Below are 971,049 nucleotides of genomic sequence, written 5' to 3'. Positions count from 1 at the left end.
TCCAGATTCAGCCAACATTTATTGAGCACTTACCACGTGCCTTAACACTTTGCTGCAGAAAGTGATGTCTGTCCTATTAACTCCACTAGATAGCAGGGAAAGTGGAGGCTCAGAGAGGTTAGATCATTCACTCAAAATCATACAACAACATTAAATGGCAAAAGTGGAGATCTAAGATCATTTTTGACTTCAGACCCGGGACAATCGCGAGTTTTTTTTAATCCAGCAGGGGTCTCCTAGCACCTCCTCAAAATTCCAGGTGTGCTGAGCAATTGAGAAAATCCTTGTACATAATTTGTACAGCGTTTTACTGTTTCCTTACAGTGACCTTCGAGATTAGTAGGCAGAACAGTTATGCCCGTGTTACAAAGGAGAGAAAATGAGGCTCAGAGAGGCCATGTGACATAATTTAGGTCAAACAGCTATTAAGAGCTAATGCTGAGTTACAGTGATTTATACTGAAGCTCATTACTTTAGAAACTTTTAAATTCAGTCTTCTCAACATGGTGGAATTACTGTGACCATTCTATGGATTAAGAAACCGAGACTTTGGAAAGTTAAGCAAATTGCCCAATGTTATACAACTAGTAAGTAGCAGATTTAGGGTTCAAATCCAGGTTTATCTGGCCCCCAAAGCTAGTCTCATTGTATCAGATTTATTTAATTTAGGATTGGACTTAGAATCCCTTCTCTAATAGAATTTTGTCTCCTCTCAAGATATGATGGTGTTATGTCTTAATCCCACAGCAAATCTACCTTGTGACAAGTGACATGTGTTAAGGTCGCAGAGGCTATATATTAAAAGAGAATAGAGTCACCAGGTAGGTAGGGGCACTGTAGAATTCTCTGTCTTTCCTTTGTTTTTGTTTTTTTTTTTTGAGTCCGATCTCGCTCTTGTCACCCAGACTGGAGTGCAATGGTGCGATCTTGGCTCACTGCAACCTCTGCCTGCTGGATTCAAGCTATTCTCCTGACTCAGCTTCCTGAGTAGCTGGGATTACAGGCATCTGCCACCACACCCGGCTAGTTTTTGTACTTTTAGTAGAGGCAGGGTTTCGCCATGTTGGCCAGGCTGGTCTCGAACTGCTGACCTCAGGTGATCCGCCCGCCTTGGCCTCCCAAAGTGCTGGGATTACAGGCATAAGCCACCGCGTCCGGCCTGTCTTTCCATTTTTACCTTAGGGATTTGATAGTTTAGCTAAAGGCATAGTAGTTTAAAAACACAAACATCTGTGTACAGACTTGTTTAGCTCAGTGATTCTCTAATTTTATTTATTTATTTATTTATTTATTTATTTATTTATTTATTAGAGACAGAATTATGCTCTATCATCCAGGCTGGAGTGCAGTGGTGTGATCATAGCTCACCATAACATTGAACTCCTGGGCTCAAGTGATCCTCCTGCCTCAGCCTCCCGAGGAGTAGCTGTGACTACAGGCATGCACCCCAACAACCGGGTAATTGTTATGTTGCCCAGGCTTGTCTCGAACTTCTGGCCTCAAGCAATCCTTCTACTTGGGCTTCCCAAAACTCTGGGATTCACAGGTGTGAGCTACCACATCTGGCCATGGTTCTCTAACTTTTATATATTTATGGATTACTGGACAGGGCTCTATGCCTCAAACTAAATATACTAAACTTTATAGGCATTTAAAGGGATCATCAAAGGTAATTTTGAATATACGTACATTTCACCTTCCTAGACTGCTTTAAAACCCAATTTTCTCCTAAAACATGACTGGTGCTTAAGAGCACAAACATAGAAGCAGACCTGCTTGGGTTAAAAAATCCTGACTTGGCCACTCATTGACTGTGTGACATTGGGCAAGTTACTTAAACTCTCTGTGCCTCACTTTCCTCATTTGTAAAATAGGATAGAAATGTTGTCAGAATTTAATGACTTACTGTGTGTGTGTATATATATATGTATATATACTTCCCAAAGTCTCAGTTTCATATATATATATATAAACATTTCATATATAGGCCCCGGCCCAGGGATAAACCCTCCATAATTGATAGCTATTGTCATTTTTGTTATCATCCCAGGAGCTTTCCTAGGAACAGACAACCCACATGTACACAATCTCTCAAGGCTTCCTAGCTAGCTTTGGAATTCTGAAGCTGCCTTCCATCCCTCGTGGCATATTAAACAGCCTGTTGTGGTGCTGAAGGCTTGTTATCTCTCCAAATGACATTCTCTCTTCTTGGGATCATAAATAATTCCTGCACTCAAAGGAGCTTGTTTCTCTTGCACATCTCCTAGCACCAAATTACTGGAGTTGCTCCTTGCAGAAGGGGATCTTGACAAACAGTGGAGCCATAAGTCAGGCTCCTTGAAACACTTTTATGAGCGCCTTAGTGAGGGAGATGAGCTGTCATCAGGAACTCGTCCCATCCTTCCTGACCACAGGAAATGAGCTTTTTGTGCTCAAAAGGTTTCCAAAGCTGAGGCGCAAAGAGTTTTCAGGAAGTGGGCCAGGGATGAGAAGTTGTTGACTCAGAGAATCCCAGGGCTAAACAGCCCCCATCCTGCCATTCACCCTAGAGGTCAAATGACTCATGGTCTTATTGCAGCAATAGCACCAAAGGGTGGCATGTGTATATGTGTGTGTGTGTGTGTGTGTGTGTGTGTGTGTGTGTGTGTGTGTGTGTGTGCGTGTGGTGTTAATCCTCCCCAGTTCCCCACTATGTGCACACTCCAACGGCCAACCTATTACCCCCTGACAAAAAGATACCACAGAATAGAACACTGGTTAAGAGCATTGTCTCTGGAATTAAAATCCAGATTTGAATCCTGCTTCTACTACTCAACTATCTGTGTGATGTTAGGAAACTTGCTTAACCTCCCTGCATATCAATTTCCACATCTGTAAAATGGAAATAATAACAATGTCCATTTTATAGATTCTTGTTAGGATGAAATGAGTTACTAACATAAACTGCTTAGAACACCCCATAGTATACACTAGAGATGTATTTGCTAATTAAACAAGAATAAATGTATAAATCCAGTACAAGCAACGTACTTTCTATAGAAGCCACTGCAGCTTAAGTGAAGTTCTCTAGGCCCTCTCCGATGTGCTGCCTGCCCTCCAACCCCCTTCTGACTGGCATATAAATGTTGCCTAGGAGTAGGAAGACATGTGCTTGGGAACTTTGGTTTGCGCCTGGCTCTGCCACATTCCTTGCTCTGTGAGCTTGGCCAACTTATTTTACATCTCTGAGCCATAGTTTCGTGATTTGTGAAATGAGACTAATTTCCTCCCAGAGTTGTTCTGAGCATTCAACCAGATCGTGTCTGGCAAGAGGTGATGAGGGCCTGAACTGGACAGAGGTCATACCTCATCAAAATCACCTTGTTCTTTTCCTGAGTTGTTTCTGGTAAACATCTTTGCTCTACATTAATGAGAATTACTAACATTTATGGAGCACTTAGCCTGGCCTTGTGCTATATACATCATTTTATTTAATCCTCAAAATAAACCTAAGCCTCTGGGAGATTAAGTAACATGTTCAAGAAGATCACACCGGAAGTCAGTGGCCGAGCCAGGATCCAAGCTGGGACTATCTGATTCCCAAGTCCATGCTAGTAACCCACCATGCTACATGCAGGCCTCCTACTCCAGCTTGGCTCATAGGACCCAGGGAATGTGTGTTACATTTCTTTAGCATCCTTCCCCCATCCATATATACACTCTCTCCAGTCACCCACCAGCACTGGGCATAGTAGGTGCTCCATACACATTTACTGAATGAGTGAAAATAAGTGACTATGACATCCTTTTATAGCGATAAAAGTCCATTTTTTCTTGAGCTGTCCCTGGTGGGAATAAAAGCAGCTGGTGACTCTCCTCCCCACCCCCTAGCATCCTCTTTCTAATAAATAATAATGTGGGAGGCCTCCCTCCTTTCCCCATGGGAGAGTTAGGCTTCTTGGTGTCAGAGATCCACAATAGACACAATGATGACTCATCTTCAGTGTGCATTTGGAGAGATGTCAGGACCCCTGGAGCTTTTTAGGGCTCTGTTAATATGCATCAGTAGGGTGATTTCCAAATAATGGCCTTGGATGGATGTATTTGCTGGGGGTGCCCTAACAGAGTATCACAAACTGGGTGGCTTAAAATAGCCCAAGTTTAATCTCTTACAGTTTAGGAGGCTGTAAGTCTGAAATCAAGGTGTCATCAGGGTTGGTTCCTTCTTGGGGCATCAGGGGGAAAATCTGTTCCATGCCTCTCTCCCAGTTTCTGGTGGCTGCCAGCAATCCTTGGCATCACTTGGTTTGTGGATGTGTCACTCCAATCTCTGCCTCTGTTGCCACATGGCGTTCTCTGTGTGTATCTGTATCCAAATTTACCTCTTCTTATAAGGACACCAGTCATGGGATTAGGGCCCACACCAATCCAGTATGATTTTGTCTTAACTTGATTACATTTGCCAAGACCCTATTTCTGGATAGGTCACATTCACGGGGACTGGGGGCTAGGACTTGAACATATCCTTTTGGGGGACATAACCCACAATAATATGTTTGGGGTAGAGTGGAGAGGAGATGGAAAATGAAGGGAGGGAATGAAGAGAAAGGGGAGGTTTTTCATGAGGGGCAGATCACACGGACAGAATGAAGTGTGACCAAGGGTTCCTCAAGAATGGGCCAAACTTTTTCTTCTAGGCCAATTCCATTCTTTTCCAAAGAAGTTTCTAGCTCACAGACTTACAATACCAGTGCTGGAAGGGACGCTGGGGAGTCATTCATTCACTCGACAAACATTTATCAAATATTCTTTGAGGAGTTGGGCAGAGAGAAAAGATGTGGTCTGAAGAAACTGTGGCCCAGATGGTGGATGTGAGTTGTCTAAGATCACACATCAAGTTAGAATACAGCTAGGAACAGAACAAGGTATGTCAAACAAGGTATGTCAAAGTCCAGACCTGAGCCCTTTTGATGACTACTAGGAAGGTTATCAATCCCCCTGGACCTGAACCTTTGGTGCATAGACAGATCTAAGTTTTTGAAAAATGTTTGTGTTCTGAGGCGCATTACCAACTTCCCTGAGCTTCCATAGGTTGGTCCAGTATTTGAGGGTCTTTGGAGCCTTGGACAAAGTTAGAAACATGCCCTCTCTAAAAGTGCAATCCTGTAGCCATTCTTCTCATTGGTCTAATTAATTGCCTAATCTTTGAAACATCATCTCTGGGTGCAACAGCAAAATTGGGTGTAATGGAACTGCTTGGGGCAGAGACATCTTGTTCATCTTTTTTTGTCCCCAGTGCTAACACAGAAACCATGGTGGAATCAGCCTTCAATAACCATTTGTTCAATGAATGAAAGAGCATTGCTCCAGTTAGTACCAAGGGCTATTTATATCTTACTGTTTCTATATCCCATGCTCAGTGGCAGTGCTGAGTTGGTTTAAGATACCTGAATTCCACTCTCAAAGTTACAGTTGTTCTGATGTGAATATTCCATTTACCACTACATCATTTGAAGAGATGGTATTTTGATTCCAATATTGGCTGATACAAATATTGTCCTGCCTTGAGCTGTCATGATGTGAGATATCCGTCTGGAGCAGTGAGCCTGAAAACTGGGGCAGACCAGGGTCAGAGATGGGGTCAACCCAGCAGGAGTTGTCAGATCAGAGCAGGGGTGAGAAGGAGGTCAGACTGGAGATCAAAGTCCAGGAACTAGGGCAGGTACAGTCAGTCCTGACTCTCCGAAGGATGGGGGCCTGCTAGCCGCTGCGCAGCCCCTTGGGAAAGCAGCTCATAAGCAGGTCCTCTGAGCAGGCTTTCTGTTTGAAGGTCCCCAGAGGGTTCTTTGTAATTGATCTGGGTTTGAGTTTCCCCCTCACAAGGGGGATATAATCAGTCAACATTATTCCACAGACCTTATGTTCACATAATCAGATAAACTTTGAAAACCTGGGAACAACCTTGTTTATTCTCGCCATATGGCTCCAGGCTTACTGCCAGTGTTTAGATGCACCGTTTTAGGTCTGATTCTGGCTGTGCATCAGAATCACCTGTGAAATTTGTTAAAATACGGATTTTCAGGTTCTACCCCCAGAGATTCTGATTCCCTAAATCTGGGATGAGCTGCTCGCATCTTGAGAGGCAGTGATACAGTGGCTGAGTGTGGACACTCAGGCCTGGCTGCTTAGGTTTTTGATTTTCTCACTAGCCCAGTGAACTTGAGTGAATTTCTTTATGTTTCGGTGCCTCAGTATCTTATCTATAAAAGGGAATAATAATATTCAGCTCATTGGTTTGATGTGAAGATTAATGATTTAATACCTTCAAAGTTTTGGAATACTAAGTGCTCAATAAATAATGCTTACTATTGTTATCTTTCTTTTTCACCAGGCTCTACAAGTGACTTAGCAGCACAGTCCTTCCTTCACTCATTCATTCACTTGTTCATTTGTTCTAGAACTAAATACTGAGTACTCCTACCTGACAGGACCCAGGCTAGATACACATAATTCTCCCCAGTTTTTGGTTTTATTTTATTTTTGGAGATAAAGTCTTGCTCTGTCACCCAGGCTGGAGTGCAGTAGTGCAATCTCAGCTCACTGCAGCCTCGACTTTCTGCGCTTAGGTGATCCTCCCGCCTCAGCCACCTGAGTAGCTGGGACTACAGGTGCGCACCATCATGTCTGGCTCATGTTTTGTATTTTTAGTAGAGATGGGGTTTCACCATATTGCCCAGACTGGTCTCGAACTCCTGGGCTTAAGCCACCTGCCTGTCTCAGCCTCCCAAAGTGCTGGGATTACTGGGTGAGCCATCACGTCCAGCCTCTCCCCAGTTTATGGCCTACCTGGGAAGCTAGTATTGGGAAACGCTGTTTTACTCATTGCCTTTAGCTCTCCAAACTCTTATTGGATTCTGAGGCTCTGGGCTTCACCTCTGGTGTCCCTTAGGCACAATGACCTTCATTTTATAACCTCGAAATAGAGCAAAATGGAAAAAACATAGGAATCTATTGGACTTGGTGTTGCATTTTCTAGTTACGTGGCACTGGACAAATCACATGCAAAAGACCTTCTGTCTCCTGCCTTCCCTGAATCCCTGTTCTAGAAATGGCCTTGCTCCTCTTGTATCTAGAAGGCTGGGAGAACAGTCAAATATACCTGTGCCTCCACCCCTCACCCCAGGCCACACGTGATTGGTAAAAGTGGACACCTGACCCAAACTAAACCAATCATATCCCATCTCCAGGCCCTTGAAGCTATTCTGCCTGACTCTGGTTGCTCTCTGGAAAGGAGGTGGTATAAATGCAGGAGCCGTTGGCTGTGGACATTTTCCACCATGCATACCAGAAAATAGAGCCAGTCAGTCTTCAGTGAGAAAGAAAAGTCGATGCTTGGGTTTTTCAGGGTACTAAGATTCCAGATTGCTTCCCTAACCCGGGGCCCAGCACCATCTCCAGCCTTGGATTCTGTGACTCATCCATTGCCCTTATAGCAGTTCCTCTTTGTGCTTAAGTCTGATGTAGGGAACATAACTTGTTTTTACCTTATGCTTGGAAGTCAGGCTTTATCCCCAACAGCTGGTCCTCCCATGCTCAAGATGTCTGTTTCCTAAGGGTTGCTCAAGGGAGAAGTAAATTCAAGGATCCTGGTCTGGAGTCTCGAGACCAAAAAGCCCTAGCCCGGCTCTGGAGCCTCTGTTGCTACTTTAATAAGCTTTTGGGTCAGGGATCTTTAAGCACAGAGAGGAGGAAAGGGCCTGCCTGAGGTCTTGAATACTAGTTGGGTGCCTGGCCAGGCTTTCATGGAAGGGATTCTTATTTCTAACATTCCCCGGCCAAAGAAGAATCTTCTGGAGAGCCATAGTCTCTTCTGCTGCCTGTCATGCCCAGGGCCTCTTCTGTTTCTTCATACTCACAATTCCTCAGACACTGATACCCTTTCCAGATCAAGTTGGATTTCCCATACACACCTGGAATTGGTGCTTAGGACGTATCTATCTCTCTTGTAGCTGGGGGCTAAGATGGGGAGCAGGAAGGTGAAGTGCTGCTGTTTCCATCCTACTATTACATAAGCTTCTGGTGTTTTCCTTAGTTTAGGCCTGCCTCTCCTAGCATGTCATGGAGCTGATTTATGTTATCTCCTCCAGCACCTCTTTTAATTAGTTACGTATCAGTTCCTCCATTTTCCAGACAAGGCTGACATTTAGCTGGTTTGCACCAGTACAGCCTCAAGGGCTTGTTAGTAGCAAAATATTTTTCTATTGACTGCTGCTCCAAGCCCCCTAAAGTGCCCAACTCCAACCTTCTTCGACACTCCCAGTTCCTCCCCCAGGATCCCTCAAAACTCTGCAGCTTCCAGCAACTAAAGCGTTAATAACTGGCACAGCAGGGACCTCCAGGATCTCTACAACTTTGTTTTGGACACTTGGCATGCTTTCTGATTCATTCCTGTCCTGCCTTACTTGTCAGATATTTTAAATATCCTTGTTTACAGATAAGATTTAGAGAAGTTAACTTAATTCATTCATTCACATGGTCATTCATTTATTCAGCACACTGTTATTGAGTGACAGCTTTCTGCCAGCCCTGAGCTAAGTGCCGAGGATACAATGCTGAACCAAACTGACATGGAAGAGTCCAGCTTGGTGCAGAGACAGATGAAAAATTAGGAGCTAAGTAGATAAACATATACTAACAAACTGACTAGTGCTCCAAAGAGAAAGCAAGGACAGAATCATGTAGAGACTTGCTTTTAGATGAGAGGCCTTTGAAGGACTTTAGAAATTAACCAGACAAACAAAGGGCAGAGCTGTTCAGGCACAGAGGGCACAGCAGACATGAAGAATATGCTGTTAGGTGAACTTGCCCAAGATTACCTGGCACAGAAGGGATGGGGCTTGGTTCTGGGTCCTGGTCTGCCTGGCTCTGAAGTCTCTGTTCTTTCTGTCCTCCTGGATTGTTTTGCCTCTGCTCATTCAGCCCCCTTTCCTCAATCCTTGGGTGTGGACCTCAGATCTGCAAATCACTACTGTACTATCTATACCATAAAAAGCCACTCTTGGCGAGGTGCAATGGTTCACACCTGTAATCCCAGCACTTTGGGAGGCTGAGGCGGGAGGATCATCTGAGGTCAGGAGTTCGAGACCAGCCTGACCAATAAGGTGAAACCCCATCTCCACTAAAAATACAAAAATTAGCTAGTCATGGTGGTGCATGCCTGTAATCTCAGCTACTCCGGAGGCTGAGGCAGGAGAATCACTTGAACCTGGGAAGCGGAGGTTGCAGTGAGCCTAGATTGCACCACTGAACTCCAGCCTGGGTGACAAAGTTAGACTCTGTCAAACAAACAAATAAACAACAACAACAACAAAAACTACCCTTGTAATATATAGCACAGCTGTGCCTCAGCCAGAGGCCTCCTGCTACCTCAGCAAGTACATATTTCACCTAATTGAGCCATCCAATCTCCAGAGGTACAAAAGAATATTAGAAAAGTTACACAAGGACAGCTGTCTACAAAGCTAAACGCTGGTGCGGGTGGGAGAAGGAGCTTTCACTCCCCCACATAGTACCTGCTCTGGCACCAGTTCTGCCCACAGCTCCTCTGAAGGCAGTTTTATGTATGATCCTGATCCACCTTCTTCACCCCTGGGCAGAGCTGAGTAGCCCAAGTGTGGGTACCTGGCCCTAGGGCAGACAATCTACAAGCAAGAAGAAGCAAGAACAGATGAGTTGCCCTCAGAAATTTGAACCAAAGGAAGACTGCTTGCAGAGCAGAAAGTGAGGACGTGGAACAGGAGGGAGAGGAGAAGGCAGCGGAGGCACCAAGGAAACATGGCCTGACTTTTGACAGACACTGCTGATTGCCTCCCAGTATCCATTATCCTCAGTGCTGACAAGTGTTTAACAATGGGCCCTTGCTGTGTGGAGGGTGTGGCAGGGGCAGAGTCCAAATCTGTAGTGTTTGCCAATTTCTGTAGTGTAAGTACTCCTATCAAGGTTGATTTCAAGTCATGACAACGAACGCAGAAATGGGGGAAAATGCATGCCATTGCTTTTCATGAGCGTGTGTCAGCCAGCTCCAGGACAGAAGACACCATTGAATTTCCTCCTCCTCCTCCTTCTCCTCTTCCTCCTCCTTCTCCTTCTCCTCCTCCTTCTTTTCTTTCTTTCCTCCCCTTCTTCCTCCTCCTCCCCTTCTTCCTCTTTCTCCTCCTTCTTCCTTCTCATTCCTCCTCCCTCCTCCTCTTTTCTCCTCTTTCTTCTTCCTCCGCTCTCCTCTGATCTTTCTCCTTCTTCTTCCTTCTTTCTTCTTTTTCTAATGGGAAGCCTTCTTCCAGTTTCATCAGGGGATGTGGCCACCTGGCTACCTGGCTAGAAACTACATTTCCCAGCCTGCTTATATTATATATGGCCATGTAAGTATGATTTGGGGAATGAGCTGTGAGCAGAAGTGATATGGTCAACTTCTCTGTCACATCCTTCAAAGGATCAATGGGGGCCCTACTTACTTCCTTTCCCCCTTCCTGAGGGTGGAATGCAGACATGGTGTAAGAGAGGACAGACCCAGAGTGGATAGCGGGAGCAATAAGTTAGAGAGAATCTGGGTTTTTGGGCAACCTCATAGGGCAGAGCTTCCTAACAACCTCTGTGCCATTTCATGAGAGAGAGGTTAATTGTGTTCCTTACTAAGACTCGTATTAGATTGGTGCAAAAGTAATTGTGAGTTTTGCCATTGCAAGTAATGACAAAAACTGTGATGACTTTTGCACCAACCTAATATTTTGGAGGCTCTTTATTATCGCAGCTTACCCTGAACACCAGCTAGTATTTAGCCCTAGAGCTGCCTGGGGTGTCATGCATTTTATGGATATCTTCACCACAAACCCCACCTCCTCTTTTAAAGTGTCCCAAATGATTCTGTTTATATTATAACCAAGGGTTATTAGTCAGCATTTTCTAATCTGTGCTACAGAAACCACCCCTAAATCTCAATGACTGACAACCACAAAGATTTTCTTCCCACTTATGTTAATAACAGCTGCAGGTTATTTAAGCTTCTGCTGTACGTGTCCTCACATTCTAGGTCTTAGACTGAAGGAGCAGCTCCTATGTCAGTCTGAAGACAGCAGGAAAAATGCAATAATTGAATCTTGCAATGGCTCTTAAAGCTTCTTTGGGGCCAGTGAATTATACAACCCCCATAGAGAGACACCGCACATCTTATTGTGGTGAGCAGGGATGGGTAATCCCTTTTCTGAAAGTCCAAAGAATAATTGGGAATAATAACAATATTTACCACAACAGTCTAAAATGAAAGTCAGACATCATATGTTAGGGCAGGTGCTTTTATTATTGCCATTTACAGATGAGTAAACTGAGGCTTAGGGAGGATAAGGGCCACACAGTTATATAGTTTTATACTTGCTTTTAGAACAGGATGCTTCTGAGAGGTTCACCTCAGTTTTCTGCAATGGATCCAATTGTTATTTAAAAAAAAAACAAAAACCCTTGTAGAGAGTCTAGAATACCCTCTGCCTTCTAAAGTTTATGTTTGGAAGCCAAACTCAAGGGTCTGTAAAGAGCTTACTTCAGCTCAGCATGGAGAAAGAGAGGAAAAGGCCACAGAACACGAAGTTAGGGTGCTTGGGGGCTGGTTCAGGGGCTCTGCCACTATATCCCTGTTCAAACTCAGAAAGTTGTTTAACCTCTCTGATCTCAGTGTCTATACATGGAAGGGCCCAGAGCATGCAATTAATAAGGTCTTTCCTGGCTCTAAGATGCTAATATCTAATTTCACCCTTCCAAGTGAATTCTTTATTTAAAAACTACCTTGAAAGATAATCTTGATAAACTGCCAATTTCCGGTCATCTGCTCATTCATTTTAGCTGTTCTATCAAAAGTTGATAGCGTGCTGTCTGTGCCAGGCTCTGCTCTAGGCACTGGGGGTAGAGGAATGAGTCAGACCTGGTCTTTTGCTTCCAGGAATTCATAGTCTGTTGGTGGAGAGAGATGAGGATATGGATAATGGTAAGCCTGAGATACATATCTTAATTACAAAACAGAGTGATCAGAACTATAAAGAAGATGTACAAGATGCTGTATCAGACTAGGAGGAAGTGGCTTTCTCGGGCTGGATGTGATGCTAACCAGTGAGGGAAGATACAGAGAGAACACAGGTAGAGGGATGAAGATGATGAGTTCAGGCTGGAAACTGGGGGACATAAGGGAGGAGGTGCCTGGCAGGCAAGTGGATAGCTGAGGCTGAGGCTGGAAGAAGGTGTAGGTTCAGCATGTGGATTGGGGGTCATTTGCAAATAGATGGTCACTGAAGTCACAATAGCACATGAGATTGTGATTTTCCTTCTGTACATTATCCCTGGATGTTGGGCCAAGAACAGGGCCCTGAACTCCCAGTGGCCTGACCTCACAAGGTGGCCACACACACCAGCATTTCCCAGGGAGGGCCCCGAAAGGGATTGACCTAAGCTGGGTGCAACAGTGTACAAGTTGGCCCTGAAGGAACAAACGTGCAGCACCAATTCTGTTTTATGGACTTGTCTGATGCTGGAACACGTAGAGAGGGCACCAGGTCATCCTTGGTGCAACAGGGACATAAATCAGGCAGCGTCCTGCTTCCTGTGGCCCCAGCCAAGGAGGACAGGACCTGCTCAGCCCTAACTGGGATCAATTACAGGCCATTCCTCGGCCGGCCCGAGCTTACTTCCACAGAGCTATGGAGGCCTGGCCCCAGGAGGCCCTGTGGAGAAGCAGCTCTTAGACTGTGTCTGTGACAAGATGCAGAGCGCTAACTTGGGCAGGGCAAAGGAGACAAAGCTATTTGCCTAAGTGAAAAGGGTAAAAATGATAATGAAACAACGATGTCTGCTTTCATTGATGTGATGGGCCAGGTACATGCCAAACACTTTACATTAATTTCATTTTAAACTCAGTAACCTTCTGAAGTGGGTTTTATTGCTGAACTCATTTTACAGATGAATAAACAGGCTCAGTGAGGTGGAGTGATTTGCCCAAAGCTACCCACTTAGGAAGTGTTGGAGCCCCAAATTCAAACCCACGTCTGTCTGCCTCCAGAGGCTGAGTTTAAAAAATGACAAAGAGACAGCAGGCCTAGGCAACCTGTTTTTTGGAGTCAAGTAGGTTTGGATTCAAATCCTGGCTTTGCCATTTTCTAACTTTGTGATCTGAAGCAAGTCAAGGTCTTTCTGAAGCCTCAGTTTTTTCATCTGTGAAGTAGGGAGAGCAGAACCTAGCTGGCAACATTGTTAAAAAGATTAAGAATAATGTATATAAGATGCATATGAATGCTTGATAAATGGTAATGTTACTATGGCCATCACCATCCTTATTCTTGCCTGTTACCTTTGCTTACCATGTTCAAGTAGATGGCAGAGTGCATGCAAAGCCTGCAAGCATGAGAGAGGCAGCATTTTTGGAGAGCTGAATCCAGCCTTACTTGATTATGAGAAAGAGGGGTGCACTCTTGCAAGTCCAGGGAAAGGTGGTGTATTTTAGGGATAATTGTGGATCCTATCTGATATGGTTTGGCTGTGTCCCCACCCAAATCTCACCTTGAATTGTAATAATCCCCATGTGTCAAAGGCAGAGCCAGGTGGAGATAATTGAATCATGGCGGTGGTTTCCCCCATACTGTTCTCGTGACAGTGAATAAGTTTCACAAGACCTGATGGCTTTATAAATGAGAATTCCCCTGCACATGCTGCCTTGCCTGCTGCCATGTAAGATGTGACTTTGCTCCCCATTCACCTTTCACCATGACTGTGAGGCCTCCCCAGCCACGTGGAACTGTGAGTCAATTAAACTGCTTTCCTTTACAAATTACCCAGTCTCGGGTATGTCTTTATTAGCATCGTGAGAACAGACTAATACACTATCTATGACTGGATCCAAGGTGGCTATGGGTCCTCCGCAGGCTGGATGCACAGGTCATCACGGATGCAGTGAGCCTGCACATCACGTCCTGCTTCTGTCCTTCCTGCTAGACCCTGCAGGAAGTTTTGGTTTCCCTAGCACTTAGTTTTGGTTTCCCCAGCAGTTGGGCATGCACGTGGTCCATCGTAGCTTCAGTAGCTCTCTCTACATTATAAACTTCAGTCTTAGATCCTTTTGGTAAGTGGCTCATTATTTGTTTCTTTAGTTCAGAATCTACGAGAAAGGACCTAATTGGTCTAAGCTCACCATTTTATGCAGCACTAATCTGAATGAAGGAGGCATGCATACCTGAACAAAATCAGGCTTCTGTGGCGTAAAAAGAAAGTAAGGGGTGGAGGATAGTTGCTGAAAGGCAATCAACAGTGACCACTACATTACACAAATAATTATTGAATCACAAATTGTGATAAGCACTTGGAAGAGGTTCAGGGTGCTAAAAGAGAGGGTAACAGGAGGACCTACATTATATTGGGTGTCAGGGAGGAGGTTTCATAAGGCCTATAGATTGCCTTCCTTCCAGCCAATACTCTGTTACTTAGAGTATGGGCCAAGCTGCTATAACAAAAAAGTCCCGAAAATATAATAGCTTAAATGAGATATTAGTTTATTTTATAGTCCAGAGAGGAGCAGTCCATGGCTGCAGGGCCAGCTCTGCTCCAGGGTGTCTTCTGGGGACCAGGTTGGTGAGTTGATGCTATTACCCTTAACATGAGGCTCCCACCTCTGGCTCCACAGCACCAAGGATGCTCACATCCTAGTGGCAAGAACTCAGAGTGCCACACCCAGCTGCAGGGGAGGATGGGGAAGGTAGAGTACTGCTGGGCATCTGTATTCTCCAGTAAAACTCTGTGGGGGGTGTTGAACAAAAGGAAGGGATGGGGGCTTATTGAGGGCAATCCCAAGCCTCTGCTATGGGTACCCTGCCCTTCAGGGAGGAGATGAAAAGCTCAAGGGCTTTGAAACAGTTAGATGCAGGCCGGGCGCGGTGGCTCAAGCCTGTAATCCCAGCACTTTGGGAGGCCAAGGCGGGTTGATCACGAGGTCAGAAGATTGAGACCATCCTGGCTAACACGGTGAAACCCTGTCTCTACTAAAAGTACAAAAAAATTAGCCGGGCATGGTGGCAGGAACCTGTAGTCCCAGCTACTCGGGAGGCTGAGGCAGGAGAATGGTGTGAACCCGGGAGGCGGAGCTGGCAGTGAGCAGAGATCGCGCCACTGCACTCCAGCCTGGGCAACAGAGCGAGACTCCGTCTCAAAAAAAAAAAAAAAAAAAGAAATAGATGCAGTAGGGAGGCCCAGTAAGATGAGGACAAAGGGAGCCCACTGGGCTTGGCATTTAAGAGTTTCTATGGCCTCAAAGGGCAGGAGCCAGTCTGCAGGGTTGAGGGTGAGAAGTGAAGATATGGAGCTGGAAGAATTAGACAACTCTTTTGAGTCATTTGGAAGAGCAGGGAAGGAAAGAGAGACAGAAATAGCTAAATCTAGAACAAAAGAACAAAGGAGGTCTTTTAAAAACCATTTGGGAGAACTTTGAGAATGTTTGCAGGCAAAGAGAACTATTTTAGTAGAAGAGAGTTTGAAGATGTGGGAAAGAGAGGAGTCAGTACCCCATTGAGGCAGCTCTCAGGGCAGGCAGGAGGGAATCAAGCACAAAGATGGAGAGAGAGAAACATTTCTTCTGAGATGAGAGGAAGGCAGTGAGGACAGATGGGGAAGTGGTTACATTTGTGGATATGGGGTGGGGAGGTGAGTCAAACAATCCCTGCCCTATAGCTCTTTTTTTCTGAGTAAACCAGGAGGGAGGGGATTCCTGGCACAGAAGGGGCAGAGGGTTAATCAGCAAAGAAGGAATCTGTGCAGCTGGGTCTAGATTCAGTCTGGTTCAGGGTCACGTGACTTTGACTCACATATCCATAGTCTACCAAAGCCAGCTCAATCTAACTTAGAGAAAAAGTATGAAGATTTTTTTTTTTTTTGAGATGCAGTTTCACTCTTGTTGCCCAGGCTGAAGTGCAGTGGCGCAATCTCAGCTCACTGCAACCTCTTCCTCCTGGGTTCAAGCAATTCTCCTGCCTCATCCTCCCGAGTAGCTGGGATTACAGGCGTGCGCCACCACGCCTGGCTAATTTTGTGTTTTTAGTAGAGATGGGGTTTCTCCGTGTTGGTCAGGCTGGTCTCGAACGCCCGACCTCAGGTGATCTGCCTGCCTCGACCTCTCAAAGTGTTGGGATTACAGGCGTGAGTCATCGCACTCGGCCTGGAGTATCTTAATACTAAAGGCAGGAGGGCCTTTGGGCTTCAGAAAGAGCCTGGGTCCAAGGAACTGGATAGCTCCACTCTCTTAGTGGGGGGGTCCATGGCATATGGGGCAAGGAGGAAATGTGAGGAGTAGCCAAGCTTGAGATATCCCTGGGGATGCAGGCGTTCTAGAACCTTGAAAGGGAACTGAGTTCCTGTCCTGATTCAGGTGTGGGGTTGAAATACCAACATCTGGATCTAAATTACAGTATAGTTTCATTTGTAGCCATAAGCTGGGGAAGCTTGGAGGACATCTAAATTACATTTTGGGGAGTGTAACAGTCAGGATTCCAGCAGATAACAGTTGACACCCTCACACTGGGTAACCTGAGAAAAGTTGAATCAAGAGTCTTTACAAATGTGTTAGCAGGACTTAGCAAAAGCACAAGAGACAGTGCAGAACCTGGGGCTGGTGACAGCAAAACTAGACCTGCAAGTGTGAGAGGAAAGAGAAGTTGCTTGAACTCAGATAGGCCTCTGTGGAGACGGCCACCCGGCAGGAGCTGAGATCTTCCACTGAGGGATGTGGCAGCCCATGGCAGCCTCGCAGGGGCGTCAGAGGAGTCCATATCTTACCCCTATCCTCCTCCCGCCCTCCAATCTCCTGCCAGCGTTCTCACTGGCTAAGCCCAGCAGGAAGCCAGAGGACAAGAGAGCTCACTGATGTGGTTGGTTCCTAGAGTTTATCTGCTTGGCATCCAAAAGAAGGTGGAAAAAGGTGGAGAGTGGGTCTGGAGGGGCAAATGGAAGAGCACGGGAGGCTTATTCACAGGAGCACACACGCACCGTAGATGCATTATCCTTGTCTGAATACCTGACTACGGCTTGTGACACTAACAGGAGAGCTAGAGGCCTTGCCTCTGAGGGTGAAGGGCTCTCCAATAAGGGAATGGTTCTGGCCCTGATTTACAAGGGAGCAGAAGAGAAAGCTTCTGAGAAAGAACTTAAACTTTGTCCATGATTAGGGGTTAGTTATGAACAAGTATGTTGGGCCAACTGGGAGAGAAGGAGGCAGTGACAGAGGGCAAATGAAAGCAAAAACTATGAGGTAGAATCCATTCAACTGGATATGCAATGTGGTTGGCTGAATAACAGCCCCCCAAAGATGCTCACTTCCTCATCCTTGAAACCCATGAATACATGACTTTACACAGCAAAAGGGACTTTGCAGGTATAATTAGGATTTTTCAATGGAAAAATTACCCTGGATTATCCAGGTAGGCCCAGTGTAATCACAAGGGGCCTTATAAGAAGATAAGAAGAAGGCAGCAGCCTGGGCGACAGAGTGAGACTCCGTCTCAAAAAAAAAAAAAAAAGAAGGCAGGAGGGACAGAGTCATAGAAAGCGATATGAGAATGAAAGCAGAGACTGAACAATAATAGTGACGCAATCTATCAAATCCTCTGGGTTACAGCAAAAGCAGTGCTAAGAAGAAAGTTGATAGCATTAAATGCCTACATCAAAAAGTCTGAAAGAGCACAAATAGACAATTTAAGGTCACACCTCAAGGAACTAGAGAAATAAGAACAAACCAAACCCAAACCCAGCAGAAGAACAGAAATAACCAAAATCAGAGCAGAACTAAATGAAATTGAAACAACAACAAAAACAACACAAAAGATAAATGAAACAAAAGGTGTGTCCCTTGAAAAGATAAATAAAATTGATAGATCATTAGCGAGCGTAACAAAGAAAAGAAGAGAGAAGATCCAAATAAGCTCAATTAGAAATGAAATGGGAGCTAATACAACCAATGCCACAGAAATACAAAAGATCATTCAAGGCTACTATGAACATCTTTATGAGCATAAACTAGGAAACCTAGAGAAGATGGACAAATTCCTGGAAATATACAACCCTCCTAGATTAAACCTGGAAAAAATAGAAACTCTGAAAGACCAATAACAAGATTGAAATGGTAATTAAAAAGTTACCAACAAGAAAAAGTCCAGGACCAGATGGATTTACAGCTGAATTTTATCAGACATTCAATGAAGAATTCATACCAATCCTATTGACACTCTTCCAAAAGAGAGAAAGAGGGAAATCCTCCCTAAATCATTCTATGAAGCCAGTATCACCCTAATACCAAAACTAGGAATGGATATAACAAAAAAAGAAAACTACAGACAAATATCCCTGATAAACATAAAAATCCTCAACAAAATACGAGATAACTGAATCCAACAGCATATCAAAAAGATAATCCACTATGAGCAAGTGGATTTCATACTAGGGATGCAGGGATGGTTTAACATCTGCAAGGCAATAAATGTGATATACCACATAAACAGTAAACAGAATTAAAAACAAAAATCACATGGTCATCTCAATAGATGCAGAAAAGCATTTGACAAAATCCAGCATCTCTTTATGATTAAAACCCTCAGCAAAATTGGCATAGAAGGGACATACCTTAAGGTAATAAAAGCCATCTATAACAAACCCACAGCCAGCATTATACCAAATGGCGAAAAGTTGAAAGTATTCCCCCTGAGAACTGGAATAAGACAATGATGCCCACTTTCACTACTTCTATTCAACATAGTACTGGAAGTCCTAGCCAGAGCAATCAGACAAGAGAAAGAAATAAAGGGAATAAAAATCTGTAAAGAGGAAGTCAAACTGTCGCTGTTCACCATTGATATGATTGTATACCTAGAAAACCCTAAAGACTCATCCAAAAAGCTCCTAGAACTGATAAGTGAATTCAGCAAAGTTTCAGGATACAAAATTAATGTACACAAATCAGTAGCACTGCTATACACCAACAGTGACCAAGCTGAGAATTAAATCAAGAACTCAACCCCTTTTACAATAGCTGCAAAATAAATAAATAAATAGATAAATAAATAAAATACTTAGGAATATGACTAACCAAGGAAATGAAAGACCACTACAAGGAAAACTACAAAACACTGCTGAAAGAAATCATAGACAACACAAACAAATGGAAACTCATCCCATGCACATGGATGGGTAGAATCAATATTGTGAAAATGACCATATTGCCAAAAGCAATCTACAAATTCAATGCAATTCCCATAAAAATATCACCATCATTCTTCACAGAATTAGAAAAAACAACCCCAAAATTCATATAGAACCAAAAAAGAGCCCACATAGCCAAAGCAAGACTAAGCAAAAAGAACAAATCTGGAGACATCACATTACTAAACTTCAAACTATACTATAAGGCCATAGTCACCAAAACAGCATCGTACTGGTATAAAAATAGGCACAAAGACCAATGGAACAGAATAGAGAACCCAGAAATAAAGCCAAATACTTACAGCCAACTGATCTTCGACAAAGCAAACAAAAGCATAAAGTGGGGAAAGGACACCCTATTCAACAAACAGTGCTGGGATAATTGGCAAGCCACATGTAGAAGAATGAAGCTGGATCCTCAACTCTCACCTTATACAAAAATCAGCTCGAAGTGGATCAAAACTTAAATCTAAGACCTGAAACCATAAAAATTCTAGAAGATAACATTGGAGAAATCTTCTAGACATTTTGGCTTAGGCAAAGACTTCAGGACCAAGAACCCAAAAGCAAATGTGACAAACACAAAGATAAATAGATGGGACTTAATTAAACTGAAAAGCTTCTGCACAGCAAAAGAAATAATCAGCAGAGTAAACAGACAACCCACAGAGTGAGAGAAAATCTTTGCAAACTACGCATCTGACAAAAGACTAATATCTAGAATCTACAAGAAACTCAAACAAATCGGCAAGAAAAAAAACCAAACAATCCCATCAAAAAGTGGGCTTAGGACATGAATAGTCAATTCTCCAAAGAAGATATACAAATGGCCAAGAAACATATGAAAAAATGCTCAACATCACTAATGATCAGGGAAATGCAAATCAAAACCACCATGCAATACCACCTTACTTCTGCAAGAATAGCCATAATCAAAAAATAAAAAATAATAGATGTTGCTGTGGATGTGGTGAAAAGGGAACACATTTACACGGCTGGTGGGAATGTAAACTAGTACAACCACTGTGGAAAACAGTGTGGAGATCCCTTAAAGAACTAAAAGTAGATCTACCATTTGATCCAGCAATCCTGCTACTGGGTTTCTACCCAGGGGAAAAGAAGCCATTATATGAAAAAGATACTTACAGAATATACACCTGTACAGATACACTGTACTCATTGTGTAGTCTTTTATCCTGCACCCTCCACCCTTTTCCCTGAGTCCCCAAAGTCCCTCGTGTCATTCGTATGGCTTTGCATCCTCATAGCTTAGCTCCCACTTAGGAGTGAGAACATACAATATTTGGTTTTCCATTTCTGAGTTACTTCACTTAGAATAATGGTCTCCGATTCCATCCAGGTTACTGCGAATGCCATTAGTTCATTCTCTTTTCACCACATCCATGCCAACATCTATTATTTTTTGGTTTTTTGATTATGGTCATTCTTATAGCAGTAAAGTGGTATTACATTGCAGTTTTGATTTGCATTTCCTTGTTAATTAGTGATGCTGAGCATTTTTCATCTGGCTGATGGGTGCACTAAAATCTCAGAAATCACCACTGAAGAACTAATCCATGTAACCAAATACCATCTGTTCCCCAAAAACTGTTGAAATAAAAACAAATAAAATATAAAAGAAAATCAAGTTTCCCAAATTTTGAAATAAAATTTGGATTACAAAAAAGAAAGAAAAACCATAAACAACAACAAAAAAATAAAGTTTCTGCACAGCAAAGGAAACCATCAACAAAGAGAATAGACAACCCAGAGAATGGGAGAAAATATTTGCAAACTACCCATCTGATAAGGGATTAATAACCAGAATATAGGAGGAGCTCAAACAACTTTATAATAAAAAAATCTAATAATCCAGTTAAAACATGGGCAAATGGTTTGGATAGACATTTCTCAAAAGAAGACATACAAATGGCAAACAGGCATATAAAAAGTGCCCGACATCATTGATCATGAGAGGAATGCAAATCAAAACTACAATGAGATATCCTCTCAACCAAGTTAAAATGGCTTATATTCAAAGGACAGGCAGTAACAAATGCTGATGAGGATGTGGAGATAAAGGAACCCTCATACACTGTTGGTGGGAATGTAAATTAGTACAATCACTACGGAGAAACAGTTGGAGGTTCTTCAAAAAACTAAAAATTGAGCTACCATATGACTCAGCAATCCCACTGCTGGGTCTATACCCAAAAGAAAGGAAATCAGTGTATTGAAGAGATATCTGCACTCCTGTGTTTGTTGCAACACTGTTCACAGTAGCCAAGATTTGGAAGCAACTTAAGTGTCCATCAGCAGATGAATGAATAAAAAAAATGAAGTGCCACTCAGCCACGAAATAGAATGAGATCCAGTCATTTCCAATGACACAGATGGAACTGGAGGTCATTATGCTAAGTGAAATAAGCCAGGCACAGAAAGACAAACATTGCATGTTCACACTTACTTTTGAGGTATAAACATCAAAACGATTGAACTCATGGGGAGAGAGAATAGAAGGATAGTTACCAGAGGTTAGGAAGGGTAGTGGGGGGTTGTGGAGGAGGTTGGGGTGGTTAGTTCATACAAAAAAATAGGAGGGATGAATAAGACCTAGTATTTGATAGCACAACAGGTGACTATAGTCAATGATAATTTAATTGTATACTTTAAAATAACTAAAAGAGTATACTTGGCCAGGTGCAGTGGCTCATGCCTGTAATTCTAGCACTTTGGGAGGCTGAGGCGGGTGGATCACTTGAGGTCAGGAGTTTGAGACCAGCCTGGCCAACGTGGTAAAACCCCGTCTCTACTAAACATACAAAAATTAGCCAGGCGTGGTGACAGGCACCTGTAATCCCAGCTACCTGGGAGACTGAGGCAGGAGAATTGCTTGACCCTGGGAGGCAGAGGTTACAGTGAGCCGAGACTGCGCCACTGCACTCCAGTCTGGGTGACAGAGTGAGACTCTGTCTCAAAAACAAACAAACAAATAAACAAACAAACAACAAAAGAGTATACTTGGATTGTTTGTAACACAATGGATAAATACTTGAGGGGATGGATACCCCATTTTACAAGATGTGATTACACATTGCATGCCTGTATCAAAACATCTCATGTACCCCATAAATATATATGCCTACTGTGTACTCAAAAACATTAAAATAACAAAAAAAAGAAAAAAGAAAAAAAAGTAGAGGACAGAATGGGGCCGCAAGCTGAGGAATGTGAGGCCTCTAGAAGCTGAAAAAGCCAAGGAAGTGGATTATCCCCTCGAGCCTCCAGAAGAATGGCCATTTTGGAATTTGACCTCCAGGGCTGGGAAAGAATACATTTATATTGCCTTTAACCATTACTTTGTGGTAATTTGTTATAGCAGCAATAGGAAACTAATACATTCAGTTATTATTAGGTCTCTCAAACATATTAGGGACTCAGTAAATAGTAGCTGAATGAATGAAGGAGTCTGGAATGAACAACAGAACTCAGCAGAGGATCTGAGGAATGGAGGTGGGTTGTGGCTCCGGGTCCAACATCTGTATGTATCTGTAGATGTGGGGAAAAATAGCCATCTTTCTAGTTAATGTACCACCTCAGGACTTGAGCAATTCTGCTGTGGTTCTCTAAGGGGAGGTAGATCTGTTTCTCTATCCTTTTTGGAATAAAAAGGCAAGGCCCAGGATCAGGTTCCCAGGCACTGATTTTCGAGGGTTGTCAGGCAGCAGTTGTGCAGAACTTGAAGAGGCAGCTTAGAGAAAGCGGTGCCATATGAGCATCCACCACGTGGAGCACCAGAGTGAAGTCAAAGGCCAGCGTGGAGGAGGTGGCGTGAGCAGTGGCCCCGCCTGGCCTAGACAGTGCAGGAATTCCTGAAGACACTGAGGGGCAAAGCAACCTCGTGATGGTTCTGAGCCCTGCAGTTACCTGGTTTGTGCGTGGGGCAATACTGAGCTAGCACGATGTGTGTCCAAACGCTACTGTGGCCTTGTTCGAATTAATGAGGTCTATGGCCTCGAGATCAACGCTGTAATACAAAGGGAAGGAGCATGTTACGGATCATATTGTATTCCCCCAAAAAAGATGTGTTGGAGTCCTGACTCCAGCACCTCAAAATGTGACCTTATTTGGAGGCAGTCTTTGCAGAGGCAATTAAAATGAAGTCATTAGGGTGGACCCTAATCCAATATGATCAGTGTCCTTATAAAAAGGGTCAATTTGAACCCAAAGCTAGGCCACGTGGAGGGAAGACAATGTGAAGAGATGAAGGGAGAAGATGAACATTGACAAGCTAAGGAGAGAGGCCTGGAACGGAGCCTTTCCGCAGAGCCCCCAGAAGGAACCGACCCTTCTGACACCCTGATCTCAGACTTCCAGCCGTCCAAACTGTGAGAGAATACATTTCTGTTGTTTAAGCCACGCACGGAGTGGAAATTTGTTACAGCAGCCCTGGAAAACAAATGCAGAGCCATTCTCCCCTGTTCTGCTTCCTGGCACTACACACCATCTTGGGGGCTCAGAGAGCTGTGAGGCCTGGCAGGTGAAGGACCAGGCACCCCATGGAGCAGCAGGAAGTGGCAGCTGTGCATGCCCTACCCAGCAGCAGAGTGGGAGCAGCATACTGCCTGGGCTCCCTGGCAGCATGGCTGCAGGCATCTGCAGAGAGCAGCTGTGCCTGGCAGGAGCAGCTGTGTGAAATCAGGCTCAGAAGGGTGGATAAGCTCCACAGAGGAGTGTGGAGAGACCCTGGGGGTCAGCAAGGCAGTGGGGCTACTGTGGGAATGGACTTGCTTTTAGCATAAGTGAGACATGCCCTGGGATAAACTTGGCGGGTGACTCACGCCTATAATCGCAGCACTTTGGGAGACTGAGGCAGGCAGATCACTTGAGGTCAGGAGTTCGAGACCAGCCTGGCCAACATGATGAAACCAAGTCTCTACCAAAAAAAAAAAAAAAAAAAACAAACAAAAATTAGCCGGGTGTGGTGGCAGGTACGTGTAATCCCAGCTACTTGGGAGGCTGAGGCACGAGAATCACTTGAATCCAGGAGGCGGAGGTTGCAGTGAACCGAGATTGCTCCACTGCACTCCAGCCTGGGTGATAGAGCGAGACTCCGTCTCAAAACAAAAACAAAAACAAAAACAAAAAAACACACACACACACAAAACAAAAAACAAAACTTGGTGGGAACACTTTCCAGGGGGCTGGAGATGATCTGATTACTGAAAATTGCTTTCACAAACTCCCACAGATTGTCCCGACCCCTCCTTCCCTCTCCTCCTCTCCTCCCTCTCCATCAGCCGCTGGAGGTAGCACCTCTCCTCCGCCTTCTCCCATCTTCTGGGATTTCAGTGCTCAAAGTCACTGTGCCCTGCATATTTCTGGGAAGTGCTCACCCCTCCCCCTAGATCTCAAGCCTTTAGGGAAGTGGAAAGAAGCTCTTCCCACAAGAAGGTTTTGGATCCTGTTTTAGATGAGACTGGGTGAAGTGAGGCCCAGAGGAGAGGGAAGGATGTGGCTGGGAATTGATGTTCTGGGGGGCCAGGGAGGAAAAAGTGGTTTAGACAGAAGGAACAGTATGAGAAAAGACACAGAGGTGTAACTGGGTGCAGCATGTTGAAGAAGTTCAATGCTGTGATAGAGAAAGAGAGAGAGAGAGAGAGAGAGAGAGAGGAAGAGAGAGAGAGAGTGTGAGGACCTGACATAAGATGGGCAGGAGGAAATAAGGGGCCAGATATGACTGTAGTGCCACCTGGTGCTGGAAGGAGTCAGAGCCTGGCCTGAGATGACATTCTGCTCTGGAAGACTTAACTGGAGTTACTAGTGAGTAGCTCAGGATGCCTACCAACTAATGATCCATTTCTGTAGCTGGCTTTCCAGTGTACAAAATGCTTTAGCAATTTCCCAGTGTTCCAACTCCCTACTGCTGTATAACACACAACCCAAAAGAGCAACATCCATTTGCCCTCAGACCTGTAACCTGGGCAGGACTTGGCAGGAACATTTCATGTCTGCTCCATTTGGCGTTTGCTGGGACAACTGGAATCACCTGAGGGCTGTCACTCACAAGTCTGGCAGTGGATGCTGGAACCTTAGCTGGGGCTGGGAGATAGAACACCTCCATGTGGCCTCTCCTTGTGGCCTGGGCTTTTTCACAACATAGTGGCTGGGTTCCCGGGGCGAGTGTCCTCAGAGTGAGAGCCAGGAGGAAGCTTTTCTAAGTTGGCCTTGGAAGTCTTTTTGTACCACCTCTGCCGCATTCCACTCATTAGCAGCCAGTCTCTAAGGCCTGCTTGTATGCAAAGGGAGAGGAATTGGACATCACCGTTTTTTAAGGGGAAAATCAAAAAATTGTGGACATGTTTTAAAACCGCCATGCCCTGTGAAGTAGCTCTGTTATCTCTGTATTCCAGAGAGGCTGGGTGACTCACCAAGATCACACAGCCACCAAGAGGTGGATGTAGTTCTAACCACAACATACATACATGCATACATGCACACATGAAATGTGCCCCATACATGTATACACATACACACATGTGCACACAGGTATCAAATGCCTCCTATGCCTAGCACTTTGCATCATTTGACATGGCCACTTGGTATATAATAGTCATTTTATTTTGTTTTGTTTTGTTTTATTTATTTATTTTGAGACAGGGTCTCACTCTGTCACCCAGGCTGGAGGGCAATGGTGCAATCACAGCTCACTGTAGCCTCTATCTCCTGGGCTCAAGTGATTCTCCCGCCTCAGCCTCCTGAGTAACTGGGACTACAGGTGTGTGCCACCATGCCCAGCAAATTTTTGTATGTTTTTGTAGAGATGGGACTTCACCATGTTACTCAGGCTAGTCTCAAACTCCTGGGCTCAAGAAATTTACCTGCCTTGGCCTCACAAGATGCTGGGATTATAGGCATGAGGCACCACCCCTGGCCTATAACAGTCATTTTAAACTGAGTACTTTAAAAGTTGAACTAATTCTTCTAAATCTGTTCTCCCACAGTCTTGGCATCATCCTTGACTTCTCTTTCCTCACATCCCACGTCCAACTCATCAGCCAATGCTGTCAGTTCCATCTTCAAAATACATCCAGAATTTAACCATGTCTTAACCTCTTAATCCCAAGTCTATCACCAGGGTTCAAGCCCATGTTATCTCACACCTGAATTATTGCAACAACTCCTCACTTATCCCTCTGCTTCTGTCCTCATGCAACTACCACTATCCCCAGCAATTCTGCTCTTATCATAGCAGCCCGAATGATTCTTTGATAGTATAAACAGGCTTGTGTCACTCCTCTGATGAAAACCCTCTAATGACCCCATATCTCATACAGAATAAAAGCCAGAGACCTGACAACAGTCTGCAGGCCCCCACCCTGAGCAGCTATGCCCTGCAGATGTCTCTGATTTCATCTGCTATCCCTCTTCTGGCTCATTCCACTTTAGCCGCCCTGGCCTCCTGGCTTCCACCTCCCACCTTAGGGCCTTTGCACTTGCTGCTTCCTCTGCCAGAGAGCTGGGTGGTTCCCTCTCCATTCTTCAAGCTTCTGTTCAAATGTCACCTCACTAGAGAGGTCTTCTTAGACACATTACTTCAAATTCTACCTTGATTCCTACCCTTGTTTCTCCCCATCCACCTTCATTGCTTTATTTTTCTTTCTTTCTTTTTATTTTTTATTTTTTTTGAGACGGAGTCTCGCTCTGTCCCCCAGGCTGGAGTGCAGTGGCGCAATCTCGGCTCACTGCAAGCTCCGCCTCCCAGGTTCACACCATTCTCCTGCCTCAGCCTCCAGAGTAGCTGGGACTACAGACGCCCGCCACCACGCCCAGCTAATTTTTTGTATTATTAGAAGAGACGGGGTTTCACTGTGTTAGCCAGGATGGTCTCGATCTCCTGACCTCAGGATCCGCCCGCCTCAGCCTCCCAAAGTGCTGGGATTACAGGCGTGAGCCACCGCGCCCGGCCCATTGCTTTATTTTTCACCATATAACTCATGATTATATTATATATTTTATATTTACTTTAAAAATTGTCTGTTTTCTCCCATTAAAAGTAAGCTCCACAGTCTCAGGAATTTTAGATGTTTTGTTCACTGCTTATTCCCCACCACCTAGCACAGTGCCTGGCACATTGTTGGGTGAATAAATAAAAACTACAATTGTGCTTCTGTCACCTTCTCCTTATAGTTCTAAAAGCTTTGATGTGTGTGTTTTGTGGCTCTAGTAATAGAGCTTTTATTATTTCCACATGATCCTCTTTAATCACTTGATGATTTGTCTTAAATTCTATTTTGTTTTCATATTATCGTTATTATTACCAAATTATGTCTTTTCATTGTTGGAAAGACTTCAAAGAGTTTTATTTTGCTTTAGGTTCAAAGTCATGCTATCTGCTAAGAAAATAGGGTGGGAGAACAGAGCCTCTCCATGTCCTGGGAGTATTGTTCTGTCTCAGGCAAAAGTTTCTAACGTGGTGACTCATATCTAAAACCATCAGTCTTGTAGCATTAACTCATGGTTAGTAAAAACAGAAACACACACACACACACACACACACACACACACACACACACACGCATACACACAGACACATCTACAAACAACCAACCTTCCAGAATACAAAAACAAAAACCCATCACAGGTGGGCAGAGCTTACCAGGGAAAGAGAAAAGCTATTGCAAAAGCCCTTAGGTGGAGGTGGGCGTGGCCCTTCTGATCAGCAGAGAGAAGGCCAAGTGTGTTGGGAAAGAGAGGGAGAAAGAGATGGGGGGAGTTGCATGGTTGGTATTCAATGGTGGGCAAGAACCAGCTCAGGTAAGGCATTGTAGGTCAGAGAAAAAAAAATTATAAATGAGATGGGAAGCCATTGAAGGGCTTAAGCAAGAGAGTGCTGTGATATGGTTTATATTTATATTTATTTATTTATTTATTTTTTGAGACAGAGTCTCACTTTGTCTCCCAGGCTGGAGTGCAGTGGTGCGATCTTGGCTCACTTCAACCTCTGCCTCCCGGGTTCAAGCAATTCTCGTGTCTCAGCCTCCCGAGTAGCTGGGATTACAGGTGCCTGCCAGCACGCCCGGCTAATTTTTTTTTTTGTATTTTTAGTAGAGATGGGGTTTTACCATGTTGGCCAGGCTGGTCTCAAACTCCTGACCTCATGTGATCTTCCCACCTTGGCCTCCCAAAGTGCTGGGATTACCAGCATGAACCACTGCGCCCGGCCATGGTATATTTTTAAAAACTCACTCGAGATTCTGTGTGGAGGGTGGGTTGCAGGGGGCAAGAATGAAAGCAGAGAGACAAGTCAAGAGACCACTGCCATCATCCAGGCAAGAGATAATGGCCCTGTAACCTAGGAGCCTAGCTGTGGAGATGGACAGATGTGGGCAGATTCAGGATAGGTCCTGATGTGGTGTCAACATCAGGGCTAGCTGCTGGGGATGAGCAAAGAGAGGAATCGGGAATGAATTTCAGGTTTGTGGATGGAGCAACTAAGTGGATGGTGTCATGCTGTGTGCTGAAACTTCCCCTGATACGGAGACACTTGGAGGAGAGCAGGTTGGGATGGACACGGCAGGGCTGGAAATCAGGAATTTGCTTTGACTAAGTTAACTTTGAATTGTTTGTTTGACCTCTAAGTGAAGATGACAAGTAGGCAGTTGGATATGAGTCTGGAGCTCAGGGAAAACTCAGTGCTGATGACAGTGACTTGAAAGTTATTGGCAAATAGATGGTATTTAAAAGCCATGAGACTGGATGAGATCACCTAGGGAGAGAATGCAGAGGCGAGAAGGGAGCCTAGTGTTCCCTGGAAATATGCTCATGTTTGGGCAAAGTTGAATTAGAAGCAGCAGATGAGGGAGTTAAGGTCCAGAGGCAGGCTGTGCCAGAGACCAGACCAGGGTCTAGTGGGGCAGACAGAGGTGACAAGTGACACCACAGTGAATTGGTGGAACTTGTAAGAATTCTTGGAGATCCTCGGGAATGGGAACCTGGTAGGATTTCCTGAAGTCTTGCAGGTGAAGAGCTCAGATGGTGGCTGCTTACCTGTTAAAAGGAAGTGTGGCCTGCTGGCAGAGGAAACAAAAAGATATCTGAGTCACTGCTCTTGTTACAGGTTTGTCATCCCCATCCACCAGGAGCAGGGACTCTGCCGCCTTTGCCTGAGAAGTGCCCAGCTCAGAATAGCTGTGGCCTGAATAAATGAACAGAGTGAATGTCTAACAGGCCTTGTTCACATGATCTAAAGAGGAGACTCCAAATAATAAAGTCTGCAGGCCAAAAGGACAAAAGATCTTGAGAAACCAGGACCAGATGACTCCTAAGAGTCCAACCTATGAGCCCTTTTTGGGGATGGGAGAGTGGTGTGCTTTGCCGCTCCCTTGAGTGAGAGAGCATTTCGCTTCTCTTTCCAGGACTGTTGAGAACCCCGTCATTCCCAGGCAGAGCATCTCAGCCATCTCACAGGATAGAGCAGGAATCACATAGAGAGATTTCCTAGCTGGCTTCTCCTTCCCTCTGAGCTCCCACAGTGGATCCCAAGGGGGCTGGGAGTGGGGAGAGCATCAACATGGGAAGGGAGGTCAGGCAGGTCTAGGGGGTGATGGGGGGTGGGGGATGAGTAGGACTAGATCAGGAAGAAGAAGAGCTTCTGCACCCACCTCAGCTGGCTTTTGGCTTTAGTTCAACCTGTTGTTCCTCTTCTGTGGAGAGAAGAGAAGGTTGAAGCAGAGATGAGACAGTGAAACTATGGCCTGGCTGATGGCCCCACTCCCTGGCTTCAGTCCTTCTCCAGGCCCAGCTGATTTAGGGTTCTGTGAACACCCACATACCCGCCCAACAAATTCTGCCTGGGTAGTCTGAATTTCTATTTCTGGACAGAAAAGGAACCCCAACTCAGACAATAGAGTAATCGGGTTACTCTCAGACTGGCCTCTTTCACTTCCCCAAAAGGGCTGATGCTGCTGCCTCCCTGCAGGTCTATATATAGGGAAATCTCTGAAAGTTCTGCCCGGCTGCCCCTGGCTGCATTCCCATTTGTTCTGTGGATGAATAAAAATATCTCCTTGTTCTACAGCTCTTGTTGAGACTTCTTTGCCTATTCTCATGATGTTTGGAATAACAGGAAACAAGGACACCCTTTCCTCAAGGCTGTCTGGGAATTACATCTGAAAACAGCAAAGTCACAAAGGCAATGACAACAAAGGAATTTGCAGTTAAACCCCAACTGTCCCCTGGATGCCCAAATGGGGAAGTCATAACTGAAATTTTCTCACCTTTTGCAGAGGAAGAAACTGTCTTGAGGACTTTAGCCAGTCACTGGTCTTCGTTGGGCTGCAGTTCTTCATCTGGAGAACTGGGGTCAGGGGGAACATGCACACAAAAACTGGGTGGTTAGGATTAGGAGAGAACGTAGTGGGGCACACAGTATCTTCTCAACAAATGCTAGTTATTTTTATTAGTAAAAGGAATTCTGGGTAGCCAAAAAAGGGGATTCTGGGAAATAAAACATTTCTGGTTATGTTGTTTAAAGTGCTTATCAGGCTGGGCATGGTGGCCCACATCTGTAATCCCAGCATTTTGGGAGGCCAAGTGGGTGTATCACTTGAGATTAATAGTTCGAGACCAGCCTGGCCAACATGTTGAACATGTTGAAACCCTATCTCTACCAAAAAATACAAAAATTAGCCAGACTGGGTGGTGCACGCCTGTAGTCCCAGCTACTCGGGAGGCTGAGGCAGGAGAATCCCTAGAACCTGGGAGGCAGAGGCTGCAGTGAGCCGAGATCTCACCTCTGCACTCCAGCCTGGGCAACAGAGTGAGACTCTGTTTCAAAATAAAAATAAATACATAAAAAAGTGCATGGGAGGCCGAGGCAGGCAGATCACGAGGTCAGGAGATCAAGACCATCCTGGCAAACAAGGTGAAACCCCGTCTCTACTAAAAATACAAAAAAATTAGCCAGGCGTGGTGGTGGGTGCCTGTAGTCCCAGCTACTTGGGAGGTTGAGGCAGAATGGTGTGAACCCGGGAGGTGGAGCTTGCAGTGACCTGAGATCGTGCCACTGCACTCCAGAGCCTGGGTGACAGAGAGAGACTCCATCTCAAAAAAAAAAAAAAAAAAAAGAAAAGAAAAAAAAGAAAAAGAAAACAAAGTGCTTATCAGGCTGTCTGGCACATAGGAAGGTGCAAAAAATGGTAGTTTTATGAAAAATATTTAGTGGTGGGACAAGGACTGAAGTGAACTCAGGCCCATAAAAACCATTTGAATTGGTGGTGGAGCTGTGGATGAACAGTTTCTTCTTTTTATTTAGAATCCTAATATGGGTATGCAATGACATTGCTAAACACTTGTTATGAGTAGGGATTATACCTGCTGACCGGTTAACCACTCCCAGCAAGTGTGATCACTTGGGTTGGTCACAAGTCTGTCCTCCATGAGGACAGGAGCACCTAGGTGGGGCTGGGGAGCACTGAGTGTATGGAAAAGGGGGTGGTGGAGACAGGGGGTCTGGAGGCTGTGTGAGGAGAAAGGAGCCACTGAGCTTGGAGGGAGGGGAGACAGGTGGATAGAGACAGAAAGAGAAAGGCCCCTCCAGAAGGTGGCCCAGACCAAAGCAAAGATGTCTGTTTTCATTTCATTCAATTTATTATTTTGTTTATTTGCAATGCTGGTTTCTCAGTTCTCTTTCTTTCCAGAACAGTTCTCTCTGGGCAGCCCTGGCCAGACTGCAGCAAGAGAATTGATCTGACCTCAGCCTCCTTCTGTAAACTTCTCACGCTAGCCTCAGGTGGGGATGGTGCAAACCTAGTCCTCTGGGTGTGTGTGGGGAGCGATGGGCAAGGGGGCTATGGGTGGGTCTTCTGGGCTCTGAGGGCTACATTTTGCCTCTCAAGTTTGAGGGTGGATCTATTTGCTGCTATGCTGACACTCCATCCCCACCCAGCCTGACCATGACCCTGGGTTCTCATCCCAGCTCTGCCACCTGCCTTCTGCTTGGTCCTGAAAAATCCCCTTCTTCTGTCTGGGCCTCAGTTTTCTCATATGAAAAGGAAGGTGTTGGACTAGATGAACTCAGAGCTTTTATGGCTCAGGCTGTCTGTAAGTCTCAGACCTCTGAAGGGTATGACTGGGGAAAGGAAAGAAACATGAACAGGAGTCCCAAAGGATTTCCCATCAAACACTGCATTCCCCTACACCCCTCACTTGGGAAATTAGGGTAAAGCAAATCAATCTCCTGGCTACCATTACAAGGAGAATGAGGCAGTCCCATTCAAGTATTTCCTTCCTTTCTGCTTGACTGCAAATTCCACTCTTCTCACTTTAAAATAAGTAAAAACCAGGCCAGGCATGGTAGCTCACTCCTGTAATCCCAGCACTTTGGGAGGCTGAGGCAGGTGAATCATCTGAGGTCAGGAGTTCGAGACAAGCCTGGCCAACAAGGTGAAACCCTGTCTCTACTAAAAATACAAAAATTAGCCAGGCATGGTGGTGCAGGCCTGTAATCCCAGCTACTCTGGAGGCTGAGGCAGAAGGATGGCTTAAGCCCAGGAGTTTGAGGCTGTAGTGAGCTATGACTGCACTACTGCACTTCAGCAGAGCAAGACCCTGTCTCAAAAATAAAATAATAAAATAAAATAAAATAAAATAAAAGGTACTCCCAAAGGGAAAGGAGCTACATATGCCCATCTTCTTCCATAAACTCATCAAGAATATAAGTCCCACTTCCTCCCAGAGGAGTTGTGAAGGGGTGAAGACAAACCAGAGGGTTATACTAACGGATGTCCCTTCACATGGAAGAAAACATCAGAAGTGGGTAAGACGCATTCTCCCCTAACCACACAGTTCTAGACATGTATCATAAACTCAGTAAGTTTCATACAGACTAGTGGGTATTTACCATCACTTTGGCTGCCCTGCATCTGACGATTCCATGAGATACCCCAAAATCCTTTTCACAAGTTCCTTTTCTGCTTTAATCAGTTAGAATCAGTTTCTGTTGCATATAACAAAACCCTGACTGATATAGAAATTTGTATAAGAAATGGTTGTTGACAAGAGACCCTCAGGAAAAGAGAGGGAATCTGAGGATTGGTTATGTGGGCCTGTTGGGACTGAGGGCAGTGAAAATCCAGCGTCAGACAGTGGGATTCTGACATATTGAGCATACACTGGTGAAAGAATCAAGTTAAAATTTCTAGTCACCTGGAATGAAGTGCCCATTGAAAGCAAGCCTCTAAGAGGCAGAGTGGCCATCGCTGTAAGGTAATCTGAGGGCCACAAAGATTTCAAGGGGCCATGAGGCAGGATGGTTGCTTCCAGTTATACTGTTCAGGTTCATATCATAACTCCTCAACTCAAGTGTTTACCTAAAAGCTAGGGAGCTTTTATAACTGTGGCTGAAGAATCTCAAGTTGTTTTTTTTTTCACCCCTGGAAGGTGATTGAATTGTGGGAGCAGACCCCTCATGAATGGTTTGGCATCATCCCCTGGTTGATGAGTGAATTCTCGCTCTAAGTTGACTGAGATCTAGTTCTTTAAAAGTGTGTGGTCATAGAGGGAAACAACAGACATTGGGGCTTACCTGAGGGTTGGCGGGTTGAGTGGGGGGTTGGTGGTGGGAGGAGGGAGAGAATCAGGAAAAATAACTAATGGGTACTAGGCTTAATACCTGGGGGATGAAATAATCTGTACATCAAACCCCCATGACACCAGTTCGCCTATATGACAAACCTGCACAAGTATTCCTGAACTTAAAATAAAAGTTAAAAAAAAAAAAGCATGTGGCATCTCTCCCTTCTCTCTCTTGCTCCCACTGTTGCCATGTGATACTCTTGCTTTCCCTTTGCCTGTGAAAATGTAGCTTCCTGAGGCCTCACCAGAAGCTGAACAGATGCTGGTGCCATGCTTCTTATATAGCCCGCAGAGCCATGAGCCAATAAATCCTCTTTATAAATTACCTAGTCTTCAGTATTCCTTTATACCAACGCAAATAATGGCCCAATACAGGGTCCTTCCTTCCTTGCTGCAGCCTGGAAGAGCAGGAATGGAGCCTTATAGTCTTCTGAAGTTTGGGCTTTTTGGAATCTTCCATTTGGACCACTGCAAGATATCCAAGAGAGCAACATTTCGAAGTATTATTTTGCTTACAAGACTTCTGCTTTTTAGAAAACCTTGATTTCTTCCTACTTTCTATTAGGAGTAAGGAGAGCAAGTAGTAATGAGGGATGATGAGGAGTGAAAGCCCATTCTGACATCCATATGTCATATGCAGCAATCTTATGAAGCAGGCAGTGGTATGTTTATTTTACAGATGTGGAAACTGAAGTTTAGAGAGGTGAAGTAACCTGCCCAGAATAATGACAGAGTTATTCCTAGACCTGTGATCCCAAATCTTGTGCTCAGAAACAGTGCTTGCTTCCTTTTTTTTTTTAGATGGAGTTTCACTCTTGTTGCCCAGGCTAGAGTGTGGTGACACGGTCTCCACTCACTGCAACCTCTGCCTCCTGGGTTCAAGCGATTCTCCTGCCTCAGCCTCCCAAGTAGCTGGGACTACAGGAGCCTGCCACCACACCTGGCTAATTTTTGTATTTTTGGTAGTGATGGGGTTTCACCATGTTGGCCAGGCTGGTCTCGAACTCCTGACCTCAGGTGATCTGCCCGCCTTGGCCTCCCAAAGTGCTGGGATTACAGGTGTGAGCCACCTCACCCAGCCTGCTTGCTTCCTTAAAACAGAGAAGTGAGACCGGGACCCCATCTCACCATTAGTCTGCTTCTTCTTTTTCCTGACCCTTGGAACCTCAGCTATAAGTATCTCCTTGTCCCACTCTTCCATTCAGCTCCCTAGCAGTTCTACCATTGGTCCTTTGACCGTGGCACGCTGGGGGCTGTGTATCTTTTCACTGTTGTGAGTATTGTGTATGTGTATTTTGGAGGGGGAGGATAGGGTCTGGAAAAGGGAAGGGGATAGAATGGGATTCTGATTCTGCTTCTCTGTGGACTAGACTTGGTGCTGAGATGGACAGGCACTTGCTGTTGCCTGGTCTGCTCCTGTCCCTTCCTCTGACCGCAGGCTGGACCATCTCCAATAGCCTGGTGACTGAAGGCTCCTGGCTGTCTCTGGTCTCCCGCTTCTTCCTCATTTGCCTCTTGGACTCCAGCCTGCCCTTCCTCACCACATGCCTCTCAGTGATCAACTTGGTGCAGGCCTTGGAAACTGTGCTGCAGAATGTGGAGGGTCTCTGTCAATCTGGTTCCACTTCTGTTCTGCCTCAGGATGCCTTCTCCGGCTTTCCTGGGCTCAAGGTCCTGGGGCTGAATCTGCATCTCACCCAGCTCCTGCCAGGAGCTCTCTGGGGTTTGGGGCAGCTGCATTATCTCTTTCATAGCTCCCACCACGGGAGGATTCATCTTCCTACCGCTGATGCCTTTGGTGACCTGAGATCCCTCCAGGACCTTGCTTTCTTGGGTTCCTGCCTGGATTGGAGCTTGGGTGTCCGGTTGCCTCCCAGTCTGTGATGGCTGTCGATCAGGTATAATTTCCTTCAGAATGTGGGGGTTGCTGGCTGATGTCTTCTCAGATCTGGTGCATGGCCCCTCCTCTGGGGATGCCTGGGCCTTGGACATGTTGGACCTGTCATTCAATAGTAGGCTGAAGCTGGCCAGTCCTGGAGCCTTCCAGGGCCTCAAGCTGGGGACTCTGAATCTGGACCACACAAAGATGAAGGCAGTTGCACTGGTGGGACTGGGGCTGCAGAGATTGGATGTCCTGTGACACTCACTGACATGGCTGAGCTGCCTGCCAGGACGGTTGCCCATTTTGAGCTTCAGGAGCTGAATTTGGGGATTAATCAGACAGGGCACATAGCCCTGGAAGGCCTGGCTTCCTGTCACAGCCCGAAGAGCTCGGGTCTTCAGAGCAATGGCCTGATTGAGTTACCACGAGGTTTCCTGGCTGCCATGCCCAGGCTTCAGAGACTGAACCTGGCCAACAACCAACTGAGGAGCGCCATGTTGTGTATGAATGAGACAGGGTTTGTGTCAGGATTGTGGGCCCTGGATCTGTCCAAGAATAGGCTGTGTACCCTGTCCCCAGTCATCTTCTCCTGTTTGCCCCACCTGCGGGAGCTGCTACTTCAAGGGAACCAACTGGTTTGCTTGAAAGGCCAGGTATTCCAGGGCCTACAGAGGCTACAGACCTTGAACTTGGGCAGTAATCCACTGGTAACTCTGGGTGAGGGCTGGCTGGCTCCTCTGCCTACACTGACCACCCTAAACCTGGTAGGTACTCACATGGTGCTGAGCCCAACCTGGGACTTCCAGGGCCCAGAAAGTCTGCACAGCTTGAGAATACAGTTTCCCTTTGGCCCTGCGGGAATAGCATTTTCCCTGCTCACAAGACTGACTAGCTTGGAGCTCCATGCAGTTTCAGGCATGAAGCATTGGAGGTTGTCTCCTAATGTCTTTCCAGTCTTGCAGATCCTGACTTTAAAGGGCTGGGGACTGCAGCTAGAGACCCAGAATATCTCCAAGATCTTCCCTGCTCTTCATCAACTCTCCCTGCCTGGCAGTAGGTTGGAGCCCCTCTGTTCCCAGGACACCTCCAGCTTCTTCCTCTGGCAGCTCCCCAGGCTCAAGTCCTTGAAGGATGGGGAAACAGGCATAGCCCTAGGCCCTGCTGCATCATGGGACTGCCCAGCCTACAGGAGCTGAAGCTGCAGGCACTGCAGTCTCAAGCACGCCCCTGTCCAGTGCAGCTTGAGGAGCTGGTGGGTGAGTTGCCCAGGCTTGATGTGCTGCAGCTGTCCCAAACAGGGTTGGAGACACTGTCTGCTGCTGCTTTTGGGGGCCCAGGCAGTCTCCAGGTCTTAGTACTAGACAGCGAGAAAGACCTCATGCTGAATGACAGCCTCCAGGAGGATAGTCCTCGGATGCCCCAGTACATCTATATTCTGACTTCATCCTTGGCCTGCCAGTGTGCCAATGCCTGGGTGGGGCCTTGGCTTTAGCAGTCCCCCAGAACATACATGCACATAGTATCACAGCAGCTGTGCCATTCAGAAGCTGGGGGCCACTCAAATAATCTCTTTTTCCCTTTTCTCTGGAGCCACTGCCCCAAGACTTTGGGGTTGGGGCTCTTTTTTTGCGCAGCTCTGCCCTGCTGCTTCTGCTAGTCTCCTTGCCCTTCCTAAAGGAAGCCAGGAATTCCTGGATCCTCTAACTCCAGGCCTTGCTCAGGGTTTGGTTCCAGAGTCTGAGGAGTCAGAAGGGTAAAGGCAAGAGGTTCCTCTATGACGTGTTTATGTCCCACAGCAGGCAAGACCAGGGGTGGATGGTGCAGGAGCTGCTGCCTGCTCTAGAGGGCTGCCCTCCAGCTGGCCGGGGGCTGCCACTCTGCCTCCCTGAGTGGGATTTTGAGCCAGGCAAGGATGTGGCTGACAATGCAGTAGACAGCATGGTGGGCAGCTGGGTCACGCTCTGTGTGCAGAGTCACCAGGCCCTGTACACCCCCTGCTGATGCCTGGAGCTCCTCCTGGCCACCTCCTTTCTGCTGGCTGCCCCCCACCCCCCAAGGGCTACTGCTGGTCTTCCTGGAGCCCATCTTACGCCACTAGCTGCCCTGCTGCCATAGATTGGCCTGGTTGCTCCGCTGAAGAGACTATTGCATGTGACCCAAGGAAGAGGAAAGAAAGAATGACTTCTGGGCTTGGTTAGGGAGCAGGCTGGAGCAGCCTGGGGGTAGGGTAGAATGGGTGCATGTGTGTTGGAAGGTGGGGGTAAGAAAAGCAAGCCAGCTTGGCAGGGAGATAGTGAGTATGCGTGGGCTGTGAGACTGAACTCAGTTTTCAGTAGAAGGTGGGGCTACTGTGTGTGCAAGGGAGAATCAAATGGGAACACAGGCTTTGGGAAGGCTCTGGAGGCTGAATGAGAAAATCTGGGAGATGGCAGGTGGCCATGTGGTATGCAATGTAATCTCAAGATCTCCAAATCCTCAATAAATGTACTAAATCCATGAATGCTTGGCTTGATTGAATTTTTTTTTTTTTTTTTTTTTGAGATACAGTTTTGCTCTTGTTTTCCAGGCTGGAGTGCAATGAGGCAGAAGGTGAAAGGGTTGGATTCACAGAAACTGTAGTCCAGAGGAAATAATGCTGGAAATTCATGGAGAGAGAGGGCAAAGAGAGAGGCCTTTGGCCAGTCCTAAGCTGTGGAATGGGGTCCAGGTCAAGTTCAACCAGATCTTCAAGGGGCCAAGGGACCCCTTTTGCCATCTGGGTTATAGAGGGATTGGCAGCTAAGGATCAAAAAGCTGGGATGCTGCCCAGGAGACAGCAGACTGATTGCCTGTTCCCTCAATAAAGAACATGAAGGCCTGTTCCCATCTATCTCCAGTTAAGCCTTATAGCAACACTGGGAGGAGGAGCCTACCCCCTTGTCACTCTGTACTCTGACTATGCTAGACCACCAGTGGGTCCCAGGACATCATCACACCTTTTGTCTCTGGGCCATTGCATATGCTGTTCTTGCACTGAAACATACCTTTTCCCTGAGGAACTCTTAAGTATTATTTAAGATGCAGTTCAGCCATCACTTTCTTTAGAAGCCTTTCCTGATCTCCCAGCCTAGATAACTGTTGCCCCTGGGCTCCCACAATTTCCTGCACCTCCCTTTCTCAAAGGACTGATCACAGGTCTGAAAGCAGTAGAAGTAGTGGTCTACAAAGCTGAGTGCACAAGATAATGACACTAGGGTTGCAAATAAACTGTTATACCTTCTATTTGTATTTTTAAAAAATCTTACCTTATTCTGAAGCTAGACTGCCTTTTTTAGCCACGTGCCATTAGCATGTTATTTAACCTCTCTATACCATAGTTTCCTTTTCTGTAAGGGTTTTGGATGTATTAAATGAGTTAATACATATAAAGCACTGAGAGCAGGACCTAATAATGCATTGCAAATGTTCAAGGAAAGTTAGCTATTACAGGCATATCATTTATAAGTAAATAAATACACATATGTTGGGAGTGTGTGCTCAACTCAAAAACTCAAAAAGCCTTCACTCATGGGAGCGCTCTATTGGGAAAGTTTAGAGATCAGGCCCTGGGGTCAGAGACCAGGTTTGCTTCATCTCTGCATCCTTAGAGCCTAGTGTCTGCCCAAATCAGAGAGAGTCCTGGTAGACAAATGCAGACAGAACACTTGCAAACCAAATCCTGATGGGTGCTGAACCAGAGAGAACCTGGAACAGGTTCAGGCTCTGTTGCTTATTTCTACATGGCACTAAAGGGCAGTTGGACTCTTGAGGCCTTCCTTAGTTTTTCTCTTCTGTAGAATGCCAGGCTTTAATTAGACAAAGGCTAAGGGAAACCATAGAATAATTCGAGGCTGGATTTAGGGCGAGGTGCGCCCTCTTGTGTCGTAATGATGTCCTCTCCTCTCTCTGCACACTCGCCTCCCTTCTTTCTCTTAGGGCAGATGATGCTGAAGTGGACACGTCCTTACCTGACCCTGCAAAGCTGCCTCTCCAGCTTCAGATCCTGATACTCTCTCAAATGTTTCCGGCTCCCTTGGCACCCCACAGTGTTGCACTGTCCCTCCCCATCTCAAACCCTCCTACTTCCACATATGGTCTCTTCCTCATGCAGTGTAGGACCTTTGCAGTCACACGCCTAGGGGGTGACAAATCCCAGCCCTGGTTCTTATTGGCTCTGTGATCTTGAGCAGGTCACTTCGTTTCTCTAAGTCTCATTCCCTCTTTGTAAAGCGGAGCAAACAATACCAATCTCATAGGGCTACTGTGAGACTTCAACACCAAGGAGTATTTACAGGTTGTTATTATGTTTACTGAGTAAAATCACATGAGTTATTACTACAAATAAGTTGGAACATGTTTCACAGAGAAGGAATTTAAACTGGGTCGTTAAAACTAAGAATTCTCCTATTTTAACACTAGCCAACATGCACTGAGCCCTTACCAGATGCTAGGTATTGTCAATTTTCCCTAAGCAACATAACCATTGATAATAATAATAATAGCTAATGATTATGTATTTTATTGTATTTTCTATTTTTTAAAATAGAGATGAGGTCTCACTTTGCTGCCCAGGCTGGTCTCAAACTCCTGGACTAAAGCGATCCTTCCGTCTCAGCCTCCCAGAGGGCTGGGATTATGGGCATGAGCCACCGTGCCTGGACTAGCTAATGATTATTAAACACTTTCTGTGTGTCAGACATGTGTCACGCTCTTTACATACCTTCTCCCATTAATTCCTCTCAACAACCGTCTCAGGAAGAAGCAAGTATTATCATTCCCATTTTACAGTTGGGAAAATGCAGGCATAAAGAAACTAAGTAATTTGCCCAAGGTTTCACAAAGCGAGTGGTAAGACCTGCATCCTTCATTTGAAAGTAAGAACTTTCAGACACGAGCAGCTTGACTTCAGAGACTTTTACCTAAATAGTCTCATTTAACCTACATAACACCCTGTGATGTAAGTTCTCTTACATTACTTGCATTTTATAGATGAAAATTCCAAAGACAAAATAGATGGCAGTAATTTGTTCAAGGCCACACAGCTGCGAAGTAGTTGAGTTGGGATTTGGATCCATGTCTGACTACAAAGCCCACATTCTCAGCACCATATTAGATTGTTCATGCCCCAAAATATTCACAGTGGTACAGAGCACCCGCATTTATATGAGGATTATTCTGTAATAATGATTAACATTCTTCCAACACCTACGAAGTGCCAAGCTCTGTACTAACTGATTTACATAATAATAGCTAGCAATCGCTGTGCATTATTAGGAGCCAGGCCCTGAGCTAATCGTTTTAGGTGTATTATCTCATTGAAGGTTCACAAAACTCTGTGACATGGATGCCATTACTATCCTCATTTTATGGGTGAAGAGAATGAGGTTCAGAATTCTTCCAAAGTCACACAGCTTAGCTGTTAAGCTGGAAATTAAAGCTACAACTGTCCAGTTCTCTCCTGCCTATCGGGCTGGTCACCTCTAGTCATTCTCTCTTCTTATTTCTTATTGTGTCTGCTTTGATCTTTCAGGGTCTGAGGCTCTCACTTCGACCCCTCAAAAGAACTGGGCCCCCTTCTGCTCGAGTGCCCTCCCATTGGGCGGTGCTGTTATTCGGGAGCCTATGAAAAAGGCCGGGATCGCAACAGGTCCCGCCCCCATGTGTCGCGCCCGTTCCGATTTGTTCCAGTGCCAGGGTCCGTTAGAAGATGACATATCTATTGGCTGAAGACATCTGAAAGACAGCAAACGGAGGGGGCCGACCCCGGCGCTCGCGCGGTTCCTTCTGGGAATTGTGGTCTCAGACGTTCCATTCCCAGGGTGGCGCCGCTCGGACTCCGCGTCCCAGCATTCCCTGCACGAGCCCGGGAGCACTTCCGCCCTGTTGTGAAGTGGGTGTCTCGGTGGGTGAGTCCGGGTGGCGGGGCGGGGGCAGCTGAGACGCAGGCTCTGGGCTGGAGACTTAGGAGGTGGTGGTGACACAGGGGGCTGGGGAAGATGAGAGGGGAGAAAGAAGCTTATATGTGGGGGTGGAGGGTGAGGGACGGTCAGAGGATGTAGAGGCCGGAGATGGGAAGGGTCATACAGGGGTCGGGGATGAGGAGGAGATAAAGGGCCCTGGGAATGAGGAGGGCCTTAGAAGGGTCTGAAGGTGAGGGGTTTGAGGGAGGTTTTGGAGGTGGGAGAGTCATAGAAAGGTCTGGAGACCACAGAGGAAAGGATAGAGGGTCTGGGGCCCTGGCAAGAAGTGAAGAGGGCCTGAGCTTGAAGCCCGACCTTAAAAATAGTGTTTCAATCTCTACCTTCTCGTCTAGAACAAGCATATCTAATTTGTTACTTCCCTAATGATTGTTACCTCTGGAACCCAGTGGATGGGACTGGCTATTGTGTTCTGCCCCAAACCTGCACTTCTTTCCTTATGTCTTATAGAAGTCAGTGGCACGATCATCCCATTTACCTACCTACCTACCTGCTTACCCACTGATTCCTCTTGCATTCTTCCACGTCCAAGGATCTTCCGATCTTTAATTTTTTTAGTATCTTTTCAGTCGGCCTCTTTCTTGTAGGGTTTTTGCAGAAGCCTTTTCAGTTTCCCAGCATGAACACACACATTGCACCTAGTGTGATCTGTTTCACCTACAAATCTGATTATGCCTTCTGCTTGAAAACCTTCATTGGCTCCCATTACCTGTAAAGTCCAAACACCTTGTCCTTCATAAACTCCTTTTGCAGCCTAATCTTCGTGCACCTCACACTCCAGGGCTGTCAAGGTTTTCCTCGTTTCCTGGGTAGGCCATTTGGTTTTCCATCATTATATATGCTGTTCTCTCAGCTTCGAATATTCTCTCCTTGCCCTTCACCTTCTTTGCCAAGAGAACTACTTTAACTTAAAAAAAATTCAACTCTTACTTTGCTCAATTCCCTTAAGCAAATTAAGTCACCCCCAACCCTCAGCTCCCATAACTTCTCCTATTACCACATTTGATCATAATTATCTGTGAAGTGTGTGTCTCTTCCATTAGACTGTGAACATCTCCAGGACAGGAACAATGTCTCAATCACCTGTTTCCCCATTGCCCAGTCTAGAGCAGTAAACACTTGATGTAAAGCAGTAAATACTTGATGTATGTGTGAATGAAGACCATGCAGGGTAAGCTTTGCTATACCAGCCTTGAAGACTTTTATTGCCAGTGGATTTCCAGGGCAGGAGCTTTAGTCTTCCTCTGCCTGGCAAGGCTATCTGCTGGAAGCTGAAGCTGATTCATTGCCAATGGGAGTTTAAGCCAGGGGTGACAAATACATGGAATGTGTGCTGCCAGTGCCCCTTCCTGTGTCCCTGTCAGTCATGGCTAATTGGTTGGTTCACAGCACATATTCACACAGTACTCAGAGCCCTCAGCACACTACTCTAGGCAGCCACTTCCAGTTGATTGAAGTTTCTGCTTTAAATGAAACCTATTTGCTCTCCCTGGCTTAAGCCCTTATGTGTGAGGTCAGGTCAGCCTGCTTTAAGCCATTGCTTGGACTGTCAGCCAAATGGGCCTGACAGCCTTTGAGAGTTCCCAGTTTTTTCTCTTTGGAGGTCACAGACCAGTCTTGGCCTTTCCCGTGGAACTGGAGAGCATCTTCTCTTCCCTTTTCACTGAGTGGGCTCCTCATGACCACATTCATACTTACTGCCCTAGGAGTCAAGATGCCCCTCAGCTTCCCTGTGTTTGTAAAGAGATCTTGATTTTGATGGCAGTCAGCACTTATCCCTCATGACCTGGGAGGCTCTGTACTCTTTCTAGGTCTTTCTGGATATTGGAAGAGAGCTTTGAGATCACTTAGCTGAATCTAAGTGGCAAAGCGACAGCCCATGCTGAATGAAGTCCACCATCATGCTTTATTTAATCTCATAGTGTGTGAAACAATTTTGAGTTGGTTGCCAACATTTAAAAATCCAGAGTGCTAGTTTTTTTTGGAAAAATCAGCAGGCTTAGGAATATTCTGGGCATATGTTCCCCTGGCACTCTATAGTTGGCTGTAGTGCCCACTCAGTTCATTTCAGTCATTGACTCATTTACATTGCTAGGTCCTTATACCCATTTAAACTTGTAGCCACTGACTCTAGTCTCCCTTCTCCCTTGCTCTACCCCATCATACTAATTGGGGAACCTAGGGCAACTGCTGAGTAGGATCAGGCTGTAAGCTGCAGCCTAGCTAGGCAGCCACAGGGGCTACATGACTTGTCCAAAGTAACACAGCTGATTAGTGGCAGGAGTGGAACTGGAACCCCAGTCTGCTCACTCCTGCCTTAATGTTCTTTCCATTCTCCTGTACTGTCATCTTAAGAGTTTGGATGACTAGCACACATAGAGGAGGCTATAAGACGTGGTTAAGAAAAATGATTGGAGAAAAGGGATCTGGGCTTAGACCCTAACTCTGCCACTTGCTAGTTGTGTAACCTTAAGTGAGTCTTCATAAACACTCAGTTTCCCTTTAGGTAATTGAGGATATAGTGCAGTCATACCTTATCAGATAATAATATTCTAAGGGTGAAAATCACTTTAGCCAAAAATCACAGTTAGTTTGAAAATCCTTTGGCAAGGAGCCATTTCAGAAACTAACACGCTGCCTTTCAATAAATAAACTAATCAGCACAGCTGGGCTTTCTTGTTTGAACATTAGATGAGAATTCACTTGTGTTAGGGACTGTGCGGTATGAAAGACACTTTACTCACACTTAGTGGAAAGAGAGGCACGAGGGAATCAAGACCAACCTGGTGAATAGCGAAGTCCTAGGTGCCGCCACCACGTGTTTATTCTCGAACAGATAGGGAACGGAACTGGCTGCACTATTTAAATCATGTTCTTTCTCTCTTTCTTTTTCTGAGACAGAGTCTTGCTCTGTTGCCCAGGCTGGAGTGCAGTGGCGTGATCTCAGCTCACTGCAACCTCCGCTTCCTGGGTTTAAGCAATTCTCCTGCCTCAGCCTCCCGAGTAGCTGGGATTACAGGTATGAGCCACCATGCTTGCCTATTTTTATTTTTTTTTTGTATTTTTAGTAGAGACAGGGTTTCACCATGTTGGCCAGGCTGGTCTCGAACTCCTGACCTTGTGATCCGCCTGCCTCGGCCTCCCAAAGTGCTGGGATTACAGGCGTGCGCCACCGCGCCTGGCTCTCTTTCTCTCTTTCTGATCTTTGTAGTGGAAGTTACGGTCAGTGAAATGCAGCTCAACACCTAATGAGACTCCAATTGCTGCCTGGAGGCTTCAGTGAGATTATGAATGTGGAACACAGCACTGTGCCTGGCACCTTGTGGGCACTCAGTAAAGGGGTACTCTTAGAAATTGCTGTTCCTAATGAGGCTCTATATTCCTGGTCATCTCGGAACTGAGGAATGCCCCGGTCCATTTTCCCTTGTTCACTTCTGTGTGAAGTCACCCGGCTGTTGGCCGACTCTGTTGGCCTCCCTCTCCCCACAATAGCCTGCTATCCATACTTCGGTCTAACTTCCTTAGAAAGTTACGGTTATGGTTCCTTAGAAAGAAAAGGTTATGGTGATATATGGTCCCTGGGGCTTTCCGATTTCTATTTGAAACAAACCTTTGGGACTTTCAAGTCTTTCCAGGAGAAAATACCTATAATCTGAGACTGAGCTTTGGGCCTGGTGTGACTGCTAATTGTCTATTTTGTTGTAGTGTCCTGTTTATGCAGGAATGCAAATGTCTTTGCTTGCTTATTGACTGTCTGTCTCACTAGACTGTAATTTTATTGAAGGTAGGGACTGTCAGTCCCAGCTACTGGTAGATCTGTAGCTTCCAAACAGGGTATAGCAGGTACTCTATAAATGATTGATGAATTACTCCTTGTGTGAGAGGGTGACAGAAATGTGTTTGAACTCATGCATCAGTAAGGTTGTGGTTCAAAAAGAAATTTCATGAAAGGCGAATTCTTTAGGTTCAAAAAGAAATTTCATGAAAGGCAAAATCTTTCTACATATGTGATCTCTCTGAGTGCTTATAGCAGTAATGTAGGTAGACAGAAATAGTTTAGTTTAATATAAATTATTGATCATCCGTATCCCATTAGGCTTTTGATATACCAGGTTTATCATTTTAATACATGGTAATAAAACTTTTTAATGGCCCTGCTATTTATCAGATACTGGGTTGAGCACTGTGGATACAGAAATGAGTAACATACAATACTGATTCTAGTAATATAGTATAATGGGGCTGTCAGATATAGTGACAGGTAACTACAATAGTGTAGGGTAATACCTATATTAGAGGTATGTACCAATTGCTTTGGGGATATGGGATCAGGGAGGCAATTCTTGGAGGGCAGGACATGAAAAGGGCATGTCAAGGAACTCCTATCAAAGTAGGTGACATTTGAGCTGGTGGTTGAAGGATGAGTAGGAAGCTGCCAGGTAGCCATGCGTTGTGCTTTAAGCCTCTTCCTAAGCATATGGAGGCCTTTAGGGCAAGACTTTAATTTTTATTACCCTTGCCTTGTTTCTCTTCAGTCCAGTCAGATTGCCCAAAATGAAAAATACCACCATCTCTCCATTCTCAATTCAGTTGTGTCATTCCCACTTGGAAGCAGCTAATGATCTCCTTTGAGTGGGCATTTTTTATGTCACCCAGACTTGTTGGGATGACACAGAGAGCTCATTTTTTCAGATAACCCAGCATGGGTGCCATCAGAGAGGCTGTAATCTCCTCTGGGACACACATAGATACGCACATCCTTCTCAGACAATGTCTCATACAGTTTAGAAAGTGGTAAGTGTCACAGAGACATGGAAATAAAAGAGAAAGGAATTCCTTTTGGCATGAGCAGGAAGGTCATTTATTTTTTATCTAGTGTGCACAGAAAGGGATTAATTGCAATCTTTGCTTAATGACACACCATCATCATTAGTCGATCATTCATGACTATTATTTATTGAGTACTCCCTATATGTGCTGAGCACTGTGCTAGGTCTCTTGGGAAGCTAATGATCTAGTGGGTAAGAAAATTACAGTAAAGGATGATCAGGGCTATGGTAGAGAAAATGTAAGATGCTATGGTAGCTTGTGGTCGAGGACTGAATCTTGTTTCAGGGTGCAGGGAAGGCCTCATGGAAAAAGAGCAATTTAAGCTGAGACCTTGCTAGCTGAAGGAAGGGAGGAGACCATTCCCAAAGGAGACCTTCCCAAAGAGGGGAAGGTTCAGAGGGCAGCGTGGTGTAAGATCTGGAAGCTGTGCTTCTGGAGCACCATGACTAGTGGAGCATGGTAAAGAGATGAGTTGGAGACTTGGTTAAGGCTTGTGCTTTGTCCTGAGGGAAATGGTAGATCACTGGAGGGTGTTTAGCAGGGAGGTGGTGTAGTGAGGCTTTGATCTAGTTTGGTTGTTGTGCAAAGAATAGAGCAGAGGTTGGGGTGAGGTGAGTGGAGGCAGGGATGTGTTAGGAGACTGATCAGGTGGAAGACATGATGATTCTCTGCACTGAAGTGGTAGCATTGGAGATGGAGATGCCAAGTGGACACAACGTGGTGATGAATTGGATTTGGGGGATCTTAGAGAATGATGATGACCAGGTTTCTGGTGTGGAGAACTTGATGGCAGTGCCTTCATGGAAGGTGGAGCTTCAGAAGGCAGACATGATTGCAGGAGAAAATAACAAATCCAGTTTTTGACTCATTGAGTTTGAGGTGCTTAAGGGACAGTCAAGTAGAAGTGTCATGAAGGGGTTTGGATTTTGGGGTCTGGAGGTCTGGAAACAGGTCCTTGCTGGAGTTTTAGGAGTCATGTGTAGGGATGATGAATAATGCCAAATGGGTGGGATGACCAGGGGATAGCGTAGAGTTGTTGGATTTTGCAAGGAGAACATCCTTAGAGGAATGCCAGCCAAGCTTTAAGATTAGGGAAGAAAGGCCTTATGGAGGGGGTGACATTTGGAACCCAACTTGAGGGAAGGCTGGACTTTGGACATGTGTAGGAGGGAGGAAGTCTACACTGGGCCAGATCATGGAGGTGTGGGATGCCAGGCTAAGGTGTTCAGGCATGACCTAGAGGATTGAATACTGTGCTGTCTTCCTGCAAAGTGTGAGGCTCAAATGAGATATTAATTGACATTTTGTGAGCACTCACTGTGTGTCAGACACTGGTCTAAGCTTTTTATATATATCCCTCATCTAATCAACCCGGCAGTCAAGTAAGGTAGGTGCTACTGGCTTTGGTGCCAGATTGTGGCCTTGCTTCCTGCCTATGGGAAAGGGGCATCTCTTAGCACCTCTGCCCCCAGGCAAAGGTGGCGGAAGATATGGGGGAAGGGGGAGAATGAAGCTTCTGCATCCTTTTGCTCACACTCTATCCTTTGTCTTTCTGCCTTAGAGCCTTGGGGAGCCATCCGTTTTCTAGGAGCCTCTTGAAGGACTCACCGTAGATGCAGGAAGACATTGGATAAGGACAGCGTAGCTGAAGTGAGGCGTCTGGGGTAGAGAATGGCTGTGGCCCTGGATTTGCAAGCCCAGGCATCTCCACAGCCAGAGCCTGAAGAACTCCTGATTGTGAAACTGGAGGAGGACTCTTGGGGATCAGAATCCAAACTCCGGGAGAAGGACCGTGACTCTGTCTCTGGCCCAGAGGCTTCCCGCCAGCGCTTCAGGCAATTCCAATACAGGGATGCAGCTGGACCCCACGAGGCCTTCAGCCAGCTCTGGGCTCTCTGCTGTCGTTGGCTGAGGCCGGAGATCCGTCTCAAAGAACAGATCCTGGAGCTGCTCGTGCTGGAGCAGTTCCTGACTATCTTGCCTAGGGAGGTCCAGACCTGGGTGCAGGCACGCCACCCTGAGAGTGGTGAGGAGGCTGTGGCCCTGGTGGAGGATTGGCACCGAGAGACCAGGACTGCAGTACAGTCGGTGAGACAAACAGTCTTCTCCTGCAGAGGAGTGGGTCAGGCAAGGCAGCGGGGTTGTGACTAGGTTAATAATTGCCAAATTCACAATAAAAATAACAATAGTTATTGAGAACTGACACTTATTGACCACTACTGTATACCAGGCAGTGTTCTAAGTGCTTTACATGTATTAACCCACTTAATCCTGTCAACAGTTTAATGAGATAGGTACTATTATCCTAATTTTACCAGTGAGAAAACAGAGACAGAGAAAAGATAGGTAAGTTGCCCAGGGTCTCAACAGCTGCTAGATGGTAGCGTCAGGATTTGAACTCAGGCATTCTAACTCTAGAGCTGGTATGCCTAACCACTACTCCAGACTCTGCCTCCCACTACCATATTCACAATATGATTAACTCGTGTTTTATACCTAACAAAATCTTTCTGCATATGTGATGTCTCGGAGTGCTTACGGCAGTAATGTAGGTAGACAGAAATAGTACTGTTGTCCCCATTTTATAGATTAAACTAAGAGCCAAAAAGTTGGCCGGGAGTGGTGGCTCACGCCTGTAATCCTAGCACTTTGGGAGGTTGAGGCAGGCGGATTGCTTGAGCTCAGGAGTTCAAGACCAGCCTGGGCAACATGGCGAAACCCTGTCTCTGCAAAAAATACAAACGAAACAAAACAAAATGCCAAGTGGCCCACAAAGGTCATCAGTGAATAGACCAGAGCCTAAAGCCAAATCCTTAGGTTCCAAGGTCATTATTCTTTCTACTGCATGTCAGATGCCTCCTCTGCAAACCATGGAAATTAAAATACCTCTGAGCCATGAGGCTCAAGTGAGATATTAGTTGACATTTTGTGAGTACTCACTGTGTGTCAGATACTGGTCTAAGCTTATATATATAGCCCTCATCTAATCAACCCAGCAATCCAATAAGGTAGGTGCTGTTATCATTGCCATTTGCCAAATGGGTAAGCAGACATGGAGACGTAAGTAACTTATCTAACTGTATATAACTACGCGATAGAGCTGAGGTAAGGGAAATTAAAGTATGGATTTAACATTCGCAGTTTCAACAATTTGCAAGTGACCCCTGAAAGCCCATGATATAATGTATAATTTTGCTATGACACACATTTTGAATCCTGCTTCAAAACTGGTATATGTAGAACAGATCCTTTAGCTGGATCCAGAAACTTCATCTAAACATGACTTTTTCTCCACTTGTTATAGTTAGTAATTCTTGTGATGTTTTACTTACCCACATTTTGCTGGGGGAAATTACAGGTTTGGGAACACATCCCTTGCAAATGGCAGGGGTTTTCTGTACATTTAAACTGTAAAGTTCTATACAGTGTGAGGTTGGGGGAGCAAAGGTTTAAGACCGGTGGCTTTGCTCTTTGGATTCCTTTACAAACTGATTGAAGATACAGGGAGACTAATATATAAAGTTACAGAACTAAGTATGAGAGAGTGTGCCTTATTTTAATGTACCACCCCACCCCCCTATATTATTTCTTTTAAAGAAACCAGCTGTTTGTCTTAAGTGGCAGTGAAGAAACAAATGGAAGTTTTAGGGCTTCATAGTTGGAAGGTAAAGAACTTGAGACCCAGAGATGAAAATTGATTTAAATCAAGGTCTTTATGATTCTTCATCTGTAAAATGAGAGGGTTGGATTAGACCACAGGTTCTCAAATTATGCCCCTGTGAGCTGACCAAAAGTTGAACTGCTTCTAAAATTGAGAAAAAAATAAGGTAATGGAATCTTCTCTATTATGTATTTTTGTTTTTACTGTGGCTTTTTTATTTTTAAACTTTCCTACCTGCTCCTGAGTGCTCACAAATTTCAAAACAAATGGACAAGTAGCAGAGGAGCTTTTTTTTTTCAGGTGCAAATGTAGCTTGTGATCTTACATTGCAAGATATAGAACTTAGTTGCATTCTCTGCAAGTAAAATTTTTCAAGTCTTAATAATGGGATGAAATATAGTTACAATATTCCTCAAAGTGAACCTGAAAAAGGATGGTGCCTACAGGACTAAATGGCCCCTAAGGTAGTTTCCTAAAAGGGATCTTTCAGCTCTGCTATTTTGTGATTGTTACTTGTTTCTTCTGTCATCACCATCTTGTTGAATCCCCCTCTCTGTCAGATGCCCCCTCTCCATCAGGTGCACAGGGATTTTTTAAAAACAGGCTTTATTTTTTAGAGCAGTTTTAGGCTCACAGCAAAATTGAGCAGAAGGTACAGAGAGTTCCCATCCCTCCCCGACAAGCCTCACTATCAACATCCCTGCACCAGAGCAATACATTTATTACCATTGATGAACCTACAGTGATACATCATTATCATCACTCAAAGTAGCAGTTTATGTTAGGGCTCTTAATGTTATTCATTCTGTAATGTATGACATTAAGAGCCCTATTATAAACTGTAGCTACTATTATAGTGACATAGTAACATGTATCTATCATTGTAGTGACATACAGAGTAGCTTCACTGCTGTAAAAACCTTCTGTGTTCTACCTGTTTATTCTTCCTTTCCCCCAACCCCTGGCAACACCGATCTTTATACTGTCTCCATAGTTTTGCCTTTTAAAAAATGTTACGTAATTGGAATCATACAGTATATAGCCTTTTCAGATTGGGTTCTTTTACTTAGTAGTATACATTTAAGTTTCCTCCACGTCTTTTCATGGCTTGTTAGCTCATTTCTCTTTAATGCTTAACAATATTCCATTGTGTAGATGTACCACAGTTTATTTATCTACTCACCTACTGAAGGACATCTTGGTTCCATCAAAGTTTTGGCAGTTATGTATGAAGCTGCTGTAAATATTCATATGCAGGTTTTTGTGTGGACCTAGTTTTCAGTTCATTTGGGTAAATACCAAGGGACATGATTGCTGGATCATATGGTAAGAGTATGTTTACCTTTGTAAGAAATTGCCAAACTGTCATCCAAAGTGGCTGTACCATTTTGCATTTTTATTAGCAATGAATGGGAGTTCTTGTTGCCCCACATCCTTGCCAGCATTTGGTGTTTTGGATTTTGGCCATTCTGATAGGTAGAATTTGCAATTCTACTGTTGTTTGAATTTGCAATTCACTAATAACCTACCATGTTATACATGTTTTCATATGTTTACTTGCCATCTGTATATTTTCTTTGGTGAGGTGACTGTTCAAGTCTTGCCCATTTTTAAATTGGGTTGTTTGTCTTCTTACTGTTGAGTTTTAAGAGTTCTTTGTATGTTCGGGGTAACAGTCCTTTATCAGATGTGTGTTTTGCAAATATATTCTCCCAGTCTGTGGCTTGTGTTCTCATTCTCTTGACAGTATCTTTCATAGAGCAGAATTTTTTAATTTTAATGAAGTCCAGCTTATCAATTATTTCTTTCATGGATTGTGCCTTTGATTTTGTATCTAAAAAGTTGTTGCTATACCTAACATTATCTCAGTTTTCTCCTATATTTTAGGAATTTTATAGTTTTTCATTTTAACATTAAGGTCTGTGATCCATTTTGAGTTGATTTTTGTGAAGGATAGGATATAAGCTTTTTTTTTCATGTGGATGTCCAGTTTTAGTATCATTTGTTGAAAATATATTTGCTTCACTGTATTACCTTTGCTCCTTTATCAAAGTTCAGTTGACTATCTTTATGTGGGACTATTTCTGGGGTCTCTATTCTGTTCCATTGATCGCTTTATTCTTTTGCCAATACCACACTGTCTTGATTACTGTAGTTTATAGTAAATCTTGAAGTCAGGTGTGTCATTCCTTTGATTTTTTTCCTTCTCCTTCAATATTGAGTTGGTTATTCCAGGTCTTTGCTTCTTCATATAAACTGCACATGGCCAGGTGCAGTGGCTCACACCTGTAATCGCAGCACTTTGAGAGGACGAAGTGGGCGGATTGTTTGAGCCCAGGAGTTTGAGAACAGCCTAGGTAACATGATGAAACCCCATTGCTATTGAAAAAAAAAAAAAAAAAAGAAAAACAAACGAACAAAAAAAGCCTTTACAGTCAGTTTGTTGATATCCACAAGATAAACTTCTGTGATTTTGATTGGGTGTTGAATCTGTAGATCAAATTGGGAAAAGCTGACATCTTGACGACAGTGAGCCTTTCTATCTGTGAACATGGAATATTGTTCCATTTATTTAGTTCTTCTTTGATGCCTTTCTTTGGTAGTTTTCCCCATGTAAATCTTCTACATATTTTCTTAGATTTATGCCTAAATATTTCATTTTTTTGGATGAGAATGTAAATGTTATTATGCCTTTAATTTCAAATTCTACTTGTTCATTGTTGGTATATAGGAAGGCGATTGACTTTTGCATATTTGCATATTTGTACCCTGCAGCCTTGCTATAACTGCTTATTAGTTCCCAGAGGTTTTTTTTGTTGATTCTTTTAGATCTTCTCCATAGACAATCATGTCATTTGTGAACAAAGACAGTCTTTTTCTTTCTTCCCAATCTACGTACCTTTTGTTTCCTTTCTTATCTTGTATTAGTCTGGACTTCCAGTATGAAAGAATAGTGAGAGAGAACATCCTTGCCTTTTTCCTGATCTTAGTGCAAAAGCACTGTGTTTCTTACCATTAAGTAGGATGTTAGCTATAGGTTTTTTGTAGATGTCCTTTATCAAGTTGAGGAAGTTCCCCTCTATTCCTAGTTTGCCTAGTTTTTATCATGTGTGTTGGATTTTGTCAAATGCTTTTTCTGCATCTGTTGATTTAATATATGATCATGTGATTTTTCTTTTTTTGCCCGTGGATGTGATGGGTTACCTTAATTGATTTTCAAGTGTTGGACCAGGCTTGCATACCTGGGATAAATCCCACTTGGTTGTGGTGTGTAATTTCTTTTTTATACATTGTTGGATTTGATTTGCTAATATTTTGTTGAGGATTTTTGCATCTTTTTTTTTTTTTTTTTAGATTGAGTCTTTTTGGTTCTGTCGCCCAGGCTGGAGTGCAGTGGCATGATCTCAGCTCACTGCAACCTCTGCCTCCTGGGTTCAAGCGAGTCTCCTGCCTCAGCCTCCCGAGTAGCTGGGACTACAGGCATCCGCAACCACACCCGGCTGATTTTTGTATTTTTAGTGGAGATGGGGTTTCACCATATTGGCCAGGCTGGTCTCGAACTCCTGACTTGGTGATCCGTCTGCCTTGGCCTCGCAAAGTGCTGGTATTACAGGCCTGAGCCACCACACCCAGCCGATTTTTGAATCTTTGTTCATGAGGAATATTGGTTTGTAGCTTTCTTGTCTTGTAAGTAATTTCTTTGGTTTTGGTATTAGGGTAAATGCTGGCTTTATAGAATAAATAAGGAAACATTCCCTCTGCTTCTATCTTCTGGAAGAGATAGTAGAGAATTGTTATAATTTCTTCCTTAAATGTTTGGTAGAATTCACTAGTGGTCCCATCTGAGCTTGGTGCTTTGTGTTGAAGGTTATTAATTATTCAGTCAATTTCCTTAATAGATATGGGCCTATTCAGATTGTTTATTTTTGTGTGAGTTTTGGCAGATGGGGTGGGTAAAGGAATTGGTCTTTTTCATCTAGGTTATCAAGTGTGTGGCCATAGATATTCCTTTATTAACATTTATGTAGTTCATAATATTCCTTTATTATACTTTCAGTGTCCGTGGGATCTGTAGTGATGTCTCTGTTTTCATTTCTGATATTAATAATTTGTCTTCTTTCTTCTTTTCTTTTTTATTTTTGAGACAGGTTCTTGCTCTGTTACTCAGGCTGGAGTGCAGTGGTGGGACCTTGGCTCACTGCACCCTCTGCCTCCTGGACTTAAGCAATCCTCCTGCCTCAGCCCCACAAGTAGCTGGGACTACAGGTCCACACCACCATGCCCAGCTAATTTTTGTATATATTTTTTTTGTTGAGATGGGATTTCACCATGTTTCCCAAGCTGGTCTTGAACTCCTGGGTTCAAATGATCCACTGCCTTGGCCTTCCAGAGTGCTGGGATTACATGTGTGAGCCATTGTGCCTGGACTGTCTTTTTTCTTAGTCTGACTAGAGGCTTATTGATGTTATTAATCTTTTCAAAGAACTAGCTTTTGGTTTTGTTGATTTTCTCTATTGATTTCCCGTTTTAAATTTCATTTATTTCTGCTTCAATTTTTATTTCTTTTCTTCTGCTTACTTTGGATTTAGTTTGCTCTTCTTTTTTCTGGGTCTTATATTGGTGTACCTGTGTCCCTGGACTCTGACCTTTGCCAGTGCTTCTCAATTTTTTCCCATCTTAGGTGGGACAGGATGCCTAGAGGGGGCTGCACTGGGTATTTCTTATCTTCCATGTGGAAGAGCAGAGGGAGCTGGAATTGCATATTTCTCTTCCGACAGTTAGGTTAGGCTTTGGTAAAATAGTTTCTGCTGAGGACAGGACTTATTAAGAAGAGCAGAGTGCCCTGGCATATTTCAAAATGGTTCTTTTTTCCTGCCATCTGCCATAAGCATGAAGAGATTTTTCTCTGATATTCACTGTGAGGATCTGGTTGAGCTCCTGGAGATAAAACTTACAAAAATGTGCCCCTGCTCAGTGATTAAGTGCCCTGGAGTTTTTACCTCTCAGAGTTGTCCACACTGACCTTCTAGCAGTTCGTCAATTACAGTTTAGGTTTTTCTCCCCTGGCACTGGTTCCCACAGAGGCTTCTGCTCCACTAAGTTGTGATTCTCTGATTCTACCTGTTTGTCTCTCCAATTTTGGGGAGAGTGGTTTGCCCTGTGACCTCACTTCTCTGACAGATCTAAGGAGAGTTGTTGATTTTTTCAGTTTGTTCAGCTTTTTACTTGTTACTGTAGAGTCTAGAGTAGCAACTTCTAGACTCTACAGACTTCTTGGAAACTAGAAGTCTGACCTACTAATTTTTTGTCTCCTGGTTGTCACTTGAATCTACTTCTTTCTGTGTCCAAAATTACCATCTATGGAATCAGAATCTTTGCTTAGGGATGGTAATAGTTGGAGGCACTGGGGTTGAGAGTAAAGATTGTTGTTGAATTTAGTCACACAGTTCCTCTGTAGATTCTAATGATAACAAAGTGAATTTTTTTTAACATGACCATATAAGAAGATTGATAAGCAGATGTTTTCTCCCCGTGAAGTCACACAGGACACTGGTGGATCTTCTTATTTGGAATGGCCCTTGATGCTCATGGCCCATTCCTATATGTCTTCTCAATGGTAAAAATCCTTCTCTGTGAGTGGATCTGAATTTTCAGTCCAGCCAAAAAAGTTTTGGAGCTAAGTTTGGCAAACTCAGTAAGTTAATGAAGATAGTTGTTATTATTTTGGTTCAAAAAAATAAGACTCAGAGCAGTATATCTAGTCATAAGTTTTTGTATAAAAAAGAGGGAAGCTAAGAATACACATTTACATTTGCTTGTATGTAGAAAGAAACTCTGAAAGAATGCAGAAGAACATGGTTACCTGTGATGAGGAGAGGGGAAAAGAACGGGGTCGATGGGATGAAGATGGATGGAGGTGGGGCATTTTCACTGAATATACCCATGTATGTATTTTCTGTTTTTAAACCATGTGAGTCTATTATCTATTGAAAAAAATTGAAATACGTTTTTAAAAGTTAGGTGTTTCTATAAAGTATTGAGATTGTTATATTTTGGAGGTTTTATAGCCTGGGTAACACCTTGACCTCTCTACCTCTGAACTTGGAACCAGCTGAGAAATAGAGATAAGAAATTAGCTGTATGATTGATGAAGTTGATTGGGTAATGTTATTTTAGTTGATTATTCCCTTTTATTTTAAATATCTTCTCTATATCTCTGAGTACCTTTTTTTTTTTGCCTGAAATCCAACATTGAAATGAAAATTGCCACTTCCTTTTTCCTTTTGAGTTAGAGTGCCTTGTCTTTTGCCTGTCCTTCTATTGTAAGATTAACAAAACATACTCTTATCTCATTTTAAAATTCCATCTAATTTCTTTTTTTGAGACAAGTTCTCACTCCATTGTCCAGGCTGGAGTGCAGTGGCATGATCACAGCTCACTGGTACTTCAAACTTCTGGGCTCAAGTGATCCTTCTGCCTCAGCCTCCTGAGTAGCTGGGGCTACAGGCATGTGCCATCATGCCTGGTTAATTTTATTTATTTATTTATTATAGAGGTGAGGGTCTGCTATGTTGCCCAGGCTGGTCTTGAACCCTTGGCATCAAGTGATTCGCCTGCCTCAGCCTCCCAAAATGCTAGAATTACAGGCATGAGCCACTGCACCCAGCCTCCATCTGTAATTCTTTGTCCTTTTTAAAAATTTTATTTTAAAAATGTTTTTCTCTTTCAGCAGAGATATTTAGAGCAATTGCATTTGGGGTTATAATTTTATATTTTTTTCCTGTTTTTATGCCTCCCTTTGCCTTTTAATATACAACTTGGTAACTTTTATCTTTTTTTGATCATTTAAAAAGTAAGCAACCTATTTTTGATGCTTATGGGTTATTTTTTAATGTTACACAAATTTTACATAATTTATCTCTTTATGAATCAAAAATGTTTTGAACAGTGGGACTCTCATTGAAACACTTGGATCGCCACCCTGTGTTCGACAGATGGTACTCATTTGGTGGTATAAATACTGGTCTACCTACCGAACTCACTCTGATGGCTTTCTCATCCTATTTCAAACCATTTTGGATCTTAAAAGAGCCTGTTAGCCTCTGGACTGCAGTTGTACTCAAAATACCAAAGTGGGTCTTATTGAATTGATGATTGGGAATTTTGACTATTTGTGTGTAGGAACTGGAATTGTATACAGAAGAGACCAGGCCCTTAAAGACAGGGGAAGAAGCTCAGAGCTTTCAGCTGCAGCCAGTGGATCCCTGGCCTGAGGGACAGTCCCAGAAGAAGGGGGTGAAGAATACATGCCCTGACCTTCCCAATCATCTAAATGCCAAGATGGCACCACAGCCTTTGAAAGAGAGTGGTGAGTACAAGAATCTGAGAACATTAGGGAATGAGGCCTTCTGCAGGGGAGAGGGATGGGAGGTGAGGAAGGGTGCATGGGGAAGAAGGATGTGCAGAATTCAGGGCAAGGGATAGGCTGCAGTATGGTGCGCACACTTACTGAGAAGTAAGCCAGCCTCGTAAAGAGGCTGTGGCTGTCGATGATGTCATCATGCCCTGCTGTAGCTGGAGTCCTGCAGCAGGTGCAGGCTGGGACAGGGGTGGGTGGTGATCACAGGAGGTCAGGGCTGGCATCTCCCACATGGCACACCACTCACAGCAGCTTAGGAGCTACACACTCTAGAGGGGAAGTAAAGGGGAAGTCTGCACTGGCCATAGGGATAGCCCTAGCTTGATCCAAGTGTGACTTTTGGAAAGCCGATCTCAAAGGGAGGTGATTTTTTGGGAACCAGAGCTTGGGTTTCAGTGACTTTTTCTTTTCCTCAGCTGTCCTCACTCCCCGAGTCCCTACTCTCCCAAAGATGGGGAGCGTTGGAGATTGGGAGGTGACAGCTGAGTCCCAGGTAAGCTGCTACTCGTTCTTCCTTTCCTGTCATTGCTGCTCCTGTGCTCTTGCCCCGCCAGTGTTCCTCCTCTCTCTCCATGACCTCTGCTCAGCAAAAGGGCGTGAGGCCCAGGGTGTTAGCCTTTGCCCTTCACCCCCAGCCTGCTGGGCCCCAAACATCCCCAAACACATGTATGTACCAAATGGCCATCCTGCTCCTTATGATGCCAGCTTCACACATGGTATCCCTCTGTTCCCATCATCTTTCCTGGGAGCCTGCTAGGGTTCCTAGGCTGTTGTCAAAGGTCAGTGATGTTTGGGGTCCTTGTCTTGTGCATCTCGCAGGAAGCCCTGGGCCCTGGCAAACATGCTGAGAAGGAGCTCTGTAAAGACCCCCCAGGAGACAACTGTGGGAACAGCGTGTGCCTGGGTAAGGAGACGTACCCTCTGAAGGTGATGTTGTCATGCTTCTGATACACTCAGTTCCCAAAGAGGGTTTTGCCGCTCCTTTAAGAATCATGGCTCTGCAGTCTCTGGAATTTCAGACATAGGAAGAAGACTTGCCCTTTGTAGCCAGCACTCCTATGGCAGGGATGGAGTCTGCCTGGAGACGGGGTGGCAGGATGGCTTCCAAGAGCCTGCCCTCTCTGGGCACATTACCTTCCTTACCTCAGTCCATTCACCACAGTCCAGGGGCCAGGCCTGACCTGCCATCTCAGAAATCAGATTTTTTTAGCACTGTAAACAGGATCTCTCTCTCAGGCAGACTTAAGTGAACTAAACCCATGAGACCAATGAATTAAACCCAATAGGAATAAATATCACAGAGCCCAAAATACCTGAAGCTCATATAAGCAGCACAGACTCCTTTCTATGTGAGCACTCCTATGTGGCAAGCCAAATAATAGGGAGCCGTTTCCCTGTGGAGCCTGGGATCACTGTGCGGGGAGTTAGACACGTGAATAGCTGAAATAGAAGAGACTCTGATAGGCCTGACTCATGGTAAGTTTAGATACCAGAAGCTCGCTGGCTACTTGCTTGACAGTGGAACCCCTTTTTACACATGATATCTGGGGGAAATAGTGTTCAAAGGAACAGATTTCGGGAAATGCTGAATTAGATTATCCTTATACCTCTTTAAACCCTTTTCATCTAGTTTTCTTCAAATATTTATTTCAATTAAAGGCTTCCTATTTTGTTAGGGCTGGGAGCTGTTGGGATAGCAGTCCATTAAACATAGCTAACTTTTAAAAATAAGGAAATTTATTTTCTCACATTATTAGAAGTCCAGAGGAGGACATGCTCCAGCCACAGTACAGACTAGCTGAGCAATGTCCTAATGGGTCTGTGTTCTTTATTTCTGTCTGCCATCCTCAGTGTTAGCTTCATATTAAAGCTGTTTTGTTTTATGGTCAAAAGAGAGATGCCAATGGTGGCAATGGATGCCTAGCAGGACAGAGACTCACTACACACACACACACACACACACACACACACACACACACACACACACACACACACACACACACACACACACACACCATTTTCCTCCAGCCTTAGAGTTCAGTCTAATTGGGCCAATTTAGGCCATGTGCCCATCTGTGGACCAATGAGTCACTCTTATATGATGTTTCATGTTTCATAACAACAACAACAACAACAACAAACAAATGAACAAAGTAAACAGGTCACTTAACATTTCTCATATAGTGGTCGTGTTACCTCCTCTCTCTCCCTATTCCTGTAGACATTTTATGAGATCAACATGGGAATTTCTCATCAGCCTCTTGCAAGGAAAAGATAGAAGTTTCAGGGAGATTTTGGACAAACATGCCGCTCAACCGACCATTTCTACTCTGTCATTTCTCTTCCTTTTGTAGGAGTTCCAGTTTCAAAACCAAGAAATACCTCCGAGAAAGAGCAAGGACCAGAGTTTTGGGGTCTAAGTCTTATAAATTCTGGGAAAAGGAGCACTGCAGATTACAGCCTGGATAATGAGCCAGCTCAGGCATTGACCTGGAGGGATTCAAGAGCCTGGGAGGAACAATACCAGTGGGATGTGGAGGACATGAAGGTGTCAGGTGTTCACTGGGGCTATGAGGAGACCAAGACTTTCCTGGCAATTTTGAGCGAATCTCCTTTCTCTGAAAAGCTCCGGACTTGTCACCAGAACCGCCAGGTATATCGGGCCATTGCAGAGCGGCTAAGGGCAAGGGGCTTCCTGCGGACACTGGAGCAATGTCGCTATAGGGTCAAAAACCTCCTACGGAATTACCGGAAAGCCAAGAGCAGCCACCCACCAGGTACCTGCCCCTTCTATGAGGAGCTGGAGGCCCTGGTCAGGGCTCGGACAGCCATCAGAGCCACAGATGGCCCAGGAGAGGCCGTGGCACTTCCCAGGCTCGGGGATAGTGACGCAGAGATGGATGAGCAGGAGGAAGGGGGCTGGGAGCCTGAAGAAATGGCAGAAGACTGTAATGGTGCTGGCCTGGTCAATGATGAGTCTACCCAGGGGCCCAGGATTGCAGGGGCCCCAGCTCTGTTCCAGAGTCGTATTGGTAAGAACATGGGGGTTTAGTCAGATTCAGATTTCCAATCCTCCTACCAGCTAGACTGCTATTCCCTGAGGTCAGGGCACAGGCTGCAAGTCTGGATTGAAGCCACTAGAGTGAAGAGCTACATTCCTTAGGTATCCTCAAACTCCAACTTTCTTTTCCCATGACCAAGTCTCTTTGCAAAAGTCTTCTTAGTTATAGAAGCAAACATTTTTAAAGCCTTAAGGGGCCTCAAAGAGTGAATCCAGTATTTCCAAAAGTGTCACTGGTAGTATGGGATGATCATCGACGTTACATGAATGAACTTTAAATTCTTGTATTTATATATTTCTCTTAATTTGTATAAGTGCATCAACCTGTGATTTCACAGATAACAAATTTAGGTAAAGAGTGATGGCGAGTGAAATATTGAACAGAAAATGGCAGAAATCACGACAGTGTAGACTTGAATAATCAATGTCTGGGAAACACCCAGTCATTGTAAAGGTGCAAACATGAAAGTCCAAGAGATGAGGCATCTTATAGATGCACAGGTAGGAGCAGAGCCTGGATCAGAGCCTGTGGCTCCTGCCTGCCGGTTTCACATGGTTTTCCCTCCACCGTGTTGCCTTCCTGGGCTACATCACTTTCCTGCAGAGGAGCTGAGACTAGACCACCTCCTTTTCATTCCCCTGCAAAGGAGGAAAGTGTGTCCTCATTTGGCCTTTCTTGCAGGACTATTTGAAACTCATTTACGTCTCTAATCTTTAGGAATTCTCAGCTTTCATGTTTTGTTAAAAGGAGAATTTATGGCCAGGTGCGGTGGCTCACGCCTGTAATCCCAACAGTTTGAGAGGCTGAGGTGGGCGGATCACGAGGTCAGGAGATCAAGACTATCCTGGCCAACATGGTGAAACCTTGTCTCTACTAAAAAAAATACAAAAATTAGCTGGGTGTGGTGGCATGCACCTGTAATCCCAGCTACTCAGGAGGCTGAGGCAGGAGAATTGTTTGAACCCAGGAGGCAGAGATTGCAGTGAGCCAGGATTGCATCACTGCACTCCAGCCTGGCGGCAAAGCGAGACTCTGTCTCAAAAAAAAAAAAAAAAAAAAAAAGGAGAATTTATAAAATAAATAGAGGACAGGTATTGAGTGAATATGGGGAAAATCACATGCATCCCGATTACAGGCCTTTCCCTGAACTAATCAGCTAAAGCCAGGGACATGGGATCACCTGATATAATTGATATAACATGGCTACCTAAGTCCTTACCTTCAGCCAAGACTTGAAGTGTTAATAGAATCTCTTAGAATAGGGTGAGGGTGGGAAGCTCTGGCTGGCTGTCCTAGCATGCCCCTGAGAAGCAAAGGGATATTCTCCAGGTACCTGGATAGTTTCTGACATGCCTATGTTCTAGGTATTTTGAAGGGCAGGTGACTCTATTCTCTGATGACCTAGGCACATCTCATTAAGTCTCACAGTTCTCAACTCTTCACTCCTGACAGCAGGTGTGCACTGGGGCTATGAGGAGACCAAGGCCTTCCTGGCAATTCTCAGTGAGTCCCCATTCTCGGAAAAGCTTCGCACCTGTCACCAGAACAGCCAGGTGTACCGGGCCATTGCAGAGCGGCTGTGTGCTCTAGGCTTCCTGCGGACACTGGAGCAGTGTCGCTACAGATTCAAAAACCTCCTTCGAAGCTACCGGAAAGCCAAGAGCAGCCACCCACCAGGGACATGCCCTTTCTATGAGGAACTGGACTCGCTGATGAGGGCTCGGACTGCAGTCAGGGCCATGGGGACTGTCCGGGAGGCTGCAGGTCTCCCTAGGTGTGGGCAGAGTAGTGCCGAGACTGATGCCCAGGAAGCCTGGGGTGAAGTGGCCAGTGAAGATGCTGTCAGACCTCCAACCTTGTGTCCTAAAGCCCCAGACATGGGTAAGCCTGGAATAATTGGATGTTCTCAAAATCCGTGGGCATGTGCAGAGAGTGAGGAAGCCAGGCTCATTATCTTTTGTCTCTTAACTAAAAGAGAGAATAGGATTGAATGGGAAAAAGTATTTCTGCTTTGCTCAGATTATCCAGTCTCTAGCTTTGTGTGATCCCCCGAATCAGTCAGTCAGTCAGTCAGTCATTCTATCTTTTACTAGGTATATCTGGGCAGTTAGAGACTTTATTCAATCTAGTATGACACAGGATATATGGAATGTACTAGAAGAAGGAGGTGTTCATGATTGAGTACTAAGAGGAGTTTGCTGGGGAAACAGGTTGGCTGTGACTGCTGGGCTGAGCCCCATGGCTCACTTGGTGGGGTCACCATGTCCTAGAGTCCATTCCTCAGCTTTGCAGGTCAGAAACACTTGTATGTACCAAAACTTGATCAGTTTCATGTTAGTTACATTTATAAGATGTGCGATAGAAGATATAAGAATCAAATTCATGTTAACCAAATTCACAGATGTACAATACAGACACACACACACACACACATACACACACGCGCTAACTAATGAGTGAAGAAAAACTGCATTTCTGTCAATTTTTTCAGGTTTTGAAATGAGGCATGAGGATGAAGACCAGATTTCAGAGCAGGACATTTTTGAGGGTTTGCCTGGAGCCTTATCAAAATGTCCTACAGAAGCTGTTTGCCAACCTCTTGACTGGGGAGAAGACAGTGAAAATGAAAATGAAGATGAAGGGCAGTGGGGAAATCCCTCACAGGAACAGTGGCAAGAAAGTTCTTCTGAAGAGGACTTAGAAAAACTTATTGACCATCAAGGCCTGTACCTTGCGGAGAAACCCTACAAGTGTGACACATGCATGAAGAGCTTCAGTCGGAGCTCCCACTTCATTGCCCACCAGCGAATCCACACAGGTGAGAAGCCCTACAAATGCCTTGAATGTGGAAAAAACTTTAGTGACCGCTCTAACCTCAATACCCATCAGAGAATCCACACTGGAGAGAAGCCCTATAAATGCCTTGAATGTGGGAAAAGCTTTAGTGACCATTCTAATCTCATCACTCACCAGAGAATCCACACGGGGGAAAAGCCCTATAAATGTGGAGAATGTTGGAAAAGCTTCAACCAGAGCTCAAACCTTCTGAAACATCAGAGAATCCACTTGGGAGGAAATCCTGACCAGTGTAGTGAGCCTGGGGGAAACTTTGCCCAAAGCCCATCTTTTAGTGCTCACTGGAGGAATTCTACAGAAGAGACAGCTCCTGAACAACCTCAAAGTATCAGTAAGGACTTGAATTCTCCTGGACCACACAGCACAAACTCAGGGGAGAAACTTTATCAGTGTTCTGAATGTGGAAGAAGCTTCTCTAAGAGCTCTGCCCTCATTAGTCACCAAAGAATCCATACGGGAGAGAAACCATATGAATGTGCTGAATGTGGGAAAAGCTTCAGTAAGAGCTCCACCCTGGCCAACCACCAGCGCACCCACACTGGAGAGAAGCCGTATAAATGTGTGGACTGTGGGAAGTGCTTCAGTGAGCGCTCCAAGCTCATCACACACCAGAGAGTGCACACAGGAGAGAAGCCCTACAAATGCCTTGAGTGTGGAAAATTCTTCCGTGACCGTTCTAACCTCATTACTCACCAGAGGATTCATACGGGAGAGAAGCCGTATAAGTGCAGAGAGTGTGGGAAATGCTTTAACCAGAGCTCCAGTCTTATTATTCACCAGAGAATCCACACAGGGGAGAAACCCTACAAGTGCACAGAGTGTGGCAAAGACTTCAACAACAGTTCCCACTTCAGTGCTCATCGGAGAACCCATGCAGGAGGGAAGGCATCGTAGGGGACAGTTTCCTCAACAACAAAAGAGGACTCAATGTATATATCTTATATCATAAGATGTATGCTAGAGAGAAAACTTTCCAATTTTTAAGCTTGGTGTGTACCCAGGGAAGTTATCTTGGTATAAACCAGGTAATTTGGAAGTGAATTACAAATACTAAGGATCCAGATTTGAAGGCATTTTTAAGTGTAATTTGTTTTTCTTCTGTAAAGACCCACACAGAATCCTGACTGTCCTTGTATTTGCTATCATGTAAGAGTTGTGTCAGTATTTGAGCCAAACTGGCAACTTAGGAGATTAGAGTTAAATCAGTGGTCCTGAGCAGTGATTCCAAACTCTCACTGTGCCTTCACACCGTCCATGTGTAATCCACCCCATCAGCAGTGGTTCTCCTACTTTCTCTGTGGGGGCATATCCTCAGGGGAGAATGTTGAGACTCTGGTGAGAGAGGAGTTGGCCTAGAGCAGGCCACTGTGAGCTCAGCACAGAGTAGGAAGAACAGTGACATCATTACAAAATCATCAATAGCAGCAATAGCTGGTGTTTATTGAGCTGTTGCTCTTTGGCAAGCTCTGTGCTAAGAACTTTGTATACATCATCGCATTTAATCTTCACAACAGCCCCAGGAGATAAGTACTAACTTTCTCCCCATTTCCTAGAGGCTTGGGAAATTAAGTAACTTGCACTGGTCACACATCTGTAAGTGGGAGAGGCAGGATTCAACAGATCTGTCTGTCTTGAGTCTATTGTGCTCTTATTGCTATACTGAATTCCCATTCATGTTAGGTAACTTAGGGGCCAGAATCTCCATGCACTTTGTAGACCACATTTCCTGTTATGAAATTTCCACATTTTGAATTTTTTAAACAAATATGGAAACTGAGAATCCCTAAGGATTAAAGGACTTGGGATATCCAGAATTGGTGAAGTGATTTGAGCAAGGATGAGCTATTATCAAAATACTTGATGTGAGTTTCCATCTTCGCAATAATATGGGTGAGAGATATAGGTGGGTTGAGACTGGGAAAAATATGCACCCTAAGTAATTTTTCTTCCCATGAGATACTGCTTTGGCTAAGGAAATGGGATCTAAGAGTTCTCTTTTTCTCAGGGGACAGTCCTACTTCTTGCCATGCTTGGCTGATCATAGGTTAACCCTAACAGAAGCCTGGGGTCCCTACATTTTTGTCTGTCTGGCTTTTCCTTTTGGCAAGCAGAAGCTTTGTTCTTGGTCCCCATGCCAAGACTGAGGTGGAAGGTGCTGGTGTATATGGTCATCTACTGAGAGGGCCTTGACCGCTATTCTGTGTTCCAGGTTCTTGGCACAATTTTACCCTGAGCCATCCTGTCCCAGGCCTGCCCAGGGCTTTCTGTATGTTGACCCTTGAGACTCACCTCCCACATGGACAGGCTAAGTTAGAAAGGTTCACATAGGATGGTTTAACATTTGCAGCACTTTGGCCTCCAGAGTTTCTCCTTAGAAGGGTTTAAAACTGTTGACCAAGGACTTCAGTTTTCATAGGACTTTAAAGGAAAATCCCCCTCCTGCCATCCTCTTATGACACTGGGATGTATTCGTAACCTGCTTGGTTCATGGGCTGGGGAAGTACCTGTCAGTGGATGTGAAGCAGCCTTGAAGAATGGAACTTTTATTAACATGCGAGGAAGCCAGTGGAGAGATTTGCTACTCCCACAGAGTGATATCCCTTCTTAACCCCTTCCCCTCTTTCAGAACCTCCTTTCCCAAGAACCAGCCCCACTAGGATCACCGTCAACTCCCTCCCAGTTTACCTTTTCTGGCCCACGTTATCTCTATGGGGCAGGGGTCATGGGATGAACCCTGGATAGAAGTCAGCAGATGTCAGTAACTGCAGTAATACAGTGATATTGTCTAGTAATGTGAGCTGAGAGGAAGGATCCTGAGATGAGGGAGATGGAAGGAGTTCCAGGGAAAGGCATTGTTGCATGGAATAGCATGGATTCAGGGTGGGGTTGTATGATGGGAGGTTGGGAACAGGGAGCTGATATTAGAGGAGTGCTAGGGCAAGGTCACTGAGGACCTCACATATGAATGGAGTGTCAACACCAGGCCTGGGGCAATGTTCAGATGTGCATGGTTGAAATCTGACAGCTGAATGGAACTTGGACATGCTGCAATTAGGATGGCCTGTTGGGACACTGTTGTGGTATTTCAGCTAAAGGCTAGGTCTGAACTACAGCAGTGGTGACACTGAGGAGGAGGGAATGAATGGGAAAGGTCTCAGAGGCAGATGGGAGGACATCAGAGGAAAGCTAGAATGCCTTTGGTGACTGGGTAGAGCATGTCCTCATTCAGAATTGGGAGCACAAGGAGGAGAGGCTGATAGAGCAGGAGGGCAGAAGATAAGAAGTTTAGTTTGGTATGTCTAGAACCTGAGGTGCTTAAGGGAAATCATGGTGATGCTATGCATTTGGATGTCGGCTAGAAGCTAGGGGAGAGGCTAGGATTAGAGATCTGTGTATGCGAAGTAGTTAAACTAATGAGAAAGGAAGAATTTCAGATTCAAGTATTGGGCCTAGGACAGAGCTACTTGATAGTGCTGAATGGAGAGGAAGATGGCCCTCAAAGGAGATCTAGACCCTTCCCCACTCCCACCCCCTACCATCATGTTTTGGACCCTGTCTTCCTTGTTACTGACCCCTGAATTCTTCACGTAGCCCTGAGTTTTCTGGAGCTCTCACTGTGGAAGTCAAGCTGAGCTCTGTGTGGATGTGAGGTGGTAGTCCTTTCTCCACTTGGTCACCCTTTCCCCTGGGCTTGGTAGTGTGTTAGTGTCTCATATCTTTAGTGAACAGTTTTGATGTTTATTATCTGCCATTCTTGTCTCATGAATCTTAATAGAGGTTCAGTCATGAAAGCAAGGCCAGTGTAGGCCAGGCGAGAAAATGGCCCAGATGGTCCCTTCCTCCTTGTCTACCTGACTTCCTTTGGAAGAAGCACTCTTTCAGGGGGCTTCAGTGTTCCAGGCTTGCTGTGTACCCACGAGCTTGCTGGGTACCCAGGCGCCCTCCAGTAGGTCTGGCTGCTCAGATAAACTGACATCTGGTTTTACACACCCTGAGCTTTGCTAGCGTGATTCTGCTCTTGGGAAGTAGATTCACTCTGCAGAATGGGTGGACAGTTTCTCAGCCTTCCTGGCCACAGGTCAGACCCGGGTTATGGAAAACCAAACCAGCAAATGCTGCCCTGGGAGGGTGTTACATCATGTGAGCTGCTAAAGGCAGGATCGTCTTCCCAGATGGCTGCCTCCCCTTGATTTCTTCACCCTCCACTTCAAGAAGGGCATTGGCTCCTCTGAAGTGACAAAAAGGTACCTAAAGGACCTTAGGCCTCCCATTCCTCAGACCCCCAGAGGCAGCAGACCCAAAGGTAGGGGCAGGGAAAGGAGGGGCCAAGACTTTTTCAGATACTCGGTTTTTTCTAAGGCCTTGACCTCAGCAGCTGAACTCATGGTCATGGCTGCCTTGGCCTTATTGTCCCCTGTAGCCTCCTCCCAGAAGCAGAGTAAAGCAGCTAGGTTCCCTCCATGCTAAATAATGTAGTCAGGTGCTCTGGGTAGTCCGTCCTGCCTCATCTTGTTCTGGGGCCCCCAGTGGGGATAGCTCTCTGCTTTCGGGCTGCAGAAAAGAATTAAGTCACTTTCTGAAGGGGAGTAACACCCTTTGGGGACAGGGGTGCAGTTTTGAAGTAATGAAAGCAGTGATGTCTGGAGTGGGTGTGGGTGTTGCAGGTGAACTTGCCTCACCCAGGCTGTTTTGGGTCTTTGTACTCGAGTTCTGTCCTAGGCTTGCTTCTTCATTCACTCTGTTTCCCTTTCTTTTCTCTTCTTTTTTTCTTTTCTTTTCTTTCTCTCTTTTCTTCTGTGTAGATGCTAATGACTTCCAGATCTGTGTCCTGCTGTGGCCTCTCCTCTTAGGAGCCCAGCTGCCTGCCAACCAGCTGTGCTTGGGTGACTCCTGGGCGTCTCAAAGCCCCCATGTCTACCATCACCCATCATGGGGCTCTTGGCCTGCCCATTCAGCACATGCATTGATGTACACACTCAGTGGCTCCCATCCAAGCCTCCCCTGCACGTGCCTGGAGAGACCTGCCCATTGGACTCATCCTGGACTCAGTTCTGCCAATACTTTCTCCCTTCTAAGAGCATTTACAGTTGGGCTGGAGTTACCCAGCTGCCTGAGAGGTCTCTTTCTGAATGGAGTCAATATCTAAAGTCAAAATTAATCATTCAAAATATTCCCTTACCTCATTTTTTTTTTTTTTTTTTTTTTTTTGGAGAGATGGGGGTCTTGTGTTGCCCAGGCTGGTCTTGAACTCCTGGCCTCAAGTGATCCTCCCACCTCAGCCTCCCAAAGCTCCCCTTAACCTCAGTTTTGATCCCATCCTCCATTTGGGCATTGCTCAACTCCCCCACCTGTTAATAGCAAACACCAATCTCAAGCCCCTGCCCCAATCTGCTACAAGGGGTTAGTGCTCCATGCAGTGGGAGTGCAGGGAAGGCTTTGCAGGAGAGGAGGGATTTGAAATGGGCCTGGAGGCCTGGGATGGTAGACACTGGTGCCTTTTCCCCCACAGTTCCTGGCTATTTCTTCACACTCCCTGCATCAGTATTACTGCTAGCATGTCTTTAGCATCATTTTGCCCTCCCTCTGACTTTCAGCAAGCCTGCACTTACCTCCAAATAAATGCATGTTTTCGGGGGGCAAAGGCACATTCCTTCCTTACCTTATTGTTGCTTCCCCCACCCCATGCTGCAGCTGAGTGGGTGACCTTTCTCCTCACCTCCTGTGCCGCATCTCTCACTAGTCTCTGTTAGGAACCCTACAGGAGCCTGCACCCCAGTGACCCCATTTTATGCTGCTTGGAGGAAGAGACAGAGTTTGAGAGGTACCAGTTCTTTTCAGTGTGTGTTTAGTTCCCCCACTTCTCAAAGCTGAGAGCTTCTTTGTTTTAAGAGCCACTTGGTTAAGTCAAGAGCATTAGAAGACTAAAAAGAAGAATCCATTAGATAATTTTACCTAAACATGCTATAGTCGTCTAGGGATTCACATAGACATTGATTTTCTAATCAGGGCGCTGTTGGTGATTCTCTTTGTGTGTAAAGATGCTTCTGATCATGCCTGCCATTATATGATACTTATTTCTAAAGTCACTTTTTTTTTTTTTTTACATTTTCATTGTAGAAAAATATCCCATAAAAATTGTGCCACCTAGAGGGTGAGGGCCACGGGAAGGGGGATCAGGAAAACAAGAATCACTCTCTAAGCTGGTCCTGGAGCAGCATGACAGATGTATCTGAGCCCAAGCAGGAGAGGAGCCACAGGCCCAGGCTGGCGGAGTTGTGACTACTAGAATCTCGAGTCACTGGGGCTCAGGGAGCCCTAACTTGGTGGCAGGTGACAAATGTGGCACAGAGGAGAAAGGAGTCTTCTCCTTCCACATAGAATACACTTGGCTTCAGCGCTTTGGGGGGATTCATGGACCACAGAGAAGCTTCTGCATATTTATAGGCACTGGGGACCAGCAGGAAGTGGTGGTGAGACACTTTGAAACCCTCCACTGCAGACTTCACCCAGGGGGAAGGGCAGGAGAGAATCCCACTGTGGACAGCACTTGAGAGGAAAGGGCTTGTTCATGACCGCGTATGAGGTCGCCAACCCAACCCTGTTCCTGAAGTTTCCCAGAAATAGATGGAGAGGTAAGGCCAGCTAGGCTGGAGCGCCAGCATCAGTAGTAGGGTCAGGAGCTCACGCTAAACCCGGCTGGTGTGTCCTGGAGAAACAGGAAGCACAGGTGTTATCTCCAGGGACCTTTCTCGACCAACTAATTTATGGAAATGAGACATTTGTGATTGATTTTAATTCCCTCTTAGGGACTGTGAAATTAAAATATATTAAATTTTGTCCATCAGGATCCTCAGGGATTTAATGTCCAATTCTAAAACCTGAAAGGCCCTTTTGTTTTGCAATTTGTGGACCAATCCCTGGCTTCATTTTATTTGGCTTTGCTTTCACTTCCCCATTTTCTGTTATTTTATTTTTTTTGTGCTGTTATGTACATCTCTTAAAGCTGGTCAAATCATATTTTGGGATGGAATGGCCTGGTAAGTTAATAAATTATATTAAACTGCCAAAAAAGGAATGTGTTTTCGATTCTTCTGGCTTCTTCCTGTTACACCAAAAGCATGGGGGAGAAAAGGAAGGGAAGTCATTGAGACACAGGTTGTCAGGGAGATTGGGGCCAAGGTCTCAAGCCCCTTGTGCTGGGCAGGTGTCTTCTTTTCATTGTTCCCTGTGGTCCTTCAGACATGGGTGGCTCTTCACGCATGTCCACAACCCCAGGGGCCATGGCCTCTTGCCTATACCAGTGGCATCTCAGTCTGCTGGTCCCTATGCATCTACTTTCATATGTCCCTCAGGATCCCTGTGCTAGGAAACCAGAGGTGTCTGAAATCCAAATAACACAAGGATGATTATGGATGAAAACACAGGAAAGAGTTCCCAGAGGGCTGAAACTTACTTGATTCCTCTCATTTGCTTCCTGGTTCAGGAACAGAACTGATCACACTTTGTACTTGAGAAAGGGGGGACAGGTTGAGGGTCTTTATATTCTTTTCTCACCTTCTTCCACCCATTGTCCTACTGACGACATTCAAAAGACTGTAGCTCAAGGTTGAAGTTTCCTAATACACGCTCACTCTTTTGTCCTTATTGAATGAGATATAGGCAACTTTGCCTTTTAGGCCCTTGATACGGTTTGGCTGTGTCTTCACCCAAATCTCATCTTGAATTGTAGTTCCCATAATTTCCATGTGTTGTGGAAGGGACCTGGTGGGAGGTACCTGAATCATGGGGGCGGTTACCCCTATGCTGATCTTGTGATAGTGAGTGAGTTCTCATGAGATCTGATGGTTTTATAAGTGATTTTTCCCCACTTTGCTCTGCACTTCTTTCTCCTGCCACTATGTGAAGAAGGACGTGTTTGCTTCCCCTTCTGCCATGATTATAAGTTTCCTGAGGCCTCCCCAGCCATGTGAAACTGTGAGTCAATTAAACCTCTTTCCTTTATAAATTACCCAGTCTTGGGCAGTTCTTATAGCAGCGTAGAAACGGACTAATACAGCTCTGTTATCATTGAATTTTGATTGTGAATTCGTTTTGCTTGGAATCCACTGAGAACTTGTTTTTTCTTGTAGGGGTCAGATCTCAATTATAGGTGTTACTAGTGGTTGGCATGTACTAATATTCTGCATGTCTTGGGGCAAAGATGAGATCTGGAGGAAATGAGTCATGGTCTCCCTGAGGAGCAAGCTCTGGGTCTTGCTTAAATGTTTTCATGTAACTTCTTTCTAGCAGTTACTCCAGTACTGACCAGACCCACAGGGCTTACCTTCCTGGAAGACAGGACAGAGATCACAGACTCCTTATAGTCCATGCTCTTGCTGTTAGCTGTAGTTTGACCACAAATGCAGTAAGGCATACAGGTCAGTTATAAATGTCAGGGTCCACTCAGGCTGGCCAGCCAATTCAGGCAGGAACAAGAACTGTTACCTGAAGGGTTCCAACGTAGCTAGCCAGAGAGCTGGCCATGGCCAGTACAACTGAGAATGTAATACTAGGAAAAAGCCCTACCTGAGGGAGAAGCCTCATGGCTGGGGTTGGCCATCTGTTGGCCCCATGTCAAGAAGCTGCTGGGGCTGGGTGCAGTGACTCCCACCTGTCATCCCAGCACTTCGGGAGGCTGAAGTGGATGGATCACTAGAAGCCAGGAGTTGGAGACCAGCCTGAGCAACATAGTGAGACCTCATCTCTACTAAATAAATAAATAAATCCAGAGGATCCCACCTCCCTGCAGCCCTTTCAAATGGAGGCTGTTTATTTGCATACAGCCTAAGTTCCTCCTGGTGGGAGGCGGGGTTGCTGTTCTTTCTCCTCACTCCTTGAGGCTGCCTCCAGATCATAGCTTCTTTCCTCCCTATTCATTTGACCAGTAATTGACAGCCAATAGCTATAAAGAGCCTAGGGGCCAGGCATGCTGGTAAGGACCTTGGGTGGATGACATCATTTCAGCCTCAGCACAACTCAATGAAATATTGTTGTTGCTATCCCCATTTTACCACAGAGCCACAGAGGCTCAGGTTAATAATTTGTTACTTCATATATTGTCTCAAATATATGAATGGAACCAACAATATATGATGTTCCTACTTCATATATTGTCTCAAAATTTTTAAGAACAGCTTGTTTGAATTTGAATTCAGTTAATGTCATACATTGCAACTGGATTTAAGATGAGGTCATTTTCACTGAGGAGTTTTCCAGAATCTGTAGGTCAATTACATCCTTATGGTATCATTGAACTTGTTTCCCTGTCATCTGTATTTTCTGTAACTGGTATTTAGATCCAAAGGTTTAAACAGATTCAAATTTGATTTTTTTTTTGGCAAGAATACTTCATAGGTGGTTGTTGTGTACTTCCATCAGAAGGCCTATAATGTCTGGTTGCCTCGCTTTTTGTGATATTAGCAGTCATTGATGATCATTGCCAGAATTTATTTTAATAAAGGTTTCAAAATGGTGATAAATTCTATTCTTCATTTACTGGCTGCAATACTTTTATAAAGAGACTCCCGCTCTTAGTATTTAGTTACCCTGAAATACATTGCATACAAAAAGCAGGATGAATGCTTGCTCTTCCCTCCTTTTACTTACTGGTTATCAAAATATAGCTTGTTTCTTAATGTTTTCCATAAGTGACTAATGAGATTTTTAAAAAATGTTATTTATTATTTATGATTATTTCAATAGCTTTTGGGGTACAAGTGGTTTTTGTTACATGGATGAATTATATAGAGGTGAATTCTGAGATTTCAGTGCACCTGTGTTAGTGTGAGTTAGTGTACATACAGACCTTTGGATACTCATAGCTTAGCTCCCGCTTATAAGTGAGATCATACAGTTTTTGGTTTTTCCATTCCTGTTACTTTACTTAGAATAACGCCTCCAGCTCCATCCAAGTTGCTGCAAAAGACATTATTTCATTGATTTTAATGGCTGAATAGTATTTCATGGTGTACGTATACCACATTTTCTTTATCCACTCATTAGCTGATGGACAGTTAGGTTGGTTCCACATCTTTGCAGTTGTGAACTGTGCTGCTCTAAACATACATGCGCAAGTGTCTTTTTCATTTAATGACTTATTTTCCTTTGGGTAGATACCCAGTAGTGAGACTGCTGGATCAAATGGCAGATCTACTTTAAGCTCTTTAAAGAATCTCCATACTGCTTTCCATAGAGGTTGTACTAATTTACGTTCCCTCCAGCAATGTCTAAGTGTTCTCGTTTCCCCACATCCATGTCAACTTCTATTGTTTTTTCACTTATCCATAATGGCCATTCTCGCAGGAGTAAGGTGGTATTTCATTGTGTTTTTTTTTCTTTTTTTCTTTTTTGAGGCAGAGTCTTGCTCTGTCGCCTACACTGGAGTGCAGTGGTGCCATCTCAGCTCACTGCAACCTCTGCCTCCTGGGTTCAATCGATTCTCTTGCCGCAGCCTCCCGAGTGGCTGGGATTACAGGTGCCTGCCATCATGCCTGGCTAATTTTTGTATATTTTTGTAGAGACGGGGTTTCACCATGTTGGTCAGGCTGGTCTTGAACTCCTGACCTCAGGTGTCCACCTGCCTCGGCCTCCCAAAGTGCTGGGATTACAGGTGTGAGCCACCATGCCCGGCCTCATTGTGTTTTTAATTTGCATTTCCCTGATGAATAGTGATGTTGAGTATTTTTTCATATGTTTGCTGGCCATCTGTATATTTTCTTTTGAGAAATGTCTATTCACGCCCTTTGCCCATTTTTAAATAGGATTATTTGTTTTAAAAATATTATTATGAACTCATAGATTCAAACACAGTTACTATGTTTCATCCATTGCCTTTATTATTATTATTATTATTATTTTACTTTTCTAGATTTAGGGGTACAAGTGCAGTCATGTTACATGGATATAGTGTGTGGTGATAGAGTCTGGGCTTTTAGTGTATTCATTGTTCAAATAGTGTATATCATCAAATTCTCCTCTGTGAGTTGGATCAGCAGTGACAGTGACAGTTTCTCCCACATTTTTGTCAACAGTGTGTTGTCTAGCTTTTGGATTTTCGCTGATCTAATAGGTAAGGAATAATGGAGTGAAACTGAGCACCTTTTCATATATTTCAAGGTTTTTGCATGTCTTTTCTTTCATAGTCTTTGAATGTTTGCTTATGGTACTTTTAGACTTATTTTTCTCAATTTTTAAGAGTTCTCTACGTATAAGGGATATTTGCATGAATGTTCCATGTATGCTTCAAAAGAAAGCATATTCTCTAATATTGGGTGCAGAGTTTGACAGATATTCATATTCATAAAAACTTCCTTATGATTATTTTGGTTAGGTCTTCTACAGCCTTACTTTTGTTTCCTTGATTTGTTATAGACTGAGAGTAGTGAGTTAAAACTGCTGTTATTGGCATGCTCCGATTTGTCTTTGCACCTCCTGGTTTCTGCTTTATGACACATCTGCTTTCTTATTGGGTGCATAGTTATCGATATCTGTTATATCTTCATTGTGAATAATCTCCTTTAGTGCTGTAAAGTGTCCTTCCTTGTCCTCTTTCATGCCTTTGGCCCTGAATTCTAACTTATCTGGTGTGAGGATGGTGATTCCTGTTTTGTTGTTTGCATATGTCTGTTATTCCTTTGTTTTGCTTTAGATTTCAATACATGGTATTTAAGCCATTTTAAATCACTTTGTTTAGGTATGCCTCTTGTGATAGCACAGAGTCGAGTTTTATTTTGTGAGATAATCTGAACATCTTTATAATTAAACCTAATTATATTTAATGATATAGTGGCTATGTTTGTTTTCGGGTCTGTCGTATTATTTTGTATTATATTTACTTGGTGCATTTGTAATATTTACTGGTTCTTTCACAGTGTGTTTTTTTGGAGTACTTAAAAATATATGTATTAGTATTTGGCAAAATTTATATTTTCTTCTAGTAATTACTTTTATATTAATATATTTATAAATGTCCTTAGTCCTCTTTTTTCTACTTATGTTCTTACTGTTTTATTAACTGGTTCTCAACCAGTGCATCTTTTGATCAATGACTTTCAACAGAGGTGGGGGGAGTGTATCCATTTTATTCCCCAGAAGACACTAGGCAATGTCTGGAAGTATTTTTGGTTGTCACAACTGGGAGAGATGTGCATCTATTGGGCAGAGGCTGGGGATGCCGCTAAACATCCTATAACACACAGGACAGCCAGGCCCTATAACAAAAAAATCATCTAGCCCAAAATGTCCATAGTGCCAAGTTTGGGAAACTTTTAGATGGTCTTTGACTCCCACCTGTTATCTGTGTGGCAACCAGTGGGCTCATTTTACTTTCCGCTTTCTCTCTTCTTTCTCTTCCCATTAAAAAATCATGTTATCTCCACTTTGTCAGAACCTAGGACATTTACATACTATTCTTCAGTCTTTATTTTCATCTTCATTGTAGATTTCAATATGCAGTTTTCAATTCTTAACACCAGTCCTGTTGCTGAAATTCCTTAACTATCATTTGGTTGGTTAAAACTTGTCCTCCCAGTAGATTCTTCAGGAAGGGCTCCTGAGGAAAATATTCCTGAATTCTTGAATACTCATTACTGTGTTCTCATTGTCTTGATGCATAAAAATCACTGCATATAAAATTCTTGGTTTGTACTTTCTTTCCTTCAGTTTTGCTTTGTGTGTGGCTATTAAGAAATCTGATAACAACCTAATTTAATCTTGAGGCTCAGAGAACGTTTTATTTTTCTTTAAAATCTTACGGTTTTACTGGGGTTTGTCTTGGAGCTGAGCATTGCAGGATAATTTTCCCAGGAACCTGGTGGACCTTTCAATATATATGTTAAGTTTTTCTTTTAGTTCTAAATAGTTTTCCTAGAGTATAATTTTAAATATTAATTGTCTAATTTATTTAGGTTTTCTTCTTTAGGGACTCCTATTGTACATAAATTGGCTTGTTTGCCTTTTATCTATCTTTCTTTCTTCTCTCCTTCCTTCTTTCTTTTTTCTTTCTTTCTTTCTCTTTTTCTTTCTTCCTTCCTTCCTTCTTTTTTCTTTCTTCTTTCTTTCTCTCTTTCTTCATTCCTTCCTTCCTTCTTTCCTTTGTTTCTTTCTTCTTTCTTTCTTCTCTTTCTTTCCTCTTTTTCTCTCTTTCCTTCCTTCCTTCTTTCTGTGTTTTTATTTTTCCTCTTTTTTGAGATGGGGTCTCGCTCTTGTTGCCCAGGCTGGAGTGCAGTGGCACAATCTCAGCTCAGTGCAAACTCCACCTCTCGAGTTCAAGCGATTCTCCTGCCTCACTCTCCCAGCAGCTGGGACTACAGGCACGTGCCACCATGCTTGGCTAATTTTTGTATTTTTTGGTAGAACTGGGGTTTCGCCATGTTGGCCAGGCTAGTCTTGAACTCCTGGCCTCAAGTGATCCGCCTGCCTGCCTTGGCCTCCCAAAGTGCCCTTTTATCACTTTCAGTCTCATATTTTTTAGCTCTTTACATAATTTCTGTTTTCTTAGATATTTAAGTTTTCTTCCTGTATGTGCTTTATTATACTTTATTTCTGTATGTTACCCATTGAACACTTTGCACTTTGCTCTTCATTTCTGAGATATGCTTGTTCTTTTATTGGAAGCTGTCATTTATTTCTTCCTGTTTTATGTCTATTTGTATCCTGAGTTTTCAAGCTTCTGGTTTGTATTACACTTTAATATTTACAATTGCTTGACTGTATTTAATTAATGTTGGGATGCTTTAAAAAAAGGTTTCCTTTCCTTTATTTATTTTTAGGGGAGTATTTTAATTAGTTACAATGTTTTCTGTTCTTTGCTTTTTTTCTCTTTTCCACTCTTAGATATATACCCAAGTTACAATGAATGTCTTTACTACTCATTTTCTGTTTTATTCTTTTTTTTTGGTCTTTTTATTTTATTATTATTTTTATTTATTTTTTCTTTTTATTATTATTATTATTATTATTATTATTATACTTTAGGCTCTATGGTACATGTGCGCAACATGCAGGTAAGTTACATATGTATACACGTGCCATGCTGGTGCGCTGCACCCACCAACTCGTCATCTAGCATTAGGTATATCTCCCAATGCTATCCCTCTCACCTCCCCGCACCCCACAGCAGTCCCCGAAGTGTGATGTTCCCCTTCCTGTGACCCTGTTTTATTCTTATAGAAACTTTGAAGATATGTCCATGAACCTTTTTTGTCCGTGAGAAAATAAATGTGTAGGATTTTCCTAGAGCAGCAATAACAGGTGCTTCTACTGGAGTGAGGGAATGGAGTGGTGTTAAGTGTTTATTTGATTTCTTAGTTCAGGGACACTCTGTTCTCTTGGTATAGGCAGATCTTGTGGGGTGCAGCTTGTCTCACAGGCATTGTAGTTTGGGCTTGCCCCCTCTATCTATGCCCTTCGGCTTATGAAAACTTGTCCTGGCCTGATGTTTGGAAGTCTTTCCCCACTCTATGTGGTGTCCAGCAATTGTCTGCTCTTTTCTTCCTTTCTTTTTTCTCCTTTTAGTAGGGACAGAATTTTGCCATGTTGGCCAGGATGGTCTCGAACTCCTGGCCTCCAGTGATCCGCCAGCCTTGGCCTCCCAAAGTGCTGGGATTACAGGCATGAGCCACTGTGCCCAGCCCGTCTGCTATTTTCTTATAAAGTGTTTGCATATTTGCATGCTGGTATGAACTTGTATTCTGAACTTAGACTTAATATTTGCTCCCTTGCTCTCTTGATTCCCAATCCAACAGGAGCTTGTGTTGGACAACAGTCCAATTCCTGACCCTGAATCCCTGCCAAGCTACCTGAGGTTCCAGTGGGAGGGCTGCACCCACCCTGCTGATTCCGTGTGTCCAGGAGAGAAATACCAGGCAGGGTGTCCAAGATGGAATGCCTTTATTAAAACTGGGGGCCAGGCGCGGTGGCTCACGCCTGTAATACCAGCACTTTGGGAGGCTGAGGCGGGTGGATCACCTGAGGTTAGGAGTTCAAGACCAGCCTGGCCAACATGGTGAAACCCCGTCTCTACAAAAAAAAAAATACAAAAATTAGCCAGGCATGGTGGCGCGTGCCTGTAATCCCACCTACTCTGGTGGCTGAGGCAGGAAAATCGCTTGAACCCGGGAGGCGGAGGTTGCAGTGGGCCGAGATTGCACCACTGCACTCTAGCCTGGGCGACAGAGTGAGACTGTGTCTCAAAAAAACAAAAACAAAAACAAAAAACTGGGAATGTGGGTCTAAATCAGGTTATTGAGGTGACAAGAGGGGCAGCTGGAGCCAAGGTACAGTGCAAAAGTGAAGGGTAGTGGGAGTCAGAAAACTGAAGGTAGTCTAGATGAATTTTCCACCTAAAATGATGACTGTTAACAAATGCATAGTACATTTAAGAAAGGATAGGCTCCTAGCTCTTGCCGGTTCTTTCCTCTTCTTCCTCACCACTCCTCTTATGACTGTCTTGCCTGGATGACCCTCCTTGATTTGGCTTTTCTCTGCTATGGAGTTTCTACTGCCTAAGCCCACCTGCCCTTAGACTGCGGTCCTCAGATCCTGAGCTCCTCAGTCCAAGCCAAACTCCAACCCTGAAGGGAGCAACTTCTTTGTCCCCAGGTTCTTGGTCTGAGCTGATGTGGCCTCCACTATAAATTAAAAAAAATTTTATTGTGGTAAAATATATATAACATAAAATTGATCATCTTAACCATTGTTAAGTGGCATCAAGTACATTAAGTATATTCATATAATTGTGCAATCTCCAGAACTTTTCTTTCTCCTTTTTCACGATACAAACATTTAATGAAAATTGGTTAGTGAGTGTGTATAATCCACAAGGGGCTAAATGTTACCTGGGACTGTAGCAGACATTTAAAATAGAATAGATGCTGGAGTAAACGTTATCTATTGTCACCATCTGATTCATCTTCTTCCTTCAAAGATTCCTTGGCATGTTTCTCTTCTTCTTCCCTTATATCTTTTGGAATAATTTCATGTCTTCTTCCTTTGGTTAATTCACCAACCCTGCTGAGTTCTAATTTAAAAGATTTATTCTTAGCTTCATCATATACTATGTAAATATTTTTGCAACTTCTTAACAATAACATGGCAGGTCATTTCTTTCACCTGAAGCTTTTCTATTTTCTATCTTTGCAGCGTGCCTGGCTTTGCCAAGGGTACAGCCCCAATAACCATATGAAACATCTTGCAGAATTGTGCCCTGTCGTTCACGCTGTAAGACCCTACTGTAAAACTACAGCCAAAAGGTCTAACAGCACTGCAGTGTATACGCATGGCAACTGTGTCTGCAAGATGTTTTTGTGGAATGGTATAGCCAAAGCTAGATCTAAAGTTGGAAGCTTCTTCTCTTGTTACATCTGCCAAAGAAGGGGCATCTGTCAACAAACCTGCTACCACCATTCCAACATGCCAATCAATATTAAAAAGTCTTTTGTTGGAGCCTTCTTCATAAAGTTTAGGAAGACTCCCTTTTCTACCCCAAAGCCACCACCATCTTTACATCTGAGGCCAGTGGCTGTACTACTATTTTCCACAGCCTTCATAGCATATTCAACTCAAAAAACTCTTCCATCAGGAGAGAATGTAGAGGCTGACAAGTCATACCTGGTGTTAATTGAGCTCTTTGTTTTAAAACCAGTAGAATGCGTAGGGCTTCCAGGCCTCCAGAAACTTTTCATCTTATAAAACTGAAACTTTATACTAATTAAACAGTAACTCCCCATCCCTTCCTCCCCCCAGTCCCTGGCAACCACCATTCTACTTTCTGTATGAATTTGATGACTCGAGGTAGCTTGTATAAATAGAATCACACAGTACCTGGTTTTTTTTTTTTTTTTTTTTTTTTTTTTTTTGTGACTGGCTTATTTCACTTAGCATAACATCCTCAAGTTTCATCCATGTTGCAGTATGGATCAGAGTTTCCTTCTTTTTTAAGGCTGAATAATATTCCATTGTACATATGTACCACATTTTGTTTATCCATTCATCTGTTGATGGACATTTGGGTTCCTTCTACTTTTTGGCATTTGTTAATAAATGCCGCTATTAACATATCTTTTTGTGACCCTGCTTTCAACTCTTTTGGGTATATACTCAGAAGTGGAACTGCTAGACAATATGGTAATTCTATTTTTGATGTTTTGAGAAATCGCCATACTGTTTTCCATAGTGACTGCACCATTTTACATTCCCACCAATGGGGCACAAGGGTTCCAATTTCTCCACATCCTCACCAACACTTATTATTTTTTGATAGTAGCCATTCTAATTGGTGTGAGGTGGCATCTCATTGTGGCTTTGATTATTTCCCTAATGATTAGTAATGTTGAGCATTTTTTCATGTGCTTGTTGGCCATTTGTATATTTTCTTTGGAGAAATGACTGTTCAAGTCTTTCCTAAGAGTTCTTTATAGATTCTCAATATTAACCCCTTATCAGAGAAATGATGTGCAATATTTTCTCCCATTCTATAGCTTGCCTTTTCACTCTGTTGATTGTATCTTTTGATATACAGAAGTTGTGAGTTTTGATGTAGTCCAGTTTATCTGTTTTTTCTTTTGTTGTCTATACGTTTGATGTCATATGCAGGAGATCACTGCCAAATCTAATGTCACGAAGCTTTCCACCTACATTTTCTTGTAAGCATTTTATAATTTTAGGTCTTATGTTTAGGTCTTTGATCCATTTTGAGTTAACTTTTTTATGTGGGGTATGCACTATCATTTTTGCTTGGAGTTTCCAACATGTAGCAGTGATAACACAATGCAGTTAAGAAATGGACTCCCATATTTCTACCCTTGGATTTTTAGGAGAAAATATGTCTTTCATTCCCTTTCCCAACAAACACTTGCCCCTAGTCATGAAAGAGGCCATAAAAATGTAAGAAAACCAATGCAAAAATTTATATTTTATTTGAATTCAAAAAATTTAAAATTGCTTTCAAATTCAGGAAAGTACCATAATGCAGGACCCCAGGGGGAAGCCTCATATACAGAGACAGATAAATTAAATGTATATACTGCAGACAAGCCAAGAAGGTGTGTAGATTACATATTTACAGCACTTGATGTTTTCTGAAAACCATATTTATACATTTTATTACATTTACAAAAAAGGCTTCCACTACCGTTTACCTACAATAATGAAAAAAAATTTACACCTTTTTTTTTTCTTTTTTGGTACTGTACAAACTTTGTATAATAAAAATATATCTCTGTACAAAAGATTTTTTTTGTTTTTGTTTTACTTTCTTTTTTTTCCTCATGGGATGGTGATGGGTATATGGCGTAGATGGTGGGTGAAGGGCCTCATCTGCCCTGTTCCCTTCCAAGCCTCTGGAGGTGGAGAGAAATGCCAGGGGTGCGGAGGGTGATGCCCAGCAGAGTGCTGGGTGCCCCACCAGCAGGTGCTCCTCGAGCATCTCATGGAACTTTACAAGGAGATGCAGGGGAGGGGTGGGGGGCGGGAATAGGCGTCCACTGGGTGGTCTGAGAGGGGCATAAGAAGGGGGAAGGGAGCAGTCGAAGGAGAGGAGTGTAAGGGAGAAGGGAGCGTAAGAAATTGGGAGGGGAGCTTCCTGCACTTGTTTCCAGCCAAGGAAAGAGATGAGAGTGTGAGTGTGTCTGGATTGGCCCTCTCCCTCCAGGCCCAGGGGTGTCCCAGAGGTGGTGTGGCCAGGGGTAGGCTCCTGCCTCTGTCAGCCTCCATTGTGTCTGCTGGAAATGGACGCCTCTCACTTTACCCTGGCCACTCTTAACATCAGTCAGATCTTCTAATTGTTCCAATCTAGAATTTGCTTAAGAACCAGGTGTCACTGTCCCTCCGCTCCTGCACATTTCTATTTGTTATTTCAATATGTGACATGAATCTCTGAGGCCAGCCTGTCACACGTGTACAGGGGCTTAAGCTTGTGGGGACCTTCCCGAGGACAGAGAAAGTGGCCCTAAATGCTATACTTTGATTCCTAAACTCATGAACTTCCCAACAATATTCATGGAATTCATGAATGACCGAAGCATAATATAGCTGTCAAAATAAATCAAACCCACTTGCAAGGAGCTGGAGAGAGTGTGACTTTCAGCCACTCCGTTGTTTTGATTCAGGACCTGCCAGGTCTTTTGCTGGCTATGGTCAGCGGCTGCTGGGAGCCAAGGAGCCAGCACCAAACGCAGGAGGCCTGGGGAGTTGAATCCTTGCCCCGAGGCTGCCTACACGGAGACAGCAGAACCCAGATAGGACACACAGGTGTCTTGCCTGGCTTCCCAGACCTGACCACAGTGCTACTGTAGAGATTCATTGGCTCCTCCCTTCTTAGCTGCCCCTTCTAGAACAGGGTTTCTGGCAGCTGGTGTAGTGGACTTTGGGGCAGACTGATCTGGGTTTGCATTCTGACTCCACACTTCCTAACTCTGTCTTTACCTTTCCAGGCTTCTGTTTTCTCATCTGTCAAAGGGGAATAACAAATCCTATGTTTTGGTGTCATTGTGCAGACTAGAAATACTATAGGCAAAGTGTCAGGCACAGAGAATAACCCCAGTACATGATAGCCATTGTTTTTCGGGTACTGGGGCAGACTTGCTCCCCTGTTCTCTCAAGGACCCTGCTGCTGCCCCCAGACTTGGCATCCTGTCTGGGCCACAGACTTGTCTTCTCTTCTTTTTGTCAGTTGACAGCCAGACTTGACCTTGGGCTGCCGGCCAGACTCCTGCCCTATCCTCCCCGGCTCTCCCTTCTTTCCCAGTGCTTCCCAGGACCCAAACGACTTTTTAATCTACTGGGTTTAGAACTCAATAAAATAGTGTTTGAAAAAAATAAAGAAACTGATTTTCAATCTATTTCCACAGACTTTTTTCCTGCCCTTGGGGTAATCCTTGCTGCCGCTGTGCAGATGGGGCCGTTCATCAGCAGACAGCTGGTTTCTGCACGCTGACCGGGTTTCTGCACGCTGACCACACGATGGGATGTGTCCTACTGTTACAGTCACTGAGTCACCGTGTCCTCACACATGGGATGGGCAGGGGGCATATTGTTTTGAAAGCTGACCGTACCTCCCCCCCTTCATCTCTTCTCTGTGTGTGGGGAACAGGGCATGAAGCATCCTTCATGTGCACTTCTAGTTTTGAAGCCTTTATGGTCTCTTCCATAGGACATGAATGAAGGAAAGGTGTGTGTGTGTGTGTGTGTGTGTGTGTGTGTGTGTGTGTATGTGTGTGTGTGTGATCAGGCCCATACACACACACACACACAGATCCACAGGTTGCTTTGCTATTTTAAATCCATAAACTTTCTTCCTCCGTCTGCAGCCCCTCTTCCTTTTCTGCCTTCTCAGGACACGGCGGGAGTCCTCTCCAGGGTGACTGGCATAGATGGCGGCAGGGCGAGGGCCTGAGTCCCAGCAGTAGCAGACACAGGCAGAGAGACGAACGAAGATGGGCACTGGGCACTGTGCTCAGGGGAGCCTACTTCCTGCCCCCTGGGGAACTGGGAACAAACAGATCACACCGAGTTTGCAAAGAAAAAAGAGGCAGTGGGAGGGGAGGGGCCAGGAGCAGAGGAGGAAAAGCAAAGCGGCAAAGAAAAGAAGGGACAAGCGGGAAAGAGATGAATCACCTCAATCTTCATTTTGATTTTTAATCTTCCCAGGTTGGGGATGGGGGTAGGTAGCGAATACATGCAGCAGAACGTGTCTTTTTCTGTCTTTTTCCCTTGCCAGGCCAACTTCGCCATTAGACCTGGAGGCCCAGTGCTTGGGGGCCACCATACTTTTAGGAACCCCGGAAAACATTCTAATTTTAGTTTCTTTCAAAATCAGATGAAAAAATATGACTAGGATAATAATGGATCTGTAATAAAGAATCCAGGCTGGATTATATTCATTTTTGTAGTGACACAGTTGTGAAATCTCATTTTTGATACTTTTTTTAATGGAGGAAGGGTTGGCAAACATCATCACACAGCCCTGTTCCTCCACCCTGTTACTCGCTGACCACACAGGCCTCGTTGCTTCCTTAGTAGGGTGTTTATTTTAATTTCAGCTTTTCTCCTTGGCATTATTTAAACAAAAATTACCATCTAGTCACTCATTTGCAATGTGTGTGTGTCTGTTCAGGGTGGCTCTTGCTTTCTTTGTGCTCCAGCTGTGGGCAGAAGTGGTCAGAGGGGCCCTGCTGGAGACCTGTGGGCTGGGCAGTGGGTTCAGAGCCTGCTGGCAAGGGGCCAATGCTGAGGGCTGGCCAGATGTGGAGCCACCAACCCCAGCCGACCCGGAGGTGACAGCATGGCGCACACCAGCACCTGGAACCCAGCAGAACCCAGGTGTGGAGCAAGAGTGACTATGTGGAGGTCAGGAGCATTCTTGTTTCTTTCTTACACTGTTTAATAATTCATGCAGTGAATCAGATTCATCACTGATCATCTCCAAGCCCCGATTTACATCATCAGAGGGGATTTTTCTTTTTTTCTTTTGCCTTCTATTGATAAGAGTTCTGAGAAGGAAAAAGTAAAGATTGGGCATACAGATGAAACTTGAGGAGTAATTTTGGCATGCTAAAAGAATCCCACTGGAATAGGGGGGAACCCTTATTTAAATGTTTGTTTTGGAGAGACATAAAAAGATGGGGAAAAGCTCTTTCCATAAATTGTTTGTATTCAGGAGCTGCATCTGCTACGTCCTTGACTCGCTCACCATCTGGGACTCAGGCTGAAACTGTGAAATCCCCCAGGAGTTGTGAGGTGGAAAGGGAGTAAAGCACATCAGGGGCTGGGCAGTGATAATGACATTTGCTGCTCTTGTAACCCCCTCGGCGGGAACTGTTCCCACCATCCCCGTTGGTGGCCTTCACAGGCACCCTCATAAAAGCCTGTTTCCTCGCTGCACTGCCATTTGTGTGTGGCTGGGAATATCTGCCATGTGAGTGGCCGTGCACAGGAGCGTGGGGAGGGAGTGTGACACTAGCCCTGGGTTTGGCTGGTGGCCCACTTGGCGGATTTTCCACTGCCTTCACTGGGAATCCCTACCTGGCTGGCTCTGTGACTCTTCTCCTCAGAGTCCTTCAGCACAGGACCTGAGAGGGGGCACCTGCCTATCCCCAGAAAGCGGGATGTGTGGGAGAAGACAGTTCTCAGAGGGGTGCAGCTTGGACATTGTGTTGGGGCAACTCCTGAAGGGTCCCAGGTCCCAGAGGTGAGGGTGTCATCGAAGGAGGACACAGTGAGGAAGAGGCGGTGCCTTTTAGGTTCATCAGTTCTTTCCCAGTGGGCCTGTCAGATGCATGCCTGTGTGCGTGTGTGCGTATGTGTGTGTGTGTGTGCATGACCGTGTACACATGTGGGTGTGTCTGTCCCCTCTGTCCATATCTCGGGGGGCTCCTCCCCTCTGTTGTGCTCAATGTGATGGGGAATTTTGTAAGTAAACCTGCCTAGGCTATGGTGCTCAGTTGATGGGTCAAACACCAATCTGGATATTGCTGTGAAGGTATCTTTTTAGATAAAATTAACTTTGAAATCAGTAGACTTTGAGTCTCCATAATGTGTGTGGGCCTCGTTCAATCAGCTGAAGGCCTTAAGAAAAAGACTGAGGTGCTCTGAAGAGGAAGGAATTCCGTCTCTGACTGCTTTCGGACTCAAGATGACAGCATCAACTCCTGCTGGAATTTCCAGCCTGCTGGCCTGCCCTGTAGATTTCCACCTTGCCAGCCAATTTCTTAGATGAGTCTCTCTCTCTCTAAATATATATTTATTTGTATTTCTATCTCTATATAACATTTACATATAGCTCTACAGAGATGCATATCTATATATAGATGGATAGGTATGGATATATCTTGATATAGGGGTATATGTATTGTGTTTATAGTGTATGAATGTGTATATATATATATATATATATATATACGATATACCTATATACAGATATATGTGCATCTCTGTATAGCTCTACAGATCTCCAGGGCTTGACTTCAACCAGAGGATGTATATATCCAGTTGGTTCTGTTTCACTAGAGAGAAACAGACTAATACATGCCGATGTTCTGCCAAGCCCGGGGGTGAGGAGCACAGTTTCTGGAGCCAGTCAGCCTGGGATTGGATTTTGACCCCACCCCTTCTGAGCTGTGTGACATTGCTCAAGTTAATTTCTATGCAGCTCAGTTTTCTCATCTGTAATGGGGCTCCCACTAGCTTCCACCTCACAGGGGGTGCAGGGATTCAATATATTAGATCCACAAAGGGCCTGGTTCAGTGCCTGATACACAATGATGCTCAGTGCACAGCTCTCCTCTTACTGGGTGTGTCTGTGTGGCATGTGCGACTCCGTTGGGTGGAGCCCCTGGCACGCACAGGTCCCTGTCTGTGCTTGTCATGGCCTGCCTTCCTCTCACACCCCTGCTTACCGGCTGCTGGAGGCAGGGCTCTCGGTGGCGGTGGTGGCAGCCAGTCCAGGTGGCTATACCGCTGTGCACACTGTGCTGACTGTGAACTCCGCCTCGCTGGCCATGATGTCTGTGGGCTGGATGTTGCGGTCGTACATCGGGTTCTCAAACGTGGCCCGAACATTGGTGTTCTCGTGGCCAGCGTAGCCATTGAAAGGAACTTTGGGTCTTCTCCTGGCAATAAAAGAGGAATTGACCACGGCATGAAAAGAGCGACACAGACAGGCTTAGGGGTCTGGTGCGGGGGGTGCTGGAGGGAGAGAGGGAGGGCCCGCCTGATGCCCGCCCTGCGTCCTTCCTGTGCGGTACCTGTGCTTGTAGAGATAGAGCACGAAGCCTGCAATGATGAGGGCGATGAAAGGCACCAGGATCGCGGCTGCCACTGAGCTGCTGTTGGAAGCAAAGTGGCGGCCAATGGACTCGGGGTCTGACTCCAGCAGCCTGAGGTCTGCACAGTCCCAAAGCAGAAAAGTCAAGTCACAAACACACAGTTTGAGGCTCTGTCGGCTACCCTCCCCGACTACACACTCTTGGGAAGCAGGGCTGCCACTCAGGGTGCTCCTCACTCCTGCTCAGCACGGGAGGCAGGTGTGCCCAGGGCTGCCCGCCTGCCTCCACGTGTGCACTCAGTCCTCGGGGGCAGGGTCTTGCATGAATCTGCCTTGTGCCGCTCAGATGGCACCCAGAGGACCATCCGCAGAGGAGCCTGAAACCATGGCTCAACAGAAACTCTTACAAGGGTGCAGCCCTTTAGAAATCTCTAAAGTTCTTCTGGCTGTAGCAGCCTTTTATCAGATGAAACCTTACAGGGACACCAAAATATAAGACAGATGAAGGCGAAACTGTTCTGGTTGAAGCTGAAGCATCTCCTTCTGGAAGACTGCCTCTCCTCCTTCTTTGCCCTCCCCCTGCAGACTGGGAAGGCTCAGAAGAACACAAGTAGACACTGTGGCCCCCGTAGGTACCCTGCTAACTGAGGGGCTGGGGCTCTGAGAGGGGACAGGATATCTGCTGTGGAGCCAAGAACAAAAGCTGTGATTTTCTAAGGCCTTTGCAGCGTGCCTGGTTGTCTTGGAGTAGGTGAAGCGTGCTGTGTGGAAGACAGTGGTCTCAGTCCATGCAGCTCATGAGGGCAGAGCTGGTGCAACTCTGGGGGAGGAGCAGTGTGGGTGGGAAAGGTGGGGGCAGACCGTGGCTCAGTCCAGAGAAACTTTCAGGAGCTCGGAGCCGGAGGACGTGCAGTGGACTTGCCTTGGCAGGCAAGGGCCCTGGCGACGGGTGGTGTCAGTGTCTGGGGTACAGAGAGGCGCTCACGCAACTGCGGCTGCCTCCTGTTTCCCCCTCCCCTGCTTCTGAGAAACCTGACCCCTCCCCCAACCAGAGTCTGAGGCTGGGCACTTGGAGGCTCCAGGCCAGGACCAGGCTCCAAGGTGTGGATGTTTGACATGGATGACAGGAAGCATGCTAGGTAAAGAGGCCAGTGAAGGACCAGGGAGGGAAGCGGCCTTGACGCTGTTTTCTCATCTGTAAAATGGGCACAAAACCAGTCTTCCAGGGCTGGGCTAGGGCAGAAACGACATCACAGTCAAGGCACCCTGAGAGCTCTAAGACACTCCACAACGTCGTTGTTCATTGAGGCAGGGGTGACACCCAGGGCTGGCTGGAGGGTGTGGCTGGGGGTTGTATCTAAGAGCCAATGTCCCTGGGGTTGGGGGCTCTCCTCTGCATGTCTGAGCAGGAAACTTTGTCAAAGGTTGAGTGGGTTATGCACATGTGTTTGCTTTTGGAGAGAGATTCCATGGCTTTTGTCAGAATCTCAAAAGGCGTCCCTGATCCCAAAGAGGCCAAAGCACCCCCGCCTCAGACTGTTCAACTTCCCCAGTCCTTTACCTGACCGCGGCACACACGGTTTCTCTCTCACCCACCCGGGCCCACACTTCCGGGGGACAAGCACTAGTTACCCAGTCTTTGAAAGCCGAACTGCCCAAAGCCTTGGCCCTTGACAGAGCCTTGGTAGATGAAGGTGCCTCCAGAGGATTCTGACGAGACCTGTGATGGTGGGGAGCACAGAGAGCAGGTGGGAGGCTGCTGGAAGGATCTAGAACTCCTCTCTCATCGTACATGCTGCCCAGCAGGTCAGAGTCACCCACTGACCTGCTGCTCCAACACACAGGGTTTGTTGTCTGCCCACACCCAGGCAAGGGTGGGTGTGACCGGGGAGCCCGGGGTGGGGCAGGGGCACCAGCTACATGTATGAGGTAGGAGGAAGATTTTATTTTCTACTGGTCAAATCACTTAATCTCTCTGTGCCTCAGTTTCTCATGTGCAAAATGAGAATAGTAACAGTACCTATGTCATAGGGTGGCTGTAAGGATTAAATGAGTTAATAAAGATGAAATACTTCAGAACACTTAATTTATAGGCCTTAGATGCATGGTAGCTGTTATTACTGTGATGAAAAACCACCTTTTCGAGCATTATGGAACACACAGAACCATGGTGAAAATGTCCCTTGCAGATTAAAGGTACTGGAGAGCTCGTCACAGTTCTAAGAGCTATTAATTTTTTAGGGGGCATAGCCGGGGACATAATTCCTGCCACTGATGCTCATGTGACAGATGCAGACCCCCAAATGTGCAGTCTGGGGCCGCAGCAGCTGAGGGCATGCTGTGAGGCTGCCTGCGCTCCTGGGTACTCCCAACCTATGCTCCATGGCTAGGAGCAGCCTCTGTCTGCCCTCCCCAGCTGTCCCCCCAAACACACCTCGCTGGCTATCGAAAGTCTCCATGCTTGTCTGGCATCCTAGGCAGTAGCTCCAGCTGTTCCTGGCCCTCTGGATCCCCGTCTTCATCTTCCCCTGCCCTGCACTGCTAGCTCCATGTCCCAGCTTTGACCATCCTGGATGGTGGAGTGTATTATCCCAGCTTTGACCGTCCTGGATGGTGGAGTCTATTGTCCCAGCTTTGACCCTCCTGGATGGTGGAGTCTATTGTTCCTGCACAGCTTTTGGGCCACGATGACTGACGCTGGCCCATACTTGGATTACGAAGGGGACCTACAGATACCCTTGGGCCTACCGAGGAACTACCTGTATGTGCCAGCCCCTGGAGAAGCCACTTGGTTCTCCTGATGTGTTTATAAAACAAAGTCAACTATGCCACAGTCCTTCACCAGCTGGTCCTGTCCATGAGAATGCACTGTGACTCCCTAGCTCTCTGCTACTCTGGTCTACCATGACCTCTCGCTTCATTCTATCCTTTCTCTTCTAGCTCCAGCAATCCAAGACAGAGAAGTGGAGGACGTGGTAGGGGATGCTATGCTTAACTCCACTACGTGTGAAATAGGAAGGTATGGCCAGAGAAATGTCACTGGAGATCCAGCTTCCACCTCAAGAAAACCCTAGAATAGAATGTCTTTTCCACAAGGGAATGCAAGAAAGTCCTATCCCTCTGCCATGTCCTGGTCTCTCAAGTTGTGCTAAATCACTCACAATCTGCATCCTCAAGTGTGAGCAGAAGTTCAATGTAGTCATGTGAGACTCACTGCCTTCTTCTAGCTCCCACCCACCACATCAATACCTTCAACTAGCCTGAATTCCCTCTGCCCCCGACCTCCATCCCTTGCTTTCTGTTCAAACAACAGAACTTATTCCAACTCTCTTGAATGTGGTGAACCTCTGGACTCTGAGTCTTCTGTCTTTTAAAATTTTTTCCTTTGCCTATTTCATTAGCAGATGAGGACCCTCTTGCTGCTCCTAGGCAGGGCCCCACAGAAAACCTCCTCCCAAGTTTCCAGATTGATCCTAGGAGTTTGCACACCCTTTCGTCCTCCTCTTCCCTGCCAGTGATCTGGGAATCAGGGGAGGAGGTGAGTTTGCTGAACTTACATGGCCATCTAAAGCCCAGTGATCATCTTTGAACTTATTCACAAAGATCTCCACAGGCCCTGTAATCTGGTACACCTGGAGTAGGAGATGGAAATCTTCTTTCTTGTAAGTTCCTGGGAAATAAAGTTCAGGGGTTACACATGAAAGATCTGGGAAAATTTCAAAACTCAAATTTGTGGGTTTGTGGGTGTGTTTCTGGATGGAATTTCATGTGTAGATGTTGATATAAACATTTCCCACATCCCTTTAAGTCGTAAGTGTAGTGTTGAGTGTGGGTTTGTGTAGGCTGAACGTGGTTATATGCAAGAATTATTAATATATGCGTATGTATGTTAATAATTGGATTACTGGGTTGAGGTTGTGATCCTATTGACACAGGCATGTGTGAGAATACGATTTTGTCTTTTAATCTGTCCACTAATGCATAGATAGTTCAATGGGTGCAATAGTTCATGATGGCCTGGGCATGGGAGCACGTGAATGTGTCTATTATCATGCGTGAAATGAGCAAATGTCATCCTGCAGTTGCGTAGGTGTGTGCACGTATGAATGCGTAGATAGGATTGTATGTGAGGTTGTGCATTAATATGTTCATTCACTCACACATTCGCTTATCTATCCATCTATTCAATAAATCCTTATTTTCTAAGATACTTACTTTTTCTGATGATAGAAAGATTGAAAATTGGGAAAATTTTAGAAAATGCCGAGATGCGTGAAGAAAAAATGATCTCTCCTGATCTCACTAAGAAATAACCACGTTACTGTAAATAATTCCAGTTTTCTTTCTTATGAATGTAATGTTTTCCTTTAAAACACTGGAGTCATATTTTAAATACATTATAATGAATGCATTTCCCTCAACACTGGCATAATATTTCATCTAGTAGATATACTATCATTAAAATACCCATTTCTCTATTTTAGGGAAATTTTCTAATTCCACTTTTTATATACTACAAATGGCCTTGTAATGGGAACAGCCTTTATTCATAAATGTTTGACTCCCTCCATATCTTATGATAAAAATTGTTAGAAATGTAATTAATGGGTCAATCATTTTCAAGGATCTTGATACAAGTCACCAAATTGTTTTCCCAGAACGGTACCATTTTAGAATTTGGCCTTCATGGCTGAACCCGACCTGTACTAAGTGTTATCGTTTAAAAACACTCTGAGTTGATGGTGTAAGTGGAAAATGACATTTTGAGTTTCCTTTTTTTTTGATGATTGCTGAAAAATATTTTTTCTTTTGTTTGTTGACTGATTGTACTTTGGATCCTGGGAAGTCTCTGCCCCTATTTTTGGTTCAGTTTAGGGATATCAGTCTTTTCTCTTTGTTTATAAGAGTTCTTTATATATTCAAGTTATTAATATTTGCCATTTAAACATTTCCCTTTAGTCCATGGTGCTTTATCATGTAAAGATGAATAGACACTTCCTCTTCCCTGACCACCAGACAAGTCTGAGCCTTGCATGACAGTATGATGCAATGCCATTAGGCTCATCCTTGCCAAGGGTGTGTGCCCATCCATCCTCCCGGCTTCCACAGAGGGGCATGCTCCTTACCAGCCAAGTGCAGCTCTACGCCACTGTGGTCAATCATGGTGGCATTGACCTTGCTGTTGGCCACTTGGAAGCCAGTCACTCTGAGCATGGCTGGTTGCTTCTTCCCCTGGTATTCATAGGCCCCTTTCCACAGGGAATTCTTGGCAAAAACATCCCCAGGAACTAGAGGAATTGAGAAATAGATGTGAGAGGGACTTTGTGTGTGCTGCCAGAATTGGGGTGACCTGATGACTGATCCCAGCCCACTCACTGCGATTGTTTCCTTTCCCCAATGTCTACCATGTGAGGAGGGTGGTAGAATGCTCTGGCCTCTTCTCCTCTTGTGTCTCAGAGTGGATGGATAGAGGGAACTGATAAATATCCACTCCCATGTTCATCGCAGCATCACTCACGATGGCCAAGATAGGGAAACAACCCAAGTGTCCGTGAATGAATGAACAAATAAAGAAAAGGGTATATATACATACACTATGGAATACTAGACAGCTTTTAAAAAGAAGGAAATTCTTTCATTTGCGGCAACATGTATGAACTGGAGGACATTATGTTAAGTGGAATAAGCCAGGCACACAAAGACAAATATCATATGATCTCACTTACATGTGGAATGTAAAAAAGTTGAACTCATTGGAGTAGAGAGTAGAATGATGGTTACAGAGGCTGGGGAAGAGTGGAGGGTGATGGGGAGATGGTCAAAGGGTACAAAGTTTCCATTAGACTGGAGATATAAGTTTTGGTGATCTACTGCATGGCATAGTGACTATAGTTAATAAGAATGCATTGTACATTTCAAAATTGCTGAAAGAGTAGTTTTTTTGTTGAGATGGGGTTTTGCTATTGTTGCCCAGGCTGGAATGCAATGGTGTGATCTCAGCTCACTGCAACCTCTGCCTCCCGGGTTCAAGCAATTCTCCTGCCTTAGCCTTCCAAGTAGCTGGGATTACAGGCATGCGCCACCATGCCCAGCTAATTTTGTATTTTTAGTAGAGACGAGGTTTCACCATGTTGGTCAGGCTGGTCTCGAACTCCTGACCTTAGGTGATCTGCCCACCTCGGCCTCCCAAAGCGCTGGGATTACAGGTGTGAGCCACCACACCCAGCCAAAAGAGTAGATTTTAAATGTTCTCATCACAAAAAAATGATAACTAGGTGAGATGATGGTTATGTTAATTAGCTTGATTTATTTATTCCATAATGTATACATATAGAATAACATCACATTGTACCCTATAAATATATGTTTATTATTTGTCAATTAAAATTAAAATTTTTGAAAAGATATAGAGAGGGAACTAGAAAGGAGTGAGAGAAAAAGGGAGGAGAAAAGGAAAGGTGTTTAAAAGATGGAGAAACGGAAGAGGGCAGAAGAGAGAGAAAACTGACATGTCAGTATAGCATGGTGAATCGGAACATGGGCAAATGAAGTCAGACAGACCCAGAGTCTAATCTTAGCTCTGTCACTTATCAGTTGTCTGATCATGTGCAAAAGCCTTAACTTTCTCCCTGTATAGGCTACACCTGTATTCCTATAAATGGTGGCCATCCCGTCTACCTTATCAGGGTTATTCTAGGGGTTAAATGACTAATGTTGTAAATTGTATGTTACATGATGTTGCATGTGTAAAAGCACCTAATCAGTGATAGCTACTAAAATTGTCATTTATCCCTGTAATCATTCTCTATGGCAATTATTATGATCTCTATTTTACTGAAGCTTAAGAGGTGAAGCTCGTTTGTCCAAGGACACAGCTGGTCAGTGACCAAAATGGTACTCAAATTGAGTTTCTGATGCCAAATCTAGCCTCGTTTCCTGCATAATACACATGCTAATGTGGTAAATAAAAGTAGAAGGTTCATAAAAGGATGTGATAGTCTCTAAGAATTTGGCATTGTTCAGGCCACATCTGCAGTCTGTGTTCAGTTCTGGATGTGATACTTGGAAAGACCCCAGACCTATCTTAAACTGTAACCATTTCCAGGAAGCTCCCTGGGCATGACCTGGGTCAATGTGTTTGTATGACCACACACTGGCCAGGAGGGGCTGTAGTAATCAACAGCTCCAGAGCTTCCAGTTGGAAGGCGCTGGCTCTTTCTTCCAGATGAAGTTTCTGCTTCCTTCAGGCTTACTTTCTTCTGAAGTCTGCCTGGGCTGGGGAGGTGGGTAGGGAAAGCCATCCAGATTTATAGATAGTTTTCATGCCCTTCCTCTAGGCACTCAGCAACTCTCAGCAACTCGTGTTTTCTGGCTAACTGTGTGAAAAAAAGTAACACCAGTTTCTTGAGCCAGTGATCTGGACCATACATACTTAAGGCTTGGGTGAGCGGTGGCTCCCGGGCAGTGTTGATGGGTCTCCCACTGGGCCGGACCTCTGCTGGGGAAAAAGAGTGGAAGAAAACAGGTTCAGCTTCTGGTTCATACTCTGTTGGAAAAATAATGGCCACCTGTCTGACCTTAGGTCAATGGGTTCTTTGAGATCTTGCTTTTGACTTATTTTTTTTAGACCAGGAGGTAGACTGCTTTGATGGTCTGATGATGCTATGGATCCCTCTCAGAATAAAAAATACAAAGAATTACAAAGGAAGTCCATTTTATTAGTTGGAATTCTTAAAATATTAGACAAGACACTAGGATATAGTGGTATATATGATTATTACTGCACTAATTAACGGGATCTAGCAGCGAGTCTAGAAATGACCATAATCTTGAAGTAGTCAGGAACATGAAAAATATTTCATGATATTGGTAGCAACTGGAATACATACAAAAATCTTTTCAATTTCTACTGGTGACAAAATCACAGGTGCTAACACTCCTAAGGGTTGTTGTCTACATTCCAAATTAAAGGAGATGCTACATTTCAGTAAGAGTAAAGGAAAAAAAGGTGTATATTTTCCCATCCAAGTGCACAGACTCCTGAATGCCCTCATTGAAAACTTTGGGGAGGCTGACGCAGGAGAATGGTGTGAACCTGGGAGGCAGAGCTTGCAGTGAGTCAATATTGCGCCACTGCACTCCAGTCTGGGCAACACAGTGAGACTCCATCTCAAAAAAAAAAAAAAAAAAACAAAACAAAAAAACAAAACAAACAAACAAAAAAGTCCTGTCCTCGACTGTGCTTTCCTTCCAGATGCCTCGCATGAAGGAGGAACTTCTACCCATCAACGGTGAGCTCCGTGAGCCCTGGTGGGGGTTGCAGAGGAGTGCCTTCCTCCCTTGGAATGGTGAGATTAAGACCAAGAAGCCCTCACAGGCAAAGCAAAGGGAAAAGCTTTAGGCCTGAGCCAGACGGCCAAGGTTCAGGTCCCAGCAGTGCCACTTAATGACTGCATGACTTTGACTAGTAACTTCACCACTCAGAGTCTTTGCCTCCTCATTTGAAACATGGAAAAAACTGAAACATACCTCACAGGTCTATGCTGAATAAATGAGGTTATGAACAGGAAAGTCATGGTCAGTAAGTATTAATGTCTTTTCTTCTTTTGCAGAGAAACAATAGAAAATCTGCCTTGTCGCCATTAAGGGCAGACTCCCCACTGTCTGCCTTGGCGGGGAGCACAGCTTTAGCAAATCTCCTTCAACTCTGGAGGTCAGCTATGCCTGAGTATACAGAATGCTGTGGAGAAAGTTTCTGCAGTGACTCAATGCAAGTGTACTTCTGAACAGAATGCTTTATCGTCTTAGGTTTCATAAGATGAATGGAGCAAAGAAGGAGAAAGCGTCTTATGTGTGAGGTACTGTGATAGGCACTTCTTCATTTACTCCTGCTCTTGAAACTCTGAAGTAGAGATTATTGTCCCCATTTTACAGCAGAGAAACTTTTTGAGAGGCAGAGAAATGAAAGGGCTTGCTCAAGATCATACAGTAAGGGGTTGAATTCAGCTGCCTCTAAAACATTATATATTTTTAAATAAAAGTAGCTATAAAATAGATTAAAATATTTAAGAATAAATGTAACCAAACAAATGCAAGATTTGTACACTGAAAAATATAAAGCATCATTGAAAGAAATTAATTATCTAAATAAATGGAAAGACATCACATGTTCATGGATTGGAAACCTTAATATTGTTCAGATGGCAATACTCCCCAAATTGATCTACAGGTTCAGTGAGATTCCTGCCAAAATTCCGGCTCTCTAGTTTGCAGAAATTGACAAGCCAATCTTAAAATCTGTACAGAAACAAAAGGCAAAACAATAGGCAAACAATCTTAAAAAAGAACAAAGTTGGATAATTGATACTTCCCAATTTTTTTTCTTTTCTTCATTTAAAAAAATTTATTTTTATTTAGAGACAAAGTCTTACCCTGTTATCCAGGCTGGAGTGCAGTGGTGTAATCATAGCTCACTGTAACCTCCAAATCCTGGGCTCAAGTGATCCTTCCACCTCAGCCTTCTGAATAGCTAAGACTACAGGCATACACCACCACTCCCGGCTAATTTCTTTACTTTTATTTTTTTGTAGACATGTAGTCTCCCTAGGGTGCCCAGACTGGGACACTTGTCAATTTGAAAACTTACTACAAAGCTAAAGTAAGCAGGGCTGGGTGGTAATGGCATAAAGATAGTCATAGAGATCAATGGAATAGAATAGAGAATCCAGATATAAACTCATACATTTATGGTCAAATGATTTTTGACAGGAGTGTCAAGACAATTCAATAGGGAAAGAATAGTCTTGCCAACAAATGGTGCTGGAACAACTGGATAGCCACATAAAAAAGAATGAGTTTGGATTCTAACCTAATATCATAAAAAATTAATTCAAAATGGATCAAAGACACAAATGTAAGCAGTAAAACTATAAAACTCTAAGAATAAAACATAGGCATAAATCTTTGTGACCTTGGATGTGTCACAATTTCTTAGATATGACAGCAAAAGCATATGCAACCCCCAAAATAGAAGAGTTAGATTTTATCAAAATTAAAAACACTGGTGCTTCAGAGAACACCAACAAGAGAGTGAAAAGACACCCCATGAAATGGGAAAAAATGTGCAAATCGTGTACCTTATAAAGACCTTGTATTTTAGATAGAGGAAGAACTCTTTCAACTCAACAATGAAAAGATAAGTCAGTAAAAAATGGACAAAGGATTTGAATAGACATTTCTCTAAGGAAGACATACACATAAAAAAGTGCTGAGCACCATTAGCCATTAAGGAAATATAAATCATTTTTGCACAATGATACAGGCAACAAAAGCAAAAGTAGACAAATGAGATTACATCGAACTGAAAAGCTTCTGCACAGCAAAGGAAACATCAACAGAGTGAAGAGGCAACCTATGGAATAGGAGAAATTGTTTGCAAACCACACATCTGGTAAGAGATTAACATCTAAGGAACATACAGAAGGAACTAAAACAACTCGATAGCAAGAAAATAAATAACCTGATTTAAAAACAGGCAAAGGACCTGAACAGACATTTCTGAAAAGAAGATATATAAATGGCCAACAGGTATATGAAAAATGCTCAACATCACTGACCATCAGGGAAATGCCAGTGAAACCCACAATGACATATCACCTCCTACCTGTTAGAAGGACTATTATAAATAAGATTAAAGATAACAAGTGTTGGTAAAGAGGTGGAGAAAAGGAAACTCTTGCACATTGTTAGTGGGAATTTAAGTTAATATAACCATTATGGAAAACAGTATGAAGGTTCCTCAAAAAATTAAAAATAGAACTACCATATGATCCAGCAATACCATTATGGAGTATATATCCAAAGGAAACAAAATCAGTAAGTCAAAGAGATATCTGTACTCTCATGTTTATTGAAGCATTATTCATAATAGCCAAGATATGGAAACAACCTAAGTGTCCATCAGTGGATGAATGGATAAAGAAAACATGGAATATATACACAATGGAATACTATGCAGCCTTAAAAAAGAAAGAAATTCTGCCATTTGTGACAACAGGGATAACCTGGAGGACATTATGTTAAGTGAAATAAGCCAGGTACGGTAAGACAAATACTGCACAATATCACTTATCTGTGGAATCTAAAATAATTGAACTAATTAATAGAAATAGAGAGTAGAATAGTGGTTACCAGGGGCTAGGGTGGGGTGGTACTGGGGGATTGGAATTGGAAAGATGTTGGTCAAAGGGTACAGAATTTCAGTTAGACGGGGAATAAGTTCAAGATCTCTTGTACATCATGGTGACCATAGTTAATAACAATGTACTGTGTACTTGAAAATTACTGAGTCGATTTTGTGCTCTTACCACAAAAAATGGCAAGTATATGAAGTTAATTGACATGTTAATTAACATGACTTTGCCACTCCACAATGCACACATATATCAAAACATCATGCTGTACACTCTACACATATACAACTTTTATTTGTTAATTAAAAAATAATTGGATGAAAATTCAAACAAACAATAAAAAACACCACAATGAGATACCACTTTGTGCCCACTGACGATGGATACACTAAAACAGGATGGACAAGTGTGGGGAAGGATGTCGAGAAATTGGACCCTGATGCATTGCTGGTGGGAATAACATGGTGCAGGAATTTTGGAAAACTTTCGCAATTCCTCAAAATATTATACATAGAGTTACTGTTTTCCTAGGTATGTCCCCAGGAGAACTGAAAACATATTAGAACAAAACATGTACATGTATGTTCACAGAAGTATTATTTGTAATAGCCAAAAAGTGGAAACAGCCTAAACAGCCATCAACAGGTGAATGGATAAACAAAAAGTGATGTCCATATGATGAAATATGATTCACGCATAAGAAGGAAAGAAATTCCGACAGATGCCACAACATGGTTAAATCTTGAAAACATTATGCTAAGGGAAATAAGCCAGACACAAAAGAACAAATATTGTATGATTTCACTAACATGAGGTACTTAGAATAGGCAAATTTACAGAAGCAGAAAGTATGATAGCAGTTACTATGGGCTAAGAGAAGGGAGAAATGGGCAGTTATTGTTTAATGGGTATGGAGTTTCTGTTCGAGATAATGAAAAAATTCTGGAAATGGATAGTGGTGATGGCTGTGCAGTATCATAAACATAACTGATGCCACTGAATTGTACACTTAAAACTGTATATTATGTATATTCTATCACAATAAAAACTTAATAAACGTACTTCAGTAAATGTACTTTATATCACTACTGTATGTGGAAAACAAAAGACATTTCCAAGTGATACCATGAAAATAAAACACCGTTAGTAAGTTCTAGCTCTGATACAGTCTCTGACCCTGAAGGCTTCCCTCTGAGTGGCAGGATAGCAAAATAGTCATAGATCCTAAAGTTAGACCATCAGGCTATGGATCTTCAGCACTTAACCTTTCTCAGCTGGGGACCTTGGACACATTAATTAACTTCTCTGTGCCCTAGTTTCCTCATATATTAAATAGCCTCATAGGATCTTGTGAAGATTAAGTGAGTTGAAACATACAAAGCACTTAGCACAATGCCTGGTATCTGGTGAGGTGAGTGCCTATCAGAGAGTTTAATGCTATTCCAGCACTGAACTAATCCTTTAACCTTAATCCTTTCCCTCAAGACTGGACTCAGATATCACCTTCTCCAGGAAGTCCTCCCTGACTTCTCCTTTCCCCCACTTTAGTGCCCTTCCTCCTCATTCCTACAGCATTTGGCACATCTCCATGTTCCTCCAAGTACTCCAAATATAAAATCTGATAACGTGTCTGTCTTCCACATGGCAGAGTTGTATCTTTCCCCTCTGAATCCCTCCTGCCTAGTGCAGGCATGGGGCCACATGAACTCTCAATAAATAGAGAACGAGTGAAGAAGAGGGGAAGGGAGATCTGGGACATCCTGGTAACCCCTAGGGACCTACAGGCGGGTGCTGTTTTATCAAGGGTGCAATATGTGTAATGCGTCACTCCAGTTTGGTGGAAGAAAGCACGTTCCTCTGCCTGATGATGAAATGTGATCCTGTGAGTGTTTCAGCCCAGGCAAAAGGGGCAACCCTTGGGGTGGGTTGAGTATGCACCTTTTTAGACCGCTCTGGTTTGCTCTTCTAGACTCAAAACCTTAGAAAATCAGAAGCAGGATCCAGCTCCTCGAAATGCAATTCCTTCCTTCTCTTTTGCCCTCTTTCAGCTCAAGTTCAGCCAGCACTTTCAGCCTCCCACCCTGGAGAGCTTCCCCGAGCAGTCACACTCACCCAGGCAGATGGGTGGCTTGCCTGTCCAGCTGCCATCCGCCTTGCAGGTGCGGTGCTCGGAGCCACCCTTGAGGGAGAAGCCCTCCTGGCAGGAGTAGATGAGCGTGTAGCCCATGGAGGGCAAGTCCAGGGCCCCGACGTTGGCATGCGTTGGCGTCTCTGGCTGCCTGCAGTGGTGGGCTGGATGAGAGGAAAGACCTTGTTGGGCTGGAGGAGATTAGGGGCTTCAGGGGCCCTTTCGACCATTCCCCTGTTCTTAGACAGAATATCCTCTTCCTTTCCCTTCCAGTCCCTTTCATGCCAAGCATCCCCCTCCCTAATCCTCCACCCTAACCCAAGTTCTGTGTCTAGAGGAATGGCCAAGATGGAGATCATGTGGATATCAGCTTGGTTGACTCTGGGCGGGCGGAACCTAAGCCTGCAGCACTTCCTGAGGGGTAAAGGAGTAACTGGGTCAAAAGCTTGATATGTCCATCCTGAGGCCTGGCCTTGTAGTTGTTAGTTTTTGCTGCTGCCACTGGATAGCTTTTCTTTGCTAAGGCATGGGGATTGCCTTCCAATATCAGAAAGGCTTTTGTGTGGAAGTCTTCTGTGAGGCCCCAACGTGTAAGGACTACAAAGAGATCGATGTCGGTTCGCATGGGGAGTTGTAAGCTCCCTGTCATTCAGAGCATTCAAGCATGTCCCAGATGCACAGCTGGGGCAAGAGGAATTTTCTTGGGATGTGGGTGAAGTCTGCACTCACGGACACAGTCAGGTGGGGTTCCACTCCAGGTCAGGTTTGGGAGGCAGGTCCTGGTGGTGGAACCCTGAAGCAGGTAGCCTTTTTGACAACGGAAGAGGACTGTGCTTCCAACCTGTGGCAAGATACAAAGTCCCATCAGCCCCTTCCTTTCAGCAGTGCTTCCTACATCTTTCCCTTGACCACTTTCGCATGGCCCAACTCCTCCCGCACTGTTGCCTGCAAAACTCTTCTTCTGATTCTCTGCCTGGTTAAATTTTCTTCCTCCTTTGAGGCAGTTGATACGATGCCTCCTCCACAAGGTCTCATCTAATACCCCGAACAAAGTTGTAATATTACACTCTGTTGTGGACACAGTGCCTGATTCAGAATCAGAAGACCCTGGATCTGAGTTCTGGCTTCTGCATTTACTCAGGACAGGCTGCATGGAACTCTGTAAACCTTAGTCTTCCTAAGGATACAGTGGGGATGACCATCCTTGCCACAATCACACTGGAATGTTGTGACACTCAAATGCGATGGCGGATTTGACAGCATTTTACAAAATGTGAAGAAGAGTGCAAATTAAATATTGTGTGTGTGTTCCTCTCCTCGATGAAATTGCAAATTCTTTAAGGATGGGAGACTTGTCTTTACAGATATGGCCCCCATAGAATCTGTTGAACGAACTGCCACCCTCCCTCCCTGATCTGCTCAGTTATGTTCCCCACCTTAACCCTCCACCAGCCCCTCACTGTACAACTCAACACACTGCAACCATGGGCTCCATCTCTCCCTACCCAATCCACTTGGTGTAATGCGGCTAGATCTGTTTCCTACACTGCAACTCGGATTATAGTACTTCCCAGCTCAAACACTTATGTGTCCCTATTACCTACTGGAGCATGTGCAAATGCAATGTGTAACTCTTAATTTCCACTCCCTTCTTCCATGCTGAACACTTTTTTGTCTTGGATTTCATCATTTGACTTAGCAAATGGCACCTTTATCCATGCAGTTGGGAAAATAAAAAACCTCAAGACATCTTTGATCCCTTCGACCCCACAATCCATCCCATCAATGAGTCCTCTTGGTTCTGCCTACAAAATGTATCCTGAACAAGCGTTCAGGATCACTTCTCACCTTCTTTTTCCCTGGAGTCATGACAACAGTGTCCTCCTTGTCTAAGTGCTTCTATTCTCAATTCCCTGATATTCATTCTCTACTCAGCAGCCTGAGTAATATTTCAAATGAAGAATCAGATTGTGTCACCTTCAAATGGCATTTCAGAAAATCCGAAATACTTATCACGGCTTCAAGGCCCTGCATGACCTGTCCCATGCTGCTGCCTTTGCAAAAATTATGTGATATCTGACATACACAAAATAATATATGGAACACATATAAAGTATAATAATAAAATGGATATTTTAGATTGAATCCACCATGCAACTTAAGAGCTATGGACATGGTTGTATTGTTCTAGGGGCTCTTTCCCCGCTCTGTTCCTCAACACCCCTCCATAGTAATGGCTGTCTTGAAATTTGCGTTAATTTCCTTGCCTTGTTAAAAAACGATCCTATCACATATGTGCATACGTACCTCTAAACAATTTAATAAGTTTTTGCTGGTTTTAATATTTATAAAAGTAGTGTCATGCCACCTTTGCCACTTGATAGTATGTTTCTAAGATTCATCCATGTCATGCAGAGCTGTAATTCATTCATTTTCTTTGCTGTATAATAATCCATCACGTGACTATACCTACAAATTTCCTGTTTCTTGGTGACATGTGCGAGAGTGTCTCTGGGATATGTTTGCAGAGGTGGAACTTTTGGGTCATAGAGTATGTGTATGTTTAACTTTATACACCAGGACCAAGCTGTTTTCCAACCTAGCCTCGCTCTTGACTCCATTTCCTTCTCCTCTCTCACGGGGCTGCAGACTTGCTAGCTGGCCTGTTTTCCAGGCCCCCAGGCTGCTAAGCACTTCCCTCAGCACTCCTTTGCACCAGACCTTTGTTCAGCCAGGAACGTCACCCTGCTCTGCACAGGGCTAGCCCTTCTCATCATGGAGGCCATAGTTCAAATGTCACCCTTCCCTAACCACCTTTCCTAAAATGGTAACCCACCCCGTTCATACCCCTTTATATCACACTGTGTAGTGTCTAGTGCTCTCAGAAGCTAGCTCGTTTATTTATTTGTTTATCGTCTTCAGCCAGGCAGCTCCCTTCAAACAGGCACCCAGCCTGTCCTGTTCCCACTGTATTCCTAGCTCCTAGAACATTTCAGGGCCATAAGCATGTGCCGAGTGAGTACAGACTAAGCGAACAGTGTTCACTTAGTGAACAGACTAGATCCCAGCCTGTCATGTCCAGGTGTGTCCGATATTTTCCTGGACAAGTCTTGGACTCCAGCTAATTGTCCTGCCTTGAACACACCCATTCTTCCTTATTTTTTCTTTTTTTTTCTGAGACCGAGTCTCGCTCTGTTGCCCAGGCTGGAGTGCAGTGGTGCGATCTTGGCTCACTGCAAGCTCCGCCCCCTGGGTCCACGCCATTCTCCTGCCTCAGCCTCCCGAGTAGCTGGGACTACAGGCGCCCGCCATCATGCCCGGCTAACGTTTTGTATTTTTAGTAGAGATGGGGTTTCACCGTATTAGCCAGGATGGTCTCGATCTCCTGACCTCACGAGCCACCCGCCTTGGCTTCCCAAAGTGCTGGGATTACAGGCGTGAGCCACCGTGCCCGGCCATCCTTTCCTCTGTTCAATGTGTCCCAACCCAGACTGTCCAGGTTCTCTCCTTCCAAAGGTCATCTGAGGTGTGTCCGCAGGGCCTGTGTCCTGATGGGCCAGGCATGCCAACGGGCCTGCCTCCTGTGTGGCACATGCTTGTTGCCACTGTGCATGAGCCCAGTGTCTGTGGGTGGGGTGGGCACCTTGAGAACAGAGGTCTGTCTGTCTCACTCATTTCCGTATTTCCACAACCACCCTGCCCGGGGTTGCTGGGAAGTGTTCATGGAACTGAATGCCATCTGTCCTTCCTCATCAGTTTCTCTGATGGATGTTAGGGTCCTTCTGTCTCTGCAGGGTGTTCCTATGGAGCACTGTTCAAAGAGGCAGAGGCCTTTCTTTCTGCGCTTTCCAAGCTCTTGTCCTCCCCGAGTGCTGTCCTGAGGAAGGTCCCTGGGTCCTCTTATGTTGACAGTGACAGGAAGGGATAGGATGTAGGAAGGCCCTATCTTGGCTGACCTCCTTACCTGGTAGCCCTGAGAATTGTTCTGTATCCCAAACTGTGGCACACCAGGGTCTGCACACGTGGTCAGGGTCGGATCTGGATGGCCAAAACAAAGACACAGATCACGTAGTCATGGAAGCCTTCACGGCCTCATCTCACTCTGGGAAATAGGTGTAGAAAAGAAAATGGGGCCACATCCTGACTTCCCTGCCCACTGAGATCCCCACCTGAGCCTTGGCCCTGGCCGCCTATTTGACTCCTCGAAGCGCACTAGCTCTGGCTATTTTACATCCTGCTGCAGAAGCTCAGAGGAGATGTTCCCCTTTGCAGATGAGACCACTGAAGATAGGGAAGGAATGTAATCATCTCAGACCCAAAAGAAGGTCCCTCCACCCCAGCCAGGATGCTCTCTGCCCCAGATGACCTCTCACCTATGCAGCTGGGCTGGGTGCCACTCCACGTCCCATCTGACTGGCAAAACCTGCGTGGAGAGCCCACCAGCACCAGAGGGGGATGGCAGGAGAAGGAGACAGATGACCTGTAGGAGAAGCCTCGGTCCTCTCTCCTCCCACGGGGCGGGACACCAGGATCCCCACAGAACACAGCTGGGAAGACGAAGGAAGAAAGGCAGGTCTAAGTTGCTTTCCAGAACCCAGTCTTCCAGTCCCACACCCCCACCTTTGTTCTTTGCACTGTTCCCTTCCTGGTTGAGCTTGAACTCTGGGAACCGGGGCAGCCCCAGGTAGGTGCTTCCACCTGCTGCGGTGCTGCTGCTGACGGGGGCTTCCTCTCCCTTCTACATTCCAAGTGCCTATTAATACTGATCCAAGTAATGGAGTAACATTACAGGAAGTTGAGAACATGAAAGAAAAATGAACGACAACCCCACTATCCAAAACTTTTTTTCCATTTTCACGCACACTCTTTTCCAATCTTTGTTCAGTTGTATGTAAACTTGTGCGGAGTGGCAAACCCAAGCCCATGTGATTATAAATCTTGTTTCATTCACTTAGCATTATCTTGTAAACATTTTCTATGTTTATGACATCATCATCACTTATTGGCTACACAATTAGCAACAGGTAGTTGTACCATAATTATATTTTATCATAACCCTTATATTGGGCCTTTTCTATTATACAGTTATATATAACTCTTCTTTCACATGTATTGTTTTCTTTTTTGTTTTTTCTTTTCATATGTATTACTTTCTTAGAGAATTCTCTAGGAGTGAACTTATTATTTTTAAAGGGTTGAACATGTTCACAGCTCTTGATGTGTAGTGTCAAATGTCTTTCCCCAAAGGATAAACACATTTACACTGCGGTAGGTAGTGTATGGGTGTACCCATTTCATTCAGGCCATGTTAACATCAGGGAGTGCCATTAAAAATTGACTACCAAATGCAAAGCTCACCATGATATCACTTCAAGCATTGCTTTATGCTATGATGCAAGTGTGTGTGTGTGTGTGTGTGTGTGTGTGTGTGTGTGTATGGAGTCATGAGGTACATAACCACATGCAAAATAAAATGAAGCTGGACCTGCATCCTCTGCCCTGAAGGTTGGGGAGTCTATGCTGACCTATTAGAAGTCAGTTTAAGAATCGACTGATGGGAAGTTACTGTATCCAGAAGGAGGCAACTGAAAGAACCAGAAACACAAACAGCTGACAAGTGAAGAGCAACTGGCGTGGCCTTTCTCATAAGCAATGTGATGCCAATTAAAGTAATGAGCTATCTTTTAAAGTTCCTCAGGCTGGTAAATATTTAAAAATACTGGCACAATCCATTGTTGATGAGGGTGTGCATCCAGAAACATTCTCATTAACTGCTGTGGGGAATGTAAATTGGGACAGTTTCTAGAAGACAGTTTGACAACATATGTCAAGAAGGGAGGCATGACTGCCCTCGGCCCAGCACTCTCATGCCTAGGGCTTTGCTGCAGGAGTAAAGAAAGGCATTTTTTTTTTTTTTTTTTTTTGAGATGGAGTCTCGCTCTGTCGCCCAGGCTGGAGTGCAGTGGTGCGATCTCGGCTCACTGCAAGCTCCGTCTCCTGGGTTCATGCCATTCTCCTGCCTCAACCTCCCGAGTAGCTGGGACTACAGGCGCCTGCCACCACACCCGGATAATTTTTGTATTTTTAGTAGAGACAGGGTTTCACCTTGTTAGCCAGGATGGTCTCAATCTCCTGACCTCGCGATCCACCCGCCTTGGCCTCCCAAAGTGCTGAGATTACGGGCATGAGCCACCGCACCCAGCCAAGAAAGGCAATTTTCAGGAATACATATTGCAGAACTGCTTCTAACATGATTAAGTTGGAGATAATCTAAATTCATCACCAGTGCAAAAAGATTAAATAACTTGTATCTACAAGGAAATTCTTTAAAGCCATTAAAAATGATGATGCATAGATCAGTAAATATTGATAAAGAAAGGTAGAAAGGTATTGATGGAAAGGTTTTGGTGGCCTATCAGTGAATACAAATTATGAAACAGTATGTACAGCATGAGCCAATACCAGTTCTAGAAAATGTATACATATCACTATCTATTCAAAAATGCACAGTGATTCACATGGGACACCATCAAAAGCTGAACTGTGGTTATCATTGGAAAGTGTGAGTTCAGATGACTTTTACTTTCTTTTTTGTAGTTTCTAATGGGTAAAATTTTTTTCATGATGACCATAATTCATTGTTAAAAGGCACTTCAGCTATTTCTCCAGAGGAAAAGCAAGGTTGTTGCGCCCAGACTTGACCCTGGTAGTATGTGAAGGTTGGAAAGGGTAACATTGCACCAAATACCTGTGTCCAGTTTTGAGCTGCTGGCCCTAATCTCTGAGGAAATCCCCAGATGGAAGCAAATTTTCAGAGGAACCCAAAACAGTATCATGAGTATGTGGATAGTTTTCTGCAGAATTAGATAAATGGCAATTAGAAAAATACGTCCTACTGTTCGTCCAAAGCACAGGCATGGAGAAAACCTTCCAGAGCCCATTCACGGGGTGTGACAAGAATATGTGACCCGGAACCTGCATACTGGGGATCTCAGTAAAGAGTAAGCCCTGGAATAGATTTGGGGCTCCTCAGGATACAACTGGGCCAGGTAGATAAAAAATAAAGCAACTCACCAGAAAATCACAGGTTTCCCAGAAGTCTTTTCTGTGCAGGTCATTTTTCATGAAAACAGACACGTATCTAGCACTGGGAACCCCCAGATCTTTGAGTACTATTCCATACAGTTAACAACCCTTCAGGTAAAAAAAAAACACCCCCAATATCTCTAGCTTAATTTCCTTCTGCTACTCTAGACAGTATCTGACACCAGGGCTCAATTAAGGGTCCTCATTTTCATCCTTTCCACTTCCTTCCATCTTTAATAGTGTCTTTGATGAAGCTCCTCCCTGGTTTTGGGGAGGGGACTACCTATTCTAGGCCTTCCAGCCACAAAGCTCCGAGGAGGCAAGGGGAAGGAGCTATTGAATAGGAAGCACCAAAGTCCCTTGTAAGCAACTTACGGAAACACTGAGGCAGCTCTCCGGTCCAGGACCCATTTCCCTCACAGGTGAGCACCGCGGGCAGGGAGAGCTGGTACCCCTCCAGGCAGGCATAAGTCACACTTGAGCCCCACATGAAGTCAGACCCCACCACCTTCCCATTGGGGATGAGCGGAGGTGGCTTGCACATGAGAGCTGGAGGGAGACCAAAGCAGGCTGAGTTCTGATGCTGTCCTGGGAAACCAGCCCCCGTCACCATCATTGATATCACCGACTACCCTGCACCCACCTAAAGCCTGGGCTAAACAGGAAGAACCAGAATGGGGCCCTCTTACTGTGGGAGTTCTGATCTTTTTGTACCTTACAATGCCCTCTCTCAAGTGTGACAACCCAGTCCTCTGTTTGCGCGACCCTTCCCTCAATGTTCATGGCGCAGGCCTTATCTTGGTACTTCTGATTCGCTCCTGGCAGATGTTCAGGGGCCAGTTTTCTCACCTTGCACATCCCCTGATAAGATGTTAGGGCTGGCCTTTCACCCCTCTCCCTTCTAGAGAGATGCTCAGGGCCTACATCTCACTTTTGTATCTTCTTTGGCCCTCTGTCCACATTTGCAGCCCCAGACACACCTTTGCAGACAGGCTTGGTTCCATTCCATGTCCGGTCCTTGGTGCAGCTCAGCAGAGATACTCTATGTGACTCCATCATATAGCCAGGGACACACTGATATGTCACAGTTTTGTTGTACCTGAAGTCATTGCCCAGCCGAAGGCCATTGGCTGGAATCCCAGGGTCACCACAGTTTATGACTAGGATAAGAGAGATACAGCATTGTTCACTCCTGGCCAGGACCCCACTTCTCCTCCAGTACCATCCCTATCACTCCCTACATGCATCCAAGAAGGGAAACTGTCAGATCAGGGATGCCCTGTCTCCTCACAGGATCCCAGTTGGACATTACCCATTCTAAATTTCTTTTTTTTTTTAAGTCAGGGTCTCACTGTCACCCAGGCTGGAGTGCAGAGGCACAGTCATGGCTCACTGCAGCCTCGAACTCCTGAGCTCATGCAATCCTCCCACCTCAGCCTTCTGAGTAGCTGGGACTACAGGCATGAGCCACCACACCCAGCTTGCCCATTTTAAATTTTGTTTGGTCAAATCCCTGGCATTAGCCCTGTCCTTGCCCACACTCTCCTTATGCACCGCTGCAACTTGGGCTACGAAGATTCACCTTATTCAAAGTGCCCCCTCTAAGAGGAAGTATCCAGAGGGCTCAGTTCCTAAATGAAGCTGGGGCCCAGGGAAAGGGAGTTTTCTGTTTGAAGAACCTAAGGTATATTAATGAACCACATAAGACAATTGATTTGTCTGCTGAGGGGTACATCTTATCACCGCTGTTGTACCTAGGAGTTCTCTGTAGGCCCAACAGCACCTACAGAGGACTCCTAGGGACAACAGCCTGGAAGCAGGGTCTTATGGCCCATGAAAGGGTTATGCCTATGTCATCATATCATTGAGGGTGGGGCTTGGTGACCTCTGGTCTCAAAACCAAAGTGAACTTGACACGGGATTTCAGATGGAGCTGAAATCACAGACTAGGACTTTGACAGGGAGAATCTTGTCACATTTCCTCATCCTATCTCTTCCCTCCAGATGGATCCCACAGTGACTCAATTTTCCTGGAAAAGGTCTGGGACGACCCTTGAGAGAAGCAAGAAATGGCAGCTGTGAGGCTATACCATGCTCAGGAACCCCTACTGGGTGGGGTCGGGTACAAGGAGAGAACGAAGCAACAAAGATGGTGGATAGCCGCATCTTCGAAGTGAAAAGAGAATCAGGTTGAGCTGTGGGGTTTGATCCCTAAGAGAGAAAAAGGAAAGCCCAAGAAATTGACTAGAGCCTGAGAAATGGCCAATATATATTCTCTGCCTCTCTGAGCCTCAGCCATCTCATATACAAAATGGGGATAATAGTAGCTACTTCATGGAGTTATGGTGAAGATCAAATGACATGTGCATATAAAATAAAGTACTTTGCTCAGTGGCTGCCACACAGCATACGCTCAACAGAGGCTATTCATATGATTCTCGTTCAGGCTCAAGTCCCACCATCCCAATCACCCTGCACCATCTTCCATGGATAGCCTTCTCCTCTGGCACGCAGGATCTGGGCCACTGTTGGCCATGGAGCCCACAGGGCCTGGGCTCTCACCGAGGCACTCAGGGTCACTGCCTGTCCAGGTACCATTGACTGAGCAGTGACGGCTGAGCAGGCCTGTGGCGTAGTATCCTTCCCGACACTCATAGACGATAGAGCTGGAGAAAACCAGGCCATCACTGAACACGACTCGGGCATTACTTGGAGTCCCAGGGTTCCCACAAGAGATCACTACGAAGACAAAAATACACGTTATTCACCAGAACAATGGTAGGTATCACCTGGGGGACTGAAAACTGCCCAGAGTGGAAGCCACATGCTACCTCGGGACCCTGTGGATAGAAATGCCTCACATGCTGCTTTTGTATCGAATTTTCTCGCCCCTAGACAGGAAGGAGAGACCCCTATGAATCTTTTGAAATTTCTGAACAAATTCCAGTTTTTTAAAGAAAAAAGATGATCTATTATATTATCGTCCTTAAAATTTTAAACACAATTACTTAATATCACCAAATATCCAACCAGTGCTTGATTTTCCTCAGTTGTCTTTCTCTTTTTTTAATAGTTGATTTGTTTGAATCAGGATCCAAATAGGGTCCACACATGACATTTGGCTGACATGTCTCTAAGACTTTAAACCCAGAGATGATTTTTTCTGCTTCTATGATTTATTTGTTACAGAAACCAGAACATCCGTCCTATAGAACTTCACACTTTCTGGATTTTGCTAACTGCATCAATGAGATACAGTTTAACATATTCCTCTATCCCCTGTATTTCCTTCCTGTAATCAAGTTCCACCTTTTGGCAATGGTATTCATAGGTGGTTTTGGGACCCTCCTATTGCATTGGATAAGAAGCACAGGATGTCTGGGTGTTTTCTTGTTCATGATGTTGAGGCTCATCAGTGATTTTGGGCATGCCTGCCTAATGTGGCATTATGAAGTTTCCATTAGTTTTTCACTTAACAGTTTTAGCAGCCATTGACCAGATTCATTATTTCATTAGGGATTGGAAAGTGGTGATATTCTAATTCTATCATTCTTTCTGCATTAGCTAGAGTTCTTTAAGAAAGACATTTTCTATCATCAAATATTTGCTTACTCTGAAATACTGTTCATATAGGAACACCAGATAATGCTTGATTTTTTTGTGTGTGGTTTTTATTTTAAATCAAATGTCAGAATAATGAGTTGGTTTCCTAGCAAACTCCAAAGGTGACCAATGTGTTTATTTAAGAATCATTTTGAACTCATGGATCTAAAGATATTTTTTATGTTCCCATCCATTGCCATTATTATTCTTATTGATGCTCAGATTCTCCATCTTTAGCCAATAGGAGCCTCTTCTAGTTGGCTCCTCAGTCCCATTAACATGACCTCAGTTATCTTTGGTGGAATCCTTGCTGGAGTGACGAGATGTTCCATATTTGTCTTGTATATTTCCTGTGCCAGCCTGGAAATTAGCCATTTCTCCAAAGAGTCTAGTTTCTTTTAATGGAGAATGGACCACAATCCAGGCACTAAGAGTACTCATTGCCACTGATCTGGTCATTGATTCTAGACTTTTAGAGTTAGAGCTGGGAAAATAACTTCTTAAATTGAAAATACATTGGGATCACGTGGAGGCAGCGAGTGGAAAAACAGATAATAGAGCCTGGGAAGTGTGAGTCAGGGGACGGGGAGGATGAAGAGAAATGGGTTAAAGGGCATGGACATGCAGTTAGAAAGAAAAAATAAGTTCAGTGCTTGATAGCAGAGTAGGTAGACTATAGTCAAAAATGTATTGTACTTGGGTAATGGACACTCTAAATGCCCTGACTTGACCACTGTGCTTTATATATATATATATATATGGTATATATATTAAACAAAATTTCACATGTACCCCATAAACTTGAACAAATAAAACGTAATTAAAAAGAGAAAATATATTATGAGTTTATACTGATATTATCAATCCAAATTTAGGATTAAGGTTTTTTCCTTAACTTTTAAATTTTTATATTTTACCTCTTTTATTCTGAAAATCTTAATGACAATAAATAACTTATAACTTGTATTTGTTTTATCCATATATATTATAGTATTGCATATGTAATAGTTTCGGGATAGTAATATCAATATTATTGTTTACAATATGATTGTTGAAAACAGTTTAAGATTCCTTTGTAGTTCTCTTTGTCCTTAGGATATACACCACAGCCAAATTCCATTTTTTCTAGTCAATTGAAAGAATTATTGGGGTTATTAAGTCACCAACTTGATACATAGTTAGGTTCATTTGTTTCCATAAGGATTTTGATATTTAGAGATTGCATGCTTCTAATCTTTGATTTAATTTAATTTTCTAAGTATGTACGTCATTTATGCAGTCCCCAAATAAAATCTACAAAATGATTCCTATATAATTAGCACAACAGAGAGGCCTTGGCATTCATTCATTCAACAAATATGTGTGCTGCCTCGGTGCCCAGAATACAACAATGACCAGGCTATGTCCCCTGCCCTTGAGGAGCTTAGTCTAGTCTATCAACAGATGAATTAAGATATGACATATTAAGTGTTACAGTTGAAGAGAAAAAGCAATAAGAAGGAAGTAGCTTATTGGGGCTGGAGATAGGAGTTTGAGTAGAACCTTTAAGGACAGGTAGGAGTTTGTCAAGAGCAGTCATCAGAGCCGTGTGCATATGTGTCTTCTCTCTCTCTCTTTCATTTAACAAACATTCACTTCTGGGTCCAACCTCGTAACCATCCACTTTCTGTCCCTGAACACTCAGGTAACTGACATGGTAACTGACTCCACCCTGGGATCTCAGTGGTATGGATGCGGATGTGGGTCACATGAATATGCAAGAAGATACTAAATTCTCCCTTGCATTACATTCTCCCAATGCCACAAATCTCTCTTGCTATGCCTGCAAAATTCTATAGAAACTAACTTTGCAAATAGCTTCCCCAGAAAAGGCAGGACTTTGGGGAGACAGGTGGGAGAGGGCTCCGACTCCATTGTTTCATTTGCTAGGCAGGGGACCCCTGATGGTGACGGGCTAGAGCAAACCTGTCCAACCCACAGCCCATGGACCGCATGTGGCCCAGGACGGCTTTGAATATGGCCCAACACAAATTTATAAACTTTCTTAAAAGATTATGAGACTTTTTGTGATTTTTTCAGCTCATCAGCTATTGTTAGTGTTAGTATATTTTATGTGTAGCCCAAGATAATTCTTCTTCCAGTGTGGCCCAGGGAAGCCAAAAGATTGGATTCCCCTGGGCTAGAGCATCTCCCCTTGCTCTGCAGGACTACTCCACAATATGTTTCCAGCACCCTGCTCTCTAATCATGCCTCTTGTCTCCTCAGCTCCCTCCCTCTGGGATTCATTTTCTGGTGATTATTTGGTCCTATGGGGATCTATGATCCATTGATCCACTTTCTCACTGCCTTTTATTCCACTCAAACATCTGCTCCCTCCTGACCCAGCTTAAATGCCAAGATCCATCATAATCTCTGCCTCACATTCACCCTCTTTTCCCTTGCCGCTTCTGCCAATGTCTTAGTTTGCCTGGCAAATCTCCACCTCTGTACCCAATGCACTGTCTGCTCTGTGCCCACAACTAGGTAGCAAAATGAGCTTGAACAAAAACATGGTCCCACACTGACTGCTCTCACTTTAAATTAATGATCCCCCCACCTTAAATGAGTGCTTAGTGCTGCCTGGCCATTACACACTTCCCAATTCCATTCCACTCATATCTTGCTAGATAATTATTTCATATCATCTCCTTCCTTTTCCAGATCTTCTCACTCAACCTTACTCTCAGCTGTTAAGCCTGCTTCCTGCCTAGGAGAGTACTATGCAGGCTGTGTTTTAGAAAGAGAGAGACAGAGAGATTTGGGGACCAGCTGCAAGAGGAGAGAGAGATTTAAAATATATATATTTTCCCCAGAAACTTAGGAATATATGGAAAAATGACAATTTCTCCCATTGGTGCTACCTCAGGCAACATCACTGAGGGCCTAGATTACTTTGAGAGTTTTCTAAAATTAGATTTGTATATCTTTTGGTACATTGAATATTTGTTTCACGTAGCCTCTTCCCTTAGACTGTAAGCCCCAGGAGATCAAGATGTGTGTCTCCGTCTGTTCAGGCTTGGACATGGTGCCTTCTTGCTGTGTCCTCACATGGCACAAGGGAAAGTGAGCTTTCTAAGGTATTTTCTTTTCTCAATAAGAGCATTAATCCCATTCCATGAGCTAACAACTTCCCAAGACCCCACTTCCTAATACTATCACTGGGTGACCAGGTTTCAACCTATGATTTTTGGGAGGTCACAAATATCCAGACCATGGCAGTGTCCGTCTTGGTCACCATTGTGTCCCCAGCACATTCCACAGCACTTGGCACATAGATGCTGAATGAAACTTATATGGGAAATGAATGAAATAGTGGGTCAAATTCAGTCTTTTTTGATTTCTTCCCTTTTGAGGTGAGAGTGGGAATATGTTTGTCTTTTGATTACTAATGAAAATGCACATGAATTATCTGTTGCAGTCCCTATCAGCCAGGCTGAGGGTTCAAATGGGGCCATGGTTTTTTCTGTGAGGGCAGGATCCTGGGAATAAGAGCAGGAGCAGGGGCGAGCTCTGGGGCTGGGCAAAGGGGAGAAGCAGAATGGTCACATACATTACCTCCACACTCAGGCTGCGAGCCGCTCCACGAGCCGTTGGCTTGACAGGTGCGCTCTGACGATCCCCGGAGCACGTGGCCAGCTTCACAGCTGAAGCGCATCACACTGCCTGGATCAAAGCTGTCCCCCAAACGGATGCCATGAGCCGGGATCCCAGGGTCACCACAAACTCCCACGCTGGTTCCTATGGACCAGAATCACACAAATCCCATTGTTTTTCAGGGAAGAAAAGGGAGTGGAGAAGCAGGGGAGAAAGATACTGGGATGTGACTAAGGGGAAGCAGTGGGTCCCACGAATGAGGCCTAGCACAAGTTACCTGCACATGCTCCTGCCTCCATATGCAATGTTGGAAGAACACAAAGATCTGAGGCCATGGGTAAGTCCCTGGGAACCACACAGGGAGGGGAAGCAAGAAGGCAGAGGAAAGGCTCTGTGGCCCGTGCCAGTCTGGAATTTCAGTGATCCAAACTGGCCACAGGTCGTCCTTCTCCCCTTCCCCTCTTCTCTACAAACACCTGCTGATTCTGTAGTCCCATCTCCTCTCCTGTGCCACTGTCTTAGCTTAGACATTCAACATTCTTTTGCCTGAACTCTTGCAAGAACCTCCTGACTAATGTCCCCTCCTTGTAAACTCTCCCTCTAATCCATCTTCTACTTTGTCCTCTAATCTTAACAATCATTAACCATTTGAACTTTTTTTTTTAAAAAAAATTTTTTCCTGAAGAAACATCTTTACTGGCTCCCCAATGCCCATAGGATAAAGTCCAAACTCCTTAGCATAGCTTCATTTCTCAACCGCCTAGCTTGAATCTTGATCTTGGGCCTTTATTTATTTATTTATTACTTTTTTAAAAGTTTCATTTTATCTTTAATTGACAAATAATCATTGTACATATTTATGGGGTATGAGGTGATGTTTTGATGCATGTATTGTATATTTCCAAGTAGCTGTAGGAGAGAATTTTAAATGTTCTCACCGCAAAGAAATGATAAATATTCAAGGTGATTGATGCTGGGCCTTTCATTAGGGATTCCCTACTCACAAATTATGCCACACAGGTGAGCTCTAGAGTAAACATCTCAGGCCCTCTCATTTCATTTTTGCTTCACCCCTTTCCTCTTGCTACATTCCTATATTTCTCTGGCTTCTGGTATTGTGCAAACCCACTCAAGAGACCTCTAAGGACCCAAGGGGCGAAGAAGGGTAGAGAACAGGAGACAAAACCACAAGATCTATGGTCCCCTGCAGAGCCAACACATTTCATGATATAGAAATGTGTAGGAGATGTCCTTAGATCAGACCAGGCCATAGTAAACATGAGGAAAGAGGAGAAAAGTTATAGAATAAATGACAACTGCATGAAAAGATAAAGTTACAACTGTCATAGAATCTATCTCCTCATGTAACCATGTGTGGGCATCAAATGGTAGCATCTGAGTGACCACATCTAGTTTGCTGGAGCCAATAAATGTTTAAGTCATGTGTACCCCACCACTTGCCACTTATGTCTTTTCTACTTCTCAACCTTGGTATTATTCCCTTTCCTAGTCTAGACTCAGACTGTGAGACACTACCTAACCACATGTTCTCCATTCTGTTTCCCACCATGGAAGAGGGATTCATTTTCAACCTTCAATGTAAACATTAATAAAAGAGAGCTCATCGCATTTGGCTAGGTTTTCTTATCTTTTGAAGGTTTCCAGGATGTAATTCACACAACAGGCAGAACTAGGTCTCCCTGGAAACAATCTTGATGGTGAGCAGCTCCAACCCACACACTGGCTAGCTGACCACAACTGGAGCTAGCACTATTGTAAAATAGGCACAAGATGGTTGACATGGTTTGGCTCTGTGTCCCCACTCAAATCTCATGTTGAATTGTAATCCCCAAGTTGGGGAAGTGACCTGGTGAGAGGTGATTGGATCATGGGGCAGATTTCCCCCTTGCTGTTCTCATGATAGTGAGTGAGTTCTCATGAGATCTGGTTGCTTGAAAGTGGGTTGCACTTTGCTCTCTCTCTCTCCTGCCAGCTGTGTGAAGATGTGCCTGCTTCCCCTTCTGCCATGATTGTAAGTTTCCTGAGACTTTCCCAGAAGCAGAAGCCTGTATAGCCTGCAGAACCGTGAGCTGATTAAACCTCTTCTGTTTATAAATTACCAGTCTCAGGTATGTCTTTTGGCAGTATGAGAACAGACTAACACAATGGTGTTCAGTCCTAGGGGCTTTTTATGAAAGAATGGCCCCAACTACAGTACTGGAATCTTCTAGTTCAGTGATAGAAGGGAGTCTGGACAGGATATTGCACCATGGGGGCAGAGTAGATAGATGGCAACTATTTACGAAAGAGGTAAAGAGAATGACAGTGGAGATATGGGTGGTGAATTTCTTGAAGTAGGTCTCAAACTCCAGAAATCTCTCCATAGCCTTGATGGCACAGTGGTGTATGACTCAAGGACTTAGGAGGTTTTGTTGTGCAACAGTTGGGTCCACTGCTTGCACACAACGAGACTCAAAACTTTGACCTGGAATTCATGAATGTGTATTTCATAGGACTGGCGGGATGCCACTGTTTCAGGAAGGGAGGAACTATCTCTATATCTGTGGTATATACCTAATGTTACTTCCTAATTGCCTATTCTTCTCATCCCTCATGTTCTCATCCAAGGGATTTAAGGTTCACTCATTGTCCAGCCTTCGTGTAGATTGAATCCCTTCTAATTCTGTTTTCAGAGAGCTCCAGGGAGGCTGGAGAGGCAATGTACATGACCCTTGTCCTCTAATGCTGTATTGCCTATTACTTCTACCAGATGTCCAAACAGAAAGAAGCCAGGGCACAGTTAACAGGCCTTCCTCTAGCCCAGCTAAATGAGTCATCATGGCTCCTATATAGTCCTGCCCAGTTCCTTAATTAGGTGTTTAATGAGATTAATAGGGGTGAGAGGCCAAAGTCATGGGTGGTCATATAGAGTGATGTGTCTGGGATTTCCTGGGAAACCAACAGCTCTTTGAGATAGTGGCTTTGGGACTCTCTTCTTTCTGGAGATATCTAATGAATATCTCATTAAATATTCTGGCAGTGACCTAATTTTGGGAGGCAGGCTCATCTGGGAATGTCAAACTGCAAGAACAGTGGCACATCTTATGGGTAAGGTCCGACATCAAGGAGAAGGCTTCTGTATTAGGAGGAGGTCATGATCCTTTCCTCTGAAGGGATCTGGCATGGGAAGGGCTAGGGGTTAATTTCAATGCCAAGGTGGGCCCTCTGAGGAACATCAAGCTGCACAAGCAGCTGCCTCTTGCGGGCAACATGGAATCCCTTCCTAGGGCCAGGCAGGTCCCCCTCAAAGAAGACAAAGCTGCAAGGTGCTAATATTTTAGCTTGGTGGTTTCTGCTATTGGCAGGACAATTCACTTGCAAAATTTTGTTCTGTTATATGACATTACACATTCATTTCTGGTTTGGATACTATGGACATAGGACCTTTGGCAGTTCCCTACGTTCGCTATTTTGATAGCATCTGTCAGTGTCCTCATTAGCAGTAAAATGAACTTAATAGGGAAAGTCTGAGGACTGGTATTTCAAGGCAGTAGGGAAGAAGACTGCACCCCACGGGGTAGCCAGGACATAGGACAAGTTGAGGGGCAGTGATAAGAAAGGGAAGGAGGCTGGGGCCTATGAGTCTGAAACAGAGAAGAAAAGAACACAGGAGTGGGCTTGGACCTGAGCTGATCAACAGGAAGACTTGAACTGTCCCCAGGAACTCATAAAATCAAGTGTCTGGACAGGACTCTGGCCATAGGTTGACCTAAAAAGTTGTGCCCTTCCTAGTTTTGCAATCCCTGGGCATGGTCAGGGCTGACTGAGGGGATAAGGCTGGGCTCAGCCCACCAGAAGCTGAAGCTCCGTTGGGACCTTGTCTCGCTGTGCTTTCTACCTGTGAGGGAAGATATAAGGGTTCTGAGGTCTGATTCCCTCCCATCCATCAATCACACTCACACCTTGGGGGCTCGTCTACCTCCCACCAGTCAAGCATTCCACTGGAGCTCTTTCCTCAATGCCATGCACCATACCTGAGCAGTGAGGGAGGGAGCCAGTCCAGTGTCCATCCAGCCCACACATGCGGGTGCTGTTTCCCACCAGAGTACGCTTGCCAATGCAGCTGTACCGCACCACTGATCCCACAGTATAGCTGTCTCCGGACATCTGGGAGTGAGGCGGGGAGCCCGGATGGCCACAGGACACCACTGTGGGAGAAAAGCAAACATCTCAGTGACTCTGCACAGGGATAGATCACCATCACACAATCCATGCTAGGCTTCTTGAAGCAGGAGGCTGAGAAGAAGAGAAATCCAAGGGTATCTGTTGAAGCAAACTTCCTGCTGGCATGCCCACCTGGCATTGGCAGACAATGCCCACTCAGTGGACAGTTTCAATATCTATGAAATAAGGAATAATACCTGCTCAGCATGTAGCAGATGCACAATAACATTAGATTGTTTTCTTTCTTGCCTCTTATGCTTACCTCTCCCTATTTCCTCATACTCATGATGCCTCTGGGCAGGAAGGTGGTATACAGAGTATACACAAGACAAAAATGGGAGCTCTGTCACCCTCAGACTGTCTTCATTGGCCCCAGATTCCAGAATGAGAGCCAATTATAGTCCTTTTCCATCTGCATCTTACAGTTGCCTCATGAGTTGTCCCCAACCTGTCCCCTACAGTATGCAAGTTCCCTTTACCAAAATACTGAAGTATAGCTGTGAAAACAAGTAACAAGATTAGAACACCAGAACTGAGATGTCTAGGCGAGGGCAGGGCAAACTTTCAACATCGCTGGGGCTGGTCTTCCCACTGATCTTGTCACAGGATCACAGGTTGATCCTAAGATTCTCTCATGTACTCAACCCACATTTATTGAGTCCTTGTCAAGTGCTAGGCACTCCGCGTGTTTGGGAAGATCAAGTGACTTTGAGAAGTGACTTGAATGATGTGAAGAGGCCAGCCATGCAAAATCTTGCAGAAGAGTATTGTGGGGGATGGAACATCAGGTATAAAGGGCCAGAGGCCAGAGTGAGTTTGCTGTGTTTGAGAGACAACAAGGAAGCCAGGGATGCTGGACTGGAATAAGCCAGGACAGAATGGAAGAAGACAAGGGTGGAGAGGTCACTACGAGCCAGATCACGGCATGAAATTTGGATTTTATTATGAGCATCTTGGGAAGCCACTGGAGTTATATGATCTGATTTACATTTTAACAAGATTATACTGGCTACTGTGTGGAGAAAGGACCGGGTGGTACAGGAAAGAGGGAGCTGTTGCAGTAGTTCAAGGAGAGATGATAATGTCTTGAAGTCTGGTAGGAGAACCCTGTAGACATCATACCCAGAAAGGACAAAGAGCATAGCATAGAGGCAGACCACAACAGGTGACCAAGTGGTAAAACCTGGGTTGGGCCAGTGCTGACCCTGATGATGAATTTTGGTAGGTACTGGGATGGTAAGAATGGGTCTTAGGTATCTTCACTTCTCAGTGTGGTCTTAATATGGGTCAAACATTGTTCTAACTGCTTATGGTAGATTATCTGCAAAGACTGCTGCTACTAACAATTCCTCCCATCAAGGACGTGGAGTCTGTTTCCCCTTTCCCCTCCCCTTGAATCAGGTGGCCTTGTGACTTGCTTTGAAAAACAAAACATGGTGGAAGTGACGTTGAGCCAAGTTACATCCTAAGAGGCTTGGCAGCTTCTACCTTCATTGTTTGGAGTACTATGCCACCATGTAAGGAAGTTTGGCAGAGACTACCGAATGACAAGAACTCGTATGAGGGGAGGGACCATGGACAATCACAATGCTCCAGCTGACAGCCAGTGCCAAGATGTGAGTGAGGCCATCTCGGATCTTCTAGGCCCACCTGAGCCACAACAGCCAATAACATGTGGAGCAGAGATGAGCTGTCTCCACTAAACCCTGCCAGAATTGCCAATCATAAGCAAGAAAATGGTTGTTGCATTAAGTCACTATGATTTATTACACAGTAAACACATAAAAAGATGCTTAACATCATTCATCATTAGAGAAATATAAATGTAAACTACAATGAGATAGCACTTTGCATCCACTAGGATGGTTATAATACAAATGATGAACAATAACAAGCACAGGAAAGAATATGGAGAAATCGTAATCCTCATACACTGCTGGTAGAAATGGAAAATGGTGCAACCACTTTGGAAAACAGTTTGGCAGTTCCTCAAAAAGTTAAATATAGAGTTCCTACGTGACTTGGCAATCTCTCTCCAAGGTATATGCCCAAGAGAATTGACATGTGTTCACACAAAAACTTATACACAAATGTTCAAAGCAGCATAATTCATAATAGCTAAAAAATGGAAACATAATAGTCCCAGTTCATCTATCAGTTGTTGAATGGATAAACAAGATGTGGTATATTCATACCATGAAATAGTAGTTGGCCAAAAGGAATAAAGTATTGATGTATGCTAAAACATGGATGAACTTTGAAAATTTTATGTTAAGTGGAAGTAGCCAGACACAAAAGACACACATATAATTCCATTTATATGAAATGTCCAGAATAGGTAAATCCATAGAGACAGAAAAGTACATTAGAGGTTGCCAGAAGCTGGGGTGGGGGTGGGCAATGGGGAGTAACTTTTAAGTGCTGCTTGGGAATGATGAAAGTGTTCTGGAATTAGACAGTGATGATACTTGTACAACTTTGTGAATACACTAAAATCACTGAATTGTATACATTAAAAGAACGCATTTTATGGTGTGTGAATTATATTTCACTAAGAAAAGAAAGAAAAAATGCAAATGGATTAAATCCTCCACTTGAAAGAAAAGATTGTCAGATGTGGTTTAAAAATCACAATTACATGCTTTTTACATAGAGAGCAGTTAAAAATAAAATGATAAAAAAATCATGCCAACACTAAAAGAAAGAAGCTGGTTATAAGTTACAGGTGCACCTAGTTTTACTGTGTCTTTCTTTAGTGTGCTTTACAGATGTTGTGTTTTTTTACAAATGAAAGGTTTTTGGTAACCCTGTGTTGAGCAAGCCTAACAGCACCATTTTCCCAATAATACGTGCTCACTTCATGTCTCTGCATCACATTTTGGTAATTCTCACAATATTTCAAATGTTTTCATTATTGTTACATCTGTTATGGTGATCTGTGATCAGTGATCTTTGATGTCACTATTGTAATTGTTTTGGGGTGCCATGAACCATGCACAAGTAAAATGGAGAACTTAATTGATAAATGTTGTGTGTGTTCTGACTGCTACACCAACTGGCCATTCTTTGTCTATCTCCCTCTCCTTGAGTGCCCCTATTCCCTGAGACCCACCAATATTGAAATTAGGCCAATTAATAGCCCTATGATGTCCTCTAAGTGTTCAAGTGAAATGAAGAGTTGCGTCTCTCACTTTAAATCAAAAGTTAGGAATGATTAAAAGCTTAGTGAGGAAGGCATGTTGAAAGCTGAGACAGCCCTAAAGCTAAGCCTCTTGAGCCAAACAATTAGCAAAATTGTGAATGCAAGGAAAAGTTCCTGCAGGAAATCAGAAGGGCTGCTTCCATGAACACATGAATAAGAAAATGAAAACAGCCTTATTGCTGATATGGAGAAAGTTTGAGTAAGTCTTTATTGTAGGTGGCTATCCTGTGCATTGTAGGATGTTTAGCATCGTCCTTGGCGTCCACCTACCATAGAAGGTAGGTAGATCTGGACAGAAGATCAAACCAGCCACAACATTCCCTTAAGCCAAAGCCTAATCCAAAGCAAGGCCCTAACCCTCTTCAATTCTATGAAGGCTGAGAGAGTTGAGGAAGCTGCAGAAGAAAAGTACAAAGCAAGCAGAGGTTGGCTTATGAGGTTTAAGGAAAGAGGCCATTTCTATAACATAAAAGTACAAAGTGAAGCAGCAAGTGCTGATGTGGAAGCTATAGCAAGTTATCCAGAAGATCTAGCTAAGCTAATTGATGAAGGTGGCTACACTAAACAACATATTTTAAAGGTAGAAAAAACAGCCTTTTTTTTTTTGAGACAGAGTCTTGCTCTGTCACCAGGCTGGAGTACAGTGGCACCATCTCGGCTCACTGCAACCTCTTCCGCCTCCCAGGTTCAAGCAATTCCCCTGCCTCAGCCTCCCGAGTAGCTGGGACTACAGGTGCGCACCACCACGCCTGGCTAATTTTTTTTGTGTTTTAGTAGAGACGGGGTTTCACCATGTTGGCCAGGATGGTCTGAATTTCCTGACCTCGTGATCTGCCCACCTCGGCCTCCCAAAGTGCTGGGATTACATGCATGAGCCACTGACACCCTTCTATTTGAAGAAGATGCCATCTAGGACTTTCATAGCTAGAGAGAAGTCAATGCCTGGCTTCAAAATTTCAAAAGACTGAATGACTCTCTTGTTAGGGATGAATGCAGCTGGTGATTTTAAGTGGGAGCCAATGCTCATTTACCATTCTGAAAATCCTAGGGCCCTTAAGAATTATTCTAAATCTACTCTGCTTGTGCTCTATAAATGGAACAACAAAGCCTGGATGACAGCACATCTGTTTATAGCATGGCTTATTGAACATCTTAAGTCCACTGTTGAGACCTACTGCTCAGAAAAAAGAGATTCCTTTCAAAATAATACTGCTCATTGACAATGCACCTGGTCAGCCAAGTGCTAAATGATGGAGAGCTCCTGTACATCAGAACTGGAGATGTACAGGAATTGAATGTTGTTTTCATGCCTGCTAACACAACATCCACTCTGCAGCCCATGGATCAAGAAATAATTTTGACTTTCAAGTCTTATTATGTAAGAAACACATTTCATAAGGCTATAACTTCCACAGATAGTGTATTCCTCTGATGGATCTGGGCAGAGTATATTGAAAACCTTCTGGAAAGGATTAACCATTCTAGATGCCATTAAGAAGATTTGTGATTCATGGGCGGAGGTCCAAATATCAACATTAACAGGAGTTTGGAAAAAGCTGATTCCACCCCTCACACATGACTTGGAGGGGTTCAAGACTTCAGTGGAGGAGGTCACTGCAGATGTGGTAAAAGTAGCAAAAGAACTAGAATGAGAAGTGGAGCCTGAAGGTGTGTGACTGAATTACTGAAATCTCATGATCAATCTCAAACAGATGAGAAGCTGCATCTTGTGGATGAGCAAAGAAAGTGATTTCCTGAGAAGAATCAGGAAACTACTTTTGGTGAAAATGCTGTGAACATTGTTGAAACAGCAACAAAGGATTTAGAACTTCACATGAAGTTAGTTGATAAAGTGGCAGCAGGATTTGAGAAGACTGACTGCAATTTTGAAAGGCATTATACTGTGTAGGTAAAATGCTATCAAACAGCGGCATACACTACAGAGAAACCTTGCATGAAAGGAAGAGTCAATCCATGTGGCAGACTTCACTGTTGTCTTATTTCAAGAAATTGTCACAGCCACACCAGCCTTCACCACCCCGATCGGTTTGCAGTCATCAACATCGAGGCAAAGTCTCCACCAGCAAAGAGTATGACTTGCTAAGGGCTCAGATGATTGTTAGTATTTTTTAGCAATAAAGTATTTTTAATTAAGGTATGCATATTTTTTGACATGATACTACTGCACACTTAGACTATACTGGAATACTAAAAAAATTGTGTGACTTATTTTATTGCGATATTTGCTTTATTGCAGTAGTCTGGGACTGGACTTGCAATATCGCCAATGTATGCCTCTATATTAATATATATACCTGTTAGTTATATCAACAGCAACATTAACAGGAGTTTGGAGTAAGCTGATTCTAACCCTCATGCATGACTTTGATGGGTTCAAGACTTCATTGGAGGATCTCACTCCTCCACTGAAGCAGCATCAAGAGAACTAGAATTAGAGCAGCAAGAGAACCAGAATTAGAAGAGGAGCCTGAATATGTGACTGAATTAACTTTAGAGAAAACAAGCATCGGGACAAAAAGTTAATATAGATAGGGTCATTTATCATTTCTTATGATAAAAGCTGCATTTTACTAGAAGAAAAAACAATTTGAGTCCACTAGGGGCTCTGACTCTCAGCTGGCACCACTGTACACAGGTGGTGTCCATTTCTGACCCCAAACAATTTGCTGGTCATAAATGGGATTGGATGGCCAGTCCAGAGTTCTCAAGCAAGGAAAATACAAGCAGTGAGCAGCTATACCAGGCTCCTGTTGGACCTACAGCCACGAGGGCATAAAAAAATGCAGTTGTTCAGACTGGAGGGCTTACAAAATGTATATAATCTGCCAAAGGTAGGTGGACTGCTGCATGGCCTTAACTGCATATCTATTACTCCCTCTTGAGTGCATCTTCACCTTTGCTTCTTGGAAGATGGGGGAGAGAGAAATCTATGTGGATTCACCTTTAGGAAACAGAGGGGAGAGAAGGAAACCAAGGGGTTGCTCTTCTCATAAGGATGTGTAAGGCCAGGGACCAGATGTCAGGTGATACGGTTTGGCTGTTTCCCCACCCAAACCACATCTTGAATTGTAGTTCCCATAATCTCCACGTGCTGTGAGAGAGACCCAGTGGGAGGTAATTGAATCATGGGGGCAGTTATCTTCATGCTGTTCTCACGATAGTGAGTGAGTTTTCATAAGATCTGATGGTTTTATAAGGGGCTTTTCCCCAACTTTGCTCATTCTTCTCTCCCCTGCCACCATGTGAAGAAGGACATGTTTGCTTCTCCTTCCACCATGATTGTAAGTTTCCTGAGGCCTCCCAGCCCTGTGAAACTGTGAGTCAATTAAACCTCTTTCCTTTATAAATTACCCAGTCTTGGGCAGTTCTTTATAGCAGTGGGAGAACAGACTAATACATCAGGATTTTGAGCACCTCCCCAACCCCTTTTAAAAAACCTGTTGTCCCCATATCTCTTCCTAACAATAATTAATGTGATCATTGTTTATTGAGTAGCTACTATGTACCAGACATTATGCTGGCACTTTTAATAGATTTTTTTTCTTTAATCCTCTAATAACCCTATGGAATAGGTACTGGCATCATTTTTATAGATGAAGAAACTGAGGCTCTGAGAGGTTAGTGAATTTTTCCCAAACCACACTACTTGTTCAGTAGCAAAGCCAGAATTCCAGTCCAAGTTGGTCTGCCTCCAGAGTCTGTGGCCTCTCTGCTTCAGCCCTTTAAACGGAAGGGGTTCATGTGCTGTCTTTCTGGAAGGGCAAGGAAAGGGTAAGGTTGGCAGATGATGTCCCGCGAGGCAGCCAGTTCTGAAAAAAGGGAACTCTGTAAGCTGAAGAGGGTGGTAACTAGAGAGGAAAGGGACCAGGTCTCTAGCTAGGAAAGTGAGAACACAAAAATTGGTATGGCAAGTCACCCAACAGGGGCTCAAGAAGGAATCTGAAATCCCAGGAGTAGCCAGAGTGACTGTCACCATAAGGCAACACATACATGTGCGGACACACACACACACATACGCACAGAGGGGAGGACTCTTCTTTGACATGGGCCACCCCATCAATCATTTTGAGCAGGTGACATCTACTTACAGAGACACTGGGGGCGGGGACGGTCCCATGTGCCATCTCCCTGGCAGCTGAGCACTGGGGTGCCCAGGAGGTAGAAGCCGTGGTTGCACCGGTAAGACACAGTGGTGCCGAAGCTGAACCTGTGCAGGCCGCTGGCGTGGACCTGACGAACACTATTTTCTTGGTGTCCAGGATCTGTACAGTTGATGACTGCAATTGAACAGAAGTCCAAACAGGCATGGATTCCCAGTATAGTAAAATCTTCCGAGCAAAACTAGGCAATGAAGCAGACCCTGTCTGGAGGGTTAGCTGGTCCCGAGGTTGCTGGACTTCTCCCCTCACCTTGGTTACCTGGTCAGAAGAGTCATCCTTCCATGTCCAGCTAGACATCACCTCCTTAGAGAACCCTTCCCACCTTTTCCCAGATTGATTACTCCCTTTCTGGTACTCCCTTGCACAAATTGCTATTGCTGACTTTACCAGCCTATGCTGTGACTTGTTTGAACACACGAGTCCCTTGAGGGCATGAATGTCTAGTCTCCATGTGTCTGATCCTAGAACAATGTGCCTCTCACAGCAAAGCTTGTCAATTGTAAAACTGATGCATTTGAACTGACTTGAACAGGGCTGAGTTCTTTTATAAATGGTTTTAATCACTTTTATAAGTATTTCAGGGACAGATTAATATCCTGGGGGATATATTTGACTTTAAAATCTTAAAAGTGTTTCCAAAGCAGCTTAACTCAAAATCAGGATAAGATTTTAGAATAATGACAATATTATTCATAACCCATGACTATACTTTTCTTTCCAAACATCTTCAAATCCATTATCTTACCTGAGTCTCAAACTCATCATATGAAGTGGGCAGGAAGGTATTTTTTAAAAATCTTTGATAAGCCTTTAAGGATTTTTACTTTTGATGAGACTCTCTGAGGCTTCACTGCTGTCAAAAGCCTCTAAAAGCATTAGAAGCTATTTCTTAAATACTCCAAATGGAGCCAGGACATTGTGTATTCTCTCTGCCTTTTGAGTCTTTGGCTCCCTCTCTGTGTATTTTCCCCCAGCCCTCACCCCCTTTATCTCAACTCTTAGGCTCTCTGCTTTTTAACCTTCTGCTTTTTCATCAAGAATGGGGATCTCTTAAGTGTGGTTCCAAAGAAGCTGCAGCAGCCATTTTGCAACCACAAGGAAAGACCAAGATATTGCTCCTGATCTCGTGGAGCAGCTGTAGAAATAATATTACTTCTAGATTTATTGTTTATGTGAGAAAAATAAACCTCTGTTAAAAAATAATGGGGCTTTATAAGATAATGATACATTATTTGTTCAATGAAAGGTAAAGAAGAAGACTTGAAAGATAAAACTAAGTTTTGCTTTCCTTATATAACCCATGATGATGAAATTTTATGTGGCTCTATCTAAGGGTTGAGAAAGTCCTCATTTATGACCCTTCTCTGCTCCATCTTCCCTATCTGGGTCAGAATGATGCCAGAATGAATTCACTGGCTTCTTTTTCTGAGCTACAGAACCACATATGGCAGAAATGGTGGGGACTGCAGTGGGAGAGAAAGGGTGACTCACTTCTGCAGGTGGGCAGCATGTCACTCCATTGCCCGCTGGCCAGGCATTGGGACCTAGCAGCCCCCTCAGCCATGTACCCGGGGTTGCAAACAAACTTGACCACATCGTTGAGGTTAAACTGGTTGCCCTGAGTGAGGCCGTTGACAGGGTTGCCTGGGTGTCCACAGGTAATTGCTGTAATCAAAACAGAAGATAGGTAAGCCCTCCTACTATTCCACACCCCTCAAAATTTATCCACCTCTCACCTGGCATCTCTTATGCCATCAGTGAAGTTCAGCCCTAAGTCTAACTTCAATCTCTTTTGCTGTAAAACTTTTATAAACTGAAATTGTCAGGGGAATCTTCTGTCTTCCTTGAAGATATGTCTGTAGCTTGGACAACTTGAGATCAATCATTCTATGACTTCCCATAGAGTGTTAGGCCTGGACTGTGGTTCTCTGTGGTCTGAGCGGTCAGTCCTATCTTATTTTCCTTGCCTCTGATGCCCTCGGCTCCCCAGATCCATTCTTAATTGCTGGGTATACTGATGGCCAACTGTCAGCTGGTTTAGGCCCATCCTCATCCCTGAGCCAACCTTGTAGAACCAGAGTGAATACTAACCAAGACTGGTGCAGAGTTCAGTCACCCTGCTAGATAAACGGCCCGGGTAAACTGGAGAAGCAGAGCTGCTGTTTGGAGAGAACCCACTACCTCCTATTCCTTCCATGGCAAGGGAGTTCAGTTAGTGCACTTTGATCTGTGCGACTTGGGAATAATGAGCTGGCATGTTTGGCTCAGCATCCCTTCTTCTTCTAGGGACCTAGTTGTCTGCAGGGAGCAATGTTCTCGGCTGCTCTCAGCTGTTGAGGAGGCAGGCTATCCCCAACACTGCAGGGCTGCATGCCCTACTGCAGTGTTGCCTCTGTGGGTGGGTGAATCCATCTCATCCTGGGTTCATGTAGCAGCCTCCTTCTGACTCTCACATTAAGCTCCATTTTCCAACTTAGCCTTTATTAGTAAGCGAGGTAATATTTGGGCCTCCACCTACCAGTCTGTTTTACTATTTTGTTCAGAAATGAGCAGGGAAGAGAAAAGGGATGTGGTATTTGCAGGTCACCATGCTTATCCCTGCATCCCTCTGATTCCCCCTTCTTCCCAGTGGTATAGCTCACTCCATTTGGCTGCACTGGCCTCTTGGAGGTTTCATGAATATACAAAGCAAGTTCCTGCCCCAGGGCCTTTGCACTTGCTTTTTTCTCTACCTAGGACATTGTTCCTGCAGATATCCCTTAACTCCTGCCCTCTTCTTCTCAGGTCTCTCCTCAAATTAACAATGTCAGTGAGGCCTTCCCTTAGTCCCTAGCGGGCCAGCATTGCCAGTACTGCCAGGTCCCTTGCTCTGCTCAACCTCTCTCCATAGCACTGTCAGCAACCAACACACCACAGCAATTCTGTATTTGTTTATTGCTTATCACCCTTCAGCTGAATGCAAGCTCCTTGAGGTCAGGGACTTGGTTTTGCTTACTGCTGCATCCTTGGTGTATGTACCAGTGCCTGACATTCAGCAGGAGTGTGATAAATATTTGCTGAGTGAATCAGCAAATGAGTAAGTGCATGAATGGATGGATGCCTAGGCTTCTTCTTTGATCCTTAGTCCTTAGTTCTATTTCGTCCCGGCCTGGCATCCTGGTCTCATGGGGTTGAACTCCCACCTGATGCTTTTGCCAGGCCTCTCGCTTTGTTCTGGGTTTTAATTTGTGGGAAGATTAGGAACCATAAGGGATGTTCTCTTTGCCCAATACTTAAATCCATGAGGATCCCACCTAAGACCCAAATGGTGATAATGGGGATGGGGGTGTAAGATGAGGAAGTACTCAGTCTTTGCTGTGGCCAGATCTGGTATTTTCTGGGCTAGTTCTCTTTTGCAAATCTCAGTAGAAGAAACCCTGACTCCAGTGGAGGGAGCCAGGAAGAGCAGAGGACATGCTGTCAGTGGACCACAGGGGTTCAAAGCAGCCTGGCATGGTGAGATGAGAATGAGCTATGAAGGCCAGCAGACCAGGATTTTGGCTCAGCTCTGCCCCTTCCTGACTTTGGGTCTAAGGATAATTCACTTTGAGCCTTGGTTTCTATAGCTGCAAAGTAAGAATTTTGATATGCATTTCACAGGGTTGCTTTGAAAATAGATTCAATTCACATAATTATTTATAATCAAATGTCTACTGAGTGCCTTTTATGAGCTAGGTACTCTGCTATGGAGTGGAATATACAAAGAAGAACACGAAATGTTCTCTGACCTCAGGAAGCTCATTTCACAGACTTGTAGGCGGGCAGGCAGGGAAGCGGCTGTTAAACCCAGTGGGCTGGTTCTGAGATAGAGCCAGTACAGAGGACCATGGCTTCTACCCTCCTTTGGGGAGAGAGTGGGTCAAAGAGGGTCCCACAGGGAGTGGCATGAGGTCTGATCTAGGTCTCAAGGGTGAGTAGGGCTTTGCCAGGTCAAGAAGGTGGTGGGAGAGCAGGGATAAGAATCGCAGCATCTGTAAACCCCTGAAATTATATGCAAGGCACTGGGTGCTTGCAGCCAGCTCGGGAGAGGGTCCATTACTTTCACCAGATTTGCAAAAGGTCATGATGCCCCTTCCCTGAAGGTAGAAATCACTCATATAAAGAGAGAGAAGAGTGTTGAGGATTAAAACCTTTGGGAATACCACTTTTTGAAGGGCAGATGTTAAAAAAGAAAAAACCTAAAGGAAACTGAGGAGTGATCAAAAAAGTAGTAAAGCAAAAAGCTCTACAGGAGGGGGTAGTCGTCACAGAGCCAAGAGCCTCAAGAATTGTCAGATATCCCTGATAGATCAAATAAGATAAAGATGAAAAGGTGTTCATCAGATTCATCAATAGGACCATTGGTGACTTGCAAGTGTCCCCTGCCTGGTTCAGGCTCTTACTCACTGCTTCCCACATATTCCCAAGCCACAGGCCCTGGACCAGGATCAGCAGGAGAAGAAGCTGCTGTGACCAGGTGTCATCTCTGGTGCCCCCATATAAGTTCTTCATGCTCTCTTTAGGTCCCAGGCTTTCTGGCTGCTTGGAAGCTTTGGCTGGCACTTCTCAGATTCCTGCTCTGCAGCTCTTGGGTAGAAGAGGCTCTGAGCATTCTAGAACATGGCCTAGGACCAGAGGTCCTGTTGACTGGGATGGAAGTTCTTTCTGGCTAGAGCAGAGAAGTGGCCTTTGCTGCTAATGAGAGGGGAGAGGTGGAGGCAATTAGTGTAGGCAACTCTCTCAAGCAGCATGGCCATGTGATGGTTAATTTCACGTGTCAGCTTGGTTAGGCTGTGATACCTAGACATATGGCCAAACATTAGTCCACATTGTTCTAGATGTTTCTGTGAAGGTATGTTTTAGATGAGATAACATTTCAATCAGGAGGCTTTGAGTGAAATAGATTATGAGGCCCTCCATAATGTGGGTGGGACTCATCCAATCAGTTGAAGGCCTCAAGAGAAAAGGCAGCCTGCTATCCCTGGAAGAAGAGGGAATTCAGCTAGCAGCCTGCCTTCAGACTTGAGCTGTGATTATTTCCTGGGTCTCCAGCCTGCCAGCCTATGCTGGTGATTTTGGACTTGCCAGTCTCCACAATTGTGTGAGCCAGTTCCTTAAAATAAATTGTACTCTCTCTCTCTATACACCTCCTATTGGTTCTGTTTCTCTGGAGGACTCTGAACTAATACAGGCTGCCATGGGCAGAAGAATAAGGCATCGTTAGGAGGAAAGTAGAGGTCCTGATAAGGCTGGAGCACTTAATAGACTTTTGAGCACATTTCAGGACAACTAGACCTAGGTTCCTAAGGGCAGAGATGATGTATGACACATTCAATTCATGTTGATCCTCAACACCTAACACAGGTGTTAGGATCAACAGGTGTTAGCATAACAGATGCTAAGGGAATCTTTATTGAATATGGTCTTAGAAGCTGAGGGAAACAGAAAGGGAAGGTCCATGGTAAGATAGGAGAGGATTAAGAATAGACTAAGCTCACTAAGGAGGCAGGAGGGAAGGAGATCCAGAGACTGGTGGAGGGATTAGACATGGGCTGGGAGAGAGATTCTTCTACTGAGGTGGGAGAGAAGGGGCAAGGATGGATGTACACAGAGTAGATGTGTGGGTGGGGAAGCTGAAAGTAGGAGAAGCTATTGTCTGATGGCTTCTATCTTCTCTGCAGAATAGAAAGTGATATTATATGATTAGCTAACAATTGTTAGGGCTTGCAGTCATTGTCTCATTTAATCCTCACAACCCTATGAGGTAGGCACCACCATTATACCCACAGAAAACAGAATTTCAGAGGATTCAAGAGGTTTGTTCAAGGGTCACAGTTTCTAAATGTCTCATCTGAATTTTGAACCCAGCTTCTCTGATTCCAAGCCATCTTAACTGTTCAACTTAGTTATTTGCTGAGAATGTAGGTAGGGGCGATGGAATATAAGTCTTTAGAAAGGAGGCAGAATTATAAAACAGCTGCGTGGAGAAAGGGCAAGGGAACTGACTGAGGAAATGAAGAGGACAGCTGGAAAATTTTGAGAGTCTGGTTGACATTGGAAACCTTGACTTTGTATGTACTGGCAGCTAACACAGTGCCTAGCACAGAGTAAACACTTACAAATATTTGTTCTTTTATTCTTGCTTTCTTCCTCCAGATAATTCCCAAACCTCTGTGCTCCAAGAGAGAATGGGCCTTAGTGTAAGAGATCCTGGATTCTGTAATGTGATGGTGGCAGCATTACTACCACCACTACCATCATCATCATCATCATCATCATCATCATCATCATCATCATCATCACACAGCAGCAGCAGCAACTGCTGCTGAACATCTGGATCAGACACCGGTCTAACTATCTTATGTGTATTAATTTATTTAATGCTCCCAGTAGTCTTTGAGGTGCCTGCTTTTTACAGGTGACAAGACTGAGACCTAATGAGGTAAATCGACCTACCTAGAGTTACATAGCCACAGCAGATCTGGTGGTAGAGCTGAGATGTAAACCCAGGCAATCTGGGTCCATCCACACCTGAGTGCCTAACTACTTCACTCACTGCCTTTGAATGTGGTCCAGTCTAACGTTCAATGTCTTTAGGCCAGGCAGACATTCTCCATCCAGACCCCGACAGTCTCTATCATTTAATACCTAAATCTCTTTGTATACATCGTGCACCAATTTCCTGAGGGCATCTGCATGTTCTTCTGGGTGAAACTAAACATGTTTTATTTAGACACATCTGAAAGAGTAACTGAATATAGATGGATCTTTATTTTTTATTATTTTTGAGATGGGGTCTCACTATGTTGCCCAGGCTTGTTTCAAATCCCCAGGCTCAACTGATCCTCTGACCTCAGCCTCCTGAATAGCTGGGACTACAAGCACAAGCTACCATATCCGGCTTGGGTCTTGCTTTCTGTAAATCTTAAGAAGTTATTAAGACTAATTTCATGCATTGTTTTTTGAGAAGTTCTCATTATTTTATGGCCCTATCCCATATATAAAAAGCCAAAAGAAGAAGAATTAAAATAAAAAACCTGCCTTACAAAAATTAAGAAGGAAAACTTGCACTTTACATAAAGGCTCACTTTAGGGAAATTTAAAAAGTGAAGAATTATCCAAATTACTTCCAGGCAGCTAAGCATAACAGTGCTTGCCTAAATCAAAAAAATGCAGATTAACCGGAAGAATAAATAATAGAAAACCAGGCCTGCAGCCTAACTAGAAGCCAGAGAGTGCTACAAACTTTAAATTACATGTAAGAAGAGAAATATACACTAAGCCCAGGCAGAGTTACTTCTCATGGTTCTGTTGCAAGCTTTTGTGGAGAGCAAGACTGTATGAGAAAGAGAAGAGAGGAGCAGGTGAAGTGCTTAACACTGATCTAAAATCACTGCCAGAAGGAGAAAATCCATCTCATATATGAATATATTGAAAACAAATCTTTGTATGTCAATGTACAATCACAGAAAAGGGACATAAAAGTGTGTGTGATTCTCCCTCATTGCTTCTGGAAGAAAAGAAAGTGACATCCTCTGAGTGATAAAGGGAATAAGAAGCAATGATGGGATAACTTGAGGTTCTGCAAGACAAAAGAAAAACACGCAAACAAACAAAAATGATGGACACACAACCTCTTCCTTACCACACACAAAGCTTTATATTAAAAAAAATAAATAAACAAAACAAAGGCAAACATCCAAGAGAATCAAAATGAGATAAAGAAGTAAAAACGATCAGAGAGAAAGACTTTGTAACACTGACAGAAAAGGGTACTACGAAACTACACTAAAGCCATAAAATGAATAGAAGACATCAACCTAAATGTATACGAAGCTACTTTAAGAAAAAAATAGAAAAGAATTCAAGCATTTCATCTGATGAAAACCTCCTCACCAAAAACAAAACATGTGAAGCATAAGAAAAATGTAGCAGCATTCTAAACTGAACTAAATATTCTCAAATAAGCATCTGGAGATACTTTAAAAACCACCATGAAAATCAGAAAATAAAAAACTGAACAGCACAAATGGACAAAAGGTGGAAGAATATAAAAGATAACTGATTGTATGCTTTAAAGAGATAAAAGAAAAAGACAAAACCATCTGAGAAATGAAGACTAAATTATAAGAGGCCCAAGAAAGAATATTCTCAAATGATAATTTAATAAGAGTTACTGAAGAAAGTCAGGCAAAAAACCAAGGGAATTAAAATGAGATAAAGAGGTGAAAATAATGAGAGAGAGGCTGAGAGAGAAGATAGGCAAAGAAGATTCAACATACACATAATCAGAGCTGATGAAGAAGAAAAAAAAAACAGTTGGAAACAAAGCAATACCAGTGTTTAAAACCATAATCCAAGAAAAGTCTTTGGAAATAAAGAAAGACCTGAATCTATATATTCAAAGACCCACAGAATACCTAGGGAAATTGTCTTGGAATAATTAACTCTGAAGCATGTCCTAGTAAAAATATTAGACTTTAGGATAAAGGGAAAAATAATCAGGAACCTCAAAAAAACAACCAAATAACCTATAAGAAAAATACAATTAAAATAATATTATAATTCCAAAAGTCAAATACGTAGAAACAGAGAGTAGAATGGTGGTTACCATGGGTGGAGAAGTGGGGGAAATGGGAGACAGCAAAATTAAGACTGAACATATCAGTCATATTGATATATGTGAATGAGTTTAACTAACCAACTAAAAGAAAAAGATGGTTAAGTTAGCTCATAAGGCAATTTATACTGCATACAAGAATCACACCTAAGAGAATCAGAAGGCTAAAATAAAATGGTCAAAGGTGCATCCGGCAAAAGAATTAAAGCAGGGGTTGTAAGCCTAATATCAAGCAAAGTACAATTCTAGCTAAAAAATGTTAAAAGTGACAAAAAAGTAATCTTTAAAGGCTAAAAACTACAATGTGCAATGGAGTTACTAGTTATGAATATCTATGCACCAAATAACACAGCAACCATCTTTATAGAACAGGAACTACAGGAAGTGCAAGGAAAAATAGAAACACACTAATAATAGAAAACTTTAAATACATGTCTCAGAATAAAAAAGATTGAGTGGGTGAAAAGTAAGAATGTAAAGGACATAGACAACATAATCAATCAGGTATATCTCATGAATATATAAATAAAACATGACATCCTAATATCCTTTCTTCTCAAGGGCACATGGGACATTCATAACAACTAACCAACTATTAGGTCACAAAGAAAGCTTCAGTCAATTCCATGAAGTAGAAATATTACATACAATGCAATAAAATTAGAAATGAATAACATAATGAAAAAAAGGGCCTTCCACCTAGAAACAAATCCTTCTATTAAAAATTTTCTATGTAAAAGGGGAAATCAATACCAAAATTATAGAATTTCTAATAAATAATAAACATTTATTATTAGACTCTATAGGATACAATTAAAGCAGTGATCAGTGGAAATTTCATAGTCTTAAGCACTTATAGCAATAAAACTCAATAGAAATGAAAGAATGAAAATAAATGAATTAAATTCCCACTCAAAAACTAGAAAATGAACAAAAATGTAAACCAAAAGAAATCACAAGGAAGGAAATAATAAAGGTGAAAACAGTGATTAATGATGCAGAGAACTGAAAACATTAGATCAACAATGCTTTCAGTTTTGAAAAAAAATTAGCAATCATATATATACATATATATATATAAAACAAACCTCTGGCTAATCTAATTAAGAGAGAGGGAGAAAGTCCATGTTGAATCTGGGCCCCGTGACTAGGGAGAGGGGATGACATACTTACGCACACAGAAAGGGGTCTTGCCCGACCAGTGATGATCCTGCTGGCAGATGCGCACAGACATGCCGATCAGGCGGAAGCCAGCGTTGCATTGGTACACCACACTGCCCCGGTAGCTGTAGTTCTCCCCATTGATGTGGCCATTGACAATGGGCTCAGGAGTCCCACAGTGTCCAGCTTTGGTGAGGGATGGGGAAGAGAGTACATCAAAGAGGAGCTTATAGAAAATGGAGTGGAGCTTGGTCTGAGTGGTGACAGACAGGGATGGTGGGGAAAAGGACCAACTATCCCACAACTCATTACTTTTCCCACCTCTCCCTGAGAGTACCAATCTAGGAGTGACTTCAGGAACCCTCAACATGACAAAAATAGTGTTGAGGACTTGGCACCCCAAATCCCAAGGTTGTACCCCAAATGGCCACTTACTTCTGAGTTTCAGTTTCTGTGTCTCTACACAGATGTGTGCAAAATGATCACTGTTACCTCACTGCCCCCAGGATCATCCTTCCCTTTTTCTTACCAACCAGATACAAAAAAGCCTTCTATAAAAAAACAAACAAAAAACGCCCCCAAAAACCCAAACTCAGGAGCACCTTTTTTTTTTTTTTTTTTTTTTTGAGACAAGATCTTGCTCTGTCTGCCAGGCTGGACTGCAGTGGCACGATCTTGGCTCACTGCAATGTCCACCTCCTAGGTTCAAGGGATTCTCCTGCCTTAGCCTCCCAAGTAGCTGGGACTACAGGCATGCACCACCATACCCAGCTAATTTTTGTATTTTTAGTAGAGATGGGTTTCGCCATGTTGGCCAGGCTGGTCTCGAACTCCTGGCCTCAAATGATCCACCCGCCTTTGCTTCCCAAAGTGCTGGGATTACAGGTGTGAGCCACCATGCCTAGCCCAGGCATCTTGTTTTTCACCGAGCATCTGCTGCATGGAGGGCACCATTGTCTACATTAAGGCAGTCAAAACCTGGCTGTGTTGAAACAACTATGTAAAAACAGATGGTTTGGCTAAATTCATCTTTCTTTCCTTCTCCTTGAGTAGCACCTAGGTGAATTCTTTTTATTATATGGGATTTGGGTAGAGTATATTCCTGGCATTTCCACCAGCTTCCTTTGGCTCTCTGTGGAAATAACCTGTGACTGTGTCCTTAATGGACCTGAGACAGTGGCAAGACAGCACTGTTCACCCCAGGATAGACCATCCAATCTATCCTATTAGGTTTATGTGGCTGGGGCCCTCTTTTAGACTCCAGGGGTCCAAGAAAGGCGGGAGAGGAGACAGAACCATAGAACCAGGGAGTGGATTAGCCATGGAGGAAATGATAACTTTGTCCTTTGGAAGCCAGGTTGTTTTATGTTTCTGTAATTTGCTTAGTATATATGTATAGATCTATATGTTGTGTGTAAAATTTGCTAATAGATAATATAAAAGGTATTTTAGGTGTGTTACAGGAATGTGTCTGCAAATTTGCCAAAAATGGAGACTGGGGCTTCACTCATTATACAAAGGCCAATAGGAAGGGATTGTCTTTCTAACCAGAATGAGAACCCCTCAAAAGCTTGTCTCTTTAGATCTGAGGTTCTTCTCCTTCTTTTGGGTGGCCCAGGAGAAGCTGTTCCAGGGTTTTAGTCATGCCTGATGGCCAATAGTTGGTGTTTGGAATAAGCATTTTATGTCAATAGGTGAAATGATACTGTTCAAAGACTGGATCTCAGCTTTGGAAAGATCTAGTCTATCTCAAGGAGAAAAACTGGGCAGGATAGGCCTGGAGAGGTCACTTACCAAGGCAGCGGACTTCAGAGCCACTCCAAAGCCCATTGGCCATGCACTCACGCACCCTGGAGCCCACCAGTGTGTATCCGGAATTGCAGGAGAAGATGGCTGTTGCCCCGTAGACAGACAGTGTTCCGATGCGGTGGCCACTGGGGGGAATCGGGAGCTCTCCACAGGAGATGACTAAAACGATCACAAGATGCTCAGTAAGCCAGCCCCAAGAGGAGGGACATGGCTGCTTCTGCTTAGCAAGAACTGTGACAAAAATAAGACCTGTTTAACCTTACTCTGCTGGAATTCCTGACCAGAATATGGGTTGTGATGCTGACTTGTGTGATGTGGCACCTCAACTGGAAGTGTCTCCAGAAGCCCCTGAAGGTTGTTTAAAATGCCCGGCTCCACTGCAGGTGCCTGACTCACCAGCTTTGCAAATAGGGCCCTGGCCTGTGTATTTTTTTAATCCTCCTCAGGTGGCTGAGATGTGCACTGTGGTTAGGAAGAGATGGCGATTCTGTGGTATGCTCCTTAGTGCCCTGGGCAGACACTGCTAATCAATTTCCTTGCCCTTCTTTCCTGAGCCCACCAGCAGCCTCACACTCTTTGTCAACAGAGCACTGCTGAGAGCCTCTGGCTGATGTATGAGGTGAGGCCTAATCGCCAAGGCTGCACTGAAATATGAGTGGCTGCATTGTAGTGAGGCTGCCAAACGCTTGGGACTACTCTGCCACATATGTGGTTACATCCCACTGTGCGGTCTGCACCACAGTGTGCAAAGACAACAGTGTCTTGAATCACGGACATTGGCTTTTTTTTTTTTTTTTTTTTGAGACGGAGTCTTGCACTGTCATCCAGGCTGGAGTGCAGTGGCACAGTCTTGGCTCCCTGCAACCTCTGCCTTCTAGGTTCAAACAATTCTTTTGCCTCAGCCTCCCAAGTAGCTAGGATTACAGGTGGGCACCACCATGCTGGCTAATTTTTTTTTTTTTTTTTTAGTAGAGACAGGGTTTCGCCATGTCAGCCAGGCTGGTCTCGAACTCCTGACCTCAAGTGATCCACCCACTTCAGCCTCTCAAATGCTAGGATCTATGCCCAACCTGGATCACAGGCATTGGAAGACACCATTCCTCCTCCTTCCCAGTCTCAAACTCCCACTTCTCACTGACCACTTCCTTCTACGTCTTTACAATCAGTTGCTTCCTCTATGACACCTGCATCGGTCACATAAATATTATGAGCACATCCCTATCGTAGTGCATGCTGCGATGAGCCACTCAGAGCCCCTTTTAGGACTGAGGGACTTATTTCCCCAGCTGCTGGCAAACGACCCTTGGCTGGCGGCCCTTTTCAGATTGCTGTGGTTGAGGAGTCCTCCCACCTAGGAAGGTCATGTCCCTTTCCTAGGCCAGCCTGCATCCAGTGGCTGGTCAGTGTGGCAGTATAACAGTTGCCTTGCTCCAACTTGTGACAATTCTGAAGGACCATCCAGAGCTCCCTGGGGGGTGAGCTAAGGCTTTCATGGATACTGCATCAGAGCTCAATTCTCCTTCTGCCCGGTCCTGCTTTCTTCCCTCCTTTCCCTTCTGTAGGTGGTATTCTCAAGAGCACCCCCTAAAAAGCCTCTGTCTCAGAGTGTCTTCCCAGAGATTCTGACCTTTGAAAGTGTATTAAAGAACCAAAGAAAAACAACTGACAATGGAGAAGGCAGGCAGGTTTAGGTGACCCGTCCCCTGTGCTACCCTCATTCCTCCTATATACGCTCCCATTTCAGGTCTTATCATGCCACATTATCATTACTTCTTTATGTGTCTGCCTCTCCAGTAGACTGTAAAGTCCTTGTAGGCAGGAACCAAAATCTTTTATCTTCATACCTCTACAGTGTCTGACATATAGTAACAGCCTAATGAATATTAAAGAAATGAATTAGTGCATGCTCATCTGGACAAAGGCAGCTTTTGATAAGATGTGAAGATGCTAAGAAATACTTCCTTAAAGGAGTAAAGGAGTAGGCATTTCCAGCTGTACTAGATGAGAGTCTAAAAAGCAATGCACTGCAATCCCTGGTGATACCCCTTTTTCCCCCACCCCAGTTCACTCCATGCGTGAGACAGCTTAGGTGGGAGGGACTCTGCCAAACTTGCCCACTCTCCCTTCCTGGGCTTACTTTGGCAGGTGGGTGTAGAGTCCCCGAGGCTCCATTTGCCATTGGCCTGACAGCGGATGACCCTTTGGCCAGTATAGTAGTAGCCAGGGTCACAGATGAGCATCAGCTGGGCCTGGAACTGATACTGTGTCTCAAAGATAAGCCTCCATCGGCCATGCTCCACGCTGATGCTACTGACATCAGGACAGGTCACAGCTGGGGAAATGAGGAACAGAGAGGAGGATTAATTACTTGACTAATTGTGGAAGACCTTGTAAGAACCCAGATCTAGGGACTTGGAGACCTTAATGCAATAACGAAGAATCCAGGAATCTTCAGTTCTCAGGCAGGTTTGGTAAATGAACGGGTGGGTTGGGTGGGGGATGTGGCAAACTGGGGAGTACAGTTCTGCCAAAAAATTAAAAATTAAAAAAGGGAAATAGTATTCAGTCAAGGCTGATTATTGAATGTTCGAGTTGCATTTGATTAGATTTTCATTTTTCAAGAGAAGACAGAAATCTGGATTTTAATGTAAAATTTCTTGATTTTGAAAGATTGTGAAGTAATTCAAAATTTGTTATAAAGCATCATGTAGGCCAAAAAACAAAACAAAACAAAACCTCTGTCTTTGGATGGGACATAGCCGAGGAAGTTGCCATTTTGTGATCTGGCCTAAAAGTTGTTGTTTTTAGAGCTTTGGAATCAAGGGACATTCATGCAAACTTTCTGACAGGTTTTCCATCTAAAAGGGAGTAGACCAGGCCATTCCTAAGTTCCACAGTGGTTTGTGGAAACATCTTAGGGCACAATGGTCATCAATGCTGAGAGCAGTTTCAGCACCTGCCTCCTCTTCTGAAATCCCCCAACCACCATGTCCATGTTTTGTTTTGTTTTTTTTTCCCCTCATTTCTGCGCTTTTAGCTCGCTCCTTGTAGGAATCTTTCCAGCTGCGTACCTAGCCCTTCCTTACACCCGCCTCCACTGCCCAAGGACTCACGGACACACTGTGGGGGGACATTGTGGTTGCTCCATAAGCCTGTGTCCAGACACTCTGCAGTGTCCTCAGTGCCTGCCTGGAGGTGGTAGCCTTCACTGCAGCTGTACATGGCCTTGGTTCCCACTGTGTACTCCTTGCCAAACACCATTCCATTCTTGGGGGCCTCAGGAAGCCCACAGGAAAGAGCTAGCAAAAGGAAAACAATGTCACGAGCATTTCTGGTTTAAGATGGTATTCTGAGAAACTATTTTTATCCTTTCTCCCCTCCCAAGTTCCTTTTATTAGTAAAAACTAATAAAAGGGTAAAGTCTTATAATAAAAAGAAAATGGGAGGATCATCAGCAGAAGAGTTTTTTTTTTCTTTTTTTTTTTTTAAGTTTGGAAGAAGGAATAAAGATAGAAGTGCAAAGAAGCTGTAGCTCAAAATATATGGGAGGGAGCCTCAGGGTGAAACCAGTTCTCCGCCATCTGTTCCCACAAACACAGTGTAGACACATTCAAGTATCTACTCTCCAAACAAAAGAGAGAATTTTCTTTTCCACTGAAGGGGAACTCTCTTAGGGTGAATTAGGGCTGCTATGGTGGGAGTTGGCATCCCAGAGGAAAGCTCTTTCAATTCTAGGATTTATGGTCTCTTGGCCTAAAGGCTGCCCCATTGCCTACTCAGGTCTGCCACATACTCAACTCAACCTCTCATTGATAGGAGAGACTTTGTGGACCAAGATATCTGTATATAAAAACAACAAAGGTAATCCACATCTCATACCTGGAAAAATCAACCTGGCCCTTACTTTTAAAATACGATCAAGCATCATTATACATGTGAAGAAAATCAGCAGTGTGAACAAGACAAACCAAGCTAAAGTTTAAAAGAAATGTCTCCTTAGGAAACAGAGCTAATTTAGAAAACAGAAGATATGTAATCTTTAAACTTCTGATCAGTAGTATCTTGAGAAAGTCAAGGTGACATACAGTACTCATAAAATAAAATCAGTGTGCTCTGAAGAAAAAAAAAAAAAAACAAGGACAAACTCTTTGAAATGAAAAATATGATTGCCGAAATAAGCATTAAAGGATTAGAGATGAAAAGTAAATTTCTCAGAATATAGAAAAAAAAGAGACCAAAAATGAGAGAAAAGGACTGAAAACACAGAAGATCAATCCTCAATACAGAAGGTCCAGCATCCAACTGTTCAGAGCTCCAAAAAGAGAGAACACAAAAAGTGGATGGGATGGAATTATCATAGATGAAAATTTCTCAGAGCTGAAGAGAGACACAAGTCTTCAGATGGAAAGAGAGTCAAAGGAATGTGAAGAGAATCACTCTTAGATTCACCATCATGGAATTTTGTTTTAAGAAGTCCAGAGACACACAGGCATTCCTCCAAATTACTAGAAAGAGGAAAAAAAATTGATATAACTGTGAAGGAACGAGAGTCAAACCGGCATAAGACTTCCCATCAGCAGTGAGTGTTCAAAGATAATGGAACAAAGCTTTAAACCTCTGAAGAAAATGATTTATAAACTAGAATTTTACCCAGTCAACTGACCAAGCATGTGTGAGGGCAAAAAGATAGACACTTTCAGACATGTAAAGTCTCAGAAAATGTACCTCTCATGAACCCTTTCTGAGGAATTTACTTAAGGATATACCTCCATGAAAAAGAGGGTGAAAACCAGGAAAGGACAAGATATGAGATATGAAAAATGACAGAACTAACTCAAGAATACAAAGAAAAGGAATCTCAAAGGGACAACTCAGGAGAGAAATGTTTGCAGCAACATGGCCAGGATTATTATTTTATGAGGAGTAGGGTCGACATTATGTTTATAGGAGGAATAGGAATTACTTAGACAAGAATAGACTCTTTGGTCTTTGAAAGAAAGTAATACTTATAAATCATCCTTGCCCTTTGATAGCTTAGGGGGTATTACAGATGGAAAGATTAATCCGTCAAAGTACCCACTACTGCCTCCATCCACTATCTCCTCTGGCTACTAGTCTAGAGCTCAGAACTTTTTCGCTCAGAGCCAGAATAAGCTTGGGCAGAGTCCCATTGAGATTGCCTAACAAGACGCTTGATGCTATAAGAATTTCCAGAACCAATAAGAGGCATCAGGCTGGGGCTCCATTATGAATGGAGGAGGGTAGACTGTTCAGAGGGAGAGAAGTTGGAATACCAAGATGGAAGAAGGATCTAGGTGTGGGACTCTCCAGAAGAGGAGGATCAGGAACATAGAAGGAATGAGAAATAAGAGAGTGTTTAAACATGAGACTCTTAATGACTCATCAGAAAGGCTATGAGCTCCTTCAGTGGAACTAGGTTAGCTAAGCTGTCATATTAGATCAACTACCTGCCCAGCTTCCTTGAATCCTTTGGGAAGAAATACTTGGATCTCCACTGGTGTCTTGCATGGACAGTCAATCCAGGGAGGGCAGTGAAGGATGTGGACGGCAGCCACTTCTCACGGGCCCTGGTCTGGCCTTGCTCTTGTAGATAACTAAGGGGACAGATGATAATACTCCAGCCTGAGATACTAAAAGCCTGTGTCTCATGATCTCCATGCCAAAATGCAGTCCCCCAAACCCAGGGGTAAGAGGGACACTTCCTGTGGGTAAGAGGGGGAGGAGATAAAATCACAAAATATTTGAGGCTTGTGGTGGAATGAGATCTCTGAGGGAGAGAGACACAGAGTGAGAGAATGGGCTGGGGAAGGAGACAGAAGGCATTAGGAGGCATAGAGTCTCTAAAGGAAGAGTGGAAAAGTCATGGTTTGGAAACAGCAGTAGAGAAGTGGAAGAATGCCAGGCCCTTCCTGGCCCAGAATTCTGTGGGAAGTAGGAGGTGGATGGAGGGGAGGATTAACACTCCACTTGAAAGGGCCACAGCATACTTGCTCTCAGAGGACAGCCACGGTCTCCACGGAGGGAGGAAGTGAAGACAGCCAGCTGGGTAGAGACTGAGGGTGTACGCTTGCTGGCCATGGAACTAGGATTCCAGAGAACGCAGTGGGAGGCTCAGAGGAAGGGCACCAGTTGGAGGCAAGGGGTGGAGTGGGGAGAAGACATGCACAGTAGTATGGGGATGGGTCAACTGAAGCCTGGGGGAGGCTTAATTTTGGGTGGTGATGTAAGGTAACAGATATGAGAGGCTTAGTAGGTTCCAACTGGTGCTCCGGAAAAAAGACTTGTCCTTGTTAATGCAGTTAGAGACGCAGAGACCAAAGCCAAATGCCATTTGCCATTTGTGGACAGCCAGTTCACTGTGACCTTTGCTTAGGGGTAGAGTAGATTATTAATAGCACATTGTTTTTGTTCTTTGAGAAAGCACAGGCACAGGCGAGAAGGTTGTGAGGATTAGAGATGAGAGATGTCATTAAAAAGTACTTCACCACTACTGGGAACCAAAGGAAAAATCAAATAGCAATGTGATTTCCTGTTTTCGTCTATGTAGTTGGCAATGTTTTCTTCTTTTTTTAAATGCAGTGCATAACGTTGAGACTGTGGGAGAAAAGACAGCTCTCACATGCTGCTATACATGAGGACAAACTTTCTGGGGGGCAATCAGTATCGACAGCTGTCAATTGCATACGTTATGATGTGAGAATCTAATTTCTGGGAATTTGCTTTAAGGAAATATGTAATATTCATAAAGATGGAATTATAAGTTTATAGTCACAAAGAATATAGAAATCCAAATGACCAGCAAGAGAATGATACTTAAATGAATGACAGTTTTCTCATAATGCTGTGCAACTATTGAAAATCATGGTGAGGAAGTATAATATTAACAATAGAGGCCAGGCGCGGTGGCTCACCCCTGAGACAGCACTCTGGGAGACCGAGGCGGGCAGATCACCTGAGGTCAGGAGTTTGAGAACAGCCTGACCAATATGTTGAAACCCCGTCTCTACTAAAAATACAAAAATTAGCCAGGCGTGGTGACAGGTGCCTGTAATCCCAGCTACTCGGGAGGCTGAGACAGGAGAATTGCTTGAACCCAGGAGGCAGAGGTTGCAGTGAGCTGAGATCATGCCACTGGACTCCAGCCTGGGCGACAGAGCGAGACTCTGTCTCAAAAAATAGTATATAGTTAAATATACTTCCTCACCATGATTTTCATTGGTTGCACAGCATTATGGGAAACAAAATCTATAAGAGCTTTGTACACGGATGATCCTATTTTTACAATCAATACATAAAAGACTAAAGGAAATGTGCTGAAATGTTAACAGTGGTGATCTCAGGCTTATCGTTCATTTTCACTTTTTTTCTTTTGCATTATCTACCGTTTTTTTTTTCTTCTTCAGATTTTTAGTTTGAATGTATATTACTTTAAGGGAAAAAACTATCATAAATCAAAATCATAAATCATAAAAGGTAATACATGCAAACTGACTGACACATTTCAAGTGTTTGATCAACCCACTTGCTCTATGAGCCCAAAACCAAGCATCCCCTCTGCTGGGAGCCCTCCCCAGCTGGCCAGGAGGAAGCAGATCCTTTCTCACCTCTGGGCTCCCACAACACTGATTATGGTCCTGACACAACACTTCCTTCCTCTGCCACTTTGCATTGATGTGCTCACATACCCATTTCCCCCATGGATCTCAAAACACTGAGATTGCTACGCACTACAGATCTTGTAAATGCTTGTGGAAAGAATGAAATAATTATCAAAGAGGAAACCCACATTTGGAAGTGACTAGTCCTGGGACAAACCCAAGATGTGAGTTGGATCCAAGCTACCTTGTGACCCCCTTTCCACCTGCTTCTCACCTTGACAGAGAGGGATGGCTTCGCTCCACAGGTGGTAGCCCTGGGGGTGCCGGGTACAGATGGCCATGCTGTGTCCCACCAGGCGGTAGCCAGCGTTGCAGCCAAAGTGGATGGAGCCCCCGGGCTGGGTGCTGGTCTGGCCTAGGATGAAGCCATGGAGTGGAGCCCTGGGCAGGCTGCAGTAAGGGGCTGAACAACAAGATGAAGTTCAGGGAACCGGCCAGCAGGAACACAGACATGGTCTTTCATGCAGGCCCGTTTCCCTTTCATCTCCCCCCATCCCCTTGTCTTTGTCACTGCCACAGCCTCTGCTATTGAGGACAGTCTGAATGGTGGATATTGAAAAACACCCAGTCAGGTTGGTAAAGCCAAAACAAAACAACAGAAAATTAAAAAAAAAGACTAGCTTCATGAAGCACTGGGTCCCTTTTGTGGTCCAAAGGCAGATCTGATTGTATGGCTAAGTTCAGGCTCTCAAATCCCTTCAGCTCCCAAACAGACTTACAAAGTAGAACCCAATGGGGTTGGTTCCAGAAAGCTGTGACTGCAGGGGTGTGGACTTTGACCTTAGTCAGGCCTGGGCTTTAGTCCCGTTTCTGATCTGACCAGTTTCTGTAACTTGGGGCAAACCACTTCGGCTCCAATTTCCTCACCTGTAAATTGGGACTGGTAATACCCAACTCACAGATTTTTGGGCAATTTAAACTGTATATATAGATTGTGTACATGAAACCCCCAGCACAGCATGGGGCACTCGCTGTTCAATGCTCAATAAATGGTCATTGTCTTTCTTCTTGCTGTGTGGGGGAATGCGCTGAGACGGACCTGTGGCAACCCGGGACAGACATTTCCCTACGGTGCTCATTTCCCCTCCACATATGGCTTCAACTTATCTCATTCATTTATTCAACAAATAGATATCAAGTATCTATTATCTTCCAGATATTGTTCTAAGTGCTTGAAATACAACAATGAAGAAAACAGACCAAAGCCCCAGCCTGGGCCGGGTGCAGTGGCTCACGCCAGTAATCCCAGCACTTTGTGAGGCCGAGGCTGGTGGATCCCTTGAGACCAGGAGTTCAAGACCAACCTGGCCAAAATGGTGAAACCTCGTCTCTACTAACAATATAAAAATTGGCCAGGTGTGATGGTGTTTGCCTGTAGTCCCAGCTACTCGGGAGGCTAAGGCAGGAGAATCACTTGAACCCAGGAGCTGGAGGCTGCAGGGAGATGAGCTCATGCCACTGCACTCCAGCGTGGGTGACAGAGTGAGACTCTGTCTCAAAAACCAAGCAAACAAAAAAACAAAACAAAAAATCCCAGCCTGAAAGGACTCACATCATAAAGCCTGCCAGGGATCCTCAAGGGGAGTTCTGTGAGGCCAGGAAAGAGGGATGACCAAAGAAGCAGGCAGATAATTCTCTTTGTTTGCCCTAGGAGTCCCTGGTGGGGTCTTCCAGGCAGAGATGGATAAGGCAGGATGCAGGTGTGGGGCCCTTACAACTGCTCCCGGTGAGGTCCCTGGTCTCTTTTTTGGTGATCATATCTCTCTGCCGGTGAAATTGTTGTTTTAAATAGCTGCCCTCCAAGCCGGATTTGTTTCCCTACTCCTGCTTTGCCCCCTGTGTCCTATGTGTGCCATATCCACATGGTTACCTCCCTCAGGAACAAGAATCTCGGTTGTAAAATACACTTAGTCACAGTGACAGACGCAGGTGCAAATTACACTCGTCTACTCTATCTGAATTATTAAGTACTAATTGTTGCGCCATGTAATTAATTCACTTTCTACATGGCATATGTATTGTAATTACAACTGACTCATTATCTCCAAACATGTTAGAACATCAAGGAAAGGGTAACTCCTTAATAACGTTCAGTTCCTAATTTAGCAACCAGCATAGTGAAATGCTACCAAACTGCTGTATTTCCTGTTTGAGTGGGCAGCTGCCAGGAACTCAGCCTGAGTTCACCCCTAAGAGGCATCTTAAAGTTTCTTTTCCATCATGCGGACACTGAGGCCTGAAGTGGTTAAGTACCTTGCCTAATAATCCCACAGCTAGTAGGTGAGAGAGCTGGTCACTGACATTGGGGCACTCAGTCATTGCAGCCACCCAGACCCCTCCTCTGTGTGCACCAGGGAAAGGAGAGGTTGGATGGACTTTGCAGAGGATATGGGCTCTGAGACAGTCAAGACCCACCTCCTCCCAGGGGCCCTCAGCTTCCTCTGGTTGGCTCTTCCCTGAAAGCTACACCCAGGGATTCTTTAAGACTGTTCACCCGCTGAGTATGGGCTGGTCTTGCAAATAGGAGACCCATGAGAAGAGATGGACTGTGGCAAGTGGGACTTCAGGCACTGAATTTGACATTCCTTCCAACCAAGATTCTTTTTTTTTTTCCTTTTTTGAGACAGAGTTTCACTCTTGTTGCCCAGGCTGGAGTGCAGTAGCGTGATCTCGGCTCACTGCAACCTCCGCCTCCGGGGTTCAAGTGATTCTCCTGCCTCAGCCGGGTTCAAGTGATTCTCCTGCCTCAGCCTCCCAAGTAGCTGAAATTATAGGTGCACGCCACCATGCCTGGCTAATTTTTGTATTTTTAGTAGAGATGGGGTTTCACCATGTTGGTCAGGCTGGTCTCAAACGCCTGACCTCAGGTGATCTGCCCACCTTGGCACCCCAGTGCTGAGATTACAGGCGTGAGCCACCACACCTAGCCCCCAACCAATATTCTTTAGAAATTTGTCCATTGTTTGCCTGGAATGTAGGCCAAAGGTAGCCAGGGGAAAGAGTGCTGAAGGGGAACTGGTGCATGATGGAACCCCCCATGGTCTTAAGTAATTCATTTCTGCCTCCAAGCTTGCGGAGCCCAGTCAGCAGTTCGCTGAACCCACCTCCCTTCAAAGTGGACATCAAGCAGCTTGTGAAGTTTTCTTCCAACCACAGACAGTAATCCCCATGACGGGAGATCAGATAAATTCAATTTTCTCCATCTCATTATATTCCCAGGAATATTTTTTCCGGTCCTTATAGATTGTTGCCTAGGTCAGTCTTTGGCCTTTTGATCTGACTCTGTTTATAAGATATGGCTTGCAGAGCAGAAGAAAGGCACCTGGCCTTGAAATATAGCCTATCCTTTGCTGCCTGCTTAACATCTGCCAGTCAGAGATCCAAGCCTTAGGGCTTTTTAGTTTTAAGAAACTTTTATTAGCATTTCCTAACTTTCCTAAAGGGACAGGATCACTGTTAGGCATTATCAGATCATATAAAATAGTTAAACTTATCCTGAAGACAAAGGCTGGCAGTATGAGAAGAGAGGGAAGAGGTTCAAAGAGGGGAATGGAATAGAAAAATAGGAGGTAGGGGAATGGCAAAGACCACTTAGCTTCAGGTGAGGCAGATTTAGAGGGGGGGAATGGCTGCCCCGTCTCCACAGAGGAGCTTGTGGCTTCGATGAGGAGAGGGCCTCTGGCTTATTTGTGTGTTTTTTTCACTCACCTGAATAGCGGATCTTAAAGCCCTTCCGATTGTAGGCATGATCAGATGACCAGCGCAGGTACACAGAGTTGCTCGAGCTGGTGACAATCAGGGGAGCTGAGTAATTCCCACTGAGGGCTTTCAGCAGAGGACTCTGTCCTGACGGACCTGGGGTGAGAAGGATGCAGGATTACAGACCATGGGAGCCATCACAGGGAGCCTCCAGGGAAGACCTCAGGGCTCAGAGGGTGAGGTGACTTGTTCAGAGTCAGCAAAATCATTTGTACTTGCACTCCTCTCTCTGCATCCACAGGCATTGCTCAAGGTGCTCTTTTCTCCTAAGCCCAGCTCTAAAGCAGTGCTCTAGGAAGTCCCTGCCTACCTCTAGGAGCTGGCAGGTAAGATGAAATTGATTTGCATTTTGAGACTTGACCAAAGTCAAGTAGCTGGTTAATGGAAGAGCTGGTTTTCAAACTGGGAACTTCTTCCACTTGGCCACTCTACTTCTCTTGTGTGTATTTAAGCTCACGCCTGTAATCCCAGCATTTTGGGAAGGTGAGGCAGGTGGATCACTTGCGCCCAGGAGTTTGAGACCAGCTTGGGCAAATAGCAAGACCCCATCTCTACTAAAAAAAAAAAAATACAAAAATTATCTGGTCATGGTAGTGTGTGCCTGTAGTCCCAGCTACTGGGGAGGCTAAGGCACGAGAATCGCTTGAACCCAGGAGGCGGTGAGCCAAGATCACACCATTGCACTCCAGCCTGGGTGACAGAGCAAGACTCAGTCTCAAAAAAAAAAAAAAAAAAAAAAAAAAAAGCTCAGTGCCTGCCATATAGAAAAAAATATTTATGGAATGAATACATAGTAATAAAGCTAGAGGAAAATGTCATGTCTCGGGGTCAGAAGTAACAGAGCTCCCTAATACTGCTTTTGAAAGCTCTTTGAGAAAGACCTCCCTCTTCTTTTGTTCTACCTTAAGTGCCTGACATTGCATCCCGAGGGGGCTGGTTGAAGGGGCGCAGAATATAAAGCTGGATAATCCATAACACAGGATTTATCACTCTGGAAAAGGCCCTGAGTGATGGCTCTACTATGCCACTGAGACAGCTCTTAGAAGCTTGGAAAAATTAATGGATCATATTAAACAAAGTAGAGACACCAGAACTGCCATGCAAACTGTGAAGGGAAAGGCTGGGAGAAGTAGCATGCTGGGCTAGGTCTGCTGTGTAAAAGCTGACCACAGTTCTCAGGAAGACCTGGAGGACACCATTTACTAAAGCAATCAGGAGGTGAGGAGCTCCAGCCTTCCTGGAGGGGGTGAGCACCAGCATTGCTGAAAACCTGAGTAACTAATGGCTATCCTCTGTGGGTCAAAACTGATGGGGAGAGACACTAGGCTCCCTAGCAGTAATGGGGATGAGAAGGTCCTAGAATACAGAGGCCAGGTGGAATTACTTAACAGTCAGAAGCAAAGTTGGCATAATTACTAAAATGGGAAGCAAGGCTGGAATGGCAGCCGGGAGAGCCTGGCCTACAGGATCTACAAAGATGGCTCATAGAACATGATGTTCCTAAGGGCAAGGTAAATAGGAAGCCAAGAAGAGCAGCCAAAACAAGTATAACTATATGAACAAAATAGATCATGAGTAGATAACCACAGGATGAGAAAAGCTGCCCCCAGCAGAAAGGTGCAATCCCTTGCTCAGTTTGCAGACTTGAGCCAGGTTTCATTTCCCAAGAGGCTGGGTCCCTACGAAAAAAGACCCTGCACAATGACAATAATTATATATAGTAGTTGTTCCTACCATTCTTCCCCCAAAAGCCCTACTACTGTTTACTCAGAAAACAGAATATTATAGAAAATGGAATGTTCAGATATATCAAAGACTTCTGGATACAGGATGTTAATTGATGCTGATGCCTGGGGGTCCAAAGCACTATCATAGCTACTCTGCCAGAGGAGGGGTGTATGAAGGTTGGTTTTGGGAATAAATGGAGTGCTGGCCCAGGTCTGTCTCACAGTATACACTTAACAAAGTAGGAGCCTCAATTGTAGCAGCTGTGTGAGGCGCATATCTTTATTAGAACAGATTAACACAGCCTTCGTTACATAGAATGTAGCTGTTGATCTGGCTATGTAGTCTTTTCCATACCCTTCAGAAAGGAGGATCAGAAGCACTTTGCATTCACATGAGGTAGACAACAGTATACATTCATGGTTTCCCCCAGAGCCATGTTACTTCTCCTGCTCTCTGTCATAATAGAGTATAAAGGGATGTGGACCATCTGGACATCTTGCAGAATAGAACATATTGGTTCACTCTATTGAGGACATCATATTAATCAGACCTGATGAGTGAGAAGGGACAATTAGTGCTTTGGCAAGATGCCTTTTCAAGATGCATGTGCTCCAGAGGGTAAGAGATAAATCCTACAAGGTTCTGCTGTGAAATTTTTAGGGTCCAGTGGTCTGAAGCATGCTGAGACATGCCCTCCAAATTAAAGAGCAAATTATTGCACCTTTTCCCTCTTAAAGCCAAAGAGGCAGCACAACGTTTGGTAGATCTCTGGGTTTTGGAGGAAGCACACTCTTCACTTGGGAATACTGCTTGACCCATTTATCTGTTGACATTAACAGGAATGGCTTTGAGTGGGAGCTAGAGTAAGAAAAGGTTTGGTAACAGGTTCAAGTTGCAGTACAAGCAGCTCTGCTGCTTGGGCCATGCCACCCCTCAGGTCCTATGGCCTTGGGGTTGCTGTGGTAGGGAAGGACATCCTGTGGAGCTTCTGACAAGCCCTGATAGGAAAACTGCAGCACAGACTCCTCGGGTTCTGGAGCAAGTCCATGTCTTCTGCAGCAGAGAACTGTGTGGCATTTGACCGACTTACCATCAAAAATCTCAAACTCATCATATTGCTTCTCACTGAGGAAGTACTCCACTGTGAGGGAGATGTTATAGTCGGGCTCCACTCTCACCAGCCAAGAGCAGGTCTGGAACTGGGGATAGCTTCCAGGGTAGCTCTGGCTCAGGATCACGCCTGTGGAGTCTGTCAGAAGCTCATTTGTTGGACAGTGCACTTGGAGAAAGAAAGAGAAACACCAAGTACATGGGGGTGGAGATGGAACTACGGCCAACACATTTGCTTTTCCCAATACTAAAGACAACCACTAGAAAATCAGCATTTGAGCACATTCAGATAAGATCCCACATCCATCACTGTGCTGCTCCATGACATGAGGTGGCCTTAGATCCTGTGTCAATATTGCAGTATTTCTGGGACTTGGGCTTCGCCAGTTGGTTGGAATCACTTCCTAGATACGTTGTGGGTTCTACTACCTGGCTTTGAGTAGGGGAGGATGGAACATACATACAGACAACAGTAAGGCTTCCCCAGATCCAAAGGAGATAATCTATAAAATGGGTTTTATTTGAACAAAGATTGTACTGTATAGGGCAGAGGTAAGTACATGGGATTTTGAGTCAAATACACCTGGATTCATAGCCTACCTCTGCCACTTACTACTGGTGTGGTCTTGAACAAGTTATCTCCTCTCTGTGTGATGGCTTCTCTATCTCCAACACAGAGATAACACAGACCTTACAGGGCTGTCGTGAGCATTATATAAAATATTATATGCTGGGTGCAGAGGCTCATGCCTGTAATCCCAGCAATTTGGGAGGCCGGGGCGGGTGAATCATGAGGTCAAGGACTCGAGACCATCCTGGCCAACATGGTGAAGCCCCATTTCTACTAAAAATACAAAAATTAGCTGGGTGTGGTGGCACGTGCCTGTAGTCCTAGCTACTCAGGAGGCTGAGGCAGGAGAATTGCTTCCCAGGAGGTGGAGGTTGCAGTGAGCTGAGATTGCACCACTGCCCTCCAGCCTGGCGACAGAGTGAGACTCCATCTCAAAAAAAAAAAAATATATATATATATATAAAATATGAAATAATATATGTAAAGCATGCAACATAGTGCTTCAATAAATTGTAGAGGGAACGATGATAACTGCATCTTGAACAGAAAGGTCTCAGAACTTGGCTGTGGCCTCATTGGTACTATTAATATAGCTAAAGAAAAAAATATCATTCTAAGGAAGACATTGAGCTTGGAACTTAGAAAAGGAGGAGCTGGAGGAGCAGGATTGGTTATTTTGTCATCACCATGAGTGGGAGGGAAGCTGCTGGTTCAGAGAGGCCCTTCTCCAGCACTGAGGAGGTGCTCTGTCCTGGAGCACAGGCAAGCATCACAGCAGGAAAGCAATTTCAGGACCATCCACCTCCATTTACTTGGGTTGCGGACGCCAAAGCAAAGTTCTGAGGACTAAATCAACTTCTTCAGTACAATGTTCTTTCAGTACAAAGGTGTGCATTGACAATAGTTTTAAGTATTCTGATCACTGCACACAGAGAAATCAGTATTTTGCAGTAGATGTGCCTTTAGACAGGCTTCCTGGGTATGCTGGGTTTTGGGACACCGGTAAAAGGGAGTTTCTGGAACTGCAAGGCCAAAAATTAATCCCTGGATTACAATCTCAGGTAATGCTATTTTGGGTAGAACACTTTGCCACGGGCTGTTCACCCATCTCACCTCTGCCTTCAGAGAAGTGGGGCTTGGTAATCAGCACTGGGGCTGGGCTCCTAGAAAGAATCTTGCTGTGGCCCAGAATTTCACAGGACTCATCCAGGATTCTGCCTGAGTAGCTTGGAAAGGTACTCACTGACTTTTCCCAATAGAGTTTCCTTTTTGATTTTAAGAGGAGAAGGAAAACAAATGTCTTCTAAGAGGAAATTCGCTTAACTTTGACATGCTCCTGATTTCACTAATCCGATGACCAGCACAGGGCACTGAGATGTGGTAATACTTAAGTTCTCTTAGGCCTGGTGGTCCCCTCCTGCCTCTACCAGGTCTGCTATTCCTCACTGACAGTCCATATTGCAGGTTCTTCCTACTCTTGCTTTCCCAGAAATGGGGGAAAGGCTGACCTGTTTCCCCATAGCCTACTGAATATTTGCAGGTAGCAGTAGTTCTAGAAACAGTAGTTGCACTAGTGATAATATTAACATCAAACATGGAGCAATTACTGCATGCCAGGCATCATTCTAAACTGGTTTACGTTATTAACCCATTTAATACCCCCATGGCATAAGTACTATCATTATCCTCAGTTTATAGAAGGGAAGACTGAGGGCAGGACAATCAGGTACGTTGCCTTTGGACAGATGCCTGATGAGTGGAGACTATTTTTTGATCTTAGTTGGAGTGACTCGCTGAAGCGAATTCATTTCTGTCAAGGCATGGTACACTGGAATAAAGACTGCTGTGGTCTCTCAGTTGCCTGGTTTGGCATACAGCACCTTGAGTGCATCTGCGCACCAGTAAAGCAGGGATGGTGTGTGAGCCCACCCTCCCCTGAGGGCCCAGGGAGGGACTTCCTCCTTCCAGTACTCAGTATGCAATTCCAAGAAATTCCCAGGAACAAAAAAAAGGCAGATGGAAATAAATGTGGCCACTGTGGCCAATTCACAGGTTCAGACATCAGAACAGGGCAGAGAACCTATCTAGAGTGATCACTCACTCATTCCTCATGCACTCATTCATCCATCAGACAACACTTACCAAGAGACCTTTCATGTTATGGGGCAGTGACTGAGCTGAGAACTGGGAATAGAAAGAGGAGCAAAACAAGGGCTTTGTTCAGGAGGAACTTCTAGGCCCCAGACAGATGCAGTTCCATGCAATTACCTTCACATATTGGGGGTGGGCCTTCAAACTGCAGGTAGGTTCCAAGTTTGCAGGTCAGAATTTCATTCCCCACTAAGGTAAAGCCAGGGAGGCATCTGTAGCGTACGATGTCACCTGTCAAAGAAAGACCAACATGTAGACTCTCTTAAGAAGTCCAGCCATTAGTACCTTGAACCCACTTCCAGGTGAGATAATCAGAGGTGGGTCATGTTCTGTTCAGACTTAAATAACTAGCTCGGCTCCCATCAAATGGCCCAGACAACTGCTCCTCTCTCACAACTCAGCCTTGTCTGAGCCTCGGAATGTTTCATATTCCAGGACATTTTATACTGTCTTGCATGGATTTATTTCTCAAAAAGATACTGACTTGAATCACAAAAGAAAACTGTTTTCCTGCCTCCCCTTTTGATTTTATTTTGGGTGCAAACTCAGTGGACAGAGCCCTCTGGCACAGGGCCTACTGTTTCTCTCTCCACAGACAGGAGCAGGAGATAAGGCCCACTGGCCTGACAGCTCCCCCTGCCACCTTCCCTTCCTTCCCCAGTCCTGGGCTCACAGTCCTTGCTGGCTTGGGAGGTGGTACCTATGTTGAATTCTTCATTCTCTGTGACGACTTCGGCGTTGGGAAGGATGGTGGGAGGAGGGCATTTGGTGAGTGGATAAGCTGAAAAGATAAAAGCAGGCAAGTCAGGGTAAGATCATCATTCTCCAGGTATGCTGTCATTCATTTTTTCAATTCTTCACTTTCTCATCCCTCATTTATTTACACACAGATATTCATGAGTACTTATCTGTAAACATGGCAAGTTTAGCCAAGTCCTTTTTGCATATCTTCTGTCATCCTTATTGAAATTAATAATAACAAAAGAGGGGCGATCTAAGAAGTCAGTGACACCATCACCAGCACTGAAGGGTGGGAGAGGAGCGTTTTCTGAGTGCCTCGTGGATATTAGGCATTTTATAGGCTGCCACTCTAACCCTCACAACATCTGACCATGCTGTGAGGTGCTCTTACTCTACTCGTGAGCAAGTGAGATTCAGAAAGGTGAAGTAAGTTCCTCAAGGTCACATAGGAATTAGGTGGCACAGGCAGGATTTGAATCCAGGTGTGGCTGCTCTCAAACCCTGTATTCTTCCCACCACTGAGCATCTACATGCTGCATGTGGCTTCTGCGAGTACCCACTGAAGTCAGCTAACAAGCTGACCCTTCTGATCTTTGACCAGATACTTCTGGCTTCACAAATTTTCTAGACTGGAATTCATCCCTATGGGCAGAGACTGGATGATGCTAGAGGCAGGATGCTATTTACTGAGGCTAAGTTCAGTGTGGGCTCATACCCTGGCTTTTATTACCGGCACAGAGTCAAGTGCTATACAAGTGTTAGCTGCTCTTGCTGCCACTGCTGCTGTTATCGTTACTATTTCCAATCAACCCAATCCTTGCTATATTAAAAAAGTGTTCTTTAATAAATACAAATATAATACATTATCATTAAAGAAAATTTGAGGTATTCTATGGAACAGTAGGAAGAAATCAAACTTATCCATTGCCCTCTCAGAGATAACGACTGTTAACCAATTACAGTACGTTCTTGGAGTGTTTATTCTCTGCATATAGAAATATTTTTGTTTTACACAACTTGCATTATATGTTATATATCTTGTGTTGATCCTTGCACACTTACCATTATATTGCAAGAATTTCCCATATAATTACATTTCTTAGAAAATATGATTGAAATAACTTCATAGGATTTAATCATACAGATTTACTAGAATGTATTTAACAGATACTCTGTTAACCATTTAGGTTTCCAAAGTTTTGCAATTTAAAATAAAGCTGCAATGAAATCTTTTTTTATATATGCATCTTTTATGGTTTTTTTCTTTTTCTTTTTTAACTAGGAAGATTCAAGTACATGACCCTTTTGAAAGTACAGATATCTCCTGCTGAATGTCAGTAATCCTTTCGTGGAAATCAAATGTTCTGTGTAAAGATATTAACTAGGAGCCTATATCCCATTATTTTAAGTGGGAAAAAATTATACTGTGTTGTACTTCAACCCAAAATCCAACAAGTAATTAAGACAAAATAAACTACCTAAATATATGCAACAAACCATTATGTTAGAGAAGTTAAATACTTAAAACATCACGATCACCCAACAACATGGTGTGACAAAACAGTGCCTCTGTGCATTGCATACTGTACCATCAACATCCAGTGCGCTGTGAAATCTTGCAGCTTGAGACATTATAAAACCCTAGGCAGAAAGAAGGTCTAGCTATGAAAGGCTCAGTGGGAATGCATTCAGGACTGGCACTAGGTGGTAGAGTACAGTTTACAATGAACAGCATGGAGTGACACCTCAGAGCCAGCAGCCTCTGAGACACACATCCCCGCCATGGAATTGGGGCCCCTTTCCAAAAGTCTGCATGGGATTCTGACATTTTACCAACTGTAGTTGGAATGCAACTTGAGACTTTCCCTGCATATAGATTTATTTAAAATGGTGTATTATGTTTTGGGGGATCCAACTGTAAATGTTTTCTGTAGACTCACGGGCTGAAATGTATCATACTGAGAGATACGTAAGCTCTGTGAAATGTGGGTGTTAAAACTAAGAGGCACTCTTGAGGTAACCAAGTGGGTTTACCTTTGATTTAACATAAGCCAGGGAAGGCCACGTCCGCACTCACTGCATGCTTCCACTTTGCCCTCCAGGAAAATGGTTCCCATTGATACTGTCAACAGAGCGACTGTTCCTCCAGCACTGGGTGCCATCATTCTTCTTTCACCCAGTTCATGAAATGATTGTCTATGGAGGGCTCACCCTGGGTCAGGCACTGTGTCAGGTGATGAGGTTACAAGAACAACCAAAACAAATACACCCCTTGCCCTCACAGAACTTAGGCCCCACTGGGAGAGATAGTCGTCTGTTTTAATCTTTGTTAACTTGCTAAATAAAAAAGCAGCATTTATTTTATTTTAATTGGCATTTGATAACTAATTAGGCTAAGCATTTTTCACATGTTAATGGCCTATTTGCATTTCTCTTTTTAACTGTCTATTAAAAGAGTTGCGATAAACCAATATGTTAGAAGTTTAAATACTTAAAATATCACTTCATGATCACCCAACGATATGGCGTGACAAAACGGTGCCTCTGTGCATTGCATACTGTACCATCCACGTCCAGTGCACCGTGAAACCCTGCAGCTTGAGACATTATAAAACTCTAGGCAGAAAGAAGGTCTAGCTATGAAAGACCTTCTTTGCCCCTATTTTTCTTATAAATTTGAAGAACTCTGAATATTCAAGGTTGATCTTAGCCGGTTAATTATATTTTCCCAGTTTATCATTTGCCTAGTTTTGTTTATGGCACTTTTGATTTGTAGAAGTATTAAGTTTTTATGTAGCCAATTATAATTTTTCTTAATAAGTTAAAAAAATTGGTGCCTTCCATTCTCGGCGTCATACGTATCTTCAAAACTTCTAAGGCATACTAAACTTTTCTGGGAAAAAACAAATCCCCACTTAAATAAAGCCTGGGTACTTTATATTTTGTGATTGCTGTTTTGATTGGGGTGATTTTCCATTGCATTTTAAAACTACTTTTTTTTTCTTTTTTTTCTTTTTTTTTTTTTTTAGCAGGGTCTTGCTCTGTCACCCAGACTGGAGTGCAGTGGCACAATCACAGCTCACTGAAGCCTTGACCTCCTGGGCTTAAGCTATCCTCTCACCTCTGCCTTCCAAGTAGCTGGGACTATAGGCTCATGCCACCACACCTGGCTAATTACAAATTTTTTTTTTTTTTTGTAGAGATGGGGTTTCACGATATTGCCCAGTCTGGTCTCAAACTCCTGGGCTCAAGTGATCCTCCCACCTTGGCCTTCCAAAGTGCTGGGATTACAGGTGTGAGTCACTGTGCCTGGCCGTAAAATTACTAATTTCTGTTTAATGCGGGAAGCTTATGGGATACTAAAAAGCAACAAAACAAAAATTTCCCAAATCTCACCATCTAGGCACAAGCATTATGAAGATTTTGCTGTAGGATCTTGGGTATTTTATAGACATGCCCTCCGTTTCCCATCACACACACACACACACACACACACGCGCTCTTTCTCTCTCTCTTACCACATTGATGGTATCCCACTGTATCTACCATGTTATTGCTACAGAATTCTACGGCAGGGGACATTCAAGGATGACTCCTCCATTTCATTTTGTGAATACCCTCCTTCTTCTCCTGGGGGGAAGAGGGTAAGGTGTTGAGAGAGCGTAGCCAGATTCTGGTGTGTGTGAACATGTTAACTGGTGGGCGGTGGGGGCAGTTGCTTTATTAATGTTAAGCAGCAGTTGGCTCAGCAGCAGCCATTGTGAACAATGGTCCCTGTCATCTCTCTGGAAACGTTATTCCTTAAGCTGCTGGGTGTGCTGGATTGACCTTTCGTATGAAGCTTTTATCTTTTTTTTTTTTTTTTTGAGATGGAGTTTCGCTCTTGTTGCCCAGGCTGGATTGTAATGCTGCGATCTCGGCTCACCGCAACCTCCGCCTCCTGGTTTCAAGCAATTCTCCTGCCTCACCCACCCAAGTAGCTGGAATTACAGGCACGTGCCACCACGTCCTGCTAATACTGTATTTTCAGTAGAGACCAGGTTTCTCCATGTTGGTCAGGCTGGTCTCGAACTCCCAACCTCAGGTGATCCACCCACCTTGGCCTCCCAAAGTGCTGGGATTACAGGCGTGAGCCACCACTCTCGGCCTCATTTGAAGCCTTTAAAACCAAATTAGCTTAGAAAAAAATGTGAGCTCAGGTGGTTCATTTGAGCTTACCAAAGGACTCAGGCTCTGCTTTTGAATCTGGGGTCCATGCCCAGCTAATATTGAAATGCCTTCCTTTGCCTTTGTTTCTTGTCTGTATCTCTTTTTCAGAACATCACAAGGAGTGGTGGTGTGGTCTAGGGCGGGAGTCCATAATCACTGCATTTTCTTGTGATACCATCACCTGAGTTTTTAAAATCACCTGCTTTTTTTGCACTGAACAATATAAAATAAATATTTTCCTGAATCATTGAATTGTATTCTACATGAACGATTCTTTTTCTTTTCTTTTTAGAGACAGGTTCTCATTCTGTCACCCAGGCTGGAGTGCAGTGGCACTATCATAGCTCTTACTGTAACCTCAAACTCTTGGGCTCAAGTGATCCTCCCACATTAATCTCCTGAGCATCTGGGACTACAGGCATGCACCACCACACCCAGCTAATTTTTGTTTTTTTGGTAGAGGCAGTCTCACTATGTTGCCCAGGTTTGTACATGAATGATTTGTAATGACTGTATCTTTCCCTATCTCTCTCTCTCTGAGTATATATTTTAAATTTATAATACCTAATCTCTTACTATTTTTACATTTAGATTATTTCTAATTTCCCTGTTATAACATATCAAGCAATATCTTCAGCACATATCTTTGCATAATTCTCAGAAGTAGGACTGCTGGGTCCTAGGTTGTCGTATTCATTGGGAACCTTTGGATGTAAATAAATCAATCCAGGCTAGAATAAGCAAAAAAGCCTCTCAGAGAACAGAGAACCCAAGGGTGGATTTGCAGCCGGACTTCACAAAGGTAGAGGACAAGGAACTGAAGGGCCATCAGAAACCAAAGAAATTTTTCCACATCTCAATCATTCTCTTTCTGCACATAGGATTGTTCTATTTTTTGGTCCACATGGAAAGTAGAAGAGCGGCAATCCATTGCACTTGGATTTTTATCTTCTCTTTTCAGGATATGGGTCCGGGCAAAAGTAGAATCTTTTGGGTTCTATTTCAACTTCCCAAGAAAGAACATCTGATTGCCCCTGCTGTAGTCAGCTCAGGTGTCCACCTCTGGTCCAAGCTTCTGTGGCTGGGAGGCAGGTGTGTGCATAGAGAGGTGTCACAATGTAGAAACAGCTGCCAAGTGCCCAGAGGAGATGGGCAGTTAAACAGAACATTATGAGTGGCATAAGCACCACAAAGTGATTTGAATGTGTAGCTAATCATATTGTGTTAAGGTTTTTGATACGCAATTCTCAAACTACCTATCACTAAGTGGGCATCTTCCTGCAACCTTCCTAACTGGATAATCACTTAAAAAATTATCATGACAGCTGGGTGCGGTGGCTCACGCCTGTAATCCCAGCACTTTAGGAGGCCGAGGCAGGCGGATCACAAGGTCAGGAGATTGAGACCATCCTGGCTAACACGGTGAAACCTCGTCTCTACTAAATATACAAAAAATTAGCCGGGCAAGGTGGCAGGCACCTGTAGTCCCAGCTACTCGGGAGGCTGAGGCAGGAGAATGGCACGAACCTGGGAGGCAGAGCTTGCAGTGAGCCGAGATCGCGCCACTGCACTCCAGCCTGGGCAACAGAGTGAGACTCCATCTCAAAAAAAAAAAAAAAAAATTATCATGACATATGTGGACGCTCATGCTCTTTATTATTCACAGCATTATTCACAAAAGCTAAAAGGTAGAAGCAACCCAACTGTCCATAGAGGGATGAACAGATAAACAAAATGTGGTCTATACGAACATTATTAATAAATATAGACCACATGTGTGGAATGTTATTCAGCCTTAAAAAGGAAGGAAACTGACACATGCTATAACATGGATGAACCTTGAAGACATTATGAATTCTGCATTTTTCTTTGTTTGTTACTGTTGTTGTTTATGTTTGCCCAATATAATCTCTGGCCATCCTTTTATCTTTAAATTGTGTCACATTGTCTTAGTTATGTTCCTGGTATAGAAAATATAGTTGAATATTATTTAGGTTAATCTAAGTGTATTAGTCCATTTTCATGCTGCTGATAAAAACACACCTGAGACTGGGCAATTTACAAAAGAAAGAGGTTTATTGGACTTACAGTTCCACGTGGCTGGGGAGGCCTCATAATCATGGTGGAAGTTGAAAGGCTGTCTCACATGGCAGCAGACAAGACAAGACAGAGCTTGTGCAGGGAAACTCCCATTTTTTAAAACCATCGGATCTTGTGAGACTTATTCACTATCACCAGACTAGCACGGGAAAGACCCAACCCCATAATTCAGGTTCCTCCCACAACACATGGGAATTGTGGGAGTTACAATTCAAGATGAGATTTGGGTGAGGATACAGCCAAACCAGATCATTATGAGTCTTTGTTTTTTAACGGGAAATTGAATTTTAATAAATTTGCATTTTTCATTATAATTGAATGATTTTATTCTACTGCTTTGTCTTATTTTGTGCTTGCTGTATCTTTGTCCCTAAATAGTTTCCTTTGCTTTCTGCCTTTTATATTTGGATTATGTTTCACATATTTTTTCTTTTAGTGATTTAGAAGTATTATACTCTATTTTAAATATATTAGTGACTAAAATATATGCTCAAAATCCTTATTTCTCTAGCGATGAAAGTCAACAATTGGATAATATATATTGATTCCACCTTCACAAAAGATAAGGATATTCTCTTATCCCTTTTCCAACTTCTTGCACATTTATTAATATAAAATAATTATTTTTAGTCTTTTAAGAATTATTGTATTTGCACTGCTTTGAATCCATATTTTCCATTATTATTTAGCTTCAAGTCTGTGCTTAGCTAGTATCAACACTTCCCATTTTTATCTTTTCTTTTATACATCTTCTCTATTTTGAGTTATTGGTTCATCTGGAGTTCACACCCGGAGTTACAGTCACCTGGAGTTACAGCCCAGCTTGAGATAGAGTGGCACTAATTGTAAACTCTTGAATCCCTGCAAGCAACAATTTCTTGCATTCACACATGAAGCCCCAAACTTTTTCTCCCCCTTAAACATCACCTCCTTCATTTTCTGTAATCTAATGTCAAAAATTAGCCTGAGAATTGTCTGATTTTGGTTCATCTGAGGTAACTTTCTCAGCCTGGATTCTTGTAGATTTCCCCTACTCCTCATCCTTACAAGTTGAAAAAATTTCCAGCCTCTTTTTTATTTCTCTTGGTATACAGAGAGCTCCTTTATATACACAGGTTTTCTTTCATCTCAGAAAAGTTTTATCATTTCCATTTGGTTCCTTTCTTCCTGAATGCTTGTTATCAGTGTCTTGGCTCTTTGCCCACTGGGTCTCCTTATTTCTTATCTTCTGTCTTCTCTCTACCACTTTCACACCTCTGCCCTTCTCCCTATTTGGGTTGAGATTTTCAGGTTTGTCCTTCCCATCTTTGCATTGTTTTTCTACAGTGTTGCTTCTGCTCTCTGCTGATTCTTGTGCTTATGAAAATTATGCTATTTTGTTTCTTTTCAGTCTTGCTATTTTTTAGTATCTAGCTTCCCTTGGAAATAAAAGTTTTAATTTGGAGCAGCCACAAAGGTATAGGAGAAGTTGGAAGTATAGTACAAAAATCTTTTTCCATGAACCATTTGCAAGTAAGTTACCAACATGAGCCCTGTAACCCCAGAATGTCTTAGTGTATTTCCTACAAACAAGCACATTCTCCCACATAACCACAAAACAACCATCAACATTGGGAAATTAACACTGACACATTACTGCCATCGAATCTTCACATCTCATTCAAGTTTCACCTTTTTTTCCGATAAATTCCTTGATAATTTATTGATCCAGTTCAGAAGCACATGTTGCATTTCATTGTCATGTCTCTTTGGTCTCCTTTAGTCTGGAACGGTTCCAATGTCTTTACTTGACCTTCAGAACTTTTATACTTTTGAAGACTGCCTGCCGGGGAGTTGACAGTCCATCCCTCAAGTTAGGTTTGCCTGGTGTTTCCTCCTGATTATGTTCAGCTTGTGCTTCTACGACTGGATAATCACGGAAGTGATGCTGGCTTCTTCTCACTGCATCCTCTCAGCCGGAGTATGATTTCAATCTGTCCCATTATTGATGAGGTAGGTGTGTCTTCCAGTCTTCTCCACTTCTTTTTCCCTTTGTTATTATTGTGTGTGGGGAGGGGTGGGGGAGGGGGTAGTTTGAAGTTATGTAAATATCCCCTTCCTTATAAAAACTTGGAATTAATTAATATCTGCGTGGATATACATAGTGTTCTGTTTGATTCAATAGGTTACCACCATTTGTTACTATTTTAAAAAACTTTGATTCTCAAATTATCCCCAATATGGTCAGTAAGAACCCCTCCAAGCCAGCTTCTATGTCCCTTTGACATGTCTCCATCATGCCTTGGGCATTTCCTTAGTTTCTGCCATAAGATATTCCCGGCTTGTCTTCTACTTTCTCTGCCCCAGGCTTGGGATTAGCCATTTCTTCAAGGAGCCCTGGTCCATGTTAGTGGAAAATGTTATTTAGGAACCAATGTCTGGTGCTAGATGTGCTCATTACTATTGAAGAATCACTGCTCTGAAGCCTTCTCAGTAGAAACAGCTAAGAAATGTATGTGCATACACACATGTAATCAAACATGCCCCACTCACACACTCATATTTTCTTCCATATCTCTACACATTGAAAACCATAAGCTCACACTGATACATCCAATTCAAATTTAACACCATTGGGTATATTATAATTTTTGCTCTATCCATAGTTCTAACCCTCTTCTCTGATAGTGAGACACCTGCCTTCTATTGTCCTTAACGTATTAACGTATTTGATCAGTCACCCATCTGGAACCAAGGTTTCATTTCTGCTGACCCCTCGCTCCTCACCCTACTTGGGCACTGACTTCCTTTGCTGGGCTGATCCTTCTCTGTGTGGATGCCCGCCTTCCTCTGCTTGGGCTCCAATACCCTACATGGGTGTCTGCTCATCCTGCACAGAGCTCTGACACCCTGTGCCAGCTCCATCCCTGTACAGATACCTAAGCTCCAGCTGCCCATGCCAGGCAGCCCGTCGGTATGGCTCCCCCTGACACCCTGGCCTGGGCTACAATGGTTCACACTCCTTCTTGCCTGACAGGTATGGATGCTGTATTAGTCTGTTCTCACACTGCTAATAAAGACATACCTGAGATTGGGTATTTTATAAAGGAAAGAGGTTTAATTGACTCACAGTTCAGCATGGCTGGGGAGGCCTCAGGAAATTTACAATCATGGGAGAAGGGGAAGCAAACATGTCTTTCTTCACATGGCAGCAGGAAGGAGAAGAATGAGAGCCCAGTGAAGAGGGAAGCCCCTTATGAAACCACCAGATCTTGTGAGAACTAACTCACTATCATGAGAACAGCATGGAGGAAACTGGCCCCCATGATTCAATTATCTCCACCTGGTCCCTCCCATGACATATGGGGATTATGGGAACTACAATTCAAGATGAGATTTGGGTGGGGACACAGCCAAATCGTATCAGATGTCTTTGCTTTGTCCCATCTCACAGCTTTAGGACTGAATTGTTCAAGTGGGGAAGGGAAGAGATTTAGTTTTCCTTTTATTTATCTCTTGGCCAGATCTTTCTTTTCACTTGTGTGCTGTCTGAACATTTCACCTGTTATTTGGAGTCCATGTTATCTAGACTTATATTAGAAGAAGATGCTTCCCAAAATTTATTTCTATTACTTCTAGTTCCTAAACCATGTTTTTTTCTAGGACATTTTTCTCTGTAATTCAAATTTCATGTTCTAATTTTCAATGTTATAAAATCTTTCACAGGTCTCCTTAAGGTATTTTTCCTTTTTCTTATTGATGCTCATATGAAAAGAAAGTTCCTTAGGGCTGCTTACCTGGAGAAAGGCAAAAATTCTTTCCCCCATCCCCTTCCACTGTCCACTTTTTGCAAGTCTAGCTCCTATTCTTTCTTTAGTTCTTATCTTGAATATCCTATCTTAGGTTTTCCACAATTACCTTGCATGGAATTCTCCAACTTTTTGTTTGCTATCTTATCCTTTTATGTCTTTCGTAGCATTTGTTATGATTCGCAAAAATTTTGTCCTCTTAGTTACTCATTAGCTCTCTCTCCTTGGAGCAGGAAAGCTGTCTGGGGAGCAGACATTTCACTGAGCAGGAAGCATGAACACTCAGTAACACAGGAAAGGATGCTCTGCCTTATCACAAGCGTACAAGTGAAACGCCATCTCATGTACCTACCAGACTAGTAGAAATGTAAAGTCTGCTAAAACCCAGTGTTTGCAAGGATGTACAGCAATAGGAACTCTACTTCAGTTGCTGGGAAGAGTGTAAATGGTTGTAACTGCTTCTAAGATAAATTGAGCATTACCTAGTGAAACTAAATATGTGGATATTTACAGCCTCACAACTCCACACAGACATGTACTCAAGAGAAACCCTTGTACATGTTCACAATAAGGAATAAGCAACAATGTTCTTATTGCTTGAAATGAAACAACTTAAGTGTTAACAGTAGACTAAATAAATTGCTATATTTTCATGCAATGAAATCATACAGCATTGAAAAATGAGTTAAGTACAGTCACATGCATCAACATGAATTTCAAAAACTTAATTTTGAGTGAGAAGAGCAGATCACAGAAGAACATTTATAGAATGATTGTCTTTACATAACAGAAATAACATGCAAAATTAAACAACGTATTTTTGGAGACTCACGTATGGAGTAAAATAAAAAGAAAAGCAATGAATGATTAACCAAAAGTACAGGATCATGGTTACTCTCAGGGTAGGGTAGGGGAATGTGTTGAGGAAGGAACAGAGCTTCAAAGGCTTAGGTGTTCTTTTTCTTACGCTCAATGATGGTGTTCATTTTATTACTCTTTAAACTGCACATACATGTTACATACATTTTTATATGTAGGATATATTCCACAACTTACCAAAAGTTCTATGAGGCATGGAATGTGCCTCTCTTGCTCACTCATCCCCTAGTCCAGTGCCTCTCCCACTTGAGCCTGCCGATCTGGGCACAGCAGTTCCTCCTCTCTTGCCCCAGACCCTTGCCTGCTCCTGTGGTCACTGAAGCCTTGGGCTCTGGTCTGAGCTGGGACTGAATGGCTGTCTTAATCCATTCAGGCTGCTGTAACAAATTACCATAGACTGGGTGACTTCTAAACAACAGAAATTTATTTATCACAGTTCTAGAGGCTGGGAAGTCCAAGTTCAAGGGATTGGCAATTTTGATGTCTGGTAGGGGCCTTCTTACTGGTTCATGGATAGCTGTCTTTATGCTGTGTCCTCATGTGGTGAAAGCGGCAAATGAGTTTCCTGTGTTTCTTTTTTTTTTTTTTTTTTTTTTTTTTTGAGATGGAGTTTCACTCTTGTTGCCCAGGCTGGAGTGCAATGGCGTGATCTTGGCTCACTGCAACCTCTGCCTCCCAGATTCAAGTGATTCTTCTGCCTCAGCCTCCCGAGTAGCTGGGATTACAGGCATGTACCACCACGCCCATCTAATTTTGTATTTTTAGTAGAGACAGGGTTTCTCCATGTTGGTCAGGCTGGTCTTGAACTCTTCACTTCAGGTGATCTGCCCACCTCGGCCTCTATGTTTCCTGTGTTTCTTAGCTCTTTCCACTGAGAAGGCTTCAGTGTGGTGATTCTGTGGGTCTCTTTTATAAAGGCACTAATCCCATTCATGAGGGCTCTGTTGTCTGACCTAATTGCCTCCCAAGGCCCCACCTCCTAATACCATCACCTTGGCGGTTAGGATGTCAGCATATGAATTCTAGGGGGGGTCTAAGCATTTACACCATAGCAAGGGCCTTATGTCTCATCTGAGAGGCAGAAGGAGCATTGTGCCCTTAGGCAAGCACTCTCACCGAAAGACCTTGCTGAGAAGAACTTGGAAATAAGGATGGCCTGGGGCTGTGCTGAGCCTCCTTTGCCTGGTTCTGGTACAGGTGAGGGCTCAGGCACAGGAACAAGAGCCCTGGCCTAGCACCAAGGTAACTTTACACCAAGCCTGTCAATATCTAAATATAATAAAAATAATCATGACAATGATGACTATTAGAACTATAATTTACTGATCACCTTTTATACTCCGTGCCTGGAGCTAAGGATTTCCAAGCATTGTTTCATTTAACTTTAGGAGGTTAGGTACTTATATTATTCCTATTTTGTGCATAATAACACTGAGGCTCAGAAAGGTGAAATGACAGACAAGGTTACATAGCTTGTATGTGTCAGAGCCAAGGTTTGAACCCATCTGTGACTCTGAAGTCCATACTCTTATCACTCTACGGGAAAGTCACAAGTCAAAATGACAGAGCCTTAAAGCCTGGATTTCATTAGTGGAGCAATAGGTGTGCCCAACGAGAGGGGCATGGGAACTGAGCAGATGGAGAGGGCGGAGTCTCATTCCTACATTGCACACCCTGGACGATAGCTCCTGGGAATGGCAGTCACAGCTGCTTAGGTTCTTTACATCCTTGTTTCTCTCTGTCGCTTTGTTTCTTTCACTACCTCTTTCACAGTCTTAGTGTGTTTCTGCAAGTGCACGCATGATGTAATAACACTGTATAGTCACACCAGAGCAGATACTGTAGCAGATACTGCAGCAGATACTGTGGAGGCTGGGTTCTGTTTCCAGTTCTATCCACATGGTTTTGGGCAAGTACTTGAGCCTTCCTTTGCCCTATTTCTTCATTTGTAAAGTGGGGGTTAGAATATTTGCCTTACTACTTCACAGAATTCTTACAGGTCACAGACTCCAAGCCGGTAATTCTATAGGTGAAGAAACTGAAGTCTCAAGTGGGGAAGGGACCTGTGCAAGGTTTCACACAGCTGGCCCAAGGTGGAGCTGGGAGTAAAATCCAGCTTTCCTGATTTCTGGTTAAAATATCTGCAGTGATCTGTAAATTGCAAATATGTGCATCATTCCATAGATGGGCACAAGTCCACAGAGAACATTCTATAAGTTTCTCTAGGCAATTCCACTATAATAAAAATGAGGAAATATCCAGATCCCTAACTTGGGACTCGTAGAAGAAAACAGGCTGCCAGTAAAGACATACCTACACTGAATTGTTCATACTCTTCCTACTCAAAATCACAATGCCTTCATTTGTGCACAAAAACACAGTGCTCCTTGAGAGGTCAGCAGAGGCCCTAGATCCCTTTGGAAAAGGAGAACCCGCTAGAAAGTTCTAAGGGATAAGCTGGGGCACAGGTATAGGGATGATCCAGCCAGTGAGTTGATGTGAATGAGTGGACTTGGCACCAAGGATTGGGCTTCTGTGCCTCTCTGCCCTGGCAGTGTGGAATAGGAGGAAAACTTGCATTTACAGAACCCTGCACTGAGAGCTCTCACATAGGCTAATACATTTAATTCTCATAACTCTGAAGACACTGAGGCTCCAAGAGGTTATACAACTCACTCAAGGTCACATGATCTGCAAACGGTGGAGCTGGGAGTCAAGCTCAGCCTTGACTTGAAAGCCTGGCCCTTCCCACCAGGCCAGGCTTCCATACTGACCAGAGAAAGCTATGGCGAAGATCCCCCCTGTGGCTGCATCGCGGTGGAACTTGAGCAGAACCTGGTTGGATGAACTGTGCACTGTTTTCTTGGCCATGCTCCGGGTGAAGACGCCAAGCCGTGGTGCTGTTTGCTGTGGCCCATCCCTGTACACAGGAAACAAGGTCCTGGCATGTCACTAGTCACCATGGCTGCCTGCTCCACTTGGTGCCATCGGTGGCCTTAAGACAGACCTGGAGTGGGAGGCTATGATTCTCTTTGTACCAACACTTCCCCACACCATGCCCTAAACACCTCTCCCAGCCATTCCCAACTTGGTCTCCCAACACAGCTGATAGAATCGGTGAAGCTCACACTGATTGCTCATTCACCTGACTCTTCACCAGCCCATTGGGCTCCTGGGGAAATTCAGGCTCCATAGAGTAAGGGTGTGGGTCTTACCACAGGTCATCTCAGTCTGGGGCAGCACTAGGACAGGGCTGAGGAGCTGGTGTAAAAACCTGCTGCTATGCATACTGGCTCCATTTTCTTGTCTTCCAAGCAAAGAGTATACCCACAATGCCTTTTGGGGCAAAAGATTTCTTCCCTGAAACCTTATCTAACCCCTCCTGTCTGTTCCTAGCCATTGCTTGGAAATCATGCTGGAAATTAACCCAGGGCAGTCTGGTTACAGTTATCCAAGTCCTGGGAATTTTGGGAGAGAATTCCCCTAACCCCTGATGATTCCCAGAATGGTAGTAACCACCAAACAAAGGAATTTTAAAATTATGTGCTCTTCCAAAGATCCAGTGGTTTGGGAAGAAACTGTCCAGGAAACTGCACATATCAAATGCTAATTTGTATTCCCAATTTAAAATTAACTCTTGTTGTATATAACTACATAACTCAGAGCTGAGCTGTCCAATTCAGCCACTGCCAGCCACACATGGCTATTTACATTTAAATTATCAAGATTAAATAACATTTACAAATCAGATCCTCAGTCATATCCAAGTACACTGCAGCCAGTGGCTACCATACTGGGCAGCATAGACATAGAACATTTCCATCACTGCAGAAAGTTCTGCTGGAAAGTGCTGGCTCAGCACCAGATGACCAACGGGACATCACAAAATTCCACCTCAAATCTCTTCCGTTAGTCTGAGTGGCTTAGCCCAGGTACGTGTAGAATGTTGGTTTGAACTCCGGAAATACTGAGGAAAGTCTGTGTACCCACGCCTACTCCCATTAACACACCCACTGGTACTTTCCCTGGCCCTGGCAGGGCTGCAGGCTGGGAGCCACTGCCCTCCCATTCCTCTCCCTTCAAGGAGCCATAATGGCCAATTGCAGCTGAGCCCCCTTCCACTATGTTTATTTGAAACTCAGGAGGCTGACAGCCTTTAAAAACCACTCACCTCTTGGTTTTTCTAAACCAATAGGTAACTGACTGATAACCCAGTGTAGAACCCCACTAATGCTCTTTTCTAATTGGCTGTTGACATGGCACCTGGCCTACCAGATGGTGATGAAATCTCCGGAGGGCTCTGTCTGCAGCAGGCTGAGGTTGAGGCGGATGCCATGGCCAATGGGCACGGTGATCAGCCAGACACAGTCCTGGGAGCTGGAGTACGGGCTAGGGAACCCCGGGGAGTACACAGTGCCGTTGGAAGAAGTGATGTTCCCGCCACAAGGGACTGCCAGGGAGGGAACACAAACATAAGTGCAGGGCCTCGGTACCCACCTGAGAATTCAGATGCCTTCCTGAGGAACTCCCAGCTCCCAGAACTAATCATCCTGTCAGGGAGGTTGGGTGGGATGCGGAAGGGGAGGCCAAGCTGAGGATGGCTGCACCTGGTTCTACCCACCAGTCCCCACACAGAACACCCTGGCTGGCTCTCAATCGTCACTGCAGGCCCCTCTGTGGGTCTGCCTCAGCCTCCCTCTTTCTCTTTCTTATGAAGAGAACTGCCAAGAAAAAAGGATGCCCTGAAGCTGTCCCCTCTCCCTTCCCAGGAATGGCAGGGAGCAGATGTTAGGGTCAGAGCTGCAGTGCTTTTGCTGAGAAGAGCTAAGAAATTGGGAAAATCTTTCTTTCTTTCTCTTTGATCTGCTCTTTCTAGAGTGGTACTTGTGGTCTAGACTTCGAGTTGAGGGTTCCTGGGGTGAGGCTAAGGTTGGGTTCAAATCACAGCTGAACCATGTATTGAGCAGATACTCTTAGATAAGTAGTTTAGCCTCCCTGAGTCTCCATTTCCTCACCTGTAAATGGGACTAAGAATACCTCCCCCATAGGATTGTGGTGGTGATGAGGTGAAATGATGCAGGCAAAATGTTCAGCCCAGGCCCCAGAAGAGGAGGCATTTGCTATGTAGATAAGATCCTCTCTCCTTATCTTCCTGTTCCCCAAAAGCAATACTCAATTTTAGTCTCAATGATTTAGGCCTCAGGCAGGAGGATGAAAAGACTTTGACATCTTCATGGTATTCAGAATCAGTCACCACAGAGGAAAATAGATGGGGATGGTGGACAAAAATCCCCAAACACCATGGTCCAGAAAAATGAGTGTTGTAGCTGACATGGGGCATCAAGAAGACATCTGGTTGGGGCAGACCAGACTGAGGAGAGAGAATCCCAACAGACTTGAAGCAGAGGCCAGGGGTCCTGTGAATGCACGTACATCCTGAAAGTGGTGCGCAGGTACACGCCATCCCTGCTACATAAGCTGAATATTTCCTGGGTGCCAGGCACGGCCTGGGAGACAGTGGGAGCAAGGTACTCTAGTTCTGTCCCAGGCACGCACACCACTGGGACACAGCCAAATACACCAGCATCTGTAGCAGAGGCTGGACCATGTCATCATCGTGAATGCCACAGGGGTGTTTGGGGGAGCCCTGCATCTGGTTTTGTGAGAGTAAGAAAGGATTCCTTCTAGAATTCATATTTATACTCAGACCTAAGGGATGACTAGGGCTAAGTAGGCAAGGTAAGAGAGAGGAATGCTGTATGGGAAAGGAACAACATATGCTAAGACCCAGAGGCAAGAAAACATGGCACACTGTAAAACAAAGTATTTCAGCTTAGCTGGAACATAAAATCTGCAAAAGTGGAGAATATGGGAGGTCAGCAGGGACTAGGCCCTAACCTAAGGGTCATGTGTACTATATTAAGGGGCTTAAAATTTGCCATTAGGGACATGGGAGAAAGCAAGAGAGTATGGTGTCAGAGAAGCCAAGGGAAGAAGGCTTCTGAGGAGGAAGAAGAGGTTCTGGCTCAAGCTAGCAGACTGAGAAAGCGCTGCTCTTTTCTCTTTCTCGTGATGCCATAAAAAGACAAACAAGGTGTGAGAAGGGAAGAAAGCCCATGATGAGGCTTGTTGCACAGCACGTGATGGGCCAACAATTGCGGAATGACCAATTGGTTATGCAGAGCAGAGCTCTGAAAATCTGAAAAATGAACTGAGGCTATAATAGTTTTAGAAATCACGGTTTTACATTCCAACACCAGAATGGCTCAGTTTCGCAAACAAGGTCCCTCTTTCCATCAAGAGTTAAACTGAGAGTTTGAGTCTGAGAGTGAGCCATCTGTGAAGTCCTCCAGCTCTTGTGAAATAAAGATGAGAAGTCCCATTTTACTGAGGAAGAACCTGAAGCTTAGAGAGGCAAAGGGGTTTGAGTTGGAGCCTGGGGTGATCTGATCCTAGAGCTGGGGCAGTCTTTCCTGGATTATTGCCCTTGCTAAGGCTTCCTTTTTCAAGACAAATTCCTGCCACTCCTGAGGAAAATGATGGGATGCCAGAATGAAGAGGGAAGGCAAATGGAACCGAAGTGTGCAGATGAGGGTGGAGGCAGCACAAGCTCTTGGTCACCTTCCATCCTGGTTCTGGGTAAGGAAGAAGACCCAAGAAAGTGCCACCTCCAGCTCCCTGATAGATCAACTCAGGTCGCTCCAGCCCTGTGTAGAAGGAGAGTATAATGGAGCAGGGAGGGGGAAGATGAAGAGGGGAGCAAGAGAGTTCTTATAAACAGGCTTCATTCTCTTCTCCCTTTGGGCAGGTACCTGGATTAACTCTACCTCTCTAGCTCTCAGCACACCACTGGGCTCCCACTCCCTCACATGGAGCCTTCCCTTCCAATGGGAGTCCTCCAGCCTGTCAGGGTGGATCTTCCCAAGGGCTGGGTGTGTCTTCCTCTTGGCTGTGGCCCACATCTCCTCCAGGTCCTCCCTAGTGCTGGCCCGGAGCCCTGTCACCAGGACCCTCTCCCTGGAGAGGTTGGGCCACACCATGTGAAAACAGGATGGACCATGGTTTGCCTGGACCTCCAGCCCTGGAGATCCCATGGAGCAGGTAGGTGGAACATGTGATTGCTCTGGACCAGTCTCCACGAGCACCCCAGTAAGAACTGCTGGGGATGAGGGAGCGACATACCTTCACACTTGGGCAGGGGGTGGTCCCAGTTCCGGTTGGTGCCATGTTGACATGTGAGGACAGGGTGGCCAGTCAATTGATACCCCGGGAGGCACTCGAAGGTCACTGATTGTCCCACGTTGTAGCCAGCTCCCCTCACAATGCCATTGGCAAAGGGCTCTGGGTCTGGGCACTCTTGAAGTTCATAGGCTGGAAAAGATCCGGAGAAAAGGTCACTTTATTCTCTCTGACCGGAAAATAGGAGGGCAGAGAGCATAGTGGTGAAGCCTCAAGACTTGGACTCAGATGGACCTTTGTCATGTATAAGTTGTTGGCTTTGGGTAAGTAATTTAACTTGTGTACGCCTCAGTTTTCCTGTGCATAGAATGATTATTTTGAGGACTAAGTAGGATAACACATACATAGCTCTTTCCACAGTACTGGCACATGGTGAAAGCTCAGTAAATAGTATCTATTATTAGTAATTCCGTAGGAAAAGGAGGCTCAAGGAAGACATTGCTCAATTGAACCTCTATTCACTGAGTGCCACTGGGGGCCAGGCACCAGCCTAACTGCTTTCATGTTGCTTATCTCACTGAACCTTCACAACCAGGATCAAGATCCCAGACATAGGAAGCGGTGACGGGAGGAGTTGAGTTGGTTCTTTCCAACTCCGAGAGATCAAAACCTCTCAGGAAGGAAGAAATCTGGTGGGAGTAAGTCAAATCTGTGGCAAGGAGAGAAGCTTTTCAGAGGGAGTAGCTGGGCTAAGGGATGTGTGGCTGTCATAAAGCAAGTCCCTCCAAAGGGCAGGGAAGCTGCTTCCATGAGAGTGGGTGGCCTGACTCTACAGGAGATGCCTCCATGGAAGTAGCTGAGGCCAGTCCATCGGGGAGAGGCCGCTGAGGGATTCCTGAGCAAGGCCTTTGATGAATTGGGTCCACAGGACACAGAACAGCCTTCGAGGCAGTAATTGGGCCCACTCCACTCAGGAAATTGGCAGTGGGAGGAGACAGAACGTTCCTACAATGGGAATCCTCAGTGGAAGTAGTCGGGACCGGAGGGATGCTCCTTGGAAGTAGATGTGTTTCTCATACGTAATAACAACATCAATAACGCGGATCTTGAAGATAACATTTCCTGAGCACTCACGTGGCTGTGTTATGTTTCCATTCAGTACCTCACAGGGAAGTCTCAGGGGGAAGAACTGGGCAGGTTTCCCTGGGAAATCATCGAGGTAATTGGGTGTGCCAAAAACTGAGCAACCACATGGGTGGGGCGGCTGCTCAGCCCCAGGACAGGCCTGGCCCTGTGGCATGGGGGTTTGGGCCATTTGGCAATGAAAGTCTTAGCAGAAGCAGGGGGCCTTTTGCCCAGGGAGGCAACCCAATGGGATGGGTTGGGTCTTTACAGAAAGGCTCAGGGTAGCCACGTGGACTCAGAGATGGGGAGAGAAGGAAGGGAGTGGCTGTGTGTGAGAAGCCAGGAGCAGCCTTGATGAGAGCAGCTGGGCCTCTCCTACAGGAATCATCTCCAGTGGAAGGATCTAGGCTCTTCAAAAACACAGAAACTTCAGTGAGAGTACCTCGACACTGAGAGAAACCTCAGAGCCTGTTCCCCTGCAAGAAGCTTCAAAGGGAGACTTTGGCCATATAAGGCAGAAATAAACCCTAAGAGGAGGAAGCATGAACTTCCTCAAAGAAGGACTCCTCAGGGGAGCAGGTGGGTTTGTTCTAAAGGGGAGCAGGTGGGTTTGTTCTAAAGGGACACACCTGGTGACAGTGGGAACACTCCTCCAAACAAAGTGCCATAATCAGGTAGACACAATTTCAACCAAAATGCCATTATTTTAAGACATTAATAAGGATGATGCCTAGCATTTGCGGACAATTGTACGTCTTAGCCATTTTGCTAAGTTCTTTATAAACAGAACCCTCCTGAGAAATTGTCATGGAACACATTAAGCATGTCGGACCAGGAGGCCTGGCTACGAGTTCTTTATGCCGCTACTAAGAACTTGATGGGAATCTTTACTCGAAGAAGAGAAAAGAAGACCCCAGCACAGGAAGTGCAGAGTATCAACTGGAGGAATTTTGAGAAAGAGTAAAGAGTTGGACTTCTAAGGAAAGTCGAGGGGCCATAGAGAGCTGGGTCTGTCTGACAGAAACAGCCTCAGTGGGGACAAATGGCTCGTTCATTGAAGCTGGGTCTTTCCCCAGGGGAAAAACCTGGGGAGAGTGGTCAGAGCTTGCTTACGAGGTGTAGCTCCATACGGCGGAGGAAGGTGTAAACAGAGAGTGTGGGCTTATGGTCAGGGAGAATTATTTGGGCCTATCACAAATGATGAGGCCTCTGTGGGAATACATAGGCCTCTGGCCCTAGAGGCAACCTAGCCCAAGAGGTTGGGGTCGTTCCAAACGAGAAGCCTTAATAGGGGTGGAGCCCAAGTCTGAGGGGAGCAGGTGTCCCGGCACCATGTGTGGCTCCACAGGAGTCCTTGGGACTGTGGCAGACAGGTGAACGCTGAGGGAGTGGCTGTGCCTGGGACTGAAGGGGAACATCCAGGCAAGTCCTGAAGGTCACATGCTTGTGGGAGGAGGGGGTCCATTACAGAGTGGAAGCCCTGTTGGATGTCGCTGTGCCTCTCACATGTTGGGCCAACTCCTGGTGGAGGAGCTGGGTGTCTGAAGGCAACTCGCTGCCCCCTGGCCTCCCTACACAGGGAAAGTCATCAGAGGAGGACTGGGCCTCTGGAGGCTGCAAACCTCAGCAGGAGAGACAGGCCTATCCCAGGGAGGGACGCTAGCCCCAAATGTTGGCTTGTTGTTCAGGAAACCTCAGGGGAACAGCAGGGCCCCTTGTGCAGGCTGGCCATAGTGGGAGCATTTCCAAAGATGGGGGCTGGGGAATTGGGGGCGAGTGAGCCCAAGGCCAGGGCTCTGTGGGGGTAGTTAGGCCTCTTCTGTTGGGGGAGTCAATGGAGAATCTGAGGTGGTCACACAGGGACAACCTTTACAAGGACAAGTGGGCTCATCACACGGGCAGCACAGCGAGTGGCTGGTCCCATCACAGGGATTCAGTGGCAGGACCATGCCTAGTGTCTAGGGTGAAGGCACAGTGCATGGGGTGGGCCCAGGGCAGCTGTCCCTGGCACAGTGGTGGCACTGCCATTCCTTATATTTATCTGAGAGGGAAGGTCTCAGGGAGAGAGCACTTAGGCCTGGGAGGGGTGCAAGGGGCTGAAATATGTCTCCCAAAATTCATATGCTGAAGACTTCACTCCTTGTGAAGATGACCTTGACCTTATGGGAAATAGATAGGATCTTTACCAAACTTATGGAAATTAAAATGAGGTCACTAGGGTGGGCTCTGATCCAATATGACTGGTGTCTTTATAGAAGGTGGGAATTTGGAGACAGAGGCACATGAAGAGCACCATGTGAAGATGAAGCCCGAGGTCGGGGTGATACTTCTAAGAGCTGAGAATGCCAAGATTGTCATGAACTACCAGAAGCCAGGGGAGGGGCCTGGACAGAGTCTCCCTCACGGGCCTCAGAAGGAACCAACTCTGCTGACACCTTGATCTTGAACATCCAGCCCCAGAGCCATTGGACAGTAAGTTTCCGTTGTTTAAGCCACTCAGTTTGTGGTACTTTCTTATGGCAGCCCTAACAAACTAAGACACAGGGAAAGCCTTGGGGGAAGGCGTTGCATCTGTCTCTGAGAGGACATATTTGGGACCAAGTCCCTCCTGTGACATCACGGCCATCCGACGCGTCATGACCTGTTTGACAGGTACACACCTCCCAGATAATAGGCAAAGACATTCTTGGGCAAGGCTGGCCTCTGTGATGAGCCTGCACACACCTTCTCTGGGTGTGGCAGCTGTGCTAACACCAGTGAAGTGGCTCTGTCAGGGTGCAAGGCCCAGCTTCTCCTGAGGCTCCCTCTAGGTGACAAACCCGGTCACACTTACCAAAGCTTTCCCTGAGATGGACCCCAGAACCCTGAAGTCTCCTGCAGAACTGATTCAGTTGCACCCACCTCGTGGGATGCCCTTTAAGGCTTTCCCTAAATGACAAGCCCAGTCCCCCCTCAGTATGCTTCTCTGGCAAGGGAGGAGCTCCATCCCCACCATATTATTTCCAGAATAAAGAAGTCAACTCTCAGAAAGCTGCATATAGCATGGTACTATTTACACAGAAAACATGGCCAAAAAATTTTATAAAATGTTACATATTTTTCACAGGTACATGTAGCATACATATATCCAGGCCTGGAAAGGTCACACCTAAACAATAGTAGCTGTTTCTGGAGAATAATCCAGGGTTTGGAGGCTATAGACAAAGAGAGCTTTGGCCTTACTTAGTTGTAAGGTTTTAATTTCTTTCTCATATTTTTCTTTTTTAAAACAAGATAAATATGTTTGTAAATTGTTTGTGTAATTAAAAATTAACTTTAAAAAACAAAATTGCAAAACTATAGTATGATCCAATTTTGGCCAAAAATATAGCTACAGCAATATACATACTGAGAAAAGGGGGGAATATATATTGAATTGTTGAAAGTGTGTATCTCTGCATAGGGTAGTGATAGGGTGGGATTATGGGAGGATTTTGACTTTCTGTGATGGGTGTTAGGGCCTGAATATTTCTGTCCCCTCAAATCCCTATGTTGAAACCTAATCCCCCATGTGAGGGTATTTGGAGGCAGGGCATTTGGTGGCCCACTCTCATAAATGGGATTAGTTCCCTATAAAAGAGGCCTGAGAGAGCTCTTTTGCCCCTTCCACCATATGAGGACACAGTGAGAAGATACTGTCTATAAACTAGAAAGTGGGTCTCCACCAGACATGGAATCTGCTGGCACTGTGATCTTGGACTTCCCAGCCCTCAGAACTGTGAGAAATAAATTTCTGTAGTTTGTAAGCCACTTGGCTTATGGTATTTTGTTACAGCAGCCTGAGCTAACACACTGTGCTCACAAAATTATCTACAGTGTTTAGATTTTTTTTTTTTTACAAACATGAATTAGTATTGGAAAAAAATCTAAAAATATTTTTAAAAATTCAGTGGAAGAATCTGGGAAAGGGATTAGAACAAATGCTTCAGTCAGTCACAATAAGGGAAGCATTCAAGGGAGAGGTTGGGCTTACTCAGGACCGCCATGTACAGCTACACAGGTTGGGCACAATCTCCACATCCACAGGTGATGGATGGTCCACAACACAGGGGAACCTGAGTGTAGATGGGGCTCTTTCCAGGGAATGTCCCAGAAGGAGTGGGGCCTGTCATGGGATCCCACCTCAGGGAGGTAGAGCTGTGGTGAGTGTGGTTGGGCCTCACAGGAAAACCTGCTCCTTGTGCAAGGCTTAGAGGTGCCCTTGGGACTCTACTAGAATCCTCCATCCTGTCATAGGAAGAGCTTTGCTGAGAGTAATTGGGCTTGATGTGCAGGGAAGGACCCTGGGGAAGTAATTCAGTTTATCAAGCCTGAGGGGAAGTGACCGGCTGGACAGTTTGGGATACCTGAGAAGGCACAGATGGGCCACTTGCCCAGGGACAGCTGTACAGAGCGGGAGCCTCAGAGGGTGCTGTTGGGCCTGCCACTCTTGAAAAGGCTGTGGGAGAACTTAAGCTGACAAATGGGGTTAGATGACCCTGGTGTCCGCAGAGATCTGCCACCAAAAGGAAGCTTCCCTGACTGGGCCTGCCACCGCAACCCACCCCTTATGGTGTTCTCTCTTCCCCCACATGGAAGGCTGGGAAGGTGGGTGGCTGGGGCAAGAGATGGAGATAGACAGAGAAGCAAAGGCGGTGCTCCTTGTCCTTACCCTGATACTCCAGCTTGAATCCTGGCCGATTCTGGGAGTGGTCACTGTGGAAATACACGGTGGTCTCATGGGACGTGGAGAGGAGGGAGCTCGGAAGCTCGCTTCCACTGAATCTTCCCATCATGCGGCTGGTCTCATAGGGGCCATTCCGGATTTCTATGTAGTCGTGGTTGGGCTCGGTGGAGAAGTTCAGGAACTGGATGTGAGCTCCTGGGAGCAAGACAGAGGCAGACAGTGCCCAAAGCAACACAGTCCTGCCTCAAGTGTGCTGCCTCATGAAAGCAGCTCCTGCCAGAGCCATGAGTCCCTGCTACCGATTTCCCACCCAGCCAAGGCTCCTAGAACAGGCTTTGGGAATTGCCCATCCAGCCAAGTCTCTTGTCTTTGACAGGGCTGAACTTAAAAGTGTATTATTCATTCAAAATTAAAGGCATTAGTCATTTCAGAGCTCCACTGGAGTTCGTTTTATTTTGTTGAAAACAGAGTTCAGGGTCAATACTTGTTTTAATTTATGATTCATATGTCCAATATCAGCATAAAGATAGTTTTGCTAGAATAAACTTTTCATTTAAAAATAACACCCCCAATACTTAATCAAAAGACATGATCATCAATACTGCTGTTTTCTAGAACCCTTATGATAATTCAGAAACATAGGGCTTAGAAGTATACATTGTCCCCTCTGTTCCATAAAGAAGCCAAATAAAGTTTATACTTTGGGATCTTAGTGAGTTAATCAAGACCTTCTAGCAACCTGACAGGTTAAATAAGTCTAATTAAGTTCTTAATGTACATATTAATATACTCTTTCAAGAATGAAGGTGGGAACATTTATGTTTGTTTACTGATAAGATTTTTCAAAATTAGATCACTATGGAAAATGTTATTGAAGAAATATATTTACTGAGCATAGGAAAAAGCCCATATTGCATTGATAATTGTAAAAATCAGATGACAAATAGTATGCTGTATACAATTCTAATTTTTGTATTATAAAACATGGAAGAATATTAATTCACCTGCTAAGAATATTTGCTGGGCATTTGCTGTACATCAGGGCTGTGCTAGGCATTGTAAAAGATGAGCAAGATCAAGAAGGTCCTTGTCTTCATGAGACTTACATGGTAACAGTGGGAGACTAAGCCATTAGTGATTATCGCTGCATGATGAGATTATAGATGGATTTTCATTTTTAAAACTGGCTTATCTGTACTATCGAATGAGCTCAGAATAAGCACGAGTGTAATTTTTTTTTTGCATCTGATCATTTAAAGAATAAAATAAAGACTTGACACTTAATGTTGAAGACCTTTCATCTCCTGCCCTGTTGCATTCCCTTCCTGCCCTCCACAGAAGCAATCACATGAATTTGGAAGCTATCCTTCCAGTTCATGGTTTTGGATTCTTAAATATGTATCTGGGTTTACGTGTTTTCAAGATTTACATAAATGATGTTATACTGTACATAGTTTTTTTACATAATATTGTGTTTTTCAAGGTCTATCCATGTTAACATACAAAAATATAGTTCATTCATTTTAACTGCATGTTAATTCCATTTTATGAATTATCCAACCATATAGTTCACTCCCCAACTCATGAACATGCAGATTGTTTCCAAGTTGCAGATAATTTTGTGATGGTGTTTTTTTTTTTTTGAGACAGAGTCTTGCTCTTTCGCCCGGGCTGGAGTGCAGTGGCGCGATCTTGGCTCACTGCAAGCTCCGCCTGCCGGGTTCACGCCATTCTCCTGCCTCAGCCCCCTGAGTAGCTGGGACTACAGGCACCCGCCACCACGCCCAGCTAATTTTTTGTATTTTTAGTAGAGACGGGGTTTCACCGTGTTAGCCTGTGATGACATCTTTGTACACATTATCTGAGGAGCCTGTGCTTTCCATTCCACCGCCCAGGCATCGTCACCTCATACAGGAGCACTGCGGGCTGCATGCCCACAGAAGGGGCTCTTTAAGGATGGCGGAATTTCTGACTTGAACTCCACGGAAAGAACTGGACTGTGACCGCCATCTAGTGGAGCAGCATGTAGCTGCAGCAGCTCTTTACTCGCTGAGACCAGGTACCAAGTTAGGGACCTCGGCAGAATCCAACATTAACTTTGAAAGCAAGGGATCCGGGGCCTCTGCAACGGGACCCAGCAGTAGCTTCTTCCCTGAAACCTGAATTAGCACCCAGAATTTAGAGATGAAAATGGTGGCTGAACATAAGGACTTACAGGGAAAGCCACCTCATTCAAACTTCTGTTTGCCTTTGGATGTTGCCCTCCCCACCTTCTATCATCTTGGTTCTGCCTCAAGACTGGATGCAGAGGTACAGGGTCTCCTAGATCCTCTTAATGTCTCAAAGTCTGGAGTCTCCTAAGACTGCCGAGGGTGTCATTGCTTTGCTCCCAGTTTCCTTCAGAAGATGGTACTGAACACCCAGTTTCCTTCAGAAGATGGTACTGAACAGAAAATAACATCTTTCAGAGGGCCACCAAGCTCTCTCCTCCCCTCCAACCGGATTTAGAGAAGGCCAGTTAGACTGCTTTCTCCCAAAAGCCCCTTCCCTAATCTCTAATCACACTCCAGGCTGAATAATGAAGGATAAAATGGGAGATCTTCATTGCTGAGGCTTACAGACTGGCATTCAGGGCTGTGCAGGCATAATCCCCTTGGGACATTTCATTCCTAGAAGCAGTGCAATGTCTTGGGCAAGATGACCCGGGTGTACGGCCCATCAGTTCCATGTCAGCACAAAGCCCTCATCCCTTCAACAGAGACATTTGGGTTAAATGATATTCCCAGTGCATAATACGTGGATCACCAGCAATTAAATTTTGTACCCACACTGATGTCCTCCACACCCTGACAACCTCCCATGCCTGGCATACTCCAGCTCCAAAAACAAAACAAAGTAAAAATAACCCCCCAAAACCAAAAAAACAACCTTCCCAGTCTCTAGGCCAGCTAGAATATGCATATGAAGAAGAATGCAAACTCGATTTCACATTGATTTGGCTCAATTTAATTAGGATGATAAATCAGACATTGGAGTTAAAAGTACAACTTGAGGTCCAGTCTCTGTATGACAGATTTCCGCCCCCCTGCCTTTTTTTTTTAAGTCCCGGAGTAATTTATTTTTATTATTTATTTTTAATATCAAGTGATACAGTGTTAGGTATAACCCGAGTAATTTCTCATTCCACATTCCTGGATTTTAGTTTATGGCTCAAATAATAATAATGGCAACCCCTAAGATTTTTCTCCCCCTATATGTTAGTCTCTGCCATTCTTAATTGGTCGTCACAATTGTACAAGAGGTCAACAGATGAGAAAACAGAGAGGCAGAGTACTAAACAGACTTGGCCCAAGGTTGTGCTAAGAGATTTAGGTGGACAGTGGTTTTAAGCTCAGGGGTCTGGGCATGACGCCTGTCTCCTCTGGGGGTTGCAGAGACTTACCAAAGCCCACAGGCAGTGCTATTTTCCAGGAGCAGTCCATGTTACTGGGGTAGTTGCCTGGGAAGCCGGGGCTCAGGATCACCCCCTCCATCTCCTCCACTGTTCCCCCACACTGTGCTGTGACAATGAGATGAGACAGAGGATCAGGACAACATCAAGGCGTGTATAGGGCCCTGCCAATGTTTGGAAGCTCCCTTCAAGCAGCAGTTTTTAAGCTTTCATGAGTCATATAGCCCCTTGAGAATCCAAAGGAATCTTCTTAAAAGACTATGCCCACGGGCAACATTCAGTATGTACATTCAGGAAGGGAGGTGCATTCTAGGACAGCCTGAAAGTCCACAAACCCAAGTTATGGACTCTTGACCTTGAACATGCCCTTCACAGGTCAGTTCCCTGGCGAGGATGTGCAGGAAAAGTGAGGAAGTTCTGTGCCAAAAGAAGTCCGACCATTTCTTACCCTATCCCCCAAATCTCCCTCTTCTCACTGCCCAGTCCACTCTTCCAAGACTGCAGAAAAAGGATGAAGGAAGGGGACTGGCATGCATCAAGTCCCCACTCTGTGCCCGGCACCATGCCAGGCTCTTCTCAAATATATATTTCAGGGGGCAGGGTGGGCGGCAGGGGAGGCTCACCATGAGCCTATCCTCAGAAAAGTGACTGTGATCAGCATTCCACAGGAGCCAAACACCAGGCTGTCTGAGTGACCCAGGGGCTTAGGGACATCTGATATGCCAATCAAGGTGAATTCAGAGTCATCTGAGGATGCAGGGCTGGGGCGCCCCTGCAGTCTGGTCAGTTGACATCAGTTCTTTTTTTATTTTATTTTATTTTATTTATTTATTATTATTATACTTTAGGTTTTAGGGTACATGTGTGCAACGTGCAGGTTAGTTAAATATGTATACATGTGCCATGCTGGTGTGCTGCATCCACTAACTCGTCATCTAGCATTAGGTATATCTCCCAATGCTATCCCTCCCCCCTCCCCCCACCCCACAACAGTCCCCAGAGTGTGATGATCCCCTTCCTGTGTCCATGTGTTCTCATTGTTCAATTCCAGTCCTAATAAGATGCAAAAGACATCAGTTCTTTTCTTTTGCATCTTATTAGGAAAAGGTTGTGTGAACAGAAAGGGGCTAGCCAGTCTTAGAGACCCAGGGAAAGGATTGTAGAACAGGTATTGGCAGCTCCAGGCGAGTGCTTCCTGGGGAGAGGGCAGCTTGGCAAACAGACCCGAAAACAGTGCAGAGTAGGCTCCAGCCTCAACTGCCTGTGTCACAATCCCATCTTCACTTCCGATGGGACCATGGGCAAGTTCAAAACCCTCCAGAACTCGGTTTCCCACAACTGTAAAATAGAACTAGTGACAGCACCCATCTAACGGGGTTGTTATGAGGTCACATCAGAAAGGACTGCATTTTACTTGGGACAAGGCTGGCACATGTTGTAAACCCCCAATGACCAGCAGCTGCCGTTAAGTGAATGGTTTCCATGGCAAGGTCTTTGTAGTCTCTAATGGGGGAAAGTGCCTTGGGCTGACCATTCACATTTCTGACCTGTTCCACAGATGCCTATGCCCTACGCCATGGTGAAACCACAGAAGAGAAATACTATCATGCTTGAGTGTCACTCCCTTACCTCCCTGCACTTCCTACCCCAAGGTCAGCCTTGAGGGGCACCTCACAATCGACTGGGCACCAGAGAACCTTAGGTTTCCGTTCCTGACTCTGCCACTTCCTTTTTAATCCTAAAAGAGATTTCCTGTTTGCAAATTGAGGGTAATGGTACCTCCCCTGAAGGGCTGATCTGAGGAAATACGAAGCTCCATGCCTAGCATATAGTAGATATTAAATAAACGTGCCTTTCTTCCTTGCCTAACTGGACCAGAAGCTTCTGAAGGGGAGATGCTGTCTTTTCTTGTGTCTGCTGATCTGCTCATCACTGCCATACACAGGGTAAGGGACGAAGCCAAGTCCTTGTTTTGCACATAACCCTCAGCATTTCTTCTTCTTTTTTCTTTTGTTTTTTGTGAGACGGAGTTTTGCTCTGTCACCCAGGATGGAGTACAGTGGTGCAATCTCAGCTCACTGCAACCTCCACCTCCTAGGTTCAAGTGATCCTCCTGATTCAGCCTCCTGAGTAGCTGAGATTATAAGTGTGTGCCACCACATCTGCCTAATCTTTGTATTTTTAGTAGAGACGGGGTTTCACCATGTTGGCCAGGCTGGTCTCGAACTCCTGACCTCAAGTGATTCTGCCTGACTCGGCCTCCCAAAGTGCTGAGATTACAGGTATGAGCCATTGCGCCTGGCCACCCTCATCATTTCTTTATTAGATTTGTCTGTCTGTCCCACAAGAAGTCACAGGGGGAAGCCCAAAGTGCCTAGAAATTCCATCTGGGATCTGGTTGATTAACTAGAGCCAGAACGGTCATCATCATGTTTTCAAATGGGCAAACCTCCTGTAACTTTTCATTTGGTGGGGCAGAGGTTTCCAAAAGTGATGACTGCATTAAATGGGAGTTAGAGATTATAAAAACATCAGTTTAAAATGACTGACTTGGAACAAATCCAGAATATCAGACTTTCTTCTGATTTGAACTTGAACTCAATGATACACTACTGAGCTAAGATCCCTGAGAGAAAATGGGTTGGAATGAATTGTAAAGTCTGGGCTGTCTTACCAATACAGAGTGGAGGAGGGTAGTTCCATCGCCGCACGGTTCCGGGCATGCAGGAGATGTGGGCGTGGCCCTGGAGGAATCAGGAACAGGGATGGGCTAGCTGTCCCCGTGGGCACAATTGTATGTACAACCAGGGGCTGTACAGGGGTCTGGTTCAGGGGCCTCATGTTAAGGAACAAGATACACAAAGACACACAGATCCACTGTGGGATGGGAGTGAGGTAGAGGGAGAGAGAATTTGGGGAAGGACAATTATTAACAACCAGTGCTAAAGAATTCTCGTTATTAGAGGTTTCCTTGTGAGATTCCTTTAATTACTAAATTCCCTGAGGGACTTCAAAGGGAAATTAAATTTCCCTAAAGCCGAATCAAACCCAACTTTGCAGGAACACATTGGGGGTTGGCTTGTGCCAAATTGTTTAAGTCAGCAGAGTTTATCTTTTGCATGAACAGCTCCAGGAGAGGATAATGGTACCCGGGGGACCTGGGGGCTACTCCCTGTTCTTTGGTGACTGTAGCTCTGCTGGTGCAAGGCTGGCCAACCACATCTCAGGGGACACCTGTTGCCTGCTCTAGGGTGTCAGGGGAGGTACCTGGAGGGCATATCCCGGCTCACACTGGAAAGACACCACATCATTCACCAAGTAGCGCTCGCCAGTCTTCACCCCATTACTAGGCACAGCAGGTTCCGGACAACTGCTCAGGCCCACCGCTAGACAAGACAGGGACAGAAGGAAAGGAGAATGGACTAGCCCAGCAGGTCAATGTGGCAGTAGGCTGGGGTGATGCTGGCGGCAGGGAGAAGGGGTGCCTCTAATTTGTGCTTTCTCTCGTCCTGTAGGCTAGTTCTTCCCAACTCTCTTCACCTTGTAGCACACAGAGAAAAACAGAATATTTACATGGCATGGAGGCTCAACAGACCAAAGCTCCTTGGGGAAGGTGGGTGTGATCCCAGGGGATGCTGGCTGTCCTGTCCACCCACTGAGCGCTTAGCTAGGGGGCTTAGCTAGGGAGACTTCTCTGCATGCTCTCCTCCCACATCCCTCCTGCTTCTTACTCTTAACTTCCCTCTGTCTTCCTTATCCTAAGAAGACAGATCCTGTGGGCTAAGACAGAGAGACAGAGAGACAGAGAGAGAGAGAGAGAAAAGAAAGTCAAGAAGGAAAGAGAGCAGGGAGGGACATATCAGCAATGCTCAGGGGCTCAGCTAGAGTCTGACTTTCCAAGACTCTGAGAAAAGTGTGCTAGCAGATAAGACTCTCCACTGCCTTATTTCTCCTGTTGTGTTTTCAAGGTCAGGCCAGCCCCTTTCTGGGAGCAGCACTGGTGGCCTCTCACACTTTGCCTCCCATGTTCAGCTCTGGCCTCACTGAGCACTGGCCCTACTAAAACCCTCCTTCATCCCCTACCCCAAGCCACTGCTAGTCCAGTCCATCCTGCACTCACAGGCAACTTGTGTTGCTTAAAATTTCTCCTTGAATCGTGGGACCTCCTTGCTCAGTGATTTGAAGCAGGTCCTCATGGCCTATCATATGGAATCCAACTTTCTCATGCTGATGTTCTAAGGACTTTCATGATATTGGCCTAGTCCTCTTTCAAGATCACCTCCACGGGATCTCAAACGCTCCTCCTTCAGTCTCCTTTTTTGACTTTTCAAATTCAACCTGCACTCATTTATTCCTCATTACATGCCTGGCATTGCACACAATGTTTTGCTAGAGCACCCAGCTTGATCTTCCTCCTCCTCCTTTCTGCCTGTCCATACCATCATCCCAAGAGAAGTGCTCACTGAGCACTTCTCATGAGCAAGGCTGGGGCCCATTGGTGTGGGTATCCCTTTATACCCTTCAAGCAGGTCTTCACATCCCATTTCACAGTTGAGGACACAGGCCATAGGAGGCGCTGAAACATTCCTTTAGTAAGCCACAGACCCAGGATTCAGACCAAGCCCAGTCTGACCCCAGGTCAGCCAAGCAGAAGCCAAGCCCTGAGGCCACATGAGCCCATGTCTGACCCTGTCCCCTGCTGTCCCTGCCTCCCCTCCTAAAACGGCCCTCATCCTGCTTTGAATCCCTCCCTGGCTGCCTCCCACACAGCAAATGAGAGTGTAGCATTTCCAGACAGGGGGCTTCCTGCCTCTCCTGTGCTCTGCAGGAGTCCATGTACAGGTGCAGGCACTTCAGATGCACTAAAAAGTTTCTGTGTCTTGCTGGACTGGACTTGGAGGGCACTTCTCCAGGGGCAAGGGCCAGAAGACTCATGAGGAGGCGGAGAGGTAGCTGTAAACTCTAAAGTGGTCTTCTTCACCAAGGCGGCAGAAAGGGGAGGATGGCGGACTGTGTATCTGGGTGGCATGGCCCAGAGAGTGTGGGAGATGGCAGCCTTGGCCCTTCTGGAGGCTCCCTTGGGGGATACAGGCTCCTTTGGGGGACACAGGCTCCCTGAGGAGCCCACGTGTATCCAGTGCCCACAGGCCGCTAGGGGCTCATGGAAAAGAAACAGGGAAGGACCAATCAGTCTAGACCACCAGCCACCAACCCATCTTCCCAGGCAGCAGCTAATGAGTCCTCATGCCACATTCAGAGATGAGACTCTGATAACTACATGTGCTGTTTTTCCTTCTGAGGGAAACTCACATATAACAAAATGCACAAATTGTGCATGAACATGGTAACAATCAAGTAAACATCATAATCTTGAGTGTACATGTGCTGAGTTTTGACAAATGCCTGTACCTTTGTAACCCAAACACCTGTCAAAACCACAGAACGTTGCTATCACTCTGCAAATTCCTTCACACTTTTCCCAGGCAATTCCTGTCCCACATGTGCATTTAAGATGTGAGTGTGATATTTAGAAATGAAAACTCTTTGAGCCTTGTCCAAAACTCTCAGCAGCTGAGACAAAAGACCCCAAGGACAAGCATTAAAAAGAACCATCAAACTGAGTTTCAAGTGCTTCATTTGTCATCTTGTCTATTTCTCCCCCTTCCTCTCCACACTCCAAGTAGAACAAAACTCACTATTTGGTGCAGTGGTCGCAACTAAGTAGACCTACTTATTGGAAAGACCTACTTACTGTCCAGTGATGGAGAGAAGAGCAGAATGAGAACAAAAAAGCGTGGTAGGAAGAAAAATGGAATGGGAGAAAGATGAGGCTGAAGAGAAAAATGGGGGGGGATATAGAAAAGTCCATTCTAACTTATCTTATGCTACACAGATTGATTTTATTTAAGCCATGCTTACAACAAAGGAAAAATTATTTTTTATCATATGTAATTTATTACTTTTGAAAGCATATTGCTCCATTTCCATTTAAATTAAATAAACATTAATCATGAATCATAGCAGTGGATGTGACTTTTCAGTACCCTTCAAAACCATTTGCCTCTACAATAGCAGTTAATTCTCTATTGTCTGTGAGCTCTTTGTAGATTATCCTACAAAATAAAATATAACTACAGGGTCCTGGCTCCTAGGAATTCTGGTCTCCAAATACCAGTGGAAAGCTCTGTTTCTCCCTAGCTCTTCCCATCATGAGGGGACAACACATGAAATGTCAGCTACTGAGAAAACTGCCAGTCCCCTTGGATAAAGAAAATTGAGAAGAGGTGGATTTTTTCCTGGGAATGAGGCAGTAGAATGGCAAAGTGATTTACAAAGAAAATGTATCTTTGGAAGAAGAAAGAACAAAGAAGATTCTAGGGAACATTTAAGAGCTCAAAATATTGGATAGAGAAACAAAACTGGAGAGAACAGAGAAGAAGGGATAAAAGGAAAAAAATGTGATTTAGTCAAGAAACCCAGGGTATTTCACTCCACCAGAGAAGTGAAGCCTTACATATCTGCTGGAAGGAGTCTCAGAGGTCCCTGCCCTACCCTTTACCCTGCAGGGTCTGCTTCTAGCTGTCCTGGGTCTTTTTTTTTTCCAGGTGCATGCTTCAGTTCTTTCAGGTGATGAGCATCCTGGGATCTGTTTAATTCTTTCTGAAGCAGCTGGATGAAGTTCATTTGTTTCACAGACCCAGATGGACATGTGCATAACATACAGTTCTGACCCAATCAGGCATCTAGCACCAAGTGGGCCTTCTTTCTGCACAGGCCCATGCTGTCACAGATGGTCAAGCCAACCATGCCTTCATGCATTTTTCACTTCTCATTGCAAACTTAACTCAGGCATCCCCTTTTGCAAGGCCTTCCATGGCTAGCTTTAGCTCTTTTCCTTTGTACTTTCTTAGCATCTCTCCTTTCCTCTGCACTTTCTTAGGTTTCACTAAAATGACTGTGTCCATGTCCATCTCTCCCTCTAGATTTTGTGCTTTTGAAGGCAGGGGCCTTGTCTTATTGACCTTTGTACTGTGGGGACCTAACACAGGGCGGGGCACATTGCAGGTGCTCAATGTTTCTTCACAACGTGTGCATCTCCACCCGCCCACAACCATTCTCTCCCTTGAACCACTTCTCTACCATCTAGAGCCATCCATGAGAGCACCTGTAATGCTGTCATGCACCTCTCTGTCTATGTGTCTACCTCTCTCTAGTGGACTTTGACTGACCCATCTTAATCTTTCCCAATCCTGGCAAAACCCAGCACAGTGCCTGGCATGTTGTAAATGCTCAATAAGTATTTGCTGAATAAAAGTGTAAAAATTGCTGCTGCCTACCTATTCTTTCCTGTACCCAGTGGAGAAAGGGGGTGGGGCAGGCAGTCCCAGTATGCAAGCAGTTTCCCTAGAAACCTCTTTCTTTGTTCCCCAGAAGGCACATCCACAAATCTTTTTCTGTGAAGAGTATTTGGTAGTGACCACTTAGGGATGCCAGAAGCCAGGATATAAGGGTTTGAGCCTGCAGTGAGAAATCTGGTAGAAGATGAGTGAGGTAGCCAATGAGAGGAGGAACTTCAGAAATAATCACATCATAGAACTAGGGGTTAGAAAGGCCAGGTTTTAGACCTGGGGGAGGAAAGCACAATTTTCTTACATCCCAATTATATACCGGGACCTTGGCCAATGCAAGTCCCCTTCCCATTCCTGGTGTGGATACTGAGCAGGCATACAGGTTTTCGAGTAACAGACACTTGGACGAGAACACAGCCTTGAGGAGGTTTCAGACCTTCTCTGGGCTTTAGCATCCTCACCTATGTTTGTGGGAAGGCTTAAGTGGGATGGACAATATGCAGCTCCAGTTTAATCCTTGCTCAGAAGGGGCTCAGTAACTGTTAGGTCCCACCCTGAACCCGGTACCAGCCAAGACCCTGGATTCTCACTTTTGTACTCCAAGTGGAAGCCAGCTGCAGATACGCTGATATCTGAGTAGAAATGAAGGTAAAGCTGGTTGGAGGTGCTGTTCAGAAGGGCAGGCACGGTTGTTCCTAGGGCAAAGACACCAGGGGTCATTTAAGTTTGGCTCCTCCAGGCCCTTGCATTCCTCCCCATTCCTCTGGATTTTGCTACCTGCTGACATTCGGCTCCCAAGGCCCCCAGATGTCCCCAATTATGAAACTCACTAAATGACAAATTAGCACTCCTCAGAGGGCTAGGTCTCCAATGGCTGAGGGAGGGGAAACTCCAATCTGCTTCCTGTAAGATGAGCCTGCTCAGCGGGCAGAGCCATGTGCCCGCAGGAGGGTGAGGGATGAGTTGGGTCTCCTCATAGCCATCTTCAGGATAACTCTGACCTGTATTATTCTCTGAGCAGTCCTGCAGTGTGGACAGTTTATCTGAAGCATGTGACTCTTCTTTATCTCTTGGCCACCTAGAGTTCTGGGCCTAAAAGATTCAGATAATTGCCCTGGCCACTGGGCACAGCTATACACCACACTCAGTCAGAAGTCCATCACTAGAATGGCAAAATGGTGTTGCCACTTTGGAAAACAGGAAGTTCCTCCGAAAGTTAAACATAGAGTTCCCACATGACCCAGCAATTCCACTCCTAGGTATATACTCAAGAGAAGTGACAACATGTGTTCACACCAAGACTTGTGCATGAGCATTATTCATAACAGCACAAAAGTGGAAACAAGCCATTGACTGATGAACGGACACATAAAATATGCTCTGTCCTTACAATGAAGTGCTGAACCATACTGTGACTTGGTGAACTTTGAAAACATCATGTTAAGTGAAGGAAGCCAAACACAGAAGGCTTCCATTTATATGAAATGCCTGGAATAGGCAAATCCATAGAGATAGAAAATAGATTACTGGTTACTAGAGGCTAGGTGTGGGCTGGGGAGGGAAGTGCAAATGGGTACCTGGTTTATTTTGGGGTGGTCAAAATGTTCTGGGATTAGATAGTAGTGATGGTTGCGGGACCTTTTGAATCTCCTGAAAACCACCGATGTGTCCACTTGAAAGTGGTGAATTTCATGGAATATAAATTATATCTCAATAATAATAATGATAATAACAATGTTCATGATGATGAGCTCTAGTACTACCCTCCAAATTGAAGCCCCTGGAAACCCAGCTTACCTGAGAAACTCCCCAGCATGGTTACAGTGTTATCTGCACCATCAAATACTTCCAGGGAGTCCCAGTTCTGCTCTGTCACAAAACTGATTACTTGGATCTGGGAAGGCAGAAGAGTGAATTGTTGGTTAGGCAGCCTGCATCCCTCCCTCCTTCTCTGCTTTCCCTTTCTGCCCTTCCCGTAGTTAATTCAATTTGTTGAGAATCTACTCTGGGCCTAACACTGTGCTAGTCCCTTTCAATAAAAGTAAGATGCAGCCCCGACTCCAAGGAGCTTGTTGTCCAGTGGGGAAGACAGATGTGGAAAAAAATGATTAGAAGACAGTGGGATATTTTGCAAGGCAGAGAATGGGGAAAAGAAATTCCAGGAAGTGGGAAGACAGTCTCACTGACCGTCTCCTCATCTCTGGAATGTTCCTTGGGTTTCCCCACTTTCCTGCCTTGATTGCATCAGATGTCCTGCAGCAATGAGCCCGTAACTCACTCCTGCCCAGATCTGTCTGCTGGACTCCCAGTTTGCTGCCTCTCTGTTGGCCTTGCAGGCTCCTGACCCTCTTCCCTGCCTTGGCACCAATGCTGGGGCCTCCCTCTGCCTGGCTCTTACCCCTGGGTACTAGTTATGCTCCCAGTTCAGCTTCTACAGCTCAGGCTGTGCGCGGTTCCCTAGGTGTGTGCCTGGGGGTTCTCTGTGCTTCATCTGTGTTGGGTGCTTTGCTCTTTCTTCTCATCAGCACTGCCTCCCCTTCTAACCCTCACAATCTTAAGAAAATCTTTAGCCATTTGAGAAACAACTTCTATGAATCCTTTCCATACTTCAGATTCCAGCTCCAGGCCCATTCCTTCTTTTAGCCTCCCTTCCTGGCCAGGGCCAATCAATGTCTACCTCTCCTCCTTCCTGTGTTACCGGACTCCCACCGCATGCCCCTGAAGCTCTTGGGGCCTGGAACCTGCTGTGTTTTCTGCATGGCAGCCACATCTCCACACTTGGGACTGAGCCTCCTTAGCGTCACATCTCCACACTTGGGACTGAGCCTTCTTAGCCGCAGGGGCAGGTACAGGGCTGATATGTCTCTTTCTGGCTCACCCTGACTCAGGCCTTGGCACCAGCCAGCACCTGTGGTTGTCACCTGTGAGCAGTTACCTGTGAGCAGACGGCCACCTGCCTGACCGAGGTGCCTCCTTGCCCCTACCTGGATGCCAGCGCCTTCGGGGACCACGATCTTCCACACACAGTTGAGACTGTTGAGGTACGGCTCTGGGAAGCCGGGGGACAGGATGGTGCCCCTGCGCTCCGTGAGGTTGCCTCCACACGGCACTGGGAGGAGAGGCCGTCGGGTCAGAGGCTTTGTGGCCTCCCGTGGGAGCCTTCCCAAGCTGACTCCTCCCTCAGGGCCCCCAGCCTCTGTTTGTCCTCCTCCCCATGGGGGTGTGTCCCTAATGTCCCCAGTCCTGCCATCTCCACGGCCTCTCACCATGCAACTCTCTTCGGGGCCCTGGGCCCAGCTCCTCTCACCACGTGTGCCCCGTCCCCAGTACACCGGCTGTCTTTACACAGCCCACAGCGCCGGGGACTGGGGTTGACTGGGACACCCCACCTCAGCCATGCGGTGGGAAGCGGCCGCTGTGTGTCATGGGGCATCACTGGGGCTGACTGCCTCCCCTAGAGAGAAAGGACTACGTGCCGCCCCCCGCACCCCCAACGCCCGGGTCCTGGTTACTCACCCACACACGTGGGCGCTGAGACATTCCACTGGGCCAAGGCCCCAGGCACAGGGAGGCACTCGATCTCTGGCGACCCCTGCAGGGCATAGCCGGAGTTGCATTCGAAGCGGACGATGGCCCCCACCGAGAAGTCACTGCCCAGCCTCTTGCCATAGCGGGGTTCTGGCACAGAGCTGCACTGCGTGGCGCTGGTTCGGGGAACCGCTGTGGGGGACAAGGGCACTGAGGGGAGGCCTCACCCCCCAGAAACTGGCCCAGGGACGGACATACAACGGGTCTGGAACAAAGACCGTCTGGATGAAACCCTGGGAGGCTCTGGATGCTCTCCCGTAGGGAAGGGCTCGAGGGCTAACTAGGAGGATGCCTGTTATACTGAATTATAGTTGGACACACAGGGCTACAGCACAGCTCCTGGAAAGCACGGGAGGTAGAGCCGTGGACCTCCCACAGACCTTAGGCCCAGTTTTGTTCTTTGCCTTCCCAATGACGCCCCTCACTCATCAGGGTCCCACGTTCCCTAGCAAGGAGAATGGGCCTTCCTCCTCCACCTTCAGGGCCTTTGCTCTGCCTCTGTCCTGTTTTCCCCATGTGCCTTAAGATCCTGCCTGGGGCCCTGCCCTCCATGACCCCAGTCTTCTCTCCCTCCTGCTGCCCACAATGGCTGATGGGCCCAGGATGGCCTTCCCTGTGGCAGGATCACTCCTGCATAGAGAAACACAGCTCATCCTGGGCAGAGTCGAATGAACAGGACCATGCTTAGAACCTGGGCCCTACACAAGTAGATGTTCTCCTTGGCAAGCGGAGGTTGTGGGGGGTGAAAGCCAGGATGCTCCAAACTGCCATTCTGGGCCAGTAAGGAAGGGAACTAACACCGACTGGCTGGTTGGTACCAGCTACTTCCTGAAGCCTCTTTGCATCTTATCAGTGAGGCATTGCGATCGCCCTCTCCTTACAGGTGAGCAAACAGGCTCTGAGGCCTGGCGTAGCTGGAGCCTAGCTCGAAGGTGGGGAGGTGGGATTCAAATCGATGTCCATGGCACTTCAAAGCCTATGTTTTCCCCGCACCTTTACTGTGCCTGGCAGACAAAACCAAGCTCCAGGGGGGTCTAGGTAAGATGCCTGGGCTGGTCTCTTCAGTGCCATCTGGACCATGCCAGACAATGGGTGGAGTGGGGAAGGGGAAAAAATTAGCTGCCCTTGTCTGATTTCCTTCCTCATTAAACACAGAACTTGTCTAAGAAATGTCTGCTGAGTAAGTGAATGCATAAAGTTAACTGAATTTCAGGGAATTGCCCTACAAACTAGTAACTGCCCCCAAACACCCTGAGAAAGGGACTCAGACTAGAGGTCAAAGATCCCTGTTCCTTCTATCACAAGTCCCTTAAGAACCGAGATCACCTTCCTATCTCCAGCGTCCATGTCCTCCATACCTTGGTAGACAAAGTGGAAGCCTCTGGCTGGTGTGAGGCCTTTGGCGCTGAACTTAATGAGAACTTGATTGGAGGTGGCCAAGGGCAATGATTCTCCTGCCGAGATAAGGGGCAAGGAGGAGAGAACAGTGAATCCAGCAGGTGAGCCCAGAAGATGAAATCCTGGCCAGGAAGGAGGGGCTGCCAGTACCCCATGCAGCAATTCCTTCCATATTCCAGGCCTTCCTGAAATAAAATCTCACATTTTTTACTGCACTTTACAATTTAAAGTTTATAGAAAGCTTTTTCATCCACAGTCTTAACTTGACCTGTGGTCACTGTGAGGTTGGCATGACAGAGTTCAGTACCCTCATTTAATAAAGAAGGAAAGAGAGGCCCAGAACGATTAAATGACCTGTGCCAGAAAGGAGAAGGCTGCTAGGGATGTGTGGAGCAACAGGGATGGAGACAGCAGCTGTTACCAAGCCGACTGACTGGTGATTTACTTGGAAAACTGACATCAATCTGAGTTTTTAAAAATAGCATCGGCTTCTAGGAAGGAGGATGATGTGATCATCTAGGAGCAACTGGTCTTTCCCAGACACTCTCCCACCATCCTGTGAAATGATCGATAACCAGAGGGATGGTGTAATTTATTGCTCATACTAGAACACTTTTGAGAGTCAAAGAAAGTGCTATCAATAGTTATGGTGGGACTGTCCCAGGCAAACCAGGATGTACTATTGCTGGTCAATAACATACAAACTGGGGGGAACCTGTATGAGCACAGGAAACCAAAGGAGGGTGACAGCCTTTGTAGCAGAAGACAAAGGTACATCTTCTGCCTGGTGCAGTACAGATGGGCCGGGGAGAGACAGCACCAACTAGACCTGCAGCCAATTAGTGTAGTTGCCATCCTGGGGAAGCGCAGGGAGAACATGGGTGGAGGCAGCAGCATGGCCACTCTGCCTGCTGCCCCCCTGCAGCCTCAGGGACCCCTGAGAAGGGCTGCTGACCCCAGACCCCATTCTCAGGAGGAAAGAAGGGATTACAGAGAACCAGGCTCTATCTCCACTACAGTGAGGGCTAGAGTTGGGACCCACAAAGGAACTACTGGGAGGTCCACCTGTACTTCCAGGAAGCTCATGTGATGCCACCAACAGGGGAGCAGAGAGCTTTTGCAAGGCAGGCTTAGATGTATATGTGACCCAGAGGGCTAAGCCTGGCTAGGAGTCATTGTCCCAGCTAACATTTATTGCCCCCAGCTCACGTGTAGCTGCCAAAGCAGAAAGAAACTCATGAAGACAAAGCCTCCCTTTGTTATCACTGCCATCTCCAATTCTTCCTCCAGATGGATGTGAGCAGAGTGAAACTCAACTTTTCTATTTGGCCTGACAGATGTGGATAAGGACCCTAGTGAGCTCTCACAGAACCCATGTCAACTTCAGCCCTGAAGGCACATGGGCCCCATCTTCAAGGGAGAGCAAATAGTAAAATCACTGGACATAAGAAAAAATGTTAAACTTTTGAGGAAGGAGATCACTTTGAGAAGTCAAAGCAAATACTTTATGTGAACCACACCAAAGAACAGGCAAAACTCTCAGCAGATGTTCAGTCATGGTTGTCATGAGATTAAATCTAGCATCGCATCTGTGAAGTCAGAGGAAGAAGGATCTGAGATCAATAAAGGCTGCAAAGAGACGAGAAATGCTAGTGCAAGCAGCTGGATTCCACAGAAACTGAACAGTGAAGTGGAGATGAAATTTGGGAAATTCTCTCAGAATCCACAGAAAAAGGATAAAGAGATTAAAATAACGAGAGAAATGACAAGTGACATGAAAGATGAAAAAAAAATCCATATGCATATATCAGGAATTCCAGAAAGAGAAGACAGAGAAATTGAAGGAGAAAAAAAATCATTTAAGGCAAGGTAAGGTAGCTCACATCTGTAATCCCAACATTTTGGGAGGCTGAGGCAGGCGGATCACCTGAGGTCAGGAATTTGTGACCAGCCTGACCAACATGGTGAAAATCCATCTCTACTAAACATACAAAAATTAGGCGGGTGTGGTGGAGCACACCTGGAGTCTCAGCTACTCAGAAGACTGAGGCAGGAGAATCTCTTGAGCCTGGGAGGCAGAGGTTGCAGTGAGCTGAGATCGCACCACTACACTCCAGCCTGGGTGACAGAGTGAGACTCTGTCTCAAAAAAAAAAAAATCATTTAAGGAAGAAGACACTTTTCCTAAGATGTGAGGTACAGATTGAAATATTTGCCAAGTGCAAAGTAGAATTAGTGAGAAGAGACCTCCACCACAACACATTCCAGTGGTCTTTTTAATTAACAACAACAAAAAAAGAAAATCATATAGACAGAAAAGCACAGGTTACTTACAAGGACAAAGAATCACATTGGACCCCAATTTGTCTGTAATAGTAAATGTTGGAATAGAGTGGAATAATTACTGCAGTTTTGAAAGATAAAGTTTGACCCATAATTTGATTTACAATCAAGTTGTCATTTATATCCCATGTCAAAAGGAAAGCATTCTCATATACGCATGGTACAGAAAGTACTGCAGTTATAAGCCCTACTGAAAAAAAAAATAAAAACCCAAAACTAAAGTAGGGAATTCAGGAAACAGCAGGGATAAATACAACCAGAAAAGTATAATAACTATTGTCAATGAGCTAACAAAACAAAATGCAAATGCAAAAATTTGCTCTTGGGGAAGAAGTCCACAATTTAAAAAATAACTACTATAACATTAATATAAAAGTCCAAATATATCAAGAAAAACTTAAAAATTAGAGATGGGTCAGGTATGTATGGAAAAGCGAGGAAGCAAAATCAAAACAACACAAACAAAAGCGCAGAAAGAACAATACAAGATGACAGATATCAGACCAAATAATTCACTTGTAAAATAAATGAGTCAACTTCCTCTTAAAAGAAAAAGACTTGGAGAAAATGAGAGAAGATATGTCAGGAAAACAGATGCAAAAATTGCTAGAAATACAAGAAGACAACAAAATATCATAATTGTAATGGGAAATACTTTCATGCAACATTCACAATCATTGATATATCAAATAGAAAAACAAAATGAAGACTGTTGAGTAGTGGTCCTTAAGCTTTTTCTCCCCCAGCACAACTCAGGGACAGGGACATAGTACACTCCCATCAGTATCAATGGCTCGTTATCAGTGTTTCTCCAAATGAGGAATAAGGGACTCTCTGAACATACTGATATTGATATCTACAGGTTTTTTTTTTTCTTTTGAGACGGAGTCTCGCTCTGTCGCCCAGGTTGGAGTGCAATGGCGCGCTCTTGGCTCACTGCTACCTCTGCCTCCTGGGTTCAAGTGATTCTCCTGCCTCAGCCTCCTGAGTGGCTGGGATTACAGGCACCCACCACCATGCCCAGTGAATTTTTGTGTTTTTAGTAGAGATGGGGTTTCACTGTAATCCCAGCACTTTGGGAGGCTGAGGCAGGTGGATCACTTGAGGTCAGGAGTTTGACATCTACAGGTCTTATACATCTTTATTTCTCTCTCACTCTCTCATCTTCCTCCCCCATCTTCTTCCTTCCTTCCTTTCCTTCCTTTCCTTCCTGTTTCTACTGGTCCTATACACCTATATCTACATCCATATTTACATCTATAGGTCTTAAATGTAGACCTCTCTATATCTCTTTACTTGAAAATCTTTACTATAACTCTAAATCTATAGCTATACATCTATCTATCTATCTATCTATCTATCTGTTTTGAAAAGGCATCCTACTCCAGGAGTTCCTGATTTACACTCTTGGTTGGGTGTGTACGTGTGAGGTGGTGGTTACAAAAAATTCATTTGGTTGAGAATCACTGATACAATAGATTTGAATAACAAAATTGAGTAAGATTGATTTAATGGCAATTACAAAACTCATTTACTCCTAACACTAACTTTAGGAGGTAGGACTCTTTCTCTTTGCATTTTACAGAGGAGAAAACTGAAGCTCAGAGAGGTCAAGTATTGTGCCCTAAGTCACCTAGAAAACAAATAGGAGAGCTAAGAAAAGAGTGTGATTGTAGAGCCTGAGCTCATTCGTCCTGCTTCTCTACCTTACAGAGAACACACATCCTTCTTAAATATTTAGAAAACTAAAAAAAAGGTCCTCGGCTACTGAAAGGACCTCAATTAATCCCCAAAGAAGAAATGGTACAGGCCACATTCTTTCACTACATGGAAATAAAAATATAAATTAACACAAAAGTTTAATGCAACAAGAATAAAATCCATATTCTTAGGGGAAAAGAAAAGACATTCTTAGCCAACACTTGGGCAAAAAGAGTAAACAACACCATGATGAGCTATTTAAAAAGTAATGATGATGAGCATAGTACATATCAAAATTTATGGCATGAATCCAAAACTATGCTTGGAGGTGAATACATCGCTGTAAACATGTTCTTTATTACACAGAGAAAATAATGAACAGAGCTCTCAATTCAAGAAGTTAGAACAAGAACAAAATAATCAGAAGAAAAATATGAGGAAGGAAATGATGAAATAAAGGCAGATATTAATAAAAAAATAGCAACAACAAACTGCAGAATAATTGATAAATTGCAGCAATAAAAATTAAAAAAAAAACCACAAAAACACAAAACACCTGGTACAGCCGAGTAAAAAGGGGATGATGAATGCACGATGCAGCATAACAAAGGCAGGAATGTCACCACTAATACAAAGCAGGGTAAAGATCACCATAGTACATTATATACATTGTGGTACTAAATGCAAATGAAATTATGAAATGGATTTTTTACTAAAAGCTAAAATATCAACATTGATATTAGAGTAATATACCTGAATAGACCAATAACCATTGAAGAAAATAAAAGAAAAACCACTGAAAAGGAGGAGATAAAATAATGAGACAAATTTATTTGCAGATGATATTACTTCTTGCCTAGAGGAGCCAGGAGAATTAGTTGGCAGTGTAAGCAGTGTTATGAAGAGTCCAATGACTTTACAAAGCAAATATGCCAAAAACAACAGTCTTTGAATATACTAGTAAAGACCAGCTAGAAAACATAACGGGGGAAAAAAGACCCATTTACAACAGCAACAAAAATCTCCATGAAATATCTAGGAATAAAGTTAACAAAAAATGAATACTGCCTAAATAAAAATTATAGCACCATCCCAAGGGCTACAGAAGACAAACAAATGGAGAGACATATTGTATTCCTGGATGGGAAGAAGAGTTAATATAAACATGTGAGTTCACCCTAATTTAATGTATAAGTTTTATTAAATCCCAGTCAAGATTTTGATGCAATGTTTTAAACTTAACAAAATATTTCTAAATATAATTTGGAGGCAAAAGTAAGCAACAACAGCCAATAAAAATTCAAAACAAAGAATGGCTCTGGGGACTTATAGTACCATGTATTTAAAATTATTATATAGTAAACACTATTATAGTGTTATAATAATTAAAACGGAAAAAGGAATAAATAGACACTTAGAAGAAATGGATAAAAAGTCTAAGAACAGACACTTCATAAAAATTTAGTATATGTAAATTTGGCATTTTGAAAATTCTGCTAGGACAACAGATTAACTATATTTGAAAGAATATGGTTAGATTCCCTATATCAAATAATAAATCAAAATAAATTCCAAAGGTATTAAAGCAGTGTGATGAAACTAAGAAGTGAAAGAAAACACAGAGGAATATTTATTTGACCAGCATAAAAGCAAAGGAGAAAACTATATAAGAAAACATTGATAGATTTGATAGCATGGGAAATTTACATATTCTGACATTAAAGCACCCTGAAGAAAATTATATAGCAAAAGACAAGCTGGAGAGGAGGGCTTTTTATAGCATATTATATATATTTATATAGCTTATAAAATATGGAGCTCTACTCAATAAATAAGAAAATAAGTGCTTATAGAAAAATCAACACAAATTCACAATAAATTCACAAAAAATGCACAGGCCAATAAACACATTATAAAAATTTAACCTAACTAGTAATAAAACAAGGAAAATTAGAAAATGAGATACCATTTTCACTTTTCAAACTGATGACGCTTTTGTTTTTTTAATTACCTGGTTTTTGTGAGAATAAAACATGCCCTCTTTCTTGTTGGTGATCAAACTGACAAGATCTTTCTAGAGGGATATTTGATAATCTGCATAAAAAGCCTTAAAGATCTCACATATCCTTTAACTTGACAATTCCACTTCTAGATATTCTAAAGTAACAGAAATGTGTATAAAGATGTATGTACAATACATTGCATTACTATTCATAAGCACAAAACATTACAATCTAAATGTTCAATAATAGGGAATTCGTTACATAAATTTTAACTAACTATGAGAGAGACTACTATGTGGCACTTAAAACTCCTAGCCTAGAGGAAAAAAAATGACAGAGAAAAGCTCGTAGCGAATATTTCAATAAAATATGTATATTGGTTTGTTGAATAAAATACGTAAACTTCGAAGTAGATACAAAGACTGGAAGGAAGTCCACTACATCTTGTCAGTGGGCTCTTTCGGGGTAGTCTTTGTTTTGATTCTGTATGCAATTATTTTGTTTTGTCACTAAGTTTTCTGTAATGAAAATGCAATACATTTATAATAAGAAAAAAAGTTGCATCTGAATACGAACCAACAGGAGAAGGCTACACCACAAGGGGGCGGTGTAGACACAGCCTAGGTAAGGGCAGCTGCTGAAGGCCCCGCTAGTTGGAGCTCTCAGGAGCTGGCTGCTGCGTTGTAGAAAAGCACCAGAGCACGACAGGCACGCAGAGCCGTAGGGTTCCACCTGCGGCCATGGGGTGCCTCTAGAGCCTCCTTCCTTTAGCCGGCCGTGATGCCCCCGGCCCACAACCATCCCTACCCTGGCCGAGCCCCGGATACCTGTATGGGAGCCCGAGAGGGAGCTGAGGAGCCGCGAGTGCTGGCTGTGGCCGTCGTGAACCTCCACCACGTCGTTGAGGGCCGTGTGAAAGAAGGCGAACTGGCCAAACACCACTGTGGAGGAGACACGGTGTGGGGACTGGGCAGGCACGCTGGGGGCAGGAGAGGGGATCTAGGGGTCTAGGGGCCCAAGCCAGGAGGAGGGCAGCCCTGGGGAAGTTGTTGGTTCCTGGGCTGTGGCTTGCTGCACTGGTTAGTGCAGTGGCACAGTCTGGCAGTGGCCAGACACCCGGCACAGGGAGGCGGGGAGCTGGGAAGTCCGGGCTGGCCTTCACAAGGGTCAAGACAACATGGAGGGCTGCACCCAAAGGTCAGGCGGGTGGAGGCGAAACTGAGCCAACTTTGTTCCTTTCCCAGACAGCAGCTGCAGCAGCTACTGGAGGCCATCAGAGGGCTTTGGGTACTATCCCTCATTCTCCATGCGATGTCAGGACCCCACATTCAGGCGTCCCAAGTTCAGTTAGTCAGTGTCATTGAGTTGAAAACTGTATACAGAGATCTGTAGTGAGTGCTGTGAGCTCCTTATCACTGGAGGGATCCAAGCACAAACTGCATGCCCACCTATCAAGGATTCTGCTCTGGGTAGCAGATCAGATTGGACAGCCTTTCAGGACTTTTCTAACAGCGATCCTGCAGGTCTGAGACCACCTCAGTATACTGGGAAGTGTGTGTACATGTACATAGGTATCCTGGTTCTGGGGCAGGAGTGGGTGTACTGATCGCTGGAGCTATGGGTAGAGATGAGACTGGGAATTTATAGAGGACAGAGAACATGTCTCTCTCATCTCTGCAACTCCAGGACCCAGTAGAGTGCATGGCCCCCAATGGGCGCTTACTAAATGTTTGGCGAACGCCTCAAGCATCAGGCCTTGCTCTGTGCTTGCCCATCCTGTCTTGGGGAATAAGGAGCTGGCTCTCTGCAGGCTGCTCCCTCCCTCCTGCTCCTCCCCGGGTGGTCGGGACATGTTGATGTCCTTTGCCACACCCAACATCAATTGTGTTTAGATATGGTTGTTAGTCCTCCTACAAAGAGGAGATCCAGGAAGAAAGAAGCCAGCCTGGTCACCTGGTTGCCCTTCATCTTCCTGAATGCCTCCAGGGCTGGCAGGACTCTTTAATGTCCCCACTGCCAACCAGGTAATGAGCCTGGGTTGGTTTTTCTGCCCACATCTCTTGGAATCTAGAAGTTTCTCTGTCTTCCCAGGGCACTGGCCTGCTTTTCACTTTTTTCTTGCTTGTCCTACCTATAGCTTCTGGACCAGGCTTTGGTTCTCAGATGGGACACCAGAATGATGTGGCCCCTGGTCTCCCTCACCTGCACTTTCAAGCCCAGCTCCATCCCATTCCTTTCCTCCCTCCTGCTCCTTGGCCACTCACCCTGGGTTCCTAACAGGTCTAGATCTGCAGCACCTCCCTTAGGACTTGGGCCATACTGGGTAGTCCCCTGGGGCACCTTGCCTTCCCTCTGTCTTGGCCAGTTTCTCACCAACTCTGTCCCCTTGGTTCTGGCGGGGCTCACTTGTGCCCTTCTGCCCTCTTGTGTCCGGAATGTATTCTGCAGCCCATTTGAGAAATGTCAGCACTCGGCCGTCCTTTTTGGGAGACTGTTCCGCAATTCCCACAATGGGGCTTTATAACTGGGAGGAGTCTGAGGAATTGCCCATTTTGGAATGAGGGTGAGGAGTCAGAAAACATATGAACAACAACAACCAAAACCCATACCATAGTCCTTGGGCACAGTAACAAAATACAAGCAGATCTGTCCACTGGTGTAGTTCTGGGGGTAGTTGGGGGACAAGACCACTCTGTCCGAACCCACATACTGTCCCCCACAGGGGGCTGAAAGAGAAACCAGATAGAGAGTCAGGTGACCTTGTGGGCCTCTTACCGGTGACCATCCTCTGTTCTGCTCCAGCCTGAGCTTCTGGCCCCAGTAGGGCTGCCCTGAGGTGGGCGGCCCCTAGCTTGGAGAAGGGAAGTCCTGCGGACCCTGCCCTGCCCAAGGACATGCAACCCTGGCCTGGCATGTGGCCTGAAACTTGCCCTGAAGCTACCGAGGGCCCTCTTGGGCAGGTGTCAGTTCTTGCCCTCTACCTATTAACCCTGACATTGGTCCCTGAAGTCACAGCCTGAGGGAGCACATTAGGAAACTCTTCTGCTTACATGTGGGGCTAGAAATGATCGGCTGCCCTGGCTGACATCTGACCTGGACAGTGAGTGTCAGCCTGAGTAGGGAGCTGAAGCTTCCCCGGACTAACCCCATGGGGAGCGGCCAGCCCATGTGACCCAGCCACCTTCTGTTCCTCTCCACCGTGCCCAATTTCCACAAGGGGCGGGTCTGAGCCTGCCTCTTTTACCATGACAAAGGGGTACCCTTGGCTTTTCAACAGGTGGTCACTAAGCTCTTAAAGCCCTGATACTCATTCCTATCCCTCTTGTCAGGACCCCCATGGCTCACCCAGATCCACCTGGAATCAGCACACTCTGCGGGCCTTACTTCAACATATCTGATCTCTCAGTGATTTTCCCTAGGCCTAGGAACTAGTCCAGGAGCCACCTTTAAATGACTTCTCCCTGGTGTGAGCCCCCTGATGTGGCATGTCTGGGGGCCTCTGTTGAGGGCATGAGCATCTATGTGAATGGGGGTAGGGACACCATGTGTTCTGAGATGATACCTTGACAGGAACTGCACACCTAGTGAATTATAAGCCACTTCTATACACATCCACGGCAAACCCAGGTTTGCCAGGCTTGGAGGAACCGGGCTTGAGGACCTTGCCCCCCTCCCTTCCCTAGCCCACAGTGCCTTCTGCCCCTGGCATGCCCTCAGTTCCTCAGACCCCTGCCATCCCAGGGCTTCCACCACCTGTGCAGACTGGCCGGGGATTGTTCCACACGGGCTTCCCATCAGGCCCCAGGATGCAGCTCAGGGTCGAGGTGCCCTCAACTTCGTAGCCCCCGTGGCAGTAGTAGGTGACGGAGGAGCCCAGCTTCAGGTCGGACCCCACCCTTGTGCCGTTCTTGATGGAACCAGGATCAAAACATGACTCCCGCGGGTTTTCTGGGAAAAAGAAACACAAACACGTGCACACACACAGAGGGCTCATGAGGAGGCTATTCTTGGGCTCCAGTGCCCATGAGGAGAACCTGACTTTAATTAGCCACAGAGCACATGGGAATGCGTGACTGTGGCTCCTATTCCCCTCAGGTCTAGAAACGTCTCTAAATTTGGGTAGAAATTGAAGGATGGAAATCACATTGAAGAGGGCAATTTCCCCTCCTCCTCCCATGTTCTTGCCTTGACCGACAGAGGAAGGAGCCCCAGCAAAATCCCTGAGGCCCTCTCTCATCCCCTGCTTGCTCCTCCCCAAGGAAGCATGTGTTTCTCTGGCTGGTGGGGGCTGACAGTCCCTGGCCCATATGTCAGCTGCCAGCAGGGTCATTGTGGTAAAGGTCAGTGCTTAGGCACAGCCCACCACTTTGCTCATCTTTGACCCCCCACACTTAGCAGCCTCCTGGCCTTTTGTGTTCACCTGAGAAGCAGGGCAGACAGTCTGCTTTTGGAGATGCTCTTTCTCTTCCTCTGTCTTCTGCCCCATCTGTACCACTGGCTGGGGAGTGGAGCTGGCATCTGTTCTGCAGGCCCAGTCATACCCATCTGTTGCAGGTACTTCTGAGTGCATGGGTACCAATACTTAGATTCAGGGAGGAAGTACAAAACTCACTTCCACCTCTGGGTTGGGTTACCCGACCGGTGGGATAAGTTGATGTCTCCAGTGCAGTTTTCTAGGGCTTTGCATCGGGTATTGGGTGCTTGCCAGTTTATGAAAACCACAGTATTTTTTTCATGTGGCTATTGATCCTTACATGTCTTCCATATCAGTCATACAGTGATATGAATAAACAGTCCTCTACTCTGTCCTTCTGCACCAAACAAGACCACTCTTGACATTGCCTGTGGCTTGAGAGTACTAGTCCAGGTCCCAAATCTCTGGAGTAGGACACTCTCCAGCATCCCTCACCATCAGCTGGAAATCCTGAGGAGCTCCTGGGAGCCCATGCTCACGCTTCTATGCATGATTACCTTTCCTCAGTCCTCCTTGTTCTAAGATAACTGATGGTCAAGAGGGTTGTCACCAGGGCTAGGCAGTAACAGGATACAGCTGAGGCCAGTCAGTACCAGGGAGATGCAACTGAGTATCAGGTTGACTGATGAGCATTTTGGAGGATACATTATTGGGGGGCAACAGAGAGGTCTAGAGATGGGGACTCACAAAAGGGTGCTGACAGTACTTGCAGAAGGACTCAGAAATTCAAAGAGTGGAGCTAAGGAGGGAAGAACCAGAATAGAAGGGATCAGTGTTCATTCATCAGAGATGAATGGCTCAGGAGGAATTTTGCTGAGGGCGGTCCTTGTCACCTGGGTACCTTTTAGATTACCTACACAGGAGGCGGCCATTGCTTGAGGCTGTCACTCAGCTGCCAATCATCTGGTTGACTGATGGGATGGAACTCCGAGAGTCTCACTATTGCACAGGAGCATGTGAGAACATCCTGCACCTTAAGTCGTTGCCTGCAGCTGAGAGTGGAGCAGCTCTGGATGCACTACTGCGTTTAAACCCAAGTGGGACTGAGAACATAGCCACTCGTCACAGGGGACTCCTCAGCGGTTTCCTCATGTGCCCCGTGATGCATTGCCTTGACCTCCTTTATCAAATCTGTCTTCTCCATATGCCTAGTATCTCTGGCCAGAATAGAAATGGCCACTGGGTGACCCATATGTGAGTCATAGAGACCCAGGGACCTGTCATCATGTCTTTTGTTTCATCTATCCTTTTTATAAATTCAAAGTGGGTTAAATCTTACTTAAAGTTCAGAAAAATTAAATAACTTGGAATCAAAGTTCACACAGCTCATAAGAGGCAAAACTAGCTGTAGTCCCCAATAACCACTTTCCCCACCTTCATCCATCAATAACAGAACTCCAATTTTATCCAGAGCTTCAAGGCATCAGCTAAATTCTACATTTCCCAGCCTCCTCGTGTAAACACGAGTTAGATCATGTCTGCTGAAAACAATCCAATAGTCTCCTGTCTCACTTGGGGTAAAACCAAAATCCTTACAGGCCTTCAAGGCCCTGCACATGTGGCCCCAATAGTCCCCTCTGTGACCTCAGCTCCTGTTGTCTCTATGCTAGCTTTGCTCCAACCACACTGGCCTCTGGTCTTTGTGGCTCCCTCTCTTACCTCTTTCAGGACTTAGCTCAATTTGTCCTTCAGTGACACTCTTTGAGCAGCTACTTAAAATTGCAATACTCCTCTCCCCAATGCCCCCAACACCCTCCTCTGCTATATTTCTCTCCACTGCAGTTAATACTCTCTCATCGACTCTATATTGAGCTTATTTTTTTCTGTCTCCCTCCACTAGAATATAGATTTCAGAAGGGCAGCTGTTCAGTTTTGTTCACGGCCGTATTCCAGTGTCTGTCTCATGGTGGGCACTTAATAAATATCTTCAGTGGATTATTGTGGAACTTTTAAAAAGACTGTTTAAGAGAAGTTGACTCAGCTGAGGGAAATGCTTATTGGCCTTTCCTTCCTTGCACCTTTCCTCCTTCTCTCAGTCTGGAACTCAGACATGATGGCTGGAATCTCAGTTGACATCTTGGATCAGAGATAACCTTGAAATGGGATCCATGGACTAGCATGGTAGAGTAGGGAGACAAAAGGAGCCAAGGTGGAGCTCCCTCATCAATCCTGGGCACTGTCCTCAAGATTTCTTTTATAGGAAGTCTGATAAATGCCTACCTTGTTCAGGCAACTGTTTTTGGGTAACTGCTACACCAGCATTGGACCCTAGCTGGGTATGACTGGCCCAGAACTTTACAGATGTCAGAATGTCCTTTCTTTCCTTATTTGTGTGGCAAAATCCTACACTTTTAATGCTGCCTTCTCTCTGGCAGAATTCTGTTTTTCTTTCCCTGGTTATAACATGTATCACACTATTTTGGTAGCTTGGGTAAGGGTATTTCTTTCCAGTAGGTTCTGAACTCCTGGAGGAGAGGATTCATCACCTAATCTTCTCATAACCCTGGCAACTAGCACAGAACTTGGCACCAAGGCTGGCCCTATTTGGCACATAATAGAGGCTTAATAAATGGCTGCTGAATTGTTTGGCTGAATACTTTGAGGCTTGGAAAATCAACAACCACATCAACGATTCCAACTACAGACTCTATTCTATATTTACTCATATGTAAGAGAAAGATGAGCTCATCATCCCAAGCATTACCACATTAATAATAATGACAAGGATAATGATAGTGATGATAGCCCCTTACATAGGAATATCACTTCATAATTTTCAAGGCACTTTCCAAGCCGTTATCTCATTTGTGTTTCACAATACCCTCTGCAGAAGGCAGGGCCAGTTATGCTCATGTTCAGTTTATAGATGAGGAATATGGTGATCAGAGAGGCCAAATGAGTCTTCCAAGCCTTTCAGCTATTTAGAGGTAGAATTAAGACCAAAATCAGGTCTTTAGTCAGCCAAACCAAAGCTCAGCTGTGAATGATAACACTAAATGACTAAAACATCATGGTGATTATAATAAATAAAACCCAAGCCCTTCAAAATGGGAAAATGAGAAGAGCCAGCTTCTCTCTGGTCCTAATAGATAAGGCTTACTTCCAAACCTTATAACTGCAAAAATCTGAATACAACCCAAACATTCAACCAGTAAGGAACTGGTTACAAAGGGTGGATTAGGGCCATCTACTGAAACACTAGCAGCCTTTTAAAAGAATAGCACTATTCTTTGAATACTGATATGGGAAGGAGTCCAAGATCTATTCTTGGGCTCATATACAAAAAAATCAGATTACAGATGAGTACATATGGTGCAATCTCATTCATATAGAACAGGGATCAGCAAACTACAGCCCACAGGTCGGTGGCTGCCTGGTTTTGTAAATAAAATTTTACTGGAACACAGCCATTTGTTTACATATTGTCTGTGGCTGCCTTTAGCATTACTAACAGAGCTGAGCAGTGACAACAGAGACCATCTGGAGTAAAAATACTTACTCTCTGGCCCTTTCCAGAAAAAGTTTGCCAACTCCTGGTGCAGACTTTACATTACTTTATATTTATAGAAAGTATCCGAAATGAGATACCAAGCTGTTAATAATGGTATTGCACGGGATGATGGTATTTGGGGGCATGCTAAGTCTTTAAGAGTGTATCTTATATGCTTATATATTGGTTGAATTTTTCCAACAAACATGCATTCCTTTAAAAGGAGGCAGAATGGAAGATAGTTCTAATTTGCATTTAAGAAGAATGACCCATAACAGCAGCAGGTGGTGAGAATAGGGGTGGTAGCAGGTGTGGCCGTAGCTTCCAGGCCCACAGTGTTACTTCCAAGGGCTTGAAAGAGAAAATACAGGCTTTTTAGGACCTTCCATTAAAAATCGATTCACTTTGGTCTTTTCTGTGTTCTTTCAGATTCTCTAACACATACTTCAAACTCTTCCCTCTGAAACGCCCCTGGCCCCCACTCTGGCACAGAGGGCTTCTACTTAACCTTTAGGGCTCTGTCTAAATGGATCCTGCTCAGAGAGGCCTTCACAACAACCCTTCTGATTTCTTAGAGGAGCCTGTTGTTTTCTTTCCTAACTTCTTATGCTTCTTACTTCTTGCTGTTTCCCTCACTCACCTGTAAGTTACATTAGGGTAGGGACCATGATTACTTTGCTCCCTGCTGTATTCTCAACACCCAGCACAGGGCATGGCATGAAGTAGGAGTCATCAAGCATTTGTTGAATGAATGAATATGTCTCGCATGTGCATGGATGTTTCAGCACATTCCTGCCTAGGAAAAGGCTGCCACACATGCTGGTATATGAGAATAAAGGTCCTTCCACCCCACTGGTTCTGTTGATATCCGTGGCCTGGAGAAAGACATAAACCTCCCTGTGACTCCATTTTAGTAACTGTATCCAAAACACAGGATCCCTGCTCTTCTCTGTTTCCTTTTAGCAAAGGGTAAAGCCACCCAGGAGGATGAATTCAGAATAGAAGTGTCTCTGATCAATGGTCTAATAGAAATCCACAGATGACATGACTGCATTCAGAATCATCTCCTAGAAAGTCTGCCCAGAGATGACTAAGACACTACAGTCACCCTTCATAAGCAACTGAACAGAGACATCTAAAAACCCACCCCTCTTTGCCTTAGAACCAGGTGGGCTTCCAACATTTCATCTACAGAAGGGTCTGTCAGTCTAGTTGTCAAGAGGATGTGAACTCCATGGAGGCAGAGACTTTGTTTGGTTTCCAGGTCTGTTCTCAGCCCCTGTAAGAAGGTCTGGCACATGGTAGCTGCTCAATTCGTATTTACTGAAAGAATAAATAAATAAAAATGCCTGATCTGCTCTTGCCCCTTCTGCAAAAGCCTAATCCCATGATGCTGCTCAGTGGATACTTGAATTAAGCCTGGTCCCTCAGATGATCCTTTGGGATCTGAAACTAGAATATAAACTGGGAAGTGATTCAAAGCCAAGAGTGATCTGGGCACGGTGGCTCACACCTGTATTCCCAGCACTTTGGGAGGCCAAGGCGGGTGGATCACTGGAGGTCAGGAGTTCAAAACCAGCTTGGCCAACATGGTGAAACTCCATCTCTACTAAAAATGCAAAAACTAGCTGGGTGTGGTGATGCACACCTGTAATCCCAGCTACTCAGGAGGCTAAGGCAGGCGAATCACTTGAACCTGGGAGGTGGAGGTTGCAGTGAGCTGAGATTGCGCCACTGCACTCCAGCCTGGGTGACAGAGTGACACTCTGTCTCAAAAAAAAAAAAAAAGAAAAGAAAAGAAAAGAAAACAACAACAAACAAAAACAAACGAAAGTCAGGAGTGAGACAGCCACATTTATCCCAGGAGAATGGAAAAGCAAGGAAAATTGATCTGCAGGGAGGGGAGAATGTAGCAAGTGCTCAGAAGGAGGCAGGGAGGAGAGAGAACGATCCTGGAGTGTGGATGATGGTCTCAGTCTGTGCCTCTGCCATCCTGATTCCAGTCCTTTGGGAGTTTATGCTTTCTGCCCTTGGGCTCTTGTATTCTAAAAATATTTTGCTTTTTTGTGTCAGAGTTGTTGTTATCTGTATTGTTAAAATATAGAAACCTTTTAGCTTAAGTTACTTAGGCTGTTGTTTTCTTATAATCATGTCTCCTTTTTGTGTCAGATTGTTTTGAGTGGGTTTCTGTTTCTTGTGTTTTTATAATAAGTTACCCCTTTGTTTGCTTAAGTTGCTCTGAGTGGTTTTTTGATATTTCCTAAGATTCTACCAAACTGTTTCTGCTTCTCACTTGGGAAGCTGTGTGTGGAGAAAGGCTCCTGGTCTCTCTGCCTTGGGTCAGAGGAAGGGTTAATCTCAGAGAGTCATTTCCCCTGTGCTAAGCCCCACTGAGTCCAGCCACATCTCTCTATGTGGGGCTCTCGTAGGCCCCTTTCACCCCCCCAAATAAGACCCCTGAAGCCACAGTTCCCAGGATACCCAGACTCTCAGTTTTAGCAGAGCCCTGGATCTCTCCAAAAGACATGGACACAGATACCTCCTGGATGCAGAGGCCAATTCTGCTTTTCCTGAGGACCCAGCCCTGCCTCCCTGTGGAGGTCCTCAGTGGGCTGCCTCTCCATCTATGGTTCTCTCCAGACTTAACAGGGTGTGGAATGTCTAAGTTCTTTGCTATGGGCTGGCAAAGCATATGGGACACATACGTCTATCACAAACATTCATGTTATAAATATCCCACACTTATTACATGTGCAAAACATTATGCTCACACTTTATATCTTCAGTAAACAGAAAAGAACATGTACTGTGTTCCCCTGGGTTAGCCCCATTCTCCCTTCCAAACAAAGGCACAGCAAATGCAATACCAGTGACAAAGGAAAAAGGAGGTGGGATGAAAGTGGGTGGATCAAAGTACATGTCAAGTACTTATTGGCACTGGGCACTCTGCTTGATGCTGTGCCTATGTGCTAACCCTCACAACAACTCCTTCGTTTAGTGTCACTGTCCCTTTTTCATGGATGAGGCAGCAATGCTCAGAGGAGTTAGGCAACTTGTTTCAGGGCATACAGTTATGAAGTGATGGAGCCTACCCTATAAAGAAAGATATTGTACATGGGAGAATAGCCTCAAAGCCATGGGATCTGATAGCAAAGTAGACCCATTCCAGGAATCCAGGGATCCTGGCATAGGCAGAAGCAGACCAGAGGGTAAGGTAGGGGTCCCTGGGTTCCACCAAATGGGCTACTAGACCAGAGGCCCAGGGAGATAGTAGAGGGCGACTAATATTAGGAGGTGTGTAGTCTGGGAAGAAAGGAAGGAATGAACGAATGAACTAATGAAGGATGCTTGAGGCTTTCAACAGGCACCCCCTACCCCTCAAACACACATAGTTATCTTTATCTTGGTACTTGCACTACAGATCCTAATAGGGTGATGGGGGATACGTCTGTAGGCTGTGCCTCTCTTCTCCCCTCTCTCCAGTAATTGGCTGCTTGGCTGGCTCCGATGGCAGCTGGGGAGGTCTTATCCCCTGGGTTATGGTTTAGACCTAAAGACCCCTCTACATACCACCTTGGGTCAATAGGCAAAAGTGGAAAGAACTTCACTGGGAAAGAGGATTTGAAAGTATGGCTCTTAGACCATGAATTTCCTTGGAGAAGACCTGGGGGAGAGATGGCCACAGGCAGGTAGCCATGAACAAGGTGACTGGAGAGGAAGCTGAGGGGGTTTCTACCCAATAGCTTACTGTATCCAGGGAAGCTGAAATGAAATCGTCTTATAAAAAATGAGGCTGACGGGGTAACATTTGGGGTGGATTTTGGAATCTCTGCCAAGAAGAACTCAGTTGGGTCAAGTCAGAGGCAGCTCTGGTGGTTGCTAAGGCTTGGCTGGGGGAAAGGACATCACTTGTAGTGACTCTAAGTATCATGTTTGTGCAGCTTTGTCTGGGTGTCCTCAGCCGTGTGGGTGTGGGTTCAACAAAGGGTACAGTTTTGCAAGGTTTATGCACTTGGAGGACTAGGGGGCAGGGCAATTGAGGGTACTGATGAGAATATGAAGGAAGAGATGAATAATAAGAAATGGTGATGATATGGCAGTGAGGATGGTGGTGGTGGGAGCAATGGAGGTCCCAGACTGGGTCTAAGTTGTGGCTTCTGTTAGAATTCCAAAGTGTCTGACTGTGCTGATATCAGTGTGTGGAAGAGGGTTTGGGCCCAGGAGGTTTACCAAATGGCAGGTGCCTGGAGGAAGAAAGGATGGCAGAATATCCATTCCCTAGGCCAGCCCCGTGAGGCAAGAAGACTACAAGTAAAACATTCTCCATTTTGCACACCAGTCTTCTAGAACTGTACCTGACAAACAGGAGATAATCGAGAACTATGAGGAGTTCAATGAGTTGATGGATATAGAGCACTTAGGATGGTGCTGGCAGTGGGCAAGCACTAAGTTTGCCATTGTTCTAATTAGTGTTATGTGTGAGCTCATGTGAGATATTCCCGGGGTGGCCGGAAATATTTAATTAGGGGACACTTTAAAAGGTATCTGAGGTCCTATGTTATGCAAGTGGGGAACATGAGCCAGAAAATTTTTAATTTTAACTGGTAATGTGACCTCATTTGTATGCTCAGGCTGATGAGGCCTGGGTGAACCTGGGTTATAGTAACGATAACAAAATCTATCATTCCCAGAGCATCTGTAGAGTGTTTAGTACATATGGAGCATTATACATATATATATATGAATAAAATATGCATGTATAAAATATCTTTTAATCTTAACCTCCTGCAACATAATTATTACTAGCAACAATTTGTAGATGATGTTCCAAGAGATAATACTTGCCGAGCTCACAAATCAAGCAAGGAAGGGAGCTGGGATTTAGATAATGGGATTTGGGATAATTAGGGAAGACTAAAAGGTCAAAAAGAGATAATAGCGTAGAAGACAGTGGAGTGCTCAAGAGCCTGGAACTCCTCTTACTACTACTACTAATACTTGAACATTATAGAATGCATGATATGTGCCAGGCACTGTACCAAGGACTTTCATGCATGGACTCACTGATCTTTACATTTCTATGAAGCAGGAATTTTCCTACCATCGTTTTATAAAGGAAGAAATGAAGGCTTCAAGAGGTTCAATGCTTTATCCGAGGTCACGCAAATGTTAAGTCATAAACGTGAACTTTCAATCCAATTAATTTGACAGCCAATGCTCTTAACTGGGCAGGGACAGCCTGTTTTTGTAAGTGAATTTTTCTTTGAATGCAGCCACGCCCATTTCTTTATGTTTTGTCTGTGGCTGCTTTAGCACTACAGTAGTAGGGCTGAGTAGTTGTGATAGGTAAACCTATAATATTTACTATTTCTAAGAGAAAAATTGTTGACTCTTGCTTTTGACCACACTATTGAACTTGCCTTAATTAGCACAGATGTGCCTTAATTAGCACAGCTGGAAGGATGAGTAAATGTGATCAGGAGGTATCAGAAAGTGACCAGTCTATGACGAGATGTCAGAGTGTGGCCAAGGAGTGTCTTTGGGACAGAGGTCTAAGCACCGTGACCCTAGGATTAGATGGGCTGTCCATAGGGATGTTGAAGTTACCCAGGATGGTGAGAAGCTCTGAGTGGAGAGGAAGATTGAGCCTCATATCAGAATCCTCTTTAGTGAAGTGGAGTGAAGGAAGATACCAGCTGATAGCTATGAGGTTGAAGTAGAGTTAGGAATGACCCTCATAGAAAAAGAGAAGAGGAGTAGTGGTTGGAAATAGATGGGGTGCAAAAAGAATGCTGGTTCCCTTTTTTCCCACCCCTGGAGAATATAGGGGTGAAAGACTAAGCCCAGATGGGGGCCGCAGGAAAGGCAGGTTTCTGCAGGTGGCAGCAGTGCTAGGGTTGGTGTGGGCTTGCTGTGGTCCAGCCCAGGGCTCTCCTCACTATGCTATACTACTTGCCCTCTGCCATGTTAGCTGGACCTGTCCTCAGTACTCTCTGGCACCGGGGCCCTTACCTGTATAGTCAATGACGAAGCCAGCATTGCTCACAGATGCATCGCTGCGGAAGGCAAGGAAGAGGCTGTTGCTGCTGCTTTCAATGCGGCCTGGGAGCTGGGAGCCATAGAAGCTTCCTATGAGAGGGCTGAGAGAGTCCCGTCCGTCGTAGATATGGAGGAAGTCATAGCCAGGCTCCAAGTTAAAGCTGGGGAAGAAAAACATCCCACCCCCACCCCACTAAGGTCAAATAAAGGCTTTTGCCGGGGTCTTAGGCTCAACCAAAGCATGGGGCCTCCCAGGGAGCAAGCCCACCTTCCCACTGGTACCCAACCCCTGAAGACTGGCTGGTGGGAAGGGAGAAGGTGAGGCCCTGATGACCTCAGTCAGGTGAGAAGATGGAAGAGGCAGGCTCAGGGGCAGAGGAGCCAGATTCCAGTCAGTGTCTACAAATCTGGAGCTGAAAACCTAACATCCTCCTTATACAGAAGGGAAAATGAGTTGCCAACTCTGGACACAAAGCTGTCAACCAAAGTAGGTCCAAAACCCAACTCTCTTACCTGACACTAATGTCTTTATACTGTGCTGTACTGAACCTCATTTTCTAAGAGAGAATGAGCCAACTATGGTGCCATTCTCAGGGAGGAAGGGACCTGTTACCATGAAGGACCCTAGCTTTGTGCCTTCATCCCAAGCCAGTGCTCTAGCTCTCCTCAGGGTCTGCTATTGCCCCACTCCTAGCACCCACAAATGTCCTAACCCTTAGCTATTCTGACCCTGGTATGAGGGAAAAATCCACTTTAAAAACTTACTTGAGAAAATTGAATATTAGAGTTCATGAATGTAATTTATCCCACTGGAATGGCTCGAGTGAAAATGATGGAAAATGCATATTATGAAAAAATTATGCATGGAGTTCAAAAGTTTTTTGCACCAAAATAAACTCACACTAACTTGTTATAACATGTCTGCACAGGATCTAATGTGAGGCATTAAGAAGGACAAGATATCAGCTTGAAAAAAGCCTCTATCAGAGCAACATGAATTCTGCTAAAATTGAAGCAAGAAAAAACATTAAATTTATGGTGAAGCTTGGGTAGAAGAATGGTGACATCACTGATGCTTTACAAAAAGTTTATGGGGACAATGCCCCAAAGAAATCAGCAGTTTACAAATGGATAACTTGTTTCACGAAGGGAGGGGATGATAATGAAGATGAAGCCTGCCAAGGCAGACCTCCACATCAATTGGAGAGGAAAAAAATTAATCTTGTTTGTGTCCTAATTGAATAGGACCAATGATTAATAGCACTAACGAGAGCCAACACCATAGACATCTCGACTGGTTCAGATTACACAATTTTGACTAAAAAATTAAGGTTGACCAAACTTTCTACTTGATGGGTGTCAAAACCATTGTGCCTAGATCAGCTGCAGACAAAAGCAGAGCTTTTGGCCCGGCGCGGTGGCTCATGTCTGTAATCCCAGCACTTTGGGAGGCCAAGGTGGGTGGATCACGAGGTCAGGAGATCCAGACCATCCTGACTAACACGGTGAAACCCCGTCTCTACTAAAAATACAAAAAATTAGCCGGGCATGGTGGTGGGCGTCTGTAGTCCCAACTACTCAGGAGGCTGAGGCAGGAGAATGGCGTGAACCCGGGAGGTGGAGTTTGCAGTGAGCAGAGATTGTGCCACTGCACTCCAGTCTGGGTGACAGAGTGAGACTGTCTCAAAAAAAAAAAAAAAAAAGCAGAGCTTTCAGTGGAAATTTAAAAAATGTGGGATCAAGATCCTGAAACATTTCTCCCAAGAACAGGAGATGGAACATGGATTTACCAGTACAATCCGGAAGACAAAGCACAATCAAAGCAATGGCTACCAGGGAATGGAAGTGTACAGTCAAAGCAAAAGTGGAGCAAAGGTCAAGGTAATGAGTTTTTTTCTTTTTTTTGGATGCTCCAGACATTTTGTGGTTGATTTTCTGAAGGGCCAAAGAATGATAACATCTGCTTCTTAGGAGTTTGTTTTGAGAAAGTTAGCTAAAGCTTTAGCAGAAAAGTGCCTGGAAAGCTTCGGGAGAGAGTCCTTCTGCCTGACAACAATGCTCCTGATCATTTCTCTCATCAAACAAAGGTAATTTTTCAAGAGTTTCAATGGGAAATCATTAGGCATCCACTTTACAGTCCTGATTTGGCTCCTTCTTATTGCTTTTTGTTTTCTAATCTTAAAAACATCTTTAAAGGGCACCCATTTTTTCTTCAGTTAATAAAGTAAAAAAGACTACATTCACATGGTTAAATTACCAGGACCCTCTGTTCTTTAGGGATGGACGAAATGACTGGAATAGTTGTTTACAAAAGTGTCTTGAACTTGATGGAGTTTATGTTGAGTAATAAAGTTTATATTTTTTATTTTCATCTTAAATTCAATTTTTCCACAAACTTTTTGAAGTTCCCCCTGTATGCTTGCGCTCTGGTGCAGCAATTCCACTCTTAAGTATATATCTAACAAAGGCAATTGATACCAATCAAGTGTGCAAAGATGAAAACAGTAGAAAAGTAATTGAGCTTGCAGAGAATAGATTTCAGATGCAAATTTGCTCATGCCCAGCCATGGTCTGGGATACTCAGATACAGCAAGTCCTCAGCATTGTCCACAGGCTCTCAGAAACCATGACTTTAAGTGAAATGACATATAACAAAACCAATTGTTTGTTTCTCATGAACATACAGGCTGGGCATGGTGGCTCACGTCTGTAATCTCAGCACTTTGGGAGGCCAAGGTGGGCCGATCACTTGAGGCCAGGAGTTTGAGACCAGCCTGGCCAAAATGGTGAAACCCTGTCTCTACTAAAAATACAAAAATTAGCTGGGTGTGGTGGCATGCACCTGTAATCCCAGCTACTCGGGAGGCTGAGGCATGAGAATTGCTTAAACTCGGGAGGGAGAGGTTGCAGTGAGCCAAGATTGTGCCACTGTACTCCAGCCTGGGTGACAGAATGAAACTTTGTCTCAGAAACAAAACAAAACAATATAATGAAATGACATTGAAGGAAACATTTGAAGACCTGCTATACTTTGTTTTACTTAAAGTCAACAGTTTCCAAGAACCTGTTGATGATACTGAGGACTTACTGTACTCTATTTGAGATTGAGAGTAAAATGACTGTTCTACCTTTTGGCTAAGATATATAGCAGGGGGAGGAGGCCATGCATCTCTAGGACAAAGGAGATAAGGCTGGCTAAGAGACAGGGTGGGGGACTGGGAGGCAGGGGGCACAGAGCCAGATGCGCACTGGCCTCCTTCCCACCTGGCACCTTGTCACACTGGTGTCAGTTGCGGGGTCAACACACCACGGCTGGGTGACATGGTCTTCTTGCCCCTGTAATTCAGCTTCTTGACATCTGCTCTTTTGAAAGTCACCAGCGAAGGGTTTCGGAGGGAGTGAGTCTTGGTCACAAATGATGGCATCGCCACTTCCTAACTAACTGCCTTCTTTCTGTCCCTCCCTTCCTTCTATCATTAAATTTTGAGCACCCTCGATATTCCAGGCACCGTGCAAGGTGCCAAGGACATGGGGACATGTAAGACACCACTTCTGCCTTCAAAAATTGATGGTGCTGTAGGAAGTGACAGATATATCAACAACAAAATAATGTATAAAGTCAGCCCGAGGCAGAGCAGAAACACAAAGCAAGGTTCCTTGGGGAGGATGAAAAATCAAACATTTATGGAGGAAATCAAGCCTGAACTGAGTCTTGGGAGATGAGAAGACCCTTAGAGATAGGACAAGGAGGGAACAGGAAGTTGCTGTGAAGGCAGAAACAGAGGCAAAGTCATAAGGGCATGAAAGAATCTGCGAGGCCCTGAAACTGCAAGGAGTTCCATCTGGCTGGAGCTTAGAGCTTAGGATGGGGTGGGCTTAGGATGGGGTGGGCTTAGGATAGGGTAGGGGCTGACTGGAGAGGTAGGCAGGCACCAGATTGTTTGGAATGAAACTCCAAAGTTTGGGCCTTTATTTATAAGCAATAGAGGGCCATGATAGGATTTAAAAATAAAGGATCTATTTGTTTGTTTCCTTGTTTTTGAATTGAGGTATGATTTACACCATGTGAAATGATCAGCCCTAAGGTGTGCCACTCTATCAGTTTTGACACATGCATATCAAGACCCAGAACTGTCCCACCACCCCAGAGAGTTCCCAATGCCCCTTCCCATTCAACCTTCCCTACCCTCAGATGCCAACACTGATTAGAATTCTTCACCAGGGATTAGTTTTGCTGATCCTACAATTTTATAGGAGTTGAATCATACATTATGTACTTTTTTATGTCTGTCTTCTTTCACTCAGCATAATATTTTTGGGACTCATCCACGTTGTTGCATGTATCAGTAGTTCATTCTTTTTTATTGCTGAGCACTGTCATTAGAGGATGTTAAAATGGAAAGTAGGGTGGTTATTTCAGCATTTTTGAGTGACACGATCACTCTGACAGCTAGCTAAGGGAGAGATCGGCATGGAAGGCAAGATGGGGCACAGGAACCAGCTAGGAGATGAGGGCAGTAATTTAGATGGGAAATGATAGGACTTAAACCAGGACAGGAGCTAGGAGGATGGAGAAGAGGAAAATACATGAGGAGAGTGAAGGCGGTAGAGGCTGCATGCCTTGGTTGCTGCTAGTGGAAGAAGCCGTGAGAGCAGGTGTCAATGCCAGCCCCAAGGCTCCGAACAGAGCTCTTCTGGGGGAGAAAAAATATGCTTGATTTTGTACATGCTCATTTGCAGTGTCTGCAGGCCCCAGACAGAGATGTCCAACAGCTGGATAGCGAGGCTGACGCTCAGAATAAAGCCAGGGTGGGCGGCAGAATGGAGTCTTCCACTTATAAGAGTGGAGACACAGGAATGACTGAACTTGTCCAGGAAACGGGTGTAGGGGAAGAAGAGGAGGTTTTGACAAAGCCTGGAAAAGGAAGATGGGTTAACAAGAGGTCCACGTGAAGTCACAGAAGAGCTTGGAGAACTTGGAAGAGTAACTTCACAGAAACCAAGGGAAAAAGCAGCCTAAGGATGGAAAGGGTGATCAAGAGGTGGAGTGGGATAAAACACGGAAAGGCCCGTTTTGTTTGGAACCAGGAGTTCGTGGGTGGCTTTTATCAGGAGTTTCCAGTAGAACCATGGAGGCAGAAACCAGGTTCCAGTGGGTTGAGAGTGAATGGGAGGTGAGGAAGTAGAGAAGGGCAGAGGCAGTTCTTTTGAAGAGCTTTCCTGTAGCAGGAATGGAATAGCAAGTGCAGGAGCTAGATGAGGGGGTGCCTGGGACCCAAGCCCGCCCGTTTATACCTCTGGAGTGGGGTGGAAGGGGCCAGGGAAGCAGACTGGGAATGCAGAGGGCAGGGCAAGGGCATCCAACAAAGGCCTCCTTTCCAGGTCCCAGTATCTTCAGAGGTAGAGAGGAAATAATAATTGCTTCCTCACAAATTACTACAAGGATTAGATGTGATGATATGCATGAGACCACTGAGCATGGTGCTTGGCACGTAGATGTTCAATAAATGCTAGTTTCTCTCTCTTGGCCTCTTCACCTCCCTGGAGCTGAGAACTCTGCTACAGATCTGTGAATACTCATCTGGAGACCCAGGTCCCAGAGCCCCTAGCCACTCTGTACCCTTCGTCTCCCACCCGGGGGAAAGGTACATACATGTTAAATACCAGGGCGATGACGTAGTCTGGCGAGACAGTCACTTTCCAGTCACACTCCTTGCCTGGCGGGTAGGGTTCTGGGTAATTTGGTGACAGGATGACTCCAGATGGTCCTGTCAGGTCTCCCCCGCAGGGAGCTGAGGAGAGAAGAAGACGAGGGTGAGGCTGCCTCTTCACCCTGGGCTCATTTTCATGGGCATTGCTAATGCACTATCGAGAGAGGAGGGGCTGAGGCTGACAGGCTGAAGTTGAACCTGGCTTAGGGACTCAGGAGAAGGTGAAATGATGAACTTCTACTTTGGAGTGGTGGGAATGTTTCAGAGATAGTGGTGGTGGTTGCGCACATTTCGAAAGTTCCAGATGCCACTGAACTGTTCATTGAAAAACGGGTAATTTTATGTTAGGTGCATTTCACCTCAATAAATTATTATTATTATTATTATTATTTTTGAGATGGAGTCTGTCTCTGTCACCCAGGCTGGAGTGCAGTGGCGCGATCTCGGCTCACTGCAAGCTCTGCCTCCTGGGTTCACACCATTCTCCTGCCTCAGCCTCCCGAGTAGCTGGGACTACAGGCGCCCGCCTCCACACCCAGCTAATTTTTTTGTATTTTTAGTAGATACGGGGTTTCACTGTATTAGCCAGGATGGTCTTGATCTCCTGACTTTGTGATCCACCCATCTTGGCCTCCCAAAGTCACGGGATTACAGGCGTGAGCCACTGCACCCGGCCTAATAAATTATTTTTAAAAATAGCTGACCCTGCTACTTCCTAGCTGTGTGAACTTAGGGAACTCATCTAGCCTCTCTAGCCCTCGATGTCTTTCCTGTATCATAAAAAGATACAATATCTTCTTTGTGGGGTGGTTGTAAAGATTATTGGAGATGTCTGCTGAAGCATCTGCTAGAGAATGAACGGTTGATAGACGGAGCCGGCACTGTCTGTACACCTATGAAGTACATGGCCTTCCTTCACTGCCTCACATTGGCTTCCAGGCGAGCTTTGTGGGTACTGACTGTGAGTTCCCATGCACTCGATGTCAGGAGGAGTGGGAAACAGGCTCACATTTGCCTGCCAAGCGCAGCTGGTCTCCTACGCTGCCAGTGCTCCTGGCATCTGCTCGTGGCTGCAGATACCTTCCAACTTTCCAAAAGGCCTTGTCCAAGAGTATGTGTGTACCTCAGTTGTATGGAGCTATTATTAATCCCCAATCAGTCTACATGGTCGCCCTCCCCTGAGATGACAGGTCTCTCAAGCAGGTAGGGAGGGAGAAAGTGGCCAGGTGACACAGCAACCTATTTACCTAGGGACCTTCTGGGCAGCTTCCCCAGAGCCTGGATCAGGTCTCTTCCTTCATGGCTGGGGCTGCTGTCCCGTGGCATGAGGACTGGATAGAGTAAAAGCTGGGAAGCGTGTGGGGTCTTTAGCAGGATGGCCAAGACTATAGGTATGGTTTGGTCTGGAAACCACAGGGCACCATCAGAGGTTGTCAACACTGAGCCCATAGGAACACAGAGAGCCATTTAAGGTCTGGCTAGAAAATCCAAGATGAGTCTTTGTGGGGAGAGCAAAAGGGTATACCTGACTCCAAAGTTAGGAGCAGCCATTGGCTTGTCATAGAGCTGAGCACTGGTGCTTTAGCTGTGTCATGGAGCCACCTCTGGCTATGGCTTTTACTCAGGGTGAGGCTTAAAGGGCTGGGTCAATCCCTAACAGGGTCTCAAACAAATGGTAGGTCTTCAGATCAGGCCATAAGAGCCCTAATGTGGCTGAACATAAAATCCGAGTAGTCATGAGTAGTCTGCTTTTTGTTCCACGGGAAAATATATCCCAAGAACCATCCTGAGTATCAGAAACACTCAAATAGGCATCTATTACGTATCAGACTTAACAAATCACATTTTAGATACACTATCTCATTTATGTCTCATTAACAACTCCATGAGCAATGGATTATTCTTCCTGATTTATAAAGGAGGAAAGTGAGTCTCAGAAAGCCTAAGTAACTTGCCCAGAGTCACTCTGAGACTCAAACTCACACGGGACTGGCTCCAAAGTCTGTTGTTTTCCCCCTTTCTACTTCCATAAAGTCAGTAGCAGTAGCCAGAGTAGAGGAGGCGTGCTTCTCCCCGCAGGCCAGCAGGGAGAGCACAGTTGTTGCAGGAGCTTCTGAGTGAGGATGGTGCCTTAAGTTGGGTCTGCTTATGTCTCACTTCTGTCTCCACCACTGAATCCTTCAGGAGCAGAGGGCTAGATAAGTGGGGCCAACCAGAGGCCAGTACAAGCAGGCTAGACTCTTGAGCTTAACAAAGCAAGACTGCAATGTCCAGTCCATGGAGCGTGGCCTTGCCCAGGCCAGCCTAGAAACAGAGTCCGATGTGGCCAGTGACAGTGGAAAGCCAGTGTCATATCAGAAGTCTCAACTCTGGGGAAATCTTCCCAAGGGGGCACAATGAGGCCCCCATTCTGGTTCCCAGCCTCCACGTCCCTCTGCCAGCTCAGGGGCTTCTTCCCTTAAGTTTGCCACAGATGGGGTGAGTCTCTGTGTTTCTGAAACTGCCCCTGTTACTCTCCCACCAACCCCCAAAGTACTATCAGTGTCTCTGGGCTCTAGGCTGCTGTCTGGGCACAGATCTCTTCTAGATGGTTCCATGGCATCGGGCATGTGCTTCCCACTCAGAACCCCAGCATGGGCTTCACTGGCTGCTGCCAGTTGTGCCCCAAGGCTTTGCTTGGATCCCTGGGCTGCCTCGCCAACAGGAAGGCTCCTACTGCTCAGGGTTAGTTGAGGGGTCCTATTGAGCTTACTAAACCATGGTTGCCCAGATGGGAGTGGGTGCAAGCTGCAGATCCTTCTAGACAGCCAAGAAGTGGGTAGGTTGGACTGAGGGCGAGAGTTGTGGAAAGGGCATTGATTTGGAAGTCATACAATCCTGAGCTCAAATTCTGACAATGCCACTCATTGGCTGTGTGAGTTTGGGCCAGCTGTCCACCCCTCTGAGCCTCTACTTCCTCATCTCGAAAGTAAAAGAATAATGATGATAATGGCTTCTAACATACACAGTGCTAACTATGAGCCAGGCACAGTTCTTATTGCTTTACAGTATTTTCTTTTTTAACCCTCAAAACAATGCTAGATGGTAAGTACTATCATTTTCCCTATTTTACTGGCAAGGAAATTAAGGCACAGGGAAGTTGAGCAATTTGTCTAAGGCCACACAGCTTGCTGTGGTGAAGCCAGACCTGAGCCAGGGAGTGGAATCCCGAGCTCTAACCTCACCACAGAGTGATTTCGGCTGCAATAATGTAGCTAAAATGTTTAGCCCAGTGCCTACCATGGGGATAGCATCCAATGAGTATTTGTTTTCTTCCTTTGCTTCCTCCCTGTAATGAAGGGTTATCAGGGCCAGCTAGACCCGCTCATGGCAGAACGCCCAGGGAGCTGGAAATCAGAAGCATGTCACTGGGATTTCCAGTTCATTTGAGAGAAGAGGCAAAGGCATTTATTCTGTTGCCTGAGGAACATTTCCCAAAGCTGAGTGTAGAAGAACGGGTGACGAAAACTGAATTAACCTCTCCACTCTGCCCACTGCACATTTATTGCTCTCCTCAGCTTAGCACAATCCTCCTTCTCCACTTGGGACAATCTCATCTCAGGACCTGCTTTTCTGTAAAATAAGTCTAAGGAATCACAGCCTTGTAGAAGGCTGAATTTGGAAGGAGCCTCAGAGGTTCCCAGATTCTCTCCTGGGCCTCAACAGAATTCCCTTGAGCAGATAGAATTCTGGCTTAGGGAAGGGAAGTAAGTCTGAAGACTTGAAAGAAGGAATCAAAGAAGGGAAGGATGAAAAGAAGGAAGCAAGGAAGATAGAAAGGAAGGAAATTAGTATTTCTTGAGATTGGGGTTAGGCGTGTCCTCACCCCACAATGCCATAAGGGAAGTGTATTTACCCTCACAGATGAGGAAACTCAGGCTCAGAGAGTTGAAACAATTTCCCAAGGTCACCAAAGTAGTAAATGGCAGAGCCAGAAACTAAATCTGGTTATGTCTACTTCAGTATCCCATACTGTTCCCTACACAGCAGAATACGCAGTGAAGAACTCAGCTGGATCTGAAACCCAGGTCTGAACCTCCTGCTCCACACACCTATGCGGCTCCTAATTCCCACTGAGGAGCAGGATTTAGTTTCTCACTTTCAGGGCCAGGCCTCAGAGCCATGACTGGCATAGGCCAGTCCTTAGAGGCCTGGGCAGCGTACTGCCTCCCATTAAGCCTGCGTGAGAGAGGTGCAGGCCAGGGCAGATGCTCCTGCAGGAGCTGTCTCAAGAAGCCCCTTGCACCCATCTCCAGCAGGGGAGGTGGTGTGGGAGGTAGGAAAATGAGAGGCTTTGCATTCAGACTGGCGTGGGTGTAAATCTTGGCTCTGCCATATCCTAGCTCTGTGATTTGGGACAAGATATCCAAATTTGTCTAAGTTTCAGTTTCAAGTGTAAATGAGGAAATGGTGCTAATTTCAGAGAGCTGTTGGGAAAGTTAAATGAGGTTATCTAAGTAAATGTCCAGTATGGGGCAAGTACACAGTAAGGACTCAGTGACCATGGGTTCTCTTCTCTTCTAACAGCCAGCATTGATAGGGGAGATAAACAATCATTATTTCACCTGAGCAAAATAGCCATGTGGAAGTGGGCACCTGGAGTGTTTGTCTCTATCTATTTACCTTTCTTTCCCATCCCAGCCTCCCTTCAAGTTCCCTCCTGCTCTCAGTCTCAAGTAGTTAGAGGCAGGATTTTTCAGGCCCCACCCTTTTTAAGTGATGGGACCTTAGACAAGTCTCAGGTCCTTCATGTCTTCATCTCTCATACAGGAAGGTTTTAAGACTGAGGACAGATCTAAAGAAACAAAACCTGTAATCCCAGCATTTTGGGAGGTTAAGGCAGGAGGACCACTTGAGCCCAGGAGTTCCAGACCAGCCTGAGCAACATAGTGAGACTCCATCTCAACAACAACAAAAAAATACAAAAATTTGCTGGGTGTAGTGGCACAGGCCTGCAAGCCCAGCTACTTGGGAGGCTGAGGTAGGAGTATCACTTGAGCCCAGAAGGTCAAGGCTGCAGTGAGTTGTGATGGTGCCACTGCACTCCAGTCTGGGCGACAGAGTGAGACCCTATCTCTAAAACCTAAAAGAACCACAACACAGGTAACCAAGAATTTCCTTGAGAACAGCAAAAGCAAGGTTCTTTTCTTTACATTCTGAGGCTGTGGGTGCCCTTCTATTGCTTCAGGTAATAGAAGGGTCATTTTGGAACCTGTTAGCCTTTACTACCCAAGATGACCCACTGTCCTCCTTCTGACCTGTACAGCCTGGGCCAGAGAGAAAGGGACAGACCTGTCTGACTTGGAAATCTCTGGGACAATTTTAGCAAGTGAGGAATTTGTAGTGCTCTGTGTATAGAGTGTGAACATGAGTGAGTGCGTGTGGAGACACATGCATGCAAAGCAGGGTAAACAATGGGTTTTCTGCAACTTTTGTCTGTTTCAATTCTCTTGGCCCCAGGCCCAAGATACAGCTGCCGTGCATGGAAGGTTCTGGAGCACACAACTGTGAGCCCCAAGAGCAGAGTGCACCCTGCAGCTGCTTTGTACCGATGCATGTTGGCGGGCTGGGCTGCCAGAAGAACCTGTTCTCGATCTTCACACAGCTGATCTCTGCACTTCCCTGCAGCGCGTAGCCAGGGTCACACTGGAACACTGTGGAGTCGCCGGCTTCCCAACTGTCACCACTCCGGCTCCCATTCTGCGGGATCCCAGGGTCATTGCAGGACGTTGCTGTGGACACTGGGGCAAGGAAATAGAAGAGAGGGTAAGGTTGCCTGGGTGTCTGCCACTCAGGAGGCTCCCAGCTCATCGCCCTCACTGACTGCCATCATCCGTGCATTGCCACAGCCACCAGAACCTCCCCATCATCATCATCAGCTGTAGCCACAGTGCCACTATTCTCACTCCCATTACTATCACTGCCTCCACCACCAATTGTGATCACACTTGTCACTCTCACTGATATCACCACTACCATTCTTCCAGTACCTTCACCATTACTGTCATCTGCCTGTCATGAGATGCTATGAGTTAAGCATGATTATACTGTTATAATTATAGAACTGAATTCAGCTTAAGAATACAAGCATTGTTACATAAACAAAGCATTGCAATTTTGTGTAATGTAACTAACATGATCAGAAGGAGGAAGTGACAAGATAATCAAGTCTAAACTCCATGTTGCCAGGTATGGTGGCTCATGCCTGTAATTCCAGCACATTGGGAGGTCAAGGCAGGAAGGTCACTTGAGATCAGGAGCTCGAGACCAGCCTGAGCAACACAGCAAGACCCTGACTTTACAAAAAAATAAAAAAGATTAGCTGGGTGTGGTGGTAGTTGCCTGTTATTCTAGCTACTCTGGAGGCTGACGTGGGAGGATCCTTTAAGCCCAGGAGGTTAAGGCTGCAGTGAGCCATGATTGTGTCACTGCACTCGAGTGTGGGTGACAGAGTAAGAGCTCATCTCTAAAACAAACAAACAAATAAACTCCATGTATTCAATTGGAAGGGTTTGCAAAGGACTTTGCAAGTTGGCCTGCCTAAATGCTAAGCAGCGATTGTGAGGTTACCAGGAGTTACTGAAGTTAGGTCAAGATCATGCTCTCTTGCAATGGCAGACAACCAAGGATCCATTAGACTGAAACCATATTTGAAGAAAAGTCAGATATTTGTAGCAAGTGGGCAGAGAAGAATTTAAAAATAGCTGAGATATATTAAAAATTCAAAATACTCGGGAATTTGGGAGATCTTCATGTCTATTACCTAACCTAGTTTAACATAGACCAGGTGTTTTATAAGCGAATACTGAATGAATGCTAGATGGAAGGAATACATAAATAGAAGAATGAGTGGGTGAATGAACGAACAAATGCGGCATGAGAAAACACACCGGAGGAACGGGTGCAAGAGTTAGTCCAGAGAAAGGAATCTCAAGAGCTGGAACAACCCTGGCTGCCTCCACGGCCCAGAGCTGACAGCAGGGCCCGGTCCCAGTCCCCAGCTATGTCATCCCTCATAGCCTGTGCTCAGGGCACTCTAGGGCAAGGAGGTTCTTGAAACCACAGGATAAATAATACTGATTTCATTGGAATATCAGTTTTCTCAACAATTTAAGGAAAAACTACTTTTATACTAAAACAAAATAATTTATTCTGGATTACAAGGTAAAATTCACATTAGTTTTTAAGCAAAAATGTGAAGCCTTAAAGATATTTTGTGCTTGTTACAGCCACCAGACATCCTGGGGATGCACAGCCATTCTCTTCTGCTATCACGAGGACATTAGCGGAAAAGTTTGAGAAGCGGCAGCCTAGGGCAACTGTATACACTGATGTCACTAATTATAACCTCTAGGATTGTATACAAGTCCTGAGTTACACAATCTGATACCTTCTACTCAATAACACCTAAGGAAGCACACAGCAAACTATGGCCCACAGCCATATCTGGGCCTATGCCTATTTTTGTAAATAAAGTTTTACTGGAACACAGGCACACTCATTTGTTTACATATCAACATTTGACAGTTACTGAACTTATTTATAAAGCCAAATATGCATCAATCTTTTTCCTTCCCAGTTAAAATCAGACTTAGCTTTCATCTCTAGCTTTATAGTGCACTGTACACATGTAAATGTTCCCCTAGAAGAAAAATAGCTCATTGTTCTGGCCATACTTGGAAGGATTATTTATATGGGAGGCAATAGAGTACAATGATTAACAGCTTAGGTTTAAGACTCAGACACATGGCTTTTGCTATTAACTAGATGATCTTGTATGAGAAGCCTCAGAGCCCACATCTGCAACATGGAGTAATAATGGTGCCCATACTGTAAGGGTTTTGTGAAAATTATAAGAGCTGATGTAGTGGAGAGCTTAGTGTGGCAGCCACTCAATAGATGGCTGCGATTATGCTTCCCGCTCACCTTTTTTTCGTTCTCACTTTCTCTCTTTAATGCTCCTGAATTGGAGCTGCTTGGCAAAGCACCCGGGGAAAGGCTGGATCCACGTGGTACAGACAGGATGTTAGATGTTACACAGTCATGTTTACTTAATAAAGCCAAGCCTGCACTAATCGTCCCTGGCATTTCTGTACAATCCCCTGTCAAATACACACTATAAAGTTAACATGGGATGAGCCGTTCTCTCTTCCCTAGAGTAGTCCTGGTATTTGCTAACTGATGACAGCAACAGGGAAGGTGACCTTTCCCAAACCTTGGTTATGCCCATAACACTGGGCCAGGCTGTCATGACCTTTCTGGAGCCCAGGCTAGGTAGCTTTGACCATGCTACTCTGCCTAAGCAATGCTAAGGGCAGCTTGCCCAAGGAAACTCTTCTGTTAGAGAAAACCATCCATTCATGTGTTCATATCTGCATGTGCCCATTTGCTCACTAAGCAGTGAGTGAGCACCTGCTGCATATATACACTATGAGAGAGTCGGGAGGCATGGCATGACCCTGTCTTCTAAGAGCTTTTAGTGGGATGTCAGGTAGGTGCCCAACTTCAAGACGAGACAGAATGCCTGGTATTGACAATATGCTGAATAAATAGAAGTAAAGTGCCGGGGTGCCGTGGGTTATAGCGGTTTTACTCTGAATGGGGAGATTAGGAGGCAGTGGCATCTGAGATGAACCTTGAAGGATGAATAGGACTTCCATGAGCTGGGCAATGCATGAGAAAGCAGCCTGCATAAAACATAGGAGAGCACCCAGGGACTCTGTCCTGCGTGGCTACACTGAGTACGCAGTCGAGGTCAGATAATGCAAATCTATGGGTGAATTTGTCAGCACAATTATGGGCTTTTTTTTTTTTTTAAGCCGTACCCATCAGCTTGGGTGCAGTTGGAGAAAATATGTCTGGCTTTAATTATTCATAATACTCCTTTCCCCAGAGAGTGGATCGAGCCGTCTCTGTAGCATTCTACCCTCCTTACTGCTGGGAGATCCTTCCATTGCTTATTCCAGCAATTTCCCAAGTTTGTTCCACGAAACGTTAGTCTCTTGAGATGGCCTTGAAAAAAGTCATCCATGATGGAATATGTTTGGAAATTGTGACCTACCAGACATCTTTTGAATTTAAGTGCATTAGCATAGCAAACGTTCTCAGAGGCCCCATATTGCAGATCATTTTCTTAGGTCTGCATCAGCCTGAGCACCTCCCCAGCATTACTTGATCATGCAAACTTCTTTTTTCTTGCAATATCAATTAGTATTCCATGGAACTCTTAGGAATAGATGGAAAATGCTAGACTGGAAGCATGCATGAGTGTTAAATGGACAAATTAATAAGTATAAAGCAATGTGATCCTGGAGACTCTCATCTGCTCCTCATGTTGCTAAATGCTCATTTCCACGGAGATGACAGACGTAGCAGAAAAGAGCTAGGAGCAGGATTTGCAACTCTGTAACAATCTCAGTGGTGCCAGGGATATACCCCAATCACCCTTAGCTGATACACCAACTGGGAAAGAGCTCGGGGGCAAAGCCACGGCACAGGTGCCACAAGAAATTGCTCTGGAATCACCATGGAAACTCCCCTCTCCCTCCCACCACACACACAGTGGAGTAAGGAGATGGTAATGATGACAGCTGCTGTATAATAAACACGAGCAGAAACCGGGGTAGAGTCACTTGTTCAGGGAGAGGAATGATGGAAGAGGCACTTCAGAGGAGATGAGATGATGCATTCCAGGGAGAGGCAGGACCAATCATATAAATTATCTCATACTGGGATTTGGATGTTTGAATATTGGCCATTTTGGGTAGCTCTTTGTCATGCTCCTCCATAACTGGCTATTGCAGTGCCTAATTAATTAAATTTAGATGACTCATGTTGACTTCCAGTCTTTGCTGAGATCTGCACTCAACTAAGAACCTGAGCGTGCAGCATCTCCCATCAGCTTATTCATAACCATGCCCCAAGCCACCGTCTACTTGTACCTCCCACATCCCTCCTCGCTCCCTGTGCTTCAGCTACATGGGGTAGCCCTCCACTTCCGGAGCCCACATTCCTGCATCTACACTTGTTTATGTGTTCTTTGCACCTAGGATGCCCTTTTCTCTCTTTTCCATCTAATAGGGATGCACAAGTCCTCCGAAGTCCATTTCAGTGGCACCTTTCCTTGTCATAGATGACTACTTGCTCCTTGAAACACTTTCTTTTCTTGAATAACTTCTACTTGTTCTTTGGGTCTGAGCTTGGACATCATCTTTTCTGGAACATCTTCCTTGATGCTCCAAGGTGACCATTATAGCCCGTATGTCTCCATCCAGATGCTTACCAATTTGTACGTGTCTATTAACCCACCTGTCTTCCCTACCAGAGTGAGCTCAGCACAGACATTCGAACAGGTGCTAACCATGTACCAGGCACATGGCAGATGTTCAATAACTATCTTTACATGGACTGAGGGATGAAGGAAAGTGAGGGCCAGAGGGAGGTGGGTGCCATGTGTCAGGACACGTGGAGTGGGGCTGGCAGAGGGCACGCACAGACCTGAGAATTGAATGGCAAAGCCCTGCTTGCTGGTGAAGAAGTCAGTGCTGAACTGCAGGACGACCGAGTTGAAGGTGCTGTGCAGGTCCTTGGGCAGGGCCGGGCCACTCAGCTCCTTCAGCAGAACCCCGCTCTCCACAGGCCCATCCCAGATGCGCAGCACGTCATGAACCTCCTCTGTGTCAAACACCAGGAAGTGTAGCCTGCACGGAGAGAAGAGGCAGCGGTCATCTGGGCTCAGCCCCTTCTTTCCAGGGGCTTCTGGTCAGAAGGTCCTAAACCTACGAAGCCTGGCCCTAAACCTACAAAGCCCTAAACCTACGAAGCCCAGCAGGAAGGAGGAGAAGGCAGTGTCTGGCAGCATCCTCATTTCACCAGGCCAGCTCCTCCCACTGGGGCCTCCAGCAATGGGGACAAGAGTGTGAGGTGTAGCTTTTGTGCATCCTTTTCTTATTATGAGCTCCATGTTGCCATTGTCAGACTGCATCCCTTTCCTCAACCTTACATAGCCCGCAGACCTCTCCCTGAGCCCATATTGTTACCATTCTAGGTTGGAAGGAGAATACTGAGAAGGCAGGATCTGGCTTGGACAAAGGATATAGGTTAAAAAAATAATAATAATTGGAGCTAGAGGGCAGGGGGAACTGTGGAGTCTCTGAGAAGCTGGCCCAGCCATGGTGCAGGTAGGGGTGACCTCATACCTTGGTTTCCCAGAGCAGAATTCTGGGGATATTAGCTATATATAGGCCTGGCTTAGATAATCTCTGCAGACCTCAGGAGGCCAGGTAGGGGTCTCCCTGTGTGGGGGTCTGCAGGACAGAGATAGAGCTCTCAGAGCAAGGGAGCTCAAGTAGTAACCTGAATTTTTCTGGAACCAAAGATTCCAACAGCCAAAGATATCTTGGCTACAAGCCTGTGTGACTCTCTCTGTTAATCAATTTTTTTTATTATCGCGGAATAATTTTAGACTTACAGAAAAGTTGCAAAGATAATACAGTGTTCCCATAGACCCTTCACCATTTCTTCTATTGCTAACATCTTACATTTCCACGGTGCATTTGTCACGACTAAGAAAGCAGTGTTGGCATACTTACTATGAACTACACTCCAGACTTTATTTGAATTTCACCAGTTTCTCCACTGATGTCTTTTTTTGTGTTCCAGGATCCAATCCATTTATCACTATCTCTTTTTAAAAATATCTTTTTAAATTTTAAAAATAAGACATACTCGAGGCAGAGAAAAGGCAAACAATACACAGATGTACTGAATTTAAAAAAAGTCTCTCTTTCACACAGCCAACCTGTTCTCCAGAGCTATTCAATTAATAGTAGGTTTGGTACATATGCTTCCAGAGTTTTTTTCAATGAGCACGCAAATATATTGTTCCCTCAAAATGAGACATATTTTATGTAGTTTTCTATAACTTTCTTTCTTCATTTAATACTATATCATGGACAAAAACATCACCCTCATTTTTCTGCAGAAATGGACATTGTTATATAACACAATTTCACATGAAATTGCAAGGAACATTTGCATCTTTATGTAGCTTTGTGCATTTCTGCTAATATTTCAGTTGACCTGCTGAAGTAATTCTAGGGGGAGAAGGGCATCTATTTAAAAATTTTAGGCAGGGAGCGGTGGCTCACGCCTGTAATCCCAGCACTTTGGGAGGCTGAGGCAGGTGGATCACGAGATCAGGAGATCAAGATCATCCTGGCTAATACGGTGAAACCCCGTCTTTACTAAAAATACAAAAAATTAGCCGGGCGAGGTGGTGGGTGCCTGTAGTCCCAGCTACCTGGGAGGCTGAGGCAGGAGAATGGCGTGAACCTGGGAGGTGGAGCTTGCAGTGAGCCAAGATCGTGCCACTGCACTCCAGCCTGGGCGACACAGCAAGACTCCGTCTCAAAATAAATGACTAAATAAATAAAAATAAAATAAAATAAATGAAAATTTTAAAATAAATCTTGCTAAATTATCCTCTCAAGTGATTGTTTCAATTTATATTCACACTAATCAGTATTGATGTTACTATTCTCTCTAAAGTTCACCTCATCAGCATTAGATATTATAATGTTGTAAATATATTCTTTATGAAAATGCTCCCCCATCTGCTAGACCACAGTAGAATCTCTCTGGCAGTTTTGAGCTTAGATGATTTAGTAAGGTTGGGTATCTTTGCACATATTTACTGGGCATTTGTAGCTTTCAAATTCTTTATCCATCTTAATTGATGGATGCAAACTTTTGAAATTCTACTTATATATTATGACTTTTATTTACCTTATATATTTTGATTTCTCTTTTATATGATATATTTGTTGCTAATCTTTTCTCCTAGTGTCTGGTGACTTTTTCTCATTTAACTTTGGTTTGTGGTATCCATTTTGGTAAGAAGTGATTCATTTTATGTAACCAAATACGTTAATATTTTCCTTTAAGGATACTGGATGTCATGTTATGCTTGGGCAGACCTCTCCCCGACCCAATGATTCAAAAACAAAACAAAACTTTAATCAAAACTTTAATACTTTCCTGGGACTTGTATAGTTTCTTTCTTTTCTTTTCTTTTTTTTTTTTTTGAGACAGGGCCTATCTGGTTGCCCAGGTTGGAGTTCAGTGGTGCAATCATAACTCACTACAACCTCCTGAGTAGCTGGGACCACAGGTACATGCCACCATGTTTGACTAATTTTATTTTTTGTAGGGATGGGGTTTTCCTGTGTTGCTCAGGCTGGTCTTGAATGCTGGGATTCAAGCAATCCTCCTGCCTCAGCCTCCAAAAGTCCTGGGATTACAGGTGTGAGCCACTGTGCCTGGCTAGTTTCATTTTTTGAGGCTAAATAAGTTCATTGTTCTTCCAAATTGAAACTCAATTGTCCCAACACCTATGTAAAGTAGCCTCTTCCACACTTTGCCTACCAAAACATCTGTTTACTCCCTCCGTAGCATCTACCAATCTATCTTTAGTGTACTTATTTGTAGACTATGCTTCTCCCTAACTAGATCATAATTTTCATGAGTGTGGAACCAGGCCTTGTTTGTCTAGGATGTGTCTGACATTTTGGATGGTGCTCATGATACCCATGGATGGTGACACGCTCATAGCTGAAAAATCCTGATTCTCCCTACTGATTTGAAATGTCCCCTTAGTTGCGGGCTGTTTCTGGACTCTTCTCTCAAGTCCAGTGGTCTCTCCTTTCCCTATACTAGAATCTACTTGTGGTACCAGGAACATAGCTACTCACATTACTTGGGTTTCCATATTCTCAAATTTTGATTTTTTTCCCTAAAACTTACTAATTTCCCAAATTTACTCTTTTAGATGAACTTTATGGTTACCAAGTCCCAAAAAAAATGTGATTGAGATTTTGATTGGAATTATACACACATTGATTGATTTGGAGATAATTGATATCTTTATGTTACTAATTTTCCCCAGCCAGGAACATTGTAGATAACTTAGTTTATGTACTTTGCAAAGTTTTATGTTTTTCATCTTTGTTATGGTTTTCTTCTTTGCACACCTCTTGTTAAATTTCGTCTTTGGCAGTCCATAAGTTTATGGTTTTGGTTCTATTGTGAATGAGACTTAATGTTTAGTTACATTTTCTAGTTATTTATTGTTAGATATATGTGTGTGTGTGTGTGTGTGTGTGTGTGTGTGTATATGTGTGTATGTGTTTCTTACTTTCAGTTACTAGTTAGTACTATTAGAAACCAAGAGAATCTCTTGGATTTCCTAGGTAGAATCTTTTATAGATATAGGAGGGGATTCCTCAAAACCAGGACCTGTGTGAGGCTGGGCCCCCACATTTGATTTGAAAAGAGGGAGAAGGAGATCCCTAGGACAGAGCACAAACACATATACTCACTGCTGTGCCAGGCTGCCCCCTGCCTTCTCTGCTTTCTCTGTGGTGATCAATGCACTGTGAAATCAGCAGCCAAGAGGAGACTGAGTGCCAGCTGTGTGGTGTGCCTGTACGTGCTCTCAGAAAAGAGGTCGGTGTGGGCCACACTCATCAGGGAAGGCAAAAGGAAATGAGACCTGAAGTTTGGGTGGCATGAAAGGAGAGTGCTTTCTTTGGATTTAATAACATGAGATAAGACCTGGAGGCAGAGAGGAGGTGAAGCTGTCTGGGAAGAAAGGCAACTCCATACTTGAGTTCAGGTGGTATTAGGATGCCATAGAGAATACAGCTGATTGAGAGAGGGAAGAGAATGAGAATCTCAAAATTAGCTATGGGAGTTTGGGCTTTATCGTATTCTAGTTAGAGACTGACTCTAGAGGCCGTGTGAAATCCTGAGGGTGAACAACTGAATGAATGAGTGAGTGAATCAATGAATGAACGAATGAAACCCCAGTCTGACAGGAAGCTGAGAAAAGCAAGAATATGGGGACTAAATAGACATGAAAGAAAATGTGTTTCCATAACAACCACTGTGTATAAGGCACTTTCACATTAGCCCATGGAGTCCATGCAAGCATCTTTATTTTGTAGGTAGGACTAGTCTCATCTTTAACAATGAGAATACTGAGGCTCTGAGAGGGTAGGTAACTTGCACAAGGTCATAGGCTGGTTAGACAGTAAGCTGGAATTGCTATTATTTAATACTAATCCAGGTCAGACCTTAGTGCTTCTACTCTCTCCTAACAATGCTGCCCACATCTCTAAGAGGAAGAGGCTGTGGTTGAGAGCTAGGCAGGGGCTGGAGAGGCTCTATCAATCATCAACAGTTTACATGTGAGTCATACGTAAGCTGATATGAATTAAAAATGCCAGTTGATTGCATTCGGCTTAGCTGATCTGATAAACAGACAAAGTCAAAGGCTTGGCATTGATGTTGCGGAGAGGAGTGCAGAAGAGGGGAGGAGGAGGCGGGGTTCTCTGTGTGCACGAACAATACAAGTTGGCAACGGAAAGGACAGAGGCTCAAGTTCAAGCCCCTTTCGGCACTCATTCACTTAAGCCCCTCCCATATGCGGGGTGCTGCAGTATAACAGTGAAGATGACAGACAGGATGCCATTCTCCGGGAGCTTCTGGAGATGGGCAATAACCCCCCAGACACAAACTCACTAAAAAATTATCAGCTGTGTCTAGCACAGGGCAGGACATGGCAGAGTGCTGAGGCAGAGCATCCACTTTAGACAGAGTGGCCAGAGAAGACCTTCTAAGGAGGTGGCATTTAAGCAAGATGCCAAGCCACGTGGAGAGCAGGCGGGGTGAGAGGTGGGAGGAAGCCTGCAGCGAATAAAGGACAGCATGTGCAAAGGTCCCAATGGAAAGGCCATGGAGGCTGACACTGGGCCAGGAGAGACAGGCAGGGGCAAGGCTGGCAGGACTCCATGGGTGGGGGAAGATGTTTGGTGTGTACTATAGGAGCTGAGGGAAGTCACTGGTATATTTTAAACTGAGATCTGACAGGTTCCGATTTACATTTTAAGATCACTCTTGGTGCCTGGGTAAGAAAAGATTGACAAGGGCAAGAGTGGATGCAGGGAAATTAGCTAGGTGCTGCCACAGGGGGCCAGTGACCACTTTTATTATAAACCTTTGTTGATGGCCAGTAAAGACTTGGTTTGCCAACCCAACAACATTTATTAAGACTCTTATTGAATACTTTTCTTATCTTATAGAAATCAGAGTCTATAAATGCTAATGAGCAGTTCTGATCGATAGAGATAATTCCAGACCAAAACAGACATTGAGGTTTGTGTGAGCAGCTCCCCTGTAGGTGAACACTGGGTCTTCTTCTGACTTTTGATATCCTGAAAACAGCTTGCAACCCCCCTCCCCATTACACTGTGCCCCCAGGTAGGAGACACTGAAGTGGAGGAAAGAGGTGAAAAGATCTTCCTTCCTATTGATGACTTGCTTGTCTGTGTGTGCGTTTCTTTGGACCACAAACACAAAATAGGCCATTTTCAGGGAAGAAGAATGAAGCATGTTGCATGTCAAGCTCTGAGTTGAGAGCTGCAGAAATGTGTAAGGCTCTGTGTTTGCCCTGGAGGAAACTTACTGAAGGAGACACCCAAAACATAATAATATGTGCAATAGGTGCTAAACAGTGGGATAAATAAGATGCTGTCAAAATAACCGGAGGAGAAAAAGAGCTAAACATTTGTAGAAAATCTCCCATGTGCCAACTGCTTTATGTACATTGCTGAATATCCTCATAAAACCCTGAAGTTGAGAGTGTATTCTCACTATTTTGCTGTGGAGGAACTGAGGTTCCAAGGGATTAACAGAGGCAACTAGCAAGGGTCAGAGCAGGTATTCAAACCATGTCTGTCTGGTACCAAAGGCCTTTCTTTTACACCATCTTCTTCTTCTTTTAATTTGAAGAGGCAAGGAAAGCTTCAAGGAGGCAGTGTCTTTGAAACAATTTTGAAGAAAGGAAAGTGTGGAGAAATTGAGGGAGAGAAAGATGGCAAAAGAGGGAAAAGTAAATTCAGAGGAATCGAAAGAGTAACTGGCCTTCCTGGATCCAGTTCCCCTCCCATCCTTTCAATCCACCTTTTCCATCAGGACCAGGTCTATCTTTCTGAACCACTCCTCTGACCCAGTCTCTCCTCCTTCTCTGACAGGATAAAGTCAGACTTCTGAGGGGACACACCAAGTCCCCCCCTGGGCTGCCCCAGTTGCCTTCTCCCATTCTTCTCACCCTTTACTGATTTCCTTCTTATTCTCTTGCTTCAGAGCCTTCTCTCTGCCTGGAAGTTCCCCCTGCACATGCCCCCATGCCACCTGTAGCGGGTTGACTTGTGTCCCCCAAAAGGATATGCTCAAGTCCTTACCCCTGGTACCTGTGTGACTGTGACCTTATTTGGAAATAGAATCAGATGTAATCAAGTTATGACAAGAAAGGCATACTGGATTAGGGTGGGCCCTAAATCCAATGACTGATATCATGATAAGAGAAAAGAGAGGGCAATCTGGATACAGAGACACAGGGAAGACACAGGGAAAGATACCATGTGATGGAGGCATAGATAGAAGTAATGTGTTTGCAAGACAAGGAATGCCAAGGGTTCCTGGCAACCACCAGAAGCTACGAGACACATGAGACAGATTCTTCCCCAGCATTTCCAGAGGGATCTTGGCCCATTGAGAACATGATTTTGGACTTCTAGCCTCTAGAACTGTGAACAAAACACATTTCTGTTATTTTAAGCTATTCAGTTTGTTACAGCAGCCCTAGTAAATTCTTCTACCCCCTGACTGATGTGTACTGGTAGGTGCCTCACATCCACTGGGGAGCTTTTCCACAGGCTTCTCCTTGTCCTCCCCATCCCCTCAGTCTGGTGAGATGCTCCCTCTACAGGCTCCTGCTCTATCAGAGTCATCCGTTGACTTCCCTGTCTTGCTGAATCCCTTAACTCTTGTGCCAGTGTCTCATTCACTTCTACATCTCTGGTACCCAGCATGAGGCCTGACCTGTACTAGCCCCTTGGTGAATGTTGTCTGATTGAATTGATGAATGAACGAATGGCTCACCAGCTTTCAGGGACCCCTGTGGTTCATCCAAACTCACCCAGTGTCCTTGCCAAGCATCTGTCACTCTACAAGAGGCAACTTAAACAAATCCTATATACTAAGGAGGATACTTCCTATTTCTCTGGAAGATCTGAGCTCTTCCTTTACCATCCACATCCAGCCCCTTGGATCTTACAGCTGTATCTTTGGTGCTCTACACTACCAAAGACATAGAATCTAGCCACACAGAACCTGGGCCAGAGCTCACTGCTGAATCTAAATCTGGGAGAAACTGGGATACTGCAAGCACAGTCTCACACTTTTTAAATCCAGCCCTGTAGGTTCCCTGAGCCTACCGTGATACTGATAGTCATACTTTAAATCTATAAATAGTATGTACTAGGTTCAGATAGCATACTAGGCACTGGTGATTCAGATAGGAATATGGCATGCTTCCACCCCTGCATGTGGTACAGTCTGCAGTAAAGGTATGTACGGAGAAGCCCCCTAACTTAGGCCAAGGGTATGGGACCAGGCCTCCTGGGAGAGGTAACTACTGAGCTGAGTCTTGATATCTTTATAAGAGAAAAGAGAGATGAGAGATTAACAGGATGAGTCCAGATGAAGGGGGTGGGTGAGGAGGGTGAGAAGGGGATGGAATGCGGGCAGAGAAAATAGGGTATGCAAAGACACAGAGGGGAGGTAGAGGCTGGCCCACCCAGGAAATGACAAGCTCTTCAGGAAGACAATGCATGAAATGCAGGTGGCTGAGACCTGAAGCCGTGGCTCAGGGAATGGTGATAATGTCCAAGCTGCAGAGGAATGAGGAATTCATGGTCCCCATTCTCCTAGTGAGAGCAGTTTCCTTGGTGCTGGGGCAGGGCTGAGGGCAGTGAGGGAGGGGTTCCACCAAAGGAGGGCTTTTGAGTTGGTCTCATCATCCTAAGTCTGGTATCTGGTTTGCCTGGTTTGCATCTTGGGCACACATGATAATCTGCAGTCTAACTCCAGCAAGTATGCCAGCTCAGGTAACTGGGTCTCACTGGGCTCCTGGTTCTCCCTCCCATTCCTTGGTGGGGCTGCCCTGAAATTCTGCTTGCCCTGCAGGGGCTGGATCTTGACTTCATTGCTGGCTGCAGGGACACCCTGGGATGTGCAGATATCCCTGTTCAAGTCTGAGATCTCCACATGCCTTTCCTCATGGTGTTTCCAGAGTTCCACCTCCCACTGCCACACCCACGCCCCCACCAACCAATAGCAGGCCCTAGCTAAGGGTGGACCCACCTGGCCCTCACTCCCTTACCTCTTCCCACCAGCCCCCTCTGAGACTCCACTGTGCTTTGCTGAGGCTAGTGTAAGGTTCACAACACTCAGCTTCAGCAACAGGAGATTTTCTACCAGAGCCTAAATCTAAGAAGCTGGGAGGACAGTGGATTTTCACTGCAGGGGCCCGTCCCTCCCAAGTGCTGTCCACAGGCAAAACTTGCTTCTGGGATTATGGTCCTCAGTTCTTTTAGTCTGAAGGAAACTTGGACACACTAGGTATTTAAAACAAAAACAAAAACAAAAACAAAAACAGACAAACTATTCCTACCTCCCTGCTTATAAGCAGTTTATCTCTATCCCATTGCAAATTGGAAAGACATGCAAAGGGGGGTGGAGCCAAGATGGCCAAATAGGAACAGCTCCAGTCTACAGCACCCAGCATGAGAGACACAGAAGACAGGTGATTTCTGCATTTCCTACTGAGGTACCGGGTTCATCTCACTGGGGAGTGCCAGACAGTGGGTGCAGGACAGTGGGTGCAGTGCACCGTGCGTGAACCGAAGCAGGGTGAGGCATCGCCTCACCCGGGAAGTGCAAGGGGTCAGGGAATTCCCTTTCCTAGTCAAAGAAAGGGGTGACAGACGGCACCTGGAAAATCGGGTCACTCCCACCCTAATACTGCGCTTTTCCAACGGGCTTAACAAATGGCACACCAGGAGATTATATCCCGCACCTGGCTTGGAGGGTCCTACGCCCACGGAGCCTTGCTAGTACAGCAGTCTGAGATCAAACTGCAAGGCAGCAGCAAGGCTTGGGGAGGGGCGCCCACCATTGCTGAGGCTTGAGTAGGTAAACAAAGCAGCTGGGAAGCTCGAACTGGGTGGATCCCACCACAGCTCAAGGAGGCCTGCCTGCCTCTGTAGGCTCCACCTCTTGGGGCAGGGCACAGACAAACAAAAGGCAGCAGTAACCTCTGCAGACTTAAATGTCCCTGTCTGACAGCTTTGAAGAGAGTAGTGGTTCTCCCAGCATGAAGCTTGAGATCTGAGAATGGGCAGACTGCCGCCTCAAGTGGGTCCCTGACCCCCGAGTAGCCTAACTGGGAAGCACCCCCCAGTAGGGGCACACTGACACCTCACACGGCTGGGTACTCCTCTGAGACAAAACTTGCAGAGGAATGATCAGGCAGCAACATTTGCGGTTCACCAATATCCGCTGTTCTGCAGCCACTGCTGCTGATACCCAGGCAAACAGGATCTGGAGTGGACCTCCAGCAAACTCCAACAGACCTGCAGCTGAGGGTCCTGAGTGTTAGAAGGAAAACTCACAAACAGAAAGGACATCCACACCAAAAACCCATCTGTACGTCACCATCATCAAAGACCAAAGGTAGATAAAACCACAAAGATGGGGAAAAAACAGAGCAGAAAAACCGGAAACTCTAAAAATCAGAGCACCTCTCCTCCTCCAAAGGAACGCAGCTCCTCACCGGCAACGGAACAAAGCGGGACAGAGAATGACTTTGACGAGTTGAGAGAAGGCTTCAGAAGATCCAACTACTCGGAGCTAAAGGAGGAAGTTCGGACCCATGGCAAAGAAGTTAAAAACCTTGAAAAAAGATTAGATGAATGGCTAACTAGAATAACCAATGCAGAAAAGTCCTTAAAGGACCTGATGGAGCTGAAAACCATGGCATGAGAACTACGTGACGAATGCACAAGCCTCAGTAGCCGATGTGATCAACTGGAAGAAAGAGTATCAGCGATGGAAGACGAAATGAATGAAATGAAGCGAGAAGAGAAGTTTAGAGAAAAAAGAATAAAAAGAAATGAACAAAACCTCCAAGAAATATGGGACTATGTGAAAAGACCAAATCTATGTCTGATTGGTGTACCTGAAAGTGATGGGGAGAATGGAACCAAGTTGGAAAACACTCTGCAGGATATTATCCAGGAGAACTTCCCCAATCTAGCAAGGCAGGCCAACATTCAAATTCAGCAAATACAGAGAATGCCACAAAGATACTTCTCGAGAAGAGCAACTCCAAGACACATAATTGTCAGATTCATCAAAGTTGAAATGAAGGAAAAAATGTTAAGGGCAGCCAGAGAGAAAGGTCGGGTTACCCACAAAGGGAATTCCGCCCATCAGACTAACAGCTGATCTCTTAGCAGAAACTCTACAAGCCAGAAGAGAGTGGGGGCCAATATTCAACATTCTTAAAGAAAAGAATTTTCAACCCAGAATTTCGTATCCAGCCAAACTAAGCTTCATAAGTGAAGGAGAAATAAAATACTTTACAGACAAGAAAATGCTGAAAGATTTTCTCACCACCAGGCCTGCCCTAAAAGAGCTCCTGAAGGAAGCACTAAACATGGAAAGCACTAAACAACCGGTACCAGCCACTGCAAAAACATGCCAAATTGTAAAGACCATCAATGCTAGGAAGAAACTGCATCAACTAACGAGCAAAATAACCAGCTAACATCATAATGACAGGATCAAATTCACACATAACAATATTAACCTTAAATGTAAATGGACTAAATGCTCCATTTAAAAGACACAGACTGGCAAATTGGATAAAGAGTCAAGACCCATCAGTGTGCTATAATTAGGAAACCCATCTCACATGCAGAGACACACATAAGCTCAAAATAAAGGGATGGAGGAAGATCTACCAAGCAAATGGAAAACAAAAAAAGGCAGGGGTTGCAATCCTAGTCTCGGATAAAACAGACTTTAAACCAACAAAGATCGAAAGAGACAAAGAAGGCCATTACATAATGGTAAAGGGATCAATTCATCAAGAAGAGCTAACTATCCTAAACATATATGCACCCAATACAGGAGCACCCAGATTCATAAAGCAAGTCCTGAGTGACCTACAAAGAGACTTAGACTCCCACAGAATAATAATGGGAGACTTTAACACCCCACTGTCAACATTAGACAGATCAACGAGACAGAAAGTTAACAAGGATATCCAGGAATTGAACTCAGCTCTGCACCAAGCGGACCTAATAGACATCTACAGAACTCTCCACCCCAAATCAACAGAATATACATTCTTTTCAGTACCACACCACACCTATTCCAAAATTGACCACATAGTTGGAAGTAAAGCACTCCTCAGCAAATATAAAAGAATAGACATTATAACAAACTGTCTCTCAGACCACAGTGCAATCAAACTAGAACTCAGGATTAAGAAACTCACTCAAAACCACTCAACTACATGGAAACTGCACAAGCTGCTCCTGAATGACTACTGGGTACATAACAAAATGAAGGCAGAAAAAAGATGTTCTTTGAAACCAACGAGAACAAAGACACAACATACCGGAATCTCTGGGACACATTCAAAGCAGCGTGTAGAGGGAAATTTATAGCACTAAATGCCCACAAGAGAAAGCAGGAAAGATCTAAAATTGACACCCTAACATCACAATTAAAAGAATTAGAGAAGCAAGAGCAGACACATTCAAAAGCTAGCAGAAGGCAAGAAATAACTAAGATCAGAGTAGAACTGAAGGAAATAGAGACACAAAAAACCCTCCAAAAAATCAATGAATCCAGGAGCTGGTTTTTTGAAAAGATCAACAAAATTGATAGACCGCTAGCAAGACTAATAAAGAAGAAAAGAGAGAAGAATCAAATAGACGCAATAAAAAATGACAAAGGGGATATCACCACCTATCCCACAGAAATACAAACTACCATCAGAGAATACTATAAACACCTCTATGCAAATAAACTAGAAAATCTACAAGAAATGGACAAATTCCTCGACACATACACCCTCCCAAGACTAAACCAGGAAGAAGTTGAATCTCTGAATAGACCAATAACAGGCTCTGAAATTGAGGCAATAATTAATAGCTTACCAACCAAAAAGAGTCCAGGACCAGATGGATTCACAGCTGAATTCTACCAGAGGTACAAGGAGGAGCTGGTACCATTCCTTCTGAAACTATTCCAATCAATAGAAAAAGAGGGAATCCTCCCTAACTCATTTTATGAGGCCAGCATCATCCTGATACCAAAGCTTGGCAGAGACACAACCAAAAAAGAGAATTTTAGACCAATCTCCTTGATGAACATTGATGCAAAAATCCTCAATAAAATACTGGCAAACCGAATCCAGCAGCACATCAAAAAGCTTATCCACCATGATCAAGTGGGCTTCATCCCTGGGATGCAAGACTGGTTCAACATACACAAATCAATATATGTAATCCAGCATATAAACAGAACCAAAGACAAAAACCACATGATTATCTCAATAGATGCAGAAAAGGCCTTTGACAAAATTCAACAGCCCTTCATGCTAAAAACTCTCAATAAATTAGGTATTGATGGGACGTATCTCAAAATAATAAGAGCTATCTATGACAAATCCACAGCCAATATCATACTGAATGGACAGAAACTGGAAGCATTGCCTTTGAAAACTGGCACAAGACAGGGATGCCCTCTCTCACCACTCCTATTCAACATAGTGTTGGAAGTTCTGGCCAGGGCAATCAGGCAGGAGAAGGAAATAAAGGGTATTCAATTAGGAAAAGAGGAAGTCAAATTGTCTCTGTTTGCAGATGACATGATTGTATATCTAGAAAACCCCATCGTCTCAGCCCAAAATCTCCTTAAGCTGATAAGCAACTTCAGCAAAGTCTCAGGATACAAAATCAATGTACAAAAATCACAAGCATTCCTATACACCAATAACAGACAAACAGAGAGCCAAATCATGAGTGAACTCCCATTCACAATTGCTTCAAAGAGAATAAAATACCTAGGAATCCAGCTTACAAGGGATGTGAAGGACCTCTTCAAGGAGAACTACAAACCACTGCTCAATGAAATAAAAGAGGATACAAACAAATGGAAGAACATTCCATGCTCATGGGTAGGAAGAATCAGTATCATGAAAATGGCCATACTGCCCAAGGTAATTTATAGATTCAATGCCATCCCCATCAAGCTACCAATGACTTTCTTCACAGAATTGGAAAAAACTACTTTAAAGTTCATATGGAACCAAAAAAGAGCACACATTGCCAAGTCAATCCTAAGCCAAAAGAACAAAGCTGGAGGCATCACGCTACCTGACTTCAAACTATACTACAAGGCTACAGTAACCAAAACAGCATGATACTGGTGCCAAAACAGAGATATAGACCAATGGAACAGAACAGAGCCCTCAGAAATAATGCCCCATATCTGCAACTACCTGATCTTTGACAAACCTGACCAAAACAAGCAATGGGAAAGGATTCCCTATTTAATAAATGGTGCTGGGAAAACTGGCTAGCCATATGTAGAAAGCTGAAACTGGATCCCTTCCTTACACCTTATACAAAAATAAATTCAAGATGGATTAAAGACTTACATGTTAGACCTAAAACCATAAAAACCCTAGAAGAAAACCTAGGCAATACCATTCAGGACATAGGCATGGGCAAGGACTTCATGTCTAAAACACCAAAAGCAATGGCAACAAAAGCCAAAATTGACAAATGGGATCTAATTAAACTAAAGAGCTTCTGCACAGCAAAAGAAACTACCAGCAGAGTGAACAGGAAAGCTACAGAATGGGAGAAAATTTTTGCAACCTACTCATCTGACAAAGGGCTAATATCCAGAATCTACAATGAACTGAAACAAATTTACAAGAAAAAAACAAACAACCCCATCAAAAAGTGGGTGAAGGATATGAACAGACACTTCTCAAAAGAAGACATTTATGCAGCCAAAAAACACATGAAAAGATGCTCATCATCACTGGCCATCAGACAAATGCAAATCAAAACCACAATGAGATACCATCTCACACCAGTTAGAATGGCGATCATTAAAAAGGAAACAACAGGTGCTGGAGAGGATGTGGTGAAATAGGAACACTTTTACTCTGTTGATGGGACCGTAAACTAGTTCAACCATTGTGGAAGTCAGTGTGGCGATTCCTCAGGGATCTAGAACTAGAAATACCATTTGACCCAGCCATCCCATTACTCGGTATATACCCAAAGGATTATAAATCATGCTGCTATAAAGACACATGCACACGTATATTTATTGTGGCACTATTCACAATAGCAAAGACTTGGAACCAACCCAGATGTCCAACAATGATAGACTGGATTAAGAAAATGTGGCACATATACACCATGGAATACTATGCAGCCATAAAAAATGATGAGTTCATGTCCTTTGTAGGGACACGGATGAAGCTGGAAAGCATCATTCTCAGCAAACTATTGCAAGGACAAAAAACCAAACACTGCATGTTCTCACTCATAGGTGGGAATTGAACAATGAGAACACATGGACACAGGAAGGGGAACATCACACACTGGGGACTGTTGTGGGGTGGGGGGAGAGGGGAGGGATAGCATTAGGTGATATATCTAATGCTAAATGACGAGTTAATGGGTGCAGCACACCAACATGGCACATGCATACATATGTAACAAACCGGCATGTTGTGCACATGTATCCTAAAACTTAAAGTATAATAATAAGAAAATTAAAAAAAAAAAAAGAGCGTGGCTCCTCCCCCACTTCTCTTGCTCATTCTCTTGCCATGTGACATGCTGGCTCCCCCTTCTCTATCCACCATGAGTAGAAACTTACTGAGGCCCTCACCGAAAGGAGATGCTGGCGCCATGCTTCTTGTACAGCTTGCAGAACCATGAGCCAAATAAACCTCTTTTCTTTATAAATTAAAAAAAAAAAAAGACATGCAAATATGAGAAAAGCAAAAAAATTCATGGCACCTTGACATGTTGATTTCACTTGCCTTCTGACTGGGCCCCAGAATATGAAAGGGCTTTGGATGTTCCCAACCAACAGTCACCACTGCAGGAACACAATAAATCCATCACTGATGTGAGTCATGATGGTGGATCTTTACATTAGGGGAAAATGGCATGTGAATGAACAGCTGCTGCAGGGGGGAAGGGGGTCAGAAATCACTCTTGTCCCCACATGAGAATGCAGTTGAAATTATCCTTGGTGACATCGGAAAGGGCAATAAGAAAATACTTGTTTTATCAAATGTCCCCCTCTAAGCTGCCCGAGCTGCAAACCAACAATTAAACCATGATCATAATAGCAGACAATAATAATTAAGTATCACGCTATCCAAAGAGCAAAAACTGAGAAGACAGCCCAAAGTCCAAATCCAGCATTGGTGTCTAGAGCAAAATAAAAGGCTCTTCTCTTCAGAGACCAGCTGGCATTCAAAAGAAATAAAAGATTCTTTGGTTATTTTCTAAAGTGGAAAAATAAAACTGGGCTTCAGGTCACTGAAAACGTTGCAGAATGTTCCAGGGTAGTGACTGCTGTCTTGGACTTAGGCTGTGACTTTGTGCTTCCCTCTAACGTGCTGGGCGACCTCCGGCCAGCTGCCCTCTCTTCCTCATCACCCTGTAACCGGAGGCTCTGAGACTACCTATCACTAGACAGAGTCCAGAGTCTGCCCTGTAGGTGTCAGGGATTCTGTGAGGGGCCAATGTATCTTTGTCCTTGGAAGAAATGTTTCCATAAAGTAAAAACACTGGCTGTGGAGCCAAAGACCTGGATTCAAATTGTAGTTGTTTTGTTTTGTTTATTTTTTTTTGAGATGGAGTCTTGCTCTGTCACCAGGTTGGAGTGCAGTGGTGCTATCTCGGCTCACTGCAATCTCCGCCTCCTGGGTTCAAGCAATTCTCCTGCCTCAGCCTTCCGAGTAGCTGGGATTACAGGCACATGCCACCACATCCAGCTAATTTTTGTATTTTTAGTAGAAATGGGGTTTCACCATGTTGGCCAGGATGGTCTCGATCTCCTGACCTCGTGATCCACCAGCCTCGGCCTCCCAAAGTGTTGGGATTACAAGCGTGAGCCACTGCGCCCGGCCTCAAACACTAGTTCTGAGAGAGCTAACTTGGTGACCTTGCAGAGCCTCAGTTTACCCCGTGTAAAATGGCTGTAATTTCAATCTGTCAAGCAGTGTTGCTAAGAGTATTATCATAAATGCAATCACATATAAAGCATCTAGCACGTAGTATTAAATAATCATCAAATGGTAAAATCACCTAAAATAATTCCATTTTTGTTCAATTTATTTTATTTTTTACTTGACTAAGAGAGATGTGCTAAAATCTCCTATAAGGATTGTCAATTTCTCCTCATATTTCTGACAGATTTTGCTCTATGTTTTCTCATCAGGTTACTCAGTGCAGAAAGATTCATGACTGTTAGCATTATTGTGGACTATGCATTTTACCATATGAAAGCATTCCCTGTGTCTCTTTTAATGTTATTTAACCTTGAATTTTACCTTTTTTTTTTTTTTTTTTTTTGAGATGGAGTCTTGCTCTGTCACCCAGGCTGGAGTGCAGTGACACATCTCGGCTCACTGCAAGCTCTGCCTCCTGGGTTCAAGCCATTCTCCTGCTTCAGCCTCCAGAGTAGCTGGGACTACAGGTGCCTGCCACCATGCCTGGCTAATTTTTTTTTTTTTTGTATTTTTAGTAGAGACGGGGTTTCACCGTGTTAGCCAGGATGGCCTCGCCTTTTTTTTTTTTTTTTTTTTTTTAACAGAAAAGCAATATTGTGATCCCTGCTTTTTACTTCCATGTGTTCTCATGCTGTTCTTTTGTCCCAACCTTTTATTTTTAATATTTTGTTGTTCTTATGTTTAGCAGCATTCTTTTAAATTTTATCCAACCCAAGAATCTTTGCCTTGCAATATGAATGTTTCCCATGTGGGCACCAGCTCATAGCTTCTTATGGCTCCTGCTTTCCCTGCCACAGGTCAGTCAGTAGTTGCTCTACATGTCACGGTAGAGGCATCCTTTCCCTGTGCACCGTCGTCTTGGGGCCTCTCTCTGGGAGCCTGTGTTTGCTCCCTTTGCAGACCCTTTGCTCAGCATCTGAGTGTTGCACTCTGCTCAGGCACCTGACCTTAGCTCTTTGCTGATCCTTCAGACAAGCCTCAGACGACAGAACTTCTGTGCTCTGGGCCTTATATCCAGTCACCCTCTCAGTCTCCTGTCCCTCCTGAGCTCCTGTAACCTTGATCTGCTCCAGAGGCTGCCTCCTCTTCCCCCATTCTCTTTTCCCTACATGAGGCCTGGAGCCTTGAATTACTTTGTGGAACAGACACCTCCAGCCCCACCCAGGACCCTGTTCCCCACTGCAGACCAGCACTGGACTGTGAAGTGTGTGAAAAATTACCCTTTATTGTGTTAAACCACTGAGATTTGGGGGTTATCTGTTATATTAGTTAGCCATTACTGTTGACTAATAATACAAGCTTATTTCCATCATCCTGTTTTATGGTTTTTTTTTTTGGTTTTTTTTTTTGAGACAGAATCTCACTCTGGCACCCAGGCTGGAGTGCAGTGGCGTGATCTAAGCCCACTATAAGCCCCGCCTCCCGTGTTCAAGTGATTCTTGTGCCTCAGCCTCCTGAGTAGCTGGGACTACAGGTGCATGCCACCATGCCTGGCTAATTTTTCTATTTTTAGTAGAGATGAGGTTTAGCCAGGTTGACCATACTGGTCTCGAACTCCTGGCCTCAAGTGATTTACCTCCCTCAGCCTCCCAAAGTGCTGGGATTACAGGCATGAGACACCACGCCTGGCTGTGTTTTATGCTTTTATTTATTATTATATTTTCTTGCTTTTTTGGGTAATATTTCTTAGTTTGTAAGTTTTCTTTAGTGATTTGCAAAGTACACATTCTATTTTAAATTCTACAGGTGGTTGTCTTTAAGCATTTTCAAAAGTACTCCTAAACTTGTATTTTCTCTAATCATCAAATTTAAGAAAAATAATATATTATACCATTTTACTTCTTCTTACGTAAGACAGTAAATCTTAAAAAGGTTTTACCTTTCCCTATGCCCTCTCCCAACCATCAAACCATTGACAATATAAGTAGGGACTAGAGGCCCAAGTTACTCACAATCTTTCATGGTCACCAATTCTTAGTACTGTGTAGTTTTTCTAAACATCTCAGTAGGCTAAAAATTATATGTCTGTATTAGCTTCTTGTGGATGCTGTAACATATTACAACAAACTTGGTGGCTTAAAACACTAGAAATTTGGCCAGGCATGGTGGCTCATGCCTGTAATCCCAGCACTTTGGGAGGCCAAGGCAGGTGGATCACCTGAGGTCAGGAGTTCTAGACCAGCCTGGCAAACATGGTGAAACCCTGTCTCTACTAAAAGTACAAAAATTAGCCAGGTGTGGCGGCAGGTGCCTTTAACCCCAGGTACTCGGGAGGCTGAGGCAGGAGAATCACTTGAACCCAGGAGGTGGAGGTTGCAGTGAGCTGAGATCGCGCCACTGCACTCCAGCCTGGGCAACAGAGCGAGAATCCAAATCAAACAAACAAACATAAACAAAACCAGAAATGTATTCTTTCATAGTTCTGGTGGCCAGACGTCTGAAATCAGTATTGCTGTGCTTCAATCAATGTGTCAGTAGGGCCATGCTCCCTCTGGAAGCTCCAGAATAGATTCTGTTCCTGCCTCTTCCAATTTCTGATGCTGTTGGCATTCGTTGGCTTATGGCTGTATCACTCTAACCTCTACCTCTGTCTTTGAATCACCTTCTCCTCTATGTGTATAAAATCTCCCTCTGTCTTCTTCTTACAAAGTTGCATGTGGTTGCATCTAGGGCTCACCCAAATAATCCAGGATAACTCCTTCATTTCAAAATCCTTAATTTAATCACACCTGCAGAGACCCTTTATCCAAATAAGGCAATATTTACAGGTTCCACGCATTAGAACCTCACATTTTTGGGGGCCACCATTCAGCCTACTACAATGTTTTTGTAAGTTCCTCAGGAAGCCTGTGAGAGCCAATTTTATGTGGCTTTTGTGCATGTCTGAGGACAATATGTTACCTTTGTAAGTGAATCATATTTCCTGGCTGAATCAACAATTCTTGAGACCAATAACACCACTGACTTTGGACTTTGGTATTATGGAAAAGAAAAGGAGTCTTAAGAGGGTTGGAATAGTTGTGGTGGTTTTGTAAATGAATATTTTATAGAATGAGGGATGACTGTGTACTTGCTTGTGTGAGTCGGTTTTGCCAAATGCTTGTAGGGATTTTTTATGATTCATCCTGAGCTCCTATATCCTTGGTCTGCTCCAGAGGTTGCCTCTGCCTCCCCCTTTCCCTTCTACCTCACCCAAGGTCTAGAGCCCTGAATTACTTTGTGGAGTAAGCATTCCCACCCTTTGGAATGATTTCATTTTTCATCACGTTGTATCTAATTTATTTTTTGCCTGAAAATTCAATGACTCCTTTCACTTCACTGAGGACATTTTAGCCCTGGTCACCCCACTCCCCACCTTTTCCCCAGGGGAGGTGATGGCCTTTTGTATTTTATTATTCCTTCTGCTCAGTTTCATTGCTCTTCTGCATTTGTGCTTCCTGGATTGGCACTCTGTCTTCCATGTTTGTTTACTTTTCATTACTTAGAGTCTAGCTTGTCTACTACTTCAATGCTTTTATTTCTTACAAGGCAAACGCTGCTATTGTGGATTTTAGTTGTTACTGTGTGTTTAATTTCTTCGCATTCCTTTCTTACCTTCATCACTGTCAGTCTATTTCAGAATCCCTCCTCCCGCATTTCATCATCCATCTTCTATTGATCATGCATATTTCTTATATTTAAATGAGATTATTATGTCTATACCCATTTAAATTTTCTTGTCTATTATAGTAAAACATGTTTAGAAAAAAATTTTGTATTTTTTTAGGGAAATGGTTCTCTTTTAATGAATGGTATGTTTTAAGTGGCATCACACAAGTTTATTTTATGTATTTTTTGCTTATTTCTTTACTTATTTTTGGAAAGGGAGAGATCTATACTGGTTCAGTGTGGTCAACCCACAGGGAATGTGCATTTCTTTGGTTGAATAGTTTATTTTCCTCCTAAGAGATGTTGGAATTCAGTTTTGGGATCTTAAACTGGCGGTCAAGTTGATGCATTCTGGCCAATTCAACTACTCAGTGTAATTCGGTTAGATTATCGTATGAGGATAATTTGAAGTAGTTTGTGTTTCTTTCTCTAGAGGTGTTCTATGAAAAACTGAACGGCCAGAGAGTGCCACCATTCTCAAAGCTACATTTATACCTTCCAGGCTATCCACATCCTCTCCTTCAAAAAATGTGTACATTCCTTTTGGCTATTCCCCGATTTGTTGAAGCCTTAAATCTGACAAAGGAATACCCCACTGTGTGTGTGCTTATCTGTTCAGTTCCTTTAGGAGGTCAGCTCTTGCAGTGTAAGTACACGGACCTTCTCTGTTTAAGGTTTAACTTGCTGTAGTTGCTCAGAAATAAACCCTCTGGAAGCTGCTGAACCTGCGGCCATGATTCGTGGCAAGAGCTGTGAATGCAAGCTTCACTTCTGGTGCCTTCTGCCTCCTCTGGGCCAGCTGCCCACTTGCTGGCTGGAGGGAGGCAACACTGACCACTGTGGGGAATTGCTGCCCTGTGACTGATCTGAAACAACAGCAAGGGAATCCAGGCTTCAGGCACAACCAGATGTTTTTCTAGCCCAGCATCCTCCCAGGAAGACAAGCTCCACTGGGCAGGGGTCCTGGTTAATCAAAACCATGCCTGCCAATGCCTGCTACATGGTGACCAAAATCCAAGAATGGAGTTTTCAGTTTTCCATGTATGTTAATCATTAAGAAGTATCCCTGAAGTTAAAAAACAAGGACTATTAGCCTAATATGAGCTTTATGGGCATTAGGAGCAGAAATCCGAGTGTCCAGAGTGAGAAGTTCTCCACCTTCCATGGGTCCCAGATCTCTGCAGGGAAAGCACATCAGCAGAGGACTGTCTCCTCTCCCTTCTTCCTTCCCCCTCCATGAAGCCAGACAACTGTAGCTTCAACCCGAACCATATTTGCACATAAGAAATGACTCAATTCTTTTGAATATAACCAGGAACCCTCAACAGTGCTCCTAGGCTCCTCCCTGGCTTCCCAGCCAATTTATCCTCTGCACTGCTGCCACAGATCTTCCTGAAGTCCTCATATCCCCCCTAGACAATGAGCTCTTCCAGAAGCAGCTGTGTACATTCATATCTTCCTCCCTTTCACATGCCTGGGAGGGCTTCACCTCCACCCTGCATGATGAGCTGCTACCATTCTTTAAAGTGCAGCTGGAAAGGTGCTTCCTCCCTGTAGTCCACCCCCAACTGCCATATAGAATTATGATCTGTCCTCGCAGACACTTTTCTATTGTGTTTCGTGCATACTTCTACTATAGCATTCATCCATTATCTTGGAATCTACAGCAGAAACTGTGGGTTGGATGATCTGTGCTTCATTTCCAAAACTCTCATTTCTCTCTACTATTGAGGCTCTAAAAGCAAAGCAAAATGATTTCCCACTTTTCCCCTGCCAGGCGTGGCAAGTTCTGACTAATGAGATGTAGGACAATATCTCTAAGGATAGTGGTTCTTCCCAAATACACAAGCAAACTTTCATTAGGAGAGAGTTCTGTGCCCTTTCCTCTTCCCTCTTCTTTTAGACTGGAACACAGACATAATGTCTGGAACTGCGGCAGCCAGCTAGGTAGCCATGAGGATGAAAGCCTCAGGATGGCAGACCAAGAAGGAAGGTTATGGCTTCCTGAGCAGTGGTACCAAGTCTGGATGGGACCTTCAGATTCTTGTTCCAGGAGAAAAATGAACCCCCATCTGCTGAAGCCAGCTTTAGTCCATTTTTCTATTTTCATTCCTAACTGATATAATTTCTATCTATAATACTGAGACCTTCAAGGGGAAAAGCTGTTTCTTATTTATATTTATACCCCCATGCCTGGCGGAATGCCCAGCACTGAGTAAATGCTCCAAGTTTTTAAATTGAACTGAATGTTGTTACTGTCTTTAAAATGTTCCAACAGCTCCTTATTATACTGAGAAATCCATTCAGAGTTCTTCTCTTGGCCTTCAGTGTGTAAAGACTCCTCCTTACCCACACAGCCTTATTTGCCCACATGCATGCAGCTCCAGCCACGTCAAGTGAGTGCCCTTTTGTGGCCAGATCCTATATTTTCCCCTATGTTCATACCTTTGCTCTCTTACCCCTAGCTGGAAAGATTGCCTCTACAGTCCCAGGCAGAACTCCTCTCTCTCTTCTCTGTTACTGAACTCCATCACTTGGCTTGCACTTATAGCATCTATTTTAGCTTGGAGGTACCTGTCTGTGTGACTATTTCCCCACTAGAATGTGAACTCTTGGCAGACAAGGCCTGGCCTTGGTCTGGACTTTGTGTTTCCGACTGCACAGCATCACACAGTCTCTGGCACAGAGCAGGTATTCATTGCATATTTTGTTAGATGGACTCAGACCACAGCCTGAATGGCAGACGGGAAAGAGCAAAGACTGACGTTAGACAGAACGTGTTCCAAACCCACGTTACTGGGTAATTGTCAGATCTCAAGGAAGGTCATTTATCCTTTCTGGGCCTCGATGATCTCATCTATAAAATGGGGACAGTAATAACTGATTCAGAACCTGGTGTGCTATAGGTATTTGATAATTGTTAGATAGAGGGGCAGAACCAAGAGCAAAGGGCTTTCCCTCCCTTTCTTATCCAGTTTTCATCTGAGCTGGCCCACTGATTATTAAAAACAAAACAAAAACAAAAACAAAACAAAACAAAACAAAACCCTCCAGCTCAACACCAGAAGCTGAGAAGAGGTTCCACTCCTATAGGATGAAACTTCCGTGTTCTATGTACTGATGACACAGGCAAGGGTGACAGGGAGGGAGCAGCTCATGGGTCTGCCCTCCTGATGTCAGCTGCCAGGCCTGGATGGAGTGCATCGGCCCATCCACTCCATTCTTGGCACTTAGGAAGAAGCACTTGCCAGATGTTGTAGGTATCACCAGGGTTCAAGGAAAGGGGCTGCCTTCCATTCCACTCTTATCACACACATCCAGGCAGGACCCATTTTCCAGCTTGGACCACACCCAAGGGTAAGCCTGACTATAGATTCCTGCAGCCAACCACTTTGCCTCTTGGGCACTCCTGGGAAGGTACCATCCTTGCTCAGCCTGCTGGAGCAAACCTGGCTACAGATCCCTCTGGTCACCCTCAGTGCTGGATCAGGGCTGAAGCAGGGTAGGGAGATGCATCTGAAAGCCTTCTCCTGTCTGTGCCCCTGGAAATAGCCGCATGGGCTAGCCTGCTGCCTAGCCCATGTCCCTTCCCACCTAGCACACCTGCTCCCACCCTCAGTACAGCACCCACCACCTGAGAGCCTTTAGGGGTGACTTACAGCCTGCTGTGCTTAGGAATACTCTGTTTGGGTAAAATGAACAACTATCCACCTAGCTCCAGGTGGGAGTTCTCATCATTTGGGAATTACGAGCCAGCCATGTTCTAGGTGCTTTATATATGTTCACTCAATCTTCATAGCAACCTTAAGGAGGTTATCCTCCTTAATTACCATCTTAAAGATAAGAGAACTGAGGCACAGAGGGCTTAAAGAGCTCCCTGAGCAACACAGCAAATAAGAGTTCAGGTAGGCTGGTACCAGAGTCCAGCTCTTAGCTATGACTTGATAGTGAATAAACAATAAAACTCATGAGACATAAAGAATCCAGCTGAATAATCAAACCAAATGGCTCAAGTGCAAAATGCAGATGACACAGGGAAAAACCGACAACATTGTAAAACAAAACACAAATAGTATTCTCAGAGATACAAGATGATAACATATTGATAAAAACAAAAGTAGGCTGTCAAGAGCAGTCTAGAAACAGAAAAAGTAGTTTCCTTGAAATAAAAACAAAAGCAAGACTTCCAAAATAAAAAGAGGGTAAAGAACAGGATAATTACCGTTGAGAACTGAATTAATGAAAACACAAGATCACTGGCAAAATAAAAACAGGATATAGAACTCTGAAATCACTAGAACAAAAAGCCAATTAAAGCAGATCAGCTAACAACAGGAAGAGTTAACAATAAAAAAAAAGCAATACAGAAGCATAATGTATTTTGTTTGAAAGAAAGCATAATACATTTTATGTAAAAGAAATATAGCCCCTTGTACTCGTTGCATATTCTTCAATGCCCATGGAACATAAATAAAACAAAAAAATTTGAAAAGTAAAAAAAGGCATAATGCAGTCAAAATAAAAATAATGAAAAGCATACAAAATCTATAAACCACTTAGTAACTGAAAAAAGTCTTAAATATTATTGGATTTAAGAGAAACATAAATGAGTTATAGACTAGAAATGAACCCAGTTGAACACTCTATATGAAAAAGACAAATTGTCCAAACAAAAAACACACAAAGAACCGGAAACAGCAAAGACAATTAAATATCCTATTGTCCATCTAAGTGGTGAAGACTGAAAGTATTGACAATGTCTAGTGATACTGCGTGGGGTAGCAGGCCTTCCCACAGACTTCTGGTGGACTTGTAAATTGCTATAATATCTAGAGGAAAATTTGAGGTCATGTATCAAAATTTGCCTCCTAAAAATATATCCTAAGGAAATAAATGGACAACTGTTCGAAGATTCAGGAATAAGAATGTTGGAGTGAAAAGCTGAAAAGATTCACTTATTCAACAGGGGAAAAGTTAAATAAATTATGGTGGTGCATACAATAGAATTCTCTGTATCTATCAAACGGGATGAGGTAGATCTGTAGACATTGACACGATGAGATGGTGACATATGATTAAGTGGTAAAACAAAAAACAAGTTACTAAGCCATGCATGTGGATGAACTTGGTTTAGAAACATGTGCATTGCATTTGCTTTATGTACATATTGGCACACAAAATATCCAAAAGAATAAGTAGAGCAAACAGACATTAATAGTTATTTTATGTGGGGTGTGAGGAGGGGTAAAATTACAGAGTAAGATTGTGGAAACGTTTCATTTCGAGTTTATAAATTTGTTTAAATTTTGAATTTTAAAAAAATGATCATCTGGCTGGGCGCAGTGGCTCACACCTGTAATCCAAGCATGTTGGGAGGCTGATGCAGTTGAATCACTTGAGGCCAGGTGTTTGAGACCAGCCTGGCCAACATGGTGAAACCCTGTCTCTACAAAAATTAGCCAGGCATGATGGCGCTCGCCTGTAATCCCAGCTACTTGGGAGGCTGACGCATGAGAATTGCTTGAACCTGGAAGGTAGGGGTTGCAGTGAGCTGAGACAGTGCCACTGTATTCCAGCCTGGGCAATAGAACAAGAGTGTCCAACCCTCCTCCAAAAAAAGAGTACCTAATTTGTATATAGAAAAATTCTATAAAGATATTTCTAATAAAAAAGATAATAACTAAATAAGGACTCAAACACAAAGGGGCTTTTTGTGTTTGTCTAATTATGAGTGTGAGGTATCCTAACTTTGCTGCTGGTTATTCAAGACAGGTGTGTGTGTGTGTTGGGGGTTGAGGGAGAGGGAGGGAGAGGAGAAAAAGAGAGAGAGGGAGGAAAGGAGAGGAAGAGAGGGAGTGGGAAAGAAGGAGGGAAGGAGAGGGAGAGAGGGAGTGGGAAAGAAGGAGGGAAGGGGAGGGAAAGGGGGAGGACCGAGTGAGCACACATAAGTACAGCTGTACGTGTGCATGCTATGCATACTGGCTGGGATGGCAGGCTGGGGTGGGAGAATGAGGAAAGGACAGTGTCTTGCCACTCTATCTCCATCTTTCTGAAGCTCTCAATGAAACTGGGAAGACCTCTTCTTACTTCACATTAGCTCCTTTGAGGTTGTTGTGGCTCCAAGAAGCCATCCAGACTAAGGACTGATGTTATCTTAACCTTCTTCGGACTATTTCCCATTTTGGGATCCTCAGCATGCCCCCCATGACTTCATATTTCTTGCTATGTTACTCTGGAGAGGACGTTTCCTGTATTGGTTTTGATCTTGTCTTCCTGAGGGCTAGAAAGGGCGTCTCCTGTCTCCCCTCCACCCCCATAGCCACCATTCTCATCAGTGAAAACGATCCTCACTACTGCCCAGAAATCCATTCATCAATTTATTGTAATTTCCTTGTGCCAGCCACACCTAGATCTGCTCTGCTTTCCTTAATTCCCAGAGAATTAATGCTGTGCCTTTTAGGTACGTTACGGCCACTATGCCATGGATGAACACATCCTTCTCTTTAGAGGATGTGTGCCAAAGCATCTAGAAATGAAGTATCATGATGTTGACAGTGTACTTTCCAGAAGCTCAGCAAAAAGGAAAACAAAAGGATGGAAAGAGAAGAACAAAGAAAGCACGTAAGCATATATGGCAAAATAGTAACGCCATTTGGGTGTAGGCGGTAGGTACGCAGGTACTTGGTGTACTGTTGTCACAAACAGTAGTTGAGAAAAGTTGGTGTGATGACTTGAATGTCCCCTGAATTTTCTCTTCTTCTCCATCTCCACTGCCACTGCCTGGCTTCTGGCCTCCTCGTCTCCAGCCACACTCTGGAGACAGCTTCCTCACTGGGCTTACAGGCCCAGCCGGTCCCACTCCGCCCATTCTCCACAAAACTGCCAGGAGCTGTCAAAACGCAGCCTCACAGCCCCAAGGCCCTCTGTGCTCCCCACAGCCTCCAGCACCAGCTTCATCTCCCACGAATGCCGCCACCCACCAAATCGCAGGTGGTCATCCAGCTGCGGGAACCATTTCCAGCCCCTTGAGGCTGACCACACTGCTTCACTCTGCCTAGAAGCCCATTACCCTCCCACCCACCTTCCTCCTTGGCTACCTGGCAACCTCCTCTCCTTCCTTCAGGACTCAGCTCTAGGGTCACCTTTTCCAGAATAACTTCTCCCATCTCCTCCTGTCCTGCTTTTTCATTCCCCTTCCTCATTGTGCCACCACCTGGTTCTGGACAGACATGCGCGTCTGCTCTTTGTGAACCATGGCCACATCTCATTCATTTATATAATGCCAGCACCTGGCACAGGCACAGCCAGGTAGTAAGCAAACAGATATTTGTGAATATGAGGGAATGAATGCATCAATGAATGATGCTCCAAGTGAAGAAAGTGAGAAAACCTCTTGAATTGCACATGTGTGTACTAAAGTGAAATAGTCATTATGTTCTTGATCCACTCATTGTTCAACCACTAGTCACTGAGGAACTATCATAGATCCACTAGGCATATAACTACCTTTATACTTGGGTCTTGCTTCATTCATTCTTTCATTCATCAAACACTTGACACTTGTTGAGCCGGGGGCACTGTGCTAAGAGCTGGGAGACTTGCAAAGATGAATCAGGCAGAGACCACAGCTCCAGGAGGGGAGGTAAGGCATGAGCATAAATAAAGGAGAAAAGTGGTCAGTGTCATCAGGAAAATATATGCAACAGGCAATGGAAGTTCAGAAGAGGCAGAAAGGACTCCTAGGAGCCCCGCAAGAGAGGGGGTGAGGGATGACCTCCCGGGTGAGCTGACATTTGCACTTGACTTTGAGGGATGGATAATTTTAGATGTAAGCCTTTGGAGGGAGGAGGGCGTTCCAGAGGAAGGGCAAAGTAGAAATAAAGGCCCTGAGCTAGGCCCTGAGCTAGGCCATGTACAGGGGTCACCAATAATTTTGCTTTGCCAGGATGTCATTGACGAGAAGTGGAAAATAAGGTAGGGGAGGGAGGTTGAAGTCGCTGTAGCCTCAAAGGCCAGAATAAAATGTTTAGCTTTTATTCTGTGAGCATGGGGTGGCCATGCAAGGTTTCTAATCAGAGGGTGAATTGATCAGGTATATGCTTTCAGAAGGTTATCCCAGCAGTGCTGTGCAGGATGAATGTGCATATTTAACTTGTCTCCCTAACAATGCAAAGTCCCTATGTACACTGCTGACCTTATTTTGCTCAGAGTTTAGCTAAAAATTTTGTACATATTAAATACTTAATACATTTCTTTAACATTAATTGAACTGTGTACATCAGTGAATATCTATATTTCTTGCAGCAAAACACCCATTCAGCCAGTTCTCCTTAATCGGAAACTTACATGGAGGAATCTTCTCCTAGCTATCTTCCTTTTCTTGGCTCCTCACTATTCCAAATCTTTAGCACTTATTTCCTGGATCATTGTAACAGACTCCTGATGGTGCCCCCCCATGAGCTCTCTATACTGCAAATAACCCTGGTGGACCGACCCTGCTCAAGAATCTTCCATGGGTCCCTCTTAGTTATTGGCATTTAAGATGGTCCATAACCAGGCTCTACTTTAACCCTATCTATCACCCATTCCTTATCCATGTGTTTCCCCTACTCCAGCCAGACTGTTTCCTCCCCAATTCCCTTGTTCTATCCTCCTTTCATACCTCCGCTCATACTGCTACCCCAACCTGCTCTTTTCCTCCAAACTCACCTAAGCCATGGCTCAAGGCCCCGTTTTGCCAGCAGTGCAATAGTGTGAAGATTCAGAAAGACCTGGGTTCAGATCTCAGAGTTTTGATTCCCTGTGCAAACTTAGAAATGCTATGCATCCTCTTGGAATCTGAGTTTTCTCATCTATAAAATGGGAATTACAATAATGCCTATTTGTTATTAGGGCTTATTATTATTATCAATAGGGCTATTGCGGGGAGTTAATAAGGTAGGCTCTGTGCTCAGTAAATGGTGATGGTTCTTTCTCCTCTGACTCCTTGAAATTCCAATAAGGAATGCCTGGAAGGAAGTTACATTTTGATGGCATACCTATTTTGAAGGAATTTATCTTTTGAAGAAGTACATACCACTGCTGGTCTTTTCCTATTTACTTCCTCCACAACTCTAAAATACAAGCATTTCTGTCCTCATTTTAAAGATGAGGAAACAGCCTAAAAAAGGGAAGCAATCTGCCAGGGGCCATACAGCTAAAGCTGAGTTAGTGCTTGCTAACTGTCAGAAATAACCACAGCAACTGTTATTAAATATTCACTATGTTCCAAATACTATACTGAGCATATTACATGCAATATCTCATTCAAGTGCTTTATCCTGAGATCCATACTCTACAGAAGAGGACAATGAGATGCCGAGAGGATAAGGAACTTTCCCAAAGTCCTGCAAACAGTACACGGAAGGGTTGGATTTAAATGGGGGTCTGCATGCCTTGAATCCATGCCCTCGGCTCCTCTGCTGTAACTGTGCTATCTGGACCAGTGAGGTGTATGGACTTGGCATGAAGCCCTGAGAGGCTGAGACTGACCTTTCTAGATTTTCTAAGGCATCCAGCATAGCAACCACTATTGATCACAAGGGGTTCTCCAGGTGAGGCAGGCGGGCCAGGCACTAGCTGGATGGCCTGGTGATGATGCTGATGATGGCTCCCCTGAACAACTGGCGACGGTTACTTTGCCAGCCCTGACACTTACCCAATGGTGCAGCCGGCCTCTGCTTCGATGGTCCAGATGCAGTTGAGATTGTGTTCATAGGGAGCTGGATACCCGGGTGACAGCACCTGCCCCGACACCTCTCCTCTCACTGTCCCTCCACACTCGGCTGAAAGAAATCCCAAAAGAGTGAGCTTCATGGGGTGGCCTGAGCTGCCAGCAGTCACTCAGCAGCTCCTTTTGCCTGTTTGCTCATGAGTCCCTTCCCTCTCATTCATTCCAAGTGATTGAGCACAGCATATTAAAAGGTCCCCGGATGAGACTTATATCCCAGAACCTATAAAGAACCCCTGCAAATCAACAATAAAAAGACAAATAACCCAATTTTAAAAAGGCAAAGGATTTGAATAAACATTTCTCCAAAGAGGATATATAAATAGCCAATACATACATGAAAAGATGTTTAACATTGTTAGTCATTAGGGAAATACAAATCAAACCCACAATGAGATATCACTTCACACCCACTGGGATGTCTATAGTCAAAAAGACTATACAAGCGTAGGTGGGGATGTGGAGAAACTGGAACTCTCATCATTATCGATGGAAATGTAAAATGGTGCAGCTGCTTTAAAAAACAAGTTGGTGGTTCCTCAAAATGTTAAACATAGTCACCATATGACCTAGCAATTCTGCTCTTAGGCATATATCCAAGATAAATGAAAACATGTTCACATAAAAACTTGAACATGAATGCTTATAGCAACGTTATTCATAGTTATCAAAAAGTAGAAACAACCCAAATGTCTATCAATTGATGAATGAATAAACAAAATGTGGCATAGCCATACAATGGAATAGCATTCAACCATAAAAAGGAATCAAGGCGGCCAGGCATGGTGGCTTATGCCTGTAATCCCAGCATTTTGTGGGGCTGAGGTGGGTGGCTTACCTGCGGTCAGGAGTTTCACACCAGCCTGACCAACATGGAGAAACCCCATCTCTACTAAAAATACAAAAAATTAGCCAGGCGTGGTGGCACATGCCTGTAATCCCAGCTACTCAGGAGGCTGAGGTAGGAGAATCACTTGAACCCAGGAGGTGGAAGTTGTGGTGAGCCGAGATCATGCCATTGCACTCCAGCCTGGGCAACAAATGCGAAACTCCATCTCAAAACAAAAACAACAACAACAACAACAACAACAACAAGGAATCAAGGCTTGCTACATGCTACAATATAGATGAACTCTGAAAACATTAGTTAAGTGAAGGAAGTCAGACACATTGTGCGATTCCATTTATATGAAATACCTAGAATAGGCAAATCTTGGAGACAGAAGGTACATTAGTGGTTGCCAGGGCCTGGGGAAGGGGACAACGGGGAATGGCTGTTAATGGGCATGGGTTTTCTTTTGTGGGGGACAAAATGTTCAAAAATTAGATTGTGGTGATGGCTGTACAACCCTGTGAGTATACTACTCACATGGTTAGGCTTTGTGTCCCTACCCAAATTTCGTCTTGAATTGTAATCCCCAGATATTGAGGGAGGAACCTGGTGGGAGGTGACTGGATCATGGGGCCAGTTTCCCCCATACTGTTCTCATGATAGTGAGTGAGCTCTCACGAGATCTGATGGTTTATAAGTGTTTGACAAGTTCCTCCTTCTCTCACTTTTCTCTCTCCTGCTGCCTTGTAAAGAAGGTGACTGCTTCCCCTTCTGCCATGATTGTATGTTTCCTGAGGCTTCCCCAGCCATGAGGAACTGTGAGTCAATTAAGCCTCTTTTCTTTACAAATTACCTATTCTCAGGTAGTATCTTTATAGCAGTGTGAAAACAGACTAATATAACTACAAACAACTGAATTGTACACTGGTAAATAAAAACGGTCTCTGAGTGTATGGCTGATTGCCTGTTCTGTGACCAACCTACTCAAAGCCTCCTAGGGAGGAACATGCAAGTACTTCAACCTGCTTCTTGATAGCAACAGGACCTCTGCTGGCTGCCAGGACAGCAGAGATCAACAGGATACTGCCCTCCCCTGGAAGAGTTTACTGTCTAGTAGAGAAGACAGCCACACTGTGTGCTATGTGTCCTAACAGCAAGTAGCAGCAGAAGTGACCAATCTCCCTGAGCAAAGGACAGTGAGGGTCAGGGAGGGTGCTGGTCTCAAATGAACCTTGAAGGAGAAGCAAGAGTTGACCAGGTCGGTTGGGTGGCAAGGGTAGGATGGGAAGGAGGGCACTGCAGAGAGAGACAGAAGAGTAACTGCAAAGATCCTGGAGCTGAGGAACAGCATGGCAGGCTGGAGGCCGGGGTGTGAGATAGGGAGACGGGGGAGATGGGACTGGAAAGGTGAGGAAGCATCACAGGTTGAAGGACCTTGGATACCAGGCTGTCATATATTCACTGTTCCAGGAAATAATTGCAGTGTTTATACACGTGAGTTAATTGACTGCGTGACACATCAGTGAACTTTGCATGTTAGGAGGAGTCACTGTGGTGGCAGTCTGAGGGGGTACAGCAGGGGTGAAACTGGAGGCAGGGAGGCAGGTGAAGAGGTCTACATTCCCCATTGGAGCAGTCACTGAAGTCAGAAGCTGGGGGTTCCTGCTGGTCTTCTCCTCCTTCCTCCCCGACATCTAATCTGCCTCTGAGACCCAGTCGCTAAACCTGTGTGATATTATGCATGTTTGACTCTACTTTGCCCGCATTGCTGGAGTCTTGACTCAGGCCCTCACAATCTCTAGGCTGGCACAGTTGCCCACACTCTAGGCAGTGCCATCAATGGGTCTTTATCAAATGCAAACAAGTCACTGCTTGCATTCACTCCCCCAATGAAGTCTAAACTTTTCAGTAGAGCCCACTTAGCCCACCAGAGTGGCTCCCTTTGTCCTCCCTGAACTCTTTGGTCCAGCCTGATGAAGTCCACAAGCTCTATTTGGATGGAGGACCTGAATAAACATCCTCGCTGTGACATCTTTTGTGACATACCTCCCCTCCCCAGGTAGAACTGACACTGCCCTCCTTTGTGTCTCCATTACAATGTGAATAGATTTCTATTATAGCATATGTAACATGTTATTAAAATCATGTCTATTCCCTCCACAAGACTATGAGCTCCTTGGAAGCAGGGACCTTGTCTTATATCTGCACATCAAGTACCTAGTATACTGTTTGGCACATTATAGATGCTTAACGTTTATTGAATTAATGGATGGCTGGACAATCAAATGAATGGAAGGAGATTATTGCTTTCCATGCAAATTACTATAAGCATCTGAATCAAGGGAGAATGAGTACAAACGAAGAGGAGGATATTCATTGCAGAGCTATTTAGGAAAAGGAATAGTTGATTAGGCAAGATGCTAGAAATAGGAGAAGAAGGGATCAGAGTCACAGATGGAAGACTGACCCCTACCTGTTGCTATAAAGGACCCATCAAACATTTCATGGACCCCTTGGTTTCACACAGGACCACTAAGGAAGGGTTGCAAGAGAGACCCTCTACCAGACCCTCTGCTCAAGCTTCACTCTTCTCTCCAAGGTGCTGTTGGGGTGGGAGATGCCAACCTAATTGTAAGATGCCAGGCTGAATGGACCCATGGCAGGGAGTAGGGTGCTGGTGAGAAGATGGACTACAATTGTGGGGAGGAGGCTTGACTGGTTCCACAAATAGAGGAAGTAGCTAGAAAGGTGGGAGGGCATTATCCGTGTCCTTGGTTAGAGCTTCCTTCCATATTCCAGACAGAGAAGGACCTCCTGCTTCCTGGGAAGTGAGGATTTGGAGGCAGCAGCACTGGGAGCACGTCATCATGGACAACTAGATACCTTACCTGGGGCCTGGCAGGTGGGCAGGAGGGGGCTGAGTGGGCCAGCATGTAGCAGATTCAACAACATTGAGAACATATAAGTCTACTCTTTCTGGTCTTCTCCCTTCTTCCCACCCTAGAACCTTGGCTGCTTTGTTTGGGCTGCAGAGTCCACTCACCGAAGAATAAAACATTTGGATGTTTTAAGCTGTAGCAATCATTTGTGGTAGACCATGATGAAGTCGACCACAACATGACATATACAAAAATATGCACATAATCTCAAATACACAGCCTCACTCCCCTAGCAGGCTAGAGGCAGTCTCAATGGGGAAGGCCTCCAAGGTTCTAGTGTAAGTCTAAGTTTAAATGCTCTTATACTGCTTGAGTGAACCCAATAAGTCCAGTCCAACTGGCATATTTGATATTCAAAGTAATCTTACAGTGAATCCTTTCTGCAAAGCAAATAATTATCTTGTAATGCGAGTCATCATCCCTCCTTTTCATTTTGTGTGCTTTGGCTTGCTTGTCTGTGGCATTATACGGTTGTGTGTTTATGCAAGCATCACTCTTCCTGGCCTGAGATCTGCTCTTCTCTGTATTCCTAGTGCCTAGCATAGTTCCTGGCACAGGAATGAGGGGAAATATAAAAAGAGAGATGGAGGGCGAAAGGGAAGATATGTCTGAAGACCAGGTCAAAGGCAAAGGGAGAGGAAGACCCTAGAGGCTCCATAAAGGCTACTGTTTTGGTCTGTCCACTTGCAGAGAGTCCACTTAGACCCTCCATTGTATAACAGTGTTAAAGATCCTGTGAAAATGTAGTCGTCTAGGGGAAAAGAAGCATCTGTGGCCATTAACACTTCCCACCATGCTGGTTCACACTTTCACCCTTGCACGTGCTCAGTCTAGAATGTCAACCTCCCTTCCTCTCCCTCCTGTTGGTGAATTCTAATCCATTCTTCCAAGTCTCAATTGAAATATCACCTCCCATGCAAAACATTCTCATATCCTCCCAACATTTTGCACTTAACTCTTTTTACAGTGCTTCTCTTATATTATACTTATCTGTTTATGTGTCTATTCTCCATGCTAGAGTATGGGCCCTGACAAGGGCAGTGAATGGGTTTTATTCTTCATTTATTTCTCTGCCTCCACAAATACCCAGACATACATGTGCACCAATTTTGGCACGTGGGGCTTGGTAGGCATGTACGTGTTTTTCCAGTGGAGGTTTTGTTCTTACAAGATTAGCCAGTGCTGGCACAGACATGTTGAGGTTGTGGGACATGGGGAAGGGGGTGGAGACAGAGAAAGATCTGGTTTTGGAAAGGTAGGAGGCAGGACGAAGCAGTATGGGGGAACTCACATTAGCAGGGAGATGGGTGGTAAGAGATGAAAAGGCCAAACAGAATGACCAATTTTGCCTATTTTGCACTTCTGCCTCAGATCACTGTCTCTTGTCCTGTGACACATGTGTAAAGATTCTAGAGAACCTCTGATGACATTCTGGAAGAACCACAGGTTTAAGATGCAAGTTAATTATTGCATTTTTATCAGTGAGAGCAATGATTGTTCTTTATCTTACTCTTTCTTTTGACATTCCTCCAGAAAAGGGAGAATGAGCCCCATTTTACCTACAGGGAAACTGAGACCCAAAGCGGGTGGGAGACTCATTTGAGTCTTGGTGTTACAATAAGCCCTGGAACTCAGGCAAAAGCCCCATCTCTCCCTTTCTAATGGACTCTCCCACCTCATCGCTATCACCTGTGCTACAATTTTGAGGGCATGACTTGGCTGTGGTCCCACTTGCTAAATGTGCGACAAAGGCAAGCCACCCGCCTGACTGCACTGCTGCATGGGTATAATGAGGTGTGAAAGTGAGGAAGTGGAGAAGGGGTGCATGCGAACCATGATGCCTTTTAACAAGAGGATTCAGTCCAAGTAGATGGCCCCCAGGCCCTGGAGCATGGGGTCTAACTGGAATGAGACCAGAGCTAGAACTTGGTATTATGGGAGACCCAAGGGTTCCCTGCAGAGGAAGAGCCCTCCTACCGACACAGGTGGGCAGAGGCCGGTCCCAGGTCCGGCGCTCTCCACTCAGACACAGCAGCTCCTCACTACCCCGCAGGCTGTATCCAGGGTCACAGCTGAAGGACACGGAGCTCCCTGCAAAATGACCTTCATCATGAACCTTGTAGCCAAACTGGGGGATTCCTGGGTCCTCACATTTGATGAGTTCAAAACCTGGTGAGGAGAGAAGAAGTAGAGTGAGTAAGACCTATTGTGGCAGAAACCATGCTTCCTCCCTTCCCTCAAAGCCCACGTCCTCAAGGAAGCTGTCTCAGCCACAGACCCTGGGTTCTGATGGATTCACCAGTCAGGATTTCCTCATTTCTACGCTCAGTTGAGGGTATATTAAGGAACATTCATTTCTCTGTTGCTATATGTAAATGATTTCTGCTTTTAATAGTTTTCAGGCCTAAGGTCTGCATTTTCTATTTCTTTTGTTTGACCCCGTAGCATTTTTGCTAGCAGGAGCGTTCTTTTCATTTTGCTCATTGAGACATTCTGATAAGATGGAGTAGTATGGAGAAGTCACCTTAAATGTATGTTTAAAAGCTTAGTTATGACCTGCTTAAACATACGCTGTTGAAACGGGCTGGAAAAGGAAACAGATTTATGCAGAGCTCCCACTCTATGGGGCTATACATGTGTTCTCTCTCATTTATTATTCACAGGAGTCTTACAGGTGGGTATAATTATCTGCATTTTACAACGGAGAGCATTGATTTGGGAAGGTTAAATAAACTGTTCAAAACTTACACAATTTTCACATGATAGAAATGGAATTCAAAGGTGTCTCTAATCCTCTTCCACTGAACCTCTTGCTGTAACAGGCAAGGATCCTCTGCCAGGCAGCCTTGAGCCCAGACGAGGGGAAGCCTGACTATACTCCATGCATTATTTTCCCCAATAGCTTTCTTTATTAAGATACAATTCACATACCATACATTCTCCCTTCTAATGTGTACAATTCCATGTCTTTTAGTAGATTCACAGAGTTGTACAGCTATTGCCATAATCAGCTCTAGAACATTTTTATCACCTCAAAAAGAAGTTCCATACACATTTTCCCCCCAACTCCCTCAGCCCTAGGCAACTGCCCTTTACTTTCTGGCTCTATGGATTTGCCTGTTCTGGACAGTTCACATGAAGGAGCTCAAACAATATGTGGCCTTTGAGACTGGATTCTTTCACTTAGTGCAATCTTTTCAAGGGTCATCCATATCAAAGCACGTATCAGTACTTTACTCCTTTTTTTTTTAGACAGTCTTGCTCTGTCACCCAGGCTAGAATGTAGTGGCACAATCTCGGCTTACTGCAACCTCTGCCTTCCGGGTTCAAGTGATTTTCCTGCCTTAGCCTCGAGAGTAGCTGGGATTACAGGCGCCCACCACCACGCCCAGCTAATTTTTGTAGTTTTAGTAGAGACCGGGTTTCACCATCTTGGCCAGGCTGGTCTTGAACTCCTGACCTCGTGATCCACCCGCCTCGGCCTCCCAAAGTGCTGGGATTACAGGCATGAGCCACTGCACCCGGCCACTTCACTCCTTTTTATGGCCAAATGCTATTCCATTGTATGAACATATCACATTTTGTTTACCCACGAATCCACTGATGGTTACATATTGGATTTTAAAACAGTCTTAAGAGCACATTCTTTGTATCTCATGGGCAAGCAGAAGCTCAAATAAATGAATAAAATGGGAAACTCTGACTTCCTTGTCCACACAGATGCAAGAAAGACTTACTGGAAAACTGCAGTTCAAAGCCCTTACTGGTGTTTTCAGCATCAGTGATGAAATCAAGCCACAGACTGCTGGATGTGCTGTTCAAAGTCACCCCCATCATCTCAGAATGGCTGAATACTCCCAGCAAACGGGCGGAGTTGTTGTTGCCGTCATAAACCTGGACACAGGAGAGACCCCCAACCCAATGTCGTCAGCATGGCCTTATGTTGAACAACACCTTCTTACCCCACAACCCACACTCCTGGAGTTTAGCACTGGTAACAACTATCAGAGGCACAGTGAGTTATCAGATGCAAGGAAGATGGCAGAGGGATGCTATCAACTGAGCAAGTTATCTCGTTTTCCCTTGATGTCAGTTCTATGCTCAGCCCATCTTTAGTGTGAATCTAGTCTTTGGGAACTGATTGCTATTCTAACCTTTCCAGTGGAGATCTGTTCTTGTTCCCTCAATGCCCATATAGCACCAGCTTACTCTTTAGTGGCCTGAGGAGGCCAGGTTTGGGTTGCCTGCTTGTCAAACCATCTGTTTCTTCAGAGAGACAGGCTGAAAGCATTCATCTCTACATTGCTAAACCCTCAATCCTGTCCTTCCAGTAGATGAGACAGCCATCCTCTCACCTGATCCCACCCCACTGTGGCCGTAGCCTGTCTTGAGCACTCTGCTGGATGTCATCCCTGGGATCCAGATGGGTGGAGTTAAAATGACCAGGGTGTCATGGTGACTTTTTCTTCCCCAAGCTCAGCCTCTGCCCCTTCCCTCCTAAAATGAGGGCTCCAGCTAGGGCCTGCTGGGCTTGCCAAGGGTGGAATCGTACAGGCATCTGGCTTCCCTCGCTCCCATCTGTCCCCTGAACTTCTTAGTACCAGCAAAGACAACAATCATCAGAATAATGAACTGGCTCCCCAGGTTTCGAGGTTGCCGCTCCTTTCCAGATAATTGTACAAATAACAACAGAAGTTGTGACTGAGTGAAAGACCCCCTGGTGCTTTTGTAAATATCAAAGATGGGATCTCTGAGTGGGTGATGAATATTTGTGCATGGCACACAATGTGATGCCAGCTGCCAGCAAATTGGAACAATATTTCCATTGTACTATTTATGAAGCAAAGCTTTCTAAAAGAAGCCATCCTTCAAACTAACAGTGTTGTATATTATAGAGATTTGTTTAGGCTCCTGGGAGCCTGAAGTCTGCTTCCAGTTCCTTGTGTAATTGCTGTATATCACCGATAGACTGAGGGAATTCTGGGGTTCCAATAGACATCAAGATAATACAAGTTCAAAGAGTTTAGCCTAAATTGTTACAAAAATATTTTTAATCACCGAAACATATGGAAATCAATGGACCAAGGCATTTATCATCAATGGAATAAGAATCATCCATTGCAATAAGAAATAATAATCATCAATTGCAGTAAGAAAGACAATCAGACACCATGTGTTTCTTTAATAAAAGATATACCATCACCCACGGAGTTATCTTGCCCAAAAAATCAGACCTGATCAGATCAAGCCACTGGATCCAATTTCCAACTTACAGGCAATAAATACCGAGGACAGAGGAACATATAAAATGATACCCTGTGAGTGCATTCAGCAAAATCCAGAGTGGAAAGTTCCACTGAACAAATGATCTGATTTCCTCAACAAATAAGTTACAAGGGGGAAAAGAAAAGAGATGGAGGGAGAAACCTACAGATTAAAAAACACATGAGACAATGAATCTAATGTGTGGACCTTATTGAATCCTGATTCAAATAAACTATAAATTTAAAAAATATTATGACATCTATGAGATAATTGGAAATTTAAACACTCACTGGATATATGATGTTATTAAGAAATTATGGTTAATTAATAAAAAGTATGATGGGAACAGGATATTTTCCTTAATTTCCAAGCATAATTCATCCTAATTCATCAAGGACAAAAATGTTACTTGCATCATTACAATAAAATATTAATTGCAGAAAAACTTATAAAACAGAAATGTGCAAATAACTTTCAGAACTTACAAAATGTTGGTAAGCATCTTTCTAGGCTTTGTTCTACACATTTATTTCCTTGTATAAATTTATGTTTTTATAATTTTTATAACAATAAGATCGAACTATAGATACTATAGGGCAACCTGCTCTTTCACTTAATATAATGTGTATATTTTTAAAGTCATTAAATATTTTTTCCATAACGGCATTTAAGTGGTGGCAGGAATTTCTATACTAAAAATTAACCCAATCTGCAATATAATTATTTACATATCAGTGCCCAAAATATGTGCTCTGGCACATAAGGCTCACTCAGTAAATGTATGATAAATAAACCAATATTTTCCTCTAGAATTCACGTCCTTAAATCTACCTGGAATTTATTTTGGGATATGATATACAATTCTGCCTTAACTCCCTGATAGATTAGTCATTTAACCAAACTCTGTTTGCAAATATTCCACACATTACCAATTTTAAATCAGTCTTTATCACATATATAATTAACATATAATTATATACATTTGGTTTTGTTTGTCAACTTTCTATTCTATTGCATTTGTCTATTTGTCTACTCCTGTGCATGACCCACACTGTTTTAGCTACTGTAGCTTTACAATATATTTAAATAATTAGTAGGGAAAGTCCTCATTTGTCTTTTAACTTAAAAAAAATTCTCCCAGATGTACTCTTCTAAACTCAAGAAGAATTTTCTGGAATTATAAAAAGTAAAACAAAAAACTCCAAAACAAAACTTGTGTAATTCTGACTGAGCTACATTAAATGTATGGGTGGATTTGAGAAAAATGTATCTATGTGATATTGAGTCTTCCAATCCATATACATGGTGTCTAGCTCCATTTAATCAAGTTGTCTTTTATGTCTCTCACTAACATTCTGTTCTTATTCCTGGGTATTTTTATATTTTTGATTGCTATTGGGAATTGGGCCTTTGTATACATTTATTTCCTAACAGAATATTGCTTGATGGTCCAATTCATCATTATGCGCAGGTGATTGAGAAATCCAAGAGAATCTATGCACATCCATTACATCCAATAAAGCAGGTCAGCAAGATGGCTGGTTTCAAAATGAATATGCTAAGCAGAAAGCTTTCTATACACGATTACAAACAATGTAAGCATAATTTCTATGAATATTCCTGCATGTCCGCTTGCCCACGTGCTTGAGTTTCTCTAGAGCATACATCTAGCATGGAAAAGCTGGTTGTGGGGATGACACATCTTCAATTTGGTTAGATATTACCAGATTGCTCTTTGAAAAGGAATACCGATTTGCTCTCTCACCAGCAACGTCTGACAGCTTTCATTGCTTTATATCCTTGCTGATACTTGGTATTTTAGGGCATTATGATGTTTTCCAATTTGATGAGTGTAAAGTGGTATCTTACTTTAATATGTAAATCCTTGATCACCATTGAAGTTGAGCATCTTTTTATGTTTATCAACAGTTCTTACTTCCTTTTCTGTGAATTGCCTACCTTTTCATACCCTCTGTGCATCCATGAGAATGAAATCTCCCTGCATTTATTTTAGTTACATCAATATCAAAATAAAATTTTATCTTCTCTCAGTTAAGATTATGCACATTTTGGAGGGCTTATTTCTAGGTGTTTTACAGTTTTTGTTTCTATTATAAATGAGACTTTCCCTCCTGATTGCAAGTTTTATTTGGTTATAGAAACACCAGAAGCTTTGTGAATTTTCTTAATGATTTTGAGTTTATTAGTTGATTGTTTTGGATTTTTGAAACAAACATCACAATTTTCTATATTCCTTTCTAATTTTTATAGTTCCTTTTTTTCTTTTTCTGGTATAAATGTAATGGTTTGTCTCTTCAGCACAATGCTGCATTGTATTGGTGATAATAGAACTATTGATCTTGTTCTTGACTTTACTGAAAATCTTTAGGAAGTTTTGCCATTAAGTATAATGTTTGCTATAGGCGTTTGGTAGAAATATTTTTATCAAGTCAGGAAAGTTCTATTTGTAGTTTTATGAGATGTTTTTAAAAATCATGAGTGGGTGTTGAACTTAATCACATGATGTTTTGGGGTGTATTAGCCGGATAATGTCTTTTTCTTTGCTAATCTGTTTATAGGCTATTAGCTTGAGCCATGAAATTGCCAATATTTTAACAGTTTTGACCTACAAAAATAGCAATTTCATATGGTTTGTCTAACAAATAACATTATGAGCTTTTCTAATTTTGACACATCCTCACATTCCTGGAATCAAACCTACTTGGTCATCTTTGTTTGTTTGTTTGTTTTTTGAGACGGAGTCTCTCTCTGTCACCCAGGCTGGAGTGCAGTGGCTGCAATCTCGGCTCACTGCAAGCTCCGCCTCCCAGGTTCACGCCATTCTCCTGCCCCAGCTTCCCAAGTAGCTGGGACTACAGGCACCTGCCATCACGCCCCGCTAATTTTTTTTTTTTTTGTATTTTTACTAGAGACGGGGTTTCACTGTATTAGCCAGGATGGTCTCATCTTTGTTTTAATACACAGCCAAATTCAATCTGATTTATACTCAGAATTTTTAGATCTATGATCAAAAGTGAGACTGCCCTAATAGTTTCTGATTTCTGTTCTTTTTAAAATTTTTATTTTAAATTATAAATTGATAAATTATAGCTGAATATATTCATACAGTAGAAAGTATGTTATCATTTATGAATACAATGTGGAATTAGTAAATCAAACTAACATAACCATCACCTCAAATACTTATCTTTTTTTGTGGCAAGAACATTTGAAATTTACTCTTTTAGTGATTTTGAAATGTATGATACATTATTATTTGCTATATTCACCGTAACGTGCAATACATCTCAAAGGAAAAAGAAACTCTTAATTCTTCTGTCCAATTGATGCTTTCTGTACTTTGACCATTATCTCCCCATTCCCTCAATCCCCTGGTAACCATAATTTTACTCGTTGATACCAAAGTTTCTACTTGCCTCATTAAGAAAAAATGAGTTGGGAGATGGTTCTTTATTTTTCTCTCTTCTGAACAGTTTATTGCAGGGATTAATTGTTTCTTGAAGTTTTATTAAGCTTACCTGTAAAATAATTAAGGCCTGGGACTTTTGAGAGAGGATATGGGGGAATCATAATTTTTTAATGGTTATTGGTTTTTTTCAGTTTTTTTTAATATTAGTACTTTTTATCTATAAAAATTTCCATTTCATCTGAGCTTTCAGATTTCTTGGCTTACAGTTGTTCCTAAACATTTTCCTTCTCTATTTTTAAAAAAGGGTCTCACTTTGTCGCCCAGGCTGGAGTGCAGTGGCGTGATCCCTAAACATTTTCGTATTTCCATAATCTCTCCTATATCTTTTTCAATGTCCCTTTTCAATTCCTAATATTACATATTTGTGGCTTCTTTATTCCTTGATCAGTTCTGCTAGTATTGTCTACTTTATTATTTTTCAAAAAAAAACAGTTGGTTTGGTTGACAATTGCTATTGCTTTTTAGTTTTGTTTCTGTAGTCATTTCTGCCTTTATCTTTAAAAGTATCTTTCTCCTACTTTCTTCTGATTTATTATGTTACATTATTCAAGCTACTCAAATCTTTATTTATCGTTAAGTTAGGAGATATGTCACAGACTTACAGAGGTATATTAAAATCTTCCATGATGGCTGTAACTTTATTAAATTTTTTTACATTTCCAGCGGTTTTTATTTAATTTATTCGTGCTATGTTATTTGGCACATAAAGTTTTACTGTGGATTGATTATCCATTTTATTAATATAAAATAATCCTCTTTTTCATTTCCTTATGAGATGTGGGAGAAGTTCTCAAATTTATCTTTTAATAAACTGATTTCATTTTTCTGTGGTTTACCATCTTCCGTTCATTGCCTCCATTCCATTTTTTAATTGGGTGATCATGTTTTTCATCTCTATTCAATCTCTCCTCATCTCAGATTGCTCTGTTTTCATTATTGCCTATTTTTGTGTCATAAATATAATATTCTCCCAAATTCTCTTAAGAATACAAATTAGGAGCTTTTAAAGTATGTTTCTGTTCTTTGTTGCCTACAGAGGGGCAATTAGCTCTGATTCCACAGACATGTCGTCTTCTTCTGATCTACTGAATATTTACACATATCCAGTTAATTTTCTTGTTGGCACACCACAACAGAGGGAAAATGGAAATTGGGAATGGAAACACTCAGCAGTCTCTAAGGGATAGCAGAGGAGCTAAACTCAAAGAGGCCGTAGCAGGACCATTTCCTACCCTGGTGCTAAAGAGTGTGTGTGTGTGCGCGTGTATATGTGTGTGCATGTGTGTGTGTGCATGTGTTTGTGTGTGCATGTGTGTGTGCATGCCTGTGTGTGCGTGTGTGCATGTGTGTGCGTGTGCATGTGTTTGTGTATGCATGTGTGTGTGTGCATGTGCGCATGTGTGTGCACTACCTGGGCTCCCGCATCCTCTGTTAGTCCTCCCTGAACTCTGACTTAGTTTTATGCCCCATGTCCCTCCTCCTTTCTTACCCTGACCACCTCAGAAAGACTCTCTCTGCTTATCTACTAAGCTGCCCACCTGACCCTGAAGCCAGAACCCTGATGGTGCCATTGAGTGTTCACACCTGCTGACTATGTCTTAGGTGCTATTCTGAATCTAGACCCCCTTAGTGAGGAAGCATGGGCACTGGCCATACTCCATATGACCTCCAGCAACCTGGGAGCCATTTCTGCTGGCTCTGTCAGGTCACTTGCACAGAACTACTGCTTATACTCCCTTCAAAACCTAAAAATTGTAAACTATGCCTCAAAGCTGGCTTTTTGTGCTAATGGCCTTCATCCAAGAAAGCCTCTGCATTGCCCAGCTCACGTCACTCCATCTGTACCTCTACAGAGAAGTGGTCCCTCTGGTGCTGCTGTACTGATTGCAGCCTCTGTGACTCAAATGGATGGAGGGAAGTGAAGCTCAAGGGTGATGCCTAAAGACATGGTTATTGGAAGGGCATAAAACCCTTGTCTTGTATTCTCTTGTTGGGAGACACACAGTTTTTATGTGGGGTTGGAAAGCAGAGCTTAAGAAGCCAATGGGATTGTTCTACCCCATTTCAGGCATATCCGGTCCCAGCCAGTGATCTCATGAGTGAATCTTCTTGGGTTCAAAAAGGATTAGGTAAGAGTGAGAAATGCATTTCAAACACACACGCGTGCGCGCGCGTGCACACACACACACACACACACACACAGACACACACACTCCATACACCCCAGAGGACATATGCCCCAGGGGGTTGGCCAAGAGTACCCATCATCTGTACATAAAAAGGACAGCACATTTATCACATCTGGAGATAATCTGAAAGCATGGAAATTTAATGGTTTATCTTTGTATTTTCCAGAGTAGTGGGCTCTGGTTCAACTTTTTCTAATGTAAGGACTTCTCTGGCTACAAGGAATAAAACTATATTGGAAAAAGCTAAAAAAATTCCTTGGCCTAGGATGAAAATGAACAAGCTTTGTATGAGGCTTTCCTTATTATTCATTTTATTAAGGCAGCTCTTTAATAAATTCTCCATGCTCAACTCTTTGATTACACAGACACACAGCACACATTATTGGAGGTACTCAATCACATATTCTTTGTATTTATGCAACGAAATATAAGACATATATGCTCACTGTCTTAACAAATCCCTCTTTATGACCCTCTCTGTAATCCAAGTCCTATCATTTTTTTCTCTTACATATGTCTCGAACTCACTTTCTTTAACCCCACTGCCACACCAGGCCATCATCGTGGTACACTGAAGCTACTGCAATAGACTGTTATTCAACCAAAACATACACAATGCACAAGTGCTCATACACACAATATGCTGACACAGGTGTGCACAGACACAGATCTCCAAAACCAAATAAATACATGGACACCGATTCACACACATGTGGAAACATATTTAAAAAAGCGTCTATATCCATAAATACATAGCTACACAAATGAACACACACATGCATATATATACATGTTCTATGAGCTCTTCATTATCCATGTTGATGGTCAGGGCTCAAAATGGAAAACTGGATCCATTGGCTGCTCCAACCGAACTTATTATTATTATTGTTATTATTATTATTTTGAGACAGGGTCTGACTCTGTCACCCAGTCTGGAGTGCAGTGGCATGATCATGGCTCAATGTACCCTCAACCTCCCTGGCTCAAGTGATCCTCCCACCTCAGCCTCCCCAGTAGCTGGGACTACAGGCATGCACCACCACACCCAGCTAATTTTTGTATTTTTTGTAGAGACGGGGTTTTGCCATATTCCCTAAGCTGAATTATTATCTTTTATTATGCAGTCAACCCATACTCAATTACACATGCATTTGATAGCAGACAGCTTCTAAACAAACTCTAAAACCATATTCTTAGATACCCATATACCCCTCTCTTTTGGTCCTCTCTTTCTCCCAGATGAGTGAGGACAGTATCTTGGGACTCGGGAAGGAAGGAGAAAGTTTGGATCATTCACACAGAGACAAAGGAGTGGGTATTGACCAGACTATTGCATACTATAACACACATACTCTGAAATCGATCAATTTTACCTTGAGGACATCTCCTTCGGAAAGTTCGAATGCCCTGGCTTTCAGCTGAATTCCCTTCCCTGGCTGGGTCTGGATGGAGTAGATGCATTCGTGATTGTTATTGTAGTTCACAGGAAAGTTGGGGGACAGCAAAGTACCCTGAGTGCCTGTGACTGAATTCCCACACTCAGCTGGAAAGAGAATCACAATAACCATAGATTAACCCCCATCAGCTGCATCCAGAAAGCAACTTACAGCTCTGAAGAACCTGACAAAGATGACAAGTCGTTTGCCTGTCTACCTGCCAAGGTGCCTGTGTGTCTGTCCAGTTGTTGGACTGTCTACAGAAATGCCTCTCAAACTTAAAAAAAAAAAAAACTTCCCTACCTATGGTGCTGCCTGCTTTGTTTCTGTCTCTTGTGCTGTTTGTCTGTCTCTCTCCTACAGAAACAGATGCTGACCCACCAGGCACCCTTTACAATTTCACAGTGCTATAAAGCAGCCATGCCACATACCTATTCATATAGTAGCGTAGCAACAGAAATGACCGAGGAGGAGGTCAGCGGAAGAGGGGGGCAGTTAAGTGAGGAGAGATGAAGCCTTTCAGTATCACAGAATAGAAACTAAGAGGGGGCAAGATCACATCATAGTCGCTAACCCTTATGTGCAAAACAGCACGACTGACATTTTACAAGGACCATTTCAGTCATTAGTCGCAACAGCCAGCCCCATAAGGTAGGCACAATTATCATTTCTGGTTTAAAGATAAGGAACCAGGTATTCAACCACTGAGACCAAGCCTCTCTGTGGATTCACGAGGAGGAGGGGGCTGAGAACTCAACCTCCTGGGTCCTGGGGAAAGTTTTTAGCATAGTCTCATTGCAGCCTGTTTCATTCAACAGCTAATGAAATCACACCCTCCTCTGGAAACTGCTTCTCCTCCTCCAGAATTAGTCATTCTTTCCCCATTGTTCTCATACCTTTATTTATAGCAGTCATCCCATTTTACTTCACTTATTTGTTAACATTTCTATGTCCTCTACTGCACTGTGGATGCTTTGGGGCTTGGTTGTGTTACTGTCTCCTTAACACCCACACAGTGCGTGGGCAGGGCAGGCTCAGGGCACGCACAGAGGAATGGGATCTTTAATAATTGGAGGGCCCTTCCCTGTTCCTTCCTGTATCTGAGCACCTCCCATATTGCACCTTGATTGCTTGCTGCCTGTCCTGTGTCCCCCACCTAAACTGTCAGTAACTTGAGGGCTAGGGTCATGCTGGATGAACCTATGAATTTCCAAGGCTTAGCCTGGATTGTCTGTAAAATAAATATTTACTGAATGAATGAATGAATGAATGAATGAATGAATGAATGGAAATGGTACACTGACCTCAGAAGATGTACAGACCTAAAAATAATAATTAGGTTCCGGAAGGATGTAAATACAAGTCCAGATGGCAGGCCTGTTATTCGTGTGGACATATGGGGAATTTGGAGCATGCCTTGAATCTTTCAGGCGGCTGGTAGCAAGTCTGCTTTCTCTAAACCATCCCTCAGTATCCTTCAGTCCAGGCACAGTCTGTGGCTGGAAAAGCCCTGGGGTTGACCAAAGGGCCATTGCTTGGACCTTACAGTTAACCCTAATTACCCTAAGTACCAGGAGCGTAGTAGGCTGAGGCAGCATAGATGGAGCACATGGAAACCTTCAGAGCTGAAATGCTCATGGGCTTAGTTATACATCTTGTGTTTTCTCTTGTCCTAAGGCTGCTCATTAGTCCTTTGAAGATGGGGGCCACATGTCCCACCACCAAGTCCCTACTTTTCTCAATGGACCCTCCTCCCTGTGTCCTGCTCTATTCAGGACCAGCTTCAGTTTCCTAAGACTTTATATATGGCCTCATTTATTTCTCTTGGAGGAGAAATCTAACTTTACAGTACTTTTAAACTTAGTCTGTTTGCAAAACTTCCAAATATCATGATGAATGTGCTGAGATGGCTCATAAAACTCAAGAGACAGTGGTGGGCAGGCTCCCTGGGGGCAGTGGCTGCTGATAATTTACATAGACGTTTCCAGCATATGTACATTTCTTTGATGATCTCAGATGAGGGTGAGGATTTGTCGGGGGGAGGGGGAGTTGCTTAGGGCCATGCATATGTAAACATTTATTACTCAGTCATATCACATGGGCAGCCTTCTGAAGCACCTCTCCATTTTCTCTGAGATTACTACCTTTCCCCTCCATCTAGGCAGAGGCCTGTGGTGCAGTGGGATGATCATGGACTTTGGAGTTAGACACATTGTGTCAACTCTGAAATTTAGTCTCTTCATCTGCCTTCATCTGGACAATAATAGCATTCTCATAAGACTGTAGAATCAATGCGTAAGATTTTATATATAAGATAGGTAAACACAGGGGAATGGTTAGCACATAGTAGCCTCTCCACCAACGTCCCAGGTGAATCTACGTGGCTTACCTGCTTCCATTTGGAACCCTAACTGCCTGGATTCTGGGACTGGCAGAAAGCCTGAGAAGCATATGGGAAGCGTGCGTTAGCTGCCCGAGGCTCACAGCACCCTCACGGTTCCTGATGCCTCTTGCCCTCTGCCTAATTCTCGACAGCTGGCTTCCCTTAAACATGGGCTTGGGTGTGTTTTTGGACCTCCTTCCTGGCCCTGCTTCCTACATAAGAGCTATGTGCCCCACCTCTGCCCCAGCACGAGCCTCTCCTCTTTCCCACATGCCTGATACCTTTACAAGGAGGGGCTGATAGCTTTAGATGTGGCCAGTCCTTGGCCAATCCCCAGGTCCTGACTCCCTGTCAGGCCTTTGTCCTGGGCACCAGGGAGGGGACAGGAGGGATAGAGGGACGGGGCACTCGCTTCCGGGAGAGTTTCCAAAGTAACAGGGGAGGTGAACAGATGAACTTAGAAGCCAAACACAGGCACAAATGGAAACAAATAAATGCTCCAGAGAAACAAACAGTCACATCCACAGGAAAGTGCTGTGGCTGATTCTGGCATCTGTGACTTCTGTCGCCCCCATCAGAAGGGGTCTCGTTAAGGGCAGAGGTTGTACCTTATCCATCAGCCTGGGGCTTCTGAGGCAGAGGGTTAGGTCTTCTCCATCACACCAGGATTCCCAAGGATAGGGCCATGTCTCCTGCTGCAGACTGGGGTCCCCTGGGGTCAGGGCTGTCTCTTCTACATCAAATTCAGGGGCCCCTGATGTCAGGGGCTATGTCACCTCCCTCCCCGCCACCCACACCACACCATGAATTAAAGCCCAGGGCTGTTCATCTCCTTCTCGGCTGGAAATGTTCCTGGTAGCACTACGTGGACTAAATCATCCAATTTGCATGGCGACTGGGAGCAGCCCCCGGTGGGCATTCCCGAGATGCCTCCAGCCTGAGCCTCGGCAGCAGGGCTGGTGGTAATTAGAGGTGATTATAATTACTGTGCATTATTAATAACATGTGAAACAGAAGACAAATGTAATAATGAAAATATTGTGAGGTGTCATGAACAAACAGTAATTGGAATAATAAGTTAAAGAATGAGTTTATGTAATGAGATCAATGAGGCAAGAGCTTAAGGGCTGTGTGCATCTGTGGTCCTGGTTAATTCCATTAAAGAAGAATTTCCCCCAGAACCATTAGCTGAGGATGTTTTCCCAGAGACTAAAGGAGCTGCTAGTAGCCAGACATGAACTGAACCGTCCTGGGGTGGGTGGCGGGGTTATATGTGTTTCTGAGTGTGTGTGGCCAGATCAGGGTGGGTGGATGCCTTTGGGGATGGTTATAGGAGACGGAGTAAACTCTGGGGTTATTTAATTGTTCAGAAATGGAATTCTGCAGCTCTTTGTTTTAATGTTTCCTTTCTGAGATTGTAAAAGGTTATTGGCAAAATAACGATAATTGGTTATTGATAAATACAGATAAAAATGTTATTGGCAAAATGCTGATAATTATATGCCACCTCTTGGTTTATGTAAATGATGTCATCTAACGTAGAGTAAAGCCTGTAAGTTGGATGCTGTTATCTCTGTTTTATAAACGAGGAAGCTGAAGCTGAGGGGGTTTGCTGGCCTGCCTGGGATCTAAGCGTTGGTAAGTGGCAGAGCAGTGACACCACCATGGCCTGCATCAGTGCACAGCCTGGGCCTGGCTCTTCTTGCCAGCCTGTCTAAGCTGTCCTCGGCATAGCCTGAGGGCTCCATGGACTTGTCTCAGGCACAGCTGACCTCACTGGCATTTGAGATGCTGGTCCCTGTTTCAGTCAGTGCAGTGCTGCTTTGATCTGTTTTGTATATTTTTATGGGGTTTTATACACCATTTCACTTTACGTGAGGTCCATGGCTAACAGTGAGCATGGAAAATACTCCATGAATGCAGCTAGTGTTTTATCCAGCCCTACATTATAAGGATTGAGCAAACAGGCACCCAGGAGCCTCATACATTAGGGACAGACAGCAATCACTCTGCCCTGGGGAGAACACTTGCTTCCCCTACCACCTAGGCACAGAGCTCTGAACAGACTTCTTTAAAGCTCTTGCAAGGAGGCAGGCAGGGCCCACTTCCAACTTCCAATAGCTGCCTCTAACCTCCACATCTCCTATTCTCCCTGCCGCTTGCTCCAGCCTGGCCTCTGAGCTGTTCCTCAAATGCTGAGCATGCTCATGGTTTGGGTCTTGGTCATCTGTTCCCTCTTCTCCCAGATATCTATCTCTGGCCAAGTGTCAACTCATCAGGGAGGCCTTTTCTGACCATGATAAAAGAGCAACCCTAGCTCCAGCACTTTCTAAGCTGACTTAATTTTTCTCTGTATGCCTCAACACTGCCTGACACATCACACATCTATATATTCACAGCTTGTGTCCCCACCACCAGAGTGTGGACCACGAGTGGAGAATTTCTCTGTTTTGTTCACTTTTGTATCTTCAGAACCTAGCAGATGCCTGACATGTAGTGGGTCCTCTATAAATGACCCTGCCCCTGTTCCTCTTGTCTTCCCCTGCTGAATGGATGAAGGCTTCCTAAGGCATCTCTAAGAGTGAGCACCGCCATCGGATTAGTAAAAGCACCCATCTACTCCACCAGATGGAGACTCCCCCTGGACAAAGGTCATACACCCCTCCTATAGGCCCACCTAGTGCCTATCCATATGCCTCGGCAAGAGGCATCCTTAAGCCATGGGTCTGTGTGCTGAGGGTGGGGAAGTGACAGTACTGAAGTCAACTTCATGTGAGTGCCCACTGTGGACCTAATTTGTAAAGGTCACTTTAGTTTATACAGAACTGCCTGATGAAGCAGGGATTGCCATCCCTATTTTGCAGATAAGGAGGCTGGAGCAGAAAGAGGTTAGGTTACCTGCCCCAGGTCCCACTGAAGGAAAGTGTGGTAAGTGTGAGCTAAGTCAGCCTCTTGGCCTGTGTGCCGTCCACCAACTCACATCAATTGACTATAATCTGTCCCACCCCATTAGTGAAGCAAAATGAAAGCACGTGACCACCTACCAACACACCTTGGCAGAGGCGAGCTCCACAGGCGCCGTCTGCCCCCCAGGCACGTGATGCGGGCGGTGCCCTCCAGACGGTACCCGGGGAAGCAGGAGAAGGTCAAGGTGTCACCCACGCCAAACTGTAAGCCCTTCCGGATGCTGTAGGCTGGGACCTCGGGCTCCTCACAGGGCTCCAAGTCGTACTCTGGAAAAGTAGCAGGAAACCCGGGCTCAGAGACATTGCGGGGAGACACAGAGCAAAAAGATGGGAATGCACAGGCAAAACGCCAGGGGGAAAGGGCCAGGGACAACAAAAGACAGAGAAGAGGGCATGCGCACACTGGCCCACAAAAGGTGACACTGGCCCACAAAAGAGAAGTGAGAGCCCGAGGGGAGCAGAGGCAGAGAGAAGCAGAGGGAAGCATGGGGAGGCAGAGAGAAGCATGGGGAAGCATGGGGAGGCAGAGAGGCAGAGAGAAGCATGGGGAGGCCAGGGCGGGCGGTCTGCACCCACTCCTGTGAGCAGTGGGAAAGGGCACAGCCTTTCCTAGACAGGCTTCCCAGGAGGATTTCTGAGGATCCTCAGGACTCAGCTCTTCTCTGTGCTATCCTTTTATCTCCATTTTAAACCTGCACCTTGGGGCTCACAGGCTCTCCTACTTCCTTGTCTCTGGGCACCAAACTAGATACATTCAACCATCTGGTTCTAGAAGGTCAGAATACATGACTTGCTCAGGCAACTCCCACTGGGGAAGACACTCCAAATGCCTGATGAGAAGCCATGTTTCAGCTACGTTGGCACTTGAGGCAGATGGCAAGCATGATCGGGGGCATTTATGGGCCAAAGCCCTGCCTGGGGCCTCTAGTGACAGCATAGAAGTGACTAGTCCCTCTTCTGCAAGGGCTTCTCCCTTCAGGATGCAGTCCTCCAGGACTGTGTGATGAGAAGGAGGGTCTCTCTCATAAGGGTTGAGTCTCACTGGCTGGATATGTCCCATTGGCCAAGTGAATCCAGGGATGTGACAGGTGACTTCTGCATTGGAGGGCTGGCGGGGGACTAAGCTGGGCCACACCCCAGTTCCTAGAAGCTGGATACCTCTTGCCCATTCCAGGAGGAATCCATCTGATACTCCTGGCCGTGGCTGAGAAAGGTGGAGGGAGGTACTCTGGGGTGCTATGGGACAAGAATGGTGAAGGGCTCGGTATGAGAGGAGCCAAGGGTCTTCTTTTCTCCCTGAATGCCAAATAAAAGCACTTTCTTTTCCAAATCCCTAAACACAGAGATAAATATCTATTACTACAAAATTAGCATTGATGAAAAAGATCCCAAATGAGACTAAACCAGTCTAATATGTTAATTTCAAACCTTTTTTTTTCCCATATTGCTGGGGTTGGGAATGTGGAAGTGGAATCAGAAGAAAAATCTCTAATAACTAAGGTAGGAAGGGACTTTTGTGAAGTCCTCTAGTTCATCCAGCTAGGTGGGCCATGTTCAGAGCAAATCCTAAACACCTTCATAGAAGGAGAATCCTCAGTGATCATGCTAACTCCTTCCAAGACCATTATAGGGAAGTTCTTACTTGGGTCTAACCCAAGCATCTTTTACTGAAGCACTGAGGTCAACTTCCCAGGGACTGGAGAGTGGATTAATATCCATCTGCTAGGAAAACCAGAGACTGGCAGCAGAAGGAGAGAGCGAATAGCGCCATGGTCTCTTCCCCTCAGGGACCCTCACACTCTTTACCTGAGAAGGTGATGTTGAATCCTTCATATGACATGGAGAAATCAGAGATGAAGCGGACCTGGGCAGTGAAGTTGCCATAGAGCCCAGCGCTGATGGGAGCTGGCAGCCGAGATCCAGTCAGCTGCCTCAGGGGCTGGGTGAAGCTGCCGTTCTCAGTGATGAGGAGGTAGTCGTGGCCACTTTCCAGGTGGAAGGTGTGGAAAGTAAAGAACACACCTGCCAAGAGACCAGAGGGTCAGGTTGGTGATGGCGAGATGGCTGGAGCACCTCAGCTGCAAGACAGGATCTACACAAACATTTCCAGTTTGCAAATGTCTATCTGTGTGTATGACTACAAGCATGCACTGATAAACCATACAGGTGAATCTGAATGAAGGAACTTGAACATACAAGTGCCCAAAGATTCACTCAGGGAGAAGAACGCCTTTTTATAGTTGTCAAAATTTAAAAGAGAGATTTATGGCTTGACCTATGAGAATGCTTTAGAGACATTCATTAATTCATTCAACAAGCATTTGTGTATTTGTTGAGTCTTTACTATGGGCTAGGATCCAGGGTTAGGTGCAAGAGGATATACCAGACATTAAACGAATAGCTGCAATACAGAGTGCTGAGTGCTGGAATGAATGTAGACAGCATGCCATAGGGGCTGGAACAGAAAGCAGTTGACAGCAGGAAGAGGCGGGTGGAGGATGGCTTCACCAAGGAGTAAACATTTGACATGGATCTTAAAAGGATGCACAGGAATTAACCAGGTAAGGGAAGAAAGAGTGTCCCAGGCAGGAGACCCATATGTGTAAAGGGACTGTCGATTCCAGGTTTGTTGAGCAGCAGCTTGGTGTGGCTACTCCTGGAATTGAAGCTGGATAGGTAGACGGGGGCCAGACCCAATATTTTTCTGGAGGCAATGAGAAGCCATCCTATCCAGAGTGGACCAGATCTCAGTTTTAGCAAGATGTTGGTGGCTGTAAGGAGGATGAAGTGGAGGGAGAGCAGGGAGGGAGATCAGTTATATTGGTGGCTGCTCTGCACTGGGAGAGGATGGGGCCTGGCAGAAGGAGCAAGAGCAGGAGATGGCCATGAGCCCTCAGGGGTCGGGGTAGGGTAGCCAAGACAGCAGGCACTTAATGCAAATGAGAAATGACATGACATCCGGTAGCATGTCCACCTGAAGGATGGTGATGTCTTCTGTTACCTGGGGAAGGGCATGCAGGAGGGAGGTGTGGGTTGTAGAAGAGTAATGGACTTAGCCTTTTCTGCGTGCAAGCAGTGAGATCAGTGGGCCACTGGAAGGACAGATTTGGAAGTTCAGGATTAAAGGGGGACTACAGAGGTAGATTTGAGTCACCAGCAAATAGTTGATATCTGAAGCCACAAGCATGGAGAAGAGGGCTAGGGGAGAAGAGGGCAGAGTGAGAATCAGAGAAGGGGTGATTGGAAGCATGGGCAGAAGTGACAGGGAGTAGGAGACCAGGCGAAGGTGGAGCGATGGGGGAGATGGTCAAAGAGCAATCAGAGAGCTGGAAAGAGGGAGGAGGGAGCTCCAGTAAGGGGGAAGGTGAAGAGCATAAAATAAAATCAAAATAATGATATTCATTAACTTTTAATGAATATTTGCTGTTCTAACTGCTTTTACTTGCACTATAGTCAGCCCCTCTCCCTTGGAAGGCAGACAGAAAAACTCATTTCATTCTGCCAGGAACACTGTGGTGTAGGTACACTATTATCATCTCCAATTTACATCCAAGGAAACAGAGGCACAAAGAGATGAAGTCATCTGTCCAAGGTCGCCCAGCTAGTATGTGGTAGAGCTAGGATCTGAACTAAGGCAATCCGACTGCAGAGGCCGTGCTCTCAGCTACTCCAGGGTGCGGCCTCTCAGGCTACAGAAAGAGAGCAGGTAGTAAGAATAGCCAGGTAGGGTAAGAGATCAGGTAGTGAGGGAAGTTATAGAGCAGCATGGTCTTAACACCCAAAGCAATTCTAGAACTTGTCCAGATGGCGGTTGTGTTTGGTGGGCATGCGTGTAAGTGCATGGCCATGCACATGGGCCATGCCCCATGTTGGAGCTTGAATCCAGATTTGATGTGACAGATGCACACACAAATACTTAACTTGAATGAACCATGCAGAATCACACCAAGTGAGTATCCTATTGGGACTATGTGTTGTGTATGGTGCCAGGACAGGAACATGTTAGACTAGGACCCACCTGCTACTCCAAGTGTGATCCTACTTTCTACTCAAAGTATGGTCCATGAATCAGCAGTGTGGTCAGCACTGGGGGACTTACTAGAATTGCAGAATCTTTGGCCTCTACTGAAGACCTACTGAATCAGAATCTGCATGCTCTTCAGATCCCAAATGATTTATATGCACTTAAAATTTGAGAAATACTTCTCTAGATAATTGCTGCTACATTTTTTATAAATGATGGTTGGAGCCAAGCCTCTAATGCTAAAGCATTTTAAAGGTTTTTATATCCTTTCCTCTCTGTTGATAGAGGCTGGTGATCCTGGAGGATTTGGGCTTCTATAGGTAGAGGTGGAGGAGACAGAACCCAACAGAAGTGATGGGACCAAAGATGCAGCTTGTAAATACCCCGTTCCCAGGCAACTGAGAAGCATCAAGGCCTAAGCACCTACCAAGTGCCAGGCCTTGTGCTAAGCACTGAGAAAGATCTCCCAGTTTAGCAGAGAAGACAGACACATCACTGCTAATGAGAATCCAGAGTGGGGCACAGAGGAAGAGTGGGGAACTATGCCTCAAGGGTTGGAAAGGCTTCATGGGGGTCAAGATCCTTGATGTGAAAAGGCTTGTGGGTGCATGTGCCCATGTGCATGCTATACTCCTGACACATAAACATGTCTGCAAATGAGAAAACTGTTCTCAGTCTATACAGCTTAGGAAATATACACCCTTTCCCTCCTACCTAGGACATGGAGTTGGGTGGAGAGTGGGTGAGACCCAGTCACAGGTGGAAACAAGTTGATTAAGCACCACGCTTTGCACTCTATTCTAGCATGCAAATAGAGCCCTTCCAAAGGGCTTTATAACAGAATCCAAAGGATTCTATTAGAATCCCATTTGGCTGGGATTCTAAGGATGAGCAAACATCTGAGCTGAAACCTCTGGGTTTCCCAGCTGTGCTGACTGCTTGGGGCTTTTTGGGCCATTGTGTGAAAATGAAGACATTGTTGCAGAAATAGAGAGGCCCCATGTTGGAGTTTGAATCCAGATTTGATGTGACAGATGCACACACAAATACTTCACTTGAATGAACCATGCAGAATCGTACCAATGACATCAATACCACATAGGAGCGGAAAGAACAGGGCAGTGGGAAAGGCATGGACTTGGGGGTAAGACACATCTGCATCAAAAGCCCATTTACCTGCTCAAAGGTCTTGGCTAAGGTTGCTTAACACCTCAAGTTCCAGGTTCTTCAACTGTAATATGTAGGCGATAATATCGCCTGTAAGAGTACAGGTGACATTTACCCCCTAAGTGAGTCATAACTGGGAAAGCATATGCAAAGCACACAGCACAGTGGCTGGCACACAGTAGGGGTGCAAAAGAAGGCATTCCCTTTGCTCAACTCATCTAACTCCCGGACAGCCTCATGGGTTAAAAGGTGTCAGCTCTGGGGTCTCAGCAAGGGCACATTCTCAGGACTCCTGAATTGGCTGTTCCCTTGGGCTGGGCAGGTGGCAAGTTGAACTATTTCAAATTTTACAGAGTTTTGAGTTTCCTGAGCCATACTGCTGCCTCTTAGGGAGCAATCACAGACAGCAGCTTAATAGGTCTGTTAACCCGAGATACTCTTATAAACAGAGAACGAAGAATGCCCTCTGGAGAAGGGCCTGGGCTCAGTTCAATTCGATTCATATCACCAAATGCTTCTTGAGTTCCTTATGTGCCGGGCATAGAGCCAGAGGCCAAGGAAACTACAGGAAACAAGACAGACCTATCTCTCACAGAGCTCCTAGTCTGTCAGGGAGACTGATGATGAAAATGCAAGTTCTCTACAGTGGAGTAAAGTCTGAAGTCGTGGAGGTATAGAATGCATGCTATGGGAGCCCAGGGGAGAAGAGCCCAACCTAGATTCAGAGCTGGGGAGAGGGGGTAAGGGAAGGCTCATTAGAGGAAGGGGGTTCAGAAGGATGAAGTGCTGGCCAGGCAAGGGCGATGGTAGAGATTCCCATTCCCTTTGCTTGGTGAGACGAAGTGTTCCAGAGAGAACACTGTACAAATGTGCAAAGCTCTAGAGGAGAAGGGAAGTCTGGCAAGTTCTAGAAACTGAAGGAAGTTTTGTGTAGATAGAACTTAGTTTAGAGGGCTCAGAATGAGGCTGAGAAAAGTAAGGACTATGAGGCTGTGCCAGCTATTTTATTTTATTTTATTTCTTATTTTTTGAGATGAAGTTTTGCTCTTGTTGCCCAGGCTGGAGTGCAATGGCATGATCTCGGCTCACCGCAACCTCCGCTTCCTGGGTTTAAGCAATTCTGCCTCAGCCTCCTGAGTAGCTGGGATTACAGGCATGTGCCACCTCTGCCAAATAATTTTTTTGGTATTTTTAGTAGAGACAGGGTTTCTCCATGTTGGTCAGGCTGGCCTCGAACTCCCAACCTCAGGTGATCTGCCCGCCTTGACACCCAAAGTGCTGGGATTACAGGCATGAGTCACCGTGCCTGGCCTAGCGATTTTATAATTTGGGGATCTATGCTAAGAATTAGGTGATGCCTTTAAGTGGTTCTAAGGAAGAAGTGATCTGGTCATTCAGCCATGATTTCTTGTTGATTCTCTGCTGAGCACCTTTCAACATGGCTACGTCCTGCTCATCTTTGAAGACCAGCTGAAGTCTCAACTCCAGGACACCTCCCTAAGCCCTGGGCTGGGCTTAGAATGTTTTCACTCCTCTGTCTGCTCTATCACACATTGGTTATGCTACACTGAGATCTTGGTTTAGGCTGTCTACTACCACTAAAGCATAAACTTCCTGAAGGCAGGTACTGGCAGAGTGGCTTGTTCAGCTGTTTTCCTAGCAATTTGGGTAGTGCAAGTATCAAATAAGCATTTGTTAAATAGTTGGTGAGCTTGATTGACTTCCAGGAAAAAACACACACATAGAAACTCATAGAAAAATGTACAACTTTGTAATCACAGATGCCCAGACACAGAGAAAAACATAATGACAGAGGTTGTTTCTCTAGGGATCGTTAGGGGCTGCTTTTCTTTCCAATGGTCTCCTCTGACCAGGCTTGGTAGAAACAGCTCTGAAGGATGAACAAGGACACTGTCCCAGCCCTCCCCTCCTTAGGAACAATGTTGTGGGAAGAAGGGGACAATCCTGGGCCTCACCCTGACTGCCTGGCTAGTCTTGCCTTGACGCAGTAAGCTCCAGGCCATCCTAGCCCTGGCTAGGGCAGGCCTAGTAAACGCCAAGTAACACACTTAAGTACATGTGGTGGGACTACAAATGACTTTTCTTTCAAATCTTCTTTGTTATACAAATAGTATATTTTAGATGTAATGTGTTTACTGCTCAAAATTAGAAAAAAGCCAAAAGATGAAAATAAGAGACAACATCTTGGGGTATATTTTTTTCAGGCTGTTTTCTATGCAAACAAGGATGTCTTTTAAACTAAATATATTCTTCTGGCAAACTTATTTTTTTTACTTAACAAAGTATTGCAACCACCCCTGTAGGTCTTTAAATATTCTTTCATGTTATTCCTTTTAGTAGCTGCCTAGTATTTTATTCTATGGCCATACCCTATGTTTATTTAACATTTCCTTATTGATGGACATTTTAATAGTTCTTAATTTTTCAGTATAATACATAATGTCTTAGGCGAAATCTTTGCAGCTAAATCTTGATGTAGAGTTTTACTTATTTTCTTCAGATAAATTCCAGTAAGTGGAATTGCTAGATGCAAAGGCAGGTACAGTTGTCCCTCTGTATCTGCAGGGGATTCGTTCCAGGACCACCCTTGGATACCAACATCTGCAGATTCCTAAGTCTCTTACAATATATTTTTGAACTTTTGATTCACATCACCAGTCACCCTCTGGAATGCCTGAACCATTTCACACAATGTCAGCAGTCAATAGTATGCAAGTGTCCACATTATCCCCTAGACGGTTACAATTTTCTTTGATGACTTAAAAAGGGAAATGGTATTTCCCTTTTAAAATTACACTTGTTTCATTATTAATGAGGTCGATGATTTTCCATTTGTATTTCCTCTGTTACAAAGTGTTACTTTATAGCTTTGCTCATTTTGTGGGCTGGTTTGGCTAGGCATATGTCTCTTAAAAATTTTAAAGAACTCTTTGTGTGTCTGGTTGCTAATCCTTAGTCAATCATATGTTGCGAGTTTTTTTTTTCTATTTAGTATTTGACTTTAAATTTTTATGGAGCTTTTTTTTTTTTTTTAAACCTAAATCCTTTCAAAGTTTTTTTTAAATTGAATCTAGCAGTCTTTGCCTTTATGGATTCTACCTTTGTTGTTACTCTTTAAAGTACATGCCCACCTGAGGTTAGAGATTCATGTTCCTCTAGTGCTGGAGTTTATGTGATTAAATGCTCGAGAATGCTTGAGGTATAGATGTATTTTTTTTCTTTTGTTCCAATGGTTCAACCCACTGTTTTAACACCATTTATTACATAATCCATTCTTTCTTCAATGGATCTGAAATGACACTTTACTTATATACTAAAGTCTGTCTCTTTCTCACACGTACACAGGCATGTGTGTGCACACATGGAGGGATCTATTTCCGGACAATTATTCTCCACGTCTTATTTGTATGTCCACTCTTGTACTCATAACACATTGTTAACGTTAATTTAGCCCATAACGGCATTTTAATATCCGGAAGGATTAATCTTCCTTTAAAATTAGTTTTTTGGCTCTTCTGCATGTTAATTCTTCTAGATCAGAGGTTCTTAATTAAAAGCATGCATCAAAATTACTGGCAAAGTGTTCTGAAAACATAGATGCCTGGTTTCCTCCGCCAACGTAGAAAATCAAAACCTCTAGCCTTGGGCCTAAGCATTAGCGTATTTGCCAAACTGCAAGAACCATGACTCTGGATGAACTTGGCAACAAGCTTCTGAGGCTAGAAGCCAAATCTGCCTGGTTACTGCTGATGCCCAGCCCCAGTGTCAGCCACATGGGTGGCACTGAATACATATTTGTTGAGAAGAGAGTATTAATATATTAATTAACATTTATTTATAACCAGCACTTTTACTTTGAACTTGGACTCCCAAAGGTCACTCACATTAGGGGAGCTGAGGCAGCAGTGCAGGCTGGTGACCCATATGAAAGATGGCATCAGGGGAGGAGCAGAGTTATGCAAGAAGGGGATTGCTGTGTTCAGTATCTGAAGGGTGAATGTGAGGAAGAGGGAGCAGGTGTATCTGATGCTCCTCCAGGATGCAATACAAGAAAAACATTTTCAGAGACACTAATAGACTATTAGAAGAAAGCATCTGTGCAAAAATGATAGTACGTGCCCATTTGTTGAACGGGTTGGTGGCCTCCCCACATCAGGCATGTTTAGGCAGAGGGTGAGCTGAGCTGGTGTGTTGCCATCTTGCGGGGAGTGATTTAGAGAAGGTTCCTGTACTGAGTAAGATTAGATAGCTGGTAACCTCTAAGATCTCTTCCAGCAGGGAGATTTTAGAATCTCAACAATACTTATTGAACAAGTTCTACCATTCAAAGAGATGAGAAGACTCTGGAAGTTTTCTTGTTGGTGAGAAAAGTTCAGACGAAGCCCAGAGGTCACTGTCTAGGGAGATCCCCATTGAGGTCAACTTGACCTGAGGAACTTGGGTCCCTGACCTCGTCACATCCCAATGCCTGCTATGGGCCGAAACACTCACCCTTGCCATGAGATGTTTCGATAATCCAGGTGCAGTTCAAGTTGTTGGGGTAGAAGTCAGGGAACCCTGGTGACAAGATGGTCCCACTGGAGCCTTGAATGAAGCCACCACAGAGAGCTATAGAAGGAGTGAAGAGGGCAGTGAAAGACCAGAGGGCCTCAGGGAGCACCCCTGTCATCCTCCTGGGACCCCATCCCCCATCTCTCGAAAGCCCAACCCTCGCTGATGGGGTGAGGGAGTCAGTGGCCTTTTGAGCACCTGTGTTTCTGTGGCAGGAGAGGAGTCTGCTACTTTAGCGCCCCCTCATGGTGTGCCTCACCTTCACAACTGGGCAGGGCCCGGCTCCACTGGAAGTTGGGCTCACACTCCAGAGGCTCCCCGTCACTTAATGTGTAGCCCGAGTCACAGCTGAAGGTCACTAGCGCGCCCACGTAGAAGTCGTTCCCATGACGCTGTCCATTTACTGGGATTCCTGGATCCAGACAGTGGTCTGACTGCAGTGTTATAGCTGAAAGAGAGAGGCCACAGCTGGGACAGACAGCTCACTGTCACCACAGAGGGACCCCAGTTGACTCCAAAGAGGAAGAAGAGAGCCCTGGTTTATTAAAGGCGGAAGTTGCCAATTACTGACTCATGAAATGTGGCCATCAGAATTTGCTGAGAGTGGCTTAGGTGCTATGCTAAGGCTTAGGAGTAAGAAAATGACCTTGTCCTCATGGTGCTCACAGCCCCAGCTTTCTATACTGGTCTACAGAGAACTGAAGTGACAATGATCCTTTAAATCGAGGGGACGAATGTGGAAGGTGATGAGGAAAGGCAAGTGCGGGTGCGAGATGCCATCTCGGGTTAACTTCACGGTCAGTCAAATGTTCTGATCCCAGAGTGCCCAGCGTGGCAGCACCCAATCACCTGCCATGAGGTCTGCACGCAAGGGCCTGGCGGGAAGGTCGTGAACAACTAACTCTAAGCTCCCATGACCTGAGGGATGCTGAGAGCAACAGAGTACCTTCCCCAGGGCCTTCTGAAGGGCACAGCCTAGCCAAGAACACCATGGGGATGGGGCCAAGCAGGGGCCTGTGGTGGAGCACAGTCCTGAGGCCTTTGACCCACTTGGCTGACCTTGTCATCCCTTTTCCTGAGCCCACTGAGACTCACTCTCATAGCGGAGCTGGAAGCCGATGTCTGAGTGACTCTTGTCGGTAGAGAAGAGGAGGTAGAGGTAGTTGCTGGTGCTGATGAGGAACTGGGGAACCTGGGTCCCGTGGTAAACCCCGATCAAGGGCGCTGAGTAAGTCCGCCCATCACGTACTTCCAGGGTGTCATAGTTGACCTCGGTTTTGAATCTACCAAATGACAGAAATGAAGCCTTCTTGAGAAATCCAAGCTTATTAATTTGCAAATGACAAAAGCCCTGCCTGACCCAGGGCTTCCGAATAACCAGATTTTGGCAGGCTGGGATCTTTTAATATAATTTGCACACATTCACTAGCGATGCAGAAGGACCTTCTCCACTCTATTTAACCCCTCCTCCTCCTTCCATGGTCGGAAGCTGCTCTCATCCTTTCTGTGGCCTGATCCGTGAGCCAACTTAAGACCTAAAGGCACAATGACTAGCCTCATGGAGGTCAGAACATTCTAGGCCAAGGGTCAGCACACTAAAGCCTCAGGGCCAGATCTGGTCTATAGCCTGGAGAGCTAAGGATGGTTTTTACATTTGTAAAGAGATCTTAAAAAAAAAAAAAAAAAAAGGCAAAGCAGAACATGCATCAGAGATATGCAAGTAGGCAAGTGGCCCACAAAGCCTAAAATATTTACCATCTGGCTCTTCACACAAAAGTTTGCAGACTGCTATTCCAGGCCAGGAACACTTTGTCCGGAAGAAGTTTGTTTTCACATTTAGGTGGCTACGTTCTCCACCCAAGGTGCATAGCCAGGGTGGGAGCTAGAAGTGGGGCACATGAGCAGGATTTGGGGCAGAGGTGGGGGGCTGTCTTCCCACGCTGGACATTTCCAGGAGAATGCTCGTCAGATGCCAGTGTCATGCTTTAACATCTGATGGTGTCTATCTGCCCACTCCCCCTCCTTGGGGGCTGGGGAGGGGGGAGCTCTAACATCCCAAATGGTACCCAAGCCTTCTCTTCACCCCTCCTGCCATAGTCCCCTAAACAGCACAAACCAAGCCCAAGGGCAGAGCCAGTGAGGTCTGCCCCACCCAGGGCAATCTGGTCCAGTGTTCTCCAACCTTGCTGACATTTCAGCGTTGGCACTGGTCCCCTATCCACCCTGTATTCCCTCCCACACGGCTCTGTAAAAATCTCCCCCTTGCCCTCTCCCCCAAGGCTGTGGTCACAAGTACCTGTCGAAGGTGATTTTGATGGGGTAGCCTGGCTGGGCCTCAATCACCCAGGCACAGCTCAAGGCATCCTTGTAGAAGCCAGGCCAGCCCGGAGACAGGATGGTGCCGCTGGGTGAAGTCAGGTGACCACCGCAGGGAGCTGGGGGGACAGAAGGAAGAGAGGCAGCTTTCTTCAGGGACAAATGAGTAAACAAACAGAAAATCTCTCTATAAAATGTGTCAGGCAACAAGTATAGTTTTTGTTTTTATGGAAAATTACATAAACTATAAACTGTGAGTTTTGTCTACTGGGACCTTTATGGGTAGGTCCAGTTATATCACGTGGAGTGTTATTAAAGGCCAGAGGGGAGAAATGAAAAGAATCCTTTAAGCAAAGTCCCTTTGTCATTCTAGAAGGGCTGAAGTACAACTAATATTTGGGCCACACTGTGTTTTTCCTTTGTTCCTCACTCAACTGTCAGGCCTGAGGCAGGGGCATAGACCCAGCCAACCTCCTCACATCTGGCCCTGGAGAAGGTCAGAACCCCAGGACCCTACAACTCAGATGTCCAGCTCAGGGCACCGGTACTCCCTGCTTCACTGTAAACTCCAGGAGGGCATGGGATGTGTTAATTGTGTTATACAACTTGGTATCCCCAGTATTTAGCATGGTGCTTGGCACGCAGTTGTTCCTCAAGGATTGCTGGTTGGATGAATAAATGAGTTAATGACAGGATGAATGAATACAGTCCAAGGCAGGGAACTCCACAGGACACTGGGAGGTCTAGGCACAGCTGCTGGCTGTCTCTGGTCTTGCAAAGTCTGTTATTTATGCCTCTGTCAACGTGTCCCATCCTGGGCATCCCCATTCTCAGCTGCCTCTTTCCCACCACCCCTGTCTCTTCCTGCAACCAGACCCTCAGCCCCTAAGGTAGTCATTAGAGCTATTCCTCTTTCAAGGGCACATGGTTGGACTTCATTGCCCACCCCTTTTGAAGTTATGAAAGGTCATGTGACTGCTGTTACCAATAAAATGAGAGCAGAAGTGCTGTACATCATGTCTCTGTGGAAACTTTATAAGCCTGTGTGTGATCTGCATAGTTTCCTTTTCCTGCCTCGGTAATTGTGGAAGCAAGTGTCAAGAGGGAAGTCTCATCAATCTGGGCCCCTAAGTGACTCTAAGGAGCAGACATCCCTGATGACCCATGTTAAATATGTAGCTTCAGTGGTCTGTGTGAGATATAAGCTCCTGATTTTTAAGCCACTGGGATTTGGAGGTTGTAAGTTAACACCGTGTAGCCTAGCCCACTCAGACTAGCACACCTCCCCAAGGCTGATGATGAGGATGATGATGACATCCACTACTACTGCTTCTGCCACTGCCATCACCACTGCCATTGACTTGGGGTTGACTCCACCTCAGTCAGGCACTGAGCTTACATACGTAATCAAGTTCACTGTTTGCAAAACAAAATCCCCTGTGAGGTTGGTGCTATTATTACCTCCTAGGAAAGCTGAGGCTTATGGAGGTTGAGTAACTAGCCTTGGGTTAGCAAATTGCAGAGCTTGGATTCAGACCTAGGCAAGACAGCGTAAATCCAGAGATCTTAAGCTAAGCCGCCTCCCATGTCAAAGGAACCTCTGCTCCTTTGTACTCCCTTACTATGGAGCTATCAGATGCCAAAAATTCCCTGAACAAGACTGGGGAGGAATAAAGAGCTGCATAGCACTTCTCTCTCTGTAAAGTTTTGTAGATTTCTCCAGGTAATCAGTTTCATAAAAGATAGTCTAATATACCCACTCCTCTTTTTTTTAATGCTATAACCTTCAAGAATTATCTAAAATAGTTGTCAAGTATTCTTAACAGAAACTTATATCAGGAAGTTTAATTAACAAAGAAGATTATAATAAGGTTAGTAGTCATCAACTCTTACTGATGACTTACTATGCTAATTGCTACACATCTCATTTAAATGCATACATTTATGAAGTTATTATCCCTATTTTATAGAGAAGAAAACTAAGGCCGAGTAGGTTAAGAGACTAGATCAAGGACACAGAGCTAATGAAATTAGAGCTGAGATTGAATCTCAAGACTTCTGTCTCTAAATCCCCCTGTGACACATAATAGTGCTACAACCACAGCCAACAGTAATAAGCTCATGTGTACCGATAACTTACTACGTGTCAGGGCTTAATGTGGATTATCCTTGTGACAACGGCAACACTAAATGGCACATACTATTATTATCCTCATTTTATAGGCGGGGATCATTACCCCATTTTCAATAAATTGAGGCTTAGAGAAACTAAATAATTACATAGAGCTATATCAAACATTGGGAGAGTAAATTGTATATGTGTATTGTCACTTCCTGGGTAACCCCAGTTTTCAAAACCCATCCATCCATCTCCCTGCAACTACTAATGCTTTCTTCTATTTCCCTGGTGGACACGTGAGACCTTGGAGGTGGGGAGGGGCGTGCCTATTGCTACATCCCATTGTTACAATACAGGTTTGCATCTCAGCAGTGAGGAGGGACTCTTTCTTGGCTCCATCTCAGCACAGGCCCAGCCTCTCTGGTTGTTGGACTGTGATCCCCCATTTACTTCCTGGGGAGCTATAGATCACGCAGTCTCCATTGCCTGTCTAGGCCACTCTCCACTCAGTGCATACACGTCAACGAAACCCCATCTACAATCTCCAGAGAGGGAAATTCAATCCCTTCCTTTGGCGGTCACCACTTTGTTTTCTTTCTCTGCTGTGTTGCTTCATTAGTTTGGCTAGTTAATCTCTTCCTGTGCTCCTATGATTGTCCAGTGACCTCTCTATTCATTCTGTCCTTCAGTTTCTCTGTTGTTCATCTTCATATTGCAGAGTGGTAGTTGCCTGGCAGGGATTTGGAGGGGAGGATTCTTAAATGCAATGTCTCTTTCACATTTGAAAAGATGATCAACGTCACTCTTAAAAATAAAAATGCATATTAAAAGGACAGTGAAATATTATTTCTCATCCATCAGATAGGCAAAATTCAAAGTTTAATGACACATGAGGCCGTGAGAAACCAAGGATTCTAGGACCTTGCTGGTGAAGGTGCAATATAGTACAACTGCTGTACAGAGGAATTTGGTAATATCCAACAAAATGCATATGCATTTACTCTCTGACCCAGCAATTCTATTTCTAGAACTCTCCCAAAGATACACTGGCAAAAATATGAAATGACATATATGCACAAGGTTATGCAAGGTAGCACTATTTGTGATAGCAAATGTATGGAAATGGCCCAAATGTTCAGTGGTAGAGATCTAACTGAATAAACTAGGATAATCAACAAAATGGACTATTTATGCAGCTAGAAAACAAGAACGAGGGATATTCTATATAATGTCATGGAGTGGTTCCCAGACTATGTTGTTAAGTGAATAAAAGCACGGTAGAGAATAGTGGGCACAGTATGATTCTCTTTATCTAAGAAAGGGGTAGGGGCATACACACATATTCACTCATATTAACAATCAATGAAAGGATAAACCAAAAACTAAAAAGATTATTCACAGAAGGATGGAGGGAACAGGGTAGAGAAGATAGGGATAGAAGCTAGGCTTTCTCAGAATATACCTTTTTTATATATTTAACTTTGGAACTATGTAAATATTTTAAATAATTAAAATGAAAGATTAAGCAAATCAATAAACTGATAAGCAATTTCTAAAAACTCAGAAGCAGAGTGAAATAAATGAATGCAATGCTAGATTAGTTGGTGGCATAAACCCACATGAAGAAACTAGTAAAAGAGATTTTAAAACACAGTAATTTGATAGCCTACCTTAGTAGGATACAAAAAGAAATGAAAAAAAAAGCCCTTAAACTATTCTCAGTAATTATTATATTGTTGGTAGTTATTGGTATTACTACTTTGCGACTCTTAGGCATGTCCTATGAATTGGGGAATTATATTAATGGTGTTGGGAACTGGGATTTTCAGCAAGAGTGAAAGGAGATATGGATATGATATTAAAGAAGTTAAGTAAAAAAGAAAAAGTGTTTTTACATTGGAAATGAAATAAACCCATGATGAATTTTCTTTTAAAAACTATTTCCTAGCTGTGTTCATTGAGAAGGCTTAGAAACAGGAACCAAGTCAATAATAAAAAGTACTCCTAGTGCCCAAATTTTAAATATCAGTTTCCACTAAAAGGAACAAGGGCTTCTAGGAGAAATAACTGATTCTAGGTCAGAGACAGAAAAGATGATGTTAGGCCAACTTCAAAAGGCTCCCACTAGCCAATGACACAATTTGAGCATTAATTAGAACAAACTGCAGTGGATTTAAATACATAAAATATATTTGGATTGTAATGATATTTAAAAATATCCAACTTTGGAAGGTGTTAGGGAATCAACTCATTAATACAAAAACTGGTAAATACAAATAATTATTTCCTTGCTTTTCCTTTACAAACTATATCTCAGAGTAACCAAATAGTTGATGAGGACAAGTTTTCTTTAAGTATAGCATTTCAGCTTATGAAAAAATAAATTATAGCACGTTACCATTCTGCAATTCCTAGGCTATGATCATTAATGGTTCCTAATGACCCCAAAAGAGAGATACCCAAATATCATATGATTCTGTTGGAGACATTGCCTACAAGATACTCTCACTAAAAGAATGGAAGCTCAATCTAATTAAGTTTCTAGATCTTACTGCCAATTAAAGGGAACATAAAAGAGAGACAATCATGTTAAACAACCTCCCAGGGAAGCAAATGGCAAAATTCCGAATGCAGGAGACTCCTCACTCTGAATAATTCTCATTTATCTCCGGATAAATGACCCGACTTCGGCAACAACAAAAAAATCTCAAGGGGGTGGGGAGTAGACACCTATAGATTAGAAAAGACTTGAGACATATCAGCCAATTATAATGTATGAAGCTAACAAGGATACTGACTTAAAAATACTATCAAAGAACGTATTAGCCAATCATGGAAATTTGATTACATTGAGTAATTGTTTTTAATTTTTTAAAATGATAGCAACGTGGTCATGTTTTAAAGAGTTAGTTTTATCTGTTGGAGACATATTACTAAAATGTTATAGATGAAGTGTGATGACTGAAATTTGCTGCGAAATAATCCCAGAACCAGCAGGGTGGTTGTGGGTGAATGGGTGGGGGTATAAATGAAAACAAAATAGGCCATGAGTTTATAATTGTTGAGGTTGACTGATAGGTACATGGGGGTTCATTATACTATTCTCTCTGTTTTGGTATAGGTTTGAAATTTTTCATTTAAACAAGGTGAAGGCAAAAACAGGGAAACACACACACACAAAGAAAAGGAGGAAAAAGAAGGAAGGATCCTCCCTTGAACAGGGAGAAGAGCTCAGCAATAAGACAAAAGAGGGACGCTGTGCCTGTCCCAGCACCTGGTACTCACTAGATGCTCAATATTTGTTGAAGGAATGAAATACTGGTTGATAGGCAGGGATACTGGGTGTTATGGATGGAATTGTGTCCTCCCAAAATGTAGAGGTTGAAACCCTAGCCACCTATGTGACTGCATTTGGAGAGAGAGCCTTTCAGGAGGTAAATAACGTTAAATGAGGTCATGAGGATAGAGCCCTAGTCCAGTAGGACTGGTGTCCTCATTATAAGAGGAAGACACCAGGGGTGCATGTGCACAGGAAAACAGGCCATGTGAGAACACAGAGAGGAAGTGGGCATCTGCAAGCCAAGGAGAGATGCTTCAGGAGAAACCAACCCTGCCAGTACCTTGATCTTGAACTTCCAGCTTTCAGACCTGTGAGAAAATAAATTTATGTTGTTTAAGGCACCCAGTCTGTGGCACTGTGTTATGGCAGCCCAGGCTGACTGATACACTGAGCTTCTGACGAGGGGTTGCTGTCCCCTGTGAGGGATGAGCCACTTCTCCTGACCCTGATGCTAAAGTTGTGCAAGGCAAAGAGGAATAGGGAATGGTGAGAGAATAGAATACAAAGAACAAATACTCATTGAGCATTGAGCTCTACAACACGCCAGGCTCTGACCTTCATGTATGCTTTTACTTCCCCTGTGTGTTAGTCTTCACAGCCACCTATAAGGCGGGCACAGACATTAGCCTCATTTCATAGCTGAGGGAACATACTTGAGGTACAAAGAGCTTAGGTGACTGGCCAGGAACACACACTAGGAAGTCGCAGGGTCAGAATTTAAACCTGGGCAGTCCAGCTCCAGAGCCTGCATTTTTAACCACTCTGGGTGGACGTGGGAATGCCCAGCTCAACCACTGCTTCTGTAATGGGAGGTAGGCTGCTGCTAAAGGGGTTTTGTTGACTAGTTGTCCAGTATGAGTGACCAGAAGTAGTGGAAGTCCATTCCTCTGACCAGAGTGACTCTGGAGTTACTCAGCCCTGCAGCTGAAGTGTGGCCTCCTACTCTCTAGCTCTGCCTCCCCACTACCCACCTGTGCCCTTTACCACCTGTCTTCCACTGTTTTGTGGTAGAATACAAGCAGAATGAACTTGGACTCAGACCTCACTTGGAGGTTAAAAGTGATGATTCTGGAATCAGAATATCTGGATTTGAACCTTGACTCTCTCATTCACTTAGTTGTGGTCTTAAGCAAGTTACGTAACCATTTTGAGCTTCAGTTTCTTCATCTGTGAAGTGAGGATAACAATAACTCCTCATGAAGATTCAGTGGGGCAGTGGATGTTGATACGGTTAGGCTCTGTGTCCCCACGCAAATCTCACCTCGAATTGTAATCCCCATAATCCCTGCAAGTCAAGGGCAGGACCAGGTGGAGGTAATCGGATCATGGGGGCAGTTTCCCCCATGCTGCTGTCATGATAGTGAGTCGCAGGAGATTTGATGGTTTGCATCTGGCATTTCCCCTGCTTGCACTCACTCTGTCCTGACGCCCTGTGAAGAAGGTGCCTGCTTCTCTTTTGCCTTTCACCATGACTGTAAGTTTCCTGAGGCCTCCCCAGCAATGTGAAACTGTGAGTCAATTAAACCTCTTTCCTTTATAAATTACCCAGTCTTGGGCATTTCTTCATAGCAATGTGAGAATGGACTAATATAGATGTAAAGCAATTGCCCTGGTATTTGTGCTCAATGATTACCAGCTGGGTGATTTTGGGAAAGTCAACTCACCTCACTGTTTTTGCGGATTCTCATGGATAAAGCACAATTACATCTTTCTCGCAAGAGTGGCAAGAAGATTAAATGAGAGATTGCTAGAAACCCAATAACTGCCCTTATAGTTCTTCCTTAGATGCCGAAATGAGCTACCACCACCACTTAGATTTCTTTGTGGTCATGAGGAGAACTGACCTTCTTTCTTTATTACAGTACTTGCTTTTTTCCTGATTTTAAAAGTAACACATTTGATGTAGATAGAGAATAAATGTGGATGTGTTTATACCAAACTGTTAAACCATTTTCCTCTGGGGAGCGGGATTGGGAAATGAGCATTTCCACTTTGAGCTGTATTGCACTTGTGCATCGTTTGAAATTTTTACAACCACCAAGTATTCCTTTATTTATTTATTTGACAGAGTCTAGCTCTGTCACCCAGGCTGGAGAGCAGTGGTACAATCATAGCTCACTGCAGCCTCTAATTCCCAGGCTCAAGCAACCCTCCAAGTATTTCTTTAAAATTTAAAAAATGAAAATACAGGGGCCAGGTGTGGTGACTCAAGCCTGTAATCCCCGCATTTTGGGAGGCCAAGGCTGGCAGATCATGAGGTCAGGAGTTTGAGACCAGTCTGGCCAACATAGTGAAACCCCATCTCTACTAAGAATACAAAAATTAGCCAGGCATGGTTGCATACACCTGTAGTCCCAGCTACTCGGGAGGCTGAGGCAGAAGAATCACTTGAACTCAGGAGGCAGAGGCTGCAGTGAGCCAAGATCACGCCACTGCACTCCAGCCTGGATGACAGAGCAAGACTCCATCTCAAAAAAAAAAAAAGAAGAAAAAGAAAATACACACTCACTGTAGATAATTTATCTTTTTTTGTGGTATTTCTTGCAAGCAGAATATTCTTAAAGCTCAGCTCTTTGTCTTTTAATAGGGAGTTTAATTACTTTTATTATCATAATTGATATGTTTGTCTTCTGCTGTCATTTTGTTTCACGCTGTCAATTTCCGATGTTTCCATGTGATGTCCTGTCTTCTTTGTCTTATGCATTAGGCAATGTATTTCCTTTTAATTTTCTACGGGGATGTGGAAAGTAGAAATCCTGCTTTTCATTCTATTTGGAGATGCTTTTAAGTCTTTCATAGATGTGTTGGAAACTATATTCTCTTCAGTGATATAATTCAAGAAAAATACAGTAACAGGGTATCCAAGAGTCTGGATTTGAATTCTGGCTCCATCACTTACAAGCTGGGAAGATCCTATGCAGGTGACTTAACTTCTCTGTGTCCCAGTAGGGACAATAACGACATCTATTTCCTAGGACTGGTGCAAGGTTGAAATGAGGTGACACTGTAAGACACTTATCCTAGTGGGGTATGATTATTTTTCCTTTAAAGAGACAAGGAAGAGGTAAGTGTAGGGGAGAGAAAGTCAGGCAGGTACGCCAGTGTAGCTGCCTTCACTACCCAGAAGTCTTTCTTGGGAAATTTCTGATTTTAAACATAAGGGACTCCTGTGTCCTGTGAACTCAAGATCACAGACTTGGTCAATCTAGCCCAATCACTTCCGTATTGTCTAAGACTGTTGTTGCATTAGGACAGCAGAGTTATAGCCCACACAGTTGCAAATACTTCCTATCTGGCCCTTTAAGAAAAAGTTTGCCGACCCCTGCTTTAGATCCTCCAGATAATCATCCTTCTTTCTAAATTTAGGAGAAGGCATCGTCTCTCTTGTCCTATTATAGCCTCTCAAAAGCTAAGTGGCTCTTAGCATATATTAAAAGATTTTCGAAAAGACCATTAGCTTCTGCATTTAATTGTCCACAAGGTGGGGACACTTAATCAAAAACAAAACTAGAAAAAAACGGAAAAGACAAAGATGCTGATTGCAAAGCAGAGCTCTACCAAGGCTCAGACAAAAGCAGGGAGAGGAGCCAAGAAGGGACAGGTTCCCAGGGGCTTCTTTAGCCAGCGCTGTCTAAGGTTTTAAGGCTGGGATTCAGCCACCCTAAGTGGCATCAGGCTCTCACACTCTGCCTGACATGCTACTCCCCAGATCCCTGAAAACCAGGCTGGCATCAAATGCCCATCACTCTGAGAAAACCGAGCAGGCTCTCCCTGGGGTCAGGGTCTCCAATAGACTGTCCCTTACTTCTAGTGCCTACTGCCCCAACCCTACAGCATTTCCCCCTCCAGGGACAGAATGAAAAAGACCTTTTTAACTTTAAAATGAAGACCTTGCTTATGAAATAGTGAGCCACGGGAGGCTGAGGTGGGTGGATCACGAGGTCAGGAGATCGAGACCATCTTGGCTAACACGGTGAAACCCTGTCTCTACTGAAAATACAAAAAAAAATTAGCCAGGTGTGGTGGCGGGCGCCTGTAGTCCCAGCTACTCGGGAGGCTGAGACAGGAGAATGGTGCGAACCTGGGAGGTGGAGCTTGCAGTGAGCCGAGATGGCGCCACTGCACTCCAGGTTGGGCAACAGTGTGACTCCGTCTCAACAACAACAACAAAAAAAATAGTGAGCCACTTGAAGATCCATTAACAAAGGTCAAATTATCTCACGTGTTCATACATGGCCTTGAAGGTTTCAATGCATCGCAGAACTAGTCTAGGAGCACTTGATTCAGGAGGGTGGGGGATGGAGAGGAGGATTGTGCAGTTACTAATTCCTGAGGGTTCCTCAGAGCGGTCAACTAATTTGGGACTAAGCCCCTGCAGGCTCAGGGGCAATGGGAATCTGGCCTTCTGCCCTGAGACCGCTCACAGTCTTGGTGGGGAGACAGGACCAAGGCCTGTGGAACTGGTAAATGTAATAATGGTAAGAACCAGTATCCAAGAAAGTGGTCCAGTGGTGGTGGCCCATGAAAAATAATAGAAATTAGGAGAAGGAAGAGATCAGGTGAGCTAGAGACAGCAGGGAAGATCTCAGAGATACGAACCAACACTAAAGAAATTAGAAGTGGTCAATGAGTGCAAGGGAAAACGAGCGGGCTGCTCTGTAGGAAGGTGAAAGACCACCGATTTACAACCCTCCAGACTGGGTTCTGCATGGATGCTTTGTACGGTGACCTGTTTCACCAGCAAATAACTCCATCAGATATGCATACTTATTCTCCTGTTGCCAATGAGGGACCTGAGGTCTAGGTCAAGTTACTTAACCTAAGCCTATTAATTCTACAGCTGGGAAGCATGGAAACTGAGTTTCGTGTTGTTTCTCTAACTCCAAAGCTTCTGTTCTTTCCAAAAGTGCTGATTGCACTGAGGAAGAATGGCAGATGAGGTTGTACAGACCACACTGTGGGAAACTTGGAAGTCAGAAAAAAATGTCTATTCATGTCACAGTTGGGGCAAGTTCCTGGAAGGATGGAAACGCACCACTTGATCCCCCAAAGTGGAGCAAATACTGATCTGATTGGTCCAATGAAGAAATAGTTAAAATCAAGTTAACGCTAATGGCCAACACTTATTGAGTGCTACTTCTCACCAGGCACTGCTCCAAGAACTGCGCATGCTCAAGACAACTCTTCAAGCAGGTTCCCATTATCAACCTGCATTTTACAGTGGGGCAACTGAGGCACAGAGAGGTCAAGTTACTTCCCCAGGGTGGCTTGGATGATAAGTTGCAGGGTGGAGACAGCAGGCAGTCTGGTGAGAGTCGGGGCTCTGGAGGCCTTTCATTGATATACTTCTCATTAGGGAGGCTCTAGCCTAGTTAAAAGGCCATTCATTCATTCATTCATTCATTCATTCAGTGACTCATCAACCAGTATTGATTGAGCATCTACCAAGTATCAAACAACACACCAGCTGTGGGAATATGAGGCCAAGGAAGATTCCCTAACCTCATGGAGTTTACGTGACAGTGAAGGCGCAGCTTATGAGGACTTACTTTATACCAGGACTGCCTACTCCATACACATCTGATAATTATCATTATCCCTCCTTTTTTTTCCAGCTGGAAAATACAAAGGCTTAAGGGGAAAAGTGAATTGCCAGGATCCCAGCTTGGGCCCCTCTCACTCAAATGCCCACCTGGACTGCTTGCCACCTCCAGTGTTCTCAGTGGTCCCTTGTCTCCCATCCACCCATTTGTAAGTTCTGGGTAATACTCTCTCTCAGGCATGCTCCCTTCTTCATTCTCCTGTCCTTCCTGTTCATGGCCACTATGCCCAGATTTGAGTTTAGGAATTGGGTTAAGTCAAGAGGTCTCTTAAGTCTCTATCCTCTTTCTATCACATGAAATGTGAGGAAGAAGGTTTCTGCCTCCTAAAAGGAGAGAATCACAGCTTTCGTCTCCTTGGACACTGTCAGTTTCCCCAAGGGGCCCTTGGGATACTCACTATTCATCCATTATTCACAAATATTTATTAAGCACCTATTCTCTGCCAGGTACCATGGTTGGTACACAATGCTTGGTACACAAATTTGCCTGGTGTACAAATGCTTGGTACACCATGCTTGGTACACAAATTTAACCTGACTCCTGCCTCAAGAAGCTTTATCTGTATTTTAAATGTCTGTAGTTTGGTGGAACAGATGGCTGGTCTTGAAAACTGAGTCAAAAACTGTCTTGTGTGGCGAGGCATTACTGAAGAACTGCCATCATAAGCCGTGTGCCTGCTGCAAGCTGTGTTTCTTCTGGCTGGTTGGCCCTGAGTCTCCTGGAGATTGACCACAAGGATATCAAGACAGCATTTATCAGGGCACAAAGGCCGAGACTGGGAGACATCCCAGGAAAATGGGGAAAATAAACATGTGGAGAAGGGAAGAGTGACAGGCAGCTTGAAAGACCCGAAAACTTGCAGCACTGCCAATGCTACTTTGGGCTGCCGGAGCTCCCCTGGGCAGGAGCTGGAAACAGAGCTCTTAATGGCTGTGATATTGAGAGAGTTCTCATTTGAAAGAAGACGTACTTTTGATGCCTGACAGTCCAGAGCTGTTTCTCTACTTTAATCTCTGGTTATAATTTAAATTCCTATGCACAGTGGCCTTATGAAGCCCCTGCTATTCCAGCATGAGGGTGAATATTCCAGCCCTTGGTCTTCGGAGAAGAGGAGGGACCAACACAGAAAGGAACCACCGTGGCCTGGGCTGCTTGCTCCCGCTCCCCAGCCTCTCTGGCTGACAATGGCCGCTGCTCCCAGCCTGCAGGCTCCTACCTTCACACCGCAGCACAGCGCTGTTCCAGACCACGCTGCCCTCCTTCAGGACGCAGGTGATGGTCTCTGAGCCCTGAGTCCCAAGGAAGCCTTCATCACAGAGGAAGGAGATGGAGCTGCCCAGCTGGAGGCTGTCCCCAAACCGTTTGCCATTTACTGGAACGCCAGGATCCGGGCACTCGTTGTGTCGGAAGGCTGTGTAGATGGAGTTCAAGGACATGATCAGACATTGCTGGAGTAGAGAAGAATCCTCAAAGAAAATTAGCTTCCTTGGGATGGTAAACTCTAGAACTCCACCACCTCCCCAAGAACTTGCCATGTTGGAGGGAGAGCTAGGCATTCTAGGACCTGGGCATTAAGCAGGTGCTCATTAAACTTGATTTCCTGCCTTCCCGAGCACCTAATCCCACTGCATTCTAATGGACATTTATAGATCAGGCAATAAGCTAAGTGTTTCTGCTGCTAGCTCACTTACACCATATAATGATTCTATGAAGTAGATCTTGTTACCCTACTTTACAAATGAGGAAACTGAGGCTCAGTGTGGTTAATGAGCTGATCTGTCTCCTCAATGTCAAATCCATTCCAAGTTTCCCTAACTTCAGACAGTTACGGGATCATTTCTGCTTGAGGTGAGCTGGACTCTAAATTCTGTGACACTAATAGACTCTAAGTATCATAAAGGAGGTGCCCTAGAATTAACCCTGTCTGAAGCTATTTCCTTTATTTCCTTGCCTATTGTTAGGGCTGCCTCTCACTCCACCCAGGCAATTGATAATGCAGAGTAGGGAGAGGACAGAGTCAGAACGCTGTAGATTTAATCGTGCTTTGCCTCTTATTCGTTACATGGTCCTGGACAACTTATGCAATTCTGATGAGCCTTAGTTTCCTGACTGATAATATGGAGATCATCCTTCACTTGCAGGGTCATTCTGAGATAGAAGTAAAATGAAAGTTGATATGAATATGAGAGTGGCGATTGTTTGGTGCAGCACGTGACAGATGGCAAGTGCTCACTGAAGATGAGTTCCCTTCCTTCTTCCCTCCTCTGCATGGGAAGATACTCTTTCCTGCTCAGTCTCTACCAAGCATGTTCCCTGCCTTCCTCCAGCAGGGGTGTCACAGTTCTTTTACTAAATGTCTCTGAAGCCAGGCTCTATTTTCACCCCTGTTGTTCTGAGGATGGCAGCTTTCCAGTGGAGACCAGGATCCATGGCTGCATGGGTATGGGCCACTTGAAAAAAAATTTCTTGGCCTCTGAAATTCCCTAGTGATAGAAACATTTGCACATTCAGAAACAGCAGTGGCTCTGGAGGCTGTTGGATCTTGCTAGAGGCAAGAGGCCTGCAAACCTGACCCTTCCCATTGCAGATGAGGTAAGGGAGCCTCTGATGTGGAGATGACTGTGATGATCCCATGTAGGGCTTCAGTTGAATGCCCAACACCCTTCCATTTGAACACCTAGGTCAGCCCAGACTTGAGTCTCCCAACCCTTCTTCGTTGGAAACTATGACCATGAAGTCACCCTGACATTTAGAAATATGGTGTGGGAAAAAAAGTGATGCTTGGGGCCCAGAAGTCCAGGCATTTTTCTTTCAAACCCATCAGTCATACACATGTAGGCACAGATACACACACCCACATATGAACACACACATGCACACACGCACACACACACACACACATGCAAATGCACATAGCAGGAATATGGAGCTATTTCCAACATCTGGGAACAAAAGCTCTGAGTCAAGGACCCACTTCTCCCTGTGTACCTTTCCAAACCTCAGTTTTCTGGCATGTGAAAGGGGTAGATCTTGCTTTATGGAGCTTTTGTTGTGAGGCTTCCAGTGATGACTGTTGAGTGCTCAGCACCAGGTTCAGCCCACAGTAGATGCTCAATGGATGGCAGCTACTGTCATTGTTGTTCATTATGTTCCATGTGGAAGAGGAATTAGCCTTGCTACCAGGAGTTCAGGAGTGGAAGTGGGACCACGGATCCTTGTTACAGGGACACAGATTTCAAGTCAGCATAAGTTGACTTGAAATCTAGAGTGCCTGCTAGCTATGGAGAGAGCTGTCTGGGGAGGCAAGCTCCCTGACACTGGGCAAATTCAAGCTCAGCCTCAGTGATCATCAGTTGGGATGTAGGAGGAGATTAAAGTCCTGTGGGAGAGACTACAGTAATTCCCTGACACTTGGCCATGGACGATTGTTTCACTGACTGCATCCAGATTGCCTCAGAAGCCTATAAAAAATGTAGATTCTGGGGCCCCATCCCTTTAGTGATTCTAATTCAGCAGGTCTAGGATGGGGCCCAGATTTTTAAAAATTATTTCTATCAATCCATCCAACTGTCTATTTGTATAAATGCATAGAAAACTGTGTGATATCTGTAATAGCATCCACCAATTGTTGGCAAGGATCATTTCTGGCTGGAGGGATTTTGGGTGGTGGTTAACATCTCTCCTTTGACCTGTCCCATTTTTTGAGTATTTACAAATTGGATGTGTATCATTTTTACAATGGTAGAGAAACCTTGGAAAGAAACATGAGTAAGAGTTATCCTCAGGTTAGTCTGCTGCCCTCATGATGAAGCTCAGCCCCTGGGCCATCAGCTGCCTCCTCCTCCCAAGTGTCCACTCAGTGTCCACACATGCTGCAAACCCACAAGAGTTCTTGGCCCTCACCATCCTGGATAAGTGTGCTCCCCCAGGATACCTCTTATCCCTGTTCTTCCCACTCCGCCAGGGCAAGAAAAAGCATTTACTCATTCATGGATCCTCCCATTCCATAAACATTTGCTGATCCTTAGCACACACCAGGCCCTGTGCTGGGCCAAGGGATATAAAGATAAGAAATGCATATTTGCTCCTTTCTAGCATGAAGCAGCATGGTCAGTGCTGGTTAGGAAAGACAGAACTAGGCTCTCCCCTTGCTTCTTCCTGCCCACAGGGGATGAAACAGGAATCTCCTGGAGGAGACATGCCCTGAGAAGGTTAATTGTGCCTAAAGAAGAGTGGTGAGGGGAATGGAATGGGCTTTACCTGGCTGGTCTCTTGGAATTGGGGGTCCCAAATGGCCCACCAGGTAACACCTAATGTCTTCAGTCCAACTGGACTCCAGAGATAGGTGGAAAACGGAGGCAAGGCCTTTATGCCAAGGGTGGCAATGGGAGTTGGGAGATCAGTGTTTGTGGGCAAGGAGCAGAGCTTGCACTGGGGACTTGCCCTTCACAAGCAGCCTCTGGGAAAGGATCTAGGTAATTGCTCAGATGGACCCACCTCCAGCCTCACTTGACTGTTTGTCATCAGCCAAGTCCACTGGATTTATAGCTTCTTACGACCTGATAACCACTTCTTGCTATCTTTGGTGGCTTGCTATTTCTAGTCTCTAAGCTTCTGCCCCCCCAACCCCCTCTGTAACCACGAGATACAGAAATAAAAATAATCACTGCTGAGTTTAGGCTGCTTCTAGAGAAGGGGCCCAGATTGAAACTGGAGGTGGCAACTTTCAGATGGTGGCCCTGAGAGGGGCTATGAGGAAATTCCCTAAGAGTTGTCCCCAATAAGTCTGGGAGCCCAACAGAAGTGTTGCTCCAAAGCTTTGATTCTGATTTGACTATGGGAATGGGAACTGGGCAAAGCAAAGTGAGCAGCCCCACCAGGAACTCAGAGGTCAGCAGCAGGCAGGCATTCAGGAATTTAGGAGAGCACCTCAGAGAGGGCATCAGAAACCAATGAGAATGATAGAAGCTTTCTTTCTCTTGGGCCCTCCCTAGTTCTGGTTGGTTCTTGTAGGATGGGGAAGGTTGGGGCTAAAATGAGGTTCCAGGTTCCTTTTACATTATATATCACAACTAGGGGAGATAAATGCCCTTCAGAGAGGGACTTCCAGAAAACAGCACCCTGCCTGGCAGCCAGTGCTTTGTGCCCTTTCTTGGTCATGCTGGGAGCTCCATGCCTGGGCACTGCAGCCCTGCAATGCCCTGGGAACTGCCCCATCCACACCCCCTCCTCCCTCCATGGGAGCACCTTCGATCATCCTCAGAGGCAGACACTCAGATGGAGGGCCAGCTGGTGACAGAGGGAGGACTCACTGGTAAAAGTGATGTTGAAGCCCCTCTTCCCTGTGGAGTGGTCAGTCTGGAACTCGAGACGGGCCACATGGCCACTGCTTGTGATGGAGGAGGGAAGCTGGTTTCCTGAGAAGGTGCCCAGGACGGGCGCCTCAGCGGTGGCCCCATCCTTGATGACCAGGAAATCAAACTGAGGCTCCACGTCAATGTCGTTGAAGGCCAGGTGGATGCGGCTCTCAGGCCTGGCCAGGATGAGCCAGACACAGTGGAGGTGGTTGCCATAGTCCTCTGGGTAGTTAGGAGACAGGACAACCCCAGATGGGCTGGTGAAGTTGAAGAAGCAGGAGACTGCAAGAGAAGAGCAGTAGAGGTCAGTAAGCATCCCCAACATTCTGCCTGCACCACTGAGGGCTGGCAGGGGGAACATCTTCTTAGTCTAAAAAGCAATAGAAAGAAAGAGTGGCACAAGGGTTGGGCTGGAATGGCTGGGCTCTGAGCTCCAGGCGGGGAGACATGCTGGGCTCCATGCTGGACTTAGCAATGGGTAGGGCCCCTTTGGCAAAAGGCAGACATGGCAGAACTGGTCTTCTCTTGGCCCCTCTCCCCTGGTCAGCACGCTCACCTAGGCAGTGTCTTCGTGCTTTGGGTGCCTTGGGTGGGGCAAAGCCATAACTCAAGCCTAAGTGTAGAGTCACAGTCCCTGACCCCTCTCAGCTGGGTTTATAGCAGTAGGAAAGGACATTGCTTAATGACACAGCGGTGCTAATTCCCCAGGCGGTAACTGGGTGGAGACAGTCCAGGACCATTTGTCTCCTTCAAACATTTTTGATGGAAAAATGATAGGTGTGCCATGGGATTCTGACAACCCCAAGATACCACGCTATGCTGAAGAGGCGCCAGGAGCACCATCTTTCAGAGACCAAAGCTTCTGAAGAAACTGGGGGAGGGAGGTGACAGCGTCCATTGTGATCCCTGTCCACGTCCTGTTCTCTCTCCCCTATTTCACCCTAAGGATCCACCCTTCCAAAAACCCTTATTTTAAGCTATTTTTATGCCAACTACTAGCAGACCCTGGAATAAGAATAGGCAAAGAAAGTGCTGTAAATGAGAAAACAAATACTAAAACAAAATTATAAAAGAAAATAATAAAATGAAAAAAATAATCACAAGCTTATGACACAGGAAAAATATCAATATTGAATTAGAACCTTTATAATTATCTAAGAACATCACCAAGATGAGTAAAGAGAGTGCTTAGAGGATTCATATGAAAGAAAATAGAATTAATATGACAACACAGTCCGTCTCAATAGCAAAAATAAAGAAAAAATATAGAATCCAATATTGTTGAGGCTTCATGGAATCTCATACATGCATTTATTGCCAATTGCAGAGCAAAACTGATAGGATCCTTTTTGAAGGGAGTATGTAAGTTCTTATCCAGAGCCACAAAACTACTCAAAGACTGACTCAGTAATCTCTAGGAATTAATTCAAAAGAAAAAGAGCCACCTAGCCAAAGATGTTTACAATGACATAATTTCATTATAGAGGAAAAATGCGAACAAACTATATGTCAGCCCAATAATGTGAGGTAAATTATAGCCTTTAATATGATACAGTTTGAGTGCAATCATTAAAGTGATAAATATGACCCTGTAGAAAGAATGTTAAACATAATTTTAAATAAAGCAGTAGATCATAAAATTATATGCACGCTTTTGATTACAGCTATTAAATATTGTTTATATATGGATAAAGACTGGACATGAGTCCCCAAATAAAAACTGTATCAGGGTCATAGGCATTCAAAATGAAATATTTAATTTTTCTGATTGTAAAAATGCTGTAGGTTCATTCTAAACATCTTTTAAGATATACAAGTATAAAAAAGGTAGTTCCAAATATGGATAAACGTTTAAGTCCATTTATAACATTTATATAGATGTTTGGTGTTAATTAAATTGATATTTAAGGGAGTAAAATATTTGACTTACTAAATGTAATGATGCTAAGATGAAAAATAATAAAATCATGTTTGCCAAAGGGGGGAAAATACATTAAAACAAAAAAATTGGTGACTCCTTGTGATGAGTTTAGTCTTGATTCTCCCTGACTCTGCCCAGCTCCCCCTTTTCTGCATTAAGTATTTCTTTTCCAGTCTGCAGCTGTAAAAGCCCTCCCATGCAATTCAGCAAAGTAAGCCTGGTTCTTAAGACATATTCAGTCTCATCCCTGTAATCCATGTATATTTTAAGTATAGAAAGTATTCGAACCAAGGGGAGAGAAGGACATGAAAAAGCTTTTAGGTAATGCAATATATAGCTAATGGCAACTATTATTATACATTATTGAGGGTTTACTAAGAGTAAACACCATTCTAAGCACTTTCATCAATTACTCAATTTAACTGTCACTATAACGCTACGAGGTAGGTATTGTTATTAACCCCATTTAAAGATGAAGACACTGAGGCACACAGAGGTTAAGTAATGCAGGGCCAGTAAATGGTAGCGCCAAGGCCAAATCAATGCAGCCTGATTCTAGAGACCAAGCTCTTACTAACCCCCCAGCGTGTCTCTCAGTATGAGAATAACACTTCCCACTGGGCCTATGTGACCGTTCCTCAAATCTGCTGAAGATTCATCTGTCGACTTGAAATATTACATTAGCACTGAATTGGGAGTCTCTAGGCTAGACATGGATGCCCCCACACAGCCATCTTGTCTCCAGCTTTGTGGGAGTTCAGTTGGGAACATAATACAAATAATGAGGAATCAAAACCCAAAGGCAAAGACCTTGAAGACAGAGGGGGCAAGTCACAGGGCCTGCTGAACAAGTCCAAGGCAGATGAAGACAAAGAAAGGTGCTACAGTTTCAGAGGGAAGATGGCCAGGGGCACTGTGAGTATGTGAGCAAATAAATTTGCTACAGAGGAGTATTTCATTAATAAGGCCTGAGACCCTTTCCCTACCTCCATCACTCTATCAGTGTATTATTTTTTCTCTAGAACCTTTTACCAGGATTGCCATGTTGCAAAGCTCCAGGGGCACCATTTTGCAATTTGAGCAGCTATATATGATAGCTCTGCTTATCATTCTCCAAAATTATCTTGTTTACATGTTTAGCTGTTGATGGTCAGTCCTTCCCTCTCCCCAACACATACACAGATCTTCCATGACAGCGGAAATCTCATCTGATTCTGCTGAATCCCTAGTGGCTCCCACAATGCCTGACACATTGTAGGTGCTCAACCAATATTTGCTGAATGAATCAATGAGTACCTAATGGTTGAAACCATTCTGAAAGAAGGTGAAATGAACATGTGGGTCTCATAACCCCATCCCACTCCAAACCTCAACCAACAGATTGACCAAAGCCTGTACAAATATTAATAGATGGATACCTGTGCCAACTCTGGAAAATAGAGAAAAATGCTGTGCTGTAACTCTCTATGTATTTATCTTAGACATAGTACAGATGTGCCCCTAAATAATTTACAGTGGAAAAGGGTATGAATGAGCCAAGTTGTTAAACAGCAAAGGCAACAGAAAGCTGCTCTTAAATATCAAAGGCCTCAAAAAATGTCCTACTCACATCCACTCAAAGATGTCTCCTATCCAACCAAGAGATGAATTTAAACAACAAACTCAAGTAGGATAAAGTTGTGGTTAACAAAAAGCATAAAAAAAGATTGACAATGAGCAAATAAACCAATATGGTAATGAATTTAAATAATTTATGTAAACATAGTTATAAAATGAAATGCAAGTGTAACAAATATTCCTTGGAACAGAAAATATAAGACATTATTCTTGCCCAAACTCTAGGGTAGAATATTCCAGATTATACTGACACAAAGAGTAAAGTTGGAGCAAGGAGATATGCTAATTTGCTCATCTTGCAAGAAATCCTGTTTTGCAGTTTCTGTGGTTAATTAGAGAAATATAGGTTGGAGCATGCTTTTAAAGATGTTAGGTGTAATTAGTAATAGAATATGAAATAGCTTATCTTCAAAATTACCAAAGGGGAAAAAGCAAAGTAGTCAGTTCAGGGAGGAAAAAAGAAATTCAAAGGAAAAACAAGGAAGCATGGGGTAGGGGGGTTGTAATGTAAGATGCTTTACAAAAGATAAAACATCATTTATGACAATAAATGTGTACAGGTTAATCTCCTAGTAATATATAACCCTCTCTTTGGGACAAAACACACAGCTAAGACAAAGTGACTCTGAATACTCAAAAGTAAAGGAATGGGCCAAGATATCTCAGGCTTTACATTAGAAGAGTGTTGTAATTTATCAATACAAGTCTCAAATATTCCTATTTAATTGGTGGACTGGGCTCAGGGCATCACTGATTTTAAAAAGTTCCCCAGGTGATCCCAAATTGCAGCCAGGGTTTGAGAACTACTGGTGGAGGCAAATGTGAACAACAAAAAAGGAATTTTAATATTCATATCAGATCCTTGGATATTATATTACACCTGACTCTTGGATGATCCTTTTCTTATGCCAAGAGTTTTCTGGACAGCTACCAAGAGGCATTTCTTATTATACCTGGAAGGAGACAGGGCTGATAAACTGACACTCTTAGAACAAGAATGTGGCCTTATAAAGCTCTGTCTTCCATCTCAAGAGAGTACTCAGACCTGTTGCAGCAAGGACAGGAAGAGGAAGTGTGCGTTGTCTTACAAAGATCTAATCTTTCTTGCTCTGGAAAATTATGTATGCATGTTGTATTGTAATATTTCTGTAAGAGAATAGGAAGACACTGCTTCTCAGTGTCCCAAATGAGGGAGGGATTTTTAAAAAGTTGTAATTGGATCTCATCACCCTCAATCACCCAGGTTAAAAGAAGGAGATCAGGCAGCTTCCTCCTTCAGAGTAGTGACCAGGCTGTGCTCATGGATCTTGACCTTGACTAAACTTCTAAGTCAGAAGCGTCAGATTGTTGACAAATAATAAAGGTGGGAAACTTATTAACAGGTAGATGTGTAATTACTGTGCATTATATTAGGTTATTATTTAACATGAGCTTGAGTAGAAAATAAAAGGGGCTTGTTGAAGACCCCTCTTTTATTATGTTTTTCTTTTGGTGTTGTCACCAAACAAAGAGAGTTTTCAATAGTCCTGATAGAGACCTAATACAAAATCCAAATATCATATTTAAAACATGGATAATGAGCCCATTACAAAATAAAGATATGACAGTTATAATACTTTATGTCCAAAAGCATGAAAGAGACAAAATAAAATATACTACCCTGAAATCAAGATCAAGATAAAAAGGATCTGAAAATATTATGAGTGTGTATATTATATGAAACTCTGTAGTCTTCAAACAAGGAATGCAAACTTCTTTACAGGTGCCCATGGACTATTACAAAATTGACCTTACATTAGGCTATAAGAAAATCCCCATAAATTCTACCACAATGCAAAAACTGTTGGGCCACATTTTCTGTTCACAGTACAAATAAACTAGACGTCAATAAGAAAAGAACAAAGAAAAATCCATAATCACTTAACAATTCATAAAACTCTTTCCAAATAAGTTCCTTAGTTCAATGAGGAAACAAAGCTGTCAATACAGACTTTTTTTTTTTTTTTTTTTGAGACGGAGTCTTGCTGTCACCCAGGCTGGAGTGCAGTGGCCCGATCTCGGCTCACTGCAGGCTCCACACCCCAGGTTCACACCATTCTCCTGCCTCAGCCTCCCGAGTAGCTGGGACTACAGGTGCCCGCCACCTCGCCCGGCTAATTTTTTTGTATTTTTAGTAGAGACGGGGTTTCACCGTGTTAGCCAGGATGGTCTCGATCTCCTGACCTCGTGATCCACCTGCCTTGGCCTCCCAAAGTGCTGGGATTACAGGCGTGAGCCACTGCGCCCGGCCAATGCAGACTTCTTATAATGATGATGATACTAGACCAAAGCTGTAGTAAGGAGAAAATTCATAGCTTTATTCATGATTAAACAATAAAGAAATAAAATAAGTGCAATTAGTGTTTATACTTAAAAAGTTACCAAAAGAATAACTGAACATGATTAAGGAGAGAAGAGAGAATAAATTTAGAAAAGATGAAAACAGAAAAAAAAATTGGCTTCTGAAGAGATCAATAAAAATTTCTGATTGGTTTTTTCAATAAGTAGAAATAGAAAAGATAAATGTACATAGAGATAGGAGGCTATAATAACACTAAGGTGATAATCCAACTATAAAAGAATAGTATACATAACGTATGAAATATGGATAAGATGGAGAATTTCCTAGAGAAATTTGAATTACCAAAATTAGCATGAAGGGAAAAACCTGAGGAAACTGGAAAATACTTAGTGGGTAGGTGATTTCATGGCCAGTGCTACAAAACTATAAACAAACTTGTAATAACCATGCTATTTAAATTGATTTTGATACAATACTCCCATAACAATGATATGTATGATACATACACAATCATATCCACCAACACAGGACACACCTACAGTATAGAAAATCCTTCATGCAAAGTGCTAGAAAATCTAATTCAACCCTACAACAATAAGCCAACATGACCTACACAACAAAAACAACAAAACTGTACTGATAGGAAGAAAAAAATTTTTAATGGAGAGGCAAACTATGTTCCTGGGTGAAAATAATTCATATTACTAAGATGAAAAGTGTCCTAAATCATGGTACAAATTTAACACAATTCCAGGTCAGATTTTTTTTTTTCTGGAACTTAAAACCATTGCAAGATCCATCTGTTGGTAAACAGGTGAAAACAGCCAAGCTCTCCTTGAGACAGATAAGGAATAATAGCATATAAGGTGTTAGTTGGCATTCTGAGAGCTTCCTGTATCTCAACTCATTAACTCTCACAGCAACCCTCTGAGATAGGTACTATTATTAACCTACTTTACAGAGACAGACGCTGAGTCCAAATGTTAAATTAATCTGCCCATGGTCATACAGTCACTGTAGATGATAGAGCTGGGAAGATGAACCAGTCAGGCCAGTACCAGAGCCCAAGCTCTCGACCATGACACCTACTTCCTCCCAGAGGAGGAAGGGCTTGCCAACCCAGATATTAAATACTAAAACATATTATAAAGCTGTAATAATATAATTTATACTATACTGACTTCAAAACAGAGATCAACAGAGCTGGAAAAGAAAGTCCAGAAAAGGAACCAAAAATATATGATGAAGGGGGCTTTTCAAATTAGCAGAGAGAGGGCTGATTGATCAATACCTGATGCTAGAACAAATGGCTAGCCAGTTAATGACAAAATTAGGTCCACACTTCATTCCATGTACCAGAGAAGTCCTAGAAGAAAATATAAGGAATATTTGTATAATGTTGGAGGCAAGGAAGGACTTTATTAGTATTACACCAAAATTAGAAATCATAAGGGAAATTTTAAACTACAGAAATGGAAGATTTTAGATTTCAAAAATCACCATAAACAAAAGCTGAATAATGAGAGACAAATGGACAGAAAATATGTGCAAGTTACTACATTGAAATATTTACTATCCTTCATCTATGAAGAATTGGAATTTGATAGAAAGATGTACACTCAACATAGAAATATTGGCCAAGAAAATTAAGAGGCAACCAACAAAGAATAAATAAAGTTGATTAATAAAGAGGTGAAAAAACATATAATATTATTAGAAAACAAAAACTTAAAACAACGGAGCTATTGAGTTGGCAAAAAAAAAAAAAAAAGATGGCATTGAACTTTTTGAGAGAAAGGAGACTGGCAGGGCAGATAGGGACCAAGCAGTCAAGAGGTAGGAGAAAACACAGGAGAGTGGTGTCATACAGACAAGGAAAGAGGGTTTCCAGAAGGAGGAAGGGACATCTGTTTTGAAAGACTGCTGAGCACCATGTATCATCTAGGCTAAAAATGATCCACTGGGTTTCAGCAACATGAGACTCATTGGTGAGTTTCGTTGAGAGCAATTTCAGAGACGTGGTGGACTCAGAAATCAGAATGGAGTGGGGTAACAGGGTACTGGGAGGTGAGAAATGAACACAGCAAGGGTACATAGACATCCTGCTACAGAAGTTTGGGTATGAAAGAGACTTAGAGAACCTGCAAGGAGATGAGGGTGTGAAGAAAGATGCTTTTTTAAATTATTATTATTGAGACGGAGTCTCACTTTGTTGCCAGGCTGGAGTGCAGTGGCGCAATCTCGGCTCACCGTAACCTCTGCCTCCTGGGTTCAAGCACTCCTGTGTCAGCCTCCTTAGTAGCTGGGACTACAGGTGTGTGCCACCACACCCAGCTAATTTTTTTTTTTTTTTGTATTTTTAGTAGAGATAAGGTTTCACCATATTGGCCACGATGGTCTTGATCTTTTGACCTCATGATCTGCCTGCCTTGGCCTCCCAAAGTGCTGGGATTACAGGCATGAGCCACTGTGCCCAGCCAAGATGGGTTTTTGTTTTGTTTTGTTTTGTTTTGTTTTTTTTAGATGCAAGCAGCCTGAGAAAATTTCAATGTTGATGGAATGCAACTGGCAGAAGGGAAGTGGCTGAAGAGTTAGCAGAAGAAGGAAGAATTATTTGAAGCATAAGATTCTTGAAAAGGTGAAAGGTGAGGAAGAATTTATAGCTAAATGTATTAAACAGTGGATTGCAACCCATTATTAGCTGGTCATAAATTTCATGTTAAGCAACAAAACCAACAAAAAACAAAAAATATATAGTTTGGTTTTTTGTCTCCTCCAAATCTCAGGTTGAAATGTAATCCCCAATGTTCGAGGTGGGGCCTGGTGGGACTCATGGGGGCAGATCCCTCTTGAATGGCTTAGCGCCATCCCCTTGGTGGTGAGTGAATTTTTGTTCTGGTAGTTCACATGAAATCTGGTTTCTTAAGAGTGTGGTGCCCCCACCCTACCTTGCTCCCACTTTTACCATATGATATGCTGGCTCCCTTTTGCCATGATTGTAAGCCTCCTGAGACCCTCACCAGGAGCTGAGCAGATGTCGGTGCCATGCCTGTACAGCCTGCAGAACCACGAGCCAAATCAAACCTCTTTTCTTTATAAATTACCCAGCTTCAAGTATTTATAGAAATACAAGAATGGGCTAACACAGAAAATTGGTACCAGGGGTGTGGGATGTTACTATAAGATACCTGATGATGTGGAAGCAGCTTTGGAACTGGGTAACAGGGATAGGCTGGAAGAATTTGAAGGTCTCAGGAGATAAGAAAATGAGGGAAAGTTTGTAATTTCTTAGAGACTGTTTAAAAGGTTGTCACCAAAATGCTGATAGAAATACGGACAGTGAAGGCCAGGCTAACAGGTCTCAGATGGAAATGAGGAACTTATGGGGAATTGGTGTAGAGGTCACCCTTGCTACTCCCTAGCAAATAACTTGGCTGCATTAAGTCCATATCCTAGGGCTTTTTGCAAGTTTGAACTTAAGAGTGACAACCTAGGGTATCTGATGGAAAAAATTTCTAAGCAGCAAAGCATTCAAGAATTAGCATGGCTGCTTCTAACAGCCCATGATCAGAACAGGAGCAAAGGGATGACTTAAAGTTGGGACTTACATTTGAAAGAGAAGAAAAGCACAAAAGTTTGGAAAATTTGCAGCCTGGCCCTGTGGTAAAGAAAGAATCTAAGCAGTCTGTAGAGCAACCACTTGCTAGAAAGATTAGCATTACTGAAAGGGAGCCAAGTGCTAACATCCAAGACAATGGAAAAAAGGCCTTGAAGGCATTTCAGCAATCTTTGCAGCAGCCTCTCGCATCATAGGCCCAGAGGCCCAGGAAGAAAGAATGATTTCAGGGACCAGGCCTGGGGCACTGCGGTCCTGTGCAGCCTCAGAACATCGCTCCCTGCATCCTGGCTGCTCCAGCTGCAACCACAGCTCAAAGGGCTCCAGATACAGCAGCTTTCACGCAATGTTAAGCCTGTGGGTGCACAGCATGCAAGTATGAAGAAGGCTTGGCAATTTCTCCATAGATTTCAGAGGATGTATGAGAAATTCTGGGCACCCAGGCAGATGCCTGCTGCAGGGGCTGAGCCTTAACAGAGAACTTCTACTAGGGCAGTGTGGAGTGGCAATGTGGGGTCGGAACCCCCACACAGAGTCCCACCAGTGAAGTGCCTGGTGGAGCTGTGGGAAGGGGGCTGCCACCCTCCAGACTCCAAAATGGTAGAGTCATGGCAAGCTTGCATCCTGAGCCTGGAAAAGCAACAGGTGTTCAAGTCCAACTCATGAGAGCAGCCACAAGGACCGCACTCTGCAAAGCTACAGAGGCAGAGCTGCCCAAGGCCTTGGGAGTTCACCCCATGCACCAATGTGCCCAGGATGTGGGATATGGAGTTGAGGGTTATGTTGGATCTTTAAGATTTAACCTCTGTCTTGCTGGGTTTTAGAATTGTGTGGGGCCTGTTACCCCTTTCTTTTGGCCAATTTCTCCCTTTTGGAATGAGAATGTTTGCCAAATGTCTGTACACCATTGTATCCCGGAAGTAAATAATTTGCTTTTGATCTCACCAGATCATAGGTGGAAGGAATTCATCTTCAGATGAGCCTGTAGACTTAGGACTTTTGGGTTCATGTTGGAATAAGTTAAGACTTTGGGGGACTATTGGGAAGGGATAATTGTATTTTACAATGTGAAAAGGACATGAGATTTGGGGAGCCAGGGGCAGAATGATATGCTTTGGATATTTGTCTCCTCCACATAGCACATTGAAATGTAATCCTTAATGTTGGACATGGGGCCTGGTGGGAGGTATTTGGATAATGGGGTTAGATTCTTCATGAGTGGCTTAGCATCATCCCCTTGGTTATAAGTGAATCCTTGCTCTGGTAGTTCATGCAAGATCTGGTTGTTTAAAAGAATGTGGTACCTATCACCTACCTCACCCCCATCTTGCTCCCACTCTTGCCGTGTGATACACTGGCTCTCCTTTGCCTTCTGCCATAATTGTAAGCTTCCTGAGGTCCTCATCAGGAGCTGAACAGATCTTGGTGCCATGCCTGTGCAACCTGCAGAACTATGAACCAAATTCAAACTCTTTTCTTTATAAATTACCCAGCCTCAGAAATTTCTTTATAACAATGCAAGAATGGGCTAATAAAGGAAGAGAATAGGAAATATCTGAGTTCAATGTAAGTAGTAAAGGTAAGTACTGCTTGTGAAATGTATGTTTCAATTATGTGCAAGTGTGTACAAAGTTACAAGGTAAAAATACATTTCTCATTGTTATGTTAAAAGTTTTTAAAGGTTCCTTATCTAAAGCATAAATGGAGTTATGCTAAAAATTTTTTGATGGGTAATTTATAGGGAAATTGTTTTTTGATGGGAGAAAGGATTGATCATCTATTATAAAAACTGGGAAGAATAGAGGAATGGTGAGGATGGGTGTTGGTTTGTAGGCTTGGTGTCTTCAGTATTTGAAAATTGAGAGTGTTGCCTGTGAGGTAGGAGTAAGGTGAGGAGAAGGGGCTGTTCATGGGTTCGAGCAGGGTAGTGAATATTTGGCGTAGTTTCCATGGAGAAATGGAGAAGAGAATGACTTGAGAAACACAGATGGATTGCTAGGCACTGTTCTAAGCCTGACTGAGATTGGTGTTCATGAATTTATAGCAGTGCCAATTTGTCTGGTTGGGTGATTTTCTCCAGCAATGCTCACCCAAGCAGAAGTGGCCCAATCAGATTGTTCTTGCTTCAGTGTATGAATCTAGATAAGTAAATGCAGGCAGCTCTGCTGATTCAGCTATTGTTGAGCTGGAAGCAGAGGCTTCACAAACCCAACCTTAAATTTCTTTCACCTCTTTCTGCTCAGAAGCTCAGTGTATGTAAAGTTGTGTCTCAGTTATCTTAATGTCATCTCTGGCACTAGAGCTTGGTGAAAGTTATCATTTAACTGTGTTAGTCCCAAAGACACTGTGTGAGTTTCTCAAGGTCACCTGCATCAGGGCAAAGCTAGTTACTGGGCAGGGCTTAGCCTTATCATAAACAAGATTAAGTTAACTTTAGGCTCCGTTCTCTCTAAGGAGAATACTGAGGATGCAGTCTAGAAATTCACACACATTCCAAAAGGAGTATGAAGGATAAATGGGCAATACTGGCTGCACATTTCCTGAGCACATGTATGTCCTCCTAGATTCATATTTGATATAATCCAGTCCAAAAGCCATAAATTGTGCCCATGTTATTTTTTCTTTAAAAAATTCTTTAGAGAAAGGGGTCTCACTATCTCTGGGCTGCAATGCAGTGGTGCAATCGTAGCTCACTGTAGTCCTGAACTCCTGGGCTAAAAGTGATCCTCTCACCTCAGCCTCCCAAGTAGCTGGGACTATAGGTGTGTGCCACTATGCCTGACTAATTATTTTTATTTTTTTTTTAAGAGATGTGTGTGTGCGGGGGTGGGGGGTTCTCACTATGTTGCTCACTCTGGTCTTAGATACCTGGCTTGTACTCAAGTTTTTGTGTTTCTTTTTTTTTCTGCCCAGTTTCCACCTCTTGGACAGGTAGAATTTGAGCATCGGTGTTCTGAGACAAATTAGAAGGGCAATCAACAGAGTTAGCCCTCTCTCATTCCTAAGACACTTTGGTTCTTCCATAATACCTTCTCCAGGTTTTTCACCTCTAGCTCTGACCGTCCCTTGGCAGTCATTTGAAAGCTTTCCTCTCTACCTGACTTTTACCTTTTGAAACATGAACAGATCCATTTCAGGGTCATCTTCTCACTTGCTTGTCCTCTTTAGGGCATCTCATCCTCACATAACTCCTAAATGTATGCCTGCAGGAAAGACATTTCTTCTGAACACCAGACCTGTGTATCCAGTGGTCTTTGAAATATCTCCACCTAGCTCAAGTATTGATGGAGTGATGGAGCACCTGCTGTGTGCCTGTCCCTATTCTAGGTATGGGATCAGCAGCCACCAAGATGGATAAGCAAGTCCTTAGTCCCTCTGAAGTTTACATTCTAAGAGGTGACGAAGAAAAGAATGAATGGCATAGAGGTGGGCTGCTTTTAATAAGGCAGCAGGAATGGCCTGTCTGAGGAGGTGGCCTTTGGACTGTGGCCTGATGATAAGGAACCAATCATTCTAAGGAAGGTTCACTGCAGGGGGAAAGAATTACAAGGGCAAAGGCCCTGGGGTGGGAATGAGCTTGGTGCATGTGAGGGACAGAAGGGAGGCCAGCATGGTAGGTAGAAGCAGGGTGATAGATGGAGCAAGGAACACAAGGTGAACTAAAGAGGATGACAAGGTCTCTTAAAAATCATGAGAGTCAGTTTGGATTTTATCACAGCAACTTAAAACATGTCCACAATTGAACTTTTTGTCTTCTTCCCCAAACTTAATTCTCAGGGGCTAAAGTTCCCCAAACTTGGTTCTCAAGGGAACCAAGGTTCTCTGGGACCTGGAATGTTCCCTGGCATTAACAAATGACTCAGCCCTTCCATCACCCAGGTATAGGTTTGCCCTAGGCACTCTTCTCACTCCCCACTCTTGCTTCCTTTATGCCACTGCCTCCAAAATAAATTCTAGTAACCCAAACCCTCCTACCACACTCCAGACTTGATGCAAAACTGTCTGATGTACATTCCTCCTGGAGATCCCACTGGCACCTCGAATGCATGTCCAAAATTGAACTTTTTATCTATTTTTCTAAGCCTCCTTCATTCCTTATCTCCATGAATGACAACACCCAGTTGCCTAAGCAAAATATGTCAACTCCTTCTCCCTCGCTCTCATATTCAATCAGTAACTAACTTCTGTTGATTCTATCTCTTTAGTATCTCTTGTACTTGTCACATCCTCATCACATCCCTATTAAGTGGAGGCCCTCTTCCTACTGCCAGAGTCTACCTGGTGTCCTATTTTAAATTTCACTCATTTTGAATCCATCCTCCATATTGGCTCCAGGGTCAATTTTGAAAATCACAAATTCTTTTGCTGTTACATCCTTGCTTGGGACTTCTTAAAGACTCCCTGCTGCACAGAAGATAAAGTCTAGACTCCTCATAGGGGCAGAAAAGACTCTCAGTGACCTAAGGCCCTTGCCAATCTTTTTTATTTTTATTTTTCCACTCTCCCCACCCTCCCCCATTGCACCCTACACTCCAGTCAGATTAAACTACTTGCAGCTCTCCAAATGTGCAAGGCTAATCCATGTTTGTATTTTTGCCCCAGTGATTTTCTTTTTCTAGAATGTTCTCTCCTCCCCCACTTATCCTTCCTAGCTGCAGTGATAGAGTCTGTATGACAGGCTCATTGCACTCAGGGCCTCAGCCACTCTTGGCTATAACTACACTAGCTTGAGGGCTGTGGAATAAAATCCTGCTGCCAATAGACCCTGGGCAGCCAAGCATCTTCCAAACCAAAGGCTCTCCGACTCCAGCTGTGTTGGCTTTGTTTATATAATAGCAGCAATATAACACTACTAATAATAACTGTAACAAAAATAGGAAAATAATACAAAGAATTTGCTGTATGATTGGTACAACAATGAACTAGACATATACAGGTCTGCCCTCAGGGAGTTTATAGTTTAGTGAGGGTGCCAGATAATCAACAAATAAAATAAGCATCACTTATTATGGTAGATCATACTAATTGTTCACAATCATTTGTTCTCTCCTTGCCCTTGCTATACATCTTTTGAGGTGGTGCTCACTTCCCTATTCCCATTGACTTTGGGCTTAGTCTTGCAATTTACTTTAGCCCACGGAATTGTGAGTGGACATGACATAGGCATTTCCAAGCAGAGGCTTTAAATGTACTTGAGTAGTTTGGCTCTTTTCCCTGAAGCTTTTGCCTTCTGGCATGAGAACAACATGCTCTAGGTACAACGTGGTCCTTCAGCCTGTGTCCCAGAATGAGATGTTATGTGGAGCCCAGGAGAGCCCTGCAGAGCTGCAGCTGACTTACAACCCTCTTGAGATATGAGTAATAAATAAATATTTATTGTTTCAAGTCACTGACAGTTTCGGGCTGTTGATGCCACAGCAAAAGTTGACTAATACACTTATAAAAAAGGGTATGAAGGAAATAAAAAGTGACATCACTTTTCTGGATAAGGTGGTTAGAGATGGTCTCTCTGGGAATGTGACAGTTAAGGAATGATGAGATGGAGCCAGTCCTGTGAGGGACACTCCAACATGGTGAACTGTAAGTGGAAAGGCATTGAGGTAGGCAAGAGTTTTGATGGAAGAGTGGCATGGGATGAGGGGGAGAGAGGTAGGAAGGGGTTAATCATACAGAGCTTGAGTTTCTTTTTTTCTTTTTTTTTTGAGACAGAGTTTCTCTCTGTCACCCAGGCTAGAGTGCAGTGGCGCAATCTCTGCTCACTGCAAGTTCTGCCTCCCAGGTTCACGCCATTCTCCTGCCTCAGCCTCCCGAGTACCTGGGAATACAGGCGCCCGCCACGACGCCCGGCTAATTTTTTGTATTTTTAGTAGAGACGGGGTTTCACGGTGTTAGCCAGGATGGTCTTGATCTCCTGACCTCATGATCTGCCTGCCTCAGCCTCCCAAAGTGCTGGGATTACAGGCGTGAGCGACCAGCCCAGAGCTTGAGTTTCAAGTCAGTGACAAGTAAGAAAAAAAAGACAAACCACTATATATAGCCTCATAGACCTTTGACTCAGAGATCTCTCTTGGCATGGCATTCAAATCAATCACTGAGGCCCAATTCCTTTCTTGGCATGAGGTCTTTGGCATGTTAGGGTACCCACGTAACATATTGCCCAAACTGGTTTTGAGAATGATAGATGGTACTATGGATAATTACCTAGAACAAAAGATGTAAACTGGGATTGTCCCAAGCGAATAGGGATATATTGTCACCCTACTCATGGTAGCAGCTATTCATGAAACTAGCTTTTGCTTCAAGTTCCTCATTCACAACTCAATCCCCTCTGGAACTGGAATCCTAAACTGAAACTCATTGGTAGGGGTCTGATGATTGCTAAGTTCTTGCCCTCTATGGCTGGACCCTGTTACCTGTATCCCATAGAGGTTGGCTAGGTTCTTGGTATAAATTACATGACTGTTTATCAGCATAACCTTTGGAAATTACCCACTGCCTGGAATTACCCTGTGGCCATGACTGATTCTTGCCACACCTCTGGAATAATGCAATGCCCCCACCAAACCATTCCAGGTGCTTACCCCGGACTTTAGGCCCTCTTCATTGAGATGTTTAGAGGCCTTTCCCAAGGCCAGGCTCTGCACTGGGATTTTCATGCATTCCTCAGTGGCTGGCTGAGGAACTCATATCCCCAGCTCACAGGAAAGATTCTGATACCTTACGGAACAAAGCACAAAAAAGGCCCCCTGCCCTATGCTACTGGGAAGTAGCTGAGTCCACACTCTTGGGGCTCAGCTTTTACCTTGAAAACAAGCCATAAGTTCTTTGGAAAATATACATAGCCAGACCAAGCCACCATGCCAAAGTTGGAGCAAATATGAATCCTTCTAAAAATTGGGGGTTTGCATGTATTTTTCACTTATTAGTTCTACGCATTTGGGAGGGAGGAAGAGGGCAGGTACTTTACATCATTGAGTCTTTCCCCTCATATATAAAAATGGGATTAATAACTTCTAAATTACAGCTTTGTTGTGAAGACTCAACGCAATGAAGTTTGTGAAGGCATGGAACACAGCACTGTGCTGGGCTCAGGGAAGGTATACATTCAATTTTGGCTGAATTTGAAACAAGAGGGACACCCCCACTCTGCTGCTGATGGCTGTCTCCACACATGCTTCTGCTTGGTATATCTCCTAGTCTTAATCAGCTTACTAAGGCAGCAAAAGTGGTGTCTCCCCACTTCTCCCTTACCACACCCTCTATCCAGCAAGACCCCAGGCCGAAAGGTTTGCTCTTTGATCCTCAGTCCCTCCTCTCCTCAAGGAATGAACGGGTAACTCCAAGTCCAGAAGATTCTGACAAAACTCCCCATTTGCAGGAATGATTGACTGCTCGACTGCCAACTGTGACCTGGTGAGGCACCTTTTGTGAGCAGATCTGTGGGCAGATCACCTTAGAAAGGAGAGGCACTGTCAGCTGCATGGGGGTACCTGGTACTGAACAGCTCTTCACTTGAGTGTTGGATATTCTGTCAGTCTTGAGTCTCACTGTGAGATTCTGAGGAACTGTGACATGTTGGGGAACAGATGGAAGTCCTGATGACCTAGTCCTTCCATGTCCCAAGCAAAGGCTACTCAAAAGTGCTTCTCTCCTGTGAGATCCCACAGCTGCCTGCATCCAGCCCCCAGGATCCTATGAGTGATACTCGTGCGTCCTATTTCTTGCTACATGGGCAGATCCCAGCTGGTCTCTATGCCCAGCTAAGCTTAGCTTCAGCTGCTCTTATTAATCTGGTCAGCCAGACACAGGTATTAGCTACAAAAAAAGTATCTTGGCATGTTGTAATCCAAGAGCTCAAGCCTTCCCATTAGCCCAGAGGAATTCAAGGAAGGGTGTGGATCACATCTTCAACAACTCAGGGGATGTTCTCAGGACTGTAGGCCCAGGTCCCTGGGTCTTTGAGGCACTCAGGGCTTGTCCTCTTCACCTGAGCCCTTGAGCTCTGTTAGAGAGCTCCATCATGCATTCTAAGCCTGTTCATCAGAGCATCCTCACTCAAGGAGTCTAGAACTGCCATGGTCCTTTCATGCCTCAGACCACCACCCAATGAAGACTGGAAAACAATACATGCTGGTTGTTCTCCATGAACACAAGGAAGTACATTTGGATTTTCTCCCAGGAGAAACACGATAATCCAAGGGAGTTTACAGGTAGCCTGGGAGAGCTCCCTGCAAGACCATGGAGGAGTCTGATCTAAGTCCCAGAGCAAGATGAGAGTTGATCAGGTAGCCTAGGGCCAGGAGCCTTTTCTCTGAACCCACCTCCCCTGAGTCCCCCAAAAGATTGCTCTTGTATATAAGGCCTAGAGGAAGGGCCAATCAACACAAGAGGGGGTAACCCAAGGCCCTCTTAGAAAGCCAAGCCCTGGAAAAGGTATGTAGTGCCTTCCCCGAGGACCACAGAGTCTGAGGACACCCACATCACTGAGGGCTGATAGTAATGCACATATGTTCAAGTAAGATGACAAATTCACCAAGAGGCTCAAAGAACAGGGTTGGGGTATTGATAGAACTTCAAGCTCCAGCTTTTGAGCCAGCAGCTGTGAAAACAGACCCTGGTTGGGGAAATTCTGTTGGCCTCCACAGCTCTCTGAGTCAGGCATGGCAGAGCACAGTGGAGAATGCATACACACAACTTTGCATATTTTACAGAGAAAACAGAGCCTGTTGGCTTGATCCCAAAGGTGAAAGCTGAAATGAGAATGACAGAGATACCTCATTCCCCTACAAGTAGAGGTCACAGCTCAGGATTAGACTCCTAAAGCCTGACCAATTTTCCTAGTTCCTATTCCACGCAGGTAGCTGTGGTCCTAATATACCTTGGACCAGGACTCTTAGCTGGAATAAGGCCTTTGAACTGGGCCTTGGATTAAACTGTGTTCACAGTTTGGTTTTGGACAGATTCCTGGGTTGGATTGGACTGAAATTTTTGCCTGTGCTACAATCTTCCAAGAAGACTTCTGAAAATCTGCCAGTTGGAATGAATTTTTCTTCCTCTACATTCTGGTAGCACTTTGTGACCACATCTATGATTGCAATAATTCAGAGACTGCTTTAAAATAAAAGCACATGCTTATCTTACTCACTAGACTATGAGCTCTTGGAGGGCAAGAACCATGTTTGAATCATCTTCATCACTTGCCTGGTGCTGAGTGTAATGGCCAGTACATAGTACCCACTCCCTTCCACATTTTGCTGCATTTAAATTAAATGAAAAACAACAAGTTGTAATGTGGGAGTACTGGACCATGCATCTCATTCCTTGATGGGATACCAACATAGAGGTCAACATCCCATGGACCCTGGGAGACTACAATCATCCTAACAACTGAGTTATGGCAGCTCAGCCTGGTCAACTTAATAGCAACAGCATATGAACACAACGTATCACCACATGCATCACAACCCCATGTATCTTGGCATGACACAAGTATTAGCTAGGAAAAAAGTCTCTTGGCATGATGTAATCCAAGAGCTCAAGCCTTCTCATTAGCCCAGAGGAATTCAAGAGACAAATTCAAGGGACCAAACCTCACAGAAATGACACAAAACTTTCCCCAAGCAACTGGCATACAGTATGTGTTCCATACTAGTTGTTCAGAAATATGACCTAATGTCTAGATCATCTAGGAGTTTTTTAGAACAACAATTCCTAGGCCCCATTTTGGACCTACTGAATTGGAATTTGGGGGGACAAGGCCAAGAATTTTGTATTTTAAAAGGCCTATGAGTGATTCTAATGGTTAGCTGGGTTTGGGTCTACTTTAGACCAGGCAGGGCCACCAAAGACACTTCCTTCTCCTATAAAGTACCTGACTATTTAGACATAAAGGAAACAAGTGATGTATGTGACTCACACTGGCCTGGCAGGGAAAGTGTTGACTACTTCCTTGGACATCCTGATAGGAAATGCTGGGAGCCTCCTTCGTGAGCCATCCCTTCAGTCTGCCTGATTTCACCCTGGCCAGGTACACTGAAGACCTAGATCCCATGGGCTTGGTTCTTACAGCCAGATTCTAAGCCAAGCCCAGCTAAGCATGATGGTACATTGGGAAGTTCTATTCCTACAAACTGTTGGGGTAAGATGTGTGTGGCTGCACAGAGCCAGTAACTGGTGGGCTTGTGAGAAGCCCAGCATACCTATAGGCCCACTCAGTTTTAGGATCTCCCTCTCCTGCTAACCCTTCTTCAATATGTATGCCCCAGTCCAAGGACTGGGCTTCTATTCTGGTTCATGGTTTCCTCTCTAGTCTCTGCTGTGAGACTGAAGCCTCTGGCTGGGTCAAGGGTATACTCTGCCGGGATACACCCTATTCCCTTGGGTGAGGACCTGAGTCAATCCAGAATCTTCCTTCCCCCATAAAGTATCTGCCTATTTGAAAACAAAGGTAACAGGCAATGATGTGACCCATACTGGCCTGGTAGGACAAGAATTGACTCCACCTCCTTGTACATTCTGAGAGGCAACACCAGCAGCCTTCTTTGTGACCCATTCCTTCATCCAGGGTCAGCTCTTTCAGCTGTGGACTCCCTCAACTCTGGCATACACTTCCCAGGCTGCCCCATGGCCCTGGGACGCTTCATAGCTATGACTAGTGCCCATTCTCCAGTACAGTAGCAGATACAGACCCTCCCCCATCCTGCTACCACCCCTGACTTTCCACTCAAGGTGATGTCCCCTTCAGATCACTGGGAGCATTCTGCAGAGCGGGCACCCCCTGCTCTGCCTGCCACTAGCAAAGCGAAACCACAGGTCTTCAGTGTTCAGGTTCTTGAGGACTGGATAACAGAGGGAGGGAGCCCTGGGACTCCCTAAGTTCCCTGTTTATTTTCTGGGGCCATCTGTAGGTCAATGAAACCTTGAAAGAAGTCTAGAGAAATGAGGGGAATGTTACATTAAGCAGAGGAAGCTCACACTGATCACGGTCCCTGGCCTGATCACAAACAGTTCCCAGGAATATTATCCCCCATGCTGAGGCTGATGCATTTAAATCTTTGCTGATCCCAACTCTGGCTCTGATCATTTGAAAAAGGCAATTTCCAAGGACTCTAGCTATTGTGATCACATTTTCTGGGCCAAGGGAAATGATGTTTGAAATTGCATTTGTCCTGGAAAATCTGGGATTGTATGTTTACAGGGAACACTAGGTTTCAGCCATAGAGGGGAGGGAAAATAGAGCATGCTTCACCTGTGCACTGAGGGCAGGGTGGGAGCAGAAGTGAAAAAAGTACCTGCCTATTTAAGAATAAAGGTAACAAGCAATGTATGTGAAGCAATGCATGTGACTTATATGAAGAAAACCATGGAGCTGTTATATTTAGAAAAACGAAAGTAGGCGAACAAAAACATGTGTCTGGATATGAGGGCTGTGTATTATAAAAATGCCTATTTTCTTCAAGTTAATTTATATTTTAACAGGAGTGCACATACAAAATCCCAATAGGATTTTTTTTTACTCTGACAAAATGATTCTAAAATTAATCTTGAACAACAAACAGATGAGAATAACAATGAATATTCTGAAAGAGAAAATAATTAAGGGAGGAAGGAGTTGTTTCTAGCTCTGCCAGATATTAGAACACATTATAAAACAACAATTAAAATTATTCAATACCAGTGCTAAGATAGAAATAGAGCAGCAGAACAAAGTGGTGACTCAAGAAATAGACTTAACTACATCTGAGGATTCAGTATGTAATAAAACAATTCATTTCCCTCAAATCAAAAGGGAAATGAATTACTTAATAAATTGTGTTGGAAAACTGCATAATAGTTAGGACAATATTATACATTCATCTAAGTAAACTCCAGATGGATTAACAAATTATATTTTAAAAAATCAAATTACTGACAAATAACCAAAAATAGAACGAACTGTTTCTCAGATCCATGGCAGAATAACTTTGTCAGCTTTGAAAATAAATCACAAATACTGAGAGATTTGTTTATATAGAAACGTAAGACAACTATACAATGAAAAATAGAAAACAAATAGGGACAATGAGATTAGGAAAATACATATATCAAATACCACAAAGAATTTCTATACACAATATAGAAAGAATGCCTTCAAATTGGGAAGGAATACCAACACCCCAGTAGCCACACGTCAGTACCAGTAGTCACTATACAGGGATTGGAAACAGCAAATGCCCCATGTCCCTCCTAGACAGGGCTGGACCCAGGTCAGCTGAAGAAAGGCCAAGACTAAAGTCTCTATCCAGTGTCCTGTGATGGCAATCTTGGCAGTCCTCCAGACACCTCTTTTATACCTCTTACCCCAACAGGGACATGTCTCTGGCCCATGGCTACCCAGAAGTTGTCTCCAGACTGTGCTCCCATAAACCCACCTCCCTTCTTCATTCATATCCATTAGGCAGCAGCCAACCCCTATAGGAAACATTGCAAACCCAAGTACCCAGTCCTGCAGTGTGGGCACACGTGTGTGCGTGGGTGTTTATGTGTGTGTCAATGTATCTATGGAACGTGTCCCTTTTGCATAGGCCCAAACCCTATGGCTTCTCCCAGAACCCGCTGCCGCCTCTTGGATGTCTCCTTTTCCAGCAGGGCCTCTCATCTTTCAGGCCCAACCACTCTAACAGAGAAGATGTCAAGTCTATGCCCCATGAGAAGAGGGGCTGTTGCTCTTCTGTTCAGCACCCACTATGATGCCCGCCACATTGCAGGCACTCAATAACTATGTGTTAAATAAAAGAATGAACCTAATATTCATAGCATCAATGTTTTCTCCTTGAAAAACTAAATTATAAGCCACAAGGGCCCACTTCATTTATATAATGGTGTCTATCTCCACATGAAAAGAGCTCCTTGAGGACACGGACTGTGCCCAATTCATCTCTGAATTCGCGGCACTTAGCACTGGGCACTTCACAGTAGTCAACAAAGGTGTGCTACAGAAATAGATTCAACTTATAGCTATTAAATTAGCAACTTTTAAAAGGCCACACAAATATCTGAAGTTTAGTGAAGCTAACAAAGTTTACAAGCAATATATATGTGATCTAAACGAAGAAAACCACAAAGTTGTTATCTTTAGAAAAGTGAAAGTAGATAAACATGAAAGAGAGGCATGCCATGTTTCTGGATGAAAAGACCACACGTTTTATGAGTCTTGTTCTTAATCTTATAGCTTTTGCTACTGGCATTATGAACCGACACAATATTTTGGGGAAACCATACAACAGTATGCATCAAGAGTCATAAAAATATTCATGTCCTGATCAGATAATGTCAATTCTAGAAATTTATTCTAAGGAAATAATTCAAGAGAAGAAAAAGCCATAGGCCTGAAGATGCTCATTATAGCCTTATATAAAATAATTAAATATAATTGGTTGAATAAGTCATGGTTTATTCACTTGACAGAAGAACCCACAGATTTTTAAGAATGATAACTATGAAATACATGTAGCAACATGGTAAGATTCATAACAGAATATGGGCTTTAAAACATAGAATGCAAAATGGTATGCTCACTCTGATGAAGACCACATAACATATGTGTATAGATGGGTAAGAATAAAAAAAGACTGGTCAAATTTGAAGTCAGTTTGGTTTAAGGGAGAGAGAATATGAATATTTTCTTTATTTAAACTTTTAGATTTATTTAAACCATTAAATTAGCTTAAACTTGGAAAATACGAGAACATACCAAAAGTCTTTGTCAAGTATTGGCCCTTGGGCTCCAGATACGTCTAGAGATAGAGTTACAGCACATTATATAGGGCATGGCACCATGAGATTGTCCCTTTAACCTGAGCAGGATCATCCCCAAAGGCCCTTCAGTTTAGAATTTGACCAGGAACAGCCATACCCTCTTATGCAGCTAACTTTGTACATAGCAGGTACTCAATAAATCAAGATGGATAAATAAATGAATGGGTAGAAGGAAGGGAGAAAATGTAAAGATCAGGAAGAGGTTTCAACCCCAGTATATTGTATGGTGGGGGTATACAATATTGGTAGATTTCCAATAAGGGTCACAAATCTATCTTTCTTGGATTTGTCTAACTCTTGTCAACCTTTGTTGCTTCATAAAGGTAACTCAGCCAGCAGTTTGCTTCTGTACTCTGGCCTAGTATTTTTATCCTAAGGCTTCCTTGTCCTTACATTTGCAGATGATCCCTAAACTTCTAGAAATCTAGTGCAATGGAGAGAGGGCAAGACTTGCAGCAAGAACCTGGGTGCAAATTGCTGCTCTGTTAATTAACAGCTCAAATTCCAGCCTATTATTTAGTGGTTCTATGACCATCGTGTTTGTTATATTTCTTTGAACCTTGTTTTAATTTATAAGTTGAGAGAATAAATACCCCATAACATAGTAGGGAGGACTCATATCTTCCCAATAATGTAGAACATTTAATAAAATTAGTGTTCTCCTCTAACCCATGCCTTCCCACTCTCATAATGCTACAGACTTTAATCATAGCCTCACTTGAAACACAAATCCATAGGATTCTTCATATTTGGAATTTGACAAAACTAAGTTATCCTAGACTAGTCATTCTTAATCTGTGATTTCTTTCCCCCAGGGAATATTTGGCATTGTGTAGAGATATTTTTGGCTGTCACAGCTGGTGTGTGGGGCGGGTGCTACTGGTAGATGACACAGATGTGTTAAATATCCTATAATACACAATACTGCCCCACACAAAAAGAATTATCTAGGCCAAAATATCAATAGTGCTAAGTTTGAGAAACTCTACTCTGGAGTAATGGTCCATGTGAGAGACCAGATTCTTGCAGATCCCATTACCCAATTCATCCCAGAATGTGTGCGTGTATGTGTGTGTGTGTGTGTGTGTGTGTGTGTGTGTGTCACCAGAACAGAAGGTGGGAGAAGTAAGGAGGAAGTCAGAGTAAAGGACAGGAAGATACTAGCAGAGGGCCATTTCCCACAGCATCTCTGTTTAGAAAACCCTACTTTACCTTCCAACTCTCCAAAAGCCCAGCTCAAGTCTTGTATCTTCTGGGACATTTTCCCTGAGCACCCAAGGATCCAATTTTCCCTCCCTTGACCTCTCAAGATTAGATTGCTGATTTGTAACTTAAATCGTATACATCCAAGAAGTTTCTGCCTTCACATTTCACACATATACTATACACATTAAGAACTGAGCAATTAGGATTCACATCTTCTTAAGGTGGTTTACAAAATGGCAAAGGAAAGTGTGCATTCATGCATTCTTGGCATATCTCTGGTGAAGGCTGTTTTGAAGCTTCTTTTGAAAGTGGCTGCTAATGGATTGATAATTGGTTTCCTGGCTTCCTTAAGAAGTGTGAAGCATTCTGCCAGCCTGTCAACAAAGCATCAAGTATTGTGCAAACCACCATCAGAGTTATTTGTATCTTCCTTCCCGTTGTATCTCTTGTGGTGGAAGAATAACTGGACAAGATTGTATGGGAAATGCTCTCTATTCTTTTGTAAGGAAGGAGGTAAAATGGGCAAAGCTTCTGGAAGGTAAAGAATATATGTAGCCTGGCCAAAGCTTTCCCACCATGACAGCCAGGATGAGCAAATTTCCTAGGCAGAGACTGAACAACTCAGAATCCAATGCATGGTGCTCAGCACAGGGAAGACAGGCAGTCAATGGCTTGAATGGATGGAAAGTGGTATTACTTCCCATTGATTTTGAACAGGGGTCCCTGGAGATGTGAATTAACTGAGGACCAGAGAGTAAGAGCAAAGAAGCTACCACCATCTTTTCTTTCAAAATGTTTTTCACTGTGAGATAAATCATCTTCTTAAAACCCGAAATTAAAAAAAGACTGTCTATTGAGCATCTACTACTGTGAGGGCAGCTCAAAAGCCAACAAAATGATTCTGAAGTCTCTGCTTGCTACAGAAAATGTCTTGGAGCATGAAAGAAGACTGTATTTGTGTATTCTTGGCAGGGTAATTCCCTAATAAACAGCTGTTTTGAAGAAAATGTTTCAAGAGAAGAATAATACAATACTTTGCACCTCTTCAGACAACTTCTCAAAGAAATTTAAGCCATTGAAATAATATCCCCAATCCCCTTCTAGCTCTCAATAAGGAAACCGCAAGTTGTTTGCCAAGTATTGTGTTAATATTTATTGTGACTAATGTATTGTAAAATTTAGGGCACTTATGCTGACTTTTGCTAGAGGAGCTTTTGTATGTACATTTATGAGCACTTTGTAAAACACAGAGACCAACCTTATATTTTATATTTTTATAGATCTTTATAGGTATTGTCCCTTTTCTATTGATAACACTATAACATATTTGATCTAGAGTTAAGAGCAGAACACCAAAGTTTAACATTGTCCCTCAATCAAAGTATGACCTGCTCTGTAATGATCCACTTTCAAAGTAGCTTCCAGGTATTTATTGTGGGAAATGTGAGGACTATTTATGTCATAGTGATCTTTTCATATAAATATGATCATAGAGGCTTAGAATTTTTGGAGCCACAATGGAGTGCTACCCTATTGGATAGGTCAGTACATGAAAATCCAGAGAGAAGATGCCTGGCTTTAGTCACAAAGCTGAGCTAGAACTAAGAACCTGGTCTTTAGATTTTGAAACCAAAGTCATCTCAATGTACCAGGCCTTTCTTATCACCATACTTTCTTATCACCAATTGGACTATGAGCTCCCTGAGGGCAAAGCCCAGGACCTATAAAAGCATCAGCTTACCTGCCGGGTACTCAGTAGGGAGTGGGCAGATGGAAGTTCCTCACTGTGTTGAAATGCAAGTGTGACTTGGCTATATGCTGCAAAGGCATGGGGCCAGTTGGCTCCCTCTGGCTTCCTCCATGGAAGCCAGCATCCCTGAGATTCAAGCTGTGTCCTGTTACTTTCCAATGTCCAGACACACTTGAGTGATGGAAGTGCCTGGGGATGTCATCCTGCTCTATCCCAGAATTGTCTAGAAGAAGAAATGCCATGTCGGCTCCCCAGAGTACCTGCTTAGCTTTCATCCATAAGCCTCAGACCCCTCGTCCTTGTTTCAAACCACAGGGAGCACTGACACATACTTGTTGGGACAGACCTATCTTCTTTCCTTCTCAGCTGTTTGCAAGCAGTGCCCAGTTCACTGGAGGCTGCCGGCCCTGCTTGTGGACACCAAGGGCCTGCTGGGCAGCACTTCAAGGTCTTCTGCCCTTGGTGAAGGTTTTACAAGGATGTTATAAACCTGCTCCTAAGAGCCAAAGGGCCAAGTAAACTCTTGGAGGAATCAAGCAACAGTCCTTCAGCTGGCATTCTGCTACCTGCCTCTTTCAGCTTGGGGGACAGTGAACCTTATCCTGGTCCTAAGAGGCTGGCTGTTTTTGCTTCCCATGTCAATCCTCCCAGCTCTTTGTCACAGAAGCTAGATCCTCCTCCATTTCTCCCTGCCTTGTTTTATCTAGATGGATTTCAGAGATTAAGCCCCCATGGCACCTGGGGCTCCCACTGTGTGTACCTTTATCTTCTCAGGCCCTGCGTCTGCAGAGCCCCGTCCCGTGCACCCGTCCCTGGGCTTGGTCTCTGCAATGGGCAAAGCCTTTGTGTTTGCCTGCCCCGAGCTGCTCCCTGCTCCTCCAGGTCCTTGTGGCTCCCAGCGTGCTATGCAGCTAATGCTGTTGGGCTCTATATTCTAACCACAGTGGGGAGCAGGGATGGGCAGATATCATGCAATTTATTTTTTTTTCAATAAGGGTGAGTTGTTCAATGTGTATTTAAGGGTGATTTGATCTTTAAACCTCTCAAGACTTTTTACATAAATAAACTTAAAAGTCATCAAAATGCTTTGTCGGACAAAGTGATTTTTTTTTCATTTAAAAAGTATCATCACCATGTTACATCCCAACTCATCAACTCATACACCAAACTCTCAGTCATCACAGAGACCCTGACAGTCTCCAAGGCTATTCCTCTCCCAGCCCTGAGGGATCACCGATCTCTAGCATGCAGAACTCGAGGCCCCAAGTAACCCACTGAGCCAGGTGAAGGATCTGAGGGTCAGGCTGCCTGCCTTTCCCTGAGAGAAGCACATGGAAAGAGATGGAGAAGGTGGAGTGACAAGGGATGGGAGAAGACGTAACAGCCCAGAGAAGCTGGAAATTTTGATTTCCCAACGGAGACCATGTCTGGGCCTCCCTTGGCTACACACAGCCCCTCATCCTTGCCAATCCCACCGTGACTGAAGATTTAAGATGTCATTTGTGCTGCAAAGTATGGTCAGGTCATCCAAGAGGAAGGAAGAAGGGCTTCTTTGTTATCTCCACAGAACAGAGCACTCAACTCCAACCCCTTCCCCAAAAGATCAACAGACCAAAGATAGCTTGATCCCTTATGCCTCCCTAAATCCAATATGAGATGAAGCAATTTTAGGAAACTGTTTATATCCTGGCAAGGCCAGTTTCCCACAGTTACTGGAGGCTGGTGGTGTCTACAATCTTACAAACTTGACAGTCCCTTCCACCCTGCTGGATTAGATGTTGTCAGGGGTGGCAATGAAGGTGAGCAGGAAATGTCTGGGTCTGAGCCTGGTGGGCTTTGCCCCAGTGGTGTCTCCTTGCTCTTAAGGATCACCAAGAAGGGTAAGACGATGTTGAAGAGCATCCCCAAATGTCAGGAGCACTTGTTCTCAGTGCTACAGTCAACATTCCTGCCAGAAATAAGGACCCCACCAGCAATGTTCCGAGGAGTAGAATAAACCAATCAGAGTGCAGCTGTTGTTACAGCCTGCAAGGTTCCCAGGGACGGGGCTCCTGGACTAGCTAGGAAATGGGCCCCTGCCTCTCAGTGAAGACCCTGGCATGGCCTCCTCCCTGCTCACTTACACACGCAGCCTGGCTTCTTAGCCGACCATTGGTTATTCTTTTGGCATGTGATTGCCTTCTGTCCCACCAGCTCAAAGGCGGGCTGGCACTCAAACTTGAGTGTGTCACCGTGGCGAAACCGGGAGCCTTCCCTCCAGCCATATGCAGGTACGCCAGGGTCACCGCAACTGCCCTGCTCGATCTCTGAAAGACAGGAAGATGAGAAAACAGAGACAAAAGTGACTTTACACCTCTTTTGGAGCTGAAGGTCCACATGACATGCTCTGCTGCTCTTCTGCCATAAGTCAGTGCTCAGAGTGACACAGGTAGGATTCAACGTTCTTATAAGGAATCAGGTTTGTGAGAAATCCTGCAATGTCCTGTTTCATCGCAGCATCCTAGGATGAATGGGCTTCCAGCTATCAAGTGCCTGAGACTCTGTGTCCACATAAAGTGTTCTAGATGCTTGGATGTTTTGACCCCTTACCCCTCCCTAAATCCAATATGAGATGAAGCAATTTTAGGGAGAAGGTGGGTCTACATTCTTCACAGGGTACCTGTCCCAGGATCAACAAGTTCCACAGCATTAGAAGTCTTTGGAGACTTCCTCACTGAACCTGACCTTGCATCTGAACTGCTAATGTCACATGACAGATCTCAAGTACAGTCCATTTCTGAGCAGCAAAGGCAAGTCAAGATGACACAGCAGTTGAGGCTTTGCTCCCTGTCTTTTTCCCAAACCAGAGATTAATTGAGAATAAATGTTCACTGCCTGCTGATGTGGAAGCACCTTCATGGAGATGTTTCCTTAATTCAATTTGCAATGGTAGCAGGTAAAATGAAACAAATGACTCACTGAGTATGCTTTGAAAGTTCATTTGAGTCAACAGTGGTGAGTCAGACATGGAGTGGGTTCCCTGAGACAGCTCTGGGGGCCCTAAACCCAGTGGGCATGATGGGCTGGCTACCTCACTGGAGAGGCAGTCAGGATCCAGATGCTTCTGGAAAGGAGTATGTCCTGGCCAAGCCTCTGGAGCTTCCTCTGGAGTCACCTCCACTTCCACTCATGCTGTGCTTAATGCTGTGAGAGATGGACGAGGAGGAGGGGGTGGTGGAGGGGAGGAGAAAGAAGAGGGAAGGAGGGGAGCTCTGTCTCCGGGGAGAAGGGCGTCCTGCAGGATAGATAGGAAGTCATGAAGCCAGTGCCAGATGGTGAGGTGAGGACTGTATGAGTCCTGAGATTTGGCAGAGAGGGGCCCAGAGTCATCAGGGGAGTTTTTTGGACACTACACAGGATTCTCAGGACAAAGGGACCCTGCCTGTTCGGCAGACACCATCATGGGCTGTCAGAACCACAGTCCCTGAAGTTGGTGTGTGTGATCCTGACAGGGATGATTCTGCAAAGGCTTTCCTACCACACTGTGGGGCTTCTGTGGGCTGGGCAGCTCCAGGCACTGCCTTTTATGGGCGGGCTCTTGACTGTTGCATTCATGTTAACCCAAAACGAAGGCTGCCAGCTTTGTGCTGAGAGCAGGCAGGACAAGGCATTCTATGGCTGGGATTGTGTGTATGTATGTGTGTGTGTGTGTGTGTGTGTGTGTGTGTGTGTGATCATCTAAGCTGAGCAACAAGGGTCCTCCCCTTTGTGCAGGGGAGTCTGTGTGACCATGTGCCAGGTGTGAGGCATCTCAAATCAAATGTAAGTCAGCCCACATGTCCCCCTGGCCTCACCCTCTACAAGTACACCTGCTGAAAACATAGTTGAAACCCCTCTGAAGCTGGCTTTGTTCAGGCTCAGGGATGGGGGAGAGGATACACTGAGGCATTCCAGGAACATGGTCCCTTTGCTCCAGGTCCCAGAGCTCCAGGGAATCTGAAGGAAAGAAGAAGGGGCCCCTGTGATAAGTCAACGTGGAGAAGCAAGCAGCAGGACCCACCTGCCTCCAGATGTCCCCAGACATGCTCTCTGGGATGCGAGAGCCTGGGGTGTGAGGGCTGTCACTGCAGGCATTTTGAGACCTGGTGAAAGTTACACAGCATTTCAAGACAGAGCTGGATCCTTCCTGCTGCCAGGGGCAGAACCCAGATATAAGGTTTCCTAGTGAGACCCCACCATTGCTGCAGGAGATATGCATGTGGGGTACGTGTGCCTGTGTTCCTGCCCACAGCAGCTAGTCTGAGGCTGTGACTGGCTTAAGAAAAAGGGGATCCGAAGGGGGATGAAGGAATCTGCCCAGCTTTCCCATTGTGCAGGCACAGCCCTGCGCACATGCCCACATCCACCCACCCATCACTTCCTCCTACCATCATGCAACCACAGGCACCCGCTTAAGCACAATGCAATGAGCACCTACTGTGTGCCAGTTGCTGTGCTAGACCCTTGACATCTGGATACAGTCTCTGCCCTCAAGAAATGAACAGACAAGGAAACAGGTGTTTATGATACAGGGGATTCGTGCTGTGGATGCACATAGGAGAAGCACCTAACTCAAATGTGGAGGATCAGTCTGGAAATAGGGTGTGGAGAGTGGAAGTACTCACCTCATCTACACAATTTCAAGGGGCGCCAAAATCTCAGTTATCATGACAAATAATATCTTAGTGTGTTTTTTTTCTAGAAAATTACAATTAATGCCATAAATCCAATTCACAATGAAGAAAAATACCAACATTTAAAATAAAGCCTGGATCCAACCCTATGCTCAGATGACTCACCTCACTGGTCTCACCATAGTCCCAGCACTGTCAGAGCCTGTCTTTGATTCAAATGTTGATGTGTTTTAACGTGGATATTTTGCATTAATATTAATTTTTTAAAAAAAATTTGCATTAAGTGTTATTTATCTTAATTGCTGAGTTTTTTTCCCCATCACTTAAATTTCGTGCCCATGAGTGCCCTGCTCGTCTGACCCTAGTCCCAGGCCTGGGTCAGGAAAGGCTTCTTGGAGGATGTGGTCCTCCAATAACCCAATAGTTATTGTCACAGCTAACTTTTAGTTATATAATTAAGTGCCTGGCCTGAGCACTTGGGTGTACCCTCACTGAGACAAGAATGCAGAAAGAGGTATAGGTCTGAATGGAGGGTCATCAGTAGGGGATGCTGAGTTTTAAGGTACTAGTGGGACCTCCAAGTGGAAATATCTAGCAGGAAGTGGCTACATGGGTCTTAAGTTCAAGAGAGAAGCCTGATCTAGAAATTCAGCTCATAGATTGTAAAAGAAGCCATGAGAAGGATGAAATGACCCAAGGAGAGTGAGAAGGGATGTTGGTCTAGGACAGGACAGTTAGGGACAATGTAGGGACCAGCAGAATGCTAGACTGGGAGAGTGGGGTCACAGGAGCTTAAAGAAGAATGAGTTCCAAGAAGGAGATCAACAGCCTTGAATGCTGCAGGGAAGTTTATATAGGATTGAAAAACAGGTTAGCAAAAAGAGGTCACATTGATACTGCCAGGATTGTGTGTACTGATGCGGCCAATACCCAACAGGAGAAGAGAAGGTATCACTCTGTCCAGAGAAATTAGGTAGCAGCTCATGAGGCCTATGGCCTGGGTGGGAGTGGTTAAAGTAGTTTAGTACAGGAGAAACTTAACCATATTGAAATGCTAGAGAAGAATAAAGGGGTGGGAGGAAAGATGTATTGAATGGCTAGCTGAAGATGTGGAGGAGAAAGGGGCCCCCTACAGGGGCTCCAGAGAAGGAGAGAGACATGGGACCGAGAGCACACTAGAAGCCCAGCCTTAGAGACCATGAGGGATATCCTTCCCTCAAGACTGCAGTAAAGAGGGAAGAAGTGGTGGCAGTGAGTTTTCAGGTAGGATGGCAGGAGACCGAGGGAGATCCTGTGATGACACAGGCTCTAAGTGGAGGAGGTCATGGTCTTTGCTGAAGGTGAGGGACAAGTCATGGGAAAACGACTTGAAGAGAATGTCTGAAGCTGTCACTCTGGAGAAGAGGAAATCATGCCTAGATGGATTGCCATGCACCTCTGGGGCCCACCGAGGGTGCAGATGACTCATTTGTAGGGATACCATCCAGCAGGGCTATATGACTTGTCCCAGCAGCCCTTGGCCACTCGGTTCCTGTAGAAGTAGAGAAAGGGGTAGGAGGATTGATTGAGTGAGGGGGGATTGGGCTTGGAGAAATGGAAGACAATGGGGCAAAGGAGCTGAAGATGTTGTTAAAAAGAATGGCCAAAGTGTTATCCAAGGGGCTTAGGATGAAGAAGGAAAGAGGTGAAAGGAGCAGGGGGCGATGGGGGAAATAGAGGTTGGGAAGGGATGATGGGCGGGAGTAAAGGGAGTGTCATGTGAAAAAGCTGAAGTAGGTGGAATTGAGATTTCAGAGGTGCTTGATGATGAGGTCCAGCTGCAGCCAGGGTGAAGTACACTGAAAGGAAGTGAGAAGGTTAAGGCCTGAGAGGCAAGGTGATGGCAAGTAGGGAGGAGGAGACCAGTGACAGTGATGAGGAGGGGTAGAAAGTGTCAGAGCTGGAGACAGCATAAGGTCAAAGGGGAAGGGGTTTACACATGGGTGGAATGGCATCGGCGAGCAAGCATACGAACCCCTCTCAAGGTGAAGTTCATTGGGTGTGGAGAAGTGAGCTGCTAGCACTGCAGAGGGCTACAGGGTCGTGGTGACCTCATGGAAACTCAGATTCAAGGAAGCATTTGGCAAAGAGTTCCAAGGCATTGGGGGATGTGTTGCCCAGAGAATCAAGATTGGGTGGAAGGAAGAGGAAGAACAGAGCGGGGTGGGGTGAGAGTTTGGGAGCTCCTTCAGGAAGGCAGAGGGGGCTGCTGGCTGGCTTCTGTCCCTTTGACATGTCCTGTCCTGGCCTAAGCCTTCTCTCCAAGCTCAGAGTCAACTCCTGCTGGAAACACAGGGACCAAGGCCCCTGCCTTCCTGCAAAGGGCTCCCTGTGCTCTACTGCCCTGCCTGAAAGGTGTTTGACCTTGGCACTTCTGGTCAGGTGCTGAACAAGTCTGACATCAGAACCCAGAATTGCAAATAGATAAATGGATTTTGACTTGCAGAAAAATCACACATGCAATTTCCTGTTATCTGGTTTAATATAATTCCGTTTTATGAGTGTTTCTCCTGTCTCTCTCCTTTTGCCTACCAAAAGCAAACTGGAAAACATGAGATGATTGCTTCTAAGATGCCTCAGAAGTCCATCATGACTGAGCTCTGCCACTCACCATATTTGCTTCCCCTTTCTCAGCTGTTTTATCCCCATCATCTGTGATCAATCTCACTCTTCTCCCCAGGTTTTTCCATTTCTAATACCAAATTGGAATCGTCTTTTATGAAAATGTCTGTACAGAAGGGACTGTATCATGTGGTTCTATAAATTCACTGACTATTTGATGTGCTCCAAGAGGGGAGGCACTGCTTGGAGGAAGACGAGGATTTGCTGCCTTTCACATGAGGCTGGGAGGCTTCACTGGCTCCTTCACTAACTCATTGTTCCCCTAGCTTGAGCTTCCTCTCCTCTTCCTTTGGCATGACTAACGCCTTGCATTAACAGACTTTGGTTTAAAATGTTATCTCCTCCGAGACATTTTATTTTATTTTTTTTCTTTTATTATTATTATTATTATTATTATTATTATTATTATTATTATACTTTAGGTTTTATGGTACATGTGCCCAATGTGCAGGTAAGTTACATATGTATACATGTGCCATGCTGGTGTGCTGCACCCACCAACTCGTCATCTAGCATTAGGTATATCTCCCAATGCTATCCCTCCCCCCTCCCCCCACCCCACAACAGTCCCTGAAGTGTGATGTTCCCCTTCCTGTGTCCATGTGTTCTCATTGTTCAATTCCCACCTATGAGTGAGAATATGCGGTGTTTGGTTTTTTGTTCTTGCGATAGTTTACTGAGAATAATGATTTCCAATTTCATCCATGTCCCTACAAAGGACATGAACTCATCATTTTTTATGGCTGCATAGTATTCCATGGTGTATATGTGCCACATTTTCTTAATCCAGTCTATCATTGTTGGACATCTGGGTTGGTTCCAAGTCTTTGCTATTGTGAATAATGCGGCAATAAACATACGTGTGCATGTGTCTTTATAGCAGCATGATTTATAGTCCTTTGGGTATATACCCAGTAATGGGATGGCTGGGTCGAATGGAATTTCTAGTTCTAGATCCCTGAGGAATCGCCACACTGACTTCCACAATGGTTGAACTAGTTTACAGTCCCACCAACAGTGTAAAATTGTTCCTATTTCTCCACATCCTCTCCAGCACCTGTTGTTTCCTGACTTTTTAATGATTGCCATTCTAACTGGTGTGAGATGGTATCTCATTGTGGTTTTGATTTGCATTTCTCTGATGGCCAGTGATGGTGAGCATTTTTTCATGTGTTTTTTGGCTGCATAAATGTCTTCTTTTGAGAAGTGTCTGTTCATGTCCTTCGCCCACTTTTTGATGGGGTTGTTTGTTTTTTTCTTGTAAATTTGTTGGAGTTCATTGTAGATTCTGGATATTAGCCCTTTGTCAGATGAGTAGGTTGCGAAAATTTTCTCCCATTTTGTAGGTTGCCTGTTCACTCTGATGGTAGTTTCCTTTGCTGTGCAGAAGCTCTTTAGTTTAATTAGATCCCATTTGTCAATTTTGGCTTTTGTTGCCATTGCTTTTGGTGTTTTAGACATGAAGTCCTTGCCCATGCCTATGTCCTGAATGGTAATGCCTAGGTTTTCTTCTAGGGTTTTTACGGTTTTAGGTCTAACATTTAAGTAGGAATTGATGGGACGTATCTCAAAATAATAAGAGCTATTTATGACAAACCCACAGCCAATATCATACTGAATGGGCAAAAACTGGAAGCATTCCCTTTGAAAACTGGCACAAGACAGGGATGCCCTCTCTCGCCACTTCTATTCAACATAGTGTTGGAAGTTCTGGCCAGGGCAATTAGGCAGGAGAAGGAAATCAAGGGTATTCAATTAGGAAAAGAGGAAGTCAAATTGTCCCTGCTTGCAGATGACATGATAGTATATCTAGAAAACCCCATTGTCTCAGCCCAAAATCTCCTTAAGCTGATAAGCAACTTCAGCAAAGTCTCAGGATACAAAATCAATGTGCAAAAATCACAAGCATTCTTATACATCAATAACAGACAAACAGAGAGCCAAATCATGAGTGAACTCCCATTCACAATTGCTTCAAAGAGAATAAAATACCTAGGAATCCAACTTACAAGGGATGTGAAAGACCTCTTCAAGGAGAACTAGAAACCACTGCTCAAGGAAATAAAAGAGGATACAAACAAATGGAAGAACATTCCATGCTCATGGGTAGGAAGAATCAATATCATGAAAATGGCCATCCTTCCCAAGGTAATTTACAGATTCAATGCCATCCCCATCAAGCTACCAATGACTTTCTTCACAGAATTGGAAAAAACTACTTTAAAGTTCATATGGAACCAAAAAAGAGCCCGCATCGCCAAGTCAATCCTAAGCCAAAAGAACAAAGCTGGAGGCATCACACTACCTGACTTCAAACTATACTACAAGGCTACAGTAACCAAAACAGCATGGTACTGGTACCAAAACAGAGATACAGATCAATGGAACAGAACAGAGCCGTCAGAAATAATGCCCCATATCTACAAGTATCTGATCTTTGACAAACCTGAGAAAAACAAGAAATGGGGAAAGGATTCCCTATTTAATAAATGGTGCTGGGAAAACTGGCTAGCCATATGTAGAAAGCTGAAACTGGATCCCTTCCTTACACCTTATACAAAAATCAATTCAAGATGGATTAGAGACATTTTCCTTGACCACACATCTTAGATCTTAGACATTTCCCTTTCACTTTTCTTTCTTTGCACCCCATTCTTTTTATTTTTTCTTTTGAGACAGGGTCTTGCTCTGTTGCCCAGACTGGAGTGCAGTGGTGCTATCACAGCTTACTGCAGCCTCGAACTCCTGGGCTCAAGCAATCCTCCCATTTTGGCACCACATTCTTTCCTTTTATAGTAATGATGCCCCTTGTAACTACCCATCTGTTCATTCAACAAGTATTTTATTGGTTACTGTTCTAGACATTGGGGGTATAACAGCGAATAAAAGGATGAAAATTTGTTCTTCTGGAGCTCTGGTTGGGCATTGGGCACAAGATGATTTACCACCCAGCCCCCTCACTCCCACCCCCTAGAATGTAAGCCCCATGAAGACAGGCATCTACTATGTATTTTTGATCACTGTGTTCCCAGTACTTAGCACAGTCCCTGGAACACACAGAATACTCTGAGCTTAGCAGATATTTTGCATGGAAATCGTGCCAAATGCCACACTAAGCACTGAAGGTATAGCGTTGCCTGCCCCACGGCCCCTGCCCCTGGAGAACTAAGAGTCAGGTGGGTATGGAGATAATTCCAATACAAATGACGAGGGCAATGGAGAGGATGTAGACCTGACCACATGACTTGGGTGATAGCAGAAGGGGCAGCTCAGGCCTCTGGCTGGGAGCACTGGACAGGTTTCTTAGAGGTTGTTCAAATCTGGGAGTCAGCCTGGATTGCCCTGTACTTCTCCCCCAGCTCTTCTTAGTCCCCTCCTGTTGACTCCTCCACCCACATACCCAGAACCCTCTGCTCTCCACTTCGTCTCTCCCTGCCTGAGTTCAGCCCTTGCAACTCCTCATCTGGGTGCCAGTAGCAGCCTATGGTTCCCCTGGCTCTTCCTTCTATTTCATACTCTACAAAGGAGCACAAGATCACTCAGAAATGAAAATATGATGATTACCATCCCCTGCTCATTGATCCTTTTACAGCTTCCCCAAATCCACAGACTAAAATCCTAACTCCTCAGCATGGCAGGACCCTTGCCTACCCCTCCTACCCCAGCCTGCTCTTTGCCCATCAGCGACCTTGAGATTTACACGGCACAGCAATGAGTGATCTGTAGGGAGGTGGAATAGTGCAGTGGCAAGAGCTCTGGGATCACAAAGCCCAGGATCTAAATCCTGGCTCCGATACTAAGGAACAGACCTTGGGCATGTGACTTATTTTCTCTGAGCCTTAGTTTTGTCATCTGTAAAATGGGAATGGTAATAATAACAAGGTTGTTGTGAGGATTAAATGAGCTTCTGTACACAAGATAATTGTCAAAATGTCCAGCATGCAGTGTGTAACCAGTGACTAGCCACATTTCCTCAGTGTTATTGTTGCTGCTGTTTGCAGAGCCCAGCCGCCCCTCACACGGCTCTAACGTGGCACCTGCCATCCTCTCTTCCTGAAATGAACACCCTTTGCTTTGTCTACCAGAGAAAGAATCATCTTTCAGTGTTGGTGCAAGTGCACCATGTGGGACCTTTTTTCGAATCGCCCAGGCAGCCTTTGGAGCTCTTTCTCTCTCGCTCCCAGCCCCCTTGGACATTTCTGTTGTTATAGCAACGGGTGCTGCAATTTTGGGCGTGTGTTTCCCACTGTTAATTGGTAAGTTCCTTGAGGACCGAGCCAATGTTTCTTGAAATGCCTATATCCCAGCTTTTCTAGTGAACTGCAAGGCACTTTTGAGGCATGATGGGGGAGGATGGAGGAGAGGATGGAAGGAAAGCAGCAGGAAAGGAGAAATGGAGGACAAGAGCATAGAGTCTAGGGGAGAGCTAGAAGCTCAGTGTAGTGGGAAGCTCAAGTGATGAAGAGAGAAGAGGCCAGAGAGATGGTTGGAGGGAGACCCTGAAGGGCTTGGTTCGATGAGTAATGTCATTTAAGCTCCATCCTGTGGGTTGTCAGCTCCCTCAGAGCCAGGGGTCGCATCCCTTCCACTCTTTGTATCTCCATAACCAAGCCCAGTGCCTTATGCATACTAAGTGCTCAGACCCATTGTTGGATCAGCACAAACTCCTAGTGAGTGACCAGGACATCTTCGATGCATTAGGGACACCTTGTGGGCATGCCCAGACCACCTGGATTGCCCCAGAACCACACCCCACTGTGCTTTTCTACTTCTGATTATGCAAAGGGCACCAGGAGGTGAGAGACCCCACATCTATATGTGCACCTATGGGGACTGATGTGTTTTTCTGCACACGATTGCCACAAGTGGAATGGAGGTATGGCTGGATGAAGTGGGTGACATTCTTCCCTCCCCATCTCTTTCCTCCATAACACTGTCATGGGTCTGTCACCAGCCAAAGGAGGCTGGAAACAAAGGATATGGAGGTAGCCTCCAAGCTGTCTGTATTAGCCCCAAACTGAAGCTTAACATTTGCAAAAGCTATGTATTTAGAGAGTACATCTCATTGACAAATTACTTCCTGCCAAATTTTAATGCGGCAGCATCCTCTGCTGTTTGCCAGCCCAGCCTCCAGGGGCTAGAACAGGCTGGATCCCACTGGGACTTTTTGAGAAGAGGCAGCTGCTGCTTGTATCTCACTCAACTTTGGCTCCCAGTGCCTGAAAAACCTTTAGAGGTATCATGGAAACTCAGCGAGCATCTTAGGAACATGTTAGTGATATTCTTGGCCAAAGTTGGAATGTTTGGGCCTTCCAGTTTTTGGGGAAAAGACAAGAAGTAGAGGCGTACTGTAAATAACAGAAGAGAGGCTGAAAATAGCCATGTGCTTGGCATCTGACAAGAGGAAAGGCGGTGTCCTAGAGGGAGTGGTCAGTGATGCTGGTCGCTTGCCCTTGGCCTCCTTTGAAGTCTGCCTCCAATACCACCTCTTCCAGGGGCTCAGCAGTGCCCACCACTGGAGTGAAGTTCTGAAGAAGGGGATGTGGCACTGCCTGCAGAGAGCAAGTCTTGGCCCTCTTCTCCCCAACTTGCTCTCAGACTTTATTTTTACTGAGGTTTTAGCCTCAATCTTACCTGCATGTCAGCTTTCTAAGCCCACCTGTTCCCTCTCTCAAGGATGTCTGACAAACTCTTTTTCATCCTTAAAGCAAGTCTCAGTTTCAGACATCACCTCCTCTAGGGAGACTCCCCTGATGCCCTTGAGCAAGATTCGCTGCCCCTCCTTTGTATTTCCCTGTCTTCTAGCACTTGTTCTATGCTACTGAAAATGGACTATGAATTAGGTGAAGGCAGAGATTGTCTTGCTGTCCTTGTAGCCTCAGTGTTCTGAATGTTGTCTGCAACACATCATAGGGCCTTAGAAAATGTTGAACAAACAGATGAGCTCATTTCTAACATGAGTGCCCTGGACTGTTGGGCACTCCCTCTGCATAATCTCTACTGTCCTGCTCCTTCATGTCTGCAGGGTCCAGGTCCCAGCTTCTTCCTCCCCTGGGCCAGCCTCCCAGACTCAGCATTAAGCTGCCAGATTCCAGACTCCAGCAAGGAAGCAAGGAGACTTCCAGATTGATGCTAAAACTTGTTAGCAAGTTGTATGTAATTTTATAATGTTTCTGGTAAGTGCTAATTGCCTGTTCCTTAAATATTTCTTGTTCTACTGGGAAGCAAAGAAATTGCAACTATGAATGCATTTCCCACAGCTGGTCGCCCCCATGGAGGGAGACTGGCTCAGAGTCCTCAGATATTGACAGATCAGGAGTCCCCTCCCCCACCCCCTGACCTGGGATTGTGACAAGCACAACTGGAGGGATTTCTGGGAAGCAAATGCCCCAATTTTCCCACCAGGCTCATGCTTTCAATGAGGAAGAAAGGATGACACTGGAGTGCCACCTGCCTGCCCCTAAGGTTGTATTTCTCTGCTCAAATTGGGACAGAGTGGGTGTTGATGATGATGATGCAGCCAGATGTGCCTAAGGGATGGGTGGAAATGATGGATATGGGAGGTCTCTGCCCTTGGATGCCTTATGCCATCCTATGAGAAACCTGCATCACAGCTACCCGCCCCCCAACCACTGCTCATTCCTGAGTTGAGATGTCTATCCTGTGTGGAACTACCCAGGAGCTGGAATAACAGGGGGTGCTAAAATGGAGGCAGGGGTAATTCTGAAGCTTCGGGCAATGATGTAGGTTGGAAGAAGAGTTGCAGGCCTTGGAGAACAGAGAAGGGAGTAAGCTTCCAACTGAGCATTTACTAAATGCCAGGCCCTATGCTGGGTGCTTGACTATACTGAGTCCTCATGAGACCCTGGAAAGATAACCATTCATCAGCCCCTCTTCACAGATTAGGATATTCAGTCTCATTGATGAGGAGAGACTGGCACGCAGGGAGTCAAAGGAAGATCCTGATTATAAGCTGGGTTTGCCTAACCCCAAATCCTATGGGGACAATAGAGAACGCATGCGCTCTTGGCATCTGTGCACTAGGATGGTGGTAAAGTGGACCAAAAGGGAACTGAGAGGGTGCTGAGGAGGGTACCTGATTGTGACTGAGTAGATCCTCATTACAATTTAATTCTACAAGCTTTTCTGAGCATGTATCCTGTGCCAGGCACTGAATTAGGCTCTATAGGACTGCAGAGATTTTTGTCTTGAATGGATTCATAGAAACCAGAACTTAGTGGAATTATTATTATGGAGAACTTTGGATGTCATTTAGAAAATGTTATACTTTGGCCGGGCACGGTGGCTCAGGCCTGTAATCTCAGCACTTTGGGAGGCCAAGACAGGTGGATCACGAGGTCAGGAGATCGAGACCATCCTGGCTAACATGGTGAAACCCCGTCTCTACTAAAAAATACAAAAAAATTAGCCGGGTGCCGTGGCCGGCGCCTGTAGTCCCAGCTACTCGGGAGGCTGAGGCAGGAGAATGGCAGGAAACCAGGAGGCGGAGTTTGCAGTGAGCAGAGATCGCGCCACTGCACTCCAGCCTGGGAGACAGAGCGAGACTCCGTCTCAAAAAAAAAAAAAAAAAAAAAAAGAAAACGTTATACTTTATCCTAAAATCAATGAGAAGTTGTCATTTTTTTTTAACTAGGAGAGAATTGTGCCAGATTTGGATTCTGGGAAGATCACTGCTCCATGTGGCAGATGGGTAGATGGGAGCGAGAGGACTTGAGCCAGCGATGCTGGTTGGGAAGACTCTGCCGCTATTCAAGTGAGAGGTGATGAGGGAGGGACTCAGCTCAGCAGTGAAAGAGAAGTGGGATGTGGAAAACTGACAGAATCTGGGAATGGAGTCAGAGGTGGGGAGAGGGAAAAAGAGGACGCAGAGATGAGGCCTAGGGATGGGATAGATGGTGGTGCTGTTCGTGAAGATGGGGTACACAGGTGCAGGTCATGGGCGTGGGGGCAGAGATGGTGAGCTTGGTTTTGGATGGTGTTACGGACTGAACTTGTGTGTTCCCCCAACTCCCCCAAATTCCTGTATTGAGGCTCTTAGCCCCTAGTGTGACTGTATTTGAAGATGGGGCCTCTAAGGAAGTAATTAAGGTTAAATGAGGTCATAAGGGCAGGGCCCCAATCTGAGAGGATGGATGTCTAAGAAGAAACACCACAAGGCTCATTGTCTCCCTCTCCCCCTCCCCCTCCCTCTCCCTCTCCCTCTCCCTCTCCCTCTCTCTCTCTCTCCTGTGTGTGCATGCACCCAGGAAAGCTCATGCAAGGCCATGGTGAGAAGGTAGCTGTCTGCAAGCCAGGAAGAAAGCCCTCATCAGAAACCAAATTGGCCAAATCCTTAACCTTGGACTTCTAGCCTCTAGAACTTGGAGAAAACGGGGTACTGTTCTGCCTTCTCTAGACACATGGCCTCCTATTCTTAAAACAGTACATCCGTTATCTTTACCCCAAGGGACATTGTGGTATGACAGTGTTAGTGTAGGAAAGATGGGCCGGCCTTCCGGGTGAACTGTGTCTCCCAAAAAGACGTGTTGAAGTTCTGACTCCAGTACCTATAAATGTGATCTTATTTGAAAACAGAGTTGTTGCAAATGTAAACCACCCAGTCTTTTTTGTTTTTGTCCCTTCCACTTTTGATAGGGAGTCACATGGCGGGGGCCGGGGACTCAACCCACCCACCTTTTTATAGTAGAGGGAGCTCCTCACCAGGAGGGTGTGAGAATGATGGGCTTCACCCCTCAAATAAAAAGTCAAAGGTGGGGTGGAAGGGACAAAAACAAAAAAGTGGCCCACCTAACTTAGCCCCTTGAATTTTCACTGAGCTAGGTTCCAAAGTACTGTGAGGCCTCCAGGCTCCTGCAAGCCTGATTCTGCCTCCTGACACTTCTGGCTCCATGCCCTGCACTGAGGTCTTACAGAGCCACCTCATTTCTCTGCCAGTCTGGGGAGGGAGGGCCCTAGGCGGGGAGTGCTGGTGTAAGGCAGGGACCTAAACCCAGGGCCTATCAGGGCACCTGGAGGCAGATCCAGGTGCCTGGCCTGGAGGACAGGAAATGTGGAAGGTTTGACTGCAGAGAAACTTTGGTGACACCCCCAGGGGAAGGCACCATCTCTATGCCAGGCAATGTGCAAGGAGCTTTGAGATCTCATTTCACTCTTATAACAATACTCTCAGATTGGCATCATTATTTCCATTGTACAAGTCGGGGAACTGAGGCTCAGAGAGACCACAAGACTCAAGCTTACACAGCTGGGACCACACTGGGATTTACTAGGTCTGGTGCAATTTCAGAGTCTCTGCTATTTTCTAGAATCCATTGCCTCTGTGCACAGAACCTGACGTAGTCCCTGTGGGTTTGCTATGTCTCTAAACACCCAGACTCTCCTTCCTAATTTGTCACAGCTCCAAGCAGAAGTCCTGCTGACACCTAGTCCATGAGCAGCATTCACATAGCATATGCTTTATACCACATCCAGGCTGCTAGCTATTATAATCACAGCACCCAGCAAAATATTGGTCACATAACAAAAGCTTAGCCAATACTAGCTGAGTGAAGTGGACAAATGAACTTGTGAACTAACTCCCCAACCTCTGGTGACATGGAATCCAGGCTCATGATACTTGGTCTGTTTGACTGGGGCAAAGCTTTGGCTTCTATAAAGATTTTATAAAGAATTGAAATTATGTAACCTTGGGAGGCTTCTGGTGCAAGGGGAAAATCCATGGGCTTCTGAAGCCAGGGAGACATGGGCTCAAATCCCAGCTCTGCTACTTTCCACACTTGTGTGTGACCTCAGGCAGATTACTTCACCCCTCTGAGTCTCAGATTCTTCATCTATAAAATAGCAGCCATTTTATCATTGTAAGCAATGAATGAGATGAAGTAATGTCTTTCAAGCCAGTGGTTAGCTATGAATCCTCTCTTAAAAGAAGGCTTACAAAGAGCAAAAGAGAAGAAAGGAGAAGAAACAGAGGCAGGGTGGTCAGAACCCTCCATCCTGGGCATGCCCTATCCCACCGTGGAGGTCCCCAGAGGGTACCCCAGGTCTTTGCAAGACACCGTGAAAACCCTGAGATAATGAACATAAAGCTCTGGCACATAGCAGGCTTTCAACAAGTGGTATGTCCCTTTCTTTTCCAACAAAATCACACCAAATGCATCTAATTCCTCTTTCCCACATGAAAGCCCTTCAGATATCTGGACACAGCTCTCAAATCTCCCAAGTCCACTTCTTCCCCTGAATAAACATTCGGGGGCCATCAACATTTCTTACAGGAATTGCCTTAAATCCTCTCCTTATCTATTCCAAGCTGAGGTCCCACATCTAAGCTCAATTCTCTGGTGCCTGCTCAGGGCAGGATAAAGCACAACTAACTTCCTGGGATAAATTCCAGTAGCTAATTTTTTTCTAAGTCTTAAATCATGACTTGATATTTATTCCCACTTTATCTTTTCCTACTAATTTAGTCAACGGCTCTACCCCACCCAGATCTTTCTGCACTCTGTTTGCTGACTGGTATTGTCATCCCTTTCAAGTTCACGCTATTTACATCTTATTCAAACCATTGGCAAAATATGGACAGATTAAGGGCATGAGGATGACATGGAATCATTTCTCCCTGCTTTTGGGAACATTCACTGCTGAACATCCACAGGATTTCTGAAATGGGGGAAAACTTAGAAACTTTGCATCCATCTCCATTCCCCTTTTCAAAGTAGTGAGTGACAGGGCTTGGACCTGAATCAAGGTCTCCTGATAGTTTTGTCTGGTGCTCCTCTCATAGCCCCACAGCTGCTTATGTGTAACTTTATGCACCAGAACAGCCCACTCATTGAACTACCTGTGTACTGGCTCATTAGTTACTCACTAATTGCTTTGCAATTTGTAACATTTCTTATGTTCACATTTCTTAATCTAACCATCTTCACAGGACCCTTGTGACCCAGGTTGTATTATTATCTCTGTTTCACAGATGAAGAAACAGATCTTGAGAAAGGTTCCATGACCTGCCATGGAGCTAGAAAGTGACAGAACCAGGATCTGCACTCAGAGTCTGTCACCCCATAAGTATTTTCTGTCTGTTGTTCTGCCTTCCCTAGACACATAGCCTCCTATTCTTAAAAAATCTCAGTATAGCTGTCATCTTTACCCCAGGAGACATCATTGTATGACAGTGTTAGTGTAGTATGGGCTAGCCTCTTGTTATGGGGTGAACTGTGTTCCCCAAAAAGACATGCTGAAGTTCTGACTTCTGTTACTTATAAATGTGATCTTATTTGGAAACAGAGTTGCTGCAAATGTAATCAAGTTAAGATGAAGCCATACTGGAGTAGTGAGGGCGCTTAGTCTAATATGCTGGTGTCCTTATAAGAAGAGGATAGACAGACACACAGGAAGGTGTGTGATGACAAAGGCAGAGATTGGAGTGATGCAGCTACAGCCAAGTAACAGCAAGGACTCACAGCCACCACCAGAAGCTAGAGAGAAGCAGGGGAGGATTCTACCCAGAGTGGGGGCATGGCCCTGCTGAGCCTTGATGTCAGACTTCCAGGGTCCAGAATGTGAGAGAATAAATGTCCATTGTGTGAAGCCAGCCAGCCCGAGAACACGAATACACCTCCCATGTACCTGTACCCAGTTTCGAAACAGAGTACAGGTCCTGGAGCAGGAGGAACCTATGGTACACTGGGGGTATGGTGTGTGAGCCACACTGAAGGGACACCTTCTCCCCACTCCCTGGGCCCCTGTCTCCCTAGTAGCCACCTAGTCATTTTGAGGACTTTAGGCTCACTTTTGTGACAAAGCCCTTTCCTGATCCCCTTTCAGACGTTCCTGAAAAGATGTCTGCTCCCTTCTCTGTGCTCCCACTGGCACTGTCCAGGCAGCTCTTTTGCATGCCACTTCGTTTGCTTTCCCCTCCATCTCGCCACTAGAGCACAAGTCCGTTAAGACGATGCCTAGACTTGATGTGTCTGTCTCCCTTGTGCTGGTCTAGCATCTGGTACCTAAGAGGGACTTAACAGTAACTTGTGGATGGCTTCTCCTTCCATCTTTGTAGGGATTGGTGTTAGCTGTTATTGGCCAAAGGGGGTTTGGAAGTGCTCAGAAGGGTGATGTTGAGGGTATCTCCTGGGCTCCAGGGTTTGCAGTTCCCTTAATGCCTATTCTAAGCAAGAGATGAAGACTCTTGTCTGCATCTTTCTCAGGCCACCAACAGTGGTGTTTATCTGTTCCTAGCCCTATGCACAGAGTCACTCATTCATCACATGCAACTAAATAGGGTATCTTGGGAAGCTATTTTCCTCTCTAAAGATTTTAAAAACAAGTGAGGCCTCTTAAAAGTCTCCATGAACCATGTATGAATTGGGGATGGAACTGAGGTGTGCATCTGATGCTGGGTGCCTAGCATTTTAAGGGTTTTATCCCAGATAATCCTCAAAACAACCAGAAGGCCCTCAGAACAAAGAGGTGGCTGGGGCTCAGAGAAGTGGAATAACATGCCTAAGGGGGAGGAAGCTAGTGCAGGGGAGAACCAGGATCCCATGGCCGGGCACGGTGGCTCACGCCTGTAACCCCAGCACGTTGGGAGGCTGAGGCAGGTGGGTCATTTAAGGTCAGGAGTTCGAGATCAGCTTGGCCAACATGGTGAGACCCTGTCGCTACTAAAAATACAAAAATTAGCCGGGCATGTTGGTGTGCGCCTCTAGTCCCAGCTACTCAGGAGGCTGAGGCAGGAGAATCACTTGAACCCAGGAGGCAGAGGTTGTAGTGAGCCGAGATCGTGCCATGGCACTCCAGCCTGGGCAACAGAGTGAGACTCCATCTCAAAAAAAAAAAAAAAAATTCTGACTCCAAATCCAGACCCCAAGTCTCTGACTCCCAGGACACAGTTCATCTGGCTTGCCAAAAGCAGTTACCTTCATAAGAAGCCTTGAATCCCAGGGAACTGCCACTGCCATCAGTCTGGAAGAGGAGCCACATTTGATGATTGGTGCTGACAATGAGATCCGGGACCGATGTACCTGTCAGGCTGGCAGGAGAGAGATATTTAGAGGTGTGCTCTCCACCATGACACCCGAATAGAATGATTGCCTGACCGACGATATTTAAAGGACTATCCAGGATCCAGGCCCGCTCGGGCAAATTCTGGGCCCCACTGTGTTTCTGACATTGGATCCCACCAGCATGCTCTCCCTGTGCTGGGAAGACTCATCCTGTCCTCCCCTTGGCCGTGGGTAGAATCTCATGGGTTGAATCTCAACTTTGACTCCCTAGCCCTGACCCTTGGGCTCACAAGGGAGATATGTGTCCTTACTTGCTCAGGTGACAGGGATAGTTGGAGCCAAATCCAATCAAGGGGGAGTCTACATTCTTGCAACTTTTGATCTCTTGTGTGACCTGTATTGCTGAAAAGACCGCCCCCACCCCCACCTCCTTGCTGTCTTTACGTGGGTTTCCCCTCACAGAAACCCATTTCCCCAGTTGGAACCCAAGCCATTCTTTCAATGAGACATCTCCTTCCATTCCAGGATAAGGAACAAGGCTTAGAGTATAGTCATTATCTGAGGGCCACACTCTTATTGAAGAAGAGGGTTTAAGCATGGGTGTGGGTGTGGGGGGCAGGGTTCAATTCAGAAGCCCAACCCCAAGCATCTACCCATTAAGATACTGTGCTTATCAATTTCCTACCCATTATCTCATTTAATGGCCCTGTTGCCAGGAAGGTAGGGGTTGTCATCCCATATTACAGATGAGAATATGGAAGTGCAGAATGGGCAGTGGCTTCCCCAAGGTCAACCTGATAGAGTGGCAGAGCCAGGAGTCCCCTGTGCAGGCTGGGATTTCCAGAAGAAATCCAACCTCATTATTTTGTTGAGATCAGACAAATTACCAGCACAGATGGAGGCAGGGGGTTGTGGAGTGGGCAACTGAACTAATGAGTCCTAATCTCTGCTTCACTCAGGGTCTCAGAGCTTGGGAGGCTGTTGAGTCGGCTGCAGAGAGGTCATCACACCATGGGGGATACGGAAGTGGAGCTGGGATAGAGCACATGGGATCCAACAGCCTGGCCTGTGTGACGTCCCTGAGCCTGGGCTCTGACAAGCTGAGTAAGGATTGTGGCCAGGCCAGTGCTGGCTCCTGACTCTGGGGTGCCCATGAGCAAGGGAAAAGGCTGGGACCCCTGCTTTTCCTCTGACCCAATTACAACACCAGGCTCTGAGTCCACCATTCATTTACTGTGGGATCTTGGGCAAGTGGTTGAGCCTCTCTGGGCTTTTTCACTCTATGTTAAATGAGGGGATTGTATGGTATGATCCTCAATAGCCTTTTCAAAAGTTCTGCTATTCTAAGGTTCTCTCTATGTCAAAGCACATTGGGATTGTGGGAGGAAAGAGAGCTAGGATCCTAGTCTCTTGGGCACAAAGAGCTGAGGCACCATATGGGTCAGTAAACTAGGACAGAAAATGAGTGATGCGGATGCACCAAGTGAGGGGGAGAGGTAAGTATGATGGTGAATTTTATGTGTCAACTTGACTAGGCCACAGGGTACCCAGCTATTTGGTCAAACATTATTCTGGGTGTTTCTGTGAGAGTGCATTTGAATGAGATGAACACTGAAATTGACAGACTGAGTAAAGCAGATTGCCCTCTCCAAGGTGGGTGGACCTCATCCAATCAGTTGAAGGGCCAAACAGAACAAAAAGATGGACCCTCCCCTGAAGAAGAGAATTCCTCCTGTCCAATTGGCTTTAAACTGAGACATCAGCTTATTTCTGGCTTTTGAACTTGAACTGTAACATCAGCTCTTCCTGGATCTTGAACCTACTGGCATTTGGACTGCAACTACTTTATTGACTATCCTGGGTTTCTAGCTTCTTAACTCACCTGGAAGATCTTGGGACCTGTCAGTCTCCCAAAATCACATGAGACAATTCCTTACAACAAATTATCTATCTATTTGCTATTTGTCTGTCTGTCTGTCTATCTATCTATCTATCTATCTATCTATCTATCTATCTATCATCTATCAATCATCTATCACCTATTTATCATCTATCAATCATCTATCATCTATTTACTATCTATCTATCTATCTATCTATCATCTATCTATCTATCTCTATCTCCTATTGTTCTGTTTCTCTGGAGAGCCCTCACTAATACAGTGAATTAGGCATGGGGGAGAATGCCCTGTGGGCTCACATTCCATTCCTTTGTCTGGAGAAATCCCAAGTCCCAACCATGTCACCTGATTCAGTGGGTACCATCGGATAAGATGAGTCATGTAACTGCCTGTATAGCATCATCTCCAGGTAGGTGTAGGGAAGTTGTGAAAAACACCCAGAAAAGAACAGCCTCTGGACAAGCCAGCTGTTACTAAATGGCCATTTCTCATTCAGCATTAGAACCAGAAGGAGATATCCTGGAGCTAGCCTTGTTGGGAAGGAGTGTGGCATGGGACATTGTCCTTGGCTGAAATCAAAAGACATGAACTTGAGTGCTGGTTCTGCTACCAACCTTCTCTGAAACCTTTGGGCCTCAGTCTCCCCATCTGTTAAAATAGAATAATAACACCTGGGCTTAAGCGAGATAATTGATGCAAAAGTTTCCATCCCAGTGCCTGGGAGCATGGTAGGTGTTTAATGTTGGTGACTCTCCACCTCCTTCCTGGAAGGGAGATGGATGTGGTCAGGGTGTTTGTCTCTGAAGCTAAGCCACATGTCCTGAGCAGAAGCATTTCCTGACTTTTTTTCTTTTTTTAGACAGGATCTCACTCTGTCACCCAGACTAGGGTGTAGTGGCATGCTCTCAGCTCATTGCAGCCTCAACCTCCCAGGCTCAAGCTATCCTCCTGCCTCAGCCTCCTGAGTAGCTGGGACTATACAGGCGTGGACCACCACATCCAGCTAATTTTTGTATTTTTTATAGAGGTGGGTTTTCACCATGTTGCCCAGGCTGGTTTCGACCTCCTGAGCTCAAGCAATCTGTCCGCCTTGGCCTCCCAAAGTGCTAGGATTACATCAATGCACCACCACACTTGGCCTTTTTCCTGGTTTTCAAGTCAGGCTATTGGTGGTGGGCAAAAGAGAAGCTAAATGGCCCCCAAGAGCACAGACTCAACATAGTGGAATCCCATGACAGCTTGATATTCTTCTCTCCCTTGTCTGGAACACATCATACTGGTCTTTTTTGGCTCAGGAAGTGTGGCCACTATGTCTATATGTTCCTGATTCTCTGAAACCATCCATTTCCCAGCGAGTTCTGAGCATGCAGAAAGGTTAGCAACTCATTTCCATTATCTCTGTCTGAGGTCAGGCTGCCATGGCTGGATGTGGCCTGGAGTAAAAACTGTCAGGGTGGCAGAATCAGGGTCTGCATGGAAGCAGCCAGCCAGTGGAAAGCTCCAGGTTCATCCACAAAACCTCCATCTCCCCTGCCCCCTAACAGACTGCTCATTCTGTTCACATTTCATATGAATTCAGTGAGAAGGTGCCCAGTGCTCTTTTCCCTTTGGTCAGAGTAGAGAGAGGTGGAAGGATTATTGCTGAAACTAGGAACATTGCAGGACACTGTCTTTGCTGTAGTATGGTCTAGGGACCAGACAGGACTCCATAAACCCCACCCCACCAACCCCAGCCACCGTCCCACCTTCCAAACAACATGCCCCACTGCACTTACATGTAGAGAACTGTCTTCTGGTCTCCATCCTGACCACCATCACCGACCGTCAGGGTGTCATAGCCCCTCTCCAAATCAAACTCCTCAAAGGCGAGCTTGATCACCTGGGGAGGGAACAGAGGGTTAGGAGCAGGCAGGGGCCGTGAGGAAGCCTTCCAAAGCCTTGAAGGGAGGAAGGATTTTCTGTGTTATGTCCCAATGCTCAGAGTCACTGGTGACACCATCCTAAACAAACTGACCATTTCTGTCCCACTTTAATGAGTGTGAACTATTTCTCTCCAGGCCATGCAGTCTCCAGGGCCCCCTGATGTTTCTGAAGATGTTCATGGCACATCTGGCCAATTCTGGTGGCTGTCACAGCAACCGGGCACATCTGGCCGACAGCAAGATGATTAGACTCTTTCTTCATGCCTTAATGTACAGAAATCCCCATGGGCTTGTTGGCAATTTTTCAGGCCACATGTGGAATCTCAGCTCTCTTGCCCCCAGGGACCTGCAGAAGTTTCTCTCATCTTCTCCTCTGCCTGCTTTTCTCCATCCTTTTTGTTTATTTGTTGAATAAATGAATGTTCTCAGAAAGAGATTTCAACAAGATTCCTCCCTCTTGTTTTAATCCTGCCTTCCACAAATATTTACTAAGCACTCTGCATATGCCAGGCTGGGCGGTGGGTTTCCACAGTGAGCATGACATGATCCCTGCCCTCACTAAGAAGGGGAGATAGAAATGCAAACTGATAACCACAGCACTGGGGTGGGATGGATGCTACAGGAGGTTGTGGGAGCGAAGAGGAGCCTATGGCTCACCCAGCTGGAGTCAGGGGCAGGCGCTACTGGAGATGGGGGTGTCTGAGGAAATTCTGAAGGCTACTGACGACCCCATCAGGCCAAAGGGGGACGCTTGGAGAGGGAGGTAGGGGGATGCTCTGGGAAGGAGTCAGGTGCACAGGGCCTGAGCTATGGCAGAGATGGAACATTCCAGAACAAATTATTCAGTGTCTGTTGCTAGCAGATCTACAAACTGAACATACCTGCTAGCTGCCTGGCTCTGGGGGATAATGTGACTGGGCCTTCAGTGCAAGAAGGTGACTTGGAATTTGAAAAGTTTCCTTGGAGCTTGGTTCAAAAGGTCTCATACCTCTACCCTCCAAAATTAGAATTTATCCCAGGGGAGGAGCAGTAGAGTTTTAAATAGTGGGTGACAGGGAAACATAGGTGTTTGAGAAAATGTCAGTGTGGCAGTATGTGTGGAACTGATCGGCAGGAGTGAGACTGGTGGTGATGATGGTTGCAGGCTTTTGTGGCAGTGTAGGTGAACGATGGAAGAGTAGCAGTGTGGACGGAGAAGAGGGAAGGTCCTAGTGATATTTAGGGCTTTGCGACAGGATGCATGTGGTGCTGAGGGGAGGGAAAGACCTAGGATAAGTTGCAGGTTTCTGGCTTGTGCAATTGTTTGGGTGGGGGATGGTGCCATTCATAAGGACAGGACACACACAGGCACCCACTCCTGATGTCTGATCTGTATCTCTTTTTGTCTGTTTCAGCCTGGTTTCAATCTGATGATGATCTTCACTCCCCCAACAGGGAGACTGAAGTTGCTCCTTTGCTTTTTGTTCTACAACTCAAGGAGTATATAATTTCCATGGATATTTTTTCCTAGTTGTGGCTGATGCCTTCTGCAGGTTTCCTCCATCCAAACCAAACAGTCCAGCACCCATATCCTGCCAGGGACCCTGCAGAGCCTTACCCCAAGGTGCTTTCTCAGGTATCCCAGAGGCAAACTGACACTGCCCTCATTCATAAGCCTAGGTAGTGTCTACACAGGGCCCCTCTGCAGTGGCCTGAGAGTCACAGAAAGATGCATCTCTGGATAATAGTATCTGTGAGCACGTCAGTGGGTCTACAGATAGACACAGAAGAGGAAGGAAGTGATTGCTTTTCACTGGGAGAAAGGTTAAAGGAGGCTTCTTGGAGGAAATGAAACCCAGGCTGAGTTTGAAAGATGAACTGGAGTTCAACCAACGGATATGGAAGGGAAAGCAACCCAGGCAGAGGGAAGGGCAGGGGTGTGGAACAGGATGACTTGTCCAGAGAGGTCTAACTACTGAGTAGTTGTTTAAGTGAGGGGGTGGTGGAGGGTGGTGATAGGAGAGAAATAGGAGGAGTCAGATTATGAGAGGCTGCCGGTAATGCTAAGAATTTTGGGCTTTGTCTTAAAGTCAATGGGGAGTTATGGAAGGGTTGGCAGTAAAAGCATGACATGAGATTTTTGTTCTAGGAGCAGGAGCATTGAGGGAGAGTTGAAAGCCAGGAGCCCAATTTGTAGCAAGGTCTAGGTGAGGTGGGATGTGAGCCTGTAGCAAGGTCTAGATGAGGCAGGATGTGGACCTGTAGCAAGGTCTAGGTGAAGTGGGTTGTGGACCCGTAGCAAGATCTGGGTGAGGTAGGATGTGGGCCTGTAGCAAGGTCTAGGTGAGGTGGGATGTGGCCCTGTAGCAAGGTCTAGGTGAGGTAGGATGTGAGCCTGTAGCAAGGTCTAGGTGAGGCGGGATGTGGACCTGTAGCAAGGTCTAGGTGAAGTGGGATGTGGGCCTGTAGCAATGTCTAGATGAGGCAGGGTGTGGACCTGTAGCAAGGTCTAGGTGAGGCGGGATGTGGACCTGTAGCAAGGTCTAGGTGAGGCAGGATGTTGACCTGTAGCAAGGTCTAGATGAAGTGGGATGTGGGCCTGTAGCAATGTCTAGGTGAGGCAGGGTGTGGACCTATAGCAAGGTCTAGGTGAGGCAGGATGTGGACCTGTAGCAAGGTCTAGGTGAGGCGGTATATGAGCCTGTAGCAAGGTCTAGGTGAGGTGGGATGTGGACCTGTAGCAAGGTCTAGGTGAGGTGGGATGTGGACCTGCAGCAAGGTCTAGGTGAGGTGGGATGTGGACCTGTAGCAAGGTCTAGGTGAGGTGGGATGTGGGCCTGTAGCAAGGTCTAGGGGAGGTGAGATGTGGGCCTGTAGCAAGGTCTAGGTGAGGCGGGATATGAGCCTGTAGCAAGGTCTAGGTGAGGCGGGATGTGGACCTTTAGCAAGGTCTAGGTGAGGCGGGATGTGGACCTGTAGCAAGGTCTAGGTGAGGCGGGATGTGGACCTGTAGCAAGGTCTAGGTGAGGTGGGATGTGGACCTGTAGCAAGGTCTAGGTGAGGTGGGATGTGGACCTGTAGCAAGGTCTAGGTGAAGTGGGATGTGGGCCTGCAGCAAGGTCTAGGTGAGGCGGGGTGTGAGCCTGTAGCAATCAGTGTTTGGAGAGAGTTATTAAAGAGGAGATGGGATTTGTCAATAGTGAGTGGGGATTTCTTGGCCCTTCTGGGTTTCCTATCCAGAATGTTCCCTGTTGGCTAATGGCATCATCATGGGATCATTTCCTCAGGCTGGGATCTCCCACCCATCTCTCACACTCCACACTCCTGCTTTACAGAACATTTCCTGGAGTCTCATTTCCTAGCATGAAACACAAGAAGGGCATCTCTATCTGCTCCCTGCTGACTGCCCTCCACTGCACAGCCTGTGTGGCCACTTGAAGTCCTGGGCATTCACACCAGGGCAGCCTGTTCATGACCCTGACTTACGCAGGCTCTTCCTGCTCCCTGTCACTGCCCTAGCATATTTCTTCTCATCCGTGAGCCTGACTTGTCTCAGTTCTCTCTAACTAACCTTGACAAGGGGAGCAGCCCCTGCTCAGCCCCTTCCTCTCGTCTGTTTTAGCACTTACCTGCTGGACTGTGATGGGTCTGTTCACTTATTCCTCCACTACACCATGAACTCCTGGAGGGCAGGGGTCAGGCCTCACTGCCTCTGTACCAGTTCCTGTCGGTGGGCCAGGCCCATGCCAGGGGCTGACAAAATGTAGACTGGGAGAACAATTTCCAAACCTTTCCTGCTTCTCTAGCATGGATGGATTGCTAGGCTCTCAGACCCCTCACAGTGGTTACCTTCTAGAACAAAGGTTGGCAAACTTTTTCTGTAAAGGGACAGATAGTAAATATTTTCCCCTTTGTGTATCATGTGATCTGTGTCACAGATACTCAGCTCTATTGATGTAGCATGAACATAGCCATACACAATGTGTACATGAATGGGTGTGGCTGTGTTCCAACAAAACTTTATTTACAAAACAAGCAAAGAGCTGTATTTGGCCTGTAGGCTGTAGTTTGCTGATCACTGGTCTAGGAGATTCTTCAAGACAATCATAGTCTTTGATCATCTTTTCTTATGTGATTTCATGACTCCAAGAGCTGATACCTACAATGTGCTCAATTCTGTTCCGAACACTTTACACATATCAACTCATGAGAAATGCAGCACTGTTGCGGGAAGTCAGGGACCCCAAATGGAGGGACCAGCTGGAGCCGCGGCAGAGGAGCATAAATTGTGAAGATTTCATTTTAATATGGACATATATCAGTTCCCAAATAATACTTTTATAATTTCTTTTTTTTTTTTTTTTTTCTTTTATTATTATTATTATTATTATTATCATTATTATACTTTAGGTTTTATGGTACATGTGCGCAATGTGCAGGTAAGTTACATATGTATACATGTGCCATGCTGGTGCGCTGCACCCACCAACTTGTCATCTAGCATTAGGTATATCTCCCAATGCTATCCCTCCCCCCTCCCCCCACCCCACAACAGTCCCCAGAGTGTGATGTTCCCCTTCCTGTGTCCATGTGTTCTCATTGTTCAATTCCCACCTATGAGTGAGAATATGCGGTGTTTGGTTTTTTGTTCTTGCGATAGTTTACTAAGAATGATGATTTCCAGTTTCATCCATGTCCCTACAAAGGACGTGAACTCATCATTTTTTATGGCTGCATAGTATTCCATGGTGTATATGTGCCACATTTTCTTAATCCAGTCTATCATTGTTGGACATTTGGGTTGGTTCCAAGTCTTTGCTATTGTGAATAATGCAGCAATAAACATACGTGTGCATGTGTCTTTATAGCAGCATGATTTATAGTCCTTTGGGTATATACCCAGTAATGGGATGGCTGGGTCGAATGGAATTTCTAGTTCTAGATCCCTGAGGAATCGCCACACTGACTTCCACAAGGGTTGAACTAGTTTACAGTCCCACCAACAGTGTAAAATTGTTCCTATTTCTCCACATCCTCTCCAGCACCTGTTGTTTCCTGACTTTTTAATGATTGCCATTCTAACTGGTGTGAGATGGTATCTCATTGTGGTTTTGATTTGCATTTCTCTGATGGCCAGTGATGGTGAGCATTTTTTCATGTGTTTTTTGGCTGCATAAATGTCTTCTTTTGAGAAGTGTCTGTTCATGTCCTTCGCCCACTTTTTGATGGGGTTGTTTGTTTTTTTCTTGTAAATTTGTTGGAGTTCATTGTAGATTCTGGATATTAGCCCTTTGTCAGATGAGTAGGTTGCGAAAATGTTCTCCCATTTTGTAGGTTGCCTGTTCACTCTGATGGTAGTTTCCTTTGCTGTGCAGAAGCTCTTGAGTTTAATTAGATCCCATTTGTCAATTTTGGCTTTTGTTGCCAACAAAAATACTTTTATAATTTCTTATGCCTGTCTTTAATTCAATCTCTGAACGTAAACTGTGAAGATTTCATTTTAATATGGACATTTATCAGTTCCCAAAATTAATACTTTTATAATTTCTTATGCTTGTCTTTACTTTAATCTCTTAATCCTGTTATCTTTGTAAGCTGAGAGTATACATCACCTCAGGACCACTAATGTGTTAACTGTACAAATTGATTGTAAAACATGTGTGTTTGAACAATATGAAATCAGTGCACCTTGAAAAAGAACAGAATAACAGCAATTTTCAGGGAACAAAGGAAGACAACCATAAGGTCTGACTGCCTGTGGGGTTGGGCAGAATAGAGCCATATTTTTCTTGTTGCAGAGAGCCTATAAATGGATGTGCAAGTAGGGAAGATGTTGCTAAATTCTTTTCCTAACAAGGAATATTAATAATTAAGACCCTGGGAAAGGAATGCATTCCTGGGGGGAGGTCTATAAACGGCTGCTCTGGGAGTGTCTGTCTTATGTGGTTGAGATAAAGACTGAAATAAGCCCTGGTCTCCTGCAGTACCCTCAGGCTTATTAGGGTGGTGAAAAAAACCCACCCTGGTAAATCTGAGGTCAGACCGGTTCTCTGCTCTCGAACCCTGTTTTCTGTTGTTTAAGATGTTTATCAAGACAATACCTGCACAGCTGAACACAGACCCTTATCAGTAGTTCTGAATTTGTCCTTGTCCTGTTTCCTCAGAAGCATGTGATCTTTGTTCTGCTTTTTGCCCTTTGAAGCATGTGATCTTGTGACCTACTCCCTGTTCTTGCACCCCCTCCCTTTTTGAAATCCTTAATAAAACTTGCTGGCTTTAAGGTTCAGGTGGGCATCACGGTCCTACTGTTATGTGATGTCATCCCCCAGAGGCCCAGCTGTAAAATTCCTCTCTTTGTACTCTTTCTCTTTATTTCTCAGCCAGCTGACACTTATGGAAAATAGAAAGAATCGATGTTGAAATATTAGGGGCAGGTTCCCCCGATACAGCCCAATAGCTACTTTGAGTACCTCCATTTCACAAATGGGACAGGCTAGGCACAGAATTTAGGCAACTTGCCTGGGGTCACACAGACAAGTGGTAGAGCTGGGATTCCCACCAGGCAGGCAGTCAGAGGCCAGGCTCTTTGTCACTCTGCTCTACTGCCTCATGGTGTTCCAACAAGGTCACAGGCCCACAAGGTAGGAAGCATGACTTAAGCCTCTGTTTTCTCTCACACTTTCCTTGAGTTCTTTTTTCTGGGTCCCAGCAGGGGGTCAGGAAACAGCTGCTGCATATAAAACACCACAAGGCAGGTAGTGTCTTCTGCTGGAGGAAGGGCCTGGGCTCTGCAGGGACTGAGGGGCCCGGCTGCATATTCTCACCATATCAGCCCCTTCCAGCCAGCCCTGGGGCAGAGGACACTGCTCACCCAGCCATCTCCAAAAAGGGAGTGTATGATTATTATGCCTATAATGGGAAAATATTGCTTTGAAGGCCAGAACCCAGAGCTATAAAATGATTCACATCACTGGTTAGAGCTGCCATTGACGTGAACCACATTTCAGAGTGCCGACCCTGATGCAGGAGCTAATTACACAAGAAGACTGTTCAACATACACAATGCTGCAGTTTCAGGACGAGCCTCTAGTGCACAATGTACTAGCACTCTCTTTTTTTCTTTTCTTTTTTTCCTTCTCTGCTTTGGCCTTTGTTTAAAGACAGGCTCCTATAATGACTCATTAACTAACATGCAGATCAATCAAGCTCACAAAGCGCCTTTTGGAGGCAGGAGAAATGGCAGCACATGAAATAGGCATGATCAAAGAGGCACATTTGTATACAGCTCAGACACCCAATTTAAACCCATTAGATAAATGAATAAACAAACCCATCATCTAGGACATAATTACTGAGCACCTGCCATGTGCCAAGCCCAGAGCTAGCTGCTTCCCATAAGTTATCTTGCTTGCCTGACAATTTAGAGCAGAATCTAAATGCCAAGGACATGGTGCTGATGGTGAGTGCTGGAGGAGTGCAAAGAGGAGAGAGATGGAAGGGGGTCCATAGATGAGGTGGGTCTGGGCCTGGCAGGATGGAGAAGGGTGTGTGTGGGCTCAGCCCAGGCTACATTGTGAGCAGTGAAGGGCCAAGGAGAGTGGGACAGAAAGAAGAGCCTGGCTGAGTCTGCAGGTGATTTTACAAGCAGCCAGAGCAGGCAGTCTGGACTTCATGGTCAAGTTGATGGGAAGCTATAATTCAGTGTGAAGGGAGGATTGGAGGCAGAGAGACCAGTGGGAGGCTGATGCAGGGTCCAAGAGCATGAGGAGAAATTAGGGGGTGTCACAGCCACCTTGTCCTGAGAATCATGGGGGATAGAGTGGGACCCTGGAGGACACCCACTGGAGGCCCTGGAGAACATTCTCCCCTTGCCACGTGCTGTCCAGGATCAGCCAAAAGACAGGACTCCGGGTGCTGCCAGCCTGTGCCCAATGCCTGCACAAGGCTGCAGAGGATCTGCCAGCTCAGGGCAGTTTTGTGGGAGGCTAGAGTCCCGGGAGATGTAGACTGAGGCTGTTTTGTTTAAGGACTGCTTTGCTACAACACTCTCCTAACTGGGCTGTCTGTCTCTGCTGCCCATCCTTCACTCTGTACCAAATGCTCTTAGCGCCTCCCTATCTCCTACAGCAGGGGTTGGAAAACTAGCTCTCAGACCAAATCTGTCCTATAGCCTATTTTTATATGTGGACCTGTGGCCTTTGGAGTTAAGAATGATTTTTTACACTTTCAATGAGTGAAAAAACAAAACCTACCACATAGAAGAATATGCAACAGAGACCTTACATGGACTTTAAAGCCTAAAATATTTATTGTCTAGCTCTTTGCAGAAAAAGTTTGCTGATGGCTTCCCTAGAGCAATGGTTTTCAAACTGGGCTCCCAGGTACCCCAGGGTTCCATAAAGGTACTCCAGGGCCAACCCACAAGGGTGGAAGAGGAGCCAGGCGAGGGAAGCCTCTGCTTAAACCAAAACAGCTACATTTTGATCTAGTTCATAATTTGGGATGCTGTGAACACCATGGATAGTGGGTTACTTAATGTCCCTTCCTCCATTTATTTCTCCCTAACAGAAGCCCAACTTTATTGGGAGTGTGGCAATGTATGTATCTTGCCAACCTCAGAGCTAAAGATGGCTATGTGACAGAGCTCTGGGCAATGAAACATGGGTTGAGGAGTCCTCAGACCATTTCCTCATCCTTCTCCTGCTTTTCCTGTAATACAGATGTGAGGACAGAGAGGGAGCAGCCTTCTTGTGATCATGAGGATGAGGGTCATATGAAAAGCAGCAGAGGGAAAAATACAAGGAGCAAAAGACCCGGAGGGAACCACCAAGCCAGCCCTGGACTTTCTGCCTCTGGACTTTTGGTATGTGGAGAAAATAAACGGTGTGTTGTTTAAGCTTCTGAGGGGAATTTTCTGCACCTCCCAGTCAATTATGACCTAATGGCTACAGGTTCTGAAAACAGGAGTTCATCACTGCAGAAGAGTTTGCCAACTCTTGAAACTGCAGGACAGAGTTCAGCATCTTGGCTTGGAAATTGTGGGCTTTGCAAGGCCTGCCCCTGCCACTTCCTGGTTAGCTAGAGGCCCTGCCACAATGCTGTGCTCCAGCCTTATCTCCCATATTTCTCCTCAGAGCATTTCTTTGAGCTCCTGACGGCTGACCTTGGCCCACCCAGCCTCAGTTTACAATGTTGCTGCCAATGTAACTATTAGCTCCATGAAAGGAGGGGAACTCCCTTTTCCTGGGCACAGCTTGAACCATGATTCCTTCCAGGGTCTTGCTGAGGCCCTAGGGAAGAGCTAGAGAATTAACTCCTGGGGTGAGGAGGAGGGGAGGCCAGTGGGAAGGCTGAAGACCTGAACTCCCAGGAGTTCAAGGACAGAGGCCTCCAGCAAGGACTAAGAAGGGTCAGAGGTTCTGGAACTTTAGTCACTACCTCAGGTTTCATTTTGGTGGTTCTGAGAGCAGTAAGTCCTTTGACTCATTCACTGACTCATTCACTTATGGATTGACTGATTCATTTATTCACGGATTCATTCAACAGTTACACACTTGCCAAGTGCTGGGCTTTGGAGGGGCATTGGAAGGCAAGATAACATGGCTGCTGCCAATAGAGACCTCAAAGTTTCTAGAAAGCTTCACAGCAGACCCTGAGTACACAGACTACAATACAGTGGGATGAGGGCTCAAACCAGGGAAGCATGGATGGGAGACAGGAGGGGCACAAAATCCTGGCTAGCAAGGGGGCAGGGTTTGTCTTCAGCAACAGAGAAGGTGTGTGGTGATACCACACGGCCACAGCTAGATCTGGGGGAGGGGAAATGCCAGCACATGATTTCGAGACAGCTGGGGAAAGGAATGAGGCTTTGGACTTGAGGAGGCTATTAAAGGGTCCCCCAGATGTGAGGAGGGGCCGTGGAGGCACACGGCAAACCTCTGATCGCAGGCGTCTTGCACATGGCCTGGCACAGAGAGGGCGTGAGTAAATGTTTGCTGAATGAATAAGTGAGTGAACAAATGGGCCAACGAGTATGTCCCTGACATTTGCACTAGCTGCTGATCACCTGCCTGGAGAATTAATTCTCAGTTCTTCAGGTCTACAAAGGAAAGAGTGACAGTGATAATCCCTAAGGAGTGAATAATCAAAATGCTGTTATCTTTGGCTTTGAAGTTCATATAATGAGCTTTCCTTTCCCTCTTCCTTCCACGCCCCCTCCCTCTCCCTCCATCCTCACTCTCTATCTCTCTCCTGTCTTGCTTTTCATTCTCTTCTAGCAAAGGTGGATTAACTATCCTGATCAAATCAAGTGAGGCTCATGTGCAAATTGGATCAAATGTTTTGTGTTCATACTGAGAAGCTGCAAAAGAAAGACAGATGTGTGAAGGTAGGAGGTATCAAGGCAGGTCTGGGTTTCAGTCCTGTCTACATCTTTGTTTTTCCATGAGGCTGAGCTGAAGGGACCTAACAAGAGAAGGCCCTGGAGGAAATGAAGGGACCTAACAAGAGAAGGCCCTGGAGGAAGAAGACCTGAATCTCAAGCCCAATATGGGCAGAACCATCCCAGAGGAGCTCCTCCTCTAACAATCACTCACATGTTCAAACATTGCTGAGCTGCTTCTCTATGCCCAGCACTGTGCTAACTGTGGAAGAAATAAACGAGTGCTATTCCTGCTTTCAGGATGCTCAGGAGCTATGGGGGAAATAGATTCTAAATGCGAGAAAACAAAAAGTGCTGTAGGAACAGGAAGGAGCAACACATGATGAAGTTAGGAAGGCTTCTCAGAAGAGGGGTTGTTTGGACTGTGTCTCAAAGGGGGATAGGAATTTGCCTGGAGGAGAAGGGAAGGCACACTGAGACCAGATGTGCCCAGACAGGTCTTAAAGGGCCAGGTGTGTCTGTGAACCTGAGTTCAGTGTGGCTGAAGCTGGGGCTGCCCAAAGGGAGAGATGGGGCAGAGAGACCACTGTGTGCTTTGCTGGGAGAAGGAATTGCATTGTTGACAGAAGTTTAGCTGGTCAGAACCACCAGGGTCCTCTTTAAAAATAAGTTCTCGTACACATGGACACAGGAAGGGGATCATCACACTCTGGGGTCTGTTGTGGGGTGGGGGGAGGGGGGAGGGATAGCATTGGGAGATATACCTAATGCTAGATGACGAGTTAGTGGGTGCAGTGCACCAGCATGGCACATGTATACATATGTAACTAACCTGCACATTGCGTACATGTACCCTAAAACCTAAAGTATAATAATAATAAATAAATAAATAAATAAATAAAAGAATATCTGATTAAGGACTTGTTTTATACATATTTTAAAACTCTTAAAATAAGGCAAACAACACAATTTAAAAATGGACACAAATTTTGAATACTTAAAAAAGATATAGAAATGGCAAATCAGCACATCAAAGATACACAATATTGTTAGATTATGAAAATGCAAACTAAAACCATGATGAGATATAACTACACACCCAGTAAAATGTCTAAAACCAAAAAGATGGAAAATATTAAGTGTTGGTAAGGATGTGAAGAAACTGAAATTCCCATATGTTGCTGGTGGGAATGTAAAAGGGTACTGCCTCTTTGCAAAACAGTTTGGTAGTTTCTTAAATAGTTAAACATATGCTTACGATACAACCCAGCCATTTTACTCCTGGGTAACTACCCTCAAAAACTGAAATCATATGTTCCCATGAAAACTTGCACGCAATGTTCACTGCAGCATTATTCATAATGCCCCCAACTGGAAACAATCCAAAGGCTCATACATTGGGGAGTGGATAAGCAAAAGCTGGTTTATCTATGCAATGGAATACTACTCAACAATAAAAAGGAACTATTGACATATGAAACAATGGATGAATCTCAAAATCATCACACTGAGAGAAAGAAGCCAGACACAATATTATTAAAGGAACCAGACACACAGTAAATATCAAGTGATTTTGTTTATAAGAAATTTCTAAAAGCATAAAACTATAGAGACAGAAAATAGATTGGTGGTTTCCTGGGGCAAGGGGTGGGAGCAAGATTGGCTGCTAATGGACATAATAGAACTTATTGGAGTGATGAAATTATTCCAAAATTGGATTTTTTGATGGTTGCACAACTGTATAAATTTTCTAAAACACATCGCACTGCATATTTTAAAACACATGAACTGTATATCGTGTAAATTATACCACAACAAAGCTGTTTAACTTGAAAAAAAAAAAAAAGTTCTCGTACCTACCCTAGACCCACTGAATCAGATCTTTGGGGAAAAGAGCTTGGGAATCTGTGCTTTTAAAGTGTCTCCAAGGCATTTCTGATGAAATTTGGGAAAAATTATTGTAGGCAGATGTTAATTAATGTTAGATTAATATTATAAGGACTGAGATAACCCAAATGCCCAAGGTGAGGTAAACATTGCTCGAGGACATCCCAGTCGAAGGGAGAGCATGGAGGCTGCATGTGGAGTAGGCCTGCATCACTTGCTCTGAGCCTTCTTTCCTCTGTTCCTTGAATCTATGAAGTTTCCAGGAGGATGCACTGGGGTGTTTTTATTTGCCTTACTCCTAGTTTATTGAGTACAGACATATCCTTAACTTGCCTCTCCAATAAGATTGTAAGTTCTTCCTGTTCCCACAGTGCAGAGGTGCACAGCCCATAGATGCTCAGTTAATGCTGGTGTCTTGATGTAGGTTCTTAGCCATTCCCACACCATAGCATCCCTGCTTCTCTCTTTGGGCCTTCTCATTGCCATTGGAGGGCCCCAGTCCCTGGGACATTCCTAGCTCCTTGCCAAGCCCAGGTAGCAGAGGTCCTACAAGGGAGATGGAATTATAGGAAGGATCCTCCTGTGCAGGTGCCGGGGATGCATCACAATCATTCCATGACTACGAGGAGACCAAGGGGACACATGTCGCTCTTACACTCCCACAAGCAAACCTTTCAGCCCCTTCTAACAACAGCATCTTTCCCCCCCTGCTCCTCACAAAGGGAACCCTGCATTCTCAATCCTGTGGCCCTCTCACTCCAGAATCTCCCTTCTGTCACCATCCCTCTTCTCCTGTACCTTCACTCTCTCCCTCTTTGCTCATTTTTTCCTAAGCCTACTAACATACTCCAGTTCCAATATTTTAAACACGTGCTCCAAAGTAACCCCAAGCTTTCTCTCTATCTTATGTTCCTCGCAGGCTACTGCCCATCCTGGCCTCCACAGCCTCACCTCCCATCCATTTGCTTCCCACCCCACTGCTGTCTGTCGCTGCCCCTAGAGCTTCACTGCAAAGTCTTCTTCCAAGGCCAAAGCCAATGGTCTCCTTCTAGCACTTTTCCAGCAAGACATTTGTCATCATTGTCATGATCAGACATGCCCTAGTTGGAAACTCTTCCTGCGTTTGCATCACGATTCTCCTCCCGCCTATCAGACTGCTCCTTCTCTGTTCTTTCACTGGATTTTGCTCTTTCTCCTGTCACGATGGTATTCTCAGATCCATTCTGAATTTTCTTATTCTCTTCAGTCTTTCCAAGAAATGTTGTCCATTCCTTAAGTTTCTATTCTCACCCACGTGCTAAGATAACACCCAAACCTCTCTCTTAAACTCAGATTTACCCAGAGTTTCCATCCAGTATATCCAAATGACATTGAATGAACCACAGACATTCCAAATGCACAGTTTCCCTCCTGACCCCTGCAAAGCATGTTCCTCCATCTGTCTTTCCTTTTTAACTCTCCCACTGGACCAAGCCAGAAAGCACTAAGCCATCATTCATCTGTTCATGGAATAAATATAGGCCGAGTACCTACTATGTGCCTGGAACCATGTTGGTCACTTGGGATACAATATTGAATGAGACCTCTCTTCCTCCCTCAGCTCCCACATCCAATCAGCTACCAAGTCCCACTCTATCTCCTAAATCTCTCTCATCTGTTTTCCCCTCCACATTTCCAAAGCCTTGGTGGATGTCCCCATTTTTCCTACTTAGGTAACTGCTTCATCCTCCTAACTGGTCTTTCTCCTTCCAGTATCCACCTCTAAACTTCTCCATTGCTGCTAGAGTAATTTTCCAAAAACTCAGATCTTCCTGCTATTGCTTTAGTTCAGGAGATAGAGTGATCCTCGTCCTTCCAGGCTCATCCCATTGAGGTGAAGCCCAGCCCCTTTCATCTATTCTGAGATCTTGTTCCATCCAGCAGCACAGCCCAGCTTTGTAAGTGCATGGACTTTGGAGCTAGAAAGACGGGGTTTAAATCCCAGTTCTGCCACTTACTGGCTCTGTGCTGCAGCTGTTTCCTAACCTTTAACCTTTCCATGATTCAGTTTCTTTATCTACCAAATAGGTATATTAAAATCAAATTCATTGTCCTATTAAGAGAATGAAATAAAATCATTCATATAGAGAGCTTAGCTTAGAGCTTGTCATGGGACAGGCATACAATAAGAGCTATTATTGTTGTTAACAACAGCCTAACACTGTTAGCCTTAGCAATCTGTGTTTTGAGATAAAACCCAAACTTCTGGGCCAAGCATGTGGGCTCACCATGATCTGAATCCTGCTTACCTTTCTGTCCTTACCTGCATCCAGGCATGTTGAATTACTTCCAGTTCTAAGGGGCTGTTCCAAACCTCAGTGCCTTTGTACATGTGTCCTCCCTGAGATACTGATTTCCAAGCCTACTCATCCTTCAAGACCCTGCTGACATGTCACTTCCTTTGTGAAAACTTCCCTTATCTCCCAGTTAGCAGCTCTTCCCTGAGTTTTCCCATAGCGCTCTGGACATGCCTCCATCAGGACTTACCTGCACTCTTTTTTTTTTTTTTACAGACCTGTTCTTCACTCTTATGTGCACATTCCTCAAGAGCAGAGGCCATATCTACATCAATGAATGAATGAATGCTCATCTCATAAGACATACTGTGAGCTTAGAGACTGTGCTTTTTGCTGAAGGACATGTCTGAAGGTGAGTGGATAGGCAGTCCTTGGACACACCTGTATCTCACCTGTAGGCCAGTTCCATGAACAGGGTTAGGAACACAGCATCCATTGTCCTTGCTGTTTCCCAGAAGACAACTTCTATTCCTCTGTCTTAGACTTTGAGTTTCCACACTTAGACCCTCCTTGTTGCATTTTATGTTCCCTGGTTCTGCTCCCACCTGGATCAGGATAGGGTTCTCTTCAGCTTTTCTGGGCTCCCTCAGCACTACCTGAAGCCCACCAAGGCCCCACAGAGATATTAGAAACACTGCTCTGCACACTCTAAGCGGTGCTCTGCAGAGGTGCTATCTTTAGAAACTCAGGCTGGTGGGATCTCTTGCAAGGCACGTAGGGGAGTGACCATATGGAGGTCACCGGTCTCCACACACTGACCAAGGCTAGGCCTTCTGGGGGTGAATCTAATTGTTTCTTAGAAAATCCTCAGACTTTACTTAGACTTCCCCCGACACCTTACCTTCAGGTTCAAAAGAAAATGGAGATAAGGATTGTAACAGTGCCCAAGGAAGAGCCCTCTAGTCAACAACTTAATATGATTTCATGGTATTAAGTCCTTCTGGTCTAGCCTCCACCCTCACCCCATGTGGCTGAAGTGTCCTTTCCCATTAACTAGGTACATCATGAAATAATTTAATTAAATATGAATCTTTCTTTGTAAAATGTTGTGCAGAGGAAATCTGCTTCCAGTGTTCCCAGCACTGTGGTTCCAGGCACCCGGACCAAACAATTTTAAAGTGTTGGGTAAAATTTTAAAACGACAAAAAAAAAAAAGCAGTTTTTTCCAACCAAGTTAGTGTTAAGGATTGAATTATAATATATCCCCCTGAATTCATATGTTGAATCCCCAATGTGAATATATTTGAAGATGGAGCTTTTAGGGAAGTAATTAAGGTTAAATAAGGTCATAAGGGTGGGGCTGTAATCCGATGGTAGTGGTGTCCTTATGGGAAGGGGAGGAGGCATCAAAGAGCACTCTCTTGGTGTGTGCACAGAGGAATAGCCACGTGAGGACACAGTGAGAAGGTGGCCATCTACGAGCCAGGATGAGAGCCCTCATCAGAAACCGAATTTAGTCGCACTTTGATCATGGACTTCTAGCCTCCAGAATGGTGAGAAAATAAATGTCTGTTGTCTAAGCTATCTAGTAGACGGTATTTTGTTACAGTAGCCTGAGTAGACTACACTAGTGTAATAAGGAATACTCAACACAGTGAATGGAGGGATCTAAAATGTGATTCAGAACATGAAGCCGGCTTTGGTCTTGAGTACCTTTTAAAAATTCAGTCAATATAGCTTCGCTTTTCAGCAACTCATAGAAAAGAGGGAACAGGAGACAAAATTCAGGGCCCAGCATGATGGCGACTGTAATACGATACTTCTGATAGAGCTGGGTTAGTTAAATCTGCACCCATAGTGTGAGGGTGAATTAGAAATGAGCCTATCTTCCTTCTCACCTGTCACTACCACCCTCCGGGAGGATCTGGAGGCTGACTGTTTATCTTAGACCTTGACACTGAGTAGACAAGAAAAATGTTTCCACTGAGAATTCACAACCATAAGTCAGTTTTCACATGGGTTTGCAGCCTTCGTACTACTTGGGTGGTTTGAAACCTCCATACTGAGAATTTTGTGTGAAGGGGTTTCTGGCTGGTAATGCCCCCAGCACTAGGCAGAAGCAGATGCAAACCCTCTCTAGAAGAAACCACCTTCCACCCAGGTCTCAAAGAATTACCAGAGAGAAAATTTACCCTTCTAGCCACATAATCAAACAATATAAAACAAAGAAGGAAACATGGTTCTGAGTGCAAGAGGTGAGAAAAAACAGACAGAATCAAATTTGCAAAAACTTCAGATATTGACACTGACACAAAATATAAAATAAGTATATTTAATTATTGAAAGAATTCAAGAATGATCTAAACATAAGAGTATGGAGCAAGAGTTTATAAAATATGACAATATGACAATATGACAATAAGACAATATGACAATATGACAATAAGAACGTTTGAAAAAGAATCAAATAGGGCTTCATAAAGTACAAACTATATTTGAAATTAAAATAAATCTTCAGTGAATGGATTTAACAGAGGCTGGACACAGCTGAACAGAGAATTAATGAACAGAATGAAAGAGAGAAAGTATGAGAGAGGTTAAGAAATACTGATGATGGAGTGAGAAAGATGAACATATCTTGTCAGCCTTCTAGAAGAAGAAAAAAGAAGCATTTGAAAAGATAATGGGTAAACATTTTCCCAAGCTGATGAAAGATACAATCCATAGATTCAAGAAACTTAATTAAACAGGATGAATACAAAAAATATTCACACCTAGACACATAAGGGTGAAACTACATAACATTAAAGAACAGGAAAAGACAGTAAGAGCAGCCAGAAGGATGCTATACAAAGCAATGACAATAAACTGACAGCAACAGTGAAACCCAGAAGACACCAGAACAATATATCTCCATGTGCAGAGAGAATGGAACTATCAACTGATAATCAAATGTCCAGTGAATACTAGCGTTCTTTCAAGAACAAGGGTAAGCAGACATTTTAAGACAAAGAAAAAATCACACATTAGATTCTATGCTCACAGACTGGGTGACAGAACCCACACCCCAACCTCAGCATCATGCAATATACTCATGTAACAAACCTGCACATGTACCCCCTGAATCTAAAATAAAAGTTGAAATTATTTTTTAAAAAGACAAACAAGAACTAAAAGAGTTCATCATCGACAAAAAAATAAATTTTAAAGCATGTATTTGCACTGAAAGATATTCCAAAGAGAAGGACTGATATACAAGAAGGAGTGGTAAACAAATAAGTGGTCAATATATGAGTAAATCTAAGTGGATAGTGGCTTTATTAAACAATAACAATAATAACTTGAGAAAAAATTAAGGTAACATAATATACACACACCATAGAGTATGAATCGGAAGGAATGATTAAAGTCATAGTGTCCCAAGATCCTTGGCTTTTCAGGAAGAACACAAAATTATTGTTTAATGCTAGGCTTTATTAAGTAGGCATATTGCTATTTCTAGAGTATTTTAGGACAAATTTCAAAGAATAGAAATGATTGTATAATTCACAAGGTCTAAATTCTTTAGTTAAAAGACAAATGGTCAGAGGGGATTTTTGAAAATCCAGCTATACACAAAACACATATAAAGCACAAGGAAGTCGAAAAGTTAACAGTAAGAGAATAGAAAATATTTATTAGACAAAGACGAAGAGAAAACTGATGCAATGGATGGAAGGAAAAAGCCTTTAAGGTTAAAAACATTACTACAGATAAAGAGAGTTACCACATAATTATTTTTGAAACAGTTCAATTTACCAGAAAGATATATAATTCTGAGTTTCAACTTTCATGCTCTAATAACACAGTCTCAAAATACATGAAGCAAAAATTGACAGAACTTTAAAGAATAATAGGCAAATCCACCATCATAATGGAAGATTTTAATATTCCTCCCTCTGCTGTTGATTGATCAAGAAGACAAGAAAAATCAATGAAGATATAAAAGAGACAAACACAATTAACAAACTTGATGTAATGGACATATTAGAAAGCAAAAACTGCAAAATGCAGGGTTTTTTTCAAGCCCACACAGAATCTATGTGAAAAATGACCATTTCTGGTCCTAAAAGCACAAATTTCAAATGATTCAAATACAGATCAATGTTGCCTGACCACAAGATTTAGTAACAGTAGGAAAGAGACAGTTAGAAAAATCCTTTGGAAATTAAAAAATATTTCTAAATAGTTCATGGTTAAAAGATGAAACAATAATGTAAATTAAAAAATATTCAGAACTAAACTATAACAGAAAATAAATAACTGTAAAAATCTGTAGGAATGTAGCCAAAGTAGTCCTTAGAGGGAAATTTGTAGCCTTTGATACTTATATCAGACTGAAAAATAATGAACAAAGAATCAAAATTAAGATGCTAGAAAAAGAACAACAGAATAAACTCAAGTGCATTAGAAGGAAGAAAGTAATAAAGATGAGAGCAGAAACCGATAAATTAGCAAATAAATATATTAAAAGGAATAGTAACAAAACAAAAATTCATTTTCTGGAAAGACTAACAAATGTTAAACCTCTGCCAATACCAATTAAAAAATGATACATATAGAAATGAAAAAGGGAATTGAAACACAACAATGGCAGGTATCATAACTATAATAAGAGATAGTATGTATAACTTCATATCCAATAAATTTTAATATTTACTAAAATGGAGTCAAGAAAAAAAAAACAGATGACCAGAATAATTCTCTAGCCATTACATGTATTAAGTCTATAGTCTAAAATCTTCAAACAAAGGAGACACCAGACCCAGATAGTTTTGCTGAAAAATTCTACCAAACTTTCAAGGCAAAAGTTATGCCAATCTTCCACTAATAACCCCAAAGGATAGAAAGAGAAGAAATACTCTTCAAATCATTTTCTGAGGCTAGCAATATATTGACACAAAAATTGGCAAAGGCAATATGAAAAAACAACAGGCCAAGCTCACTAACAAAATAGAAACAAATTACTAAACAAAATTAAATATAGGCATGTATAAAAATGACAATACTAAATGACCAAGTTATGTTAATCTTAAGAATGCAAGGTTGGTTTGACATGAGAAAAGGCAATATTTGCTATACTAAGAGAATAAAGGAGAAAAATTATATGATTGTATCAATAGATATAGGAAGATGCTTCATAAAATTCAATAACCATTCTTGATAAAAGCTGTTAGCAAACTACGATTAGGAAGTAAATTCCCTAATTCTATTATAAAAGGAGTATCTACAAATGAAAATAAGCTTCAGCAAACATCATACTTGATGATGTTTGATGGTGAAGAAATAAAAAACATTCTATTAAATATCAAACAGTGACCACAGGGGTCACCATCATAATAATGATTTGATGTTATACTGGGAGGTTCCAGCCAGAACTCTGAGGCAAGAAAATAAAAAAGAAACGGTGTAAGAAATGGAAAGTAGAAACAAAACCATCATTTTTTTGCAGATGATGACTATCCATGTAGAAAACCCCAAAGAATCCAGATACATTTTTACAAGATAGTTGCTAATATAAAAATCAAAGTACAAAATAAATTGCATTTCTAAACACCAGCAAGAAACAGGTAGAATGTGCAATTTTAAAAGATTTGATTTATAATAGCAACAATAAATATAAGATATTTAGGAGTAAATATATTAAGAAATACATAAGATCTGTAATGGAAAAAATTATACAAGTTTATTACAAGCCATTAAAGAAACCCTAAACAAACAGAGAGGTATACCATACTCATGGACTGGAAGACTCAGTATCAAAAAGATACCAGTTCTCCAATTAATCTGTAGTTTTGATAAAATTAAAATAAAGATCCCAAAAGGTTATTTTGTGGATCTTGGCAACATACTTGTAAAACTTGTAAGAGAGAACAAAGGGCACAGGAAAAAAAAACTAAAAAGGAAATAAACATGAAAAAATGTATGTAGAAGTACAAACTACACACAATAACTTAGACAAATCTTAGGAACACGATTTTGAGTGAGGTTGATTAAGAATACATACATGATTACATTTATATGAAGTTCAAATGTTAGCATACTAAGCAATGTATTTTTAGGGATACACACTTAAGTGCTAAGTATAAAGAAAAGCAAAGGAAGAATAAACACACAATTGAGGTAATGGTTACCTCTGAGGGTGTAGGGAATGAAACAGGATTGGTGAGGAACCTGCATCACTAAGGTAACGATTTTATTTTCCCCTTAAGCTGAACGATGGCTGCACAGGTGTTTGTTGTATTGGTGTTCTTTATATAATCTGCTTTTTATCCACTCGATATTAATTAAAAAAAAAAACGTAAAAGAACTGTCTGCAGAGAATCTACCACCAGTAAGTTCTGGGTTTGAAAAACCTTGTAGGCCAACTGTCCCCAACCTAGCCCTGCCCACAGAACACCACCCCACTCCCCAAGAGGCTTACCTTGGCGGGGTTGAGTGCTGTGATGATCCACACACAGTGTGCATTGTTGTCATACTGAATGGGGAAATTGGGGGAGGTGATGATGCCCGAGGGGCCTCGAAGGTGGGCATCACACATGCGGGCTGCAGAGGAGATGAAAGACAAGCCTTTGAATTAAGACCAGGTCCAGTTCCCCTTCTTGCCTCCCACTCCCCACCCAGAAGACACTGCATCTGTACAGTTCCCACCCTGGACATAACCTTCTGCTTCCTGGGTCCTTCCCCTACAGTTCTTGGGAGGCTTGAAGGGAAGCCGCAGTGCCTGGAGCACTGTGACTGCTGTTCTGTAGGCAATGATGAACTTCTAAGGCAGGCTAAGCGACCCCTCTGCATGCCCCACTTACCCCCACACCCCGACTCCACTATGATCATGCAATTCCTCTTTGTCAAGAGGGTGTGGGCTAGAACCTGTCAGCTTGACATAAAGCTAGGTGGATACCAGGCACCTATGGACACCTAAGCAGCCCATGCTTTACTCTGCTGACCTGTCTGTTTCCCAATTTGCACTCCAATTCTCCAAATCAGCTGAGTGCTGCTGTGGACCTAATGCTGCTTAACTAGGAGTCTGACCTCATTCCAGGTTCTGCCTGCCCCTCAGGTCCTTCCTCCGTGACCCCCTCAGTCCTCCTGAAGAGAAATTTCAGGATATCCTTGTCAAGGCCACTCCATTAGGTCTCAGAATGTGTCTATGCCCAAGAGCTCTGCCAAGGCCCCTGATTCAGCTCAGTGCCAGGCACCCAGAGTGATTTCACTGCTTCCCAAATCCGTCTCCACACTCAGCTTATCCCTGAAACCGGCTTTTGACTGGAAGCATAAAGATTCAAGGTGAATTAGAAGTGCTCTACTCAAGTAGATATAAAGTGTTATCAATCACAGCTTAATCTAATTAAGCTCTTTAAAATAGCTTCTAAACTAATTAGATTAAGTAGTGATTTATAACAGTTAAGGTACTACATTGTACCTAGGTATTTGCTTTCTTTAAAAAAGTGTGCTTAGTTCTAGCCACTTCATTCTTTAATGTTAGTGTTCAGCTATTTTAATAAAAGGTTCTAAGAGCCTGTTCTCATGCTGCCCACATGGCAATTTATCCTAATTGTAGGCAAAGTGCCTAACAGTAAAGAAATAGTGAGCAAACTCAACAAGCCTAACTATATAAAATGAAAGTGGTGTCAGACCTAGTTTCCTCTGATGGGGCCAAATATCCTAGAGCTCCTTGCCATGTGTGGAAAGGGCCATGATAAACCTTTCCCAGGACACCCTTCCTAGGAGGGTCTGGGAAGCAGGTTCTGCAGCTCCTAGACACAAAGAATCTCTTCTCATTTCATGCACTCATTCCTGCGCTCAGCTCATTCATTCCAACATTTATTGAGTGCCTACTATGGGCCAGGAAAAGTGTGGGGAGAAAAAAGTGTCTGACACAGCCCCTCCTCTCTGAAGGGCCACAGCAAGTGGAGGGAGCAGGTGGAAAAACATTCACCATCAAGCAGGGCAGGTGTTGTCAGAGGGTTATTTGCAAGGGGCTTTTGGGACAGGTCCGTTACCTCCTTTTTGTTAGCTCATCACCTCCTGGGAGGAGATTTCTTCTCACTCTAGTCCTGCACTGGAAGGATCTCCTCCCTCATCCTGAGCTCAAAAATCTGTTCAATCAAGTTTGATCAAGTCCTGGGGGAACCCCCACTCCATTCCCCCATGTATATCTGATTGCTCCTTTCATTCCGTACTGACAAACACTTAGTTTCCTAGATTGCACTTGATATGACCGGGCCCTATGGCAATGTGGCATGGTTAAAGCGAGGTCAGGCTTTAAAATTTATAAACTTAGCCTTCTGGATCTAAATCCATTTGCTGGTCGTTTAAGTCTGGATGAGTTAGAAAATCTCTCTGATTTTGTTTCTTCATCTGTAAAATGGGACAAATGATACCACCTCATTGAGATATGGTGAGGATGAAATTATATGAGATGATGGATGTGAAGGTTCAGCCCAGGGCCTGGGATGTGGTCAATATTCAACCTTTGGGACAAGAGATAATCAGACTCCCAATGCCATGTCTATTCTGTTTCTCTACGCCCAGGATTTCTCTCAAGGCTAAGGATCCTTTTTCTGCCTTTCCTGAAGTTTCTGGACATAGGTTTCTTACCCCCACAAGTACACTTGAGACTGGCAACACTACTAAACAAGTTAGAATAAGATAATCAAAGCCCTGATTCCGTCCCACCTTTGCAAAGAGGACCTGTGGACTCAGAACTCTAGCCCTGCAGAGAATCCTTACAAAGCTCCACCAGCACCATCTTATACTTCTTCCGGAAAGTCAGATTTTGCTGCCAAAAGCCCTCAGCTTCAGAATCAATTTATCTTGTACTTGTTTCTAAGAATTAGATGGTATATTTGCAGTATGTTGAAACATGCTGAAGGTAATGAGAGAGAACAGGCCAAAAAGGCAGTTACCACTTTAAGGGCTTAGAGGGGTTTAATTAAAATATCACAGTCTGCAGATAGCATAGAGCACCTTAAACTAGGTTCAAAATGAAGCATTAGCTACTTTTTTCCCCTGCTATCTGGGCAAAGTCAGGGGTTCTGTGGACAGACAGACAGACATCACCCTGAGCAGCCAGCCCCATGGGATCCCACCAACAGATAGAAAGCTCATCACAGTGAACCAGATGGGCTGGCAAAATGGTAGGTGCTCAATATCTCACTAAATGAATGAACATATCATTTTGTTTCTCTATTTGCCTTTTTCCCTGAAATGCTCTTCTGGATCGCTTTCAGGAGAGACTTCTCTGAGATCTTCCATGCCTGAGCTCTGCAGCTACTCCCATTTTTCCTCTGGACATTACCACATAATGGGAACAGTATCCCAGGGGACCATACGGAGCTACCACCTGGACCCACAGCCAGTTCTGACACTGAAACAACTTGGTGCCAAAGAAAACTGCTCCGGGTGCAAGTGCCTCTGGTCTCATATCTTCTCTCTAAATCTGATTCCCATCCTCTTCCATGCTGCCTTCCCTTGCTTCTCCTATTGACCTCCCTCCCAACCCTTTCCACAGTCCTCTGGAACCACCTCCCACTACCAGTTCTAAGGAAAACAAATCCTACTTGTAGCTGCAACATCTTTCGGAACCTCCTACTCCCACCACTGCCCTGACTGAAGCCCATCTTCCCCTCCTATGCCACTGCCTCCTATGCAGCCCTCTGTAGTCAAGATCTTGCTCCCACCCTCAAGTATTTCTTTCACAGTTGTTTTCTGAACCTCCAGTAGAGTTCATCTTTCCCTACTGAGACCTCCACTCTGTTGACAGCAATATCTCCTCTCTACCCATCTGCTCCTTCTGTCTTATCTTCTGTTCTTATGCAACTTGGATCCCATGGGCCACCATTAGGCTCATTTTCTTGCTTGTTCCAAGTCCCTTTCTTCTTCCTCCTTTAATCAGTTGCCTAGAAGACATCAGTTTGAAATGAATTCCTCTACCTGCCTTCTCCATACCTGCCACCATACAGTTGAGCTTTGCTGTGAAAAAAATCACTAGTAGGAAGATGAATGTCTATTATAAACTCCTGATTACTCATCTCAAAAAAATCCTAGCTATTGCCCAGTGACCCTACCATTTATCTCTATTAGCTCACTCTCTCATTCTGCTCAAAGACTTTTTCACATGTTCTAGACATCCCTTGAACATCTTCCTCTTCCTCTTATCTCCCCTTACTCTTAGCCAATGACTTTGGCTTTCTCTTTGGAGGGAACAGAAGCCATCTAGCAGGCGGGTCCTTTGTCCTACTCTCTAAAAATGCAATCCTATCTGCACGGGTACTCAATTCCTTTTTCCCTCCTGTTTCAATGGAGAGATACCCCTTGTTTTGGAGGGCATTGCCCTCTTATGAGATCTGACACCCTGCTCTTCCTCCAACTCATGATCAACCATGTTTATAGCCACACCCAGGGCCTTGCTATCTTGGGAGCCAGGAAAGTCCAACTCACAGATTTTAAACCCAGTCATTCCATTCCTTCCCCCACTGCCTGTGTTCCCAGCAGAATGACTTTGGTCCCAATGCACCATTGTTCTACATCATAGGCCCCTCTAGTCTTCTGGCTCCCACATTTCATCCCATCTATTGACCCTCGCCTGACCCCTCTTCCCTCACTACCCAGTCTGGACCTCAAGACCACTCACCAATACCTACATCTTCCTCATCGCTCTCATATCTGCTTGGTGAAATGCCTGCTTTCCATCAATTCTACCACTCACCTTTTCCATCTCTAATCCTGGGGGCTGGGGGGCTACCAGGAGAACTGTGGTATCACCACAGATTCATGGTTTGCCATCACAATAGAAACTTCAGCCCAAGTCTATCATTTCCCTTGTCTTCCTTCACCAATTCCTTGCAGAAACAAGTTCAAACATTCAACACTTGGTTGAGTCACTAACCCCAATGTTTACTTTTCAGTTGTGATTATACTTGACCTCTCTAGAGTATCTGACACTACTGATCTTTCTCTCTTTGTGAAACTCATATTCTTTGGCTTCAGTGATGCTTTTTGGCTTTTCTCCTACCTTTCTGACCGAATTTCTTCTTAGCTTTCTTCTTCTCCACTAACTTTTTAAAAGTAGTTGTTTAAATCTAGGAAAGGGTACATGGGAGCTTTTTTGCACATTAATTGCAATTTTTCTGCAAGTTTAAAATCATATCAAAATAAAAAGTTACTCAAAAAAAGTGGGGAGTGGAGGGGGAGTTGTTCTGCATGGTTCCATCCAATCTATTGACTCCGAAGGATGTCCAGGTACAATTTTCAAGTAGAAGTAGGATTCAGCCTTTGGAGTCAGGGTTTGAAATTCAGCTCAACAGATGTAGCTTTGTGCCCTTGGGCAAGTTGGCTGCCCACTCTAAGCTTCAGCTAAACATAAAATAGGGTTATTGCCACTTTACTCATAAAGAAATTATGAAAAATGCCTAGTGCAATGCTATATACAAGTATACATAATTTAATAAATAAGAGCTTTATCATTAGCACATATAGGTAAGGGACTCAGGGACATTCTCAGGGCTGGAGAAATGGGGCATGTACTCTAGTACCATCAGTATGTGTCATCCAGGGAAAATAAGTGGAGAGGAGAAGAGAGGAAAGAAGAGAAGAGATTTGAAAATAGAACTCTGGATAACAATTATGTTTAAGGAGTAAAACCAGAAAGCTGATCTAATGAAATCCACCAAGAAGACAGCCACCTGTAATTATCATGGCATTTAATTCACCCTAGTTTGTGCCATATTTCCCCTGTTTTACTCCCCTTTTACAGATAAGGAAAAAGATCCATAGTGTTTCAGTGATTTTCCCTGTGCCACATGGTTAATAACAAAGTTGGAACTTTAACTTAGGTCTCTAAGTCCCAAGCTTGGTATTCTAGCCACCCAAAGGCATACACATATATATGAATTTAGCCACAAAGGAAAAATAATATATAATTTTCTGTTAATTATTTACTTTGTGAATCAGTAACTGTAAGAGTTTCATCTGGGCCTGGTACTCAGTCCCTAAACTCTATCAACACCAATTTGTGATCACAAGAAATCAGAGCTGGTTGTTAATCTGGTCCTCTCACTATACCAGTGGTTTACAGTGTTCCCTGGAGCCCCAGGGGTACCAGGACCCAAAGGCTACTGAAAATGGTGATGGAGGGGAGACTAGAAATCCCCTGACCCAACTTTAATCAGAGATGCTTCACTTGTATCTGTTTTATTTATTAGGGTTCTGCAAAAACTTATTTTAAAATATTGGGCTCCATATGTAAAATAAGTCTGAAAAGCTCTATATCTATGGACCCTGCCTGTATCTGGGGCTGAACAGAATTAGTTTAACAGTGTTTCACATTGCCCTCAATCTCCTTTGTGTGATGAAAATTTTCTAGGAGTCAAATTAGAAGCTTATTTCTTCTGATGGGAGGGAAAGAAAAGAAAGGCCTGTGAATGCCTAATTTCATATCTCAAAATGAGGGCACAGTCCCATATTGTTCATTCATTTCAATCACTGATTCATTCAGGTGGTCCTCAAACATTAGTTGAGAACCTATTATTTGCCAGGCCGCATGTTTTAGTAGAATTAATTGTGTGGGAAAATGAGTATTTCTAATCAAATCATATTTTAACTGCATTAAAGAAAAAATAATACCATTATTATGGTAAAATCCTTTTTAGAATGTGATCTTTTGGTAACCTGCTTGTTAGTGGAACTTCTTGGAATGGAAAGAGTTTTGTTCGTTTTCATTCTTAAGGTGGAGTTCACCTAAACTGTCCTAAAAATCACAGAATAGTAATTGCAATGAATTGAAAACAAAAGATTTTAAAATAAAAACCTTAAAAACTGCCAAAATAAAGAGACCCTTAACTCTAATATCTATCTCATCCTGGGCCTTCAGGGAAGCCCAGGTCAGATCATCTAAGTTCAAACCCAGGAGACTTAGCAGTCTCTCTTTCTCCTTCACAATGGCCTATAGGAGAGGGAAAAAAAGAGAGAAGAAGGCAGGAACATTAACCTGTGTTGAGAATGTACCCTCCACCACTGTCAGGGCTGGTCACTTTCTAGAAAATGCCTTGTTTAAATTTCATAATCAGTAGGTGGGGAAGATTTTGTTTTCCTTGTTCACAAATGAGGGCCTGTGGCTAAAAAAGATGAAGGAACCCGCCCAGGGCCAGCAAGTTAAAAGGTGTCAGAGTTGTGATCTAGATCAAAGTCCATGTGACTCTCAAACTGTATGATTGCAATAGGATTAGACAAGACAGCTTCTAAAAGAACCCGCAGCAACTAGAGGCTGAGGTTTGCTCCAGGGCTTGAGGAAGCTTATGTGGACAGCGCCCAGCAGGTTAAGCTGAACACGTGTGCACGTAAGTCTCACAGACATACTGGTATCACTTCCAAACAAGGACTGCCTCATCTAGTCCTCAAAGTAACCCCCCGGAGTAATGTTCTATTATCACCACTTTTTGGCAGGAAAAAAGAGATTCAGAGAGGTGAAGAAACTGGCCCAAGGGCCCCAGCTAAAAATGATGATGGTTGGATTTGTACCATGATTTCCTCTTGTTTTACAGTAGCAGGTGATGGAATGAGATGACCACGTGAAAAAGCCCAGACCAATGCTTAGTTACAATGCAGCAGAGAGTTCAGACTTCAGTGGGTCCAAATCACTGGAGAAAAGGATGAACACACTTTTTCAGCTACAAACTTCCTTCAGGTCAAAACACCAGCCCTTCTCCACCCTTGGCATGTTCATGTAAACAATCATCATCTCTTGAGAACTAAGAGAACAACCTTCCTCTAGTGAAAAGGTCTTGAGGAGGGACCAGATCCCACCACTGCCTAAAGGCATTGTCATCCTGGCTTCTCAAAAGGAATTCTGAAACGACAGATGGGCAGGGGTCCCTTGGTCCTCAGACTTGATAATTCTATGCCTCTCTGCACAGCTGGTGTCTGGGTTCCCTGGCATTGGAGTGGTATGCTATTCAATGAGTCATTCATTCCATCATCCATTCAACACCTGTTACTGAGTACCTACTACGTGCCATGCCCCATTTTAGGCAGTGAACAAAACAGAAGTCCTTGCCCTATAGAGCTCATGTTCTACTGGCACGAGGATATCTTTTTTCTTCTAGCGCTTTTCAATTCATAAAGTGCTTACACATTCACATCTCCATTCAATCTCCACATTAAACAGAAGAAGGGTAGGGTACATACTATTAGCAACATTTAGAGGTAAGAAAGGCTTAGGGAAAACGGGTGATTTGCCCAATTGCTGACAGTTATGACAAGAATTCTTTTTTGTTGTTTGATTTTTTTAAAAACATAGTAGCTATGTAGAATCCTTGAGATAATATAGCTAAAATCAGTGAAAATGCAAAGAACATTATAAACTGTGGAACATGGCCACCTCAAAGTTGAATGAGGATGTAAGGCTTATTTGAAAGATGTTATAGTGACACTCTTCTAGATTACTTATGGACTCAGTTAAAAAACAGGATATGGGTTTCAGCTCCAACTCTGCCCCTTTCTCAGTATAATAATGAGATATTATTTTTCCTGGATCCTCTTACTCTGCATGAATTTTATCTTGATGCATATGCCAAAGAGAGGCAAAGAATCTCTTTCTTAGATCAGAAGGATCCAGAATGTAACTTTGTAGTGGGCAACATAGCTTCTCTTCTAAAGGGGCACTCAAAAGAGCACCTGTTGGCTTTTAAAGACCACCTAACACCCTAGTGCACAGGGGCTCTCTCTGCTGGTTCCCTGGGGGATGAGGTCAGGGGCTTCTCTACCACAGAAGCAGCTGTAGCCCTGCCCCAAAGCAGGAATACACTTGGCTCTGTTATTTTAAGATTATTTGGGGGGTAGGGGCTAGGCCAGCCCAGGCTTGGCTCATGTGATACCTGGGGATGTGGTGGCAGGGCCCTGGGGAACAAAACACCCAGGTAGGGGGTTAGAAGCATGTCATCACTACATAGGTAAAAACACTCTTGCAGAAGTGACAAGTCTGTCTGTTGCAATATGGGGAAAGAAACAGGGTTCAAGATGCATGTGTGTTGTAACAGAGGGATTCAAGGTGACTGTATAAAAGGTGACTTCCTTTCCTATCTAGGTGTGGTTCAGTATCCGTTCAATGAGGTAGCAAGCTGTTTCTTATGTGCCTCACCCATTAGACTGTAAGGTGCATGCAGCGCAAGCACCACAATGCTTATCTTCCCCACCTCTGTATCTCCTGATCCTAATGCAGGCCTTGATACTGAGAAAGGGCTAGATAGGTATGCTTATTGGTAAATAAGTACAGGGAGGGAGGGAAGGGAGCCAGTCTGCTTGAGAGCCTGGGCCTCAGGTGCTGGGAGCTGGGCTTCTAGCCCAACTCTCCGGCCAGCCTCCCTTCCCCAGGGCACCCTCACCTCGGCAGACTGGCCTGTGGTCGCTCCAGGCCGCAAACATGTCGCTGACTTTCATACAGGTGATCCGCTTGGACCCTTGCAGGTCATAGCCCTCGTTGCAGGTGAACTGGACGCTGGATCCTAACCTGGGAGACAAAGTGTGTCTGTAAGCTCCATCCCTGGGCCTGCCAAGCCCCGCCCCAAGTCCTTCCTGGTTCCATAAAGAAGCCACACATGTTATTTTTCCTTCTGGCCCTTAATCTCTGCTCCACTGTTTTATCACTAAAAATCTCCATTGAAAGGAACATCTGCTCTTCATCTTCTTTTTTCGGACCGTTTAATGGTTTTAGGATTGAGTTAAAAGGTGACTTTGTGAGCAAAACAGCGATCCTCTGAGATAAGCACCAGTTAGGGCAGCTAAGAGTGGGTGGATGATACCCATAAACTTTAAGGAAAATGGTCTCCTAGATTATTGCAGGCGCGGGTTGCCTGCTGGCATGTCATTACTGAGATGGCAGCCCTTTGTACCCTGGGTACATAACATAGGTTTTCTGGATAACATTGGCAGTCTACAGTTCCCTCCCCGACTAAAGCATGGGCACTGTGCCAAGGACTGAACCAGGAGAGAATGTCAAAGCCATAGCTCTTCTCCAGAAAGTGTCTGTTCCTATATCCATGCCATCCTCTCCATTTCCACCTGCAGGAAGGCCAGCCCCTGTCTTCCTCCCAGCCAGGCCACCCCACCCTTCTTGCAATTAGAAAATTCCCAAATAGATCTTACCTGAAATCCGAGCCTAGTCTTTTGCCCCTTTCGGGTATGCCAGGGTCTGGACACATATTATGTCCTTGGGACACACCAACCTGAGTTACTACAAGGCAAGAAAAAAAAAAAAAAACAGCACACACAGAGATGGACAGTCACAGGGAGGCACCAGCTGGGGCAATGTCTCAGGGTGGGAGGTGAAGGCAGAGACAGAATGAGGCCCTGCTTTGTTGGGGCTGTGTGGGGTGGCCAGAGTCTACTGGCCTGGGGTTTCTTGAATGTGCAAGATAGGAAGCTGCTTTTGACAAATTCCTTTGTGAGCAAAGTCATCACGAGTGTGTGGGCTCAGAGACAGGCCCTCCGTGCCAACCACCACCTGCTTCCCTCGTCCCACACCAGCAGCCAGAGGTGGACCATCCACAGCCCCTGGTGACCTCCCCCCACCACGCCTATGCTTCATATCTGGGGTGGAGACTCTAGATGAAATGAGCCCCCCACCTCAGCCCCAGATGGAGAAATGACTCAAAGAAAGTTAAATAAAAGGTGGGTGCATGATCAGAAACGGTAAAGAATGTAAGAGAAAGCTGCAGTCAAAGTTCAAAGCTGGGACTTTAGCTCAAACACAGACATTTCTTCTGAGAAACCTCTTCCCATCAGATACTTCTTGAGCCAGAGTAAGCAGTCACCAGAGCATCCCCTACCCAGTGCCACCCATCAAGAGCACCGGGCAGAGATGGCACCTGTGATGGTTCTGGCAGGTGGTGCAATGCTCTGACACTTGCCAGCGCCAGGGTCCTATTTACAAAAACCATATGCACAGTTGTCTTGGCTAGAGGAGAAGCTTGGTCAGGGGGCAGCGGATACACACACAGCAGGGAGGGTAGGCAATCCTTTGGCCCCTGCCTGTTCCTTTTCGTCGGGATGCTGGTACTGAGGAGGCTGGATTCCTGGCTTTGAGGATGACCAGGAGCTGGAGCCAGGCACACAGCCTGGTCGGAGGAGTTCCACTCAAAGCCTTACCAATCCCATGACCCCAACAGCAACCTCTAGACAAGGGTTCCAGGGCATCTGGACAGCATTCGGCATTCTCCGACTTTGCGCACGTCCCTCCCATCCCATTCAATGTCCCATAAGGTGAACAAAGCACTCCATTACTCACTCACCCACTTGCTCACATAGGTACACAACAAGCATTCATTGAGCACCTACTGTGTACAAGGCTTTATTTGGATACCATGAGAAATGCGAAAGGTAGTCAGATAAGACCACTGTCCTCAAGGTGTTTCCAGTTGAGTGAGGACATAAACCATGGAAGCAGACTGTGGGACCACAGTGGGGAGGGAAGAAGGATGCACCCGCATGTGAGGCTGCCTGGAAGAGGTAGCATCGAACACGGACCTTCTGAGCTCATAGGATTTAGACACATGGCAACAGAGATGACAAAGATAGACAGGCACGAGGAGGGAGGTGGAAACCTGGAAAGAGAATGCGTGTTATGCAGTGTGACCAGAGTAGGAGGGAAGGTGAAGAGTGACAAGGAATAGTGGATGGTGAGGTTTCAGAGATCAGACTTTTACGGGGTTTGAGTCTGATCCTGAAAATGATGGGGAGCCGCTGGAGAGTTCTGGTGGGGAGAAGCCATGGTGAGACCCGCTGGCTCAAGGGTGGGCCAGTTACCTAGAGATGAGTTAGGAAGTTTTGTGATCATTCAGGCTGAGGACAATAAGAGCCTGGAGCGAGGCTAGACATGAGACCGCAGGAATGGATGTGGCAAAGAAAGAATCCCTGGGACTCACAGGGGACCTAAGGCATGAGGAGAAGGAGCAGGGCATTTCCAGGATTTCCAGGGCCTGGGTACCTGTGAGGATGCAGGTGGTTTCATAGAAGGAAGGTGGGGAGCTCGTTTTAGACTCACTGAGGGAGTCTACAGTTAGAGGCCCGAAGTAGACCGTGTTTAAACCTCCAGGTAGCCCAGGCTATGGCTGGCCACGGAACCTGAGGATTTGGACAGACTGTGTGCTCAAGCCAGACACAGGTATCCTCTTGGTTGTGTGCAGTGCACATTCAAGCCAGTTACCCCTACCCCTACTTGTCTCTTACCCCCATCCCCTTCCTTGCCAAGCCTCTACCTCCAAAGCTTTCACATCCTGAGCTGTTCCCACCAGTCCAGACGCCTCAGGCTGGGAAAGTAAGATGGAAGTGCCACTCCCGAAGCGGAGGAAGCTCCTGCTTCCTGGAAGCCTCGGTGTTTTGCAAGTAATGGAACGGAGGTAACTAGGGGGTCCTCTAAGGCACCCAGAGGGTGGGAAGGAGGAGGAAGCCTGAGCTGTATTTGCTGCCTTATCTGTGGTAAGCCAGGTCCCCCTAGAGCTTCACAGTGATCCGTCCCTACTGCAGACTTCCCAGCTAAGCACCCACCTTCTTTAGATTCTGTCTAGTCAAGCCTGTGGCCCACGAGTCATACCCATCCCAAAGTCTCTGCTGACCACTTCATGGGAACCACACAGCCCCCTTGCAGCACGTGAAGAACATATAGCGGTTCCCTGTCCCCTTCTCTTGCCCTCTCATTCAGTATTGACATCACCCGGGAAGCAGAACGAACAGAAGCCTGCCCCATCAGGACGGGGCTGAACTCAAGAGGCGAGACCATGGCAAAGCCCACCCACCAAGCCACAAGCCCCTGACAGACAGAGCAGACCCTACCGCCTCCCCTTTCCTCAGCCAGCCCCAGGTGAAACCCAGGCACCATCCAGAAAGTCACAAACCCAACGGTGACGCGGCTCATACCCAGCCAGTGTCCCCTTCCAGGGAGGACTGAGCAGGGGATGGCGGTCCCACGAGGATCTTCAAGCTTCCCCAGGAAACAAGCAAACTTAAATCTCAGCGATCAGTTTACTGTCTGAATTATGGAGGCATGAAGTGTTTCTCCCCTTTTTTTTTTTTTAAATTCCAGCCTTCTCTGCCTATTCAAAACCAGCTGCTTGTGTTTACAGCATTGCTTTCCTGTTGGCTACTGATGGACAGGAATGGGGAGTAATCCTTACTCTACTCTGGGAGGACCACTATGGTGAGGGAGAAGCCGCAACGTGCTCATGAAGGGAACACCTTCTACCCAACGCAGGGAGTTACAGGTGGGTGGGTGGTCAGAACTGATGGCAAGGGTAAAGGTAGAGAGTTGGGTCCACTCTCCCCGTGAACTTCAGGACAGCTGTCCACAGGGAATTTGGGCAGAACACAGGAGGCCAGCCACCTGCAGACACGTGGCTACCTGGGTCTGAGGCAGCTAAAGTCACCACCCATTCTTTCTGAGGAACTCTTAGAATGGAGGCTAATATCTTCTCGATAGATATATATATATTTATTTTGCAAAGAGCATTTGCACTCTTTCATTAGAACAGGGTTTCTCTTTATCTTCCTGAGGGAGTTTTTGGCATCTTCGTTAGTCGGCTTAATGAAAACCCTGAATCCTGTCTCCAGAAAAATGCACCCATAGCATCACATGTACTTTTTTGGCTAGTCCGTGGGCCTCCTGAAGTCCTAGGTCAACAAGACCCATCTTAGATCTGGCAACACTCTTGGGAGGAAGGCAGGGTAGGGTTTTGCATCCCCATTCTACAGATGTGAAAACTGAAACATTAGTGTCTGGGGTAACACGATCCCTGAGGACACAATTGGGATAAATATTTGATCTCCTAAGTCAGGGCCATTTCCTTAAGTTTGCCTGTGGCTCCAGGGCAAACTGTGAAATTAAATCGTGCCTGCCTCAGTTCATTGGGTCTCCTGTGGCTACAGAAAGAAAAAGCCTGTGAGGGTCAGGGCCATGGCTTGAGCCCTCTGAAGATTCCTGGCCCGACCTTGGGCTCTCCTAGCACCCTGTCCTTTCCCCTAAACCCCAAGTCAAGCACAGAAGAAGGCTCTTCCGGTGCCCTCTACCATTCAGTCCCTCAGGGTGGGTGACTGGAGATGCCAGTTCCTGGCTGTACCCAACAGCCTGTGGCAACTGTCTCCACTCAGACGACTTCAAAGACCACAGACAATCCCCAACCCAGGCTCAGTTCAGTTGGAGCCTGAGACCAAAGTGCCTCTTCCCCTGATGTTCTCCCGGCCACACACATCGGCACAGAGCTCGGAAACCACCGGTGCCACTCTATGTCTTTCTCTCTTCAATAAGTACTTCTAGCATCTCCAGGAAAGTGAGCACATGGAGGTGAGATGGAAAGGGAGGAATGGGGAGGGTGGGAGGAGCAAGTCAGGCACAGGAAGACAAGCAGGGAAAGAAGAGGCGGGAGCAGAAGGATGAGAAGAATGATGGAGCAGAAAGTGGCAAGAGGAGAAAAAGTGGAGGGAGAGAGGACCGGAGATGCAGGGGAAGGGCAAAGAGAGGGAAGGAGAAGGAAAACCAGGTCAGTCATTTGGAGGACCCAGGAAGGCTCCCTACCACTTGGCTCAGAAGGAAAGTGGAAGGTTTCTGGAAAAACCTCCCCCGCTTTCAAGCCCAGTCTTGTAGAGGTGCCCAGAACCATCCCCAGCCCTTCCTGGGCTTTAGCTCAAAAGCCCCTTAGCACAAGCCCTGATCAGGTGTTTCTGGGACCCACATTCCAGGCCACTCCCCAGAAGTAGACCCCTATTAACCTTACAAACACTGGGTAGCAGGAACATGTTCTGAAAGACGTCATCCTCCCCATGCCCAAGAAGAGAGTCCCCAGTGCCTCCCCATTGACCCGAGGCAGTACCCACCCCCGCACTTCCCCAGTCCTCTCTTTGCCCAGCCAGGTCCAGGGGCCCTTGGAGGAGGTTACTAGGCATTCCCCTGCCTCCCTTTCCCAATCTGGCCTTGGGAGCTGGAACTGGGGCCCTGTAGCCCCCAAGATTCCAGCCCAAGGTTATTGGCTCCTAAAAGAGGAGCCGAAGGAGGACTATCTTAGCAGGTGGAAGTGATTCAAAAGGAAAATAAAGAGAGAAATGTAGCAGTAATGACTCCCTGGACTGCAGTTCAAATGGGAAGTGAGGAAGAGGAAAAGGAGGAAAATGGGAAGACGAGGAGGAGAAGGCAAAGGGCAGGTCCCAGAGCTGCTCTCTGGCCACTGGGTCAGTGTGTCCAAGCGCAGAGCCCAGGATGGAGGAAGCAGGGTTGAAGGAAAGTCATTCCAGCATCATCTGGCTTCCCCACGGTTTAGTGCCTGCACATGTGACCTCAAGCAAGAGGCCCGGCAGGTGGGCTGGCGGGCGGACACTTACACACAGACGTCTTCTGGCTGCTGTCTTTGCTGGGCATCAGCTTCACACCTCGAGACTTCAACTCAATTTGCTTCTTGACTAGAGAGAAGGTAAGAGGAAAAACAATGTGAGTTGTTGCCTGTGACCAGGGATAAGGGTCCCTCTAGAAGGATCCCCTCTTGTGCCTTGGAACATTCCATGGTGGGTCAAAGCCAGGAACTTCTCTGGGCTGGGACATTCCAAGGGTAGTGGTCAAGTGCAATAGGACCTCAGACATGAAGGAAAAGTTACTATCAAGGCTGGCCCTCTGAGGGAGGCCAAAAATGTGGTCTCCCACTGGGTGGACTCTGAGAGGCTCTGGGACTCCCCCACTGTCCTCTCACAGATATCTGAGATTTCACTAGAACTACTGAATTCAACCTGCTCCTCAGCAAACTTTTCATGAGCGTCGATGTGTGCAGCCTTGCAGCCCACCTCTGCTTCTCTACAGCTTTTTCTCTACCTCAATTCTGAGTCAGCCCTGACAGGGTATGGTAGATCAGAACATGAGCCCAAATTGTCGCCACTCATTGTGTTCTCACCATTTGCAATGTGATTTTTTAGCTCCCTCCATTATGGAGGTGGAGTACATTCCCCCACTCCTTGACTTTGGGTTTGGCCTTGTGACTTGCTTTGGCCATGGGAAATTTGGAGGCCTTGATGTGTTCAAAGGCATAAAAGCCCTTGCCAGATTAGGCTTGGCCTCTTGCATCTCTGCCATCATTGTGAGACAACATAGCTGCTCCCAGGACGATAAGAGACACATGGGGGAAGAGGGAATTAGCCAAGCCAAACCCAGCCTACATAAGCCAACCTCTTATGGGCAGGGGAAGCTGAATCCTGGAGGTCACTGGGAGATGGTGCCTGACTCAAGTGGGTGCCTGATGGATCAGATCTGGCTTTGACCCTGTCACTAAGTCCAGCCTAGTCCTCAGTTCATCAGAACTTTGCCAAATAGCACACAAAAGGTGCCAGAGCCAGAACTCCATAATTCCAAAGGCCATTCCTCTGTACCCATCAGCCGCCTTTGGTCTGACCACCCCTGTTACCCAAGGCATTCTCTTGGCCTCTAACAGCTTCACCCTGTCTCTGGTTATATGCCTTGGAGCAGCTGTTTAATCCCAGCTACCCAGTGTGCCATCTTCCAGCTGGCCCCGCCTGCTGACTTAGCCCTGCTCAGATTGATACCCAGCAGTGGTGACAATGACTGTAACTGGGCACTTCATGTGTGCCAGGTCCAGGGTGCTTTACAAGTTCTTTACTTAAATCAGCGTCCTTGACTCCTCTTTCTCAAACCCACACACAATCCATCAGCAAATCCTTCCAAATATATCCCAAAGGCAACCACTTCTCACAACTTCCATTATCCATCATCCTGATCCAAGTCTGCGATACCTTTCCCCTTGTGACTGTGGACTCCCATTTTCCACCCTTGTCCCTATATAGTCTGTCCTTAGCACAAGAACCAGAGGGATCCTATTAAAACATAAGTCAAACCATATTATATCTCTGCTCAAAACTCATCAGTGGCAACCCATCTCTTCCAGAGTAAAAGTCCTTAAGATGGCCTGCAAGACCAATCTGTTGTCCCCATGACCTCTCTGACCCTGTATTTGGTTTCGATTGCCCTTCTCCAGCCTCACAGGCCTCTCTGATGTGCCTACAATATGCCAGGCATGCTTCTGCTTCAGCCTGCCAATTCCCCAAAAAGCTTTCCCTCAGGTATCTCTACGACTTGCTCCCCTTTTCCCTTAAGTGTTTGTGCAAACACCATTTCTTCACTGAGGCCTTCCCTGACCACTCCATTAAAATGACACCTGCAACCCCAGCTCTCCCTGCCTCTTTCCCAACTTTATCTTCCCAATTTTCTAACATACTATACCATTTATGTAGTTATTTTTGTCACTCCACATTGCAATGTAAGCTCTACAAAGGCAGGGATTTTTATTCATGGGTGTATCCTCAATGCCTAGAATCATTTCATTTGGTCTTTATACTTTCAACAATCTTGACTGGTAGTTATTATACCTACTCAATAGATAATCAAATCAGGGTTCAAAGTGGTTTAGGTGACTTGCTGTAAGTCACACAGCCAGGAAACAGCTGTGTTCTCCACTGAGCCTCAGCCTCTTTTCTTGTGATCTGCACCCAAAGCAATCTCAGGGAAACTGTCAACCTTCTCCAGGATCTGCTCCCAAGCTCAGGCTCTGAAAACTCAGGTATTTGCTCTGGACTTGAGGTAACATGCCAATCCCCAAATCAAAGCTCACAGTAATCAGATATGCAAGGAAGGCTGCCTCCTAGTCCCCCAACTCTGGCTACATGAAAAAGTTCCCCAAGGGTTTGTTCCCTGGCAGGCAAGTCACTGTGTAATCTGAATCCCTGATAAAATTCAGTTATTACCACGGAGTCATAGCCTCCCAACATGCATTCCAACCGTTTTTATAAATGTGCATTACTCTCCATGTGTATCCAGCAGGAACATTTCCAATGAACACTAACGTGGACACATGATCAAACAGAGGGCATTAGTAGGGAAACATACATTATTCAAGCCTAGCTAATACAGTGCGGCAGGGGGATAGCCCTCTGATTCACCATCCCTGGGAGAACAGGAGCAGTTCCAGCACCGCGACAACAATTTGAGCCTGATACCCCTGGTAACCCAGCATCAGGGCAGCAGTGGGTGAGGGGTCTGTATGACCCGGTGCAGCCCATTTGTGGTCAGATCTGTGGAGATGGCTCAGGGCACCTGGCCAAGTGGGAGGTGAAGAAAGAGTCTACACCGTCTCCTTGTCTCTGGCTCTAGTGTTGCTAAAGGAAGGGGAATGAGGAAGGGGACCAGAGCACCACAGAGGCCATTCCCAGGGGCAAAGCTGCTTGGCTTTTCCATGTAGAGGCTGATATGGGCACTATGAGATATGCATGGCCATGAGGGGAGGCGATGCTAAGAGGGAGCCCCCCCTTCCTCTCTTCTCACGGTTGCATTGAGGAAAAGTCTCCCACTCCTTGCCTCTTTCAAGGGCCCAGAAGGAATCCTTCTGATTTCTGTGTCCACCCTCTCCACTCGTTCCTCCCCAAGGAAAGACTGCCTAACCTAATGGATCTGTGCTTAATATTCATTGGGCTGCTTCTAGTAATGGATGATGTCATCATGCATCCCAAGCTTGAGCTGACTTCTGTTCTTCCTCTTTTACTTCCTGCTACTTAGCATAGGATGGAGTTTGTCAAGGTGATGAGAACCGAGTGAGAAGGAACCTGAAAAGCTGCAGGGAGCTCCATAATGTACATATGAACTTGGTGATTACCGCTTTGAGCTGGGTCTGAGAGGTTGCATCACCAGTGTTGCCTGTAGCCACCACATGGTCATCGGATGCACGTTAGAACCCACAGATAGAGTCTTTGTCCTCATCATGTTAGCCCAGGGAAATGCAGGCGACACAGCTCTTTGGGCAAGGGTTCCGCATACTGACAACACAAACTCTACAAAATGTATATTCAGGCCCAGCTGACCGACGGTAGAACCTACAGTTGGCACACACCATATGGGAGCTGACTGACGGGTCATGTAAGATCCTTCACTGAGGGGTAAGCTCTAGGCAAAATCCACATCACCAGGAACATTAGCATTTTTTTCTTAGATTAAATTTACTTTTATTTACAGTCTCTTCAAATAACTTTCTTTTTTTATTATTATACTGTAAGTTTTAGGGTACATGTGCACAACGTGCAGGTTTGTTACATATATAAACATGTGCCATGTCGGTGTGCTGCAAACATTAACTCGTCATTTAACATTAGTTATATCTCCTACTGCTATCCCTCCCCCCTCCCCCCACCCCACAACAGGCCCTGGTGTGTGATGTGCCCCTTCCTGTGACCATGTATTCTCATTGTTCAATTCCCACCTATGAGTGAGAACATGCAGTGTTTGGTTTTCTGTCCTTGTGATAGTTTGCTGAGAATGATGGTTTCCAGCGTCATCCATGTCCCTACAAAGGACATGAACTCATCATTTTTTATGGCTGCATAGTATTCCATGGTGTATATGTGCCACCTTTTCTTAATCCAGTCTATCATTGTTGGACATTTGGGTTGGTTCCAAGTCTTTGCTATTGTGAGTAGTGCCGCAATAAACATACATGTGCATGTGTCTTTATAGCAGCATGATTTATAAACCTTTGGGTATATACCCAGTAATGGGATGGCTGGGTCAAATGGCATTTCCAGTTCTAGATCCCTGAGGAATCGACACACTGACTTCCACAATGGTTGAACTAGTTTACAGTCCCACCAACAGTGGAAAAGTGTTCCTATTTCTCCATATCCTCTCCAGCACCTGTTGTTTCCTGACTTTTTAATGATCGCCATTCTAACTGGTGTGAGATGGTATCTCATTGTGGTTTTGATTTGCATTTCTCTGACGGCCAGTGATGATGAGCATTTTTTCATGTGTCTTGGCTGCATAAATGTCTTCTTTTGAGAAGTGTCTGTTCATATCCTTCACCCACTTTTTGATGGGGTTGTTTGTTTTCTTCTTGTAAATTTGTTTGAGTTCATTGTAGATTCTAGATATTAGCCCTTTGTCAGATGAGTAGGTTGCGAAAATTTTCTCCCATTTTGTAGGTTGCCTGCTCACTCTGATGGTAGTTTCTTTTGCTGTGCAGAAGCTCTTTAGTTTAATTAGTTCCCATTTGTCAATTTTGGCTTTTGTTGCCATTGCTTTTGGTGTTTTAGACATGAAGTCCTTGCCCATGTCTATGTCCTGAATGGTATTGCCTAGGTTTTCTTCTAGGGTTTTTATGGTTTTAGGTCTAACATTTAAATCTTTAATCCATCTTGAATTAATTTTAGTATAAGGTGTAAGGAAGGGATCCAGTTTCAGCTTTCTACATATGGCTAGCCAGTTTTCCCAGCATCATTTATTAAATAGGGAATCCTTTCCCCATTGCTTGTTTTGGTCAGGTTTGTCAAAGATCAGATAGTTGTAGATATGCGGCACTATTTCTGAGAGCTCTGTTCTGTTCCATTGGTCTATGTTTTGGTACCAGTACCATGCTGTTTTGGTTACTGTAGCCTTGTAGTATAGTTTGAAGTCAGGTAGTGTGATGCCTCCAGCTTTGTTCTTTTGGCTTAGGATTGACTTGGCAATGTGGGCTCTTTTTTTGGTTCCACATGTACTTTAAAGTAGTTTTTTCCAATTCTGTGAAGAAAGTCATTGGTAGCTTGATGGGGATGGCATTGAATCTATTAATTACCTTGGGTAGTATGGCCATTTTCACGATATTGATTCTTCCTACCCATGAGCATGGAATGTTCTTCCATTTGTTTGTATACTCTTTTATTCATTGAGCAGTGGTTTGTAGTTCTCCTTGAAGAGTTCCTTCACATCCCTTGTAAGTTGGATTCCTAGGCATTTTATTCTCTTTGAAGCAATTGTGAATGGGAGTTCACTCATGATTTGGCTCTCTGTTTGTCTGTTATCGGTGTATAAGAATGCTTGTGATTTTTGCACATTGATTTTGTATCCTGAGACTTTGCTGAAGTTGCTTATCAGCTTAAGGAGATTTTGGGCTGAGACAATGGGGTTTTCTAGATATACAATCATGTCATCTGCAAACAGGGACAATTTGACTTCCTCTTTTCCTAATTGAATACCCTTTATTTCTTTCTCCTGCCTGATTGCCCTGGCCAGAACTTCCAACACTATGTTGAATAGGAGTGGTGAGAGAGGGCATCCCTGTCTTGTGCCAGTTTTCAAAGGGAATGCTTCCAGTTTTTGCCCATTCAGTATGATATTGGTGGTGGGTTTGTCATAAATAGCTCTTATTATTTTGAGATACATCCCATCAATACCTAATTTATTGAGAGTTTTTAGCATGAAGGGCTGTTGAATGTTGTTAAAGGCCTTTTCTGCATCTATTGAGATAATCATGTGGTTTTTGTCTTTGGTTCTGTTTATATGCTGGATTACATATATTGATTTGTGTATGTTGAACCAGCCTTGCATCCCAGGGATGAAGCCCACTTGATCATGGTGGATAAGCTTTCTGATGTGCTGCTGGATTCAGTTTGCCAGTATTTTATTAAGGATTTTTGCATTGAAGTTCATCAGGGATATTGGTCTAAAATTCTCTTTTTTTGTTGTGTCTCTGCCAGGCTTTGGTATCAGAATGATGCTGGCCTCATAAAATGAGTTAGGGAGGATTCCCTCTTTTTCTATTGATTGGAATAGTTTCAGAAGGAATGGTACCAGCTCCTCCTTGTACCTCTGGTAGAATTCGGCTGTGAATCCGTCTGGTCTTGGAGTTATTTTGGGTGGTAAGCTATTAATTATTGCCTCAATTTCAGAGCCTGTTATTGTTCTTCAGAGATTCAACTTTTTGCTGGTTTAGTCTTGGGACGGTGTATGTGTCGAGGAATTTATCCATTTCTTCCAGATTTTCGAGTTTATTTGCATAGAGGTGTTTATAGTATTCTCTGATGGTATTTTGTATTTCTGTGGGATCGGTGGTGATATCCCCTTTATCACTTTTTATTGCGTCTATTTGATTTTTCCTCTTTTCTTCTTTATTAGTCTTGCTAGTGGTCTATCAATTTTGTTGATCTTTTCAAAAAATCAACTCCTGGATTCATTGATTTTTGGAAGGGTTTTTTTGTGTCTCTATTTCCTTCAGCTCTGCTCTGATTTTAGTTATTTCTTCCCTTCTGCTAGCTTTTGAATGTGTTTGCTCTTGCTTCTCTAGTTCTTTTTTTTTTATTATCATACTTTAAGTTTTAGGGTACATGTGCACAATGTGCAGGTTAGTTACATATGTATACATGTGCCATGCTGCTGTGCTGCACCCATTAACTCGCCATTTAGCATTAGGTTTATCTCCTAAGGCTATCCCTCCCTGCCTCCACCCCACAACAGTGCCCAGAGTGTGATGTTCCCCTTCCTGTGTCCATGTGTTCTCATTGTTCAATTCCCATCTATGAGTGAGAACATGTGGTGTTCGGTTTTTTGTCCTTGCGATAGTTTACTGAGAATGATGATTTCCAATTTCATCCATGTCCCTACAAAGGACATGAACTCATCATTTTTTATGGCTGCATAGTATTCCATGGTGTATATGTGCCACATTTTCTTAATCCAGTCTATCATTGCTGGACATTTGGGTTGGTTCCAAGTGTTTGCTATTGTGAATACTGCCACAATAAACATAAGCATGCATGTGTCTTTATAGCAGCATGATTTATAGTCCTTTGGGTATATACCCAGTAATGGGATGGCTGGGTCAAATGGTATTTCTAGTTCTAGATCCCTGAGGAATCGCCACACTGACTTCCACAATGGTTGAACTAGTTTACAGTCCCACCAACAGTGGAAAAGTGTTTGTATTTCTCCACATCCTCTCCAGCACCTGTTGTTTTCTGGATCCCTTCCTTACACCTTATACAAAAATTAATTCAAGATGGATTAAAGACTTAAATGTTAGACCGAAAACCATAAAAACCCTAGAAGAAAACCTAGGCATTACCATTCAGGACATAGGCATGGGCAAGGACTTCATGCCTAAAACACCAAAAGCAATGGCAACAAAAGCCAAAATTGACATATGGGATCTAATTAAACTAAAGAGCTTCTGCACAGCAAAAGAAACTACCATCAGAGTGAACAGGCAACCTACAAAATGGGAGAAAATGTTCGCAACCTACTCATCTGACAAAGGGTTAATATCCAGAATCTACAATGAACTCAAACAAATTTACAAGAAAAAAACAAACAACCCCATCAAAAGGTGGGCGAAGGATATGAACAGACACTTCTCAAAAGAAGACTTTTATGCAGCCAAAAGACACATGAAAAAATGCTCATCATCACTGACCATCAGAGAAATGGAAATCAAAACCACAATGAGATACCATCTCACACCAGTTAGAATGGCAATCATTAAAAAGTCTCTAGTTCTTTTAATTTGTGATGTTAAGGTGTCAATTTTTGATCTTTCCTGCTTTCTCTTGTGGGCATTTAGTGCTATAAGTTTCCCTCTACACACTGCTTCGAATGTGTCCCAGAGATTCTGGTATGTTGTGTCTTTGTTCTCGTTGGTTTCAAAGAACATCTTTTTTTCTGCCTTCATTTCGTTATGTACCCAGTAGTCATTCAGGAGCAGGTTGTTCAGTTTCCATGTAGTTGAGCGGTTTTGAGTGAGTTTCTTAATCCTGAGTTCTGGTTTGATTGCACTGTTGTCTGAGAGACAGTTTGTTATAATTTCTGTTCTTTTACATTTGCTGAGGAGTGCTTTACTTCCAACTATGTGGTCAATTTTGGAATAGGTGTGGTGTGGTGCTGAAAAGAATGTATATTCTGTTGATTTGAGGTAGAGAGTTCTGTAGATGTCTATTAGGTCTGCTTGCTGCAGAGCTGAGTTCAATTCCTGGATATCCTTGTTAACTTTCTGTCTCGTTGATCTGTCTAATGTTGACAGTGGGGTGTTAAAGTCTCCCACTATTATTGTGTGGGAGTCTAAGTCTCTTTGTAGGTCACTCAGGACTTGCTTTATGAATCTGGGTGCTCCTGTATTGGGTGCATATATATTTAAGATAGTTAGCCCTTCTTGTTGAATTGATCCCTTTACCACTATGTAATGGCCTTCTTTGTCTCTTTTGATCTTTGTTGGTTTAAAGTCTGTTTTATCAGAGACTAGGATTGCAACCCCTGCCTTTTTTTGTTTTCCATTTGCTTGGTAGCTTTTCCTCCATCCCTTTATTTTCAGTCTATGTGTGTCTTTGCACGGGAGATGGGTTTCCTGAATATAGCACACTGATGGGTCTTGACTCTTTATCCAATTTGCCAGTCTGTGTCTTTTAACTGGAGCATTTAGTTCATTTACATTCAAGGTTAATATTGTTATGTGTGAATTTGATCCTGTCATTATGATGTTAGCTGGTTATTTTGCTCATTAGTTGATGCAGTTTCTTCCTAGCCTTGATGGTCTTTACAATTTGGCATGTTTTTGCAGTGGCTGGTACCAGTTGTTCCTTTCCATGTTTAGTGCTTCCTTTAGGAGCTCTTTTAGGGCAGGCCTAGTGGTGACAAAATCTCTCAGCATTTGCTTGTCTGTAAAGGATTTTATTTCTCCTTCACTTATGAAGCTTAGTTTGGCTGGATATGAAATTCTGGGTTGAAAATTCTTTTCTTTAGGAATGTTGACTATTGGCCCCCACTCTCTTCTGGCTTGTAGAGTTTCTGCCGAGAGATCAGCTGTTAGTCTGATGGGCTTCCCTTTGAGGGTAACCCGACCTTTCTCTCTGGCTGCCCTTAACATTTTTTCCTTCATTTCAACTTTGGTGAATCTGACAATTATGTGTCTTGGAGTTGCTCTTCTCTGGGAGTATCTTTGTTGTGTTCTCTGTATTTCCTGAATTTGAATGTTGGCCTGCCTTGCTAGATTGGGGAAGTTCTCCTGGATAATATCCTGCAGAGTGTTTTCCAACTTGGTTCCATTCTCCCTGTCACTTTTAGGTACACCAATCAGACATAGATTTGGTCTTTTCACATAGTCCCATATTTCTTGGAGGCTTTGTTCATTTCTTTTTATTCTTTTTTCTCTAAACTTCTCTTCTCGCTTCATTTCATTCATTTGATCTTCCATCACTGATACCCTTTCTTCCAGTTGATCGCATTGGCTATCGAGGCTTGTGCATTCATCACGTAGTTCTCGTGCACGGTTTTCAGCTCCATCAGGTCCTTTAAGGACTTCTCTGCATTGGTTATTCTAGTTAGTCATTTGTCTAATCTTCTTTCAAGGTTTTTAACTTCTTTGCCATGAGTTCGAACTTCCTCCTTTAGCTCAGAGTAGTTTGATCATCTGAAGCCTTCTTCTCTCAACTCGTCAAAGTCATTCTCTGTCCAGCTTTGTTCCTTTGCTGGTGAAGAGCTGCGTTCCTTTGGAGGAGGAGAGGCGCTCTGATTTTTAGAATTTTCAGTTTTTCTGCTCTGTTTTTTCCCCATCTGTGTGGTTTTATCTACTTTTGGTCTTTGATGATGGTGACGTACAGATGGGGTTTTGGTGTGGATGTCCTTTCTGTTTGTTAGTTTTCCTTCTAACAGTCAGGACCCTCAGCTGCAGGTCTGTTGGTGTTTGCCGGAGGTCCACTCCAGACCCTGTTTGCTTGGGTATGAGCAGCGGAGGCTGCAGAACAGCGGATATTGGTGAACAGCAAATGTTGCTGCCTGATCGTTCCTCTGGAAGTTTTGTCTCAGAGGAGTACCCGGCCGCGTGAGGTGTCAGTCTGCCCCTATTGGGGGGCGCCTCCCAGTTAGGCTACTCAGGGTTCAGGGATCCACTTGAGGAGGCAGTCTGCCCATTCTCAGATCTCAAGCTGCATGCTGGGAGAACCACTACTCTCTTCAAAGCTGTCAGACAGGGACATTTAAGTCTGCAGAGGTTTCTGCTGCCTTTTGTTTGGCTATGCCCTGCCCCAAAAGGTGGAGTATACAGAGGCAGGCAGGCCTCCTTGAGCTGTGGCGGGCTTCACCCAGTTCGAGCTTCCCAGCCGCCACTTTGTTTACCTACTCAAGCCTCAGCAACGGCGGGCACCCCTCCCCCAGCCTCGCTGCTGCCTTGCAGTTTGATCTCAGATTGCTGTGCTAGCAATGAGCGAGGCTCCATGGGTGTAGGACCCTCTGAGCCAGGGGTGGGATATAATCTCCTGGTGTGCCATTTGCTAAGACTGTTGGAAAAGCACAGTATTAGGGTGGGAGTGACCCAATTTTCCAGGTGCCGTCCGTCACCCCTTTCCTTGGCTAGGAAAGTGAATTCCCCGACCCCTTGCACTTCCTGGGTGAGGCGATGCCTTGCCCTGCTTCGGCTCAGGCTCAGTGCACTGCACCCACTGTCCTGCACCGACTCTCCGACAATCTCCAGTGAGATGCACCCGGTACCTCAGTTGGAAATGGAGAAATCATTCATCTTTTGTGTTGCTCACACTGGAAGCTGTAGACTGGAACTGTTCCTATTCGGCCATCTTGGCTCCACCTCCAGAATATTAGCATTAAGACATCACCTCCAGATGCTGGGGTCTCAGTTTTTGAGCAATCCCAGGGAAGCAGTCACACCCTGAGTTATATATAGCCATCTTGTTTTTTTAACAGTCTGCTCTGGTGGGTGGGGTGATGAGTGATCATGGAAATGTGCAGCACCATAGGAAATCAGCCATGAAATAAGCTAATTGAAGAGCTAACTCAACAGACTGGGAGAGACCAGGTTGTGAAGGGTCAGAGAACAAAGGCAGGTCTCCAGAACTCCAGAGTGCACTACCAGCAGACCCAGTCAGAAAAGAAAGTCAAAACAAGAAGATGAACAACATAGAAAGAACATAGAGAATTTCTGGGATATACTCATTCATGTTGTTTGTACATGGATCTTTTTTCATGGAGCACCCATTAGCCTTGTGCCAATGATATTATACTGAACCAGTTGTCTGTAAAAAGAAGATTCTGTAACTATCAATGCAGTGGAGGTAAAATGGAACCTGGGGCTGGCTCCATGGTCTGGCTACAATTTAATGCACACCCCCTGATAGTATGCTTAATATTCACTGGGCTGCTTCTCGTACTGTGCACTTACCCATGCATACATGCACATTTCTGCCTACAACAAGCACACTCACAAGTACATATTCAAACACATGTAAACACATGGATACAAATATTCACATACAGAAAAGAAGTCATACACATCATACACATATACTGTGCATGGTTTTCACTGTATGTGAACAAAGTCAGGACTCCCAAGGGAAAAGTGCTGGCTGTAACTGGTTGATGGAAATCTTACTAGGTACATTCATCTCCTCCAAATGATAATGACTACAGGAGACTGCCAGGCTGCTCCATTCATCCTTTATATTCTGGTTAATTAGAAGACATTTTCCCGCTGTTGTAAAGGTTAGCGGGACACATGGTACACATTTAGCTAGAAGAATCTGGAAATACAAATGCCTCTCTAGTCTGCAGCATGACTTATTGGGCTGAGCTAGCGGGAGACAAGGACCTGTTAGGGAAGGAGAGAGCAAAGGGAGGCCTAACCTGTCTCCAAGGCTCTGGGAGTCAAGAAGTGGAGGGAATCTGCATCTTCTTTTCTTCCCAATGGATTCAGACTTCCCTCTATGAGGGTGAGCCCCTCCACTAAACTTGATCATTCCCCTTCCCCTGCCACTTGGCAGTCTATTGACTGAACGATCTTTTCCTTTCCTGCCACTACTCCTTCACCAAATCCAATTTGCTCAGCCTTATACAATTTCTCCAATGTGTATCCTTCTTTCAATGTTCTAAGACACTCCTACCCTATACTCATCCTCTTTTGCTAGAGTTTTCTTTGCAGATTCATCCCCTCTAGCCCATCTTTTAAAAAGTTGCAGAGGGTGATCTTTCAAAAACTGAAATCTGACCTTGCCTTCTTCCTACTTAAAAAATTGTTGGGTATACATCCTGCATTCTGCCCCTCCCTTGTAGCTGAGGTCTGCCTCGCCGTTTAGCCACCTACCCTGCAGAAATGCTTTCATTACCCACAGTTCTTTGCCAGATGAAGCCAGGGTTTGGCACACTGGTTCCTCACCACACTCAGAATTATCCCAAAGATGGACAATTCAGTGCACATGCTTGAGACCTAATGCTTCAAGGTACAGACCTTCTAGCAGGTGCTGTAGCCATTACTATGATGCCAAAGGGAAGAACGGTGATTCCTGAACAGAGACAGGGAAGCCTCAAAGTAACAGAAGATGATGTATCTGTTGCAGGTCAATTGACTTACAAGATAAATACTGGCACCAGATTTGATCAGGATGTTGCCAACACACAAATGAAGAGGCTGGGGTGGCACCACCACTGCTACTGTACTGGCATGCTCCATCACCATGGAAGGCTTAGTAGAGATTAGCAAAGGTGTTAATCCAGTGGAAACCAGGAAAGGTGTGATGTTATGTGCTGATACTGTAATTACCAAACTTAAGAAGCAGCCTAAACCTGTGACAACTCCTGAAGAGATTTCTCCATTTACACAACGTCTGCAAATGGAGACAAACAAATCAGCAACATCATTTCTGATGTAATCACAAATGTTGGAAGGGTGTCATCACAGTAAAGGACAGAAAAATACTGAATGAATTAGACAACAGAGATTGACCAAGATTACATGTCTCCCTACTTGAATAACATATCAAAAGTCTAGAAAGGAGAATTCTAGGATGCTTGGGATTTCCAGTAAGCAGTTAATTGTACTCACCTTAAAATTGCCAATGTCCACTGAAAGTCTTTGGTCATAATTGCTGAAGATGCTCTCAGTATGATCATTTAAAATAGGATAAAAGTTGGCATTTGGGCTACAGTAGTCAAAACTACAGGCATTGGTGACATAGAAAGACCAAACAAAGCTATTGCTACAATGGCATGGTGTTTGGAAAAGAGAGCTTGACCCTAAAGCTTGAAGATGTTCAGTTTCATGACTTAGGAAAAGTTGGAGCAGTCATTGTGACCAAAGATGATGCCATGTTCTTGGATGGAAAAGGTGACAAGACTCAAACTGAGAAAAATATGCGATGGGGTAGAGCCAACATGGCCGAATAGGAACAGCTCCGGTCTACAGCTCCCAGCATGAGCGACGCAGAAGATGGGTGATTTCTGCATTTCCATCTGAGGTACTGGGTTCATCTCACTAGGGAGCGCTAGACAGTGGGCACAGGACAGTGGGTGCAGCGCACCGTGCGTGAGCTGAAGCAGGGTGAGGCATTGCCTCACTTGGGGAGTGCAAGGGGTCAGGGAGTTCCCTTTCCTAGTCAAAGAAAATCGGGTCATTCCCACCCAAATACTGTGCTTTTCCGACGGGCTTAAAAAATGGCACACCAGGAGATTATATCCCGCATCTGGCTCGGAGGGTCCTACGCCCACGGAGTCTCACTGATTGCTAGCACGGGAATCTGAGATCAAACTGCAAGGCGGCAGCGAGGCTGGGGGAGGGGCACCCGCCATTGCCCAGGCTTGCTTAGGTAAACAAAGCAGGAGGGAAGCTCGAACTGGGTGGAGCCCACCACAGCTCAAGGAGGCCTGCCTGCCTCTGTAGGCTCCACCTCTGGGGGCAGGGCACAGACAAATAAAAAGACACCAGTAACCTCTGCATACTTAAATGTCCCTGTCTGACAGCTTTGAATAGAGTAGTGGTTCTCCCAGCAAGCAGCTGGAGATCTGAGAACGGGCAGACTGCCTCCTCAAGTGGGTCCCTGACCCCTGACACCCGAGCAGCCTAACTGGGAGGCACCCCCCAGTAGGGGCAGACTGACATCTCACACGGCCGGGTACTCCTCTGAGACAAAACTTCCAGAGGAACGATCAGACAGCAGCATTTGCGGTTCACGAAAATCCGCTGTTCTGCAGCCACCGCTGCTGGTACCCAGGCAAACAGGGTCTGGAGTGGACCTCTAGCAATCTCCAACAGACCTGCAGCTGAGGGTCCTGTCTGTTAGAAGGAAAACTAACAAACAGAAAGGACATCCACACCAAAACCTCATCTGTACGTCACCATCATCAAAGACCAAAAGTAGATAAAACCACAAATATGGGGAAAAAACAGAGCAGGAAAACTGGAAACTCTAAAAAGCAGAGCACCTCTCCTCCTCCAAAGGAATGCAGCTCCTCACCAACAACGGAACAAAGTGGGACGGAGAATGACTTTGATGAGTTGAGAGAAGAAGGCTTCAGACGATCAAACTACTCTGAGCTACAGGAGGAAATTCAAACCAAAGGCAAAGAAGTTAAAAACTTTGAAAAAAATTTAGACGAATGTATAACTAGAATAACCAATACAGAGAAGTGCTTAAAGGAGCTGATGGAGCTGAAAGCCAAGGCTTGAGAACTACGTGAAAAATGCAGAAGCCTCAGGAGCCGATGCGATCAACTGGAAGAGAGGGTATCAGTGATGGAAGATGAAATGAATGAAATGAAGCGAGAAGGGAAGTTTAGAGAAAAAAGAATAAAAAGAAATGAACAAAGCCTCCAAGAAATATGGGACTATGTGAAAAGACCAAATCTATATCTGATCGGTATACCTGAAAGTGACGGAGAGAATGGAACCAAGTTGGAAAACACTCTGCAGGATATTATCCAGGAGAACTTCCCCAATCTAGCAAGGCAGGCCAACATTCAGATTCAGGAAATACAGAGAACGCCACAAAGATACTCCTCGAGAAGAGCAACTCCAAGACACATAATTGTCAGATTCACCAAAGTTGAAATGAAGGAAAAAATGTTAAGGGCAGCCAGAGAGAAAGATTGGGTTACCCTCAAAGGGAAGCCCATCAGACTAACAGCTGATCTCTCGGCAGAAACTCTACAAGCCAGAAGAGAGTGGGGGCCAATAGTCAACATTCCTAAAGAAAAGAATTTTCAACCCAGAATTTCATATCCAGCCAAACTAAGCTTCATAAGTGAAGGAGAAATAAAATCCTTTACAGACAAGCAAATGCTGAGAGATTTTGTCACCACCAGGCCTGCCCTAAAAGAGCTCCTGAAGGAAGCACTAAACATGGAAAGGAAGAACCGGTACCAGCCACTGCAAAATCATGCCAAATTGTAAAGACCATCGAGGCTAGGAAGAAACTGCATCAACTAACGAGCAAAATAACCAGCTAACATCATAATGACAAGATCAAATTCACACATAACAATATTAACTTTAAATGTAAATGGACTAAATCCTTCAATTAAAAGACACAGACTGGCAAATTGGATAAAGAGTCAAGACCCATCAGTGTGCTGTATTCAGGAAACCCATGTCATGTACAGAGACACACATAGGCTCAAAATAAAAGGATGGAGGAAGATCTAACAAGCAAATGGAAAACAAAAAAAGGCAGGGGTTGCAATCCTAGTCTCTGATAAAACAGACTTTAAACCAACAAAGATCAAAAGAGACAAAGAAGGCCATTACATAATGGTAAAGGGATCATTTCAACAAGAAGAGCTAACTATCCTAAATATATATGCACCCAATACAGGAGCACCCAGATTCATAAAGCAAGTCCTGAGTGACCTACAAAGAGACTTAGACTCCCACACAATAATAGTGGGAGACTTTAACACCCCACTGTCAACATTAGACAGATCAACGAGACAGAAAGTTAACAAGGATATCCAGGAATTGAACTCAGCTCTGCACCAAGCAGACCTAATAGACATCTACAGAACTCTCCACCCCAAATCAACAGAATATACATTTTTTTCAGCACCACACCACACCTATTCCAAAATTGACCACATAGTTGAAAGTAAAGCTCTCCTCAGCAAATGTAAAAGAACAGAAATTATAACAAACTGTCTCTCAGACCACAGTGCAATCAAACTAGAACTCAGGATTAAGAAACTCACTCAAAACCGCTCAACTACATAGAAACTGAACAACCTGCTCCTGAATGACTACTGGGTACATAGCGAAATGAAGGCAGAAATAAAGATGTTCTTTGAAACCAACAAGAACAAAGACACAACATACCAGAATCTCTGGGACACATTCAAAGCAGCATGTAGAGGGAAATTTATAGCACTAAATGCCCACAAGAGAAAGCAGGAAAGATCCAAAATCGACACCCTAACATCACAATTAAAATAACTAGAAAAGCAAGAGCAAACACATTCAAAAGCTAGCAGAAGGCAAGAAATAACTAAAATCAGGGCAGAACTGAAGGAAATAGAGACACAAAAAACTCTTCAAAAAATTAATGAATCCAGGAGCTGGTTTTTTGAAAGGATCAACAAAATTGATAGACCACTAGCGAGACTAATAAAGAAGAAAAGAAAGAAGAATCAAATAGACGCAATAAAAAGTGATAAAGGGGATATCACCACTGATCCCACAGAAATACAAACTACCATCAGAGAATACTATAAACACCTCTACGCAAATAAACTAGAAAATCTAGAAGAAATGGATAAATTCCTCGACACATACACCCTCCCAAGACTAAACCAGGAAGAAGTTGAATCTCTGAATAGACCAATAACAGGCTCTGAAATTGTGGCAATAATCAATAGCTTACCAACCAAAAAGAGTCCAGGACCAGATGGATTCACAGCTGAATTCTACCAGAGGTACAAGGAGGACCTGGTACCATTCCTTCTGAAAATATTCCAATCAATAGAAAAAGAGGGAATCCTTCTTAATTCATTTTATGAGGCCAGCATCATCCTGATACCAAAGCTTGGCAGAGACACAACCAAAAAAGAGAATTTTAGACCAATCTCCTTGATGAACATTGATGCAAAAATCCTCAATAAAATACTGGCAAACCGAATCCAGCAGCACATCAAAAAGCTTATCCACCATGATCAAGTAGGCTTCATCCCTGGGATGCAAGGCTGGTTCAATATATGCAAATCAATACATGTAATCCAGCATATAAACAGAACCAAAGACAAAAACCACATGATTATCTCAATAGATGCAGAAAAGGCCTTTGACAAAATTCAACAACCCTTCATGCTAAAAACTCTCAATAAATTAGGTATTGATGGGATGTATCTCAAAATAATGACAGCTGTCTATGACAAACCCACAGCCAATATTATACTGAGTGGGCAAAAACTGGAAGCATTCCCTTTGAAAACTGGCACAAGACAGGGATGCCCTCTCTCACCACTCCTATTCAACATAGTGTTGGAAGTTCTGGCCAGGGCAATCAGGCAGTAGAAGGAAATAAAGGGTATTCAATTAGGAAAAGAGGAAGTCAAATTGTCCCTGTTTGCAGACGATATGATTGTATATCTAGAAAATCCCACTGTCTCAGCCCAAAATCTCCTTAAGCTGATAAGCAACTTCAGCAAAGTCTCAGGATACAAAATCAATGTACGAAAATCACAAGCATTCTTATACACCAATAACAGACAAACAGAGAGCCAAATCATGAGTGAACTCCCATTCACAATTGCTTCAAAGAGAACAAAATACCTAGGAATCCAATGTACAAGGGATGTGAAGGACCTCTTCAAGGAGAACTACAAACCACTGCTCAGTGAAATAAAAGAGGATACAAACAAACGGAACAACATTCCATGCTCATGGGTAGGAAGAATCAATATCGTGAAAATGGCCATACTGCCCAAGGTAATTAATAGATTCAATACCATCCCCATCAAGCTACCAGTGACTTTCTTCACAGAACTGGAAAAAACTACTTTAAAGTTCATATGGAACCAAAAAAGAGCCCGCATCGCCAAGTCAATCCTAAGCCAAAAGAACAAAGCTAGAGGCATCACGCTACCTGACTTCAAACTATACTACAAGGCTACAGTAACCAAAACAGCATAGTACTAGTACCAAAACAGAGATATAGATCAATGGAACAGAACACAGCCCTCAGAAATAACGCCATGTATCTACAACTATCTGATCTTTGACAAACCTGAGAAAAACAAGCAATGGGGAAAGGATTCCCTATTTAATAAATGATGCTGGGAAAACTGGCTAGCCATATGTAGAAAGCTGAAACTGGATCCCTTCCTTACACCTTATACAAAAATTAATTTAAGATGGATTAAAGACTTAAATGTTAGACCGAAAATCATAAAAACCCTAGAAGAAAACCGAGGCATTACCATTCAGGACATAGGCATGGGCAAGGACTTCATGTCTAAAACACCAAAAGCAATGGCAACAAAAGCCAAAATTGACAAATGGGATCTAATTAAACTAAAGAGTTTCTGCACAGCAAAGGAAACTACCATCAGAGTGAACAGGCAACCTACAAAATGGGAGAAAATTTTTGCAACCTACTCATCTGACAAAGGGCTAATATCCAGAATCTACAATGAACTCCAACAAATTTACAAGAAAAAAACAAACAACCCCATCAAAAAGCGGGCGAAGGACATGAACAGACACTTCTCAAAAGAAGACATTTATGCAGCCAAAAAACACATGAAAAAATGCTCACCATCACTGGCCATCAGAGAAATGCAAATGAAAACCACAATGAGATACCATCTCACACCAGTTAGAATGGCAATCATTAAAAAGTCAGGAAACGACAGGTGCTGGAGAGGATGTGGAGAAATAGGAACAATTTTACACTGTTGGTGGGATTGTAAACTAGTTCAACCATTGTGGAAGTCAGTGTGTCAATTCCTCAGGGATCTAGAAATAGAAATGCCATTTGACCCAGCCATCCCATTACTGGGTGTATACCCAAAGGACTATAAATCATGTTGCTATAAAGATACATGCACACGTATGTTTATTGTGGCACTACTCACAATAGCAAACACTTGGAACCAACCCAAATGTCCAACAATGATAGACTGGATTGAGAAAATGTGGCACATATACACCATGGAATACTATGCAGCCATAAAAAATGATGAGTTCATGTCCTTTGTAGGGACATGGATGAAATTGGAAATCATCATTCTCAGTAAACTATCGCAAGAACAAAAAACCAAACACCGCATATTCTCACTCATAGGTGGGAATTGAACAATGAGAACACATGGACACAGGAAGGGGAACATCACACTCTGAGGACTATTGTGGGGTTGGGGGAGGGGGGAGGGACAGCTTTAGGAGATATACCTAATGCTAAATGACGAGTTAATGGGTGCAGCACACCAGTATGGCACATGTATACATATGTAACTAACCTGCTCATTGTGCACATGTACCCTAAAACTTGAAGTATAATAATGAAAAAAATGCAAGAAATAATTGAGCAGTTAGATGTTACTATTAGTGTCTATGAAAAAGGAAAACTAGAAGAACATCTGGCAAAATTTTGGATGCAATAGCTGTGCTGAAGGTTGATGGGAAAAATGATGTGGAAAAGAATGAAAAAAAGAGAGTCAGATACACTGAAGGCTACAGGAGTTACTATTGAAAAAGGTATCATTTGGGTGCTTTGCCTCGGTACATTTCATCCTTAGATTCACTGCTCCAGCTAATGAAGAGTAAAAAGTTAGCACAGAAATAATTAAAAGAACACTCAAAATTCTGGCAATAGCTATTGCTAAGAATTCAGGTGTTGAAGGATCACCCACTGACAGTTGAGAAAATTATGCAAAGCTCCCCAGAAGCTGGTTATGCAGTATGCTCAGAGATTTTTTGAAAATGGTAGAAAAAATAGTCATCAACTCAACTAAGGTTGTAAAAAGTGCTTTGTTGGATGCTGCTTCCGTGGATTCTCAGTTAACCACAGCAAAACTGAGACCACTGGAATTCCTAAAGAAGAGAAGGATCTGGCATGGTAAATGGGAAGTGGTGTTGGGAGTAGCATGTTGTAGTTCCCAAAATAGTGCTTTGCCATTATTAATAAGCCATGTGGGGTTATTCACTAACTTCGGTGAATTCAGCTGGAGACAATGACGAGAGGAAAGAGAGATGTTTAAGAAATCACTCTAGCCATTGGTTATTGGTTTTGATAGCCTATGCGGCCTAAGCAATACTGTTTTCTCTACCTGGGACATTCTTTCCTCCCCTTCTCTGCCTGGCTACCTCTTATTTGTAGGTACCCAGGACCTCACTCAAATGTTATTGCCTCCCTATGGGTGTCTACATCTGTCAGGTAGAAGTCATTGCCCTTCTCAAGACTTCCTTCAGACCTCTGTTGAAACTCCATTGCATTGTAAAATCATGTCCTGTTCTTCCAGCTGTTGCTCCATGAGCTTGTGCATCTATATTCTGTGATGTCACTGAGCCAGGCACACAGAAGTTTCCCAATAACAGTTTGATGACTGAGTGAATGAATGACTGTTATAAGAATATGTGCTTTAAATTCATTTCCTGTCAAAAGGAGTGGGTTACACTTGAAACCTGGTGAGGTCACGGGTGCCATATTTTGTGTGCATGCATCAGTAACAGGCTCACTCTGAACTGAACTCACAAGCTCAGTTTTGTGGACCCTGGGCTCCTGAGCCAAGCAGCAACAAGCCTGCAATTTTTGCGAGACCTTTGGTGGTGCAGAACCTGGAAATTAGGCTGGAAAGTTTAGCAGATCAGCAGGCCAAGAAGAATAGGTCAAAAGAGTCAGAACATGGACCACAGGATGCCTGAAGCACTTTCATTCTGGCCTCAGATTGAAGATAAGTCACAGGCAAGAACCCAACATGTTCAATGGAAAACAGAAGCTTCAGCTTGTTATTATAAAAAGCCTCAACCATCTCAGTAAATGCAAATGTTTTCAAATGAATAAGTTTATTCTGCAGACAATTGAAACTCAGTGCAGGACTTCTAGAAGGCAAAAGAGCCAATGGTTTTCACTGTGGAATATCTTCCATCTCTCAGTCAGCAGGGTTGACTTGGGAAGAGAGGCAGTGACAGGTATAGGAAAGGCAGGCTGGGATCCGACTGAAGGGAGGGGCCAAATGACGATCACTAGGTCAGAGTGGAAAGCAAAGAGCAGGTGTCTAAGGAAGAGCCAGAGGCACCAGCTCTTTCTCACTGTGCAAGGGTTTCACCATTTAACAAGCGAGTCAAAGTGATTGATGAATATGAGGATTGAGGGTTCCACCTCCTCAGAACCTACCCAGTGCCAGGTATTTTATACTGGGATCTTCTTTCATTTCCAGTAGCCCTGTAGGGTTAACAAGAGCCCCTCTCTACAGATGAGGAGGGAGATAATGAGGGTGCTGTCCTCCCAGCCAAGGAAGCCCCTCACCAGTTGTGATTAGCAGCCATTGAGTGCATTAAGAAAGGCTCTTCTCACCATCATTTCCATAGACTTGAAACATTCCTGGCCTGGAGGCAGACGGATTGATTACACAACCTCAATAGGCCTACCAGAACTGAAAAAAAAAACCTTAAGAAACTTTAAAGTCTTGTGGTTGCCAAGCACTTTAGCTACAGGAACTTATCATTTTAACATACTTTTAGGTAAATATCCACTACATAAAACACTTCAAAGAAAAACTGCTCAGGTTGAAGTAGGGGTGGAAACCTGAAGTCCCACCCACTCAGCCCCTATCAAACCATGCTGGAGGACCTGTTAGTCTCCAAGGAACCCACTTTGAAAACCACTTTTTTGGCCCTATCCTGTTATACGTGGGGAGGGGAATGGTGGTCTCAGCCTCTACTTTGGTTTGAACTTTTCACATCATTATCTCTAGCCCAGACCCTTCTTCCCTGAGCTACAGACCCACAGACTAGTCAACTGCTCACCAGATAGTCTCCCAATCCCTGACCCCAACATTACCCAGAATCAATGTGTCCCAAGCAAACTTCATCCCCCATCTGTCTCTGCCCCAGACCATCTTCGTTAATATCATTTTTCTAAAACCACTTAAGCTAGATTCATCCCTGACTCCTTCATCTCCTTCAACCCCATCCCCTCCCACTCCCACCAAATCTAACTAGTCATGAGTCCAGTGGGGTTTACCAGAAATACGTTTGGTCTGTCCTTCCTTTTCATCTTCACTCCTGTTTAAACTCTGACCCTTGTTACCAATTCCCCAAGATTCTTAACCATTTTCTCCATTTGGATTCTAGGGCAAAGATCTTCCTAAAATGAAAATGTGATCATGTCTCCCCTCTCATTAACAACTTCTGATCACTTCTCATCTATGACTCACGGAATCAAGCCCAACTCTACTGAGACTTTCACAACTTGACTACTACCACACTTTCCAGTCTCAGTGCTCGCTACCTCTCCTGCTTGCTTTTCTCTAGGTGGCAGACTTGCCTCTAGGTTGGCAAACTTTTTCTGTAAAGGGCCTGGTAGTAAATATATTAGGCCTGTGGGCCTCTTGTCTCAGTCATAAACTGCTCAGCTCTGCCCTGGTAGTGCTAAAGCAGCCATAGACCAGGTGTAAATGAATGAGCATAGCTGTGTTTCAATAAACCTTTATGGACACTGAAATGTGAATTTCATGCAGTTTTCATGTGTCATGAAATATTATTTTTTTCAATTTCTTTTCTTCAACTGTTCAAACATGTAAAACCCATTCTTTGATGGAGGGCCATACAAAGGCAGGTGGAGGGCCGGATTTGGTCTGTGACTGCTGCTTTAGACGCATGGAAGTAGTTGTGGTTCATTAGACGTGATAGTTTCATGCTTTCTTGCCTTTGCTTGACCTGGAACACATCTTCCCATGGTCTGTCTGGCATCTTTCTGAGACCCACATTTAAGTCACTGCCTCTTTTTTGGCTTTCCCTAAATCCTTCTGGCAAAACTAACTGCCCTTTTATCTCTAGCCCAGGAACTCTTAATCAGGCCTCAATTACAGCTCTTATCATGCTGTACAGAAGTTATAGATTTATGTCTGTACCTCTCTTTAACCTGTTCTCCTTAAGAGCAGAGATTGGCCTAGGCGCATTCATCTTTTTTGCTGTCACATAGTAATGTCACCCCAAAATGCTTGTTAAACTGAACACAGTTGCCTACCTCCTGATAACCAGTCCGAAGCAGAGCCCGACTAGAACTCAGGCCTTCTGATACCCTGTGGTATTAGGCAAAATTGTGTCTGGCCACAAACATCCTAAATTCTGATTGGACTGAGACAAGAATATAATGTACTATGTTGTAGGTTATCTTTTATTTTAAGTTTACTTCTTTTTGTTTATCTGGGAAAAAATATCTGTCAATACCATTAGAAGTTGGTAATCATTAGCTCTGAAGTGCCATAAATCACTTAAGACTATAGTGCCACAAAGCTGACTGTGGGTGAAACTGATCCAATGCTGATGATTCGTCCCCTGCCCCTCCAGGTCCATTCTTTAAACCTCTCTGCCCTGTTCTGTGCCCCAAGAAGCTGACCTCTGTGGACTGCTAGAGAGCAAGGGAGCCTGGTGGTAATGTCAGCCAGGATCCCAGGGCAGGGAGCAGGACAGAGCAGGGCCTCTGTTTCCTTGTTCTTGGCTTCCTGTTGGATTGGCAGATGGGAAGCACAGTGGATGGGAGGGAGGGGAGAGGAGAGAGGTCAAGCTACTGATCCCCTGATCCCCTCCTCATGCACTGGCTACTATGGATCCCTGTGGTCCCCTCCTCCTGCACTGTGGGTAGGGAATAGCTTTCCAGGTCTGCCAAGGGGCAGACCTCTCTTCTATGGCTCCAGCTCTTGCCACCTTCTTCCCTGGTCCCTTTGCACACCTAGTGGTGGTGTAGGCCACCTGCTGCTTAGTCCTCAGGGGCCTCACCATCTCTTGTGGGCTCCTTTGACTCCACCCTCACCTCTGTACATTGTGCCTTCACTAAACCCTCTAACATTAAAGCTGTGCAGTATTCCTTCAGTCTCCCGCTGGACCCCTGACTGAAATCTATTTCTGCCACTGTTTTTGGATGTATTTGCAATAATAAAGCTTAGCTTGGTCTTTACTGGCTCCAGAGTTTTTATTCCTTTAGAGTAGTAGTTGTCAACTGGAGGTGCTTGTGCACATAGGGACATCTGGCAATGTCTGGGGACTTTTTTGGTTGTCATGACTGTGTGTGTGGGGGCGCTGCTATTGGCTGCTGGTCCCTGTGGCTCCCTCCTACTGCACTGTGTCTAGCATCTAACGGGCAGAGGCCAAGCATGCTGCTAAATATCCTGCTATGCACAGGACACCTCCTCACAACAAAGAATTATCCAGCTCACAATGTCAATAGTGCAGAGCCTGAGAAACCTTGCTTTACAGAGTCACCAATGGAGTTACTAAACGATCACTGTATATCCTTGCACCATGCAGTCTCAGTCAGGAAAACACTAGAAAAAGCAGGTTTCAAGGAAGAATCATTTATTAACAGAATCACAATAATTGAGCATGCCAGACCCAAATCAACACGGCTGGGCTTCAAATCCTGGCTCCTACATACTATTAATGAGACCTGAGCCAGCTAGTTACCCTCTCTATGACTCTTTTTCCTCAACTGTAAAATGGGACGAGTAATAGTATCTCCTTCACACAGTTGCTGTTAGGATTGAACAAAGTAATAAATGCCAAGCGCTTAAAATCTAGCAAGTCCTCTTTATACACTGGCACACACTAACATGTAAAACTTCATTCTGGGCTATGCTAAGGATGATAGAGAGAACAGAGAACAGGGCCTGCTTTCAAGAAGTTTGCAACTAAAACAGTGCTTTTTAGATTGTGAGTTGTTCCCTGCTGCAGATTTGTAAAATTAATTTAGAGGCTGCAACTAGCATTTAAAAATAAAAATGACATTTTCAGAGTATATTGTACATAGTAAATACCACTTGGTCATATTTTCCTTTTAGCTCTACAGATATATGCTTATACTGGGTTGTGATTTTTTTTTACAGTGGGGTGAGATGAACAAAACAAAGTTTGAAAGCTACGGTTAATAGGAAAGGGAAGACACCCAAAGCACTATCAGAGGAGGCCCTGTAATTCTGCAAATACAGAATGAATTAGAGCTTTACAGCTCACAGGCTGTGTGATCTTGGGCTAGTTACAACCTCTCTGAGCCCCAGCTTCCTCAGCTGGAGAAAAAATAAACAGAAATAAAAACAAATGTATCACTGTACTGTGGGGAGTACTGAGTGGGGCAATGCACATACAGTGCCTAGCACGGGGCCTGGTGTGCACAGATGTGGAATCAATGTGGGATCTGGAGACTGCCAGGCTTGGGTTCTTGTTGCCCATTGCTGGCATCAAACCTTAACCTTAAAAACTGACAAATGGGCCCTCAGTAACTTGAAATATTAGAAACACCCAGCACTTACTTAATCAGATAAAATTATAGCATTCATCTCTGCTTTTGTCTCTTGAGAAACACAGCAGAAAGATACAGACAGCTGTTCCACTCACACAAAGACTCAACCTCAGCAGTGGAAAAAACATCTCTAAGAAAGCTCTCAGGGTAAGCCTCTGTTAAGCTACTGAACCAAGTTGGTTTCTTGTTTACTTTCTAGATATTTCAAATGGGTACACCACCCAAGGCTAAGTAAATTAGGCCGTTCCTAAAAGGTTCAGATTTTGAACGTAACGCTTCTTCCTTCAGAGCTGCTTTTATCCCAGTTTCCAGCCAGAAAGCCTGGCTCTAGGAGCCTTGTGGAGGGGGCACTACTCTGCCCTATGCTACCTCGAGGGTGAGCCAGCAGGCATTTGGCCTTGGAGCCCAGGGCTTCACACAGGTCCTTATACTTAATAGGTACACAATATAAGCTTGCTGTGTATTCTATTAAAACCAATAACAATTTGAGAGTGGTAATAGCTAAAGGCTTAATGAGCATGTTATGAGGCCAACCCTTGGTGTTTATCTCTATAAATTTTGAGTACTTTGAACAAACTCAATGTCGAAAAGGAATGTGCTCATCTGCTCCCATCTATCAGCTGGATTTTTGGATCTCTTCCAGTTACAGACAGCTCCTTGCTTCTGGGTTAACCCACTCCTTTTTATAGGTGGTTCTTGGGTTAGGAAATTCTTCATTATTGCAGCAGAAATCTGCTTAGCTGCGATCTCCACCTGCCATTCCTGGTCTGATCTGTTGCCACTAGACAGTTCTTCACAGATTTGAGCATCAAAGCTATCATGCTCCCTAAAGTGATTTTGGAATATATTCATGTTTTAGATAAAATGAAAAAGAGTAGAAATGTGGGCTGCAGAGGTCGGCAAAGGCTGGTGGTTAAGAGGGTGGGCTCTGGACTCAAAAGGCAGGAGTTCGGATGACCTTGGGAAATTGGCTTAACCTCTCTGAGCCTTAGCTTTCTTGTCCATAAAGTGAGGTGATGACCGTGTTTCCTTTGCAGGGTAATGATGAAGATTAAAGGAGATGGTACTTGTCAAGTGCCTAGCACTGTGCCTGGCTCTTAGCAGGCACCTGGTATTAACTATTATGATTAGCCTGGCATGTGAGGGGCAGTTCCAGCTACATAATTTGGGAAACATCCCTCCCTGGGGCAAAAGACAAGGGCAGATGCAGAGATGCAAATCTGCAGACCTCTGATCTGCAAATAGAAATGTACAAAGAAGGCAAGGATGCCTGACGCCACACCAGACCCAGTAGGGGGAGGCGATGAGCCCTCCAGGTGTCATCTCTGCTGCCCACTGAGGAAGCCAGACAGTCCTGGGACCTGCCTACCTTGGTATTGGGCACTGAATCCACGCTGCCGGTGGTTGCCATCCGATGTGAAGTGCAGTCGCAGCCAGTTCTTGCTGCTGATAACGGGGGCTGGGAGGCTAGCTCCAGTGAACCTGTGGGAACAGGAAGCAGATGGACTCAGGGACCAGAGCTGAGCAGTATAGGTGTATGAGCATTCAGGAGTTCCCCCACTTCCCTTGAGCGCCAGGGCCTCAGCCCAGCTCTGGAGCAGGAAGGGAAGGTGGTGTTGCCCCAGGCCCCTCCAGTACCTTAGGCCTGAGCAGCTTGAGATGGCTCCTCCAGGGCCTCATCCCACTGCTGGGTTTCCCTCAGCTGCTGGGAGGAGGCAACTGATCCTTCAGACCACAGCACCTCCTGCTTAAATTCCCTAAGCATTCCATCCTTTTTCGTTTTTCTAGTTCTTTGCCTTTTCTGCTTGGAATATATTCACCTGTAACCCTTTCTCCTGCCCATCTATGTCCCCCAAGATGACTTTGGGAAGCCCCTTAAGTATCACATCTGCAGTAAAGCGTTCCCTACTCCCCTTGGCTTTGGAGCACAGATTTGGGTTCTTATCCAGGTTTCACCAGTGTGACCTTGGACCTGTTACTTAACCTTTCTGAGAACAGGAGTAATACCAGCCCTAAGAGTTGGTGGGAATAAGTAAGAAATCTTATGCACAAAGAATCGAGGTGAGTATCTGGTGCATAATTTTCCTTTATCTTCCTCTGTGATGCCACAACATTTTATTCAAATTATAATTCAGTTATAGAAGTGTGTGTTTTCCTTAAGATAACTCCTCAAAGGGGGCAATGTGGCCTAGTAGTGAAGAAACCTGAGCTCTGGAGGGATCAGCTGTGTGATCTCAGGAAAACTACAGAAACCCTCTGAGACTTAGTGACCTTATCTAAAACATGGGGATCATAATGAACCCTCCCTCAAAAGATTGCAAGGATTAAATGAGATAATACACAAAAAAAGATCTCAGCACAGTCCCTGGCCATAACAAGCTGTCAGTAATGGCAGCTGCTGTTCCATTCTTCATCTTGATTTCCAGCTTCTAACACAATACTGGACACAAAGTAGGCATTTCAGGGTTCCAGCAGAAAACAGGTGTCACAGTTATATAAGAAGAGTCCCAGGAGTTTGAAGAATGACTCTTTTGCATAGGTCCTTATACCCTTTCCCTATACTCTTTCACAGAGGTCCTTATACCCTATGTGAAACAGTCATTCATCAAACTCTTGGAACTATAAAGGTGAGGGCTGACTATGGGGGAACTACCAGGGTGGGGCAGTATCCTGGGGCTGGCAACTGAGGGACTTGTTACCACTCCCAATCCTGGAGCAGAGAGAAAATAGTTATCTCCAAGCAGGGAGCTGCATGTAAGAAGACACCATATAGGACCCAGATCTTCTTTCACAATCTGGGGCTATAGCCAATTTGTGAAAAGCCCATCAAGAGGAGGCAAAGAATGAATACCCAGAACTCACTCTCTTCCTTCCCCTCCTCCAGTCTCCCACTGATTCTCCTGTGGATCTAGCCCAGCTGGAAGCCAGAGAGCAAGAGAGCATACTGATGCAGCCCCTTAGGTAAGTCTTCTCAGGCATGGAGCAAGGAGAAGGCAAGGGAGAGGATCTGGAGGTGCAAATGGAAGGCATCCAGCATAGTGGGTCTTCATAAATATGCATTAAACAAAAGAACTAACCAAGGAGCTTCACACTGAAGCAAAACTGAATTCTTACTATAATGAAAATGCTGACACACACCAAACTTCAGGAATATAACCCATACTGCTATGGTAAAAACTATTATAAAAACCAATTACTGTATTTTACCAGATCCCATTTAAAATAGTTTATTACAGACTGAGTCATTTAAGTTTTCTAAGGAGCTACAAACGTATTGTGGGGTTTTTTTTTTCTCCAGGCCAAATTCAATTCTATCTCAATAACAAAGCTTGGAGGCTATTTATATAAGGGAAGTAGAAGTAGGGAGAATTTACCTGAATAATTCAGGACCAAAAGCTCTTTATTGCAAAATGGAATGAGGGGAGGGTGCTAAGGTCTCAAGAGCAGGATGAGATTAATGATCAAGATTGTAGCAGGAAGTCAGTGAGACTTCCCCGGCCTGTGAGATCAGGAGAAGCCCTAAGGGGCATCTCTCACCTCCCATTTCTCCCACACCTTTACCCACTCCTAGAAATCCTGTTAATTGTTAATTTCCAAGGCTTAAACTCTCAGGGCCCTGTGTTGCCCATGCACCTTTACTCTGTTCTGCTCCTGCCTCCCTGGACATAAATGTTGGGCAGTTGAGAGTTTTCTTGGCATCTATCAAAGAATTGGGGGCTTACATGGCAGAATCATCTCACATCAGACTCTGCCATTGAGATGGTGTCATGCCTTGCTCGAAACTCTCCAAGGAAAGGAACCAGCTACCAATACCTGAAACATGGATGACTCTTAAAAGCATTATGTTGGGCCATCAAAGAAGATCTACTGAGAGTATATACTGAGTGACTCATTCATATGAAACTCTGCAAAAGAGTTTAGTGAGAGAGCAGATTAGTGGTTGTCAGAGCTGGGGGTGAGAGATAAAGGTTGGGGACTGCCTGGCTGGGAAAGAGTGCAAGGAACATTTGGGGGTGATGGAAATGTCTTACATCTCAAATGAGATGTTGATTAGATGAGATGTACACATTGGTCAAAGCTCCAAGGAACTGTACATTTAAAATAGGTAATTTACAGCCAGTCATAGTGGCTCATGCCTGTATTCCCAGGGTTTTGAGAGGCCAAGCAGGGAGGATTGCTTGAGCCTAGCAGTTGGAGACCAGCCTGGGCAAGACAGTGAGACCCCATTTTATTTACCTATTTACTTATATTTTGGATAGCATCTCCAAAATTTAAGTAAATAGGTAAATAAATTAAATGGTAATTTTATTTTATGTAAATTATATTATAATAGAGTTAGTGAAAAACAAATCAAAACAAAACAAATCTTCAATGGCTCTAATCCTCAGGGTAAAAGACCTTACTATATCCCACAAGGCCTTGAAAAAGCCACTGTGCCTTGACTTTTCCTGCCTCCTCCTCTTTATCCTTTATGCTGCAGCCACAGATGTCTCCTCGCTGTTCAAAACTGGCCAGGCCTGCTCCTGCCTCAGGGTCTTTGCAGTTGACATCCCCTCTGCCTGCTACACTGGCACTTCTCCCAGAACTCCACCTGGCTCAGCCCCTCGCTTCCTCCAAGGCTTTGAACAAATGTCACCTTCTCAGTGAAGCCTTCCCGGTCTGACTCCTGCCTTTCACCCTGAGTGTGTGTGCACACACACACACACACAGTTCTCCAGTCAAACAGAAGAGTTCATGTATTCAGGAATACACATTGTTCTTTTGTGCTTCTCTGCCTTTGCCCTTGATGCTGTTTATGCCTTTTCTCACTGCACCATCTGGCTGCACAGAGAGGTAAAGAAACTTGTTCATGGTCACACAGCTATTAAGTGGCAGAGGTGGGATTTAAATCCAGCCATCCCATCCAGAGCCTGTGCACTCAGCCACTGCATTACACTGACATGTACATGCAAGCATGAAGGAAGGCAGTGGAATCGCTTAGGCTGAATTCCATTCTGTTCCTCTTCTCCCCTTCCTGACTTCCCCCAGGATCCTCTTTAATTTTGCTCCCTCTTAGAATCATAATTAAAGGAGAGAAACACAAAGAGAGATTCTCCCTTTCAAACCTTTCTGTCCACATTAACTTCACTATGGGGGGCTTGGGGAATTCCAAGTTCGCCCAGAAAATTGCTATTGCAGTACAACATAAAATGTATTTAAGCAATTACACTCAATTTTTTTTCTTTTTGGTAAATTGACTTCTGTTAAATGGGGCTTCATTAATGGAATCTGGCTTGGGGAGAATTAAAAAAAAAAAATCACTCCCTGTAATGCATGTAGTTGATTACAGAAAAGTGGCTTTGAGCTCCTCTGCAGAAAGCTATGAGCCCTTCCCTTCATGAAGAAGAGCTCAGAGCAGATTTTGTGGGAAGCATTTCTTTTTAAGAAGCTTCTCATGCAGTCGGGATGCTGGGGAGCTGAGAGATACCCCCAGCAAGATGACAACAGTGACTGTGCAAGGAATTGCTGCCTAATTGTAAGTCGAGGGGGAGGAGTGTTAGGAGATCTTGGTTTAAATCTTAGCATCCCTGAAAACTGACGTCTTCAGGATAGCATTCATTCATGCAATCACCAAGCACATATTGTGTAAAAGGCACTGTGCTTACAAGTGAGGGCCACTCCCACTGTGGTTCCCTAGATATAGGGAGTCCCTGAAAAGCCTGTAATGTATACGATTCAGCTGCAATGCCTTCTTTTCTGTTCAGCCTCCATTCCCTCTCCATCAATAGTATCTGGCTTCTGTCCTCCCAGAGCACCTCCTGTGGGCATTATCTGTTAAGTAAGCTATGTGCATGGCCCTGGTCTGATTCAGAGTTGAAGCACTTCTGCATCCCAGTACTAAGCATAAACCATCCCTCCCCATCCCCAAGGCTGGCCTAGCAGAATGTGAAATATAGGAGGTCCTCACCACCTTATCCCCACTCCCAAGCCCTCTTCCCTTCCCACCTGTCACCTGCTTTCCTCCCTGATGAATGGAGAGGACACCAGGATACAATCAGAGAAACCCTTTTGAAAATGTCTTGGTCAGTGGTGGGCAAATAGTCCCAAGGCCCTTGTTTGAGGCTGATCCCTCCTCTGCCAAACCTAAGCCACCTCTCATTCCTGAAGCAAACCTTTAATGACTCAGCCTTGACACCCATTCTCATCAAAAAGCTTTCCAAAATCAGTTTCCTTTAGCTAAACTCCTAGGACTCGCTATGTCAAGATAAATTCTTTCCCCGAGACAGTCCCATGATGTTATATATTTTCCAGGAACTGAGTGAATGCCTGGGACAAATGGAAGTTTCTTTTGAATATGAACTGCTGGGCCTCATCTTTGAAAAGAGGCTCCTCAGCCTCCCAAGGCTTTCTTTCCCAGCAGTGCCTGCCCACCCTGGTTGTGTGGACAGCTTTGAAAGATCTGAGCCATCCTTTAAAGATTCAATTCCTGGCTACCTAGTATGTGTTTGGGGTTGGTTACTATGTTCTGAACAAACCAAAGCTTTCCCCCAGTCGTTTCTGCTCCTTAGTGCAACTGCTCCCCCTAATCTACACCATCCTCCTGGTCACCCAACCCAGGCAGCATCCTCAACTTCCCCCTCTCCTTCACCCCTATCGCCAATTGTGGCCAAGTCTTCTCCACTTCATGTCCTCATTGTTTCTCACCTGGACTACAGAGATGGGCTTCTGATTTGCCCTCTGCCTCTGATCGATCTTCTATACTTTGTGGGGAAATTTGATCAAATCCCTGCATTGCTGGAAAGCCAGCAGCAATGGTTGAACCCACTGGCTCCAGAATAAAGTCCAAGCTTTTTAATGTCTTTCCTCTTTAATGACACACATTTTGAGATCCAGCTACACAGAATGGCTTGTACATCCTGGAATGTGACTAGTACTTTCGCGTCTCCAGGCCTTTGCACATGCTATTCCCTCTACCTGGAATGCCCTTTTCCTGTTGCCCCACCTGGCTACTTGGGAAAATATCACTGATCCTATAAACCTAACTAAATATTTCCTTTCCTCTATCTCTCCCTCTCCCTGCCCCCAGTGGACATGGCCCTGCCATGATCCTGGGCATACCAAATTGTACTCATCTTTTGAGTTGACCATCTCTTCAATTAGCAGGCAAGCTCCATGGGAGCTGGAATAAAATCTTCTTTTTGTCTCAGTATCTCTGGTGCACAGCACAGTGCCTGGCACACAGAACAAATACATTTCATAGAACAGGGGTTGGCAAACTATAGCTTGCTGCCTGTCTTTGTAAATATAGTTTTACCAGATTGCAACCATGCCCATTCATTCATTTACATATTGTCTGTGGCTGCTTCCACATTGCAATGACAGAGTAAAGGAGTCGTGAACATGACGGCTTGCAAAGACCAAAATATTTATTTTCTGGCTTCTTACAGAAAAAAAAGTTTGCTAATTCCTACCATAGAAGCCTCACAGATGATGTAGTTGGTTGGTAAATAAAAATTTAATTTCTAAGTAGGGAATCACAAAAAAGGACACAGATGTAGCTTCAACATTTCATTAGAATGTAAAACACTTAAACATACATTTATCTGCCAATCAGTTTAATGCAGGACCAAGGCCTTCCCTTTGATCATGGGTTTGTTCTCCACATTGTCTATCTTATATAAACTACAACCACAATGCATCATTCACCATTTCAAATGTTGCTACAGATCGTCCAGCCAACAAATATTTCTTGAGCACCTACTATGTGCCAGAAATGGACACCCATTCTCATCAAGGTGCTAAGGATGCTTTGTCCCATCCCCCTCCCCTCATGTAATTTACCCAGTGGGGTACAGTTGTCTCATTCACTCACACCTAATATTTAGTAAGCAATTCTTTTAAGAGACTCTCCTTCATGGAATCATTCCAAAGCATTCAATTTAGTTTCCATAGATGCAACTATATTTCCTTTCACACTCATATTTCATCAGTTTATGTGATGTTTAATTTAAATCACATAATTACAATAACAAGTATGACTGGCACTGAGAGACTTGGCAACAAACCCAACTGAATCTCAGAAAGTGCAAGACTCAGCTGATGGGAGCAGAAATGCACAGGCATTGAGGGTGGGGGTGGGAGACGGCCTGTTGGCAGCAGGTGCTGGGGGTGCCATGGGCACCAGTCAGGAAGATCTACTGAGGCCATGGGAGTGCTGGGTAGTCCAGCTGGCTTCTTTCGGGGTGGGTTAAGAACACTTTTATTGGACATGCTTTGTGAATGAATGAATAAATGAACAAACAGCAGTAGCTTACTTTCAGTGGTGGGATATCGAATTACATCCCCTCTGCTATCAGGAGAGTGGGAACCAGCTAATCTTAAAATCTGAGATTTGAGAAGGACTTCAAAGGTCTTCCAGGTCTAATGCCCAGCTATATATGAATCTCAACCACAGCATTCTTGAAAAACGGTCAGTTATGATCTATTTTGAATGTTCCCAACAATTAAGAATTTACCTTCTTGCCAAATTCTCTCTCCCAATCTTGACCCATCCCCACTCTTTTCTTAGCTACTTCCTACTCATCCTGCAGGTGTATCAGCCCCTGGCTCAGGAAACCTGTCCTTTGTTTCTAAGTCTGGTTTACTTCTCCTTTGTCCCCTCTGGGCACCCTGCACTTTCTCCACCATAGTGCTTCTCTCACCATGCATTGCTGAACTATGAGCTCCCTGAAGACAGGAGCTGTTTCTTTCTTGTTCACAGTCGTTTCTTTGGTACCTTGGAGAGTGCTTGACACAAAGAAAGGGCTCAGTAAATATCACTCAGTGGAAGAAGGGATGATTGGCCGAATGAATGAATGAATGAGATCCTGCTGGTGAAAGCAGAGGTTACATGTGGGGAAAAGCAAGAAATAGGCAGTGAGCAGGTGAGCCAGGGAATAGGAGGGAGGGCCTCCAGTGCCATGCGGGCTTCACCCGGGTTTCCCATGGCACTGCCCACTCCTGTCAAGACATGCTTCCCCACTCCTAGTTCCTCAGCTCTGGCTGTGCCCCACTACCTGCTTCACCTAGCAGCTGCTGGTACCTTCCTGGGGATTCTTCTCATGCTGACCTATCCCCAAAGCAGCAACAGTGGAGTCTGCTAATCAATGTGGGCAAATGTTCCCCTTTCCCCAGAAGCAACTCAATAAACTCAAAAAATTATCAGAACTCTTTCCTGCTTAGCTAATTGTTAGCTCCAGGGAACCCACAGAAACCACATCAGGTAAATGTTTTTCCTCCAGATGCATGGCTCTCTGGAGGACATATGTCTGAAGCTGGGAGTGCTGAGGGACAGGGAGCCTGGCTGTGTTTGTTTGTTGGGATGAGGGCTTCCTCACCAACATGCTGGGTCTTGTGTATTGGGTGGTGGCATATTGCGAAGGTCTAGGTGTGGTTTTGTGTGTCAGTTTCCTTCCATTGCTAGCTCAGCTGCTCAGCTGGCAGAGCTGATGGGTAAGGTGTTTCCTGCCTCTATAGAGAGGATCTTCCCATCGTGCTGAAGTGACAGAACAGGGTTGGGTCTGAAGATCAGAACTGGTGCTGATGCCAAGCTCTGGGTGAGGAGGCTTGTGGGTGGATCCCTAGCAGCTCTTCTGAGTTGCCCACTCCATCCTTTACTGTCTCCAGGTCTAAATCAGGCAGTTCTACTCCCTTATGAAGACTAGAAGCCTTTGAAGATCAGTCTCCTTCCCTCAACCCACAGCTCCTGACAGGGGTAGCCATGTACATCATATGACCCATAGGCTACAGCTGATTGGATCCTGGTGGTCATGTGTCTCAAGCTGGGCCAATGAGCTGATGGAACTTCTATCAGGAAGGTAGGTCCCTATGGCCCCCATTTGAGGTTTGGATGGAGAGAAGGGCTGAGTACTCACTTTAATGAGGAGAAGACCCCACAGGCTTGGCTTTCCCAGGGGAGATTTTGGAAATGGTGTCCTAGCATCATTTCTTCCACTTCTGTTGCTGCCTCCCCAACTTGCCCTTATTACTTTTATATGATGTCCTGAACCTTGAACATTTATCCTCCAGGAGCCAGTCTGACTGGACAGAATTGAAGAGCAGTCTCCACTCTGACCAGCTGCTGAGGCTTTAGCTGGCTGTCTGTCCCCTGTCCCCAGCCCAAGTCTCTATTATACGTTAGATCTGAGATCTGGGAAAGCAGTCCTGAGGACTGGCAGCCTCCATGCTCTAGGATGTTAAAGCCTATCCCCATCAAGCTTGGCCCAGAAACAGGGTGCAGGCCTCAAGAGCGTGGTGACTACAGCATATTCACACTCAACTCTACTCAGCCCTCTTCTTCTTCCTGACTGGAGTCTCTGCCTAAGTGAAGATGACACCTATCTGGCTCATCACCTGTCTTGTTCCTCACAGAGGCAATAGGTTTAACAAGGTTAAGGGTTAAGGGCCAGGCCTTCGGAACCAGACAGTGCTATATTTGAATCTGCGTTCTACTATTTCCTAGTTGTGTGAACATGGGCATGTGACATAACTTCTCTGAGCCTCAGTTTCCTCATCTGTGCAATGGGATTCCTCTGAGCAGCAGTGCTCATGTGTATAATGTGTCCAAGTCTGTGCCTGCATACAGTAGGTGCCTCATAAATGTGAGCTATTTTCCCCCTGCCTTGCTGGGGTTTGAGAAGAGGGTGTGGGATCTTACCAATGCCTTGAACCCTACCCTTCAGAGTAGACCGCAGAGCAGCCTGGCTTAGTTTTCTCCAGGGAAATGAGGCACCTGCATCTACTCTGGTGATAGAGCAGTGCAGGGGTAGAAGGACAGGGCACTCTGTGGTACCCAGACCAGCCAGTACACCTGGCCATCACCTTCCCTCTTTCTCTGGGGAACCCCAGCCTGGCCTCCACTAGCTCCTGCTTTCCCAGCCTTGCCCACTTTCCACCTGTCACTGGCAGACATGACTTGGAGAAGGAACCTGCTTCCTGCCATAGAGGGTGGCACCGCTTGCCTTGCAGAAGCCTCCGCTGCTTGTAATTAGTACTATTTCTCACCCAGAGGGACTGTTGTAAATGGCTTCTTGAGGAGCTGCCCACATCAGTGTGTGCCTGCCACTTAACTGCCACTCTGAGTTTGAGCATCATGGATGTCCCTTCCCCTGTTAGGAGGCAGCTAGTGGGCCCTGCCAGAGATCAGCAGCTCTGATGTCCAGAAGAATGAGTGAGCTGCCCAACAGCTGGAGGATGGGTGGGCTAAACATCTCACACACACTAAGGCTAGTGAGCAAGTGGTCCTAGAGTCCCATGGAGCTGAGTTCTAATCCTGCCTTCATTGTCTGCTGGCCATGTGACCTTGGAGAGGTGGCTTCACTTCTCAGAGCCCTTCTTTCCCCAGTTTATATCTCATAGTGCGATTGTGAGTGACGCTCACAAAGTTCCCTCTAAGGCCTCAAGACACGACATCTACAATTCTTGGCCCTGCCATATCTCTGTACAGCAAGGTAGACTCATAGGCAAAGGGAATAATATTTACTGAGTAGAAACTAATTTGGGGTAGAGACTTAGCATGCGGGCCCTAGAAGGAGACTGCCTGGGTTCAAGTATCATCAGCTCTAAACTTACTGTCTCACTTTGGGCAAGTAACTGACCTGCGTTAGGCCTCAGTTTCCCCATCTATATAGTAAGGATAATAACAGCACCCACTTCATTGAGTTGTTAAAAGGTTTAAGTGAGGTGATGCATATAAAAGGTGCCTGGCACATAGCATGTGCCCAAAAAGCATCAAAAATGGGGGAGAGAAGAATTCCTCTCTTCTTGTATTGCTTGCTGCTGTCCACCTGGGTTGATGCCTTATACTTTGGCTTTCAGATGGGAGAAATCCAGATCACATCCACCTACAGAAGAAATGATTGGCTGCTATGGATTGTAGCTAAACCATAGGAAGAGTAGAGTTGTAGCTGGCTCCAGGGATGGCCAGAACCAAGAACTCAGATGCTACAAAGGCCCTCTCTCGGTGCCCCATCTCTGTTGTGCTCTGCCTGCTGGCATCATTCTCTCTATTGCAAATGGCGGCTGCTTGAGGCTGGAGCCATGACCACCCTTAGTAGCTGTGTGATTCACTCTCTCACCTTCACCACTAGAGAGAAGATGACAATCTCTTCCCATGACTCTAATTAGAAAAAGCCCATCAGAGGCCTCTGATTAGTTTAGTTGGGGAATGTGCCCATTCCTGGGGCCAAGGAGGTAGCCTCCACTAGAACCCCATGACTAGTTTGGGGACAATTCTCCAAAAGAAGGAATGTGCTCAAAAGAAGGGAGGAGTGCTAGGCAGACAAAACAAAAGATGTCTACTGTGGATGAAAGAGAAGTAGGTGGACTGAATAATCAGGGCCACTCTCCTATGCTATAAAGGAGTAGGTTTTTAAAGACCTGTGAGGAGTATCCATAGATCACTGTGTGAGTTATCAACCCAGAGTTGGTCTTGTTCTAGATCTGTCCCGTATCCTTTCATAGGTAGCCAGGCATCCCCCCAACCAGGCTGATCCCATTCTGTGTCTAATCATCAGACCACTGCCTGCCCAACTGTCCACTAGTCCATTGGGCTGGGTGCTGACACCTCATCTGGCTTTGGCAAGCCTCTGCCCTTGGGAGTAGATGCAGGCTCCATGCTTATCTTCAGATGCTGGTGAAATTCTATGGGTCATCCAAGTCAGTTGACCTCCTGGACTTAGAACATCCCATGACCTAGAGATAAGTTGACTAGATCTATCCAGAATGAGGATCAACCCAGATTAGAAAAGACTCACCTGAATCTTTTTAAACATTGAGATTTAGACAACTTTTTCTCCTTCCTTCTTTCCTCCTCCTGAAATACTTGGTGTTGTTCCTTCCCAGTTGCTTCCTTACCCTAACCCCAGCCAAGGGAGATCCTAGACTACCAGTAGAGGCTAAACATATGAGCCAAGGGGTCAAACAAGCTTGAGTTTGAAGCCTGGCTCTGCCACTTATTGCTGTGTGGCCTTGGATAAATTAATCTCTGTTTTCACACTTTCAGGCTTCCAGAGACGATGTGCCCAAAGTATGATCATAGGCATGGGCAAGGACTTCATGCCTAAAACACCAAAAGCAATGGCAACAAAAGCCAAAATTGACAAATGGGAGCTAATTAAACTAAAGAGCTTCTGCACAGCAAAAGAAACTACCATCAGAGTGAACAGGCAACCTACAGAACGGGAGAAAATTTTCGCAATCTACTCATCTGAGAAAGGGCTAATATCCAGAATCTACAATGAACTCAAACAAGTTTACAAGAAAAAAACAAACAACCCCATCAATAAGTGGGTGAAGGATATGAACAGACACTTCTCAAAAGAAGACATTTATGCAGCCAAAAAACACATGAAAAAATGCTCATCATCACTGGCCATCAGAGAAATGCAAATCAAAACCACAATGAGATACCATCTCACACCAGTTAGAATGGCAATCATTAAAAAGTCAGGAAACAACAGGTGCTGGAGAGGATGTGGAGAAATAGGAACACTTTTACACTGTTGGTGGGACTGTAAACTAGTTCAACCATTGTGGAAGTCGGTGTAGCGATTCCTCAGGGATCTAGGACTAGAAATACCATTTGACCCAGCCATCCCATTACTGGGTATATACCCAAAGGACTATAAATCATGCTGCTATAAAGACACATGCACGCATATGTTTATTGCGGCACTACTCACAATAGCAAAGACTGGGAACCAACCCAGATGTCCAACAATGATAGACTGGATTAAGAAAATGTGGCACATATACACCATGGAATACTATGCAGCCATAAAAAATGATGACTTCATGTCCTTTGTAGGGACATGGATGAAACTGGAAATCATCATTCTCAGTAAACTATTGCAAGAACAAAAAACCAAACCGCATATTCTCACTCATTGAACAATGAGAACACATGGACACAGGAAGGGGAACATCACACTCTGGGAACTGTTGTGGGGTGGGGGGAGGGGGGAGGGATAGCATTAGGAGATATACCTAATGCTAGATGACGAGTTAATGGGTGCAGCACACCAGCATGGCACATGTATACATATGTAACTAACCTGCACATTGTGCACATGTACCCTAAAACTGAAAGTATAATAATAATAAAAAAAAAAAATTGTGCTCACATCTGATTGATTAACAGTTCCTGGCACGAGGTCAGTGCCAAAGAGCCTTGGACTGACTGCTTATGGCCTGGCCTCCCTATCTGGTTTCTTGTTACGTAGCGATCCAAGTGAATTCAGATGATTCCCTGGACTACCACCCTCCTTCCTGGGACACATCCATCCCTCAAACACTGTTCATCACTGGCCATCAAAGCAGCAGCCACACTGCTCCAGCAACTCAACAGCTATTTATTGAGATGGGTGTGTGAGTACATGAATGAGTGAATGAACTGAAAGAACATAAGAGTGAATTAACTGGTAAGTGAATGAGTGAATTAGTGACTTCATGAGTCAGCAAGTGAGTGAAGAAGAGTGTGCAGGATTGAATATATCATGTTCTCCTCCCTCAACAAATTGAATATGCCGTGGTGCAAAACTTTCACCTTCAAATGTGTCTTCTGCATTAACACAAGCAGGGGTTAAGAATGGCAGAGGAAAAGTTACAGACCAGCAGCCAGAGGAGAAAGATACTGTGCTAGTTTCCTATTGCTGCCTTAACAAATAACTGTACATTTAGGAGCTTAAAGAACACAAATTTATTGTGTTATAATTCTGGAGGTTAGAAGTCCAAAATGGGTTTCAGCAGGCCAAGATCAAGGTGTGGGGGGGGGGGGTGCTGAGCCCCTCTAGTGGCACTAGGGGACAATCCTTTTGCTTGCCTTTTCCAGCTGCTAGTAGCCACCTGCATTTCTTGGCTTGTGGCTTCTTTCCCTTGTCTTCAATACCAGCAGTGTAGCATCTTCAAATCTCTCCACTTCTGATCTTCTGCTTCTCTCATCACATCTCCTCTGACTGTGACACTCCTGCCTTCCTCTTACAAAGGCCATGTGATTCTATCAGGTCCACCTGATAATCCAGGATCATCTCCCTAGCTCTAAATCCTTAGAGTAATCTTATCTACAAAGTCCCTTTTGCCAAGTAAGGAACAAATTCACAGGTTTCAGGGCTTATGACGCCAGCATCTTTGGAGAGGCATTCTTCTGCCACTTGCAGATGCCTTGTTCAGAGGGTAAATGCAACCAGTGAGTCCCACTCCACAGAGGAAGGGGCAGGAGGAGGATGAAGGAAGTTTCAAAGCATTTGACAAATACATGCTTATGCCAGGTATGTTTGCTGTTGTTGCTGTGGCCTGAGCACTGAGGGTTTTGGAAAGCTTAGGTGATTCCATCATGCTCCAAAATTTGAGAGATACTTTGACAGAGATATGCTGAGAGCATATGCTGCTGTAATTGAGGGTAAAATCTGGCCCTGTGATTCCTGGAGATGATGGATCAAGAGCAGGGTGTCTTTACCCTGGCTGTACATTGCTATCAACTGGAAATATTTTTCTTTAAAAAAATGTTATTTTGAAATAAGAGTGCAAAGATCGTACAGAAATGTCCTGTATACCCTTCACCCTGATTCCCTAATGTGGGCATCTTACATAACCCCGGGTCATGCATAAAAACTAAGAAATCAGCAATGGTTCAGTACTATTAACTAAATGAAACATTTTATTCAGATTTTCCCAGATTTCCACCAATGACCCACTTTTTTTCTGTCACAGGATTCAGTTTCTCATTGCATTTGTCCTGTCTTCTTGGTTTCTTCCAATCTGCATCAGTTTCTTAGCCTTGCCCTGGTTTTTTAAAATCCTGACATTATTGAAAGGTACTGATCAGGTATTTGGTAGAATGTTCTTTATTTCAGTTTGTCTAATGTTTTTTCATAGACCTTGGCTATGGATTTTTGGGAAGAATATCATGGGGGTGAGATGCTGTTATTATAGCATCACAGAAAGGGGTTCTGTGATCTCAACATGACCGTTATTGATGATGCTTACTCTGATCACTTGGTTAAAGTACTGTCTGCCAGAGTTCCCCACTGTAAAGTTACTATTTGTCCCTTTCCATGTTCTATTCATTAGTAGTGGGTGGCTAAGTCCAGCCCACACTGGAGAGGGGGAGTGCCATCTGTTTTTATTCCTATCATTTCAATTTGTTTAATCCTCATGGCTTTACTATCACCTCACTACTTTTTAGAGATATGGTTGTACTGAGCTAGACTTGCCCAAAGTTCCTCAGCTAGTAAATGGCAAAGCTAGAATTTGAACTTATATGTGTCTGGCTTAAAAGGCCATGTTCTTTCCACTTCATGTCACTGCCACCAAGTAAAGAGGATCTCACAGTCTCCAAGGTGGAAGCTCCCTCTCAGCTTGTCTGGACAGTGGTTTTCAAATCCATTCTTGGAGTGTGACCCATTAGTGGGTCATGAGGTCAGTCTGTGGGTGGGATTTTAAATAACAACATAAAGTAAAGGTGACTATAACAGAGTACCTCTGTTATAAGAGTACATCACACAAGCAGAAATTTTTTATCTCTATATCTTCTCTGTGCTTTGCTACCTTCATCTGAATTCACTTATCCTTGTATGGAGATAAAAATAGCCCTCCCATAGGCTTGTTATGAGGATTGAATGGAATGATGTACATAAAGTGCTTAGAAGAGAGACTGGCTCATATTAAGCATTATATAAATATTAAGTATGTATGTATGTAAATGAGTCATGATGTAAAATGTATTTCTTATTGCAGCCTGCAATCAAGATGTTTGAAAATACTGAACTCATATCTGTAGACGAGGAGTTGGCAGATTTATGACCCCCAGCTTGCAGCCTATTTTTTAAAAATAAGGTTTTATTGGAACACAGCCACACTCATTGGTTTAGGTATTTTCTATGGTTACTTTCGAGGTATAGTGGCAGAGCTGGGTACTTGCAACAGAAACCCTGTGGTTCACCAAGCCTATTATATTTACTATCTGGCCCTCTAGACGAATGCTCCTGCCTGGAGGTCATCTCATAATCTAGGGAATATTGGACACCTCTTCCTGGGCATGTGGTCTGGTCATGCCATTGTCCTTGCAGGCATGCTTGCTCTAGGCTGTGTGACTGCCAGGCACTTGGATCTCCAGAAGCTCATTACTCTTCTCTATTAAACTGATGCCTACATGGTGAAAGGCTAAAACCGTGGTACTTTGGTCAGGGTCCCAGAAGGAAACAGATGGCCACTCAAATTAAAATAACTGTTGACGGCAGAGCGTGGGAAAGTAGCAGAGACCTCAGAGGCTCATAAAAGTAGAGTTTTACCACCCTAGGCAGGAGGAGATAAAGAGAGGGGGCAATGCCTGTATTGGAAGGAGAGAGTCATTTAGAAAGGACACCTTATGAGGACCAGTGACCTTCAGTCCAGGGACACAGAACCAGCTCCAAGTGACCCTGGGGTGGGGATCCAGGAGAATAAATGCCTTGACCTAACTTTCCTCCATCTCTGATCTCCTGTGGGGGGCCCCATTGACCAAAGTGAGACGGAAACCAGAGGATATGGGATCCATTGATGTGGCTCATACAGACCAGCTTCCCAGGCCAGAGAAGGTTGAAAAGAGAAGGTTGGAGAAGGCTGGAAAGGGGATCTGGAAGGGCAACTCTTAGATACCCAGCACACAGCATTGATTTAGGAAGCCAGATTTATTTACCTTTCCTAAGCTCCCCTAAACAAGGACTTCCCCTGCTTCATCCTCCAAGTTGGAACTTTGACAACACCAAAAGGTTGACATAGATTTCCCTTTCACTGCCTTTTCTTCTTAAATCTGCTAGCTTCCCGATAGCTATTGTGGGTTAATCTTCCTGGATCTTATCATGAGAGGGATGGAAGGTTATAAACAGAGGCACAGATAAGCTACTGTGTGTGTGTCTGTGTGTCTGTGTGTGTGTGTGTGTGTGTGTGTCTGAGCCTGAGCAGAGTCTGATTAATATGTGGACTTTCATTAAAGTTCTTCCTCATGTCCTATCTTTTGATCTCAGAAAGGAGCTGTGTCCCATTCATCTATGCAGCCCTGCTCATGTCCAAAAAATGTGTGAGTCAACCTCTGGCCCCTTGGGAGAAAGAGCCAGGGGGAAAAAGGCTACCTAGGCTGAGAAGTGTCCCCAGAGTAATCTGTTCCTTTGCCAGACCCCCTACTAGCCCAGACTTCCTTGATGGCACCTGATATCTTATAGGCCCCCAAATCCTGCCACACAACTACAGCTTGTCCCCTGGAGGGGCTTCCCTGGCCAGTCCAGAATGCTCAATTTATGAGAGATCATTGGCTCACAGGGAGGAAGGGGATGGCTTAGGTAGGCCAGCCACCTTGCAGCAGAGCTGGGGCAAGAATTCAGGATTGGAGACTGTTATTAGTTTCCATCTTTCTTTTACAGAAGATGAACATTGAAGTTTTGGAACCCTGGGAATGAACCTGGAAAAATTCAAAATATGGTCTAGTCTTAGGCAAGTTTCCTTGTCCGGCTCAGCTGCTGAGACCACGTATCTGGACCCTCAGTGCCCTGGCAACAGCTCTGTGCAGGCAGGATGAAGCACAGGCTTAGATCAAGCAATCAGCAGTCAAAATCCACACTCTCACCTGTGAGTGGCTGTTCAACCTTAAACATGTTACTTTTTATGTTAATGAAACTCAGTTTTCTAGTCCTATAAATTTGGGGCTATCATCAACCATTAAGTGATATTAAACCCAGTGCCACATAGGCAAGTACCTAGCAGTGTCCAAAGGCCCCCAAAATAACACTTTTTCATCTTTTCTCTTCCCTCCAACTGAAAGACTAGTGGAATATCCGCAATTACTTTGACCAAAAGCCAGAAGCCGGCCAGTTTTAGTGTAGCTGTTACAGCTTTGTGTTCTAAACCTAAGAAATGGGGACCCCTCACATGAGAGTGGGGAGGCTTCTGGATGTGCTACAGATTCCATTTCATTTTCATGAACTCAAGTGTTAATTAATAAAATCTCAAGCTTCTCCTCCCTCTTTCGCCTCACATTTCTTCAGAGAAACGAAGAGTTCAAACTCATAGCCCAAGTGCTCAGGTTTTAAATTAGACAACTTTGTCCTGACAGGAACCAAGTCACAGCTGTCATACCTGATTACTTTTAGAGTTACTACTAAACCCTTTGTATGGCATGAGCTGCCACTGTTCAAGGCAAACAGAAAGACTTCACATTTTATCATGACAGCCCTGGAGCTATCCACCTCCCCATGTTCATTATTCTCAGCCTGTCTTTGGAAGGGATGATGAGGCATCCTGAAAATCGTATAGTGAGGAAGGCAGACCCCATGGCCTGTCACTACAGCCTAGGGATTTTAAGCCCCTAAAGTGCAGCAAAACCCACTGCCTCCAGGAAGCCAAGGAGAATTATTTCTGGAGGACATAGCTGCCTCATAGCCTTCTATGAATGAACCATCATCTTTCATCAGAGGCAAACATTGACCCTCAAGTAACCAACCAATAAGAGCACCTGTACACAAATGCCCACAGGTGTTGGCTGGGATTGGCTGGCTTGTGGATGATGTCATAGTTTCCCTCCTCTGACTCAACAATGCCATCAGCTCTGAAAAGGCTGACCCCTGACTGCAGCTCTTGCAGACAGAAAAATTCACTGCAAGTAGAGCACCTTCTAGATTGCTCCTGGAGTGTGGGGACAACAGTCTCTCCCATCCGTGTTACTGAATCCAGAAAAAAGATGAACCTACGAACATGGGAAAAGAAATCCAGCTAAAGCCTAAGGCAAATGTCTCTTCTTACGTTCACTTTTTGCTGAATTATAGAAACAAATTCAAGGAGCAGCAGCCAAATACCTATGTTGGCTTTGAAGAGTTCTCTAGAAAGTGTTCGGAAAAATGGAGATCCATCTCAAAGCATGAAAAGGCCAAATATGAAGCCCTGGCCAAACTCGACAAAGCCCGATACCAGGAAGAAATGATGAATTACGTTGGCAAGACAAAGAAACGGAGAAAGCGGGATCCCCAGGCACCCAGACGGCCTCCATCATCCTTCCTACTCTTCTGCCAAGACCACTATGCTCAGCTGAAGAGGGAGAACCCGAACTGGTCGGTGGTGCAGGTGGCCAAGGCCACAGGGAAGATGTGGTCAGCAGCGACAGACCTGGAGAAGCACCCTTATGAGCAAAGAGCGGCTCTCCTGAGAGCTAAGTACTTCGAGGAACTTGAACTCTACCGTAAACAACGTAAACAATGTAATGCCAGGAAGAAGTACCGAATGTCAGCTAGAAACCGGTGCAGAGGGAAAAGAGTCAGGCAGAGCTGATGGATCCAGTTTGAAAAAATAAAATGCCATTCAACCGTATTTCCTGTTCCTGGTCTCATGGGTGGCATTAGAGTAGCTGTGACTGACGCTTTGTGGAGGAGGGAGTGGCTTGGTAGAGGAGAGATTGGGGCAGGGAGACTGATCCTGAGGAGGGGAACGGAGAGGAGGGGAAGGGAAAGAAGGGGAAGGGAGGAGAGGGGAAGGGAGGAGAAGGGAAGTGAGGGGAAGGGAGGGAGAAGGAGTGGGATGGAGGGAGAGAAGGGGGAGGAGGGGGAGGGAGAGAAGGGGGAGGAGGAGGAGGGAAAGAAGGGGCAGGAGGGGGAGGGAGAGGATGGGGAGAGAGAGGAGGGGAGGAGAGGGAGAGGAGGGGAAGGGAGGGAGAGGAGGGGAAGGGAGGGAGAGGAGGGGAAGTGGGGGAGAGGAGGGGAAGGAGGGGAGAGGAGGGGAAGAGGGGAGAGGAGGGGAAGGGAAGGGAGGGAGTGGGGAAGAGAGGAGGGGGAGGGAGGAGAAGGGAGGGAGGGGAGGGGAGGGAGAGAGAGGGAAGGGAGGGAGGGGAGGGGGAGGCAGGGAGAGGGAAGGGAGGGGGAGGGAAGGGAAAGGAGGGGAACGGAGGGGAGGGAAAGGGAGGGAAGGGCTAGCTTTGAGAGAAGTGTCAGCAGTAAACAAAAGGTGTGACTTGGGCCACTGGGTGGGAGCCTCCAGGTGTAAAGTAGCAGCAGTCATGGAGGTAGAAGCACCGTGGTTCTGAGTGGTGATCCAGGTTAGAGGACCCTACTCAGTGTCAGGTTCAGGAACATGAAGTCTGACTCTGCTAAGCAGTGGCAGGACTGGGAAGACTGCCAGGGCTAGAAGGCCTAGAGTTCAAGCTCCCACTTCAGGCCCCAGGAGAAACATATGACATCTGAGTTGAGATAGGCCTGAGGGAACCCAGGATTTCCAGCAACACTTAGATCCGCTCAGTGGGGCCAGGGTGAACTCCCAGGGGTGTTCCCTAATCAGGAGGAGGCAAGGGGCAGATTTTATCAAAAAAAAAAGCAGGGGACTGGGGGACCAGATCAGTTGTTTTTCAGTGGATAGATGTATAATATGTGGCTTCTACTCCTCTTCCTCTTGTTCATAGCACTCTGACTCCCTTTTGTGACCAAATGGGCTGGATCAGAGGGCAGGATCGCCTCGGCCACAAGTCATTGGCTCAGTGGTGGGCATGTGACCCAAGTTGGTCCTATCAGGGTGGATCTCTGGACCTGTGTAAGGAGTCCTGGGGGACACTGCAGTCCAGGGAATGTGGACAGCCATTTGCCATCTCATAGGGCCCAAGAAGGAGGCCGAGATGGTAGAATCCCTGTGGCATCAGAACAGTCTCCTAAACTTTTCATTGAAGATGAACAACACATTTCATTTTTTCCCTGAGATGGTTTGACTTAGGTTTTTTCCTACTTGACTCTAATTTGACACAAATGGGATTGTGCTGTAAGTGTCTGTCTGGTAACTAGATTTTTCAGGCAAGAATATACTGTGGGCAACATTCCATACCAATCAATAAAGATTGAAATGGAATATTTTGAAATCATTCTTCTGACTTCTTGACGTCAAAAATACTGGGCCAAAATGCAAAGCTGCTTTTTTGTCACCAGTTTATACATGCAACAGATCTCCCTAACTCCACCTCTAAGGGCCCCTATTCCATGATAGAAGGACCTACACTTTCTACTCTACTGCGCTTTAAAGTAAAAATACATATTTTTGAACAGTCTTTTAGAACTGCATGAGCCTTTAGGGGATGAGAGGTAATACAGTAGTTTAGAAATTCAGGGTCTGGAATCAAACAGATTCCAGATTTGTGGACGATTTTCATGTGCCAGGCCATTTGCTGGGTACAGGGAGGCACATTACACACTACTGTTAAGTTCCTGCCCTATAAAAAATTTCCTTCTGACAGGAGAGATGGACTTGGGCATAAACTGCAGCACGGCAAAGCAAGATGATGAAAGTGAATGCAGAACGTAATGGGGGAGGGACTGGGGACCACCCAGGAAGCCTATGCTGCAGTCTTCATGAAGGAAGCAGCCTTATTCCACTTGACAACTTTGTAGGCATGCTGGCAAAATTCCCTTTCCCCATTCCCCACAGCTGCTATTCCAACTTGGCTCTGCTTCCCTTCCAGCCCAACCTCCACCCTCTCAGGAGATGCCCGCATTTTCTGCTTCATTGAGAAAATAGAGATCCTCAGATATAAGTGCTCTCAGTTTCCTTCATCCTTGAAATGTAATCCATACCCATCCTTTCCTCCTGGTCTCACCCCTCACGGAGAGCTATCCCCCTTCTGCTCTTCCTGCTCCCTCCCCGCCTCCCTGGGGCCCTTGCTCTTTACTGTAAGGGTGCTGGCCTTCCAGCCTGTACACTCATACAAGTTTACTTGATGCCGTGATATGGTGGTCCCCACCTTAATGCTGGGAGGACTTAGGGCAAGTTCTCATTCCTCTGAGCCTCATGTTCTTATCTGTGCAAGGAGGATAATGCCTGCCTTACAGGTTGTTAGCAATTAACTGAGGTAATACATGTAAAAGTATTTGGCACAGTCCTAAATCTAATAGGTAATATAGTGGATATACTCTAGGGTGGCCGTTCCATAATCCTTTCCTCCTTTCCTGGTGTTCACACCCTTGTATAATCCCCTCCTATTAAGTGTGGGCTGGACATGTGACTTTCTTCTAACCCATAGAATGTGGCAAAGGAGATGGGATGTCACTTCTGTGATTATGTAATGATAAATAATACTACATATTGCTAGCCACTTTGCTCTAGGGATTCTCCTTGCTGCTTGATGAAGTAAGTGGTCAAGTTTGAGAAGCCCATGTGGCAAGGAATGACAAGGAACTGTGGGAAATGTCTAGAAGCTGAGGGTGGCTTCAGACCATCAGCCAGTGAGAAACAGAAGTTCTCAGTCCACCAAACACAAGGAACTTAATACTGCAGCAGCCACACAAGTGGGGAGGTGAATCCTTCCCCAGTCAAGCCAGCAGATGAGAACTTGGTCCTGGCTGACCAAGGCCTCAAGCAATGCACACAGCTAAGTTGTTACTGGACTCCTGACCCCACAGAAACTGTATAAATGTAAGTTTAAAACTATAAATGTTTAAACCATATGAGTATTTTGTTTTAAGCCACTAAGTCTGTGGTAATTTGTTACACAGCAATAGAGAATACATTACTCAATAAATGCCCTCTTCCTTGTAATTCTAGAAGAGATTGTCTTTAATCTTGTTTCTATCTCCAGCCTCTACCTTCCCTATTTAATTTCCTTTCCTTTGTTCCCAATCTCTTGTTACCAACATCTTGAAGGTGGAGGGCCACCTCCTACCCTCCAGTGCTAATTAGATCCTGACTTGTATTACTCTGTAGTGGTTCCAGTTGGGTTGTCTTGTTTCCAACCTGAAATGTGGGCTCTTGGTGGGCAGCAGCTGTGTGATGTACCACACTCCTCTCTGGGAAGAGGGCCCCCACACAGCTAGGCCCCAGCCCTCATGCCACCCCTTTCTGATTTCCTGTGTGATTAATTATGTGAATGTGGGTGGCCAAGTCAGAGTTTTGACAACGGTTTGCAGTTCCCCTGCTGAAAACTAACTCCATTAACAGTCCTTTATGAAAAAGACAACAGGAGGGTCTGAATCTGCTGGCTTCTAATGACTGTAATGTAATGACAATGGAGAGAGAGGGAGGGAAGGAGGAGGAGAAGTTGGGGGAGCCTGGACCTAAGATAATGGGTGAGAGAAAAAGTAAGTGGACAATCTGGTGTGGTGCCAGCATTCCAGGCCCACTCAGCTGGCCTCAGGTGCTCCTGTCCTTGAGAAGAGGAAGGCAGGCCCATCACCATCTTGATGACTGAATCACTCAACTCTGATCGTTCTCTCCTCAACCGTTTTCCTGTGTTCATGTAGTCATTAATTTACTTACTCATTCATTCAACAGATATTTATGTAAATCTTATGCCTGCAATATAACAGCAACTATTCTGGTGCTGGGAATACAACAAGGTCCCTCATCTCTCACATTCCAGTGAGGAGAGACAGACAATTAAAAAGACAACAAATAGGCCAGGTGCGGTGGCTCATACCTGTAATCCCAGCACTTTGGGAGGCCAAGGTGGGTGGATCATGAGGTCAGGAATTTGAGACCAGCCTGATCAACATGGTGAAACCCCATGTCTACTAAAAATACAAAAATTAGCCAGGTATGGTGGCACATGCCTGTAATCTCAGCTACTCAGGAGGCTGAGGCAGGAGAATTGCTTGAACCCAGGAGGTGGAGGTTGCAGTGAGCCCAGATTGCACCATTGCACTCCAGCCTGGGCGACAGAGTGAGACTCCATACAAACAAACAAACAAACAACACAAATAAACATATTGGATCAGTTTTTGATAGGGTCAAGTACTTACTAGAAAATAAACGTGGGTAATGAGATAAATGATGATGCATAGGATAGAGGGCACTTGAAATGGATGGTCAGAAGTTTTCTGTGGAGCTGGCATTTGGGTTTGGATTTAAAGGGCAAGAAGGAGCCAGACAAGCCAAGGTGTGAGAGAAGAGTCCTCCAAGCAGCAGGGCAGCAAGTGCAAAGGTCCTTGCAGAAGCGAGCCTGGCATATTAGAAGGACAGTGGGAGGCCAGAGTGACTGGAGGTGTGAACAAATGGGCGAGACGTGGTTGGAAGGGTGAAGGCCTTGGCAAGGGGTTTATGTGCAAATCTAAGTCCAACTGAGAACCACAGAGAGATTTCAGTAGTGGAGAGCCACGTGCTTCCATCTTTGACTTTGTGTTACTCATTATTCTAGAGTCTTCAGAGACTATCAAGTGCCAACAAGGGGATTACCCCCCTGCCCCTCTAAAGGATTGCAAGAAAGAAGACACCAAATCCATGGCATTTTTTCCCTTAGGAAAGAAGGGAAATAATGAGAAGCCTCCACTTGGTATTCCTTGGAGCAGCTGGAAGCTAAAAACCAAACGTAAGAACTGTGAATCCTCTCTCTGGGATATGTTTTCTCAGGAAGTGGAGGAAATGGGTGGGCATGGGTGGCAAAATATTCCAGGGGAATACTTCTTCCTGGGCCTTGTGGGGAACAACTCCCAACAGGCCAGTGGTTCTCAGCTTTAAGCCTGTGTTAGAATCATCTGCAGGGCTTATTAAAACACAGATTGCCGGGCCTCACTCTCAGAGTTTGATTTAGTATTTTTGGGAGTTGGATCTATAATTTGCATTTCTGAAAGTTCCCAGGTGATACTGATGCTCCTGGTCCCAGGACCACAGACAAATTCTCCTTCTTGTAGCCCCTCATTCACTCTGCGTATGAGGCATGGCTCATCTGACTGGTGGGTTTGGGAGGAGGAGCAGACCATGCTCAGTTAGCCCTCCCCACTCTCCCTTTCTCTCTCTCCCTATCTCCCTAGCTGCAGAGCATATTCAGACAGCTCTCCAATCAGTTCATCAGTAATAAAGGTGACATGCTGATCCTCATCTGTTTTTCTCTTGCATCTGGCAATTGATTCTGCACTTGAGAGGGGAATAAGTATATTTATTTATTGGGTTTCCCTCAAATTCCAACAGAGAAGTTGATATCAGTTGCAAAACAATCAACTGGCATCTGGGCCACACAGCAGCATAGGAATCTTGGTTTTAGCCTCCACTAAAATATCAATTATTTGAGGGCAAAAAATGTCCAATTCCTGGGCCTTTAAGATAGGAAGTCAGGTCTGTGGATGGGGTGAGGTCACCAGGATGAGGTCACAAAGGCATTGATGCCCCTTTGTCCTACCATGTGACCACTTGTCACACTTCCATCAAACAGTACCTGCCCCTCAGGTGTGCTAGGGAATAAATGAAATGCCTGGGACATCATCATTAAGTGGCGTCTGATGCATAAGCAGTGCCCTAGGAATGGGGGTGCCTGCCTTGGTCTCTAAAGGATGGGTTCAAAAGGCAAGAGCAACACACAAGAAGATAGCTTCAAGCAGGAGAAAAAGCTTGGCCAAGGGCCCAAAGGGGATATGACCCTTCAGATTGGCCCTGACCTCTGGGTTGGATTACCAGTGACACAATGAACATTTCGTTATGAGGCCATCCCTTGAGGTAGTTGCATTGCAACAGCTCTCCCTACCCAGTGCTGCATTTCCAATGCTTTCTCTGCTCAGGCTGCTGGGTGACATTTCTATGTCTCTTCTTCAACAGTGAAATATTTCAGTGGTTGTCCATCACCTATGGGAGTCTGAGATGGCATAATCAGGCCACTGGGGCCTTGCTAGTTGTGCTGTCCCTGATACTCACTGTGGTAGGCAATTTCTGAAATGGCTCCCAGTGATCCCCAACTCCTGAAATTCACACTCTGTGTAATCCCCTCCCTTTGAGTGTGGGCTAGACCTGGTGGCCAAAGTGATAGGATTTCACTTCTGATGTTAGGCTATGAAAGGCTGTGACCGCTCTCTCTGCCTCTTCTCTCTCACTTGAAGCAAACTGACATGCTGAAAGCTGCCCTATGGAGAGGCTCATGTGGCAAGGAACAGAGGGTGGCTTCTGGCCAACACCCATTGAGGAACTCAGGCCCTCAGTCAAACAGCCTGCAAGGAACTGAACCCTGCCAATAACCGTAAGTAAGCCTGGAAGTGGATCACTCCCCTTTGAGATGCCTGCAGCCCCAGTGGACACCTTTACTGCAGCCTTGTGACAGACTCAACTAAACTGTACCTGATTCTTGACCCATAGAAACTAATAGGTGTTTCATGGCACTAAGGCTTCAGATAATTTGTTACAAACTGAAATGATGAGTACAGATTTTGGCATCAAGAGAAGGATAGTGTCATGACATATACCTAAAAATGTGAGATAGCTTTGGAACCAGGCAGTGGGCAGAGGTGAGAAGTATTCCGAGAAGCTTGTTAGAGAAATCTTCAATTGCCTCAAAGACAATTGAAGACACTATAGAAATCTGGACTTTGAGGATACAGCTGGTGGGGGCTTAAAAGAAGTGATGAACATGTTATTGGAAACTAGAATGTCTTTGTCCATTTTCTATTGCCTGTAACAGAATATCTGAAGCTGGGTAATTTGTAAAGAAAAGAAATTTATTTGACAGTTACCAGTTACAGAGGCTGAGGAGTCCAAGGTCAAAGGGCTGCATCTGGTGAGAGCCTTCTTATCGGTGAGGACTGTCTGCAGAGAGCACTGAGCATGTTGATGTGCCTGCTCAGGTCTCTCTTCTTTTGTTTTGTTTTTGAGATGGAGTCTCACTCTGTTGCCCAGGCTGGAGTGTAGTAGCGTGATCTTGGCTCACTACAGCCCTCACCTCCTGGGTTCAAGTGATTCTCCTGTCTCAGCCTCACAAGTAGCTGGGACTACAGGTGTGTGCCACCACACCTGGCTAATTTTTGTATTTTTCATAGAGACGGGGTTTCACCATGTTGGCCAGGCTGGGCTCGAACTCCTGACCTCAAGTGATACACCTGCCTCAGCCTCCCAAAGTGCTGGGATTACAGCACGAGCCACCATGCCTGGCCTGCTCCTGTTCTTATAAAGCCACCAGTCCCACTCTTGTGATAACCCATTAATCCATGGATGGATTAACCCATTCATGAAGACAGGGTTCTCATGATCCAATCACCTCTTTAAGTCCCCACTTTTCAACACTACCACATTGGGGATTAATTTTCCAGCACATGACATTTGGAGGACCCATGCAAACCATATCATGGAGGAGGGACATCCTTGTTAGGTAGTGGTAGAAAGCTTAGTGCCACTATTGTCTGCAGTTACATGGAAAGCAAAATATGTACCTAATAAACTTAGTGATCTAGCTATGGAGATGTCCAAGCAAAGTGTTGAAAATAATTTCTTCTTACTGCTTATGTGAGAAGAGAGAAAAAAAAAGTTAAAGTGAGCTAGGACCTGATAGTTTTGAAAATTCTCAGTCTCCCAAGTCAGCAAAAGGTGCTGAAATTAAGAAATGGCATTTCAGCAAGAAATGGTGGCCTGAGATAAAGCTGTGGGTGTGACTGTGAGCCTTTGGTTAAGACTTAAGAAAGATCAAAAGATCATGGTATTATTCAGTCATACAAAGGCCCTTTAAAGAGATTAGGGTAGGCCTCATAGATCCTCCAGGTCAAACAATAGGGACTCTAGGAAGCAAAAGGGCTGTCCCTTGGCCGTCTTTTCAAGAGGCTCAGGTTGAATAGTGTTTAGTTCTCAAAGAAATTTGTGGGTTTGGCTTTTGTGTAATAGAAGGAATCTCAGCGCAATTTACAGAAGACCCAAAATGTTTTTGAGAAAACTTATGAGAAGAAACACAGCTGGGACAGAAAGGAACAGAGACAGTACAAAATAAAATGAGGCCATTGGACCCCTAAAATTCTCAGCAGGAAACAGGCTGAGAAAACAAGTCAACTTTAAACACAGGTTTCCTTTCATGAAAAAGGAAGGATTACTTAGAGGGAAGAACCAAGAGCTTAGAAGGTGGAGCTAAGAGTCATGGAGAATTATCCCCAGGCTTTGAAACCTAACCAAGAAACTTGCAGTCTTTTCCTGGCTGGATTTCAAAATTGTTATGGACCAGTGATGCCTTTGTTCCTCACATATTCCTCCCTTTGAGTAGCAGTGTTTATAGCCATTACTCTATACCTAACCTGCCATTGTATGTTGGGCATATGGGGGGCAGATAATTTATCTCCTTAGCTTTTCAAATCACCAAATCTGTAGTAACAGTCTTCTAGAACTTGTACTTAAGGAATTATACCCAAGCACCTCATCCACACCTGCATCTGATTTAGATGATGAGATCCTGGACTTTTAGTTGGTGCTCTCATGGGAGGAGATGTTAGAGACCTTGGGAAGGATGATTGTATTTTGTGTGTGGAAGGGACATGTATTTTTCATGTGGAAGGGACAGGAATCATTGGAGAGCCAGAGGGTAGATTGTGATAGGCAGCTTCAGAAATGACTCTGAATGTTCTTTCTCTTCTGGTATTCATGTCCTGGTGCAGTCCCCTCCCTCTGTGTGTGGGCTGGACCTAGTGATTTGCCTCTAAAGAATAGAATACAGGAAAAGTGATGGAATGTCACTTCTCATATCAGGTTATAAAAGACTGTCACTTCTGTCTTATCCTCTCTGCCTGGCTTTAGTCTCTGGCTTGCTCTGATGAAGCAGCTGTGTTGAAAGCTTCCCTTTGGAGAAGAACTGAGGGCTGTCTCTGGTCAATAGCACTGAGGAACTGAATCCAGCAAACAATTATGTGAAGAAACTTGGAAGCTTGTCCTCCCCTCCAGTTGAGCTTTGAGATGACTGCCGCCCCAGTGGACACCTTGATTGAAGCCTTATGAGAAACCCTAAGCCAGAGAACCCAATTAAGCCACACTTACATTCCTAACACACAGAAAATATGAGCTAATAAATGTTGTTTCAAGCCACTAAGCTTTGGAGTAATATGTGACACAGCAACAGACACCTAATGCACCTGCCCTAAGGTCGGGCTACACTGCATTTTCCCCAGAAACATTACACTCTCTCCTCCCCAGGGCCTTTGCACATACTTCTCATGGCTGGGATCATCTCTCCTACCTTTTAGGTCTGGTAGACTTCAACCTGTTCTACAGGACTTAGGTCAGGTATCCCTTCCTCTAGGAAGCTGTCTTTGATGCTCCAACTCCCTTGTGTGTTCCCATAATAGCTTATGTAAGTTCATACAACGCCATCCCAATGCACAGCACATTATAGCAACTGTTTGTCCCCGCAACTGGTAGAGAAGGGAAGGGATCTTGCCTTATTCATCACAGTGCTCTAAAATTTAACACAATGCTTCACATGGAGTAGAATGATAATAGCACACTTTTATTGAATGCCTACATCATACCTGGTAAGAAACAATTCACTGCAGGATTTGGGCTTGTGTTAGATGATTTGGGTATGGTTTGAAGCCATTTAATGCAATTATTTTACTTAAGAAAAACATTCAATGAGAGTGGTACTTTAAACACCCCATTTTACAGACAACTTGAACAGCAGGTTAGGTGCTCAGTTCATGCTTGATGGAAACTGAACAATTGAATCATGAGAAGCATGTTCTGTCCTGTGTCTCCCTTCTCTCAAGAACTCTTTGCAAATACCAGAGTATTTGTATTTTGTGTGTGGAAGGGACATGTATTTTGCATGCGGGCCAGAAGGCCTCCTGGGCATCTGGACATCCACTTTGTGCTTGACTGGTTATGTTACCTAGTTTGGTATTTCCAGATAAATACCTGGATCTATCCCTAGGTGTCTCAAAGGGAGGGCTTGGTTAGCACCCAGAGAGTTTGATGGGCACCAGAAACCACACCTCCAGCTCTTTGCCCACAGCTGTGCCTCTGGCTCCCAGACAGAATCAGCATTTTCCTCTCACCACACTCTGTCATTATAAACCACGTAAATTCCTCGATACCCATGTTACAACGAACAGATGCGGCTCTGTACTTTTAATGTATTATCTGTAATTAGCAGCAGTGGGCATGGAAGAACTCTGTGGTCCCTGGGGCTGTCCCTCACTGATGCAGCTGCGAGTACATTTGCGATGAAGAATCTGGCCAGGCTGCTCTGGCCCGAACAGCCATGGCAAGTGGGTGAGGGAACTTCCATGTGAAAAGTATCTGCTTTGACAGGAAGTGGGAAAGGGCCGCCAAGGCCTGATCGTCAGTCCACTGCTCATCTAGCCCCCCCTCCCACCCCTCTATGCTGTCTAAATACCCTGAGAGGATGTCCTTCATTGGGATCCCAAAGACAGGGCAGACAACAGCCTCCAATGTCATGGACAAAACAGATTTTTCTAGGTTTGAGGTCTGCAGTGTAAAGATCTGTGAAATGCAAAAAGAGAATGCTTCAGTGCCCAGGGCAAACATAAGGGGCGGGGGAACTGCATGGACTTCAGAAAAGAAGGGGGCTGGTTAGTGAGAGCAAATGTATGCTCCTTAGCTCTGTCCAAAGAGGAAGGGCATTTCTTATAATAATCGTCATGCTCATGACTGACATGTATTGGGCATTTACTATGGACTAGGCCCTATTTCTAAGTGTTCTCCAGGCATCATCACATATAATTCTAGAGGCAGTGTCAGCCCCTGGCCAATGACCACCATGGACCTCCCTGTAGTTGAACAAAGTTGGGTTTGCTGACTGGTGGCAGTGAGGGAGAATGCATACCACAGGGAGCTGTGCAGTGTCTCAGTAAGAAGGTAAGAAATAATTCACTGTAGGATTCGGGTTTGTGTTAGTTAATTAGGGGAGGGTTCAAGGAAGCAGAGCTTTGCCCTGGATTGGAGACTGCTTGGAGGTGGGTGTAATTCTCTGGTTGGGTAAATTTTATTTACAAGGCAGGAGGAATGAAGGAAGATGAGAGTTGTAATTGGTAAAGAAGCAGCCATCACTCACATCAGCCAAGAGGTGGAGGGAGTGGGGCTGTTAAGTCATCTTTGTATTTTGAATAATGTTCTTGTTTTTATCTGAATTCATGATGTTGAAATGGTCTTGTTTTTGTCTTAATCTATCAGGGTCCTAGAGTGGTCTTGTCCGGCATTGACATTCAGTGAAACTGTTTATGGTCAACAGGAGAACCCCAAGGTCTAGGTGTAGGTGCCAGGCCAGCTCTTGGCAGCAAAAGGCCTTACTGATAGTGCCAGGCCAGCTTGCAGCCATCAGGGGCTGCTGTTCTCCTTCTCAGCAGGCTCTGTTACTATGCCAGTTTACAGAAATAAAGAAATTGAGGCAAAGACAGATTAACTGGTCTTAGTTGTCTCACAGCTGGGAAGCAGCAGAGATTCCAGAGTCCCTGAAAGTCAAGTGAGCATCAAGAGACAACAGAGGGAACTAAAAGGGGAGAGTTTGTAATTAAGGGAAGCCAGGCTGACCATGAGGGGAACTGGTAAGGGATAGAACACGGGGTTTGTAGTCAGAGATCTCTGTCTTGGGAATCTGTCATTGCTAGTTACTAGCCATGTGGCCCTGGGCAATTTGTCGAACATGAGAAATTCACTTTATTCTTATGTATAATGGCAACACCAAAAGCTGTTTCTCAGGGTCATATGGGAATAGAATGAGAAGACATGGCATAAAGCACTTATATACCACTTGGGACATAGATGCTACCCTGAGCATTTACTGCGTGCCAGTCACTGTTCTAAGTCCCTCGCATGTATTTACTCATCTATTACAGCAAGCCTTTATAACCTGTGGCTTGCAGGTGAGAAGATGGAGACACAGAGAGGTTAGGTGACTTGCTTGAGGTCACACAGCTATCAAGTAGCAGAACTCAGGCATTCTGGCTGCAGCACCCTCACTCTACCATGTGTCATAGTAGCTGTGGGGTCATTGCTCCTTGCTCACTCAGTGCTCCAGATCATGAGCTTCGAGATCCTAGTCATATTCTGATGGTGATCTAATGCCCTGGAACTCTCAAGGCCCCAGACTTTTGCTTGTGAATGGGTCTAAGCTGCTTGCTTGGCTCTGGTCCGGAGAGCATTCATTTCCTTTTAGAAGGTCAAAACATTCTTGGCATGACAGATAATATAGATTCAGGTTGCTGCAGTCTATAGATCAAATAAAACATAGTATTGCCTTATTAGTATTTCTACACCTTTCAGTAAGTAGTACAGTCAGAGAAAACCCTGAGAAATGAGTATAAACTAAAAAGGGTAGGAGAATGACTCAATGCTGCAGCACAAGTCCTCTTTTGGCAAGACTGATGTGTGGGCAGAAGGCAAATGGCTGTTGAGAGGAAATGGGCCAGACCTGGCTGGTCTTCTTCTATCCTGTAATGGCAGAAAGCTGTTCAGGATGGCTATGGCGCACAGCCCAGGGCTGACTCAGCATTGCCTCTTCCTAACCTGTTGAGTGGGTTTATAGATTGTGTCACAAGTTCTGGGAGAATGAGAGGTCAGTATTCCTGGGCCCAATGGCTCTGTTAACGAGGTCCTGTGTGCCATGACCCCCTCCAGTCCTTGTCCCACTGGACTTGTCCCCCTTGTCGCACTGGGGGAGATGAGGGCCTGGAACTCACAGCAAAATTCTCTCTGTGGCTTGATGCAATCCCAGATCCTCACCATCAACCTTTGTGAGGCTCATCTGTTCTTAATTATATCTCTAAATCCCAAGGCATTACAACTCTGAGAATTTGGGAAATTTAGCTGCTTAGAGGATTCGTAAAAATCACAAAATCCCTGGTATTTACAGAGCTCCCTTTTGCAGAGTGTGAAAGGCAGATAGACAATACTGTAGTGCTGAAGACACCCCGAAATTGCTCTCAAGTTCTCTTCACTGAATGCCAGGCCCTTAGTCTGTATTATTTTGTGTAGCTCAAGGGGGCAAATTGAAAAGAATACTTTTCCCCATTACTTTCTGAGAGAGACCACAGAGAAGAGAGAGAGGTTTAAGTTAATGTAGAATATATGCCCAGGGCTGCTGCCAAGCCCCTGCCCTCTTTTCAGGATTGCGCTGCTGAAGGGAGGGGCTCCTGCAGCTATACTGGTATGAGCTGAGCTTGCCCCTTTCTAGCTGCAGCTGATTGGACAAGGAGTGGACACTCGACTGATGAGTGGAGCCAATCAGATTCTTTCTCTTGATAGTTTGAATTAAGAGATGTGGAAACTGGGAGTCAGGTTCCTGGATTTGACGGTCAGGCAGACTCAGGGGCTGGAGTGACCATTTGGGACCAAGCAGAGAGAAGGGGAATAGACCATGCAATATCTGAGAGTTGCTTTTCAGCACTTTCTGCCCCATGTATTTGTTCAGCAAATTCTCTGAGTCCTAAGCCAGGAGCCATCCCGTGAGGCCATTACTGCAAACAAGCTGAAAATCCTGCTTTGTTTCTTTTGGACACAACATGCTTTCCTTCAGCTTCAGTAGACGATGAGGCCAGCACCACATGGGCTAGATGTACATGAGATGCTAGCAACCACACTTCCCCTCTGACGGGGACAGACAGCATCACAGGTGAGTGGGAGACCCGCATGTGGTCCATTCCAGACACCCCCGCTGCTTTTATTAGAAGCCAACATGGGCCTCCCTTGAGCTGCCAGGTGTTGGGCGCAGCTGCCCCTGACCTCCCTAGCTTACAGGAGAAGGACTGAGCAAAGACTCTTCAAAGGAGCCGTTATTGTGACACAGCACAGCCATCTGCTCCCCCCATTGATCTGACAGTGGCAGCAGGGGCTGAAAGCAGCAGTAGAGGCCCAGGAGCACAATTCAGTGAACAGCCCTCATTGATCCGTTTACCTGCTTGATGGCTGGCCAAACTCTCTGTGTCCGAAAGATACCTTTGGAAGGTCAGAGCTGGAAGGACACCTTAGGGAGGCCTGAGGACAGTCCAAGATTGTCACAAATGGGAAAAGCAAGCCCTAAAGATACCATTGCGATATGACCTTTCCAATTTCAATCAAGGGAACTCAGATAACTCCCACTGTTTATGGGACAGCCCTGGGGAGGGTGATGGGGTGCTGTTGTGCTTTGTAGTCCTATTTGCCACAGGGAGTAAAGCAAAGAGAATATGTATTTATGTGAATCCATAGGACTGAATCAAAAGCTCTTGAACGAAAAGAAAAAGCACATTCTTCTCACCGAGGTAACAATGTGTGGTCACTAGTTCAGAACTCCCGCTGTCCCTAAGCCACAGGATGCAGACCAACACAAAGAGTTCTCTCAGCTGGACGTTCCAACTGGAATGTGTGAGTTGGTGGCTTCTACAGTGCCAGCTTTTGCTCAGCCTTTGCTTGGTCACATATTCAGGGTCAACCTGCCCTGTCCCAGTGGCAATTGTCTCCAGCAGGAAATTCATCATGAGCCCCTTTTCCACTTCTCAAGTGGATTCTGGAAATAGTCTGCTGTCCTCTCCACCACCTCCCACTAAGATTCCAGGAGCCAGGGATTTAGTCCCTGGAATCCCTGCAGCCTTGATCATTAACCACTCCACCTAAGTGTGGCCCATCTGTCTGGTTGGTCTGCTTCAATTTCTGGTCCCATTTCTTGCTCCCCCATGGGCTAGCAGTTTTGTGAAACTGTTTCTGGATGGATGGACTTTGGACCTACTCTCCCAAGGGTTGGGATTTATCTTCCCCATATCTATTAACCCACAAATGTCCCTGACCTGAAAGTCACACAAATACCTGAGTCATGTGACCACCTTATTCCCTTAGACTTTGCCTTCCCAAAAATGCCAGTCCTGATGAGGGTAGGAGATTTTGTCTTACAATACTGGGTGGCTGATAGCAAGCATTGGTATCTGTCCCCAGTTCCTGCTCTAACCACCACCACTATAATCATGAGCATTGGTTTTAGACGAAGAAAGAACTGGCTTTGAATGCTGTTCCCACTACTAACTGTAGGAACTTGGCAAGTTAGCAAACCACATTCTTCTGATCCTCCTTCTTCTTGTCTGTGTAAACGGTGAATTAAAACCTACTCAAGGTGACAGGTGTAGAGCAAATGAGAGAACAAATGAGACCATGAATATACAGAATTTAGCATAGCGCATCACCCCTCATACTAATATGTAACACTCATTGAGAGTTTATAATATGTTAAGTTCTACGCAAAGCGCTTTGTAAACATTACCTTATTTAATCTGCACAGTAATCTAGTAAGATCCTACTATCCGAAATTTTAAAATGAAAAACCCGAAGCTTGAAAGGTTAAGTAAATTGCTCAAAGTTAACAGCTAGTCAGTGGATGAGCAAACACTGATTGTGACCTCATGGAGACCAAAGATTATGATTTATCTAATTTAATGTCATTGTATAATGCCTATTATATACCAGGCACCCCAAAAATGTATGTTGAATGAGTGTATGGCTCCCAAGTCAGTGCCCCTTTGCATAGCTGGGTTGAGAGCTCAGCTCTGCCAACTTACTGCTTCTCTCTCTCTCTCTTCTTTTTGAGGGAGGACATAAAGCTGTTTTTATTTCTGCCAGCATTTGTGTTCTTATCCCTAGTATGGCTATTACTGGATCTTTTAATACATTCAAACTTTCTATCTGAATGGATACGTTTCCATACCACCTACTCTTTAATCAGAGATTAAGAGATCTTAACTCACAGATTCAGCACTTGGACAGAGCTAGATTTTTGAGCTTATGTGTAGTCGGTATGGGATTTGCATTTAAAAACTATTTACATTAAAGTATGACCCACATATGAGAAAAGACTGCGCTCTTCACTTCTAGCTCAGTGGTTTTTGCTCTCTCTTTCTTCTCATAGTCTATGAGATGAGAAAAGATTTCTGTAAAGATTTTGAGTCCAAGAGAAACATTACTCAAACAGGATTTATTTCAAAGGCATCATTCTTGTGGCATGCTGTTTAAAGGGGAAGCAAAGCTCATATTGGTACAATTCTTATACTCAAGTAAAGTACAAATTTTGCAGAATATCCTCTTAAGGACTACCAGGGGAAAAACTTCTTCAATTTGGTTCAAATTACCAAAATATAAAGCATCTTCAGCATCTCTGGGCTCATACTTGAAACCAGTGATAAGCGACAATAAGAATATGATTTTTCCCCCATTCACCCTGAAACAAGGAGAAAGGTAATTACGGTATTGTTATTTTTGGACCTTCATACTCTGGGACAAAAATATATTTATGATGCCCAGTATGTGCCAGGCACTGTGCTGAACACCACAAGGCAAACAAGGCACATTTTCTGCTCTTAATGACCTCACCGGTAGGGAAGAGACATGTACCCATAAGCAACACACTACGCAGGGAGAAAAGAGTTATGAGAGAAATAGATACAAGCGGGGAACTCACTCTGGAATTCTGTTGGGGCATTTATTGTCTTTTGTCTAGTGGACAAACTCCTATTCATTTTCCTGCAACCCTCCTCTATGAATCCTTTCCTGATCCTGTGAGACAGTCAGTCTTCCCTCCTTGGGGTTCCCACAAATGTTGAAGAAAGGTAAAATGAGAATGACAGCTACTAAATAAGTAATTATTAAGTATATAAAAACTGTTCTGTAGGAGAAAGGGGCAGGAAATAATTAACTGTCAAGGAAGAAGTGGAGTTGCCTGAATTAGTTCTTGAAAAATGTGGGGAAGATCGTTTTGGCTAGGGAAAGCAGGAAGCATGAAGGCATGACAGTATGCATAGTTATGGTGTGTTTATAGAATGCCAAGCAGCTTGGGGTAGCTAAAGCAAGGTGCAAGAGAGGGAATGGTGTGGGGAACTGAAGATGATGGGGAGGAAGTGACAGAAAATGAAGGAGCTGAGTTGGGATGGAGTCGGATTATAAAATCTTCTGTTAGAAAATTTGTTCCTAACCCTGTAGGTGGTGGGAGCTCTCAAAATACATTTTAACTTTTACTTATTTTTCTGTATGCAGAAAGTAATATAAGCTTATTATAAAACTTAGAAATACAAAATAACATAAATAATAAAATGCATTAGTACTGTGTATTTACATATTCAGTTTTGTATATTGATTTTTTTCACTTAATATCCTATATTAAGCATTTTCAAATTTATTCGAATATTTTTTGAAATTATAATTTTAATCGCCACGTGTTGTATCAGCCACGGGTCACAGTTTATGGAACCATTAATATTGGACATATACTGTTTCCTTTTCCCCATTATAATAAATAATGCTGCAGTGAACATCCTTGCACATATCATTTTGCACTAGCCTCTCACTATTCCCTAGTTCCTTGGTATAAATCCCTAAAAGTGGTATCCACATTTCACGTTTTAATTCCTACCATGAAAATTACCTTCCAAAAGAGTTGTGCCATTTATAATCCCACCAACAGGACATGAAGTTCTAAGAGGTTCAGTGACTTGTCTAAGATTAAACAGCTATGAATGGAGAAGTGGAGTCAAATGTGAGTACTGGTATCCACGAGGCTATGACAGAACTTCAGTGGGGAGATGGGAGTGGGGTGGCCAGAGGTAATTGAGTCTGGAGGACTGAAAGTGACTTAGGTGAAGATTGATGGTCTAATGAGACAGCTTCAAAGGACAGGCTGTCAATGGATAACATTTGTAATTTCATACTTTCTCTAAAGCTGCCTATGTCACGACTCTTCCCACTTGAGAATGTTTGGACCAAAGAGAAATGAAACACATCTACCTTTCTATTGACTGTTAATCCTTTGTAGAGTCGGGCATTAGGCTGGCATTAGTGATAAGGGCACAAGTGAAAACTTGCCTGTTTCTCTAAAATTTGGTTCAAGGAGGATTCCCCATTAATGCCCTGAGTTCACTGCAGAGGTCAACACTGGGCATACACTTCAATCATCCATAAAGGAAAATGGAGGTACCTATCTCTTTGAGGTCACAGCATGCTTTCTCAGTTGTTTCCTAATTAAGAAATGACTCAATAAAGAATGGAAGATTCAGGATCCATAGTTTTCTCAATCCTCATACCTTGAATTTACTAGCTAACTTCCCCCTTTCCTTTCTTCCTTCCATTCTTCCTTCTTTCCTTCCTTTCTCTTCCTCCTTTTCTTCCCTTCGTGGCTACAGATGCAGTCTAGAGCCAACAGGAGCACCAAATTCAGGCAATCAAGTTATCAAAGCTCCATATCTTAGACATCACAGGCTTGAAAGGGATTCAGAGTCACGTACTCCAGCCTACTTCATAAATTCTCTCTACCACACCTCCAGCTGGTGCTTGTCCAGCCCCTCCTTGACTCTTCCAGTGGTCTCCCCAAAGAAGCTATTCCATTTTATTACAAAGATCTTTGCACTGAGTCAAGGTTTGACTCCTGCAACTACCCATTGGTTCAGTTTCTGCCAGTTATTTAAACTTTCTTCCATAGAATGGACATTTAGCTACCCAAAAACAGGTGCCATTTTCCTCTCAGTAGGTGATATATTGGTATATGTCTTAGGCTGTGGAGTAAAAAAGACCTGGGCTTCCAATTTTGAATCTCCAGCAACCAGTTGTGTGTAGTTGGGCAAGTTGCTAAATATCTCCTGGCATCAGATGATTTCCTCGACAATAAATGATGACACATTTACCTCACCTCATTTAGTGAGGACTAAATGAAATGTCAATAGTAGGGCAAATTGTGGATGGTTGTTAGATGTTAGGTCCCCTCACAGTTGCCTTTTTTTTTAAGTCAGTATTTCTCCAAGGTGGTCTCTGACTAGTTGTATCGAGATAGCCTAGGGTGAGTATTGAAAATGTAGGTTTCCGGATCAACTCCTAATCAACCGAGTTATAGTCTGTGAGTGTGAAATCTAGACACTTTCATTTGTTTAGTTCAGAGAAGTATCCATGGAGCCAAGAAGTTAGAAGGCCTTAACACATATGGGAACTCTCCAAGCCTTCTCAGGGAGTCTACAGTCAAGGACCCATATGATCCCTGGGACACATGCCTTGAATTGGGAAACAAGGCCCCACTTTCAAGGTGTCTCTTTTGCTCACTCTGATAGAAGCCTTCCCTCTTATTATGGAATTTGGAGTGTGGAACTTGGAAGAGATTGGGAAAGGCCAATGAAGACCAGGGCTCTTCAATATAATTCAAAGGAGAGGGTCAGCCTTAGAAGGAGGAGAAGCTGGGCAGGGCGGGGCTGGGGTTCATGGGCCAGTGCAACAGATTGGAATTCAGGGGACTCTCTAGGCCGGGCAGGAAGCTAGAGGGCCTCCCATGACCATAGCAGACACACAGTGGACACACAGTGGAATTCCCAGACCTTTTCCTGACATGCTGGATGTCAGCGCAATCAACTCCATGCCCACCCTCTCTAGTGGATGAGTCTAGGCTCCCAGGAAGTCCTAAAACTCTAATTTATTCTGCTTGTCCTCTTGTCCTCTCATCTTCCCTTTTTCCCTGTTGTGTCCCAGTTGTAAGCTCTCTCCTCACACCTAAGATGATGGCTCCCAGACATCTATTTTCAACCTTTACTCCTACTCCTCCCCAAAACTTTAGATCCTTACATCCATCTACCTCTGGCATCCCAGGGGCACCTCAAACTTAAGATGCCATCACCCCCTTTGCCACTTCCTGCCATCCCACACACTGGCCACTCAAACCAACGGCTGACAGCCATCTTATTCCTCCTCCCGCTTTGTCCCTCAGGTTAATTTCATTGCTAACCAAATGATGCTGTTTTTAAGTCTGTTAAACCTCTCCCTCCTCTCAGTCTCCACTAATACTGTCTGTGTTAATTCAGGCCTCATCATCTCTCACCTGGGCAACTGCAACAATGAGCAGCTTGTGTCTGTGCCTGCATCCATCCTTCCATCCTGTTCTCCAGCAGCAGCCAGAGTGGTCTTTCAAAAATGCAAAGCTGATAATGTTACTCCTCTGCTGTAAACCTTCCAGCGGCTTCCTATTGCCTTCAGAATAAAATACGAATCGTCTGGCCTCCATCTATCTCTCCAGGCTCATCCTCTCTCAATTTTCCATATCCTTCAGGTACTCTCCCAGGCATAGAAGCTAAGAATTCCCCCTTTGTCCAGAGCCCTAGGCTGACCAAGCCCCACGGAAGACCATGCTTTCTGATTTCTGCCTGTGTCATTTCCTTATTGTCCCTGCTCCCAATCCAGCTCACTGTCCAATTCAGCATGGACAGGAGAGACATGGAAAGAAAAACAACTGTTATAATTATTGCCAAAAGCTGTGTTCTGTTACTATGCATTGTGCATAGTAAGAGTTCACATTAAATTCCTCATTTTAATTCTCACAGTATCCTGATGGGACAGACAGATGAAGAACCAGAGTCCCAGAGAGGTTAAGTAGCTTGCCCAAGGTCACGCAGCAGTGTAAGCAGTACGGATGATTCTTAAGCCCAGATTGTTTGACTTCCGAGACATATCAGAAAACTACGTCAAAGAACACGCACAACTCAGACCTATTTCTAGTGGCCTATGCAGAAGAGCTACCCTGCTTGAATGGAAACCCCTTAAGATATACTATTCTCAAAAACCTAAGTGCTTAGCCTGGCTTATGGAGGAGGCAATGCAATCTACCACAAGATGATTAAGACAACAATGAACTTAAATCCCAGCCACTGCTGGAGAATATCTGCCTGTGAATTCAATTTGGTTCAATTCAATCCGATTTAATTCAGTGCAGTTATTGAGTGCCCACAATGTACCCCATAGGGCTGGTCCAGAGAGAAACGCAGGGGTCCCTCCTGGGAAATTATAACTAACCCAAGCATGGGCACCATATGAGGAAGCAGGAATGGGGGTTCTGGGTTCTGGGGTTCAAGGCAGGAATCTTGTGGTCAGCCCTGGAGCACTTAGGAGAGGAATCTGCCAAATTCCTATGCCAGTGTCTGGTTGGCAGCAAGCTTTGTAATTTTTAAGTAGTATGAATTCTGTGCCCATATTTCTTACAAAATATGTGTATGGAGAAAGATACCACCAGTTTAGTCTAATAGGTATTCTCAGGCCTAATATATATGAAAGAAATTGGGATTGGTGAGTGGTTAAGAGCATGGGCTTGGGAGACAAAGTCTTGGCTCTATTACTTCCTAGCTGAGCCATCGTGGGCAGGCTAGGTCAACTTTCTGGGCTCAATTTCCTCATGTGTCAAAGGGGAATGAAAATAATACCAGCCTCATAGGGTTATTAAAAGGGTTAAGAGAGATTATGCATATCAAGTGCTTAGCCCAGCCCCAAAGTGCCTAGAAAGGGTGCAAAAAGTGTTAGTGAATACAATTCTTATGGTCGCTGATACCTAATAAATGTCTCCTGAATAAAAGAATGCATGAGTGGAATGTACAACTTAGGAGTGACAGATAGCTAGAGGATACTGGATGCTGAGCTAAGGCTCTGGACTATATTCCATGGGTGACAGGAGCCATCAAAGGGTTTTCAGCAAGGAAACAGCACAGCCAGATTTGGTTTAGAAAGGTCACACTGGACCAGAATAGAGGATGGGCAGGAGGGAGAAATTCTGGAGACAAGCATGAGGCTGCTTCAGTGTTCCAGGTGTGAGAGCACCTGAACAAAGTCGGGGGTACTGGTGTTGCAGAGAAAGGGAAAAATTGGAAAGATACTTAGGAGGCAGAACTGGCAGGACTTGGCAACCAAGAGATGGGAGCAGATGACAACCACCCTGCTCTGTGCAATGTCAGAAAAGAAGAATCCAGTTAGGGAATCAGGGGAGAAGCTGATGGCCTCTCTGGAAGCCCCCAGCCACTGTTTTCACCGGGAATGCTGAGTGCTGCTCGTTCCTCTGCCCCAGCACAGAGCAGAGGTTCATGAGCGGCTTGCCCACAGCCTGGGGCACAGTGGGCAGCCGATGGGAAATTCTCCTGCATAACTGATCTCAGAGCTTACAGCTGGGGCCAGCAGCCAGCCACAGCAAAGGGTTTCCCCTTGGCAGACAGGCCTCGGCTAAGGGACAGAAGTCATTCCTAATTGCAGCATGTTTTTCAGGGGAAGTCTCCAAAGCTGTTTAGAAAATAAAACCTCTGAAAACAGTCCAAATAAAGGGAAAGTGACTCCCGTTTGTTTAGAGCTACTTTGTGCTGAGCGCCATCACTAGTTTGTTCTCACTCAGCCTTCAGCATGACTGCAGAAGAATTAGCTGCACATTTTACAGAAGGGGACACTGAGACTCAGAGGTTTTTTTTTTTAAAAATTTATTTAAATACGACCATTTTTCAGTGGAGGAATCAGAATTCAAACCCATCTCTTTGACTCCAAAGTCCATTCTGTTTCTTCTATGACATATTTTATAATCCTTAATTTTAAAAGTTCTGTTTCCTCGGACATTCACATACTGTGGCAGTGTAAAATGATCAAATGCTTTTAGAAAACAATTTGGCAATAAGAATCAAGTATCTTAAAAAATATTCATTCTGGGAATTGCTCTTAAATAAATAATCATAAATTGAGAAAAAAAAAGCTTTGCACACAAAAATGTTCCTTACAGCAATATTTACAACATAAGCAACTAGGAACAGTCTAAATGTTCACAGAAAGAGGAATGGTTAAGTAAGCTGTGATATATCCACTTAATGAATATTTTGAGGTCAAGGGTTTATAATAACAGAGAAAATGCTAATGTTATACGTGCAGAATAATCAGGATACAAAATTGTATTTAGCCTCATCAAGCGATGGTGTTATGGAGCCATTGGGGTTTCCATTTAGAGAACCTTCCTCTCCAACATCTATCAGCTCCTTCCAAATCACTCCAGAGTTTTTAAAAAATAACACTACTTAAAAAGAAGAACACATAATTTCTCAATGTTACATAATGGGAGAAAAAGCCTCTAGAACTAATTTTGCTGTTTTTATTGATCTGTAATATAGAATTTAGTAAAAACTATGCTTGCCTTTAAGTCCCTCTTATTCAGAAATCCTAGAGCTGCCAAACCTATCACTCCTCTTTAATATAATATAATTCTGGAGGCAGTAGCCATATAAGAAGCCAAAAAAAAAGCATCCATGTGGGAAAGAAGAAATAAAATTACATTACTTGCAGCTAATATGATTGTCTAATCTACAAAATCTAAAATAATCAACTTTAAAACTATTAGGGCTGATGAGAGAGTTCAGTAAGATGGCTGGTTACAGAAGAAATGTAGAGAAATCAATAGCTTTCTTATTTACCAGCAATAAGCAACTAGAAAAAAAATGCAATGACAAAATGGCCCTATTTACTATAACAATAAAAACTATAAAAGGACCTACGAAAAAAATCTAACAAGAAATTCACTAGACTTATGTGATGAAAACTATAAAATTTTATTTAAGATCATTAAAAAAGGCCTGGAAAATAAGAGGCATACCATGGTCCAGGATAGGAATATTCACTACTGTAAAAATGTTAATTCTCTCCAAATCAATCTACAAATTCAGTGAAATTCCAACGAAAGTCACAATGGAATTTCTTTGGGAGAAATCTGAAAAATTTACTCTAAAATTCATCTGGAAAAGTAAACGCACAAGAATTGTCAACAAATATTTTCAAAGTAATAATAATGAAGGAGGTCTTTTCTGGGTAGAAAACAAAAATTATTACAAAGCTATGGCGAAATTCAAATGATACAATTATGACACAGAAATAGAATAATAGAGAAATAAAATAGAAGAAAAAGTCCAGACATAGAACCATGAATAGTGCTGAACTCAGTTTATGATGAAAGGACTATTTCAAATCAGAAAGGACAGGTTTGGAGTTAATTCATTATTCACTTATAACTAAAATAAAGCTATAGCTCAAACCTAGTACAAAAATATAATTCACACAGATTAAATAGCTAAATGTAAAATATAAAAATTCGGAGAGTTCCAGAATAAATTGAGAAGACTATTTTTATAATTTCCAAGCATGAAGGTATTCCTAACCAAGGTACAAAACTGAGAAGTTTTATGTGATCAAATCAGGAGATCAACTGATTTTTGTTGTTGTTGTTGAGATGGAGTCTCCCTCTGTTGCCCAGGCTGGAGTGCAGTGGCGCAATCTCAGCTCACTGCAAGCTCTGCCTCCCTGGTTCATGCCATTCTCCTGCCTCAGCCTCCCTAGTAGCTGGGACTACAGGCACCCACCACCATGCTCGGCTAATTTTGTTTTGTATTTTTAGTAGAGACGGAGTTTCACCATGTTAGCCAGGACAGTCTCCATCTCCTGACCTCGTGATCCGCCCACCTTAGCTTCCCAAAGTGCTGGGATTACAGGTGTGAGCCACCGCGCCCGGCCAAGATCAACTGATTTCAACACACACACACAAAATAAAACTTATGCTGTGAGAGACAATAAAGTAAGGCTAAAAGACATGCTACGGATTGATAAAACCTTTTTACAACATATATTGATTTTAATACATGTTAAAAATATACAAAGAGCTCCTATAAATGAATAGGAAAAACAAACATGACCTGATAGAAAAATGGGTAAAGAATATGAACAGGCAATCCAGAAAATAAAAGTGACCATGGACATATGAAGAGATTATTAACTACACTAATAATTGCAGGAATATTTTTCACCCATTGAGATGGATAAAAACAAAACTTTAATTTGGAAAAGAGTTAGGGAAATAGCCACTGTTATACATGGCTGATGGAAACATGAAATTGACACAGTCTTTCTGGAGTACACTTTAGCAGAGTCTAAATTTAAAAATAATGTATACTTTGACCCAGAAATTCTATTTTAAAGAAAGCTATCCTATTAATGCTCCAACGTACACTGAGATGTTAACTCATCATGATGAGTTAACACTGAGATGTTAACATTCATGATGATGTTAACTATAACATTATTTGAAATAGTGAAAAATGCAATTATTAGGGAAATTGTTAAAAAACAATGAGGCTGATATATATATATACTGACATTGAAACATACCTAACGTAGACATTTAAGAGAATAAAAACAAGCTGTAGAATAATATGTTTATGTTTCACCTCCTATCCTGTATGTGTGTGTGTGTGTGTGTGTGTGTGTGTGTGTGTGTTTAATGCCTAGGCTAATACACCAACTTAATAATGCTTAGGGAAGACAGTGGAATTAGGGTAGGGATTTAACACATAGACGACTTTAACATTTTATTCCATACTCTCAGGTATGCTTTGAATTTTTCACAAAGAGTTTAAATTGCTCTTATAATAAAAAGTGGATATATATTTAAACACATACACACACACTCACACAATACTCTATGAACATAGCTCTTTAAAAATAAAACAAAGCCATACCTATAAAAAAAAGAAAGAAATGAATCAAAATGTTCATGCATAGAGTTTCTTTATTCAGTTTTTCTCGATTTTCTAAATTTTCTTTAATGACCATGCTTTATGTTTACAATGGAAATAAAAAATTTAATACTCATCTGCTTTTGTGGGGATCTAAATATATATAAAAGAATATACATATTCTTTTTCTTTTTTTTTTTTTTTTTTTTGAGATGGAGTCTGGCTCTGTCGCCCAGGCTGGGAGTGCAGTGGAGAAATCTTTGCTCACTGCAAGCTCCGCCTCCCAGGTTCACGCCATTCTCCTGCCTCAGCCTCCAGAGTAGCTGGCAGTACAGGCGCCCGCCACCACGTCTGGGTAATTTTTGTATTTTTAGTAGACAGGGAGTTTCACCATGTTAGCCAGGATGGTCTCGATCTCCTGACCTCGTGATCTGCCCGCCTCAGCCTCCCAAAGTGCTGAGATTACAGGCATGAGCCACCGTGCCCAGCCTATTCTTTTAAAATTAAAAATTTTTATTGATTGATTGATTTTTCATTTCAATAGTTTTTGGGTGTACAGGTGGTTTTTGGTTACATGGACATGTTCTTTAGTGGTGATTTCTGAGATTTTAGTGAACCCATCACCTGAGCAGTGTATACTGTACCCAATATGTAGTCTTTTACCCCTCAACCCCCTCTCAATCTTCTCCTCCAAGTCCCCAAAGTCCATTATATCACTCTTATGCCTTTGCACCCTCATAGCTTAGCTCCCACTTATAAGTGAGAACATATGGCATTTGGTTTTCCACTCCTGAGCTACTTCTCTTAGAATAATGGCCTCCAGCTCCATCCAAGTTGCTGCAAAAGACACTATTTCATTCCTTTTTATGGCTGAGTAGTATTCCATGGGGTATATATACCACGTTTTCTTTATCCACTCGTTGGTTGATGGGCACTTAGGTTGGTTTCTTATTTTTGCAATTGCAAATTGTGCTACGAATACTCTTTATTCTTTTAAAGTTCCGCTTACTTTTTGCTGTAAGCAAATTCAGTAAAATAATTTCTCTTTCCCTCTGAGTCTGGTTGGGTGATTTTGAAGCAGAAAGTGAGGCTGGGCATCCCTGGGCCCTCAGCACCAACTTGAGTGCATTTGTAGGAGGTGAATGGCCAAATGCAGACAGGCTCAAGAGCAAACAGGTCTGGTGAAAGGGTTCATGTTATCCTATCAAAAATGATTAATGGGATTTCCTAGCATAATAGTATGTGTATAATAAATTGATGATGCTTGATTATGACTGTGAATGGATCATCATGCTTTCCATCTATCCAATTCCCACATCACTAGAAACATCTGGGTCACAGCTCTGCCTGGTACAATCTGAATGGAAGAGGAGGGGAAAGAAATTAAAACAGAAAGGGAGCTAAAATTACTTATAAGAAAGGAGGGGGAGTGGCTATTATTGAGCACTTGCTCTGTGCTACTTACCTCGTAAGAACCATTTTTGGCACTATTCTATCTATTTTGCAGCTAGGAGCACTGAAAGATTAGTCACTTGCCTAAGACTGCCCATGGAACTTGGTTTATCTGAGTCCAGATCCTGGCCTCTTCCCACGGGCCTTCCAGGCAGAGGATAGGAGAGGGGAAAGGATGGGGAAGTGAAGCACAAAGCAGCTTTCACCTACATACTCTAGAGAAGAATGTATCTGAACTCTGAGCCCTTTTCTTCCTCCCCAGGCTGAGCTCTGAAACTTCTCCTGGCAGTTCAAGAGAGCGATGGAGGGAATGCTGGGGCACATCTAAATAAAGCCCCCAAGTGGGAGTTCCTACTCAGCTATGCATGAGCTCTTTGTGACTTCATCTCCCAGCCTACAACTTGTGAAATAAGCACGACTTCACTCAGAGCACAGCCAGAAACATACAAACTTTCCAAAAATATTTGAATGTTGACAGCAGACTCTCTTGCATTCCAGTGAATAATTGGTTTGTATGAGTGTGTGTGTGACCTAAATCCACAGAACTTACCATTCTGTGGCTATACAAAATAAGTTTCATAGCCTTGATTTTCCAAATCTCAGTGGTTAATTGCCAAACTAGCAGGCAGCCATGCCTTTTTCCAGGATGCTGGGGTGGGTGATACCGGGCTTTGAGGCAGTCCTCTTGCTCACTGGCTGCAGCCTGCTAGAAGGGCAGGAGATCAAACATATCCTGATGTGGGGTCTACAGCTGTTGTCTGACAGTGGTGACAGGGACAGGGGGATTACTGTTAATGGGGCTACCTGGATAATGGATTCTTCTTTTTTTCTGTGCCTGCTTGCTAGGACCACTCCCTACACCACAGGTTTCTGTGGATTCGCCCAAATTTCAGTGGCTCCCCAAGGCTGAAGGGAAGGTGGTCCTTCCAAGGGTCACTTTTAGTGAGCTGGGTCTCACTCCAGAGCTGCCTAGGCCCCCACTGTTACAGTTCTGTCAGTAACACTGCCTTTTCATACATGTACACCTGTAGCAGGTGCTGCCAGTGTCCTTCCTGTAATACTCGATCTTTCAGAGTGGGCCAGCTGACTGCAAGCTCCCAGTGTCTACAACCCTGTGCTCGAAGTCTTTTCTCCCCCAATGCGAGGCCACTTTGCCCATGTGCACAGCAGGCTGGAAGGGCTAGGGAATTAATAACCCCTCAGGAGCAGCCCTCATTCAATGACTTTCAGGAATTGGTGTATAAATACCTCAGCTCCCTCGTTCCTTGGGTGGGATAATTCTAAGATCTGGGTTCTGCAGACCTGGGTGTCCCAGAGTGTCCCTGTGGGATTATGGCCCAGGCCCCCACTGTGGTAGCTGGTATGACCACCCTTTATTAGCTACTGTCTCTTCCCTGTATTATGTCTCTCTTATCTGCTAGTGTCACCTGTACTTCCTAATAGAACACTTGTGCTTGAACCCTTGTCTCAGGCCTGCTTTTGGGGAACCCAAACTTGGAAAATACCCTGGTTCCAGAGGGGCAAGAACTCCAGCATCAGACACATAATATGCCTAGGAGCAGCCCTCTTCTGGGACCTCTGTCTTGTTGGGGCATCCGGGTCACTGACTGGGTCCCCATCTCCTGCAGGGCAAGTCTCCTCTCAGGTATCCTGTCTTCCACAGGGTCCCAAATCCTTTTCTCCCAAGATGCCCCAGGTACTTCTGTGGAGAAGAGGTGCTGCCTTGCTCCTCTCAACCACATCCAACCCCAACATCTTTGAGCTTCCACTTCCACATCAGAAAAATGGAAGTAATTCTTGCCCACCTCAGTCAGTGGCCATGAGGATGAATATCAATAATCGCTACATTATTGAGTGTTACCTACATGTTGTATGTTAGATTCTTGGCTTAATGCTAATTTGAAATTGACAGCAGCCCTAAGAGATATAAATTATTATTCCTGATAGCATTGTTTTAAAGCTAAAGAAACCGAGGCTCAGAGAGGTTAAATAGCTTCCCCAAATCCTGGAACAGAGCTTTGAATCCACATCTGACCTTAGAGCCCTCTAGGCAAACAGCTTCTCATGATACAGGCACAGAGCACCTGGTGGGAATGCCTGCGGGGTGTATGGGTTTGTGGGTCAGGGATGAAAGAGGCAGGGATTGGCCCTACATGGGGGTACTGGGAAATGGTCTGAGTCCAAGGAGGTGTGGGCCAAAATTGGTAGTAGAGCGGGTGGGGATGTATGGTGGATGAAGTGACAGAGGTTTGGGAGGCTGTATCTTATATTGAGGGAATCATGGATAAGACAAAAGGTTAGCAGCAGCAGGGCCACCCCAGGGGTGGTGGCTGGGGAAGGGAGGCTTGAGGCATTCATGCAGAGCTTGAGCCCGCCCTCTGGAGAGGCAGGGGGACTTGGTGCAGGGATGTGGCTTAAGTGGCCTTGGCAGAAAGGTGGCAGGCTACACTGGCCGTCCTCCAGAAAGGCTGAGAGGGGGATGCTGCATCTCATCCAGGTTCCTAGGCATAGGATGCAGGCTGTTCCCAGTCCCCACGAGTTTGTGGGGTTGTGAATATTGAACAACTTTGCAGCCAGGTCTTTCTGGGTTATGGGATGAGGGGTCTGAAGCCGCAGTGCTCAGGCATCCCAGGGCCTCGTCCTGAGCAACCACCTCCCCTCTCAACTGTAGCACCTGCTGGCACCTTGACCCAGTCCCTGATGAGATGCTGTCATCTCCCCCAAGATGGAGGCAGTGGCATCTTCCCATGCTTCCCAGAACCCCAGAGTCTGGGAGCCTTGCAGGTCCCTAAATCCAAGCTGAGTTTTCTTTTGTTAAGTCACAGGATAAAGCACTTTACATATTAATCAGGTTAGGAATATAAGAGCACATATCAGGGGATTGAAATATGTAGATTTTGATGATGAATTCATGCTCATCAGAAAACCAATGAATCATCCTAACTTCATTATCAGGAATTATTTGATGGGGGAATTGGCAGAGGGGGTAGGAGGGTAAGGAGGGAAGTAGCGAGGGGGAGAGGATTTCTTGGTTCTCAGCATAGACTGTGTTCTCTTCCAGCAGCACATTTTTGCAGTAGGACCATTTGTTTCTGTGACATGGGTCTTACACATGGTCACATACTGGAGGCCTCGATGAAGCTTGAGGACATCACCTGGTGAGGTCGCACCAAGATTCAGGGCAAACCAGGTAGAGAGATATAAATAACCCCACAAGTACAACTATTTTTACCATTGTTTTAAGATTACCCCAGCAGTCACTCCTGTGACACTAACTCCCTGGGTGACTTTGGCAAGTCACATGCCACCCCCCTGTGCCTCAGTTTCTTCATGTGGAGAAGGTGAATGATGGCTGTTGAGCAACAGAGCTTTCAGGACTAGAACCAAGAAGAGGGGTTGAACTCCCAACTTCCAGGCTCCCTATGAGCTAGGCACACTTTGAAGTGTGAGGATCTGGCTGAGAAGGAGCAAACATGGGCAGACATTCTACTGACTTGGAGGAGGCATCTGCCATTTTAAATAGGTGTTTGGGGAAGGCCTTACTGTGAATGTGATCTTAAAGGTGGCACCTGAAAGAGGTGAGGGAGTCAGATGTGTGGATATCTCAGGAGGAGAGGATCCCAAGTGGAGGGGAAAGCATGTGCAAAGGCCCTGAGGTGGGAAGAGCACATGTGGCATCTAAGGACCAGCAAGGAAGCCATTGTGGTTGGGGAAGTGAATAAGAGGGAGGGTAGGAGAAGGTAAGGTCAGAGAGGCCGTGGTGGAGGGGGCAGGGTTACAGGGGGCAGGCCTGTAAAAGAGGGTATTCAGGCCAAAACAATATGGTGGAAAGGTGAGAAGATGAACCAGAAGCTAAAGTGGCTCCTCTATGGGGTAAACTGAGGCACTGAGGCACAAGCAGTGAGAAGCCAGGACAGGCAGACAGGTGAGGAACACCACGTGAAGTAGGGTTTATGTGGATTCAGATCCTGCTGGAGCCAGGTGCTGCTGTGACCCTCTCATGTGAAGTCTACAAATGCCGGCTCAGTGCTAGGTGGCCAGCAGACATTGAAGGTGGTGGAAACATCTGGATCAGACATGGAGAGCTTGGATTCTGCCCTGGCTCTGCTACATGTTTGCTGAGTGACGCTGGGACTCAATTTCCTCATCTGTGGAATCTGGCAATTGGACAAAACACTTTCTATTGAACTTTCTGGAAGCCAGATTATTTTATTTCTCCAGGGCTTCTCTTTCCTGGGGTAAACAAGCTGCTGCTGCTGTCTTTAACAATGCAAGTAAAAACCTGTGGGTTCACACTGTGTATGTCCACATCATGACTGAGGTCAAGAGGTCACCCCTCCTGCAGCCAGCACTGCTTCCGTGGGGAGCAACTGAGGACACAGCCGGGTGACAACAGAGCCAGGAGTCTCAGCCTCACTGTACTGTGGAATCACCCAGGCACTACCAGGGACAAAATGAGCTCCATTCACCTGAGATGGGGAGCGGCAACAGCTCACTCCAGGGAACCTCACTGAGCTTCTTTGAGGGAAATACAAAATGAGTTGATTCGGGTTTGATAAACATGTATCAAGGGCCCTCCATGGGCAAGGTGGTTCCATAAATGTTATCTCCCTCAATTCTCCCAGAGACCCGATGGAGGAGGTATTTCCCTCCCATTTTGCAGATGAGGAAACCAAGATTCAGAAGTCAACATGGCTTGTGAGTGTGGGTGTAAGGTGGTCTCAGTCAAGACCCTGGGTTCCTAGTCACTTTGTAATATTGCCCCAATTAAATCCTTATCCTGATCCTTGGAGTTAGATTGAGAGAGGAGGACACTGAGGTTCAGAGAGGTGAAGGGACTTGCCTAAGGTCACACAGACATTACATGGCAGAGATGGCATTTCCTGCCAGCTCATGGAGTCAGGTTGCTAAAAAATGCTATTACTATTTCTCTTGCAGTCATGCTAACCAAACATCCCACTCCCAAACAGCCCATCTGAGTTGCGGTTCTTGTTGAAGGGATATTGTGGAGTCATTACCAGACTCCGAAGAGATAAAGCATTGCAAATTGAATGAGAAAAATCTATTTTCACATCCTGATGAAGACATAGCTGACAATGAAAGAGTGAATTGTTTTAGACAAAAACACAACCCCCTGCTTTTTCCTTTTTAAAAAAAACTTAGAGTTATAGCTTTAGAAAAATAGGAGCAGCTGACTATCACAGATAAAAATGCCGTTTTGCCTAATTGGATCTTTAATAAGGAATCCTAATTAATCCCCCTGAATAGAGAACTTTTACACTGGTGTTATCTCAGCCCCTGTGCTGATGAGGCTGGTTATTTCCAGATACAGAATAATGAATCTTTTCCAGCCGGGGCTAGGAGTCGCCAGAGACTTGTCAACTTCCCTATAAAGGTAATTACTTGCTAAGGCACCAGGGGAACGTGGGGCTGGGGAAAGGGCTTGGGGGAGGGTAATTACAAAAAGAGGGATTGGGGGGATTGAGGGGGAAGCTTAGGAGGGCACTGTTGAGCCAGGGCTGAAGGAAGCTTGACAACTGTGAAGGAAACTGCTGGTGGAAAGATGGAGGCCACGTCAGCGTCCAGGATGTCATTCCCAGCTCAGAGTGAGGCCTAAAGGACACTCGCCCTCGTGTGAAAAATGTCACTTGATGGAGCTTGACAGATTCCAATAATTGTGAGAGCCAAACAGACAGCAAACAGAAGTCAGGAAGCAGGCCTGCCTGTGACTCTTCCTGGTCGGTGCAAAGGCTGGGCTGTCATTGCCTGGGGACCTCTGTGGCATCCATAAAGACAACACTAAATGAAAAGGGTTATCTGGACAACTCAGGCCACAGACCAGCAATGAGAAGGACGCGACGGATGTGGCTAAATGACACGGGCCATTTATCTGCATTGACAGGGCTCTCTTGAAAGGGGAAGGATGATGGCAGTCTGTCCCATGCTGACCAGGGCTGGCATCTAGGGAGCTGGCAGGATGTGGGAGCCAAGACCTCGATGAGCCTGGCTATCTGTGAAGCCAGCCCACGGCTTCAACCAACTACAGCCCAAGGGACAAAAGCAGTCCCAGGGGGAAGAAGCTGAAGCCAATGGCATAGGCCCAGGGCCATCTTTCCAGGATACCCAAGGTCTTTTCCCAACCTCCAAAATCCAGAGGGGCAGAAAGGGCACAGGTTGGGAGGCAAAGGGCCCTGGCTTCAGGCTGCAACTTCCTAGCTCTGTGACCTTGAGTAAATGACCTCACTGAGTCTCGGGTTCTCAGAGTTGCTTAAAGGCGCAAAGGAAAAATCAGTGTAGATTCCTGGCATGTCGTTGGTACCCTACACATAATAATTGTATTTTCTTCCTTAAAACCCTCTCAATACCAGAAAAATCACCTTAGGAGGCAGATCCCACTGGAAGGGAATCTGTGGAGTTGGATTTATATGTGAAAAATTAGGAAGTCTCTGTGCACCAAGCTGCATGTTCCCAGCAGGTTACAGTGCAGGTGGTGAGGACCCATCACCTGCCTTATAAAACTAGGGCAACTGAAGTTCAGAAAGCTAAGTGACTTGCTGTGAGAGAAGAGTAAAAGCCATTATTGTTCAACCCCGACTTTCCCCATGTGCCCTTCAGGGTACTGCCAAATGGCCCTGGGACCTCAGAGCTGCCTGGCCCAAGGAGACATGACAACCTCTTGCTGTGGCCTCCGCCTTGGTCAGCCTGAAGCTGCCTCCCTGACTTGCCAACTGCAGAGGTTAAGACCCACAGGACCTTGAACCTCTGAAAGAAGCTGTGTGCAGCTGTTTGCACGGAGCACATGCTGGGAGGCTCTGGGAGCAGGGTGAGAGGGGCAGGGGAGGAGGGGAGCAAGGTCCTTCCAGGTGCTGTAACCATGAAAGGTCAGAAGAAGGACACAAGCCGGATTTACCAGCTGGGAATCTGGGGCTGTTCAAAGTCTTCTGTGCCCAATTATTTCTTATAACTCTCTGTAAGGCGTTGAGAGGATCAGAAAGTTAACTGAGGTCACACGATTAGTTGGTAGCAGAGTTGGTATTTGAACCCAACATTGACTCCAAATGCTATCTATGCTCCATGCTGCCCTCCTTGGTGTCAGGAAAGAAAATGAATTAGAGCCCAGAGGAGCAGAAGAGAAAGAGGGGTAGATCAGGATTTAGAGTCCAGATGATGGGGATCCAATTTCTGGCTCAGACACTTACTAGCTATATTACATCAGGTTTTTTAATCTCTTTATGATAATATTATGATTTTACAAGAGTTTTGTGGCTGGGCACAATGGCTCATGCCTGTAATCCCAACACTTTGGGAGGCCATGGTGGGTGGATCACCTGAGGTTAGGAGTTTGAGACCAGCCTGGCCAACATGGTGAAACCTCATCTCTACTAAAAATACAAAAAAATTAGCCAGGCGTGGTGGCATGCACTTGTAATCCCAGCTACTGGGGAGGCTGAGGTGAGGAGAATTGCTTGAACCCAGGAGGCAGAGGTTGCAGTGAGCTGAGATCACGCCACTGCACTCCAGCCTGGGCAACAAAAGCAAAACCCCGTCTCAAAAAAAAAAAAAAAAAAAAAAAAGTTTTGTAAGCATTAAATGAGACCATGCACATAAAAACCTTAGTACAATGCCTGAAACATGGTAGCTCTTAAAGTGATTACACTGTTGAAGGTATATTAAGGCAGGAGGAAGGCAGATAGAGACCCAAAGAGGACAGATTGCATCAAAGTCTACTTTAAGGGTGAGAAATGATCCTAGGAGTGGCTGGCCTAGGATCTGCAGAGGGAACAAAATGGGAAAACCCAGCTGGGAAGGACCACGTGTAGGTGAGGAAGAAGCTAAGTCTCTGAGGCTCAGTTTCTTTATCTGCAAGATGGGTATGCCAATACCTAACTCAAACCTGGGGGTGAAGACCCGATGGGACAAGATGGCATTCCACACATGTGATGGCCTCAATTCAATCATAGAGGCAAACAATGAATACTTGCCTGTTTATTTATCTTGACATTGGTCCTATTGCCAAAGGGCTCTGACACCAGGCAAGGTGAGCCAAGTGCCATATGCTTTTCCCTTTGATGCTGGTGAGATGCGGTTGGCTGTGAGAAGGTGCTGAGACTCTAAGATCTCAGAGGCTATATTTATTCAACAAATTGTCAGAAAATCTTTACACCTGTCTGTGCCAGGACTCTACTGAGCCCTGAGGATTCAGAGATGATGGGCCAAGTCCATGCTCTGAAAGAGTTCATGTTGGGAGGAGGATTCTGTATTCTAGAAAAGTTTGGCTTGTGCCAGTGGCATAGGAGCCTGGGGTGGCCCAGTGCGGGTGGGGCTGAGGGAGGGCACAGGTACCAATGCATCTAAAGGTTTCAGGAGGGAGACCCTTGCACAGGCTTATACCAGATAGACAAGGAGGTGAGACTAGACTTCAAGGCTAAACTTTAGCAGCTCCTTGAAAGGTTGAGACTTCCTAGTTCAGCATTGTAATCACAAGGCTTATCACAGAAACTGGCACAGAGTAGGCAAGCAAAAATATTTGTGAAATAAATAAAGTTTATTAGGAGTTAATGTGCTTCATTTTATGGAATAGACGTGCTTGCCCAAACTCATGCATAAGCCATAACCAAACCTATACATCAAACATAACTGGGGAGAAATTCAATAATGAATCCATTCATAAAAAGACAAATCATTTCATAATGGGCAGAATCTACTTCCTTTATATTATCACTCTGGAAAGTATTCTATTTAGGCCCAGGGTAACTCTTAAACTTAAATCTATTCCAGAACACCCAGGAAAATGGTTAAAAATACTGAGTTAGTTGAATTCTATCCTCAGGAATCCATGATTTTGCAGAGGTGGGGCCCAGGAATCTGCATTCTTCCAAAGAGCATTCAAGCAAGTCTTCTGAAGCAGGGAGTTGGTCAGTGCAACCCAGTTTGAGAAACACAGGATAAGTCCTAGAGGGCATTTTTTAAAGGAAACACAGGGTATTTTTTTTTTAAAGTCAGGGGTGTAACTGAGATGGATCAGAAACTGCAGGGTTCCTGGAAGCCGCCCCATCTGGCTGCCTCTTCTCCCCTCACCCTGCCTGACACAACATAGAGAGATGTCCCTCTATTTCCAGAAAGACAATCAACTCCTGAAAAGCCCATTTTCTACTTCACTCTTTGATGGCCTTCATAATCTCTTTCCCAAAAACCTCTCATGCTCCATCACATCATGTTTCTCCTCTTTGGTGCACACGAATCCACAGGGAGCTGTAAAAATCATGGATGCCTGGGTCCCTCCCTGGGCATGTTGACTTATTTGGTCTGGGGAATCACCTTGTCACCCTGCTTGTTCTAATCAGGATCCGGGTTGCATGGACTGCACTAAACCCTTTATCCTTGCACCTTTTTTTCTGGCCCAGAGATTAATGTCCACAGACCCCTCAGCTTTTGCTAAGTATCCCTCTCAGCCATATCTCCAGTGACTAGAAGAGGTATCTAGAGAAGAAAGATAAAGCCACATGCAGGACTGGCTCTGGAGGCTGGAGGCTACAGATAAGGCTTAAGAGGGGTCCCTGGCGGTCCCCAAGTTCACTCCTGAGAGTGGGAAGCCTGTTCATCACCCTGTGATAGCCTTTCCTCCTGTCTCTCTGGGTTTTGTAGGCAAGAGACAAAGAGCACTATATGGACTCCTGGTGGGACAGGTTGCTGGCAAATTGATTTCATCCCAACTCCAGGGTGGGCAAGCAGACAGTACCCATCAAATCTCTCACCTCCTTCCTGCCAGACACAGTGCACTGCAGCTCAGAGGAAGTGAGTGAATAGCTGAAACTGATGTGGCTGCAGAAATTGACATCAAGTGCCAGACAGGCATTTGCTTAGCAAATTGGCTAATTTTAACCTCTGCCTCGCAGACCAAAACTCTTTTGAAGGAAAGAAACAAAAAGAAAGTGATATTTAACACATTTCTATTTCTGTGCTACACAGTCTCTCTCTGAGGTTGCAAGTTTGAGCCTAATTGATTTCTTAGTCAAAAGAAAAAAAAGCCAAAAAGGAAAAAACAAACAACTGAGAAAGACCTCACATTGCAATCAAACCTCTCCAGTTCTGTTGTCGACTGCTGGGCTTTTTTTTTTTTTTTTTTTTTTTTAAAGACTGGCCAAGTGACTTGCATAATTTAAGATCCTTTCTAGCACTGATCAGCCCGCTCTGGCCAAGGAGTTTGCTGATTAATTATTAATCAGACTGAGTTTAGGATGAGTAATCAGCAAGAGTCAGTGCTAATTTGCAAATGTCCCCTAGGAAGGTTATTACTTAAAATTCTTGGTGGAGAGGCTCCATGTTAACCTTTGCAATTAGCCACAGGACATTGTAACTGGCAAGGCAGAAGCAGATCTCCAAACCAACCAACCTTGGATACCTACTAAGTGCCAAGACACACATTAGGGGCTTGTCACGGTTCTATTGGCAATGGCAGAGGAGGGGAAGGGCACAGAAGAAAAAGAAATACATAAGTAAGCAAGAAAATATCAGGTATTGACAAATGTTTAAAATAAAACAAGATCCTCTGATAGACAGCAAGTGTTACTTTAGGCTGCATGGATGGGAAAGGCTTTTTTAAAGATAGGAAATTTACTTTGAACTATATATTTCAAAAAAGCCAGTTTTTTTTTTTTTTTAAACTTGGGAGATTTGAAGACTGTGAAGGAGGAGGATCCTAAGCCCTGGGGACAGCCAGTACAGAAGCCCGAGGAGGGAACCTGCTTAGCCCACCCTAGGGACACGATGAAGAGCACAGAGAATGGGTGTTAGTGAGGGATAGGAGGGAAGTCAGACAGGTAGGCAGTGGCTGGACAACGTAGGGTCTTGTAGGATTTTATTCTAAATGTGATGGTAAGCCATCGGGAGGCTTTAAACAGGGGAGACATGATTTGATAAATAAACCCAAGTTACTCTAGGTGCCATCTGGAGAATAGATTACAGAGGGGTAGAAGCAGGGAGACAAGGCCCCCGAGCAGCCCAAAGGTGCTGGCGGCACCAAATGGGCAGAAGCAGCTTCCTCTTAGGAAAACAGATGTGGGAGGTCATGGGGAAGGCTAGGAGAAGAACAGATTATGAGTGGGGAGGGGATGAGAAGTCCGAATTGGATGGAAACAACCCAAATGTCCATCAACGGATCAATGGATAAACAAAATGTGGTTTAGACATACAAGGGAATATTATTCAGCCTTAAAAAGAAATGACGGCCCATCTCCTGGTCACTACTATTCCATTTTCTGTCTATGAATCTGGCTATTCTGGGTATTCTTCTTTAATGGGCATGGAGTTCCATTTGGGAAGGCAAAAAAGGTACTAGAGATAGATAGTGGTGTTATCCACCACTAAATAGCCAATGTGCTTAATGCTACTAAATTATACACTTAAAAATGGAATGATAGGTTTTTTTGTTTGTTTTGTTTTGTTTGAGATGGAGTCTTGCTCTGTCGCCCAGGCTGGAGTACAGTGGCGCGATCTCACTGCGAGCTCCACCTCCTGGGTTCATGCCATTCTCCTGCCTCAGCCTCCTGAGTAGCTGGGACTACAGTCGCCCACCACCATACCCAGCTAATATTTTGTATTTTTAGTAGACATGGGGTTTCACCGTGTTAGCCAGGATGGTCTCAATCTCCTGATCTCATCATCTGCCCGCCTCGGCCTCCCAAAGTGCTGGGATTACAGGCATGAGCCACTGTGTCCGGCCGATAGGTTTTATGTTATATATATTTTTCCATTTTTTTTAAGAGACAGGGTCTCTCTATGTTGCTCAGGCTGGTCTTGAACTCTTGAGCTCAAGCAGTACTCCCACCTCAGTCTCCCAAGTAGCTGAAACTAGAGGCACATGCCACCGTGCCCAGCGATATGTTCATTTTAAGATTCCTGTTAATATAAATGAAGCCCAGAAGACCCTTGAGGACTGAAAATTTAAATCAAGAGCCACTGGCATCTAGATGATATTGAAAGCCCATGTGTGATTGGTTGGGGCTAGCTGGGAAATAGAACAAAAAAGAGGAGAGTCCCAGGACCCTCTGGGCAGTCCAAGCATAAAGGCTGGACAGAGAGTGGACATTGGAAGAAACAGCAAAACAGACTAAGAAGGAATGGCCATAGGGTAACCAGCTACATGGTTTCATAGGAGTCAAGAGAAGGAAATAGTTCAAGAAGGACAGGCGATCAGTGTCATGTGTTGCCAAGAGGCTGAGTCAGATGAAGATGGAGAAATGACACTGGAATGGGCAACCTGGAGGTTGCTGTCAATTTTAGCAAGGTCAGTTTTAGTGACAAAGCAGGACAGAAACTGAGAAAGAACTGTCTCAGCAATTGGCAGTGGCTGAGCCATTCCGTGGTAGCTGAGTGGGATGGAGTAATAGGGGTTTGATGGTTGCTGTTTTTATTTTGACTTTAGGTGGTAGACATTGGAACATGCCTTTATGGTGTTAGAAGTGCTCAATAGAGAGAACAACTGTGGAATGCAAGGAAAAGGAGATACATATAGTAGGGAAATTTTGGAGGAAGATGAGTTCTGGAGCACAGGAGAGGGCCGGCCTTTGACAAGAACCACGGCATCTTGTCTACAGAAGCATGAGGTGTGACAGACAACTTGGCTCACCAAGCATCTCATCTGCTCATCCCCATTTCCCGGCTCCCTTGCAGCAAAGCTGGACCATGTGACTGTTTGTGGCCAATGAAATATGAGTTGGAAATTATGTATAGCATATCTGAGCTAGGGTGGTGGAAAGCCATGCTGGATTCTCCACTCACTTTCCCTGTCATGGTATTAGAGAAGGCCACATATTTCAGATGGTGTGGTTAGAATATGGTGCAACCCCCTTGAGCCTGGGTACCCACATGTGTGACGATGTGGATCAGAGCCACTCCCACTGGCCCATCACAAATGTGCAACATGAGCATGAAGGAAATCTTTGTGGTGTTATACCACTGAGTTTTAGGGTTAATAAAATTTAAAGAAGGAAGTGGCAAGATGTGAGGCTGGGGTGGTTACTTAGGCAAGGGTTAGATCCAGATAGGCCTTGTGTGCCCTACCAAGGGATTGAATTTTATTCTGTAGACAACAGAAGATGATTGAAAGCTTTTGCCTGGGGCTAGCATGTCAGATCTGCATTTTAATTAAGCCATTCTGGTAGCAGTGAGGAGGATGAATTGGACAGTGCCAAGATGCTGGGAGATCAGTAAGGAGGCTATTACATCCCTCAAAGAAGAAAAGATGATGGGCTGAATTCAGGGAGTGGTAGAAAGGATGGAAAGATACAGTATATTGGGAGAACTTGGCAATTAATTGAATGTGGCTGGTGAGAGAGAGGGATTAAATAGGGATATTCCCAGATTTCTGGATAACTAGGTGGGGAATAGTACCATAAACTAGGAAAGGACACAGACTAATGATTTTATGGGTCAATTATGAGCAAAATTGAGACAAGTTAAGTTGGAGATATTGGTGGTCCATCAAAGTGGAGATGTCCATCAGGTAGCTTGCTCTACAGTTTGACTGGCTCAGTGGTTAGGCTGGGCTAGGGAGCCATATTTGGGAGGAAATAGGTAGTACCTGCAACCTTGAGAGCAGGTAAGACTACCCTGGGAGATGTGTGGAGTGAGCAGAGCAGTACAGCAAGAAGGAATGGACATCAAAGGAGACACGGAAGGAGTGGCCAGAGAGATCCAAGAAGAATCAGAAAGAGTGGCATGAAGGCGAGGAGAAAGCAGAACCCCTAGAGGAGAAAATGACGGACAGTGTAAAGTAATGCAGAAATGTCCAGAAGGTGAGACCCGAAAAACGCCTTCTGGCATTGGTAATTGGAAGTGGTAGTCTTTGGAATGGGGTAGGGGTGGGGATGGTTATTTGATCTTTTTTTTTTTTTTTTTTTTTGAGACGGAGTCTGGCTCTGTCGCCCAGGCTGGAGTGCAGTGGCGTGAACTCGGCTCACTGCAAACTCTGCCTCCTGGCTTCCCGCCATTCTCCTGCCTCAGCCTCCTGAGTAGCTGGGACCACAGGCGTCCACCACCATGCCCAGCTAATTTTTTTTTTTTTTGTATTTTTATTAGAGACAGGGTTTCACTGTGTTAGCCAGGAGGGTCTCGATCTCCTGACCTCATGATCCGCCTGCCTCGGCCTCCCAACGTGCTGGGATTACAGGCATGAGCCACCACACCCGGCCCTTTGATGATCATCTTAATGTGAATGATTTCAGGAGGAGGTTGCAGGGTTGAAGAGTGGGAGTGAAGTAGGTAAGGAATGAATGGGGAGAGAAGACTTGAGGGTAGCCAATGAAGACCACTCTTCAAGAAGCTTGGGTGAGAAATTCCCAGGGATGCTAGAGATCTACCTCCTCCATGAAGCCACCTCATTTTGTTCAAAGAAACTCTGCCCTCTCCCTCCCCAAATGACCCGAACTGTTGAGATCCACCATATGTGAATTTGAACTGTTGAGTTTCACCATATGTGAGATGGTGATTTTGCCATTTCATCGGACTGTCATTGCTAGTTTTCTGGGTGAATCCTGCCTCTCCGGTGAGTCTATGGATGTCACCCATCAGCCACTGGATAAAGAGAAACTAGGATGAAAAGAAGTACAGACTGGGCTGGGCGTGGTGGCTCACCTGAGGTCAGGAGTTCGAGACCAACCTGACCAATATGGTGAAACACCATCTCTACTAAAAATACAAAAATTAGCTGGGCGTGGTGGCATGTGCCTGTAGTCCTAGCTACTCAGGAGGCCGAGACAGGAGAATCACTTGAACCTGGGAGGTAGAGGCTGCAGTGAGCCAAGATTGTGCCATTGCACTCCAGCCTGGGTGACAGAGCAAGACTCCATCTCAAAAAAAAAAAAAAAAAGAAAAGAAAAAAAAAATGCAGACTAACGGATAGAACCAAAGACTTAAGTCAGTCTTGGGAACCTGGGAAGTAGTTGCAATAGCAGGAGAGACGCAAACCAACGTGAAGCACCGTGTAGGTTAAGCTGAGAGTGAGTGGAACAAACATTCGTGGCCAAACATGAAAACAGAGACCAGGAGGAGGCCTTGAACATTCAGAATGAACCAACATCATTCCAGAAGACAGGTCTTGCTAGAACGAGGGGCTCTGGAGGGCCCAGAACAACTCCTTCCATATGTCTTAGCGGCACCATCAGGCATCTGGCAGCTCCTCAAGAGAGGTCGAGGACAGCATCTTGTTGTCTGGTGCCCTTTGCAGTCCTGGCACAGGCCTCCTCACAGACGAGGCACTTAGTACAAACCTGTTGCTTGCAGTCAGACCCATGGGGGGCAGGCCAGCTGCCCGACCTCAGCTTCCCATGCACAGAACTTTGCCAAGTCACAAGCTTTAGCAGAGCCGCTGTGCCCACTGCGACAACACCGGCTCACTTCCTGCTCCTCCCAGCTGTGGCTTTTGTTCTCTTTTTGAGAGCAAGTTCTCACTAGTGGAAGCAAGGAAGTCACACTGATACTCCATGGAGAGTGCTGGAGCCCTGGCCTTCACTCCTCCAGACACATTTGTGCCAGCAGCATGCTAAGGCACTAATCCTTTCCTACTGCTCTGCTGCAGAGCTTGTAATGCTATTTCCAACTCCAAGAGATACAGGAGATGAGATTTTAAAGGGCTGGTTATTTATGGCCTGGCTCCTGATGGATACAGCAGATGCAATTTCATGGGCTCCATCAAAAAAGGACAGTTACTTAGTGTGACCGAAAGAGTTGTGATGTGTCAAGGAAGGAGAGAGAAGCAAAGGCGTCACAAGCCCACAGGAAGGCAGGAGGTCTGAGGCTCGGTTAGAATGGGCCTTATTCGCTTACCAGCTCAGCCAACATGGGTTCAGCATCCTTAGTCATACACCATCTGAGCTGTTTTCTGAGTGTCTCTGCTAGCTTGAGACCTTGACTCTGCCTTGCTCCCGACATTCAAAGAGGAAACCTCAGAGGACAGGTACCAGGCCTATGCTACCTCCATGTACAAAGTTCAGGAGCAAATAGGACATTGAGATGATAAGCCTTTACATGTGCAGTTCCCTCTGCCTGGAAGGCTGCCACCTGAGTTCTTCCCCTGTGGCTCCTTCTCAAAAGTCAGGTCTCAGCTTAAATCCTACCCTCCTCAGAGAGGTCAGATTTAGAATAGGGTCCCCACTGCTGTTATTCCCCATCCTGTTCATTTCCTTTATGACATGTGTCATACTTTCTACATTTATGTTTGAATATTTTACTAACTTCAGTCTCCCCCAAACAGACCATAAGTTCCACAAAGGCAGAGACCTTGTCTTCCCCACCATTGCATTCCCAGTGCCAAGTTCAATGTCAAGCAGGAGAAGGGCCTGAGTAGTTTGTTTGAATGATTGAATGATGATGGAGAGATGCTGGTAATGAAGATGAAATGGTAAGATGACAGTGACCATAATGAAGGAGATTCTCCCTATGAAAGATGATGCTGGTGCTCATTGTGAAGATGACTGCTCATGGTGCTGCCAGGATATTGAACACTAAGCTTTCAGGTGTAGCTGTTGATTTTACCTGACCACCCTCACCAGTCTTATCCCAACGACTGTGAATTCGTAACCAAGGGCAGCTGTGTCCCTGCACGTCCAGGCTTATCTTCTTTCTTCTTGCAGCCTTGACTTCCCTATTGGTGCTCATTTTGTGCTGGAGAGACCAATGGGCATTGCCATTCCCCACTCCACCCCAGCCCACTTCTTCTCCTGTGTTCCTCTCTTCAATACATGGCCCCACCATAGTCATTCAGCCAGAAACTTGGTAATCATCAGCCCCTCCTCCTCTCTACCCCTTCATAGCTGCCTCAGTTCAAGGCTGGATTCTCTTGCCTGCGGAGTCACAAAAAAAGTTTTATAGCTGATTTCTGGGCCTTCCTGTTTAACCCACTTAAAATTCAGAATGATTATTTTACTTCCCTGCTTAAAGTCTCTTAATAGCTTTCTATAGCTTATGGAATCCTCTCTGGCTTATGAACAAGGGGCAGGGTTCTTGCTCCTGGTCCGTGCTCCTCCTGTGTTCATTTCAGGCCTCATATCCTGCTCTTCCTCTCTTGCTCCCTGCACCTGACTTGCAATACCCCAAACACACCAGGGCTCTTTTCAGCTCTGTGCCAATGGTAAAATCTTACCCCTCAGTTCAACTCAAAAATCATTCTGTGGAACTAATTTTTCTGAGCCCTTCCAGCATCACCGCCCTCTTACAGGAAGGCTGATGACTTGTTTGAAGGACAGTCTTAGTTTTTGTCTTGCCAGGGCTTCCACTCCCAGCCTGAGTTCTGGGGAGGGCAGACAGTCACATGATCTGGATCCAGCCAATGAGGACATCCCTTGGCTACACTGGTATTGGGGGTGGGCACATGACTCAGGCTGGTCCATCAAGGTTTATCTGAGGGCTTTTGTAGGACCCATTAGGAAAGATATGCTCCCTTTCTGCTGGGATTGCCAAGACAGGTAGGTTATAGGGAGCTGAGGGTGGTCCCCTTTGCCACCTCTTGGGAAAGCCTGCCTGAGAATGAAACTAACACACAAGAGAGCAAAGCCTTGGGACGGGGAGAAACATTATTTGCATACCTTGATCCAGCACCGCCTGAAGTCAAGTTCCGGACTTTTCAGTTAAAGAGGCCAGCACATTCCCTTTGTAGCGTGAGTTAGTTGGAGGTGGGTTTCTATTTCTTAAACCCAAAGAATCCTGGCTATTACATTTCTCCTTATTTCCTAGGGGAACTTCTTTATACCTCTTAGAAAAGCACCTAACACATGATATTGCAAAGCATTTAATTATATTCTGCCTCTTTGCCCCAACTGTGAGCTTCAGGGTCCAGCACAGTGCTTGGCTATTACATAAACATTTGTGGAAGGAATAAATAACTCCTTAGGAACCCAGACTGTGGCTTTGTCCCTCTAGCACCTAGGAGAGCCTTGTTCATAGAAGAGTCTCAATAAATGATTACAGAAAATAAATAGGGGAAAAGTAACAAAGGACATGAATGAGCTAAACCAATGGTTTGATAAAGTATATGTGAATAAATAAATAAGTGGATAGTTATCATTAACAAATCTCCATTGGCATGCAATTCTCGTTCTAACTATATCTGGATCTAATGGCTCTTAAATGAGATATCTAGTTAAAAGTCGCTGAGATAAAATGGTTCTAGTTGGCTCAAATTCCATGGGTAAAATGCCTAATAAGTAAAGCAAGATCATTCAAGAGGAGAAAGAGTGTTGCTAGCAAAATTTTCAAAGTGAACGTCTGCAGAGTAGACAGGAGTTTTTGTATCGCCACCTACAAAAACAAAAGCAAACGAATGAAGGGAATGAAGTGAGGCAAATCCATCAAAGCTCTAAGGACATGAAAAGGAGGGATGAAATTAAGGAAATTTAATGTTGAAACTCAAAAGGGTTAGTTGCTGGACCTAGAAAGTAGGTTGAGTCTGCTTCCCAGGGAAATTCTCTTTCCAAAAACAGCCAAAGTCTACCCAGTGGCCACAGATCCAGGATCTGGGAAGTCCAGACAGATAGAGCAGGCATTCTATTCTTCTGCAGGTGGAGGGAGATGCCTAGGCTCAAAGGTAGATGCCAGAGCCCCGGGGTGGGTGCATGCTGGACAGCATCTTCCTTAGAGAATTTCTGGGACTATTTCTTCTTGAACTGTGTCCCAGGGATCAAGGAACTCCCACACTTTGGCCAGGAGGACTAGGCAGAAGCCCTAGAAGAATGCCCTTCCCACCACCTCATCTCCTATATTAAAATGGTATGCATCCTTCTCGACCTGTCTCAAGTACAGCCTCTGCCTTGAGGCCTTGGTCTCCTGCCCCAGGACAGTGTCCTCCTCTGAGCCCTGGAAGGTGCTCTCCTTTCTTTTCCTACTTTGAATGTTTGGTGGAGTTTATTAGCACACAGTTCTGTTGGGACTGGGCCCGGGAGTGTGGGGACATAGAGACTGGGCAGGCAGAGCCCATCCAGGGTGATCCGAGTGAAATAGATAAAAAAGGAAAATCAACATACAGTGGCCAGGGCAAGGAAGAGAGGCTGGGAACCACTGGCCAAAACTAACCCACAGACTCACAGCCAAGGAAATTGGAGGGGCAGAGGTTTGTTCCAGGATCTACACAGAAATCCCATGGGTGGGAAGCAGCTTTGGACATCCCCCCTACCACACACCCCACAAACACACTCCTGAGGCTGGCACTTCCACTGGCCCCCAAGACAAGGGTGGCTTCAATTCTGAGTGCAGGTCAGACTCTGCCTGCCTTCCCTGTTGTAAGAAGAAATTGCCCCTTGGGGAGGGGTAGAGGAAAGAAGGAGAGAAGAAGGCCCAATAGAACCCTCCAACCACATGGTCCAGAGAGAGTGAGGGGGCACAAGCAGAGATGCCCCTCCTGTCTCTGGTAGTTGTCTCCTGAATGCCTTCTCCATACTTACGGTCCCCGTCCCCCTACTCTGTGAGCACCCCAGTACAGGGGCTGTGCCTGACTCACTGTGGAGTACCTCTGCTTTCCTAGTCCTGCACAGAGCTCTTAGTGGTAGCTGAATTGGTAGAATCCTCTTCTGCTTTTCTTTGTTTCTTTTTGCTTTTTAGACAGTCTTACTCTGTCTCCTGGGCTGGAGTACAGTGGCACAATCTCAGCTCACTGCAGCCTCTACCTCCAGGGCTGATCCTCCCACCTCAGCCTCCTGAGTAGCAGCGACTACAGGTGTGCACCACCACATCCACCTAATTTTTGTATTTTTTATAGAGACGGGTGTCTCCATGTTGCCCAGGCTCATCTTGAACTCCTAGACTCAAGTGATCCACCCACCTCAGCCTCCCAAAGTCTTGGGATTACAGGTGTGAGTCACTGCATCCAGCCCTCTTCTGCTTTTCTAACAAAGCAGCTAACTGGCCAGTGTGGGGCTAGATCCAGGCACAGAAGTGATGCTATCCATAATGTGCTTGCCAAGTGCAGCTCTGGGAAGATAGTTCCAACAAAATCACTGTTCCCTCTTCTGACTTTTGCAAGGACATCCTCCAGTCTCACCCAGAGACTCTCCCCACACTAACCTTATCTGAGTTTCCAGGCAATTCCCCCGGAGGCTAGATAGAGCCAGGGCAGCCAGGCTGTGCCTTTCTGCTGGTGAGATGCCACTGGGCTGGAAAGCTCATATATTGGCTTCAGTGGGACCACCAAAAATGGGGCCAACGAGGCTCTGAATTGCTGGAGTTGCCCCATCTTATCCTTTTCCTCTCAAAGCCTCATTCCAGGAGTATTGTACCTATGGTGAGCCAGGCAGCAGTTGCCACGTTTTGCCCTCTCAAAATGTTTTGTAGGTTGGTATACTGAGACCCATTTTTCAGATGTGGAAACAGGCTCAGAAAAGCTGGTAAATATCCTAAGATGACACAACTACTGAGAAGTGGCTGGTTTTAAGCCCAAGTCTCTCTGCTGACTCCCAAGCCTACCCCCTTTCCAGTTCGATGCCATGGTGCAGGCTCGATATCAAATTCCAGAGAAACTGCACAAACTTCCTCTCCTATATTCTAGGAGAGGATGTCTGGCTTTCCCTCCTTTCTTTTCGTCTGGTGATGGTTCTGGAGAGACTCAGATGGAGAGTGTTGGGTATGAGGCAGAGGAAGGAGGAGACAGATTCTGGATCTAGTGGCTTCTCAGGGGGTTTCACTTTACTGATTTTCTCCACCAATGGAGAGATCAGTTCTGTGATGGGCTGGAGATCACTTCTACTCAGTATAATGTGATCCTGATATCCTTCAGGGACCTACGTCCCCATATTGTTAAAAGGGTTTTCTGTATCCCCAGTCCCAGTCCTTTGAAAAAGTTCTGGGGCTTCATGAGGAAGCTTAGCAAAGGTGAGAGTGTTTTCTTAGAACGTGATGGAAAGGAATGGAGCTCCATGATGGTCAGAGCCAAGTGACTGGGTCAGAGCAGAGCAGAGAAAGAAAACCCACCACCCCCACACTCCAGGAGGGTCAGTGAGAGAAAATCTGGCTCCTATATCGAACTGGAAATGGAACTGTGTGTAAGGGGGGACAGGTGTGTACATGTGCTTAAGGTGGTCTGGGTGCGAGGGATGACTTGGTGATGTGAATTTGGCAGTGACTTGGAAAGGTATGTGTCAGAGATGATTTGGTAGTGTGTGTGTGTGTGTGTGTGTGTTTGTGTGTATGTTGGGGTGAGGGTTGCACACATGTATGTGTAGTCAGGGTGTAATACCAATTCTTCTCTGTAGGTTGTAACCCTCAGTCAGTCCAAGCCCAGCTTTTGCTCATGGTCACACACACAAAAATGCAATTAACTTTTAGGGGGAGTAAGTCTAAAATACTAGGGAATATCTCAACATGTCAGAGCTACAGAGTTCAGTGCTCACCACAGTAACAGCTTTTTCCTGTTCAAAACATGTATTGTTGGATTCCCAAAGGCTGGACCGGGACCAGCAAAACAGGGAGAACTGGTCCACTGATTGCTGCATATATATTGTTGGCCACTCCAGTGATGGGCACACACTGTTATTTATGTGTGCTCCCCGCACCTTATCTTTCATGATGTCAGCACAACACTTCCAATTGATTATTTCCTGCCACAGTTTTGGCTTTGAATTGTCCTTTGTTTTATGAATAATATTCTGAGGAGTTGGCAGGTTTTCTTCTAACATCCTTACTTGGCAAAATAAAAAATGACCAATCCTATGTTTTGCCAATTGTTTGGAAATTTTACTAGTCCAGAAGCCCTAATTTGTTGCCATCCCATTTAGGGGGAGGAGAAGAGCGGGGAAACTGAGTCAGGGACATTGCATGCCACTCTCCCTTCTGAATCAGTGGGAACTTGTTATCTGGTAAGGGAGGTAGTGGATTTTTTTTTTTTTCTCTCAGAGGAATTCTTGTCTTCTTGTTAGGTGAAGGGGGTGCCCAGTTGTCCAAATCCATCTTTGCTAACAGGATCTGTTGTTTTTCTATGCCTTGAAACAGAATGCAAGAGAACAGCCTGAAATCTTAATGTATGCTTACAAAAGCAGTACACTCATAAACCAGCAGCATCAAATTTTTACAGGAATCCAGGGATCCATAAAGGAGAGGGGCAAGGGAGAGAGCTGATTCTTCCCACACATACGTCCTGAGCCTCCAAGTTTGTTTATCCATAATTGCTATGCAAGTATAAATTAGAACAACAAATGCATCCATCCTGGCAGTGGTGACACCAACCCTGTAAATAATTATAATGTAATCTTATAGCAAAGAGTTCTGAATGCCTCCCCTAACAATTTCCTCTGCTTAATTCCTTCCCCACTGAGTGACTTAATAGGAAAAGGAACTCTTTCAGATTTGTTTCACTCCAAAAGTTTGGACACCTGGAGGAGTCCACCTTAGACTCACACCTGGAGGGCAGAAGCTGTAGGAGACCATTTGGCCCATGGGTAAACAAGTGAGTCGAAAAGGCCTTGGGACTGGAAGACAGGGAACTGGCAAGGGTATTCGTCTTGGCACCTGTTTATAGAAGTGAAAACTTGGGAACCACCTAACAAGAGGTCTGATGAGTAAACTATGCTACAGTCTTACAAGGGAATGCTACATAGCCTGGAAAACTCATCACAGATATCGCATGTCATAATAGCATACTGTCATGGCTTGGAAGACAGGCTTTAGTATCAGATTAACCTGGGGTTGAATCCCAGCTCTGCTCCTTACTCGCCGGTGTGATCTCAAGCAGGTAGTATAACCTCTCTGGGCCTCATTTTCCTCTCCTGTAAAAGCAGGAAAACTATGCTACTTACTTCATAGAATTTTTATGAAGATGAAATGAAATTATAGCTCTAAAGAGCTTATAACCTGTCTGGCACATATTAGTAGTAAAGGGTCAACAAATGATATTATTATCAGACCTTGTATATTTTGGAGGCATCTGTGATGGTACAGGAAAAATTTCATGACACAATAATTAACTAAAAATATGTAACTACAGATATTTTTAGATCCTAATTTGGTCACATTAAATATATATAAATAGCCAGCTAGCTTGATCTAGGCCAAGAAAAAAGGTCAAAGGGGAGTACATCAAAATTTTAATAATTTTAATTTTTCCATACTTTGTAGATTTTCCATGTTTTCTACAAGGAGCATATGCATTACACTTACAATCAGTAAACAGGTATTTTACAAAAAGAGGCAGAGGTCCAAGGGTCTTCACACTGGGCAGGTCATCAGGATTCCAGTTGAGTGAAGACTCACCTAAACCTTCAACCCCACTCCTAGCTTAAAATCACCAGCTTTTGCTCTTGGACTAGTTTATAGAATGTCATCCTCCACAGAGCAGGTTGTCCTCGCTCACCTGTGCTTCTCTCAGCCCTCTGACCAGGGTAGGAAATGACCTGGCCAGCTTCCTGTGACAAGCTCACAGTGACACCAGGGTTTTCTGACTCCCATGTTGGCTCACCTTCCACTGCACCAGGAAACTTGAGTTTTCTGGTTACGCTAGTTCCCAAATCTGAGCCTATATTTGGGAAGAATCCATTCCCCCTTTATCCCTCTTAAATATTTAATAGTCACACTTGGCTCCTACCATGGGTTTGTCTGATTTTCTTACCTAATAGACAATGCGCTCCTTAAAAAACCATGTCTCACTCAACTGGTGTTCCTACCACCATGAAACCTGGCACAGGGAATGTGTTAAATAAACATGCCCCATTCCCCTCCTTTTCTCCTCTCCTTCCCATCTTCCTCCTCCCTATTCCCACTGACTGCCACATCTCTGTCTTCTCTGACTCTTGCAGACACCCGCTTTCTGCTCCGCTCAGAATCCTCAGTGACACCTCCTCCCACCCCATCCCCTCCGTCCATCCACTCCTGGAGCGTGGCCCCGCCAGACCCGGACGGGCCCAGCCCCGCACCCAGGGCCTCCACCAGAACGCTATTCCCACTGCGGCACCCTCTGGTAGCCAACGCTGCGACGCCTGCCTGACGTCAGGAAGTGGAATCCCCACCTTCACCTGACACCATGCAGCAACTAAGGCTCCAATGATGCCCCATCCTTGCTTGAAGTACACCTGGACATATCCTTCTATTGGCTCCTGACATGCTAACAAAAGTCCTCCTGATAACACAGCCACAATGAGAATACAAGAGAGTGTTCCAAATGCCACAATACCACTTGTGATGCTTGTCACCCAAACAGGAAGCCAGATACTTCCTTAAGCCATCCTCAATTTGAGCACATCCTGCAAGCCCAAGTCTGGGATAAGCAACGATGGCTGTAAATCTTCAATAACTCATATTCTCCCTAACCCATCAACAACCGAGACTCTCCATGGAGCACACTACAGAAGAGCCTGCACTTTTTAGCAAAGGCAGAACAAGAGGGAGAAGGTTAGTCCTACCCTTCAGACACTGGGACATAATGCCTTTCTGATGTCTCAGGACCCTTGGAGTGGGAAGAATTAAGACTAAAAATGTTCTAATCTCAGCAATGGTCACTTATGATTCTAGTCCCTTTTTGGACACTATGCATATGTCTTCCAGAAATGGAACAATATTTCGAATCATTTTACTAGACCCCATCCACATCCTGAGACTAGAACATTTTTAGTCTTAATGCAAGTTATTCAACCAAGATCCATCATAAAATTCTTCAGCAAGAACATGTTTCAAATCAGATACCAAAATCACTATAAAAATTACCCCAGCTTTAAAAATATGCAGTGCTTTTTCATTAAGATGAGATGAAAGGACTCTAACAGTAGGTACAAGGAAGTGGCTAAGAGGCCTCTGGCTGCAGGTCCAGGCACTGAGGAGACTGTAAGCATCCCAGTAATTCACAGTTGCAGAGAATAGGGTAGGAAAGGAAGGGGATGTTGTGCTTACCAGAGGGAGGAGCCTTCCGTCCCAGTGACTTCCAGAAAGTCGTAACCATCCTCCAGCTGGAAGTCAATAAAGACCAGGGCGATGGTGTCTCCCAGCTCAGCCAGGATGGTCCATGTGCAGTCGGCATTGTTATGGTACTCCGAGGGGAAGTGGGGGCTGGAGATGATGCCACTCTGGCCCCGCAGGGTCCCACCACAGGCATCATCAGCTGTGGGCACAGAGACAAGAGGCTTACATGAGTAATATGGTTTTCAAGCCCTAGCACTCACCATGGGCTTTACCTGCAATACATCCTTCTGTCTCCCAAGAGTACAATTCACAGTTTTTGGACATACGTAAAGCAGCAAAAGACTTTGTTTGGATGAGTCCATCTGAGAAGCCTAACAGAAGAAGTGTCATTAGAGCTGGGTTTTGACGAATGAGTAGGAGTTCACTAGAGAGAAGAAGGGGAAGGACATTTCAGGGAAGAAAGAACCAAATGGTCATAAGCAGAGACATATGAATGTGCAAGGCATGTCTAAGATAAACAGCTCTAGATGGCTCATCACAGGGTAAAAAAGAGGAATAATATAAGATAGTAATGGCATGTAGGAAAAGTCACATAGCAGAGAACACTGAGCCAAAAAGATTTGGAGACAGGGGAGTGCATTGGAAAGGAAATGGATTTTAGGGTAAGGAAGGTCTAGATTTGAATTTAGACTCCGCAATTTCCCAGCCACCTGCATAACTTTGGGAAATTTATTTTTTTAAGCCTCAGTTTGCTTCTCTGTTGTGATAACTGAATTACACAGTTAATGTGACAGTAACTAGCATTAGCCAGTGACTGACATGTGGTAGATGCTAATGCTAGGTTCTCCTTTTTCCTTCTACTTCATCTTAACGATCAAAGGCAGTGAAGAAATGTGATTAAACTTGCATTTTAGAAAGAACACTGGCTATGGTATAAAGGAGGTCTGAGTCAGGGAAGCGCATGGGATGCTCTTGGTATCACCAAAGTTACCACAGTCCAGGTGAGGCTGGATGAGATCAAGCTAAGCTCGTGTGGAGGGTGGGAGAGGACTTATTTGAGAGATACTTAGGAAGCAGAATCTCCAGGACTCAGCAACTAGGAGGTATAAAATCCAGGTTGCTGGTATAAGCATCCGGATGGATGAAAGGTGCTATTTCCTGAGGCAGAAAATCCAGGAAGGGAACTCCTTGTGGTATGGAAGGCGACCAGGAGTTCAGTTTTGGACACGCAGAAATGGGTATGTCTGTGGGGCCTCCGATGGTGAGATCAGATTAACAGATATATAGGAGCCATCTGGGCTAGAGATAAAAGTGATGTTGTTTAGCAGCTCTGAACTATTCTTATTAATGTTCTTTACAGGGTCAAGAGAATCATGAGCCAACTCATAGCATTTCTCAATGCTAACTTCTAAGTTTGTATGAGTGCAGAAATGTAAGAAATACACCTACTGTCCCAGAGTAGGTGCTTATGAAGGTTTCCCTCCTACACCCATTAACTGAGCACCTACTGTGGGCCAAATACTGGGTAGGGCCAGCACTACAATGTGAAAAGCTTGATTTCCTCTCTGCCTTCAAGTGCTTCTGAGAGAGGATGTGGGCAGGCAAGCCAGCAATGGCAACACAGAACAGTTATGATGGGGATGCTCCAGGCGCAGCGATAGCACATAGTTAGGAAGGGCTTTACGGAAGAGACAGAATTTGTATTAATATATTCATTCACTTATTCATTCATTCATTTAACAAATGCTAACTGAGCACCTACTATGTGTCAGTCACTGTTCTAGGTGCTGGGGATTCAACTGTGAATAAAACAAAAATTCCTATCCTCCCAGAGCTTACATTCTGATCAGAAGGATAAAGACAACTCCAAGATAAATAATTAATTCTATGGTAAATGAGCTGTTAAGTGCAGAGGAAAATGGGCTGTCTGGTGTTGGGAGTGGGGGTGTGGACATTTCAGAAAGGGCGGTCAGGGAAGATCCCACTGAGAAGTTGACATTTGAGCCAAGACTTGAAGGAATGAGAGAGGGAGTCAAGTGGTTATCTGGGGGAAGAGCATTCACGGCAGATAGAACAGCAAATGCAAAGGTCACAGGGTGCAGAGCCTGGCACCATTGAAGAGCATCAAGAGACCCAAGGGCTGGGCGCAGTGGCTCATGCCTGTAATCCCAGCACTTTGGGAGGCCAAGGTGGGCGGATCAACTGAGGTCAGGAGTTCGAGACCAGCTTGACCAACATGATGAAACCCTGTCTCTACTAAAAATACAAAAAAAAAAAAAAAAAAATAGCTGGGCGTGGTGGCATACATCTGTAGTCCCAGCTACCCAGGAGGCCGAGGCAGAAGAATTGCTTGAACCCAGGAGGTGGAGTTTGCAGTGAGCCGAGATTGTGCTATTGCACTCCAGCCTGAGCAATAAGAGTGAAAATCTGTCTCAAAAACAACAACAACAACAACAACAACAAAACAGACCCAAGCAGCTGGAATGCAGGAAGAAGGAAAGTGGCAGGGGAGGCAGGGCTTCCGAGGGCCTGAGAAGCCACTGTAAGGATGTGGACTTTTACTCCGAATGAGTTGAGAAGCTAGTGGAGGGTTCTGAGCTGAGGATGATGTGATGTCATTTGTTTATTAACAGGATCCCTTGGGATGCCATGTAGACAGCAGGCCAAAGAGGGCAAGGGAAGAAGGTGGGGGCCTCTTGAAGCTACCCCAATAATCCAGTGAGAGGTGATGGTGGCTTAGACCAGGTGGTAACAGTGAGACATAGTCAGAGTCTGGCTTCGTTTCCAACACTGAGCTGGCAGCATACATCAGCTGAGGGCGCCTGCCTGGTAGGCCTCAGGGTAGAGGGTGTTTTAGACAGAAAAACAGCAAGGACAGTTCAAGGTGGGGAGTGTGGCATGTTTAGGGACTTATTAGGCAGGACCGTCTGAACTGAAAGGGACATGCAGAGATGACAGAGCTGGGCTGGACTGCGAAGGTCCTTGAATGCCGAGTAGAGGAGCTGAGGTTCTGTTCTCCTCCCCTCTTCCTCCTTTGCTACCCCCAACCCAGCTGCCCAGGCCCCAGAAAGCAGGAAGGGAGGGAAGGGAGGGAAGGTAGGCAAGATTGGCCTTGCTTGGCTTTAAATCCAGTTCAGTGGTGCTGTTAATTTGTTTTATCAAGTTGCACAGTATTTCTGCCTTGAGTATCTCTCTGGCAGGAGGCTATGATGTCTGACATCTGAGGCAGAGTTTGTCTCCTTCTGATGTAAATAAATTCACCATGAACATTACCAGGGAGATAAGCCACAGGAGCCAGCCAACAAATGGGAGATTTGCCAATGTTCAGAGCAAGCACCGGGCCACTGGTCCCCAACAGTCCTGTCACTGGCCCTCACTACACCAGGTGGAACTGTCTTCGCCCTGGGCACAATGGCTGAGTCTTGACTGTACTGGGGAAAGGGATCATGGTGAAGGAAGGGACATTTAGCCCAAACCTTCAAAAAAGCGTAGGAGTGTGCTGGAAGGGGAAGAAATAGAGGGGTTCCAGGCAGAGCAAACAGGCCCTCAGAGGCAAGAAGGCCTGGAAGGGCATGCTGCTTGGGGGAAGGCCTTGACAGCGCTGCCGAGGTGTTTAGACTTTCCTCTGCAGGTGCAGGGGAGTCATGGTAGGTGTGGAGAAGAGGGTTTTCAGCAGCAAGTATAAGTCCAGACCTATTTTAGAAAGATGATTTGGTCCCATAGTAATGGATGAATGATACGGTTTGGTGGCCGAGGAAGGTGGCCGGTGGGGAGATCAGAGACAGAGAACAGAGAAGAGGTTGTTCGCATCATCAAAGCTGCAAGTAGGCAGGGAGGAAAGAGAAGCAGCAGGAAGGGATTTAGGAGGCAGACTGTGGAGGAATGAGAGGGTGAAGTCTCCAACAGAAAATGGATGGTGAAGGAGAGAGCAGAGACAGGGACGCTAGAGGAGACGCAGCTCTGCAGGAAGTGACGGCCCTTCTTCCCTGCTCTTCTCCACTCCCATGCTGAGTGTGAGATCCTGGGGAATAAACAGAGGGGGATACCTATGGGCCTGGGATCCCAGAGACCGTGAGGCAGGGAATCAGCAGGACAAAGAGGGAAGCTCCCACCACAAGAGTGGAGAGGGCTGGGGACTGAACAGACATGTACGGAGCAGGCAGAAGCAAAGACACCTGAAAGAAGAGAAGGTGGGAAGGGAGGGACACTCAGGTGAAAAGTAAGCAGGGGCCAAAGAGAAACATTAGAGGGGGAGGGAGTGGCTCAGGAGCAGGCACAGCCACTCTGTGTGGCCAAGTCTCCAATCAGGCCCTTGGTCCACATAGTCTCATTTAATCTGGCCTGCACATCCAGGTGGACAACAAAGAATTCCAGAAGAAAAGCAGGTCTTGGGGGAAAGACAATGACTCCAGAGCCTTCTGCCTACTTCCAGTCTTAGAAACCCGACTAGATATTCGACATTGCTCTCAAACCCAACCCAACCAAAATCACTCTCATCCTTTCCTCCCAGAAGCCTAGCCTTCTTCCAGACTTTCCCATCTTGGAGGGTCAGCACTATTCACCCGCTTCCTCATGGCAGAGGCTGAGGGGACATCCTCAACTCCTCCCGCACCCCCACATCCAGCCAGGGACTCACCTGGCAGTCCATCTAGGTGGCTGTCAATCCTGTCCCCCATCATCACTGCCATTGCTGTACCCCAAGCCATGTCACACTCCAAGTTAACCACAGCCATGAAGCCCTCTCCTGGTCTCCAAGCCTCCTTCCTCCTCCAGCCCATCCATTCTTTTGGTTTTTCAGTTTTTAAAATTTTATTTTTAATTGACAATAATTGTATGTCCTTATGGAATACACTGTGATGTTTTGATATATGTATGTATTGTGGAATGACTAAATCAAATTAATTAGCATATCAATCACCTCACATACTTTTTTTTTTGCATTGAGAACTTTATCTTGGAGCACTCCTTTAAAATATTTATTGTTATAAAATGTTTGTACATTTTTATGGGGTATGTGTGTTATTTTTTGACATGCATAGTAGGTGATCTAGTTTGAATGTCCCTCCCAAATCTCATGTTGAAATGTAATCTCCAATACTGGAGGTGGGGCCTGGTGGGAGGTGTGTGGTCATGGGGATGGATGCCTCATGGCTTCGTGCTGTCCTTGTGATAGTGAGTGAGTCATCTCGAGAGCTTATTGTTTAAAATTGTGTGGCACCTTTCCCTCACTCCCTCTCTTGCTCTTGGTCTGGTCATGTGAAGTGCCTGCTCCCACTTCACCTTCCGCCATGAGTAAAAGCTCCCTGAGCCTCCCCAGAAGCTGAGCAGATGCCAATGCCATGCCTCCTGTACAGCCTGCGGAACCACGAGCCAATTAATCCTCTTTTCTTGATAAATTACCTAGTCTCAGGCATTTCTCTACAGCAATACAAGAAAAGCCTAACATAGTAGGTGTAATGATCCATTCAGGGTATTTAGGGCATCCATCACCTCAAGAGTTTATCACTTTTATGTGTTGGGAACATTTCAAGTTCTCTCTTCTAGCTATTTTGAAATATACAATACATTGTTGTTTTAACTATAGTCACCCTAGTCTGCTATTGAATATTAGAATTTATTCTTCCTTCTACCTCTCAGGGGTCCCCAACCCCTGGGCCATGGACCGGGACCTGTTAGAACCTGGGCTGCACAGCAGGAGATGAGTGTTGAGCAAGTTATCTAACGCCTGATGATCTGAGGTGGAACAGTTTCATCCTGAAACCATCCCCCACCTCCTGTCCATGGAAACATTGTCTTCCATGAAATTGGTTCCTGGTACCAAAAAGGTTGGGGACCACTGACCTGTGTATTTGTACCTGTTAACCAACCTCTCTTCATGCCCTACATCCTCCAATCCTGGACACACACAGCCTTCCCAGCCTCTGGTAACTATCAATCATTCTACTCTCAACCTCTATGAGATCCACTTTTTCAACTCCTCATATGAGTGTTAGGTGATATTTGTCTTTCTCTGCCTGGCTTATTTTACTTAGCATAATGACCTCCAGTTCCACCCATGTTCCTGCAAATGACAGGATTTCACTCTTCTTTTTTTTTTTTCTTTATTATTATTATTATTATACTTTAGGCTCTATGGTACATGTGAGCAACGTGCAGGTAAGTTACATATGTATACATGTGCCATGCTGGTGCGCTGCACCCACCAACTCGTCATCTAGCATTAGGTATATCTCCCAATGCTATCCCTCCCCCCTCCCCCCACCCCACAACAGTCCCAGAAGTGTGAGGTTCCCCTTCCTGTGTCCATGTGTTCTCATTGTTCAATTCCCACCTATGAGTGAGAATATGCGGTGTTTGGTTTTTTGTTCTTGCGATAGTTTACTGAGAATGATGATTTCCAATTTCATCCATGTCCCTACAAAGGACATGAACTCATCATTTTTTATGGCTGCATAGTATTCCATGGTGTATATGTGCCACATTTTCTTAATCTAGTCTATCATTGTTGGACATTTGGGTTGGTTCCAAGTCTTTGCCATTGTGAATAATGCTGCAATAAACATACGTGTGCATGTGTCTTTATAGCAACATGATTTATAGTCCTTTGGGTATATACCCAGTAATGGGATGGCTGGGTCAAATGGAATTTCTAGTTCTAGATCCCTGAGGAATCGCCACACTGACTTCCACAAGGGTTGAACTAGTTTACAGTCCCACCAACAGTGTAAAAGTGTTCCTATTTCTCCACATCCTCTCCAGCACCTGTTGTTTCCTGACTTTTTAATGATCGCCATTCTAACTGGTGTGAGATGGTATCTCATTGTGGTTTTGATTTGCATTTCTCTGATGGCCAGTGATGGTGAGCATTTTTTCATGTGTTTTTTGGCTGCATAAATGTCTTCTTTTGAGAAGTGTCTGTTCATGTCCTTCGCCCACTTTTTGATGGGGTTGTTTGTTTTTTTCTTGTAAATTTGTTGGAGTTCATTGTAGATTCTGGATATTAGCCCTTTGTCAGATGAGTAGGTTGTGAAAATTTTCTCCCATTTTGTAGGTTGCCTGTTCACTCTGATGGTAGTTTCCTTTGCTGTGCAGAAGCTCTTTAGTTTAATTAGATCCCATTTGTCAATTTTGGCTTTTGTTGCCATTGCTTTTGGTGTTTTCGACATGAAGTCCTTGCCCATGCCTATGTCCTGAATGGTAATGCCTAGGTTTTCTTCTAGGGTTTTTATGGTTTTCGGTCTAACATTTAAGTCTTTAATCCATCTTAAATTGATTTTTGTATAAGGTGTAAGGAAGGGATCCAGTTTCAGCTTTCTACATATGGCTAGCCAGTTTTCCCAGCACCATTTATTAAATAGGGAATCCTTTCCCCATTTCTTGTTTTTGTCAGGTTTGTCAAAGATCAGATAGTTGTTGATATGTGGCATTATTTCTGACGGCTCTCTTCTGTTCCATTGATCTATATCTCTGTTTTGGTACCAGTACCATGCTGTTTTGGTTACTGTAGCCTTGTAGTATAGTTTGAAGTCAGGTAGTGTGATGCCTCCAGCTTTGTTCTTTTGGCTTAGGATTGACTTGGCGATGCGGGCTCTTTTTTGGTTCCATATGAACTTTAAAGTAGTTTTTTCCAATTCTGTGAAGAAAGTCATTGGTAACTTGATGGGGATGGCATTGAATCTGTAAATTACCTTGGGAAGGATGGCCATTTTCATGATATTGATTCTTCCTACCCATGAGCATGGAATGTTCTTCCATTTGTTTGTATCCTCTTTTATTTCATTGAGCAGTGGTTTATAGTTCTCCTTGAAGAGGTCCTTCACATCCCTTGTAAGTTGGATTCCTAAGTATTTTATTCTCTTTGAAGCAATTGTGAATGGGAGTTCACTCATGATTTGGCTCTCTGTTTGTCTGTTATTGGTGTATAAGAATGCTTGTGATTTTTGTACATTGATTTTGTATCCTGAGACTTTGCTGAAGTTGCTTATCAGCTTAAGGACATTTTGGGCTGAGACAATGGGGTTTTCTAGATACACAATCATGTTGTCTGCAAACAGGGACAATTTGATTTCCTCTTTTCCTAATTGAATACCCTTTATTTCCTTCTCCTGCCTAATTGCCCTGGCCAGAACTTCCAACACTATGTTGAATAGAAGTGGTGAGAGAGGGCATCCCTGTCTTGTGCCAGTTTTCAAAGGGAATGCTTCCAGTTTTTGCCCATTCAGTATGATATTGGCTGTGGGTTTGTCATAGATAGCTCTTATTATTTTGAGATACGTCCCATCAGTACCTAATTTATTGAGAGTTTTTAGCATGAAGCGTTGTTGAATTTTGTCAAAGGCCTTTTCTGCATCTATTGAGATAATCATGTGGTTTTTGTCTTTGGTTCTGTTTATATGCTGGATTACATTAACATCTGAGTAGTATTCCACCATGTATGTGTATACCACATACACACATATATATATATAATATATATATACCATATTTTCTTTATACATTTATCTAATGATGTGCACTTGTGTTGATTCCATATCTTTGCTGCTATGAATTGTGTTTCAGTAAACATGGGGTGCAGGTATCCCTTTGATATATTGATTTCCTTTCCTTTGGATAAATACTCACTAGTGGAATTGCTTGATCATATGGTAGTTCTATTTTTAGTCTTTTGAGAAATCTCCGTACTGTTTTCTATAATGGCTGTACTAATTTACATTCCCACCAGCAAAGTATAAGAGCTCCCTTTTCTCCATATCTTTGCCAACATCTGTTGGTTTTTGCTTTTTTAATAATAGCCATTCTAACTAGGGTAAAATGATATCTCATTGTGATTTTGACTTGCACCTCCCTGATGATTAGAGATGTTGAACATTTTTTCATATACCTGTTTGCCATTTTAATGTCTTCTTTCGAAAAATGTCTATTCATGTCCTTAGCTCACTTTTTAATGGGATTGTTGTTATTATTATTTTTTTTGCTGTTGAGTTGAGTTACTTGTACATTCTGGACATTAGTTCCCTCTCAGATGAATAGTTTGCAAATATTTTCTCATCTTTAACAGGTTGTCTGTTCACTTTGTTGATGGTTTCTTTTTCTGTGTAGAAGCTTTTCAGTTTAATATAGTTCCTTTGTCTATTTGTGTTTTTGTTGTCTGTGCTTTTGAGGTCTTAGCCATAAAATCTTTGCCTAGACCAATATCCTGGAATAACTCCCCTAAGTTTTCTTCCAGTAGTTTTATAGTTTCGGGTCTTAAGTTTAGGTCTCTAATTCATTTTAAGTTGATTTTTGTATACGGTGAGAGATGGGTGTTTAGTTTCATTTTTCTGCATATGGTTATCCAGTTTTCCCAGCACTATTGAAGCAAGTGTCCTTCCTTTAATGCATGTTCTTGGTGCTTTTGCTGAAAATCAGTTGGCTGTAAGTATATGAATTTATTTCTGGACTCTCTATTCTGTTCCATTGGTCTGTGTCTGTTTTTATACCAATACCATCCTATTTTGGTTATTATAGCCTTGTAATATATTTTGAAGCCAGGTAGAATGATGCTTCCAGCTTTGTTCTTTTTGCTGAAGATTGCTTTGGCTATTCAGGCTTTTTTGTTGTTCCGTATGAATTTTAGGATTGTTTTTTCTATTTCTGTGAAAAATGACACTGGTATTTTGATACAGATTACATTGAATCTGTAGATTGCTTTGCAGTCTCTGTCCATTCTTCATAGAGGCCAGAGTAATACTGGAAACCATGGGCCTGATTACACCACTCTCTCTTTTGGAACCGTCAATAACCCCCATTGTCACTCAGGATAAAGTGGAATACCCAACGACTCACAAGGACCTTACAGGGCCTTGCCTCATGCCAGTCTCTCTCTCCCTACTATCTGCAGCCACCCTGGCCTCCTCCCAGCTCTTCCAATTCACTAAGAATTGCCTTGCTCCAGGGCCTTTGAAAGTGTTATTTTTTTCTTTCTGGAAACTTCTTCCCTATCTCGTTGGGCCTGACTGCCCCCTGCCCTCAGCCTTTAGGTCCCGATCCAAGTGCTGCTTCCTCAAGGATCTTTACAGAAATAGAATAACCCCTCCCCCATCATATACTTTCTGAGCACCACATATTTTGCCATAATTAATGATTTTCCACAATAAATTCATCAATTATGTCATTACTTAGTTAACATGTAGATAGTAAACTCCATGAGAACAGAGGCCATGTCTGTTCTGTCCCTAGCACCTAGCAGATTTCCTAGCATATAGCAGGCTCTTGACTAATATCTGCTGAACAAATAAATGTAACAGAAAACTGAAGCTCAGAGAGGTTAAGTAATGTTCCCAAGGTCAAATAGGGAGTGGCTGAGTCAAGATTTCAGTTGAGTCTCTCTGGTACCAGGATCGTAGTCTCCTCCACACCCCTGCTTGATAGTGGTTTGGTAAGCCATCCTGAGATTTTCAAACTTCCCAACTGTAGGCAATGATTTCTGGACTGTGCTAGAACTGAGGACTTGAGAACTTGAGATCCTCTGGCCAGAGCTACCAGTCTCCTGTGAAGGTGGCACCTTTACCATTTTAGCCATCCCTGCCTCCCTCTTGGGCTCATCTGACACCCTGGCCCTTGCATCATCCTGTTTTGATTGAAGACCCTGCAAAAGCTGTTTGGAGGTTTTCTCACACTTTAGATGAGGCATCATATTTCATGGTTACAACTCCAGAGTCATAAAATATAACCTTCAGCTGACACCATAGTCCTAAAACATTCATTTACACTTTCTCCTTCTCTGGCAATGGGCATTTTGCACTACCATTAAGTCACGCATATTCTCAGGTGCAGGTGTGTTATGCTGATAGTTGCCTTTCCAAGTTTATGACTTTATTTATGATCGACTTTAAGTTCTACAGAAATCTCTTCAACTAGCCATAATTTTAGAGAACTCTCCCTCAATCCTCTTTGATTTCTGTTAACTCCACAATGACTGACAAATTTCAGGCAGGAAATGGAGAAAACAGGACATTATCCTCTCTACTTCAGGCCAGCTCTAGGGTACCATCTTGCATGCTTAGAAGATTTGGGGTCCTTGGGATTGTCTTCTGTTCATATCATTTTCCCCAGGACCCCTCAGCCTCTGTGGAAATGAAGATGCCAACAGGCCCCAAAGGAGAAGCCACCATCTTGCAATTCCAGTGCAAGACTGACAGCACCAGGGCAGGAGTGCCCCAAAGTTGCGGCCCACCCCCTTTTCTTGTGGTGAATCGTTCCGTGTGCCTAAACATGCTGGGGCCCCCAGAACTTGCTCAACTTCTTTAGTCCCCTCTTCCTGGGTGCTTTGGACTCTGCCCATTTCTCCTTGGCTTTATCAATGACACTTCTTAAAATCAAGAAATGACCAATTCTGAGAACATCACTATTGCTCCCAGACTCCTATAGTTACAGCCACCTAAGGTATCCTTCTGAGGGGAAGAATGTAGACAGGACATGGTATTTGATTACGTGACACTTCTAAGTGAGCTTTCATTATGGGCCAGGCATTGTGCAAAGTGCTTCCCCTGCATTTTCTCCTTTAATCCTCAAACCTTCCAGAGCATAGGTATTATCATGCACATTTGACAGATGAGGAAACAGAGGCTCAGTGAGTTCTTAAGACTGCCTTGTAGCCACATAGCTACTAAATGTTGGAGCTAGGGTTTGAACCTAAGACCTTGTGACTCCAGGCCCACACCATTACCCACCTATTTCTCTGCCTCCTGGGCCTCAGTCACTGTAATCCTGTTCCTGACATGGGCTAGGAGCAGGCTCCTGGAAGCACCAGACCCTGGAGATGGGGTTCTCCAGGCATGAGATGCTTCCTCCTGCTCCCTTCTCTTCTGCCTGGGGGCCTTTGTGCTGCCTCAAAAGTGCTGGCCCAGCTACCAGTGCTTAAGTGGAGGTGGATGAACCTTGGGTCTGGCTTTCTTCATAGGATGGAAAAGTAGTTTCCAGCCCCCACCCTGAAGCAGCATCTGTCCAACAGAATGACCTCAGGCCCTTTCCCAGAGGCTTCTCTCCTAAGGAGTGCATGGAAAGTCAAGGGGAAACCGCAAGAGACTGCCAGTCCCTGACTGGTGGAGCCATGCAGGGGATGCATGCACCTGCAGGCCAAGCTCTCAGGCCCTGAACCATCAGGCTGGAGAAGCTCTGGAAATCACAGCGTCATTGTGAGTCTCCTACTGTGGGCCAGAGGCCACCATCCTTGCCTGCAGTGGAGGGTGGTGGTCAAGATCATGGCTGTTAGGCACGTGGACTTGGGCTGAATCCTGGCTCCACCACTCTCAAGCTGTGTAATCACAGGTAAAGCACTGCACCTCTCTGGGCCTCAGTTCCCTCACTTGTAATAGGAGATAACAATACCTTAACCTCCTTGGGATTTGTGAGGATTAAAACAGATAATGCAGGACCTGGCACTTAGTTAGGGCTCAATATGGTGGCCAGTGAGGCTGTGGCAGTGAGAATGACAATGATAGACACCCCTCACTGAGTCATAACTATAAACAAGGCCCTCTGCTATATGCTTAGCATTTATCAACGTGAACCTCACTGCCAACTTATGAGTTAAGTACCATTATTATTCCCATTTACAAATGAGAAAACTGGGGCATAGAGAGGTTGTGTAACTGGTCCAAAGCTACTCAGCCAGTGGGTATAAGTGGCAAGGCCAGGATTTGAATCCAGGTGACTGGCCTCCAGAGCCCATATTGTGAAATGTTCTGGCATACTAACAGTAATTGCAAAGGTGATGGAAGGCTAGTTATCCCAGTAGCAGTAGAGGTACCCTATTGTAAAGAGTGGCCTTGGGTAGCTGTGGTCCCTGCTGAGGCCCCAGTGCTCAGAATCACTCAAGGTGCACACTGCACCCGGCATAGTGTTTAGTGCCTTCTCCATGTTGTTAAATTTGATGAACACAATGGTGTCCAGCATGCAGTGCCCAGACCCTCTCTGCTATCTACAGTGTTTCCCTCTTCTGCCTGTCTCAGATCTCTTTCTAGCTTAGGACTCCTTCCAGCTGCAGAATCAATGCCCCCATTTCGATGTCTCACAGGCGTCTCAAACTTTACCTGGACAAAGTGAGCTGTCTTGCTTCCCTTTAGGGCACATGCTTCCTGCCCTCTGTGCCAGTCATCTCCATCTTGGTCACTGGCATCCCCACCCACCAGCCCTCCAGAAAAAGCCTAGGAGTCAACTTTGACCCTTTATTCTATCAGCCATCCAACCCATCTATAAGGTCTGTTGGCTGTATCCCCAAAGTACAGCCCCAATCTTCACCTGTCCCTCCACCTCTACTCCGGCCACCCTCGACCAAGATGCAGCATCTCCAGCCTGGTTGCCCATAATAGCTGCCTCCTAACTGGTCTTCTTATTGTGGTTCTTGCTCAGCTAGTATCCAGAGTGATCTTTTAAAAAATTTTAAGTTAAATTGGACTATACCTCTGCTTAAAACTCTCCCCTGGTTGCCTCCTGAACTCAGAACCAAGCCTATACTTTTTTTTTTTTTTTGAGACAGAGTCTTGCTCTGTCACTCAGGTTGGAGTGCAGTGGCATGATCTCAGCTCACTGCAACCTCCACCTCTCAGGTTCAAGAGATTCTCCTGACTCAGCCTCCTGAGTAGCTGGGATTACAGGCATATGCCACCACACCCAGCTAATTTTTGTATTTTTAGTAGAGATGGAGTTTCACCATGTTGGTCAGGCTGGTCTCAAACTCTGATCTCGTGATCTGCCCGCCTCAGCCTCTGCCTTCTTACCCTGCTTCACCCCATCCCTGCCTTCTCCACCCACCCCTCACTCTACTTTTGCCACACGGGCTTGTTTTCTGTTCCTCTAGCGTGTCCAGTACTTTCCCCCACCTCAGGGCCTTTGCACTTGGCTGCTTCTTTTGCCAGGAATGCCGTTTTCTAGGTCTTCACACAACAGGCTCCTCCTTATCACTCAGGACTCATTTCAGAGGCCACCTCCCCAGAGAGGCCTCTCCTGACTGCTCCGTCTAAAGTAGCCTTCCTCATCACTGGCTAAGACTTTACTTCCTCATAGCTCCTACCACCACATGTTTATTTGGTGTGTGTATCTATCTGTTTTCTGCCTCCTGGTTGCTAGAATGTAAACTCCAAGAGATCATGGAATTTGGTCTGACTTGCTCATCATTGCAATTCTCTGAGTCTAGAACAATATTTGGCACTGTATAGGCAGTCAATAAATGATAATTGAATTAATGACTGGCTGACTCATAACAGGCACTCAAGAGAAAGTTGTTGAGTAGCCAAGTGAATGAAATGAGGATGCAATCAGCCCTGTAAGGCTGCTACTTGTGTCCCACCTTTAAAACTCCGAGGGTTTTAGCAGCACCCTGGCAACCACACAGCTAGGGGCTGGCTTAGCTAGGGTTGAACCCAGGCCAGTCTGACGCTATGCACTGTCCATACCCGACACCACTGCTTCTGTTTCACATTCTGCAGGCTTCTTCCCCTGGGGCCAGAAAATTTGGAATACAGCTCAGCACTTGCAGTCCAAGCTTCTGCAGACCATATTCCCTCTTCCCCAGGTATGGTGGCAGCCTGCCGTGTTTGGCTTGAACCTCAGAGGCCAAGCACTTCTTGCTCTGGCCAGCTTTCTCCCTACTACCTGCCTCTCAGTCCCCAGTGCATATGAATTCCGTCGCTTCCCCATGCAGCCTTCTTTGATCCAGGGCCAATGGCCCTCATAAGTCAGAGGCCTGTTGCTGAAGTCCACATGGTCTTCCCTCTTGTGGATCAAAGAGATGACACAAAGCTCAGCACCTCCCAGGGACCTCTGCTTTTGAAAATGTGCCCGGTGTGACACAAAGTGAAGGGAGGTCACAGGCCCCATCTCCTTCCCTCTGTTAGCTGGACCAAGCCTTGATGGGTCAGGATCTTTGGGATGGGCTTCCCTGGGGGTCGGCCTCACACCTGCTCACCGCTATTCCCAGCTGTTCTCTGTTCCCCCCACTCCTAGTCTGTGCTGTGTCCCCAGACCAAGTCCACCCTCCAGCTGGGCACATGACATGTCCTAGATAAAACAGACACCCACGGCTTTCCAGTCTGCTTAGGGAAGCTTTGGACTTAAAGAGATTGTCACTCAGAGCTACTGGGCAGGTGGGGTAACCCAGGCTAGTAATTTCCCTTTCGGGCTTGTATGCTAGCATGATTCTGATGGTGAATTAGACCCATCCAGACAGCCGTTCATTCAGCAAATATTTACGGACCACTGCCCAGTGGATGAGGTTTATCCACTCACAGATGCTAGCTCTTGAGAGTTCTACATGAGAGGAAGAAAGGCCAAAAGGCTTTTAATGTTTCCCGAGTATGAACCTGTTCACTCTGGCATGACCACCACTCCTGGCACAGGATGGGTGTATGGTGGGTACCCTTTGTTCCTGTTTAGCTTGGCCTCCTGAGGAAGAACAGTTTGGGAAATCACTTTTATAAAATCACTGACATTTTTGAGGATGGTTTTTAGGATATTCTTGTAGCTTGTGGGAATTAGAATAGAGAGATGAACCTGAAGGTAGGGAGGTGACTGGGGGTGGGGGGAAGCCCTAGGGGGTCTGAGAGTTGGAAAGCCATTTTATTCTCTCCCAGCCTTTGAGCAGAACCACATCTCAGCCCCCTCAGGAAGCAGGGGGCTGGAAGCCCTTCTGGAAGCAGGATTTGACATCCTCAGCTGGCTTCCCTAGGGCGTTTGGAAGGGAGCATTCTCTGGTGTGGCTAAAGTGAAAGCTACTTAAAATAAGTCTAAGAGACAGACTAGAAAGATTGGGGTGGGACTCTTTCTGGAAGAGCCTTCTGCTCCATGCTAAGGAATGTGAACTAGACCCCGTCAGTGACAAAGAGCCACTAAGTGACTGAGCCACTTGTCAGATCTGTGCCTTAGCAAGTTCTCCCTAGCAGTACAGGTAGGAATGGGCTGGTGTGAGCAGGAGAGAACTGGGGCACACCTGTCTACAGAGGGTCAACCTTCAGTGAGGCAAGTGAGAGACGAGAGAGCCTGGACCATCATCTGAAGAGCAACAGAGATGTGGAGGGGGTAGGCTGGTGCAGAGGGACATGGGGGCCGATGATGCGATGTGAACAGCAAGAAAAGCAAGAATGTAAGATGCCCTGAGGGGTTCAGCTTGGCCACTGTTGGTGGGGACACTCTTCACCGAGCTGGGGAAGGCAGCAAAAAGATCAGGTTTGGGGAAAGCAGGAAGAGTGAGGTTTTCATAGGCCAAGTTCGAAACAAGCTGAGGAGAGCTTTAGCATAGTTCACTATCCACAGGGGCCTGAAGCTCAGGACAGAGAATGGGGTTGGAGGTGGGGATTGGAGAGTTGTCCCCTAGTAACAATTACAGCAACACAGTAGATGAGAAATTCCAAGAGATGGAAGAAGTCCCCAGAAAAGAGGCCAAACTGGGCCCTCCAGTATTTCAGGGGAAGGAGGGTGGAAAGTCAGTGAAGGAGAAGGAGGGAAAGAATCATCATCATTTCAGAAGACGAAAAAAGAATTGGAAGACTTCAGAGAGTCGTGCCACCAAAAGACATGCCACCTCCGCCCAGGCCCACGAATTACTGTGTGGTGTGAATGCTAGAAGAGTGGTATCTCTCCACCCTGCTCCTTCCCACGGAAGGGCCAGCCCTTGCTGCCTGCTGTGCCTGGACACAAAGACACTGGGTTGTGAGCCTTGATTGGACATGAAGACATCCAAGAGGTAGAAGACCTCCATGAGGTGACCCTCATCACTTATCTCTGGCTAGTGGGGTAACAAAAAGATATGTTAACATCCAGCCCCAGAGTGTCTTATAGAATGAGAGTTTTCTTTGTTCAGGAAAATACTACCCTATACCTAAATAGCTTGGAGGAGGAGGGGAGACATTAGACTGCAAGGAGATGACAAAACCAAGAGGAAACCAGGCTCTTGTGCCTAAGAAGTTGATGGAAATTCTGAAATGGGCTCAAGGTGCAGGCAGCACCAAGGTGGAAGAGGCTGGAGAAAGAAGAGAGGGTACAATGCACATCACAGGGGAACCTGGAGCCTGCCAAGACAGAAGCCAGGGAGAAGCTTCCCAGGAGGAGAGGCCAAAAGACTGTGAGGCTCCTGGTTGCTCATACTTTCATTTTAAGTCATTTGCATTGCTAAGATGTAAGCTCCTTACATTGCCACACCTTCCATAAAGCCTGAACTACATGCAGACGCCTTCGTTGATGTTTTTGTTTGTTGGCTTGTATTTTGTCTTTTGGAGAAGTGGGGGATCCAAGAAAAATGGACCCAGTTCCCAACCTAAGTTGGCAGAGCAGAAGCAGGGAAAGGGAGATACAGCATTGAGTTCAAGATTCAGAGGAAGCTAAAGCTGACAGATTCCTGGAGATATTAGGAGGGTTAGTGGATTTCCACCATATTAGCATTGGATATTGCACGAATTTTACTTCACCAAGCAGAGTGATACCCCCGCTGCATCCAGTAATTGGATTACATTTGTTTCTGGTTTTTATCTTGAACAAAATAGCATGGCATTTATAGTGCTGCAAAAAGAAAAAGAACTGCGGTTTATATTTCATAACTTAGACACTTGATTTTATTTACTATCATATTTCATATTGTATCATCATGTCACAACTCTGACACCCTCCTTGGAAGATCAGAATGTTAACGGTAACATCCTTAAGGCAGGGGGTGGGTAAGGATGCTATAAGGAAGGGCAGATACAGCAGCTTTCAGGCTGTGTTAGGCTACACACCTGTGTAGGGGCCAAGGTCTCACCTGATTGGTTTGGTAATTCCTGAAGTCCATCATGGAAAGAGGCAGGTCCTGAGTTAGGAATGGGGCCTGGGAAGATGGGACTTAGGAAAGCAGGAAAGGGAACTCTAGTTCCCTTGTGCTCCACCAAGAAGACTCAACATGGCCAAGGCCCATTCTATTAGTTGAGGAGAGGTAAACAAAGGTGAAGTCAAGTGGCAACTCAGATTGATTGGCTGTGGCTTGCGTACTGGGAGGGAATTCACAGCTGTGTCTGGACTCAAGCAGAAAGGGTGCAATGAACAATTAATTATGTCTGCCACGGGAGTGGGAAGAAGGGAAATAGGTATACATGCCACGCAATTTTTATCCTTGACGTCAATAACAAAAAGTGTGTGCATGTGGTAGGAAGAAGGAGTTGCTTATCCCTGGAGCTAGTCTTTTACAGTAATTACAGAAAATCTTCCTCTAAAAGAAAAATAAAATTTGAACTAAAGGAGGAGCTAGTTATTCCAATGACTTCTCAACTCCTGGAAATGTTCCTCCCAGACTGATATACGGATGTTCAGGATCCATGGAATTTAGAGATGAGCGTTACTAGAAGAAAAGAGTGGTCAATAGTGCAAACGTTTCTTAAGAGGTCAGGAAATACAAGAGCCAAAACAATTCCCATCTGATTTGGCAAAATGATGCAAATATTGAGGGCAAAGTCCAGTCTGCAGAGGAGTAAATGAGAAGGGAAAAGGAGGGACAAGGCTGGATGGAGCTTTCAAGATGCTGGGCTATGTTGATGGCATGGGAAATCTTACAGCGTGATGTGATTGATTGTTTTTCAAAGGTGGTTAAAAATTGTCTGCATGCATCATAATCTCAATTTATGTACATATTTGTAATATATGCATATGTGCAATATATATTGGAAGAAGATGGAAAGGAAATACATTAAAATCACGGTTAAAACAGGTAAATTTTCTTTCTTCTTTATTCCCTTCTGTATTTTCTAAGCTTTTAAAAATGATCATGTGCCAGGTATGGCGGCTTATGCTGTAATCTCAGCACTTTGGGATGCCAAGGCCAGAGGATCATTTGAGCTCAGGAGTTCAAGACCAGCCTGGGCAACATTGAGAGACTCTGTCTCCATGAAAAAAAAAAAAAAAAAAATTAGCCGGGCATGGTGACACATGCTTGTGGTCCCCGCAACTCCAGAGGCTGAGGCAGGAGGATCGCTTGATCCCAGGAGTTCGAGGCTGCAGTGAGCCATGATTATGTCACAGCACTCTAGCACAGAGGACAGAGGAAGGTCCTGTCTCAAATAAAATTTAAAAAAAAAAGAAAAAGAATGAAAGAAAAAAGAAAGAAAGGAAAAAAAAGAAGATTGTGTAAGGAATAGGCTAGGAGTAGGGTGATAAATGTCTCTGTTGCCTGAAACTGAGTGGGTTTCCAGGATGCAGAACTTTCAGGACTAAAACTGGGAAGGTCTTGGGCAAATATGAACAAGTTGGTCAACCTAGCTGGGAGGCTGAGGCTGACACAGCATAGAAGAGAGGTGTTTTTCTGGGGGAGGGGGTTGTCGGAGTGAAGAAATTTTGAGCATATTTGGAGGCTGAGAGGAAGAAACTATTAGATAGGGAGAGAGGCTGCATTTATAGGAAAGAGAAAAGAATAATTCCTACAGTGAGGTCAGTACGAAAGCTGTTGGGAAAGTGATCTGGCTTCCACAAGAGGAGAGAGGGTCTGCAATAGGAAGAGAAATGATGTTTCTTCTGAGACAGGAGGGCTAGAGGTGAGGGAAGACTGGCTACATGTAAGTTTGTTGATGCAGGGGAAAAAATGAGGGAGTGCACACCTGAGGGTTAGGAGGTCACGTGAGGTTGAAACACCCCTAGAACACTTGGGGACCCTGAAAACCCTCTGTGCTGTCCAGACTTGGGTACCCCCCTCCCTGCTGGGGTATAGCTTTCCCCTTTGAGACTGGATGTCACTGGAAGCTCCAGCATCCCCTCCCAGCTACTGCCCCACTCCATCAGACCCCTCGCTGGCCACCTACCTCTGCAGGAAGGCAGGGGGAAGTCCCATGTGGCGCTGTTCTCAGAGCCAGCGTGGCAGGTGAGCACGGCATGGCCCTCCAGAAAGAAGCCAGGGTTGCAGCTGTAGCGGACCTTGTCACCAAGGTTGAAGGTTGAGCCCTGCTGGATGCCATTGGGCAGCCTCCCTGGGTTCCCACATGTGTGGCTGGGGAGAACTGTGAGGAGAAAGAGAGAAAGAGATAGGTATCCCGTGAGTTGGGCTGGAACCCTGACACTGGGCTTCCTAGTAGCATCTCCCTAGGCCACTCGGGCTTCCTGGAACTCATTTCTTCTTCTGTGAAGAGCATTGCCACGGCTGATCTGCCCGCTTCCCAAGGCTGTGGATTTCCTGAGAATGGGTTACTCAGAAGAGAGAGGGGTTACTCAAAATCTCACACATGAGATTTACAATTAGATGTCCAGGTTTCTTGCCTTTTCTAATGCGCAGCCATGGATGTGAATTATGTCCATCCTGATCACTAGAGATGCAATTCCAGGAATATTACTTTAATCTCTTGGGCATGGCTGGCCTGATTTCAGACTCCACACTCCTCACTAAATACCATGGAAGGGACATAAGGCATGGCATAAGAGTAGGTGCTCATTAAATCCAGCGTCCTTTCTTTCACGTGTGATCCACCCTGGCAGCCAGAGGGGCACTTTGGCCCCGCAGGTTCAGGGCAGTTGAAAGGGTTGGATTAGGCAGAATAGGCAGTGAAGTGGGAAGACAAGAACCCGGGTTCTCATCAGCCTGACTGGTTTAAAGGGGGAAAATTGGGATCCAGGGAACACCATGCACAGTATGTGGCCAGAGCTAAGCAATCATGGTCACCTGCAAGTGTACTCTCATGAGGCAGAGGAAATGGTCTTGGGGAAGGTACAAGAGCACCGTGACCTGGCAATAAGGACGGAGGGAGGACACAGCTTCTCTGTGCCCATAAGTCAGTCACCTGTTCCACCTGACCCAGCTTCCCCCTGCCGTCTGCCTTGTCCCCCAGAGTTGGAACTGCCTGTGCCTTAAAGGTCAACACCTCCTATCATTCTAGGATACCCCCATGGGGTGAGGAGTAGGGATCTTAGTCATGCCCAGACTACCGTTTAAGTACCTCTCCATTAATCCACCTGGCAATGATTTATTGAGGCTGTCTCTGAGAGGCCATGCAGCTGGATGGTGGAAAGTGCAGACTTGGAAGCCACCATGCTTGAGTTCACTTCCCAGCCTGAGATCTTACCACCCATGGGACCATGAGCAAGTCTTTTAACCTTTTTGCACTTCAGTTTCCTCATTTGTAAGATACGGAGCTCAACAGCACTTTCATTATATCAAATTAACTGTTGCAAGAATTAGGCCAGTTCAGGTAAGCAAAGTGCTTAGGACAGAGCCTGATGTACAGTGAGTACAACACAAGTGAATCTAACTCTCGGTCCAGTGGGTGCTGTGCACAATTAATGGCACACTAAGTGTTATGATGGGACAGGGACAGGTAGGGAAGCAAACCCAGCTGGGGGAGAGGTCAGAGATCACTTCCTGGAGGAAATGACATCTCTGCAGAACTCTGGGAGATTAGTAAGACTTAGCTAAGCAAAAAAGAGCAAACAGCATGTGCAAAGGCCCTGAGGCCAGAGATAACCCAGGTGCTGAGGGAGCCTGGAGTAAAACAGTGGGGTGGCAGTCATGGGGAAGTGGAAGTGGGCAGGCCTGGACTCTCAATGGCCCCCCTTGTCCTTGCAATACCCTCTTCCTGCCAATGTTGCTGTTAGTATCTGCCTTCCAGAACCCTCTACCAGCTCTGATGATCTCAGAACCCTCTGAAAAAAGGTATTCCCTCCCACTTCCTCTCTTCCTCCTCTGAGAGGAAACAGCTCAGTGTAGAGGGTAATGGTAGACTTTGGAACCAGCCTGATCTGGGTGTGAAACCAGGTGCCATCATGTCTTATTCTGTGTGACCTTGAGTCACATGAACTCTCTGAGCCTTAGTTTCTTCAACTGAGAAAGGAGTGAGGCCAATAATATTTAGCAGTTGAGGGAGTTACCAGTATAAATGCTGCATGCCTGGCACAATGCCCAGAACATAGTAGGTGCTCACAAAATGGCAAATGTTCTCATTCCATTGGGCCACAGGGCCATGAGGGCATGGGCCTAGTCTGATTCATAGGTATATCCTGGGAGACTAGCACAGTGCCTGGCACTTGTAGGGACATACATGCATGTTCATTAATTAGTTATTTGGAGAGTTACTCATTCATGTATTAATTCCTCCATGCAACAAAAATTCATTGTGGGCTTACTGTGCTTGGCACAGTGGGGCCAGCCCTCAGAGGCTTATATTTTTGTGAGAGTGAATCTTAAAGGCTGAGGAGCTCTTCCTTGCCCATTCTTTACCTGTGCCAAGTGAGATGACCTAGATGAAAAGATTTACCTCTATTGCCCTGTCCATTGGCCCAGCTTAGCATTTCCCATGATCCCACACTGCTAGTTTACTTAGCATTTCCCATGATCCTGTGCTGCTGGCTTACTTAGCATTTATCATATTCCCCTGCTGCTGGCTTGCCTGGTGTTTCCCATGATCCTGTACCGCTGCTGGCTTACTTGGCATTTCCCATGATCCCCTGCTGCTGGCTTACTTGGCATTTCCCATGATCTCCTGCTGCTGGCTTACTTGGCATTTCCCATGATCCCATGTTGCTGGCTTACTTGGCATTTCCCATGATCTCACACTGCTGGCTTACTTGGCATTTCCCATAATCCCCTACTGCTGGTTTACCTGGCATTCCCTATGATCCCATGTTGCTGGTTCACTTGGCATTTCCCATGATCCCATGTTGCTGGCTTACTTGGCATTTCCTATGATACCATGTTCCTGGCTTACTTGGCATTTCCCATGATCCCCTGCTGTTGGCTTACTTGGTATTTCCCATGATCCCACACTGCTGGCTTACTTGGCATTTCCCATGATCCCCTGCTGCTGGCTTACTTGGCATTTCCCATGATCCCCTGCTGCTGGCTTACTTGGCATTTCCCATGATCCCACACTGCTGGCTTACTTGGCATTTCCCATAATCCCCTGCCTCTGGCTTAATTGGCATTTCCCATAATCCCATGTTGCTGGCTTACTTGGCATTTCCCATGATCTCCTGCTGTTGGCTTACTTAGTACTTCCCATGATCTCCTACTGCTGATTTACTTGGTGTTTCCCATGATCCTGTCCTGCTGCTGCCTTACTTGGCATTTCCCATGATCCCTTGCTGCTGACTTACTTGGCATTTCCCATCATCCCATGCTGCTGGCTTAGTTGGTACTTCCCATGATCTTTTGCTCTTGGCTTACTTGGCGTTTCCCATGATCCCCTGCTGCTGGTTTACTTGGCATTTCCCATGATCCCATGCTGTTGGCTTACTTGATACTTCCCATGATCTGCTGCTGACTTACTTGGTGTTTCCCATGATCCTGTACTGTTGCTGGCTTACTTAACATTTCCCATGATCCCACACTACTGGCTTACTTGATACTTCCCATGATCCCCTGCAGCTTGCTTATTTGGTGTATCCCATGAGATTCCATGCTCCTGGCTTATTTAGCATCTTCTATGATCAGTCCCCTGCTGCTGGTTCACTTGGCATTTCCCATGATGCCCTGCTGCTGGCTCACTTGGCGTTTCCCATAATCCTATGCAGCTGTCTTACAGCAGAGGCAATGACTGTGATGTGTGTGTGCTTATGAGTGTTGGCGGTGGGAAGGGCAGGTCAGGTAAACATTTGGAGAAAAAAGCAAGCTAAGGTGAGGGGAGGGAGCCAACTAGGGGAAATGAGCTGAGAACTGGCGTAGAACTAACGTTTCATTTTCCGCAATGAGACGCAAAGACCCAATTTAATTAAATTACTAATGTCAAAATTTTTAATGAACCTGCTTCTGCTTTGGGCTTTCTTCCTTCGAAATTAATGACTGGAACGTCACTATAAATAAAAGTCGATTCTTCTTAAAAAGTCACTCTCAAATGCTCACTGCTCTTTACTTAATGAGCTGTTCATAATCAGACCACTCTGACCTGACGCTTCCATTGGGACCTGGGTGTAATGAATGGGGCTCATTTCCAACCCCACCTGCTTTTTTATGCCAAGCTCCACTCCTGAGAGGTCCCACAGTGAATGGAGAAAGGCCAGTCTTTAGGCTCAGAGAGACATGGGTTCAAATCCCAGATCTGGCTGCGCAATCTTGAGCTGTAAACTTTCCCTCACTGGCCTTCAATTCTTCAGAAACTGGGGATACTTTTTCATCCTGTAAGGGTGTTTTCATTTGCTAGGACTCCTGTAACAGCACCACAAACTAGGTGGCCGAAAACAACAGAAACTTATTTTCTCACAGTTATGAAGGCTAGAAGTTTAAAATCAAGGTGTCAGCAGAGCCATGATCTCTTTGAAACCTGTAGGTGAATCCTTCCTTTTCTCTTCCTAGCTTCTGGTGGTTTGCTGGCAATTTTTGTTGTTCCTTGGCTTGCAGATGCGTCATTCCAATCCTCTGTCTTCACATGGTGTTCTCTTGCTTTGCTTCTGTGTCTGAATGCCCCTTTTTTATAAGGGACTCATATTGGATAGGGTACACATCCTAATGACCTCATCCTAACTTAATCATCTGCAAAGACCCTGTTCCAAATGAGGTCATATTCACAGGTACTGGGGGTTAAGTCTTCAACACAGCTTTTAGGGAGACACAATTCAACTCATCACAGGGCTGTTGCGCAGATTAAAATTCAACTTATAATACCTACCCCTGAGTGCCTAGTATGTTTCAGGTCCTGGACTAAAAGCTTATTTTACTTTTAGTCCAGGACCTGAAACATACTAGGCACTTTATCTTGTGGGATATGTAGTATCCTCATTTTATGGTGAAAAAAAAACAGGCACAGAGAGCTTCATTCACTTGCTTGCCCAAGGCCACACAACTAGAAAATGGCAGAGCTAGGATGAGGACTTTGGTCTTTCTGCCTCCATTGTTCAGCACTCTGGAATGTGAGACTGCTTCTGACAGAGGCAAAGCATCCAAGCACATAGTGGGTACTTAATAAACAAGAGTTCCCTTACTCCTTTCATCATTCTAGGCACTGCAATAAGATGAAGAGAGATTACCTGACTGTTCAGATTTAATAGTCTGATTTTTTTCCCAGTCTGATTTGCCAGTCCTGTACTTTTTAATAATGTCAAGGGCAACATTTAAAGTGTGGTCTTTTGTTATGTGTCTAATGTGCAACTTGCTGGACAGACATAGGAGACTGGAGATAAGCTACAAAGCGAATCCTTTCTAAGGCACTGTGTTCTTTGATTTTTTTTTTAGAATGTCCGTGTATTTTTTAGCACAGATACTATAACCGTTCATGCTCTCCCATCTATAAAGCTTCCCTTTGATTGCTTACAAAATGAAGAGGGGGATATTTACATCCAATGCAGCCCAGAACAATATTATTAAAGCGGTGCCTGACATTGAACAATTCCATTGTAGATTAGCTGTGGGGAATTTTTGTCTCTTCTACAAAGCCCGACTCTTGCCAATCAACATAATATCCTCAGTGATTGTATGACAATGAATCTCCTCTGTGGTTGAAGTGCAGCAAAAGCTACATCATGCCTTCTTTTATTTTTAATTTGAGACTTTGGTTCCCATATTATAATGAAGAGTCATTTATGCTCTCTGGACAAGCACCCTCCATATGTTTTGATTTCTTCTCTTCCATCAAGTAACTTGTTTCATCTCCATGGCTATATGATTGATACCAAGTGGTAGACTAGTTGGGAAGAAGAATTCAGGGAGAAGGATTTAGTCTTCCCACAACCCTCAGCATGGAAAGAAGAGAAGGTGATGCCTGTGTACGTGTGTCCATATGTGTGTGATCTGGGGGCAGTGGGCTGGACCAGGGAGGGAGGAACAAAAACTACTCTTTTTTGAGTCCCAGATCTGTGCTAGGCACTTCTGCATCATATATTAGCTTACTTAATCTTAACGACTCCCTTATTTTTAGCGGTTTGGCCTTTTAAACATAATTCATAGCATACTTACTCTGTGCTATCCTTAATGTCAAGTGCTTTTCATATATTTCCATCCCCAAAGAGTTTTCTATACTTGCTGTCTCCATTTCCTCTCCACTCAACTGATATATATTTATATTTTATTACACATGAGCTATATAATTATACATTTTATATATGTCATATATAAAGTTAATATACTTCATATACTACAAATGATACATATTTTTGCTTGATACATCCATCTGTTTATTGTTTGTCTCACCTTGCTACAGTGTAAGCTCCATAAGGACAGGCATTTTTTGGTCTTTTTTGCTCAATGCTGTTTCTCAGTTCCAAGAACAGTGCCTGATGTATAATAATACCTTCATAAAAGTTTACTGAGAGACTTAATGATCTTATTTAATCCTCCTAACAACCTATCAAGAGAGGCGCTATTATTATCATCATCCCTTGTTGAGATAAGCTTAGTTGCCAGAGATGTTGGAGCATTTATCCAAGGCCACATAGCTCACTGCAGTGGCAGAGGCAGGTTTTCACATCACTGTCTGGGATTCCATATTTCTCCCTGCACTAGGCCGTTCTTGCACTGACCATTCCACAGGAAGTCCATGGTGACTACTGTACCTTGAAACATTCTCACAAGGAATTCACATGCATTCTCCTGAGGGAGAGGATTTGGGGTGACAACCAGGCAAGCTGACCTCTAGGTTGGTCCTATATATTTCCTGCTACCTGTCAGTCAAACAGAGGCAGGGGTGCCAGGGCATCAGGGAGGATGCCACCCACAACTAGTCAGTGGGCCCCGCCCTGCTGGGCTTTGCCTTAATCATTGTCAGGCAGAAGCCCTCCGCCATAAGCCTATTCTCTCGACTCATGTTTGTGATTCTGCAACCTTCAGCATCATGGTCATGTGGAAAGTTTTATAAATATACTGATGCTTAGACCCTGTCCCTAAACCTGCTGAATCATAATATGAGAAATAGAGCCTGCCAGGAGACTGAAAAGCTGAGATTGAGAACAACTCCCACTAACCTATTCATGTAAGTTATTCCACTGGCCCAGCTGGGTTTATCTCTCTGAGCTTTAACTGCTCAGTCTCCAGGGCCTTTCTTGTTTTTAGGTTTTTACTTCTGACAGCAGCAAACCTGGTCTCTCTCCTGGAGTTTCCTGTCCTCCATAAACCACACTAGCCCTACAACTTCCTTCTCATTTGAAGACCCTCATGGTCTCTTCCCTGGACTTCTGTACCCAACCAGCTCTGATCTTCTCACTGCTGGCCTTGCCCTCTCCAATGCATTGTCCCCAGCAATGCTGGAGCCAGCATTCTAGGATGACAAATTCACCATGGCCCTGCCCTATTGACCCTGCCAGGAGCCCACATTATAAAAGTAAGTTCCTTACCACCAAGGCACAGGCAAACACAGAACCTATGGTCTTCTGGATGACTCTCATGAGAATACGTAATAATTTGAAAGATTAATTTTAAAAAAAGGAAATAAAAAGAAAACCTTAAGAACCTCTCTGTTGCCATCAGTATGAATTAAAGCTTAGGCCTAGGTTGCCCCCATCCTTGTGAACTGACTGTTGCTGATGTTTTTTCTGCCTTCTCTCATTTTGTCCTCTCTACCTTTTCTCTCAAATTCTTCATCTGGCAAACTCCATCAAAGCCACACTTAAATGTCACCTCCTCCGTAAAGCCCTCCTTGATACCCTTAGTATCTTGTATAACCCATAAGATCCCACAAGAACACATCTTGATTGAATATAAATACTGTCACAATGTCATTGGCAATTGGCTGTTAGAAACCTGAATCTCCTGGCCCACGAAATAGGCAGGCTCCCTCTGTTCATTTTGTTAATGTTGCAATCTCACAAGCCCACATTTTACATGATTGGGTTTTTTTGGACCCCATCTAAGGAGTTACATGGGGGTTTCCTTGTGCTTCAATTCCTGCACTTTGTTGTACGTTGTAATTCATTCATTCATCCATTTATAACACCCTGGCTTCCAAACAGGAGCTGAGCCTGCTTGTTGTAATTGTTTCTTTAGGTGTCTATTTTCATCTCTGGACTCCTTGAGGGGCAGGAACAGTGCTGTATTCTTTATATATCTAGCATTTGATTTCATATCTGGCAAGAAGAGAGTGCTCAGTTGAAGCCGGTATGTGTTGAGCGAATTAAATCTATATGTATACATAATAAAATATATATTATATATTAATCAGAATTACACACACACACACACACACACACACACACGAAGCAATAAATAGTGTAAGAATTGGCAAACATTTTCCATACAGGGCCAGATAGTAAATATTTTTTGGCCTTGCAGGCTATATGGTCTCTGTCACAGGGACCTGATTTTTTCCATGTAGTGTGAAAGCAGACACGGGCAATACGTATTCTAACCAAACTTTAGTTATAAAAATAGCCAGCTGACCCACAGACCACAGTTTGCTGACCCTGAATTAGTGTTTATTCAGTTATGTACTTATTTGAGGCATATGATTCATATCTCAGGAACCACCCCTCTCCTGTGATAAAGGCAAGTGAAGAAAGCTCAGTTTTGATGGGAGTCAACGATGGGAAGGGACTGTGGGGCGAGTGGGCTGCACCAGGGAAGGTGCTGGACAGAGGTGACTAGCAGGTACTGGAAGAGACAGGCAGGTGGCACTTGAAGATTGAGACCTACATCAAATTTCCTTTTCCCTACCATTTGGCCCTGGGGACAGGTGGGCATTGTGCTGGCTGCAGGGAAGGGCTTGTGTATTTATAGCCTCCACCCTTCCCCATTAAAATAGGATTCATTTTTAGTCTTTATAGCTAATCTTTAGGTTGGTAAAGATGACCTCATTTTACCAAAGAGAGAGTTAAATTTAGAGACCCGAAGGGTCACACAGCTAGTAGGAGTAGTGAAAGTAATAATAGTCACAGCTTGAGTGTTTACTATGAGCTGGGCACATTGCTTAGCATTCTTCTATTTCATCTTATGTGGACAGAGGTACTACAAATGTCTCCTTTTTACAGGGAGGAAACTGAGGAACAGCCAGGCTAACTCTTACCCAGGGCTACACTGCAGGTTGGGATCAAAGCTGGGGTTGAAACCCAAGCTGCTTGATCTAAGGGCTGTGCCTTTTACCATGTTGTAATCTTGATATCCCAGGATTCAAGACCTTTGTTTGTTTCACTGCTTCCCCAGTGTGGAGTCCATGCTCTTGGTAACTTCAGAGTTCCTCTCCTTGCCAGGCCTAGAGCATTCCCAACCCCCACCCAGTCAGAGCTCTCCTTGGCCCCTTTCCTCCAACCTAGACTAGCTGGGGCTGCAAAGACGTCCATCATTGCACCAGAGGGGCCACAGAGAGGCTGTCAGAACAGAACTCTCCTTGCTGCTTCCTAACCACAGAACCCATGGCTTCCTCTCTTCCACCTAGGATTCTTTAAAGAAGCACCACCAAGAAGGAAACATCACAGGCCCCAGAATAGAGCTGCCAAGTAAAATACAGGACTCCCAGTTCGATTTGAAGTTCAGAAAAACACAAACCCTTCTATAGTATAAGGATATCCCTTGGGATATTTGGAATCTGCTTATACTAAAAAGACTTTGTTATTTGAAATTCAAATTTAACTGGGTTTCTTGTATTCTAATTTGCCAATTTGGGTAACCTTGACCCAGAGGGAAGAGGTATCTCTTCTGCATCAAAGACTTCAACATCTTAAAAAGTTGGGGCCATTTCTCTGGGGAAATGGGGAAGAGGAAAAGGGGAAGAGCTAGACCCTGCCTTTAAGGAATTTAATATTGAGCTGGAAGAGTGGATGCAGAGGGGGACGTTTCAGGGCCTCCTAGGGTAGGACCTGAGGAGGTTTGGGATACAGCAAGATTGCAGGGGAGCAGTGAGCCACATTGCCTCCTTCCTGCTCCTGTCACTCTCTAAGGGAAGTTCAGTTTTTCCAAACCAGTAACACGTGCTGCCCCTGTTTCAGAAGACTGTGGCGAGCCTTGGTCCCTTGGAGGAAGAGCATTAGGCTGGCACCAGATCCTTCACCCTGAGGCGTATGTGAACCTCTCCAGCACCTGCCCTGCTGCCCCCTGCTCAGCCCGACCTGCCCCCATGGCACCCTAGCCCAGGGATGATCAAACGTATCTAGACAGAAAAACACATGAAAAATCAGTGGTATCCTGCGGTGAAACATGGCTAAATACTGTTAGTATTAGGCTTAGAATAGCTAAATATGCAATTTGGGGCTAAATTTGATTAATTGCATAGTGGGGTAGAAAATTATTTTCTGGTGTGTTCCATGATACACTGGCTGAGAAATAAATTTAATAAGAAAAACATTCAGTGTGTCAGGTAATTTTAAAAAATACAACAGAAACTCCCTCCTCTTGAAGAAACCAGTGCTCACAAGTTTATCTGAGAGTTTCTGCAGGAGAAACCTGCTTAACCTTGCTTAATCTAGAATGTCCAAAAATTTGACTACATAATCACTGCCCTGACTTTGGAACTTTTCTCAGTAATGCCTAATAACCTCTGAATTGTTCTGCGAAACACATTTTGGGAGATGTTGGATTCTGGGATAAGATAAACCTGAGTTGCTTTACTTTCTGTACTAGGCATCATGAAAATAAAACAACAATAGCAAGGGTACTTGACATTTACATAGAACTTTCCAGGTTAATGTGAAAATGTTTTTCTTGACAAACATGTCTCCCACTGGAACATGCAAACAACTGTTTGTTCTGGGGGCAGCATTGGCCTAAGGTCTTCTATGACCCATTGGCTAGTAACTTGTGATGGTAAAATCAATTCTTACAAAAGAGGTAAACCTATCACTTCCAGATGAATGTAGCATGTTAAGGAAGGACAAAGAGGACAAAGAGATACCTTCTTTCTTTTCATCTGACAACTTTTTTTTTTTTTTTTTTTTGAGACGGAGTCTTTCTCTGTTGATGGAGTGCAGTGGCATAATCTTGGCTCACTGCAACCTCCACCTCCCGGGTTCAAGCGAGTCTCCTGCCTCAGCCTCCCGAGTAACTGGGATTACAGGCGCATACCACCACGCCCAGCTAACTTTTTTTTTTGTATTTTTAGTAGAGATGGGGTTTTACCGTGTTAGCTAGGCTGGTCTCGAACTCCTGACCTCAAGTGATCCACCCACCTTAGCTTCCCAAAGTGCTGGGATTATAGGCGTGAGCCACCGCCCCCCCGCCTGCCACCTAACAATTTTTATAGCAGGATAGGTTTTCTGTTTGTCTGGGGCAGAATGACCCTCAGGCTTTGGGAGGTTTATGGCCAGGGCTGCCATGTTTGGCCCACATCCCTGTCCAGCTGCAGATAGAATGTCATCTCCTATGGCCTCAGCCCTGAACCAATCCTGGCAAAGGAGCTCAGAGAGGAGGAGGCTCTAACCTGGCTGGAAGGTCCTGCCTTGAGGCTGGGGTTTATAACTATCAGTGAGGCTGCCCACCTGGGAGGTCACTCTATCCCTTGCCAGGGCTGTCCCAACAGACTGCGTAACTAGCCTTGTTATCTCCTTAACCTCCCCCAGGGTGGGAGCCCTGCTCTGGGCCAGGCTCTGCTGCCCCTGCCCAAGGCTGAGTCTTAGTCCCCTATATCCTGCTGGCTGGTAGGGAAGTATTGCCTTGAGGACCAGCATTACTTGGGATGCCCATAATGATGTCCCACACATCAACTAATCCCTTAGACAACAGAACTCCAGAGCCCCTATTTCCTCCACTTGGCTCCCCGTCCAGGGCCCTGAAGCCCCAGCACACCTCACAGCCATCTCTCTTCTTAAGGCAAGAGACAGCTGAATTTGTATTTTACTGGAAGAAGCACCATGTTCCCAAGGCTCCAGACCCATGGCCTCTCTCCTTCCAAGAAGAGTTAGACAGAGGGGCCCAAAGAGGAATTGAGGAAGAGGCGTCTGACCACCATCATCCACCCTCTGCAAAGGATGGTGAACAGGGCGACTACAAAAGACAGGGATTCAACGTGTGGTGCACCTGAGTTCCTGTAGAGTGTCCTGTGAATCCTCAACCTCCTCACTTCCTCCTTCAGCATCAGCACCATCGCTTATGGACCACTTCTATGACAAACTTCACACTTAATCCTGTTTCATTTAATGCTCATAATAGCACTGAGGTGTATACTGTGACCATTGGACAGGAGAGGAAACTGAGGCTCAGAGAGGGTGAGTCACTTGCTCACATTCACACAGCATGGAACCAGGGGAACTGGGATGTACACCTAGTCAGCCTGACTTTGGCACCTTCTTTCTTAGCTGCTGTAGAAGTGGAGGAAGAGTTGGTGAGTCATAAGACTATCTTGCTGGCTACGGAGTCTGCTTTGAGGCTTTGTTTCCTACAGGTCTCCCTAAATGGGCCAAAGATGGTACTTGGTGAACATTTTGCAGTTTGAGGATCAGGAACAGTAGGAAAGGAGAGCCCCTGCCTCATCCATTAATTTTCACTCATCTCTGGAGTCCAACTACTTCTCCAAAGGCTTCATGGAGGCCCATGTGCAGGGGGAGGCCATCTGTTCAGGTCCTCTGAAGTCATAGAGGCCGGTGGTAGAATGGGCTCTGCCCTCTGCCTTCTGCCCTGGACAAGCTCCTTAATTGGAAGACCCAAAAATGTCTTACACAGAAATACAGGCATGCTAACACACACTCACACTCAACATGCACAAATCCATCCATTCACATCCCCTTTACATATTCCCCTTTACAAGAGACATGCACACATGTACATTCTCATACACATAAACATACACATATAAAAACAGGCAAATTCAGGATGCATCTGAACACAGCTCTTACATTCACATGCATGACAATGGATACAACACACTTACTCTCCCACATATTTGAATAAACCACTCATGTTTATGTACAACCCGTGTCCATCTCAAGATACCGATCTATTTCCATATAGCCTCTTTGGATTAATAAACTTTTGCACAGGTGTCTCTTTATACAACCAGAACAGCCCTCAGAAGCCAGTGTTATATCACACACTCATAGGGCCTGCCTGACACTTGTGTTTAAGCACCTGTTTTCCCAGACACAGTACAGAATGCAGGGATAGAGGCACGAAGGTAGATCTAACCCTAGAGACGCCTCAAGTATCTGCTGGCTGAGTCTGTGATCTCAGAGGTAGGGATCAAGGGCTGTCAGGGTCAGGGAGACACAGGGCATCATGGTCCAGAAAATGTCTCTGGTGTCCCATAGACCTGGGTGTGAATTCCATCTGTGCCTCTCCTGACTGTGGGTTACTAGTTATGTAACAGGTATGGATTAGGAGAGTGGACTCTGGAGGTGTACTCTGGGCTCATGGTCAAATCCCAGCACTGTTACTTAAATAGTAAGCTACTTCACCTCCCTGCATCTCAGCTTCCTCAGCAATAAAATGGGGGTAATAATCGCACCCAGCTTAGAGAGCTGTTGAGAGGATTAAGTCCAATAAACCAGGCAAAGTGCTTATCTCAGTGTCTGGCACACAGGAAGTGCTCAATAAGTTTAGGATGTGATTACATATAAGCCCCTGGATTCCCTGGGAGAAGATGCCAGGGTAGTGTGGGAGAGGCTGGAGCTGAAATAGAGAGAAGCCGGGCACAGTGGCTGGGGAGGGCAGATGGCCCCAGGAGCCAGAACATGGGATGCACCCTGGCTCTGCCAGGCAGGCAGCATCCCTTAGACCTACACTGCTCTTGTTGAGCCAGGGAAGGGTCTGTTGCTTTGAATTCTAAAGACCTCCCTTACAGCCTAATAAGAATCACTCATGAATAGTCCTACCCAGCCACAAACTGAAATGCAAGAGGAGACTCTGTGTATCACTGGACTCAGACCTTGTCCCCTCTCTGACCCTCTCCTCAGCTGCCCTGGCTCACCAGCCACTGGCTCACAACTTCAGGGATGAGGGGAAGGAATAATTCGGAGAAGTTTCCTGGAAGAGGCATTTGGTATGGTCTTGACAGAGAAGAAAGGACGTTCCAGAGACAGGAAGTGGCACATGGCCAAGAGCACAGAAGCCCCCACTGCTTGCTTTCCAGGCTCTTGTTCCCAGGGTTAGTGACTCCTAACTTCCTGTGTGCAAAATCCCAGCCCAGACCTTCCTCCTGACTCCAGACCCCAAGTCTTGCTACTTTCAGGCTTCTCTAAGTAAAAATCTCAGAAATGCCTCCAACTGCACATGGCCCAAAGTACTCTCCTGCCCTTGCCCCAAACCCATCTCTCCCCTGGGTTCCTTGCATCTGGGACTGGCCCATCATCCAGCCAGCCATCCAAGCTGAGACCTCATCTGGTCTCACACCCAGTCTCCTGAATTAGCTTCCTTCCATCTCTCATATCTGCCCCCACCCCATTGCTCAGGCTCCAGGACCAGCCCCTACCCTATCTCAGTTTCTTCTCTTGGACTTGGAGATAGCCTTCTCGTTGTTCTGTCTTCAGACTTGCCCCAATCCAACCCATTCTCTAAACAACTAGTAGGATCATGGCTCTTCCCTCCTAAAAGTGCTTCAGTTGGTGTCAAGCTCTAGAATGTCACTCAAAGTCCTCCACGAGCTAGCCCCACCCATGTCTCCAACTGTACGTATCTCTGTCTCCTCCTTACACCCAATGTTCCAGCAACAATGGCTCTCCTTATTTCTCCTCCAGCAGAGAGAGAGAGAGAGAGAGAGAGAGAGAGGAGAGTGTGTGTCTATAGTCATGCTGGTATGTTGGTGTTACATGAGCATGTGTGTGTCTCTATATGCATGTAAACTGCATAAGTATGAAATGTGTGGGTATGTGGGTATGTGCAGGGACATGGCATGTGGCATGTGGGTATTTAGGTAGGACAGCCTGTTGAGGATGGGCATTGAGGGAAACGTGGTTGAGAAGCCAGTGGTTGGCATAGTTGGGCAAGATGACATTTACAGCAAAGGCTAGGCTACTGACAGGCCCAGGAAATCAAGCCTTGGGAGTTAGGTGTTACCAGGCCCTGAATCCCCCCAGGTGAAAAAGAGGGAGCTGCACTCCCCACTCTCTAGACCTGGCCTGCAACTGTCCTGGGGCACAGGTCATATGCATAGAAGAAGCCTTATGCCATGTCTCTGGGTATCTTGTCTCCCTCCTTCCTATTCAGCCAAGGATTGGGATGCGTCTGTCTTCATGTCTCTGAAGAGCCGCTATTGACCTGATTGTTCCACCATGGTGATTGTTCACCAAAGATAGAAAGCTGTTAATTCCAGCTCCTAACTGACTACAGCATTGAGTCAGGCATCATCCAGAACCTTGGGTGTTTTTCTAGACACCTGAGAACCCCAATTTCTCTTTCCCCTTGGTCCTGTATCTGACAATCTGACCCACAGTCATTCCTGACTGACATTGGCCAAGTCTCAACCTTCCACCCTTTTTTCATAGGCCAGTCTGTTAGCACACATCTCCAGGGCTGGAGGGAGGCTGCGGAAGCCAGCTTGGTTCTCTCTTCCCTCCGTTGAGCAACGAGACAAGAATTTGTCTAAATGTTAGGGACACTGCACTCCATTCTGTCATCTGTTCAAGAGGCACATGGCTTACTGGAGCTGCTCATTCATTAACTCGTTCAACTGGTGTCTTCATACCTTGGTGGTTTGCTGGGATCTGATGGTGAATGTCCTCCCTGCCCTCATTATGCTTACACTCTACAAAAGGTGCTCTTGTATTTAAAAAACTATCAGAGCCCATCCCAGGCTGCAACCCCTAAGAGGTGAGGCCAAATGACCTTCAAGGATAGGCTCTGTGTCAAGCAATTATGCCAGCCATTTACATTGTTGATTGCCAAGAAAAATCAATCTCTTCCCTGGCTTTCTCCCACCTACCCGCCCCCCAGCCCGTCCTCCACTTCAGGTTCCCTGCCAGGCTCACTTCCTTCTCCAATCCTCCTGCTCCAACACTCACCTGCCTATAAAACAAACCCAGGCACCATCCTTAAGCTTCTTGTGACTCTTTTATGCCGGCAGAAGAAACTGTCTACTTCTTAGCAAGACATTTAAGGTCCTACATGATCTGGACTCAGCCATCTGTCCAGGTTTTCCTCCCGCTACTTCCATCCCTACCACACCCTCAACCACGCACACTCCTGCTCCTTTGTCACCTCTCCCTCTGTGATCTCTCTTTTGTGCCCTTTCACGGCCCTTGGCCTCTGCAGTTGCTGGCCCCACGTCTGAAGTACTCTTCTGCTTTTCATCATTTGGCACATCCTTCTCAACCTTTCAAGACTCAGTTCAAATGTCACCTCTGGGAAGACATCCCCTTCTCCTCCATGGAGCCAAGTGGTCCAGTGTGCTTTGTACACACCTCCATGGACACTCAGCATGGTGGGGAGGCCACAGGAGCCAAGGCAGAGAGAAGGAGAAGAGCAGTTAAGGGCTGAGTCCTAGGAAACTCTGGCCAAGAGGCTATGATGACTCCAAGTATCTTGAGAATGAAAAATTGGCTGGCAATGTGTGAAATGCCACCAAGATAGCTAAAGCCAGAACAGGACTGAACAGAGCTGTTGAATTTGATGGTCCAGTTATAGAACCAGTGGTATTAAGCAGAGGAAAAGTAATAGAGCAAAGAGGTAGAGGTCTGACTAAGAATAACAGTAGTGATGGTGGATAATCTTTAAGTACATGAAGTTCTTCTCTGCCCCAGGGCCTTTACACAATATTCCCTGGCCCAGAAGTTCTCTGTCTTCCACTCTGCATTGCTCATTCATGATCGTCTTTCAGCACTCAGCTCAAATGTCACCTCCTCAGAGAAGCCTACCCTGACATTTAATCCAACCTCAGCTATTCTGCCTCACCACCCTTTATTATACCTTCAGACATTTAATTCTGACATTTAATCCAATCTCAGCTATTCTGCCTCACCACTCTTTATTATACCTTCAGAGCATTTAGTCATGACTAATCATTTTATGTGGTTCTTGTTTTTGTTGTTTACACACACACATACACAAACATGTAAGCTCCATGCAAACAGAGACCTTGTCTGACTTTTTTCACTTTTGTATCCCAGCATATAGCACAGTGGCCAGCACACAGTAGACATGCAAAAACTATTTCTTGAATCAATGACTCTATGAATGAATGGATGTATAAATGAATGGATGGATAACAACCTCAATGTACTTAGCTTTCTGTGAGATTGTCGGCCATATGTTTACCGAACTCACATCATGGGGCTTCTGTTCCTTAAACATTCCCTAAGGCACCAGGCACCTTTTGCTGGATGGCTGCATGTGGCAAAGAAGTCTAGCTCCACCAAAATTCCATCTTCCCTTCTTGGGGCACACAGCTGGACAACCTTTCCTAGACTTCCCTGCAGTTAGGTGGACCATGGGCAAAAGTGATATAGGCCATGGCCAGGCTTAGCCCATAAAAACCTCCATGCAGCCTCCTGCATGTTCTTCCTACATTGGCTGGATGTTGTTGATCAGACCCAAGGGGATGTGTGTCTCCAAGGTGGAAGGAGGCTTTATCCCTGAATTTCCAGGTGGAGTAGAGCTCCCCACCATATTAAACACCTGCCCAGGACAGACACATGAGCAGTAAATGAATTTAAATTTGCAGAGCCATGGCCTACCCATTCTCTGCTACACAGCCAGGACCAGCTTCTCTTACATGCCCCTGAATCCTCTCACAGTCTGTCTGTCCTGCAGCCTCAACCTGTGCCAACTTGCAACGTTTCCATGATGCCTACAGCCCAGCTGACCCAGGAACCTGCCCTCTCTAAGCTTTCAGTAGAACCCAATCTCTGTTGCTCATAGTCCTCATAGAGTCTGTAGCTTTTTCTGAGATCCATGGGCTAGAATCCAAGTGGGTCTTTACCAGTTTGGAGTCAGGGATCTTTTGAGAAAAGATAAAACACATGGACCCTCCTCCCAGGAAGAAAGGAGCCACAGGCCCCCGAGTTCAGGCATGGATTCCTAGTGCTTTTGCCCAGCATGGCTCACCTGACAGCCCCATTTCAAGCTTAAAATGTCCCTGCCAGAAAAGGGCCTTGCCTGTTCAAGCTGACCCTGCTCCCTGAGAGATATGGATTGATTTTATTGACTCAGGAGCCTGCTATGACCATGTCCAAAATGTATCAGACTAGCCTTCGTTTGCAGGACACTTCCCATGGATAAGTGTACAAGCCCAGTGCTCAGAATCCCAGTACCACTGCCCAGTGATGCTGGTTCCCTGCCATGCTCACTCCCTTCTCCAATCCCCTATGCTATCATGGGACCTCGAGGAAGTCCTTTCCCTCACCAAGAATCAGTTTCCTCATCTATAAAGAGGATAATAATATAACTACCTCTTAGTGTTGTTATGTGGACCCAGGCAGATAACCCATGCAAGGCACCTGGCACAGCACAATTCCTGGCACAGACCTAGGGCTAGTATTATCTCCTTCAACCCCCTCCCCTGAGAGTCGAAGTAGGTATAGTACTATCACGATCTTGTTTCTACAAATGAGGAAACGAAGACCAGAGAAATGAACTAACTTGCCCTAGGTCGTAAACCTTGTAAGTAACAAGCCTGGACTCAAACCCCTAAACTTGACTGCCTTCCACAGCTGATTGGTACTGGGTTGCTATGGAAACCTGTAGGGCCCAGGGTAAGATCTAGTGGAGGCCAAGTGAGGGGTGTGCGGGTGGCAGTTCTGTTGGTGGTGGGGGGAGGGAACGCTAACTTAACTCTGGCCATCCAAATACCCACAATTATACAATTGAGGGTAGCTAGGGTTAAGTCAGCATGAACTTACCCAAGCCTCCGGTAAAGGAGAAGGAGGTATGTTCATAGCAGCACTATTCACAACAGCCAAGTGGGAGAAGCAGCTCCAGTGTCCATGATGGGTGAATGGCTAAACAAAACATGGTACATCCGAACAATGGAATGTTATTCAGCCTGACAAAAGACGGGAATTCTGACACATACTACAGCATGGATGAACTGTGAGGACATCACGGTAAGTGAAATGAGCCAGTCACAAAAAGAACAAATACTGTATGATTCCACTTAAATGAGACACCTAGAGTAGTCAAACTCATTGAGAAAGAAAGCAGAAAAGAGGTTACCAGGGGCTGGGGGAGAGGGAAAAGAGGAGTTAGTACAGACTAAAGGGTCAGAGTTTCAGCTCGGGAAAATGAAAAGGTTCTGGAGATGGATGGCGGGGATGGTTATACAACAATGTGAATGTACTTAATGCCAATGAACTAACTCCACACTTAAAAATGGTTAAGATAATGAGTGGTGTTATGTGTATTTCACCACGATTGAAAATAATAATTCTTTTAAAAGGAGGAGGAGGTCAAGGGTGTTCATTTATCACCTGTGGACCCTGTCTCGCCATGCCAAGGAGGAAGAGATGATCCCAAGTAGAACGGGCTGCTGGGCCACACTGCCCTGATCCCCATCTGCCTTTCTCTTGCCTCATTTCCAATTCCAGAATTATTCATCATCAAGGAGCTGCTGGAGATGGAATGTGAATTAGGAGCTCAGCTTGATTTTGTTTTATCTTATTTTCCCCCACGAGGCGCCGCCTGAGTGGGGCGGGGTGGGAGTGTGCCGAGCTTTGTTGTGACTTGTCGCCAAGCAAACGCGGTGTCAGCTTCCACGCAGGAGGCTGAGCATGGAGCATCCTGGGGCCTGTGCAGAGGATGCTCATTCTAGGAAATAATTACCCGGGTGTCCCTTCAAGTTGGCCCAAGAAATAGAACACTCAGGAGTGAGTGCTGTTATACCTTCTTAATTAGTTTCCTCATTTAACCTGGGTCATTACTAGAAAGGCATTCAGGCTCTGGAGACAGACCACGTTTTGATTTTTTACTCCCGCTTACTCATGGGCAACCTTAACGAAAGTCACTCAGCCTCAGTCTTCTCATCTGTAGAATGAAATGTAGAATAATGAAAGTACCTATATTGTAGGGTTGTGGGGAGGATTGATAAAATGTCATGTGTGAAGGGCTTGGCACTGATATGCCAGTTTGTGGAAGCTGACTTTGTGTCACCCTGATCATCACCACCATCACCATCATCATCATCACTATCATCATTTCTATCAGGCTGCTTTGTATATGCTGACACTATTAGACAAAATAAAGTGCCGGCGTCCAGTCTACTTTCTATTGTTCATCTCTCTATTCAAACATCCCACGTACAGGTGCCAAACCAGCCACACGTGGGGGTTGGTGTCCTCCTGCGGTGGCCACACTAGTGCATGATGTAGGCTGATCTCCACCTCGACACTGGTACCATGAGGGAGCTCACATCCAGGCTGGGGCCTGTGTTCCTGGAAGCAGGGTGATGCGGCAATTAACACACCAGATCTGAGTTCAAACCTGGCTTGGCCTTTTACCAACTACGAGATCCTGGCTGTGTTCTTTTTAATTACAGTAAAATATACATAAAATTTAGCATCTTAACCATTTTTAAGTGTAGTTTAGTGGCATTAAGAATATTCACATTGGGCACATGTACCCTAGAACTTAAAGTATAAAAAAAAAAGAATATTCACATTGTTGTATAACCATCACCACTATCCATCCACAAAACTGTTTTCATCTTGCAAAACTGAAACTGTACCCACTACGCAGTAACACTCCATTTCCCACTCCTCCCAGGCCCTGGCAACCACCATTCTACTTTCTGTCTCTATGAGTTTGACTAGTCCAAGCACTGCATATAAGTGGAATCATATCGTTTTTATCCTTTTGTGACTGGTGTCCTTCACTTCGCATAATGCCCTTGAGAGTCATCCATGCTGTAGCAGGTGTCAGGCCATTGTGTGTCTGCTTTTTAAGTTATGCAGTGTAGAAAACATCACATCTTAGAGTTGCTCTGAAGATGGAATCTCTATCTACCCTCTTGCTCAGACCAAAATCTTAGGAATATTCCAGAATCCTCTCTTTTTTCCACCCCCACATCCACACCATCAGTCAGCCCTGCTGAGCAAACTTTAATCCAAGCACTCCTCTTTGGCTCCTGTGCTACCTCCGTAGCCCAAGCCCCAGTCTTCTTCACCCAGTGTCTGCAAAGGTCAAACTGAACTCCCTGATTCCACTCTTGCCCCCACGGCCATTCTTCACACAGCAGCTAGAGGGATCTGTTAAAATACAAATTAAAGCATGTCTCTCCCTTGCTTAACACCCCCCAAAATCTTCTCATCTCCTTTCAAATAAAACTCACCCTCCTGTCCTGGACCTGCAGAGTCTCCGTGGCCAATCTCTGCTGGTGCCCTTGATTCCTTCCTCACCATGCTCCAGCCACTGTGGCCCAACTTTCTGGTCCTCATGCTTACCAAGTTCCTACCTCAGGGCTCTTGCATTCACTTATCACCTCCTCCGAGAGGCCTCCCCTCACCACACAAATCAAAGAGGCAGAAGCCCACAGGTCCCCTCTCCAAGGCTGTCTTATTTTAAGTCTTTGCATGACACTTATCACAACTGGCTGTCTTTCCCCTCTTTGTTTACTGTCTATCTTCCCTACAAGAAGGTACGCTCCATGCAAGCAGGGAGCCTCTGACCCATTCATTAGTATAGACCCAGAACCTGGCAGAGAGCCATTGCTCAATAAATACTTGTTGAATGAACTGACAAATGAGCAATGAACAATGTATACAGAGCACTTTGCATGCGGCCTGCCAAGACATTGTACTAGATGGCAGTCATTATTACTATCATCATTGTCATCATAATGATTACCCTGGGCCTCCTGCCTCATTGATCTGCAAGGCTAGACCTCGCTTTAAGATTTGGGACAAGATCAATAAGTGTCCAGGACTTTCTGTGTCATCATAGGAGCTGGAATTCATCAATGGGGCTGTGAGTGAACAAGTTTCATGCCTTATAGGTCTGTGTGTTCAGGCTTAATGTCAATGAATTCTACACAATCCTATCCCACTCCCAGGTTGGGCAAAGACACTAAGATTGCTGACATGAGAAGGTCTAGGAAGAGCAGGCAGGGCTGGAGCTGGAAGGATAAGCCAGTGGGAGGAGACAGAGGGGGCAGCTGAGAGAGAGTCTCTCTGGACCCACAGTGACTGAAGACCGACAGCACCATGACCATCGGGACCTGAAAGGTTCCCAGATCTGGGTTCCCTGCAGCAGAGACACGGACCAGAACCCTGATCCTGCCAATAAGCAATTCTTTTATCAACAGACCTTCCAGATCTCCTGCCATGTGCCTGCACTAGACCCATTAACTCAGTTATGGTGTGTATGTGTGTGTGCGTGTGTGTGTGTGTGCACGCATGTGTGTGTGTTGGTGCTGCTGCTAGGTGACTGCAGATGCCACCCTGAAAAAATAATCAAACAGCTCTTTAAGGGATGCTTCATGCAGGGTTTCCATGGCAACGCTTTATGAAACAGCAAGGCGAACTTTGGTAGGCTCGCCCCCACCCCTGCGCCTCTTTCCCTGACTGCCACAGGGATCCTCGTTCCATGAGGCTGTGTTTTTCCAAAGCACTGGGTCCTCTTGGCTGTGGGACCTTGACTTGATTACTTACCCCCTCTCTGCCTCAGTTTCCTCACTTGTAAATGAGGACAACGATAGTATCTATCACATAGGATTGTTCTGAGAATGAAATGAGTTGGTAAGTGTAAAGCACCTCTTCCATGATTAGTGTGATAAGCAGAATTCTGAAATGCTCCTCAGCATCCCACCCCTTGGTCCCATCTCCACAATCCCCTCCCTTTGGGTATGAATAGGACCCATAGAGATGATGGGCTGTCACACCCATGACTAGGTAAAGTTATATGGCAAAGGTGAAGGGATTTTTTTTTGCAGACATAACTGAGGTCCCTGATGAGTTGACTTTGAGTTAATCCAAAAAGAAATTCTCCTGGATGAGCCTGGTCAAATCAGGTAAGCCCTGAGGGTTTGGAGGTCAGAGACTTGAAGCAGCAGAGACTTTTCTGCTGACCTTAAGAAGGAAGCCATCCTGATTTTACAGCTGTAAGGAAACCATTTTGCCACCAATCATGTGAGCTTGAGAGAGGCCCTCAGGTCTCTGATAAAACCCCAGCCTTAGCCACCCCTGGATGACAGCTTTGTAAGACCCTTAGTAGAGAACTTAGCTCAGCCATGCCTGGACTTCTGACCCATGGAAACTGTGCGGTAATAAATGTGGTTTAAGCTGCTATGTGCGTGGTGATTTTTTTATGCAGCAGAAAGAAAGCTGAAACAGTTAGTGTTTAAGAGATGTTCATGCTTGCGGATATGATACCCCTTTGCCCACACAAGGCCCTTGCCATGCTGCGTTGTATCTGCCCATTTATCTCGACTCCCTGCTGACCTGTGACCTTCCCACACAGGTGCCCAGTAAAGGTGAGCCCCTGCTCAATTTACCAGATCAGATAACATGTGCTTCCCTCGTGGTCACAATGAGATGATGTCTGGAAATAGCGACCTGCTGATCTAGGTGGAGAGGAAAAGTGCCTGCTCTGAAGACTATGGATGCTTCTCTTGGTTTATTCTGAGCCTAGATAAAAAACGCCACAGAGAAGGCATGTGGTGACACATGTGACACCGCTGGCTTAATTGCCAATGTGAGAAAACACAAAAGCCTGAAACTCCGCAAAGGCAGGGATCATGTATGCCTCATCCTTATCAACTGCCCAGCACAGTGTGAGACACACACAGATATTTGTTAAGTCGGAAATGAGTTATTGCCTTCCATTTCCATTCAATGTAGAATAAAACCCAAAGTCCTCCCCGTGACCTCAGAGGTGGGCCTGCGTGTTCTGGCCCCAGCAGCCTCTCTGTCCTCAGGCCCTACCTCTAGGTGACCAATTTAGTCCCAGTTTGCCTGGGACGTATCCAGGTTTAGTGCTGAAAGTCCCGTGTCCGGGAAAATCCTGTCAAAGCAAAGCAGCACAGTTGCTCACCCTGTCCCCTCTCCCTCCTGCTGCCCTTGACTCCTTCCATAAGGGCGTTCAGGTGGCTCCTCACACCTGCCAAACTCAAAGCCCTTTGCGGTGTTTGCAAAAACTCCCGGCTTCACATCTTTCAGGTCTCTTTTCAAGGGTCAGCTCCTCCAGGAAGCCCTCCCAGACTGCCCTGTCCCATGTAATGCAGCTCACCACTCTCTTTCCCTGACCCGGCTTTTGTTCTGCATGCCATTTATCCCAATCTGAAATTAGATTATTTTTTGATTGGCTTGTCCCCTGGCTGTCTCCGCACCAGAAGTCAACCTCTACAAGGGCAGCGGCTTTGTTGCATTCCTGCTGGATCCATAGGTCAAGTGAATGAATGAATAAAGCTTTGTCTGGCAACTTGACTTTCAGCCCCTTTCCAAATCCTGATCCCCACGTGACAGAAGCCCTCTGGGTCTCAGGAGGTCACACTGGTCCACAGTGAGGACCCTACCCTGCTCCTGCCCCCAGCCCACTCTTACCGTCCCTGGTGACTCCAGGGCTGTGCGGACTGTCGTCTTCCAACTCAAGCTGGCCTCTTGCCCCACCCTATATTCTTCTTCAGGTGGACCTCCCGGGAATCCCCAGAGGCCCACCCCCCTGGGATGGGTCTCGGCCTCAGACCACCTCCTCTGTGCTGGAAACTGTCTTTCATTTGTCAGAGGCTTGAGCAATCTCACATCTGCTCTGCCTCTGGCATACCTCACTCAATTATTCAACACACAAAATCCACGGGAGGTAGATTCACTCACACAGACATTATCAGACCACTGACTTGGAACCCTGATGCTCTCTGGAAGCAGTTTCTTCCTAATTATTCAATAATTTATTTTGTAACTCTGTGGAGCAGTCTGGGCCAGCCATCGGGGACAGGGACATTGATCAGACATAGGTCCTGCCTTCAAGGGGCTCATGGTGTTGTGGGGGAGACAGATGTGCAGCCAAACAATTACAGAGAGATAAGGGGGTGCTGCAGTGGAAGCCTGTGCCAGGCACCATGGAAGCCCAGGGGCACCGCACGCATTTCCCATGGAAACAGAGACTCTCATTTGCCAACCTTTCTGAGCTTGGGAATCAGACGCCTCCTCTCCCAGCTAACAGGATCTCTCTGGGGGATGAGAGTTTTGCATTTCAGTCTCAGTACTTAGCAGAAGTCTACGTATATGATGTCTTTAGAAAGCGCCCACTGATTAGGGACATACCTGGTTTGAGGGCGACTCTGGAATTAGTGAGTTATTGGGAGGCAGTGATTCAGGAAGCATGTCCATGGCAGGTGGGGTCTGAAGTGGGCCACATCTCCCATCCTTTTCCTGATCCCTGTGTGGGCACAGACAACCCCAGGCCACAATTTCTGACTCCATCTCCTACCCTTCTCTGTTGTTTCCGGTTTACTGGTCCTTAAATGAAATCCAGGCCATCAATGCGCTACAGCGCATCAGCCCCCTCCCCTGCCAATCCCCTACTCGCCAGCTGTAGTCACACTTTCCAAGGAGGAGCACCCACAACTCGTGGCTTGGCAGCCTTCCTGCCTGGTCTCACCATTGCCCCAGAGCCCCCTGCAGGTGCATCAGTGGGTGTTGAAGGCTTTGCATCTGATGTCACTGGGCATCCTAACAAGGGCCTGTGCTTCCCCCAGTTCAAGACCAGCCTGATCCCAAACCCCACCTCTTTCTCACAGCCTGCCTCTGCCTCTAAAATCCCACTAGGCCTGTGTAAGACTGAGGAGCTGTGCTCACTGGGACAGGAGTCTTCTGGCCTTGCATGCCCTGTCCTGCTTGGAAGGCAAAGGATGCCAGTGTCTCAGTGACATCTGGGAGGGAATGGCAACGTCATGGTGTGGTTCCAAGCATGGTTCTGGAATCAGACAGTCCTGGGCATCTACCTGAGCTGTGTGACTTTGAGAACTACGCTGTACCTCTCTGATCTTCAGGGGCCTCATCAGTGAGATGAGAGTGAGATGGTTTGAATGTGAGCCTAGTGAGAAGTGTTTGGGTCATGGGGGTGGATCTCTCATGAAGGCTTTGGTGCTGTCCTGGCAGTAATGAGTGAGTTCTCACTCCATGAGTTCATGCAGTTGATCGTTTAAAGAAGCCTGAAATCCCCTCCCTTTCTCTCTTTCTCCATCTCTTGCCATGGGACACGCTGGCTTCCCTTCACCTTCCCCCATGACTGTAAGCATCCTGAGGCCTCACCGGAAGCAGATGCTGGCACTATGCTTCATGTACAGCCTGCAGAACCATGAATCAAATCAATCTCTTTTCCTTATAAATTGCCCAGCCTCACATATTCCTTTATAGCAACATAAATGGATGAATACAGGCAGTTATTAAGACTCAGGGATGTTCAGAGGATTAAACGTGATAGATCATGTGAAAAACACATGTCACAGACACTGGCACCTAGTAAGGACTCAATAAATGATATGCTAGCTGTTTAGGCTGGATGGAATGGAAAACATTCCAGCAAATTCATGCAGTCTGGGCAAGACAGAGGATGCTCAGGCTCCTCTGCTCAGGAGTCATACCGCAGGGCCAGCAGCCTCACTCACAGTTGACATCTTCCTTGCATGCTTCCCTCCCTCTGTTCAGGCTTCATCCACTTTTAATGATGAGGAGGAGGTCTGCCTGAAAGTGGCCCCTGGGGAGGGGGAGCGAGTTCTGTATGTGGGCAGTGTTGCTACTTAGGGGGCTTGCTCTTACCCAAAAGAGTTTGGGGTTCAGGGGGCCACAGAAAGACTTCATTTGAGTAAAGCATGTGCAGCATCTGTGCAAACACACATGCTCTGTGGAATCCAGCCACTTTCAAGCAAGGTCAGCCCAGGTTCTCATAGGGGTTTGAAGCAGGATTCACTTGACAAACATCTGATTTACAAGGAACCTTGAGGGAACAAATTTATTACTCCTTCTCTACTCCAATGCCCCAGCAGCTTCCCCTCTTACTCAGAGGAAATGCCAGGTCCTTCCAATGGCCTGCAGGGCCCCAGGTGAGTTGCTTCTTCTCTGCCTTCCTCTCTACCTCCTCTCTTGCTCCTGCCTCTGGGCCTTTGTACTTGCAGCTCCCTCTGCCTGGAATAATCTTCCTCCCCCAAATCAGCAAGATTCACCCCCTCATTTCCTTCAGGTGTTTCTGCAAATGTCTGCTGCTCGGTGAGATCCTCTTTAAAATTGCATCCAGACCCATCTCTCCCCACCTCTATTCCCTGCTTCCTTTTTATTCATAGCATCTAACATATCATGCAGAACCTGTAACCACACTGTTTATTTTCTCTGGAATGCAAGCTCATGAAGGAAGAGATTTCTGTTTCCTTCATTCTTGTCCTTAGAGCTTAGAGCAATGTCTGGTATGTAGTTGGCCCTCAGTAAATATCTATGCATGAATGAATAAGGGAAAGGAAGAATGAAGAGCAGGTGTCACCTGCCTGAGAGTGCAGATCTTGCTGTCAAAAGATCGAGAGTCTAAAGCCTGTCTTCCTCACCCTGGATCCAACAACAGTGTCTTAAATGCAACCCCAGCCACGTCATTCTCCTCTCAAAGCCCCTTATGGGGCCCCTCACCTAATCTGAATACCTACCCCTGGCTTATGCACCAGTCTCCCCACTGCATCTGCTCTTCTGCACCTTGACAGCCCATTGGAATCTCTGAGGAACTTTAAAATACAGATGTCTGGGTTCTACTCCCAAAGATTCTGATTTATTTGGTCTTGGATGAGGTCTCAGCATGGGCTCTCTTACAGCCTTGTTGAGGTTATAACTGGCATATATTTAAAGTGTACACACTTTATTTTAACTACAGATATTTAAAGTGTACACTTTGTTACATTTTAAAGTATGTATACTCCTCTTAAACCATTACCACAATCAGGATAATGAAGGTATCAATCATTCCCGAGATTTTCCTCTGGACCCACCCCCGGCAGTCCCTCTCTCCTCGCTATCCTCTCTCCCCAGGCAATGACTGATCTGCTTTCCCTCACTCCCAACTAGTTTAAAATGTCCAGAATTTCATATAAATGCAATCATACAGGACTCATTTTGGTCTGACTCCTCCCACTCAGGATAGATCACTTGATATCCACCCATGCTGTTGCTCGTATCAGTTCCTTCTTGTTTATTGTTGCATAGTATTCCACTGAAGGGATATACTACTATTTATTTATTCATTCATCTGTTGATGGACATTTGCATTATTTCTAGTCTTCTGTTCTTACAAATAAAACTGCTATAAACATTTGGGTACAAGTCTTTGTGTGGACATATGTGTTAATTTTCCTTGCGGTAAAGCCTGGAAGTAGAATGGCTGTGTCAGATGGCAGATGTGTCTAACTTTTCAAGAAACTGCCAAGCTGCCAAGCTGTTTGTCCAAAGTGGTTGTGCCATTTTGTCTTCTCACCTACCGTGTACGAGAGTCTCCATGAGGGTGCAGATTTTTAAAAGATCCTTGGGTGGTTCTAATGTGGGGTTGGGGATTAGAACAACTGCTCTAAACAGTAAGATCTTTGAGATTGAAGTGGTGCCGTGGAGTGATGGAGAGAAGGCTCTGCAGCAAGACTGTCCGGGTTCAAATCCTGGTTCTACCACTTCCTAGATGTGGGACTTACCCTATGTCTCAATGTGTTCAGCTATAACACGGAGATGATAACAGTGCCTGCCTCACGGGGCTATTGTGAAGAAAGAAGTACATAGAATGTACTTAAACCAGCCCCTGGCACATGATCAGCATCTCATCCATATCTGTAATTCTCTTTGAATCTCTGCACTCCTAGTCCCCAGTAAAATGTGCTTGGCACATGTTAGGCTCCTTGGAGGTAATTGCTGGATGAATGAAGAAATAAGCAACTGGAATAGGACAAGGGCAGAGGTTCTAGAAGCCTTAAGCTTTGTATATTCCAGGTTTCTGACTTGTTTTGAGATAATTTTAGGACTCATCCTCCCACTGCCACCAAGACTTCTGCTTTTTTGTTTTTATTTCTGAGGATGGGGACCCCAAGCCTCTTCTCTCCTTCTGATCTGTCCAGGCAGATGGATGCACAACCCCTCCCATCATATGAAAGCCCCTGCTCCCAGACCCCAGAAGCGAGGCCTTCCTGGCCCTAGATGGTTGAGGGGTAGGGCGCTGCAGCACTGGGAGTTCAGGTTTCAGCACCAGGTATATCTGACTTTATATCCTGGCTCTCCCCTTAACTATCAGCTGAGTGACTGGGGACACATCGCTGGACCTCTCTGTGCTCTGTGTCCTCATTTATGAAATGGTAGTGCTCATAACACCTCTCTAGCAAGACTGTGGAGGATCAGATGAGAACTTACATTTAGCACTGTGACAAGTAGCACACGGAAAGCACTCAGGAAACATTTACTATTCTTCTTCACACCTCAAAGGTGCAGAGGCAGAGGGCTGCTTGGCCCAGGCACCTGGACTGACTCTGTCCCTCTAGGTTGCCTCAAATCATCAAGCTTCCCCTTGGTAAACCTCATGGAGCTTGAATCAATGTCACCCAGGATGGGGTTAGAATTCTTCTCTCCACTCATCCTCTTCCCTTCGACTATGGAGTGAAGGCCCTCCTGCTTCCCACTTTCCACAGAGAGCCTCTTGGGTAAAGGCCTGATAAAGAGCTTATGTCTTCCCTGATTTGCAAGGCCTCATCATTCTTGTCATTCCTAGCTTTATAATTTCACTGTCTGGCTCTGAAATTATGCAAGAGAACAAATGCATGCCACACTTAGTGCCATAAACACACAATCTCCAGGTTCTTGTTGAAGAGTCCTCTTGGGTGCTGGTGACCCTCTCCATACTTTCAAGTTGCTCCAGCCAAGGCCACGGGGTAAGTGTGATGGTGAAGGATGCCCTTGTGTCTCGGCTTGATGCTGAGTGCTATCAGGAAGTGCTCCGTAACTGGGGTCCTTGCCTTCTAGGATTCTCATCTAATGCTACATTGATATTAGACATCTAGGCACAACAACCCTCTAAAAATACTTCCTGTCTACCAGTTTATTAAATACAGGTAAGAGTGGCTACCTAATTTTTAGGGCACAGTGCTGGATGAAAATGCAGGGCCTCCTGTTCAAAAAATGGTTCAGAATTTCAAGATGGTCACAGCAGAGCGTAATACCGTGCATAGGTTCCTCAGTGACCTGTGTGACCTCACAGTTTGTGAACCCATGAAGCTGGCCCTGAACGCGGATAGCCACATTAGGAGCACATCCTTTCCATAAGCCGTACGACTGGCAACAGAATGAATGAGCAGGCAAAGAGTCCCTCCTCAGGGAATCACAGTCTAATGCAGGATGCAGACAGGAGAGAAACCAGCAGTAAGCACAGCACAGGGTATAAGTCCAGTGGCCAAGGAACGAGGTGGAATGGCATGAGCTTAGTGGAAGTAGCTCACCTGCTCTGGGGAGACAAGGGAGAGGTCAGAGTTCACTTCCAGTAAGAAATGATGCAAGACCCAAATCTTACAGGACAGGAAACCTACATGGCTCCCTGAACTTCCAGGGAGTTTCCTAATCCAAGGAGTCCAGCCTTGGGCCTCTAGTCTTGACTCCAGATTCTGCCAGCCCACCAGCAGTGAAGTCTTCTTGACTGCAATTCTAGGCCAAACTTGATCTCACCTGCCCATCCCTAGCAGCAACCATGGAAATTTTCTGCCCTGATGGTTGCAAATCCTTGAAGGCCTGGTCTACATAAAGTAGGTCTTTGATCCAGGACATAATTCCCAATTATGCTGAGGCTTAAATGGGAATCACATGTGCCAGGAGGCTGGCGTGTGAGAGAGACAGTCAGCTAGTGAAGAAACCTTGTTGACCCCTCAGGATCTTGGGTTCTAGGGGGTTTGTTGTTGGGGCTTATGTGGCAACTCCTGTAAAGTGATAAGAATCTTCATTTTATTGTGAAAAATCATTTCCCAAAATAGAGCCAACTGCCCAGGGTGGTAATGAAAGTGAAAAGTAAGCGAGGGAGTCTAAGGAAGTAATGGTTTTTAGCAAGAAAATAGAAGCTGCAGGTGAATTAAGGAGTGGATGTTGAGTTGGATGGTGGTTCTGATTTGCGAGTGTTTGAAAACAAGAAAAAGATGATTTATGAAATCATTTCAGCAAGTGCTTCAGCCAGGGCAAAAATTGCTTATTGAGTGGGAATGAATACTTTTGCGACAGCTAAAAAGGCGGTTGAGAGTGTTGTGAGTATATGCCCAGGAAACCCATGACTCTCTGTGGAAATGCGCGTAGACAACAGCTGGGAGCCATGTCAACATTTCCATAAAGCACCAGGTGGTGGAGGCAGTCCTGTGGCTGCTGAGCTGACCTTTAAGTACAAGAAAAGGTTTAAACATTTCGCAAACGTTTTCCCTTGCCACGGGAGAAGTTAATAGGGGCGTGGCATTATTATTCATCACGATTCTATTTCATCTTAGAAGCTTTAGTTAAACTCCATGTGAATGTGTTGGTCATAATGATGTGGGGCGAGGTAGAAGAGAGTATATTTTAGTGGAGAATTGATTTTAATATTTTATAAATGGCTTAGATCTCATATTTATGGAATCATTAAGGTCTAAAGAGGTCACCAAAACATTTTTTCTTAAGTACACACTTTACAGACTTTTTTTTCAAAAGGAGGGGTAGTCTATAAAGATATTTGAGAATCTGGGAATGTCAGGTTCTCAGGATATGCCTGGCTTGAATTTCAAGGCTCTACACACACAGGTAGACATCCACACCCCAGTGTGAACAAACGCATGTATACTCCTGTTTAATCACCCAGCACACCTGCACCCACAGGTGAACCCAGGCACAAGTGTGCACACCCTCTTTGCCTACACCATAAAGGTATCTCTATTGATTTCTTTCTCTTCATAGTGATCCACTTCCCCCTCTGCACTCCCCACATCAAATCCCAGCCAAACGTCCATGATGGTCACCCAACAGGTGTACTGGAGGTATCATGAAAAACAATACATTAACTCTTTGTAACCAGGAAGTCAGGGCTTCCATCTGGGAGGGAATGCCTCACGGGGCCTTCCCAATGAGATTAGGGCCAATAGGTTTGGGGTGCCCCAGTGCCAATGCCTCATTTGGGGCAATGGGTCTCTGAGAAGAGCCCAGATCACATTCTTTGCTTAAGTTTTATTTGCACTTTCTGACCTCCAGTCTGTGAAGAAGAACCTCCACGGGGCAGGATAAACCTTGAGATGAAGGAAGGAGGGCTTGTCTGAAGAGCCCCATCCTCTAGGGTAACAGAGAGTCAGAAGGATGCCATGTCTTCCGTACATGGTTTTCTGCAAGGCGGTCAGAAACCACAGACAAGATCCCATCACTGCAGGAGTATTCTTAGACGCTAAAGCATGGAAGCTGCCCATCTCTGCGACTATTTCCAACCCCTGGCTAACTATCACAAGCAAGGAAAATTTGATGGGTCATGGTCTTAGTGTGTCTATGTTGAGCTGAACCTAGATGCTTTCCAGCTACTAATTTAAAGGTCTTTGCTAAACTTTCCCTGATGCTGACATGAAAAATAAGAGCAGATGTCAGTGAGAGAGAGGTTGAGTTCTCCCTTTATTCTATGACCAGCAAAATGTAGAGTAGGAGGAGAACTAGCTGGGGAACTGGGGGACTTGGATTCAAGGTCCAGCCCCACAACCTGACAGCAAGGCCACATGACAGCCTGAGCTTCAGCTTTCTCACTTCTAAACTCCTGCTGCGACTGCTGCTGGTATGCAGACCCAATAGGTCAGCAGACACAAAAGCATTCAGCAGCCTATAAATTCCAGTGCATGGATGAGGGGTTATTTATTGCCTAGCAGTGGGCCTGGCACTTCTTCCTACTCCAACATAATTGAAAATTCCCTTTATGCGCATTGAGGGAAATCCTTATCTCCCATCCATCCAGGAGAGGACACTTCTGGATTCTTTCTCTCCTCCCTGTCCCCGCCCTGATTTATTCCTCAAGGAAAGAGTAGTAACTGGTTATCAAGAACCTCCTATCTATCAAATGCTTCTTATTAGGAACAAGGTCACTACAGCAACAGTAAAAGGGGCTGACTCTTGCATTTTGTTCTGACTGAATCTGCCTTCTAGGGGGAAAACACACCATCCCTTCCCTGTGGCCCACCTTTTCCCTGTGTGGCCAGCTGGCTCAATCTGGTCAGCCTTTTGCCCCATGAGCCTAGCGGTCTCCTCTTTGGGAGGAAGATGAGAAGCCCCACCCATTTTCCAGCCTGGCCCTGTCATAGTCTCACACTTCGGGGAGCCTGTCTAGAAATGAATCAAGCTGGTTCTTTGAGTCATGTTGGGTGAGTTATCTTTGCATCTCATGCTTCCTTGACTTAGAACTCACATGGGAGCTGGGGTGAGTCTTAAGCCCGCTAACCTCTTGCTGTTCATCTTTAGAGTTTTTTACAAACTCCAGGTGGCAGATGGCCCCCAAGGTGACTCCCAACAATCCTCTAGCATCTGGTGTTCATGCCTTTGTGTATTCCCGTCCCCTTTGGTATGAGTGAGGCCTGTAATTTGCCTCTCACCAACAGAACATGAAAAAGGGATGGGATGTCACCCCCATGATTATGCTACATTGTGTAAGACTCTGTCTTAGCAGATTAGAGGTAAGTTCTGCTTGCAGGCTTGATGAAGGAAGGGGCCATGTTGGAGACGCCATGTGGCAAGGAATCGAGGTTGGCCTCTGGGATGAAAGGGCTGCCTCTAGAATCTCAGAGTGGCCTCCACCTGCCAGACACCTGAATGAGCTTGGAATTGAACTCCTCCTCCAGATGAGAATGCAGCCCCACCATCACTTGACAGCAGCCTTTTGAAACCCTGCACAGAGGACCCACAAGGCCATAGCCAGAATCCTGACCCACAGAAACTGAGAAAGTACATGTGTCATTTTAGGCTACTAAGTTGGGGACAATTTTATAATTGTGATTAACTATAACTGTGATCGTTGGTAATTCTGATAATTTATCGGGAACAATAGGAAACTCATACACCCAGCTTGTTCTGGGACTTTACCACCTTGATGCTACTTTTTCAGGCCTCTGCTAGCCTTCAACCTTGTCAGTCACATGTCCCCCTTGGCATGTTCTGGACACATCCTGTCTGTTCTCTAGCTCCCCGGAGTAGGTCTTATAAGTCACTCCCAACGTTGTTCACTTAGAGGTGATAATTGAAACGGTGGGAGTCAGTGAGATCCTAGGAGAAAGAACATGGTCAGAGAAGAACAAAACAAGGACCAAACCCTGGGGAATGGCCACACTGTTCAAGGCAGCTGCTCTGAATTGAAATGTGCTTTAAGCATAACATACGCACCCAATTTCAAAGACAGTGTGAAAGGAACAATGTAAAATAATGCATTTTACATTGGTTACATTTTTAAATAGTAATATATTGAACAGATGGGGTTAAATAAAGTACACTACTGGATTTGATTCACCTGTTTCTTTCAGTCTTTTAACATGGCGACTAGAAATTTAAAATTATATGCATGGCTCACATTTGAGGTTTAGATCACATTTCTACTAGACAGTGTGATAGATGGATGGATGGATAGATAGATAGATAGATAGATAGATAGATAGATAGATAGATGTAGAGATTTTGAAATTATTTATTGAGTAGTTACAGATGCCATGCACTATGCTAAGTGATTTATAATACTACCTCATTGGACCCTACCTGCAGCCTTGTGAATTAGGTATTATTATTTCCATTTTACACATGTGAAAGTTAAGGTTTTGAGAGTTAAGTGACTTTCCTGAGATCACACTAAGAATTAATGAAAAGGCAGAAATTCAGTCAGTCCCATCTGACTGCAAAGCCTGTGCTCTTAGCCACTGTGTTGGCTGGCTCCTTAGATGAATGAATGAATGAGTGAGTGAGTGTATATGTTTCAGATTGTAAGTGACTTTCCTCAGATCACACTAAGAATCCATGAAAAGGCAGAAATTCGGCCGGGCATGGTGGCTCATGCCTGTAATCCCAGCACTTTGGGAGGCTGAGGCAGGCAGATCACCTGAGGTCAGGAGTTCGAGATCAGCCTCAACATGGAGAAACCCCGTCTCTACTAAAAAAAAAAAAATACAAAATTAGCCAGGCATGGTGGTGCATGCCTGTAATCCCAGCTACTCGGGAGGCTGAGGCAGGAGAATTGCTTGAACCTGGGAGGCGGAGGTTGCAGTGAGCCAAGATCACGCCATTGCACTCCAGCCTGGGCAACAAGAGCAAAACTCCATCTCAAAAAAAAAAAAAAAAAAAAATAGAAAAGGCAGAAATTCAAAGCCAGTCCCATCTGACTCCAAAGCCTGTGCTCTTAGCCACGGTGCCAGCTGGCTCCTTAGATGAATGAATGAATGAATGAATGAGTGAGTGTGTATGCTTCAGATGGTGAATAAAGGTAGAACAGTTTCAACTCTTACACACCAGACCTCTAGGCAATAGCAGGCCCCATGTGGTGATGGTGCCCAAGACTCAATCCCCTCCCTTTTTCTCCCTCCCTCAGGAATCCCTGTGTCCACAATCGCTAATCCCACCTTCATTCCAGATCCTGCCCATTGTCTCTGCTCCCGTAAAGTGAGGCCAGCTTGTAGGATCTCAAAGTGACATCCAATGGCACCCAAGCCTGAGCTCAGGCCTGGGCACCCAGGAACAGATGATACTACAGGTGCTCTCCTGGCACATTCCTGCCCCCTGCCCTTCCTGGCAGGAAAGATCAGATGCCCACTCAACAGGGCAGCTCTCCTTCCCAGCCCGGGCCTTCCCCAGAAGGGAGATGGCTTCCTCTGAGGCTCATCCCCAGGCTTCAGGGCCTACCTGAGTCCAAGTGTGTGCAGGAACAGGGCTGGGCCCCTGGGGAGGGGCCCCTATGTCCATATGTGTCCACTTGCTCCCTCCTGCTTTCCTGAGCCTCAGAGCAGGCATGTGATTTTCCAGGTCACTTAACTGGTAAGTGGCACACTCTGGATTTGAATCCAGTTCTGTGTAACTCCTGAATGTGTGCTCTGTTTACCATAACCCACGCTGCCTCTCTCCTCAACCAACTGTCTGCATTGTTGCTTAATTCCCCTGCCTCAGTTTCCTCATCAGTAAAATCAGGATGATAACAATCAGGTTGCTGGGAGGATTAATTAGGGTAATGCATATAAACAGCTTAGCACAGTGCCTGGCACAACATAAACACTCAGCAAATGAGAGCAATGATCATTAATAGAACCATTATCATTATCATTATGGCAGCCCTTGTGGTGTCTGCTGGGACTGGTGGGAAGTCACTAGCAGTTAACAGGATCTCCTTCAATGCTTCTGGCACGGCCAAGGACACCTTCCCAGAGAGCAGGACTCACGATTAACACGCTGCAGATGAAAACCAGCCTTTGTCCTCCCTTGAGGCCCCACCTGGGCCACATTAGCTGTGACCTCCAGACTCCCTGAGGCCGGCAGAAATGTCTCGTGCATGGGTGAGCCAGTGTGGCAGCTGCATGGAAATGCACGCCCACGACCAATCTTCCTCCAGCCTTATGGTGGGGCAGCCACTGGGTCCAGCCCTGACACTGCTCACAGGCTGGGAGATCTGCAGGGCCTTGGGAAACATCGTGCCTGGCTCAGGTGTTTCCCCTGATCCTGGTTGCTTCAGCTTTTGTGCAAAGCCAGACACATTCCAATGTTTTTTCTGTGCTGTGCGTGGGTGAGAGCAGAGCCAGCAGCTTCCGAGCTGCATTTGGAGTCACATCCTCGTGAAAGGACAGAGCTGGGTTTTCCCCGTGGAGCACAGTGGCAAGCAGCTGATTACTTCTTTGCCTTTTCTGCAAGCTTGGAAGGGTCATGTGGGATTGGTTCAAGTGCCTTTGGCAGGTTGGGCGGGTGCCTGTTTTGGGAGGTGGGTGAGAGGGAGTGCCTCCAAGGAACCCAAATTCTACCTGACTTCACCCTCCCAGCTTGGTTCCTCAGAGTGCACTGGGAGCCATGGAGAGTTGATGAGATCTATTTCTGTAAGTCTTCCAAAGAGGCAAAGGAGAATTTGGGTGGTTAGAGAGAGGCAGCACAACTGACTAAATCACAGCTCGATACTTCTTCCAGCCCAGGAGACAAATACTTATAATATTGATATTTCCATCACTGGTACTCCCTAGGGAAGCTAGTCCTCACAGGACTGCTGCTTAGGAGGTGAAAGCATTGCTAACGTTCATGACAGCCACCCCTTAAGGATGTCCCAGGCTGGGGCAGGGACCGCAGGAGTGGGTAGTGGGCGAATGCAGAAACGGACTCCCTGGGGACTTCTGGACAGCAGAGGGGGCAGTGGGATGAACAGGGTTTCAGAGAACAGAGAAAAGAAAAAGGGGAATGTGGCCCAGCCCTTGTTGTCCCCGAGGCTAAGCCAGGTCCCTGTGATACTTTGACAGCACAGTGCTGCTTTGTGGCTAGTGCCATTAGAGTTCATAGTAATTCATTTATTTGATGATTAATTAATTCATAGTTTTAGATTCAACCACACTGTGGCAGGTTTAATAATACTCCTCACCCCCACCCAAAGATGTCCATGCCCTGATTTCCAGAACATGGAAATATGCTGCCTTACATGGCAAAAGAGACTACAGATGTCATTAAGTTAAGGATGAGATGGGGAGGTCATCCTGGATTATCCTGATGTGTCCAATGTAATCACAAGTGTCCTTATAAGAGGGGGGCAGGAGGATTGGAGTCAGTAATAGGAGCTGTGACAGTGGAAGTAGGAGATCAGAGTGACGGGAGGACGGGGCCATAAGCCAAGCAGGTGGCCTCTCCGAAGCTGGGAAAAGGAAGGAAACATATTCTCCCCTAGAGCCTCCAGAAGGAATCGGCCCTGCCAACACCTTGACTGTAGCTCAGTGAGTCTGATTGTGGACCTCTGGCCTCCAGAACTGTAATAGAATAAATCTGTGCTGTCTTAAACCATCATGCTTGTAGAGATTTGTTACAGAGGCCATAGGAAACCAACACACAGACCACGACCTGCACGAGTGCAACTAACTCATCTACTGATGTTTCTCCAAGGCTCTGCACAGGACCCGAAGCAGCGGGATGAGCCTCACAGCTAAAAGACTAAGAGTCTCCATTCAGGCTTCTCCCTGCAGACTGAGAGATGGCTGAGGTTCAGAGAGGGTAAGCCATCCATCCAAGGTTGCCCAGTTGCAAGTAGGCCTCAGCCTCTGATCCCAAGACTCAGCTCCCAGCCACCCCTCCTGACCCAGGCCCTGCCTTTCTTTAACCCTCTCCTCAATCAGATCCCAGGCCTCGCCGTGCCAGAATCCAGCCCTGCTAGGATCCTCCCCTGCCCACACTATCTGCCTTAGGATGTGCTGGGCCTATTGCCCAGCACGCTGGCATGTCCCCAATCTGTGTTGACAGCAGGAAGAACACTCAATGCCAGTAAGCAGACTCGGAGGAGGAGGCAGTGCAGACAGCTGAGAGGGGACATTGCTACCCACTAGGGAGGCCAAGGGACTTCCTGCACGGGAGATGGGGTCTGAAATGGAATGGGGGAAGGGTCAGCATAGAAGCTAAAGCTGGGTTTCATTATTCACTCATTCATTCAGATATTCATTGACCCCATGAACTGCCCCAGGCTTTGCAGACCCTGAGGGGGTCCTGGGTTGAATCAGAAAAGCTTCCTGCCTCAGGGGGCTCCCAGGTCAGGGTACAAGGTAGCTGGGTGTGATAACGGCAGTGAGAAGGTGAAGTGCACCAGGGGAGATGACTCTTCTCTTCTCTTTCTTGCCTGCCTGTTAGTGCAGGAAAACGCACTTGAGGGTAGAAGCAGCCTAAGAGGAATGGCCATGCACCCTGCCCTTTAGCACATAAGAGCTGGCTGGGGAGACAGGACTCCTACACGAGAAGGAAGAGCCCCCAGGGTGCCTGAGCAAGGACAGGCTCTCTAGGCAGATGCACTCAGGAGAAGGTGCCTTCTAGTTTGGGGAATGGGGAGTGACCAGGGCAGAGCTCAGGTAAAAGCCTCAGTCTTTATAGGAAAGATGTCAACACGCTGAGAGGGGTAGGAACAGTCAACAGATGAATCAGAACAATGGGCTGCTGCAGTTTGAGCAGAACTGCCCTCTGCTCAGCCACATGGATGTGCTGGCCACTTCCCTTCTTCTGCTGCAGCCCCTGCAAGGAGTCTGCAGAGCTGACAGCCCTGAGCAATGGCTTGGATGCTGTAAACACACATCATTCATTTGCCTACCTTAAGGGCAGCTTGTAAGTCTTCCTTTGTGTGTGTTTTCATCAAGAAGTAATCTTTACAACCACGAAAAATGTCCAATAACATTTCTCTCCCTTGGCAAACATCCCCGGTATATCAAAGGCTCAAATACACAATGCAGCGGCTCACAGGGACAGGTGTTGGCGATAGCTTTAGAGCAGCCTGAAGAACTGTCTGTTGGTCACATGGGCCCGCACAAGTCTCACATGGTTCCAGAAACTGATAACCCAGCAGCATACAGAGGAGATTCCTCCCACTGCTTGCTCATTCTGCCTTTCTTCTGGAAATGCTCCTTTGAGCCAGGCATGGGGCCAAGCACTAGGGACACAGACATGAGCCAGTCAGGCTGTCTGTCCCCAAGGAGCAAGTTTTACTGACTGCTGTGTTAAGTGCTTTATATATTGCAAAAGTCCCAGAAGGTACTCCAGCTATCCCCATTTTACAGAGGAGGAAACGGAGACCTAGAGAAATTTAAGTAACTTGCTTGATGTCCCGGGGCTAGTCAGTGGCAGAGGTGCTTTGCTTGCATGGAACTGTGAGTGTCCCAAGGTCAGAGGCTGAGAGTTACTCAGCTCAGCACAGGGCTCGACACAAAGCACACCGCAGGAGAATACTGGCAAGTGTTTGAGCATGAGCTTGAAAGTCAGATAAGGCCCATCTCAGGATCCAATTCCTACATTGCACATTAAAGCCTCCAAGTCCCACAGAATGGAAGGAGTATCTCCAAGGAATGACCTTCTTAGGACTGGAGCTTCCTGGCCCCTTCTACAACAGCGAACTCAGATGACTGCACACTTTTCATCTTTGAGTGTCCCTAACAAGGCAAATGAAGAGGGTACTCTATGGACGCAACAGCCACCCTGAGTCAGCCATGATGCCAGATGCTTGATGCCTCCACCCAGTTCACCTCACAACACTCTGAAGCCAGGCACTTCCCACCGCACAAAGCTCTGCTCAGACTGCCCCTGGCTAGGCAAGCTCCCACCCTTTCCTTCAGGAGGCTGGCCCCAGGCTAGGTGTAGGAAGGAAGGCTGGGAAGAATCACTGTGTCGCTCTCCAGGCTACATGCCCAGCACCAGAGGGCTTCTGAGGGAATCCAGCCTACACTCAGACCTCCTCTGCAAGGTGCAATGGATCCAGGGATACCCCTCACTTACACTGGAGTCCACTTACTGTAATCACAAGGGCTCCAGACAGTTTTAGAGTCATGTATTTATTTTCTGTCTCCTGGGTTAGAGTACAAACAGACTTTGTCTTGCTCACTGCTATATCCCCAGTGCCTGGAACAGTATCAGGGACATAATACATGGTATTATTTAAATAAATGAATAGATCCCTTTTAGAATTAGAAGACATTCAGTAGATCCACAGATCCTCCCTCTCCCAAGTGTACACACACACACACACACACACACGAGTGCATAAATTTCCCAAGTCCACAGATTAGGGAATCTCACACAAAGTCTGGCCATCCACCCAGATTCCTTCTGTAATAAGATTCCTGACAGCCAAAACCTGGTTTATTCCAAGCAGAGATGATGCTACACAGGTGCCATGGAAAGGAACTTCTTGGAGGGGGGGCTCCCCTCTGTAGCAGGTGAAGGGCATCTGGAAGCTGGTGCACCTTGGTTGGACTCCACTGACACTCCAGTGGCCTCTGCAGATGCTCTCTCTGTGCATGGCTGTGGGCCTGCTTTGGGGATGTCGAACTGAATCTGAGCTCTGCTTCCCTCTTGATAGGGAGAAACCCAGCAGGTGGAACCAGTGTATTCCTCGCTCCCTCCACCATTGCCTCTAAGCATGGCTAATGAGTATACTTGACCTCACATGCTCACCCCAGCAGCTTCACAAACATCACTCAAGATCCCTCCTGACATCCAAATGCAGGGGGCACTGCATTTTAAGTTAAAAGTTATATACTCACACATTTCATTTCTCTATTCTCAACAGCAACTTGCTGATCATTCCCAACCCTTTGATGCTGAGCCAAGGGACCCGGGTTGCTGTCTGAGTAGAATGTGCTGGTTTGACTTTCAGAGCTAGCTCAGGATGTGGATGGCTGCAGGTCTCCATTGCCATGGTGAGACACAGAAGAGGAGCTCATCTGTCTTGGCCAAGGGCTGTGACCGGGGCCAGAGTCACGCACAGGATCAGGGGCAGGAGATGATTGAGGACTTGGTAAAATGGGTTTAAACAAAGGCTGATGGATCCAAAAGGGGATGGTTGGGGATAAGGAAAACAAAATCTCAGAACCCACCTGGGATCCCCAGCCTAGGGTGTAACTTTAGCCCTGGGGATCTGGCCTCTGGCCTCATTTCTGCCCTGGCCCCAACCCACCATTGCAGCACTATCTCAGCAGGATGTGGGATGCCCTCTCTGCCTTCCTGGAGCACCATCTGACCCAGAGAGGTTCACGGAATCTACTCCAGCTCAGAGCAGGGCTGTGGATCAGGAATCCCTGACCCAAGGCAGAAGCAATGGAGGCAACATCACCAGGGCATGATGCGAGTGGTCTAGGAAGGTCTCCTTATTCCAAATCTTTCCCGCTGCCCCCTCAAAATGCCTGAGCTTCCACCACTAGAGAACCATTCTTTTGATGAGGCCTCTGGCTCTGCCACAATGTGACATGGGGCAACTTTGAACTGCTCTGACCCTCATTTATAAGGTGGGACACTAATACATTCCTCCTTGGGCTGTTTGAAAAGTTAAATGAAGGAATCCATATAGAGTTCCCAGCATAGTTCTTGGCATATGAAAGGTGTTTGACTGGTATTGGTTCTTTACCCCTTCCCTTTATGTTCTTTAAGTGTCGTGGAGTTCAGAGCTTTTCCAGAAAAGAAGTGGCAGTTTATGGGATATGGGGGAGGGTATAGGGGAAACAGAGGACAGAAATTAATTCACAGCACAGGCTATTATTCAAGCAAAGAGGCAGAGAGGGACAAAAGTAGGTAAGAAAGTTCAAGTTAGGAGGAGAGGGGTTAGGAAGTTAGCAAGAAAGGATGGAGGGAAAAAATTCCACCTACTCTGAGCCAGATCCTGTCCAGGGTGCTGGAGGTAAACAGCTGGCCGGGAATGACCACCTTCCCATAGAACTCCCAGCCTGGCAGTAGAGCTGGGTGGGGAGTGGGCAGCTGGGCAAACAGGCCCAGTGAGTGTTGGTGGTGAGGGAGGCGAGTGGGCAAGAATAGTTCCCTGTAGGAGCAGGAGATTCAACCCCATGAATGTTCAGATACCCTCCCTATTACCCAGCAAACTCTCCTTGGTCCATCCCTCCATCAGGGTACTCTCTCTTAGGTCTCACCTGCTCAAAGCCCTCAGTGGTGCTCTGTTGCCTGCAGCCTAGATTCCAAGCAACTTCCAGGGATCCTCAGGACACCCCATGACCAATCCCCTGCCAACCCCTCACTGCACCTCCCCATCCTTTGCTGCAGCAGGAGCACTGAGCTGTACTCTTGGCAGCTCCTGCTCCTGCTGCTGCCTCTGCCTGAGATGCCCTTCCCTGACACAACCCTTCCACATGCTGACCCTGTGGAATAAGAGCCCAAGAAACAGAACCTACAGTGGGGGGACTGGAAGCCTCAACTCAGACGTCCCCTCTCCCCAGCCTTCCTCTCGGGCCATTTGTTTTTTGGTCAGGACATAAAAGGATATAAACATTAAATTAGAAAAAAATCGCAACAGCTTCTATAAACTACTGAAAGAGTCAACAGAAGCGGGCAGGGGTCCCAGTCGGGGCTGACACGATTCACAATGTGGGAAGGGCAGGTGTGAGGTGGAGCATCACCTCTAAGGAGGATTAAGGCTTGCTGAGAGCTCATCTGGGCCAGCCCTGTCTAAAAATTTTAAGTGTGTTGTTTATCCTTGCAGCAACTCAGCAAGGTGGAGACTTTACTATTCCCATATATGGATGAGGAACTTGAGGAAGAAAAAGGTTAAGCAATTTTCCCAAGGTCATGCAGGTACTGGGGAAGGAGTGAGACTACAACACAGGAAGTCTGACTCCAGAGCCTGTACTCTTGGCCCCATCACATTAAGCATCTCATTATGTCTGGTGCTTCAAATTTTGTCTTTGAGAAGCAGCTGGGTGTAATGGGACAATATTCTATTATTCAACATACGAGTCGTTATTTCATTCATTCCCAACATATTATTTAGCACCCACTGTGTTCCAGGCTCTGTGAATCTCTGGGGATTCGGTGCTGAGCATGACACATCATAGAGGGCAGACAGGTAGACCCACAACCCACTCCAGGGTGAGAAAGACCATGATGAGCTGTATAGACGGCCGTGGGAACTCTGAGAGGAGGCTTTTCAGCCAGACCTACAGGGTTAGGGTCAGGAAGGGCTTCCCGGGAAGAGTGAGGTCTAAGTTTGACACCTGAAGGCTACGCAGGAGTTAATCCAGAGAAGAGAGGGAAGAGTGCTCTAGGCGGAGAGAACAGCAGATGCAAAGGCCAGGAGAGGACACCGTACCTAAGAAGCTTAGAAACTCAGAGTGGCTGGGGTAATGCAAGGATGCTTATGAGCCACCTAGCCCTGGCACAGACCCTTCTGTCTCTCCTGACCCCGCTGCATCTTCATCATCCTCATTGTTTCCAGGAATGAGAGCTAACATTTATTGCATGTCCATGATATTCCAGGCATCATACTAAGCTCTTTGCAAAATTATCTCATTAAATCCTCTTAAGAACTCTAAGAAGTGAGTACTATTGCCATCTCTATTTTACAGAAGAGGAAACTGATGCACAGAGAGTTAAGTAACTTGCCCAAAGCCACATCACATAGTCAATAAGAATCAGAGAGTCAGGATCAACCACAGCCATCTCCACCCTCCCACCATTGCAGGTACACACAACTTTCTGGAAGCTCCTGGACTTGAACTCCACGTTTCTGTTGCTTTGTGTGCCCATCTGACATGCTCCTGTCTCTCCTGCTGGCTTACTTTGCCCTTCTCAGTCTTTCTGAGGTTCTCCTTGCCCACCCCATGCCAGATCCCCTGGCAGTGAGATGCCCAGGGTGGCTGTGCCCAGTAGGACCTGGTCCCATCACGGCTGCCCAGGTTCCCTTCCTCATTGTGTCTGAAGCAGGGTGGAGTAGGGGTGGTTGTCAGTGCAGAGAGCCAGACAAACCTATTTTGTGTTTTCCTAGCAGGTTTCCTATGGCATCTTTGAATTAACGGGACAGAGATAAAGGAGCCATTTTGGCTACCATCCAAAGCAGTCATCAACCTGCTGAGAAATAGCCCTGCCCCTTCCTCCTACTATGGGTACCAGTATCCAAGGGCACTGCAGGCTCAGTGCTTCCCAAGTCTCTTTTCCAGACTGGCTGGCAGAGCGACTGTGAACGCCAATCCATTTGAGAAACGGGCTGGTAACAAGAGACCCTTTCTGGCTTTGTGCAGAGTTCTTAGCCCACAGAGCCTAACTCACTACAAGAAAGGAAAGAGAAGCAAGACAGCAGCCATTTTGTTGCCTTCGCTGGAATAGCTTATGTGTGTTTTATATGTGTGTGTACTTTTGTGAGCCTGTGTGTCTGGTGGTGAGTGTGACTGGGTGTCTCAGACCATGATGCAGGGGTTAAGAGCAGGGACTCCAGAGCCCATCTGCCTGGGTTCAAAGCCCACCTCTGACTTACTAGCTGTGTGACCTTGGGCAAGTTCTTTAACCTCTCTGAGCTTCAGTTTAGAGCAATGCCAGGCATCTAGCCAGTGCTTTATAAAGATTGACTATTGTTATTTTGGGGGGTTTTAGTGGGTTTCTGTGTCTGTGTGAGTCTGGGTTCCGTGCCCGCTTTAGAGATCGGTGAGATTCTTGTAGGCAACTTGGTAGATAGAACAAATGTCCTGGAACCAGGGGAGAGCCTCCACTGTGGACCCTTTCCTGGCCAAGGCAGTGGGCACCAGTGGCCAGAACCCTTGACTCTTATCTGGGGCTGGGACTCTGGAACCTGGCTAGTTACAAAATAAAGATATAAGGAACCTCCTGAGAAGTTTCACAGACTCAGACTATCCCACCTGGCATGGTCCTTAGGGATCATCTTAGAACCCAAATCCCTCTCTTATAAATGGGTAAACTGGAGCCTCAGGACCACTGGCTCCTTCCTTGCTGTTGTCTGAGGTAGGCTGCAGGAAGGATAGCTGTCAGTGCAAAGCACTGGCAGGAATATTTTGTCTTTTCCTAACAGGTTTCCTAGTAGGTCAGGTCTCACAGTGAAACACTGGCTGAATGAAGGAAAGAATCAAGATCTTCTGACTCCCTGGAGAGACAAAGAATGATTCATTCATATACATCCCAAGAACTAACAACAAAGGGATGACTTGTTTCAGGGCCAGGTAAACAGTAGGCACTCAATTAAGACAGTTGTTTTATTTTCTTTGCTTGTACCTTTGAGGAACTCTCTGTCCACTCAACCATTGCTCCATTTCCTCCATTCATCCTTCCATCCATCTCATATTTATGAGCACCTACTACGTGTCAGACCGTGGACTAGTTGCTAAGCCCCTGTTCTCTAGAAGATTCTAGTCTAGTAGGGGTGGTAGGCAATCATCAGAAAACCCAACAAGTATATGCAAATGCTAATCATTGTTCTCACTGAAGATGATGAAATGAAGGAAGATGGAGAAAGATAATCTGATCTTGTGTCTCTGATAAAGTGGTATTGGAACTAAGATCTGAAGGATGGGATGGCGAACTTCCAGAAGGAGGGCCTGGCATGTGCAAAGGTCAGGTAGTGGGAGGATGCAAGCCTATCTGAGGAACTGAGAGAAAGTAACATGGTGGAGCATGGGAGGGGAGGGAAAAAGTTACTTAGGTGATCAGAATAGACCAGGCGAACCAGTCTTATTTGTGGGCCCATGAAAGATACCCCTGGAGTCTCTTGGGCACACTTCTGTTGGGAGAGAGGAGAAAGTGCAGGGACCCAGTATTGCAGAGGCGGTGGGTGATGTGAGTGCTCCGAGGCTCTTCTGCTCCCCAGATGCAGCCTCTGCTCTGGTTGTTTTGCAGTCCTTACTCCTGGTTGTTTGCAGTTCAACATTCCAACTATTTGCACTCACTTCCCACTTATTTGCAGGCCTTATGATCAGGAGTGTGCAGTCACAACCACAGCTGTTCATAAGCACCTTCCCAGCTGTTTGCAGCTTCCACCCTCAGCTCTGTATTGTCCCTTCCAGCTGTGTGCAGCTGCCATCCTCATTATTTGCAATTTTCATCCCCCTTTGGGCATCAGGTAAGGCTTGCTCAAGATTGGTTCTAACAACAAGACTCATTACTAGTAGCTTATAATTGAGTATCTGATTTGTGCTAGGGGCTGTTTTGAGTACTTTTACCTATACTTTCTCATTTGATCGTCATAACAACCCCTTCATTTGTTCATCACATATTTCTGTCCTACTCTATATCTGGCCCTGGGCCATACAGTAGAGACCAGAACTAGATATGTTGCCACCCTCCTGGAGCTTTCAGTCTCATGAAGGAGACAGGTGCTTATACAGCGATGACACTGCCAAGTATGTAATCATAGAGCCAGACTGGTCCATGAGGGAAGCAAAGGCATTTGGGCTGGACAGGCCATCAGAGGAGAACCCCTGGGACAATGAGTCTGGAGCTGAGAGCTGAGGAATGGGCACAGTGAGGTTCCGCTGGGGTGGGGCTGGAGGATAAGAAGCACCCCCAAGCAGAGGAGGTCCCCTGTGCAGATGCTTCAGAGGGAGAGCTGAGAAAGGGCAGGGAGGGCAGTATGGGAGGCCTGTGGAAGTCAGGCTAGGTGCCCTGATCAGGCTGGCTGTGAGTCTGTCGATTTGTGCCGAGGGCATGGGTGAAAGCAGAGAAGGCAATTTAGAGCTACCGCAGCTGTCCAGGTGAGACAAGATGGAACCTCAGGCTAGTGGGTGATGGGATGGTGAAGAAAAGTGGAAAGTGGACAGATGTCAGAGACATTCAGGAGGCAAACAGAAGTGGGTGATCAGTGGCCAAAATGACTACCAGTTTTCTTGGGGGGCTACTGGATGAACAGACGTTCCATCCTCTGAGCTGGGAGCAACAGAGGAGAAACAGGGCGGGAGGAAGGAGGAGCAACAGCACAGGAGACATTGAGAAACAGACCTTTGCAAAGGGGCTGCACAGTGGCACAGTGGCACAGTGCCTAAGCCCTGGGCTCTGGAGCCAGACTCTGTGCTCCAGTCCTGACCCTCTACCTTCTAGTAGTTTGTCCTTGAGAAAGCCATTTAACCGCACCATGCTTCAGTTTCCTCATTAGCAAACTGTGGAAGGGAGGAGAGAGGTTATCCTGAAGCTTCTTGGTTTGGGAGTATTTTAAATGAGTTGATGAATTTATCGTAGGCATTGTATGTCCCCAGACTCTAGCTTAGTATGTGGCACATGGTAGAAACTCACTCAGTTCTTGTTGAATGACTGAATGAATGATGGACCTGTGAAGGGACTCCTGGGATAGGTTATAGGAGACCTGCCAGTGGGTGCAGGAAAGGATATCCCTGGCAGAGGGAGCAGCAGGTGCACAGGCAGAGACGCCCGCAAGGGCATGGCACCCTCAAGGTGCTGGACCTGCTGTGGCCCTGATGGAGCATAGGGCGCAGGGAGGGCTGGCAAAGATGCGGGTGAAGGGGCAGGCAGAACCTAGCTCATGAAGGCTTTGTACATCCAAGACATTTGGACCAGACCCTGGGAGTCCAAGGGAGTCTTGAGGGACTCAGAACAAGGGATGGCAGGGCTAGGAGCCCAAGAAGGATGAATTAAAGGGGAGTGAGATGAGGAGGGCAACACTTCTGAGACGGCAAGGTGTGAGCAGAGACCTGCAGGATGGGGGGAGTGGGGACCCAGCTCTCTACAGATGGGCTGTTACAGGAAGAGCTTGATTGCCAGAGCCTCCCATTGCCAGCCCAGCTTCTCAGACACTCCCTTAGGGGTCTACAGTTATGACAAGGGCCCTCTGCAGAGGGAGACTGGAGGCAGGGAGCTGCTTAGAAGGTGTTTCCACAATCCAGGTGGGAGATGGCTCTTTAAAAAAATATTCGATGATTATTTTTTGAGCACTTAGCAGATGCCAAGAACTTATTTGTGGCCTCATGCTCAAAGATGTGGGCAATCCAGCGGGTCTAATCACCTGCCTCTCCCCTCCTTGCCACCTTTCTTGGGACATCTCTCTACTTGGGAACATTTTTCCCTGTGGGAAGTTCTAGCGGGCAAGAAGGGAGAAAAGAACTGGCATCAGATCCTTGGAGACTGGTTATGTAGAAAGTGATTTCAAAGAGTCTGCATGAATATTTGCAGATCTGGTCTGTAATCTGCAAGACTTCCTCTTCCTGGGGACAGACCTGGTTCTCACAGAACGTCTGCTGTCTTAGTCTATCTCTCCCTGTAGCAGAAGGATGTCTTGGTGGTCAAGGCTAAAGTGAGAACTTGTGAAGCTGCAGGTCACAGGCATGCTTTCTCCCCAGCCCATCACCCATCCTACTACCTCTGAGGTCAGGGACATCAGAGGACAGGGTCTCTGGAAAGGAGAGAAAGACATTTTGAGGAAGCTTGTTTCTGTGCATTTATTGGGCAGCCTGCCTCCCTGAAGCTGTTAGCAGAGAGTGAACATTAACATCTCAGGGCAGACGAAAGACTTGCACCATAACCAGGGGTGCTATGAAAAATGGACATAGGCCGGGTGTGGTGGCTCATGCCTGTAATCCCAGCACCAAGGGAGGCCAAGGCAGGTAGATCACCTAAGGTCGGGAGTTCAAGACCAGCCTGACCAACATGGTGAAACCCCATCTCTACTAAAAATACAAAAAATTAGCCGGGTGTGGTGGTGCATGCCTGTAGTCCCAGCTACTTGAGAGGCTGAGGCAGGAGAATGGCGTGAACCCTGGAGGCGGAGCTTGCAGTGAGCCGAGATTGCGCCACTGCACCCCAGCCTGCGTGACAGAGCGAGACTCTGTCTCCCCCCAAAAAAAAAAAAAAAGGACAAAATGGACATAGCTTGGGCCTTCCCCTGCTCCTGAGTCAGACTCTCATGGAGCAAGCCAGGGAATCTGCATTTTGACAAGCTCCTCAGTGATTCTGATTTAGACTAAGGCAGTGCTTCTTAAACAGTATAGGGATCACTTGTGGATCTTGAAAATGCAACAGGTTCTGTTTCACTTGGTGTGGGGTGGGGGCTGAGTTCTGCATTTCTAACAAGCTCTCAGAGGGTGCCCATGCAGCTGCTTCTCAGATCACACTCAAAGCAGCAAGGCACTCAAGTGTGAAGCTCTGGTTTCCAAACTTGCTTTTTAAGAAAACAAATCCCTTCCAAAAGAAACCTTGGTCTGGGTGCAGTGGCTCACGCCTGTGCTTTGGGAGGTGGAGGAAGAAGGATTGCAGGAGTTCCAGACCAGCCTGGGTAACATAGTGAGACTCTGTCTTTACAAAAAGTAAAAACATTACCCAGGTATAGTGGCATGCACCTTTAGTCCCAACTACTCAGGAGGTGGAGGTGAGAGGATCTCTTGGGTCCAGAAGTTGAAGGCTGTAGTGAGCTGAGATTTTTCCACTGCATTCAAGCTTGGGTGACAGAGTGAGACCCTGTCAAAAGAAAAAGGAAAGGAAAGGGAGAGGGACAAGAAAGGGAGAGAGGGAAGGAAGAAGGGAAGGAGGAAGGGAGGGAGTGAGGGAGGGAGGGAGGGAGCAAGGAAGGAAGGAAGGAAGGAAGGAAGGAAATCTCACACAGAACCCCAGAACCCCAGTGTATAAAAGAGGTGATGTTAATATAAAAGTATTGCACAAATGGGTAATGATTGCTTATTATAAAACCTCTCAATGAAAACAAGGCAGCTTTGATGAGGGCAGAGGTGTGGTGTTAAAGGTTCCCATTGCTACCATACATGGACCTCAGAATCCATTATATTCAAGCCAAGTGTGTGCAGTAATGCAATGCCACCGCTTCAAGGCTTCACCAGCAGGTCAATGGAGGGGAGGCTGTCCTGGAGGCATGGAGCCCTGGGCTGTCTCCCTTTCACTATGGAGACTCAAAACTCAGGACTTAGCCTTCCTTCCCCATCCACCCCACCCCTCCCTGGGAAGTAGTCACAGCTAAATTTAGCTGGGAGCTAGGCTTTCTAGGGGAGGCGAGAGTGAGAGGGAAACTGTGAGGAACAATCGGTAGTGCACACTGCAGTCCACAATGCCAGGCACACTAATTAGTAGTTTGGCAGCTGGGGAGGACAGGAGGGACTGCGGTGGGCCAGGCCCTGAGGCTGCCCAGGCTCCTCTGGAGGAAGGCAGGACGTAGCCACGTCTGCAGGGCTTGGCAGAGAGGTGGAAGTGGCCCATCTGTTGGGAAGGCATGGGGCTGGCAGGAGGGTGCTTGTAGGAAAGATCAAGCCAGTGGAGTCGAAACGTACCCGAGTGTGAATCCTGGTGCTGCCACTTGCTCACTGTGTGTCTCTAGGTAAGTTGTTTAACCTCTCTTGGCTTTGGATAAAAAAGGGACACTCAGTACTTTAAGGAGGTTAAGTAGGATAATGTATGTGAAAGTCTCTGCTCCCCAGTAGATCTTGTGCCTTTGTTTTCCCTCACTGGAGGTCAAGGTCCTCCGTGCACTACCAAGCTTAGTCCTGCTGGTACAAACCTGTGCTCCCTTTCAAGCCTCCAGTCTATAGAGCGGAGGCCTGGAATCTCTTTGATCGCCTCACCCTTAGAGGAATGCATGGGGCCTCAGTCCACTCGCAGGCTGCCAGGGCACAGCGACTCGTGCTGTGGTGGAAGGAGCAGTCACTCTCTGCTCTGAGCTGTTTCCCTTGTCCAACCCTTGAGCATCAGTTAGCACCCTGGATGGAGACACTCCATTAATAAGTCTGACTGCCCCAACCCAGGGAGCTCCTTGAGGGCAGAGGTGGCACCTCATTCACCTTGGCACCACACCAGTCCAGCCCAATGCCTGCCACAAAGCTGGCAGCAGCCAGGATTACTAGAATGACAGCAGCCAGTTCCTTTCCTCTTTACATTTTTATGCCCAATAATCCCTTCACCTTGAAGCTCTCCACTCAGCCCCGGCTTCCAGGGATACAAGGCTCATGTCCTTGCAGCAACACCCTCCTCCCTCTACTCTCTCAATCCATGTCTTTCTGTACCTCCCCAACGCTGCTAAAAGCTTGCCTTCTGCAGGAAATCCTCCCTCCTTGGGTAGGCAGGGGCAAGGGAAGGGAAGCTAACACATAACATCCTTGGCATAGCAAGGAGTCCTCACATTGCCCCTAGAAGGGATGTATCCTTGCCATGCCCATTTTACAGCTGAAGAAACTGAGGCTCAGAGAAGCATGACATCTTGTGACAGAGAGAGTAGGTAGAGCCCAGCATCCAGCCCAGGCCTGCTTGTTCTCAGTGCCCTCCCCAGAGCTGGCTGCCTTCCTGCTTCCCTGCCAGGCCGTGACTCAGACTGTTCCCTAACCCCAGTTCCTCTCAGAACTTCTGGCCTCTCTCTGTGCTGTATTTGCTAATAGCTTAAAGTCCTTCCAAGTCTGCTCTCCTGGCTTCAACCCCAAGCTGCCACAGTCTCTCAGACAGGGCTCCTGACTAGCTCTCTTCTCCAAATAGGACACCTGGAGCGTAACTCAGGGCACTGGGCATGATGGTAAACAGACCTCTGTCAGCATGGACTCCAGGGATCCTTTCTTCCTCTGTTCTGGGACCAATGCACGGACATGCAGCCCCTGATTCCAACGTGGCACAGTACGTGCAAGCATCCGGAGGAGGTGAGAAAGGCAGCATCCTTCTCGTGTGTGTGTGTTTAAGTCTTGCAGGAGGGGCTGCAGGGTCTGCTGGCTCCAGGTTGCAAGTAGAAGATACTAGCCATGGCCGATCGCACAGCAGGGATGGGGGCTTAGCCAGGCATTGGAACCCCTCTGCCCAGAGGGGCTAAGTTCATCAAGTGGCCAATGAATGCACAGACCTTTGTAGAAGACAGCCTTGAATGGTAGACTCTGGAGACACACAGGCCTGCATTCAAGTCCTTGTTCTTCCACTACCTGATTCCATAACCTTGGACAATTCCCTTATCTATAAAACAAGTAATGATACCCTCTATGCTATAGGTGTGTTAAAGGATATTAGGATCAACTAACATTTACCAATCACATGGTATTACACTATTCTATGTGCTATACACATACCAGAAAATTTAATCCTCATAATACCCCAAAAGGTAAATTTATTACTATCAACATTTAGCAGAGGAATATAGAGTTGAAGTGACTTGTCCAAGGTCACCCTGCTCGTAAGTGCTGGTGCTAAAGTTTTAACCCAGGGAGTTGGGATCAGAACCCAACGTCCTAACCAGTATATTAAACATTTAGTAGCACACTGGGCAAAAGTCTGACACAGAGCAAGTATTTGTTTAGATACCTCCCAGGAGCATCTCTTCCATCTCTGTTGTCAATTATAATTCCTCTGTGGATAAATTGCAAGGCTTGACCTCCCACCCAGATCTCCTTCATGAGCTTCAGACCTTCAAGTGCAGTTAAGTCCTAGACATTTCTACCAGGAGCACCTCATCCTTGCTGTGCCTCCAAACGGACTCTTCATCACTTTACCCATGCACTCACCTATTCCAGACCTGCTCTTCCTCCTGTGTCCCCTAAAATCAGTAGCACCACCATGCCCCTGTGTTCAAGTTAGAAACCTGGAGTATCCAAATATTCTTTCTCCCACCCCCTACATCTCCACTGCTTTAATTCACACCTGCATCATATCTTACCTGACCTATTGCAACAGTCTCCCAGGATAAACTCTGCTTGTCTCCCATTCCTCACTCCCCCAAATCCAGTAGCTTTAGCCATTCATGGAGCTCTCCTGTCTGCAGAGCAAACATTTCATGTACCAAGTTGCATTTAAGACTTTTCTTGAGCTGGCTCCTGCTGAAGCTGTAACTTGGGTCCATTCATTTGTTCATCTCTGTCTCCCCAGAGTCTAGCGCAGTGCCAAGCACACTTACTGGGCTTAATACATAACTTTTAATTAAAGAAATGAATGAAGGAGTGAAATCTGCTAAAGTCACTCCCTGCTGTCAGATGCAGCTTCGTGAGCAGTGGCTGGAGTAGCCAGAACATGGAGGAGACCCGAGTGACATCTGATGGCACATGAGCTCTGCAGACGGCCCTTGTCACAACTGTAGACCCCTAAGGGAGTGTCTGAGAAGCTGGGCTGGGAATGGGAGGCTCTGGCAATCAGTCTGTCCCCTTAACAGCCCATCTGCAGAGAGCCAGGCCCTCACATCCCCCATCCTGCAGGTCTCTGCTCAAACGCTGTCTTCTTAGAAATGTTGCCCTCTCCATTTCACTCCGGAATGTCCCACCACTCTCTGTTTCCTAACCCTATTTTAGTTATCTTTCTAGGGCCAGGTCTACTATTATTATTTTGGGTTAAGTTGTTGTCTCCTGTGGCTAAGCCACGGTCTCCATGAGAGCAGGGACTTGTTCCACTTTATTCAGGACTGATGCCTAGCAATTAAAACAACACCTGACATGTCACAGAAAATCAACAAATACTTGTTGATGGAAAAAAATACTAAAACAAGGAGGGGATGCTAATAGTGAATCAGTCATGTTGTATCTGCATCTTATTCAAAATACGATCTGCTAATAGCCTTTTCAACGAATGATGCTAGAACAACTGAATATTCACATGGGGAAAAAATGAACCTCAACTCTCACTTCACCCCATACACAAATATTAACACAAAAGGAATCATACAACTAAGTGTATATACAAGCTAAAACTATAACATTTCCAGAAGAAAACAAGAGAAAACCTTCATGGCTTTGGGACAGGTAAAAATCTCTCTCTCTCCATATATATACATATATATATATATATGCAAAAACAAATTATAGTATATTAATATATATGAACTATATAGAAATAAAACACACACACATATATGTAATCTTATAACTCACTAATAAGACAAATAATTCAATTTAAAAATGGGCAGAAACTTGAACAGATGATTTCCAAATGGTCAATAAGCAGGTGAAAAAATGTTTATCCTCATTAGCCATCAGGGAAATGAAAATTAAAACCACAATGAGATACCACCACACACCCATTAGAATGGTTACAACGTAAAAGAGTTTCAGCAACGTAAAAGAGTTTCAGCATGCCAAGTTTCAGCAAGGGCATGTCCACCATACATGGCTGATTGGAATGCAAAATGGTATAACTACTTTGGAAAACAGTTGAGCAGTATTTTATGTAAACATACACTTACCACACAACCTGGTAATTTCATTCCTAAGAATTTACCCAGAGGAAATGAAACATGTAATCACACAAAGACTTATATTTGAATGTTCATTCACAGCAGGTTTACTTATAATGACCCCAAACCAACAACTCAAATTTTCACCAAAAGGATATTTGGATGGATAAAGAAATTTTGGTATATTAATAAAACTGAATAGTTTTCAGCAGTAAAAAAAAGAATGAACTCCTGATACACACAACAATACACGAACGAATCTCATCATTGTTATACTGAAAAAAGTCAGACACAAGAGTATATATTGTATGATTACACTGTACGATTTTGCTATGTGAAACTCTAGGAAAGACAAATCTAATCTGACGTGACAGAAAGCAGATCAGTTACCTGCGGTCAGGGATAGGAGGAGAATGACTAAGAACGGGCACAAGGAAACTTTTGGGGGTGATAGAGATGTTTATGTCTTGATTGTGGTGGTAGCTAGATGGATGCATGAACTTGTGGAAACGCACCAAACTGTACACTCCAAAACGGTGTATTTTATTGTATATTAATTACATATCAATAAGAGTGATTTAAAAATTTAGACTTTGGGAGGCGGAGGCTGGCGGATCACCTGAGGTCCGGCGTTCGAGACCAGCCTGGCCAACGTGGCAAAACCCCGTCTTTACTACAAATACAAAAAATTAGCCGGGCATGGTGGCGTGCGCCTGTAATCCCAACTACTCAGGAGGCTGAGGCAGGAGAATCACTTGAACCTGGGAGGCGGAGGTTGCAGTGAGCTAAGATCGGGCCACTGCACTCCAGCCTGGACAACAAGAGTGAAATTCCACTTAAAAAAAAAAAATTAGACTTGGCATCAAAAAAAGCGATAGGATGTAGTAGTAATGTAAGATATGTAGTAGTCAGAAGTCTAAAGATCTATTCATGGGCTGTGAGCTCACTCCTGGAAATGGAGTTAGAACCAATTAAAGTTATTTAATTTGAATTAATGAGGATTCACCCCATTTAAGGTGATGAGAGTGTTGCAGGAAATACATTACTCTCCCCTCACCCCACACTTTCTGCACATGGAAAGCCCGGTTCTGATAGGCCTATCTCCTCACACTCTTTGCTGCTCTGGGGTTGTCTCTTCCACACCCTGGGGAGAGGCTATGAAGAGGAGAATCAGTCACCCCAAACTCAAGGGACTTGGGACAAACAATGGGCTCTTCTATCAGACCTGTCTTGATCCAAACTTCAGCTCTGCCAAGTCACTTGATCTCTTCATACCTTACATTCTTAAATCTAAAAATCTAAGACATTTAACAGTGCCAGCCTTAGGTTGAGGCCAGGGGTGAGCCTACTGAGCTCACCCAGTTGCCTCCTACCCTTTCCTGTCTCCTCCAGATTAGGGTTGCCAGATAAAATATACAATCCCAGCTAAATCTGATTTTGGATAAAAATGAATAATGTTTTAGTATAAGTAAATATAAGTATGCATAGGTCATACTCATAGTAGAATATTGTATGGGACATATTTATGGTAAAATAGTGTTTGTTATTTATGTGAAAATCAAACTTAACTGGGTGTTTTGGGTTTTGTTTTGGTTTTTTTTTTCCTCTTTTTTAGAGACAGGGCCTCTGTCTGTTGCCCAGACTGGAGTACAGAGGCATAATCTTAGATCACTGCAGCCTAGAACTCCTGGGCTTAAGCGATCCTCCCAAGTAGCTAAGACTACAGGCACTCCCCACCATGTCTGGCTGATATTTTCCATTTTTTGTAGAGATAGGGTCTTGCTATGTTTTCCCAGCTGGCATGGAACTCCTGGCCTCAAGTAATCCTCCTGCCTCAGCCTCCCAAAGTGCTGGGATTACAGGCATCAGCCACCTCCCCTGGCTGTGTCCTGTATTTCTAATTGGAACATCTGGCAACGTGATTCCAGGTGGCTCCTGATACACAGTCCTTGAATTTTTAGGGTTCCAGAGAACACTGAAACCTTTTAGTTTACCGCTGTACATCCTACATGAACTTGAAAGTGTTGGCTAGAAAATCTTGGAAATTCTTCCATCGACATTGAGAAGAGAAATGGAACAGGTGGAGTAGAACCCAGCAACAGCCATAGTCATGGGTTTCCCTGCCTCAGCCAGCTTTGCAACAGGATCAAACTCAGCTTACTCCAGGAGTACATGCAATTAAAAAAATCCCCCTGAAAGGGAGCGAGAGGAAGACACGGTCTTGCTGTTCTGCAGAGGAATACTGGATCTGGTGAAACACCACGGGGAGTCAGAAAACAGCTCTAGGCAGAGGGACCTTGGGCAAGTCATTTAAGCTATCTGTCCCTGACTCAATAAAATAGGCCTCAAAACAAACTTAAAATACAAATTACAGAGTAGAAAAAGACAGCCATAACATATATAATGGACAACACAGTGATACCCAGAATACATTAAGTGGTACAAGTCAATAAAAAAAAAGCATATAACCCAACAGAAAAAAAAAATGGGCAGGAGATATGAACAGGTAATCCACTTGAAAAAAAAAATCACAAACACAAATGGAGGATAAGTATATGAAAAGAGGCACCGCGTTGCTAATCAGGAAAATGCAAATCAAAACAATGAGATAGCATTATTTGACAATCAGATTGGCAGAAATGAAAAAGCCCGATAAAATCTAGTGTTGGGAGAGGGTAGGGGAATCAACCCAGGTGGTTAGTGGGAGTGTAAACAAGCTTTGGAGAGGACAGTCTCACAATAACAAAATGACAGCCCACATAGTCTTTGACGCAAAAATTCCACTCCTCACTTTCCATCTGACAGATATTTGTATATAAGCTCATAAACGTGCATTGATGATGGTACTTATGACAGTATGGCTCACTGAAGCCTCGATCTCCCACCTCAGCCTCCCCGGTAGCTGGGACTATAGGCATGCGCCACCACGTTCACCACGCTCACCATGCCCCGCTACTTTTTTATATTTTCAGTAGAGATGAGGTTTTGCCATGTTGCCCAGGCTGTTCTTGAACTCCTGGGCTCAAGCAATGCACCCACCTCCGCACCTCAGCCTCCCAAAGTGTTGGGATTACAGGCGTGAGTCACTGCACCCAGCCCTAGCATGGCTTTTTTTAAACAGAGATCACTGAAAGCAACTTCAATGTCCATCAATAAAATGTTAGATAACTCGGCCGGGCGCAGTGGCTCACGCCTGTAATCCCAGCACTTTGGGAGGCTGAGGCAGGTGGATCACGAGGTCAGGAGATCGAGACCATCCTGGCTAGCATGGTGAAACCCTGTCTTTACTAAAAATACAAAAAAACAAAACAAAACAAAACAAAAACCAGCTAGCCAGGCGTGGTGGCAGGCGCCTGTGGTTCCGGCTGCTCAGGAGGCTGAGGCAGGAGAATGGTGTGAACCTGGGAGGTGGAGCTTGCAGTGAGCCGAGATTGTGCCACTGCACTCCAGCCTGGGCAACAGAGTGAGACTCCGTCTCAAAAAAAAAAAAAAAAAAAAAAAAAAAAGTTAGATAACTCATGGCACAGAGATCCATAGATCCACCAGGAAGAATGAATATGAATAGAGAAAGAGCTCTAAAGACATATGACATAAAAAAAACCAAGTTTCAGAGTAGTACATATTGTATTGTCCCACTTATGTAAAAAAGTATGACTATGTCTGCATACGTATATGTGTATTGTGTGCACATGTATGTGTCTCTATATATGTATATGTCTGTGTCTATGTATATATCCCTATCTAGATATATTTACAGTGCTGTGAATGTATAGAAAAGAACCTGGAGGGTTAACGCATCAATCCATGAACCCTATAAACCTCTGAGAGGGGAAGGCAGGAGAGGGCTGGTGAAGGGGGACCCTTAGTTTGTAGTTTGCATTGTTTGAAAATTTTATAGCAAAATATACTATTAACATTTATTTTTGTTATTTAAAAACCTGGTTTACAGAACCACAACAGGTCACACTGGCTCCCTCCCTCACCTTGCTTCTGTCCATCTCATTCCACTAATGCCACTGATTTCCACTTGCCTCTTCTCTCAAGAAGGGCTTCTCTCTTTGGGAGTCCTCGGACTTGTGTTCTTGACCCTATCTCAGCCACCTCTGCCCACTCTGTGTCTCTTGGGCCCTTCTCTATCAGCAAGTCCACACTTCTACACCCTCAGCCAGCCTCTCCCTCTCTCTCTCATCACTTCTTTTTTCCTTTGCTACTTCTACCTCCAGCCACCATCTTGCTTTGCTCTTCTTATGACCAATAATATTGAAAGAGAAATGCATTCCTTTGCCTATGTCTCTCATGATTCATAACTCTATACTATCTAGTTTCTATCTATTCCTATCACATTAAGGAAACACTTCCTTGGAAATCCCCCTCCTGGCTGGCTGCCCCACCCAGTTGCTTTCTCTCAAAACTCACACTCCTAGACCCCCTTGGAAATATTTACCACCACTCTTTTGCTTGTTTGCAGTGGCCTCCCCTGCCTGCACTTTATATCCATATTTTATCCATTCTTCTTTGCACTGCTCAAAGGCTACCCCTTCCAAGAAATCTAGCCCTTTCTTTCTAGTAAGTCCAATGTGTCTAGCTTATAACCACCTCTCAATGTGAATGGGTTAAATGAAAAAGGTCATGTTCTGTTAAGAAGGCTTTTGACCATGGGTAGAGACAATTCTTTGACTCCAGGATGTGTGAATTAGTGAAGGGAGACAATGGAGGGCAATATAACAGTGAGGATATCCTTAAAGGAATCTAGGGGAGAGATAAAAAGATAATTGAGGCAGAGCCAGTAGGGGGATCTGAAAAGGGGGGTTAAATTTGAGGGATTTTTCAGGGGTAGAATAAATAGGACATAATAATCCATTGGATCCGGGGGGTATGCTTCGGGTTATGGGAGTGGGGTAGGTGAGCGAGAGGAAGAAGGGGGAATGAGTGACAGGCAGGCAAACTTCACTGAGCTGAGAAGGCCTGTCTTCCCCCTGATGAGTCCCCTCTTCCTCCAGAGCCAGCTCAGTGACCACTGCCTCCCACTAGGCCAGCTCTCCCAATCCCATGCTCACAGAACTATGGATGGCCATTGTCACAGTTGTCTTTTACATATGTTTAGGGGCTCCTTGATTAATGTCTGTCTCCTACTCTCTCCTTTAAGATCCATGAAAGGAAGGATTGTACTTATTTTTGTTTTTCATTATATTTCCAGAGCCCAACTCAGTACCCAGCACATGGTAGATATTCCATAAATATTCATCTTTGAAAAAAGGAATTTAGTTAGTTCTTAGTTAAAATGCCCTTCACCCTAGAACCACTTCCTTAAACCCACTTCTACTTCTCAAACACTGATGGGCCCACAAGTCTAATCTCATTGGCCTCATTCATAGATCAGTTGGTTTACGTAGCTAAGAAGTATTTCCACCGGGCACGGTGGCTCACTCCTGTAATCCCAGCACTTTGGGAGGCCAAGGTGGGCAGATCACGAGGTCAGGGGATCAAGACCAGCCTGGCCAACACAGTGAAACCCCATCTCTACTAAAAATACAAAAATTAGCTGGGCGTGGTGGTGCATGCCTGTAATCTCAGCTACTCAGGGGACTGAGGCAGAAGAATCGCTTGAACCAGGGAGTCAGATGTTGCAGTGAGCCAAGATTGCCCCACTGCACTCCAGCCTGGCGACAGAGCAAGACTCCGTCTCAAAAAAAAAAAAAAAAAGAAGAAGTGTTTCCGTGAGCTCTCATCAGTCCTGAACCCAATGGGTTCTTCGTAAATGTTTCCAGTGATGAAGAGAAAGAGAAGAAAGGTTCTCCAAGAGTGTAAATTCTCCACAAGTGGATCCAGCAAGACTCCCATGAAGTCCACACTTGGACGACTCTGCTGTCTTCGCTTCTCACAAAATGACAAGCCCCAGTTCTACATGCACGTGGGGTCTTTGGCTTTACCAAAGTTGGATTCACCCAAGTTAAGCCCTCAGCTGCAGGACTACTACACTGTCACCATCAGAGGCTGCCAAGTAGATGATTCAGCAGGGCCTGGTGGCTTCAGGGCTATGCTCTGGGACATCGGACCTTGTCTTTTTGGACTCCACTTGTTACCAGCCCAGCAATCTAGGATCAAAAGCCAGTCTGGCTTCCTGCTTGTGGGATATGGTCTCTGCAATCAGCCTCCGGGTCAAGACCCAGGGCTTATGCAAAACTTCGATTCTTCCAAAGGTCTGAGATCCTGCTCAGCTCTCAGGAGACAGAAAAACATGGCAGGTATCTTACCAGTCCCCATTTCTGAACCACCCCCTCATGCTTTTGTTCAAATTCAGCTTCCAGCTACAGCAGAACTATGAGAGTTTACCATGTCTCTGCTCTCTTTTCACCCAGGAAAGAAATGGACTTATCGCAAATAGGAAAAGCAATGCTTTTAAAATTCCAAAGTCCAGTTGTATTCATATTCAGTAACCGGGAGCAGTGGTTCATCTAGATTTTTCTGTTGATATGCACCTGATGGATATTATTCCCAGGTGTGACTCCAACTATCTTTACTGATGTGCACACCCTGGTGCTGATGCATCCCTCGCTGAGGTCAGTTTGTGGAAAATACAATTGACAAGGTAGGGACAAGCAGCCAACTAAAAGAAAATTTGCACAATAGACATAACAAACAAAGAACAAATGTCCTAATATTATTCAGACCTCCTGCAAATTACTGAAAAAAGGAAAAGAAATTCAAACGACCTAAGAAAATGGGCAAAGGATATGGACAGAAAATTCACAGCAAAGGAAATACAAATGGCCAATAAACATGAAAAGATGCTCAACCTCACTGGTAATCAGAGCAATATGTAATCACCATGCCCTCTGGCTGGATCTGCCACCCTTTTCTTCTGCCCCAATCCTGGACACACAGTGTCCACCAAAATAAAACTCAGAGAGGGATGAAAAAGTGTCAGAGAATGATGAGAAGCCACACTCGGTCAAGCTTTGAATCCCTCCGCCCTGGCTTTTCCACGAAAACCTCTTTGCCTACCAGCCTTGGCACAGGTGTGTGGATTCTGCATATATCAGCTGTCAGGGCACAACATGCAGGGAACAAACAGAATGTCTTGGCAGCAAGTCCTACTCATCCTGGAGCTACTGAGAGCTGGGCAGACAAGAGGACTGAGCCAAGCCCTGAGGAAGGAGGCCCAGGAGCTTGCACGGACTGGAAGGAAAGGGTTGCTCACTCAAGGGGCCACCCCTCTAGGCAGGCAGCTGGGGTATCCAAAGGACACCACCATCTCTGGAGTTGTGTGCCTCTCCTGGAAGATCAAATTAGATAAATCATAGAATCAGTTCTATGAATCAACTTATAGAAAACTGGAACCGATTCTATGAAGCAGAAAAGAAAAAGGAAAGAAGGGAGGAAAGGAAGGAGAAAAGGGTGGGAGGAAGAGGAAGGGGAGGGAGTGAGAGGGGAAAGCAGAGAGAAAGGCAGGAAGGTAGGCAGAAAGGAGAAAAAACGGACAGGAAGAAGAAAGACAATAATAGATAATATTTATTACATCTGGCACAGTTCTTTGCACATATTATTTAACCTGCAGAACAATCCTTTGAGAGAATTATTCTGCACATGCAGAACTTGAAGTTCAAGTCACTTTCTCAAGGTCATACAATGGGTAAGGACCATGTCAGTTCATCACATACTGGGTTTTGTGTTCTCAACCCTCAGGCCACACTGAATCACTCTGACACCCAGCCTCTGTGCGGGGCTCAGACCTAGGCACCAAAGGGGCTGTGAAGAAACGAGAGTCAGTTTCCCTGCTCATCGGTGCCTTGGAATCTGCCTGGGCAGGCTGGGCCCAACAGGAAGGACTTGGAGAGCTGCAGAGGCTGGCATCATGTGGCAGATTTGGCCCCAGTGGAATGGCTCAGTGAGAGAAGCCAGGTCATGACTCGGCATCCAAATATGATTCTCAGTCCAGGTATGGCTCCTGCGGGTCCCTGCGGGTGCCTGCATGTCCTTAGTAACGGCATTATTATTCTCCTCTTTCTGCGTCTGGTCTGATTAATCTAATTTGCACATGTGAATGAGAAGCTGCTCTGATCCATTTAATATGTTGGGACCGCATCCCAGCTCATTTGCATGGTGGGCCTGGCCAACAGAGGTAGCTCCTGTTCCCTGTCTTCCTCCCCTCTCTCAGTCCCGCCCTCCCACCAGGCAAATTCTTGCTGAGCAGGCAAATGGTGATCCATGCTGTTGCTTTTAGGTCTTAAAACCCATTAGGAGTATATTAGCAGACGTGCTGAGAGCTCATTTGAGTAATAAAAATCTTTTTTTGTGTGTGCAGCTAATAAAACAGAAGAAAGAAAAGAGAGAAAGAGTTGGAGGGGAGAAAGAAGGAGGCCATCTTCCCGCCACAGTTAGCTAGGATGAAATGCGAGGATCTGTCTGCACACTTATTGGAACTGGGCTCCTTTGCTTCAGTGATGTGACTAGTGATGGGAGAAAAATGTAGTGGCAATCTAAGGAATGCCTTCTTTTCTGGAAGCCTCTGTCATCAGGGTGCAGTCCAGCAAGATAGGACAGGCGTCTCCTCTGCCCCTGAGGTGCAGACCAAGGACACTGTTATGATTTTGAATATTTGTTCCCTTTACAATTCATGTTGAAATTTAATCCCCAATGTGGCAGTATTGAGAGATGTGGCCTTCAAAAGGCAGTTAGGTCATAAGGCTCTGTCCTCATGAATGGATTAATCCATTCATGGATTAATAGGCTAATAGGTTAATGGATTAATAGGCAAGCATGGGAAAGGAACTGGTGGCTTTATAAGAAAATTAAGAGAGACCTCAGCTAGCACATTAGAATGCTCAGGACTCTTGCTGTGTGCTGGATGGTGCCCTGCATCTCCTCTGGACTCTTCAGAGTCCCCACCAGCAAAAAAGCCCTCATCAGATGTGGCCCCTAGTCCTTGGATTTCTCAGCCTCTGTAATTCAGCCTCCATTCCTTTTTAAATAAATTTCCCAGTTTCAGGTACTCTGTTATAAACAATAGAAAACAGACTAAGATCTCCAGCTCATGTACATGCAAAATGACCAGTCTGTAGTAGGACCAGTTGTGGCTATAGGCCCAGAGGACAGTCACCTTGTCCAGGTGTCCTTCTGTCTGCCCAGCTTCATTAACTTTGCTGCATTTCTCATGCAACACTACTCAGACTGCAGCCTGCACATCTGTAGACTCCTAGCCTGGCAGCCCTCAGATCCAGTTCTCTGCTTCTCCCTATGGCAGCCTCAGCTGGCACAGGTGAAAGAGCCTGGTGTTGTGTCTGGTACATGGAGGACCAGCTACATAATCAGCATCTAGTACACAATGAAAAGGCAGGGCCCCTGGTTAAAATATGATTATTAATTTCAAGAGGTCAACAGAAGAGCATTAAACCAAGCTCAGGGTTCTTCCCTGAGCAGGGCCCTGTATGACTGCATAGGTCAGGTATCTATGAAGCTGGCTCTGGCTACCTGTTAGATACTTAATTATTTGTAGTTGATGTGTGGATGGCCCCAAAGAGTTGATCCTCAACTTAGGAAGTCCAAATATCTGGATTGCATAAACAGCCCAGGCTCCTGGATTCTGTCCTTAATAAGGACATTGAAGAAGAGGCTTTGGAAGGTCCTCCCCAGGTATGGCCAGCCTCTCTGATGCCTCCCTCTGGTTTGAGTGGCCCCAGATGTTCCACTTTCCCCTAACAGCCCATTAAGGCCCCATAAGCCAAGACTTATCTAAGTCCTTTTGTGTGAATCCAGGAGAAAAGCTGCATAGAAATCCTCTTACAGTTAATCCCTTTGAGAATAGGGGCTAAATCTGCAAGGCTGCAATGCCAGAGGAGGAAGCAATAAAATTAGAGAGGACAGGCAGTGGGAAGGGTCTTCCCTGAGATGAACAGACAGGCAGGGCTGTGGCAGGCCGGACAGCTTTGAAACGGGTGTCTCAAGGTTGAGCTCGCATCCAGGTCTATGGTAACCAGATACTTCTTTAAATTTTTTTTATTTTGCTATTTTTTTGAGATAGGGTCTCATTCTGCCACCCAGGCTGAAGTGCAGTAGCGAGATCATAGCTCACTCACTGCAGCCTTTAACTCCTGGGTTCAAGGGATCCTCTTGCCTCAGCCTCCTGTGTAGTTGGGACCACATGTGTACACCGCTTCACCCAGCTAATTTTTTATTATTTTTTTTTTTGTAGAGACAGGGTCTCATTATATTGCCCAGTCTGGTCTCAAACTCCTGGGTCCAAGTGATCCGCTTGCCTCAGTCATTCAAAGTGCTAGGATTACAGATATATAGGCTGCCATGCCTAACCAGAAACTAGATTCTTGGCCCTGGGCAAATCCTCGAACCTCTCTAAGGCTTTTCCCCAGTTCTTTAAAATATGATGAGGATAACTGGACATATACTCAAAGACATTCATCATAGCCTTGTTTATACTTAAAAAAAAAGAAGAAGAAAAGGAAATAGCATTAATGTCCTTCAAGAGAGAATTTTAGTAAATGTTACTATATTTGCATAGTGGAATTCTATATAACTATTAAACAACACTGATAAGGGAGATTTCTTTTTAAAGATGTCCAGTGAAGGTATTTACATTTTTTAATCTCTCTTGAAATCCACTGACAACAAGAACAAAAATATAGAGGAGTAGAAACTGTATCTTTAGGGAAACAAGAAAATGGGTCTTGACCACAAACCATTAGGCATATTTGCCAAATATTGAGAAACATGAATCTAAACAAGGAGAAGTGTTGACAGTCTACATAGTAATCCTCAGACCGTCAGCGAAATTTTCTTAAAACAAAGTATCTCAGTCCTCAAAAGGACTTCAATAAACTTTTTGATGAAAGTGACAAGATGTGGGAATATGGACCAGCCATGGGAGTGTCCCACAGAAACCTCTTCAGCACTTCAAGCAGGAAGGAATGTGATGAGACTGAAGGAGAGACCATGTGCCTTTTCACCCGAATGATGGACAGCCCTGCCTCTGTCCTAGAGAGGCTGCAGAGTAAGGCAGTGGACAAATGAGACATCCATCCCCAAACCACCACACACAGCAGCTTTGGCACAGAGCAAAGAGAAATGCCGGATCTGGTGAGAGAGGACAAACGGACCACAAAACCATACCGGCAATGCAGAACTGCTCAGTTCATAATCCCCTTTCCCAGACCCCAGAGTTCTGCACACTATTCTTTGGCAAATATTTGGTCCAACTCAAAAAAAGGGAGAGATAATTAGTAGGGAACTAGCCAGAGAAGTGTCATAGAAATTACAAAATAAACAAACAAAATAAGAAAGGAAGAAATGAATAAAGTAAAAGGCTATGGAAAACATAGACTTCCGAGGGAATTGTCAAAGGAAGCAAGATGAATTCAGAAACCCATTGTTGTCTAATCTCAAAGAAATTACAGAGTAGGAATTCAATGAAAAGTTTCAAGGACCTAAAAGAAAAATTATAAGATAAGCAAAAACCACGAAAGATGAGCTGGGAAAGAAAAAGAAGTACCACACTGAAAACAGCTGAAACAGGAAAAGAGGGAGGAGGTAGAAGGGGAGGTGGAGGAGGAAAGCAAGTAGAAAGAGGAGGAGGAAGGAGGGGAGAAGGAGAAAGGCGGAGGAGGAAAGAGAGTAGAAAGAGGAGGAGGAAAGGGAGTAGAAAGAGGAGGAGGAAGGAGTGGAGAAGGAGAAAGGGGAAGGAGGAAGAAGGGGAGGAGGAAAAAGAGGAGGGAGAGGAGGAGGAGGAAGAGGAGGGACAGAAAGGAGGAAAAGGAGAAGGAGGAATGAATTAAACATATCTGAAAACCCAACTCATGAACTTGGCAAGCAAACTTGGGAAAATTAAATAAATACATGGAAAAGATCAAATATATAAACATGATTATAGGGAAGATCATAGATAGGGAATATCGACAAAAGAAATTCAACATATCCATAGAGAAAAACATACAAAGATATGATCGACAAAAACACCCCTGAAATAGTGAAAGTTGAATTTCAAGATCAAAAGAGCACATGAGGTCTCCAAAAATTTTATATATAGCAATCACCTTAAAGATGTATTCTGGTGAAGATACTACATTTCAAGGGAAAAGAATGAATCATATGGACATCTAGGCAGAAACACCAAGTTAAGCAAGAGAGAAATAAATCTAGTTGGCCTCCAATCAAATCATTCGAGCTCCAAGGAGAACTGCAGCTTAAGAGGTGTATACTCATTGAAGTTGTCATTTACATATTTAGACAACAGGCGGACATTCACGAGCATGAATTCAGGGAATACAACACCCATGAACCTTTCTTGTAAAAAGTATCTGACAGTGGACTCCGGCAAATGAAGAAATCAATCAAAATACAACACTTGGAATGTAAAATGCATCGCAAGAAAATTGGTGGTGAGGGTTAAATCCTATTAAATATGGAACTAAGATTACGCAACCCTGAGGATTGTACAGAATAGAATATAAATGTTATAGATCTTGCCAAATTAAAAAGAATTTAAACCAGGAAAGGGAGTTTATGGAAATAAGAACAAATATACATGCGTTAACCTCCTCCTCTTCAATGCAGGAGTAGTTAATAAATGCTGCAAAAATAATAATAATAAAAAGGATAATAATGACCGCAACTTCTTAACATGCTGTTTGAACTTGGTCTTAGCTTCAGAAGTATATTTGAGGAGCTAATGTCTAATGATCTCAAGTTTAATGATTCCTTCAACCTTTCCTTGTTTTTTTTCATCTGTCGAATTTAAGTAAAATTTTCAAAAGTAAAAATAAAATGGAGAATATGTAGCAATCTCACTTTGTTTCCTGAAAAATCTTTCTTTCCGGCATTAGCGTTAGTTTGTTATCTCTCTAGATACCTAGATGTCAAGGGTGATGCCCTGAAAACCTTAACAATGCTCTACTTCTGGAATGTTGAATTGTGAGTGATTACAAAATACCTCATATTTATATTCTTACTGTATTGTTTGAATGCTTAAAATAGACATGGGTCATTTTAAAAAATTAAATCATAATTCCTGTTTACAAGCTGACGAGGTGGCTTCTACCAGGAGGCCTTGTCTTGTGGTAGTGGCAGGGCCTAGTTCTGAAGTTCTGGGTTCAACACTCCCCCAGACTATTACTCTCCTGGTGCCTCAGTTTCTCACCTGTAAAATGGGCACATAATAGTTAATAACAGCTACCTCTGAGGATAGTTGTGGGGAATATGCAAAAAAATTATTATGAGGGGTTGGGGCGACTTAAGTGCTTAATCAATGTTAATATTCAGGGTGGCCACAAAGTCTCGTTGCATGCTAATTAGAAGTGATTTGTCCGCTGCCTCCTATTCGCCACATAAATTTTAAATTTTCCCATGTTCTTTGGGGAGCCATTGCTGATTGTTGTCAGGCAGAGCTGTTGTTAAACAAATAATTAACAAAAGGCCTAAGCCCACACATGGGGATTTAGTGGCCACTCTGAATTGTTGTGTAAGCATTGCCACATAAATATACTCTTGCTACATCTGTTAATGGAAAAGATAAATTTAAAAAAAAATTTAAAGTGGTTTGCAAACAGTATTTGTAATTAAATGGCAATAGGTAATGGGCCCAAGTTTTGTAAAATGAGCCCCGGGTCTGCAGTGGGCCAGGTGAGGAAGCCGAAAGCAGGTGCAGCTGCAGGAAGTGGTCAAAGTGGGTCAGGATCCCTCATTGGATAGCAACCGATTTGCATAAACAGTACCTCTGGGGCTTTGCCCTGAACCAGTAGAGAAGGCCAGGCAAGGCCTAAGCGAGCTCCAAGGGTACTCTCCTGCCTCTTCACACCAACTCCCTCCTTCCTTCTCCAACTCCCATTCCCCTCCCTCCCTCCCATCCATGCCCAAGTCCCAAGTACTTAGGAGCTGGAGGAGTATTATCTCAAAAGCAGTGCCGAAATCTGTGGGAATTACATCTCCTCCTTTCCCTTGAGGTCTTAACAGTGGAACTGGATTAATCTCCGAGAACAAGTGCTCTTGTTTCTTAGTGGAAAAACGGAGAAGCTTTTGATTTCCATGAGATAAGATCCTCTGTGGTAACATAGTTTTGCGCTTTTCTATCATTGCTTTTTACAAGGTGACTAATAAATAATCCCCATTACACAAGCACAGCCTACATCCGTCATGCCCCGACTGCAGGCGCTGAGGGATGATCCCTAATGGGTAATAATAATAGCCACCATTTATTGATTGGGCGCTGAGTGCCAGGCACTGGGCTAAGCATTCCCATGCATTATCTTCACAGGAGGATGCAGTCTCTCTCTGGCTTCTTCCTTCTTTGCCAGCATGGATTAGGCTGCTCTAAGCCTCTCTGGCTGTTTTGCTTCTTCTCATATCCCCTTGGTGGGGACATGTCCGGAGACCAACACCCTAGAGGGACTCTACTGCACCATCCAGGCACCACACCCTGCCTCTTCCTCTCCTTGTCCTCTGTCATTCCAATGGTCTAGTCTAGACTGGCCTTTCCTCAAACAGAAGTGGTAAAAGTCAAGTCTCAGATTGAGCTTTAGATGGAAGAAGTCTTGGTCCGAGGCCTCTCAGGCTGATCCAAGAGTGGACAGCTGTTGCTTTTATTTGTCCAGCATTTCTCTTCCCATTGGAGAACCACCCTGCCCCCATCCCATGTGGCTCTGTGCAGACTCTCAATCAAATCACAATGCCTACCTGCCCTCTAGCCCCAGGAGACCAGCCAATATGACACCCCATCCCTTAGTCCGCTGGGATTCCTCTTGAGGTGTGGCACACAACCTGAGCATGGCCAATAACACTTCTTCCATGACTTCATATCTGCAGATGTCGGGGGAAATATAATCTCTCTCTTTCTCTAGGATCATGTGAATCCAAAGCTCCCAGAAGCCATCTTGTTGCCACATAAAAGAGAAAAAACAGGACTGAGAGATGAATGAGGTCCCAGTGACACTGGATCCAGCTGTTCCTGAGGCCACACCCACCACTCTTTGGATTTCCCTGGAACTTAAGCCAGTAGATTCCCTTTCGTGTTAAAATTTATTTGAGTAGGCCTTCTCTCATACAGAAAAATCATGGAAGTAGGCTAAAGACATTCTCATTGGAATCTAGCCAGCTTGCTAGAGCATTTGGAGCCACAGCTTTACCTAGTAATCAACGGTTTTTTTTTTTTTTTTTTTGCCAGCGCCATTCTTTGTACAAATACTATATTTTCTTGATTCAAGCACGCCATCAATAATGACATGTACTGTCAATTTAATTAGGGCTTTTTGGGAAAAAGAGAGAAAGAAAAACACAGCATAAACTGCGTTTGTTGATAGTAAGATTTGTTTTAATTTCCAAAAGGTTAAACTATTGGTTAGGGTGTAGGAGGGGAGGGAGTACATCTTGGAACTGAGGATATATGAAATCTCCCTAGGGGGCTTTTTAGAAAGAGATGGCCTGAGGTAGGGTCCAAGTATTCCTATGGCCTGGTCAAGTAGCATCCTAATTCCACCTAATCTATTATTTCCAACTCTCTCCTACATGTAGGAGCTTGATGTTGTTCTGAGAGCATTCCCCATCTGGCTCTGGACTTGCCAATCCTCATTCTGTCTCCTTCTTCCCCAGCAATTACCTCTCCTCAATCCTTTCTGGGCTGGGCTGAGCCCTGACCTGTTGGTCATTCATCAATTACCCCTGAAGACAATGGGCATGGATGGCTCAGCAGCTGTAGAATCCCCCACCACTTTCCATCAGTGGCTCTTCATGCTGACATGGGAAACCCATGAACAGAGTTCCCATTTAAAGAAAGTGATCTCTCAATAAGGAAGCTAATTAGATGTGAAAGAGAGAAATCTTCCCAGAGTAATAGGAAGGGCTCCCAAACCAAAGCACATTCAGCTAGGGAGACCCTCTCTGCCTTGGCCAAGAGGCAGAGGGAGAGTGAAAGACCTATTTCCTGGGCAATGACGGGTCATGTGCTCGTTTCTGGCTTAGGCTTTTTATGGGCGCATCTCTGATAGTGAAAATATAGACAGTGCTTAGGCTATGGGAGAGGATTAGGTGGGGGGGAGAAAAGGTAACTTTTAAATGCTCCTAATATCTCACTTGCCAGGAATCCTCCACTTCCCCTTTGTAGAACCAATCTGTGATATATTTATGATTAGGTGTAACCCATATGGCTACTGTAGGCTCTACCATGCCCAGGCCTTGAATGTGGTCCTGACTAGGGCAAGGACATCATTAGCAGGTGGAGTCCAAATTAGCCATGTGGACACAGGCCCAATATTATGAGTCAAGAGGAGCCCATCAAGCTTGAACCTTCCTTGCACTCACTGGTTTGGTATAGTGTCTATGACTGAGTTTCTGCCTCAGTTTCCTTGACTCATGCTATAGCTCTCCTAGCACTGGAACCTTGTCAGATTCTGGTCACTAAGGTTTGGGACCCTGCTGAACTCAAGAGTCTTTCTTCCATGGATGGCTCCTACTCCTCTGATACCTCAGATTTGTATTCTAGCAGAGCCTATGCAGCCTGCTTCCCAGGGATAAGCATCAATCATGCATAGTGTCATGATGCTATCCTCTTTGCCATCCAGCAATATGCTCTGTGATGCCTGAGGTCAGAAATGACACAAATAGCATATGTGCCACTATTTTGCTCATCCACCCCATGCAGACATCATTAATTGATCTCTGCCCTCTTCTCAGTGAATCTAGATGTGGCCTCAACACATGGTTTTTGTCAACCACAACCAATTGACTGATATTGGCAATACAAGAAAAAGTCCATTTGCCCTCACTACCATATCCTTCTATCAGTATATACTTGGCCGTCTTAGAACTCCAGCTCATCTTGGTTCATCACTCACTCCATCCTGAATCCCAGCCAAATACAAAGCCAAGGTGCCTCAGTCTAGAGAACCTTTGAGACAGTCCTCCCAAACCTCACCAGAGTCCCTTAGTCCTTAACTCAGAGATTAATATCTTGCCTAGAGGATGGGGATGCTGCATGTTGCACCTGGAGAATTCTGTGGCCCCAAGACCACAACTACACCTGCTTCTATTATTCCAGGAGCTTCAACCTAGAGCCGCCAATAGACCAACTGTTCCTATTCCACCCCATCCCACCCCAGATCTCATTACCTGACCCTCTCACCACCAGTTCACCTCCACACTGTTTCCAGAGGAACTTTTCTAGAGTATAAACAACAGATAAAGATAGGTGAGTAGCCTGGGTTTCCAGAGCCTCAGAAAGAAATTATTCTAGGGCTTATTAAACACTTCATTGTTTTGCAATTGCTGGTTGACAGGTTTGTCTGTCTTACTTAATTGTGAGCTCCTACAAGTCACCAAAAGACTTGGTCCTGTTTATCTTCATTTTTTTTCCACCTAATAACTAGCACAATGCAAGGTGGGATGAATAAGTGAATGAGCCACAGTTCATTCTTGGGTACTAGGCTCAGGAAGTTCATGCTCTCTGCCTTCTCATCTCCTATAAGCCACCAGCCATGTCCAGGGTGGAGTCATAACTACCCCAAGGTTCCCCAGGTCCAAGAGAGTAAAAGCCCCCAAGGAGTATGCAAGTGCTGGTGAGGAAGGTGAGCATCCCCCAAGGAGTCCACTGCCAGACTCTCTCAGGCACGGAAACTCTGAAACGCTCCCATCTAGGCACAAAAAAAGTCCTTTCCCAGGGCAGAATGCTAGCTCGCTGCCTCTGGAGATTCTGCATCTAGTCTGAAAAGAGGCATGCCCTGTGAATGACCAGAGCATCCTGGTGCCCAGTTCTGCTGGAGCATAAAAAAGGACTTTATTTAAGTCAAGGCCAGAATTGCATCCAAGATGATAAGCAGAGGACTGGCCTGCCTCGACCTGAAGCTCCCTCTCTGTCTCCAGGACTCAGACACCCCTGAGCATCACACCTGACCTCAGCCTCATGGAAGTGCCCACTCTGGGGCAAGCATACAGGGAGCACTTACTCGGTCCTCTGTGGATAGGAAGCAGGCCAGACCCTGGCCATGGAACAACAAGCTTCTGAGAAACAGGAGTTCTGCTAAGAGTCCTACAGCTGGTGGGATATGGGCAATCCCTCAAGATTGGCCTCCTCTGACCCCTGTTGTTGAACCATCTTTTACCCATCCAATTTTAAACTAATTGGTTTAAAAGTGTTAATATTCAGTTTTGGGGAGGGAGTAAAGAAATGGGTAAGCATTACTGATAAGAACATAAATCTCTCTGGAAAGCAACTTAAAGCCACATACCAAAACTCTTTGAAATGGCCATGCCCTTATAGATTTATCCTAAGGAAATAATCAGATGCATCCCAATGATTTATGTATAGGAATGTTTCACGACAGCATTATCTGTCATAGGGGAAGAGTAGAAACAATCTAAATTTAAACAGAGGGGATTGGCTGAATAATTATAGCAACATAAATAGCATAAATATATATATTTCGAATTTTATGCACTAATATGCACATATATGCCTGGAAGAATAAATTACATATTAATTGTGGTTATATCTAGGGGGTCTGATAACAGTTGATTTTAATTTTCTTCTTTGTGCTCTTGTGAATGTCTCCCATTTTCTTCCACGAACATGTAACATAATCTGTAAAAGCAAGACATGTGGTCTTGAAAAAAGATGAGCATATCCAAGGCTGGCTGTCAAAATGCAGTTTGAGTATAAATTGTTTGACTCTTTGAAAAAGCCTGGATATCTCACTTAAACCAACAAATGATTATGCTTTATGGAGTACGCAAAACCAAATCAGAATTCTGAAATTTGCTGTCAATTCTCTGCACTCATCCGTCACTGGCTCCAACTCCAAGTGGGCACAGGTGAAAAATAAAACCACAGACGTGCTCCATACTTTATGTTTACCACCCATCTTCCCACAGGTTCCTTCATTTCACCTTCCCAAGTACCCTGTGAAGAAGGCAGAGCAGGTGTCAGGATTCAGCCTATTTTAATGCAGGAAGAAATGAAGGCCCTGAAAGGTTAAATGTCCCATTCATCTTGTCCCCCTAGCAAGCAGCATGGCCGGGACTTTAACATTGGGTTTTCTAACCCCAAATCCCAACTCTTTTAGTTGTACCATGTTGTTTCTTCTCATACAGAGTACTGTGGATGGGCAGAAGCTTCTGTGAGTCAATATGGAGAACTGCTAGGTCTGAGTACTAATACAAAGATGTAGGTTAAGTCAGTAGACTTGCACCCATCTGAAGGCGGTCTCTAGTATTCTGCCTCAGGGCTCTATCATGATGCTGTTCTGTTCAACAGAACTAAGCAGAACAATAGGTTCAGGTTCAAAAACTCTTTCTCACCTAAACACACAGATGGGCAGCTTCTAATAAAGTTGGAGCTTTGTAGGAATATAAGTGAAGTCTTACGATATTCATTTATTCATTAATATCTTTGTATTTATTTGTGTGGTTGTTTGTTTAACATCTCTTCCCCTACTAGGCTGTAAGTTCCATAAGAACAGGGTGTGTGTTGTTCATGACTATATTCCCAGTGCCTCTCAAGTGCTTTGCATACAGTGGGTGCACCATAACTATTTGCTGAATGAATGAATGAATGGTGATTTGACATCTTCACAACCGTTCCCACCTCAGCCTGTTATGGAAGAAATTGAGGATATTTGGGTGTGAGCTCCCCAGCTTTCTTTGCCTACCCCATCCACTTTGCCTACCCCATCCACCCTCCGACACACACACAACACAATACACAACATACCACACAAACTCATTGGTATCCTTCCCCATCCTTAACCACTTGGAGCCAGCTGCAGAGAATAAGGGGCTCCTCCTCCTTCTCAGGACCCTCTCTCTCTCAGGACTTAGTGATCCTTTTCTCTTTTTTCCAGCAAGCTCCACTGGTTTTTAAACTCACCCTTGTCTCTCCTATGAGAAAAACAAAGCCAAACAAACCCAGAACCCCAGCTGGCCCCACGTCTCCCCTTATCATTTTAATGTCTTATAAGAGGTGACCAGACACCCTTCTCTACTTACTCACCTCCAGTTCTTGCCTCAGCCCCCTGAATTGAGGGTCAGGGGTGGGGGGAGGTGGGAGGGCCTTCCACAGTGAACTCTGCATACTCCAGGGTAGCATCTGAGAGCTGAAGCCAGGAGACACTGTGCAGCCCCGATCTTTCTGGGCCTTTACCCTGCTGACACCACTCCTGGAGCCTCTGACCCCAATATCTGCTCAATCTACTCCCAGCTCTCCTGGGACCTCAGTGATTGTCCCTCCATGTAAGCCTCTTCCTCTGCCTGCCCTGGGTTTCTCCCAAAACTCCCTCGCTAACCACTGCCCTCCCCACTGAAACTGCCTCTCCCTGAGCGATCTCACACCCTCTTGGAGGGTTAACTAGCATATAGTAGTGCTTAACTCCTAAATCCATCAGGAGTTTCTTTCCCAAAACTGCTGACTTCTTGGACATTCTGCACATTCCTTTGCCTTACTGCTTCCTCCTACCCCCACTCCCCAATATTTAATAAAATATTAACTCCTGCTGATTTCACTCCTATGTGACTCAACCCTAGTCTCTCCTCTACATCCCATTCCCATGGCCATTATCCTAGCTCAGGTCTCATCATCTCTTATCTGGACCAAGGCAATGTTTTCCTAAGTGGGCTCCCAGCCTCCAGTCTTGCATCCTTGCAATCCATTCTCCCTTCAGCAGCCAGAGTGATCTTTTGAAATGTCTAATTGTGTCACCTCCTTGCTTCTAAGAGCCCTTCAGTGGCTCTCCATTGTCTACAGGACAATGTTCAGATCCTCAGTATACATACAGGTCTGTCTGCTATAGAGCCTTCCTTGCCTTCTGATATTATTCCCAGAGACTGAATCACATGCGGCTTTCCACCACTCCATGTGGGCCCTGGCCTCCAGTCTTTGCTCAGTCTTTCCTCTTTCTGTCTGGAATCCCTTCCTCTCCACTTCTTCATCCTTCCCTTGGTTCACTGACCCTCTTCCTGTAAGACTCAGCCACAGTGGTGCCACCTACAGGAAGCAGGGCCTGTAAGGGAGTTATCATCCACAATCCTCTACTGGATTATAAGGATAATCCATCATCTACGAGCATTTAAAATGTGCCACGTAGTTTACCTGCATTCTCCTGTTATGTCCTTATAACAGTAACTCTGTAAGGTAAGTTCTATTGTTAGTCTCATTTTATAAACATGGAAGCTGAGGCTTAGAGAGGTTCAGTGACTGGCCCGAGGTCACAAAGGGTGTAACCAATGGAGCTGGACCCAAATCCAGGTTTATCATTAGCAGGGCCTGCCACACTGACTCTCTTGATTTTTTTTTTTTTTTTTTTTTTGGTGACAGAGTCTCGCTCTGTCACCCAGGCTGGAGTGCAGTGGCACAATCTCGGCTCACTGCAAGCTCTGCCTCTCAGGTTCACACCATTCTCCTGCCTCAGCCTCCTGAGTAGCTGGGACTACAGGCACCTGCCACCACGCTAGGCTAATTTTTTGTATTTTTAGTAGAGACGAGGTTTCACCGTGTTAGCCAGGATGGTCTCGATCTCCTGACCTCGTGATCTGCCCGCCTCGGCCTCCCAGAGTGCTGGGATTATAGGCATGAGCCACCGCGCCTGGCCAGTGATTTGTTTTTGAGCTTCCTTCTGCCTTGGGAAGGCCTAGCCACCTTCTTTTCATCCTTTAGGTCTTTACTTCCTCTAGGAGGCCTTCCCTAACCCATTCACCTTAAGACTGGCTTGGATGCCCTTCCATTTCACTCCCATGGTCCCCTGTCAACCCCTTCACAGCCTTGGTCACTGTGTTTTGACTACTGGTCTAGCCCCAAGCTGGGCTGGGGGCTCCAGGAGGTCTCAGGGAGAGGCTGCCTTTACTCATGAGTGAATCCCCACTGCCTGGCACTGTGCTAGCAATTCCTGATCAGATTACTACATGCTTCCTTCTTTTTCCCACCAGAGGCTGAGCCCCAGTCTAATAACTCTTTCTAATAACTTCTAGATATAAAGGTGGGTTGGGGTGGACTGTTATCAAAACTGTCAAAAGTCCAGAAATCAGTTTGGTAAACTGGCAAAGGAGTCCCATTTCCATTTGCTCTGAGGTGAGGTAAACGTTGCAGTGTTTCCATCAAGATGGGAAACAGAAACAAAGAGAGGCTATGAGCACGTGCCTATGAGAGTCCATTCTTTCCCCACCCTAGTTCCCAGGGCCTCTCCACCAGTTTTGTTTATAGCTCATGTCCAATAGTGAGTGAAAAGCCTATAAGTGTATTCTTTTTTTAATTTTAAATTTTTGTTGAGTACATAGGCGTATATATTCATGGGGTACATGAGATGTTTTGATACAGAGGCGTGCAATGGGTGATAATCCCATCATGAAGAATGGGGTATCCATCCCCTCAGGTATGTATCCTTTGTGTTACAAACAATCCAATTATACTGTTTCAGTTATTTTAAAGCATAAATTAAATGATTATTGACTATAGTTACCCTGTTGGGGTATCAAATAGTAGGTCTTATTCATGATGATGATTTTTTCTACCCATTAATCATCCTCCCCTCCTCCCTCCCCACTCACAACCCTTCCCAGCCTCTGGTAACCCATAAGCACGTTCTGAGTGACTAGATGAGTTAAATGAAAAGGAGTAATTTGGACGTCAAGGCACCTGAGTGACAGAAGCAGGTCTGCTACTGACAATGAGACCATAGACAAATCGCTTTGTGTGGCTAGAAGCAGTTTCCTCATCTGAAAAACTGGGAATTTGGGCTGAATGGTTCACAGTTTTCTTCCAGTTTTAAAACAGTCTATCAGGAACTGTCTTGTGGCCCCACAGCCTCTCCGATTCCACCACCTATGCCTCTCTCCCCACCCATCCCCACGAGCCACTCGGGACTCCTTGCTCCTCCAGCAGATCAGGCCCACCTCAGAGCCTTGCCCTTGCTCTTCCTGCTGCCGGGATACTCTTCCCCCAGGCTTTAGTCCTTCACTTCTTCACCTCTTCACACAAATACCACCTTCTCAAGGTCTTCCCCAACTGCCCATCTAAAATGGTCATTCCTCCACCCCAGATCCATCTTCTCCTCCTCTGTTTCTTAATTTGCTTTGCACATCAACATGTATACACTACATAATTTTCTCATTTGTCTATTTTTTTTTTCTTTTTTGAGACAGAGTTTTGCTTTGTCACCCTGGCTGGAGTGCAATGGCATGACCTTGGCTCGCTGCAACCTCCGCCTCCCAGGTTCAAGCGATTCTCCTGCCTCAACCTCCCGAGTAGCTGTGACTACAGGCATACACCACCATGCCTGGCTAATGTTTATATTTTTATTAAAGACAGGATTTCATCATGTGGCTTGTCTATTATCTGCTCCATATACTAGAATGTAAGCTCCATAAGGACAGAGAATTTTTATCTGTTTTATTCACTGCTCTGAGCCTAGAATTTCAAATTATGCCTGGCACACAGTAGTAAGTACACAATAAATATATGTTGAATGAATAAAAGACTATCCTTCAAACACACACAGTCACATAAACAAAGCCAGTGAAATATAACCAAGTCCCCTACAGCTTCCTTCAACATAGCTGCCAGGGCCTGGGCACAAAGGGGATACATTTGCCTCTCCAGGCTTGTCTGCATTTTGTTTTCCTGGGGTTCCCATCTGCAATGGGCCACCAAAGCTTCCTTTTTGTGAATCAACGATTAGCCTTTAGGAAGAAGCCCAACACTAAGCCCAAGCCACAGATTAATTGTTCTCTAGGTGTGAATGCCAGCAAGCTGGCTGAGCGTTATGGCCATCGACAAAGGCACTGAGATGGGAGCCGAGGGCAGTTCAGCATTCCGGGGAGGGCTGCTTTGAAAGCAGACGTTGCGGCTTCCTTTCAAATATTATCAGTCATCATCGTGCCGTTATGGATTTTTCCCTGGGCAACAGGTGCCTGCCAGGCAGAGATGAGCTTCTGTGCCCTGTGCCACAGGCGAGCCTTTGTCTGCGCTGCCATCTGCTCCCCGGCACCCACGCACACACACGACCTGCCTTTCTCCCTCAGAGGGGCATCCTCTCGACAACACAGTCCTTCTTGTTTCTCTCTCAGGACCACAGGGTAGAACCCACCAGCTCTCCTGAGACCCCACATCCCTCCACTCAGCCAACATGTGCTGAGCTCCTGCTGGGAGCTGGGCACCTGCTTCAGGGAGATAAGTAGGGAGCTGGGAAGCCCTTCGGGGCAGGGGCTAGGTCTCCTTTGCCAGGGGCAGTACTGTTCTTGGTTCCCAGCTCTCTGCAGCCTAATCTGCCCCTTCTTAGACCTCTGGAAGGAGCTGACACTACAACTGCTGCAAGAACCAGAAACAGACATAACTGTTTTCCAGGTCCACACCTGGGGAAAAAAAGGGGCAAAGGGCACTCTCTGAATACCACAGGCAAAGGCAGCCTTGGGGAGTAAAGAGAACCCCTCTTTTCTATCTCTACTCCCTTGCTAGGTCATCTCATCTGACCTCATGGCTTTCAATACAATCTACATGCTAAGGATGCTCCAACTTACATGGGCAGATAGGCTCTCTCCATCCAGCTGCCTACCCACCAGTTCCTCCCATATTCCTGGCAGGCATCTCACACCTAACAGTCTGAACTGAGCTCCTGATCTCCGCACCCCAAACCTGCTCTTCCTATGGGCTTTGCCACCTCAGTTAGGGGCAGCTCCATACTGCCTGTTGATCCCCCAAACCCTGGGAGCTAACCTTGGCTCCTCTCCAGCACCCACTTCTAATCTGCCAGCCAGTTCTATTAGCTCCACCTTCAAACTCTGTCTGGAAGATGCCCACTTCTCTCCGCCTTCACTGTTATGGCTCTCACCCAGAGCTCCCCCTGGCCTCTCACCTGCATTGCTGCATTAGACTCCAGGCCAGTCTCCCTGTTCCCACTCTGCACTCCTTTAGCATATTCTCAGCACAGCAGCCGGTTAAAGGTAGGTCAGACCAGGTCAGCTTCTGCTCAGAACCTGCCCATGGGTCCTGATAAACTCAGAGTAGGAACCAAGTTCTTCCCATAATGTAAAGGCTGTGTGTGACCTGGTCCCTTGTCTCCAACTTTATCGCTTCCTACCACTCGTCTCCCTCACTCTGCTCCAGGAGCACTGGTTGCATCTCTGTTCTCCAGCTATGCCAGGGAAACTCTCACCTTGAGAGGTCAGAAGTGCTGCTGGCTCAGAGCCTGGGAATTCCCCAGTAGGCCATGGTGTGGAATCCACAGTCGCTCCAGTGTGCTCTTTTTCTGGAGCCTAGGCAAGCGACCACTGTGCCCTAAGCGCTCAGCTCTCCAGCAGTTGTCACAGTTGTCTGATTTTTTATCTGTCTCCTCCACTAGACCATGATTGCCCAAGGGCAAGGGCTGGTGCTACCCATGTGGGTTTTTCCAGGCCTTGTTCAGAAGAGGTATTCAAGGCATATGAATGGACGGATGGGTAGATTAACAACAGCAACAACAAAACACCTAGGTTTGCATAACCTTTATAGTGTTTGAGGGCATTTCCTCCTGTTTGTTCTTGGTTGGACAATAAGAAACAAAGATACTCTCTGTACTAAGAAGCCTCAGCCAGAAGCCAACCAGTCCATGTGTACCTCTAAGCAGGGTCCCTGCTTTTCCCCAAGGCAGCTGGGTGTGCAGCACAGGAAAGAAAATATGTATCTCCCTGGCTTATGAAGGGTGGAGCTGCTAAAACTACAGTCTTCCAGACATATGTCTCAAGAAAAGAAGGAAGTCTTCCTGCATCTTACCCCTCATTTGAGATGGACACAGAAGCTTTAGGAGAAGAGTCCCATGACCATACTAGCTGGAGCCCCCAGAACCCAGGTACACGCACCCACATTCTTTTCCTGCTGAAAATTCTTTTCCTTCTCAGGGCGAAATGGGATCTTGGAGGGGGAAGCACACTCAACCTCACTGGGCATGGCTGTATGTGAGCTCTGCTGTTATCTCATTATGCTCATACCCCTATTTTACAGTTGAGAAAACTGAGCTTCAGAGATATTACAGAGCATTCCACAGTGAGTGACAGATTAGCCCAAGAACTCTATGATTCCAAAGTGTAAGCTTATCCTATTGTCCCAGCAGTGTCCTGTCTCCTCCCTGCCTCCAGAAGGGGGTGAGAGACATGAAGAGCCACCATGGCACTGGGTCTAGGCTTACTTGGGCCTGGGGAAAGCTAATGCCTGGGTAAAGCACCCATCCCTTCCCAGGCCCTCTGCAGATTCCTGGATCACAAAGGGCTGTAGGGGTTCCAGAGATGCTGGGGCTCTGGGACAACAGGAGGGCCACAGGCCTGGATCCCTACAGTCTTATTGTTGATGGCACCTGAGAGGCAGGGCCTAGACCAATACTAGAGATTAGAAAGCACTTTGGAATAAAAGTCAATGGAATGAGTGGATGAGGAGTTGCTGATTTAAAGTATTATAGATCCATTGGATTAGCGACTCCTAGATTTGTCATGGATCTTAGAAAGCATCTAGAGCAAGCCCCTATGCAGTTCAGCCAAGCTTCTCACAAGAATAAATCTTCAGCAGGAAAAGAATGTGGGTGCATGCACCTGGGACATGGGGCTCAAGAAAGTATGGCCAGCCACCAGAAGGATATCTCTGAAGTCTCCTCCTCTATCTTTTGAAAGATGCCCATTTACACTGGACTCCTCGCTCTCTCTCTGTGTGTATGTGTGTATTTAGTTTATGTGCATGAATATTTTATTTATATACATATATTTAGTTAAGATTTATAGTTTATTATTTTATTTATAGAGAAACATGTTTTTAAATTTTACTTTAAGTTCTGGGATACATGTTCTGAATGTGCAGGTTTGTTACACAGGTATACATGTCCCATGGTGGTTTGCTGCACCTATCAACCCGTCATCTAGGTTTTAAGCCCCTCATGGATCAGGTATTTGTCCTAATGCTCTCCCTTCCCTTTCCCCCCACCCCCAATAGGCCCCAGAGTGTGATGTTCGCCTGCCTGTGTCCATGTGTTCTCATTGTTCAACTCCCACTTATGAATAAGTGAGAACATGTGGTGTTGGTTTTCTGTTCCTCTGTTGGTTTGCTGAGGATGATGATTTCCAGCTTCATCCATGTCCCTGCTAAGGACATGAAATCATTCTTTTTCATGGCTGCATAGTATTCCATGGTGTATATGTGGAAGACAGTGTGGCGATTCCTCAAGGATCTAGAACCAGAAACACCATTTGACCCAGCAATCCCATTACTGGGTATATACCCAAAGGATTATAAATCATTCTGCTATGAACATACATGCACATGTATGTTTACTGCAGCACTATTTACAATAGCAAAGACTTGGAACCAACCCAAATGCCCATCAGTGATAGACTGCATAAAGAAACATATTTTTAAAATATATATTTGTTGAAATATATGTATTTAAGTTTACTATTTGATATAGATAGAATGATTGTATATATATTTGCTTTATGATAAGATTAGAAAATGTGCCACATTTAGCTTGTAGGCTTGGGTGCTCCCATCATGCAACCCTCAGGGCTACATAGCATTTCACAGTTTTTTTTCACACATAAACAATTCAGAAATTAGAATGAGTATTACAACCAAGGGTATGTGATCGTTTAATTGGCACTTTTTTCTTTCTTAGTGGCACATAAAATAATGGTACATCTTACAATCAATAGAATGTCAACTTTGATAAAATCCAGTATACCTGCCAGTTTGGAAAGTATGTTAACAGAATCCTTGGCAGAGCTTGATCAATCAAAGCCTTGCTTGATCACCTCCAGAAATGAGGAACTCATTACATCACAAGGCAGCCTACTCCAATTTAGGGTAATTAAAGCTATATAAAACAACTTCTTGATTCTTGGCTGGAATTCACCTACTTTTCACATCTTTCCATTGGACATTGTTCTACTCCCTGCAGCAATGCAGAATGAATCCTTATTTGTCTTCTGTGAGACAAACTCTCTTGTCACTTCCAGATCTTCTCTTTAACTATTCTTTGTGTCATAGTTACTTATCTCATTAATTTCCCCCAAATACCTACTTAGTTTTGGGTCTTGTGCTAGAGATACAATCCAGGACCCTCAAAAACATCTTGTGGCCAGGCACAGTGGCTCATGCCTGTAATCCCAGCATTTTGGGAGGCTGAGATGGAAGGATCATTTGAGCCCAGGAGTTCGAGACCAGCCTGAGCAACATAGCAAGATACCATCTCTACAGAAATTTAGCCAAGTGTAGTGGTGCACACCTGTAGTTCCAGCTACTCAGTAGGCTGAGGCAGGAGGATTACTTAAACCCAGCAGGTCAAGGCTACAGTGAGCCATGATCACACTATAGCACTCCAGCCGGGGTGAGAGAGTAAGGCCTTATCTCAGTAAAACAAAACAAAACACCTTGCTACTGATCAATGCTTTATTACATGAATTTCCTTCTTCTGAATGCATCCACCCTCCAAGATCCAGAGTCTATATTTCGATTAATAGAGCCATGTGACATTTGATTCATGTTATGTTCATAGCCAACTGACACCCCCATGTAGCTTTCACACAAGCCAGGGCTTCACTGATGTTGGTTTGGGTATTAGTTTACTCTGATTTTGGTTTTACTCCCATTTGCTATTTATCACACAAACAACACTTGAGTAGCCATAAAGAGGAACCTAAAAAAAAATTCACCCACATCTCACTGCCTGCCCATGTCAATTGTTTCTTTTTTTATTTCCATCCAGTCCCTGTTCATATAAAACCTACTTTACATGTTTGTAATAAATATGAAGAATCGATTTCGCATTCTGGTTTTTTCATGGAAAATAATATCATAAACATCTGTCTGTATTGCTAAATAATGCTATTATACTTTTAAATGGCTGCATAAATCTATTAGGTAGATCTACCATAATTTGCCTGGCCATGCCCCTGTTGTTGGACATTTTTATGGTTTCCAATTTTTCATCATTATAAATAATGCTGAAATCAACACTTTCATGCATACAACTTTCTTCTTCTGTTGAATTATTTCCTTAGGATATATTCCCAGGAGGGGAATTACTGGGTCAAATGACATGAGCATTTTATGACTCCTGATACATATTGTCAAGCTGGATTTCCAAAGGACTAATTTACATCAGCACCAGCCATGTGCGAGTGTGTCTGTGTCTCTGCCACCACTCCAGCACTGCATCATACCCACCGAAGTTCTTCAGCCTAACTTAATAGGGATAAAGAGCCATTTCATTGTCTTAATTGACATTACATTGATAACTATCAGGACCAGGTAGTGCTGCTGTGTATTTATTTGCTGACTCTATTTCCTCTGGTGTGAACTCCTTGATACCTTTCTTACCACTTTGTATGGGTTCATTATACAACGCAGAGGTTAACCCTTTGCTGCCACATTTGGTAGAATATTATTCAAGTCAGTTGTTTCTCTTCCCATTTTACATGATTTTTATTGTGCAGAACTTTTACATTTGAATATAGTCTGATCACTAATCTTTTCCTTTTGTTAGATTCTTTAAAGTACAAAGCTTGACACTGCTCCCTATTATAGTGGAATATTTAATTTGGATCCAATAGTCGCAACTATGTGAAATTATTTTATTCCTTTTTGTAGGCTGAAGTCAAACTGTCTGGATTCAAACCCACACTTTACCTCTTACTAGCTGTGTGACCTCAAGCAAGTTACTTAACTTTCAGTGCCTCATCTGTAAAATGGAGATAATAATAGGGCCTATCTCAAAGGACTGCTTAAGAATTAAATGTTAAAATGTAAGGCACTTAGAAGAGTGCCTGGCACCTGGTAAGAGCCCCAGCAATGCTAGCTTTCATTATCATCCTGACAATCATCATCACCCAATGCATTTGCTATGTCTCCCTGCCCTGACTCCTCTGCATAATTTCCCAGTATGATCTCTAGGGCTCCATCCACATCACTCACAACTGGAGACCCCCACACTTGAACATTCATCTATTCAGCAGGACTCTTCAGGTGAGCTTGTTCAATCAGTTACAGTCACATCGTGAATGTCAGCAGAACAGACAGAAGTATCACAAACATTCTGTGTAAGCAATTGTGAAGGCTAAGCTGCTCCATGTAGAGGGCATTCCTTCTGTTCCAGCAGTGTAAATGTCCATCCATAAAGGCAATGCGGGGAGTGAGCCCTGGGCTTGGTCTCCCCTTGTCCTGGCACCATCCTCAGTGCTGGTAAAGGTTCAGAAACATTCTATGCTCGACAGTGGTCCCTGCTTTGCCTCCTGTGACTGGTTTCCTTCCCCACAGTCTGCCCCTGCTCTCCCCAATGTCTCTAAAGCATAAATCTCACTGAGCCACTTCCCTGCCTAAGACCCTTCAGCGATTGTCCCCTTCTTGTGAGTAAGGCCCATACTCCTTCCTGTGGCCTCTTAGGTCCTACATGAGCTGTTCCCTGTCCCTCAAGCCAGTTCAGCTCCAGCCACACCCCTGCCCTCATACTCCACAACCGCCCTTCTTGCAGTTGCTCAAATGCCTTTGCTCTTTCTTCTGGTCTTTGATTCCATTCATTCACCAAATATTTACTGAGTACCTAACATGTGACAGGACCTGTCCTAGGAGCTGAGGAATCAGCACAGAACAAGAGCAATGCAAAACAACACAAAGCTCCTGACCCCAGGAAGCTCACATTCTTGCAGAGAAGGACAATAAGCAAATAAATAAACAGTCATAGCATATGTCAGGAGGTGATAGGGAGTGACAGGTAACAGGTGCTGTGTTACACAGTGTGGTCAGAAAAGGCTTCTCAATCAGAAGACACATGAGCACAGAGCTGAATGGAACCAGGGAGAGGGCTTTGGGGCCACCGGATACAGGCAAGGGGAACAGAATGTACGGAGGCCCTGAGGCTCAAATGTGTTTCACCTGCCCTGTCCCCTCCACTTCCCAAGACTAGCTCCTGGTCAAGTAATTCATTACCAAGCCCAGTCTGTTTACTCTGCAAATATAGCTGGATAAAGGTCTTGAGGGATAACAGGAAGCGGAGAGCTGGAAGGAAGTATGACAGAGCTGGGAAGCAAAGCCACTGTCCATGAGATGGGTCTCAGGCAGCAACAATGCCCTGAGCAAGGCCAGGGCTGGGGACCGCAGGCTCAGGGAGATGCCCCAGCATCATGCTGCTGGCCCACCCGACTCTCGCAGGCCTCTCCTGCTGTGGGGTAGGCATAGGCGAGTGGGGCAGGCCTGGAGAACTGTGCAGGGCTTATTTTCAGCGGGAACATAGTGGAGAGAGTGTGGGCTTTGGAACCAGACTGATTTTTAAACTGTGCATGACCCTTAGGTCCTGGTTCATCTCAGGCAAGGTAACTCACCGCTCTAGGCCTCAACTTCCTTATCTGTAAAATGGGGATCCTAAGGCCTTGCTCACGAGGGGTGATGTGTCGGTTGTCTATAAAGCCCCCACCCTTGCATTGCTGAGCATGTCGAAGGTGCTCGACGAGTGCCAGTTCCTTTGTTTTCTTCATCTCAGAGGCCCTGGGCTATGGACCCTGCAGCTTGTATGAGGATAAAGGACTGTGAAACAACGCCTATCATGTAATGGCATCCACAGGGGAAGGAAAGGGATGCCATCTGTCCACCGCCAAATCTCCAAATCAGAATCTCCTACCTAATGCGGTAAGTGCTTTTCTCTCCTGCTGTTAAAATGAAATGTCAGTGGGTTCAACTCTCAATTATTCACATTAATAAAGGAAAAGGTAGAAAGAATAATCCAAAACAGTGGTTAATCACTCCCGAGTTATTCATTAATGCCAAGAGGCGGGACTGAAATATTCAATTTGACACTTCTGTTTGGAAGCCTTCTCTCCCCACTGATGCTGGGCTCATGGGTTGGGAAATAAGTCACCCCAAGGAAGAGGTGGCAGAAAGGCATGCATCCCCTAAACCTCTAGGGCTAGGGTCAGTGGGGAAGCTCCAACAGGGTCACCTGACCCAAGGGCACGGGAAGGAGACAGATATGCATGTCCAGCTACGGTCCCTACCAGAGTAGCAGTTGAAGGACAACCCTCTCCCCTTCTATCCACGCGGAAGAAATCACATCCAGGTCCCCACCCAATGGTTCTTTGGTACCAAGGGGTCCATCCTGGGAGGGGCTGGGAGTGGGCTGGCAGTGGTCCTGAGTTAGCCATGTTTGGGGGTCTCTGGGCCCCCCTGCCTTGAACACTGTTATGGGAGGCAGGGTCAAGCCTGGGGCACCCTGCTGCTTCCCGTGAAAAGGGCGTTTATCAGCTAAAGACCTGTGCTAATAAGTGTTAAATAGAGTTCAATGCAGAAAATTGAGAAGTAATGAGACTTGGAGCCGAGAGAATAAATTAACAGGTGATCACATGGTTAAGAGTCTCCACCTGAATGCTGAAAAGGAGGAGTCCTGACCATCAGAGAGCTCTGGGTCAGAGAAGAGGTCGGAATGATAAATACACCTCAACTGAGGCTAAGGGGTGGTTAGGAGCAATTAAGCAGTTACCATATTTCATCGGTTCTAGGGTGCAAGCTTTTCCATATTTTAATATCTCTGAAATTAAGATGTGTCTTATAGTCAATAGCATGTCACACTTTAATTGGCAATATTTTTTCTTTCTTAATAGTATATCAACTAAAGCTGGATCTTATGACTGGGGGCATCTTAGAGTCAGAGAAATATGGTATCAGGTACCTTGAGCCTAAATCTCTTTTCTTGCCTGGGCCTTTCATATGGGGCAAGACGATCATTTATCCATTCACTTGTTTAATCGGTATTTGTTGAGCATCTACTATGTGTCTGACCCTGGGCTAGGCACAACTGTGAAGAGTGATTGTAATAGCTTACACATCCACTTAGTGAGTGTTTATTCTATGCCAGGCATTATTAGGAGCACTTGATGTGTTACCCCATTTCTTCCCTACAACAATCCCACAGAGTAGGGTTTATTCTTATTGTCCTCCTATGATAAGGGGTCAGAGGAGGTTAAGTGACTTGCTCAAAGTCACATGCTGGCTACTACCTGGAAGAGTTGGGAGTCAAGTCTTCCTTTAGACCCTGAGCTCTGACTTCAATGCTCTATTGAGTGTTCTTCCTGTCCAGAAGCACACACAAGAGTAGAGAAGGTAAACAAGGAACAGAAAATACACGAGTGATGCACGTGATAGAAGAAGAAGTGCAGGGAGCCAAGAGGTAATAGAATAGGGCTGTTGTGCACAGGGGCAGCCTCTTGGATTTAGTTTAGGCAGAGAACAGAAGAGAAGAGTTGGGTGGTAGTGGTGAGGTGGTTCAGGAGAGGGGACTCAGTGTGTTTGAAAGATAAGTGGGAAGACAGAGTATGGTGCATCTGAGAACTGCAAGGGGGTGGAGGTAGGGCTGATGCCGGAGGTTCTGATGGCCAGGTAAGGAGTCTGGACTCCATCCTGGAAGCAATTAAACGGTTGGGTTTTTTGTTGTTGTTGTTGGTTTGGTTTGTTTGTTTGAGACAGAATCTTGTTCTGTTGCCCAGGCTGGAGTGCAGTGGCACAATCACAGCTCACTCCAGCCTCAACCCCCTGGGCTGTAGTGATCCTCCTGCCTCAGCCTCCTGAACAGGTAGGGCTATGGGTGCATGCCACCATGCCTAGCTAATTTTCTTTTTAATATTTTGTAGAGATGGAGTCTTGCTATGTTGCCCAGGCTGGTCTCAAACTCCTGTCCTCAAATGATCCTCTGGCCTTGGCATCCCAAAGTGCTAGGATTACAGGTGTAAGCCACCACACTCGAATGATTTAAAGGGCTAAACGCTTTAACCCAATTAAAGGGTTTCAAGTGAAAGCTCTCTGAGATCTTTGCTCCCAAGCATCCAATGAATCTCTGAATCTTTTGTTGGATGGTGAATGACCGCAGACTCCCAAGAGGACGGTTCTGAAGTAAAGCTCCAGAACCTTCAAGTTGTTAAAGTTGAGTACTGCAAAAGTATGCCCAGGAAGAGGGGTGATAAGGATTAGAACACAGCCTATATGCTATCCACTGAGCCATATGCTCACAGGACAGTGTCTTCTCAGAGTAGCAACTTTTGTGTTGCACAAAAGCCCTATATAGACTAGTAGGGATCCCGGTCAGGAGATGCAAGCAATAGCTACCATTGCAGGACCCTCCTACTTTGTGGCAGGCCCTAGACTAAGGTATCATGGTGGCAGAGAAAACAAAAAAGTGATAGTTCTTGCCCTTGGACAGCCATAAGATTTGACCAAAGGTTTTGTCAGGGGAAAGAATTGTTTTTTTTCACTCCCATAAAACCCACCATGCCTTGTTATATTAGCTTCCTTTTACTGAGTGCCTACTATGTGCCAAATGTCACCCTAGGTTCTTTCTAGACCTTGTCATTCATGCTCACAGTCCTCTTGAAATGGAGAGAAAATTACCCCATTTTTCATAGGAGGAGTCTGAGAGGTGTAGTTCCTTTTCTAAGGGCATACAGTGGGGATGTGGCAGAGCTCAAACTTGATCTCCAGTAACCTAACCAGGCATAGAGAGCAATTTTCTCCATGTGGTAGAGGAATTGGTTGTTTTTGAATAGCAACTCTGTGCCAGGCACTTGTCATGCACTGACTCCTTTAATCCTCATTACAACCTATTAAAGCGGGCATTATAGTTTCTGTTTTGCAAAAAAATCATTTCAGGGAGGTTGGGAGACTTGCCCAAGGTCTCACAGCCAGCCTGAGGGAAAGCTAGGGTTTGGATCCACATCTCCTGTCTCCTGGGCTTATGCCCTTACTTCTCTCCCAACATTTTTAGGTTTCAGAGCTCCTCGAATGTAGGGGCCACTTCTTATTCATTCTTGTATCCTCAAAGCCTACTTTGGGACTGATATATAGCAGGCATTCAGTAAATATTTGTTGAATGAATGAAGAATGAATGAATGGGGACAGAGAAGTGAAGCAGAGGTACACTGTATCTGCAAGCAGGCAGCTGCCTGAGAATGCTCCTTCCTCCTCATCACTGTTTCTCCTGACACCCTGACAGGAAGAGGGTCAGGGCACTAGAGTTTGGCATAATATCATCTTAAAGCTATGTTAATACTCTTCCCCAAAGGGGTAAAATATTACTATGCATGATGAACTATTTGTGGGATTATTGAGGACGTGATATGAAAATCATCCTGATTCTCCACTTATTGAGAAGTGCTGCCCAATTTGTCTCAAATGTCACATCTCTATGTATTAATTTGCTACTCCACAGTACTGATTAAAATGAATGTTCTCCAACTCCCAAGGCAGAGCCATCGGAAATGGAACAGGTTCACTCAGGAAGCACACACCATCCCTCCTGAGCGGAGGAAATGGACATCTATCACCTCCCTCCCTGGAGGAGGGCATTGGCCTGCTGTTCTGCTGTTCTGGCCTGGAGTGGCTTAAATGCTGCAAATTGCATATTCAGTGTATGTCTATCTATATATATGTGATCAAATGGCTTCCATTAGCCCAATTTTGAGATGTCTGCATAATGTCCCAGAATTGGGGAACTCTTTTGGAAGGAGGAAATTGTCTGAGAGGCTGAGGCCGAGAGAGAGAATCAGCAGGTCTAATTACAGGAAAAAACAAAACCAGGAAAGGCCCATTTCTCCCATGCACTTGGTTCCAATTCCATCTCTGGACCTCAATTTATCTGCGTGCACAGTGGCATGATCACCTCCAACCTACTCCCACCTCCAAACATCACAGAAGTACACTGTGTTCTGAAGCTTGCTCCTAACCTGCGTCTCCTGGTACAGCAAAACAGGCAGCTCCGGCTCCATCTGTCCATCCCTCACAGATGAGTCTGTCTGACCCTGTTGCAACACGCTGTGGTCCTTATACAGAGATGATATTACTGATCTTCCATTGGTAGCAAAAGCATACCAGGGTTTTGTTTTTTTTTTCCAGAAGTGACACTAAGTGGAGCATTTCTTCTTTCTCCCTGCTCCCCTTTGGGAGGAGAGATAGACTAGGGAGAGAGCACAAATTGTGACAATGAAAATGAAGCTTGGATGAAAGTCAAGGACTGCACACAATATGTGCCCAGTAAATATTAGCTCAATGAATGAAGAAATCTCTACCATCAACTTAATGTGTGAGGTCAACCTCTCTGGGCTGTTTTTTTAGGTGAACTAGGGGATCAGAGGTGGCCACAGGGCATCTGTAAACTCCCTGTGAATCTTATGGAAAAGAGTTGTATTTGTGTGAGTACGTGTACATGCATGTATGTGTGTGTGTCACAGTTTTCAAATCCATGACCTCAAAAGCCTAGGGCCTATTTGACTTCTTACTAGGACCCTTAGCTCTAAAGCCAACATCTCTGAAACAAAGAGAAGAGGCCATGAACAGACTAAGTTCCTGGTTTGGCCTCATTAGCTCCCATCCACCAGGTGACAAAGCCTGAGACTTCATCCCTATCCAATGGACACAGGCTCAAGCAGTGCCAGAGGCTCATGAATATGAAGAACACTCTGCTTCTTCCCTCCAAAAGCCACGGTCTGGCTGTAAAACTAGACACACCACGAACAGCTGGATTAAGGATTTTATGCAAACTCTGGAGCCAGGGTACTGGGGTGGGGCTGGGATTGTGAGCTATGAAGTTGACATATTCCTTCCATCCCCTGAAATAATCCCAGTCAAGTAAGGTTAGGATGAGAGTGACTTAATTAATTAGCTGACATTTATCAAGTGCTGACAGTTTGCCAGGTCCTGTACTGAGCACATCTTGTGACTTGTGCATTCTCTTCCTTAATCCTCACAACAGCTCTAAGAAGTAAGTATTATTCTTATCCTGATTTTACAGGCACGGAGGCTGGAGCTCAATGAAATGACATCACTTGCCCAAGGTCAACCAGCAAGTGAGTGACAAGATAGGATTTGATTCCAGGTATCTGAATTCAGAACCTGAGATCTTAATTCTTGTACTATGCCACCTCTCCCCTTATGGTTACCAAGGAGTCCACAAAAAATAAGGGAAAATAAGGGTACATCATCCTTCTAAGATTCTTCATATAGATAGTTAGCGGAATAGAACAGGTCTGATTTTTAAGGAAGCCTATAGTTTGATAGTGAGATGCCCAGATCACAGTTAGACTTAGCTAAACAAAGAAATACCTGTTTTGAGAGCTAGAGTATTAAGTAGATCTAATAGACTGAGACCCAACACTCAGAGATGGGCTCTCCTTCACAAAAGTGTCAGAGTGCACGAGATCCATGCTGCTAAAATGCAGAGGTGCAACCAGGATTAAGCACCAAAAACCTGCAGAGACTCTTCCCTCATTGGCATTTCTGATCTGCTCATCACGCTCGCTTACCTGGCGATCAGTCTGGAATAATCGGAAACAATCCCATGCAAGAGTTGGGAGCTGTGTGTGGGGAAGGTGGGAAGTCTGGGGCTAGGGTGAGAAAAAAATGTCCAAATGGCAGGAAGACTGGAAACATCAGATAGAGACACACTGGGGGTAGAGTGGGGAAGATGCAAGCTTCCATGAACTCAGACAGAGTGACACATAGCGAGCATCAGAGAGCCAAAGACAGAAAGGGAGTCACAGAAACCAAGATCAACACAACTGGGTTCCAGGAGGATTTAAAAATAAACAGTAAAATAAAACTAAAAGAATAAGGTGAGCCTTTAAATGAACATTTATCTAATCTTCACACAGAAAAAGCCTTTCCAAGCATGGCACCAAAAATAGACAGCATAAAAGAAAAATTTAAAAATTAAAATGTAAAATAAGTGGCATAAAAATGAAAACTGCTGTACCTCTAAAGGAAACCCATTACATTAATATCCTTAATATGCAAAAAGCGCTTACAAAAAGATAAGAAAAACTCTAACACCCGCATGGAAGAGTAGGCAGAGACCAAGAGAGAGGATTTATACAATTATCAGTACATGGCCAGTAAGTGATGACAGGTGCTTCACCTTACCTATAATCAAAGAGATGCAAATTATCACAACAAATGGGATGTCATTTTCCACCCATTTTAATCCATGAAACTGACTTAAAACTCAACAACATGTAACACTGGCAAGGTGGGAGGAATGGGCTCAGGCCTGCTTGTGCACTGTTGGTAGAAGTGTGCGTTCGTATAACCTTTCTGAAGACACGATGGAATTATGTATAAAATGGAAAATCTACATACTCTTTGACCCAGCAATTGCACTTCCAAGAATTTATTCTTAGAAGATAATTAGATGAGGGCTTAAATTGTATGTACAACGATGTTCTTCACCTAAATGTCCACAGAAGATTACTGGTTAGATAACTATGGTATATGCAAACCACAATGGCTTCCTCAGTGATGTTCATTAGAAAGACAAATCAGGGCTACTTTTATTAACACAGAAAAATGTTGGCCTCATTAACCAGATTACAGAATTGCACAGATAGCATAATCCCAAGTGCACACAGATCCACACCTGTGTGCATATGTGTGTGCGCAGAGAGATGTCTAAATGTGTATTCATTGGAATGGCAGAACTAAGGCTAGACCTGGGCAGACAGCCCTAACTTGGCAGAGCAGGACATGGGCAGACGTGGGAGTCAGGAGGAGGAGGAGGAGGAGGTAAGTGGGGCGAGGGCTCCTGGGGCCTATTTTCAGACTCCGTGCTGAAAATGGGATTGTCAGATCTAGCAACTGAAAATGCAGGATGCTCAGTTATATTTAAATTTCAGGCCCAGTGTGGTGGCTCCTGCTTGTAATCCTAGCACTTTGGGAGGTCAAGGCAGGCAGATTGCTCCAGCTCAGGAATTCGAGACCAGCCTGGGAAACATGGTGAAACCCTATCTTTACCAAAAATACAAAGAAATTGGCCGGCTGCGGTGGCGCATGTCTGCAGTCCCGGCTACTTCAGGGGCTGAGGCAGGAGGATGAACCCAGGTGGTCAAGGCTGCAGTGAGCTGAGATTGTGCCACTGGACTGAAGCCTGGGGGACAAAGTGAGGCCCTATCTCAAAAAAACAAAAAACAACACAACATAAAATAAGTATATTTGGGGTATACTTACACTAAACATTATTCCCATTTCAAAAATTTGAATAATTTAAAATTCAAATTAACTGAGTGCCCGGTATTTTATCTGGTGACCCCAGCTGAGAAGCTCAGGAACACATCTCTTTTTTTTTTTTTTTTTTTTTTTTGTTGTTTGACATTATCTTTAACTAGATATCACAAATACATAATGAGAACCGCACTTTTCTATTTCAATAAAATATGTCAGGTTTTTTTTTTCTTTTAATTATGATTATTATTATTATTATACTTTAGGCTCTACGGTACATGTGCGCAACGTGCAGGTAAGTTACATATGTATACATGTGCCATGCTGGTGCGCTGCACCCACCAACTTCTCATCTAGCATTAGGTATATCTCCCAATGCTATCCCTCCCCCCTCCCCCCACCCCACAACAGTCCCCGAAGTGTGATGTTCCCCTTCCTGTGCCCATGTGTTCTCATTGTTCAATTCCCACCTATGAGTGAGAATATGCGGTGTTTGGTTTTTTGTTCTTGCGATAGTTTACTGAGAATGATGATTTCCAATTTCATCCATGTCCCTACAAAGGACATGAACTCATCATTTTTTATGGCTGCATAGTATTCCATGGTGTATATGTGCCACATTTTCTTAATCCAGTCTATCATTGTTGGACATTTGGGTTGGTTCCAAGTCTTTGCTATTGTGAATAATGCTGCAATAAACATACATGTGCATGTGTCTTTATAGCAGCATGATTTATAGTCCTTTGGGTATATACCCAGTAATGGGATGGCTGGGTCAAATGGAATTTCTAGTTCTAGATCCCTGAGGAATCGCCACACTGACTTCCACAAGGGTTGAACTAGTTTACGTCCCACCAACACTGTAAAAGTGTTCCTATTTCTCCACATCCTCTCCAGCACCTGTTGTTTCCTGACATTTTAATGATTGCCATTCTAACTGGTGTGAGATGGTATCTCATTGTGGTTTTGATTTGCATTTCTCTGATGGCCAGTGATGGTGAGCATTTTTTCATGTGTTTTTTGGCTGCATAAATGTCTTCTTTTGAGAAGTGTCTGTTCATGTCCTTCGCCCACTTTTTGATGGAGTTGTTTGTTTTTTTCTTGTAAATTTGTTGGAGTTCATTGTAGATTCTGGATATTAGCCCTTTCTCAGATGAGTAGGTTGCGAAAATTTTCTCCCATTTTGTAGGTTGCCTGTTCACTCTGATGGTAGTTTCCTTTGCTGTGCAGAAGCTCTTTAGTTTAATTAGATCCCATTTGTCAATTTTGGCTTTTGTTGCCATTGCTTTTGGTGTTTTCGACATGAAGTCCTTGCCCATGCCTATGTCCTGAACGGTAATGCCTAGGTTTTCTTCCAGGGTTTTTATGGTTTTCGGTCTAACATTTAAGTCTTTAATCCATCTTGAATTGATTTTTGTATAAGGTGTAAGGAAGGGATCCAGTTTCAGCTTTCTACATATGGCTAGCCAGTTTTCCCAGCACCATTTATTAAATAGGGAATCCTTTCCCCATTTCTTGTTTTTGTCAGGTTTGTCAAAGATCAGATAGTTGTAGATATGTGGCATTATTTCTGATGGCTCTGCTCTGTTCCATTGATCTATATCTCTGTTTTGGTACCAGTACCATGCTGTTTTGGTTACTGTAGCCTTGTAGTATAGTTTGAAGTCAGGTAGTGTGATGCCTCCAGCTTTGTTCTTTTGGCTTAGGATTGACTTGGCGATGCGGGCTCTTTTTTGGTTCCATGTGAACTTTAAAGTAGTTTTTTCCAATTCTGTGAAGAAAGTCATTGGTAACTTGATGGGGATGGCATTGAATCTGTAAATTACCTTGGGAAGGATGGCCATTTTCATGATATTGATTCTTCCTACCCATGAGCATGGAATGTTCTTCCATTTGTTTGTATCCTCTTTTATTTCCTTGAGCAGTGGTTTGTAGTTCTCCTTGAAGAGGTCCTTCACATCCCTTGTAAGTTGGATTCCTAGGTATTTTATTCTCTTTGAAGCAATTGTGAATGGGAGTTCACTCATGATTTGGCTCTCTGTTTGTCTGTTATTGATGTATAAGAATGCTTGTGATTTTTGTACATTGATTTTGTATCCTGAGACTTTGCTGAAGTTGCTTATCAGCTTAAGGAGATTTTGGGCTGAGACAATGGGGTTTTCTAGATATACTATCATGTCATCTGCAAACAGGGACAATTTGACTTCCTCTTTTCCTAATTGAATACCCTTGATTTCCTTCTCTTGCCTAATTGCCCTGGCCAGAACTTCCAACACTATGTTGAATAGAAGTGGTGAGAGAGGGCATCCCTGTCTTGTGCCAGTTTTCAAAGGGAATGCTTCCAGTTTTTGCCCATTCAGTATGATATTGGCTGTGGGTTTGTCATAGATAGCTCTTATGATTTTGAGATACGTCCCATCAATACCTAATTTATTGAGAGTTTTTAGCATGAAGGGTTGTTGAATTTTGTCAAAGGCCTTTTCTGCATCTATTGAGATAATCATGTGGTTTTTGTCTTTGGTTCTGTTTATATGCTGGATTACATTTATTGATTTGCGTATATTGAACCAGCCTTGCATCCCAGGGATGAAGCCCACTTGATCATGGTGGATAAGCTTTTTGATGTGCTGCTGGATTCTGTTTGCCAGTATTTTATTGAGGATTTTTGCGTCAATGTTCATCAAGGATATTGGTCTAAAATTCTCTTTTTTTGTTGTGTCTCTGCCAGGCTTTGGTATCAGGATGATGCTGGCCTCATAAAATGAGTTAGGGAGGATTCCCTCTTTTTCTATTGATTGGAATAGTTTCAGAAGGAATGGTACCAGCTCCTCCTTGTACCTCTGGTAGAATTCGTCTGTGAACCCATCTGGTCCTGGACTTTTTTTGGTTGGTAAGCTATTGATTATTGCCACAATTTCAGCTCCTGTTATTGGTCTATTCAGAGATTCAACTTCTTCCTGGTTTAGTCTTGGGAGGGTGTATGTGTTGAGGAATTTATCCATTTCTTCTAGATTTTCTAGTTTATTTGCGTAGAGGTGTTTGTAATATTCTCTGATGGTAGTTTGTATTTCTGTGGGATCGGTGGTGATATCCCCTTTATCATTTTTTATTGCATCTATTTGATTCTTCTCTCTTTTTTTCTTTATTAATGTTGCTAGCAGTCTATCAATTTTGTTGATCCTTTCAAAAAACCAGCTCCTGGATTCATTGATTTTTTGAAGGGTTTTTTGTGTCTCTATTTCCTTCAGTTCTGCTCTGATTTTAGTTATTTCTTGCCTTCTGCTAGGTTTTGAATGTGTTTGCTCTTGCTTTTCTAGTTCTTTTAATTGTGATGTTAGGGTGTCAATTTTGGATCTTTCCTGCTTTCTCTTGTGGGCATTTAGTGCTATAAACTTCCCTCTACACACTGCTTTGAATGCATCCCAGAGATTCTGGTATGTTGTGTCTTGGTTCTCGTTGGTTTCAAAGAACATCTTTATTTCTGCCTTCATTTCGTTATGTACCCAGTAGTCATTCAGGAGCAGGTTGTTCAGTTTCCACGTAGTTGAGCGGTTTTGAGTGAGATTCTTAATCCTGAGTTCTAGCTTGATTGCACTGTGATCTGAGAGACAGTTTGTTATAATTTCTGTTCTTTTACATTTATTGAGGAGAGCTTTACTTCCAAGTATATGGTCAATTTTGGAATAGGTGTGGTGTGGTGCTGAAAAAAATGTATATTCTGTTGATTTGGGGTGGAGAGTTCTGTAGATGTCTATTAGGTCTGCTTGGTGCAGAGCTGAGTTCAATTCCTGGGTATCCTTGTTGACTTTCTGTCTCGTTGATCTGTCTAATGTTGACAGTGGGGTGTTAAAGTCTCCCATTATTAATGTGTGGGAGTCTAAGTCTCTTTGTAGGTCACTCAGGACTTGCTTTATGAATCTGGGTGCTCCTGTATTGGGTGCATATATATTTAGGATAGTTAGCTCTTCTTGTTGAATTAATCCCTTTACCATTATGTAATGGCCTTCTTTGTCTCTTTTGATCTTTGTTGGTTTAAAGTCTGCTTTATCAGAGACTAGGATTGCAACCCCTGCCTTTTTTTGTTTTCCATTTGCTTGGTAGATCTTCCTCCATCCTTTTATTCTGAGCCTATGTGTGTCTCTGCACGTGAGATGGGTTTCCTGAATACAGCACACTGATGGGTCTTGAGTCTTTATCCAATTTGCCAGTCTGTGTCTTTTAATTGGAGCATTTAGTCCATTTATATTTAAAGTTAATATTGTTATGTGTGAATTTGATCCTGTCATTATGATGTTAGCTGGTTATTTTGCTCGTTAGTTGATGCAGTCTCTTCCTAGTCTCGATGGTCTTTACATTTCGGTATGATTTTGCAGTGGCTGATACCGGTTGTGCCTTTCCATGTTTAGCGCTTCCTTCAGGAGCTCTTTTAGGGCAGGCCTGGTGGTGACAAAATCTCTCAGCATTTGCTTGTCTGTAAAGTATTTTATTTCTCCTTCACTTATGAAGCTTAGTTTGGCAGGATATGAAATTCTGGGTTGAAAATTCTTTTCTTTAAGAATGTTGAATATTGGCCCCCACTCTCTTCTGGCTTGTAGGGTTTCTGCCGAGAGATCTGCTGTTAGTCTGATGGGCTTCCCTTTGATGGTAACCCGACCTTTCTCTCTGGCTGCCCTTAACATTTTTTCCTTCATTTCAACTTTGGTGAATCTGACAATTATGTGTCTTGGAGTTGCTCTTCTCGAGGAGTATCTTTGTGGCGTTCTCTGTATTTCCTGAATCTGAATGTTGGCCTGCCTTCCTAGATTGGGGAAGTTCTCCTGGATAATATCCTGCAGAGTGTTTTCCAACTTGTTTCCATTCTCCCCGTCACTTTCAGGTACACCAATCAGACGTAGATTTGGTCTTTTCACATAGTCCCACATTTCTTGGAGGCTTTGCTCGTTTCTTTTTATTCTTTTTTCTCTAAACTTCCCTTCTCGCTTCATTTCATTCATTTCATCTTCCAGGGCTGATACCCTTTCTTCCATTTGATCGCATCGGCTCCTGAGGCTTCTGCATTCTTCACGTAGTTCTCGAGCCTTGGTTTTCAGCTCCATCAGCTCCTTTAAGCACTTCTCTGTATTGGTTATTCTAGTTATACATTCTTCTAAATTTTTTTCAAAGTTTTCAACTTCTTTGCCTTTGGTTTGAATATCCTCCCGTAGCTCGGAGTAATTTGATCGTCTGAAGCCTTCTTCTCTCAGCTCGTCAAAGTCATTCTCCTTCCAGCTTTGTTCCGTTGCTGGTGAGGAACTGCGTTCCTTTGGAGGAGGAGAGGTACTCTGCTTTTTAGAGTTTCCAGTTTTTCTGCTCTGTTTTTCCCCCATCTTTGTGGTTTTATCTACTTTTGATCTTTGATGATGGTGATGTACAGATGGGTTTTTGGTGTGGACGTCCTTTCTGTTAGTTTTCCTTCTAACAGACAGGACCCTCAGCTGCAGGTCTGTTGGAGTACCTGGCCGGCCGTGTGAGGTGTCAGTCTGCGCCTGCTGGGGGGTGCCTCCCAGTTAGGCTGCTCGGGGGTCAGGGGTCAGGGACCCACTTGAGGAGGTAGTCTGCCCGTTCTCAGTCTCCAGCTGCGTGCTGGGAGAACCACTGCTCTCCTCAAAGCTGTCAGACAGGGACATTTAAGTCTGCAGACGTTACTGCTGTCTTTTTGTTTGTCTGTGCCCTGCCCCCAGAGGTGGAGCCTACAGAGGCAGGCAGGCCTCCTTGAGCTGTGGTGGGCTCCACCCAGTTCAAGCTTCCAGGCTGCTTTGTTTACCTAAGCGAGCCTGGGCAATGGCGGGCGCCCCTCCCCCAGCCTCGCTGCCGACTTGCTGTTTGATCTCAGACTGCTGTGCTAGCAATCAGCGAGACTCCGTGGGCGTAGGACCCTCTGAGCCAGGTGTGGGCTATACTCTCCTGGGGCACCGTTTCCTAAGCCCGTCGGAAAAGCACAGTATTCGGGTGGGAGTGGCCCGATTTTCCAGGTGCCGTCTGTCACCCCTGGAAAGGGAACTCCCTGACCCCTTGCGCTTCCCGAGTGAGGCAATGCCTCGCCCCTGCTTAGGCTGGCGCACGGTGCACTCACCCACTGACCTGCGCCCACTGTCTGGCACTCCCTAGTGAGATGAACACGGTACCTCAGATGGAAATGCAGAAATCACCCGTCTTCTGTGTCGCTCGCGCTGGGAGCTGTAGACCGGAGCTGTTCCTATTCGGCCATCTTCAGGAACACATCTCTTGTTGCCTCCATGGATGACCCACGCCAGCCTGGGAAGTTCCCACATCCTCCCCTGCCTCTGGCTTAGCTCCAGTTTACCTGCCTGTGAAATGGAGTCACTAGCCTCTGCCTTACTCAAAGAGTTTTTCAGAAAAGCCACGTTAAAATTCCTGGCCATCAAGCCCTAAGCTGCACACAAAACTTCCCTGAGGCCCAGCATGTACTTCTGTAAGATGGATAGCAATGTCTGTCCACAGGGTTGTGGTGGGGGATTAAATGAGATAATGTATGTAAAGTGCCTGGCATACAGTCAGTGCTTAATACAGGTTGATCCCCTTCTCTCCCATCCAGCTGCTGCAGCCCACGCTCTTGCCCCCGGGGATTACAAACCAAGCACCTTCTGTCATCTCAGGGTTTGACTACTGGCCTTTTTGATCTTTTCCTTGCAGCGGCAGCAGCCGTGGGCTGACACTCATCACCTGACTTCACCTTTCTCCAAAATCCCTAGCAGCAGTTCAGTTCCTTATCTACACTTTTCACATTCTGGATGAGGGTGGAGGAGGATCAAACTCGCTTTGATAGCAGACATTTGGGGATGTCAGCCAAGGGGAGCTACCAAGAGCAGGGGGCCCTGATGCCATTTTGAAACGGATACAACAACATCATGAATAGAGAATATAAGGAAACCATCCTGACTGGGGGCAGCCTAGGCTGGAAGTGGGGGCCTCTCCTTTGAAGCCTGTCTGTCATTCTCCCTGCTTGCCACCCAGCACAAATGTCCAAGGGGACTCTGCAATGGAGGAACGGGGCTGAGCTCCTTCCCTGAGAGCCAAATCTTCATAAATTCCTTTTAACTAGTGAATCTCCCCTTCTCCACCCCACAATGAGGCTCAGAGAGCTTAAAAATCTGCCCAAGGTCACCCAGTGAGTCAGGTATGGGTTCAACACGATTCAGTTGCCTGTTGAATAAGCTCAGCGATAAAGAGATCCCAGGGCATATATCAGGTGGGTATGCTCACAGCAGTGGCTGCCCCTACTCATGCCTCCCACCTTCCATCCTTGTCCATCCACCGTGGGTGTTCCAAAAGTGAGTGCAACTCACATTTGTCCAGATGCATGAATTTCCACATAGCCCAGTCCCAAGTCAAATTAATGAGCTTCAGTGATAGCCACAGCCTTGGCTTATGGGTGTCTGACTCCTTTGTTAGCATGGACACCTGTGACCCACTTTACCACACAGTACAAAACAGCCAGCCTGCAAAGTTTGCAGAAACCCTGCAACAGGTGACTGCATAGAGACTCACTCGGCTACAGCAATCTGTTAGCATTGGTCTAGCCTTTGCAGGGGCCTTGCCTACAAGGCTTTATTTCCTTACTGCCAATGACTTAGTGCCAATGACTGACATCATTATGTAGCTGAGGTGAAACAGGCTGTCATTCTGCCCTGTGAGTCTTGCTGTGGAATGTTGAGCATTCTCATGCCTGGACTGCCTCACCTGTGCCAGGCAGGTGAGAGGAGGGATCCACTGGCCTCTAATTTATCCCTAATGTTTTGCAATCTCTTTTGAATCACAGACCTCTTTGTGAATCTGATGAAAGCTCCAGCTCAGCTCTGTCCAGTAGAATTTTCTGCAATGATGGAAATGTTCTGTATCTGGGCTGTTCGACACGGTAGACAAGCCACATGTGGTTGCTGAACATTTGACACAAGGCTAGTGTGACTAAGAAACTGAATTTTAAATTCTATTCAATTTTAGTTAATTTAAATGTAAATAGCCATATGTGGCTAATGGCTACTGTATTGGACAATACAGCTGTAGACCAGGGGTAAGTAAATTTTTTCTGTAAAGGGTCAAAAAGTAAGTATCTCATTGGCTTTGCATAGGGTCTCTGTCATAATAGCTCAACTCTGCAGTTGTAGTGCATGAAAACAGCCACCAAACACATGTCAACGAATGGGCATGGCTGTGTTCCAATAAAACTTTATTTACAAAAACAAGCTTCTGGCTAGATTTGGCCAGGGGGATCTGAGTTTTCTAATGCCTGCTGTATATTCTCCCTAGAAAAAGATACACCCACCCTCAGAATTTTTGTCACTAATGTCATGGAGTTTACAGACCTCCTGTTGCCCAACTACAGACCCTGCTCATGATTTCCAGGTGACAGTGTCTGTTTTCATGGGACTCTGAATGTGCCCTCAGATCTGCTCTGCTTAATGAGAATTGCTTGTGCCCCTAACAGGGCAGTGTGGTCAGGGACACCTTTTTCCTCAAGCCTCAGGGAAGCTAGTGCCTCAAAGATTGACCAGGACTGAGAAATGAGGGCACCATGAGAGCCTAGGGCCCGGCCAGTTCCCCCATGTGTCAGTCACTCCCAGCATCTTTGCTGGCACCTCTTCTAGTGTCCCTGACCCTGTCTCCCTTTCCCTGGCCCCGGGTCCCAAGTGCAGTCAATGTCCCCAAGGCCAACATATTGTGGAAGGAGCTAATGGCCAGAGAGACTTTAGGAAGCTTCTGAAGAGGCCTCTCTTAGTGAGGAGCTTGTTGCTCAAACTTGGAGAGAATTACTTTGGATTCAGGGCCAGGGTGAAGGTATAAAAGGATGACAAAAATCATAGACTTGACATTAGTAGGAACTTTTTTTTTTGAGACAGAGTCTCATTCTGTCACCCAGGCTGGAGTGCAGTGCCGTCTTCCAGGTTCAAGTGGTTTTCGTGCCTCAGCCTCCCAAGTAGCTGGGATTACAGGTGTGTAACACCATGCCCAGCTAATTTTTGTATTTTCAGTAGAGATGGGATTTTGTCATGTTGCCCAGGATGGTCTTGAACTCCTGGCCTCAAGTGATTCACTCGCCTCATCCTCCCAAAGTGCTGGGATTACAAGTGTTAGCCACCACACCCGGCTGAGATCTGATCATTTTTTAAAAAGAAATTAGGCTATTTCAGGAATCCTCACTTTAAGGACAGGTCAGTCTTTGTCAGGAGCCCTCAGTTAAGGTAAAATAGAGTTATGTCAGAAGCCCTCAGCAAAAGGCAGGTGGAACTTTCTCAGGAACCTTCTCAGCAACCTTTAGTTAAAAATAATTGAAGCCTTCCCAGGAGCCCCCAGTTGCTCAGGTTAAAGCATCAAACCATCTCCCCTATACCCCCTGCCACCAGGGGTGGTTTTTTGCTAAGGAGGCAGAACTTGTCCTCTTTATGCATTACACCACTGGCCAAGACAGGGAGTATCTGTTTCTGTATTGCTAGAGCTTCATTCAAGAAAGCATCACTTACTCTTTAAGTTCTCAAACAAAGGCAAAGGCAAAAAAAAAAAAAAAAAAAAAAAAAAAAGCTTTTGGATATCTGGCATGCTTTACTAGGGTATTATGTCATTACTGTTATTAATTATCATTAACAGTCTTAAAATATGCCTATTAATGATCTTAACACAAAATAACAGTGCAGGTCTTAGCCAAGAGTGGCATAATTATCTATTAATGAGATGTAAATTTCCCAGGGAAATGACAGAGATCTAGAAGTACCACCTTCTGAACATAATAAAGTTAATAATAATAATAGTGTATAATCTGAAGATATTAGTGTTAATTTGAATTCTAACACCATATTTAAACAGATTGAGAGAAGTACAAATTATTTGCATAGCGCAAACCAAAAGCCCCTAATCCAGGCTATTAAGGAAAAATCGATTGTTCTTCTCTGAATGATATAAAACTGACTCTTGGCGGTCACTGTCTGGTGTTTTCAGCTGCTTATTTTATTTCTTTTACTTAGGATTTATGTGTCTTTTATTTTCAAAAACAACCTGAGGTACCTTATACAATGAAGCCCAATATAAAACAGAATTAAAAAAATAAAAACACAACAAAACCCAGTTAAAGGGGACAGAGAAGTAGATGTTACCAGGCCCTTAGGATAAACTACTGCACATAAGCTTTTATTTCAATTCTCAGTTTCCTGGGAACCAAGAGGGACAATTTAAGTAACTGAGTTACTGGTTAGTAACCAGCCTTGTTAGGACAGGCGCAAGCTCTGGGTCTGAAGAACACTTCCCTGCATCTGTGAGCAATGCAGTCCTGCTTGTGGCTATTAGGACATCACATCTCTGGCTCCTGTGGCCGATGAGGGAGGTACTTACCTTCATAGGTGGCGTGAAAGCCTTGGGCACTGACTGCATAGTCGCTGATGAGACGCAGAGAGAGGGCGGTGGCTGCACTAACAATGGTGGCTGGCAGCTGAAAGCCTGTGAGCCTGAAAGACAAAGAAGTGGATTAGGGAGAATGACCCCCTTGGGAAAGTACACCTCCATGAAGCATTTATTGAGTGCCTGCTGGATACACAGTGCTGATCTAGGCATATAGAGGGTGTTCAAAGACAAAGTGATTCTCAGCAGAGGTGATGAAAACCAACAGGCTTCTGCCCCAGAAACATGAGGAAGTGACTCCCCCAAAGCCATGGTCTAATCCCCAACCTGGAGGCTTGCCTGCTTCCTTTGTGTTTCCTCTTTTCTCCTTTTCTGATTTCTTTGCCTGTCTCCTCTCTTTCTGGCTGAGGTCCTGTGAGGTTCTGGGTATAATTCCCCATGAGTTTACAACTAACAATTGCCAGTAGACAATATTTATTCACATAGTAAGGGAAATAGAGCCAACTCTAAGTAGAAGAATGAGGATGCTTCTTATCATAGACTTTATCCTTTCAAAGGAATGTCTACTGCTTTTATAGAAATAAGTGCCTATTAGTTTTTAAAGAAAGCAAAAAATAAAAAACCAACACAATCTAGAAATAATTATTCCTGACAGTTGACATGCAAAGAGATGGTGGGATCAATAGATGGAATCATATTCAATGAAATAATTTCATACAAATGGGATCAAACTGTGCATGCTATTAAAATCAAAACGTTTAAATTTTCTTTCTGGAATTTAACTGAATAAAAGGAAACAGGTGTGAAGCTAAAGGAATTGTTGAACCTGAAATAATATGCTTTTAGCACAAGATAATCATTTTTAAAGATTCCTCTAAGGGAAAAAGATACCACTGAACACTTGGGAATACATTTAGGAAAGACCTTGTCCACTGCTGGGCGTCCATGTATGGTGACCCTCACAGGGACCTGATTGTGCACACAGGTCATAGTGAGGTGGCCAGTCTCCTACACACCTTTGTCCTTAACCCCCTCTAAGCCTCAGCCTGCCTTACCACACCCAGGTAGGAATCTAGGAGGAATTTCAAGGTTCAACTTTGTCCCCATTTTTAGGTAATTTGAAATATCCATGGTTCTCCTGGATGCCGTTGTATACCTCCCACTGCTATACAATATCTTGATGCCCAGGATATCCACTGAAGGGCATGAGTATTGGGCTCAGATGAGTTAAATCAGATATTTGTTAACAGACATTGTGAAAACCCTTAAGCTAGATGAAGCCCTTGCCCTTTCCACCATCCTAACCTTGTGGGATTCATGTTAACTCAGAATAGACTCAAGAAAAAGCAAAGAAAAAATGATCAAATTATGCAGCAGGCAACCAAATAAGTTTCAAGGGCATCTTCTCTTCAAATATAAACACATCCAGCAAAAGATCCCTACCTCACCCCATATTCATACACTCTCTCTCATCAAAAATGTATACATAAAATAATGAAATCATACATATTATAAGGAAACAAACTTTGTTTAATCATCTTATGCTGGGGAAAGGCCTTCTAAGCAAGACATGCAGAGGACTCTTTGCACCTACTTGCCCTGTCGGTCTTCCATGGGAGCTGTCCATGGCATGGAGTTCTGATAGGTACTCCACCTGCCCACTAGCCACAGAGCTGGGTAAATGATCAATCACGACATACTATCCCTCATTTTTATGGACTGATTCAGGGTATGGGGAAGAGGGAAGAGACCGTACCACCCAAGCAGAGTCATTCTGAGTCCTTCTATGGGATATAATATACAGATTGTGAAAGCCTTTTATTTTTGGACCTTAAACACTACAATATAAGCTTGAGACTCCCAGCAGCCTTTTTATCATCACACAGAGACTATCTGCTTTAGAGAAAATGATATCGCCAGATAGATATAAATAAAAGCTGAGCAGTGGCAAGAGAAGAGAAACAGAACCCTGATGATGTATTTTTCAGATCCTTAATCCACGTAGCGAGATTTATCTCTTCAATACCCAGTTACATAAGCTAACGTTCTTTCTTTACTTTCTTTTCTTCTCAAACTAGCTTGACTTGGTTTTCTATCTCTTGAAATTGAGTGCTAATGGATACAACATGAAACCCCAGAGGCCTTAAAGGAAAATATTGATTAACAACTACATGAAAATTAAAAGCATGTATGTGTGACAAAAAACTGTAAAAGATAATGAGAAAAGTGCAAACTGAAAGGTTATGAATATGTGACAGTAGGAGGATTCGTATTTATAACCTAGAAAAAGTTCTTACAAATCAGTAAGAAAACGGTAAACAGCTAGGAAAAAAAGAGCAAAAGATACAATACAAATTAATGATCCACCTAATTAATATAAAAATGTGAACACTGAAACCCCAAGACTCATTTTTCACCTATCTAGAGTTGGCAAGGGCTAAGGAAAACAGAACCTGCACTTAACAACAGGATAATAAGGAAATACTACAAATTATACACACGCATTTGACACATTAAATGAAATGGGCACAAACTTGAAAAGCACAAACTACCGTAAGTTTCCCAATATGAAACAGATCACTTGAATAGCCCTATAACTATTAAGGAAATTGAATTAGTAATTTTAAAACTCCCAAAAAAGAAATATCTAGGCCTAGATGATTTCACTAGAGAATTCTACCAAACATATAAAGAAGAATTAACACCAATTCTACTCTAATTTCTTCCAGAAAAGAAGAACAAACATTTCCAAACTCATATTATGAGGCCAGTATTACCCTGGTACCAAGCCAAAGACAATACAAATAAAGAAAAATGAAGATCAATATTTCACATGAATACAAACACAAAAACCTTAACAAAATATTGGCAAGGGGAATTCAGCAATATATAAAAATATTTATACACCATAACCAAGTGGGGTTGTGTCTAAAGATGCAAGGCTGGTTCAACATTTGAAAAATCAATCAGTATAATCTACCATATTAACAGGCTAAAGGTAGAAAAATCACACGAACACATCAACTGATGCAGAAAAAGTATTTGACACATTTCAACACCTGTTTGTAATTAAACGAAAAAAAAATTCAGAAACCTACAAATAGAGGGTAAGTTTCTGAACTTGATAAAGAACATCTACAAAAAAAAACAGTAGCTGACATCACACTTCAAGGTGAAAGACTGAATGCCTTTCCCTTAAGATTGAGAAAAAGGCAAGGATTCAACAACTCAGTTAGAAACTCAGCAAAAGACATGGAAGAGACATTTCACCAAATAAGACATATGCATGGCAAATAAGCACATGAAAAGATGTCCAACATCACTAGCCTTTAAGGAAATACAAATTAAGACCATGAAGAAATATTACTACATACCCACTGAAACAGCTAAAATAAAACACTATAGTCACGATACCCAATGCTGGTGATGATACAGGAAAACTGGATTCCTTATACAATGCTGGTAGAAATGCAAAAACATGCAGCCACTCTGGTAAATAGTTTGGCAGTTTCTTTAAGAAAAAAAAAAAACCACATAACTATACAACTCAGCAATTTACTCCAGAGAAGTGGAAACTTATATCCATTATGCCCAAAAACCTATGCATAATTGTTCATAGCAGCTTTATTCCTAATAGCCCAAACTGGAAACAACCAAAATGTCCTACAATAATAGGTGAATGACTAAACAAACTGGAGTACATCCATACCATAGAATACTACTCAGCAATAAAAAGGAATGGACTATGAATACATGTAGCAACTTGGGTGGACCTCAAGGTCATTAAGCCAAGTAGGGAAAAAAAGCTAATCTCAAAAGATCACATGCCATGTGATTCAATTTATATAACATTCTAGAGATGATAAAATTAAAGAGATGGAAAACAGATTAGTGCTTGCTAGAGATTAGGAATCGTAAGAGGAAGGGAAATGGATATGACCATAAAGAAGTAGTATGAGGAGATCTTTGGGTGATGGAATCATTCTGTGTCTTGATTACAGTGATGGTTATGGGAATCTGCATGTGATAAAATGACATAGAAGTATACATACACATTGCACCAATGGCAGTTTCCTGGTTTTGAGAGTGTGCTGTAGTTACATAAGATGTAACTATTGGAGGAAACTGGGAGAAGGGTACATGGAACCTCTCCTGTGAATCTATTATTATTTCAAAATAAAAAGTTTCATGAATACAAATCTACCATATTGACTTCTGGTTAGCTCCAGTCTTGAGAATGCCTCCTGATTCCTATTTTATTTACTGTTCCTAGCATAAGAATATGTCAATCTTGATGTTTATCATACAAGTTACAGGCTATGACACATACAGTACCCTTGCCTGGTCTAGAGGCTGCTTTTCATTGTCTTGCTGGACATATACACCCTTTCCCTATGGTACATACACCCTGGGTCTGGGGAGTGACATTGCAGAGATCTACCTGCCTTGTGGCTACCCAAGACCATGCTTCTGTCTGTGAATTTCCCCAATAAAACACCCTTTACCAATAAAAAATTAAATTTAATTTAATAAGTTTTTAAAAATTATATCTATGGCTCATGTTATATTGCTATTGGACAGTACTCCAGTCCTCCATTAGATCAGACTTACACTCAGTCTCCCTGGATTGGGCTTTGAGCTTTGTCTTTTCCAGGCCCCTCACTCCAGCCGCCTCCTATCCACTCCAGCCTGTATTGCACGCCCTCCCCCCCCGCCCCCACCGGCGGCATTGACTGCAGCCTTGCTGACTACCAGTACCAGAACTCAGGCCATAGGGCCCCCGTTAGCCTATTCCTTGGCTTCCTGTTGACTTGCCCATGCACCAGTTGCTCTTTCCCTCCCCTGAAATATTCGTATCTTCAGTGACAGACTGACATCATCCCATTGTACCCTATGGATTAAAATAGTAAATTGTCCCCAGCAAGGCCAGACCTATATCTGGTTCCCCAGGCCCCATCCTAGCAAGCTCTGGTTGTCTCTATCTCCAGGTGGGCCCAATTCACAGCAGCTGCAACTTGTCTCTCACCCATGTCTACCAGAATTATGCCCTTGGGTGCCCTTCCCAGACACTCAGCCTAGGGACCATCCTTCCCTTCAACTACATAAAGCCTCATGGAGGAAGCTGAAACCTCACCAGGGCTTCTCCTATGAAGTCCTCTCTGAGAATGGCATTCCTCTCACTAAGCAGAAATTGTTGATTTTATTCCCTAACTTAGTTCCAGGATATTTTTGCACTGCCATTAAAGATTCCTAGACCCTAGTTTCTCGGTACTATATTGACGCAAGCTGTGAATAGCTAATGTACACTCTCAACAAACAATTACAGTTTTATCACCTACAATATATGGAATTGCAGCTTGCTAGGCATTTTCTCTAATCAGATATTTACCACTGCTCTGCTCTTTCCCAGGGATGGTAGATAAATTCTAGCAGGGAGGATTCCTCAAAGGCGCTAGCTAAGGCTGAGGCAGGGGATGGGAAATTGAATCTCCGCAGCTGGATACCTGAATCATCGCTCCCCCACCCACTCATCTTTGAGATCGACTTTAGACACACTGATGACCCTGCAGTTAGGAGGAGCTATGGTGTTGCATGATGGAATGAGCAAATAAAACTTTCAGATTTTCCCATCTTTTATCAGACAAGATTAAATACCATATTGAAATGAGTGAGGTATCCTTCAATAGTGAAATCCAGACTTAGTAGAGAAATGCAGTAAAATGATGGCAAGGCAGGTTGAGAGTCCCCTGTTGCTATTAGTTATCCTCCTTGCAGACTCTAAAATGCACAGAGAACAGCATTTTGCAAACAGGTGGCATAGCCAAACATGTAAAACAATACTCATCTTCTGCTTTACATCAGCCTTATTGTCTTCCCATTTTCTCCAGTGTCTTTTCTTTGTTTTTGCCTTCCTGCCAAAAGTAACCCAGAGTCTTGAAAATGGGATGGCCAGGACACCATCTACTCCTCATTTCTCAGCTCAGAATCTATCCACAGCCTCCCACTGTTCTCAGGATTAAAGCCAGAATCCCTAACGATGTTCACAAATCCTGCATGGCTTGGCCCTGACAGATTCTCTGCTCTGTCTCCTGCCTGGCTCCAGCCCCCCAGTCTTCTTTGGTCAAGGCCATCCCAAGGGCAAAGGAAGTGGTCAGCCCAAAGTGTAGGCAATAAGGGCATGAATTTCCTGTTGGGAATTTGAAATCAATAAAATGGACTTTAAAAGTTCACTTCTTATCACCATGCATCCATGTTCTAAATAATGTCAGTGATTAAATACTCCCGCTTTTCTCCCGCTCCCTTCCTTCGTACACCTCTGGTTTCAGTTCCTTCAATTTGCCATGCCCCATCTTCAGGGTCTTTGCACACACTATCTCCTATTTAGAACACTTTCTAACCCTTGCAATTTGTCTAATTAACTCTTTCTCATCATTCAAATCTTATCACGAGTGTCTCAACATTACTTCTAGAAAGGTGCATTCCTGACATCCCAGACCAGCCTATTCTGCATGCTCAGAGGTCCCAGTGAAGTCACTGGTACGGTTCACCTTGCATTTCCAGCTTTCCTTGTAGACACAGAGTGGAACAGCACCTCCCATCCCTGTGGGGGTCAGGGCTGGCCATGACACCAGCTTGGCCAGGAAGATTTGGGTAGCAGTGAAGTTCGCTGTTGCCAGGAGGGAGGCTTGAACAGCCTGTGTACCTTTTGCTGAATTCCCTTCCCCTTATCCAAGGTCAGTGATCCTTGGCTTCTGTCAGCCACAGTCTCTGAGCAACTCCCTTAAGCAGAGAGCCCCTGCAAACCTCTTTTGAATCTGCAGCATGAGCAAGAAATAAACTTTTGGTGAGTTAAGCCATTTCAACTTGAGGGTTGTTTGCTACCACCTTGTTTTCAATTGTAGGTTTTGCTATTACCACTCAGGTATGGTGAGGCCAACAGATCAGAAGACAATGCCACTGAAAAGATAACACAGTTTCCTAGAGGAAGGGGCATACTATGCCATGCAGGGCCACAAGCATATGAGAAGCCCCAGCATCAGTGACAAGGCAGAAGGAGCCTGGGAAAATGTGGGCAAGAGCCTTTATTGTGATTTTCCCAAGAAGGAATGGGCAAGATCAGGTAAGCAGCTGAACAGGTTTAGGATTGCCTAGTTTGAATAATTTCAGAGGGCATCAGGGTATGTGGACCACCCTTAGCTGTCTGACGTCTGGCCCTGGGTAATTAGGGCAGGGGGATAGTAGATAAACAATGAGATCTCAATAAAAGAGGTAGAGGCCAGGCATGGTGGCTCACACCTGTAATCCCAGCACTTTGGGAGGCCAAGGTGGGAGGATCACTTGAGCTCAGGAGTTCAAGACCAGCCTGAGCAACATGGTGAAATCCCATCTCTATAAAAATGTTTTTAAAAATTTGTCTGAGTGTGGTGGTTACTCAGCTAAACTTGTGGTCCCAGCTACTCAGGGGGGTTAAGTGGTCCCAGCTATTCAGGAGGCTGAAGTGGGAGGATCACTTGAGCCTAGGAGTTCGAAGCTGCAGTGACCCACGATCATACCACTGTGCTCCAGCCTAGGCAAAAAAGTGAGATCCTGACTCAAAAAAAAAAAAATTAAATTAAAAAAAATAATAAAAGACTTGGTTGTGCTCTACCCAATTGGGATCATCAGTTTGTATATGAAAGGCATACTTCTGGGAGAGCTGTTTGCTATTTTAGGTCAACAAAGCCCCAAGATGTCAAAGTATCAGAAAATACAGACAATTAAAAAAACCATGATTAGTACACAGAGTGTAACTTGACCTATCCTGACTGACAACCCTTTTCTTTTCTTTACTAGCACTAACCATAATTCCTAATTAGATGTTTATTGGGGTAAGTAGTTTTCATTAAGGTCTCCCTGACTAGATGAAAGCACCACAAGAGCCATGGCTGAGTTTGTGTTACTCACCTTGCACGTGTATTTCTAAATGAATGGATAAATGAATGAATGGCAGACTATTTGGTGTTTCGAGGAGCAGCCACACAGAGTCTTAGGTGACTCTGATGCTGGCAGTATGGACAACAGGAGGGAGAGACATCCAGACTTGGGCTAAGTAACACTTAGTGACATGGCAAATCCCCTTCATACCCATGAAATGAGGTGAGATATAAGGAAAAAGCAGACTGCTTTGAACACCTCCACTTCTTCCTAATCATTCCAGGAAAAATAAAAGGGTGGGAGCTTTTATTTTAAAGAGGGTATTAGGCTGTGTGCAGTAGCTTGTGCCTGTAATCCCAACATTTTGAGAGGCCGAGGCAGGAGGATCGCTTGAGGCCAGGAGTTCGAGACCACCCTGGTCAATATAGTGAGATCCTGTTTACCCAAAAACTTTCAAGAATAGTTGTGCATGGTGGTGCATGCCTGTAGTCCCAGCTACTCAGGAGTCTGAGGCAGAAGGATTGCTTGTGCCCAGGAGTTTGAGACTGCAGTGAGCTATGATCATGTCACTGCATTCCAGCCTGGGTAACAGAATGAGACCCTGTCTCAAAAATAAATAAATGGGCCATTTATGTATTTATTTATTTAAATAAGGAAGAGGGGACAGAAGAAAGTGCTGGACTGTACACAAAAGGACTCCCATTCTAAGCAGAAGGACTTGAACTCCCCCACCAGAATTTGGCTCGGATACAACTGAGCTTCCTGCCTTTAGGTGTCACTGAGGCCTTGAGCACATCAACAATGCCCAGTGTGGACTGAGACCTGAGGGTCTTCCTGGAATGCCAGGTCTATGTAAGACCTTGCTTGGGAGACTCCCAACAGTGGCTGAAGTGATATTCTTCCCCTTTATGCATGGGACTCAAAGTCAAATTGTTTTTAATGCAGGAATATGACATTTCTTCTACCCAAGTGAAGCGTCTGCAAATTCCTACCCATGGAAATAAAAGCTCATTTTCTTACTCCAGGAGTTTGTGCCCATATTTGAGAACTTCAAGGCTCTCAAGTTGACCAACTACTCACTTCCTCAGGCTGGGGTCTCTTGGCTTTGACGTGCCAGGCTTGCAGCAAGGAGACCCTAAAAGACCCCTCATCCTGTGGGGTGAGGAACAGTTGAAGAAAGTGGGCACGTATGGTTTGGGGTCCAACAGAGTTTGCAAGGTGAAGGATAAGAACTGTCTCCACATCCCTAGGGCCATGCTTGACACACCAATGTCCTCATGAAATGCTTGGCAAGGAAGCAGGACCACAGGACAGAGGCTCCAGAGAGACACACTTGGGCTCCACGCACAGAAGAACGCTGGCATTCACATCTGCCAAAGGTATGAGTGTGCCACCTCTCAAGTTCAATCCCATTTTAATCCCTCAAATATTTACTGAGTGGCAACAGGTCTCAGATGCTGCTCCTCAGAGAGGAGGAGGAACATACCAGGTTGAATCTTGGGCCAAGCTCATCAGAGACATGGCTTTGCTTTTGCCAGTCAGAGAACCAATGAGAAAGACCGTAATGAAACTCTGATCTCAACAAACTCCAACCTGGAATTATGGAGTCTATTAGCACATTGGGTTGACCCCATTACTGGAGTAAATGTAAGTCTTGTTTCCAGCTTGATAGAAAAACATAGAAGACAGGGAAAGATGGAAGAATTAGGCTTTGTCCAAATGTCTTCCAGGCACATGGAACTTTCTGGAACTGTCTGGAGTAGGGCGGCTGGCAAATCAAAACACTATCTGCCAAGCCTGTCAGTGTGACAAGTGTTGCTTACACTTATTCTTTTATTCCCGAGGTCAAATTGGCATGTCTTTTTTCATATCACTGTTTGATGTGCTAACAGACTTAAATGAGAACCATTCAATAAAAGCCCAATTTGCTATATTACCATTTATTCCTGGATAATTCTATATTAGTTGGGCTCTTTAAGATTGTCTCTGTGCTGCCCCAAGATCTGGAGAACCATGTGATAAACCCCCACTTTTCATAACTTTCTGAGTATGGAGGCAGAGCCCTGAGTCGTCCCTGAGTGAGTGTTGCTGGACCTGGTTCCCTAGGCCTCAAGTGAAATAAGAGCTATGGATCAGCTAGAAGGACATAATGATCAGGAATGACAGAGACGGATGGCTCTCTGGGTGACGTGGCCCGAGGCTTTGCCTTGTAAGACCTGGCCTGCCTTTCTTTCTACCTCAGCTCATGGCTCTCTCCCCTTTGGTCTTTCCCCCTCCACCCACACTGGCTTTTTTTTTTTTTTTTTTTTTTTTGAGAAGGAGTCTCACTCTGTGGCCCAGGCTGGAGTGCAGTGGCTTGATCTCGGCTCACTGCAAGCTCTGCCTCCAGGGTTGACACCATTCTCCTGCCTCAGCCTCCCGAGTAGCTGGGATTACAGGTGCCTGCCACCACACCTGGCTAATATTTTTTGTATTTTCAGTAGAGACGGAGTTTCACCATGTTAGTCAGGATGGTCTCGATCTCCTGACCTCGTGATCCACTCACCTTGGCCTCCCAAAGTGCTGGGATTACAGGCACCCGCCACCACGCCCAGCTAATTTTTTCGTATTTTTAGTAGAGACGGGGTTTCACGGTGTTAGCCAGGATGGTCTCGATCTCCTGACCTCGTGATCCGCCTGCCCCAGACTCCCTAACTGCTGGGATTACAGGCGTGAGCTGGCTTCTTATACGGTCCTTGAAGGTGCCACATACATCTCTTCCCATCTCAGGGCCTTTGCAGATGATGTCCCTAGGACTCTGTGCCCAGACGTCTCCCTTAGCCACCCAGGCCGCCTCCACCTTACCTTCCCCCCAACCCTGCATTAGCTTTTCAGGGCTCACTTTCAGCATCAGTTCCTCTGGGAAAGAGTTTAGGGATCCTTGATAAATGTCCTCAGAGAACAGAGTACTTCTATACTTTGTAACATTCATCCCAATGATCATGAATCAATTTTCCTATTGAATTTTTATATATCTGTCTTTCCTTCTTGATGGTCTCTTGGAGACAAAGAATATCTATAAACTTTTCACTATATCACTAGTGCACAGCACATATTAGATGCAATATAGAGTGAATAAATGAAAGTTTTACTATGAGAAAGCAGACAGAAAAGGCCTGACTGCTATCCTTTGAAAGGCCAGCTTACAAGTATAATCCCTGTCTGGCATCTGGGAACTGGGATTTCAGGAGGGTTCCCTCCATTTCCAGTACTTTCAAGAGAGGTCTAAACAATTTGTACAAACATTATGGTTTATGCTGAACACCTGCTTTCCACCTAGGAGCCTAGAATTTTGGTATGTGTCAGGAAGAGGGGTCTAGGTAATCATCTCTGTGGGAAAACCCTGGGCAATGAGTCTCTGCTGAGCTTTCCTCATTGGCAATATTTCATATGTGTTGTCACAATTAGTTGCCGGGGGTTTGAAGCACGACCTGTGTGACTTTGCCAGAAGAGAACTCTTGGAAGCTTGTGCCTGGCTTCTCCCAGCCATCACCCCGGGATGCACCTTTTCCCCTTGCTGACTTTGCTCTGTATCCTTTCACTATAATAAATCATAGCCATGGGTACAAATATATCCTGAATCCTATGAGTCCTAATAAATCATGGGGGTGGTGATGCAGACCCCCCAAAACAGAGTGACAAATTAATACAACCAGATTTTTCTGGAAAGTACCAAAACTAGGTTATTTTTCAAAGCATGTTTCTAGAGTGTTCACTGGTTAAACAGAATTGGGAAATGCTGGGTTAAACAAAGCAAGGATTTTTCAGAAAACAAATAAATAAAATGCGTAGGAGGACTTAAGAAGCTAAGTCAACGTAAACCTTCAAGGCTGGAATAGATTATGTAACAGATCCCAAACCTATTATGTTATAGCCCCTTTTTTTCTTAAAGCATCCTGTGGGCTGGGGTTCTGTGGAACCCTCTCTGAGAAACAATAGGCCCAGAGAATGCAGGTTATGGAGCTGAGGCTGTTGCTACAACAATCATGAGGCTGTTGCTATGTCAGCCATGAGGCTGCTGACACTCCCTGTCTTGAAAGTTCCGAAACCCAGAGTGACCAAAGGTCTGAGATGTGGTTCTGTGCTACCCCAAGATCTGGAGAACCATGTGATAAGCCTCCACTTCTGAGGGTGATCTACGCATGTCTCTTCTTTGCAATCTTAAAGAGCCCAACTAATATAGAATTACCCAGGAATAAATAGTAATATAGCAAATTGGGCCTTTATTGAATGGTTCTCATTTAAGGCTGTTAGCACATCAAACAGTGATATGAAAAAAGACATACCAATTGACCTTGGGAATAAAAGAGTAAATGTAAGCAACATTTGTCACACTGACAGGCTTGGCAAATAGTATTTTGATTTGCCAGCAGCCCTACTCCAGACAGCAGCCACTAGTTAGATACATAAACCATTAAGCTAAAAACAGAACTATCATTACAGGCATCATCTAGTAATTTGCAGGTAATTGATGGACATTAGTCATAATCACACACCACACACACACACACACACACACACACACACACCACTACAAACACAGGTTTTCACTGGTAATTCCCCTTTGCATTTCATCAAGAGCTTCTAAAACTGGGGAACGTGGAAAATCTAGGCTTTTTGTGCCTTTCTATATATACATCATAGACCCCTTTATTCTTAAAGCTCTTGTGGGCTGGGGTTCTGTGGAACTCTCTCTGGGAAAGGATATGCCCAGAGAAGGTAGATCATGGAGCTGAGGCTATAGCTACATTAGCTATGAGACCACTGACACTCTGTCTTCAACACCCTGAAACCCAGAATGAGAGGAAGTCTAAAGAGATTATTCTTGTGCTGTCTCAAGATCTGGAGATCCTTGTAATAAACTCTCATTTAAGATGGCAATCTTGCATTAGCTAGATATCTGCTGAAAAAACCCAACTTACGTCCAAAGGATCTTGTCTAGAATGTCCCTGCCTCTCCAGAAAACATCTACTGGCTCTGCAAACCTCTGCTTTCAGCTGCACATGTGCATTTATTTTTGGAGGCTGGGATACCTGTCTTAAGTGTGACTGAATGGGAGCAAAGCTAGACCTCCAAATCTCCACATACAGTATACTTTCTAGGATGTGGACTCTCTTTAGAAGCAAGATCTGGAGTCACAGCAGACCCACCTGCTGAGGTCTAAAAATAGGGGAGAAGCACTATGTTCAGAATGCAAATCCTCTAAGCACACTCGCTCCGTCAAAACCCAGGGGTGTTTTCCATTGGACTGCAGCTTCTCCTTCTGCAGCAGAGAGCCCTCTTGATGTGCTCTACCCCAACAGTTCCCAAATCATGTTGCACAGAATACTATCCAGTGTGATGTTAGTAGGTTTGCCTGAAAAAAATAAGTAATTTTGGGAAATGCACCATGGTTCCCAAACGGTGCACCAAGGTGCCCCAGGGCATTGCAGTGAGTTTACAAGGGTAACCAAGGACTATTTTAAGCTTTCAAAGGAAATAGTGGCACTTAATATCTGCTGGACACACAAACTATTAGCTCAAGGTGGTTCACAATTTCAGTGTAAAGCTAACTTCCGTTAGATGACATCATATCTTTGCAAAGCTTTGGTTGTTGGTGTGATGGGAATTAGGCACCATGTGTGAATCAGTGTGGAACAGGATATGCAGGTGGTAGTGTCCAATCTGAGTCCAAGGTTTGAGAATCTTTGCAATGACCAACAAGGAAACACATACCATTAGCAATCAATTGTTATTTAACAATTATTTAAGGATGAAATACAAATGTTTTTCTTTCAATTTATACTATCTTTTCAAACAGATACAGAGTTGTTGGGGTATAAATACTTACTCAGTTATTTGGACCTAACTACTCAATAAGTGGAGCTAATAGGTATTTCTTTTACCCATGGAGCACCGTGGAAACATTACTGAGACACTAATGGCACCTAAGAAACTTTGGGAACCTTTGCATTACTGTATGAAAAGCTTTGGAAAGTCCTGAATAATAGACAAAGACAGTTGGATCCAGCAGACCCCACACTTCTTAGTTCAGTACATGCATGAATAGCTTTATTTATGACATCAGTTGAGAAACTAAATAGATGTTACCCATGATTTGTCTCTATGATCTGATAGGTTCACAAAAGAGATTAAGGCTGGCTTATTCCCACTGGTAACAATTACAAATTTTTCTCATCAATCATTCATTCAACAAATATTAATTTATGCCCTATTAAACGCTATGTACTATGCTTGATTCTCAGGATAAAACTTCCTAAGATGTGGACTCACTCTCGAGGGATTTACCCTCAAATGGAGGCATTTACATTAATTTATCTAGAAATCCAGCCAGTTCTCATCACCTTCATTACTACCATCCTAGAACAGGACACCTCCATCTCTTGCCTCAATTACTGCAGTAACCTCCTAACCAGTCTTCCTACTTTCCCCCTAGTCCACCTACAGATCCTCCTTAACACAGCAGCTTCTGTGATCATTTTAAGTCAGATCATGTCACTTCTCTGCTTGAAACCCTTCCAAAGGCATCCCACTCGATTTGGGATAAAAGCCAAAGTCTTCATAATGGTCTAAAGGCCCTAGGGAATCCTCTGCTGCCACCACACGCTCCCACTCCATCACCACCCTCCTTATCACCAACTACCTCCCCCCGCTCACTCACTCTAACCATAACGGCCGCTTGCTGTTCCTAAAACACACCTGGCAAGTTCTGCCTCAGGGCCTTTGCACCTGCTCTTCTCTCAGTTTCCTCCAGCTACCTCATCTCTTCCCCCAGATGTGTATGCCTTGTTCCTTCATCTTCTGCAGGTCTTTGTTCACATACCCTTTACACTGAGGCTTTGATGACTATTCTACTTAAAATTGCAACCCTCCTCCCCTCCTGTCACGTTTCCTGATTCCCCTTGTCCTGCATTTTCTCCTAACACTTATCATAATCTGACTTCCTATATATTTGGTCACTCCTTATTTATTTATTTATTTTTATTATTATTATACTTTAAGTTTTAGGGTACATGTGCACAATGTGCAGGTTAGTTACATATGTATACATGTGCCATGCTGGTGTGCTGCACCCATTAACTCGCCATTTAGCATTGGGTATATCTCCTAATGTTATCTTCTTATTTATTAAGTCTACCTTTTCCCACCAGGGTGTGAATTCCACGAGGGTAGGGATTTCTATCCATTTAGTTCACTTATCTAACCCCAGCATTGAGAACAGCACCAGATACACCATAGGAGGTAATTACTGAAGACACAATTATAATGCAATATAGTAAGTGCAGTGATAAGGACACATCCAGGGAATTTGATGCACCAGCCTGAGCTGATCTAAAAAGATAAATTGTTAGCCAATCATCCAAAGGGCATGGCGGGCTGTGGTAGGATACGGAGGTCATCTCAAAGAGGACGGCACAAGCAGAGGAAAGACAAAACCCAACTTTACGTGTAATTTATAAAATTGTTCCCCAACTAATGACAGGAGAACAAATGGATACAACCAGATGTTCCTCCTCCACTTGTTTGCCATGACTGCTTAATTACCAGTCTCCCCAAGAGAGGGGATTTTTCTGGAGGCTGCTCAGCCTTCTAGCAGATGCAGACTTCATTTACTTCCACAGAAGCCTGAAAACCCGTGAGCCAGCTTGGTCTTCCATGACAGAGACTGAAGTATCCAGCACCATGTGTCAGGAGGTTGGCAAGGATGGAAATGGGGAAGGAAGCTTTGAGGAAGAGAGGTCGTCGTGTTCCAGAAGCCTGCCTCCCACTTCATGGCCAGTGCCTTCTGGCGGTGGCTGTGCAGCAGCTGATAATAATGATGATGTTTGTTATTAACCCGTGCACAGGTGCTGCCTTCCGTATCTACCTCCCCTAAATCAGGCTTAGTGACATCACCCATTTAGGAATGGAAACTGCTCTCTGTCAAGGCAGCTCTTAAAGTTTGGACCACCCCAGGAGGTTTGATGGAACAGCTGAGATTTACCCAGGCCCTCAGATGGTGCCAGGCTAGGATTTGTTCCTTGTGTGCCAGAGAGACACAAACAACAATTACAAAAATATCAGTGAATGGTCAGCAGACTCTCCATCCTGACGGCTTTGTGCCCACCTACTCCCTTGGACAGCTGCTGGGGCCAACCTGGGGAGGGGGCAGGTGGAGCCTCTGAGAATTCTAAGAAGGCGAAAGATGCTGAACATGCCTGCAAGAGGATGGAGAAGATGGACAGAAAGAATGGGGGTCTTCTCTTTACCTGCTCTGTACCACAATGCCCTTCCTGTTGGCCGCCAGAGCTGGTTTTGAGCACTGCACCTGGTTTGAAAGATTAGGTCTCCATTTAAAGACAGCACTTTACAGTGTGCTACAGGCAGCACCTGTGCACAGGTTAATACTAAACATCATCATTATTATCAGCTGTTGCACAGCCGCCACCAGAAGGTGCTGCCCATGGAGTGGGAGAATATCAGGCCCTGTCTTTGTGAACTGGACAGAAATGCTTGTTGGCCCACTTGGAGGGGAGGGTCAGGCACCAGGACACCATGCCCACTGTTTCCCATACTCCAGGGAACCAGGAGAAACAGGAGCTTCCAGAACCATGGTCTCCAGAACCATGGTTCCTTCTCCAGAAGGAAATGTGGAGAGACCCTTTTCAGTAAGACGGGCTCCGGGGTTTTTGCTTAGGCTGGGACTGCAGGGTATGCTGAGCCCACAGCTGTGAAGTGTGAAACGTGATTACCCAAGCCCAAGTCACAGGTTGTGAACAGTGGAGGGTCAACCTGAATTACATCCAAACCATCGATATTTGCAGTTAATAGTAAAGAGGCTTTACCTGTGGGCCTCATCTGTAGACAAGAGAGGGAGGAGACACAGGGGCAGTAAGAGAGTTTGGTCACTGAAGAGTTTTTGCAGGTGGTTCAGGGACTTTCTCAGGCCTTACTTCCCAGTGTCTGTTGTAAACCTGTAACTCTGCTCCAGCTTCTAGGATTTTTCAGGGCCACTATGTTGCACATCTTTCAGGAGCACCGTTCATATTACGGTAGATGACCCTGGATTCTGAACTGCTGCCTTATCCCTGAATTCTGCTTTTCTGCCTGGACCCTTAGGATAATTGTCAGCTGGAATTTGGAACTGGGTTTTGCCCCCCAACCCCAGATGCCATCTTTTGAATCACTTTTAGTGACACACTGTAAAACAGGGAATTGCTCACCCCTAAGATCCAATCCAAGTGTATAGAGTGAGGTGCCACAAAAGAAGACATGAAACCCTGAAGACAGTGGCAAGCTTTAAGGGACTGACATGTGAAAACAATTGAGGTATCACTTCCCAAAAAGGTTCCATTGATTGCGCCTTGTCATACTCTGCCAGTTGCTCTGCTTTATTTTTCTCATAACAATTACCACTACCTGGATGGCTTAGGTAATGGACTGAGTGTTTGTGTCCTCCCAAAGTTTATATGTTGAAGTCCTGAACCTCAATGTATTGGTATTTGGATGTGGGATCTTTGGGAGGTAATTAGGATCAGATGAGGTCATAAGGATGGGACTTCCATCATGAGATTAGTGCCCTTATAAGAAGAGACCCCTTTCTCTGCCTCTCTTGCCGACTCTCTCTGCAATGTGAAGATGCAGTGATAATGCAGCCATCTGCAAGCCAGGATGAAACCTCTCACCAGAATCAGGCCATTCTGGCACCCTGATCTTGCATTTTAGCCTTCAGGACAGTTGGAAAATAAATTTCTATTGTTTAAGCCACCCAGTCTATGAGTATTTTCTGATGGCAGCCCAAAGAGACCAAAACAGATTTTGGTACCAGAAGTGGGGTTCCCCAAATGGTACCCTTCCCTGGCGTGATAAGCCAACTACCCTGGTGGCAGTTAGATAACACTGGACTGCTTCCATTGTAGAAAGGGAAGTGTTTTGTTCTTACTGAAACAGACACTTATTTTGGATATGCATTTGCTTTCCCTGTATGCAATGCTTCTGCCAAAACTACTATCCTTGGACTTACATAATGCCTGATCCACTGTCATGGTATTCCACACTGTGCTGCTTCTGACCAATAAACTCACTTTAGAGCCAAAGAAGTGTGGCAGTGGGCTCATGCTCATGGGATTCACTGGTACTACCATGTGAACCCTCCATCCTGAAGCAGTTGGCTTGGTAGAACAATGAAATGGCCTTTTCAAGACTCAATTACAATGCCAGCTAGGTGGCAAATACCTTGCAGGGCTGGGACAAGGTTCTCCAGAAGGCTGTATATGCTCTGAATCAGCATCCATATATAGCGCTCTTTCTCCCATAGCCAGGATTCACAAGTCTAGAAATCAAGGGATGGAAATAGGAGTAGCTCCATTTACTATTACCTCTAGTGACCAACTAGCAAAATGTTTCCTTCCTGTTCTATGACCTTAAGCTACGCTAGCCCAGAGGTCTTAGTTCCAAAGGGAGGAATGCTCCCACCAGGTGTCACAACAGTGATCCTACTGAGCTGAAAGTTAATGCTATGCTAGCATACGCTATGCTAGTCCAGAGGCTAGCATATGCTATGCTAGCTTATGCTATGCTAGCCCAGAGGTCTTAGTTCCAGGTGTCACAACAATGATCCTACTGTGCTGAAAGTTGAGACTGCTACCCGGGCACTTTGTACTCCTCATACCTCTGAATCAACAGGCAAAGAAAAGAGTAACTATGCTAGCCAGGGTGATTGATTCTCACTACCAAACGGAAATGGGACTGCTACTGCACAATGGAGGTAAGGAAGATTATGTCTGGAATAAAGAAGATCCCTTAGGTTATCTCTTAGTATTATCATGGCCTATGATTAAGATCAATGAAAAACCAGAACAACTCAATCCAGGCAGGACTATTAATGGCTCAGGCACTTTAAGTTTAGGTCACCCCACGTGGTAAAGAACCATGATTAGCTGTGATGCTTGCTGAAGACAAAGGGAATACAGAATGGGTAGTGAAAGAGTTAGTTATAAATACCAGCTGTGACCACATAGCCAGTTACAGAAATAAAGACTGTCATTGTTATGAGTACCCCTCTTTATTTTGTTACGAGTGTTTGCATGTGTATATAAGGATATATCTATTCATATGTGTGTATATAAATATATGTAAATATAAATATATAAATATAAATTAAGTAATATGTATTTGTTTTCTTTCTTATTCCTTTTTCATATAGCATAAGATATAATAACTTTATGTTATGGTATTTAAGTATTGTTATTTTTACACATAGTATTTAAGTTGCAGGATATCAAGAAGAGTAAACATCATTCCAAGATTTTGTCTCCTCCTCTGGGTGAGGGGTTAATGCAGGATAGTCATGTCATATTAGGCAAAATTGTAAGTTTGTTATTGTCTTCATCTGGCAGTTAAGTGTGTTTTAAGAAGATGTATATAGTGCAGAGTTGACAAGGGGGGGATTTGTGATGGTTAATATCAGTTGCCAACTTTACAGGGCACAGGATGCCCAGATATTTGGTTAAACATTATTCTGGGTGTGTCTGTGAGGGAGGTTCTGGGTGACATTAACATTTGAATCAGTAGACTGCCCTCACTAATGGGGGTGGGGGTCATCCAATCCATTAAGGGCCTAAATAGAACAAAAATCTGAGTAAGGGAGAAGGTACTCTCTCTGACTGTCTTCAACCGGGGGTATTGGTCTTCTCTCCTGTTTTCTGATGGGAACTCAGACTGAAACTTACATTATCAGCTTTCCTGGGTCTCCAGCTTGCCAACTGCAGATCTCAGTCTTCATAACCATGTGAGCCAATTCCTTATAATAAAGCATATGTATACACACACACACACACACACACAACACACATAAACACAGTAGCTTTCCACATCTGCAGAGTCAACCAACCATGCATTGAAAATATTAAATAATAATAATAAATAATATTAAAAATAATAAAAATTTTAAAACAACGCAGTACAATTACTACATAGTGTTTACATTGTGTTAGGTATTGTCAGTAATCTAGAGATGATTTAAAGGATATGGGAGGATATGGGAGGTTATATGCAAATACTACACCATTTTATATAAGGCACTTAAGCATCTGCAGATTTTTATATACATGGGGGGTCCAGAAATCAATCCCCTATGGGACAACTGTGTGTGTGTGTCTGTGTGTGTGTATGTGTGTGTGTGTGTGTGTAAGAAAGAGAGAGAGGAGAGAGAGAGAGAGTATCCTATAGGATCTATTGAGTATCCTATAGGTTCTATTTCTCTGGAGAACCCAGACTAACACAGCTCATTTATATGTGTGTACTTGTTAATTGCCTATCTTCCTCTATCTGAATGCAAACTCCATTTAGAACAAGAAGGACTGTGTCCATCATGCTTACTCTAGTATGCTCAGTCCCTGGCTCAGTGCCTGGTACACAGTGGATGCTCAGTAAATATACACGAGATTGAATGAATGAATGAGGAATTGGTGGTATAAGTGTTTCGAGAACAATTAGGTCATTGGCAGCAAACGCTTTTGAGGGGCTTGGTAAGAGATGACTAAGAGGGTCCGTGGATTTGGCAATGACAGTGGTGGTGACCTGCTTGAGAGCAGTGTCAGTGGCAAGGCTGAAACTGGGGGACAAAGGGCAAGCTGGTGATGGGAAGGAAGCATGTGAGACAAGGAGTTTGGACAGCTCTCTCAATAAGTGGCTTTGGAAGGAAGAGGGTCAATGGCAAACTACTTTTAAACAAAAGCCTCTTTTAACCCCTAATCAGAACATGCTCATTTCTACCTCTCTCTCCTGTCCATCCCTTCCCACGCCTTCTCTTGGGGCACACACCATCAATCATCTCTTATTACTTTATTTTTTAATAGAATAAGCAAGTTCATGGGCGTTTGTTTCAGTCTCATATTCATTCTCTTGATAGGATAATAATTGATACCGTAAGTGACCTCATTAATCAGCAGGGACAATTAGAATGATGTAAGTGGAGGACAGTTTGCCATGTAGCCTGTCTGGGAAAGACTGAAAGGTCACCAGATCTCGAAGTCAGAATGGGATGCTTCCATGGGTGACTGGCTCTTCTTTAGTCCACCTTCTTGGGCCCCTCCTAGCAAAGTGGACACAAGAAAGCTCCAAGGAAGGTTAATATGTAATGGTGCGTGTAGTTTCAATACAGGTCCATTATGATTGCAGTGCTCTACTACCCTAGAATCCCTCTTTCTCCCTTTGTTTCCTCAGGAAAACAAGTCTGCATTGCTTCAGAGTCTGAAAAGGCATATGAACATGCAACTTTAGTAGATGAATTTCTTAAAATGTAGGAAGAAACCATGCTATTTCCAGGCATCCTCTGGCAAATCTTTTGATCAAGTTGAGTTTCTCTGCAAAGTGCACTATTATCATCTTTATTTCCTTTTGAAAAGAGTTACTGGGTGGGAAAGCAGGAAAATACAGATATGGAATGCACTAGCTTCAACGAGGCACTTACAAATGCACAAGAAAGGGAAAGATGAGCTAGACTTTATCACAATAAGACCCATTGATTACTAGCTCAACAACTGTACACAGTTGTCAACTGGGAATAGGACTCTAGCGGCCTGCGGCAGAGCTAAATCCTTAGCCCTGCCCAGCCCACCTGAATTTGTAAATAGACTCCCAATTTTGAAATAATTTCAGATTTATATAAAAGCTGCAAAAATGGCACAGAAAGTTCCTATATACTCTTTATCCAACTATTCCTAAATGTCAACAGCTTACATAACCATGGCACATTTGTCAAGACTAAGAGATAACATAGGTCTTTTACTATTAACTAAGCTATAGACTTTATCTGGATTTTGCCTGTTTTTCCACAAATGTCCTTCTTCTCTTCCGAGATCCAATCCAGAATACTACATTGCATTTGCCCTGTAATTTTTAATATCTTCTCTGGGAACAGAGATGGCATACTGATCAATTTATGACTAGTACGAAGCCAGCAGGAATGTCCTAGATAATAATTAAGACCAGAATCCAAAAAGTTTCTTCAGGCTTAATCCAGAGAACTTGCACTAAAGACAGGCATGAGTGAACTTTTGTCCTTGGGTCTGAGATCCAAACTATAAAAGTGGTTTCTGGCCAGGCGTGGTGGCTCATGCCTGTAATCCCTGAACTTTGGGAGGCTGAGGTGGGCAGATCACGAGGTCAGGAGATCGAGACCATCCTGGCTAACACAGTGAAACCCTGTCTCTACTAAAAATACCAAAAAAAAAAAAAAAAAAAAAAAAATTAGCCAGGCGTGGTGGCGGGCGCCTGTAGTCCCAGCTACTCGGGAGGCCGAGGCAGGAGAATGGCGTGAACCCGGGAGGTGGAGCTTGCAGTTAGCCGAGATCGCGCCACTGCACTCTAGACTGGGCGACAGAGCGAGACTCTGTCTCTTTAAAAAAAAGTGGTTTCCAACCAGGCCACTGTCAAACATTATTGGAGTTGGTGATTGTCTCTGATCGTGTGAGCTGGTGTGAAAAACGCTTGAGACTTTAGGGCACCTTCCCAGAACTATGTCTCTGTAAGGACAGGTGATGATTCCAGTCTATTCTTTGGGTTTGTTTACCTCCTAAATGCTTTTATTTTTTCTAAGTCATTTTCAAAAATAAGAATCTTTTAGAGACACAAGGATGAAGAATAATATAATAAGCACCTGTATATACAACACCCACAAAGGAAATAAAACATTGTAAACATAGTTGGAGCCCCTGGGTAGCTCTGCCTCCCCCTGGCATGGTGACAAGACCCTTTGTAATCTGGCCTCTGCTGCTTCTCCCAGCAGTCATCCGTTCTCTCCCCAAACAACAATAACAATAAACAAGCAAATAGCCAGTCTACTCCCAACTTTTCAGCTGTAGAAAAACAAACTGTTTTTCCTCTGCTCTCACTCTACGACAATCAACACAGAATACTTCTGTAACCAAATGGAGGTGGGATGGGGTTCCCCCCACACCAAACAAGCAATCATTTCTGCAGTGGATGCAGGCTGGATGTCCTCCAATGCAATTCAACTCTGATATCTACCTGGAGTTAGCATCAGGTCCCGTAGGTTGAGGGCTCAGTCTCACAAGACTGCCTCCCACTGCAGATGTCAATCACAAGACCCTGGTTGTTTTACCTTTACTTCTGACCAACTGGCTGTAAAGCAAGATTCCCAGGACCCCCTCCCCAGATTTGATTAATTTGCTAATGTGGCTCATACGACTCAGGGAAATACTTACATTTACTGGTTTATTATAAAGAATATTACAAAGGATACCAATGAACACCAGATGAAGAGATGGACAGGGCAAGGTGTGGAGGAAGGGGCATGGAGCTTCCACATCCTCTTTGAGCATGTCACTCTCCAAGAACCTCCATGTGTTCTGCTATCTGGAAGCTCCTTGAGCCCAGTCTTTCTGAGTTTTTATAGAATCTTCATTACATAGGCATGATTAATTAAATCATAGGCCAGTGGTGATCAACTCAAACTTCAGCCCCTCTCTCCTCAAGAGTTTGTGGGTTGACACTGAAAATCCCAACTCTTTAATCATGGCTTGGTCTTCCCAGTAACCAACCCCCACCTTGAAGATATTTAGGGATAGCAAGCCAACAGTCAACCCATTAGCATTCATAAGATGTGTATCACTTTGGAGATACCAAGGATTTCAGCAGCTGTATGTCAGGACAAGAGACAAAGACCAAATGTATATTTCACAATACCACACCAGCCATATAGAATGGCATGCAATTCCCTGAATATCACCATGGTACACTTGCTTCAGCTCCTTTACACCACTGTTCCCCTGCCTGGACTATTCTTCCTACCCCATTTATCCCCTGCTATCTCCCAACTCCCATTTCTTCTTTAAGACTTGTGTTCAAGTGATATCTCCTTAGGAACACCTTCCCTGATTCCTGGTGCTCTGCCTCTAAACTCTCCCGGCTCTGGACACATCCCTCCATGCAGCACTGGCTTGTCTATTTCCTTCATGTTTCTGCCTCAAGACTTTGAGTTCTCCAAGGTCAGGGCCTATGTCTACTTCATCTCTGGATCCCAATGCTAAGCATAAGGCCTGGAATGAAGAGGTCTTTGGGGAATATTTGAAAGGCCTGCAATTTAGTATAATAATTAGGAAAATAGTCTCTAAAGCTAGTAGTGCTTTGTTTTGCATCCTGGCTCAGCTGTGTGACCTTGGGTAAGTTCTTTAACATGTCTGTGCTCCATTTTCCCCTTCATCAAATGTACAGTTAACAATGGTATCTACCTTACAGAGTGTTGAGAGGTTTCAATAACTTAATACAGGCAAAATGTTTTGAATGGTGCTTAGCACAGAATAAGCACTCATAGCTATTACAATTATTTCTATCAAAATGTTCAGCACCTGTTAGCTATATCACCTGGGTTGGATTTCCACCAAAACAGGACCTTTGTTAAGGATTTGGCTACAAGTGAGCTTATTTGGGAGTTGACCCTAAGAGCACCGTGAGGGGAGGGGATATGAAACAGGAAAGAGAAGGTAGCTGAGAAAGGGGACCTAGTCATATAAGGTGCCACTGGGAGTCAATGGAGCTAAATCCCATTGGGGAACACTGGGAGGGAGCATAGAATACGCAACTCAGAGTCATCCTATTATGGCAAGAAGAGGCTGGGGTATCAATCCACTAACTCCCTCCTTTTGGGTTGCTGGTTGCTCCTGGGGTCATTAGCTCCAACCAATGAACTATGGATGTGGCATCTACTGGATCTGCTGCGTCTCCCCTTCACTCCCAGTGACACCTGAGCAGAGAGTGGGAGCGAAAGCCCAGCAGCACTGCTGACTGCCCTGTGGCTGCTTGGAGTCTTGATCTCCTCAAGTCCCTTGAGCACCACAGCCTCTGCCCTGGTCTCTCTGCTTGATTCCATCCTGACCACAACCTCCCGAGGGCTGGAACCACAGATATGCAACAGCGCTGAAAACTAATTCAGGTGCCCACCCAGGATGTCACGACAACCTCAGCACAGGCTGATGGCTGGCAAGAAGCTTCCCTTCTCCCTTCTCCTAGACCCCTAAGCCCTGAGCCTCTCGCTGTTTCTATGCTGTTTCCTGCAGCTTTAGAGTGGGAGGCTCCTGGTGGAGGTGATGCCCTGGCAAACTGTCAGGACCCCTCCCCTCCTAGCAACACTACAGCCCCTTACACTGATTGGTGTCTCAGTCCCCGCCCCCTCCCGGCAGGCAGCTCAAAGGCTGAGCCAGAGAGAGGTGGGCAGAGAGGGTCCAGCTGCCAGACTCGGTCCTCCAGCCCCTTGCCTCTGCCTCTTGGCCACCGCTTCCTGTTACTCCCTTCCACAAGCCCCCTCGCTTGTTTGTCCCCGGTGCCTGATAATTAGGCTGTGTTTGTTAAACCAAGGGCTCCAGCTTTGCTCACCCAGATTCTGCCTACTGTAGATTTTCCTGCAAGGACTGCAGAGATCATAAAAACAACTACCCACCTTGTCTCTCTGGCTTATTTACTAACTTGGCCATAAATAATCAGCGCAATTTGCATATTACTACTTGGCTTTTTATAGCACCACACATCTGAGCACTGGCAGGCAAGCTGGGGGTTGGGGTGAGGAGGTGAGGCACGCTCTGGGCTGGCAGTGACATTGGCCAGAGCTGCTTCTGGCAGGCTTGGCTTCTCCTGGCCTGAAAGCAGAGAGAACTAGCCTGGGAGTAGGGGCGTGGGAGGAGGGAAAGCCAGTCATAGTCGCCTAGTTGGGACAGGGATGAGCACAGCTGTAGTGGGGGTGACAATTCCATTTGCCAAGGATGGCTCTTGAGCTGGGAGAAACAGGGTTCCAGGCTCCTGCATCACATAGGAGCTGGGTAGAGCACAGGTGCACTTCAGTCAGACTCCAGCTCTGCCATTTACTTGCTGTGTCACCCCAGGCAGGTCACTTCCCCTCTCTCATCCTTGTTTCTGCACCTGCAAAATGGAGATGACAGTACCTACCCCAGATGATCTTTGTGATGATTCAATGGAGTGGTATAGGGAAGGCACTTAGCATGATGCCTGACCTAGAGCAAGGGCTTGAAATGATGATGATGATGATGATGATGATATAAAAACAAATCCTCTACTTTCCTATAGCTATCAAACAAAATTTATGAAGATAAATAAACCAAGACCTACCCTAAGGAGAGGGAAGTTGTTGAGCCACAGCATGCAAGGCTGTGGCATCAGAATGGAATATGTGAAGGACCCACAGTAGCAGAGGAAGTCTACATCCACCAAGGCAGACGAGACAGGGAGAAGACAGGGTTTAGAGCTGGAATCACCACCTATGCCTGTTGTCTGGGGATCTGAGTTTGGAGTAGGTGTCAGCTCTGAGGGTCTGAGTGCCCGCTGGGCTGCCCACCCTGGTTGAAACCGCACACCTGGCCTTCAGCACTGTTCGCCCTACTTTATTAGGGCTGGTCAGCCCTGGTCCCCAGAAGCCTGGACCCTGCTCCCCACACCCCAGCCCTGAATTACATGATTGCTCTACCACCTACCAGACATGAAGCCGTTTTACAAGCTGGAAGCCATGGATGCTATATTTTTAGATCTCAACTAGCCTTCAACCTTGGGTGAGGCCCTCGTCTAAACCAAAGTTTAGGACCCGCTGCTTCTTAGGTGGTGGTCAGTGAATGTCCTAGGCAATGAAACCCAGCCCTGGTCCCCATTTGCAAATCTAGAGACTGGGCCACTTGCTATGTTTCATAGGACAGAAACATGAGAGGTCATGGCAGGACACAAGTAAGTGAGCAATGACAATAATATCCCTAAGGCCCTGCTAGGCTCAAGGGTTCCCCAAGTCACAGCTCAAGTATTTGGTGACATTGTGACCCTAAGGTCACTGCTACACATGCAAAAGGATGGAGCTATCAGTATCATCAGAAGTCAAGGTGCTTCCAGTGACCAACAAAAGCTACACCCCAAGGGCTGAGATGGGTGGAGCAGAGACCCATGGGCCCTTCTTCTGTGCCTCAAAAGGCCACGACCTTCCTGGCTCACAGCTTTTTGCTAGATGTGCCTCCATCTGACACCCTCTTCCCTCAGCCCCCTCATCCTAACTGGGTCCTTCCTGAATACTCAAGCCACCCAAGTAGGTCCCCCAGGCCAAGTCAATTCTAGCACCCTATTTCTTTCCTTCAGAAGCTTATCAAATCTGTAATCATTCTGTCTGTTTCCTAGTTTATTTACTAATCTCCCTTACTAGAGGCTAAGTTTGGGAGAGATGGGAATCTGTGTATTTTGTTCCTCCACTGTTTTTGCAATACCTGTTCAACCCTGCAGAGTGACCACGTGGCCCAGTATAATTAACACATTATATGGTTTCCCTCAGTGCCTGGCCTCTAAAAGGTGCTCAGTAACTATGTGGGGAATGAATACGTGAATGAATGAATGAATGAACACAAGCAGTAAAAGTCGACATTGTCAGTACTGTAGCACACCCTGGATCCTGGTGGGTAACTCTTGCTTTCCTAATTCCCCTGCCCAGATCCCTCTGGGCTGAATCCCTGTCAACCACCACTCCCTTGGACTCTTGCCTGGCTGGTCCCATCTCATCTGTGTTCATTCAAATGTCCCTTTCACCCCCACCCTGCTGGACCATCAGGTCATCATAGGGTCGCCTCTGGCCTGGCAGAAGCCACAGCCATGGCTGCGATTGGCTCCTTGGATTTCATCACATTTGTGAGCTCTAGAAGAGAGGGAAGGAAGAATGCCAGGAAGGCACAGGGTGCCAGCAGCTGAGGATGAGGACCAGGATGGGAAAGGTCAATGGGAGTGGATGCCACAGAGGAAAAAGAGGACCAGCCAAGAACAGGCCCCTGAGGACCAGCCAAGAACAGCCCCCTGGGTCAGGGGAATGAACATCCTAAGAAGAGGATCTGCAGGCGAGGGAGGCTCTGAAACATGACTGCAGGCGGCTAAGGAACAGACAGTAGGATTCAGTTTGGGTAAAATCAATGCATAAGTGTGTGAGGGTGTGTTATCAGTGGTTCTTTCTGGGTGCCAACATGACAGCTGACTTAAAAATTCTTCTTTATGACAGTCTTCATTTTCCAAGTTTTCTATAATTAGAATGTATTTACATACTGAAAACATATATATCAAAGGATGGGAAGGAGAAAGACCGGGAGGCGGAGGATGCAGGGCCCCTGGGGGAGGACGGGCAACCGCGGCAGCCTCGGGGGAGCTCTGAGGCTGCCTTGCCCTCCCCAGCGTACCTCGCCCCCAGGCATCCTGGAATTCCTTCTCATCTAGAGCCAGGATTGCTCAGCTCCCAGGCAACAAATGCAGGATTTGTGCAAGTCATGGGGCTCCCTGTTTCTTTTTTTTTTTTTCTTCTCTCTTCCACTTTGTATTTTGTAAGAATCTAATTTTAAATTCTCCAGATGCCATATTTTTGATCTTTTCAGTTGATTCTTTGCAGAAACGGAGTAACCGAAGTGTCATGAATCCCTTTAATGGAAAAGGATAAAAAGGCTGTGAAGGCTTGGAAAGTGGTCACTGTCCAGTCCCCTCTCAGCCAGGCCTCATCTTCGTGGTCCCCGTTCGTCCCCCAGCCATGCTTCTGCCTGGCGGTTGAGATGCACAAAGGCCCCACCCACCTGTATCCCCTGGGTCAGAAAAGTCTGCTTTCTGTCACAACTGGAGACAGCTATTGCATAAGAGACCATAATCTGTAGCCGTGGAAGACTCTTTGGCACAAAGGGAAGCTCACACTTCCCAACCCCTGCAGCAAGCTTGCTCCACCCCAACCCTGCCTGGGACATTGGTCAATGTCTGAGGACATTTTTCTTCTCTGCAATGGGGAGAGGGGGGCTATTGGCAGGCCAGGGATGCTGCTAAATATCCTACAAGGTGGAGGACCTCTCCTTACAACAAAGAAACTGCATAGTCCTGAATGTCGAGGGTGCCGTGGTGAGAAGCCTGCTGGACAGTGTGCCAGGCTCCGTGCCAGGGCCCCATGTGCCACATCTCTGATCGCAAGGCAGACTGCACTCTGACGGCTGTCCATCCTTGGCTGATCCAGATGTTGGATTGCCCCGTTTAACAACGGCTGGGGCGGCTGGGACACAGGGCACCAAGGCTGCCTCACCATGGAAGACCATGCCCCTGGCTCCTCATTAGCACCCAGGGCCACCACTCACTGCTTCTCTGCTATCTGTGTTCTGAGTGGGGCTCAGGGACTCAACTACCTGACTCATGGGCCTCAAATCCCAGCACCACCACTTACGAGTCACTCAATCTCCCTGAGCCTCAGCTTCCTCATCTGTAGAATGGCAACACCTATTTCATAGGGTTCTTGTAAGACTTAAAAGAGTTAATATACACAAAGTGCTTAGAGCAGTGCCTGGTACATAGTAAGTGCTCAATAATAGTAGCCATTAATATTATTAATATTATTACTCAGATGAGTGAAAGAGATTGCTGGTCACCATAGCTCATCGTGACTGCAATGCATCCCCACCATCACACACAAAGGCACGTGCTTCAGTGCTGGCTCCTACAAGACCTCCTGGAGGCCTTATAACCTGGCACTATTATCGCCATCTATGCACATAGCCCTAGAGGTTGAAAGCATTATCTTCCTTTTCCAAATGAGGCAATGTTTGGGTCAGCTCAGTGAGGGTAACTGCTTCAAGCCTCTCCATATCTGTGTATGGGATCCCCAGATCAGGTCATCAGGATGGGATAAGACACCAATGTCACGAGTGTGCTGGCTTCCCCTCTGATGGGGAGTCCAGCAGGATACATGTGGCTCTTTGGACTCTTAACTTCTTTGTGAACTTGGTGAATCTAAAATCAGCAAGAGCACATTTTACCATAGCCCTTGACCTTGCTGGGACCCAAGTGCTGGCAATAGCTCAAAGCAAAACCAGGCAAGCACCCACCAGGCCCTCTGAGACTCTGCAGAGGCATTTTGAGGTAGCATTTGGACCCAGCCTAAAAATAAACCCTTAAGCCTTCAACTATTTTTATTACCAAGTAACACATGTCATTGACATCCATCAGGGGTGTCCATGGTACACACGACTTGTAGCAAAAGAGTAGCTTATACATTCTGACAGTCACTTTAATGTGGATGCTTTAAAACAACCAAGCCAGGAAGTCCTGCTGCGGCCATGTTTCAGGACATGCATTCGAGCTGGCAGTGAAGACAGGGGGTACAGGAAGGACATGGAGGACAGGGAAGGTGGCGAAGAGGGCAGAGGGAGGGGCTCCGGGGGCAAGACCATGAGCAAGAGATCCTAAGGTGAGGGTCCATCCTGAGGGCGGGACAGCCAGTCAAGGGAGGACAGGACGGCCAAGGGCAGCCTCCAAGATCTGTGGCTGAACCTGGCTCTGCTTTGGCCTGTTCTGCGGAAAGGCCTCCTTGCTTCTGCTGGTGTTTGAGACTCTGTTCTCTGATGCCACAACTGACAGTCCCTGGAGAAGCAAAGCAACAAAACTGGCTATAGAAACCTATGGCCAAACCCTTATGGGCAAGAGGAGCGTGTTAGTCCATTTTCACACTGCTGATAAAGACATACCCGAGACTGGGAAGAAAAAGAGGTTTAATTGGACTTACAGTTCCACATGTCTGGGGAGGCCTCAGAATCATGGTGGGAGGTGAAAGGTACTTCTTACATGGCGGCAACAAGATAAAAGTGAGGAAGATGCAAAAGCAGAAACCCCTGCTAAAACCATCAGATCTCATGAGACTTATTCACTACCACAAGAACAGTATGGGGGAAACCGCCCCCGTGATTCAAATGACCTCCCACCAGATCCTTCCCACAACATGTAGGAATTATGGGAGTACAATTCAAGTTGAGATTTGGGTGGGGACACAGCCAAACCATATCATTCCGCCCCTGGCCCCTCCAAATCTCATGTCCTCATATTTCAAAACCAATCATGCCTTCCCAACAGTCCCCCAAAGTCTTAACTCAGTTTAGCATTAACACGAAAGTCCACAGTCCAAAGTCTCATCTGAGACAAGGCAAGTCCCTTCTGCCTATGAGCCTGTAAAATCAAAAGCAAGCTAGTTATTTCCTAGCTACAATGGCGGTACAGGTATTGGGTAAATACAGCCATTCCAAATGGGAGAAATTGGCCAAAACAAAGGGGTTACAGGGCCCATGCAAGTCCGAAATCCAGATGGGGCAGTCAACTTTTAAAGCTCCAAAATCATCTCCTTTGACTCCATGTCTCTCATCCAGGTCATTCTGATGCAAGAGGTAGATTCCCATAGTCTTGGGCAGCTCCGGCCTGTGGCTTTGCAGGGTATAGCCCCACTCTGGGCTGCTTTCATGGGCTGGCATTGTGTGCTGCTTTTCCAGGCACACACTGCAAGCTGTTGGTGGATTTACCATTCTGGGGTCTGGAAGATGGTGGCCCTCTTCTCACAGCTCCACTAGATGGAGCTCCGATGGGTGCTCCGATCCCACATTTCCCTTCTGCACTGCCCTAGCAGAGGTTCTCCATGAGGGCCCTGCCCCTACAGCAAACTTTTGCCTGGGCATCCAAGCATTTGGATACATCTGAATTGAGGTTACTAAACCTCAATTCTTGACTTCTGCACACCAGCAGACTCAAAACCACATGGAAGCTGCCAAGGCTTGGGGCTTCCACCCTCGAAGCCATAGCATGAGCTCTATGTTGGCCCCTTTCAGCCATGGCTGGAGCAGCTGGGACACAGGGCACCAAGTCCCTAGGCTGCACACAGCATGGGGATCCTGGGCCTGGCCCACAAAACCACTTATTTCTCCTGGGCCTCTGGGGCTGTGATGGGAGGGGCTGCTGTGAGGGTCTCTGACATGGCCTAGAGACATTTTTCCATCGTCCTGGGGATTAACATTTGGCTCCTTGTTACTTATGCAAATTTTTGCAGCCAGTTTGAATTTCTCCTCAAAAAATAGGTATTTCTTTTCTACTGCATCATCAAGCTGCAAGTTTTCTGAACTTTTATACTGTTTCCCTTTTAAAATGGAATGTTTTTAACAGCACCCAAGTCACCTCTTGAATGCTTTGCTGCTTAGAAATTTCTTCTGCCAGATACCCTAAATCATCTCTCTCAAGTTCAAAGTTCCACAAATCTCTAGGGCAGGGGCAAAATGTCACCAGTCTCTTTACTAAAACATAACAAGAGTCACCTCTGCTCCAGTTTCCAACAAGTTCCTCCTCTCCATCCGAGATCATCTCAGTCTGGACCTTATTGTTCATATCACTATCAGCATTTTTGTCAAAGCCATTCAACAAACCTCTAGGAGGTTCCAAAGTTTCAAACTTTCACAGATTTTCTTGTCTTCTTCTGAGCCCTCTAAACTATTTCAACCTCTTCCTGTTCCAAAACTGCTTCCACATTTTCAGGTATCTTTTCAGCAACACTTCACTCTACTGGTACCAATTTACTGTATTAGTCCATTTTCATGCTACTGATAAAGACATACCCGAGACTGGGAAGAAAGAGAGGTTTATGTTGTGGGGTGGGGGGAATGGGGAGGGATAGCATTAAGACATATACCTAATGCTAAATGACGAGTTAATGGGTGCAGCACACCAACATGGCACACGTACACATATGTAACAAACCTGCACTTTGTGCACATGTACCCTAAAACTTAAAGTATAATAATAATAAAATTAAAAAAAAAAGGAAAAGAGGTTTAATTGGACTTACAGTTCCGCATGGCTGGGGAGGCCTCAGAATCATGGCAGGAGGCGAAAGGCACTTCTTACATGGCGGCAACAAGAGAAAAACGAGGAAGATGCAAAAGTGGAAAACTCGGATAAAACCATCAGATCTCGTGAGACTTATTCACTACCACAAGAATAATATAAGGGAAACCACCCCCATGATTCAAATTACCTCCCACCAGGTCTCTCCCACAATATGTGGGAATTACAGGAGTATAATTCAAGATGAAATTTGGGTGGAGACACAGGGCCAAACCATATCAAGGAGGCTTCCTGAAACCTCTTCCTTCCCCTAGGCCTTCCTTTGCTCCCCTCCCCCAACCCCACCTCATGATGGTCTCTTAACTCTGAGAGTGTCTTACAGACAGCTTGAAACAGACTTCCTCTTCTCTCCCATGTCCAGCTCTGCCTTTGGGTGCACCAACACTTTCCTTCTTCGCCCCACTCTGTCTTTCTGCTCTCAAAGATACGGCCGAATTTTTGGGTATGCACAGAATTCATTATGCCAAACTGCAGACTCCATCAGGCATGGGCTGGGGTCCAAATCTCCAAAGGTTCAGGCAGTAAAACAGTCCAGAAGCACACATTCTAAACCATCCACAAAACTGCCCCTTCTCTCCCTCAGGCCTATGTCTACAAGGGCACCATCAGCCCTAAGCAGGGCCGGCTGCACAGTGCACAGAGCACTGACTTGGGAACCAGCAGAGCTGGGTTTTAGTTCATCTCTGGTGCTTACTAGCTGCTTGAGCTTGAGACAATGACTTGACCTCTATAAACCTCAATTTTCTTATCTGTGCAATGCGGGTGAATGGAAATGTTATGGAAATGTTGTAAGCAAGGTAATTCATGGAAAGCCTTTAGCACTGTACCCAGAACACAGTAAATGCTCAAAAAAAGTGTAAATTCCTATTATCATTATTGCCATCTATATGAACAACCTCTAAAGCATGAGTTGTTACCCTGAGTTTCAAGTAGTTTGTGAGTCCACCCATAGAAATTAAATGCAAAATTTTAGTTCAATGTGTGTATATTATGGAGAGAGTCCCTGGCTGTCATCAGAAGTTCAGAGGGATCCATATCTCCACCCTGTCCAAGTTAGGAACTTGAGACCATATTACAGAATGGTCAAGACATAATGGTCAACTCTGAAGTCTGACCACCTGGATCAGCCAGCTGTGTGACCATAGGATGTCACTTCATCTCTCCCCTTCCTTCAGTTCAGTTTCTATTCGTAATATGGGGCTAATGATAATACACTCCCCATAGGGCTGCTGAGAACACTCAATGAGATATAGCATTTCAAGCTGAGAAGAGTGCTGGGCGCAAGGATGTGTTATATGTATGAGTGTTTTTTATGCCGACACACACACTAATATATACACTGCATATACAAATACTGTATAAGTGCCAATTTTTATGATCAGGAAGCACTGTTCCAAAGCCTGCAGTTGATTCATCCCACCCTACTCCTTGCTCATTCCCTCCTGCATCCCCCTCTCCGCCTTGGAATTTCTTCTCCCTTGGAATTTCCTCTCCCTCAGCATTTTCTGATCCTTGGCATCTTGAAACACCAACAAAGTCAGCAGAAATAATGGGCAGAGAAAGGAAGAGGGGAAATAATCAAAGTTTGGAGCTCAGAAACCAGCCTAGTAGAGGGGGGATGTCATGAAGCTCGAGGTGCAAGTCTTGGGAGCTGCTGAGGCCCTGGGGGCTGGCTCTGAAGTGGAGTTAGAAGTCAGGGTCTGAGTCCAGCTGTGGAGACAAGTGGGCTCAAGAGAGGCAGGTGGAGTCTGGCCCTAGCCTAGGGAGGCAGGGGTCTGGCGGGCTTGGGTGCAGCAGGATGTGGACCAGCCAGGGGCTTGGGTACACTGCAGCACAGTAGGCATCTGAGTGTCCTGGTCCTAGAATGCTCAGTCCTATGCCGCCCTCTGGGAAAGATGGGGCTTCTCCACAGTCAGGATGGGCTTGGGGTCTGCAGGACAGACAACACTATCTGCAGCTGAGCAGGGATGGTGGAGAGCGACACTCAATCATCAAATTAGAAACATCACAAATCCCTGGAAATGACAGTGAAGCAATTCTGCTTGGAAGGGGACAGGATCGATGGTATTGGCAAGCCTGTCATGCCCTCGCAGATTCATGGAGAAAGTTGTGGTGCCTCCCTCAGCCTGCAGGGAAGGCACAGGCGAGGATGAACGCCCACACCAGGGCTGTAACAGGCAGCCAGAGAAGGCTGGCATTGAGGGACGGACTCCAGATACAAGCTCCCTCATACACGAGTTATCCCAATGACTCACAGCTCTGGGTAGTGATTAGAGGAAAAACTATTGAGAAATATATATTTACTCCAATTCTACACTTGAGAATGAAACACACATCATTAGCCATAAAAGTAGGATTAAGACAATAGAGCATTATTTGCAAATGATAAACAGACATGGGCACAGATTTAAACATGTACAAAAGATGTAAATCTGAGCAAGGAATGCTCAGTTCTATTGCTACTGAAGGCAGTTCTTATGTGCCGCCTGGATTAGGTGGGGGGTGCATTCTTACATGGTTACTCTCCATTCAACAAACTCTACAAAAGATGGGCCAACGGCTTGTACATAAGAAACCACTATTCTGCCATTCTAGGGAGCCAGGAGCTCCAGAGGCTGCCAGGAAGAGCCTCAGGGATTATCCTGAGTAGTCCATGAGCCAGTAGCACCAGCATCACCTGTGAGCTCCTTGGAAATGCATCTCAGACTGAATCTGATCGTGCACATTCACAAATTCCCAGCTGATTTGCATGTGTGTGAAAGTTTGAGAAGCACCTTTCCAGAGCAGTTTGTCATCCTTTTAAAATCAGAGACCCCGTATGAAGATTCACATAAAATGACTGCCTCCTTCTTCAATGTGGTTTAAAATTCAAAATAAAATGAATAAAAACAAGTCAAAGTAAAGGTCATTCTGAAGATGCTTTTTCAAACTGCACATGTACCTCCCTTCTGGCTGCCACTTACCATATGTGATGCAAGAACCACTCTCCATGACTCCAGGAAGTCAGGATTCTGGAGGCACATCCCCAAGTAAAGAATGACTGACAGAGAGCTACAGCCCCACTGTGCAGATGGCATGTGTATAGCCCAGAGAGGGGCTTCCCTAGAAGCCCCAACTTCTGCACTGGTGCTTCCTGAGTCAGGGACCCTCAGTTCTAGATAGACACAAGTGTTAGAAATGACTTGAAGTTTGTTCCCCTGGAATGTACATTTCACAGCCTGAGTGCCACCATCTGATGTCAGCTTTTGACAACAGTCGTCATTTCCCCTAAGAGTCTCCTTCCTTCAAGTGAACAGCCTGAAGTCCTTCAAGATCCATCTTGCAACATAAAGTCCTTCCTCATCCTGGTCATTCTCCCGTGGTCCCACTTGAGTTTGTCAATGTCCCTCTTTGGGTATGGGTAGCAAGGGATATACTTAAACTTTTCTCTTTTCTTTTACATGTAATCTTACATTAATCAAAACATGCATTCTTATTATAAAAATAACGTAACTATGTTACAAAAAACTTTTCAATACAAAAGATTAAAAAATTATTCATAATCAAGCCATCCTCATATCCATATTATTATTAGCATGTTGCTATATTTCCTTCTAGTCTTATTCACCTGTGTATACATGCTTACATGGTAATGTACATAATAAACAGATAATTCTGTAGCCTGTTTTGTTATTTTTTAACTTCAACATTTTTTATGCTGCAGCAGTCTTGACAATCATTAGCTTCCCATTCCAGTGTGTAACTGAGAACTGAACTTAGTTCCCCAAGATGTTGATAATGGTTTGGCTGTGTCCCCACCAAAATCTCATCTTGAATTCCCACGTGTTGTGGGAGGAACCCAGTGGGAGGTAATTGAATCATGGGGGCAGGTCTTTCCCCTGCTGTTCTCATAATAGTGAATGAGTCTTGTGAGATCTGATAGTTAAAAGGGGAGTTCCCTTGCACAAGCTTGTTCTTTGCCTGCTGCCATCCATATAAGACATGACTTGCTCCTCCTTGCCATCTGCCATTATTGTGAGGCCTCCTCAGCCATGTGGAACTGTAAGTCCATTAAACCTCTTTCTTTTGTAAATTGCCCAGTCTTGGGTATGTCTTTATCAGCAGCATGAAAAATGGGCTAATAAAGATGGTTTGACCAGTTCAGAGGAAAAAGAGAACAGTTTCTCCACCAATGCTTTCACATGGCAGCCTGCATGACATTGTTCATCTTGTACCCCCCAGGGCCTCATAAATGTAGCAACACTTTGGAGCCCCTTCTTTTACTCTGTACTGGTGTCATCTACTTTTAGGGAGGCCTAAATATACAGGGTATTCAACCATTTATTCATTCATTGGGCAAGAATTTGCTGAGACCCCCCATGTACAAAGCAGTGTGCTGGAGTCTCTGTCTGCAGTGGTGAACAAGACAGCTCTGGTCCCATGAGTTCACGGAACTTTTATGGTGGTGACCTCAGCAAAGAAACAGAGCACAGGAAGGGGAAGAGACAGAAATCCAGTAAGAACCCATCACAGGCTAACCGTGGGTGCTTGGCTTGCATACATCAGCTCACAGAATCCTCACAACTCTTTCGCATTGCAGATTAGGAAAAAGCAGTTCAAGGGTACTTGTCCAAAGTCAAAGAGGTAGTAAATGGTAAAGGCAGGATTCAACCCCAGGAGTGCCTGACTTTAAAGCTCTTTCTGAATTCCCTAAATTCACATGGAGATTATAAGATGCTCTTTCTCTCCTGACCCTCCAGTAAGCTCTAGAAATTTTAGAAGGCCATTATGAGACACTCCCAACAATGTGCTTCAATTATTTCATAAAAGAAAGACAAAAATAACAGAATACTGCCTGGTCTCAGAGGTGTGATTAGATTTGGAGAAAGGAGGGGAAAGGGACCTTTTCTGCAGAAGCACATCCACCAGGAGCATGATTTAGACAGAAGTGTGATTTAGATACCTTATTTTTCATTTGACCAGCCAACAAACATTTGTGCAATTTAAATCTTTTCAGAATGACTCTGACAACCAAGTATCCACAGGTTGACTCAGTCTGCTTCTTATCACCATCAGACTTTGAAAACTCCACCTCCCCCTTCATAATTACTCCAGGCAATCAGCACCAACTAATCAATCAAACAAAGAAAATTGCAGGTTTGAAGCTTTAATTAAATCTATCCGGCACTATCTAATTAAAGAAAATCTTTACTCTTCTACATACTCCAAAATAGAAGAAGCCCACTCCTTCGGGGTTCTACAAATAATTTGCCACTTTGAGGCCTTCACCTAACTTACACTGGAGGAAGAGTGCAGTGGAGAAAAGACAGCCATTCCCTCTTCCTTTCCTTCTTGCCTAAGTGCAGGCAAATTCCAAACATCGAAGGAGACAGGACTGTAGAATCGTGTCTCTGGTAGGTTTCCTCTCATCCATCACTGTCCTTTAGGGTAGATGGGTCCTTATTCTGGCTGACTGTTGCCCAAGGCCTTTCTCCTGCCCTCCACAGGCCCCTGTGGCTGGAGGGCACTGGCTCAGAGCAGGGAGAAAATGCTAAGAACTCAGCCACACCTTCTTAGCATAGGGCTTATGAGCCATTCTGAAGCTCAGCTTTCTCCTCTGCAAAATGGGATGAATATGACACTTCAATTGGATTGTTGGGAGAACTCAATAGCATAATGTGCCTGAGAAGCCACAACAATCAAACGGAATTGAGAGGAGTAACACTGGGCACTTATAAGGGTGGAGCTTTGCGGTAGTGGATACAAATCTGCCTCTGTCTGCAAAAACTCTTTGTGTCTGTATTCCCCCACCCTTGCAGACCAAGGCAGGTTTGAAAATATCCACTACTGCAAGGCTTCTTGCAGAACTAGAAAGCTTCTTTATTGTCCAGATTTCTTTACCTCTGGATGGTGAGGAATTCCTCTTATAACTGAAATCCAGCTAAACTATCAGAGCCGAGATCCGTCCTCGTTCCTCTTTGCTTTGTAGGGTTTATGTAAGTTTAAGATTTGCCTTGTCTTTGATATGTAGCTGTGGAACTTTGTAGGAGGGGGAAGTTGTATGCAGCTCTACCAGCTTGCCAGGGCATCACAAAAGCCCCTAGATCCCTAGTTAAGAGCCCTTTGGGATAAAATAATCCAATTGGGAAGGTGGAGTCAATTGTTCAGGCTTCCTTCCTTATGAGACTTGATAAGGCAGCCATTGCTTATGGAGGGACAAAGGTGGCAGTGATGATGGGAGAGACTGAACTGGCACAGTGAAAGACTGCCAGGTGCAGAGGAGCTAGCCACTATCAACTTCGTGAAAACATCTGCTCCTCCAGGCAGGATTGAAGATGCTGCATTGCCAGTCTGCAAGATGCTAGGGGCATCACGTGGTCAGAAACTGCTTCCATGAATTCAACAGCCAGGCTAGTAGTCTATACTGTCTACAGTGTCTTTACCATGTCATCTAGGCAAACCCAGTCAGCTGCAGCTCCTGGGGCAACTGGTGCAGTAATACGTGAGGTCTAAGTTTACATAAAAGTTTATTTCTCACTTATGTAAAATTCAATCAATCAGCAGCAGATAGGGGAGGGGGTGGGTTCTGCTCCATGCAGTCATCCAGGCATCTAGGCTTCTCTCATCTCCTGTCCCAGGGAAAGACAGAAAGAGAGGATTGCAGAGGAGGCTTTCTGCCCAGACCTGGAAGAGGCACACATCATTTCCATCTACCTTCCACTAAGTCATATGGCTCCATCTAGATGCAAGGGGGCCTGGGAAAATATTGTCCCTAGCTAGGCAGCTGCTTCCCACTAACACCTACACTGTGGAAAAGGAGCAAGATTGATGGTGGGCAATTAGCCTTCTCTGCCACACTGCTTAACGTGCCATTGGAAAATAAACTGTTTGCCAAAGACAAATGCTGGAATTGCTGAAACAGCCAAGAGCAGTACCTACGTAGAGTAGAAAGAATCCCAGAGGATCAGGGATATTTTATAGTCCTTCTCCATGCATCTCCAGCATCATTCAATCATACAATTTCAGAGCTGGAAGAAGCTTTGGAGTTCCTCTAGATTTAAATCCTCATATTGTAAGTCAGGAAAACGCAGATGGCCCTGAGAAGGAATAGGACTTAGTGAAGATCACAAGCAAACCAGTGGCCAAGCTGGGACAGAACCCAGCTCTCCACGCCCCTGGTCTGGCTCTTGGCACCACATCTTGTGACAGAGTAGAAATTGATGTAGTAGCAAAAGGCTGGCCTCACTGTTTACAGGTAGTTGTGGCAGTAGACCCACTTAAGGGTACAATAATTTGGCTCTTCTGCCACTTAAAAGTCGAGAATTGATTTAGTTTTAGATTTACTTTAATTCCAAGAGAATGAGGGACTCAAGACTTGGAGGTGTTTGTTTGGGTACCATGTCTGCTGAAAAAGAAACAGAGGGAAGACTAGAATGACAAGTCCAAACCTGCCTCCACCCTGCAGACAATATCCCCGGGTCACCAGGGTCCCTTGAAGAGGAAATTCTGTGGCCCCAGAAGTTCAGGGAATAAGAGCTGAGGATACAGAAGTGGGAAACTTCCTATCTCAGCAACAGTGCTGTCAGCAGCCACTTGGAAGAGAGGGGCCGATGAGGGTCTAGAGGTGGCCAACTCTGCTCTAGGGGAATGTTGCATCTTTGACCAATATCTCATGATACTCCAGGCAGGACCAATTGTGAGAAGTGATGCAGGCAGCACAGCCTTTTGGACTGAACCTCTGGCTCCAGGGGGTGTTAAATTTTGGCTGCTATTAAACAGCAGAGTTGGTGAATGAGCAAGGTGAGGCTTTGCCACAAATATTGATTTTGACCTTGAAGCACAGGGTCCTACTGTGAATGGAGAGATTGCTCAGGACCCCGACACTGCTGCCCACCTGGCTTTGTGTATCACCTGCTGCCAACCCGTCCCCCACCACGTCTGCCCAGACCTTCCCTTTGGCATTAGGGACGGAGCACATGGCTGCCCCATGGGGTCACTGCAATTGGTTTCCAGAGCCTCATCCCTGGCAGACCCCACTCCTCCCCTTCCATAACCCCCTTCAGCACTGGTCAGGTGGTGCTGACCTGTGTGAACTTGGATATCAAGCAGATATCAGGGTCCCAGGTATCCAGCCTCCCACTCCAAAGCCTACTTTGGATTGTGAAGAAAGCAGACTGCAGTAACCCCACAAAACAGGCCACTTCCCTGTCCCAAGAAGCCCTGCCCAGCAATGACCAGCGGGTTTTATCTTCTGCACCCCTCTTCCTCTGCCTCCTTATTAACCATAGCTAACTTTCCTGATTAACTACACAGCTCCTACCAACAGGTTTGCCTCCGGATGGCAAATTTGCCAGCATTTAGGGTGAATCAAACATATTTACTTTTCTGATGTTAGGGGTTTGATAAAATCCATAATGCCTTTGGCCTCAAACCCACTTCCTATTAATTATTAAACTCTTGTGTGTTTCAAGGGTAATTGAATCCATGTTTCTAATTAGTTTACACTTAATTCATCAGAACAATTTTTAAAGGTCTGATGGATGTCCCAATAAGCCTCATGGGCAGTTTAATGAATCTTTATTTAAAAAGAAATTGGACACACACCAAACTGTTAACAGCGGTTACCTCTAGGGAGCGAGGCTGGGACAAGGGCCTGGGAAAGAAGGCAGCTGCATTTCTCTCACTCTATACACTGCTGACTTTCTTAAAGCAGAAAATGCCTATTACATTTACTATTTTAGAGAAACTGCTTAAAAAGAAAAAGGAATGGGTCTTTAAAAGGAATCTGAATGAATGCATGCAAATAAATCGAAAGCAATGAAAAGGCATTTTGGTATAGTGGGGGAAAGCCTTGTTTCTGGCTCTAGGAGACCCCTGGCCCACCCCTCTTTAGCCACTGTGTTAGTCCATTCTTGCATTGCTGTAAAGAAATACCTGAGATGGGGTAATTAATAAAGAAAAGAGGTTTAATTGGCTCACAGTCCCACTGGCTGTACAGGAAGCATGATGCTGGCATTTGCCCGGCTCCTGGGGAGAACTCAGGAAACTTACAACCATGGCGTAAGGCAAAGGGGGAACAAGCACATCTCATGGCAAAAGCAGGAGCAAGAGAGATGGGGGAGGTGCCCCACATTTAAATAACCAGATCTCATGAGAACTCACTCACTAATGTCAGGACAGCACCAAGAGGATGGTGATAACCATTCATGAGAAATCCGCCCTATGATCCAATTACTACCCACCAGCCCCCACCTCCAACACTGGAGATTACAATCCAACATGAGATTTGGGCAGGGATACAGAGCCAAACTATATGAGCTATTTGGCAGCTTAGAGGCCTTACATGCTTGCTTAACTTCTGCAAAGGGAATTAATACTACCCACCTCCTAAGGGTGTTGTTGAATTATTAGATAATGTGAACAATGTCTATTTAAAACCTTTCAGTGTGAACCATCTTTTTTAGATATGTATCGAGCTCCTCAGCAGGGCATACAGGGTCCCTGGTGGAGCTGGCCCAGGCCACTGCTCCACCTTCCCACTACACACCAGCCAAAATGAACCTACCCATTGTCATTCTGCACCTCACCTTTCTCTCACTTTTGCCTAGACCTATGCACATATTATTTCTTGGCTCAAAACACTCTCATCCCTCCTTCCACACTCTATTAGGGATCTCTTCCTCCAGAGAGCATTGATTCATTCACTCCATAAGTATTTGTTTAGCACCTGCTATATGCCAGGCTCTCTGTTAGGCTCTGGAGAGCTACGATGAGAAGTAAAAGAGAAAGAGTTCTTGTCATCAAGGAGCTTACAGCCTTGTGGGGTAGACGGGCCTAAATGAAGAAGACACACACACACGCGTGTAAAACCACAAAGGGTGAATGCATGGTAATTTGAGCAGGTATCACAGGAGGGTTTGACCAGGTTGTGAGGAAAGGGTGTCCCTGGGCAAGGAAGGGACAACTGAGTTACTTGAGGAATGAGTAAGGGACAACTAAGCAAAGGGGCAGATGGAGGGGGTTCATCCCAAGCCTCCAGATGAACATCCACAAAGATCTCCCCCAAGGCGAGGTCAGGTTACCCAGTCATAGCACTTATAGCCTGATTATTTAACTGTCTCCCTAAAGATATCGTTAAGTTCCTTGAAGGCAGAAGCTGTCTTGTTAACTGTCATGTCTCTGATACCTGGCCTTCCTGTTAGGCATTCAATAAATGTAGAATAAATTACCATGAGAACATGAACACAAGTGTCCAGCATGGTGGCTGGAACATAATAGCCATTCAGTGTCCTCATTCCTTTGTTCTCCTTTCCAGTGTCCCCTCTCTGTTTCAATCCTAAACAAAGACTTTTCCCTCATCCCCATGGGTCCTCCCAGCCTCCTCCTGCCCACAAAAGCACATTCCCAGAGGCGTTCTGGGGAGCAAACCCTTCAAGGATGTCCCTATTGATGTGCAAGGCACACCTTTTAAGGAATCCAACAAACAGGTCCTTTGGGGGCCTCCGCTGTGATACATATTCATAAGAAGACAGTAAATCTGGCAAATTTGTGGATTTTTACAACTTCCAAAACAGGTGTCTAACGCCAGTTGAGTGAAATCTGCAACTAGCTCCAAATGACTAAAACTACATTGCAACTTAGGCTCATGACAGAATGTGTACTGCCAGTAATTGAGGGACCAAGTTGTAGTGTTTCCCATAACTTGAGCCCAAATGTCTAAATTAAGAGATGCTTAGCTGTGCTTAACTGGTGCAGTCATCACCAGCACCCTATAAACCCTCCAATATATGGGATGCAGTTTATTAGCAGCGTCTTCATAGATTATGTTTGCTCGTGTCCCATTAGAAAACTTCATTCCACATTAAACTGCAATGCAATAGGATGTTTGCCAGCACGGAGAGGCCATCTAATTGTGCAAAAGCAGAGACGTGGGGATTGTTTCAGTAATTCATCCAGGCAGGGCTGACACTGCATTATCTGGAAGGCTCTTTGTTCTTTCCTTGCTAATTTCCAAATTCCTACAGGCTCCCGGCCTTCAGGACCAGCTCCGACTCCTGTTCCCCACCCTGATCCATTATGAGAAGAATCTGATCAGCTTCTATTGTAAATTTAATTTGAAGCAGCCAGACGCTGCCTTCTGGCACCCTGGGATGTGGTTGCTTGTGAATAGCTCCAGATGAAATGTCAGATGCTTTCAAGGAGATGGCTATGAACTCCTGGTAGAGAAAGGGAGTCATTGGGAGATGAATAGCATCTGCATATAGAACAAGCTGTGCGCAGTGTGTCTATTGGCACCTTTTCATCAATGATGCCAGGTGCAGCTGCCAGTACATAGCATCAATGAGAAGTTCCCATTTTGCTGAGGAGGAAACTGAGGCTTGAATGGGTTGACTCACTTGCCCAAGTTCACAGACATAGAAAGAGGAGTAAAACCCAGGTATGTCTTATGCTAAAGGTATGAACCTCTCAAATCAATCCACCTCATGGTTTTTCAACCTCAGCTTTACTGGCATTTGGGGACAGATAATTATTTACTGTAGACAGCTGTGCTGTGCATTGTGGGATGATGTTTAGCAGAATCCCTGGCCTCAACCTAGTAGATGTCATCAGCACCTCTCCATTTGCAGTTGGGACAACCACAAATTTCTCCAGATGTGGCCAAATGTCCCCTGGGGGACAAAACTGCCTTCAGTTGAGAACCACTGCTCTACCTCATGACTCACAAATTTATTATTTTGTCTTTTTGCTAAATTGTGATTTCTAATTTTTCCTATAAATGTACGAGTATTCCTTTTGTTTCTATCTCATCATAATTAAAGCAGTTTACATACTGTTTTAATTTAATCTTGATCAACTAACCTATAAGGTAGATCTTGATACACCCCCTTTATCAATTAGCATACTGTGGATATGAGTGAAAGTGACTTGTCAATGCTATGCAGCTAGGGAGGAGCTAGAGATCAAACTCATGTCATCTACTGGCAAGACTGGTGTGTATCCCACTGTATGGCTCTGTTACAGCAAAGCAAAAAAAAATACATATATATAGAAGGCTTGACTCCCATGACTCCCAGCCTTAAGGAGCTTAGACTCTAACAGGAGGAAAGTTCATTTCTCACAACACAATCCAGGAGCAAGCAGCTGGAGAAAGGTGAGGATAAAGGGGGCTGGGATTGGGGTAGGGAGGTAACGTTTCAGCCTTTTGTTGGAATGCATCCACAAAGAAAGAAGACCAGAGTGTTGGAGAGAAGAGGAGAAAAGAGAGATGCCTTAAAAATGCAGTGAGGACACTTTGGGAGGCCGAGGCGGGTGAATCATGAGGTCAAGAGATCGAGACCATCCTGGCTAACACGGTGAAACCCCGTCTCTATTAAAAAATACAAAAAATTAGTTGGGTGTGGTGGCGGACGCCTGTAGTCCCAGCTATTCAGGAGGCTGAGGCAAGAGAATGGTGTGAACCCGGGAGGCGGAGCTTGCAGTGAGCCGAGATTGCACCACTGCACTCCAGCCTGGGCAACAGAGCAAGCCTCCATCTCAAAAAAAAAAAAAAAAAAAAAAAATGCAGTGAGGAGACTCCAAAAGGGAAGAGTTTGGGAGGGAGTGAGGGTTGAAAAACTGCCTATTGTGTACAGTGCTCACTATTTGGGTGATGGGTACAACTAGAAGCCCAAACCCCTCCATTGTGCAATGTATCCATGTAAAGAACCAGCACATGTAACCTCCTAATCTAAAATAAAATAATTTTAAAAAATGTAGTGAAAGCAGTAATTGCAAAACTTGTACTCATGAAGTTTTTATTTTTCAGAGACTCGGTTTTACTGTGTTGCCCATGCTATTCTTGAATTCCTAGGTTCAAACAGTCCTCTTGCCTCAGCCTCCCGAGTAGTAGCTGGGACTACAGGTGGATGCCACTGTGCCCAGCTCATTAAGTTTTAGACAATATACATGGAAATCCCCCAGGTGATGCAGGCAGAGAAAAATCTGCTGCAGGCCTCTTGGTGGTCTGGCCCCACTGTCTGTGTGGGAAGGGAGAGAAGAGGAGGCTATCATGGGATCAGTAATGTCATGATACGTACACATTACATACATACACATGATACATACATGCACAATTAATGACTGTTCCTGAGCTCAGTGCCTCCTTCAGTGTCTTTCTACCACACCTGAAATTCCCATCTAAAATGTCTGATGAGTTGGCCACAGATGAAGTGTCATCACAGGCACTAGAAATCTCTGGAAAGGTCTGAGTTACTGAGTCCTAAGAACAGAAGGGCAGGAAAGGACGTAAACAATGTTTCCGTACCACGTAAGCATCTATAGCTGGTGGCTCACATACAACAACCCTGTAAGGCGGGTAAATGTCACCTCCATTTTATAGATGAGGCTCAGAGAAGCCAAACCTTGCATGAGGTCATAGCATTAATAAATGTAGAGCCTAGCTAGGTATAAATCTAGGTCTGTCCCCACTGTACTCTTCCGTCTCTCAAGAAAACACTGAGAGAGGAGGTGACCTACCTGCTCTATCTACCAGACAAGTGAAGAAAAATGTCAGTGCAGCAAATATCCTGGTAGGCCCCAAGAACACATTTTACTGGAGACTCAAATTCACTGCAGACTGATCTGGATTGTTTTCTGTTTCCAAGGCAGACACTGCGGAGTCATCCTCCATTCCTTTCTTTTTCTTACTCCCAGTCGACTGTCCCTATACATCCACTACTAACTCTGGGGACAACTCTTTCCTATAGCATCATACACATCCACACCACCTTTACCCTTCATTGCTTTAGTCCAGGGTACTGCTGTCTCTTTCCTTGCCCCATGGTCACCAGTCTGCCCTCCATCCCAGTGCATTTTCCACATTGCCACCAAATCATGCCAAAATCCTCTGCTTAAAAATTTTTTATTAGAAGGGTATCCACAAAAAACCTACAGATAACATCATACTTAATGCTAAAAGATGAAATGTTTTTTCCCTAACATCAGGAATAAGTCAAGGTTAGCCACTCTGATCACTTCTATTCAATATTATACTGGAGGTTCTAGAGAGTGCAATCAGGGAAAAAAAGAAGTAAGAGGTATCCCAATTCGAAAGGAAGAATTAAAACTTTTATTCACAGATATAAACGAACTGAACTAACAACAAATTCAGCAAGGTCACAAGATACAAGATCAATTTACAAAAATCAATTGTATTTCTGTATATTAACAATGTCTAGTTCAAAAACAAATTTTTTTTAAAACCCATTCACAATAGCATCAAAAAGAATAAAACTTTTATTTAAAACATTTCCATGTCAAGATGAAGAGGAATGATAATATGTTAAACTCTGCCTTGCCTGACCCCCTAAATTCTCATGAAAATGATCTAAAGTATATAAAGAGATGGAATATCTACATTAACTTTGGAAACCAAGAAAAAGAGATAGATACCTACATGCTGCAAACACGAAGAAAATTCTACAAGATAGAGACAGTAAGACCTACCTAAGACAAAAGCTAGCTAGGCAAGATGTTGACAGAAAAATACAGCTTAAAACATGTTCTAAAGAAGCAACTTTAAGCACTAATAGAATAAAAATCACAGAAAAAAACACTAGAAGACAGATAAAAGGAAGTAACAGTAAGGAAGCTTAAAAGTAATAGAAAGCATTAAGTATAATAGAAGAGCAAACATATCAGTTGTTACCAAAAGGATGAGTGAACTAAACTTTCCTGTTAAAGGATAGTGACTCATAGCCAGGATTTTAAAAAAATTCAACTACTGTGTATATTGTGCTAAGAACTATTCCTAAAACAATAATATAGATATATTAAAAATAGAGAAATTGGCAAAGATGGACCCAATCAATGAGTATCTGAAAGAAAAAAAGGGTGTAATATTGGTACAAAGTAGAATGTAAAGTAAAAAACAAAACAAAAAACAGTAGAGAACAGGGAATAACTACAATTTTTATATTGGAAATATATATATATATAATTCACTCTGAAGGTCTATTGTCTGAAAATATGAATGTGCTGAAGAGCATAGAATCACAGTATATAAAATAAAAACAGGAATAAAAGGAGAAATTGATATAAACTATAGTAAGAATGTGAGAGTAATATATTGCCTATCTTGGCAAATATCAATTAGGCAATAGATATGAAATTAGAAAAACTGAATGATATTAATAACATAATTTTTTCACCCTTCATACACAGAATATCTTTCTTCATAGAACACTGACAAAAAATGATCTCATACAGAGGGAAACAAGTCAACAAATTCTCCAAAGTAGAAATCATAATCTAATCATAATGAAATAAAGCTAGATAATAATTTCTAAAGTATAAACAAATATTACTTGAAAATTTAAGGGGGAAACCCTAGGGTCAAAGAAAGAACAAAACTGCAATTAGAAACTCTTTCTAAAATAACAACTAGCCATAAAAATTTATGGAATATGGTCAAAGCTGTACTTAGGGGAAAATGTCCCTTAATGTTTTTATTATCAAACAAGAAATAATAAAACTAATTTAATTTACAAAATTGGCAAAAGAGCAATATTAGCCTAAGGAAAGTGAGAGAAAAGAATGGATAAAGATAAAAGCAGAAATCAGTAATTTAGATAAAAGAGAATAAAATGGATTACCCTAGCATTGGAAATTTAAAAAGACAAATAAAATAGGCAAACTTCCGTCAAGACTGAGTGGAAAAAAAGAAAGAAAGAAAGAAATGCACAGGAGCAGATGTGAGAAAGGGATGTGACCCAGACACCATGGAGAAAGAAAGTTTGAGTGGGAAAACTGTGTACAACCTTAGGATAATAGACTTGACACTCTCATAAAATAGGTGATTTTATTGATGATTCCCCAGACTAACACACAGACAAAAACTGATTCATGAATAAGAAGAAAATCTGAGTAGATTAAAAATCATGCAAGAACATTAAAAAAAAAATTCACAAAGACCCAAGGGTCCCCACCAAGCATGCTTGCTGCTGCCTCTCCACACCCCCAGAGTAGCACCATTCCAGTATCAAGGACAGCGTCTTCCAATGTTACTTGGACTGTCCTCTAAGGTCATTTCCCCTCCTATCATCCTCCAAGGTGTGAGCTCCTCTGGTTCCAGGTCAATAAAAAGCAGTGGTCACCTTCTAGCCCTTCCCCTTTGTTAAGCCCATGTGACCTTGTGAAATGAATTAGAATCAGCAGATCATAAAGATGACAGAGATCAGGAGCACAAGCAGAGAAAACCCAATGAAGGTTCAACCCCAGAGCCTCATCCTCATGGCTGCTTGGCCAGGAACGCTGTGCCGTGGCTGGGGACACATCTGATTCTTCTGCATCCTAAGGACAAGAGGAAGCCTCCCCTACCAGAACCACTTCTCCAAGTCATGGAAACTCCCACCCTTCCATGCTAGAACACAGGCCAGACCAGTCTCTGCTGAGTCTTCCATACTTCCTCTCAGAGTCAGAAAACCCAAGTGTCTAACACCAAAAGCAATGGCAACAAAAGCCAAAATTGACAAATGGGATCTAATTAAACTAAAGAGCTTCTGCACAGCAAAAGAAACCACCATCAGAGTGAACAGCAACCTACAGAATGGGAGAAAATTTTTGCAACTTACTCATCTGACAAAGGGCTAATATCCAGAATCTACAATGAACTCAAACAAATTTACAAGAAAAAAACAAAAAACCCCATCAAAAAGTGGGTGAAGGATATGAACAGACATTTCTCAAAAGAAGACATTTATGCAGCCAAAAGACACATGAAAAAATGCTCATCATCACTGGCCATCAGAGAAATGCAAATCAAAACCACAATCAGACACCATTGCACACCAGTTAGAATGGCGATCATTAAAAAGTCAGGAAACAACAGGTGCTGGAGAGGATGTGGAGAAATAGGAACAATTTTACACTGTTGGTGGGACTGTAAACTAGTTCAACCATTGTGGAAGTCAGTGTGGCGATTCCTCAGGGATCTAGAACTAGAAATACCATTTGACCCAGCCATCCCATTACTGGGTATATACCCAAAGGATTATAAATCATGCTGCTGTAAAGACACATGAACACGTATGTTTATTGCAGCACTGTTCACAATAGCAAAGACTTGGAATCAACCCAAATGTCCAACAATGATAGACTAGATTAAGAAAATGTGGCACATATACACCATGGAATACTATGCAGCCATAAAAAATGATGAGTTCATGTCCTTTGTAGGGACATGGATGAAGCTGGAAACCATCATTCTCAGCAAACTATCACAAGGACAAAAAACCAAACACCGCATGTTCTCACTCATAGGTGGGAATTGAACAATGAGAACACTTGGACATAGGAAGGAGAACATCACACACCAGGGACTGTTGTGGGGTGGGGGGAGGGGGGAGGGATAGCATTGGGAGATATACCTAATGCTAAATGACGAGTTAATGGGTGCAGCACACCAACATGGCACATGCATACATATGTAACAAACCTGCAGGTTGTGCACATGTACCCTAAAACTTAAAACTATAATAATAATAATAATAATAAATAAAAATAAATTGTACCCTTCCACACTAACAATGATAATCACATTTGCATTACACATAATTATTTTTTTTGGGGGGGGGGAAATATGTGGTTTTCTTTGACAGCACGATCAGAATTACATTGTGCCAGACTCATCACAAATGTAGGTCAAAAACAGTTCAATTTCCTGGAATAGTTGGTAGTCAATTCTAAAACAAGATGGTGAGAGGAGACAGAAGATTTTTTGAGGTTTAGGGTGAAAAGAGCTGACCATTTTAAGGTGAGATATGAACCTCTTTCTTTGTTTAATTCTGGTATACTTATTTTTACTGCTGCTTAACTGCCTATTATTTAATAAAAATTAGAATATCATTTTATTTATAAACAGACTTGTAAACAAAGTCCATCTCTTGGTCAGCCATCTACTATTCAGTTAGTTTATAAATTTGTCTGAGGTGAACAAAGACTCTTTACTTCTTCCCCACTAGGACCACACAACAAATACCACAAACAAGACTGCTCTGGAAACACTTCCCACAGACTGTGTGAGAATGTGTGTATGGGGTTGTGTTTCTGTATGTCAATCTCCATTTCAAAACCAAATTGAATTTCTTAATTACTGTGGCTCATGCAAATAAAATCCTAAGTTTCCTGTGGGGAAAAAAAAAAACAAAAAAAACCAAGTGTCAGAAAACAAAGACTCGACCACACATGTGGGGACTCTGCCTTAAGAGCAGACAAGCTTAAATAACTCCAGCAGGCAGAATTGGAGAATTTGCCTCTAGCTGTCCACACCCCAATCAGTACCCCATTGGTCTGATCTGACTTTCTAGCTTTCAAACATGCATTCAACATTCATCAAAAGTTTACACAGGTGCCCCATAGATGGTGTCACATGAGCTCAAAAGCTGATGGAGAAGACTGGCTCCCTTGTGACCACATCCAGTCTTATGTTTTAGGCACCATCCAGTCCTAGTCTCCCAATTTTGTATCTCTAGCCCTGATGGCCTTGAACTCAAAAACCACATATTCAAGTGCATGTTAAATGCCTTCTCTACCTGGATATCTAATAGACATCTAAAATTTTATATGGCCAAACTGAATCTTAACTTCCAGCTCCTCCTGTAGCTGTCCCCATCTCAGGAAACAGCTACTTCTTTCTATAATCATTAAGGCCAAGGAGACTGGAATCATCCTCATCTCCTTTCTCCCATAGCCCACACCCAATGCAACAACAAATCCTGTCCACTCTGTGTTTGGAATACAGCACAGAGCTGACCATTTCTCATCATGTCCCCACTTCCAGGAGACCCAAGCCTCCTTCTTCTCTGCCCTGAAGAGCAGCCTCCAGTCTCATCCCTTTCACTCCATTTTCCCCACAATGGCAAAGGCCTGTCACAGCAGGTCCCTTTTCTGCTCAGAACCCTCCAAGGGTTTCCTATGCCTCAGGATCAAGGCCAAAGTCCCTGCGGCCTATGAGGCCCTGCAGGATCTACCACCTTCTGCCGCCTCCCAGCTTCACTTTTTCCCTTCCAGAACTCCTACCCAGTGGCTCTGCTCTAGCTTCTAACCACTGGCCTCCTGCACACCCTCCTTTGCTTGTGAGAGAAATTCAAACTAGCAGAGCATAAAGACAACACCTGGGATGATCTAGAATGAGGATTCTAAAACTGCAGGTCTTCCTAGTCAACACGGCTGGCTTGGCCTGAGTGGGCTATGCCACAGCAAGACCATCCTCCAAAGGGTGGCCCTGTTCCCTTTACATTTCCTGTGCGCCCTTAGCCTAGAAGCTTTCCCTAGATACCTACACGGGATACCACACCATAGATGATATTCCATGATTCAGCTCTCTTCTCATAGCTCTCTTTCCCCTCAGAAAGACCATCCCTGACCACCCTATAAAAACCAGCAACCACAGCCATAAAAAAGGATGAGTTAATGTCCTTTGCAGGGACATGGATGAAGCTGGAAACTATCATTCTCAGCAAACTAACACAGGAACAGAAAACCAAACACTGCATGTTCTCACTCATAAGTCGGAGTTGAACAATGAGAACACATGGACACTTGGAGGGGAACATCACATACTGGGGCCTGTCAGGGGGTTGGGGGCTAGGGGAGGGATATTAGGAGAAATACCTAATGTTGATGACTGGTTGATGAGTGCAGAAAACCACCACGGCACATGTACACTATGTAACAAACCTGCATGTTCTGCACAAGTATCCCAGAACTTAAAGTATTATAATAATAATAATAATAATAATAAAGCCAGCACTCCTGGCCATCACTTTCTTACCCTGAGTGCTTTTTCTTCGTAGGACCAGACATGTTAGATATTTCCATGCCTGCCTCCCCATTAGCATGTAACCTCCGTGAAGGCAGTGGCTTTGTTTTTCTCACTGCTATTCCCCAGCATCCAGGCCAGTGTCAAGACCTAATAGGTACCCATGAAATACTTGTGGGATGAATGAGTGAAGAGGACTCTAGCCCTTTACCAATGTTTCACAGAACCCTGCTGAACCTCAAGGGAAGACGATTAGCCCAGTCTTTTCTGGAAGAAACTGCAGGAGGGGTGCAGGGGGCCCCAGATGCCCCCCACCTCTGCTGCAGGCTTCCCAGACTCACTTCTGCCCTGAGGGGAAAGAGAAGAGGGCTGAAGACTGTGCAGTAAATGTGTGTGTGACCCTGCTGCAGGAGCTTGGAAGCCAAGGGCTGAGATGCATCTTAAACAAAGCTTTGAGGTTAAGCATTTGGCTGGGAACCACTCATTAGTGCATCACATCATTAGAAGCAATTAGCACCTCCGGCTCCCCAGGGCTTGGCTGGTAAGCCATTAACCCTTTGGCTTCCTGAAGAGCCGGGAAGCCACGCTGACCTGACCTGGACAAGGCTTGTGACAGACCCTGGCTGGCCTCCGGGTCACCTAGAGAGTTTTGACCCTGGGGTCTTCACCTTTGCCCCAGAAAAGTCTGCCCTTTCTGCAGAGGTTGGAAGCCTTCCTCCTGTCTCCCTCCTGTAAGCTCTTCCCCTTGGGAGTCAGCTCAGCGGTACAGGAAGCCATCTTACTCTCTCCATAGGGATCTCTTCCATCACAGGGATGGGGGTTAAGAGGGTGAGAACTCCCCCAAATTCCAGAGTCTACATCCACAACCAAGGCCTTGGAAATGCAAAGCAAAGTCCAGAAAAGTATTGATGGTTTCAAATACTGTGATGCAAGACGTATTCACTACATCACTATCAGCCTTCAACACCCATATCTGTTGGTTCCAACTTATATTTCTGTGTGTACAAATAATACACCCTGTGCGTACAAATAATACACCCTGTGCATGAAAATCCAGTTTCAATAGAAAGTGCTGAATTTGTCTAGAACCCTCTTGTGTTTTCTCTCTAGTCTTCCCAAATGTCCTACTCATCAATCCTCCCAACCAGAAACCTCTAAGCAAGAGACATGAATTGGAAAACCAGAGGGGTTGAGGGAGGGCATCATGAAAACAGTGGTCTTTGTTGATGACCATAAACCTTTCACTCGAGAAAGATCTTCCTCCTAGTGAGCTTGGCTCAGAGCCCAGCTGTTTGCTACAGGGAAGATGGGCAGCAAGGTACCTCGTACGGAGATTCTCTGGCTGGGGTGGACCATCAAATACCGACAGGACATCAAAGTCCTCTTCCAGGGCAAAGGACTGGAACACAAGCTGGATCCTGTGCTGCTCCTCCGCGGTGATGGTCCACGTGCAGTTGGCGTAATTGGGGTAACCATATGGGAACCCTGGGCTCTCAACTGTCCCATTGGGACCATGCAGTTGGAACGTGCAGTTCTGGCCTGGGAAAGAGAAACAGAGCAGTTCAGAATAGCCAGAATAACTCCTAGAAGCTTCTAGAGAGTCAGGAGCAATGTGTTAGCAAATCATGAACCCACTTTTCCAAGTGCTTCCCATGAGCCAGCCCTGTGCTTGGCACTGAGGGAGGTACAAAGGGTGACTAACGTTGACTGTCGGCTTGCTGTGTGCTGTGTACTGACCAGGTGATACATTGTGTATCATTTAATCAAGGCTTACAACAACTCTATGCAGTAGAAAATTAAGGCTTTGAGAATCTGAACTACAAAGCCACCAATACCAGGCTGAACTCAGACTTCCCCTCTACAACATGGAATGTCAGAACCACAATTTCAAACCTTCTCCATTGTCTGTAACCTCCTGGCTCTCAGCTAATTCCTCTCCCTCACTCTCCATAGAAAATAAAAGCCATTCCTAAGGATTCCCTTGTCTTCCCAATTCCAAACCCTTCTAGCCTATCCCATGCTGTCTTCATTCCTGCTACAGAGGAGCCACCTCTTCCTCCACCTAAATGGACTTTTGCCAAGAGTCTCAACTCTTCCCTACTCTTCAAGAACAGTATACGATCCTGTTTCTCTCTAACGTGTGTTCAGTCATTTCCTCTCCACTAGTACCTTCTCATTTTAAATGTGCTCAAGACTCTATCGTTAAGAAAACAATTCTCTACCCCACTCCTCGTCTCCCTCCAGCCCTGTCTCTCTCTCTTCTTCTTCACAGCTAAATTTATAGAAAACACAATCTGTCTATACTTTCTGTCTCCATTTCCTTACTTCCCACTCACTCTCCAACCCTGTCAATTCTGCCTTCTGGTCCCATTGATCCACCCAAACAGATCTACTACCCATGGGCTCAGTGGCTATTTTTCCGTTTTCTTGTTAATTTACTGCTCAGTGCCTCTGACTGCTGTTGCTCACCCTCCTTTCAGAAATACTCCTCCGGGCCAGAGCATCTCAGACCTCACTGTGCACACGCATCACCTGGGGATCTGTCTCAAATGGAGATTCAGATCGACACCGGGGTGGGGCTGGAGAGACTGCCTTTCCATCTTGCTCCCTGGTGATGTGATGATGCCTTCTATGGGACCACACTTTGAGCAGCAATGCCCTGAGCTTCCTCCCACAATACCACACTCCTCTCCTGCTCCTGCTCTTTCTCTGCCTCCTTTCAGTCTCCGTGCCAAGGCCTCTCCTCCTCTCTCCAATTTGGGGGACTTCCCACTTGTGCATTGGTTACTCACAACGTCGTGATCCAGGCCAGCCATCCCTCTGTGCACCAGGCCTGTCACCCCTTTGGGATACTCTTGATGTCCCCCGACCCACTCTCTCCTTTTCTGTTGCCTACCCCCCGACTCAGTGAATGGAATCATGCCTCCATCTCTTTATCTAAGTAAGTCTCACCTAGAAGCTTCCTCTTCTTCACAACCCCATGGCTAATCTACCACTCTATCTCTATCTCCGTCTGTCCCCACCCCACACCAAGCTCATTCCTAAACTGCCGTATTAACTCCTAACTGGTCAGCCACATTTGCTCTGGTCCTTGCCAATCTGTTCTTCACACAGCAGGCAGAAGGTGGTGAGGTCATGCCAACCTCCCATCTGCCCCAAACATTCAATGGCTCCTCCTTGCTCTTCAATAAGGAAAATTAAAGTATACAAGGGTCTCTACATGGCCTGGCCCTTAGTGATCTCCCAGCTTCATATCCACCAGCTTTCCAGCCAAATCCTGCCTGTTTCTGTCCTTTGTATCTGCCACAGTCTCGTACTACAGAGCCACAGGACCTCTGCATGTGCGGTTCTCTCTGCCTACAACACTCTTAGCATACCCATCTTTCAGATCTCAGCCTAGTGTCCTTCCTTGGTCAGGTCAAGCCCACTACTACACACTGTCATGACACCGTAACTTCTCCTTGGTGGTACTTATAAAAGTAAATCTCCATGCTTCCATGTGATTGTTTCACAAGTATCTGTCTTCTCACCAGGCTGAATGCTTCATGATAGCAGACACCACATGTGAGTCTGCCCATCTTTGAATCCATGTCCCAAGCTCAGTATCAGGTACATGGTAAATTCTCATTAATTTAATATATTGTTTGTATTTACTTAGTATTTGGCTAGACACTCTCCTAAAAACTTTACCTATATTGACTTGTCTAAGCCTCACAACAGCCCTATAAGGTAGATACTATTACTATCATCTCCATTTTACAGACGAAGAACTAAGGCAGAAAGAAATTAAGGAATGGGGCCCAAGTCACTGTTACACAAAGGTGGGATTCAAACATAAGCATTCCACTTCAAATCCATTTTCTTCACCATGATGCTGATAAATTAACTCGACACTAATATTTTTAAAGCCCATTTTAGGGATTAACTGACAAAGGACAGTTAATCTCTAAAGGACTTTAATATTAAGAAATCTCTTAACACTAAGTATCCCATTAAATGAGAAAAAAAAATATTAAGGTCTTCTGAATAAATCCTAAACAGGCATTTCATAAAATTAGGCATGTAACCCTGATTAAAATAAGCATTCAAAACTACGAAAAAGAATATTTCCTTACTATGATAAAGCTTCGATTTTAGAACAATACTCTACATTGCACTTATGGTGTAACACCTGATTAAGACTGAGAACAAGACAGAGATGCCATCATCACCTCTGGGATTTCACGGCTTATTGGAAGAGTTAACCCATGTGACACAAGAAAAAGAAATAAGAACAGAACAGAGCCCTCAGAAATAATGCCACATATCTACAACTATCTGATCTTTGACACACCTGAGAAAAACAAGCAATGGGGAAAGGATTCCCTATTTAATAAATGGTGCTGGGAAAACTGGCTAGCCATATGTAGAAAGCTGAAACTGGATCCCTTCCTTACACCTTATACAAAAATTAATTCAAGATAGATTAAAGACTTAAACGTTAGACCGAAAACCATAAAAACCCTAGAAGAAAACCTAGGCATTACCATTAAGGACATAGGCATGGGCAAGGACTTCATGTCTAAAACACCAAAAGCAATGGCAACAAAAGCCAAAATTGACAAATGGGATCTAATTAAACTAAAGCGCTTCTGCACAGCAAAAGAAACTACCATCAGAGTGAACAGGCAACCTACAAAATGGGAGAAAATTTTCGCAACCTACTTATCTGACAAAGGGCTAATATCCAGAATCTACAATGAACTCCAACAAATTTACAAGAAAAAAACAAAAAACCCCATCAAAAAGTGGGCAAAGGATATGAACAGACACTTCTCAAAAGAAGACATTTATGCAGCCAAAAGACACATGAAAAAATGTTCATCATCACTGGCCATCAGAGAAATGCAAATCAAAACCACAATGAGATACCATCTCACACCAGTTAGAATGGCGATCATTAAAAAGTCAGGAAACAACAGGTGCTGGAGAGGATGTGGAGAAATAGGAACAATTTTACACTGTTGGTGGGACTGTAAACTAGTTCAACCATTGTGGAAGTCAGTGTGGCGATTCCTCAGGGATCTAGAACTAGAAATACCATTTGACCCAGCCATCCCATTACTGGGTATATACCCAAAGGACTATAAATCATGCTGCTATAAAGACACATGCACACGTATGTTTACTGCGGCACTATTCACAATAGCAAAGACTTGGAACCAACCCAAATGTCCAACAATGATAGACTGGATTAAGAAAATGTGGCACATATACACCATGGAATACTATGCAGCCATAAAAAATGATAAGTTCATGTCTTTTGTAGGGACATGGATGAAATTGGAAATCATCGTTTTTGGTAAACTATCGCAAGGACAAAAAACCAAACACCGCATGTTCTCACTCATAGATGGGAATTGAACAATGAGAACACATGGACACAGGAAGGGGAACATCACACTCTGGGGACTGTTGTAGGGTGGGGGGAGGGGGGAGGGATAGCATTAGGAGATATACCTAATGCTAAATGGCGAGTTAATGGGTGCAGCACACCAGCATGGCACATGCATACATATGTAACTAACCTGCACATTGTGCACATGTACCCTAAAACTTAAAGTATAATAATAATAAAAAAAAGAAAAGAGGAAGCAAAATTATGGTTTGTAGATGATACATTAATATACCTAGAAAACCCAGGAGAATTCATTATAAAGCTATTAGAGATAATACGAAATTTTAATAAACTAGCCAAATGCAAAATAATATACAAAAATCAGTAACATTCCTATATGTCAATGACAGATAAAAATATAAAGAAAAAAGATCTTGTTTATGGTAACTACAAAATGCATATAGTACGTATAAACTTAACAAGAAATGTGCAGACACCGTATGAAAATGACTTTTACAGAGGGATAAAAAATTTGAATAATTGGAGAGACATAGCATAATCTTGAGTGGATACAGAAAGGTTAATTTATGATATTAACCTCTTGAAAAGTTACAGAAAAGTTAATTTATAAGTTTAATGCAATTCGGATGAAAAGCCCAATGACCTGTTTTAAGTTTGGTAAAATGATACCTAAGTTTAACTGGAAAAATAGATTGTCACAATGCATTTTTTAGAGAAGACAGTAAATTTAGCAGTCTCATTCCACAAGATACTAAACAGCATCATAAATGACACTAATGAAAATAGTGTGGGGGTGGTCCAGGAGTAAACAGGTAGGACATGAAATGGTATTGCATGAATATCTTTAATGCACATAAAAATGGAAATATGTATCAGGAAATATTTTAAAAAATTGAGAAAAGAAAAAGACTTTTGCTGGGTCAACTAATAAACTGTTTGGGAAAAGAATTAAGTTGTCTCCTCGAATCACACCATATACAAAAATAACTTGCAGATGGAGCAAAGAGTTACATGTTAAAAAAATAAAGTCATAAAATAATTAGAAGAAAACCTAGGTAATTATCTGACTGTGATTTTTTAGCATAATAGCTGTGGAGGATACTACAAGATTGATATTAAAAGTATGCATATGTCAACAACAGAAACAATATCAGAAAGCATACAAAAATGTTAGAAAAGTAATATGGTGAATATAGAAAGAACTATTACTAATACTTAGGGGGAAAAGTACTATTAGTAATAATTGGACAGGATCTGAACAAATTAGTTCACAAAAGAAGACATAAATGGCCCAGAAGCCAGAAAAATATCCAACCACAGTGATAATGAAATAAAGCCTCTAACTCCACAACTTTCAGAGAAGCCCTGAGTACACTTCCTTGAACTTTCCCTCACTGGTACAGGTACCAGATTTACTTTGCTCCTGTCCCTAAAACCTGCCTGGTAATGTCACTGCATCATGCCATTAATTCCTTCCTTCATTCATTCATTCCTCTAGGATAGACCCTGTGATAAGCCATGGGGACCTGGATCATAGACTAGAAACAAGTAAATCAAAGTATGTCATTGGACAATATCATGCTAGAGGGGTACACAGAGTGGTTCTGAAGTATAGATGCCACAGGAGCCACATCTTAAGGGCCTCCCCCATTCGTGTTGTGGACAACCAATGAAATATCAACACTCACCACCATCGCCAGCATCCCAGACCTCTGCCTTGGCTCAGACCTGCCAAGGACTGGAGATCTGATTAAGAATCTAGACGTGAATGGCATCTTCTGCTATAGAGAAAGAAGCGAAGGAGTTCAGAACAGAGCCTCTGGGAACATCTGCCATGTAAGGGGACAGAAAAGGTGACAGAGCAGGGAACAGGTAGAATAGTCGGAGAGGATCCAGAGGGCAGTTCATGCGGGAGAGGGTGACTCAATGTGGTAAACAGCACAGAAAGACTAAGATGAGGGTCTTGAATGAGGTCACTCTGTCTGGTGTCTAAATAGTCCCTCTGGAAGCAATGCCGAGAGCTGGAGCCTTGACCTGGTCCCTGCTGCATCCTTAGTACCTAGAATTCAATAAGTATTTGCTGAATGGATAGATCAATTTCAGCAAAGGCAGGTGGGAGGATGGCAAGGTGGAAAGAGGGCAGATTGTAATAGGCAAGATTGGCTGATGAGAAGGTGGAAGGCCATTGTATTCTAAACAATAACTTCTACATTGTAGAAACTTTGAAAAATACAGGCAAGATTTAAAAAGAGAAAACTGATTATAATCTCTTCCTTCCAGAGGCAACTGCTGTTAATATTTTCATTTTTCTGAGATTTTTTTCCATGCATATTTCACATTGTTGAGATAACACCATATGTATAATTTTGTGTGCTACTTTTTCAGTAAGTTATTCTTCAATCTTCAATTTAAAAAGGCAATGTGGACTTGTAATATGCATAGATATGCACCTATGCAATGCAAGTATAACAAATATATATGCAGTCTCCCTCCTCCCCACCCAATCCAAAATTACCGAAGTTAACAGCCAGGTGTGTGTCCCTCCCTCACCTTCTTCTCTCTCATACAAACCATATAGACACATTCTGGGAGAATTTTGATTATTTCATTTAAAAAATAAAACTGTAGTTTAGCTCATTTTTCTGCAACTTGCTTTCTCACTTAACAATACACCGGGGACACCTTCCAGGTCAGTAGATACAGATCTAACTTATTTTTTATATGAATGTGTAATATTCCATGCCATGGATGTATCTCAATTTATTCAACCACTCCCCCTGTTGATGGCCATTCAGGTCATTTCTCGGTTTTCTTTTGTAACAATTCAGTAAACATTATAACATGAGCATTCTCTAAGATACTGAATCTGTTCATAAACAGCATTTTAAATGGATGCACAACGTTTCAATGTATGGTTATACTAGAATTTAGTTAGCCATTCTCCTATTGTCAAACATTTAAATTGCTTCTGGAATTTTTGTTGCATTGTAAATAAGACCTGGACCCTTAGTTAGATCTGGTGATAGGATGCTGGTCAATGCAGTGGAAAATGCCTTTCCACGGCCAGAGTCCCAGAATAAATGTTCCCCTATGCAGTAACTGCCTCCAGCTTTGGTTTCAGGTGGGGTCAGGTAAGGTACTGTCCACATTAGGCTGGCTGACCTCTGTCAGGGATGGCTAGAAAGGGTTAGAAGCCTGACTCATTTGGAAACCTCCCTGAAACCAATGTATGTTAGTAAGTTGAGGAAGTTATAACCCAGAGCAGCCACTCCAGATTGAAATGTGAATGGAATGGAATCTCATGCCAAAATGGCTTTGTCCTTTCGTGCCCATGAAACATTGAATTTCTTTCAAGAAAAAGGCTATCCGTTCTTCACTTCTAGTGACTGATGTACTGCCCTGTAGATGGGAATGCTGCTACTGACCTTCATTTTGATGGCACCTTGCATTTCTCTCTAGCCAGGATGGTCTGCCTTCTTTCACCCATGCCTTGAGGCTCTGGTCAATGCAGCTACCCCCATCAGGCTCCAGAACAATCCCTGAGAACTAGATTCCTCAAGTCATTGCTCATTCATTTGTTTTGGATGATTTCCCCAGGACAGACTTTCAAATAGCAGATGACTGGGTCAAATGGTATGAACATTTCTGAGGCTTTGGCTCTGGGTTAACAATATCTTTTCTAGGAAATGTGCACCCATTAAACTCTCAATAGTTACGTCTAGGAATACCTATCTCACAGCAACTTTGCCAACCTTGTGTATTGTCTTATTTGGAAACTTTTTGCCTGCTTAATAGGTGCAAAAAATGTGATCTCATTTTACTTAGTGACGTTTTATGACTGAGATTCAACATCCTTTTCACTTTTTCTAATAATTTTAATTTCTTCTTTTTGGAACTAGCTGATCAAATCCTCAGCTCATTTTTCATTGTGGTATTTTTTTCCCTGATTTCTTACCTACTTATCTATTTTATATATGTGTAATATATTAATCCTTTATGCATCGCATGTGCTACATACGTGTTTTGTAGTTGTTTGGCCTTTTAATTTTACCATGTTTGACATACTGAAGTTTCTAAATGTTATGTACTTAAATCTTCTATTAGGTCTTACTATTTTTCTTGTCAATTTGTACTAACTCTTTATAGAGTCAGAATTTTAATCTTTTGTCATATTTGTTGCAAATATTGTTTTCTACCTGGTTGTGTGCTTTTTGTTTTGTTTAGATTTCCCATGTAGATTAAAATGTTCACTTTTTTTTTTTTTGAGACAGAGTCTTGTTCTGTCACCCAGACTGGAGTGCAGGGGCCCCATCTCGGCTCACTGCAAGCTCCGCTTCCCAGGTTAACGCCATTCTCCTGCCTCAGCCTCCCGATTAGCTGGGACTACAGGCGCCCGCCACCATGCCTGGCTAATTTTTTGTATTTTTAGTAGAGATGGGGTTTCACCGTGTTAGCCAAGATGGTCTCGATCTCCTGACCTCATGATCCACCCGCCTTGGCCTCCCAAAGTGCTGGGTTACAGGCGTGAGCCACCGCACCTGGCCAAAATGTTCACTTTTTATAAGCAGTCACATTTATCTCTTTTTTCTTGGTAATATTTTTCCCTTGTTCACATTGTGAAAGACTTCTCTCAACTAAAGATTGGTTGGCTTCTCATCTCACTCAACATAAAAGCCAAAGTCCTCGCCATAGTCCTCAAAGCTTTAAATGAATGGGTACCCAGATGTCTGTCCACCTCTTCTCCTATCTCTTGTCCCCTCATCCCTGTGATCCAACCATATCCCTGTGATCCAGCCATATCTCTGTAATCCGGCCATGCTGGACCTTTGCATTTGCCAAGGCTTCAGCCCAGAAAATGTTTCCCCAGTAGCTATGGGACCCTTACTTATTTCCTGTGTCTAGTCAAATATCACCTCCTTGGAAACCACCCTAAGTACAATTCAGACCTGCCTCTCAAGCCAGGTGTTCCAGGTGCCTGCTTTATTTCTGTCCACAGGACTTAGCACCTCTGCCATATATTTTCCTCTTGTTTATTTTCTGATGCACCCTCCCCAGTAAAATGCAATCTCCATGAGAGTGGGGCACCATTTTTTTCTCTGCTCTATCTCCAGCTTCCAGACCTGAACCTGGCACATAATAGATGCTCACAGAATAGTTGTTGGTTGAATGAATGAATAAATGAATATTAATTGCCCACCTAGCATTCTGTGCTTGGATTGTTCCTTCACTCGGCTAACTCCAGGCATTTTCAAACTCATTACCTTCTCCAGAAAGCCTTCTGGGAACCCTCAAGACACCATCAAGTATTCATCCACTCCTTGTTCATCATTCATGATGAATGTCATTGCCTTCATCAATGGTGATATAATGATATGTTTATGTGGCTGTCTCTACCAGCAAACTCCTTGAGCTTTTTTTTTTTTTTTTTTTTTTTTTTTTTTTTTTTTTTTTTTTTTTTTGAGCCAGATTCTCGCTCTGTCAACCAGGCTGGAGTGCAGTGGCACGATCTCGGCTCACTGCTATCTCCGCCTCCCGGGTTCACGCCATTCTCCTGCCTCAGCCTCCCGAGTAGCTGGGACTACAGGCACCCGCCACCACGCCTGGCTAATTTTTTGTGTTTTTAGTGGAGACGGGGTTTCACCGTGTTAGCCAAGATGGTCTCGATCTGACCTTGTGATTCGCCCGCCTCAGACTCCCAAAGTGCTGGGATTACAGGTGTGAGCCACTGCATCTGACCCTCCTTGAGCTTTTCTTCAATTTTATTTCCATCACCTAGCCCAGTACTTGCCCATAGTAGACACTCAGTACATATTTTTAAATGAATGAGTGAGTGAAATGAATTAATCTTTTGTATTAGGTTGGTGCAAAGGTAATTGCGGTTATTGCCATTAACAGTAATGGCAAACACACACACACACACACACAATTACTTTTGCACTAATCTAATATTCAGAAAATACTCACCAACTTCATTTATCTGTGTATTTATGGTTTATTTTGGAAGTGGCTTAGTGGAAAGGTTAAAAGCATGGGTTTTGGAAACAAAAGCTTTGGGTTCAAATTTCAGATTTGCCACTTAATATTGTGTGTGGGAAACTTATTTAAACTCTTTAAGCCTTAGTTTTGACATCTTTAAAATTAACACCCACTTCTAGGATGGTTGTACAGATTAATGTGATATCTGCTGAGTTGCTAAATGTTCAGTACAGAACCTGGCACAGCAAACACCACCTAATCTTTCAGTAAAGATTAGATGCTTTTCTTTATGTAAGTCCCAGTCACATCTTGTTAAGGTTATTCACAGACATTTTATGCACTTTTTGCCGCACTAGTGAATGTCATTTTTCTCATTATTTTTTTCTAACTGGTTTTTATGATATACAGAAAACCTATTGATTTTTATACATTCATCTCACATCCAGATAGGTTTCTGAACACTTATTAATTCTACAAATTTCTCAGTTGGTTCCCTTGGGTGTTTTAGGTACACAATCATGTTGTCTACAAATAATGATAATTTTAAGGAGATAACTCTTTTGAGAAGTTTGGCAGGAAAATTCAAGTCAATTCGGCAAATATTTATTGACTGATAAGGTCAATTTTGGACAAATTTAGTTGGAGATGCCAGTGGGACATCCAGATGGAGATGGCCAGAAGGCAATTAGGGCTGTAGACTGGTGTTTGGGAGTGCAATCTGGACTGGAGATATGGATTTGTTGAAGCCATGCAATTAATGAAACTGCCCTAAGAGGAAACACAGGGGGGAGCTGCAGATGCTGGATAAATCATCGTGCCTGCTGAAGGTGTCTCACCTGTCACACGGAGTGCCAGCTGGACACCTCAAGTCTACAATCAGCCTCTGGCCCATCACTATGCATGCCTTCTGGCAGGGGCACCTTGTCTGCTGATGAGATAGGCAGGCGTCAAACAGTATCTTTGGCTCTCTGCAATGATCCTTTAGGAAAGGACCAAGAACTAGGTCATTAGGGATGCTGGCACTGGGCCTCATTTTAGCCCCTCTCCCCTGCACAGCATGTGCCTCAGTCACATCACTAATTTGTCACCTGCAGTGTTTGGCCCTTTGCCTCATACGCCCTTCCACTGCAACCTTCTCAACCTAGCAAATCTAACTCATGGTCCCAGGCTCAGTTCATCTCCTCTAAGGAGCCTCCTCTAGTCTGCAGGCAGTTACTCTTCTCTCTCTGCTACCCCCATCTCCCTATTTCGTGCATTAAGTGTTGGGTGACACAATTTTCACAGATGTTTTTAATGAAGATGTGCACTATTTTTTTTTTTTTTTTTTTTTTTACTACAGATCTTAACAATCAGAGAGATTTCTGTGAATGTGCAATAGTCTAATCCAGGGTTTCTCAACCTCGACACTATCAACATTTTGGGTGAGATAATTCTTCATTGTGGGAGGCTGTCCTGTACACATAGGATGTTTAGCAGCATCCCTGACCTCTACTCACTGGATGCCAGTAGCACCTCCCAGTGTGACAACCAAAATCTCTCCAGACATTGTCAAATGTCCCCTAAGGGGAAAATCACCTCTAGTTGAGAATAACTGGTCTAATTCTTAGCCATATTGGAGTTCCTAATGAAAGTTAGAAATACTCTTTCTAGAATCACATACATAGGAAGCTAACCTCCTGCCGTTTTCATTCATTTCAGGGGATTAGCAGGCCAAGGAAGCCTATCCCTGGACCCCCATGACCTGAAGTCCTTCATCTTTGTTGTGCCATGCCCTCCTTGGAGCCTCGTGACACCATCTCAAATGGTGTCTTAAAATATGTAAAACAAAATACATAGAATTGCAAAGGAAATCAGTTAGATTGAAATATAGTTTTTAAAATATATTGAAAATCGATCATATACTAACAAGTGCTCCTTTATTAATGCATTATTAATAAGTTCTAGCAGTGGGCCTAATACATATTGTAGTTTGAAGCATAAATGCTACTTCAAGATAATTGTAACAACTGTAATGTTCTATGGAAATATCTGTGATCTTACCAGTGACAAATTCACAGGTACTGCTAATACTACTTTTGTGTTTGTTGTCTATCTTCATGATTGATAGAAATGTTGTTTCAGTAGGAGATTAGTGAAAATAATGCAATTGTCCTCATCCAAGTTAGGCACCCCACGGATTCTATCAAGAACCCCAGAGGTCCAAGCCAAATTCAGTCTTTCATTCAGCAAATCTGGGGAATGGTTGGCTTAGTTCCAGGGTGTATAGGTGGGGGTGTTAATGGGCAGTAGGGAGTTGGGGGAGATGGGAGGGGCAGATTGCATATAATATGTGAACTCCCTCTAGGAGTTCACAGTGGATTGTAGGAGACAGACATGGCTCATCTCATTAGCCATCTCCACGTGACAAGTGGTTCAGGGAAACCACGTTGTTCAATCTTAGGGGAACAGAAAGGAGCACAGACAAACCTAGAAGGACTGGTGCTTTCATGCAAGTCTGAGAAGGGGCCAACATTTCTGTGGTTCACTAACATTATCTCTCTAACATTTGCAATGACCCTTTTGAAATGGCTGTTACAGCCCCGCCCCCATCATATTACAGGTGAAGAAACTAAGGCTCTTCAAGGTTTAAAACATGTTCAAGGTCAAACAAGTAGCAATGGAAAAGCTGAGATTCAAACCCAGATCTGTACAAAAGCAAAACTCAGGCTCTCAACCCTACCACCCTTCCCTCTGCCAGGCTGCAAATATTTCACACACATCATCTCAGGACATACTCCCAAAGCTGTAGTCCTGGTTCCACTCTGCACCCAACACCAGGGATCAGAGCCTGGGATTTATTGAAAAGAGCTTAGCACAGTTGCTGTGCCTCAGGGACTTGGATACAAAACAGGGTCTCCTTTTTCCTCTCAAGCTGGGGATGCATGCAACAAAGGCACAAAACAATGCATGGCAGGTGGAGTGAAGCAGCAAGCCTGTCCCTGCACCATATCCAATTGCTCCGTGGGAATAATCCCATGCCACTCAGCTTCCTAATTCTAACTCCAGGCTTTCTGATTCTCCTGGACATGTTTAACACAGAAGCCACCACTGAGGACCAAACATGATTTTCCCTGCATGGTGATACAGATGCAGTTCATTTTCCATCATCCTGAGCCAATACTAGTCAAGGGTTGTTTATTATTTTGACAGGGAATCCTGGACTAGCAGAAGCATCTCTGCTTTACTGATTCTCATTGTGCCACAGACCTGGATCAGCAGCAAGAGAAAGGGCCAGGTATCTCTGGGGCCAGGGGCCTCTGCCAGGCTGGTTCTACTCCTGTCTGGGTCTTTCAGAGTGAAAACAAGGAACTATCATTGAGTTCTCCCCAGCTGAGAAGATGCCTGAGCTATGGCTTTGGTGCACAGGACAATAGCTAAGCACAGGAACAGACTCATGAAAGTTGAGGGCTTAGCAAATGCTTGATTCATTCATTTCCTTATTTTGAAAATAGTATTAAGCACCCACTGTGTCCCAGGCATTACTCCTGCCCTCATGGAGCTTACAGTATAATAATGATATATTATTAAACATTTTTTCTGTGCCAAGTACCGTCTTATGCACTGTACATATAATAATTCATTCCATCCTCACAACTGTATGAGATAGGTACTGTTACTCTTCCCATTTCATAGGTAAGGAAACTGAGGTCTAGGAAGGTTAAGTAATCTGCCCAAGGTCAGACAGCTGATAAATAGTGGAAATAGGAATCAACCCCAGGCAATCTGGTGCCATATCCTGTCTTCTTAACCACTACTCTATCATAGATGATGGATAGATAGATGAGTGGGTGGATGGATGAAGGGTGGCCAGTGTAGTAAGCTAAACCCCTTTCTAGAGCACTCTCCTATAGCAAAGAACTTCACCTTAGGTACCCTTTCCTCAAGTGTCAGTCACATCAGTTAGAACTCCTAGGCTTCTGCCCCACTGCCTGACATTTGGGGAATGAGTCCACTATGGTGAGGTTCAGCACTATGGTGAGGTTCAGAAAGGGGACCACATGAGGACTCCTGTGCACATTGAACTTCCCAGAAGAAGAAGAATCATAATAACTCAGCAAATAGGAGTGAATTGTCAAAATATGTGAAACCAAGCCTATGCTGCTGTTTCCGTCACCATGAGAACCTCATGATGGCAAGACAACGCCTGACTCACTGTTAAATCCCAACACAAGGCTTGGCATTTCATAGACACTCCATTAATATTTGTCAAGCAAATGGATTAATTTGTCTGCTTGTCAACTGTGTCTTTCTTTTTTCTTTTCATTTGTTTCTTTATCAATTAAAAACACATGGCTCCTGTTTTATCTGGTGGAACTGGCCTCATCCCTAAAGAAAATACGCAACTTTAAGCCCTGTGCCCTTATGTGAGACATATTTGAAAATTAATTTTAAAAATGAGAGAGAGAAAAACAAAACAAAACCCTAATGAGAGAGAGAAAAAAAACCAAAACCCTAACATAGTGCCATGGAATCAGAAAGCCTGGGTTCTTAACTCTGCCTTGCCACATGCTAGCAAGGGGTATGGCCAAGTCCCTTAGTCACTTAAGGCCCCTGCCCCTCTATCTGTGGAATGAGGTTCTCAAGACCACATTCACAGAGATGATCTGATGCAGCTAGCCCAAGTGAGTGGTTGGTGCCTGACTGGAGCAAGAGGAGCCCTGTCCATGGTCCTGAACCGTAAATGTCCTCAGGGGAGGCTGTTTCTTCTGCTCCTAAGCCACTGGGGATGCCTGTCCAACCTCTCCCATAATTTCTGCACCAGAAGAAAAAGGAACTACAATGATAAGAAAGTAATAAAGAGAATTGGTGAGATAAAGGAACGAAGGGATAGAAAGAGGGAAAGAGGCTGAAGAGGGAAAGGGGTGAAGGTAGAAGAGAGAGCACTGCAGCTCCATTCAGAATCCTGAGTGCCCGAGACTCTGTCTTCCCACCTTGGGCCAGACGGAAGCACAGTAGAGGTGATTTGACACAGGAGTCCTGGGATATGGAGGGCAATCCTTCCAACGTGTACTCCTGAGATGTTCCTGACACTTATTCTTCAGCAGCCAATGACACAGAGGAGGACAGGTGGGAGGCTAACTCTCTAGAGATGAGGGGTGGGAAGACTTGAAATCAGAAAGCATGAGGGCCAGCATCAAGGAGGGCATGACATGTGGTCACCAGCTGTTGGATGCATCCTCTTGTTTCTCCATAGCAGCCCAACCCCCTCATTTCTCTGATAGCTTCAGACTGGACATCTACTGGGAATCCAGAAGGTTCACTCATGAAGACAGTGGCAGCAGATCCAGGGCAAGATCAATCCAGATCATTCTTTAAATTAAGGCATTCAAAGGTCATCTGCAATTTCACTTTGCTTTTCCAATCTTCAGCAGATGTGTTGCTCATTTTACATACAAAGGAAAGGGTTTTGTGTTTTGATGCCCGCGACTGCACATTTGAATTGTATGAGCACTGATGGTGATTTGAAAGTTGTTCCTATCAAAAGGGAGAGCTCAAATCAGCTCCCTCTGCTCAAGCAAATTAGTGATGGGGTCAGTATGGCCCTGGCTCAGCTCAGACCAGTCTAGATGCCAGCAAGGACTCATCATTCAATGGACATTCGGCATCTTCATTATGAAATTTTTGCCAATCCAGAATGGTATTGCCTAAGTTGTCCCCCAGAGTTTTTACAGTTTTGGGTTTTACACTGAAGTCTTTTAGAGCTCCTGCACAGCAAAAGAAACTATCACCAGAGTAAACAGACAATCTAGAGAAGGGGAAAAAATATTTGCAAACTATGCATCTGACAAAGGTCTAATATTCAGCATCTATAAGGAAGTTACATTTACAAGAAAAAAATAAACAACTCCATTAAAAAGTGGGCAAAGGACATGAACAGACACTTTCCAGAAGAAGACATATATGAGCCGGGCACGGTGGCTCATGCCTGTAATCTCAGCACTTTGGGAGGCCGAGGCGGGCGGATCACGAGGTCAGGAGTTCAAGACCAGTCTGGCCAACATAGTGAAACCTCGTCTCTACTAAAAATACACAAAAAATTAGCCTGGCGTGGTGGTGTGCACCTGTAATCCCAGCTACTCGGGAGGCTGAGGCAGGAGAATTGAGTGAACCCAGGAGGCGGAGGTTGCAGTGAACCGAGATCACGCCACTGTACTCCAACCTGGGTGACAGACGAGACTCCGTCTCAAAAAAAAAAAGAAAAAAAGACATATATGAGACTAACAAGCATATAAAAAAAGCTCAATATCATTGATCACTAGAGAAATGCAAATCAAAATCACAATGAGATACCATCTTACAACACCCAGAACGGCTACTATTAAAAAGTCAAAAAATAACAGATGCTGGCAAGGTGGTGAAGAAAAGAGAATGCTTATACACTGTTGGTGAGAGTGTAAATTAGTTCAACCATTGTAGAAAGCAGTTTGGTGATTCCTCAAAGACCTAGAAACAGAACTATCATTCAACCCAGTAATCCCATTACTGGGTATATACACAAAGGAACATAAATCATTCTACCATAAAGACACACGTGTATGTTTATTGAAGCACTATTCACAATAGCAAAAACATGGAATCAACCTAAATGTCCATCGACAGTAGACTGGATAAAGAAAATATGGTACATATACACCATGGAATACTATCCAGCCATAAAAAACCCAAGATCATGTCTCTTGCAGGAACATGAATGGAGCATACATATTAAGATCTCCATCTTAAGCTAGAGGCCATTATCCTTAGCAAACCAACACAGGAATAGAAAACCAAATACCACATATTCTTACTTATAAGTGGGAGCTAAATGATAAGAACACATGGACACAAAGAGGTGAGCAACATACACCAGGGACTACCTGAGGGTGGAGAATGGAAGGAGGGAGAGGATCCAAAAAATAACTATTAGGTACTAGGCTTAATATCTAGGTGACAAAAATAATCTGTACAACAAATCCCCATGACATGAGTTGACCTATATAACAAACTTGCACATGTACCCCTGAATCTAAAATAAAGGTTAAAAAATAAAATAAAATGAAATAAAATATTAACTAACCCCCTACTTCCATCCCTGGCACCTCCAATCTCCCTTACTTGCTCTATGTTTTCTCATTTCAGTAGCATGTATCACTCTATAGCACCCTATGTAATTTACTTATATATTGTACTTACTGTTTATTGTTTATTTCCTCCTGCTAGAATATTTCCTTCACAAGAGAAAGGCCTTTGTTTTACTCGCTGATGAATCCCAAGTGCCTAGAACAGTGACTGGCACATAGTCAGCACTCAGTTAATATTGGTTGAATGAATGAACAAACTACAATCCAGTGCTTTTACAAAAGTACAATTCTTATGGACCCAACTCCCTAAAGGCCTGGGAAACCAAACCAGTTGGTATGGCCCTCTCTGGTAGCACACAGACCCAGAAACCCAGCCCACAATGAAAATCTGGGAAGGAAGGATCCTGAATGCCACTTGCCCATGACTTCCATAACCATCTCCCCACCAGACTGAGTTCCTTGGGGACAGAGAGCATGGTCTGCCTTTTTTACCACTACGTCATTGAGGATCCAGCACAGGGCTGCCACAGGATGCATGTGTCAGTAAGCAGGAAGTTGAAGGAATTTCAGCCATCATTTAAAAGGCACTGACTGTATGTGCCCCACACAATCATGACCTCGGTCCTTGCATTATTTCTGTTAAACCTTCCAATATCCCAAAGAAGCAGGTATTATTCTTCAACCCATTTAACAAAAGGGGATCAGGGTAAGTAGCTTGCCCAAGCTCACACATACAATAACATCTGGCAAAGCTGGGATTCAAACACAGGATTCTCTGACTCCTGAGACTGAGATCTTAACATATAGGCTCTACCACCTCACTGGTATGAAACAGGAAGGGAGGGAGAGAGAAAAAGATTTGGGCTGGTCATATGCCAGACATAGCATGGAGGCCTAAAAGAGCTGACCAGAGCTAAGAAGCTTTTCTCAACTAGACACGACTCCATTACAGCCCTGTCTCTGTCTCCCTGCCCCCAGAGGAAGGACAGAGGTGGCAGTATTGGCTGAAAGGGACCTTATTTCAATAAATTCTTTCAAACTCTCTCTCTTTCTCTCTCAGTTTGAATGAACTGAGGGAAAAATATATCTGAGTGGGTGGACAGATAATCTAAAAATTGTGTCAGGGAGTAGTAGAGAAATGTACTTCCTCTTACAGTCTCTATAAAAGGAAACCCTAACGAGCTTATTGTTGCCCCTTGCCCATACACATGCAAACCAAGGTGAAAAACATGATCAGGCTGGGCACGTGGAGACATTGGGTTCAGAACCCAGCCCAATCCTCAGACTTCTGTTTAGAAGACATTGCCATGGCCATTTCTGCAGATGCCCAGTTCTGCCCTTAATGGCCTTTGCTCACCCTGGGCTTCCCTAATCTTGTCAGCTGCAGCCCCAGCCTATATAACTACCTGCTGTCCAACCGCCTCCACACTGCAGCAGACAACTCTATCTATAGGCACTCCAGCCATGAGGTAACTCAAAGGGTTTCCCAGTGGACTGCTCTGCAGAGTTATATGAATGAAAGTCCTGGAGACCCTTCAAAGCCTCCAGAAATACTTCCAATGCTAGCCTTCTTCTACTGTGGGCATACTATGCTTTGTCACCATGCCAGAGACTGGGACACGAATTTCTGGGTCATATGGGCGGCCTTGAGAAAAATCAAAAGTATATGTTGAATGAATGAATGAATGTGCCTTCGAATAAGATAATCTATAAAGAGTAAAATCTAATATAGGCCTCTAGAATCTAGTTAGTCCAATGCTAGAGATTTCTGGCAAGAAATTCACAGGCTTGGGAGTAGCATGGGGATATAGAAAGAAAAGGATTCAAGCCAATTCAATGGATTTTTACTAGAGCCTCCTAAAAGACAGTCTGACCCTACCCTGACAATGCTCATGGCTGAGGGGCAGCTGGTGTGTGGGTGTGTAATATAGGAAAGCAAGGAATTTATAGAAAGGAGAAAAAGAGGGACATGGATGGGAAGGTAGGACCCAGCTTCAATCCCACCATTGTGAGCTAAGCTCTACTCCTGGCTGAGTCACTCATGGCTCAGACCTCTTAACTTGGGTTTGAAATGGAAATGGTTGTGTCTCTGAGCTTCCTCACACCCTCCCTGTGACACTTCCCAACTGAATTCTTAGGATCAAGAGGTGTTTATCTCCCCATGCCCCCCAAGAGAAAGTGTGGATCTTACAACGCATGAGTTGAGAGAGCCAGAGGTGTCACATGGGGGTGGCAGAGAAGGGACCCAGGACCTCTGACTCCTGACAGTTGTCACAGATGCAACATCCTCTCAAAACATGTCTAATCTTGAAACAGCTAGGAGCACATGTTCATCCATAGCATGAATAATATGCAAGATGCACATGGGTGAACAAAGCCAGAACACACTTACATTTGACCATCACATGCCCCATGGTCACCTGTTGGCTGAGAGGGACTTTATTATGGCCCAACAAGACCTTTACAAGTGTAAATCCCTGGCGCCCCCTCATGGCCCTTACAGTCCTATGGCTTCTGCTGAGGGACAGTGGGGGAAAGGTGCCTGGAGGAGGTGCCAGGGGCTTGGGAGTGACATCAGCTAGATGGCAGAATAGGAAGCCCCAGACATTACTGCCCCACAGAAACACTGACTTAACAACAATACACAGTCCAAAAAAGCCTTTATGAGAACTCTAGAAACCAGTTAAGAAGTTACAGTACCCCAGGCAAGCTCAAAGGGAAAAACCACCATGTTGAAATGCGTAACAAAAATTGTTTCATGTCAATCATAAAAACCCTTCTCCCAACTGTCACAGTTCAGTGAGACTGAAGGAAAAAGTTCAACTTGCAGCTTCCGCCTTGGAAAGGAAAGAGAAGAGCATAGCATACATTCAGTGTTCCCACTTTTCAGTGGGCTGCAGAGGGACTGGTTTCTGTCTCACCTGACTCAGAGTGCTGATGGGGAAGCAGCATATTTTCAATGCTTGGGGGCCATGGAGAACAAAAGACAGTTCACTGGCTTTTTGCAACACCAGAGAACCTGAGCACCATAATCAGACACCAGAGGGAGCAAGAAATTACAAGCCCTTGAAGGAAAAACAAACAAGACCCAGTAAACCTCTTTAATTAAGAAAGTACACACACAAGCTCAGAGAATATATATCCCCAGGAAAGCCCCCAGAACCTCTAGCTGCTGAAGACCTTCCCTTGTGTAAAACTACTCTGTAAAGACTGGGAGAACTCATTTGTTGTTGTTGTTGTTGTTTTTCAAATGCAGAAATCACTCAAGAAATAACAAAGTGCACTTAAAAAACAAAAAACAAAAAACAAAAAACAGGGCAACATGGCTCAACTAAAGGAAGAAAATCGGCTGAGCACAGTGGTTCACACCTGTCATCCCAGTGCTTTGGGAGGCCGAAGCAGAAGGATAATTTGAGGCCAGGTGTTCCAGACCAGCCTGGGCAAGAGAGCAAGACCCCCATCTCTAAAAACAATTTTTTTCAATTAGCTGGGCACAGTGGTACACCTATAGTCCTAGCTACTCAGGAGGCTGAAGTAGGAGGATCACTTAGGCCCAGAAGTTGAGGTTACAATGAGGTATTATCACACCACTGCATTCCAGCCTGGGAAACAGGATGAGACCCTGTCTCAAAAAAAAGGAAGGGTGGTGTACACAATAAATCTTCAGAAATCAATCCTAAAGAAATGGAGATCTATTAATTATTTGACAAAGAATTCAAAATCATTGTCTTTAAGAAGCTCAGTGTGCTATACGAGGACACAAATAGACAAACTAAATAAAATCAGGAAAATGATGCATGAACAAAATGACAATATCAACAAAGAGTTAGAAACTGTAATACAAGATCAAACAGAAATTCTAGAGCTGAAGACTATAATAACTGAATTTAAAATTTTAGTAGGGGGGTTCAATAACAGACCTAAGCAGAAAAAAGAATCAGTGAACTCAAAAACAGGTCATTTGAAATTATTAAGTCAGAGGAACAAATAGAAAAAAGAATGAACAAAAGTGAATAAAGCCTAAGGGACTTAGAGGACCCCATAAAATAGACCAATATGTGTGTTATGAAAGTCTTAGAAGGAGAAAAGAGAAAAAAAGGCACAGAAAGCTTATTTGAAAAAACAACGGCTGAAAATTTCATAAATCTAAAGAAGAAAATCAATATCCAAAGTAAAGAAGCTTAAAAGACTCCAACTGCAATGACCCCAAAGAAGTCAATATTGAGACAAGAAAAAGTTAAAGACAAGGAAGGAAAGAATCTTGAAAGCAGCAAGGAAACATGACTCGTCACCGACAAAAGAGCTCTCATAAGATTATCAGCAGATTTCTCAGCATAAACATTACAAGCCCAGAGGCCAAAGAGGTGATATATTCAAAGTGCTGAAAGGAAAAAGAAACCATGCCAACCAAGAATCCTTTATCTAGCAAGATTGTCCTTCAAAATGAAGGAGAAATAAAGACTTTCCCAGGTAAACAAGGTGAGGGAGTTCGTCACCATTAGATCTGCCTTATGAGAATTGTAATTAAAGGACACACTAGACTGCAACATGAAAGCATACAAAAATATACAACTTTCTAGTACAAATAAATATATAGACAAATATAATCCTGTAATACTGCAATAGTGATGCCTAAATCATTTAAATTCTAGTATAAAACTTAAAAAGATAAAAGTATAAAAATACAAGTATAATGAATACAAAATTGTAAAAGGTGAAATTTGTGATATTGCCAATACAAAGTGTGTGGGGAGAAAGGAGGTGTAATAGTATGAAGTTTTTATATGCAACTGAAGCTTGTTATCAGTCTAAGACAGATTATTATAATTGTAAAATGTTTTATGTAATCCCCATTGTAGCCACAAAGAAAATACCTATAGAAGATGCACCAAAGAAAATAATAAATCAAAGAATGTCACTACAAAAACAATCAACAAAACACAAAGGAATGTAGCAAGAGAGGAAAAAAGGAACAAAGTAACTATAAGACATACAGAAAACAATAAGAAAATGGTAATAGTAAGTCCTCTATCAGTAATTACTTTCAATGTAAATGGATTAAACTCAGCAATCAAAAGACATAAAGTAGTTAAACTGACTTATAAAAACAAGATCTAACTATATGCTGTCTACAAGAGACTCGTTTTAGACATAAGGACATACATAAACGAAAAGTAAAAGAATGGACAAAGATATTCCATGCAATAGGCTAAAAGTGATAGAATAGAAAAAGATTTTTCATGCAGATGGTAACCAAAGAGAGCAAGGTGATTATATAATTATATTAGAAAAAATATACATTAAATCAAAAACTGTCACAAGAGACAAAGAAAGACATTATATAATGAAAAAGGGTCAATTCAACAAAGAAGATATAACAATTATAAACATATATGCACCTAACAGAACAGCACCCAAATATATGAAGCAAACATTGACAGAATTAAAGAGAAAAATAGACAGGAACATGATAAGGAGGAAAGATTTCCATACCCTACTTTCAATAATGGATAATTAATCAAACAGAAAATCAATAAGGAAACAAAAAACCTGAACAACACTATAGACCAATTGGACCGAATACACATAGCTAGACTACCCTATCCAACAACAGAATATACATTCTTCTCAAGTGCGTATGAAACATTCTTCAAGACAGATCACATGCTAGGCCATAAAACAAGTCTTAACAAATTCAAGAAGATTAAAATCATACCAATTACATTTTCCAGCTATAAAGGAATAGAACTAAAAATCAGTAGCAAAAGAAAAACTGGAAATTCATAAATATATGAAAATTAAACACCATACTCTTAAACAACCAATGGGTCAAAGAAAAAATCACAGGGGAATTAGAAAATATCTTGACACAAATGAAAATAAAGAAAAAGCATGCCAAAAACTTACAGGATGCAGGAAGTGTTACTAAGACAGACGTTTACAGCAGCACATTGCACATACATTAAAAAAAAGAATGATCTCAAATCAATAACCTAACTTTATATGTAAAAGAACTAGAGAAATAATAAACTAAACCTAAAGATATCAAAAGGAACAAAATAATAAAGATTAGAGCAAAAACAAAGGAAATAAATCATTTTTAAAATAGGGGAAAAATAAACAATATTAAGAGTTGAGTTTTTTCTTAGACTAGCTTAGAAAAATAGAGAAGCTCACATAAAAATCAGAAATGAAAGAGAAGACCTACAGTTGATGACACATAAGTAAAAAGGATTATAAAAGACTACAATTGCATGCCAACAAATTGGATAACCTAGAAGAAATTGATACATTTCTAGAAACGTATAACCTACCAAGACTGAATCATGAAGAAATAAAAACTCTAAACAGAATTAGAGCTAGTGAGGAGATTGAATCAGTAATCAAAAACCTATGTACAAAGAAAAGCCCAGGACCACATGGATTCACTGGATAATTCTACCAAACATTTAAAGAAGAACTAACTAACATCAATCCTTTTTAAACTTTCCCCCAAAATTGAAGAGGACAGAACACTTCCAAAATAATTTTATGAGTGCAGCATTACCCTAATACCAAAATCAAAGATACTACCAAAAAAAAACAAAAAAAGAAAACAAACAAACAAACAAACAAAAACTACAGACCAATATACCTGATGAATACAGGTGCAAAAATCCTCAACAAAATACTAGCAAATGAAATTCAACAATATATTAAAAGGATTGTACAGCATGACCAAATGGAATTTATGTTTGAAATGCAAAAATTTTATTCAGCATATGAAAATCCATCAATATAATATCCCATGTTAACCACAAGATCATCTCAATGCAGAAAAAGCATTTGAAAAATTCAGCACCCTTTCATGATTAAAAAAAAAAACACTCGGCTGGGCGTGATAGTGGCTCATGCCTGTAATTCCAGCACTTTGGGAAGCCGAGGCGGGTGGATCACCTGAGGTCAGGAGTTCAAGACCAGCCTAATCAACTTGGTGAAACCTCATCTATACTAAAAATAAAAATAAAAATAAATTAGCTTGGCATGGTGGCAGGCACCTGTAATACCAGCTACTTGGGAGGCTGAGGCAAGAGAATCACTTGAACCCAGGAGGCAAAGGTTGCAGTGAGCCAAGATTGTGCCATTGCACTTCAGCCCGGTCGACAGAGTGAGACTCTGTCTCAAAATAAAGAAGAAACACTTGACAAACTAGGAATAGAAAGAAATTACCTCAATATAGTAAAGACCACATATAAAAGGCCCATAGCTAACATTATGCTGAATGGTGAAAAACTGAAAGCTTTCTGTCTAAGATTAGGAACAAGGTATGTATGCTCTCTCTCACCAGTCTATTCAGTATAATACCGGAAGTCCTTGCCAGAGGACAAGGGAAAGAAACAAAAGGGATCCAAACTAACATTATTTCTGTTTGCAGACAACCTGATCTTGTATGTAGAAAACCCTAAAGATTCCACACATACATACAAAACTGTTAGAACTAATAAACAATTTCAGCAAAGTTGTTGGATATAAAATCGACACACAAAAATAAGTTGCATTTCTATACATGAACAATGAACAATCTAAAAAGGAGATTTGTTTTGTTTTTTATCTTTATCCTCATCTCGTCTTTCATTTGCAATGGCATCAAAAGGAATAAAATACTTATAAATAAGCTTAACTGAGGAGGCAAAAGACTTGTACACTGAAAACTATAGAACATTGCTTACACAAATTAAAGAAAACACAAATAAATGGAAAGACATTCCATGTCCATGAGTTGGAAGACTTAATGTTGTTAAAATGCTCATATTTTCCCAAAGTGATCTTCAGATTCATTGCAATCCCTATCAAAACCCCAGTGGTACATTCTGCAGAAATAGAAAAAGCCATTCTAATATTTATATGGAATCTCAAAGGACCCCAAATAGCCAAAACAAATCTGAGAAAGAAAAACAAACCCGGAGGTCCCACACTTCCTAATTTCAAAACACATTGCAAAGCTACAGTAATCAAAACAGTATAGCACTGGACTAAAGAAAGACAAATAGACCAGTGAAACAGAATAGAAACCTCAGAAATACATATATTGTCAAATGGTCTTTGACAAGGGTGTCAAAGCTACAAAATGGGGAAACAATGGTCTCTTTAACAAATGTTGTTGGGAAAACTGGATATCTACATGCAGAAGAATAAAGTTGGACCTTTACCATATACCATATATAAAAATTAACTCAAAATGGAATGAGATGTAAAAGCAAGACCTGAGACTATAAAATTCCTAGAAGAAAACATAAAAGGAAAGCTTTATGACATTGGATTTGGCAAAGATTTCTTGGATATGACAACACAAGCACAGGCAACAAAAGCAAAAATAGACAAATGAAACTACATCAAACTTAAGAACTTCTGTGCAGCAAAGGAAATGGTCAACAGAATGGAAAGGCAACCTAAGAAATGGGAGAAAATATTTGCAAACCATATTATCTGGTGAGCGGCTATACAGAATATATAGAGAACTCCTCTAACTCAACAATAACTGAATGAATAATCTGATTTTAAAGTGAGCAAAGGACTTTAATAGACATTTCCCCAAAGAAGATAGACAAATGGCTGACAAACATATGAAATGATGTTCAACATTACTAACCATTAGGGAAATGAAATTTAAGCCACCATGAGATATCACCTCACACCTCTTACAATAGCCACCATCCACAAAACAGAAAATGGCAAGTGTTGGTGAGGATGTGCAGAAACTGGAATCCTTGTGCATTGTTGGTGGGAATGTAAAATGGTACAGCTGCTACAAAAAACAGCATGGAAGATCCTCAAAAATATAAAAATAGAATTACCATCTGATTCAACAACCTATTTCTGGGTCTATATCCAAAAGAAATTGAAAACAGGATCTCTAAGAGATATTTGTATACCAATGTTCATTGCAGCAATTATTCACAATGGACAAGAGGTAGAAGCAACCTAAATGTACCTACATGGATGAATGGATAAAGAGTATGTGGTACACACATACAATTGAATATTACTCTGCCTTTAAAAAAAGAAGGAAATCTTTCCATATGCTATGACATGAATGAACCTTGAAGACATTATATGACGTGCAATAAACCAACAATAAATAAGTCACTAAACCTATAAATAAGTCACAAAAAGATATTACTGCATGATTCCATTTATATGAGTTATTTAAAATAGACTCTCAGAAACAGAAATTAAGATGGTGATTGTCATGGGCTGAGGGAAAGGAGAGTTGTTGCTCAATGGGTGTAGTGTTGTTGCAGTTTTGCAGAATGAAAAAGTTCTAGAGTTCTATGTGCACAATAAGGCACATATAGTTAACACTACTGTGCTGTATAGTTAGTGGTTAAGACAGTAAATTTTATCTTATGTGTTCCTTACTACAGTGAAGAAACGAGGGGCATGGGAGTTTGTGTAAGATTTATACAGAGCAATATGAGGTGTATAGTAGGACAACAATTAATTGGTAACTGTAATTTCTGTTTTTGAGATGGAGTTTTGCTCTTGTTGCCCAGGCTGGAGTACAATGGCGCGATCTTGGCTCACTGCACCCTCCGCCTCCCAGGTTCAAGCAATTCTCTGCCTCAGCCTCCCAAGTAGCTGGGATTACAGGTGCCTGCCACCATGCCCGGCTAATTTTTGTATTTTTAGAAGAGACGGTGTTTCACCATGTTGGCCAGGCTGGTTTCAAACTCCTGATCTCAGGCAATCTGCCCGCCTCAGCCTCCCAAAGTGCTGGGATTACAGGCGTGAGGCACCACACCTGGCCTGGTAACTTTAGTTTCTACCTTTCCATTAGAAGAAAATAAAACATGGTCTCCCTCCTGCCATATGCCCAGCAAGGCATTTCCAACCACCCATTCTCTGCTTTATTTTTTTTAGGAGCTCTTACCACCCAACATATTACATATTTACTAATGTATTTGTTTATTATCTGTGAATAACCAGACATGCAGACTCCCAGAAGACAGGAATTTCTTTCTTTCTTGTGTATTACTGAATCCTCAGAATCTAGAAGAGTGTGTGCCTACATGAGGTGCACAATGAATAGTTGTTGAATGAATGAGCGAATGTGGAGATTAGGAGAGCCAAAGGGCAGCTGAAGTCTGGGGTTTTCTCCTATGTTTTTCCATCTACTTGGGGAAGACAGAAAAGAGGAGAGGGAGGAAGACATGTAACAGACTAGGAAGGACAGATGTCTTTTCACTGGGCTTGTGGGGGCAGCCAGATCAGCTTGGGAAGTACGAAGGATGAGGAAGATCCATCTACTATACAGTCCCTGTCCCGGGTCTCTTCTGCTTAAGCAAAAGATGGAGGCTATGACCACTAGATCTTGCCAGTTTGGTGTAGCTGTTACTGAATCAACAGACTCTACCTGTTAGAATAAAAAGTCTTCATTGTTCCCACTTTTTATATCCTAGGTCAGTGGGTCAGTGCTTCTCAAACTTTAATGTGCACACAAATCACCTTGGCATTCAGTAGGTCTGGGTGGGGCTTGAGAACCTGTATTTCTAATAAGCTTCCAGGTGATACTGACATAAATTCTTGCTTACAGTGGCTGGTTCTCAACCATGTGGCACCTGGGAAGCTTTGTAAAATCACAGTGTCCCAATTAAATTAAATTAATTAAAATTAGCCCTCTGGGAGTGGGACCCTGGCTATGGTGTGGCCGAGGTTGAGAACCAGCGCTCCAGGGGCTCTTCCGAGGGCGCTAATTCTAATGGAAGCAGAGCCATTGTTTTGGACCCTGTAGGCCTTCTTTCCAGCTGTTGTCCCCTTTCTCCACAAGCTCAGGACTGCTAAGACTTCACTATTGCTGCTGAGCATCTGCTGAGAGCCATGGGTGAACACAGTAACGCCTTGATCTTGGATATACAATAGGGTTAGTTAACACTCTTAGGCAGCTGGAAGGAACTTTTCTGTTTTTTTATTTTTTTTTCTACCTCCTGACTTCCACTTTTCATCTCTCTTTCCAGCTGGTAGGAAAATATCCTCTTCCAGTCTAGTAGAACAACGGTTCTAAATTTGGGGGTGATTTTGTTCCCAGGGGATATCTGGCAATGTCTGGAGACATTTTTAATTATCACAACTCAGAGTGGGGGCTGCTACTGGCAGCTTGTGGGTGGAGGCTGAAGAGACTGCTAAACTTCCCATGATGCTCCAGAACAGTGTCCAGCCCAAAATGCCCAAGGCTGAGAAACCGTGCAGGAGAAGGAAGACCCACAGCTGAGCCTTTGGGGCACCTTTTACATCTTTACCAAGCTACCCTCTCCTCCAGGCACAGAGGTCCGGGATCTGCAGGGGACAAAATGGGATGGGCTGGGTCCAAGAGTAGCCTCCTGCTGTATCCAGAACCTCTGTCTTTTCTTACCCTCAAGCAGCAGGGCCCTCCCTGTCCAGCCCACTCCACTAATCCTCTTCCTCATGCGAAGTGGGTGAATTTCCTCTCTGGTGCTAATTTATCTCCCTCAGTGTTTTAATTTTCATAGAGCCTCCTCCCACCCATTATACAGGTCTACCTATTTCCTCTCTGGTGTTACTTTATCTCCCCCAGAGTTTTAATTTTCATAGAGCCTCCTCCCACCCATTATACAGGTCTACCTATTTCCATACCCCGTCTGTGCTCAGGATTCAAGTTCTTTCTCATGAAATTCCTACACCCATGCAAACCAGGGCTGGGGCCAGTCATCCTGAAAGTTCTTTGAGAGGTGAAGTGCATCTTACCAGGGGACAGAGAGGCCCACTAGAGGGAGGATAGCCTGATCCCCAAATGCCTTCCTAATCCCATCTCAATGGCAACTAGGGCAAGACACCCTGTCATATATGTCCTGGGCACTTGCTAGGTGAAGGCCCTGCTTTAAGTGCTTTGCCTCATGAAATTCTCCCAAGAGTCCTGGCAGGTAGGTACTAAGGTCATCCCCATATGTAATGAGCAGACTGAGGTTAAGTCGTGCTATTTTTGTCTGTAGTTCCTAACTCCTAAAATCCTTGGGATCTCCCAAGTGCTGTCTTTCTTTTGTGTGATAGGTTCAAAGTGGGGCTGATCACTGGAAAGAACAAGGCAGGATTAGAGGGTTGGGACTTATAGCTCCACTCCTGAACCTCTGGGGAAGGGACAGGGGCTGAAGGTTAAGTTGATCACCAATGGCCAATGGTTTAGTTAATCATGCCTACGTAATGAAGCTTCCCTAAAAACCCAAGAGGACAGGGTTCAGAGAGCTTCCAGAGAGCGGAACACGTGGAGATTCCTGGAGGTTTGTGTGCCCAGGGAGGGCATGGAAACTCCAAGCCCCTCCCCCTACACCTTGCCTGACATACCTCACCCCACATACCTCTTCATCTAACGTTCATCTGTATCCTTTGTATATCCTTTATAACAAACTGGTAAATGTATGTGTTCCCCTGACTTCTGTGAGCTACTCCAGCAAATTAATCAAACTTAAAGGAGGGGGTGTTGTGGGAACCCCAACTTGAAGCCAATTGGTCAGAAGTTCTGGAGGTTTGGACGTGTGACTGGTGTCTGAAGCAGGGGGGAGTCTTGGGGACTGAGCCCCCAACCCATGGGATGTGACTCTATCATCTGGTAGATAGGGTAGGAGTTGAATTGGAGGATGCCTGGCTGGTGTCCGCTGCTTAATGTGTGGAGAAAAAAAACCCACACTTTTGGTCACAGAAGTCTTCCTCTGTATTGATGATTGTTGTTGTGTTGGCGGTGGTGGTCGTGGTGTGAGAGCAGAAAAAAAAAAAAAAAACATGGCTTAAGAGAGCTTTTCCCTAAACAGTAAGAGACCAAGTAAGTTGTCCAAGGTCATACAACTAGGAAGTAGTAGAGTAAGGTTGTGAACACAGGCAGCTTAGGTCCAGAACCCATGGGTTTAACCACTACACTGTACAGTCCCTTATGTGCTGGACATTGACAATAACCCAGGCAGGCTTGGATTCTGCTGTTGGTTTTAAAGATGGAATCCAGTTTCTCAAAGGCAAAATAATCTTCCAAAATCACTCAGCTAGTAAGTCATGGTCCTGGGATTCAAATCCAAAACAGAAATTCCATGCTCAGGCCAAGGAAGGAAATTATAAGCTTTAGAAAATGGCACCATTCATCCATCCATTCATTCATTCATTCATCCATCCATAATGCACTCAGCACACATATATTGATGCTTCCTGCCAGTGAGGCTTGTTCTGTGTGCTGACAATCCAGAGAAAATTCAACCATTTTGAATTTATGTCTGCTTGGAGCTCACGTAAAATTTGGGGGACATGCCACAGGCTGGTGGGTGGACTAGGAGAAAGGGAAGGGCATAGGAGTGCAGAGGAGTCCATTTACACTTGTCTTCTGGGAGACTGGACAGATATGGGGATAGGGTCTGGAGAAATCCAAGTGTCCACTGCTCATGCCATCGGCTGGTCACCTGGGTCAGATGACCCAGGTGACACCCTGCCTCCTGGCACACACTTGCACACTTTCATGTTGCCTTATTTTCTCCCCATTTGTCTTCTCACTGGCTTGCTCAGAACTTCCCATTCATAAGCACAGCATGGGGAGAAACAAGAAGGGGTCTGTGCTCCCCCAGTGGATCAATGCGAGGTTGGCATCCCAACTTATCATCCTGAGGTCCCAGAGAGAAACCAAATTGTAACTGTCAGGAACACGACAGAACTGTCAAAAGCAGACAAAATCAGCCACATAAATTGTGAAACAAACGTCACAGTTCTATTTGTTCTGCAAGAGTGAACATCTCACATTTTTTGTAAAGATGGAAAATAAAAACAAAGACCAACTAGGGGCATTGCAAGCATTTCATCTCTGTGGAGAAACCCACCACCAGAAAATCTCAGTTTCCATCAATGCCCCCTCCCCATAAATCTATATCTACTTCCATGACTTCGATTCTGTAAACACTCAGGGAGTCTTACAAAGGGAATGAGTGTGTCAATCATCAGAAATGATTATGACCCAGTCCCTGCCCTTGACCATCATATATCCAGCTAATGTAATTAGAATATAGAGCCAGACTAGACCAAATAAAGGAGGCCAACTCAGGGAGTGACAAATCCCTCTATAGTGAAATCAGGGACAGCTTCCTGGCAGAGGTAACATCTGCATTGGGTCTTAAAAGATGAATAAAATTTCACAGGTGGAAAAGGAAGGGAAGGAAACTTCAGAGGCAGGGGAAGACAGATATAAATGCACAGAAGCTGAGGCAGGTAGAGAGAGAAGGACATGGCATAAGAGGTATTTTGGAAGTCAAATCTCCATTCTGTGCAACAACCAGGCTGGGAAGGTTAGCCCTTGCCAGGGAAACTTGCCCTGCCATCAGGCATTTGGGGCTCCTTCATTTGGACGGCCAGTACGGCACTCACATGTGCTCCAGGGCACACACAGGTAGGCCGTGCACAGATGGTGCAAGCACACTTCCCATCAACCTTGGCTCTGTGTGTGTGTGTGTGTGTATGTGTGTTGGCAGCAATCTGGCAGGCCGTTCTGCAGAAGCCCTGCAGCACCGTGGTTGCTCACCAAAATAGCATAGAGCAATTTAGGTCAGGAAGTAAGGACTGTGTTATTATTACTAGTTACTGAAGTTATTTAATAAGAATGTCACAACCAATTGAGACCATGGTGGGAACTGTCAGCAGGAAGAATGTAATTACACTAACTGGAGGCACTCCACAGATCTACACAGAGGTGGACTCTCCCCCAGCCCCACTGTCTTCTGGAAGGAATTTCTTTAGGTGAGGCCATCATGCCAGGCCCCAGAATAGCCAGACATGCTGCTCCAGTCCAGGCCCCAGGAGGGCTTTTGAGGGGGAGATCTCCAGGACCCAACGGGGGTCTGTTCAGTGACATCATCCATGACCTGACATCCTCGTGATATTCAGAAGGGAGAGGGCTGTGAAGCCCCAGCCTCACTTCTTCAGCTCCAAATAAAATCCAACAGACATCACTGCAGGGCATGGGAAGGCCAAGAGTCCGTTCCACCCATGCCCTGATCCAGACCCACTCCAGTTGCCCACAGCAGTAGCGGGGTTGGAGACAAGCCCTTTACTGATGACTCTCCCTTACCACTCCTCAACTGGTATTTCTTGGACCACCTCCAATTTAAACTACTTACACTTAATCCTTGTCTCAGGTCTGCCTCCGGGGAGCTTAACCTAAGGCACTTCCGGCAGCTCCCAATCCATTCCCTAGAAAATAAAGCTGAGCTCTTCCCCACAGCCCTGGGCTCTGGCTGAGCCCACCTAGCACATACCTCCTGCTGCTGGTTGAGACCTGAACTAAACCACCTCCCTGTAATGGGGCTAGGCAGAACCCAAGGATCCTTGCCCATGAGCACAGGCTCTGTGATCCTCTAAGGCCACGGTTATGGGAGGTGGCACAGCTGTAGCGTTTCATGGGGGACCCAGCCTGCAGCCACTGCCCATCCCCCAAGTATTATGTGTGGGACACAAAAGGTGCTGTGCTCCCATTTTGCTTCAAAATCTACCCCCTTTGGGGTTTCTAAGAGTTTTGTGCCCTCGCTCCCTTGTAGCAGCAGTTAGACACCCAGACGAGGGAGATGGGGAGGGCTGGGAGGCCATATGACACTGCAGGAGGGAGTGAAGTGGGAAAGAACGCTGATTCCCACTGTCAGGGGCATCACAGCCAGCAAGGCAGGCTGTCCTTGTGGCCAGGAGGAAGGAAACGGAGGCAAGGAGAGACTCGGGGAGAGAGAGAGACATAGATGGGGAGAGAGACGGGCAGGGGAGGGAATAGGGACACAGAGACAGGACCCGCAGAGACAGCCAGGTAGAAAGAAAGAGAGCAGAGAAAATCAGGGACTCAAAGAAAAGAACAGACAGTAAGAGAGATGGGCAGATAGAAAAAGAGACACAACGGCAGATAGAGAGTGAGACCGCAAGCCAGGGAGATGCAAGAGGACAGAAAAAGAAACAGAGAGACGGAAAAGTGACAGAGACACAGGAAAGAGGCAGACAGGCACAGAGAGACCAGATACGGACAGCGGAAGGCAATGAGGGCATGACCCAGAGTGAGACACCAAGAAGCCACGCACAGCTTCACAACAAAGGCTCCGTCAGTGGCATCCGACCCCCAGGTCCCCACGGGAGCTAACTGGAAGAACCAGAGACTGAATATGGACTATTTGAGGAACTTAGCTTTAAATGGCACAGAACAGGGTGGCAGCCAGAGAGGAGTTCAGGGCCCAAAAAGCTTCTACCTTCTATTTTGAACCTGTTTAAAATTCAAGGCGTGAAGTCAGTGGAGAAGAAAAATAAAATGGGAGGGTAGAGGGGAGAGAAGGGGCATATCACAAAGAAGAGAGATGGAAGAAAGGGGTCCTGGGCTCTGGGAACTGGGGACTGTAGGAGAGACCCTACCTCTTCCTCCAGGAGTGGGGGGAGGAGGAGTGGCTGCAGAAGCAGGTAACCACAGGTAGGAGGAGGATGTGGAAGTCCATTCTGATGGTCTGCCTGTTCTCAGTGAGGTACCAGGGTAGTCATCCTGTGATGGAACCAGGGATTTGTGCCTCGGAATGGCCACTCTTAGGATTAGGACAGGAAGCTGACCAGCTGGCCGATAGAAAGATAGTTAAGGGGTGCTGGGCGTAGGTTAGAGATGTGAGTTCTCAGTGGCAGCAGGATTCATAGTCCAGGTGGCAGGCCCAGAGCTGAGTTGCAGGACTGACCCAGGGCTGGAGCGTGTAGAGACTGAGGGTCCTAGTGGGATAGTGGTTCCAGGGATGCACAGTGGAGACTGGCCGGCCTTGGTAACTGAGGACAGGGGCTGCTCTGAGAGGAGTTGTTGAGAGTCTTAGGGTCTCCAGCTTTTGAAGGGATCTTGCATGGCTGGGCACCACCACACCCATCGTCCCACCCTCTTCTCAGGCCAGCAAGACCTCCATTTGCCCCTTGGCTGCAGTTCTTGATTTGTTCCTTGTGGGAAGTGGCCTCTTTCTCCACCTTCTCAGCAATCAGCCTCACCGACTCCCTGACCTCACTTCTGCTCCACACCCAAGACCAGGGGTGTCCTTCCTCCCACATTCCCTCTGGACTCTGAGCTCAGTCTGGACCTTTTTGAGGGCTTCTCTCCAAGCAAAACCCAGGCAGCTGACACCCCTGCCTGCTCCACTTAGCCCCCAGTGCTGGAAGCTTCTGAGGCTCCTTCCCAGAGCACTTGAAGGATTGAGTGCAGAGACTGAGGCGGAAAACCTCTCCGGCTCAACTCAGTGGCGACTCTTGGTAGAAATTTGTGGGAATCCCATGTCCTTCAAAGACTGTACCCACAGGAAGGGATGCTGCGCTCGGGTCTGAGGGTGTGTCTCCTAACCTTCCCCCTCCCTGAGAAAGCACAGACAGACAGTGAGGGCTCCAAGCCAGCACATTGTCGAAGTGGTGGCAGCTCCACCAAAAGAGAAGACCCAGGTGTTCAAAGAAGCCTGAAGTTCAGGCAGAGGCATAGACCTGTCTTGCTGAGCACGGAGCACCAGGACCCCGCCTCCCTGAAGGACTCACACAGCCTGGCAGGCTCTGTGCAGCTGCTGGCCTTGTTGAGCCCTGGCTGTTGCCAGGCATGGTTGTCAAGCGCAGACTCACATCCTGGGTCATCGAGGAGTAAGTAGACCGGCTTTTGCTCCCAGGAAAGCCACTCCACACAGAGCCTGAAGTGTACTCAGGAGGGGTGTCATCCCTAAACTCTGCCAGCTCAGAAGGACAGTGACTAGGGATGGGGGAGGTTCAAGGTCAAAGCCTGACCCACCCTTGGGGCTGGAGAGCTGGGAGCTGGAACCCAGGCTAAGCAAGATGCTCACAACTGCCCAAGTCCTGGCATGCAGAATTCACACCTGCACACACACACATCAACAGCTACAGAAACAGACGTCCACGTCCACTACATACATGTGTACCCCCCCACACACACACATATACATTTTGCACACACAGTTCTCATGCACACAGCTCTTTAGTACGTGGCTGCATGCCCACCCTCCCATCCTGGATGGAGGCCCCATGGGTGCTGCTGTCACCCCCTCCCTCCACTAGGGTATCAGTGCCTTTCTGGAAAAATCTGTGTAAAGGTCTGGGTGTCCCTTCTACCTGATGTTGTGTTTGTGAGTGGTAAAGCAGTGTACCTGTCTTGTGAAACTGTGTATGTGAACACATGTTGTGTGTAGAAGCATGTGTGTGTGCACATGTGCTTACATGTATCAGTTACAATACATGGAAGGATATGTGTAAATAGGGAGGAATTTAAAAGAGCCCATGATAGGCTAGGCGCGGTGGCTCACGCCTGTAATCCCAGCACTTTGGGAGGCCGAGGCAGGCGGATCACGAGGTCAGGAGATCGAGACCATCCTGGCTAACACGGTGAAACCCCGTCTCTACTAAAAACACAAAAAAATTAACCGGGCGTGGTGGCAGGCGCCCGTAGTCCCAGCTACTCGGGAGGCTGAGGCAGGAGAATGGCATGAACCCGGGAGGCGGAGCTTGCAGTGAGCCGAGATTGCGCCACTGCACTCCAGCCTAGGCGATAGAGCGAGACTCTGTCTCAAAAAAAAATAAAATAAAATAAAATAAAAAGAGCCCACAATAGCTGGGATTGCATCCTCACCACCGCCCTCTACTGCAGACATGCACATGTGCCAGGGCCACCGCTGCTCTGGCTGGCTCAGTGCTCCCTGCACACACAGAGCATCCGGCAGCACTACAGGAAGGAACAAGCCTGGCCTGCAGAGTCAGAAAAAACTGAATTCACAGTCCCTTCTGCCACTTGCTGGCTGTGTGACCTGGGGCGCCCTGCTCACCCTCTCTGAGTCTCAGCTCCCTCATCTATAAGAAAAGCATAATATTAATAATACCTCCCTCACAGGCATGCTGGGAAAATTAAATAAGATTATCAACATGAGACTCCAGGCCCTGGGGAGCTCAAGAAACATTAATTACCACTCATTCTCTCCCTTCCACTCCACCCTGTGCCTTTCATTCATGCAATTGATAAATATTTATCAAGCGCTATGTGTGGCACTGGGGGTACAGAGTACCTGTCGTCATCCTCATGCAGCTTGTTGTCTAGTGGGGGAGACAAACAGTAAACAAGTAAACAACAGCAGATCATATAATGAGAGCATGATCAGAGCTATGAAGAAGGTGATGTGGTAGTCCTTCATCTACAGTGGTCACCTCTGACAGTGCCATCCCTGAGCAGGTATCTGCAGGGTAAAAGCAAACTGTTTGAAGATGGGAGACAGAGCATTCCAGGCAGAAAAAAACAGCAGGAAGAAATGTCTGGAGGCAAAAAAAAAAAGTTTGTTGTTTTCCAGAAAAGCAAAAAGGCAAGTACACCTGGGGTGTGGAGAAGCGTGCAGGAGTGGTGGGAGGGGAAGTGTGGGTAGACTGGCAGTCAAGGCCAGATCAAATCGGGATGGTTTCAACTGTGTATTTGCAGTGGGAGGGGTGACCGAATCAGATCTGCATGTTTTAGGATTTCTCCAGCTGCTGTGTGAAGAAGGAACCACAGGTGAGAACAGGGGAAGCAGGTGGACCAGCCAGGGATCGATTGTCCCAGAGAGAGACAGAGAAGGCTTTAAAGGCTCACCCTGCTCAGCCCTGCCCTCAATGCCTTGCCTGCCCCCCACCCATCCTTAAGCTCCTCTCTCAGGATGTCTTTCTTCTCTGATGTCTCCTGACTATAGCATCCATTTTCCAACTCTTGGTGCCTGTTTTCAAGGGCCTCCTTCCCAGAAACCCCTCCCAGGTCCCCATCTCTGCACATCCACAGCTTGGTTCCTGGTTTAAAGGACAAACCGAGACCATCCTATCCAGGAATCAAGAAAAAATATGGCATCTGATTCTCCTTTATGTATCTCCCCACCAGATAGAGGATATAGCAGGTGTTCAGTAAATGCTTGCATTCAATGTGGTACCTGTTCCTTTCTGCCTAGCATTCCATACCCTTCCCTGCTCTTATTTCTCCAGCTCCCACCTCACCAAGCAATGCTTCGTTTTTGTTAAACATTATTAAGTACCTGCCATGCACTAGGTCCCTGCAAGTGCTTGCTCTCATTTCTCCTTCCTGACTATCCCATGAGGCAGGGGCTACTATAACCCCACTTTACAGATGAGGACACTGAGGTGAAGAGAGGTTGGCAGAGCCAGCCAATAGTGAAAGTACTAGACAAGAATGAATTATACTTGACCCAAAGTCAAAGTTCTGTCTGCTCTATTGGGAGGTGCAGGAGAGGGGGGTCTTAATTTTTATTTTCATATAAGCAAACAGGGAAATATATCTTGCAAGTTATTTACACAGGCCAGCCTGCCTGGGGATGTCTCTGTCTTGCACTCTCTGGGAGAGTGTGTAGACCAGACCCTGCCCGCTGACTTGGCCCTGGTATCATATCAATCTTGGCATCCTGCACCTTCTTCCACAACTCCACTCCAGGGACCTAGCTTGAGGGGGGCTTACTCACCATCAGGAACTGCAGGAAGTGCAGATCAGGTTGAAGCCACAGACTCATGCTGACACCCACCCACAGCCTCCAGGCCCAGGCGTCTCTCTGAGGCAGCACAGAGCGGGGATCCCTGAGGCCACCATCACCAAGTTACTCATTCCTGATCAGGCATAAAATTTCCTTCTTGTTTTCAAATGAGCCCAGGCCAGAGTCTCCAGTCAGGGCGTTCTTCTGCCTCCCATCCAGCGGCACAGCTCTGTCTTTGCACAAGCTCACCTCTCAGCCCACACATCCTTTCCCACTGCAATGCAAGGGTCAGGATCCCCTGAAAATACTTCCGAGTGCTCACTCGGGGTTGCCTAAATCATGAGCTAGCTGGGGCCGGGGGCATCCAAATTCAGCTTCCCAAGAGACAAGAGGGACTCCAACCTCTCATGGGCCACAAATTCCCCCAAGTATGGGACAGCTAACCTTATAGACAATTCCTAAAAACAGCACACACCCAAGCAGCTTGCATGTCCCTTCACTGATGAGGTGACTCACACACTTGACCTGTAAGGAGGAAGAGCAAGAGAGAGGAAGGACTCGCCTCTGGAACAGACTCGGGATGGATGTCAGGCAGAATATCATGGCCCCAGCACACCCCTCCATGGACATAAGGGAGAATGGGAGACCTGTGGCACCTCGTCCTGCTGACCCTGACTTAGTCAGCTTTCCCTTCCCCTAATAAAGCCCCGATTCACTCTTACCATGTGACATTGTGGAATTCATCCCAGGCCCTGGTGGGTAACAGGTGGCATCCACCGAGAACCATCTTGCTTATTACCCACTTCTCCATCATCCCTCTTCTTCTGATTAAGACCCAAATATCCCCTCCTCTGGCACCTCCCCCAGGTGTAGTTACTTGCTCCCTCCCCTCTGTTCCTGTGATGGTTAACTTTATGTGTCAACTTGACTGGGCTAAAGGATGCCCAGATAGCTGGGAAAACATTATTTCCGGATGTGTTTGTGAAGGTGCTCAGGAAAATATTAGCATTGGAATCAGTAGACTAAATAAAACAGATCAGCCCTCACCAATGTGGGTGGGCCTCATCCAATCCATTGAGGTCCCCGAAAGAAGAAATAGAGGAGAGGCAAATTCTCTCTCCTTGAGCTGAGATATTCCCCTGCCCTAAGACATTAGAGCTCCTAATTTTAGGGCCTTCACACTCTGGGACTTACACCAGGGTTCACCCCCACTATCCCACATCCCTTTCCTCAGGCCTTCAGACTCAGACTGAATTACACCATCAGTTTTCCTGGGTCTGCAGCTTACAGGTGGCAGATTGTGGGGCTTTTCAGCCTTCATAATTGCATGAGCCAATTCTCATAATAAATTTTATACACACACACACACACACACCTTTTTTTTGGTTCTATTTCTCTGGTGAATCTTGAGTAATACAGCTTTCAAATTAATTCATTCAATCACCAAACATTGGTTAGGCACCTCAGTGTCAGGCCTCATGCTTTGTCCCAGGACAGAATGACAGATAAGGCATAGTCCCTGTCCTTGTAAAGTCTAGCACCTTCTATTACCACCTCTCTCCCTCTTTTGCAATACCACTTGTTTCTGTATCTAGTTGTCCACTAGACTGCCAGTTCCTCCCAAGCCAGTACAGTGGCTTGTGAATGATATTGTCCCAGTATCTAGCACTGAACTCTGCACTTGAAGTTGTCTGAATAATAGAAAAGCAAGCCTTGCAAAATAATGATGGTTCCATTAATTCAGTCAGCCCAGGCTGGGTGTGGTGGCTCACGCCTGTAATCCCAGCACTCTGGGAGATTCAGGTGGGTGGGTCACCTGAGGTCAGGAGTTCGAGACCAGCCTGGCCAACATGGCAAAACCCTGTCTCTACTAAAAATACAAAAATTAGCCAGGCGTGGTGGTGGGTGCCTGTAATCCCTGCTACTCTGGAGTCTGAGGCAGGAGAATCATTTGAACCCAGGGGGTGGAGGTTGCAGTGAGTTGATATTGTACCACTGCACTCCAGCCTGTGTGATAGAGCAAGACTCTGTCCAAAAAAAAAAAAAAAAAATCAGTTAGCCCATAGTTACAGGTTGTGCAAAAGGCTGTGTTTCACACTTTCCCATCCCTTGTGTTCCTTTCCCACGGTACATCTTGCTACTTAGTCAAAGAGAGCATGCCCAGGGGTAGGGAGTGTGAATATAAAACCTGGGCAAGCTGGGTGTGGTGGCTCATGCCTGTAATCCCAGCACTTTGGGAGGCTGAGGTGGGCGGATCACGAGGTCAGGAGATCAAGACCATCCTGGCCAACATGGTGAAATCCCGTCTCTACTAAAAATACAAAAATTAGCCGGGTGTGGTGGTGCACACCAATAGTCCCAGCTACTCAGGAGGCTGAGGCAGGAGAATCGCTTGAACCCAGGAGGCAGAGATTGCACCACTACACTCCAGCCTGGGTGACAGAGCGAGACTCTGTCTCAAAACAAAACAAAAAAACAAACAAACAAACAAAAAACCGAGCAGCTCTGGCAGCCAAACAGGCAGAAAGAGGAGGGAGCATTTGTGTGCTGTGCTGCCTCTTGCTTGTGGTCTCCATGGTTCTCTTGGTGCCTCCATCACTTTAGAAACATCTGTTTGCCTGAAACCCTCTTTGCCTCAATCTTCAAACTCTTCTATAAATCTCAACTCATTACAGTAATAGCCTGGAGAGGGGAAAGCCATGAAATGGGAGTTTCTTTTCTCTCTGACAGGCCTAGGGGATAAAGAGGCCACAAAGATCCCTTTAGGTTAATTCAGAAATGTGAAAACTTCATATTTGTATTTCCAAATAAGTAGTCACTACATTACCATAGTAACATTTGCTGCCCTATTTTAGATTAGAAATTATTACAAAAGAAAGCATCAAGACACATTCATTGTTAAATTGTATATAATCTTAAAGGGAAAAAGGTCTGTCTGTAAGTATGACACAAAACCAGAAGCCAAAACACAGACAAATTTGAGTGCATAAATATGTAGAATCTCTCTATGTAAAAAATAAAATAAAGATACCACAGAGTGTAAACACAGGTCCAAACTGCAAAAAAGATTTGTCATGTTACTACAGATTAAAGAGCCAGTGTGTTTTATATGCAAAGAGTTCTTATAAATCAATAAGAAAAATAGAAGCAATACCATAGAAAATGAGCAAGGTGCATAAACAGATAGTTTTCAGGAGAAGAGATACAGATGACTGAGAAACATGAAAGGATGCTTAGTTTCAGTTATAATTAAAGGAACGCAATAATGAGCTACTTTTCTGATTTCCATCAGATTTGCAAGTTTTTAAAAAGTTGTTGGGAAAGGATGGAGCAGTGGTTCCTTGACTAGCACATCAGCATCACCGGAGAACTTGTTAGAAATGCAAATACTCAGATCTCATCCCAAATCTACTCTACTACAGACCTATTTGATCACAGATTCACTGAATCAGAAACTCCTGGGCCAAGCAATCTGTATTTTAATAAGCTCTCCAGGTGATTCTGATGTACTCTAAAGTGTAGAGTTACAAAGAACTTTCAAATACTATTGGCAGTATTTAAATTAATGCAAATTGGCAAGTTTATCAGCATAAATGCATATATCCTTTGAAGCAACAAATTCATTCTATAGACATCTTCCCTTATGTTGAAATCTCACACACACACACACACACACACACACACACACACACACACACACGCAATTATTTTGTTGTGATATTGTTTGGGTTAGCCCAAAACTAGAAAAAAAGCCTAAATAATAAAGAACTGATTGATTCCTGTAATCCCAGCACTTTGGGAGGCGAGGCAGGTGGATCACGAGGTCAAGAGATCAAGACCATCCTGACCAACATGGTGAAACCCCATCTCTACTAAAAATACAAAAATTAGCTGATGTGGTGGCACACGCCTGTAGTCCCAGTTACTCGGGAGGCTAAGGCAGGAGAATAGCTTAAACCCGGGAGGCAGAGGTTGCTGTGAGCAGAGATTACGCCACTGCACTCCAGCCTGGCAACAAAGCAAGACTCCATCTCAAAAAAAAAAAAAAAAAAAAGAACGGATTGACTAATTTGCAGTAACTTATGAAATATCATGTAGCCACTAAGACAAATGAGATAAATCTATGTACACCTACCCAGAAAGAGGTATAAGAGACATTTCTAAGAGAAAAAGCATGTTACAGTGTAATGTATATGATATATCTACAATGATCCCATTTTTGTGAAATATAATTTGTGTTCCATTTACATTTTCTTTTTTTTTTTTTTTTTGAGACGAAGTCGCCCAGGCTGGAGTGCAGTGGCACGATCTTTGCTCACTGCAAGCTCCGCCTCCCGGGTTCCTGCCATTCTCCTGCCTCAGCCTCCCGAGTAGCCGAGACTACAGGCACCTGCCACCATGCCTGGTTAATATTTTTTGTATTTTTAGTAGAGATGGGTTTTCACCATGTTAGCCAGGATGGTCGTGATCTCCTGACCTCGTGATCCGCCTGCCTCGGCCTCCCAAAGTGCTGGGATTACAGGCGTGAGCCACCGTGCCCGGCCACATTTTCTTATATGTTTTGAAAATTTCTGGAGTAACTCAGAAGAAACTGTTGATAAGTGGGACTGGGCTCTGCAGTGGGGAGAAGGGCTTTTTTCACCATATGCTCTTCTATGCCATTTGAATTTTTGCCCTGAGCATGTATTACTTCTATAGTAATTAAAAAATAGTTATAACTAATTAAACTTAAAGGGAAGAGAAAGAGCAAGCAGAAGAGAGAGGCATGGCTGGAAGGGGAGAAAAATTAGGTCATTTGGGTAACTGCATCCTGGAGACTATCCAGGCCATGCCTAAGAAACTTAGAGGTCTCGCCCGGCGCGGTGGCTCACACCTGTAATCCCAGCACTTTGGGAGGCCGAGGCAGGCGGATCACCTGAGGTCAGGAGTTCGAGACCAGCCTGACCAACATGGAGAAATCCCGTCTCCACTAAAAATACAAAATTAGCGGGGCGTGGTGGCGCATGCCTGTAATCCCAGCTACTCAGGAGGCTGAGGCAGGAGAATCACTTGAACGCTGCAGGCGGAGGTTGCAGTGAACCGACATCGCGCCATTGCACTCCAGCTTGGGCAACAAAGAACGAAACTCTGTCTCAAAAAAAAAAAAGAAAGAAAAGAAAACGTGTGAGAAACTTAGAGATCTTGTCTATACTTTATCTTCAGTCACACAGGTTGCTCTAGTGAAGAAAACTTAAAAACTATTTCACTGAATTGGTGACTTTCAAAATAAATTACTTATTTAACTAAGAAAAAAACTCACATCCATTAAACAAGGCAACCCCTGAGCCACTTGATTTTCCTCCCTGTGGGTTCAGCCCACTCAGTTGAATGTGCTGTGGATGTTAGCCATTGAGTTTCTTTTGGTTCCAAAAAGAGTGTGAACAAGTAGTATCTATTAAATATTACATGTGAGTGTGAGCGCCAGTGTGGACATATCCCATATTTGCAGATCAGAGATGATGAAGACAGTGTTTGTGCATGAGAACAGACACAGTTTTTCACAGAGCTATGTGAACATGGTCTGTGCTGGGGTTACAGGCCTGATATATCATGATTTTTCATTAAGGGCACTTGTTAGAGAAACTTCCTTGGGATAGGAGCCTGGACTCCTCTCTGCATCATTCGCTTATCAATTCTCATGACGCCTTTAATAAAATTATCCAGTTCAGCCTTTATTACCATTTTTGTCCAGCCAATCCCCAAATGAGTTTGCTTAAACAATAAATTATGAAAACTCTGATCCATCCATTATCCAATCATCCTTCCATCTACCAACCATGGGTCTTTCCTCTTGTACATTCTTCTGTCTATATGTCTACTCATCCCATGAATCTACTTGTTGTCCATTCCATCGTTTGTTTCGTTCAGCCATCTCATTTCATTGCTATAATCTCTATCAAGCCAATCCTGCCATCCATGCATTCACCCTTCCACTCATCTTTCCATTTACTCATCCATTCCATCCATTGATCCCATCTAGCCCATCTATTCTTCCACTTTACCCACTCATCAATCAACCACATCCTTCCATCCTAGTCATCCATGCATTTATCCATCCCCCCATCTAATACCCCATCCACTTATTCATTGATCCCAAATACCCATCAATGCTCTCTAGCAATCCATCCCATCCACCTATCCATTCTTCCATCACCCACTATCTCTATCCATCCCATCCATCCATCCATCCATCCACCCGTCCATTCAGCAATTGCACCTCTTCATCCCACCCCATAGCCTAGACTTACTTACATCTCTGGAGGCGAAGAGACTGCGGCAAGCAAGCAAGGCCCAGTGAGTATAAGAAAAAAAAAAAGTGATTGAAACCTTATTACTTTTTCGACAAGGCCCACTAAGCTCTTTTCACCAGAACATCTTTGAGCACTCTTAACAGCAAGTCTTTATCCACACTTATATCCCTCCTCTTCCTCTCATGCCCAGATTCTCCCGCTGGTCTCTGACCAGCTGGGACTTCTAGCTACCAGTAAGAGTAAACACATCAGGCTCAAAACTACCCTGTAACCTCCAGTGTCCATTCTGGGCCCAGCTAACTATATGCTCCCTTCCCTCCTTCACCCTCCTGCCTTTGAACTCTAGCCTGGGGTGAAACCCTAGCCATGACGCCAGTGCCCCTGGCCCAGTGTATAGCCTGTTCCAGACTGGCCCAACCTGGCCTAACCTGGCTGAAGCAACTCACAATCCAGTGCTTCGACTGAAGACTGTGCTTTCCAATTGGGAAGGCAAGGAACCTAACATGTAATAGACACCTACTACAAGACAGGGACTTGTCAGGTGCTTTCTATTTGACACCTAATTTCATCTTCCCTGCAATTCTCTGAGTTAGGTAAAGGGGCTCAGAGGAGAAACTGCAGCTCACAGAGTTTAAGTAATTTGTCTAAAATCACACAGCTGCTGAGAAGCAGTATCAGAATTCAAACCCCAGTCTGACCCTAAAGCTTCGGCCTTGCCACTCCAACAAGCTGCTATTAAGAGGACAATTTCCAAGCTAAACCAAGTAGGGGAAACCAGAATGATAAGCAAGAAAACATCCCATTTTCTGAACTGATTCTCTAACCAAGAAAATACAATCATGTGAATCATAAGTTGTAGTATTTACTAAGTGGTAAGTCTATGTCAGGTGCTGGCTAAACAAGCTTTCAATTTATTTAAAAGAAAGTGAAGTCCCTTTGATGATCCTTCTGGGGGTCCCTCCACATACTATGGTTAAGCAGGTCCCAGATCAAGGTTTTAAGGGTTTGAGGCATGTACATTGTACTTTGGAGCTGTACGATTTCCTCCAGGAGAGGGATTTGAATGACAGATGTTTACCTTGATCACAAGCTTGTCACTAAGGTAAGGAATCTCATGTGTTTGCAAATATGTAGAAGTTCAAATCCTGCCACACCACTTGCTGTGTTACTTGCAGCCAACCTCCTTCACCTCCCTGAGCCTCTGTTTTCTCCATCTGTAAAATGGAGGTGGTAAGAGTAACCATATCTACAGGACTGTCAAGAGACTTCAATTAAGATTTTGATGTAACAGCTTAACTTCTCTCTTACGGTTGGCCACATTTCATTTTCATTTTTTCCCTCTATTTTAAGTAATGCTATGCATCTTATACATAAATGGTTGACTACACGTCTGATTATTTCTTTAGGGTAAATTCTTTGAAATGAAATATCGAGTCCAAATATATGAATATTTTAAAGGCTGTTGATAATATAGTGCCAAGTTGCTTTCCAGCAAGTTTGTAACAATTTACACCCCTACAGGCATTTTATTAAGGTGCCCATCACACTGCACCCTTGCCAGCATATACTACTTTTTTTGAAACAATTTTTATATATTTTTACATACATATTCATATATAACCTTGCATGAATGCATAAATATGATCTTCTCGTGTATCATATTGGGATTTCAGTGAAATTTTATTTTTATTTTTCCTTTTCACACTCGGCTTCCTCTCCGTCACCCCCCATCCTCACCTAAACACGTGACCCACTAACCAACACTCACCCCTAGGCAACCCATCTTAAAGTCTAGTTTTTATTTTCCCAAACCTTTATGCTTTCTTATAAAACCACATGCATACTACTACCATTTGAATGTTTGTCCCATCCAAAACTTGTGCTGAAACTTAATCCCCAAAGTGGCAGTATTGACAGGCAGGGCCTTTAAAAGGTGAGGGCCTCTGCTCTCAGGAGTGATTAATCCATTCATAGATTAATGGGGTAATGGGTTAATGGATTAATGGGTTATCATGGGAGTGGAAGTGGTGGCTTTGTAAGAAGAAGAAGAGAGACCTCCTGGACTGGCACGCTCAGCCCCCCTCACCATGTGATGCCCTGTGCCACCGTGGGACTCTGCAGAGTCCCCACCAGCAAGAAGGCCCTCACCAGATGCAGCCCCTCAAACTTGGACTTCTCAGCCTCCAGAATTGTAAGAGATAAATTCCTTTTCTTTATAAATTATCCATCTTCAGGTAATTTTGTTCTTTAGAATTTTGTGGTTATTCTATTATAAGCAACAGAAAGTTTGTGGCAATTTTGTTATAGGCTTCAGATTTTTGTGGTAATTCTGTTATAAGCTACAGAAAGCAGACAGAGTCACAAACATAAACTGACATACCCACATATACACATTTACATATACAGTAGGGGTTTGCCATTGTTTGTTCCCTTAAAATTGTACCACATTATACAAACTTCTCAGCATCTTTCTTTTCTCTCAGTAATAATGACGTTTCCATTAAGCGAACAAATAATGTCTACAGAGTACTTAGCACAGCGGCTGGAGCACTGAGTACATCTTATTCATTGTTGTTGTTGTTATAAATTAAAAAACAGTCTGGCATCCTTCCTAAAGCTGTGAGGTTCATGGGTAAAGTGGCTCCCCAGTCCTCCCAGTCTTGTGTGGGAAGGAACAGGCAAAGGCAATGTTTTACTCGAGTTGTGCATGTCATTTCCATGGTCCCTAAATCATTCTTCATATTAACTAAGGGCCTACTATTTGCCAGGGACCATCCATGGTCCAGAGGTAGGATAATAAGCAAAGCCAGGCAAAGTCCCTGACCTCCTGAAGCTTCCAGTCTAGAGAGCAAGCTTGATAATAATAAATTAATGGCTTTTATCAATGTAAAATGATCAACTGAGATAAGTTATCCAGGGGCAACACACACAATTCTATTAGAATGATTTAGACTGGGGGGGCAGGGGGGCCTTCTCTGAGGAAGTGAAACTTGAGCCATGGTTAATGCAGTGAAAGGGGAAGATAATACTCCAGACGGAGGAATTGGCATATGCAAAGAAAAAAAAAAAAAAAAACCCAGTGGCAGAAGAAAGCATGGCCCTCTGTGAGCTTGAAGGGGACAGCAGGCTGAAATTCAGGCTCTCTGAGCGAAGGCACCACCACTTGCAAGCAAGGCCTGGCAAATGTCTAGAGAACACCTGTGGCCTCACCAAGAGCTTAAAGGCAAGTGTTCTCCCAATGCCTCGGATCCCACTGTGTTCAGCAGGCCCCATCACCTTGGCAACCATGAGGGAGTACCAGGCCAGGCCTAGGTAAATGCATCATGTGTATCATCTCACTGCATTGTTACAAAGGCTTTGTGAATGAGGCACTACTGTTCCTGTTTTAGAGATGGGGAACTGAGGCCTAAAGAGATTACTATGCCCCTTACACAGGCTAGTACCAAGCAGGGCCAGGATTTAAGCCTGGGTCTCTCCCAATCTCCAATCTATGCCTCTGAGAATATAGAACAGAGAACAACACTTTTCTCTGAGGTCCTAAGCAAAGATTTCATAGCCACCTCCAAAGGTGACTTATAAGTTTTTCACGTGGGGCTGGGATTTGAACCCAGCTGGGCTAGCTCCAGAGACCAGGCTCATAATCACTTCCCACTGAACAGCCTTTCCCCTCCTCTACACCCTGTCCCCTCTCAAGCCTCACTTCCTACAGCCCCAGGCACCACACACACACAAGGAGCCCTCGAACACACAGAACTTTTCATTTCCTCCTGTGATATAGGGACCTTCGAGGTTTGGAGGCTCTTCCTGGGATACATCCCACTCCTTTCTTCCCCTGAAAACTGCCTGCTCCACCTTTTAAGTCCCATCTGAAATGTCACATCACCCGACAGTGAACCCATCCATACACCCAACCCACCCCCATACACTGGAGTTATTAACTCCATCTACTGGGTTTTCATGTCTTGGTTCTCCCTCTGTATTCATTCATTCAACATCCCATAAATATTCATCGAGCCCCTACTATGTGTAAGACACTGTTCTAGGAGTTGGGCATACCATAGAGAACAAGATCGACAAGCTCCTTGATCTCATGGGATTTGCTTGAGAAGTCAGTAAATGTTTTAAAATGCATATATCCTACGTTGGGTGGTTCTAAGAACTATGAAGGAAGCCAGAGCAGGGTAAGCAAAGGAAGGGATTACTGTGGATGAGGGAGTTGAGGAAACCTCTCCAAGGAGGTGACGTTGGAACAAGAATTTATTGAAGTGATGGCTGGGCCTTGTGGCCACCCAGGGGATGGAGAGCCCCAAATCTATTTGCGTGCATGCCCCGCCACCCAGTGTGTCTGAGGAACAGCAGAGAAGCCACTGGCCGGAGCAGAGTAAGCAGGAGCAAGTCTTAGGGGGATGAGGTCAGGAAGAAAATGAGGGGTGAGCACATGGAAAGGACCTTGACTTATTTCTGAATGATGCCAGGGGAATGATCTGCCTAACCATGTTCAAAGCTCTCCAGCTGCCAGGTTGGAGGAAAATGGAAACAGACGAGAATGCAAGGAGGGAAACCAGGGAAGTGTCCAGGCAAAAGAAGAGGATGGCTTGGACCCTGGGGTGTGATGGGGGTGGCACCAGGGGCTGGGATCCTGGATTTATTTTGAAGGTGGAGCCAACAGGATTTGCTCATGGCTTGATGTGGGGAGAGAAGGAAAGGGAGAAAGAGATGTCAAGGGTGACCACCAGGTTTCTGGGCACCACGTTGCACGGTGACTGCTCTGATGTGCCTCCCTCATAGATATGTGAGTTCCTTAAGGCAGGGATGCTGTCTTCCCTCTTTGTGACACTGTACAGGGCCCACCCCATACATGTTTGCTGCGTGTGTGAGTCATGAAGTGTCCCTAAGCAGCTTCTCTGAGCCATTCTTTTGCTGCCACGGCCTTTGGGGAAGAGATGGGTCATCCTGTCCTGGCGGCCCCCTCAGTCTCCAAATAGGTTATCTTTACACATCTAATAACTAGGAGCAAATGGGGGTACACTCATCCAGAGATGAACAGTCTGCAGGATCAAATCAGACAACTTGTCCTTGGAGCCGAGGCCTAAGATCGGCTCTTCTCTGCCCCCTCAGCCTCCTTTCAGAAGCCACCTGGTGCCCAGGAGACGCAAGTCCTGAAATTCAGCTGCAAGCACCTTACAAGCCCAGTGGAATTGGCCTTTGCAAAGCCCTGGTGATCCCGTCACCATCTTTGTTCAAGGCAGGCAGAAGGCTGTCTCCTTTATAGAGATGAGAAAACGAAGGCCCAGAAAGTGGCAGGGGGTGATGGAAGAAGAGAATGGCCCCCTGTCTCCATCTTCTTGCATGAAATTGTATCAGGAATGAAATAGTGTTCCACTCAGCAGCATGGGCTTCGGAGTCATGCAACCCTGGATGTAACTCCAACATTTACCAACCATGTGTGACTTTGTGTGACATTACTTAACATGACTGAGTCTTGGTCTGCTCCTCTGCAAGATGGGGATAATAATGCCATCTATCTTACGGGCCTGTTTTAAGGTTTATATTAGATGGTGTATATAAAATGCTTGGCACAGAGGCTCATGGTAGGGACTCCATACATGAAGATGATATTATCAGTGCTATTATTATTGAAATCGTTTGTGATTTGTGCCATTGCTGGACTCTATCTAGGGCTGCCGCATTGTGTGCTGTGTGGAAACAGCTGTAAAAACATGATTAAGAAACTCCATGTGGATGCTGTTATGTGGTAACAGCAGTCCCAGCTCCATCCTTTACCTGCTGTGTGATCTTTGGGCAAGTCAACTTATTCCACCAAATTTCAGACTATGTCTATAAAATGAGAATCATTATACTACCTACCTTCAGTGGGGTCTGGAGCCCACTGAATATGATAATCATATAAAAATCTAGCACAGTGCCTGGGTACAGCAACGTGTTCAACATAATCAGAGTCAGAATCAGACTGGCACCTCACGGGTCCCAGTGCCTGTCCACCCAGAGCAGCAGCCTCCCAGGCCATTAACAATAATAGCTTTACCAGGTGATAAACTTGCGATTGACTCTTCTCAGTCTTTTCTACATTAACTGCCCCCTAGACCTCCAGGTCTCAGTTTAGCATTGCTTCCTTCAGGAAGTCATCCCTGATAGCCGCTGGCTAGACTCCTGACCTTCCTCTGTGCTCCCATAACCCCTCTCCTTGCCCCATGTTAAACTTTATTGTGATGCTCACCACATTGCATTTAAATTATCTGTGTAATTATCTGTCCACTCCGCAGGTGATATATTAGAAAGACTGAAAGCTTAAGGGGATGGGGGCCAAAGGACAGATCCCATGCATGTCATCAAACTCTGTATCCCAGAACCCAGCACAGTATCTGGCACAAGGTGGTAGCTCAATACAACTTGGTTAAACATATACACGGATGGAAGAAAAAAAGAAGGAAGGAAGGAGAGGAAAAGTCTTGGTGTTGCTACTGCCTTATGCTAGTAACTGTCTCTGTCATCTCCAGCCTGCTCCTCTTGCCTTGGGCCTATTATTCCAGTCAATTTTGGCCTCTCGTCTGCAAAGCAAATGTGTGATGCCCGGCCCTAATCTGACATCAGTTTCTATCAAGGAGTTAACCAAGGAGAATCAGGTCTGACTCCAGAGCTCATGGATTTTAAACCATTGTCCCATTTCCTAACAATCCACCTAGTTGAAATATATTCTCCATTTACTCTTCCAGGGGACAATGAAGGGTAAAGAAAAATATACAATTTATTTTCTTATTTAAATATGCCACAGAGATAAGCGGGCCAGATGATCAGTGTCTTAGTCAACATCTCCTCTCAGTCTGGATAACAGCTTTGAGAAACCTCGAAGGCTGTCTGGTATCTACAGCTGAGTCCAAGGTGGGTGGGGCTCCTACCATTCCTCTTGATTGGGTGGGACAGGTCCCGCCTGTCCCAGTCACCCCCAGCTGCAGGCGGTGCCAACCAGCTCAGGTCCAGATTCACTGTGCAGTGTTAGGAGAGAACACATTCATCCTACTCTTGTCTCCACAGAGGGGAAAGAATTCCCAGTTCATGCTCCAGAGGACCAAGTACCAGTGGCACACATTTTTCCAGTCTCTCTCTGACCCTTAACTCTCTCCCTATCTTGGAGGAAGAGTGACTTGTCCAAAGGGCATTTGTGGGGAAACAACTTGGCATACTTAGCTCAGCCCCAACCCACCTTGCACCCCCTTAACTTATCCAGCAGGCCTTGCTCCTGTGAGGGAGGCCTGAGGCTGTTTCCTTTGCTGGTGAATAAGTGGGTAACTTCTTCAATTCAAGAGTGATGTATTAACAAGACAATTTTGCCACATATCCAAAGCCACGTCTTCCAATCAGCTTTATTGGTAAGGTAATGAAGCTGACATTTTGATCTCTCCATGTGACTCCTCTTGTGTTTTTTATGCAGTTCATTCCAAACTTGAGAGGGGAAGTAAGGGAGGGGGTGTTGAGGGTGTAGAGGAGAAATTGGACAAGAATGGTATTCCCTGCCTGGGGTTCCCAGACCCCTGTGGGTCTTCAAAGGCAGTAATGAGAGTTTGTGAGCTATTTTCAATATTTCAAAGAGCCTAACAGAAACTGCATTTATCCGAGATCAAAATGCACAGGCCAAATAAATGCCAAGTGTCTGCTTTGGGCTGGAACTATTCCCAATCAGTGAGGTCACACTGCCCTTTGTCCACTCTGATCAGTGAGACCGAGCTGTGGCCCTTGGGGGACCCCAGAGGCTTGCCAATTAAGGGGTGGTGGTTCCCCAACCCCTCTGCTTGACTGCAGGAGAAACTTGGCAAGGCTGCCTGCTTCTTTGAAAGAGGAAATTGAAATGAGGTACATTTGGGGGATGAATGAGGGTAGCCTCAATCTTAGACAAAGTGAATAAGAATGAGGTCCTAAGAAGATGCCTTTTCCCAGGGCCAAAGAACAGAACCACCCAAGTTAGGAAAGTGTATAGCTCATGGCCTCAACTCAGACCACATATGGGGGATAAAGGAAAGTTGAGGCCATGAGAAGTTGGGAGGGGCTGAGGTTCTGTACCAGGACAGCAGAAAGGCAGGTGGGCTGCATGCCTGCTTCTTTGAGTGGCACCTCCTCACTTGGCCATGGCTTTGCCCTCTTGCTGCCTGGAGGGGTGGCTCTGAATGCAGCTGAGAATGCTAATGAACCTCCTCCCTGTCCCTTGGCAGCATCTCCCAGTGTAATTTTTGTAGGGTAGGTGGGATCTGGGGAGAACTGATCTGTGCCAGCAGACCTGAAAACATAGGAATAGAAATGGGGAAACGAATCCATGTCCTTCTTAATGAGTGCAGCCTGGTAGAAATAGTGCCTTGAAACACAAGACTCTTGGGAGGAACACAGAGAACGGGAGAACATCCCCCACCATAACAAAGTTAGGTTGTGTCGAGGAATGGGGAGGCATTTAGGAGTCTTGTCCCCTCCCCATGGCAGTCTCAGCACACAGAGGAGAGGGGGACCTCCTTTCTGCCCAGGCTAGGGAGGGCTTCCAAGGGACCAGACACCCCCTGTTCTACCTGAAACTGATGAGTAGAACAAGCCCCCATCATTCTCGTGCCAAGAGCTGGCTGGGAAAGTGGACACTGAGGCTTCTCGAGAGGCACAATCCTAGCCCTAATTCTGCAGATGTCCTGAGTGCTCCATTCTCAAGATTTAGATTCATAGTGAAAGGAGGTGGAAAGCTCCATTCAGCCTCAACAGGCCAAGCCATGTTCTCCAACATGATACACCAAAGACCAATGATTTGTGTTTGTTTAGAGTCAGGGTCTCATTCTGTCACCCAGGCTGGAGTGCAATGGCATGATCACTCCTGGGCTCAAGTGAATCTCCTACCTCAGCCTCCCGAGTCATCAGGATTACAGGAATGTACCACCAGAGCCCAGCTCAGGACCTGTGTCCTGAGGGGTATCAGGCACACACCCGGCTATTAATAAATGAATCAGTACTTTTCCCTTTGACCATTATTCTAAGTCCTTACCCTACTCATCAGAGCCCCAGCAGAGAGCAGGTGTTAGTGGCATATCAGTTTAAACACCTTCCAAAGCCACTCTTAACCCAAAAGCTTCAAACTCTTTGCCAGTTCTTCAAGAGGTACCAACTTCTCATTGACCTTTGTCTTGCCCCCTCCTCTTCCATTCTAGAGAGTAAAGTCACTCCCTTTGTCTGACTTAAGCTTGAACCACCTATTGGAAGAAGCCAGGACAGATGTGAGAGGCCATAGCCCTGCTACTGCAGTTGCAAGAGTGCTATGTTCCAACTGTTCAGGAGAAAAGGGGTGAGTTCCAAGCCAAGCAAAGATGCAGAAAAATGCTTGAGAATTATTTGAGAAGTAAAATCCATAAGATGTGGTTAGTGAAAGGGAGCAGCAAGGGGTGGAATTCCAGGATGAGTCCCAGGTTTCTGGCTTAGGAAGATGCATGACTGTGAAGACGCACGAAGCAATTCATAGGGGTGGGCCACAAAAGTTTGGGATGGTAAAGTTTCTGGGGGTGGGAGAGAGTCATATAGGTGACAGCAGGAATGAATAATTCAGTGTGTGGAGTGGGGAGTTATGCAGGTCTGGAGTTCAGGAGCAAGGTCTTCATTAGAGACCTAAGTATGGAGAGTCTCAGCATTTGGACAGTGGCATGAAAGCCATAGGAGCAAATGAAATAAAGGATAAGGTCTGGCGTGGTGGCTCATGCCTGTAATCCCAGCACTTTGGGAGGCCGAGGCAGGCAGATCATGAGGTCAGGAGATTGAGACCATCCTGGCTAACATGGTGAAACCCCATCTCTACTAAAAATACAAAAAAATTAGCCGGGCATGGTGGCAGATGCCTATAGTCCCAGCTACTCGGGAGGCTGAGGCAGGAGAATGGCATGAACCCGGGAGGCAGAGCTTGCAGTGAGCCGAGATCGTGCCACTGCACTCCAGCCTGGGCGACAGAGCGACACTCCATCTCAAAAAAAAAAAAAAAAGAAAAAAGAAATAAAGAATAAAAAGAGGTCAAGGCAAATACTGGAAGCTCCAATATTAAAGCATATGTTAAGTGGGAAGGAGTGATGGGCAGTGTCAGATGCTGAAGAGGGGAAGGGGAGGGAGGAGGATGGTCAGAAGGTCAAGAAGCTTGGCTGTGGCCAGACTGTGGAAGGTTTAGGAGCCAGGAGAGATGCTTGGATTTAGTAAACTGGAAGTCATGTGGTGCCCTGGGCTGGAGCACTTCCCCCGGAGTGAGGAGAGTGTAAGCCAGGTAGCAGGTGCCGAGAAATGAATTGGCAGACACCATCTCAGGAAGCATGGCTGGGGAGGAAAGGAGAGAGACGGGGTGACAGCCAAAAGCGGGTGCAGAGTCAGGGAGGGGCTGTTTTTTAGTGTATTATTAAGACACAAAGAAAGTGTGTGCATGGGCTAATGGGAGGGAAACAGAGGGGAGGGAGGAGTTAGAGAAATGGGGCACAGGGATGCCAATTATGGCAGTGACGTCCCTGCGTAACGCAGGGTATGGTGTCCTCAGCGCTTCCCTGCACAAATTCAGCAGCAAGGCTCACGCAGCTGTTTCCTTTAGTGTCAACTTTTCTGTGAAGTAGGACACAAGGTTGTTCAAGAGAGTGAGCGGGTGAGGCTGCCACAGAGTTGAGAATGGCCCCAGGACAGAGCCTGTGGTCCAGAGTGGTCCAGAGCCAGAGGCAGGACACTCTAGGGACTGAGTTGAGAGGGAGGGGCCCACAAGGGCTGGAGCAAGAGTAAAGAGAGGTACAGCATTGGGTAAGATGAACTTCTAGGTTCAAAATCTCATTGAGGCCCAGGGACACTGGGAGGGTCCAGATCCACAGAAGTCTACCTCCTTACCACCTACCTGATCCTACTCTTTCTGGACTAATCGGCTCATTCTTACTAAGGTGTTAATGGCTAACATTTCCCAAACTATTTAGTTTTAACAATGGCTTTCAAACCAAAGATTTCAGTAATAACAGAATTTTCCTGAAACACAGGCAGACACAGAGCAACTATCTCATTGCTCTGCATCAAAAACCTCCACTGGCCCCTTGCTCAGCCTCTCAGCAATCCTTCGCTCTGAAAAATGTGCCGTAATTTGGTGCAGCAACAGAAAACAAAAGGAAAATTGCATCTTTGCTGCTTCCGAAAGCAGTCTCCAGGATGTTCAGTTTGATCTGACAACCACTTGATGAGTATTCATTCATTCATTCATTCATTCATTCACAATATTTATTGAGCATCCACCCATGCTGCAGGTACTGTGCTACATCTGCGGACACAGCAGTGAACAAAAGGGCCAAACCCCCTCCTTCAGTGGGGCATAGACTCATCAGGACAAAGGGGCAGGAGAGCTGCGTGCTCTGAGCCAGGCACTCTGCAAGCATGGACCTTTACAAGCATGACTTTGAAGTCAGGATTTTTGCCCCATTTTACTAATGTGACAACTGAGGCCAAGAATGAACTAGGATGAGGATTTGCCCGGGGTCGGCCTTATTCTAAAGTTTGTGCTCAGAGAATGCACCACCTAGTGCTTCTCAGACTCTCACAGGCACAGGAATTGACCTGGGGATCTTGTCAAAATTTAGGTTCAGTAGGTGGGGGATGGGGTCCAAGAGGCTACATTTCTAAAAAGCTTCCTGGCAAGGCCTTGAACCATACCTCAGAAGCCAAGGGTCTAGTGTTTCCCACACTCATCTGGTCATGAAATCTTTGCCCTCCTTGAGCATTTATTTACTAGTCTCTATTTCACTTCCTCAAACCCAAGGAATGAATGAAACCCCAGGAATGGCTGAATAAATGAATGAATGCCATCTCTGGGCCTCCCAGTGTTACTGTGCTTCCCACCTTCCCAGCTCTATTTGCATAAATGGCCATTTGCCTCAGTTTCCCTGCTGAGCCCCTTGGGTCCTCACTGGGACCACAGACTCTCTAAATACCCCTTCACTGAGCTAGGGTCTTTCCACCCTGCCTGTTCCCTCCCCTGGGTCCGAGGTCCTGTTCCAGCCAGGGACAAAGCGAAGGCTGGACCCTGGCCTCCTCAGCCCCACCCTCTGTAGCTTCCTCATCTCCCAGCTGGCTGGCCTCACCTCAGCCTGCCTGCAGTGCCTCATCCTGAAATGCCAGCTGCCCCCCACCAACAGGCCCGAAGAAAATGGCATTTCAGTGCTGTGTGTCTGCTCTTCAGAGAGTATTAAATCTAGAATAATGGGAATTAGTACACGGAAGAAGTTGAGGATAAGACTCCCCTGAGTGTCCTGATTTCTCACCTAACAAATCCAGGGCTGGAGGAAAGACTTAGTGATTCAGGAGCTCCAAGCTGTCAGGCCAGCCCTCACCAACAGCTCTTTTGTGAAGTGTATTAAGCAGTTTAGGAATGCTAATGCGTGCCTTCGGGGCTGGTGCCTTCCCAGGCTCTTCCCGGGGGCTGCCTAATCTCATCAACCCTGGTGACCACCTCTGGGCTGCTGCACTCCCTGGGAACAGGTCCTGATGGCACCAGCGCCAGGGCTAATTATAAAGGAGGGACAGAGGGAGGGGAAGGCGGTGCTGCAAAGGCAGCCCAGGTGTGGGCTGACTTGTGGAGGCAGAGCCTTTGCTCAAAGACACCCAGGACCTGAGCCCTTCTTCTAGTCATTCCTGAGTGGGGTTAAGACCAGGGTCATCAGAAGGTGAGCAGGAAGAACTCATTAAAGATGCAGATCCCTGCACCCTGCTCTCAGATCCTCTGATTCAGAAAATCAGAGGAAGACCTGGAAATCTACATTTTTCTTTTTTCTCTTTTTTTTTTTTGAGACAGGTTCTTGCTCTGTGACCCAGGCTAGAGTGCAGTGGTGCAATCATGGCTCACTGCAGCCTTGATCTCCTGGGCTCAAGCAATCCTCTTGCCTCAGCCTCCTGACTTGCTGGGACTACAGGCGTGTGCCGCCACCACACCCAGCTAATATTTTTATTTTTTGTAGAGACAGGGTATTACTATGCTGCCCAGGTTGGTCTTGAACTACTGGCCTCAAGCAAGTCTCCCACCTCAGCCTCTCAGAATGCTGGGATTACAGACGTGAACCACTGCATCTGGCCAGAATCTACATTTTTAACTGGGAAACCCGTACAGTGGTTAAGACTATGGGCTCTAGAATCAGACTAGGCTTAAATCCAGGCTCTCCCCCTCCCTACTTGTGTGGTCTTAGCAAGTAATTTAATTTCCTTAAACCTCAGTTTCCTCAACTGCAAAATGATAGAATTCTTAGGAGTTTTGTAAGGGGTAAGGGAGGAATGAGCAGCTCTCACTAAGCATAAGGCCTGAGTGTTCGACAAGGGATAGCCAGCCAGGGACTGCAGCTCACACTTGTAATGCTGGCCCTTTGGGAGGCTGAAGGGGGAAGATTACTTGAGGTCACGAGTGCAAGACTAGCCCGGGCAACACAGCAAGACCCCCATCTCTACAAAAAAATTTAGAAAAAAAAAAATAGCCGAGTGTGGTGGCATGTGCCTATAGCCCCAGCTACTCAGGAGGCTGAAGTGGGAGGATCACTTGAGCCCATGAGGTCGAGGTTACATTGAGCCATGATCACACCACTGCACTCCAGCCTGGGTGACAGATCAAGACTCTGCCTATAAAAAAGATAACAATAAAAACTAAGGGACAGCTTCCACAAGGAAGACTATGATGCTGATAAAGGGGGGGGGGGGACGCAAACTTGACATCTCCCAAGCACAGCCTGCTGCTTTAAGTCTTTGTCTAGTTGCTCGCTCTAAGATATTCTACCTGCAAATTGCTCTCCTTCAACCGAATCCCTGCTCACTTTTGAAGAGCCTGCTGGCACCTTCTGAATGAAGTCTTCCTTCTTCCCCTCTCCCCCTCTGCTGTGCTTGGAGCTCCTTTGGCCTTTAGTAGCTTAGAACTGTCCTTGGGGGAAGGAACTTGGTTTTAAAAGGTACTTGTGCCCATGAGCCCCAACCTAGGGCCACTGCACTAGGTACTCAGTGAGTGTTCCATGAGCCAGTCCCAATGCTCCTAGGCAGACAGGAGCAGCTAAAGGCCTTAAAAAGCCACCATGTTGACAGAGGTACGGGGTTGAAGCCTAGTTAAAGAAAAGGCCACGGAGGGGAGGGTCCCGGCTGGGGTGAGGGTGGAGGCAGCAAGGTCAAAGGTCAGGAAGAGGCTCTCACAGATGGCAAGGCTGAGGATGGGGAGGAGGATGACTTACAATGAGGGGGAATCCTGGTTTCTTGGGAAGTAGCAGGACTAGGGAAGAGGATGGACAGGAAAAGAAAGGAAAAGACATAAGTGGAGGAGATTGGCAGAGAAGGGAGAGGAAAGGAGAGAGGTGGAAGGAACAAAAGGTTGACAGGCACACATGGCCTAGACAAGGTAGAAGATAGCAGGTCTCCCCACAGACAGCACCTGGAAAGGACTTGCTGACTCAGCCCAAGCAGGTAAACTTTCTATTTTTCTTTTATTTCTTCTTTCCTCTCTCCCTCCCTTGCTTCCTTCCTCCCTCCCTCCCCCCACCTTTCTCTCTTCCTTTCTTTCAGTCACGTTTTTAAGAGAGACAGGGTATTCTAATTCTGTCACCCAGGCTGGAGTGTAGTGGCACAATCATAGCTCACTGCAGCCTCCAAGTCCTGGGCTCAAGCCATCCCCCGGCCTCAGCCTCCGGAGTAGCTAGGACTACAGGCACATGCCACTATACCCAGCTAATTATTTATTTATTTATTTTTATACAGAAGAGGCCTCACTTTTTGTCATTTAGGCTGGTCTGAAACTCCTGGCCTCAAGCAATCCTCCCACCTCGGCCTTCCAAACTGCTGGGATGAGAGGCATAAGCCACCACACTTGGCCTATTTTCTTTCTAGATGGAAGTTTTGTGATGTTCTCATGGAGGCACGATGAACAGAATCATAACTTATGATCCATGATTCATGGAATGGGTTTCATGTACTTTTGACTGTTCACTCAGCTGTTTACCCTCCCTGGGAGGCCAGGGCACCAGGTAGAGGACTTGTGGAAGAAAAAGGATCCCCTCAGCCCCTCCTTGCTGATGTGGGGCTCCAGGCACCCTCACCAAGACCTGCCTCGCCAGTAGCACCCTACCCTCATTGTGTTTTTTTCAGAGACCTGTGGCTGCCAGCCAAGCCAGCCAGCCACCCACCTTCTCCAAACCCTCCAGACTCCTCAATGCCCTTCTTTGGTGAGCAGACCTTCTTCCAGACCTGGAACAACCCACTCTCACTCAACCAGGAGCCCATGCAGATGAACCTGCATTGTCACAAGCCATTTCCTGCTCCCCTCTTCACCTGCCCACTCCTGTTGATCCTGCAGGTCTCAGCTTGAACATCCATCTCTGGGAGCTTTCCTTGATCCCTTGTGTCTAAAGAGTTGTCCCTCTTCTTTTATAAAAATTGTGGTAAAATACATATAACATAAGTGTGCTATCTGAACCACTTAGAAGTATATAATGTAGTGGCATTAAGTCCATTCACACTGTTGTGCTAACATCACCCACCATCCATCCACAGATCTCTCTCCATCTTGCAAAACTGAAAGTCAGTGCCCATTAAATGATTAACTCCCCATCTCTCCCTCCCCAGCCCCTGGCAACCACCATTCGATTTTCTGTCTCTATGAATTTGCCTGTGCTAAATACCTCACACATCAGTGAAAGCATATGGTAGGTATTTATTTGCCCTTTTGTAACTGGCTCCTTTCTTTTTTATTTTTATTTTTGGAGACAGACTCTCGCTCTGTCACCCAGGCTGGAATGCAGTGGCATGATCTCGGCTCACTGCAACCTCCACCTCCCAGGTTCAAGCGATTCTTGTGACCCAGCCTCCCGAGTAGCTGGGACTACAGGAGTGCACCAACATGCCCGGCTGATTTTTGTATTTTTAGTAGAGACAGGGTTACACCATGTTGGCCAGGCTGGTCTTGAACTCCTGGCCTGAAGCAATCCACCGCCTAGGCCTCCCAAAGTGCTGGGATTATAGGTGTGAGCCAGCGCACCTGGCCTGTAGCTGGTTTCTTTCACTTAGCATGATGTCCTCAAGGTTCAGCCATGCTGAGCAGGTGTCAGAATTTCCTTGCTTTTTAAAGCTGAAAGATATTCTATCATATGGATATACCACATTTTGTTTATCCACTCATCTGCACATGGACACATGGGTTGCTTCCGCCATTTGGCTGTTGTGAATAATGCTGCTCTGAGCCTGTGTGTAGCTGCCTCTCTTATGTACACTCAGCACTGAAACTTGCCCATGTCCCCAGTGCAGCTGAGAGCTCAGGCGCACAGAGGCACTCAATAAATGCCTGCTGAAGGAGTAATCCTCCCCATTCTCTAGGTATAGCATCCATCCATTAAATTGTACTTTAACTGGGGCCTTCAGGAAACACAGGGCCTTGAGCCAGAAACCTCCTGTAGGATGTGGGGGCCCAGGATGGCCAGGAAGGTTCTAGGACTCCTCAGAGCCCTCTATACAGAGAGCGAGCCCTCTATACAGAGAGCCAGCCCTGCAAGGGAGTGGGCCCATGGGACCCCACCATGCTCTCTAGCTCATCAGTGCCCTCATATCTCAATTTCTACCTCTCCAAAAACGCTGATGGGTCTGACTATATCAAAAGGAAGCATTTCTGTCCAATGAAAGCTGCCATATGCCAAATAGATGGATTAAAGACTAAAAGAAGCTATTTGTAACTTCTAAAATTAACAAAGGGCAACACCTAGACTATAAAAAAAACTTCTACAAATCAACCAGAAGATTTCTAAGGCAAGAGATCCAATTTTTAAATGGGCAAAGAATATAAATAGGTAATTCAGAAAAAAAGAAGTTCAAACAGCTAACAAGCTTACTAGACTTAACAGACTTGCTAGTAATCAGAGAAGTGTAAATTAATACAATGAAATGGCACTTTACACTCCTAAAAATGGCAAAATTGGACAGGTGGCTAATATTAGGTACTCATGAGGACATGGGAAGATGGAAACTCTTGGGCACTCTTAGTGGAAATGTGGCCTGGCACACCATTTCCATGGTGCTCTGGAAAACATCATGGCAGAACATGAAAAATTAACACACTAACCCAGGGACCAAATCCTCCATCATATAGTCCAGAACTATTCTCACACAGGGTCCCAAGTGGGAATGTTCAAGGATGTTCTTCAGAACTTTTAGTGGGGAAGTAAGGGGGAGTTGCTGATAAGCTAGAGGGCTATCCTCAGGGGAACAGATACATAAAACGTTATGGATGTATAACTCATAATGCAACGAAGCAGTTAGAAACCACTGACTAGGTACACTCAATGAGCATGGTGAGATATGCAAAATATGGAGTTGAGTAAATAAAGAAACCAGATGAAATTTATACTTCAATATCATTTATAGAAATAAAAAATACATATACATACAAACAACCCTACATATTTTATAAGGATTCAGGCTTTTTTTTTTTTTTTTTTTTTGAGATGGAGTCTTGTTCTATCACCCAGGCTGGAGTGCAGTGATGCGATCTCGGCTCACTGCAACCTCCACCTCCTGGGTTCAAGCGATTCTCCTGCCTCAGCCTCCTAAGAAACTGGGATTACAGGTGCACACCACCACACCTGGCTAATTTTTGTATTTTTAGTAGAGATGGGGTTTCACCATTTTGATCAGGCTGGTCTCAAACTCCTGACCTCGTGATCTGCCTGCCTCAGCCTCCCAAAGTGCTGGGATTACAGGCGTGAGCCACCGCACCCTGCCTGGATCCACGCATATTTGAAGACATATATCAAACACATCAGAATGAGTACTTATTGGGATTGGGATAGCTTAGCTTCAGGATTGGGGATGAAGGGAGGCAAACTTTGTAAATAAGAGAGAAGTTTTGCACAGAGAGGTGATCATAAAGTGCTAATGGACTGAGGGTAGGATTAATTCAAACGTTATGCACCTGAGACTTGGTGGGGTGCAGAAAACAGAAAACATCAACTGTGCCTTCCACGTAACTCAGGAAAACTGTCCCTGTAACATTGTCTTCTTTCCATGTTCCTTAGAACAAAATATCGTAGGACATGTGAGTCCCAGAGGTTCTCGAATGCAGAGAATTTTCCTCTTGCTATAGTTAGAGGCCTCATTCAGATCTTGTACACTGGATGAATGTGTTTGTGAGAGTGAAGCCCAAGCAGTCAACTCTCTGAGACTGAACTCACAGTGCTGCTGCCCAGGGGTAGGTGCTGGTTGGGGAAAAGGCTGCGACCAGGATGTCTGATGGGCTCTGGATGGAGATGGCTTGTTTCTTCCCTTTTGAGTTTTCAGGAGCAGTCCCACAGGCCACTGGAGGGTAAGAATGGATCAAGGCCAAGAAGCTCAGCAAGCCCACCCTCCTTCTCACCCCTGAGACCTGAAAAATAGCCTGGCAAGCTGTCTGCAGAGGTCGTGAGCTCCCCATTCCTGGAAAGCCAAGCAGCACGAGCCCTGGGCAGGATCTCCCACTGGATGGGCTTAAACTAGAAACTTTTTTGGTCTTATTCTAACAGCTCTGGCTTCTTTTTGGAAGCTTCTTTTTAAAAGAGCTTCCAAGTCCATCATTGCATAGACATTCTGTGTATTATTATCCCCATTTTATAGGTGTGAAAATAGAGGCCTAGGAAGATGAAACGATTGGCTTCTGGTCACATAGGTGGTTGGGGCATAGCCAAGCCTGGAAGGCTGAATTCCTGACTCCTAGGCCAAACAGGGTCTTTCTCCTGGCTGAGGATCTGCTATGGGTCAGCCCTTCTAGGAATGCACATGTGATAAGGCCAGGAGGATAGAGCCACATAGGTCCCTGGCAGAAGGGGATGCCAACGTTGAGATGTCTGTTTTCATGCTAGGAACATTTTAGCATTAACTGAAAATCAACCATTAAACTGTCATCTCCTTCTTACTGCCAAGTCCACACACCATCACCAAGTCCCACCCAATCAATGAACTCTCTCCATTCCTGAAATGGCAATGGAGGAAGCAATGAATGTTGGTAGGTAGAGAGATTGAGGCTGGGGTAGGGAAAGGGTTGGGGTCAGGCAGCAACCTGAAGACAAATCTCCCGAGGCCTGAGTCGACGCTACCACACTTGCTCATCTCAGAAAGGGCCATCAATCATTCTGCACAAAATGTCTGCACATTCTCTCATAATATACTTGTATCTCAAATTTCAAAGTCTCTGCTTTTTCCCTTTACAGTTACATCCGTCACACTCGCTTACTTTCAATCAATAAATAGATGTAGCTACTTAATAATAGAACTTATTCTGTTTTCTATTTGAAAACCTTGAAGATGGACACATAATTTTTTGAGGTTTCTGGATTATAATTGCACTTAATTGGTATAAATTAGACATTGGCAGGTAGGAAGGCTATTTGTGTTGCAATATAAGCCCTTATTTTCTGTTCTAGATGGCACAGGAGATTCTCAAGTAAATTTCTCAGAGTAATTTGGTGCTCTCAGTAATTTAACTATACATACATTATTTTTAGAATCATAAAAGTTCCTTATAATAATGATTTTTCAAGGGTGGGACTGACATCCCTTGAAAGACAAATTCAGTTTAAAATTTTCCAACAATACAGACACAAACAGGTGGAAAGTAAAAGAGTCTCTAGGAGAGAGACTCACCCAGCAGAGGGGGCCACGGAGGTAAACCTCTACTCCATCCTTGGCTTTCCTTTCTGTGAGTGGAGCCACTGTGCTAGCTCTAGGGTAGGCACAATGTCTTTCTCTGATGGTGGACTTGATAGGAGCTGCCCTGGTGCTCCTGGTTTGCGCCAGGCAGATTTTTCGGATGGGTTCCTGGTGGTGGCCACATGGGACTCCCAGCATCTCCCTGAAGAATGATCCCTCATGGCAGGAAATGGGAGCCTCCAGCATTTTAGGATTCATGCTATATGGGACCAAAGGCTAATGGAGACTTTATGTCTGCTGGAAATTTCACAATTCAGGTGAGAAAGAAACTGACCAACGTTCAAGAAGTCCTGTTCAGGAAGATGAAGATGCTACAACAATGTGAGGCGGGTCAAGCTATTTCCAGTGCCCTCCCTCACTTCCCATTTCCTCATGTCCACTCAATTGGTGCCCATTCAATTGGTTATATAATAACCCCATCTTATCTCCCAGTCTCTTGTTCCAACTCAACCAACCCAAACCATCCCAATAAATCTGACTCACCTCTATCTCATGCCATTCTACCACAATACATCTCACCTCCACTCCATCATATCCCAGTTGTTCCATTCTACTCTATCCCAACTCCACCCATCCCATCTTATCCCATCCCAACCCAGTGTCTTCTAACACATTCCTTCCCCACCTCACTCCCATCCCAGTCAATGCCCTGAATACTGCACACCCCACCCTCTCGATCTCATCCCTGACATCACATCTCACTCAATCCTACCCCATTCCATTCCATCACCTATCTCACTCTATCTATCCTGTGCCAATACATCCCAACCCACCTTTGATCCTACCCAACTTACACCTTCCTACTTGAGCTCAGTCTACCTCAAATTAGGCTGTTTCTCCAATCCTACCCCATCATGTTCCACTCCATCTCCTCGCCTCTCATCTGCTGTTTGGCTAAAGTTCACATTTGTGGATGTATAGTGGGTCATGACTATCTTTCATGTGACATTAAGCTACCTGAGAAGGCCAAAGGGGTCTCACCTTCTCCCAAAGCTCTAAGAACTAAGTGTGTGTTTGGGTGGGAGAGAAGGAAAGAAGATAAAGAATCTCATTTTTAGAAGAGGAGTATGAAAAGACAGTCCAGGAGATTGAGCTCTCTAGAGTCCAGGGGAAAAATAAATATGAGTTTCCTTTGTTTCTCTTAACTCACAAGAGTAAGGAAAGAGCTCTGAGAGCCACGCCATCATTTTCAAGTTGAGAAACGCCCACGTTGCATAGCCCACTCTTTGCTTTCTGTGGGTCCAAGGGAAAACCAAGCCCTTCTCAAAGCGAATGAACCCTGAGACAGAGTCTTTGTAAGGATAAAGACTCTGAAATAATCCTCCATTTGCAGGTTCACCCCGATGTTCCCCTGTTGTTGGGGAAGCTCTCATGACACTGCAGCAGACGGAGAGGAGGGCTGCGAGGCCATATGCCACCCAAGGAGAGAAATCCAGGGAGGGCAATGCAGTGCATTCTCGAGGTAGAGGGTTCTCCCTCCCTACCCTCCTGGATGAAGAGCACTGAGCTGGGTTGATGGGTTGGGTGAGGGGACCAGGTTCTAAGGTGTGTGCTTTTAGCCAGAGGAGCAAAGAGAAAAGACTCCCCCTACGGCATATAGTGGCGCCAGAGAGTGGCAGAGTGTGTGAATTGTTTCTCTTATATTTCAAGAGGCTGGTGCAGAAAGCAAGTAGACTGTAGTTGTAGTAATAGTAATAGTATCTAACATGTATTGAATGCTAACAATGGGCCCAGCACCATAACAAGGGCTTTCCAAAAAGATGGGCCCTAGGGTCAGGTAGACTTGAGGTTTAATCCTGCCTTCTTTACCTACCTGCTCTACAGCCTTGGCCCAGCTGCTTACTTTCTGAGCCTCAATATCTCCAAATACAATATTACAGTGATAATTAAATGGTAATGTCTATAAAGCATTTAACCAGCACTCGATAAAGGAGAGCTATTATTATTGGGCCTGGGGCTGCCTCCTACGTGAAGATACCCCTTAACCTGTTTCCAGTCTTCCCAGCCCCCAGCTACCCTGGGAATGCCCAAGAGGGTGGTCTAAGGGAAAGGGAGCCCTGGGCTCCAAACAACCTGCCTCTGATTGTCCCATCAGCTCTGGCTGTCTCATCAGCACACTTATTGAGTGTCCACTATGTGCGCTACACTGCCCTGCCTCAGTTCACAGTCCTTTAGGGAAATGAGACAGATACCACCTCACTAAGCAAGAAATTCCAATATGTCCTGATGAGTCTGACAACAAAGGAAATGTGAGGAGTTGTAAGAACCCACAGTAGAGTTCCATCTAGATGGGTGTCTGGGGCTAGAAACCAAGAATGACTTTACAGCCTCCCCCCCAGGAGCTTGTGGTGGAAAGGAATGGACAATAGCTGCTTGAGGATTAAAAGTGTGGGATTCAGGCCTCAAAAGCAGCACAGCATAACTGATGAGGACAGCCCAGTGGGAAGAGCAAGGCCAAAGAAGGCAGCCTGGGCAGACGCTTCCAGGGACGTGGTACCAGCTGGGTCCCCAAGAGGTTGAATAGCAATAGGGTCATGAGTAAAAGATTTGGCGTCAGCCAGGCCTGCATCCAAACTGTGGCTCGGCTATTTACTTAGTGCATGGATAAGTTGCGTGTCCTCTCTGAACCTGTTTCTTCATCTATGAAATGGGAATAATAATACTGCAGGCTTCACTGGGTTGCTGAGAGGATTGAGTTAATACATGCAAGTGCTTAAGACAGTGCCGGTGAGTACTCAGTGAATATGAGCTGTTATTATAACTCCCCTGGATGCCCAGAACAGCTCTCTGAGCATGGTAGGTGGGGGAAGACATGGTGAGGGCACACAGACTTCCTGGCTGATTCCTTTGGCCCCAGCTTCTATTTAATAGGCATATTCGATGAGGTATGGCACTGGACTTGTTGCATCTCTGGTTTCTAATCCTTCCAAAAACTCAGGAATTACTTGTCCTTTTTACAGCAGGGAGCCTGAGCCCTAGAGAGGCCTGAAGATCAGCTGGGTCTCCAGCAGGGCTCTGCGGAGCAATCAGGTTCCCTTAATCCTGCTGGTGTGATGATGAGGGTGAAACAGGCAGGTCAGGCACATGAATGAGGGTGAAGGAGGTGCTGCTAAGCTGTCTGCTGGGCTCTGCTGGAGAAACCCAAACCAGGCAGTGTCCAAGACCCTGCAATTTGGTCCTCCAGTCCCTGGTGCATGATTCTAATCTCACCTTCAACAAAGCCACACACTCACCAGCCCTAGATATGGTGGGCGCTCTCTGCTGCAGTCAGCTCATTTTTTAAAAACCATAAACCCTCAGCTTGATTGCAAATGGAAATTCAAATTCATATACACACTGGTGACTGAGTAGTGAAATGCCTTTCCTTGGCTCAGGGTTGGAGGAGAGTGGTATGCCAAGGGCTTATTGTTGCATTGGTTCTAGAACCTAGGGAACTGTAACCAAACAGTGATACCTAGTTGTGGGGAAAGGAACAGGGGACCAGATGTCTTTGTCATCTTATTACCTCTGCAAACCAGCTGGCTTCCTTGACCCCTGATTTAGTCTTATCGGTCCCTGGAAAACTCTCCAAGAAAAAGAAAACTGTAAAAATCATCTGATCAAACAGCCATATATCAAGCACCAATTCTATGCCAGAACCTGAGCTGGATATGGGGATACCAAAAGAAATAAAGCACCGTCCCTGCCTTCAGTAAGCTCACATTTTAATAAATAAGGCAGACAAATAAATGCCTTTTAATACAATTCAGTTTGTACTATAGTAGAACATTGAGTACAGTCAGTGCTCTAGTCTACAAGAGGCTGACTAAAAGCAAGCACTCAGACAACATACAAAGCAGGGGAAATTTTTTTAATTTGGCATTTGATTTTTTTAAAACCATGATGTGATTGGCATGGGAAAAATCAGAACTTTGTCAGAATTCCATCTACTTAAACTATCTACTTATAGTTTAATATTGCTTTTTAAAAATTAGTTAGTAAGGGAGTGGAAGGCATGATAGCTTTTTCAATGCTCAGAGCTCCTCAAGGAAAGTAGTTAGGTTTGAGAATAATTGAGGATATGAAACTGACAGAATTTGATGACCACATGATAAGGAAGGAGTTGAGGATAATCCAAAGGTTTCTGGGCTCCATAACTGGGAGGCTACAGGAACCACCAGCTCACATAGGAAATACTGGAGGCTTAAGAAAGAAGCTAATAAGATTGCTTTGGAAGGGAAATGTCTAAGTGAAGATGTCCAAGAATCAGCTGGATATATGGGTTACCTAGACCCAGAGTTCCCATGGACCAGGAAGCCAACAGATGAATTTCAGGAGAGACGTCTTGGCAGAAGAGATCTGTCTGGAAGCTTCAGAGTGTCGTAGTGGAAGGGCTGGGCAAGGATGAGTTCACCCATGGAGTGGTGAAAAGGAATGGGAAAAAGTACAAAGAATCAAATGCTGCAGGACACCATACTTCAGGGAGGGGAATAAGTGTTAGTATTAGAGACTGAGAAGGAACACGCAAGAGATAGGAGAAAATCAGTAAAACATAGTGTCCCAGAAGCCCAAGGAAGAGAAATTCATCCAAAGTGGCCACAGCCACAGAGAGATAAAAGAAAATAAAGACAAAGTACAATGTATTTGGCAATTGAGGTGGTCATTGGTGCTCTCTTCTAGAATGTTCCAGTGGCATCCTGGAGACAGAGGCTGAAGCAAGGAGTGACTGGTAGTAGAGAAAACTGACATGAAGACCCCTTTGAAGAGAAGTAACTGTAAAAGACAAAGAAAGATGGGACAGTGGCTTAGATAGGTCAATAGGGCCAAGAAGGCTTCTTGGCTTGTTTTGTGTTAAAGATGAGCCTGTTTACAGGTCAAAGGGAAATGTGTTTTAAGAAGGGAGGGTGGCCAGGTGCGGTGGATCACGCCTGTAATCCCAGCACTTTGGGAGGCCAAGGTGGGCAGATCATGAGGTCAGGAGTTCGAGACCAGCCTGACCAACATGGAGAAACCCCCCCCTTCTCTACTAAAAATACAAAATTAGCTGGGCGTGGTAGCATGCACCTGTAATCACAGCTACTGAGGAGGCTGAGGCAGGAGAATCACTTGAACCCGGGAGGCAGAGGTTGCAGCAAGCCGAGATTGCGCCATTGCACTGCAGCCTGGACAACAAAAGAGTGAAACTCCCTCTCAAAAAAAAAAAAAAGGAGGATGATTGATAGGGAGAGCTGGTAATTGGTGGGAAGTCTCCAGGGAGGCTGGGGTGGGGAGGGGGAGGGGGAGTGCAAGGCAGGACAAGGACTAAAGGGGTTGAAGGGAGAAGGTATGGGTGGGTGAGGAGACTCCCTTTTTTCAAATCATTTTATTCATTTATCCAGTGATCACTGAGCCGAGGAAGGGAGACGGTTCAGTCCTGAGCATCTTTTAAATTCAACAGTGTGAACTGAACACAAAATGAATGTGTTTCCCCTTCTAATGTACCAAATCCTGCCAATCTTCTGTCACCAAGTCCATTTCCAAATCTCTGCTGCCTGCAAGGCCAAACAGCCCATCTAAATGCGGGAAAGGCTTAAAAAGAAATGTACTGGGCTAGGCGCGGTGGCTCACATCTGTAATCCCAGCACTTTGGGAGGCAGAGGCAGGCGGATCACCTGAGGTCAGGAGCTCGAGACCAGCCTGGCCAACATGGTGAAACTCCGTCTCTCCTAAAAATACAAAAATTAACCGGGCGTGGTGACGGTCGCCTGTAATCCCAGCTACTTGGAAGACTGAGGCAGGAGAATCGCTTGAACCCAGGAGGTGGAGGTTGCAGTGAGCTGAGACCGCGCCATTGCACTCCAGCCTGGGCGACAAGAGCAAAACTCCGTCTTAAAAAAAAAAATTAAAAAAGAAAGAGAAGAAAAGAAAAGAAATGTACTGGAAGCTTGCAAGCCAGAGCAGGGCCTGCAGGAGAGGAACTACCCCAAGCCATGAACACAAGGCCCCCTCCCCCCAGCTTCTCTACTGAGCAAGGAGCTGCGAGCAAATGGATCTCTATAGGGCAGGATTCCAGCACCGCTGAGCGGTGCAAGCGCGGGTGAGTTGGCCTTTTTCTCTCCCCTAGGGGCAGGATATGCCCAAGGGGCAGGGACAAATCTAGCCAGAAAAGCAATTCAGTCCGATGCCGAAACATTCTCCAATTAGCTAAGCCAGAGACCGGCCTCGCCTCGACAAACGTCCGGGAGGCCTGGCGGGAGGTAGCAGCAATTCCCCCACCGCCCATGTGGCAAGTCTGGGTGACGAGCAGCGTCGGTATGGACAGCCTCCCAGTGGGTGTGGGTGTGCGAGCCCAGAGCTCCCAAGCGCGCGCACCGCGGGCGCCCCTCTCTGGGTGTCGGTGGCTATGACTCTTAGCAGAACCTAAGAAAGTCCCGTCAGCTAGGAATGAGAGAGCCAGAGCTGGCTCGGGGCGCCCTCCCTGACCAAGAACCCCAACATGCTGCGGTTAAGCGGTGGGCTGCACGGTCTGCGAGGACAGACTCACAAGATGCTGAAGGCCAGAGTGGGCCAGAGAGCTCGCCACTCACTGACCTGCCAGAGGAGAGGCGCACTTTCCCAAGAAGGGGAACTGGGGTGATCCAGGCCAAGCCTTCAGAGGTTCAATCGGTGGTTTCAAAACAAAACAAAACAAAACAAAAACAAAAACAAAAAAGAAAACACGGCTCCAGGTCGAAGGTGCCCTAGGTCTAGGCCTGGGCAGCAGGTGTTTCGGTTTCTCCCCCAGTGGGTGTCAGCCTCGCGGGCTAAATGAAAATGCGGTTCCAGGCATCCCGGTTTGGACCCGTCTCCACCCAGGCACACGGAACTTTCTAGGTTGTAGCTAGAACTGAGCTTCGGAGGGGTGCTGTGGTTAAAGTGGGAGGGCACCAGTCGCGGCCAGTAGCCTCCACAGGGGACCGGGTTCCCTCGAAGGTTCGCGTACCTCCCCCGCGCGCTGCAAGCTGCAGTCAGACACCCGCGAAGTTCCGGGACTCTCCGCACCCGCTAGGTCTGCCCCTTCCCGGACTCGGTCGTCGGAAGCTGGTCCCGCCGCCCGCGCCGCCGCTGCCGCTGCCGCAGCCGAGGCGCTCAGCTGCAGCAGGGCGCGGGAAAGGGCACTTTGGCGCGGAGTGAGCACCGAGGGGAATGTGGCAGCGCGAAGCCTGGCGGCGGCACTCCCTCCCCCGCCCCGGGCTACAACCCCCACCCCCTCCTTCCCGTCCCTCAACACTCTCCAGCCCCCACCTGCGCCCTCCTGCAAGGAATGCGCGGGACCCCCACCGTGGGCACGCGTCCACCTGAACCCCCTCCTAGCTCCGAGCGCCGAGGGAGGCGTAGCATTTGGGGAGGGGGATGGCGGCCGCAGTCTCCAGGCGGCTCTAGAGGGGGCACTGGTTTCAATTGGAGAAAATGGGCGGGGGCAGGGAAGGGCAGCCCTTGCAGACGCGGAAATGGGGAGGGGGCGCACGGTTCCTCTCCAGCCCCCAGGACCAGCGTGCCTGGCAGAATCAGGAGCCGGGGGAGTAGGGCTCCGGGAAAGTTTATCGGGTAAAAGCCTAGCACCTTGGGGGCTGGGAGGCTGGAGAAACTGAAGCCACAGACCAGGTGCTCCGCAACCCCGGGCGGGGATGTCTGTCTCCCAGGCCCCCACACCGGCCGCATCCGGCCAAGTTGCGGCTGGGGTTGGGGCAGCAATGAGGGTGAGGGTGGAGGTGAGGACGTGGCTGAGGGTGGGGTGGGAGACGGAGGCAGGGATGAGAATGAGAGTAGGCAATTGGGAGGGTGGGAGATTCAGGCAGGGATAGAGGCGGGGGGAGGGACCGGGACCGGGTCGAGGATGGGTGGGCTCGGGGCTCGGGTGGGGCGCGCGGCGGCTGCTGGCTTCTCGGCGCGGCTGGACTCACCCGCGGCGGCCGAGACGCTGAGCAGCCCCCAGCCCAGCAGCAGCAGCAGCAGCAGAGGCGGCGGCGTTGGCGGCGGCGGGCGGCCCCAGCGGCTCCCGGCGCCCGGCGCGAGCGCCGAAATCCCGGTTTCGCCGCGAGCCCTCCCCGCGGGGCAGCCGCAGCGCCCCAGCTCCCGTCCCCGCGAGCGCGGCATGGCGCGGCCGGCAGCGCCGAGGGAGAGGCTCCGCTCGCCGCCGAGGAGAAAGGAGGTCAGGAGAGCTCTGGAGCTTTTTTCTGCTCAGAAAAAATCCCGGTACGCGGGAGCCCTGAGCTTCTGCGGCTGGAATGAACCAAGTGTCCGCCCGGCCGGGGAGAGGCGCGCTGCGCTCTCGGAAATGACTCGCTCCAATCCCGCTTCGCGGGGTTCGCGCCGGGGGGCGGGAGGGGGTGAATTATCCCCGGATTAATCACTCTGGAGCCGCTTCTCCGCCGCTCCAAATGCTGGGGGTGGAGGCGCAGCTAAGGAAAAAATATTGGGGGGCGGGGGTTCCTCTTCAGCGCCACCTCCACCTCTAGATAAACCACAAATTACATCTAAAGGGTTGTTTATCCGTGTTTGTTTTGCAATTGACCAGTTTCTTTTAAGTTCAGTCCTCCCGTTTTCATTTATAACATCACCCATTAATACATCCCCCTCTCCACACACACACAGTGACAGAGACACACGCACTCACACACACAGGCACATACACGCACGCCTCTTCCACGTTTGGAAATTGGAATCCTGTCTGGGAAAAGGTAACCAAAGAAGGACGCGGTTCCCCAAGTCTTGGCTCTTACCAGCTGATCTTGGGTGGTGGCTTTGAACTTGCCATCTGGGGCCGGGGACGATGCTTATGAGCCTCATTCACAATAGCCTCCTACCCCATCCCAGGAGAGGGGCGTGTGTGCGTACACAGAGGCAGGGTTAAGAATTGGAGGGCGGTGGAGGGGGGTTGTGTGGGGAGGGGGAGGGGAGAGAACCCGTTCATTTGACCCAGTGCGGTCCCACTCCTACCCTAAGACAAAAATCTCAGGGTGGCAGAGGCGGTCCCTGTGTGCACGGGAGTTGGGGGTGGGGAGTGAGGTTGGTGGAAGGACGGTGCAAGAGTTACTAGTACAATTTATCCCCAAATTTAAATAATCGGATCCTACTTCTTCCTCTCCCCCTCCTCCTCCCAGCCAAGGCCCCAAACCAAGAGAGTTCTTCCCAAGGGCGTGAGCTGCTCCCCACCTCTCCCCAGTAGCGGCTGCCTCTAGGCCCCAAGGGCTTAGTGTCGGTCCCCACCCCATCCCCCACCCGACTCGGTCGCCGTCTCTGTCTCGTCTACTCCAGGCTTCTCCGTCGGTCACGATGGCTCCTTCGCTGTCTACGCCAAACTCTCGGCGAGAGGGAAGAGACGCTTCATGGGGGGAGGCTGGAGGAAACTGGGAGGGGCAAGGTCCAGAGAGGAGGCTCCCGCTGGCGCGTGCAGTGGAAAAGCACCTGCGATGGGCACCCCCGCCCCCTTTGCCGAAGCACCCCAGAGAAGCTGTGCTCCGGGCTTAGGGCAGCCCGGTTTGGCCAAAACGGAGCGTTGGCATCTGTGTGGCTAAGGGGGCAGTGGCCGGCGGGCGGTGGGGCCTGAGAATTTCCGGGGAAGGGTGTGGAGAGGGACTATAGGGATGGCGAGCCAGGCTGGGGGTGGTTGGCGACCCAGGTTGGCCGGCTGTCAGCGTGGCCAGGAATTTCCATCCAAGGAAGGGTGTGAAGAGGGGCTGTGGAGTTGATGATATGAATTGGGGGGCGGGGGCAGGGCTGGAGGAGTGGAGGCTTGTCCCTACTCCCCATGAAAAACTTCCTCCCCAGAGCCACGCTTTCGCAGCCTCTTAGATGCCACTCTTCCTCCCTCCCCCCTACCCCAAGTTGTTCCGGTTTCCCTGCATGAGCTCATCCCACAGCTGGGGAGCCAGCCCGGTGGCCCTGGGCGGGCGAACCTCCTCAGAATCGCGGGACCGGTCCCCACCCCCAACACGCTTGCATGCCCGCCCCTCCCGACGCCGCCTTGCTGGGTGCCAAGAACCAACCGAAGCAGCCAGAACTCCTCAGTGAAAGGCCTGCTTTATGTCCCTGGGGCAGCGGGGAGGGGGCTTCTCCCTTCCCATTGTCCAGACTCAGCCCCCGAAAGAGAGGGCTCAGCCTTCCCACCAGCCGTGGAGAGGAGGAAGGGACTGACTACGCCGGGAGTGAGTGGTGGTGGTGGCCTTGGGGGCTGTTAGCTGGGCTTGCTTGGGGGTGGGCTCCTGGCTTCTAAGGTCTGACTTTACCCCTCTCTTGGAGGCGGGGTTCTCCTCCAGAGAAAGGAACTGGCAGAGATGCCCAGGCCTCCTGTGCAGCCCACAGCTGGGCAGAAGAGAGTCTGGGCTGCTCTGTAATTCTAGGGCTGCAGGCCAATGGGCTTTCTCTTACCCTCTTCTCAGCTCCAGAACTTTGCTCTGTGGCTGCAACGGGCAGATGAGATTTACCCCCAGAACTTTCCCGGGCAAAAGGAGCGTTTGTCATCCTTCTCCCTGGGGACTGTGGAGGGCGGGGCACCTATTTTATCCCTGCTGAAGGCCCAGTTACTCACATCCTCCGCCATTCCTGCTCTCTGATCTATTTGGGGCCACATGCATTTACTGAGCGCCTCCTGTACTCCGGGGCCCTGAGCGAGGCTGTGCTGTGGGCCCTGCAGAGATGCACAGTGTGTGGTCCTGCTTTGGGAGGATGCAGGCCAGACGTGGAAACCCACATGTAACTGATACCGTCAGACAGCAATAATCACCATGAGTGAAGAACCGGCATGCTACCGAGAGGCATGTCAAGACAGTGAGCTTTCTTGGACTTGGGGGATCAGAAGGCTAATTTAAGAAGGAAAGTAGGATTTGGTCTGGAACCTGAGACATGGATAAAGACCTTAAAAGGTGAAGATTCATTTACTCAACAAATATTTATTGAGCATCATTATGTGCCTGGGTGCTGTGCTAGACAATGAATATACACCTAATGAACAGTCCCTGACTTGATGAAGGCAGAAAATATGTATAAAAATACACATAAAGTTACTAATTAAGGATGCTACAAAAGGAAAGTTTATGGTGCCAGGAGAAACAATATGGGGACATGCTTTAAGGAGATGGTCTGAGAAGGCCTCTCTGAGATGGCAACGGTGGAAGATGGGATCTAAAATTAAGCAAGATGCTCAGGAGGCTAAAGCCAGAGGATCATTTGAGCCCAGCTGTTCAAGGCTGCAGTGAGCCATGATCACACCACTGCACTCCAGCCTGGGTGACAGAGCCAGACTCTGTCTATGAATTAATTAATTAATTAATATAATAATAGAATTAAGCAAGGCAGCCATGCAAAGTTGGGGAAAGAGCTTTTGGTATAGTGAGCACAGGCAAGGCTGTAAAAAGGAAAGGGGGCCAGGAGGAGGAGGATGGGGCTGGATGGAGGTAAGCAATGGGAGATGGGGAGTGGGGCAGATCACATAGGGTCTATTAAGGGATGGCGAGGAGTTTGCATTTCATTCTTAGCCAGTGAGAAATAGAAGGTGTATTAATTTGCTAGAGCTGCTGCCACAACAAAGTACCATAGACCCTGTGGTTTAAACAACAGAAATGTATTGCCTCACAATTCTGGTGGCTGGAAGTCCAAGATCAAGATGTCGACACAGTTGGTTCCCTCTGAGGCTTCTCTCTCTGGCTTGTAGATGGCTGCCTTCTTCTCCCTGTGTCCTCACATGTGTTCCCACAGTACATATCTGTGTCCAAACTTCTTCTAATAAGGACACCAGTCATATTGGATTAAGGCCCAACCCAATGATCTCATTTTAACTTAATTGACTTTTTAAAGACTCTACCTCCAAATAAGGTCACATCCTGAAGTACTAGGGGTTCGGACTTCAACCTATGAATTTGGGTGGGGAGCACACAATTCATTCTATAACAGGAGGAGATGACTTTTCAGATGGAGGGAGGAGAGAGATGCTTGACAGTCAGAAAATATATGTAAAGAGATATCTGTTTACATTTATTTTCTGTGTATAGCATGGCTCCTTTAGTGAAAAGTAGACAGCTCTGAATACGAAAGGTAGGTTTTCATTTCTAGGAAAGAGACGCCAAGTGATGTGGCCTGACATATACTCTAACTTCTCTGTGAGGAAAGGGTAAGAAAGGAAAGGGTACCACTTAGAAGACTACTGCAATAGTCTGAGCCAGGAAACATGGGGGCAAAGGAAGAGATGGGGACCCTGGAAACATCTGCAGGGCAATGGAGAGGCAGGAGTCAAAGACACAAGAGCCTACCCCCATCTAGCCTAGGAGAGTGTGGGTCTCAGCCCAGCCCCCAGTGCTGGCTCCCTGCCTGCCCCTCCCATTCTCCCTGTGAGCAACAGGCAGCCGTGGGTTGAGGTGTCTTTACAATATCACATTGCAAAAAAGCCCAATGCAGTCTAGTGACTAGCCAAGATAAGCCTAATATCCAGATAAAATCAAAGTTTGATTTAGAAAGAATACAAGGCCTGATGCTCTGGAAAATTCTGCCTCATTCAAGGAGGAGCTGTAGACTTGATGCCCCGAAATTTTCATTCTGACCCAGGAAAAGATCAAAAAGCCTTCTGAAGCCGAGAGAGAGAGAGAGAGAGAGAGAGAGAGAGAGAGGAGAGAGCAAATGGGAGATTCTAGCAATGCGAGGGCAGAAATGGAGGCCAAGGGGCAGGCAGGGCTGCAGAGAAGGGCTACCCGACAAAGATGGGCTCAGAGGAAAAGCTTAGGATCCCAAATGGGGCACGATTTTAAAATCATGAGCATGATCAGGCCAAAGCAAGTATCTCCCAAGGGTGAGGCTATCACCATAGAGGTGGCAGTGATCTGCTGCCCAAGGAGTGGTGACAGAGGAGCTTCATGAGGAAAAAGCCCAGACCACACAAAGGTGAAGCTGTGGGCTTCTGAAAGCAGGAGGGAGAAGTGAGAAGGGGCCCACAGCCTAGGCCATTCCTCTAGTGCTACCACATGCTGCGGTCACCAAATTCTGACATTCTTGGACAAAATTCTTCATTTGTGTATAAGGAAAAAGAGTTCATGCCAGTGACAAAACAGGGTGTTAAGCCATTGAAATATTGGAGTTTGTTACAGCAGCTAGCAATACTTTTATGCAGGCTTCCTCGTTTTTTGCGTAGTATCTTGTGTAGTCATTCACTTACTCTTCACTTACTCTTTCATTCATTTGTTCATGCCACACTGAGCTGCATGTCAGAATCTGTGCTAGGTACTGAGGAAACAAATATAAAGAAGAATAAGACTTTCTCATGGCCCCTGTCCTCAGGGGGTTGAGAGTTTATTGAGAAGAGAGTTAAACAGCAAAGCATGATTGATTACTCCAGAAGAGATATAGCATGTGATGGAAACAAGAAGGGCTCCTAGCTCAGCCTATGGGAAAGGGCAGGTGAGAACCAGCACTTTCTAGGAAGAAAGCACAGAGTGGACCAGCTCGGGGAGGGAGGACACAGTGTGTATATCTGCAGCACTCACAGGGTACCAAGGAAGGGCGTGGGGTGGAAATAGACCTCTCTTCTGACTCAAGTCTCTCCATAATTTCTGGCTTTCTTATTTGTCCCTGCTGTGGATGGGCAACTCTAGGATGGAAACCTCTTTTCTCCCAAGTCCCAGGGTCTGTATTGTATCTGGCATTCTCTCTCCTCAGATGTCTCATAGGAGCCCCACCCCACCCCTTCCACCACAGCCTGCTCAGACCTGGGCTCATCCATTTCTAGTTCTCCACCCCAGCCTGCCTCTGTGCTCAGCTCCCCAATTCAGGGAACAGTTTCCACATTCACCCAGATCCTGAGCCAGAAACCTATTTATCCTGGACTCCCATCTTACCCAGTCCCCACATCAAGCCATCACTGAGCCCTCCAGATTCTGCCTCCTAGACACCTCCCAGATTCTAACCAGAGTCCATAATGGCTGTGTTTCAGGTTACTTACAACAACTGAGTAACAAGTGCCCATCTCTGCTCTTGCCCTATTCAATGCATGTTCCTCTCTGCCACCAGCTATCTTTTTAAAACACTCACCTGATTTCACAGCTCCTCTGTCTTCCCCGGACTTTCCCCTATGGCCTACAGAGTAAAATCCAAGCTCCCTGCTAGACCCTCTCTACAAGAGACCCCATCATCTGTCCCTGCCAGCCCCTCTAGCCTCAGATCTCCCTATTCCCGAATCCCCAAACTCTAAGCCATTCTGACACCCTTGCACTCTTGCAATGAGCCATGCTTTCTTTCCCCTTTCCCCTGGATCCTTCTGTGTTTTGTTCTCTCTGCCTAGAAAGCTTCCCTTCTCTTTCTGTGACTAGCCTTCTCCTATTTGCCCTTCAAAATTCAGTCCAGGTGACAGTTCTTACAAGCAGTATTTGTCAGTGCCATTCAGAGTGCCTGGTACATGGTGGACATTCAGGGAATTTTTGCTGGATGAATGGATAAACAGATGGATGGATGGATGGTTAAGTAGGTGCTCAGTAATGTTTGTGGAATGGACCCAAAGGTATCTCTTCTAGACTTCATTATTTGAGTTCCTTAAAGAAATGCCTTCACTGAGTTATGATTTAATGTTATGCTGTCTTCAGAGAACCCTGACGCGAGAAACTGACGAACCTAACAGCATCTCTGTCTTTTATGAAAACAGAACTGCATATATTGCCCACTATGTCACTCAGTGTCCTTTATACAAGGACTCATGATAAATTCATGCTTGGGGTTATTTCCTGGAAACATTTTGTCTCTGCAGATGAAGATGTGTATTTTCTGCTGTCAGAAAATAAAAACTCTGCCACCCGACGTGTTTCCATTTTTGCTTTAGCTGACAAATAAGGATACCCAGTTTTATTGCCTTATTACCTCCATGCGGCCTGACCAATTCAGGTGCTGGAAAGCAGCAACTGTTTCTGCTTTCCTTAGATGGAGTCAGTTCTTCCTTTATTCTTTGATGCTGTAGTTTGTATTTTTTAATCTGAAAGCTGCCTCAAATCATCTCAGCAGTAAGGTAGAAAAAGTCTTAAGTGAATGCATTTCAGCGACCAATGTCCCGGCATGGAAGCTATGGAAGGAAGGGCAGAATATAAAGCTTCTAGCTGAACCGTTTCCCATAAAGGCCCTCGCCAGGAATCCTTGGCGTACCTGTCACTACTGGGGTCTGGCAGAAAGACCAAAGCAGGAGGAAAGCCAGCTGAATTCTAACTTTGTTGCTACCTCACTGGACCACTACTGCCACCACCATATTCTTTTCTTCTGTCATCTATGACCTTCCTTTTCCCTAACTTTAAGTGGAGATCTCATAGGCTGCCATTTTTACATTGCTAGGCTGTCAATAATAATAGCTAGTGATAATCATAATTATACATTTCTTTTTATTGAGAGTTTACCATAAGCCAGGTACCGTGTTGAGAAGTTCATGTGCATTTCCATATTTAAACCTTCTCCCTACCCCAAACCTATTGTTTTTACAACTTTGCAGATGAAGAAATGTCAGAGAAGTTAAGCATGTACAAAGCCACCTTTATCAAGTAGTAGAGCAGGAATTCCAATTCAAGTGTGTCAGCTGCCACCACCTGAGCTCTTAACTGCCTCCTCTCATGTGGGCAAGGAACAAGGCAATAATAAGGGAAAAAACCCCAAGAAATGGCAGAGATCACCGATGGTGTTGCCAGGAGAGAGAAGCCACAGAGTCACAGCTTTGCTTGCAGAATATTCAAGGTTCCTTTTCAAAGTCCTAGAAATGGCTGGCTGCTCTGCAGCCCTGTCCTGTTGCTGAGACAACATGAGGGGGAGGCCCATTCCCATGAAACATGGCTGCAACCTCCTCTTCCTTTAGCTCTGATGGTTAATTCCCCAATATATTTGCCTGGGATACCCCATGCATGGATCCTGCCTCTGGGCAGTTTGACCCATTGAGCATTATTTGCATAGGAATGGGGTCCCTCTGGGTTTTAGGGACCTACAAAAACATTTGAGTCCTAAACATTTTATGATTAGTCCCACGATACAAAGAAGAAAACTGCCACATGGAAATCAGTAAATATTTAATTAAATGCAGAGTATAACATTATGTCAACTTCATTAACTGTTGGATTTAGTAGTCATAAAAATTTCATTGCATTTGGTAACAATTTGTAGGTTGGAGTTTTCTCCCTGCACAAGATTTCTCGAGTAGGCACTAAGATTGGTGAGAAATCACAGCCCATCACAAATTAAATAAATTACTCATGGCCAAAAACTTTCAAAAGCAAAATGGCAAAAATTCTTTCAATTTTCCTCTATAGCCAAAAAGTTATTTTTATGGTGAGAGGTGGGTGTGTTTAAAATATGTTGGATGAGGAGCCTAAAAGGACCTACAAGAGTAAGCAGCCTTAGGGGCTATATGATGATTGTAAAAGAGCCTAGGTCATTCCCACGTTTCTGAGTTTTCCAGCCTAGCCATGTTTGTGTCAGAGATGAAAGCCAGATGAGAAGAGGCTTTGACTGGATGAGAGGTAAGGAGAATTGCCTCCTCCTTAGGCCTTCCTGATTCCACAGAGAAAAGTTAAGAATCCCAGAATTCTCAATAATCATAGCCAACATTCATTGGATACATACATTAGCCAAGCTATTATAAGAACTTTACATGTATTATTTCATTATCATAAAACAAGTCTATGAGGTCAGTATTTTATTGTCTCTTTCATAGATGAGCAAATGGAGACATTGAGGTTAAAGCAACCTGCCCAGGGTAATGTAGGTAGTCAGGGGGAATTCAAGAAGTTTTCCAAGCTAAAAATAATTTACAGATTAAATGGTGTCCATGACCATTAAATGCTTCACTTCAATCTCTAAAAAAGACAGAGACCAAACTCGTCTTCTTCACTACTCTATCTTCAGCACCTCAAACAGTGCTGGGCATAGATACATGTGTTGGAGGAACATAACTCCATGTTGGATGGAAACTGGAATAAGTCAGTTTATATTACACTGCTCTGCACCAGGCACTTACAGAATGCTTTGCCCCGCCTCCTTCACTAGGTGATTCTGTCTAGGGTAGACATCTTTTTCATCATCTCTAATCCCTGTGTCTTTCACCCTTTTGACCCGTGATGGGTGCTCAAAAATGAACAAAGCCTGGAAAGGCGTAAGTGATTATGTGAATTCGTTTCTCCATCACAGAGCAACTTCCCCAGTACAACAGAATTCTCCCTCTCTACACAAAACACAAAAGCTGCTATTCAGAAACTCCAAAGGCATGCATTTCAGTGTAATCAACAAGCAAACGACTGTATAACACGTTTATCTGCCAGTTGTTGTTCGGGGGACTTTCCATGTGTTAAGCAATTGGTTAGTAATAGAACATCTATAATAATTCTACAAAGCAAGTATTCTTTATTATCATCCCATTTTACAGACTAGGAAATCAAGTGTTATGGGCTGAATTATATGCTGCAATCCTAAACCAAATACCTCAGAATGTGACTGTATTTGGAGATGAGTCCTTTAAAGAGGTAGCTAAGATAAAAAAAAAAAAAAAAAAAGCCATTAGGGTGTGTCCTAATCTAATATGACTGGTGTCCTTTAAAGGAGTGATTAGGACAGGGACACATATACGGGGAAGACCATGTGAGGACATAGGGAGAAGACAGCCAAGTGCCAGCCAGGGAGAGAGACCTCAGAATGAAACTAACCATGCCAACATCTTGATCTTGGCCTTCTAACCTCTAGAATGGCAAGGAAATAAAATTCTGTTGTTTAAGCCACACAGTCTGTGGACTTCGTTATGGTAGCCCTACCAAACTAACACACCAAGTCACAGAGTAACTTGCCTACGCCTACGTTGCCAGAAAACGTGAACTCAGAATCTGAACCCAGGGACTCTGGTTCCCGAGAATATGTATTTAATGATAGGAAATGTTCTCTGTGCTGTCCAATATGGTAGCCACTAGCCATATGTGGCTACTGAGCATATAATATGTGGCTAATGCAAATGAGGAGCTGAATTTTTCATTTAATTTATATAAAAATAAAGTTAAAATTAAAGCAATCACATGTGGCTAGTGGCTACCATATGGACATAGCTTTATGCTATTTCTAAGTACATCACTTAAGATTTTTGCAGAATTTTCTAGAAATCTTGTCTGTGCACTCTAAAAACATGCTCTATCTTTGTTCCCTATCCCTGCTGTATTTGATTTTTTTTTTTTTTTTTTTTTTTTGCAGTCCTTTCTGATTTAGTCCCCGTTGCCTGGTCTCCTGCTGAGGGGGAGAGGGAACAGGAAGAGTGAGTGAGCTGGCTAACTTTCCAGAATCCTGGGGCCTGGGCAGTGCAGGGTCGTTGGCGTTCTGCTCTAAGCTTAGGTGTTAGCCAACCAAATGCCAAGCAGCACAAACACTGAGTGACATTTTCAGAACTATTAATATTTCATCAGAAACGATCACTTTTCCTTTAAATACACTATTTTAAAAGGTTTTCTACATTCTTAACTATAATTTTATTCAGTGTAGGCCCTCGGAATTTTCCCCAAAGGAACACATCTTCAATTTTGTAATGAAAATCAAAGGAGAATGAAGCTCAGATTTCAAAATTTAGAGTCAACATTTCCAGGAACTCAGCCCCTCTGTAAAGAGCAAGGTTGCATATTGGGCACCTACTGTATACCAGGCACTTTACATACAGTGTACCATTAATTCATCCAACACATATTTTTTGAGTGCCTATTATGTGCCAGAAACGTGATCTTCATAATTTATTAACATCATTTTACAGAAAAGGAATTCCTCTCATCCTTCTCAAGTTTACCTCCTCAAAGAGGTCAGCCTGGACCACCATGGAATGTTGCCTTCCCTCTTCTCCCCAATGCCTCGCTTTGTTAGTAGGTTGGTGCAAAAGTAATTGTGGTTTTTGCCATTGCAAGTGATGGCAAGAACCGCAATTACTTTTACACCAACCTAATAGTTATTTTCCATCAGAGCCCCATTGCATCTGTAATTATTGCTGCTTTACTCGCTTGGCTAGTTTGCATCGATCTCTCCTCACTAGTATACAGGCTCCATGAGAGCAGGGACCATGCCATTTTTGCCCATCTTTATGCTTCTTCAGTGCCCAGCAACTCATTGGGCACAAAGGAGGCGGTTGCATCAGTACTGGGGTAATTATGAATGGGGATGGGAGAAGTTCAGAAAGTTCTTAAGGTCACACAGCTGGGAAGTGAGTGTCAGGATTCAACCCAGCCCTGCATTTATAGACTGCCATCTTCCTCTATTTGTGTCCATTCTTCTTTCTTCCTTCCCCACCCTCTTGCTCTTCCTTTTCAGGGGAATTACTAGAGAAGCCACCCCCTGATTCTTGGAACCAGAAAGTCTCCCTTAGCAGAGGTACTGTGTCAGTGCCCAATTGAATGAAACCGCTTCAATGAGGGTAAGGGCCTGTTGATCAGCAAACAGCTAACTTAGCCCTTCTCCCTGCACCTCGGACCTCCTACTCCTGCTCCTATCCACCTACTGAAGCTGTCTCAGTGGTCAAGGGCTAGATCAGGCCTAGAGTGCTGGGGTCTGAGTCTCAGCTTCCCTTTTCTTAGTGGACCTTGGACACAATCCCTTATGACTTTGAGATTCGCTTTCCTCCCATGTAGAACAATAATAAAAAGTGGTACTAATTTCACGAGCTTTAATAGGATTGAATGTGAGCCCAGCGCTTGGCACAGGGCAAGCGCCCCATAAAATGGCAGTTAGGATTAAAATCGAGGTTGCCGGCGGGGGCCCCGGGCAGGAGCTGAGTTTTGTGTGGAGCGGCGAAGTGGGGCAGCGGCGCGTTTGGCTTTGACTTCTGATCCCCCGAAGCGCTCTGGGGTCCTTTGGGCCCCACCCCCACCCACCCCACCGGCGGGTCTTGGGCTCCGAACCCAGGGCGCCCCGCGCACCGAGCCGTTGCGTTTGAAACCCACAGAAAAAATTCCCCCGCTCGACGACGGCGAGGGTGTGGGAGCTACTGGCAGGCAAATTGGTGGGAGCCGCCCGGCCCAGCCTGCCTTGCCGAATCAGCGCGCTCTTGAGCCGCTGGGCCCTTCCCGGTGCCCACCTGGCAGCGCGGCGCGGCTGGGGCAGGGGTCTGCTGGGGGCCGGGGACTGAGGGTTGTGGGCCCATCCACACACGCCTCATCCCTTCTTTCCGGGGGCGGCAGAGCAGCAGCGGGAGACCGGGAGCAGGAGGGGTAGGGCGAGAGAAAAGCAGGAACTGGGCCGAGGGTGGGGGCCGGGCCGTTGGCGCTCGCTCTGCGAGGGGCTCCCTGGGAACGCCCAGGCGAGCGTCTCCTGCGGGGCCCCGCCCCCCGAGTGCCTACCATGGTGCCAGGCCCGCACCCAGCCCTCCGCGTGGCTTAGCGGGACAGCATGGGCTGAGCCCAGGCGCCGCAAGTTGTCACGGCGGCGTCGCAAGGGGGCAGTGCCAGGGACTGTGGGGAGAGCCAGCCCTCCCCTTCCAGCTGTTCCCAGATGTCATTCTGCCCGCCCAGGCGCCTGGTTCCTGAGCTCCGGGGCATTCCACTGTTCCTAAGCTACTGGTTTTTGTTGACTTTTAAATATTTTCTTCTAAGGGAGAGGGGGAGGGAGGCAAAAGTCAGGAAAGAGCAAATAAAAACAAATCAAAATAATCCCTCCCCTCCCCAAAAGAAAGCTGTCCTCCACCCACCCCTCCCACACAAATAGAAGGCCTCTGAACCTAACCACCTTGCTGGAGCGAAAGCCAGACAGAACTGACCCACTTCTGCCAAGCCCCATCCTCATCTCCCTTTCTGGTGAATGAGGGGTGGTGGTGGATGTCTTCTAGCCCTGGGTGGACAGAGGGGCTTCCAGAAAGAGAGGAGGAGGATGGCCAGTGGGAATGGGCTTCCTTCATCCTCGGCCCTGGTGGCCAAGCGCCCCTGCGCCCTGGGCCCATTCCCCAGATACATCTGGATCCACCAGGACACACCCCAAGACAGCCTAGACAAGACTTGCCATGAAATCTGGAAGAGAGTTCAAGGCCTGCCTGAGGCCTCACAGCCCTGGACCTCCATGGAGCAGCTCTCTGTCCCTGTGGTTGGAACTCTAAGAGGCAATGAGCTTAGCTTTCAAGAAGAGTAAGTACCCCGCTACTCCGTTGGCAGCAAGGGAGGAGGGAGGAGATGAAGTCTCACCTTCTGGGGGAATGTTCTGGCCCACCGTTGAGGCTGGTGAAACCCTAAAGGCTGTATATTGCCCCCTCCATGGTCCTTTGTCCAAGCTTTATAGAAGAGCTGACCAAAGTTCTGAAGTTTCGTGGGTGAAGAGTCAGATTAGGGCTATATTCCAGGCTGCCTCTTCACCAGCGCATTAAGCAGACATTTCTCATCCTAAACGCATGTGAATCTGAGGTCCTTGAAAAACCACACTAGACAAGGCTAAGGATTATATGGCTTGTGGCTTGCCCCAGAAGCAACTAGAAGATCCTTTCCTTCTCCCACCTAAAGGCTAGGCATTCACATGGATGAGTCTGATGGTTTTAAATCACATCTGGAATTCCCTAATACAGGGAGCAGCTGTCCCATTCAGCCTCCACAGAAGCTGCTGCAAGAGCACACATCAAAATATTTACTGGGAAGGCACTGACATATTCAGAGGACATAATAGAAAATTAAAGTGCGGGAAGATGGCTGTAAATAGCCCGTTTCCGGGATGGGAAATCCTGTGTCTGGGAAACATAGAGCTAAGTGTTTCTCCATCAGGGCAAAGTTGGGCAGATATTGTTGAGGATGGATGTTCAAAAGGAAAGGAAGGAGCAGAGAGGAAAAAGGGACCTCATTAGGAAAAGAAAGTAAATCTGCTGTGGTTATTAATACTGCCGTTGAGCACTTATTTCATGTTTTGCATCTTCAAAGTGGACTGTAAACTTAATTAATGTTCCCAGAGTCCCTATGAAGCAGGTATTAGTGTCCCCATTTTACAGATGGATTAAGTGTTAATAATTAAGAGCTAATTAAAGACTAACCAATAATTAAGTGTTGCCTGCTCCAACACATGCTACAGCTCAATTCAGAGATGCTCTGGAGTTGGGGAGCCAGTCAGGCATTTATCAGCTGCCTCGGGTTTCAGGGATGCCTAAGCAAGAGCTAAGAAGAGAGGGATAACTTTAGGAGATATACCTAATGCTAAATGACGAGTTAATGGGTGCAGCACACCAGCATGGCACATGTATACATATGTAACTAACCTGCACATTGTGCACATGTACCCTAAAACTTAAAGTAATATAATAATAAAATACAATTTAAAAAAAAGAGCTAAGAAGAAAAGCTAAGTGTAACTGACACCCAGCTCTGCACTACCTGCTGTCCCTCTGTAGGCTCATTTACTTACTGCAGATGAAGGTGGAAGGCACTTTGGCTAGTCCTGCCTCCCTGCCCTGTGCTCAGCATGACAAGGCTCAGACAGGAATGGCCCATCTACAGCTAAAATCCTGCTGTCAGGCCCTTCAGTGGCACTGAGCCCTTCTCCCCTGCTCATTGCCATCTGCTCTGGGACAGGGCCTTGGCAGGAGGGCCCATGGGGCTGTGCTCTGCTCTCAATGGCCAAGGAGCTGATTGTCCACTTCATGGACCAAGGGTCAGTAGCAATTTCCAGTAGATGGCATCCTCTTTGCCAGGTCACACGGAGTTAATGGAAACAGACTCGAGTTCCAGTCTGCACTTGGCTGAAAATTGAACTGGTGCACCTTTGGCCAGCTGCTTGACTCCATTTGGCCTTTACTTCCTCATTTGCAAATTGAGGATGATATGCGCTGCCTTGTCCACCTCAGAGTTGATAATGAGGATCCAATGTGATGGGAGACAGGGAAATGAAAGATGCATTATACAAATCAGGCTGCCCTTAACATGTACTTCTTCAGGTTGGGATTTGTTATTGTTGTTATTGCTTTTGTTGTTGTTGTTGGCTTCAATCTGGGGTTCACGCTATGCTCCATATACCTCAAGGTGCTTCAGGGGTCATTGTGGAGTCAAGTGGGCTGGTTTCTGGGCCCCAAAATCCATTTCAGCCAGAGCTGTTTAGCTTTTATCAGTTTTATTTACTGGAGTTGTGAGTAGGGCTGAATTTGAAAAACATGTTTCTGTTATTGAGAAGAGAGATAGGAAACCAATGACTTAGATGAATAAACAATATCCTAATTGTCAACCAAATGGAACACAATGAGCTATTCTTAAAATAAAGGCGGTGTGCTGGTGGAGTCAGATAACTCTGGTTTCAGATTCCATTTCAGCCCCATGCCATTTGAAGAATTTTTTACTGTTTAATTTAGCTAAACTTTGGTTTCCTCATCTGCCAAATGGAGATTAATACTATACATTTTGTAGGGTTGTTGGAATGATTAAATGGGATATTTAAACATTTATGGTAATAATTCAGATTTGTAAAAATTCCTTGCAATTCAGATGTGATCATTTCTTTAAGCTCTACAATTATTGCATGAGGTAGGTACTCTTTTAAACTTTCCATCTCTTTTTACTTTTTACTATGCAAATTTTCAAACACATAGAATAATATGGTGAATATCTATGTGTCTATCACTGAGTTTCAATAATTATCACATTGTGCCATTCTGGTTTCAATTGCTACCTCCACCCCTCCATTTATAAGTGAAATTACTTTTACAGATAACGTGGCTTAGGTTTGGAGGGGTTAATTTCTTTGCCCAAGGTCCTGCAGTTAGGAAGTAGTAGAGTTTCAGAAATGAAACCCAAGACCGCCTTGGCCCTCAGGCAATAATGTCGGCTGTCCTGTCTTAGAATCTGGGGCATCTTTGAATAGTCAAAATAGTTGGGAGTCCCATGTACTGAATGATCACACACAGAGTGAAAAGCCAGGGAGCTGTTCTTACTGTTTCTAGAATGCCTTCAGGTGCACAAGACATCTCTCAGCTGGTCTTTCTGCTGCTTAATTTGTAGACTTGGTTTTGGTGGTGTTTTCTTGTATTGGGGTAGATAGGTAAGTGCATTCCACGATTCTTTTTGGCCAGAATTTGTTTTTCTTGACTCTGCACCTATTTATCATAGGAACCCAGATATTTCAGATTTGAAAGAGATTTTTGAAGCCATCTTCTGCTGCTTGAATCCCCTCCTTAGTGTCCCTGCCAAGTGGTGCACTTGTACCACTTGTACAGTTTCTCAGATGGGGAGCTTACCACTTCCCTTTGCTGCCCCTTCCCTCGCTATGAACCCCTCAAAAGACCTTTTGCTTTCTATCACTGAAATATGTCTCTATCAAACTAATTCCCATTGATCTGGATTCTGCCCTTAGTACTCCAAGCCAAATCTATTTCCTTTTTCTTTCAATACCCCTTTAGATAGTGAAAGACAGCAAGACAGCAACAATATTCCTCCCAGAATATTTTTGTCTCTATAAGCTAATCACCCCTGGTTTTCTAAGTTTCTCCCCATGTGCCAATTTGGTTAGTTTCCTGTCCACACTCTTGGTCCTCGTGGTAGTGTAACTTTGAAAGCCAAGTACAGTAATCCAGGGGTGATCCAATCCATGTAGATTCGATCCTCCCTGTCTGCATTCTGTTTCCTGTTAATGACAACCAATACTACACTCACTTTTTTCCCCAAGTTGACTTTCACTCTATGGACACATTTTCAATTTCTTAATTCATTCACTCAATTATTTATTCAACAAATATTTGTTAAACATCTACTATATGCTAGAACTGTGTGAAAAACTAGGGGGATGGAGCTGTGAACTCCATTAATCCCTGCCTTCCTAGAGCTCACATTCTAGTATAGGAGAAAAAAGAAGCAAGTAAATACAAAAACTATGATAACTTCGGAATGTGAAAAGAATGGTATTCCCAGTGGAGGAGACCCATAAGAAACACATAAAAATAAACAAGATAATTTCGGTGACAAGTATGATGATGGAAATAGAGCACAGGGAAGTGATAGGAAGAGCTCCTTTAGTCTGGGTGTCAAGGAAGGCTTCTCTGAGATGTGATTATCTGGGCTGAGACCTGGGTGCTAAGAAGGAGCCAGTCAAGGGAAGTTCTGGAAGGAACGTCTGGGAAAAATGGAGAGCAAGGGCCAGGCGCGGTGGCTAAGGCCTGTAATCCCAACACTTTGGGAGGCTGAGGCGGGCAGAACGCTTGAGCCCAGGAGTTCGAGACCAGCCTGGGCAACATGGCAAGACCTCATCTCTACAAAAAATACAAAAATTAGCTGGGCATGGTGGCACACACCTGTAGTTCTAGCTACTCAGGAGGGTGAAGCGGAAGGAACACTTGAGCTCAGGAAGGTCGAGGCTGCAATGAGCCAAGATTGCACTACTGTACTCCAGCCTGGGTGACAGAGTGAGACCCTGTCTCAAAACAAAAACAAAAGGAAGAGCAAATGCAAAGACTGTGAGGTGGGAGTGAGCTTTGAGAGGGACAGCGAGACTGGAGAGTCAGGAGGGATGGGGACATGGTCATGGTATAAGTATAACAGAGACAGGCAGGCAGGGCCTCGGGAGGCCTGGAGGATCACTGTGGGGAGTTCAGATTGTATTCCACATGTTATGGAACACTTTTGCAGGTTTTTAGGAAGGGGTGTAACATGAACAGATTCACTAATGTTTGAATCTCTGTCCAGCTTCTGTGTGGAGACGGTTTGTAAGTGTGTGGGAGAGGAAGTGGGAGGCCTCTGGGAAGATACTGTCAGAGTCCAGGGGAGGCCTAATGGTGGCAGTGGCTGGGTAGGAGTGACTGCAGTAGGGATGGAAAAAGTGGAGGATTCAATGTGTGTTTTAAGATGAGCCAATGGACCTACTGATGATTTGGGTACATAAACAGAGACATTGAGGCTCACGCTCTGCTTCATGCATGAGTTCACTTGACAAACAAGGATGGGGCATGCATCACTATCAATGTGACTGGAGTGTTGAGACCCAACACTGGCAAACTCAAGGTGGGGAGTGTAGGGCCTCAGAGCAAAGGATTCCAACCTGTGGCCCATGGGGTCTCTGAAGTAATTCCCCAAATGCTGACAGCTGTGAGGATGTCTTTCAGGCAAAAGGGTGTAGAGAAGCTTTCCTCAGATTTTCAAAAAGGTGTTCACCCCTCCAAGAGGAGAAAACACTAGCCAAGAGCATTAGACTCTGAAGATCTCCAGAGCTGGTTTCTAGTCTAAGACATCAGCCTGAGTTCCATGTCTGAGTCTTGTCTTTATCACTCCCATCACCAAGTTTCAAGCTTTTAAAATAATAATGTTAATAAAAGAGGCTATGTATTCCAAGCTTGAGCCCCTGGTTGGACAGTGTCCCATTTACAAAGGTGGGGAAGAAATGGGGAGCAATGGGTTTTGGGGGAGAAATCAATAGCTCTGTCTAGTGCTGATTTAACTCCAAAATCTGGTTCAGTTATCTTTTAATTAGTCTTAAGTTTGGGCTTAGAGAATTGTGGCAAACCACTTATTCAAGGATTACTTATTCATTCATTCCCCTAATCTCCAAAACTTCAAAGCCTCAGAATGAGGTCTTTGGATTTGCTGTTGACTCCATTGCCCTAACTACAGAATGACATTTGTTCATTTCTTCATTCATGAATTCATTCAACAAACACAATTGCCTTCTCAGTACCAGGCCGTATGATGGGTCCCAGGGACACACAGATAAGCAGAACAGAAGCCTTTCCTCAAAGAGCTCCCAGTCTAGTGGGTGGCATGAACACAGATACATCTGACAACAATGACATTCAACAAATATTGCCAGGTGCGGTGGCTCATGCCTGTAATCCCAGCACTTTGGGAGGCCGAGGTGGGTGGATCACTTGAGGTCAGGAGTTTGAGACCAGCCTGGCCAACATGGTAAAACCCCGTCTCCACTAAAAATACAAAAATCACCTGGGCGTGGTGGCAGGTGCCTATAATCCCAGCTACTCAGGAGGCTGAGGCAGGAGAATTGATTGAACCCAGGAGGCGGAGGTTGCAGTGAGCTGAGATCGTGCCATTGCACTCCAGTCTGGGTAACAAGAGCAAAACTCTGTCTTAAAAAAAAAAAATAGTATGCACCTATTACTGAAATGTCTGAAAAAAATACAATGGTGGAAAAGCTGGGGACAGTCTCTGACTTCCTTTATGAACTTTCAACATCTTGCAAAAGGCAGATCGCAACACACTATAGTAAGTGTTCTGGTGATGAAGTGCCAGTGCCATGGAAGCACACTGAGAGGACACATGACTGAACGGACCGCGCTTGGTACTTAGGGAAGTCTTCCTCTGAGGGAAGCAATCTGAAGCAGCAACAGATGAGACCTTTGCACTGTGTGATGAAAGATGCGGGTGTAGTCTGCTGGTAGCAGGGATGTCATGATTAATAACTGCAAAGGTTTCCATAGTTATGTCCCCTAGCTAGGTCTTGAGAAGAGAGAAAGAACAGCCTACAGAAAAAGCCCGGCAGCAGGTGCAGGGAAAGATGAGAAGTTCCATGGGAGTGAAGTGTAGCATGTGTTAGTGACCGGGGGAAGGTGGCTCGAGCTTGCTGGGTGTGGTTGGCTTCCCTGGAGGCTTCCAGGCCCTCTGTCAGCACCCAAGACTTTCCCATTTACCTGTCATAACAAACTTGGTCTGCAGAGTGGAAAGGCTTTGGTGGGCATTATTCCAAGCCAGACTCAGGTAGGGAGATAAATCCACTGAAATAAAAGAAATCTGTTTAAGCATTTTTTGAAAAACAGAAGTGGTTTATTGATTGGCAGCTTTCTGAGGCTATTTGTTGCAAGAAGGAAGAAGGCTTTTTTGCACTTATTTTGGTAAACTTTCACCGTTGGCTTCCATTGGCCAGTTCTCCACACTGGTGAGCAAGTGATATTTGGGAATCCACTGGGCTTCCTTGCTTGAATTGCTCTCCCAACAAACATCTCTTTGTGCTGCTGTTACTTAAACAATTAGATGAACCCGACTCTCTGGAAAAGTTGCTTGGAATACATAGCCTCTTTTTTTTTTTTAGCATTATTCTTTAAAAAGCTTGAAACCTGGTGATGGGAGTGATAAAGACAAGACTCAGATACGGAAACTCAGGCTGATGTCTCAGACTAGAAACTAGCTCCGAAGATCTTTGGAGTCTAATCTCAGCTAGTGTTTTCTCCTCTTGGAAGGGTCAATACCTCTTTGAAAATCTGAAAAAAGCTTCTGTGCAGCCTTTTGTCTGAAACACATCCTCACATCTCTCAGTATTTGGGAATGATTTCAGAGACCCCGTGGGCCACAAGTTGGCACCCTTTGCTCTGAGACCCAACCCTTAAGCAAGTGTCTCCCTCTCTGTTTTACTTTATTTTTTAATTTATTTTTATTTTTTAGATGGAGTCTCGCTCTGTCACCCAGGCTGGAGTGCAGTGGCGCGATCTTGGCTCACTGCAACCTTCACCTCCCGGGTTCAAGCAATTCTCCTGCCTCAGCCTCCCAAGTAGCTGAGATTACAGGCATGCACCTCCATGCCTGGCTAATTTTTGTATTTTTAGTAGAGACAGGGTTTCACCATATTGGTCAGTCTGGTCTCGGACTCCTGATCTCAGGTGATCCACCTGGCTTGGCCTCTCAAAGTGCTGGGATTATAGGCGTGAGCCATTGCACCCAGCCTTTCCCTCTCTTGAGCTTCCCAATGCTGGGTCTCAGCACCCCAGTCCCATTGACACTGATGCACCCCCGTTCTTGTTTGTCAAGTGAGCTAGTGCTGGCAGACACTGGCCCTTCCCTCCTCCAGCCTGCCACACGTCCTGGCAGACCCCATTCATGATGGCCTTTGGCGCCTTGCCTCCCTGCTTGTCTCTCCTCTGCCACCCTCACCACATCTCTTCTCACTGCATTGGGTGCCTTTCCCTCCAGGATGCCCTCCACCCTTCACCAATTTCATCTTCTGAAGCAGGTGAACAGCACTGCTCAGACATCTCTCATGGCTCCCATTGTCCTCTGGCCCCTTGGGCCTGGTTTTCAGGGGTCTCTGTAGTGGCCCTGCCTCCATCTTTAGATGCATGTCTTGCTGGTCTCCTGCACATGCTCTATAAACCAACAGGAGCTACCAGCAGGTGCATGTCACCTTGCCTTTGCTCATGTTATTCCACTACCAGGAATGCCCTTTTCCCATATCTCTGTCTATCTAAATCTTATCCATCCTTAAGGACCTAGAATAAGTGTGTTGTCCTCTAAATTCTTTGTTGCTCACATCATTCAACATTTTTCTTTCTCTTTTTCCCACATTACTCTTTTTAATTGAAATAAACAACTATGTTCCACCTCTTTCCTAAGTGTTTTAAGGTGGCCCAGATAACAAAAAATAAGGAGACAGGTGGATTAGAGTTCCAGCACACTTTCTAGCTGTAAGCAAGTTCCCCGAACTTTCTGTGCCCTATTTTCCTCATCTGAAAAAATGGGAAAAGTCACAGCGACTATTTCAAGGGATTACTATGGAAGCAAATGAAATGATATATGTAAAGCTCACACAGCACTGGGAATAAGAGAAGGACTCGATGTTCATCATCATCATCACCATTCCACCATCATCATTGTCATTGTCATGGATAAAATAACAGGACATGATTGATATGGGACAAGGAAATTTATATGCCAGGAAACTTAGGCTGAAGGGAAACTACTCAACTGATAACAACATCTGGTTTGAGATTCTTGGCAGCCAGGGCCTAAAGGGAGATCATAGCATTCGGTTTTCACAACTCATATTGTCTTCTAAGAGAAAGCAGAAGGGGTCATCATAAGAGACAAATGCTTCCCTAGCTCTGAGAACTACGTGGGATGGATCTTTTGAGGATGATAGAATGGAAGAATCTGTTTAAAATCAGCTCTCTTCTTGACCATTGGCCAGAGGGAAGGACACAGCCCCTTAATCGGGGCTATCAGCCCAGTTCCAGTGTGGGATTCTGATGAGGTGGTGGGCACCTGGCACATATCATGTGCTGCCTTGTGGCAACAATTCCTCTTTCACTACTGCACTATGGGCTTCTTAAGGGCAAGGTCTGTGTCTTACTCATCTTTGTCTCCCCAGTGCCCAGCTGAGTTCCTGGCACTTGGTGGCTATGCAGTGGGTATGAATAAATAAGGAAGTGAATGGTGAATGAGCCATAAAACTGCCACCACCCAGAGGTAGCCAGGATCGAAGCAAGGGGTCACGGTCATCAGAGGAAGCACAGAATATCAATAACTCAAGACATTGCAGGTTTTTTCCTCCTTCTGTCTTAGGCTGCAGAAAACAGAACTAACATTTTCTTGAGCACCTTATAGGTGCCAGGCTCTATATTTTAATTTTCTGCTTTATTTCACTTTCTTAGCAACCCTTCCCAGTAAATGGTCAATATTACTCCCATTTTATAGATGAGAAAGGTGAGACTCAGAGAGGTTCAGCAACTTGCCCAGGTCATCCAGCTCAGAGGAAGCAGAGCAGGGATAAGAGTTTGATGTGGCTTCAAGGCTTGAGTTCTACCCGGAACCACAGGCCCTTCGGAATAGCCCTTCCACGTCTGCTTAGCACCAGGAGCCAAGAGTGGTGAAGAAAGATGAATCATGATTAACGTCCTACTTCCCGTGTCCCCCTTCGTAATTTAATTTTATGGTTTCAGGAGCTGTGTTGCAGGTTGTGGGAGCCTGCAGAGATGGGCCACCAGTGGTTTGGTTTAATCCCCTTTTTAATATCTTTGTTGCAACGTTATTTCCAATTCAGCTCCCAAGTCACATTAAAAAAAAAACACCTCTTCCTTAGGGTAAGCCTTCCCTTATTAAACAGATTCAAATGAAAAGTTTTAAAGATAATTTGAACAATAAGAATCACTCTGTAGCTCTCAGCCAAAGCCTCTTTATTGCTGTATTTATTCCCTGGTATTTCCTGTCTCATTCCCCAGCTCACTGAATCCACCCACCGCCCCGCCCCCCACCACCCAACACTTCTAGTTCTTGACCAACTCACCTGTTCCCTGGAGGGAGAATCAGGTGGAGGACATTGTGGGGAGCAGGGTATCTCACTTCCACCTGACAATATACCTGCTAAGGCTGTTTCACCTGCCCTAATGAGCAGGAAATTATTGCAAAGCATCTACAGGGAAATTCTCACCTGGCTGGTTGTCTGCAAGTGCACCATTGCATCAAAACCAGGGTGAAGAAGTGGGATGCGAGATTCTGGGGAAAACGGGAATGCCACAAGCGGAGAAAGAATACCTGCTCAAAATGCAGACACCTGGGCCCCATTCTAGATCAGCTGAATTGCTATTTCTCCAAGGGTACTCAGGAATCTGTATTTGAAACCAGCACTACAGATGACTCATGCATGTGTGTGAAAGGTTCTCTGATACTTTGGAAGGGGGTCAAAGATGACAAAACCTTAGGCTTGAAAGATAACTGTCTGTCACATCTTTGAGAAGGAGGTGTTTCAAAGAAAAGTGTGGAAGGAAGGAAGGAGACTGACTTTTATTGAGTTCTAAGTGTATGCCAGAGACAATTAAAAAAATTTGAATCTACTGTGTGTGAAGACCTTTGGTAAGAAATTAGATGAACATCAAGTCCAGGCTTGGCATTCAGGGAGCTGAGAGATTTCACAGTGTTGCCTTCTTTAAGTCTGGGTATCACCATCCCCACTTTGCAGATGAAGAGACCGAGGTCTCCGTGATTTCCCTAATTGTATACCTTTAGTAAACCAGGCTCCTGGCTGTGAATCTGGGCCAGCGGGACTCCAAAGCCTGCAGCCAGGCTTGGCTCTCCCACACCACGCTGTCTCAGTCAGAGCTGCTAACATTTGCATAGCGCTCCTTACAATTTACCGAGTGCTTTCACATTCATCATCTCACTTAATCCTCACTGCGGCCTGGAGGGTGGAGGAGGGCTGGGGGTGGGGAGGCCAAAGCTTTCTCCAGCCCTAAGCTCAGTCCCCTGCCTCCTATCAGGAAAGACCCAGGAGACAGAGTTTAAGGGTTTTCAAGGTACCTTTGGGACACAGGTTCACAAGCCCTGGTACCGCAACTGAATGAATCTGCAATTTCTCTCAATTGTCCCTTATCTCTAAGCTGAAGGAAGTCAGCCTAGGCCCCCCAGATAGTGAGAGAGGTAGAATCCACCTTCCTTCCCTGTTTTCTTTCCTTCCTGCTGGTTTTCCAAGCAGGAAGGCTATGGTGGTTTGTGTGTTTGTGTGTGTATGTGCATGGGTATGGTGTGTATGTGTACATGGGTGTGTGCATAGGTGTGCACGTGTATGCATGGATGTGTGTGCATGTGTGCAGGATGTGTGTGGATGGATGTGTGTGCATGGCTGTTTGTGTGTACATGTGTACGTGTGTGTGTGCACATGGGTGTTTATACATGGCCGTGGTATATTTGTGTGCATGGCTGTGGTATGTGGGCATGGCTGCAGTACGTGTGTGCATGTGAGAATGTGTGTATGTGTGCATAGTGTGTGTGCATGACTGTGGTGTATGGTGGTGCATGGGTGTCTATGTGCCTGAGTGTGTGTGTGTGTGTGGGGGGGGGGGGGGGGCTATGGTGTGTATGTGGGGAGAAGGTACCTGGGAAATTCAGTGAATCTTGGATCTGGAGGAGAAGGAAGACGGAGGAAGACACAGGCAGCTTGGCAGGGATGGCCACCTCCCTTACTTCCACACTGGGCAGGGGCCACACTAGGGTCTGTGACATGCACCAGAGAAATAGGTGTCTGTCAGAGAACATGGGTCTCTGATCCCTATGCAGACAGGTAGACTCAAAAGTGCCCACCAGCCTTGGCCTGAGCCAGGGTGGGGCTCCACTGGAGAAGATGCTAGGTTGGACACCAGAGCCACTGCTTACATGATAAAGGGGCCTCTCCTAGCCTGGGGCGTTTGGTGACCTCCCTTTCCACTCACTGCCACAGCTCCTGCAAGTCCCCATGCTGGACACCTGCCTGTCCACTGGGTTCTGCCTTCTGCTGCCTCATCCTCCTGGCTCTTGGCTGGCTCCTGGCTGGCTCCTGGCCTCTGGCCCTGCCTGAAACTGAGGCTCAGAGAAGGGAAGTGAATTGTAGAAGGTCACCCTTCAGAAAGGACAGAGCTGGGCTTTGAATCCAGGTCTCCTGACTGCAAAGCCCTTGCTCTTTCTCCTTCTTCCACTGTTAGGGGAAGTGGAGGACAGGGAGGGGGTAAGAGGGGAGATTTGGAAGTCACATGGGCCTGGGGCCCAATTCCACCCCAACACTTCTTCTCTAGGGTCAATTTGAGTACATCTTTTAACCTTCCTGATCCTCAATTTCCTCTTTCTCAATTGGAAAGGAAGATGCTCTGTATCCCTCATAGTTGTGGTGGGGACAAGTGCCACCTGTAAAACCCAGCACCTAGCAAACTCCTCAAAAATACTGGTTCAGACCCCAGTCCCCTCCTGTCACTCCTTAGATTGTCCTGGGAGAAATAACCCTCACCCATGGAAACCAGAGCCTGACACCTCCCTGCCTAAATCTCTCCAGTGGTTTCCCTGTGCCTTTAGAACAAAATTCCTTAGCATCACCTCCAAGGCCTGGCAGATTCTGACTTCTGCTTTAACTCTAACTTCTCCCCTCCACCTCCATTCATGTGCCCCATCCACTTGAACATTATTCCCAATGATGCACCAAGCTCTTTCCCTCCTCATGGTCTTTGCACATGCTGTTCCCTGTGTCTGACAAGGTCTTCCTTGCATTCATTACCTAGCTAAGTCTTTATTCTCCTTTAGGCCCCAGCTTAAAAGACAAATGTGCGAAGAAGCCTCTTCTGCTCTCCTAACTTAGGTATCTATCACTAGTATTCTCACACACAGCATTTCACTGTTGGTTTTTTAGAGCAACATAGCTAGTGGTTAAGAGAGAGGCATTGGAGCAAGATTGCCTCAGATCACTGGCTTTGTCCCTTAGTAAGTCTGTGACCACAGGAAAATTACTTAACTTCTCTGTCCCTTGGCTTCTCCATTTTGAAAATTGGGGTGACTGTACCAATCTGTGACAAGAAGCTTTTGATATATAACAAACCACCCCAAAGCTTAGTGGCTGAAAACTATGACTTACTTAGCTGTCATTTCTACAGTTTGGCAATTTGGGTTGGGTTCAGCTGGGGGGTTCTTCCGCTGTGGGCTGGGCTTGGCTGAACTTGGCTCATGCTCACCCATGCATCTGCACTTAGCTAGGTCTGGGTTGGCTGATGCAACTTGGAGTTTTCCTCTGTGTGACGTGTTACCCCTGGGCTTGTTCACATGGAGGTTGCAAGTCCCAAGAGAAATGAGAAACTAAGCCCTAATTCCCAAACACTTTTCAAGTCTCTATGTCTTACAAAATTAGGATGAGAGGGAACTACCAAAGAGTATGGATACAGGAGGTTGTGATAAAATGGGGGCCATTACTATAATTGGTCTAACACACTACCCCACTGGGGCTGTTGGGGGGATTAAAATGAGAGTTTTGCTTGTAAAGTGCTTAGCACAGTGCCTGGCTTGTTAATTAGCACTAAGTAAATAATTAACCCTTCTTATTATTTTGTGAAAAGGACCTGAGGCTTTGACATATTAGGTAGCTTCCTTTAGGACAGCCCTCCCCCTGACACTCCCCACCGCCATTAAACGGTGGGGATTTGAGTCTAGTTTCTACCTCCCTCCAGGGACTGACCTCTTAACTAGTATGCTGTGCTGCTCCACCCACACAGACACATAATGGCAGAAACTCACCCAAAGCCATGAGGTCAGTCTGCAGATGGACCAAAATTCAAGCCCAGGTCTGTGCCCGACCCCAGAGCCCTCCACTTCACTCTAATCCACCAGGTTGCCTTGGTACTGTGTTTGTCATTGGTCTAAAATTTCATAGCTGGAAGAAAATATTTGTTTTGGTATCCTCCTCCAGCACTAACAATTTTCTGCTTGCATTTTTCTGTTGTTTGGCTCAGATGAATAGCAGTTTTCATCTTTGCTCTGTGTTATCATGTACACAGAACTGCTGTTGGGGAGCTAACAGCATGCTTGCTTAGTCATTATTCTGAGAAGGGGTGCCAACCAGTCAATAGCCTTTATTTTTGTATGACTCTGTACACCACAAATGCAGAAATAATGCACAGCATCCGAGTATGGCGCTACCATTGGACAACTATCATTTCTGGAGATGGGCAAAGCAGAGGTGGCACCGCGTGGAGCTGGAGCCGCAGAACTGATTCTGACTTGCTTCTTTTGTCAGCAGCCCAGGAGCTGGGTTAAGCTCCCTGAATGATTCATTGTGATAGGGTCTGTGATAGATTAGGTGGTTTTTACCAACCCCAAAGAGAAAGCAAATAGCACGGGAGAGATGCCAGGACTGGCAAAACTTGGGGGAAAAAAGGTAGATTACAGGAAATGGGGGTGAGCAGGCCTAACCGTGAACCCAGCAAAGTGGTGGGGTGCCCACAAAATCTTTCTGTGAGCCCCAAGGTGATTACTCAAGGTCAATGCGGGTTCTGTGTGGGGTCTGCCATGGGACCGCCTTGCAGAGTTTGGGAGGTTTTAGGACTGGGTCAAGCACGATGGTTAGAGCCATCTGATTGGCTCACAGGGATGCCAGGCCAGAGATGGGATGTGAGATGGAAGGCCAGAAGATGGAACCAAAGCCAGACAGGTTGCAACCAGCTCTTAGAGGTCTTGGCATGGGTAAAGGCAAGTGAACTTGTTCAGTCCTTTATTCAACAAATCTTGACTGAGCTGGAGTTATGTGCCAAACACTGTTCTAGGTTTGGAGGCCTCTGTGGTGAACAAGATAAAGTCCCTGCCCTTGTAAAGGCAGGGTAAAGACACTAAAAGGATACTATTAAAATAGATGACGGTAATCAATGCTGTGAAGAAAATAAACAGATTGACGGAGTAAGGCGGGGGAGGGACACTTTTAAATAATAGGCAGGAAAGGCTACTTTGAGATTGTGACACTGGAACTGAGGCCTGAATGATGAGGAGGAGCCAGTCAAGGGACACTGGGGGGTTGAAGGGAGAAGCATTCCATAGGAAGTGCAAAGGCCCTCGGGCTGGAATGAACTTAGCATTTCAAGGAGTAGATAAAAGCCCAACATGACTGGAAGAGGGAGGAGATGGGGCCAATTTGTGTAGTGCTCTGGGCATCATAAAGGAGTTTGGATTTTATCCTGTGTGTAGTGAGAATCCACAGGAGGATTTTCAGCAGGGGAATGGTTTCATCTGAGTTCTGAGAATGTCCTAGCTCTGCAGGCACGTAGTTTTCTAGAATAAATAAGAACAAGCAGATCTTGTTTTCTTGAAGTGGAGGGGCGTGGTGGAAGGAGACCCTGAATCAGGGACTTTTAACTATATGGCAAATCTCGATGGCAGCAAAGTGTTTGATAAAGGCTCTTGGGAGGGAATGGAGATGGGATGACAGTGATGGGGTTGATTTATTCCCCCAAAATGTTGATCCAGGATTACTGTCAGGCTGGAAGGAGAGTCTCCGGTAGTGTCCCTGAGGCTCTGCCCCAGACTCTCTCCTGTTCAACATTTCTATTTGTAAATTGGCAGAAGACTCAGAAGATGTGCTCATCAGACATGCAGCTGACATGGAGCTGTCAGGGATGGCTAATGCCACAGATGACAGGCTCAAGATTCGCTGTGATGATCCTCCACAGGCTGGAGTGATGGGACGAAACCAGCAATATTCCTGATTGCATTCAGATTGGGGAACAAAGCCTGGCCAGGGATCAGGGAGACCTTGCTGGATAACAATCTCCTGAAAGGAAGCCCAGGCTGGGGGTGGGGAGGAATTAGTGGAGGCAGCTGGACCCAGCTAAGTCCCTACATCAGCTTCTTCCCTCTGTGGCAAGGCCCTTAGCCTTTCAGGGTCATTCTTCCCATATGTAAAGTGGGGATGATCCTGTCTACTGCCCAGGTGTGTGGGGAGGATTAAATATGAACACATATATGGATGACTGGCTTCCTGTGTGGCCCATAGTAGGCTCATGGCAAATGCAAGGGAAATATTAATTGTAGAGGCTGGCAAGAGAAGAATGGATATCCTGAGGCAACCTTTCAAGGGCACGTGGCAGGGCTCACAGCCGGGGCGGGCCCCTATGTTCTTGGCACACCAATGCCAGCTTTCTAAGAGCCTCATTGGTTCCTGTGGTATGTAGAGGAGAATGGCCTGGAGGGGTTGGTTCTGGAAGCCATATCCCCTGAAACCCACCGTGAGTTCAGAATGGAGACAAGGAGGTGGTTGCAGCTGGGGGGGACAGGAATGTTTCCTTAAACACCACAAAGCCTGCAGTGTGGGAATGAATGGGGAAGATGCTTTCTTCATTGCTCTGGATGCCTGTGAGAAGTTGTGCAGAGGCACATATGGGTGCATCATAACTAAGATCTAAACATTGATAATTACTTCATAATAATTATGTTGTGAGCATTTCTCGAGGGCCCACTATGCACCCGGCTTGTGCTAAGTGTTTTGTACAACTTATAGAATGCTCACAGTCTAACCTTGACAGATGAGGAATACAAGGTGTAGAAGGCAGCTCTTGAGAGGCAGAGCAGGGATTCACACTCAGCCCCTGCTAGTTCCTGTCTGCGAGCCTGGCTTCAGGTTGGGGAGGGCAGGGGTGACCTCCCAGGTGCTGAGAAGGGACCATCATGGGGTGTTTTTTGGTACAGGGATCTCAGGGCCCTGTGGGGCTTCTGGAAGCTACTTTGAGTATGTGTGTGTAATATTTGTATAAAATTAAGCAGAAAGCAAATACAGACAAATAGAATGACTAGTATGTGATGACCGTATGTAACCATTACCTGGCTTTAGCAATGATTAACGTATGGCCAGTCTTGTTTCATCTATTACTCCCTCTCTCTTCTTTTCCCTCCTCCTGCTGGATTAATTTTAAGGCATTCCCCAGCATCATTTTCTCTGTAAATAGTATGTACCGCTAAGAGATAAGGACTCTTTGTTGTTGTTAGGCATAACCACAATACCTTTATCACAATTTTTAAAAATTGACCTAATTGTACTGTGTCTTTCTAATGCAGTGAAGCTATTGGTGTATGGCTTGCTTTGCAAAGTATTTGGGGAGGGGAGGCAAAAACTAGTCTGACTCCTGTGACTTGAGACTCACTGTTCCTTTTGAGGTGGATGAAGAGGAAGAAGAGGAGGGGGATCTAAAACTTGAGACCGCAGATTGGCAGCCCCTTTATTCTGATTGTTCTCAGGGGACTCAGCCGGGAAAGTGAGGCCTATTTATAGGCCTAAGTCTAGACATGGGAAGGAGGCAAAGGAAGGGAATAGGTGACAAGTCAGGGAAAGGGGACAGAAGAGAGAGTGGAGAGAAAGAGAAAATACCAGAAAGTGATCTTGCTGCACACATAGATCCAATGGCCCTTCAGGAGCTGGCCAGGACCAGCCCACACTAGCTAATGCTCACAGCTGACACTGACTGAATGTTTCCTGTGCACAGGGCACTGTGCTGAGCTCACATACCAGTGACCTCGCCCAGTGCTCCCAACCATCCCACGAGGCAGGTGATGTTAGGTGTCACACCCATTTTACAGGGGAGGACACTGAGGTTCCAGGGTCTGGCATGAAAAGAGCAGTGGTGCCTGGATTCAAACCCAGGTCTGTTTGTCTGGAGTCTGCTTTTTGCAGGCATTACTGTCTGCCTCCAAGCCTGATGAGGTTCCATGTGGGGGTAGAGAGGCTCATGCTCAAGAAGTACGGCTGTCTTGGCTGCTGGACTATTGGTACATTCCCATGTCTTTAGTACACAGCTCTTCCCCAGGGTCCCCAAGCACCCTGGGCTACCAAGTCTTTGCCTCAGGACTCATCAGGACCTAGCAACTAAAGGTTTCCTGTCTGGCACAATAGGAAGCCTCTAAGACTGCAGACTGTGTCCATTCTGATTGACTGTTAAATGCAGTGACTACTCCCCTGGGTCTGTGTGTGGTGACATGTGAATTGCGTGCCTGCCTGTTTCTGTTCGTGTGTGTGTGTGTGTGTGTGTGTGTGTGTGTGTGTTTGTACACAATGAGCATTGCCAGGAAGGCATGGACCCTGCTGGAAGCATCCCACAGTCACCGTTTTGGAGACTCATCATGCCCTCTGAGAGGCTGGCCAGAGCTGGAACGTGTGCTGGGCCTCCAGACTGCAAAGCCTAAGCCACAGCAGCTGAGCTCCCCTAAGGGGCTCCTTGATTTTTTCCTTTGGGCCTTCTTCATCATCTTCTCCTTCGGGTCTTCTTCATCATCTTCTCCTTCAGAGCTCCCAAGATAGAAGGCTGCGCAGTTTCCAGGTGTGGGCCACCTCATCCACCTCTCATAGGAGCCCCTTGAGTAGGGACAGCAGATGGTTCTAGGCTGGTGGCTCTTGTCCTCCTGGGTGCCTGCTTGCCAAGAATGCTGGTGAGGTGGGTGGAGCCACCAGCCAGGCCAGTAGGATTGCAATCTTCTCTACACCTGGAGAGAAGTGGCAACGAGGAGCCTAGAAGCCAGGAGACTATCAGGTGCTATCAGACAGGTGCAGACCAGCAAGGGTGCAAAGGAGGACCCAGGGTCCAAGGTGCAGGTTGAGGCCAATATTTAGGTTCAGAAAGATCCCGGTGAATCAGTGTAGGGATCTCCCAACTGCTGGTGCTGCGCATGAAGTGAGGCCCAGTCCAGAGGCTGTGATCAGGTCAGAGGCCATGCCAAAGTGAACACAAGTATCCAAGAGGCTACTGTATGAGATCCAGGGGAGGGGACCAACCAAGGCTGACAGTGGTGTAAACATGAGAGCTGACCTTTGAATCGCCCTTACTCTATGCCAGACACCATTCAAAGTGCTTTGCACCTCTGTGATACCCCTAGTAATGAGAGGAGGAGACAGAATACCAAGATGCTGAACAACCTGCCCAGGGTCACACCGATGGGAATTGACTGGGTCAGGGTGTAAGCTTAGGCTGTCCACTCCACCATTCTGCAGTGAGGTGATGGGGGCTGCGCTACGCTCCTGGGGGCTTCCCAGGGCTCAGCCCCAGCACCCTAGACTCCGCACTTAGAGCTGTTGGCTTGCTCCTGACCCCTTTGCTGCTGGGAAAAATTCCACAGTGAACCCCTTCTCTGGTCTTTCATTGCTTCAGGTTCTGAGCATGAAGAACAAGGAGGAATGGACTAGAATTAAGGCTCAGTGAGGCTGTGACTTGCCCCAGCTCACTCAGCAAGGTTGTTGGGAGAGGACCCAGGTTTCCCCATTTTTCAAAACCATGCTCTCAGTGCTGCATCCTACCGCTGTGGTATAGGACCCTCTGGGGGTCCACTGTGTCTGCTGGGTTATCTTACCTGGAAGTGTGTTTTTGTTGTGTTATAGGCCCCTTTTCTGGGGCCTATGTCCTTCTGCAAAGCCACGCCTTGGTGAGCTGGCACTAACACCATCTGTCTCTCTGACCCATTTCCAGAGCTCTGGAGCTCAGCAGTGGCAAAGATGAGATCTCCTTGTTGGTGGAACAGGAGTTCCTAAGCCTCACCAAAGAGCACTCGATCCTGGTCGAAGAGAGTTCTGGGGAGCTGGAGGCACCTGGCAGCTCTCCCGAGGGGACCAGAGAGCTGGCTCCCTGCATTCTTGCCCCTCTTCTAGCGGCAGGTAGTAATGAGCGCCCCAGAGCCTCCATCATTGTCGGAGACAAGCTTCTGAAGCAGAAGGTGGCCATGCCCATTATCAGCAGCAGGCAGGACTGTGATTCTGCCACGTCTACTGTCACAGACATTCTGTGTGCCGCCAAGGTCAAGAGCAGCAAGGGGACAGAGGACAGGGGCCGCATCCTAGGTGACTCCAACTTGGAGGTCAGCAAGCTTCTGTCCCAGTTCCCACTGAAGTCCACTGAGACATCCAAGGCCCCTGACAATAAGAGTGTGCTGGACAAGACAAGGGTCACCAAAGACCTCCTGCAGGACAACCTGTTCAGTGGCCCTGGACCCAAGGAGCCCACAGGGCTGAGCCCATTTCTGCTGCTGCCTCCCCCACCTCCTCCTGCACCCCCTGACAAGCTCCCTGAGCTCCCTGCTCAGAAGAGGCAGCTCCCAGTGTTTGCCAAGATCTGTTCCAAGCCCAAGGCTGACCCTGCTGTGGAGAGGCACCACTTGATGGGTGAGTGGGGTTGGAACTGGGGTAGAGTGGGTCTGCAAGGAGGAGGTCCTTCCCAGGAAGCCAATCAGGGCTGCAGCATGTACATAAAGCATCTTTGTGCAAAGCAAGACAAAGCAGCCTCTCTGGTGGGCACAGCCCCGAGGGACGGGCTGTTTCCAACCCCCACAGGCTTATTTTGCTGGGTGCCCCTGTGCAGGGCACAGCTTTTGTAAGCAAACCCAGAGGCCCTGATCTCAACATACTTTGAGAAGAGAAATAGGCACCATGTAGTAATTGGCTTAACTTTGGAATCAAACGGGTGTCCAGAGTACATTGAAGGAAGTGTTTACCCTAGCTGGGTTCAGGGCGAAACTACAGCATGGGGATGCCAAGATGTATAGAAGAGAAATTTGATTGGTAGCTGGGGTCATTTGGCATCTATCTCATGGAGGTACCTTTTCTGAACATGAGGCCTGGTCCTCCCTCTCTGGGGTAGCGGGTAGATGCGTAAATTATCCAGGCATAGTGCAGACTGTTGACTCTGGGATCTGTTTCCTGGGACTTACTTTACTGAGGAGTTCACATTCTTCCCAGGAAAGCCAGCCACCTCCCAAGCTTCTCCTACTTTATGCCCAGGATTCTGTGTGTTGTTCTGATCTAACCAGTCAGACTATATGGTTCCAAGAAGGTAGGCTGATGGCCATGGCCATTGCCTAGACTCAGGAGTCACTAAGAGAGTGATCATACCCATGTTAGCCAAAAGAACAATTCCCTGTGGGCTATGAGCATGGATGGATAACTGAGAGACACCCGTATTGGGAGGGTCCAAATTAATCTACCTGAGAAAATAAGAGCAAAGTCATTCTGAACATTCTGTGTCCTGGAGCATTGCAGGAAGGCCAAGGAATCAGAGCTGTGGATTGCAAGCTGAACTCTGGGTCCCGGACAGGCTTCTAGGAGCCAGAGGGCTTTAGGATGAGGAGCTGTAGGAGAGAGACGGTTGAGCTCTTCCCAGAGAGGAGACCCTCCTCCTACCTCTTCTCCAGGAGGGACCCATAGATACCTCCCTGTTGGATGGGGCTGCTGGATTGGAGGCAGTTCTGGTCCCACCCTCCCCACCCTCCATTGGTGCATGTCTGTGTGTACGAATGTGTGGGCAAAAGTGTGCCAAAAGGAGTTTTGAAGGTTTGAGTGTATTTGTTAGAGAAAATGCAAGAGTGGTGCATCTAAGCATGTCTGTGTACACATTTGCGAATACGTCTGTCATGTGTGTACTTGTGTATGTGTCACTAAGTCAAAGGAACAACAGATAGGAATGTATATATGTCTGTGTGCCCAGACCTTGGAAGAGGGAGCTTCGTAGATGTTTAAGGCACCTGTAAATATGAGTGGGAAGCTGCAGGTGTGTGTGTCTCTGGGGAAAGGGCTATTATTAGTGGGTACTGTTATTTCAGTTCACTGGCTAGGGGCTGAATTTGGCAACCGGAGGAACTCCTGGAAAAGACTCTAGGGATGTTTTGATAAAAATGTTGTTTCCTTCTAAATTGGCTCAGGCTAGAGCAGCTCTTTCCTTTGCTGGAATGGTGCTAGGAAGACAGCCTTAGCCCCCAAGCTCAGCCCCCAAGCTGCTGGGCTGGGGGGCCAAAAGCTGGTGGGATCAGGTCTATTATTATCAACAGGAAACACTGAGGCACAGGTCCTTTCTGGCTGCATCCAGACAGATGCCGGTGCCTGCTATTGGGCAGCGCAGTGCACAGCCATCTGGTGGGTGGCCAGGTTTCCCACCACTGCCGTGGAGGATCCTGTGATGGTCCCCAAAGTATGTCTGCATTGGGAGAATAAATGCTCTGTCTCTTTAGTGAGAGACCTGGGTCTGCCACCAATCTTGTCCCTGCTCCACACTCTAGCCATATCCAGTGACTCACAATGTCTCCTTGATGCTTCCAGGCCTTTGCCCACAGTTATCCATGCCTGCCATGCCTTCCTCCCCAATACCCCTGGATGTAAGGCCTCGCTGCAACCCTACTTCCTTCTGGAAGGAACCTTCTCAGACAGAAGCAGTCTCAGCCACCCTGTTCTCCATTTCTTCCCTCTGCCACCTCATGGTGTTCATCTGCCTTGTCCTGGGGCTATTTCTGGGCATGTCTCTCTTTTTTTCTTATTATGAGCTCCTGCAGGGCACAGTCTAGCTCTGACTCACAACTGTGTCCCCAGCACTCAGGTCAAGGCCTGGCACTGAGAAGTGAGCTGAATCACCTGTGAGTAATAAAACAAAAGTAGAATCCAGGATGAGAGACCAAAGTGTGTGGCTCAGACCACATGTTCTGTAAGAATGTGTGACTCCTTCACTAAGCCATGTGCTCACTGAAGGCAGGAACTGTGTCCACAACATCCTTGTATTCTCAGCCTGGCACTATGGATGGTTGGAGAGAAGGAAGGGTGGGAGGAATGAGGAAAAGTAAGGAAGGAGAGGAAAGAAAAGAAAGGTAATTTGAATAAAGGAATGATGGAAGGAAGGATGAAGGGGTGGATGGATGGAAGGAAGGTAGGAAGATAAAGATGGATAGTCAGACAAATGGATGGACAGATGGATGGATGGATAGAAGAAAGAAAGGCAAAGATGATGGACAGATGGGTGGATGAATGAACAGATGGATGGATTGATGGATGCATGAGATCGGGGGGCAGGGGCCAGGGAGGGTTTCAGGGAGAGATTGGGATTGTATTTGGCTGAAAGAGAGTCCCCCAAAGTGGTCCAAGCCTCAGGCGTGTGCTACAGAGGATTCATCATGTAGTCCACAAAAAGGTGCTTGCAGCATCCAGCACTTGGCCCTCCAGAGGCATTGACTCAGTTTCTTTCCTGCTACAGAATGGAGCCCTGGCACCAAGGAGCCAAAAAAGGGTCAAGAGAGCCTCTTTCTCAGCCAGTGGCCCCAGAGCCAGAAGGACGCCTGTGGTGAGGAGGGTTGCTGTGACCCAGTGGGCACTGCATCACTGACCCTGCCGCCCAAGAAACCTACCTGTCCAGCCGAGAAGAACTTGCTCTATGAGTTCCTTGGGGCCACCAAGAACCCAAGCGGGCAGCCGAGACTTCGAAACAAATTGGAAGTGGATGGGCCAGAGTTGAAATGTGAGCTGACCTACCAAGGGAGGGATTGGAGGGGAGGGGGTTGCAGTGACCCTCACAGGCTTCAGGGTGGCTCTGTCACCAAGTGGCTGTCTTATCTGTAGGCAATTTACCGCCTTTCTAGAGGTGTCAGTTTTTAAACTCATAAAATATGGGCAATGACTTTCTCCCCATATCCCTTGTTGGGAATACAGTTGCTAGAGAAATGTAGTTGGCTTTCAAGGGTCACGTCAGCATTATTAATGGTCACTTCTGAATATAGCCCTGACCCAGGATGTATTATATCCTCTCAAATTGCCCAAGCCAAAACAAAAAATCCTTGCTTTAGATTATTTCTATATTGAGATTATGTTCCTGCTTTCTCTTCCTACAAGTGTTCTAGTCAAACCTCTTTTCCCAAAAGGATGCCAATAAGCGGGAAACTGAGGACCCATTTCTGATTTTATAAGCCCCCACAACATCTTGTAGAAAGGAAGAATCCAGCATTCTTATCTTGAAACAACTCAACCTAACTTCATTTGTTTAGACAAATTTTGAGTCACTGCATGCTGAATTATTTAATGTTTTAAAATATATTTTTTAAAATTCCCATATAGATACAACAACCTGCGAAAGTTTCTTAGTGTTGCCAAATATATGTCCTTAGGGAAGGGCTGCTTTAATCATGTGATAAGGATGATTCCAATGGCATAGCAGTGGTTCACATAAAGTTGGATTTTTCCAAAGCAGTTGAAAGAATTTCATTTTGTAAGTAGGTGAAATATAGCCCTAGCAATCTGGCTTATTGTATTCCCTTGCTAAACTGCCTTCTTTACTAGTGAACGATGGAAAGAAAAGCTCCAAGCCAGACCTTCTGGGATTTTCATCCCTTTCAAATTGGTAAGGTGTGAACTAATGATGTTTACCTATAGTTGGAAATGTAATAGAACTTTGAAGAACGCTCTTGGAGCTTAAAGGACCTGACCTGTGAGACTGTGAATCCCTAGGGAAGTTGCGATGCTGAAGGTGTCCTGGCCTCTCCCTGCCTCCATCACTGACCTGCTTTACCTCTCCTGTGACTTGCAGTTAACGCACCTGTGACGATTGCTGACAAGAACAACCCGAAGTACACAGGGAATGTTTTCACTCCACACTTTGCTACAGCCATGACCTCAGCAACCCTGAACCAGCCACTCTGGCTCAACCTGAACTACCCACCTCCACCAGTGTTCACGAATCACTCTACCTTCTTGCAGTATCAGGTCAGTGAGCTGGCCTGGCTCTCCTGTGGACATCCACGGGGGTTTCGGCCACAGAGAAAGAGTGGCTGGCAGGGGGTCTACTTCACAAAGAGTCTTTAGACTTTAGACCAAATATACATACACGTGTATATTTGGTCCTAACTTTCCATTGTCTGAATTCCAGTTCACACTATGCTCTTTATTTCAGAGTCTCTTTGCTAGTTGTGGCTGGTTAAGTGCTTGGGCTCCCAGGAGAAGATGATGTCACAGTCCTTGTTTCCCACCTCTTTCCTGTGACTTCGTTTGAAGTTGGATGACATATATCCTAGATTATTTGGGACAGTCCCAATTTAGGTCTTCTGTTCCAGAATAATATGAATGGCATCCCTTTTCACTCTCAAGTGTCCTGGTTTGGACAACAAATTACAGTCAGCCCTCTGTATCCATGGGCTGAATCCACAGATTCAACCAATCTTGGATGGAAAATACTTGAAGAAGAAAACAACAACAACAAAAAACAATACAACAACAAAAAATAATGCAAGTAAAAGATAATACAGTACAATAACTATTTACATAGTACATTATTAGGCATTGTTAGTAATCTAGAGATTAAAGGATACAGGAGCATGTGCATAAGCTACATGCAAATACTATGCCATTTTATATTAGGGACTTGAGCATCCTCATATGCCATTTTATATCAGGGACTTGAATATCTTTATATGTCATTGTATATCAGGGACTAGAGCATCCTCATATGCCATTTTATTTTATTTGAGACAGAGTCTCACTCTATCGCCCAGACTGGAGTGCAGTGGCACGATCTTGGCTCACTGCAACCTCTGCCTCCCAGGTTCAAGCAATTCTCCTACCTCAGCCTCCTAAGTAGCTGGGATTACTGGTATGTGTGCCACCACACCTGCCTAATTTTTGTATTTTTAGTAGAGACTGGGTTTCACCATGTTGGCCAGGCTGGTCTCGAACTCCCCGTGTCATGTGATCCACCCGCTTCCACCTCCCAAAGAGCTGGGAGTACAGGGGTGAGCCACCGCACCCGGCCCTCAAATGCCATTTTATATCAGAGACTTGAGCATCTTTGTATGTCATTTTATATCAGGGACTTGAGCATCCTCAGATTTTGGTATCCACAGGGCAGGGGAGGGAGGGTGGCCTTGGAACCAATCCTCTGAGGATACCATGGGATGAGTGTATATGGCCACCTTACTTAAACTACACCAAGCAGTCTTAGCTTTGTACTGACCAAGGTGGCTTGGCACACATTCTTGGGCTCATAGCTAAAGGAGAAAATCAATGGCCAGACACAAAGGGACAGTGAAGCACCTGTAGCAGGGCTGGAAATTCTACTCACAGAACTTATTTATGCAGGGAAAATGTAGTTTCTTTATTTTGTCGATTTAACTTAATATCCCTTAAAAGCTGCCGCCCACTGGGTAGAAGGAGGGAAAAATTAAATAAATGTCCGCTCTGGTTTAAGCCTTAGCCCAATCCAATAACTTAAATAGTCCCTTTAGGTAGAACTCAATTTTTTCAGGAAAGATTCTCCATGCCTAAGATTTCTGTCTTCTGTTCCTCTCACTGGCTTCTCTCCAGAATTGTATGTCATTGTATGGGGAAGGGCAGGAACTCAAATTTGTGCATCCACGACCTTGGCAATTTGCTGCCCCAGCCTGGCCCAGCACAGCCTGAAGTGAGAAAGCAGAGAAGGAAATACTTCCAACTCGGCTTGTCCTGTTGCTACATCCCTTCCCCCCTCTCCATCCCTAGGAACCCTATGTCATTCTTTCCCTTTCAACACAGCACAAACCTTATGTCCTATGGGGAAAGGGGATTGGCTCTTCTCCATATAAAGACTCTTCAAGCTGGTCCACCAGGCTTAGCTTCTTAATCTTAAAGGAACTTAGCAAAGTCGCTCTCTGTTTTGTTTTCAAGCTTTTTGTTTGTGTGTGTGTGTTTGCTAAAGAGAACAAGTACCCGTCCCCTCCCCAGGGAGGGAAAGCTCACACCCCACTGTGGAGGTGAGAGGTTGTGATGAAAGGTGACCTAAGAAGGAAGCTGAAGTGGACCAGTTTCATATTAGTAGTCTATTGTCGTGGACCTGTTCATATTAGTAGTCTATTGTCCTTACACACAGGTCTTGAAATGTCCTGTTCATTGATTCGCTGACTCCTTTACCAATATGATTCTACCCTTTCATTTTTGTGTGCTTATTCACTATTCATTTACTCACTTACTCACGATTTACTCATTTCTATGTATTTATTTACTCATTAATTTAAGTAATTTTGAAAACCGTTTCTCCCTACACCTACTAGAGGCTGAGCATTGTTCTAGGTGGAGGGATTCAAAGATGACTAAAGTCAGGTGTGGTGGCATGTGCCTGGAGTCCCAGCCTACACCAGAGGCTGAGATAGGAGAATTGCTTGAGCTCAGGAGTTCAAGGCTAGCCTGAACAATATAGCGAAACCTTGTCTCTAAAAAAAAAAAAAAGGATGATTAAGAAAAGCTTGGAGTCTAATGCAAGTTCAGGAATAAACCAGAGACCAGCTCTATGCATCTCCACCTCTAAAGGGGAAACAACTGCATAATTCGTTTAGTACAAGCTGATTCACTCTAAAATGCCCTCACAGAGCTCACCATGTAAACTAATTTGCAATGGTTTGCTTTATTAAGTGGGGATAGCATCTCTTTGCTATGTTAATTTCTTCTGACTTTTTGGAGTGGGTGAGATTTGGACATATCATTTTCTGAGCATGGAGGTCCTCTGTCTTTAGCATCGTAGGGCTGACTATGAGGTTCCTGGGCTTCTGAGCAGAAGCAGCAGAAGGACCCTGGCTGGTAAGGCCTGCTGGGTTCTGTGAGACAGTTTAAGCACTGAATGGGCCCAGCTGAAGTTGGCTGTGGAAGGCATTGGTCCTCCCAGGTGACAAGGAAGGACAGCATAATTTACCTTCTCCCAGCTTCTGTGATCTCACAATGCTGTCCATCTTCAAGATAGCTGATCAAGGAGCTGAGATGATAGCAGGCAGGTTTTGAAATCAGTAGACTTGACTTTAAAGGTTCTGCTGCTTCCAAGTTAGGCCTTAGGCTGGTTAGCTGCTCAGAGCCACGGTTCCTCATTTGTGAAATGGGTTCATAACAATTGTAGCAGCAGCAGCAGCTACTGATATGGTTGCAAGGATTAATTGAGTCCATGGAAGGGTAAAGACTCTGTAAAATTTAAGCTGTGACACAGATGTTGGTTTTTATTATTATTCAGCCTCAATCTTCCAAGGAAATGGGGTCAGAGAGCTCCACAGACCTTGAGGGGACAGAAAGGAGAAATAGGGAACAGTCTAGCCTGGTCTTTTCCCTGCTTAGCATTGGGAATAAAGATAAGGTCCCAAATCCAATTTACTCAGAGCTCTGTGTGGGAGGACTCAGAGATGTAGAAGGCAAAGTCCCCAACACCGAGGAGCTTCAGAGGCTCCTGGGCTACTTGGCATAAAGGAACTCTGCTCCCAATTAAGGAGGGAGGGTGCATGGGAAGGGGCCATGGCTTAAGCAAAGAACAGTGAATGTTTATTTACCCTTGCCTGTGATGTTATAAACTTGCAATTCTAACAACTGGAAATGTTGTCGAAGTCATGCAGTGTTTTCTAACTCATAAGTGTGGCACCATCTCCTGAGAATCCGCCCTGGGACTCAGCAGCGGTGGGCAGCTGTTTGCCATCCACAGAGCCTAGGGCAGCCTGGCACAAGCAGGTGTGGGATGATGGAGGCTGGGGAAGTTGGCTGTACAAAGCAAGGGGCACCTTCCTCCCTGGTGCTCCCAGGAGGACCAGGGCCACCAGCTTAAGCCCTCTGCTGTCCCTACTGGATGGGCTCCTGTGAGGGGTGGATGGCGTGGCCCAGGCTGGGCATTCTGGAGACTGCTCAGCGCTGTACCTGAGGGAGAAGATGATGAAAAAGAGGCAGAGGGAAGATGAAAGAGTCCCATGGGGAAGCTCAGCTGCTGCAACTTAGGCTCTGCAGTCTGGAGGCATAGCTCTGGCCACCCTCTGAGAGGGCACAATGAGTCTCAAAAATGGTGACACAGAACGCTCCCAGCAGAGATCTTTGTGTATGATACCGCGCACACACACAATTGCACACAAACGATATATATGCATGTTTGATGCACACACATAGAAACAGAAACAGGCAGGCGCACAACTCCCTGTAGAAAGCAGAGATGAGTGCTAACAGGGATCAGAGGAGGGGGCGAAACAGAGGAGGGACACTTAGCAACCTGCCTAGTGGCCTCGGAGCTCATGGAGGGCTGAGAACAGGTAAGGCAACCCCATCAGTCTGACTGCTCTGTCCAGGTTCAGGCAGAGGCTGGGGTTGCAGGGACTGGGCAGTGGTCATAGCAGGAGAGAGGCTGCCCCAGGTTGTAGGGCTTGGAGTAAAGGGGAGCAGGTGAGTGGTTTCAGGTGAAGGAGTGGGCAAAAGTGGGAGGGGCCTGAGCACAGGAATGTCAGGAGTGTCCCCTGCATGGGAGCAGAGAGCAAGGAGGGGCTCTGAGAGGAGGTACACTCTTGGGGACCTGGAAGATGGAGCAGGAGGAGAGCAGGGAGACCTACTCGCAGACTCCATATCAGAAAGTCCACAGGCCATGAGGGAACCCTCAAGGGTGTAGGGTCAGCTATCATCAACACTTTGGTCGTTGGCACAAGCTGAGCCGAGAATGAAGGCAGCCTCTCGGGCAGCAGATCTTCTGAGAAAATGTCCTGGACTGGGGTACTTTGGGTTTTGAGCCTCATCTTAAGGGAAAACTCTGGATTGGCAGGTGGAGGCAGAGTCTGAGACTAGAACTGACCACTGCTACAGCAGCAGTTCTGTGGTATGTGTGTGTGTGTGTCTTATGTCTGTGTGTGGACACATGAGCACCCCAAGGCAGAATTGTGAGTAAAATGTCAATTTCCCATCTGGCTGAATTGCCAGAAAGCTGTTTAAGGGAGGAGGCAATGAGGGATGACAAACACACTGAACATTGAGTCCTTACTATGTGCTGGGCACTATTCTAAGCTCTTAGATATATTAACACATTCATCCTCACACTGCCCCTCTCCGTAAGCTACAGACACAGGTATATGTATATGGATGGGCATGTAGATACACAGCAACACTAACATGCCTGGGTTCACAGTTGTATATTTGTACACAGAAATACATAGCTGCATAGACACAAATGCAAGCACACATGCAGGTGTACTTAAACATGGATGCAAACCAACACACACACATAGAGATGTGCGTAGACACCTTGCGTTTTCAGGGGGCAGGTATGGGATTAGGGGAAGGCATTTAGAAAAGTTGTGTGGACAGCAACAAAGATAATGTGGCTACCTTCATAGGCTTTGCAGGCCTGAGCACATGTAATTTTTTAGAGAGGGAAAAAGAGGCTCAGAGATGTGAAGTGATTTGCCCAAGGTCACACAGCCACTAAGAGACAGATCTGGGACCCAGGAGGCAGTCAGGCTCCTGAAGCTCCTGTCTTCCACACTCACCGGAAAGGCTGTGAAGGCTGCCTAAGAGGGGCTTCCTGTGTGGTGTGAGTCCTGCTTCTCCTGGCCTGATTCCAGCGGGCCTTAGACAGCCCATGGGTCTGGCCAGCAATGTGATGGGACAAACTCAGCCCTGTCTGGGGACTGAGCTGAGTAGCTGCTGCCTTCTGGCAGGAAACCCCTTGCCTGGCCATACTGAGCCTCTGTTTCTCCCCAGGGCCTGTACCCACAGCAGGCAGCGAGGATGCCCTATCAGCAGGCTTTGCACCCCCAGCTGGGATGTTACTCCCAACAGGTGAGTAGACGATCTCTCCTCCTCTGTCCTGGGTCCGTGAAGGCCTTTGGGTCAGAGGGTGCATCTGCTCCCTCCTCCTTTTCCAGCTGGTGACCACACAGCTGGCCCACCATTGGCTCTGGAGTACAGACTCACATACCGGCATGCGTGTGGAAAACACAAACCGATGTCCCTATGTGACAACACTGGGCACTTAATGGAGCCCTTCCTGTGTGCTGGGCCTGTCCGTAAGGACTGTGTCTGCACTAACTAATTTAGCCTTCAAAATTACCCTGTGAGGTGGGTTATAGATGAGGAAACCCAAGCACAGAGAGATTAAGTAAGTAACTTGCCCAAAGTAGCAAAGTTACTTGGGAACATACAAATTAGGTGTTGCTGTGGCAATACATAACCTCCACATCTCGGGGACTTTCAACAATGAATATTAATTTCTTGCTTGGGTCTATGGGCTGGCTGAGCTGGGCTGTGGATCAGGTTTAGGTGGGTTCCACGTGCCTCTCCTGGGCCTCTGCTGAAGATTCAGTACCTCTTGCTGTTTCCACGGTGGATGGCAAGAGCCCAACAGGGCAAGCAGAAACACGTGATGCCTCTGAAATCCTCAACTCAGACCTGTCTGTGGGAACTTCCACCCACCTTCCACTGGCCAATGCAAACGACATGGCTTTTTCAGCATCAGTGGGACTGAGGAGTCATAGTCTTCCCATGTAGGGTTGCCAGTTAAAATCCAGGGCACCCAGTTAAATTTGAATTTCAGATAAACAAGGAAAAAATGTGTAGTGTAAGTATGTCCCAAATATTGCAGAGGATATACTTAGGCTAAAAATGTGTATTATTTATCTGAAATTTGAATGTAACTTGGTGTCCTGTGTTTTTATTTGCTAAATCTGGCAACACTACTTTCATGGGTAGGTCGGGATAAATATCTGTGGGACAATAATTGAGAGTTTGACCTTTGGCAGGCTGGCGCTCCAATGACCATGCTTTACTACATCTTGTACGTAGATGCACAAAAATACCGCCCGAAAATAAAGCAGCAGAAAGAGAAATGCAAACACACACACACACACACACACACACACACGCGCAGATAGAAACACAGGTGTAGTTGTAGACATGCCACCAAGCTGCAGGAGCCTGTGTGCAGGCACAGGCACACAAATAGATACAGAAGCACATTGAGGGATATTGAGTCTTGGGGCAGGGATGGGGGTGTGAGGAAAGGAGCTTAGAATGGAGGAGCAGAGGGCACCAACACCCAGCCTGCCATAGCCCCAGGTTGGCCTTGCTCCTCCACACAAATGTGGACACCCCCACACTCCAACTCATACAGCCTCTGCCTCTCCTGTCTCCCCAGGGAGCCCCACCCTCCGTGCAAACTGCACCTCTGGCCTGAAATGTGTCAGAATGTTCGGGAGGGTAGGGAAGAGCCCGCAGGTGTAGGCAGCTTTGTTACCTGGGCCAGCACTGATTTCTCAGCAGCAGGAACACTTGCATCCTGAGATGAAGCTGGGATGAGAGATGATCTGGGTCAGGGAACCTCAGCCCCATTGCCTCCACCCCTTGAACAGGAATATCGTCCACCTGGCTCCAGAGAGAATATTTTTATATAATTACGTGTATGTGTATGCATGCATGCATGTGTATGTATTTGAAAAAAGTAATATAAAAACATGGTAAAAATTTTTAAAACTTGGAGGCAATCACTGTTTAATGGTTTTTTACATATTTTTCCGGCGATATCTATTTATACAAACATTTTTATATAAATGCAGCATTCTGGGCGCACTGTTCCATTGCTTTTGTCAGTGAGGATTATATTTGGAGATGGCTCCAGAGCAGGCTACAAAGCTCTACTTTATAGTTTCATCAGATACATGGAATCAGGGGCACGTTTTTTATAACACTGCATGAGCTCTAGGACCTGCCTCCTCCACTTCGATCCCCTCCCAAGTCCAGGCATTTCCTCCCCCATGAGGAATGAGGACAGGGGTAATTTCTGCCATGCTGACCCACAGGGTCATGACTCCCATCTGACCTGCAAGGTGCTCTTGGTATGTTCTGACCTTTAGCTCATCACCTTGGGATTTGGTGCCTGCGCCCAGCATCACCAGGCCCCACATCTCCACTGGAGAACATTGGGGAGGACTGGGAGGGAGGACTCAGGTTTCCAAAGAGGACACAGCATAGAGAGGCTAGTGAGAAACAAGGTATGGGCTCCAGGCTTACCCTGCTGGGGTTCTGACCACAACTCAGACACTGGAAACACTGAGAAAGTTGCTTCACTTCTCTGAACCTCAGATTTCCTGCTTCCAAACTGGAAATAATAATGGCCCTACCTCACAGGGATTTCTGGAGTTTTAATGACAGCATCCATGTGAAGGGCTGGGGACATTTTAAGCGGTCAATGAGTGCTAGCCTTTGTGGATTTTTTTTTTTTTTTTAGACGGAGTCTCGCTCTGTTGCCCAGGCTGGAGTGCAGTGGCACAATCTTGGCTCACTGCAACCTCTGCCTCCTAGGTTCAAGCAATTCTCCTGCCTCAGCCTCCCGAGTAGCTCGGACTACAGGCACGCACCACCATGCTTGACTAATTGTTGTATTTTTGGTAGAGACGGGGTATCACCATATTGGCCAGGCTGGTCTCAAACTCCAGACCTTGTGATCCGCTCGCCTCGTCCTCCCAAAGTGCTCGATTATAGGCGTGAGCCACTGCACCCAGCCTCCCTTGTGGATTTTTTTTAGATAAGGGTGTATGGGGTGAGAGAGGGCTGTCAGAGTGCCCGATTCCTGAGCACTTGGACCCCAAACTTGCTATTAAAGTGGAAATCCAGAGGTTTCTTCAAATTCTGACTGATACTCCCCTCAGTACACAAGGGGTTAGACATCAGCTCTGTATGAGAAAAGGCTTTCTGATATTTGGAGCTGTCAGTAGTGGAATGTAGTGCTCATAAGGTAACGAGCCCCCCATCATTTAGGTATTCAAGCAGATGCCTTAGTGGTCTTTTCTTTCCTCCTTCCTTCCTTCTGCCCCTCTTTGCTTTCTTCTCTCTCCCTTTCTTGCATTCATTCATTTAACACGTGTTTGTTAAGCAGTGACTGTGTCCCAGGCACTGTCTTAGGGCTGGGGAGATAGTGGTCAACAAGATGGATGAGGTCTCTGCCTTGTCGCAGCAAGATGGTGGGAGCCCCAGTTCTTGGTCGGAATTCATCACGGGCAGTCTCGGAAGCACCACTAAATTCCTGTATTTCCCTAGAGTTTGTGCTCAACCCCATTGCCTTTTTTTGCCCTTCCTCCTAGACTCACACTGTCTACTATGGCAGCCACCAGCTATGTGTGGCTATTTAAATTTAAATTAGCTAAAATTAAGTATAATCAAAACTCAGTTCCTCATGCCCATGAGCCACATTTCAAATGCTCAATTGTCGTGTGTGGCCGGTGGCTTCCACGTCACACGGCACAGATGTAGGACATTGCTGCCATCGCAGGACTTTCCACTGGGTAGGGCTGTCTCAGACTTGGAATCTGTTGAAAGGATCTCAAGAGAGATAGAAGCCAGAGCTGTGTAAATCACAACAGCTTTTAGGGGATAATGAAAGACTTAAAAATAAACAAGGGGCTTTTGAGATGGTTATTGACAGAGGGAAAAGCTAGGCAAACAGGGAAGAGAATGGAAATAATACTGATTTGCTATTTACTATATGCCTGTCTCTTTACTTGTATCACCTGACTCTATCCCCACTAACAACATAGATAGTGTTTTCCCATTTTGCAGATGGGGAAACTGAGGCTCAGATAAATTAGGTAACTTGCCAGGCTCACTACGTAAGTTGAGCCCTAGGCTTTCTCCATTCCAACATGTTGCCTTCTTTGTACCCAACAGTGACTGAGGGGCACAGGGGCTGAGACTGGGGGCGGGTGGCTGGGGTTAGAGTTGGGCTGGGGAATGGTGACCTCACCCCTCTCTTCTCTGTGACCTGCAGGTGACGCCATACAACCCACAGCAGATGGGACAGCAGATCTTCCGCTCTTCCTACACCCCACTACTGAGCTACATCCCTTTTGTCCAGCCCAATTATCCCTACCCTCAGAGGACACCTCCAAAGATGTCTGCCAACCCCCGAGACCCTCCCCCAATGGCAGGAGACAGACCGCAGTACCTCTTTCCCCAAGCATATGGGTGAGTCAGCCCACACTGGGAGCCTAAGGGTATCCAGAAAGCTGGTGGGAACGGGGGCAAGTTGGGTGGGCTTACCAGCACTTTCTTGGTATGTGTGTTCCATGGCTGTGGCAGGGGATGGGCCCTGTACCTGTGGCCGGTGGTTGTGTGGGTCCTGGAGGGACCTGGTGCAGAGATGAAGAGGGTCTGGGGCCTGGTGGGCCCCTTTTGTAGGTACATTTCAGGTCTGGTTGCAGAAATGCAACTGCACGGTCCATAACATATGGATACCCTACTCCATAGGCAGGGGCAGTTGGTGCAACCATGCATTTGCCTTTACCCTTGTGCTTGGTTACAACAGGACATAGCCAGCTAATCTCCTTACAGCTCTCACCTCCCACTGTCTGCACCCTGAGCTCCTTGCCAGGCTAATCTCCCGAACATCCCCATTGACTTTGTGATAGGCCCTGCTGAAGAGCCTTCGACTGCTTATCAGGGCTGCCCACACTTTTCCACCAAGTTCCCCAAACTGCAGATGCAAGGAGCTCCTATTTCCTGGGACAGTCTGAAGGCTTAACAGTAAACAGCCAGCACAAACTCAACATTCTGGCTGAAAATTCTACTCAAATTGTGCATGCTGTTGAGTCATAAATTTGTTTGTTTTAATATAATAATACATAGCCATTCATTCCCACCCACCAAACCTTCCACTAATATGGATGCTCCAAGGGGCAGGTGGTGCTCTGTCATTCCTGGGAATCCCAGTCTCCGGGGCACACCCTGGGGAATGGGTGCCTGGGTTTGAGAAACTCACTTTATAGGATTAAGGCCAACCTTCCCAGCCTGACAGTGATTCCCATCCTTCCACCTCCCCATCACAGAACCTTCCCTGCAGTGCCGACCCATGTCACCAAACTCTCATTCTTTCAATCAGTATTTTCTCCAAATAGCTTGTTAAAAGCGATAAATGCAGAAAGTGGTTTCAGTAGTCAGATCTGTTTGGGAAAAGCTGTGGGAAACAGAGATAAACAGATTTCTTAACTGTTGGAATTCTCAGATCATTTAATTTCCTAGGGTGCATGGAGAATGTTCAAGAAGGTGGTCGATAGTATTATTTAAACATGAAAACCACACCCTTTTATTTTTTATTTTATTATTATTTTTTTGAGATGGAGTTTCACCCTTGTTGCCCAGGCTGGAGTGCAATGGCATGATCTCGGCTCACTGCAATCTCTGCCTCCCAGGTTCAAGTGATTATCTCACCTCAGCCTCCCGAGTAGCTGGGATTACAGGCGTCCACCACCACACCCAGCTAATTTTTGTATTTTTAGTAGAGACAGGGTTTCACCATGTTGGCCAGGCTGGTCTCAAACTCCTGACCTCAGGTCATCCGCCTGCCTTGGCCTCCCAAAGTGCTGTGATTACAGCCGTGAGCCACTGAGCCCAGCATCCATATCCTTTTAAAAAAAATATTTCCTTCCTTCGTCCTTCCTTCCTTCCTTCCTTCCTTCCTTCCTTCCTTCCTTCCTTCCTTTTTCATCCCTCCCTCCCTCTTTTCCTCTCTCCCTCCCTTTCTCTTCCTTTCTCTTGTAGAGTATATCATGGTGTGTTCTACCTAACATACCCTGGGAAACGCTGTGTTAACACATGTAGTTAATTTGAATTTAGCCTGCAGGGGACCTATAGATGAATAGACATGCTTCTTCCCTTCAGAGAACTGAGAGCAGATGAAATGTGGGCACAACAATGTTAGCGCCCTGGCAAAGTGAAAACCATCAAAGTGGCCCGAGGACAGAGGCAGAATCCCTGCAGCGGGGGAGGTTCCAGTGAGCAGGGCTGGGAGGAGGGCATTCCAGGCAGGAGGAACAAGGCCCTCAGATGGGAAGGCAAGCGGCAAGCTGGAGGCCTGGGGAATAAAGGCGTCTGGCTGAAGCATTAGATTTGTCTCTGAAAAAGGTGGAAAATAGGATTGGAAAAGGGAGGTTGAGACTGGATTATGAAAGGTTTTGGACTGCTAGGCCTGGGGATCCAGGGAAGATTTATGCACATCAGAGTGAATTGATGGGCTGGAAGTAAGAGAAAGAAGAAGTAGGATAGGGTGTGGTCTGAAGGTGGCTCTAGGGGCCTATGGGAGAGATTATCATCCCCTGGAGGTGAGAATAGAAACCCAGACAAGCCCCCTGCAGGCTGGCCAACTTCCCACATTCTGTGCTGTGACTCTGGGCTCTGGGAAGATAGACTTGCTGCAGGAGATAGCCCTGGCTGTGTCTGGGAGGGAGGGTGGTCTCAATGTCTCCTCAGTCAGCTTTCGGGAACCACCGACTGGGAGCTGTGAGACCAGAAGGTTGAGACCTAGTCTCCACAGGTCTGCAGAGGTTGGAGGAGTGGGAAGGCAGCCTGAGGAAGGAGCAGCCTGAGAAGTGAGAGACAGTCTGGGGAAAGCCAGAGACAGTGGAGGCAAAGAGGAGGGTGAGGAGAAGGAGCGGGGTGGATTGGCGTTCTGAGAGGCTGCGGAGACCAGGACCATGAGGTCAGAAAAATAATGTAAGGGGTGCAAGCCTGAGTACCCAGAGGGGATGATCTCTTCATTCAAAAAATATTGATCCAGCACCTTGTATGTGCCTGGCACTGTTGTAGGCACCAGGGATAATGAAGTGAACGAGAAAAAGGTTTTCCTTCTCTTAAGGAGCTTTCATTCCAGAAGGAGAAATGGACAATAAGGAGATAAGCAAGCATGCAAGGCCAGCTCCTCAGGATATGGGTTGGGGTGGGGAGAAGAATCAAGGGCAGCCTCTTGAGCCAAGATCTAAATGAAATGAGAGAATGAACCACACATACATGTCGGGGATGAGCCTCTGGGCAGAAAGAATAGAAAGTGCAAGGGCTCCGAGGTGGGAACCTGTGGCTGCAGCACAAACAGGGAGGGAGGGAGTGCATGGAACTAAAATAAGAGGTAGCCAGGGCCAGACTAGACAGGGCCTGGTAGGCGTGGCTAGAAGTCTTGTTTCAGGAGCAGTGGGAAACCATGTAGGCTTTGAAATTGATGAGGACATGTTCTGATTTTCTGTATAAAACAGATCACATGGGCCAATGTCTGAAGAATGGACTATGAGGGTAAGAGCTGAGGCAGGGGAGTAGGCTAGGAGCTTTATAGTTGAGCAAGAGGTATTGGTGGGATGGATGAAGACAGTGACCCTGGGAAAGGAGGCAGGTGAAAAGATCTGTGATGTGTTATTTTCTTGGTAGAATTGGTGGGACATGATGATGGTTGAATGTGTAATGAGGGAAAGGGAAAAGTCAAGCAAGTTCCTTGGTTTTTCACTTGTGCAACTGGAGCAGCAGCAATGCCAAAATACTAAGGTCACTGGGCCAGGCGCAGTGGCTCACGCCTGTAATCCCAGCACTTTGGGAGACTGAGGTGGGTGGATCACTTGAGGTCAGGAGTTCAAGACAAGCCTGGCCAAGATGGTAAAACCCCATCTCTACTAAAAATACAGAAATTAGCTGAGCATGGTGGTGGGCACCTGTAATCCCAGCTACTTGGGAGGCTGAGGCAGGAGAATTGCTTGAGCCAGGGAGGCGGAGGTTGCAGTGAGCCAAGATCATGCCATTGTACTCCAGCCTGGGTGACAGAGCAAGATTCCATCTCAAAAACAAAACAAAACAAAACAAAACACACAAACAGACAAAAAAAAAAAAAAAATGACCAAGTCATGATGACTAGAGCAAGAATCTGTTTACCAAGAGTCAGTCTTAGACATGTGAAAATTGAGAATGTCATTAGACAGATGGGTGGAGCTATGGATAGGTAGGTGCATATAGGAGTCTGGAACTCAGGGGAGAGGTTGGGGCTGGTAATACATTTGGGAGCCATTCGCATATACATGATTTTTCAAGGCATGGGATGGGATGGGATGAGATGGCCCAAAATACACAAGTATAGAGAAGAGAAGAGGTCCAAGGGCTGAGCCTTGAGACTTCCAGCATGTAGAGGCTGCGGAGATGTGGAAGAAGCAGCAAAGATTCTATTAATAAGTAGGACTATCTAGTGAGGTGGGGGAAAAAATGGGAAAGTGGAGTGCAGGAAGCCAAGTGAAGAAAGTGTTTCCTGAACAAAGTGCTGGTGTTGGGGTGGTGACGCGAGGTGCTGGATGGAACAAGATCAAGGTGAGGCTGCACCTGGCCAGGGAGGATGCATGGGCCTAAGCAGAGAGTTCAGTGTGGAAGACAAGGAGGGTCAGCAGAAAAGGTGGAATCAAGAGACAAAACTGTGTGAAGGGGAGAGGAAGGAGCGAGAGGCTTCCATGTCCTCAGGGAAGGAGAAGTAGAGCCCTCCCCTCTGCCAACTGAATTTGCATACATTCATCAGGGTGGGATAACCATACAATTTATGTTCCAAGCAATAATAAATTTGAGAGATAAAAGGAGTACAGATAATAATTATGCCAGGCCAGACGCGGTGGCTCATGCCTGTAATCCCAGCACTTTAGGAGGCCAAGGCAGGCAGATCACCTGAGGTCAGGAGTTTGAGACCAGCCTGGCCAACACAGTGAAATCCCATCTCTACTAAAAATACAAAAAATTAGTCAGGTGTGATGGTGCACACATGTAGTCCCAACTACTGGGGAGAATGAGGCACAAGAATCGCTTGGACCTGGGAAGCAGAGATTGCGGTGAGTCAAGATCGTGCCACTGCACTCCAGCCTGGGTGACAGACTGAGACTCTGTTTCAAATAAATGAAACTATAAAATAATTATACCAGAAATACCAACATAGAGGCCGGCCCAGGCAAACCAGGACATACGTTCATCGTACTCAAAACGTAACTCAAGCTCCTCCTCCTCCAGGAAGCATTCCTTGTTAACTCTCGTCCACACAGATTGCTCCTCTTCCTGGCCCTCTAGTATACATACTGTCTAGATCATGCCGGTGGCTGTTGATCTGATCAGAAGTTCTCAACCTGGAGGAGCTAGTTGCATGTGTGGAATCAGATATGAGCTGTGTCATGATCATTGTTGATTACTGATAATTGTTAAATACTGAAGTACGGGTTACAGCCTTTATTTTGTAAGTCAGAGTGGAATGCAAGGTATCCCTATAATAACATCATTACGATTTCTGAATGATCTTCCAATATGATTTCTGAAAGAGAGAAACAGAGGTTGGGTTACCACTGGCATGGATTGCTTGTGAGGCACCCACATTATGTCAGGTCCTGGGCGCTGGATATGAACTAGGTAAAGTCTATGCTCTCTTGGGACTTATTTTAGTGAGAAGGTAGTGAGACAACCCAGCCTAACTTGCCCATGGACACTCAGTGAGCAACAGACACAGTTAGCTGCTGAGGCACTACAAATGAATGCCATGGTCTATTTTCATTGCTTCTTCCCTCCTCTGCCCCCCATTTTTGTTTCATCAGTTCATAGGAGGGTACCATGAACGTGAATCTCTTCTATAATATGCATCTGCCCAGCTGAAAAGTGATTGAGAATCCCAGGATTAGATTAAATCTAGCCATTTGCTCTACTGTAATTTGTATTGAGTTCTGTTCCCATTCATTCAAAGTATCTGAGCAGATGGGTGAAGAAATTACAGTAGGATTCCAGAAGTGTGAGTAAATGATTCCATCTGGAGAGGTCAGAGGAGTCTTCACAGAGGAGATGGCTTTTGAACTCTATTTTGAAGTATGGATAGGAGTGTGCCAGGGAGAAAAGGAGAGTCGTGTGCATTTCTGCTCTTAGACGGTGAGGCTCACGTGTTAACTCTTCCTTCCCTGAGGGTCTAGCAAAGCCCTAGGCACTCAGTGATGTCTCAATGCTTACTTCTCAGTCAGGGATGGAGTGAAGGGCCTGATTTAGCTTGGTGCTGGTAAGGGGAGGAGGGACTCTGGGATTGTCCAGCCCCAAAGATCTTATGCTGGACTTGCGTCTAAGTTCTCTGATGTTGTAGATTTTCCTGAGGGACACGTCTGGTCCTCTAAGGCAGGTAGAGCGGTCACAGGAATACAGGTAAGATGCTTAGGTCCAGAGAGGGTCCCTGTTCTATGGGTCTTGGGCAGGGAGAGAGTGTAGGCTCCACTGAAACAATCTTTACAGGCTCCCAGGGACTTCCTGATCCAAGTAAGCGTAAGGAGAAGCACTTGATTGTCCTCTAATTGTATTATTTTAATATTTTACTTCCCAGGGCCAAAGCCTTTCTTATGCCAAAGCCTTTACCCTCCAAGCCTGTCATGGTCTTGACTGTTTCTGACAATCATAAAATTAACATATATTTTTTTCTAATTCTCTCCAATAACATTAGGAATCTCATCATGGCATCCACCCTCCCTCTCTTCCAGGTTCGGCTCGACATCCGGAGGGCCTTTGATGCACAGCCCCTATTTTTCCTCCAGTGGGAATGGCATAAACTTTTAGATCTCCTCTTCTCCCTTCTCCTCCCTTAGCCCTTGGATCAGGGCTAGGAGCTCTGAGTTTTGGATTCTGCAAAAGCTTGTTATGAAGTTTGGAAAGGCAAGGTTTTGACCAGGTCACAGACAAAACAGCAGACCAGATTCATCTATTGGCCAACACTGACACACAAATAGCCCTCCTCACACATGGCACAAGCTACACACACACACACACACACACACACACACACACACATGACTCTCATATTCATACTTGTTTGCTCAACCACTTATGCATCTGTATTTAGCTAACATGAGTGATTTTTGTTTTTGTTGTTGTTGGTAAAATAGAAGTAAGACACTTAATTTTAGAAAGTTTGTATTTTATGATAAAAGTATGAGCTGTTTGAAATGGAGCATGCCTGTTTATTTTTGTTGTGTTCTGCATAATCTTTACCTCTCATTTTCCCCACGAGACTCAGTGTTTACTCAAGGCATGAAACGAGACCACAGGCTGGAGTCCTCAGAGTGCTGCTATCTAAATATTGGACCTCAAGGATCATAAGTGAGAGGGCTTATCTCTTTTCCCCTGTGATCCACTCACCTCTCAACATCCCAGTGTATGCATCTCAGGAAGGGACTTCATAAAGGGAATGCACTCTGTCCTATCCCAAGTGGAAGTTTTCCATAAAAAGTCTCTTTTGGACAAACGATTGGAAAATGTAGCCTGGAAAACAATTTCAAAATTAATGCTAAATGTGGCAGACTATATCCAATGATTGTACATCAGTATCAAGATAAAGGTCAATGTCAAAACTGCACCTAATGGCGGCATCCCTAGACCTATCTTGTTCAATTCTTACCAATGACTCGAATAAGGACATTGAGAGCAACTTGATCACATTGATGGAGGACATGAGTCTGGGAAGAGGAGACAGCCTGGATCTGTGACAGCACACATTCTTTTTTTTTTTTTTTTGCTTTTTTTTATTATTATTATTATTATTATTATTATTATACTTTAGGCTCTATGGTACATGTGCGCAACGTGCAGGTAAGTTACATATGTATACATGTGCCATGCTGGTGCGCTGCACCCACCAACTCGTCATCTAGCATTAGGTATATCTCCCAATGCTATCCCTCCCCCCTCCCCCCACCCCACAACAGTCCCCGAAGTGTGATGTTCCCCTTCCTGGACAGCACACATTCTTAACTCTTCTGTTGTACCCCCTTGGCAGACATCGCTAATCAGCTCTGTCATTCTATCCCCCGAGCTTGGACAAAGCCACAGAGTCATTCTCCCTGTGGTGCCCCAGGCAGCTGTCACTGATCAGAGTTGGTCTGTGAAATGAAACCCATGTGGCATGTGTAAACAGGAATTAATGTAAGGATACTCTTTGCACTATGCACAATGTAAAGATACTCTATGCACATCCAGGTTGGACCAGCATTCTCAGTTCTGACCTGCTCTATTACCAACCCGGTTATTCACCTGGAATTTGAACCCCACCCTGGCTGAGGTCAGCAAGAGACAGTCTGGGGAACATTAGGAGTCCTAATCAAGATAGCAATGAGAGGCTGGGGGTCTGGAAGTCACCAGTGTCTCAGGATGGGCCTAAGTCCAGCGCCCACAGGAGCATTTCTTTTGCTCTCACAGTGTAACCCCATTGGCCTCACTGGTCTTTCTTTCTGGGTCTCTGGAGACCAATTTCTCTCCCAAGTTCCCTCAAGACTTATGCCTTCTTATTTTTTTCATGGCCTAAGTCTAGGATTCCCTGGAAGCCCTTCAACTCCCTTCCCCAATGCTGGACCCTACTTTGAGCATTTCTTGTTTCTTCTTGATAGCCTTGGTTAACAGTCTGTCCCAAAGGTCTTTCTCCTATTGTACTTCTAGGTATTGATACAGGCTAGACTATAATTTGCCACCCTCCCTTGATCTCAGCATGTTGGGAAACAGGACACAGTAAAAGAAAAATTATGGGTTTGCCTTTGGCCAGACCTGGCTTCTTAGCTGCTTTCCAACTATGACTTAGGGCACAGAACTTAACTTCTCTGAACCTCTTTTCCATGATTGGCCATATTAAGAGTTGTGAGGATTAAAAGATAATGTAGACTTAATATAAACTTTGAATTTTGAGGATTAAAAGATAATGTAGACTTAATATAAACTTTGTCTATTTAACATAGACTTGTGGCTTTAAGACGGTGGAGTAAAGATGTTTCTTTTCCTCTTGAAACTTACCCCCAAATAACAAGGAGAACAAGTAAACCTGTATGAACTCTATCCTCAATAAAACTCGGAGAAGTTGGCAATCCCATCCCATATACAAAGGCAGAAATGGGATGAAGGAAAGGTAGATGCCTTAGCAGAACAGCGGAAGATCACATGGAAATGCCTGCCAAAGGAAATACCAACAAGAAGCTAGTTATTTCTCCTGCAGAGCCCTGATGGTCCTGGAATTGGAGGTGCCAGGTGCTAGACTACATGGAAGGTGGAGCTAGGAAGAGGTGAAAGCAACCTGGCCCCACAAAGCCACAGGCCATGGCCAGTTCTGTAGGAGACAGGAGGCATTTCTCAGGAGAAAGGTACAGACCATGCATAAGGACTGTGGAGATGAGGCCCCAGATAAAAAATGGGGATCAAGTGAAATACACATACACTCCCCAACGCCAGCAGCTAGGCTTTAACCAAGAAGCAGAGGTTTGGAAGATCCTCTAGGGAAGCTGAATTTCCCCAAGGCATTTGGAGGTACCAGTAAAAATTACCCTATGATTAATGTCCTTTTACAAAGAGCTTCCAATAAACTTTTTAGAACAGTCTCCAACGAGAAGGAAATAAATCAAAGCAAAGGTAAGAAGGAACTAAGGAGAGACAGACCATAATATTCTAAGGGAGATAAGGTAGTACATTTTAAAAATAAGGACAATATGCCATATACTAATTTTTAAAGATCAGAACAAGAAAGCGTTTTTGGAAATTAAAACATTGATAGCTGATGTAATTTTTTAAGTGAAAGGGCTGGAAGTTAACATCAGAGAGATCTCATAAAAGGAGAATAAAGACATAAGGGTGGGTTATAGGAGATAAAAGATAAGCAAATGAGAGGACCGGTCCAGGAGACCCAACATCCGGCTAAGGGACATTCTAGGCAACAGAGTGAAAATTGAGGGGATGGAAATACTAATTAAAAAAAATAAAAGAAAATCCCCCCAGATTGAAAGGCCCAAACAAGTGCTCAGCAAAATGAAAGAAGATGTACATCGAAGAATATCCCTATGAAATTTCAGAAGAGCAAGGATAAAGACAAGATTCTAAAATTTCCCAAAAAACCAACTCACATAAAAATGCTCAAGAACCAAAATGGCCTCAGAGTTCTCAACAGTAACACTGGCACCTAGAACATCCTGAAACAAAGGCGACAGAACTTCGAGTGGAAATAATTTTCAACCAAGAATTCTAAATCCAAACTCTGCCCTGTGAAGGTAGAATAAGATGTTTTCAGATATGCAAAGTCTCAAAAAATTTACCTCCCTGCACATCTGTCAGGAAGCTAAGGGAAGGTGTACTCCATTAAGACAAGTGGGTAAACAAAGAAAGAAGACATGGAATCCAGGAATCAGGTATTCAATGTGGAGGGAGGCTAAGGAGATTCCTGGGGTGATGCAAAAGGAATACCTTCACTCAGGAGCCATGAAACAGAGCCTCTGAGAACCACCACCACCAGTCCAGATGTGAGTAGGAAGTTGGTGAGCTCCAGAAGAGAGGCATATCAGTGTGGGCTGGGGAAGGGCTGAAGAAAAAAATGATAGATTATTCTGACAGAGTTGATTCTGTGGAAAATTGTATTAAGAGTTGTTTTATAGCAGTTGTTGGGGGTGGGAAGCTTTAACTATAAATTCAAATTAAAAAAGGAACAATTGTTATTAACTCAGCAGTGAAGAGTATTTACCTGGTCAAACAATAAAAAGTTCAAATATAGATTGAACAAAAAATGGTGATAACTTATAACCACGGTGGGAGGATGAAGGTGGAGAGAGGGTGTGAATAGAGCTAAAATCCTCATTTATCATAATAGAAAGGCAGGAGGTAATATCTAAAATGGATGATACCAGAGATAGTGGAATTCATATAATTATCTAGAAATCTGGAGGTAAACACTAAGATAAACAGCCAAGAGAGTTAGGGGGATTGATTTGTGGGGGAAGACGGTGCAGGGATCACTGCCTTGTTTATGAGTCTTTTTAGCACTATTTGGCTTTTAAACTATGTATATGCATTATTTTAATACAAATAAAGATTTATTTAAAAGAGAGAGAAGTTGCATGTAGAACACTAGTATGATGCTTGGCACATGGTAGGTATCAAAAATGCTTGTTGAATTGTATCAAGCTGCCTTTTTCTTTTTTTTTGAGACGGAGTCTCACTCTGTTGCCCAGGCTGGAGTGCAGTGGCGCGATCTTGGCTCACTGCAAACTCCGCCTCCTGAGGTCATGTCATTCTCCTGCCTCAGCCTCCCCAGCAACTGGGACTACAGGTGCATGCCACCACGCCCGGCTAATTTTTTTGTATTTTTAGTAGAGACGGGGTTTCACCGTGTTAGCCAGGAGGGTCTCGATCTCCTGACCTTGTGATCTGCCCGCCTTGGCCTCCCAAAGTGCTGGGATTACAGGTGTGAGCCACCGCGCCCGGCCTCAAGCTGCCTTCTGACACAGATAGAGCCCACTGCCCCAGCTCTCATCCCAGGATGTTTGAGAATCAGATTCTCAGAAGTCCTTAGAAACTTTTTTCTCAAGAAATTCTTATGGAGAAAATTTAGTTGAAGGGGAGGCCTGGAGCCGATGGCCAATGCTTTTCCAACACATTGCACCCCTGACTCTGCTCACCTCTCAGGGAATTCCAGAAATAGTTATAGTTGAAGAATAATGGGAACAGGGACCCTCAGTGCTTTTCCTGATCCAGCATCATAAAGTCTGGATGGGACTGAAAACTCCCAGCTCTTCCCAGCTCTTCTCTGGGTTCTTTCAAACCCACCTTCCCCCACCCGATGCATTCAGCGCACAGTCACTGAAAACGTATCCTTAGGGATACAGCAGTGGCCGGACACAGTGCCTGGCCCTGTGAATTTTTAAGCACAGATATTCAATCCATAGTCACTGTGAAAGGTGATGAGGTTACCAAAGGCACACACTGGGAGCTATGAGAGCACATATCAGGGTCACCCAATCCAGTTCAGAGGGTCAGATAAGTGATGTCTGCTCTTTTTTTTTTTTTTTTTTTTTGAGATGGAGTCTCGCTCTGTTGCCAGGCTGGAGTGCAGTGGCGCAATCTCAGCTCACTGCAACCTCTGCCTCCCAGGTTCGGGTTCAGGTGATTCTCCTGCCTCAGCCTTTCAAGTAGCTGGGACTACAGGTGTGTGCCACCACACCCAGCTAATTTTTGTATTTTTAGTAGAGACAGGTTTTCACCATGGTGGCCAGGATGGTCTCGATCTCTTGACCTCGTGATTTGCCCACCTCAGCCTCCCAAAGTGCTGGGATTACAGGCGTGAGCCACTGTGCCCGGCCAAGTGATGTCTGCTCTTTTAACATTCCTGGTCCTTGCAGTGAATTCCCATGTGACATGTTTTCGAGTTGTAAGCCTCCAGTTTTCTTCCTGGACACACTCTATTTATGAATTTCTCTCTCTCTCTTTTTTATTTTAGAAGGAGTCTTGCTCTGTCCCCCGGGCTGGAGTGCAGTGGCACGATCTCAGCTCACTGCAACCTCCACCTCCTGTGTTCAAGCAATTCTCCTGTCTCAGCCAAGTAGCTAGGACTATAGGCACACACCACCATGCCTGGTTAATTTTTGTATTTTCAGTAGAGATGGGGTTTCCCCATATTGGTCAGACTAGTCTCAAACTCCTGACCTCAGGTGATCCACCCATCGCGGCCTCCTAAAGTGCTGGGATTACAGGTGTGAGCCACCGAGCCCAGCCTATTTGTGAACTTTAACACTAACAGTGGTCTTTATATAGTTTAAGCAAGTCGAGGAGTAGCATTTTGTGGGAGTTCTAGAAATACTTCATAAAATAATACCAGCTACTAATCATCAAACACTTACAATGGAACAGGCACAGTGCTATATACATCACCTTTATTATCTAATGTTCATAATAACCCTATGACATATGTATTTATTACAGATGCAGAAACTAAGGTTCACAGTGAGTAAGTATCTTGTTTCAGGTCACGCAGTGAGCCAACATTCTTACCCACTTTTCCTGGTCCTTCCCTGTTTCTTGTAACACAGCCCACAGTGAATGAACTTTGTTGGAACTTATACCATGTGGTTCATGGCTATTAAATTTTCAGACAACTAAGACTTCTGAGTCATTTTCCAGTATGAGCTGGTGTCATAAGAAAGTAGGAGGCAGGGGCCAAGGAGGTCAGGGAAGCAGCGGTGGATTCTCCATAAGAAAGGGAGAGGTCACCTGAAGCAGAGAAATCAGCTCTCAGCCTTCAAACTCCTCCTCCAGGGCTTCATATCCTTCTCCCAGCCTACCTCCTTTGGGAGGACTTCCTCAGTCCTGTGTTATACGTTCCTCCATATGACAGGGATTGTCGATTGGTACCAAATATGCATTCCCTCTTTCTCATTAGTAAAGGAACCCCACTTTCAGAGTGACACATGGCCTTCCAGAATATGTGACTTACTTACGGCCAAATGGGATGTAAGCAGAAGTGTTCTGTGTGGTTTCTGGAGGTGGAGGCCTCGTGATGAGGTTGGTAGAGCAACCAACCTCAAGAAGGAACTGGGCCTCTTAATACCTTTGAGATTGTGGAGTGGCCAAACCAACCCTTCCACAAGGGAGTGCCTATCCCTGGGTTTTGTTTACATGAGAGGAAAGTGAATGCTTTTTAAAAGCTACTGTAATTTTGGGTTTCTTTTTTTTTTTTTTTTTTTTGAGATGGAGTCTCGCTCTGTCACCAGGCTGGAGTGCAGTGGTGCAATCTCGGCTCACAGCTCACTGCGACCTCCGACTCCCTGGTTCAAGCAATTCTCCTGCCTCAGCATCCCAAGTAGCTGGGATTACAGGCGCACACCCAGCTAATTTTTGTATTTTTAGTCGAGATGGGGTTTCACCATGTTGGCCAGGATTGTCTCGATTGCCTGACCTCGTGACCCACCTGCCTTGGCCTCCCAAAGTGCTGGGATTATAGGCATGAGCCACAGCGTCCGGCCTCTAATTGACATTTAAAATGAAATAACACTATTCCTTCAAGAAGACCTTCCCCTTTTTGCTACCAGATGTTCTTCAGATTAGATAATGTTCATCCATCCATTTATCCATCCATTCTTCCATTCACCCATCTTTGTATTTATTCATCCAATTATTTAGTAGATAATTATTGAATGCCTCCCTTGTACCCGGCATTGGTCTAGGTGCTGAGTTACATAGGTAAAAGTCATATGCTCTGCCCTCACAGAGCTAACTATCTTGCAGGAAAGAAGAAAGACTTTTCAACAAAGAAAGCTTTCCTTGCCACAAACACATTGTCCAGACATTACCAAAAGGAGAAAGAGATAATATTGACTTGGTAGGCTCAAGCTCATAAATGAAACATATTTGTCATTTGCTTCACTTTCCAAGGAGATAAACAGTCCTAGAGAATGCAAAGGTGGCCTATCTATATTTTCCAGCGTTGCATCTTTTTGTCCAACAAATGGGGCCAAGTCCCCACTATCAGTCAGGGCCCAGGCATGAGACAGAACTGACTTCAATTATTTCAATAGAAAGAATTTAATATATATAATGGTTAGGTCTGTATTGAAAAACTGAAAAGGCATAAAAAGAATTCCAAGGGTATTGCAGAAGTAGCAACTGCAGGAAGCAGCTGCTGCCCAAAGAGAAGAGGGTGTAATTATTAAAACTTAAAAGGCTGGAGGAGGAGCCTCGAGAAGCTGATATCTGGATCTGGGAAGCAGGAGCTGTTTGGCTGATGTTAGTGTCTCTGGGCACACAGGAGGTCTTTATGGGGTAGTGACCCATTCTCTGAGGAGGAGGCACATTGAGGCTGGTTTTGCAAGTTTGCAAGTGTTGGGAAAATGGTAAACTGGGTGCAACTATTGCTACTGGAAAAAAATCGCTGTTGCTAGGTTGATGTTGACCAGCATGGGAGCCAAATGGGACCAAATAATCCGTTCTTCCTCCTCCAGCCTCTAGTGCCCCTTATTGGCAGAGCCTGAGAGGGAGCCAGAAGGCAAAGCAAAAATATGGCTTAGAGAATTTCAGGAGCATTGGGAATGGGTTTGAAGCCAAGTAACTGGCCTAACTAGAAAACCTTCAGTTACAGACTGAAGGTTTCTGTCCTCCCAAAACTCATATGTTGAAGTCTTCACCCACAGTGTGATGGTATCTAGAGATGGGACCCGTGGAGGTAATTAGGATTGGATGAAGTCCTATTAGGTCCTATTAGATTAGATGCGTTTAGTGTGCTTATAGGAAAAGCCAACAGAAAGCTTATTCTCTCCCAAAGAAGAGGTCATGTGAGCACAGAGTGAGATCAAGCCACCTACATGCCAAGAAAGGAGGCCTCAGAATAAAACCTACTTGCTGGCACCTTGATCTTGGTCTTCCCAGCCTTCAGAACTGTGAGAAATAAATTGTTGCCATTTAAGCCACCCAGTCTACACTATTTTGTTATGGCAGCCCAAGCAGACTAAGATATTCTCCAATAACCTTGACATAGGAACTTTTGAAGGTTTGTGGAATGCTCTGAAGTTATCAAATGTGGAAGTGAATTCTCTCCAAGAGTTATCTTCTGAGACTCATTTCCACCAGTTCACAAGCATGCCAAGCCTTAGAGAAGAGTGTGTGTATGTTCCTGGATATTAACATTCGCTGGACAAAATATTTTTGTACAATGTTTCTCCAAATCCTCTTCATTCTTCAGAAATTGCCTGTTGTCCTTCAGGAATCACCCCAGGAAGCAGGGAGGTTGGGTGGGGGATGATCAAAAACTATTAATCAACAGACAAGTCCTCTTCTTGCTGCATCATAAAGTCTTAACGCTTTGCTTCAGCAGTTTATTAAATTACCAGAACGCCAAGAAAAATAGCTTTAATAACACATTTCTGCCTATCTATTATTCTTTTATAACCCAGAGTGGAGAATTAAAAGGCTCCCTACCATTTAAAATAGCATTTTTAAAATTAAAATGAACATGTTAGAGGAATTTTTTTAACTCAAAAAAAGAAGCCATTGATTCAGGATGTGATTACTCTAAGCCAAAATTTTATGGCTAAATCTTTGTGTGGTGTAAAGGAAGGAGGAGAAATGGTTTTCCTTGAAAGGTATAAAAGTATATTAATTAGAACAGGTGGATGGGCAGGTCACTTTGTCCTCTCATGTGGTTTTGTGTTACAAATACTATTTTCCAGAATTATGATGTTGAAGTAGCTGAGATAGAGATACTGTGTAGAGACTAGCTGGCCACCCAAATGGGGCTTTGAGAGGAGCAGAGCCACAGTAAAGTGCCCTCAGTTCAGGTTCTGCTTCTGAGTTTTGCAAATTCGAAAACTTTATCAGATCCTCAGAACTGACCTAATTCACAGGTTAATGCATAAACCCAACTGTAATTTATTTCTAATGAGAGACTCCTCAATAATTTTTTTTTTTTGAGATGGAGTCTCACTCTGTTGCCCAGGCTGGAGTGGAGTGGTGTGATCTTGGCTCACCACAATCTCCGTCTCCCAGGTTCAAGCAATTCTCCTGCCTCAGCCTCCTGAGTAGCTGGGACTACAGGCACACACCACCACACCTGGCTAATTTTTGTATTTTTATTAAAGACAGGGTTTGACCATATTGGCCAGGCTGGTCTCTAACTCTTGACCTCGTGATCCACCCACCTCGGTCTCCCAAAGTGCTGGGATTACAGGTGTGAGCCACTGTGCCCGGTCCTCAATAATTTTTAACAAGCATTTGTTGAACTCTAACTATGAGATAGGCATTAACCATAGATTAAATGGTAAACACATCATAGACTGTGCCCAAAAAGTTTATAGTGTGGGTGATGGGGAGGGTGAGAGATACAAATATACTATGAAATGTTCCTACAATCATAGTTCTCCAGGTGCCATGGAGATGCAGAGGGTTGTAGTGTTAGTTATCTACTGCTTGGTGTCCCAAATTACTCCAAGACATATCAGTGTAAAACAATAACACTTATGATCTCACAGTTTCTTGGGCATGGCTTATCTGGCTCCTCTGCTTTAGGGTCTCTCACAGGATGCAATCCAAGTGTCTTCTAGGGCTGCAGTCTTATCAGAAGGCTTGACTGGGGAGGATCTGCTTCTAAAGTGAGTACTCTTGTGTTTGTTGGCAGGATTCAGTTCTTTTCACGCTATTGGCTAGAGGCCTTGCCTGGTTCCTTGTTGCTCTCCAGAGAGCATCTCACAACATAGGAGCAAGAAGGCAAGAAAACGTGCCAGCAAGAGTCTGCTAGCAAGATGGAAGGCACAATCTTTTTTGTAGATAACCTAATCATTGAAGTGGCACCCCACCATTTTTGTCATATTTTATTTGCTGTAAGTGGGTTACAAGGTCCAGTCCCAGGAGAGGGGAACACACAAAGGCATGAATCCAGGATGTGAGAGTTATTGGGAGCCACACCAGAAGCTGACTACCACAGTGGTCTTGTCTTGAATTGGGAAAAGCCTGGGCGTTGCCTGGAAAAGCAGCCCCAGAAGAGCACAGTAGTTAGTAGTTCTAGAATCATTCTTCTTGTATTCAAAGTCTGATTCTACCACCTGCTGTTCTCCTTAAGCTTACCCTTCTCTAACATCGAGATATTTCATTCAACACATATTTATTGAGTGCCTACTTTGTGCCAGGTACTGTTGAAGCCACTGAGGAATCAGAAGTGAACAAAACAAAGTCTGCTCCCATGAAGTTTGCAGCTTAGTCAAGGAAGAAATTAACATTGCTGCTATTATCAATGGTATTTCAGTGGAGTCCAGAAAGACCTTAGGGAATTACATCACATACCTGGGGAGGAGAGCCTTTCAGGCAAAAGGAGTTGTAAAGGCAAAGAACAATAATAGTACCTACTTTATATGGTTGCTGTGAAAGTTAAATAAAACATATGCTATAGCCAGCGGTGAGAAGGGCCCTGCAGAAAAGTAAAGCAGGTTGAGGGATGCAGAGTTGGATGCTATTCTTATTATATTTTCTTTTGGTAAATTTTATTTTTAAATAATTTCAAATACACATACAGAAAAGTTGCAAGAATAATACAAAGATCTCCTGTATACTGTTCACTCAGGTTCCCTATTACCATTTTGCCATGTTTGCTTTGTCATTCTTTCTTTTATGTTGTTATTTTCTGAACTATTTGACAGTAAGTTACTGATATAATATCCCTTTACCTCTAAATACTTTAATGTATATTTTCTAAGAGCAAAGACGTTTTCTTTACATAGCCATAATATAATTACAAAAATTGAGAAATTAACATTGATACTATTATCTCATCTACAGACCTTGTTAAAATTTTAACACTTGTACTTTTTTTTTCTGGTCTAGGATTCAATCCAGGATCACACGTCCCATTTAATTGTCATGTCTCTTTAATTTCCATTAATCTGGAATGGTTTCTCAGCTTTTCTTTGCCTTTTATAACCTTGAAATTTTTGAAAAGTACAGACTAGTTATTTTGTAGAGTAAACCCTCAATTTGGGCATATCTGATATGGTGGGAAAACCCTGGAAGTGAGATGTCCTTCTCAGCACTTCACCTTAGGGAGCATTTGGGATAGCTTTATCCCATTACTGGTGATATTAACTCTGGTAATTTAGTTAAAGTGATGTTTGCCAGCTTTCTCCAACATAAAGACACTACTTTCTCCTTTAAAATTATCTAAAAATATTTTAGGGAGATACTTTGAGCTTATATAATTATCCTGTTCCCCATCAAACTTTTACCCACTGGTTTTAACATCCATTAATGATTCTTGACTGAATCAATTACTAGCACAATGGTTGCCAAGAGGTGATTTTCTAATTCCATCATCATTCCTTCTGCATGTATTAGTTGGCATTCTACTAAAAGCTATTTTTAGATAGAATCATCAGGGAAGATTATGTAGGGGAAGAGTGGTAGGCAGAGGGAACTCTAAGTGCAAAAATAAAAATAATATTTACTTCATATGGCTGCCATGAAAAGTAAATACAATGCTATATGTAAAGCATGGGGCACAGCTTTTAAAAATAACTCTATGAAAGTAAACTACTATTGCTATTAAATAGTGACATAAAAGCCAAGATCTATTATAAAAGGAAGAAGAATGGGGTAATGAAGTTTAAGAGGAGTGGGGGAGTCCAAGTGCCAGAGGCAAAACGCTAAGATGATCCCTAAGGATCCATACGCTTGTTAATTCCCTTCATCATGAGGTGAAGGAGGCTGTGAATATAACAGGATATCACTTCCATGGTTAGGTTATGTTATCTGGCATATTACATGACCTAATCACATGAGTCCTTGAAAGGGACAAGTTCCTTCCTGAAGAAAGATATTTGAAGCATGAGGAGGATTCGATGTATGAGAAATTCTCCACTTTAGCCTTTGAACATGGAGTTGCCCGTGTGACAAAGACAAGAGAACAGCCTCTCAGGGCTGTGTGCAACCCCCCGAATACAGCCAGCAAGAAACCGAATTCTGCCAACAACCTGGATGAGCTTGGAAGAGGACCCTCAGCTGCAGATGAGAATGGAGTCAGCTGACACCTCGATTTCAGACTTGCAAGACCTTAAGCAGAGAACCCAGCCACACTGTGCCTAGACTTCTGACCTACAGAAATCATGAGATAATAAACAGATGTTGTTTTAAGCTGCTGTGTTTGTAGCAGTTTGTAACACATCAATAGAAGACAAAACCCCGCCGCCCCCAGGGAACAACATTAAGAAAGATCTTCAAGCAAAAGAAAGCATGAGAACATTCAGCATGGCTGAAGCACAGGGGTGGGTCAAGGAGTGAGAGTATGAGAAACCAGAGTGTAGGGGTAGGCAGGGTGTCCAACCAGCAAGGGGGTTCAGACTGATGCAGTTCAACAGACGTTTAGTGAGGACCTTGGTGCCAGGCCTTGTGCCCCGACAGGCTGGAGTCCCAGAGATAAATAAGACCCAATTTCTGCTCTCAAAGGGCTCACATTCTGATGGAAAAAAAACTCAATGGAATTAGAAAATAACAATTGCAGCTCCATGAGGGAAGTCCTCTTTGCTTTCTTCATCTATATCCCAAGTGCCTAGAACAGCGTCTTGTCTATAGCAGATGACAATATTTGTTGAGTTGAATAAATATAAGTGATATTTCATCTGGGTCAGTAATTTTCAACCAGGGGCAATATTGTCACCCTGGGGCAATGTCTTCAGACATTTTGGGAGTGTCTTCAGACAACTGGGAAGGGGATACCAGCATGTGGTAGGTGGAGGTAAGGCATGCTGCCAAACAGCCTGCAATGCGCAGGAGAGAGCCTCACTACAAAGAATTATTTGGTTCCAAATAGTGCCAAGATTGAGAAACCACGATCTAGACAATGGTGAGACGCAGTGAAACCTTTGTTCTCCCCAAAACAACCATAAAAACAGCTCTTTAATGCCCATTACTCCCAGTCTCCCTGTGTCTCCCATCTGGTTAGCGCTGCATAAGCAATGAAATTCCCCTTTGTCAGATCCTCTTAGGGCTTCATGAAGTTCAGCTTCCTTTCACTGGCATTCTTCCTGCAAAACTATTACTGTCATTCATTAGAACCCAGTATCCTCTTATGATCAGTCCCCTGCTTTGGTGTGAGAGATACCAAGCAGTATGCGGGTCAATATTTAACAACCAGCTTTTGAAAAATTATGCATCTATTGAACTTATGTATGTAAGTTTGCTAAAATTTAACTGATACAAAGGATGTGTAGCATACCATTTCATAAAATCATAAAATAAACAACAACACTTTATTTTAAATTCCATATAGCCAATCGGTTCTCACAGAACACTTTAATTGACTTTTGCTAAGCTCTTGCATCTATAGCCAATGTAGGGAAGCAACTGGGAAATGAGTGTAGTTCTGACATGAATGTCGGCTGATATTTTCTTTTATGTTAACGAGTAAGATGAAAGTGAAGCAACAAGGACATGCCAGAACTCCATTCGTTCATGAATGAGATGAGCGACTGCTTTGCTGAACCAGATAACAGTTTTCAAATACTGGAAGAATATTTCCTCAATTTGTATGCCATTTTCCATGTAACATTTCCAGACATGACAGGCTTTTAAGTTTAATCTGCATTATTACCATTTTCTCCATCACTTTCTTAAGTCTAGACAATCAACAAAACAATAAAGCAAGGCCTGATTTGTAGCATTTTTTTGATTTCCATGGTATAAATACACCCACCTTGGCTGACTTCAAGCTACCAATGTGATGTTACTGAACACCAAGTTGGGCAGAGCTGTGCAGTAGCACACCATGATGTAATATTTCCACCATACGGAGATAATAGATGCAAATAATCCCCAGAGCATAGATAGTAGTAAAATGATGTACAATAATTTGGAAATGATGAATTCTGAGTATTTATTACCTTTGTTTTTAATACAATTTATGTAATTACAGATTTAGAAAATTTAACTTTCAATAATGTTTCTGCTTTACAACTGGTTCACAAAATTCTGCGAATTTAACCATGAACTCCCGCAAGCCAGTATGAGCTGGTTCTAGTACATCACTGGTTTATGCAGTGAGGCTTAGTGCTGATGGTCAAGTGTACTCTCTAGTTGACAATTTGGACAAATTCACTCTCAAGGAGTTGTCTTATTTTGAAGTTCTGGGAATTGTATACGAACTACACACACAAAGTGTGTATGCATTGATCCCCTGAGAGTTTGTCCTGTCTATGCAGCGTGTCTCCCACCCAACTGGTCTTATTAGTATTATCGGATGAAGGCACTTGATTTTTACCATCTGGTGGAGACTGTTGACTTTTCCTTACCCTGTTCCATTTCTCTTTCAAGCAGCAGTAGTGGTGAGCAGGACAGGGGAGGAAATATGGATTCAGAAACCTTTAATTGATTTACACTGGCTGCGACATGCTTGCAGGAGAAACAGGCAGTAAGGTAACTTGCTCAAGACATTCTCAAGCACACAGTCTCACTGTATTCTTCTACAATCAACCTCCCCTCAGTGTCATCCCCATGTTATGTCACATTTTAGCCTTTTCTCAAACCCCTCCTATTTACACCCAACTTCTCTCTGAGTTGGAGCTAGCTTGACTCCATTTTGTACTAGCCCCATTTGCAGGGGTTTTTTCCATTTCTGGTATATTTAACGGGAGGAGAGACAAGTGGAGTGGTGGCCACATAGGTTAGCCTTTGCAGGGTTCTCTTTTATGGACATGGAATCCAGCCATATCCATTGCTCACCTCACGTCCTGTCATCTCATGGAGGTGAACACTCACACCATCTGAGTTATTTTGTCTGTTTCTTCCGATGACGCAACGAACTCTTTATGTTTTCTTGAATTCCCCAACTTAACAGATTTTTATTTCCACCAACTATGTATAAACACAAATCACTCTTAAACATATTTAAGCCACATAATTATACCTTATCCACTATCAAACCTCTTACCAAATACACTTAATGCTTAACCTACAAATTCTCTCCTTCTAATGCAATGCATTTCCCTCTAAGCCAGTTTTAGACCTTAAGGACTTTATTTGCTTTATGCTTTTTAACAAAGATGAATGAGTGCCCGTTCTGGGCTAATGGTGGGGGATAGATCAGGAATAAGAAAGACAGACATAGCCCCTGCTCTCAAAGAGCTTTTTATCTGATTGGGGAGAATGACATTAAGCAAACACACACACAAATATAAAGTTAGAATGATGAAAAGCAGGATAAAGGCAAGGAATGGGGGTCCTATGATGAGGGGATGTACTGGGAACCAGGGAAGGCGTTACTGAAAGAGTGACATTTGAAATGAAGAATGAGAAGGACTGAGCCAGAGGAGAAGTAGGGGCAGAGCCCTCAGGGAAGAAGGCTCCAGGGACAGGGAGTCACTCATTCCAGGACCCCAATAAGAGTAATGAGAGGTCTCTCTCCAATACAGGAATGGAAGAGGTGAGTGGTATGAGGTTAGGAGTGAGATTGAGATGAGTCCAGATGACAATCAGGTAGACCTAGCTATAGCTTTTATTCTAACCTCAATAAAACATTGAAGTCTTCATAGAGGGGAGTGAGTGTTCCAATTCATTTTCTAGGCAGATCACTCTGGATGGAAGTTGGAAAGTGGATTGGGGAATTGGAGCAAAAGGGGAAGCTGAGTGATAGTTAGGAGGCAGTTGTAGTAGTCTGGAAGAGTCCAAATGGTGGTGTGAACTACGATGATCGCAGTGGAGAGGAACAGAAACAGACAGACTAGAGAAAATAGGAGATGGGAATGATGGAATACACCAGGAAAATTATCACAGTGAAGGGGATGAGTGAAAAGGAGGTGTCAAGGATGGAGCTCAGGTTTACAGCGGGGTGGAAGGAGGGGTCATTCATTGGGAAGACTGTGCAGGCACCAGCTTAGAAGGAAAGGGTATGATGTAGGGGACTGGCAGTTCCACAGGAAAGCACGGTGAGAAACAAGATGACTTGAGCTACTACTGCCTTTCACCTCCCACGAGAAGTGAGGAACAGTTAGACAAAGTGGTAATTTTCTATTTATAAATTGTACTGGCTATTTTGCTGTCATCCTCTCTAATAACCAGCTAGCCCTCAGTCTCACTGTCTTTGGTCATGCATTTAACAATTCTGACCAAGTTCAAACACTCCAAGACAGTGTTCTTTAAAGTGTTGGGCAGGTAGCACTAGTGGTCTACCAGATGATTGCAAGTGGCATAGAAAATGACTTCTCAATGCTATATGGATATGGCATCACATCACATTGAATCACACAGTGAGAAAGTAATTTCCTTTTCAATTCTTTCTTGGGCCTTCTGATTACATCAGGGAGAAAGGCTCAGTTTGGTGTTAGTATGTCTTAACACCTCTGTAACACTTGATAATCTCTCTTCTTAACAAAGAAAGAACAAGGCCACAGTCTCAGAGCATTTTTAGCAGGCCACAGTCTCTAGCTGGAATTTAATAATATGGTTTTGTTTTCAATGTAAAAAAAAATTTAACATTACCTCCTATTCGTGGCAAGTGATATTGGTTTTTCATTTACAGCAGTGAAATAAATAAATAAAACTATTTTAAAATGAAGCTCCAAGTACAAAAAGAGAGTTGTGAAAAACACTATTTAAATAATAGTACACTTGGCACAGGAATATGGCAAGTATGATGGAGGAGGTCATATGGTCAAAGTCTGGAAAACATAGCATGACACTGAAGTGGCCATTTGTTATTCATGCATCCACTCTTCCTTCTTGGGGCAAAATTTCCTAATCTGCCTCAGTGAATCATCTCTCCCCAACTCTCAGCCCACAGGCTCCCAATAAAGTTGATTTTCCTCTGGGGCCCTAGGACATAGCACTGGAAGCTTGGCTAAGCTAATCAGCATATGCCATCACACCAGCCAGTGATTGCCTTATCCATGGGCACGTGACCCAAATTAGGCCAATCAACTGCAGCTTGGATTTCAGCCCAGTCAGTTGGCTTTAGAGGCCATGCATCAAACCACTGTGTTCCCCTGCCTCCTGTATGCTATGTCCTTTGAGGTGAGATCTGAAGGGTGAATATTATAATTAAATTAGTAGATGATGATGCCATGAGGCTGCTGGTGTAGTCAGGGCCCCGACCACATAGTGAGGCAGGAGAATAGGGTCTGGAGGCAGGGAACCTAAGGCCATTTCACGCTGACTTCCTAGAACTAAATTGAAAGGAAAACCCTAACTTTCCACATCTAAGTAACAAATGGACCAGAGGCTACTCCCTTTGCAAACCCCCACCTTTTCTGCCCGGCAGATGGGAAATTGAAGGTACCTCTGATTGGTTGCATAGGAGTGTAACTTTGTAACTTCACTCCACTCAGATAGACTGTGGGCCAAGTCTTCGTTTGCATAGAAGTGCAACTTTGTAACTTCAGATTCAGATGTTTGCACAGGAGTGTGACCTTTGTAACTTCACTTCAGCCTCTGATTGGGGGCCACCAGTTCATTTACATGAGGTGAGCACCAAGTGGCCAATGGGAAACCTCTAGGGGGTATTTGGACGGGAGGAGATTCTGCATCCGGGCCATTGAGCCGCTGCTCTGGCTGGCTCCCACACTGTGGAGTGTACTACCATTTTCAATAAATCCCTGCTTTCATTTTTTTGTTGCTTCATTCTTTCCTTGCTTTGCTGTACATTTTGTCCAATTATTTGTTTAAAACACTAAGAACCTGGACAACTTGCAGTCAAGAAAGACTCTCTACTGGTAACAATAGGACCTTGTAGATCATGGTAAGAACCCCACTTGGAACTCTATCCCAACAGCAATGGGAAGCCTTTAAATGGTTTGTTTGCAGGAAGATGGCAGGCCTAGATTCTTATTTTTAAAGACCACCGTGGTATATAAAGCACTTAGCATGGAGTCCAGCACCTAATAAATGTGTTAAATTGGAGAATGTCCAGTGTCGGCAGGATACATAATTGGGGCTCAGTAAATGTGCATCCACATCCCCCTTCCCTTCTGTTTGTTCCTGAGGTTGCTTCTATCAGAAGGAGCCTCTCAGAGCCTCTGGGAAAGTAGTCTTAAGTAGGACGTTGCCTTGCCCAAGGGCACTGAAGTTTAGCTGGAGCCTGCCAGCTAAGGGCAAAGGCAGGAAGCAAATGTTAGTGCTCTTGGAACTTTTAAACTTTGGTATCACTGAATTTCTACAGTTAAAAAAAAGCAGACTCTGGAGTGAACAGTTAATGAGGCAAATGGAATTAAAAAATAAATAAGCAAAACCAGTGTTAAGGGAGAAGGTCTGAATTAATATGGGTTGCTAGAGTCAGAAGAGCACTCTTTTTCTGGGTCATGGCCAATGGGCAGACAACATGTTTAGCCTGCAGGAAACAAGGTTCGTCTGCTTACCGTCCCTGTTTGCACGTGGGAATGAATGCACAGCTACAGGAGGAAGATGAGAGTGTAATTTGGAGATAGAAGTAGTCGAAGGAATTCAACTGAGAAATAACATCCTGGCACAAACTTAAGACATAAAAATAAAATCAATTTCACAAGACCCGGAAAGCTTGATTCTTCTTGTAAAGTGTCCCTGTAGAATCTCAACAAGCTTTAGCACCCCCAGTCTTCTAGCCCCTCCCACCACTGTGCCATTGCTCCAGCCTCAATGGATTTTTGCAGTCCCTCAATCTCTCACCTATCTCTGTCCAGAATGGGGTATAGCTGTCAATCCTCCTGCTGCCCCCACTGTTTCCTAGGCTTCCTGGATCCAGAGGCTCACCCAGACCCACTTTACTGTGCAAATGCACTTCCTGGGTGACACCCACTGTCCCTGGCCTGTCACTGCCCTGAGCTTGGACTGGCTTTACCACCTCCCTTTGTACCTGGACTCCGTCCCGTGTCAGGGTAGTGTGGCTCAGTAATTAAGCACAATCATTCTCAGGCTGAACAGCCAGACCTGGAGTATTGAGTAGTGGCTAAGGGAGCAGACTTTGGTGCGAGGTTGCTGGCTAATTTCTGGCTTCCCTACTTACTATGTGTACTATCTTACATTGGTTATTTAATCTCTGTCAGCCTCAGTTTTCTCACCTGCAAAATGGGGATGATAATACTACTTGCCTCACAGAGCTAGGAGGTTTATTAAATAAATTCGTACATGTTATGAACTGAGAGCAGCTTGTGATACCTAGCAGGCACTCCGTAAGTGTTAGATATTATTATTATTAGAACCCTTTCCCTACCATTTACCAGCTGTGAAACTGTGTGAGTGACTTAATCTAAGCTGGAGCTTCAAAACTACCCTCCTAGTCCTCTTGTAGTAGCATGTCCATTCCCATGAGCAAATAGCAATGCTTAGCAGACAAGCTTTGTGATCTATAGGCTCAGAGTGTTCTCTCTTTTTTGGGGCATAACCCAGATAATGACTATGCACCTGCATTTAGTAACCTGTGCCATTCAGTCACCTCTCTTCCTTGGGGATTCATCCATGGCTGCACCTTTTTACTTCATTCCTTCTGCCTCCTTATCCCTCAAACATGGAGGTTTCAAGACTTTTCTCTTTAAATGCAGAGCTTACTGACTTCTGAATATAAAGGCTCAGGCCATCTCCAGAAGGGAGCTAATTGCAGGACACACCACACAGGATGGCTGTGGGGATGACAGAGTGTAATGTAGACAGCCTTGATGAGCAGTGATATGGTTTGGTTGTGTCCCCACTTAAATCTTATCTTGAATTGTAGTTCCCATAATTCCTAGGTGTTGTAGGAGGGACCCTGTGGGAGGCAATTGAATCAGGGGACAGGTCTTTCCTGTACTGTTCTCATGGTAGTGAATAAGTTTCATGAGATCTGATGGTTTTATGAATGGGAGTTCCCATGCACAAGCTCTTTTGCCTGCTGTCATGTAAGACATGCCTTTGCTCTTCCTTTGTCTTCAGCCGTGATTGTGAGGCCTCCCCAGCCATGTGGAACTGTGAGTGCAGTAAACCGCTTTCCTTTATAAATTACCCAGTCTCAGGTATGTGTTTATGAGCAATGTGAGAACGGACTAATACAAATGGTCTCAGCTACCATCAAAACAAGAAACTTGATGTCCTGAATCCTTCATCTCCTTCACCTCCTACATCCGCATGATCACCAAGTTCCACCAATTCTTCCTTTCTGCTACCTCCTGAACATGACTCTCTCTCCACTTCTGATTCAGGACACTCTTATCTCTCATTTCCCTCACTGCCCAAGTCCCCAGACTGCTGGCTGTTTCTCCAATGGGGTATCACTTCTGTGACCCATCCTGCCCCACTGGCGGCCAATAGGACCTTCCCAAAACAGAAACCTGACAATGTTCTGCCCCTTCTTAATACTGTTCCATGTTTTCTCATAGCCCTAGAGAATGCCCAGACTTCACTTAAGATGACTATCACCCACACCTTTAACATTGAAAATGTTCCTAGACACTTCCTCAAACCTCAACCCATGACAGTAGCTGTACTTTTAGTAACTGTCAGTGGGGAAAACGCATAATGCCAACAAATGCTCTGACTTTTAAATATATTTGAATTTTAAAAATTATTGCAATATTTATTTACATTTTAAAATAGTATATATATATATATTTGCACATTTATTCATTCAATGGAAAAGGCTCAGTGCACATAAGAATTTGAGGAATCCTTGCAAGTAACTTCATGGCCCTATGAAGGTCTTTGGGGGCTTACAAGTTGAAAATAATTGGCCTAGAACTTAAACTCTAAGCTTCTTGTTCCTCCCAGCACTTGTAAAGAGCCTCTGTGAACACTACCCTCCCACATATATTCAAGCTCCAGCTGTAGAGATATCTTTTTTGTTTCTCCAGAGGGCACCAGAAACTTCCACACCTTCAGAGGGTCTCTGCCCCCATCTTTCTCTCTGGTGAATTCCTAGCCCTTTTTTGAGCCTCACCTCCTCTGATGAACCCAGCAGTTTACTACTTTTTCTGATAAACCCGGCTGTTTGCCACTTTTTCCTCTGTAACAAAACTCAACTAGCACCAAAATTAATGTGTTGCAATTACATGTCTATATTTTTTCTCCCTTTAAAAGCTCCTTCTGGAATGATACATTGACCGCTTCATCATCTTTGTGCCCCACCCACTATGACAGCTTCTGCCATTGGTAGTTGCTTAATAAACGTTGAGTCTAATGAGCAGATGAAGGAACAACCCCTAGAGAGATTTGATCTCGCCAGTATAGATGTGCTAATGGGAGAGGGCCAACTGACTGTCCAAAGCAAGGAATGTGTATTTACTTTAATATCATCTTGGGGGAGTAATAAATGGTGGGTCCTTCAAGCCCACCAGGAGGGTGGGTGGCATGGAGACAGTCTTTTTCAGGGAGACGATCAGAGGTGGATTTCCACTCTGCCTGTGGTTAGGGAAGGAAGCCCAGCAGATGGCTCCTCTGCTAATGGAGTGCTTAATCTTGCACTCCCACCTGCTTCAGGATAGAATGAACATGTGCAGGTAGCCAGCACCCTCACTGTCTACGATTCTCACTAGGAAGGAGAAAATCTCCCTTTTGTGGTGGAGATCTAACCTGTGTAGGGTCTAATCTGCTGTCCAATGTCCTAGTACTAAGAGGAGATATTTGATGGAGAGAAGAGGCAGCTGATGTCCACTAGATCCATGGATGAGAGAGCCCCCAGAATGAATGCTATCTCCCCAGCCAGCTGCCACACTGCCTGTGTCCCCAAACATTCAACTTCTACCTGGAAGCACCGTCATAAAGTCTGCTTCTCCCCCTGTGCTCAGAATTTGTAGACTCAGGAGTCTTGGAGGTCAAGAGAGTTGAGTTCAAGTTCCAGCTCAACCATTGAAATGCTATGTGATTTAAAATGTTTACATATAAATATAACATTTGCACAAAAGACTGATTAGAATGTATGCTCATCAAGAGGAATGGAAACCTATGTTACCGTGATTCAACGTAAGAGATGGAATATTGCCAACAACATGTACTCCTCCTGTGTGCCCCATGGCAAACCATACTTCATCCTCCCAGAGGTAACCGCTATCCTACATTTTATGTTTGTCATTCTTTTGCTTTTCTTTATAGTTCTCTTATATATAAACACATAAACAAAATATGTTTATGAACTTTATATATGGGCCCCAACCTGTGTGTGCTCTTCTGTGACTTGCTTTTTCAATCAACATTACATGTATGAGATTCATTCACTTTGATGTGTTCAATAGTTATTCATCCATTTTCACTACTGTATAATATCCCATTATATGTATATGCTGCAATTTTCCTGAAGTTGGATATTTGGGTTGTTTCTAATTAATGGCTAATATGAATAATGCTGCTATGAACATTTAAGTACAAGTTTTTGTTTTTGTTGGAGACAGAGTCTCACTCTATTGCCCAGGCTGGAGTGCAGTGGCACGATCTCGACTCACTGCAACCTCTGCCTCCCAGTTTCAAGTGATTCTCATGCCTCAGTCTACTGAGCAGCTGGGATTACAGGTGTGCACCACCACATCCTGCTAATTTTTGCATTTTTAGTAGAGATGGGATTTTGCCATGTTGCCCAAGCTGATCTTGAACTCTTTACCTCAAGTGATCTGCCTGCCTTGGCCTCCCAAATTCCTGGGATTACAGGTGTGAGTCACCACACCTGGCCTCTTTTGCTTATTTTTAATTGAATTTTTGTCTTCCCATTATTGAGGGACAAAAATTCTTTATATATTCTGGATACAGATTCTTTGTCAGATACATGCATGTGACTATTTTCTCTGAGACTCACCTTTTTATTCTTTAAATAGAATCTTTCAAAGATCTGAGTTTTTAATGTTGATGTAGAACAATTTACCAGATTTTTTCTTTATAGATCATGCCTTTGTGTCCTAAGATATCTTGTCTCCTAATACCTCTTTCAGGTCATGAAGATTTTCTTTGAGAAGTTTTATGGTTTTATGTTTAGATGTAGGATCCTTTTCAAGATAATTTTGTGGGTGGGATAAAGTAACAGTCAAGATCCCTTTATTTTTTCCATATGGATATCCAGTGTTGCTGGCACCGTTTGTTGAAAAGACTACCCTTTCCCTATGGAATGACTTTGCTACATGTTCCAGGCAGCATAGTGTCCCTGTTTGCCCAATGTTGTCCATGTCCAAACCTAACATATGAATAAGTTAAATGACATAACAAAGGGGAACTAAGGTTACAGATGAAATTTGTGTTGCTGATATCCTGAACTTAAAATAGGGAGTTTATCCTGGAAGGTCTGCATCAACCCAAGGTAATCATAAAGGTCCTTAAAAAATGGAAGAGGGAAGCAGAAGTTGGTGTGATGCAGTGTGAAAAGGATTTGACCACTGTCACTGAACTGAAATAGAGGAAGGGACCATGAGCCAAGGACTGTGGGCAACCTCTAGAAGCTGGGAAAGGCAAAGAAACAGATACTCCCCTAGGAGGAACACAGCCTTGCTGACACATTCACTTCAAGTCCTGTGAGACCTGTATTGGACTTCTATCTTACAGAACTATGAAATTAAACATTTGTATTGTTTTAAACCACTAAGTTGGTAGTAATTTGTTACAGCAGCAATAGAAAAATAATACAGCACCTTTGTTAAAAAATCAATTGACCATACCTATGTGGATCTATTTTCACACTGTTCCCTTGATCTACATATTTGCCTGTGCGCCAATGCCACATTGTCTTGTTACTGTACCTTTAAAAGGAGCTTCATCTTAAATCCTTAAATCAGACAGTGTAAGTCCCCTATTTTGTTCTTCTTAAAAACAGTATTTGTTGTTCCAATCCCCTTGCATTTCCATATTAATTTTTGAATCACTTTTCCAACTTCTATTTTTCATTGGGATTACACTGAATCTATGGATTGTTTTGGGAAAAATTGACAGATGTCATAACAATATTGTGTTCTGATCCATGAACATGATATACCACTCCATTTTTCAGTCCTTCACTTTTTATTTTTGTATTTTTTAGTGTGCAGATCTGTAACATATGTCATTAAATTTATCCCTAAGTATTTCATGTTTTATAATGCTATTATAAATGGCATCATTTTCTTATTCCCATTGAATATTGGTAGCTTTTACAACTACAATCTATTTTGTATACTGACCTTACCAAACTCACTTCTAAGTACAAGTGGCTCTTTTGTACACTGCATAGAATTTTCTATTTAGAGATCGTATCAATTTAGGTTTTTTAATCACTTTTTCCTGTCATTTTATACTGCCTAGGACCTTCAGTACAAAGTTGATTAGAAGTGGTGAGAACAGACATCTTTATCCTGTTCCAAATTTATGGGGCAAAGCATTTAGTCTTTCACTGCTAAGTATGATGCTGTCAGCAGATATTTTTTGTAAACATCTGCTATCATATTAAGAAAGTTTCTTTTTCTTCCTGGTTTGCTGAGGGATTGTGTCATTAATAGGTCTGAAAATTTTCAAATTCTTTTTCTCTGTCTACTAAGGTAATCACAGTTTTTAAAAAATCTTTTTATTCTACTAATATGCTAAATTATGTTGATTAATTTTATATTTTAAACCAATATTGTCTTCCCAATCTTTGTGTAGTTTTGTTATCATGCTAATTCTGGTCTCATATTATCATTCGGGAAGTGTTTTCTCCATGTCTATTTCTGAAAGATTTTGTATAAAACTGTAGAACTATTATTTTTCCTTAAATGTCTTCTAGAACTCATCAGCAAAGCCGTCTACACCATATGTTTTCTTCATGGGAAGGTGTTTAATTAAAAATTCACATATATTAATTGATATGGACTATTCATATTCCTTGTTTCGTTTTAAGTAAGCTGTAGTAGATTTTGTCTTTCAAGAAATTTGCCCATTTATTGCATAAAGTTCTTCATAATATATTCTACAGAATATGTCATGATGTTCCCTCTTTCATTCCTGATATTGGTAATTGGTGTCTTCTCTCTTTATTTCTTGATCAAGCTCACTCACTGTAGGTTTATCAATTAAGTTGTGTTTTTTTTTTTCAAAAATGATTTTTTTATTTTATTAATTTTCCCACTTTTATCCATTTCTTTTTTTTAAATTAATTCCTGCTCTTTATTACATTTTTCTTTCCACTTATTTTGGTCTTAAATGTTCTTCTTTTTCTATCTTCTTAAGGTAGAATCTTAGATAACTGACTTTAGACCTTTCTTCTTTCTTAACATAAGCATATAAAGCTCTACATTTTCCTCAAAGCATTCCTTTAGCTTCATCCCAGAGATTTGAATATGTCTTGCTTTTGTTTTTATTCAATTCAAAATATTTTCTCATTTACCTTGTGATTTATATCTTTGATATGAGTTAGAAATGTTTGGTCCAGTTTCTAAATCTCTAGAGACTTTCCAGGTAGATTTTTGTTATTTCTAATTTAATTCCCTTATATTCAGTGAACATACTCTATATGATCTCAATTCTTTTAAATTTGTGAACATTTGTTTCATGATCCAGTATATGGTTTATCTTACATGTTCACTTGAAAAGAATGTGTAGTCTGTTGTTGGAGGAGTGTTCTATAAAGTCAATTATTTCCAGTTTGTTTATAGATCAAGTACTCTATACCCTTACTGACTTTCTATTTGTTGCATCAATTACTTAGAAAGAATCATTGCAATCTCCGACTCTAATCATACATTTGTCTATTTCTCTTCTCTGCTCTATCAGTTTGTATTTCACGTATTTTGAAATTCTGTTGTGTGTATACATTTAAGATTGAGATATCTCTTTGAAGAATGAACGCTTTATTGTTGTAAAATGAATCTGTTTTTTTTCCTGGTAATTTTTTTGCATTGAGGCGTACTTTGATATCTGTATAATTACACCAGGATTTCTATAATTAGTGTTTGCATGGTATACCTTTTTCTGTCATTTTACTTTAACTTACCTGTGTCTTTATATTTAAAATGTGTTTCTTACAGGCAACACATAGTTGGGCCTTGCTTTATAAATCCAATATGATAATCCCTTTTAATTGGAGTGCTTAGATTTTTTTATTTACACTTAATGTAATTATCAATATGGTGGGGTTTAAATTTACAACCTTGTAATTTGTTTTCTGTTTGTCCCATCTGTTCTTTATTTCTTTTTCTTCTTTCCTTGCCTTCTTTTTTTAAGTATTCAATTTTTATTTCCATGTTATCTTATTAACTATACATCTATATTTAAATTTTTTTTAGTGTATGCCTTGGGATTTACAATATGCTTTTCATATATTTTTTAAAATTTCCAACTTTTATTTTAAGTTCTGGGGTACATGTGCAGGATGTGCAGGTTTGTTACAGAGGTAAACGTGTGCCATGGTGGTTTGCTGCACAGATCATCCCATCGCCCAGGTATTAAGCCCAGCATCCATTAGCTATTCTTCTTGATGTTCTCCCTCCTCCCAGCCCCCACTGTTTTTTAAATTTATTAAGAGTGTTTCAAATAATGTTTAAGGTATGACCCTCCCAGTAGTGCTGTAGATTGAATTGGAGCCTATGCCTTGAAGAGGCTGTTGGTGGTGTAAACTAGAAATAAAATCATAAGCCTCCCAACCACGAAAAGGACCTTCTCTTGTTCGAGGGGACCCCAGAGAAACCTTAAAAACTGAGTTCCTGGCTATGGCGGGAAAGAAGGTCAGACACACCTTGTTACATTCCCTCCCTTTTGTGATGTAGACACAACAACGGACCAGTATTAATGTTAAAATAGAGATCATAAGACTGACAGAACAGATTCGGTGGTAATAAGATACCGAATTATAAATGGGACCTAAGGCATGGAAGGCAAGGGTTAAATCACACACACCCCCCCCCAACTTAAAGTATAAACTATGTTCTAATTGCCATAAGATTTTTCTTCTTCTGCAGTAGCTAAAAAAGCACTGGATTTGAATTAGGAATATTAAAACAGTTTGCTGCTCATCTACCACCAGACATTCACCCCCAGTCCCCTGTTCCATGAACCACAACTATAGCTTTGACTGGACAAGAGACTGATTTCAGTAGCTTTCTCCTGATAAGAGACCACCAAGCAGGGACTAGTTCTGGTGGGTTTATAGAGGCTGCACTTGAGTGCCTTTGTGTCCCTGCTTCACCTTTTGATGTCCAGGACCTAACTGTAATACACTGAACTGTTAAGTCTCCACCCCAAGGTAAACTTGGGGTCATATGTAACATGAATGTTTATTCAGTACCCATGTGTTAGGACCACCTTCATGAATATTCATAGCTATTCCTATAGCCTGTTGAATATGTATGTTTAGCCAATCCGTTCATCATAAAGCCCCTGCTCCACCTTTTCCTCCCTAGAAGTGCCTGTTTCTAGCTTCTGCTGAAGGCTGTGCTTCCCAGCCTGTGAGGATGGCCACCTTGCAGGCTACAACTCTGTATAAGAAATGAAGTCTCCCTTCGAAATGTACAAATTGTGTGATTTTGAAGTTAACGTCGAAATATGGACATGAAAGGACATTCTGGTGATGTCTCTGAAAGAAAAGAGGAGAGCTGTAGAGAAAGCTTCTGTCATCTTAGAGAATACATGGATCATCATGAACAGAATGCTGCTAGAAATATAAATATTAAAGGTGCTTCTAGTGAGGTTTCAGACAGAAATGAGAGACATGTTGTCGGAAACTGGAGCAGACTTGTTATAATGTGGCAGAGGACTTGGCTGAATTGTGTTCTGTTGGATGGGAAGTAGAACTTGTAAGCGCTGAACCTAGATGTTTAACTGAAAAGATTTCTAAGCAGTGTTGAGCCCAGTGTCTCCTTGCGGGGAGGGGAGAAAAATAAATTGAGGCAGGAATTGCTAAGCCAGAATAAATCGGCAATTAATGATTTAGAGAGTTCTCATCCTATCTAAATAGTGCAGTCTGGACAAGGGTGTGACTGGACAACCATTTGCAAAAGAGATTAGGTGTGTGACTCAAGTATCCAATCAACCACCTCAGCAGAAGTCAGATAGAGAGATGTGGTTATCCAGGACACTGCAGGCTCATACCTTGTTTCATTGCTCTTTGCTTTATTGTGCTTTGCAGATATTACATTTTTTACAAATTGAAGGTTTGTGGCAACCCTGCATCGAAACAAGTCCATTGGTGCCATTTTTCCAATAGCATGTGCTTATTTCATGTCTGTATGCCACATTTTGGTAATTCTTGCATTTCTCTGGTGGGGGCAGAATTGTACTCTTGTCACCCAGGCTGGAGTGCAGTGGCACGATCTTGGCTCACTGCAACCTCCGCCTCCCGGGTTCAAGTGATTCTCCTGCCTCAGCCTCCCTAGTAGCTGGGATTACAGGCTCTCGCCACCACACCCAGGTAATTTTTGTGTTTTTAGTAGTGATGGGGTTTCACCATGTTGGCCAGGCTGATCTAGAACTCCTGACACCTCAGGTGATCTGCCCGCCTCAGCCTCCCAAAGTGCTGGGATTACGGACATGAGCCACCACACCCAACCTCTTGCAATGTGTTAAACTGTGTGTGTGTGTGTGTGTGTGTGTGAGAGAGAGAGAGAGAGAGAGAGAGAAACAGAGAGCGAAACAGAGAGAGAGAAACAGAGAGAGAGAGAAACAGGGAGAGAGAAACAGAGAGAGAGACAGAGAGAAACAGAGAGAGAGAGAAACACAGAGAGAGATACAGAGAGAGAGAGAGAGAAACAGAGAGAGAGAAAGAGAGAAACAGAGAGAAAGAGAGAGAGAGAGTCTCACTGTGTCACCCAGGCTGCAGTGGTGTGATCATGGCTCACTGCAGCCTTGACCTCCTAGGGTCAAGCAGTCCTCCCACCTCAGCCTCCCAAGTAGCTGGGACTACAAGTGCACACCACCACGCCCGGCTAATTTTTGTATTTTTTGTAGAGATGGGGTTTTGCCATATTTTTCAGGCTGATCTCAAACTCCTGAGCTCAAGCAATCCCAAAGTGCTGGGATTATAGGTGTAAATCACTGTGCCTGGCCAATATTTTAAACTTTTATTGTTGTTATTATTGTATCTGTATAGTAATATGTAGTCATTGATCTTCGATGTTACTATTGTAATTATTTCGGGTGTCATGAACTGTGCCTATCTATGATATGGCAATTATTTTGATCTTTTTAAAAGTATTTACTTTTGACTTTGCAGATTCTCTTTATCATACATATTCCTAATTTTAATAACCTTGCTCCTATTTTTATTTTTTCCTTTTATTCCTTATTCCATTGTTATCCATTTCTAATTAAAGTTGGAATAAGCTAGTTCATTAATTTGCAATTTGCTTTATAAAATAAGGATTTCTCATTGTTCAATTCCCAGATCACATGGACACAGGAAGGGGAACATCACACTTCGGGGACTGTTGTGGGGTGGGGGGAGGGGGGAGGGATAGCATTGGGAGATATACCTAATGCTAGATGACGAGTTGGTGGGTGCAGCGCACCAGCATGGCACATGTATACATATGTAACTTACCTGCACATTGCGCACATGTACCATAAAACCTAAAGTATAATAATAATAATAATAATAAAAGAAAAAAAAATAAGGATTTCTTTCTATAAATTTCCCTATAAGAATCATCTTAGCTTCATCCCACAATTTTATGTATTTCAATATTGTTTAGTTCTAAGTATTTTCTAATTTCCATTATATTCTCCTTTTTAACATAAGAGTTACTTAGATGTGTGATTTTTAATTTTCAAATAAAATTTTAAGTTATTCATTTGTTACTATCATCTGACTTTTTTGCATATGGTCATTAAACATAGTCTGTGTAATACAAACTGTGGAATTTGTTTAGCCTTTGTTTAATGTTTCTTATTTACATGGGGAAAATTGTTATTCTCCAACTGCTGCTACAGAATTCAATTAAATCAAGATTTTAATTTTGTATTCAGATCTTCTATATCTCTACTGACTTTTTTCTTGCTTATGTATTTATTATTGCACTGTGAAAATGTTTAAAAATCTCCCTTTATGGAGGCAGATTTATCAGTTTCTTTTGTGGTTCTCTGTGTTCTTGTTTTATTTATTTTGAAGCAATATCATTATGTGCATGCAAGCTTAGAATTGTTAAATTTTCCTAGTGAATTGAACTTTCATCAATATGTACTAACTCTTCTTATCTCTGGTAATGATTTTTGCTTTAAAATCTATTTAATCAGACAATAATGATACAGAGGTATCAGCTTTCTTTTGTTTGGTATCTGACTGACACATCTTTTCCCATCTTTACGCTATAATCTTTTTGTTTACTTTTGATTACTTTCTGTCTTATATATAGTATAGAAGTGAATTGGCTTTTTAAAATTCTTGTAACATTTTAATATTAGCTGGAGAATTTAGTCACTTTATATTTATTGAGATCACTGGTGGAGTGGCACTGTATTCTACCATTTTATTTTGTGCTTTCTATTGGTCTTGCCCTTTTATTTTTTCCCACTCTGTTCTACTTTTTTTTGTCTTCTTTTGGATTGATTAATTTTGCTCCTAAACTTATTCATTATCCATCAGATAATATGGAAATTACACATCATGTGTTTGTCCTTTTAGCATTACCTTAGAAATTGCATTATATATATTTAAAAGAATAAATAAAATGGTTATACTTTCCACCCAGACAATTGAAGGAATTTAGAACTTTAGCTACAATTATCCTCTTTTTGACTAAAGGCTGTTGTTGTTCAGTATTTTTTAATATCGCAAATTAGACATTATTATTATTATCATTTGTACAGCCAATATTTATTTGGACTTGCCCACATATTAATAAGATCCTTTATCAATTCTGGAAAATTCCAAGTTACCCTCTCTTTGAATATTACCGTTCCTCCACTCTATGTATTATGAAGACTGGCCAGAGGGTAGGAAAAATCCCCTGGAAACAGGTGCAGTATCTAATGTAGTGTCCTCCACCTGGCATCTTATTCCCAGCAGCAGGACAAGAACTTCTGACTCCAGGAGAGAATCTCAACCTTAGGGTATGGAAAACTGATAGTTAATGGTTAGCTCTGAGTTCAAAGTACAGGGGATAGAGTCAGGTTGGTGGCCATATTAGGCGAATCAAAAGCCTAGTAATCAGAGAGAAGAAGAGATGAGAGACTGTGAGGGTGTTGAGAGAAAAAGCAGCCTGGGCTCCGACTTACCAATTTCTATCCCTGCAAGGCTCAGCTGCCCTCGTGCTCCAGGCCTTGCATGTTCACTTGATTGCCCAACGAAAGATAGCCTGAGTGGCTTTCAACTTTTGCAAGCAAGAATCCTGACTAGAATACGTGGGACTTACTTTCTGTATCTGTAAGATGGGCCATCTGCCTAACCAAATTCATAAAGCAAAATGCAATGGTAAGAAAAAAAGTACAAATAGTAAGTAAGAAAACACCTTCCTAGCCCCAAACAGAGATAGCCTGTCCACAGGAAGCCTTGTCATGGGACATGGCATTAATGGGTAATAGCATATTTCTTTTCTAAAACAAAGGGAGCTTTCTAGCCTTCCATTGTCCCTTTGGGAGAATTTTCATCTCTTCTCCCACTCCTATATGTTAGCTAACTTTCTCTCTGTGTAATTATTGCCAGGATCAAGTATTCATATTTTGTGAGACTGTAAGCGAATGGGATTTTGAAAGAGAGCTAACACATATTGAATATCTTACAATGTGTGGTCTGCTTTTTATATACATGTCCTCACTTACTCTATCCACATTACAATACAATACGGAATTAATTCAGGCTCAGAGAACTGATATGAATGAGTTGAATTGAAGCTGGAATTTGAGCCCACGCCAATTTGACCAAAAACTCATCTTCTTTCAATCTTATCATCATCCTAGATGTGAACAATGAGAGCTAACATGAACATGTCATTAGGAAATGCTCCAGAGGGGATGATGTCAATGGCCTAAACAAAACCATTCGCTAGGCCTTAGGGGCTACCTGTAACCCTGGGCCCAAAGTCATTATGAGACTCTCTCAGCAGAACACTGAATCAAGTAGGAGGTTTAGAAAGGAAAGGACAGTCTTTTACACTGATCTTGGATAAGGTATCTGAATAAGGAGAACAGCAGCTTCGGAATACAGTAACCACTTAATAAATAAAGAGTTGAAAACAGCAGATACCCTAAGGAGCCAGATGATACCATAAATGAGTGAAGCAGGCTAGATGTAGGTGCACATTCAGACCCTAGTGGGTAGTTGGGTTCATCCAAAGACCACAGCCTGTGTCCCAGTTAGCAGGGGCAGTCCTCATGCAGCTCCACACACTCAGCTCTAGCCAACTTTTGCCATGTGGAAAGGCAGACTAACCTTGCTTCATCTTCCAAATTTTCTAGGGCCTGGAAATCTGGATTTTTGAGTAATATCTCAAGATTGTTTTCATGTTTCCTATCTAGTTTGCAAATAGGCATTAGTCCCACTCTATCTTCTCCTTCCCAGCTCCTAGGGGAGTCAAACATGGGCCACCAACAGGCAGAGCATTAAGGAAGGAGGGAAAGCCAGGCCCATGTTCCTGAGGGGACATGGCATTTCTCAACTGGGGTCATTGTCTTAATCTGGGCTTGAGTTGCAGGTGCTGGCTCGGTACAGTGCTTTCTTACATTACCTAATATTTTGTGGCTCACACATGTAGACTTGGGAAGAGGATTTACCTTATGTTGTATGTGTTTCCTATGATTATTTCTATAAGCATTGTATTTTGAGGACATGATTCCCAGACGAAAAAGAAAATTTATGATTCCTTGAAATGCAATAAGACTGCCAAAAATGCATGGAATCAGTTATGGAAGTTTCAAAACTTAAGTCATGGATCTACTTGTGCTGTGATGGTGTAAACATTGCAAATTTTTCATCAAGATGGAAAATAAATACAACATTTTTAGGAAGGGGGCCCAGTGATTCTTAACCATTAGCCTCACTCTCTACATCTGGATCCTTCTCCCTCTCTTATCTCCTGAGGTTCAAGCCCTATTTAAGCCCTAGGGAAGGAGCTTCTCTTTTTTATTTTTTATTCATTTATTTTTTGAGACAGAGTCTGGCTCTGTCGCCCAGGCTAGAGTGCAGTGGTGCGATTTCGATCTCAGCTCACTGCAACCTCCACCTCCTGGGTTCAAGCGTTTCTCCTGCCTCAGCCTCCCGAGTAGCTGGGATTACAGGTGCCTGCCACCAGGCCCAGTTAATTTTTGGATTTTTAGTAGAGACGGGGTTTCACCGTGTTGGCCAGGCTGGTCTCGAACTCCTGATTTTAGGTGATCTGCCCACCTCGTCTTCCCAAAGTGCTGGGATTACAGGCATGAGCCACCGTGCACTGTGGGGAGGGAGCTTCTAAGCTAGAAGCCAGGTGCAAAGGAAAGATGGGCAACTTTGGAGTCACACTAACTGCTGTGGTAGATGGCTTAATTCTTCTTAAATGATCCATGAAGGAGGAGTGTATGTCCCCACTCCACTGACTTTTTGCTTTGCTACGTAATTACCTTTGGCCAATGGAACGTGAGTGAACTTGATATACACCGTGTCTGAGCAGAAGTTTTAAATGCCTGTTCTGTGTCTGCCTCTAGTTCTTCGCCTCTTCTCTGAGAATGGACATATTCTACATAGGGGATGCTTCTTCCACCTGGGTCCTAGAATGGGAAGTTACGTGGTGTAGAGCCACATGCCACATGAGGACAAAGTAAAGGCATGTTGCTTTAAGCTTTGAGATTTGGGAGTTGTTTATTATACTTCAAAGCTGACTAATATACCTGGATTTTTCACTCCTGGGCTGTGTGATAGCCAGAAAGTTGCTTCATTTATTTAATGCCAGCATTCACTGATGCTTACTATGTGATAAGTTCTGCTTAGACAGTGGTGATCAAAGAGGAATAAGACAGATTCCTGCCCTGGGGGAGCTCTCAGCATAGGGCAGTTGGAGAGATAGTGAGTTAAGGGCTGTGTTAGGAGCCAGTGCAGGGTCAGAAAGAAGGACTCTTGATTCAGTCAGCGAGATCAGAGAAGATTTCCTAGAAGTCATTAGCATGGGTACTTCCAGGAAATATCCATGCTAAATCTTGAGGGACAAGCCAGGGGAAAAAACCAAGGGGGAACATTTTTCTTGCATAGGAAATAGCAAAAGCGGAAGCTCAGATGACATTCAAACTGAGGGCTGCTTAGGACAGGGCTGGGACAAGATAGCCTGTGAGATGCTGCTTCCTCTCTCCTCAATTCCATCCATACTCTGAACGTAGCCAAGAAGCTCAGACTCACATCCTAAGTGGGTAGTAGTCACACACAAATGACTGTGAATTGTTTTGCCTTGGGAACTGGCCTAGCAGGGAATTGGCAGCTTTTGTGCTTTCGAGACAAAACAATTTTGGACGGGCCCTGCTAGCATCAGTCCCAGGCACCAGGGCCAGGGCATAGAGAGGCTCAAGCCCAGGCCACTACATCCTCCCCACATCTGATAAAGAATGACTGATTCTGAGTGAATAATTTACTTGTGTTTCCACATCCATCAGACCAAACGAAGAGTTCCCTCAACTGAACAGAATGGATTGCCTGAGTTAATCCCAGAGTCTGTCTGGGGTAAGTGAAGCATGGTAGAAAAGTAATATGGAAGGCTGGCTGCTGGGAAATATATTGAGTCCAAACAGGAAAGAGATGAGAAACGGATAAAATAACAGCCCGAAGAACAAGGTTCCCAGGTGCTAAATCCGGTATTTAACTCCCAAACAGGTTTGAGATATTTAATTATAGTCTTGACCATATCCAGTTACTCTTTCTTTTTATTTTATTTATTCATTTATTTAATTTTGAGACAGTGTCTTGCTCTGTTGCCCAGGCTGGAATGCAGTGGTGTGATCTCAGCTCACTGCAACCTCCACCTCCTGGGTTCAAGCAATTTTCGAGCCTCAGCCGTCTAAATAGCTGTGATTACAGGTGCACACCACCATGCCTGGATAATTTTTTGTGCTTTTGGTAGAAATGGGGTTTTTCCATGTTGGCCAGGCTGGTCTCGAACTCCTGACCTCAAGCCATCTACCCTCCTTGGCCTCCCCACCGCGCCCGGCCTTTATTTTTATTTTTAAAGTTATAACTAAGAGCTGCTGGGTTAACCCAGACTCATTTATCTGAATCCTGCCTCTCTCATACTTGACGAACAATGAGTAAGGACTCTTGGCTTCCACTAATTAATTCTCTTGACTTTTGAGTATCTGCAATCTACCAGGCACTGTTCTAGGCAATGGGGAGACAACAGTGATGAAGCAGTTTCTACCTCATGAAGCCTACCTTCTTCTAAAGAGTCTTTGCATGTCCTCCTCTGAAGAGGCACTGGCCAACCTGCCCACCAAGGTAGTGTCTCCAAACCTTACTCCTGCCCCAGGCTTCTGGGGCCAAATTCCTTTTGCCAAATTAGCTTCATACATGTCCTCTCATTTGATCCTGACAATAACCCTATGAGGTAGCTACTGTTGATCTCATCTCAGAAAGGACACTGAAACTCAGGGGCAAGGGATTTCCTTGGAGTAAGGGGGTAAGAGGCCAGTGAGGGACCAGTACCGCCCTGGACCCCTGGGCTGTACACATCCTTGCTTGTCTAACTCCTTCTGCTCTGGGCTGGGAGGGAAGCCTATAGGGCCTCCAGCACACTTCAAGATCCCTTCTTAAATCCCGCCATATGAGACAACGTGAACTCTGAGAACATTAAGCTAGTGAAATGAACCAATCACAGAAGGACAAATGCCACATGATTCCATTCATTTGAGGTATTTAAAATAGTCAAATTCATAGAAGCAAAGTAGAATGGTGGTTGGTTGGTAGGAGCTGGAGGAAGTGGGGAATGGGGAGTTGCTGTTCAACTGGTCTAGTTTCAGGTATACAAGATGAATACGTTCTAGAGGTCTGCCATAAAACATTGTGCTCCTAGTTAACACTACTGCACTTTACTCTTAACAATTTGTGAAGAGGGTAGATGTCATGTGATCTGTTCTTACAATAAGAATGATAATAAAAGGGTTCCTTCTTTTCTCCTGTGGGCTGGAAATGTGAACCAAGTATCCTGAGTGACTGGGGAGAAGAAGAAGAAGGAGTAGGAGAAAGGAAGGAGGGAGGGCCACTGGATTTTTTCCTGATATGTTGCAGGATGAGGTTACACACTCACTCAATCAACAAGTATTTACTGAACACAGACTCTGTGCCAGACACTTTTCTAGGCATTGGGAAGCAAAAGCAGATTAGGCAGACAAGATTTAAGCCCTCATAGTTATTAGATTTCAGTAGAAGGGACAACTATAAACAAGTAAACAAGCATTCCCCTCCCTCTCTTCAAAAAATTAGTTTAGACTAAGCCAAGGGCTCTGAAGCAAACAGATGGGCATTGTGATAGTACCTTGGGGCCAGGCTGTAGATATTGTGGCCTCTATGACAGGACTGCATTTCAACCGAGACTTGAGGGATCAGAAAAAGCCAACCCTGCAGAGGACTTGGGGGATCACCCCAGCAGAGAGAACAGCAAGTACAAAGGCCTGGAGACTTTGTTGTATTTGAAGAGGAGAAAGGAGACCTGCACAGAAGTGTTGTCAACAAGGAAAGTGTTCCAGCAAAGGGTTGGAGAAGTGGGCAAGAGTCAGGTTATTCCAGGCCTTGAATGCCACATAAGCATCTCGGGCTTTATTCTAAGAGCTATTTGAAGCTAAGGAAGGATTTTAAGCAGGAGGTTGAAGGATAAAACATGAAACATGAAACATAAGCCCACCCAATCTTTCTGCTTTAAAAATGATCACTCCAGCTGATCAATGATCAATGGAGAATAGAACACAGAGCACAGGAGGAGAACAAAAAAACAAAAAAAAAGGACTTTGGAAGCTATTGTGAGAGATGATGATCAGGCTTGTGCTACAGAAGTGGCAGTGGGGGTGATGTCAGGAGAAAAGATTTGAAATACATTTGGGAGGTGAAACTGATCAAACTAGGCAATGGATTAGATGTGTGAGGTAGAAGAGACAAGGATTTCTTGAACTTCTGAGCAGTTGAATATTTGAAGGTGACATTTTGGTGACATGGAATAGCTGGGGCAAGAACAGATCTAAGCTCCATGAGGAGTGGAAATGAAGAAATATCAATCAAGAAACGTTGACTGGACACCCAAGTGGAGACAGTTGTCTATCTGTACCTGGAGCTCAGAGTAGAGGCTTCACAATCAGGCAGTGTGGCATGTCTGGGAGAAATGATAGACACCAAAGTGGCTGGGTGTTGTTAAGAATCCGAGCAAGAACATTTGTTTAGGGATGGGCGGAGTCAAGAAAGAGGTTTCTTATTTTTTTGGCAGATGGTGTCTTTTCTTGAAATAATCCACATCTTCCCACACCTTTGGAAGTTGTTTTTCCCCAGAAGGTGGAGGAATTATGAGAGGCAGGGCTCTGGATCCTCTCTCCTCATTTTCAGGCTGTCCCCAAAATCCAGGAGCTGTAAGACCTCTAGGCCACATGGTGGGAGAAAGGGACATTAGCTAGCAATTATGCCATGTCTTCCCTATGCTCCATCCCTCCACTACCATTATCAGCTGCTCATGTGTAGGAGGAGCATCCAGTGATCTCTAGGAACATCACCCCTGAGATGCATGTGGACACTCACCATCAGGCCCACCTCAGGGACCAGCACACCACAGCCTAAGGACCGAAGACACGTGTTTTTGTAAGTGAAGTGTCTGGTCCGCAACCTTGCCCATTCATTTACACTCCGCCTATGACTGCTTTCAAGCCACAACATGAGGGTGGGGTCATTATGGTAGGAACTCTTTGGCCCTCAAAGCTGAAAAGGGGTTATGTGGCAGGAAAAATGTTTGCCAACTTCTGATCCACACAGTTAGACCTAGAAGTGTGCCTGCAGCGCTTGTCACTTCCCCTCATTGCTGTTTTGCATCCATGTCATAGACCTGCTCCCTGGGCAAAGCTTCTTGTCTTTCTAGCACACTCCGCATTATAGGAACGACCCTAAGGAAACAACCCCAAACAAGGCATCCTCAGAACAGTCCCACAGCCAGGTGACCTTGAGCCCGGAAGATAGCTTAGGAACACAAAGACCCTCCAGGGTTTAACACTGCTTAACCGCCAAGTCATTTCAGTACCAATCCTCCACCCCAGGAAGAAAGAGAGTGTCCAGTCCTCTGCCTTTATTGTGACCAGGACACATTCTCATCTCAGTTTCTTCCCTGTATCTTTCTGCTTCTGTTCTTGCTACCTACTGCACAATTTCTGCCTCATGGTAGTACCCCCACTAGAGAGAGTTTGGTGGTCGTCTTGTGAGATAACATTGTCACTTTGAGTAGAGCTTCCTGGCTAGACCACGTCAGAGGCCACTGGCAAGCCTGTAGCTTCCTGCCGGTTGGCTTAGGTGTTTTGCTGTGGTCCCTCAGCTGGGGTCGTGAAGGGGGTAGCTGCACTGACCTGGGTATTGTCTCCTTCGGGTAGGTTGAAACAGTCCTCAGTGCTTCTCATATTCAGAGGTGGAGGTCAGTGAGTCCTGGCTAGACAGTACCTGCCCTGTAAGCTCCAGCATCTGTCCTCAGCTAAATGACCTCACGTGGTCCCCAGTGACCACGTTTCTTACCAGGACCTGAGGTAGAGGTGGCTGATCAGGGAAGTATCTTGCACCCCATTTGCTGGGGAGACTGTGTTCTCTCCCTCCCATACTTTTCCTCCATAGGGCATTGCTCTCTGCAGCATCTTTACCTAACATGGCTTCTCCACGAAGTTCACAAGTTATTCAGAGAGATCTGTCCTCCCCACTCCCCAAAATCCTGAGTGAGGCATGAAAAATTCAGTCATTTGGCTCATTCAGACTTTCCAGATGTCTGATGTTGGGCAAGAGATGCATGCTGCTGACGGATGGCACATTTTTACCTTCCACCCATGTGTTTGACATTGTGCAGATGTAGGCATGTGGAAAGGAAGACTGATTTGTTTTATTAATGAACAAGTGATGAAATAACACTGGAGAAACTTGATGAGTCACACGTAATCCCACTCTTCTAATACAACAATCATTTCTACTTTTGCATATTTTTTTCTTGTTTTGTTCATCTTAGATACATAGAAATATAATTGCAAACAAAATATTGCCATCACTTGGTAACTGGCCCCTTTCATCATAACTACCCTCCCTCGTTATCTTTAAAATTATTGATCTTAATGACTTCCTAGTAGGCCTTGGGAAGGGATATACCCTTTCCTTAATGTAGTGATTAAGAGCATGGTCTTAGGGTTAGCCAGCCTCATTCAAAACCTAATAGCCCTGGGAACTTGGGCAAGTTAATAATTTAATCTCCCAGAGTCTCAGTGTCTACATCTATAAAATAGAATTAATAGTAATAATTCACAGAGATATCAGGGTTAAAATGAGATATTACATGGTTGACCCTTGAACAGCACAGGTTTGAACTATGGAGATCTACTTAGATTCAGATTTTCTTCCACCTAGCCACCCCTGAGACAGCAAGACAACCCCTTCTTTTTCTTCCTCTTCCTCCTCTTCCTCTTCTTCCTCAGCCTACTCAATGTGAAGACAATGAGCATGAAGACCTTTGTGATAATCCACTTCCACTTAATGAATAGTAAATACATTTTCTCTTCCTTGTGATTGTCCTAATAACGTTTTCTTTTCTCTAGCTTACTTTATTGAAAGAACACAGTAATAATATGTATAACATATAAAATATGTATCAACTGTTTATGTTATTGGCAAGGCTTCGGGTCAACAGTAAGCTGTTAGTAGTTAAGTTTTGGAGGAATCAAAAGTAATACTCGGATTTTTTTACTTCATGGGGATTCAGTGCCCTAACCTCTGCGTTGTTTAAGGGTCAACGGTATGTAAGTCTGTGTATCAGTGTTATGTATCAACTGTGTATCAGCCAAGATAGGCTGTTATGCTGTGGTAACAAACAACCCACAAGTCTCAGTGGCTTAAAAAAAACAAGGTTTTTCCTTCCTTTGTTTACACACACATCTTGGGTTGACTGGTGGTGGGGAGAGGGTGGAAGTAGGGAGAGGGTGGCAGTGGGGAGAGGGTGGGAATGGGGAGAGAGTGGTGTGATTCTACTCGTTGTAGTTGCTTAGGGACTCTGGCTGACAAAGCAAACATGGGTCACTTCTGTTTATAACTCACTTGACAGAATTACATGGCCCCACCCACCAGCAAGGGGGACAAGAAGTACAATTATACCTTGTGTTCTGGAAAGGGAAAACTAGATCTATTTGATAATTTCAACAGCAAAGAAGTGTGGAACTATATGCTATTATAATTATTTCTACAACATATAAGCAAAATGAAATAATACATGTAAATTTCTTAGCTCGGCTTCCCAGAAATATAGGGAGCACTCAGTAAAGGGCAGACACTAGCATCATTACTATTATTTTCATTACTGTGCTTTTTCAACTTTTTTGCTATTATAGGTAGCACCTTGCCGAACATCCTCATGCAGATGCTTTTGTTTTTTGCTTCTTTTGAATTGTTTCCTAAGGATGAATCCCCAAGAGTACTATTAAGTGCCTAAACTTTGGGGTCAGGAAGAGGAAGACTCCAATTCTTACTTAACAGAAAAAACAAATTTACTGGATGAGGAACGAAGGCCAAAAGTTGTACTTGCCGTGGTTAAAAATTTCTAGTTTATATTTTTAGGTGCTAAGCAGAGGTAATGAATTTTTACTTTTTTATATCAGGCTACACCCCCTACAACTACAGTTTAATTTCAGCTTTGTGACGCTGGTGTAGGCATTACTCTGTGTCCTACTGGTGTGCAATCTTGGCCCTGCTGAATTCTCATTGGTTGAATGCACTTCAGGTGTGTCACCTGGTGCTGTCATTCACAAGAGCTGAAGTGGAGTTGGAGTAACTACATTTGTTGTGACAGTAATGGTGTGCACATTTGATACAGCATGTGGTGTCATGGTCTACATTCAGACCCAGAGTCTAGCCTGAGGCCCCACGTTAGAACTTGTGTAGTTTTCCCTCCAATAGCTTTGCTTCTGGCTTTGAACAGGGTACTTAAGTTTCATGTCTTCATTTATTCCTTGATAAAATAGATACAGCAATATCTTGGCATCCAATAGGTATAACATAAACTTGTTATCTCTTCTCTTGCACAGAGGCAAAATATCCTTATGGCTTTTGCTAAGCACAGTCATTTGGAAAGAGAATGTTTGTGGATTTGTCTATTAAATATTTAGATCAGTGGTTCGCATCTCTCAATGTGTATCAGAGTCACCCAGGGGAACTTAAAAACACTGAAGTCTGAATCCCACCCTGAGGATTCTGCTTTAATTGGGCTGGAGTGTAGCCTGGCCATTGGGAGTTTTAAAAGCTCCCCAGGTGATTCTAATATTCAGCAAAGTTTGAGAACTGTTGACTAAACCGGTGGTTCTCAAACCTGAGCGTGTTGCAGAATTCCCTGGAGGGCTTGTTAAAACCCAGCATGCTGGAACCCACCTCCAGAGTTTCTGAATCAGTGTTCAGTAGTTGTGGGGTGGAGCCTGCTAGCAAATTGCATTCCTGACAAGTTCCCTGGTGGTGCTACTGTCGCTAGTGCAGGATCCACACGCTGAGAGCCACTGACGGATGGCACCATTCACTCTGGCACCATTCACTCTCTGTGCATCCTCCCTCCCTGGAAGGGTTTTGCAAGGGGGAAATGGGAGCAAGCCTTGTGGGATGGCACCATTCACTCTGGCACCATTCACTCTCTGTGCATCCTCCCTCCCTGGAAGGGTTTTGCAAGGGGGAAATTGGAGCAAGCTTTGTGGAGGCAGGAGGGTGGATAGATGTCCTCTCAGGATCCTCCTCAGACCTAAGAACTGCGGAGCTCTTTCCTGAGATACAGTCACTGTCGGCAGAGTCTCAGGAGGACAGCTTGCTTCATAGCTCCTTTTTGTAAGGAGCTGGCAGGCAGCTGAAGCACTCAGATGGGGCTCGGCTCGGCTCAGCTCAGTGAGCCTGTGCCACCAGCCCTCCTGTGAACTGCAGACATCAGTCTCCCTCCTTCCATTACCTCCATTAGCACGGTTATTTGTGGCAATTCCTCTTCCTGGCTGCTTGGGATACAAAGTGCTGACTGCGAAGCTACACATGATGTCTGAAACTTCCAGGACAGAAGGAGGGATCTGATGGTCTCTGACCCAGGTGACCAGAGCAGCACCAGGCAGGGGTGGGAGACCAAGATGTAGCAGCAGCTGGGGAGGGGGAGGGTGTGGGTAGAAGAGGAGGCTGGCCAGAGTCACTCCGGACCAAAATATCCAAATGAAGCCAACTGGCCTTAAGATACCTGAGCAATTTGAGGACAAAGCAGGAATTTTTTTTCTCTATTATTATCCAGATAAATGTGGTTATGAGGAGGTGGTGTGTGTAGGGGGTGGGGAACTGCGGGGAAAGGATAGGGATAGAAATATAATATTTTTGCATATCATCTGAATGACTGGCGTGTACATTCTGTGGCATGGAAAGGGGATAATTTAATCATCCTGAGTTTACAGAGGGAAAACGCTCAGTCCTACAGACCTTCTGCTTCAGCAGATAAAAGCTTCTGAGAATTAACAACAACAAAAGCAATAGTAATAGCTAACACGATGTAGCACTGACTCAGTGCCAGGCACTGTACGAAGCGCATCATTTACATTAACTCATTTCATCCTCACATCAACCCTATGAGGTAGGGACTATTATTATTCCCATTGTATAGTCGAGTAAAGCGAGGCTTAGAGTGGTTAAGTGACTTACTCAAGGTCATACAGCTAATAAGGATTTGAACTCAGTCACTTTGGTACCAGAGGCCATGTTTTTAGTCCTGGAGGGGCTGCTTGTGAGAGATTCTGGCACCAGCATGGAACCTGAGTTCATTCCACATCTGTGGTTAGGTTCTGTGGGCTGGGAGCAGGGGTATGGCTGCTTCCCAGCCAAGTCATTATGAGGACAAATGTGTTGCCTGAATATCAGTCTCTCTAGGGTTGTTTCTCTCCCTGAAGTCTCCTCATCCAAAGTGATTCCTGGTCTACTTTAGGCAAGAGAGCAGACCTTCTGCACAAGAAGGCAGAGTTAACTTCACGGTCATCCCTTTTTGAGTCCAGTCTCTCCACCCTCTGGATGCCCTCATGATGCCCTAAGCTCCCCTGTCATTATGTCTATCTATACATGCCTCTATCCCTCCTTTCCACTCCTACAGGAGATATCCCATAGCCACCCTCAAATAAATCTAATGGACATATCACTAAAGGGAGAAAACCGTACATTGTAGTTGCAGTTTCCCCAAACATCCAACCGCCTCAAGCACAAACTCATTCTCCTTTCTGCTCATCACTCTTTCCTTCTCTCTTCTCACTAATCATCACCTGGGGGATGCATGAAAAAAAACAAGTGGACCAAGAGTTGGTCAAGCCAAAGTTTGGTCCAACTCTGGCATTTACTAACCATGAAATTGTCCACAAATCCCGAAGTATTGTTAGTGGTTATGAGCAATGATCTATGGCATCAGGCAGACTTGGGCTCAAATCCTAGCACTGCCATTTTTGGACCTAAGGCAAGTGACTATATCTGTTCCCTTATGTGTAAATGGGGAAAATCATTCTGATCCAGTAGGTTACTGAGAGAACCAAATGACTACAAGCCAGGAAAATGCTCAGCACAATATCTGGCACAGAGTACAAGAATTCAATTAATGGTAATTAGGATAGCTGTTATTATGATTGCTCTCCTCTCTGACTCAGTTTCCTTGGGGGTTGGACTGCTTGATTTCTGAGGGCCCTCCCAGCTCCAGCATCCTCTGACTCATTGGCATCCTTCTTGTTTCAGGTTTTTTATTAGATTTCCACAACTGACTCATCTTTCTCCATCTCTCTCCTTATCATCTCCCTCCATGAAAAATGCACCCTCCTTCCCTTTGTACTCAGGCCATTGCCCCATCATCTCTGCCCCGGGGGGTCGAATAATCCAAGCCAGCCAGACCCCTGCACACCACTGCCACTCAGAGTCAGATTCCATTGGATTTATGAGGCACCAGAGGAGTAGGTAGTCGATATGAATAACCATTACATTGGGGAGGGCTTTTTCTTCTCCCTCTGACTGATGACAGCTAAATTACTGCTAAATATAGGCCCTGAATTTGCATGAATCTGCAGCTTGCCACAGCCAGGCTGGGGGTTTTATTGACAGCTGAGGCACCGGAGGCAGGCAGGCACCTGCTCCAGTACACCTCTTCCAGAGGAAGCGTGGAGTCAGGGAGAGTGCACCCCTCTCTCACCACTCTCCAAGAGATGCTCTCTTCTCTCCAAGCCTCCAGCCTTGTTGGTTCCAAGGAAAGAGCTTAGGCATGGGTTTGAATCCCAGATCTGCCATCTAGCTGTGTGATCCTAAGCAAATTACTTAACCACTCCCTATCCCTTCCCCTGCCTCCGTTTCCCCATTGCTACAACGGGGCTAATAGTAGCTCACTGTTCTCACCGTTATCTCACATAAAGTTCTGACATAGGCTCCTCCAAGTTTCTATCTTGTCATATATATAACACACACACACACACATATATATGTACACACATATACATATATACACACATATATATATATTTTGTCCTTGGGTTATGGCTTCAAAATCCCAAAATGGCAGCTTCAGGCATCAAATCATATTGCAATCAAATTCAAGGAAGGAAAAAGGAGGCAGCTTTCTATGTCACCTCCCTTTTTATCAAAGAGCATAATTTTGCATAGAAGCAACAAGGAGACTTCCCCTTTATAGCTCATAGAAATAACAACAAACTACTTTAAAGTTCATATGGAACCAAAAAACAGCCCGCATCGCCAAGTCAATCCTAAGCCAAAAGAACAAAGTGGAGGCATCATGCTACCTGACTTCAAACTATACTACAAGGCTACAGTAACCAAAACAGCATGGTACTGGTACCAAAACAGAGGTATAGATCAATGGAACAGAACAGAGCCCTCAGAAATAATGCCGCATATCTACAACTATCTGATCTTTGACAAACCTGACAAAAACAAGAAATGGGGAAAGGATTCCCTATTTAATAAATGGTGCTGGGAAAACTGGTTAGCCATATGTAGAAAGCTGAAACTGGATCCCTTCCTTACACCTTATACAAAAATTAATTCAAGATGGATTAAAGACTTAAATGTTAGACCTAAAACCACAAAAACCCTACAAGAAAACCTAGGCATTACCATTCAGGACATAGGCATGGGCAAGGACTTCATGTCTAAAACACCAAAAGCAATGGCAACAAAAGCCAAAATTGACAAATGGGATCTGATTAAACTAAAGAGCTTCTGCACAGCAAAGGAAACTACCATCAGAGTGAACAGGCAACCTACAAAATGGGAGAAAATTTTCGCAACCTACTCATCTGACAAAGGGCTAATGAACAAAGAATCTACAATGAAGTCAAACAAATTTACAAGAAAAAAACAAACAACCCCATCAAAAAGTGGGCAAAGGATATGAACAGACACTTCTCAAAAGAAGACATTTATGCAGCCAAAAGACACATGAAAAAATACTCATCATCACTGGCCATCAGAGAAATGCAAATCAAAACTACAATGAGATATTATCTCACAGCAGTTAGAATGGCAATCATTAAAAAGTCAGGAAACAACAGGTGCTGGAGAGGATGTGGAGAAATAGGAACACTTTTACACTGTTGGTGGGACTGTAAACTAGTTCAACCATTGTGGAAGTCAGTGTGGCGATTCCTCAGGAATCTAGAACTAGAAATACCATTTGACCCAGCCATCCCATTACTGGGTATATACCCAAAGGACTATAAATCATGCTGCTATAAAGACATATGCACGCGTATGTTTATTGCAGCACTATTCACAATAGCAAAGACTTGGAACCAACCCAAGTGTCCAACAATGATAGACTGGATTAAGAAAATGTGGCATATATACACAATGGAACACTATGCAGCCATAAAAAATGATGAGTTCATGTCCTTTGTAGGGACATGGATGAAATTGGAAATCATCATTCTCAGTAAACTATCGCAAGGACAAAAAACCAAACACTGCATGTTCTCACTCATAGATGGGAATTGAACAATGAGAACACATGGACACAGGAAGGGGAACATCACACTCTGGGGACTGTTGTGGGGTGGCGGGAGAGGGGAGGGATAGCATTAGGAGATATACCTAATGCTAAATGACAAGTTAATGGGTGCAGCACACCAGCATGGCACATGTGTACATATGTAACTAACCTGCACATTGTGCACATGTACCCTAAAACTTAAAGTATAATAATAATTTTAAAAAAAGAAAAAAGAAAAAAAAACAACAACAGTAGCCTTTATTGAATACTTACTACATGACAGGCACCTTTTTATATACTTTCCATGCGTTAACTTAATACAGCAATCCCAAGAAAGAGGTGCCATTTCTAAGATGGAGAGAGGTTAAAACAACTTGCCCAAAGCCACTCAACAGGTAACTGTCAGAGCTGAGATTTGGACCCAGAAAGTTTGGCTATAGAGCTCAGTTTCTGTAAGTGGAATTTAAATGATGGTTGTATGTTCACTTGTTCAGCCTTAGAGCATGACTGGTAAAAGATGAGACCCCAGGGCTGCCGAAGTGACCTACTTTCCCAAGCACATTAGACTTAGCTAATAAGAAAATCAACTGGAGGGTTTATAAACTAAGGCAGAAGGGGGAATGGTTTGGGATAGAAACCAGAGTTGTCTACCCTGCTACTTCCTGCGTTGCTAGAGGGTGAAAAGACAGAATGCCCATCTTCATCTGTTTAGGTTGCATGAAAAAATACCAAAGATTGAGTGGCTTACACAAAAGAAATTAATTTATTAAGGGCTGGGAAGTCCAAGATTAAGATGTTAGCAGGGTAGGTTTCATTCAAAGACCTCTTCTTTTGGCTGGTAGATGGGCAGCATCTAGCAATGGGATCACATGACCACTTCTTTGTGTGGGGAGGAGAGAGGGAGAGAGACACTCTCTGGTGTCTCTTCTTATAAGGATACCAATGCCATCATAGGGCCTTCACCTTGATGACATTATCTAACCCTAAGTACCTCCCAAGGGCCCCATCTCCAAATACTGTCACATTCGGGGTCAGGGCTTCCAAATATGAATTTGGGAGAGGGTCACAATTCGGTCATAGCAAACCCTAAGTTCCTTTTTAAAAGTAGATGTTCAGTAAACGAAAGTTCCCCTCTCTTCCTACAATTATTGATTCAATTCGTTATTTGGACATGTAGAAGAAGATGAACCTTAAGACTCTACAACCTAGTTGGAGAGAGAAGACAAGAAACAGTTAAGTCATGACTCACCATGGCATTTGTTTAAGGGCCAAATGCCTGGGCTTATTCAGAGATTACCAGATGGGACTTCTCCTGTCAATCATGATGGCCAATCTGCCGAACTTACAGATCTACCCTGGACTGAAATACAACAGATCCCAGTTACCTTAGAGACAGGTTTTTGGACCTCTTGGGTTAGACCATTTAAGGATAAAAAATCTCAGTTGGCAGGACCCGTTTTGGAGAAAGATTATTTTCTGTGGCTGGGGAAAGCTGGACTAAATGTGGATGAGACTCAGGCTTAAAGCCTGTGACATCATCAGAAAATACTAAGGGAGACATCATAGTAAGGGAGAAACAAAGCACATGGTTGCAGGTTCAGCCAGCCTGCCTACAGTGTCTCACTGGGCAGAGCTATGAGTGGGCTGACATTTGAGTGAGAAGTGGGCAGAGAGATAACACCATTGCAGAGTTTGGGGAAAATATCAACCAAGGAGAAGCATTGGCATTAGAAATCAAGGGCTTGGAGGTACCAGCTGCCACATGGATTATGCCAGAGTGAAGGTGGAAATATGTACCTGCTGCATGGAGTTAATGCAGCCATCTGAGGAAGAAAGCCAGAGAGACGGCCAACCAGAGCTGAGTCCAGGTCCTCCTCAAGGAGTGTGGTTGGTGTGGTTATCGAAATGACATATGAAAAGCCATAAAACGAGATGCTCCTGTGATGTCACTGGAGGAGCCAAGTCAGGACAGGTGACAAGGGGGCAGGGATGTTCAATGACGCAGCTTCCAAATTGATCTGGGTCTAAATTCCATCTCTACCATTACTAACTGGTGATCTCAGACAATTACTGAAATTCTTCAGATTTCTCTCTCTCTCTCTCTCTCTCTCTCTCTCTCTGTACTTTACTCCTGAAGACAATGATGGTCCTTGAGGATAACAGGAAATGTGTATGCAAAGTGACCAGAAGTGTCTGATGCACGGTAGCAGGGAGATTGTGAGCACTATCTTTTTTAAGTTAATGGAAAAGTGGATAGAGACAGGCTGCCTCTGTCCTATGGGCCTTCCTGCCAACCAGAGCAGGTCCCCAAGGTTTTGGGGATGAAAGACAAGAGTTGGGAAAAATGTTACCCTGGGAGAAGCTCTTTGAACCTCTCCTTGATGGAAGATGAATCAATGGTCAGCCTCATTTCTGAAATGAGGCAAGTCCTCTAATCCCAACTTTTCATCTCATTTTCAGCATCTCCAAGGCCTCCTCATGGAGGTCCCAGCCCCTTTGTTTTCCAGGATTAACCCAGAGAGAGGCTTGCTTTGAGGCCCTATTCCCACTCCCTAGATGACCTGGGTTGGCTGTGGGGCTTGGATTCTAGTGGTCTTTTTGAGGGTTCTTGGCAGTGCTCGCCCATTCAAAGTTCCATCCCCTGGGCACTCCTGGTCTGTGGCCAGCCCTAACCTCCCTCAGAGCTTAATAGCAAGAGGTTTTTGTCCTGGAAACAGCAATGGGTTAGAATAGTCTTGACTGCTCTTTGCAGAACAAAAGCAGAGAAATCCTTGTTGGAGACTGGAGTGGCTGCCTGGCATTTTCCTCACCAGATCCCTTGGCCATGTCATGTTTTCTACCCACAGCTTCCCACATCTAATCCTCCAAGGTGCTCAGGGTACCCTGTTTTCTGCCTGGGTCCTCAGCTTGGCCACTCTTCTCACCCCTAAATGGGCTCAGTTTTGTCTCCCTCCTGGAATGCCAGAAAAGACCTGGCTCTCGGTCTAACTCTTCCCCCAGTCATTACTTTGCACTTCAGAAATATCCTTCTCTGCTCAATCTGCCAGCAGCACTGATTCCTCTCAGACCATGAACTGATGGAGTAGGTCTGCCTCTGCCCTCTTAGAGCTTGGAATCTGTCACCATGGCTGGCTTCCCTTGAAACTTGTTCTGTTTGCAGTTGCCCTGCATCCCTGCTAGCTCCATCCTCATGTCCCTGTATGTGTCTGCCATCTCCCAGAATGGCTGGCAGCTAGCCAGTCTCTGCTCAGCTGTGCAGGCATGGGAGCTAATAGTTTGGAAGCATGAACTTTAAGATATCATCTCTCATTCCCCTGCAAACTTTAAATTTGGATATAAAATATTGTATAGGTGTGCATGTCCAATGCTTTCTTCAAGTGGTCCTTGACCTACAAGAATGTTACAATCCTGCGGATGACAGTCTTCAATACTCGTGATCATACATTCACCTTTATGGTCAAAGGCAGGCCCGTGTCTTGTTCACCTTTGTATCAGTTGTTCTTAGCCCAGTATCTGACACATCATAAGCACTCATTAAATATTCATTGGGGGAATAAATGATCAATGAATGAATGGACTAAGAGATGGTACATCCTGAATCTAGTGGAGAAGGAAAGAACTTCCTCTCCAAGGCCCCTGGAAGACAAACATGCACCTTTGCACAGACATTGCCAGTAACAGGAAGGTCCTTTGTTTGTAAGACAACTTATTACACTGTTTTTTCTATATACAGCTGAGTTCTGTCCTTCTTCAACTTCTACCCTCTGGCTCAAGCTTTGGCCTGGGAGGCTGCCTGGGATTCACTGCACCTCTTGGGTCCTTCAAAGGGCCACCCACATCAGAGGTTCAGGCATCACCTTCTCAGCATCTGCCAACACAAATGCCATTGCTGTCCCCAGTCAGATATACCCAAGACAAGTTGGGGAGTAGCCCCTACCCTCTGGGAAGCGTCATCCTTAGACAGATCAACTCATTACAAGTTTCTGTTCCCAGAGTGGACCATAATTCTCTTGACAGAACAGAGTATCAGAACAAAAGAGGCTTACAGCTGATATAAACAGATCCCCTTAATTTACGGACAAGAAGACTGATGCCCAGAGAGGGAAAAGGTGCTCTGCAGGTCATGTGTCTGTAACTGGAGCCCAACTCCTCTGGCTCCCAGCTGGGTGACCCTCTCGCTGTGCTCTGTGGCCTCCTTCCTGCAGTTCTCAGCATGACACTCGGGGGTGACCGGAGTCCTGCACCTCCTGATAGGCTCCACGTATGTGTCCCTTTGGAGCATCAGATTTTCTGACAGTGGCTCGGGGTCCTCCTTGTTTTGCTGAAGTGTAGAAGGGCCTGGAGGTCAACCCTGAACCCTCAGTCTGTGGGATTTGGGTTGGCAATTTGTCAGGTATGCCAGTTCCTCAAGTAGTTTGGGGTAGTGTTTAAGAGCATGGCCCCTGGAGCCAGGCTGTCTATGGTTCAAATCCTGGTTCTGCCAATTCCTAGCTGTGTGTTCTTGGGCAGATTTCTTGTCTGTGCCTCAGCTTCATAATCTGTCAAATGAGATAAAATAATATCTAAATCATAGGGCTGCTTGAGGCACAAATGAAGGCAAAGTGTTTAACTCAAAGCTAGGTAAGTTTTAGCTCTTATGACTGCTGACTTCCATCCTGATTTCCCTACACTGGCTGGAGCCGGCTCACCTGGACCAACAACCACCCCTGGGGCAGCCCTAGCCCAGGTAATCTTCTGTGCTACAAGACATTGTACCTGCCGTACATGAAGCAGAGCTCAGCAGGATTCTCTGTTTCTGAAGACACCTGGTGTCCTATGACGCTTCTAACAAACCCATCTGAGGAGGCTTCTGGTGCTGGGCAGTGTAGTATAGTGGTTAGAGTCAAAATGGGCTCTGAGCCTGATCCCCTAGGTTCCCATCTCAGCTCCACCACTTTCTAGATTTAAAGTTACCTTGTCTTTCTTTGACTCGGTTTCTTTATGAGCAAAGGAGGGATGGTAGTACCTGTCCTGGGCACTGCGTGAAAATTAAATAACACTTATAAAAGACAATGTTTGATGTTCAGTATATCATTGTTAGTAGTGATGTTAGTTTATATTTATTTAGCACTTAGTGTGTGCCAAGCACAGTTTCAAGTGCTTTTAAATATATTAATTCACTTAATCTTCACAATAATCCTATGAAATAGATTCAAGTTTTATCCTCTGTTGTCAGTGAAAAAAACTAAGGCTTGGAGAAGTTGAGCAACTTGTCTGTGATTAAGATTTGCAGCCTGATGCTCATACACTTATTCACACCCAGCACCGTGGGATTGTCACACACAATAGCAGTGGGATTGTCACACATAATAGCAGTGGCTGCAGAATCTTTTGGATTGGTATTAGAATTTGTGATGTATTTCAAGCAGGTATGAGACTGCCTGGAGCCAACTTTTTTCAGAAAGACTGAGCCAGCACTGGAGATACAGATCAGCATGGAAAAAGAGTGAGAGAGAAAGTAACCCCTGGCAGAGAGAGACTGCTAAATTTACCATGCACTAACCACTGACCACGCGCCCATGCTTGCAGCCCAGAGGCAAAACAGCAGCTGATACCTCTCCTAGTGAGCACCTGGCAGAAGGAATCTGATATCGAGACCCGGAGAGGTTTAATTATAACTGTGGCCTAAATTGGTGTTGGTGGAAGGAGTGCAGGGCCCAAGACAGAAGAATGTAGATGGAGTCTTGGGTACTGTGGCATAGCCTTGGCTCCCCTAGTCTAGCCTCTGACCCATGGGACACACACATGGGGTTATCAGCATTCACAACCAATCTCAGATCTTCCAGCCTTTCCTAAAATGAAGTCAATCCATCTTTCTAGCCCTTGGCTTTCTGGGAGCTTGGCCAATCACAATCTATATGCTGACTGCTAAACTCATTCTGAGCAGCTCAGAAAACTGCCAGACCACCCTGTGTATGTCTAAGCAAGACATGGAGCAAGGAAGCAGGTCCTGTCCTTCTCTATTACTACCACTATACCTGGCACACAGTAGGTATCAAGGTACGAGCATACCCAGCACCCAGTAGGTATCAAGGTACCAACATGCCCAGCATACAGTAGATGTCAAGGCTACCACTATACACAACACACAGTAGGTATCAAGGTACCAACATGCCCAGAACACAGTAGGTGTCAAGGCTACCACTATACCCAGCACCCAGTAGGTATCAAGGTACCAACATGCCCAGTGTACAGTAGATGTCAAGGCTACCACTATACACAACGCACAGTAGGTATCAAGGTACCAACATGCCCAGAACACAGTAGGTGTCAAGGCTACCACTATACCCAGCACACAGTAGGTATCAAGGTACGAGCATGCCCAACACCCAGTAGGTATCAAGGTACCAACATGCCCAGAACACAGTAGGTGTCAAGGCTACCACTATACCCAGCACCCAGTAGGTATCAAGGTACCAACATGCCCAGCATACAGTAGATGTCAAGGCTACCACTATACACAACGCACAGTAGGTATCAAGGTACCAACATGCCCAGCACACAGTAGGTGTCAAGGCTACCACTATACCCAGCACACAGTAGGTATCAAGGTACAAGCATGCCCAGCACCCAGTAGGTATCAAGGTACCAACATGCCCAGCATACAGTAGATGTCAAGGCTACCACTATACACAACACACAGTAGGTATCAAGGTACCAGCATGCCCAGCACACAGTAGGTGTCAAGGTTACCACCATGTCCAGCATAAAGTAGATATTCAATAAATATGTTACTATTGTTGTAGGGTAGATTTATTCTGGGGAAGATGCTGAACAGGAGGTCAGATAGGCAGGAAGAAAAATATAATCCTGGCTTGAGACAGTATTCAACAAGTGGTTCATGAGGAAGTGGTGCTGGTGGTAGTGGAGGGGTGTCCTTCTCTGTCAGCCAGGTATAGAATCACAACTCTGAGAGAGTGCTCAAAACCCTCAGCACACTCAACCCCATAGTCCAGGCATATAGCAGTCGGCACTCACAGGCCCTGCTCAGTTCTCCAGGCAGAAAGTGCTCAGGATTGAAGTGCTCTGAACTCCAGGCAATCAGTGCTCTGTACTCCAGATAGATGGCCATCCACACTCCAGGCAGAGCACAGGACTCCTGGAAGCCGTGTCTGATACTCCAGGCATGGTTCTCAATACTCCATTAAACGGTGCTCGTGAAGGAGGTACAACTCAGGACTGCAGGAGATGGCGCTGGATATTCCACACAGACTGCTCCAAACCTCAGGGGCATTGCTGATTGGTAAGGAAGACACACATAATGGGAATGGGTTTCTGGCCTGAGTGTGTGAGTCCATAGGCAGCTGTCAGGAGCCTGGCGAGAACAGAGAACCCCTAACCCAACCTTGGTGGGGGCCTAGTTAGTCAAGTAGATTTTGGAGGACAACCCTAAACAAGAACCCAGATCTATGCTTGGGCCACTGGGCTGGGAGAAGGGCCATACCTGAAGACCCTCACATTTCAGATAATGGATCTTCCCTCCTCTGAGTTATGGTGGGATTGGTCTGCAGTGAGATGGACAGATCCTGTTACTGTACACTTTTTGCACCGACGATTTTTCTTCTAGAAATATTCTAGGCATATATAATCCTTTCAATGCATCAATGATGGAACATTCAGTGCCTTGCTTTTTAAAAAAATAATATGTCTTGGATGTGTCTATATCAGCTGTCTCATCTTTTTTCATGGCTGCCTAATTTTCCATTGTATGATGTCCTGTAATTTATCTAACTAGTTTTCCATTGATTGACATTTAAATTACTTTTCATTTTCTACTATTACTACAGATCTTGTAATTGTATGTGTCTTTGGCACAAGCATGAGCATATCTGAAAGATAAGCTCCTAGAAGACAGATTGCCAGGTTAAAATGTACGTGCTGTTTTAATATTTCTTTGACAGAGGTCACAAGATTTCTTTATGGCAAGAATGGTGGGCATATACAAAGAAGATGTGGGGGATATTTTGACACAGCTTTTGGAAAAGTTACAGATATCTCCAGGACGCATGTGCTGCCTCAGGAAGCTACCTCATGATTTTGAGGAAGCCAGCCTGGGCTTAGTTCTCACAGGCACTGTCTCCTAGGACACCCCTGTCTAAAAGCTATGCCACCTTGCCATACTCCTGGGACCCTATCTTCCTTAAGTTGGCTTCATGGCCACTCTATTCTTTGATGGATTACTTGTACTCATTCAGGTAATGGGTCTCAGAGAATTCTCAAAGCAGTGGTCATTTGTGTTGGCAGCCAGTGTGCACAATTTTAATAAAGACCAACTCACACTCTCACTCAAGTGGAATGCAGACTTCACTACATTCAACCACCTCCCATTTGCCATGGGCTACTTTCTTGGTGTTCTGAAGGAATATTGGCCACCCCATAGGTTCTGCAGCTTCACTGGGGTCTCAGTATGTTCTATCTCTTAATGGGATTTGAGAAGAAGACATTTGGGAGAGTTATTCACAGCCATGTCATCCCAAACAAAGTGGTAGGCCATGGAGAGTTGATGCAGGAGACACATGGCTCCAGGGTGATCTGGGGTTGAGGGAGGTCTCTGGCACTGGAGGTAGTTCACGGGGTATACAGGACCCTGATAGGTGGCTGAGGAGAGGTGGACTTTAGGCTCTAGGGTGTTGACAAGGGCAAGCACTGGTTCAGCCTAAGCACTACTGAAGCAGGAACTGTATCCACTGAGCATCTGGTCCACTCTTTCCATTTTGACAAATATCACCAAATTCCCCAGCAAAGGGCCTGCACCAATTTATAGTTCCATGAACAGTAGACAAGAGTGTCTTTCTCTACCCGTGTGCTACCACTGTACTATGTCTTATCAAATTTTTGAATTTTGCCAGTCTAATAGCTGAAAATCATGTCTCATTTAAAATGTGCATTTCTTTAATTACAAAAGGAAGTTTAGGTCAAAGGATACATAATTACAGATAGGAGGAATAAATTTCAAGAGTTCTATTGTACAGCAAGGTGACTATAGTTAATAAAATATATTTTTGAAAAATTTTTAAAAAGTGGATGTTAAGTGCTCTCACCACAAAATGATAACTATGAGGTGATGCATTTGCTAATTAGATAGATTTAACCATTTCACAATGTATATATACTTCAAAACATCATGTTATACATGATAAAAGCAGGCAATGCTGTCAATTTTAAAAAATGATGAAAAATATATTAGCCATTTGCAAGTCTTTTTCTCTGAGTTGTCAGGTTGTAATTTTTGTTTGTTTTTTGCTCATTTATTTTTCCTGATAGATTATTTTTCATTTTCTTATCAATCTATAAGAGCTTTTAATATATTAAGTAAACCAGACCTTTGTCATATGTGGTGCAGATTTTTTTTCCCAGTTTGTTAGTTGACTTTTGAGTTCATTTACTGTACTTTTTGAAGTTTAGAACATTCAATTTTTCTACTGAAATGAATCAATTCTTTACTTTTTCAGTTTAAGGTTTACGTCTTGCTTAGAAAGGCTGTCTCTGCTCCATAGCCATAAAAAAAATTCTTCCATGTTTCTTTCTAGTACTTTTATGGGCTTATTTTTTATGTTTAAATCCTTGCTCCATCTGGAATTTGCTTTGGTGTGAGAAGCGAAGACCAGATTCAGATTTACTTTGTTCCAGATGGCAAGGCAGTTGTTTCAACACCCCTTCTTGAATAATCCTTTTTGCCTAACTGGTGCGAAATACCATATAATTCATATACTAAATTCCTGTGTGTTCTTGGATTTCTATCTGAATTCTCTTTTCCTTTACCAGCTTGTTCTAGTACCGAACAGTTTTAAGTATTGTCAATTTTTATTATTTTTATATATCTGGCAAGGGTTGTTATTTTCCTTTATCCACTTTTTAAAAAAATTTTAGAATTTTCCTGGCTAGCATCACATGGTTATTTTTCCAAGTAGACTCTAAATCATCTCACCTGTTTCTCCTCACCCCCCCAGATCCCACAGGTGTGTTCATTGGGATTGCATGGCCTCATGAGCATCTCTCTTTCCCAGAGAGAGACAGCAGAGTCTCTTTGGGCCAAAGAGCTCTTCAGATAGAGGTCTGTATTCAAGCTTGGAAAACAGCATAGACAGCTCAACTTCTTGGCGAGGCCCCTCGCCTTTCCCCGAATCTGATCTTCTATAGTGCTGTAGGGGAAAGAGTTTAGTAAACAAGTTTGGGACACCTTGGGCTTAAACAAAGTTCAACATTTTTTTCTTGATCATTCATTCAGCAGGTATCAATGGGCCCTCGCCATGCACCAAGGGCTGTGCAAAAGGCTAGGAATCCTGTGGGGAAGAGATCAGATGCTGCCCTGGCTCTCGCGGAGCTTGGGGTCCAGCTGGAGAGAAAAACATTAGACCAAAACAAATTCCAGACATGCATTTACTCAGCCTCATGATTTTTAAGTGCCAAGGAGGGAAGCTTAGGGAAGGCGCTAGAGGAAAAAGAGTCGAGGTAAGGACCTACCCTCCTCCAGGGCAAGGGAAGGTCTTGTTGAGCTTTTACTACGCACATTAGCTGTGGAAACCTTCAAGGCATAGCATTTCCCAAACTTTCTGGCAATGGGACTCTTTTCAGGGGTCTTTATGGGCTCATTTCTGAAGGACGCTCTTTGAAAAATGCCAACAGTTTGCTCCCACTGCAATATCTGTAACCCAGATCTGTCTCAGATGAGTCAGGTATCTTCAGAGAGGTTGCTCAGTTTCTCTGAACCTCATTTTTCTCATCTATGAAATGATGTATTAATTTTCTAGGGCTACCATAACAAATTGCCACAAACCAGGTAGCCTTGGACAACAGAAATGTACTCTGTCACAATTCAGGAGGCTAGAAGTCTGAAATCAAGGGGGTGGGAGGGCCACACTCTGGCTGAAGGCAGTAGGGGAGAATCCCTCCTTGCCCCCTCCCACTTGTGTTGGCTCCAGCCATTCCTTGGGTTGTAGATGCATCACAACCAAGGTTGTGATGGAGGCAGAGATTGGGTTGTGACTCCAATCTCTGCCTCCATCTTCATATGGCCTCTCCTCTTCTCTCTCTATATTTTCTCCTCTTCTGTCTTTTAGCGAGGACACTTACTTGCCTTTGGATTTAGGGCCTGCAAAGATAACCCAGGATGATCTCATCTTGAGATCCTTAAGTACATCTGCAAATACCTTTTTTTCCAAATAACATCACATTGACAGTTTCCCAGACATAGCTTTTTTGGGGGATGGGGTTGGGGGACAATTCAATTTACTACAGATGAAAATCACATAACTTGTTTCAGAGAGTTGTCATGAGAGGTCCCTGAAACAAGGTGTGTGAGGCAGCCTGCCCAAGAGTGTGTGGGTGTTAAATGTTAGTTTTCTCCTCTACTTCTCCCTCTGTCCTCAAAAGGGTTTAGCACTACTAATTCACAACGAAGTGGCTGGGGCCAAAGGGTTTCTTCTCGCACCCTACCTCCACTGGAGAGAATTTCATTTTAATGAGGAGTCAGGGGAGGGACATTACTCCTCTCCTTTTTCTGAAGGCTTCCCGCTTCTGAGTTCTGGGTCTCTACAGGAGTTGTTTCTTATCTTTTCTTAGAGGGTCCTAGCTAGCTGCATCATCTCCAGCCTGCGTTTGTCGTTACCAAGTAATTAGTGCAGATGTTTCTTGGAATTGAGGGGTGTGGGGGGAGCCAGCAAACCCTGCCTGAGGCATTTTCCACTTCTCTGACAGCTCTCAGGGGACTCCCATCTTCAAAGAGTGCCTCAGTGCTTTTCCTCATCATCTCCTGGGTTTTCGCTGCAAAACAAAGACAACCTCTCCGACCTCTTCCCTTTTCTGCCTTTCCTTGTTGAGATGTGCTTGTCAAGCAGATGTTGAGGGGCCATGAGATAGATATTGTTCAGGGAGAAAGAAACAAGCATAGCAGGAAGTGGCTTAAAGTCCCCCATGCCTCTGGGGTGCTTTCATGGCCTTGTCCTGTATCCTGACTTCCCCAATCTCAGACCTCCACAAAGGCAGGCCCCGTGCCTCAGACCACATCCCTGTGCCTCTTGGTCCCTGGGCCCTTTTGCAACACTCTCTCTCATCTCCATGCTCTTCCTCCATAGCTCCCTATAACCCCCGGTAATGACAAATCGATGGTAATTGCTTACATGCAGCTGTTCAATCCTAGGACTGTTGAGAGAGAACTTAATGTCCAAAGAAGTCCCCAAGGAGCCACATGCTGCTTGAATTACGTAAAGGTGAGCAGAGAAGGGTAAATTTCATATGCAGAAATCCTTTATGGCGTTAAAGTTTCACGGGAAAAACTGAACCCTTGGACTCATATTTCTGGTCAAAGCTTATCTTCTTTCATTTAGCACACGCTTATTAAACTCTTACTATGTACAAGACCATGGTGTAGGTGCTAGAGGGGGAAAAATAGATGAATTAATGAGTCTCAGACCTTTCTTGTGGGCTCCTCTATCTCCACATGCATACACCCTAGAACAACAAGCTACTCTGAGATAAAATTATACCCAGATGGACATCACATCATCCATCCATCCCATTATTCTCCCAGTAAGTATTTATTGAGTGCCTGGCATAAGCCAGGTTCTGCGACAGATAACAGAAGCACTGAGCTAGGTGCAGGGTGAGACATCTGTTGAAAGGAAGAAGTGATCAAGTCTTTTTAAAAATCACTTTTAAAATTGTTATATAATAGTTGTTCATATTTTGGGAGTACATGTGCTATTTTGATACCTGTATACAATGCGTAATGATCAAATCAGGATAATTGGGCTATCTATCACTTCAAACATTTATGTTTTCTTTGTGATGGAAATATTATAATTATCCTCTTCTAGCTATTTTCAAATATACATTAAATTATTGTTAACTATAATTTGCCTATGGTACTGTCAAATACTAGAGCTTATTTCTTCTATTTAACTGTATATCTAACTGTATTTTTGTATCCTTTAACCAACTTATCATCACCCTCCCTGACCTGGCTTCCCAGCCTCTAATAACCACCAATCTGCTGTCTTCCTCTATTTGATCCAACTTTTTATCTCCCACATGTAAGAACATGTGACATTTGTCTTTCCGTGACTGGCTTATCTCATTTAACACAGTGAGCTCTGGTTCCATCCATGTTTCTGTAAATGACAGGATTTCATTCTTCTTTATGGCTGAATAATATTCCATTGTGTATATTTACCACAGTTTCTATCCATTCATCTGTTGATGGACATAGGTTGATTCTGCATCTTGGATATTGTGAATAGTACCACAATAAACATAGGAGTACAGCTATCTTTTCAATACAATGATTTTCCCTTTTGGATGTGTACTAAGCAATGGGATTGCTGGATTATTTTTAGTTTTTTGAGGAATCTTCATACTGTTTTCCATGATTGCTATACTACTTAATATTCCCACCAACAGAGTATGAGTGATCCTTTTTCTCTGCATCCTTACCAGTACTTTTTATTTTCTGTTTCTTTTTATAATATCCATTCTACCTGGGGTAAGATGATATCTCATTGTGGTTTTGACTTGTATTTCCCTGATGATCAGTGATGTTGAGCAATTTTTCACCCACCTATTGTCCATTTGTGGTCTCTTGAGAAATGTCTATTCAAGTCTTTTGCCCATTTTAAAAATCAGATTGTTTGTTTTTTTGCTATTGAGTTGAGTTCTTTATATATTGTGGTCATTAATTCCTTGTTGGATGAATAGTTTGAAAATATTTTCATTCTGTAGGCTGTCTCTTCACTTGTTGATTGTTTCCTTTGCTGTGAAGAAGCTTTTCAGCTTGATGTAATCCCATTTGTCTATTTTTGTTTTTGTGCCTCTTACGTGCATGTAAGATACAAAGTTAAGCTTTCTATCCCATTTTCTTTTTTTTCCAGAATTTGCATACATTCTGAGGGCAAATGCCCAGCCTTGCAAGCTTTTTCTTCCTGGAGCTATCCTTTTTTTCTGCTTTACATACACCTCTTGTTCTAGACTTCCACAAGAGCCACCAACACAGAGCATTTGTGTGTGGGTAGCAGCAGATCCCTCTGCCCTTGCTGGCTTGCTTCACCCCTCCCCAGCCTGCCTATCTAAAGAGAGAGAGGCTCAATTATGCAGTGCCCATCCCACTCTCATCCCCATGTGGGTCTCAGCAAGGATAAGAGTGCAGTGTGAAGATTCGTCTTCCTGTTGATGGGAATATAAGCCCCACTAGGGTGGGGAATTTGCATGTCTTGTTCACTGGTATGTTTCCAAGACCTAGAACAGGGCCCAGAACAGTGCCTGTCACACATGGTAGGGGACTCAAGAAATATTTATTGAATTTGTTAAGTGAATTGTGCCACACCCCTACCCCCATAAAACACTTAAACCAGAGACAAAGGTTGGGGGCATCACATAGTGACAGCAATGGCCAAGGTGCATAGCTCCAGCATTATCCCTCACATTTAGAATGAAACCCAAAGTTCTCCCCATGGTCGAGATGCATCCTTTGACACATGCAGCTCCAGCCACACTGGCGTTCTCGGGGCTCTTTGCTATGCCAAGAAAAATTCAGTCCTCTTTGACAAGTCATGCCAGGCACACTGCTGCTCCAGGACCTTTGGCCCTTCCTCTGCTGCTCCTGCTCTTTGGCCCTTCCTCTGCCAAAACTGTGCTTGCCCACTACCCACCCCACCCTCCCACAGCTCACTCCCTCATCTTCCTCAGGTCCCTGCCCAAATATCATCTCCAAACCACCCTTCCTTATTTTCCTTATTTTACATAAGGAATATTGCCTGCCATTATCATAAACATTATTTATGTATTTTCTCTTCCCTTTGAGAATGGTAGCTCCATAAGGGTGGGGGCTTTGTCTTGTTTGTTTACTACTGACTGTATTCTCACTGCTTAGAACTGTGCCCAGCACATAGTGGCCACCCCATAAATATTTTCTGTTGAATGGATGAATGGAAATGAATGGACATGGGCCCTACTGCGAGCTCTTGATGGAGGTAGGACACAGAAGAGGTCTGGAGATGAGGAGGTTGGATCTGTCTCTCAGGGCACTCTCAGCTCTGATTCTGTGGCTCTGCCTCTGTGACTATCATCTTCCAGGATGACTGTTTGCATGAAGTGGTAAAGAGAGATCTATAGAAGAGGCCATTACCAGAACAGCTCTCAGAAACAAGTGGCATGAGGGAGGAAACAAAGGACAGATATCTATTTAACTATATCAAGCCCTATAGAGGTGGATAAATTAGACCATGATTATTTGTCAAGGAGGGCAGGAAGGTACACAAGACCTCTGCTTGTCCATGTGGTGCCCTTGTATCAATGAAAGAAATGGTGCTCCTTTCTCTAGGTGCCAGGGTGCCGCATGGTGAGTGGAGTGAGAGCTGGAGTTCAGCTGACACCCATCTCCCACAGGCAGGTGCCTTTGTGCAGGGTACACCTTGCATAACGTTATGTGGCAATTTCAGGGTGTAGCTCAATCAGGGTTTTGTCTGAAAGTTCACCATGGCATTTCTCTGTTGCATAGTTTAGGAAAAAATAACCACCCTGACTTTCAGTTTGTCCACAAGACCAGCTCAAAGTCACATGGCTCCTAAAGGGCAGAACTCCATCCAATGGGACAACGTGGTGAGCAGACTTGTATCATCCTCTTGCTATTTAAAGTGTGGCCTGTGGCCAGCTATATTGACATCACCTGGGAGTTTTCATGAAATGCAGAATTTTAGGCCTTGCCTCACACCTGCTGACTCTGAATCTGCATGTTGACAAGATCCCCTGGTGACTACTGCACACACTGAAGTTTCAGAAATATGACACTGTCCTACCTCTGAGTTTCATGGTGTTCTATTACTTTTCTACTCAACTTGGAGTGTGGTTACTTCTACTTTGTCCATATGGCCTGTCACCAAATGTCCACAGGGCCAGCCAGCACAGGGTTCCAGAAAGATCACTGGACACTAAATTGCGCTTCAGTGGCTGTGTGATGTTGAACAAATCTTTCACTCCTAAGAGTGTAGGCTTCCTAATCTAGGGGAGAAAAAAAGGAATAATGGCCCAGCACTTTTGTGGGGCTCAAATGACATGATGGATGGGAAAGTGCCTTGTTTGTCAACTGTAAAATTCTACCCAAGCACAAAAGATTATTGCTCCCACATAGTGTAATACGAAGACCCCTGACAGAGAGCACTTCTGCCTAGAATGCTACTTTAACAAATTAGGAGAAGGTAGAAGATGAATGGCCTGGGGTCAGTGGACTCCTATTAGCAGACTTGAGTTGTTGCAGGAATCCACAGACTCCTTAAGCATACAGGGATGACTGAGGGTTTCAAATGGGGCTTTGGTGGTGGTGTTAGCTCCAGTCTGGAGGAATCATGAAGGGGAAAGGTGCGTAGAGGTCAGATGGGGCATTTTCCAGGAAGGGAGGCTTATGGGGAGTGCCACATGGGATGAGTGAGTGGGAGGAGAGGAAGGCTCCTGCAGATAAACTGCCTGCTCCCACGTGTGGCAGGGGACACCTTCTCACCTCCTCGCCCGCTATTGTATTTCTCATTTTGCATCCAGAGGTTTTGTGCCCTGTGGAAGTGGTCAATACCATTGGAGCCACTTGGCTGGTCATGATCTTGGGAAATGCCATTTATTAGGAAAAAGTAGCTCAGAACACCATGGTGACCTTGGATTTAGCAGAGATTCCTAAGAAAGATGGGTGGTTGGGTCCTACTGACATCACAGCACACTGCCATTAAAAGACTGGACACAGGAAGTATTCAATAAATTCCCAAGGAATAGATAGGTGAAGGAATGGATGGAAACCTTTGCCTTTAGAAGGTTTTCTTAGTACAAGCTACCCTAATCACACTGTTTTAAATTTAATCTCTCTCATCTCTGGGGCTCCCAATCTCCTGTATCCTGCTCTCTCTCTCTCTCTCGCTTTCCTGTCCATAGCACTTACCCTCTTTTAACATACTATATAAATTATTTATTGTGCACTGTCTGTTCCCCACCCCCCAGAATGGAAGTCTACTAGACAGACCTCTATTTGTTTTAATCTATGGATACAACCCTAAAACAGTGCTTGGCCCACAGTGGATGCTCCACAAGTGTTTGTTGAACCAAATTGAATTAAATGAATTAGAGGGAGTTGTAGGGTCAGACAAATTCTTGTCTGATTTTGCCACCAAATCATCATGTGACTACGGTGATGGCCTTTGCCTTTCTGTGCCTCAGTTTCCCCATGTGTACAATGAGGAGGTTGGATCTATCTCTAAGGGCACTTTCAGCTCTAATTTTGTGGTTTTGCCTCTGTGACTGTCATCTTCCAGGAGGGCTTTGGAAGACTGTTTGCATGAAGTGGTAAAGAGAGACCTATGAAGGAAATGAGCGGACATGAGCAGGGGTCTTTGCTCTGAGACTTCTTAAGTACTGAGACTTTGACGAGATATTTGTCTTCTATTCCATGTATAATGTTCCTAGCACAGTGCCTGGTATGCCTTAGGAACTGACTAAACATTATCATCTCCCTCTTCTCCCAATCTGGGCTTGCACGTTTTGTACCAGATGAGCCTTAGCTCCCACAGTCACATAGCAATGATCTGAAAGAAATTTGAAAACAGTAATGTATTCCCCAAATATAAAGGGTTAGTATGATTACATGCATGCCCAACCTCTAGCCTCCCTACACACAGATGACACTGAAACCATAATAGCTATTTATACCAAAACCGTCTCATGATTCACAGCCTTCCTTCTCATCAGAAATGTTGCACCTGACGAGACCAAATTCACATTGGGTTTATCAAAGTCTAATTAAAACTCGATCATCGTGTCTAACATGTTGCCTTATTATTTGGGCTTAATTAGAGTGATGAGAGGGGGCTGAGAGCAGCAATTCCAGCAGTGCAGTGATGCAACATCTGGGGAGAAGCAGGGCTCAGCCAGATGAGCAATTATGTTGAACGACACATAAAGCCAGGATCTTTGCATCTGACAGCTGTCTGGCCAGCCCCACCTCCATTCAGGCTTGTGAAAGCCTGACCTATAAGCTCCCTTCTCCACCTTCCAAAGTAGTGGGAACTGGTCAGACCCTTCAAAGAAGAGCATAGCAAAGCCACCACTGTGGGGAACATCCTGCTGTCATGGTTTTTAGTCACTGGGTGAAAGGAAGTGGAAGCATTTGGTAGCAAGAAAAAATGAATTCTCCTTTGGGTCTTGGATTTATGGTCAGCTGTGGTCATGATGCTGCTACGGATCATGCCAGAAAAACTCAGTCCTCTTTGAAATGCCACCACTCATCTCTTCAGTTACAAATAACCTGAAATTGGGCATTTCTGCCTCTGCTCCCACAGACAGGCAGGATGCATGGGGCTAACATTCAAACAACCTTCAAAAATGCTCACCAATACCAAAGCTGCAACCTGATCCATTAGGCTCATTATGATAGTGAGGGTAGGATAGCTGTTGCAGCAAATAGAGCCTGTGGATACCAAGGATCCCCGTCTCCTGGCTCTCATACTCTTGTATAATTATCCTTTTTCACTTTTGTGTAAAAGCCCTTAAGGTATGGACTGGACCTCATTACTTATTTCTAGTGAATTGATGTGGCACAAAGAAGGGATGTCACTTCTGAGATGAGGTAACTCAAGATGGAGAGTTAGGCCTCACTCACTCCCTCACGCTGGCTCTTCTCACTTAGTGGCCACTGTCATGTTGAGAGCAGCCTTGTGGAGAGGCCCACATGGCCTGGAACTGAGGGTTGCCTCTGCCCAATGGCCCGTGAGGAACCGAATCTTGCCAATGATCATGTGAGTGAGCTTGGAGACAGATACTTCCTTCCCTAGTCAAGCCTGGGATGACTGTGGCCCTGGCTGACACCCTGATTACTGTCTCGAGGGACCTTGAAGTAGAGGACCCAGCTAAGCCACACCTGGATTCCTGACCCACAGAAACTCTGAGATGATAAATGTTGTTTTTTTAAGCCACTAAAATTTGGGGCAATTTGTTATACAGCAATAGGTAATTAATGCAAACCTCAATAAGTATAATAGCTCAAATACAATAGAAACTTATTTCAGGTAACCAAATTACCTGTAACCATGCTTACAGAGACTGTCATTTTCAACATTTTCAGTGGTTTCCAAGATTACCCTGAAATTCTCTCCATATCAGCCAGTTGAAAGGGAGTAAAACAATGATGGAGCATGTACAGAAACTTTTAAAATTTATTTTTAAATTGTAGTAAAATATACATAAGATACAATTTCCCATTTTAACCACTTTAAAGGGTATAGTCCAGTGGCATTAAGTACACTCACACTGGTGCACATCCATCACCACCATCCATCTCTAGAACCTTTTCCGTCTTGCAAACCTGAGATATGGGAATTTTTAAGGGCCAAGCCTAGAAGTGGTACAAATCACTTCCTGTCACATTTCAATGACGAGAACTTAGTCTTATGGCCACACCTAACTTCAAGGGAGACTGGGAAATGTAGTCTGACTGTGTACTCAAGAAGAAGAGGTAAAGATACATTTTTGGTGAGAAGCATTAGTCTTTGCCACACTTCTGTACAACAGTGTCTACATTCCAAAATCATGCTAAGCCATAATTATAATGCAAACACCACTAACCCAAGGACAAACTAACCTACAGTACCCTATGATCTTGCAGGCTCCACAGCCCCTCACTGGTGTGCTCTTAATTTTAGAATTAAGGGCTTTTAAAAGAAATTTCTTAAAAGGTAGATAGCTATAGATTCCCCGATGCTTCACTGAGAAACTTTGCAAAATGTATTCTGGACATATAATATCACCTTATCAGTGTTTGCTCCCTACACACTTTGTAATTTTTTTTTTAATTTCCTGGGACATTTGCTAGAACCCAGGATTTTGTTCTCTAAATACTCTCCTGTCCTGATGGCAGCTTCCTTCATCACTGTCTTATCATATCAAAGATGGCTGAAGTGGAACCGATGGCCCTGTACTGCATGACACCTTCCTTTCCCCAGTGGATAACAGCAGTTTTTAAGACTGGGGACTCTAGGGAAGCCCCACCCATCCTAGAGAGGGGTGGCTTTCACTGTCAAAGACAAAGTGACTTTTGGGGGCCATTTGAGTCTTATAGCCAGGGTGACCTATTCCATTTCTTAAATCTCTCATTTCTAGCACGTTTTAGAGTCCATTTTCATGAGAAACTGTCTATCGATGAAATAAGGAAGAAAGAGCAGGAACCCTGTGATCTCTTGCAGTTTCTCTTCTAGCTCACGTATTTGAGTTTAGGGTGAGTGGTTTTGAAAATTCTCTATCTGTGAAAAGTTCATTTGAAGATCCACTGCCTTAGAAATTGCCAGATGAATTGAAATTTCCATTCTACAGGAGTAGCTGATATTTTGAGCACTTTTAGGTACTTGGGCTCTACTTGTCTGAACTTGGGCTGTACCATGACGATATCTGAGCAACCATTCCTTTGGTGTATATTGGCTCATGGTGCCTGGCTGGGTGAAGTGCATGTAGTGCCCACTGGTACTATTCCTGAGGCCAGAGTTCCTATCCCCAAGGGGCTCATAGTCTAGGAGCAGAGACATAACGTCAGTATGATGCTGTGAGAGTAGGGTAGAAGTGTGCAGATGTTATAGTGACAGAGAGGAGGGTTCTCTAATCCATTCTCATGGAAGGAAGGAAAGGCTGAAAAACTTCCTAAAGAGGTGTATTCAAGTAAAGTTTAAAAGGATAAGTAGGAGTTAGCCAGAAAAAGCAGAAGCATAGGATGCGTAAGGAATAAAAGTCAGCATGAGTGAAGTTAGAGACATGGGAACTTATTATGTACTTGAAACTGCAAGTAGTTCAGGAAAGCAGTATAATGGTGACAAAATAGGCTTTGAAGTTTGACTGAGGAAGCTGGTCTCAGACAGCCTCATTCAGCAGCTGCTTGGCTGATTATTGGCTGGAGTGACTAGACCATAGGGCTGTCATCATCCGAGAGGCTAGCACAGGTTTGCTCACACAACAGTGAGTCCCAGGCTGGGGACTGGCACAATGGTGCTTTGCCATCTTCTCTTAGCCAAAGTTGGTCAAGGCCAGTCTAGATTTAAGAGGCAGATAAATAGACTCCACCAGCTGATGGGAAGAATTGCAAAGTTAGATTACAAAGAGCAGGTACAGAGAGGGGTAGCGAATTGGGACTATTTTTGCAAATAAGCTACCATAGAATCTACTCAAGATCAGGGTTTAGAACAAAAAAGTGAAGAAAGCCCAGCACGTAACTCTGTCATTCCAGGTCAAGAAGGGAAGACAGTAGTAGCCTAGGAGAATATGGGAAAACCAGGAGAATGTGGTTTTCAGAAGCCAGAGAGAAGAGAGAGTTTCTAGAAAAGATACGTAGTTAACAGCGTCAAGCTGCTGAGAACCCAAGGGACATAGTGACTGTAGAGTAACCACCAAATTCCAAATGAAAGTTGCTGGTAACAATGGTGAGGGCAGACTCATGGTGGAAGTAAGACTACAGTGGTTCATGGAGAGAGTGGGCCATAAAAATTGGAGACAAAAATGTGCTGACCATATTTTCAGAGAGTTTTGATGAGAAGAAAGGAGAGATATTTGGTAGTAGCTAGTTAGGGGTAAAGGCAAGAATAGGTTCTTTTTTTTTTTTTTTTGAGATGAAGTTATCTGAGCAAGTTTTCATGCAGTTGGGAAGGAGCTGGTGGAGAAACGGAGGAACAATATAGGGAAGAAAGGAAATAATTAGAGGCATATTCCAAAAAGGTGGGAAGGAATGAGATCCAGGCTGAAGTACCACTTTTAAACAGAAGAAGAGACATGTAACTGGTGAGAGGTCAGAAAGGATAGTTTTAAACTTAGGTAAGTTTATATGTTGATGGAGGAAAGCTCAGGTAGTTCACCTTTCCAGTGGCTTCTGCTTTCTCCGTAAATTGGAGTGAATTCATATGCTCAGGGAGAGAAGAGAGAGTTAAAATTCGCAATAACCACTGTGGAGGATGAAAGAGAGAGCTGACAAGGGAAATAGAGAAGGATTGCTAAGCAGCATTGAGGGGCCATTTGAAGTCAGAGACCATAAATTTAGAGTGGCACCAATGATTTATAGTGACACCAATGTGTGTGGATTTCCAGCAATGCTTAGCAACCAGAGATGAGCGATAATTGGATTCATCCCAAGTTGGTGTTTTTCCAGAAGTGGGATTGGGGGAACAATGGGGCAAGGGTATTGGTGAGAGAGAGGTTGAAATGATAAGAAATGACATCTCAGCTGGATAGGGAAGGAAGTGAAGACAGGAGGGGGCTGAGATACAGAGGAAAATGAGTGCTGGTATCATGGACAAGCAAGGTAACATCTCAAGGTCATCTCTTAGGAGTGAATTTGCACCATGTTTTTTATAGGCCGTGCTCTTCAATCTTCTCCACACTTTGGTATCTTCCAAAGTTTACTTCCTATCAAGAACTCCACAGCCCCATGACCCTAACAACTCACAGGCCACAAAGAGCTGGGAACACCAGGTAATCAGTAGCGATAGGACAGTGAGCCTGTCCTATCCACATAGCTGTCCCTAACGCAAATTTCCTTTTTTAAAAAAACGTTTAAGTTCAGGGGTACATGTGCAGGTTTGCTATATGGATAAATTTGTGTCTTGGGGGTTTGTTGTACAGATTATTTCATCACCCAGGTATTAAGCCTAGTGCCCATTAGTTATTTTTCCTGATCCTCTCCCTCCTCCCACCCTCCATCCTCTGACAGGCCCCAGTGTATGTTGTTCCCTTCTTTGTGTTCACGTATTCTCATCATTTAGCTCCCACTTATAAGTAAGAACATATGGTATTTGGCTTTCTGTTCCTGCTTTAGTTTGCTAAGGATAATGGCCTTCAGCCACATCTGTGTTCCTGAAAAGGACAGGATTTCATTATTTTCTTATGGCTGCGTAGTATTCCATGGTGTATCTGTACCACATTTTCTTTATCCAGTCTACCATTTATGGGCACCTAGGTTGCTTCCATGTCTTTGCTATTGTGAATAGTGCTGTAATGAGCATACATGTGCATGTATCTTTCTGATAGAACAATTTATATTCCTTTGGGTATGTACCCAGCAATGGGATTGCTGTATCAAATGGTAGTTCTGCTTTTAGGTATTTGAGGAATTACCACACTGTTTTCCCACAAAGCTTGAACAAATTTACACTCCCACCAACAATGTATAAGCTTGCTTTTTTCTCTGCAACCTCACCAGCACCTTTTATTACAGATTTTCAGTGAAACCAGCACCCACTCCGTCGTTCAGGCCAGAACCCTGAGAGTCATCTTCAGTTTCTCCATTTGTCTCCCTGTCCTTCACCAAATCCATCACCAAATATAAGAAGACCTCAGTGGTCTCCTTGTTTTATTCTCCACTCCCATAAATCCACTCTTCACACAGTAGCTAGGATGTTTTTTTAGGAATATGGATTAACTCAGATATAGTCACTTCTCTGCTTAAAGTCCTTCAGAGTTCCCACTGCTTTTAAAATAAAATCAAATTCCTGAGTTCAGGTCAAAAAATCATGTAAAAGCATCCTTGGATAGGAGGGAGAGAACAAATACAAAGTCCTAGAAGGCTGGTGTGGGTTAGTCAGTGAAGCATGAGGGGATGTGGGTGTTCAGCGAGGAGGAGGAGTCAGGCAGGGCCCGGATTATCCAGGCCTTGGAGGGGATCATGGTGAGGAGTCCAGGAGAGTCACTTTTTGAAAGGCTGCAGTGTGGAGACCAGACAGCTAGGAGGCAAGAGTGACTATAGTTAGGCCAGTGATTGAAACCATTGTAACAGTTCAGGCAGGATTGGATTGCAGCTTGGACTATTTGGTGTTGGAGATGGAGGAAAGCAAATGGACGTGGGAGATATTTTAGGAGGTAAAATGAAAGGCTTGGAACATCTTTTATATCCCCTGCTCCTGTATTTATTGGTTAGTGCTGCCTTATATTCTGAAGTCAATTTCTGTCTTTTCAGGGACTCTTTCCCTGACATTCCAGACTGTGTTATACAGAAGCCCAATAAATGTTTGTGGAACTGACATGATACAGAATGTTCTTGTAAAGATGGAAGAGATTTGAGTGTGGATATAGACTAAGGAAAAAGTTCTAGCAGAGAGGTGAAGATTGAAGATGCTAAAGAGAGGAGGTAATAGACAGAGTGAGGTTCTCAAAAAGGAAAAGGGCATGGTAACAGAGGTGGAGGGGTCAGCCTTGGATCAGAGGAAACACGTAGTTCTGCTGGATTACATTGGGGAACAGTAACCTCATGCTGGTGGCTAGACCAGCGATTACCAGATTCTCTTAGTCCGAAATTCCCTTTTTGACGTAAAAATATTTCCCAAACTTCCAGATACACCTATACTTTTATTTTTTTTAACTTTTATTTTAAGTTCAGGGGTACAAGTGCAGGCTTGTTACATAGGTAAACTTGTGTCTTGGGGGTTTGTTGTACAGACAATTTCATCACCCAGGTATCAAGCCTAGTACCCATCAGTTATTTTTCCTGATCCTCTCCCTCCACCCACCCTCCACCCTCCAAAAAGCCCCTGTGTGTGTTGTTTCCCTCTATGTGCCCATGTGTTCTCATCATTTAGCTCCAGAGAACATGCAGTATTTGGTTTTAATATCCATCAATTGATAAAATATATGATGGCAAGAAGCTCTATGAATTCAGGAAAACTTTCAAATAAATTTCCTTTTTGTTAATCACAACTTTATCCACTTTCCTTTAAAATGGCACATATATGTATGAAACTTTTTTTTCTCTAGAAAATACCCAGTGCAGTAAAACTTTGCAAATCTAGATGCCCTTTGTCTCAGGCTCCTGAGTCTACTAATTGGGACTCATTATCTAGTCCAGACCATCTTCTAATGGGAGTTGATCATATCTGTTACTATCTGCCTTCCCCTAGACTGAGAGATCTTTAGGGAAAGGATCCCTGCCTTTTTCATATCCCTAGCACCCAGCATAGGACACAAAACAAAATGGGTTTTTAAGAATTCTGGTTGACATTGTGGAAGTCAGTGTGACGATTCCTCAGGGATCTAGAACTAGAAATACCATTTGACCCAGCCATCCCATTACTAGGTATATACCCAAAAGATTATAAATCATGCTGCTATAAAGACACATGCACACGTATGTTTATTGCGGCACTATTCACAATAGCAAAGACTTGGAACCAACCCAAATGTCCAACAATGATAGACTGGATTAAGAAAATGTGGCACATATACACCATGGAATACTATGCAGCCATAAAAAATGATGAATTCATGTCCTTTGTAGGGACATGGATGAAGCTGGAAACCATCATTCTCAGCAAACTATCGCAAGGACAAAAAACCAAACACCGCATGTTCTCACTCATAGGTGGGGATTGAACAATGAGAACACTTGGACACAGGAAGGGGAACATCACACTCTGGGGACTGTTGTGGGGTGGGGGGAGGGGGGAGGGATAGCATTAGGAGATATACCTAATGTAAATGATGAGTTAATGGGTGCAGCACACCAACATGGCACATGCATACATACGTAACAAACCTGCACATTGTGCACATGTACCCTAGAACTTAAAGTATAAAAAAAAAGAAGAAGAATTCTGGTTGAATGAATGAAAATACATAATCATTTTATTATTACTTAACTTGAGATGGTATCCAGATATTCTCACATATTCAGTTTCTGCTGGGTAGATACCCAAAGGAAAATAAATCATTCTAACAAAAAGACACATACAATTGTACGTTCATTACAGCACTATTCACAATAGCAAAGACATGGAATCAACCTAGATGGCCATGCACGGTGGGTTGGATAAAGAAAATATGGTACATGTCTACCATGGAATACTACAAAAAAGAACAAGTGCATGTTCTTTGCAGCAACATGGATGACGCTGGAGGTCCTTATCCTAAGCAAATTAATACAGGAAAAGCAAGCCAAATACCCCATGTTCTCACTTATAAGTGGGAGCTAAACATTGAGTACATAGGATCATAAAGATGGGAACTACTAGACAGGGGAGACTACTAGACAGGGGAGGTAGGAAGAGGAGAAGAGTTGAAAAACTACTTATGGGGTACTATGCTCACTACTTGAGTGATGGGTTCAATTGTACCACAAACCTCAGCATCACATAATATACTCATGTAACAAACCTGCATATGTACCCTGGATCCTAAAATAAAAGAAAAAATAAATAAAAATTAAAAATTTAATAAAATCCTGATTTTCTTTCTCCCTAGTGATGAAGATAATCAAAGTTCAGCCCATTTCCTTCAGGTGCTCCTCTATTTAAGCTGAGAAAGCCTTCCCTGGCTCGGGTTTATTTTCCTGCTTCTAGGTACTCTTTAGCAATGCATCATCTTCCTAAAGTGCCTGGCTCAGTCCATGGAGTAAAATGTACTAAACGAGTAGGCACATCCTGTCCTTCAGATGTTCCAGCTTGAAACTCAAATTTCTGCACTTGCACATGCTTATTTGGCTAAATGTGTCTTGTAGCTTAAGCCACTGCACACAGCTGATTTTTTATTTTGAGCATTAATGCATAAATCTGAAGGGAGGAATCACCTGGCATTATGTGAATAAAATAAAGAGGCTTTTCAACCCTTGTCACTTTAATTGAATCCTTTTGATGGTAGAGGCCAGCAGAGACACCAAAGCCCCAGATGTGATTCTTTAACTCTAAGTTGTCCTTAGACTCATGGATCGAAAGCTGGCCCTGAGCTCTTGGGGGCACTGCTCACCAGGAACAAATTGACACTTGGATTTGGAAGTTCAATTGGCGAATTGGCTGCTATTTCACAGGCATCCCCTTTTGCCCCTGAGAGTGGTTCTTCCAGCCACCAATTTAAAGTGGAGGGAGAGGGACAAAAAACTATCTACCAGGTATTATGCTTATTACCTGGGTGTCAAAATAATCCATACACCAAACTCCTGTGGCAAGCAGTTTACCTATATAACAAACCTGCACATGTACCCCTGAACTGAAAATAAAAGTTAAAAAAAAAAAAACAATAAAGTGGTAAAAATGTCCCACATGGGCAGTAGACAATGACAGTTATTGCTCTGGAGGTGGGAAAGGCTGAATGGTGGTCTTGAAATAGATGGGACATGGAATACACACACAGGCGAGCACTCACGCGCAGGGCAGAGGACCAGACATCTCTCATGTGGACTCCTGCTGACTGGCGAACTCCCCTGTGTCTTCAGCCTCTTCCCTGCACCCCATTCCCCCACTGCCTTTTTTGGAAACATGGCTATTGCCTGAGGACAGCCCTGCTCTGGCAGTGGTCTCATGTGGAGCCTGTGTTTTCAACATCGTATTTCCAAATTCCTCATGACCAAGGAGGTAGGCTGGTTGTTCCCCTTACTCCTTGTGGCTGCGTCCAGACCACCTCTGTCCTCTTTCTGAAAGCAATCACTCTGTTGAGACCCAGGAACTAGAGGTCTCAACACACCCTCCCCCAACCAGGCACACATGACTGTTGGTGCTACTGCTGACCTGGGCCCTCTCTTGCATTCACTGAAGACTTAGTTCCTTGTTCTTTATCTTCTCCTTTGTCTAGTTACTGCTCATCCCAAAGTGCACACAAATGACTCTTCTAATACCCTGTTGTTATGGGCTGAATTGTGCCCTCCCCTGACCAAATTCATATGTTGATGTCCTAACCCCTGTACCCCAGAATGTGACTGCATTTAGAGACAGGGCCTTTAAAGAGGCAATTAAGGTAAAATGAAGTTATATCCAATATGACTAACGTCCTGATAAGAAGAGGAGATTAGGACACACAAACACATAGACTGAGGGACAGGCTTATGAGGACACAGTAAGAATATGGCCAATTGCAAGCCTGGGAGAGAGGTCTCAGAAGAAACCGAACCTGCCAACACCTTGACCTTGGACTTCTAGCCTCCAGCATGCTGAGAAAATACATTTCTGCTGTTTAAGCCACCCAGTCTGCAGTACTTCGTTACAGCAGCCCTAGCAAAAGAACACACTATCTGATATGGTCTGGCTGTGTCCCCACCCAAATCTCATTTTGAATTGTAGTTCCCGTAATCCCCGTGTATCGTGGGAGGGACGTAGTGGGAGGCAATTTAATCATGGGGGTGGTTACCCTTATGCTGTTCTCGTGATAGTGAGTGAGTTCTCAAAAGATCTGATGGTTTTATATGGGGCTTTCTCAACTTTTGCTCGGCACTTCTCTTTGCTGCCAGCATGTGAAGAAGACGTGTTTGCTTCCCCTTCTGCCAAGTTGTAAGTTTCCTGAGGCCTCCCTAGCCATGCTGAACTGTGAGTCAATTAAACCTCTCTACTTTATAAATTACCCAGTCTCGGGTATGTCTTTATTAGCAGCGTGAGAACGAACTAATACACCATCCTTTGGGTTTTTATAGCTCCTCATTCTCAAAGGACACCGTCTTCCACTTCACCACATCACCACTGATGCCCAAGGTTTCCCCTTCAACTCTAAATTATTACCCCAAATGGTACTACTACCTCCAAAATTAAAATTCCAGCACCCTGCCCTCTGATTACAACCTATCCTTACATTTAGTTTCTCAAGTCCCCCCTGAAATCCAATTATTGGTTCTCATCCCCCAGCCCCAACACACACACACACACACACACACACACACACACACACACAGGTTTCCACCTGCCCTCAGCTCCCCTTTGTGTTTGCTTCTCTTCTTTCACCAATGAGATTTTGTGGTCTGTTACCATAATTACACCCTTGCAAAGAATCTCAACTCCCTTGTTCATCTCTTCATTTTTTATACTCTGTTGAAAAATTCCAAATATGAAGGAACCCAATCATTTTTCTTCTCCATGGCTGTTTCCAAGCAGGTTAAATACATCACACATCCAAGGTGACCAGCTTTGCTAGTGTTATTTTTTAATTTGACCCCTTTCTTCACTGAGACTTACATTAAGAAATATCATACTGGTGCCACACAAGCCTGTCTTTAGGAGGACTCTCATCAGTGGCTGGCAATCCCAGCGTCCAGATTTCCCACTCACTCTGAGGCCTATTTCATGCTTTCTCTCTTGCAAACTTCCTATACCACAATTTTCATGGCTCGCTTCATAGTAAATGCTCCTTTACTTGGTGCAGTATGAATTCAGCTATCCCTGCTCCAACTGCGACTGATTTTGCCAAGGTTACCAGCAATGTCCTTGTTACTAAATTCTGTAGACACTGTACTTTTACTGACCCTTTCAGCTTCTTTAACACAGCTGAACTTCCCTCCTCAAAATGCTCTTCATGACATCGGTGTCTTCTCTTTTTCACCTGTCCTCTGGCCACTTCTCTGTCTTCTTCGTGGTTTCATCAACTTTCTTGTGTGTGTTCCCCAGCACTTACCTAGGGCTTTGGCTCTCTCTGAACTCTCCTCTCACTCATCCATTTCCAGAACTTCTGACAGCTCTGCTGTCAGAGGCTGAAGACTCTCTATATTCCCAGACCAAACTCTCCTTTGACGTCCACACTTGCATATCCAGAGATGTCACAGACTTCTCCACTTGATCCTCAGACTTACCATATCCAAATGTCCCCAGGCTCCTCCCTCTGGCCACACCCAACTCTCCCAGTCTTTCCCACCTTTGCAAATGAAACGGCATCAACCTTTGCTCAATTTCTCCAGTCAGAAACCTGGATGCCATCCTTGTTTCTCTCTCTCTTCCAATTCCTTCCCTCACATCCATCTATTATTAAGTTCAGTTCTTTTCATCTCCTAAATAAGTCTTGAAATGGTCAATTTTCTTCTCTCTGCTGCTGCTACCTAGTAGTTCTGATCATTTTTATTTCTTACCAAGACAACTGCACTGGCTTCTTTTCTAGTTTCCCTGATTTGGCTCTTGGCTTCTTCAATTTCTTTCCCACACAGCTGCTAGAGTAATCTTTTTAAAAACTCAAATTGGATCATGGTGTTTCCCTTCTTAAAATCTCCAATGGCTTTCCATTATACTTTTTTAAAAAAACTGAACACTCCTTTTCCTAGTTTAACTGGGCCTGTGTGATCTGGACCATGTCTAACTCTATGGTTTTCCATTCCATTCTCTTTTTCATCAACTCTGTGCCAGCCCCATTGACTCTTTACATTCTTAAACAACAAGCATTTTGTGTAATCAAGCTTTACAGATCCTGTTCCATCTGTCTTTAACCATCTCCTTTTTGTGTACATGGCTGGCCCTTTCTTATTTTTTATCTTATTTATATGTTTTTAAATAATCCTATTTTTTGAAATAAAATTCAAATATATATTGAAATGCACAACATAAGCTGTACAGTTTTGATGAATGGATACATCTGTGTAACTTACACTCCTATCAAGAAAGTCCTTTCATGTCCTCTCCCAGTCAATTCTCACCCCCAATCCACAGGCAAACCACCCTGTTTTGATTTTTTCACCATTTTTTTTTTTATGTTTTAGAACTTTATGTACATGGGTTAATATAGTATTAGCAAATTTTATGTCTGGCTTCTTTTGCTCAGTACAATATCTGTGATATTTATCCATGTTGTTGCATGTATCCATAACATACTTTTTTATCATTGATTGGTGTTTTCATTTTATGAATATATCACAATTTTTAAACCCATTCTCATACTGATGTACATTTGGGTTATTTCTGGTTTTGGTTATTAAGAATAAATTTGCCATGAACAAGTTATTGAATGAGTATTTTATTTTATCTCTCTTTGATAAATACCTGGAACTGGAATTATGCAGTCACAGGGTAATTCTAGGTTTAACTTTATAAGAAACCGCCAAAACTGTTGCCAAAGTAGATATAACATTTTATGTCCTCCCTAGCAATATATGAGAATTCTGGTTGCTCACATCCTTAGTAATATTTTGTTTTCAATCTTTTAACTGTTTGCTATTCTAATGAGTATGTAGTGCAACTCATTGTGATTTTAATTTGCATTTCTCTGACAATGAATGAGGTTGAAAACTTTTCCATTTGCTTTCGAATTATTCGTATATTTTTCATTGTCTCTCCTTGAGACTCTTGAGACTCTTTGAGACTCTCCTCAAGTCCTTTGACTATATTTATTGGGTTGTTTGTCCTTTTTATTTTGGAGTTGTAGTTCTTTATATATTCTAGATACAAGTCCTTTGTAAGATATATGTTTTGTGAATGCTTTCGCCTAGGCTGTGTATTGCCCATTCATTTTCTTAATGGTGTCTTTTCATGAGCAGAACATTTAAATTTTGATGAAGTCCAGTTTATCAATTTCTTATTTTACAGTCATTGCTTTCTGTGCCTTGCCTGATAGATCTCTGATGACCCCAGGTTACAGTAGTATTTTGTGTTTTTTTTTCCTAAAAGCTTTACAGTTTCAGGTTTTACATTTAGGTCTGTGTCTATGCATCTTGAATTAATTTGTGTATACAATGTGAGACAGAGTTTGAAGTTTATTATTTTCATGTGGGTCATCCACTTGTTCCAGCAACAATTTTTGAAAGACTTTCTTTTTTATTGTGATAAAATAAATATGACATAAAATTAGCCATTTTAGCCATTTTCAAGTGTACAATTCAGTGGCATTAGCTACATATATGGTGTTGTGCAACCATCTGTACTATCTATTTCCAAAACTTTTTGGTTACCACAAATAGAAACTTTGTTATCATTAGGCAGTAATTGCTCATCTCTCCACCTCCTCACTTAGGCCCTGGTAACTTTTAATCTACTTTATGGTTTTATAAATTTGCTTATTATGGATATTTCTAATAATGAATCATACATTTGTCTTCTGTGTCTGGTTTATTTCATTTAGCATAATATTGTCAAGATTTGTTCATTTTGCAGCATGTGTCAGAACTTCATTCCTTTTTATGGCTGAACAGTATTTCATTGTACATATATCCCACATTTTGTTTATCCATTTATCTGTTGATAGACACTTGGGTTGCTTCTACATTTTGGCTACTGTGAATAATTCTGCAATAAATACTGATATACATGCATGTGTATTTTTTTATAATCTCTTTTATCTCTGTAAGGTTGGCAATAGTATCCCCACTTTTTTTTTACTTTTAGTTGCATCTTTTCTCTTTTTTCTTTGTCAGTCTACCTAAGATCAATTTTATTTATCTTTTCCAGAAATCAACTGTGGCTTCAGTAATTCTATTTTTTTCTATTCTGTGTTTTACTTAACTCTGCTCTAGTTTTTATTATTTTCTTTCTTCTGCTACTTTTGGATGTAGTTTGATCTCTTTCTAGTTCCTCAAGGTGTAAAGTTAGGTTATTTGAGATTCTTTCTTCTTTATTAATTTAGGCATTTACATTTATACATTTCTCTTTGAGCACTGCCTTTCCTGCATTCCATAGGTTTTAGTAAGTTGTATTTTTATTTTCATTCATGTCTTTTTTTTCTAATTTCTCTTGTGACTTCTTTATACCCATTGGTTTAGAGTGTTGTCTTATTTCCACAAATTTGCAGATTTTTCAGTTTTCTTTCTGTTATTGATTGAAGTTTCATTCCATTGTGATCAGAAAATACACTTTTTATGATTTTAATATTTTTAAGTTTGTTAATACTTCTTTTGTGGCCTAACATATGATCTATCCTGGAGAATACTTCATGTATACTTGAGAAGAGTATATTCTGCTGTTGTTGAGTGGAAATGTTCCATATATGTCTGTTAGGTCTTGTTGATTTATAGTGTTTTTCAAGTCCTCTATTTCCTTATTTATCTTCTGTCTAGATGTTCCATCTATTGTTGAAAGTAGAATACCAAAGTCTACAGCTATTGTAGAACTATCTATTTCTCTCTTTCATTTTTTCAGTGTTTGTTTTATATATTTTGGGGTTCTGTTTCATATATTTTGGGGTTTCATATATTTTGGTCCATAGTTGTTCATAATTGTTATATTTTCTTGATCAATTGACCCATTTATCAATATATAATGTTTTTCTTTGTCGCTTATAACAGTTTTTCACTTAAACTCTATTTGCACGATTTTATTAAAGTCACTTTGGCTTTCTTGTTGTTACTATTTGCTTGAAATTTCTTTATCCATCCTTTCACTTTCAACTTATTTTGTGTCTTTGGATCTAAAGTGGTCTTTTGTAGCCAGTCTATAGCTGGGTCATGCTTGAAAAAAATCAATTCTGGCAATCTCTGCCTTTTGATTGGAGAATTTAACCCATTTACACTTGACATGATTACCAATAAAGAAGGACATACTTCTGCCATTTCGCTATGCATTTTCTGTATGTCTTATGAATTCTTTTATCTCTAATTTCTTCTATTTCTGCCTTCTTTTGTGTATAGATGATTTTTTGCTAGTGAACTGTTTGATGCCCTTCTCATTTCTTTTTGTGTATGTTCCTTAAATATTTTATTTATGGCTACCATGGGGATTATACATAACATCTTAAGTTTATAGCAGTCTAATTTGAATTGCTATCCAATTCTGTACAAAAACTAAGCTCCCACTTATGTTGTTGTCACAAATTATATTTTATACACTGTGCTTGATAACAAACTTATCATTTAAAAACTCCATTTGTCTTATAAGTCATACATGAGAAAAAGGGGAGATACAAACTATAAACACAATTATACTGGCTTTCACATTTTTCAGGTATTTACTTTGCCAGAGGTCTTCCTCATATGGTTTTGAGTTACTATCTAGTTTCCTTTCATTTCAACCTGAAGTACTTACTTTAGCATTTCTTGTGAGGTAGGTCAAAGGGTAAAAGACTTTCTCAGTTTTTATTTATCTGGAAATGTCTTAATTTCTCTTTTATTCTTAAAGTATAGTTTTTTAGGATATAGAATTCTTCATTGGCATTTTTTTCTTTCAGCACGTTAAATATGTCATCCCACTGCCTTCTGGTCTCCATAATTTCAGATGAGAAATTAGCTCCTAATTGCATTGAGGATCCCTTGTTGAGTAGCCTCTCTCTTGCTGTTTTCAAGATTCTTTCTTTGGCTTTGGCTTTCGACAATATGATTATAATGTATCTTGCTGTGGGTCTTTTAAATTTTATTATACTTGGAATTTGTTGACTTCTTGGATTTGAAGATTTATGTCTTTCATCAAATTTGGGACATTTTTAGCTATTATTTTTTCAAATATTATTTTTCTCTCTATTATCCTTCTGAAACTCTCATGATGCATATGTTGGTTTGCTTGACAGTGTCTCACAAGTCCTTCAGGCTCTGTTCACTTTTCTTCATTCTTTTTTCTTTCAGCTTCTCAAATTCTATAATTTCAACTGTACTACCTTCAATTTTACCAATTCTTTCTTCTGCCTGCTCAAATCTGCTATTGAACCCCTAGTGAACTATTCATTTCAGTTTTCCAGAGTACTGACAAAATTTATTCTGATATTTCCTTAATTTTCAATGTTTCTGTGGAAAAATGAGAGCTTAGAGCTGTCTACTGTGCCATTTTGCTTATATCATCTTTCTGGAAAAACTTTCTTTCCTACCTTTAATTGCTTTGGCATCATTATTGAAAAAAATCAATTAACACAAATTTCAATATTTTGCTTTTTTGTCATAATTCATTGTGAACTAGATTCTAATTTTCCTTTATGATTTCATCTTGGGCACATGAATAATATTGAGGTGTATTATTTAATTTAGAAATATTTATGGCTTTTGTAAATATTTTTTATTATTTATTTCTAATTTTGGTTAGAAAATATTCTTGATAACATTTTAATATTTTAAGTTTTAAAGAGACCATTTTTTTGGCCCAAGATAATATCTATCTTGATAAATATTATATGTGCCCTTGCAAAGCATATGTTTTCTGTCACATTAGGTCAAAAAAATATATATATATATATTTTTTTAATTCTGGTAATTCTACCGACTACTGTGAAATAAATATGATTGTGTGTTTTCTGTTTCTTCCCTTAATTCTATCAGTTTTTGTTTCCTGTGTTTTAAGCTTTATTGTTAAGTGCATATATATTTATGTTCCTTACCTGTTTTTCAAGTAATCATATTTTAACCCTATGGATTAAAAAAAAGTTGGTAATACTCCTCGTTTTAAAGTCTATTTTATCTGATATTTAAACTATTATTTCAGCTTTTAAAGATTGGCTGGACATGATGGCTCACGCCTGTAATCCCAGCAATTTGGGAGGCCAAGGCAGGCAGATCTCTTGAGGTCAGGAGTTTGAGACCAGCCTGGCCAACATGGTGAAACCCTGTTTCTACTAAAAGTACAAAAAATTAGCTGGGTGTGGTGGAGTGTGCCTATAGTCCCAGCTATTGATTCCCAGCTACTATAGGAAGCTGAAATGGGAGAATCGCTGGAATCTGGGAGGCAGAGGTTGCAGTGAGCTGAAATCACTCTGCTGCACTCCAGTCTAGGGAACAGAGTGAGACCCTATCTCAAAAAAATAAAAAATAAAATAAAAAATAAATGTGTATGAATGGGAATTTTTTTGCCTTTTTAGAGGAAAGTGTTATTTTAAAAAATACTTCAAAACTATTTGGGTCTTTGTATTTAAAGTGTATGTCTTGTAGATATCATGTAGCTAGGCCAGGATTCTTTTCCATTCTGAAAATATCTTCCTAATAACTGAAATCTATATATATTTAGCACAATTGTTGATAAAGTTGGGCTTATGTATGCCATTTGTTAATTGATTTCTAATAGAATTTTTATTGAGATAATATAGATTCACCTGCAGTTGTAAGATCATTAAGGGGTAAACATTTAGTTGTGTAAGAAAAATAAGTTCTAGAGATCTACTATACAATATAGTCCCTATGGCTAACAGTACTTTATTTCATACTTAAAATTTCCTAAGGGGATATATCTTATTTCAAGTATCCTTTCCACCAATAATAATAAAGGAGGTGGGATGAAACTTTGAGAGGTGATGGATGTGTTTATGGCATTGATGGTTGTAATGGTTTCATGAGTGTATACTTACCCCGAACATAGCAAGTTGTATATATTAAATATGTATAGCTTTTGACATATCAATCATACCTCAATAAAGCATTTTTTTAAATGCTAAGAAAAATTCCTTGGATTTTTCCTCCAGTTTTCCTCAGTGGAACATTTTGCAAAAGTATAGTATAATATCAAAATTAGGATAGTGACATTGATACAATCCATCAATATTAATTAATATTGGGTATTTTTCCTAGTTTATTCTTTGTCAAGATTATTTTATCTATACTAGGGCCTGTATTTTTCCATATACATTTTATAATAAGTCTGTATATGCTTCCCTCTCAGAAATTTTTATAGGCATTCCACTAAACCTATAGATCAATTTGGGGATAATTAATACATTGAGACTTCCAATCCATGGACATGTTTGGTCTCTCCATTTATTTTGGTTTTTTATTTTTTTGATCAGCATTTTGTAATTTTCAACATACAGATTCCATATGTGTTTCATTAATTGTACACCTGAGTACTTCATTTGGAGTTACTGTACAAAGAAATTGTGTTTTTAGTTTTGGTTTCTACATATTCATAGATGTGTATGTTAGTAATAAAATACAATTGCTCTTTGTGTATTGATCTTATATCTTGCAACCCTGTTGAACTCACTAGTTAATTCTAGGAGTTTTCTTTTGTAGTTTCTTTTTTTATTTTCTATGTGTTTATTGATGTCATCTGCAAATAGAGTTGTTTTATTTCTGTGTTTCCAATCTGTATGCCTGATACGCCTTTTTCTTTCTTCATTGCTGTAGGTAGGAATTCCAGTTCTGTTCAGTAAGAATGGTGAGTAGAAGAGCCAAGATGGCTGGTTAGACACAGCCAGGAAAAGCTTCTCCCACTGAGAGACCAGACCATCATGTAGACTAACAAACTCTGAACAGATCTTCGGGAAGAAGGCATTGAGAATGGATACAGAGAGGATGCAGACTCGGGTTAAAGAGAAGGAAGCTGAGAACCCTGTATGGGGTTGCTAAGCACTAGGTTGTGTTCCTGGCCCTGAGTGGCTCCTAGAGAAGGGGTGAGTGAAATAAGCATAGAGTGGCACACTCTCATCACAGATCTCCAGGATCCTAGCTTTGGGAGACCCCATGACCCTCACAGATATTTGAGTTGGCAGGGAAAATTCCTTTGAGAGTTGGCAAAGACATAACTCTAGCCTGTGAGGAGTCCAGAGAATTTGGCATGGGAATGGGTACACTGGAGCACAGCCATGGGCACCCATCCCTCAAGGCTTGCCATACTCCTCTAGGTGACTTTAGTATTTGTTATCTGCTGGACCTGGAGAGAGCAGGGCTGTCTTGTCCATGGGATGTGGCCAGTCTGATCAGAATTCCCCCTGTCTGCCAGCCTCTCCCAGGGTCCCTGTCTGGCAGCTTGAGCTGCCCTGTTGAAATGCTTCTCAGTGGCTACTGCCACAGCTTTTTCACCAGCAGCCCCCACCTTCCCATAGGTGGCAGACCCCACCAGGCAGGCAGACCCCCACCAGGATGTATCTGCCTGCAGCCTTCCTCAACCTATGTGCATTCACCCACAGCATCCCTCTGCCGCTCTGACAATGAACACACACATGGGGATCGACTACCACCCCACCAGCACCCACACACATAAGGACCAACCACTGCCCTGCTGGCATACACGCACCCACAGTGCCCTCACTACCCCATTGGTGTGCACTCACCTGCAGTCCTCCCACCACAGTGCAGTCTCCTGTGGCACCCCCACCACTCCATTGCATTTTTGCCAGCAGCCCACATTGAAGTGTTGTTGGCAACAAACTAGGAACAACTCAGCTTCTCCAGTGCAGCAAGTGCTTGACCTTGAGAGGCCAGAGAACAAAGCTGCAGGCCTAGTTCCAGCCCTCCAGAGTTAGAGCACACAGTCCTGGAGTGCTGAACTGAGCCTCAGCCATCTAAAAGCATCCAGAAAAAAGCCAATAAACCAAACCCAACTTATACCACAATCAAACCCTCCAGGGCATCAAAGACCATAAAAGCAAGAAGCCTGATTCAAAGGACAGCAACTTCAAAGATTAAAAGATCAGCCACACAGATGAGAAAGAACTAGTGCAAGAATTCTGGCAACTCTAAAAACCAGAGTGTCTTCTTACCTCCAAATGACTGCACTAGAGCCCCAGCAATGGTTCTTAACCAGATTGAAATGACATAGAATTCAGAATGTAGACGGCAAAGAAGCTCAATTTTCCTTGACATACAGGAGAAGACTGAAATCCCTTTCAAGGAAAGCAGTAAAACGATCCAAGAGTTAAAAGACAACATAAACATTTTCAGAAAGAATCAAACTGAACTTCTGAAAAATAAAAAATTGATGACAGAAATTTTATCATGCAATTGGATGCATTAATAACAGGATAGACCAAACTGAGGAAAGAATCTCAGAGCTTGAAGATCACTCCTTCAAATCAATGCAGGTAGAGAAAAACAAAAAAATGAAAAAACCTCTGAGTAATATGAAATTATGTAAAGAGAACAAACTTATAACTCATCGGAATCTGTGAAAGAAAGGCAGAAAAAGCAAGAAACTTGGAAAACATATTTGAGGATATTGTCCAACCTCACTAGAGAAGACAACATGCAAATTCAAGATGTTCAGAGAACCTCTGTGAGATACTGTACAAGATGATCATCCCCAAGACATATAGTCATCAGACTCTCCAAGTTCATCATAAAAGAAAAAAATCTTAAAGGCAGCTAGAAAGAAAGGGGGGGGTCACACACAAAGGGAGCCCCATCAAGCTAACAGAGGATCTTTCAGCAGAAACCTTAGGAGCCAGAAAATATAGGGGGCCTATATATAGCATTCTTAAAGAAGAGAAATTCCAACCAAGAATTTCATATCCAGCCAAACTAAGTTTCATCGGTGAAGGAGAAATACAATCTTTTTTTCGACAAGTAAATGGTAAGGGAATTCATTACCACTAGAACTGCCTTATGAGAGATATTTAATAGAATGCTAAACATGGAAACAAAAGCCCAATACCTGCTACCACAAAAAGACAGTTAAGTATGTAGTTCATTAACACTATAAAGCAAATACACAATCAAATATACATAACAACCAGCTAACAACATGATGACAAGATCAAACCCTCACATGTCAATATTGATCTTGGATGTAGAGTGAGCTAGATGTCTCACTGAAAAGGCACAGTGTGGCAAGTTGGGTAAACAAGTGAGACCCAACTGTGTGCAATCTTCAAGAGACCCATCTCACATGCAATGACACCCATAGGTTCAAAGTAAAGGAATGGAGAAAAATCTATCACGTAAAATGAAAGCAAATAAGAGAAGGTTGCTATTCTTACTTTAGACAAAACAGACTTTAAGCCAACAATGATCAAAAAGGGCAAGGAAGAGCATTATTACATAATAATAAAGGGTTCAATTCAATAAGAAGACTTAACTGTCCTAAATATATATGCACCCAGCACTGGACCACCCAGATTCAAAAAGGAAGTGCTTAGAGACCCACAAAGAGACTTAGACAGCCACGCAATAATAGTAGGAGACTTCAACATCCCATTGACAGTGTTAGGCAGATCACTGAGTCATCCAACTAACAAAAATATTCAGGACCTAAACTAGACACTTAACCAAATGGACCTAACAGGTATATACAGAATACTCCACTCAACAACAGAGTACACATTCTTCTCATCTGCACACAGCACATATGTGAAGATCGACCACATGCTTACCCTAAAGCAATTCTCAACAAATTCAAAAAAACCTGAAATCATACCAACCACACTCTGAGCACACAGCACAATAAAAATAGAAATCAATACCAAGGAGATCTCTCAAAACCATACAATTACATGGAAATTAAACAACCTGCTCCTGAATGACTTTTGGCTAAATAATGAAATTAAGGCAGAAATCAACAAATTATTTGAAACTAACGAAAGCAAAAATACAACATACCAGAATCTCTGGTGCACAGCTAAAGCAATGTTAAGAGGAAATTTTATTGGACTAAATGCCAACATCAAAATTTAGAAAGATCTCAAATTAACAACCTAACATTATACCTAGAGGAACAGAAAGACAAGATCAAACCAACCCAAAACCTAGCAGAAAAAATAAAAATAACCAAAATTAGAGGCATGCTGAATGAAATTGAGATGTGAAAATCCATACAAAAGATCAATGAAACAAAAAATTTGTTTTTGAAAAAATAAACAAGATTGATAGACCATTAGCTATATTAATAAAGATAAAAAGAGAGAAGATCCAAATAAAAACGATCAGAAATGACAAAAGTGGCATTACCACTGACTCCCATATAAATACATAAAACCCTCAGAGACTGTTATGAACACCTCTATGCACATTAACTTGAAAACCTGGAAGAAATGGATAAATTCCTGGAAACACACAACTTCCCAAGATAGAACCAGAAAGAAACGTGCACAGACCAATAATGAGTTGCAAAATTGAGTCAGTAATAAAAAGCCTGTCAAACACAAAAAGCCCTGGACCAGATGGATTCACAGCCAAATTCTACCAGACGTACAAAGAAGAGCTGGTACCAATCCTACTGAGATTATTCCAAAAATTGAGGAGGAGGCACTCTTCCCTAACTCATTCTCTGAGGCGAGCATTATTCCGATACCAAAACCTGGCAGAGACAGTGAAAAAGGAAAATGTCAGGCCAATATCCCTGATGAACATAGATGCAAAAATCCTCAACACAATACTAGCAAACCAAATCTGGCAGCACATCAAACTCTAATCCACCATGATCAAGTAGGCTTTATTCCTGGGATGCAACCATATGTTGGTTCAACATATGCAAATCAATAGATGTAATTCTTGCATAAACAGAACTAAAAACAAAAACTACATGACCATCTCAATAGATGCAGAAAAAGCTTTTGATAAAATTTAATATCTCTTTGTGTTAAAAACCCTCAACAAAGTAGGTATTGAAGGAATGTACCTCAAAATAATTAGAGCCATCTTTGACAAAGCCACAGCCAACATCCATACTGAACAGGCAAAAGCTGGAAGCATTCTCCTTGAGAACTGGAACAAAACAAGGATGCCTACTCTCCTCACTCCTCTTCAACATAGTACTGGAAATCCTAGCCACAGCCATCAGGCAAGAGAAAGAAATAAAAGCCATCAAAATAGGAAGACACGAAGTCAAACTATCTCTCTTCACAGATGATATGATTCTATACCTAGAAAAACCCATAGTCTCTGCCCAAGGCTCCCAGGACTGAAAAACAACTTCAGTAAAGTTTTAGGATATAAAATCAATGTACAAAAATCAGCATTTCTATACACCAATAATGCTCAAGCTGAGAACCAAATCAAGAAAACAATCACATTCACAATAGCCACAAAAAAATAAAATACCTGGGAATACAACTAACCAGGGAGGTGAAAGATTATAAAACACTGCTCAAAGCAATCAGAGACATCATAAACAAATGGAAAAACATTCCATGTTTATGTATAGGAGAATCAATATTATTAAAATGGCCTTAGAGCCCAAAACAACTTACAGATTCAGTGACATTTCTATCAAACTACCAATGCCATTTTTCACAGAATTAGAAAAGCCTATTCTAAAATTCATATGGAATCCAAAAAGAGCCCAAATAGAAAAAGTATCTTAAGCAAAAAGAACAAAGCCAAAGGCATCACACTACCCAACTTCAATCCGTACTACAAGGCTACAGTAACCAAAACAGGATGGTACTGGTACAAAAGACGACCCTTATACCAACGGAACAGTTTAAAGAACCCAGAAATGAAGCTGCACTCTTAACAACCATCTGATCTTTGACAAAGTCAACAATAACAAGCAATGGGGAAAGGAGTCCAAATTTATTAAATGGTGCTGGGATAACAGGCTATTCACATGCAGGAGATTGAAACTGGACCCCTTCCTTTCACCATATACAAAAACCAACTCAAAATAGATGGAAGACGTAAATATAAGTCCTAAAATAATTGTTTTAAATCCTAGAAGAAAATCTAAGAAATATCATTTTGAATATGGGCTTTGGCAAAGATTTCATGATGAAGTCTCCAAAAGCAATTACAACACAAACAAAAATAGTCAGGTGAGACCTACTAAATTAAAGATTAGCTCTGCACGGCAAATGGTACTATCAACAGAGTAAACAGACAACCTACAGAATGGGAGAACATATTCACAAACTCTGTATCCAATGAAGGTTCTAATATCCAGAATGTATAAGGAACTTAAATCAGTAAGCAAAAAACAACCCCATTAAAAATGTGAAAAGGACATGAACAGACACTTCTCAAAAGAAGATACATATATGGCCAACAAGTATATGAAAAAATGCTCAAGATCTCTAATCATTAAAGAAATGCAAATCAACATTTCCACAAACCACCATGAGACACCATCTCAAACCAGTCAGAATGGCTGTTACTAAAAAGTCAAAAAATAATAGATGTTGCTGAGGTTGCAGACAAAAGGGAATGCTTATACACTGCTGGTGAGAATGTAAATTAGTTCAGCCACTGTGGAAAGCAGTTTGGCTATTTCTCAAAGAACTTAAAATAGAACTACCATTCGACCCAGTAATCCCATTGCTGGGTATATACCCAAGGGAATATAAATCATTCTACCAAAAAGACACTTGCCTTTGTATGTTCATCACAGCACTATTCATAATAGCAAAGTCAGGAATCAACTTACATGCCCATCAATGATGGACTGGATAAAGAATATGTGGTACTTATACACCATAGAATATTACACAGCCATGAAAAGGAATTAGATCATGTCCTTTGCAGCAACATAGATGCAGCTGGAGGTCATTATCCTAACCAAATTAACACAGAAACAGAAAACCAAATACCACATATTCTCATTTATAAGTGGGAGCTAAATATTAAGTACATATGGTCATAAAGATGGAAACAACAGACACTGGGGAATACTTGTGGGTGGAAGGGGGAGGAGGGGAGTGTCGAAAAACTACCTATTGGGTACCATGCTTACTACCTGGGTGATGAAATCATTTGCAGACCAAACCCCAGCAACATGCAATTTACCCATGTAACAAACCTGCACATGTACGCCCTGAACCTAAAATAAAAGTTGGGAAAAGAAAGAAAAAAGAGTAACAAGAGTGTACATCTGCATGTTGTTCCTGATCTTAGTCTTTTACCATTAGATGTGATGTCAACTGTCATTTTTTTTGAAGATGCTTTTTTTATCAAGTTGAGATAACTTCCATCTATTTATATTTTTCTGAAAGTTTTTGTGATGAGTAGGTATCGAATTTTGTCAAATAAATTCTTATGATCATATGATTTCTCATTTTTAGCTTTATGATGGATTACATTGATTGAGTTTTGAACACTGAACCAGCTTGGTATACCCCAAATGTCTCATTTGGTCATGATATAATTGGTAATATAATTGGCATATAATTACTTTCATACTTTGTGAGATTCAGTTTGTTAATATCTTTTGATGATTTTTGTGTTAAAATTAGTGAGAGATATTGATCTGTTGTTTTATTTATTTTTACTGTCCTTGTCTGCTTGTGGTATTAGAGTAATATTGACCTCATAAAATTAAGTTGGCAGTGTTCTTTTCTTGTATTAGTCTCCTATTTCTATTCATTTCCTATTGCTATGGTAACAAATTACTACAAATTTAGAGGCTTAAAACAACACAACACAAATATATTACCTTACAGTTCTGGAGTTGGCTTATTTGGTGCCATTGGGGCTCCTGCTACTATCAGCTATTGCTGCTTGAGGACGAGAAAGAGATTTCCCTGGGTAACATGGCTGGGTGTCATGGTGAGACCCACCATACAGTTTTCCCCCTACTACTTGGTTTCTATGAGAAGATGAAAAGAGTTTTAGGTCTGTGAGGACAATGAGACTTCCTGGACCATGTCACTTGCCATGACTGGGTCTCTTTCTCTAGTGCCACCTTCACACCTAGAGGAGTCTCCAACCCACAGGTACAGACAAGGTTGTACCCTGTACTTAGATAGCTTGTATTTTGGTCTCTACACAGTGGCCTTATTATTTCAGTGGAAAGGGCGAATCTCAGGCTCTGTGGGGAAGGAGAGTACCTTCCCTAGGCAATCTATCTTCCTTGTAGATGCTGGGCTCACCTGATCTCATTTGAGAGACTTCTGTTAAACCATGGAGGAATGAGCATACTTAGGCTTTCTTCTATTGTTAGACTGAGGGTCAGAAAATGCCAGACTGAGTGGGCTTCCTCTGTTGGGTGAGAAGACACAAGATACTGTGCTATTCCTCCAGTCCTGGGTTGGCACACCAGCTCACCTTCTTCTTACTACCTTACTATTTTCTTACTAGAGTTCTCCTTTGGTTGTCTCTTGCACTATTTTCAGGGTTTAGAGTTTTAATTACCAGGTAGAAGTAGGGCAAAATGGGTCTACACCACCTTGTGTAGACTAAAAGTCCTAATATTGTGTCTTACTTGTCTTATCTGTTTTTATTTTTATTTTTTTGTGACTGTTACTATTTTTTCTTCTTTTGCGTTAGTTGAATAATCTTAATATTCCATTTTGATTACTCTCTTGGCTTTTTATCTATGTCTCTTTTCAGTAATTTTTAGCTGTTGCCCTGGAGATTACAACAGACATTTTTTACTTGTCTCAATCTTCTATGTTATCTTCTAAGAGATTTATAGTTCTAAATTTTACATTTAGATCTGTGATCCATTTTGCATTAATTTTTGTGAAAGCTGCAAGGTCTATGTCTAGATTTATTATTTTTTTTGCATGTGGATGTTCAATTGTTCCAGCACCATTTGTTGAAGCAACTATCTTTTCCCCATTGCATTGCCTTTGCTCCTTTATCAAAGATCAGCTGACTCTATTTGTGTCAGCCATATCTAGACTATTCTATTCCATTGATACATTCATCTCTTCTTTCACCACTACCATGCTGTCTCGATTTTTGTAGATTTAAAGTAAATCTTGAAGTTGAGTAGTGTCAGCACCCCAACTTTGTTCTCCCTCAATATTGTGTTGACTATTCTGGGAATTTAGCATCTACATGTAAACTTTAAAATCACTTTGTCAATATACACAAGATACCATGCTGAGATTTTGCCTGGGATTGTGTTGAATCTATAGATCAAATTTGGAAGAACAGACACCTTCACAATATTGAGCCTTCCTACCCATGTACATGGAATACATTTCCATTTAGTTAGATCTTTCATGGCATTTCTTTTCTTTTCCAGAGTTTTGTAGTTTTCTTCACATAGATTTTATAAATATTTTGCAATATTTACACCTAAGTATTTCATTTTTTGGTGCTAATGTAAGTGGAATTGTGTTTTAATTCCAAATTTCAATTGTTCATTACTAGTATATAAGAAATCAATTGACTTTTACATATTAACCTTGTATCCTGCAACCTTACTATTAGTTATTACTTATTCGGTTACAGGAGGTTTTTGTTGTTTCTTTGAAATTTTTTACATAGACAATCATGTCATCTGCAAAGTTTTATTTTTTTTTAACAAATCTGTACGTATTTTTTCCTTCTTTTGTTGTAATAGCCTGAATGTGTTCCCTTCAAGATTAATGTGCTGAAACTTAATGAACAATGTGATAGTGTTAAGAGACTGAGCCTTTAGGAGGTGTTTAAGCCATGAGAGCCATGTCCTAATGAATGGATTAGTGTCCCTACGAAAAAGACTTCAGAGAGCGAGCTCACCTCTTTTTGCCCTTTTCATCCTTTTCATCATGTGAGGACACAGCATTCCTCCCCTCAAAAGAGTGCAGCAACTGAGACAAGGCTAGTCCCTTCTACTTATGAGTCTGTACAATTAAAAACAAGTTAGTTACTTCCAAGATACAATGGGAATATAGGCACTGGGTAAGCACTCCCTTTCCAAAAGGGAGTAGAGATGGGGCTCTCCTCAGACACTGAACCTGCTGGTGCCTTGATCTTGGATTCCCAGCTTCAAGAATTATGATAAATAAATATATGCTCTTTATAAATTACCCATTATCAAGTATTTTGTTATAGCAGCACAGAGTAAGACACTTATCTTATTGCATTAGATAAGACTTCCAATACTATGTTAAGTAGAAGTGGTGAGAGGTACATCCTTCCCTTTTTCCTAATATTACCAGCAAAGTGTCTAGTTTCTAACCATTAAGTATAATGTTAGCTGTAAGTTTGTTATAGATATTCTACCTATTAGGGTAGTTCACTTCTATTCATAGTTTGCTGGAGAGTTTTATTACAAATGGGTGTTGGATTTTGTCAAATGCTTTTTTTGCATCTATTGTTATGATAATGATAATGATTTCTGGTTTTTTTTTTTTTTGAGAGGTGTGAAGTGGGAAATCAGGGGTCTCACAGCCTTCAGAGCTGAGAGCCCTGAACAGAGATTTACCCACGTATTTATTAACAGCAAGCCAGTCATTAGCATTGTTTCTATAGATATTAAATTAACTAAAAGTATCCCTTATGAGAAACGAAGGGATGGGCTAAATTAAAGGAATAGGTTGGGCTAGTTAACTGCAGCAGGAGCATGTCCTTAAGGCACAGATCGCTCATGCTATTGTTTGTGGCTTAAGAATGCCTTTAAGCGGTTTTCCACCCTGGGTGGGCCAAGTGTTCCTTGTCCTTATTCTGGTAAGCCCACCACCTTCCAGCATGGGCGTTATGGCCATGATGAACATGTCACAGTGCTGCAGAGATTTTGTTTATGGCCAGTTTTGGGGCCAGTTTATGGCCAGATTTTGGGGGGCTTGTTCCCAACACCTGTTATTATGGGGTGTTAGATGATGACTCTTTCTGACTACTTTCTGCTGAAAAGGGGTGCCCTGTGGAGAACACCAGCTAGGGCTTCTCCTGGACAGAACCATGCATGCCTTTCTTCTGATTTTGATTTTTTAATCTGCTGATGTGATGAATTACATTAATGGATTTTCATATGGCTAGTTTTTAATAGCATTTATCACTGTTGTGTATTCATACACACACATACACGCACACACACACTTCTGTTTACTTTTTTTCATTCTCTGTCATCTCCACTAGACTGTAAACTCAAGCACCCAGTATATTATTTACTCATAAATATTTGTCAAATGAATGAACTATCTCCCTTGATATCATTCAGGTTTGTGTCCCCACCCAAATGGAAAATTGATACTGGGAAGTGGGACATTGCTATAAACCTACCTGAAAATGTGAAAGCAGCTTTTGAACTGGGTAATGGGAAGAGGTTGTAACAGTTTGGAATGCTCAGAAGAAGACAGGAAGATGAGGGAAAATTTGGAACTTTCTAGAGACTTGTTAAATTATTGTGCCCAAAATGCTAATAGTGTTATGGACAATGAAGTCCAGGCTGAGGTGGTCTCAGATGGAGATGAGGAACTTATTGAGAACTGGAGCAAAAGTCACTTTTGTTATGTGTTAGCAAAGTGGTTGGAGGCATTGTGCCCCTGCCCTAGGGATCTGTGGACCACTGAATTTGAGAGTGACAATTTAGGTTATCTGACAGAAGAAATTTCTAAGCAGCAAAACATTCAACATGTGGCCTGGTTGCTTCTAGCAGCCTATGCTCATGTTTGTGAGCCAAGAAATAATATAAAGCTAGAATTTGTATTTCGAAGGGAAGTAGAGTGTAAAAATTTGGAAAATTTGCAGCATGACCATGTAGTAGAAAAGAAAAACCCATTTTCAGGGAAGGAATTCAAGCTGACTGCAGAAATTTGCATCAAAAAGGGAGGCTAGTACTAATGTCAAAGACAATGGGAAAAAGGCATTTCGGAGACCTTTGAGGCAGCTCCTCCCATCACAGGCCTGGAGGCCTAGGAGGGAAGAATGGTATTGTGGGACAGCCTCAAGGTCCCACTATCTTGTGCAGGCTTGGAACACTGCTCTTTTCATGTGGGCTGCTATAGCTCCAGCCATGGCTCAAAGGAGCCTAGGTACTCAGACTCCTGCTTCAGAGGGTGCAAGCCATAAGCCTTGGTAGCTTCCACATGCTGTGGAAGCCTGTGGGTGTACAGAATGCAAGACAGCCTCTGCCTAGATTTCAGAAGATGTGTAGAAAAGCTGGAATGACCAGACAAAAGTTTGCTGCAGAGGCAGAGCCCTCATGGAGAACTTCTACTAGGGCAGTGCAGAGGGGAAATGAGAGGCTGGAGCCCCCACATAGAGTCCCCCCTGGGGCACTGCCTAGTGGAGCTGTGAGAAAAAGGCCACTGTCCTTTAGACCCTAGAATGGTAGATACACTGACAATTTACACCACATGCCTGAAAAAGCCATAGGCACTCAATGCCAGCCCTTGAGAGCAGTCGTGGGGGCTGTGCCATGTAGAACCACAGGGATGGAGCTGCCTAAAGCCTTTGGAGCCCACCCCTTGCATCAGTGTGCCCTGGATGTGAGACATAGAGTCAAAGGAGATTATTTTGGAGCTTTAAAGTTTAATGACTGCCTTGCTGGGTTTTGGACTTGCACAGGGCCTGTAGCCCCTTTCTTTTGGCCAATTTCTTCCTTTGGAAAGAAAGTATTTACCTAATGTCCATATCCTGATTGTATCTTTCAAGTAACTAGCTTGTTTTTTATTTTACAGGCTCATAGATGGAAAGGACTGGCCTTGTTTCAGATGAGACCTTGGACTTTGGAGTTAATGCTGGAAAGATGTAAGACTTTGGGATACTCCTGGGAAGGGCATGATTGTATTTTGAAATGTGGGAAGGACATGAGATTTGAGAGGAACCGGGAGTAGAATGACATGGTTTGACTCTGTGTCACCACCTAAATCTCATGTCAAATTGTAATCCCCAGTGTTGGAGGTGGGGCATGGTGGAAGGAGATTGGATCATGGGGGGACAGATTTGTCCCTTGGTGCTGCTGTCATGATAGTGAGTAAGTGCTCCTGAGATTTGGTTGTTTAAAAGTGTGTAGCACCTCTCTCTCTCTTTTACCTACTCCAGCCATGTAAGACATGCCTGCTTCCCCTTCACCTTCTGCCATGACTGTAAGTTTCCTGAGGCTTCCCAAGCCATGCTTCCTGTACAGCTTGCAGAACTGTGGACCAATTAAATCTCCTTTCTCCATAAATTATCCAGTCTCAAGTATTTCTTTATAGCAGTGTTAGAAGGGACTAATACACCCCACTTATATTTCTTTTTGTCTACTGAGAAGCTATGCAAGGAGGATAGCAGTTTATTGGAGTCTAGCTACTAGATAGACATGGAAGAGACTTGGAAGAGAGATGGCATGATATCTGTTTCTTTTTGGTTGCAGACAGCAGGTTTAAGCTTCACTGGTGAGAGGGCTAAAGCGAGCGAGTGATTGAATTGTTTTGCTGTGAGATATCATGGACTTGAGGAACAAGCAGAGTTGCTTTGGGCCTAGGTGACAGAGTGTGACAGAGTTGTAGAGAAGACTGTAATCCTATATTATAAATGTTATAATCCAGCAGGTGGGAGCTCAGAGCTATGGTAATTTGAGCATTAAATGTGACCTCCTTTGCATCTGCAGTCTGCATTTGAGGTATATACAAAGTACAACTGAAACAGAGCCCTGCTTGATATGTCTTAAAATGTCTAGGTTTTTAAAAAAAATCCAACTTGTTTATTTCAGGGCAGGTTATCTTTACCCTGAGTCCTAGTCCTTGGAAATATCAATTCCATTTGATTAGTTTCATAGTTTCAGGTGTATTCTCTAATGGTACCCAAAACTAGGCTGGCAAATCCTTCTGGACCCTATGTCTAGAAGATCTGAAATGCTATAATGCCAGTCTAGAAGGATCTCTCCAAGAAGCCTGTTTCCTTCATCTCTAGCCACGATTTATCTTATTTTTACTAACATTCTTTGTCTAGACTTCTGCCAGCTTGCAATAACTTTTTCTCTTTCAGAAAATCTTAGCCTTTCATGCTGGAAGTCTTCTAGTTCTTGTTCCATATTTCTGTCCCTAGCTGCCTACAGTGAACATCTGTGAGTTTTTTTTCAAGCATTCATTGACCCATTTCTTTATTTAAAGAAAGAATCTTGAGTTTCCTTTGGGGAGCTATTCTTTCTCCACTTTAAGTTCCTGCAGTATGGGTGGGGTTGATCTCTGCCAGCTCTCAGGGCAGGCCCTTATTATCCTAAGCTTATCAGTGCATGGCATAACTTTGAGCACTGGGATTGATTCAAGTGTGATTATTTGGCCCCATTGGGCCACAAAGAGTCAGACCCAGAACTTCTTGTGAACTATTAGAGAGAGAGAGAGGGAGAGACAGAGAGAGAAACAGAGAGAGAGAGAGAGAATATGAGTCTCTTTCTGCTGTTTCTATATTGTAGAGGATGAAAGATCTGATGAAGTCTTTCTATGGCCACAAAGGAGGCACCTGTCAAAGCCAACGTATCTGGGAGAATGGGGCTGAAAAGGGCTGAAAGAAACAGAGAAAACTGGGTTCTGCTGACATTGTTCAATCTCTGTATCAAACCATACCTGGAAACAATCCAATCCCCTGAACTTTTTAGTTTTGTAATCTACTAAATTTCTTCCTGATTAAGTCATTTTGGGTTGGATTTTCTGTGATTTGCAGCCAAAAACATTCTGAACAATACACCATTCGTCTGGCCTTTAAATACTTCCAGCCGAAGGCTCTCCCCTTGCTTTAATCTCTGTTGTGTGCTGGCATTGGTGCTGACTGTAGTGCATGGTCGTTGACCTTGGTTTCCCCCTGGACTTTGAATTGACAGCTCTTGACTGGGCTTGACTTTGGTATCTCCTCATGGGAATGCCTGATCTTGATCCCTCAGTCCCATAGTCTACCTGCAATGCTGAATCCTCACCCACCAACACCATCTCAAGCCAGAGCCCAGTTTTTTATTTCTAGTTGAGCACTCCGAATATTTTATTTCTGGAATAAATTTTAGTCAAGTTATTAGAACTTATTCAGAAGTGTCCACAGGAAGAGATTTTCCTCGCTCACCATCTATGCTGATCTGCATGTGGTCAGAATGAAGCAAAGATCTCCAAGCAATCTCATCTTCTAACCACGGTATGCACATGTTTGTACTCATCCTGAACTTCTTTGGGCCTGGGACACTCAATGTCATCTCATACATTAAGTTTTATTAACCTCAAGAGGGAACTCAAGGGAAAAAGGAGGAGGGCCAGGGTATGTATTCAAATAGGATGCTTGCACTTCTTTTAGGAGATATGATGAGGCCTGCCTAGGAGTCACGTTAATCAGTCTCATCTCAACTTCTAATATTAGCTGAAAATCTGTGTGTTCACATATGTTGATAAAACCCAGTGAATTATCTCAAATCCGTATCTCAGGGTGTCTGTTTCTGCTACATAGACATGCATATTCTTGAAAGTGTCAGTAGCAGTGAAGGTGCCACTGAGGAAATAGCACTTCATCCTTCTGCATGATCCTGCAAGATAGAAAGAATCATGGATTATCCTTTCTTGTTTTATAAGTGAAAGTGGCAGAGACTGAGAATCACAGAACCACAGAATGTGTTGCAGAGCCTGAAGGGCCTAAAATTAGCTAAACTTGCTCTTTCAATATACAGATAAAGGGATCAAGGTCCAGAGATGTCAAGTGACTTGCCTGAGGTCACACAGTCAGCTGGTGGCAAAGTCATAATAAAGACCTAGGTATATTTGTTTGCAAAGCAGCACTCCTTGACCATATCCCACTGGGGCTTAATAGTCACGAGTAGAATTGCTTTTCCTGAAAGTAATATGTCCTTAAAAGTCAGACATCCCTGACTTTTAGTAAAACAGGGATGTCTGACTTTTAAGGACATATTACTTTCAGGAAAAGTTTGGATTTAGTCCTTCATGTAAGGAAATGAACTTGTTAGCTCTTTCAAAGCACCCCAAACATAGTGACTTTAAACAATAACCATTCATGATGACTCACAAGCCCATCAACTGTCTAGGCAGTTCTGGTCTGGGAAGGATGACAGTGCTTCCAGCAGTGCCCCCACCATGTGTCTGCTGTCTGATGGGAACTGATTTGTCTAGAAAGGGCCCAGCTAGGATGGCTTATCTCTGCCTTATGTGGTCTTTCATCCTCTGGCAGCATAGCTTGGGCTTGTTCACATAGCAACTTGGCAAGTTTCCAAGAAAGGGTTCAGGGCTTCTTGAAAGGTAGGCCTGGAACTAGCACATCTTCATTTATGTCATATTTTGGTAACCAAAGCAAGTCACAAGGCCAGCCCAGATTTGAGGGGTGAGGAAATAGATTCCACTTCTACCTGGGAGGAGGTGGAAAGGTACATTGTAAGAGGCATGGACACAGAGAGGGAAATAATTGTAGATACTTTTGCAAACAGTCTACTTCAGGTGGTGTAATCCCTCTTATTTCCAAAAAGAGCCTAAACTATCATAGTCTTGGCACAAATATGATAGAAGATTAACGCATATGTTTCAAATGAGTTTTGCCATCTCACCCTTCATGAGAGTACATGTGAATGAGTTAATAATGTGAGTGTGTGTTGTACTGGAGTGTGTGTGCGTGTGCATGTACATGTGAATTTGTGTACTCTTAACTCTTTTGAGATGAAGGCTTCTTTCTGCAAGGACACTTTGTAAAGCCGGGGCATTTTAGGACCAAGGAGAGCAATCTGACCTAAAAAAGCAGATGATGCCAGGCCCCGGCAGACCCCATCTCAAGTGGCAGATCATAAACTAGAGTCTATTTCTTGGTAGCAATAGCACATTGGGCAATAGAGTTTTGTTTTCTAACATCAGAAAACACATAAATTTGTCTGCACAGGAAAAGTACTTCCTGGAAAACTATCTCAAAAAGAGCACACTAGAGAAGAGACATTAGCTTCAAATACAGCCATTTTTCCAGACTCTTCACCATAAGGAACAAAAACCCTTCAGCTCCCAATCCACAGGGTCTTACCTGAGGGGTCAAGGCCACTCCCACTGCCAAGATGCCAGTAGATTTTCACTTACCCTAACTTTGTGGCCTCAGAGAGGACAATATCCATACCCCTTACCTCATCCATACTAAGGTTATAGACTTTCTCACAACTAACATTTACTGAATAGCTGCTGAGTACCAGTCACTTGTCTAGGTGCTAGGTTTATAGAGCAAAAATAACAGTCATGGCCCTGCTCTTATATAGCCCACATTCTAGTGGGAAAAGCGGACAATAAACAAAGAGATAGTCTAATATATAAATAGAAAAAATGTGATAAATGATATCAAGGAAATGACAGGGTGTTTTTAAAAAGAGAATAAGAAGGGAATCCAGTTGAGTTTAGATGATTGGGGAAGTCCTCACTGAAGAGGTGATGTCTTAGCTGAGATCTGGAGGAAAAGGGGTATAGGCAGGCAAAGGGAAGAGGAGAGGACCATTCTAAGTGGAGGAAAGAGCATGCGCCTAAGTCCTGGGGCAGGAACAAGTTTAATGCTTTGGGATTTGGAAGAAGCTCAATGGAATTAAACTCTAGTGAGTAGGAGAGTTCAAGATGAGAGTGTAGAAATAGCAGAGACCAAATTATGCATGGTCTTGCAGGCTATGTTATGGAGTTTGCATTCTGTTTCAGAGTAATAGTAAAACAGAGAAGTGTTTTCTCAGACTCTCTCAGGAAAACCAGATATTCTTCACACGCTGTTGTGAATTCTTGGGTTAGGAAGTGTTCTAGGAAACATCTGCAGCTCCATCCCCCTATCTCCTGAAATGAACAGGTTTGTGAGCCAATGTCCTTGTCCTCAAGAACCAGCCCAGACACAAGTCCAAAGCTATCCAGTCTCAGTGGATTGAGCTGTACAAGCTTGAACTGCACGAGGGTCCCCCTTGCCAGGCTAGGTGGGCTCTTTCTCCCTCCCAAGACTTGTCTTCTCTTCTTGTACAGTAGGAGCCCAGTATGTGCTGCTCCCATCTGGAGTCTCAGCCTCTATCAGTCTTGTCCTCATTCTCACTTCTTTCTTCCTGGCTCCTGGATTGTACCTTCTCGTACTAAAAGCTTCAGGCCCTTCAGCCAGCACAAAACTGATAATCCACTCCTTTACTCTCCCAGAGGTCCTGACATTTTCTCTCCAGTAGGGCCCATTTATTCATTAAATGGTTGAGTGATTATGCTCTTTGTGGAAAGCTTATCTCCTTTGCCATTGACATGAGCCAATGCTGCCAACATTTCACCACCAATCTCTCCATTTATTCTCTCCTCACCTCTTTCTACCATCTTCCTATGTTGAAAGACATCTCTCAAACATGTCACATCTAATAACAATAGCTAACTTTTATCAAGCACTTTCTACATGCAAAGCATTGTCTTAAGTGCTTTCCATGCAATGTCTTGTTTAATTCAAGTACTATACCATAATGCAAGGGTGGCATACTGTATTTTTCAAAGATGTCCTCAACAATATCACCAGTTTCACATGCCCTTCTAGAACCTCTCCACTTGTCTCAACTCTCATTAAGAGGCATAATTTAATTATCTTCCCTGTGAACCTGGCTTCCGTATAACTTGGTCATAATCAATAAGAGTACAGAGTGAGTAACTTGTTGATTTCTGAGGCTTGGTCATAAAAAGTGATACAGCTTCCCCTTGCTAGAAGAGACACTCTCTTATGTAAGCTGCTTTGAGTGCCCAAGCATAGGTGTGAGCTGCCTTGGGTGTCCAGGCACAGGAGTGAGCTTCCTTGAGTGTCTAGTCACGGAAGTGAGCTGTCTGGGGTGTCCAGGCACAGTTGTGAGCCGCCTTGGGTGTCCAAGCATGGGAGTGAGCTGCCTTGGATGTCTAGGCATGGGAGTGAGCCACCTGGGGTGTCCAGGCATGGGAATGAGCCACCTTGGGTGTCCAAGCATGGGAGTGAGCTGCCTTGGGTGTCTAGGCATAGGAGTAAACCTCCTTGGGAGTCCGGGCATGGGACTGAGCCGCCTTGGGTGTCCAGGCATGGGAGTGAGCTGCTTTACATGTCTAGGCATGGGACTGAGCTGTCTTGGGTGTCCAGGCGCAAGAGTGAGCCACCTTCAATGTCCAAGCACAGGAGTAAGCCACCTTAGGTGTTCAGGTATGGGACTGAGAAACCCTGGGTGTCCAGGCACAGGAGTGAGCCACCTTGGATGTCCAGCTCAATTGAATCTTCAGATGCAGCAGCCCCAGGTGACATTATACTGCAATCATATGGGATTCACATATGCAATCATATGCAATCATATTGCAATCACATATCTGCCCAGCCCCTAGCTTTTCCAAAATTCCTGACCCCCACAGTCATGAGCAGTTGTTTTAAACTGCTAACTTTTGGAGTAATTTGTTACAAAGCAATAGTTATCAGAAAGATAGGCATTCTTATGGGTCTTGTTTTATAAACAAGAGTTCTAAGACTCAAACAAAGTAAATTCCTTCCCCAAAGTCACAGAGCTCTTAAGTGATGGAATTAGAATCTTTGGTCTTACTCTTTCTTTCTCTCTTTCTCTCTTTCTTTCTTTCTTTCTTAGACAGAGTCTCACTCTGTCTCCAGGCTGGAGTACAGTGGTGTGATCTCAGCTCACTGTAACTTCCGCCACTGGGGTTCAAGCAATTCTGCTGCCTCAGCCTCCTGAGTAGCTGGGATTATAGGCATGTGCCACCACGCCCAGCTAATTTTTGTATTTTTAGTAGAGATGGGGTTTCACCATGTTGGCCAGGATGGTCTTGATCTCTTGACCTCGTGATCCGCCCACCTCGGCCTCCCAAAGTGCTGGGATTACAGGCGTGAGCCACTGCGTCCTGCCAAATCTTTCGTCTTTCATACTGCATGTCCTGTGCTATCACTGTCCACCTATTAAACAACAGTCTATGCAACTTAGTTATGGGTTTGGTATAGGTCTGTAAGTCATGGACCCCCATTCATGGACAGAACTCAAGGTTGGAAGTTCTTGTTCTAGGCTGATTTGGGGGATTAGCCTCAGGAGCTACTTCCAAGGAGAATTCACATATCATGCATGGATGGTCTATGTGCCATGACCACTCTCTCCTGCAACTAGCAGGGGTGTTTTCTTCAACTTCAGAAGACAGCATAAACTGTGAGTTAAGAACACAGGGACGGGGCTTTGCCATTTAACAGCTCTATGACCTTAGAGCAATCAGTTACTCCACTTCTTGGAGCCACAGGTTTCTCAGATGGAAAACTGATGATGATAGTAGAACATAATTCATAGGGTTGTTTGGGGTATTAAGTGAAACAATGTATAAAAAGTACTGATCACATTTCCTGGCAGTTAGCATGCTCCTTCTCAATTAGTTACTATTGTTAATACAGGTGAGAGTCAGATACACACAGAGCCCTGTGAAAAAAACATGTTCTTTCCCCCACTCCTACTACTCCATAGAACCCCTTTAACAGGACTTAATTCACCTGGTATTCCTCACAAAAGCCATGATTAAAGGTAGAACACCTCGGGTGAGTAACAAAGCTCATGCTGAGTAAAAAGAGGCTGTCCTGACGCATTGTCCCCGCTCCCTATTTCTTCACTTGAAGGCAAGATTGCCTCAGCACAATGATTTAGAATTTGAATACCTGACTTCTCTGGCTTTCGGTGTCCTCATATGAAAAATAGAAATGGTATTGATTACCTCACGGTGGCTGTGAACATTCAACGAGATGATGAATGTCTGGCACTGGAAAACAGTGCTTGGGGAAGCCTAACAGTTCTTCCTGGCTGCTCTTTTCTGGGCCATTCTCCAAAGGGTGCTAAGTATTACACTTCTCCCTCCTCCCTACTCTCACTGTTGTCAGAAACCTCTGGGCTTGTAGCAAGGGATTTCAAGGTGCTGAATTCCTTCTATGGAAATTCAAGCAAAGCTGAGGCACCACCCTGATCCATCCTTCTTGTGGGAATGAAAAACCCCCTTCCACTCTTGAGGGACAATGAGATCAGATTTACGGGGCTCCCTGGTATCACAATCACATAGGCTTTGGGAAGCCCATGAAGAAACAAAAGAATGGTAGAGTGTGGATTGGAAAGAGCACTGGATTTGAGGGGCAGGAAACCTGAGTATCAGACTCGTGGCTCTTTACCTTTTGAGCTCTCTCTAGTTGGCAATGGCATTGAGCCTCAGTTTCTCTGTCTTTAAAAATGGGGACAACGGTTATACCTGTCTTACTTGGATTACAAGCTTATTGTGAAGTTTAAAAAGAACAGGAGGGTATGATAGAGTCTCTGCAGATGTCTTTTATTGCTCTTAGTCTTGGGCAGGAATCTAGTCTACTTACACAAAACTAAGATGGCATAAGCAGGAGTCCTCAGAGAGAAGCAAGGAGCAGAATCTTAGTTCTGTGCACTGGAAACCACTTTCATTCTCCTGAAAGGGAGTAAACTTACTTTATTTTTGTAATATTCTCCTATTTCTTACTCCTGAGAATGGCATTATCCTAGCCAGCCCTGTAGAAGCAAGCCTAGACACCCTCTAGCTCACTGTCCATACCCAATCATCAAGTCTAATGGAGTAAATAAGGATAATTAGTAATTATAGAGTATATGCAGTGTACCAGAGATAGTTCTAAGTGCTTTACATGGATCATCTCATTTCATTCATAGAATAACTACTATCAGGTAGTTGCTTTTATTATCTCTCATTCACAGATGGAGAAGGTCAAGTGCAGAGAGGTTAAGTAACTTGTTCAAGGTCACACGGATGGTAAGGGATCCCAGCAGGCTTTGAACTCTGGAGGCTGACTTCAGAGCTTTTGCACATAACCACTACCCTGATCCTCTCCCACCATGCTGTCTCCAGCATCTCTTGCTGACATTCCTATGATATCTCCTAGCTGGCATAAGTGCCCTGGTCTTACTCTTCTATAAACCATTCCCTGCACAGCTACCAGAGAATTCTTCCTGAAAGACAACTCTGATCAAGTCACTCACTGCTTGAAGATTTTCAAGAGCTCCCCATTTTCCACAGGATAAAGTCCAAGCTCCTCCAATCGGCCCATAAATCCCTGGGTGGTCTGGCCCCTGTGAGCCTCTCTCCAGCCTGCTCCCCACTGCACTCTGTGCATTTTATATTCAGGGACACTGGATTGTTCTATGCTCCTTCATTCTGCTATATTTTGGTGTCTTAATATTTAATTCCTTATCCCTCCTGATAGCCTCTTCATCAGCTGAAAACTCCTACTCATCCAAGTCAACTACAAACCCTTCCCTGCCCCACCCAGGCCCTTCTCCTAGGTTCCTTGAGCATCCTGGGCTTACTCCCATTACAGTGTCTATCACGTTGGAATGCAACAATTTTTCTGCAGGTCTGTCTGCCAATAGACCACAAGTTCCAGGAGGCAGAATCCTCTTTAGCTCTTGACACCTTCCATAAGTCCAGTACTATAGGGCATTCATAAACACTGCCAAAAATACTTTTAGGTGTGGAAAATTTTTCCTATTTGCATGATAGCACAATACCAGGTAACAGTGCTCTTGGATCCCAACCTATCATCCTGGTTTCCTCACAAGAAGGAAGCCTCAGCAACTCTGCCTAGTCCCTGCTTTACCAAAACCCAGAAATGCACGGGTTTCAGCATCCCCGCACCCTCTCCTCGCATCTCCCTCCATCATCTCTCTCTTCTCACTATCTCAGCTCCTGAGGCTCCTTTCCATCCATGCTAGAGTAGACTGCTCACTGCTTGCATCACTAGCCCAGACCATACAGGGTCTACTCCCGGTCCACTTTTCAGACCACCTACTTTCTCACCTAGGTTTAGCTTAGACAAGGCACACATTTTTCAAGACAACATGGTGAAACTCTGTCTCTACTAAAAAATACGAAAATTAGCCTGGTGTGGGCCAGGCGCGGTGGCTCATGCCTGTAACCCCAGCACTTTGGGAGGCCGAGGCGGGCGGATCACGAGGTCAGGAGATCGAAACCATCCTGGCTAACATGGTGAAACCCCGTCTCTACTAAAAATACAAAAAAATTAGCCAGGCGTGGTGGCGGGCGCCTGTAGTCCCAGCTACTCAGGAGGCTGAGGCAGCAGAATGGCGTGAACCCGGGAGGCGGAGCTTGCAGTGAGCCGAGATGCTGCCACTGCACTCCAGCCTGGGCGACAGAGCGAAACTCCGTCTCAAAACAAACAAACAAGCAAACAAACAAAAACAAAAACAAAACCCAAAAATTAGCTAGGTGTGGTGGCATGCACCTGTAAACCCAGCTACTTAGGAGGTTGAGGCAGGAGAATCACTTGTACCCGGGAGGCGGAGCTCGCAGTGAGCTGAGATCGGACCACTGCACTCCGGCCTGGGCGAGAGGGTGAGACTCCGTCTCAAAAAAAAAAAAAAAATTAAATAGGCACATTTATTGAGCAACCAGGGGAAGCAACAAAGAAAGAGGTGGCTAATAAATGTTAATAAATGTGGGATTTTATGGATCCCAGGCTCCTACTTGTGTCTGCCTTCCACACTAGGCTGTGAGCCTCACAAGGGCATCTTAGATGCAGCACAGTGCCTAGGCTGGGAGTGTCTCTGAAATGAATGAATGAATGAGTGAATGAATGAATGGTGACATGTTGGCAGATTATTTGGCTCAATTCTTTCAACAGGACACTGCTAAGAACACCCAGTAGGGTCATCTGTGTAAGGTCTACTAGGAAACATACTTTGCACAACATTCCTGGTGGATGGTGTGAAAAAGCATTGTTCTTTTGGGACTTCCCAGGGCACAGGATGCCTCAGGGCTGAACTCCATTCAAGGGGAGGAGAAGCTGGAGAAGAAGCAATATTTCCCTGTGGCTCGAGACTGGAATTCCAATTCTCCACTTGAAAGGGAGAACATCATCTAACTTATCTCTGCTCCAGGGTAGACCTGCAAGAGGCTCCCAGGGAATCTGCCAGGTGTTTTATTTTTCTGCATTGGTGTGTAAATGACAACTAGCTGCCTTTCCGGCCAGAGGGAGGTTTCTGTTTAATTCAGGCTCTGGAGAGATGTCGCCGCAACCGGCGCCTCCAGCGGAGAGGTTTATCTAATTGCACATGCAGGCCCACCTCCCTGTTCTGCTTCAGGAGGCTTTGCTGTTTATTGCAGGCCCTGCCATGCATGAGCTGTCACCTCTTCTGTGAAGCCTTCCTAGCCACGTGGCTCACAATCCCCACTAGAGCCCCCTCTCTCCCAGATTGCATCACCTACATATAACCCAACCTGGCAGCAGTCTACTCATTTGCTTTTGCTATGTAACCACCATGCTACAACTTGTAGGCTTAAAACAATACGCATTTATGAGCTCACAATTCAGTGGGTGGTTTTGCTGGTCTAGGCTGGGTTCCCTCTGGCAGCTTCAGTCACCTGTCAGTCAGCTAGGTTCTGCCAGTCTAGTGAGCTACACATCTCTTGTCTTCCTGGAGGTTAACCTGAGCTTGTATGCATGACTGTGCAGGATTTCAAGATAAGTACAGAAGCTGAGGGGTCTCTTGAGGCCTAAACTCTGAACAGGCACAACATCCCATCTTCCCCATTCTATTGTTTAAAGCAAGTCACAAAGGCCAGCGTTGATTTCAGCATCTGGAAAACAGGCTTCACTCTCCAAGGAAGGAGCTTTGAACCCATGTTGCATAGAGGCACGCATGTAGGAAGAGAAAGAACTTGCAGCCATTTGACCATCCACAGGTGGTCTGTTATATTGGTTTATTATTGAAACCTGGACCTGATAAGGATTAGGTCTGAGGCTAAAATCCAGGAATAGGAATTCCAAGTAACTGTCACAATAAAGTCTAGCATTTGCCAATAGCTTGGGGTTTGAAGTCTTCAGACCTAGGTGTAAATTATCTCTCTGCTGCTTATTCGTTGTGTGACCTTGGGTAAGTCACTTCCTTCTTTTGAGCTTCCATTTTCTCTTCTGAAAAATAGGAATATTAATAATATCAGCTTTGCAGGATATCTGTAAGGACCAAATGGCATTTGAGCATAAAGCCCTTAGCATGGTGCTTGGCACAAGGTAAATGCTTAATTAAAGTGGCTTTTATTATTATGATTGTTCTTAAAAACAACAGATGTTTTCTCATCTACCATAAACTAAAACACTGGAATCCCCTCTCTCATATTCTTACACTGTGAGTTCCTCAAGGGCACAGTCTATATGTACAAACATATTCACTATAGCTTTGTTTATTATAGAAAAAAATTGAAAGAAGCATAAGTATCCAACAATAGGGGGTTGGTTAAATGAATTTTACTCTATCGACCCAAAGGATTGCAATGCAGTCATCAAGAATGATGTAGAGCTGTGTGTGCTGACATTGAAAGTCGAACATGATGTATTGTCAAGTGGAAAGGAAGGTTGCAAAATAGTACATACAGTACAAAGCCATCTGTGTAAAATATATTGATGTGTAGATGTACACATAGAGGTTTTGGTGGAAATATGTAAAAAATGTAAAGATGGGAGGCTGTCTAGCTTCATGTTGTAAAATTATAGGATTCCCCCCCCCCCCGCCTTTTATCTTAGGTTTCCTAACTTCTCTTCAATGAAATGTATTAGTTAAGTAAATTTTTTTTAAAAGTTGCAATGGGAGAGCCACTTTGGGGCACCATAAAGGCAAGACTTCAGAACCACTGCTATGTGCCAGGCCTTGAAGGTGGCACTAGGAGTTTTTGAGCCTCTTAATGCCAGGCTCTGTGCTGGATGCCTCCTCCCCGAGGCTCTGGGGTGTGTTTTCACAGAAGCTACACTAGTTCACTGCTGACCCTCACTGTGGGATCGCTTTTCCCTGAGGGCACCAACAGCTGCTTCTTCCTTTCTCTGCTCTTGGAAACATTCTAATAGTTCCCAGGAAGCCAGTGTTGGAGGGAGAGGTAGGGTAACTGTTCTCAGGGGCTTTTCCATCCCCTTTCCAATCAGCTTGGGAGATGGAGGGACAAGGACCAGACCCAGGTGTCCAGGCTTGCAGCTCAGGCCGGGGCAGTGGATGGGGGCTAGAAGACCAAGAACATTCAGGGTGTAGGACCAGGGACTCTACTACCCTCATTGGTGTGACCAGAAAGGAAGGTACAAGTCAATGGCAGCACCAGAGGTACAGAGACCTTACTTAGAGGGCCGAGCTACTTAAAAATTGAGAATGTCCACTAGCCATGAAGCAGACACTCATCATCTCACCCAGGAGACCCCTCAGGCCCTCAGAGAAATACATATCCCACCCCAGGATACACTGTGTTTCCCCAACTGACCTAGATCCCTATCTGTGTTTGCTCCGGGGACTGTGCACTTTCATGGGCCCTGAAGCATCTCTGTTAGGTCCTTCCCTTACTGACTGACCTAGTTTCTCCTGTAGGAGCCTCTAGGTCAGTGTATCCTCTTAAGGGTTTGCCAAAAGCAAAATGACCAAACCCAGCCACTTAAACAAGAGGAAATTTGATGCTTCTTACCAAAAGGGCATTTGCCATATCAGGAACTAGCATATCCCAGTAAGAGTGGGTTACATTGATGATGCATCTGTGGCCGGATTCTAGCAGCTGGGCAAGTTTGAGTGTGATTGTTCATACCGCACAGTGACTGGGGGCTTTTAGGGCATGGGAACTGGAAGATTAAGATAACTGAGGAAAACAGGGTTTGGGGAACAACACAGTGATTTTTAAAATATTTGGCTGAGGCATTTCCCTAATAACACTTTGGATAGATCAATAAGGCCATCTCCCTGGTTAACCACAGAGAAGCATGGTGGATAAGGCTTCCGCCCTTGTCATGTCAAAATGCAAACATTTGTGGGCGTGTGTGGATGTGATGTTGAGTCACAATATTGTTAATTATGAGGAAGTTTAGAAATTGAGGCAAACTTTCTCCCACCCCCATTTGCTGACAAATTAAGGCAGGCTGGCTGTGAATTACCAGCCATCATTCCTCCCTTTTCCAACTCCCATAATTGGGTTAGAATACCTCTGTTACACTATGATGCCTCCAGAACTTGAGCTAAGTTAGAGCCTTTTATAAATTAGGCTATAAATGGGAATATGTTTTCCCATCTGGTATCTAAATTTAGAAAATCTGCCATTTTGCATGAGGCACTGAGATAAACAGCAAAGCCCAGGGTTCTGTGGTATTTGTGTGTGCTTGAGACGCAGCATGTATGCATAGTAGTGGTGGAATCCCTGGGCTTTATAGGAACTGCTGAGATGCCACTTCTGACTCTATTACTTATTACGCTGTGGCCTTGGACAAGTATCTTACTCTGTCTGTGTCTCAGTGTTTTCATCAGCAAAATGGGGAAATGAGAGCACCAGCCTCATAAGGTTACCATGGAGTGTTTGGGAAGTGCTTAGAATGCCTTTACAAGGCACAGTCCCTGGAGCGAACTCAGCTGGGGATCTAGGTGAGTTGGGGAAACACAGTGTGGCCCAGGGTGGGATATCTATTTCTCTGAGGGCCTGAGGGGTCTCCTGGGTGAGATGATGAGTGTCTGCATCATGGCTAGTGGACATTCTTGATTTTTAAGTAGCTCAGCCCCTCTAAGTAGGGTCGGTCTCTATACCTCTGGTGCTGCCATTGACTCGTACCTTCCTTTCTCGCCACACCAATGAAGGTAGCACAGTCCCTGGTCCTACATCCTGAATGTTCTCAGTCCTTTAGCCCCTGTCCACTGCCCTGGACTGAGCTGCAAGCCTGGACACCTGGGTCTGGTCCTTGTCCCTCCATCTCCTAAGCTGCTTAGAAAGGGGATGGAGCTGCCCCTGAGTTCCATATGAGAGGAACCAAGTAAACCTTAGCAACCACTATTCCTAGGCTTAAACTGCATAAAATTCCAAGTGCACAGAGGCATCCTATTACAAGAGATCTTCTGGAGCGACACAAGTTGAATGTGGCATTGGTGCGCTCTCTCTTCTGAGAAGGTGGCCTTCTCTATCACAGTTGTCTGGCTTAACCCAGCTGTAGTTACACCCAACTCTCTGCCTGCCTTCACCCCTGCATCCTTACAGCCAGATGTGGCTGGAGGGAAACCTCTAAGGGCTCTCCTCTTCAGTGTGTGTCCACCCAAGTCAAAGAGACCCTTAATACAATCTGATAATTAGGCACCAGACCCTGACTCCTGCTCTGTCTCCATCTCCTGAATAATTATTTCATACCTCCTTCTTCCTTCTCCTCCTCCTCACTCTTAGTGCTAGCCTTCCTCCCTAGTTCCCTGAGAACATGGACAGGCTCAGAGAATAACTTTCACAGCTTTTCAGAGCCTCGATATCTGCATCTTTGCCCATAGTGCTGCCTTCCCTCCTGTTGAGCTGTGCACACTCCTGTTCTAGGCCACTCTCAACCTATGCACCAGATTTCATCCCTTCTTGTCTCAGAAGGACATCCATTGATCCTGACAATATCTCCTCTGTTTTCTTCATATCAATTCTCCTTTGCTGTGGCATCATTCCCGTAATCATGCAAACATTGTTAAAACAACAACAGTCTTTATGACACCTCGCCCACTCCAGATCCTCCCAAATCTCTCCACACCTCCTTACAACACTGTTTTGGAAGCATTGCCCATACATATGCTATCGATATCCTCTCCTCCCATTTCCTCAAACCTGTTCAACTCGCTTTTATTCTTACAGCTCTGCAAGGTCACTAGCAACTTCTTGTTGCCTAATCCAAGGTCAGCCCTCAGTGCTTAACCTCCTCAGCCTCTCAGCAGCAGCTGACACAGCCACTTGCCCCCTTCTGCCTCAAACACTTTCTTCTCTTAGTTTCTTATCCACCTCTTGCCTTATTGGGCAATTTCAACCTACTTAGAGGTTGGTTCCCTCTTGTCTCTCTTGCCTTTCAGTGTTGATGTGCAGTTTCACTCAGTCTCAAACTTTTTCTCTTCTCTAGCTGAACTAGGTTGTCCTATCTGGTCTCATGACTTTAAACTCCATGTTTAGGCAGAGGACACCCAAATGTGTAACCTCAACCCAGATATCTCCCCTGAATAGCCACATATCTGATTACTTATTGAACATCTCCACTTGAATAACTAATGGACATCTCTAACCTAAAGTATCCAAAACTGAACTTCTCATAGCTATCACCACACTAGCTCCACTTGGAGTCTTTCCTATCTCAGAAAATGGCAATGTTATTCTTCCACTTGTTCAGGCCTCAAATCTTGGAATTATCTCAACTCCTCTCCTTCTTCCCCCATATCCAATCTGTCAGCAAATCCAGCTGGCTCTTCTTTCAAAATTAAGCCAGAATAAGGCTTCTTCTCACCACTGCTGATATTACCACCCTGGCCAAAGACATGATCATGTCTCACCTGGATTATTTCAGTCTTCTTCCAATTGATTCTCCTGCACTCCTGTGTCTATTCTCAGTGTAGCACCTGGGTGAGGTTTTGATCCTTTAAAAACACACATCCTGTCATGTCACCCCTCAGCAGCAAACCCTCCCTTAGCTTTCCTTTTCACCTTGAGAAAAAGTCAAAGGCCTTACAGTGGCATACAAGGGCCAGAGGCCGCCACTGCCTTCTGGACCTCAGCTCCTGAGGCTCTTGCTGACACCGACCCTGCTCAAACCACACTGGCCTCCTTGTTGTTCTTTCAGTGTATCAAGCAAACACTGACCTCAGGCCCTTTGTATGGGTATCCTCTCTCTAGAAATCTCTCCTCCAGTGATCTGCATGATTCACCTAATTCAAACCCTGCTCAAGTGTCACCGCCTCAGAGAGAGCTCCAATCCCTTCACCTCTGTTGCTCCCAAACTCCTTCCTCTGCTTTATTTCCCTCCATATTTCTTCTCCAATAGCAGAGCTCCTCATCTGTTTTGTTCACTGCTATAGGTCCAGAACTTAGCACACTTAGTAGTTCTCAATGAATTTTGCTTAATGAGTGGATAAGTAAACCTACTCTCCCCAACTCCTTGTCATGGGAATGTGGAAGGTATGGTGCTGGGATGACAGCATGATGGGGTCAGTGGGAAGGACCTGGGAGGTAGATACAATTTTGTAACTTGTAAATTATTTAAAAGCCCTCTCTCACTGAGTAAGGTTTGGCCTGGGGCATGAAGGCAATCGGGTCTTCTAAGGTTCTGAAATTCTGACATCTCTGCCTTAATTTACATAATTTTACGTAATTCCAAGGGCTACCACTGCTAAGGTACAAGGAGATCCATGAATGGTGTATGTACCATGCATTTGCAACAGACTTCCATGGGTATATTATGTCTTCCTTAAAAACCTCTGGTGGGCAAGGGTCTTTGATGTTTTCTGTATCCTTTGGAAATCTCCTGGTTGTAACATGAGTTGCGTACTTACTAAAGGCTGATTGATAGATTGATTGCACAAAATGTAAGAGGAGCCATGAAGGCTGGGAGATGTTCTACAGTGAGGTTTACCATCTAACTCTGTAACAAGACATTTAACTAATTGATTGCCCTTTGCAGTCATGGTGAGCTTGCCTACCTGTATTCTCTTCCCAGTAGAGCTATTAGACAGTACAGGCAATAACCCCCAAATTCCAGCAGCTTAAAAAAATACAAGTTCATTTCTCACCCCTGAAAAGCCCAGTCAGGTGTTTGGAGGGTGCTGTACCGGGAAGGAATTCTTGGACCCAAGTTTAACCATTTTGTGGTTCCAGCACCCCTAAGGGTCTGGGAGTCTTCTGTTAGAACCCCTGCTAACAGATGTGGAAAGAGAGGAGATATCCTGAGTGGGAGGATTGTGTGGCAAACATGCCCACTCTCATTCCCTTGGTCAGAATTCAGTCACATGGTCACACCTAGCTGCAAGGGAGGTTGAGAGACATCATCTAGCCAGCCAAGTGCCTGGGGGGAAAAAGAAACGGTTTTGATGGATAGCAGTTTAGTCCCTACCATGACGGAGAAACTGAAGGTCAACATTAGCCTACCCCAAACCACATAATGACAAATTCTGTTTCTCAGGTAACCTTGGGTAAGTTAAAATCACCATGTCTCCATTTTCTCTCTCCAAAAATCCTCTTCCTCAATCCCCTTTTCTCCTGATCCCATTAACTTTCTATGAGGGTGAAACATTTACGATTTATTTATCCATGACTTAGCTACTTTTTCTAGGTTCTACTGACTGGTCTATCTCACAATTCATGCTGAGATCCAAGATCTACCACACTAGAAGCTTAGCAAAAGCTTCCATCTTTTTACACTGTTATTACTAGTTATTGAGAATGTCCCAGGAATAGGCAACAGCACATGCAAAGGCCTCAAGGCAGGAAGGTGTTCAAGGGGGCTGGGAAGCATCTATGGCCTGGAGGCTTGGCATGAGGTGCCTGGTATCAGGCATCGCCAATCTACATTGCCAGTTGTGTGAGCTTAAACAAGTTATTTAATATCTAGGGCTGTATTCATTCCAGTTTACTAGGGATAATAGAGGCTTTGATCTTATAAGTATATGTGACGATTGAATGAGATAACAGATCTGGAATACTCACAACTGTATCTGACGTGTTAGCTGTCATTATTGTTACTGTATCACCATAACTATGTTAAAACGATCAGCCAACCTTTGCCTGGGTTCTTGTTTCAGAAAACTTTTCCCTCTAGGCAGCCTCTGCCTTTCTAATCCAGCATCTACATGGCACAACCACAGCCTCCCAGGGCAGATCGTGTGTTTGTTGTAGCTGCTACGGCTCCATCGAAACCCAGGCTCCGGCCCTGTGGCCCTGCTTCTCAGATGACATGTGCCCTGAGCACATGAACCTTGATCAGCATCAGATCCATCTGTCCACTCTTGCCCTGCTTTTCTATAATTGCATTTGTTTTGTGCCACTTAGGTCAGAGTTACATTCATTGGATTGGTGTTCTGGAAATCCCTACTCTGCCAGGAGTTTCATATTTATCCATGTTGCAACTGTCTTTGAATTTTAGCTCAGATCCACAGCCAGAAGACTCTGATGCCTGTCAGAATGAAACTCTTGTGAATGAAGAGACAGCTTGGCCTGGCTTTCTGACGTTCCCGGCTCCCTTTCGGACCCCTTCCCTCAGGCAGAGAGGGAGCCCTCCCTGCTCCTCAGGGATTTGCTCCAGACATCCAGGGGTCAATGGGAGGTCCAGAAACCTGCCAGGCGAGGCCTTCTGAAAACAAGAAATCCCTGTACAACCAAGGGAATCTCTAGTCCCTCATCTCATGGCCTTTCATTCCAAGCAACAGGCAGTGACAGGACAAAGCAATGCTGACAGCTTGGTGGAGCTCCTTGTGGTGGAGGTGTGAGCTGAATGGAGCTGGCTTGCCACTGATGTGCCCTGTGTGTTTACCTACACACCACAAAGGAAGCAGGTTTAACCCTTCACGGAGCCTGTGTCCAATTTAGCTCTGATTGTTCATTTATTCATTCGTTTGTTTAATCAGTTGCCCAAGAAGAATTTAAAAATACTTCTTATGTGGCAGGCACTAAGATTAGTACTGGGAACACCAGTATAAATAAGACTGCTTCTGTCCTCGAGAAACTCATGTTCTAAATACACAACAGATTACAAAACAGGGTACAAAATGCTGCAGTAAAAGTGAGCATTGGCCAGGCTCAGTGGCTCACACCTGTAATCCCAGCACTTTGGGAGGCCAAGGTGGGAGGATCACTTGAGCCCAGGAGTTTGAGACCAGCCCAGGCAACCCCATCTATACAAAAAACGCAAAAATTAGCTGGGCATGGTGGTGTGCACCTGTAATCAGTCCCAGCTACTTGGGAGGCTGAGGTGGGAGGATTGCTCCAGCCCAGGAGGCAGAGGTTGCAATGAGCGAGATTGCGCCACTGCACTCCAGCCTGGGCAACAGAATGAGACCTTGTCAAAAAAAAAAAAAGTGAGCATTAAGTAGTATGAGAACAAAGAGTAGGAAGGGGGCAATTTGCCTCATAGGGGATAGTAGGTCAGAGAAGGCTTCCCTAAAAAAGGAACATAACAATCTTGAAGAAATGGGCAGAGACTCTGGAGTGTGTTGAATAAAGTTGTTTTGGTTTCAAGTAACAGAAAGTGAGTGATTGGTTAAAACAGAAGAGAGTTATAGGGAGAGTCCTTGTTGTTTCAAGGAATCCAAGGAAGAGATAAGCAAGTACATCTCAAAAGCTGCAAGAAGCCAAACGCTCTACAGAGCCTGCATTGAGTTTGCATCTTCACTAACTCCTAGTATCTGGGTCTTTTTAGGGTCCAAAATTCCAGATTTTTACAAAAACTTGATTGGGCCAGGGTGGTTCAGAGGTCCATTCTTGGCTTATTTATCTGGACCTGAAGGCACAATTCAGGTAGCTTAGACTCAACCACTGAATCCATGGCCTCTGGAGAAGAGGGCTTCAGAGAAGAGAGGTCACCATGGGCTTAGTGCTTACCCCAAGAGATGGCTTTTGCAAGGAGACAGGGCATTCTGGTTGGAGAAAGTAGTGTGGGCAAACACATTGAGACATGAAGGCTGAAAGGTCCATGGTGTGATTGTGGCAATACAGCAAATTTGGGGTTACTTCCGCTGTGCAATCTTTGTAACATTGCATGTAAATTGAATATCCATTAATCATGTCATATTTTGTATGTATGAAGGGAACCTGATATTTACAGTCATTTTAGTTAAGCTTTCTTGACTAATTTAAGCCAAAAGGGCACTTATTGGAAACTTATGGGGGGTGGGCACAAAATTGCAAAGGAGTGAGAAAAATCATGTTTCTAATTGGCAGGATCTGGACACGTCCTGCAAATTGTGGTGGCAGACACCTCTCTGCCTTACTCTGGTCACCACTGCTGGAATGAATAGAGTTGAGCTGTGTGCAGCAGGATGCCTCCAGAGACATGCAAGCCAGACATGAGGTGAGGGCAGGATTCACTGGTTCTCAGGAAACTTGTCCCACAATTAAACAGCGGGAGTGCCAATAGGTGGGAGGATTCCGACTTCTTCAGGTGAACAGCTTGCCTCATCTTGGCTTGGACACACTTTAGAGGAACAATTGTTTTGTAGAGGGTTGGCCGTTCTGGAAACCAAGTCTAATGGCTGGTGTGGATGTGGAGAGTCAGGAATCAGCCATTGCTTCAGGGACTGTGGAAGAGGGTCCAAGATCTCTGTGGAGTCTGAAGAGTGTGCAGGTGAACTGCAGACAAGGCCAGAACTGTGCATCCCTCTTCCTTTCCTCCCCCTACATTTTACCTCCCTAGAGCATTTCCACACCTACTGATGCCTTGCACCATGGAGATTAAATCCACAGACACTGGAGTCAGACAGGCTGGGTGTACCTTCAGGCTCTCCCCCTTTCTAATTAAGTGAGCTTAGGTGAATTATCTCACCTCTCTGAACCTCAGTGTTGTCATAAAAAACATGGATATAATTGTAATCATGTCATTGGGTGGGTGGTTGTGCAAATGAGATAATGAATATGAATCACCAAGCCTATAGTGGATGCTCAATAAATGGCAGTTGCATTTATGGTTGTATTTTTAAATTGGTATTATTGTCATCACTCAGAAATGTACATGCTGGCTTTCAGCCTATGGGCCTAAAAACAAACACCCATAAAAGGATTTCTCTCACTCTATTCTTCTGGGAATCTTTCCAAGTTTTGTTTCCTAATTCTGCTGGTCCACCTTGCCTGTTCCTCATTTATGACTGATCATCATAGATTTGCATTTCTATGATCCATCAAGACTAGGAAGGAGATGGGACCAGATGGAACCAGGTTTGAGCAGGAGGCTCTACTCTGGCACTGGACTCCCAGAAAGATTGCCATCCATCCTTTATGCCATGCTCATAGGGGCATGGAGAACTCAGACTGGACCCCTGTCATCTCCTATATTGCTTAGGAAAGCATTTGGCTGCAAGTAACAGAAAACTTGGTTGAAAGTGGTTTAAACAAATAGGGATTTATTTTTCTCACATCCGAGGTGCCTGGAGGCTGGGAGCTTCTGGAAATAGCTCAGCACCTGGATAATGTCAGAGGTGGCATCTCTGAGACTCTCCAGGCCTTTACATCTGCATTTTGCTTCATGACCACAGTTGGTTGCTACAGCTCTGGACAGGGCACCTGTGTTCAAGGTAGGAAGAGGAGAAGGAGAAAAGAGAGAGAGACAGCTGCAGCCCTGCCTTTCCCCCTTCATCATGGAGGTAGAAACCTTCCCAGAACCACTTAGAAGACTTCCAGAAGCCACTGGCAAAAAAAAAAAAAAAAGGTACAAAAGCCAACCCTACTTGCTGGGAAAGCAAAGCCTGGTCTTGTTATATTCAGATTAGGGACAAATCTGGCTCATCTACAAGGACTGGACACATCATTGCTATGAACAAAATCAGGTTCAGTGGGCAAGGAAGAAAGAGGGAATGAATATTGAGTGGGCAAGAAACAGAATCTGCATAGTTTCACCCACAGAAATTTAATCTTTGGGAGTGTGGAACACAACAGGAGAGCTATGGCCAATGAGCGGCTGCATCCAAAGTGGGTGTGTGAGGCACATGCCATTGGAACTCCTCCAGGGCATTGGTAGGTGTGGAGATGCTCTAGGGAGGTAAAATGTAGAGAGACACAAGAAAGGGTGTGCACAGTCCTGGCCTTGTCTAGACTTCACCTGCACACTCTCCACAGAGACCTTGGACCCCCTTCCACAGGCCCTGAAGCGGTGGCTGATTCCTGATGCTCCACACCAGCATCAGTCATTCACTTTAGTTCTCAGGATAGCCACCTCGCTATAAAACAATTGTTCCTTCCAAAGTGTGCCGAGCCAGGACTAGGCAAGCTTTTCACCTGAGGAAGGCAGGATTCTTCCACCCCACTGGCATTCTTGCTGATCCACTGTGAGGCAAGATTCCTTGGAACCAGTGAATCCTGCCTCCACCCTATGTCTGACTTGCACATCTCTGGAGGCCTCCTGATTAGATTGCTCCGAGTATCTGTTTGATCCATGTTGTAGATACTGTTTGGGCCTTTTCTAAGTCCCTTTACCTGTTCACACATTTCCCCCTGTGATGCTGTTGCTGCTGCTATTGCTGCTGCTGATGCTGCAGCAGCAACTTCTGTGGCTGTTGGCTTATGACTAGTACCTTCTCTGAAAATTTGCCCTGGGAATGTAGGAAACTCCTGGCCTGGAGAAGTCTGGGAGGTTATACTCAATGACCAGTTGGTATAAGCAGATAAACACTTGGCCTTTTTGTCTCACTGAATCATCACTCTGTGGTGTAATTTACACTCCAAAGCATCCCCTTGGGTTGGGCAAAGCTAGACTGTCTGAGTCCACAGTCTTGCTTGGCTCTTTTTCCTTCTATTTCCTGCTTCCTTCTGTCCCTTACAGGTTTTCTTGAGGAGCTCTTCCTCAACAAATCTTAAATATTTCAGGCTCTCTTTCTAAAGAATGAAACCTAAGGCAAACCCTGTGCCAAGACTGTGCTTTGCAAGTGTCATCAAGCCTTGGGTACCATTCCAGGACTATCACCCGAGATCCAGTTGACCCTAGTAGCAGGAATCCTCCAGCCTCACTCCCTTGTCATCTACCATTTTTTACCTCACATATGGAAGACCCTCCTTCACGCCCAGCTTCTATATTCTCCTGCCTTCCCATCCCCACACTGCTCTCTGCCCCCTCAGCTCTGATCCAACCTAACACTGCCATCCCTCCAAGTCCTCCTCACCCTGTGGCAAACAGACTTCCCTACAAGCTCAAACTCTTCCCAGAACACTCCTTTCACCTCCCACCTTAACCGAGAATGAGATCTCCCCAGAGGACACCTCTGCTTCCCCGGTCTTCTCAAGCTGATGCTTCTTATTCTGCCGAGGTACAAAATCTCAGGTCAGCATTCTCCTTGCTCCTCATGACCACTTACAAGCCATTACGCCTCCGCCCTCATATTAAAACACATCTCCTTTGTTTCTTACGCCATCTGGCCATATCATTAAACTCAACCAATGGCATTTCCCTTCACACAGCAATTCCCCTTCATATAAAAATATTAGTGCAAACTGAAAGGATGTAGGTGAGAACATTTATGATAACATTGTTTGTGACAGTAATAAAAAGAAATTGGAAATAATTAAATATCCATCAACAAGAAGTTGACAAAAAAAATGGTAGTGTAGCTGTACAGTGGAAGTGAAGTGGTAAGTTTTTTGTACTGACATAGGAGATGTGTGTGATACATAAAAGTGAATTGAGCAGCAAATCTGATTGTAGACAAATGTGGTATAATCTCATTTTGTTAAAGCAAAAGAGAAAACATGTATATGTTTATAAGATTAGGAGGATTATCCCAGGCCTAGGCTGAATGTCCCTTGGTTAGCAATATCCCAGCAGATGCTGCTATGGTTTTGGCCAAGGAACTGCTCGGAAGCACCACACAATCTTCAGAGTGCATAAAATTAGAACAGAGATATCCATGTAGCTCTTGATACAGTGTACTGATGCTTGATTTGTCCTCCCGGCAGGAGTCTAATAGGTGGTACTAAGATTCAAAGGCTCTGAAAACTCCATTCATAGAGCTCTTTTAAATATACATCTCAAAATTTTGCATATGACAGAGTCCCCATCTCATCCCTCCAGATAGGAGAGATCCATGCAGGAAGTCTGCCTGCAGTGTCAACAAGTTGTCATAAAATTCTAGCTTTATTGCCTTCTCTTCCCGTATCAATCCCCCTTCCTCCTGCAAATAGCAATCAAGTCAATCTAGCATTGTCTCTTCCCTTCCTATGTCTTGTCAGCAAGGAAACTGACAAGTGTGGAAATGTGCGGGGCAGAGACACCCACAGGGCTAAATGTGAGGATAGGGATGGGGGGAGGGGGGCTTTGACTTCGCATTGATTGCTTTTGTAATCTTTGAGTTTGTTGCTAGAATCATACTTTATCTTTGTAATTGCAAAGAAAGATTAAAAATGAATTTAAAAAATACCACTTAACCCATTATGACACAGTATACTTACCTGAGAAGAAAACCCTGATATAAAGGGTCCTATTGAATGTAGTGGTTAAGAACAGGAATCCTGGCCATATGTTACCTGGGTTCTAAGCCCACCTCTTATTAGCTTTGAGACATTGGTAAGTCACTTAACCTCTTTGCAGACTGACTGCACAGTTTGTGCCCTGCACAACTCTAATGGGCACCACTGACATAGACTACCCTTGGAGCTCTGTGATGCAGTGGCACAGGGAAGCCCTGCCTCTCTGCTCTTTGTTTTCTTATTTGTAGAGTCACTATAATAATAGTACCCACCTCCTAGGCCTATTCTGGGTATTCAGTAAATAAACACACATGAAATGCATAAAGCTGTACCTGGAACATAATAAGTATACAATGAATATTAGCTATCACCATTATTACTATCAGCATCACCACCACCATAATTATTATCAGCAGCAGCAGCAGCATCAAGATAAGTCCAGGAAGAAGATCTGTGTCCTTAGGTCTCAACCCATCTGATCTCTTGAACACAAACTCCTAACTAAGCTCCAATTCTATTCAGAGAAAAGATATTCACCTTTACTCAGAGATGAAGGCTTCATTATCTAATGAGGGTCTCCTAGAGAACTCTTCTCCAGAGATGCAGATGGCTTGAAGGCAACGGTGCCTGAAGGAGATGGAGCAGATCTAGAAGTCTCTCTGAAATTGCTATAAGCCGGGAAGGAACCCTCCATAGTCCTGGTCTTACAAAGTCCAAACTGACTTTGCCCTGTCTATTCTACATAGTTCTGATCATTGGCTTTGCCACAGGCAATCTCATCAAGAAGCTCTCTGTTAAGACTTTGCCTACACTCTGATAATGTTTTACCTTTCCTTGAAAGATTTACACATTAAAGGATTATGACTTCAAGTACGATTTTTTAAATCTCCAACAGTGGAATTTATCAGGCTGGGTCTACCCTACAGGTAGCTATCTCCAGCTAACCCTAAGGAGAATGCACCCTGTTTTCTTGCAAACGTCTTCATTATGGTCCCATAAATATGTTCCCTTAAGTCAAATATTTATATGCAGAGAGAATGGAGATGTGTCACATGTAGCAGAACCTGTGCAAAGAAGCTGATGGTACCAGGGTAACACTCCAGTGTGTTCTGTCATTAGGGCAGAACTGGAGTGCTGTGCATGAGAGTGATAGGCAGGGTTCTAACCCTGCACCCAGGAATGATAGAGAGGGCGGGAGTGGCAGGTTGTGGGAAGACTTGAAGTTGCCACATCCAAGGCTTATCTCTGGCACATTGACTTCTGGATCTGGTTGGTTGCAAAGGAAACTTAGGGGAAACACAAGAAGCCAAAGATGCCAGCAGTCCTTAGAACTGGATCTGAACTTTGGATCATCTTGGACTTGGTTAGTGGTGATGGAGGTATGGTACAGGGAAAGAGCTGTCTCACATTCATACCGAGTTCTAGCCCTGTGACAGACTCAGGTGGCAGCCCTGTAGGGTCTGAGATTGATATGTCTGGGAAAAACCTCACAGGCTTCATTTCACCTTCCTCATTTCCCCATCCTCCTCCATTGCTTGTGAGTTCACTCAACACAATTCCTCTATCCCAAACTCCAGCTGTCTGACTCCTGATTCACCACCCACCCACCCAACATACATTCCCAGTACAGGCAGCAACTAAATGGTTACATCTTTGTTGTGCTCTGGTGACTTCCCTATTATCTCCTATAACATCGCTGTGCCTAGAATAATCCCATGCCCTTTATAATCTGTCTCTAATCTTCACAACAAGTTGGTCAAACTTCTTGTTGTGCCCATTTTAAAGTGAAGGAAATTGAGGTTCAATTCTCTTCATTTATAATGTGGGGGAGAATAAGACCTACCTTGTTCAACTACCTTGTTCCTCCTTGTTCAAAGCTTATCTTTGACATTTGAAGATAATGTTTATGATAGGCACAGAAGACTTGGAGTTAGGTCATGCCATTCTGATGGCTAATTCTGATCAAGATTATGAGCAGAAATAATGTGTCACTTTGGGGAAAATGCAGTCATCAGCTCTCAGATGACTGTCCGGTCCAGCTCTCTCCACTACTATGGGAAACCATGTGTTAAGATATCAGAGTCAAAGATGGAAGCCCACCAGACTTCTAAGGTGCTGATTAGAAGGGAACTGCCCTGGAGAGCCACTGAGCTTGCTGCAAACTTTGCATGTGTAATAAACAATCTTTATTGTGTTAGGCTACTGATATTTGCAGGGTTATTTGTGTATTGAGGACAAGGCACTCAATACACATTGCCATTGCTATTATATCCAACTCCATTGCTAAATGCTATGCTCCTCAAGGTCAGAAGGAATGCATTTCATAGTTTCAAACTCACACTATTTAAAGGAAGTTTTGCTCTGAAAGAGGGTTCTCTAACATGCTGATGACGTGGATCAACAATTCATAGAAGAAGTATCTTTGGAGATACTGCCTTGTTATGGTCTGTCGCTTCAATGTGCTAACTTATTGGAGTAGAATAATCATAATCATAATGATCATTATTATTATTTATTAAGCATCAACTATAGGCCTGGGACTGGGCTGAGCATTATATAAGCATGGCGATATTTAATTTAAACAATATTGAAGCCAGTCCAAGTTCGAAGTTGCAGAATTTGAAAAGGAGGTTATATCTCCATATCCCTAACCTCTTCCTTATACTCAGAGATGTATTGATCCCTACCTCCAGGCCCTATTACTCTTGAGGTGCATGCCTGAAATATCCTTACCATCCTGGCTTTCTTAACAGCTTAATTGCTCAGCAACTCATTTGGAGCGTGCAGAAAACTCAGATCCCGAAGTACTTCTGCTTCCCCCTCCCTCTTCTCCTGGCATCTCAGCATTGAGATAGTGAAATACACTATCAAACCCTTGATTAGATATTGACTTCTAGAAATCTATAGTAATACTAATAGCAGCTACGCTTGTTTGACATCACAACCACTCTGAATCAGTACTATTACAATTCCCATTTTACAGATGTGCAAATTGGAGGTTAAGTCATTTAACCAAGGTCACCCAAATAATCAACGTCAGAGTTGAGAGTTGAACTTATGTGAGCCTCACTTCAAAAACTAAGCTCTTAACTACCGTACTTGAGCCTTTCTACCTTTATTGTATGTCTCAACTGTGTTGTCCCAGCAAAAGCAGAAATGTTTTTAGGACATGGGCCTTTCCAACGGAAGTGGTTTAATGTAGAGGAAAAGATGTGAAATTTTTTACAGAATATACAGTCATGAGCTTGAATCACAGCTTACCAGTTACTGGCTGAGAAGTATGTCGGTGAGGACAGAGACATGGGCTATGAATTGATCATAGAAACAGGGATGAGAAATGAGAAGCTGGGCTATGATGAGTTGAAAGTTTGGGGCCCTGATAAGAATGTCTATAAAAAGACAGAATAAATAAATAAAGACATAAATAAATAAATAAATGTTCAGAGGCTGAACAAACCGTGATAAACATGGGTAGAACTCATAAATATCTAGTTCTTTTCTTCCTGGTCATGCCATGTGACTAATTCTGGTCAAGATTCTGAGCAGAAATTATGTGTGTCACTTTTGGGAAAATGCAGTCATAAGCTCTCAGATGACTGACCCGCTCTCTCTGCTAACGTGGGAAACCATGTGTTAAGATATCAGAGTCAAGGACGGAAGCCCACCAGACCTCTAAGGTGCTTATTAGAAGGGAATTGTCCTGGAGAGCCACTGAGCTTGCTATAAACTTTGCATGGGTAATAAAATTCTTTGCTTTGTTAAGCCACTGATATTTGGAGGAGGTTATTTGTTATTGCAGCATAACCTGTGTATCTTAACTAACGCCCTTGTATACCCTGTACACTTCACCCAGCCTGATGAATAAAGAGTTGGGGGGTGGGGGAGAATGGCCAGGTGAAGGCTAGTAACTGGCAATGGGCTAAACTGGAATGATGAAGTGTTGTCATATACCAAGAATGGAGACTGAACAGTCTCAAATGCCTCTTGAGCAAGTAGTGAACATTCAGGAGTGAATACCAAACATGGGTGTCAGGTTTACCCAAAGGGCCAAAGCTAGAGGCAGATTACAAAGGAAAAGGGTTGATTTTGCATGCACCCTCACCACCCCCCAAAGACCTATACAAGCAGGTACAATTGTTGCAGCATCTGGTCCCCCCATCGTTCCTGACACTGAATCTCCATGGAGTCAGATGTCATTTCAGGTGGCTAGCCCCTCCTCTAGCTTTATCCTCCATAGGCGTTTTCAAAATGCTGGGCACTGAGAAGATGCAGTAGGGCTGTCAAGGTTAGATGACATCTTCAAGACCCTACTCAAATGCTGCCTCTTCAGAGGAGTCTTCCTACATCGCATATGCCAGATTCATCTCGGCCTTCCCAATCTCTCCTAGCACTCAGACTATACTTTTATGGTAACATCTACCCCTGCCTGCCTCAATCCAGAGTTCCATGTGCCTGGTTCTGTCTGTCCTCTATGCAGTGAGCTCCTGGAAGAAAAACACCAAGTCTTGTCCAGATTGGAGGCTTGCTTCCCCAGTACTTTGCTCCCTTCTTTGTATACCTTCAGTTGAGTGGAACTGAAAAGAAAGCTTGCTGAGCTGACAAAGGGAAAGGTGAGGCTTGCTGCAACCAAGCCTGCTTTGCAACCTGAAATGTCAGGGTTGGTTGCAGCAAGCTTTTCCTGTGGCTCTCCATGTTGACCTAGACATTTCCATAGCACAAATTGCATAACAATAAGGTTATTCGATTAATATCTGTCCACCCTACTCACACTTAACTTTGTGAAGGCAGGGTCTGTGTCCATTTGGGCCATGATGAATATTTTTAGATCCTACCATGGAGTCTGGTCCATGGTAGATGTTCAATAAAGTTGTGGAATGAATGAATGAACTGATCTGTGAATTCAAGGTGAAATATCTCCTCTTCTTGCCAACGGACTCTGTCCCCCGAGACTTTCTTTTCCAGCTTTGTTCTTAGCCAACTTTTCAAAAGAGGTAATCAAATTCTGATGCTCTTTGTCCTCAGTCTGCTGGCCTCACTGATTTCTGAAGAGAGCTCTTCATTGGAAACTTCTTTGGCTTTTCAGGACAGGGACAGAGAGAAATGTGCCCTTCATTTAGCTGACTGAACCAACAAAACAGAAGTTTGAGACAGAAAATGAATATAGATCCAGCTGCAGCAATTAGAGGGGAAATCGATAGAACATCATCAACAGCATCAAACCCGTGTTAAGTCGGTGTCTCCAGGGATGGGTCGGCAGAGCAGTGTTCATTTCATTTTTGTTTTCCTAACTTAATCCCCAGCAAGTGAAGATGGATAGGTGTGGTGGGTGGGGAGGCGGTGATAGGAGAGTAGGGAGGCGGAGACAAGGCAGAGAGGCAGGATGGGTTGGAAAGGGGAGCACAGGATCCCTTCTTACATCACCTCCTCTGCCCATGGTGGGCAAGGCCATGGTGGGGAGTAAGTCACATCCCTCTCCCAGCACCAGTTTGAGACTTACATGGGATTTGCTTGGGTTTGAATCTCTGGACCTCTATGGACTAGTATGTGGTTATGGGAAGTTTACTGAGCCTCACTGAGCCACACTTTTCTCATCTGTAAAATAGGGATTGTGAGGCCTGCTCCACTCACGAGGAGGAAATGAAAGAGCTTACACAAGCCTGGACAGCAGAATGCAGCTACAATGCCACAGTCCCGGAGTCCAGGCTGACTCTTTAATGCTCCCTTGCTCCGCATTTGACCCAGTGAAGGTTCTTTTCTACTTTTTAAGCTTCTTCTCTTTGTGTGAACACTGTCAGCCTTTATTGGGTCACACATGTCTCTGAGATTTTAATAATAAAACTAGAGGTTCAAAGCATAGATGTGGGATTCACAAAGATCTGGGCTGAAATACTGGTTCTACTTCTTATTTTTATTTATTTATTTTTTATTTTGAGAAGGAGTCTCGCTCTGTCGCCCAGGCTGGAGTGCAGTGGCGTGATCTCAGCTCACTGCAAGCTCTGCCTCCCGGGTTCACACCATTCTCCTGCCTCAGCCTCCAGAGTAGCTGGGACTACAGGTGCCTGTGACCATGCCTGGCTAATTTTTTCTGTATTTTTAGTAGAGACGGGGTTTCACCGTGTTAGCCAGGATGTCTCGATCTTCTGACCTCATGATCTGCCTGCCTCAAAGTTACTGGCTCTGTGATCTTGGCCATATTACTCAATCTCCCTGTGCCTTACTTTCTTCAAGAATAAAGTGAGGATAACAATAGTCTCTATCTCATAGGGTGTGATGTGAATTAAATGAGTTAATATATGTAAATGCATCCGTGCTTACAGTAGTGCCTGGCACAGAGTAAGTTCTGAGTAAATGCTGTTATTAATAAAAGAGATGGAAATGCCTCTAGTAAAATGCACACAGGCACACACATGCATACAACCTCATGAAATTGATCCTTAACTCTTGCTTAGTGATTCTTGCAGGGAAGAGTCCAGGCTCTAGCCTAGCATTTACTCCTGGGTATTGTCTGGCTCTCGTCTACAGAATCAGATGTATAGGTTTATGAAGCCCCTACCTACCCTCATGCAAAAGGCATCTCCCAACTCTCCCACGTAACATCAATCCCACACATTTACCTAGGTCCACTTTAAGCCCAGATGAGGACTCTGTCAGGCAGTGAGTTAGGGCAGAGACTGTACTTGGGCCTGAGAGATGGGCATGCCAGCCAAACTAGGCTCAAGGAATCTTGCAAACTTCATTTGATCTGGGCGTGGGTTGACACCAAAAAAGTTGGCCCGGTGCAGGGAGGGGCATTCCTGGTTATATCAGGCTGAGAATGCATTTAATGGGCCTGAGGGACCCAGACAATGGCCAAAAACAGGGAATCAGAGCCAGTCTGGAGAGAAGCATGGGGGATCTCAGGGAATGGGAGGCAAGGCCTCAGCCAAGAAAGCTGCAGTATTCAGGACTTAGGAGACCCTGGAAAACCAGGGGCTGGGTCAGAAGCCTGTCATTGGGGCAGAGCACACACACAGGAGTGGGAGGCTGTGGCTTGGGACCTGTGGGGCTATCTCCAGCTCATGGGGCAAGCATGACTCCCTGTTTCACTAGAGGGACAGGATCCCCCACCATTGCCAGGCTGGTGTCCCGTGAGTCCTGGGACTGAGGCTGCAGTGGGAGAGTTTAACTTTGCCTCTCAGAGAAGGGAGCTGGCTGCCAGAAACTGACCCCAAAGTTCTGACTCTTCCTCTCCAAAAGTGTTGGAGATGCTGTTTCTCCTCTGAGCCAGAGAGAGTTGGGAAAGGATGTGGTAGCTGGTAGGGTCAGAAGGACCTGCAGAACAGAGCTGGACTTTCAGATACATCTGTCTAAGTGGCTGATGTGTAGGGAAAGTCAGACTCAGCCGATGGAGCTGCCATCCTCCACCACTGTGATGAGCAGGCCAACCAGCTGCTGGGTTGGGTCTTCCATGGATTTCTTTAGCCTGGATTTGCTATGTTGAAGGAAGTGACGAAGAAGTGGGCAATGCTAACGTTGTCCTCCTCCAGAGGGGACCTCAGTGATGTAATTCCTGCACATGGCACAAGTCATGCACCTCATGAACCACAACTCTTAACCCCTTGCCATAGAGAGAGTGGAGTAGAAAAAAGAAAGGATTTGAGTATCAGTTAAGCCTAGGTTGGAATCCCAGCTTAGCTGTTTGTTAGCAGTATGACTTTGGACAAGCAACTTAACTTCTATGGGCCTCAGCTTTTAAATCTGTAACATGGAGAAAAATCATACCAACTTTAACAAGGACCTCAGCTTGAGTCTAAATGAAATTCAGCTGTATATGGAGTGGGCTCATCAGAAACTAGTTGGTATAAGAACTGGTAAAGCATTTTATCCACACATCCACCCACCTATCCATTCAACAATCCAACTAACCAACCATTTGACATATATTTATTGAATGGCTACTCTTAGCTAATTAGAAAAAATTCTCCCAAGGAATCAGATGTCAAGGTCTTGACCCAGTAAAACAGCCTAGGACTGAATTTGAGTTGGGGGCGGGGGTGTGAAAAGAAGGAAAGAGAAAAAGAAAGGGGAGGACAGGGAGGTGTGATTCTTGAGTACAGCATGGTTTCTGACACTTATGTTTGTCTCCCAGCCTAGTCCCCACTGGTGTCATGCCACTGTCCAGTGGTAAGTGTAGGGGGTAGGCGAGAGCGGGGGCATTGATGGAACCATTTCAGCAACTGCATAATACATCATGGCACAAACAGAACTGCATCACGGCCTCACTAACAGATATGGCATAGAGTAGAGGGGGAAGAGACAGACATCTTCTCAAATATTCTGCCATGCAGAATGGCAGAGTGGAGGCTCCAGTGCAGTGGCAGAGAATACAGTGTCTGGTGGTTCCACTGTAGGAACATGGGTGCTGGTGAACAGCAACAGTAGAGACCATGGAACCTGGCAAAGCCGGGGGAAAAGGCAGGGAAAAGGCAAGGAAAAGCAACTATGAGCCAAGATGACAGGACCCCTGGGAACCCACAGAAATATTTGTAAGAGGCTAGAGATTATGCCCCAGCATTTGGGGACAACGATCTATGAAATCTGAGTAGTTATTAGTAATGTGGTCCCATTTGTACCTACAGGTAAGCAAAGCCTGTGGTGGTCCCTGTTACACTGCTTCACAAGGTTATTGCACAGACATGTGGTGATATGTTTAAACAGCTTGGTCCATTGTAGATCTTTAAAATAAGAGTTATAATAAGAATACTATTACTGTTGCTACTGAGGTAATTATCATGGCACAGATTTAGGCAGGTATGTTGATGACCACCAGTTCCGGCTGGTTGAGCAAAAAGCATGCTGAGAGGAAGAGAGAGAAACCCAAATCCTAGTTTTCTAGGTTTGCATCAATTTCACACATTTCCAGCCCAATGCTCTGGAATGAGGAGGGTGGTCTGGCCTGCTGACAGCTGCCCATAGCTGTAGTATGACAGGCCGAGGACTGGCAGGAAGGCAGCAAAGGAAATAGAGGGAGCTGAGGGATAAGCCACGGGACACAGAGCCATGGCTAGGCCGAATGAAGTCCTTGAGGGCTCCTGTGACAAGCTCATGCTGTGTTTTCTGTTGGAATGGGGTTGTGGAAGTAACATGTATCAATGCTGATTGTGTGTCAGGTGGTAGGACCTCGTACTGAAGAGGACATGGTCTGCTAGGAGCATCTGTTCCTTGTGCCACTCAGCATCTTCACTCCTCTTCTGGTTGCTTCTCTCTGGACAACCATCTCCTTAACTAGCCTAAACTTAAATAAGTCACTGTGGCCTTCTACTGGCTGTGGTGGTTGAATCAGGGATGAGCATAAAGTCTGATCAGAACGTGCAGGTACAATGATTCTTTCTTGGGGAATCTGAGATGTTTCCTTGGCTAGGCTAGAAGCAAAGAGGGTGTGACTGCCGGAACCGCTACAACCCTCTTCCTACCACAGGGGAAATTCCTGTCTGAGAAAGGAGCCAACCTTGAAGACAAAAGTACGGAGATAGAAAAAGAAACCAGGACTTGCATGCTGAAATTCCTTGAGCCTCTGTACCAAACTGCACCTGAGGCAAGTCCTATTTCCTGGAACTTAAGAGTTACAAGAGCCATAGATTTCCTTCCACTTCATCCAGTTTGGATTGGGCTTTCTTTAACCTGCAATTGAAAGAAAACTGACTGAAACCGAATTACTACCTTCAGAGGGCTTTACTGTCTAGGTGGGGAGAGAAACAAGAAAAGAGGTAGTTTGCTAGAATTTCATAGCTTCTCCATGAGATAAACATGGGCTGTGGGAGCCACCAGAGCTATGCATGAGTGGGGTGTCCCTCAGTCCTTAAGAAGAGGGTGGGCTGACATGTTGGAGTTGGGTGGTTGGTGTAATAGCAGAGAATACCTTTGTTCTCACGAGTCAACATTCTCAGTCACTTCCAGCCCTTTCCTACTTCCGGTTTCTAGTGCCTTCTAGTACCTGTTCTACCCCCTGCTTTTAGATAACTTACCTAATATCCACCCATCTATCCATCTATCCATCCATCCACCCAGGCATAACTACAGTGTTGCCATCTCTTCCAGCAGGAAAGCTAAATCAGCATGGTCTATGTTTAAGGTCCTAGGAGTTCCATGCAGTTGTGCCTTGGGTGCAAGGTCAATTCAAAACATCATCATGTAGGGCAGCCAACTGTCTCTACCTTGAAGTTGACAGAAAGTTTTTGGGGGGAAATTTAGCAAGATCCAGAGGGAGGGACAGACAGGAGGGAGAAAACCAAGGTGGAAGGCCATCTTCGTAGGACCACAGCCTCTGCTGAGTCAGGTGTTCCTGATGACAAGAACATCCTGCTGACTCTTCTGGGAGCAAGGAGTGGGGCTCTTCTTTTCCCGTGCAGTAAGTTTTGCATGAGAGATGTGAGGTTAAAAGGCAGATTTACTAATTATGCTGCTCATTCATACCTTTATTCAGCTCATTGCCAGTCCTGTGCTAGTCGCAGAGATGCCTGGGACTCATCCCTGCCCTCAGACAATAGATGGTCTCATACTAACAATTGCTTCACGCTGGGAGTCTTCTGTGGTACTCAGGTGAGTTTCTCTCTGGCTATCAGTCCTCAGCTCCAAACGTGAGACGGATCCAAGTATGGCTTCTCTCAGAGTTGAGGGTCCAGTCCTGATGCAAATAATACTAATAATTTCATTATTTTTGCTAATTCTGCCAAATCCCATTATTTTGGCACTTTACTTTCTAAAAACAAAGTAATTCTTGGTTAATTTAGAAAATTTGGACTGCACACAGGAAAACACAAAGGAAATAAAAATCAGTAACCCACTGCCAAGTGAAAAATCAAGTTAACATTTGGAAAATACATGTTTCTAGATATATACACACACACACACACATTCATAGTGTTGTCTATATTGTTGTATAGCCTGCTTTTTTTCACTCAGTCATACATTATATCTCTTATGTCAGTAAACATTCTTCTACGACTTTGTTTTAATTATTCCATAGTATCCCATATTATGGATATTTCATAATTTATTTAGCCAACTGCCTGTGGTTGGATATGCAGGTTATTTTTAGTTTTAATTAACATAAATAATGCTTTCTTGAATATATTTATACATACATAATTGCACATATATTCCCCTTGATCATTAAGACAAATTCCTAAAAGTAAAATTGCTGAGTCAAGGGTATGGATGCACATTTTTAAGGCTTTTGATAGATATTGCCAAATTGCCCTCTAAAAAGTTTACACCGATTTAAGCTCCCTCCAGCAGTGTACAAGAATACCCAATTCCCTATACTTGTTGTTGATTTAATTTGCATATCTTTGTTTCCAGTGAGATTAAATTTTTTCTCATATGTGTATTGTCTATCTGTAATTTTTCTTTCGTGAATTGCCTCTTGATGTCAATTGCCTATTTTTTATGGGGGTGCTTATCTTTTCCTTTTTGACTTCTGAGAACTCTTCTTCTACATCAACCTTTTGTCTATAATATATGTTTATTACATTTTCCCCAGTGTCTCATTTGCCTTTTAATTTTGCTTGTGGTGTTTTTTAACCCAGTGAGGATTTTGTTTTTAACTAATCAAATTCATCAATCTTTTCCTTTATTGTTTTTGCTTAGAAATGCTTGAATGCTTAGTAATGTGTAGAAAGGCCTAACCACCCCAAGTTGATATAAACATTCTCCTAGAATGTTCTGCTCATTCTTTTATGGTTTAAATTCTTTTGTATTTAACCCTTTAACCACCTGAAATTATTATGTTGCTTGTTGTGCAGTAAAGCTGTAATGGCTATAACTTTAATTATTTTCCCAAATAGTTAAGAAACTTTCCCAATGCTGTATCACCCTTTCTCCCCTGGTTTGAAGCAAATCTATGGGTGTAAACAATACCTGCGAGCTCTAGAGATAACAGTGATTTATTTGAATGGAGTTGTAAACTGAAGATGGGGTGAGGACATCTTTGCCTCAGTTGGGTCCCTGGAGTCCATGGCTATTTATCCAACAATATTTACAAAGTGCCTACAATGTGCACTCTGGGAGGTGCTGGGAAAAGAGGGGAGTAAGAGAGCCTTTCTGCTCAGTCTTTCTGGTGTCTGTACCAGATATGTAGGAGACGCTGTGGTATACCATAAAGAGCCCTCTACAGGACACGGCCAAGGCACTTACTTATCAAGTGGTCAAGAATGTTACCTGCTGACAACTTACACTTCCCTCCCTAGAATTTCCCTTCTTCCCCCAAAGGGTACTGCCTGGCCCATGTTATGTACACTCCCTGGGGACAGCCCACATCCTACAACTGGTCTATGAGTAGAATCAAAGCCCCAACCCCCTTACCTTAATTCAGGACGACTTTGAAGGTCCACCCAGCTCCAGTGCTCCCTGTGGGAACTGCTGACATCTCCATTACAACTACTACATCCCAACTCAAACTCTCTCTCAGCCCAGTCCTGTTTCCCTCATTTGTCCCCTTCCAGATGTTCTTGAAACCACTCTCTCCCCCCATACTCTGCACAATAAAGTCCCTGTATACAAATTTCCATCTCAGAGTCTGTTTCCCTGAGAACCCCACCTGAGACAAGGTGCAAGGTTGTGGCTTTTGCAAGGCTGAGGAGGGGTGGATAAGAGGGTGACCCCTGGGCCATAGCAGGTTGGCCTGGGCAAGGCTCAACCCAGCAGGCTTGGCTCCATCATCTTCATCTTCACAAGAACTTTATACATCAGGCCCTATCTCTTGAATTATATAATGGGCTCTGAATAGAAGAAGGACCATTTAGCATCAAAATTATGAGTTTTAGTTTTAGCAAAAGAATTATGGTTTCAGAAGTCCTCTCCTGGACAAACTTGCAACAATTAGGCCACGTGCTCAAGGACAAGATAGTAATAAAATGTCACAATTTAATTGACTTGTTCTCACCCAGTCCCACCTGGTGGTGCTTCATTTCCCTGTGACCTGAACCAAACTGGGCCCTTGTACTTTCAGCTTTAAACATAACTAGGTTCTTCTCTTAGGAATATTCACATAATTGCTTCCATTTCTTCGTGGCTGTTGACCTGCATGTGTGTGTGTGTGTCCATGAAGCACGTGTGTGTGTTTACAGGAGGCGAAAGCCTCAGACTGAGGACTATGTTCCTCTTCAGTTCAATTACCACAAAGGAGACAGAAACTTCCCAGCTCCTCCTGAGATGTCTACACGTCATCACACACTTTGCTTTTTCCCTTTTGGCTGTAGCAAGCCCAACTTTACAAGCCTAGACAATAAGATTTATTACCTCATATTACAATTAGGCCAGAGGCAGGCAAGCTCTGGGGTTGATTAATTCAAAAGCCCACAGATGGCATCGAGGAGGACCTAGGCTTTTTTTTATATTTTCTCTCTGCCATCCAGGATATCTTGGCTTCATCTGAAGTCTGATTTTCCCCATAGCTCTACAGCCATTTCCAGCCATCATATCCAGACTTGTTGACACTGAGAAAAAGACAACACCTTCTCTTCTCTGGGTGTCCTTTTAAGAGTGGGTAGATCTCTCCTAGAAGCAATCCTGCAGATGTTCCTCTCAGATTACTGCCCAGAGTTGATTCCCAATCATTGGCAACAGGGATGGGATTAGTTTAGACTCATCAGGATGCACCACTCAGGGTTGTGTCCACTTCCTCCAAGGCACATGGGCAAGCTGGGGAAGGTGGATATCCAACAAAATAGGGATTCCCCTGAAAAGGAGGGAAGCAGGGGTGGGAATGGATATTGAGGGTTGGCAACCATCCTGTCTGCCACCCTTACCAGCTCACATGGGCAAAGGCAGAGCAAGAATGGTTTGCTTCAAGGCAGTGCAGGGGAGACCTGCAGGGCAGGATGGGAAGGTAAGAGGAAAGGAGGACTCTCACACTTCACAAGTGAATCCCCTTGTGTCCAGCTGCTCTCCCCTGCTGTCTGCCCCTCACCAGCTGGGATCCAAGCCCTGCTCTGTTTGTCATGAAATCTTGAGCACATCCCATTTTGCTCCATTCTTGAAGATCTGTAGTTGAGTGATCACAGGAGGAACGGCTGGCTGGGAGTAAGACAAAGAAATATCTGAAGAGTGCGGGTCTCTCTGAGCTGCCCATAGATCTTCTAAGGCTTTGAGGTGATTACAAACAGCCCCTAATATCTTTGGGCGGATCTTTAGCATAATCTTTAGACCGTGCTGGTTGGAATAAAGATTAGTAGGGATAAAAGACCTCCAAAAGAGAAGAGAGTGTCACAATCAAACACTGAGCTACCCTGTTTGTCCCTTGCCCATTGGCCCAGACAAGCCACATGCTAGAGTAATTAAAACACTCGCAAAGGTGGTTACCAAGCCACAGTTTGTTGATATTTAAGGAATCATGCAAGTCTGGTAGTGACTGGAAGTCTGGAAACAGGTAAATGTCATTCACATTTTCAGTCATCATAGGGGGCAAGTTCTATAAGCTATTGTCTCAACCCAGAAAAGGGTATCCGGTGTCTGTAGGGACTGGACTATGAGTGCCCAGCCAAGGATGCGAGGCACACTGTTGGTCTGCCTGGGTGCATTTAGAATAAGTCATGTCACACTGACCTGATTTCCTTCTTTGCCAGGGCCACTTGAGTATGAGAGCAGGGACATGTGGTAGACACAAGGTCAGTTCCTGCATGACCTAGCTCTACCCTGCTGCACACTACTGAAAGTCTCAAGTCTCTCAAGCCAGTCTTGCTCAATCTTGGCAGTGAATTTGGTGCTGCAGAGGTGTTTGTCTGGTCCACCCATTTTGCCTTCTGCTGGGATATGCCGGCACTATTCACCAAGGACCTGAAACCAAGACACTGGGCTTCTGAGCCCACGGTCATGCACTTACTCATCCACCTATTCAGTTTTTCATGCATCCATCTACTGCCAAGAATTTACAAGTGCTCCCTGTGTGATAGGAATGAAGCTCAATTCTGAGGACACAGTGAGGAATGAAACAGACACCATCCCTGCCTACGTGGCTCATGCAGTCCAGTGGGGACAGAAAGGGAAGGTCACCACATCCACTCCCCTGCGTTTGGACAACAAGAGCACTTTTCAAATTTTAGTGTGCACAGAAATAGCCTGGGGCTCTTATTAAAATGCAGATTTTGATTAAGCAGACCTGGGACAGATCTGAGGTTCTGCATATTGGAGAAACTTCCAGAGGAAACTCATGTCCTTCATCCTTGGACCACACTTTGAGTAGCAGGAGACTAGAGCACCTTGTGGGGTGGAGGGTGCTAATTCTCTGTCCTAAGAAGGCAAAGCCCCAGCTATCTTGGCAACAGTCTGGCATCAGATATCTGCTCATGAGTGCTACCCTCCAATATGTCTAAAATATCTATCCATCATCAACCTCAGCAGGGAAATTACTTCACTCTGGCCAGCTTAGTACTGGTTCTCTGGAGGCTCTTTTGCACATGTGTAGAATCTCTGAGCTCCAAGAACAATGTGGGGAAGATGGTACAGAGCTTGTCAATTCAACCAATTTACATCTTTCTTTGCTGTCTGTGTCTGCTCATCCTCCTCCTCCTCCTCATCAATCATCCTCATTGTAGCTAACACTTAACCTCACACTTCCCACAAGCCAAGCATGTTCTTAGCAAATTACCATAGGCATTAACACATTTAAATCCCACAATCAAGCCTGTGAGGGAAGTACTGCTAATAGGTAGGTATGTATTAGTACTCCCATTTTGTTAGCTGGGGAATCTAGGCACAGAGAGGTTAAATGACTTGCCCAAATTCACACAGCTGATAAAAAATCTGGACTTCCTGGCTCCAAAGGCCATGCTGTCAACCATTAGCCTCTACATTTTGTTGGAGACTATAAAAAGACTTTGCCTTCTTCCATTGAGAATTCCAATGAAAAGAGCCAAAGCTAAACAGGGGAGAACCTCTGATTCCTCCCTGACAGGTCTCTGTTGTGGCACAGCTTGGGAGGAGGAAGAAGAAGAGGCCGTGGACAGGCAGAGAAAAGCAGAGTTGGGATGCATTGACTGGAATACTTTGAAATCTTGGTGAGATTAGATCTGCCTATTAAATTGTAACTTGTGAGTGGATTTGGGGAGCTAAGGGGAGGTGGAGGTGTGGAAGTAGAATGTATTTGCTCTTGCATAAAGAACGGGCCCCACAGGAGACAAGTGCCCTGGCTCTCCTTGCAGAAGCTGGAAAGTGATACAGTCTAGGTGTGCAAGACGGTGGGCACCCAGTGGTCCTGAGTCCAAATGGGTAATTCTCTTTTTTACTCAGTGTGGGGACCACCGTAGGGGCCCCTGTGGGTAGATCTGACTGAAGAGGCACCCTGGGGAAGCCAGCCACAATATCACTTTCTTCTCCGCTCTAGCCTCTGCTTCCCAAACATTTTCTCAGTGTGGGATTGATGCCCTGGAGGCAGAGGGGGAACAGGAGATGAAAACCCCATGAAAAATGCAACGACTTCATTTTAAATGTATTAAAGAGCCTGCTCGTTTATATTACTGTTGTCCCCAAACAATTTTATAAGCTTAACCTGACTTAAGTTGCGCCTTGGGTTTCCCAAACCAACTTTGATTTGTGGGGATAATTCACAACTACATGGAAACAAACTTTGCTCTAAATGTGCTATCCCTAGCTGAATCCTCACAAAGATCAGGCTGATGAAAGGCTCATCAGATCACCCAGGCCTCAGAGGCTGCTACTGGGGCCAGGTGAGTTCAGTGATGTGGGCCATCTAACCCTGGATGTTGCTGCTGTGCATGACATGAAGTGAGCCCAAATGCAGCACAACCCCCCAGATTCCTCTGACATTAGCATCCAGCCCTTGCTTACCCTGTAGGTGCATGCAGCCCTTGCTTACCCTTACACATCAGGGAAGAAGGTAATTTCAGGGATAAATGAGCCACATTCCTTCTAATGGTCCATGTGATCCAAAGTTTCTAACTTTATGTCTCTGGAACTCTATTTTCTGCTTCTGAAAGTGGAAGAAAACTTTGGCTTTTGAGTAGAATTTATCAAGAGACAGAGGCTCCCCTACGTAAGCCTTTCTAAGCTTTGGGAACTTGGGCCACTCATGTCCCGTCTCTGGGCCCTAGAGTCCTAGTCTGTAAAACAAGAGGATTGGGCTAGATGGCTTTCAAAAACAATCATCTTCATTGAATTAGTGAGCGTGTCAGTTAATGGGAACTTCAGATGGGGGTGGCAGAAAATGGGGCTGGAGAGGCAGTGAGGGAGTAGATGGTGCTGGGGTTTGGCCTGGTGGGGTGTGGACTGGTGCAGTGACACTGCAGAGAAGTATATGCCCTATGAACCTGCAATCCCACATGGAAATTCTCACACCAATCCAAAGGAGACATGTACAATAATATGCATGGCATATGCGATTTGTCAGGGAGAGAGCTGAAAGTGAGCTTAGTGTCCTTGCAAGGCAGTGGAAGTGATGGAACTAAGTGTATGTGCACCAACATGAACAGAAGTTAACACAGTGAATGAAAAAATAAGAAACACGTCAAGGTCTTAACACAGTATTGCTTACGCAGATGAAAACAATTCTTATTTTCCAAAGGTTCATGCAAACTCAAGGATACCCGTACAATATGTGTGTGTGGCTGGCTATAATAGGTAGAATAGTGACAAAAGATAATACACATCAATCAGAAAGATCCTGACATTAGCCCCCCACAGACCAAGGAGTATTTGACCCTGATTAACTTGACCTTTTGTATGCCGGGTCCACAAAAGAACTCCAAACAAACAAAACAAAAATCCTACACTAACAACAAAAAGCATTCCTGTGTAGGTGATGGGAAACAAAAGAAAAATATTTTTGTTCTTTGTTTCTGTTTCTGTAAGCAGGAGAGTGGTAAAATTTTACTTATGTTTTAGAAAGACTTCTCAGGTGCTCATGAAAAGAATGGACTCGGGAGAGAGAGGGTCTGGGGTTGGGGAGGCCTGTGAGGAGGCTGCAGCCAAGGCTGGGGGTCAGTGGTAAGGCCTGAATGAAGGTCATGACCAGGTGGGGTTGGGATGGGGAGGGGCAGGTAAACCTCCACAATTAGGCCCTTTGAGAAGGGTACAGGCTTATGAGCTTCTGGGTCACCTGGTGGGTCACAGAGGAGGCCAGTTCTGGTGTAAGGGACAAGAGTATGGACCCGACCAGACTTGGGCAGGGGCAGTAAGGAAGTAGAACCTGGGTGGACTACTCTGCAGTAGATCAGTCCCTTTGGGAGAACACACAAGACCCCAGGGCCAGGAGGGCATCCCCAGAGGCTGAGCTGAGAGGTGCCCACAGACAGGGCACCTGGGGCTAGGAAACAGGGTTAGGTGCTGCTTGCAGGTGCTGTGTGGACAGGGAAGAGGAACTGGATTGGATTATTTTGTCCTTCGCCTGATTCATATTCTCCTTCTGACTCAGACCATTCATCAAGCCCTATGTGACAGGGGCTTTCCATCCATTACCACATGTAGTCCTCACACCATCCTTACAAGGTTAGAGCTACAGAGGTCAACCTTGACCCTGGGCTTTTAACCAGATTCGCACCCTGCACAACGTAGGTGCCTTCCCCAGCTCCCGGCAAGCACTGCGGACCTTTCTATCTTGTCCACTCTTTCCTTATGCCTTGCCTGGCTCCACTCCTCTTACCTTGCTTGTTTCTTGAACTCCACCCTGGAAAACATTGCCTCCCCAGCTCCCCAAAGACACACCTTTTTCCTATAATCTGGCTCCTCCCCATCCTGTCCATTTATCTCTGACCATCAAGACCCTGAAGCTTTTCTAGCAATTGTCAGTCAGGCAGGTGAATTGGCTCTCGTAAGGCCACACAGCCAGGGCAACTGGGTTGAATTCAGGGGCAGTGACTCCAGGTGCAGCACTCTGGACACGCTCTGGGCTATGAGGAAAGAGAGCCAGGGTGGCCCTGAGGTCAAGCTGCTGATCTCCAGAGACCCTGCTGTTTGCTCCCTGCCCAGATCCTGGGAGTCACTGGAAACAGAGCTCAGAGGAAATGTCTTTCCATGGCAGATGAGCCTCAAAGTCGATTTCCCAGGAGGAGCCCAACAAGGTCCTTGAAACGTGGACATCAAGGAGGAAAATCAATCGTCTTTTAAGTTTTCACCTTGATGATTGATCTGCTGCTTCCAGCCCCTTTTTTCTCTCTCTCAAGTCTTCAGACGTAGCCTCTCTCCCTTCGCATTTTTCCCCTCTCATCTTTAAAGTGTAGGGTTTCCTGATTCTGATCTGAAACCAAAATACACTGCCTCATGCAAACTGACCAGATATTGGTCACATGATTCCGAACTTTTTATTTTCTCTGAAGGAGGCCCTAGTTAGCCCATAGCAGGGACTCACATTTGCCGGGTCCCTGCTATGTGCCGGGTCTTTTTGCAAGCATAGCATCACCCCATTGTTAATTCTCCCCCAAAGCCTGTCCAGTTGGATTTGATTGACTCCAGATCTCAGATAAGGACACCAGAATTTGGGGGAGAGAAGCAACCTGCCTGATACCATACACATGGTTTGCAGGTGGTAAGGCAGAACTGAAACAGAAACAGTGCTTGTCTGCCTCTTTTCTCAGGACCAGGACTGAGCACCCCAAGTGGAATGGGCACTTCAGCTGGGCTGTGTTAGAATCTCTGTTGACCTTGATCACAAAGAGGTTGAGTTATTTAGGAAACCAGCTCCTAAGTAATAGAGGGGCTGTGGGATGCTGTTCATTCATTCAGTATATACTAAATACCACCTCTTTTCCCAGGCACTCTGCAGGGCAGGGAGGGCAGATACATGAGCAATATAGAGATTCCTTTCTTTGCAGACATTATGGTCTAGTAGGAAAGCTGACTAAGAAAATATGACCAAGTGAGGTAAGAGCTGTAGTAGGGGAAGTACAAGGCGTTTGGGAGCATACACCAAGGACTTCCAATCTCATCCAAGGAACAATTGGAAGAGGAGTTCCAAAGAAGAGACTGATAATCTGAGATTACCACTTTGCTATAGAATGGGTAAGAGTTAATCTGGCCAAGTGGGGCAATGGGACTGGGGCGGGTGTGCCCGTTGGAGTGGGCAACAACAATCACAGTGAAACTTCAATGTCTTCCACCATGAGCCAGGTAAGTCCCTTAGGACAGGGACTGTTCTAAGCACTTGACATGTGTTAAGTCGTTTAATTCTCACAGAAGTGCCATGGTAGAAAGTCCAGAGGAAGAAAGAGGTTTAGCAGGTCTGAGGCAGATGCTTAGGGAGAGAGGATGCTGCAGAAAAAAGCAGGGCCATAGACAAAGTAAACAGGGTTGCCAATAAAATTCGAGATACTCAGTTTGAATTTCATATAAGCAACAAGTTTGTTTTTAGTATATCTCAAATATTGCATGAGATATACTTATGCTAAAAGAATTGATGTTTATCTGCAATTCAGATATAAATGGGTGTCCTAGATTTCTATTTGTTAAATATGGCAACCTTTGTTGTGAGCCATGTTGAAGGGTTCATCTGCTGGCCTCAGAGCAGTCAGGGCTCTTGGAAGGTTTTAAGGAGAGTGGCATGGCCAACTCTGTGCAGTAGAAAATCGCTTTGGCTGCATTATGGAGAGAAGCCCAGAGGCAGGGAGGCAGTTTAGAGAGCACAATTCTAAGTCTATGGAAAGCACCTGTTCTGCAGGTCACAGCACACATCAGCCAAGCATGCTGCTACGTTTCCCATGCCCATCTCAAGTAGCCCGGGTGCTCACTAAGTAAGCATTGAGCACCTGCAACATGGAGATCCCAGAACGGCTCTTGAACCTAGTTAGACCAGTGCCATGATAATGTGATAGGCCCCTGAAGAGCCCAGGTAACGGGCTTCTAAATCAGGCCCTGGGCAGTGAGCCACAGAGCAAACCAAAGAAGGCTTTAGGGAGGCTTGAGCTGGGTTCTGAAGGATGCATTAGGAATTCAGTTATCTCTGCTATAGCTGCTAAACTATGTCCTAACTAACACTCTCTTAGACTGTGCCTGCTTCTGTACCCCTGGCTCTATGAGTCAGTCTATGTGTAGTTGTGTCTTCTACTTCATATTAAAGGAACATGTTTCCTTTTCCTGTGGCTGTCAGCATCTTTCCATCAATCATATCACTGTCACCTTGAGACAGTCACACCCCAGGGAATAAGGGACGGGTGTCCAAGCCATGGAAATGGCATGTGCACCAGTGTGGAGACAGAGAGCAACACGATGCCTTCTGGAAAGTGTGAGGAGCTCTCTGGAATAGGAGGGGCTGGTGAATGAGGGGAACAGTAGTAAGAGCTGGCAAGACCAAGCTGGCAAGACCTAACAGTAGTAAGAGCTGGCAAGATCTGGAATTGGAGGGGCCGGTGGGTAAGGGGAACAGTAGTAAGAGCTGGCAAGACCTAGGTCATGAAGAGCCTTGTGCCTTAAGACATGGAAACTTTCACTAAATACTTGTGGAGAGACACTGAAGGATTGCAAGCATAGGACTGACATGATCAGACAGGATGTTCTCAGGAACCACTCTGAAGACAACTCTAGCTGCATTTTGGTTGTTCTCAGAAGACAACTCTGGCTGCATTTTGGAGGGTGGTTTGAAAAGAAGCTACTGCTGCTGAGAGAACATGAGGGCACTGGGTCTTGGAAGGAGACAGCAGCAAATCAGAGGGAAGAGACTCTTCTCTGGGTGGGTTTTGGAGCCACCCCTTTTCGCATTCAGGAAAGAGAGAAACCAAGAGACAGAGAATGCCAGAGAGGGGCTGGGGCCTGTTCTGTCCTTATTTACAAGTCTGAATTCACATCCAGTGGATTTTGAAGGTCTCTTTCCACCCAAGGACTTGAGAGCTGCTATAAGGCATAAGAGAGACTTCTCACTGTATTGGCTAAGCTTTTCCTGAAATCATGCTATGTCCAAGCCCCCACAAATGTAGTAGCTGAAAACAGGAGTCACCGATTGGTATAACTAGTGGAACTAGAGCTGTTGTAAGGGAGGAGTATATATTTATTACTTTTATTTGGAGTTGCACCTATTTTCAAGCTGCCGGTCTGTAGGTTAGCTAGAGTGCCCTTGCTTCAGACCCTAGGTCTGTAGGTCAACTGAAGAAATTCTGCCCCATGTGTCTTATTCTGGAGCTCAGAATGTTCTTACCATGTAAGTTGAATGCTCCCAGAGTGCCAAGCAGAAAAGTATTAAGGTATCTCATCTTAACACTTGGACCTTGCTCCTTGCTACCCAGATGCTGTTGGTCAAACAAGTCCCATCGCCAAGCTTCACATCAAGTGGGTGGGAGGCTATATTCCCCTCGCAAAGGTGGAGGAGAAATTACATGTTGAGCAAATATCTAACTGTCACAGTTACTACAGAGGGGCACTTACTAACCCAAGGCCAAACCTGCCTGATCACAACAGGAGAAAGTGCCACACATGCGGTCATACCCTTCATTATGACGTGAGTGCTCTGTGCCTTGGGATTCCAGCTGAAGACCAGCATGCCCGCAAGAAGTCTAACCCTCTCCTGGTCTTTCCAAGAAAGGCATCTTGAATGAAGGCCAGAAATTACGTAGGATCTGCATGTATTTTACAGGGGAAAGAGTATAGCAAAACTTGCAGCTTTATCATGAAGAGTATTCACCCCAAAATTAAAGCATAGCCGAATGAATACTGAGGCTGGTCCACTAGAGATCTATTTTGATGGGAGGCAGAGGAGCCTATTGGGAAGTGAGTCACCCCAAGGAAAGAATGGGTGAGATGCATAAAGTGGTGAGTGGTCCATGGGGCGATATGAGAAGGGGGAGCTCCTGGCACAGTGACTCATCTATTGCTCGGTGCCACTCAATTTCATGAACCCCTGTCTGGGTACAGGGTGAAAGGACGTTCATGGAGAGTGAACAACTTCACAGTGCTTTTGCTGTATGGTTTCTAGATGCTTTGGAACCAGGACTTTTTACAGCAACAAGTGTGCATCAGTGTAAGGTTCAACTACATATAAAGACCCAAAATGAAAGCAGCTCAAACAAACTTATGTGGTGGTTCCTTGGTGTCATTATGGAGCAGGACTGTGTCATTCTCAGTAGGTGACTTCCATTCTCAAGGCCAGTTCATGGTCTAGGAGGGCTGCTGGAGCTCCAACCATCACACCTGCATTCCAGACAAAGTAAGGAGGAAGGGAAAAGGAAGTGAAAGGGTATACCTTCATTGTTTTAAGATGTCTTTGAAGTCTCACATTGCATTTCTGCTTCAATTCTATTGGGCAGAACTTACTTTCACAGCTGCTTGTAGCTGCAAGGACTACTGGGAAGTAGGATCTTTTCACTGGATGGCAATATGTCTAGCTAAAAATTTCAGATTTTTAATAAGAAAAAAATGATAATGGAAGACCACAGCATTCTCTCCCACAAGGAGAAAACACCAATGTAGATATCCTTGATGTTGGGTGGCATTAACTTGATCTAGAGTTGGCAGTTCCTCTGGTTGAAGCACTGGTATCTTCTGTATTGCTGCAGGAACTGATTAGTTTGCTACTGTGAATATCAGAAGTCATCCCATAGTGACCTAGAGTGGAGAGGAGAAACAGGATGCACATTGATGCCAAGAAAAATAATATGTAGGCACAATTGGACCCCAGCAGGAGGCTCCCAGAGAGCCCCACAGAGTCTGTTAGGATTAAACTAGGAAAATACTGTATGTGCCTGAAATTGTGAGTTCCTTCCTATCCCAGATGGGATAATCCAGGAGCCAAAAGTCATGAGCCTTAGTCTAGACCTATTGCTGTGTTTCCTTGGTCACGCAGCATCCCACACCCTCCACCTCCCTGTGCCCCTGCCCCATGACTCTGCCCCGGATTCTTCACTGTCTGTGTTACTGAGCTATGGAAATTGTGTTCTGATCCACAGGGACTTCTTAAAGCTAAGAGCTTCTGTGGGACCTGAAATTGTCCTCACAGTGATTTCATTCAAAGTAATAACAGCATCAGATGCTATAGAAATCTCATCCTCATGATCATAAGCATTTATAATAGCCCATCATTGAGCAAGTGCTTACATTGGAGAGGAATTTCCATGGAGAAAGTCAATCTTTCCAAAAATGTTAATTTTTTTGTGTGAGGAAATTAAATGAGATGCCAAATTGTCTCTGTCATTATGTTGCCCTTCCCTCCTGAGCATTTACTGCTCTGATCAGTATGACATTTTCACATGCAGCAATGCAGATGGGGAAATTTGCCTCCTGATGGAGACCCCTCATTTGCCCATTAGCCAGCTCTGCATAAGCAATCAATCGCCTGCTCCAATTTTAGGGCAGTCAGAGCATCAGAGCAGAGTTAGAGATCTTCAGACCCTGAAGATGTGGCCACCTTTTGAGAGGTGAACAAGGGAAACTCTCCCCGTAACAACAAATAAAATCAAGCCTCTGGGAGACAACAGTCTTGGAATATGTGCATGAGGAATTTGGGGACACCCAAGTCCTGACTTGTCTTGTTCCTTCATGAAAGACCAATCCCAGGTGATGTCCCTTAGTCTCCTTAGCTATGGCTGGCTTCTCTTTACAATCCATTCCAGTTTCACACCCTGCTCTGCTGCCCCAAGCTACCTTGGGAAACACCCACCTTGGGGACCCTGGTGAGCCAGCCCTGAGCACACCGCGGCTCTCTCACTCACTCACCTCAAGAGAAAACCCAGGCATCCAGCAAGGGGTCGTGTACACAGAGTTATTGCACCCCTTGGGTACTCTAGTCATCTTCTCTAGGGATTACAAGCTTCTCAAAGCCCTAAGAAAAATATGAGGCATGAAAAAGGAAACCATTGACTTCAAAATGAAAAAAGAAAGCAGCAAAATCAAAATTAATGTGTTTATGTAAATGTCTATGAAGTATAGCATTATGTCGCCTTCATTAATCGCTAAATTTAATATTCATAAAAATGTCATTACACTTAAAAGCTATTTGCAGGTTAAATAGTTACTCAAATTATTTTAAAAGCAAAATCATAAAAATCCCTTCAATTTTTACAGCAAAAATTTATATTTGATGTGGGATGTGGGTATATTTAAATATGTTTGATGTGGTGTGGGGTAGAACCTCCAGAAATGCGCACTTAGGGCCTTTGAAAGTCATAAAATGCCTGTGAGTATGTGGTCTTGAAAGAAGGTAATTAAATATTAAAGAATCTGTTAGATTGTACACCAAGCCATCTAAATGCCACTATGGCAGTGGTTACACAAATTATAGCAAACAGTGGATTAGCATGCAACCATTAAAAAGAATGAAGTGAACTTATATGTGCTAATAGAAGAAGATATCCAAGATACAGTGTTACGTGAACAAAGCAAGTTGTAGAACAACATCTACAGTGTGATTTATTCTGTGTCAAAATACTTTGTGTGTGTGAGTACACAAATAATTATGTAAATGTATGCTGTTACATAGGTGAAAAAAGTGTTAAAGGATCCACAGAAAGAGCAGTAATTTACCTCTAAAGATCAGAAATGAGGGGTTAGGAGATGGGGGACATCTATTTTCATGTTTATAATACTCTATAATATTCATCTAAATTGCAAGAAAAAAATGATAGATGCATATATTACTTCTATAATTTTCAAACAACAGCAACAAAATTGCAGAAGGGAGTGATATGCAGGAAGACCTGAAAGGGAGAAGTTTGCAAATGAGGAATTGGCACTGTTGATCTAGCACCGTCCATGGGCTACACCTCCGAGCATGGCTGACGTGGCTACAGAGGTGAGCAGAAGGGGCGTCCATGGATGGTTCAACTGACTCAGCAGAGCCTGGAGGACAAAACCCTGCAGATTTTTGTCTTTCCTTTGCTCAGATTCCACATGCATTAAGCAACCTTCTGATTCAATGTAGTTTCATGATGCAACCAACACTTGTTGAGCATTAATTGTATTAGTTTCCTGCAGCTTCTTTAACACATAGACACACATTTAGTGTATTTTCTTATAGTTCTGGAGGTCGGAAGTTCTAAATAAGTCTCACTGAGCTAAAATTAAGGGGTTAGCAGGGCTGCATTTCTTTCTGGAGGGTATAAAGGAGAATCCATTTTCTTGTCTTTTGCAGCTTCTAGAGGCTGTATTCCTTGGCTGGTGGCTTGTTTCCATCTTCAAAGCCAGCAGCGCTGCATCTTCAAATTTCTCTCTGACTCTGATCTTCCGCCTCCCTCTTCTACGTATAAGGACCCTAGTGATTACATTGGGCCCCCCTGAAAAAATTCAGGATGCTCTCCCCTTCTCAAGGTCAGAGGACTAGCAACTTTAATTCCACCTGCAAATTTAATTCCCCTTTGCCATGTCACCTAACATATTCATAGGTTCCGGGTATTAGGGCATTTTGTGGGCCATTATGCTGCAACGACACCAATTAAATGCTAAGTGCATCTCAAGAATCTAAGAATACAATAGTGAGCCAGATCCAATCCTTGCCTTCAGGACCTCTCTCTCTGGAGAGGAGGCAGGCAGTATACTGGATCCTCCAGGTAGACCTGCAGGTAGGAAGGGGTGGCCAAAACCAGTTTTGAGATTTTTAGCTCACCCTTCATCTCAAAGGTATAATGGGTCACATTTGAATGTCGGAGGATGAGAGGTGGGGTGATTTATTACATACAGCTGTCTGTGAACTGTGTGCCCACCACCACCCCACAGGGTAGTCCTTTGGGTATATACCCAGTAATGGGATGGCTGGGTCAAATGGAATTTCTAGTTCTAGATCCCTGAGGAATCGCCACACTGACTTCCACAAGGGTTGAACTAGTTTACAGTCCCACCAACAGTGTAAAAGTGTTCCTATTTCTCCACATCCTCTCCAGCACCTGTTGTTTCCTGACTTTTTAATGATTGCCATTCTAACTTATTCTCTCCTTAAAGTCCTACTCATCCTTCAAGGTCCAGCTCAGAGGTGTCCTTCTGTCTTCAATTCCCCAGTCCCCACCCCCATCCCCTGAGGAAGACTCCTCGGCCTGTCTGGCTGTCAGTGCACTTGCTAACCACTTCAGTTAGAGGAGTGCATTGCACTGCCTGCATTGTTGGTTCCCAAGTCTGTCTTCTCCTATGGATGGTAGCTCCAGAGGCAGACACAGTTTCTCTGTAGCCTCAGGACTTATTGCAGAAGTGTTGATGAGCTGAAGTGAATTTTCCCTGGGTCTCACACCTATGATTGTATCCCATCCCCCTGATTCACGCAAGGTGATTGTGAAGATGTGGGCTGTTGGGCTCTTTGACATGGCTGGAGCACCTTGAGAAGAGCTCAGAGTCTGGATCCACAGCTGAGGCCAGTGCAGTGTTTAATGCTGAAGGGCTACATGGAGTCTGATGGACTCATTTCATCTCCTCCCCTGGGGAGCTGTGTGCTTCGGTTTGCTTTGTTCTCACAACCTCAGCCAAAGCCTCGCTAGCCTGGCAGGCTCAGGGGACTGTTAGGCACTAACATGTCTGTGCATGTTGAAAATGTCAACTGGAGCCAGGCGCAGTGGCTCACGCCTATAATTCCAGCACTTTGGGAGGCCAAGGCGGGTGGATCTCTTGAGGTCAGGAGTTTGAGACCAGCTTGGCCAACGTGGTGAAATCCCATCTCTACTAAAAATACAAAAATTAGCCCAGCATAGTGGCACGTGCCTGTAGTCCCAGCTACTCAGGAGGCTGAGGCATGAGAATCACTTGAACCTGGGAGGTGGAGGTTGCAGTGAGCCGAGATTATACCACTGCACTCCAGCCTGGGTGACAGAGTGAGATTCTTTCTCAGGATAGATAGATAGATAGATAGATAGATAGATAGATAGATAGATAGATAGATAGATAGATAGAAAATGTCAACTGGGCTCTTTACCTCTGCCCAAACTGCTGCCGCCATTACTCAGAATCCTTGGGAATGAAGCCTTTGTCCGAAAGGCCAACTCTTGGCCAAGTATCCAACTGGAGAAAAATCCCTAGTCCAGGCTGACTAGGAAAAAGGGATGGGGCTGAGGCTGAAAGCTATTGCATAAGTTGGCAGTAGAGGAGTTCCAGTATGTTCTTTTACAGGGCCCTCTATAGGCATCCCTGGACACCTTCTCAGGCTTCTCACTTGCACGCTAAAAGCAGAATCACTCACTATTGCCACTCACGTATTTCGTAGAGCCTCAGAACCAGAATCAGACTGCAGGCAAGGCAGTGTCCAGCCGCCAACTCCTCATTCATACTAGATGTTCAAAGCATAAGGCATCTGTGGGAGAGTCAGGTAAATCAACCCTGTGAGCAGCTGCATACAGGGGTCTGGGCCAAGGCCAGGGAATAACTGGGACCCTTCAGCTGTACACTATCCACACAATGCACTGCTAGCTTATCCATGGACCCTGGAGTCTAGCAGAAAGGTAGAACATGCACATACATTGCACATACACATGTTCCCACACACATGCACACATCACTGGAAGAACTGTCTGGTGGCACAGCCTGGGAGCTCTGAGAAGGAGGCAATAGTATGTGCTGGGAATGCCAGGGAAGATTCCTGGAATAGTGGGCTTGGTGGGTAGGTGGAGCCAGGCTAAGGAGAATAAAGAAGCTGAGTGCCATTTAGAGCGGCTGCTTCTCCTGCCCATTCATGTTTCAGCTCAACTGTCACCTGGTATGGGCTTCCACTGCCTCCCTAGAAAACAAACCCCCCTGTCACTTCCCATCCCATTACTCTGTTTTATTCTCTTCTGAGGACTTACCCCATTTGAAATTATCTATTTTTATTTGCTTCTTGACTTGTTTGTTTATATGTTTACATGTTTATTGTAAATCTAATTCCATCAGGGTGTAAACCTCCATTCAGGCAGGGACTTTACTTTTTTGTTCATCCCTGTATTCCCACTGCCTGGTACATTTCAAGCATTCAATAGTTTTTGAGTGAATAAATGAATGAATGAGCTCATGAGTGGAAAGATCAAATAGAAACATGCACAACTATATTGCCAGCAGGAGACTTTTCTGTGCTCCCTTTGCTTTATTTGTGAGAGAGGCAGCCTTTAATTTTGCTGATTTGAAACCCCCCGCTTTGAGATTTATGAAACCCTACCCGCTGCCTGTGGGCCATGGCCTTAGGAATAGCTGTGACAGATCCACCTGCGGTCATCATTGTGGCTGCATGCCCCAAACCAGCCAGCCTAGACAGATACCCTAACACCCACTTCTACTTTTAGGTCTCTCTACAGCCCAAATCACCTGCTGCAATAACCTGATCAGGAACTTGGGGGTTTTTATTTCCTATTAGTGAAAATATTCATTTGTGGAAATTCTGGAGAAAATGCCATGCATTTGTCACTTTTATCCTGGTTGGAGTGGAGCTGGAGACATTCAGACATATCAATATGCAACCATAAATATCAGGACATATGTATTTAGCTGGGAAAATGCACAGGGGCTTCAGCCTCAGAATAAAACCCTTAGCCAGAGGGAGGACTTAGTGATCTGAGAAATGTCTTTTAAGCCTGAGTCTCTCTGGACCAAATGGTGGAATTATTCCAAGGTAAATAAATCAGTCCTGTTCCTCTTCTAGGATCAGGTAGCTTTGAGAACTTTAGTGACCCCAGAAACTTTGGATAAACCACTAGAGCTTGACTGTAAATCTGAAAGCAATCCTTCTTCTCTTTTAAAAAAGAAAACCTTTGAAAATGACGTCAGTTATCTCTCCTTAAAATAAAATTTTATTTTATTCTATAAGTGCATGTTCATTGAAGAAAATTTGAAGACAAAGGATGACAAAAAGAAGGAAATTATCATCATTCTATAACCTAAATAGAGAAAACCACTGTTAGCAGCTTTCTCTCTTCCTCTCTCTCTTTCTCTGCTTCTTTCTTTCTCCCTTTATCTTTTTTTCCTAGGGAGATACACATATATTATATATGCTTTTCTCCAAAATCATATGGCCATATGTTTAGTACCCTGTTCACACACAGACTTACAAATGTACTGTGAACATTTAGTGATGTCTCTCTGTATTCTTTGAGAAATATGGTTTTAAATGGCTTTACTACATTCATATTATTTTTGTTCCATGATATGTATAATCATCCTCTTTTGCTGGGCATTTGAGTTGTTTTAATCCCCTATCTTCTCATCTGTAAAATAGAGATAATAATGGGATGTACCTCACATGGCTGTTTGAGGATAAAATGAGATAATGCATGTGAAAGGCTTGGCAGAGTGCCTGGCCATTTTACATGCTCAATAAATAAATATTAGATTTGCCTATTATCATCCATTTTGACCCACCTTAAAAATGCTGTAAAGATCACTCTTGTAGCTAAATTTTAATGTAAATTTCTGAATGTTCCCTTAGAATACATTCCTAGGGAGAGAATATCTACACCCAAGGTTATAAATATTTTTAAGGGTTTTGATATAGGAGTACCTGTTTCTTGTACCCTCTCCAGCACTCAGTAATATATGCACTTTAATCTTTTTCAATTTGATAGACATGTTATTTGAATTTGAATATCTTTGTCTACCAGTGAAGTGGAATTTTTTTTCATATGTTGCTTCGCCACTTGTGTTTCTTTATTTGTAATTCATCAGTTTGTGTGTTTTGTCAAGTTTTTTCCTGATGAGTGCTTACTTTTGTCCTAATTGATATTAATTTCTATATAGTCAGGACATTAATCTGTGTGTGTGTGCATGCATGTGTGTTTGATATCTTTTTCCAGTCTTGTTTGTTCTCCTTTAAGCTTGATTTATGAACGAACTTCTTGGCAAAGAGAACTTTTTCTCTAATATTTATGTAGTCAAGTCCTGCATTTTCTTGAATTGCATTTTTTTTCTTCCTTTGCTTTTTGGTTTAGAAATCCCCTCTTCACCCAAAGATCAAGCAAATATATATCCTGGTTTTACCACTATTTTATCTCAGTTACTTTGTACTTTTATCTTTTACATTTGACATTTGATCTTCATCTAGGTAGTGGTTATGATGTAGTGATCAATTTTATTAATTTCCAATAATTAGCAATTTACTTCAGCATGATAATCATCTATTCTTTACCCAGTGTCATGAAATACTACCTTACTTATATAGATCTATTCTGGGGGTTTCTAGTGTGTTGCAGTGATATTTTCATTCTTTCACCTATACCATAATCTCTTAATTAATGCACCTTTAAAATATTTTTAATATCAAAAAATAAGTGCCTCCTTTATTCTACTGCTTCAATTTTTATTTGGATTTTTCCCATATTTATTTTTTCAGAATAACTTAAAATTCATTTTGCCATGGTTTAAAAGATTCTATTTGAATGTTTGTTAGAATTTTGTTTTATTTATGAATTAATTAAAAATAAATCAAATCTTTAAAAAGTTGAGACTTCTTATAAAGGAACATGGTATATTTTGACATTAATTCACTTCCTTTCATGTCCTAGAGCAGGGTTTCAACTTTTCTGTGATATAAACTTGGACGGACTTCAATTCATCATTTAACTGGGAGTCTTTTAATTTTAACAAGAGAGCTTAGCTCATTTATATCTGTTGTCATAATAAGAACGGTGTCTTTGTTATTTTAAGCTTTTGTTTTTATGCTTACTTACTATTTTTTTTTCATTTTTTTTGTGGTTGCTCTATGGAAATACATTTTCTGTGTATTTGCCTTTCCTTTTGCCTCAGGAATTTGGAGTTTATATCCTGTTTTTGTCCTAAAAAGTTGTTTTTAAATTTAAAAATGACTATTCTCTCTACTTCATGTCAGAAACCTTTATCAATACTTACAAAAGAGAAGAAATCTAGGAAACTTCTGCTTCCCTCCTACTACTCCCGTTTCTCATTTAAAAGAAAAAAGAAATATAGGTTATTAGAGCTGGGTTAGCATTAACTTATTTTATGGTTTTTTTAAAAAATTGCAAATTATGAAACTCCATTAAAGATCATCATTTTGCCCTGACTCCATTGAATAGTTTATTCTACAGTTCTTTAAATTATGGCTTCTGCAGTGTTAAATTCTATCTATAATTCATTTCTTAAGCATTAAGCTACATCTTCAACTGATTCTTTTTATTGCAGCCCCATGGGAAGTGTACTCTGAGCCCTTTCATGTATGAGAAAAGCTCCCTGCTGCCCTCACAGGAATGATAATCTGGAATGACAATCAGAATTCTCCATCATACTTTTCCTCTCGTATTGCTGCTTCTTGTCTGGTGTTTGCTTTTGTGGAGAGATCCAAAGCTGGTCTGATTTTCTTCCTTTGTAATAAACTTCCTTTATTTTCTTTTACGTTTGGCAAATCATTTTCCTTATCTCTGAAATTCAATCTTTTCCCTGAGATGTTTTTAGTTGTCAGTCTGTTTTCCTTTCCTGTGGTGTAGTAAGTCCTTTCAACCTGCAAAAACAGCAGAAAATGTGTTCCGATTGTTTTTTTAAAAAAGATTAATTAATTCCCCTTCATTTGTTCCAGCTTCACCTACTCAACTTCCTATATCTGTCTTGAATTTACTGGCCCTGTGATTGATGCCTCTTCTTTTCAAACCTCAATATTTTCACCTTTCATTTCTTTTCTTTTGAAATGAGGGAGAATTTCCCCCTTCTTGCCTCCCACTTTGCCGTTGGTTTCCTCAAGAATCTAACCTGCTGTTCTTTGCCTTCATTGTAATCACTAAATTAAGCAGTTGTGTTCCATTTTCATGAACTTTCTCAAAAAGAATAACGTGCATTGGGTGCTTCTTGTGTGCCTGACATTGTGCCAAGTGCTGTTCACACATTGTTATCTTGTTTAAGCTTTGCAACGCTCCATGAAGAAGGTGCTATTTTAAATCCCCTATTTATGGGAGATTGATGGGCTCTAGAACTTGTCCAAGACCACAGAGCCAACATGTGTGGAGCCAAAATTCAGCCCAGCCTCCTCCCCCTCATCCTGTGTCATCTCCTAGTCTAGTCTGTCCTAATTTGTCCTCTCTTCATACCTTTGTGGATGAGTTTCTGCTTTAGATTCATAGATGTAATGACACTTGGAATCTCTTTGAGAAGACAATTAAAATTTGTCTAAAATCATCTCTTGCTTCTTTCAGTAACTTTACTATTTAGGGAGACATGTTATCCAATGTCTCAGATGGTCCTCTTCTTTTGAACTTCAGTTTCCTTCCTCATGTCTGGTTATTTTCTGTCCCTTCACCCTGCCACGGGAAAGTTCTGGCTGAGACTGTCAGGGTGGTCTTTGTTAAAATATGTCAGGTTCAGACACAAGGGAGAAGAGAGAAGATTAGGTTCACTGAAAAAGTACTGGATGGTCCATACTCAGACTCAGCAGTTTGGGGTAGGAAGGAGGGAGATAGGGGAGTCAGATGCTGTGAGGTCCTTGCCTAAGAGAGGTGGCCTGACTGTTTCTGGTGAGGCAGGAGGCAGTGGTTCTTTCTTCCCCTATCCCTGTCAGGAACTGGGGTCACTACGATTCCCAGCCCAGTGAGACCCTGTGCCCTGGGGCACTTCCCTAAGCCCTGGCTGGATCCATCCATGCCCCTGGACATGCCCACACCATCTTTGCCTCTGGGATTTCCCTCTGAGATGTTGGGGGGCAGGGGTGATAATAGTGGAGTTCTGCCAGGATCTCTTTCTTTAACTTCATGGGAACCCCCAAATCCATTTTCTATAGACTGGGCGCATGTCAGGCCACCCCCATCTCAGAACCTCTCTGAAATATTCTTCCCCTTGCCCTTCTCAGGACTGACTCCTTCCTGACATGCAGGTATTAGCTCAAAACTCACCTCACTTGGAAAGCTTTCCAAACCACCCTGGAGTAGCCTGCCTACCCATGTGCGTTTCCCACCACATCTCACAGCACTGCTCATTCTGAATTATCCTGTTTATGTACTTGTATATTAGTTTTCTGCCTGTCTTTCCAAACTAGAATAAAATCTTCATGAGAACAGGGATCGTGTCCTTCCTATTCTCTTCTGTGGATCCCCAGTACTGAGAGCAGTGCTTGGCACATAGGCAGTGTTCAGTGAAGAGTGGCTGGATGAGCAAATAGGTGTATCCCATTCTTTTGCAAACAGTCTGCCTCCTTCCCTCTGAACTCGCCTGCCTCCATCTTTCAAAAATCCCCTAACATTCGTATCAGCTTTGCCCATGTTACAGCACCAGTGTACAACCTCCCCTGTTCTTATATTCCACCGGTAGTTTTAACCTGACCAGGGTGGAGGGCTGGAGGTGAGGCAGGTGGAATCTGTGATGAGAGCTCTGGCTTTCCTGGAAGTTCAAACTGAATTTAAATCAAACCCTTCCTCTCTGTGCCTGGCCTCACAGGTCATGTTCAAAAGTCAGTAAGATCACTGGGGAGATGCATGAAGCACAGTTCTGACTGGAGTGACATCTGATGGGCCAGGTGACTTCTAGGAAGGCCCTCCACACTCAGGCTCCCTGTTCCTACTCTCCAGTCGGGAGGGTCCCAGCGGCTTTGAGGAAACCAACTGTCACCACAGCATGACATCTCATCAGATGCACCCAGTATGTGGGTCACCCACGAGAAGTTGATGATCCCCTCTGCTCTGCACCCTCCCCAAGTTAGAACCTACCCTCCATTCCCTGAAGTCACCTGAGTTAGGGTCCTTTGAGAAAGTATCCCAGGGAGGCTCAAGCTTAGATGCAGGGTCTCTGCTCCACCTGGCATGTACAGAGTGGAGCTGGGCACACATCTGTGTAGCCCAAATAACAAATTCACAGATTAACAAACTCTGAGCTGAAGGGACCTTGCCCATCTTGCCCAGGCTCCTCACTTTATAGATGAGGCAGCTCCAGCCAAGAGAGGTAAAGAGACTTCCCCTAAGGTCATATGATGAGCAAACGGCAGAACCTCCACTACATCTTTAGAGTCCAGATTCCAGTCTAGGACATTCTCGCTCAATTGCGCCTCAGTTTTCCCAAGGATGTAGGATTCTAAGCTAGGTAGAATGGAAAGCAGTAATTGTTATCTCCACCCCTCCAGCCTTCCTACCCAGAAAATTCATTCCCCAGGAAGCAAGTGGGTCATATTAACCCTATGCTGCTCTGTTCCAAGAAGACAGAATCCCTTGCAAGGAGTGGGAGAAGCCTGCCCTGACACTATGGGATGCTATGGGGGAAGGGACGTTGGTTATCACTTACAGCCTGCTGTTCTGGAGTGGCCTCTCCAGTGAGGGGCTGACTCACCAATGCGGGGAGGTTTGGACTTGGTCTGGGCAAAGCATGATTAGCTCAGTGTTCTGACTCATGCAATGATGTCAGGACCATTGCAGGGCACATAATCAGGCACTCCAGAGAAGAAAAATGGCCACGATTACCAGTTGGAGAGGAATATTTCAAACACCTTAAGTCGATAAAGCTTAAAATTGGGGGCTGTTTCTCCTCCTTTCTCAAGGCAGAAACTGTCATGGAAAACCCCAGGGCTCTAAAGTGCATCCTCTTACAGGAGCAAGTCCAATAGGATCTCAGGAGATGAACCCTAGGAGGAGCCCCCGGTTAGGAAGCTTTGCATTTTAAGTGGAGCCTGACTTCACAGACCACGGCTGGCAAGGCCCATCTGAGGAGAGCAAGCTACCCATTAGTCTCTATCACAACATTTCATTTGAGGGTGTGCTAAGGAAAACCACCTGATTGGCAAATAGTAAACTCACTTAATAGCCTCTCTCCCTGCCAGACATAGATTAAAAGTGAGATTTTTTTTGCCTAAATTACATTTTATTTTCTCACCAGCTGCTAACTCTCTGAGACAGATTGGGAGATAAATTATCACAGCAGTGAATGAATCTAATTTTTCAATATAATTCACGGTAATTCTATATTTTCCACACAAGATGGAAATAGCACTGGCTCTTTGCCAAGAGCCAAACTTTCAAAAAAACACAATATCCTGGACTCCCAGAAGTCTATGAGTTTGGAAGGTACAGAATGAGGAGCTGACGGAGAGAAATCTTGTTGACTTGAGCAAGGGAGAGGGGACAAGGATGAGGAAAGGGGTTAGAGGGAGGCGGAGGGAAGATGGCAGAAGGAGCAGGGCCGGGAGACAGAATGTACTCAGATGCCACCACCCATTCCTTGGCTCACAGCAATTCAGCTCCATGGGCTTCTCTTCGCCTCCAACATTCCTGGCTTGTCTCTTCTTTCTGGAATATTCTTCCCCTGGCTCTTCACATAGTTCGTTCCTGTTCTTCATTCAAGTTATGACTCAGATGTTCCCTCCTGAGAGGTCAACCTTGACCACTCAGTAGGAAATAGCTACCTCGCAGTCAGTTCCTCTTCTGTAACCCCGTTTTGTGTCCACTGTCTGAGATGCTGAGTTTCTTTTTCTTTGCTTGGGTCTGGGCCCCTCCATAGAATGTCAGCCTCACGTGAGGAGGGGGCCTTCTTGGTCTTGTTCAGTGTCTGACACAAAGCGGGTACTCCATAAATATTTGTGGACTCTGTGAGATATGAACAGGAAAGGAAAGGAGAGGAGTCCAATTTATTGCAAACACCTCTTCAGGTGCTTAGTCCCAATAGAATGTTGAGGGTGTCATGTAGCAATTTGTTATTGTTAGTGGGTTATTGATGGGAATTTGGGCAGGGGAATGGATAGAGCAGCCCGTGATAAGGCAACCTGGCTTGGCCGTGAGCATGACTGCGCCTTGTGTCAGTGAATAATCTCTCAAGGCTCATTTTTCTTCCCCGGGGCCTTCCCCTGTCAATATTTCAGGAGAAATTAAAAATGGTAACTACGAGGAAGGTTGTTTTCTAAAGAGTCTTTCCCAGTTGGAATCAGATCAAACACAGCTGGGGCTGCTGGCCTGGTGCTGCCTGACCTGCCTTCCAGTTGCCCCCAGTGACCCCAGGAATGGGCCTGCACAGAGTGCTGGGGCCTGGCAGCCCGGGCCCTAGCAACCCATCCAAATGAGCTTAAATAATTGAAAGAAGTGGCATCTGCCATACGGGAAGAATGTGGCCGCGCTGTTTGCTTTAAAGAGGCTGAGACCAGATCTGGCTTGGATCTGCAGGGAATATAAATGATGCAATTAATTCCCTATAATTTACAAGTCGTCATTTGCACGGAGCTCTGCAAGAAAGGATTTGGAAACAGTATATTGAATGCTGTGGGTTCATGTGAGAGAATCGTCATTCTCTCCACCTATGGAAAACCAGCTCAGTGTGGAGGGCTCAGCCTGAGTGCTGCCTTGCAAAGCTTTCCTTGAATGACCCGCCTGCACCCCAGTTTATTTTGTCTCTTCAGGTTATTTTACCTGCATTTAGACCTCACTTAATTTCTGCTTTGAATTATGGTTGTTTCCACCTCTTTCAAATATTGAGAACTCACTGAGGGGTGAAACCATGTGTAAAACCTCTGGATATCCTCCTCCTTCCCCTCCAGCACCACTGTTGTTTCTTTCCCAGTGTGTATAATCAATAAATATGTATTGTATGGCATTGCATTGATGACAAGGCCGGCTACCCATTCTCTACCAATGCCAGCCAAGGACCATACATATAAGAAAAAGGGTCCTAGGTGGATTTAGTGAGCCTGATTAGGTGGAGAGAAAGAGGGAAGGTTTTTATTTTTGTGTTTGTTTTTGTTTTTTTGTTGTGGTGGTGGTTGTTGTTTAGATGGAGTCTTGCTCTGTCTTGCCCAGGCTGGAGTGTGGTGGCCTGATCTCAGCTCACTGAAGCCTCTGCCTCCCGGGTTCAAGAAATTCTCCTGTGTCAGCCTCCTGAGTAGCTGGGACTATAAGCTTGTGCCACCGTGCCCGGTGAATTTTTGTAATTTTAGTAGAGACGGGATTTCACCATGTTGGCCAGGCTGGTCTCAAACTCCTGACCTCAGGTGATCCACCCACCTCGGCCTCCCGAAGTGCTGAGATTACAGGCATGAGCCACCACGCCTAGCCGAGAAGGTTTATTTGCTTTCTTTGTGGTAGAAGTTTTGCATTTTTGCCCCACAGAGATAATAATATCTCAATGTTCAGCTGAGGCTCTCCCACTTCCCTTCTCTCAGTCCATCTGTTTCAGATGAGGCTGACTCTACCCTCAGTCCTAAGGGCAGAATACATGACTAGAGGAGTCAATCGATGTAGTCAAGGAAATGTTCAACCACACTTATAACCAAAGAATAAAAAATTAAAACAATGAGATAACATTGTTTCACTATCAGCCTAGCAAAGATTAAACACAAAGATAATACTCTGTGGTGAGTAGTTAGTTCTTAATATGGGTGCTGTGGGGTATTCATAAACTGCTGGTAGGAAGATAATTTGAAGAATGATTAATAAATGCATATTAAAATCCTTAAGAACATGCAAACCTTTCATATGCATCTAGGAAACTGTTCTTAACAAATTGCACTGATAACAAGGCCGGCTATAAACAGTCTTATTTATTTCAGTGAGACTGTATATATCTAGCCAATAGACTAAACATTGTAGTAAGTGTTCATAAAACAATGAAAAATTGAAAATAGCTTAAATGTCCAGTAGAAGAGAATGGGTTAAGTAAATTTTGGTGTATCCCATAATCAGATATTATGTATTTATTAAAATTGCTTTAGAATAAAATTTATCTAAATAGAAAAATGTTTATAATAAGTGATAAAGCAGGTTAGCAAATAGAATATTTTATATATATTAAAATTGAGAAATATGTACAACTGGTAATAAAAGTTTTCATTCTGAATGAAGAGATTATAGTATGTTGAAATTTTCTTCTTTTGTATTTTGCTCAATTAACTCATCTTTCTAAATGGTCATATATTTGATGCTACTCCCCACCCCTCGTGGCTACCAGCTTGGTTTTAGCTGCCACATACCCAGGAACACCAACCAGAATAAATACCAAAAAAAATACACCTAGGCATATTATATTTAAACTCAGAAAACCAAAGACATAGAGAAAATCTTGAAAGAAGCTGGGGGAAGAGAGTGTGAGGGGAGGAACATCTTTCCTATAGAGGAAAAAGGATAAGAAACACATAAGACTTCTTTTCAAAAACCATGCAAGTAAGAAGTGCATGGAGTGAAATATTTAAAGCATTAAAAAAATAAGAAGAAATCCACCAACCTAGAATTCTGTATCCAGCAAAAATATCCTTCAAAAGTGAAGGAGAAATAGACTTTCTCAGACAAACATAAACTGAAATAATTTGTTGCCAATAGATTTGCATTGCAAGAAATGTTAGAAGTTCTTCAGAAAGGAGGAAAATTATATAGGTTGGAAACTCATAGCTACATAAAGAAAAGAGTGTTGCAGAAGCAAAAAATGAAGGCAACATAAAATCTGTTATTTTCCCTATTCTTAACTGATCTAATAACTCTTTGCTCAAAACAATGATAGCAACAATGTGTTGGGTGATTATTATAGCTTGTGAATAAGTAAAAGAATTACAACAATATTATAAGGGACAGGAAGGAGGAATCAGGAATAATCTTTTATAAGGTACCTGTACTACCCATAAAGTGGTATAGTGTTATTTCAAAGTGGACTTAGACATACTGCAACTCTAGGACAATCACTAGATAAATTTTTAAAAGGAGCATTATTGATATGGTAAAAGAGGAGAGAAAATGGAATCATATAAAATCCCCAATTACAACCAGAATATTGAGCTGGTCATAAAAAAAGAGAGACAGATTTTTTTAAAGAAACAAAGAACAAGCGCAATGAATAGAAAACAGAAACAAATATGGTTGTTATTGATTAAACTGTCCCAATAATCTTGTTGTCTTTTTAAAAACTTACTTTAAATATAAAGACACAGATAGATTAAAAGTAAAGGGATAGACTTCTGATTTCCAGGGCAGCATGTAAGGAGCTTGAAAGTCACCACTCCCATCCTCACAACAAGATAAAAGCTGAACAAACAGAAAATCAAAAACTCTTCATAGATCTGTCAGAGAATTGAGGTCACAGAGAAAACTGTTGCCCCCAAAATTGGAGATGCAGGCAAATACAAAAAAATCACAGCTTACTGGAGCAGAAGTTCAGGAACAGAAGCCTGCTGCTGGACCCAGAAGTAGGGTAGGAGAACTTATGCTGTAACCGATCAGTTGCTGAAGCCTCAGTGTGGACAAGCTTGAGAGATAAAACCTCCAGGGAGGCCAGTCTTAGGGAGGCTCCCACATCTACATGAGTTTTATCTCCAGCAGTCCCAACGGATACATTCCCAGGGAGTTAACCTGAGATAAATCTGCTTATGACAAGAGCACGGGGAAAGTAATCACCTGAAAAATGCCCAGAGCATTCATTTTTCTTTAATGAAAGTCATCATCAAAGGAAACTATTTTACTAGAGCCTCGCTGACCTGGGGAAGGGAAACACCCAACTCCAACTCCCTGTAGCATTCCCGTCTTTCATCTAAGGGGTCGGGGTGGGGGAGAAGTGAGAAGTACTTGTGAAGGTCCCAGCCCAAGGCGCAGGTTTTCTAAAAGACTGACATCTGCCAGGCACGGTGGCTCACGCTTGTAATCCTAGCACTTTGGGAGGCCGAGGTGGGTGGATCACGAGGTCAGGAGATCGAGACCATCTTGGTTATCACGGTGAAACCCTATCTCTATCAAAAAGACAAAAAATTAACTGGGCGTGATGGCGGGCTCCTGTAGTCCCAGCTACTCGGGAGGCTGAGGCAGGAGAACGGAGTGAACCCGGGAGGCGGAGCTTGCAGTCAGCCGAGATCGCGACAGAGCAAGACTCCGTCTCAAAAAAAAAAAAAAGACTGACACCTAATCATAGGACTACTGAATACTTACCCTACCGCTACCCCTTATCATGACATCAGTAGGGCCTCAATATACTCCCAGGGGATTACAATAGGAAGAACTACATTGTCTCAGTCCTTATAAAGAAAAAGTCTCCAGGGAAAGCCCAAGATAACAAGAGAGACGAAAACAGGTACCAGAGGAAATTTTAGCCTCTGACACCTATAGCTACAGCAAAGAATGAACAGCCTAACTCTTGCCCAGATAAACACAAAACCTCACACCAAAGGCCTATTTGCTTCATTTCCCTTTTATGTAATACATCACGTCTGCTTTCAACAAAAAATTACAAGGCATACTAAGAAGCAAAAATCAGAGTTTGAAAAGACAGAGCAAGTGTCAAAGCCAGACTCAAATAGGTCAGAGATTTTGGAATTATCAGACCAGTAATTTAAAATAATGAAAATAAATATGCTAAAGGCTCTCATGGAAAAAGTGGACATCCCGCAAGAACAGATGAGTAATATAAGCAAAGAAATGGCAATTCTAAGAAAGAATCCACAGGAAATGCCAAATATATATTTAAAAAATACTAACAAAAATGAAGGACTTCCACGGGCTCATCAATAGCTGGACACAGCTGAAAAAAATGATTGAGCTTGAAGAAAGGTCAATAGAAACTACTACTCATACAAATATGCAAAGAGAAAAAAAGAATTAAATAAATGGAACAGCACACCCCAAGAACTGTGAAACAATTGCCAAAGATGTAAAATACAAGCAATGGGAATATGAGGAGGAGAAGAAAGGGAAAAAGGAACAGAAGAAATATTTGAAGTAATAGTGACTGAAAATTTTTAAAAATGAATGACAGATATTGACAGATCCATAGAATGACAACCACCAGAGACACAAGGAGCACAGAGAAGAGCAAATAGGATCAATACTCCCCAAAATCTGTACCTAGGCATATCATGTTCAAACTGCAAAACATCAAAGACAAAGAAAATATTGAAAGAAGCCAAAGAAAAAAAAAACAAAAAAAAGATGAATAAAAATAGAAACTATACTAACACAAATCAAAAGAAAGCTGGGGTAGCTATATTAATTTCAGACAAAGCTGACTTCAGAAGGAAAACTGTCAAAGACATTACTTGATGATAAGAGCTCTATCCTCCAGGAAGACATAACAATCCTTAATGTGTATGTGCCTAACAAGAGAGCGTCAAAATACAGAGACAAAAACTAGTAGAAATGCAAGGAGAAATAGACAATGCCATGATTATAGTTGGAGACTTCAGCACACCTTTATCAATGATTGACAGATCTTGCAAGCAGAAAATCAGTAAAAATAGTTTAACTGAACAGAACCATCAGTAAACTGATTTAATTGATGTTTACAGAATACTTCATCAAACAACAGCAGAATATGTATTATTCTTAAGCTCATATGGAACGGTCACCACGACAGACAACATGCTGGACTATTAAACATACCTCAACAAATTTAAAGGAAAAATATGCCCAAGGACACAGTGAAATTAAACTAGAAATCAATACCACGAAGACAGCTGGAAAATCCCAATGTATTTGAGATTGAACAACATAATTCTAAATAACACATGGCTCAAAGAGGAAAACTTAAAGATATTGTGAAGTATGCTGTGCACAGTGGCTCATGCCTGTAATCCCAGCACACTGGGGGGCTGAGGCAGGAGGATCACTTGAGCCCAGGGGTTTGAGACCAACCCAGGCCATATAGTGAGACCCTGTCTCTACAAAAAATAGAAATTAGCTGGGCATGGCAGTGTGTGCCTGTAGTCCCAGCTACTTGGCCATTCTGAGATGGGGGGATTGCTTGAGCCTGGGAGGCTGCAGTGAGCCATGATTACACCACCACACTCCAGTCTGGGTGACAGAGTGAAACTCTGTCTCAGAAAAAAAAAAAAAAAAAAAAAGATAAAAAAAAAAAGAAAAAAGATATTGCAAACTAAATTAAACTAAAAATATAGCTTATCAAAATTTGTGACTTATAGTGAAAACATGCTTAAAGAAAAATGTATTACATCACATGCATATATTAGAAAAGAAGAAATATCTAAAATCTGTAATCTAAGCTTCCAGCTTCCACCTTAGGAAATTAGAGAAAGAAAAGCAATATAAAGCTAAAGCAAGCAGAAGACAAATAATAAAAATTAAAGCAGATACCAATGAAATTGAAAACAGAATGCATTCTATTTTGTGGAAAAAGAAAATCAACAAGACCAAAAGCTGGTTTATTGAAAATTAATAAACCTCTACCCAAGCTTACTAAGGATAAAAAAGAGAAAAGACACAAATTACTGATATTAGAAATGACAGAGGGGCCATTAGTACTGATGCAATGGACATTAAAATGGTAATAAAGGAATGCTATAAACAACTCTATGCTCACAAATTTGATAACTTAGATAAAATGGAACAATTCTTTGAAAGACTCAATTTACTAAAAATCACACAAGAATAAATAAATAATCTTGATAGTCTTAATAGATGTATCAAATAAATTTAACCAATAATTAATAAACTTCAGAAAAGAAAACACCAGGCCCAGATGGTTTCACTGGTGAATTCTACCAAATGTTTAAGGAAGAACTGCTACCAATCCCTACAACCTCTTCCAGAAAATACAAGCAGAGGGTACACTTCCTGACTTGTTTTATGAGGATAATATTATCCTAATACCAAAACCAGATGGAGACATTACAAGAAAGAAAAAACATAAGATCAATGTCTCTCATGAACATAGATGCAAAAATCCTTAACCAAATATTAGCAAATCAAATCCAACAATGTATCAAAAGAACTGCATATCAGAACCAAATGGGATTTATCTCAGATGTGCAAGACTTGTTCAAAACATAATAAATGTAAATCATCACATCAATGGGTTAAAGAAGAAAAATCATATGATCAAATAAATAAATGCCAAAAAGTATTTGACAAAATCCAACACTCATTCATGATAAAAACTCAGCAACCTAGGAATAAGAAGAAACTTCAGTTTGATAAAGAACATCTGCAAAAAACCTAGAGTTAACGACGTACTTAATGGTGAGAAACTAAATGCTTTGCCTTTAAGATAAAAAATAAGAATTTCATCTCTTACCACCCTGATTCAACACCATACTGAAAGCCCTAGCTAATGAAATAAGACAATAAAATGAAAAACATGCTTACAGATTGGGAAGGAAGAAAGAAAACTGCCTTTGTTCACAGACAGCATGACTATGTAGACAATCCCAAAGAATCAACAACAACAACAAAAACTCTTGGAACTAATAAGCAGTTATAGCAAGGTTTCGTAAAAGGTTCATATACAATGTCAAATTACTTTAATATATACTAGCAAAAAGCAAATGGAATTTGAAATGTAAAACAATATTATTTACAGTGGCCCCTCCACACATTAAATACTTAATAAATCTAACAAAATAGGTACAAGATCTATATGAGCAAAACTATAAAATTCTGAAACTGTTGAATTCTATTTGCTAATGTTTTATTAAAGACTTTTGTGTCTATATTCATGAGGGATATTGGTCTGTGGTTTTCTTTTTTTAATTTTTTTTTCTAGAGACAGGGTCTCCCTATGTTGCCCCAGCTGGAGTGCCATAGTGCAATCTTGACCTTACTGAAGCCTCAAACCCCTGGACTCAATCCTCTCACCTTAGCCTCCCTAAAAAATCTGGCTATTTATTATTATTATTATTTATAGAGACAGACTCTTACTATGTTGTCCAGGATGGTCGCAAACTCCCATGCTGGTCTCTCAAAGTGCTGGGATTGCAGGAATGAGCCTCCACCCCCAACGCAGTTTTCTTTTTCATGTTTTTCTCTAGTTTTGGTATCAAGGTAACACCAGCTTCATGAAATGAATTGAAAACTGTTATCTCTTGTTTTCTGCAAGAAATTGTGTAGAATTTATTGAATTATTAAAGAATTATTAAAATAATGAAAGAATTATAATTATAATATAAATAATTAACATAATAATATAATATATTATATTATAATTAACATAATAATTATAATATAATTATAATATATTCTATTACAATTAACATAATAATTATAATATAATTATAATTATAATATATTATAATAATTAGATTATAATTATAACGTATTATAATAATTATAACATATTATAATAATTATAATTATAACAAATTATAATAATTATAATTATAACATTATAATATAATATATTATAATATTATAATATAATAATTACTATAATATAATATAATTATTATAATATAATAGTGATAATATAAATGATTAAAGAATTATAATTATAATGTAAAAATAATTAAAGAATTAATCTTTGAATATTTGGCAAAATTTCCAATGAAATTATCTAGGCCTAGAAATATTTTTTGGCAGCTTTAGAATTAATTATTTAGCTATAGGCCTATTCAAGTTATCCATCTCACCTTGAGTGAGTTATGGTAGTTTATGTTTTTCAAGAAATTGGTCCATTTTATCTAAATTGTCAAATGTTTATGAATAACATTCACAGTACTGTTCATAGTGTTTTTATTTTTCTTTTGATGTCTGTGGAGTCTATAGTGACATTCCCTCTCTTGTTCCTGATATTAGTACTCCGTCTTGGCTTCCTTTTTTATCAGTTTTGTCAGTGGTCTGTCAATTTTATTGATATTTTCCAAAAAAGCCTTTTCTTCCATGGATTTTCTGTATTCTTTTTTTCTTTTTGACTTTATTAATTTCTGTTCTTTATTATGTTCTTCCTTCTTGTTTTGGGTTCATTTTGCATATTCTCCCCTGGGTTGTTGAAGAAAGAACTTAGATTACTGATTTAAAACTTTCCCTCTTTTCTAATGTGTACATTTAGTGCTATAAATCTTCCTCTCATCACTGCTTTATCTGTGACCCACAAATTTTTATATGCTGTATTTTCATTTCTGTTTAGTTTAATGTTTTCAATTTTTTTTTCCTTGAGATTTCCTTTTTGTCCTATGAATTGTTAGTAGTATATTGTTTGGCTTCCAATGTTTGGATATTTTTCTGTTGTCTTTCTGTTAATGATTTACAGCTTGAGTCTATTATGGTTGGAAAACACACTGTATGGTTTCAATTGTTTTAAATTTGTTGAAGTTTGTTTTATGACCCAGGATATGGTGTATCTTGTTATCTGTAGACATTTTAAAAGAATGTGTATTGTGCTGTTGTTGGATGGAGTGTTCTATCAATAATTAGATTCTATTGTTTGATAATATTATTGAGTTCTTCTATATTCTTATTGATTTTCTGTCTAGTTGTCCTATCAGTTATTAAGAGAAGGGTGTTGAATATCCAGCCATAATTATCAATTTGTCTATTTTCCATTTCAGTTACATTAGCTTTTCCTTCACATATCTTTATAGATCTCTTGTTTTGTGCCTATGTATTTATGATTTGTTATGTCTCCTTAGTGGATTGACTCTTTTATCATTATATAATGTCCATTATCAGCTCTGGTAATTTTATTTGCTCTGAATCTACTCTATATGATATTAATATAACCACTCCTGCTTTGCTTTAATGTTTGCATAATATATCTTTTTTTACTTCTTTTCCCTTCAACCTGCCTATATTGTTATATTTGAAATGAGTTTCTTGTAGACCGCATATGGTTAGATCATACTTTTTAATCCACTCTGCCAATTTTCTCTTTTAATTGGTAAGTTTAGACCATTTACATTTAATATAATTATTGATATGTCAGGGCCTAGGTCTGTGATTTTATTTTTTGTTTAGTGCTGTTCTATTTTTTGTTCTTTTTCTTTTTTCTGCCTTCCAATTGGCTACTTGAATATTTGTAGAATTATATTTTGATTTTTATGTTGTTTTTGTTTATTTATGTGTCACTCTTTGTACAGGTTTTTAAATTGTCACTCTAGGTATTACATTGTGTGTACATAACTTACTATATTCTACTGGTGTCATCATTTCATCAGTTTAAGTGAAATATAGGAGCCTTACTTCCCTTTATGGCCTTTGACCCTCTCTCATTTGTAATATATATTGTCTTAAATATTTCTTCTATATACATTTAAAGACACATCAGACACTGTTATAATTTTTTGCTTCAACTGTCAAATGTAATTTTAGAAACCCAAGAAGAGAAGAAAAATCTATTGAACTTGCCCATTTTTTTGTACTACATTCTTGCTTCCTTCTGGATGTTCCAAATTTCCTTCTTTTATCAGTCCCTTTCCGTTTAGAGAACCTCCTTGAGCAATTATTTTAAGACATGTCTGCTGGTGACATATTGTCATAGTTTTCTTCATCTGAATATTTCTTAATTTCTCTTCAATTCCTAAAAAACAGTTTCACTGTCTGTTCTGGGTTGACAGTTCTTTTCCTTCAGCACTTGAAAAATGCTATCCCACTTTCTTCTGGCCTCCCTTGTTCCTGCTGAGAAACCTGTAGTCATTTGAATTTTTTTCTCTTACAGATAAGGTATCATTTCTCTTCAATGCCTTCAATTTTTTTTTTAGTTTTTAGAACTTTGACTATGATGTCTTAGTGTGGAATTCTCTGGGTTTATTTTGTTTGGGATTTGCTCAACTTCTTGAATCTGATGTTTTCAGTTTCTGCCAAATTTGGGGAGTTTTCAACCATTATTTCTTCTAGTACTTTTTCACTCCCACCTTCTCTCACCTCTCCTTCCAATATTCCTGCAACATTAATATTATAGTTGCACAGGTCCCTGAGGCTCTGCTTATTTATTTGTAATCTACTTTCTCTCTGTTGTTCAGATGGGGTAATTTTTGTTATCATCTTTCAGGTCACGGATTCCTTCCTTTTTCTCCACTTCATTCTGTTGTTGAGCCCATTAATAAGTTTTTAATTTTAGTTATTCTGTGTTTTACTACAATTTGGTTCTACTTTGTATCTTCCATTTCTTAGTTGAGAATTTCTATTTTCCACTTGCTTGAAGTGCATGCATGATCACTCTTTGGAGTATTTTTTAGGATGGCTGCTTTAACATTTTTGTCAGATGATTCTAACCTCTCTGTCATTTCAGTATTAGCATGTATTGATTGTCGTTTTTTATTCAGTTTGAACTTTTCCTGGTTTGGAGTATGACAAGTAATTTTCTCTTGAAATATTTTGGGTATTATACTATGAATCTTATTTAAATCTCTTTTAGCTGGCTTCTTCTGACACTTGGCTGCCAGGAAAAAGGGGTTGGGGCCAACTTGTTACTGCCAGGTAGGGATAGAAGTTCAGGTTCCAAATCCAGCCTCCATGAGGGTGTGTCCCTCACTACTACTGAAAGATTGGGAGTCCTGGCTCCCCGCTAGGTCTTCACTCACACCTTCCTGGCTCAGAAGGGTAGGGGTGCCTTGTTACTGTCCCCCAAGTGACCTCCACTGACACCAAAGAGGAAGTGGTGGCCTTCTTACTTCTGGGCAGTGGTGAAAATCCTGTATCTCCACTAGGCTTCATCTGAACTACTTGAATGGGAAAGGGGAAAGGCATCTAGTTAATGCCAGGTGGTGGTGTATGTACAGGTTATCCAGCTGGTTTCCATTCACACTGCAGGAGGTCAGGGGCTTGTTGCCATCTGTCATGATGAAAGTCCCAGCTCCCTACTTGGCCTTCTCTGACACTTCCCCCACAAGGGTGTTGCGGTCCTCATTATAGACAGTGAAGGATAAAAGTCTAGGCTCCCTACTTAGCTTTTGCTGGCATGGATGTGGGTGACCCAGAGCTTTTTTTGTGGTGTTTGGCTAGAGTAGAGCAGTTATTGTCTAAATGTTTTTAGCCAGCCTCTTTCCTGGTCCTTTGCCTAGAGAGTAAGTTTTTGTTTGGGCTTCTTGTTTGTGGCTTTTTTTTTTTTTTTTTGATGTTTTGTTTTTCATCAGTACCATTTTCTGAGTTCCTGGCTTCTTCAGCTCCAAGTCTGGGATATACGAGGCAAAAATTTAAAATTTACAAAAACAATAAGAAACTCACCATTGGTGAGGTCCTAAGGTCCTGAGGTCCCCATCCAGCCTGCTTCTTTTTCTCTACCTTTAGGAGTGTTCTTACATTTGTTTTATGTATAACATCCAGGGTTATTAGTTGTACTTGGTGGCAGGAATAGGGAAAAGTACTTTTATTCCATCTGCCCAGAATGGAAGTCCTCAAGTTATCTTTTCAATATATAAAACAAATCACATTACTTCCCTGCTTAAAATGCTCCAGTGGGTTCCCATCAAACCTAAAAATCACATCCCTTCCTCTGATCTGCATGTTCATGAACTGCCCTGTACTCACCTCTCCGGCCTCATCTCTTACTTCACTTTCTCTCTCCCACTCAACTCTAGCCACAGCGACCTTCCTTGTCTTTCTCAATATCCACACTTGTTCTACATCAGGACCTTCACACTAGTGCCCCTGCTGCCTGGAGTGATTTCTTCCATATTTTCAGATTGCATTGTAAATATAGCCACTGCAAATACACCTTCCTGAAAACCCTATCCCTATCATATTCCACGTAAACTTGTTTTTCTGGGTAGCTCTTATTTCTATACATTGCACACTAACTTGCTTGCTTAGCTTCCTCATTAGAATATCAACTCCATAGAAACACGGGTTTTGTCTGTCTTGTTAACTTCTGCATTCCATCCTCAGATCCTACAGCAGTACCAGTGTGCTGTAAAACTCACACAAATAATTGTTAAAAGTAATGAATGAACAAATCTGCCCGTGTCAAGCACTTATGTTCTGCCTATGCCTAGAAAAGACAGATCAGAACCAGTAAAGAGAGTAGATGCAGAAGAGCCAATAACCAGGGTTGTGACCCAATTTCCCTCAAGTCTAGTGGTCAGGTAAAAAAAAAATGATCTGTTAGTAATATAAGTTAAAATAGATAAAACATGTTTAAAGATTGTAAATTAAAAAAAAAATCCTCTGCAGAATTACATTTGGGCTAAATAATAGCAAATGCGGAAATCAATGAAAACAAAAACACTATATATAAAAACCTCTGTTTTACAGCAAAGTCAGACTCAGAAATTAATTGTTCATTTTTTAGTCTCATATAATTTCATTTATCTGATTACAAAATAATGCGCTCTCATTGTTTGCAGAAAACAGAAGCAAAAACAAAATAAAAACTGTGAATAAGCACTGGTAAGACTTTGGTCTATTTTCTTCCTATCTTTTTTTCTCTATGGAGACATAGATATATATTCACAGAAATATGGATTTTATTTTTACCTAATTTGTATTTGTAATTCAGAGAAAGAATAAGATGAGAATCTGGTACCTTATCTACTTGGGAAACCATTAAGACAACCATTGAGAATAAATTGTGTCCTGGTGTTGGGTGCTAAGAATAGGTAAAAAATGGACGAAGCAAAGATTATTAAAGAATCAGAGGGTCTGCATGATTTGAGTAATTAATGAGAGAAATAATAAATTGTCATCCACTTCAGCCTCTTAGTTACTTTAAATTATTCAATTATTTAAAAATCAAGTAAATGAAGTGAGCATTAAGTTTAAAAACATAAGAAAATATCTTAAGACATGCTTGATAGCATTAAACAGGAACTCTAGCCCAAGGGTAAGATAAGAGTTATATAAAAATAGAAAGGGATCCTCATGGAAGTACGTGGTAGGGAAGCATAGTCAGACCTCATGGAAACCAGAGGGATAAAACGTGGCTCGACTGTCCACCTTCATCTTCCCGGGATTACATGGCTCTTGGTTCATGCTTTTCTCCACATACGGGTCTTTCTTTCTACCAGTTTTCACAGCTCAAGCTGATATCCTTCTTTCCCTTGATTTCAGCTTGCATGGGGCTTTGCTGGTGGCAATATTGGTCCATATACACTCTGACCTTGCTTATTGGCTCCCTACAGTTAACATCACAGTCTTTGGGGTTCTTTTTATTATTATTATTTTTTTTTTTTTTTTGAGACGGAGTCTCGCTCTGTCGCCCAGGCTGGAGTGCAGTGGCGCGATCTCAGCTCACTGCAAGCTCCGCCTCCCAGGTTCACGCCATTCCCCTCCCTCAGCCTCCCGAGTAGCTGGGACTACAGGCGCCTGCCACCACGCCCAGCTAATTTTTTGTATTTTTAGTAGAGACGGGGTTTCACCATGTTAGCCAGGATGGTCTCGATCTCCTGACCTCGTGAACCACCCTCCTTGGCCTCCCAAAGTGCTGGGATTACAGGCGTGAGCCACCGCGCACAGCCGTCTTTGGGGTTCTTAATTGCACTTCGAGTGAGTTAAGACTCTAATGATGAATCCTACCTTTTGGAAGATCTTTGCCTGCATCAGCCAATTATCTCTGACTAGGAAAGGGGTCAGAGTTACATGGACAAGGGACACTATTGGCAAGGATAACATCAATAAAAACCCTAAGTAACTAAGAAAGAAAAATATAAGTGACAAAGTAAGAAAACCTAAACTAGTAAAGCCAATCAAAAACAAATTCAAATTAACAAAATTAAAATCAGAAAGCTAATATAACAACTGAAATAAAATAATTTTAAAAATTATAAAAGCATATTATCCTGAATTGTTAGATAATTTGAAACCTCAATAAGGTAGAAAACAAATGTCCTTAAAGATATGGCATTCTAAACCTGATGCAAGAAAAAAATGGAAAACAGTGTTAGATTTAACCTGAAGATTATTTACAAAGGCCATAAAGATGTGCTGCTAATTATTCCTCATACGAATGATTTTTGTGTGCTATAAACTGTTCCAAAGCAAGAAAA

The 971,049-nt window shown here is 44.5% G+C and overlaps 4 protein-coding genes, 1 long non-coding RNA gene and 1 pseudogene across 22 annotated transcripts; 4 read left to right on the top strand and 2 right to left on the bottom strand.

Moving 5' to 3' along the window:
- The first annotated feature begins 41,597 nt into the window (after nt 1-41,597).
- ZSCAN20 (zinc finger and SCAN domain containing 20) lies at nt 41,598-70,660 on the top strand. 11 transcript variants are annotated; one of them, XM_024239547.3, is made up of 8 exons: nt 41,598-41,688; nt 48,152-48,678; nt 57,434-57,620; nt 58,088-58,164; nt 58,491-58,575; nt 60,026-60,703; nt 62,186-62,614; nt 63,225-70,660. In XM_024239547.3, the coding sequence occupies exons 2-8, from the start codon at nt 48,262-48,264 to the stop codon at nt 64,481-64,483; spliced, it is 3,132 nt and encodes a 1,043-aa protein (XP_024095315.2). In that variant the 5' UTR covers nt 41,598-41,688; nt 48,152-48,261; the 3' UTR covers nt 64,484-70,660. The 11 variants fall into 11 exon arrangements, with proteins under 11 accessions (XP_024095315.2, XP_063569564.1, XP_054394108.1 ...); XM_063713494.1 differs by having other exon boundaries at nt 41,606-41,672; nt 62,189-62,614; XM_054538133.2 differs by having other exon boundaries at nt 41,606-41,672.
- An 8,596-nt stretch (nt 70,661-79,256) lies between these two features.
- LOC100454749 (proteasome subunit alpha type-3-like) lies at nt 79,257-84,358 on the bottom strand (annotated as a pseudogene).
- Nucleotides 81,550-746,298, bottom strand: CSMD2 (CUB and Sushi multiple domains 2). 7 transcript variants are annotated; one of them, XM_054538082.2, is made up of 71 exons: nt 746,196-746,298; nt 673,817-674,033; nt 620,054-620,166; nt 516,320-516,514; nt 496,518-496,725; nt 425,612-425,724; nt 398,554-398,631; nt 393,334-393,421; nt 392,574-392,698; nt 383,615-383,736; nt 362,482-362,585; nt 358,720-358,832; nt 340,595-340,777; nt 312,179-312,505; nt 308,083-308,277; nt 295,785-295,923; nt 294,584-294,771; nt 293,748-293,936; nt 293,429-293,545; nt 285,532-285,747; nt 283,804-283,992; nt 278,314-278,483; nt 269,734-269,890; nt 267,974-268,165; nt 262,154-262,280; nt 232,053-232,255; nt 227,105-227,296; nt 221,459-221,597; nt 215,779-215,966; nt 205,556-205,750; nt 204,412-204,528; nt 202,630-202,743; nt 195,717-195,812; nt 194,287-194,490; nt 193,755-193,879; nt 192,568-192,664; nt 191,361-191,465; nt 186,689-186,807; nt 186,096-186,165; nt 183,413-183,529; nt 179,956-180,165; nt 174,144-174,332; nt 171,234-171,411; nt 169,736-169,881; nt 155,945-156,025; nt 155,362-155,475; nt 152,503-152,691; nt 149,634-149,780; nt 146,140-146,328; nt 141,360-141,545; nt 140,384-140,578; nt 138,232-138,405; nt 136,450-136,623; nt 128,130-128,303; nt 126,567-126,755; nt 119,066-119,239; nt 114,993-115,175; nt 110,358-110,534; nt 108,776-108,955; nt 108,171-108,344; nt 105,083-105,256; nt 104,674-104,747; nt 101,439-101,550; nt 100,694-100,873; nt 94,822-94,887; nt 92,516-92,677; nt 90,947-91,059; nt 89,022-89,109; nt 87,370-87,508; nt 87,022-87,234; nt 81,551-84,112 (listed from the first exon to the last, which is right to left on the bottom strand). In XM_054538082.2, the coding sequence occupies exons 1-70, from the start codon at nt 746,260-746,262 to the stop codon at nt 87,075-87,077; spliced, it is 10,704 nt and encodes a 3,567-aa protein (XP_054394057.1). In that variant the 5' UTR covers nt 746,263-746,298; the 3' UTR covers nt 81,551-84,112; nt 87,022-87,074. The 7 variants fall into 7 exon arrangements, with proteins under 7 accessions (XP_054394063.1, XP_054394073.1, XP_054394057.1 ...); XM_054538100.2 differs by having other exon boundaries at nt 94,822-94,884; XM_054538075.2 differs by lacking the exon at nt 746,196-746,298 and adding an exon at nt 745,377-745,704.
- Nucleotides 443,249-444,591, top strand: HMGB4 (high mobility group box 4). The gene has a single exon (XM_002811095.3). It carries the CDS (start codon nt 443,983-443,985, stop codon nt 444,550-444,552), a length of 570 nt encoding a protein of 189 aa, XP_002811141.1. The 5' UTR covers nt 443,249-443,982; the 3' UTR covers nt 444,553-444,591.
- Nucleotides 450,342-453,999, top strand: LOC100938974 (uncharacterized). The gene is made up of 3 exons (XR_008516053.1): nt 450,342-450,675; nt 451,053-451,189; nt 453,715-453,999. It is a non-coding gene; the product is annotated as an uncharacterized LOC100938974 (long non-coding RNA).
- Nucleotides 746,299-757,086: 10,788 nt separating the features above from the next.
- C1H1orf94 (chromosome 1 C1orf94 homolog) lies at nt 757,087-799,626 on the top strand. Of its 2 annotated transcripts, XM_024231041.2 has the most exons (7): nt 757,087-758,546; nt 777,812-778,500; nt 781,349-781,609; nt 782,672-782,847; nt 788,593-788,670; nt 792,650-792,846; nt 799,164-799,626. In XM_024231041.2, exons 1-7 carry the CDS (start codon nt 758,227-758,229, stop codon nt 799,237-799,239), a joined length of 1,797 nt encoding a protein of 598 aa, XP_024086809.1. In that variant the 5' UTR covers nt 757,087-758,226; the 3' UTR covers nt 799,240-799,626. The 2 variants fall into 2 exon arrangements, with proteins under 2 accessions (XP_024086809.1, XP_054394038.1); XM_054538063.1 differs by lacking the exon at nt 788,593-788,670.
- Nucleotides 799,627-971,049: the final 171,423 nt, after the last annotated feature.

Source organism: Pongo abelii, chromosome 1 (genome assembly GCF_028885655.2).
Source record: "Pongo abelii isolate AG06213 chromosome 1, NHGRI_mPonAbe1-v2.0_pri, whole genome shotgun sequence".
Classification (NCBI taxonomy): domain Eukaryota; kingdom Metazoa; phylum Chordata; class Mammalia; order Primates; family Hominidae; genus Pongo; species Pongo abelii.
Note: the sequence above shows the minus strand (reverse complement) of the source record. Positions and strands in the feature narration are given on the sequence as shown.

What these genes read in the sequence shown, in the direction of transcription:
- ZSCAN20 (XM_024239547.3), top strand. Translation starts at nt 48,262, where the DNA reads ATGGCTGTGGCCCTGGATTTGCAAGCCCAGGCATCTCCACAGCCAGAG. An exon ending in CCAGGACTGCAGTACAGTCG is followed by an intron (nt 48,679 to 57,433) that starts GTGAGACAAACA and finishes ATTTGTGTGTAG; the next exon opens with GAACTGGAATTGTATACAGA. An exon ending in ACAGCCTTTGAAAGAGAGTG is followed by an intron (nt 57,621 to 58,087) that starts GTGAGTACAAGA and finishes TCTTTTCCTCAG; the next exon opens with CTGTCCTCACTCCCCGAGTC.
- HMGB4 (XM_002811095.3), top strand. Translation starts at nt 443,983, where the DNA reads ATGGGAAAAGAAATCCAGCTAAAGCCTAAGGCAAATGTCTCTTCTTAC.
- CSMD2 (XM_054538075.2), bottom strand. Translation starts at nt 745,569, where the DNA reads ATGCCGCGCTCGCGGGGACGGGAGCTGGGGCGCTGCGGCTGCCCCGCG. An exon ending in TAAGAAGCCAGGCTGCGTGT is followed by an intron (nt 312,506 to 340,594) that starts GTAAGTGAGCAG and finishes CTTCTCTTGCAG; the next exon opens with TCTCCTGCTTCTTCAACTTC. An exon ending in CCGAAGGCGCTGGCATCCAG is followed by an intron (nt 192,665 to 193,754) that starts GTAGGGGCAAGG and finishes CTGCCTTCCCAG; the next exon opens with ATCCAAGTAATCAGTTTTGT.
- C1H1orf94 (XM_024231041.2), top strand. Translation starts at nt 758,227, where the DNA reads ATGAGGGGTGGTGGTGGATGTCTTCTAGCCCTGGGTGGACAGAGGGGC. An exon ending in GGATGGGCCAGAGTTGAAAT is followed by an intron (nt 781,610 to 782,671) that starts GTGAGCTGACCT and finishes TGTGACTTGCAG; the next exon opens with TTAACGCACCTGTGACGATT. An exon ending in CTACCTTCTTGCAGTATCAG is followed by an intron (nt 782,848 to 788,592) that starts GTCAGTGAGCTG and finishes GTTTCTCCCCAG; the next exon opens with GGCCTGTACCCACAGCAGGC.